General features: G+C 41.3%; 3 protein-coding genes and 5 long non-coding RNA genes across 24 annotated transcripts; 5 read left to right on the plus strand and 3 right to left on the minus strand.

The window, feature by feature from the left end:
* The first annotated feature begins 3,599 nt into the window (after positions 1 to 3,599).
* On the plus strand, positions 3,600 to 118,971 carry CUL2 (cullin 2). 7 transcript variants are annotated; one of them, XM_030550176.1, is made up of 22 exons: positions 3,763 to 3,996; positions 8,868 to 9,006; positions 18,250 to 18,352; positions 19,014 to 19,108; positions 44,863 to 44,968; positions 45,402 to 45,484; positions 50,897 to 50,983; positions 56,124 to 56,220; positions 56,317 to 56,427; positions 57,839 to 58,001; positions 59,191 to 59,315; positions 60,775 to 60,882; positions 63,817 to 63,876; positions 64,251 to 64,379; positions 64,529 to 64,615; positions 65,493 to 65,645; positions 66,098 to 66,175; positions 85,210 to 85,276; positions 86,337 to 86,539; positions 91,035 to 91,136; positions 105,587 to 105,703; positions 118,421 to 118,971. In XM_030550176.1, the coding sequence occupies exons 2-22, from the start codon at positions 8,888 to 8,890 to the stop codon at positions 118,550 to 118,552; spliced, it is 2,325 nt and encodes a 774-aa protein (XP_030406036.1). In that variant the 5' UTR covers positions 3,763 to 3,996; positions 8,868 to 8,887; the 3' UTR covers positions 118,553 to 118,971. The 7 variants fall into 7 exon arrangements, with proteins under 7 accessions (XP_030406033.1, XP_030406035.1, XP_030406036.1 ...); XM_030550173.1 differs by lacking the exons at positions 3,763 to 3,996; positions 50,897 to 50,983 and adding an exon at positions 3,600 to 3,719; XM_030550174.1 differs by lacking the exon at positions 50,897 to 50,983 and having other exon boundaries at positions 3,764 to 3,996; positions 86,376 to 86,539.
* On the plus strand, positions 77,150 to 88,983 carry LOC115645479. Its single transcript, XM_030550168.1, has 2 exons — positions 77,150 to 83,314; positions 88,972 to 88,983. The coding sequence occupies exon 1, from the start codon at positions 78,129 to 78,131 to the stop codon at positions 82,914 to 82,916; it is 4,788 nt and encodes a 1,595-aa protein (XP_030406028.1). The 5' UTR covers positions 77,150 to 78,128; the 3' UTR covers positions 82,917 to 83,314; positions 88,972 to 88,983.
* Positions 118,972 to 126,691: 7,720 nt separating the features above from the next.
* On the minus strand, positions 126,692 to 142,770 carry LOC115644843. Its single transcript, XR_003998603.1, has 3 exons — positions 142,760 to 142,770; positions 142,682 to 142,689; positions 126,692 to 126,825 (listed from the first exon to the last, which is right to left on the minus strand). It is a non-coding gene; the product is annotated as an uncharacterized LOC115644843 (long non-coding RNA).
* Positions 142,771 to 184,856: 42,086 nt separating this feature from the next.
* PARD3 (par-3 family cell polarity regulator) lies at positions 184,857 to 832,860 on the plus strand. Of its 11 annotated transcripts, XM_030550177.1 has the most exons (26): positions 184,857 to 185,012; positions 266,461 to 266,562; positions 424,138 to 424,318; positions 463,649 to 463,827; positions 484,762 to 484,893; positions 535,880 to 535,971; positions 541,541 to 541,552; positions 541,691 to 541,774; positions 557,476 to 557,601; positions 559,190 to 559,572; positions 574,532 to 574,671; positions 583,393 to 583,521; positions 587,877 to 587,915; positions 605,318 to 605,506; positions 605,948 to 606,118; positions 622,328 to 622,478; positions 629,867 to 630,056; positions 634,126 to 634,274; positions 635,536 to 635,580; positions 643,212 to 643,439; positions 648,937 to 649,153; positions 675,160 to 675,270; positions 697,056 to 697,313; positions 814,201 to 814,321; positions 825,652 to 825,779; positions 830,723 to 832,860. In XM_030550177.1, exons 1-26 carry the CDS (start codon positions 184,893 to 184,895, stop codon positions 831,114 to 831,116), a joined length of 4,071 nt encoding a protein of 1,356 aa, XP_030406037.1. In that variant the 5' UTR covers positions 184,857 to 184,892; the 3' UTR covers positions 831,117 to 832,860. The 11 variants fall into 11 exon arrangements, with proteins under 11 accessions (XP_030406037.1, XP_030406039.1, XP_030406041.1 ...); XM_030550179.1 differs by lacking the exon at positions 635,536 to 635,580 and having other exon boundaries at positions 634,126 to 634,277; XM_030550181.1 differs by lacking the exon at positions 675,160 to 675,270.
* LOC115645483 lies at positions 641,799 to 691,154 on the minus strand. Its single transcript, XR_003998755.1, has 3 exons — positions 689,765 to 691,154; positions 674,982 to 675,098; positions 641,799 to 642,644 (listed from the first exon to the last, which is right to left on the minus strand). It is a non-coding gene; the product is annotated as an uncharacterized LOC115645483 (long non-coding RNA).
* LOC115645484 lies at positions 816,925 to 824,937 on the plus strand. The gene is made up of 3 exons (XR_003998756.1): positions 816,925 to 816,935; positions 817,297 to 817,299; positions 824,695 to 824,937. It is a non-coding gene; the product is annotated as an uncharacterized LOC115645484 (long non-coding RNA).
* A 70,406-nt stretch (positions 832,861 to 903,266) lies between the features above and the next one.
* LOC115645486 lies at positions 903,267 to 903,689 on the plus strand. The gene is made up of 3 exons (XR_003998759.1): positions 903,267 to 903,442; positions 903,489 to 903,492; positions 903,630 to 903,689. It is a non-coding gene; the product is annotated as an uncharacterized LOC115645486 (long non-coding RNA).
* A 118,078-nt stretch (positions 903,690 to 1,021,767) lies between these two features.
* LOC115645485 lies at positions 1,021,768 to 1,114,109 on the minus strand. Its single transcript, XR_003998758.1, has 4 exons — positions 1,114,032 to 1,114,109; positions 1,067,114 to 1,067,177; positions 1,057,331 to 1,057,395; positions 1,021,768 to 1,021,963 (listed from the first exon to the last, which is right to left on the minus strand). It is a non-coding gene; the product is annotated as an uncharacterized LOC115645485 (long non-coding RNA).
* Between the last annotated feature and the right edge of the window lie 39,324 nt (positions 1,114,110 to 1,153,433).

Below are 1,153,433 nucleotides of genomic sequence, written 5' to 3' on the forward strand. Positions count from 1 at the left end.
GACTTCAACATTCCATCCTCTCCACCTGTTAGAGGTCTCGCCTGGAATGGAATGCTAAACCGTATGATTCTGTTTAACCACTAGGTGGTGCTGTGTGAGACAAACCTTAATTAAGCTAACCTCAGCCACACCTGACAGAGCACTGAAGTATCTTGTTATAGGAAACATATCTGGTGTGTATCTCTATGAAAAGTCTGCAGTCAGTCCCTATCTGCTACAGAAACGTGGCTGCTAGTAGCAGCCTTGCAACCTATTGTGTACAAGAAGTACATGACATCGCTGAAACCCATTCTACTTACTGTTTGAATAGCAGTAGAGCTGAAGAGTCTATCATTCAATGTGCTCCTTATTTCACGTGAATCTAATACAGCTGCAGATGTTTCACCATAGCACAACCTTCCTCTAACTGCAATTGATCTAAAAATATCAACAGCCTTAGGATTATCTGACCTTTACAAGGTGCTGCACTCTTACTCCAGGTGATTGCACAGACTTGCCCAATCTTTGTTTTTTCACTGAAGACTCTTGTTTTATAGCCTGCAGTCTAGCTTTGCATCTTTTTCTTTCTGGATAACTGCCAGAAACTCCCCACTTCTCCCAGTTGCTCAGGTCTATATTCTTATTTAGGAAAAGCAGGGCTTGTATTTAATAACTACATTATTTTTTTATTTAAACATTATATAACTCTAACACAAGAGCAGCCAGAGCCTGGTGTTGGCTGCAAGCTGCAGCTCTCTGCAGTTCAGAACCCCACCTTCCAAAATAGAAAATCACTTTTTGATCTCTGTAGCTGCCTTGTATCCTGAGGTAATAATCAGCTGCTCTACCCTAAGGATGCTTTATCAGTTGCTTTGGGTAAGGTAAAAGGGGCTCATTCTCTCCTACATGATTTGCATCTGGGGCTAGGGAGGCAAAGAAACAGTCCCCCTTGTATGACCCAAACTCTCCTGGGTTTTGTTTTCCTCCCTGTGCTAAGCAGTGACCACAGAAGTCATCATCTTGCTCACTGAGTAACAGTGTTCTGGGTGGAGAGAGATCCAAATAGCCAGGTCCCTGGTCAAGAGAAAACTGGCCTAGCCTGCTGGAGGAATGAGAGATGAGCACAATCTGGGAAGGAGGTGCCTGAGTCCAACTAATATTAGGAAGGAATTCATAGACTGTGAAGGTAAAAGATTGATGAGTTGTTTGTTTGGGTGGGAGACTTGGAGAAAAGTAGAGAGTACTGTAGTGGGGTATCTTGTTTCAGAGAGTCCATTCATAAATGACTACATCCTTGAAGGGAGGAGCTGGTTTACAGGTTTGATTCAGCATGATGAGAGAAGAGCAGAAGGGAAGTTTAAGAGATAAGGGACAGGTGGGGGAAAGTCAACTGTGAGTATATATAACCTATAAAAATGTTAGTTTTACATAAGTTAGTTTACACCTTTTTGAGGGGCCAATGTAGGTAGGTCTGTGGTGGAACTTGGCAATACTGCCCAACTTAGACAAACTGCAAAAGGGATCATTAAGCAAAACAGCAGCCTGTTAAGTTATGTCTTGGCTAAGAAAATGTTCACTCTTCCCAGTGATTGGCAACTGCTGATTCCCACAGCATATCGTCAATGAAAGCTGAAGAGGCAGCTATGCAGAATACCATGAGGAGTCGTTGGGGGTGGAAAGTACGTAACGGGTCAGACCAAAGGTCCATCAAACCCAATATCCTGTCTTTCAACAGTGGCCAATGCCAGGTGCTCCAGAGGGGATGAACAGAACAGGTAATCATCAAGTGATCCTTTCCCTGTTGCTCATTCCCAGCTTCTTTGGCAAACATCATACCTGCCCATCCTGGCTAATAGCCATTGATGGACCTATCCTCCATTAATGTATCTGTTTCTTTTTTGAACCCTGTTATAGTCTTAGCATTCCACAACATTCTCTGGCAAGGAGTTCCACAGGTTGACTGTGTTGTGTGAAAAAATACTTTTTGTTTTAAACCTGCTGCCTCTTAATTTAATTTGGGGACCCCTTAGTTCTTGTGTTATGAGAAGAAGTAAATAACACTTCTTTATTTACTTTCTCCACACCAGTCATGATTTTATAGATCTCTAGCATATCCTCCCTTAGTTGTCTTTTTTTCCAAGCTGAAAAGTCCCAGTCTTATTAATTGCTCCTCATATAGAAGCTTTTCCATACCCCTAATTTTTCTTGCCCTTTTCTGAACCTTTTCCAGTTTCAATATATCTTTTTTTGAGATGGGGTGACCACATCTGCATGCAATATTCAATATGTGGGCATACCATGGATTTATATAGAGGCAATATGATATTTTCTGTCCTCTTATCTATCCCTTTCTTAATTATTCCCAACATTTTGTTTGCTTTTTTGACTGCTGCTGCACATTGAATGGATGTTTTCAGAGAATTATCCATGACTCCAAGGTCTCTTTCTTGAGCGATAAGAGCTCATTTAGACCCCATCATTTTATATGTACAGTTGGGTTTAGGTTTTCCAATGTGCATTACTTTGCATTTATCAACAGTGAATTTCATCTGCTATTGTATTGCCCAGTCACCCAGTTTTGTGAGATCCTTTTGTAGCTCTTTGCGGTCCATCTGGGACTTAATAATTTTGAATAATTTTGTATCATCTGCAAATTTTGCCACCTCACTGTTTACCGTTTTTTTTCCAGATCATTTATGAATATGTTGAATGGGACTTGTCCCAGTACAGACCCCTGGGGGAACATCACTATTTACTGCTCTCCATTCTGAAAACAAACCATTTATCCCTATCTTTTAATCAGTTACCAATCCATGAGGACCTTCCCTCTTATCCCATCACAGGTAGGAGCATATCAAGCTGTGAGAATCTCAGGGGTAGTGGGATATTTGTTATAAATTATGTGGAGAAGTGGGTGAGAGCTCTAAGTAATCACACGTGGACTGCCTTCACTAGGGGGAAAAGTGTTCTTAACTTGTGTGTAAACTACAAACTGGCCTGTCATCTTGCGTGAGTTAAATCGATTAAGAACACCTTCTTCGTTCTCACAGCGGGGCGAGGAAGGTCATAGGGGGGCGCTGATAGTGGAGATAGCAGGGGAGCTAGCTGTAAACGTGTGTTTAGAGATGTAGGTATTTTGTTCTAAATGCCTGTGACTAGCCTTCAAGTGTATGTCTTGTAGTATAGGCATCTTCTTTTTTTATAGTAGTTATTTTCAGTCTAGTCTGACTCTGAATACAATAGTAAATAATAAGAAAATGCAGAGCGGGCTTTTTGGAAGGGCGAGGGAGGTGGGAGGTCTGCATGCCCCTCCTCCCTCTCTTCCTAGGGAATTGGACTCTAATAGAGTATAGGATGAGACTTTCCTGGGCGGAAAGGTTATCCCACATCTCCCTGCTAGAGGGTTTCTTGTACTGTATCTATTCCTGTGTTTTTAATTCTATGGAAGGTTGGAGGCATGTGGGGTGGGACCTGTGTGTGGTGCAGCCGTATGGGAGGACGCAGCATTGGTGCGTGTGCAGGATGTGAGGCAAAGTGGATGCAGTAGCCGTGGTGGAGTGGCAGAGCTGGGACTGTGGTGCAGGAGACCGGTGTGAAGGAATCCCATGTGCGTAACTTCGATTGCCCCTCCGAGATCCCATTTCAACCTGTGAGTGCAGCGCACCCCAGAGACTGATTTATTGCGATGTGCAGAAGACCGGGAAGCGGGAACATGCGCAGAAAATACCATATTGAAGCTGGTGAGTAACGCATGCGCATTGTGGAGAAAAGCAATAAATCCGAACAAGCAGCGCGAAGCATGCGCATGAGGGCCCCGCGATAAGGGGAATCCAATTAGTTATTTACGGTAACAGAAGTCGAATGAATTTAGAGCCTCTGCGCTTCCCGTAGTGCGGACTGTACCAAGCCGGCCGGGGGAGAGGTGCATCGCGGCCAAGCCCGGCCGTTCGCCCAGCGCCTTTGGGCAGACGCACGCAGTGGCCGGCTGTGTCAGTTGAGGCGCACGCAGGGAGGCGGGTGAGTATCAGGCAGGCCCGGAGTGCGATGGGGCCGGAGTGTAGGGAGGCTGCCCCTGCCACCCCGCGGTCTGCAGGGCAGTGGCGGCGCCGGCGGAGAGACGGGGCTGGGGGCCGCGGCTGGGTAATGGCAGCGCTGTGAGGAGGGGGAGCGGGGCAGGGACTGCAGCCTCAGGACACGGAGGAGGGAGGCCGGCCGGCCGGCTCTGCTGACCCAGGCCTCTCCTGCCAGGTAATCCCGCGCTGGAGGCGCCTCTGGCTTCCTAGCGAACGCCGGGGGGAAGCGGAGTGAGGGCTTCCCCCGGCTCCGAGGGGGCATGACCTCGCGCACGGCCTGGATCCTCTGGGCCCGGCTCGGAGCGGTATGTTACCGCCGAGCGCATTTGCTGGCCCGGCGCCTCCCGAGAGGACTGACTCCCCCCCCCCCCCGGGGATCTGTTGGCTGCTCCCCAAAACCTCTCGCTCTCGTGACGGGTTTTGTTCTCCCCACGCTGAGCCCCGCCGGGTTGAGGTCCCGGCCATGTTTGGCTCTTTGCACCCGTTCTGAGTTGTTCCTCGCAGGCCCCGGCATCCGCCCCCCGGGGAAATGTTACACGCCCGTCCCCGCCAGTTTCACTTTTGGTTTGGGAGTGAATAATGTGGGTGTGGAGGGGCAGGGAGGTGAGGGGCCCACCGCCCGCTCACTGATTCCGCTCCTGGGCGATTTCCAGGCCCCTGGCTGCTGGACTTGGCCAAATTGGATCTTTTCCGTGTCCTAATTTAAGCAGCCAATCTCTTCCCCTGGCTGGCCCTCCGCACTCCACCCTTGTGTGTCTTTTGCTTTCACAGCATATTTATATAGCTGAGAACTATTGGGACCTGCATGTGGTCACACAATCTGCATTTATCACATTTAATAGCCCCCCACTCATAAATAGAACATATGATGATGGGAACCAAAGACTGTCTGCTGCTTCTAATGTGTGATGGGGTTAAAGTATATCTACCTGGTTTTTCACTGGTGCAAACTCTTGGTGTAGAGAAGACCTGCACTAGTTTATTACTTATTATATTAGTGCAGTGTGTCCACATTGTAGCTACACTTACACACAGGAGTGTTTTGTGTAACACTTTGTTATAGGCAAGCTGTACTGAAATTTCAGAGGATTAATTAGTTCATCTAAAAATGTTTTGAAATTATAAAAAGAAATTTATATAAATACTTTATTGCAGTTTTAACTCCAGCAATGTATCCATCTCCAATAAGTACTCTATCTCAAACCAGTTAATATTTGACATATCTGGGTTTATTTTTTTGTCACAAAGGATCTGAAACTGCTATACAGATTACATATATTCAGCACCACTGAAATACAGCATCATTGGTCGTGTATACCTCATGAGGGAGAAACTTTCTTCAATCAAGTTTAGTTTCTCATGACAGGAAGAAAACTCTTCCTTGTGTAGAGATACTTAGATAGAACTGTGGCAGCAACAAACTGGTGCACAGCATGCTACACAACCGTTTTATTGACATGTGAGGACACGGCTATTAATCCCTGCTCGTACAAAAAGTGTCATGGGAGCCTTCAAACTGTTAAAGAATAGAGATGACCTGCTTAGGTCTCATCAAAAGTGTTCCCACATTTTAATATAATTGTGTGATTAATCCTTTTAGATCAAGACCAGTTACTAATTTTTGTTGGTTGCCAAAGACACGCTTTATTGGGGTTTATTTCTTAGTTTCTTTTAGTGGAGTTCATCTTCCTTTTGGAAGACATACCCCTCAAATCTCTTCCTTTCCTGGGATTTATTATAACTTGTTGCCATTTTTGTCAATTCATGTTAATAGTAGCAATGTATTATTTCTGGATTCTGGAAAATACCTTTTCTTTAAACATAGTGTCCATTTTATAAATGTTTTGAATGTTTATATTAAACTGAAAATACTCATACATCATTTGGTGTGTGTTAATAGTAGTAAGTTAGTTTTTTAGCAGGAAAAAGGGTCCTGTTCTAGGACAGTATCTTGATATAGCTTGATAGTCTCATCTGTATAAATGTCCAATACTACTCAGAATCCTACTAAGCTCTCTGCCTTCATGTTATTCTAGTGATGAGTTCCATTGGCCAATTTTTTACAAGTATTTTTATCAGTTCAAAACTTTAAATTTTATTAAATTTCTGTTTTATTGTGGGAGAAGGGAAATAGAAGTGCCTGATCTACTCTCTCTTAAATCGTGCATTATTTTGTATGCTTTTCCCATCTTCCCGCTTTGTGTCCTCTCAAACTACACAGACCAAATCTTTGCAGTCTTTATATGCAAGTTTTTCCATGCTTCAGAGATCCCTGACAAAGGCAATCTAAACACCCTCTATTTCTACTATATCCGTTTTAGAGAAAGTGGCCAATATTAAATACAGTCTAGTACACTTTTTGTCTTTTTGGCTGCCGTGGCATATTGAAAAGAGGTGTGTTTGTGTGGTGTTTTTTTTTTTTTAATGTATGCAGTTGGCAGCACTTGATCAATTTCAACTATTTTGTTCGTGGCCAGGTGCTCTTTTGTCTCATGCGCAAGCATGCACTTCTGTAGGGGGACTACATGTGTACAGTCTTTCCTGTGCCTTGCAAAGGAGTATACCAGTAGCATAAAAAGCTGCTCCTGTTCACAAGTTTGGGACCTAGATTGAGTTGGCTTTTATCTAAAGATATCCGGATCTTTGCTTCCTTGTATAGGACAGGCTTTACCTTACTACTTCTCAGAATTTTGACTCTTTGAAGCACTGATATTCCACCTTCATTCTGAGGCCAACTGTAAATGGCCTTGTTTCTATTGCTTTCAAGGAATCCCTGCTGACCTCAGATTCTGTTTGGACATTGTCTAGAGGCCGTACACAGCAACTATGTAATCCACTGGGCTAGGAACCATTCAGTAAGGAGGCAAGATTATTGCCAAAGTACAGAATGCTACTTAGGATAGTTTTCAGCCAGTAGTGAAGACTCCAGCCATCAGTTACTAGGTAGTAGGTGAGTGTGCTGACACATGCAGTGAATTCGTAAATGTTACTAGGCTAGTACCCTTCAAGTTGATCAGCTTTGTCATAAATAGGGAGTCATTACTCCTTGAGAAAGGAGACTATTTTTCTCTCGGAACAAGACAGTTAAGGTCATTGAACAATAATCCTTTCAAGGCTTCAGTGTAAAACACGAATAATTTTCCAACAGATCAAGATACATAACAAAGGATGGGCTTTCTGGATGATGATGAACTTTCAGTATTGTTCAAGGTGGCAGAATTAAACCTGTAACTGAGTGCCTAAGGGTTGTCACTTCAGTATTGTAGGAGATCACATTGTAATACTGCAGCGCACAACTCAAAATTTTACACCACACGTCTGACTTTAAGGATGGACTGCCTCCTTCTGTCCCTCCTTCTCATGCAAAAGTTCATAAGTACTGCAGAACCTTGTGTATTCAAGCAGTGTCAATATGAAGGATTGTGAAGAGGCATCTCTAATTAAGAACGTACAAATACAGATCTTTCTGCTTTTAATGGACCAAGCACTGCAAGTAGTTGAGCTGCAGAATGCTGTACTCTTTGGTGTCCATTGACTATTTGTCAGATCCTTGCAGGTACTAAACCATGAAGATATGAAAGTGCAGAGATTCAATTAGAATAGTGTAAGTACCTGATATGTATATAGAGCTCACAAGCATGATCATCTCCAAGTCTCAAGGGTAGAGTCTGTCCAATTCACCATCAAGTGTTAAGAACTATGTAACAGCATGTGAAGAGCATAAGCCTAACTCTTAACTGAAAGGGATAAGGAGGAAACTTTTATCTTATGGGAATAACCTTCCCTGCCCATAGACCCATTGTCTATGCAGGGTTTCTTAATTTTTGTTTTTGCTGCTGCCAGACGCAGCCTGCTGTGCTAGCTAGACCACTGGTCTGATCTAGTATGGTAATTGCTGTGTTTTAAGTTGACTGTCATCCATTAACCTGTGGCTCACTAGTTTGATCACAACATATGGCATCAACTTTACCTGGTTTTAGGATTACCAAGTATTCACATAACATTATTAAAACCATTTGGGAAGAATGTGTTGCCTAAGCTACTAACACTTGCTCATTCTGTTAGCAGCATTTGGATGAGTTCAAATACTATTTTTTGAAATACGTTTCTTCAGTGGGTTACAATATTAACCTTTTGATGCTTATTTTGTGTGTGCATGTGAAAATATGTATAGTCAGTATAGCAAATTTATACTTGTGTTTTCCAGAGGAATACACACCTTTTTGACAAGCAAAAATACAGAACTACTTTTTCATTGTTAATCATCAGAGTAAGAGGTGGATGGCTAGAGTTTTGTGCATGATATAACAAATGTTCATGACAAATATTGGTGGTCTGAGGTAGACACACAATACTAACTTGAATGTATTCAGCATGCTTGTACATCATCTGAGAAAGTAAGCTCCTTAGGGCAGGGACAATATTATTTTGTTCAGAAGCAACCAAATAATTCATAAAGTTGTACACATTCAATGTTCCTGTTCAAAACACACTGTTTAGTGCAGTTTAACAGATGTTACTTTTTAGAGACCTTAAGTTTAATCTTCATAGATTGTGACCTTAATATTAGAATAAGAGGTACCTATTTAATTTTTATATGGGGTCCTTCATGCACAGTGTTACACCAGTGTACATAGTTATGATATGAAGAGAGAGTTTCAAGGTGATGCTTTTAAAGAAATTACTATTTGCTTTAAAGGAAGAAGAGTTTCAGGGCTCTACCAGTTACTTTCTAAAAACTCTCGAAACGTGCTGTTTGACTGCTTTTTAATATTTAGGAGGTTGAAACTAACACTTGTTTTTTCTCCCCTACAGATTAACACTAAATCCCCACAATGTCCCTGAAACCACGAGTAGTTGATTTTGATGAAACATGGAACAAACTTCTTACAACAATTAAAGCTGTTGTAATGTTGGATTATGTTGAAAGAGCGACATGGAATGACCGCTTCTCGTATCCTTTAAACAGAATTTCGCCTTTATTCATATGTAGAAAAATATACTTAGCACAGAGTGGCCCTCACACTTTGTAACACAGTAATGTGGAGTTGATCCAAAGCCCATTAAAACGAATGAGATTATTTCACTGACTTCAAATGAGTTTTGGATGAGGCATTGAGAGGAAGACCTGTGGTTTTATACAAATGTGATTTGTTTTTCACTGTTTTTGTATAGAAGTGGAAATAATCAAATCTGTTTTTCACATTCCTTTCAGCAGGATAAATCTTAAAACAGCTCTGGTTACACCTATTAACTGTTTTCTTTCCCTTCCAAAGAGGTATGTTGTGTGTTTAAACTCATTTATATCAGTCTTCCACTACCCTGGAACTGTTCTTTGTTCAAAATTTCTATGGGTTGAGACTCCCCATCCTTATAAGCAAGCTATTTTAATTATACACGGAAGTTAAACCACTTATTGGTTCTAAGTATTCTTGATAGCATGTAAAGATGTAATGTATACATCTTTATAACTTAAATCACTTCCTGAATTAATAGTGGCCAGGGCAAAAGCTTCTGCCACATTATCAACTCACATCTTGCTTTAATGCCATTTACCATTTTATTCTTCTCCAACAGCCAAAGATAAAATTTTTTTTCTTAAATGTAGTTTGTGGTAATACTCACCCTTCTCTCTTTTACATATAATCTTATGATGTGAAGGATCTTCTGTTATGAGAGAGAAGCATTGTTGTTGCAACTAAAATAGGCTTGTAGAATAATAGAGGCATAACCTACTGACTTCTTCTTTCCCCCTCCCCCCCCCCCCTTCCTTCAGAGAAAAAGCTGCCTTGTAGTGGGGAATAATGGGTGAATTCTAAGTGACTTCTCAGACTCACCTGCAATCTGAATCCTTCTGACAAGCAGTAAATTTCAGATCTAAGAGTCCAGATCCTATAGGGCAGATTTTGATACATAGATTTCTACCACATAAATTTACAAAAAGGGAAGAAGAGCCTTTTGAGTCTACATCCTATTTAACAAGCTGTGCTTGCATTTCAGAGTAGATGGCTTTTTATTGTGTCCATGTTGCTGTCCCTAAAGAACAACATAAAATTGAGTTGGTTTCAAGTCCACTTGCACCTCACTTTCAAGGACAATAAATTCGCTGGTGGCTCTTGCATTAGAAACCCTTTTATAATTGCACTTCTGGAGTCACGACTTCTCACCCTGTCTTTAGGACAACCAGATCTTAAAAGCACTGTTACTTCTATAATTTAAGAAGTCACTACTGATTTGGGTTTGAGAGGACTTGCATTTTGTCAAATTGTTCTGTTACTCTTTAACCATAAGTGCAATTCATGAAAACCAAAAATAAGCTCTTTAAGAACTACATGTTCCAATCTCAGAAGGATGCATAAATCAAGGTTGTAGCTCTGAGCTGTAGAAGTTAGCCAGAATTTAAAAAAAGTAATTCAAAATACTTATAAAATTTACATTTACGTTTTACACTCTTCAAGAGCCTGCAAAGGAATAAGATAAGTGTTTCTGCCCTGATAATCACACACCACAGCATTTTTTTTTCTTTTTTTTTTTAAGTTGTACATGGGAGCCTTTGTTTTAAAAATTCGAGCTGGCACCTTTTCTCATTTCAAAAACATTTGAAATTGTTACTCCATACATCACTGGAGCTGAATTTTTTTTTTTTTTTAAATCTTTCAAAATATTACCTTTTTCCTATATAACCCCAATTTGTAACATTTGTGTGAGGAACATCTAGATTATTTTTGAACCATACATGACCAATTTTGTACTGATTCCCCCTTTCAGAACTTATTCTGCAGCTCACTGAACATCAGTCAGCTAGAGAAGGCACACTAGCAAACTCCCAAATTTTGCTTAGTGGAGGCCGTTGGTGTAATTGCTAGTACCCCAGTGGTCATAAACTCTTAACTCCATGTTTAGGAAGGTGGCAGCATAGTGACTATTTTGGCATCTTGCAGCTATAGGAGAGGAGATCTTCTTGGAATACCCTCTGCACCTGCGTAGCATGATGAGCTTCTGTCAGCTTGTAGTTTATAAGTAAAGATTGGCTCTTTTGGGAGCTGCTTCTAGCTTAAGTAAATTATATACTTCAACACAGGTCTCATTGGTGGGTATTCAAAACTTAATGACTTTACCAATTTTTTTCTATAGAGTTAGTGTTAGTTTGATCCAAATCTGAAATAATCATTTAATAATTCAGATGCTGTTACAGTGACAGTTAAAAAAACTAAAAAGCTAGTTTTAAAAAGCCAGCTTGCATGATTTTGGTTTTTTTTTGAAGTGTTTTTTTTACACACACACACACACACACACTCTTGAGACGTCTTGCTTAAATGAACATAGATTGTTCCAAACTAAACTGTCTCTTAAGATAGTCATGATTTTAGATACATCTACCCTGATATAACATGACTGGATATAACGCGGTAAAGCAGTGCTTGTGGTGTGGGGTGGATGTGCACTCGCAGATCAAAGCAAGTTCGATATAACGTGGTTTCACCTATAACGCGGTAAGATTTTTTGGCTCCTGAGAACAGCATTCTATTGGGGTAGAGGTGTATTTGCAAGAGCTTTAAACTTGTACTAATTTTTCTTAAATGTGTATTATTTTTCTTGCTTTTTGTTAGACTTGGTAACCTAGAGAAGTAATGTAACGAATTTTGAACTGTGTAGTATTAAAACTCTCTCACTGTTAGCACACTTATTGATTATAGCACCATTGATCAGTCTGATCTGTTTATACCATCAACTTTTTAAATAAACCGATGGTATAACCAGAAGATGGTATGAAGAATTGAGAGGAGGAGGAGGAAGTATTTAGGTTTTTTAAATGTGGTATGGTATTAGAAACTTCATATTTACAGTGAATAGCTTAATATTGTTACAGAGAAAGGAATCCAGTTGATTCTAGACCACATTTTGTAGCAGTGTATTATCGTACACTGCAGAAATGGAGACATACTTGCAGTAGTTGAGATGGGCTTGGGTGGTCAAAGTGAGTCTTGGCATTTCAATGAGGGATGGTCCTCTCAAAGGATAACCTCACTTCTGGAATTTGCTTCTCCCCTCTGTTCCAACAGAGCCTGAGGTTGGTTGTTCTTTTTGTTGGGTTGTCTTTTTATTTAGAGCAATTCTCTTTAAAATGAGGAAAACAGGATAAATGAGTTTTGGATACCAACTGAATAGTGTTACCTGCTCATAGACTCTTTATGTAAAGCATGACTCATTTTTTCGCTACCTTTGACCTTCAGATTTCCTCTGTTTGCACCTCTGCAGAAATAAAACCGGTCTGGTGTTATTTCACTATGCAGTGTTATCACAGTACAGATGCCAATTTAATTTTGTTTAAAACTTACTCTCAATAGCAAAGATACTTACAGTAACTTTTTAATTTAGAAAGTTAATGTGATAAACAAATTGGTGTGGCAAAGCTTCTAAGCATTAACTTGCAGGACACCTGTACTTTTATCAGATTTTTATTGGGCTAAGGTAGCTAACTGCTGCTTTTTTTTTTATTTCACTCACTGTTTAACAGTAAAAGTAAATCTTTAGAAAGAGGATGTTCAACAGTGCAGAATAGTGTGGTGTTTTGTTTTTCCTTTTTTTCTGTTCCACAATATCAAGGTCCACATTTAATTGAGAATTCCAAGTGCCTTTGCTTTTCATGCCTGCATAGTCACTTTTTCAGCCAATCAAATAGACTGACGGACACCCAAAATAAAGGACCCTGTATATAGAATATTTCAATTCGGTATAAAATGCCAGCAGCATTTCCTGCTCTTTTCCCCCTAAAATCTCACAAAGGATTCTGCCAGAGACTAGAAATCTGGGAGTCTGGATTTACGTTTCGTATTTATTTTGACACTCCCATCTTAATTACATATTTGAATAGGATGACAGCATAATTCTTCTCACATTGGAGTCTGTTGAATGGGCATGGCTGCCAGTCTTCAGCATGGGATGTGTCCTTCCCTTGTCAGCTGGTTCCAGAGAATTCTCGCACGGACAAGTCATCTGGAAGTTCTGCTACTGTCTGATGTATATCAGTTCAGAGACTTCTGCTACTATATAATTCTAATCTGGATGGGTTTTTGAACCTGGGGATGTGAGTATTCAGGAGGATTTGGAGACCTCAGAGGTTATGTTGATGTTATTTATTTACCCTCTCTAGATTCTCTCCTTAGCCTGAGGTGAGCCTAGTTTTGCATTGCTGGCTCAGGCACAGTGCAAGTGGCAGCTGCCATTGACAATGTCACACACATGCTCTTGCAACTTTTTCTCCACCTGAAGACATCTGCCAGTTGTGCCTCAACTTATTTGGCATCGGCCAGCTGTCAGGTTTAGGGGCTGAAGTTGGCTTCCATTATTCAAGATAACTCCTTGCATAGTAGAAGCAGAATTTCATCCCATCTCCCAAAAGGACAGGAGAGACCTCGGGACAGAAATGGGTAGGCATGTCTTAAAGTTTGGAAATTTGGTTTTAGGACATATTAGCAGGGATTTTTAATCACCTGGGAAGAAGTATTTATTTTAACAAACTGTGAGGACAAGTTTGGCTGAGGAATCACTTCCAGTATCACTAAGCTAGCTATGTATGTGAACTCTTTTTTTTTTTTTCTTTTTTTTTTTTAGCCTGTTTCTGGAGCCAACAGTTTAGAAGAAAAATCTGTGAAGTACTCAATCTAAACATAATTCTACGTCTCACTGCTACTCATAAGGCTCTTCCACTTCAACCGAGAAAGAAAGTGAGCTTACTCTTGTGCCAGGATGGGGAAGGAAGAACCCCAAAACTTTTTCCCTTTTATTCCTGATATTGTATTCAAGAGAGTGTGTCTCTGATTCAGTTACTATTTGACTCCATTGGCCAGAAAAGGCCAGAGAAACTGCAGATCTAACCTGATTAAATATTTTTCTGAAGGGTCAAAACAGGAGTTTGTGATACTAATGCACAAATCGATAAAGAAAATTATTTGGTTAGAGTGGGTAGCCCCTGTGAAATCCAAACAATATGGACAGTTGCTTATATTCAGCATGCTTACAGAAGCCAAGAAGTAATTGTGCAGATTCCTCAAGTAGCTGTGGCTTCAGCTGTAGTTGCTTAGTTGAGTATGAAGTTTTTTCCAGATAAGGGATTCTGATCTATTTGGTTTTTTTGGAAAGTATTTTTTAGAGAAGAATTCTGATCATAGAATATCAGGGTTGGAAGGGACCTCAGGAGGTCATCTAGTCCAACATCCTGCTTTGAGCAGGGGGTTGGACCAATCACCAAATAAATCCCTAAATGGCGGCCTCAAGGATTGAACTCACAACCCTGGGTTTAGTAGGCCAATGCTCAAACCAGTGAGCTATCCCTCCCCATGCAGTGGCAGGTGTTTTGACAGCCTGAATAATTTTATTTTATTAGGCTAGCTTTGCATAATGAGTTAGGTCTGTCTGGCAAGCAAATTTAAGTTTAGTACTGAGAGAGAATTCTGCCATCTGCATTTGTGGCAGATAGTGTCAAATGAGACAATTACATTCTCTACTTTAGCTGTCACTTCTAACTTAGGCAAGTGTGCTTGCTTACCTGGAAGGCAGATGGATAGGTGAAGTAGCTTCATCTGTGTTTTATTTTAAAAAAGCTTGTGTTGAGTCATTTGGGCAAAGCAGTTATAGCATCTAGTGAAAGGGACAATTCCTTTCCTGTCTACAAGGATGGATGATTTTCTGAACTGGAGCTATAAGAAAAGAGAAAACTCTCCATACATTGACAAGGCTAGGAATGAAGATGGAAAGGGGAACTAGAGTTAATCTCCAGAGCCTCTTTAGATCCAGCAAAAGCCAATTTGACGCCTCTTTATCACGCTAAAGTAAAGGCAAACTCTCTATATATTAAAGATAAACAAACTATCACATATACACAGGATATGCTCTGGAGCTACATTAATCCTGCTCCTCGCAACAAATTATCCCCAGCTTTCTCCAGTCTGGTAGTGACGTACAGTGTCACAGCCACCTCTAATTTTTGGAAACTGAGGCACTTAAGTTATCCCACTGAGAGAGCAACATTTAGGGAAGTTGATTCGTATTCTTTGTGGTCCCCAAGAAGAATGGCACAGTGAGCACTTTGGGCACTTGAAGGCACATCTTGCTCATGAAAATCCGCAAGCTCAGCATGGAAACTGGTTTCTATCACTTTGTCTATCCAGAGGTATTAGTACCCTCATGGGGTTGCTGGGTACTGTGGTGTTCTGTATAAACATCTTGTCTTGGGCCCATAAGGATTCTGCAAGTTTGATCCTCAGAAGCTGGCTACACAGCTCCCTGAAGGAGAAGCTAAAGATTACACCAAGAGATATGGATATGAGTTTGCTCAGTTTGAGCATGAAGGGGAACCATGAGTCAAAACTTGTCTTCTGTTACCACATGAGTTTGAAACTATCAGACTATGAAAGCCCTACAGTCTTGCCTGGACTAAGCATGTGTCTTTATCCATGTCAAAGTCTTGACTATAGAATAGTAAATAAGCAATAGAATCCTGGAGTCTCTTTTCTCTAGAGATACCCAAGTCCTACTTCAGTGGATTCAGTTGCTAGCTTTTATTCAAGAAGGTTCACACTTGACTGCAATAGAGTGGATAAGCAGGCTGCAGCTTCACCTGGGAGTAAGTGTCTCAATGAGAGGTTTTTTTCACTTTAGTATCCCAGTGGGGAGTTACCAAGTTTTGAACCTCTGTGTGTCAAATATCAATACAAAGATGTACTTTTCAAGGACAAGAATGCCAGGGAATTGGTGTCTTGGTAACTATGGCTTAAGCCACCGCCTGTATGCCTTCTCTTTCCCCCCCCATGCTCCAAGCCAATTATCTCCTCAAAATCAGAATGTACAGAACTATTCACTGATCTCCATCCAGGAGGATGTGGTGGCATTCTGTAACGGAGAATTTGAGACCACTCCTACCATCATTCTGCCACACCTTCTGTGTTTGGGTTCCACCCCTGCAGCGAACCCCAGCCTGTCTGTTGACAAGATAAAAAATGAGATTAGTCTCCACTATTTTGTTTTCTGTGCTACGGTATTGTGGAAAGTGGGCTCATTTGCATGTTGTTTCCCTGAAAAATCAAGCAGCCTGCTGAAAGCTAAGATGTCATATACCCATAGAAATTCCTTCCTGAAGAAAATGGATGTGTTCCAACATGGCAACATAGTGAATGTCCTCAATTCCCCAGAGAGAACCTACTGTATCCATTCATCCCATGTATCAAAATTTCTCAAACTGACTAATCTGGGCTCTAAGTTATCAACCTGGAAATACAGCTAGGTCCTGCCTTTTCTAATGTGGCATCCCTATGAGTCATTGGCATGGTGCCAACGACACTGTTAAAACAAATGTATCAATCATTTACCAGGATTTCTACCCAATATTTCCTTCCCTCTTTGCACGCTGAGGAGAACTCTTCTTGTAATCTGACACTGTGTGGAGTATTATGTTAATATAAAACTTTACAGTTCTTGGCTTTTAAGATGCCAGCTGCCACATAAACCCCTTTCTGACTTGTTTATTTTTGTACTTCAGTATTTTCATATTGTCACTTGCATTTAAAACTAAGAATTAGTTTGGAAATTTTCTTTGAAACCTCTTTGTGTATTCTTTTGTTGTTGAATGAGCAAATGCCTGCCTGCTGTCCATCTCCTTTTAAACTTTTAGCGGGCATGCAAACATGCCATCCTAAAATAATTTAGTATATGATTAGAGGAAAATGGGTATGTGTCTATCTTGCAGTTCAGATAATCATTTTTGTATGCAAAGGTTTATTTCTGATACTGTACTTTTAGCATTGATGATCACATAAATTTGGATCAGCATGAATGGGTTTCAGTTTTTCTTGTGCATTTCTACTTTTAAAAGGTTACTAAGCAATATTAACCTAAAAAAAAGACCTAGTTTCCTAATGCCATCTGTAAGGGAATCATCCTTATTCTAAAATGTGTATTGTTTACTTGGTTAAGTAAATGTGTTGAAAAAAATTACTTTTTCTAGTGAACTTTCCAAACTACATGCTTTGTGCTTGCTTTAGTCTCACTTACTTAAGCAAGTCTTAAGAGCGGAAGTGGATCCATTCTTCAGTGTCCGTTTCTCTCCATATTCCAGAAATAACAAGCGTAAAAATTCTAATATCATACTCACAATTGTATATAGTGTGGGGATGATTTTTGGCAAATAAAAATAATCTATTTTGGTTGACAGAAGTAATTATTCAGGTTTTGAGATTACCTAATGTTCATGTATGGTGCAGTGTTTTTTGTGGGCTTTGTTTGTTAGTGTCCTTGTCTAAAAAAGAACCTCCTAGGGATTTCCTTTAAGAGCTAGGTTAAAGATAAAATACTGTAACTTCCTAGGAGGTTCTCCTTTAGACAGGGACGCTAATAATTTTATGTAAAAAGTCTCAGTTTCAGAAACCAGTGAAGTTAAATTTCTTACAGAGCAAGATAAATACTTATCAAAAATCCATCTACTTCATTGTTTAGTCTCTACTACAAAAGCCTTCTTGTACTAATACAGTTGTTTAATAACTTCTACCCTGATATATCGCGATCCTATATAACATGAATTTGGATATAACACAGTAAAGTAGTGCTCCGGGAGGGCGGAGTTGTGCACTCTAGCAGATCAAAGCAAATTTGATATAACGCGGTTTCACCTATAACGTGGTAATTTTTTTTTGCTCTCGAGGACAGCATTATATCAGGGTATAAGTGTACTAGGATTCCAAATCACACACAAATTTCTTTCTTAGTATGTGTGCTGGTAATTTGCGGAGTTCATACATCTCTAAAAATGCAATGAAGTGGTAACTTATCTTAAGACCATTTGCTTTTAGTAAGCTAATTATGCAAGACTTTAAAAAGTGTGCCTAAATGTAGACTTCTAAATTCATCCTTAAACAATAAGGGACTGAATTTTCACCAGTGCTGAGCACTGAATTGTTGGACACCCAGCACTTTGAAAATCAGGCCATTTGTTTAGTGTCTAAATGTGTACTTTGGCCAGTGTGTTTTAAAAATGTATGCCTAATGTCTTACTGTTCCAAGAAATGGTATCCAGAGTATTGTGCATACAGCTGTATGACACATTGTAACTCTTTGTTCTGTCCAAAATGTGAAAAACATAAGTATAACCTTAAATTTACAGAACCTGTTTAAAGAACCTTTTAAACCTTGACTTCAAACTCAGGGACATTTATGCTTTATGTGTGGCCTATCCAGAACCTCTTGGAGAGAGACTTTATACTGAGACCAAATTTTTTTTGGAAAATCATGTACGCCATTTGCACAAGGTAACTATTATGACTAAAAATATGCATGTTATGTCACTGTACATAATAAAGAAATTCTGCAAGTTCTGTGTGGATAGATGTAGCTGACAAAGTTCGGAGTACGTATTCTTGCTGCTTTCACTATTCCTTAAAGAGAGTATAAAACATGGTCTCATAACCCAAAATATATCTTAATTTTGTTGGCTTCAAGGGGATTGTAAATGTATTTAGTGTGAATGGATAATTTCAACTAAAATTATTTGAACAATTTTCCAAAAGTGTCTTCTACTTCTTTATATTTTACTGGGGGAACAAGTTGAAAATAGGAGTAAAGGGAGAGATGGGGAAGCACAGAAAAATAGATTAGACGCATTGTCCAATTGAGTATTTGCATTATAAACATGTACCCATGACGATATTTCAGCAATTCTATTTTTGTCATTCATATACTGATTGAGTCAATCAAACTGTATTTCTCCAGCTGGTGGTATAAATTCAGTTTCCCTGAAATAGGGACTGTCTCAGTTTGTCCTTGTGGCTTGAAGTACACTGTTGAAACTCATAGTAATCAATTGACTCTCTTATGCTGTCAAAAATACTGCACATGCATGTGTACACAATATTTTGCTCATATTTGGAAGTAAACTCTTATTATATGGCTTGGTTTTTTTTTCCTTCATAGCGTGTTCTGGAATCTGAGGAACAAGTACTGGTTATGTATCATAGATACTGGGAAGAATACAGTAAAGGGGCAGACTACATGGACTGTTTATACAGGTAAATTTTGCCAACAAGTTTGTAAATGAAGTAACTGGAGATCACTGGAGTGAGAGTTTGACAAAAATTTGTAGAGTTGACTAAAGGATGCTGCTCAAGATGATATTGCTCACATAATATGGTGGCAGCTGTAGCATGGTTAGAATATGGCCCAGATCATTAGTGACTACAATGTTATAATTTGATGATTATCTCTATGAAATAGATTTGTGGTCTCGTTTAGTGTTCAGTGCAGTGGTTCCCAAGCTGTGGTCTAGTGATGATCTGTGGAACACATGCTAGTGGTCCACAGAAAGTTGGCTGGCCAAGTTGTGACAACTCCCATCTCTGTTTCTACATGCTACACTGCATTAAAGATAGTAGGGAGCTCTGTGTTGCTTGAAAGCTTATCTTTGTTACCCACAGAAGTTGGTCCAAAAATGTAATTTACTAATGTCACTGTATGTAAGAATTGTTTGAGTAAATGTTCATGCAATTTCCATCATTAGTGCAAATAGAATCTGATCTTGCATGCAAGGGCTTTTTTGAATAGCAGTGTCCTTCCTTTGGGGTGGCACCTGCACCCTGCATAGCCTCTTGTCCTTTATGCTTTTCGCTATAGGAGTCCGTGAGGCCTCAGCCATCACTCAGTTCCTTCTTACTGCCTGTGACTGCAAGATGGAACATGGCCAGCATCTACATCCCTTGCTTCTAAGGATTAGGCTATTACTTTAGTACCTTTTAGGTAGGTTAGGGTAGTTAGGTTAGATTTGTTAGGTTTCATTTTTGCCCATTGACATGGAAAATAAAACCCCTTTATGCACAGCTGTTTTCTTTCCATGCAAAGCAGCACAAGTGAATGAGACCGCGTCGGAGAAGTGGATGAAAAGGACAGGAAAACGAGAAAATAAAACTATTGTTAACACTGATGTTCTTAGTCTATATTATGTAAAACTTTAAATTTGACACTTAATTGATTTTTGAAGTGTTTAAGCCTCACAAGTTTTTTTAGGTGAGGACTATCATCGTATCTCATTTATAATCTCTTTAAAAATCCTGCTTTTCTCAGGGGGTTTTCTAAATTACTTGCATATTAAGAACTCTATATGAAAACAGAAATTTTATTTCTGGTCTCTGATATAAAGGGGGAAACGTATGGTTTCCTAAGAACTTATTGAATGAACATGCTAGGCTTGCAATACAACATTCAGTTTTCATATACGTAAAAGTTAGTTTCTAAAATTAAGTTTACTTACTTTGCATTTTCTTGTTCTTCAAATGATTGCTTATGTGCATTCCACAAGAAGTGTACGTGCTCACCATGTGCACCAGTGCTGGACGTTTTTCCCCTAGCAGTACCGTAGGGGAGCGCCCCTAGCAACTCCTGGAGTGGTGCCTCTATGGCGCAGTATAAGGGGCACTGTGTGCCACCCCCCCCCCCCCAGTTCTTTCCTGCTGCCAGTAAAGGTGCATCGGAGCTGCTCTGCTCCAACTTAGCTCCAGCTTCCTTCTTGAACTCTTGTTCATTCATAGTTAGTAGTACCTGTAGTTAAAGTAGTTTAAATGAGTGTTAGTTTAGTTTGGTGTGCCTAGGTTGGGGCATGCCCTGCGTTTTAAGTCATGCGACACTTGCAGGCGGCCGATGCCAGTGAGTGATCCGTATGTGGACTGTTTATGCTGTCTGGGGGAAACCCATCTCAGCAATCGCTGCAAGATTTGCAGATCCTTGAAGACTCAGACCAAGAAGGAAAGGGGCTCCAAGCCACTCTGATGGAGTTGGTGTTGACCCCAACTCCAGTGCGCCACTGTGAGTCGGCACTGAGTACCGTGGTGTTGGTGAGTGGCAGCCCTTCGGTGCCTGGCACTGCTCTTAGTCTGCAGGGCATGCCAAAAAGGCTAAGAGGAAGTTGTCTCTGCCAAGACACCAGAGCAAGACCAGAGAGAGACTAGACCCACGCTGGGCAGTTCTTGATCCCTGACCTACAACTCACGTTGAGCGGAGCAACCCAGCCCACTCGGCGCCGACCTCCCTGGATGTTTGGGTGCCCTTCACCCCAGAGGCCTTGCAAGTGGCTTGGGATGTTATGTCTCTGCTGGTACCAGGGCACCATTGGCTCCCCAGTCCAGAGGCAAGGCACTGCTTGGATCTCCGAAGTCACCACCTGGTCGGTACCGTGCATGGTCTAGGGAATGTTCCTGACACCATTCGCCATCAACCCCACCAGGTTGTATGGCTGGGTCCTGCTGGCAGGGGTTCCAGGCACCACTCTGCCTTGAGGGACAGTAGACCTCGTGAGGGGAGTGGGCCCCATCGAGACTAGGACAGATGGCAGCAGAGGTCCTAGTCTCCGGGAGACTGTCGTAGCCGGTCATGGATACAGGCATCGACACTGTTCCCTTTCTTGGTCTTGCTCCAGGACCCAGCCGCGACACTGTGCCTGCAGTCCTAGGCATCGATCGCTGGCATCTTGCTGTCATGCATCCACCTGTCAGAGCCAATCACGGAGCAGCTGCTACCAGTGGTACTCCCACTCCTCCACGCTGGGATCATGGTCTTGTGGTCGGCACTGTTCCCAACACCAATGCTCCTCCCAATCGCAGGACGGTGGCAGGTCATACACCAGCCCAGCCTCCCTTCGTAGTAGTCAGTCAATAGGATGGGCTAGTCAGGCTGAACAGCCTGCTCCACTGGTGCCATAATAGGTGCAGTGTCACTGGGCTCCTTGGCTGGCCCCGTGGTCCCCGACGCAGCCACTGGTGGTGGCTCGCTTGGTGGTCAGAGCCTTGGAAAGACAGTTGGCCTCCCTATCTCAGCCTCTCAGACAGGAGTCAGTGGGGCGTTGATCTCCGGTTTCGTGCCTGGAGAGTGACCAAGTGATGGGACCTCTAACAGCTGTGGGTATGCAGAGTACTGCACTCTCATCCTCATCCTCCCTTGATAAGGTGATTATGGCTCCTCCTCCATCTGTTCCACAGAAGGACTCTAATGTCCACCAGGAACTGTTGAAAAGGGTGGCATAGAGCCTCAACCTTCAAGCCGAGGAGGTGGAGGAACCCTCGGACTCATAGACTCTAGGAAGGGACCTCGAGAGGTCATCGAGTCCAGTCCCCTGCCCTCGTGGCAGGACCAAATACTGTCTAGACCATCCCTGATACATTTATCTAACCTACTCTTAAATATCTCCAGAGATGGAGATTCCACAACTTCCCTAGGCAATTTATTCCAGTGTTTAGCTACCCTGAAAGTTAGGAACTTTTTCCTAATGTCCAACCTAAATCTCCCTTGCTGCAGTTTAAGCCCATTGCTTCTTGTTCTATCATTAGAGGCTAAGGTGAACAAGTTTTCTCCCTCCTCCTGATGACACCCTTTTAGATACCTGAAAACTGCTATCATGTCCCCTCTTAGTCTTCTCTTTTCCAAACTAAAGAAACCCAGTTCTTTCAGCCTTCCTTCATAGGTCATGTTCTCAAGACCTTTAATCATTCTTGTTGCTCTTCTCTAGACCCTCTCCAATTTCTCCACATCTTTCTTAAAATGCGGTGCCCAGAACTGGACACAATACTCCAGTTGAGGACTAACCAGCGCAGAGTAGAGCGGAAGAATGACTTCTCGTGTCTTGTTTACAGCATACCTGTTAATGCATCCCAGAATCACATCTGCTTTTTTTGCAACAACGTCCTCTTGACCTCGCCACTGCACAGGGTGGCGCAAATTTCTGACACCTTGTGGCAATCCGCAGCTTCCTTGCCCCTCATCTCTAAGAGGATGGAATGGAAGTACTTTTTGCCCACTTTGGGCCTGAATACTTGTACATCCACCTTGTCCCCAACTCCCTGGTGGCTGAGTCGATCAACCACTGGGAGAGGCAGGGCCAACCAGCTCCTGCTCCAAAAGATAAAGACTCAAGGAGGCTGGACTTATTTGGGAGAAATGTTTATTCATTCTCAAGTTTCCAGTTAAGGGTGGCAAACCATGAAGACCACCTGGGGTGGTATGAGTTCAGTTTGTGGGACTCTCTGCCCAAATTTGAGGACTCTCTCCGGGAGCATGACAAGAGGGAGTTCAAGGCTCTGGTGGAGGAGGGTACAGCGGCTGCTAAGGTAACCCTGCAGGCAGCGTTGGATGCTGCTGGTACAGCTGCAAGATCTATGGCAGGGTTTCTCAAACAGGAGTCGCTGCTTGTGTAGGGAAAGCCCTGGTGGGCCAGGCAGGTTTGTTTACCTGCCCCATCCGCAGGTCCGGCTGATCGTAGCTCCCACGGGCTGCGAATTGCTGCTCTGGGCCAAGGGGAGCTGCTGAAAGGGGCAGCCAGTAAATCCCTTCCAGCAGCTCCCCTTGGCCTGGAGCAGCGATCTGCGGCCCATGGGAGCCGCGATTGGCCGGAGCTGCGGACGGGGCAGGTAAACAAACAGACCCGGCCCGCCAGGGGCTTTCCCTATACAAGCAGTGACCCCTGTTTGAGGAAACCCTGTTCTATGGCCTCTGAGGTGTCCCATGGGGAGGGCATCATGGCTCCCTTCAATCTGGGGATGTCCAGTGAGGCACAATTCCTTGCAGGACCTTCCATTTGGTGGCAAGACTCTGTGGACCAGATGGACGTGAAATTGCATGGCCTGAAAGATTCCCACACAGTGCTTAAGACACTTGGCCTCGATGTCCTGGCTCTGGCCAGGGCCAAGTTTAAGCCTCCGCAGGCTGTCACCCAGACCACCCACTCTAAATATGAGCCCCATTATAAAAAGTTATGGGACTGTAAGAAATGCCCAAAGAGGCAGTCCTGTTTTGCCCCCCAGCTTGGGCCTTCCAAGGGCAAACACGTGGGAAAGTGTCAGTTTTGATGGGATGACCGGGGGCGACTTACTAATTCATACCAAGGATCCACCCACAAAGCTTCCCTTCTCCAACCGGTTGTGTGCTTTTCTCCCGGAGTGGTCGAAGCTTACCTCGGACTGTTAGGTCCTCAACACCGTCTTCTGGGGCTACACCCACCAGTTTACCTCTACCTCACCCAACCACCCTCCATCCCTCCTGGAGGACCCCTCTCACGAGGCCCTGCTAGAGCTGGAGGTGAGGCAGCTACTTGATCTAGTGGTGCCAGCAGAGTTCAGACGCAAGGGGTACTACTCCTGCTATTTCCTTATCCCAAAGGCCAAACGAGGGCTCAGGCCCATCATGGACCTGCAAGGCCTGAACCAGTACATGGTAAAGCTCAAGTTTCGCTTGAGTCTCTCTGGCCTCCATCATCCCCCTCCCTCGATCCCGGGGACTGGTACACTGCCTTTGATCCGCAGGATACGTGCTTCCACATTATATATACAAGGGGCAGAAGCGCATCCTCTGTTTCACGGTTGGGCAGGAGGACTACCAATTTACAGTCCTCCCGTTTGGCCTGTCCACTGCTCCCAGGATATTCACAAAATGTATGTCCGTGTAGTGGCAGCGTACCTCAGATGTCATGGGGTCCAGCTCTTCCCCTATCTCGACGATAGGTTGGTCAAGGGCAGCTCCAGGTCACAGGTGTGGGATCACGTGATGCTCCTCCTGTCCGCGTAAGCCACCCTGGACCTGTTCGTGAACCACACCAAGTCCATGTTAAACTCTATGTGCTGCACTGGGACTATTGGGGCAGTCCTGGACACATCATGGGCAGGGGCTTCCTTCCCACGGACAGATTGGAGACCCTGAAAGGGCTCATCAACACAGTCACAGGGTTCCCTGTGCCCACAGCCAGAGCATGCCTCCAGTTCCTGGGTCACATGTCAGCATGCACATACATGGTTCGCCATGCCAGACTCTGTGTGAGGCCCCTCCAGCTCTGGTTGGCCATGGTGTTCTCCTAGTCCAGAGACAGGATGAACAAAGTCCTCACTGTGCCTGAACTGGTGATCTCCTCCCTACAGTGGTGGTCCTCTCTGGAGAACATGTGCCATGGGGTTCTATTCAGAGTCAGGCTCCCATCCGTGGAGCTGGTGTCTGACATGTTAGAGCTGGGGTGGAGAGCCAAGGTGTGCAGTGTTCAAACCCAAGATCTATAGTCTGCGCAGGACCTTTCCCCGCATATAAACATCAAGGCACTCAGGGCAGTCTGGCTGGCATGCGTGGCCTTCTGCTCGCACCTGGAGGGCGGAGTGGGCAGGATTCTCACAGACAACACGGCCTTGATGTTTTACATCAACAGGCAAGGTGGGGCCCACTCCTCTGCCAGGAAGCCCTTAGGCTGTGAGACTTCTATATAGCCCACAACATTTGCCTACAAGCCCACCACTTACTAGGCACCCGGAACTCATGAGCAGATAACCTGAGTCAAGACTTCTCTTCTCTTAGCACGAATGGTCGCTACACGCAGAAGTGGTGCACAGGATTTTCCAAGAATGGGAAACTCCCCAGGTGGACCTGTTCGTGAGTCGGCAGAACCGCCCGTTCCATCCGCCGATGCAGGGACACTCCCATGTTATGACTGGATGATTCTTTAAGGGATTGGATTGGATTGTCTTTTCCCGTACATTAGGCTCCCAGTCCTGCAGTGAAACCTGAACTTGGTGCTGGCCTGGTTGACGGGTCCCCCATTTGAGCAGCAAGCTACATACTCTTGGTCGCACCTCTCGTGAAAGGTAGCCTTCCTGATGGTGATCACGTCAGTTAGATGGGTCTTGGAGCTCAGCCCTGACCTCTGAACCCCCATACACGGCGTTCCATAAGGATCAAGTCCAGTTCTGACCATATCCTTCATTCCTCCTCAGGGTGGTCTCCACCTACCCCATGGGTCAGGACATCATCCTGCTGGTGCTCTATCCTGAGTCCCATGCGTCCAGTGAGGAGCGCTGCCGCCACATGCTGGATGTGAGATGGACTCTGGCTTTTTACCTGGAGTGGACAAAGCTGTTCAGGAAGTCCTCGCAGCTGTTTATCACCTCGGTCAAATGCATGAAAGATCTGCTGTTTTCCACTCAGTGGCTCTCCAACTGGATCACCCTGTGTTTTCGTACCTGTTACTACCTGGCGGAAATCCCCCCCGTCGCCGATTTGAGTGTGCCCTCATAACTAGGATGCAAGCCTCATCAGCTGGCTTTTTAGCCCATGTCCCCATTCAGGACATTTGTAGGGCTGCCACATGGTCTTCCATTCACCTCGCATTATGCGGTTGTGTCTGAAACCAGGGAGGATGCCGGGTTTGGCAGGGCTGTGCTCCGTCTCGAGTATCTGAACTCCAACCCACTTCCAACAGATATAACTTGGAATCTCCTCTTTTGGAATTCACATAAGCAATCACTTGAAAAAAGTTACCTTTTCTGTAACTGATGTTCTTCGAGATGTTGCTCATGTTCATTCCATATCCCACCCTCCTTCCCCTCTGTTGGAGTTGTCTGTCAAGAAGAAACTGAAGGGGGGGGCATACAGCACCCTTTATACTGCCCCATAGAGGCCCCACTCCAGGGGTCACTAGGGTGCGCCCCTACAGGTACTACTAGGGGAAAAACTTCCAGCACCAGTACATGTGGTGAGCACGCACATGTATTGTGGAATGGACATGAGCAACACATCTCAAAGAATACCAGTTACAGAAAAAGTAATTCTTCTTTCTACTCAAAGGGTTTATTTGAACTGATAGACTTGGTGCCAATTGGCTCAGCTAAGGGAGTGGCTCCTTTCCAAACACGCTTAGAAAGAAGTGTTAGTTTATGCAGTAAGAGGAAGAAAATGATGATGCAGCATTCTCTCCTTTGAACTTGTTGGATTCCCAGTCTTTGCTTTTGTGTGTGTTGTGTCTTGCAGTAGTGCCTAGAGTCCCCAGTTGAGGATGAGACTCATTGTGGTACGCACTGTGCAAAATAGCAGAAAGATTTTCCAAGCCCCAAGACCTTATAATTTAAATGTAAGATAAGACACTAGCTGAATATGACAAATAGTGGGCTTAAGCATATAACACACTGATCATAATCATCAACTAATAAGCAGAAGTTACATCACTCCAGCTGCTTAATTGTCAAATGTTTTATAGGCATCACGGCAGAAGTATAGTAAGGAGAAATTTGAAGGACAAAGCAGTGACTTTACAGGTAGTATGCATATGAGAGTGAAGAGCTGATTCATAAGTTTGATAAAGGAAACAGAGTTGGGGGAGGAGTGAGCATGGGGGTGGAGCAGGGCTGGAAGTTTAGTGCTTTCTCCCTGTGTGGGCTGGCCGAGGTCCCACTGCATGCCTCCCTGAATCGTCCTTAGGGATGAGAGGGCTACAGTTTCGGGACCACTGCTCTACTCTTGTAGCCCAAGTATTTAAACTGTGACTCAGCATCTGTCTCATTCCCTAGACCTTATATTGCTTTCAAGCTGCGGCTTTGCCAAAACTGGAGTTCACTCCTATAATGACTAGAAGATGATATAGCTGCTAGCCACTGAAATTTTATATTTGATAGATACTAGCAGTTTCAGAGGCCCATAGTGGGCATGATAAACAGTGGATTAATATAGCATATGGGGGACATTAGTCGCACTCCATTGTTAATGATGTATTCTTACTGAGGGCATTTTCAAAGCCACAGGTATTGTTATACAATATGTGTAACTCTCTACAAACACAGGCCCTTGCTGCACAAGTGTGCATATAGTTACTCCTGTGTGAACTCTGTACAGGAGTATCTAGATGCATAGTCCTAATTATTAGAATTATGATCTATGTACATTGTGTTGCGTGTTAATGTGTTGCTTGCCACTCCAATACCAATCCGTTACACGTTGACACTAATCATGATTGAAAAATTCATATGAATAAAAATCCACTTGTATTGTAATATATAAATTGGATTTCACTGACACGGTTTTGTGTAATTTTTCTGGGAGTGTTCCATTTTTGAGTAAGTGTCGTGTTAAACTAAGAAGACTACCCAAGTGGCTGGAATGGCTCTAATGTCAGTAAAGTGTCTTTCTAATATATGTGCGGTTAATCACTTGTGATGACTGTGTACTTTACACATGTTGGATCATGGCAGAGGCATTGTATTGTATAATAGTGGTGCATACTACTTATAGGGTTAAATATGTACAGGCTTTTTTGAATTAACAATATTTGAGTAGTCCACCTGCCAACAGAGAGCCAGTTCTTTAATCAGGTGAAGCTATATTTTTATCCTTTAAAATTCAAAACCAGCAATATTGGTCCTAATTTTTATTCCTGCTTTGCAGACAATATTGCAGGGCTGAAAAATCTTCAGCTAAGAAGGAATTTTTATATCCATATTCTATGTGTTTAAGCATTGGAATAGACAATGCTGCTGCAACTTTCACTATAGTATTGGCGGTGCTATTGCTCTTAGAGTATGAGGTGTAAAAACAATTCAAAGAGCCAAATGGCAGCTTATGATATACTTCACTAGATAATTCAAAAAAATTCATATCGGTTACAAGAAAACTAGCAGATCAGTAGACATTATGGACATACATATTGGGTGAATATGGAAGCTGCAGGGCATGAATCACATGGCTTTTAGTACATGCTTGTCTTAAGCTTCCTGATAAAGGCACTTTGAAGGCCTGAATAATATAAAATAAATACTAAAGATAAGTTTTGTTTTGTTTAGTGGTAAGAAAATTAATGTTATTTACAGAATGCTTCGTGAAAGTAAAATTAGCTGAACGCTATCCTTCTTTCTCTTTTAATCTTTGCGTCAGATACAGTCTAGTAGTGACATGAGTGTCTTTAATCTGGGTTGTTTACCTTAAATTATTTGGCTGTTAAAACTAAGTAGCTCAAAGATTTTAAGGACCTGGAGGTACCTGTGCTAAAATAATACTAAAGTAGTTTTTTCATCTCCATTTGTTGGTCCTCTTCAGATTAACACAAAACACTCTTTAAATGTCATTAAGATTTGATACATTAAAGTGTTGTACAAAGCACTTCTAAATATATGTGTGGGAGGGAACTGATAACATAATGGTCACTGAGTAGATGAGTAAGGACTTACTCATAGTTTTTTTTTATCTCAGGGTTGCTGAACATGTTTCGATTTCCCCATTAAAAACAAGTCTGAACTCCATTTCAAAATAGCATTCTATTATCACGATTAAATATATAATACAGAACCGCATTTATAGTTGTCAACTTTGCCATAGATCTTCCTTTATGTTGTGGTAGTATCTAAGGAACAAGCCTGGCCCGTTATGCTCTTCACTATACAAACATTATAAATGACACTCCCTTTCCCAATCTATAGAATTAATTTGCTAAAACTGTTACAACGGAATATTTGTTTTTGAATTCTAAAACAGAAGTTTATTCTCATGTTCTAAAATCTCCTAGTTGAGGTCCATGATTACAATTCTGATAGTTCAGCTGACCAGCATAAAAGCTAAATGAGGAACAATGTTAAACATTGTAGCTATTTTTGTTGTGGTTCTCATACACACTTTCCCCAGTGGCGTTAGTGGTGTGAGGTTTTTCTGCTATGTACTGTGCTTTTAGTTCCATAACTGCCCGCTTTCCATCTGACAAAACATCCTCTTACCCTTGGAATTTCTTCGTTTGCTGTGTCTGCAATGGTCTATGTGAATGCTTACTGTGTTAATACATAACCTTTTGAGTTCTCTAGTCTGTATTGCTCTACCCTAATCTCTTTAGGGAATAACTTTCTGTATATGTGAGGCATCTTGTCGCCACTTCAGAAGTTAATTCCTTGAATGTCTATATGTAACATGATGATTGAAATAATTCATGCATAAATCAAATTAATGCTGTCTGTGCTGCTATAGTTAGATTGGAAAACTTGGTTCTTTGACTTCTGAATCTCATCTACTTATCAGGAGTGAAAGGTGAACAAGTTGAATTGATATTTGTATCTACTGAATATGAGCACAGTTGTGTTTTATTAAAAATGTCACTAACATTAAAGACTTGACATTCATGATGCACTCTAGCTGTAAACTCTTCAAGAGTCTACATCTGTATATGGCATATAGTCTAGAGGGGTCTAGTATTCCATTTTAAATGTATGCTGACTCAAGAGTCTCAAGGTCACTGGCTGTAATACTACTTAGCACTTAGCACTTTGATAATAAGTGAACTCTGATAATAATGAATATTCACAAAGCTCTGACAGGTAGTATATCTCTAGTTTACAGATCTGTAAACTTATTCAGAAGTTGTGAATTGACCAAGGCTACAGAGTGAATTAGTGACAGAGACATTGTTTTCTACTGCTGCTCATACCAAGCGAGCATGCACGTTACCAGATAGTGTTGGACATGAGATTTCTCCCCCCCTACCCCCAACACTACATCTGGTATGATTTATCCAGTTTGAAACTTTGGTATTAATGGATACTATGGATTAATGGAGTTAAGCTTGTGTGCTTCTGTTAACTGATCCTAGTTCAGAATTTCAGGAACTGGAGACACGATTCTCAGTGAAGAATCTTTGATTCTGGAATAGTCTTCCCTTAAGCCATGTCTACACTAGCAAGCTTACAGTGGCACAGCTATACCGATACAACCATGCCACTGTAAGATCGCTCATGTAGCCGCATTACGCTGACGGGAGAGAGCATCTCCCACAACATAATCCTATGAACGCGAGCACTTATGCCAGCAAAACGTGTGTCACTCAAGGGTGTTTGCTCACACCCTCGAGCGGCATAAATTTTGCTGACATAAGTGGAAGTATAGACACAGCCTTTAACTTACTGGACCCAATTCAAGGTTATTCCTGTATTTATAGGTAAACTGTATTTTATTACCTTCAGTGTTTAAATTATTTCCTTTGAATCTAAAATGTCTTTTTTGTGCTGTAGCCCAATAGGCTATTTCTCCATTATTTTTTGAAATCTCAGTTTTTTGGAAAGTTGTAGGTGTCCCCTGAGACTTTTTTAAAATTGAGGTTTTCCTATATCAGGGTGTCTGTTGGACTGATGGGGGGGGAGAGATTTTTGGTTTAACTTCTAATTTGTGGCATTTTCACCCTGAAGCTTATATGGATGCACTTCCCTTTGTATTTTTAAAAAAAAAAATAGCACAGTGGTTCCCAAACTTGGGTTCATGAACCCTCATGTTACAGCGGGCTCTTGGGGGGTAATTCCCTAAGGGCAGACAGAGCTGTCCATAGGGACCCTGGGCAGCATAGGGCTAGCAGCCTGGAGGCTTGAGGACTTCCAAGAGCTAAGCAGCTCAAAGCAAGCATATCTATCACACTGAGGAGATTTAAATTCAAGACTCCTTTTTATGAAATGGAAGGGAGAGGTGGATATTTTTTCCTGTTTTTAAAATGAAATAGGCTGCTAGTGTTTTTAAATTATTTTGAAGAACAAGTTTAAGCTTTGTTGTAAGGTTCATTGTTTGCCTGGACTGCTCAAGACCTGAATGCTTGTGTAGGAGGAACTCGGAGTTGGCTTCTTAAATACCTTCAGGCTGTTTCACATCTGATACTCCTTGATGAAAATAAAGAGCCAGAGCCAGTATGTGGGGGTGATGAGGGTCATGTGTTGCCCCTGTGTCAGCATGCCCCCCTTTTTTCCAGTGGCTCCCACGGGCCCCCTATTTTTCCGACGGTGTCCTCCTGGGTTCCCACTTTTTTTTTCTACTGGCTCCCCTGATAGGAGCCTTGTCTTATAACAGGCTTAATCAAAAGTGACACAAGCTGCAAAAGTGAGGTCTTAGAGTGTTGCAGTTTTCATAAAGTAATAAAAATACTGTAATGATAAATAATAGTGTATAATAAGCATGTCATAAAAACAAATTTTATGTTTCCACAATCACTTTTTTATATTTATGCTGAGGTAAGGGTGAACATTTTTAGGAGGGGGTTCATGAGACTTGACATTTGACTGAAAGGGGTTCGCAGATTGTTAAAGTTTGGGAACTACTGAAATAGCATGAAATCCTTTTAACTTATGGTAATACTGTTATCTGAAATAAGTGATTATGCTTGGAATTTTGTATTTGAGGGTTCATGTTAGTGGTTCTCAAACTCTTTACTATCAAATTATACTTCTATCAGAGCAGACAGGCTCAGCTCATGCATTTAGATGAGTTTAATGTAAACTACAATGAAAACTTACCTAAAAGAAAATAAAAATGTGTTCTGTAGAGTTACCTTCACCTTGACATGTTTCCTTGAAGTGAATGAGCTTGTTTTTGTGTGCACAATTTTTCTGGGGGTGAAAATGTTGACCTAAATTGAAATTGAATAATGTTTAAACCAACAACCTAAAAACAGTTTTCAAGGGAGCCCTTGTTTATCTAGAACATAAGAAGATTGCCAGAGGATGTTGTGAAGGCCGAGACTATAACAGGGTTCCAAGAAGAACTAGATACATTCAGAGAGAGTAGGTCCATCAATGCCCACTAGCCAGGATTGGCAGGGATGGTGGCTCTAGCCCACCGCTTCTCAACCCATGGGCTGCATGCAACCCACTTAGCACATAATTGCGGCCCAGCTCAACTGTGTGCAGAAGGCTGGCTCTCATGGCGGGGTCCAGGTTTCCAACTGCGCAATGGGGTTTGGGCTGCCCAGCATAGCAGGTTCTGGGGCAGGGGCTATCTGGCCACTGCTGCCCAGGTAATGCACATGTGGCCCAGAGTGATAAATAAGTTGAGAACCACTGCCCAAGCTTCTGTTTGCCAGAAGTTGGGAATGGGTGGAAAGGGTTGGATCACTTGATGGAATGAACCGAGCAGGTATTCTTCTGGGGTTCCTGGCATTGACCACTGTTGAAAGGTGGATAGTGGGCTGGTCTGGATGGACCTCTGGTCTGACCTAGTATGCCCCATTCTTATGGTCAGTGGTTGAAAGTTGAAGCTAGACCATTTCAGACTGGAAATAAGGTGTACGTTTTTACTAGTGAGAATAATTAACATTGGAACAGTTTACCAAGGGTTGTGTTAGATTCTCCATTACTAGCCATTTTAAAGTCAAGAGTGTATGATTTTTGTACAAGGTGTGCCCTAGGAATTTCTTTGGGTAAGTTTTATGGCCTTGTAATATGAGGTCAAACTAGATGATCACCATGGTCTCTTCTGGCCTTGGACTCCATGAAAATGTTCCTTCCCGAAAGGGACCAGCATCCCTTTGCTGCCTGAGCACCCACAGTAGTGATTTTGAATGGATGAGGAGGAGAATATCACCGTTTATAGTGTTGAAGCTACAGTTGCCACCAGAAGCTTGGTGTGTCACTGGACAGGAAACCTTGCTCATATCCTGTTGCTGTGTTTAGATGAATGAGACATGCCAGTTGGAACTGCAACAGGCATACAGGAAATATAAAAGAAAATGTCATACAGCATTTTACCTCTTCTTAATTTCAAGACTGTAAATTAGAGGCAAGTTTCATATCCTATACAACCAGTGTACCTATTCTGAAGTACAGTTTCCGCTCTCATGGAATGGCGGATTATTACTGAAGAGAACATTTACCTGCCAAACGATCTGTCCAACACACTACTTGCTCTTTTCCCCACTGCAGCACTGTTAAGACCTTAACTGCACAATGGACACACTAAAACACTTTTTAACTTACCCTGCACTTTGAGGAGCACATGGTTCACGTGTTGTCACTGATGATATTGCATTTCTTTGAAGTGAAGAAAAACAGAAAATTTATTTTCATGAAATGAAAGTGTGGACAGGCTGTTTCAGTAGTGGTCTCCCTAATACCATGTACAATGGTAAATATTATGTATTTCCTTTTGATATTCCCATTTATTCAACTGAGACTAATATTTTCCCTTTTATCGTAGTGTTACACCTGTTAGCTCATATTCTGTTGGTTATCTATAATTCCTAAATCCTTTTCGAAGCCACTACTTACTAGAGTACAATTCCTCTATCCGTGTTCCTCACTTTTTCTATTAAATATTATTTCCCCCCACTTTAATTACAGATAGAAATATTGGCCAAGATTTTCGAGTGAAACTAGTAATTTTTGGGTGCCCAATTTAGATGTTTTAAAACAGCCTGCTTTTTAGAAAATGTTACGTATCCACCATCCAAAAAAAGACCCCATGGCTGCCTTAACCTGGACATCCCAAGTGACTAGATATAGCAGAAAGTGTTTATACTCCTGTCAACTGCATCACTGAAGCAAGAGCATCACTGATGTTATAAGCACACATCTAACACATTTGTGTGTGTTTTTAAGCTGGCTCTACAGAAGAAGGGAAGGTATCTTATAAATCTAAAGATTCTATTTAAAAATGAAATTGAAAAAATACATTTTTACTACATATTAAAAAATTCATATTTAAAAAAATCTCACATAGCAAAACGTTCTGGCTACAGCACTGCACTACCCCGTAATTCAGTTACAAGCAAAACCGATTAAAGTATTACACAACTATATTGTAGAGCAGCACCATTTGTATAAAATGGTACACTAACGTGGCACACTTAAGATCAGGGCCAGAGCAGTATTGTGCTATCCTGTTCCCTTGATGTTTACCATTGACTTTAAGCCTAAGGATCCTTCAAAATGTGAAACATATTTTTGTTGATCACTGATCTCTTCACTTGGAAAGGAGCTGCGTCTTTAAGAAATCTGAATTGTGCTGTGTTTTGCCTTCCAATGAAGTGCTCACTCATTTGAATCAGAATAAGTAATAAAAGTTGCACAGCAAGATTTGCATTTTAGTTTGTGGGGATGAAAACAGGCTATTACCCCTATCTGTATATACCGAATCATAGTAAATACCTTTTACAATTATAGTACTTGTGAATAATCACTCATGCAATTTGCACAGCAGAAAAGAAAACTCCTGGACTGAATATTCATACATAAGCTGAATGAGTCATACATATTGTCTAAATTATACATGTGTAAGTCCAAAGATCAGTACAGAGCCCTTAAATTGTGAACCTACATTAAAAATGATATCCTCTATTCTTTTTTTAATGAGCTTGTACTGCTTTTTGTTCCTGTTCATACTGAAGAGTCAATACAGCTTACACTCACGGGTTGATAAGAAGGACGGTTACCAGTCCTACTGCACCCTCAGCCACCGGGGAAGGGAGAAGAGCGGATACTGCTCTTCACTGCTGCAGCATTGCGTCTACCAGCAGCATTCAGTAGACATAGGGTGATATTGAAAGAAGTCAAGAAACGATTTCTTTCCCTTTTCTTTCACTTGGGGGGCAGGGGGAGTAAATTGACCAGCTATTCCCTGAACCACACCGGGCAATGTGTTTGATCCTACAGGCATTGGGAGCTCAGCCAAGAATGCAAATACTTTTCAGAGACTGCTGGGGACTGTGGGATAGCTGGAGTCTTCAGTACCCCCTCCCTCGCTCCATGAGCATCCATTTGAGTCTTTGGCTTCCCGTTACGCTTGTCACACAGCACTGTGTAGCCTGTAGATTTTTTTTTTTTCAAACGCTTTGGCATTTCGTCTTCTGTAACGGAGCTTTGATTGAACAGATTTGTTTCCCCATGCAGCGATCAGATTCAGTATCTCCCGTACGGTCCATGCTGGAGCTCTTTTTGGATTTGGGACTGCATTGCCACCCGTGCTGATCAGAGCTCCATGCTGGGCAAACAGGAAATGAAAATCAAAATTTCTTGGGGCTTTTCCTGTTTACCTGGCCACTGCGTCCGAGTTGAGATCGTTGTCCAGAGCGGTCACAGTGGTGCACTGTGGGATACTGCCCGGAGGCCAGTACCGTCTATTTGCAGCCACACTAACCCTAATCCGATATGGTAATACCAATTTTAGCGCTACTCCTCTTGTCGGGGAGGAGTACAGAAACCGATTTAAAGAGCCCTTTATATCGATATAAAGGGCCTCGTAGTGCGGACGGGTACAGCGTTAAATCAGTTTAACACTGCTAAAATCGGTTTAAATGCGTAGTGTAGACCAAGCCTGAGTGATCTAGATTATGTTCCTCCTGTCTGTCATCAGAATTGTTTGCTTGATTCCAGTTAGTTGCATACTGAGAGTACAATTTCAATATAGTGCAATTAAACAGATATAACTTGGCTAATGGAGCTAGCAGAACTTTCATTGTGCGAGAAGTAGATAATCTAATTTGACTCTCAGAGCCCAGGCTTAATTTACAGGGCTAGCAGTTGGGAGCTATGAGGATTTCTTTTAACATGCAAACTGGAATACATGGGACTTAGATAGTTAAGTATCAAACAGATTACTGGTGTAAACTATCTCTGTTGCTCTATGTAAAGCATCCATCTCATTTAACATAAGAATAAAAATCCAATGGCATCCTTCCACAATACAGGCAAATGTTAATTTGGATTGCAATTTCACTAAATGTTCTACAGTCACTAACTAGTGTAGGAAGAAAATCATGTATCTTTATGTACTCCTATCAATCACTTTAACATCTGAAAATTAGCAATTCTTGACTAGGCAGAGGGCTAGTCCAATCATGAAACAAAATTTATAATCCTATAATCCATTTTTTAGAGTTGCTGTTCAGAGTATAACTGCAATTTAGGAGTATGCAACATTTTCATCATCTTATGTGAAATTCTTTATTTACTGTATTCAGATGCACAAAAAGATACTAAGCATGTCGCAGAAACAAGTAAAGACTCATATCTGCCCTGTAGAATTTGCACAACAGGTGATGTCATGTTGTGGCTCACTGATGGATGGGTAGAAAGAGGGGAGGCAAGAGCTAGGGCAGGGGTCAGCAACCTTTCAGAAGTGGTGTGCCAAATCTTCATTTATTCACTGTAATTTAAGGTTTTGCGTGCCAGTAATACATGTTAACATTTTTAGAAGGTCTCTTTCTATAAGTCTATAATATATAACTAAACTACTGTTGTTTGTAAAGTAAATAAAGCTTTTAAAATGTTTAAGAGCTTCATTTAAAATTAAATGAAAATGCAAAGCCCCCCAGACCCGGGCAGCGTGAGTGCCACTGAAAATCAGCTCGCGTGCCACCTTCAGCACCCGTTCCATAGGTTTCCTACCCCTGGGCTAGGAGGTTGAGACAGTCGAACATGTACCTATCTTGGCAGTTCTGTTATGTCAAGCTTTTTTTATTACCATTTTACTTCTCTCAGGCAATAAGGCAGGAATGAGCAGATAAAACAAAATCCAGATGATGAATTGGATAAATCAGCCGAGATAGCAATACTTACAAAGAATCTGTTAAAACACATTCATTAGCAATGGATACAACAGTTAGATATGTAGATTTCCAAATGTGCTTGCAAAACAATCCAAAGAACTTGAATATGTATAGTTCTTCATGATCCAGTTGCATGTAATTAACAATTGTAAGATCATGTACTATTGTTAAGTGAACATTAAGCATACAGCAGTTAGCATCATAAAGCAAAATTTATGAGTCTCAGGTGTTTAAAGTGATATCCACTTGGTACATTCTTCCCACTTCTCTCCTTCTCTCCATCTTCCCACATCTTTGTGATCCCCCTACTTCCTAAAAAGAATGGCGCTAATTTATGTCTGCACATATTTGAGCTAAATGTATATACAGTTTTAAGTTGAAGAGTAATTAAGTTAAATTCTGACACCTTGGATCTACATTAATCCCGTAACAGGAAAGCACAATTAATCCCTCAGGAGGTCTTTCTTCTGTTTAAAGGGATAGTATCAGGTCAACTTTGGCCTATAAATTTCGCTAAACAGATTACATAACCTGAGGCTAACAGAATTATTTATATATTTAAAAAAAAATCAAGTTTAACTAACCCCACCACCCACCTCCTAGTTCCATGCTGTTTACACAACACAAACTTTGCAGCACTGAGAAGCTGTAAGTGAAATGACTCCATTTTAACTTTTTTTTTTAAACTATATATTTGTAGGTGATTGTAAGTGGTTGTTAAACTTGCCCCATGTCCTCTAAAGCATTGGTTGTATCTGGTTTGAGCTGGGGTATGTATGTGGGTTTTTTTTGTTTTGTTTGTTTTTGGGGGGGGGTTTGGTCAGTGCTTGTCTTAGAAATGTGCAATTTATTTTCCACTGGAACTACTTTTGTAGTGGTGAGACAGTGGTTGTGTTGGTATTTTTAAGGAATCATTTTCTGTGGTACCCTGAAACTCTACTTCCCCTTTTTATTTCTTATATTGCAACTTATTTGATCTCAGAAGCAGTCCAACTTTGCAATTCATCCCGTTATCAACACAGATTCAAAGATGTTGGCTGCTTTATTTCTTCTCAGTCTGGTTTGGATCCGAGGTAGTGGTATAACTGGAATCATTAATAGAAATCTGATGGTTGAAGTTTTGTATTGTCTCAATTTCTCAAATGTCCAGTCTTTTTGTAAGAACTGATCTAAGTAAAATATTTAACTAGGAAAAACAAAAGCCTGTGAAACAAGGGGCAGTCACAAATTTTTTAAGACAAGACTATCATCATCATTACTTCTGGCTGACCCTTTAGACAACACAGGCCAGAGAATTTTCATTCAATAATTTCTACATTAAGACCATCACTCCTGGTTGAGGTAAAGCATGTGTCTTAGATCTCCAATCTTCATTTAAAAGACTTCAAGTGATGGAGAATCCGTTAGACCTTGAATCATCCTTGTAGCTCTTTTCAGAACTCTTTCCAGTTTAACAGCCTTTTTGCATTGTGAATTCCAGAACTGGGTGGTGTATTCCAGTAAGTCTTGCTAATGCTATACATAAGAGGTAATGCCAGCTCTCTATTCCTACTCTGTCCCCCATCTGCTACATTCAGTGACTGTATTAGAGCCCTTTCAGCCATTTCATTGCACTATGAGCTCATGCTCTGTTGGTTATCTGCCGTGACTAAGGTTAAGATTTGGTCATAGTCATTTTTAGTAAAAGTCACGGATGGGTCATGGGCAACAAAAATTCACAGAAGCTCTGCAACCTGTCTGTGACTTTTGCTGCTGTGGCTCCATGGTCTCCCAACCACCACAGTGGCAGGGGATATGAGGGGTTCCCCCTCTGCCCAGGACAGCTGGAAGCTGCAGGGAGCCCTCCCTCCACCCATGGTGGCTGGGAGCTGCAGAGTGACCATATTTCCCAAAGAGAAAATGGGACACCCCCAGTTGCTCACCCGAGGTATCCCTGAGGCTGTCTCCCATCACTGGAACCCTGAGGAGGGCCCCCTCAGGAGTCTGTCACCTGTCACTGGAATCTTGCAGGGGGTCCCCTGTCGCTTGTTGCTGCTGCTATCACTGGAATCCTGCCACGGCCCCTCTGGCTACCAGCTGAAGATTCCTGCAGCCTGTGTGATTGAAGCAGAGAATGTCATGGAGTGTTTGGCAGTCACGGATTCCATAACATAAACATAGCCTTAACCATGACCTCCAAATGCTTTTACAGCACTGCTTTCTAGGATACAGTCATCCATTGTGTTCATGTTACCTATGTTCAAGTTTGAGATATTCAGAATATGCCGTATATTAGTTGGGTCAGGAAGCCTTCAAGTACAGGTTTAAATGTTTCTAAATAGGAAGAGTATTTTTAGTTGAGGTGTTCTGAATGCTGTTTTCTCCTTTATAGAGTTTTTGATGAATGCTAATTTTCTGTGTAAATGTGGGACAAAAGATGACTGTTACACACATCATCACACTTCACTACACCTGAGGAATCTGAAATCAAGCAAAGTAAATGTTACCAGAGATAAATAAATAAAAGAGCACAGGTAATGAAGTAAACTTGGGGTACGTCTACACTACCTGCCGGATCATCAGGCAGTGATCGATCAATCAGGGATTGATTTATCACATCTAGTGTAGACATGATAAATCGATCCCCAGTTGCTTGGCCGTCGACTCCTGTACTCCCACTGTGGCAAGAAGCAGAGTCGACGGGGGAGTGGCGGCAGTCGACCTTGTGCCGTGAGGACTCTAGGGAAGTCAACCTAAGATACGTCGACTTCAGCTATGCTATTGTTTCAGCTGAAGTTGCGTATCTTAGGTTAATTCTCTCCCCAGCCCCCCACACACAGTGTAGACCTGGCCTTAGATTTAAAAAAAATAAATTATCCAAGAAACAGGTAAGGACTCTAGTTTACAACATGTAATTTTAAAGTTAATGCTCTAATATTTGTCCATCACTTAGAAGTCATAAAACTGTATACACTTTGTGCTGAGAATTATAGTCAAATGTCAAAACAGTGTCTTTTGGAACAGATCAGATCCAATTTATAATGGTATCTTGTAATTACTGACTAAAATAATAAATCAAGCAATTGTTTCATAGCTGCTAAATATAAATGATTTTTATACAGCATAACCGGATAAGATCGTGTGATATTAAAATAAATATTAAAAAGTTCATTCTCATTTTGTGTTATCAGAATTCTTTATGGCATTCCAGTGTGATGCTGTGGCCGAAAGGACTAATGCAAACCTTACACATGTTGAGAGTTGAATCTGGAATTAAGAGTAGGGAGGCTGTGTTATCTCTGTATTTGGCACAGGTCTGACTGCTACTGGAATACTGTCTCCAGGTCTGGTGGTGTAAAATCAAGAAAGATGTTGATAAATTGAAGAGGGTTCAGAGAAGAGCCACAAGAATTATTAAAAGATAGGGAAGCATGCCTTATAGCAGGGGTTCTCAAACTGGGGATTGGGACCCCTCAGGGGGTTACAAGGTTATTACATGGGGGTCACAAGCCTTGACCCCAAACCTCACTTTGCCTCCTGCATTTATAATGGTGTTAAATATATTTAAGTGTTTTATATGCGGGGGAGGGAATCGCACTCAGAGGCTTGCTGTGTGAAAGGAGTTACCAGTATAAAAGTTTGAGAACCACTGCCTTACAGTGAAAGAATCCAGAAGCTCAGTCTGTTTGTTAACCAAGATAAGTACCTAAATGGTGAACAAAACTTGGGTAATGAGCTCTTCAATCTAGCAGACAAAAGTATAACAAGCTCCAATGGCTCGGAAGTTGGACATTTGACAAATTCAGGCTAGAAATAAGGCATACATTTTTAACTGTGAGGGTTATTAACCATATGCACATAAGTTTGCTAGTTAGTAGCAAGGATTTTTAATACAACTATTCAGGAATAGTACTCAATGATAGGTCTGATGTTACCTATTCTCCAGTGTTTTAAGAAAGGGAGGAGTTATCTGAGCAGTTACAGACCTATTAGTCTAACCTCAATAGTATGGAAGACTATGGAACACATGATGAAAGAAAAAGAAAAAACTAATGGAGGTAAACAGCAAAGGGAATGTAATGCACCATGGGGACATGGGTTTACCAAGGGTAGATTGTGCCAGACTAACCTGATTTCCTTCTTTGAAAAAATTAATTTTTTTTTGAAGGAAAATGCAATAATATACTTGGACTTTAATAAAACATTTGACATAGTACCAAATAGCAATTTTTTTAGTTAAATTAGAGAAGATGGGGACTAGCACAAGAACTGTAGGTACGTATGGAACTGGGTGATGGAGAGAAGGCAAGGGAGGGTGCTGAAAAGTGGAGGGCGGTTAGTATTGGAGGGTTTTAGATTGGAGGGAGGTTACTAGAGGAGTTCCTCAAGATCTTTCTTGGGATTAGTCTTGATCAGTATTTTTATTATTGACCCTTGGCACAAAACGGAGGAGTGTGCCAGTGAAATTTGCTGATACAAAGTTGGGAGTTATCAATACAGAGGAGAATCAAAGTATTATACAGAAATATCTGGCAGACCTTGATGACAGGAATGATGGGAGTAAAGTCAATGGTAAAAAGTGCAAGGTCATGCACTAGGGTCTAATAATAAGTTCTGTTACAAGCTGTGGTCTCCTCAGTAGGAAATGATAGAGGAAGAGAGAGACCACGGTGTGTGGATTGATCATAGGATGATGATGATGATGAGCTACCAGTGTGATGGAGCTGTGAAAAAGTCAAATGCGATCCTAGTATGTATCAGGTGAGGAATTTCCAACAGAGAGAAGTATTAATGCCATTGTATAGGGCACTGTTAAGATCTCATGTGGAATACTATGTACAATTCTGGTCACCCATCTTTGAGAGATGAATTCAAACTGGAACAGATGCAGAGAATAGCTACGAAAGTGATCAGGAGAATGTAGGTTCTATTTTAGGAGAGGAGAATGGAAGAGGTTGGCTTGGTTAGCTCAGTGATTCTCAACCTTTCCAGACTACTGCACCCCTTTCAGGAGTCTTATTTGTCTTGTATACCCCAAGTTTCACCTCATTTTAAAACTGTTTTCATACAAAATCAGACATAAAAACACAAAAATATGGCAGCACACTATTACTGAAAAATTGCTTATTCTCATTTTTACCATATAATTATAAAATAAATTAACTGGAATATAAATATTATACTTATTTTGTTGTATAGTATGTATATAGAGCAGTATAAACAAGTAATTATGTGTATGAATTTTAATTTTTACTGACTTTGCTAATACTTTTTATGTAGCCTGCTGTAAAACAAGGCAAATATCTAGATGAGTTGATGTATCCCCTCCAGTGTGTTCTGGTGGTTTTTACTGGCCTTCCTCTGAGGCAAAAGGCTGGAAATCGGACACTGGATGGGGTGGACCAGTGCTCTGAGGGGGTACCGAGCATGGGTTCTTGCCCACAAGATCAGGGCCTAACTGATTACCATATGTGGGGTCAGGAAGGAATGCTTCCCCCCGATAAAATTGGCAGTGACCTTGGAGGTTTTTCACCTTCCTCTGCAGCATAGGGTGACCAGATAGCAACTGTGAAAAAAATGGGACCGGGGTGGAGGGTAATAGGTGCCTACATAAGAAAGTCCCAAAAAATGAGACTATCCCTTTAAAATGGGACATCTGGTCCCTACTGCAGCATGAAATGCAGGTCACTTGCCAGGATAATCTGGGTATATTTCTCTTCATGAATTCCCTGATACTGATGTAGGATATTGATGCATCTTGATCCCTCCAGTCCCTCTGCTTGTGACACACAATAGTTTAGTCTCCTATGGGCTATAATACTTTGGTCTAATTTGGATTTAGTATATAGATGCTGGGGGATGATGGTGGCCTGTAATATACAAAAGATCAGATTAGATGGTCTGATGCAGGCCTGCACAACTTGTAAAGCGGCAAGGGCCATATTACTCCACAGAAAACAGCTGAGGGCCTAAATCCTCCCGGCCCCACCAAACCCCCTCCCCCTAGCGTCGCCAAACCCCCCCAGCACCGCCTGCCCTGCGAAAACAACCCTTCCCCTTCTTTCCCCCCCCGCAGAAACAAACCCTCCTTCCCCAGGGCCGCCCCCCTGAAACAGCAGTATTGAACCTCGCTAATATGTTATAGCGGGCCCCTAAGGTAGTATAAATAAGGTAAAAGAAAAATGTCTTTTTGCTAGAAGTAGAATAAGATCTTCCCCCCACTTTGTAATCAATTGCCCTGATGAATGAACGAGGTGTGGATGAGGAAGACGTGGAAGGCAGCACCTCCAGACAGCTGCAAGCCTGAGAGGGGAAAGGAGCCAGACCAGATCAGTACGCCTTCTTAACACCCCCCTCCCCCAGCTCACATACTTACCCCCTGCCACTGCCCACCTGCTCGCTTCCTCAGCCAGTGATGAGCTGCCCAAACCTAAACAAGTGGTTCCCTCCTCACCCCACAAGGGAGTCATAGTCCGCCCCCCCTCCCAGAACCCTGCCCCATCTAACCCCCCATGTTCCTTGACACTCCCCCCCAGGATCCCTACCCCATCCACCCCCTTCCCTGTCCCTTGACTGCCCCCTACTACCCCATCCAACCTCTCCTCTCATTCCTGATGGCCCCCTGGGACTCCTGCCCCTGACTGCCCCCCATCCAACCTCCCACTCCTTCCTGACAGCCCCCCCCGAGACCCTTGCCCCTATTCAACCACCCTGTTCCCCACTCTCTGACCGCCCCTATCCCTATCAACTCCCCCACCCCGGACCACCCCCCTGAACTCCCCTGCCTTCTATCCAACCTCCCCCCCCCCGCGACCCCCCTTACCGCGCTGCCTGGAGGTGGCTGGTGGCGCTACCGCCGCACTGCTGGGCTGGCGCCAGGCCACCCCATTGCCATGCAGCACCTGGAGCACCGGGTCAGGCCGAGTTCGCAGCCCCCCTGCTTCCCATGAATAAGCTGTTCATGCGGGAAGCCTGGGAGGGCAGAGAAGCAGTGTGGCAGCGTTGCGCTCGGGCCCAGGGAGATGGAGGTGGAGGTCATCTGGGGAGGGGGGCCACCCGTGCTGCAGCAGGTAACCTGGGAAGCGCGCAGGGGAACTGCTCCCCGCCCCAGCTCACCTGCATTCCACCTCCGCCTCCCTGGACCTGAGCACAAAGCTGCCGCTCCGCTTCTCAGCCCTCCTAGGCTTCCCTCGCAAACAGCTGATTTGTGGGAAGCAGGGGTGGGGGAGAAGCGGGGCGGAAAGTTCAGGGGAGGAGGAGGCGGAGGCAGAGCGGCAGTGAGCTGGGGCCAGCTGCCCACCTCGCCACCACTGCCCGCCTGCTCGCTCGTCTCCTCAGCCTGCCTCCCTGCCTCACCCGCCGGCATGGGCCGTAAGCTGTGCAGTCCTGGTCTGATGGGTCCCTTCTGCCTTTAAACTTTCACTCTGTGACATCGGAACAACTTGGCAAGGGTTGTGGTAATTTTCCATCACTAGCAATTTTTTAAAAAATTAGCTTTTTTTTTTTTTCTTTTAATTCTGTAGTTCAAATTAATTCAGGGAGGTCCAGTGGCCTTTGTTTTTCTAGAAAAGGTGTTATCTATTTAATAATCACTTTCAAAGTCACCTGCTTTCTCACCTTCCACTAAGCTAAAGACATTGTGTGGTTACAAAGGTTATTGAAGTATTTAGCATCTCACTCAGTTTTATGCTCTGGGGGTTGATTAGAATGCTTTTGTTTCCGTAGGTACCTCAACACACAGTTTATTAAGAAGAACAAATTAACTGAAGCTGATCTTCAGTATGGCTATGGAGGTGTGGATATAAGTGAACCACTGATGGAAATAGGAGAGGTAAGTACCTCTGAAAGTAGATGTAAGAGGTAACCATAAAGTGTACATATAATTCAATTGTGTTCTTTTAAATGTTGATTTTTCCAATTTAAAAAATATATACAATCTAAAAATATATAGCTTGACTTTCAGTGGGAGTATTGAGCACCTTGGAAAATCAGGTGAAAAAGTTATATAGAGGACTTGTCGGTTCCTTATCTGAAAAGCAAAATTAAATAAGGTACAACCTGGAGGTAGAAGAAACACATATAGGTGTGGATCTGTGTAAATATTGTTGATAAAGCAGATCTGGGATTTGTCAAACAAAAGAATTGAAAATGGAAACAAACATTGGGAAAGATGTTAATTCCTGCCCAAATTTCTCTTCAGTTTGTGGATTTTTAAACTGCATTTACTATGGGATAAGTTTTCTGTGATGTGTGTATCTTTACAGCTAGCACTTGATATGTGGAGGAAATTAATGATTGAGCCACTGCAGGGTATCCTCATTCGAATGCTCCTCCGAGAAATTAAAAAGTGAGTGCTTGTTTGTTTTCTATTAGTTACAGTGTTTCTAACCTGGTCTAAATTGTTTTGTAATTGTTTCCTTGGAGAGGCCTGTGAATTAATTGGACTTTAGCTAAGCTGCCTTCTTGTTTTATATAAACCAACTCTGAATGTGCTGCTATTACCTCATTAATGTGCCAAAAGCTTTAGCTGTCAAAAATATAAACCCTTCTGTTGCGATTTACTTGTGCAGAAAGAGAACCTGAACTGAAAAATTATATCCTCTATAGTTAGGCCTGGAAGAATTCGATTATTATTATTTATTTGAAATTCCATTAATATCAATTTTTATTTTCAATCTTTTTTTATTTATTTTATTCAAATACATTTCCAGTTTCACACTTCAGTTACAGGGGGGCTACCTGTGGCTAAAGGACTGATGACACTGCATCCCTGCAGCTGTGAGGTGTACAGAAAGCTGTCATCTTGGCAGTGCAGAGCAGAAGCTCCTGGGGGAGGCCACCCCCTTGCTGCACGGCCCCTGGCTGGGGATGGCCCCCACACTCCCAGCTGGGACCACTACAGTGGGGCTGCAGAGTTACCTGTGCCACTATGGGGCTGGATTCCTGTAGGCGCAAAGTAGGTGGGACATCATGCTTGCTGACTGTTACCAATGGATATTTTTTTTTTCATCTGTTCCAATGTGTCAGGTGAAATAGATGTTAGATGGAGGACTAACAGTTCAAATTAAATCCTGCCAAGCCTAACTATAATCCAGAGGGAATGTTCTTTAGTACCTAACACTTGAGACTAGAACTCTGGTTTCTCTTCCTACTTCTAATGCTGAGTTGAAGAGAAACCTTGAGCTAGACATAGTGTTTGTGCCTCCCTTTATATATCTGGTTAATGGAGATTTTTACCTGCTGCTCCTTTCAACTGGATTTTATGAAAATGTGTTAAGGACTAATATTATATCCTTCTGAAACATTACTTCTGAAGCCTGTAATATACCTAGTGTTTAGAGCTGCCTACAACCACTTCTTCTGGAGCCAATGTGGACAGTGATTCAAGGATAAATTGAGTGTTAAGTAACGATAATCATATCTTAACTCTTTTGAGTCTGGTGAACAAGGGTCATAAGCATATTCCACTTAGCAGTGCAGAAGTTTCTGTTTAGTTATACTAAGAACAAGCGGCCTGGATTCTCATCTTGATTATTTATTAGCTTACCTAATTGTGAATGAGACAACTGAGACAGAGGGCCTGATCCATGAAAATTAGGTATTTCGTTGGAAAAGGATGCTGACGCACTTATTGGAGAGGGCTATTTATTGTCAGCCATGAAGCAACACTTTCAGTAACTGCGAAAATGATCACATTCCTTCACTGTAAAGAGTTAGCTGGTTATGGGCCTGATCCAAAGACTGTTTCAGTCAATGGAGTGACTCCAATTGATTTCAGTGGGCTTTTGAGCAGGGCCTATAAGAGAGTGGGGCTGGTTGATTTTTAAAGAAACTTTGAAAGTGGTAAAAACTGTGTGCCTGTAGGGCTCTAAGCAGCATTATTGTCTAATGGCTAGACCTGATTTCCTTTTTCTGCTCTGCCACAGGCACTGCTGTATGATTTGGAGCAAGTAATTTCACATCTGTTCCTTAGTTTCTCCATCTGTGAAATAAGGCAATTGACTTTCCTTTCCAAAGCAATTTATAATCTATGCATTATGAAATGCACTATACAAGTGAGAACTGATTATTATTGTTACAAAAAATTATTTCTTTCAGATACTGGACAGTATAGTGCTTGCTGTCAAACCTTTACAATTTTGCCTTTGCTGAACTAACTTTACAGTAGTATTTGTGCTGTTGTCTGTGATTAGTACAAGCAATATTGCCAGTAATTAGTATTATGGCAAAGAAGAATTGTGAAGATTTTAGTGGCAACTGCAGTAGCTGTCTTAGAATCAAGTTTAGCAGTGCAGGGATTGCACCATATCTTTGTAGGAATAAAAAGTATTAAATTGCATCTCGTACGGAAGTATCTGAAGTAACAAATATTACATGAAGTGGATAAAACATTGAACTACATAAAAAACTAAATTATATGCACACTCTTCATATACAGTACTCAATATGCAAGCTTGTACATAAAAGTAAAATCTGCTTCATGCAATTATTTCTACATGTTTTGTTTTGTTTTTTTTAAAAGCATATCAGTAAGTAGAAGGGGAGTTATACCTCTATAATTGAACTTTTAATGCATAACACAGTATAAAATTAGTACATAAATATAGCCCAAAATCATGAGTGATGTGGAGAAAGTGGATATGGAAAAGTTATTTACTTATTCCCATAATACAAGAACTAGGGGCCACCAAATGAAATTAATAGGCAGCAGGTTTAAAACAAATAAAAGGAAGTTCTTCTTCACGCAGTGCACAGTCAACTTGTGGAACTCCTTAGCTGAGGAGTTTGTGAAGGCTACGACTATAACAGTGTTTAAAAGAGAACTGGATAAATTCATGATGGTTAAGTCCATAAATGGCTATTAGCCAGGATGGGTAAGGAATGGTGTCCCTAGCCTCTGTCTGTCAGAGGATGGAGATGGATGGCAGGAGAGAGATCACTTGATCATTGCCTGTTAGGTTCACTCCCTCTGGGGCACCTGGCATTGGCCACTGTCGGTAGACCGATACTGGGCTAGATGGACCTTTGGTCTGACCTGGTACAGCCGTTCTTATGGATGAGGACTGATAGATCATATAGAGAGAGATCGCTTTGTGAAAAGTGTTCAGCCACAGGTGATATGATGTTTTTCTATTTTATTATTTTCCTGTGTGAGTTCATTCGAGACTCTCCTGATTGCCCTTCTGGGTTTACCCACATAGTAGTTATTGGGCCGTGTAGTGCACTGGTTGAGATAAACCACACGTTGTGTTCGGTATCTGTAGGAACCATAGGTCTTGAAAGGTGCGATATGTTGGGTGGTGATCATAGTAGCAGTGGAGATATGTTTTCAGGTTTTGCATCTGTTGTTTTGGCAGGGTGTTGTGACACTTCGAGTTAGTGTGTTCCTCAGAATACCATCTTTGCTACCAGGGACATTATTTCCTTAGATACCAGAATCCCTAACAGTGACGGCATGGATGCCTGTTTCAAATATTTACAAGACAATGGACAGTCCTCGGATACTTACTCAAAAAACACATGCCAAACTCATCCATTTTACATTCAGCAACAAACACTGAGTCAAACTGCCATAGGTACTAGGATGGCTCCTGAATATACCAACCTCTTCATGGGCCACCTTGAAGAATCACTGCACAAATGCACCACAAAACATGAGATTTGGTATTTTCATCCTCTGCAGAGCCAGGCACTCAAATACCATAGAATATGCTCTGAGGAGGAAGTCTGGGATATATACCTTAACATACTCAAAATCACCTTCACCCACCAAAGACACTCCTCCAGAAAAGTAGATCACATCATGTAATGGGCCACCCAAATACCCCAAGAGAACCTACTTCAGTACAGAAATAAATCCCGCACCTCTCCCCCTCCTCCACCCCCCTAAACCGCACACCCATAGTTGTCACCTACCACTCCACACTGGAACAACTCCAGCCCATACTCAATAGGGACTCCATCTTGAACAAAATCTTTCCTGAACTCCCCTCTTTTGGCCTTCAAACAACCTGTCAACGTCTTCAAACTCGTCAGAAGCAAGTTCCCCACAGACCAGGCACCAGATCTTGCCAAAACAACAGATGCAAAACCTGAAAACATATCTCCACTGCTACAATGATCCACCTCCGCCACATCACACCTTTCAAGATCCATGGGTCCTACATATGCCTATCACAGTATGTGGAGTACCTCATCCAGTGCACTAAATGCCCCAATAGCAGCTATATGGATGAAACCAGACAATCACTGTGCTCGTGAATGAACTTAAATAGGAAAATGACAAAGAGAAAAACACCGCATCACCTGTGGTTGAACACTTTTCACAAAGCAATCTCTATATCTGACCAATCAGTCCTCATCTGCAAAGGAAACCTGCACAACAACTTGAAAAGATGAGCCTAAGAACTTAAATTCATAACTTTGCTAGACACTAAAAATCATGGTCTTAATAAAGACACTGGATTTATGGTTTATAAAACAACAATCTGTAACCCATTAAATCCCCTCCCCCCTCCCATAAACACAGGGGTGTTAATGGACCACTTCAGCTTGAATTGTCCCTTAGAATATGGGTTATCTACTTACGATAATCTATTTGTTTGACCTTGTATTTAGCTTTGATACTCTGAGTACCTTTCCTAGACCTGAGGAAGAGTTATTTGTAGCTTGAAAGCTGGTAATAAAGGAGGATATCTCACCCACCTTGTGTCTCCTATATATCACTGAAACTGTTGATATGTTGGAAATGGTTTTTATTGCTAGATTGTCAAGTATGTTATGGAAAAATAACTACATCTTTACCCTGATATAACGCAACTCGATATAAGGCAGGTTCGTATACAACACGGTAAAGCTCTGACACGCTGCTCTGAGCAGCGTGTTACGGTTGCCGGGCCAGGCTGGGGCAGAGGGTCTCAGGGGCGGTCACGGGCTCCCTGCCCCCCCCCCAGGGTCTGGGGGGCAGGATCTGTGGGAAGGCCCTTTTGGGGGCCCTGCAGTCCCAGAGTGGCCCGGGTGATTAGCAGGGGGCCGGGAACAACTTGCTCTGCTTCCCTCACCCCAGCTCTAGCCATGTCGCTCAGGGGAGGAGGTTTGGGGGAAGGGATCCCCTCCACACTCACCAGCAGCGGCGGAAGTGGAGCAGCCCAGCCCCAGCCAGCTCCACTCTGCCAGCTCCCAGCCATGGTGCTCCTCTTCTCATCGCAGGTGAGTGCAGGACCTTTCCCCACCTGCCCTTCAGCGGCATGGCTGTGGCCAGGGCAAGGAAAGTGGAGTGGGCTGGGGCCGCATCGTTCCGCTTCCCGCCGCAGGTGAGTGCGGGAGGCAGGGTGCATTCTTTCCCCAACCTCCCCATACTCACTGACACCGGGAAACGGAGCGCTGCGGCTGGGAGCTGATGGAGTGGAGTGGACTGGACTGGGGCAAGCTGCTCCGCTTCCCACCGCTGCCAGTGAGTGCCTGTCGGTGGAGGGTGGATAGGGGTCAGGTAGGGGGTGGGGTCCTGGGAGTGATTAGGGAGAGGAGTCTCTGGAGGGGGCAGTCAGGGAACAAGGAATTGGGGGGGGGGGGCAAAGCAAGTTTGATATAACGCGGTCTCACCTATAACGTGGTGAGATTTTTTTGACAAATGACAGTTATACTCTGTTAAATATAAGCCTGTAAATGTGTATTAGTTTTAAAGCAAGAAGACCGCGAAATATAACTAGGAGACTTAAAAATAATCCTGAATATAACACACTTTGTTCCCCCCCTCTAGCCGAAGCTATACTTCTACAAGGCAAGCTGAATGTCAACTTTTGCATTTGTGTTTGAATACAGCAGGAAGCAGACAAGATCATGAATTGTGAGGAAAATTCAACTATGAAATACCTAAACACAGAAATAATTTGAAAAGGATTGAAGTGCTAGTTCAAATGACAGTAATTAGTAGAAACTATCTAAAACTAGTTACAAATTTTTCTATTAAACACATATAGTGAACTGGTTTCTTTACTAGCTATGAAATTACTAATAGTTGTTGAGGTGTTCATATTATCCACTGTAAAAAGAACATCTATTAAATTCGGTAGCACTCAAAAAAAAACGTGAAAATGACATTTTAGTCTTTCATATTCTCAATGACTTCCATATCAAATTTGACTAGTTAACAAGTCTTAAAGCTTTTCTTAAAGCACAGCTTGTTCAAAAATCAAACGGAGTTCTTCCTGATGGTATACTTTCATTATCATTACATTATTTTGTAATTTTGTTCACAAAATTTGCAACATAATTTGCTCTTCAGTAGTTGGTTTGTTTTGCAATATTGAATATTGGCATTAGTGCACAGACAAATTCCTAGTAAACAAGCAGATGTGACTTGGAATACGTACTTAAGAATAAGATTCTGTGTGCAAAGTATCCTGGATCCATTTTTTTAAAACAGCTTTTTAACCACGTTTATTAACAGAACTTTAGATCTGAAGTAGTAATTGGAAATTTATTCTTGCATTCTTTCTGGTTACTTAAAGAATTAACACTACAGTACATTTATTTTGAAGGCCATCTAATGTAAACATAGGCTTTCCTTGCAAGGACACCTTATGTTTTTACTGTTGTACCCTGAACCTTAAATGTGCGTATTGGTCACAGTTGTGCAGTGTGCAATATACTGCTGCCTTGTCATTCCACCACTATAATTTAGTTCTTAAAATGACATAACAGTGTGGTTGACATGAGTTTCATTGTGTTTTACTTTAAAAGTTGTGCAGTTTTTCTTATTTGATTTTAAAAAATTAAAGCATGGAGGTGTAGGCAGGTTCGAGTGTATCATGGTCTTGTGGTATCTATAGGCTGCTTATTTGACTGACAGGCCATCTGATGTATCGGATAAATGCATGGTGATGAGGTTTTCCACATAGTTCTATCAATAAATATATTAAGAAAATAATCGATAGCAAGATTTTCCTGCTTAGAAATAACTTTTATATGTGCTTATCTTAAAATGAGGAACTTATAAAGTGTCTGTTAGAAAATTACTGTTCTAAAGTACCATAGTGGGCATTGTCATTTTCCGAAGAATCATTTTTTAATATCTATATAAAGATGTTTATTTTTAAACATAATCTTAATTAAAAAATAAAAATGTAAAACTCTGAAGTGGCTTGAATTATGAGGAGACCTCAATAGTGTTCATTTACCTATTAGAATATTTTCTCCTTTTTTGTTGGTGAGCCAAAACGTATTATCTTTGCAACACAGTCCTGTGGTAATGTTTGAAATACTTACATAATAGCATACCTGTAGTGAAAGAGTGAGTACACTAGAAAATGTTTGGCAGTACAGCAATACCAGTAAACCCTCCTGCTGTAGACAGAGCTTCGATCAGCAAATATTGACTTTGGCTTTTATAGCCTATATCAGTTCCATGAATGAACTAGGCTATACTGACAACAGGTTTTGCTGGTATATCTGTCTCTACACTAGGGCTTTTGCACATAAAAATTTTATTTAAAAAATCCTACTGCAAACCCATGTTATTACACTGACAAAAGTTTCTAGTGCATACCAGGCGTGGGCCAATTCTGTCGCTAATTTTAAGAACCCTCATCTTTGCTTTTACTTTGTTTATAGTTCACTATTTTGTGTGATGATTGGGTCTGGACTAATTTTGTTCTACGTGTCTGTTCTAGGTTTCTTGATTTATGAGTTTCATTATTGTAGATACAGAGAAAGCTTGATATTATTGGCTGCTCCGGAACATTACTAACACAAACAAGAAGATTGTAGATGTGCTGTGTCTGCAAAATGTCTGTAACAAACACATTTGCTGCTTTTTTTGTCTTGGCGAAGGTCACTTTTTCCTTCATGTTCTTTCTGTATGAGTTTCACACTTAAGAGGAGACAGTTTTTTATTATCCTCTTTGAACCCTCCAGAGGAACGCTCATCAAAGTGATAGAAAAATTGCCATGCATCTAAGGGCAAAACACTAGATATAGCTTGCTCTTTAGGTTCTAAGGGATCTCAGAAAACTTCAAATCTGGAATTACTTAAATGGTGCTTAAAGAGCCAGTGCCTGTGGATCCATTGAGTAGTGGATCCAGGAGGTATTCCAGAACAGATGTTGGTGCTAGAGCTTCATTTGGTATAGTATAATATTTGGTCCTTGACAGAGTAGTTTCTGGTCTGACAACATCTTTTCCTCCTCTGGCTAGGACCTAGGACCTGAGAGGTATCTGTGTCAGTCTCAGTTATAGCAGAAATAAGCCTCTTCCAAGTCATTCTGGCATCCAGCATCCTGTTGGCTTCACAGGGGACTATTTCTAATTTTAGATGGATTTAGAGGGGTGCTCAAAGTAATAAACTCTGTGTGTGTGTGTGGCCTGGTCCCTATACATGCTAACCTTTTTGCTGCTCTGGACCATTTTTGTTTTTGAACCATGTGATCTTTTTGATAGCAACCTCTTGCTTCTCACTAACATTCTTGCTCTGGAGGACCACAAGAAAATCCTGTGCCTGTTTGCTACCCTTCACATAAAAGGGACAGAAATACTTCATCAGTCCTGTATGAACCTCCTCTGGTTTGGAGAGCATTCGTCTATGATGACCTTTCAGGTACAGATGGTAGGCGATGAATACAATGTGCTGTCTGAGTCAGTGCTTGGCAAAAATGAACATTGTTTGACTCGGAGAGAAGCTAATGATGGCTGTAAGTTATTAAAGATGAAAGTATTTGTAAGATGGAACTTCCCACAATTTTGGGTAGCAGTTTTGTTCTTTACTATTATGCCTGAAGCTGCTAAAACACACATTCTGAGAAATCGGTGTCAGACTGCATCATGGTTAATGGAGGAGGAGTTTGTGGTAAAAAATGACATATGAGAGAAAGTAGCTTGGAGACTGAAAAATGCAATAGAGAATACAAGAAATTGAGCAGACAGATTCAAAGGCAGCCTTCATGAGATAAGAACAAATACATCACAGCAAAACGAAAGGATCTTGAGAGTTATAAAGAGAGTAAGAATATAAAAGATATATTCACAGTGGTCAGACTTCCCACTGAAAGGTTTTCCCTGCAACAGAGTGTAATAGAAGATCATGATGGCAGAGTTCTTACTGAAGGTGATGATATCAAACACGGATGGATGGATTATTGCGCCAGTCTCATCAGAGCCACTTACAATGCAGGATGACAGAAAAGAGACTATAGAGACCGAACTATCAGTCTTGCCGGAGGAAGGGGTTGTGTGCTATTATGAAAATGAAGCCTGTGATAGCACCCAAGTAGATAATGTAACAAGAATTGCTACAAGTGATTTGGTGACAACTATATTGATCTTGTGGAAAATTTGCAACAATGTATGAATGACTAGAAATTGGCCAGACACCTGAATGAAGGGAATTTTTCTGCCCTCACCATTAGAAAGAGGATATTAGAGTGCAGTAAGTAGCTGCTGTCTCCCTGCTATGACATGCAATTGAAGTGCTGATGTACATAATTCAGGATTGCATGAAGTGAATGATAGAAGCAGAGCTATCACCATAGCAAGTTGGTTTCAGAGAGGGATGAGGCACATGTGAACAAATTGCGAATATATGTCATGTCATATTCGAAAATGCAGACCGTATAATCACCCATAGATTGTGTTTCATTGACTTCTCCAAAGTATGTGTCATCTGACATGACTGTCTTTGGAAGACACTGGCAAATATGGGGATTCCAAAGCATCTAATTGAACTCATTAGTATCAATTGTCAGTAACAAACCATGATGTGAACAGCAGTGGGCGATAGTGAGTGGTTAAACTTTTTCATGGGGCAGCATAAGAGAGAATGAACGTGTACAGAGAATTTATTATGTGAAAAGCCATGGAAGTTTTTGATAAAGAGGAAGGAGCTGGGATTTCTGTTGGTGGACACTTCTTAACTAACTTCAAGTATGGTGCTCTTCGCTGCAACCATCGATGCAATGAATGTAGAAGTCTGTAAAACTGTTAGTGAGGGATATGGATTATTTCTGAATGTGGTGAAAACTAAATGGGCCTATGTTGAAACAATAACAGGATGCAAGTGGACGTGACAATTTAATGGTCAAGTGGTAGAGGCAGCAGATAAATGATCCCAGATAATTAAATTTATCTAATGAAGGAGTCTACACCAAAAAAATTAGATCACCAGGGATGGCTTGCTCAGCCATGGTCTTCCTTATGAAAGTGTGGAAAGACCATGGCATCTTGGAATGTACAGAAGTTCAACAGGTGAAAAGCTTAAGATTTCTCCATCACTACTTATGAGTGGAATCCTGGGGAACAAATGCTGCTGACCAGAAGAAAACTGAAGCCTTTGCAATGTGGTGCTGGTGAAGACTCTTGTAGCTCCTGGATGGGAAATACAAAAAACACGTTGGAAATATTATTGGAGAGAAATCAGCAAGAGCAAGTTTATATACTTGGATCACAGATAGTATATATAGAGAGAATAACCTGGAGACATTTATCATGGAAGGAGTGGTGGTGGGTCATTTGTAGTAAGGAACGACCAGCGTAGAGATGAATAAATTGTGTGTGGCCTATCATTGGGAGATCAGCTGCTTAGTGTGCAAGTGAGTGATGGATCAAAAAGGCTTCCAAAATTGCTAAGATGTCACCAGTATTCAGACAGGAATAAATGGATTTACTTACCTACCTACTTCTTAACAAGCTAGAGTTCATTGACTTCTAGTATTTCTAATGTGCTCAGTACTTACTCAGTACTTGTTCTGTGGAGGCTGGCCAAGACTTATGCATCACCATTTCTGTAGTCTTCATGGAATGAGAGGGAGAGAAATTGAATCAATGTTCACTAGTATATCATAAGATTAATCTTATAAATGTTTATCTTTGATTAATTTAAACAAAAGCAATAACTGGAAAATCTTCCATCCAGTGTCAAGGGGTTCCATGTCTGATGTCTGTCTTAGTAGTCATACAGTTTCTTAGGAATGCATATTTGTTTTTGCCTATTTCAGTGATCGCTGTGGAGAAGACCCAAACCAGAAAGTAATCCATGGGGTTATTAACTCCTTTGTTCATGTTGAACAGTATAAGAAAAAATTCCCCCTAAAGGTAAAAATGCATGATTGCTTGGTGTATTTTTAATTGTGAATTTTAATACTTTAATACCTTGTATTATTTGTCCTTGATTAGACTTTCTTGATTTAGTTTTATCAGGAAATTTTTGAGTGTCCTTTTCTGAATGAAACAGGGGAGTATTATAAACAAGAAGCTTCAAACTTATTGCAAGAGTCAAACTGCTCACAGTATATGGAAAAGGTAAGAAGCCCCACTTTGACTTGCATCTATTGTGTGTGTATATATAAAATATGTAAAGGCAGAATACAGAACAAGTTAATTACTTTTTATATAATAGAATATGTTAAAATGTTAATTATTTTAGAAGGGAAAGATTTTTGTACTGATTTTCCTCCTGGTGGTACAACTACATGCACTCAAAATGAAAAATAGGTGGTTTTTATTTTAAAGACATATTTGTTTCTACAATTCTGTCTCATTGCCTTGGCCAGTGAGAACACGCATAGAGTGTACTTTTACAGAGTGAACATAGATATCATAAGGATAGGAGATAAGCTGTTTAACAAGGTTTCTGGAAAGCCTATGAAATTAATAGTATTTAAAAACAAATCGGCTGGCAAGATCAAAAATTAGGAATTTACTAGCTGTCTGCACTGCAGAAAGTTGTTCCATAATTATTTCCCCTTTTTAAATTGTCTTCTACCTCTATCATGTTTATTTTATTACCTGTTTTGCTGTATACATTTTTGTGCTTTCTTGTTGCTCTGGGGTGGTTATGAATTTTTTTTGTTATGATTAATCTAAGTAAATATTACTACCCAAACCCTTTGTATTGCTTTTTGGTTTCAAACTTTACAGACATTATACTTGAATTAACTGATAAATGTGGATAATGTGTAATCCTGGATTTTAAAAATAACTTCAATTCAGCAAATCACAATCCTAGTGTAGTAATTTTTGAGTGTGTAATAATGCCCAGGTTATGGGCCTGAGTTACAGGCAGGAAGTTAGTGTTGCCCAAAGATAATCAGGAAGGAGGTGACTGTGAGGGAGGAGAGGAGCAGATTAATAGCTCAATTTTAGCCATGTAAACCTTCAGCTGATGGCTAGACATCCACAAGGAGATGTCAGAGAGATTGAGATGGTAGTTGAATGTATTTTGTGTATGAAATTACTCAGATACGAGAGAGAGAAGGAGAAGAGAAAGGGACAAAGGGCAGAGCTCTGTGGAACTCCCGCAGAAACTTGGAAAGGGGATGAGGAGGATCCTCTGCGGAACATGCTGAAAGAGCAATAAGAGAGGTTGGATGAGAACCATGAAAGAACAGGGTCACAGAAGCCAAGACGGAATAAAATTGCAAAAGGAGGAGCATGGTCAGCAGCATTAGATCTCACAAACTGTAATGAGATTTGGGCCTAGTCAGTAGTTGAGTCACCTATGCAAACAGGAATTAATGCAAGAAATAAAGTTAATGATTCAGTAGGTAGCAGCCTTCTCTCTGAATTAGCATTGAACTAATGCCTCAGTGTCATGCACAAATTCAAGGTTGCCTTCTTCCTACTTAGTCTCAAATTGTACGCAATTCTCCTTTCCTCTCCTAAACTGTTCTGTAGTATTTATCTGTTCTATAGCTTGAAACTTTGCCTATAGGTTTTAGGTAGATTAAAAGATGAAGAAATGCGATGTCGGAAGTACTTACACCCCAGCTCATATGGCAAAGTAATTCATGAATGCCAGCAGAGAATGGTAGCTGATCACTTGCAGTTTCTGCATGCAGAATGCCATAATATCATCAGACAAGAGAAAAGAAGTGGTATGTCTCTCAAAATATTAAATGTTCTGTAGGTGTTGTGTATGTTGTTTTATTTTGCAATTGATAATTTAAACAGATAGAACTCTTCCCTCTGCATTAGCATTGAACTAGTGCAGGGGTGGGCAAACGTTTTGGGCCGAGGGACACATTTGGGTGGGAAATTGTATGCAGGGCTGGGGCAGGGGTTGGGGTGCATGAGGGCGTGCAGGGTGTGGGATTGGGGCAGGGGGGGGCGGGATGTATGAGGAGGTTTAGAGAAGGGGGTTTGGATGTGGAATGCAGGAGGGGGCTCAGGGAAGAGGTGCAGAAGGGGTGTGGACTGTGGGAGGGGGCTCAGGGCAGGGGGTTGTTGGGGTGCAGGAAGGGTGTGAGGTGCATGCATGGGGGTTAGGGCAGGTTGCAGGAGGGGTTGCAGCTCTAGGGTGGTAGCAGGGCGCACTGGGGCTTGGGCAGGCTCCCTGCATGCCTGCCCTGTCCCCGGCCCCACGCGCTCCAGGAAGCACTGCGGCCCCTGAAGGAGGGGAGGGTGGAGGGCACTGCATGCGCTGCCCTTGCCGCGCCTCCAGGCACCTCCCCCAAAGCTCCCATTGGCCGTGGTTCCCTGTTCCCGGCCAGTGGGAGCTGCGGGGGGCAGTTTCTTTAATCAAGTTTTTCTGTTGAATAGTAGGCTCCTTTTGCTGTCTCCTAGGAAGCAATCACTTAGATATTTTAAAAGTTTTCTAAGCTGATGTGAAGCAAAGTGAGAAAAGTCTAGCAGAGGACGCCAGAGCGCTCTTGTCATTTGCCACCTGTTACCTGCTGACATGGTGCTCTAGGAAGATAGAAGATAGGAAATAAATTAGCCCAGTGGTGTTCTACCTTTTTCATACTGGGGCACTGCCTCGTGTCACTCCTATCCTATTTGGAACTCTTTCAATTTAGAAATATGTGAAGTGCAGATTGGTTGTAACTCCACCAGTTACCAGATGAAAATTGATATATGTTTCAACCTTCATCTGTCCTTTTCCTGCTTTTCACTTTATCTTTAGTTCAATATTTAGATTATTTATTTCATAAGATTTTTCAAGGAAAGGACAGTTTAATATTAATTTTGGTAAAGATCCATGCAGATTTATGGTGCTATGTAAATGTTCATTTAGAGTAGTGGATTTTTGAAATATATTGTGTAAAAAGTATGTCTTTATTGCAGACATGGCAAATATGTACACTCTGCTTCGTGCTGTGTCAAGTGGTTTACCTCATATGATTCAGGAACTACAAAACCATATCCATGATGAGGGCCTTAGAGCAACCAGCAATCTTTCTCAGGAAAATGTAAGTTTCCTGTGGCAGCTGAGTTAACCTGTCTTATTACATTCCTGATGAAATCTTTGTTTTCTTCCCTAGGCTGATTTAGTTTATTGCCTACAGACGAGTGGTGGCATTGAACAGAAACACCAGTATCATGCTGTAACTTTTAAAACACCCTATTAACCATTGTTATTTTTTAAATCTTGTTTATTTTAAATAGATTTGGAACTTTGTGCACAGATTGCAATTTTGATCCGCTCTCAGTTGTGTAATGCATTGATTCAGGTTTTTTAATTTCTTCTTGCTGGATCAACTTGATCAGTTGTTTTTTTTTTTAATAATTGTGTAAAGTCGTCATGGCAAATGGTCTTCTGCTGTTAAAAGGTGCGCTTTTTCTGCTAAATATTGTTCCCAGACAGTTGCCAATAGGCTGTTTTGGTTCATTAGGAAACAAAAATATCACTTGGTTTGATTAAATGTTATTTATTTGTAAGTATGGGCATCCTGTGCTAGTACCAGGAAAGTCTTTTTCACTTAGTTGCTGTATAGTAGCGGCTGTACAGCTGCATAGCCCCATACTTGCATCAGAATTTCTGAAAGTACTTTTAACTATTCAGTTGTTCTGCTAAAGTGTTTTTGTTAAACCTGATTTTATTAGTTTTTTTTTTATTATTTGAAGTACTCGCTTCTTATATCCACATGTGGAATGTGCTTGTGGCACTGCTGTTGTAAAAAAGCAGGGTTTCCATTTGCAGTTCTGTTCACACGTGTATACAGCACTACTTTCAACTTGGCATCTAGATCTGATGTTCGCTTTAGGAGGGCAGTTCCTGTCATCCTTTTTTTAATTAGAACTCTCGGCCCACTTTTCAACCACTGTTATTTAGACTCTCTCAAGTGTCAATATGCACATGCTACCTTGAAGAAAAATGTTGACTTATTTTAATAACTGGTTTCTCAAACATGGCATTTACATGTTAATGTTATACTGTTCGTCAGAGTACTGCCCAAAGATTTTAGGATTTAGAGCAGCTGCTCCTAAACTCTTTAGGGTCAAACATAATTTTCTTTAAAAAAATATTGTGAATGGTTGGAACATCAAGCTCACATACTAGCATTGATATGTGTACCACAGTTCGGAAACTCCTGGTTTAGATGAGAGGCCTGGGATTGACGTACACTTATAATCTTAATTCTGAAAGTTTGGTGCCGCATTTCATGCCATGTTTTGGTGCTTATATCTCAAGGGCACATCTTCTCCAGGCAATTCCCAAAACCCAGCAGTGCCGTGGCTGCATCCTACTAGTGTGAATATGCAGGAGAAACTGTCTTGAAGACTCGGTTACTTGTTAATGACTTTGATTTTTGGTGATAATTTTCTTCCAGAATAACCATGACAATCTATTTATATTAATTTGTTTTACATTTTTGTATAGCTATTGAATTTTTCAGTAAACCTGTTTTCTGTATTGTGTATTTTTAGATGCCAACTCAGTTTGTGGAGTCTGTTTTGGAAGTACATAGTAAATTTGTTCAACTTATCAACACCGTTTTGAATGGTGACCAGCACTTTATGAGTGCCCTTGACAAGGTAATTTTTCACAATATAATAAACACTACACTCCAGAATATGTAATACTTTTTTTTCACCAGAATGTAGTAGAGTTCGTTCTTCAGCAGTAAAACAATACCCTGGAGGGAACTCTCATGGAGTTCTCTTGTTTTAAAGCAAAGGGAAAAAAAGCTAAGTAATTTAGTACTCACAAAAATAGATCCTGTGTACAAAGGAAACAGTCATGTTTTTTCCAACCATCGGTATTCAAATTCAACCTAAAAGGATGGACATCTTTTTCGTCAAAAGAGCTATTGAAAATATTGAAATGAAAATGGATCCCTTATCTCCAACTAATATGAAAATAAAATATGTATATTTATAATGTGTCTACTAAGCAACTTTTAAACAACATCAGAACTACCTTTTTTTTTTCTTGGCAACAATAAATTAGACTCTGATCACTGAGGTTGCCAGGTATGTTAAATAAACGTTAATTTTTTATCTTGTTAGAAATTACTTGATCATACAGAGTTGTGTCGAAACTGTTTAATTGCTCAACATAGGTAATTGCCCTGTTCTGATTATTTACCATTTTGAGGACCGAACTCTATTTAGAGTCAAGTAAATATTTTGGGAGATGAGATTTATATAACTGTTTTGTAAAATGTATAGCCAGTTAAGGCATTTGTTCCTAGGTACTACAATTAGCACCCTATAAATATAATGCAAATTAGATTATAATAGTAGAAGTAGTAGTAGCAGTTTATTTTCAAATAGCATGACGAGGCTCTCTCACGATCAGGTGTCTGGTTTCCTCAAGAAAAGATGAATGGTTTCTAATGCCTTCCACCAGTTGTTAATTTGTTGGACAAGGATTATAATTTTCACATGTACAATATTTTAACTATTAAAATTTTCTTCTCTCCTGTCACCAAACTCTGGACACCTTATGTCTTAGATTTTTTTTAGGGATAAAGATATAGATTAGGATAAATATTGTATATTTGCCATATCACTTATTCTGAGCTTCTAGGAGTTATGTCTATTTTTGTCACATCATATATTTTGTTAATACAGGGCTTTTCAGGAGTTTGTAGCCATGTATCAGGATGTTGCTGAACCACATGCTGCACTGTGCAGAGGAGTTCTAGGTTTGACCATATTCCTGTACAGATGAGTTTTGGCTTTAAGCTTCATAATGTAATATAGAAAGTTAATGGTTATCTGTGGTGATAAATATTGCCTATATCATATGTCAATTAAATGTTTGTTGAATTTTGAAGCTTAAAATCCCATATCTACACATACAGAGTGTAGACAAAGTTCCTTCCAGAGAAGGCCTCCGTAACCCCTTTCCTCCAAAGACGACATGTGATTCAGCAATGTGGAGCCTATGGGGGTTGGGAGGGGACTTCAAACTCCTGGAAAACACAAAAAACACAGGAGTAGGGAGCTTCAGTGAAGCCCTTCTGCTTGATTTCTTTGGAAAATAACTTGTGACCCAAAAATCCTTGAATGTATGTGAGTTCACAGGAACTCGTGTATGGTATTTTTTGATTTTGCATATACTCAAGTTGTGTTGCAATTATTTCAGTAAGACTTAAATATGAACCGCTGTTCAGAATACTAATGTTGACAACTCCCTTACTCTTCTCATCACTTATGCCCTGATTCTGAGTTATCATTAATTCCCTTTTCTTCTCCCTCACATTCAGACTCTCTCCAGATCTCATCTTTACCATAACGTTTCAAAGATCTGCCTCTTTCACTTCTCCCCATAGTCCTTTAGATGCTGAGATACTTTTACAGTCTACAGTGTCCCCCTGAAGTTCAAATATATGCTCCTGACTTAAGGCTTTGCTGCTGTTTCTTGTATCTAATTTGCTCTATCTTTTCACTCCCCACTGTGTACTCCCAGGCCAAATTATGTACTGTTCTGATTTCTCATCTTCTTGCGCCCTTTGTGTTCTCCCATGCTCGTGTTTGTTCATCCTGCTCTCTACTTTTGGAACATCTTTCTTCCTCTTCACCTTGCATCCTCTCTCCTCCTTTGCATTCGTAATCAAAACAATTCTGTGACCTTGCTTTTCCATACCAGATCAGCCACACCATCACTGGTTCATTCACCTGCAGGTCCACCAATGTAATATACGCCATCATACGCCAGCAATGCCCCTCTGCTATGTACATCAGCCAAACTGGACGGTCACTATAGAAAAGGATAAATGGACACAAATCAGATATTAGGAACGGCAATATACAAAAACCTGTAGGAGAATACTTCAATCTCCCTGGACACACAATAGCAGATTTAAAGGTAGCCATCCTGCAGCAAAAAAACTTCAGGACCAAACTTCAAAGAGAAACTGCTGAGCTTTAGTTCATCTGCAAATTTGACACCATCAGCTCAGGATTAAACTAAGACTGTGAATGGCTAGACAACTACAAAAGCAGTTTCTCCTCCCTTAGTTTTCACATTTCAAGTGCTAGAAGAGGGCCTCATCCTCTCTGATTGAACTAACCTCGTTATCTCTAGCCTGCTTCTTGCTTGCATATATGTACCTGCCCCTGGAAATTTCCACTACATGCATCCGACGAAGTGGGTATTCACTCACGAAAGCTCATGCTCCAATACGTCTGTTAGTCTGCAATGTGCCACAGGAGTCTTTGCTGCTTTTGCTTTCCATAGCTGACTTGCTCACCTGTGCTATTTTCTCCTTGCCTTGGTCCTTCCACACTCTTGCTTAATAAATATCACCGCTTACGATTTGCTCATCGTATACTGTTTCGCATTGTGTGTGTCAATCATTTTCTCCCTCTTCTTGTCCATTCTTCTGTTCTATGTTTGTCTTTTGTTAGGATAGTCTTTGCCCTGAAGAACTTGCAGTGTCTTCATACCTCCCTGTAAACCACCAAAGCAAAAGTTAAAGTATTTCTTAAAATTTGTCTTTATTGTGTGTTTCTACATAGGCTCTAACATCAGTAGTAAACTATAGGGAACCCAAGTCGATCTGCAAAGCGCCTGAGCTGGTAAGTAACAACTATTGTGCTGTAATATTTATAATAGTTTAAAACAAAAACCCAAACCCTCAAACCAATCATTATTAACATATGGTGGTCACCAAATGAAAATAATTTTCACTTACTGAATCATCTTGAAAAATCTTTTTTAAAAATAGGCATTTAACCTATTTAACCCACACAAAATGTGCATGTTCTGAGCACACAATTTTACATGCCTTTGTTTCAAAATATGGCCCGTTGTCTCTTGTTTGTGTCATTTGTAATCTGAGCTCTGTCAGTCACGTTTTAACCCATATTTAGTAGTTGCAAATACTTTCAAACACTGTTGTTCTCTAGCTTGACAAGTAGATTTTGTTTTGCTTTCTGTTTTTTTACTTGAGCTGGCCAAGTATTGTGACAACTTGCTGAAGAAATCAGCCAAAGGAATGACAGAGAATGAAGTAGAAGATAAACTTACAAGTTTCATTACTGTTTTCAAATACATTGATGACAAAGATGTTTTCCAGAAGGTAATCTCCAATTTTTAGTAAATGTTTAACCAGAAATGTAATTTATCTAAACAGCTTTACATTGGATGTTTGTGTTCACATTCTTTTTTTAAAAAAAAAATCCTTTCTGCTGAGAAAATATTTTGCTTACTTTGTTTTGTTTCATACAGTTCTATGCTAGAATGTTGGCAAAACGATTAATTCATGGTTTATCTATGTCTATGGACTCTGAAGAAGCCATGATTAATAAACTAAAGGTAATACGAACTATTCTTTCAAAATAAAATAAATAGCAGTAATAACTGTTGAAGCATGTCTCGTTTAAGGGCTTGGCTACACTCGAAACTCGAGAAAGCGCTGCCGCGGGAGCGCTTCCGCGGCAGCAATTTGAAGTGCGAGTGTGGTTGCTGCGCCAGCCCGGGGAGAGAGCTCTCCTAGCACTGCAGGTATTCCACCTCCCTGTGGAGATTAGTTTGCAGCGCTGGGAGCCGCGCTCCCAGCGCTGGGGCACTGTTTACACTGGTGCTTTGCAGCACTGTAACTTGCTGCGCTCAGGGGTGTGTTTTTTCACACCCTGAGCGAGAAAGTTGCAGCACTGTAAAGTGCCAGTGTAGCCAAGGCCTAAGAGGGGTCAGTAGAGGGTGCCAAAATTAATTTAGCAATTGGTAGCTGCTGTTGCCAGTAGGTGATATGAAAAATTGCAGCGTCATCTGTTCTGAATTCATGTATTAATACACAAAAAACCCATTACCCAGAAAACCCCAAATATTAAAAGTAGTTCCTTTGGGTAGTTGTATAAAATGTGCCACTTGACCCATATTTCCATAATAGTAATACCAGTCAGTGAGCAAAACTAAGGCAGTCTGTTCGAAATTTTCAGTTTTGTAAGTTAGCGTTGGGCATGGACAATTTTTAGAAATAAGTTGTGTAGAAAAGCAACCCTCTTAAGACAGGTTATATAATTTTATATATGAAGGCAATATTGACTGTAGATGACAGGGCATTAGCAATATAGAAATCTGTAAATCAGTACTGTTTTGTGAATGTATTCATAATTTAATTTTTTAAAATAAATGTGTCTAATATATTAAGAATTACCTTACCTATGAAATGTATTTAAATGTTTCATTACAGCAAGCCTGTGGTTATGAGTTTACCAGCAAGCTCCATCGAATGTATACGGACATGAGCGTTAGCGCTGATCTCAACAATAAATTCAACAACTTTATCAAAAACCAGGATGCCATTATAGATTTGGGAATTAGTTTTCAGATATATGTTCTACAGGTACTAGTGAATAAATTATTGCTATTCAGTTGTATTGATATTCTTGTATTTCCATTAACAAAAATAATTTTCTAAAATCTAACTGATATGAATATTTCTCAGACTGAAATTGACAACTTATAAATTTGATATCACTGTTTAACAATCCTGATGATATTAAACAGGCTATTATTCCTAGCTTTTTTGGAAGATCGTCTACCCTCTACACTGCATAATGGTAAGATGGAAACAAAGGCCTTAAACGTTTTCTTACCTAGAGCAAAGGCCTCACAACAGTATGCATTTTAGTGAGTCATACAACTCCTTTTCTAACTCGTATGTCTTATAACTTGACTTGAACTATAGGACCAGTTCTTAAGAGGAAGATTTTATTTAGTGTATATGCTCCTTGGAGCTCATTGTAACATGTTGGAATGCTAATTTTTTTTTCTTTCCCGCCCCCTCCCCCCCAGGCTGGTGCATGGCCTCTAACTCAGGCTCCTTCATCAACATTTGCAATTCCTCAGGAACTGGAAAAAAGTGTGCAGATGGTAGGTTAGTAGTTCCTTACAAATTTGTAGCAGAATTAATATAAAATCTCAAACGATCACAAACAAAAATCTGATCATTGTTATTGTGAGGCCACTGTGTCTGTCAGGTGTACACATAAATCACAGTTATCCACGCTTCAGTTATCTGAAATGTGAATGGGTTCCCCAGATGGATTCTGATCTTTTGAAATTCCAAGTTTTCAAATTTTAGCTGTGCCCTTCTAGCTCTTCAAATAATTGAAATTTATAGGTACATGCCTCTGAGCTCAAATGCTGATTTCTTATATTCAAGGGGAAAAGATGATCTTTTCTAATGTTAACTCTTAACAGCACACATAAGTATCTTGTCCTGTGATTCAGAGGAGCCCTTGAAAACCAAGATTCTGGCTGTTCTGCATGAAAGCTCTTCTTTCACTTTTCAGAACAGTATAGGTTTGCCCTGTGCTCCTTGCCTTTGTCCAAAAATCTCCATCCACCCCATTGGCATTCAGAATGCTGTATGATTGTTTTTTGCCCTCTGTCCTAGAAGTGGCACCATTTCAGAGGCCCTGTGTTTTTATTACATTCTTGTATTCTAAATTATAATTATATGTACCCTGTATATATTTAAAATATACAAAATATCTATGTTGACCTCTGTCAACATGTATGTAGGTTGTGAAGCGCATTGGAAAGAAAGCATATAGGAATGAAAAATATTTTGATGTTATCAGATGTACTGAATTGTATAGAAGTGTACATGTACACTTTCAGGATATAATCTTAAATTGATGTCTAATGGAAAACATCTATATTTGCTGTAAAGTGTCTTTTTGCTACTCAATAATAGTGTTTAAAGTGTTTTAATGAAATATTCCAATTTCAACTTTAGTGTATTAAGCAATATTAAATCTTGTAGTACATCGAACAAGAAAATATTCTCATACACTCATTCCACGAATCCTGGCACTGCTGGGAAGTCCCACCCGGGGCTGTTATCACTGATGCAGTTCTCTAGAAGATTCTTGGAGGTGAATATACAGCCTTTTATTAGAAAGTGGCTCCTCAACATGCTCCTAGTTTCACGGCTTCTGCAGCAGCTTTCTCCCTCAGACCTATTAGGAGGCCCCTTTTACTACTGTTATTAAATGGGAACATTTTTGTGCTCTTCCTTTAGTGTCTTTCTTCCTTCACTGGCCTTAAGATCCACAACAGACATACTCACCCACAAAAGGTCTCCACTGTTAGCCAGTGAAAGCAGCTTTGCCAGTCTACTCCTTCACCACTTGCACACACATTATGCTCCTTTTTCCTATGCTGTCAACAGCTATGCCTCAGCTTGCTAAACTAGCAACGCCCCCACTCAGCAATGATTCCAAAGATGTCCAGTGAGGGCAAGACTGAGGAGGAGTCAAGTAGTCCCTACTCCACTTCTGGAATTCCTTCCTTTTTGATTCTCTTTTAAAATAATCGTCTGATCCCTTCTTCAGTGCCTTGGGCTTCTGTCCGCTCCCTTTTAGCATGGCTGTTCTTTTCCTCTTCCCAAGAATTTTTATTGTGCTCCAGGTTCTTGAGTCCGCATGCTCCTCAGATAGTACACTGACAGGAATTGGATATATGAATTAATAGCTACCTTAGTTATGTTTTGGGGCAAAGGCAATGTTTCTCCCTATTTCCCAGGACTCTCCAGTGTAAGATCCTGCAAGAATTCTTTTTAATTTCTGGACACTGTTCCTCTGGGTTTTCAAGGGCCTTCTCCTTTAGTATGCACCACAGTTCTCCAGAGATTCAAAGGCAAAAATGTCTGGGGGGGAAAAGACTAAAACCTCAGAGAGTTGTAAGCTTTTGTGAGTTAGATTCAGATATGGACAGTACGTTAGTCTGAACTGAGCACCTTACCTTAGTTGGTGGCTTGTCATTAAAGGCTTGAAAATAGAAGCTCTCCAGATTTTCTTTTTTCTCTGTTTCCCTGGGCCTCTGAAAATAAAGCCAATAGGGAAGCTACCTAAAGCATGTTGCCCACCCCTCGAGAACTTTGATATTGAAAGCTTGAATCCATTTTCAAGGAATTAGGATTCCTGTTCTACAGCCCATATTGTGGCTTTGATCTGTCTGGTTACTTCTAGAGCCTCACTGTCTTACCTAAAAGCCTTCAGTAAAATGTAGAAACCATACTAGGAAGGTAAAATGTTTGTTAAAGGTCTCTGTGATGATATATGCTATTTGATTTCTGTGCTGTGCTCCACATATAAACAGTATTTCAATTGACCATGATTCAGGCTCACTTCACAGGTGGTGTATTCTTTGAAGGAGATCCTAGACATCACCACTGAGGAATCCTCAGAGCTGAATGAGCTTGAGTTTCCTTGGGTGAACAAGGGAAAAATCAAAGAGCCAGATTTAGACAGTACAGATACTCTGCCTTTCACTCAAAGTATCTTTTCTCTCTTTTCAGAGCAGACCCAGAGGTTACTATTCTAGATGCTCTTTCCAGAAGTGCAGGCTTTCAAACCCTATGCTTCTGTCAAGCAACAATGAAGAGTGGTTGGGCCACACCCCACTTCTGTCCTTCAAGGAGAGACTAAACCTATGTTTTTCGAGTGCTTGCACGTGTCCATTTCAATGTAGGGGTGTGTGTGCCCTGAGCACAGTTGCTGGAATATTTTTCCCTTAGTGGTATTCATCAGGTTGGCTCTAGCACCCCCTGGTACTATGCACCAATGGCACCAGGTGTAAGAGGCCTTGCTGAGCTCATGCCCTTCAGTTCCTTCTTACCACCCTTAACGGTTGCTGGAACTTCCCTCGTTGCTTTGGCAATCTTTTCCACTGGTTTCCTCTCATTTGTTGCATGTGTATATATTAGTTTGAAAGTAATTTTAGTAATCTTTTGTAACCGAACACCTCTAGATGTATAGAAGAGGCTTGTCCACTCCCTGGTGGCAAGGTATGCCTCCCTTGGTCACTAGGCTTTAAGCCCTGCTCTTCTTGTAGCAAGTTGATGCCATTGAACGACCTGCACTCAAGTTGCCGAAAGTATTTAGGGGAAGCTCACAGGAAGGATCGCTGTCAGGTCTGCAGGGAGTTGAAGCCCTGCCCCCCAAAAGACCAGGCAGAGAAACTGAAGGTCCTCCTGATGAAGGCAGCCCTGAGGCCAGCATCGGAGCCACAATCAGACTCTGCACCGAGTACCTCTGCGTTGGTGTGGAGTGCGTCTCCCGCCAATATAGTCTCTCGGCACTGCTCCTCCTTGCCCAGGAAGAGGCACCACAAGCACTGAGACAGAAATTGTTCCCTGATACCGAAAGGAAGCAGGCAAGGGGACAGGAATAGTGTGAGACTCATGTCATGCCAATCTCCCTCTCTGGCGCTGCTGCAGCCCCCACCATCAGCATTGGCACCGACTCCGGCTCCACATACCCTGTTGAGGGATGCACCTCCAGCAGACAGCGTAGCAGACAGTTTGCTGTACTGTCCGCTCTGGAGGCGTATGCGGCAGCTAGGGACTTACTCATGCTGCCAGTACCAGGATCCCCTGACATCCAGGACTCAGTGTTGTTGAGTGGCAAAGAGCCCTCCCCCAGCCTCCAAATGGCACTGAGACCACTCTCCAGGGGTAAACCCCCTCTAATTGCCTCACCCAAGGTGTCCCCACAGAACTGCTCACTGGCACCGGAAGGATTGGCACTTCCATGGTCCCCTCATCTTCATCAGAGTCGGTGCTGAGGTCCTATTTTTCCCACTGCTGGGACCACCCATGCTACTGGGACATCTAGTGCAGTGTTGCCTCCGAACATGTGGATAGTGGGGACAGGCACCGATGCAGTAGCCTTTTTGGAACCTATGGGGGTTTCAACCAGGCCAGGGCACCATCTCAAGTCATTCTTATTTGGTAACCGTAAAGAATAGGATGCCTCTGATTCCATGCTGCAAGACACCTGACCTGGACTCTGCTGTTGAGCCCAGTACTGAGCCTGGTACCAAGCTGCTGGAGCGTGTCCCTCAGGTCACTGCTGACACAGAGGAAAGAGCAGAGTCCTTACCCACCGCCTCTTCTTCTTCCTCAGATGAGGCGCTGGTGGCTACTAGGGTATCCCCACCCCAGGATGACTGCAAGGCCCACCAGGACTTACTAAAGCAGGTGGCCCTGAATTTGAGCATCCAGGTGGAGGTGGTGGTAGAGACCACACATGGCCTTCTGGACATTTTGGCAGTGGTAGGCCCCTCCGGAGTGCCTCGTCCCCTTAATGAGGCAATCATGGAACCCGTTAGGGCTCTCTGGCAGATCCCCACCTCTCTCCCGCCAACAGCTAAACGGGTGGAGCGAAAATATTTTGTGCCTGCTAAGGGCTGCAAATCCCTATTCTCTCCCCCTTCCCCTCGGTCCTTAGTGGTGGTAGCTGTTAATGATAGGGACCATCAAGGTCAAGCAGGACACAGGGTCCCGAAAAGCTGGACTTGTTTGGCAGGAAAGCCTGCTCCACAGGGGGAGTGCAGCTCTGCATAGCGAACCAGCAAGCCTTGCTAGGTCTCTATGTTTAACATGCGGGAAGTAGTGCAAAAATGTAAGGACATGGATTCCCTAGGGTGCCAGGCAAGAGTTCTCTTCCCTTGTAGAAGAAGAGAAGACAATGTCCCGGGCCTCCCTGCAGGCAGCCTTGGACGCCGCCTATTCTGCTGCCAGATCAATGGCTACGGCTATCACCGTGCACAGGAGCTCATGGTTACAATCTTCTGGGTTTCCTCAGGAAGTGCAGCAGAGGCTCCAGGACCTTCCGTTTGAAGCAAACAGATACTAATTTGCAGATGCTTTATAACCCTTACGACTATAAGAAAATTTTGAAATCCCTGGGCCTGTATTCACCTGCAGCATCTAGAAGACATTATAGGCCCCAGCGGTGTGGGCATTTCTTCTGTCCAGACACCTCCAGAGAAGGAAAAAGAACAAGGCATTCATGACATTGTAGTCTGTCCCTTTGAAGCACCCTTCACTTCAGGATCCAGTTACTTCTATTTTTCCCAACAGTCTGTCCCATTTCCTGAGCACCTGGAACCACACTACCTTGGACCTCTGGGTCCTAAATACAAAAGAATTTGGGTATACCTTCCAATTTTTTGTCAACCCCACCCTCCCCGCCCCTCTCCAGAGACTCTTCTCACATGCAGCTATTGGATCAAGAAGTCCAATGCCTTCTTCGGATGGGGGCCGTGAAAGAGTTTCTGCATCAGCTAAGAGGAAAGGGAGTCTATTCCCGCTACTTCCTGATCCCAAAAGCTGGGATGGGACAGACTGGAGGCGTCTCAGACTGATCCTAACTCTGTGACAGCTCAGCTACTATCTCAAGAAGTTGAAGTTCTGCATGGTCTCCTTGGCCTCCATCATCTCTTCGCTGGATCCAGGGGACTGTTATACCACCCTCAGTTTGAAAGACACACACTTCCACATATCAATTTTCCAAGGACACAGAAGCTTTCTAAGATTTGTTTTAAACCAGACCCATTAGCAATTCATGGTTCTGCCATTTGGCCTATCAGCTCCCCTGTGGGTCTTCACCAAGTGTATTGCAGTAATAGTGTCTTTTTTCAGAAGAAGGGGAGTTGACATTTTCCCGTATCTTGACGATTGGCTGATCAAGGGTCGGGCCAAAACTCAGGGGGAGCCCAACATCGATCTTATATAATCGACCTTCCCGGCTTTGGGGCTATTAATAAATGAGCAGAAGTCTATTTTTATCCCCATCAAAAGAATAGAGTTCATCAGGGTAGTTCTTGACTCTTTGCAGGCAAAGGCACTGCTTCAGGAGAACCCCTTGTTAATTTTGATAAGCTGCTTTCAGGCTCATCCGATCATCTCACTACCAGGTGCACAGAACCAGCTCTCAGATCGCCTCAGCAGGTCCTTCTCCCCTAACTATGAGTGGTCTCTTCTCCCGGATATTGCAATGGACATCTTCCAAAATTGGGGTAGTTCCCATATACACATGTTTGCACCCCGTGACATCAGGAAATGCCAGCATTTCTGCTCCCTGAGGGGACCCAGCCGTGGGTCTCTTACAGATGCCTTCCTGTTAGCATGGACGACTTACCTGTTTTATGCTTTCCCTCTCTCTCCCCCAGTGTTAATTCACAAGGTTCTCTCAAAGATCATGCAGGACCAAACATGAATCATCTTTATGGCCCAGACAGCACAGAAGTTCACCGCCCTCGTAAACCTTTCAGTGAAAGTCCCAATCCAGCTCCCACTTCACCCAGACTTAATCACACAGGACCATGGCCAGCTGCTCCATCTGAACCTCATCTCTCTTCATTGATGGCCTGGAACCTTCATGGCTGAACCCCGAAGACCAGGCTTGCTCAGAACAGGTTCGTAAAGTCCTACTGGGCAGCAGAAAAACTTCCACTAGAGCGACATATCTGGCGAAGTGGAAATGATTCTCCATCTGGTCTTCCAAGCCTGGTGTTCTGCCTGTGCAGTCCTCATTGCAGCTTGTTCTGGAATATCTCCTACTTTTGAAGCAGCAAGCCCTAGCTTTTTCTTCAGTCAAGGTCCACATGGCAGCTAATTCAGCCTTTCATCTGAAGGTCAGCAGTAGGTCAGTTGTCTTTCACAAGATGGTAATTTGTTTTCTCAAAAAGGATGGAGAGGGCGTTCCCTCAGATAAAGGAGCTGATATTCCCCCCCGCCCACCCGGGGACCTAGACCTTGTCTTGTCAAAACCGACGAGCCTGCCCTTTGAGCCAGTAGCAATATGCTCACTGTTGCACTTCGCTTGGAAGGTGGCCTTTTTGGTGGCCATTACATCAGCCAGGAGAGTTTCAGAGATCAGGGGTCCGAGGTGAGGGCTCGGCCACCTATATACAGGCCATGTCTACATCTAAAATTTTGCAGCGCTGGTTGTTACAGCTGTATTAGTACAGCTGTATAGGGCCAGCGCTGCAGAGTGGCCACACTTATAGCAACCAGCGCTGCAAGTGGTGTTAGATGTGGCCACACTGCAGCGCTGTTGGGCGGCTTCAAGGGGGGTTCCGGGAACGCGAGAGCAAACCGGGAAAGGAGACCAGCTTCGCCGCGGTTTGCTCTCGCGTTCCCGGAGCCACCCAGCAAACCGCAGGGAAAGAGACCTGCTTGCTCGGGATTCCGGGAACGCGAGAGCAAACCGGGAAAGGAGACCAGCTTCGCCGCGGTTTGCTCTCGCGTTCCCGGAGCCACCCAGCAAACCGCAGGGAAGGAGACCTGCTTGCTCGGGGTTCCGGGAACGAGAGAGCAAACCGGGAAAGGAGACCAGCTTCACCGCGGTTTGCTCTCGCGTTCCTGGAGCCACCCAGCAAACCACAGGGAAGGAGACCTGCTTGCTCGGGGTTCCGGGAACGAGAGAGCAAACCGGGAAAGGAGACCAGCTTCGTCGCGGTTTGCTCTCGCGTTCCCGGAGCCACCCAGCAAACCGCAGGGAAGGAGACCTGCTTGCTCGGGGTTCCGGGAACGAGAGAGCAAACCGGGAAAGGAGACCAGCTTCGCCGCGGTTTGCTCTCGCGTTCCCGGAGCCACCCAGCAAACCGCAGGGAAGGAGACCTGCTTGCTCGGGGTTCCGGGAACGAGAGAGCAAACCGGGAAAGGAGACCAGCTTGATTACCAGAGGCTTCCTCCTTCCACGGAGGTCAAGAAAAGCGCTGGTAAGTGTCTACATTGGATTACCAGCGCTGGATCACCAGCGCTGGATCCTCTACACCCGAGACAAAACGGGAGTACGGCCAGCGCTGCAAACAGGGAGTTGCAGCGCTGGTGGTGCCCTGCAGATGTGTACACCTTCAAAGTTGCAGCGCTGTAACTCCCTCACCAGCGCTGCAACTTTCTGATGTAGACAAGCCCACAGTTTTCTTCAAATATAAAGTGAAGCTATGCCTGCATCCAAAGTTCCTCCCGAAAGTGTTTTCTCAATTTCACTGCAACCAGCCAATTTTCCTACCAGTTTTCTATCTTTAGCTGCGTGCAGATAGGGAGGAACATCTCCATTCCTTGGATGTTAGACAAGCTCTGGTATTTTATATTCAGAGGACCAAACTGTTCCGCAGATCACTGCAGTTCTTCATAGCTGTAGCAGAGAGAATGAAAGGACTCCCCTCTCTGGTCAGAGGATTTTCTCTTGGATCACGTCATGTATCCAGGCATGTTATGGCCTTGTGGGGGCTCCCCCTCTGCCAAACCTGACCGCTCATTCCACAAGGTCTTGGGCCTCTTCAGTTACTTTCCTGGATCAAGTTTCTATTCAGCATATCTGCAGGGCTGGGGCCTGGTCCTCAGTCCACACGTTCTCAGCACACTGTGCCACATCACTCAAGAAGCCAGAGATGAGGCCTACTTTGGTGTCACAGTTTTGCAGTCTACTTGTCCTTAAGCTCTGAGCCCACCTCCAGTGCACCTGCCTGTGAGTCATCTACGCTGGAATGGACATGTGCAAGCACTCGAAAACAGTTACTGACCTTTTGTAATTGTTGTTCTTCAAGATGTGTTGCACGTGTTCATTCCAAGGCCCACCTACCATCTCCTGTCTTGGAGTGATTGGGGGAAAAAGCAACTGAAGGGCGCTGGCTCAGCAGGGCCCTTTGTACCGGTGCTATGAGCACACGGCTCCTGCAGGCGCTAGAGCTGACCTAACAGGTGCCAGAATTTTTTTTCCTTGGTGGTAACTGTGTCAGGGTGTGCACATGCCTACATTGGAATGGACATGTGCAACACAACTTGAAGAACAGTTACAAAAGGTCAGTAACTGTTTTGTTTTTTACTGGCCTAGATGAAAATCAGGACCAATGCTTTGAGATTGTCAAAGGGCTATATCATTGAACTTGTCTGCTTCTGACTAGATTCATTTCAGCTTCTCACGGGATACGTTAAAGTTTACCTCCTTACTCCAGTCTATATGGCTCATTCCACGTTCATTTGTTTTGCTACTGATAAACTTATATTATTAGTACATTGTTCTGTCCTTTGATCTTTTCTTAGCTCTAAAAATCTTCTAAAAAATCCTATTGATAATGGTGCCAACTTCAGTGTGGGGGGGAAATTTCTTGTTTTCCATAGCTTGAACAACCTGCTTGTGAGATCTCGTTTCTTCCAGCATACTTATGGACAAGTGCTCTCTCTTCTTTCAGACCATGGGTTTATGGTGCACTATAAGAGCTCTCTTATGAGACATGATCCTCCTAAGCAGTCAACCTCACGTTCATATCAACCAGGTGGTTCTCATAGATCACAGGTCCCACAAACTAAAGGGTTCAGTCCAACCTGGTCATAACCATTTGTTAGATTCTATATCTTCTATGCATTCTGGTATCCTTTCAACCCATCCTTAATTCTCCCCCTCTCCAGGCTTTGTTTTGGTATGGGATTGCTAAGGAGAGACCATATACCTGCATACCACCATTCTAGCACAAGTAATTCATTTCCTCAGATGGTGGACTCTTCTCCCAAGAGCTTGCACTAAGGGAAGCCTGTTTCTGATGTAATCATGATCTTCATGAATGCAAGCTGAGAGGGGCTGGGTTATTCACCTGGGCTTCCTCAAGTACCATGTGCAAGAAGGAAGTTCCGTATGGTATCAGCTGCCTGGAATTCTGGGCCACTAGGTTTATCCTGAAGAAATTTGTTTTTCACTGGGAATCAGAATGGTCCTTGTGGAGTGCTGTAACTAGACACCCATTACCTTCCCTGTCAGACAAAGGCATTCAGCTTCTGAAGAAAGGTGCTTCATGAGGGTTCTGACATAGGCCTAAAGGAAGATGAACTATGTATGGAAGTGTCTCTGGACTAATTGATGAACAGGCAGGCAGGTTTTCTTCAAGATCTTAGAGCTCTGGAACTTCCCAAAAATATACTTTATTTGCATCTTATAATAGCAGTTCTAATGTGTACTGCTTCAGGCACTGGGAGAAGGCAATATGGAAAATAGACATCTTTTCCTTAAAGTTGTCAAGCATGCTCTCCTATACATTTCTCCTCTTGGCAATGATGTTTAATAATGACAGAGAAGTCAGATTGGGCCAAAATGACCCAAGGCAAAATTGTCTTTTGTTGGCCTGTCTCAAGGAGAAGTCCCTGGAACCTCCTTAAATTCTTCCCATAGCCAAAGAACATCCTGACCATGGAGTCCAACCAAAGTCCCGAACCTGAGCTTCTTGTCCCTTTCAGCTGAGAAACGAGAAGCTGAGACTTCTGGACTTTTGCTGGGCAGATCCTGAAAGTAGATAAAATATTAGAACTAAAACTTACCAACGTATCTGATCCATAACTGAAGCCTGGCATCAGCTGTAACAAAGGCTCAGTCAAGGGACTGCCTGTATGTTTATCTCGTTTTGAGGAAAGATTCCAGCAAAATTTCAGGTTTAGACGGTGGCATTAGGAGCTTGGAGGATCTCTAAGGGAAGATCTACTGAATTCTCACCCCTGTATTTCTAGATTTCTTCATGCAGTCTAAAGGATCAAACTACCTTTGTGCTTTCCCATACACAGTTGGAAACTCAGTCTGGTTTTGCAAGCCTTGTTGCAACTTCTGTTTGAGCTTTTGGGGAATTGCTAACTTTATCCAGAGCATCAAACTAACTTTTCTTGTTACAATTACCTTTAGCCCACAGAAGAAATGAACTTGAAGATAAATCTGTTAAGGAACCTCTCCTGCCGTCCATTCCGTACAAAAAGATCCTGTGAACCACTCTGCAATGTGTACTCCCCGTGAATTTAGTTTTTCATATCAGTCAGGATATTTCATTTCCTTCCTAGATCCCTCCCTTTGTTCTCTTCTTTACAATTTACTAATTCCCAGCAGTGCCAGGATTGGTGGATTGCATATGGTGTGAGAAATGGAACAATTTGTTCCTTACCTGTAAATTGATTTTCTCATATATAACAATCCACCAGTCCTTTATTCCCTTCTCAAAATTACTGTTTGTTGTTGATAGGAAATTACTTTTAGATGTGGATGCTTAAGCTTTAGAAGAATCTACTGGTAATATGAAGTAACCACTGCCTATTTAGACTGGGAACTGGATTCCAAGAATCTTCTAGAGAGCCACCTCAGTTACAAGAGCCATGCTCAAGACTTCCCAGCAATGCCAGGATTGGCAAATTGTGTGTGTGTGTGTGTGTGTGTGTGTGTGTGTGTGTGTGTGTGTGTGTGTGTGTGTGTGTGTGTGTGTGTGTGTGTGTGTAAAATATATATATATGTATGTGTAAAATAAAGTGAAGACCAATTTACAGGTGAGGAACAAAATTGTCCCATAGTACTGGGAAGATACTATTAAGGACTTTTTTTTAAAAGAAAAAGAGGAAACCTTCATTTTGTTCATTTCTAAATGAACATCTTTGTACCCTTGGGCCTCTTGTCTTATTGTATATATTTTCTGTGTGTGACTGTAATATGAGCGTGAGAAATTTATCTTGAAATGTCTTAAAATAGTCGCACCAAAAATCAGTTTCCAGAGCTCTCAATGTGACACCTTTCACAAGCACTAAAATGTATGTAAAAACATAAAGGAGGAAGAAATTAACAAGATTATTACTGTTTTGAAGAATATTCTTCAAAGGTTTTTCAAGAGACCAATGGTTTTAAGTGCTTCAGGTTTTGGGTGTCTAGTTTGATGTCCCTTAAAAAGGAGACTATTTTACAAGTGGTGAGTATTCAGCACTTCATGAAAATCAGACACCTTCAAAATTCAGTGAGGGCATCCAGAAATTGAAGCCTCCGCAGTAACTACTCATTTTTAATAATCTTGGCAATTAGATCTTGATAACTCAGTTGTGGCAGGTCTGAGATCATATTACTCTCTATAAACATCAAAATAGTAGTGGAATTTGCACTTTAACCTTGCTTCCACAGAGACACTTCTGAAAACTGGAGTGGAGTGGGTGTGATTGCCGGTGAACTCCGGCCCCGGGCTGCCTCTCTCTGGGCAGCCCGGCGAACCCCGTGGCGCGCTCCTGCCGCCGATGTTTGGGGTGCCGGGGGGCCCATGCCCTGCGCCCCGGCTGCTCCCTCCCAAGCTGCTGGGAGACCCCGACCCCGCACCTCACCTGCTCCTGCCTGAGCAGCCCGGGGAGCCCCGTGGCGCGCCTCTGCAGCCGCCGCTCTGGTCCCCAGGGGACTCCTGTCCTGCGCCCAGACTGCCGCCTGAGCAGACTGAGGAGCCCCACCATGTACTCCGGCCACTAACGCCTGAGACGCTGGGAGATCCCCTCCCCATGCCCCCGCCGCAGGTACAGCCTGGGGAGCCCTGCTATATGCTCTGGCCCCTGCACCTGGAGCGGCCCGGGGAACTCTGCCCCGTGTCCCGACTACCGCTGCCAGAGGAGCCCCGTGGCACACTCCTGCCGCCCCTGCTCTGGCCGCGGGGGGATCCCTGGCTGCCGTGCCCCGAGCCGCCTGGGGAGCCCTGCGGCGTGTCCTGGCTGCTGCTGCCCGGTCCGCCGGGGGACCCTCGTCCGGGACCCCTGTCGCCGCGACTCGCGGCGCCTGGGGAGCCCCTTGATGTTTTTCAGACATCAGAAGTGCGCCCCTCCACGACCACGCCGCTCCAGATCCCACAAGACCTCCCCGCCGCCCACCGGCCACCCCAACCGCCAAGAGACGCCTCCCCCGTCTTCCTGCGCTCGCCGATCACGCCCCCCGCACCCCAGCAGCTACGAGATGACTCTCCTGATCCACTGCGGTCGCCGGACACACCTACTGCACCCCAGCACCTCACGCCACCGAGGAGTAAATCCCCCGACCCGCTACAGGACACCTGCACCCCCCAGGAACTCCAGCCTCCGGGGGGAATCCTCAATGTTCCTGAGACTCAGCTACCACCGAAGGACGCCGCCCCCCTCGCCAGCTGTGCACCAGAAAATGACCAGGAAGGCCCCAATGCCCCACAAGATGGCTGCTTCGCCCCAGACACCGTCTACCTCCAATACCCCCTCACTGCAGATGCGCTCATCTGCCCCATCTGCCTGCCGCCTCGACGCTTTCATCTCCTCGGAGGGGTCACCAGATATCTGAAGAGGTGCCACGGCCAGTCCACCGCCTTCAGCTGTGCCCGCTGCAGCCTGCCCTTCGAGTGTCAGAGGAAATGCAAGGCACACCAGGCCAGCTGTACAAAAGCCAGCAAAAAGACGACTCCGGTCCTCCGCCATCCTGTGCCCCAGCCTGCTGCTCCTGTGCCGAAAAGAAGCAGAGCGACCGTGCTGACCGCTGCCCAGAAGCCCACCCCAGCCCCCGAGCCAGCGGACCAGAACCCTGCCACCGGAACGACAAATGCTGCAACGGGAAGCGTTGACCGAGCTCCTACCAACAGGGGTCCTGTCACCTCCTCCCAGGTCGCCCGGAAGATCTCCGAACTGAGGCACCTAAGTGCCCCCTCCAACCTACACGAACCCGCCCCAAGAAGGGCCAGTGCTCCACCACGCGTGGCCATTCGAAACCCCACCCCTAGAGGCACCAATACTGGCTCCCGGCCCGCCCTCCGAGCTCCAGCCACAAGGGGCGCCAACGCAACTCCTCAGCCCACCCTGCGAACTCCACCTGGCCGGGGACAGGGGCCACCCCCCAGACCTGCTAACATCGGAGACCCCACCACTACGTCCGGACCGCAGCCCCAGAACCCCACCATCAGAGAGTCCGACGCGGCCCCTACAGGCACCAGCCCACTCTCTGCCAACAGAAGACCATCCACTAACACAGCGACCCCCCGGGCGATGACCACACGCGAAAGACCGGACGCTGACGCTGCACCCGCCGAACCAAGCCGGGCTCCACCAACCAGCAATGCCACTACTCCACCGACGGCTATGCCTCGGGGACCAACCGAAAGATCCCCCGAGCTGCAAGGGAGACGACCCGCCGGCCAAACCGCGAACCCACTACCCGCGCGGACCGAAGAACCAGAGGACCGGCAGCCGACGATTAGGCCAGCCACGCCCTGGCAGGCTGCCTGGATCGAGAAGCTCCGAGCGACAGCCTCGTTTGAAGAATTCGACCAGCTCATCAATGAGCTCACCTGCGAGCTCTCCACAGAGATCGTCTCCAGGAGGACCCCAAACCAGGAGGCTGCACGTCCTACCTCCAGAAGGCCCGCCCCAAACCGCGACGCCACCACCCGAGGAGCTGGACGAAGAAACCCCAGCCACCGTTACAACCTGGCAGCAGCCTCCCAGATCCAGAAGATGTACAGAACCAACCGCCTCAAGGCCATGAGAAAGGTCCTCGACGGTCCCTCATCCTACTGCACGATCCCGCCCGAGCGCCTATACCGCTACTTCCTGGAAGTATTCGCTGACAAGCCCAGGAACGACGTGCAGCGCCCAGAGTGCCTTCACCCGCTGCCCCGCATCACCAATGCAGATGGCCTAGAGGCTGATTTCACGCCCAAAGAGGTGATGGCCAGGCTCTCCAGGACCAAAAACACTGCGCCCGGAAAAGACGGCATCCCCTACAGCCTCCTCAAAAAGCGGGACCCCGGCTGCCATGTGCTCTCCGGCATCTTTAACCTATGCCGGTGCTTTGGCCGGCCACCCACCTCCTGGAAGAAGGCCATGACGGTCCTGATCTACAAGAAGGGTGAGCGAGACGACCCCAGCAACTGGAGACCCATCTCCCTCTGCTCTACAATGTACAAGCTATACGCCAGCTGCCTGGCAGCCAGAATCACGGAGTGGGCGACGACCGGGGGAGCCATCAGCCCAGCCCAGAAGGGCTTCATGCCATCAGAGGGGTGCTATGAACACAACTTCCTGCTCCAGACCGTCCTCCAGACGACCAGAAGGGCCCACAACCAGTGCGCAATAGCGTGGCTGGATCTGGCCAACGCCTTCGGGTCCATCCCCCACCATCACATCTTCAGCACCCTACGGGAGTTCGGGATGCCGGAGACCTTCCTCCGCCTGATCCGGGAACTCTACAAGGGTTGCAGCACCACCATCCGCTCAGTAGAAGGCGAAACCGCCGAGATCCCGATCCGCAGCGGCGTGAAGCAGGGCTGCCCCCTCAGCCCGATCATCTTCAGCCTCGCCATGGAGCCGCTCCTGCGGGCAATCTCCGACGGCGCCGACGGCTTCGACCTACACGGCGAGAGAGTGAACGTGTTGGCCTACGCAGATGACCTAGTCCTGATCGCGGACGACCCCGAGAGGCTCCAGGGCATGCTCAACACCATCGGGAGAGTTGCAGAATGGACGGGACTCCGCTTTAACGCCAAAAAGTGCGCGTCCCTCCACGTCAACTGCAGCAAGAAGAACTCGGTGCAGGCTACGGACTTCCTCATCCAGGGTGAATCCGTCGTCCCCCTGGCCGAGGGGCAGGCGTACCAACACCTCGGCACGCCGACGGGCTTCCGTGTCCGGCAGACCCCCGAGGACACCATCCAGGAAATCCTGCAGGACGCCTCCAGGATCGACGTTTCCCTGCTGGCTCCGTGGCAGAAAATCGATGCCCTCAACACGTTCCTGATCCCCCGCATCGCCTTTGTCCTGAGAGGATCTGCCGTGGCAAAGGTGCCCCTCAACAAGGCGGACAATGTCATCCGGCAACTGGTGAAGAAGTGGCTGTCCCTGCCCCAGAGAGCAAGCAACGAGCTGGTCTATATCGCTCACCGGCACGGTGGCGCCAACGTCCCCCGCATGGGAGACCTCTGCGATATCGCGGTCATCACACACGCCTTTCGCCTCCTGACGTGCCCGGACGCCGTGGTAAAGAAAGTCGCGACGACCGCCCTGTGCTCCGCCACCGCAAAGCGAATCGACAGAGCTGCCTCTGGCCAAGATATGGCCACCTTCCTGAGCGGCTCCATGGACGATGACTTCGCCCGAGACAGAGGCGACATAGCCTCACTGTGGACCCGTGCCCGCAATGCCACGCGCCGACTGGGGAAACGACTAGGCTGCCGCTGGGTATGGAGCGAGGACCGACGGGAGCTGGGAGTCCTGATACCGTGGACCGAGACGGAGGACACCGTCATCAGCCCTGGAGCCAGAGGCACGCTGGAGAGGTCACTGAAGGCCGCCGTACGCGCGCTCTACTTGGGCACGCTGAAGAAAAAACCAGACCAGGGCAAGGTTTACGAGGTCACCAGCAAGTGGGACTCCAGCAACCACTTCCTCCACTCAGGCAGCTTCATCCGCTTCGCTGACTGGCGCTTCATACACCGCGCCCGACTAAACTGCGTCCCGCTTAACGGAGCTGTCCGCCACGGGACCCGAGACAAGCGCTGCAGGAAGTGCGGGTACGCCATGGAGACCCTGCCCCACGTCCTGTGCAGCTGCAAGCCCCACGCCAGAGCCTGGCAGCTGCGTCACAACGCCATCCAGGACCGTCTGGTAAAGGCCATCGCTCCGCAGCTGGGAGAAAAAGTCACCAACCGCACCGTCCCTGGCACCGACAGCCCACTGCGCCCAGACATCGTCGTCATGGACGAGGCTCGAAAAAAGATCATCCTCGTTGATGTGACGGTTCCTTTCGAAAACAGGACCCTGGCCTTCCGCGAGGCCCGAGCCCGAAAGCTCGAAAAATACACCCCCTTGGCGGACACTCTGCGGTCAAAGGGCTACGAGGTCTATACCGACGCCCTGATTGTTGGGGCCCTGGGTGCCTGGGACCCTTGTAATGAACGTGTGCTTCGGGCCTGTGGGGTAGGCCGTCGTTACGCACAGCTCATGAGACGCCTGATGGTCTCGGACACTATCAGATGGTCCAGAGACATCTACACGGAGCACGTCACCGGTCACCGCCAATACCAGGAGTAAGCGGGCGTGACTCCGTGCTCCCGAAGGGGGGAGGAGATTTTCACACTTCCCCGTTGGACTCTACCCCCTGAGCCCTGAACCCACCAAACCAAACTCCACTATGTGAGGGTCACCCTATCCTCATCACCCAGCTCGCTCCTTTATTCCCACGACTGTCTGTAACCTATTTGTATGAGCGATGTACCCTCACTGCCTCCCGACTGTATCTTGATCTCACCCACCGTTCACCCCGCATTGGGGACATGACAGACTGTATATGGTATATGCTGCCCAATACCAAAATACTGACCCCTCCCCCATAGTCTGTATGATATCCCCGATGAAACAATAACTGCTGCTTTAAACTCTCTGTATCGTTTATTTTCAAATATTCACTAATAAACATTAAATCTGCAGTTGTTGATGGTTAGTCCTGCTCAATTTGTCAGCCTACTAGAAAGAAATGAGGCCCTTACTTTTGGTAAGAGCTAATCTGCTTACATAATGCCTTTGTTGGCTCATCAACAATAAGCACATGTCTAGTAAAACAGGACAGCAGCAAATGTAATGATATAAAATGTAAGTAGTGAAGGAGAGAGGAAACTGGATTGCTAAGTGTTTATTTTGCTTCCCGGGGGGGTGGGGGGGGGACTTAAAAGTAACCTATTTAAAAAGAGTTAGAACCAATTCTTTTTTTATTACATGTTTAAAAACATTTGACAGGGTTGTCTAAATAACTTAAACATGTTAATCATATTTAGTCCAGATAACCTAATACAAATACTCTTAAAAGTGCCTACTTCAGGAGTACATAGACTTCAGTTATGTTACAGAATTATTCAGAAATTCAGACTGTGCTCATATCTTGCTCTTTCTTTTTAATGCCTCATATGGAAAATTGTAGCATTCCTGTGCTTTGAAAATTAATTTTGGGACTTAGTTTAACTCTCACTGTGATGTTGAAATTTATTTTTCAACTGTTTGCAAAGTGAAACAATACTAAAATGATCCACACAGGCTGGCCAATGCAACAATAAAGGGAAATTCAATCCACCTTTGATGCTTTTGAAGGTCACTGTTTGCTTTTTAAGGGACATATATCTCTGTGGCTTGTTGGACCCCTGTTGTGAATAATAATGAGGGGATTATCTGATGGCCATGTTGCTACTAGACTTGGTCCTCTTTTTTTTTTTTCTTGCGGATGTGCAGAATTAAATGTTAGCTACAGCTTTTACTTGTATTTCTGACTTTATTGTGCCATTTAGAGTTGTGTTAATCAAAATACGGTACATTTTTGTTTTGATTTTATTTAGTCAGTAGGAACTTACAACTAATTGTGCTTGCTTTAGGAGGATACAAAATGTCTTTAGATCTAGCTCAAAACAGCTTCAAAGAACTCATTAAGAGAAAATAATTGTTCTTCTGAGCTTTTATTCTTCTGTAATCTCTGGCTGTCATGGGCTATGCTCTGAGAAGTCATCACTCCGATGTTGGGGAATTAAATAAAACCTGCTTTTTGAGGTCTTTCTAACAAGAACTCTTCTTTAAGCACCCACTTCCTTTAATTTATTAACATAAATATGTGTGGAGGAAATAGGTAACATAAAAATGGGTACATATTTGTCATGTACAATAAATTTCTGAAATTAGAATACATTTAATGTAAAATATTTATCTTTTACGTTTCTTTATTGATGCAAGTTATTCTGAGAGATGTTAATGTAGATTGTTTCCATATTTGTGCAGCACCATAAATAATATGTATGTATCATAATATGTAATCATTATATATGATTCGCTTTAATAGTAACATCCATCAAAACATCTAGCTCTAGCTAAATTATATCAAAACAGATGAAGTGGGTTTTCTAATTTGATTGAAACAATGAATCAAAATTAGTGTATAAAGGATTACGATTGCATCAAAGGAAAGGTTACAAATAAAACTGTACTGTACATATGATGATAGAAGTGAACAATACTGAGCTACAGCATTGATAATTCATATATTGATTTCTTAGTGTCATCTCTGACACATTCAGTCTCTAAAGTCTTAGGTTTTGAAATATAATATGTAGATTTAAACATGTTTGGCTAAGACATCCTAGTCAAAACTAAAAGCTCAAATTTTTCAACTTACACCTTGTAAATATATGAAGAAATACTGTGTAGTATTTTTAAATGTGTAGGTACAAAATGCTGAATATTAAATTAGTATTTCTTTTCTGCTAACTATAGTAGTAATGTGACAATGAATTATTAAGGCTATAAATAGTTATAAGTGATTTAACTGAAGATGACTTTTGTTTTACAGTTTGAATTATTTTACAGTCAGCACTTCAGTGGGAGGAAACTTACTTGGTTACATTATCTTTGTACAGGTAAAATAAATGCATATTTCTGGTGTATTTAAAACTTACAAAATAGCACTTGCTTCACATAACAGGCAATAAATAATTTTCTGTTCTACATTTACCTAAGTTCCTTTCTAATTTGGAACCAAGTTTTTTATAATTTTGCCATTTTTTACATTCATAGGTATATTAACATGGTTTTGCCCTTATCTCAAGCAGCATTTCTTAATTAATCTTTTATGATCTCCATTTTATGCATATAATTAATTACAGCCAATTATTGGTTTTAAAAAAGTTGATGTACATTGTATGCTTTGAAAGACCATGGGAGAACTTCTGCGTTATTAACCAATGAGCTGACCTTCAACCAGCTAAGTGCTCTATACTACTTGGGTGGCCTTTTTGCTTAACATGAGTACACACGTTTTAAGTGAGACCAGTTTAAGTTAAATTGCCAACTACCATTTAAAAAAAAATTAGTAATAAATTGGCTTCCTTTGCCTGTTGCATGAGGTTCAGCTCTGTGATTCACAACTAGGAGGAAGCCGTTAAAAAAAAAGAAAAAATTATTCTTATTAGCAGTGTTCTCTCTAATTTTTTACGTCCATGTGCGGAATTAATTTTGTTACGTGCACCAATATGGAAGTGATGTGAGGCCAAGGGGTTCGGAGTGTGGGATGGGGCTCAGGGCTGGGGCAGAGGGTTCAGGTGTGGGGGGGGTTGAGTGAGGAGTTTGGGATGCGGGAAGGGGCTCAGGGCTGAGGCAGAGGATTGAGGTGCGGGAGTGATGGCTCTAGGGTGGGGCAGGAGGTGAAGGGGTTGCGCTACAGACTGCCCCGGGGGGGAAGTGGGGAGAGAGGACTCACTCCAGCCCTCTCTCACCGCAGCAGCTTGGGGCCAGCTGAGAGACGCCTCTCCCTGGCCACTGCAGCTCCAGCTGGGCTGGGCTGTGGAGGGGCACCTCTCCCTGTGTGTCGAGGACTGGACATACACCTTTTAATAATCAAATCTTGTATGATTTTGCAACACAATTGTGAACTTATTATACCAGTTTATGAAACTGTTGTTGTTATTACTACTACTACAGGTGAAGTAAAAATGAACTATTTGTGTAAACCTTATGTAGCCATGGTCACAACATACCAAATGGCAGTACTGCTTGCCTTCAACAACAGTGAAACTGTCAGTTATAAAGAGCTTCAGGATAGCACACAGATGAATGAGAAGGAACTTACAAAAACCATCAAATCGTTACTTGATGTCAAAATGATCAACCATGACTTAGACAAGGTATGTTGTAATGTCACAAAGAGAATGTGTAACATTTCCAGTCATGGTTTGTTTCTGTCTTCTCATGATGTTTATTTTGTTTAAAAAAAAAAAAAAAAAGTGCTTGCCCTTCACTTATATCCATATTATTGTCCCCTATACCTGTTCTCAGATCCCTGTGGGGAAGGCATGAGCAGCCACCTCTGGATGGAATAACCAGTGGGGAAGATAGACAAACAGACATGCTATCCAAATTCCTCACACTGGGCTGTGTGCCAGCAGAGTCTGCTGAAAAGGTAATACAGCTGAGGCAGTATTATCTTTTCTGCTGAGCCCCTTTTGTGTGCAAAACCTTCCCTTTATGGCTTCAGAGGCAATAACTATCAGTGAAAACTCAGTAAGCATAGCTCCACTATAGCCAGGCTGATTTTGGAGTAAAGAAGTATTGTAGTGGCCTGGGATGGAAACAGTGCAAAGGCACTGCCCAGATGCTGGGACCAAACTACTTGTTCAGTATGGTCTCTTAAAGTCTTAGCCCTGGTCTATATTACGAGTTTAGGTTGAATTTAGCAGCATTAGATTGATTTAACCCTGCACCCGTCCACACGACCAAGCCATTTTTGTCAACTTAAAGGGCTCTTAAAATTGATTTCTGTACTCCTCCCCAACGAGGGGATTAGCACTGAAATCAACATCGCCGGGTCTGATTTGGGATAATGTGGATGCAGTTCGACGGTACTGGCCTGCAGGAGCTATCCCAGAGTGCTCCATTTTGATCACTCAACAGTATTTTGAACTCAGATGCACTGGCCAGGTACACAAGAAAAGCCCCGGGAACTTTTGAATTTAATTTCCTGTTTGGCCAGCGTGGCAAACTCAGCAGCACAGGTGACCATGCAGTTCCCCCAGAATGTTTCTACACTCCCCTTTCATCTCCGTCCCTGAGGTTATCGTAGATTAGAAGGTGAAAAAAATGCACTCGCCAGAACATGTTTTCGGAGCTCATGCAGTCCTTCCGCACTGGTAGGGCACAGCGTAATGCATGGAGGCATCCAGTGGCAGAGGCCAGGAAAGAATTGCTGTGTTTGCTTAACAGCAAAAGTATCATGCCTCACTAGTGATCCTGCCCGAGCCAGATTGCTGTGTCACATGCACAACGTGCTGTGTCAGCCTTGGGCGGGGGCATAACCGCTTTGTGAGCAGGAAGGCCGTAGATATAGACATGGTATTAGGTAACTTTCTGGAGAAAACGTTCCTGTGCATTTGGCAAAGCCTGTGACAAAAAAAGAGAAGCCCCATAGTGTAGTGGTTATCACATTCGCCTAACACGCGAAACATTCCCGGTTTGAAACTGGGCAGAAACGGGTCGCTGTTCCTTTTTCTGACTCCCCTTCTGCATTTTTAGCCTTAGAACAGATCATACTGTGAAATTTTACTTTGAATTCAGTCAATTATGAGTTAAATAATATGGAAGCTCTCTCTAAGTTATAGTCCTGGGCTCCTTACACTATCAGCTGCTCTGATAAATTAACATTTTTGTTAGGGATGGGGGGAAATTTTTATGAAACCTTTTATAGAGACTAAATGCTATCTAGGACTCTGAAATAATCTTAACATGGCCCACAGAGTGCAATCCTTCGTTCTGGATTTGTCATTCCACAAGTTGAACTGCTCCTTACTACTGTCCAGGCTTCATGAGCCACGGGAGCAAGGGGCAGGCTGGGGTAGGTGCGACCATGCGGTACTGTCAGCTGGGAGAGCAGCCTGAGGCAGAAGCCTCCAGCTTGCATGATATTCCAGGCAGGACTGAATCTCCATGAGACGAAACTTAAAGAAGAAAATGACCTGGAATCACTCCTCTTAGAGCACCGAATGGAAGGATAGCCATGTCTGTCCAGGCATCCCTGATAGACCTAACCAAGGTCTGCCAGCTGAACGAGGCTGAGCGGGATCCCGGCTGGCAGGAGCCGGCGGATGGAGCCCCAGACTGCCAGCAGCGCTCAGCCCACTGTCTGCCTGGGGTTTCAATTATCCAGGCAGGCAGCGGGTTGAGCGGGTCCGTCAGACAGGACCCCGGAAAAAAGGCACAAAACAATTATCTGCCGTTGCTTTCATGGAAGGTGGCGGGGGGGGGGGGCCTGATGACATGTACCCAAAACCAGCCGCGACAAAGTTTTTGCCCCCATCAGGTATTGGGAGCTTAACCTAGAATTCCAATGAGCAGCAGAGACTGTGGGAACTGTGGGATAGATACCCACAGTGCACTGCTCTGTAAGTCGATGCTAGTGAGGACGCACTCCACCAGCTTAATACACTTACTGTGGACATACGCAATAGACTGTATAAAATCGAATTCTAAAAAATCGAATTCTATAAAATCGACCTAATTTCATAGTGTAGACATACCCTTAGAATAAAGTAGTCCGTGAAATAAAAAATGTTTTTTGTTGAAGGTACCAAAGGCTTTCAAAAAATAGATAGCATATATGAGAGAAATGCTATATTTACTATCTGATACACCTTTTGTCAGGGGAGTGTTCTACCCTTATAGGTGCTGGACAAGATCATATAATGCAGCGGTTCTCAACCAGAGGTCTGGGGACCCCTGGGGGGAGCAGATTTCAGGGGGTTCACCAAGCAGGGCCAGTGTTAGACTCCCTGGGCCCCAGGGCAGAAAGCTGAAGTCCCACTGCATGGGGCTGAAACATGGGGATCTGAGCCCTTTCTTTTACCTGGGACTGAAGTCAAAGCCTGAGCAACCTAGCTTCCTGCATGCTCCGGGCAGTTGCACTGCTTGCTATCCCCTAATGCCAGTCCTGGCTTTTATATGCAGAAAACAAGTTGTTGTGGCACGGGTGGGCTGTGGAGTTCTTATAGCATGTTGGGGGAGCCTCAGAAAGAAAAAGGTTGAGAATCCCTGATCTAATCTGTCTTTTCTATCTCTAATTTTCATGTATAATACTTTTCATAATATCCTGTTTCTGGAGCCTCAAATTGATACTTTATCCCCACTGACTAAAAGGATACCTTTTTAACATCACTTCTGACTGGAAGGGGAATACAATAGCTTTGTAATTTTTCTTTCTTGGTTATGTTTACTTTCATATGCGCCTGTCCTTTAGCTAGAGGGTTCGTGTACCAAAATACCTGTACTAATTATGTCTTCCTTTCACACCACCAAACAAAGAAAAAGCTGAGCTGTGCACATTAAATCAGCTTACTTATTATTACATAAGTCGATGAACTCCAGGGTGCTGAAAACAGTGAAATGCACTTACTTCTATTTTGCAAGTAGTTTACCAGTATCTGAACCACACAGCAGCTAGGAAAGAAAATGCAAAGCGCAACGTATGTTACATACCATACTTCCTTTCTGTTGAAGTTCAAGAAGCTGGGAAATTAACTTCCCCCTCCCTTGGTGATAGTCACTGGTTCAGTCTAGTTTTCTTCCTAGTGGCTGTTTGACCTAGATTGTGTTTTTGTTCTGATTTATACTTAGCATTATTGTGCTTAAACTGTTTAGTTTTTGATATGCTATATTGCTTGTGACTGCTGCTCCTTAACCTTTAATATATTTCCAACACTGTGCCAAAGTGGCAAAAAATATTAATTTAATAATCTAGATTGCTTGTAGAATGTGAAATTAAAGTTGCTACCTAAGCATATGAGCCAGCCAGTGGCTAGGCAGTATTCCAAAACACTCAGTGAAGGAGCCCAGTAACTTGCCTTTTTCCTGTGATTGGAAAATTAGTAGTACTTGTACAGATTACTTGATTGGAAACTGGTAAAGAAGATATGTGCTCATGCTACATGTCATCCTGCTGTCCGGTTTAGAGAGACATCGTCTTCAGAGCACAGTGAACAGCTAGCATGGCAATCTGACCTGGACGGGATAGAAACAGATATGTTTTTTGGAAAGAGCTAGGGTTAGAATGATGGGAGAACCCATAGTTGGATCCTTATGTACACTACAACTATGAAAATGTTGTAGGTGTTAATTTCTTTGTTATGCAAACAAACCATGCAATATATAGAATGACTGTGGAAAATGCAGCTATCTCCCCAAAACTCTTCTGTAGGTAAATGGAAATCCTAGTCTCCTCTTTGGCTTAAATGCACTTTGTGTTCTCAAAAAAAAGCTCTCCAAATTGTATTTTAGAAATACTAAAAGAAGTAGCTTCAGTAATAGAAAAAAATTACTTTCATTGTTTGAACTGATTAACACTGTTTTTATATATGGTAGTGTTCTTTCTGTTTATTTGGTTCTAAAATAAGCTGACTTTCCAGCTCAAATAAACTATAGCATGAGAAAAGTTGAACTTCATTTGAATGGATCTTTAGAATTCCAAAACTTTAATAAGGTGCTATAGACTTCTGACCGTGCATATGAGTCCTATTTAAGTGTGTAAATTTTCCCCATAAATTATTAGCTGTCCTTAAAATATATGTATGTTGCTTATGCTTTTTGGCAACATTTATGAATGTTAAAATACACAAATGCCTTTTTATATTGCAGGAAGATATAGAAGCAGAGTCTACTTTTTCATTAAATCTGAACTTCAGCAGTAAACGAACAAAATTTAAAATTACCACATCAATGCAGAAAGACACACCACAGGCAAGTATTTTTCAATATCTATAAAAGTCAACAGTTTAATAAAAGTGTTATTTAAAACTGACTTCATCTAAATTAATGCAAGTCTGGTGTAAACAGATGCAAGTGTATCTACAAAGGGATTTAAACAAAATCCATTAAAAATATATTAATGAAACCACGGCAAGGTTTGTGTGGACATGAGGCTTTACCGAGGAAAAGAAGGATGACGGGGGCTGGCAGAAGAGCTTGGGGCAGAAAATGTGATGGGAGGGGAAACTCTCCTCTTGTCCCTTGTGGAACTGACTGTCCTTTCATCAGCACTTTGTGGCCAGAGGACCACTTACTATTGGGGGGAAAAAACTAATTTGGAATCCCAATTTATTATTTTCATTACAAACTGAAAGTCTAACATGGTTATTGCAAAGGGAAGCTGTGTTCATGGACAATGGGAGAAGAGAGGTGAGGTTCTGAGTCCCAAGACCAAAGAAGGAAAGAGAATTTTTTTAAAAAATTCAAGTATCAATAAAATATTTTTAAGGTAATGTTTAAAAAAAAAAAGTCAGTATAAACTTTCCCCTGTTGTTGCTTTTTCTTTACCAGGGACTGTGTTTTCTGGTGGAAACAATTACCCTAGAAGTTGAATTTAGAATCATGAGCCATGTTCTGATATGAATAAGTTCCCAGAAGATGTGCATTAGTAAGCTATAAGTGCACTTCTCAGGTGGTTGATTGAAAGTGTTCATGTCTCATAGTCCACCTAAAGCAAGCACCGTTAGCCCATTAATACACTCCATGATGTGTTTTATTTCCTTAACAATGATTAGAGGGGTAGCTGTGTTAGTCTGGATCTGTAAAAGTGACAAAGAGTCCTATGGCACCTTATAGACTAACAAATGTATTGGAGCATGAGCTTTCGTATTCACCCATGAAAGCTCATGCTCCAATACGTTTGTTAGCCTATAGCAGGGGTTGGCAACCTATGGCATGCGTGCCAAAGACGGCACGCGAACCAGTTTTTAATGGCACGCGGCTGCCTGCTGGGACTCTGCGTGCCATTAAAAATCCTGCCCGACGCAGCAAGCCACGGGGTCCGCGGTCCCAGGCTGGAGCACCGGGCTGAGTGCAGCAAGCCACTGGCCCCTCTCCCGCCTTCTCCCCTCCCCTGGAGCCCTGCCGTCGTGCGTGCAGAGCTCTGGGGGCCGGGGCTGCGCGCTCCCACGGGGCTGCATTGGCTCCGCGGGGAGGGAAAGACGCTGTCTGCTCACCCGGAGCTCTGCCGCTGCGCGCGCAGCGCTCTGAGAGGCGGGGCTGTTCGCTCCCGCAGGGTAGTGTATCTGGCTTTGCTTGGAGCCTCAAGGTAAGGGGTCTAAGTCTGGGGGAGGGAGTGGATAAGGGGTGGGGGCAGTCAGGGCAGGGAGTAGGGTGGGTTGGATAGGGGGTGGGATCCTGGGGGTGTGTGTGGCTAGGGGTGGGGGTCTCTGGAGAGCAGAAGTCAGGGAGCAGGGGGTGGGTGGGTGAGGCATGGGAGTTCTGGGGTCTGTTAGGGGTCAGGACAGTCAGGGGACAGGGAGCAGGGAGAGTCCTAGGGAGCAGTTAGGGTGAGGGGTCTCTGGAGGGGGTGGTCAGGGGGCAAGGACCTGGGAGGGTTGGATGAGTCTGAAGTTCAGGGTAGGGGGCAATCAGGAGGCAGGGGTTTGGAGAGGGGTTGTGGCAGGCAGGGAGCAGGGAGAGGGTTGTATGGGTCGGGAGTTCTGGGGTCCTGTCAGGGGGCGGGGAGCGGTTTGATGGTGCATGGGAGTCCCAGGAATCTGCCTGGGGTTGGGGATGTGGATAAGGGTTGGGGCAGTCAGGGGACAGGTAGAGGGTAGGGTCCTGGGGGGCAGTCAGGGGACAAGGAGCAGGGAGGCTTAGATAGTGGATGGGGTCCCATGGGGCATTTAGGGGCAGGGGCCCAGGAGGGAGTAGTCAGGGGACAAGGAGCAAGGGGGTTGGAGGTTCTCGGGGGGGGGCAGTCACCCAGTCCTCTGCCCTGAGTCCTGACCCCCTGCCCTCCCCCCACACACACACCCCCAGCCCTCTGCCCTGAGTCCCACCCCCCCACCCCCACACGCACCCCAGGCCCCTGCCCTTGGCCCTGTACCTCCCTCGTACACACCCAGACCTCTGCTTGACTCCTTCATCTCCCCCCACAACCCCAGCCCTGACTTTGGCACCCCCACACATACCCAGTCCCCCCTCTGCCTTGACACCTGCCCCCCCCCACATCCCCAGCCCCCCACACCCAATGCACCCCCTACATCTCCACCCTCACCCTGAGCACCAAATGGGAGCTCCTGCACCCGCCCGCCCCCGACATTCTAACCTGCACCCCTCGCATTATATAGAAGCTGCCCAGGTAAGTGCCCTGCACCCAAATCTCCTGCCCCAACTCTGAGCCCCTTCCCTCATTCTAGCTCCTGGCCAGACCCTTCACCCCTAGAGCTGTGCTCAGTGCACTCCCACTCGCAGCTCAGTGCAGAGAGGGGAAGAGAATGGGCCAGAACCAGGGAGAAGGTAGGTACCCACTGTATGTGGGCAGGGCCGGGACCTCCGACTGACAACGGGGTGAGCGAGTCCGGCAGCCAGGATCCCGGCTGGCAGGAGCTGGCGGATGGAATCCCTGAGTGGCAGTGGGCTGAGCCACTCAGCCCATTGCTGGTCTGGGGTCCCAGCAGCTGGCCCCGCTCAGCCCACTACTGGCCTAGGTGAACAGAACCCCAGACCAGCAGTGGGCTGAGCGGGCTGGCAGTGTAAGATCAACATTTTAATTTAATTTTAAATGAAGCTTCTTAAACATTTTGAAAACCTTGTTTATTTTACAATACAACAATAGTTTAGTTATATAATATATAGACTTAGAAAGAGAGAGACCTTCTAAAAAATATTAAAATGTATTACTGGCACACGAAACCTTAAATTAGAGTGAATAAATGAAGACTCGGCACACCACTTGTGAAAGGTTGCCGACCCCTGGTCTATAAGGTGCCACAGAAATCTTTTCCACGTTAGCTAATTCAGATACTGCTAATAAAAATATCCTAGCCTTATGCAAGAGCCATGTTATTCCCTAGACTCAAATATTGTATATACCCAGATAGTGTTGACAAACCAAAAAGGCTGCACCTCTTTGATTCTTCTGAGAAAACTTGCTAGTTAACATTCTCCAAAGTCTTATCAGTTGCCACAATTATTGTCCTTATTTACAGATGGAAAAGGGAGATGGTTTGTCTAGAATATATCAGTAGGTCTTTGTGATCTTCAGTCAATCCATAACTTGACTAGAGCTAAATTTTAAATTCACCAATAATAGACAGACAAGAGGCACTTAATGAAACCTATCCTTATTATCTAGTCATAATTCAAGACATTTGTTAATTGTGGAAGGTTTTTGTCTTTTGAAGAACTTGGAACTAAAGTATGAATTCTATGCTAATGTTTTTCCGTTTCTCAACTATTGGAGTGTATCTATATCTCTTATATTAATGAAAGAAATCTATAGTTATTCAGAGTAATACTGTAACATGTTTGTTGTTTAATACCTTTAACTTGTTTGTCTTCATTAAAGGTAGCATTCACTTCTTGGAATGCAGTATATTACAATAAATGGTAGGATATGTGGCTTTGTTAGAAAGAACAAACCCAAGAAATTGTGAAATCTCTGCTGTTTTGAGTTCTGTATACACCTCTACCCCAACATAACGCTGCCCTTGAGAGCCAAAAAATCTTACTGCATTATAGGTGAAACCACGTTATATCAAACTTGCTTTGACCTGCCAGAGGGCAGCTTTTTTCTCTCTCTCTCTCTCTTCCCCCTCTCCCTCCCGGGAGGACTGCTTTACCGCATTATATCCAAATTTGTGTTATATTGGGTCGCATTATATCAGGGTACAGGTGTAAAATCAAATTTGATGTTGTGAGCATGAGGATACACTTAGCTCTGATTTTAGCATTCCATATCCACTAAGGCAGAGATTTTATGTTAGTGCTTTTTAAACAAAAGTATCTTAGAACCTAGTCACAGCCTTGAAAGGATTACTCAGTTTGGCCCTTTTTAAATCATCAGAACTCAGAAACCTGTATCAGAATGTCTTTCCTTACCTTTACTACTGCTAGAAAAGGGAGATAATAGGGACTCACACTGAAGATTTCAAACGTGCTTATTTTTATCATACTGAATGTTTCAAAACCATTCTTGAAACTGTCTAAACTACAGAACTGTGAAGAATGGGTTTCACTAACTTAAACTGAAGCACCAAGAATTCAGTGGGTCTATGGATGCAGAATCTAATCCCTCTGCTCCTTGTCACAGAATTGTACTCCAGAATGTAAACTTTTTTTTTTTTTTAATTGCTTTTGACCCTCATGGCTCTGAAGATTAAGCTTGAAATTGTGAGCTAGGTGTGAACTAGTATACTGTGTGATGTTGTCTTGAGTGAACAGTGTGGAACAGTAGTTCTTCAAGTGATTGCTCATATCCATTCCAGTTAGGTGTGTGCGTGCCGCGTGCACATTCGTCGGAGAAACTTTTACCCTAGCAACCCAGGCTGGAGTGGCGCCGCTATGGCGCCCAATATATATCCCAACCGACCAGGCCACCCTTCAGTTCCTTCTTACCGCCCGTGTCGGTCGTTGGAACTGTGGAGCGCGGCTTCGCTGACCTCCACACTCCCTAGCAGCTCATTTCGCTATCGTTGTATATAGTAGTTATAGTTAGTTGTTGTGTATATATTTAGTCAGTTAGTTAGTTAGTGTTAATAGTGTAGTTATTAGTTATAGTTTGAGGGGATCGGGGACCCCCCCTTCCCCGCACCGGGAGCCGGAGCTCATGCCCGGCTCATTGGGTTTCAAGCAGTGCTCAGCTTGTCATAAGCCTATGCCAGTTGGAGACCCCCATGACTCCTGCTTGAAGTGCCTCGGGGAGTCGCGCTTATCAGCTAAGTGCTCAATCTGCCGGCTTTCAAGCCAAGAACCAAGAAGGAGCGAGACATTAGATTAAGACAGCTCCTTATGGAAGCGGCCCTGACACCTCCACCCTCGGCACCGAGCACAAGTCAGCTGGTAAGCAAGGGCACCGCCACGGCACCGAGTGCTGCCACCAAGGACTCATGGCACCAGCCTCCGCTGGCGCTGAAACCGGCTCCGAGCCGCTCCCTCTCCCCGAGGTCAAAGACGGCGAAGGCGCAGATCATCCCGCCAGCAGCTGCCTCACAGTCAGATCCTGTGCCAAAGATGGACCGCCCGGCACTGATACCTGCCGCGGCACCGTCTAAGCCGGTACTGTTGACTCCGACCCCACGAGGGCCGTCAAGTCCGGCACCTGGCGGCTCCCCGGTGCCCACCGCAGTAGAGCCTGCTTCGCCATCTACCCTGGAGACGTTTGCCGCAGCAAGGGATCTGATCGCGATCACCAATGCGCCACTGCCCTTACCCCCGGCACTGCCAGTGCGGGTACTACACTCAATGGGCAAACCAACCCTGACCAGACCAGCTTCGGTCAGCGTAGCAGACCGGCACCGCTCCAGATTGCGGTCCCGCGGATGCTCTGCATCGAGGCGTCGCTCATACTCTAGACGGCGATATCGGTCTCGGCACCGGTCAGACTCCCGGCACCGGTCAGGCTCCCGGCACCGATCACCTCGGCACCGCTCACGCTCCCGGCACCGGTCAGGCTCCCGGCACCGGTCAACGTCTCTAGCGTCAACCCGGTACTCGCGGTACCGCTCCAGCTCACGGCACCGTGGTGGGTGCCGCACCTCCAGGAGCAGATCGAGACAGAGGGACTCGAGATCTCGGTCAACCTCCCGGCACCGAGCCGGTCGCAGGTCCCGGTCTCACTCTCGGCATCGTCACCAATACCGACACCGGTCACCACAACCCAGAGGTGTAAGGTCTGTTGGAACCTCGGCCCCAACTTTCGCTGCTCCACCATGGCCGTCTAGAGGCACGTCGGCATCCTCCCAGGCGGGTAGCTACTAGGAACGGGACCAGGATCCTGAAGTACCGCTGGGAGTGTTCCAGAACCCCCGCCCGCAGGACATGGGTTCCCAACAGTGAGGTTTTTGGACACCCTGGGCATATCATCAGACCCAGGGTGGCCCCATGCCCCAGACCCGTTCTGCCACCTCAGAACATCGGGTACCAGAGGCCACTGTTTCTCACCCCCCCCGTGGTTGAGTCGGATAAACAGCCGCCACCAGACTCCCCAGGTCAACTGGAGCAGGAACCAGTCCAGGAGCAGGAGACCGCACAGGATGCCCTCATCCCCGGAGGATACTCCTCCTCCTCCTCGCCAGATGAGGCCGTGGCTGGGTCTTCAGCGTCAGGGCCCCCACCGATAGACCTCAGGGCCCACCAGGACCTCCTCCGTAGAGTGGCCCTTTAACATCAACCTACCTGTGGAGGAGGTCCCAGAGGTTGAGGACCCGGTAGTGAGCATCCTCTCTGTGGACGCACCTACCCAAGTAGCCCTCCCATTCATCAAGACTATCCAGTCCACCGCCAATAACCTTTGGCAATCGCCAGCCTCCATCCCGCCGACAGCTAAGGGAGTGGAAAGGAAGTACATGGTACCCTCTCGGGGGTACGAGTACCTGTACGTCCACCCTCCTCCCTAGTTGTCCAGTCTGTCAACGACAGGGAACGGCACGGCCAACAGGCACCGGCCCCCAAAGCCAAGGAAGCTAGGCGAATGGGCCTCATGGGTCGCAAGGTGTACTCAGCTGGGGCCTTGCAACTCTGTGTGGCCAACCAACAGGCCCTACTGGGCCGTTATAACTATAATATATGGGCGGAGGTGGGTAAGTTCTCCGAGCTTCTACCCCAGGACTCATGCCCGGAATTTAATGCGTTCCTGGAGGAGGGTAAAAAGGTGGCCAGGACCTCTCTACAGGCCTCCCTCGACTCGGCCAACTCAGCAGCTAGAACCTTGGCCTCGGGAATCACCATGAGGCGCATTTCCTGGCTTCAAGCCTCCACCCTACCCCCGGAACTACAATATACCGTCCAGGACTTACCCTTTGACGAGAAGGGTTTGTTCTCGGACAAAACGGACTCCAAATTGCAAAACCTGAAGGACAATCGAGTCATCATACGCTCACTGGGGATGCATACACCTTCCACCCAGCGTAGACCCTTCAGGCCCCAAGCACAACGCCCATACTTCCCACCCCGCCAGAGGCAGGACTTCAGTAGACGGCGTGGCCGGGGGGACCGCAGACGTCAATCCAGCTCCCAGGGAGGCCAAAACCAAGGGCCCTCCAAGGCACCACCGGGCTCCAAGTCCAGCTTTTGAAGGTGCGCCCGGGGACAGCGTACCAGCCTCAAGACAGGATCCTTCCCGTACCTTCTCCAACCGCCTCTCCCACTTCCTCCTGGTGTGATCCCAGTTAACTTCAGACTGTTGGGTGCTACGCACGGTGAAGCAAGGATACCACCTACAATTTGCTTCCTCACCCCCTTCTCGCCCCCCTTCCCTCTTCAGGGACCTCTCTCACGAGCAAACCCTTCTGCAGGAGGTTCGTTCTCTCCTCGCAGCAGGAGCTATAGAGGAAGTACCTCTAGACGAGAGAGGCAAGGGGTTCGACTCCCGATATTTTCTGATCCCCAAGTCCAAGGGAGCTCTCAGACCCATCCTAGACCTGCGGGGCCTCAAAAAATGGATACTCAAGTTGAAGTTCCACATGATCTCCCTGGGAACCATTATCCCATTCCTGGAGACTGGTATGCCGCCCTCGACATGAAGGACGCGTACTTCCATATTGCCATCTTTCCACCGCACAGGAAGTACCTTCACTTCACGGTCAGACATCAGCACTTCCAATTCGCAGTCCTACCCTTCAGCCTCTCCACGGCCCCGAGGGTGTTTACCAAGTGCATGGCCATTGTGGCCGCCCACCTCCGTCGGCGGAAAAATCACATGTTTCCATACCTCGACGACTGGCTCCTAAAGGGGTCCTCCCAGTCGCAGGTGCGGCAACATGTCGAGGTGGTTACGGGCCTCTTCTCCCAGCTAGGCCTGCTTCTCAATGCTGAGAAATCCAGCCTGGTCCCCACACAGAGGTTGGACTTCATAGGCGCGACCCTAGACTCTACTCAAGCCAGGGCTTACTTACCTCAGCCCCGCTTCCAGACTACCGTCTTGCTCATACGGAGCTTGCAGGCCTCCACAATCACCTCAGCTCGCACCTGCCTCACATTACTGGGGCATATGGCCATGTACTTATGTGACGAAGTATGCCAGGCTCCGAATGAGGCCCTTCCAAACGTGGCTTCATTCGGTATTCCGCCCGGGCAGGGACCACCTAGATGTATTGGTGATGGTCCCCTCCGACCCTCTCCACTCCCTCGACTGGTGGCTGACCCCATCCCTAGTATGCGCGGGGATGCCATTCCATCCACAGCCACTGTCGATGACTCTAACAACCGATGCATCATCCCTAGGGTGGGGGGCCCACCTAGAGCACCTACGTACCCAGGGCCTCTGGTCGTCCCAAGAGCTGTCACTCCACATAAATATCCGGGAGTTGAAGGCAGTCCGCCTCGCCTGTCAGGCGTTTCAACGACATCTGCGTGGCCGTTGTGTTTCCGTACTCACGGACAACACAACGGCCATGTACTACATCAACAAACAGGGGGGAACCCGTTCGTCTCCCCTATGCCAGGAAGCTATTCGACTCTAGGACTTCTGCATAGCCTAGTCGATAGATCTGGTGGCATCCTTCCTCCCAGGGGCCAGGAACACACTGGCGGACAGACTCAGCCGATCCTTTCTATGCCACGAATGGTCAATCAGACCGGATGTCATTCATTCCATCTTCCAGAGGTGGGGATTTCCCCGCATAGACCTCTTCGCAACCAAGTCCAACAGGAAGTGCCAGGAGTTTTGCTCCTTTCAGGGTCTCTCTCCTGGGTCGATCACGGACACATTCCTCCTGCCATGGACCCACCACCTATTGTATGCCTTCCCTCCGTTCCCTCTGGTGCACAAAGTCCTGTTGAAACTACGCAGGGACAAAGCGCATCTAATCCTGATCGCACCTGCGTGGTCCAGACAGCACTGGTTCACCGCCTTGCTGGACCTTTCTGTGGACCCTCCAATCCCCCTCCCTCTCCACCCAGACCTGATCACACAGGATCATGGCAGGCTCCGTCACCCGGACCTACGAGCCCTACACCTCACGGCATGGCTCCTGCATGGCTGAAAACGCGGCGGAGCTCAGCTGCTCCGCACCGGTCCAGCATATCCTCCTTAACAGCAGGAAGCCTTCCACTCGCTCAAAGTACAAGGCCAAGTGGAAGCGCTTCTCTTGCTGGTGTGCTACTCAGGGGGTGAACCCTACACAGGCCCCGATTCCCACGGTCCTAGACTACCTCTGGTAAGCAGGTATTAAGCAGCAGGGCCTGGCAACATCCTCCTTAAAGGTGCACTTAGCAGCCATATCCGCCTTTCGACCAGGAGAGAGTGGCTGCTCCGTATTCTCCCACCCCCTAGTCGCTAGAATTGTTAAAGGCCTGGAGCGTCTCTACCCCCCCGCACACCGCCCTGCTCCTACCTGGGACCTTAACTTGGTCCTAAACAGGGTCACGCTCCCACCATTTGAGCCACTGGCGACTTGCTCGCTCACATACCTGTCATGGAAGACGGCCTTCTTGGTGGCCATTACATCAGCCAGACGGGTCTCTGAGCTGAGAGCTCTCACTGTGGACCCACCCTACATCGTCTTCCATAAGGACAAAGTACACCTGCGACCCCACCCGGCGTTCCTCCCTAAGGTTGTGTCTGCCTTCCATACCAACGAGGACATCTTCCTCCCGGTCTTCTTTCCGAAGCCCCACTCTTCTCGGAGGGACCAACAGCTACACTCCTTAGATGTACGCAGAGCGCTCGCTTTCTACATTGAGCGAACAAAGCTGTTCCGGAAGTCTCCTCAGCTGTTTGTGGCGGTCGCAGAACGGATGAGGGGTCTACCAATCTCCTCTCAGAGGATTTCCTCCTGGGTGACTGCATGCATTCGCGCATGCTACAGTCTAGCTCGTGTCCCCTCTGGCCACCTCACGGCACATTCCATGGGAGCTCAGGCGTCGTCGGCAGCCTTCCTGGCGCACGTGCCTATCCAGGAGATATGCCGTGCAGCGACCTGGTCATCAGTCCGCACATTCACCGCACACTATGCACTAGTCCGACAATCAAGAGATGATGCGGCCTTTGGCGTAGCAGTTCTAAATACCGCCACATCTCACTCCGACCCGACCGCCTAGTTCAGGCTTGGGAATCACCTAACTGGAATGGATATGAGCAATCACTCGAAGAAGAAAAGACGGTTACTCACCTTTGTAACTGTTGTTCTTCGAGATGTGTTGCTCATATCCATTCCAAACCCACCCTCCTTCCCCACTGTTGGAGTAGCTGGCAAGAAGGAACTGAAGGGTGGCCGGGTCGGCTGGGATATATATTGGGCGCCGTAGCGGCGCCACTCCAGGGGGCACCCAGCCGACCCGCCTGGGTTGCTAGGGTAAAAGTTTCTCCGAACGTGCACGCAGCGCGTGCACACCTAACTGGAATGGATATGAGCAACACATCTCGAAGAACAACAGTTACAAAGGTGAGTAACCGTCTTTTATGAGAGGTGTGAACTATTCTATTTATTTCAATATGTTTCAACTCTCAAGATAAAAATGTTGGTGTTTTGTAGTGTCTGCTACTTACTTGTCTGCTGATCACTCTTGTAGAAATGTGCAGCTAATGTGTTTATCCCACAATTTCAGTTTGATTTCCATACCTCCTAAAATGTCCAAAGATCTAAGGGTTCCAGCATATCTTTTTCCCTTGCTAACTTCTGCTGTTATTGCATTGTTAATACAGAAATCTAAGACACACTGGAAATAGATAATACAGAAACAATATGCAATTACTATATGTGCTCCAGTATTTATTTTTATATTTCTATTCTTATTTAGTAAAATATATTTTAAAATTTAAATGAAACTGTTACAGAAATCCCAGTCTGCCAGTATAAGAGAATCCACAGAACTTGTTACAGACCCTGTTCAGTTGCCATTTGCTTCTGAGTATATGAAGCTTGGCATGTAGAGCCTTTAGAAAAGCCCATTCAAACTTTTTGGGGTGTGTGCGTGTGTGTGTGCGTGCGTGCGTGCGTGCGCGTGCGCGCTTATCAAGGTGAATATAAAATAAGAACATTCATACAGGGTCAGAGCAATGGTTTGTGGTGGGGGAGGGATAGCTCAGTGGTTTGAGCATTGGCCTGCTAAAGAGAAGGTTGTGAGTTCAGTCCTTGAGGCAGCCATTTGGGGATTTAGTTGGGGATTGGTCCTGCTTTGAGCAGGAGGTTGGTCTTGATGATCTCCTGAGGTCCCTTGCAACCCTGATATTCTATGATTCATCTAGGCCAGTATCTGTCTCCTGAAAGATGGATGTTGAATTAGAAGAATCCCATCAAAGCCTGAATTGATTGTTACCCTTTCTGTTTAAAGTATACTCAGCTAAAGCAGTAGCAACTTCGTGTTTCCACTCAAGGCCTCTATGTGGTTCATATCTGGGCTTCACTTGTCAGCTTTCAGAGTTTCTATGAAAAATCTTTTATAAAATCATTCTTTAGTAAGACTGCTAGATTCTTCATTTTTTTCTCATCTCAAGGTTGTTGTTAAAACTTAGCCAGCTACAGGCACATCTGTATTAAAATGGAAATAGGATCACATGTAATTTTGTTTCCTTTACTGAGCATAACATCTTGAAACCATAGTGTATTCTTTTTCCCTCTACCAGGATCTTTACCTTTATTCATCTCTAGCTCTCTTGCCTTTTGCATGAAGCCCAGGCCCCATGGCCTCACTTTTCAAGATTTATTTCAGCTGTCATGCTCCTTTATATGTGCTCCTTTTCTCCTCCTTTATCCTTCCACTTTAAGCCTTTCTGAAGCTACCCTTGCATTCTTATCCCATTCTCAGATTTTCACCTTCTTCCGTGGCACCTCTTGTGCTTTGAAATTCCCTCATCTCAGACACCAAGCAACTTTCCTTTCATCTTTCAAGAACATCTTCCTCCTGAAAACACACCTCTTTTATTGAGCCTTTTTGCACTGATCTCTTCAGACATCTTCACCACTTCATGATAAACTGTCTTATCTGCCTGAACTAATTAAGGTCCTCCAGGCAGGAGCATCTGTCTTTGTTATATAAAACACTGATCACATGAATCATAATTTATAGATTCTAATCTGACTGAAACAGTAAGCATTTCTGCCTGTGTATATGGGTGAATAATAAGCTGTTAGTATAGATTGAGAGAGGTTTTTTTAAACAATTTCTCATTAGAGGGCTGGTCTATACTAGGGGGAGAAATCAGTCTAAGATACGCAACTTCAGCTACGTGAATAGCGTAGCTGAAGTCGAAGTATCTTAGATCGAGTTACCTACCGTCCTCACGGCGCGGGATCGATGTCCGCGGCTCCCCCTGTCGACTCCGCTACCACCATTCGCGTTGGTGGAGTTCCGGAGTCGACAGGAGCTCGTTCAGTGATCGATATATCGCGTCTACATGAGACGCGATATATCGATCCCTGAGAAATCGATTGCTATCCGCCGATACGGCCAGTAGTGAAGACGTACCCAGAGAATGCTAATTCAAAAGGATTTACATTTAAGAAAGGGATTTATAGAATTTTAGGAGAGCTTTATAGTTTTAAAAGTGAGCAAAACTTCAAATACTCAGAGCTATAATTATGTGTTAATATCATGCTTTTTGTAGATCAGGCTGCAGTACCTGTACAATCTGTTCCTGAAGTTAAAATACCAAGCTCCAGAGCAATCTGTTGGTGGCAGTTATGGGATACAGAGACTCTAACACTGCTCTCTTTCCCTACTGTTCATGTATCAGGGAAAGGGGGTTTGGACAGAACACTCTGATACTGATCCTTAGCTGTGGTTTTGGCTGCTTAGGGTTGTTAGCAGTGTGACAGGGTCACCGAGATGCAGCCTGGACTGTGGGACTGCTGAGCCCTTTGTTCCAGCAACCTGGGCTCCCTCTCACTCCGTGATGCTGTCAAGCCACAAACCTCTGGCAGGTACTGCATTTACACAGACATCCACAGGCAGGGACACACCCAGCTGTGTTACATGAATATTTTCCCAGCCACTCATGAACCAACAATAGAGAGGCTCCAGCCAGTTCCCCTCCGCTCTCCTGTCTTGCACCCCGGAACTGCACTGTCTTATAATGGTCAGGCTTCTGACCAGTGCAAATTTATTATCCGGTTCGCCACTTCTGCAAGGGAAAATGGATGTGCACCAACCTTTGTAACCTCAGCAGATGTCCCACGCAGTTCAACCGAAACACACTGGTTTAGGTAAAATATAAAACAGGTTTATTAACTACAGAAAGAAAGATTTTAAGTGATTATAAGTAGCAGGCATATAGATCAGAGTGGGTTAAATTCGCAGTCTAAGTTCTACAAACTAAACAGGATTTGAATCAAGCAGTGTCTCATCCTGACAGATGGTACAAGCAGGTTATAGATCCTCAATACAAGGCCTAGAACCACCCTCCCCGAGTTCAGCGTCTTTGTTCTCCAGATGTGTTTCCAGGTGTTGAGTTGTGGAGGGAGTGAGGCCAAGTTATGATGTCACTTTCCCTCTTCTATACTTTCTTCCAACTTGCTGGAAAGATCTTTTGCTATGACGTGTGAGTAACAGGCAATTCCCATTGGTCAAGCAGTCTCTGTTGTATACATGCTCCCTCTGAGATGTCTACATATGTGTATAGTTTCTGGGATTCTTTCCTTCATGGGTGTTGATGAGCCATTAACAGCTGTCTGGCTGCTGCATTGTTTTACCTGAAAGGTTGGTTGCGGGTGTTCCACAAAGTGTTCCAGTAACACACACACACACAGCAAACCTTCGTAACTTCACATACAATTATAACACATACAATCCAACAGGACATTAATGTTCAACAGATCAAGACTTTTAAAATGATACCTCACAAGGCATGCTTTTTACGAAACATATCATAATTCTATGACAGTGGTGAATATGGGGGTTCCAGGGTGTTGCTTTGAGGTACAGAGTGTCACAAGCAGTCATTGTAAATTACAGCAATCTTGAGGCAGCCCTAACTGCACAGAGAGACTGGTGTTGCACATTAACTTCACTGGGATCAAGCCAATGCAAAAAGTAAGCTTTATGCTACTTTAGAACCACCCCTCTCCCCGCCATTCCCACCCCAACTTGCATTTCGTGTGCTGTAATCATAGACAAGAATCTTGCCCAGAAGCACTAAAATTGAGATTTAACTAGCTTTCATTGTTAAAATTTGACTTTTTTTTTTCCTTTAGCAAAGTCAGAAGCATTGTAGGTGTTTTCTGAATGTTTGTTGATCCTACTGTGTTTGCAGCATCACGATTTTTCCCATTTTTCAGGAGATGGAGCAGACCAGAAGTGCTGTAGATGAAGACAGGAAAATGTACCTTCAAGCTGCTATAGTCCGTATCATGAAAGCACGTAAAGTGCTGCGACATAATGCTCTTATTCAGGAGGTAAGAGGAAATGCTGTCAATTATTATGATCTAAATGAAAAGCTATATGATGACTGAGTGCTGTGTTTAATCACAAAACTGAGGCAGTGTATACCTCAGAACTAATATTTTAATAACTGGTAAGAATTTTTCTAAATTGCTTTAGTTCAGAATGTAGGAGTTTTACTTAAGTGGGAATGTTTAGTTGTGGTTATCCTGTCACGGGCATTAATACATGTATAATTTTCACAGGATACCCAACAAGCCCAGAACTCTTATGATGAGGCTGGATTTCATTTTGCTTTATAGCTCAGATTTTAAAAGTGTGTTGAAATTTTAGACTACATCTCAATTGTAAGGGGAGACAAAGTATCTGAATTCTTTAGACTGCATTGATTCTGCCCCTTTTTCTTCATCCCCACCCCCAAGACTGCCCCAGAATGGGCATCTATCCAGAGCTGTACAGCCAGAATTTTCTACAGTCAGTAGTGAACTGGTATATTCAGCTTGAGATCTGAACACCCACCTTCTGAAAATCAGTTCCTTAATGTATCTTAGTTTGAATTCTCCAAAATTGAGAAACCCTCAGTCTTAGCCGCTCTTGAAAACCCTGGCCTAGGTGATCTTTCATCACTTAAAATCACATAATTATACTATATGATAAGCCATTTACATCCTATAACAAAATCCAATCATAACCAAGTAATATAGTAAGTAAATCGGTAACCCATTCCATCTCAGTATCTACCTTATTCCTTCTGCACTCCTTCCTTGCCTAAAAGACAGGTGAGCCTTGCAGCATACCTAGGTGGTAGTAGATTTAGGCTATTTTGCATCAAGAGAAGAAATGAATTACCAAGTCAAGGGGGTTTTACAGGAAAAAAACTAGTTGGCAGCTCCTTCCCATACATAACTGAAGAGCGCTACTGCTCAGATGCCTGTGCAGATCTCCACTCTGGCAGTACAGAACAAGGAAGGACGCAGTCTATCAAGACCAGTCCTGGAATATTTAGAGCTTTATAGGCAAAATCAACACTTCAGTTTCCACCCAGAAATTGAATGGCAACCAGTGAAAATCACACGGCAGTGTTGTCACTTATCTTGTTGACACTCCACTCATCAAGTAGTCAGCCGTAGCTTCCAAATAGACTTAGAGTAAACTTTTCAAAAATGCCTTACTGACTTAGGACCATAAGCCCCAATTTCTAAAGGCACTTAAGAGCTAAAGTCACTTTTGAAACTGGGCCTTAGGATCCGAAGTCACTTGGATGCTTCTGAAACTTTTTTCCAAGATGCAGAGCAAATTATGCATAGTGTTTATAGAAGTCTAACAATTAACACTAAGTTGGTGCAGACTAATTTGTTTAGGCAAAGAACAAGTCACACCCATATGATACATGTTCTAAAACTTTAGCTTCTTAATTGTCCAAGTTGAAACGCTTCTTTCCCAGTTCTTGCAACTTTTTTATTTCATGTCAATGTCAGTGCGTTCAGATTTCTTAATATTACCTTCAGTCCCATTACGTTTTTCTAGTAAAAATTTTCACTTCTTCGTCTGAGACACTTGTACCTCTTCCTGTAGGTACTAATGGCAGTTCATATGTGGCCACACACCTTCCACCAGGCACCAGATTTTCTGGCTGGCAGCTCAAACAGAAGAGTGGCTCAGTACTCCCACTTCAGCTATCCCAGTGCTTTTAAAGCTTTTTTCCAGTAGCAGCAAGCACAGACTTCCCCAACATTCTCACCCCACCCCCGATTAGGGAATCAAAATTTATAGAGCTCTGAGCCCTGAATGTGATCACCCGTTAAGCTCCTTCCTGTTTCTCCCTACTTTCCCACCATTGTGCAGCAAGTTAAATAAAGCAAGTAAAAGGCCAAGAGGAGCTCCATCTATGAGGAGACCCTCTTAGGACACACAGAAGGGGAATGTTCTACGAGTTTTTCTCAGTATATACACCCTTGCTGTCCCACAGGAAGGGACTTATAGTCCAAACCTGTAGGGGACTCAGCATCCCACCCTACACAAGCCAAGACTCCTCCGGAGACATCTCAGCACAGGGTGGTCCGTCCTCTCTTTCACCTGAGACTCACCATGCCAAAACATCCCCTCACCAGTTAAGGATTTTTCAGACCATCATGCTTCTCAAGAGGCTGAACAATCAGATCAGTGAACAAAGCAAAACTTAGCCTGGAAACTCTAGCTTCCACCATCACTGCAGTCTTTCCAGTAGACTTTCTAATGATTATGAACCTAACAGATGCTACCTTTCATAGTCCAGTCTAGACCTGTTATCTGGAATTTCCTTTCCCTACAGAAATCATTGCTATCAATACAAAACTGTATCTTTTAATCTGTGTACCCCAAGGTGCTTATGAAGGTATTGTTAGTAGCCAGTTTGAGTAGTTCAGGGCTTCATTTTGTACTAGTGTTTTTAGAGCATAATCCAGGATACCTTGCGGGAAGATTAGGAGGACCCTCTCCATGCTTTTGGCATACAGATATGTGATGATTTAATACCTAGCGCTCTTCATCAATAGATCTTAAAGTGCTTTGCAAAGGAGGTAACCATCGTTACCCCATTTTACTGTTCAGAGGAATTAATTCCCTTCTTAAAGGATTATTTGTGTAAGAGTTGAAATAGGTACAGAACATCAAATGACCCAGAGGTCTCTGAACCAAAAAGTACTCCACTATGATGTCCACAGGGAGCATACAGTAAGATCCAGACACTGATCTCAGCACAACTGTCATCCATCCGTCTTCATCTGCATTTCCTGGGTGTTCTGATTTCATGCTTAGAGGTTACTCCACATACAAGACTGCATGTGACAAAGTTTCAGGGATTTCTTTTGTGAGCCTGGAATCATTCTCAAAAAAGACATGAAGAGTAAAAACAACATCAGTAGTGATCTGATCCTTCAGCTGGAGGAAACATGAAGCCCTTATGGTGGTAAAATCCTCCCTCAGATTCCTGACCTTGAATGCCAGTCTTGAAGAATGAGGGCCCTCCACAATACACAAGATCAGAAAAAGTCTTCAGAGCATCAACTTCCCAAAGATGAGTGGCCAGCTGGGCCTCTAGGATTTCTAGGATCACCAGAGGAAGGAGCATGCCTCTGTGGGATATCATGACAACCATATCATAAATAAATCAACAGTGGAGCATACCAGAAGTTCAAGTCAAAGGGCTTGTCTACACTACCCACCAGATCGGTGGGCAGCAATCGATCCAGCGGGGGTTGATTTATCGTGTCTAGTATAGACACGATAAATCGACCACTGAATGCTCTCCTGTCGATTCTGGTACTCCACCAGAACGAGGAGTGCAAGTAGAGTTGATGGGGGAGTGTCAGCTCTCAACTTACTGCAGTGAAGACACCGCGGTAAGTAGATCTAAGTACATCAACTTCAGCTACACTATTCACGTAGCTGAAGTAGAGTATCTTAGATTGACTTCACATGGTAGTGTAGACAAGCTGAAGTGATACAGAGCTTCGTCTAAGCAAAAGAGGCATTCCATCCAAAAAGGGACAGTGAATAAAGCAAACTGACTTAGCTATCGGTGAATAACAGAGGTCCCTGAACCAAACTCCATCTGATGTCCATTGAGCTAGGACGGGGTGAGCAAACTACAGGCCACGTCCGGCCCTCGAACTCCAGCCAGGGAGCAGGGTCGGGGGCTTGCCCCACTCCACATGTGCATGGCTTTGTGCAGCTCCCGGAAGCAGTGGCATGTCCCCCCTCCAGCTCCTACGTGTAGGGGAAGCCAGGAGGATCAACACACTGCATCCACCCCAAGCACCAGCTCTGCAGCTCCAATTGACTGGGAACTGCGGCCAATGGCAGCTGCATAGTTGGTGCCTGCGGACAGGGCAGTATGCAGAGTTGCCTGGACAGCACCGCGCCTCCACATTGTAGCCAGAGGAAGGACGTGTTGCTGCTCCAGGTACTGCGCCTGTGGATGAGGCAGCATGGAGAGCCGCCTGGCTGTGCCTCCACATAGGAGCTGGAGAGGGGATGTGCTGCTGCTTTCCAGAGATGCCTGAGGTAAGCGCTGTCCAGAGCCTGCACCCCGACCTCCTCCCGTGCCCCAAACCCCTGTCCCAGGCCTGATCCCCCTCCCACCCTACAAACCCCTCAGCCCAACCTGGATCACCTCCTGAACCCCAGTCCTCGCACCCCCAGTCAGAGCCGTCACCCTCCTGAACCCCAGCCCCCTTCCCTGAACCCGTCATTTCTGGCCCCACCCTGGAATCCACACCCCCAGCCCAGAGCCCATATCCCCTCCCACACCCTAACCCCTTTCCTCAGCCCAGAGCCCCCTCCTGCACCCCAAACTCCTCATCCCGGGCCCCACCCCAGAGCCCACATCTCTAACCGGAGCCCTCACCCCCTCCAGCATCCCAGTCCCAAGGCTGGAGCCCCCTTCTGCACCATGAACTCCTCATTCTTCTTCAAGTGATTGTTCATGTGCATTCCAAGCAGGTGTGTGCATGTTGCGTGCACACCAGCCAGAAGATTTTCCTTAGCAGTGTCCATAGGGTCAGCCTTGACACCCCCTGGAGTGGTGCCTCCATGGTGCCCTATATAGGAGGCCGCCGACCCTTCACCCCCTCAGTTCCTTCTTACTGCCGGTGATGGCCAGCTGGAACTTTGCTCGCTCTTGGAACAAACCTAGCAGTGTCTCGTCTAAGTTTATATAGTTGTTTTCTCTTAGTTTAGAATTAATGTTAGTTGTTGGGGGGCTTCCCACCCCCAAACGTACTTGTTGCCCTGCTGGGTCATGCCTGGATCCCCAGGGTTTAAAATCTGCACAGACTCCAGGAAGTTTATGCACTTGTCCTGCACCTCAACCTCAGTGCGCAGTGCTCTGGCACCTCTATCAAGACAGGAGGCCCGGTCTAAGACCTCTAAGTCCCGGCATCAGAGAGAATCGGGGCATAGAAAATCGTCCTCTGTGCATCACCGATCACCATCTCTAGTGCACGCAAAAAAGAAGAGGCTGGTGAGAGACCATTCACCTCACCAGGACCTTAAAAGGCCGGTAGCGTCCACGACTGCGGTGGGACAAGCAGAGCCACAACTGCATCCTTCCAAGGTCCCATTGACTCCCGCTCCAGTGACGGTGCAGTCAAGTCCAGACTGGTCTAGTTCTCTGGACCTCAGCGAGGATGTGCATCTTCCATCGATGCTGGAGACGTTCAAGGCGGTCTCTGACTTATTACGCCTCCCAGTGCTGGCTTCTTCACGCCAGTGGAAAGAGCTGCCAGACGCTGCCCAACCCCCAATCCAATCAAGGGGCAAGCTGGCCATGATGTCACCCCAGTCCCTGCCTCGCACCGCTGCGGTAGCACTAGCACAGAGATCACGCTCCCCAGCCTCGTGGTACCGCTCCCCCTCAGTCTTCCTATTCAGAGACCTCGGACTCGGAGGCTGAATCCTACTGCTCCAGTAGATCGAGGAGCAGGAGATGGGCTTCTCAGGCAAGCCAACGACCTTACTTAGTGCAGTGGCAGCAACAGTAGTAACCGCCCTCCCAGTGACTGTTCCAGACTCCCTGGGCCTACCATCAGTCCTTGGGACAGGTGCACGGCCCGCGCTCCAGGTCTGTGTCGGTCTCCTCAACGTCAGTGGCTCCAGCGCAAATGTCTCCACCACCGGCACTGCTGTCCGACAGGAGTGTGCCGCAACAGAACCTGGCACCACCTAGTCAGACACTGGCACCGACGGGGACCATGTTTCCGACGCTGCAGGCACTGCCCAGCATGCTTCGTCCTTAGACATTGACCCTGGTACCAGCCACGGTGCCGCATCCTACATTTGCACCGGCCACGCAACCAGAGTACCATGTGCCGCAGAACCCTGCAGAGGCTCAGGGTACAGAGGAAGGTCCTTTGCAGGTGATCTCCTCTTCTTCGCTGGATGAGGCAGTTGCAGGAACTTCAGCGGCACCGGCCCTAGAGGACAACCGGGTGCTTCAGCAGCTACTTAAGCATGCCTCTCAGAGCCTGGTGATCCAAGCGGAGGAGATCGCAGTGGATGTAGATCCAGTAGTGGACATCCTGGCCCCCTCAGGCCCGTCTAGGGTTACCCTACCGTTTGATCAAAATGATAGCAGATACGTCCCGCATCTTGTGGCAGACGCCAGCTTCATTGGCCCTTACAGCCAAAAAGACAGAGAGGTGCTACTTTGTACCCTCCAAGGGCCATGAACACCTATATACCCACCCTCCCCCGGACTCTCCGCTTGTGAATGCGGCCAACCAAAGGGAGCATCAGGGATTCCAAGGGTCTACACCGAAGAACAAAGAGGCCAAGAAGTTGGACCTCTTTGGTAGAAAGGTGTACTCAGCGGGGGGTCTGCAACTTACGTATAGCCAACTGACAGGCTATAGTGAGCCGATATGGCCATAATACATGCTCAGCCTTATCCAAATTCGCCTAACTCCTTCCCCAGGAATCGTGAACAGAATTTTCCGCTATGGTAGAGGAAGGGAAGCTGATTTCCCGGGCATTCCTCCAAGTGGCCCTGGATGCAGCGGATGCAGGCTCCCACATACTGGCAACCAGGCTGGTCACGCGGCAGGGAGCCTGGCTTCAGGTCTCAGACCTTCCGCATGAGGTCCAACAGACCATCCAGGACCTCCCCTTCAAGGGGTCCATGCCATTCTCCGATAAGCTACGGAGCCTTCATCCGTATTAAAGGACTCAAGGGCTACCTTACGCTCACTAGGCCTGCACACCCAACTACCCAACGCAGGCAATTCAGGCCGCAGCCGGCTTCCCGGCCATACCAGCCCCAGAAACACCCAGAGCCCTCACATAGGTGAAGCAGAAATGACAGAAGGAGGCAACAACAGCCCTCTGGCCAGTCATCTGGCCAGCTGCGGCCTCCTTCAGGGCCTAGACCACAAATTTGATGGTGCAGTTGAGGACGACCTACCAGTCAGGACTCTGGATCCCACCAACCCTACCTTTTCATCACTTCTGTCCCCCTTCTATGATGCCTGGTCCCGAATCACATCACACAGTTGGGTGCTCCGCACGGTAGAGAGGGAATATTCTATCCAATATCCCTCCCTCCCGCCCCACCAGCCCCCCCTCCTCGTCCCTCTTCAGGGACCCCCCTCACGAGCAACTTCTAATTCAGGAAGTACAGTCCCTCGTAGTAGGGGCAGTGGAGGAAGTCCTCAGGAGCTCAGGTGCAGGGGTTTTTACTCCTGCTATTTCCTAATACCAAAGGCAAAAGGGGGCCTCCAACCCATTCTGGACTTGCGACGTCTGAACAAGTTTGTAAAGAAGCTCAAGTTCCGTATGGTCTCCCTGTCCTCCATCATCCCCTCGATGGATCCAGGAGACTGGTACGCCGCCCTCAATTTAAAGGATGCCTACTTCCATATCGCAATAATCCCTCAGCACAGACATTATCTCAGGTTCATAGTGGGCAACACCCATCTCCAGTTTGCAGTCCTGCTTTTCGGCTTGTCAGCCGCCCCAAGGGTCTTCAGAAAGTGCATGGCAGTTGTAGCAGCTTTCCTGCACAAGCATGGGACTCAGGTGTTTCCCTGCCTGGACAATTGGCTCATCAAGGGCCACTTCAAGGCACAAGTGGAGGCTCAGGTGGTCTTTATCACACAGACCTTCCTCAAGCTCGGTCTCCTGTTGAACGAGGCCAAGTCTACCCTGTCTCCTGTCCGACGGATAGAGTTCATAGGGGCAGTTCTGGACTTGATGCAGGCCAGAGCATACCTACCGGAGTCCATGTCCATGTCCAACGACATCCTCGGTTTCCGCTGTTTCCTGACCACCACAGCGAGAAACTGTCTCAAGTTGCTGGGACATATGTCTGTGCGCTCCGACGTGGTGAGCCATGCCAGTCTCAGGCTGCACTCTCTTCAGTCCTGCTTAGCGACTGTGTACCGACCAACCAGGGATGCGCTGGACTCAGTGGTGACGCTTCTACGAGTGGTGCTGGATTCCGTCCAGCGGTGACCTGACCCGCGGGTGGTCTATGCAGGAGTACCCTTGGCCAGCCCTCAGCCAGCCCTTTTCTTGGTGACAGATGTGTCGAATCTGGGGTGAGAGGCACATCTAGGGAATCTCAGGAGCCAAGGCCTTTGGTACCCAGAGGACCTCTCCCTACACATCAACATCAGGGAGCTATGGGCTGTTTGCCTTGCCTGCCTCACTTTCAATTCTCACTTGGCGGCACGTGTGTTGCAGTCCTCATGGACAATACCTCGGCAATGTTCTATATCAACCAACAGGTAGATGCAGGCTCCTCTCCCCTGTGCCGGGAAGCCCTCGCATTATGGGACCTTTGCGTGCAGAATGCAATTCACCTAACGGCATCTTACCTCCTGGAGGTGCAGAATGACCTGGCAGATGCTCTCAGCCGCTCGTTCAATGGTCACAAGTGGTCCCTTCGCTGAGATGTGGCACGCTCAATCTTCCATCTCTAGGGTTATCCCCAGATAGACCTGTTTGCCTCGAGGGACAACAGGAAGTATCGACAGTTCTTCTACCTCCTGGGGCGCAGTCCAGGGTCTCTAACGGATGCCTTCCTCCTCTCGTGGGAAGGCGGCCTGCTTTACACCTTCCCTCTGATCCCCATGGTCCCCAGGGTACTCCTTAAGATACACAGGGATCACGCTCGCGTCATACTAATAGCGCCGGCGCGGCCGCACCAGAATTGGTACACGTTGCTGCTGCACATGTCCATACAGGCACCCCTCACGTTGCCCCTGCTCCCGGACCTGATCATAGGATCGGGGCTGCCTCTGCCACCTGAACCTGGAGTCACTCCACATCACAGTCTGGATGCTCCATGGCTAAACCCAGTGGAAATGCAATGCTCACAGCAAGTTTCTCCTCGGTAGCAGAAAACCCTCCACCAGGACCACATACATGGCCAAGTGGAAACTTTTTTCCATCAGGGCTGAACAGCAGGGACAGGCTCCATTGCTCCCCCCGATCCCTCTCATCCTTGATTACCTACTCTAGTTGAGACAGCGAGGATTTTCCCTCTCTTCGGTTTGGGTCCACATGGCAGCCATCTCCGTGTTCCACCCAGGAGCTGAAGGTGGTTCAGTCTTCACGAACCCATTGGTTTGTCGCTTCCTCAGGGGCCTCGATAGGCTGTTCCCGCATACTCGACAACCAGTCCCGGCTTAAGACCTTAATTTGGTCCTCTCTGCCCTCCCGGGGCCCCACTTCGAGCCACTGGCTACGTGCTCTTTGCTATATCTCTTCTATAAGGTCTCATTCCTCGTGGCTATCACCTCGGCCAGGAGGGTATCGGAGCTCAGAGTGCTGACGTCCAAGCCTCCATACACTGTCTTCCACAAAGACAAAGTCCAACTCGGGCCACACCCGGCGTTCCTTCCTAAGGTGGTCTGAGTTGGACTTTGTCTTTGTGGAAGACAGTGTATGGAGGCTTGGACATCAGCACTCTGAGCTCCCATACCCTCCTGGCCAAGGTGATAGCCACGAGGAATGAGACCTTATAGAAGAGATATAGCAAAGAGCACGTAGCCAGTGGCTCGAAGTGGGGCCCTGTGAGGGCAGAGAGGACCAAATTAAGGTCCTAAGCCGGGACTGGTTGTCGAGCCACAATCCTCCAACGCAGAGTGTAGGCTGCATTCCCTGGACGTTTGCAGGGCCCTGGCACTCTATATTGAACGAACTAAACCGTTCAGGAAATCAACCCAACTCTTTGTAGCTGTGGCCAACAGGATGAAGGGGCCCCCCATCTCCTCACAGTGTATCTTCTCATGGATCACTGCTTGCATCTGCAAATGCTACAATCAAGCCAAGGTGCCAGCCCCGCCAATCTCAGCCCACTCCACAAGGGCACAGGCCTCCTCTGCGACATTCCTGGCTCTGGTCCCAACACAGGAGATATGCAGGGCTGCCACGTGGTCCTCAATCCACACATTCATGTTGCACTATGCCATCACGCACCAGGCCAGAAATGATGCAGCCTTCGGCAAGGCGGTGCTCCAGTCTGCAGTGAACTCCAACCCTGCCACTTAAACTGAGGCTTGTGAGTCACCTGCTTGGAATGCACATGAACAATCACTTAAAGAAAAAACAGTTACTCTCCTTTTTGTAACTGTTGTTCTTCGAGATGTGTTGTTCATGTCCATTCCAATACCCACCCTCCTGCTCCTCTGTCGGAGTGCCAGCAAGAAGGAACTGAGGGGGTGGAGGGTCGGCGGGCCCCTATATAGGGTGCCATGGAGGTGCCACTCCGGGGGGCGCCAAGGCCGACCCTGCGGACACTGCTAAGGGAAAATCTTCCGGCTGGCATGCACGCGGCGCACACTCACCTGCTTGGAATGGACATGAACAACACATCTCGAAGAACAGCAGTTACAAACAAGTGAGTAACCGTTTTTTTCTGGCCCCACCCGGAACCTGCATCCCCAGAGCACTCATGGCTCGCCATACAATTTCCATACCCAGATGTGGCCCTCAGGCCAAAAAGTTTGCCCACCCAAACCTAGGATGTCCCCTGCTTTATCCAGTTGCAATGTGAAATTGTTTTCACAAGGGAAGCAAATGAGAGATTGCTGGCAAAAGATACTGTTGCGCTCAGATAGCCAGGTCTGCTTGTATTTGCTTTTTTTCCCCTTCTTCCATTACTAGGAAGATGGTTGCTTTCTCCTTTTTAATAATTTTCATTGTCTCAAATTGCCTTCTGGGGTAGATTTTCAAAAGCACCTAACTGACTTTGAAATATATATCCCATTTTCAAAAGTGACATAAGCACTGAGACTCTCACTGAACTTCAGTGGCAGTCATACAGCTTGATTACTGAGCAGCAAAAAAAAAAGAAGTATACTCCTCTGAAGTAATAGACCCATCTAGCTTCTCTCAGACCTTCTGTTCTCTCGAACTGCCCAAGAGTATGGACAATACTCTTACAAGTGTTGAGACATAGCTGAAGAAATCCTCTTAGGTCTATGATGTCTTCCACAATCATTGTGTATCTAGTTATCATGGATGAATAGGTTTTTTTAATTTATCTACCAGTGTTTGAACACATCTGATGTATGAATGGAAAGGGCATGGCCAAGCCCCAGAATCTTATGAACCAGTCTGAGCTGCCTTGAGTAGTTACAGGAAGAGAGGCATAGCCCAAATGTCTCACTGTGGGGAAAGTTAGTCACAGAAGAAGATTGTTTCTGCAGGCCAAATTAGGCGTTTCAGTGCATCTGTCCAATTCCTTCAAAGTCAGGGGCTGAAGCAGCACAGGTATAATTGATTAGAACTTAGCAGACAATTTTGGTTATGATGCATAAGGAAGTACAGAATCTAACTTGTCCCCTCTTAGCTTTGCAGGAATGAAAAAAGTGAAGTATAGTTATGGGAAATGCATTATCTAATGATTACTGAGGATAATTAGGACTGTCAGGCCACGATGCCTATTACAGAAAGTGGCTTCTATTTTTTTTCATTCAAAGTACAGGCTCTATCAACCCCAGCCAAACTGCTACTGAAAGGCTCCATTTTTTCTAATTTGTCTTTTTGTCCTGAACAGTGGAGAATGGGAGAGTGAGCTGAGGTTCTTTTTAATGATTTTAAAACATGTAATTTATGAATGGATAACATGTTTTGTCTAAACAAGCATGCTACCAAGTGTTTCATAAAATGCTTATCATTTGGTGTATTTTTGTATTTGTCTGTCTTCATATATATATCTTTAAACTGTTAGTGATGGCTATTCAAAAGGAAAATGAACTTGTTTGCTAACATCCTTCCTTTTTAAAAAAAAAACTAAAATTACCTTTTTTTGCCATGACAAACAACCAGCCTTAGTTAGGAAGATTGATGAAGAGAAAACTGTGCTTAGCTCTGAGATCCCATGCTAGATTTAACCTCTTCAGTTATCTCTTTACGTGTAATCTTGAGCACAATTCATTTGGCAATCAGACTATAAACCCACATTAAAGGAATATTGTCAATCACTTCAAATTGCCTCAACATTTTTTATAAAAAACAGTTATAAAACCTACGACTAATAATTATTTTAATTATAAATTCTAATTGAAACTATTCTTTTACAAATAACAAACTATAATATTCACAAATGAAACACTGCAGTACTGGTAACTCGGAAGTGAAACTGACTTAACTGATTTCTACTATATTTGCCAAGCTGACAAATGCAAAAAGTAAACAACATAATTAGCGAAACACACGTTGGATTTTTTAAATGATTTTCTTTTTTTTTTATCTAAGGCAGTGATTTTCAACCTTTTCATTTGTGGACCCCTACAAAATTCACATGGAGGTGCAGAATTCTTAGACATAGTCTGTGGACCCCCTGGGATCCATGAACCACAGGTTGAAAACCACTGATATCAGAAGTTAATAATATAGGTAAAGAAACGTAGAGTATATGGATTTTAAATTGAATGTTTCCCTTTATCTGTTCTGTGACAAGTTAACCAAGGGGTGCAACTGCAAGTTACACTTTTCCATTGATGGGAAAAGTAAACTTAACCAATAAAAGAAATAGATAAAGTCAGGACAGAAACAATCTGTGTGTGTGTGTGTGTGTGTGTGTGTTTCGACCTTAGTACATGATGGAGGCTTTCTGTCTCTCGGAAATATAGTATGTAATAATCATTTTTGTGGTCTTTTTTTCTTTAGAGAAAATTTATATTGCATTTGCATTGAAGCGATGTTAATGAATAAGTGATATATTAAATGTTTTTCTTCCACAGGTAATTAGCCAGTCAAGAGCTAGGTTTAACCCAAGTATCAGCATGATTAAGAAATGTATTGAAGTTCTGATAGATAAACAATACATCGAGCGAAGCCAGGCCTCAGCAGATGAGTACAGTTATGTAGCATGATGTTGCTGTCCAGCAGGTGTGGTTGTACGAGATGATTGCTATCACTATTTGGTGTGTTCCTGTGGGAAGAAGCAGGTCTGTGCCTCCATAACTGGTCACTTGGCAGCCCCTGTTTTTCTGCTGTTTACAACATCACCAGTGCCACGTCATGAGCGTCAATGAAAATGCCTATAGATATTTCAAGCTCATGTCATTATGACATTTCTTAAAACTTTACTAAAAGAATGAGTGAAGTATTGCTGAAATGTGGAAATTTGGTTGGGTACCATGCTTTTTTTTTTTTCCCCCCCTCCTTCACGTTTGCAGTTGATGTTTTTTAATGTATCTTAAAAGAAAAAGTTAAACTAAATATTGTAATATGACAGATATCCTAATAATTGTATCTACATTAAAATGTAAAATAAAAAAGATGAACATGATACTGCTGCTTGTCAAATAAAAAAAAAAATAAAGAAATAGAATGTGTCTCCAGGTTAATGATTATAAAAGTAGCTATGAAATCATGGCTGTTAATATTCTATGGCCATAGAAGTTCTGAAAACAGTGTCAGTTATGTTCATTTTTTTGAATTTCCTCCAGTTTAGCTCTTTCATGAGGACTTGTTTATACGGAGCTGAATACTAAACACAGTAAGTAAAACAATATTTTAAAATAATATGTTGAAGTACATGTTTTGATTATCTCGGACCAGGCTAATTTTGATATATTTTGTCAATGTCTAAAGGCCATATGTATATGTTCATATGTCTCTCTCTCAATATACAACAGGAGAATAACCAGGCAATTGAGATAATTAAAGTCTCATAATTCATGAAGTTAGGGTGATTATCATAAATCTCCAGTCATCACATTCCTGGGAAGGAATATAATTGACCAGTAATTCAAAATTTGCTTGTTATTTCACTTTATATACTATATATGTGGATCGAAGCCCTACATACAGAAGGCACCTGCTGCTTCTGCTACTCTCCAGTTCCTGAAGAGGATTTCTGTCCTTTCTCCCAAGAGCCTAAGGCACATTTTATTCACTCCTTTCTCCCACTGCTTCCTCTCCTTTGCTAGCTCCCTACAGTAGGAGTAGCCTTCCTCTGTTCACTCAGGCTGTTGCTCAGTCTCTCATTTCCTAGATGATGCTGATGTGAATTACCTAGTTAGGTACAGTAGATTGGCTTATGTGATTTAATACCAGAATCTATTGACAATATGCTAAAACATTTTGTTTACATGGGTCTTGCTGAGCAAGTAACAGTAATGGGCACTACACATTTCTGCATATATATGGTGCATGCTTTTAGTAGCATTCTTAGGTTAATCTAGATTCAGAACACCCGGCTCACTTCCCAGAATAATACCCAGTACTGAGCTGAGTGATAGAATACAGTAGGTCCCCATTATGTAGAGTGGGAGTTCAGTTACTGTACTTTCAAACACATGCATTCCAAAGATGGTACTAAAGCTTCTTAAGACAAGTCTATATTTTATTTTCTCTTGTGACTTCTCTGTGTACTAGACAGCTCCTTACTGTCCAATTTTCTAATCCCATGTCTATACTCTCACGAGAATGTTTAGTATAAACGTGTTTACAGATGGGTCTTGCTAGTAGAATGCTAACATTTCATCTGGTCAGAGACAAACTTTTACAAACCATCTTTTACAGAACCACGCTATAGACTAAACAGAATTTTTGCTGAGTGCGCTCCAGAACAAACATCTGGGGTTTCAATGTTACCTTATCTCTGGAGTTTTTTTAGACAAGTGTACTACTTAGTCAAGACATGTCTAGTCATTTTAAAAGATCCATATATTCCAATATAGTTGGCATTCCCATACAATATCTTTCATAATTATACACAAACTGAGACAGTGCCCTTCTCTTGAAATGTAGCTGTAGCTATGCAATGCTTTGAATTTTACTTTAGAATTTATTCCTATCCACACCCTCCCCCCAGGAAAAAAGTTAGGGAAAAGATTCAGCCTTCTCAAGCTGGGTTAGTTCACTGAAGTCATTCTTGGCACAGGGTGATATCGCTTACAGCTTTGTGCTACAGCCCGGCAATTAAACAACCTGGCAAGTGTCATCTCAAAACACCAGCAAGCTACAAAAAGCGGAAGGAAAAGGCAAATTTTAAAAAATGCTACAGTCTCATAGACTCATAGACTCTAGGACTGGAAGGGACCTCGAGAGGTCATCGAGTCCAGTCCCCTGCCCTCATGGCAGGACCAAATACTGTCTAGACCATCCCTAATAGACATTTATCTAACCTACTCTTAAATATCTCCAGCGATGGAGATTCCACAACTTCCCTAGGCAATCTATTCCAGTGTTTAACTACCCTGACAGTTAGGAACTTTTTCCTAATGTCCAACCTAAATCTCCCTTGCTGCAGTTTAAGCCCATTGCTTCTTGTTCTATCATTGGAGGCTAAGGTGAACAAGTTTTCTCCCTCCTCCTGATGACACCCTTTTAGATACCTGAAAACTGATATCAGGTCCCCTCTCAGTCTTCTCTTTTCCAAACTAAATAAACCCAATTCCTTCAGCCTTCCTTCATAGGTCATGTTCTCAAGACCTTTAATCATTCTTGTTGCTCTTCTCTGGACCCTCTCCAATTTCTCCACATCTTTCTTGAAATGCGGTGCCCAGAACTGGACACAATACTCCAGTTGAGGCCTAACCAGCGCAGAGTAAAGCGGAAGAATGACTTCTCGTGTCTTGTTTACAACACACCTGTTAATGCATCCCAGAATCATGTTTGCTTTTTTTGCAACAGTATCACACTGTTCATTCATATTAAGCTTGTGGTCCACTATGACCCCTAGATCTCTTTCTGCCATACTCTGTCCTAGACAGTCTCTTCCCATTCTGTATGTGTGAAACTGATTGTTCCTTCCTAAGTGGAGCACTTTGCATTTATCTTTATTGAACTTCATCCTGTTTACCTCAGACCATTTCTCCAATTTGTCCAGATCATTTTGAATTTTGACCCTGTCCTCCAGAGCAGTTGCAATCCCTCCCAGTTTTGTATCATCCGCAAACTTAATAAGCGTACTTTCTATGCCAACATCTAAATCGTTGATGAAGATATTGAACAGAACCGGTCCCAAAACAGACCCCTGCGGAACCCCACTTGTTATACCTTTCCAGCAGGATTGGGAGCCATTAACAACTACTCTCTGAGTACGGTTATCCAGCCAGTTATGCACCCACCTTATAGTAGCCCCATCTAAATTGTACTTTCCTAGCTTATCTATAAGAATATCATGCGAAACTGTATCAAATGCCTTACTAAAGTCTAGGTATATCACATCCACCGCTTCTCCCTTATCCACAAGGCTCGTTATCCTATCAAAGAACGTTATCAGATTAGTTTGACACGATTTGTTCTTTACAAATCCATGCTGGCTATTCCCTATCACCTTACCACCTTCCAAGTGTTCGCAGATGATTTCTTTGATTACCTGCTCCATTATCTTCCCTGGCACAGAAGTTAAACTAACTGGTCTGTAGTTTCCTGGGTTGTTTTTATTTCCCTTTTTATAGATGGGCACTATATTTGCCCCCTTCCAGTCTTCTGGAATCTCCCCTGTCTCCCATGATTTCCCAAAGATAATAGCTAGAGGCTCAGATACCTCCTCTATTAACTCCTTGAGTATTCTAGGATGCATTTCATCAGGCCCTGGTGACTTGCAGGCATCTAACTTTTCTAAGTGATTTTTTACTTGCTCTTTCCTTATTTTCTCTTCTAAACCTACCCTCTTCCCGTAAGCATTCACTATACTAGACATTCCTTCAGACTTCTCAGTGAAGACTGAAACAAAGAAGTCATTAAGCATCTCTGCCATTTCCAAGTCTCCCGTTACTGTTACCCCCTCCTCATTGAGCAGTGGGCCTACCCTGTCCTTAGTCTTCCTCTTGCTTCTAATGTATTGATAAAAAGTCTTCTTGTTTCCCTTTATTCCCATAGCTAGTTTGAGTTCATTTTGTGCCTTTGCTTTTCTAATCTTGCCTCTGCATTCCTGTGTTATTTGCCTATATTCATCCTTCGTGATCTGACCTAGTTTCCATTTTTTATATGCCGCCTTTTTATTTTGTAGGTCACGCAAGATCTCAAGGGTAAGCCAAGGTGGTCTTTTGCCACATTTTCTATCTTTCCTAACCATCGGAATAACTTGCTTCTGGGCCCTTAATAGCGTCCCTTTGAAAAACTGCCAACTTTCCTCAGTTGTTTTTCCCCTCAGTCTTAATTCCCATGAGACCTTGCCTATCAGCTCTCTGAGCTTACCAAAATCCGCCTTCCTGAAATCCATTGTCTCTATTCTGCTGTACTCCTTTCTACCCTTCCTTAGAATTGCAAATTCTATGATTTCATGATCACTTTCACCCAAGCTTCCTTCTACTTTTAAATTCTCAACTGTGTGTTCCATTATGGGACAAAATTAAATCTGAGGTTTTCATCTGCAACAAGCCTGTTAATATATGTGATTTGCTGGTATATTTGCAACCATACTGCTGGATCTGAAAAAGTTATTTTGTCCAGCATCTGGGAGCAAAACTTTTTTTCCTGATATTACTGTGACTCTTAATAGGCATTATTGATCATTCCTACTTTGAGAATATCCATTTAAATCTAAATTTATTTTTAAAAATTAAGGTGTGTCCTGTGTTTTCTTTTCCAGATCAAACTGCATTATTTGTAATGTTGAACTTTGTCTTGAAACTCTCAAAAGTGCTGTATCTATGCAATGCCGTGCAATGTATAAGAGGAAACTTTCAAAATAGCTTGAGAGAGTGCATCTTTCGTAATCTAAACTGGTATCTTCCAATTATATCTTTAGGACAATAACATATAGGCTGATGACTAGGGAGTAAAGAAGGAATGTGGGGGAGTGGCCACACTAATTTTCACAAATCTGTTAAGTACCTCGCATTAACTGGTAATTAATTAATTTGAGGTACTCAAGTCTGGTGAAGACACCCTTCAGGAGTAATTGTTCCTGATCTGATTGGTATTTAGGTTCACTGTGATATATCTGAAGACATCTAGAGTGGCATGAGCTGAGACAAGTTTCGCACAACTCCAGGGAGCTGATGAGACAACATAGTTTTTTGTGCAAGACACAGCACGAGCAGGAGTCAATAAGAATTTCCAATCTGATCATGGTAATTTTGAAACTATGCAGGATTGACCTTTGCTTTCCTTAACCAAGAGCAAGTTTGGACTCTGCGATAAGTACTAAAGACTATGCTACATGGTGTCCAGAAGCTAGACAAGCATAAACTGTGGTATACAAATGAGGAAAACAAATGACGTATAGGATTTATGTACCTTAATGGATGTGCATGTTGCTTTGTGAGGAAATAAAGACAAGCTCCCTGCCCTGTGAATCAAATCAAAAATAAAATGACACCAGACCACAGGAGTTTAAAGAGGTAGGGAAGCAGGCTATGGGAGAGGCGGTTGTTTTGGGGAAATCTAGTTTCCTCAAATAAATATATGTCCCTGGGAGTGCTCCATGGTATGATGTGCATGTGCCCACACGAGATTGACCAGGGATTTGAGTTAGTCCATGCCTGCTTTCAGCATGACCTCACCTCAGAACAGAAGCTGGAAATGGATGATGGGATGGATCTCTTGGTGATTACCTGTTCTGTTCATTCTAAAGCACCTGGCGTTGGCCCCTATTGGAAGACAGGATACTGGGCTAGATGGACCTTTGATCTGACCCAGGATGGTCGTTCTTACATTCTTAAGGGTATATAGGGAGGAGTGGATCGCTGCCACTCCAGTTCCTTTTCAACAGCCTGTGGTTTGAGACAGAGCAATTCTGTGTTCACTGCTTCCTAGTGGCTAATAAGTTACTTTACCCTTCCATTATTGATATTTCTTTATGCTTATTATTTCCTTATTGGCATAAATTGTTGCCTTTGGGGAGGTCCCCCTTCTTTTACTTCCCCCCAGTTTCCAGGACTGAATCCTTTGCTCTCTTGGCCTCTTATCTGGGGTACACCAAAGGCCTTGGGAGTCAAAGCTTGCCAGACCTGCAATAGGTTTTTCCCCTGGAGTAACAGGCATTCTAGCAGTCTCGGTGTGTCTCATGTTCCATCCAAGTGCAAAGTGTTTATGGGATGTAAAAGCAAAGAGAAGGAAGTAAGATTCAAGCTCTTCGTGCAACAGTCCCTAAGGCCTGTGTGGGATCTGACTCCCCCAGTACTTCAGTACCTATTGGAAGCTGAAACACTCCAAATAATAATTAATAAAAAAAGTCTCAGTCTTCTGAGAGAAGAGGAGGAGGTAGGTCACTTCAGAGTTGAAACTTTGTGTCCTGAAATGGTACCTCCAAGGCTCCATTAGACGACAGCACAAGAACCTCGATAATGTCTAAACACATCCAAGGATAAACCTGCCAGCTAGAATTGCCAAGATCCATCTTCTCTGACATTCTTCAGGAATCAAGACTCATCAAAATGTAATGACGAGAAAGTCCAAGGCATCCTGGTCTCATACAGAGCCCTCTCTTACCTATACTCCTTCTCTGACACCACCTTCCTCAGGCTGTATGCACCCAGAGAGTAGAGATCCCACCTCGACAGTTCCATAACTCTACATTAGCTCACTTCTCACCCCATGCTTCTGCTCTTTGAGTAGAGTGATGTAGCCTTCTGCAAATCAGCCAGCAACTGCCCAGTTTCCCCAAGGCAACCAAGTTCATCACTTCTAGTCCTCACTGGTGCCAGCAAGAACCATATGGTCATCTCATGCTTTATCTCCCTCAACAATAGATAAACTGCCCCACATTGCCTTCGGACTGCATAGAAATGTCTTCTAGTATGCAAGACAATAGTATAGGTGGCTAAATAAGCTTGAGGCAACAGTGTTTACTGTTATCAATGATTGCTATCATGCAATGCAATAATTAGCTGAATACAAATTGAAAATACCAGAGCCTGCGTACTGTATGCAGTTTAAGTGAAATGTCTACATTAGTAAGGAAATATCCAAGAGCTACCTTGGCCCCATTTACAACAAAAGGAGCTCAAGAGTAGTGAAAGAACTTAGTAATACTGGCTCTGGGTGTTAATAGAAGCCAGCTATAATACATACGTTGAGATTTTTCCATAAGTATCATGTAGAATGTTGAGGCTTTAATATACCATCAGGGAAACCTGACAAGTGTTGCAAATTATATTTCAATTGAGCTTGACTGCCTTTGTTAATATGCAAATAGCTGGAGAGAGTGCAACACCATTTTTACCTTGCATTGTACAACAAAGTGGCACGTGTAAAGAGGCTTGAGCATAAGCTGAGGCTTTAGATGCTAGTCTATATGTGATCCTGCTCCTAAAGTTCATCCCAGATCATGGGAAAGATGTAGTTATTGTGTGGGGAATAGAATATTAATCTTCTACACCCTTCCCCTTGCCATTCCAATAAATAAAATGCATGTAAGACAGGAAAATCTGCAGAAGCATCAATCTTCAGCTAAATAAGTACCACCACAATCATGTAGCTTAACCAGGAGATCTTCAACCATCTAAAAAGCAAAAGAGAGTCCTACAAAAAGTGGAAAATAGGTCAAATTACAAAGGATGAATATAAACAAATACTACAAGTATGTAGGTACAAAATTAGAAAGGCCAAGGCACAAAATGAGATCAAACTAGCTGGAGACATAAATGGTAAACAAGAAAACAGTCTACAAATACATTAGAAGCAAGAGGAAGACCAAGGACAGAGGGGGGAAATAACAGAAAAGATGGAAATGGCAGAGATGCTTAATGCTGCCTTTGTTTTGGTTTTCACCAAGAAGGTTGGTAGTGATTGGATGCCTAACATAGTGAATGCCAATGAAAATGAGGTAGGACCAGAAGAGGCTAAAATTGGGAAAGAACAAGTTAAAAATTACTTGGACAAATTGGATGTCTTCAAGTTACCAAGACCTGATGCATCCTAGAATATTCAAGGAGCTGACTGAGGAGATATCTGAGCCATTAGCGATTATCTTTGAGAAGCCATGGGAAACAGAGATTCCAGAAGACTGGAAAAGGGCAAATATAGTGTCCATCTATAAAAAGGGAAATAAGGACAACCTAGGGAATTACAGATCAGTCAGCTTAACTTCTGTACCCAGAAAGATAATGGAGAAAATAATTAAGCAATCAATTTGCAAACATCTAGAAGATAATAAGGAGAGAAGTAATAGTATAGATTTGTCAAAAACACATCGTATCAAACAACCTCATAGCTTTCTTTGACTGGGTAACAAGCCTTGTGGCTAGGGGGAAGTGGTAGACATGGTATATCTTGATTTTAGTAAAACTTTTGATACTGTCCCACATGACCTTTTCATAAATAAACTAGAGAAATGCAACCTCAATGGAGTTACTATAAGGTGCGTGCAAAACTGGTTGGAAAACTGTTCCCAGAGAGTAGTTATCGTTGTTCACAGTTAGCCTGGAAGGGCATAACGAGTTGGGTCCCACAGAGATCAGTTCTGGGTCCGATTCTGTTCAATATCTTCATCAATGATTTAGATAATGGCATAGAGAGTACACTTATAAAGTTTGCGGACAATACCAAGCTGGGAGGGGTTGCAAGTGCTTTGGAGGATAGGATTAAAATTCAAAATGATTAAGGCAAACTGGAGAAATGGTCTGAAGTAAATAGGATGAAATTCAATAAGGACAAATGCAAAGTACTCCACTTAGGAAGGAACAATCAGTTCGGCACATATAAAATGGGAAATAACTGTCTAGGAAAGAGTACTGCAGAAAGGGATTTGGGGATCGTAGTGGACCATAAGCTAAATATGAGTCAACAGTGTAACAATGTTGCCAAAAAAGCAAACATCCTTCTGGGATCTATTAGCAGGAGTTTTGTAAGCAAGACATGAGAAATAATTCTTCTGCTCTACTCCACTCTGATTAGGCCTCAACCTGTGCCTCTGCGTGCCACATTTCAGGAAGGATGTGAACAAATTGGAGAGAGCTCAGAGAAGAGTGACAAAAATGACTAAAGGTCTAGAAAACATGATGTATGACGGAAGATTGAAAAAATTGGGTTTGTTTAGTCTGGAAAAGAGAAGACTGAGAGGAGGCATTATAACAGTTTTCAAGTACCTTAAAGGTTGTTAGAAGGAGGAGGAAGGAAAAACTGTTAACTGCTGAGGATAGGACAAGAAGCAATGGGCTTAAATTGCAGCAAGGGAGGTTTAAGTTGAACATTAGGAAAAACTTCCTGTCAGGGTGGTTAAGCGCTGGAATAAATTACCTAGGGAGGTTGTGGAATCTCTATCATTGGAGATTTTTAAGAGCAGGTTGGACAAACACCTTTCAGGGATGCTCTAGATAATACTTAGAACTGCCATGAGTGCAGGGGACTGGACTAGATAATATCTTGAGGTCCCTTCCAGTTCTATGATTCTATGAACTATAAGTTGAGACAACAAAAAGCAGATCCTCCTAAAATGCCTCCTATTCTCAGTATAGCCATAATGTCTATTCTTTCACTCTTACTCTGTCCAGCCTCTTGATATATTATTGCTTACAGGGAGAATGGATGCATAAAAATAGGTTAGGAGGATTTCCAGCTGACAAGGTCCTGTTTTCAGCATATTCAGCGAATGGCAAATGCTATGATTATCCTCCTCCTGATGGAAGCTAGTTACTCTAATATGCATAAAACCACTTTCCTCAGCAGCTGTGAACTAGGGCCCAAGCTTGCAGCAACTGGGCAGGGCTAGGGGGGGTGGGGTTGGGTGTGTTTTTTAAGGCAGCTTTGAAACTGGCTGAGGGCCTCCTGTGTAACTTTTGATTTTATTTCCATAATGGCCTGTAACTTACTATCAGAGGTGTTAGTCTGGATCTGTAAAAGCAACAAAGAGTCCTATGGCACCATATAGACTAACAGATGTATTGAAGCATGAGCTTTCGTGGGTGAATACCCACTTCGTCGGATGCATGTAACTTACTAGAAGCATATGGTAACAATGCATACACGTCATATATTACAGATTCATATTATTTCTCAGAGAAAATTTTTTGATATTTAATTAGCAAGGTGCTGGTATAACATTAATGTTCAACTCTATATCTACACTGTTCCAAAAGAAAGACACCTCACTCTTCCTCCATAAACTCTGTACTCAAGTCCATCTCCCCTGCTTTTCTTCAGCCTGGTAGTTTATTAGATCCTGCTAATACAATCTGTGATCAGCACAGGGAAGGAAGAGGGAGGTTGGAGAAGAGACTCAAATGTGCCCAAGAAATTCACAGGGTGGTAAATTGTTGAGTTGCAGTATGTAAATTAGAAAAGAGGCTCCTGAGGCAGCAGATCTGAAATTTACAGAGTCATGTACAGTATGTAGTCATCTATACTCTAGAGTGATCTCAGAGATGCCAGGTAAAGGGATTAGTGTCCATTTTTGTCCAAAGGGACTTTCCCAACCTTTTAATATATTGGTGATATATGTCTAACCACTGCAGTAGCCACAAAATGAAAAGAAAAGACACCATTCCATGTGTGAAATTCAGTGCATGAATTCCACAAGTGCTGGAAGAAATCTGAGTCACCTCCTGTGATTCACAGACATGCCCCTTGGAGCTGTTGAAAGATGCCTGAAAACATAACAGCCTGGAGAACAGAGATTGCCACTCCAGATTGGCTGAGGAAAACCTCCCACACAGCTGGAAACACATCATAGTCTTAAGAAATGTACTGTTGACTGGGTGGACCTCACAAACTACTGCTTGCTGCCCATTCATGAGCAAGGTCATTGCAAAATTAGCTGAATCATTCCCAAATGCACCTATCCTCAGCTAATAGCCTGGATCTCTTGCACTTGGCTTCCAGACCAGGTTGTGGGTGCCCTCCACACACTTAGGGACAGGAGGAGGTCATCCAGCAGCACCACAAGGCATGATGATGAGTCTTCCTCTGTTTGGGCATTTCATATTTGAAGGGAGAAAAGCATGCATGTGATTTGACAGTGGGAGAAGGAATAGAGATAGGAGTCTGAGGACTGAAGAGAGAGGGGGATGTGGGTCTTGGTTCTGAATGGAGAAGCATTTGCCAAAAAGGGGAAGAGAGTTGCTGGCTTTTGTGGGCTCGCTGACAGGACGTCCCTGTTCTTTCCCACACCCAGGCATGAGTTCTGGAGTTCAGGCTTGTCAGGGCTGGAAAATCTGCAACCTTTCCTAGTGCGGCACCTGTGAGTATGGGGCTACATGTCCTAACATGCCGTGCTTTGTCAACTACTTTGCAGAGAGAATCAATGTCTGTATCCTGCAAAGCAAGACGGTTTGGATTATGTAGTTCCACACTCAGGTGGGGTGCCAAAGGAAGCTGTGGGCTCCATGCATTGCACTTAATTCTAAAATAAACAGAGACACCAGTGTTAAAATGTGTAGTCATGCTCCAATGAACATAGAAACTCCGTGTGGCAGATACGACATCAGTGACATCTGAAAAGTCTCTCTACATAGCCTTGAGGTGCAGTTCTTCTATACAAGTCTGAGCATATTGGACTTAGCTAGGACTTGTCCTAATGGTTCATTAAAAGGTTCACAGTATAAAAAGAGAGTTGATTATTTGGGGCCGCACTGTGAAGGTCTTTCTCTAGGCCATAAATATTACTTCAGTCTGAACAGTACAATAGCTACCTGTTCACTTATTAATTTCTTTTTAGGGCTGGTGGCTTGCTACAGTAATATAAAATTCAGACACTTAAACAGTTTCAAAACTTTTTGTGGGTTTTAGTTACATGCATTCTGTTAAAATCAATGGAAATAATGAGACTGAAATGTTACCAGCCCCTTCAAAATTTTCTTATTGTTTAAAATGGCTATTCTCTTATTCCACACCCATAATAATGTTTGTTTTGCTGAATTTTAAATATAGTAAAATCATGTTCTTTTCAGAAGTGACTTCTCTTGGCTCTCCCCTAGCCTTTATCTAGTTTGCTATCTCTTTGCATAAGGAACAATTTGGGTCAGTAGTGAAATTTTCTAACTTTATAGAATGTAATTTAATTTATTATTTATTTCAATACTGTCCTCCGTGTCCTCTGGGAATAACTTAACTGGCCCTTCTCCCAAATCACTTTTGGCATCACTGACTTCTTTTAAGATGGCATCTTAATATAAAACCATAAAAATCATATTAAAACCTGCCTGAGTTTTTATCCAGGCAGTGTGGGGCTGTGGTTTCACTCCTAAGGGATATTGCAGGCTCTTAATCAATGTTTCACACGTTAGAAAGGAAAATTTTCATAACATTTGGTAATGTTGGGATTTTTTCATTACACTCCAGTAATCCCATGGCTTGGCTAATGTGCATCTTTATTTTTATTAAGTGCATTTTAATACTTATGAAGATCTCCATTTAGCTACAGAACTGGTACAATATGGACAACAGCATAATATCCTATCAATGTGCCTCAGCCTTACTTTGGAACATTATGCTGGAGAGGCCAGATGAAGGAACGGCACAGCACAATGGGTTGTTTTGTCTTTAGCTTAGTCCTGGATCTCTCTGCTGAGGCTGCCTCCAAAGGGAATTATAGATACATGTCCAATGGGAACTGAACTAAGATCACCAAGCACAGGTGAAATTATAGTGTGGACTGGGACATGCTCCCACTCCCAATTTTTTAGCTTTCAGGGGCCAGTTCTTTTCTTCTCTGCATTGTTGGCTGGCTGGGAAGGGTGGGGGAATGTGGCTGACAACAGTCAGAATTGCTTTGATCAGCAAACCTAAGGCACAGATCAACAAAGGTTTTCAGGTTGGAAGTTAGGAGCCTAAATATGTTTATGGATCTGGGCCCAAGTTTTTAGCTCTCATGGCTGCAGAGAGAAACTTCAGAGCATGTCCCCTTAAGGGCTCAAACACCAGAGGCAAATAAAAGGAAAGCAAAAATTACAACTTTAAAAAATCTCATGAATTTTAAAACAATCTCCTGCCATACGGGGGCCTGGCTCATGGTTTTTGAATGGTACAGGTGGGCAGAACTACAGCAGATACCTCGCTGCAGACTCCAACCAGCAACAATTCCTGTGTTCTCCTAAGGGGCAGGTGGAAGGCTGTCCAGAGACACCTCTCCTCCTAGGTAAAAGGTATAAAGAGGGGAAAGACCTTTGGGGGTATCTTGGGAAGACAGATAGGGCTCAGCACAGTGAGTGGGGAAACGGGGAGAAGGGAAAGGTTTGAGAGCTGGAACAAAGGCAGGGTCTCTTGGGGAGTAGGCCCCTCTTAGTGTTGCCAACTGTCATGGTTTCTTTGGGAGCTTCATGATTTTGGCCCTGCTAGAGCTAGTCCCATATTGACAAGAGAAGCTCCAGCCCTGCCTGGGGAAATACCCTCTCTGACTGCCTGTCTTCCCAGTGGGGGCTGCTGCAGGACACAGGAAGAACTCTCTGCCCACTCCCTGGGGAGCAGAGTTTTTAAGTGAGAAAGGGAACAGCTGAGACCATTCTCATGGGTGGGTTAGGTGGGAGCAGAAGTTGCCCAGCAGCTCAGGATAGCTTCACTCCCTCCTCTCCAATGAAAAGTGAGTCACTCTGCTGTTCCTCCCTAAGTTCTTTCCATCTGTACAAAAGGAGGACTGAGGAGGAAGTCAGAGCCTCTGAAGCTAACACTGCCACCCCACAGGGGCATGCAAAGCATCTGAGGTGGGGCTGGGCACAGAATTAATTAATCATCAAGTAGGGGGATCTGAGGAGAAGCTGGGAGCTCTGCACCATCAGGCAGCTCAAGAGCACCTGCAGCAGGGGCCAGAATCACCTTACTCAGGACATTTGGGGAAGCAGCAGCCCTGTAAGTATCCCATGCAATGGGGGTGGGGAGGGCAAAAATCAAAAGTGGACAAAACTTCGACAATAGAATCTTTTTTTTAAAAAAAAAAAAGCCAAGATGTTGGGCCAGTTTTGTGATTTTTTGAGGCCTGACAGGGTATTGAACCTTGGGGGCTGGCAATATGGACTTTGTGTACAGACGTGGGTGGGGTAGGGCAAGAAAGCAACTTAAAGAGGGAGCTGGTGAGTGCTAGGTGTGGCAGAACCTGGGTGGGGAGAGCTGGCAGAGACAGTGGGGACTTGAGACAGGGAGAAGAGGGGGTGGAGCTGGAGACTCTGGGTTTTCGGGCAGGGAAACACAAGAGGTAGGGGCAGTGTTGCAGGGTTTTGAGGAAGGAGCTTGTGCTGGGAGGGATGGGAGATTTTGCACAGGAAGGGGAGGATGAAGGGGGTGGCAGGAGGAGCAATGGAGGGGAAGCATGTGGGATTGGGGGAAGAAGAAGAAGGGAGAACGTGGTGTTTGTGAGGAGGTAGAGGGGAAAAGTTGGGGTTTGTGCAGATGGCGGGAACATTCATGAGGCTCCCTGTGGGGTCTTATGCTGTGGGGGGAGGGCATTTTTCCTTCCCAACTTCATCTGTTATATACTCCAATGTCACCAACTCATTCACAGAGGTTGATAACCCTTACTTTGTTACTACCTTATCAACATGGTTAATTCAAGCCAAGTTCTCTAGCTCTGAATGCCGCTGTGCTCTCATCAGTCCCTTGTGTCACCCAGTGCTAAGACTTCCATGGCTTTCTAGATGATTATTTGATAGCAGGAGATCAGATTTTTCTGGCACTGCCATTATATCTAGTGTTGTCACCATCTCCTTCTCTTTGTCACCTGACTGCAACTTAGCCTTTCTTTGCCTCAGATTCATAGTTTGTCCATTCTGCTGAAATGAAGGCAGAGGCCGCATCAGATATCCAACATTTGGGGCCCATGCAAGTTTGTTTGAGGCCTGTGCTGCTCGTTAATGGAAAAAAATTGATGGAGGTGTTATTGCCAATTGTGACTTCTCTCTCTGCTCTCCTAGCAGGCACCACTCTGTGAGGATCTTTTAGGCACAGATTTATAAACTTGGGATATCATGCATTTTTTCTAATGTATCTTAATGCTAAATAGGGTTCTAATCAATATGATTCATACCTTCCATCAGAGGGTTAAATCATTTGGAAAGCCCTGGCCTGAAAGTTCAGATGTCCCAGAAGTTTATCTCCTCCAACTCTTATTTCAGCAGTCGCTTGGCTTCTAATCCTGCTAAACCTTTGAGGTCAGTGGAAGTCAGAGGTTCTTTGCAGCACCCCACAGAACTGAGTCCATCTATTATAGATTTTTCATTTAAACAGTTTGTACATGGAGGGTAAATGGAGGAGATTTTGGTACACATTTAGCATAGTGGAACGGGTAAGAAATTGCTTTCAGGCTCCACATTTCATATGTGAACCACCACATCTCATAAAGGCCAAGGCCTTGGGCAGTAGACTCTGATTTTTTAAAGAAGCATCCATTCATCATAGAAAGCTGTGAGCCATGGCAGCTCTAGAGTAGTAATCAGTGTTACGTATGGACCCTGATATACCCATAATTAACTGACCACAGACATCCCAGAGACTTCGCAGCAATGTCTGAATTCCATGCCAGTTGGACTGTGCTGTGGAATATTGACGAGAAACTCAGAAGAGGCTACAGTTTTTATTGAATCTGCAGAGTAAGCACCTTGGCTAACTTTTTTTCCCCCCAAGAGGTTTCATATTTAATAAATTCTGAAAGTCGTAACTCTTACATCCTTCTTCAGAGCTGAAGGATGAGTGTGCTGTGAATACAGGTATATCACAAAGTAATATTTTTCCCTTACCTAGGTGTTCTTCCCCCAAAGGCTGAATAAATCATTAGGCCTCAATTTCTCATAGAAACAGCGCACAATGCCACCAGGCAAGCACTTTGCCTAACCCCACTTTATTCTATCTGTACTGCACACAAATAGAAACCTTGCAGCTAGTTTGATCCACTGTAGATATTGTCAAGTAAACATGCTTCACTAGCCAACTTTCATAATACTGAAAACTATTTCAACTCCACCTCCTTTCCAGAAACATTGCTGTGGTTTATTAAATCTGGTTTTTAAAGTGTTGTGTACTGTAAGAGGTTAAACTGTATTTCTTCTGAATACAATCTGTCCTTCCTCTTCCATTCAGCTGATGAAAACTATATTCCTCCTTCCTGAAGACTCAGTTCTGCTGCAAAAACTACAAGAAACCAGCCAACCGACAACGGCTGTGAGGCAGCCAACGATAACTGAAAAACATTCAGACAATTTGAAACAGTCAGGAAACATTAGGGCTAACCTCTTTCACCACAGGATCTTATCTTTGTTACCCTCATCCTTCCTCTCCATTTTTATTGGTTACACTGACTTGTCTCTTGTTTCAAATTAGAGATGGGATTTAGGTCAGTTATTGGCTTTGCCACAGACATTCCTGTGTGATCTTAGGCAAGTTACTTGATCTCTCTTTGCTTGAGTTCTCCATATGTGACATTGGGATAATAACACTCCCTTTCTGTCAACCATTTATCTATCTTGTCTATCTAGACTGTAGGTTGGTAAGGGCGGGGACTATGTGACTAGCACAATGGGGCCGTGATCTCAGTTGGGGTCTTTAGGGGCTTCCATAATACAAGTTTCTTATTTAATAATAGATCATAAGCTGTTCAGTGCAAGGACCATGCTAATGTGTGCCTTTTCAGCATAGGGCTGTGCTCCTACTGGAGTTTTTGTGCACTGCTTCAGTGCATATAATGATAGTAACGTTAAGTCTGCTAACAACGAGAGGGACGGCTGAAAAGCTGTCATCTCAAGATAGTATTTCCCAGTGGGTTCTGAGAAGGTGGAAGATGGGTCATGGTCCCAGTGCAGAGGAGAGGCACCAGGCTGAGGGGTGGTAGGGCAGTGATGCTGGAGAGCGATCCTGCCCCTCACCCTGTAGCGGCTCCTGTCCCATGGGGCTAGCCCAGCTTCCCAGTTTTGTCATTGTGACCTAGCACACAGGGTCGCAGCACCACTCTGGTTTGGACAGGCCATCCCCATGATGGAGGGGAAGCTGGGCCAAACCTAAGTGGCACTGTGACCCTGGTCGCAATGATGAAAGCATGAAGCCATGAGTGCTGGGCGGGCTGACAGTTGCTATCCAATTCCTCATCCCAAAGTCTTCTCTCTGTAACAGGCTAGGATTAGGGTTGTGGTACCAGGACAGAAGGGGGCTGCTGCTGCAGGTGGTCAGTGCCCCACTGGTGAGTGAAGAGGTGACTCTGGCCACTGGCCTAAGACTTTAGAACACACACCCTGCCCTGAATTTGGGCTCTGAGTGAGTCACAGAAAAGACAACCTGCAGTTGGTGTGTTGTCCTCCTAAGCAGTCTGACAAGACAAGAACTTGTCCCTCCATGTCCTCACTAGCATATGGACACTCAAAGTTAGCGTCTAACTCAACCCCTTTCTGGAGTTTGGGTTATTGATGACATAACAACAGCTTAAGCTTTCTCCCCAAATGAGGCTATTTCTAGAGTTTTCCTTTTCTCTTATAGTTCCTTCTTCGTTAAGAAGAGAGCCCTCCCTTTCCTCCTTTCTATTCTAGTTGGAGCAAATTGGCCCCAACTCACAGCATGATTTAGCAGTAATGACCATGAACTTTAATAAAGCAGGGTTTCAGCACCTGAGCTCCGAGTGACTTGACAGAAGAGGTCCATGTTCCTAGACAGGTTTTTAGAATATATTACCCTGTTACAAGGGGCACACTATAGTCTATAAATATTCAGAGTGTAAACATCAAGGAGGAAGATAAATTATTTAGTGTACCACTGGGGTATATTCAGGAGTGAGTGAAAGAAAGAAAGAGAAAACTCAGGCTGAATAGCAGAAAAAGCTTATTTTCCATGAGGTCTGTACAATAGTCTCCCATGGGTAGTGATGAGAACCCCAGTATTTAAGATGTTTAAAGCTAGAGTGGTAAAGCATTAGGAAATGCACCCGGGGGAAGCATTTTGCATTGACAGGTAGCTGGAATTAGCAACCTCTACTAGGTATTTTCTATTTCTGTTTTATTATGATTGAGACTAGAGGTGGGCATCAGGGATTTCCAGCTGTGAGGAATATAAATTAGGATAAGAATCAACAAATAGGGATAAGAGCTTTGTCCTTTAGGAAAATTGAATACCCTAAGATTGCATTAAAAAACAACCTAACAAGACTAGTATTTAAAATAAAAAGTTAAATCTCTCCAAATCGGCTGTACCAAGGGACAGAACTGAATTATTTGCTTCATTGTGTTCATTTTTTTATTACATGGCTTTAATCCACAATAGAAGCAGGGGTCATCTAGTTTAGAGGGGTTATGTTTTGTGTTTTGTTTTGTGAAGCTTCTGCTTTCCAGAATGAGCTCCACAAACAATTGTCTCCTTTTAAATTATTTAAAGTTACCTCATGACTTTCCTCTATATAATAATAATAATAATAATTAATTAGGGCCCTGATTCTGGATGGGACTGAGGATGCTTAGCTCCACTGAAATCATGCCAGCATGACGGGATCAGGTCCTAGATTAATAAAGCAATGCTCATAAAGCACTCTAAGTACTAAGCAATTTTCATTATAGTGGCAGTTGTAAATGCTGATGGCACAGTTAATGAGATATTTGATTGAAGGAGAGACTACTATATGTTGTCTGAAAACAATGGACAATAGATTGGATGGTGGGTCACACTGGGATTTGCTGAGGATGCAGAACAGCTGTTCCATGGTGTGCAGGAGGCACCGGGAAGAAGAGGGAGGAGCAGGGATGGGGTGCACTCTGGGGAGTGGGTGGGAAGAGGCAGGGTGAGGGGGGGGGCTTGGGGGAAGGGGTGGAAAGGGGCGGGGGCCGGGCAAGGGCAGAAAGAGGCTCGGCAAGGGTGGGGGCTTGGAGGAAGGGGTGGAGTGGGGCGGGGCCTGGGGCAGAGGGGAGGTCGAGCACCCCCCGGGTAGAGAGGAAGTTGGTGCCTATGTATGTTGGAAAGCTTCAGCTACAATGGTTGAGTCATTTCCGAGAATGAGATGGGGGGGGATTTGTTGGTTTTCCCAGGTTAAACGATTCTTACAGCTGTTGCATTAAGAAGCTCTACTACCTCTAAGCTTGAAATTTGACCAGGAGGTTGCCCTAGAGGCAGAGACATGCCTTTTGCCATATCTGTGAAAATCAGCCAAAATTTGGCCAAGACATAAGCCTCTGGAAATTGCAGTCTGTACATGCTCAGTAGAGGTATATCAGAGTTTGGCAGCTAATTTTTCTGATTCAATCTGTCCAGGGCATGCTATGTCCCAAGACTGCAGGTGTTGAGCAGGACTTTCCTGGCAATTGCTTCTCCTGGCTTCTGGGGGCCACTGCAATGCCAAGGACAGGAAATGAGAATAGAGAGAAAATGTGTCTTTTGCTGACAGTGCTCCCCTGCCAGTGTCCAGGCTGTATGGAGGAGAAGGAAACAGCCTGACTGGAATGCAGAGGATTCAGGAGCTAGTGATGAAGATAGATGGAGAGAGGAATGACCACATACTATTTTTTCTACAGGACCTTCCCTCACTCAGTGCACAGGATGCAGTGTTGCCAACTCTCATGTTTTTTTTAGTGTATGACAGGATTTTGGCTGAGATGGAAACCAGTCTCACAATGACACAAGAAATTCCAGCCCTCTAGCAAATATGAGCCCGCTGGCTGACTGCCATACTTTCCCACCTCCTCAGGCAGAATGCTGCAGGCAGTGCTCTCTTCCTCTCCCTTTTCCCTTCCCTTCCACACAAAGATGGTCAAACAGGGTCAGACCAATGGTCCATCTAGCCCCATATCCTGTCTTCTGACAGTGACCAATGCCACATGCTTCAGAGGGAAGGAACAGAACAGGACAGTTATCGAGTGATCCTTCCCCTGTCATCCAGTCCCAGCGTCTGGCAGTCAGAGGTTTAGCAACACTCAGAGCATGCGGTTGCATCCCTGACCATCTTGGCTAATTGCCACTGATGGAACCATCCTCCAGGAATTTATCCAATTCTTTTTTTGAGCCCCATTATACTTTTGACCTTCACAACATCCCCTGGCAATAAATTCCACAGGTTGACTGTGCGTTGTGTGAAGTACTTCCTTTTAAACCTACTGCCTAGTAATTTCCTTGGGTAACCCCTGGTTCTTATGTTATAAGGGGAGTGAAGAACCCCTATACTTCCCACCCCCTAGTCTGGAAAGGGGAGAGTTGACCCTGGTGGATAGCCCCCAGGCCTAGGAGTTGGAGGTGAAAGGTCCTAGGTGAAAGAGAGGTGAGGTGGGGGAACTGAACTGATGGGGACTAAACTCAGGCTGGGGAGTGAACTAAGAAGGGGTGAACTGATGGAGCCTGGGGGTTGGGAGGGAGGAGCAGGGGATGGGCAGATGAGGGAATGAAAACTCCTTCAGCAGGGGCCAAAATCATCTTTGCCAATAAAATTGGGAGAGTGGACAACACATTCTGTCTCTGTCTCTCTCACCCACTCACACACACACACGGACAGAACAAAAAAACAAAACAGAACAAAAAACAAAATATGATTTTTTAAAAAAATCTTTATCATTAAAAAAAATCTCATGATTTTGGGGGGTCTGCCTTGTTTATCTCTTAAGGGAGGTTGAGTCAGGCTTTTTGATCTCTTATGGTTGACAACACTGAGGATGAATCTGGGTTGTATACTGAATGACCCATACCCTATTGCAGAAGTTGCAGAAGTTGGAAGGTGTTTAGTGAATAAGGCAGGGGGTCTTCAGGAAGAAAAAAGATGGTCTCATGATGAAGGCAGATGAATGCTGCCCAGGAGAACTGGATTCTATCCCTGCCTTTGCAAACAGTTTCCATGTGATGCTAGTCAAGTCACTTAAATTAAACTTGTCACAAGTGGTCACTAGCTGTGTTCATCATTTTTGGGTGCCCAATATGAGATACAGAGAGCTAGATTTTCAGAAGTGCTGAATGCTCACAGCTGCAACTGAAGTCAAGGGGAGTTGTGCTTTTTACACAAAGTGCTATTAAAAATTCGGAAAAGGTAAACCTTAGGTTTCTCAAGTTGAGCACCCAAAATTAGTGAATGCCTGACAATTTTGGCTTGAATTTCCCTCTCGTTCAGGTATCCATCTGTAAAACGGGGACTCTCATACCAACTAATCTCAGGGCAGTGTTGTGAAGACTAATTAATAAATGTTATGAAGCACTCTAACATTTTGAATGTACCATGGAAATATCCATGAGGAAATTAAAAAGTTTGCCTTCAATACATGGCTTGGATGGTAAAAAAGGCTTGGGGAGCATGCATTGAAAGTGCAGGATAAATTAATGAATTGCACAGACAGCGTTAATTCTGGCATTTCCTAGCTTTTGAGTGTGTGACTTTGCAACTGTAACATTCTTTTACTGTAACTTTTCGTATGTAATATTTAGGGAATGTCTGTAGCTCATATGAGTAGACAGTAAACTCTTTGGGACAGGAACTGGTGTGTGTGTGTGTGTGTGTGTGTGTGTGTGTGTGTGTGTGTGTGTGTGTGTGTGTGTGTGTGTGAGAGAGAGAGAGAGAGAGAGGCCTCACACAATGGAGCTCCAAGGACTTTAAACATCATTATAACGGAAATATTCATAATACTTTTATAAACAGTAAGGACCTAATTATGGTACCACAGTATATGAGGAACTCTTGTTAGTGTCAGCGGAGCGATACGTGTGCAAGAATAGCATAATTGGGCTCCAAATTAAAAAAAAACAACCCTCCACCGATTAGGAGTGAAGGCTATAATTGTAGGGCTAGCGTGTGTGAAAGTGCTATAGGAAGAGGGCTGGGCACTCATTCAGCAGTGAGATTATCCCTCAGTGCTGAGAAGGCTGGGACTTTAGAGTGTGCATCACTGACCATGCACAGCCACTGACAAAGCAAAAGCATGACAGAACCACTCCACCACTTCCTAGTGCAATCGGCATGTGTGTCTTTTGATAACTGATGGCTCTGGGAATTAACTACCATTTAAGGGATCAGCAGACTGAGCAAGCTGAAGCTCTGTTATGTTATTAAGTGCCAGAATAATACCAAATTACAGATGTTTTACTCCACCGCATAATGTTGTATTACTAGTTTAAAACTCCTGGAAAGACAAATTAAACTTGCTTGCAGAAACCATTGTGCTGGAAAAATAAATATTTATCTCCTTTTTTCCCATCTGACAGCAATTTCTCTCTGGTCAGTCGTAGATACCAAAAATTGCAGTGAATGTACAGGGTTAGCTGTGTCAGAAAAGGAGATTAATCTTCAAAGCAAGTGCCTTCTCTGTGATAGCAGAAAGCAGAGATGCAAATTCAGAATAGCCTTTGTGATGCTGTGCTGGCACGTGTCACTGGAGTAGTAAATAGCATTGTCATGGTATAATTCCCCACTCTGAACCTTAGCGTCCAAAAGATGGGGTACCAACATGAATTCCTCTAAGCTCAATTACCAGCTTAGTACTTGTAGCGCTGCCACCAACCAGGAATTCCAGTGCCTGGTACACTCTGGTCCCCTCAAAACCTTGCCCAGGGACCCCCAAGACCCAGTCCCTCTGGATCTTAACACAAGGAAAGTAAACCCTTTCCCTCACCGTTGCCTCTCCCAGGCTTCCCCTCCCTGGGTTACCCTGGAAGATCACTGTGATTCAAACTCCTTGAATCTTAAACAGAGAGGAAAATGCACCTTCCCCCCCTCCTTCTCTCTCCCCTTCCCAGACTTTCCCTGAGAGAGACAGTAATCCTACCACAGAGAGAAATTAGCCTCTCTCTCCCCCTTCCCTCTTTTCTCCCCACCAATTCCCTGGTGAATCCAGACCCAGTCCCCTGGGGTCTCACCAGAATAAAAAAAAAACAATCAGGTTCTTAAACAAGAAAAGCTTTTAATTAAAGAAAGAAAAAAACAGTAAAAATTATCTTTGTAAATTTAAAATGGAATAGGTACAGGGTCTTTCAGCTATAGACATTGGGAATACCCTCCCAGCCTAAGTATTCAAGTACAAATTAAAATCCTTTCAGCAAAATATAAATTTGAACTCCTTCCAACCAAATACACATTTGAACTCCTTCCAACCAAATACACATTTGCAAATAAAGAAAACAAACATAACCTAACTCGCCTTATCACCTAGTACTCACTATTCTGGACTTATAAGAGCCTGTATCAGAGAGATTGGAGAGAAACCTGGTTGCACGTCTGGTCCCTCTGAGCCCCCAGAGAGAACAACAACCAAAAACTAACAGCACACACAAAAACTTCCCTCCCTCAAGATTTGAAAGTATCCTGTCCCCTGATTGGTGCTCTGGTCAGGTGACAGCCAGGCTCACTGAACTTAACCCTTTACAGGCAAAATATGAAGTACTTCTGTTCTACTAACTCTTACTTATGACAAGCATTGACTGGACCCTGTGGTCAGGAACGTACAACTGCTTCCCAGCACTGACTCTCCTGTGAGAGAAGTCTCCAGAGGCCGGGGTATAGAGGACACAGACCCTGTGAATGTGGAGCATGAGGTATTTGTACATTTTGTAGATTCAGTCCTGCAACACCTTCATGTGCATAGCTCCCATTGATGTCAATGGGCATTGCAGACATGCCCAGAGGGTTTCAAGCACTGGGCCCAGTGTGATATTTATTTTTTGAGGAAGTGGTCTAATGTGGTTTTTCTGGCACAAATAGACCGGTGATAACAAAGAGCTGCTGCTCTTAACTTTAATTGGTAATTTAACCAAGGTACTGATTCTGAAAGAGAAACGTAAAGAAAATTTGTTGTGTGTCCAGCAGGCATGGATGAATCAGCTAGACACAACAAAAAATAACCCAAGCCTGCAGCTAAAACTCAGTGTGACCCTTCTTCAAGCAGACTCCCAGCCACAAGAGTTTGAACCAAGATGATGGAAAAATTCTCTTCATCCCCATTATTTTGGGGATGATGGTCCTCCGTGTTTAAAAGTCTGTTCCTGTGCCATTGAATGGGCCCTTGCTATTGACTTCAGGGTGATGAGCTCTGCTATTTGGGAGAGCCTCAGAGTAGAGCCACTACTCCTCCAGATCAAGAGGAGCCAGCTGAGGTGGTTTGGGCCCTTGATAAGGATGCGCCCTGAGAGGTCTCCTTTGGATCTCTACTGGGCACGTCCCACTGGGACGCAGCCCGGAGGCTGACCCAGCACATGCTAGAGGGATTATATCTCCTGGCTGGCCTGGGAATGCTGGGGAATCCCACAGGAGGAGCTGGAACGTGTTGCAGAGCAAGGGGAGGTCTGGTCCTCCCTACTCTCCAGGCTGCCATCATGACCCTCACCAGGAAAAGTGGCATAAAGGAAAAAGAAGCAGTAACTATGGTCTTCATTGGGTGCAGGATCAGACCCTAAATCCTCATCTGACTTGCACGTTATCAAGCCACACTTGATACATTTTCCTCTGCTAGGAGGATCTGCTGGAGCAGCACATGCTGACTCACCTCAGAGACTGAGATGTGGACATCATCTCTTACCTGCCCCTCCTGAGATACTTGCACCTGCCTTCATCCTGCACAGATGCTGCTGGCATCTCACTTTCTTGTGTTCATTTAATAAAATCAGAAATGCTGACTCTCTTAACTGAGTTAATGTCACAATTATTTTAGCTAAATAAATAGAACTCCCCCATTGTTTTCAATACCAAGCACACTTGTTCTGTTCTCCTGACCCTACTTGTGTGCCTTTATCCTTTCTTTTTACCTCAGTAGGCTGAGGTTTGAGATGGGTCTGAACAAAAAATGGAGATCCAAAAAGCCCTGAAAGCTAGGGTCCCAAATTGAAAATTGTGCCCGAATTCGGGGCAGCAACTCAGCAAAGCATTTAAGCAGGTGCTTAATCTGAAGTACAGTATGTCAGTCAGAACTAATTAATCATGTAAAAATGATGGGTTAAGTTTCACAACTGCACAGTAGGTTGGGGTGAGTGGGAATGTGGGTGAGTATGGGAGTGTGTGGAAAATCGAAAGGGTGGGGTTGTAGCAGGAAGAGTGAGCAAGAGAGAATATAAGAGCATCAGGGCTGCCGTTATTTATCATACTCTTAACACCACAGTGCCTTGTGGTGCTCTGATATTCTGATTGGGGCAATGGATTCTTCCTAAAAGAGGGGGACTATGAGGCCCTAACACCTCCGTGGCCCTGCCCCTCCCCATGAGGTTCTGCCCCCTGGCCAAGCCAAATTTGGACCAGGGAGTCCAGGCCCCTCTACTTGCCCAGGGTGGGGAGGTCTGAAAGCAGCCCCTGGCCCATGTCCCTGTGTCCTGGGATCCCCCACCCAGGGCAATTGGAGGGTTTGCGGCTCTCCACAGCTGCCCAGGCGGCTGTTACCCAGTCCAGGCTCCAGCTTCTGGCCTGGCCAGAGGGTGGGGCCTGGGGGGGAAGAGGAGGGGCAGGGTGCCAGGTCTATGGTGAAAAGTGGACAGGCCACGGCCCCTTGGCTCCCCTGTTCCAGTGCCCCTTTTCTGATCCATATCTTCCATCTTGAGCACATCTCCATTTGAGATGTACTCTGTTCTCCAGCCTGTGAAACAGATATCCCATGAGACAACATCTAGGGCCAGCCCTTGCAGACAGCTTTGATTAGAAGTGCCTGACATTTGGTTCTGTGAGAAATTTTAGAAGTGCTAAATGTTGGCTGACATCAAACTAGTGAAGATGTACGAGGGATGAAAGAGGAAAGAAAATCAAGCTTTTCTCTGTGTGAAATGATGCAAGGCTGTAGTAAACAAACTAGCAGAGCCTTCAGCAGATAAGAGGAACTTTCTGATCTTCACCAGGGAGCAGGCCTCTGTCATTTGTTCCAATAAAAAGCTACAATTAAGGACTTAGTGGCTCAGTAATTAGTTACATGTAATCATTGTTGAATTGTCCTAGCCAGGATCATGTAAAGCCATGCTGATTATAGAGCATTACTAAGCCTCAGAAGTCAGAACGTGATTCAATCCTAAACATACTGGCAAGGACCAGTGCTCTGAGGACCACTGTGTACCTGATTGATTCACTCACATATATTATGCAAAAGGTGCTGTGACAAGCTGCACCTAAATTCCACAGCAAAGTTCCGGCTGTCGTGCACACAACTTGTACAGCAGTCTAGAAGTTCTGCAGGAGGTTAATTTAACGTTAATAAATCGAGTTACATGATTAATTAAATATGAAAAAATGTAACCACTGAATTATTTATGTTGATGCAATTTGTTTTGCAGTGTCCCCAAGTTTTCAAGGTTGTCCTGCAGCTCTGTGGATTGACACCACGTAACTACAACATAGAAGTTGTCAGGAGAAGCTGGAGGCATAGGCAACTAAGGCATTGTGGGAGGCAGTTTGGAATTCTGATAAGCACAGTAGCTGGACTTTTATCATTAAATGATCAGCAGTGAAATTATTAACAATGTTGACATTAAAATGGTCATGGTTAGGTTTCAGAGTGAGCACCCCACTGAGATGATGGGTGCAAATCACATCTCCATTGTTGGCTGTCTGCAGACTCAGGAAGACGCTGCATTGATTTATACTGGGTTCATATTTTCAAGTTTATCTTCACAACCAGGAGGGCTAGAAACCTTTTTTTTTTTAATTAAGTTTTGATTCTGGAACATGATTCTGCAGCTTACTGTAGAGATTCTGTGGTCACTTCTGTGGCTGTGGAGCACACGGACCCTGGTTATACACCCAGAGGAAGATTCCACCAGCCATAGCCCAGAAGAATCAAATGTTCTCTTCTCACAAATAATATTGGAATCCTTATATTATGGGCTAACCTCAGAGATGGGAAAAACAGTGGTGGGGTGAGTAGGAACGTGGGTGAGCATGAATAGGGTGAGTGTGGGAGAATACTGAGGATCAAAAGGGTGAGGTTATAGCAGAAAGAGCAAGTGAGAAGAGCTCAAAAGAGCATCAGGGCTGCTGTCATTTATCATATACTATCTTACATCCTTCTCTTGGTCACTTTGTCTGCTACAGTTCAGCTTTTTTGAAACTTACTCCTATGTATGATAGTATGAAACTTATTCCTATATATTCCTGCCTATCTCCATGATGCACACTGAATCCGGCCCAACATGTCATTCCTTGTCCATGTAGACCATTCCCTCAAAGAATAATAAGTGCATGAAGGTAAGTAGAATGAGTTAGTGTGTGGGAATAGGAAACGGGTAAGAGAAGATTGCTTATGCTGCTGTACCTTTCTGCAGTTATTTTTCATTTTCCTAACTTCATGTCTGATCCATTCAACAATAGCATGTGTCAGCAGCAACAGAGGCTTTGCCATCGGATGCATTTTCAAAATAGAACTCTGACAAGAATTCCAGCTGTCCTGCTTTTCATTGTTTAACCTTTGCTGACTGTGCCTCTTGAGGGTATCTTTGTTTCCATTTCCAAGACGGTGGTGGTTGTTAAACAAAGAAATCTTAAACTAAAGATTCTATTACGTTACTTGTGGTATCATACATATTTTCTCAATTTATATAACGGGCACAAGCATGGATAGTTGTCAGGAAGTATAAGATGGACGTACATATTCCGATATGTGGTTCCAGTGTTGTAATAGTTGTGTCAAGAAAGACTGGCAGTAGCAGTGTTTATTTAAAGCCAGATTCTGCCTGGCTCTTGTGCAGGAGCACAGGGACAGTGGTATCATGCAAGAACTCCATTCCCATGCTGTAAACTACACAGGACAGGGACCATGTTTTCTTAATTACTTGGCTACATTATGCACACCTGTCACTCCATTTAACTTATAAAAACATTGTTGCCTCCTTTGACCTGAGCAGTTAGCCAAACTTCAGGTCTTGTGGATTATTTCTGTTTGGAGTAGAAATTGATGCTAGGGTCAGTTGTTTTGTTGATTCTCCCCCATTAGCCTCAGCATCGCATCCTGCCTCCACTCTTCACGCTCACTTAATTCTTTCCTAGTCTCTGCCACTGAATGCTTCCATGCATTAAGCTGTGTCCTATCAGTGTGGGAGGACTGCATGAGCTTGGAAAACATGTCATAATGAGTGCATTTTTTCACCTTCTTATCTGTGATAACCTCAGGGATGGAGATGATAGGGTGAATGTAGAAACATTCTACCCTCTTTGATTCTGGGGAGACAGCATGGTCACCTGTGCTGCTGAGTTCGCCATGCTGACCAAATGGGAAATGAAATTTAAAAGTTTCTTGGGCTTTTCCTGTGTACCTGGCTAATGCATCAGAGTTCAAAGTGCTGTTCAGATCGGTCACATTGGAGCACTCTGGGATAGCTCCTGGGGGCCAATACCTTTGATTTGCATCCATACTACCCCAAATTCAGCCCAGCAAGGTCTATTTTAGCGCTACTTCCCTCACCGGGGAGGAGTACAGAAGTCAATTTTAAGAGCCCTTTAGGTCGACGGAACGGGGTTGGTTGTGAGGTAGATTTGAAAAAGATTGCGTCCAAATGCTGCTAAATTCGACCTCACCCCGTAGTGTAGACCAGGCCTGTAATAGTGTATTTCCAGCACATAGGTGAAGATTGTCATAATGGTCTTTTAGAGCAGTGGTTCGCCACTTTTTCAGGGAAAGCCCCTGGTGGCCCGAGCTGGTTTGTTTACCTGCTGCATCTGCAGATTCGGCCGATCCCCCACTGGGGAGCCGTGATCGGCTGAACCTGCGGACGTGGCAGGTAAACAAATGGGCCCGGCCCACCTGAACAAGCGGCAGACTGGTTTTGAGAACCACTGTTTTAGAGAAACTGTATTGGAAATCTGTGTAACTTTGTCTTTCCCTCTTCATCCTCCCTGGTTGAGCTTCATATCACCCTTTGCCCCATCCACCTTCATTCTTCCATTTGGGCTTCTTGCACAATTACCTCCATGTCTTCTTCTCACCGCCCCCTATGCATGATACAGCCAGAAAGCCCCTTCCCTCTCCACATCTTACAGACTCAGTTTTGCCATGCTGCTTGCCATGCCCCTAGTTGACTTATATATAAAATTTCTATTACGTTGTCTCTCTTTCTCTAACCACTAGGTACCTTTCTGTCTGGCCAGAGACTGAGCGCTCATCAAGGCTGGGACCATCCCTCCTTGGAAAATAAAGTACCTAGCACTGGCTACCAAACATAAACAAATACAAGTCATAATAGTAATTGGACTATGAATCATTGCATGGGGAAACCCATTTCAGTGTATACTTAGCACATACTTCCTTTCAGAGAAGATTTTTAGTGTTTATACTTATTAAGCATTATTTATTAATAGAGGAACATGTTGGCAGTAGAAGTTAAGTAGGTCTTGAGTTACAGAAGAAAAACTTCGCAGTGTGAAATTATTATGAAGTAGCTACATGGTTTATCATGAGCAAGTATATAAAGACAAACCAGTGAAATACGCTCCCAATGCAGACATATCCTCAGGCCCTTGGGAATCAAATCTCCATGTAACAAGGGCAACAATGTCATAATATATATTGTCCTCACTTTCCAGCTAATATGGGCATGCAAAAAACACTGAGAATTACATAAGGGGAAAAATTAAAAGGAAAATAAACATATGGGAAGGAATGAGGGGGGTTGTTCCAAATTGCATTTTTAATTACAAAGGTCCTGATCACGGCTGACGCTGTATGGTCATGAAGGGGCTTAGGCGGCAGTGGATGTCTAAATCTTCCCCCACCAACACACACACAAACCCTTGCGTCCTGCACAGCTTTACTGAGCCCTGGGTCTGGGTACATTGGGATGGGTGCTGCACTTTTGACATTATCAGACACAATGCAGGTGGGTAGGCAGGGCCGGCCTTAGGATTTATGGTGCCCTAGGCGAGATTATTAAACTGGTGCCCCTGTGCCTGATCTGCTCTTAGCAACACAAACATAAGCTTATAGTATTGGAAAACTTGCCACATTCACATTATTAAAACCAGTTTAACTTAATTAAGCACACTGTAATGCTGATGGACTAGCACTAAAGAAGCAACACTATAGAAAAATTCTAATATGACAGAATGATGCAAATAATATATATTTTTTTAATTTATCAAAATTTTATTGGAAATTTATATGAAGAGGTATTGAAACAAAGATTTGTTTTTAATTAAAAGCAATCTTTCTGGCTTTTTTGGCTGCAAAATCAGTAATAATGTCATCCTATGACAAAGACAAAGTCATGTCTTGTTCGATCGCAAGAATAGCAAGACCAGTCAAGCGTTCCTGACTCATTGTAGAGCGGAGATAGTTTTTAATGAGCTTTAGTTTTGAGAAACTCTGTTCTCCTGATGCTTCGGTTACAGGAATTGTCAATAGAATACGAGTGGCAATGTACACGTTAGGATATATGTCAACAAGTTTGCGGGTATGAATAAACTGTACAATGTCCATCACCGATTTTGCATGTGGCAACATTGATGACAGTGTACTCAATTCTTCGTACAGTTCAAGTCCATTTAAATCAAAACTATCACCGTGCTTCAGGAGGCTCTCTAGATTCTTGCACTTTGTCATTAGTTGCTCTTGTTTTCCTATTTTGTTGAATTTAGTTATGTCATACAAAAATCCAAACTGTTCATGGTGTACTTGCAAGGTATTAAACCTTTCTTCAACAGCAGATACTGCTTTATCCATCACAACATTAAAAAATTCAACCTCAAATTTCTTTTCTGGATCATCTATGGGCATGATCTGCTGTATAGATTCTTCACAAAGAAGTGTCCCTGGCCTTTTTAATTCATATTAACTGTGTATTTACTTTATGAAAGTAAATACATAAAAACATTGTGAAAACGTAAAACATTGGCTGCCCAACTTCTGGGCTGGCAAAAGTTATACTGACTCACAGGGAAAAAAAAACGCAGGAGAATCTTAGTACAACATATGGTCACTCTATACCAGGGGTCGGCAACCTTTCAGAAGTGGTGTGCCAAGTTCACTGTAATTTAAGGTTTCTCGTGCCACTGATACATTTTAATGTTTGTAGAAGGTTTCTCTCTATGTCTATATTATATAAATAAACTATTGTTATTATCTGAGGTCTTGGCCACCGGTCCTGCTCAGGCCACTGCCAGCTGAGTAAATGAAACCCCAAACCGGCAGCGGGCTGGTGGCTGGAACCCTAGACAAGGATCCCAGGCCCTGCTCAGCCTGCTGCTGGTCTGGGGTTCTGACCACCAACTCCTGCCAGCCAGGATCCCGGCCGCCAACCCCCCCCTCAGCCCGCTACCAGCCTGGGATTCTGCTCACCCAGGCTGGCAGGAGGCAGAGTGGGGCTGGCGACTGAGCTCCTGACTGGCAAGGGGCCGGCAGCCGGAACCCCGGAGTAGCAGTAGGCTGAGTGCTGCTGGCACCCCAGACTGGCAGCAGACTGAGCCACTCAACCCCCCACCGGCCCTGCTCAGCCCGCCACCAGCCCACTCAGCCCGCTGCCAGCTGACTGAATGGAACCCCAGGCTGACAGCAGGTTGAGTGGTTCAACTGGCCTGCTCAGCCCACTGCCAGCCTGGGATTCCTTGGGGATCCCCAGGCCAGCAGCAGGTGCTGAGTGGGGCCGATGGCTGGTATCCCAGCTGGCAGTAGGGCAGCAGCCGGAACCCCAGAGCAGTGATGGGCTGAGCCGCTCAGCCTGCTGCTGCATACCATCAAAAATCAGCTCACCTGCCACCTTTGACAGGTGTGCCGTAGGTTGCCGAACCCTGCTTTATACACTAGTAAGGAGATGAGCATATTACAGTTGTTGGAGGGCTCTTATCAGGAGTAACAGGCTATAGGAAAGTCAGTCAACATTTTTTATTTCTCTGATGAAAACTGACCCACTCCCTGCCTCAAACCAAACCTGTCACTAATAATTGTCAACAACTTAATTTTCTATTTTTGGCTAAGATATTGATTAAAAAAAAACATTGAAATTGGATTCAGGATTGTTATTTGGGGCTTTGTCTTATATAGGCACCAATTACCCCCACCTAGAGTGACCAGACAGAAAGTGTGTAAAATCAGGACAGGGATGGGTGGGGGTGGGGGGTAAAAGGAGCCTATATAAGAAAAAGACCCCAAAATTGGGACTGTCCCTATAAAATAGGGATATCTGCTCACCCTACTCCAATTTCTTATCCTGATTTTTCACACATCTGGCTAACCCCAGCCAAGCCCTGTGTGACATTCCAATCCTGGCTGCCTGCCCAGGAAGTGAGTTACTTTCACTTTCATTCCTCAGCAGGCAGGCAGCCAGCCTCCCCTCCCCCCACCTACCCCCAGCACCTCACCCAACCCAGCCCTGATGGAGGGGAGGGAGGAGAGAGAGAGGGGTGCTCCTGGGGAGGAGGGAGAAAGGAGGGGGTGCTCCGTGGGGCAGGGGGGAGAAGAATGGATGTTATGGGAGACAACAAAGGATACTGGTTCCAGAGCCACAGAGCCTGCCTCACCTGACCTCAGCCGGGGGGAAAGAGTCACACTCACAGGTGAGCTCCTTTCCCAACCCCCACCCCCTCCCCTTCCCAGAGACCCCAGCAGCCAATCCCATTCCTCAGACTGTGCCTAATTCGGCTGTCTCTAGGACCCAGCAGCCCTGCTTCTACACTGTCTGGGCTGCCTGCAGAGTGGTGCCCTCAGGGAGAGTGAGGCCCTACGCGGCTGCCTATTCTGCCTATGCCTAAGGACGGCCCTGTGGGTAGGGAGTAGTGGAGAATTGGCATTGGCTTTTTTCCCTCTGCCATGTTCCAGTCAGCACAGCTGAGCCAATATGTGGGGGAGGGGTGGAGTGTTAAGAAATCTGCAACTGCTAAGGGCCAGTAGCAAATTACTACCTGTAGTGAGGCATGAACATGAAAGGAATTGGGTTTGAGCCTTTCAGAGAAATGATTTCTCCCCTGTGCTGCTCCTGGGATGGTGCATGTACATGCCACCCCTTAACACAGATGATTGTAAACCAGATTCTCCAGCCCAAATATTTCTCCTATCACAGTTTACAAATACCAGACTAAACTCAAATCAAATTACAACACAGTAACTGTGCACTTTAAAGGGGTGCTGTGGGTTAGTTTAAAGTCACTGTCGTTTGTTTCCTGATGTAGTACAGTTAACTTCACTGGGTTTACACTGGGGATGAATTTGGCTCACTATTAATAAATTTGCTTTGATGTAAACATTACCTTCAGTTTCTGGTGCCTAAACATTGCAGCATGGTGCTTAAGAACCAGACAGTAAAATTGACTAGAAACCAAAGTAAAACTGATTAGTTTGTTTTCATTGCCAAGCTGAAAAAAGTGCAAAAAGGAAAGAAACCAGTTACATTGGGGAACAGTAATTTAGAGCTTAAATCAAGAGAACTGAAATAAGTTTTTAAGTTATTAGTAACACAAATGGAACATTTGCTTTTAAACAATACATAGGCCAAGATTTTCAAAATTATCTAGTGATTTTGGTGTCTACCTTGATACACCTTAAAAAGGCCAAAATCACTAGGCATTTAAAAAAAACTTTGTAATTAGTATCTGTTTAAAATCAATATTTTTAAATTATACCATATTGCCAACATATTTTTTCTTGTGTTAATTATTAAGGATTTTGATTCTGCAATCCTTACTCAGGCAAACTTCCCACTGACTTCAAATGAAATTCCATTGGAGTCAGTGAGGTTTTTAGCCTGAGTTAAGTGCTTGCATGTTGGGAACATTGATTTATTCCTCCCCTCCTTCCCCCCACAGTGAACTGTTATGCTCCACTTCATCTGTATGTAGGTGACAGAAACTCACTGTAAAGTGATTACAGGAGCCAATGACCAGAAGAGCAGTGATGGGTCAAAAGAATTCAGTGGCAGCACCCATCTCGGAATGGTTACACACATTTGACCATTCTTTGGTTAACCGAAGTCCTTTTGATATATTTCACAGGATCGTAGTCATAAGAGATAGGAAAGCCCTTCTGATGAAGTCTGCTAGTCTTTTCATTTTTAATCACACACCAGAAAAAAAGTATATCTAGCTATCAATACATCATTACATCACAACAAATCAATCAGCTTTCTTCATTCACCTCCCTGCCTTTCCCAAATCCACAAAATTCTTCAGGGCTCTTGTTTTGCTGCTCTCAGAACACAGAGGAGTCAAGCTTTCTGACTAGCTGGAGGAAAGGGCCTGTAAGTGGTTTTCCTGCTGATGCAATGTTCATTAGCATCTTTCCAAAAGGATCTGTTTCTAGGCGTTAGGAATGTGGAAAAAGAAGAGGCTTATGCACAACTCAATAGTAAATTCTTAACGCACCCCAAAGGAGCCAGTATTTGTATAGTTCTTTGTTTAAGTCTTTGACAAGTTGGTGGTAATGAAAACTGAAGAAAATCCTCCTTACAAAGTATGTGGCAGGTCTACTGAAGTTTTGTTTATAAAAAATGTTTTAATCCATTTAAGTTCATAAAAAGTTGTCTTGATATCAAGTTGTTTAAAAAGTTTTCCACGTTTCTTTCAGCCAAGTAATGTATTTAGCCTGCTGTACCTTCTTCAGGATAAAACAGAAAGGGCTGTATTTACACATACACAAACCACTACTGACTACCCTCACATTTAACCATAAAAAATGTAGGGCCTGATTTTCATAGGTGCTGAGCACTCACAGCTATCTTTGGCTTCACTTAGGTAATGTCTTCATTGCAAGTGAGATGTGTTTTTACCTTGGGATTGCTAAAATGAGGTATCTGTCTTGATGTAAATCCTAATGGAGACAAGGGTCAGATAGTTTTGGCCTGAATATAGCCTTTTGAGGTCAATCCTGCACCCCCCCACCTGGGGTTCACCTCAACTAGCTGAACCAAGGTAAACCTATACTGCCTTAGCTCTCAATGTAAGATTATAGGGGAGATATCTCAGTGTAAAAATACACTTCATTTTTGCAGTGAAGACAAAGCCTTAGAGTTATGGCTGCTCTGCGCCTCTGAAAATCTGCCCTATAATGATTTGCTTTCAATGCGAGTCGGTGCCTAACTAGCTTTAGGCACCTTTGGAAATCCGACTTGGCACCTATATGCATCTTTAGCCACTTACATACCTTTGAAAATCTGTCTCTTTTGTATCATTTAAGTAGGCTCCAGCATTTACCTTTCAGAGCAACGGTTTCAAAGGGATTTGAGGTAACATATAGTGAACTATAAAACTGGGTGTAGGTGAAATTATGTGTCTGTGCCTGTGACTTGTTTCTAATACAGATGAATAATAGCCCTCTCAATACTAATAGCCTTATGGGTCCACACTGTGAAACTCTTACTCATGTGAGTAATATTTACTCACCCCATTAATGCTATTGACTTCAGACTGGATCTGTAAGTGTTAATGAAGTAATCAGTATTTGCACAGTACTTAGAGGAAAAGCAATAAGTGCTATTATTATTAATATGTGTTCTAATGGATTATGGGAATTTACAAGCTACACAAACTACCAAGAGAGGAAAAACACATTTCCTGGCTGCAAAATTATTGAACAGTTAGAGCCAAGCAACAGAAACCTCAGAGAAAGTTTCCCAGGCTTCTCCCTACAAATAAATTGCTGTACAATGCAATTCAACTTTATTTAGTGTAGCATATTTCATACAGTGTGTCCCCAAACACTTCACTCAGCTACATTGCTGAGTGACGCTGCAGAGTTAAGTAATAAACAAATGGGAGGAAGTGAGAAATTAAAAAAAGCGAATGAGAAGAGGCCATTTTTCAGCTGGAAGTTGAAACGCAGTAGAGAATTCAGGGAAATAAAGAAATGCATAAATTACAAGAACAGTTGGTTATAGACAAATTGAGCTTAGTGATATTAAGCAGACTCAGGCCTGGCCTACACTGGGGTGGGGTGGAGGGGTGAGCTAAGTTGGCCTAAGTTACGCAACTTCAGCTACGAAAATAGCATAGCTGAAGTCGACTTACTTAGAGTTACTTACCGCAGTGTCTTCACTGCGGTAGGTTGACAGCTGCCACTCCCCTGGTCAACTCTGTCTATGCTTCTTGCTCCGGTGGAGTACGGAGTTGATGGGGGAGCACTCAGTGGTCGAATTATCGCATCTTCACTAGATGCGATAAATCAACCCCCACTGGATTGATTGCTCCGAAGGTATGTGTAGACATGCTGACCAGTTCTGATATAAATTAATTCTACTGATTTCAGTGGAGTTATCCAGATTCACACCAATGTAGCAGCGATCAGAATCTGGCCCTCTATCTATGAGAATTCATTCCCAGGTATCTGCCTGATGGGTTTTGCCCACTTGCTCAGGGCTAACTCATTGCCATATCTGGGGTCAGGAAAGAATTTTCCCCAGGGTCAGATTGTTGGAGATCATAGGGGGTTTTCACCTTCCTCTGCAGCATGGGGTCTGGGTCACTTGCAGGTGTAAACGAGTGTAAATGGTGACATCTCTGTAAAAAATTTTTAAAGTTTAAACCATGATTTGAGGACTTCAGGAACTCAAACAGAGGTTAGGGGTCTATTAGAGTAATGGCTGGGTGAGGTTCTGTGGCCTGCAATGCAGGAAGTCAGACTAGGTGATCACAATGGTCCCTACTGACCTTAAAGTTTACGAGTCTGTAAACCTTTCTCAGATAATCTGCACTAAATTTGTTGACTACAGCTATTGATGACATTTATGTGTCTTGTAATGCTGCCTATTCCCCAATCAAGAGTTTATTATTTTTGTATCTCTTTTTGATGCAAGCCATAAGCCAATATTTGGAGCCTCATGTGTTTGCCTCCATTAGGAGAAGACATTGATGATAAAGTCAGATATTTCTTTGATGCAATCCTGTTTATTTACAAAGAACTTACAAAGCGCCGTTTCATTGAATACAGTAGATATCAAACAGGAGGCAGTTTCCTTGGTCGCTGTTCGAAGCCTCCTTTCATCCAGCACTCTTACCCAAAATCTCTCTCTTCACTTTCTCTTAGGACCATGTTACCACATTGCTTCTTTCTGGTTTTCCTGCTGCCATCTGACACTGCTTGTGTATGGTCCCTCCATGCACATAGCTCATTTTCTGATCAGCCTCGCATAGGACCTGTATGTTAGCTGAAATGATAGGAATCACCACCTATCTTACTCCAAAAAGTCACTTAACTGCTTCTTACATTCATCCTGAATGAAAGGCAGCTGTCACACTCTGTATTTTCAACATAGTTTCAACCAAATTCCATCATAACATTATTTTTAAAGATTGATTTAATGGACATGAATAGGTATTGTTTAGGTAGCAATGAGATGTTTCAGAGCAAGTTACATTTCTAAAATATATTGTCAGTGATTGTTGGTGATTACAGGTAGAAAGCAGAGAGGAGATGGCTCAAAATACACACTCCAAATTGAACAAAAAACAAAACAGTAAGCCCCAAAAGAGCTGTGATAAGAAGCTAAAGTATTAGGTCACATCTTTAGCTTTCACCAAGTGTCCTTTGTTGACAACTGTGCAGGAGTCCCCCAACACAAAGGAATCCTTTGATAGCATGAGGTGTTTTTTACATAACACAATGGTGCATAACACTTTGGCTAAGTCCTTGACTGCTAGCTGACCCAATTTACAGCAGGCCTTAAGCTGATGTAAGACACACTGGTGCAAATCATTTGGTGAAGCCCTTAAGCCAGTTTAAACCTTGCTTACATTGGCTTAGATTGCATTTGTAAGTTACCAGTTAAGCTAACGTGATTTAAGTGAGGATTTAAATGATGTCTACATTAGGTTATCTATATGCATCCGACGAAATGGGTATTCATCCACGAAAACTCATGCTCCAATATGTTTGTTAGTTTATAAGGTGCCACAGAACTCTTTGACGCTTTTACAAATCCAGACTAACATGGCTACCCCTCTGATACACTATACTAGGTTGATGTAGATTGCTTTAGAAGTGATTTAATGAAACAGAGCAAATTTCCTAATGTAGACCAGGTCTTAGAGAGTAATTTTCCCAGTACAGGTCCCAAATCCATCACTTTGGAGGATGAACAGGCATTCCTGTATACTTCATGTGTTCTATCCTGCTACTCTCCTGTGGTGCTTTACAGGTAGCCTTTCATTTCCATACTGCAAGGAGAAATGTAGTGTAGCAAGATGTCTGCTATGTTTAGGATGGCTGTGTGGAAATGAAAGGCTCTCCATGGGTACTGCAACATCATGATAGAACGGTATTTGTTGATGTTCTGTATTAGCTTTAGTGTGTCACTGCTGGACTAAATTCACTTTCCTTCTTCCCCATCCTGAGGTCCTTACATGTAAAGAAAAGCCAAAGTGTGTTTGACAGAGTGAAATCTGAGGATATTAGGAGGATTTCGCTCCTTGTGAGGAGGGATAAGTGAATCTTATACATTTAGAAGGAGCAATTCAGATAAGCATTGCATGTTTGGATAGTTACACCCTGCTTATCCAAACTAGCCAGACCTGTTGAGCATGGGTTGTAAATCTCATGAGGACAGGTTCTCTCATTGCTATATATATGCCAAATATCATAAATACTATGTAGTAAAGACAATCTCTCCATAAAAGTTTGCCCAGATGTTATGATGATGGACACTTCAGAAATACATACAAAATATATAATAATAATAATAACAGCAACAATAAGTAATAATTAATAAACCACCTATTCTGTAAAGAATTTCAGCAACAACCACCATGCTGTATGTCATAGTATGTGGTTCTCTTTTATATTCACTCATTAAATTCAATTCTTAGTGCTATCTGTCAGGGTCCCACCCTTTGCTTGGAATAGCTCTCTTGTTGTATAGTGCTGTGTTCATTTGTGGTGCTAAGTGTCCACATAATGAGTATCTACATTCCAGCTTCCTAGCTCACAATAACCCTTGAATGCCTTTTTAGGCTCTTCTGGACAATAATAGTCCTCAACCAGTAAAATGGACCATTCTCTTAACTGCGTGTTGTGTGCACAGCCCCTTGCTGGATCAGGCCTAATATTTGTCAGTTATTCACACAATACAGCCAAATGCTGGGATTCCTGTTCCTATCCAGAATTCTGATACTCAAGGTGAATTACATACGATAATAAAATGACAGCACGGTGAGCTAGATGCTAGTTGTCATAGATCATGATTAGAAAGGAATGGTATGACAACATAATCCTATTTAATTCAAAGCAATCTCCCAATGAAAAACAAACACATGAGGGTTGCCTCTCATTAAAATAAATGCTTTGCTATAACATTCTATCATGTCACAGCAGAATCCAGTTGTTGTGTGGCTGAAATCAATACAGAATCTCTTGATCCGTTTCTTGAGCACACTGTTGGTTTCTCATGCTTGGTACTGGTGAGGCCTCAGCTAGAGTACTGTGTCCAGTTCTGGGTGCAATATTTTAGGAAACGTAGATAAATTGGAGAGAGTCCAGAGGAGAGCAAGAAAAATTATGAAAGGTTTAGAAAATCTAACCTGTGAGGAAAGGTTAAAAAACCTGGACATTTAGTCTTGAGAAAAGAAGACTGATGGGGCACATGATAACAGTCTTCAAATATGTTAAGGGCTGCAATAAAAAGAATCGTGATCAGATGTTCTCCATGTCCACTGAAGGTAAGACAGTGGTCTTGAACTGCAGTATGGGAGATATGGGTTAGTGTGAGACACTCTGTATCTCAAAGTAGCATCCTGGAGCCCCATTTTCACCACTGTGAAAGGATTATGATATGTCTGATTCAAATGCATGTCTTGTGAGGTATGGTTGTAAAAGTCTTGATCTGTTGAGCATTAATATCCTGCTGGGTTGTACATGCTGTCATTGTGTGTCAAGTTATGAAGTATTGCCATATGTGTGCTACAGAAATATGTTGTGAGATTGGGCAATGCCCACCGCCAACCTTTCCCTTACAACAAAGGAGTAGCCATCAATAGCTAGATGGCTCATTGGCTCATCAAAAATAATCCACTATCCCAGAGGCTTCTTGGAAAAAGCATGTACACCATGAGAGCAGAGTAATCCACATCACAGCAAGGATCCTTCTAGAATCTCAAAGAAAGTATAAAAGAGGGAGAGTGACATCATCACTTGGCCTTCCCCACCCCAGTCTTAACACCTGGGAAACTATCTGGAAGAAAAAGACTTTGAACTGGGGAAGATTGGTCCCAGGCTGGAAGGGGATCCAGTCTGTATACTGAGGAACTGTAAGCTGACTGTACCATCTGGTAAGGCGAGACACTGCTTAATTCAAATCCTGCTTAGTCTGTTTAAGTTAGAATTTAGACTGTGAATTTGTTTTTGTTTCTTAAGTAACCAACTCTGATCCTTGTGTCTGCTACTTATAATCACGTAAAATCTTTCTTTCTGTAGTTAATAAATCTGTTTTATATTTTACCTAAAACAGTATGTCATTGGTTGAAGTGCTTGGGGAATCTCATCTCAGATTTCAAAAGCTAGTGTATGTCCAGTCCACACTGAGGGAGGGTATAACTAAGTAATGAGCTTAAACTGATCAGGCTTGTGACCAGTGCAAGTCAGTACAGTTCTGGGGAGCAATGCTGGGGAGCTGAGGGAATTGGCTAAAGCCTCTCAATTGATGGTTCATGAGTGGCTGGGAGATCATCGTGGGTGCTGTGTATCGCAGGCCAGTGGCAGCTAAACCTCCCCAAACCAGGTGTGACTCTGCCATAAAGCCCCCTCCTGCTCTTCTTCCCACATGGCCCCTGCCCAGGATCCTCTTCTTCCCAGAAGCGGGCGGGGGCTGGGGCTGAGGCTACGGTGGGCCAACTGGCAGCCAGGGACTCAGGGTGGTTGGGGCCCATCCTCGGGCTGCCCAGCATCCCAGGGCTGAGGGTACTTGGGCTGCCCAGCCAGGGCTAGAACAGGCTGGCTGGGACAGGGTGGCCTGGGATAGCTGGCAGGCCAGGACTTGGGGTGGCTGGGGAGGGTCTCCTCTAGCTGTGGTGGGGGGCTCGGGGCTCTGGTGGGGTAGGGAGACAAAAGGGGTGGGGCCATGGGCTAGCCTCCTCGAACAGGCAGTTCATGCGCCACGCATGGAGATAATTTATGTAGCTGTTGGATATGTTTCTGCCTGTGGATGGCTGTGTAAGTGCCAGGCACCGCACATATGCAGAGCTATAATTATGTGTTTATATCATTCTTTATGTAGATCAGGCTGCAATACCTGTACAATCTGTTCCTGAAGCTAAAATACCTAGCTCCAGAGGGATCTGTTGGTGGCAGTTATGGGCTACAGAGACTCTAACACTGCTCTCTTTCCCTGCTATTCATATATCAGGGAAAGGGGGTTTGGACAGAACACTCTGATACTGATCCTTGCTGTGGTTTTGGATGCTTAGGGCTGTTAGCAGTGTGATGGGGTCCCCGAGGTGCAGCCTGGACTGCGGGACTGCTGAGCCCTTTGTTCCAGCAATCTGGGCTACCTCTCACTCCATGATGCTGTCAAGCTACAAACCTCTGGCAGGTACTGCATTTACACAGACATCCACAGGCAGGGACACACCCAGCTGAGTTACATGAATGATCTCCATGGCACTGTCAGAGGGTTGTAGCTTGACATCTGCATCATCACAGTGTGAGCACTGCCCAGGCTGGTGGGTGTGGAGGGCTCAGTTGTCCCACAGACTTGGTTGCACCCTGGGGACCTTGTCACAGTTAGATATTGTAACTATAAGAGGAGTTAATTTCTGGAGTAGGCTTCCAAGGGAGGCTGTGGAACACCCATCACTGGAGGCTTTTAATAATAGGAGACTAAGGGCTTGGCTACACTTGCAAGTTAGAGTGCATTAAAGCAGCCCCAGGAGCCCTAACTCACAACCCATCCACACTGGCAAGGCACTTAGAGTGCCTGGACCAGCGCCATAACTAGATATTTTTGCGCCAAGGCAATAATATAAAATTGCGCCCCCCTGGCTCCTCTGGCCATGCCCCCCTGGCTCCTCCAGCTGCGCCACCCCTCTCTTGGCTCCTCCTGCCGTGCCATGCCAACTCCTTGGCTCCTCCAGCCGTGCCGGGCCAGGCTGCCCCCCCCCCGGCTCCTGCGGCCGTGCCATGTCGTGCCCACCCCCTTGGCCATACTGCACCCCCCCCAACTCCTCCGGCCTCACTGCCCCCCCCCACCGCACTCCTCCGGCCGTGGCAGCGCTCCCCTCCCCCCACTTTTTTTTTTTGCTTTGGGCTGTGGCAAAAAAGTTAGAGCCGGCCCTGCCCTCCCCGTCCCAGCTTACCTCTGCTCCGCCTCCACCTCCCTGGGCCTGAGTGCACCGCTGGTTGCTTCTCCGCCCTCCCTCACTTCCCGTATGAACAGCTGATTCTTGGGAAGCCTGGGGGGTGGAGAAGCAGAGCGGGGCGGAGCGTTCAGGGAAGGAGGTGAAGACGGAGGGGACATGAGCCCTTGCACCCCTCAGCATTGCGTGCCCGAGGCAAGTGCCTCACTCGCTTCACCCTTGTTACGGCACTGGCCTGGACTCTGCAGCTGGAGCACTCCTGGTAATCCACCTCCATGAGAAGCATAAAGCTTTCTGCCTCTTGGCTGAAACACCCCAGCATCAGTGTGAACGAGGTGTTGCATTACTGCGCTTTGATCAGCCTCTGGAAATGTCCCATAATCCCCTTAAGTCAAATGGCCACTCTTGTCATTGTTTTGGACTTGGCTGTAGGAATGCGGATATGCCCTTTCAAAGCTCCCTTTCTGACATCCAGCATGCTTATCTGCTTTGGGACAAAGCAAACCATTAGTGTGGAATGCTGCTGTTGTGAGTGTGTGAGAGAGAGAGGTGGGGGGGGTCTGCTGCTGTCTGAACTTACAAGACAGCATGCTGACATGCTTTCAGCCCCCCCAAAACCCACTCTCTCTCCCCCCACATACACAACACACTCCCTGTCACACTCCACCCCACCCCCACCCCATTTGAAAAGCACGTTGCAGCCACTTGCATGCTGGGATAGCTACCGCAATGCACTGCTCTCTGTGGCATTGCAAGAGCTGCTAATGTGGCCCCACCAGTGCACTTGAATCTGACAGTGTGAACACACTGCTGCGCTTTCCCTACTGCGCTCTCTGAGGGCTGGTTTAACTCACAGCACTCTACATCAGCAAGTGTAACCATGCTCAAACACATCTCAGGGTGGGTTAGGTTTACTTGGTTCTGACTCAGTGCAGGGGCGTGGACTTGATGGCCTCTCCCTCCAGGAAGAGAAAACATTACAAAAAACATAAAGTGCTTGTAAACCACCAAAACTGGCATAGGGAGGAGGAGAAATGGGGAAGATGTAGTAGCTAAAACTACCTTTAATTCAAGTTTTGAAATTGACTAGATGAAGTTGACAGTGCCCCTTTAACTCCCACAATTTAAAAACACTCATTACTGATTATGGGCCAAGGAAGACAAGGGGAGGCCAGATTCTGCTCTGAGTAAGACTGTGTACATCACAACTAACTCGCTGGCTTCAGTTGAGGTTACTCCAGAATCTGGCCATACATTTCTCAGCCGGCATAATGATGTAAAAGGACAAAAGAACTCTCTTAAATTGGTGCTGAGCAAATCAAATAAATGTAGCAATGATTATGTAGGCCAATGGGCTTTTGTTAGGAAAACATCCAACAAAGAATGCCATTGTGTAAAGACAGAGCATGGCACAGTTGTAATGGAGCTACATAATTTGACATGATGTCTGAAGAAGAGCATGAGTAGCAATCATGGCAGCAGGAGCCAGGGTGGAGCAGGCCTGCAAATAAATAACCACCAATCTATTGGCCTGTCAGGAGGAGGGGAGTACAAGCGGCTAGGTGGCAGCTGCAACTACAGAAGCAAATAAATCCTCCGGCAGTCATTTTTTCCCCCAGTGCTTTTCAAGTGCTGATGGTTTGTACTGATTCAGCTGTTTTGGTAATTCTGAACATTTGGTGTCATTCCTGGTGTCAGTGGTTCTGTTACTGTTTTACATACTCTGATCTTGCACTGGTGTTATCTTATGCAGCTATTCCTTTGGAGAAGTCAAGGCTTCCTGGAAAGCATGGAAAAAAGATCCCACTACAATAAGTGTTTCAGTTAGGATTGTCTCCAGCAGGCTAACCTTACATTACTGCACTATTATGCACGGCACCAGTTCTCTTAGTTTGTTTTTCTGAATGAATGTGTCACTTTCTCTTCTTGAATGAGAAGCACCCTAATGTCTACAGCCCAAACGCTAGGGTTCTGACACAGGAAAAAACAATGGGGGCTTTTGCCAAGGACTGAATAAAAACTAAGCAAGGATTTTAGCATTTGGCCCCCATAGTAGCAGAAGTTAATCCTGTCAGTGGGATATATATGTCCAATGTTACCAATGATAGTTATACATGTGAATAATATAGTAACATTGCACATGCTTGTAACACTTTTCTTCTGAGGAACATTGGGTCAGATTCACATTCAGGTCTACTCCTGTGGGCAAAAAAGAATGACTTTTGCTAAGCAAGGTGTGATTGTGATTAGAGTGATTGGTGGTGGGCTAATTCAGAGTATCTAACAATCTTGCTCTCTAGGACTTCTTTTTTTGTTCTAGGAGTTGAGGATCAGAAACATATTGCAATATCAAAGAGAGACAATTTAATATATGTTTGTAAGTTCATTATTGTTTGTACAGAATGATAGCAGTAAATAAATCCTTTGGTATTGTATATTGGAAATATACAAATGTTGCCTGTGTTGGAGTATAAATAGCAGCAAAATACATCCTGACTGTAAATAGCTTCAGAAACTGTACATCATGGCAATGGACACTATTATACTGTTTCGATCCTTTGCATTATTTTACTGTTAGTTGCACTTGACCCCCAGCTGCTATTTATTTTATTAACCTGTTTTGCTCAAACTGGCTGTGCGCTTGAGAAATGTTGTGAAGAAATGCAAGGAAACAGTGACAGTAACAGCAAATGTGTGAAGTGGTGTCAGATTGACTATCTCTTCCTGTATGTGGACTATGGACGTACTGCTTGGGCCAACCTCTGTTCCCAGATGAATGTAGAATAAATCAATTGACTGCAATCCAAACATTTCAGGTTTCCTGTAGTGTAACTGAAAGCAGACTTTGGCCCTCTGTGGTTAGGGCTAGTGTCGCACACAATTTTTGATAAGAAGACCACACCAAATCAGAATGGTTCAAAGAGTCCGAAAATTAATTCAAACAGCTATTTCCTCTGGTGACAAGGTTTATATTATACAGTGAGATATGAAGAACTATCAAAATTATACTACTTGTTTATAGTTCATATCGATAGTCTCATAAATATGCACAATGTTGCTTTACTTAAGTAAATAAGCAGATACAGTTAGCTATTGCCTGGTACACATGAATTCTGGTTATTCAAAAAGCTAACTTTGTACACTGTTTAGCATCACTTCAGAAATACAGGGTATTGAAACTATTCCACAACGAGGCCTCTCAGTACAGATATTGGGCCAGATCCTTCAGTGATGATGGCTCGTTTATTTGTCCATAAACTGGTTTATCTGGCCCAGGGAGGATCGCTTCAGCGTAAGGGTATTCCTGCAGTAGTGTAGAGCTGATGTACCTAACAGCGCATGCACCACACACCCTTCCTGCTGCTTGCACACCAGGCAAAGGGAGTGGAATTGTTGAAAAAAATGCATGGGCAGAGCCACCCTTATGCAATGCTGATCCTGGGCTGTATCTTTGGGCCCCTGTGGCCATTAAAGGCCTGCCTAAGTCAGAGCAGCCCTTAGACCACTCTAACCCAGCAATGGGGGAAATGGCCATGCAACAAGCAACACCTAGCTGAGGGTAATACAAAGGTGAGCCTTAAGCCACCTTTACACTTCACCTTCTGACTTGCACTCTACATTTTGGCCTCACCTGAGGATCTGGCCCATTCTGTTATTTCTGAAGAGCAAATTGTTACAGGTTGAGGCAGGTTAATTGAGGCAATACTAATTTCACAGACACCATTGCCATCAGCCTTCCCATGTACACACCTGCTTCACTGTCATTGTATAATGAATGTTTTATACAGATCAAATGATTCTGGATCTTCCTATGACATGAGAGTTTGATTAATTAGATTTTTTTTTAGAAGCAGGGATAGAACATGCTCACCTCAGTGCTATCTCGTCCTCCTCCCATGACTCTCATTTATCTCTTTCATCCATCTGTTGGGTCTTGTTGCAACCCTTCCTGGGGAAGGAGCTGTCTTCTTAGTACCTGTTTGTACAGCTTCTCGCACAGTGGGGCCCTTAATCTTGATTGGTGCCCCTAAATACTAATATAATACAAATAAATAATAATAAAGTGGCTGATTTTTCTGTGTATTGCAAATTACTGACACAACTGTACTTTATAGGTTGGTATCACGTGTTTGTGAGAAGTTACACTGCCATTACCAAGACTGTTAGCAGAATATTCTCCACATCCTGTTTGATGACTCACACTGAGAAGCAGGTATTTTCATATCCATTAATTGTATGCATGAGTATGGTTCTGGGAACCAGGAACTCCCCAGCTGGAATCCTGGCTCTGACTCAGCGTGACCTTGAGTAAATCTCCACCTCTGTGTGTCTCAGTTTCTAAATCTGTCAGATGGGGACAATAATACTTACTTGTACCCATTGTACAGGAATGGTGCAAGAATTAATTAGTTAATGGTTGTGGTGTATTTGAAAATGTAAGAAAACTAAGTGGTCTTGTTTTGGAGAGAAAATGTCTTGTTATTTACTCAATTTATGATTGAGGGCTCTTGTCTGCAGTAACAAACTGGGAACTTGGAAGTTCCTGGGTCTCCCCGGTTCATTTTGCAGTCAGGGCTGACCATAGGTGCAGAGTTGCAGTGAGGTCAAGTCCTTAGAAGGCTACATGGGTGGACAGACCCTCAGTAGTTTTAGAAGGGAGGTCCAGGTCTTGTCTCTTCCTGAGTGATCATGCTGGCTCCAGTTTTATTCTGGGGCCATTTTAGAGAAGGTTCTTTAGATGGCTGTCTCCTTAGCTGCTTTACAGCTTTAGCCTCCCGGCTTCTGGGACATGACAACTCGTTTGAGGAGCCTGTTAAGAAAATATAGCTCTTCAGGCAGATGTCAGAAGCAGCTGAACCAGCAGGGAACTGTTTCAGATTTGTTACTTTTTATACAGTTTTAAAGGGGTGTGGCAACAGAAGAGTGGAAAATCCTCCACAACCCAGGACATTAACTTCTTTGCAATATGAGTTTTAAAAAATATTATTGTTATACTAAGGCTGCTGAGCTAATATCTATGGCTGTGGCCATACCTGCTACTTCCGCTTTGGGCAGGAGTAACCCTTCCAAAGAGAAACAGGGTTGCCCAGTGGCACAGAGGAGAACTGGAATCTCCAGGCCTGAGGATTCGGCAGCCCATGGAAAAAGAAGCGTTCATTTGCATGAGCTCCCTCTATAGCCCACTGCAGCTCACTGTATCTCCAGGGCCATATGCAACCAGACACAGAACAAGGGCCGCAAAGCCTGCTTGTGTCTTGCTGAATCAGCAGGCCAGATGTAGAGCTGCTTCTCTGTGGCCTTGCAGGAGCTGCTGCATGGAGGAAGCTAGAACACTGTACTCTTGGATGCTGAACTTGGCATTGCTGGGGAAACATCTCTCCATTACCTAAGGGACTTTTAAATACTTTTTGTTAGCTTGTATTTTTACATGGCATTGTAAGAATTTCACATGTATTCCATGTGTATTCCATGATGTGCCTACACCAAGGGTTCTCAAACTGGGGGTCGTGACCCCTCAAGTGGTCGCATAGTTATTATATGGGGGGTCGCGAGCTGTCAGCCTCCACCATTTTGCCTCCAGCATTTATAATAGTGTTAAATACAAAAAAAGTGTGTTTAATTTATAAGGGGGGGTTGCATTCATGAATTTGCTGTATGAAAGGGGTCACCAGTACAATAGTTTGAGAAACACTGGCCTACATGGAACCATACAGAACAGCAAACAGGTTGCCCTTTGGAGTGTGAATGTTTCAACAAGTGCTGCATGCAGTCAGTCTGTTACACTATCTATTTGTTTTCACTCTTTGCTACAAAAGTTGTCCTGCAAAATTAACACAATTTTTTTTGCATAGAAATCTGAGCTTACTCTGTTATAGACTATAGCGTAGTCTGTGTTGAGTGTAAATGAAATGCGTCTAATAGTGTTCTTTGGAACAGTTATAAAGGTTATAGCTGGAGTCATTAATGGAACAGGTAAAATAGATTTCTGTAACCAGGGTGGTACCATTTATAAAACAGACCCCTGTGTAATTGCCATTGTCACACTATGAAACAAAGAGTCCATAAAGAGAAATTCCCCGGCAGCCACAGATGGAAAGGTTGTTGCCTAAAATTTATCTTCCTGTAATTCAATTCACGTAATTTTGTGGGTCATTGAATTATAGGATAGAAAGAAACAAAATGAATGGCTTGGGATAAAGTACAGTTTTGCTGATAAGAGATTTAGGAGGAAACAAACAAACATTGCTGTATGAGTAAATATTGGTGGAGAAAATGTAATTGATTCCATATTACATTTTTTTGGTATAGTTAAAAATACATACACCTAATTAGCTGCTTTGGCAATTTTATTTAAGTGACAATAGCAAGATCTAGTGTTTGTACTGCAAATATCACTATGTCTTTACTGCAAAAATATATCTGTTTAAAATTTAGTTTAATATTTCTGTCTGTGAATGGCCAACTGTTTTACAGGTCTAGGCATGAATCCTGTTTGAATCTCTGCAAAACCTGAAAGATATCAGCTGACCACACTTTTGTTGGTTATATTCTGTTATTTTTTTACTTTGGCACTAGCTTGTTATATGGCATAGAGTAATTCACTTAACCTCACTTACCGATCTGTAAAATCATTACAGCAATCTTTACCCAACAGGAGTTCACGTTCATTAGGGATTGTAAATACTTGGAGAGATTCTCCAGTACCAGATGCCATACAAATGCAAAGGAGCAGTAGTGTTCTCTTCCAGTCACTAGTGAGAGAATGGAACCTTTTCGTGCTAGAGAACAAATTCTCATTACATGATCATTGCTATATAGGAGTGACATAATCCCCCATCCCATGCACACTACTATCTAGCTCCTAAAGTGCATTTATAAATGTACATTTCATAATTGCCACAGCCCTGCCTCATGACTCCTGTTCATTCTGCACCCACTGTTGACTGGCTCCTTTTGAGATCACTAACATGCTGCAATTGTGGTGGGTTGCAGTGTTATTTCACCCTCCTCTAACTGCAGAGTCCTGCCAGAATGTACTGCCTGCTCCCTTATTACTGTACTTAGAAGCAAGTTCAAACTTGCAGTTTACAAGGTGACTTTCATTTTGTTCCCTATGTTGCTTCCTTGCCCTTGGCTTCATGAGCTGTGCTTCCTCTCTTATGCCAGCTCTATGGGATCCAAAAATGCATTGAGAGTGAAGTAATTATTCTGTTCTTCTAAACAAACCTGAAAGCTGCCTGATTCTGTCTTTGTATTCTGCTTCTTGCCTGGGCTATTTGTTTATTTACACAGCGCTTACATAGTCTCATGCTTTAATATTTTTTTAAATAATATAAATTTATAGTCCTGAAACATTAACAGAAAATGAATTGTTTTTCTCTCAGTCCTTTCTTTTTAATACTCCCATCACTGCAGTTTGCCTGGGTTCAGACAAAATTATGTAAAATCCTAACCAGTCATTCTCTAGCCCAACCACGTGTTGTTCCATGAATTGAAATGTGTATCAATCTTTTTAAATAATATTTTAGTGATGGCTAATTCTGTTACTTGTCATTAGCATTGATGGGCGTGGGGGGAATCTTTGCAAAGGCAGAGGCTTAACATTCTGCTGAAGTTGCTGAGACCCATGGTCATTCTGCATTTTGGTGAAAGGAATTTCCTTAGCCAAGGGCTAGCTGCCAGCAACTGCTGTAGTAATAGCAGTTCTCTCAACTGTGTGTGTGGGGAGGGGAGAGGCGGGAACTGTCCTTGCCTAGAGGAGACTGCTGCTACATAGGTCCCACAGGCAGGAAGGGCCACAAGGATGGCCTAAAGTTGCACCCGGGGGGGTGGAGTTATCCTCAGAGAGGATATTAAAACTTAATATGAGCTTGAGCCACATAGTTTGGATCTTGATGAGCAGCCAAACTTTTCCATAGTTTCAAGGTAGAGCTGGGTTGGGTGTGGAGAGTGTGGCCCAGTTACAAAGTTCAGGTCTGGATTCAAGCTTTCCTAAATTTGATGTGTGTTAGGTCCAGTGTTTTTTGTTCTGGGCACACCTTTTATTAAAGTGATCAGCAATGTGACTTGCCAGGATTACATGAAGTTAAGGTTTCTGAAAATTCAAAGTGACTGGTTGTTGTGGCATAGATGGACAAGCAGGAGGGAAAGGCCAGTGTGTGTAGATATACTGCCTAGAAGCTACACCGTGAATGAAAAGTGCCTCTCCTTTCACTGCTAAATAAAATGTATAGATTTCCATGGAAATCAAATATATATTTGTGCTTTTATATAGATAGCAATCACTCTCTCTCTGTATATATATATACATGATTTAATTACAAGTGTTAAAATATTTAATTCAGAAAAAGGGGAAAAAAAGAAGGTTTTATTTTATCAATTGTAAAGAAAATAGAAATATCCACAGCTTATCTGGTTAGTTAAGATAGCACAATGTTCATTGTTCTCCAGGATAGTTCTGATGTTCATAAATATGGAAAACCTATGTGTCTGTCTCTGATAAACTGTATCAACAGAACTGTGCATTGTAGAATGTGTTCAGTCAGTGCTTCCCAGTAGCAGAATTAATGACTTGCCAGTTTTGGAGAACGGTTGTTTATTTTTATTCAGAAGTATGAAAGATCTATTGAACTACCTTGCCAAGCAGGAGGTTCCCCCCATCCCACTTCTCGGGTACACTAGCACCTGCTCTCTCTCAGGTGTGGTTCACTGTGTAATCAGGGTTGGCTAGTCCCAGCCCTTAAGAGGTGAGCCGCCCTGTTACAACCACCCAAGGCTCTCCAAGTATAGCAATCTCCAGCCACACACTGCAAAGCTCTTTTGTCCTAGGTGGGAGCTTGTGATTAATTTATCCTTAATTATGTTAATTGAAGAGTGTGGTCACAGCCATCAATCTCAATGAGGTCTGTGGTTCATCTACTTCATTAGTACCTCTCAGTTTAGGAGTACAAGGCCATAGAAAGAAACCACTCGGGTGCGCCTCAAGAACCCTTTGGTCAAACAACATCAGATCTGGAGCACTTAACACTACCCTGTGCCCCAATCAGGCACACACACACACACACCCTGTGCCCCAATCAGGCACACACACAAATTTCAAAGCAATCCCGAGTAACCATTTGGATTTTGGACCACTTACAATGGTTGAGTTTTACAGCATACAAAATGCCAGGAATGGAAACCTGTCATTTTTCTGTATTGGTACATATGTGCTGTAAAAAAATGTACATTTTCTTAAATACTGTTTGCAGTTTGGCTTCCCCAAAAACTTACTGGGTGGCACCTGCAGACTGACACCATTTTAGTCCACATCACATCAGTACTTTGATTTGATGCTCTGCACAAAAAACCCTACCTAGAAACTTTTTGCAAAGTGGCTATTTTCCAAGGCTTATATCTCTGCAACCTGTAGCTCAAATGGCCCCACATTTGGATGTCTCACCCTACCCTGAACCCTCCTGAGGCACACCAAATTTCAAGGGAATTTGACTAAGCATGTCAATTTTAGATGATTTAGAAATGTCTATCTTTAAACAGAAGTTGAAAGCAACCTTAACTATAGGGATTGGTGCTGCCATACCACTAATAATAGTAGGAGTGTGGCAGGCAGGCTTCATAGTTAGTAGCTGAGAAACTTGAGTCAGCTCACAACTCTCTTCAATAGTCTGAATTTTAAAAATTTGTTTTTGGATGACAGGAAAATAGCGCTTCACTCGCTCTCATTTCAAACATTGCTTTTTAATCTGGATCTGGAAATACCCATTTTTAGAAATGAAAGCTTAAATTCTGCAACAGCTCATTGGTAAGTCCTGCACTTCCAGGGAAAATTCCACACTCACTATTGATGAATGAGCAACTGCATTTGTCAAATCCTGATAGTGTCAACCACATCATCTTTATCTATTATTTTATCAGCTATTTCTAATAACAGATTGAAGAGATTCAATTTTTCTTTACAGAAAATGAGTTTGTTTGACTGTATAAGATTTTACCTATCCAAGTCTTGTACTAGTATATCTTCAATTAGTCTCCCAATCAGTTTCCCCGAAATTGAGGTAAGGTTTGCAGATCTGTAATTCCTGGGATGTCACTTGGCCCCTTTTCTGAAAATAGGCAGTAGCCTGGCAATTTTCCAGTTTTTGGGAACAGTTTAAGGCTATATTGCACATGATGATCAGTATCACCACTATTTCAGTTCTTATTTCTTTCACCTCTCTGTGATGAATAGCATCCTGTCCCAGTGATTTACTGCTCTTGAATTCCTCAAGCTTATGCATAACTTATGATTTGATGGTATTATTAGTAGCAAGGTGAGGTTTTTAAACAAGAAAAATGAGTTTCATAAAATATGATTTAAACTTTTACATTTCTATAAGTGAATAATCATCAGATAATGGGTCAGCTGAATACCCAGAACAGATGCCATTAGTATAATGACAGCTGGATTGGTATTGAACAGTCGTGAGAGTCTGTGGCAAATCAGAAAAAAAACAGGATTTTTGTTTGTAATATATTCCCTACTAGTAGGACACTAGCCAGAAGATCAATAGAGCTATTCTTATTTGTCCAACCTATTTTTTAGGTATGTGAGAGGATTGACCAGGCCTTCTCTGCCCCCTGCTGGAGGCATTGGTGCCCTGATACCCTCAACTCAGACCAGATTTCCTGCAAGACAGTGCTCCAAAGGCCTAGAAAGCCAAGAGGAAATACTGACCAATCAAGAGCTAGTAGGCCAGTTCAAAATGGTGGCTTACTTCATCTCAGGGTGGTGCAATGTGAGAGTGGGATTGACCATCTCCTCCTCCTTGATAGCACAGGGCCAGGCCCTGGCCCTCAAGCACTGCAGATAGGCATTTGACTTGGAGTGTTGTTTTGTTTGTGTATTTAAAGGTACGGAGTGCCAAAGTTTGTGTTTGTTATTGAGCTGGGTGTAGACTGATGCCAAGCTTACAGCTACAGCCAATGGATTGAGGCAGGGAGTGCCTGCAGTGCCACACTTGGCCCTGGAGGGGTTACTCTGAAGCAGGCACACCTGCTCAGAGTGTATTCCTAAATCTGGGCCAAATTCTGCTCTCAGATAGGTGTGCAGAGTCCTGCTGAAGACAGTGGGAAGAATGTGTATCTTAGGGAAGAATTTATTCCTATACCATTTCAATAAATTCTCCTATTTTAAGATGATAGTAGACACAACACAGCGGGATATCAACTATTTGATCTGTTCCCAGAATATTAACTCTGCCTGAAGTGCCTGGTGTATAGGACTCTTGTTTACTCAAAGTGAAACAAGATGAGACCTGAGTGAAGACTCTCCTTTTGGCACCGTGCACTAGCTCCATGTACTGCTCCCTTTCTACTCATGGAAACTTCTGGAGTTTACTGTATTCTATTCATTACAGAAATCAGCAAATTAGAAAAACAAAGGGGGAAAAGATCTTACGTGTTGATTGCATTCACACCACTTTTACTTCTCTTGAAACATGCACCTTCATGAAACTGATACACATTACATGTATTGAGAGTACTGCACTTTAATTTCACCAAGTATAACCTGATTTTAAACCAATGCAGGATTTTTTTAAGATTTAGAGCAGATTAATATACACTAGTACCTCAGAGTTATGAACACGTTCGGAATGGAGAATGTTTGTAACTCTGAACAAAACCTTATGGTTGTTCTTTCAAAAGTTTTAAAACTGAATATTGACTTAATACAGCTTTGAAAAAATGAAAAAAGATGAAAAAATGCTGCTTTTTCTTAATTTAAATGAAACAAGCCCAGAAATGGTTTCCTTACCTTGTCAAATCTTTTTTTAAACTTTCCTTTTGTTTAGTAGTTTACATTTAACAAAGTACTGTACAGTATTTATTTTGTTTTTTGTCTCAGCTGCTGCCTGATTGTGTACTTCTGGTTCCTAATGAAGTGTATGGTTGACTGGTCAGTTCGTAACTCTGGTGCTCATAACTCTGAGGTTCTACCGTACCATAAAACACTGCAATTGCATTTTGGTAACTGTAGCTTGTTCTGTTTATTGTCAGAGTCTTTGTGTTCTGCAAAATGAAGAAGTATTTACCATATATGACAAGCTGTCACAGAGTTTAGCTCAGCACAGTGAGTCTCTTATTTCATTTCATTCTTCTCCATACTGCATTTTAGCAGCTGCAAATACAACTAAGGAAGACAAGATGGAGGAGAGGGGAAAGGAGGTGGAAGATTGAAGGAGAAACGGGAAAAGGTGTGGTAAAGAGAATAAAGAGTGGGAGGGGGAGGAGAAAAGAGAGGATGAGAGAAGAAAGGATATAAAGAAAAATAAGAAGAAGGAAAGAATGAAGTTTGGTGCGTGTCTCATTTCCCTCATTCATTTTTTCTTATTCCGTCTTTTCTTCTGATTTAGCCCAAGAACTATTTTGATGGCAGTGCCCTAATTTTCAAAGGGGCTGAGCACCTACTATTCCTCCTCAGTGGGAGCTGCAGGTGATCAGCAACTCTGAAACTGGGCCATGGTGGGGGCTTCTGGAGCTTTTCGGATTATATGGGAAGTCATTCAAGGGTTGTGCTGCGGCAGCATTCCAGATAACTATGTACATCCTGGTCACACTTCTAACAAGAAGTTCTAGGAAATGCATGCTCTGATTATCCTTTCTACTTGGCCACTTTGTTGTTTATACTGTAGAAAATTAATTTTGCAGGCATTTCAGAATCTTGCCTTGGAGCAAATATTTATGCAGCAGTGGTAGTGTAAATGGAGTGAAAGTGGCCAAGCTAATGTATCTAAATAAACTTGCAACAGGTATCTAGGTTTTCTGAGGGTATGTCTGTATATGTAATCCTTCATATTCCTGTGAAAACCCTGAAACCCTCTTTTTTCCAGTCTTTAAGTGCCCTGTGAGGCCCCATGTTGCAGCCACCAAATTTCAGCCACTGAAGACCTGATGGAATTCCCTTTGCTCCTACCAGTGCTGTTCCTTAATCAGCCAGAGAGTTAATTGATGAATTCCACAATACATCCCTTCACCTTTTAGTCCAAGAAGGCAATGAATGGAACGAGAAATTAAACTGGGATCCCTAGCAGTTCAGAGTAGTGCCAGCAGAGAAATGATTTCTTAATATGTGTATAAAATCTGTACATAATTTATAAGGTAGAATCAGATAAAACTTGAGCACTGGCAAATGAACTGGTATAGCTTCTGTTCACTGACAATATTTAAATGAGGGTATGTCCACAGTACAGGCATTGCAGTTGAGCTGTTGTAGCACTGGAGTGCAGATATTTCGTACATCGATGGAAGGGTTTCTCCATTGATGCAGTTAATTCACCTCTCTGAGAAGTGGTAGCAAAGTCGCTCAAAGAATCCTGTCGACCTAGCTGCATCTATACTCAGGAATACTTTGATCTAACTATGGTACTCAGAAATATTTCAGAGCTCTGTTTGACAGACAGGTCGAGCTAATTTTTAAGAGTAGACCAAGCCTGTTGACAAACAGAGCCCAGTATTGTAGTTGTTTCTTGCTATTATATATTTGGGGATTTAGGGTCTGATCCAATGCTCATTGAAGTTAATGGGAAAACTCCCTAAGTCTTTGCAATTTCTAGGATCCTAGGGAAGGCTTCTGTGATTCACAGTTTTGAAGACTGACATTTAATCTGTTGACCCTTGCAGTCCCTTCTAACCATATGAGTCTATGATTCTGTGAATCTCAGCCAAGAATGACTGAGAATGTGGAAGAAGAACAAAGATGGGAAGGGGACAACCTCTCAGCAGACTCAAAATGTCTTGAAGTAGCTTCTGAAGATTAAGATCCAGACTAGTGAAGTAATTTTTTGATAGTTTTATGATAGCAGAGAATTTCTAACCTTGAAAATGAAATTATTACGAACATCCTGAGTCTTAAAGATATTTAACCAATCCAATAATTTTGCCTTTGATAATTTTACTGCATTATCTTGATGTGTTGTACTGTTCAGATCATAATAGGAAGGAAAGCCCCTGAAACTGTTTAATACATTGTTTAACAGGCTCTTAACAACATGAATGCTTGAAAGATGATTACTTAATTTTGCTACTTAAATGATTTTATATGTACACTCACGTTAATATTACGGGGGAGCTGGCAGGTGTAAAATTATCTGTACAACTTTAATTCTGCATCCTTATGCATATTCTTTATGAGACCAGTCTTAATTACAGGATCATATACTGTTTTCCCCACAGGACATTTACCTCATCCAGAGCACAGAATGCACCCACAAGATAGCAGAATTAAGGTTGCACAGGTACCCTTAAATCTGACATTTCCTAACTTTCAAGTACTTGATTTTTGCAGTCTAAATTATGTTCTCTTAATGTAGTTTAACTAAGACTTGGCACAGAGACTTCATTCTTCTCCCAGGTGAGTGCCCTAACCACTGGGCTCCAGGGTACCTTTAGCTGGGTCTCTCTCAATCTCTCCGGTTGAAGCTTTGTATGAAATATTTAATATTCGTTAGAGCAGGGACTGCAACCTTGTTCTGCCAGGCAAGTGCCCTAACCAGTGGGGTATAAAATCACTCTCTCTCTCTGGCCCAATGAGTATTTAAGTATTGCATACAAAGCAGAACAGCTTCAACAGGTTTTTCATGAAAAAGGGCTGACTAGCTTAGGCACTTATTTCCAGAGCATTCATGGCTGTGAATCCCAACTAGAGGGAGGCACCTCCATCCAGCCCAGAGCTAGGCACTTAACACCCTTTGGCTGGGGGAGGGTAAGGGCTTTCTCCTTTCCTCAGCATTTCCTGCTGGCTAACTTGGGTGGCTCTGTACTTATTCTCAGGTGCTTAATTCTTCCTATGCATTGTAGCATTGTATAGGGCATCTGGGTGCCTAAGTCAGGCTATGGATTCCACTGTTACTGCTATGTATTACTGTAGTGCTTAGTTGGAGCCCTAGTCTTGAACCAGGACCCCATTGTGGTAGGGGCTATACATACACAGAACGAAAAGGCAGTCCCTGCTCCAAAGGGCTTACAGTCTAGACGGCCTAAATGTTAGGTGTTACTATGTTAAGTCTAAGTCCCCATTCAGTGAGACTTAGGCTCTTGAGTCCCTATGTTACTTTTGAAAATAGGACTTTGGTTTCTATGTCACTTAGGTGTTCTTGAAAATTGTATCCGAATTCTACAAAATTTCTGACGATTTTTTTGTTTTGTCTGCATCATCTATGTAACACTTCTTCAGTATACAAGCCCTTTCTTCCTTTTTATTTCAATCCTTCCAGTAGCACCTGGTTTGTGCTGGTCTTTCCATACCATATTCTGATTGAGTTTTACATCTTTATAATTTAAAACTGCATCACTTTGAAACAAGGTACCAACTGAGGTAGTGTGAAATATTATTACTGTTAGACCAATAGTCATTTGTAACCCATAAACTGACTGCCAACTTTGAAATGCCCATCTGACAAACATTCCTAGAACCAATAGTCATTCTACTGCTCAAATATCTTTTGATGCTTAAATCAACCTCACATCAGATTAGCTGCATTGGTCTTGGACAGAATCTCTTTGGGGTTTGTAAATTGTAAATTTGTAAATGGGGCTCCAGCATGGTTGCGGTATTTTGGTGCTACTGTAATATAAATCATCATTAATAATAAATTCTGATTATTTCCATCTGCTGTTACATCACCTACTCCTTTCTGCCAGAGTAGTAATTGCCTTAGAATGGACATCTTCCAACAATGCACCAGTTAATAAATGGTTTGTCTAATCCTAGGGCATAATTAGCCACTGAAAAAACTCAGCATCCAAAAAAGATATGTATTTCACCTGAACTGAAGCATGGGATCCTTTCATTAAGTACATCCAAAGTACTTGTAATTTATACAAACCAGCAGACTTGATGATTTTTCTCCTAATTAGTATAATCCTTTTCTCATAATCTTTTATAATGTTTCATACTTAATTTATCTTGCATAATTAGCCCTTGGACACTTTCAGAAACTTTGTTGTTTTTGGGAGGCAGGGTTTGACCACATAGCCCTGTTTTATGGTTGTATACTTATTTTTGCTTGAATAAAATGAGATTTGAAAAAACCCATGCACACCCCAAATCCAACAATCTTGCACTAGAGCTTTTTGGAGATGCTTTTTTGGGGGCCTGGGAGGGTAGGAATTCCACACACAACGGGGGGCAATTTAACCCCTCTAATGGTATGATTCTGAAAAGCCTTATACACATTAGTACTGTGTCTGTTCATGTGAGTGTGAATTTGTAAGATTTGGCCTTAAATCAGGTCTCCAGATATACTTCCTTCTCTTACCTTGCTGCTGTATTTTTCCATTTTAAAAACTGAATACTGAAAATGTTAAAGTTTTATTTAACCTGCATTTAAGTTGTTTTCCAGGAGACTACTAGAGTGGCTGGGAAAACCACCAATAAGCTTTTTCCATATAGGAAGGGCAGGAACCATAGTTGTAGAAAAAACATGAAAAAGCTCTAACCATGGCTGTGCATGAAGTGACTAGTGTTGACCAGTGACCGAATCTATAGCTAATTAGTTTTGTAGCCGTGCAGGAACATTTCCAATATGTGACATTATATTTAAATTAGGGCTGTTGATTAATAGCAGTTAACTCATGCGATTAACTAAAAAAAAAATCATCCCAATTAATCGCAGTTTTAATTGCACTATTAAACAATAGAATACCAACTGAAATTTATGAAATATTTTGGATGTTTTACTACATTTTCAAATATATTGATTTATATTACAACACAGAATACAGTGTACAGTGCTCACTGCATATTATTATTTTTGGTTACAAATATTTGAACTATAAAAATTATAAACAAAAGAAATAGTACTTTTCAATTCACCTTATACAAGTACTGTAGTGCAATCTCTTTATTGTGAAAGTGTAACTTACAAATGTAGATCTTTTTGGTACATAACTTCACTCAAAAATAAAACAATGTAAAACTTTAGAGCCTACAAGTCCACTCAGTCCTACTTCTTATTCAGCCAATCGCTAAGACAAGCAAGTTTGTTTACATTTACAGGAGATAATGTTGCCCACTTCTTATTTACAATGTCTCCATAAAGTGAGAACAGGCATTCGCATGGGACTTTTGTAGCCAGCATTGGAAGGTATTTATGTGCCAGATATGCTAAACATGCTTCCATGCTGATGTCGCTCGTTAAAAAAATAATGTGTTGTTTAAATCTGTGACTGAACTCCTTGGGTGAGACTTGTATGTCTCCTGCTCTGTTTTACCCATATTCTGCCATATATTTCATGTTATAGTAGCCTCGGATGATGACTCAGCACATGCTGTTCATTTTAAGAACACTTTTGCTGCAAATTTAACAAAAGGCAAAGAAGGTTTGAATGTGAGATTTCTAAAGATAGCTACAGCACTCAACCCAAGATTTAAGAATCTGAAGTGCCTTTCAAAATCTGAGAGAGATGAGGTGTGAAGCATGCTTTCAGAAGTCTGAAAAGAGCAGCACTCCAATGTGGAAGATACAGAACCCAAACCACCAAAAAAGAAAATCAGCCTTCTGCTGGTGGCCTCTGACTCAGATGATGAAAATGAACATGCATCGGTCCACACTGCTTTGGACTGTTATCGAGCAGAGACCATCATCAGCATGGATGCATGTCCTCTGGAATGGTGGTTGAAGCATGAAGAGACTTATGAATCTTTAGTGCATCTGGCATGTAAATATCTTGTGATACCGGCTACAACAGTGTCATGCGAACATCTGTTCTCACTTTTAGGTGACGTTGTGAACAGGAAGTGGTCAGCAGTATCTCCTGCAAATGTAAACAAACTTGTTTGTCTGAGCGATTGGCTGAACAAGAAGTAGGCCTGAGTGGACTTGTAGGCTCTAAAATTTTATATTGTTTTATTTTTTAATGCAATTATTTTTTGTACGTAATTCTACATTTGTAAATTCAACTTCATGATAAAAAGACTGAACTACAGTACTTGTATTAGGTGAATTGAAAAATACTGTTTTTTACAGTGCAAATATTTGTAATAAAAATAAATATAAAGTGAGCACTGTATACTTTGTATTCTGTGTTGTAATTTAAGTCAATATATTTGAAAACATCCAAAATATTTAAATAAATAGTATTCTATTATTGTTTAACAGTGCAATTAATTGCACAATTAATCACGATTAATTGTTTTAATCCCTTGACAGCCATAGTTTCAATAGATAATGGAAATGACTACTGATATATAACACTGCACATTTACAAAATTTACTGAACCACTACAAAACTATTTATTAAGTATAGAGTCTCTGGGTAGCTCTACTGACTTCACTTCTTTGCAACTGCTTCTGCAAGTTTCTCTGATTAAGTCTATTAAACCAATGATTTATCACTCTTCCATCCTCTCTGCATGTTTCCCAGCAGCTGTGGCAATCACCTGGAAAGTACAATAGCAGCAGGTTAATGGAGAACGTCAAAAAATTTAAAGAATAAATCATGGCTATAAAAAAAATTGGAATGTATTTACAGTTCATGTCTGGGATAAAATTACTTCAGTTTTATTTCCTAAATCTTACCTTTCTATTTCATAAAAGAGAAAAATGATACACAATAAGCATATGGTAAAATATTATAATATGGCAGTACACAGATCAGATTAATAGGATATATAATATTTTGTATGTTTATGCATCTGAGAGAAACTTTTATTTAATGATCTGAATAACATTAATTAAGTAAGCCTCAAAATATTCCTATGAGAAATGTATTATTCATATTTTAATTACAGGAACACTGAAATACAGAGAGGTTAAATGCACAGCACTCTTTGGTGGCCGTCCTTTAGGAGAGAGAACTTCCAGGTGCTTGTCTCCTACTGTAACTACTAGGCCAGGTCTGCACTGGGAAATTAAGTCAGTATAACTACATCACTCAGGGGTGTACAAAATCCATACCTGAGCGACACAGTTAAACTGACCTAACCCCCATGTAGACAGTGCTAAATCAATCGGATAATTCTCCTTTTGACATAGCTACTATCCTCTGTCGAGGTGAATTAACTATGCTGATGGGAGAAGCCCTCCCATTGGCATTGGTAGTGTCTTCACTGAAGTGCTACAACAGCACTGCTGCAACATTTTAAGTGTAGACGTGTCACTAGACATATTGCCTCTTATACAGAGGGATACAGTTTCATCCACTACTACATCACTAGTTCAAATCCAATATAGGTTGGTAGTGGATGAAAGTTGGCATCTGATGATTGCCCAGTAGCCTGTGTGAAATGAGTTGGTTATTTCAGCCCAGTTCTTAGGGCTTGTCCAAAGCCCAATAGAAAAGACTTCCATGGACTTCAGGGGGTTTGACATAGGCTCCTGGTGGTGATGGGGAGGGGAAGGAATCAAACCTGGCATCCTCACTGGCTGTATCAGCAGGCAGGCCAGTAACTCAGTGGGGGTGGAAAAGGACACTCACCTTCAAAAGGTGCTATCTCAATATCAGAGGTGGATACATTGGCAGGGGACTGTAGAAAAGATTACAGTGCTATTGTCCAGGCTTTACCTGTTGGGTGGATTGAAGGGTTCAATTTCCAGGATTGCCATCTGATGACTTTTCAAAAGCATTATACTCACTGAGGAATTTAGTGTAGTAAAATCTGCTAATACCAGGTGCATATCATACTACTTAGAGAGTTAAGATACAATATTATGAGCATACAGTGCCTACAGAAGTAGTGCCTATGCAGAGAATATTTAATTGTAAATAATTTATCAAAAAGCTATGAAGAGCTCTGACGTCATTATAGTCTATCACACAACTAAAATTCTCATTCAAGGCCTCATCATCTGATGTCTTGATTACTGCAACATCTGTTTTCTTTGGCCGTGACAAATGCAATCTTGCCACGCTCATCTCAATTCAGAATGCTGGTGGAAAGTCATTTCCGCAGCCCATTGCTTTGACCATATCACTTCTCTCTTTGCATCCCTCCACTGGCTCTCCCTTCTCTATTGCATCAAACATAAGGCACTTGTATTCACTTTCAAGGACCTTTATGGACAGTTGTCATCCTTATCTAGGCCATAATTATCTAGGGGGACTCTATCCTGGGAAGAAGTGACTCCAAAAGATTTGCGGGTTGTGTTGGATAATTGGCTGAATGTGATCTCCTAGTGTGATACGGCAGACAAAAGAGCTAATGCAATCCTGGAATGCATGAACAGGGAAATGTTGAGAAGGAGTAGAGAGGTCATTTGCCCACCGTATTTGGCACTAGTCCGATTGCTGTTGGAATAGTGTGTCCAGTTTTGGTGCCCACAGTTTAAGTAGAATGTTGATAAATTGGAGAGGGTTCAGAGAAGAGCCAAGAGAAAGATTAAAGAATTAGAAAACATGCATTATAGTGGTAGACTCAAGGAGCTCTATCTGTTTAGATTAATGGGGAGAAGGAGTGACTTGATTATAGGCTATAAGTGCCTACAGAAGGAATAAATATTTAATAATGGGCTCTTCAGTCTAGCAGAGAAGGTATAACACGATCCAATAGCTGGAAGTTGAAGCTAGAAAAATTCATACTGGAAATAAGGGATAAATTTTAGTGATAAGAGTAATTAACCATTGGACCAATTTATCAAGGATTGTGGTAGATTCTCCATCATGGTCAATTTTAAAATCAAAATTGGATATTTTCCTAAAAGATCTGCTCTAGGAATTATTTTGGGAAGTTCTATGGCCTGTGTTAGATACGAGATCAGACTAGATGATCACAAAGGTTCCTTCTGGCCTTGGAATCTATGAAACTATCATCTCATTTGCTATTGAGCAGTTAACGCTCAGCTGTGATCGGCCCATGGTGTCAGCTTCCCTGGCCCACTTGTTAACATTTCAGACAAGCACCTTTGAGCTTTCTCCCGATGCTTCCCCCTATCAAGCTGACAAATATGGTTTAATTCCTTGTACTCTCACATCTGTATTGTTTGGTGACCTTGTGAAAACAGCAGAAGAGAGAATGGTTCATTTCCCCATGCACTGCTGTAAATGGCCTCTGTCTCCTACTGAATAACCAAGCTCCTTGGGGTTCAGGGTCCTCTACTTCCCAGTCATGACTGAGAACAGCCTTAGAGTGCTGGAAGACTGCTCTCAGTCAACAAATAGGTATAGCTGCTCCTCCTTCCACTAAAATTTATCCCTTATAAGCCACAAGGTGGGAAATTGTGGGGACCTAGGATCTGGTAAAGATCCTTGGGGCAGGAAACAGAGAATTTCTGTCTCTGGCTCATTCCATCCCCACCTCACTTGGATCCATGCAGGTGAACACCCATTAAAGTCAAAAGGGATCTGCCCACACTGATCCAGTTTGTGTGTGTGCGCTCTTGTGCATTGTTCCAGTCCTCTCTGCTTTTTGTCCGCCAGCAAAAATTGCCAGAATGGCTGCTGTGACTCTTTCACCTGACATGTCTGGAACATGCAAAATATTAGGCTAGAAGCTGATTTCACAGAGGGTGGCTGGAGGAAGGCAACCTGAGGAGGTAGGCACATCATGACTCCACCCCTACAGCCCACCTTTGTGTCATGGCCCTGCTCCCCACCTGGAATGACAGTGCCCCCCCGTCCTTTCCAAGAGGCAGGGTCATTCAGGAACACCGTCAGGAACAGCAGCATAGGCCCCTTCTCTCAGAAGGACCAGAGTCCATCTGCTTAGTGGCCTACCACAGTTGTCTCCTCCTGCTATACCTGGAGTCCTCTGCTGGGAGTTATTAGCCACACGAAGCAGTTAACACCCATAGCGATGCATGGGTAAGTCGGTTACACTCATGTCCTGTGTTCCAAGCTTTTCTTTGCAGGGACCAGGGCTGGGAGCTTGTTTAGAATGAAGGCTGGGATTCTGCTACACTCCGGTGCCTCCAGGAGCCAGGGCCCTGGGCAGAGGCGAGTGTGGTGTAGCTTGCACCTACTTGGACAAAACAGGCCCTTGACATGCTGGGAAAAGCACCCATTTCAAGATGTATCAGAGGGGTAGCCGTGTTAGTCTGGATCTGTAAAAGCAGCAAAGAATCCTGTGGCACCTTATAGACTAACAGACGTTTTGGAGCATGAGTTTTCGTGGGTGAATACCCACTTTGTCAGATGCACGTGGTGGAAATTTCCAGGGGCAGGTATATATATGCAGGCAAGCTAGAGATAATGAGGTAGTTAAATCAGGGAGGATGAGGCCCTGTTCTAGCAGTTGAGGTGTGAAAACCAAGGGAGGAGAAACTGGTTTTGTAATTGGCAAGCCATTCACAGTCTTTGTTTAATCCTGAGCTGATGGTGTCAAATTTGCAGATGAACTGAAGCTCAGCAGTTCTCTTTGAAGTCTGGTCCTGAAGTTTTTTTTGCTGCAGGATGGCCACCTTAAGGTCTGCTATAGTGTGGCTAGGGAGGTTGAAGTGTTTTCCTACAGGTTTTTGTATATTGCCATTCCTAATATCTGATTTGTGTCCATTTATCCTTTTCCGTAGCGACTGTCCAGTTTGGCCGATGTACATAGCAGAGGGGCATTGCTGGCATATGATGGCATATATTACATTGGTGGACGTGCAGGTGAATGAACCGGTGATGGTATGGCTGATCTGGTTAGGTCCTGTGATGCTGTCGCTGGTGTAGCTATGTGGGCAGAGTTGGCATCGAGGTTTGTTGCACAGATTGGTTCCTGAGCTAGAGTTACTATGGTGCGGTGTGCAGTTACTGGTGAGAATATGTTTCAGGTTGGCAGGTTGCCTGTGGGCGAGGATTGGCCTGCCACCCAAGGCCTGTGAAAGTGTGGGATCATTGTCCAGGATGGGTTGTAGATCCCTGATGATGCGTTGGAGAGGTTTTAGCTGGGGAGTGTATGTGATGGCCAGTGGAGTCCTGTTGGTTTCTTTCTTGGGTTTGTCTGGCTCTGTTGATCTGTTTCCTTATTTCCTCGTTCGGGTATTGTAGTTTTGAGAATGCTTGGTGGAGATTTTATAGGTGTTGGTCTCTGTCTGAGGGGTTAGAACAGATGTGATTGTACCTCAGTGCTTGGCTGTAGACAATGGATCGTGTGATGTGTCTGGGATGGAAGCTGGAGGCATGAAGGTAGGCATAGCGGTTGGTAGTTTTTTGGTATAGGGTGGTGTTAATATGACCATCACTTATTTGCACTGTGGTGTCTAGGAAGTGGACCTCCCGTGTAGATTGGTCCAGGCTGAGGTTAATAGTGGGGTGGAAGCTATTGAAATTGTGGTGGAATTTTTCCAGAGACTCCTTCCCATGGGTCCAGATGATGAAGATGTCATCAATGTAGCATAGGTAGAGAAGGGGTGTGAGTGGATGAGAACATTTCAAGATGCTAAAAGAGGAGAAGAGAGGGTGTGAAGAGAGGCACCTGGAGGGGTGGGAAGGTTTAAAACTTGCCTTCGCCAGGTGGAGGATGTCAAAGTGGGTCCCTTTGCAGCTCAGCAGGGCCCCTCTAGGGTGAGCAGATAGTGAGTGTGAAAAATCAGGACAGGGACAGGGGGTGATAGGTGCCTATATAAGACAAAGTCCTGAATATCGGGACTGTGCCTATAAAATCGGGACATCTGGTCACCCTAGCTCTCTCTCTCCTCCTCTCCCCCAGGGCTTGCACCTTGACCTGGCAGGGATACAACACTCCCCTTCCCGGGAGGCAGGGAGGTCTGGTGCTGAAAAGCGCTGTAGGGCGGGCTAGGCACAAATCTCCAGCGCTGGGGCTGAGCAGGGATTCCCACTGCGGCAAGGACACGGCTATGGGGTCGCCTCCTTCCTTCAGAGCCCTTAGGCGAGCCCTGCGGAAACAGCGCCCCGTGGGCCCCTCCCCCGGGCTCGCCCCCATGAGCCTCCCCTTCCCCCGGACATGTGCGAGGAGGCGCAGCCCCACACCCTGCCCCCCTTCTGCCGCCGGTGGGGGAGGGCCGGGCCCGGAGGCCGAGCGAGCGGCAATGCCCTGCGCGGCCATAGCGGGGAGACAGCGCGGCCCTTCCCCCGCCGCATGCCAGTGAGCCGCCGCCGCCTCGCTGCGCGCAGGAGGAGGCGCGGAACAGGTGGCCAGAGGCAGCAGCGAGCGCTGGCACCGCCCCGGCGGCGGCCGAGCGTGTGAGCGGGGCCTCCGCAGCGCCGGCCCGGGACTCGGCCGGTCCGCAGCAGCAGCTGCTGTCGCCCTCCTTGGGGCCGGGCTCCTGCCCGGTGCTGGCGGCTGGCCGGGGGGTGCAGAGCCAGGCGCGCCCGGAGCTGGGGCCGAGCGCGGGCGGGCGGGCAGCGTGTGCGGGGCCGCAGCCGGCCGGGGCAGGATGAAAGTCACGGTGTGCTTCGGGCGGACGCGGGTGGTCGTGCCCTGCGGGGACGGCAACATGAAAGTTTTCAGCCTCATCAAGCAAGCGGTGACCAGGTACAAGAAGGCGATCGCCAAGGTGAGGGTGCGCGCCCGGGCAGCGAGCGGGGGAAGGAGCAGCCGGAGCAGGGAGAGGGCGCCTGGGATCAATATGGCGCTTCCTGGAAAGGGGGAGGAAGGGAGGGGATAAAGGGGGGAAAGTGCAGGGCTGCTCGGCTGGGGAGAGACGTGGGCATGGGGCCGGAGGGGCCTGGCCCCCGCAGCACCCCTATCCAGGGCGGGGAGGGGAGGGGAGTGGAGTTCGTGCCTGTCCCACCTGGCTGAGAGCTCAAGGGACGGGAGAAGCGCGGGGAGTTCGGGCCAGAAGCGCTGCTGCTCCTGCTTGCAGCGGTCTAGTTTTCTTGACAGTAAAGTTTAAAACGCTGCTGGGCTGCCCGGCCCGGCCCTGGGGGCAGGGAGCGTGTGTCTGTGTGAAAGGAGCTGCTAACTGAACATGGCTCCTTTGTACCCATCTGTGGGAGCTGAGATTTAGTCGGTAGCGAGATACAGTGGCAAAGACTTGAGTACTTTGAGGCCTGAACTCTTTGTTTGTTGCTATTTTGTAACGAGCAAGTGATTCTCTTGTAGGCGTGTTTTTGAAAAGGGGATGTGGGTGGGGGGTCCCTTTCGCTCTTTCTCTCTGTTTTTCTTCTTGTTAGTTGCATACACCCTAAGTGCACCGGGTCCATACAAACTGGGGTATTGGCTGTCACTTCAAGGGTCACATCTTGTTAGTTTAATTGTCCTGGAGAAGGCTGTGTAACCCCATGGTTTAGGTTTTGTTACATTTGTTCAAAGCCTGGTGTTTGAAACAGAACAAAATTAAAATCCCCAAAGCAAGTCTCCTTGAAAATGATTTCTCTTTCCTGAACAGTAGTTACTGCAAAGAGTTCAAATCCAGCCCCAGGCTTCCCAGCTGCTCCAGGCCCAGGAGGGAAAAAGCAGTGAAATGTGCGGAGCTCAGGAAACAACAGGCATCTAATGTTTATATCTGAAAAAGTAATATGTCCCTTGCGCTACCAGAGAATGGAAAGGTGCTGGAAAGAGGATCTGCAGAATAAAAAAGTTAGGGATGGGTTAAAGAGAGTTTTGTTGGATTATTTGCTAGGATGATGGCTAATGTGAAGCAGCACATTCTTCACGGCAAGTTGATGCCCTCTTGTCTGTGTCAGAAATGCTCGTGTCAGCTCAGAGAATCATTTACTTTTCCAGTTATTGCGAAAAAAGTTGACAGTGTGGGGAGCTTCTGTGCTGGAAATATATCCATTGCCTTTATGCTTGGAAATGTAATTGACTTCTTACTTGCTTTTTGGTGATGTTAATAATTACAATTTGTCTAGAACAGTTTTCATATGGAGTTGAGTGTATCATTAAATGTACAGTCATTTACAAACAATTGTATCGGCCCGTCTGTATACACTTAGAATATTTTACTTTTTTGCTGCAAAACAGTTTTCATTTCTGATCAACTTAATTCCAGGCCAATCTGATAAAGACCTGCTGTTTAATGACATTTTGGCTGGTGCTTGCCTCTCCCGCCCGAACTTTGCTCAAGTAGTTGAATTATTTTTTGCCTTTCTGAAATTTTTTTTCTGTGCAGGACTTGATTGCAGAGTTTAGAAATTTTTACTTCAAGATATTCTGAAATTGCACCAAGCTGTAGTTTAAAGTCTGTTGGCATTAGCATTGGTGGGTTGGAAATGATGTGCATGCGTTTTTTTCCAAAGAGAACCCTGGTCTAGTATAGGGAAAGGGGCAACCAAAGTTTCCATTTTTTATTTCGTTTTTTCCTGAAGATTTTTGTTTTGGGACAATACTTCTGAGTGTATTTTTAATATGCCTCTTAAGTGTAATGTCACACAGCGTTTACTAGTGAAATAGTAAAAAGTTGAACTGGAAGATGTCAAGATGCTAAATACCAACTGTAGTTATTTATACAGCTTCATTAATGTGCATGGCATTTCATATGCAAATAGAAGACAATGTCCCAAAACACTCTTAAAGTTAAGATACAGCCCTGTAAACCCTGACGCATGAGCATAATGCTACTTACTTAAATGGGACTATGGTAGTAAATATTTGCAGGATTGGTCCCTAATTTTTACAATATTAAAGTTACATTAATACTGTTACAGTAAATCTATGGTTCCCAAACTGTGATCTGTGAATGAATATCTAGCTAGTCATATTGTACTGGATCATGTTCTTGTTTCCAGCTGTTAAATTGCATTAAAGACAGCTACAAATACATTCCTAATATTGTATTTCCATGTGAGCAAATTGCAGTATGTAACACAGGGAAGTTATGTGAGGGTGTGAGTGGGAAGGATGGTTGCTTGTATGTGTTTGCAAATGGAGAGGAGGGGCCAATGACAAAAGCTCTGTGTTATGTGGCCACATTATGGAAAAAAAAATTAAGAACCTCTGAAATGTGATATGTTGACAGATCAACTATTTAAAGATACTTTGCAAGGTTACAACTTTGCTCGCTCCTAGCCTTCAGAGCTCTTGATCTTGGGTTTTAGAAAGGACTTGTTGGCTTTTTATTTTATTTTGTGTATTTGGGGTAAACTTTGTTGCAGGTGTGTGGGGTTGGAATGGTGTTAATTACAAAGTGATGGTTTCTATTATGTGGAAATTCTGTTGTGAAAACGCTAATCTACCCCACCTGAGACCACAGGCCTTTCTTTTAGGGGTTTCTACTGTTAATTTGATAGTGAGCTTTGACATTGTATGCATTGCACATCTTCCATTGAGACACTTGGATAATAGAGTGGTGAGTCCATGAATACCTCTGTAAATAAATACAGATAGATTTTACCAAATGTTTCCCAAGTAACAGTGCGGATGCTCATGAGAGAGTAATATGGAAATAGTTAGGGATGGTAATGTCAGATTTTTTTGGTCACTGCCACACCCTTCTAGTGTAAATTAGATCATCTTTTTGTATTGGAGTTCAACAGTTTTATGGCTCTTCGCTTTTTAAAAAGAAAAGTAGGTAAGGAATATAACCAGTTATATATTTGAGGGAACAAGTGTGGATTTTTTTCTTTATTTTTTGGTATGTTGACATCATCTGAAGTTTTTCTGACTTTTCCAAAACATACTACTCTAGCATCAGTTATGGCCTCATGCAGGAAAGCAGAAATTTAATAGAAGTTTATGTAATGTTTTAACACTTACATGAGACTATAGGTCCCAATCCTGCAAAAATGTATGCACCTGCTTAATTTTACATATTGTGCATAATCCCAATGACTTCAGCAGAGCTTTTGCAGGGTGTAAAGCACATGAGTAAGTCTTTGCAGGATCAGAACCACACAGAGCTTAGCTCTCTCTTCCCACAGTTTTCAGTTTGTGACTAGCAGCAGAGGATCTAAACTAGGAGTGGTTTTGATATGCCTACACAACACTAGCTCTCTACATGCATACTGTACAAATCAGGAAATGCCAATGGAGTTATTCTGGCACTATAGACCGTATTTGGAATTATGTGTGTAAATCTGTTAATAAAATATTGTGTGAAATTTAATCTTTGACCTTTATTTTAATTTTAATTTTTCTCACTTGGAATTATTTGAACTGAATTGAGGTGGTGGGAGTGGAAACAACACCTGTTTAAAAATAGGAAATAAATTAGGGTCAGAAAAGAAACCCTTACTATTTTAAAAGAAATTAAATAGCGTATGAATAACATTTCAATTTCTTTGGTTATTACCTTTTATCATTCTGTAGTTGCATTTTATAACTAAGAATGAGTACATCAGTCCCCTTTATATTTTTATTGTGAATATTTCCCATTATAGATACAAAATCTTTATTTAAATATGGGTTAACTTGTTAGTGTGATGGACTGAATCCCCATGCCAATGTGACAGAAAGTCTTAACATTTTCTTGAAAGCTTTATTACAAGTACTCTTTCTTTTTAAACATTCCAATAAAGGCTGTGTAGTTGAAATAGGAATATTCTGCTTTTTCTCAACAACTTTAAAACAACCAAACGGAACAAACAAAAACAGCAAAACCCACCCAACAAACCCAGCTCTCAATATGATGCATTCTTGAATTGTAAGCAGGGCTTGCAATCCATTTGCATTCTCCAAAGAAAGATTTCTTCTTATCCTGGGCAATTAAGTTTTGCAGAATCTAAGGCCAGGTCTCCATTGGGATTTTAGTCACTGGTATTGCAATATCAGTGTAATTTGACTGGTGTAGACCCCTAATGAAGAAATACTCACTGGTATGAACCACTATGGCTTGCACCAATGCATTTTACCTTGGCTAGTAGGCAATGGGTTAATTTTCCAAAACCTACTTAGGGGAGAACAGAAGTTTTTGTGTAGTTCTGCTCACAATATTATATGAATGACTTTGAAAAGTTACAGAGAGTGGCAATCAGAATGTTGTAGGTGGACTTTGAGGGTATGAATTGTGGAAAAAGAAGAACAAGAAGACTTGGATTACATAACTGAATAATGAGCTGAGAGGTAGAGTATATTGGGTGTGTGTGTGTGGTTTTCAAAAGAAATGCTTGGATTGAGGCCAGTTAATTATTTGGCATAGCAACTAGATTAAAATATATATTATGGACTGCTACTGAACAATTCAATTCACCAGAAGATTGACTTTAATACCCAAGATTTTGAAATTTGTCAGAGAGGTTAGTTATATGTCTGTAAGAAGCTGGGACATGTATTCTAAAAAGGAGCAGATTGTCTGTCTGATAGCTTTAGTCTACAGTGGCTTTGGTATGAGGTCCCTTTTTGGTTCTCATTTTTAAATTTCTACCTTGATTTTTGTTGCTGTAAGTGTCTGGAAAATATAACGAATATAGAGCTTACAATAAGAAGGCAATAATGCACAGTTATTCTGGTGGTGCAAATGGTGGAAGCAGTTGTATGTGTTAATTATTTTAACGTTTGGTGTGTGGGTGTGACTGGACATGTAAATATGCAGAGTAAATGAGAAGTTGAATATATTTCATTGAGAGTCTTGATAGAGACAAAGCTACATCAGAGGCCAGTAGACGAGTGGTTGATGGCACACTTCAAAGAGAGAGAGAATCAAATGGGTGAATTGTAGCCTCCAATGAAAGTACAATTATCTATCAAAAGTGCAGAAAACTCCCAGGCAGGGAAGAGTGATTCACAGGTAGATTACATGCTCAAAATGGCCCCTTTGACCTTAATCTGAGCTCCTGCAGAACACAGGCCAAAGAATCTCACCTGGAAATCTTCTGCTTGAGATAGTAGCAAGAAGACCTCCAATCCGCCTATTGGTACCCTAAAGATTTTAAGAGTAACTTTCAGAGATTGTGGCTTGAGTCTGTGAGTGAAAATGAGGCAGCAGACGTGCTTCCAATGTTTCTTAGATGTATTTCCCTCACGGTTCCCCCAGAAAATAAAATAAAATAAAAATTGGGGAGGAGGGGGAGATTAGGTGTCTGACAGAGTGACGTTTGGAACAAAGCTTAGCTGTCAGTTTAAAATTCACATTAGGGCAGTAGTGACAGAAAGTAATTGCAGACAGATATTTGATCACTTCTGTAAGGTGCATTGGTCGTCTTGCACCCTAAATGCTAATGGATATTGGAGTACACACCACAATTGGCATTGTTGTTGGTTGTCTAAGCAAAAAGGTCAAGTATCAAATGGGTATGCGGTCTCAGCTGCTTGAGAGCTAGGCCACCCAAAGTTGAAAGTTTCAACTTTGTGCTTAGGACTAAAGTGCATTGGCAGGAAGTGTGGGAAAGTTTGTACTCCTAGTGAATGTGCTGCACTTTTTTCTGTCACATGCTCATCAGTGCTAGCAACGTTGCACATGTAAAGCAAAGTACCAGAAACCATGCATTCACTTCAAAATATGTTTGTTTGTTTACAAGCTGATCCCTCAAAGGTAGTCTATTATGATACAGTGATACTGACTTTAAAAAAATACCTTATTTTCATCACTCTTTTGATAATTGGAACAAACAAATTCTCATCTGCCCACCTCTACCCCCAAAATAATTACTGAAAAACTCAGTCCTAGTGACATAAACCAGCCTGTGGTTTCTAGGATCCTGCTGCTGCGTTGTGTAGTACAGCAGTGTGTACCTTTCAGAAGAAGTGTGCCAAGTTTTCATTTATTCACTCTAATTTAAGGTTTTGCATGCCAGTAATACATTTTAACGTTTTTAGAAGGTCTCTTTCTATAAATCTATAATATATAACTAAACTGTTGTTGTATATCAAATAAATATGGTTTTAAAAATGTTTAAGAAGCTTCATTTAAAATTACATTAAAATGCAAAGCCCCCGGAATGGTGGCCAGGGCCCGGGCAGTGTGAGTGCCACTGAAAATCAGCTCACGTGCAGCCTTTGGCACATGTGCCATAGGTTGCTTACCACTGGTGTAGTGAGTGGATGGACTGCTGTGTCAGCATGGAACTCTATTGACTTGAGCGGGGCTTCACTCAAGAACTGTATGCTGCTACACTTGGCATAATTGGGACTTAGGTTTATAAGGGCCAGATTAGCTGGGACACTACAGTCACTTCTTATCCTGTAGTGTTCTATGGTGTCTCGGTCAGAGCACAGAGGAGCAAAAGTAACATGACAAATGCTCAGTTGCTTCAGTGAAAAATCTGATTTTATTAGGCATCATTTAATTCGATGTTTGCACAAATCTTGAACCTCCTTTAAAGCTGAATAAATCTACCCTAAGCTAGCTTCAGAATAGGAGAAGAACTTGCTACTCATTTCGGTTGATAACCTGAGACTGAAATGTCTCTGTCCAGTATTTGACTTTTGATGTGCTGAGCTTGAAAAATTTGACTGGGTATCTCCATTGCTGCTCATGGTGTCTAAGAATGATTCTTGACCACTTTACTGATGTTGGGTTCTGAACAGAAGCAATAAAACTGAACTGACTGTTAATTTTGCTCTGTTGCTTGGCAAAAGCTGTGAACAGCAACAATGAGGTGGGAGATTTCTGCAGTCTCAGAAAGGAAACACTGTGCTGGTTCATATTAAGTTAATGTTTGGAAGTTCATCACCATAAAGACTAGGAAAATAGTATCGTAAGTATACAGTTTGCAGATATAGATGGACCCTTGACTGTCCTTTTCATAATTAATATAGATGATCGACTATTGTTAGTAAGAAAAATTCATGAAAATTAGGATGTTTCTCTCATGTATGGTGCCTACCCATCTTTTTATCAGTCTGATACATGATACTGTCCATCTTAAGGAATATATTTATGTGGTATGTATGCAATTTTTATTTAACTTAATATTATGGAGCTTCTTAATATATAAGTATTCTTTTATATTGGAAATAATATATTGGAGTGTGTGGGGAAAATCGTTTGAGAGTTACATTGGTGCGTAATATATAGATTCTGAATAGAATTTATATAACAGTATTTCATAGCTTTTTAAACAGTGCTGGGGAGGTGGGCACTGTGAAAGAGCTTGGCATGTTAAGGGGAACAGTCACTGTATCTACTTTGGAGGATCAATTTGAAGATAGTACTTGGGTTGTAGGGAGTTGCCAGGTTTTCTTGTTCTAGGCTAGTGTTTCTTAACCTTTTTGTGGTGATGACCCCCTTCGGACTTAAGAAACATTGTGATCCCTAGGAAAAATTGCCCCCTCAACCTCCCCCAGCTTGTGGCTTTGGTATGAAACATGTAAATTAGCTTGACAAGGGCTTCTGTGCTGTGGGGCCCCAGGCAATTGCCCTGCTTCCTACCTTCTGATGCTGGCCTTGTTTGTGACCCCCTGTCCAAGTCTGTCTCAGGACCCCCAGGTTGAGAAACACTGTTCTAGGTGATAGACTTCAACCAGTGGGAAACCATTTGAATCTCATAGTTCTCTACACTTTAACCTTTCTAATAATGGTTGCAGATGTTTATGCTGTTTTTAAAAAAAATGCCATTGGAGGTAACATGTTCTTGTTTGTGCTATAGACTATGACATCTCTTTGCATGTTAGTACACTTAAACTGACTTTAGGCAAAACAAGCTGGATTAAGAGGGAAAAGAAAAGATGGAGATGATATACACAATATAGTTCATGTTGCCTTGCCATTTCTTTTTGTTTAGGCCAATGAGCAGTTGCTTCAAAAGAAAATATTTTCCCCCTGAAAACAACTTTTTTTATGTAAATATTAATTGAATAAAATGTGCAACAGTAATGACCTAATGCTCTGAAAATAAAATGGAATTTTCTTAATATAAATCTAGAGCATTGCATAGCTGTTCTTGCTCAGAAATATTTTGCAAGCAGTAACAAAAGCAAAAGGAGCGGAGGAAAGGTAGTATAAGGAAGTTCTGAAAGGTATTTTGGGGCATCTGCTCTATTTTTTGATGACCTCTCCCAACTGGAGCAAAGAAAATGTTGGTTGAGTCACTGTAATGGCTCAGCAAGTCTGGTGCTGGAAGACAAATACAAAATTATACTGCCTCAGTGCTGAATTATATTATCCAGCAGATCTCTGAGAAGGGGCATTTAACTTAAAAGGGCTCGGAAGCAGTGCTGTGCTTGAGCCTTGTAATGTTTGTCACTAACAAACTAGTAAAAAGGGAAATGAGTCAAAGTCCAAAGCTATCTAGAAATGGACAAATTTCTAACTAACAGGGAACATCCAGTTTCTTCCACGGATCAAAATATTTTAGCAGTTGCAGATTTTTCTACTGTAGCCCTAGTTGTTTTCTAAAATTGTTTCCAGATGTTACTGCTAGATCAAAGAAGCTTTGTATAATCACGTTGTGGCACTATATACAGTATGTTAACAGGCATTGGTTACATAAAAGGTTATTTATTTTCCACTTCAGTTTCTTCTTTGTATTTTTTTTAACATTGGTAACATTGAGCACATAAAGAAAAGAGAAACCAACACCTAGAAGCTGTTGACTTTTAAATACCTATGAGCTTTTCTCATGTGAGTAGACCTGTTGAAAAAGTGAACAGTATTTGGTCCCTTCTCCACATATCTTGTAAAATGTAGACTGCTTGGCCTTTGAAGTTCATGATCTATAACTGCTAACGAGAGAGTGGTGTTTGAAGTTTTAGGTTAGGGAATGTCAGTACAGAAAATATAAGTTGCATTCTGATGTTACTTAAGAGCATGACCTGTGTCCGTAGGGACTTTACTGGGTCCTTCTATCAGCAATACAAAAACTCCTGATCCCTGGTGCTAAGGGTATTCATTCCCATTGATGGGAATAATGACCTGCAACACCTTGCATGACTGGGCCCTAAAATGCAAGTGAAAGCAGGTACTGATAGCTCATTTAAGCTTGAGGGCGATGCAGTTTTAGAACTATAGTACATTGATTGTGGGCCCAGTCCAGATGTTGCTGGGAGATGAAGGTGCCCAGAACCATGCAGGATTAGAGCCTGGGTAGTTGTTGCTTTATTATGGCCATCTTCTGAAAAGCCATCCCACTATGTGTGCTCCTTTGTGCTGGAGTAGTTTACTTGTCTAGCCTATCAATTCATTGTCTCTCTGGCTCTGCAGGACTTTCATGCTTGCTGGGGGAGGGAAGTACTGGAAGGAGGATGACTGTGGGAAGTAGGGAGAGGAAAACAGGGAGAAAGGGCTGCATTCAGTAAGAGATGCGGTTCTACAAGAGAGGAAGAAAACAAATGGGATATCCCTGGAGGCTGGCAAAAAGACAGGGACTGAGGAAGGAGAACATGAATAGGGCTCCCCCAATGAGTATTCCCTTTCAAAGAAGGCAGATGGAGGGAAGCAAAGAAGATGTTTATATGGAAGCAAGACAAGATAAAGGACTTAAATGAGTAAACAAACATACAAAGTGAAAGAACTAAAGTCTAAGTCTTGAAGGAGGAAAGAACAAAACTGGTAAGGAGGGGGGAGAGTGTGAAATGCAGTCTCCAGAATTCAATATTAAGAGACATGGGGAGTGGGAGGTATTTATCATAGATCAATGAGAAGATTGGAATTAGTAACAGAACAAACTTATTGCAAAACAATTTTTAAAAAAAGATAAAATATTAATGAGGCAAAGGGAGGTTTGGATAAAATGTTACCAAAGAAATGAGTCACTGTACATTACATGTGCACACACTTTCCACAGGCTTTCTCAAACAGCCTGTTGATGATGCTCAGAGCTTCAGGTTCCATTACATAGGGAGTTGGAGGCTAATGCTTCCCTCTTCATTTTTTTTTTGGGGGGGGGGGAAATCTTTCTGGGTATAAATATATTTAATTAGGAAGAAAATTATAAAGATTGAAACTAACAGTAATTCAAAAATATTTTTGAACCTTTTTCTGCTTTGATTAATCAGTAAGAAGAAGATTCTCAGTCTCTAGCTATGGAAATATGTCCAGCATAGTTGTCAGGATTTCACATTTTTGAAGAAAATTAGCCAGAGTTGCTGAGCTAAAAAGTTGTTCTACTTTACCCCACTTTTTTGTATCTGCTACAAAGTCCCTTGATTACTACTTCATTTCCCCCAAAACAGGTACTGAGTAACTTATGTTTTCTCTATTAAAAATCAGTGGCAATATCCTACTTAAGAGAAATCTACAATAGAAAAACAGTGTGTACATGTAACACAGGTGAGATAGAGGAATAACTTATTTTGAGTCTCCAGAGTTTATTCTGAATGGAGAGGGACAAGGATTTAATTAATTATGAAATGGTACTTTAAAAAATGAGCACTTTTCCTGAGTGACAATAAGTTTAAAAGCAGCAAAGAGTCCTCTGGCACCTTATAGACTAACAGACATATTGGAGCATGAGCTTTCATGGGTGAATACCCACTTCGTTGGATGCAAGTTTTAAAAAATCCATCTGAAGGTTTGAACACTGTGGATAGATTGCTATCAGTTTTTTATTTCATCATAATTTGATGTACCAGCTGTTTTAGCGTCATCAATAAAATAGCTAACTGGAATAACAAGATCTGAACTCATTTGGATTCAAGAATCTGTTGCATAGAACAGTGTTTGCATTTTTTAAATCTACTTTTTTGTGTGTGCATGTGCTGTCAGTTTCTCCTCTGTTGCCTCCCTGTGAAGACTGCTTGCCTGCAGCTGAAAGCATTGGGAAAGCAGCCAGTTACCAAATCTGACAGAGGTGGAATTTCAACAGTGTAGTGGTGGTGGCCCAGCTTTCCTAGTGAATGAGCATTTAACCTTTGTAAAACATGCAGTCTCTGCAGGCTAAAGGCATAAGAATTTTACTTGGCTCTTAAATTTGGATCTCCCTGTTGGCAGCAGAGAGGTGCTAGAAAACTACTGTTCAGCTCAAAGTATGAGGCTAATGTTATAATCCATAACTGATCACAGAAAAGCCCATTGAAGTGTAAAGTGCAGTTAAGGTCAGCAAATTGGCATCTTGTTAGTTAACTTATTTGTTCTCTGTGGGCTTGTCTACAACACAAAGTTGAGCGCTGTAACCCCCTCACCAGCGCTGCAACTTAGGAGGTGTACACATCTGCAGGGCATCACCAGCGCTGCAACTCCCTGTTTGCAGCGCTGGCCGTACTCCCGTTTTGTCTCGGGTGTAGAGGATCCAGCGCTGGTGATCCAGCGCTGGTAATCAAGTGTAGACACTTACCAGCGCTTTTCTTGACCTCCGTGGAATAAGCAGGTATCCCAGCATATCTGAGGAAGCCTCTGGTAATCAAGCTGGTCTCCTTCCCCGGTTTGCTCTCGCGTTCCCCGAACCTCCGTGCAAGCAGGTCTCCTTCCCTGCAGTTTACAGGGTGGTTCGGGAAACGCGAGAGCAAACCGCGGCGAAGCTGGTCTCCTTCCCCAGTTTGCTCTCGCGTTCCCCTAACCCCCCTTGAAGCCGCCCAACAGCGCTGCAGTGTGGCCACATCTAACACCACTTGCAGCGCTGGTTGCTGTAAGTGTGGCCACTCTGCAGCGCTGGCCCTATACAGCTGTACTAATACAGCTGTAACAACCAGCGCTGCAAAATTTTAGATGTAGACATACCCTGTGTGAAAAACCCTACTTTCAATTAGGTTTTTAGAAGGCCCCAGGCATGGTGGAGCAGGTGTGATTTTTCTGGTTGGAGGCAGGATTTTAGGAGTCAGTGGAAAGAACCCTTCTCCTGCAAGCCAGAGAACTCAACTCTGTAGATACCTCAGTACAAAGATGCACAGGCAACTTTTGCTGAGGCTAGTGGATTCACTGTCCATGTCCCATCACTGCTCCAGACTACTTCTCCATGGCATTTGCAGGAAGGATCACTTGGATATACTGTCACTTAAGCTGTGTGAGGGTAAAAGATTTGTCCCTGTGTTTTCCCTGAATCACATTATTTACTCTTCTGATAAAGATGATGTTTTTGCTCATGTTGGCATTGGAGGGCCAATGCAGTGGAGGAGCAAAGAGCTCAAATGTCTTCTGCCTTGTGTATAATCACAAAATTGTTAGCAAAAATGAGCATTAGAATTTCTTCCACTAATGATAATGTGAGAACAGAACACTCAAACTCATCCTTGGATTTGAAATTTCAGCATTAGAAGCAAGAAAAATTTCTTTGATTTTTCAAGCTGAACAAATTTGAGAAGTTAGATCAGCAAGAGAGGGGAAAATGTTGAGCCTCACTCAATGCCATTTTCAGAACCTCTCTTCAGATTGAGAACCACACTTTGATACAGATATAGTAATTCACAGGAATAGTTTTTTCGTGTTTAACTTCAAAACAAAACACATTCTGTAGCACAAATTGATGGATATTGTCTATTATAATTTTGTAATGGTTGACCACTCAAGGGAATGTAGTTTGAATTCCGATGTTAAATTAAGTAACTGATGGAAAAATGTGTAAAATATCAACTGAAAAACAAAGGGCTCAGTCTTACTCTTAACTCTGCAGCTGTTTGTTACTCTGTCTAACCTAGGCTTCAGGTTACCACACAGCCAGCTAATGTGATTTTTAAAGGTGTTAAGCTACGTGTACACAGGATGTTCAAGGGTGTTTCAAACTATGTTAAAACACTTTGGGGAGGGGCGGAGGAGGAATCTTTTTCAACATCGAGGCCATGTCTACATCTAAAATTTTGCAGCGCTGGTTGTTACAGCTGTATTAGTACAGCTGTATAGGGCCAGCGCTGCAGAGTGGCCACACTTACAGCAACCAGCGCTGCAAGTGGTGTTAGATGTGGCCACACTGCAGCGCTGTTGGGCGGCTTCAAGGGGGGTTCGGAGAACGCGAGAGCAAACCGGGGAAGGAGACCAGCTTCGCCGCGGTTTGCTCTCGCGTTCCCCGAACCACCCTGCAAACCGCAGGGAAGGAGACTTGCTTCCTCGGGGAACGTGAGAGCAAACCGCGGCGAAGCTGGTCTCCTTTCCCGGTTTGCTCTCGCGTTCCCCGAACCACCCTGCAAACCGCAGGGAAGGAGACCTGCTTGCTCGGGGTTCCGGGAACGAGAGAGCAAACCGGGAAAGGAGACCAGCTTCGCCACGGTTTGCTCTCGCGTTCCCCGAACCACCCTGCAAACCGCAGGGAAGGAGACCTGCTTGCTCGGGGTTCCGGGAACGAGAGAGCAAACCGGGAAAGGAGACCAGCTTCGCCGCGGTTTGCTCTCGCGTTCCCCGAACCACCCTGCAAACCGCAGGGAAGGAGACCTGCTTGCTCGGGGTTCCGGGAACGCGAGAGCAAGCCGGGGAAGGAGACCAGCTTGATTACCAGAGGCTTCCTCCTTCCACGGAGGTCAAGAAAAGCGCTGGTAAGTGTCTACATTGGATTACCAGCGCTGGATCACCAGCGCTGGATCCTCTACACCCGAGACAAAACGGGAGTACGGCCAGCGCTGCAAACAGGGAGTTGCAGCGCTGGTGATGCCCTGCAGATGTGTACACCTTCAAAGTTGCAGCGCTGTAACTCCCTCACCAGCGCTGCAACTTTCTGATGTAGACAAGCCCCTAGATGAAAAAGGCCACAGATAGTGTAGTGAATTAGCTAACAGGATTGAGAAAAGGTACCTTTTTTGTCATCTAGACAGCATCTGCCTTGCAGAATTTCATACCCTACATGCACAAGCAAAATAGTGCATTTCGTTGAGTTACCCATGGTATGTTTTAAGTTTCTGGCATTGAAATAGTTTCTGTCCATTAAGAACATAAAGGTTTGCTAAACCAAAGCTAGATAGTAATATGTTTTTAAAATGGAATTTGTGCTCAGTGTTTTACAAAACATTGCCTACTCCATTGCGATGTTTCTATGAATAAATACTTAATGAACTTTTTGTAGCTGAGCTTTATCACACAGCAGTTATGGCCAGCTGGAGCCCTACAAACTAAGCCCTTAGATCAGGGATGAGCCCTCCAAATGTTTTAATCTGATCCTCAAGCTCCCTCCGGGGAGCGGGGTCTGGGGCTTGCCCTACTCTGGCCCTTCAACCGGGGAGTGGGGTTGAAAGCTTGCTCTGCTCCACTCGGCTCCTGGAAGCAGCGGCATGTGTAGGGGCAGCCAGGGGGCTCTGCTGCCCCTGCCCCAAACACTGTCCCCACAGCTCCTATTGGCCAGAACCGCAGCCAATGGGAGCTGCAGGGGTGGCACTTGCGGACGGGGCAGCACACAGAGCTGCTTGGCCCCGCCTCCGCTTAGGAGCTGGATGGGGAACGTGGCTGCTTCTGGGAGCTGCTTGAGGTAAGCGCCGTCCAGAGTCTGCACCCCTGCCTCTCTCCTGTGCCCCAGCTCCTGCCCCAGCCCTGATATCCCTCCTGCCCTTGAACCCTTTGGTTCCAGCCCAGAGCACCCTCCTGCATCTCCATCCCCTCATCCCCAGCCCCATCCCCTCATCCCCAGCTGAAGCCCGCACCCCAACCCCCAATTTTGTGAGCATTTATGGCCTGCCGTACAATTTCCATACCCGAATGTGGCCTGAGGGCTAAAAAGTTTGACCACCCCTGCCTTAGACTGAGGCTAAAATAGGTAAACTTTGTATTGTATCATTCATTAAGTACATAAACTGTCTTTACTAAATGAAGCTTTTGGACCTGATTCTGTAGTGGAAGTAAGAGTGGTCGAGGCAGTCCCCTTTGCCAGAATGGACCCCTATTTTGAGTGAAAGGAAATAGTTGAAACATGGAAAGGAAGCATACAAGCAAAATTAATGTGTGGTCAGTTTAACAGGATGTTAAATTGACCACAGATTAATTTTGCTTGTAAACTCACTATTGAAAATGAACTCATTAATTTGAATTTACTGCTGTATTTATTTGAACATTTGGAGAAGTCTAAACAAATAGAGGGAACTTACAAGTATTTTTCTGAACATGCTATATTTCAGCCTGATATAAAAATTCAGTTATCTTAGTTATTATAGTGCACTTTGTTCATGGTCCATGGTTGATTAAAAATGAGAGTTATGTGCGATCAGGTTATTGATGGCCCCACAAACTAGATGATTTATTTTCTCACATGGGGCATCACTTACTGAGGATCATGCAGGGGTGAAGTAATAGAACCCTGTGGAAAGCCCCTCTATGAGAAGGCCCTCAGGGTGGATGAGTAATTGGACATGCATGGACACTAGTTCTCTGTCTCAAGTATACTGTAAACATTTGTTAAGCCAATTATTGTATTTGACTAAAATTTGCTGCAGAAAGTGGTCTTTCTGGTTGTTTGTTCCAAATTCACTGCCCTTCAATAATTCGGTGCCTGCATGCCCTTGATAAAATGGGAAGGACTATTCAGTTTGTAGTTTAATGAAAATTTATTAAAATAATTTATTTACTGAGGTTGCAAATAATTGGAGGCCATCTTGTAAAATGTACAACTTGTTTTCTGGGTGTTTTTAATTGAGTATAATATATATTGTATAGCTGATAGACTAGATTGAAGTAGCATATGAAGAAGCTGTTTCAGCCTTAGAGACAACTATATAGGGAGGCATGGCTCTAAATTTTCAGAAGGGACTGTTGATTTTGTGTGCCTCAATTTTTGTCACCTTAAAGCAGATTGATTTTGTTTTTCTTTGGAGGAAGGTGGGTGCTTAGGATATTGTGAAAATATGCACTTTGTAGGTGCTGCCAGATGGGCTAACTTATTAGTCACTTTTGAAACTTTTAGGCTGTGGCACTTGCCATTGCAATTACAAAAGACATTAAAGGTGTCACTCCAGTCTCTCCTACAACTGTATAGTGATGATAGTTGCTGCATTTTATTAAAAATAATAATAAAAAAAGCTATGGAAATCTCATCTGGAGAAAATAGCAGATATTGTACATATTTTTTTTAATTTAGTATTTTTCTACTATTTGCTTTCTAAAAAGTTAATGTTATCTTGGATTTTTTGTTACTTTATCAACCCAGGCCCCTAATTTCATTTCAGTCAAAGCCACTTTTTAATTAATCTGTGTAATTAATACTGCAATTAAGTTGAGGAATAGAAGTTGCAGCAGAGCTTTCAAATCACAAGCCTTTCAGTAAGTGGCCTATTTCAGCCCACCCATCACCTGAGTGATTGATTAGGAGGTTCTCACATCACAATTGTAATGGTCTTGATGCAGTAAGTGGGAGAATCTGTTCTTTGTAACCACAAATTATGCCTCTAGCCTCTCGAGCAAAGAGAACAGTCCACTACTTTGCAGCTTCTTGCTCTTAGGGCTGTGGGTGGTCCAATAAAGTCTGTATCAAAGACCTATTGACAGTGATTTCAGATTCACTCAGAAATTGGCTTCTGAGTTTTCTGATTGGAGTGAATGTTTCTTCCCTCAATGTTTGAGTTTAAAATGTAACTATATTCTGAAACGACTGTCAACTGGGATTGTGGAGATCCATATTTTATTGTATCAATTATTTCCATATTTAAACAATATACAGGTTAAAAGATATAGGGAGAGTGAAATTCAGCCCTAGGGACCTTAAGACATCAGGGGTGTGTGTGTGTGTTCCCTTAAGAGCCAGTACTACAAACCCAACCTGGGATCTGAAAGGCAAGCTGTTTCTGCCTTTGCATCATCACAAATAATAAAGGTTCTGCAGAACAAATTATTCCCTCATTATATTTGCTGCCAGACTGTCTTCGCTGGATTCGTGCAGAGCTATCAGAGGGCAGAATTTAGCCCTGTAATTAAGAGTTCAGTTAACATCAACAGATGTTGAGCAAGCAACAGTAGAGGCTTTCCCGGTAACTGTTGGCTTGGAAGTGCTAATAGAAGTAGAGAGTAGTAAGAAAAGTTATTGTTTTAATAGCTTTTTTTTTTGTAGAGTAGAACCTTTAACAGAAAAAAAATTATGTTCAGTGTAGCAATGTATATGAGTGGGAAAAATGGCATTTCATTGGTCCTCAGGCCCATTCTGTGACAATTATGAGTATTCAGCTGATGGAATTCTATCACACTTCAAATCTTTAAGACTGGGAGCAGGTTGTAGTAAAATGCAAAATACAGGCTTTTCCCTCATGGGTTCTCCTAATGTGCCTCTCTCTGTAGGGCAGATGTTTATAGACTTTTGCAAGACATTGTGTGTCTTTAGCCAGTTCCTTTAATAGTGAGTGTTTGAATAGTATGTGTTCCACGGTTGAAGGAAATATCAATGCTGTGTTGGTCTTCAAGCATTGGATAATGTGATGTATAAAACTACTCTTTGTTACATGGATATGTGTGATCTGTTTATGACATATCTACATTATAATAATTATAGTTATTCTGGAATAAATTATTCTGGTTAAAGTTATTTTAGTATAACCATCCCTGGCCAGTGGACAGTTATTCTGGAATAGCTATTTTAGTGAATGTCCAGGTTTCCACAAGCTCTGACTATTGGCATACAGCTCCTTACATGCTAATGAATGGGGAAATTACGTGGTGCAATTACCATTTAACAAAAAAGTTATAATGTCTTTCAGTTTTCTGAAGCATCAGATGGATCTCATGGTCAAAAGGAAGGAAATATCTAGTTAGCCCTCTTTTGCCAATCTTATGATTTGAAAGGGAGGAATGCCTTTCTCGTTACCCAATTTGGTTCAAAGGCATGTTCAAGTATAAAATGAATGAAATAGGATCTTCATACTCCCCACTCCTCCTCCTGACTGACCACAAACCAACTGAAAAATTAATTTAGCTCAGCCAAGTGATGCTTACATATGTGCCTGATTTGGGGGGGAGAAGGGGAAGCTTAACTGAAAATAACATCAGGCATTCTGTAACATTGTCCATGTGAGGACCTCCAGGTGTATGAATGCAAGGGCTGTTAAATTTGGTGAGTGAACACATCAGTCAAACGCATCTAAAGCCTGCCTTGTAGCTTTGTAGAATCCTAGGTGGGAGAAAATGACTCTGCACTGCTGGCTGCCTGTGGTTACATCTGCACTGCAACTGTTAGGTGTAACTCTCAGTTCAGGGGAGATTTACATGCGCTAGTTCTCATGAAGTTAGCGTGCCAAAAAAGCAGTGTGGCCATGGGGGCACTGGTGGTAGTTTGGGCTAGCTAATTGAGTACAACCCACCCTGAGATCCTAGGTATGTACTCGGGTGGTTAGTGGAAGCTGTCATCCAAGTCACTACAGTCATACTGGTATTTTTAGCATGCTAGCCTGAGTGCGTGTCTACCTGAGCTGGGAATCACACCTTGCATGTGTAGTGTAGCTGTACCATGAGTATTTATTGGGTGGGGCAGAGCTCAGTCTCCATTCAGTTATGTGGTACTTTGAGGGAGTGGCCTGAGATTGTGCCTTTTCCCTCTTTTAGCACAGCAGCTGCTCAGGAAGGTGTGGTGGTCCAATGTGTTGCTTGGGGAGGTCTTTAGTAGGAGAAGGCACTCGTAAAGTCCCTACCCCCTGTTGCCAGGGTTGGGGCTGATGGGCTGTAAGCTCTCTGCCTCCCTGCTAAAGTATTCCTGAACAGTTTTGTGGGAACAAGCAGCAATGCTAGAGGGAGCTGCTCTGGATGAAACCACAGCGAGGAGTCAGCGTGTGTAAATGCCAACAACTATGCCTCCTAACTGGAGAGAGAATATAAGTGGGTAGGTGGAAGAGGACATGGATTAGAATGGAGGGTGGGTGTCAGGGTTAAATCAAGGTTTCCTGCTTGCTGATTTAAATGTATTTCAGTAATCTATCATATATGCACTTTTTAGTTATTTTCCAAAAGAGAGGTTGAATCTTGTTAGTTGACAACTATTAAAACATGTTGATTTGTAACTAAGGCCATGTCTACTCTACGGGCACTACAGCACCACAGCTGCAGGTCCGTAGTTATGCTGGCTTAACTCATAGTATAGCAATGGAAGGGTTTTTTCTGTTGCTGTAGGAATACCACTTCCCAGAGTCACAGTAACTATGCTTCCATTGGCCTACCTGTGTGTATACTGGGGAGTTAGGTTGACATTGCTGCAGAGCTCAGGGGTATGGATTTTCACACCCTTGAACATTATATCTCTGTTCACCTAAATTTTAAGCGTAGACCTGACCTAAATGTAGCCTTTATGCAAAATTTGATGCTTCTTTTCGCTGACTGGGAGGATATACTCATTCAGATTCTTAGCTTATACTCTGTCTATCCAATTTATTTAAGTTACATAATGGCTTAATTTTTACATTTTTATTATGTTAGAAAATGGTGAAAGATGCATTTATTTTTTAGTTGGGATTATTTTGTGTCAATCTCTGTTGGGTGGAAATTCAAATTGAATTAAAAATGCGCCAAACCGGCATTTACTTTTTTTATTAAATGAAACTACCTTAAAAGTGCTGGATATGAAAGGAAAAAGAGTTTTTATTAAAAAATGTTTTGCATTTAAAACTAACTGACTGCTGTGCAGATGTTTGGGTTTGGTCTGCAGCCCAGGCTCTAGGACCCTGTAAGGTGAAAGGGTCCCAGGCTCGGGCTGCAGCCTGAGCCCGAATATCTCTACACCACTTTTAAACCAACAGTCCCTTAGCTTGGGCCCCACCAGCCCGAGTGAGCTGTCATGGGCCAGCTGCAGTGTCTAATTGCAGTGTAGGCAGTAGTTTCCCCAGGAATTGAAATTAGTGGGGGTGTTCGAGTTTACGGGGAGGAGCGGGTGTCAGGGCCAATGAGATATATAAAAGAAATATGAATAAAGTAAATATTTTGTTAGGATAATGCAAATTTAACATAAGGATAATGCAAGTTACACCAAAACACATAACAGGTCTAGATTTCTAAAAAAATATAATTTTTAAAAAAATGTGTTTAATTTAAATTGACTTTTGAAAAGTAAGCCATCATGGGATAAGAGGGAAGTCCTCTAATGGATCAGTAACTGGTTAAAATATGGGAAACAAAGGGTAGGAATAAATTATCAGTTTTCAGAATGGAGAGAGATAAATAATGGTATCCCAGAGGGGTTGGTACTGGGACCATTACTATTCAACATACTCATAAATGATCTGGAAAAATGGGTAAACAGTGAGGTGGCAAAATTTTCAGATAATACAAAACTATTCAAGATAGTTAAGTCCCAGGCAGACTGCGAAAAATTACAAAGGGATCTCACAAAACTGGGTAACCGGGCAACCAAATGGCGGATGAAATTCATTGTTGATAAATGCAAAGTAGTGCACATTGGAAAACAATCTCAATTATACATACAAAATGAAGGAGTCTGAATTAGCCATTAACACTCAAGAGAGAGATCTTGGAGTCATTGTGGATAGTTCTCTGAAAACATCCACTCAATTTGCAGCAGCAGTCAGAACAAACAGAATCCTGGGAATCATTAAGAAAGGGATAGATAATAAGACAAAAGATATCATATTGCCTCTATATAAATGCATGGTATGTGTACACCTTGAATATTATGTGCAGATCTGGTCACCCCATCCCAAAAGAGAGAGATTGGAAATTGAAAAGGTACAGAGATGGTCAACTAAAACGATTAGTGGTATGAAACAGGAGGAAAAATTAAAATGACTGGGAATTTTCAGCTTAGAAAAGAGATGACTAAGGGGGGATATGATAGAGGTCTAAAATCTTGACTAGTGTGAAGAAAGTGAGTAAGGAAATGTTATTTAATCCTTCACATAACACAAGAACTAGCAGGTTTCAGAGTAGCAGCTGTGTTAGTCTGTATCTGCAAAAAGAACAGGAGTACTTGTGGCACCTTAGAGACTAACAAATTTATTTGAGCATAAGCTTTCGTGGGCGACAGCCTACTTCATCGGATGCATAGAATGGAACATATAGTGAGGAGATATATATATATAATAAATATAAAATACGTACAGAGAACACGAAAAGGTGGGAGTTGCCTAATCAACTCTAAGAGGCTGATTATTTAAAATGAGCTATTGTCAGCAGGAGAAAAAAATTTTTTTGTAGTGATAATCAAGATGACCAATTTAAGACAGTTTGACAAGAAGGTGTGAGGATACTTAACATGGGGAAATAGATTCAATGTGTGTAATGGCTCAGCCATTCCCAGTCTCTATTTAAGCCTAAATTGATTGTATTTAGTTTGCATATAAATTCAAGTTCAGCAGTTGCTTGTTGGAGTCGGTTTTTGAAGCTTTTCTGTTTCAAAATTGCCACCTTTAAATCTGTTACTGAATGGCCAGAGAGGTTGAAGTGTTCTCCTACTGGTTTTTGAATGTTATGATTCCTGATATCAGATTTGTGTCCATTTATTCTTTTGTGTAGAGACTGTCCAGTTTGGCCAATGTACATGGCAGAGGGGCATTGCTGGCACATGATGCCATATATCACATTGGTGGATGTGCAGGTGAACGAGCCCCCGATGGCGTGGCTGATGTGATTAGGTCCTGTTATGGTGCCACTTGAGTAGATATATGGACAGAGTTGGCATTGGGCTTTCTTGCAAGGATAGGTTCCTTTTTGTTTTTGTTCTGTGATATATGGTTGCTGGTGAATATTTGCTTCAGGTTAGGGAGCTGTCTGTAAGCGAGGATAGGTCTGTCTCCCAAGATCTGGAAGAGTGAGGGATCATCTTTCAGGATAGATTGTAGATCTTTGATGATGCGCTGGACAGGTTTTAGTTGGGGGCTGAAGAGGAGTTCTGTTATTTTCTTTGTTGGGCCTGTCTTGTAGTATGTGACTTCTGGGTATTCTTCTGGCTCTGTCAGTTTGTTTTTTCACTTCAGCAGATGGGTATTGTAGTTTTAAGAATGCTTGATAGAGATCTTGTAGGTTTTTGTCTCTGTCTGAGGGATTGGAGCACATGCGGTTGTACCTTAGAGCTTGGCTGTAGACAATGGATCGTGTGGTGTGTCCTGGATGAAAGTTGGAGGCATGTAGGTAAGTATAGCAGTCAGTAGGTTTCTGGTATAGGGTGGTGTTTATGTGACCATTGCGTATTAGCACAGTAGTGTCAAGAAAATGGACCGCTTGTGTGGATTGGTCTAGGCTGAGGTTGATGGTGGGATGGAAATCATTGAAATCATGGTGGAATTCCTCAAAGGCTTCTTTTCCATGGGTCCAGATGATGAAGATATCATCAGTGTAGAGTAGGGGCATTGGGGGAATGAGAGCTAAGGAAGCGTTGTTCTAAGACAGCCATAAAAATGTTGGCATACTATGGGGCCATGCGGGTACCCATAGCAGTGCCGCTGACTTGAAGATACATATTATCCCCAAATGTGAAATAGTTGTGGATGAGGACAAAGTCACAAAGTTCAGACACCAGGTTTGGCATGTAACTAGTTCACAAAACGGGGGGTGGGGGGGGAGAATGTTGGGGAAATTCAAGGGGGGTGTAGGGAAATCACTGAGTGTAGGCATACCCTCAGAGGTAAGAGATTCGCTCGAGACTACATGAGAAGTTCATTGTCAAGTTGGAAATTAAAGGCAGACCTACTCACTCCGGATTGTGTGACTGATTAGGTCACATGACTATCTTTCCCCTCTGGTAAAGATGTGGGAAAACACTGCTGTATTTTCTGCTGATGCTCATAGGTGCTGGAACTAGGGATGCTGGGGTGCTACTCACCCCCTGGCTTGAAGTACTAATAAAAACCCAAAATACATGGTTTCTGCAGACCCGCTATAAAAATTGTTCCAGCATCACCACTGATGCTGTTTTGCAGTCCATATGAAAAAACTCTTATGCCACATTCAGCCAGTCTGTTAGAGGACAATGTCTTGCAGTAGCATCAGCAAATCGAAGATGAAATTAGTTTCCCTCTTGTAGAAATTTGGACTCTTGTGTTTTGTTCAATTTGTCTTAATACTCTCTACCTTTTGTTATAATTCCTTGAACAGTTCTAAATTTATTAACATTACTGTAGAGATTTTATGTAGTGTGCAATAGCTGGCAAGAAGAATACTGAATCCAGAATTGTATACCTGCTAACATGTTTTTAAATCAGAATTAAGGCAAAACATTTCAGCTTGGTTTTAATGTGCTATAGCTGTCTCATGCCAGATGTTAGTAAATAATATGCAAATCACAAGCTGTCAGATTGCCTGGTTGTAACTAGTCTGAAGCCAGTGGAGTTACACCCATGATAAATTTGGCCCAAAGTGTCAGATGTTGCCCTGACTTATTTCTAAATGTTTGTCTACTTACTCAGTTATAGAGGAATTAAAGGCTTGATTTTGGTGTGAGAATGCTAGAATTTTGCTTTTAGTACAGATGGTTTTCCAATTATGGCAGCTTTCAGATGAAAACCAAAAGTGTTTATTAAAAGCCCTAACATTCAGATGATATTAGTAAGATGGTGAGATCAAGAGATGATACATAGTAGAGTAAAATAGTTATGTTTGCATAAGTTTAAAATTATGGGGCTCATAGTTTGTGGTTTGTCTCTGCTTGAAGATGATACTGCCAGTGGTGCTGCTGTAACCAAGAATAATTCTGAACTGCCTCTACTTGTGGCCTGGAAGAAAACTAGAAATTTTTGCATAAATACAAACTTGAATGACTAGAACTTCAAAGTGGCCTACCAGGACACCTGTCACAAGGAGAAGGGGATGTGCTGAGGACTGTTATGATGGCAGCAGGGAAAGGGGAAGTTGTGGCAATCTGTGGGGAGAGAGTGGTACCCACACCTCAGCCAAGCAATTCCCCTTCGTCTCCTTTCCATGCATGGAGCGAGGTGTGGAGGTGGGAGGGAAGGTGTAGGTTTGAGGGCTTACGCAGGAGGAGGCCTCTCTGGGAGCTTGTGTGTATGGGGAGAGAGAGTAGTGTGTTAGCTTGTGGCAGATTTAGTGGGGATTATCTAATCAAATATATCACCTTGCTCTCTGGTCCTTGAGCGAGGTGTGTGCATAATATATATAAGAACACTCTGGACAAATATACACACACACATATGCACACGCTGGCAGCTGAGCCAGTTTAATTAAGAATATCATGTAGTATGTTTTTAATTACACTGTTTCAGCTGCTGCTGGCCTTCTGGGTGGCCAACATCTATCTGGGTTTCAACAATTTTGTGTTAATTAAAAAAACCCAAAACAACACCACGAGAACAAAACAAAAAGTCCCAAACACAAAACACTACACTCCAAAACCCATGAAGGAAAAATGGGCAGTTCATAGGCTATAATTGCATTCTACAAAGGCTCCTTAAAACACAAACATTTGAGTCTGGAAGGTGGTACCTGTCTGTAGAAAAAGAAGAAATATGGTCATATTCAGAAAAACTGTAGCTCGCTGTTACTGTTTCTCACTGAAGACTTCATTAAGAGTCTGTTAACATGATGGATACATCACAGATGTTAACTTCTGTTTTTGGAAAGATTGAGCAGGTGGGCTGCGCAAACAAAAGAATTTATTCAGTAATTTTAGATTACATTATAGTCATTGTTCATCTTCTCTCTTTCAGCTTGTCACTTGAAAAGGCTTTCTAAATACAGGCCATGTTGTACAGACTCTGTTCTATGCCTTTAACAGACACACTATTGTAGTATAAGTGAGGATGTGTGATGGTAAGCAAGGCTCATAAGACTTAGTAGTCTGATTCATGACTCCAGTACATCGATTATAAAATATCGCTTTGATATCACAGAAAATCTTTGTGTCTCTCTTGTTGAAATACCACTACTGTTAAGGGTATCTCACCTCAATTATAACCCCCTGAAAAAGAACAAGCTGGTAGCACTCAAATTTCAACACATTGTAAGGCAATAAATTACTCTACTCTTCACATTCCCAATAATGTTCCTTTTATCTCCTCCCACATGACTCTTAGTTTTTTTCAAATTGCTTCCTTCATGTGGAACAAGCTTTCTTCCTACATGTCATGTGACCTCCATCTCCGCCAGTTTTATCATTCTGTTCAGTTTCCCACCTTTTTAATATCTGCTCTGGTGCTGTTTGCTCTAGCTCTTGCAATTCCCTACAAACTGTGTGTGTGCGCGTGCATGTATGTATAACTATAGGTATAGTTATATTTTAATATAACTACGTGTTCTCTTGCTTTATGTCTTTCACACTAGTTCCATCCCATTATACTTTAATTTTATTTTTGTAACCTCAGTTGTTACCTCTGGTTCATGGGCAGTTTCCTATTGTAGGGCAGTGTCACAGGGTGGCTGGGCCCCGTAGGGGGAAATGGGCTGAGGCCCACCTGCAACAGGTTTAGCTCATCTACCCGGGGGGGGAGGATGAATAGTAATGACTGAGGTCAGGTGACTGTCTTAGGCAAGGCCTAGGGGTATAAAGAAGAGTCCAGAGAGAGTGAGGAGCTAGTGACACTCTAGTTAGGTAACCTAAGAGGCCAATGCAAGATAGAAGCTTAAGAAGTAGCTGCAGCTACAGGTGCTGATCCTGCAGGGAGTAAAGGGTCTGTTTGGATTCCTTCCTGGGGCTGGGTTAGGGGGCTGGGGACTCCTGAGTCAAGGAGAGAGAACTAGGCTTTAAAATGATGGACTGGGTGGTGTTTTTGAAGAGCTCTGTGAGAGAGAGAAACTGAGGCAGTCGGAGTGGCTGCTCAGAAGGCGGTTGCCTGGCTACGGGGAAAGAAAGAGACTGTCCATTACTCCCTGAAGAAAGGTATAAAATACCACACAATCTTCATTTCTTTTGTCTCTGTCACATCCTCTAAGACTATATTTTATTGAAATAGCAATAATTAAAGCAACACAATAAAAAACTCAGTCCTAAAATCATTGCTGTTGGATTTCTTGAAAAGTTGTCCACTGTACTGAGCCACTACAGAGTATTGTTGTATGGCAAAACACCTTTTAGTGCAATTTGAGTGCTCATTTTGTCTACATAACTGTCTTCAGCACATGCCTGTACATGATAGGCAGTGCACATACGTTGCAGTGCATAGCTAATGGTTGTACCGTTGTCTTATGTATACCCTCATGCCTTCATTTTAGATATATTCATCACGGCAGCATTATATTGCTTGATGGTATTTGAATCTTATCCAAGGCCAGTACAATATGTTTTCAAAGTATGTGCAGATGGTTTGTTAAAATCAAAGTTCCTATAATTTTTAATTTGCAATGTGACACAATATAAATAATTACATTTTTTTGCTAACAGTGACAGTATGCTTAAAGTAAATATTGAGTTTCCTGTATTCTGTAATATATCCAGTTACATCAGCAGTAACTTGTGCCAAGTCAGAAGATGCTAAATTTGCTTTAGCTTTCTCTTGAATTCAACAGCTATGGAATGGATTCTTCTGTTTTAAACTTTGCATTGCCACCAGTGTACACAGTGCTACTGATGCTTTATTTTGAAACCCTGATTGACTTTTCTAGTCTCTGGAAGAGCCTGATCTTGTAAAAGCTTACTAACAAGCCATAAGACTTACTGCAGTGTGTATAGTTCCATTGAAGACAATGGGACTACTCATGGTGGTAAGCGCTGCACACAGTGGTTGGTACTTCCAGAATTGGATGATAGGAGTCACTTCTGTTTATCCCAGTTGTTTTTAAAAAGTCAGTTACATTTCCATATGGAGTCTATATGAAGAATTGCTTAAAGGGACATTGCTAGGTCAGTTCTGCCTCAAAATATGTTTGTTTTTTAAAAAAGTTTTGCAATATCTGAATTCAACATAAATGCCCTTATGAGTTTTTGTATATGGTGCTGTTGTAGCTTTATAGGTTCCAGGGCATTAGAGAGGGAAGGTGGGTGAGGTAATAGCTTTTACTGGACCAACTGCTGTTGATGAGAGAGAGAGAGAAGCTTTTGAGCTTACACAATTTTAGATGTATGAAAGCTGGCCTCTCACCAGCTGAAGTTGGTCCAGTAAAAGCTATTACCTCACTCACCTTGCATCTTGTGATTTTTTTTTCACAGCCAATAAAATGCTTGTTTGGGTTAGACATACGCCTGGAGTGTTCACAATCTGACCACTGCATCATAAAAGACAGAAAGTGAAACTGACCAGTCTGCTTTTATTATCCAAGCTGAGTTATGTGTAAAGATCATAAACAGTATTACTAATGAAAAGTAAATTCTTCGATATGATATGGTGTTTCTAAAGGAGGGAAAAATTCATTTTAAAAACATGATAGCATCCCAGTAAAACAAATAATTTGTTGAAACAGCATCCAAATGATGTTAATTCAAAAATTAAATAAAATCTTATAAATCTAAAGAAAAAAACAAATCCCACAATATAAGATACACTTATATTGATGCAGGGACTGCCCATACGTGATTGTAATCTGGCATCCAAATCTGTTGGATCTCTTTCTGATCCTCATGATGCTGTTGTTCTGTCTCTTTTCCTCGTGAAACTGTGATTCTTTTTCTGAAGCTTCTCTATCCAGCTGGAGCAGAAAATGTTCTTAGTTCCTTTTGTTTCTTAAAACCACTGACAGCTTCAAGCTGGTTGTATCAGTAGCGGTAATATGAATGGGCTTTCTGCTTTTACAAACCAAGCACGGTTCCCCAGTGTTGCCATTCACTTTGTCCTTTATCAGTCAGGAAAAACTGTTGTGTTTATTCTTTCCTCCATCACCTCTCCTTTTTATTAGCATGACACAAAGGGCAGATTTCATTGTTTGCTTTCTCCTGAGTTATGTACCAAAAAAGGAATCATCCCAACTATATCAGCCACTGAACCAGCTCAGCTGCTATTCTTCCTTTTAGACATGCCAGTTCACATTTTGCTATGTACATCACCTAAAATTTCAAGCAGAAAAATGTTATAAACATCTGTCGTAGTCTTCATCCTGTTACTTACTCATAGACTCATAGACTTTAAGGTCAGAAGGGACCAATGTGATCATCTAGTCTGACCTCCTGCACAAAGCAGGCCACAGAACCCCCTACCCATCCACTTCAATAACAAACCCCTAACCTATGTCCGAGTTATTGAAGTCCTCAAATTGTGGTTTGAAGACCTCAAGCTGCAGAGAATCCACCATCCACTACTTATGAATGTAGACAATAGCTGAGGTGAGTGTAGGAAGTATTTGCTATTGTCTATGGATTGCTGGCAGAGAGAATGTCTAAAAAAGAAAATGGGTCCTACTAGGTGCTGAGTACCTCCTGCAAAATTCTAAGCTCCCTCAAGTTGTACAATAAGGATGTGACAAGATGAGCCCAATGTAGGAGGCGATAAGTTACCCTGATGACAAGATATCTATTAAGGTCCCGATCGTGCCACAGGCTGCATGTGGGTAGGACCCCACACCTGTGTGGAATCACATTGAAGGCAGTAGAGTTCTGTGCAGGCACAGGGATCTTGTCAATGTACTGCTGCCTGCAGGATTCAGCATCTAAGATTGTGAACTCTTTGGGATGAGGACTGTCTTTTACTATGTGTTTCTACAGCATCTAGCATAATGAAAATCATTATTATTAAACTCAGTAATATGCTCTCATCTGTTATTTTTAATATCTTTTTTACAGTTCCAAACAAAAGCGCTATTCCTGCAAAGATCTGTGCACATGCTTAACTTTAAGCATTTATGTGTCATATTGATTTAATTTTTCTTAGGCACCAATCCTACAATTAGATGTGTGGAGGCAAGATCTCTGCATCCATGTGCAACTTGACTGAGGTGGGTGCGGGAGCCTGTCTGCCCAGATCCATTTGCATAATTGGGGCCTGCCTTTTAGATGTGACAAAATGACTGAGGGTTACAAAAATGACAGAGCATGTGGGGCTAGGAATGATATGGGTTACTGCAATGTGATGATTGTTAGTATAGGAATGGTTCAGTTAATGCTTTTAAGATATATAGGTTTCACTTGCATGAAAAACTATACAGTAATACTTGTGGGAGAAATTGATGAATGGGATACCAGAGGCTCAGATCATCTGACTTAGATAGGAAATCAAATTTATGATCATCTCATCTGCCTTCTTGTATAATGCACGCCGTAGATTTTTTTTTCACCCTGCATTTCCTCTGTACAGCCCATAAAATCTGGTTGAGCTAGAGCATATCTTCTAGAAAGATCTCTAATCTTGATGGGGAATCCACCAGATCTCCAGGCAAATTGTTCCAATGGCTAATTATTTTCACTTAAAAATTTGCACTTTAATTCCAGTAAGAATTTGTTTAACTTCAGTTTCCAGGCATTAGATTTTATGACTTTGCCCACTAGTAAAGAGCCTTCTACGATCAGAAATCTTCATCCCTCATAGGTACTTAGAGGCACTGATCAAGTCACCTCTTAACCTTCTCTTGGATAAGTTAAACAGATGGAACTGAACGCAATCAGTGTGGGGACGGAGGGGCAGTGCGTGCAATAAGAGACTAGGTCTGATCCTCCAATCAAGTCCATGTGGATGAAGTCCCATCAACTTTGTTTGGGTTCTAGATGGGCACAGGCTTCTTCCCAGCTGGGTTCAATTGTAGGATCAGGATATGTAAATAAGAAAGTAAGTTGACTTTGAACTATTAATGGGGGAGGGGAGAAGCCATGTTTGGGGCTTTCAAAGGGTTTTACGTATAATCACGGTCTGTGACTTTGGACCAAGGCCTGAAATATTCATTTGCATAGATTGTTCTGGGGTTTTATTTATTTATTTATTTATTTATTTATTTATTTATTGGTATAATTGAATTTTTGTTTTATCTTCAAAACAAACAAAATGTGTACTAGGAAATGGATTTCTCTTATTTCTCATCATCCAAAACACACCTCTTTCTGAAAATGCAAACCTTCTGGAAGAGAACTTGACATAAGACTGTTCATTTTATTATTTGTATAATAGCAGTGTTTAGGAGACTTCATCATGGACCATGACCTCATTGTGCTATGCAATGTTCAAAGAGAGTCCCTACTCCATAGAGCTCACAGTCTAAAGCAGAGGTCCCCAAACTGTGCGGTGCACCCACTTAAGAGGGACGTGGGGGGTGAGGAGGGAGTGCCATCCAACCCTGCTCAGCTCTGCTCCAGCCCCACCCCCAGACGTGGCCCTTGTTCCCTGCCTCGTGCCTGGCCCCATCCCCAGTCTCAGTGCAGCTCCACCCCAGCTGTGGGCCTGACTGCCAGCCCCACCATGACCCAGTTGTAGCTCTGCTCCTGCCCCCAGCCTCGACCTCTGGCCAAGGCTCCATCCCTGCTCTCAGCTCCAGTCCCCTTACCCCTGTTCTGCATCCCCTCGAGCCACGTCCCACTCCCTGCCCGGGGGGAAGGGGGAGTAGACAGGGATAAGGGGGGGTGTGACCCTGAAAAGTTTGGGGACCAGTGATCTAAGGGTAAGGACTTGGAGCTAGGGGTGTGATTCCCAGTTCATACAGACATACTTTTGCTAGCTTTCATCGAGCTAGTGCCCTAAAAATTGTTGTGTAGCTGGGGTAGCATGAGTAACGGCAAGTGGCAGGGTTCAGACAGTTTTATACTCGGCACAGCTAGCCTGTAGCTTAATGTTACGTATATAAGTAATGTCATTGGCTTCAGTGGGGCTGCTCAAGTGCATAGCTTTGTGCATGCCAACGACTGGTGGTTTGGTTAGTACAGACCCTTTCAATGGTAACTTGGGGTCAGTAATCCAGACAGCTCTTTAACAAGAACGAAGAACAAAAAGACAGCCAGAAAACCTCTGCATCACTATGAAATTATACCTTCTAGTTGTGCATCATTTGTGTCTGAGCTATAGTGTCTGTGCATTAGACTGTGAGCAGCTTAAGGACAGGGGCAGCATTTTCCTTTTTCTGCGTTGTTGGTATTTGACATTTAAATACATAGCACATTAGCAAAACATCAGTGGCAGTATTTTATCTTCAATTTTTGTACCGTGTGTGTGTGTGTGTGTGTGTGTGTGTGTGTGTGTGTGTGTACACTGGAGTAAAAATGAAAACCGCTGCAATTTGTGTGCTAATAGAGGTTGCGGGGAGTGGTGGTGGGGGCAATGGGTGGGGTAATAGTCACAATTTGCTCACTGTTGGTATGTCTGCACTTGGAGATGGGGGATGTAATTCCCAGGATGAGGAGACAAACTTACGCTAGTTCTGATCAAGCTGGTACACTTAAAAATAGTGTAGCTGTGGTGGTCGGAGGGGCTAGCTGCCCTGACTCTGTACCTGTCCAAGACTCTGTGTATGCGCGCAGATTGCTATCCCCTCCTATTGCTGGCACCACTGTGGTTACATGCTATTTTAGTGCACTAGCTCAATCAGAGCTTGAGCAGTATGTTTCCTTGAGCTGGGAACCAGCTCAAAGTGTAGACATACCCTCTGGGGCCTCTCCATGACAATACTTGTAGCAAAACCCTTGAAGCAGTATTTCCACTTCTGTGTTTCAAAATAGATCTCAATTTTAGCTCTATTTCAGTTACGCAAGTTCTTGCCAGGTTGAGTGGCGTCTCTTTTATTCACTCATCTCAGTTGTCTTCAGGGCAAGCACTGCAGTCAGCTGTGTGTGGAAAGCACCTAGCATGTTACGGGTGCGACCAGTCCAAATTATAATAAAATGCTCTTAAGATTAGTGCCTGAGATAGGATCTTTGGGTTCATGGGTTTGCTTATCAGCTACTTATCGCATGTGTGACTGTCTCATTTACAGTCTCATGCTACAGATCCTTTTAATGAATAGTGCTGAGTCACATCAGATGTTTGTTTGATTTAAATTCATTGAGGCATAGTTCTAAACACAACATAAACACAAAGGTAAGGCTCACAGGATGTGGCCCTTAGTCTATGAACCTTTGAGGGCCTCTCTTTCTCTTTGTATTGCACAGCACAGTTCCAAGAGCATTTATTAATAATTTCTATTATTAAATATTTAGTCTGTAACACCTTACTGTGTTCATGTTCTTGACTATAAAATGATCTCTGGTTCTCTCGTTAGCTTAATGATCCCCTATAAAGAGCTCTGTGTAAGCTTCTCTGTCTCACGGACATAAGTTGGTCCAGTAAAAGATATTACTTCACCCACCTTGTTTATCTAATGATCCTGCCATTTTCTTCCAAATGTGGACTTTGGGTATCAACTTTTGGTTTGGGAAGACATGTTTTAAAAAGGGATCTCATTGCGAAACATGGGATTGGTGTTCTCCAAACTTAGTGCCTCTAGGTAGACCTGCCCACAGATGTTAGCTGGATATCACTCCTGTCTTCATTGCGACAACCATAGAACTCATTGTTCCAGCTGTATTCAGTCTGCTCTCATTCAAAGCATTAAACTTCCTCACTATTTCAAAGCAATAATTTCTTTAGGCTCTTTGAGATTCTCGGCACTTGCTGTTGCCCTAATGAGTCTTGGTAGTAAGTGGAAAAGTGAAAATCTGGAACTGGTTAGACTTGAAATCTGAAATGGGAGCTCAGAGAAATCGAATTGATTTCAGTTTCTTCTGTCATGCACGAGACTCAGTATAAGCAGCAATTCAAAGCATTTATTTAAGCTTTAAAGAGAAGCTTGTGCTCTGATATGTGTGTTTTAGACCTGGTATGTTAAAGCGGGGGAATCTTATTTTTCTGGTTTTGGACAGGCTTACATGTTGAAGGCTACTGGGCTTCAGTTTGGGGCTTTCTCAAATTCTAATGCACAATTTTATTCCTCTGCCATATCATAGGGGCGTGTGTGTTTCCTGGAGACCTTCTAGTAGGAAGCAGAAGGTGACTGCCTTGCTTTGCTGTGTTCACTACATAGAAATGCAATAATATATACCACTCATAGTATATCATCATAATATTACATAAATGGCTTTGAGATCTTTTGGTCAAGTGTTATACGAGCACTACGTACGTTGGGCCTATGGCCCTGTATTTTAGTGACTCCTAGTGGTCAGTGAGAGTTAGCATGAGTACGTTTTAGATAGGTAGCCCTCAGTAGTTTGAATTTTTCTTCATATCTCTTTGTTGGTGTTTAAAAGATGTGGTTGGCTCCAGTGATGAGCTGCCAAAAAATTAACAACCGGTTTCTTCCTCACCCCAGGAGGGGGTTGTGGCCCCTCCCCACCCCCTAAGACTGTTGCCCCATTCAACTCCCCCACATTCCTTGATGCCCCCCCCATGACCCCTGCCCCATCCACCTCCCTTCCCTGTCCCCCGACTGCCCCCTGCTGCCCCATCCAACCCCTCCTCCCATTCCTGGTGGCCCCCCAGAACCCCTGCCCTGTCCAACTACCCCTTCTGTCTGTCTCCTGATGACTGCCTCTGGAACCCCTGCCCCTGCCTGCCCCCCACCACCCCATGCAACCCCTGCTCCTTCCTTACTGCCCCCTGGGGACCCTTGCCCCCATTCAATCCCCCTGTTCACTGCCCTCTGACCGCCCCTACCTCTATCCACCCCCCCCACTCCCCTGCCCTCCTCCAACACCCCTTCCCTGCTCCCTTACTGTGCTGAAGGCCGGGCCCGGGCCAGGGGCGCTGGAGGCCGGGCCCGGGGCCGGGGCTGCTCAGCTGGAGCACAACTGGGTTGGGCCACACTGTGCCTCCCTGGAGCCCTCCTCGCGGCCCCTCCCCACCCCAGCTTACCTTGCGATGCCACCCCTTGTTTCTGAACCCTCTCAGGCTTCCCGCGCGAACATCGGATTTGCGGGAAGCAGGGGATGGGGAGGAGAAGGGGGGCAGAGCGTTGAGGGGAGGAGCCGAGGAAGCAGAGGTGAGCTGGGGCCAGGGACAACCGGTTCTAAAAGGGCTTCTAAATTTAACAACCAGTTCCTGCGAACCAGTGCAAAATGGCTCCAGCTCACCACTGGTTGGCTCTCATTAAAGATGGTCTTGTTAGAGGAATTCATTTATAGCAATGAACTTCCTAGGTTAAAAACATTTTAGAGTTTACAAAATTGTTTTAATTTTTAATACTCTCCCTTATTTTTGTTTGTTTGTTTATTTATTTATTTGCACATCTCTTTTCTTGGATAGTGAGAATATTCCCTCTTGGTTTCACCTTCAGGTTCCTAGCACTAGTATGATGCAGTGATACTTGAGTGACAAGTACTGCAGGAAAATATTTGTTGAAATAAACAAAACCAAAGTGTTTTCTATTGGAATATTTTAAAAAAAGTTTTTCAGTCTTAGATTTGGTAAATACTTATTTTTACAAACTCTTACTTTTGGACCAGTTTTGACCCAACAGTGTTGTTTCATTGTCTTTCTAGTTTCCATTCAAAACCCAGCTCTGATTACACTTTATTGATCGATTGAGCTACAACTTTTGACCTACTTTCTGTCCAAGAAAGAATCTCAAACTTTGCCCGGTCTAGCACCTTGATGTAAAGTATGTATCAGAAGGTTTAAATGACTGTTTCCTTTTACAGCAACATTGAGACTTGATCATTTTGACTTTCGATACAGCGTTGCTGAGTAGCCTTGCCTGTCTGTAATCCCATATACATTTCTTTATAGTGTGTCAATATTTCTTCTGAATTTTGGTGTGGGAATTTACCTCTTCCCCCTTTTCAGTACACACTACAGAAATAGGATTTTTATTTTGATAAATTTTGAGGTTATATTTCAGTTTTCCCAGGCAGGTCTCCACTTCCAGGTTGGAAGTGATCTGGGATCACTGTAATGGTATTTGTTACAGAAGCAGATAAAGGATTTAGAGAACAGTGTCCTACCTGCTAGGCTAGGATATTGACACAACTTAGTATTGTTTTTCAAAGCTGATGTTTCAAGCTTCTTTAAGATTTTGTCTTTATATGTTTTAAGTCAAATTAAAGAAGATACCCATTGTCTGCCCCATCTCACTCGGTGAAATATAAGAACATAAGAAATGAGTCATCTTGAAATAAACCAAGCCAGGGATCACTGCTTACAATACACACTACTGTGTTTATGTAGTATCATTGCTATAGAAGGCCAGTAATAAATTCAAATAATAAATGGCTCAGCACTAGTACCACATACATGGGTCATACTGCACGGTTTGAGAAAATGAGTGCATTTTCTGACCCTGTCTCTGGAGCATGAGAGTATTCTATGTAGGTAACAGCCATATATTGGCAGAGTATGTTGAACTAGACAGAATGCTTTGAACTTGCAATATTACCAAAGTTGGAGGACAGAGGGAGGGAAGCTGGTTTTAAGTGTGGGTTTGGGGAAGCAAGAGAGACCTGGTTGGATTGAGCAGGATGGACAGAAAGGAGACATAGAATGACAGAATATCAAGGTTGAAAGGGACCTCAGGAGGTCATCTAGTCCAACCCCCTGCTCAAAGCAGGACCAATCCCCAACTAAATCATCTCAGCCAGGGCTTTGTCAAGCCTGACCTTAAAAACCTCTAAGGAAGGAGATTCCACCACCTCCCTAGGTAACCCATCCCAGTGCTTCACCACCCTCCTAGTGAAATAGTGTTTCCTAATATCCAACCTGAACCTCCCCCACTGCAACTTGAGACCATTACTCCTTGTTATGTCATCTGGTACCGCTGAGAACAGTCCAATCCTCTTTGGAACCTCCTTTCAGGTAGTTGAAAGCAGCTATCAAATCCCCCCATATTCTTCTCTTCTGCAGACTAAACAATCCCAGTTCACTCAGCCTCTCCTCATAAGTCATGTGCTCCAGCCCCCTAACCATTTTTGTTGCCCTCCGCTGGACTCTTTCCAATTTTTTCACATCTTTCTTGTAGTGTGGGGCCCAAAACCAGACACAGTACTCCAGATGAGGATTCACTAGTGTCGAATAGAGGGGAATGATCACATCCCTCGATCTGCTGGCAGTGCCCCTACTTATACAGCCCAAAATGCCGTTAGTCTTCTTGGCAACAAGGGCACACTGTCGACTCATATCCAGCTTCTCATCCACTGTAACCCCGAGGTTCTTTTCTGCAGAACTGCTTAGCCATTCGGTCCCTAGTCTGTAGCAGTGCATGGGATTGTTCCATCCTAAGTGCAGGACTCTGCACTTGTTGAACCTCATCAGATTTCTTTTGGCCCAATCCTCTAATTTGTTTAGGTCCCTCTGTATCGTATCCCTACCCTCCAGCATATCTACCACTCCTCTCAGTTTAATGTCATCTGCAGACTTGCTGAGAGTGCAGTCCATGCCATCTTCCAAATCATTAATGAAGATATTGATACCGGCTGCCAACTAGACAGGGAGCCATTGATCACTACCCGTTGAGCCCGACGATCTAGCCAGCTTTCTATCCACTTTATAGTCCATTCACCCAGCGCATAATACTTTAACTTGCTGACAAGAATACTGTGGGAGACCGTATCAAAAGCTTTGCTAAAGTCAAGTCCTACCATTATCCCTAAGCCCCTCATTAGCCTCATTAAAGACTGAGACAAAGTATTTGTTTAGATATTGGGCCATGCCTAGATCATCCTTAACTTCCATGCCATCCTCAGTGTTTAGCGGTCCCACTTCTTTCTTTGTTTTCTTCTTATTTATATGGCTATAGAACTTTTACTACTAGTTTTAATTTCCTTTGCAAGGTCCAACTCTGCATGGCTTTTGGCCTTTCTCACTTTATCCCTACATGCCCTATTATTATTACTAGCACTTGTCCTGCAGTCTATATCTGGGAAGTTAAAGTCTCCCATAATCACACAATTCCCATTAGTATTTATTCCATTAAAAACATTACAGAGGTCTCTATCCATATCCAGATCAGATCCCAGTGGTCTGTAGCACACCCCAAGCACTATCCCAGTGGAGGCTCTAGTAGGTTTCTTCCCCAATGTGATTTTTGCCTGGACTGACTCTCTTATCCATTCCATCACTTATTTCTTTACAGTCTATCTCATCATTGATATACAGTGTGACTCCACCGCCTTTGCCTTTATTTCTGTCTTTCCTAAACAGCACATACCCTTCAACACCTGTACTCCAGTTATGACTACTATTTCACCATGTTTCTGTTATCCCTATAATACCTGATTTCACTACCTGTACCAGTAACTTTAGTTCCTTCATTTTGTTACCTAGGCTCCTCGCATTGATGTACAAACATCTTAATTTTTGCTGTTTGACTTTGCTCACATTCTTTACCTGATTAGGCCCAGACATTCTACCACCAGTATCACCTATTAGAATTGTATCTACACTACTCTTCCTCCGTATGTCCATTCTCCTACCCACAGCTGTATCCTTTCTTACTTAGTTTTCTTTCCTCTCAGTGTTAAAATCTGGCGTGGAGATTACCTGGAACCCCCCCTCCCCCCCCAAAAAAAGCTCCTAGTTTAAGGCTCTTTTAATTAGTTGTGCAAACCTCCATCCTAGAAGTCTATTTCTCTCCCTGCTCAGGTGAAGTCCATCCCGAGAGAACAGTCCTCTGTCCATGAATGCCTCCCAGTGGCCATACATCCCAAAGCCCTCCTTATAACAGCATTGCCTGAGCCATCTGTTGATCATCATAAACTTGTCACACCTTTGTTGCCCTTCTCTTGAAACAGGCAGAATCCCCCTGGAGATCACCTAAGCCTCCGTTTCCTTAAGCATCTTCCCTAGCCTGGCATAGTCTCCCTTGTTTCACTCCTCTACCCCATTCTGTCTGTAAAATGGGAATAATACCTCACAGCATGTTGATTAAATAACGTCTGTACTGACTTTGAACTTGTAAAGCATTAATTTCTTGACTGTGTCATTTAAGCAGGGTTTTGCTGTGGAAGCGGAGTGGTGATTCAGTGTTTCACAGGGAATATGAGGAGACATGTTTCAGAGAGCTCCCCTATGTGTAGAAGGAGTATGCCCATTGCTTCACATTCTCATGGAGTGCAGCAAATTGTGGAAGTAATGAAATCCTTGACTTCCAGAGACCTCTGTGACTTCAGCCTGCGGCAGCCGGGAATACCCACGGTGGAACTACTCCTGGAGTGCTGAACCACTGTGGGCAGTGTGGAGTACCCCACAACTCCTGCTGTTGCAGGCAGTGGAGGCCCTGGGAGCTCTCCATTTTGGCATAGATATTTTTACTAAAAGTCACAGACAAGTCATGGGCTTCCATGAATTTTTCTTTCTTGCCTGTGACCTGTCTGGGACTTTTACTAAAAATATCCATGACAAAATCTTAGCCTTAATGAGGAGGCATGGTGGGGAGAGGAGAACCAAGACTCCATCTAGTCTTCACTCATTTGCTCTGTTCTGAGCACCATTCGCCCTTGGAGGAGTAGTAAGGAAGTGAGCTGAGAAATGCCTATTTGCCTTCTTTTTTTGGGGTGGTGGGGAGGGAAGGGGAAGGTGAGGAAGTTGAGGAATTAGCTATATAATCAAATGATCAACCTGAGAACAAAACTCACTTGGAACTAGCCATTTACGAGCTTTAAAAAGTTTGTTTTTTTAAAAAAGTGACTTTAAGATAAACTTTCCTAACATGCCAATGTGTTGGTTTGTTTGAACGAGAGTATGGAAACATTTAACATTTTATTTTCTTCAGCAGCACGGAAGTGTTCTTGGTTGCTTGATAAAACATAGCACTCATATTTCAACAAAGTAATACTCTTCCCAGAAATAGATTTGAAGATTTCCATACCTGCTGTCCCTGGGACTGAAAAGCCAGGAAGCTAAGGAGCGGTTGGATAGAGACAAATACATTTTACATGTGCCTCACTGCTGTTTATGAAATGTTGCATTTAATTAAATATTGAGATCCTTGAAAAACCCATGGGAAGGTTGTGTGAGAGAGAAGCAGCAGTGTTTTGTAACCAGTTCCAAGTGGTATAGGGTGATCTCAATCTGAGTAGTGGACATGCTGGAGCAGAGCTATGAGCTCTTTGAAAATAAGTTGTAGCAATTGTTCCTCCTAATGTAAACTTTTGTAATGCTAATTAAAAGGCACATAGAAGAAAATTGCTGTTCTTACTAGTACAGAATGGTCTTAAATCGTTTTTTCCCCCCATTAGGAATAACAGTAGTACTATTTTGCAATTTATGACTGTAATGTTAACAAATAAAGAGCCTTATCTTGATGCAATTCTTTTAAATATTATTAATGTAGCCCCATAACAAATAATCCTAAACTATAGATAACCTTTCTGGTTATCTCTATAGACAAGTATTTTAGACATCTGCAGGCTATTGCTGACCTTGTTTTGAAGTAAATTTGATAATGATGATTTGATATGACTGGTAAATGTGATAAAACTACTCACTATTCTATACAGAAGTGTAACACAGTGCTCTCAAAGTTTTATCTGTAACTTGGCACAAATAATAACAAACAGTACTACAGTTGTCATCCATGTTAGATTCCATACCTCTGAAAGTCAAACTATCCACCTGAAATGTAATACATTAGCTCAGGGTTGAGGCAGTGTGCTTCTAGAGATTATTACATATGCATTCTGTAGTGTCTATTACTGTAGTTTTGATTGCCCAGACTTTACTCCATTGAGGCTTCAAAGCTGTCAATTCAGCAGCATTCATGAGCATGGTGAATTTAGACATTTTATTAATTTTTTAACATTAGCTTTATGTAATATGTTGAGAAAAGAGTGTACATCTGGGTATAGTGCTTAGATTATCCACTATCAGTGTCAAGTCATGTTTCCATGCCCACGAGCAATATAGAATCATACTTAGAATTTGTGTTTAGTACTTCAGTTATAAAAGCTTTTCTTTTCTCCTTATAAATGCTTTTATTAAAAACTCAAACTTTCCAAATCAATGACAGAATATGTTACAGATGAGGGCTGAAATATCCAATATGTCCAACTCTCTTTTTGAAGGTAAATGGGAAGTTGAGTGTCTAACTTCCTTGGACTCCTTTTGAGCTTGTGTATTTGTAAGTCCCGCTTTTAGCTCATGAGTAATGAATAGAAAGCATTGCAAGAACCTAATGCAATATAGGGAGTGTTTGAAAGTGTTGTGCTTTTGGTGTTGTGGGCAGAGAGCTGTCAGTTTTTCCCCAGTAATTTTTCAGTATTGCTAGGGTCATTGAACTTTTATACCATCTTCTCTTTGGCTCCATAGTGTCTATATTCCCCAATGAATAGACATGTATATAGGCAGCTTTTATCAAGTGGCCACAAGGGCAAGTAACCAACCTGTTCAGAGGAGGCTGACAACATTGTTTGTTGAACTTGGTGCTGCTAATGTGCTTAGAAAAGATGTTTCGCAGCTGTGAAATCTTGTTTATTCTGATCCATGGAACGAAATTGCTAAAGCAAGTCAAATCTGAATCTACAGTATTTTCTCTTGGGTGGGTGGGTGTGTGTGTGGGTGTGTGTGTAATGGATGAATATAACATGTTATAATTGGTTATGGTAAGTATTTTGTTATGGAAATTAGTATTTTAAACAGTGAATCTAGGAGTTGTGAGATCTAGACTAACAATACAGTACACAGTTCAGAATAACAGAAGAGGTTGGGTGGTGTAATCCGCTAATGTATCTTTCTTTTAGATCTGTAAAACAGAGGCCTGGAGTGAAAAACATTGGGTGGAATAAATGCAAGGCATAAACGGAAATACCTCGCTATTACTATCATTCATATGGTCAGGTTTTACTAATGCAAAAGCTCAGTGAAAATTAATTTTTAAACTTGTAATTTCAAATGCTTACAGAAAACAAATGTTAATTTCTGTCAGTTCACATCAAATGACTTAAGGATTGATATGTCACATATCAAGGATCTGAAATCGTATTAGAAGAGAGGTCAAAGGTCAGACAAATGTTTAACAAGGGAACTTGTAAGAGTACTGAATGGCTGCAAATAGGATTTAAAATCCAGAGTCTTTTCCTTGAATGTGGAATCTGTAGATCACTAAGTTTGAATTTGAAAACATTCTGTTTTCCAGTAACATTTCTGCACTCTACAGTCGACTGCAATTTGTGTGCAATATTACCAATGATAATTAGTCACAAGAATTTTGCTGACAAAAAAATCTGTTAACCAAATAGTCTGCCTCAGAGAGAGGGAGAGAGCCAAACCAGTGCTCATTTCAGCCCTTGACAGAAGATCAAAGCAGGGACACATGGTCTGTTCGTGAAGAATTGACTGACATGTCCACCAACTGGTGGATTCTGTCCATAGTTCTAGTGCTACAGAACAGATGTTGAACTTCTCCCACTCTTTCCAAGTTGTCTTCCCTCCTTGCTTCCCAGGAACTGTGATTGAGAGCTGGCTCTCTAAGCGCATGTTGACTCTGCAGAAAAAAGATCCCTAACAGCAACTTTCAGAGCCTGGGTCAGCTGACTTAGGCTCATGAGGCTTTTGCTAAGGGTTGCTAAAAATAGCAGTGTAGATGTTTTGGGCTTGGTCTGGAGCCCGGGCTCTGAAACCCAGCGAGGGGGTGATCTCAGAGCCCAGTCTCCAGCCTGAGCCTGAAAGTTTATACTGCTATTTTTAGCCCATTAGTGCAGGCCGAAGTCAGTTAACCCTGGCTCGGAGACTTGCTGCCAAAAGTCGTTCTTTGCAGTGTGGATGTACTCTAAGGGGTCACGGTCCTCTGTCCTGACCTGTGCCTGAATCAGAGGACTGAGGGTCCTGGGATTGCAGCCTGAAACTACACCTGCTATAAGAGGGACTGGCTTTCTCGCAATTTAAGAAAGATCTGGTGTGAAGTTCTCCACAGAAGTATGCAGGAGGATAGCTGCCTGTATATAGTACAAGTGCTTCTGCTGTACCATAGACACTTGCTACAGTGATGGAAGGTGTTTTTTCCATCGCTGTAGTTAATATACTCCCTTCAGAATTGGTAGTTAGGGTGATAGAAGAATTCTTTTGTCAACCTACTAGTGTCTACTACATCTCTTGGGGTGTGACCACGCTGAGCAATGTAGCTAGGTCGACCTCGGTTTTAGATGTAGCCCAATCCTACTGTACACGTGGGACTAGGAGAGCTCCCTGAGCGGAGGGAGCTGGGCTACGGGAGCCTCAAAGGGGCTTAATGGAATAAAACCAATGAAGGGACTGATTAGGAAGAGCTTGAGGAGAGCTAAGTGGTGGGGAAGAAACCTGGTAAACCAGGTGGAGTAACCACAGGATGGAGGAAGGAGAGGAATTTGAGATGAGAATGGACACTTCTCTGTATTCGGTCTGAGGCTGTAACCAAGGGTGGAGGGAGGGTCTGTGTTCCCTTATATCTCATCAGCACCGTATGTGGGTAGGGCAGAAGCTCCTACGATCCATGGGGGAAAAGACATAAACTTGGAGGTATAGAGGTGATGAACCCTGCTGCTCAGAGAAGGAACTACTTGTGCCTAGGAGGGTGAAGGAACTATTTCTATCTTTTGTATTTTAATAAACAAGCCCCCCAGATGGTGAATGCTGCTTGAAATATGAGTGTGTGTGTGTGTGTGTGTGTGTATTCATTGGAGAATCAGGGGCAGGGGTGCTGGAACAATTTGTGTAATAGGGGTGTTGAGAGCCATTGAACCAAATTGTAAACTCCATACACTCCATATAATGGAAACCACTTCAAGTCAGGGGGTGCAGCAGCACCCCTTGTTTCCAGCACCTGTGGTCAAGGGGGAAATTGAGGCCTGGATGACTGAACACTAGGATGAGGTAGACTGACTCCCGTCCTTCCGCCCCCATGCAATCCCAGGGGTTCAACCTCCCAGTTCTCTCTCTAAGGGAGCCGCCACTCAGACACTGTCACCTCAGATGGATAGCTCAGAGCGCAAAAAGGTAAGTTCTACATTAGATTGTTTCTTGCAATTCATGTAAACCAGTCCAGACTGTTCTTCCTTATAGTTAGATTTTTTGCTTCACTCTGGTTAGGTTCCAGCTGATAGGGAATAAAGAATTGTTAGTCCATATACTGCTTTACATCTCCCACACTTTCTTTATCCTTAAAGATTCCTGCAAAGCAGGTGATATTACAACCTCCATTTTACGGGTGGGGAAACTGAGAAAGAAGTTCAAGCCTTGATATTGTAGGGTACTGAGCATCCTTAACTCTCATTGAAATGAGTGGGAAGGTGTGGAGGGCTTTCATTGGTTGTAGAGTTGGACCCTAAGTAATTTGCCCAAGGCCATACAGAATAGTGTTGGAATTAGAATTCAAGACATACTGGTTACTAAAACCATGCTATGCTCTATGAAACATAGCTCTTAACAGGTTTTCTCCATTGAACTTGTTTTTACTACTTATAAATTACTGGCATATTCTCTAGTTAATCCTTTTAACAAGACGTGTATTTTCTGCTCTCTTTGGAAGACAATGCTTTCCCAAGATAAGTGTTTCCTTCTTGTTGCTGCTTTTCTGTCTCTTACAACTGCTGTACTGTGCTTTTGCCATGATGTTGTTTTTGTGTTTTTTTTCAATCTAATATGGTCTATAATATCCACTGGGATAACAATATGTAGCTCTGATAAGAATGCACTTGAAATATTGTGTTCTTTTTTGGGCACTATGTTAACTGAAAAGGACAGTTGAGAGAACAAAAAAATTATGGGTTTGGAGGGATCAATTTATGAAGAAAGAGTGCAATATATATAGTTTGAAAGGGCAGCTAATAGGGATGAACATAGTCTACATTCTTCAAATACATACTCTAGTGATGGAGAGGAATTATTTAAGACATGTCTCCAAGGGTGTCTCTTCAGAATGTGGCAGCTAACATGTTGCATAATGCTAGTATCAGGACGCATTGTGGTTTTACCTCAGTTTAGCTGGTTGAAGTGTGAACCCCAGGGTTAGTTGTCATGTTGGAATAAAACAACTTTTTCCTTGTGTAGGCCAGCTTTAATATGAAACATGAGCATGTAACTGAGGTGTGTGAAGAACTGGAAAATGTAGGCTAGATACATTTGGTAACAATGAGCTATGTTACGATGTTAAGTGAGGAGGGAGAAGCCCTGTCCTACTGATTTTTGTTATAAACTTCAGAGAAAAGGCTAGAAATATGCACTGTAAGACCTTTCTTTGCTGCACTGCTTGGGAGCTGGGCTGGATTATATGCAGCAGAACCTCAGAGTTAGGAACACCTCAGGAATGGAGGTTGTTCGTAACTCATAACATTTTGTTCAGGTTCTTTCAAAAGTTTAACTGAACATTGACTTAATACAGCTTTGAAACTTCACTATGCAGAAGAAAAATGCTGCTTTCCCTATGCTTTTTAGTTGTTTACATTTAACACAATACTGTATTGTATTTGCCTTTTTTTGGGGTGGGGGTGGGGGTCTTGTGCTGCTGCCTGATTGTGTACTTTCGATTCCAAATGAGGAGTGTGGTTACTGGTCAGTTCATACTTCTGATAGGCTTTTTTGAGTGCTTTTGGAAATTTGATAAGTGGAGAGTGACTTAAAAAGCTGGTGCTAAAGTCACCAAAACTCTTGCAGTCAGTTCTTGTTTGTGCTGCTGCCTGTCAAATTAAACAGCAGAAGTTACATCCAATCAGTGTAATTCATTTCTTTTTGGGCTGGAGGCCATTTCTATAGCCATTCTTGTTCCCTAGCAGTAGTGAGTATCTGAGTCACTTTCAAGGGTGACAAGCCAAGGAATGGGGGAAATGGTGTGTGCCGTTGTTTTCCTTCTTTATGGTATGTGCAAAACACCAGAAAGGTGTGTGGTTTCTCTTAAAATCTGCTTCTTTTTTTCCTCAGAAATATCATTGTTAGGGTTTGTCTTCCATGCTTTTTGGGTGTGTTGGGCACTTTCCAGCCTGTAATTGAAGTGAAGATATTGAATCTTTAAAATAAATCTGGAAAAGAAAATTTAAATGTGCGTTTTTGGCACCTTTCTATAGGAGCTGTCAAATATTCTCCTTCTTCCAAAAGTAACTTCTTTTTGCCTATTTATTCCTCAGTGTCAACTTGGGTGTTTACTGGTAGTGCTGGATGACTGACTGACTTGTGTGTTGAGCTTTCTCAGCTCTAAGCTGAAGGGGTTGAGATGTTGAACCTCTGACATAAAGCTTTCTTCCAAATTGTTTCTTCAGATATTTAAGCTAACACTCTTATTTAACCTGCGCACAACCCATCCCTGGTCAAGTTCCAAATAGTGTGAATAAAAATTACTTCCATAAATCAAGTTTCACTTGTATCATTTTTCTGAATTCCTTTTACTACCTCTCTAGTTATCCAGAAAACCTTACAGGGTAGACAAGACCTGAATTTCTGATATAAAAAATAAGCCAAATAAATAAGTCATAACCAATTTTATATATCATAAACGAGCAAAAAAAGTAGGATTTTTTTCCTTTTCAGATCAGTTGTGAATTACACATTTCTTGTGAGCAGATGCCAACTGGGAAAATCCAAAAACCTTCTAAAAAATGGTTTTTCATAGAAATAACATTGAAGAAGTAAGTGATGGCCAGTGTAGGTATTTTTGAAGTTTCCAAGTGAACTAAAAGAGGGCGAGGGAGAACATTATGAAAATCACTTAATCAGCATTAATTGGAAATAGAAAACAATGAATGTCTTAACCCAAAACCCCACATCCTATTTGTGCACCAGGGACTTCTTTTTTTAGTGAAAGAATATAGTGCGTAACAGAGAGAAAATGATTTTTTAAAAATCCATTTAAATTTTTAAGAGCCAGATGATAATAGCATTCAGACACCCCAGGGCATGTTCAATGTTTAATTAATATACCTTGGATGGTTGAAAGCACTTTGCCTGTGGCTATATGCTTCCCAATACACCAGAGAGCTCTATTAATGGACCAATAAAACAGGCTTTGACATGTCATACTATATTAGCTTATGGGAACGTGGTGATGACCAAGGGAGAATGTTATTTCTGGCAAGTCTTTTAATGGTTCAAGGCGTCTTCTATGTGTGAAGTGAGAGCATTAATATTGAATGGATGATAGATTGTATACATTTTAGTAATTAATGTTAGGGCTAAATCTTGATTCCTTCTCTCTCTCCAGATGCTAAAGGGAAAAGTAGGTGCAAAGAACTTGCAGAGTCCATCTGCTAACAATGGGGAGATAAGGTGAATGGCAGGCAGTTATCAATGCCAGATGCCCTACAAGGACATCTGTTTATATGGATGTCTCAGCTGAGGAGGGGAAGTGCTGTCTGTTTCTTTTGTACAGGAGTAGCATGTTCCCTTGTCTATAACTTTATATCTTTTAAGGCATATTGCTTCCAGCTACTTTGGTGGGGTGATGCATGTTCCTCTCTTCAGCTGGGCCCCACAATAGGCATAAAATATGCCTGTAGTGTGTTATGAGATATGTATATTTTACATTGAGACCTAATCTGTTTTAAATGCTCAGATACTTATTAAAATTAACTTGGACAAATATTGTATTATATTGGCGGCTCCCATGTATTTGTGAAAAACATGATGTGATGATATAGAATACCATTTTAAAAATTATTTTGGTTAACATATAACAGAAAACTTTGTCCATGTGAGGTTAGAGCAGTAAGAATGTTCTTGCTCTTTCAATATCAAATGTTCTCTCCATTCCTTGACAGAATAAAATGCATTGAAGCTTGTGCCCATTTTGCTGAGCAAAGCATTATGAACTTTTCATGGTGAGAGGCAATAGTTGTCACATACTCTATGGTGTGTTAAATACGCTTAATTAAAAACTAGTATTCCCAAGTCTATTGCTTCAGGTTCTTCTCTTGCTGAGAGATATCATTTGTCTCCTATACCTGCCAGCATTTTACGTCTAATAAATAGAGAGATTTATGGAGTTAAATGGCATGTCCCCATTTTCTTCCAAGAAAATACATTTGACTGGGGGAACTTTGAAGGATATAATGGGGAAAATGGATGGGTTGCTTGCTCTAAAAGTGGAGGAGGGTTGTTTTCCCTAAACGGGTCTTTGATATGTATGTCTCATCAGCACCTGATCTGGGACAGAGACACTTCCTTCTAGCCTTCATCAACATTGAACATCTAACCATTAAAAACTTGCAATATTTTTAAAAAAAAAACAGCTAACCATTTACTCCTTTTAAAAAAAAAAAAAAGAAAAGTCAGGGTTGTGTTTTTTATGTAGAGAAGGGAACTTGAGAGAAGTAAATCTAAAAAGATAATGAGCAAATTGAAGGAGGCGAAAAAAGCAAGCCGCTCACATACTCTAAGTCCCTTTGTAATTCATCCTGTAATTTCTTTGGCAGCAGTTCCAGAAATAGTCTTGCTGCATTTCAAAATCATCCCCCTTTCCTTGAGCACAAAGTAATAGCCTTTTCATTGGAGGAAATGCTGTACTGATGAGCATAAAATACCACAGAGAAATAGCAGAAGGGAAGGCACTTGTCCAGCGTAACAGAATGCATATAATTGATTCTCACAAGCGGAATTGATTCATTGTAAGTACTTTTTAAGTGATTCCATCATCATCTAAATGTCACCTAGCAAAAACAAAACTGTGCCAGTGGAGGTCTAGTAAATATAATAGTGTAACTGGGTGGATCCCAAAGACATCTCATCAGTAAAGTAGTTTTGGCCTGAATGGGGACAACTAAGAGCTGATTCTACAGAAGACTTCCCTTTCCTTGTCCCCATTTTTTCACCTTCCCCCTCAAGGCTCCACAGCAACACCTCAACCTTCATTTATTTACCATGAATGATTTACACTTTTGTAGTCCAGTGACTGCGTTTGGTTTGTTACATACTATGATTTCTGTTTATACGCACACGCATGTGCGCGCGCACACACACACACACACACACACACAGAGAAAGGTAATGATCGGAATGTCATGTTACTATTAGCATGAGACTTGGTATTGTTTCTGTTTCTAGAGTGTCGTCCCAGTGAAACAGTGAAATTCGTGTTACTAAATAAAGTAAGATTCCTTTTAAGTAACCATGCCAACATATAAAACTGCCTAAGAATATTTAGGTTGCCAGGTCAAGCACTCAGAAGTTAGGTAATGCCAGAGTCTAGGTTGCCAGTGCAATTCTGCCTCCTTGTGCATAAACATTATGATGGAGAGGGTGGAATCAGGACTCCATTGAAATCAACGGCAAAACTCCTGTTGACTTCAGTGAAGTCAGGATTTCACCTGAAGTGGCAGAGGAAGGGATAGAATTCAGTTCTTAGTTTCCAGCCTTGAATATAAATGAACACCCTTGCTGCTTGTATAACTCTCTCCTGTGTTTATTATCTATCCTGTGTATTGAATGAAGCAAGTATCCTGTAGAATAAATATGTGAACATATAAGTGAAGACTGCAGCATCACATATACATAGAAGGGAGCAGGACTGCATATACACAAAGAATAGAGGTGCTCTCTGTAATTGGAAAGCTTGTCTTTTCCACCAACAGAAGTTGGTCCACGTTGTCTCTATACACACAGAGGCAGTCTTCTGCTTCACCCACAGCAATTTTATCCTTTCTTAATCCTCAAGGTACGTGCATGCTCCATTTTTGTCAGTGCCAGGTGGAAGAGCTCTTATGGCTGCTTGTAGGTGCTCCTTAGGGAATGGAGCCATCCTGTCCTGCCAGTCCCCTAGGACAGGGGTAGGCAACCTATGGGATGGGTGCCGAAGGTGGCACGTGAGCTGATTTTCAGTGGCACTCACGCTGCCTAGGTCCTGGCCACCAGTCCGGGTGGCTCTGCATTTTAGTTTAATTTTAAATGAAGCTTTTTAGACGTTTTCAAAACCTTATTTACTTTACATACAGCAATAGTTGAGTTATATATTATAGACTTATAGAAAGAGACCTTCTAAAAACGTTAAAATGTATGACTGGCACACGAAACCTTAAATTAGAGTAAATAAATGAAGACTCGGCACACCGCTTATGAAAGGTTGCCGACCCCTGCCCTAGGATCACTCGGATGTTTTTTTTTTTTCTCTAGAAAGGTAAGACACTTTATTGAGTTAGTTGACAAATTAAGAAAATTACTATGAACCAGACTTGTTCAGATCACAGGGTGCTTGTAAACAGAGATACTGGATCCTTTCCATGGAAAGCCTAACAGAGTGTTCAACAAGAAGTCGTTTTCCCCAACGTTGCTCACAGGCTGCATAGTGATGGAGGGCAGAAAAAAATCTTCATAGCTGATGTTCAGGTGTGAAGGCAAAGAAATGATCTCTGTCAGTCTGATGTGCCAGGGAAGGAATCCTAATGTGCTGTCCACAGGAGCAAACTTCAAAATTAAATCAGGGTCAGGGAAACCTTTATTACTACTTAGTAAATTGTTTAAGACATTCACATCTAGGTTTGTATATTTTCTTTGCTGTTGTGCTACCAACTGGCAAAAGTTCTGAGCAGCTCTCACTATGTCTACCTTTCCATCTTTTGGGGACAGCATCTTCAATGTAGATTGGCAGTTTAAAACTTGGTCTGTTTTGTCTTGATTTGCAAATTCCACTGTACATTTGGAGGAATCTAGACCCAAGAGTTCTTGCTGCTGTTTTAAAATTTCATCCATCAGCCTTTCGTTATTCCTCTTGAAGATTCCGTGGTGGTCGTAGATGCTGATGTAGATGTTGCTAGTGTGTCTCTCATCCCCCTGCAGGGTCTATGGGGCTCTTCTTGTCACACTGTCTCTACTTGAGTGAACTGCCTTAGGGAGCACAATCAGAACTTGTCTGCCTTCTCCCCACACCATTGGAGGTGTAGGGGGTGTTGAGCAGCTGCTAGGTTCACTCTCCTATCACATAGTCATAGCTTGAGGGAGAAGAATTCTCTGGTTTCATCATCAGAACTCTGTCCACTCTTATCCCCTCCCATCCCTGGCATCTTTGTCCTGAATGGATCAGTGCTTGAGAGCCTGCGATCCATGCCTTCCTCTCCATCTCAACACTCTCTTTCCATGTTCCTTCTGTCTTCTTTTTCCCATTCCCCAAGGTCTTTGCCTGCACCTTCATTCCACACATCCTCCCATAGAGCATCTGTTACCTTTCCTATCTTGCCTTGCGTCCCCCACCAAAAAACAAAACCAAACCTCACATATATCCAGGATTTCTAGATCTGTCTTTCAACAGGGTCTCTGTCTGTCCTCTGTCCCCAGCAAGGGCCTCTGTGTCTTCCCCTATATCTATCCTCAGATCTGTTTGCTTGTAGCCTCCTTCCCATAGGAAGAAAGTGGTCTAGAAATCAGCTAAGCATAGAGGAGCTGTGTCCTGCTTAAGGTAACCCATGCAGGGGCTCTGCACAGTACCTCACTTCTCCATGCCCTCTGAAGAGCTGAAGTGACTGAGAGAAGCAGCAGGGTTGGGCATGCTGCTAGGAGGAAGCCCTGGGGGGAAGTTGGTGGATGCAGATCTCCATTTCCCCTTTTCTTATGCCAGTGTCACCAACAGTCTTCAAATGCAGTTAGTCCAGCACGCCCCAAAGCCTTATTGCATTTCCTGCTCACCAGCCTTTGCATGGGAATGTTAATGTTTTCAAAATAAGTGTGCGTTTTTTGTGCCTGTAACAAATAAGAACAGTTATCACTTTAATTTGGGTATCGTACTTCAGGAGTTAAGTTTTATTTAGATAACACAAAAGTGTGAAGTCCTAGAATTACAGTAAGCTTTGTTGACACATGCATAACATTTAACAAGGAAGTCTTTGCTGGCAGAATGAAAGAAATGACTTTGGGGGTGGCTAAAATCATTTGATTCAAGTATTTGAAATAGAAGCAAAACAGCTACATAAAGAAACAAATTCAAATGAGACAAATGATTTAGAAAGCTTGGGTCTGTTTTTGTTTTCCAGTTGGCTGAATCAGGAGAGTATGGAAATAAGCGTCCAGCAATTTGTACAGAATTCTGTGAATGCCACTGTGGGGACTTATCCTCCCTACTCTGATGGAGTGCGGCGCTGGACCGGGTTGTGTCCGGGCTCTTCGCGTGGAGCCGCTGCCTCCTTGCTTCCCCCCGGGCCTGTCTCTCTGCTGCGCCGTCCGGGAGAGGGAGGCGAGCGGCTCGGCCGCGGCCCCCGCTCCTCGCTCCCTACTCATGCGCTCTGACGCCGGGCGCTGCTGGGGCACCCCGGCCGGGCCAGCGCGGGGAGCCCAGGCGGCCGGGCTCGGCGCCGCTCCCGCTCTGATCTCGGGTATGTGTGGGTCTCTGCGCAGGGCGCTCCGCGGGCAGAGGTGGGCGGCAGCTGTCACACGTGAGTGTCCCTTTGCCTCCTCAGCTGAGTCCTGTGGCTGTGGCTGGGGGGGCTGGTCCGAGCACTTGTTTTCTGTGTTCACACGGAGCGATTGGTTCAGGAGAGGAGAGGGGATGAGGCTGTAGATCCCTTCTTTGTGTTGTCGGGGATTGCGTTGTTGCGGTTGGCCAATCGCGTGATTAGAGGCATGGTAAGCGCGTGATTTTTCTTTCTGTCCAATTAGATTGCTAAGCATGTATGATGTTAGCCCACATGATTGGTTCTTATGTAACCAGACTTAACTATATAAGGAGGTAGTGGAAAAGAATAAAGGTGATTCCTGACTTGTTTGCAGCTGTGTTGACTGTGTGAATTTTCTTCTGCTCTCCGCATGAGGATACCATGCCACTAACAGCAAAAATGAATCTCTACAAAATACAGGATCGTTTTTCTGTTTTATTTAATGGACCCAACAATTTCCCATGAGCTGGCTGAAAGATAACTTAAAAGTTACCAAGTGTGTGAGATCATTAGTCACTAATCCTTTTTAATGTTGTTTTTTTGCCTCAACGTTAACTTGTCCTCAATTTCTGTTAAATGATTTGACACCCAATAGAATTTACATCATTCTTGGGTGTGGAACTATAAAGATGAGCTGCTTCTGTACTGTACTATATGTAGCTATAACTATAACCTTTCAATTACAGTATCTTCATTCTGCAGGTTACTCTTTCTCATTAAGTTAATTTAGATGATTATAACCCATATATGATTAAATCCAATTTTAAAGTCTTGTTTAGAGTAAGGGAAACATTAGCAAGAGCATGGTATGGATGAAAACAAACCAAAACATTTAAAGTATTCTGGCTATAGATTCACTTCCTTTCATTGTGGAATATTTGTTCCTCTTGCTTTGAAGTAGTAACTGAAATCACTTTGAATGGATAAAAGAATGGTCTATTTTCATTGGCACTTTTATTAAGAATGTCTGCTTTGCTTTTTGTAAGGTCTTGTAGCCGTTTCCTTCACTGATGTATAGTAGAGACCTCCCTTTCTACTGTAAGAACACAACGGGAGGGCTATTGTTTTCCTTCAGCAATATAAGCACGATAATTTTAGAAAATGTAGTTCTATCCCCTCTGTGTTCTAGATAAGGATATACTTAAAAAAGGAAGGGAAAGAGAGAAAGCAGTGGGGCCGTTTCCCCCTCTTGGCAAGTGTGTCTGAGGAACCGTCAGCTACTCTCTTTTGTCTGATTGAAGCACTGTTAAATATTTGTTACATTTGAAAAAAAAATTTGAGAAATGAGGAAGGTCTGGCCAGAACCAGTCAGAGCAGCCTGAGGAGCCTCATGTGAAATAAGGCATGTGAAGCCCCAAGCAAATTTCTGTAACATCCATGTAGTATGTTTCTGGTGGGTGCTGAGATACTTGTGGTAGAGTTATGGGAATTTTGCTCACTGGAAGATCAAAATGAGGGTGTGAGGAAGATGCCAGTTTCAATAACTGGTGCAGGTGCTTGCTTGCTTGAAACTGCTTTATCCATCAAGGCCGGTGCACCCTTTCTTCTCATCTGTCCTCATCTTGCGCTGGGCAGGTTTTGGACTCTTCTGTGAGTTCTGACTCCTATCTTAAAAATTGGGCTTCCTTGTTTACTTCTATTTTAAGGCCTAGTTGCATACACTGGCTGCCTACCTTTGCTGGAATTCTAGATTTGCCACTGTCTGAAAGGCCATCTGTGAGTAGGGAAGCTGATGTGGTGATTTACTTATCTGTTTTTGTCCAGATCCTGCGACGATGGGTGTCATATACATTTCTTGATAGGTACATACAGTGTACACACAGTGATCTTTAAACTGACAGTTTCACCCCCCTAAAAACAACAACAAAAACCCATACGCACAACTTTTTTTGTGGTGATGGCTGTGGGGCTGCTAGCCATGCATGTGCCTGTACCTGGAATAGGGTTTGAAAGGACTGCCCTTCAAAAAATCAGAATTATAGGACTTGGGAGGGACCTCAAGAGGTCATTTAGTCCAGTCTTCTGCACTCATGGCGGGACTAAATATTATTTAAACCATCCCTGAAAGGTGTTTGTCTGACCTGCTCTTAAAAATACCCAATGATGGAGATTCCACATCCTCCCTAGGCAATTTATTCCAGTGCTTAATTATCCTGACTAATGTCCAACATAAACCGTGCTTGCTTCAGATTTTTAAGCCCATTGTGTCTTGTCCTGTCCACAGAAGTTAACAGGAACAATTTACCTCTCTCCTTTTTGTAACAACCTTTTTATGTATTTGAGAACTGTTATGCCCCACCTCAGTCTTCTTTTCTCCAGACTAAACACACCCATTTTTTTCCCCCACCTTCCCTCAAAGGTCATGTTTTCTAGACCTTGAATCATTTTTTTGTTGCTCTTTTCTGCTGGACTTTCTCTAATTTGCCTGCCTCTTTCCTGAAATGTGGTGCCCAGAATTGGACACAATACTCCAGTTGAGGTCTTATCAGAATGGAGTAAAGCAGAAGAATTACTTCTTGTCTTGCTTACAACACTCCTGCTAATACATCCCAGAATGATGTTTGCTTTTTTTGCAACAGTGTTACACTCTTGACTCAGATTAACTTGTGATCCACTATGACCCCGAGATGCCTTTTTGCAGTACTCCTTCCTAGGCAGTCATTTCCCATTTTGTATGTGTTCCTCCTTCCTAAGTGGAGTACTTTGGATATGTCCTTATTGAATTTCATCCTATTTGCTTCAGATCATTTCTCCAGTTTGTCCAGATCATTTTGAATTTTAATCCTATCTTCCAAAGTACTTGCAACCCCTCCCAGCTTAGTATTGTCTGCAAACTTTATAAGTGTATTCTCTATGCAATTACCTGAATCATAGATGAAGATATTGAACAGAACCACACCCAAAACTGATCCATTTGGGCCCCACTCGTCATGCCCTTCCAGTTTGACTGTGAATCACTGATAATTGCTCTCTGGAAATGGTTTTCCATCCAGTTATGCACCCACCTTATGGTGGAAAATGTGGAGTATGTAATTCTCCAGGCCTTTTTATTGTGGGGGAAAATATGGGGAGGGACCCTTTGGTATTTGCCAACCTAAAACATGCTCCTATCTTTTGAACCCCTTATCCTATTTCACCTTCCTTTTCTGTGAGTCTCCCAGACTACATTTAATAACAGTTCTTATGTCTAGTTGTTTTCATTGATCTTCATTTAATTGATCTTCGTTGTTGTGTGCTGCTATGACCTGTTAGCTGTGAGATAATCTGCTATTCTTTTTGGCCACTTAGTCAGTCAAGCTCAGTGTATCTACTGAATCCTTTTTCAGTGTCTCCAAACCCCATTTTGTTCTGCTTTTTAGCTCCTTCCTTGAGGCTCGTTATGCCTTTCTAATCAGCTTTTTCCAAGAGTTCATGTGGTTCTCAGTTCAAGTTAAACTGGCCAGGCAACCTCAAAAATGTGGGCCTAGAATTGTAATTATGTCAAAATATCTCAGCATTCTGGGTTTGTAGAATTTGTTGTTAACCCGAAGCACTTGCCTTTTCATGTTTATCAGTATTTTATAGTTTGGATTCTCAGAAGGAAGTAAAAATTTCTAAAAACCACGACTCCGAAATGTGTTTGAGTTCCCTGTGGCTTTATTCTTCTAATTGCCGTTGAAAATACTTTGTTTCCAACAAAACACACAAAGTTCTTCAGCTCATTTTTTTGGAATACCTAATAAACCCTGGTATTCATTCAACTAACTAAAAATAGAAAAAAGTAGCACCTTAAACCATGTAAATGAAATATACAACGCATTTCATGATAACCTATGTATAAAAATTAAATGTGAGGCCGTAGAGCTTTCTACTGAAGTTCATGGAGGAACAGAAAATACAATTGTGTGTGGAGAAAAAAATATTATGACAAATCCGTGGTCACTGTGCTGCTTGCCGCTGCTATTCAAAACTCCATGCTGTCAGCAAAAGTTGAATACTGATCCTGATCCAAAAATCACAGGTCCTAACTAGTAGATCTGAAAGATAATTTTGTATTTCTTGTTAACAGTGTAGGTCATATGACACATGGTTTGGATGTGATTTCATCTAGCTGAACGTATTATCTGTCACATAAGCAGACACATGATAGTCCATGTTACTCATGATAGTCCATGTTTATAGGGACAGAATCCCTATTTTTCAGCAAAATGACCATTTTCCACTCTCCCTCCCATGAGTTCTACTAATCAGATCTTTGGTGGAGCTTTCATCCCCAAACTGTCCCTATATATAGCTTTAAAAACTTTCCATGTGTATTTTTACCAAGGAATCCATTTTAAAACCAAAGCATGCAAGCACTTAACTATGAGAAAACAGCATCTTTAGTGCCAAATTCAAACATTTTATAAAAAAGATTAGGAAAAACAATACAGACATGACGCTATACGAGTGTATTTGTAGAAACCAGTGTTCCCCGCTAGGGTACCAATCCTTCAGTGCTTGAGCCTCCTGAAAGTGCTCTGACTCTTACGGGCATAACATTTACATGTGGCTTTTGAGGGAAATAGCAAATATGATATGTAGCAGTAGATCCACAGTAGGTATTGTGACAAAGTTTCTCCTCTACCTTGGTGGATCCTGCCCTTATTGGCGGATTTGCTCACCTCAGTGATCTTCCCACAGTCTGGGTCAGCTCCTCCTGTGTCTGATCAGGAGTTGGGAGGTTTGGGGGAACCCAGGCCCGCCCTCTACTCCGGGTTCCAGCCCAGGGCCCTGTGGATCACAGCTGTCTATAGTGCCTCCTGTAACAGCAGCATGACAGCTACAACTCCCTGGGCTACTTCCCCATGGCCTCCTCCAAACACCTTCTTTATCTTCACCACAGGACCTTCCTCCTGGTGTCTGATAACGCTTGTCCTCCTCAATCCTCCAGCAGTACACTCTCTCACTCTCGGCTCCTCGCCCTCTTGCTTCCTCACACACACTCCTTCTTCTCTGGCTCCTCCCTGCCTGACTGGAGTGAGCTCCTTTTTAAACCCAGGTGCCCTGATTAGCCTGCCTTGATTGGCTGCAGGTGTTCTAATTCAAGTAGCTATCTCCACTGCCTTCTAGAAAGATCTTAATTGGCCCCAGGTGCCTTGATTAACCTGGAGCAACTGCCATTTGGTTACCAGGGTACTAGGGATTTGTTTAGCCTGGGGCTAACATACCTGTTTCTCAGTACTTTACTGTAGCCATCTGGCCTTGCCCCATCACAGTATTTATAGTCAGTAAGGCCCCTGTCCAAGTCTAGTCTAGTCACTGTCTAGTCCCTTACGGATGTCTAGCTGTTGCCATAATATAAATAATAAGCAGTCAGCTGTGAGGCGAGAATAACATGTTGTGTGCGCCTCCTCCAATGTCTCTACGTCTCTACAGGGCAGCAAGAACGAGTTGCAGTTTTCTGCACAGCTGGTGACTGTTAGTTCTACTGCCTGCATCAAGTGTTAAGCTGGTCCACAAAAAGTGCTGTTGCAGTCTTGTGTGTTGTGTGACCCTCACGCTGGCTCTGTACTTGTTTGCTCTAAAGCCCTGTGCAAATTAAAAAAGAAAATAAAATTGAGATCTGTATCCGATCCACAAAGATTGGAAACCAAGAACTACACCTGCGGTTGCAGGTATCTGTGGATATTTAGTGGCTAACTGGATTTGCAGGACTCTACATATAACATTACAATTGTAAAATTATGTTATGGGGATATCTAGTGTTAATTAGTGCTAGTTAATAGATGCTGTAGAGAAACCTCAGATAGTAAAATCTTTAATTCTGTATTTTACCTTATTCTCTGGTGTGGTGATACGTTAGGAAGGTCCAGGGTGACTAAAATGAGTAGGCTTACTGGATAGAGATTTGCATAGCTTCTTCCTGGAGCTCATTGAAAAGGAAATCACTAATGCCATTGCTTTTACCATATTCCATAGGTAGTGTTTGCTTTGAAGAATAGTGATCTAGTCAAAGGAAAACAGAAGGGTTTTGGATGATTTTAATAAAAAACAATTGATGCTTTTCTACAATTATAATGCTAAACAAGAGTTATGTTTTTTGTTTTTCAGATTAATTGTGAAACCTTTTAGGTTTTTTTTTAACATCAACTTCATGTATATAATTTTTTCCTCCATGATCTAGGAAGACTTCTCACAGTTATGTGCCTAGTACTCTAGTGAAAGAATCTTTTATAAACACCAGTTTGTGAACAGGCAGACAGTTAATCTAGCCCCCCTCCCCAAATATCCAAAGAGACTTAAGGTTAACCAGGTAATGAACACTGTAATACATGTCTCTGGTGGGTGAAAAAAAGAGGACAGTTACCTTGTCTTTTACAAGCCTTAAAGGTATGCTTCTTGAGTGTAATACAGAATTATATTTCAATGCATTTTTAATGTGACCTTTTTGTGTATGATTTCACTCATTTCTTTATATCTTTTTGCCAAGGTTGGGCTTTATTACAAAAATTGGAAATCCGTAGTTTAAACCACTTTCTAAGTAGTTGTTGAGCACACCAAAATGTCATTTTGCATATTATGCAAAAAATTTAAAGCTACTCAGCATTATTCCCTTCCACTGGAAAATGAATCTGCTTTATATATGCTGTTTGCTCCATACAGAAGAGACGGTTTCTCTCTCCTTCACAGTAAAATTCAACAATTTTTGGATCCATTGATCCTCTATTCTGAACAGATATGTTTTCTATTTCTTTCTCTGTTGGACGTGAAGTCTAGCTGCTTTGCTTCCCTCTTAATCTAGTCTCCTGCTTTATTTTTGACTAGTGCCAACATGCCGCTAGAGCTTTAAGCAATCTTGCAAGATGTAATGAGCCGTTGGAGTTCAATGTACTATTGTTAGATGCCTCATACAACTATAGATGACAAGGAAGTGAAATAATGCTTCAAACGTTAACCCTGTCTCCAGCTTATCAGTAGTCGGCTCATATTATTAAGGGCCTAATTCTGCAATCATAACTCATACTGAGTAGAGATGATAGGACTTATAAGGTGTAGGATGGAATTAGTGGGTTGACAAAATAAAGGGAGAGGATGTTCTTGTATATTAGTTTGCAAATACTCGAAGCAATCATATTATCTTCCTGGAAGTTCTGTCTCTCAGTGGTACTATAATCTTATGGTGTATGGGTGGAGATGTGACAGTCAGGAGTACCTGAGCATAGATGAGCAACAAAAATAAGTTCACTGGGGGAGGATAGTGAGATTCTCGATGTGCAAAGGAAGGTAGGTTGTTTCAGGCATGGGGGAGGATCCTGAAAAGGTATAGAGTCATGACTGGGAGAAGGGAACAAAAGGAGCTTGAAAATGGGTAGGGTAGGACATGACTGGGAAAATGAGGGCAGAGTTGACGATGAGTTAAGGACATAGACGAAGGAGAGGAGTTTAAATGTGGAGAGGAGGAAGATAGCTAATAGAGAATGGGAAATCTCTTGGGATGAGGCTGAATTGCTATGATTGCTCACTCCTGACAGCAGATGATGCTTTCAGTGCTGTACAGGCAGGAAGCAGGGTTTTGGGACTGTGCTCAGGCTCCGCTCTAGCTCCAGGAAAAATCCTGCAGCTCCACTGCTAGGTTGACAAGAGAATTTCCTATTGACCTAGCGCTGTCTACACCAGGGGTTTGGTTGGTTGAACTCTGTTGCTTGGGTGTGTGTATTTAACACCACTGGGCAACGTTAGTTATACCAACCTAATTTCCTAGTGTACACCGACCCTTATTAAAATTTTGTTGCCTGCCTGTGGCACTGCTTACGGATGTTAAATCATAAGGATGATGACATATCTATAAGTTTAAAAAAATCTTAAATCTCTCAAATTTGGTAACAGAATATCTGTGTAGCTGTAAAACAAAATTTAAAATCAGTTCCTTTTTACTTGCTTTTTTTTTTTTCTCCCCTTCGCTCACTAAAACCTGGAGCAGCATATTGCAGCTCCTGCTCTTCTAGTTCTTGGTGATATTAGCATCTAGAACATAACTCACGTTTTGGCAGATACATTTCAATTAACCTTTTAAGTAATCATACTGATACTCGTTATTTATGTAGTATAGTGCTCTGTGTTTTCAGAGTGCTGGACAAACACTAAACATGAGTGGAAATGGATAAGTGAAACATAATATGGTTAATGTAGAGTTGAATAAGAGTCATAGGAGTGTGTTTTACAGATGAAAATAAGTAGTGACGGTTATTTGGAAAGAGCTGCAAAATATTTCTATTATAAATTTACATCTTACAAAAAGATGCAATTTTAAAAAAACTTTTGTTTAAAATATCTTGAAAGATCAAATTAATATAGTAAGTGTGTCACATTCTTATACAATTTGCTGACTAGCAGCACATTTTACTGAGAGCTTCAATCTCTCTAAATAATTTTTCACTTCATAATTGCATAGGTACCACATGTAGATGACACGACTGGCTTGGGGAAGTCTTTCATGTGTGAGTCATTGTTCCCAGTTCAGTCCAGTTAAGTAATGATGAAAAGTGGTTATCTGGTAGTTCTTCAGTCTGTATGAACATCATGTTGCACATCATAACTGGTAACTTTTTGGGCTGTCTTAGAAGTCAAAGAATGAAAGGGAATTAAACTTCCCCTTATCCATAAAGGTGGTCACTGAATACGAGCTAAACTGAACAAGTGGAACTTTATTAAACCCTATGCGCTGCTCTGTCTGTGTGGCTGAGTTGCTTGCAGTATAACTCCCTGTGTTCCCGGTTTTACTGATCTCACCACTATAACAGTCCCTTCAATGATTCCAATTTTACTGATTGTGGTACAGCGACCAGTTTGTGGGACAGTGCAGAGAAGACTGCACCTCTGCTGTCCATGTTGTAATTGGTCTATGGTTATAAACAGAACAATTTCTAGGTCTGTGAAGCTATTGCCTTACTCCAGGACTAAATTCAGTATGAAAAATACATTATATTGTTGTGTAGAGACAGCCCACTTTGTGGCATATTGCATCGTGCAAGGTTCTGGGAATTCCCACCCAGCTCCTGGCACAGGGTACACACAGTAGGTGGGTTACAGACATACCCTTTTGTAAGTATTCCTTATAATTAATGTAATGGTGAACTCGTATCTCTTGCCCAAGTTTGGTTTTAAGACTGGCTGTTTCTAGAGTTGCCTTTGCTAGGCCCTTCTGTCCCTGCCTTTGGTTACTTAGGCTACATCTACACTACAACCGGTATCAATGCTCTGATATTGATCCACTGGTGGTCTAGTGAAGACCCACCAAATCAACAGCGGATTGTTCTCCAGTCAACCCCTGTACTCTGCCCCTGACGAGAAGAGTAAGGTAAGTCGACATGAGAGTTTCTTCTGTTGACTCCCCGTGGTGTAGACTCCATCATAATTTGACCTCAAGTACGTCAACTCCAGCTCTGTTATTCACATAGCTGGAGTTACGTAGCATAGGTCAGCTTACTGTGGTGGTGTAGATATAGACTTAAGTCACTTGAAACCTTGCACTGTATATCCATGGCTGGAATTAAAGGGCTTGTCCAATCAAACACTTGATTCACAGTAAACCAGGGTGTAAATCTGGTGTAGATCTAACCTGCCACGTACTAAGTATCCATATGGACCCTGTTAATGTGCACTAGAAATTGCCTATTGTGCTTTGATCTACCCTCACAAGGAGTATCTCTCTCACAAGGAGATTTTATGACAGGAGGAGAACTCCTTGCTCTTCTGGGGAGCCATAGAAAATGTTTCACCTCAATACCACAGAAGTTTATTCCATTCTCCTTACCTCTTGAACACCAAGAAGAATGGAGGCCAATTCTTGATGTCAGTTGAACAAGTTTATCCAAAAACTAAAATTCTGCATGATATCCATGGCATCAATAATTCATTCATTAGAGGAGGGCACGTGGTTCACAGCTCTCCACGTGCAAGATGCATGTTTTATACAGATATGCAGGCAGCCCACAATAAGGTTCCTCAAATTCCTCTTCGATCAAGACCTTTACCAATTCAGAGTACTCCCCTTTGGTCTGATCATAGCACTCAGGATATTGACAAAAGGCCCCCCAGTGGTGGCTGCTTGGGTAAGAAGAGAAGGATTTATAGTCTTCTCATACCTTGACGTCTGGCTTCTCACAAGCAATTCCTACAAGGAGGTCCACAGGGAAACCTGTGGTCTGCTCAGACTTTTACTTTTCTAGGTGTCTGTGTCAGTCACAAAAAATGCACATTGACCCTCATGAGGTGCATAGACTTCATAGGGGCAATGTTAGACTCTACTCTTGCAAGAACATATCTGCCTCTCAGGAGTTTTCAGGCCATGAGAACTCTCATACAAAGGTCACTATCAGACACAGGACATCATCAGAACCTGTGACCATCATCAGAAAGGCAGGTTCTGATGATGGTCACAGTGGTCACAGTGCGGTGCTGCTTCCAGGGAGCCCCCCAAAGTAAGCAACATCCCTCTGATCCTTGGCCTCATGCACACGCCATTGACCAGGCTACATCTATGATGCCTGCAATCCTGGCTTGTCTTGATGCACTCACCATAAATGACCAGGTGTCAGTTCCACCCAAGGTATTAGACTCTTTTGTCAGGTAGACAAAACTAGAGAATGTTCAGGTAGGGATCCTTTTCCTCACACCCACACCCAAGGTAGCCATTATTACTGTTGCCTCCCTCTTGGGTTGGGGTGTGCACAAGAGTGATCATATGGCACAGGGCTTCTGGAAGCCCGCTGGACGCCTGGGAGTCCAGTAAACAGATCAGCTTACTAGACCTCGGGGCAGTCTATCAAGCCTGCAATGCCTTTCTCCCACTTACCCAGTCCAAACCTGTTCAGATAATGCTAGACAATATGACAACAGTATTTTATATAAACAACAAGGGGGAATGAGATCTCTCTCTCCCTTTCTCTGTGCACAGAGGCAGTCACTCTGTGGAACTGGTGCATCAAACATCACATAACCCTATCAACAGCATTCTCACCAGGATGCAAAATTCCCTAGTGGACTACCTAAGCAGACAGTTTTCTGTGAATCACGAATGGGAGACTCATGATTTGGTTCTCAACATCTTTGCTCAATGGAGAATGCTGGCATGGAACTTTTCACCTCAGGTAAGGCTGCAGGTTTGTCACAAAGTCATGGCATGACCTCCATGACTTCTGCAGTGGCTCATGTGCTTGGCTCAGGGGCCGCCAGAGCAGCTCAGGCAGCCCCTGTGTCAGCTGCACCAGCTGCTACTGGGGCAGTCTTGGGCCACTGCCCCTCCCCTGCACCAGGAGGACTTTGTGGGAATCAGGGCTAGGGGTTGGGATGCAGGAGGGGCTGAGGTCACAGTGCGGTGCTGCTTCCAGGGAGCCTCCCAAGGTAAGCAACATCCCTCTGATCCTAGGTGGAGGTACAGCACAGCCAGGGGTCTCTACATGCTTCCCTTGCCCACAGGCGCCACCCCCACAGCTCCCATTGACCATGGTTCCCGGCCAATGGGAGCTGCGGAGCTGACACTCAAGGCAGAGTCAGTGTGTAGAGCTGCCTGGTCATGCCTCCAGCTAGGAGCAGAGGGAGGGGGATTTTGCCACTTCTGGGGATGCACAGAGCCAGGTAGGAGCCTGGCAGCCTTGCCAGCCCCCCACCACCAAGCACCAGCAGGGGTACAGGGCCATGTGCTGCCGCCGCCCCCCCCCCAGCACCTGTGTCCCCCGCCACGCTGTCCTCCCCCCAAGCACCCCCCGATTTAGTCAGGGGTATATAGTACAAGTCATGGACAGGTCATGGGCTACCAATTTTTTTTACTGCCTGTGACCTGTCCGTGACATTTACTAAAAATATCTGAGATCAAAACGTAGCCTTACTCATAGGTGAACAGGAAAGTTCCTCGTCACCAGTCCAGAGCAGCCTTAGGCAGAGACTCCTTGGGAGATGTCCTGCTGATGTTGTGGAAGGGTCATGTGGGGTGTTTTTTTCCTTCCAATTCCTTTGATACCACAGGTTTTGTGGAAGATACGCTGAGACAAAGTTTTAGTCATCCCCATCCTGCCCAACTGCTTAAGACAGTTGTGGATCACAGATCTGTTGAAGCTCTTAGTGAAACATCCATGAACATCCACAGGCCTTCTAATACAACACCAGGGCCAGATCACACATCACAGTCTGGGGTCTGCAACTCAGTCTGATGTTTGGGTGGGCATTGGAGATAGAATGCTCGTGTTCCAAGACTGTGCAATCCATCCTTAACCAAAGTGGAAAAGGTTCTACAAGAAGCTGTTATGCGGCTAAATAGAGTGTTTCTCTGTGCAAGTTAGAATCTCCTCACCCTAAAGTCTTTCAGGTCTTGCATTCAGTTCCCTATAGGTGCATTTAGAAGCAATCAGCGTTTTCCATCCTCCAGTGGATAACAGTATGATTTTCATGCACACTATCACAAATAGATTTTGAAGGGGATTCTCAGATCCTGTCCATCAGTGATGATCATACCTCAATAAGCCCTTAATTTCATTCCATCATCTCTCACTAAGACTCCCTTTGAGCCATTAACTACATGCTCTATGACCCATCTGTCCATGAAGGTGGCCTTTCTGATAGCTATAACGTTGTCCAGAAGAATCAGTGAACAGGGAGTTGGCCCACCATATTACCTTCTATAAAGAAAAAGTCTTGCTACACCTCTACCCCAGATTCAGACCCAAGGTAGTTTCCAAGTTTCATGAGAGTCAGGTCATCTACTTACCTGTATTTCTCCCTTCCCCTCCCCCAAAGTGACATGCATGAGAAGTAAGAGAGTGTGTGTGTGTGTGTGTGTGTGTGTGTGATGGGTCGGGCGGTGGAGAGTTTTCTGTTTAGTTTTTTAAAGGAGAAATTATTGCACTCAATTTTTACTCAAGTGTTTGGAAAAAAGCTATTTTTCGCTTTCAATAACACAATCTTCCAAGATTTAAATTAAGATAATTTTAGTATTCATGGTAAGTACAATGTGTCAACCTTTTCCCCCAGCAAAGCTTCCTGCTTTACCCTTCATTATTAATAGGGCCCTACCAAATTCATGGCCATGGAAAAACACTGCATGGACCATGAAATCTGGTCTCTTTCCCCACCCCACTCATGAAATCTGGTCTTTTGTGTGCTTTTATACTATACTATACAGATTTCATGGGGGGAACAAGTATTTCTCAAATTGGCGGCGCTGACCCAAAAGGGAGTTTCAGGGGGCAGGGAGTATCACTCTTACTTCTGCACTGCCCTCAGAGCTGGGCAGCCAGAGAGTGGCAGCTGTTGGCTGGGCACTCAGCTCTGAAGGCAGCAGCTCAGAAGCAGTACCGCAACCTCTCTACAATAATCTTGTGACCACCCCCCACAACTTGTTCTTTTTTGGCTCAGGACCCGTACAGTTAAAACACAGTGAAATTTTAGATTTAAATAGCTGAAATCATGAAATTTATGATTATTAAAAACCCCGTGACTCAGAAATTGACCAAAATACACTGTGAATTTGGTAGGGCCTTAGTAGTTAGTTAACACAAGCTTCCTGCCATTTATATTCTAATACCGGAAAATATTTCATAGCTTTCCTCTGCTTCTTTCATATTTTTGGTTCAGTTTGGTGCTTTCTTAGAGATGGTAATAGCATGTTCTGGGATGTTTGTGTAGGTGGAAGGAGACCAGAAACATTGTAACATAGTCTTTCATAGAATCCTAGTTTGCTGTGTTCAGTAGCACTTCAGTGATTTTAGATTGTTCTGTATAAAAAATCGCATTGTTCCTCTCGGTTGAGATTTGTATGCTGTGAAAATAGTTGTTAGTACTACTTAGTTTTTCTATAGCATATTTTGTCCTTAGAACTCAAAGTGCTTTACAATGCAGGGTACGTCTTATTCCCATTCTATAGATGAGAAAACTAACACCCAGAGAAGTGAAGTGACTTCTCCAGGGTCATGCAGCAAGTTTAGCTGCAGAGCTAAGAATAGAATCCAGTCTCTTGACTGTTAGACTCATGCCTTATCCCAGGGGTGGGCAAACTACAGCCTGTGGGCTGGATTTGGCCCATCAGGGCTTTGGATCCAGCCCATGGGATTGCTACTCCTGTGGTGCTGCAGAGCTAAGGCAGGCCCCCTGGCCCCGTGCTGCTCCTGGAAGTGGCCGGTACCACATCCCTGTGGCCCCAGAGGTAGGGGGGGGGGCAGATGGCTCCATGCACTGCCCTTGCCTGCAGGCACCCTTCCCCCCCGTAGCTCCAATTGGCTGGGACCAGGGAACCGTGGCCAATGGGAGCTTCAGGGGAGGTACCTGCAGGTGAGGGCAGTGTGTGGTGCCCCCTGCCCCGCCCCCGCCGCCACAGAGTTGTTGTGCTGGCTGCTTCCATGAGGGGCACGGGGCCAGGGCAGGCAGGGAGCCTGCCTTAGCCCCACTGCTACCTCGGAGCCACTCCAGGTAAGTGGCGCCGTGCTGGAGCCCACACCCTGAACTCCTCCCACACCCCAACCCCCTGCTGCACCCCGCACCCATCTTGCACCCCAACCCCCTGCTCTGAGCCCCCTGCTGCACCTCACCCCCTGCCCTGATTTACCTGCCGCACTCTGCACCCCTCTGTGCATCCCAACCTCTTGCCTTGAGCCCCCCATACACCCCACACCCATCCGGCACCCCACCCCCCTGCCGCACCCCACACCTATCCTGCACCCTAACCTCCTGCCCTGAGCCTCCTGCCACACCGCAACCCCCTGAGTTACTTACCCTGAGCCGATTCCGCACTCCACACCCCTCCTGCACCTCAACCCCCTGCCGTGAGTCCCCTCCCACACCCCAACCCCTGCCGCACGACGCACCCATCCTGCATCCCAACCCCCCGCCGCACCCATCCTGCACCCCAATCTCCTGCTCTGAGCCCCCTGCTGCACCTTAACCCCCTGCCCTGAAACCATGCTGTACTCCGCACCCCTCCCTGCACCCCAGCCTCCTGCCTTGAGCCTCCTGCTGCACCTTAACCCCCTGCCCTGAAACCATGCTGTACTCCGCACCCCTCCCTGCACCTTAGCGCCCTGCCCTGAGCCATCTTCCCTGAGCCCATGCCGCACTCCGCACCACTCCCTGCACCCCAACCTCCTGCTTTGAGCCGCGTTGTACACTCTACACCTCTCCTGTGCCCCAACCCTTTACCGTGAGCCCCTTCCTGCACACCTTCCCACCCTTCTGCCCTAGCCTTACACTCATGGCCCTGCATGCGATTTTACCACCTAGATGTGGCCCTCGGGCAAAAAAGTTTGCCCACCCCTACCTTATCCACTTGACCGTACGCCCCATAAAGAAGGAGTGGATGAAAATCCAAAGCTCCAAGTCAGACTGAGAACTCGATAAAATTTTGCTTGAGGGACAGTCTGTATTTTTAGTTAATGCTGTTGGGTGGGAAATAAGAATATATTCAAATGTTGATCCCAAGTGAGCAAGAGAAGCAGTTTAAGAAATCATTAATTGTGTGGAGTCTGTCTTCTACACAAGAGTGAGTAGGTTTATATATATTTGATAATCTGTAAAAGTCAGACACCATGCCTGAATGCCCTTTACCAGCCAAAGTAAACTTAGCATTTTAAATTAGGACTTCTTGCTATTAAAATGAGATCCAAGGAATAACCAGTTAATTGACCATGACTGCCAGTTCAATTCAGTGGATTGTGTTATGTTTTTAGGCACAGATCTAGTTCTGAAATGGGCTAATGATCAATGTATGTTGTTTAACATGAGAAAATGAATAAGCACTAATTTTGTAATGAGCATTGAAACTGTCAGTGTAATGTGAAAAATTAAAAAGTAATTTATTGTTACTGTTGAAAGTGAATATGGAGGGAAAAATTAGCATTACTTTCTGTTCCATAAATAATACCTTCTTCGCCTTCTGTGTTCATTTTTAGAAATGTGACATAGCCCAGATATCCAAATTTCCACTTTGATGGCCTTTCATTGTATGAAGTCATCACAGTGAAGTAGGAAAGCCATCAGATTTTGTCTACAAAGAAAAGAACATGTTCCACTAAGCAGAGCTTACTTAGTATTAAATATTGCTGCCATTCACAGGTAGTAGTGGGAAGTGTTATGCAGCCTGTGTGTGTGTGCAAAAAAAAAAAAGTACATATACTTGTGTAAAAAGAAAAAATATGCTGATGTGGCAGGGTGCCGGAATTTCTCTTGGAGTTTCTCCTAAAGCCGTGGAACTCCAATTTTTTCATCCACAATGTACAAAAATGCCCAGAAATTCATCCCACAGTCCACCATATCCCCAAATCCAAAGAATAATTTTTTGACCATTTTGTGGGTTACAGATCGTAGAAGATGAAGAGGCGAGATTTGGTTGATGCCATGGAGTGAAAGGGTCTCTCAGTCCTCTTTGCTTTCCCCTGTGTTTGTGCAGTGCTCAGCTCTGAGAGTTAAGAAGATTTGCTCCATAGGTTCTTGAAGCTCCCCACTTCACTTGTTTTGGAGCCAAATGGTGCATGAGACAGGGCGTAAGGAGCAGCTCTAGGATTGGGAGGTGGGAGTGAGGGATAGAATCAGCAGTCGGAAAAGGGGAAGTCAGTGAGCTGGTCTTTCCTGCCCTTGAGCAGGACCCTCACAGGGTCCTGGTGGCCCAGGGATTTTAGAGGTCACAGCCACCAGCTCACATATCAGGTCCCCCCTCACACCACCATTTGAGAATGGCTGTTCTATGATGTGTGTGAGCACCTCGAACTCCCATTAAAGTTCCCCATCTTGTAGAGTTAAGTCTTCAGAGAGCAGTTCAGTGTGCTTATGTTGAAATAACTATTGCTGAATGCAAAAAGAGTCCTTGTGGCACCTTAGAGACTAACACGTTTATTTGGGAATAAGCTTCCATGGGCTAGAACCCACTTCATCAGATGTATGGAGTAAAAGATACAGGAGCAGGTATAAATACATGAAAGGATGTGGGTTACTTTACCAAGTGTTAAGTCAGTCTAACAAGAGAACTCAATTAACAGCAGGATACCAAAGGAGGAGAAATAACTTTTGAAGTGGTAAGAAAGTGGCCCATTACAGACAGTTGACAAGAAGGTGTGAGTATCCATAGGGAGAAATTAGTATTGGGGAAATTAAGTTTAGGTTTTGTAATGACCCAACCACTCCCAGTTTTTATTCAGACCTAATCTGATGCTATCTAGTTTGCCAATTAATTCCAGTTCTGCAGCATCACATTGGAGTCTGTTTTTGAAGTTTTTTTTGTTGAAGAATTTCCACTTTGAGGTCTGTTATTGAATGACCAGAGAGATTGATGTGTTCTCCTATTGTTGAATGCTTACACATGCGTAAACTTTTTCTTCTTGCAGCTGAAGTATTTGTTGCACGGTGGGTCTTATTTGGAATTCCATCAGAGATACGAAGTAAATGAGATGTAATTTGAACTATAATATTTGCTCTTGCTAGGTTGTTGGGCTGTGGAAAATAGTTAGAATCCATCTGATATTAAAAGCTGTTTGTGGCTTTTCTTTGGCACCTGAAAGTTGGTTCTGAAAGTTCCCTCCCATAGAACAGAGGTAGACATGGAAATGAATAAACTTATTGGCAAATTTTCAGATGTATTATAGTTTTTAAATTAACCATTATTTTCAGTTCAGCCTGTTACCGTTCTTCAATGTTTGTGGTTTCTTTTGTGCTATGTTGTTGAACAGATAGTTCTGGTACACACTCCAGGCTGATTATTTTGTGTTGTTTTTAATGTATGTGCGCTTTTGCCATAAAAGTGTTATCTGTTGTGAAAATATTCAGGAATAGTGCAGATAATAGCACAGTATGTAATGTATTCTTACATTCCAGACAATTTTAAACAGCTATTAGAAAAATGTGCTTGCATTTACTATTTGAAGTATTGTAAAAGTAAAGCAATCATTAATAGAATTGGAAATTTGAAACCTCTAAAACATTCTAACTCTTTCTGAAGTTGTTGTTGTATATAAGAAAATCCCCAGTAATTTCAGACAAGAATTAGTTGATGCAAGGACATTTAATATTAAAAAAGTCACACTTTTATAAGGGTAATATTGACAATGCACACAAATTCTAATGGCTTTATTTTAATAAATGACATCTAATTTTGGGTTCCTACAATTTTCAAATTTTCAATCTGCTTTTCAGAAATTTTGATCATCTGCCATTGATTTCAATTTGATAAGTAGATGCTAATTGCCTTGGAAAACCAGTCACCCACATTAAAGGTTACATTTGAAAGTTTGATCCCAGTTGGTGTTGATCTGAAAGCATGGAGTCAATGTGACTACATCTTAAAAGGATCTAGTTTAGTTTGTTTCCAGATAAATAAGCTAGCAGTTGTAGTGGCAGCTGATAGGGCTGCTGCCAGCTCCGAGATGGAGGAGTCAGTAGGCATGGGTTCCTATGGTCTGAAAGAAGTGTTGGAATTTCTCTTAGCAGTGAGTGAGCAGTAATGCAAATGCTGCTCTCTGCTGGTCATCTCAAGACATTTTAACAACCAGGAAGCATTTTGTTTTAATTATGCAAATATACTATGGAATATACCTCTGTATGTATTGGAAGGAACAGTATGCTGATGTCATGATGAGATAATACAGCAATGAGCATCATATGAAAAAGTAAGTATATTAATAAAGGGAAGACTGAGATTAGATTGTTTTTAAAACTTGTACATGTTGTGAAAGTCACAATAAAATGCTTTAAACTGGGAAGTCTTAGGAAACTTATTTCTGTTGTCCCAACACAGGTATCATTTTCTGAACTGAGAAGCTGTAATTGCCTTCCTCTTGAACAGGTTGAATTAAAAATATTCCAGAAAACAAGCAGTTTTACAGTAACTTTCCTTCACGACTAGAAATCCCATTGTACTCCTTTGTACTCTTTTGGAAAGGATAGACTTTTATGAAAACAGTACATACAAATATTTAGAACTAAAGGAGTAGGAAATCACTTTCTATGCCGTTAGCAGACATAATTTCCATTGCTTTTTCCTATATATTCTATCCTCTGCATATGGTTCTTTTTTCCATTATCTGGGAGAGTACAATCATTTAGTCATAAAATAGTACAAGGTTACTTACAGTGATGGCATTCTCAGGTTATCCTGAGTGTCTTATTTTTCTATGTAATCAATGTGGAATAAACAAAATATAAACCACTTTCTAGCTTTGTGGGACTATCTGTTCTTGTGTTCACTTAACAAAATATTTATCTTCTTTAATTATAGAAAAACTCTGAGGTGGAAAGTGAAGTGTTTAAAAATGTAAAATTTAAGTAATTTTCAGAGCACAGCTAGGTAGAATATGTAACTGGGTGGGGTACACAGAAAACAGAAGAACTGACTTGCTTAGACTTGAGGAGTGTGATGCAATGATTACACGACTGTATTATTGCATTGAATTTCAAGTTTAGCATTACCGATGCCCTTGAATTGAGTGAAGTGAACTGGCCAGATCTGCACATTGTTTGAACTATGCTAAAAACATCCACATAGCTTTTACAAAATAATTGCACCTTACTGATTTACCCTTCCCAAAAGAACTAAATTGTTCTAGAGCAGTATAATTTAATCTGTTGCTGTAATAAAATTTAACTTGATACCTGTTGTGTTGAAAACTTAAAAAATTCATTGAACTCTGAGGTTAGTATCAATTAGTGAGTGAATATCATTGTCAGAGTTCTAAAAATCGTAGTTCTGAGTAGCTAAGTATGAATTTAAAAAAACCTAATTCTATTTCAAAGAATTAAATTTAAACTTTCACCAAAATATTATTGTGCTGAGTAGCCATATGTGTAAAATTGTAATTGTCTCTAAGTAGATATTGCTTTAAAAATATTTTCCTGAGAAAATTTCTTAAACAATTTTCTAAATACCATTTTAAAATATATTTAGTTCTTGGTATTGGTCCATTTTAAACAGTGGCATTTCCACTTCAGTTTCCATGTATTTGCATCTTCACCGTCTTTCAGTTTTTTAAAAAAGGGCTTATTTGGTCTAGGTATTGCAGCAGGAAAGCTTTAAATCATAATCTTTTATAGATGTATTTTTTATACATAGCAAATAATGTGACACACAGCCTGATAAACACACATCAGATGTCTGTATACGTTCAGAATGGAGCACCTTGAGAATTTTTATTGCAGCATTGGTGTTAGCTGATTTGTAATAGAATTCCTGCGTACTTAATTGTCCTGGGTAAAAAATCACTTTCCATGTGGGCTGAGCAGAGTAAAGCTTCAAGAGTCACTACTGGAGGAATCTCTAATTGGAGAGATTTCATTTTAGGACACTATGCTGTAGTGCTTCTTGCTTATTCACTGTAACCCAGACATACGATGACACAAAATGCCTTTCAGAGTGTCCCAAAGGACTGATCAGAAGGGTTTGCCACTTGCTATGAAAACTCACTGAGTGCTGAAGGCCAGGTTATGGTCCAATAAGTCTTCCATCTAAGCTAAAATAATATTTTCAGTAATTCTTCCAATAATTTACTTTGGAGGTGTTTTATTAACATTAGATAAGAAATACTCAGTGTTGTTCCCTAGCTGTGAATGAAACCCATAGTTAGTCAAGATATGCAGCGTCACACTTGCAGTCATGCTGAAGAGAGTGAAATTGTATTTGAGTGCAACTGAATGCAGAATTTAGTCTAGTGCAGGGTTTCTCAAACTTCATTGCACTGTGACCCATTTCTGGCAACCAAAACTATTACACGACCCTGGGAAGGGGGACCGAAGCCTAAGCCCCACCATCTTGGGCAGGGGGGGCAAAGCACAAGCACCGCTGCCCTGGGGGGTGCCAAAGCTTGAGGGCTTGAGCCCTGGGAAGTGGGTCTCAGATTTGGTTTCAGCCCCGAGCCCCATCAAATATAACACCAGCCCTGGTGACCCCATTAAAATGGGATCGCAACCGAGTTTGAGAACCACTGGTCTAGTGTCTTTTGAAGGTAGTAAATACTATAGATGGGCTCAAGCTACATCATTTATATCCAGGTTTTGAATATTTACGAAGCTGAGGTTTTTGGACCAGTTGTTTGTTTAGTCTGCTGTATAATATAGATAGAGACCATTGCCAAAGACTCAGCTCTAGATTTCAGTTACTCACAGAGTTCAATGGTGGTAGGATTTTGTGTTTTCATTTGGTGGTATCTATTTCTGGAAACTACAATCTTTTCCATTGCTCAAAAGTCATGTAGATAAACCTTGTAAAATGTGGAGTAATCACAGGGAGCAAAGGAGAATCGAGAAATGACTGTCTCCACCTGGTATAGAGAAAACTTAAATGAAAAGGTTTATTGTTGTTTCATATTTACTTAGCAGATCTTGTCTGTGTAAGCTCTTGCCAAACTCATTTTAGGTATTCCTTGTTTAGTCTTCCTGACCTATATTTTGTGTTAGTGACTTGTTAAACGGGAAGAGCCATAATAGACTCAGCTCAGGTTTTGTGGAGTAAACTATAAAATATATGCGGTGCATGAAATTAAGTTTTTTTTCTTTGACATTTCTCACAGAAGAGAAAAGCACTTTTTAAAAATGAAATACTTGCTGATTGGCAGAAGAATGCAGCTTGTATCTTAGCTGTGTAGGTTGGGCATATGATGTAGCATAAGGGAAGCAATTGTGTTTTTGATGATGTCATTCCATTATGGATCCTGTAATTTTGTGTGTTTGCTGTGTTGCCCTTTTATTAACGTGCAAACTGTCTGAGAACAGGATAAACCTCCAGAAATACCAGAGTTTAGCTTAATGCTGGCTGTCCGTGTGGATTTAGCCACTCTTGCATCTGTTCCCTGTCTGTAATATCCCCATTTTACAGACAGGAAGCAGAGGCTAGAGAGGTTAAGCGATTTTTCCAAGAACAGTTAGGCTTCAGATGATAGAGTTGAAGAGGCAGGTCGGTTCTTGTTCGCTGTAAAATAGTTCTTTCTCATTTCCAGATTGCAATAAAGTTTGGCTTATATCTCAAATCCCAGTTGAGTCTTTGAGCTGAGGTAATGAGTCATTGTAATAAGTGACTTGTTATGTTTTGAAGTGTAAACCTTATTGTAGCCTGTCAATTCTGTCAAGCCTTAAAAACCCAGCTATTTGTATTCAATCCTGTGACAGTGTTTTTTCAGATACCAGAGATAGAGATGCTTTGCATAGTGGGATGTGAGATGAGAAACTGTCTTCCCTACTGTTTACTGGTTTGAAAGTTGAGTTTACAATGGTATGTTTTATTTGGACTTTGTTCTAGAGCTTGCCAGATAGGAACATGAGGACAGTGTGTATAAGCTGATAGCTTTGCCTGATCTTTTTATAAACAGTGAAACATTACATGCTCAAATTAAACAAAAGCACACATGAATACTCTTCGGTATAATCACTTCCGGGTGTATGTGTCCCAAAAGGTCCAATAGCAACCAGGAGTGTTTTTTTTTCCATAAAGTAATTTCAGAGAAGAATTTAAAGCAAACTTGAGCTCTCCTGTTTACTGTAGAATTTTCGATATATAGACAAATTACATAGGAATGAAGTATTTTCATCTCCTTTCACAAACAGAAGGAAAAGTAGGTCACAATCTTAATGTAGAAACTCTCTAATCTGTATATATAATCTGGTCTAAAATTTGTCCATTAAGTTTTATATGTATACACAGTTTTAGCTAAATCTTGTTGCACTTGGCTGATATTAAAAGCTTTTCTGGTTGAGTATTTCAGTTGGGTCAACTCAATATTTAAAATGTTAGGTTGTATATGGAAATATCCCTATAACTTGGTATTGCCCTGCCAAATGGGGGGTGGAGCTAGGGAGGAGGGAATGTTGCCTTGTTGTGTATTGTTTCTCTAAACAGAAAGTGTTACGTTCATTTTTGCAAGTGTAAAAATTGTGTTTCTGGTACATTTTATGATGATATGAGAAAATGCTGATATTTGTTAATTAAACAGCTATAAAAATGATGGTATAGTGTTTGTCAGTATTGTCCAAAGCCCTGTACCTCACAGTAGTGATGTGGTATGTTGAGCTAGTACTTGTAGAAAACTTCATTTTGTATAAGTGATGATGTCACTAGTGCAGTTACAATAAGGGGGAAACTGTGTGTTTGGTAGATCAGGGCTTGTCTACAGTGGCAATTTACTGCGCTGGACTTTCTTGCTTAGGTGTGTGAAAAAACACCCCCCTGAGTGCACCAAGTTTCAGCGCTGTAAAGCACCAGTGTAGACAGTTTACCAGCGCTGGTGGCTATGCCCCTTGTGGAGGTGGTTTTTTAGAGCGCTGTGCTGCGACCTCACAAGCCACATTAGAGCACTGTGGTGTCAGCGCTTTAGCATTGCCAGTGTAGACTAGCCCTTAGTCAAAACTGCAGGAACAGTATATTCTGGCTTCAAGAATGTTTTTTGTGAAATGTTTTTGCATTTAATAGTTAATAAAGATTTTAAGATCACTAACTGGGATTACATTTCTGAGAAGAATAGCATTTGACAAAATACAATTCTAAAATCTGATCTTTGGGATAGGGAGCCAAAGATGTAGAGATCTTTTAAATTTAGGTTATATCTGTTCAAAGTACCCCTTTCCCTGTGGCAGTGGCAGCAGCGGCATGAAACCAAGGCCTATGCATGTTGTGTTTGTGCTACTGTGCATGAGGGCAGGCTAGATTGTGTTACTAATAAAGTTCTTTGTAGCCTTTTGAGGCGGCAAAGGAAGGGAACGTGGGGTATGGCAATGGAGACCTAGAGCAGTACTTCTCAAGCTATCTGATGTGGGGGACCGGCAATTTTTTTTCCAATGTGCAGGGACTGGTGCCATATTATTATCCTGTTCGACGCTCTTATGAGGAAACTCGCTGAGGACCAGCAGCTGATGACCTGTCCGCGGACCACCGCTTTGAGAAGCACTGACCTAGAGGACAAAGAAGGATGGGAATCAATACATTACAGCAAAGGAAAACAGAAATGGAAGTGTAACGGAGAGAGTGGTGGCTATTTTTCCAGTAAAAGCGCTTGCTTAATAGCATTTCTTTCTACCTTGTAAGAAAAATCTCCTCTCAAATATTTTGGCCCCACACCATGTTAAAACAGGGGATATGTGGGTGGGGATGGCATTCCTGCCTCCCCAGCTCCAGTCCTTTACATATGAAAATGAGAAAAAAGCCCTTCTTCCAAGACCTCTGCCTCCCACACATCAGTGATTTTTGCCTTGTACCTTTCTCCCTGTTGGTAGCAGTGTAGCTTTGAGTTTGAAAAACTGGTAATTTGAACTGCAGTAGTTCAACTTTTAATATTTTGTAGGCAACTTGAGGTGAAAGTTAATGGTAATTCACAATTTTAATTATTCAAAAATCCAATTGGGAAGTTGAGGTAATGTGGCTGAGGATAAGTCCTTTTGAAACCTCATATGCTCCAGCAGTTAACCTGAAAAACAGCCTCTGTTTAAAAAATTCCACGGTATCCCTGATCTCAGTCAGAGACTGTGTAATACATGCTCTTGATGTAAGATCCATGTATAACAGAGTTGTGACCCACTGCCTAGTAATGTTATCGTTATTTGTTCGTTCAGGACCGACAGTGCCCTTGGCATGGACAAGATACAACCTAGAGACAGCCCCAACCTCAAAGACCTTACAATCTGATTAAGCCAGATGCAGAACAGACATTATGACTGGGAAACCCAGAGCTATTAAAACATTTTGAGAGATTTTTGTGAAAACATGTGCTTTGTTTCCTTCATTTAAGTGGTGGATGATACCACAGGAATTTTGAGATGTGTTCATAAAATATTTAGTCCATTCCTGCTATAAGACAAGCTTTTGGATGCCCTAGTTTTTGGGGCCTGTCTTGAGACCCCTTTTAAGTATTTCATGTTTAAAAGATGGGTGGTCAGTACTTTCTGAAAATCAGGTCTCTTTAAGGTGTAATATATTGGGTCCCCCAAAATTGAGGCACCCAAACCCATTACTCAGTTTTGAAAACTGTCCACCGTATGAAATGTATTGAATTTGTCCTAATGTTAGACATTGAACAACAGCTCAGAGTGTTGTCATTGTTACGCAGGTGGGCTAGCTTAAGGGTATGGCTACACTTGCAGCTGTACAGCGCTGGGAGTTACAGCTGTCTTCATACAGCTGTGTAGGGAAAGAGCTGCAGTGTGGCCACATTTGCAGCATTTGCAGCGCTGTTGGGAGTGGTGCATTATGGGCAGCTATCCCACAGAGCACCTCGTCCCATTTTGGCGCCATGGGTTGTGGGAAGGAGATGGACGGGTGCGGGTCATTTGGCTTCCTATCCCATAGCCCCATGATGCATTGCTTCACATCCCAGCAGTCACTGTTTTTCCCTCCACGTTTGGCGCCATTGTGACTCTCCCAACGGTTTATGTGCAGCGCAATTTCTGTGGGAAATGGAGCCCGAGCTGCTGAGGAGTATGCTGATGAGTCTCGCCAGCACGTTTGGCAGTTCAGCTATTCCTTCAGCTCCAAAGTGACAGTGAGGAGTCCGACGATGATATCGAGTCGCCTGACGCGTATGACACTAAATTGCTTGTGGCATTCACGGAACTGCTCAGCACCTTGGAACGCTGATTTTGGGCTCAGGAAACAAGCACTGAGTGATGGGATCACATCGTCATGGAAGTCTGGGATGACAAGCAGTGGCTGCAGAACTCTTGGATGAGAAAAGCCACTTTCATGGGACTGTGTGTTGAGCTCGCCCCCACCCTGCGGCACAAGGACATGAGATTGAGAGCTGCCCTGTCAGTGGAGAAGCAGGTGGCTATTGCAATCTGGAAGCTGGCAACTTCAGACAGCTACCGATCGGTCGCAAACCAGTTTGGAGTGGGAAAGTCGACCATTGGAATCATGTTGATGCAAGTTTGCAGGGCCATTAATTGGATCCTGCTAAGAAGAACCGTGACTTGGGGAACGTGCAGGACATTGTGGATGGCTTTGCACAAATGGGTTTCCCTAACTGTGGAGGGGCGATAGATGGGACGCATATTCCTATTCTAGCACCACCCCACCTAGCATCCGAGTACATTAATCGGAAGGGGTATTTCTCTTTGGTTCTCCAGGTGCTTGTGGATCACCATGGGCGTTTCATTGACACAGGCTGGCCTGGAAAGGTGCATGATGCACGCATCTTTTGGAACAGTGGCCTGTTCAGGAAGATGCAGGCCAGGACTTTTTCCCAGACCACGAGATCACAGTAGGGGACCCCGCTATGCCCATTGTGATCCTTGGAGACCCCACTTACCCGTTAATGCCTTGGCTCATGAAACCATATACAGGGAAGCTTGACAGGAGCAAGGATCGGTTCAACTACAGGCTGAGCCGGTGCTGAATGACTGTGGAGTGTGCTTTTGGCTGTTTAAAAGGGCGCTGGTGATCTCTGTATGGGAAGCTAGACTTGGGGGAAAGCAGCATCCCCCGGTTATATCCATGTGCTGTACCCTCCATAATATTTGTGAAGGGAAGGGTGAAACATTCAGTCAGGAATGGACCTCCGAGGTTCAACACCTGGAGGCTGAATTTGCACAGCCAGAGAGCAGAGCTACTAGAGGGGCCCAGCACAGGGCTACAAGGATTAGAGATGCCTTGAGGGAGGAATTTGAGGCTGAAAACCAACAGTAATGTTTGGTACCTTGCACGGGAGTGAAGTGCAGTGGTTACCATGTTAGTAGGAATCTGTTTTTCCTAAAATGATTTGCAGTGTCTGTTTCTTTCCTGGGCTCCGGTATCTTTCACTTTCTGCAATAATAAATACTGTTTTCAAATCCAAGAATTCATTTATTGAAAAGAAAATAACTTTCTTGACAGACACACAACATTTTGGGAACTTTAAAGGGCAGGGGGGTGGGGTGGTGAACTGTACAGTCACAGGTTTGAATATGTCCTGTCTGGAGTGCTGTGTAATGACTGCTGCACTTCAGGATGAAAATACTGCATGGTGATGGGGGTTGAATGCAGAGGGTAAGGGTCGTAGTTCTTAGGGCTGGTTGGTGAACGTACAGGTGTTAGGGGCAGCTGGTGGTGGTAAGAACCTGGATGCTGGGGAAGGGGATTTGGAGCTGACAGTGGGGCACAAGGGAAAGAGCTTTGGGACGGGGAGGAGCCGGCATGGTAGTGCTCTGCCTGCATGGCTACGAGCGCCTGGATAGAGTCTGCTTGGCGCGCCAGGATGCTTATCGGCTGCTTTGTACTTTTCTTCTTAGCCGCTGCGTTTCTCTGGCGGATCCTGCTTTCCTTTCCCTCCAGTCCTGCAGTTTTTTACTGTCTCTGGCAGAGTAATCCATAACTGCTTTTAGCATGTCTTGTTTGGTTTTTCGCAGCTTCTTCCTGAGGTTTTGTAGCCTCTGAGCAGTGGATGATACGGGCAGTCGAGTAGTGAAGGACACTTTTCAAAAGGCAAAAATGGCAACAGTTAACAGAGGCTGCATTGTTTATAATCTCACCCAGACAGTTATTCCCACACAGTGAAGGAGTTTACAGTCTTCACTTTAGCATACTTTTCCCATACCAAACAGAGCGCACATAACCCACAGGAGCCACGAAATGGTGAGTAAGGGGGACTGATTGCTTCAGGGATGTGCAGGGGTTTCTGTGCATTGGGGAAAGCAAACTGCTTCAGGGGGCATCTACACTGAGCAGTCTCCCAACATTTTCCACAGGAGTTAATCCTGGAAGATATCTCGCTGCTGCGGGTCACCTGGTAAGAGCGGGAGGGTCTTCTACAGCAATGCGGATTCCGCCCTGGCCCCTATGCAGCTTGCGTGTGTGCAGCAATGGTCCCCCCACCCCTCGCGGCACAGTGGCGCGGACGCGTTAGCCTGAGTGGGACAAGGACCACAGTGGCTCTCCCTATAAACTTGCGCAAGTGCATTGCCCACGCTCTGGCTGAAACTTTAGAAGAGATACTGAGGCCAGTTACTGCAACGTGATAGATCACCTCAATGGGCTGTTCCACGTCTAAGCATGCACGCATGCAGCCCTAAGCCCCGCTCCTCTCCCGAAACATTTCCATCCTGAAAATAAAAGCTGCTTACCGGTAACCCGCTCCTCTACTTGTCCTCCACCAAGTGCCAGCTGCTGCGACTGGCTACCTTCCTCCTGGCTTGAGAAGAGCTCCTGGATGCATGCGTCCTGGGACTCTGGGGTGTCTCCCCCCACCCCAGTACCCTCACTATCGGTTTCCTCCTTCCCCCCCCTCGCTCTGAAGTGTCCATCGTGGTCGTCGGATTGGCAGTGGGGTCACCCCCAAGTATCGTGTCCAGCCCCTTGTAAAAACGGCAGGTCGTGGGGGCAGCGCCGGAGCGGCAGTTTCCCTCGCGGGCTTTGCAATAGGCACTCCGCAGCTCCTTCACTTTAACCCTGCACTGCACCGCACCGCGTCCCGGTCATGTTCCCTTTTCAGCATGGCCCTTGAGATCTGCCCATAGGTATCGTAATTCCTATGGCTGGAGCGCAGCTGTGACTGCACAGCTTTCTCACCCCAAACACTGATGAGGTCCAGCAACTTGCCATTGCTCCATGCTGGGGCTCGTTTGGCGCGTGGAGGCATGGTCACCTGGAAAGATTCACTGATTGCACTCCACACCTGGCTGAGCAAACAGAAAGGGGATTTTTAAAATTCCCAGGGCATTTCAAGGGCGGATCACCTGAGGCCCGGGCAGCAGAGTGCGAACTGATGAGCAGAGTGCCTGAACAGGCATTCTGGGATACCTCCGAATACCTCTGGAGGCCAATTACAGCACTTTTGATGGCCACACTGGTGGAGCAACGGTGCATCACCAGCACTGCAATCGTTATACCCCAGGCAGAGCAGGAGTACAGAGAGCTGCAGCCAGGGAGATGCAGTGCTGTATGTGCCTTGCAAGTGTGGACGGCGAGTAAGTTGCAGCGCTGTAAACCCATCACCAGTGCTGCAACTCTCCAGTGTAGCCAAGCCCTAAGATGCAAAAAAAGACTTAGATATTATGTCATGTCAGCCCTCTGTGGCCATAATAGAATTTTTCACTATAAAAATGATCTCTCTTAGAATAACAAATGTAGTAATTCAGGCTCAGTACAGTAGGTGTCTGTGGGGAAATGGGTGTGTACCTCTATTGATGCAGTACCATTCTTCTGATTCTGCTTATATGGTACAAGAGTGGGGGAAGTTGTGGAAGCCTATGTCCCCATTTGTTGGTAAATTATGGTATCGTTCCTTCAAAATACAGAATCTATAAACATGAGAGACATACATGTCTTGCATAGCAATAATATGTGAAACAACATTGTTGGGGATTGACGTGCTGTCTCTGAAAGGTTTTTTGATGAATTGTATTGGTGTATATAGAGAGTTTCTCTTTATAGGGGCCTGTTGACCGAAGTGCTTGGACTACTTCAGTCTGAGGAGACATTTCTGAAATTTTTCTGTCACCTAAAAATGCTGTTCTAAGACAGGGCAGTACTATCATGCCCCATCCTACAGTAGTGGTGTAAGGTGCTCAGATACTACAGTAATTGGGACCATAGAAACACTGATGCTATCAGAAAGAAAAATCTTCTGCTTTACATAATTCACTTGTGTACGAGGGTCAAAAGTTTTATGTACAGCTCTACCTTGATATAACATGACTCAATATAACACAGGTTTGCATATAGCGTGGAGACCCCGGGGGTCCGGCAGCAGAGCTTGGGTGGCGCTTTAAAGGGCCCAGGGCACTGGCTCCTGCGGGCAGCCCCGGGTCCTATAAATCACTGCTGGAGCCCTGCTGCTGCTGCTACCCTGGAGCTGTGGCAGCGAGGCTCGGCTGGTGATTTAAAGGGCCTGGGCTCCCCACAGTGGCCGGAGCCTGGAGCTCTTTAAATCACCACTGGAGCCCTGCTGCTGCTACCCTGGAGCTGCTGCAGCAGGGCTTGGACAGCGATTTAAAGGGCCCGGGCTCCCCACAGCGCCTGGAGCCCAGGGCTCTTTAAATTGCCACTGGAGCCCTGCTGCTACTACCCTGGGGCTCCAGCAGCGCTTTAAAGGACTCAGAGCTCTGACCACTGTGGGGAGCCCTAGGCCCTTTAAATCACTATCGGAGCCCTGCCACTGCTACCCCGGGGCTCTGGCAGTGGGGCTTGGGTGGCGATTTAAAGGGCCCGGGCTCCCCATGCCTGGAACCCTAGGCTCTTTAAATCACCGCTACAGCCCTAATGCCACGGGGTTTTACCTATAACGCAGTAGGGATTTTTGGCTCCCGAGGACCGTGTTATATTGGAGTAGAGGTGTACAGGACTTGAATCTGAATGAAAACTTTACCATTAACTTCAGTAAGTATAGGACTGGGCATGTTGACTGTTTGGGAAGTATCTTTTTACCGATATGTACTTGAAATATCTGATGGATCCTTTTCCTTTGCGTACAGGATCCAAACTACTGGATACAAGTACATCGCCTGGAGCATGGGGATGGAGGAATCCTAGACCTTGATGACACACTTTGTGACGTAGCTGATGACAAAGACAGAGTGAGTACAGACTGTTCTTAAACAGGCTCAGGGTTCACTGCCTGTTAATACGCCATGTTTTATATTTAACATAAGAACGGCCATACCGAGTCAGACCAAAGGTCCATCTAGCCCAATATCTGTCTACCGACAGTGGCCAATGCCAGATGCCCCAGAGGGAGTGAAGCTAACAGGCAATGATCAAGTGATCTCTCTCCTGCCATCCATCTCCATCCTCTGACAGACAGAGGCTAGGGACACCATTCCTTACCCATCCTGGCTAATAGCCATTTATGGACTTAGCCACCATGAATTTATCCAGTTCCCTTTTAAACATTGTTATAGTCTCAGCCTTCACAACCTCTTCAGGTAAGGAGTTCCACAAGTTGACTGTGTGCTGTGTGAAGAAGAACTTCCTTTTATTTGTTTTAAACCTGCTACCTATTAATGTCATTTGGTGACCCCTAGTTCTTGTATTATGGGAACAAGTAAATAACTTTTCCTTATCCACTTTCTCTACATCACTCACGATTTGATATACCTCTATCATATCCCCCCTTAGTCTCCTCTTTTCCAAGCTGAAGAGGCCTAGCCTCTGTAATCTTTCCTCATATAGGACCCTCTCCAAACCCCTAATCATTTTAGTTGCCCTTTTCTGAACCTTTTCTAGTGCTAGAATATCTTTTTTGAGGTGAGGAGACCACATCTGTACACAGTATTCTAGATGTGGGCATACCATGGATGTATATAAGGGCAATAATATATTCTCAGTCTTATTCTCTATCCCCTTTTTAATGATTCCTAACATCTTGTTTGCTTTTTTGACCGCCTCTGCGCACTGCGTGGACAGATTCAGAGAACTATCCACGATGATGCCAAGATCTTTTTCCTGACTCGTTGTAGCTAAATTAGCCCCCATCATATTGTATGTATAGTTGGGGTTATTTTTTCCAATGTGCATTACTTTACATTTATCCACATTAAATTTCATTTGCCATTTTGTTGCCCAATCACTTAGTTTTGTGAGATCTTTTTGAAGTTCTTCACAATCTGCTTTGGTCTTAAGTATCTTGAGTAGTTTAGTATCATCTGCAAACTTTGCCACCTCACTGTTTACCCCTTTCTCCAGATCATTTATGAATAAATTGAATAGGATTTGTCCTAGGACTGACCCTTGGGGAACACCACTAGTTACCCCTCTCCATTCTGAGAATTTACCATTAATTCCTACCCTTTGTTCCCTGTCTTCTAACCAGTTCTCAGTCCATGAAAGGACCTTCCCTTTTATCCCATGACAGCTTAATTTACGTAACAGCCTTTGGTGAGGGACCTTGTCAAAGGCTTTCTGGAAATCTAAGTACACTATGTCCACTGGATCCCCCTTATCCACATGTTTGTTGACCCCTTCAAAGAACTCTAATAGATTAGTAAGACACGATTTCCCTTTACAGAAACCATGTTGACTACTGCTCAACAGTTTGTTTTTCTATGAGTCTGTCATAACATTTCTTCCCAGATCTGGACCTTAGCGTCCAAAATATGGGTGTTAGCATGAAAATCTCCAAGCTTAGTTACCGGCTTGGACCTGGTACGGCTGCCACCAGCTAGGAATTATACAGTGCCTAGCTCACTGTGGTCTCCCCAAAACCTTCCGTGGGGGATCCCAAGTCTCAGATGCCTTGAGTCTTACAACAAAGGGAAACAACCCCCTCCCCTTGTTTCCTTGTTACTTTCTCCCAGGCTCCCCTCCCTGGACGACCCTAGGAGATTCCCTGCTTCCAGTCCTGGAAACACAAGTACCGAGAGATCTAATCTCTCCCCCTCACCCAGAGGGTATGCAAAGTCAGGCTTAGTAAATCTAACACAAAGAGATTTTCCCCCTGACGTCTTCCTCCCACCAATTCCCTAGTGAGCTGCAAACTCAATTCCCTGGAGTCCCCACTAAAGAAAAACTCCAACAGGTCTTAAAGAGAAAGCTTTATATAAAAAAAAGAAAGAAAAAGACATTAAACATAGTCTCTGTATCCAGGTGACACTATACAGGGTCAATTGCTTAAAAGAAAAATGAATAAACAGCCTTATCCAAAAAGAATATACTCCAGCAACTACACACATGTAAATACAAAAAAACCAATATAAACCTATTGTCTTACTATCCTTGTACTTACAACTTAGAAACAGAAGATTAGAAAGCCTGGAGGTAGAAAAATCGCGCTCAGAGCCGAGAGGGTCAGACCCAAGACAAAGAACAAAGAACTCACACCCAAAACTTCCCTCCACCCAGATTTGAAAAAGTCTTGTTTCCTGATTGGTCCTCTGTTCAGGTGTTTCAGGTTACTGTTGTTACCCCTTTACAGGTAAAAGAACATTAACCCTTAGTTATCTGTTTATGACAGTGTCTGACAATTTTATTCTTAACTATTGTTTCGGCTGATTTGCCCGGTACCAACGTTAGACTTACCCATCTGTAATTGCCGGGATCACCTCGAGAGCCCTTTTTAAATATTGGCGTTACATTAGCTAACTTCCAGTCATTGGGTACCGAAGCCGATTTAAAGGACAGGTTACAAACCTTAGTTAATAGTTCCGCAACTTCATATTTGAGTTCTTTCAGAACTCTTGGGTGAATGCCATCTGGTCCTGGTGACTTGTTAATGTTGAGTTTATCAATTCATTCCAAAACCTCCTCTAGTGACACTTCAATCTGTGACAGTTCCTCAGATTTGTCACCTACAAAAGCTAGTTCAGGTTTGGGAATCTCCCTAACATCCTCAGCCGTGAAGACTGAAGCAAAGAATCCATTTAGTTTCTCCGCAATGATTTTATCGTCTTTAAGTGCACCTTTTGTATTTTGATCGTCAAGGGGCCCCACTGGTTGTTTAGCAGGCTTCCTGCTTCTGATGTACTTAAAAAACATTTTGTTATTACCTTTGGAGTTTTTGGCTAGCGGTTCTTCAAACTCCTCTCTGGCTTTTCTTATTACATTCTTGCACTTAAGCTGGCAGTGTTTGTGCTCCTTTCTATTTGCCTCACTAGGATTTGACTTCCACTTTTTAAAGGAAGTCTTTTTATCTCTCACTGCTTCTTTTACATGGTTGTTAAGCCACGATGGCTCTTTTTCAGTTCTTTTACTATGTTTCTTAATTTGGGGTATACATTGAAGTTGGGCCTCTATTATGGTGTCTTTTAAAAAGGGCCCGTGCAACTTGCAGGGATTTCACTTTAGTCACTATACATAGGAATCATCTTTAAAATGGCAGCATTGCATTTTTCTTAATTTTAATTGTTGCTCTAAAATTGCATATCTTCAGTTTATTAAAAGTCTAATTTTAACTAAGCAGCCATACATATAAAACATTATACAAGTTTTTGTAAAGTCTTTTATCTTGCAAAACTCTGCTACAAAGTATGTAATGATTCTAGAACAGAATATAAAACAATTAAGGGCTGTACATTCTTTAGGAGCCTTAATTGTAAATGCATTAAATGTTATGCAGGGGCAGCTACTTCAGTGAAATAACCTAAATTCCAGGAGTAATGTGAAGAATGTTTGCTTCAGTTCCAGTGTCTCCATGGAAAAATTGTTATGCTATAAATGCATACAAAGATCCTTATAGACCGCAGCTGCTACAAGTGGAATGAAAAAAGACATGTCCTAGTGATGGTCCTTTTCCCATTAAAATGCAGCTTGTTAGGACAGTCTTATTTTATCTTTTTCACCATCCCTCTTATCCTCTGGTTTATTTTGTACCTTAATAAAATGGACTAGATTGGTGGTAGTGGACTCTCTCTGGAGTGATTTGAAATGTTAAAAACAACCCTGAATATATATATGGGGGACAGGGAGGGATATACTTAAGAATGTTAATTGTGTGCTTAGGTTATTTTTTTCCTCTTTTGAAACTACAACTTCAATGTTAGTGATTTTAACATAAAAATAGAAGCTGCATGATTCAGTCTAATTTAGACAGCATATCAATTTGACATTCACATTAAACTACATTACCATGATGATGAGAAAGTTAGCAATGTTGGAGACTTTTTATGGAGCTATATTTCGCAAGAGAGTACTTTTGTTTTTTTTTCCAACTCTAATCTATTCAATTCATTTGCAGTTACTTTAGCTTATCACAACATGCTGATAAAATGTAAACTCGTGTTAGCCTAGCTCTAATTTCATTTCTGAAAAGTGGATTTATATTTTAAAATCTTTTATTGATGTATAATAGGAAATTAGTATGTAACTTCTGCTTCTCGATGCAAGCAGATTAGGTAATCATGCGTTGTATGGTGTTTAGGTTTTTCCTGAAAACAACTTCAATTTTGAATAGTTAGGAGGGGGCATTAGGATATTTACCTGTTCAAGTAATCTGACTGGATGAACCCTAAAGACTACTTAGTAAAACTAGTCGTCGTATAAATATCTCTATATTAGATTAAAATTTAATATGGCATTCCATTAGATAATAAAACACTAATAGATGCACAAATACCTGCTTCTTTCTATGTGTCCAAGACCAATACAGGTTTGAGTAAATTTTTTGTTCGAGTGAGGAAAATCAAAACGTCACAGATGGAAAGTTCAAAACACGTGGCCGTTTATTGATGGGGGAATAAGTTGCAACTTGGGCTGGGGAGGAGCACTTTTACTAACTAACAATACTATTAGAACGAGAATATTTACACAACTTGAAACAATCTATTTACATCCAACAACAAGAAATCAAACAATCTATAATTAACTGAACAGATTCACAAAAGCTAAATAAACTGTGCGCACATTAACCAAATACTGTAAAATACAACAATTAACCACAATAGCAATTAATACGACAATTTAACTTTCATATAGTATATACATAACATAAAGAGGGGAAAAAGGAAGAAGCTAAGCAGAGTATTTACAGCCATTAGAATGCATATACCACACTCCAGGTGCAGCTGACCAGCAGTACAGACACCAGGGGCTTGACAAATTGGTGGAAAATAATCCTAACACATCACGACGCGAGCTGGCAAAATACGCAGGAGACACTTCTAGCTGGAAGGGGGATCCAGGCCTTTCAGCTAACATGTGGATACTCCTGCAGATCTTGGCGCGAGACATGGTTTTATTCAAAAGCTGTCTTATTCGTGTGAGCATCTGATTGGTCCCTAGCTCCTTCACCAACCAGGGTCTGAGCTGGAGTCCTCCACGTAAACAGGATCTGCACATGGCACACTGGTATTTTTGCACAAGGCAGTAGCCTGACCCCTAGGTGACCAGTCAAAAAGGCGGGAAAATGCACTCGGCACTATAATGTAGCACACCACACTACGGTGTTGCACACGGTACCAGTATGACCATTTGACCGACGATTGGCCAAACAGACGCCGTGTTTGAGCATAGGCTTTTAGGGCTGTGACACTGTGTAATAAGACACTCATTTGAAAATTATCAAGACATTTGGTGGAAAAACATTGTATAATGGAAACATTGCTATTGAAAAATGTATGTATTTATTTATATATCTATATGTAAACAGTTTTCAATCGGAACAGTTTTTGGTTAGTTTTCTGAAAAATTGTTTGGCTGGAAGAAGCAACAGGAATCTACTTATGAGTGGAGGTATCTAATCCAAACCCAAAAGAAAGACATATTTGGTATTATGAAATGTGATCAATTTAAATATTTTTCTGTGTATTAGGAAACTGTTTGTTTGAAATACAGTTAATGTTTTTAATATAAAGTGCATTGGTATATCTGTGAGGAATTAATCTTGACTGCAGTTTAATTTTCAGTATCTCAAAACTTTTTTCTTTCCCCCTTTTGTTTGAAATGACCTTCAAAATAGTTTGAGTCCTTAGAAACACCAGTCTGGAAGGTACGGCATTCAGACTTTCACACTATCAGTCACCAATTGAGTTAAGCAGGTTTTCTGTCGAGGCAGCCCTGATAAGGAGAACTGTAGAGAACTTTAGCCTTGGTATATGATTGTACAAAATCAACACAACTTGATTGGCTGTATTTGCGTTATTAATAGCACAAAGCGGAAATTCTCCAGATAGATTAATTTGGGTCCACAAAACAAATTTATTTATTGCCTTTGTGTAAAATTACAGTGCTATCATCTGTATATTTAATAATTTATTTAAATTGTACATGTTTAGGGACTGATTGCTGTAGGAGGTTGCTAATCGAATGTTTTTCACCTGTAAATTATCATAACAAATTCTGTTCCAGTTCATAGGTTTCCAGAGAGCCATCAGATAATATTGTGCAAAATTCTCTGTGATCTCACATGACTTCCTAGTGGATATGTGTGCATATACAAAAAAACACCCACCCTTCTATCCATCTTTTGATTGTGGTCTTTTCAAGTCAGATTGAGGCAGATGGAAGTTGGTGCCACTGTCCAAGCTTTGCTTGTGTGAATGAGAAGGACTTATTCAGGGTCTCAGACTAGCACCATCTATGAAAACTAAATCACTAAAAGAAAAACAAAGTGCAAAAAATACTTTTACTCTTCTGTTTTAAAAAGCATGTATATATGTATATAAACATAAAAATCAGTCTGTTAGATCTGTTCTAAGTGAAATGATTACTTCTAGGCATGGATTTAGAAATGAGGCATATTTGTATGTGTCAGAAAAATTAAAAATAACACACAATTCAAGGCCTGCACCTTAATTTTAGTGCTGCTACCAAATGAATTGCTTAGAGACTTGGGGTTTTTGGCTGGTGTAACTCCAACATATCATTTGCATGACAGCTTTGACTTCAAGGGAAGACTAAATGCAGTAATTAGGCTCACAATATCATTATGGTGAGTAGTGTGACAATAAGAAATAGTGACTATCTCTGGAGTTGAACTACTGTGGGGTATGAGGCATATGGCCGTTGTTCAGATGGTCTGCTTACCTGATGGTAGATTGGATTTTAAGTAGCTGGATTGTTTAAGATTTATGCTGAATGAAAGCATCAGCCTTTCATGGTTTTTGTACTGCTTTTTCCCGAAGTATAAGTGTACTGCTTCTCAATTCACTGCTGTTTTGTTTCTTGTCTTTGGGTTATGCTCATAGAAGAAAACATTATGACAGTAACTTTGCTGAAATTATTCCTCAGTCTAAGAACATGCTTTCTTTGCTTGGTCTACTGTTTCCTAATACACCGTCAGCTCTTTCCTTCTGCATAAATCTTCATCTTTTATTTATGCACCATGATATGCAGAGATGCAATGTACATCAATATAATGCAGCAAAGTGGCAGTGTCTAGACTAATTTCCATACTTGCATGCTATTGTAGCTGCATATTTTTTTTTTTGCAGTTTTTTTTGTATTATCTTTGGTTCAGCTGTTGCAAAAGAGATCAGGGCATTATCTTTTTATTGGTGATTACAAACACCAGATAGGGCACTATTGTTTTTATTAGTGATTAGGAAGTCAGAGAAATTTGTTGTGTCTGAAATGTAGTTGGTGAAAATGAGAAGTTCATTAGATAGATCCTTGTTGAAGTAGAGTCCAGGAAACATTCAAAACCAGAGCTGTGTTAAGTGATCAAATTATTGCTGAAATTCCCAGTGAACTAACAAATTGCATTATACACAAATCCCATTTTAAAGCTGTATAAAGACTCTTTATCCCCTTAATTAATGTCTGGCCATGTGTTGCCTAACAGGAGAAAATGTAAGGCTTAAACAGTTGCCTCCATTTGACATCAGGTTAAAATAGGAACTCTTGTTGTTTTTTAGTATACTGAAGACATGGTGTTTTGGTTTGTGTTTAAACTTTTGGGCTACCATAGAATATGGGTATTAAAGCTGCTGTTAGGCTACAAAGGAGGGTATATAATCTAGATGTACAAGATTCATGTTTTGAGAAAAATGATTATATTTGTTTGCAGCCAAAATTGTCGTGCAATAGACAACCTTAAACCACCTTAAAAATAAATCAGAGAATTGTGCAAATGTGTAAGGTTCTTGTGGATGAATTTACTGGACTGTGACTCAGGAGATCCAGGTTCAGTTGCTAAATCCACAACAGACTTCATCATTTTTAGGTGTTATGTTAATCCTGATAATGTAGTAAGCACTCTGGACTGACCGGTGCAGTGTGCACATTGCAAGATTGGGGCCTTTTCTCACCGTTCCTTTTCTGTGAAATGGGTATAATAATATTTGAAATCACGCAGGATGTTGGGAGGGTTAAATTTATTAGTTTGTGAGGTGCTCAGATTCTACACTAATGGAGGCCATATAAGATTCCAGCTAGATCATTATGTTGTATTCTCCCAAATTATGGATCTGATTCTGCAGTCTTTCCTTCAGCAAAATTTCAACTGAGTGTAAATCAGAGTTCTAGGTGAGTAAGGACTTAGAATCATAGAAGATTAGGGTTGGAAGAGACCTCAGGAGGTCATCTAGTCCAACCCCCTGCTCAAAGCAGGACCAATGCCAACTAAATCATCCTAGCCAGGGCTTTGTCAAGCCGGGCCTTAAAAACCTCTAAGGATGGAGTTTCCATCACCTCCCCGGGTAACCCATTCCAGTGCTTCACCACTCTCCTAGTGAGATAGTGTTTTCTAATATCCAACCTATACCTCCCACATTGCAACTTGAGACCATTGCTCCTTGTTCTGTCATCTGCCACCATTGAGAACAGCTAGCTCCATTGTCTTTGGAACCCCCCATCAGGTAGTTGAAGGATGCTATCAAATCCCCGTTCACTCTTCTTTTCTGCAGACTAAATAAGTCCAGTTCTCTCAGCCGCTCCTCATAAATCATATGCCCCAGTCCCCTAATCATTTTTGTTGCCCTCTGCTGGACTCTTTCCAATTTGTCCACATCCTTTCCGTAGTGGGGGCCCAAAACTGGATGCAATGCTCGAGATGTAGACTCACCAATAATCAGTTCCCTTGATCTGTTGGCAATATGTCATTAGCCGCCTTGGCAACAAGGGCACACTGTTGACTTAGTCCACTTTAATCTCCAGGTGCTTTTCTGCAGAACTGCTGCTTAGCCAGTCGGTCCCCAACTTGTAGCAGTGCATGGGAATCTTCTGTCATAAGTGCAGAAGATTGTCCTTGTTGAACCTCATCAGATTCCTTTCAGCCCAATCTTCCAATTTGTCTAGGTCACTCTGGACTCTATCCCTATACTCCAGCGTATCTACTTCTCTTGCCTCCATCCCATCATTCAGATCATTAATGAAGATGTAGAACAAAACCAACTCCTGGGGCACTCTGCTTGATACCAGCTGCCAACTAGATATCGAGCTGTTGATCAGTAACCATGATCAACACAACCTCAGGGTTGGGCCTGAAATTTCTCTCATAAAAAGACACAATTTCGTTCATTTTGGGCAAGATTATCACCATAGCCTAAAGATCACTTTTTCTGTAGCTAACAGTGTATGATCAAAGTATAAGTTTAGCAGCATCTAGACCAAATTTGGACCAAGTCATTAGTGAGCTTGAAAACTTAGAATTGTAACACTGTAAAACTATTATAAAGTAATGCAATGCCTCTCTTCACCCATTCCCCAAATAGCATTTAACTGAATTTCCATTTATTACCTCTGTTGCTGTCATGTATTATGACCTCCGTCTTTGCATGTTTTTGTGATTAAAATAACGAAGTTTGTACTTCACAATATTTGTGGCTGTTGTGCAAAGCATATAACACTGAGGAAACATTTGAGGTTCAGATGTGAATGAACAAACATCTGGAATTGTGCAGAATTTGCCACCACTGAGAAATGTTAAAGTTGGCTATAAACAAAAAACCTTTCTTGACATGAGTATCTTTCTTGTGTGTTTATTCCCTTTTAATGCTGTTTTCTAAGTTGCTGATCTCTTCACTACTTGGTTTTTGTGGTCACTTGAAGTAAACCTTTCTACTGACGATTTTTTCTGTTTGCTTTCTGGCATATAGTTGCAATATCCAGAGCTGCTTTCCTGTTAACTTGCATGTCTGTTGTGTTTTATACTGTTTTTATTTATGTACATACATGTCTAACCACAACTATTCATAGAGGTAAAATGCTACTCAACTCCAGTAAGGGTAGAAGAATCTGGCCTCGAATGATGATGGAACATTACCTTATTAAAACAAACTGCAGTATGGAATGATCATGTGATTGATCCAAGTTCCTGATCTTTCAGAAAGGTCTGTTTGCCATCCAGAGGTGCATTGACAGATTAATTGATCATCCTTAAGGTAATATGAATACAGTTTTAAAAAATGCTGTTTTTTCTGCTAAGTAGTGTTTGCAAATTGGTAAGAGTGGCTTGAAGATGTACTTACCTATGGAAATGATTAAGTGAATTGTGTTCACCATACTTTGGCTGTATGATATGTGAAAAGAGACCTCTGTTGATCTGAAGTAAATATTACGCCCTTTCCTAGAAAGGCCAGATTTTGAGGCCACCTTCAATTTTCACATCTTGTAAATTACTGGTGATAGTTTTAAGATTAAATTCTGCTTCTGAAATAAACTTAGAGACTTAGGCCATCTAGTAGTCTGATATTATTCTGCACTGCCATGAAGGTGGGAGATCTGAGTTCAGTTTCAGGCTTGGTCTCTTGTTCCTTGAATCAGCAGGAATTGGAACCACTGTAGAAAACCAGCTACCAGATAGAGAAGGATTTACTTTAGGTGTTTCAATGGAAACCCTCCTGATAAAAAGGTGTGCTTTGGGTGCAATATGAGTGGAGTCCCCACCTCATTCTTTTAGCCAGAAAGGGTGACCACAACTTAAGTTGACCAGATAGCAAGTGTGTGTGTGTGTGGGGGGAGGGGGAACAAATAACAAAACAAAAACGGTATGGGATGTGGGTGGAGGGTAATGGCCTATTTAAGACAAATCCCCAAATATCATTCTGTCCCTATAAAATCAGGACATCTGGTCACCCTACCACATCTGCAGGCCTTGCAAGTCAGGGAGTAAAAGGGCCTTCCTCCTTTACTAGAACCATTTGTCTTCTGAGAGAAAATCCAGTGAAAGATAGCTGGAGTCACTTCATGTAATGTCTAGTTGATTTCTGGAGAACATTCCACACTTCTAACTCTGGTGGAACTAATTCTGAAATGAAAACAAAACAAAAATACCTTATTACATGCCTACATCATTATTGGTTCTGTACACAATATCCAGGGACTAGCTCTCCATATACTCATGTCGTCACTTCACATACAAGACAACTGTGAATAATATATAGGATAAGACTTAGCCATTAGTTTAGGAGAACCGATGTGGGCCAGGCCTCTTGTGTATAGATCTCATTTTCTTTACAGCAGGGGTGGGCAAACTACAGCCCATGGGCCGGATCTGGCCCACCAGCCATTTTAAGCCAGCCCTTGATCTCCGCTCGGGAGTGGGATCTGATGTTTGCCCTGCTCTGGCGCTCCAGCCAGGAAATAGGGTCAGGGGCTGCGCCACGCCGCTCCTGGAAGCAGTGGTATGGCCCCACTCCAGCTCCTACATGTAGGGACAGCCAGGGGGCTCTGCTCTGCATGATGCCCCAACCCTAAGCGCTGCCCTTGCAGCTCCCATTGGCCGGGAACTGTGGCCAATGGGAGTTGTGGGGGCAGCACTTGTGGACAGGGCAGTGTGCAGAGCTGCCTGGCTGCGGCCCCAACCCCCTGCCGCAGCCCTGATCCCCCTCCCGCCCTCAATTCCAGCCCGGAACACTCTCCTACACCACGAACTACTCATCCGCAGCTCCGACCCAGAGCCCCCCCAGCTTACAACCCATCTGGAGCCCCCTCCCACGCTCTGAACTCCTCATTTCTGGCCCCACCCTGGAGCCTGCGCCCTCAAACCCTACTGAACCCCATCCCCAATTTTGTGAGCGTTCATGGCCCACCATACAATTTCTATTCTATGATGGTACTGCAGGTATGAGGCAAAGTGATGCTTACGCAGAAGTGAACTTCTATCAGTGATGTTCCGTAAGTGCAAGATATCTGAAAGTATAGTAAATGGCCACTATAGAAGAGCATGTTCATTTTCAATGAAAAAGGGTCATCAGGATAGATTTATTATAATATACACTGAGGTCGGCAGTAGCCCCATTTTAAACTTTATTGGAGCAAAGATTAAACACGATGGCTATCCTGTTTTCAGCGCTTTATTTTTGGGCCTTGCCTTTGCACAGTTTTGATGTTTTATAGAGAAGACCACTTTAAAAAGCCCCTAGTAAGAAAAGTGATCCTGCTTAATTTAGCATTTCCCAGCATTTCTGAGTGGTATCTCTAACTAGCGAGAACAGCAGCCACACAATCATTCCTTCTAAATCGGGACGGATCTCCAGAAAGAATTGCCCAACCTCTTTGAAACATCTGCTCAACATGTGATACAATCATTGCTGCAGTTTTCACTATTCAGATAAATGGTGAAAATGAAGGTTAATAAAATACACACAGTCTTGTAACAGACAGCTATGAGGAGATAAGAGCACTGTTATTTTATTTGCGTTTCAGCAAACTCCCTCCAAATAAGACATAGTGGGCATAAACAACTGTAAAAACAGGTAATTTAAAAAAAAACACATCAGGTTTAACTTACTATGATCTGATGGAAGGTGAACCAAAACTGTGGTTCGTCTACCTGGCAACTAAATCATATAATACACGTACATGCAATTTTGGGCAAAAGCTGTGATCGGTGCAGCCTAAATCAGCATAACAGTAAATTTGAGGATTACACCATTAGAATCATAATTGTCCTAGTACAGTTACGCAATCAAAACATCCATACCACAGTACAGTATATCACAAAACCCACATCCTCACCAGCACAAGTTGTAGTCCACAGTGGTTTTGGCTTTATTTCTAGTTTTGCTTAAAAAGGAAAATGTGCATGTCTGGCAGGTTTAAAGTAGCAAATCCTCGCCCTAGCTACTTTATTGTCAAAACTCTTTGACTTTAATTTTGATTGTTATGGTACTGTACTTCAGTTTTGTTTTTTCAGTTCCCTTCTCTCAGCCCAGAGTGCTCATGTGTGGACAACCACACACAACTTTCTGCTCCCCAAAACTGTGGTGCATCATCTTCTGCTACCAGCCTGCCAGATGCATAGGTGATAGGTTTGGGTTCAGGGATTAATTTCACTTACCATCTCCGTCTTCAGGCTGCCAGTTTCAGACAATAGCAGCTTGTTGCTTTTGGGCTACTGCTGACTCTGTCCACTTGCTGAAAATATGTGAAAATAACTGCAGGGAGAAGGAAAGAAAAAGGCAGAGTTAAATGACATTAAATTGGTTGTTTACTTAGGATGACCCCATATTTGTCCCCCCAGAAGGGAGGCCAGCAAGTACCTTTTCAAAGCTCAGTTTAGGACAAAACAAACAAACAAACCAATAAAAAAAACCAAAAAAACAAAACAAAACAACCCCAAGTCCTCCTTCTGGGTAATATAAAATTGCTAGTTTATGCATCTGAATAACCAAGCTGGTCTAACTAGTCTCAGTGGCTTTTAGCAAGGAAGGAGTTGAGGATGCTTTGAACCCAAACTCTTCTGGTTCATCCCCACACCCTGTTGGTGCTAGAAGTACTTCCACACCCTGTTGGCGTATAGTGCACTTCCTTTTGTTTACCTTTAGCATGTTTAGCAGGACAGCGACTGCATTTTTTTAAATCAACATCACAGCTGCAACCTGTTTCAGTTTGTACAGTAAGAAGGATTTGTACTTGCTTTCCAATTACAGTGCTCCTTAAAAAAGCACCTGCTCTTTTCCAGCTGTGTATCCTGTTGGCAAAATGAAAATTGCCTTGAGGTGGGCTTTGTTTTTCTACGTTGCATTTCTTCCTGTCTGATTGAAGGGAGTTGATTGCATAACTGGGGTTCCTTGGAAGGTAGCATCTCTGCTGAATTTCAGGTTTTTGGAACATTGCCTGTTTGGAGTAGCCTGTTTGTTGTGGATTTAAAATGGCAGACAGACCTAGAAGGAAAGTTACAAAGAAGTCTTCATCTTTTTCATATGATCCCCGGAGAGACTCTGTGAAAGTTCGGAGATACTACAAGTCTCTGAGCTTCAAGTCAGCTACCTTGGACTCTCAGAAAAGACAGGTGCAGAAAAATCTGGTTTGTATCATTTTTTTAAAAAATAGCTTTTAAACAAAAAATAAAATAAAAACTGTATTTCCTAAATTCTTAAATAGTAAACCTAGCTTTGAGAGTCCACAGGAAGTAGGAAATGACATGTATTTATCTGTGACACTTCTTTGTGCGTTACTGTTCAGCTGCTGTTGTGAATTCTTTTTTTTTTTTGTCACGAGAGTCAATAGTAGTATTTTACCCTCATGGAGAGAAATTAAAACCTATTTACTTTGTTTTTAAGGTACCTAGACTGGATTTTAACCTCAGGAGCTTCTTATTGGGCTTGTTATCGGGGGTTGGACTAGATGACCTCCTGAGCTCCCTTCCAACTCTGATATTCTGTGATATTCTTATACCTGTAACTTGCATCATATGATTTTTTTCATGATATGTTTGTCTGTCATGTTCTTCAGACCAGTTTAAAGGTTTGGTAATCAGCATGGTTATTTAAATGAAAACTGCTTCATCCATCTTTCTTACTTTTTCAAATGTTGAAAAGTACCAGACTGACGGCTTTAGGGACTGAAGTATTTTAATTATCTGCAGAACAGGTAATGCAAATATGCAGCAGCACCTGTTCTGGAGGGACCAGTTCCATGGGTTACAGGACAGCGTAGCCTCTAAACTGCACTGCACTTTACTTCAGTAAAGGACTGAGTTGGAAATTCTTTTGTTTGCATACAGAGGTAGTAATTAAATGATAGTTTCAGAGGAGAGAAAATGCAGTATGGATTACAGTAAATGAAACTGAAGTAGGTCAATTGATAAATTGTGTCCATGTGCACAGTTACATTGATCAGAATGTTTCTACATGTTTATAATATATGAAATCAATACTCCACTCAATGATTAAATGAATATATTCATATCTACACATGAAATGCCTTTCTAAAAGACCTTAAATAGCTTTCATTGGTATGTAAAATGGACTGTATGGAATATAAAGGTAAAAATATTTTACACATAGTATACCATCAAGGCCTATAAATATGCTAGTTTTCCATTAGGAGCATTAGAGAGAGGATTAGTTTATATATGAATTAAACACACAAGGGTATTCTCCATGCTGCACCCAAGTATCTGTGTTCATAAATTTTCAAGATTGGAAGTGAGATTTTGGCAAACATTATCCATTTGAAGCAAAAGAATTACATTGTTATTATGCTAGTAGAAGATGAAACACTCGTTTTAAAAACACATTGCATATGACTTTTGCTGACCTCACAGCATAATTGTAGATTACTAATAATATTTTGTTGTGCTTGGAGATTTGAACCACAGAATATTTAATATGAAAATCTCCAGATGTAGGGTGTACTTTTCCAGTGCTGTTGATTCTAACCTTAAAATGCTCTTTAATCTTAGTTACAGTTGAACCTCACTGATGTGCATTAAAGGCTGGAAGACACATTTTTGGATTACAGAATTTTGTAAATCAGTGCATATATGAAAAAACACGATCATTACTGTAATTTCATACTAAATTAACAGATGTAACAATATAATTTTATAGTAATAATGATAAAACTTAGTGTTTAAAGATGTAAATTGTTAGAGGTATACCATCAGCCATGTTAATTCAGCCTTTGGGAAATGGGGAGAGACCATGCAACTTTCGTGTGACGGATGCAGTTTGTAAGGGATAACAAAATCAGAATTAGCGAGTACTACTTTTGAAAGTTTTCCTGGGTTTATGTATATTTCTTCCCTTGGCTCGCTGCCATAGCTAGTGCATGACCCCTAGTGGTCAACAAGGAATATTTTTAGTTTAATGAGCCAATCTGATATATTTGTTTTAAATGCATTAAATTAATAATTTTAAGAGTTAAATACTTAGATGGAGATGCCAAAGTCTGCCGGTTTAGAAGATGGAAAAGTGCTAATCTGTTTTAGATACTAAAACATTTTCTATTCCTGCTGTCAGAAGGAAGAGTATAGTTTTTACCATAAACATTTCTTCATGGTGTACTGTGATGCAAGCCAAGCACTAACCATCAGTCTCAGTCTTACAATCATCCTATATGTCTTTGGGTTTGAATTCGGCAAGCCTGTTAAGAGTTAACATGAAATGCTAAGACTGTCAAGTACTGTTTTGAGGAACTTATATTGGAAGTACTACTGTGCACATAGTGCTAGCATTGATCATTCCGTCATCAAACCTTTAGAAACATTGGTGGAGAATTATTGGTCTGAATTTGCTTGTATAGATGCATCCTTGGGAATTGGTTCCCTAACTTTCTACCAAAGAGACCCACCAATTGCATTTTGTCTTTTGTGGAGACCCACCATTACTTCTATACTGTGTGTGCATTTGTTTTATATATAAATAGTCAGTCATATATATATTTACTATTTTAATGTCTTTTTAAAATTCAAACACAGAAGAAAAACAGTCTCCTCCCCAATCCCCCTGTTGTCCTAGTTCTCCTCCTTGTGGATAGAGAACTCTAATAGGGCTCCTGCTCCATGCAGTTTGAGGTCATCACTCATTTATGTGAGAGTGGAAGATGGGATACAACAAAAGAGCCCCTCAGGTTGTCTCTGTCATTGGAGAGAATTAGCCTCTCAAAGATTGTTTTATGTCTGGGGTGTGTGTGATGGGGTCTATTAGGTCTTCTCTGCACCCTGTTGGAGGCATGAGCACCCTGACTCTTCCCACCCAAGGAAAATCCACTTAGACTGGGTGACCAGCAAGACAGTACTCCAGGGGCTGAAGGGACAGGAAGAAGTAGTGGCTGATCTAGAATCAGCAGACCAGTTAAGAAGGCTTGCCTGCTTTTTCTCAGGAGCGGTGTTGGGTGAGACTGGAACAAAGGAGTAGCTCCTCAGGGCTATCCCAGACCCTGGGTTGCTGTTTTGTACATGATTGATTGTTCAGAGACTGACGCTAAGCTCACGCTAAGCTTATTATATCATAGTTCATTTTTAAACCTCCAGGAGAAGCTGCAACTAAAAATATGTATAAGACATTCACTGTTGATGTGGCAAGGAATGGCTGCAGTACCACAAGTGGCCCTCAAGAGGGAGTTCAGAGCAGCTCCACTTGCTTTCTGGGGCCTAACTGGAACAGCACAGGTCCTCCTCCCAGCTAAGGGACTACCCAGTACCAGTATTGCCTGGCATTAAATAGATTAAATAGAGGAGAGTACCCCTGCTCCCCCATGTTCTCCTCAACCCGGCCTGTAAAGCGGCCTGCTTAACTTCTCCCAGCCCTGTTCCCTCCTGCAGCCTCAGCTGGCCTCTTGCTCCTGATGCTTGTGCCACATTCTGACTGGCTTCTGCCACTTTCTCCGCTGCTGCCTGAATCCAGCTCCCCAAGCTGCTGTCTGATGCCCAGGGGAAGTGAGAGCCAGAGCTGAGTAAAGTCAGCTGCATGAAGGGGAAGTGGCTGGAATCAGGGAGTCAGGTTGTCCCCATCCTGTATGTGCCTCAGAGGTGCTTGCTGCTACTGTTTGAATCCAACTGCCCATTCTGCTCACCAGGGAGCGCCCCCAGGCTGGGGACAGGCTGCTGACTGTCTGCTGCTGGTTCCAGCCACTTCTTCTGTGCTGCTGCAGTCCAGATCCCACTGCTGGTAGCCCCAGGAAGTGAGTGTGTGGCTGGGGGAGAGCCTCAGGAGCATGCACAACCCAACTAGACTCTTCCTCTGGTGGGTCAGTACCATTTGGGAAGCACTTCCCTAGGGGCAGGACCCAGAGTCTGGCTAAATCAGGAATACCTTCATTTAATTCAGTGAGTTATTCATGGAAATGGGAGAAGATTTGTGCCCTAAGTATCAGTTAGGCAGCTTCCTTAAATGTACTGTTGGTGAAGGATTACTCAAAAATATTTTCTTTTTTTTTATGCAGTGTCTTGGTTCTAACTCTCTTAACTTTCCCAACATTTGATTCTTAGTCAGTTTTAGGCACTTTAATTTTCTATTTAGATGTTATGTATGGAAAGCACAGTAAAGAACAAGACTGCCACTGCATTTCACAAATGGGCAAAGAAACTGAAGTTACTTTTCTCTAAATGTTTTGGCAGGATTAACATTGGGACAGATCGCTTAAAACCATTTCAATCTCTTCCTCCTGCTCAGCCTTCATGGCATCCTCAAGTTTCGTTTTCCTTTCTTTTATAAAACTTGTGTTGTGGTCTCTCTGAGTGCACCCCCTCAGGTGTCAAGCCTGGTTCCTGTCCAGGTGGAATTCCGTACTTCTCCCAGTCAGTAACAGTCACCACTCTTCCTGTCTTCCACTCTCTTATAGATGGTTACAGAGCGAAATCCAAATCCTTCACAGTTGTATTTCTGGATAAGAAGAATGATATGTATAGAACTTTTTTAAAATGTTTTTTGAGGGAGGAAAAGTTGCTTACTAGATCAGTGGTTCTCAAACTTTTGTACTGGAGACCCCTTTCACATAGCAAGCCTCTGAGTGCGACACGCCCTTATAAATGAAAAACACTTCTTAATATATTTAACACCATTATAAATGCTGGAGGCGAAGAGGGGTTTGGGGTGGAGGCTGACAGCTTGTGACCCCCATGTAATAAACTTGTGACCTCCTGAGGGGTCTCGACCCCCAGTTTGAGAACCCCGTACTAGATGTATCAGTAATAAGGTGGAAAGGTGATATAAGCTACCTAAATAAACCAAATAAATACCATCCACTTAGACTGTGATAGCTAGCAGTATTTTCAAGAGCAGCTCTCCATAAAAGCATTATTCAGAAGGGGAGTGGGGAGAGGGGACTTAGTCCTATCTAAACTGGCCACTTAAAAACTAATATCCTTTGGTCCATACATGCCCATATCTTCTCATATTAAGAATATTTTGGTGAATTGTTGAAACAATTTTAACCTGTCCAGGAGCTTTGAAATCCCCAAATCAACAGTTTTTATTACAAACAAACTGCACTGGCATCATGCTTTTGAGTGTGTTGTGGGCTGTCTTCCAACAACCGTTTTTACATGTTGATAGGTTTACAATGATGACAGACCACTTTTTACTCACTCTGAATAATTTGTCATTTCAGCCCACGGTAGGGTTTAGGGCAACAACCCCCTCATCTACTCCTCGCAGTCCAAGCGAACGACTACTATCATATCATAAATCCTCCAGTTGTTGAAATTCTTCAGGACATCTTCCCCCCCCCCTCGTCCCCACACACACTTTTTGGTTTTGGCATAGAGGACTAGACTGGGCTCTGTTAGTACTCCTAGCTGTTGGGATACTCCAGGGTGCATCCTGCTCCTTCCTCAGCAAGGCCTCATGGAAACAGCCCTGCAGTACTCCCAAGTATTGTGAAACTGGGGAGTGAGATCACAGATGAGTTCTCAGGCTTGGCAATACAATGTTGCACTAAATACAAAGCAAAAAAGGTTGGCCGTTAGCCTCTTGATTGTTATGCAACTAATTTAAGACACTTATAGCTGCTCAAACATATTAAGATACAAATGATGTGTACAGTGTGGTCAGCTAAGATCTTGGACTGATGCAGTGTGTCTTGTGGGATTTTACATGTTTTCTATCAACAACAACAAATTGTTCCAGCAGCAGTGGTCTACTTTTGTATCTTTGATTAATGTTTATGAATGACTCTTTCTAAAATATTTGTCATTGAAATACGGAAATAGGACCAAGTAGAACCAATAACTAAATGAGAAATCCCACAGATTTTAACTGATAACCTCCTGCATACATTTTGACAAAAACTGTTGCTGAGTTCTGTTGTCTTTTGGTCTAGTATGTTCTGCTTCTCTTGCTATTTGTTTAGGTGTATATAATCAAAAAGTGTTTTGGAAAGAAGTACAATTAAAAAAATTAGTTGTGTTGCTCATTGACTTAATGACAACAGAAGATCTCAGTTGACCTATTCCTGCCCCACCCTGCTTGCCCAATCTGGTAAAGACAGTCATACGCATTATGATAGCCACTGATGCCATTAAACTACCTTAATTTACACCTTGACATGGAAGTTACTCCATTACAAGACCTATACTCCCTCAGAAAAAGCTGTTATAAATAATTGGAAATGGGTCTAATATGTGCCACCTTAGGTCTCTGTCTTTGTCAGTTTAAGGGATATCCTGGGCCAGTGAGACCATGGCTGTTTCAAGGCACAGGGAACTTTCCTTTTAATTGGATTGTAAAGCACTCTTCATATTTATATTGTAATATATTATTTACATAGCACTACTATATATTTTAGGTAGTCAAGTAATTTTTGAGCTTATTATATCATAGTTCATTTTTAAACCTCCAGGAGAAGCTGCAACTAAAAATATGTATAAGACATTCACTGATGATAGTGTACATTTAGTCAACTATTAAATTTTTAACATATTTGCTATCTCCTTGCATTTTAAAACATTAGTTCAGTATATGTTAATGTTGTAAAACTGTCACTTCCAATCACAAGTCTAGCTAATAAAATTGTCATTTTTAATACAGTTTATATTTCTATTGGTCTGTGAAAGAGTCAAATACTCTATACTTTACAAAAGAGTTATTTTAATGTTTTTGTGGAAAGGAAATTTAAATTAATGATATAAAAATGTGTCCCCTGATTCAAATTATACTTCTCAAATGGAAAAGAAAGCTGTGTTTTTGCTTTCTCAGTGATTTCTCTGTCACTTGAACCATGAATCGATTACAGAGGTAATAAAACATGGAGAAAATCCAGTGGGAGCTGTCAGATTTCATATATGTTGCAGTGCAAGCACTTATTTTCTTTTGATTTGTGGACTATAATTTTCACTGACAGTATTAGCAGCTTTTAGAAGAACAGCCACTGACAAGTGACATCCTCCCAACCAGATGCTACCTCATCTGACTTTAGCCTAATGATTGCATTATCTGGCTGATTTTGAAGTACAGTAAATCCTAATGGTTTTTCATCTATTATTTAAAATAAACAACAAGCAGTGAAATTGTGAAGGTAGCAGTACCATGGTCTGTACTGCTGCACTTACTAATTTATTAGCTGCTATTATATAATAATTTTTTTTACTAAGTTCTTTTGTCCCAACTAAGCTCTTTGGGAAACTGAATGTGAGTGAAATGAAAAATACTGTTTGGCAGCATTTAATTTTCTTTAATTTATATAGGGCATCATATTTAAAATGTTTAATACTTAGAGATACTTGTAGGGGTTCTGATAAATTTTGAAACCTTGTTCTTTGCTTGATATTACTGTATTATGAAAATAAGGATAGTATTAGTAATGTAAACAGACTGAAAAGATTTGCTAAGCGAGAGACATTCTTTTTGAGAGTATTAGATTTTGGGCTTCTCTGGTCAGTTTCAAAAGTGACTATAGATTATGAAAATGACCACTCTCCATATATAATGTAATCATGTTAACATTCAGTGTGCATTCTTATGTTTCAAAATGCAGTAATAAATTGGAAATTTGTGAGCTCCTATAGGAAAACCCCTTTTATAATGAAGTAAAATGGAAGTCTGAAATTGCTTCACTGTCTTTCATTCAGCAAATTGCAATTTGTGTTATAGAAAACTTCAGTTAAGTGATGTTCTCTTTGGGGGAATGAATGACTTCTCTGTAAGAGTTCATGGAGTATATTTTTAATATACACTTGATTTCATTTATCCTCTTGCCATTATGAATCTCAGCATTTTCATTTCATTAAAATTTCTGCATGCACAAATATTGTAACATATATTAGGAGTCTGCCAGGATGGGCAAGAAGTCTCTTGCATTTAAAACGTCTCCTGAAGTTTCTACTTTTGGGGACAGTGACATTTCATGGTTCATTTTCTGAGCTTCTCTAAGAAACACAAGTGTACTGTGTGTTTTATCCTTTTGGAGTCATTCTGTTTTCTGCAGTATTGTAAGCAATCCCGTTAATTCAAAATGGCAGCATTCTTCAAAATTGAATCCATCTTGTACTGTAGGCATACTTTCTATTTCTTCATCCATTCACATTCTCTGATCATTGCTTGAAAGGTAGCTTTTGTTATCAGTGTGTACCAGATGCTTCAGAGAGAGGTGCAAGAAACCTTGTAATGGACAGTTATGTCATAACCTGCCCACAGGGAAAATTTCTTTCCAACTATTATTTATTGATTAGCGTATGCCCTGAAGCATTTTGAGATACCCGTATAGATTTTTAATTCATTGTCATGTATTTGATACAGTACAGTGTGCGCTGAGTGAACAGGCACAAAATAAATGTAAATGAGTTGTATGACTGAAAACACTAGCTCAGGTTTGGTAACAGGATATAAATTCTGTCACTTTTTTGTTTACTGCTTTAAATCCAGCCCAGATAATATAGTATTGGATAGCCACACATTGGTCCATATGGGTAAATTGATGGTCTTAGTCCTGTCCCAACTAAACTACACCCCATAACCATACCATTTGTGACAACATCCCAGTGACAACTGCAGTAATTGTTTCTAAACTGACTTTTCCATGTAAAGTGTTGAATGTGTCTTTAGTCATCTTTAATGAAACGTAGCATCTGGAAGCAAGAAGAGCCAAATGACCTGCAAGCTCTCCATATACCGCTCCTGACCCACCAACCACAGTTTCAGAACCTCTGCCATAGACCTTTGCAGAGTAGAGAAGATCTTGTTTAAAAAAGAGCAAACAAGCAGTGCCTATGCCACGTTTTAAGTGCCTATGCCAGGTTTTCTTGACGCATCATAACCAGCAAAAAAGACATAACCCCCCTTTTTTCTCCTGCATGGCATTTTTAAGCTGTTAGAAACAAATATAAATACAAGTTGTTAGTTTATTATTTACAGCAAAAGCACTGTTTTTAATTGTAATTGTTTCCTTTTTGTTTAAAGAGAAAACATGAGTGAAAGCAGTAAGTTAATGTACTAGCCTTTCACACCTCTGCACTCTAGCTGAGATCTAGGTTTAATCAAGAGCAGAATCTAGTGGCTTCAGTTTTGTTTGTGTTTCATGTTTATACAAACAAAACTTGTCACAGTCTGGCATTGCTGAAGAAAATGGACTTGTTTAAGAGTGTTCCAGGTCTTAAATATCAGATGTTTGGCAAGTTGCTATTGAGCTTCAACACCTAATGTATTTTAGCAAACTTGTTTAGCCCTGGCTTTGCAATTACTGGTTTCAATCATTAGAGTGAGAAGGTGGGTGAGGTAATATCTTTTATTGGACATTGTCTGTTGATGAGATAGACAAGCCTTTGAGCCACAGAGGGCTCCTCTTCAGGTCTGGAAAAGGTACTCTCGGATCTGAAAAAGAGCTCTGTGTGACTTGAATGTTTGTTTCTCTCACCAACAGATAAAATATATTACCTCACCCACCTTGTCTGTCTAATAGTCTGGGACTGATACAGTTACAACTACCCTGCATAGTATCAATCATATAATAAAATTTGTGATTTTTATTAAAATTCATTCCTCCACTAGTAGTTTGCAATGTCAGAGCATATATAAGTTAAGATTTTTGATTTGTTTTGACAGAAACCCACAAAATGACCATGATTAAGCAGATAATTTGTCAGACATTTTCCACCATAATAGCCTTTTGTAAATATTTGTGACAGTAACCAGCTTTCAATACTTTTAAGAAAAATTACAATAAATTTCTGTAAAAGCAAGCTGTCCAATAGAGAACATCTTCTTTTTCTTATAACCTTCATAGTGCATTGATGAATGGTACCCAAGCATCGGTGCTTCAGATTATTACATTACTTGGTGTACAATAACAGTGAATATAGATGTAAGACGAAGACATCAGTCTTCTTCCTATCAGCCCACTGCAGCTGTTTGGCTTGAGAGAAGGCTTTAGAGAACTGACACTAGTGGTAGCTTGGAGACATTGATAGATGTTGTTTATGTGAAAACAGTTACAGGATAGTATTTGTAGTGGTTCATTGCCATTTTAGAATGGAAATGATTTTCTGAATCACTGAAAATGTTGTTAAAGTTTCTGGTTGTTTGCACAATGATAGAGGGAGCTATTTAGTATGCTATATGTAAGAGAGAGAGCGTGTGTGTGTGTGTGTGTGTGTGTGTATATATATATGTGAAGATGTCTGTCTCTATGTAAACCAATCCCTCAACCCCCTTAAGAAGTTAATTAAACTAAGACCATGTAATCTTAAAATAATCAGTAGATGCTCAATTAAATTATCTTGTATATGTTATTGGATTAATTTCTGAAGTGCCCTTTAGAGTTAGATGGCTGGTTTTGGGTATAGGTGTTTTGAGAACTGAGAGTTTTCTAATTGGATTTGGGACTCCTGTATTTACATATGCTTCTATTTACAGACTTGTATAAAAAAGTAAAAGCTTTTTCTCTGTGCTGTACTAAAGAAACAGTGCCTAACATCTGCTTATTTGTGGCAAAACCAGCCTTTGGTGTTTCCAGTTGATGCAGTAGATGTGTAGCTTTTCAGGGCTAATAAACCTTTTTTTTGTTCTTGATGTTTCATCCTGTGTTGAGGGCATTTCTTTTCCTGCATAATTATCTATCTATATATAGTGTCAGTGGATACAATCAATAAATTGTAGTGCTAAGGGGCAGGAACCTGCTATTGGATTACAATTCATTCTTGGGAGTCTCTCTCTACTATATTTGTTCCTTGCTATTCACATAGCTGGTAAACTAGGAGATTGGCATCTTAATGGCGTACCCCTTTTTTCCTCTTTCAGACTTATGGCTGCTATAGAATAAATATATTTTTGCCTTCCAAAGTAGAAAATGGGGAAATTCTAATACCCTCAGTACATGAAATCCAAATCTTTTGGAAGTTGTTTGGATAATCACCCAAAAGATTTTCTACTTTATGCCATTGTCTGCAAATGTAACAGAATAGACCTGTCTCCTTAGTCTTAGAGAATTCTATTCAGGCATTGTGTGTAAGGTTGAAACCAGGTTAAACAAATATTTGCTGCTCTTATCTGTTCTTAATTACTCCTACATGTTGGCCTGTTGATACTGTATGTGGGCAAGTTTTTCAGATTTTCATGAAGATGCTGTATAAATGAATTGTTGATTTATCTATTTCCATAGTTGTTTGTCTGTGTGTGTGTAATTTTACAAAGATTGGGGTTTCAGGTTGATCCCTTTAATTAATAAAGAAATAAAGAAATACAAAAGCCACACAATGATTGGATTCAGATACAGATGTCTTCAGAGAACTGAGTTTTGGTTCAGGCTTATCTCTCTCTTTAACATTTAAACCCCTTAGCATGTGGATCATAATGTGAATAGTTTTTTGTGTTAAAGTGCTAGTTTTGTTACCATCCAATATGAAACATGAATCTGGAGTATTTTTTTGAATGTTCTTCTGAATATTTTTTTAGCAGTTTTTAAGAATAAAACATGAGTAATGATGCTTCTGAAGAGTGTGAAGCTGACAAAATGTTTAAGCTCTGTTTTGAAATCAGCTCAGGAACTGGCCACTACATAGAAATGCCCAGAGCTTTCTGGACATGCTCTTAACGCATTGACTTCCAGTGTGGCATGGTCATAACACAATGATAATGTCGTGAGTGGATTCTCCACTTATGACTTCATACGTTGCTTATATCTATTGTTCCTCGTTGGCGAGGTTAGTGAGTGAATGAGCAGTGGCGATGTTGCCATGTCTGGGAGTCTGGTCACCAGGATACGTTTGGACATGAGAGTCCTGTTTATGAGGACTTTATAAGCATTCCCTGACAAGGCCAAAGCAACATTGCCGAGGATGATATGGTTACTGCCGAGGATGACATGGCTACCACCGTATGAGCCACTTGGAGTGTCCGACCACCCAGGGGGCAGATTTTTGAGTAACCAAAATTACTGAAAAAGTTCAAGAGTTTCAGCACAGGAAGGAGGAGGTTTAGATAGACTTTATTGATTTAAAAGCTGCCTTTGAGTCTGTTGACAGTTACTCCCTTTGGCACTGCCTGCGAGCTGGTGGTGTGCCTGGCAAGCTCCTCAACTTTTTTGTAGAAATGCACTGCAGAAGTGAGAGCTGAGTCCACTTAAGTATTAGGATGTCCAGCTGGTTTGAGTACAGCAGCAGTCTCAAGGGTGCATGGCTGCTCCGTTTCTGTTCAACACTGTTATTTGACCCAATCATGGAAGCCATCACTAGCCATTTACTGTGGGTGGAATTGCATGATTTCTGCATAGCAGACATAGAATATGCAGATGACCGAATATATTTGCGTCCTCATGAACTAATCTCATCAGTGCTCTGAATATATTTATGAAAGAAGAAACCGCGCTTGGTCTTCAAGTCACGTGGAAGAAGATTAAATTGATGAAAGTGACTGATGTACCTCTGTCCCTCTCCATCATAGTCAATGCACAAGAAGTTGAATTCATCAACTCATTTGAGTATCTTGGCTCCATTGTCACCAAGAAGGGAGGTGTTGCCTTGCTGACATGAAATGTGAAATCAGCAAGGCTATAAGTGTTAGGCACACTGGAAGCCTCTACCACTTCAACGCCACATATTAAGTTGGGCTAAGATGCATATATATCAAGCAGTAGTAGCTTCTGTCCTTTTGTGTGGCTCTGAAACATTGGGCACCACAGAGATGCTAGTGTGCCAGCTTGCCACTTTCAACATGAAACAGCAGTGACGTATGGAAGACATATAGTGGTTTCATCGTGTAACAAATGAGGATGTCAGGCATTGGGCCAAGTGGTCTCCAGTGTCTTCTCAAATGACTATCTGCTCCGTATCCTGGAGTCCATACCAGTTCTTCAGCTTTATGCATTCGATCCAGCAAAAACTGGATGGAGAAGACCTTGCAGACAGCTTTGCACATGCTGGAGGGATGGCTTCTAACTTTGCCCACTTCAGCCTTTGTATAGAGCAGGCTGCAACATTGAGAGTAGACTGGGCTATTTGGAAATGGGTGATTCAAAGTGTTCACACTCTATGCTCTATGAACAGGAGAATGTATGAGGAAGTGGCAGAGGTTGCTTTGTTTTCAAGTGAATGGACTGGCCTGAAGACTTTTGGAAAGAAGTAAGTAGCACTCTGGGTTGGTCTTGTGGCTTTTTCCCCCCTTTTTCGCCTTGCCACTAATATCCTATATTACTGTGGGCAAGTCGGTTTTGGAAGAAATGTTAGTGTGACATGAGGGAAAATGAGTAGAGGGAATGTGGGGTAGCTAGCTTTGATTCTGTGTTCTGAAACTTTAAATGTAAGACAGAGGGTTTTCTGACTCTTGGCTAGGTCTGAGTTGGCATGTGAGGAGATTCAAGATGAAGGATCAGACAGAGGGAGTGTCTTTCACTGCATGCACACTCAGACTTTGGTTCTTTATTTGTTCTTTTTCATTCATCTAAATGATCACCTAGGATGAAAGTACATGTTGATTCTTTGTGTATGAAAAACCAAGTTTTTACTGGTCTTGTTTGCTAGTGCCACCACATGTTATCCAGAAAACACTCAGTTTGGTAGAAAGGAACAAGCTTCAGCTTTATGTGAAAAAACACATATAAGAATGCCAGGTCTTGTATGGTAGCAGACCCAGTGTTGCCAGTTACTGCAGTATTTGTTAATATTCTTGAAGCTCAACCCCAATAACATGAATATCAGCTTTCATTAAAGAGAAAATAAATTGTAGATTTATTAAAGAGAAAAGCAAACTTCTTTTGACTCCATGTGATGGGGTGTATTCTCCACACTGGCCCTGCAAGAGCTGAATTGGGCCAAGTGAGCCCAGACAGCCAGTTAGGCTGCAAATGGGGAGGATTTAGGCAGGTGGAAGCTAATTAGAAGGAAGCTCACCTGCAAGGGACAGGCAGGGTTTCTGTAAAGCTAGGGGGTTGGGAATAGTGTAGGGAGGCAGCAGGGAGGAAGCCTGCAGTCTCTCTTCCTAAGGTAAGGGGGAAGGAGTCCAGGAGTGAGAGCAGTCAGATTGGTACAGAGGCTCACCTTAACTGTTCACTACACAGCCCTGGACTGGAACCCAGAATAGAGGGTGAGCCTGGGTTCCCCTACTAGTCACTGAGAGAGTGGTACCATAAGGTAGTGAACAGGAAGTCTGCCCAAGTCACTGCTGGAGTGACATTGTCAGGGCAGCGGGTGTGACAACTACTGATGCTTTTTGTGGCAAGAGACTTTGAAAGACTACACCAGAGGGGGAAACCACTGAGTGACTTGGCTGAGTCACAAAGAGGTGGCAGCAACTCCTGGAGCAAGAGATGGGCTGCAGACTGAGAGCGTGAGCACGAGAGACACTGAGCTAATCTCCAGAACCTCCAGGAGGTGGCATTGTCCAGTGGAGAGTAGGGCACCCGGGTACACTCCATTAGAGCCAGGATTTCACCCTAAGTTTCTTGCACTCATAATTGCAGAGAAGAGTTTAAAAATAAGACCCAAGTGCGCCCTACAAGGCTTAAAAAGTAGAAGACAAATAAAAAGAAACCAAAATCTATTTTTAAAAAGAGCTCTTTATTTTTTTGGAGACGTGACTCACGATGTTTGGGATTGGCAGTTCTGAAGCCCAACAAAACAAATCGATAGCTTTTTATATCCCAGTATCAAAAGGGTGCAGCCTGAACTAATTTTGTACTTTTTTGCAAGGTAAGTGTCTAAGCCCCTTTGCAGGAATGACCTTCCTTTGTGCCTGGTGAGGCTTTTTTCTCTAATTGTTTTTCATTGCCTCCAAGCAGTTAGACTTCGTGCCAGAGCTTTAGGAAAAGGAGCTATCTCCTGTTTTCTTCTGCCCAGAACTATTCTCACTACATATTTGCCACAATTGACACCTGCACCTACTGATCTGCTGCCAGCTTCACATTCTTGGAAGTTCTCCAGATGGTGGAAAGAAAATAACAAATGCCATTCATGTCAGAACACAGCAAGGCACTTGTAGCAATTCCTGCCTTCGAAGTTGACTGTTAGGTTAGGGGTCGGCAAGCTTTCAGAAGTGGTGTGCCAAGTCTTCATTTATTCGTTCTAATTTAAGGTTTCGCATGCCAGTAATACATTTTAACATTTTAAAAAGGTCTCTTTCTATAAGACTATAATATATAACTAAACTATTGTTGTATGTAAAATAAATAAGGTTTTTAAAATGTTTAAGAAGCTTCATTTAAAATTAAATTAAAATGCAGAGTCCCCCAGACTGGTGGCCAGGATCTGGATATTGTGAACGCCACTGAAAATCAGCTCGTGTGCCGACTTTGGCACGTGTGCCATAGGTTGCCGACACTTGTGTTAGGTTGTTAAAGTTTTGCTGTAGTATCAGCTTTTGAGAAAACAGAATAATTTATCATTCAGTTTTTAATTATTTTTTTCCAAAGAAGTTTTCACTCCCTAATGGCACAACAGTGCTGTCAGATACATACAGGCAGCTCCCATTGTCATCAGCCACGTAGGTGGATGTGACATCTATGGGCAGAACCTGGGTATCTGATGACTGAATTGAGCCTTGTAAAATAATTAATTTCATGATACATTTGCATTTACAGTGTGATATGATTTTGCCTTTAAAACAGTCAGTCAACAGTTAGGATTTTTTGAATCCTAGAACAAATCCATATTGCTTTGAATATGAATTACAGAATGCAGCCATTTTTTAATGTATTAGTAGAGAACATAGTTTATGAGTTGTTTATATAAGAACTACATATGAGGCCAAGTAAGAGGTTTGGGCATTTTGCTTTGATGTAGCATTTTCATTTATTTTAGTTAATATTTCTCTGTATATTAAAATGGCTGGTAATACCAAATGATAGTATGATATTCTACTTCTTAATGGATTCCTAACCTGTGTCAAACTAATTATAATTGAGTCTAAATGTATGTGTTTAAGTTTGCATTTTATCAGTTATCCTCTAGATGGAGTAGCTTGTTTGGTCTAAGATATTTATATAGGGATTGATTGACTGAATAGTAAAATACAGCAATGTTTCATAGCTTTAGTTGCTTGAAGGTTAAAGTAGAATTAAAAAATTAATAAAGATGAGAAGTGTGATCTTGAAACTTTCACTCTAGATTCAAATTCATGCACACCTTTAAGTTGCATTATCATTTTTAATACAAAGTTTGTATCTAATTATATCCCAGTTTTAAAAAAATCCACATATCAAATATGTTGAGAAGAAAAGAAAACATGTTTGTAAATCCATTATATAAATAAGTTGCCTAAAAGAGGCACTTCGGAAAATGAAAGAGAAGGCGGCACTTGAACCAGATGAAATACTGTGGATGTACAGAAGTCATTGGGAAGGGAAGGCATGAAGTATTTTACAAACCTATTGAGTTGTATTCTTAAGACAGAAAATGTGAGATAAATACAGAAAAGCTTTGAGGTGACTGTTTTTAAACGTCAAGGAGATATTGCACTGTGTACTGACATCACATGCTATGAAAGTGTGAGAGAAGGTTATTGAAAAGCATCTGCAAGGAACAGTTGAAGTTTGGAAGGGTCAGTATGGATTTATGCTGTGAAAGAGTACAATATGGAATGTGCTGGTTGCTGATGATTTAAGCTTTGTCTTCACCGGAACTTCATTGGCAAAACTTTTGTTGTTAAATAGGCCAGAAAACAACTTTTGTTGTTCAGGGTTGTTAAAAAAAAATCTCCTCGACTGACAGATGTTATACTGACGAAAATGTTGGTGTGACCAGTGCTTTGTCGGCAGGAGCGACAAACAGCAGCTACGCCTTTTAGTGGCACGGATGTGGCAGCACATCCATGTTGCTAAAAGTGAAGTAGTGTAGACAAAGCTTTAGTGATATGTGCAGAATGTTGTGAGAATGTGCAAACCAACTTTAAACAGGGGTAATGCAGGCAGGACTTAGAGGAAACGTTGTTAAGACTGAGGCTCTGATAACTGTGGAGGAGGACACACCGTAAAGGCTATTATACAAGCATGGTACTAAGAAGAGTGAAAGAATTTTTAATATATAGGATCCGTGATGGCTGACCATGGTGCACTCCTGAATGATGCCTGGCATTATACAAAGCTACTTAGTGCAAATAGCAGGAGCTGAGGTCAGTTTTCTGTGATTAAAAAAATGCCAATAAAGTTGAAAGAGCGTATAAAACTTGAACTTGACCCATCCTAATGTACAGAACAGAGAATTGATAACCACAAGAAAAGAAATTTGTATACTCTCCACTATGGAAATGTTGAAACAGTCTGCGATAGGAGCGATGATTAAATGCTCTGTGAGAGGAATGAGGTGCTGAAGGGGCCTAGTGCCCCATTTGAAGACAAATTGAGTGAGGCTAGACTAGGCTGGTATTCACATGTCCAGAGGAGACCTGAGAGGTATATTAGTGGGATAGCCCTTGCAATGATCGTGGATGGAAGATGACCAAAAGTGATGGAATTTTTATCTCTTGTGAATAACTTCCTGTTTGCAATCACAGTTGTCTGCTTCTGTCAGAAGTAGCAAAGATTGCAAGAGGGTGTTTATAATGCGCAAAGGTGGAGTTTGAAGTAACTCAACTCCCTGAATGTTATAGCATGCACTGTTGAGTGGGAGAGGAGGCAAGCAGGTCTTGCATCAGGGCTCAGTACAGAGGCAGAATACAGAGCTGGATCCTGATCATGGAGATGAATCTGCATGGGTGTAAGGGTTCATCCAAGTGAAGACAGTTGCGCATTTGAGGCCGTAATCATTTATGTGAGGCTGTGTGTGTGTGTGTGGGGGGGGAGATATGTGGTTATGGGGATGAAGGTAGAGGTGTTCAGTGGCTATAGAGACTTTGTCTATTATCAGATACTAATTCTGAGAAATTAAATAGACCAGAAAACATATCATTATATATTTTACACATTAAAGTTGATTATATGGCAGATTATTACACAGAACACTTTCGTTGAAGCAGAATGCCTGTTAGAACAGTGTAAAAGATTGGAAATAGATGTTCCATTTTATACTTTTGTCACTCAGGTCCATTGAATTGTTCACCAGTAATATGTATGTGTGTGATGTGTTTATTTTTTCTTAAGTCCGATCCAAACTAAAATGGTATCCAGCTGTCCTGGTTTGCTATTTAATCCCCTTTGGTGCTGGAATGTGTATATGTTCCAGGATCAGATTCCTTTGGCAGTTCACTCAAATAAATGGAATGTCAGGATTTAGCAAGGTGCTGCATATCTATGGACAGGTGCATTTTTTTTTCAAGTATTTAGTACTCCATTCAGTAATGAAGCTGTTACAATATTAGCACCTAAATTGTCACAAGTAGCACCCCACTAATATTAATTAGGGATCAGGCACACTCTGGTGAGCTGCTTTATTGTATGGATGCAGGCCTGATAGACAGACGGACAGGCCATTCTGAAGGCTCCTGTATGGCTAGGTATATGGGTTGAGACTATTTTCAAGAATATAATCTATAGATTTTAATTACTCCACCCATAATTGTAGGAATCAGGATTACTCAATGAAGTAAGTAGTTGATGATTTCAGGATATCTTCTAATAGTAATTAAAATAGGAAGTATTGAAGAAAATGAGAGAAGTCAAATATAGGACACAACTGATGTGTATTAAATAGAGATTCCCAGTCCACTTCATTCTTAATTGCATCTAAACATGAAACTGATAAAACTGTTAGGTTGCACTGATAAGCACTCAGAGGAAATCACAGTTAAAATTGCAGGTCAAAATGTCCTCTGCTCCCTTGTGCATGATATTCTTTAATTGCATTATGACTTAATGTTTCTCAAATAATACAGTATAACATATAATTTTCCTGCTGTCTGTGCACATGTAACATCTTCTAACTTCTTTTCATTCTTTCATGTTTGTATTAGTTTCATTGTTGTCATGGTCTCTTGCTTCCTCCATGAACTCCACACAGAAGCAGATGAGGCTTGCCAGTGTGGAGCTCATTGAAGGACTGGGGCCTTATACAAAAAGTCTAAGTTCTTTTTTGTTCAAGGTGTATATTTAATATACAAGCACCTTGAGATTTACTGATTAAAAGTGCAATATGAAAGCTAGGTACTATTATTATTTCAATAATTTAGTCAGCAACAATATTCTAGGCATTGCTTTCCAAAAGCAGCCCTGGATTACTTATGCGCAGTCCAGTGACTGTTGGTTATTTTATATTGTTTGCATTATGCCAATACACAGAGGCCTCAATCAGAAGTACTGCAAGCAAACCTCTGATGTCAACATTTAGAGACTGAAATGAAAGAAAATATTTGTATGAATCTCTTTCAAAGTATTAGTACTGAGCTTAACACAATCCTACATATTAGTTCATGGTACATAAAATATTGGCTGATGCGATATAGTGTGTTCTCTGCTTTCCAGAGTCTAGTGCATCCATCCGACTGAAGCAAAAGATACTTTGATGAATGCTGTCTGGCCTCTGACTGTAGAAGGAGATTTGCTCTGGTAGAGGAATGCTTGATCTAGTTAAGCTAAGCATAAAAATTGTGACAAGAACATGAAATGTTAACAAAACCAAACTCCTGAGACTGTCACAGGTCAGTTGGTTAGGAAGAGTTTTGTTTTAATAGTCAAAAACATGCATGATCAATTGCACATGCAAAGTGCATCTGCAACTGTGTCCCCAGTTTAGGCATTGTATGGGAATAATTGCATGTACAGATTACTCATATCTTAAAAAAAATTAATCCCTTAAATATGTGTTTTCCACTGACATTTTCTTTTGAATAAACTTCTGTTGCGTTGTCATTGAAATATAAAGACTAAAGATAGGCCAGAACTGAAAAATCAATTGAGAGATATCGGAAGGGTAGCTGTGTTAATCTGGATCTGTAAAAGCAGCAAAGAATCCTGTGGCACCTTATAGACTAACAGACGTTTTGGAGCATGAGCTTTCGTGGGTGAAAGCTCGTATTCACCCACGAAAGCTCATGCTCCAAAACGTCTGTTAGTCTATAAGGTGCCACAGGATTCTTTGCTGCTTTCAACTGAGAGAGAATTTCGTGATAAGCACCAAATTCCTCATGGTTGGGGCTCTACCAAATTCAGGGTCCATTTGCTCAATTTCATGGTCGTAGGATTTTAAAAATAATAAATTTTATGGTTTCAGATAATTAAATCTGAAATTTCATGGTATTGTAACCATGGAGGGTCGTGACCCAAAATAGGGTTGTAGGGAGCCGAGGTTGCAAGGCTATTGTAGGGGGATCATGGTATTGCTACCCTTACTTCTGTGTTGCTTGCCCTCAGAGCTGGGCAACAGCATACCATGCCACCCTCACTTCTGTACTGCTGCTAGTGGCAGCGCTGCCTACAGAGCTGAGTTCCTGGCCAGCAGCTGCCGGTCTCTGGCCACACAACTCTTTGAAATCTCGTCTCCCCTACAATAGCCAGATTTCACAGTGGAGATCGCATTTCATGGTCTAATTGGTGGAAAGACAAATTGCAAAGTTTTCCAAAGCTTCAAGCAATGGTGTTTTGATAATGTTCGGGATTACATATCAATTAGATGAGGTAAGCAAAATAATTTTTCTCTCTCAAGAATGTTTTCATTGCTTTACGCTAGGGTTGTCAACCCTCCCAGAATCGGGCTCAACCTCCCAGAGACTGTTGTAGCCAGTCCACGAGATTTTAGGCAACTAAAACTCTGGTAGCACAGTGGGGCTTAGGCAGGCTCCCTACCTCCCCTGACTCCGTGTGGCTCCTGGAAGCGATTAGCATGTCCAGCTTCTAGGAACAAGGGCGCTGAGGGGGCTTCTGTGCGCTTCCTCAATCCCGAGCACTGACTCTGCACCTCCCACTGGCCAGGAACCGCAGAGCCATCTGGCTGTCCTCGAGTCTAGCAGGTGGACACGACGGCAGCTTCCCTGGCCCTCCTTGAGGTAAATGTTGCCTGACCGCAGCCCGCACCTCCACCTGCGCACACCCCAACCCTGTACCCCAGCCCTGAAACCCCCTGCACCCAAACTCCCTTCCATAGCCTGCTCCCCCTGCCCCAACCCTGAGCCCACACCCAAGTCTCCCTCCCGCACCCAAACTCCCTCCCAGAGCACATACCCTGAGCCCCCTCCTGCACCACTGCCCCAGTCCTGAGCCCCCTCCCGCACCCAAACTTCCTCCCAGAGCACATACCCCACACCTCTTCTGCACCCCAATCCCCTGCCCTGGGCCCAGTCCAGAGCCCTCTCCCGCACACCGAACCCCTCAGCCCCAGCCCAGAGCCTGTACCCCAACCCCTTGCCCCATCCCAGTGAAAGTGAGTGAGGGTTGGAGAGAACAAGCAGTGGAGGGGAAATGGAGTGAGTGAGGGTGGGGCCTTAGCGAAGGGGTGGGATGGGGTGGGCAAGGTAAAGGTGTTTTTGGGTTTGTGTGATTAGAGAGTTGGCAACCCTACTTTACGCCCCTATTTCAGTATACAGCAAAATCTAAACAACACTCTTTGGTTAAATAAAATTTTCTGTTTGTAGTATTTCACAAGTTGTGCTTTTTACAAAGCTTTCAAAGACTTGAGCATTACTTTCAGTTGCTTTAAGGTCAGACCTATCTTGCAATGTTGAACATTTCTGCTTTCAAAAATGAAAATTAAAGAAAGGGGGAGAGATAGCTCAGTGGTTTGAGCAATGGCCTGCTAAACCCAGAGTTGTGAGTTCAATCCTTGAGGGAGCCACTTAGGGATCTGGGGCAAAAATCAGTATTTGGTCTTGCTAGTGAAGGCAGGGGGCTGGACTCGATGACGTTTCAAGGTCCCTTCCGGTTCTAGAAAATAGGTATATCTCCAATTATTATTATTATTGTTGTTGTTATAAACTAATTCTACACAAATTAACTCTAAACATTGAACTTTTTTCCCCCAGGCACAGTAATGAAATTTTAATAAACGCCTGTTTCTTTGAAAAATGTTTACATCAAGCATGCAAGCATTAGTTCAGTATTCTTGTAGTTTTTATGCAACATCTGTTTTCAAATCTGAGAATGTTAAAAAGACCTTAATACAGATATCAGTTAGTACAATGGGGAGTTGCTCAGGTTGTTTCATGAGTGCTCCCACAGACTTGCATTGTTTTTCATAATGTAAATTCTCTCTGTTCCCAGCATGTACATAATTAATGAAAGAAACTACCCGACAGAGAACTACAGACACGAATAGGTCATCGTGCCCAGATGTTTAATTATTGTCATTAGGAAGCATTTGTAAATATCTGGTGTGCACTTTAAAAACATAACTCTAATAGAATTCTCTTGGATTTTGATGGATTGGTTCCATTGTATTAAATGATGATTAAAATGATTAGGTGCACAGTGTTGAAGCATTAATCTTCTGAACATCTTTATCAAGAAGAGGTAATAATTATGCTGCAGTTGATATGTGATGCACGTCATACTCCTTTTTATGCATTATCTGATTTTTCTGCAACTGTGCCAGGCTTTAATTAACGTGCTTGAGCAGTATGAAAACTATCTATAATTAGATCTTCAGTAGCAATACTGTTAACCTTTCAAGACAATATGTTTATCATCTAGAAAGTGACTAGAGTTAGGGTCAGCTATCTTCATCATCAAATAAATATTAAAATTAAAAGTGAGACAGATTGTATTCTTTCTCTGAAAGAAAATAATTCAACAAGGGAAGCAGCCTGACTGAGACTTGGTCTACGCTACAGAGTTAGCGACATAAGGCAGCTTACATCGACTTAATTATGTCAATGTACACACTACAGCCTTGCTCCCGCCGACATAAGTGCCTCACAAGGTCGACATAGTAAGCCTTTCAGGGAGGAGGAGTTAAGGAATATATTGGTGTGGTTAGAGTGTGCAGTTGGCTGTCATTCATGTCAATTTCACAAGCGCCAGCATGGAGCCATGAAATTGATAAGAAAGCCGGGGACCCAGGGGTGGACTCCAGCTAGAGCCTGGGTACCTCCTATCCCGCATCCCTGCTCCCAGCCGGGCTGCTGCCCAGCCTCCCTGCGCCTGGCTCCCTGCTTAGGGAGGTGAGAAGCCCTGGTGGCTGCCCACCGCTCCTGGCAGAGAAGTGAGAAGCCCAGGGCGGTTGCCCCCTGCTCCTGGTGGGGAGGCAAGAAGCTGAGAGCTTGGAAAGGGACAGGGGTAGCTGGGCTCCTGGCAGGGAGCTGTGTGGAGCTGAGAGCCCTGGCTCTCAGCCCCCCACACTGCCTCTCTTCAGTTGGTGGGAAGCGCTGCTGGTGAGGATGCGCACCACCGACAGAAGGAGGGTAGTGTCGACCTAAGCAGTAACATAGGTTGACTTAAGTTTGTAGTGTAGACATGCCCTGAAAATCTTACATGATAATTAATCCTTTATATATGTTAACTTTTGTCCTGGGGAGGACTAATGTTTTGATGGTGAAATGACAAAAGAAAGTACAAGGCATTTTCCCCCCACAAGTAATGTCATTTTTCACATGGCTGTTGTCTATGGAGTTCATAGAAATGAATATAATATGAAAACTTATTTTCTTATTTTCTTCCATCACAGACCTGCTGAAAATTACATCTTTCTGTGCTGGTTCAGTTTTATTCAGTTAAATCTGGGTAGTCTCCACTGACACGCTTTAGTGCCTCTGTCATATTTTATCTTAGTGTCCTCATGTTCTTCAAAGTACTTATCAGAACATGGAGCCACTAGCTACCTCTTGTGTCCAGTCTCTTGAACTACACTTCTGTTTGCTTTTTAAGATAGCTAGTCAGTAGCTTATGATAGTTTCAGAAAAAATGATTTGTTCCAAAGGATTAGGATTCAGTAATAGTGTTTTACTATTATACTCAAACATGTATCAGCATTTCCATTATAACTCCTTTATTTTCAGTGATATACATCATTCCTTTTAAAACTGTCTTTTAGAAATAGGCAGACTGCTATATACTGGAGCCTGACTTCTTGTGTTGTACAAAAAATGGAATGCATAAAAGCCACAGAGCTGACAGAGAGCATCTGAAACCACTGACTTCTGATTTTAGTTCTTTATTTAAAAGTAGCAAAATGTTTTGTGTTTTTTTCTTTTTAAGACTGGGTAGGACACACAGTAATACGAACAAAAGTGGCTAAATTATAAATATTGACTGTTTTATGTACAGTTATTGAAGTGGCATTTTAAGTGCATGAGAGAGGGAGTGTGGAAGAACGAGCATAGCTGTGCCCAGCAAGGATAACATTTTTATTGCAGTGGCACCTGGAAGCCCCAATTGGGATTAGTGCGCATGTGCTTTGCATTGTACAGACGTTCTCCAAAACATGGTACCTGCCCTACAGAGCTGCTAATTTAAGCTTAAAATGCTATAACTTCATAATATCAAGATATTTTTGAGAACAGGAAAATACATTTGACTGAAATAGTAATCGTTTTCCTGCATTGTTTTTTCTGTTTTTTTTTTTTTTTTTTAAATTTAAACCATCACACACCCCGTTGGGAAAACAGCAGATGACTGTTAGGTCTTCGGTGCTTTGCCTGGCAATTTAAGATACACTTCCCTTCACTACGTATAGCCTATGTGCTGGGAAACCCTGTGTTTCAAAAGAGGCTATAAATATGAAATTTCTGAAATAAGGTTGTTGCCTGACCATCCCTGCTTGCTTTTTTTCACCCCTGATGAAGTTCCTAGCCCTTACAGTTGCAGAGAACAGTTTGAAAACCTGTTCCCTAAATGATCCAACACTGGGAAGCAAATTAAAAACAACACACCTAATATGTTGTTTTTTAAAAGTTCATTGTTGTTAAACCAATCTCTGGATTCTTTGGGTCTGACTCATGTTTTTTGAATGCTTGGTGTTGGCAATACTGACTTGTTTATTAAAGTGATTTACTTTGGCATTTTACAGCATGTTAGCCAGGTTAATCATACTACCTGTATGAATGCCAAATAGTTAATTCCTATGTTTTACCACTGTCTGCAGAACTCCTAACCCAATACAGCATGACTTTTGTTTTCTTGGTACTTATTGTCTTCCTGCCAACATGTTCTTTCTGAAGACAACAGATGTGCAGATTTCCATGACTTTTCAAATATTTTCATATATTTATGCAGAATCCATCAAAGCATGTTCCTTCCCGTGTTAAAGTTAAACGCAAACAAAGCCACAACATTTGGAAATACAGGTCTGTCGCATCTTAGGCACATTTAACATGTGCGATTTCAGCTTTATGCAGTTGGCAAAAACAAGAAAAAAACAAAACAAAACAAAAAGAGAAAAATAGCACATTAAATACTGTTTTTGTAGTGCGGGCGATTTCTCCCGCCGTTCTACTCAATGTAATTTTGACTATACCTTTACGCGCTGACTGCGGAACTTAACCCCAGCGTAAGATGAGCTAGACCTGTAATTCCTAATGTTTGCGGGAAGTAGTGTTTGATAGATTCCAATTTGACTGCCTTGTGGTATGCGGTCTGATATGGCCTTTAATTCAAGATCACATCCTATTTTTTCATAGGAACATGTACCTCATTTCGTGTCCAGGATGGATGGAGGAGGAGGGTGAATGAAGAGTGCATAGGAAATTATTAATCTAGTGTTTCCTAACTTTTGAATGCTTGACTCTGCCACCTAAATAAAAAATGTACCTTAGTTTTTTGTATGCAATATGTAGGTATGTTGAGATTTGTTTATAGAAAATATAGCAATGTCCAAGAGAATTCAAGTAAGTTGTGTTTATCAATCAATTTAATCGCTTGCTCCTTTTAAATGTTTTTTACATTTTTATTTCTGGCTAGATATTTGTTAAGAGCAGATGGTATCACCAAAAAGCACCCTTAGGTTTTTCTTTGACAAATCCCTTCCCTTTTCTGACCTATAGTAGAAGGTTAGTACCAAATATTCTTGCTAGATCTTGCCTTCAAGAGTGCATTCAACCCCCCCGCCCCCTCCTCTCTTGTGGAGAAATCTGCATGATGGTTGAACAGGGCAATCCTATATAAAAAGAGAACTCCAACCCAGTAGTTTCTTTTTTGAAGTTTTTCTTTTTTGACTGCATTGTATGTTTGACAGGATTGTTCTCTTTAAAGTTATGTAATAGACTTTATGCAGTATGCTTTATCCAAGGACAAATGCCTTTTTTGTCAACTTTTCTCCCTTCTGCTAGTATGGCAACTAGTGAACCCAGATGCTGTTTTTTGGAGGATGATGGTTTCCAGTAGCATGTATGCTTGGCGCACACTTCAGACAGTTGTTACACCGAGGGTGCCAAATGGTTGGGTTGTCTAAGTTGTTAGGTTTCTCTGGATACAGTTTGTTCCTGACTTGTCTTCGATTTTTCTGATGTGTACAAATTTTGCAGTTTATATGCGAGAAAAATCAGTGCAAATCCCTCACATGGGCAGGCTTTTATTTACAAGAGGAAAGGATGACTTCACATATTTTCTATTAGAATTTAAAAGTAGCCAAGATCTTGTTACATGTCCATTTTGAAATACCTTTGGAAGCAAGCAAAAACAGAAACCATACATTCACAGTCTGAGTATTTTGTAGTGTTTTTTACAAACCTGAAGTCCAGTCGGATCACTGGGTTGGCAGAACTCTGACATTTTTAGAAAGTAGGTGACATTTTGTGTACTGAAAGAGCTCTCCATTGACACTCTAGATGGAAAAGGAAAGACATTTTAAAAAAGTTGGTATCTTATCCTCAATGGAGGAATGTTTTCAGTTGTTGTCAAATATGATCTTCCACCAACCTCCTATCATAAACTCCATGGGCTGAGCTGGGCTGCTTGGATTTCTTTCTCAACTCAATGCCACTGCTCCTAACTCATCCATAAAACTTTCTGCAGGCAGAGAGTAATCAGATATGACTCTGAATGCAAACAGTTCAATTTCTTGAGTAGGTAATTTACCATTTTTACATAGACACTTTTCAAAGTGTTACTGTACTTTAAGAAATTAACCCTTTAAATGAAATCTCAATCTGCTATTTATAAAATGCAAATAAACTTCAGGCATATAGAGGTACCTTATGCCAAGATATTTTCATATACAGTAGGTATTCAACCAAACAAAAACAATTATAAAATATAAGACACACTTTAACAACATTGCAGTTTGAGTTCCAAAGCACTGTACAAACATTGGCCAATTAGTCTTCCCAGCAGCCCTCTCAGGTAGATTAGTATTATCTCAGTTTTACAGGAAGGGGAACTTGGAGACAGAGAGGTTAAGAAATTTGCATGAGGCTACGCAAGAGAGAAGATGTCAGACCTGGAATTAAAGCTCAGATTTTTCTGGCTCCTAACCCTGTGCCCTAACACTAGTTTGTTTTTAATCTTAAAATATCAATTCATAATTTGAATTCCATATTCAGCTAATGCATCAATTATTATAATATTAATGTATTAAGGAATTTAGATTTATAAACATTTACTATTTTCAACATTATTTTAAACAAAAAAAGTGGCACATAGGCATTCTGCTTTGCAAATGTTATATGTAATATATATATAGTGTGTATCTATTTTGCTAAATGCGAAATTGATGCTTTCTTCCAAACAGAAAATTTTTGCAATATATTTCTTCAACTATATATATCTATATCTCTGATTTGATGTTGAAGAAATATATTGCAAACAGGTTGGCAGTCAGTTTAGTGTCAGCAAAACAGGAAAAGATTACTTATGAACAGAACTCTTCTTTCATTTGTAAAATTAGTATTAATTTCTTTTGAAGAGAAGGTGGTTAGAAAGCTTTGAACGACTGGGTAAAAGTACTTAGGTTGCAATTGAAAAAGCCGTAGTAAATTAAAACACAGAAGCACTACCCTATAATATTAAATCTCCCAAATCCATTAGCTTTCAGAATATGGTCTTAAATTCTGTATTTAATTATCTCACCATATCTAGGCCTTTTGAATGCATGTTAACAATGTTGGAATTTAAATAGCTCATGCACTCCAAGATGTGCATCTATGCTAAAGTTTTTTTTGAAAACTCATCAATGTATTATTGCTAACTAACTTTATCATAGGAACTGGTAAGAGAACCATCTTATAAAAACAAAAACAGAGCTTCAGTTGGACCAAAACCAATGAAATAGTTGGTCCCAAATTAGGCCCCTGCTCAGTAAGAAACGTAAATAGTAATAATAGGCAATATACCTATCTCCTAGAACTGGAAGGGACTTTGAAAGGTCATCAAATCCAGCCCCCTGCCTTCACTAGCAGGACCAAGTACTGATTTTTGCCCCAGATCCCTAAGTGGCCCCCCTCAAGGACTGAGCTCACAACCCTGGGTTTAGCAGGCCAATGCTCAAACCACTGAACTATCCCTCCCCCCGAGGGATATGTAAGTATGTACATAACTTTTAGATGCAATGAGACTACTCACATGTTTAAAGTTAGGCATGTGCTTAAGTACATCACTGATTTAAGGTCTTTGGCCTGGTCCACACTACGCTGTTAAACCGATTTTAACAGCGTTAAATCGATTTAATGCTGCACCCGTCCACACTACATTGCTCATATCGATTTAAAGGGCTCTTTAAATCGATTTCTGTACTCCTACAAAACGAGAGGAGTAATGCTAAAATCAATATTACTATATCGATTTAGGGTTAGTGTGGACGCAAATCAACGTTATTGGCCTCATTCTTTTACAGTAGCTACCCACAATGCACCGCTCCAGAAATCGACGCTAGCCTCGGACCACGGACGCACACCACCGAATTAATGTGCCTAGTGTGGACTCGCACAATTGACTTTATAATATCTGTTTTATAAAATCGGTTTTAGCTAATTCAAATTTATCCTGTAGTGTAGACGTACCCTTAATGTATTTATTCTTTACTCTGTAAATTCCTTCAGGTTTTCTTTTAAAACATTTAATACCTTAGTAAAGAATTTTTAGGCCAAGAGATTCTTTACTAATAACATACAATAGTAATCCCAAGACTTTTCAAACATTTTTGTGGTGTGGTCCATATTTTAATAGAAGAATGGTCTTGTGGGCACTTCTGTTCCCCGTCATGATGCGCACTCTTCCTCTCCAATCTTTGTACAATCATATAGAATCCTGTGGCATCTACTTGCTTATATAGAAGTTGGTAGCAGGAAGGTGACTAATATAATGTTAGCTGTCTTTGCTGTGGTAAGTTTTTAAGGTTTTTTTGCGAGGGAGGGGAAAATTAATCACACCATCTACATTTGCTCTTCCTTTTCTATTTGATGTTTTGACCTTTCTGTCATTTTTGTTCCTCTCACCTTCTGCTTTCTTCTCACACCTTCTGTTCCCTTTCTCTCTGAACATGCTTTTCCTGGGATGTTTTTTTCCTCCCTTGCTCCTGTGGATGTTCCTCTCATCCTAGCAGCTGACAACTCCCGGTTTTTCTCCCCTTTTCTTCTGTAGCAGCAGCCTCTAATGTAGGAGACTAGGTTTGCTGATCATTGTCCTAGTTTCCAGCTGTTTTTATGGGTACCCAAAGTCACATTTTCAGTTAGCACAGCTAGAAATCAGGAGGAGTCAGCACTGTGTAAGCAGCAGCCATTTCTCCATGGACCACCAGCAAGTGCATTATGGACCATTTTTTGAAAACTGCTTGTGCATGTGATCATTGTGGCATACCCTCTGGTGGCCAAGGTATGGACCCACAGTGCTCTTCTAGGAATAACTCCTCTGCTGTCCCTTAATAATTACTTCACAGACACTTTTATGGTCCAAACACCTTTTGCTGGGGTTTTATTTACTTTCCTCAGACCCAACCTGTTACTTCAGGTTCTCCAGACTTTGTACTTTTCTGGAATACGTGTTTTACCTGCTCCATCACAAGCCTCACAGTTACCGTGAGTACGTCTCTGCGCTCCCCAGATTAATCTTCTTTCGGAATGGTTTGTTGCTCCTAACAGCTAGGAACAATTTGTTCCTGCCCTCCCCGGCCTGCCTTCCTTCGTGAAGGGGCTTGCTGCTTCTAGCTGCTATGTAAAACTTGTTCTTGCACTCCTTAAACCAGGGGTCGGCAGCCTTTCAGAAGTGGTGCGCCGAGTCTTCATTTATTCACTCTGATTTAAGGTGTCACGTGCCACTAATACATTTTAATGTTTTTAGAAAGTCTCTTCTCTAAGTCTATAATATATGACTAAACTATTGTTGTATATAAAGTAAATAAGGCTTTTAAAATGTTTAAGAAGCATCATTTAACTTTAAATGAAAATACAGAGCCCCCCTGGACCAGTGGACAGGACGCGGGCAGTGAGAGTGCTGCCTTTGGCACACGTACCATAGGTTGCCTACCCCTGCCCTAGACCTTTCTTCTTCCTGATGGGATTTGTCTTGCAGACAGGCTCTGCCCAGAGAGAGAGATTCTCCAAGGCACCTCTTTCTAGACATCTCAAAGCTCTCTCTGTCCTGCCTTCCCCTTCTTAATTATTCTCCCAGTCACATATCACCCCACCCCCTCACCATATCCCCAGCTGGATACACTTGTTTAGTTTTCAGGAAGGCTGCTTCAGTTAAGGCCCAGCCACCTGAGCGAGCAACTTCATCATGCTGTTGAGCCGGCTTGCCTTTTAGAATATAGCCAGGAGTAAAAGTCCTTTCCAAGTCTTCCCGGGACAGGGACCTAGCTCCAGAGCCCTGGAAGGGGCAGGCCTGGGTGGACGGGTGGGGCTGGGGTCAGCTTCCCCCAGCCAGCCCTTCAGCGCTGCGCTGCCCTGCCCACGCCGCCCAGGACTCTGGCGGCCATTTAAGGGGCCCAGGGATCCAGCCATTGTTGTGGTAGAAGCAGCGGCAGCAGGGAGCCCTGGGCCCTTTTAAATTGCTGGGGCCTGGGGCAGCTGCCCCTTTGGCCCCCCACCCCCATTCTAGGCAACCCTGGGAGCGGGCGAAAGGGGCAGTGATGTTAAAGCTCTGCCGCAGGAGCAGTTTAAGGACCCTACCATCAGGGCTGCCGACAGTGCTCTAACGTGATGTGACATTAACATGATAGCGCTTCAACGTCGGTTGCGTATGGGCCCATTGTCGGCGCCACTTCTTACCAGTATGCTGTACTAGCCCACTTTCACCTCTGAATATAGTGTAGAAAATAGTTAAATCTAATGACTTGATGGTTGTGTTTTTGGAGTTCTCAGATACTGTATCTCAACTATAATCTGTGTCACACACACACTCTACCCTGCTGATCTGGTCCCCGTCAGCAAGTTTGAGCAGCAAGTCTCCCGCAAATACTACTAGTTGCACATTTCTGATACTACTTCTGCTGGCCCTGCCTGAAGATGCCTTGAGTAACATTCTTTATGGTATTTTGTCACTTTCTGTTCAGTTAGGTCTGGAAGCAAAAAGGAAGTTGTTTTTTTTACAATGTGTGCCAGCTCGGGTCCGTATTTTATCTATGGGTAGAGCCCATGGAAAAGGAATTGGGAAATTAAATTCTGCCACCAAGTCATTATGCCGTCTCAAGCAAGTCACTTAGGCTATCTACAGTTTGTCAGCATAATTTATGTGTCTCAGTTGTATGAATAAATAACTCCCCTGAGTGACATAAGTTATACTGACATAAACACTGGTGTGGACAGAACTGTGTTGGCGGGAGAACTTCTCCCACTGACCTAGGTTGTGCCGCTTATGGGGGTGGGAATAGGTAAGCTGCTGGCTTAGAGCAGCCTCATTTGTTAAATCGCTGCTGTCGGCTTAGCACAGTTTAGGGTTAGGGTTGTGCTGCTATTGGTTCCCTAGTGTAGCTGTGCCAATAGATACACATTTTTCAGTGGTGGTCTCTAATTCTGAGTGACTCCATTTTCGAGTGCCCAACTTCACTCACAGTGGGGTCATACTTTGAGGTACTGAGCACCCAAAATGCCAGTTGAAATCACTGTATGTGTTTAACTCTAACCGTCTCAGTACAAGGGCTAAAACCTGCACCTGTCACTCTATCGTCTGCAACCGAATCTATATTCCTGGAGAACCTACACAAGGTTCCAGTAAACCCTACTGATCTACTGAGAACATTACTTGTGCCCAGAAGACAGTGATCTTGTCCCTAAGCAAGTAGATGGAACCATTTGTGAGGGAAGAGTTTCATTATTATTTATGTCTTTGCTATACTATTTTATCTAATTCAGGATGTTTGTTATCATTCTAGACAGTCACTTAAATTAAAATAAACAGTTTAAAGTACATCATTAAAAAAATATATTGTGCCAAAAACGGAGCCAATAATATTTCCCCTGGGACCAAAAAAAAAATGAACCTCCAAATGTTGTGGACATTTTAAAGTGGGCAAATTTAATTATAGCAGGAAGTGCAATTACCAAATGAGGTATGAGAGACATGGGAAATGTTCCCATCTAAATAATGACCAGAATGTGCTTGCTGGAATGATATTCCATTACACTTTCAAGGCCCCAGGATTGCAACACTTTCGGGTTATTAGAAGATGATGATAATACTGTGTTTTATTACCAAATTACTATCATACTCTCTGAGGTATGAAGTGATATTAATGACCATTTTCAATAAGAAATAACATTCTGCAGCATCAGTATCATTTAAACAGAATATGTTATAATGTGCAGTAATGGCCTAGGGTATACAGATGAAAACTAAAGAGTTTAATTTTAAAATGCAGCTGGGAAATTATTTGGACATTCAAAAAAGCTTCAGGGTGAAGATTCATTAATAAAGTGTTTTTTGTTTTTTTTTTTGTTTTCCCCCAACCATTCCTGATAAATACAAATATGCATGTAGATTACCTGGCTGTAATTGTGGTTTATTAAAAACATTAAAAAAAACACACCAGTTCATAGCCTGTATTTTATTTAGTGTAGTGTATTAAATTTCAATCATCTAAATGTTAATGAAATCTAGAAATGAACCCAATAAAAGAATTAATGCTAATTAACATATCTATGTAAATGAAAACACGGTAGGGAGTTAACATATTAAAAATATTTTTCAAAATTGAAGCTGCTTTATAGACTACTTTATAAAGCAGTACTCTGTTTCCCTAGTAATATATTCTTTTAATGAAAAGCCCAGTATAAAACTGACAAGTTACAAACAGACATCCTTAGAGGGTTTTTTGCTGTTTCCTACAGTAAATATTACAATACTTACACTTTGCCAAGGTCAGATGCTCAGACTTGCTGACACTGTTGTCATTGGTCTAATCAACTGTAACTGTCATACCATCTGTTTAAGTTATGTTGAACCCAAATAAATAAGTTAATTCCAATCATCCAGAACTGCCAAACACTGGGGCATTGTATTATGTCAAAATGTCTTTCACACAAAATAATAATTATAATAATAATAATAAAGATACTTTGTGTATTACGGGATGTTCTAAAAATGTAGGATTCATTTTTCTGTATAATCATCACAATTCTAATAATATTCAACATAAATTTCACCTGATTTAGATCTAACTAAAGTGGGGAAATTCAGAGTATTGGCTTTCATTATCTGTACATTTCCATGAATGGTCCACAGTGGTTGAGACCCTGAATATTGGGTAATTATGCATTACATAAGTGTGTCCTCAATGGGTACGGTGGGATGTCCTAGGATAGTTTTGCAGCTACAACTCAGGATTTGTTTTTTTAATTCTAATTTCCATGTATCTGATATTACAAGGCCTATGTTAAGATCTGCTTGCATATCTGAGATCAGAACCAAGCGTTAATAGGTCTGTTTTATCCTTGATATCTTATTGTTCACTCCTCTTTAAAGATAAATTTCAAATAAAATCTCTCAGTTGCACCACTTAAACAATGTGGGCCAGTTCTGCATCAAAGATGAGAGCTAGAAACTTTTTTAAAATGCAGGTTGAGATTCTCATGCAGTGTCTTGATTCTAGTACCCGAGGCTTTACAAAACGCAACCAATCATAAGACTTTGGATAAAGTTGTAAGAGTTGGTACTGCTGGACTTCTGTTGGCTTCAGTGATATCAGGATCAGGCCCCAACTGCTGAAAAACTTGGGCCTTGGGGTGATGTAGGGGCTAGCAGGAATATTTTTGAGTGATCCACAGGTGTGATGGTGAAAAGGTTAGTGTTTAGGTGGCAATGTGTTCCAAGGTCTTTGTAGCTTGATGAGGCAGACTGTGCATAGTTCTCACTTTTTTTGTCCTGTGTAATGTTGTATGCCAGGAGTTTGAGGCTTTTTCTCATCACCATCTGATGTACGGTGCGTTTCAGTGGACAATTTCCCAGCTGTATAGTTTTTAGGGTTTCTTCATGATCTTTACTGGAGCAGATAGGATTCTGAACTATGAAACCATGATTCTTAAAAGCTTGGTGAAAATAGTCTTCAAGGTCTCAGAGGCCTATCCGCTTTGTAAACAGAAAGTCAATGACAAAATAATTTGTAAGCTATGTATTCCTTAATGAATGACTTGTGAGACTTTATCCAATTGGAGTCATCAATTTGTAATGATTTGCCAAATAAGAGGCTCAATTATCTTTTAGAAGTACTATGAGAGGACTCATTACTGGAAGTAAAACAGCTGCCTCCTTTTGTAGTGTGTGAATGTATAGCTGTAGTCACATTTTCTATTATTCATGTATGCACAATGACTATTGTAACCTTAAGTTCCCTTGTTCTGTCATACCTTTAAATCACTATTGCCAGATGTTGTTACTATATCCATCTAGTGATTCAGAGATGTAAATATCTGAAAGGGCTGCTGTCAGTTTTAAAATCATGTTTCTGTCGGACGGCTCACTATTGTGTAAGTAACACTGAAAATTCCTAAAACTGACACAGACTAGAGGAAGATAACATTCTTTCTTTAGTCTCTTTTCTATATGCAGTTTGTATAGAGTCAGTTTCACTGCTGTGTTGATGGTCAATAGGATTTCCTCTCATGTGTTTGCAAAATAACATCACTTTCATGCTCTGCTGTTGGTGAGAAACAGTATAAATATTCTTCCCTAGGCTTCACAAGAGAGAGAGGGCACTAGGGACAGTGGCAGCAGGGCTGCTGCTATTTGACTGGGGCCAAGAAGGATTGTCTCTTTCTCTGAACCCCAACTTGATGGAGGATGGGAGTTGTAGGCGAATCAAACCATTGAATGGGATGCAGGATTCCTATCACTTTGGTAGAGAATGCTGGGGGAGGAGTATCCTTCTCATGCACTGGACCCCTGGCTAAGATCAGGGAGCTCCCTTCTTTACTCTTAGACCTGTATGGGGCTGACCAGGCCCAGGTGACCCACACCCTGTCCTGGGAGAGAGTACTAGGGCCATTTAAGAAATAAGTGCTACTGTACGAGACTCTGCGGTAAGGGAAGACGCCAGGAGATACCAGGAGGGAAGGGAGGGGCGACGGAGGGCACCCTTCTGGGAAGGAGCATGGCAATGTGGAGGAGACAGTTGTCCTTCCCCAGGGACAAGGGGAAGAGTGGAGATGGTAGGGAGCAAGCAGAAGCTAGGGGCTGGAGTAATATCAGCCCTCCTCAAGTCCAGTAATGGGAGTCTAGAAGGGAATCAAGGAGCCCCACGCATTCTCTTTCCAAATCTTTCACCCTCCACAAAGGTTGAGTAACTAAAGAGCTGGGGTTTAGAGGCAGTGTGGCTCCTCTCAGCTTAACTCTCTCTTGCTTGCTCTCTGTGGGCGACAAAATTAGGGGAAGCAGTTTAGAGAGTGAAGGGAAATGGAGAGCTTCAATCCTAGTCTGCCCCTTCCAGGGGGATGCAGAGACTGGAGCAACTAGACCAGGGAGCAGCAGGGATCTCCCACCCTGGAGATGGAACAGGTGCAGCCAGGCTGGTAAACCAGCCGTTTCTCCCCTTCCCATACCGCACCCCCTACAGTAGGAGCCTGGAGCAGCTAGAGAGAAGATGGGGAGTAATTGTAGGGAGGTCTTCACTTCCTGGTAGGATTCCTTCACTGTCTTGGGTAGGACGGAGGATGACCAGGAGAATATTAGTAGCATGCAGAGAGAGGGAGAGGAAGTGAGCATAGTGCAGGTGCTCTCGGCTCTCCCGCTCCCCTGTTGAAAGATCAGTGGCCACATTATATAGAACTTGGATTTTTAAAATCATGATTTAAACTCACCTAACTGCATTCGGAGCAAGATGGGCCTGTTACAGTTGTATTCAGTGAAAGGAATGTAATTTTTTTAGCAATATGGTTAAATTAGAGTGAGGTGTGCCCTATAATACACAAACACGTGGACAAAAGTTTTCATTGTGGTGTATCATGATGTGCAGAACATGTTTCTGGGTGACCAGAACACACGTTTACTTATCTATGAAGAGTCCCATTGAATAAATGAGTCAACACCTAACCCACATCCTCTCAACCCCCTTAACTAGCTCTCTTGCCACTGATTTGTCTTACAACTTAAAATAAAGGGAAATAAATGTTTTTCAGAATTGTGTATGTAACTAATTTGAAAGTGGTTAATAAAATTGCATAAGTAAATAAGTGATCCACACTTGGAAAAAAAGTAAGATATACTAACTGTTCAGCAGAGGTCACTCTAAGTTTGTGATTGAGGTGTTTTAATCGTACTTGTCAAGATGTTATTAACAGCAGTAAACCCGTAAGGAAATTCTCAGGACTGTGTCTAGTTGAAAACAGACACACACAAAAAAGCTTATTTTTCATGGACATTTGTTGTGGAAATAGAAAATTTAGGTGATTATGTATAGTGAGGCTTTTAATGAAACTAGAATGTTAGCACCCAGATAAGTGTGGATTATATGTAGCATTTACCTTATAGCTTTACTTAGAAGGATTTATCCAGATCATTACTTCAAGGGAAATTTAAAAGAGAGAGAGAGAAAAAAGCTTCTATCAGAAGTACATACATTAAAGTGTCTTTATTTCTACATAGGATGCATGCACCTCAAACTTTTCTGTACCAGGCAGTTTGTGTTATAATGGCATTAAAATAGGCTCAATAATTACAGTTATATAGAGTAGCTGCTTTTTGTTAAAAGTAAGATCAAAATCCCTCTTTCACAGTTCAGTTATAGAATTTAGTTTCCCAATATAACGTAATTACTGTTCGATAAGCAATTGAATCTTCTGTGTCTTGTTTTTGGATAAAACAGTCACTAACTTTTCCAGAGAAGATAATTAAAAATCAGTGTTTTGAAACTTTATCCTAAAAATCTCATTTTTGGGGGGTGAACCACAGATACTGCGTATTCAAACTTCATCCCAAAAAACATGCATTGCTATAGTATCTTGGATAAAGGCACTTAAAAATAAAAAATAAAAATCCAATTAAATAGAAAAACAATTAATCCCCTTGTTTATCATAACTGTTTTCATTTCTGCCAAGAAAAGCCAACAGAAATTTATGAATCTGCCATGCACTTCTGTTCTCTGACACTGAAGTCTTAGCCCAACTGGACAGCTGCCTGAATCCCCAGCTCTGCTTCTCACATGCACCATCAGCCAGGTCCTGCCAAGCTAGGCAGCTGGGAGCTCCATTTCTCTAGCTCTATAGATATTGACTAGGGCCCTACCATTTTGGTGAATTTCACAATCATAGGATTTGAAAAATAATAAATTTCATTATTTCAGCTATTTAAATCTGAAATTTGACAGTGTTGTAATTGTATGGGTCTTGACCCAAAAGGGGGTTGTAGTGGGGTTGCAAGGTTATTGTAGGAGGTTGCAGTACTGCTACCCTTACTTCTGTGCTGCTGCTGGTGGCAGTGCTGCTTTCCCAGCTGGGCAGCTGGAGAGCAGCAGCTGCTGGCCAGAAGCCCAGCTCTGAAAGCAGAGCTGCTGCCAGCAGCAGCGCAGAAGTAAGGATGGCATGGTATTGTATTGCCATCCTTACTTCTGCGGTACTACCTGCAGAGCTGGGTCCTCAGTCAGCTGCTGCCAATCTCCAGCTGCCCAACTCTGAAGCCAGCAGCATAGAAATAAGGGAGACATGATATGGTATTGCCACCTTTTCTTCTGCGCTGCTGCTGGCGGGGCACTGCCTTCAGAGCTGAGTGCCCAGCCAACAGCCCCTGCTTTCCGTCCACCCAGCTCTGAATGCAGCACAGAAGTAAGGGTGACAATACCGCAACTCCCCCTGCAACTTCCCTTTGGGTCAGGGCCCCCAGTTTGAGAAACGCTGGTCTCCCCCTGTGAAATCTGTAAAGTGATAGGGTAAGAGCCCACACAAAACCAGACTTCACGGGAGGAGGCCAGATTTCACAGTCCGTGACATGTTTTTCAAGGCCGTGAATTTGGTAGGGTCCTAATCTTGATTTATCCCCTTTAGCTGGTATGGTAAACTGCTGAACTATACACACAGCAGGAAAGACAGTCCCTCTCTAGGCCCTCGTCCAGACTAACCCGCGGCATCGGCGGGTTAAAATCGATTGCTCGGGGATCGATATATCGCGTCTAGTCTGGACGCGGTGTATCGATCCCCGAGCGCGCTTACATCGATTCCGGAACTCCATCAATCCGAATGGAGTTCCGGAATCGACACGGAGAGCTGCGGACATCGATGCAGCGCCGTCCAGACTGGTGAGTACCTCGATTTTAGAAATTCGACTTCAGCTACATTATTCTCGTAGCTGAAGTTGCGTATCTAAAATCGATTTTAATACCTAGTCTGGACGTGGCCTAGGTGAGGCTCTTTACCCCTCATGATACACCTCCAGTTACTGTCACTCTGATAAGAATAGCCAGTAGAAATCCTAGTCCGACTAAGTGTCCCGCACCCTACTTGAGAATCTTAATCCATTTTCAGAAACAAACTCAAACTAAACCTTAGAGGTTCCGAAATACTTAGATGGGTGCTTTTACATTTCAGATTTTTGGTCAGTTCTGGAACCACAAGTCCAAAATACTGCAAGAGATGCCTGTTTTTGCATAATTTCTGTCCACAGCTAGAAAAAGTAGTAATAAAATATCATGAGGAATCTTGTTCTCTTAAGGTTTCTAGACTAGTTTTGAAAAAAATGGGAAGTTTAAATAAGCATCCAGAATTTGAGATTCTTCTCCTAACGTTGATTATTCTGGGTCTCACCCATTTTAATATGGAATTAGTGGCAGCAGATGTTCATAGTTTTGTATTGGGCTCCAAATGGACATTGAGAATTAAACATAAGAAGCTGGGACAAGTCAACTGGATGAGAGAGGCAGATAGGAGCAGGTTGTTGAAGGGTCTTGAAAAAAAACAAGAGGGAGCTTGAAATTAGGGGAAGCCAGGAAAAGATCTTGCCGAGGAGTTCATTGTGACCAGAGCAGTGAACAGTGCAGGTGATTTTTATGGTTTTATTTTGGAGATAATGAAAAGAGGCAAGGTGGAAATCCTGGAGGTGAGAGGAAGAGCTTACAGTATACCAGGTGCGCACAATGAATGCATGGCCAAAAGATTTTACAGTGAGGATGTGGAAGAATGGGAGCATGACTGAGGTTGTTAGTCACTCCACTTTACATTGTCATGTGAATTTTCTGTGCTATATTCTATTATTTTTTGTCATGCTGGCTTCTTTTCAAGGAAACCCCCCGGAAAAAGGAAGGAATGAAGTGTGTGTGTGTGTGTGTGTACTGTGTTATAAATAAGGTGGAAATGCCACCAGTTTAAAAGGGTTTCTCAAGTACTAACACTGTTAATGAAGTTGTAGCTTTCTTCATTTCCGGTTCTCTGCAGGATGAGAAGGCTAAGTCCAAGTGCAGTGAGGAGGACTGGGTAAATTGTGCTTGTAAAATTCATACAGTCAGAATTTTGGAAATATGCAGCAGACTAGATTTTTTTCAGATGTTGCCTCCCTACAAACTCATTGTAACTTCTGAAAACTACTTTGTTCATATATTAATAGTGCATGCTGCGTTCCAGTTTTGTTTTCAAGAGATAAATTGTACTAATTAGGTTAATATTGGTTATCCATAGTTCAGTAAAAAAATATATTCACCACCAGAATGCATATTAGCACAAGGCTTCCATTTAATAGAAAGATTTAAATTTAATATAAAACCATTTCTTCTCTGTGCCTTTCTAAAACTCGTATTTGTGTAGGGATTGTACAAAATGTGTCCCATATTTATGGGTATGTCGGCCCTGAATAGGAAGACCTTTCCTAGGGACATTGACTGCATGCCATGTTTACAAACAGGTTAGCATGTCCATGCAGTACCACTGTTTGTGACAGAACTGTGCCAATATATTCTGGGATTTCTGAAGCATGCACTCCTAGTGCAGGATGCTGCTGCTGAGAGCAAAGGCTTTTTGGTAATTTTCAAACAATAGGCACTGCAGCTGATCTTTCTCACAATGAACTAGTAAAGCTGTAATGCCTGTGGCTTCCTTTTGACCCAGGAGGCTAATCATTGTATGACTCTGTTGGTCCCAGTCAGACCTTGAAGTCAGTGATCCCAGGTGTTCCAACCAATATGTGTACAATACCCATGATGGTGTATGTGTATTGGTGTGTTTGAAAGGGAGCAAGTGTGCCAGCTGTCATCTTGGCTGATGCACTGGGGATTGAGCTGGAGACCTCCAGAGCTAAAATCATCAGCTGCTGCAGCTTGAGCTGGAGAGACAGGCTTTGTAGTTAAGGCTGTAATGGAGTCCTATCCTCTGCAGATTTGTTACAGAGGACCTGTGCTCGCACTCTTCAGGGGGTTATACCCACAGGGCACTGCAAACTCATTGCAAGTGCAAGATGTTCCTGCCAATAGTTTCTTAGAGCACTTTTAAACTTAGGCAGGGACTATGTATATCTGTAAAACAAAAAGTGATAACTCACTTTGAAATCAGCGATGAAACTTCATGTATTGTAGTCCAGTGATTATTCTGTTTTGACCCTTGATTTTGGTAAATGAAGTAACTTCCAGTTGCGTTGTATTTATTCAGACTGACTCATTTCCCACCTCCCCCACCGCTAGAGTTGCTGAGAGATCATATTAGTTTAACCTTTACATGCTTAGATGTAGATGACAGAGTTGCGGCAGGAATATAATTTTAACTTGTTCTGTCAAACTGTTGGGATACTAGATTGAAAATGCTTAATACGTGAGATATTGGCAGTAAATCACATTCTGCTTGTTAAAAAATAATATCCACAGTGTGTGTACTGGCTACATGTAGAGTATGAATGTCGCTACATATATCTATTTGTATAAACAGCTGTTAATTACTGCTCTAATCAATTATATTATTTATACTTACTAATTTCACAATATTATTATACAGTCTCTTAACTGAAGATTTTCCAGTTATAAAACAAAAGAGGCAAACAAGAAATGCAATACGGGGCTTGAAATTCAGGGCACAATCATGTACCAACCCTGCATATTTGATTCTTAAAGTAGATGAATCCTGCTCTGAAAGGGCTGCCTCTCAGGCTAAGTCAGGGTGACTTTTGCTCAGTTCTCACTTAGCTCCTGGGTCTGTTGGAATTGTAGGGGTTGGAGAGCAGCTTGAGATCATGACTCCTTCCTCTCCAGCAGCTCATCAGATTTCACTCTTGTCTGGATCTTTGTCCTTGTTATGGAGCAAAACTTCTCCCCTCTCTGCAAGGCCATTTTCTGTCTTCCGCACCAGGCTGGTACTAATCTCTCCCTGTAGGAGTTCTATGGGAATTAAAAGGCATCTGGGTTAGGGAGAGATGGGAGAGACCTCTTTACTGTCACTGGGCAGGAAAGAGAGAGAGTAGCCTTGCAGATAAGGATTGTTCTCCACAGCACTCAAGAACCAGAATGAAGAGGTGGGGAAATCTGGGGCAATGATGGAGTGGAAGGAGATAGGTGGCGTTTTAAGAACATGGTGTTTGTGTGAGGAAATCTACATTAAATGTAGATTCTTCTTGTATTCAGGGGCTGAGGGTGGAGTGAGAGATCTCATCCCCAAACAAGACTTCCAAAATCTTGGTTTCCTCCCACAAATCCCATTGTAATCCAAGCAGCAGTAAGAAGATGCCATTTAAGGAGAGGTGGGGGGAGAGAGAGAGAGAGAAAGGAGAAGAAAAAGATGAGGTGGTGATAAGGGGATAGAGGATGTCTGTGATCCCTCCTGAGTCAGCTGCACAATTTTAATTTGCACTCTCATTTGTTAAATTGATGATGTTGGCTAGAAAATCATACAGTTCTGATATTCTGCTAAATCATCATTCACACACTGCATATTAAATGGCCCGTGATGTAAAAAGTATTGATATAAACATTTTACTGTGCATCATTACACTTTAAGTCTTTGATCAGTCACCAGGATTTTGACTGGAAGCCATGTTTTCAATACTTGAAGGATAGGCAAGAGAACAGTGTAAACCCGCAATCCCCACCCCAGGTGTTACCACCCACACCATGGACAGCAAGCACCTGCACTGAGAAATTGTGTGGGCTAGATCTGGTATAAATGGCAGCAGCTTGCCCCCATTTACATCAATTGAAGATCTGGCCCTGAATCTTTCCTGGTCTGAACCTGGATTATTTTCTATGCTATGTAGGGCCTTACATATTCTTTCTCTCTAGTTGTTTCAGACATTGTTTTGCCTCTAGAAGCTGAAGTGATTATCGGATTTATTGCATGGGATCATAGCAGTTAGGTAGGTGCCAGGTGGTCCTACAGAGTAAACTGGGGGAAGGAACTGTTTGTCCTGACTGAAGCAGTACAGGAAAAACCCAACTCAAACTGAGCTAATACTCCAAGTTGTTGATTAAAGGGTATGACAGCCTCTGTACAACATGAGTTTGATTAAGTGACTGACAGAGCTTGGAGTCAAATTGGGCAAAGAGAGAATGTCTCTCTGATGCCAAGTGCTTGTGCAAAGTATTTCTCAGTCGAAATGAATTTTCCCACTGAAAAAGCCAACAGCTTTATTTTCCCCCAGCTCTGTTCTGAGACTTGTCACATTACTTCAGACATCTTGAAGCTTTCAAAAATGTTTTAGCAGAACAGAGTGGGAATTTCTCCATAAACTGTGTTTCACGGATGATCTTACGAACATTATTGATTTCATTACTTCAATGTGTTATAAAATTAAGATGACAGTAAATAGAGCAGCATCCCATTGAACAGGGCTTGGACCCTGTCAGTGTACATTGTACAGACTGTTCAGAAATGGAAACTAAAACCAACTCCCTTTACAGTGAAGAATCAGCTCACTTTGGTGGAAATAAGAACATTTTCATGTTGTTCAAAAGACCAGACATGGGGCAATTTTAAGACACACTGTCACTATGGAAAATCTTTATTTTATGATGTGGTTTAAGTACCTCTGCTTATCTTTAACATGTTCTGTAGAAATTTCTTGATGTGTTTGAAATTAGTGCATAGGTTTGTTTGCAAATGAGTTTGCTACTTCACAGCCTGATTTTTTTTTCATTTTATTTTTTTGGCCTCCTGCTTGTTTTTGCAATGAAGAGGTCATAATTCTGACTATTTAGCATCACACATTACAATGGCCACAGATGAATTGGCTGTGTAGTGTAGTCAATTCACTCAACTGACCCAACAGGCCACATAGCCTAACCTTGTTGGGATTTACCTGGGGTACTTTCAGCCCAGAGTGGAGGCCAATATCCTTCCTTTGCTTCCACTAGGTGGTGGTTTTGTTTATGTATTGATTTTTCCAGAAGTGGAGGCACCCACATTCTTAATCTTATTTTTTACAGTTATAAAAAAATTCTTTTGTCACAAAATATAATGACATGATGCAGTCCATGGAGAATGGATCAAATCTGCAGTCCAGCAAAGCACTTAAGCAAGTACTTAATTTTACTTAATTCAATGGGACTGCTCACATGCTTAAGAGAGAGAGAGATTTAGAAACTGGCGGAAGAAATGAACATTTTCTTTTGAAATGAAAAAAAAAAGCAAAATTTTTGACCTTTGGAAAATTTTAGAAATTCTCTTAAGAATATATGAGGAAAAACATCAGATATAGCCTTGAGGATATCAAGGTGAAAATCAATATCTTTACACAGGCTGTTTCATTAACATATGGAAACACACAGAGAGAGCACTCAGAAAAGTTGATCCCCTTTCAACATGTAAAGAAAAATGGTTTACTCTGTTGAAACTAAATAGTCTACCTATAGGGCATATTCGGTTTTGTAAAATTTTTTCTAGTGAAGGGTTTCAGATGCATTTCTTTCTGACTTTTAACAATAGAGTTTTATATAGCATGATGTAGTTGAAATTAAGTATTCCTGTTTCTCTGAAAACTAATTCAGAATAATTTTTCCTTTATAAATGTGTTTAAATGCATCACTTTACTAGGGACATCATTTCAATCTACTATAATTTAAATGGACAAAGTATGATTTTAAAACAGTGCATAAAATTTGTATGTTGAAACAGCTTTCTATTCTCATATTTCAGGAAATTATCATTATTTGAGGATAAATAGTCATGAAGTATCTTAAAAGCAGAGGAATTGTCATATTGATCAGACCAGTAACCCATCCAGTCCATTATCCCATCTCTGACAATGGCCAGGGGCAGATGTTACGTAGGAAGGTGCAGGAAACTCCGTAATGGACTGTAATGAAATAATCTTGAACCTAAAGGAATTTCTTTCCTAACCTCAAACTGCTGGGCTTTGGCTTAAGCCCTGAAGCAAGAAGGGGTTTTAATAAATTTTTTCTCTTTAAAAATCCAAAATATCGACTTTAATCCAAGTTCCAAAACACTGTGATATTCCAGTATATCATGGATTTATGGTGATTGTCCTGTAACTGAAACATTCTTCCACTCCATAAAGGAAATTCCATTAAAAACTAAAGATTTTTTCTAGTGAAAGGGAAGTGGATGCTTTGGCCTGCTCCAAGGTTTAGGCTGGTACTAGTCACTGTACTGCAGATAGTGGGTCATATTTATCTCTGATATAGCACTACTTACATCAATGAAGTAAACCAGTTATGAATTTAGCTCTGTGTGTGTGTGTTTGTGTGTGTAAAAGTAAGTAACATAGGGCAGGTCTACTCTACAAGTTTGTAGTGGCACAGCTACACTGATGCAGCTGCACCACTGTAGTGCTTCTGGTGAAGATGCTTTAAGTCAGCAGGAGAGAGCTCTCCTATTGGTTTAAAAACTCCACCTCTGTGAGAGGCGGTAGCTATGTTGGCGGAAGAAACTACACCAGCACGTAGGTCAACATAACCACGTCACTCAGGGGTATGGATTATTCATACCCTTGAACAATGTAGCTATACTGAAGAAATTCTGTAGTGTAGACCAGGGCATGTTCTTTCTGTGTGTCCTTCTTTGTTAGTTGGTCTCAAGTCAAAATCCTCCATCAGTGTTTGGGTGAGAGTTTACAGTCTGTTGCTATTTATATAATAGGTCAAATACAAACACCTTGAACTCAGGAGAAGTTTGAGTTTGGATTTGCAAGAATCCATATTCAGCATTTTCAACATATATTCAGGTTTTTTTAAGAAGACTCTCAGCTAAGCCTTTAGGGAAAAAAACCACCAAATATTGTGAGGCTCATGATAAAATCTTAAGAGCTTGTAACACTGGTCATTTTAAAAGTTGTTCAGGATAAGAGGCCAAATCCTCAGCTGGTATAAATTGCCAGACTCCAGCAAAATCAATAGAGCTATGTCTATTTACACCATATGAGGATCTGGCTCAAAGTACTTCACAGTAATGTTCATAAGGATACAAAAGAATGCCATGCAGGGAAGTTTTCTGATGGATGGAGACATGATACATCTAAACTATTTGGTATTTTCATTTTCTCATCTATATTTTGTATTAATGTGTTCATACACGTGATATATCTGTGTGTAAGCTAAAATAAATGTATTCGTATACACACAATATCTATTATGTGTATTGTACTTTGGGGAAAATGTGTATTATTAGAAGAATTTGAGAGGAATTATAATATAGTTTTTGTGATATGTGGGTAGCACACATAATGCCATCTGTTGTAAAAGTTCGCCACCACCATACTAAAGGGTCAGTTTCAGATTCTGTTAACTTTTAAAGTTTTACACTTTTTTGTTGATAGTTGGTAAACTGGTCATAGGTTAGGGAGCAAATGTTTTCTGAAAATTTTACCCAAAGATATTCATCTGGAATATCATGGAAAAATGAAAAACAAACAATGTCCCTACCTACCTCACCCCACAAACCCCATAGTTTTTCTGCTAAGAAAAAACATCTGTAACTTCTTTTTGAACAGATGTAGCACCTCAGTGACAGTTGTTAGAAACATGCATTATTCAACTTGGTATTAATCTGCATTTTTTAATGCCCTTAAATGTCTGTAATATATAAGGCAGTATTTAAACAACTGGATTTTTCTGTCTGTCAGATACAGATTTTAATTTTTTCACTCCATCCAGTATGGGCTGCTTCATATGCTTCAGACATTGACCTTCCTGTTTAACTTGAGCACCTTTTTCTCCCCAAATCAATCATTACCAAGATTAAGCAAAAGATTAAAACTGTCCCAGTAGTAGAACAGTACAGTAACTCCTCACTTAACATTGTAGTTATGTTCCTGAAAAATACAACTTTATGTGAAACAGTGTTAAGTGAATCCAATTTCCCTATAAGAATTAATGTAAATGGGGTAGAGGGGGTTCGGTTTCAGAGAATTTTTTTCGCCAGACAAAAGACATTATACAATATAAGTTTTAAACAATTTAAAACCAACAGTTTAATATTGTGCACAGCAATGAATGATTGTGAAGCTTAGTTGAGGTGGTGGAGTAAGAGGGTGGAATATTTCCCAGGGAATGCCTGTCTACTAAATGACGAACTAGCACTCAGCTGAACCCTCAAGGGTTAATATGCTGTTGTTAATGTAGCCTCGCACTCTGCAAAGCAGCATGGACTGAGGCAGCAGGGAGGAATCACAATAGATGCACTTCCCTGGAAAAACTGAGCATGATGATGAGCCCATGCTATCCAGCTGGAGTGCACCACTCCGTCCTCCTGACAGCACATGGACAGCTTCATAGGTGCTGACTTTCCAAAGTGCCGGGGCGGTGCGTGCATGAGTGAGAGAGGGCTGTGCATTGCCCTTTTAAGTACACTGACCACACTTCAATTAAGTTGCCCTTTTAAGCAGATCAGCCAGTTCAGACAGGAAGCAACAGCTTCCGGCAAACTCCCTGCTTTCTGTCCCTAAGCCCTGTCCCCCTACTCTGCTTTGTGGAGAGGGGGTATGTAGCAGGGGGACATCCAAATATCAGCACTCCTCTGCCCTCCCCCTCCCCCAGCAAGCAGTAAGCTCCCAGGAGCAGTTCCAAGGCAGAGGGTAGGTCAGGAGCAGCACAGCAGTGGGGAGAGGGCCACTTGAACTGCTGCTTGGCAGCTGCTGAACCACATACCTTACAGGGAATTTAGGGGAGCTGACGAGGGGGTGCTGCTAGCCCCCCTCACCAGCCCCAGTTCTAATCCCCACAAGGAGGGGCTGCTCTTCTAGAGAATCCTCCAAATAGTGGACAAAGCAGGCAGCTGCCAAACAGTGTTATAAGGGAGCATGGCACAACTGTAAACGAGCTTGTTCCCTAATAGATCAGCAAGGTAACAACAAAGCAATGTTAACCAGTACAATGTTAAATGTGGAGTTACTGTACCGCATTTGTGTCTTGTGTGTTATCCCTCTTGCTGTCTGGCTTGTTTACAACTGAACAGTCCTAAACCTGGGAAAGCCTTTGCTTTTAATCAGGTTTAGCATCCTCAAACTGGTACAGTTCTTGGAATGTGACCCATATACAGTGCACCTTATGACTCAAATCAAGTGATAGTTGGGCATTTCTTCAGCTCCAAATTCTTCGTAACAGTTTTTAGCCCTCGTTTTGTTATTATATTACAAGACATATTTGAAGCATCTTTAATATGCCCTTATGGGACCACTTCCTTGTTTAAGTTCAAAGGCTGCCTTCCTTGTTTTTTTTAAGTTCAAAGGTCTGTCCTTATACCTTAGACAAGGATACCATTCTTTTTAGTATGGGTTAGTGGTTAGATTTTAATGATAATGCTAGTGGGATTTAGAACAGCAGTTTCCTCAACAAATGTCCTAGCTTTCCTATCTCAGGAAGACTGCAAGAGCAGCATCCTAAAGGCCACCTCTGAACCATGTTTGCAGCAGATTTCATGTTGGAGGTGGGACCACCCAACCCCTCCTTCCCCCCAGAAATGCTTCATAAGGGGTATGTGTTTCATTTTCAGCAAGCTGGATCTACCAGAATACAGGCAAGTCTCATCTTACGCGGGGGTTCCGTTCCGCGGTTAGCGCGTCAAGCGAAAACCGCGTATAGTGAAACGCTCACTGAGTTGAATGGTGAGCGGAATCACCTGCACTACAGATGTAGTTTTTATATGGTTGTTTTTCTTTTTTTCCCCTGTTTTTGCCAACCTTGCAAAGCTGAGTTCGCGCATGTTAAATGCCACTAAGATGCGACTTGCCTGTAGCTGAACCACTTTAGTACAGAGTTGGGGGATCTTTAGTAGGTGGTATATTTTTTTACTAACAGGTTCTTTAGTTACTTCTGGAATTTCTCTAGTTGGTAAAGATTTGTTCCGGGCTCCTGAAGGTTTGTGTGTGTCTGCCACAATTAGAGAAGATGTAATTGGTAATTGCCTACTCAAGTGCAACCTTTGGCAGAAATGTCTCTTTTGTATAGTTGCTCTAGATCCTTGCTCATCACTCTGGTGTTTCCTTTTCTTACCCTTGATAGAATTAAGGTCATCCACCTTCACAAATGTAGTAGAGAAGTCTTGCATGTTGTGTTCTAGACCAAGTATTTGTTTGAACAAAGCAGACCAGATAAAATTTAAGATAGTGCTTTTGTTGCAGAATTTCCATTTGGTTGAACTGCCTGATGGATGTCAGAAGGTAGGGAAAGCTTATCTGTATGTATTTACGGGAAAGAATGAAAGAAACAGTTTAAAGAGAGGAAAACTTCTGTTTTCCTTAGAAAATATTCTTCACCTGATTCTTCAAGTTAATAAAGTCTCTTTCAAATCAGTGTTAGCATTACTATATCAGCTGTGAACGTTCTGTGCACACAAAAAGGCTGAACTCCAATTTTTTTCCTTGTCAGGTTTTTTTATAGCTACTTAATCAGACAGTGAAGAGAACTGCTGTCTGGCCATGTCACATACTACAACAGTAATTTCTACACTGGTTTCTGGTTTATTGATCAGATCTCACGTGCAGGCTGCACTGATGGGTTAGAGCAATGAGTGCTGCAAGAGTTGAGAAAATGTAGCTTGTGTGATAAACATAGTTTAGTTTTGTTTTAGAGGTCACTGAGGTTTGGAGAGGCATGTCTAAGGGCCGCATTGTGTGATAGGGTGTATTGTTGCAATATGTTTGCAGGGTGTGGTGGTTGGAGTTTACAGGGTTCTTAGAACAATATAATATTGCTTCATCCTAATTTCCCTCTCTTACTCAAGTTTTGGTCATTATTATTATTATTGACATAGCATAATAAGTGTGAAATAAGGCAAAACTCCTGCTCAGATTTTATGCAATTAACAATAATAAACACAATAACATATGGGTGGGGGAGTGATTAGTGGAAGAAAGGAGGAGAAAAGCTCTTAGCAGAGTGTGTGTATGTGTCTGCACACACGCGCATGTGTGATTTGCTTTGTTGTTGTGTGTTTGTTGTGTGAAGGAACTATGGTTTGCATATTACTGCATACACCCACCCCCCTACTCCCACATATGCTGAGAAATGTATCATTAGTGGTGGAATGCTAATCAAGAGTTTGGTGGTGAAGCAAAACTAATGACTCACATGACCAGACAAGAGTTCATGAAAATGAGGTTCAGGGAATGTATACACAAATCGGATAAAATATTGGAAAAAATTTATATAGGCGCATGTAGCATCTGTTGTATATCACTAGCAGTGACACTACTAGACTACTTTCTCAAAGAGTCTTAAATTGCCAACAAAGTTATACATTGAAGCCTTCGGTAATCCCAATACTGGGAACATAATCTTTACAGAATACGTGTGGGGTAATTGTTTTCTTGCGATTTTTTTTTAATTCCTGTCTTTTTTTTTCCCCTCCTTCCTTATGGCATTTATTCACACAATGGCAGTTGCTGGTAGCTGCCTAATGGTAATGTCACTGAAGATTTTTTTCTTCAGGGCTTTGTTAATGGCACTGCCATTGATTAACCAGAAACTGCATAAGCCTTCATTGTATAACCACTCAAATGCTTGTTTCTATTACATGGTTAATGGTTCTTGTTGACCGTACTGACTATATCATACATGTAAAAATTCCCCATTGGCTATTGCGGCAGTTTGCAAAGTTCATAGGAAGGCAGGAAATCAGATGTGTTCATATTCCTTTATGTTTAGTATAAGTTAAAGACTAGAGGGTTTAATTGTTTTTGTTTACCTTTTTAATGATACAAAACATGCATGGAAAAATATTGATAGAAATATAATCTGAAGCATAAATAGATTATTTTGTAATATTTTTAAAAATAATGTAAATCATCTCAACAAGTACAATGTGGAACTCATGCACATGGATTTTTTTCTCTAAAGCCCTTTGGGGTCAGCAGCCATTCTGCCCATCTTAAAGTAAATGTAATGCCAGATTTATTTATTTTTTTAAATCTTCAGACTTCTCCCACATCAGTCTCTAGCTGTGAGATCAGTATTGACTTGCCCCCTTCATACAATCTTGGTGGAAACTATGTATATGCTATAATCCTTTGGGTGATGTGTGTATAATACAATAACAATAAAAAATACTATGTTAAAAGAACTTTAAGGTTGCATGGTCAAGTACTCAAAAGAGGAGATGGCAGAAGTATGGTTGCCTGTGCAGTCTTAATTGATCCCTTCCCTTATGTGTAAGCGTTATGATACAGTTTTTAATTAGATGATTACACATTTTTTCCACAAGACCCTTGCCTCAGTCATTGCATAGGATGGACCTGCTCTGGAGATGAATCAGGACTGTCTAGTGAAGGAGGCTGTTGTCTATAGGATTCCTGCCTCATTTGTTGCAGAAGTTGGAACATTTGCTCAAAATTAACAAAGCAAGAAATTGCAGAGCACAGGAGAGACAGGATTGCTGCTTTCAATTCTGGTGCCTGGCCTATAGCAGCAGTTACAGCAGGGGTGGGCAAACTACGGCCTGCGGGCCATTTTAAGCCAGTTTGCGAGCTGTATTACGTGGCTTGGCCACACTCCGGCGCTCTGGCCAGGACACTGGGTGGGGGGCCGCACCGTGTGGCTTGGCCCTGCTCCAGCACTCCAGACAATGGGAGCTGCAGGGGCTGTGCCCGCGGATGGGGCAGCATGCCAAGCCATCTGGCCGTGTCTTTCCTAGGAGCCAGAGAGGGACATGCCACTGCCTCCAAGAGTCGCTTGAGGTAAGAGCCACTCGGAGCCTGTACACCCTGATCATTTCCCCATGCCCCAGCCCTGATCTCCCTCCCGCCCTCCAAATCCCTCGGTCCCAGCCCAGAGTACCCTCCTACACCCCAAACTCGTCATCCCCAACCCCTTCCCAGAGCCTGCAGCCCCTCCCACACTCCAACCCCAATTTTGTGAGCATTCATGGCCCACCCTACAATTTCTAAACCCAGATTTGGCCCTCAGGCTAAAATGTTTGCTCACCCCTGACTTACAGGGACAGCTCTTCTGAGCTTCTGTAGCCCTAGAGTGGAGTATGCTCAGTCTTTCCATGCACACAGTCTGTTCAGCACTGGGAGCGTCAGAGGATGTATCATGCTCAGTGAGGACAAAATATTTCTGGAGTTCAGCTGTTAAACTCTAACAGGTCTCTACGGACCATGGGAAAACTGTGAATTTTCAGAGGCTTATAACTTGGCCAAATTTGGGGATGGCAAACGTTAGACCCTGACACACACGCATCCCACCTGCTAAATTTGAAGGCCCTGCTTCATGGGATAGATACATGAGAGCGTTTAAAAGAAAGGGCTTTGGGAATTTAACATGGTCAGAACATTGTATTTTTTCCTTAGCCCTGTTTTCATAAACAGCTGAGCTGTTTTGGCAGCTTTTCCAAAAAAAAAAAAAAAAATAGAGAGAGAGAGAAATTCAGCTTGCACTTGGCTTGGAAAATTTCAGCCATAATAGCTAAAACTTGGCCAGGTTATAAGCAACTGAAAACAGGGTCTTAAAATGAGAGATGGTGTGCTACCTTAATGATAGGTGTCTGGGACTTCCTGCAACACCTATAATCTATCTGTGACCTGCACACAATACTGATTCTCTCAGTTCATAAGTTTATAGGGCATCAGTCTCCTTAAGTCAACTGTTTTTTTAAATGGCACATATCAGTTAAGAGCCATCATATTTGATTAATCTCTTCTTCCTTCCTGGATGTTCAGGATGTTGCTGGTTTCTTCTCCACTGTCTTAACAATTAGACCCTTCCTTTCTGTCCCTTAAACAACCTTGCAGAGATTTCCTTCTCTGTAGTTCCCTCCTGCAGCAGGGGTCAGTTGGGCCCAATATTATTAAAATGCTGACAGCTGCTGTGTGTTGCATAAGATGCAAATAAAATGAAGTCCCTGCTGCTATGACTTAATATTAGGAATTATGTTAGGAATATTTGTCATCTGAATAAAATCCATTGTTAGATTAAATAGAACTTGTTATGCTACAAAGAGAATGATGCTGTTCATTTTGTGTCTGAATTGTTTTCTATTTTAAAATTATGTGCTCCTCTTTGTAGGTTCCATGTCAAATTCTGAGAGTTCTTTTGTATGGTGTTTAGCCCACTTAGAGCAGTTAACTAGAAATAATGTCTATATTTTCCCTCATTTAAATTAGAATTTTTTATCCCAAAATACCACAATGTGTCTTTTAATTCATTTTCTGAAAAGAAAAAAAGACCTGAAAGATACAACTAATTAATCTCAATGTTGTTGTTTTTTTGCAGTGAAAGACAGACTTGTTCAGGTCAGCTTTTTCCCATGTTGCCATATTGTCTAAACTTCCCTTCTGGCTACAAAATTGATAGGGGTCTAATAACCACAGTGGAGACAAAACAGAAACATAAAGATCATATATTGTATAATCATCCTGATTACTCTGAACAGTACTATGCTGCAGGTTTCACTAATGATGATTAATTGTGAGGCAGGCTACATGAACTGCCATGTAGAGTGGGTTGTAATTAAATAAAAATATAATCATTTTAACATTGTGCCACTAATATGTATTTACGATAGATAGTACTTCTGAAAAGAGTTTGATTCCCTGCAGCCATTAGGAAGTTCACTTACACATTATAACTGCACAGATGTTGTTAAAAGCTCATATTTCAGGCCATAAAAGTTTATTTTATTTTCGGGTTGTATTGCAGTATAAATAAGCTTTGTACATCTGTCTGTTTTGTGAGGCGCTAAAGCAGTTTTTTTTTTAAGCCTGGAAACTTAAGGAGGGTAGATTTATGAAAACCTAATATGGGAGAGCAGTGGTCTACAGCAAAGCATTATTTATACTGTTTTTTTTTTTTTTTAACCCAAACAACAGCAACAAAAATCCCAACACCTATTGGTTTTTGTCACCTCATTCTGCTTTGGCAGTTTCAGGTCATTCCCAAACTCAGGAAACCTAAAAGATCTGTGTGGGTATTTTTTAGTGGGACTACTGAGCTGCTTTGTGTCTGAATTTAAGAAAGGAATTGTTAGTCGTACCTGAATTCTAGCCTACATACTTTTTGAGTGTAAATTATGTAACAAATGCGTGAAAAACATTCATAATATATTAGCTGTGTGCAAGCAGAAAAATATAAAAGCTTTAAAATCAATAGTTTTCACCATTTCTGCCAAATGGAGACTTAGTGATTTTTTTGCTAGCACTGATGTTGTTTTGGGCCAGCAACCATTCCTGTTGTTAGATGATCACTATCCTGGGTGTTTCTACTTGTGTGTAAATGTCATTGACCTTGATGATATTAGGTGAGTGTACCATGCAGTGTCTCAGAATATTTCTGAATAACCGTGCAAGGTTTGTTCTACTTCTATACTCCACTAACAGGAGCTCTCTAACTCGGGAGCTTCCTAGACTTGCAAGATATTAGAACTGTATTATTAGAGAGGTCAGTGTGGTGACCTTGCATCATGTTGGAGGGAACCATGTTGGTGTCGGAAGTGTATCAAGCAGTTGTAGCGAGATAGCATCGGTGTTGAAAAAGCTATCATAGCTTTATTCCTGATATCTCGTGCACTTGGCTGAGATTGTATCAGCTGTACTTCTCCTGTATGAGCAGACAATGTACAGTAGTTTTTTTAATGTGACTTGCTTTTAAAATACGTAGTTGTTAAACTCAAAAGAAATGAAATACCAATATGCATAACAGAGTGGATTCACAACAGATGAGCCTTAACATTAAGTGCTTGTGCAGATTTTGTTATTGATTAATATTAAACATATTATTTCAGTGATTTTCTTAATGATTAATGGAATTAATTAATTATTTTTAATTCAGCACTTTCTTTGGGGAAAAAACCCACAAATGATATTACCAGACATTGAAACATCCTGTTGAAGGGACGATGAGCATCATGTTTGATGGGTGATATGTGAGGCCATCTTGCAGGAAGACTGAATGCAGCAGGGATACTTGAATTTTATCATAGCTCTAATCAAGCATTTCTTTGGAAATGTAGGGCCTGAGTCTCACTAGTGCTCAGCACCAGTTGAAGTCATTGAGAGCTGTGAATGCCCAGCCCCTCTCTGAAACCCAGGCCAGTCAAGTTTATTCTTGTTTTATGGGACATGAAGAATAGCTTCTAAAACCCTCTCTTGCTGCATTAATTAAAGAGTAGACAATGTGATTCAAGTTTAATCCTGCCCAGAAAATGTTGTTCTCATATCTTTTAATTACAAAAAATATTTTTGTTAAAAATACAAAATAAAATATCAGATTTTTAAACTAGTAAAATCATTAAATTAAGAATGGCTGTTATGTTTGCACTTTTCCTATCTATGCAAACAACAAAATCCAGATTATGCTCTAGAAAGTTCAGTGCCTGCCAGAGATGTGGAAGTGTTTTCTCACTCTAGAGATGTTGTAGAAGCTTCAGATTAACTGTCAGAAGGACCAAAGAAATTTACTTTGTGATTGACTTTGAAGTGCACTTGTTCTCTCTCTCTCTCTCTGTTGCTGAAGTGTTGTAGTGTGTGTAGCAGTAACCTACCACCACCTTGGTTCTGCTTCCCCCTAAGCCACTCTGTTTTTTGAGGAATGGGACAGTCTTGGCAGAAAACAATCAATCAAGCGGAGTGCTGTCATTAGGCTTGAGGATATTTACCCTTAGGGTTGCTGGAATGGTTCCAGCTGCTGCTTGCTGAGGGCAGGATGCACTTAGGGATAGAAACACATTTTTGTGGGAAACTAAGCAACAGTTTTATTAAATGTAAAACCACACAGTAGCAGCAAAGTAGATTGTGCTGAGTTAAGCCAGTAAACCTCTGAGTCTCATATGCTCAACCATAATATGAGGACTGCAGCCAATTTTTCAGCCAAGAATATCTAAAATATGTATCTTCAGATTTTACTCATTCAGGCAGTAATTCATAATTATACACAGTGTACCTAATTGTTAAAATTAGCAATGGGAAAACCTGAAGGGGTTGGAGTCGGATAAACGTCCACAATTTAGCGTGATTATCCAGAACTTCAGTCTGTTCAGTCTTCAAACATAAAACTCCCACTTCTTATACAGTAGCAGACATTAGAGGGAGAGCATTCCTACTGCCTGCGTTCACTGTGTAACTGTGAATCCTGCTGTCCCTTCTAGTCACTGTGCTTTCAGTAGGCAATTGACTCTGTCCTGTGTTCAGAGCAACCAGACAGCCTGCTGTCTTATCACAGGCCCCTTTAACTTCAACTTTGTGAGTAGTCCCATTGATTTCACTGGAATGATTTATGTTTAAGATTGAACATATGATGAAATGCTTTGCTGGATCATGGTCCTAGTCAATAGGAACCAGAAATTCATGGCACTGGGTACTACACTTGGGAGCTTATGCAGGAAGTCCTAATTAATGTGATTAATTTTTTATTGATTGAAGATGAAAAGTACAAAAATGAAAAGTACAAGAAGTAACTGACAGCTTGCCTGTGTTTCCAAATACCACATGCTTCATGGGATCTCCAGTAAGATATCTTAACTTCATTGGCTGTATGGTCATCCCTGAAGACAGCGGAGGAGTGAGCCACCTGGTTGTCCTCTAATAGGCAATACCAACTTTCTCCCTCACTCAAGAAGACCTGAGATCAGTTAAGCAGCTGTCCGTATATGGTTGTTCTGTTTCCACACAGATTTTTGTATCTTTATTCAAAATTAATTTTAAACCAGTTGTGTGTTTACAGCATCATTGTCCAGACAACATTGATAAAAATACTTTGTCCTCAATTTCATTGCACATTATTACTGAATTGTAATGTTATTTATCTAAAGATCTTCTATGAAACCCTGTTTTCCTGGCTTCTGCTGTGGAGCTACTTTAATTCTGAGACTCTAATACCGTCAGAGGGATTTAACTTTTCTGACATGAAAAAATCGGTCTGTATATACTCTTCTTAGTTTAATATTACAGTGCTGAAAATCTGTAGTTTGGTATTACCTTAATACAAAAGTAGATTTTCAAATATTTTTCATTGAACAGTAATGGTCTCACTTCGTATTTAGATGTTTAATATAGTTTTTTGGTTATGTGTTTGGTCCTATGAGAAACTAGTGATCATTTGCATCCCTCAGTTAGATTGTATGAATCTGTTGTTATATTATCACTGATGTAGCTATGCCCACACTTTCCTCCCTAAGCAATATTTTTGAATGTATATTACTTGCTATATTTCCCCATCTGCATAGGTGATGTTCTTATTTTCTTTTAATAGGCACTGACATTGCAATATTATTGTTTGTTTTAGTAGGGACAGACCAAAGATTCTCCTGCAATCTCTTCAGAGGCAAGTGTATTTGAATTCTGCCTCTTACTGTGCTGTAAAAATTTAAAATCTAGAATAGACTTCATATGTGTGCATAATATTAATAAGTATTTCTTTGAGCTTGAGCTTCTGCTTCTTAAACCCCTGTACTCTGTTAGCAATTCCATTTGCTCCCAAAGGGCTCATTTCCTCCCATAGCTACATATCTTTTAAGAAGGTATAGTAAAATCAGAATCCTGTTACCCAATTACTAAGATGATTTCCTGTACACTTTGATGCCACTAGATATGCCATGTAGATCTGCCATTATTGAGTATGGGAAAGACAGTTTAAATATTTCAATTTATTTCTAGAGACGGCAGATGCCTGTGTTTCCTTTTGATATTGCTGGGTTTTACTATTACAGAATTAATAGATGGGTTAGGTAGGCTAGAAGGTGCAGAGTGTCAAATGCAGTGCAGTCCCTCAAAATGATGGTCACGTGAGATGTAGTGGTAACAATGGGAATAAGAATTTTTTTTTAAACAAAATTAACCATGCTGCAATGTTGCAACCAGATGTTACAACCAAAGCATTATTATGGCTTCTTGCTTGTCTTTTTTGCTCTTTGTGGCATGAATAGATTTTTCTGGCCATCAGAGATACTTGTAACTTCTTTAGAAATCTCCTATGTAATTGGATAGTGGTCTCTGCTTCCAAAGCAACTTAATTCCTGTTATAAACCATTGATAGCCCCGTTAGAGATTATCTGCAAATTTATTAGAATTTTACGATTCACATTTATAATGTATAATGTGTTTATAAATTACAAAATATACTACGTAAGGTACTAGATTTTCAAATGTCTTTTGAAAGAATATGAGAGCAAGGTAGAAGGTATTATACTTCAGTGTGGCTGATGGAAAAATTACTGATTTCTGTTATTAGCAGGTGCCATATACATAGCAGAACAAGGTAATAACAAAAGCATACCATATTTATTAAAGTATAACTCAATGTGACATGCTTCCAGTCTAGCCCATAGATGCAGCAGCCAGAGTCTTGACGTAGTGGGAGGAACAAAGTAAGGTCAGAGAGAAGTCAAGTTCTAGAAAGCACAAACACCTGAATGGCCCTCCAAACAGAATGAATGTTGGTAACACCCTTAACAGGCCTTTGTTAAAGTTTCTGAGAAGTGAGGTGGGTGGGAGATGTACCAGACTTTTCATAAAAATCCTATGCCTTTCTTCTCCAGGCAACTGTCCAGTTTTGATGCCTTGAAAAGTGATCCAATATTGATTAAAGTCTGTGCAACCAACCCATAAATAAAGGAAGAAGTTCAAAGGCATATAAACTAAAATAAATCCTTAAACGTGGTGGTGTAAAGAGATCAGACCCACAATATTCTACAGAACAGGAGAACAAAATGATGTTTGTCATAATAGAAGTCTTTTATGGACGTTGTCTTAGACAACTTAGCTATCTTAAACAATTTGAACTTGAGTTTATGTAATGATGTGACAAATGAGGCCAGAGAAGGTCGAGTTTTATTGTCAGCCCCATTGTTCAAATATTTACTTTGAATGAAAGCAGCTGGAGACTGACAGAAGCACAGGTTGCTTAGTGTGGACATGGGTACTGTAAGTAGTGGTTCAGGGCTGAAGAGTGGTGACTCAGCCCTGTCTTTCCTATAGTGCTAACATAAAACAATAGAGCTCTTGACAGGATGGGTAATATGCTGCCAGCTTGAAAGTGAACTTGGGTGTACAAGGAAACTGCAAGGAAGAGAACACATAAAGGAAGTAAGAGGTGGAAGTAAATGATAATCAAAGGAAAGAGGAACTGCAATTTCTGTGTGAATCACATGGCTTCATGGAAATGCCAAGAAAAGCTCACGGGGTTGTAGTTCGACAAATCCTTTATCCTCCTATTCTTGTAGAAAATTTAGGGTGTCAATGACTTCAGTAGCAACCTTTTCCAAATCTCTGTGTGTGTATCAAAACTATGGGTTAGAAATAAATACGTGCAAACTGAGTAATCCAAATAATGTAAGTTCAGGATCTGCTTTTGTGAACTTTCAAAAACCCTTATAGACACTCGGAAATTTATAGTCTTCTTCTGTGTTTGGTAGAAGATGGAGTGTGATAGCCCAGAAGTCAGTGGAAAGGAATATGACCATAAAGGAATTTTTATTACTGATGGCACAATGTGAACTGCAGAAAGATCTAGAATATATATTCAGATCAAAAGCGTTTCAGATGTTAATGCCTTGGATATGAATGTTATAGAAATGCCTATAAATAGATGTACAGAAAAGCCAAGTTAGCGAAATAATAGCTCAGATTTAAATTATTAATTTTATTTTATTTGTTGCATCCTGATAGTGCAGCACTATATATGAGCAAAAGAAGATATGATTTCTGCCTGAGAAGCTTGCAGTATAAATGTACAGATGATAAGTATCAGGCACAAATGTGCCTGGAGGCGATTGGTGGACATTTAAATTTTACTGTTGAGTCACATTATGTGCAGAGTAGTTTGATGGTTGACATACATGTTAATGGTGTAAATTGGTTTGTTTGCTTTGTGGAAAAAGTGAGTTTTATGGGAGAAGGGAAGACTTTCGAAGCGACAGGTGGTAGGTGCCCAACTGCCATTGAAAATCGATAGGCGTTCGATGCCTAATTGTACAGTTTGAAAATGTCCTCCAGACACTGCATCATGATTTACATCAGAATTTGAGGGCGGGCTTTACAAAGGAGTATAAGGGAAGTTACCTGGTCATCACCCATTGAATTTCAATGGCATTTGGATGCCCAATTCCCTCAAGTTCCTTTGAAAGTCCCATTTTGGATCCTTGTCTTAGTATCCTAAATAAAATGCGTAATTTTCAAAGGTGTTAAGCATCTATTGGTTCTATTAATGTCAATATGTACTGCAGGTCTAGCTATTTTTATTTAGAAACCTAAGTTTAGTCACCAAAGTTTGAGAATGTTGGCCTTGTTATCTAGAAACACAATTGTTTAAAAAAAATTGCATAGATTCGTAGAATTTAAGGCCAGAAGAGATCATTAGATCATCCAATCTGACATCCAATATAACAGAAGCCATTAATTTTCATCCAGTTATCCTGGATTGAGCCCAATAACTGGCTTGGCTATAGCATAATTTGTATTTGGCTAAAGCATATCCTCAAGAAAAGCATCTAGTCTTGATTTGAAGATGTGGAGTGATGGAGAATCCACCACGTCCCTTGGTAGTTTGTTCAAGTGGTTAATGACTGTTTAACGGTGAGGATGAAGACCAGGGGTTCTCGGACTTCTGTACTAGTGACCCCTTTCACATACCAAGCCTCTGAGTGTGACCCCCCTCTTGTACATTAAAAACACTTTATATATATTTAACACCATTATAAATGCTGGAGGCAAAGCAGGGTTTGGGGTAGAGGCTGACAGCTCGCGATCCCCCATGTAATAACCTCACGATCTCCTGAGAGGTCCCGACCCCCAGTTGGAGTACTCCTGAACTAGACCTCACTAGAGTTACGGTAGAGTTATAAACATCAGAGTTATGAACTGACTGTACACCTCATTTGGAACCAGAAGTATGCAATCAGCAGCCAGCCAGACAACCCCCCTGCCCCAGTACAGTATAGTACTGTGTTAAACATAGACTACTAAAATAATAAAGGGCAAGTTAAGAAAAAGATTTGACAAGGTAAGGAAACAGTTTCTGTGCTTGTTTCAGTTAAATTGAGATAGTTAAAACCAGCATTTTTCTTCTGCATAGTAAATTTCAAAACTGTTTTAAGTCAATGTTCAGTTGTAAACTTTTGAAAGAACAGCCATAATGTTACTTTCAGAGTTACAAACAGCATCTGTTCCCATGGTGTTCATAACTGTGAGGTTCTACTGTAGTTTCGTCTTAAACTTTGGAAACTAATGCTTTGTAGCACTGAACTGAAGAAGAGGGGAAATGAAGTCAGCTCTAACAATGTTTTGTTAGGGGCTGAGACTTAGAATCATAGACTATTAGGGTTGGAAGGGATCTCAGGAGATCGTCTAGTCCAATGCCCTGCTCAAGGCAGGACCAATCCCCAGACAGATTTTAACCCCAGTTTCCTAAGTGGCTCCCTCAAGGATTGAACTCACAACTCTAGGTTTAGCAGTCCAATGCTCAAATCACTGAGCTATCTCCCCCCCCCCCCGTCAATGTCATGTCATGTCATGTCATGTCTCTCTAGCAAAATTTTTCTTTTTCTAGCTAGTTTTTTTTGTACCGTACATCTATTGGTTGAGGACAAATCACTCTTTTGCTTTAGAAAAGAAGGAAGATTTAATCAGTAATTCTACTGAGGGAAAAAAATTAATAGAGATTTTAAGGCAAACAAAACACAAGTCAAAATAATGGGAAATTGTGAAGTTAAATCAACAACTAGACATGCCCTATTCAGTCCTGTACATGGGAAATCTTTATTTTGAGAGAAATTAAACATTTAAATTTGCTACAGATTTCAAATACCTGTGTGGTATGGATGCAGAGGATAAACACAAACTGCCCTTACACAAAATTTAATGGAAACATCATTTAATATCCTATATTATATACTTCCCCAAGAAAATTTTTACATATTCTTGTTAACAAAGTGTTTTGGGACTCTAAAGATAATTTACTATGGAGAATGCAGTTTTCCATTTGAGGAGGTAAGGCAAAAAGGAAGCATTTTTAATAAAAACCACGCACCAACAATGTTTGTTCAGTACTACTATATGTATTTTTTAGGGCTGTCAAGCAATTTAAAAATAATCGTGATTATTTGCACAATTTTACAAATTAATCACGATTAATTGTGCTGTTAAACAATAACCGAATACTATTTATTTAAATATTTTTGAATTTTGTTCACATTTTCAAATATATTGATTTCGATTTCAGTTACAACAAAGAATACAAAGTGTACAGTGCTCACTTTATTTTTTATTACAAATATTTACAATGTAAAAACAAAATAAATAGTATTTTTTATTTCACTTAATACAAATACTGTAGTGCAATCTCTTCTTCATGAAAGTTGAATGTATAAATATAGAATTATAGACAAAACCCCCCTGCATTCAAAAATAAAACAATGTAAAACTTCAGAGCCTACAAGTCCACTTAGTCCTACTTCTTGTTCAGCCACTGGCTCAGACAAACAAGTTTGTTTACATTTGTAGGAGTTAATGCTGCCCACTTCTCGTTGACATCACCTGAAAGTGAGAATGGGTGTTTGCACTGCATTGTTGTAGCCGCTGTCGTAAGATCTTTACATGCCAGATGCACTAAAGATTCATATGTCCCTTCATGCTTCAACCACCGTTCCAGAGGACGTGCGTCCATGCTGATGATGGATTCTGCTCAGTAGTGATCCAAAGCAGTACGGATTGATGCATGTTTATTTTCATCATCTGTGTCAGATGCCACCAACGAAGTGTCAATTTTCTTTTCCGGTGGTTCCGGTTCTGTAGTTTCTGCAGAGAGTGTTGCTCTTTTTAAAACTTCTGAAAGCATGCGTCACACCTTGTCCATCTCAGATTTTGGAAGGCACATCAGATTCTTAAACCTTAGGTCGAGTGCTGTAGCTATCTTTAGAAATCGGATATTGAAACCTTCTTTGTGTTTTGTCAGATCCGCAGTGAAAGTGTTCTTAAATCAAACAACCTGCTGGGTTGTCATCTGAGACTACCATAATGCAAAATATATGGCAGAATGCAGGTAAAACCATGGAGCAGGAGACATACAATTCTCCTCCAAGGAGTTCAGTGACAGATTCAATTAATTTTTTTTTTTTTTTTTAAATAAAAAGCATCAGAATGGAAGCCTGTCCTGTGGAATGGTGGTCGAAGCATGAAGAGGCATATGAATGTTCAGTGTATCTGGCATGTAAATATCTTGCAGTGCTGGCTACAAAAGTGCCATGCGAATGCCTGTTCTCAGTTTCAGGTGATATTGTAAATAAGAAGAGGGCAGCATTATCTCCCGAAAATGCAAACAAACTTGATTCTCTTAGCGATTGGCTGAACAAGAAGTAGGCTCTAAAGTTTTACGTTGTTTTGTTACGGAGTGCAGTTATGTAGCAAAAAACCCCCCTACATTTGAAAGTTGCACTTTCACGATAAAGAGATTGCACTATAGTACTAGTATGAGGAGAATTGAAAAATACTACACCTCTACCTCGATATAACGCTATCCTTGGGAGCCAAAAAATCTTACCACGTTACAGGTGAAACGGTGTTATATTGAACTTGCTTTGGTCCACTGGAGTGCACAGCCCGCTCCCCCCGAGCGCTGCTTTATCGCGTTTTATCCAAATTCGTGTTATATCGAGGTAGTGGTATATTTCTTTTGTCATTTTTACAGTGCAAATATTTTATCAAATATAGTATAAAGCGAGCACTGTACACTTTGTATTCTTTTGTATTTGAAATCAATATATTGAAAATGTAGAAAAACATCCAAAAATATGTAATAAATTTAAATTAGTATTCTATTGTTTAACAGTGCAATTAAAACTGTGATTAATTTTTATCAGGATTTATTATTTGAGTTAATTCCGTGAATTAATTGTGATTAAATGACAGCCCAAGTATTTTTTTAATACTTGCCATGCATGTTTTCTGCCAGGCTATATATTATTATCTGGTAAACACACATGGATATTTGTATCTTAGAAAACAGTATATTAATTTTTGAGATTTTTCTTTAGTTGAACTGTCATACACCTCTGTACGTCATTGATGCCCACCCTTTACATTGTCATTTGAATACAGTACACATGAGATAACCTTACTTAAGCATGTAACCACTGACGATTAAATGATTTGCCTTGATCTGGTCCACTTCTGATTGGAGATCCTGTCCTCTGAACCTACCAGATTTTCTGATCTTTTGTATGTACACAGAATATCTTTAAAAACATTAAAATGGTTTCAATTATTTTATTATTATTATTATTGGGAAGTCATGGCTGTCATTTTTTAGTGACAAATGTCTCCCCTGTTAGACACTAAGGGGTTGTCTTCACTACCAGAGTAAGTTGACCTAAGTTACGCTACTCCAGCTAAGTGAATAAAGTAGCTGGAATCGACATAACTTAGGTCAACTTACCCCGGTGTCTTCACTGCTCTGTGTCAACAGGAGATACTCTTGCAGCAGTGTTGATTTCCCCATAGTGAAGACCAGTCCTAAGTGTGTATCTCCTTGCCCAACAGTGAGGGTCTTGAAGCTGCTTTAGAGTAGGGTTCCTGGGGTGGTGGCAGCAATACCTTATGTTAACTACTAAGCACTGAGCTGACTAGCAGAATTAATTACAGAGACATGTGTCGCACTGTGTAGAGTGGCTCATGACCATGAATGTCTGCCTCAGTGCAGACTGTCAATAACAGGGCCGACACACCAAACTGGTGCTGTGTTTTATAATAAGATTTCACCAAGCCAGTAATGAATATGAACTTCTGGATCACTATAACTATCTATGACTCCATGATAAGACTGTTCCCTTAGACTCTTCAGTCTGTCTAGCCACCTGGTAAACTGGACTTAATGATAAATGGTCACTTACACCAAAAATCACACCACATTCAGGTGGCTTCCAGGACCCACAGACCAATCATTTATCCCAGATCAATCGGTACTCTAGATCTTATACCAAAGACAACACCTGTAGCCAGTCCTGTAATAAACTGTCTAAAGGTTTATTAACTAGGTAAAAAGAATGAGTTATTTATAGGCTAAAGCAAGCAAACATATACACATAAATAAGTTACCATCTAAATCCTAAGGGTATGTCTTCACTGCCAGCATTAAAATGCTGCCGCAGCAGCACTTTAATGTGTCTCTGTAGTCTCAGCACCAGCGCTGGGAAAGCTGTCCCAGCACTGTAAAATAATCCACCCCCATAAGGGGAGTAGCTACTAGTGCTGGGAGCGCGGGTCCCAGTGCTGGTGCACTGTCTACACTGCCACTTTACAGCGCTGAAACTTGCATCACTCGGCGGGGTAGGGGGGTGTTTTATCACACCTCTGAGCAAGAAAGTGGCAGTGTAGACAAGGCCTGAGAGTGACAGAGTTGTTGTGATTGGTCAATTCAAAGTGTATTTCAGAATGGGCCCAGGAGGCAGCTTTTGGGGATCTCTGGCTTCAGTTAAGAGTCTTTGGACCTTCAGAGTTCAAGCAACCAAAAAGTTCTTAGCTAATGCCTGCAGCCTGGACAAGAGCTAGCACCTGGCCTGCCAGTGTCACAGCATGTTTGACTTTCTCAATCTGTTACGTTCAACGTAGTAATAGTGCCGGTACCTGTGATAACTCTATCAGCTTTTTACTTGGTCACTAACACAGTGCCAGCATTGAATTTTAAATGGCAGGCTCAGTGTTCACTGTCTGTGCAATCTCTGATAAAACATTAATCATCTGAAGGTTCCATTCAAAACCATTGACAGAAATTGTGAAATGTAATTTAGCTTTTGGAATAGAATTAATGTTTTCTAATAGCTCTAAGCTATTCTGTGATTTATTGGTTCTACTTCTTGAGGGTTTTTATAATCTAAATTGGTGATTACAAATGATACACAACATTGTATATCACAAATAGGAATTGTGTCTGAAGATCATAATAGGTTTTTTTAAAAACTAGTATATATATTGGTACATTCAATAGCATATTAAGGACTATTTTGGCAACTTGAAATTAATTTTACCCACATATTATTTTTCTCAGCTCATTCCATTTATAAAACTTACCACTATCACTCTAATTCAGTAGACATACAGATATTTAAATATTGCATTTCTTGATACTGCAGTGCTATCAAATAGAATAAAATAAGAATGTGCCTGTGCAGTATCAGTATCTAGACCTATTTATTTGATAAATATGTTATCTGTTTTTCTGTTCTAGTTCTTGTTTTGCAGTGGTAGCTAATGTTGTTCACTGACTGTTTCAGGATTATAAAGGGATCTTGTGGCCTAATAAAATATCACGTTAATATCTTTTTAAAAGTGCATAACTCCATACAATTCCAGTGTAGTCAGATCCCTGCTCTTAGAAAACAGCTAAAACTTGGGCGACCTGAGGCAAACAGCTTTTCACATGATAGAAATGAATCATTTTAATCATGTTCTACTCTGAAGCATTATTTCACATCCCATTCTGCGTATCCAAAAATGTCTTTCCTGAGATGCAAATATATAAAGCTGAACTGCTTTTCATGTATTAATTCTATGACAGCTGGAATAACAGGCTGTCTTGACCATTGTCAGTGGACAAGGCTTCATGAGGCTATTGCAGTGACAGAAATTTAAAACCCTGTTCCAGCAAAACAATTAAAATGGCTAGTGTGGAAAGTGATACTGTCTACTGCAGGGGTCGGCAACCTTTCAGAAGTGGTGTGCCAAGTCTTCATTTAATTTAAGGTTTCATGTGCCAGTAATAGTTTTTAATGTTTTCAGAAGGTCTCTTTCTATAAGTCTATAATATATAACTAAACTGTTGTTGTGTATGTAAAGTAAACAAGGTTTTAAAAATGTTTTAGAAGCTTCATTTAAAATTAAATTAAAATGCAGAGCCCCCAGACTGGTGGCCAGGATCCGGGCAGTGTGAGTGCCACTAAAAAAGAGCTTGCATGCTGTCTTTGGTTCACCTTTGCATGCCATAGGTTGCCTACCTCTGGTCTACTGCATTCCATTTGTTACCTGTTCTTGTTCACAGATCTGGAAGTTTTGCTTGCACGTTTTGGCTTCCTAGCCTGGAGACCGTGGGAACAGGGGACCAACAATTATCCAGAATGTTTCAAGGCTTACTTTTTCTTCATCATAACTTGTGTACAGTAATGTAAATATCATTAAATTCACCACATATATAGGATTAATGATGTAGGAAATTTGATTAGGAATTATACTGTGAACCAGATCTTCACCAATGTGTATCATATTCGTAGCAGGTATCTCTATTCTTATTTATTTTGTTTATCTCTAATTAAAAGCAAATCAGCTTCAAAGAGAGTTTTTAAAGAAGAATACAGAGGTCCTTTAATAGATTAAGCATATTTTTAAAATGCTCAGTTTTCATGGTGATGAGCATTTGTTGTTGTTTATGGTATAAATGCCCAGATGGAAAAAATAGAAATGGTAAACCTTACTCCTTCATCAGTGCCCGTGATGAATTGAATCAAGAGCATATAGATAACTTGATTTTTAGATAATGTTCTGGCATTCATAAGAGGGGACTTGCTTGAAGTACAAGATTAGATTTTTTTTTTCTACAAGGAAAATCACTTCCGACTTACCAAAATCTTTTTGCTAACCATACCATCCTTTTTTCCTCCTCTTTTGCAGTAAATCTAAATCAGATTTGTCTGAAGCAGTAGTAGGTGATTAGCTCCTAATTGCAAAGTGCAGATGGTCCTCTTTGGCTAATCTTATCTTGCTTGCCATCTATAGTGGCTGGAAGAGAAGAGAGTAAGAGATGATTTGAAAATGTGACTTCTCTGAGATCATTTTTCATAGGAGGTGTAATCATGTCCAAGCGCTTTGCAAAATGGAGAGAGAACATGGCAATCGGTTTTCGGCAAAAGGGGCATGCAAAATTGTTGTTTTTTTTTAGGGCTATTTCCTGTCTTTGCATAAAGAAAGTAAATAGAAGTTATTCTTTGGCTAACCTTATGACAGTGAAGGATGACTTCTACTATTATTTTCTTTTCAGCTTTTGTTAAACTGAGGATGTATTTAGAAATGGATATTTAGGGGGCATGTAACTTCTGTTGTTTTCTTTATGTTGTTTTTCAGATACTATAAGGAAAAGCTATAAAAACTTAAATGTAACCATTTAAAATCCCTATATAAGTTTTTTTTATAGAAATTCAAAACACAAATTGGACTGTTCTTCGAATGATGGTCCCTATTGTATTTCACTGAGGGTTATATGCATGTGCCATGTGTCTGGAACCAGCAATTTTGAAAGTAGTAGTGTCTGTTGGTCCACGCATGTGCCCTTGTTCTGCTTGATGCGTTTTGTCCACCGCGATCCTAGTCATCATATGGTCGCACAAGATCAATTATGCCTTTCCTCCTGCTGTGTGTCCCACGCAAGATCAGATGGGAGAGAGTGACAGTCATTCTGATCACTCCATTCTGGCCTCACCAGTTCTGATTTCCCCTTCTTCTCTGCATATCAGCATGTCCCCTGCTTCTGCTGCTAGCCTTCCTGGAACTCCTAACGCCACATGGCGGGAGGATCTTGCATCGTGAGCCACAGATGCTTTACCTCAGAGCTTGGTTTTTGGATGGGCATCATCACTAGAGGGGGAATGTTCATCAGCAGTACAAGACATCTTCTCGAGTTGCAAAAAAGAGTCCACAAGGTGGTCCTATAGGGCCAAGTGGAAGTGTTTCACCTCATTCATGGGCCCAACAGGGGGGTCTTGCCTCTGAAAATATGGACGTCCCTCTTCTTTTGGACTATCTCCTCTCCCTGAAGTCAGGTCTTGCTCTTAACTCTGTCAAGGTGCACATAGTCGCTATCAGTGCCTTCCACCTCCCTCTTGACTACCAGGTTTTAGGAGGGACTCCTATGGATTTATCCTCCTATTCAGTCCATCATTCCCGAATGGGATCTCAACTTTGTCCTTATGGCATTGACTAAATCACCCTTTGAATCTCTGGCTTCCAGCTCCCTGTCTCTCGTCTCCACGAAGGTTGCCTTCCTGGTAGCTATTATTTCCACTAGAAGGATTGGTGAACTGTGGGACCATGATGGCAGACTCCCCGTTTATCATGTTCCATAAGGACGTTTCCCTGCCCTTGCATCCTAAGTTTCTACCAAAGATTGAATCCCGCTTTCATCTCAACCAACCCCTACACTTACTTGTTTTCTTTCTGAAACCTCACACCTCAGCAGAGGAACAGCGCCTTCTCTCCCTCAGTGTCTGCTGGGCCCTGGCTTTCTACGTGCAGAGGATATGGTCGTTCAAGAAGTCTCCCAGACTTTTTATCACTCTAGCGGAAAGGACTAAAGGGCAAGCCATCTCCACTCAGAGGATTTCTAACTAGGTTTCAGGGGGCATTTTGCTCTCTTGTCTGTTATTGGGACTGTCTCTGCCTTTTGGAGTATGAGCCCACTCCATGAGAGCACAAGCATAGACTATGGCTGTGCTTCACAATGTACTGCTTATGGACATATGTAGGAGGCCACATGGAGTTTGGTACATTCCTTCTCTTCCTATTACATCTTAGTGCTAGACTCTGCGATGGATGCGTCACTCGGCATGGTTGTTCTCTGTTCTGCAGTTCCATCATCTTTCTTGCACCCTCCTCCCAGCTAAGGACTGCTTGTTACTCACCCTCAGTGGAGTACAGTAGACACATTCATTCGAAGAAGAGAAATTTACTTACCTGTAATTTGAGGTTCTTCATGGTGTGTGGTCCCTACCTGTATTCCAATCCTGCCCTCCTTCCCCTCTGTTGTGGATTTCTTGGCTTGCAGTGGAGATGGAACTGAGGGTGTGGTCAGACTGTCCTGTTCTTTATTGCATCGGATGGAACCATGAGGCAGAGCAATGGACACTGCTACTTTCAAAATCTCTCACACTCATAGTGCAGGTGTATAAACCTCAGTGAAATGCAGATAGAAACCAAGCAAAAGCAGCAAAGACTCCTGTGGCACCTTACAGACTAACAGACGTACTGGAGCATGAGCTTTCGTGGGTGAATACCCACTTCGTTGGATGCAGGTAGTGGAAATTTCCAGAGGCAGGTATATATATGCAAGCAAGAAGCAGGCTAGAGATAACGAGGTTAGTTCAGTCAGGGAGGATGAGGCCCTCTTCTAGCAGCTGAGGTGTGAAAACCAAGGGAGGAGAAACTGGTTTTGTAGTTGGCAAGCCAGCCATCTTGAAGAATCTCCTGTTACAGGTAAGTAACATCCTTTTCTCACTCATTCATAGGTTATTTTAATTAGAAGTTGGCTGAAAAGTCTTGTATTTTATTTAGCCAAAGTTCCTGGAATCACTTCACTACTTCGGTTTCCTTAAATATAAGGCTCTTTTCCAGGAATCTCAGTACTACTTACAGGCGGCCTTTGCTATTGGAGGCAGAGGCTTGACTTGTAGCTTCTTTAGCAAATGCTTTTCCTTGAGACAGATTTGTCAGGTGCTTGATGAACCTGGTTTATGGGAGGGAAAATGTTTGCATATCCCACCCATTTGTCACCTGGTCCTTTTTACCCTGACGTAAGTAAGGAAACTTTCCCATGACAATAGTAACACTATACTCTATCACTGATCTTTGTGCAGAAATCCCATTGCCATCAATGCAATTTGGAAAGAGGGTAGGAAAATGGAATAAGTTTGTAATTTATCAATTTATTCATTTTTCAGCATGCTCTTTCTAGTTTATAATGCTTTGCACATTGGAACATAGATCAACCTGATTATCAATCTGAAGCTAATGTTGCATAAAACTATTAAGACGCTCTCCCTCAGATTACTGGCAATCATCCACAGTACTTGTCCACTGTTGTGGTAGAGTAGTATGATATAAATAACGTATGGCATGAATTATAGGTTGAGTGCTTTATCTACATGTACAGAATTTCTTTTTGACTCTGTAATGGGTGACCTGTCAGTTGTAAAATTCATGTAAAAAATCTAATATTTTGGGGAAGGTCATTTTGCATGGACAAGTATTCTAGAGCTATTCTCTCTGCAGTTTAAATAAGTCTACTGTGCATGTATTTGTACTCTATTTGATACCATGATGTTCACCTGACCCAAATTAATACAACTTACCTATGTAAAAAATTGTATTAAAAATGTCTCTCTGAGGTAAAATCAGTCTGCTCTTTCATTTAGAGGACATATAGCTGTTAAAAGTACATCCCTTCAATCACACGTAAGTGGCCCAGCAAGGAACCATACAGAACTCTGAGTTTATCACTGAATACTTATGGACCCTACATGTTACTCCCACTCTTTGGAGCTAACAGGGGACTCTACAGAATCCACATCTCTCAGCTCTTCATTTGAACACAGAGAGAACATAGAGCTGGAGTGAGCCATTTGCTTTTTAGGATTACAACAAATCAGGTACCTTCATTTGACTGGTGTGTTGCTTTGCTGAGCATCTAGAACTTTGAGATTCTCAGTTTTAGCTCTGCAAGGCTGACATAGGAAATATTAAACATTGGCCCTGTAACCTGGACGCTGCCCCTTTAGTGTGGTACAAAGCTGTCTTTCAGACTCTTGCTCTTGCGCTGTGAAATTTAGTGTTTATAGAGAAAATATACTGCAAAATGGAAAAGTTTTCATTTAAAAACTTCTCATACAAAACCGTAGTCTTCCATTGATTGATGACTGAATGGTATTAACACATTAAAGAGAAACAGTCTGTGGTGAGTTTGCTAGTGATTCTATTAATTCTCTAAATGCAGGTATATCGTGGTGATTATCCTTTAAAGCTGTATCATTTAAATTGTTCCACCTTGTCTTCCTTCCAACTCTTGTGTGGCAAGGATAATCATTAGCTATATGACTGCACTTAGCACAATGCAGTCCCAATCTGGCTGTGGCCTCTGTGCACTAGTATAATAATAATAATAAATAATTAAAATTGGATACTTTAGTTTCTGGTATTCTCCATGTTGATTTTAAAAAGACAAAATTAAATGACATGGGGACCTTTTGCAAGATTACATGATTTGCATTTGTGGTTAATATATTCAGTATAATTTAGTTTAAAAGTTGTCTTCAGTTTACAGACAAAACAGAACTAATGAGAGTACTATGAAAAGGGTGCTGGGTTACAGTTTTCCTAGCAATTCTTTGGCCCCGGTGCTACTCAGAGAGCAACTCAGATTTATGTGTATGTCACATCACTAGAACTAAATGGAAAATGATTTTTCTATACTTGAAGCACTAATTTACAATATAGAGAGGTGCATGGAAACTCTAGTGGGGTTGATCTTTGCTGTAAAACCATTGTGATGGCTCAGGGGTGAGCTGTACCTCTGAGCTCTCCCAAGAGCACTCTTGGAATGTGACAAACCTTGACCTGCACTCTCACCAGGGTGGAGCTCTGTGGTTTGCCCCACATTAGACTGGATCAGCAGGCCTACAACATGTCATTCCCACCTGCCATGGTTACAATGCAAACAGTGCCTCAGACCCCCTTGGAGTCCTACACAGGTGCATCTCTTCAGATGACAGGTTTTACTATCTTCATCTCTGTCTGAATGTCTCTCCCCCAGCCCGTCTACACTGTATTACATTGCTTAGATTGGATCCCAAGGTGGCGGCCACCACCCTCTCCTGTGCAATTGCTACCTGCAAGTCACTCCTCTTTGGGTGCCTGTGATCAGTGGCTGATTAAAGCAGCTTCCAAACAGATGTATTTTCTATTCACTCAAAATACATAAGAAGCTGTCTGAAAGGGTTAAACCCACAACAGGCCGCCATTGCCTGGGGCTTGCCTGCAACTCATCACCTCCCCCACAGTTTAGTGGAGCCTAGCTGTCTCAGGCACATCCTGCAGAGCCTCTGCCTTATTAGTTCCAAAGCCTTGCTGCATGCACTGCCTAATTCAATCTCTCCCCCCAAGAAGCTGCTGCCCACTCCCTCTATTTTTCCTCTAGGCTGGGGGTTTTAACCCACTTAGTGTTCATTTGATCTTAGTCTCTGGCCTTATCCAGTAAGCCAGAATAATATCAAGCTGGTAAATTGAGGCACATATTTATGCAAAATGCTACAGATACCTTCCTCATTCTCCGCATTCGTTCTGCAAGGTATGAGCTTTTCTGACAACTGTTGACTGTTCTTGAGAGTGAGAAATTCTGACAGCTCTTCAGAAACATGTAGGCAAAGCTTCTAAGATTCCATTTCTGCGTGGCTGTGGAATCACTGATCCGTCTCAAGCTTAATGTACTAACTAATGAATTATGGTAAAAAATGTGTAACTTCAAAGGTCTGTGCAGAATTGAACCACTGTCTTAAGAAGTAATGGAACTGACATTTTTCCTTAGCTGCAGAAAGATCTGAATTAAAATAGCTGGGCTCAGTATTGTGGTCCAGGCTGTCAAGATATACAAGGATGGCCATGCAGAGTATTGCATGACAAAAGCAAAGAAATTGCTTTTTCCACATATTTTAATAATTTTAGAAAAGTACTAAGCAGTATTGTTACAAGGCACAGTTTAAGAAATCCTTATGGATTAATAACCTTCCGTGCACAATAACGTCATTTAAGAACAGCAAATAAGACCCAAGGAAATTAAACACACAATTCTATATTTTAAAAAGGCAGTTCTACACATCAAAGCCAGTGCCAAATTTCACTTCATTGCTGCCAATCATATAAACTAAAAGGGTCATATATCTCAACCTAAATGTATAATCCCTATTGTTCCTGGTGGGTGGTGGTACTAGCACTGCAAATCATTTATATTATGGTAACAAGCAAATGTCCTAACCAGGATTCAACTGTATGTCATAAAAATGCAGATGAAGAGTATGTCCCTATCCTAGAGAGTTCAATCTCCTATCATTAATAATTCTGTTGGATATAAACAATCATCTCACGTTGTATAGCTTTGCCTATGCCCATGATAGCAGTTGTCTTGTTTCAAAGAAGAGATTGCAGGTCTTGGATTTCTTTATTTTTGTTGTTTTATATTCCTGGCTTTGTGTTTCTGCAGTCAGAGTTCAGTTTCTCTTTTTAGGAAATGACCAGTGTCCAAGACTCTCTTCAGGTTATCTTTTTGGCAAATTACAGAACTGGAGAGAAAATGACAAAATAAAATGTAGTTAAACACAGATATTTCCCCCCCATAATGCAAAATATTGAGCTATTACCCGTGGCATGTCAGGAAAAAAATTCTGACCTGTAGCATGCTCTGTCTCCGCTTCTCACAGAGTGGCGGCACTGGTCTGTTAGAAAACACCTTTCACTTGTAGGAAATACAAAATATTTTTGTTTTCCCCAATGTTCACATAACTTTCTAAAAATACTCGTGTCCTCTTCCTAGCCCCAAATCTGAGTACATTTGAGACTTATTTAAATGCTCATCTACTGCTTTAATGCTTTTTCATTTCAAGGAGATAGGCACTTGTCAAATTGCTAATTGGGCAGTCTCCCGCACAAAATTCATGGATACATGTAAATTAATCTTTTTTTGTAAGTCTGACTGTAAACACTTTGAATAGTGTTTCATTACTGTTCATAGAGAGAGAGAGACCTTTTGTATAAGCATCATAATGCAGAGTATTAAAATGTGTCAAAGAAGCATACCGAGAGAATACTTGTTTGTGTGTCAGGTAAATTTCATAGTGGACAGGCAGTGCACCATAGACTAATTTCAGACCTGTGACTAGACATCTTGCAATTCTATCCAGTCTGTCAAAATGCATATAAAAATAGTTTCTGAAAAGTAGTTTCTGCATTCCCTAACTTAGAGCTAGTTTTTATGGCTCAGTTGCAAATAATAGTGCAGTGTGCTGCTTTCAACATCTCCATTTACAGTACTGCTTTGTAATGATGTATGGTGCATCTGACTGTTCAGGTCAAGCCAGCACATTTTCCGCTGATGTATGTTGTCCACCCAGAACTGCTAAAAGGATTAAGCAAATTCCAAGGCTGATAAATGATTCCATTGCAAATTATGTGGACATAGATTTATGAAATGGATGTATTACACAGAATTGTGAGAGAGAAATCTATGGAAAAAATAGTAATATAATTTTGGTTATCTGAGATCTAACGAGGAAAGATAGTGAAAGCTCATTTCTTTCTCATGTTGTAGTTACTGAAGGTAAACTTAAATTTATTTGAGTTTTCAGTTTCATAAAATACGTTTCATTTTAATTTTAATTAAAAAGAAGGATGTTATTCCTTTACCTTCCATTCAGAAGTCATTAATGAAGCACTCTTCTTTGGTTAATCATTAGCATTCACAGCTCTATCAGACTGCAGTTCAAACTTTTGCTTGTTTTTGTCACAGAAGATGATGAAGCAAGGTTGCTTAGAAACACTTAGCTGCACTCACAACGGGAATTACTAGTCTGTTCTGTGTATTCACCTCCGCATGCAGGGGAGAAAATTGAGTTTCATTGCTGACAGTGTTAATTGATTGCTAGTTGTTTTAGCAGGAGTATGATGTCTAAACTCAGTGTTCCTTTCATTTTTCACACTTTGTAGTAAGAAGATAGAGTAAAATATTGATGTTCGATTATAACTTTAAATTTTTGTGTTTTTGTTTTTACTATACAGATCTTTATTCTGGTCTGTGTTAATCATAGAAGTGTGTCTGATCAACAAGCTGGACAAATTTAGGAATATTTCAATACATATTAAAATTATTTTATTAATAAACTTGCTTTATTGAGTCTAGAAAAAAATGTATTCCCTAGTTTGACTATCAGTTAGCAAATCTTATTAAATCAAGAGTATTTGCTGTCTTAGAAAAGGTCAAGGATTTCAAAATCATTGGTGGATTGGCCTAATTTTATATCATTTGTAACTATTAATGATTAGGAGTGCTAAATTTATCCAAAGGCATCTATCACATTAGTGGCTAAAGTTAAGCACATTCTTTTTTCATTAGGTTTGGGCAGGGTTCTCCATTATCTTAAAGGAGCCCGCAGCTGCATGCTAGGTACATGCTTTTTTGCTTGGAGGTGGCTGCTTAATGGGTCTTTACAGCCACTTCCTTCCTTCCCTAACGAATCAAGGGACACACCCACCCATGTACTTATTCACTACACCAATACTGATTTGGACTGTAATTACATTCTATGGGTGGCGTACCTGAGCCTGCTTATCCACTGACGTTTTAAAAACTCCCAAACCTCAATATGGGTCTGTGCTGGTTATGTTCTATGTATGTTCTATGAAGCTTGTAACCGACACTTGTAATCCCTCATAACCCAAGCCTGACCCCAGATGTACAGTACCTTCCTTCTTAACTTGTGTAAATTTGATTTTAAACATTAACTTTAATAAAAATTTTAAATCTGTTCTTATGAGTTTAATTTCTCACCCTGAAGAGCAAAAGACGAGAATGAAAATCAAAGCGTGGTCTATACGCTTGGCAGACACGAGTGCTATCACAGGCTTATGAAGAGCTTACGGTTACTTTGCTGAAGTTAGCTATTAAAACAATAGAAGATAATTTGTGCACCGTAGTAGTTTTCCTGTAAGTAACTGATAAAGCAGTTATTGCTAACAAGCAGAAGATTCCTTAATCATACTTTATTAAATTTTGCTATGCTTTTGATGAAGCTTGCAATTCAATAATATCATTTATGAAAGTATGCCACATGTTGGTAATGAAGGAATAATTCCACTTTGCTTAAATATATTAAGTCTATACAATATCTGAGTTGCAATTTACTGCATGCTCAGAGTTGTTGAATCTGGATTTTTAACCTATGGAGATACAATTTAGAAATTAAAACCACTCTTAAAAACTAGATGTAGTGTATTAGAGATATTAGGCTTATAATGGAACCCACTTAGCAAGGCTCTTCACTTAATCAGTATGTATACAATACAAATGGAGGGCAAAGTTGACCCAAGAGGGAGGGGCAGCATCTTTATTTAGGTGTTTTTGTACTCACCATTAGCTTGATGTCACAATGAGAAACTATAGAATGCGCTAGTTCCTGACATTGGGAATCTTATCATTTTATCTGTACATTTCTTTTCTCCGGAGATAGCATCTGTCTCAAATAATTCTAGTTTTTGAGGTGATATTTTTGGTTGGCCCACGTTGGGAGTTGTAAACTTGGATTACTGTTACTGTCTGTTTTTAACCTACTTTTTGATGCAATTGACTCTTATTTTTTACAGTTCTGTGTTAGTCCATTCTGGGTTCCAGCAGGCAGGTCTTTAGTCAAAACATGACCATTGTTAGGTATTTTTGTATGTCTGCACTTACCAAGCTGGTGAAACCATGTTGATATCTGTGCCTTCTTGGAAAATCTGGGCAACTATCAATCCCACAGTTCTTCCTCGAGGGATTAAGTGCGTGGAGGACATGCTCACAGGGCAGCATAGAGGGATGTGAAGAAAGGGGGCCAGCCGAACAGGTCCCATAGGAATGGTTAGCAGTTTTATCTACTTTGAAAAATAGTGTACAGAACTGATTATGGGAAGGCAACTGCTGCCGAAGAAGATGCCCGTTTAACTATCATGGTTATTAGTAGAGATGATTGGAAGAATTGTGATGAATTTTTTTTGTTAGAGTTTGCTGACTGGTTAAAATCAAAAAGTTCTGAGAGACTGTTTTATTTTTTTACAAGCACTGATGGAACACATCAGGCAGGACTGCTTCAGACTCAGGGACTTCCAGAGCCCATGGTTCCAGGGCATCCCTCCAGTTGGATTGCATCAGAGCCAGGCCTCCATTTCCCTTGGAAATGTTTGTTTCTTGTTCTGAATTGCAATGAAACCAAATTTTAAAATGTCAAAATCTTCCATGAAATAGGATTACCTTTGCCCACCCAGCTCTATTCATTAATCAGAGTTTTGTCTTCACTGCAAAAAAGGGTATTCTTTACATCAAGGTAGCTAACTTGAGTTAACTAGCTCAGTGTAAAAACTCCTCTTCCCCTCCTTCCCCCTGTGTAAACATAGCCTTAGTATTAATCAGTGTGTGCATTGAAACACATTATCATCAGAGTCAGCTATGTCACTAACTGTAATACAAACCCAGTTGTAAGTTGTAGTCTGAATGGGAATTCTTCAGTGAGTCTGCATACCCAGAGCATGTCAGAAGCAGAACTAAAAATATGCCGAGAGGAAAACAAGTTAAAGGATGCCTCTTCTGGCCTCGCTTTTCACTGACTCTGAAAAGCAAGGCCCTCCTTGGGTGAAATCCATATCATGTCCCCACCCACATAAAGCAAGAGTAATTGAGCTTTATGAAGGTGAAGTATGGGGATGGGGTCAGCAAATCCAACCTACAAAACTGCTTAGGCCTGTGTTGCCTCAAAGCAAATGCAGGGCCACCTCTGTAGAGAAAATGCTCAATGTGTTTGGGCCATTGAATCCACGTAGTGTTAGAGCCTCTGGTCCCTTCCCCATCTTGTCTCCAGTCAACCCTCCACATTGACTTTTCTGAGACCAATGCAGAAACCACTCCCCTTGTGCAAATGGTACAGAGGTGCAGCCCCACTCAGGGATATCAGTGGTGTGCTGGATCTTCACTCCAGGGTGAATATACACAGGGATGAAAAAGTCCCTATAGATTGAGGCTGTTAGTAAACCACACCTGCATTTGCTTTGTTCATAATATGGAGGAAATCTCACAACTCCCCACCCCCCCGATATTTTCAGTTCTGGAAAAGCTTAATCAAATTCTTTTCAGGCTTCTATGGGACTATTAAGTGGAAAGTATTTAAAAATGTAGTAATATATTTCTTGAGGCTGTTTGTTCAAGTTTAATATTTTTTGGAAGGGGAGAAGGGAGGAAGGCAGAAAGGGCATAGGACATTGAAGTATGGGTTCCTTTTGCTCACACAGATGTTTGCCAAGCTGCTTCTTTCTTCCCTATGGTGGGAAAATAAGGATTCTACAAGAGAGGTCATAAGTTTTTCTAATAATCTCTTTGAGCTATAGCGATCCAAAATTATCTCTGCCTTTTTGCATTGTGGAAACTGTGGAAGTCTGCATTCTCCTGGGCTATTTAGTAAATACATAAATAAATATATCTATGGTGCACTTCGATTTTTCCCCTTATCTGGACTAAGGGAAGCAGAGTGGACGTGATAGAGCAGTGTGCCATTAATGCTGAGGCAAGAACAACAGTGTATGCTAAAGGAAAAAGCAAAGTAGACACTGGATGAAAGGAAGATGATTCCGAGGAATAGTTAGTGTCTGGGAGAAGGGAAGGTATAGGAAAATCCAGGCCATTGTTAGTTGAAGGGCCCAGGATCTGGAGCCTTGTAGAGTAAGTGAGGCAAGGCTTGGCTCTCTCCCAGCCAACCCAGATTGATATCGGGTAATTTGACCCACCTGGGAAAGGTAGAAGGCATGGTCAGATGATGAAAGCAGATGACTCAAAAAGGAGGCTCCTAATGCAGTCAGAGAGCGCTTGTTGAGAGGAGGGCTCTGCCAGGACATAGTCCCAGAAAGAGGGCTGTGGAAACGTCCCTTTTAGTTCAAGGGTTTGCAGGCTGGGGAGGCCAGGAGTAGAACTGCCCAGTCCCAGGAAGGACGACTTGTGAGGACCTCAACCTGTGAGTGGGCAAGTGGACTCTTTTGGGAGCTGGACTGTGTTTAATAAATGAGGCCCCAAGAATGGGAGAATATTGCTTTTAAAGACTTTAGGGGTGTGAGTGGATTATTTCCAAGAACTCTAAGGGAGGCAGGAGACTGCAGTAGCATGCCACGCCATAAAGGGACGTACTCAGAGACTGCACCCCTTCTACTCTATTCCTAACAAGACTGAAGGCGACACCACACCAGCACATTTGGGTATTGACAGCAGTGTTTCAAGACCTGAAACCTGGTTCAAGAGCCTAGTGTGTGTGCTAGAGTCTTAGTCACATGTCCCAGGCATTCTAAGTAATGTACAATTGTGCTATGTGCAAGCAAGTCTGAAAAGGAAGCATGGAATAGTTATCACCATAAACATACTGCTTCTGCAAAACCTCTATTCTTTACTGGTGTAGGAATCACACCTTCAGAGGTCTTTCCAGAGGTCTGCTAATAAAGTAGTGTGTAATAATACACATTGCTGTATAAATGAATTATTTTCTTAAGTTTGTTAGAACTTTTTTTCTTTTATTATGTACATATAATTGATGTTAAAATTTCAAGTTACTGATGTAAGGGCATGTGTTGTGTTTGAGTTTAATTTACATGTAAATTGTATGGTTCTAGCTAAGCTGTTGTACAGACATGAGCATTAAGGAGATGATTTAGAAGTGTAGATATAAGTACATAAACACATTTTTTTAAAAGCAACATAGTTTTTAACTACATGTTCAGGTTTCCCTAATGTTGAATGAAACTAAACAAAGAAAAATTATGTTTTTGACATTTAAAGCATCCATTAAGTTTTAGTGGGCTATTATGGCTAGTCTAATTTTACTTGTTACAAACAGATTTTAAAAAATATTATATATGATTTATGGAATGTGTGATTATAATTAACCCTGTGCTAACGAACATCAACATACATTAACATATTATACAAAAAATACACCCAGATGTTGCATTAAATCTAGATCAATTTATTTTTGCTCCACCAGTAAGAGTACATTACTGCAAATTGTTTTCTACCTCTAAAGACTGTCAAGGCAGAAAACAGTAATACATGTTTTTGGTTTTGCAAAGCATCCCTAATAGGTGTTTTATTTAACAGTAGAACTACTTAATTTTTCAAGGTTTTTATTCTGTGGCAGTTATGTACAATGTAAGTGCTATATGTGCTTCCGTTTGTTTCAGGCCTAATTTTTTCCCCAGGAGATGTTACATGGATTTGAAGAACGTCTACATTGGGCATTTAAAGATCAAATCCTGTACAGGGCTGTGCTCCCTCACATAAATAAATCTGATTTAAGGTTGCTCAGTGTCTCACCGGATCAGGGTGCTAGCTGTCTGAGTGTTTTTAATACAACTTTTAAGTAGTTGAGGGTACCATCTTGTAGACAAGGTCTGTCTGGCGAATGGACACCAGGATGGACTGTTTTGAAAAATGATAGGGACCTAGACTAGAACATACCTTTCTGGAAAGGTTTAAAAACTAGGTTTCTGCCAACTCTAGGCAAACTATGTTAATTCTGCTATCCTTGGCTGTCTTTAAAACTGGTTCAGCTCACATTTTTTAACCCTCAGTAGAGATGGGCTGCACCTTGGGCTATTTAGGGAAGAGAACGGCAAACAGACTGCCTGACAGGATACAAAGATAATTCTTTAAAATATTTTTAATAGTCTAAATAATTGCACCATATGAACCATGGCCTTTCCTGATTATCCCTTGTCCCACTAGGGAGTAGCTGAACTAGTTTGATCTATGATTTGGATAAGAAAAATTTTCAGTTACATGTGGTTTAAAGAGAAGTATTGTATTTTGTCAAGGTGACTTTGATAGTGACTTATGCCAAGATAAGCATGTGCAGTATTGAGGTATTACATTTCAGTACTTCCAACCACAGATATTCAAAAATCATGAGATTGGCTTAAAAATTGTGACTTAATAAATACTTATTTGATTTCTGTTTTCTGGATCTTTAGGGTAATGCTTACTTTGTGGTGTTAAGCTTTTTCTCCACAACCATGAGGCTACAACCTTGCTATTCTTTATTAAATGAAATCTCAGATTCCCACCTAGTAACGCACCTCCAGGAGCTCGCACTTTAACAGAAAACACAGAACATTGTAAGATAGAATTGTGGTAGTTGGAATATATTATGTTGTTGTTTTATTATTTCAGCCACCCAGTTTTTAAAAATAAAAGTAATTCCAGCATCTGAATTTTGATTAAATGAATTTTTACTAGTAGTATCTTAATATTACTCATTCTGAGCATATTGTTGTTGTCTGTTGTTTAAAGTTTATCTTGAGTGTAAGCATAATCACTGCCTCATTAAGGATTTTTGGTTTTAAATATGTCCTAAAAATAAAAAATTGTGAACTTTATTGTATGTTATATTTTTACTGCGCATGTACTGGAGAATGTGAATAACGTGGTGATTGTCACTGCTTAGACTTTGTTGGTTATATTAAATGAACAAATGATTATTTAAGTGGTAACTGTAAACCTTATTTCAAAAGCAAATAGTTTTAGTGTGTGTGAGGGAGCTTATGAAAGGACACCATCAGGACTAAGTGGACCAGATATAAAAACTTTCCCAAACTTTGGAATCCTTAACCTTTAAAATTCATCTGACTAGAGGTACAGATATACCTAAAATTAACTTTCTACTCTGTGGAGAAGCTGCCCATGGACACTGCATACCGTAGAACAATGCTTGATGACCAAGGGCTATATGGTAAATGGAGACTTATGTAGGTTTTCACTGGGGTAGGCTAGAGCTGTGGCATGAACTGGCAGATGGATCTACAGCTGTGCGTGGTGACCAAAGCCCACCATAGAGGAATGTGTGCAGGGGCTGCTGTTGCCCTCGGAGCCCCGTGGCTGTAGTAAGAGTTGCAGAGTGGCTGTGCTAGTGCTAGTGTTTTCCAGCCTCGTGGGAGGATTCTGTTTCTTCCCAGTCTGTATGGAGAAACCTCTGTGTTTACTCAGGATTTATACAGGGGTTAAGGTCCTGGCCCCTCTTGTGGAAAATAAACACACTCTGAAGGACTGTGTTATGGTTTGAAGATCAGATTTATTTTTTTAATACACATTGGGTGATATTTCTTCTCTAACATAGATGAGTAGGGTTGCCACTTTTGGTTGGATGTATTCCTGATGATTTCATCACATGACATAATGTTTAATTCAACATTAATCTTTAATTCCTGGAGATCCCAGGGCAATCCCGGAGGGTTGGCAACCCTGTACATGAGGAGTGTAGTTGGTCTTTTTCCAGGATTTGTTGCTGATTTTGTGGCGATTTATCATCAGTGCTGTGAGACCCATAAAGTGAGTTCAGCAACTTGCTCTCGAATATAGATTCAGCTACATCTGAAATATACTAAACCAATGAAAGTACTTTTGATTTTTTTTGCCTTTGATTTGTGTCCACTGGGACTGTGTCATGGTATAATCCCCACTCTGAACCTTAGCGTCCAAAAAATGGGGTACCAACATGAATTCCTCTAAGCTCAATTACCAGCTTAGTATTTGTAGCGCTGTCACCAACCAGGAATTCCAGTACCTGGTACACTCTGGTCCCCCGAAAACCTTGCCCGGGGACCCCCAAGACCCAGTCCCCGTGGATCTTAACACAAGGAAAGTAAACCCTTTCCCTCACTGTTGCCTCTCCCAGGCTTCCCCTCCCTAGGTTACCCTGTGGAAGATCACTGTGATTCAAACTCCTTGAATCTTAAAACAGAGAGGAAGATCCACCTTCCCCCCCTCCTTCTCTCTCCCCCTCCCAGACTCTCCCTGAGAGAGAAAGTAATCCTAACACAGAGAGAAAATTAACTTTTCTCTCCCCCTTGCCTCCTTTCTCCCCACCAATTCCCTGGTGGATCCAGACCCAGTCCTGTGGGGTCTCACCAGAATAAAAAAACAATCAGGTTCTTAAACAAGAAAAGCTTTTAATTAAAAGAAAATTTTTACTGTTTTTTCTAACTTTGTAAATTTAAGATGGAATATGTTACAGGGTCTTTCAGCTATAGACACTGGGAATACCCTCCCAGCCTAAGTATACAAGTACAAATTAAAATCCTTTCAGCAAAATACACATTTGAACTCCTTCCAGCCAAATACACATTTGCAAATAAAGAAAACAAACATAAGCCTAACTCACCTTATCTACCTAGTACTCACTATTCTGGACATATAAGAGACTGTATCAAAGAGATTGGAGAGAAACCTGGTTGCACGTCCTATCACTCTCAGAACCCAGAGAGAAAAGCCACCAAAAACTAACAGCACACACACACAAACTTCCCTCCCTCAAGATTTGAAAGTATCCTGTCCCCTGATTGGTCCTCTGGTCAGATGACAGCCAGGCTCACTGAACTTGTTAATCCTTTACAGTCAAAAGAGACATGAAGAGCTCCTGTTCTATTAACCCTTAACTATCTGTTTATGACTTGATGAATTTTTTGCTTTTGATTTGTGTCCATTGGGACCGAACTTAGGTCTCACTTGAATTTTATCAAGATTCCGTTTCTTTTTGCTTTATATTTACAGTTCATCACTATTACTTTTCATCCATGTTGTTGAGCAATGTGCAGTAACTACTGTCTCTTCTTGTTAAGGTGGTTAAATGCCTCAAACCTTGATTTACTGACACCCCATCACAGACACAGCACCAATTTTGGTGGGTATAAGACAAAACAACAAAATAAACTGAGGAAATCTTCAAAATAAACCTCTCTGTATGGAATCATGCTCAAATCTGATGAAACTATAATTGTGGATTTCTGTCTGGTACAGCGAAAGTCTGCTTTGTTTGTAGAGTGTGGAATAGAAAACCACAGTGAAAAAGGGTAAAAAAAAATAAAATAAAAAAATCAATATTCCCTATTTAAGTAGCAGTTTTCCAAGTGACAGACCTCGGTTATATTATACTGACTGTATGACTATTTAACATATGCCTTTTAGTGAAGTGAATGTGGATGCTGGTTTCCTGTATCCTAATTAAACCAATAAAACATATTGTGAGGACAGTTGACTAGAACATACATTTGAAAATATACATTTCAGGTGAAGTCTTGCTACAATAATCTATAAAATATTGTTAGGTTGCAATCCAGATGCAACTGTTGGGGGTAATATAGCCTTTTTTTCTGTGTGATTGTATAGTTGAAGCATGGTACTGTCTGTTTGATAACTACTGGAACACTCCAAATTAGATTAAATTATAAGTGAGTATATGAATGTGGTATTTAAACCTTTACTTAAACTAATTAATGAGCAAGTGCTCCACAGGAGGTCAGCCTTGAGGCCTGTTTAGAGCAAGTGTGACAAGAGCTACTATTTAATTATAAGAAAAATGTGTGTATTAAACGGGACCAAAACTTCACCAGAAGAGAGAGTGCTCTTCAGCTCTGTGAACTGTAAATACCTAATGTGTTTGATTGTGAATGTTTGATAAACTCTGTCAGAGGACACTTGTAAAAAGTTACTTAAGAATACAAAACAAGGATGAAGATGTTGATAGCATAGTACAAGACTGTTTTGTTAAACTAAAACAAGAGATCATGTTTTGAATGTGTTTTTATCTTGAAAAATTGTATGGTATTGACTCTCATTTTTAAATGGTTAAGATAAAAGACAAAATGATTACACAATTAGTGTTCAGAATTTTTCTCTGACCTTGCAGAGAGACTGTGTGTGCGCGCGCGTGTGTCTGCTCGCACACAGGTACACATGGGCCCTGGAAATACCTAGCAACAAACATATAGCGGTATCTTATATATTCTGGTAGATGTTCTACAAATTCACCTTTTGGTCAAGACCACGTGATTTCTATTTCTGTGTGAAACCGTCACCAGAGTTACTGTAAAAATACATTAAGAAATAGAATTGTTGCCAATAGGATTTCATTAACCTTTTGTTTCTGTGTGTGATTCATAACTGCTAACAGCTGTAATGTACATTTTGAGGTCTGAGCTTCCTGCTGTTTGTTTCTTGTATCCCCCTTCTCCACTCCCTTTTCCTAAGCAGCCATCATTGCTACTTATTTCCAGATGTTTATATGGAAAGTGGACATAAATAGCAGAATAGCTATTGCAATCAGCCTTCAGCATGAAATGCAAACATTAGTCTCATTACCAGGAAATCTCTTAATAGCTTGGGAAGTGTATTTTTTAAATGCTCTTTGTATTTTGCACATCTTTATTTCTATTAAGTATTGTAAACAGTTATGAGTTTTATTCTAAAACTGATTGAGACAATGCTCCATACTAAAGATTTCTTAACTAGTCAATTAACTTTTAGAATGTTTTAAAAATTTCCAGGTATGTGCCAGGTTTGATGGAAAAAGTGACTGTTTTTTAGTCTGAAATTGTATGCAATTGGTGCATTTTCATATTCAGTGTCCTGCTTTTCCTACCTTTATTTAGTTTATTAGGATGATCTCTAAATTTTATAACGTGATAACTTAAATATCTTCCATCTGTGTATGTAACTGAAACATCTCTGTAATCAATAATGAAAGATAGAAATACGACGTCCTTTGTTTAGGGGATAAGTAAATTACCATCCTATTATCACAGAACTTCTGTATTGTTTTGCAGGATATGACCTTTCTTTTCTGAATGCACATAAACTGTATCTGCAGCAGTGATTCTCTCTCAAAATAATGCATGAAGACTAGGAAAAAACAATTTCACCTTGTAAAGTTTTTTTTTTTTTTTTTTTTTTGGTATTTATAATAATAACTGGAGATATGCCAATCTCCTAGAACTGGAAGAGACCTTGAAAGGTCATTGAGTCCAGTCACTAGCAGGACCAAGTATTGATTTTGCCCCAGATCCCTAAGTGGCCCCCTCAAGGATTGAACTCACAACCCTGGGTTTAAGTAGGCCAATGCTCAAACCACTGAGCTATCCTTGCCACCTCAAATTTCATATTGGAAATGTTTCTTTAAGATTGATAGTGCACATTTATATGGCTATTGTCAAATTCTGATGCTTCTAATTCTTGGTTCTTGTAATAGTCTGTTGCACATTTACACTATTAGAACAGAAAAAATGCCTGTGTATTAGTGGTGAATATTGTTACTTTGGAAAATTCCATAATGCTGAGAAGCAGTTTGGTGACCAGGGTGAGCCAAATGCTCTTTGCAATTTGGAAGAGGTTTGTTCACCTTTAAAATAAAATTAAGACTTCCCTGTATGTCATTCCATGAAGAGACTTGAGATCCTGTGAGAAGTTCCGTTCTCATGGTATTTCTGGTTTGACTGAAGCCTAGTCTAGAAATAGTGGAAATCTTGTAAGAAAAAACTGTATAGGATTGCCAGATTGCTGAGAGATTAATTTAAAAATCTGAACTTTGGATGCTTCTCTGCACCTCCCAGAGTTTCAACTCTTGCTGCTTCTGTGAAGTCTGTGGTCCAACTTAACAATTAAAGCATAAAGCAAGGTAGTTGCAGAAGATATAGTTTTAGGATCATGCTACTAAAAAAAAATTCCTCTTTTTATATTGTTTTTAGAGCAGCAAGGAACAATGATCTATTTAGTGTCATCTTTAATTTTTCAATGCAGTATCACAAGTTACCAATGAGACTAGGAGAATAAAATATCTCAATGAGTGGATATGCTCTTAATGTCTCAACAGACAAAAAAATAACTAACTAAAATAAAATAAAATATAAAAATTAAGCCCCTGCCAAAGTAAGATACTCTTTTTTGTCTAGGAAGAATTGGTCAGATCTGAGGGAAATGTCTGTATGAAATTGCTACAAGGGTGAACAATCTGCCAGAAAGGAAAAAGAGCTAAGATGCAAATATCTAGTTTACTATATTATTTTAGGGGATGGATTATGTTGAGTAGTATGAAGAACTGGTTGTGTTACAAGGAGAAATGCTGTCTATAAGTCTGGAATTCACAGCAGTATATTTTTAGCAGTATATCCAATTTTGCTACTCAGTTTATCCCAGAACCCCTGTGTCAGTTGACTTGAATGAAATTATAGATGCATGATTTCCTTTCTCTGCAATCTTAGACCCCAACCCAGCTCCACTTTGCCTGCATGAAGCCTCAGGTTTTGTGTGGAGAAGTGGATTTCACCCTTTGCAAGACTCATGGCTTGTCTGTACTTGGAAGCTGACCAGCATAGCTGTTGTGCAGTAACTATTCCACTATCACTCCCTTGTGGAGACACTATGGAATAAAAATGAATGTATTACAAAATGGAGTGATTATTTTGGAATTAAGTCACTTTTGTTCCAGAATAGTGTGTCCACATGGGAGCTATAGCAGAACAGCTCTTCTGCCATTTAGTTTCCCTGTATAGGCAAGTTATTTACTGCTTCACTTGTATGGTGGCATAACTGTAGAATCATAGATGCACAGATGGAAAAGACCATCCTGCTCTCTTTTATCTAGATATTCATGTGGCTCCATCTGAGCACCTCACAGATATTAATGAATTATTCTTACAATATTCTGTAAAATATGTAGTGATGGGGAACTGAAATAGAAATAGAAAGTCTAAAGTCAGTGGGAGGCACATATGAGAAAAGTCATGTCCTAAGAGGCCTGTCTGAGAACACAGAGCAAGTCTATAGAAGCACTGAGAATTGAACTCAGATCCCTTGAGCTCCAATCCAGTGCCTTAACCCAAAGGTTCATTTGCTGCCTTTCAGCTACTTTCTTGTCAGTGTAGAATTGTTCCTAAGAGTATATTTTTAGTTGTTTTAGTCCAGTTTTGAATGTCTCAAATGATGAGATGTCCACTGTTGTCTTGGGGGGAGGGGAGAGAAGGTGTGTGATTCAACAGCTTAATTCATCACACTGTATGGAAACTTCTCCTGTTTAGCCTCTGACAGTTTAATGCCTTTTCTCCTGATTATATCCCTTTATATCAAGTTTCATCTTGAACTTTCCTTCCCCCTCCGTGTTTTATACTGGTAATCTCTAGATTATGATTAATTTTCTGATATGCCAGATAAAAATAACTGAAATATAGTAATTTGAGTATGTGCTGGAGAAGATGTGGTCTAGCTGGGAGCCACTGAATAATTTGGGGGATATTTCTGGTTTTGTCAAGGTTTGGAAACAGAACACGGCTCAAAGGAAATCATTATCACAATTTGAGTAAGATCTGCTTGTAACGATTTGCCTGTTATGTAATATACCAGGCATTAGAACCCCTTCAATGCATAAAAATATAATTTGAAAAGGTTAAAATAATTCATGCATGTGGGGGACTGGACTAGATGACGTATTGAAGTCCCTTCCAGTCCTACACTTCTGGTTCTAGAGACTTGTCACTAGCAAGAGGAGAATTTTCCCACCAAAACGGAAGTTAATCAGTAAACTCTTCACAGTCTCTCTCTCTCTCTCTCTCTCTCACACACACACACACACACACACACACACACACACACACACACACACACACACCACACACACACACACACACACACACACACACACAGAGACAGACCTCACACACACACACACATGCACACACGTGCACACACACAGGAGTGGTGGCAGTTTAGGCCAGATACTACCCCGCGAAAGTGGGAGACAATTTAATTTTAACTGTCTACTTTGTCAATTTATTGAACAGGAGAAAGGACTTCGTACTGTGGTACCATTGCCAATCTTACCTTGCCCCTTCTTTTAGATCTCCTAATGTGCTTCAGAGTGCTACACGCTTGATTTCTTTTTTGAAGGGGGTTTGTTGTGGAGGGCATGGGAGGGTGTGTGTGTCTCTATGTCAAAAAGCAGGTGTAATGGGGAAGTCAACAGAAAAGTAAGTGTGGGGGAGGTAACAGTATAGAGTGGAGAAAAGGTCCATGTCAATGGGATAGCAGAATGTGAACTTTGGAGGAGCAGAAGAATGGAAGATATTTTATTTGTTGGGCAAATATTAACTTGAGTTGTATACCCCCTATCCTTGTTCCTTAGGAGGATCACTGGAGCTCTAGTCCTTGCAAGCTTTGGGATCTTTATTGAGCACTTAAATTGCTGATATGTATTTTCAATCTTAATGGAGTTTTCTGTCTGGTAATATTGTGAGAACAGCTAAATCTCATATTGCCTGTTGATATATGGGGATTAAAATCATGTCATAAAAATCTGTTAAAATAATTTGAAGGATGTGATTTAAACCCAACTAATCAAGGAAATTCAGACTTAAGTGAGAACTCTGTACTTACCCCTAATCTGTTCTATGAGTTCATAAATATAATTGATAGCAACATGTAATTTAAGCAGTTTGAGTATAGTATGTACCATCAGCCCCTGGACATAACCACATTATCAGAGAGAGAAATTTAGTGTTTAATGTGCATTTTCTTTGGGTTTGAATATTGACTGTAGTATTTCTTCCGATGTGCATTATATTTTAGTGGCTAACAGAGAATGGTGTAGGAGTCTTGGTGCCTCCTACTAAGAAATACTTGCGTATTAATACAGAATAGTTTAAAAGCTCTCCCTTATCAAATTAATGCAGTTGGAACTTCTCCTACCACTAAAGGATGCTAACATCTGGTAAGAGTCTTGACTTGCCTACAAAAAAGTAAGCTGAATAACTGAGTTCTGTTCAGTTCAGCCAACACTTTACTACTTCAGAAAGAAGACACGTGAGAGTGCAGTTCTAAGTGAAGAGTGCCATAAGGCTTGCCTGTGAATCAGGTGCTTCAGGACTCATTATTAAGGTTAGTACAAAGATGTAGGTGCATATGTCATTAGAAAAAGCAATAGACTTTAATCAAGTGTTCTACGTAAGTTTCATTGATCAAAGGAAAGCTTCAATTTTGTCTGTCACCCAGAGATGTAGAAAATGAAATTTCAATATGAGTTTCTCAACTCACCTAGCTAAATTAAATGAAATCCTATATAAAGGATGCTCATCATTAGAACTAATGAAACCAAAGATTGGTGTGTGGGATTTAAAGATAGCAATCCGCAAAGCTGTGTTTTCCTGCGGTCTGTCTTTTTTTTGGCTGGCATTGCAATGAAGACAGCACTTTATGTTAACAGATGAATTGTGGGTAAGTAATCTTAGTTAAACCATCTTGGTTTTATTTCTGACAAGTGGCTTTCAAAATCTTTCATGGCAGAAAATAAATTTAGGTATTGCTCGTTTTAATTACTTTGAATTTCTAAAAGCCAAAATTACAACAGGCAGGTATCTCATTTTGCTATGCTTCACCTTAGATTTTAAAGCACTGAACCTGGATATATTTAGTCAGTCAGAGATGCCAGTGTGAATTACATTTTCAAATTGTGCCAATTGTGAAGGACTTTCATGATTTCTGTTACGTGTCTGATAAGATCTAGATCAGGGGTGGCCAACCTGTGGCTCCGGAGAAGCTAATATGCGGCTCCTTGTATAGGTGACAGCTCCCAGGCTGGAGCTACAGGCACCAACTTTCCAATGTGCCGGGGGGGTGCTCACTGCTCAACCTCTGGCTCTGCCACAGGCCCTGTCCCCACTCCACTCTTTCCTGCCCCTTAACCTGCCGTGCCCTCTGTCCTGCCCCTCCCCCCCAAAGACTCCTGCACATCAGGAAACAGCTGATGAGGAGGTGCGGGGAAGGAGGGAGAGGCACTGATTGGCAGGGCTGCTGGTGGGCGGGAGGCACTGGGGACGGTGGGGGGAAGAGCTGATGGGGGGCTGCTGATGTATTACTGTGGCTCTTTGGCAATGTACATTGGTAAATTCTGGCTCCTTCTCAGGCTCAGTTTGGCGACCCCGATCTAGGTGAACACCAGTAACGCATTTCACATACACCATTGAGTAGCCAGCAGACAATAATGGATTTCAATCACTGTGAATCAGAGCTGGATTCAAACCAGTATTTTAGAGATGAAGGTTTCTGTGTGGTTGAGGGGATGAAGAAGACAGTAGCTAAGAGTCAGTATCAATTCACTGAATATTTATTGGTCTCTCTGAAATGATTTTGTTCTATCTTATCTACCTGGATTTTTACACCATCCCTAGTGTCATGGCTCACATCACAAAAGCCACTTTCACAATTGGCACTTCTGTTAATAGGCTCAGCAGAGACCTTCTCCACTACTGGGCATTAGGAAGCCTGGCAGTGGCTTCTCCTCCCACACCGTTTGGGAATAAGCTCTAAAGAAGAGCCAGCTATGGTCTCCAGGCAGTAGGGGCATAAGCAGCCAAAGCAGGGCCTTAGCGAACTTTCCATTTTAATCGGACTTTCTCTGCCCTGTGGCCACTGGCTATTTACTCCTACTCTCAGACTCTCTGCTTCAGCTTAACTCCATACTGCCTCTCTTCTCCCTAGCCCTGTGCCCCTCCTAACTAATCCCTAAATAAATCATGATGGTACTAACATGTTTGCTGCTATCACAGTGTTCACTCGGCTTGTGTGTTCCATCCCTTCCACCTTATCTGCCTTGTCTATTTAAATTGCAAGCCCCTTAGAGGAGGGACCATCTTTTCTGTTGTGTTTGTATAGCGTCCACAGATGGAAAACATGACAGAAGCATTGAGGTATAGAAGTGTGGTCTTATCTTAGGATAGCCTTGTAAATGCAGACAGTAGGATATGTTTAGTTTAAAAGGCGTTGGATAACACTTGGACTTCATGTTAATAACCTTAGCAGAGAGGGTGATATCAGTAAATTTGCAACCATTTTTTTGATCCACTATTATCTGGAGAGGATTTAAAAATATCATTGAAATTCAAGCCAGTATACATAGCAAATAAAATAGATCACATTTTGGCTTTACACTTTTGGAGTATTTTTCAACCCTCAGTTTTCAGTATATCATCAAAAAATGATGATGTTTTGGGGCCTGATCCGCAAATTTCTGTGAGCAGGTCTACACTAGAAGTGCTACATTGCTGAGCTGCACCGCTGTGGTGCATCTGGTGAAGACTGTGCTGATGGGAGAGCGTCTGCCACCAACATAGCGCTGGTGTGGACAGCGCTTAAGTCACTGTAACTTGCGTTGCTCAGGTAGTGTCTTTCACATCCCTGAGCGACGTAACTTAGATTGACTTAAGCAATAGAGTAGACCTGCCCTAGGTGCCCTCAGTGATCAGTAGCTGCAGTTGGAAGCACTCAGCAGAGTATAAGATCGGGCTCTCTGATTTAGGTGGCTTGGAGAAAAAATTTAGGAAATTCAACTTATGTCCACATTTCGTTAGTTTTTATTGTCAAACTCTAGGAGGGAGTGGGGGTGGGTCAGTGGGTGGATGAAGGATGAATAGCTCAGTGGTTTGAGCATTGGCCTGCTAAACCCAGGGTTGTGAGTTCAATCCTTGAGGGGGCAATTTAGGGGTCTGGGGCAAAAATCTGTCTGAGGGATTGGTCCTGCTTTGAACAGGGGGTTGGACTAGATGACTTCCTGATATTCTATGAAGACAATGTGTGCACAATATTTTTTTTAGACAAAATGCAATTGAAACCTCCAAATTACTTAACTGAACTCAGAACACTTGTACAGTTTCATGATGATTCAATTTAAAAAGGCAGGAAAATCGTACAAAGAAGCATTTTATTGCACAATTTCTTTTAATTCTTTTAATACAAAATACTGTTCTGTAGTATTTATTTATTAAATTCTTCACATTTATGAAAATATCTATCACAGATCTGTTTAAAATACATTATTTGACAAATATCAGACCTGGCAGGGAATACGCCTTTGTGGAGGCATATTAAACTATGTTAATATGACCTCTGCAAAGTTCATTATTTTTGCTATTCATAGGATGTATCGTGTGCACATTGTAATTTTGATGCCAAGTCTGCTTCTCAGGCAGGTTTTTCATCTATTTTCATAGCTCTGCTGGACAAGGAACCTTTAAGATTGGAAGCTAGTAGTGCTGCCTTTGAACGTTGGCTCTTAGTTAATGTGATCTAAGTAACTTATTTCCTTTTTCTCACATCTCTTAGAAAGGATTTACAAGGTATCTTTCAAGAAGCTTAATAAAAGATGCATTTCAACCAAATAGTCAGTAATGGGTATTGATTTACGTAGATGATGATGCAATTTTTTTCCTTTTTTTGGTGCATGTACTTTGTTGTATCCTATGAGATTTGCGTTGCTTAGGCATCAAGAATAGTTGAAGACAATCTTTTTGCACATCATAGGATATGCAGAGAACAGCTTCCAGCTGAGACAAGTTTAGTTCCACTCCTAATGGCTTAGTCAGAAGAAAGCTCCCATTTGGCTCATCTGGGAAAAAGGTCTGTGCAGGTCCCATTAGTATTCTGGTCAAAGCTAGTACAGTAGTGTGCTTGATACACGCACACACATTTACAGCACTGCAACTGGGGTGTGGAAAAAACACCCCCCTGAGCGCTGCAAGATACAGCGCTGTAAAGCGTCAGTGTAGTCAGGGCAGCAGCACTGGGAGCGCGGCTCCCAGCGCTGCACGCTACACCCGTAAGGGATGTGGTTTACATGCAGCGCTGGGAGAGCTCTCTCCCAGCGCTGCTGCTCTGCCGGGGCAGCGCTTTGAAATTCCAAATGTAGCCATACCCAGTGACTCTAGAAGGATTCTCTTAAAAGTTTAATCTCTTCTAGTGACTCTCCATCCATTGATGTGCAAATGTCATTTTAAATTTATTCTCAATATTTATTGAACGCTGTAGTTTTAAAATGTCTTTCCTTTTTCAGAGAGTATCAGGGTCCTATCTTTAGTCTTATTTTTAATAGCAATTAGTATAAGCAACATTTTCTCTTTGAAATTCTTCGGGAATTCCAGCAGAGTTGCATTTCAGAGATACTTACATACCTTTCTCTGTTACTATAATTACATAATGTAGTATAGTAATTCCACCACCCTGTGTGTAGTTTGCATGATTGGATAAAGAATTGAAAAGTGCTTACTCTAACTTACTTTCACAGCTCCCCAAAGTTTTTAATTTATTTGTGGTTTTAAATTTCACTCTAGTGCATTACACCAAATTTGCTTCTTTTCTTTGTCATGCCAGCTGTTTCCCAATGCAATGATTTGGGTTTTTTTTGGAAAATTGAATATACTGTCTGTCTCAAAACAACTTTAGAACATTAGAAAATGCCATATATAGTTTGTGTTTCTAACTCTGATTTTATGACTGAGAAGGATGATGGTTCTGTGATTAAAGCACAGGACTGGGAGTGAAGAGATCTGATTTCTAGTCCAGGCTCTCCTATTGACTTCCAGTGTGAGCACTGGCTACTCACATAACTTCTATTTGCCTCAGTGCCGCTGTCTGTAAAATGGTAACATTTCCCAAATTCACAGAGGTTTTTTTCATTCATATTTAATGAATGAAGAAGCAGAGTAATTTGGGTGGATCTCTGATTGCCTCCCACACAAAAGTAACAGATTTTTGGCCACTGATCCTTTAAGGACATTGATGGCCTAGAGGTGTTAGAGGGGGCTAGTGAGATAATTGTTTGGAACACACTCAAACATAACTGGTTCATTTTACATTATTAAATCTATCTGTGAGACAGAGTGGAAAAGGTATAAGTGGAGCACAGCTGCTATCTCCATTTCTACCCTAGCAACTGGTTTCCTTTTCAATCTTAGTAATTGGTTTACATTAGTTTACATTTTCAAGGTTAACTCTGCAAGGAAGAGTGCTTGAGATTGGATTACTGAAATAAACAAACAAACAAACTTGAGATTGTCTACCTGTTGCAGGCCATATCAACAAGGAGCTCGTGTGAACTCCTGTGAATCCCCCGTTCAGCACATGAGTCCTAAGGCAGTTAATACAATGAGATTGAAACAGGCACTTAAATCATCTTTTACAAAAACACTGCACTTGAGATGTTCAATTAAAGCAGGGGTGGGCAAACTACTACCCTCCAGACATTTTAATCCAGCCCTCGAGCTCCTGCTGGGGAGTGAGGTCTGGGGCTTGTTCTGCTCCAGCTGGGGAGTGGAATTGAGGGCTTGCCCTGCTCTGCACAGGTCCCAGAAGCAGCAGCATGTCCCCGCTCCAGCTCCTACACGTAGTAGAGGCAGCCCGCCCCAAGCGATGCCCGTGCAGCTCCCATTGTCCAGGAACTGCGGCCAATGGGAGTTGCAAGGGTTGTGCCTGCGGACAGAAAGGGGAACATGCCATAGGAGCTGGAGTGGGACATGATGCAGCTGCTGCTGCTGCTGCTTCTTCGGGGAGCTGCTTGAGGTAAGAGTTACTCAGAGCTTGGACCCTTGAGATCCCTGGTGCCCCAACCCCTTGCTCCAGCCCTGATCCTCCTACTGCCCTCCGAACCCCTCCATCCCAGCCTGGAGCAACCTCTTGGACCCCTAACCCCTCATCCCAGAGCCCGCACCCCCAGCTGGAGCCTCCCCTTTTCCCCCCCGCACCTCAACCCCCTGTCCCAACCCAGAGCACCTTTCCACACCCTGAACTTCTCATTTCTGGCCCCACCCCAGAGCTCACACCCCCAGCCACCCTCTCCTGCACTAAACCCAAATTTCTTGAGCATTTACGGCCCACCATACAATTTCCTCGGACCAAAATGTTTGCCCATCCTGGATTAATGACTGAAGGAAAGGAGTTAAGTGGCAGGACTACTCCAGGATGGTCCCTGAATGGAGGGAGAATTAGTGGGGACGACAAAACATGGTTTAGGACATCTTCAGTTGCAATATGAATGTAAATTATGACTGCCTGGATTCTATGTGTCATGTGATCAGGGAAAAGCTGGTTGAAGACCATAAGCAGGGTAAATGAAGAAGGAAAATGAGTTGCAGTGACCTTTCCAAAGCCATGTTTTACACTATTCTGTCAGAACATGAGCTTTTCATAGAGAGGAGGCAGTAATCCCTCAATTGTTGCCAAGCCCTTCTTGTTAGATTGCTGAAGGTTGGTTGTCGGACGGGTGGGGATGGTGCAAGGGGGAAATCAGCTAGCTTTTTCTTGCAAGGACAAGTCAGCATACTGCGGCTTGTCTGCATAATATAGCATTGTGTGAACAGGTACCAAATCACTTCCTTTACCATAATGTATTGTTACAGATTTCAAAGCAGTAGGGTTAATGTTAAAAAATAGTGAACTTAGAGTGAACTCTGAGTGATAGATGTCTTATGGGACGAAGTGAAATACCTGAGTTCCTCTGGAACCACTGAAGAAAGCTAATCTGTCCTTGAAATACACACGCTGGAGAGAAGGACTTTGAACTTTACGCTGTATTATTTGGACTGGTGTCATTTGTAATCTGTATTGTCAGGGAAGTGAAAAATAGAATGGAATTCATAGAAGGGGAACTAAAGGAGTCTTTTATATCTTTACTGTGGCAGATTTCCCTTATGAATTTAACAGTTTGGGATAGTCACATTTTTTTCTCCTCTAATTTCCAGTAAAAATGTAAATCTGGCATTAAGACTGAAGAAGGTCAAATGTGCTGAGCAGAGAGTGGACTAGATGTTCTCCAAGGGTAGAAATGTTACAGTGACACAGCTGCAGCTGTGCTGGTGCATAGGCACTTATTTGCACAAGCAACAGGCTGGGTTTTTCTGTTGCTGTAGCAAATCCACCTCTCTTAGAGGATGGCTAAATTCTTCCATCAGTCGAGCACTGTTTATAGTGGGACTTAGATCAGCTTAACTACATCTCTAAGGGTGTGAATTTTTCGCATCCTTGAGTGTTGTAGTTAGGCTGACTGAAGTTGTTAGGTGTAGACAAGGCCCATGTTCCATCTCTTCTTGCTGAATTTGTTTAACATATGAATAGAACTCATGCCAGAACTAAGGAGGTGGTAGAACTCACTGCTTAACCCCCCACAAGTTGAGATTTTTATGCAGAAAAATGGTTCACAGGCTATTGTTAGCCAAGGGATGAAGACGACCGTAGGGAGAATGGCTGTGGAGTAACCAAGTAACGTACCACACTGAATTCATTGTATATGATGAATTCCAAATCATATACAGTTTACTTCTCTGAATACTGCCTATCCCCTAAATCCTTGGTTTTCAACCATTTTTTTTTTCATTTGCAGATCCCTAAACAATTTCAAAAGGAGTTGCAGACTTGTTTGGAAATCTTAGATACAGTCTGTGGCCCCTCAGGGGTCCGCGGAGCACAGGTTGAAAACCACTACCCTAAATGATGCATTACCATACATAATATATGTTTTCCTGATGTGGACTTTTGCACATTGTGTATAATTGTTGCTTCTCCCTTGCCACCATGGAAGCTTGCTGTACATGTCCGCTCTGCTGGATACAAAAGATATTTGGGAGCTTACAGTCCATTATACTTTTGGTGTTTAATACTTGTATATTTCAGGCTCTTGTTTATTTTACAGCTCTGTAAATTTAATTTTTCCTTTTCTCTTTAGAGGAGCCAAGAAATCATTGGTTTAATAAGTTATTCTGCAATAATTATGCACACTAATGGAATAATCACATTACTTTATTAGCTGTACATAACCTAACTCCTAGTAAAGTTGTCAGTTCCCATCAAAGAAAAAGATGAAATGGTAAAATGTATTTATTTGCAGACATCTTGAAAAACACATGAACTGGGAAATGACTTTTTTTTATTACAAAATACTTCTTGGTTGAATCAGTATAAAATCCCACTTTTGTAAAACATGCAAAATTACAGTACATTATGGAACATAGGATCACTTTTAAATGCCATCCACATCCATTGTATTTTTCTGCTTCCGTTTCTCAAAGCAATGTTTGTCTTTGAAGTGTCATGTGCACTTTTAGTCTCAGTAAGTGAGCAAGGTCAAATTATATAGCCATCGTGGGATTCATTCTTTTCATTGTTTATCTGTACATTTTTTTTGTTGGATGAGTAACTCTATTAAACTATAGAATAACAATTTACAGTAAAGATTGCAATTTGTCTGCTAGTGGGCCTATAAGCTATGTGAAGTGCATCCTTTTCGTCAGCAGCACTTTATAGATTTTTTTTTGAGTGGTAGTAATTGTTTCTTTTGACTAGCCATTTTCTTTTATAATAGCACAGTCTTAGTGCCGTGTAGTAACGGAAAGTAATCCTGTGTTTCTTCCATTTATGCTAAAAGAGGACTATATTCATGCAGTAACAAAATACAAAGAAAATTTAATTTGACACACAAGGAAACTGAGTCACGTCCTTTTGTGACATGACATGTAGACAGGCAGTTAAGGGCTCTTACTATAGAATTTTTGCCTGCGGTAGCTACCATTGAAACAACAGGATTCTCTCTCTTCAATGTTGGCTCCTTACCATGAGGTTGGTGGAACTCTCCTACCTCGCAAGTTCTTTTGAATGCAGCATTGGCAAGTTGGATTGCGTGTCAGGACACCTACTGGACGCTCCATACCATTCCCTGTTTCTTCTCATTTTGAAATTTGACTGTAATTGTTTTATATGTTTCTGTGGGTTTAAGAATTAATTTGTATTTAAAAATGTGCTAACGTGGCGTTTGTGCAGGACCCCCTCCTTCCAGCCCTACTCCCACCAATATGCAATTGGTTTCATTGACATTGTTACTGGTATTACCCTATAGCTGATTTTGTTTGTGGTAGATTGAGACTCTGTAGTTCTCAGGAAAATTAATTGTTTTCTTGTCATCCTGTGTTATCCCACCTGCCATTCCACGTGGATCTATACTTGTCTTGTAAAAAACCATTTTGCATGCAGGTGTACGTTTGGTTTGAGTCCATGTTCTGTTTCAGCAGCTGGAATCAGCTGAGGCACTTGACTTAATAGACCCCAGATTTAAACATCAGTGGGTTTGATACATTCTCAGTGAATGGCCCTTTTGTTACAGCCCTGGCTGAGCCACCTTTTGTGGTGGTCACCAGTGTGCTGTACTGGACCCAGACGTAGAATCTTACATGCTACTAATTTCTCTGAGTCTGAGTAGTGACTTATCACTGCTGAGGGAGACCTCATGTCTGACACGGCTCTTGGCAGGGAGACCCGCAGTGCCTCAGCTCTTCCAAGCCGTGCCCCCTGCCCTCCCCAGTTGCATATGCATGCTCCCCACCAAAGTCTATCTCCATGGGCACTCTATAATTTAGCTTTCCTGGGACCATGTGACAGTTTAAGAAGATTTTTGCGAAGCCTGTATTCCTTATTTTTAATGCACATACTCAGAAATGACACAAGAGCATTACCGATGTAGGCAAAACAAACACCAGAATGCAGTATCCCTTCATCTGGTCTCTTTTACGTGTGTGCCAGAGTTTTGTCCAAGTCTGTAAGAAAGGTGGGTCCTTTCTGCCCTCCACTCCTCCTGCTGAGTTGTCTGGTTCTGGGGATGAAATGGTTCCCCATGCTAGAGAGCATGCAATGTTAAGAGTTGTCTCTGATGCTTTTTCTTTGTTCCTATCCTTCAGCTGTGATTTTCCATAATGCAGCCCCATGCAGGATTGCTGACAGAGTAATTAACTCCCCTTTGTTCAATCAGGGTAGAGCTACCTAATGCTGATGAATCCTTGAAGGCCCTGATGCAGTTCCCATAGACATAGCCTGTTTTCTGCTACAAAATGGAAGTTCTAATCCATACTGAAGGTTCCAAACATAAATGTTCATAAAACAAAGAGAGATCCATCAGTTTACATAGACACATTCCTTCCAACTGTTACAAGGTCTGCTCTTTTATTGAAAATTGTTTCTCTGTGGGCTTGTCCCCTGGTTTCAGACATCCTTTTATACCAATCAGGTACATCCCCTATAAATAGAAGGGATAGTCCCTCTTACTGTACTGGTGCTGAAAGGATACCTAGGCTGGTCTACACTAACGGTGTAAATTAATCTAAGTTACGCTGCTTCCCAGGTATGAGAGTCACGTAACTGAAGTCAACTTACAGTGGGGTCCACACCACGTTATGTGGACAGGAGACGCTCTTCCGCTGACTGAGCTCCCGCCTCTCTGGAAGGTGGAGTACAGATGTTGATGGGAGAGCATTCTCCCATCGACTTAGCTTACCTTCACCAGACCTGTTAAATAGACACTACGGCATCAATCAGAACAGTGCCGATTTGGCCGGTAATGTAGACATGACCTTAATAAATATTGCTGAGTCACTGAAGGGTATTGTTGTTAATAAGCGGAAAATAACATTTCTGTAGAGAGTACAGCAGTACTATGAACTGTGAAATGTCTTGCATGCTGTTTTACAAAATGGCTGGACATCTTATTTCCAGGCAGAAGTAGCAATAAAACAGGGTAACTGAGGGAAGAAAAAGCATTTTAGTAAATATGCTACCAAAAAAGTAATCATTCATAGAAATAGTACTATCCTTTATTGTGTATCAGAATAAATAAAGCAGTTTTCTATTCTCAAACTCCATTTATTCTGGTTGCTGAATCCTATGTTTAGCTGAAGGTTAGAATCCTTCGTAGAGGGAGAAAGTATATAAGCAAGAGGACTGTGTGAGTACTCTGCATCTGTGCATTTTTCTGTCTTTCTTGCATAAAGAAAACTAAGATGATTTCAGTGTTTTTTCTGAAGTTGGCAGTTTAATAATATATCTTGACTCAGTGGGAAATTACAGTGGTTATCTCTCTGAGATTTGAAAGAGACACCATTCTGAATAGTTACAGGACAGTATGTCTAAAAAGATTTTGGGGATTTGGAAAAGTTGCTGGCATCTGTAACTTTTAAAAAATTCTGTCAATTACTAATTTTCTCAGATGGGAGGAGAGGAGTAACCTGGATTTCTCCCCTTTGCTCATTTCTGTTTATCTTTCTCAGCTGAAGAAGTGAGCCATTCAAAACAATATGTTAATTCTTTGATGCAAACCTGAAGTCTTCTTTCTTTAGTTGAGCCTCTCTAATCCAGATCCAAAGTTTGAGTAGTAGTTTTTCTTTCCTCTCTTGGAAAATTTAGGACAGCTGGATTCCTTTATAACTGCATTTGAAAAACACTCACTTAATGCTGAAAGCTCACCACTTTCCCCAAGTTAATAAAGCTGTGGAATATTGTTAGAAGACTACATTGATCGTTTTGGAATGAGAATAGACAATTGCTTCATATCTTACAGGACAGCATTTAAAAATATTCTGAGTTCAGGGAGATTTTTGTTACAACTCCCCAATTAACCCCTTTTCAGGATCTCCCTTGGGGACTTCAGTTTTTGTCTGTCTTTGTAATCTTTGTGTATTTCCCAGCCTTTCCATATAAATTAAAGCCTCCGTTTATCATCCCCCCCCCTTCCATGCATTTTCTGTCTTTTCAAAGTAATTTCTAAAGCAGTGGTCCCAAACTTTTTACCTTATGGCCCCCCTTATCCCATAGGGTAGGGGGGCTGAGGCTGGGGCCACAGCTGGGGGCAGTGGTGGTGCCTTGGCAGCTGGGGACTGGCAGTCCTTGGGGCTGGGACCAGGAGTGGAGCTAGGTGGTGCATGCCCCCCCTCCCTTGGGGGCTAGCCCGGTCCCCAGCTGCCACCCGAATGTTCCTTTGCGCCCCCATGGGAGGACACGCCCCACAGTTGGGGGACCTGTGTTCTGTAGTGTGGATCCAAAATCATGTGTGTATCAAAAGGATTGAGTTAATATGGCATCTTTACATACATAAAATTTACATAGGCATTCTTTGCCTTAAATGTCATGCTTATAAATCCACTTTTCCACTCTCCTCAGGAAAAACATGGTGTTTGGTTTGAAGACTGAGGGGACCTACCTAATCAATTTTGGCAAGAATTTGTGTTCATTAAAAAAATATATATTCTAGCCATGATGTTTTCAGAGATAATGTACTTTATGTGAATTAGCTATAAATGGATGCAGATGTTATCTTTGAGTTGGTTAGCAGATCAGTCTAGTGCCATTGCCTCTGCTCCTAGCTTTGTCAAGCTGGTTGTTTTGTTGCTATTGGACAGCAGCAAAACTGTCCAGAATCTCTGGGTGGCAGCAGGGGCAGGCAGGCTCTGGAGTTACAGTAACTCCTCACTTAATGTCGTCCTGGTTAATGTTGTTTCGTTATTATGTTGCTGATCAATTAGAGAACACGTTCTTTTAAAGTTGCACAATGCTCCCTTATAATGTTGTTTGGCATCCGCCAGCTTTGTCCACTGCTTGCAGAAAGAGCAGCCAGTTGAAGCTATCTCAAGTGGTCAAACTTTTTGGTCCGAGGGCCACACCAGTATATGGAAATTGTATGGCGGGCCATGAATGCTCATGAAATTGAGGGTTGGGGTGAGGGCTCTGGCTGGGGGTGCAGGTTCTGAGGTGGGGCCAGAAATGAGGAGTTCAGGGTACAGGAGGTTGCCCCGGGCTGGGATGGAGGGGTTTGGAGGGTGGGAGGGGGATTAGGGCTGGGGCAGGGAATTGGGGCACAGAAGGGGGTCAAGGGTGCAGGCTCCAGGCAGCGCTTACTTCAAGCAGCTCCCAGAAGCAGTAACATGTCCCCCCCTGTCTCCTACGCGGAGGTGCAGCCAGGCAGCTGTGCACACTGCCCCGTCTGCAGGTACTGCCCTGGTAGCTCTCGTTGGCAGTGGTTTCTGGCCAATGGGAGCTGCAGGGGCCGTGTGCGGAGCCCCCTGGCTGCCCTAATGTGTAGGAGCTGGAGGAGGGACATGCCACTGCTTCCAGGAGCTGTGCAGAGCAGGGCAAGTCCCCAACACTGCTCCTCGGCTGGAGCAGGGCAAGCTCTGGGACCCCTCTCCCCAGGGGGAGTTTGAGGGCTGGATTAAGATGTCTGGAGAGCTGGATGCAGCCCCTGGGTCATAGTTCGCCTACCCCTGAGCTAGCTAGTGGGGGCTTTGAAACAGGGTGGGCTGGCAGCCCCCATATCAGCTCCCTGCTCCCCTAAGTTCCCTGTGCAGCAGCTGCCCAGCAGGCTATCAGTTGCCAGGCAGTTCAGCTGTACCTTCCCCCACTGCTGTGTGCTGCTCCTATCTTCTGCCTTGGGGGTTCTCAAACTGGGGGTCGGGACCCCTCAGTGGGCCACGAGGTTATTATATGGGGGGGTTGCGAGCTGTCAGCCTGTACCCCAAGCCCTGTTTTGCACCCAACATTTATAATGGTGTTAAATATATAAAAAAGTGTTTTTAATTTATAAGGGGGGGTTGCACTCAGAGGCTTGCTATGTGAAAGAGGTCAACAGTATAACAGTTTGAGAGTCACTGGCCTTGGAGCTGCTCCCAGGAGCCTCTTGCTTGCTGGGAGGGGGAGGGAAAGAGGGGTGCTAATGTCAGGGTGTCTCCCTCCCACACTCCTACCCCCTGCTTCTTTACTTCATCTCCACAGAGTGGGGGGGGGGGGGACGGGACAGGACAGAGCTCAGGAGGGAGGGAGCTTTCTGGCAGCAGCTGCTGTCTCAACTTGCTGATCTACTTAAAAGGGCAATGTACTTAGAGTGGGGTCAGCCTACTTAAAAGGGCAATGCGCTTCTTTCTCTCTCACACACACACAGGGCGTGTCTCTCTGTTAGGGTGACCAGACATCCCGATATTTAGGTGTTTGTCCCACATCCTTTTGGTTGGGACACAATTTGTCCCGATATTTCACTCCACCGGCAGCACTCAGCTGCTGCTTCCCCCCCCCCTTGTGTCCTGATATTTTCTCCCTCTCATCTGGTCACCCTAGTCTCTGTCTTTCTCTGCCATGGTGTCTCCCCTCCACCCATTCATGCTGTTTTTTAGTGTGTGAGGCTACATTAACAACAATGTGTTAACTCTTGAGGTGTCAGCCACGTGCTAGTTCATCATTTAGCAGTAAGGCATTCCCTGGGAAATATCCCACCCTCTGACTTATAAAATACAGTCTTTTGTCTGGCAAAAAAAATTTCCCGGGAACCTAACCCCCCCCATTTACATTAATTCTTATGGGGAAATTGGATTCGCTTAACATCGTTTTGTTTAAAGTAACATTTTTCAGGAACAGAACTACAATGTTAAGCATGGAGTTACTGTATTAACATAGAGAGAGAACATGCAAATGAAACGCTCAGGGTGGAGTAAAGTATAAGACATCTGTTTCTGTAATAGCAAGGAGGCTTTTACTTGTTGTAGTGTGATTGAAAGCCCGTCTATATCCCCAGTGGTTAGGAGGTTGTGTGTGAGATTAGAAGTAGTGGGATTAGTAGTAGTGAAGACCCATCACTTGATATCCAGCAGGCTTGCAGGGAGAGAAGAAAGGAGTAAATAGAAAGGTTCTTCTCCATTCTAACACTGAACAGTCAGGGACTTGATTGAATACTCTGATTGGGGTACATGAATAGCACCTGGGACCTCTCAGTGAGGTTGCCCCTAAACTTTACCCAATCTGTAATATCTACCTCAGGCCATGTCCACACTACTATTTATGTTGCTTAGGGTGTGAAAAGACCACCCCCCTGAGTGACATAAGGTACGCTGACATAAGTGGTAGTGTGCACAGAACTGTCTACTGTTGGTCTTCGGCTTAAGGTGTTTACACAAGAGATTTTACAGTGGCACAACTGCGTTGGTACAGCTGTGCCACTGTAAAGTCTCTAGTTGTAGACAGCCTCAGACAATGAAATTTTGTTCTGGGGCTCTTTTCAATTTTTAGGTCAATTTTTTTTAAGCTTTCTCAAATACTGTGCACACTTATGGCACTATATCCAATTTTAAACAGTAATGATAAAGTATTTCTGTTTGCTACACTGTAGTTTTAACAGAGCTTTTTTTTGCGGGGATGGCGGTAGGGTGGGATGATCGGCTAGACTATTTTATACTTCTGTCATTATAGCTAACAGGATTTTTTTTTTTTTTTTTTTACTGATTCTACGTTTTTGCAGAATCCAGGAAATTCAAGGGTCCTTTTCAGCTCTTCAGGAACAAAGGTGGAAAGCTGCTTAATTCTCATAGTTTCATAGTCTAATTTTACTCTTCTGTTTAGCAATGCAGTCAAATTAGAAATTGACAAGGGAGATAGAGGCCCAGATCTGTTGCATTTTAAAGTGTTTACAATTTAGCCCACTGACTAGATATTTGTCATCATCACTTCATTAACGCTACAGAGTAGAGGCAAACTGAAGAGTTTTGAAAGCTCTTATTTTCATTTTGAAGGCATTTTATCTTTTAGGATAATAAACAATAATTATAGTGTGCTTAATGGAAGCAGGGTGTACATATCATGTTTTGCATTTTGTATTTTTGTGCACAGCAAAGCCTGATATATAATTTTGTGGTCTCGTGTTACAACTCTTTTCATGCGTTGGTAACATTGTTACCTTTTGGCATTTCACCTAAAATCTCCTCCTGTTTTTTATGTGGAATATTTCCTTAAGGTAATTGCTAACATGTTTTCGAAATATTTATACACAATCCTAATGGTGCTAATTGGCACTGGAAGAGCTGATGAATAGCAAACTGCTGTAGCTGAAATTAACTTAAAGCACATCCAGAATAAATTCTTATATCCCATGATGGGCTTTCTTGTCTTGGTCACTACTTAGTTATAAATAAACCTTACAGAAATGAAAGGCAACCTGTGAGTTTATTTCATCAGCCCTAATTTTGTTTTAGTAAGTTGAGTCAGCATTTTATATATTTTTATTAAATGTAATTTGCAACTTTCCTCTAATGTTCCTGTAAGAAATTTAGCATCTTTGTTCAAATGAAATTTGTTACACAGATACATTTGAAAGAACAGGTTTTTTTTTGTCTTGCACATATCTTTAGTACAATATTTAGGTTTACTACAGCATCATCAGAATTCCTCTAGTAGCGTTTTCCTTTCCAGATTTATACCCATTTTGTTTTCTTTATATTGCTGTAAAGTGTTACTTTACTTTCGATGTATATTTCACATATTTCTGAAAGAACTAAAATGCTGTGCTTTTCTCGATGACACTATCTTTAATGGGTATTATGTTTCCTTTCTTAAAATGGAAATTTCATTACTTGTTGTTTCACACAATGGAGGAGGCTATAGCAGAGAGTGGATGGAGGAGGAATGTTGAGCGTCTCATAAGAGACCAAAATTATTACCCTGGCAAACAATATCTTAAATATAGCCATACATCTATGAGGTCGGAGAGTGTGTGTGTATGAAAAATAACTTAGAAAGTGCTCTTATGCTCCCATATTAGTCTATCCCAGGAAACTGTGTTCCCTTCTTCAACTATGATTGCTGTACCTCCTCAGAAAGGAAGGAGTTTGAAGAGTGTATCTCTTGTCCACGTCATAGTCTCATCTGTGTTAGGATGACAGTTAAACTATATACTCTGGGAACCTCTGTCTCAACATAAGCCTTCTCTACATCTGTGTACTCCTAAAAGACTCCTGGCCCTGTTTGCACAGCTGGCTGCCATTGAATGCCCCAGTGTTATGTACATTCTGGTCCCCTCTTTGGTGTTGCAGGAAGAGGGGAGGAGGAGGAAAAACAAGCAACAAAAAATTTGTTCCCTGATTCCAGTACTTCCTACTGTGGTGCACACTTTTTTTTTTTTAATGCACACCTGTTATGTATTTAGAATAAAATAGCAAGAAATCACTAGTGCAGGGGATGACACAGTGTAGCTGCCTGTGTTCTCAGTGCTGCCCATTTGTCATTTTTCTGTGGGTTTTCTGCTCTATGCCTTCCTGCAGAACACACAGGCAGACTTCCATGTATTCAGTGGCATTTGCCACAGCGTCCAGTATTCCAGCGGAATTGTTCTCGAGACTCTCAGCTTCCATTTAGAATTATTTTTCGAGCCCTCGTGTTTATGACGATAGCGTTGAAAATTTGAACAGAGAGTAAACAGACACAGTGTTGTCTTTCTGAATCTTCAGATTATCTAAAACCATTGCTCTGAGGTGTTAACGGTACCGTTCATCTCTATGGATTAACTTGGAAATCTAAAGGTGAAAGGTCAGGCCAAACTTGCTCTAATACTGCTCCCGTTGGGAAAATTAATACTAAAATAACTGGGACAGAAGCTACTGTAGTGATTGTTGCTTTTCATTAAAAGCATCTTTTTTTTTTAAATTCAAACAAAGTTGCCACAAAACTTTCAGTATGTCACACTACAGTGAGGCCAAATCCAGGGACCTTACTTTTGAATTTAGATCTAGCTTTCATGCCTGCTATGTGGTGATATGCATAGTATTCAGAATTATTACAGAGTCCATTGAGTCTGTAACAGAAAGTCACGATTATTTCCAGCCTGAGGTTGCAGATGAAAACATTCAGACCATAAAAAATGTTATATGCCTAATTAGACCTACTTTTAAGCATTTTTTTGTGTGTGAAATGTAATTAGTTTATCAGTTGAATGTGCTATCTATCATATATTATTCTGCCAAGGTAGAATGATTGAACAGTTCCTGCAGTCTTGCCTGTCTTCTGCAACTTGATATGATTGTATGTGGTTTGCATGTATTCAGATTGAATTTCTGTGCCTCTGTTAGAGAATTGAGGGTCTTTATAGGTAAGAGTGAATTTAGTGTCTTGAACGATGGACGGGAGATGTAAGTCCATTTTGTTAATAGATTGGGTTTGTCATGGACAAGAGGCAGTGCAGGCTTCCCTGCATTATTCCAGTGATGTGCCTAAACTCTTACCTAGAAGAGGCTACTTCTAAGATTGGGAGTAGTTTATTCTTCTTGCCCTTCTGTCCCTCACTTCTCTGCGTAGACTGTTAATGAAGATGTCCTTTATAACTGGTTGTGGAGATGGATTTTTTCAATCCCTTTTCAGTAGGAAATTTTGCCAACACCACTACTTTCTTACACTTAAGCCCTCTGAACAGTTGTGGGGGCACATCTGAATGTAGTGATCCAGAAGCAAAAGTCTTTTACCAATCCCCTTGAACCAATCCCTGAGAGAGAGAATTTAAAAAGATTTCCACAAATCCGAGTCAGTGCTTTATTTCTTATGCAATTAGCTACATTTGTAAATAATTATAAAATGTATAATTTCAAGGTAACGTTGGAAAATTTGTTAACAACATTACTTTTACTTCTGGGCTTTGGGGGTCTAGTTTACATTTCTTTAATTTAATTTAGGTTTTCCTGACTTGGCTGATTAAACTCCCAGAGAGAGAGATTTACATCAAAAATAATCATGTTGATAGTGGAGGCGCTTGAGTAACTGAAAACTCAGTTTATAATTAGACTGCAGTGTTTGTTTAGAAAACGTGCTTACTATATACAAGAGCTATTTGTATCAAACCAGCAGATTCTTAACAAAAAGGGGTTCCCCAGATGTGATGGATGCTATAGATGAAGTTGAGAATTACTATTGTACATATTGAGCTAGGAATGTTAAGTGTGCGTGTAGGTATATCTACATCTATATAAAATATTGTTTTGTGCAGAAAAATTTAGAATTAATATTACTGATTAACCTTTTGCAATTACTGTTATTAAAAAGGAAATCATCACTGAAAGATTCCTATTATATGTAAGATGACCGTTACATCCCACCATTTTAACAGGATTCCATGACACAGTCCTTTGTTAAATAAAATGCAAAATTTTTGTAGGAAAATATTGATATTTCAGCCTGTTTGAACAAATATCTTATAATTATTCATTCAGGTATTTGTTTACCAATGTCCTTTAAAAATATGATAAAGTGCTGTGCTGAATATAGATAAAGTTCCATATGTGCTTAAGGATTTTATTGAATTGAGGCCTTAATTTTTTACTAAGAACTTAAGTTGATCCTGGAAAGATGTTATTTAAAAGAATATCCTTTAAAAAAAGGAAAGAGACAAAAATATTCTCTGAATAATTTTGGTGAGATTTCCTTTTCCAGCAGCCCTTTAAATCCAAGGGAACTTGGTTTGGTTATAATAAACTTTATCTGTTTGTAACAGTGGATTAGATGTAACCTCAAAAAGTAGTTCAGTCAGGGATCAAATTCTGGATTTACCCCAATGTTATTGAGTAGCCTATGTACAAATGTTAGTTACTTTAAAACATGTTGCCTGCTTGTAGTATTGAAATCTTTTTTCTTAATATAACTTTCTAGAAGACAGGAAATTCAGTCTTTATTTTACCCTATTTTTATGGCCATCTATTACAGTCCTGTAAGAATGGAATATGTACTATTTGGGCTGGGGAGCATGTATTAAAGATGTAATGAGAAACTAACTAAATTCTTGTTTTTTGAGGGCTAGACCCTTAATGTTATAACAAGAAACATACATACACACACTGGTGTATATTGACATTGGTAAATACTTTGATATTTTAAAAATGTTTTGTGTGTATCTTATTTAGCCCTTTCTTCAAAAAGAAAAATGGATAAATGGGATACAAGTGTTACTTACCTTAATGAAAAACAGAGCCTCTTGGAAACTAGAGCTCTACAGTGTTTCACTCCTGCTGTTTTATTTTTAACCCCAAATAGGTAAGAGGTGAAAACCTATTTACCACTTTGCAGAGCAGTAGAAAGTGCCTAATGATCCTCTAGTACAGAACAGCTACAAATCTTTTATGCTCTTTCCTACATTTCTTGGTGCCAAGAGTGTATACCCCCCCCTTCCAAATCAAAAGAAATCTTAATGTGCAGAGCACCATTTTTATTATTCTTGACATGTTGCCTATCATGCTGGAAGACTCCTCAGAGTGTAAAATAGACTCTTCTTAAAGAAAATGTAAACTCAGTGCTTCTTAAAAAGTGTCCTGCGTTATTATGGTAGCCAGAACTCTGAAATAATGCTGAGTAATTAATATATGATACTCGGAAATTGTATCAGATGTGATCTCTACTAGGTTATGGCATCTGAAGTAGCTGTGGACGATTATCCGCTATGTGCAAAGAAAAATAGTGACGTGGCAGATTATCTCTGTCAGGTATTCCAACCTAGCTGTCTAAGGGTTGTGGCATGTAGCAAAGAGGTTGTATTTGATTACTCTTATCATTTGTTTTTTATTTGATTGATGGCAAAAGGTCTGAAAGTTTTAAGGACACATTTCTTGCCACTTGAATTATGTTTGTAAGAATGCATTCTGATTGGCTTATGAGGATTCCAGTCCTTATGTCTCTGTCTTGCAAGAACTTGTTAGCCATGTTTCCTTCAGCACTCCCGTAAACCCAATAAAGGGCAGAAAAAAGGCAAATTTTTATTTCCACTTTACTCCTGATTTTATTTAAACTGAAAATAAATACAGTGCATTCTTTAAAAACATACTAGGATGAAATTTTTAGAGTTTTTTTTTCTTTCTGATTTAGGAATACAACCTGAGAGGGAACGAATTTTGAAGTTTACACAAGTAGGATATATAAGATTACTTAGCAGTACTAAAAATTATCTAATTTTGGGCTGATGAGTTGGAAATGTTCTGAAATGCCGATGTGTTTGAAAAGATATTGGGTCAGATTCTGATAAAGCATGAGCCCATTTTATGCTGGTGTAACACTGCTGACTTCAGTGGTGTTATTGTGGATTTACACTGGTAAAAATACGATCAGGACCAGGCATATTAGATCTCTCTTTCTTGCTGGGACTATCTTCAAACAATTTGGATACAAGGATTTGGTTTTGTAAAAGCCTATAAAAGTCTTTGTTCTGTAGTAGTGGTTCTCAAACTTTTGTACTGGTGACCCGTTTCACATAGCAAGCCTCCCCCTTACAAATGAAACCCACATTTTTATATATTTAACACCATTATACATGCTGGAGGAAACATAGGGTTTGGGGTGGAGGCTGACAGCTCACAACCCACCATGTATTAACCTCACGACCCCCTAATCCAGGGCCTGGAAGGGCTACAACTAGGCCTTTTTCGTAATAAACACACACTAAAATGTATACAATTTTAGTCATGTTTTTTATGTCAGGCCATTCATTTCTGACCCTAGCAGAAATAAGTAAACATGGAGTTGATAATAGCAACCAGTTTGTCAATACTGGTGTGTATTAAAAAATGCTACCGAGAATTTGAACAGAAAAAAGAGATTTATAAGCTTAAACACTTGTTCAGTTTTTTTGCAGTTATCTTCCCTTGGTTTTCCTTCTTGAGGTGGTAATATTAAAAGAGAGAACCGAAACATATCAGAAATCTTGTTTCCTAATTGCTGATGAGCACCAACGTGACCTGGCCTGATTGATTGGTATATGTAAGGAATTGTTCTTTTCGCATGAAAATTTTATGGTTGTATGAAGTTTCTTTAGGGAAAAAAATAATTGTTCAAATATTGCTGTCAGTAATTTGCATAAAAAAATCACATATTGCATTTTCTTGATGGTGTAATCAAGACTTTTTTTTTAAGCGCAAAGTGTTGAATAATCTTGTTTTTAAGATAAACCTGAAAAGTAGAGAAACAACCTCTCCTTGCTCCCCCATTCTTCTATATTCAGCTTTTCTTCTGAACATCAGGCTAACAATGTCTTGTCATTTTCAGAATATTTCATTTTAGTTCTGACAGTAATAACCATGTTTTATCTGGCTGCCACGGGTCCTTCTAAGATGGACTCATTGTGATGTGTTCATTTTCTGTCCAGTGAGGAGAGAATACATTAACTGTCTGAAACAATATGAAAAAGATGAAAGCCAGCTTACAATTCCAGTGAAAATAAAAGCAATATATTTATTTTCAGTAGAATGTTGAAAGTTGCTGGTTAGATGGAAGTTGTTAATTTGCTTTTTGTGTAGACATATATGTTTACGTGTATTTTGAGGTAATACCACTCACTTCATTGTTTTCTCCATGCTGGAGATCTTGAGCCCTTTTTCTATGCCTGTGAAGATTATGGACGATTTTATTTTTGAATTAATATAGTGCTTATGAAAAGTCAACTGGGTTGACTATCCTACAGTGTGGAGTCTCGTGCTTACTCCAAGCCCTGACACTCCTTGTGCAATAAACTACTACCCAATGTGAGTGAAGGTGGTTGAATCAAACCCAAGTGATTATGGAACAAGTGGCAGCAATGTGAGGTTCCCCATACCATGTTCTTGATGTGCTCGAAGTTCTGGCTGGAGGGATCAGTCTTGGCGGTTGAAGAATAGCAGAATCTCCAGTCCCATTCATATGCTTTATTAACATTCATGGGAAAGGTATAGCATAACGAGCATATCTGTTCATCTTTTGCACAAATATCTTGAGACTTCCATAAAGCAGCCAGTTACGTTATGTTAGTACTGTGGACGATTATCCGCTATGTGCAAAGAAAAATAGTGACGTGGCAGATTATCTCTGTCAGGTATTCCAACCTAGCTGTCTAAGGGTTGTGGCATGTAGCAAAGAGGTTGTATTTGATTACTCTTATCATTTGTTTTTTATTTGATTGATGGCAAAAGGTCTGAAAGTTTTAAGGACACATTTCTTGCCAGATGGCCAAAAATGGCCATTTCTGATCTGTCAACTGTTTGAGCTACTCCTTACTTCATTTGTCTAATTAACTAGTCTAATGCTTTGACTAATTCATTAATAGAGAATGACCAATAAATGAGGCATCAAAGCCATTGTTAAAATAAATATCTCAAGAATATAAAGAGATCATTAATAATGAGGGGAGAGAGCTGGAATCTGAAATCCAAACAACCCACAATCTTGTTGTCCCTCACTTTTTGTGAAGGAGTCATTGTCCTAATCATGTTAATAAATTTTTTGTCAGAGAACTACTGGGATCCTAAATGGGGTTATCCATCATGAAAATATAGTTTTCTCCAGTTGCGTTACCTGGGCACAGGGCTGGCTCCAGGCACCAGTTGACCAAGCACGTGCTTGGGGCGGCACCTTGGGATGGGGCAGCGCTCAGGGTTTTTTTGGTTTGCCAGGGTGGCGCTGGAGTTTTTTTGTTTGTTTTTGTTTTTTGGTTCGGCCGGATGGCACTCAGAGGGAGGACGTGTTTCGGCGGCGTGGCGCTCGGGGAGGCTGGGGTTTCGGCAGCACAGTGGGGGTGGGGTTTGGCGGTGCGGCGCTCGCGGGGTGGGGGGTGTTACAGTGGGGTGGCGCTCTCTCTCTTTTTTGTTGTTTGTTTGTTTGTTTGTTTGTTTGTTTGTTTGTTTGTTGTTGCTGCTTGGGGCGGCAAAAAAGTTAGAGCTGGCCCAGGCTGGGCAGTATCTGATCTGAAGCTGAAAATGAAAATTGCCTGCCTGCCCGAGTGTCCTTGCAAATGCTATTGAGTGGCAGTTGTACCCAACTGCACTTTGGGGAGAGCATATACACGTCAGTCATATGCACTTTTAATCAGTCAAGTGCAGCATGTAGCTGCAGTGGCTGAGTAGAGCCAGAGGAGGAAGAAATTAACAAAGTAATCAGTGGGTCAATCATCAATTTCTTCTTCGTTGGGGTGACATTTACGAGGAAACTGAGGCAGGAGGCCAGTTTCTATTTTCAGTAGTGGCCTGGATCCACCAATCAGTCATACATCCAGTATTTTTTTCTGCAGGTCAGTAACATGACCTGTAGGCAATAAGTAGACTCATAGAACTGGAAGGGAGCTCGGGAGGTCATCTAGTCCAGTCCCTTGCACTTGTGGCAGGACTAAGTATTATCTAGACCATTCCTGACAGTTGTTTGTTTAACCTGCTCTTAAAAATCTCCAGTGATGGAGATTCCACAAGCTCCCTACACAATTTATTCCAGTCTTAACTACCCTGACTGTTAGGAAGTTTTTCCTAATGTCCAATTTAAACCTACCTTGCTGCAATTTAAGCCCATTGCTTCTTGTTCTATCCTCAGCGGTTAAGAAAAACAATTTTTCTCCTTCCTCCTTGTAACAATCTTTTACATACTTGAAAACCGTTATCTTGTGCCCTCTCATTCTTTTTTCCAGATTAAAGAAACCCAATTTTTTCAGTATTCCCTCCATAGGTCGTGTTTTCTTGACCTTCATTTTTGTCACTCTTCACTGGACTCTCTCCAATTTGTCCACATTCTTCCTGAAATGTGGCACCCAGAACTGGACACAATACTCCACGCTGATTAGGCCTCAACTGGACTAGAGTGGAAGAATTATTTCTCGTGTCTTGCTTACAACAATCCTGCTAATACATTCCATGAGGATGTTCGCTTTTTTTGCAACAGTGTTATACTGATTGATTCATATTAAGCTTGTAGTCCACTGTGGCCCCCAGATCCCTTTCCGCAGTACTCCTTCCTAGGCAGTCATTTCCCATTTTGTATGTGTGCGACTGATTGTTCCTTCCTAAGTGGAGTACTTTGCATTTGTCCTTATTGAATTTCATCCTATTTACCTCAGACCATTTCTCCAGTTTGTCCAAATTATTTTGAATTATAGTCCTATCCTCCAAAGTACTTGCAACCCCTCCCGACTTGGTATCGTCTGCAAACTTTATAAGTGTAATAAATTAAGTAAATTAAATTCCACTTGTCTGGTCCAGGATATTAGTTGTCCTGGCCTGTCTTGACAATAGATATTTTCCTAGCCTGCTTTTAATGTTTAAATCAAGCAATCCTGAAAAAAGAAAGCAGAAGAATGTGACACTGAGCGCCTTTGTTCCCACTGGCAAAGGACACACAGTTTTCTATATTGTATAAACAAATATTTGTCCTATTGAATTTTTGCTTAATGTGTCTGGATAGTCATCAAGATAGTCTAAGGTGAATAAATCACTCAACCATTACAGATTTTAAAGATCTAATGTGTCATAATTTTAATCCTTAATATATTAGTTTATTACTTTAGCGCAGTCAGTATGATGAAGCAGAGAGAGGTGAAAATAACTTGATATGTAAGATGAGGTTTTGGATGAAAATAAAAATTTGTATGACAATGGGATGCATGGTTTTCAGAGAATCTTCCATTCAGTACTTGCCTTTATTTTCAAATGCTTGTTTGAATTTAATTATGACCCACTTTGGAAGAAAACCTGAACCCCCTGCAACTAACAGCAAAATGATTATCATCCTTTGATTTTGCAACTTCTGCCTTTTAAATGACTGATTTAGACCAGCAACATTTGAGTGAAAACACACAGCGTGTGATGTTACTGTTGCTGAGACAATATTTATTCTTTGAACTGATGCTCTGGTAGATTTGATATTTCTGATATGTGAAAACACTGCGTGTCAGTAGCTGTCATCTTTACCAGTATGCAGTCGTTGAATAATTGGAAGTACAACAGGTTAGACCATTGTGAAATTTCACTAACAAGAAAAGAAAAATTAGAGTTTTTTGTAATGTTTCTCCCTTCCTCCTAACATGAAGAGCTGCATTAATGCTGATGCAGATTCCAAATTATACACTTAATATATATCTCGTAATTCCATTATGATGTAAATGGGAACTGGATGAGTATCAGGGGACAGGATTTGGCATTTTAGTTTAGGGGTCAGAAAGGGATGGTTGGGTATTGAATGTTGTAATGGGGGTGTGTGTCACCCATTGCATGAGTGGTTGAGTGTGTTACTGCAGTCCTTTCCTTGATCCTGGCATCCCGTGCAGGCTGCTGTCTGACCTTGGTGATTCTTCTGTGGCTTCGTCCTCCAGCCAGGTCACAAAGTCCAAATGAACTCTTCCAGGGTAATAGAGTCCAGTAACTGAACAATCCTGTTGCTCTTATTAGGGTCTTTGGTCCTGGCTCTGGGCCCTTTAAATTCAGGCCCATGTTCAGGCTCTCAAGTAATCCTGTCCCTTTCTTGGGGTTTATACCAAATGGCTGGTAGGGGAATCCAGACCCACCCACTACTCTGCACTGCTTGCCTTTACTTCTTTGCTGCTTCTTCCCTGGGCCTCTTCCCACCTGGCCCGTTTAGCTTCACCTTTACCTCAGAGTTACGGTTTTTAGGTCCTTCTGCATGGAGGAAAGCCAGGTGTTCAAAATGCAGCCAGAAACAATCTCTGGCTAGTGCTTGAGCTCCTGGCCAGAGAGGAGCACCCTTTCCTGCTCCTCTGGTCCCAGACAGACACTGACTGCTATGGCCCTTCACCTCCTTTTATCTGGGCCAGCAGGGCTCTGCTTGGCTCTTGCTAGCCCTTGGAGAACTGATCTCTTTGATTTCCAAAATGGGCACTCTTGAGACACCTCTCTAGGCAAGCTTTGAGGATCCACATTCACTGCTCTTTTCCTATCAGATCACTGCTTCTTGAGGCAGGGTTTAGTATGACAGCAGGGCCCCCAGCAGAGAGCTGCAGAGGCTGAATACACCCCATCACACGTGTAATCTATATATGCGACATACTATTTACTACTAAAGCACTTTTTATGTTTTAGATGCTCTGGGATCATCCTCTCAGGATTAAGCGCTTTGTGGCACCAACAAAAATGTTTATCTTAGGTTCCTGAAAACCATTTTTGATTTGCTGGCTACTTATTGCCAAGATCTGGCAGTGTTATTTGCCCCTTTTCAGCAAAGCAGTGTCCTGTGAATATAGTCATAGCTTCCTCAGGAAATGCTTTTTAGCTCATGATGTCCCTCCCCTGCACCTGTGTTGTAACCAGCAATTAGTAGTAGTTTTAATGCCTAGTATAAATAGATACTTTTTTTGTTTCATTTAAAAGTATTTTATTTTATTAAGTATGTAGGTTTACTACTGTAGGTCCCGTTTTCTGCTTCTGGCAATCACCCTAAACAGTTGTGCATTGCTTAGCTTTCTGTAATCTGGGAAGAGAGAGTTGGGTGAGTTTAGGGTTCTAATCACCTGTTACTATTGTTTGAAAGGCAGGGCCAGAAAGTTGAGAAGTTAATCTCGGATCCATGAGTTAGTGTTTTTATTTTCTCCAGAAAAGGTTTACTTTGGCCAGAAGTTAGAGGTGCTCCAAGCAGTCAGAACTGATTGGTCTAGGAATCCTGAAAAAAGAATGCGGAAGCATGTGACATTGAGCTTCTTTGTTCCAACTGGCAAAGGACACATTCAACAGACCATTGTCAAAATAGTTAGCCAAACAATGTTTTGTAAGATATTGTATATAAAAACTGGTGACACTTTAGTCATGAATATCATCATGTGGTGTATGTATGGTTTGTGTATAAAAAATTATGTATATGGAAATATATTGTAAAAACAAATTTTGGAAATAGTTGATTCACAAGTTTGCCCTAGGCAAAGGAATGTTGTTTTCCTGTTTGCCAGTGTCTTCACTGCAAATTGAGCAAGATGAGGCCAGAGACACAGTGGAAGTACATTGACATTTAAGCTCAAAAAAGTGATTAAACCAGTTGGGAAAGCAAATTGACCAGAGGAAGAGGGAGACAGCATGGGGTCTGCACAAGCAGTAGGGAAGACAAAACCTTTATCCGAGGAAACTCTTAAAAGGTTCGATCGACTATAAAAAGAAGGGAAGAGAACCTGGTAGGTATCCAGGGTGCTGTTCCTTGTGAATGGTGGATCCTCTTGGCTTGAAGGGCAGGCACTTACAATAGTTTGTAAGGTCTGGTCTACACTATGGGGTAAGGTCGAATTTAGCCGCATTAGGTTGATTTAAAAAGAATGAGTCCACACAACCAACCCATTTCCGTCGACCTAAAGGGCTCTTAAAATCGACTTCTGTATTCCTCTCCAGTGAGGGGAGTAGCACTGAAATAGACTTTGCTGGGTCAAATTTGGGGTAGTGCAGACACACATCGACAGTATTGGCCTCCGGGAGCTATCCCAGAGTGGTCCATTGTGATCACTCTGGACAGCACTTTCAACTCTGATGCACGAGCCAGGTACACAGGAAAAGCCCCGGGAACTTTTTAATTTCATTTCCTGTTTGGTCAGCGTGGCGAATGCAGCAGCACAGGTGACCATGCAGTCCCTCCAGAATCATAGAGGGTAGACTGTTTCTATGCTCCCACTATCATCTCCATCCCTGAGGTTATTGCAGATTAGAAGGCAAAAAAACTGCACTCACAATGACATGTTTTCTGAGCTCATGCAGTCCTCCCACACCGATAGGACACAGCTTAATGCATGGAGGCATTCAGTGGCAGAGGCCAGGAAAGAATTGAGTGAGTGTGAAGAGCGGAGGCAGGATGTGATGCTGAGGCTAATGGGGGAGCAAACAGACATGATGAAGCTGCTGTTGAAGCAGCAGGAAAGGCAACAGGAGCACAGACCCCACTGCATTCACTCCTCCCCGTGTTCCATATCTGCCTCACCCAGATGCCCAAGAACGCGGCTGGCGGGGAGGCTCTGGGAATCCAGCCACTCCGCTCCAGAGGATGGCCCAAGCAACAGAAGGCTGTCATTCAAACAGTCTGATTTTTAGTGTGGCTACAATAAACAACATGGCCGTGTCCTTCTCTCCTCCCCCACCCCACCCAGGCTACCTTGTCCGTTATCTCATTTTTTTAATTAATAAAGAATTCATGGTTTTAAAACAATAGTTACTTTATTTCGAAGAGGGGAGGGTGGTTGGCTTACAGGGAATTAAAATCAACATGGGGGCGGGTTTGCATCAAGGAGAAACACACACAACTGTCACTCCAAAGCCTGGTTTTCAAAGCCTCTCTGATGCGCAGCGCGCCTTGCTGTGCTCTTCTAATCAACTTGGTGTTTGGCGCGAAATGATTGTCTGCCATTGTTTTCACAGAGGGAGGGGCAACTGATGACATGTACCCAAAACCTCCCTGTCATAAACAGATAGCTAAGGGTTAATGTCTCTTTCACCTGGAAAGGAGTAACAAACAACACCTGACCAGAGGACCAATCAGGAAACAAGACTTTTTCAAATCTGGGTGGAGGGAAGTTTTGGGTTTGAGTCCTTTGTTCTTGGTCTGTTCTTTTTCTGGGCTCTGAGAGTGACCACAGGAATCTCCAGGCTTTCTAATCTTCTGTTTCCAAGTTGTAAGTACAAGGATAGTAAGACAATAGGTTTATATTGTTTTTTTGTATTTACATGTGTGTAGTTGCTGGAATGTTTTAAATTGTATTCTTTTTGGATAAGGCTGTTTATTCATTTTTTCCTTTAAGCAATTGACCCTGTATATTGTCACCTTGATACAGAGACCATTTTATGTCCTTTTTCTTTCTTTTTATGTAAAGCTTTCTTTTTAAGACCTGTTTAAGTGTTTTTCACTGGTTAAGGCTAAGAAACGAAGGGAGGGGGAACATCTCTTTGTGTTAGATTTACAAAGCCTGACTTTGCATACCCTCTGGGTGAGGGGGCAGAGAGATTTGATCTCTCGGTACTTGTGTTTCAAAGACTTGAAGCAGGGAGGGTGGAATCCCTTTGTTTAGATTCACGGAGCTTGGATCTGTATATCTGTCCAGGAACCCAGGGAGGGAACGCCTGGAGGGGAAGAGGGAGAAGGGAAGTGGATTATTTCCCTTTGTGGTGAGACTCAAGGAATCTGGGTCTTGGGGTCCCCTGGGAAGGTTTGGGGGGACCAGAGGGTATCAGGCCCTAAAATTCCTGATTGGTGGCAGCGCTTTCAGATCTAAGCTGGTAATTAAGCTTTGGAGGTCTCATGCTAGCTTCTCATGTTCTGAACTCTAAGGTTCAGATCTGAGTAGGAAAGTTATGACACACCCGCAACAGTGTTTTTGCCCCATCAGGCATTGGGAGCTTAACTCACAATTCCAATGGGTGGCGGAGATTGTAGGAACTGTGGGATAGCTATCCACAAGGCACTGCTCCGTAAGTCGATGCTAGCCACGGTAGTGAGGACGCACTCCTCCAACTTAATGTGGTTACTGTGGACATACGGAATCGACCGTATAAAATCGACTTCTATAAAATCAACCTAATTTCATAGTGTCGACATACCCTAAATGAGAAACTGTTTTAGGCAAAGATACAGCTTGCTAGAATTAAGTTTAAGGCCTTAGAAAGTGTGTTATGTTGTGTTTTTGTTTGTAACCGCTTTCTGGCTTTCTTTTTTCTTGCCTGTGTTATTAATTTATTCTTTTTTTACAGCAAAACCATCTTCTGTTCTGATAGGTTAGCTGAGGACTCATGCTTTACTTTAATAGGCTGGTGTGTACGCTTTTTCTCTGGAGGACACAAACTTAATTTCTGTGTGTATCTGGTGAGAGGGACTGGTCACTCCAGAGAGATATTTTTGGGGAATTTGGGAACGGGTTTGCTGACTCTTAATCTTGCCTTGTAGATAACACTGATAGAGTCTTGAGGTGTTTACTGGTGAAGCAAACAGACTGGTGTGTAAGGAAGCTGCCATAGGTTGATGTCCAGTGAAACTCCCTCTTGCTGAGACAGAGGGCTTAACTCAGTGGCTTAGGGTCCTGGGCTGCCCTGAGGAGACTAGCACAACACCACTATCAGAAAACTGAGTTGGGCTTCATAGTATACCAAGAGTGGCTAAACTTACTGACCATCTGAGCCGATAATAATCTTCAGAAGTTCGAGAGCTGCAAGACACTCACAGCCTGCCCACGGGGTAGTGGGCTTAATCTCTGTGGGGTGGCACTGAGCTGAGGCCCCAAGATCCTAGCTCCACCACCCTGCTGCAGGGCAGAAGCTCCAAGCTCCCTCCCGCACTCTGGTGGGTGGAGAATGGGGTCTCTATGAGCTGCATTTTAACTGTAAAAAGCTACTTGTGGCTCGCATGCTGCGGTTTGGTCACACCTATAGTATACAGTACTTTGTCATTGCTGCGGTTTGCAGATGTTACTTTCATCTGACTTGGCTTTTGGCAGGCATACCTTGCAAGTGGGAGTTGTAAATCTTGTGGCCCCGACGTGCTAGATTTAGAATGCTAGCGTTATCTGGGATGGTACTGTATAGGAGACACAGGAGATATTTAAAAACAAATAATAACAATTAAAAAAATCCTGCTCTGTGATAATAGCTGCTTCCTGTGAACAGCTCAGGCTATGTATGTGATATTTGATTTTGGTGCTTCATTGGCATGGACTGATTGCATCTTGCCTGTCTGAGTTAAGAAAACTCTTTGCCTCTCCACTTCTTGGATTCTGCAGCACATCTGACTCCTACACCAAACTGCTCAGTTTCTCTTGTATTTATTTCATGCCTAATGTTTACAGCATTCTGGATCAATCTGGTCACATTAATATTGCTCTGATTCACCCTAATGACAGGAACCCATTGTTGGTTACTAAGTTCTGCAAATTAGCATGCAAGTGAACAAACACAATGAAAAGGCAAGCATAATGCAGCGCTAAATGTACTTCATTTATTTTGGCACATGTGATTAGTAAATATACTGAAGAATATTTTAGAAGCATAGTAACAATCTTAACACAAGAGCTTATCGCGGCACTGTCCTTGCTATTGAATGTTTGCTCAGAGGTGATGGGACCATTTTTAGTGTGAATTCTAAAGATTGATAGTGTGAATTAGTGAGATACTAATGTACTTCTAATGTAAACTTTGCAACAGCCTATATTCAAATGATAGTTACTTTTTCCCACAGTATTTTCAGTATTTTTGAACTCTGCTTTAGAAAGAGTCTTAGAGATGAATGTAAGTTGTTTTGTTTTTGTTGTGTTTTCAAGAGACAAACCTATTTTGTACTGAGTTTCATTCCCTTCCTCCAAAATGCTTCTGTTCCTTGTTCTGCTTTGGTGCAATACGAAGAAGGAGTGAGCTTCTTCCTCCAGCCCATCTTGGGCCAGCAGTGTGGCATCGTCCCTCTGATCCTGGAAATGCACTAGGAAATAGTCTAGACCACTGCCCCAACAGAGTGTTGGGGTGTGTCCCGCCCCTCAGTCTGGCTATTGTGTGTGCTGTGGTTATCATCAAGTGCTAGCTGGCAGATGGGTGTGCGCAACATTCTTGCTCTTAGAAGCAATGTGAAATGCTGACAGAGCTTTGGATGATAATTATTTGAGTCCCCTTGAGTATCAGGTCTGCCCCATTCTACCATGGCTCTTCCTTGTATTGCAGATTTTGCGAATGTCTTTGAGAAATGTAGGCTTTAGTTTTAGATAGGTTATGTATTTCCTGCATGGGAGTGAACCTCAGTTGATGTGACGTATTTTGGGGAGATGAAAAAGTATGAATACGGGGGGTGGGGTGTGAAGGGGGCAGGAGAAGTTACATAGCATCACAGGGAAATACAGCTTTGTTTGAACCAGCACTGGATGGCATAATGAAGGTGAATTGTACTTAGCTATTTTCAGTGTATTTCTTGAATAGCAAGGTTTTATTATACAAGATAATAAAGCAACACAAAATTAATGGTATTGGTTGAACCCATGTAAATACATTCTATTTGCATACATGTGCGCTTTATTGTTTTTGAAGAAATATAGCAGTAAAAGACTCAAAATATGAGAAATTCATAAATTCAGCATCCTTCAGCGCCACAGGATGCACACCGAATGAATAAATTCACAATATTTTTTTTAAATGGAGTCTGCTAGCTTTGTAAGGAGGCAAGTTTAACCATGTGTATATCTTTAATATAATATCTTCTATTCTGAAAGCCTCAATGCAAGCCATTTTCTGAGCCTCTTTTGTATGTTAATGACTTGTAGAAACCATTATGAAGAGTTCTGTTCAGTATCAGGTGACTTTTCCTAGGCCACTTCTTTGCACCAAGAGAATTTTAATTCTACCCTTATGAAGTATCAAAGAAAAATGTAAGACTCACAGTTGTACCCTCTTCCTGGCACTCTTCCAAAGATCGTACTACACGTATGTTAATATAACTGCAGTATATTCTGGTATCTCCTTACAGCTTGTAACATAACTGTAAATGATGTTTAACCCTTTAATTCCAAGTCCCATAATAGCTGCCTGATCAAAGAACTGCAGGAATCTCAAAGCACACAATGTTTTGTTTGTTCATTTACACAAGCCAATCCTTCCTAGCTGGATCTTCATCTCCTCTCCTCCCCATCCCTGCAGCAGCCACTGAATATCTGGAGATCCTCTTTTCTGTTGGTCAGCACAGCTGCAAATAACAGTGCATGGCTGCTTAGACTCCTTCTGCCTGCTCAGTTCTCATGCTGCTTCTGTTTCTTTTCCCAGTTTCCGTCCCCCACATCCCTTCTCTGATCCTGCGTAATGTCTCAATCCCCGCAGTTCCTAGTCTCACCACTTTTGCCTCTGTTTCCCATCTGCTCAAGATATGCTGTCTGCCTTCCTTTCCATATTGTCTGAACTAATATCCCCCTCCCCCCACCACCAACCCATCCCATCCAGAAGTCTCTGATTCCCCACTATCTCGCCAACATACTTAGTCGAGACCCAGAGGGGCAAATTCCCAGAATCACAGAATAGTCCATTCTTTACTGCATCTCTGCTAATCAGGATGTAGGATTCTGATGACTTTTTTTTAATGTTTGTCTGTCTTCTACAAACTGGACTCAGGCCACCAACTAATTTCATGCAATTCCTAGAAAAGGCATTTGATTGTAACAAACCTTACTTACTACCAAACAATACCAGGTTTTGACTAGTGAATTAGAAGTGAAAACATGGGGTTTTATCATCAGTTCAGTATAAAGATTTTCTCTCTTTTCCAAACAGTTATTGAAGTTACAGCATGAGCCTTCACTTATTCCTCAGTAACTTTAGATTGTTCATCCTCTTCTTTGTATTTGTCTTTCCATCATATTGTCTATGAAAGCACAAAACTAAATCTAAAATAGAACGGTGAGCAGAGTCTGAGGCCAGCACAGTGCAGGGAGGGTGGCCTTTCTGACAGTCGTAGTTATTATATGGAATAGTGTAGCTGATATTAGAGAGACAAGATGGGTGAGTAGGTGAGGTTACATCTTTTATTGGACTAACAACTCACCCACCTTATCTCTCAGACATAGTTATTATACCATTCCAGTTCTCTTTGAATGTGGAGAATAAAATCAGCTGTGGTTTATTATTGAGCTCTTAATGGTGTTTTCTGCTTTATAAGATATAAATATTAGATTCATGTTCATGGAAACAATGTTTCCATCTCTCTGATGAGGGAGTTTTTACTTTAAAAATTAACCTAAATATCAAAAGATGTTTCTGCAAGTCTGCCACACATATCAGTGATAGAGTGAGGAGACAGTACAGTGACTGTTCTCTCAGGCTGTTTTTTCTCTTTGCTGCTGTTCCTTGCTAGGCTGATGGAGCATTTGCTCTGGCAGCTGCTGAAAAGTGCAGTTTTTCTGAGAGATTCTGAGAGAGCATAGCAAGATACCTCTTTGGAAAGTGCTGTGATACCTGTAGCCATTTGGTGCCTTCAGCTCTGTGCTAACCATCTGTGTCCAATATATTAAAATAAGTATGACAGAGATGGTAATCCAGGATCTCTTTTGTTTGTTTTTATACTGCCATAAGTAAGGACTAATTCATAAGGTCTAATCTCCTTGTCCTTTGCATTATGCATTTTAGAAAGACCAATAAAACAGAAGCTGTGCCGTATTTGAAAATCAAGGCTTTATGGTTTGGGTTTTTAAAGAACTTCAGCGTAGAATTTAAATCACAGATACACTAAGTAAATGGGCAATGTTTGAAATTTTGATTAAGATAGACTGATTTAATAACAAAATGGTTTTCAGTGATCTATAATGTGTGTTATTTATAACCCAAATGAATGAAAAACTTTCCTTTTCAGCAATTTGTCACTTGCCTTAAGGAATTACATAATCTGACAATATGGAAAAATGTCTAGTACACTGTTTGCACAATACAAATACGAGTAGGCCAACACTTTCAAAATGGGATGCCTTAAGTTAGAAAATCTGCATTTGTGTACCCCAAATAAATACACCCTGCTTTTCAGAGATGCTCAGCATGCACTGAAGTCAAAAGGTGTTTTAGCTACTCAGCGCCTCAGAAATCGGGCCATGTGTATTTAGGCACCAAAGTATTTCTGGCCATAATAATAATAAATTATTATTAAAAAAAACAGGTTAATCAAGAGAGAGAGCATTGCATGGAATTATTGTAATGCTGTAACTTAATCAGTTCTTAGAACTGTGTAACTGTTTTGAATTCTGAGGCCAGTTGCCTGGTAAATGAACATATTTTATCCATCTTAAGTTTTTAGTGTTGAAATACACATATTTCATTTTACTTTTGTTTATTGTGAACAACTCCAAAGCATCATAGGAAAGAGAATTTATTTCAGTTTATTTTGGCTGCCAGTACAAATGATGGACGTTGCTTCTCCAGTTCTTTTTTTCATTGTGTATCTTACTATCCACTTGCTGCTCTGACCTTGTGATTTATGGGATCCCAAGCTAGCTGCTGGAGTTGTCAAATACAGACTTCCTCCTCTCTGGTGTCTGTTACCTTAGGCAGAGAGCAGGCAAACGATGCAGGTCTGTGGTGGCCACCAAGAAATGACTTGGGCTGCTTTTGCTCGAGGCTAGGCCTTTCTTTTCCCATCTTCCAGATTCTGTGCATTTTACGCTTCGTATTCCTGTTCTTACATCTTAATTTATCCTATCTCTTTCTTTTTGTTTCTCAGTTCATACTTCATGCTTTTCCTCTGCAACTGCTTCTCATTCTGCTTTGTGGCCCTGCACTCTAGAGAACCCCTGTGTAGGGGAAGTTTCCATCTCCCACGTTCCTTCCAAATAATGGTCTCAGAATCAGTCCCAGACAGTCTCCAAGTGGAGTAATACTATAAATCTTGGGGCCACAGGAAAACCTGATTCCTCTGCTCCTACACTCAGTTAAAATCCCAGACACCATGTTTAGGAAGCTGTTAATTTAGTAATCAAATAATAGTCAGCCTATTGGAAATGGTGCTTTTGACCAGGAAGGTTTTTGTTGCTGAGTTCACTTTTCCTCATTTCCTCCTTGACACGTTCTTCTTGGGGTGAGGCCAGGTTTGTTTCCCCATGGATTGATAGAACCAGCAAGTACAGCAAAGGGTTACATGCCGCTCTGCTGGACATACACTCTATATTCACGGCTCTTAAAAGACTTCTAATATATTAGCGCAGGTGATATTTGATAATTGCGCTAACCAGAGAAATAATTTGGGAGAAAACAATTATTAGACACACAGATTCTTCACTGAGATGCAGTGTTCTAGTAAAGCAAGGGATTTGAACAAATATTTAAGGCATAATATGTTTCTCATTATATTCATGATGTGGCCCTATAGTGTATTTTTTATATTTAGATGAGCAGAACTACTTTAATAAACAAATGGTCTCCAGTGATGCAGGTAACTTAAAAGTGATGAGCTTCAAAAGAGGCGATCCTTCATGAAAACTTAGAAACATACCTTCTTTAGAAAAGACACTGCCTCTCTCATTTCCAGTCTTTCTCTCTATTTTTAATTACTGGGGATGTTTTCATTAAAACAGGATCTTTAAGGTATTATCTGCTCCTGCTGTTTATTCCCCATCTTAAATTTTAATCTCTTATGACAGCATAATAATTTCCACAGCAACCCATAGCAGTTTCATACACTACATCTTTATTTTGTACAGTGACTTCCTTACAAACTGCATCCCAAAGTGTTTTTAGAAGTTGAATAATAGGTACAGTTAAAGATCAAAATGAAAAGAAATTTGGCAATAGAATTTAGGAGCTATATGCAAAGGAGAACAGATATATGCTTTCAGATGAGATTAAAAATTGAAGAATTGAGGCAAAGAGACAGGCTGCTGTTGATGGCTGAAGCAGCAGACAAGACAATTCTTGCACCAGTGGTAATGAGATTAAGTGAAGGTGCAGAAGGAGGACAGTGCTTTTTTAATTATTTTTTATATCAGACAGTTGGAGAAGAGTAGAAAGAAAGAAAGGCAAGATCCTTGAGGTAGCTGTGGAGCAACTCACTGGAGAGTTTTAAAAATGTAAAACAGGATTATGTTAAATGGAAAATAAGCTAGAACAGATATATTCTTAAACACAAACATCCTGCTTTCATACAAATGTTAATAGGAGGAGTGCAATGAGAAATACAGAAGCTATGAACAGAATTGTGTCTAAATGGAATTTTCTAAGTCGTTCTCTCCTCCCCTCCACTGCCAAGTCTTTAAGGGCCTGATTTTCAGAGGCCCTGAGCTCCCAGGACTCTGGTCGATGTCAGTGGGGGTTGTAGCCATTCGTCATAATTGAAAATCCATCCCTAATTGTTTAAACACATGATTGACCTTTTATAACAATCCATGGCTACAGGGTAATTCAGTATTACACTTTGTATGCCAACATAGAGCCCTGGACTGTCATATCTCTAGCCCCATTCCCGGCTGAAAATCTGAATGTGAATTTTGGTGCCCCGGCTTGCGTGGGTATGATTTTGGACAAGGCATTCCACTGTCATCTCTGTTTATCTTAACTGCCAAGTGAAAAATACCGCAGTCATTGATATATGTCACGTTCTAGTTATAACCCAAACAGAATATAATGGGGAGGAGTGTTAGGGAGAGAGACTAGTGTGTGGGGGTGGTGTCATAACCTTAGTCCCAGATTTGGAACTTAGCGTCCAAAACATGGGGGTTAGCATGAAAACCTCCAAGCTTAGCTACCAGCTTGGACCTGGTACTTGCTGCCACCACCCAAAAAATTAGAGTGTTTTGGGGCACTCTGGTCCCCCTGAAAAGCCTTCCCTGGGGACCCCAAGACCCAAATCCCTTGAGTCTCACAACAAAGGGAAATAATCCTTTTTCCCTTCCCCCCTCCAGGTGCTCCTGGAGAGATACACAGACACAAGCTCTGTGAATCCAAACAGAGTGACTCCCCCTCTCCGTTCCCAGTCCTGGAAACAAAAAGCACTTTCCTCTTCACCCAGAGGAAATGCAAAATCAGGCTAGCAAATTCAACACACACACATATCTCCCCCTGATTTCTTCCTCCCACCAATTCCCTGGTGAGTATAGACTCAATTTCCCTGAAGTAAAGAAAAACTCCAACAGGTCTTAAAAGAAAGCTTTATATAAAAAAGAAAGAAAAAATACATACGAATGGTCTCTCTGTATTAAGGTGACGAAATACAGGGTCAATTGCTTAAAAGAATATTGAATAAACAGCCTTATTCAAAAAGAATACAAATCAAAGCACTCCAGCACTTATATTCATGCAAATAACAAAGAAAAGAAACCATATAACTTACTATCTGATCTCTTTGTCCTTACACTTAGAAACAGAAGATTAAAAAGTAAAAACTACTTCTCCAAAGCTCAGAGAACGCAGGCAGACAGAAAACAAAGACCCAGACACAAACTTCCCTCCACCCAAAATTGAAAAAATCCGGTTTCCTGATTGGTCCTCTGGTCAGGTGCTTCAGGTGAAAGAGACATTAACCCTTAGCTATCTGTTTATGACAGTGGGAAGTGCTACAGAGCAGGGGAAAGAGGATGAATGGGAAGATATTGGGAGAGAATGATATGCAGGGAATTAGAGATAAGAGAATAGAGGAGATTATTGATTGAGAAGAGGAACCAGGATGAGTGCTCCTCTAGTCCATTGCTTCTCAAAGCAGATTTGCCACTTGTTCAGGGAAAGCCTCTGGCGGGCCTGGCTGGTTTGTTTACCTGCCGTGTCCACAGGTTTGTCCAATTGCGGCTCCCACTGGCTGCGGTTTGCCGCTCCAGGCCAATGGGGGCTGCGGCAAGAGCGGCCAGCACATCCCTCGGCCCACGCTGCTTCCCCTTAGGCCCCATTGGCCTGGGACAGTGGGAGCTGCGATTGGCCGAACCTGCGGACGCGACAGTAAACAAACCAGCCCAGACAGCCAGGGGCTTTCCCTGAACAAGCGGCGGCCTGACTTTGGAAGCACTGCTTTAGTCTGCTTTGTTTAAATATGTCTGTGTTTCACAATGAAACAAAAATCCCAGAAGGCAGTATTAATTTTTCAGAGAGAGACAAACATATCCATCCAGCAAGACAATTAGGGTTAATTTAATCCTGTGTAACATGGGTGCTCTGAATGGAATCAAGAGTCTGAGGGGGACCAAGTTAGACCGGTGACTGCAGTAATTGAACTTGACAATGTGACCGGTCCTTATAGAAAAAAGATTTCCTCCCTCTCCCATTTGTATGGCTGAACTGTTCTTTCTCAAACCTGACTTTAAATGTGTGACTGCACACAAACATCTTATCTCTTTACTAAAACTGTATCTGTATGATAGCTAAATGTACAGTTGTATACAGTTGTTGCAGAATAGCTATACATCTGTACACTTGTGTATCCATAGATAATGATTACTCTGTAATCACACAGCTAGAAAATTAATAGAAGCATTAATTAATATACAATGGCAACAAAAATTACAGGAAATTATAAAGTTAAAATCAGCCACCAGCCAAAGCCCATGCAGTACCAGGGAAGAATTTATATTGATGGAGATTGTATCAAATTTAAATATTTCTCTGAGTTCACAATGCTAATATCTGTGTGATGTGGGAGCCTGGAACCCTTGGTAATAAGCTTCAACACACACACTACATTTATGCAAAATTAAATGAAAAACAGACTTACTATTTAATACATTGTTTTGCCTATTCAACAAAAGGAGGTACATTTAGAATGTTTTTGCATAATAAAGATAAGTGTTGACAGTGTAATGATCCATTTGGAACTGAGAGATAAAAATCATGAATGATTTTTAATAAAAAAATAACCCTGCAACAAGATTTGAATTCAGTATGAAATAGACACTTTAAAGAAAAACTGTGTAAGTCATTGTCCTGGAATTGGTTCCCAGCAGCCCAAGCTTTTTGCATCCCCTGTTCTTCTTGGATGTCTGAGGGAGTCCCAAGTGGGCCACAGTAGCCACCAAAGTAATTTATCCAGTAAGATGGTAGTACCAGGGCATCCACAGCATCAAACTCATTGAAAGCATCTCCAGGAAAGCTTCTGCTGGCAAGTCTATGGTGAATTCCTTGGCCAGAGATTAAGCCTGCCGTTAGGTCTTGGTAGTGGAGCTGATTGGGAATTTTCGGTCAAAACATTTTTGGTTGGAAATATCAATTCAATGAAACCAAATCTATTCATGAGAGAGGGCTGGTTTCAGTAAATCTCCTGATTCAGAAACTTTTTGGAAAAAAGTTTCAGAATTGTTAAAATGTTCCATTTCAACACTTTTTAAATGAAAAGCTTTGTGTTTTGACTCAAATGGCTTTTCATTTAGAAATGTTAGTCAGTTTGCCTCTTTTTAAGTTGGAATTGAAATGTATCAAAATTACCAAAACAAAATATTTCAATTGACCTCTTCTGTAAGCTTTTTTAGGTTATTGATTCATGAATATTTTCAAGTATTTTTACTTTGTTCCACATCAGGCCATCAAAATTTTTCAAAATCTTAAACTCTCTTGTGGAAAACCATTTCCAGTCCATTTCTGTTTGGCACTACCACCACCACCTTGCATCCCACTCACAGAGGCTCATCGATGGCTTGAATGGCTCTGCTTCATTGGAGGTGAATGGAGCTCAAAGATTATAAGGGCCAGAATGTTCCTAAATTAACTATCAAATAATTTTTCATGTAAACTGTATTTTTCTTTTTGTTTAGCTTTTTCATTAAATCTGCTTTTGGGGTAATATTTTCAAAAGCCCCTAAATGATGTAGAACCACAAGTCCCCTTTTCAAAAGTAATTTAGGTACTTAAGAGCCTAAGCAGACAGCTTTGAAAATGGAGGTTAGGTTGGGTTTTTCAGAAGCACCTTAGTGGTTTAGGAGTACAAATCCCAATGAGAGTCAGTTGGATTTGTGCTGCTGTCACTTAAGAGCTTTTGAAAATTTTACCCATTGTTTGTAAAATTACTAATAAAGTAGAACATCTATTAAAATGACATTTTGTATGTAGCAATGGAGTGACGGGCTCAGTACAAAACAACTGAATAAAGTTTTAATGCTTAGTATTATCTGGGAAATAGTGTAGATTCCATTTTCATTCAGTTCTGTGTATAAGGGGGAAAAATCTTTTGCTAACTTAACTTCAAGTGATTGTTTAGTGTGCTATAAGCCTATTGGCAATCAGCTGTGTCCTGTGCTCTTCAGTTGTCCTCCCCAGTCCTTCCTGTTGGTACATTCCTGACAATGTTTGTTACTTCTGTGGTGTCTAAAGGCGAGATTTTTAAAGGTGTGTAGGCATCTAAAGATGCTGATAGGCACCTAGTGGGATTTTCAAAAGCACGTAGACACCTATTTCCTATTGTTTGCAATGAGATTTGGGGGCCTAGGTGCTGAAAATCCCACTAGAAGCCCATCTGCATCTTAGGTGCCCAAATACCTGAACAACTTAAGAACCTAAGTCCTATTTCGAAAAGTGGTTTTCTTTTTTTAACCCTTAGAAGTCTAAATTACATTGAAAGTCAGTGGATCTCGGCTTCTGGGTCACTTAAGCATTTTTGAAAATTTGTTTTTAATGCCTTTTTATTGGAAATAAGCCCTGCTCCTACCTCTTCCTGAGCAGATTGTATACAGTATGCACTCAGGCTGAGTGGGTATACAAGAAGGAGTCTTTCCCGTATGTCCTTGCGTAACCATGCACGGACCATTCAGAGCACAAAGAATGTAGAGTGCAGTGTTAGTCATAGAAATCCCAGAGGGGGTAGGGAGGGCAGGGGGCGAAGCAGTAACAATGGACATATCCCTTTCCATATATGGAGGTGGGATAATGGGTGTGCCTTATTAAAGGGTGTCGCTGTCCCTTATTAGGCATGTGTTCCTGGAAAAATTGTGGCTGAGATGGCTTTGGGAACTGCCCCGGAATAGTATACCTCGTTATCCCTCCTCTGCAGCGTACCAGTGCTATATAGCTGGTGTGTGAACTGAAATGTGATCATGTGTCCAAATGGCGTTATATTTTGTGATTTATTGTACAAGTATATAGGTAATGGCTATTCAAAATTAGGTTGCATATGCTTTCACTGTTAATATCTTTTAAAACAAAGCTGACTGAACAGTTATAAAATATCTGCTTGTGATTAAATAATCATGGATGTTTGCATTTAAGCTTTCTGTTAAAGTACATTTAAAACAAAAAGGATGGCATGAACCTCTGCCTATTGTTTTGTCTTAATTATTTCTATGACATTATGCATAGAATCTTAAATTTAGTTGTTGATTTGATTTTTTTTTTTTGGTTTGAAAAGGCAGAAAATAAACATCTTTTAGTTTGAACACCTAGCACTGTCAAACACTGAATTATTTGGCTTTTATATTTATATATATATATATATATATATATATAATCTAAAATAAGCCAAATAATTCAGTATATAGGTAATGGCTATAAATAAAAATATGGCAGCTTTTACTTTCTGAACTTTTTTTAATAAAGAAAAGTTGCTGAATAGGTTATAATAAAGGCAAAGGGTAGTGAGACAGAATTTTATGATAGTGTTTTACCTTGTGAATCAACCTTGACAGTTGATTTAAAATAAGTTTAATTTAAGAGGTATTGTATTGCACACCGAAGATAATTTAAGCTAATGTCAAGGACAAGTGTTATCTATTCCTTTGTTGTAGTGAGGTATTGAAATTAATGAGTGGAACAGAAAGGAATCAGAAAATGTTTGAAGTTTTTCATCTCTGTCTCTAGATGGGTATTTTTAATCACATTCTCCTGGCTTTTGCATGCAAATTAAACTGAACAGCATGCTCTCTCTAAAATTAGCGGTTATATTTTACAAAATCTATTTCCTTGAACCTTAATATGTTGCAAATGTTGGCTTGTGCTTTTAGTTAGCTGGATACTTTTTGTACTTTGGCTCAAATTAAAATCTGAGATTTTGAATGTTGTTTTAATCCAGTAATTTAGGAGAATTGATAGCCTTTGTATTTGGGAGGCTGCAATAGCCATTTTTTCTTTGTGTTTAAGGGCTGCAGCTCAAAATGACAGATGAGGCAACTGCTAGATTTAATATATCTTTATTTGAACAATATATCTTGCAGTGTGACACCGGCCTCTCTAATAACCCCACTGTCTGAATTACTTACTGCATAGCGTCACTGCTTAACTGGTGACCCCTATGTCAATAGTAAAATACAGAGCTCCTGTGTGACCCACATTTTTGACTTGAAAAGCTGCTGACCTGCAGTGAGTCACCTCACACCCACATACTCAGTTGAATAGAGGAGAGTGGAAAACAATCAGGGCCCCTTTTAGAAGCCTGCCCTTTTAAAAGGAGACAGCATTTTATGGAGCACTCTAAAGATGTACATTGCTTGCAAAGTGATATTAACAGCTTTGCCCCCAGTGTGGATCACATACTGGTACTTTCGATTGTGCTGAGGGAGCAAGTGTGAGAGAGATGAAATCTGGTTATTCACACAGCTTGGAAGTGTACCTGTTTGTCTTTCCAAGCAAAGCTCTCTCATCATATATTGTACATCTCTCCCAGTGCCTTTCTAGAACCAAGATGTTCTTTTTCTCCTCTTAAAAATTAATTGGTCACACACTGTTGTGTGTCGCATAATATGGTTATTCTTCAAAGTATGTCCTGAGTCTTGAACAAAGGAGGCTGCTTTTACAAAATGAGTAGCTTTAGCCACAGACTCATTTGTATTTGTTGAAGATGAGGAAAATAACAAGTATAGCATTATATTCTGTATGCTTCCAAAGTGAGAATCCAATAAGAACTCCCACCAATTAAAATCATAACATTAGCATTGGATCTTTGAACACAATACTCCTATTTGGTGCATTGAATTCCCACTCTTTTCAGTGTGAGCACCGGGCATCAAGTGCTATGGAATTGAGCTTTTTGACTCTATTTAAAGGGACCTCATTAATTAAAGAACAAACTTCTCTCCAAATGTATTGTCCTTACTATTGTTACAAGTAACATCTAAGGCAAACTAAAATGGAAAGAGATGAGTGATTTAAAAAAAAATACTTTTTCCTGTTTTTGCAGTTGTGCATCTTTTTTTATTTGTTGGTTTTAGTCCTTCACAGAGGACAGGGAAGGGAAAAAATCCAGAAAACATGGTTTTAAATCCACAAAACTGGCTGTAGGATTTAGAGGCAAGTATGATACCTGAAACTACTTTTAACGCCGATTTTGGAAGCAGAGTAGATTTTGTTTTGATAGTGTTCCTCTAATTTCTCCTAATGAAAAACACAAGAAGAAATAAATATTCACATAAACATCAAAAGCAATGCTAAATCTAATATTAAACATATTTTACTTTAAACTCATGTTCTGAGATTTAAAATAATACAAAGGGCGTAAGGATCTTACTCTGACAGTCTGCAAAGTAGTGCGGCCCCTGAGAACAAGATGAAATATGGATTTGCAAGTGAATCACAAAGGCTGGTAGGCAAAGTTATTTGTGTATCTAGCTAGTGGGACTAGGAATGACTTGTAGTTAGACCTCCAAAGAGTTTTTCTTTTGGAGAATTAATGTGCATCATAGTTTTTGAGTACCACTTTATTTAAATTTCTTATGTGTGTTGCACAAAAATATTAATATGAAGTGAACATCTAATGGGAGAAGTTGGACCTTAAAATACGTTTCTCATACTTTATATTTTGCATTTCGAAACTTTCATTTGAACTCTAAGAATTCAAATTAAAATATGTGAAATAGTGTTGGGATTAATATTGCATTACAGTGATATTTTCAGTATTATCCAGCATGGTCTTTATGACTTCGTGGAAACTCAACATTGAGGAAATAGGATAGGTAAAAGCTGATTCTTTGTTGAAGTTACTAAGTGGTGTATTTTTGTTTTTTTGTTTTTGTGTTTTTTGGTATAGTAATTTGTTTGAAATTTTAAACAGAACCTTTCCTTTCAAAGTGTTAGGGTTCTCTTTCTGTTGTGTGTATGTATGTAGTATGAACATTATCTAGAATGTCTCTATAGATGCTTCTGCTTTTTGCCATTTGATTAATTTTTGTACACTTAGGCAATAAAGCATCATTGGCTAAAATGTCACTTTTTTTTCTGTATTTTTTCTCTTACCAGTCGTTTGAAACAGTAGTTATATTTAAATAGGTTTTTAATGAAGCAAGGAAGAGACTCAAAGAATGATTGAGTATTTAAGACTGTCACTGTACCATTAAAGTCAGCTCAGTCATCAGCAAGCTTACAAATTGCTTTTGTGGTTACTTTTCTTAGTGTCTAAATAATAATTGGTTGCTATCTCATTAAGCACACTCCTAAATTTCATATTGCAGCTACGTTCATTCTACATTTGCCATTAACAGATAATGCAAAATTTGATTATTCTCAAATTGTAATTTATGATTTTTAGTGTCTGAGGTACCAGTAGTTGTGATTAGTATTTTATCTTATTAAATAGGTACTTTTTAGACCAATACCTTAGAAACTTTTTCATAGTATGAAGACTGCTTTGCATACACGGTATCTCCAATTCTGCCCAGTTCTCATTTAAATAATTACAAAAATCTGTTTCTCTCCTATGCCAGTCTGACTAGGTAATTCGTACACCCAGTGAAGGGATTGTTTTTCTTGCTTATTACAGCATAACTGTCTGAAAAATGTGGCTCATTAGGAAAGAATGCCAGTGATCCTCTTGTGTGGATCTGGTGTCATACGTCTACAGCTTTTTCCCCCCCAGGCTTTCTGCACACATACTACAAAGGGAATGTATCAAGGCTCTCACCCTCATTGAACTCTCCCACATTAGTAGATTAAGCAAGTGGCTAGGAGGCACATTCGGAAAGAGAAGTTTGCTTATTGGGCATCATTAAATAGTCCTTGCAGCAGCTCTTTGTCAGTAATTTTTAAGGGAATTACTCTTCAAAACATTCCTGGGTTGGATTAATACTTTTAACAGGATCCTTTAGATTTCAGAATCTAATATGGGACAGGATCAAAATCTCTCTCCCGAAGGTCCAAAGTTTCCCCTGGAGCTAAGCATAAATAAATTATATAATTCAGTCCTAGCAGGTGATGAGCGCTACTACTTTCCACTGACTCCACTAGGAGTTGAAGACACTGCATAACTCTCAGAAGCTTGTGTTACGCTGACTATGAGTCCAAGAGCTTTCAGATGTTCTAGTTTTTCCTGTTGGTTTCCTCTGTCTTTAAAGAATGCTGATATTATCATGATATTGAAAAAACTACTACTGTATTAATACATATGTGTTTGATTAATATCTGAGTGAGTAATCCCTCCCTGTCATTGACGGTGTAGAGCTAAACAGCGAGACTTAGATGCCAGGTGAACTCCTGAGTGGGTAAACAGGAGCAGGAAACAGGAATTTTTGAGGGAGTAAAGTTCCTTCCATTGGGATATGGCTCTACACCAGATAGCAGATATGGATGATGAGGGAACAACTGCTGTGATCTGCCTTGGATGTTCTGTTTACCTTTCTGCAGGAAGATGGAAGATATTTCTGGTAAATGAATCTCAAGCTGGTTGGCCATATTGGAGGAGAAGATATATGGTTTATAAGTGCAAATTTCAGTGCTGCATAGCATCTGAGAAGATGAAGACTTCTTGGGCACACAGATTTGGAGATTGTTACTACAGACACCACAAGGGAAAGGATCTGCAATAAAACAATATGAGAGAGAGAGAGAGAGAGACAGTAGAAACTAAAAAAGCAACTGGTGATTGGTAGCAAGAGGCCCAAGAATGAGGAGGCATTCAACCCAGCAAAAATGCAGGATATTACTGAAAGATTGGGCGGGATTATGAAGTTGCCTGTGACGTGATAATACATATTGAAACCAATGATATGGCATCATATGGAACTACACAGATTATAGATGTCTTTAGAAAGAGAACTGAAGAAGAGGAGAGCCCATGTTATCTTCACAGAAATCCTTCTGGTCCCATGAGTGAGAGAAGGTACGTGGTAGAAATACTGGAGGGGAACCATTGGCTGTGCATCTGGTGTGAAGCTGCAGCTTTTGCTTTCGTGGAACACTGGGCCACATTCCAGTGAAAGAGGGGCTGTACAAACAGGACGGTTTGCATCTCACTTGTAGGTGGATAATCTTCTTGGTTGGAGACTAGCTGGAACAGCTAGGATAGCATTAAAGTAGCAATGCCAGGAGATGGTGCTAAGAAGTCAAGTGTGAACAAATTGAGCCAATGTAGCAAAATAACGTTAAGAGAAGTTCTAAAGTTGCTTATACACCCAGTGCTAGGAGTCTGGGTAACAATCAAGAGAAACTGGAAATTTTCACGAACAAGAAGAAATATGATATAAATGCCATTACTGAAACCTGGTGGGAAATTTGCATGATTGGAATGTTAAAATAACTGGTTATACCCTATTCAGGAAAGGTAGAGTGAGTAAAAAAGTCGGGGGATGGCACTGTTCATTAAAGACAACATTACTTGCTTTAGAGTTATTGCTTATTCAGAATCACAGGATCTTGCACACTTCAACTGCTAGAAGAGAGCCTCATCCTCCCTGATCGAACTAACCTCGTTATCTCTAGCCTGCTTCTTGCTTGCATATATATACCTGCCCCTGGAAATTTCCACTACATGCATCTGATGAAGTGGGTATTCACCTATGAGAGCTCATGCTCCAATACATCTGTTAGTCCATAAGGTGCCACAGGAGTCTTTGTTGCTTTTTCAGATACAGACTAACACGGCTACCCCTCTAATACCCTCATTATTTTGCTCACCAATTAGGCCTTCACTGTGTACTGAATTCTGATAGCTATTTTTAAACTGTGATGTCCTTTATTTAAATGCTTTTTGAGCATTCCATGGAATCCAATTATACATGTGCCAACACCTTCCTTTTCTAAAATTTTATGTTGTTTATAATTCAACGTTAAATTACTTGGATTTCGGTATCTGGCTCTTAGGTTTTGGTTTAAAAAACCTACAGTTATATTTGACTAGCAGAATATTTCTGTTGTTGGACTTGAAAGGAGGTTTGTTCATGATATAATCCAATTTTAGAATATTTGATTCTAAATTTAAAAGTGCTGTTAATAAAATAACAATTGAAACAAATATATGTACATACTGACATATGCACAAACTGTGAGCCAGATTCTTAGCTTGTATAAATTGGAGATGCGCCTTTGACTTTAATGGAGCAATGCTAGTTTACACCAGCTGAGGATCTTGTTCAATATTTAAAATTTACTCATTGCTGTTTCCATAGTGTAATTTGCAGTACACACGTCAGCCTGAGTTAAGACCATCACTTAGCTAAATTAGAGATGGCGATAACCCAATGGTTTATTGGTGCCAGATTTCATTCCCGTCTGTCAGTTTCTCAGTTCAGTGATAGAGTGGTCCAAGAGTTCAGTCACTGTGCCCTGCAAACCCTGAGTGATTAGGTCTAATTCAAGTCACAACTCAGGAATTCAGCTCTTCACCTCTGAGGGAATCATGAAGACCTGGGAAGAACTTGAGCTCTCTGCCTGGTTCTGATGTCCCACCTTTGGGCTGCGGTCTGCAAAGGAGCCTAAGGGTATGTCTACGCTGCAAAGGAAAACCTATAGTTGAGCCATGCAAGCTGACTCAGGCTTGTTGGGCTCCAGCTATAATGACAGAAGGTGCTAGCATGATCTTTTTCTCAATGTTAATGAGGAGCAATATGGTCCAGAACTGGAAGTCCAACAAAGAGATGGTCGCCCTGATGTTGAACTATCAGAAGTTGGCATTGGCCCCCAAATGCTCCAGAAAGTGTTTTGTGTTTAACAGCCCACACCCTGCAAAATTATTGGCCAATTCTGTTAAATTCTTTTCTAAGCCCTGGTCTGCACTACGGGAGGGGAAGGGGATTAATCTAAGTTATGCAACTTCAGCTTTGTGAATAATGTAGCTGAAGTTGACATACTTAGATCGACTTACCATGGTGTCTTGATCGCGGTGAGTTGACGGCCGCTGCTCCCCGTCGACTCTGCTTGCACCTCTTGTGGCGCTGGAGTACAGGAGTTGAGGGAAGAGCACTCAGGGTTGATTTATTGCATCTAGACTAGACATAAATTGATCCCTACTTGATCGATCACTACCCTCCGATCTGGCGGGTAGTGAAGACATACCCTTAGAAAAGTTAATGATGATGTCTTCTCAGAATTTATGCCACAGTATTTTGAAGCAGAGATGATGTTCCTAGGTGGTGATGTCTAAGAAAAGAAGCTACTCTTCTTTCTCCATCCCCTTTTTTCTGTTGGCCAGTAAAAGCCTGTCATGATTCCACACTTTTACCATTGCAGAAAGGCTGATAAAAGCTGGTCTTGTAATCTTTCCCAGATGCTGTGGGATGAAAAGTGCATGCTTGGCCTCAAAGTGGAACTGGCATCCCAGGCTGCTTCTTGTAGGCCATCTGTACATCTAATGTATATAAACACGTAATGAAAGGATGGGTTCCCAGGGAACACAGGTTAAATTACTGTTATGCATACTGGGGACTCGTGGTCACAGAAATGGTTTCTTAATCCTTAATGAATAGGTTCTGAAGCCTTAGACCTTGGCTACTCTGACGCTTAACAGCGCTGCAACTTTCTAGCTCAGGGGTGTAAAAAAACCACACCCCTGAGCGCAGCAAGTTACAGTGTTGTAAAGCACCAGTGAAAACAGTGCCGCAGCTCCGGAAGCACGGCTCCCAGCACTGCAAGCTAATCCCCATGGGGAGGTGGAGTACATGCAGTGCTGGGAGAGCTCTCTCCCAGCGCTGGCGCTGCGACCACGCTCACACTTCAAAGCACTCCTGCGGCAGCACTTTGGAGTTTTGAGTGTAGCCAAGCCCTTAGGTGTGTGAAGTCTAACAAATGGTACAGTTTTCTTGAAGATAGCATTAAGCTGGTTCTTTTTCAAGAATGTTTGTCATGCAAAAACAGTGGCTCAGGAGTGGACAAGGGTAAGAGGAGCTCATTGCTTAAATGGAGCACATCTCTTCCACCCTGTGCTCCTACAACCTCACCATTGCCCTAACACCAGTTTTGAGAAGTGTGAATCCATTCACTGCAAGTCCCCCGGAGCCGATGACTTTCTAGACCATCATTAGAGAACATGATATTGATAATACTCTTATAAAATTACAAATGTGTTCTACAGTAAATGCACAAAATGCTGCAGCAGGGTAAGCCTGATGTGTTGAACCACAAACCATTACTGTAGACTAAGAAAATGAAATGATCAGGATCTCAGAACTGGAATATGACTTATATTTTTTTCCCAGTAGTGTGTAGAAATGTTACAACTTGATGTGTATTTCAATGGAATTGAAACCTTATGAAGGAGGTTTGGTGCTGTCAGAATTGGTGAATAGCTGCTGAGATGTGGGGGGACCAAAAGGGAAACTTGAAATGGGAAATGCTAATTTTCAGAGCTTGTACAGTTAGTATAGTCTTTTAGGTTACAGACTGACTAGTTGGAATACAGAAAAACCTGGAGGCAACTTGCAGTAAAAGGTATTATCATGCCAGAAATCGAGGAACATTTGTCAGCAAGCGTCAAAGGAACAAAATGTAATTATGGAACAAAGTTCGATACACATTCTGTAGGGGGGAAAACAGTTTGATATGACTCTTTGAGAAATTTTTAAATGTATTTTTCATGTCCTGATGCTATAAGACTATTCTGCCCACTCCTCAGTGTCATAGTCAATAGTATCTTGGAAATTTACACTCCCAGGTAGAGCCATTGTGAATTACTGAATTTTGTGAATAACTTTGAGGATAAAAACCACAAAGCATATTTAGAAGTATCAGTTGCCATTAGTTATGTGCTTTTGGTATATTAATGAAGATACTGAAGTCTTAGTAATAATTAGGGCTGTGAAGCGATTAAAAAATTAATCGTGATTTTTTGCACTATTAAAAACCTTAATCTTGATTAATTGCACTGATAAACAATAATAGAATATCATTTAAATATTTTTGGATTTTTTACATTTTCAAAAATATTGATTTCAATTACAACACAGAATACAAAGTGTACAGTGCCCACTTTATATTTATTTCTTATTACCAATATTTGCACTGTAAAAAAAATGTATTTTTCAATTCACCAAATATAAGTACTGTAGTACAATCTCTTTATCATGAAAGTTGGACTTGGAAGTATAGAATTATGTACACCCCCCTCCCCCGCATTCAAAAATAAAACAATGTAAATCTTTAGAGCCTACAAGTCCACTCAGTCCTACTTCTTGTTCAGCCAATTGCTCAAACAAGTTTGTTTACATTTGCAGGAGATAATGCTTCCCTATTCTTGTTTACAATGTCACCTGAAAGTGAGAACAGGGGTTCACACGGCACTGCTGTAGCCAGCATCACAAGATAATTGCATGCCAGATGTGCTCAATGTTCATATATCCCTTCATGCTTCAACCACCATTCCAGAGGACATGCATGCTGATGACTAGTTCTACTTGGTAACGATCCAAAGCAGTGTGGACGGACGCATGTTCATTTTCATCATCTGAGTCAGATGTCAGCTGCAGAAGGTTGATTTTCTTTTTGGTGGTTCAGGGTCTGTAGTTTCTGCAACAGAATGTTGCTCTTAAGACTTTTGAAAGTATGCTCCACACCTTGTTCCTCTCAAGTTTTGGGCACTTTAGCTTTTTAAACCTTGGGTCGAGTGCTGTCACTATCTTTAGAAATCTCACATTGATACCTTTGCATTTTGTCAAATCTGCAGTGAAAGTGTTCTTAAAACGAACAACATATGCTAGGTAATCATCTGAGACTGCTATAACATGAGATATATAGCAGAATGTTGGTAAAACAGAGCACGAGACGTACAATTCTGCCCCAAGGAGTTCAGTCACTAAGTAAGTATCACATTATTTTTTTAATGAGCATCATCAGCATGGAAGCAGGTCCTCTGGAATGGTGGCTGAAGCATGAAGGGGCATACAAATGTTTAGCATATCTGGCACATAAATACCTTGCAGTGCGGGCTACAAAAGTGCCATGCAAATGCCTGTTCTCACTTTCAGGAGACATTGTAAATAAGAAGTCGCCGGCATTATTTCCTGTAAATGTAAACAGACTTGTTTCTCTTAGCGATTGGCTAAACAAGAAGTAGGACTGAGTGGAATTGTAGGCTGTAAAGTTTTACATTACTTTGTTTTTTAGTTCAGTTATGTAAAAAAAAAAATCTACATTTGCAAGTTGCACTTTCATGACAGAGATCTCAGTACAGTACTTGTGTGAGGTGAATTGAAAAATACTGTTTCTTTTGTTTATCATTTTTACAATGCAAATATTTTTAATAAAAATAATATAAAGTGAGCACTGTACACTATGTATTCTGTATTGTAATTTAAATCAATATATTTAAAAAGGCAGAAAAACATACAAATATATTTATTAAATTTCAAGTGGTATTCTACTGTTTAACAGTGCGATTAAAGGTGCATTTAATCCCTATTAATTTTTTAAATCACAATTAATTTTTTTGAGTTCATCTTGCGTGTTAACTGTGATTAATCGACAGCCTTAGTAATAATTTGAAGAGGAAAGATCTCTGCAGCCCTCCTATACCTTTGGTGTGAAGGGAAGACTGATATTTTGTGTGTGATTTCATGAACTGAGAAAAAGAAATATTAGTTGTCTCCTATCACGATTTGGTTCTTATTTTGGTCCCTGCCTTTCAAATTCATCTGGAAAAAGTACTGAGCTTCTATCCACCACCTCATTATTAACTCTTTTGCCCATGACACTAGATGCTATGGTGATAGGCACATTGGAAATGCCAGAGAGAGAGATTTTCTTCCTCTGCAACAGTTAAAGGGACACTGACAACCTTTAAATCTAGTCATTAAAAAAAAAATGTTAAAAGTTGCTTCAGATACTTTGAGATCCCAAGTTTTCTGATTTCAAAATCACATAGTCTAAAACTGTAAGTATTTTTCTTTCCCTTGTTTTATCCAGGTACTACACAAACAACAGTGAAACTAACTGTGCAAATAAATGTCAAGTCACAAACAAAACAAACTGGAAAAACAAAAGAATTTATTTTTTTCTATAATCTCTCTTGATTGTGGTAATTGTAGTGTTAGAATAATAGTAGGTAAACAATTTTCAGAGATAAATATGATTTTATGTTGTCTGTGTCCCTTTAACCTTTATCTTGGACAGTTGGAGGCAATACTTTCTTGGAAGATGTTGCATTACAAAGGAGTTTAGAGATGTGCGAGAGTACTGATAAACATCATAATCTTCCTCCTCGAAGTTCTCAGCTTTAAACTTGAGTACATATGGAACCTGCCTTTTTGTTTTTAAAATGGTTCACTGAAGTTGACAAAACTGGATAGATTATTTTCATTCCAAATAAATGTTGGCATTTATCTCATATGGAAAAATATCTAACGCTCAATTTAAATGTATTATTTTTTTTTCTGTGTTGCAGTGAGAATAACTGTAGGGAATTCATCTCCCTTTAATTAAAGTGACTTGTATAAATCTTTATCAAGCTCTAAATGCAACTTTTTTATTTTTTATGCCTGCCTTTGCAAATCTTGTTTCATGCAAAGACAGAAGTATCTCTGGAGAGTTGGTTAATGAAATTCTGTTGGAGATGCACACAACTCATATTGTATTAAAATACATAATATACAGTATTTAATAACAATTAAAAATTTTTAGGATGGATCCATACATCCCTTAGCCTTCAGTACATACACTAGCATTTCTTGATGTGTATTGTTTCTCATCAGACACATTTATCTAATAAAGCTGTCTATTGTTACTTATGATTGTACTTTCAGGGCACATTCAGCCCTCTGGTACAGGAGAGTACAAATTGTGCCCCTTTGCATCCACAGGAGGTGATGCTGATTTACTCACTGCAAGATAGGGCCAAAGGCTCTCCTAGGAGGTTGCCAGAAAAAGGAAGCTTTATTTTACAGATTGTCAGCCTGTCCCTTCTCAGCCCAGTCCTGCTCATTTTATGGGGTATGTTATTTGTCACTGAGCCCGTATGAGACCGTACCACATTCCTAGTGGACTTGCCACTGGTAGGTATTAGGGCAACCCATGAAGTTACTTGGCCCTCACCTATTTCGGTGGTGGTCACTTATAATAAGGGATAATGTAGTGCTGATTTAAAATGGCACATTTATGTTGCTGTCTTTTTAACAGTAGATTACATTGGCTTTCACAGCTCGTAGCCATATTTGATGAACAAGATCCACATCATGGAGGTGACGGCACCAGCGCTAGCTCAACGGGCACTCAAAGTCCAGAGATTTTTGGCAGTGAACTTGGCTCCAACTCTGTGTCAGCCTTTCAGCCTTATCAAGCAACAAGTGAAATTGAAGTCACACCTTCAGTTCTTCGTGCAAGTAAGTAAAAGCTCTCAATGCCTCTGCACATTTCATCTTAATTTACGATGATGCCAGCTTCTGTTATCTGTTATTGCTGTTGGGAATATGATTCATTATCTGTCCTGATCAAAAGCTGATTAAAGTTCAGAATCTGGGTAAATGTTTGATGCATGCAAGTAGATAAACCTCTCCATTTTAATAAATTGGATATAGGCACCTTTAAACAGCTATAAGCTCTTTTTGTCTGTCTCCAGTTTTAAATTGCATAAACACAGAAAATTACAGCAAAATCTCCAAGTGAAGTTGCTGTGTGTGTAGTTTCCAGTTTGCCAGTTTTGATTCATATAATGAAGGTGAAAAGGGTAAAAAAGAAACTATAAATAACAGTAGCTGCACCGTCCCTCAAATCTGGGAATGCAGGTGTATTACTCTTACCACCCTTCAGCTGAAACACCCAGTGATGCATATGGTAAAATCCTCTTTTTATAAACAGCCAGGAAAAGTCTTTTATTGTGTTTGTTTCAAAACTGGGAGTGTTATGTGTTCAAGACTAAAAACTCAGTGAGGCAGGAACTACATTTACCTTTCTGTTTGTACAGCAATTAGCAGAATGTGGCCGTGATCCTACCATGGCCGCTGTGCACTATTGTATCATAAACAGTAAAAATTGGGGTGCTCTCTTTTTTTTTTTTTAAGGTGTTGGCTCAGTCTCGTTATAACACAAAAAATGAAAAAAATACTAGAAAGATGGTAATTAATATACCCTCCTCAGGAGCCACCAGCATTATTCCCCACCTCCGACCCACAATTTATTTATTTATTTTACATTTGACCACCTAATCTGTGTGCAGGGGAAATGTTGGGAATATTATTTAACTCAAAATAGATTGGATAAGGGCTATACTTCATCTTATTTAGATATCTGATATATAATATTGAGATTCCCTTGTGGAAAACTCATGTAGAATTCAATATGAATAAAGCAAATAGATTTCTATAAAAGTGTAATGGTTTTTTTTAAAGAAAAAATACTTTTATAAACCCTGTGTAATTAAGCAGAGAATATTTTTCCGTTTTTTTCAACTATCATGTACAATTTTAAGGAAAATACTAATTTTTTTCATAAAATTGATTTAAAAAGCCTATAGAAAAGTTTTTCCTCTTAAGTTCTAAAAGATTTATCTGTATAAAGAGTAAGAGTTGTCTGTATAAAGTATATGGGAATAACGTTTTAAAGTCAGCTGCAGTCTCACTAGCTGTAACTGTGGTGCAGTTAAGCGTAAGCTTCTGTAAATAACCCAAAATAGCTTAGGGAAGGAGTATGGTCAATATGGGTACTTACGTTTTACTTCCAGCTGAACTACTGACTGACTCTGCATCTATTCAGTGGAAATGTAGCATTGCCAATGCACACCCCAGTTGTTGGCCTGAGCCCTGTGAGTAGCAGTGTTCTCTTGAGTTCCCAGCAGCCCGAAGCTGCTCAGGTGTAGGCAAATATTAATCAATGTTTTCAGTGTTGATGCCCCGCTAGGGTGGGTGTATGATGTGTACTCAGGGGTGTCCACAGGGAATTTAAATTTGTCCTCTTTTGGGATGCACATTCTGTGCCCCCCCCCCCCGGAACTTGCTCCTCCCCCCCCCCCCCCAACTGGCCCGGGAGGCGCTCAGTCTTCACTTCTACCACCTGAGCTTGGCCCCAACAGGAGCTCAAGCTTCTCTCCTTCCACCCTTCCCTGGCAGGAGCTCAGTCTTCCCTGACTTGGGAAGTTCTCTGCCCCCGATGACTAGTGGAGGTGTGTGCCCCTGCGTGTCCCGTCCCCCCCCTTGTGCACACCCCTGCATGTTGTTAGTGTTCCAGGGCATCTACTCAGTGATTATTGCATCAAGGCTACTGTGACACATTGGACAAGGCACTCCCCTTCAGTTGATTATTCTATAAAATGGATATGATGATACGCATGTAGCTCACAAACAGGTTGAAGGATGCCCAGTGACTGGAAAGTGCTTTGAGATCCTATGATAAAAGGTGCTAGACAAGGGCAAAAAATTATTTTAACATTTATGAAGTGTAAAATCTTGAAGTGCTTTTGTGAAAGCATGCAGAAATAAAATGGGTGAAATATTTTGGCTTAAATTCGTTAATACCAATCAGAGATGTTCATTTACTCTTTAGAATGTATTTCTTTGTATGTTGACAATGAGATGCATTTTATGTTACAATGAGTTCCAGCCGATGGCATAGAAGCCAATCCAATAACATTATCCGATATTAGGCATACCTATTTCAAGTATTTTATTTGAAATAGAACTAATATGCCTCTTGTATTTTCTTTTTAACTTGTGAAGGGAAGCACTGAATACAAATGATATTTTCAGGATTTAACATAATCACGTTCTTACTGTGTAACTTCTATTCAATATATAAAACCCTTCTAGTTTTGTGGTAGATGCAGATCCTGATTATTACATGTTGACAAGGTCATATATCCATTAATTGGATTGGAGATAGGATACAAAATTGCTATAATTATTGTAATTTTCTAGTTAATTGCAGGGTTGGCAGTGAATATTTTACTTCTAACTGATGAAAAACAGTGTTCTGGCTGAAATTGTTTTATAGCATTTTTGACATTTTGTTTTACATCTCTGGTGCTTTTTTGCCCACAAGCTGGGCTGTGTTTCTCAGGGGTTCAGTTGCCAAGTATTTCTGTCTCCCTCTTCTACCGTTTACCTGGGTGCAAGTGGTATACAGTGGTCTCTGTTCTGAGGCAATGTCTACGCTGGGGATTAAGGGCCTGCTGAGATTTTCATCTCTTTGTTCTGGTTGCCATGTTACCCGTTTTGTTTGTTTATAAGTCACACCACCAATCCTCCCTCAGAAAGGAAAAAAGGTGAGATAGATAAGATGCAGCTGGGCTGTCATCTTCCCCAGGCACAGATATATAACCATGTACTGTGCACATATGGGGGTGGCTCAGATTGGATCTTTCCAGCTAAATGTGAAAATGAGACTAATGCTGGGCAATACTGTGAAAGCATCAGCCATCCATAGAAGTACTTACTGTAGTTACATTTTTTATTCTAGCCCATTCTCCTTGTATTATTTATTATTATTTATTCTAAACTAAACTTCCTGTTGGTGTATTTCATCAGTTATTGAGCTGGATTTTTTTATAACCTTACACAACACAACGTGTTTGTATGTGCGTGCGCCTGTGTGTTTCTGAGAGGAAGTTGGAAGCTCGCTGCAGAAGATTGTTAAAACAGACTGATGTTTATTCCCTGCTGAAATATAAACTGGAGGCGCAGGTGAAAATTGCCAAACATAATGAGCAATTTGGCGGATAAGACAGGATGTCAGGCAGTGACAGTTCAGCAGCGGGTGCGCTGTCTGTGAACCAAGTTGTTTGCTTCACAGTACTGCATTTAAATACCATAAATAAATTCCCTTTTAAACTACTTCCAGTGTTGTTAGTCATTTACTTTGTATTGTTCTCCTTCAAAACATTGTATTTATATTTTCAATTTATATTTTATAATTATATTTACTTAAATAACCAACAGGTGTGAAAATGTGTTCCAAATTCCATTTTGAACATTTCAGTAGTTACAGTAGAGGGAATAATCCCCCCGGCACCATATGAAAGTAATCATTTGGTTCACTATGCTGCATTTTGTGTGCTGTCATCTTTACGGGGAAACATTTAGCAGTACGTTGCATCCTTGGAAGTTCATTGTACCTTAAATCCTCTTATATTCTAAAGAAGAATTCTTTTTAACTCTGTACCTAAAATTTCTCACCTGATGCTTGGCTGTTCTTAGTACTAGTCCATAAGACACTGTGGCATTCATAAGATGACCATGTGAGTCAGAAAACTGCCCCTTTTTTTCAGTTTTCAGGAGGAGTTTTTGTGTATTCATGTTGATGCTTTCTTAACCACTGCAGACTGGCTACCTGCATGGAACATTGACCTGGTGAGACAGTGACACTTTAAAGAGCATTCACTTCCAGGACCATTCCTTCCGCCCCACAAGGGCCTCAGTAGGTGTATCTATAGTGCAATTAAACACCAGCAGCTGCTCCATGTCAGTAGGATTGGGTTGTAAAATTGCAGTGTAGACATTCGGGCTCAAGCTGGAGCCTGGAGTCTCGGGATCCCGTAAGGGGGGAGCCCCGCGAACCCAAGTCAGCTGACATGGGCCAACCATGATTGTTTAACTGCAGGAGTAGACATGCATAGAGAGGACATGCCACCTTGAGGAAACAACTCATAAGACTTCCTTCTTCTTCGAGTGCTTGCTCATGTCCATTCCATATTAGATGTGTGTGCTCTCCACATGCACCGGTGCTGGAAGTTTTTCCCTTAGCAGTATCCGTAGGGGACCGAATCTGGTGCCCTCTGGAGTGCCACCTGCATGGTGCAGTATAAGGGATGCTGCTGGCTCCCCCCACCCTCAGTTCTTTCTTGCTGCCAGTGATGGTGCTGGAACATCTGCTGCTTCAGCTAGTTTTGTTTATTTCTGTTCTTGCAAATTTTGAAAACCTGTAAAATAGCTGTATATAGTTAGTAGTTTCTTAGTTAAACCCTTAGTAGTAGTTCTCAAACTCTTTGTTAGTCCTGAATGGGACTCATGCCCTGGTCCCCAGGGTTTAAGCCTTGTAAATGGCCTATGCCAGTCAGCGATCCACATACCAGCTGCCTAAGGTTCTTAGGCAAAGGGCACATAAGTGACAAGTGCCATATCTGCAAGTCCTTTAAACCGAGGACAAAGAATGAGTGTGAAACTCATCTTAAGGGTGCTACTAGTGGAGTAGGCACTCACTCCAGCACTGGAGTAGCGATCTGACTCCTCATTGAGCACATGGCCTCCATGCGCAGTGCTCCGCTGGCACCATCCACGAGCCGGCACCAGTCTCTCTCCACAGCTCCCATCATGAAGCCGAAGAAGAATGTGAAGGGATAATCTCCTACCTCCTGTAAGGAAAAGGAGAGGGCTGGGGGTGAGCCACGACCAATGCTAGGCAGCTCAACTCCCCCTTCAGGAAGTCAGGCTCCAGCTCAAGTCTAGCAGTGCAGCCCATTCTGTACTTCACCCGCAACTCCGGATAGTGATGCAGACCCCAGTCAGCTTTAGGTGGTGTCAATGCCCGAATCCTTCAAGCAGCTCAGAAGATCCTGACACTGTCGGTGCTGCTCCCACCAGCTCCAGTGGTACCCCGGGCTCAGGGAAAACCTGCTTTGGGTCCTGTGCATGTGTCCCTGCCTCAGTGGTACCATTCCCCATTGAGAGGGATGTCTTGCTATCTGTCGTCAACCCAAAACTGTCATGCCTCAAGACTAGAGAAGCAGGCTTAGCGGAGCTCTCTTCGGTCCTCATACTGGGGGCACCAGTTGAAGGATTCAAGATGTTTCTTGCCAGTGGGTTGATGCAGACGGCACTTGCCACTCGGCAAGATCTCTGGGACTGGCCCCAACCGTCTCCAAGGGCCTGGTACTAATCACGGGACCGATCAGGGAACAAACACTGCCAATCACGTGGCTGTCATCACCTGACTCCTAGGAGGAGGTTGGCTTTCTCAGGAGGTTCCTCCTGACAGCCAACAGTAGTGGATCCCGATCCTGTTTGACGTCCCAGTACTGGTTGAGCAGCGTGAGGCATGGATCACTGGGTGTCCGATGAAGATCTTCCAAATGCTGTCAGCCTCCAAAACCCTGACCAGGATGTGTGACTCACTCAGGTCAGCATTGGGTCACAGTGACCAGCACCAGTTGGACAAGAGGCACCCCTCCGTCTGTTCCTGGTCGCCCGGTACCAACCGCTCCACTTACAGCTCCACGACGGAGCAATGTTCCATGACTGTGGCACAAGCTCTGGTACCTATGGTGATGCAGGCATCGACGGCAACGAAACTGGTTCTGTGGCCAGCACCATGGTACCTGTGGGGGTTCATCCAACCATCCCATACTGCCCCATTAGTGGCAGGAGCCTTGGAGAGGCCATCAGCTTTGGTATCCCATCCCCCTCCAGTGTGCGAGGCTTCGGGGGGTAAGACCCCGCAGGTCCAGAAGGACCCAGGGGAGCAAGCTGGTGGACCACCAATAGATGTGTAGGTTTCTGCAGCACTGGCATCATCCTCATCGTTGCCAGACGAGGCTATCATGGGGCCCCTCACCCAGTTCCAGTGCACCAGGACTTTTGAAGATGGTCATTTCCAACTTGGGGGCTTCAGGCAGAGGAACTGGAAGAGACCTCGGACTCTCTGTTCGAAGTCCTCTGTTTCTCGGCTCCTGACAGGGTGGGCACTACCTCTTCATGAAGGGATTTCCAAAATCACTGATGACGTGTGGCAGACCCCCTCTTCCTTGACCACTATCTCTAAGATACTTGTGCCAACCAAGGAACATGAGTTCTTATACTCCCACTCAGCACCAAGATTATTTACCAAGCGCATGTCAGTGGTAGTGGCTTACCTCAGGCATCAGGGTATCCAGATCTACCAGTACCTCAATGATTGGCTCATCTACGGCAGTTCTAGGTCTCAAGTCCAAAGGGATGTTGCGATGCTTCAAGCCGCATGCCGCTCTCTGGGGCTTCTGGTAAATGACAACAAGTCGACGTTAGTGCCGGTGCAGAAGATAAAGTTCATCGGAGTGGTTTGTGACTTGACTTGCAGCAGGGCATTCCTGATGTGGGACAGGTTCCACACATTGACAGACCTCATCGCAGAAGTCTCTGCAGTCCCTCTGATTACAGCCATGATCTGTCTGCACTTGCACTTGACTGCCGGGTCCACATGGCAGCATGCACTTATGTGGTCCACCATGCAAGGTTCCGGAGCGGCCCCTGCAACAATGACTGGTGATGGTCTATTCCCAGTCCTGAGACGCCCTGGAAAAGATTGTTACCATTCCCCAGGCTATACTTACCTCGCTGCAATCATGGACCGACCGCAGGACAGTCCTGGAAAGGGTTCTTTTTGACAACCCTCATCACTTCATCGAGTTGGTGTTGGACATCTCAGTCCTTGGCTGGAGTGCGCATCTTGGCAACCTCCAGAGACAGGGGATGTGGTCCCCAGAGGAGGCGAAATTGCACATAAATGTCAAAGAGCTCTGAGCAGTCTGGCTGGTGTGTGGAGTCTTCCTGTCCCACCTGTTGGGCAGGATTATATGAGTCCTGATGGACAACACAGCCTTGATATTCTACATTAGCAGGCAAGGGGGAGCACTCTTGTTGGCTCTCTGTCAAGAGGCACTCCATCTATGGGACTTCTGTATCAACCATTAGATCCACCTGGAAGCTTGTCACCTTCCTGGCGTCAGGAATACGCTGGCGGACTAGCTCAGCAGGGATTTCTCCTCCCACCATGAGTAGGCATTCCATCCAGAGGTAGCTTGCATGATCTTCCAAAGGTGGGGAACATCTGTTGAGTCACAACGTGGTCGTCTGTTCACAAGTTCTTAGCTCATTATGTCATCACTCAGCAGGCCAGGGACGACGATAGGTTCGGCAGAGCTGTGTTGCAATCTATACGTCCATGAACTGCTACCCACCTCTGGGGGTACTGCTTTGGAGTCACATAATATGAGCAAGCACTCGAAGAAGAAAAAACAGTTACCTTTTCCGTAACTGGTGTTCTTCGAGATGTATTGCTCATGTCCTTTCCACAACCCACCCTCCTTCCCTACTGTTGAGTTTGCAGCAAGAAGGAATTGAGGGTGGTGGAAACTGGTGGTGCCCCTTATACCACACCATGTGGACACCACTCCAGAGGGCACCAGAGCTGGTCTCCTATGGATACTGCTAAGGGAAAAACTTCCGGCACTGGTGCAAGTGGTGAGCACACACACCTAATATGGAATGGACATGAGCAACACATCTCAAAGAAGATCAGTTACGGAAAATGTAAATTTTTTTTTCTGTCCTACCCAACTACAGGCATAGAGTCCTGTCTAGCTAGAGTGCAGTCTAGTAGTTTGAGAAGGGTCTGTTTTATATTCCCGACTCAGGGTCTGTATTGTGTTCCTGCTTATTTGTTGTGTGAACTACTTATGCCCATATTTTAGGTGTGCGTGCACTTTTGCATGTACCAGGAATTGCATATTACAAACAATTCAATGCATGTTAACAAGTTAGGGGCATGAATGTGCACTAATATGTGCAAATTCAGGTTCTTGAGTTGGGACCATAAAATCTGTGCTTCAATTTTCTTGTCTGTAAATTGGATATAAAATAATTCATCTGCAGTTCACTGAAGCAGTATTGTGAGGATTAATATTTGTCAGTTACTGTGTTCAGGGATTAAAGAGACTGCAGTATATTAGTTCTAGTAGTATTCTGCCAAGTCTTATCTCTCTTGCTGCTTCAGATGGGATTGTGATTCTGGCACTCTTTCCTGCATGTTAATCTATGCTGCTATTTAGAAATTTTAAAAAATCCTTCACTGTCATTTTTGCCCATTTTGACTATTTCCTCTTTTCTCCATACCAAAGCTCTCTGAAATCAATTGAACTCCTCATTGGGATGCTTGTGAGCAGTGTAGTAGAGGTTGTTCTCCTGGAGGCTGACAAAGTGGAGAGATGTAGGATAGGAAGAGTTGTTCATAGCAGCCATCCTTGCTCTCTCAACAAGGGATAGTCCAAGGCAGCTATCAAATTGGGTCTCAAAAACTGCTGGGATTTCCCTTAGTTGTGGAGTTGACCCCCTATGTGTGCAGTTGGATAGCTTTTGTGAAAATAGTGTACCTTTCCAAAGACTAAGGGGGGGGGGGGAATATCATTAAGCAGTGTATTAAAAGCAATAAATAATCATAGAAATATGTCACTTGGTTCAACAGGCCATACACGTGCTCTGCTGAAAAAACAGTTTTTCTTTAAAGGGGAAATAAGTATTCCCTTCCACTTTCCTCTTCCATTCAAGCCAACTGTCTGGATGCTTATTTTATTAATATGTGGCATGGAAACACCTATATTGTGGATTGTTTTGTCAATGAGAGAGCCTGGCAGTTAAAATTCTTCCTTCTCTTTTTGCTGCACTAGATACAAATCTCTTATTTACTTCTCTGGAGTGTATTTATTTTTTCATTTCCTTTTTAGTATCAGAAATTGCTTTGCACTTCCATTTTTGTTTTCTTTTCTCTGAATCCCCTTCACTGCTGGAAATTGGCTTTGTATCTAGAAATCACATCAGTTCCAAATAGTGAAGGATTAAAGAAGCAACTGACGAGGAAACAGGTGGGAAGAAAGATGAGTTTGGAAAAGGAAGGTCCCAGCACAGTCATAGCCTTTTGCAGCTTTGGTCAGTTACACACCCAATTTGAACTTTAAGATTAAAATTAAATCAAGACAAAAATTCCTCCTACATTAATAATGAAATACAACTATGGGCCAGATCCATACCATTGAAGTCAATAGGGTATTTTTCAATTGACTTCAGTGAGATTTGGATCAGGTCCTGTATGTGTAGACCTAAACATTTCAAATATATTTATATTTAGCCCTCCTTGCTCAGAAATAGTCGTTGCAGTGAGTGCAAGGGCAGCGAAAGTGAGCTGGTAAAGAGTGAGGTGGAGGGGAGGCTCAGATGTCCGTCATTCTTCTGCAAGAACTAAAAATCCCACAAGTGTTACCTGAGCATCACTCTCAACTTTATATACCTGCCAGGATCCAAGGTGAGATTGTTCCCTTTACCACATTGGATGTTATTGTAAACGCCTGTAGCTCTTGGCAGCTAAGTAGGAGCTGTTGCTCAGATTTTACTTCTCCCGGGGGAAGGGTCAGCAGAGCCCCGGGGATTCTCCATTGTCAGCTTTGAGTGCCCCAGTGTTCAGGCCTGCTCATCACAGCTGTCCCTCCAGCTGACTCTGCATGTGAGACTCAACAAGAGCAATGCTGACTGGCTCCGTGAAATCATTTAAAATCACTGCGAGCTGCTTCTTTCTTGCATGGTGCTCACTGTGCTCTGCCTGCAGCACTCCTCCCACTCTTTATCAACTTAGGAAGCTCATGACCGTAATGTACATTCCTTGTGTTGCAATTTAATGCAGTGCTGGCCCACTGTTAGGTTGGTCTCTGTTTCAGATTGCCAGAACTCCCATACGTAGTATTCTTTTTTGAGTGGTTGCTCATGTAGGTGTGTGCTTGCCCTGAGTTCCGCCGGCAGAAAGTTTTTCCGTTAGTGGTATCCGCCAGGTCAGTTCTGGTGCCCTCTGGACTCTCAGTCTCATAGCACTGATATAAAGGCCCCTGCTGCCCCGCAGCCTCCTCAGTTCCTCCGTACCACCTGTGATGGTTGCTGGAACCATGACTCATTCTCGCTTCTGTATCCTCTTTCTCTTTGTCTTGATTTAACTTTTAATCTTTAAAGTTTAAATTGGGTATGTACCTGATCAAAGCTGCGAAAGGCTATGACAGTGCTGACACCTTCCTTTTCCAAACCCATCTTTCTTCCCACCTTCTTTCTGGTCTGTTGCTTCCTTAAGTTGATTGAACATAACTATTAAGTTTCAGTTACTAGTTAGGAGTTGGCAAACCCCGCACCTGGATAAGGAGTGCCCCAGCTTTACTTCAGGACACTTGGTGCTGTTCTTCATCTTCTGTATCAAGGTGAGACGCTTTGACTGCATCTAAGGAACCTTGACACTGTCAAACATCCCTGGTGTTGAAGAAGGATGCGTTGGTGAGAGGTCGTAGGTACTGTTCACCATCACCGGTACCTAGGAAATAATAAAGGAAGACCGACACGGGCCAGTCGCCAACACTGAGGTCAGCAGGATAGAGGGATACTGTCAGAGTGCAACCCACGTCAGTCCATCCTGTGACACTGATAACCAGCGCTGTTGACTCCAGTCCCGGAATGGGAGCTGTTGAGTCCAATGCTGATAGACTCACTGTCTCAAGAAAGACATTGGAGCCCCATGCCTCTGCCAGTACTGTCAATGCTGGAGTCATTCACAGCAGCGAGGGACTTACTCATGCTACCTGTACCCTCGTCCCCAGCCGTACAGGAGCTGTCAGTGGCAGCGCTGACAGGGAAGTCTTCTGCAGGCTCAAGGTCTCTGATAGTTTCGAAGGGGAAACCAGCCATGATGGCACAGCCCCAGTCCCCTGCCTCCCAGCACTGCTCATTGGCATTGGTTGATACTGCTCCGGCCTGGTTTCCAGCAGTATCCTCGGAAGCAGAGTCTTGCATCTTTTGGAGGAGCTGGCCTTGCCATTCCAGCAGGCACTATTCCCCCAATGGATCTGAGCCAAGGGGTCCCACCTGTGGCATGATCACCAGGGCCGTGGCAGTTCCCTGTGCAAATGCTTTTCTGAAACACCTGGGCATTTCCAGCACAGCCAGGTTCCCATTCTAGGTCATGTTCAGTGGCTTCAGAGCCCACACCGCTTCCATTACCAGAACATAATTCAACCTCCAGTACCTAGGCCAGTGCTGTGTACCAGGAGTTGGCATCCTGGGACCCAGCTGGTAGCAAAGGTGAAGAGCTGGGCCTGATGCTGGTTCAGACATTGTCCTCCTCTTTCCTAGATGAGGCGGTTGCGGGAACTGATATTGCGCCCCCGCAGGAGGATTGTAAGGCACATCAAGAGCTCTTAAGGAAGGTAGCTCAGAACCTGGGTATCCAGGTGGAGGAAATTAGAGTGTCCTCCCACTCCATTGTGGACATCTTGGAAGCAACAGGCCCTGCAAGAGTGGTGTTGCCCCTGAATGATACCATCATGGACCCCATCAGGGCGTTGTGGCAAACGCCAACATCCCTTCAGCTGACCGCAAAAAAGACTGAAAGAAAATACTTTGTCCCAACAAAGGGATTAGAGTTCCTGTACACTCACCTACCACCGGACTCTTTAGTTGTGTTGACAGCCTACAAGCGAAAAAGGCAGGGCTGACTGGGACTGACACCCAAAGCCAAGGATACCAAAAAGTTAGATCTTTTTGCGAGGAAGGTCTGTTTGACATGGAGGCTCCAGCTCATGATCGTCAATGGGCAGGCGCTCCTGATCAGTATGATTTCAACTCCTGGTACTCTCTGCATAAATGTAAGGACTTGCCTTCCTCTACAAGAGCTGCAAACTCTCATCTTGACTCCTGAGGTAGCAAGTCCATGGCAAAGGCGTCCCTGACAGCCCTGGATGCGGCGGACTCAGCAGCCCATTCTGTGGTTTCAGCTGTGACTGTGTGGAGCTCGTGGCTTCAGTCCTCGGGCTTGCCACATGAGGTCCAACAGTCATTACAGGACCTCCCTTTCGAGGGTACAGTGCTCTTTTCTGAGCAGATGGGATCCAAACTACAGTTTAAAGGACTCAAGAGCCACACTTAAGTCCTTGGGCCTTCATACTCAGGCCCTCATGAGGAAGCACTATAGGCAACGATTGATGGCTTGCTTCTTCCCCCTGTCTGCTTGATAGGACTACAGCAGGAGGAGGAGCAGGGGCCACAGTTGTCATCTGCATCCCCCCAGACACTCGGCAGGGTCAAAGCAGACTTTTAGGTGGGACGCTAAGGGACGATGTGCCTGGACAGTTCGTGGATCCAAATTCCCCAGTTTTTGTGGACTGTTATCCCACATCTATCGTACATGGATCCATATCACTTCAGACCAATGGGTGCTACGCATGATAGTACTGGGATATACCCTTCATTTTTGCTGTTCAGGGACTCTTCTCATGAGCAGGTTCTAGCCCAAGAGGTATAGTCGCTCCTAAAGGTGTGGGAACAGTGGAGGAGGTTCCACCAGAGATAAGGGGCCGGAGGTTCTACTTCTGCTATTCCTTAATCCTGAAAGTGGTGGTCTCAGACTGATTCCAGACCTGCGAAACCTCAATAGATTCATGAAAAAACTGACATTCTGCATGGTCTCCTTGTCCTCCAGGGGACTAGTATGCTGGCCTCGACTTAAAGGATGCTTATTGCTATATTAATGGGGCACAAATGTTTCCTCAAATTTGTCGTGAGCCACGCACACTACCAATTTATGGTGCCCCCGTTTGGTTTCTTGGTGGCCCCTTGGGTGTTCACAAAGTGCATGGCAGTCATTGCATGCTTCCTGAGGAGACAAGGGGTTCAGGTTTAGCTGTACCTCGATGACTGGCTGGTTAGAGGTCAGTCCAGACTTCAGGTAGAGGCAGATGTGGGACTAATACAGTCGACCTTACAGGACTTAGGTCTTCTCATAAACATGCAGAAATCCACCTTCTCCCTAGTCTAGAGGATAGAATTCATTGGAGCAGTTCTGACCTCAGTACAGGCCAGAGCTTCTCTCCCAGAAGCATGTTTCCAAGCAATAAAAAAACTTATAGAAAGACTCAGGAATCACCCTGTCACCACAGCGAGAAATTGCTTACAGCTCCTGGGCCACATGGTATCTTGTACCTGTGTGGTTCAGCATGTAACACTTCATCTCAGACCCGTCCAGGCATGGCTGGCATCAGTATACTCACCATGCCAACATAATCTAGACTCAGTCATTACAGTTCCCTTGTTGGTGATTATTTCCCTCAAATGGTGGCTAAACCTGTTAGTGGTGTGCCTGGGAGTACCTTTCTCAAGACCCTAACCACCAGTGTCCCACGTTACAGATACATTGGCGATGCGATGGGGAGCTCACTTAATGTCCCTCCAAAATCACGCCTCTGATCTCCAGAAGAGCTTTCATCACATCAGTGTCAGAGAGCTCAGGGCAGTCCATCTGGCTTGCCAGGCATTCCAACCACATGTAGCGGACAGGAGTGTCAGTCCTTACAGACAACACAAGAGCCATGTTCTATATCAATGGGCAGGGTTGAGTGCACTCCCCTGATTTGTGCCAGGAGGCACTTGACTTACGGGAATTTTGCTTAGTCCACTCAATTCACCTCAGGGCCTCCTATCTGCCACGTTCTCAGAATGAATAACAGATCAGCTCAGCAGGGTCTTCTCCAACAACCATGAATGGTCCATTCTCCCAGAGGTCCTAAAAGTCATCTTCCAGAAGTGGCGAACTCCCCAAATAATTCTGTTTGCAATGAAGCACAACAGAAAATGTCTCCAAGTCTGCTCTTTCCTGGGCCACAGCCCAGAACCTCTGACAGATGCCTTCATCTTTCCCTGGATGTGTCATCTTTTCTATGTATTTCCACCCATTCCTTTCATACACAAGGTCTTGTTCAAGATCAGATGGGACAGACTGCAAGTCATCCTAATAGCCCTGCCCTGGCCAACACAGCATTGGCTCACTATGCTCATGAGCCTGTCAGTGGAAACACCAATCCAGTTACCTCAGGTTCCAGATCTGATATCTCAGGACCATGGTTGCCTTTGTCACTCAAACCTTGAGTTCCTTCATCTTGTGGCCTGGAAGGTCCATGGCATAGTCCCTCTGAGCTAACATGTTCCAGACCAGTTCAAGAAGTTCTGCTAGGGAGCAGAAAGCCATCCACTAGAGCTGTGTACCTGGCAAAGTGAAAAAGGGTCCCAATTTGGTCAGCGCAGAAAGGTGTCCTGCCCACGTGGTCATCAGTGTCATTCATTCTCGACTACTTACTACACCTGAAGCAGCAAGGACTATCAGCATCATCAATTAGAGTCCACCTGGCGGCAATCTTGGTGTTTCATCTCTGGGTAAATGGCCAGTCGATCTTTGCAAACTTGATATGTAGTTGTTTTCTTCAAGGGACTTGACATACTATACCCCCAGGTACGGCAACCAATCCCACGCTGGGATCTCAACCTGGTATTGTTGAGGCTCACAGGTCCCACATTTGAGCCATTGGCAACATGTTCTCTGCTCTACTTGTCCTGAAAATTGGCCTTTCTTGTGGCCATTACTTTGGCAGAAGGGTCTTGGGGATTATGCTTCAAAACCTCCATACACGGTATTTTTCAAGGACAAGATCCAGCTGCGTCCTCACTCCCAACTGTGTCCTCACTCAGCCTTCCTTCCAAAAATGGTTTCACAATTCCATAGTAACCAGGACATATTCCTTCTGGTATTCTGTGTGAAACCTCATGCCAACGAACAGGAGCAAAGACTTCACTCTCTAGATGTCAGGTATGTACTTGCCTGCTACACAGAAAGGACTGAATCATTTTGAAAAACTACTCAACTTTTTGTAACTGTTGCAGACAGGATGAAGGGTCTTCTGGTCTCAGCCCAAAGAATTTCATCGTGGGTCACATCTTGTATCCGCACATGCTATGACCTGGCGAAGGTCTCTGCTCTGGTCCTGATGGCACATTCCACAAGGGCACAAGCATCTACAACTGCATTCATGACACAGGTCCCTCTGTCCAGGACATCTGTAGACCAGCAATGTGGTCTACACTTTTGTGGCTCACTATGCTGTCGCTCAGCAGGCTAGAGATTATGTTGATTTTGGCAGAGTGGTGCTACAATCTGCTTGTCAATGAACTCCAAACCCTCCCCCTACATCTGCTTGGGAACCATCTATATTGGAATGGACATGAACAAGCACTCGAAGAAGAAAAAACGGTTATCAGTCTTCCATTAACTGTTCTTAGAGATGTGTTGCGCATGTCCATTCCAACCCCCACCGCACCTCTCTGTCAGAGTTAGCTCACAAGAAGGAATGTAGGGGGCATCGGGTCGGCAGCGGTCTTCATACTGGTGCTATGAGCGTGCGGCTCAAGGGGGCACCAGAGCTGACCCACTGGATATCACTGAGGGAAAAAATTTCTGGCGGTGCTGCTCGGGGGGAACACATATCTACATTGGAATGGACATAAGCATAAGCAACACATCTCGAAAAACAACAGTTGTGGAAGGTTAGTAACTATTTTCTGTTAATTTGCTATTAATCTCAGGACACTTTTGTAAAAACAAATGGATTTTAAACTGCTTAGGATCCTAAATTAACCTTTAATATCTTGAGCCTTCTCAGTCAAGGAAAATACTGCAGCTTTCAACATAGTAAGAAAACCTGGAAGCAATAAACATAAGTATTTTAGAATTTATTGAATTCTAGAAAGGGAATCTTTTGTAATTATGGGATATTTTAAGGTTTAATTCCATAGGGGAGAGGATGAGATTTTTTCCCTCGAGTATGGGAAAAGGCTTACTAAAACAGGTTATTAGAAACATCTTACAACTTTTTGAAAGAATCTCTCAGATTTTGCATCTCAATTCAAAAGATGCCTTTTGTTTTTATTTTCAGAAATATTAACAATTCAATAAATAAAAAATTACAATAATGGAGTGAACATAGTAGTATTGCAGACAATTGGTATGGAATATAGTGGGCCATGGAGAACCGCAAAGATGATTTAGATGCATAAGTACAGAATTTCAATGTTTTATGCAGACCGAGGTTAGTATTAAAGGAGGTTTAGTGGCTGAGCTGGACATGTGAAATAGATTTAACTACCAGCTTGACTTCTTTTTTTTTTTTTTTTAAATCTAATACGGAAATTTATGATAGCTATATTTCATGAGCATCAACCAAGTACTTCTACACTTGTATACATTGTTATCTACCTGTCTTTAGCTGAGAAATCAGCTTTTACTGGAGGGATTATATTTTTGATATCCTTTATCTAGTCAGACTTGAAGGAGGGATGTGCTGGATTTCCACTGCAGAGTAGCTACGCAAAGACAGTAGTATTCAGATAAATTTAACACTGTTATGAGGAACGCTTGTTGAAAGATCCTGTCATTGTGCTAGAAAAAGGAAGCAGCATAACTCGCTCAGAGAATTTCCTGATTGGTTCATCCATTTTATACTTTTCCACTGTAAGAGAACAGGGGGTAACACAGCAAAGTTAAAGATAAGTAAATTTAAAACAAATAGGAAATGTATTAAACCGTTCTGTAAAATTTACTGCCTGAGAGGTCACAGAGTCAAATACCACAGGTAGGTTTTAAAAGGAGTTGGACACAATTTATGACCAATAGTAACATTTGCAGCTGCATATGTGAAATGGGATAATTAAATGCCATGCTTCAAATCATCCTGTAATATACATAGGTATGAGGATGGAATTTCTCACCAATCTACAGTTGTGGTCAGTTGACAAGTTGCATTATATATTTTGCCTTCCTTTGATGGGTTAAGCATTGACCTAAGATGGGGATAAAATGTGATCTACTCGCAGACAATTTACAAACAGCGTAAGATGCAAAATTTGTTAAATGTATTAGTTATGAATTATTCTCTCAGCTCTAAAATTGGGACGTGTCCTTTATTTGATACAAAAAACTTTTGCAGCTAGGAGACTAAAACAAATCAAATGGGTGGGGAGAGGTGGGGGATTGCATACTTGTTTACGAGCATATTATCATTGCTTAACAAATAATGCTCTCTGGTTTCCCTCCTCAGGTAGGAAAGTCATTTCTCTTCAAATTGTCATTGTGAGGCTACCACAGTGTTTCAGTGCAGTGCTTTGCTGACTGTGTAGTGTTGTCAGCCCTGGTCAGGACAACATTTATCAGTTCAACTGCTAAAAAACCCAAATATGTGGCTTAGATTTTTGACTAGCCAGCCCAAGTCTGTAAGATATTATGCTTAAGGCATATTCCAAATTAGATGAATCTTAAACTTCCACGACAAAAGTTAGATAGGCATTGGCTCCTGATTTGTGATTCTTTAACCTCCTGGGTCTTGCTTGTTTCTTCCTCCACTCCATTTACCACCAATGAACTTATACACTCTTGTTTGATAGGGCCAGGCTGGGAAGCAGACTGTCGTTTGTGCTGAGTGTTGGGATAAGCCACATTTGATTTTTGTGTTGTCATGTGTGCGCTTTTGAAGGAGGAGGGAGGTTAACAGATGGCTGCTGGTTAAACAGATTTGTTTGTTAGTTCTCCAGGTTTTGTTTTTTCTCTCTCTGAGAAAAGACTGAAAGATAAAATGAGAATAAAGCAAGGAGTGGATGAAGAACAACTTTATATTAATTTCTCACTTTATTTCAGAGTTGTCAAAAGATCAGAGTTGTTCCTTGTTGCCCTGACTGTAAATCTGAAATGATTGGTATAAATAAGATGAAATCCAGCTTCAAAAATACTCATGTGGGTTCATTTTAGGGGCAGTTTAAATACTGCAGATAGGAATTCGGTTTATGTATAAGAAAAAGAAAGCCTTTGTATTATGTTTTCGTTACTGGAAACTGCAGTTAGCTACACCCTGGTGTTTGTGAAATTCAAGGAAGCCTTATAGTCCGAAAATCTAATACTCTGTACAGGACTCCCTGATAGAAAAATGAAAGTCCATGTCCTTTTGGGGTATCTTGAACAAAGAGTGATATTCAGATTTGGATAAATAACTTGAAGTATTATAGTATTGATATTTGGGACAAGATAGAGTTTGGGATTGGAATGAGGGGCCTGATGCTGTGTAATGTGCTTGTATACCCTGACTGGTGCTCTTAAGCAGTTATTTCTAATCCGTGCACACTGTCTGTTTCAAAACACTTAGCAGTACCTTGAACCTCACTCTCCGTGTGGTCCATAGGGATGGTTGTTAGGGGAGAGAAATCTGTGGCCTCTCCCTAGATCTCTTGTTGAGGAGGAAGAGAAAAGAACTCTCTGTCCCTCCTATCTGTGTATGATGGTGAAAAGAACTCCTCAATCCCATTTTCTGGCCTATGAGAGAACCAAGTGTGGCACCTCATTTTCTATCTCTGTAAGAATAGGGAATGATCCACTAGGTTCATGTTCCTTTTCCCCACCGGAAGTTGTGGGGGCCGTTTGAATAATGAGAGAGAAGAGCTCAGCACCTCTATCAACTAACAGTGCAAGGGAGAGTAAAGGTGACCACAAAAGTGACCACACCAATATGCTAAGGATCAGGAAGGTCAAAAGCAAAGCCACGTTTAGACCCAATTGCTACACTTGTACTGTTGCTTCCACAAATGCAGAAAAAGAGATCTGAAAGGGGACATTTTAAAATTATTTTATTAGTTTCTGCCTATTGTGTATACAAGCTATAGACTAGATGTCTCAGAGCAAACTGTAAGCAGTCACTGGAATTAGCCCTTCCTGTACCTAGTGGCTGGACTTTATGTGTGTCTGTGTATACACATTTTTTGCAAGTAATATTCAAATTGGGGCCCTTATTGTGGTCTGTAGGCAGCAACTCTCTCAAAGGAAACGCAGTGAGGTTGAAACTACAGTTTAAATACTACAAAGCTAAACAGTATTTATACAGGGCAGTCGTATTTGGCTATGGCATTACACCAATATAAGCAGCAGTGTGCAAGTGATTTAGGGGTATTGGCTAATAAGGTGAATGCACTGCAAGGGTCTGGAGTAGGGTGACCAGTTGTCCTGATTTTATAGAGGCAGTCCTGATTTTGGGGTATTTTTCTTATATAGGCTCCTATTACCCTCCACCCTCGTCCCGATTTTTCACACTTGCAGTCTGGTCACTCTAGTCTGGAGAGAGAGACACAAATAGCAAGCAACAGCCCGGAATTGTTTCCAAATGAAATGACATTCACAGCAATACTAGTGTCTAGTTTTCTTTACAGGTGTTGGCAGGTATTCAAAAAAAGCTAAAATTCTTTCAAACCAAAATAAAAAATGCTGTCGATGGTTCAGTTTCTGATAGGAACAAGAGAGTACAGATACCTCATTTTATCAAGTAGCCATAAACACCATGCAAATCCATCTTCTGCATATAATAGATTTTTATATACTGTCACTATCCTCATTTGTTGTATGTTTGTAAGCACGTTCCTCAGACATATGCCTCAGGGCAGTCCTCAGGGTAGGCTCAAAACTGTGTGTTTGTGAAAAGTTCTTCCATCAAATATGAAAATTACATTAGCTTCTCTGTTTTAATCTATTTGAAGCCAGGTGTTTCAGGACCTTCAATTGACACAGTCTGTGGATTTTAGGCCAGGAAATTGACCTACCCTGATGTTGGGTAGCGTTTAGAAGGTCTCACCTTCTGATATTTCTCCATATTTTCTTTTATTTTGATTTAGTGAGGATTAGTCTTGATTATCGCTGTTGCAGACCAGCCATTGGCATAGCTGCAGCAGTGCAAACCCCTTTTGTGGAAAAGCGTACGTAAACTGGGATTTGTACAAATGTTTTCATGCTGGGTTAAACTGCACATGTACAAATACCAGTTTATATCAGCTTTGCCTCACTAAGGGGTTTCCACTGGTAGCTGCCTTTTGGCTAACATCTCCAATGTAGGCAAGGTCTAACTTACCTAGTTTGCGGGAGTATAGAGAACATTATATACAATCATTGTTTACAATTTCAAAGAATATGCTACAGCACAGTATAAGTGGTAAGTATTGTTACTACTAATAATTTTTAAAAATGATAGTTTTTACTATGAGAAAAATTGCTTGAAGAGGCTGGTGGGCCTACATTTTTATCCTTCAGCTTTTACAGCAAGAGGCCGAGAATGATTATGCAATATTAATTCAGAACGTGCAACAAATCGGCATTTGGAAGCGTTCAATTTTCTGCATAATTGTTATTCATTCAGTTGGCCCATTATCAGTAATTTCAGGGAATTAGAGATACTCCCTGTACAAGTTTCTAGTCGACTCTTTGGAATTGTCGAACAATAACAAACCTGCTACTTAGACAGTAATTTTCCCTCTCACTCTCTTCACACAAATGCAGTATTGCAGTTTGGAAAGTCTAGACAAGAAAACTGCCATGTAGTAAATCAGTGGAAATTTTCTTTCTAGCTGTTTGCTGCTGAGTTTATTTTGATCCAAGAGCCTCTTCATCTCTTTTGTTTGTGCAAATTCCTTTTGTACTGCAGGGCGAATTCTTCCTTGCAATCTTTTTTTTTTTTTTGTGCTAGCAAGATTGCAAAAGATGGTCTTCTTTTAAAGATGCTTAATGCTGTATCTTTGTAGTCTACTAGGGAAGTGCATGTCTTAGTCTATAGATGAGTCCCATGAGAGCTTCCAGTTCTAAATCTCTAATGAATAAATCTCAAATCTCCCCTTTGCTGTAGAGTGAGGAGAGGGGGCAAAATGCAGAAGTTCACGGGATTGTGGTGACAGGAACCCATACACATAGAAAAGGCAGCTGCTTGGTAGCATTCTGTACCCAGAGTATACCCTAGATCCCTTCTCTGGCCACAACACAGGAGTGTGCTTCTGCACATCAGAAAGGGTACCCTCACAGGAGGAGAAAGACTTGAGCAACTGCTTATCATAAGCTCTTCTTTGAGTGATGGTCCTTACTGTATTACACATGAGTGTTATGCATGCATGCCATGCATCTGGAGTCCAAGAATTTGAAAGTAGTGTCCATTGGTCTGTGCATGTGCCCAGACTCGCCTCGTGTTTCCATGTGAGGTGATAAAAAGTGGAGTGGGCCAACTGCATCTTCAGTTCCTTCCTACCGCTGCATGGTCCGGGTCTGACTTCTGATGCTCTTCTAGAAATGATAGTTATACATAGTTTTTAAAGTTTTTGCAGCAGTTTACAAGATTTATTTCTTTTCTAGTTTTTACAAGTTTTTATTAGTTACTAGTTTCACTTATTTTGGATAGTTATTTTACCTCTCCCCGCCCCCCAATACCTAAGTGTGGGTACCACATTATGCCCACAACTCCGGGCTTTAAACTCTGCTTCTTTGTCTGCGAGGTAAGGGGGGTAACTCTGAAAAGTTTGGGGATGGTTGATTTATTGCAGTAGCAGAGTGACTCAAGGAACAAGTCATTTCCCCTAGAGAATCTCCCAATGGATTTATGGTTATGTTAAACATTGCCATTAACTGTCACGCCTACCTCTCTCTACAAGCATGTGGGCTCACTCCACGAAAGCTCCTGCTTCGACCACAGGCTCCCTTCAGGACATTCCACTTGTAGATATATGTAGAGCAGTTCCATGGAGTTCAGCACCCACATTTGCAGCACACTTGGTGGTGGATGCCTCCTTCGGCATGGCAGTTCTCTGCTGGACCCTTCCACCTCATCCTCCCACCCTCCCCCAACTTAGGTACTGCTTGTCAGTCACCCTCAGTGGAATACGATGGTGGCCATCACTTGAAGAAGAGGAGGGAGTTATTTACCTGTAACTGGAGGTTCTTAAGATGTGTGCTCCCTATCTGTATTCCATTTCTTGGTATTCGTGGTAGAGAAGGAACTAAAGATGCTCTTGATCCACTGTGCCCTTTATTGCCTTGGATGGAAGCATGAGGTGAGTTAGGGCGTATGCACAGACCATTGGACTCTACTTTGCAGTTCTCTGACTCCGGACACATAATGCGCATGCATAACCCTCAGTGAAATAGAGATAGGGACCACACATCTCAAAGAACCTACAGTTACAGTAAGTAACCTCCTCTTATTGCTATATGGAGCAGCAGCAAGTCCCTTGCATGGCTGTTACAGTCTGGTTGCAGGAGTAGTCTGTTGGAGAAGTCTCTCCAGTTACAGCACAAGGGAATGGGGATCCTGTGGGGACTGCGGAAGTGGAGGGGATCTCTGTGCCATATGTGACTTACGTTTATTGTGGATATTAACACAGGTGTTGCTGGTCATGGGCGAAATTCTTTTGAGTTGCTGGTTCCCTTTCTACAGAGAAAAGATTCAGAGGAGCAGCAGGTTAGACAAGCCCAGAGAGATCTAAAGGTTTTTTCTATCTAAAACATAGGAATTGCCATTCTGGATCAGACCAGTTGTCAATCTAGTCCAATATCCTGTGTGATCGTGATCAGTATCAGATGCTTGAGGAAGGTGCAAGCAACCTCTTTTTAGGCAGAGGATCATTTTAGTCATGGAGGGAACATATAGGTCACTTAAATATGTTGGTCATATTTTAAGTCTGTCCCAAATTAGAGTTATGACCTCAGTTATTACTAGTCACCATAAACTGGAAATCAGACATGTAAATAATGTGGCTTATAGGAAATCAGTACTTTACAGCGAAGATGATGAATCAGGGTGGGCTTTGACATACAGTGCTTGTATCATCTGAGATTGTTGTTGATGGTAATTATAGCATATTTTTCTAAACTTAGGTGGAGAATCTCTGTAATATGAATACATATTCCTGTTGTTGGTTTTTTTATGATTATGTAGCGACAGTTTTTAAAATGTGTTTTTATGAACTGACAGTGGCTACACTCCAGAGTTAAGGTTTAGATTCACTTTCCACTATAAGCTTAAGCTTGGTTCCCTTTCTGAAATTCTTAAAACAGTTCATATTTTGCATGCATGGTGTGTGACTAACAGATAACTTTTCCCTGCCCCCAAATTTGAACTGTGGGTCTCAGAAAAAAGTAGGTGGTAATCATGTTTTGAAAATTCTTCAAACACTTTTTTTTGTGTGTGCACACTATACGTTATCTTGAAAAGCGTTTGGTCTATGTTATGGTTTAATTGCTTTCTTGTTAGTTATTCAACTTCCAATTAGTTTTAATGAATGCTTTTCAGTTTATTTAAATAATGATGATGATTTGTATGGGTGGACTGAAAATCCAGACTTCCACCTAAAATTAATATTTGTGGCAAAGTTTGAAGAAACTGGTATAAGAAATTACAATAGTATATCTTGCTACTAATTGCATAGGATTCCAAAGTACACCTATATGAATTGAACAAAATGAAAATCCATCTATACAAAAGGGCTTACTTCATCTACCAGTAAAACTCAATCATTTCTTGGGTGAAACAAAGCAACTGTTGAACAGTACAGGGTAAAACTTCATAGTCATTTTTCAGAAGAGCTGAAGGGGTCTCTGGTTTTCCTTCATTTTTCTTTTAAAATCTTTTCTCTCTTTACCTCTTCCCTGGGGCAACTTTTTTGAATATACTCACTCATCTAACTGATAATGTAATGCTTTCCTAATCCTTACGTAGAGGTGACAAACAAGATCAAATACTATTTGTATATTATATTTGCACCCATTTTTACATGCAAGTCCATTTGTGGTTATTTAGCTTAAACTTTGAAAGGGAGCAAGCATGTGGTAGGCAGGAGCTAAATGGAATTTAAATATCTTAGTTCTGATAATGGGAGCCATTCCTCATTATTTTGATGTTTGGCCATGTGACTGAAATATTCTTTTTCAAAACTGCACAAAGTTCACTTGGAAATACAGACAGATTCTTAGGTTCTTTATGTGGCTAGTTTTGAACTAAATTCTTTAGAAACTTAATGTGTTTCCTGGTAGATATAATTAGAATTTGTTTTTGTCTTGATGATCAGTGCTGCGACTGCTCTCTGTATATTTTCTCTCACTCATGCAGTCATCCTTAAATCATCCCCCAGTTTCACCATTGTTTGTTCTGGGAATGTCCACATGCAATACACAAACCTCATATAGATACAAAGATTGAAAAATCAATATGCTTGGAAGGCCATAACAGCAGATAGCTTTCTAAATTCTAATGTAAGATAAGAATGATGGTGTGCTCGTAAACCCATTGCACTCCCAGGTGAGTTAAAGTAATAACTCCACCAGCACAGGAGATGTCTGTCTTCTCATGCTGTTCTGCCTCTTCAGTGGTTACGTAAGGCTTCATTCTTCTTTTCAGCAATCAAAATATTTCAGCATCATTTCACAAAGCCCATAGATTAGATACTGTGGAGATGTTAAGAAAATTGCTGTCACAAGATGATTCTTTTATTTTTATAGTAGTAGTAGCAGCAGCATTAAGTAAATAATAAAAAGATCCACACATGGTATTGTATGGCACCACACTGGGCTGTAGCAGAGACTTTGGGAGGGATGTTGCTGGGATGTCTCAGAATTATTCCATGGCTGCCGGCTGTGGGGTTCTTGTGCCGTTCTGTAGAGCACCTGGTACTGGACCTTCTGAGACAGGATTCTTAACTAGAATCTCATCCAATATGGCAATTCCTGTGTTCCTAAGTCCCTCCTCTGGCTCCAGCTGTGGACTGCTTGGATGGATAGAAGCTGCTTTCGGCTCACTCCTCTACACTATCTTACTCCTTACAAATGTCTGTATGCAACAACTCAGATTGTCCCTGGGTGTTCTGCTCCTGCACTTTGAGTCACTTTAGCTTCCTCTCCTTACACAGTTTTAGAACATGCTCTTGGAACCTCTGAACGGAGGAGGAGCAAAAAATATGCAAAGGCCGTTTTCTCCCTTAAAATTTGTCAAGAAACTGGGGCAGGCTGCTGAAACACATTCTCCCAATACTCTTTCAAGAACAGAGTGGCTTCTTTTGAGTGACATTACAAAATGGACAAGGAGGGTATCCTTTTTCTCTGCCACCCAAGCAAATATTTAACAGTGAGAATGCACTGAAGCGTAACACAAGGAGTTGGGGGCACTGCAGAGGGCTTGGAGAACAGTTCCTGAGACCTGACAAATTCCAGCAGATCAAGAAACAAACAGGATCTTCATCTCCAGCTTAGAACTGGTCACATGCTATAAACAATTTTAAAAATAATGAGATTTCTAGACATGGTTCTTGGGGATCCTGTGAGTTTTGGCAGAATTTAACCTGTAACCGTAAGGGTTTGTTGGGAAGAAGTCAAGGGGCTTCAGTAGTGGGTGGAGTTTCCAGCTCCCTACCCACATGATCATGAGAGGTGGTTTTGATGCTAATGGATCTGCATAAGCAGTGACCCACTGGCCTTTCTCTGCCTCCAAAACCACTATCTGACCTGCCTCTCAAGAAAGGCTCAGATAGGAATTGCAGAGTTCCTCTGCATAGTGTCTCACAACTTTTTTTCCCCTCCTGCGGAGCACAGCCGTTTTATTGCATTGCAGTCTTCCACAGACGATGAAGGATGGTAGCATTTCATCCTAATTGCTTAAACATGCAAATACATTGCCTTCGTTTGGGGAGTCAGTTTGCTATTTGTACTTCAGTGATTGAAATGTATGGCCTCACCTCTAGTTCTGCTCGCTTTTTTTTTTTAAAATGCCCCTTCCTCCTTTTTGGAGTGCAGAATGTATGTATGTATGTATGTAAGCACCTTGTGCTAAAAAAGATGATTAACTGGATGTGTCAGTGTTTCAAATGACATCTTTGTTTTTTTTCTAATTCCATTTTGCCTCTTCTAACTCCACACCCTGGTAGTCAGTGGCAGATATGAGGCTGCGAAACCCTAACTTGCATTTGTTGATGACATGTGAAATGAGAGTGTGCTTCATAAATGTAGGCAACTTGTTTCTAATAATCCTAGTAGATATTTCTGCCATGGAAATAAGAGCAAATGCCATTACAGTTACAGAAATGGGGTAAAAGTTAGACATTTTTAATATCCATTCAGCAGTACCTTGCCAATATATCTTGTTCTAAAGGTTAGCTGTCAAAGTTTTACAATGGAAAAAATTCAAATGGAAAAGCAAAACTGCCCCTCCCACTCCTGCCCACACACACAGTTTTGTGCAGAGAGAGAGGTAGGTCTGTTACAGAGGCGAAAAAAAATCTTTTATCTTAAATGGATACAATCAAGTTTCATTATATAGTTGTCATAAGCTATATGCTCAATTTGCAAAAGCATCTAACCTATGCTGTCTAGTGTCAATATGTAGATTAATTATAATGCGCTTATAGGTCACAGATTCAAATCCAGCCCAAGACAATAAAGACCAGAAGTTGTTGCCCTCTAATGGCTGTTCTGTCTGCTGGGTGAAGTGACTTGGTAGGCAGTGGAAGAGCTTGCTGCTGTTAACATCAGAAAAAATCCTCCACCATCATGAATGGCAGTAATGGGACATCATTAGTGGTGGTTTCAGAAGAGAGGCCAGAATGAATGTGAAGACTGAACTAACCTGGGGTCTCTGGACGTGTTCTCTCCTGTTGAAGTTTGAGGCAGATTGATACAGTAGGGGAGGAGGAGCTTGTATGTTACCAGGTCCGTGGAGAGAGGATTTCATTGTACAGGGATGTCAGTTGGACACTTTCATCAGTCCTCAATTCACACACACACGCACTTTAGAGATGAATAATTTATTTAATGTTTGGCAGTGAGCAACTTCTATCCTCATTGGTTCAACTACAAGTGAAGGAAACAAGGACCCTATTTATGTAGTCTGTCTTCTCACAATTGCACTAGTAAAGATAAAAATAGCTACCCTGTTGCCACCATATAATTTACCATATACTGTTTACGCTATGGAATTTTCAGTGTTGGTCCCTCTGTGATGCTTTTAACGATTCAGATGTATTTTGTTTTAAACCCCAGTAGAACTACTGCAGGTTTTTTGTTTCTCTGCACTGTCTGCGGCTGTGCTGGTTACCTAGGAAACAGCTACTGGGTGGAATTCGATTTGCTTGGATGTCAGAGTTATGTTTAAAGTTTCAAGGAGTAGAATGGTGCATGTAGGCTCAGAAAATATAAATTCATAGCAATATAATTATTTGGATTTTTGGTATCTTATACTTTGGAAAATTTGGTTAAGAAATAAATAATCACTTTCTGAAGGAGAGTGAGAGAAATTACTGCACTAGCTAAATGAAGGATTTGTATAGCACAGGGACATTTAATTACTCATATAGTTGCTGGGTAATAGACAGAGTTAACATATGTAACCCTAGGGTACTCACACATGTTCAAAGTATAAACTTATTGTTTGGTTACTGCTCTGTGGGAATTGCTTGTGTAGAATGGGAGTTAGTTTCTTTCTGCTCAAGGGTGAATTAGCAGATGCAAACAGTTTTCTATAGCTCTAACCAGGGAATATATTCAAAATCAAGTTTATTGGAGGGAAGGGGAGGTGAAGGTTGAGCACTGTGCATAGTAAAATGATAGATATTTCCAGCCCACAATAATGCAGTCTGTACTTCTCACGATCTCTCAGATCTCAGTATGGGTAGTGACTGACTTCAATAGTGTCACCTGTCTCAGAAGCCTCTCAGTGCACACAGTGATGCCCAGCTCTAAAGAAATGGACTGGAGATCCTGGTGGTTGGTGACTGTTGGCATGAATTGATTTGCCGCTTTCAAGAGATATAAGAAATTGAAGTTAATAGAAATAATTTTTACCGTTACAATCTTTCCTAATGGTTTTAAAATTGCTGCTTTACACACGTGCATGAGGCTGTCTGAGGGATTGTGTGTGTGTGTGTGTGTGTGTGTGTGTAACTAATTTAATTGTATTTCTGTCTCTGTACCAAATGTTTACAGGCTTCTTACTGTAAATGTGAATGCCTGGGTCTACCACAAATGCTCAGACAGAATCTCAAATGTGCAAGTGTCACTTGGCTCCTGCCGTGGTTACTGATAGGAGCAGTGGTCTATCCAGCACAGTTGCAGTTGGTAATTTCTCTCTTGCCTACTGACAGTTCACTAAATAAAACCCAAAGTTATGTTAGAAGCAAACATCATCATTCTGTCTCATAGGCATCTGCAGACTTCGTACTTACACTCTATGAAATGGAATCCAAGATTCAGGGCATATAGTAAATTGGGTCTGGTATCCGAACACCTTGTATAAACTGGAAAATGGATTTTAAGTGAAGAAGATGCAAGACATTTTTTAAAATTCTGGGGATAGCTTAAATACTTAAAAAATAAATGTAACTCAGATAAATCGGACTTTGCCTGATCTTTAGTCCATGAGACACTACCTGCTGCAAGGATAGCAATCCATACTGTTTTACAAGCAAATATTTGAAGAAACAATGTAATGGAATGATATTTTGCAAAAATCCATCATTGCTCTGGAGGAGTGAGAAGAACTTTCATACAGTATTACAGCAGTAGAGTTGCTAAAGCAGTGTGTCATTTATGTATTAGAAGAAACTTCTGAGGAAGGGCATGCAGAAATACTGAAACTCTCACAAAAATACTTGGGAAATGTAATACTCAAAACAAATGACTAAAATTACTAAAAACTTCAAATAAAAGCAAGAAACAACAATATTGGGTGTGCTAGATGTGATAGATTTGTGCAAGATCTTTTCCTTTTGCACAAACAAAGATGTTTTTATTTGTTAGTTTTAAAAAGTTAGCTGATTTCCCTGAACTAGAAGAGAGGGAGAACAGTAACAGAACTATAATTGCAAAACTTGCCGATTAGGAGAGAGAATTTTGAAAGAAAGCCAGGGTCAGGAGAGATTGACAGTTTGAAGGTGCAAAGATCTTTATCTTCCCAGCTCTCAATACACATACTCAAAATAGGAGGAGAGAATTAGTGTGTATTGAAAAGGACTTTCAAGATGAAGAGTTTTATATGTCCTTATCGTTAAGATAGGACCATGGCAATAGATATTATTTTTCTGATCATTAAATCTGTGAAGAGATTGTTGGACTGAATACCTTTTGAAATTTAAATTCAAAACAGGCTCTGGCAGAGGAAGTAATTTGAAAAATGACACAATTACTAAAGGTTTGTTCTGTTTCTTTCTTTTTAAAGCTAAGCTTGTTAGGTGATGCTGGTTGCTGCGTGGTTGTCACCTTGCACTATTCTCCTGGTATGTCCAAGGGTTCTTAAAAATTTTATTTTCACACTGCTAATGATGAGGATGCATGTCCTGTACTTGTGGCAAATGTGCAAGCAGACAAATATATTGAAATTTTTGCTAAGCAAAAGGTACTCTTAAAGTTTCATTCACGATAGACAGACAGACAGAGCTTTTAATACTTAATACTGCCCAATTCCCATTCACTTGGCAGATAGGGATATAAATGTGAATGTGCATTTTTAGTTCTAACAACGCTTTTGCGTAATGTTTATTTTGTAATCATGCATATAGAATTAGTTCAAGTAGTCTGTAGTCTACTTAATTGTCACTTTTTTTTTATGTTAGCGTTTGGAAATGCTTGTGAATGTGTAATATTAAAACATAATTATTATGAAGGTTAAAAAAGGGAATATTTGGGAAAGTGGAAATATAGATAATGTTTTTAATAAGGTTCAGATAAGGTGAATACTGAGATCTGAATACATTTTAGCTAATGAAATTACTTAAACCACTTGTATCTTTTGAAAAGGCATGAAGTACGTGGTGCTGCAAATATCACAACATAGCATGAAAAGGTAATTGTGGCACTATCCTTTATATAAAGAAACGAAAGTTGGCAGTAAACTGAGTAATCTGAATGTAGACCCCAGTAAAACAGTAGAATAAATATTTAAGTGAAAATATTACACTCAAGTGTAGCTTTTCATACTATTTCCTAGTTCCTAGAAGATAGAGCCATGATAATTAAATAGCATGGAAATATGAAGAACTGCTGTTATGACAGGTTTTATTTAACATCTTATTAATGGTCTCGAAGCAACACAGAAGCAATACTGTAAAGAGCACATTAATTAAATTTGCATGTTGCTAATTGGTGAGGTGAGAGAATGATGACACTGAAGACAGATAAGTTACACAAGGAGATGTAGAATGGTTAAATGTGTACACTGGAAAAAACACACTTCAACCTGAAAGGCACAGGAAAAATGTGAGCTAATACACTTGAGGAATGTTCATCTACATTTAACAAAGATACTTAATCAGAGGGATATCTGGAAAGTTATTACTTTGAGAAGTTTTTTGGTTGATAGTCATTTGGTAGCAAAAAAGGAAGATGTGGTACTGTGGAGCACCTAGCTTCTGAACACACTAATATCAGAAGGATGTTGACAAAATCAGAACAGCAACCAAAAAGGATTAAAGGAAGAGAGGGAGGAGCTATGATACCTATTGCTTGGCTAAGTTACAACCAGTGTGGGAAATTTATAATACCTGTGACACAGAAGAGGGGAAAAGATTGTTTAGTTGTCCAAAGGGAGATAGTAATGGGATGAAATTGTATAAAGGAGAAAAACCGGATGAATAGGAGAATTAATTTTCTAACAGATCAACCTAATAGACTGTAGAACAGTCTCCCAGTGGAAGTGATAGAAGTCCCATTACTTAGTTTTAAAAAGTATTTAAAACCTATTGTGTTGTATTGCTGGAAATTTTGTCCTCATTTTGGAAAGAACTGAATTTTATAAAGAAAATATTTGTAAGTGCTGTGAGTTGTGTAAGTATTTTTTACGACTGCAAGGCTAGTTTTACTCTCCAAATGAATGGTGATACTTTTCTATAGATTAAATGTATGTTTCTACTTTACATTGAAAAAGACTATGAAAAAATAAGAAAATATCTTTGGTCAATTACATAACCTCCTTAAATTATGTATTTAATACTCCTGACTAACAGGTTAATAGTATGTTTCAAATGGTGCTAAGGACATCCCAAACCAGTTTGTCATGCTCAAACAGGTGAACAGAAAAGATGCCTAAGCAACTACATTAAGTTTTTCCCTTCAGAGTTAATAGGGATGTATTTTGTTTTAAATCAGATGTGGTGTAGCTAACATTACTGATTTCTAATAATGGTAGTATATTTTCATTTGAAACCAAAGGCAATATACAAAGATCTGAAACCCCTTACAGTCTACCTAATACTTATGAATCACCACTGGAATGCAGCTACCTCTGGGAGAAGTGTGACAATTTGTTAATACTCAGCAAACCATTAGGCACAAAGGAACTTTTGGCCAAAGACACCAGAGCAATCCCATACCCTTAATTTAAATAGTGATGCTATAATTAGTATACAGACTTTGTTGGTTCTGTGCAGTTACATATAAACCATATATAGTGACACAAACCGATTAATAAACTGTGAAATAGTTGCAATAAAAAGCTAGTTCCTTCGTTAAACGTAAAAAATAGTATTGATGCTTCTTAAGACCCTCTGCAAATAGACAACAGTTTCCGTTTTTGTGACAAGGGTAGGGGATGCTAAGCAAATTTATACACAAGTATTACACACCCTTTCTTCCTTCACCTCAGCTTTAGCCTTTGCTGAAGCACAGGCCAGAATGTATTTTCAGAAAGCATTACACAAAAGTGAACCTCAGCGCTATTGTATGTAAAACCCTGATAAATAGATGTTAGTAGCTCCCAGTCAGTTTCAAAGAGAGTTCAGAAATGTTTTAAACATTTAATGCACCCAGAAAAGATTGTAAATAATTTAAAACATCAAAATTGCTGACTGGTCCTTTCAGATACTGGTGAAACAGAAATCTGTAGGCTGGATTCAAAGTGGTGCAGGGTTTGGTCTCAGCTAAGTTGACCAGACAGCAAATGTGAAAAATTGGGACATCTGGTCACCCTAGGCTCAGCATAAAATACACATTTTCTAGATCTCTGTATGGCTCTCACTCTGTAGGCATTCTCTTCCCCACTCCCAGATCTAATTAAGTCAGGCAAGAACGTGCTAATCCTCACTAGGGATGTAAATACTGTTTAAAAAGTTAAAACTTTAAACAATTTAAAATATTTAAACGGTTAACCGATTAAAAAAGCCCCCCCCCCCCGTGTGGCAGGGGCTGATCTGGCCCACCAGCGCAGCTGGGGCTGGAGCCCCTCTGGCCATGGTCCCCAAGAGAAGACTGCTCAGAGTCCAAAGGAGAATCTTTTGCTCTGCCTAGAGTACATCACCGGTACCCAGCCTATGTGCCGGTGGATGTTGGTACTGGCCCCCCTGCCAGCACCTGGCTAGCGAGTCAGTGGCCAATGCACTGGTCATACTGGAACCTCTGGAGGTTTGACTTGGTGTTGGGCCCTTCCTTGTCAGTGGCTTCAGACAAATGGGTTGTCACTCCTTCCTGCTCAGCACTGGATCCTGTCTGCCAGGGCCGGCTCCAGGGTTTTTGCTGCCCTAAGCGGCAGGGGGAAGAGAAAAGCCGCGATCAGCAGCAGCAGCTCCACTGGGCCACTTTCTTCTTCAGCAGCAATTCGGCGGCAGGTCCTTCCCTCCAAGAAGGACTGAGGGACCCGCCGCCAAAGAGCCCGACTTGCTGCCCCTTCCCCTTGACCACCCCAAGCACCTGCTTGCTGAGCTGGTGCCTGGAGCCAGCCCTGGTGACTGCAGCACCGATCCTGGTGCTGACATCCAGGAGATGGCTCCATGGAGGATGTGGTGGAAATGGAGGAAAAGAATTGAGCCCCTCCTCCTCCCTGGACAAGGCTGTCACGGGACCCAGTAGCCTTCTTGTGCAGGATGACTTCAGGGCCCATCATGACCCTCTGAAGTGGGACATGGCGAACCTAGGTCCAGAGATTGAGGAGCTCAAAGCATCAGCACACATTTCCTCCCCACTGCTTCTCTCCCTTTCTTTAGGTCAAACAAAATGAAATGCTGCCGTATAAGGCATGTGGATTACACTTCAGTTTCAATAGAATGCTCAGAATAGTGACCAGATCTGGTCTCTGCTTTTCTCTTCCATGGATCCTAAATTCCATTCACTAAAATGGTCACAACTGTTAGCTGTTAGTACCCACTGTTTAATGTCCAATGTCATTTTTTTAGGACCAGGTGATAGGTGTCTAACTGCATGAAACAACTTAGTAATCAAGATTTTGTTCTGTTTTAAAGAACTATCTTCTGATTGTCAGTCCAATTACAAAATATTTGGTCAAACTTTGGGCATCTTCTGTTTTGTTTTGTTAATCACTGCTATTTTCAGTTTTCAGAAAACCTTGAGCTAATAGCATATCTGGTTATGCAATTTAGCCCATGCACTGCCTCTCCAGCAACCAGCCAGATAATGGCGACTCAGTTTCCTTTAAAATAAGATATATATGTCTGGTGGAGTTGCTATTCTTGCTCCTGGAACACAGTGGTACTTTTAATATTTTTTCTTCTTTAATTAGATACCTAGCTTCTGATTGTGCTTCTCTGTTAATCTTCCAGAAGAGTGTTCACAAGCGTTAGCTCTTATTAGGTTCCAATAGTTTGTAGATTAGTTCGCAATCAGTTGATTTTCCCATTGTTTTTCCTTCTTCTGACAATAAACATCTTAAAAAACTTGTCTTGAAGTCCAGTTTATAACTGCTTTAAATTCTTCAAAAATGAACATCTTCTTATTTCCATAGAATTGAAAAATGAATAATAGCCTAGTTTTCTCTGCTGAGAAACTTCTAACTCTGTAGAGATTAGGGAAGAGCATGGAACTCAGTGAATCTAACTTGGAAGACTAGAGAGCTGAATTATCTCTGCTGGGATTTGAAACTTCAGTTCCAGGAAGTTTAGACATTTAAAACCTGAGACTAATGTCAACCTTTTAAAAAATGAAATAGATTTCAGTTAAGGATAATTGTCTGAAGTCTTTACTTGTGGGGGTCGAAACTGTCTTTACTTGTGGCTCTACCCAGTATTTTGAATAGTCCTGCTTTTAACTCTTGGTTAGTTTAGATATCTGCTTATGTGCACCCATCAGTTATGGTGGCAAAACACAATTAATTTGACTGAGACGTGATCATACTTAACCAAATATAGTCTCCAATTGTTGATCAAGTTACTGCTATATTTTTCCACATTTTTATTTGCCTATTGTTTAAGTAGTTTAATTTAAAACCCATCTGTCATGTGCTAGATACTTGGCTTTGGGTGAAGAGCACAAAGCACAAGTTGGGGTCAGGGAGATGAAGTAAAAGTAGCCTGATGATTTTACTCTGAACTACCTATCTCAGGCTCACTGTATGCAGGGCCTCATCAGCTGTGAATGACTCTGTAGGGCTGAAACATTGAACCGAAACTGCACAAGACAGAGGTCTCCTAGCTTTTATGCCTTCCCCCATCCCCCAGCTGTCCCATCTATGGTATCAGCAGGGACGAAGTGGTATGGAACTCTGTTTATCAGCTAGTCTGCGCCACCGAAAGATCCTCCTTTTGCACTGATGACATTCTCCCATGACTAGATACTCTGGGCTCACAGACAAAGCTGCCAGATCCTTAAACACACTCAGCTCAATAACATATTCCTTACAGCTGAGAATCAGGAAAGATGGAAATCCTTTTATAATAAAAATGGAATTGCTGGCAGGAAGGAGGGGTTTGTACATCTGTCTCCCTAACGTTGAAAGAGTAGAATATACAGGGAGAAGGTTTTTAATTTATAGCCTTTTTTTTTTTTTTAAAGCGACTTCCAGTCAGCGATAATTCCCAGCCTCTGAATTGAGGCCTTCTCTCCCTCAGGGTTTTTCCAGCTCACCAGATAATAGTTTTCTAACTTAACCATAAAGTGATGGCATTGAAAATGTGGTCTAAGTACATAAGCTCCTTAAATGTAACAGAAGCATTGATTCAGTGACACCTCTCCATGATTTTTTTGTATTTGATTTCCCTCCCAGTTCTTTGACTTGTAAAACTTTCTGTAATTCATTATTAGATTTACCGTTTCTCGTGGTTATTTAAAAGGCACCTTAGCTACAGAAGCAAATCAATATTTACAGTGCATTAGTGCCACAGAGAATTTGAAGCCTTGTGATTAGAGTTCATTGCTGTTTTATCCAATCTTCAAAGAAACCACAGACATCAAATGCTATCAGCTGTCATCCTGGAATCAGTGACATTGCACTGGTCCCATGCGCACTTCATCTGGTGGTTTAATTATTGAAGCTCATTTTCTTTGATTTTTTTTCTTTAAATATTTCAGAGAATATCCTTTTGAAATCTATAAAATAGGAAAAACCAGAAAATTATAACCAACAATACTTTAATAGAAAATCCATTCAATATATTTTTTGAAGTAGAAAAGTGTAGACGGAGACGATACTTATAACTTGCAATAATTATGGGATGGTGGAGATTAATCTGTTGGAAAAGTTGTGCTTTAGCAAGGGGTGTGCTTGCCACCCATGTTCCAATAAGGCAAGAAGTGTCATGTTAAAACTTACTTATGTGTAACCTGGAAATAAATTTAATATGTCCTTAAACAATTATGCTTCATAATTCATTTTTGGTAGAGTCTGGATATTAACATCTATCACTTTTATGTTTAAACATGGAATCAATTTGGGAAAGACCTCATGCTGGCTATGTACATGTCAGCAGTAGTTAGTTAGCAAGTAATATCTTCTCATTAGCAATGTGTATACAAGACTCTTTCCCCTCTCCAGCCCTTCAGGAAAGTGTCTAAGAAATGACTGAAAACGCCTCCTTAGGGAAGCTTGTCACTAAGTGTATTATGTGTGCTATATACTGTCCTCATTATATTAGTTTTTTTTCCTGATGCATATTAATATTTGGGATTCCTTGTTTGTGCAACAGCTGTCTTTTTTGAAAAGACACCACTGTTTAGCAAGGTGTAAGTGATTACCTTTTGCTGCAGAAAGATAGGCAATGAAGTGTTAATTGCCATCTCTTTCAGAAAAGTAGTCTGTAGAATTTCATGTTCTTTCCATGATTAAAATTCAGCTTAATCTACTCTGCTTATAACAGTTCATTGAAAAATCATCACATCAAGTAATTGCTAGGGAGAAAATGATAAGCGAGGGACAGCATGCTAGCAAGTATCTATTGGATTTCTAATCTCAAATATTTCTAATAGCAAGTGAACTAAGTGGTTACATGGCTGTAAGTTATTCGTGCATGTAGTAGGGTTAAGTACTGCTGGATAGCGAACTCGAGAAATATATTCTGGTGACTGCTGTTTGGAACTGAAATATAGATTGGCATTTTTCTTAAGTGGCACAACTCTTACCACAGAACCACTTGCCTGACCAGGCTAATCTAATAAATGAGAGATGATGTTCAGAGCTAAGACAAGAACTAAGATACCTTTCTTAATGTGGTCACTTCATTAAGCTTTGTGGTGGTGGTGCTTGTGACTCCAGCTGTCTCATCTTTGTTATACAGCTGTCTTGGGATTCCATAGTGTTTCTTTTATTGTGCTTACGATCTAGAGGATATGTGATGCTTTAGCTTCAGCTGCTTAGCGATGACTTAAGTTTTCAAAGCCATTGCAGTTTGACAACAAAAACACAGTGTATTTGAGATGGTGTGCTGTATGAGTATATGCATATGTAATATTCAGAAAGTAGCTAGAAGAAGTAAGGTAACTTCAGTGTGTGTATGCTATTCTGTAGGATTTAATTGATCCTTCTTGAAATATGTCTCTAATTACTTCACTTTTGTTTTGATTTTATTAAATATTGTAAATCATTAGCAGAAAACATTCATATCTGTGCTGATGTAAAACTATTGTGAAAATCTTGGAGTGTAATAAACTGTAAGGTTTTGAAAGAGGAAGCAATCCAGTGTAATGGTAATCAAAACATTCTTATTAATTTTTCTCTTTTGCTGTGTTCCCCAGTAGTGCTCATTTCAAAATGTGGTAATTGCTGTTGGGTACTACTCACAGTGAACACTTTTTAAAGACAGGAAATCATGTTGCTAAATAAATATTCATCACACTAATATTCTTGCACTGTACATTCTGGAGGGCAGGAAATGTGTCTGTCTGTGTGATATTGTAACACCACCTACAACAGAATCTCAGTGCTGATCAGGGCCTCAGTGTGCTAGCGTATAAATTGACATTGCAGAGCCTGGAAAATTCACTTGTTGAATTTTTGCTGTTGAAATGTTTTCTGCTGAATGTGTGTGGGACACATGCTGTCAGCTGCTGTAGAATCTAATCTTTCCTGCCAAAGGAAAAAATGGTTATGTTTCTAGCCCTACAGTTCTGAAGATAACTTTCTGAGCGTGGACCAGACTTAAATCAATGTAGTGCTGTCTTTGGGCTGCTTCACTGATTCTGCTGCTGAGAGCTCAGTGTTTTCATGGATTTTTTTACCAGTTATTATTTCTGTTACTCAGAGCCCCGTGAACAGACAGAAACTGGCAAAAATCATTAGTGAGAGAGGTGGGAGAAGTAGTATCTATTATTGGACCAACTTCTGTTGGTGAGAGAGACAAGCTTTTGAGCTACATGGAGCTCTTCCTCAGGTCTGGGAACTCGGGGTGTCACAGCAAAATACAAAGTTGAGCAGATAGGATATGTGCTAACTGCTCATGCTAAACTAAGGGACCATTCAAGGTGAAGTGGCGCATTAACACCCCTGTAGTCATAGCACAAAAAAGGAAGTTAGTTGGTTATAGATTGTTAGTTGGGGTTATAGATAAGCCATATCTTTTATGATTTTTAGTGTCTAGCAAAGTTATGAATTTAAGCTCCCAGACTCATTGTATGAAAGTGTTGTGCTGGTTTCCTTTGAGGATGAGGACTGAGAGGTCAGATATAGAGTGATCTTTTGGTGAAAAGTGTTCCACCCACAGGATGTTAAGGGGCCAGTGCACCTTGAATGCTCCCTTAGGCTATGTGCTAACTACTTATGTTAAACTATGTGTTCCACCTTGTATTTAGCTGTGACGCTCTGAGACCATATGAAGAAAACACCTCGACCAACATAAGTTTTGCTGGCATAAGCGCTTGTGTGCACAGTTACCGCCACTCATTGGAGATGGTTTTATAATATTGACGGAGCTACACGAGCGCTCTTACAGCGGCACAGCTGTATCAGTACAGTACTACAGATGACAAAAATCATGACACTCTCACTCTGTTGTTGAAAGGGAAAGCATTGAATGGCACAAGAGGCAGGCAATGAGGGCTGTTTGGAGAGGAGGGAAAAAAGGAGGGTTGGTAGAAAGGGTCACTAGAGCATATGCTGCAGACTCCTTGTAGTATAATAAGTGGAACTGGAAAAAATTAATCATGTTTCAGGCGGGACCTAGTATAAGAAATCACCAGGGGCTCACTAATGCAAGCTGACTGCCTAGCATGTATAATAAAGATTTCTTTCCTACAGTTCTTCATAGCTGCTGCATTCAATTATTGCTAATGAAATACTTCCCTCATCCTGCCTGCTAACTGCTGCAGCTGGAAGGCTGGGGTGTAGGGTAAGGTAACACACATCCCTGTTGCAGCAGCCAGGAGGTTGGGCGAGGGATAGAGTAACAGAGACACATTCTCAACCCAAGAGGCTTTGGAGTGAGAGGAGGGTGTGCGTGTGTGCACATTTGTGCACGCGTGCTCCTTTTCAGTGGAGAGAGAGGGCTGGGGGACTTCAAACATGTTGGGTATTTATTAGCTGGTGACTGATTTGAAAGCACAGTCTAGAGTCAGCACCTTGTAGAAACCCCTGCTCCCATCTCTTTCCTGAGGAGATAGGAGGAGGGGACTGGGCTTCTTAACAGGGCATTTCTCTCAGACAAGGCACCCTCTTCCCACGTTTTGTAATGGTGGCTTCTGGCTAACTGGCTTAGTCTCCTGGATAGTTGGTTTCTATTACATTTTTTAAATAGCTGCAGGTAGTCTCAGGTTGGTCAATTGATTAAAAAAAACCTTCTAAAGTAAAAGGCGCTTAAGATATTGTAATTCTGCTTATAAAACCAAGAAGTAGCTTCAAATAGTTCAGTCCTTGGACCCACTCACTACTTGTCTTCTCTTCAGAGAAGAGGGAGTAATTGGTGGTTGTTTTTGGTGGTGGTTTTCAGGAAATAGACCCATATCCACTAGAAGTTTACCTGAGGTCAGAAGCTAGCCAGTCTGTGCCAGCTTCTTTTGTTACAACCAGTCACCCAAGTTTTAAAATATATTTTTGTGTGTGGGGAAGAATATTCAGTTTACTTGCTGTTTATTTACAGTTTATTTTGTTCCTTCAGATATGCCTCTTCATGTACGGCGTAGCAGTGACCCCGCATTGATTGGCCTCTCAACCTCTGTAAGTGATACTAATTTTTCTTCAGAAGAACCTTCCCGAAAAAACCCCACAAGATGGTCCACAACAGCAGGATTCCTCAAGCAGAACACCCCTGGGATGCCCAGTAGTCATGACAGAAAGGTACGTTTTTGTACATCTGTGTGTGTAAGGTTGTGTCTGATATATGAGCAGTATGTCTTCATTCCAGAACCACAATTTTATTATTTTCCCTTAGTTTCAACCTTTATATCCTCTTCATCCAGTGGACATGAAATGCCACCAGAATGACCCTTTTCATGGTAGGATGTGTGGTGTTCTTAAGGATATTGTCACTTATATTCACTAATGTCTTGATGTTTGCCATAATTTTCTTTTGGAGCTTTGAATGCTCAGCACTTCTGTAAAGCAGGCCCTAAATGCTGTCAAACATTTTCCTTGAATCTGAGTGGGCCACCTCTACCATGTGCCTGATTTTCACCAATCTCCTCTTAAATCTTGATGTTGCTCCGGAATCTCTGTATGATAATAAGCACTATAAGCATACCAACCAGCTGTCTAGTTTTATCTTTCTAATGTAGCAAATAAACATTTCTAGTGTTCAATTTCAGAACTGTTACTCGAGTAATATAAAAAAAAATTGCAGATGTTCTATTCACAGGATAACATAATTAAAGCTGAAACAGTCAGTTTCACGGTATTTTTTTCCTCCTTCATACTTTCATTTAGAATTCACTATCTCTGTGTGAGCGATGCTGGTAACTAAAGAAACCACCATAAATCTTGTTTCTGTGCTCAAGTTATTATTTTTAACAAAAAAAGATTCAAGCTATTTTTTTGTTTTTGTACAGTCGCCTGTTATCTTTTTCTCTCCCCTAGCTGTGACAGTGAAGAAGACATTTTGTGTTGTCTAACTTTACATTCTAATGAAAATTAATTACCCACTTACCTTTTTGGTTACTATTGTGACTGTAATATACAAATTGAAAAGGGATAGAACATCTGAAATCTGATATTATTTTAGATGTTTTTTCTTTCTCAAGTAAGTGGTTTGGTTAATCTCAGCACCAGATTTTAAATTACTAGATTAAATCTTATATAAAACAACAGAGATGCAGCAGAGTCGGGGCTATGTCCTCTGACAAATACATATGTTTTTTGCAAAAGAACACTCCTTTCTCTTGTGGTATTCTTCCATCTATTTCAAAATAAAAATCCTGCCTATAAAAAGGATCTACAGTGAAGTATCATGCAGTGAGTAAAATGTCTAGAGCCAATTTTTTAAAGGAGCCTCAGTCTGGTTCTGCAATTGACTGTGTGTGCAAATTATAGCATGTAGATGTCTACTTGATCTGCAAGTCAAATCTGATAGTTAAATGTCTAATTTCTGTCACTTGCACCTGTGCTTGATTGTGAACACATTAGAAGTCATTTTGGAAAATTTGGCTTTTAATGTTTCAATAAAATGAACAAAATGGGTTAGAGAATTATCTGTGCAAAATGCCAACATTTTCAGTTAATTTATCTGAAATGATAATGAGATTATACTTCATTACTCAAGAAACATGGATATTGAAAAGAGGGCCATACCTAGCATGAACAGCCTCCTTGAGTGTTTCAAGCTAGCATTTGGAGGGATTTAAAGAGCAGCCAAGCTTCCACTCCAGCCTCCATGCATCATTAGCTGTTCAGTATGTACTTACTCTTGATTTTCATGAAAATCTTTGAAGTGCACTGAAGCATGGGATCCCTGGAAATAAACATAGTGACCAAGGTGGAAAGGAATTCAATTGATCTAATGTAGTGATGGGAAGCTGGGCACAAGAGAGCATTAAATCAAGAAGATGGGAGAGAATTAGTGTAGGTTAGTACAGCAGATATTGATAATGAATCTTTTAAAATGCTTTTTCTTACATACCATCTGCATTAATCTTTTGAGTGAAGCAGATTGCTCAGAGTATTAGTTTCTGGTTGGTAAGATGTTGCAAAGAATTGAAAGTAAACAATACAGTCAACTGCTCATGTAAATATTTTGTGCATTAACCTCATTCTGAGTGCAGATACATTAAAGCTGTTCTCTTCTTTCTGTCTGGGGTACCTGGCATGGGCCACTGTTGGAAGACAGGATACTGGGCTTGATGGACCTTTGGTCTGACCCAGTCTGGCCGTTTTTATATAAATAGATTTATATTTCAGTGTATTCATTGATATCTCTTATTGCCAGTCCAAAAATGTTAGTCCACATTTTGCAGAGAATCCCAGTTATGGCTCTTAAGAATTTCTGATAAGTGTTTTTCTGTATCTCCTCTCCATTACCAATTTTATAAAATTGTAGCTACAAACATTTATTTCATTTGTGTCAATATAAAATGTGCAAATATATCAGTTTTATGTCCTTGTCATCAAATAGCTCTGGAGGACTGATACTGAGCTCTTGCAACATGTAAAACTCCTTGCCTAAGAGATTTTCATAGCTACTTAGACTGTCTGGCCAATAGGAACCTGCCACTTTTTAATATTAAGGTTTCTTCTTTATCCATTCAGATAATGACTGGAGGTGAAACTGCCTTGTTCCAAACTGTTTCATTGCATATGAACAGCAAGTACAATTCAAGAAAGTAGTTAGAACTGTCTTAGTTTTCTGCTTTGTGTATGGGGTTAGAGGTAACATCCATCTATCCTGTGTGGGCAACTGGCACTGGATAGTGTTTTCAATGCAGTTCCACCTTCTGGCTGTCTTATAGTTACTGTGACATACTATTTTACTATTCCTGTGCTGCAGCTTGCTGCTCTGCTCCCTACAGTGTCTGTGCTTCCACTGTAGAGTTGTGAGAAAAGCAAGGAGAAGAAGACAGCTTCCATCCTCTGATCCTAAACAGTGGTGTTGGCTACTTAGGTTATACTCAAGTGGGTAAGAGGAGATAAGAGGAGAAATGTCTGATAGGTGAAGACTCCATAGAGTTGGGAGGAAAGACCACTTCCAGGGCAGCAGGAAACAACATACATTGTGTGGAAAGGTTTATTTCTCATGGGCATAGGGCAGATCCCAGGATAGGGTTTGCATCCTCCTGGGTAGGCAGGATTTGGAACACCAAGACAGTAGTAAGGCTCCCAGGGTGAATGGAAGAGAGGAGAAGGCAGTGGGATTGCCAGTGTCCCAGCAAGACTACAGGGAGGCAGGATGTGGGTTTCTTGGGAAGAGGGAAAGGGGAAAAGAATGAGATGTTCCACAAGGAGTGTGGGAAAAGCAGCTTAGTGCTGCTTTTAGCCACCCCCAATGGCCTGGCTTAGAGGTAGCAGGCAGCCAGGCTCTTTCTTGTACCCAGGCAACAGTTACAGGCAGTAGTGGGTCCCAGAATCGGCTGTGGAAGGGGATCAGAGTCCCCAACAGGAGACCTTTATAGTTTGAATGAGTTTTGAACTTTAGGATGCTTTGGAAGCAAACACAGACTGAACCTTTTGGATTCTCCCCTCTCTGTATTCTGTGTGCTTTAGCAATGTTGCATTACCATGAAGAAACATCACCACGTATTATTGTGATGTCACAGTACACGGTCGTGGGATGGAAAAGGAGGGTTTTGGTGGATTTCTGCTTTTTGTCTTGGCTACCTGGGAAAGCAGCCTGAAACCTGCATTAGTTTTAAAGTGTTCCCAGTTGAGAGGCTCTTTAAATACACTGCTTGGTGAACCCCAGGGCTTCTATTTATTTGAAGATTTATTTCTGGAGAAAGATTATAATGTTGGCAACTACACTCAGATGAGTAATCCCCACCTACTTGAGTAATCTTATTGAAATGATTAGAGTGACTCTTCTGAGTATATGTTTACAGGATAGGGTCCGTGTTTCTCACCACCTGTACACACTTTCTCTCCTTCCTTTCACCAACTTATTTTGATTAATTCTGGAATATTTTTTTCTTATATGTGGTACATCTACAGTAATTAAGAGGGCTCAAGTTAATTCTTTAGGTCTTATTCCCTCAAGTTATTAAATAAAAAGAAAGTTGATGATAAAAACATGTCCCAAATTTTCCCATGTCATTGGTTTGCAAACTGTAATTTTGACTTTTCTTTAGTCCTCCTGACAATAAAATAATCTTACATGCATTTTTCTGCCACAGTAAAATATCATATGAAAGTTTGATTTGTGTATAATTGTTAATGTGGGAAGCATACGGACATTTTTAACAAGTAAATCTCTCATCAAGGGTCCAGTCCCTCATCTCTAATGCATTGAATCCCCACCTTCTCCTCTTGCAAGAGGTACTTGTTGATTCTTCTTCAAGTAGTGTCCCTATGGTAGGATTGCCAACTTTCTAATCCCACAAAACCAAACACCCTAGCCCTGCCCCCCACAGGCCCTGACCCCAAGGCCATGTCCCCCGCTCACTACATTTCCCCTCCCTTGGTGGCTTGCTCTCCCTCACCCCTATTCATGTTCACTGAGCTGGGGCAGGGGCTTGCAGTGGGGGACGGGATGAGGGCTCTAACTGGGGGTGCAGACTCTGGGGTGGGCCCAGAACTGAGGGGTTCAGGGTGTGGAGGGAGCTCCGGGCTGGGGAAGTGGGTGCAGGAAGGGGTTTGAGCTCCAGCTGGGGGTGCAGGCTCTGGGGTGGTGCCAAAAATGAGGGGTTCAAGGTGTGGGAGGGGGCTCTCGGCTGGAGTGCAGGGGGGTTGCAGGCTCTGTCTGGGGATGTGGGCTCTGGGGTGGGGCCAGGGATGAAGAGTTTAGGGTGTGCGAGGGGGCTCTAGGCTGGGGCTAGGGTGCAGGGGGGGGTAAGGGCTCCATCTGGCCTGCAGGTGCTGGGATGGGGCTGAGCAGTTTGGGGTGCAGAAGTGGATTCCGGGATGGGGGGATTCAGGGCTGGGGCAGGGGTTGGAGCATGAGCTTACCTCCAGTGGCTCCCGTTCAGCGGCACAGCGGGGGGGCTAAGGCAGGCTTCCTGCCTGTCCTAACACCATGGAACGAGCTGCACGCTGGAAGCAGCAAGCAGGTCCATCTCCTAGCTGAAGGCATGGCAGGCGGCTTTGTGCGCTGCTCTCACCCACAGGCACTGCCCCTGCAGCTCCCATTGGCTATGGTTCCTGGCCAATGGGAGTGCAGAGCCTGTGATCAGGGTGGAGGTAGTGCGTGGAGCCCAGTGGCCCCCCCGCCTAGGAGCTGGACCTGCTGGCTGCTTCCAGGGCACAGCATGGAGCCAGAACAGGTAGGCACTAGCCTGCCTTAGCTCCACAGCACCGCCAACCAAACTTTTAACAGCCCGGCTGGTGGTGTTGACTGGAGCTGCCAGGGTCCCTTTTCGACCAGGTGTTCTGGTCAAAAACCGGACACCTGGTCACGCTACCCTATGGGTGCTCCACTGTAGGTGTGTCTGTGTCCTTGCGCTGCTGATCAGAAAATTTTAGTAGCAATCTGTCCCACCTGTGTGTGCGTTGCTCCTCACTTGCCTGGAGGCTAGCCAGCTGGTACTGGTAATCCGTCCTCAGTTCCTTCTGAGCTGCCCCTGCCTAGAGATGGAGCTAGAGCTGTCTGTTCATGGATCTTAACTCCCTTTAGATTTGTTAATTTTAGCTTTCCCTGAAGCTTTTTCTTTGTTACCTTGTTCGTATTTTGTTGGCTTTGCCAAAAGAAAGAAGAAAGGGTTTGCTTTTTGCCAACACCAATGGAGGGCGGGACCCTCCGGACAGCGATATTCCCAGTTTCCCAGATCCCACTCCTTGTGCGTGGAAGCATTGAAGGTATGGAACCTAATCCATTTCCCACAAGACTTAATATCAGTGGTCTATCTGCCAGCAATAAACAACACGACAGCAGAGGACCTCAGTTGCAAGTTCTCGTTTGACCCCGAATGGGAAGTAAATGTGATGGTCCTAAACGAAGTATTCCAATAATGCAGTAGACAGACAGTAGATCTGTTTGCTACTTACCAGAACAAGAAATGCTCTCTGTACTGCTTCAAAGTTGGGATCTGACAACCCTCCATGTGGAACACACTCTTACTCTCATGGGACAAGAGTTTTCTATGCCTTTCCCCCATTATTTCTACTTCTGATGCATCCCCAGCTCCTCAGCCCCAGCGGGACCACAGTCCCTGCTGCCCCGCACTGGCCCGTCAGAGGGACCTTGGTTAACAGTTAACTGGTTAAAGGATATTTTAAGAATGTAACTGGTTAACTTTTTTAATTGATATTTACATCACTAGTTCCTGATTGCCATTATATCAGCAAGAAGGATAGGGGAGATAGCGGCCCTGATGGTGCATTCCCCCTTCACTGTGTTCTTCTCTGACAGAGTCACTCTTCACACACATCTAAAGTTCACTCCTAAGGTGATATCTGCTTTTCATATAAACCAGCTTATTCAAATTCCTCCTTTTCCCTCACCTTTTCCATGAGTGTCCCTCTATCAGAAATCTGCAGAGCAGCTACCTGGGCATGTGCACACACCTTTGCAGCACACTATGCCATCTGGAGGATTTAGCTGCAGATGCCAAATTTGGTGCCACGGTGCTGTCACTCATAACCGACTCGACTCTGAAACCCCAGTCTCTAGTAGTGGGCACTGCTCGGGAATCATCTATAGTGGAGCACACATAGGAACACTACTTGAAGAAAAAGAAGTTATTCACCTTGTGCAGTAAGGATGGTTCTTCAAGATGTGTGTCCGTATGGTGCTCCATGACCCACCCCCCTCCACTTTACTTTGGCATTTTAGTAATTGACTTTGTGCATGTTGGCTAGCCTCATGGTAAGCGAGGAGCAGCGCGAGCGGGATGGACCAATACCAAAATTCTCCAATCAGCAGCGCAGGGACGCAGACATACCTGCAAACACCTATAGGGGGACACATCTTGAGGAACCATTGTTACTGCACAAGGTAACTACTTCTTTGAGTGATTGCTCATGTCCATTCAACTTAGGTGTGTGTGCTCGCCATGTGCACCAGTGCCGGAAGTTGTCCCTCAGCAGTATCCATAGGGGACCGGTTCCAGCGCCCCAGGAGTGGCGTGCACATGCCACGGTATAGAGGGCACTGCCAGTTCCCCCCACCCGCAGTTCCTTCTTGCCGTCAGAGACAATCTTGGAACTGTTGCTGCTTCAGTTAGTGCTGTAGCTGCTCATTCGTATGAATGAGGTTTCTTCTGTATTATATAGTGTATAGTTTTCTGTTAGTGTTTGTAAATCCCTAGCTGTAGTTAGAGAATTTATAGGTCACAAATGAGACTTTGTCTCAGGATGTGGCATGCCCCGATCTCCAGGCTATAAGCCCTGTGATTGTTGCAAGGGACAACCCTAAAACCCCGCTCCAGATTGGACTCCAAGTGGAGTGACTGGCACCAGTCTGGACGGAGCCACTGTTCCGCTCCAGCCTGGTCACCTGGAAGCAAACGCTCAGGATCCAACCCTGGTTCAGAGTGAGGTTCCCTGACCGCGGGACAAGCTCCGGTATTGGCAGTGCCAGCTACGTTGTTGGCATCAAAACTGGCCCCGTGACCTCAGGTTCCAGTTCCCATGGAGGTTCACCCAGCCCTCCCAGGCTGTCTGCTCAGTGTCCAGAGCCTGAGAGAGACCAGCTGCCTCTCTCTCACACCCTCCTCCAGTGCATTAAGCCTTGGGCGCGAGGACCCCCAAGTCCAAGAGGGAGCAGAGGAGCAAGCCTCTGAGCCACCAATGGTTGTGGAGGACCTTACGGCACTGGCATCTTCCTCATCATCGCCAGGTGAGGCTATAACGGGGTCCCCTCTCCCGGTTCCTCCTGATGACACTAAAGTGCACAAGGAACTGCTGAAGAGGGTCGCTGCCAACCTGGGTCTTCAGGTGGAGAAGCTAGAGGAGACTTCGGACTCTCTCTTCAGTGTCCACTTCTCTATGGCACTAGCCAGGGTGGCTCTGCCCCTTCATGATGGGGTTTCTAAGATTACTAATGCCCTGTGGCAAACTCCCTCCTCCCTGCCACCCATCTCCAAGAGGGCTGAGCGCAGGGTATTTTGTGCCATCTAAAGGCCACAAGTACCTGTATACCCACCCTGCTACCAACTCCCTAGTGGTAGAAATGGTTAATCACAGGGCGTGACAAGGTCAAGCCGGGGCTACCCCTAAGAACAAAGACTCTAAGAGACTAGACTTGTTTGGGCATAAAGTTTATTCATCCTCTAGCCTCCAGTTGAGGGTAGCCAACAATCAGGCCCTCCTGGGACGCTATGATTTTAATATGTGGCAAGCTGTGGCCAAGTTCGAGGGCTCCCTTCCTGGGGTTTCTAGGAAGGATTTCCAGGCTATTATGGAGAAGGCCATGACTGCAGCCAGGGTGACACTCCAGGCAGCATCGGATGTGGCAGACACTGTCACCCAAACCATGGCCTCGGCTGTTGCCATGTGCCACACCTCCTAGGTGCTCTGCTCTGACTTGTCCACGGAGGCTCAGCAGTCGATGCAAGATCTCCTTCAATGGACAAGCCCTGTTTGCGGAACAAATGGGCAATAAGTTCCATGGCCTAAAAGACTCCTGCACGACTCTTAAAATGCTACATCAACAGGCAAGGCATAGCAGGATCCTCAGCCCTTTGCCAAGAGGCACTCCGTCTCTGAGAATTATGCATTGACCATGGAATCCACCTAGAAGCATGTCACCTTCCAGGTGCCAGGAACACGCCAATGGATCACCTAAACAGGGACTTCTCCTCTCACCACGAGTGTGTGCTCCACACAGAGGTAGCCGGCATGATCTTCCAGAGGTGGGGAACTCCTCAAGTGGATTTGTTCACCACCAGGCAGAACAGGAGGTGCCACAAGTTTTGCTCCAGATGGAGTCTAAGCAAGGGCTCCCTCTCCTACGCCTTCCTCCTGCGGTGGGCAGGAAACCTGATATATGCATTCCCTCTGATTCCATTCATCAGCAAGGTACTAGTGAAAATCAAGTGGGACAAGGTGCAGGTTATCATGATTGCCCCAGCGTGGCCTCACCAGTACTGGTTCGGGACACTATCAGGCTTGTCAGTGATCCCTCCCTGGCCTCTGCTGAACCCACCAGCTCACAGGATCATGGCTGACTCTTGCATCCCAACATCATGTTCCTCCTCCTCACAGCGTGGATATTGTGTGGCTGAACCGGATGAACAGGCCTGTTCAGATGGGGTCCAGAAGATCCTCCTCGAGAGTAGAAAGCCCTCGACTAGGCAGACTTACCTGGCAAAGTGGACGAGGTTCTCCTGCTGGGCGACCAAACCCTTTGCATTCTTCAGTGCAGTCGATCTTGGATTTCGTGCTTCATTTGAGGAACTAGGGCCTGGCACACTCCTCTAACAGCGTGTATCTGGTGGCCATTTTGGCCTTTCATCTTCCAATGCAGGGGCAAATGGTGTTCTCTCAGAAATATGATGGTCAGGTTCCTTAAAAGCCTTGAGAGACTCTTTCCTCAGGTTTGGTCCCTGGCCCCTCAGTGGGATCTCAGCTTGGTTCTGTCCAGATTCATGGGCCCGCCCTTTGAGCCTTTGTCCTCGTGCTCCCTGTCTCACCTGTCGTGGAAGGTAGCTTTCCTGGTGGTGGTGGTGTTGGTGAGGCGAGTCTCCTAGCTGCAAGTCCTGACTTCAGAACCGCCAGACACGGTTCAGTTCCGGCCCCACCCGGCCTTCCTTCCCAAGGATGTGTCTGCTTTCCACATGAGCCAGGACATCTTCCTTCTGGTCCTCTGCCCCGTGAGACTAATGAAGAGAAGTGGCTTCATGTTTTGTACGTAAGAAGGGCTCTGGCTTTCTACCTATATTCCTACCTATTCCATAAGTTGACTCAGATTTTCATCTCTACAGTTGATAGGATGAAGAGCCTCCCAGTGTTCACACAGAGGATTTCCAGTTGAATCACCTCTTGCATTCGGACCTGCTTCAAGTTGGTGGGGGTCTCTCCACCACCAATCGTCAGAGCCCACTCGTCCAGAGAGCAGATGTCTTTGGTGGTTTACCTGGCACACTTCACGATCCAGGACATCTGTCAAGCCGCGACGTGATCCTCGGTGCACACGTTCACAGCCCACTATGCCATCACTCAGTAGGCCAGGGACAATGCTGGTTTTGGCAGAGCTGTGTTGCAGTCTGCAAATCTGTGACCTCCTACCCACCTCCGAGGGGTACCGCTTGGGAGTCACTTATGTTGAATGAACAAGAGCAATCACTCAAACACCAGTTACGGAGTAGATAACTGTCTTTTCCTGATGTGGCTGGCCAGCATAATAGAATCTGCCAAAAGGAGCAAACCAAAGAAATGAGCTCAGGGATGGTAACTTTCTGGGAAACAGTGAAAGATGTAGCCCTTGTTGACACTCTCCTTTTGTGTGTGTATATATCAAATGCTTAAAAGTTTTCTTTTCTGTTTTTTTAAATGGAACATTTCCATATGTGAGAAGAGTGCTTCTTGGTATGAAAAGCCTTAAGTGACATAGCAGTCAGTGGTAGGACCCCAAAGTTCAAACTCATGTGGGTTGACTCAGTCCTGTGCCTAATGTGCTCGACCACAGCACTCAATTTTTCCATCTGTAAAATTGTTTTTAACTCCTTTGTAGTAAAAATCTATGTTCTGGACTGAAGATATTTATAGCCATAAATAGGTAGGGCAGATATTAGCCCCACTTTACATCTAGGGTAACTGAAGTGCAGTGTGTGAGTGGATTGTCTAGGAGGCACTGTAGCTAGAAAGTTCAGACCTCAGACTGAGAGTTTGTGACCTGAATCCAAATCCTGATTCTGGGACCTCTGAGCCTCACATTCCCACACGTAAAATGGAGGTAACGTTTAGAAGCTGAATGATGTTTGTAATGTGCTATATAAGTACAAAGGCCAGTCAGTGGTAATAGAGTTCAGGTCCTTGTCACTCTCAGATGTATGTTTAAACCATTAGACTACACATGCAACCCCCTTCCTTCAAAATGTAAAGTATGACTTTTTGAGCAAAAATGACCATTGAAATGTTCAAATTGTCAAGAATATAGTTTGTATGAAATTTCTTTGGAAATATTTTAAATTTTGGAAAATTGCTCCAATTTGAAAGAAGTTTGGTGTACTTGAGAACCGGATGATTTCAACAAAGAGAACGGTCTTTGTGATACTTTCGCCCAGCTTTATTGAGGTGGAGTTTTGTTTTTTTTTTAAGACCTTGGGGTTTTGCCATTTGAGATGCAGAGAAAGAACACATCTACAAATGCTGAATTAATAAAGCTACTGAAATAAATTATTGTTGATTTGCTGGAAAATGAAATACATATACAGTAGCTGGATAAAAATTTAAAGATATATATTTTTTCTTTCTTTGCTTTGTGATGGGGCACTTTGCTGTCACCTTGTCAGGAGGTGGTGAAATAGCTTAGATCAAATGTACCCAAACAGAACTTAAAATCATAATATAAAATCGTGTGGTTTTCCTCTCACGTACTGTGTAAGATTCAGGAGTTTTCTGTCAAAGCTGCTGCTGCTGTTTTAGTGCAATAAAAATTAAAATCCCAATCTCCATGGGTGACCTCAGCATTCCTACCTTTCAAAACAAAACTAAATACATATTTCTCATCTGTTTTTTATTTTTTTTCCGTTCTTGCTGTGGTGAGGGCCTGCAAAATCCTTTATGAAATCACTGCAGCAAGTTGGGAATGAGAGTCGTGAAATGAAAAATCCCTGCCTAGTGCTCATATTGATAATGGATGGTGCTATACATTTACTCCTCTGCTATTCTGTTTGCTGAATGCTGTGCACACAGACAGACAATATTTTGCTGAGATGAAGCCAAAAGCCAACCAAAACCAGAAGTGTCAACCCCTGCCCTTCAATAAAATGTTTGCTTTTAAGGTTATTTCCCCCCCTTTTCCTCCCCTAATCTCATCCCTTCATATTTGTTAAAGAGAATCCATCCACTCATCCCTCCATCCCCAAGAAAATAGAAGAACATTAATAGTCAGATGCTGGGGGAAAAGGATGAAGATGAAATGGATAAGGTACTGGACTTATTGTCTGAAATCTACCTTCAGTTCCCATTCTTCCCCTGTGAGGTTGGGCAAATCATGTAATCCCTCTCTACTTCAGTTCCCAATCAGAAAAATGGGGATAATAATCATGAGCCTGTAATGAGTGTATTTTCTAAGAATGTGTTTGTGCCGCCTTCATGGTTTAGGAAAGGTTGATGCTCAAGGTATATGAAAAATGGTCTTTCTTTTTCCTTACGCATTTGTAGATAAGGTAAGATGAACATGTCTCCTCAAAATTACGTTTCTCTCTGTTTTGAGGGCCATGCTATAGACCTGTTCCCTCACAAAAATCGGAGTTCTGTTCTGTGTTTTGTAAAGCTGAACATCTACCTGAAAGAGCTGTCAGTCAGCTGAGCTGATGAAATTAATGAGAGGTTGGCTGAGTGCACAAAAACTACAGAGACCATGTTTCCTCAGGCTTGGCACATGTTTGACATGTTGGCCTCCCTGCTTCTGCACAAGTCTTTAAACAGCCTCCTTCTCAACATATCTGTTGAGCTAACAGAGAAAGTATGGAAAGTATGTGGCTTGGCTGAGGAGACAGAATAATGGTTATCCCTTTTTCTCTCATCGTCCCCTGAACAACTTCTTTTAATGCCTACCAACCATGTTTTTTTACATACCCCCCCCCCAATAGTGTCCCAGTTTTTCCACTTTGAAAATGTGGTCATCCTCAAATGAGATTGTGTGCCACCTGCTCTGCTCTTCAAACAATAGTACTAATTTTAATGGCTCTGTCCCACAATCTCCAAGTTAGACCTCTACAGCATATGAGTCTTGAATCGTGTTGGCACCCATGCAGTTCCCTCATTTGATTGCCTATAATTATTTATTTGTTATTCCAATTCTATTTATGTGTTGTTTCTCTTCCTACCCAAAAAGATGATTCATCAATACACCTAAATAAGTAAAGGCCAGCAGCCCAGCACTCATGAGCAACCATACAAAAATAAATTAACTTGCAAGAGGGGGAAATGGTAAGGAAACAGACAGTTTTATGCTTGAAAGAAAAGAGGGATTTAAAATAAAAATAAAATGCACTTTGTAATATATAGTCTGAGTCCAAAACCCACAGACCTTTGGATAAATATGGGTACAAAACCAAATTTCTGGTGAAAATTGCAGAGTTGTGCACAACTATTTTTTCCTTTATCTGTTTGGTGAAAACCTGTTTTTTGTATGCATAGCTACATACTTTTAGAAACTATTTACAGAGGGCTTGCAGGAAGGATGAGAAATGGCCGTTCCATGGTATCAGAGAGAGCTGTGCAGTGGGGGAAAGAGTTGAAAATATAAAAGCCTAAAAAGCCTACGATCTGATCCTGCAACTCTGCGTCTCACAAGTATTCCCATTGAAGTTCTACTGGAACTGTCTTCTCAGAGAGAAATGCGGGACTGAACCCCAAAATATCTTAAATTTGCTTATTTTGATATTATCCTACTAAGTTAAAGGCTTCAGATCTTTTCAGAGAAAGGGACTGCATGGATGTAGGAAATGAAAACACTTTTCAGGATTTTTTTTGACTAAAAGAATACGAAACTGCTTAGTGCTGGAATACATAGGTACTGCTTTTTAAATGTGTGCATCAGATGCAGATCCATTGTTTATGAAAGGTTTCTTAAATATTTGATTCATCTCTCTGGGTGAGAACAGTTTTTGATTATGAAACATAGAGGCAGGAATAAGTCCCAACTTCTGAATTGTAGTTGCAGTAGATCAATCACCATATGCTGTCTTGTTTGTTTTACACTATCTTTACTGAGATTTTACTGTGAAATTAATGAGTAAAGAGAGAATTGGGGAAGAGAATTTCTTCACAGCCCTGAGAGTCTGAGAAATACAATCTGTAGCATGCTTGATAATTTTTGGTTTTGCATGTGCACATGCAAAGATCATGACATTTTTGGTATTCCTGTGTAAACAAGAGAGATCAGCACAAGTTTGATTGACAGCCTAACAGATTTCAGTTTACTCTGAATTCAGTCCATATCCTTCAACACTGAATATCTACATATAACACCAGCTACACAGCAAAAGCATCCATTCATTGTATCTGTCCTTAATAATCGTTCTGTGTGTGTATGTGTATGTGTGTGTGTACGAGAGAGAGGCCTTGCTTGTCACTCAGAGGTATCATGGAATATACAAAATCGGAATTGCACAACTTTGGAAATTCATGAGCATAAGAAGATTGAAGTTAAATATAGGAATGACTTTTAAATGTGGCCGTCTTCTCATTGCATTAGTATCCAGTGATCTATTTTTTATGCATAATAGATTAGTCCCATTCATGGAAATGTAGAGGCAGTTATTTTCTAAAGACTTCAGTAATCAAAATGAGTAGTGAGTGGGTCATCCTTCTTTTCTCTTTCATGGGGAATGCAAAAGTCCTGTCCCAAGATAGCCTTCATCAATAACTGGAAATTACCCATGTTCGAGGTTAGCAGCTTCACGTGCTCTGGGAGAAGACACTAGGCTATGAAAATTCTTTAGCACTGTTTCCTTCTAAAACAAAGATCAACAGTGTCTTGATATTGTGTAACTAGAACTGCTGCCTTGCTAAACATGTCTTATGGCCATCATCTCTCTGGTCTGTTTTACCTTCCAAGGTCATGTTCTAAAATAATCTTAAACTAGACAGACTGTTAAATTGCATTGTACAATAATACAATAAATGGAGCCTACCCAGAGGGGAAAGGAGACTGCCAAGCAAGGGTGTCCATCTCATTTAATATACACAGATGCTTGTAACAAGTCACTTGCTCGTTGACTGACACAATTAGTTTCCATATTTTCACTGAACTAAAATCTTGAAATTCGGCACACTAGCTCACAGAAAACTGCTGATGAAGGAAAACATCCCAAATTTGACTCCTCTGTCAGAGATCACCCAAAAGATCATCTATTGCTTAATGGTCTCACTACACCACTAGATGCCTATTAGGGAGCATCCATTTGTTTAAACAATTTTTTTTTTTTGCTGTAGAGTTGCCTTGTTTTGTACAGTGGCTTTGTTCTGGAGAAGTGAAGGTCATTTGAGATCAACAGTTGTTTTCATACCTGCTAAAGGATGGTTGATGTCAAGTAAAAATGGAATGACTGTGTTGTACCAAACCTCAAACATTGTGAAAACTAATAAACAGGTTATACTAATATCATAAGAAATATTACTCCTTGTCTTGGGGAAAGATGAGGTTGCATTCCGTATACAGAAATTGTATTGTTAACACGATTTAGAATCATACAAGATCAAATATGCCTCAGTGCAACACATCCTCCTGGGGGAATTCTGGGCCAAAAAATGAAAAATTCTGCACACAATATTTTAAAATTCTGCATATTTTATTTGTCAGAGTAACACAATGTAATCATTCCAGTTTCAATTATTTTGGTATTTAATTTCAAAATACATGTCACTAGCCCTTCTGAGTCTCAGCTGTAACACGCCCCCAGCCCTGTGTGCCTGCGCTGTCCGTGCCATGCCTCCTCACCTGGCCACACTGTGAGGAACATAGCCTCTTCTGCCTCACTGGCTGCTATGTCTTCTGGCACCACAGCAGCTTCTGGTGGGTGAAAGGTGTAACTGCAACCTCTCTCCAGCAGAATCTATATTCTGTGGACGAGGAGGAAAAAAATCAGGGAAGGGGGCATAAACTCTGTGCATGTGCAGAATTCCGCCAGGAGTAAACTGTCCAGGTGCTCATATGCTCTCTCTCAGATGGCCTAGTGTAATGTGGAATTAGTATTTTTATAATCATGTATCCATTAAACATATTTGTGGAAACCTTTCTGTTTAAAATCCGGTAAATAAGACTGGTGGTCTCAGATGACCTGCACTTGATCAAATAGGAGCCCTCATGCCCGACATGACCACTTCACTTCATAAAATAAATAAATACATGTTTTTTAAACCATTCTTACATCTAATGTGCTTTGAGGACACTTGAATTATTCATATCTGAAAATTGATGACTTCTGATGGAAAGATCAAATCTGGGATGTTTCTGTATTCCAGTGGTTCATAATGAATGGGTGTAACAAATTACAAGATTCCAGATAATGGTAAAATGACATTTGTTAGTGGCCTGTCACAAACATATATTGATTATAGATTGATATTCTATTAACCCATTCATTTTATATTTATGTATCTGTCTATATATATAATTGTTGTTATTTAAGTTATTATATAAGAGTGAATACAATGTTAAGAAATGTTCACATGGAACTAGAAGTTGATACATTTCATGTATATTGTCTGTGGATAAATTCCACAGTATGGGGCTGATTTTGCTGCTCTTATGTTGAGTTAGGGACGTAAAATGTTACCCAATTAACCTGTAAGCATTAGTTTCACTGGTTAACCTACCTTAACTGTTAATCCCCAGGCTGGCCGGCTGATCCCAGTGGCCCTGCAACGCCCAGCTGGAGCAGCGACGCCTGGCCGGAGCATTCCTGCCCTGCCGGCTGACCAGCCCTTTAATCAGTTAACCATTTAAACAATTAAAAAATATGTAGTTAAGTGGTTAACTTTTTCAATGGTATTTCCATCCCTATGTTGAGTAGTGCCATACTCTGCAAGGAATCCCATTGAAATCAATGAGCCTGTTTGGGAGGTAGGTGGTGCTCACTGCAAATGTGAGTGTCAGACTCGATTTTTATCTCTGATAAAATTAAATATACAGTAGTTAATATTTTTAAATGCATACTACTCGTGCTCGGGGGAAGATGATACGATTAGAGCAGAAGACTGAGAATCGAGATCTGGGCTCCAATCTGCAGCTATGTTACACTCTATGATCTTGGGCAAATAAATTAATACCTCTGTGCCTAGCTTTCCCATTGTCGCAGGCATTGTGAGGCTTAGTTCTTAAATGTGTATGATACACTTTAAGATTCACTTATGGCAAAGGGAGTATAAAATTGCAGAATATAATTTTTCAACTAGATGTATGTGTGTGGTTTTTCATTCATTATGCTCAGATTATACTGTATCATCAGTTGAATGGCATGCCAGCTTCCTGTTACCTCATCTTCGCCTATGCCACAGATCACATTTTGCTGCTGTTTACTTGGAATTCACATTATGGTGTTTTTTGCCAGGAATCTAGTTGGCAAAAGTATACATTTTCCGAGTTTGAATTCAGTATTTCTTTCTCTCAACCTGCTCCACCCTTATAGCCCTGATCTAAAATGGCAGACATAATTTTCTTTTTATAAACTATCAGTTTTACAAATGGATTCCTGTAGTGCTACACATGAGCAATATGCAGTACATTTTTCAAAGTTCTGCTTTTAGTATGTGTGTACGCTTTATTGCAGTATTGCTTTGCTCCAAATGAGAAGCATTGCTCTTCTTTAAATTCAAAGTTCCTGCATGTGCAACAAGCCATATGATGTTGCTGTAACTATTTTCTGAGCAACCAGGATAAAGAAATAAAAATCACTGTTCCAGAAATGTACAAACAATGAAGTACCAAGAGTATATAACAGAAGTTTAAGCAAAATAAGTTATTGATTGAAACAAAGTCCTTTGGGGGAGGGCCAGTAGATGAGAGTGGATGGCTTGTTGCAGAAATGGTTATGGTGGCAACATCAGTAAGAGTATGCAATTTGGGAACAAGACTTTCATCTGAGATTATTTTGATCCATTTCATTGTTGTTATATTTCTATTCCACAGTAACAGTAAAAATTGAAAGCATGCTCCTGTCATATCAATTTTACATCAGACATATGGGAAGCAAGAAACACTTGGCAATTCATATGTTGCGAGTGGCCCAGTAGCAACTGAAGTAACAGGCATGGAAATTTCATATTGCAGGGTTCAGGATATCTGTTGTTGGGATAAGGTGACTTAGTAAGTTTAACAGCGTTACAACTGTAGGTTTAAACTACAAGCCGTTGATGCACTGACGGCTAGTAATTAAAGCATTGCTGTGCAGAGGTCATGCTAATGCATCATCTTATCAACAATTTCTAGAGGGTCTGTCTAGTGACAAGCTCATTGTCAGTTGTAAATTGTCTGAAATTGAAAATACAGCAAAATCACTGTACCGTTTTTTTTCCACCTCAGAAAAAATTCAGTGGGGAATCCATAGTAAAGTAAACCCCTTAAGTTGCTAGCGTATGCATTTTAATTTGAAATGCAGTAAAATGCTACTGTTAATTGTTGCTGTAATGTTGACCTAACAACTCTAGCATTATACTGATCAGTTCACTTTACAAATACTATAGAACTGTACATGTCGGCAGTCCCCTAAAGCTGTTTGGGGAAATTCTTCTTAAAAATTAGAACATTTAATTATAACCAATGATCCATGTCAGTAGTAGTCTCATGAGAACTCTTAGCTGCAGCTCCAGAAGAAATGAGAGTTTTCTGTGTGACCCTTGTGGCTACCTTGTTAAAAATCTTGTTTTTATATGATGTTGCAGTTAAAGTGTTATGCACCATGTTTGCATGTCCAAGGAGGTTGGCGTGCTAATGCTTTTTTGTTTTGTTTCTAAATGAATGGATGATTATTTTTAAAAAGGTTCCCTGATTATGTGTTTGCATATTTTATCTTAGTTTAGAACAGTTATTTTAATTTATTTTTTCAGTGCTTCCAAAGTGCACACTGCATCTATCATAATTCTGCTCCCCTTCCTAAAATTTCCTGCTATTTGTTTAGCTCTGATAGTGCGAGTAGTGGTGGAAATATTGCTGTAGATAGGACTCCAGTTGGCCTCCAGTAGCGTAAGTGCTCTTAGATAACCTTGCTTAGAGCAGGACTACATCAGACTTTGGTTAAAATGCCAATGCCTTGTCTAGTTCTCACTGTTGGTACGGCCAACGAAGAAAGCCAGTGTAGCAATGGATGGTGGGAAATTTTAGAAAAATGTCTATGGTTTGCTATGCTAGGTTGTTTTCCTAAAATGCCCCATTGTTGGTATTACATGCTCAGCTCTATTGGTGATCGCAGCCATGTGGACAAGGTACACTACTGTGCCATTTTTTACTTGCTCTAAGTAGATTAACAACATTGTAAAAGTACCAGCAGCTACAAGACTCTAGTGGTCTTTAGCATTCCTATTTTTGCTTCCACCAGTACAGCTAAATGCTGTTATCAGCTGTGGCTCTGTGTTGGAAAAATAGCCTTGCATAGAGGAACTTAGCTTCTTGTGGGAGAAGCAGCTTACTTTGAAATGGTCGGGAGTATTAGTATTTGATGCTTACTTTTAGCAGAAAAAAATGAACGCACGCACGCACATACCCTATATGCATACATATGTACATATGTCTATGTCTCTCATGTCTTGGCGCATACTCCATGCAAACCCACTGATGTTAGTTTACATCTGGCACTGTCTCATAACATTCCTGACTTAGTGGATTGAGACATTACTGTGAAAATTTAATTGTAAGCAAAAGCGATTGTTTTGAATAACATCTAGTTAAATTCAGAGTCTAGGCTTCGGTGCTCAGCTGAAGTTGGAATACAGGCCTTGATAGTGGTGTTGGTTTTTTTTTTCTTTTGCTCTCACAAAGAGATTTTACTTTTTGTACATGATTAATGGAGACTAAATGGGGAAGGAGTTTTGTGTAGAATGGATAAAACTCTTGTTTAAAAGGCTGTGTTGAAAAGGGTGTAAATATAGATCAATAATAATAGAATTATATATGAAGAATAAAAACACAAAAAGCATCTCTTACATAAGAGGCAGGGATGTCTGTTCATTCAGACTAGCTGAAGGTCTGTTATATGACAAGGACTGATCAATGACTCATGGACCAATTGTGGTTTTTCTTCATGTCAAATCATATTTCTTTTATTTCCTCATCCAGATTGTGATTTTGTTGTACTTTTCTACCACCTAAAATGATTAAAATTGGTTTTCTTGGCTCCCAGTAATTGCACTGACCATTTCACTGAAAGAAGGAAATAAAATGAGAAAATCCACAGAAAGAATTCCATTCATTACAGACTGCCTGCTGCCTTCTGTAGCGCTGCTAAAGAAACTTGTCTTCAGCAGAGTTCTACAAGTAAACTAACAGACTTTCTGTTTTAAAAAAGAGAGAGAGAATCTTCACCATCTGTTTTTGCCAGCATAGTCCTCAATATGCCACTTTGAAAAAAAACAGTCATTTTTGGCCACTGATGTCTGATCTATGCCTGGGCAAATTAATATAGTAGAAAATTTTATTTGAATGGTCATTCAGACAGCAATTTTGTTACAAGGATATTTGAGTCTGGTTTAATTTCTTGATGCTGAAGTTAATTTTCTGTTTGAGTCCATTTTTAGTAAATAACTTATCAGTCATGAGGCATTAACACTGCAATGCAATATATTTAAGAAAAAAGTTGTTTTATACCAGAAATCTTGCCTGGAAATGTCATTATATATCCCATTTATGTATTGAAGGTTTCATTTTTTAACATTTCATATTATGCCCTACAATATGTCCTTTTCAATTTTCTTTCCTTGTAAGTGTGTGAGTTGGCACAGGAGGTATGTTATAATGCTTAGCTTGCCTAGAGTAGCACCCTATTGCTTGTGCTTGGCCCAGGTAGTAATGGGTTGTCTCCTCTTGTAGTTTATTTGCTTTGAGAGGGAAAAGTTGGTCTGAGACCCTGAAAACATTGCTGAAATATGTACCCATCCAGTAGAAGTTTAAGTTGAAGAGATTGTGAAAACACAAGCTGGTGCAGGCGATGGGGAACCTTATAACGTTTAGTTTGGAATTTACTGGCTTAAATAAGAAGGGAGTCTTTGCAGTTAAATACACCTCTACCTCAATATAACGCTGTCCTTGGGAGCCAAAAAATCTTACTGCGTTATAGGTTCATTATATCGAACTTGCTTTGATCCACGGGAGTGTGCAGCCCCTTCCCCCCAGAGCACTGTGTTATATCAGGTCGCATTAGACTCAAGGCAATTGAATCGTATATACATCTTTCCAGTGTAATTGTTCAAATTCACTTTATACTTTTTCAGTGTTTCTTTCATATTATCTTAAAAACCAGCTGCATTGTCAGTGTGCAAGGACTGGTTGTGTTTTTTTATAAGACACTTTCTTTGTTTCTTTTGAAATAGAAAGATGAAAACTACAGAAGCTTACCACGGGATACTAGTAACTGGTCTAACCAGTTTCAGAGAGACAATGCTCGCTCATCGTTAAGTGCCAGTCATCCCATGGTGGACAAGTGGCTGGAGAGGCAAGAACAGGTAATATATATTAATATATATATATTACTGTAACAATTTAACCTTTATGCTAGTCCACAAATATTACAAAGAAATAAATTCCTAAATGATAATGGTTCTGGAAGCATGGGTATTAGTATCAGATATGTAGAGAGTAAATATGTATTGGGATTCCTCTGCTTCCAAAAACTTCATTAGGAATGAAAATAGCAAGCAGGAAATATCACCCATTTTTTGAGCCATACACCCATTTATACAGTACGTGGCGAGTTTTCTGATGAGCACTGCTATTCTTTGCTACTTTTCTTCACAGGTGGTATCATGAGGCTTGTTTTATTTAGAGATTGTTATTTTGAAGTGAATTTTATTGATGAAAAGCCAGTAATGTTACCCACAAAGTTATGTAACTAAATAAGGATCTATTTTTGCATATAATTTTTGAAATGCTATTTATTCTTCTGAACCAGTGACATGTCCTTCGATTCTAACTTTAAAGTCATAACTGTTGTTTGCCTTTACTGACTACTTTGAAATTACCAGTTTTAAATTTTTCTTTTTACACAATAAATAAGTTTTTCCTCCTTTGAGAATTTCACAGTTATGAATATTGAAAGACTTAAAATGAAGATCAAGATTTCTAGATATCACCTTTGCTTGATCAGTTTTATGTTCAGTAAATATCCATATTGCAAACTTGTTATTTGGAACCATTTGGTGATTGAATTATGGGTTGTAGATTGTAGAATTGGTGCCATAGATTGTAAGCGATCTCCTGTTGCAGTGTTGTTTGTGTTTGATTTTTGAGGCACGCCTCCCTGAGTCATTAGAATCTGTTTGAAATACTTAAATAAGATGTTGTCTCAGCAAAAGGAGTTGGATTAGAAATCTTAAAAGCAACCTTCCTAGAAAATCAGTGACTTGCATATTTAAATATTTAAACATCTATTTTCCAAAAAATGTTGTATTTTGTGAAGTTTTGCTCACAGTCCAGTAACCAGACCCACTTTACCCAACTTCATGGTAAATAATACTATGAAAGCCTGTTTGAACAACCGTAGTCAACTGATTTAATTTCTGTACCTGCAAAAAAACTTTTAAAATGAGATGATCCATTCATTAAATTTTGGATGTTAAGTCGCATGTAAGTGGAAGAGCGGGATCCTTTGGTGATTTCATATCAGCAGGATAAGTAATTAGACTGAAAACTGCTTAACAGGGCATGAACAGCGGAAGGAAACTCATAATGAGAATGGAATGAAGCACAGCACTGGGGAAGGAGGGGAAGGGCCTTACGCATGAAAAAGTGGATGCAGGTGGAAATCCTGTTTACTTCTTTTCTCAAACCTTAACATCCTTTTGAATGTCCCTCTGAGCCCTTTATGTTTCGTTGGATAAACTTAATGCTTTTACATTTAATAAATTAAATTTGGAATGCTTGGTGATAAGCAAACTGGAACTTACTGAATAAAAGCTCGTGTTACACAGTGAATAATAACTAAGCAACAAGTCCTCTGTTTGTGTAGTACTATTCAAGAAGTTTCAAGTAGATAATGGGGTTGTCCAAGGGACTCTTCTGTCCTGTCCCACTTTGTGTGGCTTTGAACATCATATGGAATCACAGAAGAGCCTTTTGGGATTTAAAAATGCTCTGAATTCTTTAGTTCACAACATAAAGTGTCTGCACTTAGAGTAAATAGTTTCCCACAGCACTCTGAATTGGCTCTTCCTTGCCGGGCCTCTGCTTTTCACTTACCTTTCTTTTGGGAGGCACTCAAGGCATTAGAAGCTCTGAAAATGGACATAAGCAACAAGGAAAAACAGGCAAATAGGAAGAATTTAAGTGTCTAGCCTCTGGTGTGGCCTACCAACCTGCACAGCCCAGTCATTTGGTGTCTTTAATCCCTATACTCCACAGAGGTGTTGTGGTGGAGCTGGAATCCTCTCTTATGCTAGTACAGCTACCAGAAATGGCCATAGGGAGCATACTGTGGATCTGGTGACAAACCAAGTGCAATGACAATGCTAGGAAGCCGACAGAATATAGCTGTGCTCTAATATAGCTGTTTGGCTTTGTAGAACTGAAGGGATTACCAGGTTTGCCCTTGTGCTGGTCCCAGAGACGTTGCTCTTTGGAAGAATTTCCTTTGGAACAGTGTTACTTCAAGCAATGCTTATTCTGTATACTTGTGAATCCTCTGCCTCGCCTTTTCCTCTTGAGCATATGGAAGAAAGGAAATTTCCCAGAGGGTTCTGGTAACCTTCAGAGATAGCTAAATATTGTGAGATTTTGCTTTGAGGAGCACAATAAATTCGTTAAGCAACTCACTAGAATTACTAATGTTAAAGACCCCCTGTCAAGGCTGATTCCCCACTCCGGCACTTTGAGACTAGGGGCCTGCAAGAATTTTAAACATTAATACTGGCCACTCCAGGCTTGTATTAAACTCCCAAGGTTCCAGTTTTCTCTAACTTTTGGCTTGGTAAATGCTGCCACCACTCAAATGCAAACCCCTTTCCAGATCCCAGGAAGGTGCACTTGGGAATTCCTTCCTGTGGGGTACTCTCAAGCCCTTTCATCCCCTTCCTCCCTCTGGGGAAGGGCTAAGAAAGAAAACAAAGGAAATTAGCTGTTGCCAGCAGCTAATTTAACATCTGCACAAACCTCTTAGGACACCAAAAATCCAGTCCTGATCTTAAAAAAGGTAAATTTTATTAAAAGCACTAAGAAATAAAATACATCTGGAACTTTTTTAAAAGAGCAATTCCAAAACTCAAGCCCTCCAAAATAGCTTTCTTGGGGGTTCAGCTTAAAGGTTACAAGCAGGGCTGCCCGAGGGGGTGGGGGGGGGGGGAGAGGTGGCAAGTGGGGCAATTTGCCCTAGGCCCCGCAGGGGCCCCCACAAGAATGTAGTATTCTATAGTATTGCAACTTTTTTTAATGGAAGGGGCCCCTGAAATTACTTTGCCCCAGGCTCCATGAATCCTCTGGGCAGCCCTGGTTACAAGCACACAAAAGCATCTGGGGTTTGCACAGAGGAGTCCACAAGCCTTACAGAAAACAAAAGAAATAAACCCAATCACATCTGTTTTTAAACATGTCCTGTCACAATGAATCCTTCTAGGTACGGACGATGACTTTTCATACCTGGTCCAAACTTTGCGCAGCATTCCAGATGTCTCTCTTCTCTTCAGCCCAGAGAGAACAAGGGAGAGACAAAGGGAAAGCTTCCCCCATCCCTTAAGAAGTTCTAGCCTTCCCATTGGCTCTTTTGTTCAGGTGCCCACTCCCTTTTCTTTACCTGGGGGGACTTTTTAACCCTTTACAGGTAAAGCAAGCAGCCACCAAGAGGGACTTTATAGCTAACTGGCTGGGTGTCCATAAAAGGGAGATACTGCTCCCCTTCATTTATCATCCCCCCCACCCCACTGAGCCACTAGGTGCTAGAGAGAGGGTTATTTTGACAGGAGAGAAAACATCTCATTTCCCATACAGTCCCCTATAGAGCAGACTGTGATCTTGCAGTGAGATTGTTATAGGATGATATAATAAGGAATAATCTACCAGTTCTCTGTACTGACACTTGTTAAAGAAATAGCTCTGCTTCTGTAGACTACTATGGACTTTAGAGCCTCAGAACAGAGGGTCACTTGAAAATATATAGTAGAAATAGCAATTAGCTGCATCTGTGGTACATTACCAGGCCTCTACTAAATTTTGAAATGGGACATTCAAGAAGATGGAAGATTTGTGTCAGCCTTCTGAATGGTCTTAAGGAATCATGGCTCTGTGTGATGCAGGACCGGCTCTAGACACCAGCAAACCAATTGTGCTTGGGGCAGCACAATTCCAGGGGCGGCATTCCGGGAGTTGTTTGTTTGTTTGTTTGTTTTTGCTTGGCGCAGCAAAAAATCTAGAGCCAGCCCTGGTGTAATAGGTAGGAATCTATACTTCAATTTAGGGATCATTCCCAATTTATTTACAAAAGATTCAAACTATTTGCTGAAAGAATCGATCAGTGTAACTTAGAGAAAAGTTTGTTATTCCAAGCCATAAAATAAGACACTACTTGCACCTTGAAGAATTCCTTATCCAGCAGAAATATGAAGGTTTAAATTCAGACAGTTTCAGCTTTCAAATTTCTCATGCTGTAAACTAACAAACCATTTTAGAAGATATAGCCTTCTATTGTTTCACTGGGCAGACAAGTTCACTCTGATCGATTTCAAAGTAATGTTAACATAAATTTTGTTACCCTATACTATTTATCCCTTTAAATAATAATTAGAAATGTATACTTTTCTTATGGAATAAAATTAAATGAAAGTAGTGCTTCTAAACTTTTCTTCATAAGAATTCCCCCTAGCAGACCTGTTCCAAAGAATCAGTTGAAGATAGTTGGCAATTTTCCCAAAATTTGTTCACATGCATAATATTACCACTGTTCAATTGAGAAATCATAAAATAACTAATTAAAAAGCTCAGCCCACCTGAAGTGGTTTGAAGGATTGGAGTCAAAGGTTGGGGAATGCCATCTAACTGCAGAAGTCATCACAGTGGGGAGGTTGGGGTGGAGAAGGCGAGAGTTAAAGTTAACATTTGGTGGAAAGTTTAAATATTATAAAAATTCTATAGGTTATTTCATTTTCTATAAGCAAATATTGAAATTGGCAAAGATCAAGTTTACATAAGAAATATCACACTTAAATAGTATATTATTTGCTTTACTGGAGAGGCCTTGCATTTTAAAAGGATTAAAAATCCTGTGCTGTTCTATGTGATTGTGGAGCAGAAGAAGGGGAGGGAGAGGAAGTTATATTTTTGATTAAGTTCTAAGGCAGCTGATCCAGAAAAGCCATTTGCAAATCTAAAGGACAGCATTCAATTAAATTAAAACTGCATGGGAATTATATAAACTGATTTGTGTTCATTAATGAATAAAAGCAAGATACTTTATCAAGCACTGTTCAAAATACACAGCAGCTTATTCAGAACAGCTCAACATAAATTCAGTTTTCCACATCCAACACTTTAAAAAAAAATAGAATTAAGAAAGCACCACATTTAGAAGATGAAATGCACATTCATGATCATCGGTGATGAGCAGTTCTGAATAGCAAAATCTCTGAAGCTCTTCAGTATTCTTTAAATATGGAAAATGAAAATGGATTTTTCTCTCTTTGAAAATGGGGGATGGGGAAGAAGAAGTTAGGTAATTGCTTCTGCTCTCCTCCTGTGGTAGAAACTTACAGTATAGTAGATCAAGCTGGGCAGAGCCCTTTTCATTTTAAACATATCGCTAGCTGCCTCCTTCCTCTTACAGTTAGCTTCTTGCTTGTGACTCCTGTCAGCGGTGAAATACAAATGTAATCTCTGTGTGGTCTTTCTGGTTCTCATACTAGCAATGATATCTGACATGCAAATATTGTTAGTGCTTGATCTCCAAGCCCAGAGTACCAGAGCCGCTCAGAGGGGGAAGGGCAAGTGGGGCAATTTGCCCCAGGCTCCGCAGGGTCCCCCTCAAGAGTTTTTCAGGGGCCCTGAAGCGGGGTCCTTCACTCGCTCCAGGGGCCCTGGAAAACTCTTGCGGGACCCGGGCCACTGGAGCTTCGGCGGCACTTTAGCGGCGGGTCCTGGGGCGGAAGGAACCCTCACCGCTGAAGTACCACCGAAGACCCCAGGCCCCCGAATCCTCTGGGCGGCCCTGCAGAGTACCTGCCTTCAGCTTTGTTTTGAGCAACTGAATGCTTGTTTTTAATATGAATAAATCTACCATATTAAAATGTTCAGACATTACAAGATAGAATGGGACTGTGGGTTGCAATACTGCAAAGAGTCTGAGCCTGAAGCAATGGTAGGAAGATTGTATGATGCCATCTACCTGAGAAGGAGAGGGTATTCATCTACCAGGGAATATAAGCAGACACCAAATCTTGAATTGTACATTTGCCATAGCCCTGTAACTAAGGCTGAGTTTCTTTCATCTTTGCAAGTTCTCACTTTCAAGTTCTTATCATTGGCTTGCATGTCCCAGACTTGTTCTTGGCTATTTTTGTGTTTTCATGGTGTTAAAAGTTGGTGATTTTTATGCTTGCAGAAATTTAGTGAGTGGGTTTTTGCCTCTTTTGGGCTCTGAACTAGTAGTGTTCAGATTTAAAACTTAAAGCTTGCTGTCAGGGCAGCTGCTCCAGTACTTCTTGTCAGTAGTCTAGCAACGGCACTCAGGCCATGGCTACACTTACAGTTCTGCAGCGCTGGTAGTTACAGCTGTGTTCGTACAGCTGTGTAGGGCCAGCGCTGCAGTGTGGCCACACTGACAGCTACCAGCACTGCAGTGTGGCCACATTTGCAGCACTTGCAGCGCTGTTGAGAGTGGTGCATTGTGGGCAGCTATCCCACAGAGCACCTCGTCCCATTTTGGCGCTGTGGCTTGTGGGAAGGTGAAGGAAGTGTGCGGGTCTTTCCGCTTCCTGTTCCAACGCCCCGTGGTGCTTTGCTACACATTCCGAGCAGTTTGGTGGCATTGTGAGTCTGCAGCGCGATTTCTGAGATTTCTGTTACAAATGGAGCCTGAGCTGCTGAGGACCTTGCTGATGAATGTTGCCAGCACATCACGCATGGCAGTGGAGCTATTCCTTCAGCTGGCTACCTGCTGGAAGGGGGGCGGAAAGTGACAGTGAGGAGTCAGATGATGATATTGAAACGCCTGATGCTCAAAACACTCAATTGCTTGTGGCAGTAACAGACGTGCTCAGCACCGTGGAACGGCGCCTTTGGGCTTGGGAAACCAGCACTGAGTGGTGGGATCACATCGTCCTGCAAGCCTGGGATGACGAGCTGTGGCTGCAGAACTTTCGGGTGAGAAAAGCCACTTTCATGGGACTGTGTGCTGAGCTCGCCCCTACCCTGCGGCGCAGGAACACGAGATTGAGAGCTGCCCTGCCAGTGGAGAAGCGGGTCGCTATTGCAATCTGGAAGCTGGCAACTCCAGACAGCTACCGATCGGTGGCGAGCCAGTTTGGAGTGGGAAAGTCCACCGTTGGAATGGTGCTGATGCAAGTTTGCACAGCCATTAATCGCACCCTGCTAAGAAGAACTGTGACTCTGGGGAACGTGCAGGACATTGTGGATGGCTTTGCAGAAATGGGTTTCCCTAACTGTGGAGGGGCAATAGATGGGATGCATATTCCTATTCTGTCCCCACCCCACCTGGCATCAGAGTACGTTAATCGCAAGAGGTATTTCTCCGTGGTTCTGCAAGCGCTTGTGGATCACCGTGGGCGTTTCACTGACATTTACTCAGGATGGCCCGGAAAGGTGCATGATGCACGCATCTTTCGGAACAGTGCCCTGTTCAGGAAGCTGAGGGCCGGGACTTTTTTCCCAGACCGCAAGATCACAGTAGGGGACGTCGAAATGCCCACTGTGATCTTTGGAGACCCTGCTTACCCCTTAATGCCTTGGCTCATGAAACCGTATACAGGGAAGCTTGACAGGAGCAAGGACCGGTTCAACTACAGGCTGAGCCGGTGCAGAATGACTGTGGAGTGTGCTTTTGGCCATTTGAAAGCCCGCTGGAGGTGTCTTTTTGGGAAGCTAGATTGGGGGAAAGCAGCATCTCTGCTGTTATATCCGTGTGCTGTACCCTCCATAATATTTGTGAAGCGAAGGGTGAAAGATTCAGTGAGGAATGGACCTCCGAGGTTCGACACCTAGAGGATGAATTTGCACAGCCAGAGAGCAGGGCTACTAGAGAGGCCCAGGAAAGGGCTTCAAGGATTAGGGATGCCTTAAGGGAGCAATTTTGATGCTGAGAGCCAACAGTAATGTTTGGTGCCTTTGCTGTGCTCCTTTCTACCTTGGGGTACAGTATTTATCACTTTCTGCAATAATAAAAAGTATTGTAAAAACCATAAAATTCTTTATTCCAAGTACAGGACTGTACATTCAGAGGTTTGAATATGTCCTGTTTGGTTTGCTGTTCAAAGTCTGCTGTACTTCAGGATTACTATGCTGCAGAGTAATGGGGGTGGAGTGCACAGGGTAAGGATTGTAGTTATCAGGGCTGGTAGGTGATTGTACAGGTGTTGGGGGCAGCTGGGGGTAATAAGAAACTGGCTGCTGGAGAAAGGTGTTTTGTGCAAATACTGGGGAACAAGAAAGAGAGCTTTGGGAGGGTTGTCGGTTACCACGGTACAGATCTGCCTGCATGGCTACGAGAGACTCGAAAGAGTCAGTTTGGCGAGCCAGGAGGCTTATCATGTGCTTTGAGGTTTTTTTGGTAGCCAATTCCTTTCTCCTGCTTTGTGTTTGCCTCCACTCATACATTTTCTCTCTCCATTCCTGTGTCTTCCTACTTTCTCTGTTGTAGTGATTCATAACTGCTTTGATCAATTCTTCTTCTGATTTTCGTGGATTTTTTCTCAAGTTCTGCAAGCGATGTGAGGCTGGTGATCCGGCTGCATTAGTCAAGGTCACTAAAAAAAACATAGATAGAAACATGTAATACACAGAGGCTACATTGTTTATTATCACACAGTGAAGGAGTTTGTAGACTTTTTGTAGCATCATTCCCACATACCTAACATAACACAGAGAGGCCAGGGAAGCGAAGGCATGGCGAGCAATGGGGTGAGTGTTTCTGCCCCGACTTCACCTGGGAGGGAGAACTGACTGATGGCTCACTGGGGTTTATCTGCACTGGGTAGAGGAGGTAGCTGGTGGCCTGCACAGGGGACAGTAGGAAACATGAAGCTGGTGAGCTGCTGGCGGGAGGGGGGGGCGGTCCGCAGAACTGCCGGCCTGCTGGAGCGGGGGGAACGCACCGCGGGGCTGGCTACCTGCCGGAAGGCGGGGGGAGAGACCGGAACGCACCGCGGGGCTGGCTACCTGCTGGAAGAGGGGTGGGGAGACCGGAACGGACTGCGGGGCTGGTTACCTGCTGCAAGGGGGTGGGGGGGACACTGGAACGCACTGCGAGGCTGGCTACCTGCTGCAAGGGGGGTGGGGAGACTGCGAACCTGGGGCCCTGCACTGAAGTATCCCTAAATTCTCAACAGGGTTTCCTACTGCCAGATATATCACTGCTGTGTGTTACCTGGGAAGAGAGGGAGGGTCTTCTACAGTAATGGGGATTCCGCCCTGGCCCCTATGCAGCTTGCCTGTGTGCAGCCATGGTACCCCCACCCCTCGCTGCACAGTGGATCGGACGAGTTAGCCTGACCGGGACAAGGACCACGGTGGCTCTCCCGATAAACTTGAGAAAGCGCATTGCCCACGCTCTGGCTGCAACTTTTCAAGAGATTACCGAGGCCGATTACAGAGACGTGATAGAGCAAATCAATGGGCTATTCCACGTTTAGGCATGCATGCAGGTAGCCATAACCCAAACTGTCCTCTCCCAAAACATAAAATCTGCTTACCCGGAACACACTCCTCAGTTTCTTCCTCACCATCAACTTCCTGCTGCTGCGACTGGCTAGCCTCCTCCTGGCTTGAGAAGAGCTCCTGGCTGCATGCCTCCTGGGACTCCGGGGTGTCTCCCTCCACCCCAGTAGCCTCACTGTCGCCTTCCTCTACACCCTCCCCCACTTCTCCCTGCTCTGAACTCTCCATCGTGCTCCTAGGATTGGCAGTGGGGTCATACCCAAGTATGGCATCCAGCTCCTTGTAAAAACGGCAGGTTGTGGGGGCAGCTCCTGAGCGGCGATTTCCCTCACGGGCTTTGCAGTAAGCACTGTGCAGCTCCTTAATTTTTACCCTGCACTGCAACGCGTCCCGTTCATGGCCCCTTATCAGCAAGGACTGTGATATCTGCCCATAGGTATCATAATTTCTCCGGCTGGAGCGCAGCTCACCCCAAACACTGATGAGGTCCTGCAGCTCGGAACTGTTCCATGCTGGGGCTCGTTTGGAGCGTGGAGGCATGGTCGCTGATTGATTGATTGATTGATTGCACTCCACACCTGGCTGAGCAAACAGGAAGGGGATTTTTAAAATTCCCGGGGCATTTAAAGGTGGGGTCAGCTGAGCCCAGGGCAGTGGAGTGTGCAGGATTACCAGAGAGGCTTAAAAGGTATGCTGGGATACCTCCTTATACCCCGGAGGTCAATAAAAGTGTTGGTGGGGTCCACACTTGCTGACCAGCGCTGGAATCGCTACACCTGAGGCTCGACCGGGTGTACAGCCAGCGCTGCAACCAGGGAGTTGCAGCACTGGCCGTGCTTTGCAAGTGTGGCCACAACCTAAGTTGCAGCAACCCCCTCACCAGCACTGCAACTCTCTAGTGTAGCCATGGCCTCACTCTCAGTTTTCCAGCTCCTTGGCTGTTGCCTTTGTGGGTGGACGCTCCGTTCTCACCTGAATATGTCCAGGCTGCACATTTCCCTTTTTTCACTATGTTGTTCACAGCAGAGAGAGGCTGCCCAAGCACACCTGTTTGCTTTCTCTTCAAAGATGGTTAATATTGTGACTGCCCAACATTGTTGATACCACATAACTCTTTTAGTGTAAGCCTATTTTATTCTTAAAGTAAAAGCTCTACCGAGAAAACATATTGAAAACAATAAAAGAACCTACACACATGCTAATAAGTTTACCAGAGGTCACCCCAACTCTAACACAGGCTCTGGCAGAGGCAGTCCTTCAGCCTCCTCCCCACCTGAAGGGGTTTACCTTATGGTCACAAGTTCATCACAGCTTTATATCAGAATAGTCTTATGGGGCCTCAGTTAGGCCAAGTCCTTCCAAGCTTTCGCTCAGGATTGGGGTGCTCTGTGTAGGGGTGGCTCCAGGCACCAGCGCTCCAAGCGTGTGCCTGGGGCAGCAAGCCGCGGGGGGGCGCTCTGCCAGTCGTCGCTAAGGCGGCAGGCAGGGTGCCTTCGGCGGCTTGCCTGCGGAGAGTCCACTGGTCCTGCGGCTTCGGTAGACCTCCCGCAGGCGTCCCTGTGGAGGGTCCGCTGGTCCCGTGGCTTCAGCGGACCCTCCGCGCTTGTGGCAGCAGAATGTCTAGTGCCGCCCCTGGCTCTGTGGACCGGGATCTTGTCTGGTTGCTGTGAGGAAGAGGGCCATGAGCCAGTTTAAAACCAGGCTATTTATCTGACAATCCTTTCTTTGTCTGTTAGTCCCTGGAGAATCCAATTTGAGCTTAGTGTGTGTGCACCTCTCCAGGGGTGGCTTCCAGTGGCTGGGTGGTCACCCGCTCCTGCCTGGAAGGGCTTAAGAGAGCCCTGGAGAGGGCTGGGGAAGATGGAAAAGCGGGGCTGATTGGAAAAACAGCCTCAGCTGCGGCCACGCCCCAAACAGACCCAGCTGGCCCTATAAAGGCCAGGGAAGCCAGGAGGAGAGACTCTCTGTCTGTTTGTAGAGGGACAAGGGCCTGGCTGCTTGGGAGTTGAGAAGATACCTAGATGGAGCAGGGCTGGGGAAAGGCCAAGGTTGCTGGGGAGCTCCGTCCTTGAAAACCCCAGGTTGCAGCCTAGTCTAAGGCCAATTGGGTACTGGGATTGCAGAGGCCAACCCCCGGGTAGGCCGAGGCAACAGGTCCTAATCCCTCCATGCCTGTGATGAGTGGCTTACACTGCAGTCTGCCCCAGGGCACGGGGGCTAGATGATGACTGGCAGTAGCCATGTCCGGGAGGGACACGGGGGCCAAGCAGCAGCGGGACACTAGCCTGCAGAGGGCGCTCCAGTGGCTGGATGAGCTAATTTCCAGAGACAACCAGCAGGATGTGCTGCATGGGTGAGTCCTACATTGCTACAGGCTGATAATGAAGGAAATATATCAGCATCACCATCCCTACTAGAGAAGATGCATACTATTCCACAATTTCACATACATAATTTCATTTTTAAAACACTGGACCTCAAAGGTATTAAACCTAGTTCAATAAGGTTTAACTTAATTCAGTAAAGTTGATCTTAATTCCTTAATTAATTATCTTAATTAAGGTTGTTCAGGATATTGTCAATCTGTCACGTGCATCATTGTCAGTGAGGAATGTCTGCTGTAAGAATGAACACAATTGAGAAATGAAGGAGCTAGGCGTTTGCGAAAACATTATCCTGGGATATGCACTTCCTTAGCCCTGATAGGCCACTTTGTAGTGGTCTGGTAGTGCAAAGGAGCTGTAAATATGGCTTCAGTAGCCAACTGCGGAATGCTGGGCTGTAGTCAGAGGAAAGAGGGTATAGACAGAATTCTTCTGCATTGTGGAGATTCCTGGCTGCTAGAATGGTTCAGTGGGGGCCATTGTAGCTTGGTGCAAGTTAGTGATAGAGCTCAGCCAGATCCAAGAGTTAAGCCTCAAGTATGTTTGAATGACTACACACAGACCTTTGCTATTCTGACCTCTTCTCTGTTTTACCAAGTACGTTTTTTCTCCTGTCTGTTTTCAAGGTGGTGTCGCAATGGGCCCTGCATGTCTTGTGACCTTTCTGCTATGCAGGATCCTGTGCCCGCAATTTCTGATTTAATACGCTCTGTGTCATTGCACCCCAACCCCACTGCCCACATTTGAAATTGCAGGTACCAAACTACAGCAGAAACCAGACATATTTGATCCCTGGAAATGTCATCTGACCCATTATCCTCCTTCCCCTTGAACCCACATAGTTCAAGAGGGTGTCGGATGTACATGAACTGCTCTTCATAATTTATGAGTGTTTGTGTGTTGTTGGGCACATCGAATATAAAACCACCAAGAGAGATAAAATACAGGAGTTAAGGGTCCAATCCATGGCCCACTGCAGTCACTGAAAAGACTCACATTATCTTCAGAGGGCTGTAAACAAGGCCCTAAGTGCTCTACTTACAGTGTTTTAAAGTCTTCGATCCTAAATCAACATCTTAAACCTTTTTAGTTTTGTTTACCTGACGAAAGGTATTATGTACTGTGTGCTAAATTATGCCAACATTTATTACACCCGTGCAATGCCGTTGAAGTCTATTAGATTGCGCCTTGTAACTTGAGAAAAGAATTAGCCTCTTAATGCTCCTCCAGGGAAAAGTATTCCTAACATTTTGTTGTAACGTCACAATGAATCTGAAAAAGATCCATATTATCTATCTTGAGAACATGACCTATGAAGGAAGGCAGAAAGAATTGGGTTTATTTAGTTTGGAAAAGAGAAGACTGAGAGGGGACATGATAGCAGTTTTCAGATATCTAAAAGGGTGTCATCAGGAGGAGGGAGAAAACTTGTTCACCTTAGCCTCCAGTGATAGAACAAGAAGCAATGGGCTTAAACTGCAGCAAGGGAGATTTAGGTTGGACATTAGGAAAAAGTTCCCAACTGTCAGGGGAGTTAAACACTGGAATAAATTGCCTAGGGAGGTTGTGGAATCTCCATCTCTGGAGAGATTTAAGAGTAGGTTAGATAAATGTCTATCAAGGATGGTCTAGACAGTATTTGGTCCTGCCATGAGGGCAGGGGACTGTATTCGATGACCTCTCAAGGTCCCTTCCAGTCCTAGAGTCTATGAATCTATGAATCTATAGATATGTGAAAAATGTTTTGTAACATCCATTGTGTAGTAGGACCTTTTAGTGCTTTATAGTAGAATCCATACAAACTTAACTTGAAATAAGTGAAAGACGAAGCATTCAGATAAACTACAAACAAATGAACAGGTCAGATTTCAGTCACATTTTGAGAGTAAATAAATTTTTTTTTTAGGAAGGTCTTAAGGGATTTTTTAAATATAAGAATCATTTGTGGCAAATTTTGAGATATTTACATTTAAAATAGATGGGCCTTTGTATTCCGGTTGTCTGTAGCAGAATCATAACTGAGAGTGACTTTTGCATTCAACCCAGGAATGACAAAGGAGAAAATCTACTAAGACGAACTTTATGAAGGCTGAAGCTTTTCATATCAAAACAAAATCAAAATTTGTATTGAAGCAAAGTTTATTCAGGAAAAATGAAGCAAGAAATACTTGACTAGTACTTTTTATAAACATTGCTAGTCAAGACAGACATGCTAAATCTCTTTAGAGTAGTTTAGGTACTTTGAATAGTTAATTGATCTTTTAATGTGGGTTATTTTTGGTTTTATATTCATGTATGTGAACATGTAGTTTGTACAGTGATGGTTATTTGCATAGATAGTTCTGACTCTTCATCTACTATAACTGATAGGGATTGTTTATTACCAAAGATTGTAGGTAAAACAGAATATGAGGGGCTGATAAGCAGTGACTCAGAAAAGGACTTAAGGGCCATGGTAGAGATAACCAGTTGAACGTGAGCTCCCAGTATGATGCTGCAGCTAAGAGGGTGAACATGATCCTGGGACGCGTAAGAAGAGTAACATTAGGTAGGATCTGGGACGTGATATAGCCTCTGTTTCTGGCATCAGTGAGGCTGTTACTGGAATACTTTCTCTAGGTTTGATGTCCACACTTCATAACAGTTTAGGGAATATGTCTGTGTCCAGTTACGATCCCATTTGGTTTTATGAACACTATTTAGGCTCGTAACAATTATTGTGAATTGGATTGTTCATTTGTAGCTGGCAAGGAAGTCCAAATAGTGTTCATAAAACCAAATGTAGTTTACTGCTCTCCTATTCTTTACTAATTGGAACCAAACTGCAGGAAAGGAAGAAATTGTATGCTGTTAACTGGTTTGACTGTACTTCCTATGTGGCCACCTTGAGGGTGTCGGGGGTGTATAGGGATAGCGAAGCTGGATGCTTAAAGAATGAAAATCATTCGTTAAAACAAAAACTTGAGTGGAGGACATGTCATGAGATCAGAGAGAAATCTGCCCGTAACTTCTGTTTTCCATCAGAACCAGAAAAAGATCCAAATCATATTGATAGTGAATCAGATCCAGAGATTTGAAATATAAGATAAGGATTGTATAGCATGTATTTTCTGTGGGTCTTAAAATATGGTCTTGTATTACCTTTTTTTAGTTTACATGTGAAATAGTGGAATATCACTCATTATTTCATAGATTTAGATGAAAATGTCTCTCTGCACCATCTGTATGTACTCACACATATATATACAGCTCTGTGTGTGTGTGTATTTGCATCTATATAATCTCTATATATCTCTATGTATACAAACTTTTTAAAGTTCAAAATTAAAAGGTTCATATTAGGGCTGAGTGTATTGATATCTGAAAAGGAAGAATTATATTCTAAATTGTTGAGATATTTCTAAAAAAAGACTATTTTACAGGAATTTAGAGCTCTGTGCACACGTATCCTGTGTGAAAAACAATGAAGTTCTTGAAATATGTGGTAAGATGGTTAGTCAGGTCTACCTAAAAGTTTATCCATTATCTCATTTGAATGACAATCATGTATATTGGTTAGTTTTTTCAGTGTGGTAGAGTGGGGCTTCAGTTTATATTAGACAGTGAGATGGAATAAACTGATTGGGACAGCAAGAATAGTTCAGCTTTTATAAACAGTATCTCATGATGACATCTATCATTTCATACTGTGCTTTAAACAGGAGAGGCAATCTTTGGGCCATGTACTTGCATGTAGCAGTACGTACACTGGTCTTGGAGAAACAGAGGAAATTGCACATGTAAATCCAGGGGTAGAATTTAGATCTTTGTATGAAGAGTTGTTCATATTCAACAATTTTTATTTTTTTAACCAAAAAATGGTTGAGATTGGGGATTTAAGCTATTTGCTGATACAGGGGGAAAAAAGGAGGCATATCAGATATTTATTTTGTGCGTGTACCGTACAATGGATATAGATTCTATAGCACTCACTTTTTAACCACACGTAAATGACGATGTCATATAATTGCAAGAAAAATCATTGTTGCAGCTAGTCAGTTTTTGTTTGTTTGTTTTAAATATGTCCCTTACAATATCAGCTCTGACTGTATTCAAGTCTGCCTTCCTGAACATCTGATGGTATAAGTCTTCATACGCCTCTTGTCTTTGACGGAAACCCCTCTGAGTCTTAGGTGCTTGATTCTGAGGTTCTTGTGCCATTGCCAGGATGATATCTGTTCGAGTTCTTCCTTCCCTTCTTTTAATAAACCAACAGTTTATTATCTCCGCCCTCTATGTAGCAGGGTTATTTTTTAGCACGATTGCTTTTGGATGCACAAATACTGTAATACCCATACTACTTGTCCTATGTCACTTGTCCTCTGTTCACTTTCATTCCAACTTTTCTAAGGATGGTTTATAATACATTTTTTCTAATTCTTGTTATAATGTGTTTGTGCTACTGCACAGGATCCACAAGTGTCTTGGCGGGAGTGCTTTATAAATTATTACTGTTCAAAACTATTAGCGACACTAATGGTTAAATGTCTATGGTCTCTCAGATTTTCTACATTAGGTCCCATGGAACACCAGTTCTGTACTTCTCTAAAATTATTAGAAGCTCAATTCAGAACTCCTTACTTAGTCTAAGCTCCCATTGGGACTTCAGTAAGAATATGGCCTTAGTGAAGAGAGAGTGAACAGGGCCCTTAATTACTATAGTGCCAAAGCAATGCTTAAGTGAAATACATTAGTAAAATTAAAATTTGTCTTCATTCCCTTGGTGGGGTAATACAGTTAATGAATATAGATCTGGCCAAATTAAGATAATTTATTTCTTTGGCTGGCGTCATTGTAAAACTTTTCAGTGTATTATAACTCTTTTATACAAACCTTAAACAGATGCAGTTCTTGTATCCGCTTCAAAGACCAGGAAGGTTAAAAGTTTGAAGTGTATTAAACCAATTTTCTTAATTACATCTGTAATATAGCTTTTTTTTTTTTTTCATCTAGAATTCACAATGTACTCTTCAGGCATCTTCTTTTCCAGCAATTTATACCAAGGATTTTTAATAACCCTTATTTACACTATAGGTTTTTTTTTAAATCCCACATTTTTGTTTCAAAAGATAGCTTTTTTAATGCTTGATATTGCTCATCTTCTCCTACTCTTCTACTTGCACTTTACATTCCTCACTTCTCTTGTTTGCTATCCTTTTGCCCATCTCTCACATTTCCGTCTCATGCCTTCTATTTTGTCTGTGGTGAATCTTCCCATTTCCTATCTGCCATGCTCCTTTTCTTCTTAAAATCCCTTACAAGAAAAAGCAATGTTCAGCTATGAGCATAACAACAACCAAAGACCATGAGAAACTTCTCTCGTTTTGTTGCAAAATCAAATCACAGATCAGGTTTGGTGGGGTCTGTGAACCTTTTAAGTGAAGTTCACAGCTTTGCACTGAAAGCAGGTGGAAGTTGGTGCTTTCAACTTAACGTCACTTTGAGATTTTGGGCTTATTTGAACCTGAGTAAAATTCAAGGGATAAGAAATCATTTGTGTAGAAACTGAAGTCCTTTCAAACGGAATCTGCCAAATCTTCACCCTAGTGTACTCCCACATGTTTTCACTTAGATGGTTAATGGTTACATGGTTAATGTTACTTTGGAAACAGGATGTATATGTAGAGGTATATACATTGGTGCTATAATTTAAATATTCTTTGTTCTACCGAAATAGGCTGCTTTAACATGAATGTCAAGGCTCATCTGATGTCACTCTAGCTTCAGGTGGGATCCTGAGAAATTGCTGCTGAGTCATGCTGGCAGATGGATCCTGTTAGTTCCAGCCAGGGTCTGAATATTTTTTGGGGGCACAGAAAATTATGACAGAGTAGATTCTGGAGGGAAAACCTATGGACAGCCAAGCTTAAGGAGTAATCCTGTACTGAAGTTAGGGTGATCAGACAGCAAGTGTGAAAAATCGGGACAGGGATGGGGGATAATAGGAGCCTATGTAAGAAAAAGATCCAAAAATCGGGACTGTCCCTATAAAATTGGGACATCTGGTCACCCTAACTGAAGTTTGTTACTATGTGTGAATTACCAATTAGGAGCACTCCCAGGAAGGGAGTGAGGTTGGATAGTAACTCAGGTCTGATTACTCCTTTGAGGAAGAAGTAGTGAATCAGCCTACTCATAATTGTAAATACATAAAAGGGCTTGCCTTGCATAATCCTTGTCTGATTCCACTTTGTGGTAATAGGGAATGGTATTGTATGATATAACATTAGTCTAAAGAGTTAATAATTTACAGGTAAGTGATTTGTCTGTTTTCCCTCCCACTTCATCTTGGTTTTATTGCATAAGGAGAATAGTTTCATAATTAGATGTCTTTAGTTATATTCAGTGGTGAAGGGAGTTCCTGTAATTTATGGGTTCCTTTGAGAAATGTCACAAGATCCCAGTGAAGTGACATAGTAAGATTTACCGAATATAGCACACTGAGTACACAGATTTATGTAATAGGACCTAGCTTATGTGATATACCCCAAGATCTCTATTCATTTCGCCCCTATAATAGAAAGGAAAAAAGAAGCAGACTATCCTGACCGCTCATTATTTAATTCATTGAAGTAGGTCATTTTAAAATAACCTTAAGACTATTTGGCTTGGCATATGAAATTGCTTAATATTTAAATGTTTTTCTTTATCAGCAAATTTAGTGTATTTTTTATATGAAAAGAAGAAACGTCTTATAGGAACATGGTAGGTACATATAGGCACTAGTGACATAGGAAAGGTAGGAAATGTGTCCTGAAGGCCAAATTTAGGCTGCTAGGTAAGAGATTCAAGTCCAGCACCTCCATAGTAGCATTTTCTGAAACGCTTCCAGTTCCACATGCAGAGCTAGTTAGGCAGAACTGCAGAGTCTCAATCCATGGATGAGACAATGGTGTAGGGAGAAACCAAAACGGGGAACCAGAATGCTGGTGTATAAAATTAAAAGGGTTTTTAAACTAAGGGCTGGGAGAAAGCCAACAGATGTGAAGGAGTACATGGTTTGGACAGAGATATCTCTTAGGATAAAGTCTATTAAGGGGGACCCTCTATATAATAGTAAGGAAGAGAGAATGGAAGTTGCCAAAGTACAAGTAGCGACGAAAGAGAAACAGTCAGTTGAAATTATATTCATTTACATCGCATAATGGCAGACTGTTAAAAAGTGGCAAATTATATAAGTGCTTGTAGACAAATGCTAGAAGTCTGAACAGTGATATGGGTGAACTTATGTGCCTTGTGTGCATAGAAATTCCATGCTTGAATAATAGGAATGTAGCAGTAAGAATATATTAGTGAAACCTGACCAGGATGGTGGTGATGACTGTGAAATGTTGAGGCAGATTAAAGAAGATATAAAAATCATAGAATATCAGGGTTGAAAGGGACCTCAGGAGGTCATCTAGTCCAACCCCCTGCTCAAAGCAGGACAATCCCCAGACAGATTTTTGCGCCAGATCCCTAAATGGCTCCCACAAGGATTGAACTCACAACTCGGGGTTTAGCAGGCCAATGCTCAAACCACTGAGCTATCCCTCCCCCAATTTCCACATATTGACTGGGTACATGTCACCTCAGGACGGCATGCAGAAATAAAGTTCTTTGACACCATAAATGACTGTTTCTTGGAGCAGCTAGTCCTGGAGCCCACAAGAAGAGAAGCACTTCTTCATGTAGTCCTAAGTAGAGCACAGGATCTGGTTCAAAACGTGAATATAGCTGAACTGCTTTTAATAATGACCATAATATAATATAATTTCACATCCTTATGGGGGGTGGGAGCGGAACAAACCAAAGAAGCTCACCACAATACCATTTAATTTCAGAAAGGGAAAGTACACAAAAATGAGGAAGCTAGTTAAAGGAAGTTTAAAAGGTACAGTCACAAAAGTGAAATGCCTGCAGTCTGCATGGAAACTTTTAAAAACAGCATAATAGAAGCTCAAATTAAATGTACATCCCCAAATTAAAAACAGTAAGAGGATCAAAAAAGAGCCATCGTGGCTAAACAACAGAGTAAAAGAGGTGGTTAGAGGCAAAAAGGCATCCATTAAAAATTGGAAATTAAATCCTACTGAGGAAAAGAGAAAGGAGCTAAACTCTGGCAAGTCAAATATAAAAGTATAATTAGACGGGCCAAAAAAGAATTTGAAGAGCAACTAGCCAAAGACTCAAAAATTAACTGTAAATTTTTTTGAGTACATCAGAAGCAAAAAGCCTGCCAAACTATCAGTGGAACCACTGGAAGTTTGAGGTACTAAAGGAGAAAGCAAGGGACATAAGTCCATTGCAGAGAAGCTAAATGAATTATTTGCATCAGTCTGCATGCAGAGGATATGAGTGAGATTCCTTTAAGTTTTATTGTTTTCTAAATAATAATTACACACCATGGAGCAAACAAACAAACCCATAAAGTGATGCATCCTAAAAGTCCTAAGCTTCAGATTCCTTCTAAATGTTTCTTTACAGTGGAGCCAATATTCGACCACTGTATTAGAGCTTAATTTTCGTCTTCATTCAAACCCATATTTTTTGTTTATTTCAGAACCTTATGTTTTCCCACTGCTTTGCTTTTATGGTGATTTCTGATAATTTCTATCCATTTATCCAAAGCAAATAAATTAAATGTTGAAAAAAGAAAATATCTGCAAGCATCTGTGTTTGAAATGATTGAAACAAGCGTTAATGTTAATTATTAGCTTTCCTCCGACCCTTATTTGGGATATCCATTTTATTTATCTTGGTTTGCTCTAGATGCAAATACAGTACAAACTAGAATACATTTTATGAAATAGACCAAGGGATAGTGAAACTTTGTCTTGCCCCGACTATCCCATCAGCCCTGTCAGTAGCCATCTCCTGGTGATCTGAGAGTCAGTGGAGAGAGATTGCAATAGAAAGAATATATTTTGAATACAGTGTGTAAAGAGGGTAGCAGACACTCTAGGATTCTGTGTGGGGAGCAGCACTCTGTTGGCCCATCTTGAAATCAAATGCTTGACTTCAGCAGGAAGGTGCTCTGTACTTATCGCTGAGTCACTTTTGGTATGTCTGCACAGCAACTAGACAGCCACAGCTGGCCTGTGCCAGCTGACTTGGGCTCACGGGGATTAGACTGAAGCTTGAGCTCTAGGACCCTGAGATGTGGGAGTATCCCAGAACTCGGGCTGCAGCCTGAGACCAGAAGTCCAAGCAGCAATGAGACAGCCCCACTGCCCAAGCCCTGTGACCTCAAGTTGGCTGGCACGTGCCAGCTGCAGGTTTTTCTTTGCTGTGTAGACATATCTTTGAGGTAAATTCGGGTTCATCCAGTTTGCTGCAGTCTAGGAGAATAAAAGTCTGTGTTTCTTAGACAGGAGGAAGAAAGGTCAGATTCAAGTAAGTTTTTTAATGAAACCCTGGCAAGGCCAAGGTTGGAGGGAAATCTGAGTTTGATGTTTATATTTGGCTACTGGTAATTAACCTACCAATAAAACCAAATCTCAGAAAAGGCATATGGCCTAGAGTTTATAGTGTGGGAGTTCAGAGCAGCATTAGGAGTCTGCTTTGTTAGAAAGTGATACTAGCAATTGCTGCATGCACAAGAGCATTGTCTGAATTAAGTTGTGCATGGAAAACAAGATTGGTTGAAATTCTGTAATTCACTACACTTTTTTTATGACATTTGTCTGGCTTACCTTATCCAAAAAGAAACATTCTAGTTCTTCTGAATTTGGAACACAGTCTATAGACCAGCATTAGCTGATTCTATGAAACAATTTATCTGGTTAAAGAGAAAAGGTGGATGAGGTCATATCTTTCACTGAACCCTCTTCTGTTGATGAGAGACAAAAGCTTTCAAGCTTAGGCAGAGCTCTTCTTCAGTTCTGGGGAACTCACTCAGTGTCACAGCTAAATACAAGGTGGAACAGATTGTGTAGCATAAGTTCAAAAAAAAAAAAAAGGCAGCTGGGGAGTTTGTTAGTGGGTTATAGATTCACCTGCCTCCACCATCTGCTTCCCTTTCCTTTCCTCCCTGTGACTAGAGGGGTGTTAACAGGCCACATAACCTTGAATGGTCCCTTGAAATACGTTAATGCTAGCTACTACTTGTGCTAAAGAATCTGTTCCAACTTATATTTAGCTGTGATACTCTGAGAGCAAGTCTACACTACAAAACTAAGTCGACTTAGGCTGTAGTGTAGACATATCCTACACTGGCAAAATTCCACCCCCACGAGTGACATAAGTTACACCAATATAAGCGTTGGTGTGCACAGTGCTGTGTCGGCGGGAGAAGCTTGTGCCGCTCGCAGAGGTGGGTTTTTCTGTGCTGATGGGACATCTCTCTCCCATCAGCATAGAGCATGTTCACCATACTTGTTGCAGCAGAACAGCTGTATCGTTATAGCTGCACTGCTGCAACGCTGTACCTATAGACATACTCTTAAGTTACGTCAATGTACAGTCACTGGAGTAATTAAATCACTTTTCAGAGGGGTAACCGTGTTAGTCTGGATCTGTAAAAGTAGCAAAGAGTCCTGTGGCACCTTATAGACTAACATGCATCCGACGAAGTGGGTATTCACCCATGAAAGCTCATGCTCCAAAACGTCTGTTAGTCTATAAGGTGCTGCAGGACTAAATCACTTTTGTATGTCCACACTAGCTCTGGGGCACTGACAGCTGGAGCCACGCTGCACGGGGCTGACAGCCAGAACACTCTGGGGCAAGCAAAGCAGTGTCTACACTGGCACTGCGTTAACCTAAATACATCGACCTAAGTCAGGGGTGGGCAGTAATTGGGGTAAGGGGACACTCTATGAATTTTGGTAAGTTGATACATTTCTACTATATTAAGGGTGTGTGCGCGGAGTCTGGGAGGGAGTTTGGGTGCAGGATGGAGCTCCGGGCAGATGCAGAGTGTTGGGGTGCAGGAGGGGGTGCAGGATCTGGGAGGGAGTTTGGTGCAGGAGGGGATTCTGACCTGGGGCAGGAGTTGGGGTGCAGGAGCGGGTGCGAGGTGCAGGCTCTGTCCACGAGGTGCTTACCACAGGTGGCTCCTGGCCAGCGGTGTAGCAGGGTTCAGGCAGGCTGCATGTCATGGCCCCATGCTGCTCCCGGCTGCTGCTGGCACATCTCTGCGTGCCCCTTGGGGGAAAAGGGGCAACAGGTCTCCGTGCATTGCCCACGCCCACAAGCACTGCCCGCACAGCTAACTGGCCAATGGGAGCTGTGAGGACAGTGCTGAGGGTGGAGGCAGTGCGCAGATCTGCCTTCCCGCTGCCAGGGGTGCACAGAGACATACCAGCAGCAGCCGGCTGCTTCCGGGAGTGGCCTGGGGCCGCGAAAGGCAGGCAGCTTGCCTGAACACCCTGCTGTGCCATGGGACTTTTAGAAGCCCGGAGATTGCGAGGAGGATGGACAGAAATGTTAAATGGGCTGGATCTGGCCTGCGGGCCATATTTTGCCCACTCCTGACCTAAGTGCTACACTTCTCATGGAGGAGGAATTAAGTCGGTATAGTGAGCCACTTACATCGGTAGGAACAAGATTGTAGCTTACAGAGTTAGGTTGAATTAAGGAAGCTTACATTGATCTAACTGTGTAATGTAGACCTGTCTTGAATCAGTTTTCCTGACCTGAAGAAGAGCTCTGTGTGGCTTGAAAGCTTGTCTCTCACCAATAGCAGATGGTCCAAGAAAGGATATTACTTCACCCACCTTATCTCTTTAATATTGTGGGATCAACATAGCCACAACACTCAACTTTTGGTGTATATTTTATTGTTTTCTTTTTATAGTTGTGTTTTTTTGTCTTGTTTTGCGGTTAGTTCTCATGCATAAATTTGTCTTAAGTACTGTTCAGGTCAGCTCGCAGTATATAAAGGTTATGCTGAACATATTTAAAATATTGATAACGACTTCTCTTCAATTTGTGAATAGGTGTGGCTATATCATTAATAGATTTTTAACCATGGTTCTTATTGAGAAAAGTCAGTCATTGGTAACGTGTATATTTTTATTCACAAATCTTTTTCCTTTAGTATAGTTTTTCAGAGCTAGTAAATGCATTTGTATTGCAAAATGGGGGTGGGGGTGAGCATTTTCCTGCTCTTTATTACCCTGTTTTCTTTGAAAACTAGTAATTATTTCCTTGAGTTGCTCAGCAGGAAGATGGCCTATTGTCATCTTCCTTGCTGCCAAATGCAGCTAACAACCCAATATTTTCTATTTAGGTAGTGGTGTGTTTTTTGCTCTTGATGCCAATAGCCATTGTGTTTCACTGTTCAGTCCCGAAAGGAAACACCACCATGTTGAGATTTTGGAGATATGGTACAATCCTGGGGTTTTGGAATACCAACCAGCAGTACAATAGAATTAATTGAACACACTGGAATGTTTATTTTCAGTGATGTGTTTTCAAAAAGTAATTGTACTTACAGTATTTACCTCAGTTTGTTTATTTTTATTTTTTTAACAAAAATAAAAACATTTGCTAACTTAAAACATATAACACAGTAGTACATGCAGTTTCTTAATTTTTATGGCATAGGTAGCCTATTTCTCTCTGTGATTAGGCTAATGCTTTAAAATGCATTAGCTTTTAAGGTAATTGTGGTGATTGAAATAACAGACTCTAAATAAGATTAAAGACCAGTAAAATTATTAAAGTAGCAAAATTTAACAGTACAGAACCCTGGAAACATGGCCTTGCTTCCATCTGGAGCATTAAACTTGAACATACTTCCAGGAAAGGAAAGCTCAGAAATGCTCAAATAGCCAAATCATGCTCAGTCCTGTAATATTATAAATCTGCAAATGGATTTTGAGAGTCACCTTTCTTATCTCATTTACACAGTTTAAAAAAAAGTTTGTGCTCTGACATCAATTTCACAGTGTTGCATGGCTTAATTTTATCCTATATTTTAGAAGACTGACAGTGCAGATATCACGGTGTCTGTCACACCATTTTTCTTTGTACAAGGATGTTTGTTCCAGGGCTATTTGTTTCTCATACATTAATAGGTAGTAGACTGGCCCCAAAATCACAATCTGGGATGAGTGTCTTGTGTATCCTCAGGGAATAATATTTTAAAGTCCCTGTATTTGTTGGTACTTAGGAATATGATTTTTGTACTTTTTATTTTTGACAGCTTTTACCATCTCTGTGTCTTTTATTTTTTTTTTTATTTTTTTTCTCCTTGATTTAATTTTTCAGTTTAATTTCTCAGTTTCAGTGGAATTTCTCTGTCTTTCTGACTCATCTGTGAACTTAGACATTTAAAAAAAATCATTTACATCAGTTACACAGTAAAAAAAATATATATATATCTTGGCCTTCACAATTTGAATTTTTAAATCTATCCTGTTTAACTTTTTATCAAGTCATTTCTGGTACAAGCAGCCCACTTTTGGAGGTACAATACTTTTTTTTTTTTTTAATTGCTTTGGTGGGAAATGCTAGTTTGATCACATTAAGCACATTCTAGTTTTTCATACTCATTTAGTTTTTAATACCCTTGAGGGAATAATTTTCTTGAGAAATTTGTGCGATAATCATAAACAGACATAATTTAGTATTTTCTCATGAAACATTGGCTGAAGTTTTGGCACTCATGCCCTGAAACTCTCACAAACAGGAACACATTTTTGTTTAAAGTCCAAGAAAAATAGTTCTTGAAGTCAAATAAAAATAAGTTGTTGTTCAGTATTTTACAGACTTACTTTCAATAAAGAGGATGTATAACCCTCAGGTGGTAAAAGTCATGTGACTTCAGGCATATTCTAACATTTCAATAATGGAGCTCAAGTCATTTTTTTCAGTTGTTCTTTGAAAATATTTTACAAGGAAATTGCATTATATAAGTAGCTTTATTTTAATGCATAAATGTAACTGTGTAGCACATTCCATCAAGTCTTTTGCTAGTATATGAAAGTTTTTCTTAAACTAACCAACAGTGCTGTTGTCATGATCTTTTGACACACACATTTGCTTTTAGCATGGAAATACAGTACATTCCTTGTGGTCAAATTTAATGAATTTTTCATAGGAGCAGGTTTATTTTTAGCCTCTTAACATCTTTTTGTCACTAACTGTTAAAGGTTATTTCCACCCTATTGTACACATTTACTAATAGCTGATTTTTTAAGGGGGAAAAAGGTTTCTTTTTCCCTTTTGAGTTTTTCTGGTTTCTAATTAAATATTATTTGTGTGCTGCTGTCAAAAAACACAGCAAGTTTGTGAATCTTATTAAAATACCAGAATTAATAGGTGAAAAGATGTTTACTTTTGAAAACATGAGCCTAATGATCTTATTATGCTTTCCACTCTGTGTGGTCTACTCTGAATTATTTTTCATATCAGTGATGTAGACTATCAGAGGCCAAAGTGAGTGTTCTGTTTACTCAAGCCGATATCCTTGTTTTTTATTTTTATTTTTTTTGTTTGTTTTTTTTAAGGGAGACATTGCTGTGAAATTTTGTGGTGCAGCTATTCCTTGTTCTATGCAGTTCTGATATGCCTGTAGTTTTTAATAACCACTGTTTCTCTTTCAAATGCCTGCTGTTACCTTTTTTGTAAAGTACAGCTGGGGAAAAACAGTACAGACATATCCTGTTACTATTTCATTGAATTATTCTGAACTTTGAGCCTGAGAGAGAGAGAGAGAAATCCGTGTTTGTTTTCGAGAGGTGAGGAAGTGCCTTGTTTGATGTTTTCAGTTATATAAAGTTTTAGCAAAGCCTTTCAGAGTTTCTAATAAATGTACATTCAAACACTATTTTAGTGGCATAATGGAAGGCCATTCTCAGGATTTGTGAGCTCCAAAATTTTTCTTGACCTTACCTTAAGGCTTTTTTTTTCCTTTTTGGATTTAACTTCCTGAGTCCCCTAAGAAACACTAATCCTTTTACTGATCCTTTAAGTGATGGAAACTAGACAACCCAATCAGTATGAGTTCTCCATTGTAATAATGCCCATTGAGGGATTAATTGAGAAATGACAGTAATCTGTGATCTAGAGTTTGTTATTCGTTTGTTTAAGTTGAAGTTTTAGGAAGACCTGCATTTCAGTTGAGAATGTAGGCTCTAGAGTCCCACCTGGATGCCTGCATTCCTCCTCTGTGGCCTGCAGTTTGTTGCCCTCTAATCTGTTTAGAAGGGAATGGCTAAAGTAACCTTCCTTAATTCATGTCATCCATTTTCTTCACTGGTTTCCTTCTGCTTTACACTTCAAGTTCAAGCTGTACAACTTTGCCTCCACTTAACTCTTTTCTTTCTTATTTTATTTCTCATCTTCTCAGCCCTCTGCATGACTCCTATTTCATCTCTTATATCACATCCTTCTCCCACCTGCAATGCTGTACCTATTAAGTAGACAAGTGCTCTACTTATCTTGTGGCACATCTGTACTTATCCAGTGGACAAGTGCTGTAGATATCTGGTGGCACATCTATTCTTACAGTTCTCACTACTTCTACAAATCCCAGAAATGCTCAACCAGGTCTGTAAAGATGCAGTCTCAAACTCAAACCCTGTCCAGTTGGTGGTGTCTGTCTGGCTATAACATAAGCTCCTCAGGGTAGGGACTGTGGGTACATCTACGCAGCAAAGAAAAACCCAAGGCTGGCCCATGCCAGGGGGCTGGAGCTTGTGGGGTTCGGGTTGCAGAGCTGTTTTACTGCTATGTAGACTTCCAGGCTGAGACTAAAGAACCTGCAGGGCGGGTCGCAGCCTGAGCCTGAGTTGGTTAGCATGGGCCAGTTATGGGTTTTTCTTTGCTAGGTAGGCATACCCTGATTTGTTTCTGTCTTGTAGGTGCAGACCTAATTACTTGTATTCAGTAATATTGAGTAAGGCTAAGATTTTTGTAACCGTTATTTTGAGTAAAAGTCAGGGACCAGTCGCAGGCAGTAAACAAAAATTCATGGAGCCCATGATCTGTCTTTGATGTTACTAAAAATCACTGGGGGGCAGGGCTAATTTAGGGGGAGGAATGGAGTCCCATGGGAGGGATGAGGCCTGACAGGCCGAGACCTTTGCCATGGTGTGGGACGCAGCCCTGGCCCCAGTGGCCACGGCATGGGGCGCAGCCATAGTGGGTGCACAGCTCTCAGGCTGGAGCTGGCTACAGCTGCGGGGCAGGGGTGCGCAGCCCAGGCTGTAGCCCCCGCCGGTAGCTGGGGGTTGGGGATGGCTCATGGCCCTGGGAAGCTGCAAGGGGGGCACACGGCCCCTGCTGTAGCCGGGTAGGGACATGTGGCCTCAACTGCAGCCGCCTGGTGGAAGCCATGGGGCTGGGATCCAGGGTCTCTGCTGCAGCCCCTGGCTGAAGTAGCCAGGCTGGGGTGCAGTGGGGGGTGCAGCCATGGAGAGCGCACAGCCCCTGCTCTGGAGCTGGCCGCAGCTGCAGGACAGGGATTCACAGCCTAGCTGCAGAGGCCCACCTCCTAGCAAACCACAGGGCAGGGATTTGTAGCGTCCTTATTCCAGCTATTTAGCCCAAGGTGCAGCAGGGCATGGGCTCACAGTTCCACCTGCAGGCCCGGCTTCAGCTGCTGACTCTCATTGGCCAGGACCTGTGGCCAATGGGAGCTGTGGGCTGGTGCCTGTGGACAGGGCAGCACCCTGGTTGCGCCTCCATATAAGAGCCAGAGGGAGGACATGCTGCTGCTTCTGGGAGCTGCTTGAGGAAAGCTCTGCCCAGAGCCTGCACCCCTGATTCCCTCTCATGCTCCAACCCCATGCAGCAGCCCTGATTCCCCTCCTCCCTCCAAAATCCTCATCCCCAGCCCCTGTACCCCCAGCCCTCGGAGCCCTCATTGCATGCCAACCCCCTGTCCCAATCTGGAGCCCCCTCCCACAACCTGAACTTATTTCTGGCTCCACTTCAGAGCCCTCACCCCTCCCCCAATTTCATGAGCATTCATGGCCCGCCATACAATTTCCATACTCAGATGTGACCCTTGGGCCAAAAAGTTTGCCCACTCCTGAGTTAGACTCAGTTCCTTCTCAGTACTTGCATGCAGTCATTTTATGTAATGAAGAAAAGATTGATTACCATAGCAACAGTTTTAACTTGTATAATTGTAAAGATGGTTGATGGTTATAGAATTCTCTAGTCATTTTAAATCCTATTATACTATTAAGTCATCTAGTCCATCTCTCATTAGGGTGCTAGATTATTTCCTAAAGTATATCTTGTAGTTCTTCATTCAGGCTAGTTTTACATATCTTAAGAACTGGGGATTCTGCCTGTTCTCTTGGGAGACGGTTCCACAACCTGAGACATCATACCAACAGGGAACTTTTCAGATATTTAGTTTAAAAATTCCCTTAAAGTCACCTCCTTTCTCCTAGTCATACAGCCTTGCACCAGGTGACAGTTCCAGTCTGATCCTGGTATTTATACCTATAGAATAATTGTAGACTATATTGCTAATTTTCCTAATCCCAAACCTTTGTCAGACTGCAAGGAAGCTATTGCCCCCCACACCCTCCACACAAACACCTTTTCCTTCTAAATAAGCCCTTAAACTCCTTAATTTCTTCTGCTTTGTCTTTGTGTACACCTTTCTGGTAGCAGGGTGACCAGTACTGACCACAGCATATGTGTGTGGTCTCACTGAGCTACACAGAGAGGTGCTATCACCTTCTTGCGGCTGGGCAAGATGCTTCAGCATATGTAGCCCCCAGAATACAGTGGGGTGTGTGTGCATATGGTGATGTATTTGGCCCAAATAAGATTGTACCTCAAGGGTGCTCTTCAGTGAATAGGAGAAGAGAACTCTCCCTTATAAAGCTACTTCATGGCCAGTATTGCCATTCATGGGCTGCTGTAGCCTTAGGATATGTGTACACACCAGATAGTGTAATTCCTAACTTGGGTGGGCTTACCTCTGCTAGTTGTGTGTGAGCTAGTGTGCCAAAAATAGCAGTGTGGCCATGATGGTAAAGACAGCAGCTTGGGCTACCTGCCCATGTACAATCCCACCCAACCCCCCGCTGTGTACTAGCCCAAGCTGCTGCCTGTACTGCTATGGCCAGAGTGCTATTTTTAGCACACTCCATCAAGCAGAACTGGGGTGTGCATGTCTACATGAGCTGGAAATTATGCCTCCCGGTTACTGTATAAACATAACTTTAGAGTCAGATGTGCCCACCACCCCAGTGCATGTCCATATATATATTTTTTCCCTTCCCCGAACTTGCATGGTTGAGGGGTAGGGTGTAAAATTCAAATACAATCTCCTTTGTTTCCCACAACCCCTTAGGTCCCGGGCTGAGCACAGATTGGCTGGACCTGAGAATCAAGACTTCATATTGTTTGCTACTACATGTTCCCTGTTCCCTGCTTGCTCATGGTTCCTACGCTAGTTTCCTCTTTGTCATAATTTTTACATAATACAACCTATTATCTGACTCATACAATGTGTTTATTTTCTTAAATATTCAAAAATATATAGTATTAACAAATACAAATGCCAATGGATGATCATTTTGCCACTCCTTCCCTCAAAAGTTAGCAGGAAGGCGAATTGGTAGCTTTAAATCTGACTTGAAAATTTATTTCATGAGACGCTGTCAGTGCTTTAGTAAAATCTCGATATATTAAATGTATTGCATTCCCATCATGCTCTAATTTTGGAATTATCTGGTTTTTGACTGCTGCTCTTCATTGGCTTCAATGACTTTTCCCAAGAACCCTGTTTCTTTAACCCCCTTCGTGGATCCTGCTAGTTGAGCTTACATTTCCCAGTATATGTTACCTTACAGTTATCCAAGTTAAATTACCTCAGTCACCAAGCTTCTCAATCCACAGTCTTGTTATGATCCATCTGGAGTTTCTAATAAAGCTCTTCGGTTATTTTGGTGTGGTGGTTGATTTTTATTTTATTTTATTTTATTTTATTTTATTTTATTTTTAAACTCACCTTAATTCTGTCACCAGCAAATTTCATCCCTTTACTTTCCCTTCCTTTTACATATCATTTAGTAAGTACATTCAGTAACATTGGTCCCATTACCAATCCCTGAGGAAACCATTACGAGCTTCTCTATGCTCTACTCTGAAGAGATTCTCTCTCTCTGTTCATTATGTCCTTCATCATGGCTATATGTGATGAGAGAGACAACTGCTTTTTTGTCAATTTTATAGATTTTTCTTGCTTTCTGTGCCTGTTATATACAGTATGTGATGTTGTAGTTGGATTTTCTTGGAGTAAATCAAACCTCAGAAAAGCTTCAATCCAATAATGTTACGGAACTGACAGGAACCCATAATGGCAAAGTAATTCAGGGTTAAACTGTGCTTACACATTGGAGCACATGTAGTGGATATCAGTAGAGCTGTGGGCACTGGTTTCAGTAAACCAAAAGCACTGGTTTCACTTGAAGTATGTTTGTTTCTCCCAGTTTGCTTGGGTTCTGAATTCATCTAAAATTCCATGTGAATCCAGTGAATCTCATTAGGTTCAGTATGAAATGAGAGTTCTCCTTGCAGGCTACATCTGCCCCCAACAAATCTTAACTGTCTGACCTTTATATCAAACCATCTTCTAACTGTGAGGCACAATAGCTTTTGTTTTCTTTAATATCCCAACATCTTCAAAGATTAGGTGGCTTGCCCTACCTGGGTTGTTAAGGTGGTGACAAACAGGCTTGCTGTTCAGAAGGGTCACCAAGGAAGTCCTGTGCTCTCATGAAACCTGTAACATTTTTATGGGACATGTAGTATATGTCTAGTCACCATGGTTGTAAACTTTCAGGACACAGACCACTCATGGACTGATGGGGCGAGGAAGGAACTTCGTCTCCGGGCAGGTTAGGATTCTTGCACCTTCCTCCAAAGCAGCTATTGCTGACCGCTGTCAGAGACAGGATACTGGACTAGATGAGCTAGTGGTCTGATGCTGTATACACATGCTGGGTAGGAAGCCCTGTATCTTCTACTCTCCTCTCCCCAGAAAGTAAATGGCAGAAGATCAGGTCTGTTGTCAAGGAATATAGTGTAAATGAAGAAGACTGGCCTGGTTCAGCCTGAGTTTCAAAAGTCTGCATAACTCTCAAAGTTGTGCTTCTTCTTGAAAATTGTGTAAAACCTTATGTAGCTGCACTTATTTTAGTTTGTGTGTCCTATTTTGGAGTAGCTAACAGTTTGTCTTGACTAGGATTTAAGGGTGTGTTACAATGTGTTAGCTAACTAGATCTTGTTTACCCATTCCTAACACTGAAGTGTACACTTTAACACATTGTAGCTGGTTGCCTATCACCTTGTCTAAACTAGAATGATACAACATTTTAGTTAGAATGTGTTGGTTAATATGTCCAACACACCATTCCTAATCAAGACAAACCCCAACTCAATTTCTTATCAACGTAGCTAATTTGAAATAAGTCACTCTTAAACTGAAATAACAGTGCCTATTCTGGATAGTCACCAGGTAAAGTAAAGTGGTTCTTAAACTGATTTAAATTAAATCGGTGCAACTTGCTTGTGTAGACAAGCCTTCAGGCAGATATCTCTGCATGGGTTACACTCAGGTCAAAATTTTCAAGCTTTTCTTTCCAACCATAAGACAGGTTTTCTCTGTTTTATGTTGAAATCAAAACTTAGATTCTGACATCATCACACGACTCCAGGAATCAGAGCTCTAGACACATGCCTGTTGTGCCTTTTTCTCAAACTGGCCCTAGATGTAAGGAGTACTGGTAGACGTGATTTATTTGGATGAGGGTATTAGGGAAACTAAGTAATTCTGTGGTGACAAGAAAGTTCTGTCTTGGATTAGAAACTGGTTTAGAGAGAAACCAAAGAGTAGGAAAAAATAGTCAGTTTCCAATATTGAAAGGAAGGTGAGTAATGAGTTGCCCCAAGAACAGTCCTAGGAATAGTTATTTAATATACTTTAAAATGATCTGGAAAAAAAGGATGAGAACTGAGGTGGCAAAATTTGCAGAAGATACAAAAGTATTTAGGTTAGTTTATGCTTAGATGAGGTTGCTGGGCGAGGGAACTACAGGTGAATCTAGTAACTGGATAACATAATGTAGGCAGTGTTGTAGCCATGTCGGTCCCAGCGAGACAAGGTGAGTGAGATAATCTCTTTTATTGGACCAACTTCTGGATAACATAATGGCAGATGAAATTGAGTGTAGCTAAACTCAAGGTAATGCGTATTGCAAAGAATAACTTGAACTCTCTGTATTGATGAGTAACTGCAACAACTCATGCCAAATTCTGAAGGGTCGTGACCAGCAAACTTTTTTGCTTGATGTACATCAGTCATCAGAATGAAAAAAATACATATTTATTAAGAAATTCTAGGACTAATACTGGAAAATTATAATGTGTTCATATAAAACAATGTTGCACCTTCACGTATAATAATGTATCGAATTCTTGTCACTCAGTCAGACAAAGGACAAAAGGAGGAGTGAAAAATATTAGTGACATGGGAAGATTTCCATATGAGAATAGATGAAAAAGATTTGGGGCTTCTCGTTGTGAGAGGAGACAAATAAGAGGTACATAAAATAATGATTGGTACTGAGAAGTTTAATCATTTGTTATTTACTCTTAATAAAATAATAAATGGACACTAAACTATAAAGGTAATAAAATTAATACTTGAAATACTTTTTTCTTTTTTTACACAACTCATAGTTATCTTGTGGAACTCATTGCCACAATGAGTGGTGAATATATAGGTCTGGGAGTCCAGAGAGCTGTTTTTTCTTCCTGGCTCTCATGCACGTTTCGGCCAGAATTCATTGGACTCAGAGGATCTTCTGGCAGAGAAACGTTCATTAGTGGGAACACATTAGCGCAAGCTGCTTGCAGCCTGTGCACAACTATGGATCCTGGCACACAGCAGAGAAAGCATGAGGTTGTGGGCCAGCAAGGGGATCAAAGGCAGGTTGGTCAGAGATTTCTTGATTCAGTGCATTTCCCAGGCTGTTTTCATTTCTCATATGAAGCTTCTATTGAGGAAGCCAGTGGCATGGTGAAGAACTTCAGTGGTGCTACTGTTTCTGTAGGGGTGAGTCTGGCACTTTTTGTGTGACCCTTGGCAATTTCCTTAGTGCCAGTTTTTCAAAAGTGGCCTCTAATTTTTTTTCCTCAACTTTTGTGTCCAACTTCAGCTTTTCACTGGTGCTGAGCATCCATGGCTCCCAATGACCTCAACAGGATTTGTGGGTGCTCAGCACTCTTCTTAAAATCAGGCTATGACATTATCTGTTTAGTTACCCCAAAATGAAGATGCCTAAAGTTCAAAATCATTCTTAAAACATAGACCATCATATCCCAGTGCTTCAGTTTCCTGAAATGAAGAATGTGACTAATAAAATGTGCCTACTTCCTAGTCGTGCTGTGAAGCTAAATTCATTGAAGTTTTTGGAGCACTCCTCCATTATCTACTGGAAGGCACCATGGAAGTGCTAGGCACTACTTACAGTAAAACCTGCCCAGAGCTACCACTCATGGGAGTTAGCAAAAGTGGTCGCTTATAGGAGATGGTCTCTTCAAAGGCACGGTATGGTATTGCCACCCTTATACCCTTACCTACTGCATTCAGAGATGGGTGCCTGGAGAGTGGTGGCTGCTGGCCAGGTGCCCAACTCTGAAGGCAGCACTGCTTCTAGCAGTAGCAGAGAAGTAAGGTTGGCAATACCATTCCATGACACCCTTACTTCTCTGCTGCTGCTGACGGCGGTGGTGCCTTTAGAGTTGGGCACCTGGTTAGTAGCCACTGCTCTCCAGCCACCCAGCTCTGAAGACAGAGTGGCGAGTGGCAACTGTCAGTCGGCATCCAGCTCTGAATGGAGTAAGAAAATGTGGTTGCTGGTTGCAGATGACAGGTGATCGCTTCACAGTTTCTTCACAGTTAAATTTTAGAGGAAAAAGTTCTATGGCCTCTGCAAGTCATGACAGATGGTGTCTCTTCAGAGGTGGTTGCTAAGGCAGGTTTTATTGTATTTTAATGTTTTTGATTTAAAAATCAATAAAATTGTCAAAGACCAGGTTATAACCCTGTAGGCAGTTAAAATGGAGCAGTCACAATGGAGCATTCACTGAGAAGTTTGAATTTTTTACTTACATTAAATTCAGCAAAACAAATTGACCAAAAAACAACGAAAAATGCTATACTATTTTAATTAGTAAGATTTCTATATGGGTCCTTTTAGGTAAAATCTGTGTCTTGCAAGAGATTATCTTGACATGGAGTCTTAATTGGAACAGACTTTGCATGCAGGGAGGGTTAAAGGTGCAGTTGATAGCAGACTAGAATGTGAATCTAAAAAAGAGGAAAATAAACTACAAAACTCTAAAATTGTATGAAATACATTTAACTCAAAGGGATACTGAATTATTTAGGAATTGTATATTTATGTGCGTATATTTACAGTACCTAACATGGATAAACAAAATTCTCATGAGATTTTTTTTAATACCTGTAATGAAAATTTCAGTCTGCCTTGATAGAAACTCAAACCATACAGTCATGTAATGCATGAGAACTGCAGGTTAAATAGGCTTTAAACAGAGAGTAAAACTGACCTGTCTTCTGACTCCAAGCAAAATGAAGTGTAATAAAATCATAATATGAGTGGCTATGAATCTCTGAATAAACTGGATTTTAAAAATCCTTCAGTTTTATGATATTGGGGTTGGGGTTAGTAGCACAAAAAGAAAACTTTTTAGAATCCTGTCTGTGATTTTTATTTCAACATTCTCCCCCTTAAGAGGGGAAACTAAACATCCACACCAATTTACCCATAAATATTAGGTATTTTTGCATTATTGGAACATATATTTTGTGGTTTAAATATAATTTTAAAAGGCGCAAACTTTCATTAGCTTTCTGATGACATCACTAAACAGTACTGTGCAGGGATGAAAAAAATACCCAGCCCTGAATTTTGATATTAAAGTGCCTGAGTAAGGTGATTTTCAAAGTGACAGAGAACAGAACACAGCACTTTTAGCTCACTTCTGTGTTGATTCTTACATTCAGTACTCCAGGGGATCAAACTGAACTGAAGCCAGTGAAAACCTTGCATAGTGATACAGTTCTGCAAATCAGGCAACTAGGGACTACTTCAGATTAAAATAAAAAGGATAAAAGAGTTCTGAGACCTATTCGAAATTTACCTAATGACAGATAAGGAATAGTATTTTGTAGTCAAAAAAATTAGTTCAAGAATGAGGAAAAACGTAGTCACGTTCCTTGAAAAGTTGAAGTGAATAATAATCATGCAGCAACGGTTATAGCAAAAGTGTGAAGTGATTTATGCCAATTTTTTCCCCTTTCTTTGTCTCTGTATCAAGAGAAGACTGTGCAGCTCATATATAATGCATCTCTACAGAAATCTTTCAGATCTCTAAACTTATAAGTGAAGGCTTGTACATTTGTTTGTCTGTAGAGAAAATGTCCCAATTCCATACATTCAGTGTCATTTTTTTTGCTTTTAAAAATCACACAGAACTAGATGATCTTTTTTCTCTCTATTGTAGTAACAAACTTTGTCAGACTGAACCAAAAAATTTAAAAATTTTGTTGTTCTACATTAGTTACAAGAAGGTGAACTCAAAGTAATCTATTTATAGGAGAACTAATGGACATGCCTAACTTGACCTACTTCTTCTGAGTACTGTACTTCACAGAGAAAACAGATGCACTATGCTTGTGAGAATACTGGCTTTTAACACAGTTTATTTTCTTCCTTAAAAAAAAAAAAAAATGTTACCAAAGCTGCCATCAAGCCCTTTTGAATATTGTTGTTTTTTTTCTTTCTTGGACACAGCAGCCCTTTTGATAGCGATTATAATGAGATCTTTCTTCTTCATAAGTATTAATATGACAAAAACTTCGTAGTTATTTATTTTAATATAATATAAACATGGGATTTTGTTGTGTTCCCTGTAACGAAGTTCCAGCTTAGTTTAACATCAAGTAAGGACAATGTTAGCTAACAAATTTAGGAAACTCATTTTGCAAAGTTTTGTCATCAAAATAAAAAATATGTTCCCCCCCAAAAGTTCTCCAAAATTAGTGTTGGACGGGTTTAAGTAGCAATGCTGCCTACTTGTTGCAGTGATAAAAATGCATTATATTTGATAGGAACTGTACTTGCTTTTAACACCTTTCAGCAACAAATGACATAAACTGTTTGTTATTTTAATTTTAAATACATGCATTGATTTGAAATAAGGTGCAGATCTAGAAGTCTAAAATTAATTAAGTTAAATTGTTTAGCAATATGTCAACTGAAATATTCTGCAAACTTTCATATTAAGACATTTTCAATCTAATGTGAACATTTTCATTTTAAACTTTCAAATAAGTCATTGGGATGTTGTCATCTAATTCTTAGAATCAAGAAGAGCTTGAGTTCTAATTCATTCTGAGACACACAGTAACTGAGCGACCTTGAGGTAAGTTAAATGACCTCCTTGTGTCTCCATTTCCCGATTCGGGAAAAAAGGTAAAAGTATAATATATCTAAAAACAGGTTTGATATTTGAGCTAAACCTTCCTAGGTGAATGTATTATAGACCATACTGTAACTGTAGCCCTGTTACTAGTAACGTTCACAACTAAATCCATCTTAAAAATCTGTCCCATGTTTTCATAACAGCAAAACATAACTTTATTGGTCTGTCTTAAATGTTGACCCCACTATTTAGTTTAAATAGACAGATCTTGATAGATTCCATATGTTAGTCTACAAATTGCACACCAAGAATGTACAATGCCAGAGGTTTGATCAGGGTAAGAAGTCCTGAGGTCAAGGCTAATGTTTTTTGTTTTAATTTATTTAAGTAGCAGAATCCACTGTTTTGTGGAACTTAATATAAAAATAGAAAGTGTATAAAATCTGCAACAATGTAATTATATGAAATGAACCCATTTTATTTTCAAGTGACCGATCAATTTGATGGAATATTAAGTATTTATACATAGGTCTAATACATATACCCCAGTATAAATACTAGTGTTGTGAAATAATGAAACAGAATTGCCTGTAATTTTATATTGATCAGATCTCCTAGAAAGCACTTTAGATGCACTGGAAATTGCTGAGAGTTTTTGTTTTTTATGCTACATGTTATGTATTTAAAATATTTAGCACAATAAACATTAGTACTTTCCTATTCCATGCCATCTTTCTTATTCCTTATCTGTCATCTCGTCATTTTTCAAAAACATACTGTAGTGAGGTCGCCAATAGGTGTCACTACCAACACTGAAATGTGCGTATACTAATAAATGTAAACCCTAAGAAAAGATTTTTTACCATTTAACTTGTTTATGGTTATGGATTATTCTGCAAGTGAGTTATTGACATAAATAATAATAAAATACAATAGCTAATTTTCTTGATGTTTTGTGTCCCAAAATGATTTTGCATTATTTCCAGTAAAAGAGCTAAAAAGTAGGTCAGGGATCCCAAATGTTATCAGATGGCTGAAAAAGAAACACATCTAATACAGGCTTAGTCAGGCTTAAGCACTTTGTGGCAATACGTTCTGGCCAAAAGACCTATTTTCTTAAGGCTTTAATAAACAGCCTTTTGTCAGTATTATTGCTCCCAGAAGTATTCTCTGCCCCAAGTGTCCAAGTATCTCAAACCACATTGCAAACCTGGATAAATAAGATTATTCCCAGTATACTGATATTAACTGAGATGCAGATAGTTTAATTGATTTTGCCCTGGTTACATAACAAGTCAGTGGTAGAGATGGAAACAGACCCCACATCTCCTGGCTGCTCAGTTCCATCTTGTAATAACTAAACAATGCTCATCATTTTATTTATTTATATATGTATCAGCCAACAAACTGTGTTATCTGCATAGCAAATGTTATTCACCCATCTTCCATTAATCTTAACACCTTGTATATTCATTAATACATTCTTGTGTCTTCATTCACAAACTTCAAAGTAAGTGTAAAATGCACCCAAATCAGGCCAAACACAGTTTCTTGGCTGACTCCAAAGGAGGACTGATGTTAGTGGAGATTATATATGAATATGAGAAAGCATATGGTATAGAGTTGAGTGTGGACAAGACAAAATCTTGCATTTTTTCAGGTGGGATCCTGAAAAAATGCAAGAAAGCAGTGAATGACATGGCTGTATTGCAAGTGAGAAATTATTGCTACTTAGGAAGCATCATTACTCCAGATGCAGAAGTCAGCACCACAATAGGAAGCGTGAAAGACGTTCTAGATGAATAACATCTGATCAGAAGAGATATAAATCTGAAGACTAAGTTCCAACTCTTGAAAACTTACATTTGTTTTGTGTTTAAATTATGGCTGTGGCACATGTACATTCAAATAATAATAAAGAAACAGCAAATTATTGTGTAACAAGAATTCTGAAAATATCATGAATAGGCTTTGTAACCAATGAAAAAGTGTTGGAGATGATTGAAACTACACAAATGCTAGTTCAGAGATCTTATGAAAAGAAAGATATGATTTGAGGACACATTTTAAAAAGATCAGCGGGTGACCCAAGTTTATGGCAGCAGAACAGGAAATAGAAAAAGATCTTGGATGCATGGTGCAGTATCTTGAGTGTATCAAAAGGACTATTAATCCACAAAGAGATTAGCAGAGAATTGTACAGAATGGGATACCATAGTTGCAAACCTCCAGTAACAGAGGTTCCACATAAGAAGAAATGAGTTTTCAAGGTACAGGGCAGTGAAGTATCAGGCCTGTAATTACTAACACTATTTGCATTAATGCTTCTAAACCTATTGGAGCTCTGGTGATAGTCCTGTGTTCCTGTTTTGTGGGGGGAGTGACACTAGAACAATCCTTTCAAATATGCCTCACACCTGAACTGGCAGGAGCATCTGCAGGGGTGAGATTGTATTTCACTCTTCTTATCCATTTAGTTCTCGTCGTATTTTCCAATAATCCTGGCATACACAATCACTAAGGGTCAGATTGCAGGCTGAATAGCACCTTTCATTATGAGTAGTCACATTGAAGTCAATGGGACTACTAATGGCATAAGGTGCAATTCAGTGTGTGAAAAGGTATCACAATTTGGCCCTTAGTGATTAATATATTTTACAATATATTACCATGACAGTTCAAATTTACTTACACTTTATAGCTAACATTGCTTTAGAAAGCAGGGAAGGAGCTGCATATTAATCTTTCTGTTATTTCTACCCTGAGCTCACCCCATTGCAGATTTGCTGAGTATATTAGAGCTGTTTGGAGTCTCTTTTATTTTGCAGTGTTCTCTCTTCACTGGTGGGCAAAGACTATTAGAAAGTCTATCAAGTTTCTTTTGACACAAACACTTTAGGCCAGTGTGCATCTGAATCTTACTGCATTTTTTGTTGTAGCTCTTTGGCAAGCTGTCACGTTAAGGTCAGTGTTAAAGCTCCATGTATTATAGAGATGTCAGCAACAATAGCTAACCTGAGATTGGTTCTGCCACATGAGATCCGTAAAGCAACCCCATGGAGCTGATTATATGTCTTTACTATGCAATAGCATTTGGTAAAAGTACAGGCAGATCACATTCAGTGGGTATGTCTACACTGCGAGATTATTCCGATTTTACCGAAATCGATTTTTGGAAACCGATTGTATAAAGTCAAGTGCACGTGGCCACACTAAGCACATTAATTCGGCGGCGTGTGTCCATGTACCGAGGCTAGCATCAACTTCCGGAGTGCTGGACTGTGAGTAGCTATCCCATAGTTCCCGCAGTCTCCCCCGCCCATTGGAATTCTGGGTTGAGATCCCAATGCCTGATGGGGCCAGAAATTTGTCTCGGGTGGTTATGGGTAAATGTCGTCAGTCAATCCTTCCTCCGTGAAAGCAACGGCAGACAGTCATTTCTCGCCCTTTTCCCTGGATTGCCTGGGCAGACGCCATAGCACAGCAACCATGGAGCCCATTCAGCCTTCTTTCACTGTCACCGTATGTCTACTGGATGCCGCTGACAGATGGCGATACTGCAGTGCTACACAGCAGCATCCTCTTGCTTTTGCAAGTTAGCAAAGACAGTGACCAGCCATACTGTACTGTCTGCTGCTTTGCAAGTTGACAAAGACGGTTACCAGTCATACTGTACCATCTCCTGCTGTCATGGGTGCTCCTGGCCGGCCTCGGTGAGGTTGGTCCGGGGCACCTGGACAAAAATGGGAATGACTCCCCAGGTCATTTTCTTCTTTAAGTTTTGTCTAATGGAGAATCAGTCCTGCCTAGAATATCAGGCAAGCCTACTAAAGAACCAGAGAGCCCCAGATATCCCACAGAAATGATGAGCAGCATGCTATTCTAGGGGGCATCCCTGCAACAACCCCACCCGTTGCTTCCCTCTTCCCCTAGCCCTCCTGGGCTACCGTGGCAGTTATCCCACCATTTGTGTGATGAAGTAATACAGAATGCAGGAATAAGAAACAACACTGACTTTATTGCCTCTGCAAGCAGAGATCAAAGGGGGGAGGGGAGGGCGGTTGGCTTACAACAAAGTAGAGTGAACCACCATTCTGCACTTGCTCCGCCTATAGCTGAAAATGGGAATCTGTGACAAGCACTAGGATAGAAGCACAGGCAGGACTGAATCTCCATTTGTGTGTGGGCCTTTGGTTGACACTGGTAAAATACAAAATGTCCCAGGATATGTATGGGGGACAGTTCTAAATGGCAGCTTAATTTTTTTATTTGCAGCAAAATGTAGAGGTCTAAGTATCTGATTGTGAGCTCTGGTAGCAAGGGGTAGGCGTGACCGCGCGGTGCTGCTGACTGGGAGAGCAGCCTGAGGTAGAAGCCTCCAGCTGCCATGATATTGCAAGCAGGACTGAATCTCCATTAGACAAAACTTAAAGAAGAGAATGACCTGGAGTCATTCCCATGTTTGCCCAGGCACCCCCGGCTGACCTCACCGATGCCTGCCAGGTGCACCCACGGGATGACTATGACTGATACCAGTCCTACTGTACCGTCTGCCGTCCGCAAGGCAAGGGAAGGGAAGGGGATGCTGCTGTGTAGCGCTGCAGCACTGCATCTGCCAGCAGCATCCAGTAGACAGACATATGGTGACACTGAAAAAGGCGAGAGAGGTTTTTTTCCCCTTTGCTTTCGGGGAGGGCGGCGACATATACTGTGAACCACCTGCGACAATGTTTTTGACCCTTCAGGCTTTGGGAGCTCAGCCAAGAATTCAAATGGTTTTCGGAGAGTGCAGGAACTGTGGGATAGCTACAGTCGTCAGTTGCCCCTCCCTCCGTGAGCATCCATTTGATTCTTTGGCTTTCTGGTACGCTTGTCTCAGCTCCTTAAGTTTCACGCAGCACTGTGCTGAGTCCCTGTTGTGGCCTCTGTCCATCATGGCCTTGGAGATTTTTTCAAATTTCATCTTTTGGAATGGAATTCTGATAGAACAGATTCATCTTTCCATATGGAGATCAGATTCAGTATCTCCTGTACAGTCCATGCTGGAGGTCCTTTTTGATTCTGGGACTGCATGGTTATCTGTGCTGATCAGCTCTCCACGCTGGCCAAACGGGAAATAAAATTAAGTTCATGGGGCTTTTCCTGTCTACCTGGCCATTGCATCTGAGTTCAGACTGCTGTCCTAGCAGTCACAATGGTGCACAGTGGGATAGCTCCCGGAGGCCAATACCGTTGAATTGCGGCCACACTCACCCTAATTTGAAATGGCAATGTCGATTTCAGCTCCGGGGAGGAGTACAGAAATCGATTTTAAGGGCCCTTTATATCGAAGTAAAGGGCTTTGTTGTGTGGATAGGTGCAGGGTTAATTCGATTTAAAGCTGCTAAATTCGACATAAACTCGTAGTGTGGGCCAGGCCAGTGTGTCTATGAGCTGAGAAGTCCAGCTGTTTCTACTTACTTGAGATGTCTCCAAGTCTTCTGTCATGTATTCCAGGCTGTGTATATGTAGGTTTCTTTTGTGTTATATGTAGTTAAAACGAAGATTTTTTTTTCCCTTGGCTTGTTCTTTTGGAGCAGGTTTTTATGAGTTGATTTTCATTTTACTAAGGCTGTGCTGCATTTTCTGGTTAAGTTTCTGAATGTGATGTGAAGAAGATCTCACTTCACTATTGTCTTTCTGACATATACAGAGGTATGTGTGAAACACTCACAGCTAAGACAGTGGGAAATTACCTGTACATTTGTCCTTTGAAAGGATCACACTGAATAAGTCCCAAAACACCTAGATACTGCTCTTTCTTTTAAGAACTCTCTTGTCCTGAAGTGAGAGGATAAACCTCAAAGCCTACAAAACTCTCCAGAAATTGCATTTTTAATAGTTCACCATAAAAAACATCGTTTCTTGCCATGTTTTTAGTTAATACTTACTTTTTCATTATAAAGCTCTTTTTTTACCTTTCTTAATTTAAAAAACAAGCAAGCAAGCAAATTAACAACATGTTTTTTCTCAGAGGAAATCTTTTGTCTTAAGTAGTAGAACTGGCAACACAGGCACAAATCAAATTCTCAAATTCAAAAATATCTGGTGTAACCTGCCAAACTTGAATCTTTGGTACAGTAGAACCTCAGAGTTACAAACTCACCAGTCAACCATATACCTCATTTGGAACAGGAAGTACGCCATCAGACAGCAGCAGAGAATATAAAAAAAAACAAAACAAAAACAAAAAGAAGCAAGTAGATGCAATTTATTTCCCACTGTGGAAGGTGACAAAAAAGTAAACTGAGATTAGTGAAGAATATAAACTAACAAAAATAATGACTATTGACTGATTTTTTTTTTGGTGGGGTGGGTTGGTGGCGGGAGTGTGAGGGGTTTTAATTTACGGTCTCTTTGTTTTCTTATTTTCTGCCCATCACCAATGACACTGGTGTGCCTGATATGGATTGCAAAAAAGCACCTTTCAAATTGTGAAAGAGAATTTGTATTAATTGTTTTGTTTCTGTGTTTATTCAAGAAATTCCATTTTTCATGTTATCTTTGTAACTGTTCACATTTAATTGAAAATTGTTCTTCTCTGGAGATTCAGCAGTTAATCAGGAAGTGAGAACATTAGCACAAAAATCTGATGCCAGTATACTTGTGCTAGTTAAGATACTGGTTTGGTTTCCCACCAAACCTGATCATAAAGAGAAAAAAGCTACTTCATGTTGCAGGGGTCCAAACAAACATTTATAAAACACTGCTAGGAATTTAATAGCCAGTACAGTATCTCTCTCCTATTGTCAGCAAAATAATCATTACATTTAAGCACAACAGCACAAAATAGGGGAAGGAGGATTAGAGTAGTAGGGTTATTTTAATAATGGAAACAAAATGTTTGCTTTGTGTTTACCAGCTGAAATACAACTTGCTTCTGTGCAGTATTTTAAGAATTATTTTTAATGACAGTCTGTTCTCCTCTACATTGAAATCTGCTAGTAGAACATTTCACCTTCTGTTAAGAACCATGACATGGAATACTCGTGTTTGATATCCTTTATACTATTTCGTTTGATTATATTACAAGAATGGATGCCATAAAAATAAGTTTGATTAATTTTTCCAATATGTTGAAATCAGTGTATCGAAAAGGTTATTTTTTTAGATATGCATATGGTGGATGGATCCATCATGCGTTAATATTATGGTAATTGGTACTGTATTATAGAGGGGACTGCACCCTCGATCCCAGGACTACAGGGCAGAAGTTGTACTTTGTCTGTAATAACTGCTCCCTGATGCCCTGGGGCCATGCACTGGAACTGTGATCAAGGAGTTTTTCTCTCCTGTGTGCTCAATATTTATTACACGGGGAAAAAAAAGAGAGAACATCAAGTTCAAAGTCACACACTCAAAAGTTAGGAAATGCCCGAGTTAAGTTTTCCTGTGCATCCTTAATTCAGCATCCTTGAGCATATGCATGATGGTAATCTTTAATTACATCATCACTAGGTTTGTCGATTAATCTCAGTTAACTCATGCAATTAACTCAAAAAAATTAATTGTGATTAAAAAAATAATCATAATTAATCACATTTTTAATCACACTGTTAAACAATAGAATACCAATTGAAATTTATTAAATATTATTGGCCGTTTTTCTACGTTCAAGTATATTGATTTCAATTACAACACGGAATACAAAGTTTATTTTTATTACAAATATTTGCACTGTAAAAATGAAAAAAGAAATAGTATCTTTCAGTTCACCTCATACAAGTACTGTAGTGCAATCACTTTATCTTGAAAGTGCAACTTACAAATGTAGATTTATTTTGTTACATAACGGTGCTCATAAACAAAACTATGTAAAACTTTAGAGCCTACAAGTCCACTCAGTCCTACTTCTTGTGCAACCAGTCTCTCAGACGAGTTTGTTTACATTTATTGGAGATCATGCTGCCTGCTTCTTATTTACAATGTCAGCAGATGTTTGTCTGGCAGTGTAAGGAATTTACATGACAGATATGCCAAACATTTGTATGCCCCTTCATGCTTCAGCCACCATTCGAGAGGACATGCATCTATGCTGATTATGCTCGTTAAAAATTAATACATTAATTAAATTTATGACTGAATGCTTTGGGGAAGAATTGTGTGACTCCTGCTCTGTTTTTCAGCATTCTGCCATATGTTTCATGTTTTAGCAGTCTCAGATGACCCAGCACATGTTCATTTTAAGAATGCTTTCACTGCAAATTTGGCAAAACACAAAGAAGGTACCAATGTGTGATAAAGAGATTGCACTACAGTACTCGTATGAGGTGAATTGAAAAATACTATTTCTTTTGTTTTTTACAGTGTAAATATTTGTAATAAAAATAAAGTGAGCACTGTACACTTTGTATTCTGTTGTAATTGAAATCAATATATTAAAAAATGTAGAAAACACCCAAAATATATAAATAAATCATATTCTATTAGTGTTTAACAGCACAATCATGATTAATTTTTTTAATCGCTTGACAGCCCTAATCATCACTTACTATTTTTTCATAGGACCTCTGCATGGGTGGTGCTCCTTTAATGAATAGCTATTCAGTATTTTTTCTCCTTGTTCAGACGGTGGCCTTATGCCTTATTTACTGCACACTATTCAAATTCTGCTCTGAAGACACAATTATTCATTTTCTCATGGGCTTTTCTGTGATGCTTCTCCCTATAGTGTCTGAGTGCTTCACAAACTTTAATTTGTTTTCATAACATAGGGTAGCCAGGGTGCCCAGTGTTGGACCGTAAATTCTGGTAGAAAGGGGACCTGACAGTGTCTGGTCACCACAGGTGCCAGAGGTGGGGAGGCACTGGATCATCACCTGTGCCTGCTCCTACTCAGCCTCCTATCTGTGTCAGGCAGCTGCAGCTCCCTCCCGACCTGGACGGAGAAGGGGAGAGCAGCGAGCAATGGGGACAGGGCTTGAGGGGCAGAGGTGGGGCCTTGGGGGAAGAGGCGAGTTGGAGGATGTTCTGACACTCCTGCTGGAGTTTTTAAATATTACAAAGCTTGCAGCACCCAACCCTAATAAAAGGAGGGAGGTGATAGTGTCTCCATTTCACACACTGGTAACTGAGGCACAGAAATATTAAGATAAAAAGTACTCACCAGTTTGGGTGCTCAGAGATGCCTAGGACCTGATTTCTCAGAGTGAGCATTATACCACACTTCATATGTTTGAAGTGCAACTCCCATTGACTTCAGGTGCAGCTGTGGGGGCTCAGCATTTCTGCATATTTGACCCCAGGTTTAAGTGACTTGAGTAACATTAGATGGCAGGGGCAGGGATAGAATACAATTCTTCAGGGCAGCGTTCTACTATCTTAGCCACGAGACCATCCTTTTTCATCCGGGATTCCCCTGCCTTGTTCATTACTCTCTCGTCAACTTCTGCAACAACTGAAGCAGGGGTCCTGTAGATCACTGCCTCCTTTAGTACACAACCCTGAGTCATCCCCATGACAAGTCTGTCCTGTGCATTGAATGAGGCAAGTGTCCCACGGAAACAATAGAATGTGATCATGTAATTAAAGACTGTTTCATTAAGTATAAGCATAAAGGGTCTGAATTAAAGTTGCACAGGCAGTCTTAATTCTGGTATTTCCTGACTTTTGAGTGCTTGACTTTGTAACTTCATTGTTCTTTTAATGTAGTTTTTGTGTTTGTAACAATTACTTAAGCTATGTGAATAGAATTATTGAAATATTTTACCATGCAGTTTCAGTGACTGGATCTCTTCTTGTATTCATCCATTAAGAAGCACCAGAATTTAAAATGCCCAGTTTGGTCAACTTAGCTGATTTTCAGTGTTTGAGTATTTAGTTTTATTATATAATTTAGTACAATAATGATAGAAAAATAATTACTTTTCTGAAAAAGTGCTTTGTTTCCATATTTAGGGGCTTGATTCATGAGTGCAGATATAAAAAACACATGCTTTGAAAGAATCTGCTATTGCCTACATATGCACAAGCTTGTTAATTGATTTCACACAATTGAGTAATTGCACATCATGTATCTAAAAGCAGTACAGGCTGTCCAGTTAATTCTGGGTCACAAATTTTAATTTTTTTAAACTGGGTTACAAAAAGTGTTTACTCTCACTGCACAAAGTTTTTACCATATTGTTTCTTAATTACACTGGAATGCTTATTTTTTTGATGTAGAATATAGGTGTTATATGTATAATATTTTACCAGTAGTACTAAATAGAAGGTTTGCCTTGCACTTTGTACAAATATTTTTCTGGGTTTCTGTAACTTTCTTGACCCACTAAATGTAATGTGCCTTCTCCTTAGTTTACCTCAGTAATAGCACATACAGGTGGATTTTGCCTTTCAGAAAGAAAACTACTTTCCAAATAAAGAAGTAATAACTTGATGCAGAGATTTTCATAGCTATTTACTTTGCTTAATACATCAGAATTTCAAGTTACATGCTTCTGCAGGTGTCCAATTTACTCTACATTTCGTTCTATGTAAATCAAAATCTGTGTTATATTGGAAGGAAAAGAGTTCCTGATTACTGCAGTATTAATTTTTTTTAATTTTTTTTTAAGGACGCATCTGTTGATTATGGCATTGTGGTTGTAGTGCTGTAACTAGCACTGAGAATACACTTTCTGTCTAAGCACCTATATCAGATGATAACTTTTTGATTAAAAAAAAAAACCACCAAACATTCTGTTCTCCATGAGTTATCCAGGTTCTGTTTCTTGATTATTTTTTTGTGTGAAAAACTCTTTTGTTTCAAATGTACAAACTTCTCGTGTACATAGTGTTCACTAAGGAATGTCCCCTTTCCATTTATGAAGTAGAAATGAGAGAATGAAGGTGTGTTTCAAAGACCTATATTGTGCATGTTGAGCATATGATCTTTCATTGATGATAATGATGAAGGTTACAGAGAACCATAAATATTCATAGCTGTTCATAAACCAGATGAAGGTAGAGTGTTTGCCTAGAAAACTTCCAATGTAAGATTCCCAGGTCTAGAAACACTGAAGCATGTGTATAGCTTTATCCTTGTGAAAAGTACCAGTGACGGTAACAGTACTCCTCATGTGAGTAAAGTTGTGTGGGATTCAGTTTGGTGGATTGAGATCTAAATGAATAAAAAACAATACGTGATCTGACAAACCACAAAGAGGGGCTAAGAGAGAAGGACAAGGTAGATAATAACACTAAGATCACATGTGGTTATCTCTATTTTGGTCAGTGATGCTTGCATCTTAAATGTTCCCTTAGTTACTGGGTTTATTTAGACTAAGGATTGATAATTATATCACATAAAAATTTACTACCTTGCACAGCTCCAGATATACATAAGCATCACCAAGAGCCACACAAAGTGAAATAAAAGGAGCTGACTTGGAGTGTGTGACTCCACATACCTGTGCAGAGTGCATGTCTGTGCATGCCTGAAATTCAAAGAGATGATTCCTACAGTAACTGACTCTGCTGCACTGCAGACATACATTAGACATTAATTTTAACACCATATGGTATGACACTATATATGCAAATCTGGGGAGGAGATGCTGTTTTCGTGAGGAACAAATCTGAATGTCCTGTTTTTTGCATGTTTAAAGCAACTCTGCATTCAACAATGTATAGATTTTTTGTACACCACCTGTAATTGTAAATAATGTCTACGATACTTAAGTATTATTTTCAGTTGTACAAAATTGACCATACTTTGATACATAGTTGCAGCTTTCATTAAGACCAATAAATCTGAAAACAGGTAAAATTTGTTACTGCATATTTGTGACTTACATTGTAGTTATCCTTTACAATTGATTTGTAAACAACTTTTTCTGTATAGAAAATATCTGCTTTGGAGTTTTTGTTTACATTCATAAAGCAGTTCTAGGCAGGTTCAAGATACTGTTTAACCTTTGAAATGTGTTACTTGCCTGGTGCTTAAGAGAGAGAGATGACTAAGAAGTGCATATTAGAGCCTCTCAAAACATGGGATCATCAATCTTCAAGTAGCTTGGCTTCAAGCAGTGCCCTGCTATCCAAGATGCACAGAGCATACCTACGACTCAGAGAAGCCCAGTGCATCCAGCCTCTGATTTTTGCAGACTCTCAGAGGAAATGTCAATTGGACATTACCAAATGCCTCTGCCTTGCTTTAATATCTCTTCAATAATTTAATATATTGTCTGACTCTGTGTGCTGAACTCATAACCCATCACTTATCATTTTGCTGATTGATGCCTCTGCCAGTGGAATCTAAATCTGTGCTTTGAATTGTACTGATTACAATATAATGCTTCTTTTTGGTCATATGGATAATTAAAAGCATAAATTTCTATTGAATCACATAGTTATAAAAATGCTTGTGATTCTCTCTTCCTAATGGAAGTCCTTTAATTACATTGGTCTAAATTTGGAAGTACTCTATTCTCAATTCTGACATTAAAAGTTATAGGTGCAGTGAATAATATATGTGTTTTTAATTTGCACTTCCGGAAAGTAAAATCAATCAATTAACATTAGAGCTTTTTTTTTCATTCTTTGAAGCCATAAATACCTCTCAATTCTGTTAATGAAGTTCTGTGGTAAACAATATATAAAAGTCTCTGTATTTTGTTCAGGAATAATGCATTGTTATGTTAGCTACACTGGCATTAGTAATTCCATTATTTCAGTAACTGAAATGCACTTGCAAAAATAATCTAGCTATAATTTAATGACTAAGAGCCAGATCCTGCAGACTCTTACTCAGGAAAAGAATCCCTACTGATTTCAATGGGATTAAGTCAGGGGCGGCTCTAGACATTTCGCTGCCCCAAGCACGGCGTCATGCCGCGGGGGGCGCTCTGCCGCTCTCCGGTCCCGCGGCTCCAGTGGATCTCCCGCAGGCGTGCCTGCGGAGGGTCTGCTGGTCCCGCGGCAAGCCACCCCAAGCATGTGCTTGGCTTGCTGGGGCCTGGAGCCGCCCCTGGATTAAGTATGTATAGAAGGGTTTGCAAGACTGGGATGCAACCAATTTAAACCTTATTTCATTTAGTGAAGTCACATGAGGCATAAATTGGTCCAACATTTGGCCATAAATATTTTAAAGGGACTCTGTCAAATTAAAACATCATATTTCTGTGATGATATTTTAGCTATGATTATTACATGGTACAGTTTAGATTGCCCCAAATCTGAAAGAGATGTTATATATAGATGTATTTCCCCAGTTCTTTTCGATTTGATCACTTAGTACATTTGACAGCATTTTTAGGATAATCACTTTTCACTGTTTCCGCTGTATAATTAGTTCGTTTCCCGTAATGTTTATGGGAGCTTTTCAGAAAGAAACCTTGGAGAGAATAACTGGGAAAGAAATTCACAAGCAGATGTAGGATTTTAACTTATTCTTTTTAAATTAGCTAGCATTCAGGTTCAATGCATCTCTTTATTTAAGTCCTTTAGTAGGCTATGTAATGACCGGGCTAAATTCATTGGTCAACAAATTGAAGAGCATTTATGTTGGGTAACATTTTAAAACGTTATTTACCTTAATATAGATTTTCTTCCATGTCATCTCATACTTACTGTTAAACTCTAGGAGTGCATTGTGATGATAGTTCTCTAGATAAATGTTACAGAAGAGCCACAGTGACGAAGTCACTGTGTGTGTAATGTTAAACAAGACTTTCAATCTTTGAAGTATATATTTCCATCTTGGATATAATAACTGTAACTTTAAAGTTGGAGTATTAAAGGAGAACATCTTCTTTACTTCCAGGATGAAGATGGGACAGAGGAGGACAACAGCAGAGTTGAACCAGTTGGACATGCAGACAGTGGTTTGGAGAGCACCACCAATTTTTCCTTAGAGTAAGTTAATACTACAATTGGATCATTTTTTAACAGTAAGATTTAGAGTAGTAAAGAGCTCTTACTATCACAAGATAGATAATGTCAATAAATAAAACAAAACGTGCAACATGCATTTTATTTTGATTGCAACTCTACATAAAACAGATGCACCTCTACCTCAATATCATGCGACTCAGTATAACACGAATTCAGATATAACGTGGTAATGCAGTGTTCGGGGGTGGGGAGAGGGAGGCAGAGCAGGGGTGCGCACTCCGGTGGATCAAAGCAAGTTGGATATAATGTGGTTTCACCTATAATGCGGTAAGATTTTTGGCTCCCGAGGACAGCGTTATATTAAGGTAGAGGTGTACTTCCTTTTGCCCTTTGCACTGTGGGCATCTTTTAGCCCCAGTGTTAAAGGGTCCTGACTAGTGATACAGCAGCAGAGTGATGGAGCATTTTCAGAACTATTGCTATAGTATGGTTGGGTGGGTATATTATTCTGTCTCCACGGAAGATGCTTAACCATAGGGCATTTTAGGGTTTAGTGTTAATGATGGGGGAAGCAATGGGCCCAGCTGGCTCTCCCAAAATATTGGCAGGTGAGAGTTTGGGTATTAAAGCCCTTCCACCTTCCACAAATGCAGTAAACAAGTCCACAGGAAAGGAGGAGTTTTGCAGGGGAGGACTACCCAGACAAAACAGAACTCCACACCGGTGATGAGCCTAACCTGAAACTCCCCTTCACACTAGAAAAGATTCAGTGACTGACGGTTTTATGATGAAACCTGAAATTAAGAGAGTTTTGCCCTTTGAGTTTCATTACAAAGACCTGACCCAGACCTGGCTGTGATATTGGCTGGGAAACGGTCCATTATACTCTGAGTATTTTAAAATTCATTCTTTTGTTTGTAGAGCTGCTGATTTTTATAGGGATTAAAAAGTGAGTTAAATATTATAATAAATGCATTAATGTGCATTAAACAATAGCGTGTTTCATAGCCTATTTGCAAAATACTTTATGAAGTATTTTGAATTCAAAATACTATTTGCTAATTACAGTATATAAAAATTTTGTATCAAATTTAATGCTTCTTGTTTCTATTTTTAAACTGATTTTTGTGCCACCATCTTATTCTTTATTCTTTTTTCTTTTTCTTTCTTTCCTTTTTTTAAACAACACCTCTCCTGTATACTTAGAGACCAGCTCAGCAAAACACATCAATTAAAAATGTAGTGGGAGCTTTCTTAGTGCTTGTGCACATGGTGCAGCAGTACATACTGCGGGGGTGTGATTTCTAAAGTGCACCAACATGTTGCGCACTAACTGGCCCATGTAGATCCTGTTGGTGTTTGCTAAAAGTTCTCCAGTGGACTTCAGTGTAGGATTGTTTCAAATTATTAGAACATGCTAGGAAACTTTTAGTGCTCACCAGCAGAATCTGCACAGGTCAACTAGTGCACAACACGTTGGCGCACTTTACAAATCAACCCCCATATAGTGTGCATTGCCACACTGTGTAGACAAGCCCTTACTACCATTTGAGTGCTTTGCACTTCCATGTGGGAATCTCAGGGTTAGGAGCAAAATGAAACGTGTGATATGGAGTAGGTACCATGAAAGCCACTGTGGGTGTGTCTACACTACAAAGAAAAACCCGTGGCACCGAGTCTCAGAGCCCGAGTCAATTGGCTCAGGCTTGTGGGGCTTGGGCTGCAGGGCAAAAAATAGCAGAGTAGATGTTCCTGCTCAAGCTGGAGCCTGGGCTCTGAAACCTGGTGATGGGGGAGGGTCTTGGAGCTTGGGAATGTCTACCCTGCTGTTTATAGCCCTGAAGCCTGTGACCCGCAAACCTGAGTCAATTGACCCAGGCTCTGAGACTCAGTGCCTTGGGTTTTAATTTGCAGTAAAGATGTACCATTAGAATGCATTGATTAGGCAAGGGCAAATTTTCCTTTACTTTTCCATGTTCATTTTATGGGGCTCAGGATCTGGGAGTTTTGGCGGAGTTTGCAGAAGAACGGCAGTTGTGGGAGCAGACACAGGCGGCAAGTTCCATACCCATGTGGTGCTTCAGCACCAGCAATATTCAGAACCAGGGGCCCAGCTCCAGCAATATGTGGAGCCAGGTGCCCCCCCAACTTGCGCCCCCCCCCCCGCGCCTCCCCCAAGTGTTCTGCAGCCCCGACTTGCTGCCCCTGGGCCCTGCCCCCGCTTGTCTTTCCCGGAGAGAATCACTGATTGTCTCTTCCCTGAGCAGCTCCATGTTTCCTCCCAGCAACTGCTGCCGCAGGGTCCTAGTGCCCCCCATCTCCACGGCTAGGACAGACTGAGCCTGCTCTGCCCCCTTAAACCCTTCCCTTTTTCAGCAGGACCCTCAAGCAGCACAGGGGGGCCCCCCTCTGCCCGCAGTCACCACTCCTGCCCCATGCAAGGAGGCAGCCCCAACCCTCACCCCCAGTGAGGCTACAGTGACAGTGTGCTGCTGGGGGGCAGGAAAGAGGGGTTCCTCCCCCAGAGCTTGCTGCTGCTGGCAGGGAAAGGGCTGGGGGGAGTCCTCTCTGGCCCCTGTTCCAGAGCAGCCTGCTTGCACCCTAAACTCATCCCCAGCTCTGCCCCACCCCAGAGCCCCCCACCGCACCCTCAACCCTAGTCCTGAGTCCCTCCAGCCCCCCAAACATCTTATGCCCAGTCCCAGCCAGAGTCCGCATCTCCCTGCACTCTAACCCTCTGCCTTAGCCCCAAGCCCCTCCAGCACCCCAAACACCTTATCCTCAGTCCCAGCCAGAGCCCTCATCCCCCACACTCCTACTCTTGCCCTGAGCCCCTCTCGCACCCCAGACCCCTCATTGCCAGCCCCAGAGCCCCCATCCCCTACACCTCTACTCTCGCCCTGAGCCCCTCCCACACTCCAAACCCCTCATCTTCAGCCACACCCCACAGCCTTCACCCCTGCACCCCATCCCTCTGCACCCCTCCCATCACTAAACTCCCTCCCAGAGCCTGCATCCTGCACCCCAATCCCCTGCCCCAGCCTAGGGTCTGCACCCCAGACATCCTCCCTCACCCAAACTCCCACCTAGAGCCTTGGGCAGATGGGGAGGCGGAGTTTGGGGGCGGGGCACAGTTTGGGCAGGGTCGGGTTCTGGGCACCACCAAAATTTCTACAAACATGACACCCATGGGAGCAGAAGCTATGAATAAACCTGAATAGATCATGGAAAAATGGATGCCTTCTATGGTTTTAAGCAGTTGAACAAGTCAAACAGAATCTGGGCTTGGTTATGGAAACTGTCTTGTCTTCTGTGTCCAGTTTTAATGGATTCTGTAGTATTGCACGTCCCTTACAAAAGTTATAGTTACGTTACATGGATTGCCATTCTTATGTTCCTCCCTACCCTCAGAATTGAGAACAAAGCAAAACATTCTTTAGAACAGAAAGATATACAACATCCTTTCTGGGTAGTAAAAGGCAACACTTGCAACACTTTCTGGATTTAGCTGAATTTAGTTGATTCTTAGAAGACCTTATGCATAGCTCATGTGCAGTGGGAATCAAACAATGTTATGATGCATGAAGATTGGAACAGCAAATAATACTCAATATTACAGTGCTTTTAAGTAAATCAGTGGTTTACCATCATCTGGAGAATTGAGCAGTTCTTGGTCATCCTATCTCAAAGAAGTCATAGCGGTAATAGAAGAGCAGTGGAAATGAACATAGCCATGGAGACATTTCCATAGAGTAAATTGGAAAGATGGAAACAATGTGGTTTAGAGAAAGGGACATGAGATAAAGCTATACAAAACAAATATGATAGAAAGGTGGGTACATCTACCCTTTTTCATTATATAAGAAGAAAGGTAGATTCAATTAAAGCCAAAGGCAGCAAATTCAAATCAGATAAAGGAAAAAATTTTTATGCAATACATAATGAACCTATGCAATTCTTTGTCACATGATATCATAGAAACATTAATTTAGTAGGAATTAAAAAAAATTGGCTGTTTACATAGATTATGAGGACACTTACATATCATTTATGAAGGATTTTAAATAAATGTGGAAGAGACATAAAGCAATTGCTAGCTGACAGATGTAGGAAGAGAAAAATCCCTTAAGGGCGGATTACTCCGTCATGTCCATTTTGGGGTTTCTTGAACCTTCCTCTGAATGATAAAATGGTGTCATTTGGTATGTCAGTGATGGGCCTGATCCAATGCCCATTGAAATCAATGGATAGTCCCCTTGTGACTTCCATAGGTCATTGCATCTGGCCATATGTATCTGTAGGTCAAATCTTGTTTGTCCTTACTCAAGAGGAAAGCTAACTGTCAAATGTACTGTATATAGTACCAGAGAATATGAAAAATGTATGGTGCTAGAGGCTAACAAAAACCACAAGTTCAGATTTGGGTTCAGAGCTTTTGTTCTTAAAGTTCTGGAGTGTTTAGATGTGGAGTCTTGATGGATTATTAGTCCATCTGTGGCTTGTAATGTTTTATGGCTTTTGGCTTCCAAACCAAACATCCCCAAAATGCGTGGCTATTCTGAACTAAGGACATTTGCTTCAAGTTTACTTCTGATACCTTCAGAAATCTTTTCTTGAGCTTTTTGTACCTTTGACTTATTTGATTTTCTCTTTCCAAAGAGAAAAGTAAAATCCAGAACTAGTTCTGCATGATTGCATGGCATATTAAAGATTTGCTTTAAAAAGCCAGAAATATAGATCTATAAATATGCATAGCAAACAGAAATAATTGTAATAAACTCACTACAGTATAACCTCCAAGTTACGAACACCTCGGGAATGTAGGTTGTTTGTAACTGAACAAAATGTTTTGGTTGTTCTTTCAAAAGTTACCACTGAACATTGACTTAATGCAGCTTTGAAACTTTACTATGCAGAAGAAAAATGCTGCTTTTAACTATATTAATTTAAATGAAACAAGCACAGAAACAGTTTCCTTATCTTGTTGCATCTTTTTTTTATCGTTTCCTTTATTTTGTTAGTACTTTACGTTTAACACAGTAATGTGATGTGTTTGCTTTTTTGTTTTTATCTCTGCTGCTGATTGTGTACTTGCAGTTTCAAATGAGGTGTGGCTGACTGGTCACTTCATAACTCTGAGGTTTTACTGTAGGCAAATTATGGGAACACAAAACACCAAATTATGTTAGTGTGTTCCAAAACTGAAGGAAGTTTACCATTTAAAACTTACAGTCCTCGTTAAATAGTTTAAGCATTATCTTAAACTAACAATAAAGACTAGAGCAGGCTTTCACTGGGATAGCTAAAGAAACTATGATAGGGTCAGTAACAGCCTTTATAGTTTTTGAGAAAAATTGATCCATATTTGACACACAAATTGAAAGAAATAAAAAATCCTCCACTTGCCTGTAGACAAGACAGCTTAAATTTAACAAAAAGTCTCAAACCAAACAATATAAATATAAAACTGTGCCATTGTGCAGTCTGTAATTCATGTAGCTGTTTAAGGTTACCAAAAGGATTAGTTCACTTTTCATTTGAGTTATTAATGGAATTGTTTTTGATGATTGATCTCCTTTCATGCCATCAGACTAATATTCAGGTATGTAGTATTCAGCATTGCTTTCATCACCATTGCTTAAGTTCTGGAATACCTTTGTTTTGTGCGTGTGTATGTATGGGGGTTTTTGGTTCATTTATGGTACATGTTCATGTTCCCTCATTCATCATTGTCTCACAGTGATATGGTAAAGCTCGTAGAAGTCTCCAATGACGGCGGGCCTTTGGGAATCCATGTAGTGCCTTTCAGTGCCCGAGGCGGAAGGTAATGTATTGTGTAAGATTTTAATTGAATCATAGCTTGCTGTGTTTTATCTTGGTTATGCTTACTCTTGTATAGGTGCCTGTAGGTTCTATTTGAAATAACGCATGTTTATTTTCAAGAGGAAGTTTTACTGACTTAAAATAATTGAAACATTCTGCCACCCTTACTCACTCTGTACGTAGTACGAAGGCAGTACATTAGGGGAAGAAAGATGGCAGAATCTGTCCTTTAATTTATAATGGAAATTGTATTGTGACCTGATGGAAACTTGAATTGCAAAGATACTAATTATTTCCTTCAGACCCTTCTCAAGTTATTTTTCCCCTTTAATTCAGCATAGTATTTGTGCATCATTTCCCTACTATTTACCAAAGTAGCAGCATTTTAAACCAGAGAATTCTACATCTATGTGCATTTTATAAGCAAGATTGAAAGAAAAAGAATTGCAGTATTTGTAATATTAAATAGTATCCACTGTGTTGAAAGGAAAACAAGAAAAGCATACAGTATGGGGTTTTGAGGTGTTGGAGAAAGGCATTTATTCTCCACAACTATCTTAAATTTCATTATGTGACAAAAGGCAAGAATTCCTTAAGTCTTAAGTTCCAGAAAAATGAATGCTGTGCAGGTGGTTTACATTAAAATAACTTTCAGGATTACATTAGTAAACAGAACACTCCATTTATAGCTTTTGCTTTGCAGAAATAGAATTTTAGTATTTAGGATCCTTAATTGAAACATTAATGTATTCTCAGGAAAATTTTATTACTTTTGTACCAATCGTTATTCACTGTGGGGGATTTAAAGCTTGTGGTCATACTGAAAAGCAGACAATCCATCAAGAATATAAGTAGGATTTTATTTTGGGGAGGAGGAGATTACCTTTATCTTTAAGTGTAATTGCATTCACTATTTCTGCTCTTTTTTGGTGAAAAGGGACCAAACATACATTTAAAAAAGTGTACTCTTAGATTACACAATGAAAGGATATTATGTTCTTACAAATCTGCCTCTCCATCAGCAATTTTAGTTTAAATTGATTAGAAGCAAGTGTCACTTACTGTGTATCAGATATTTATATCAAGTGCTTTTCACACATGATAGACATTTTTTTCTACAGCAAGATGAGGAATATGGTTTTAAAAACTCTTTTTTTTCTGATTATTATTTTAACCTTTATGCTTCAGTAGCTATACTGACATGTAGTACTGTGACAAAACTAATAATTTTGTTGAACTGAAGGCAACTTTCCCTGAGGATTTCAGGAGGTAAGAGCAAACTGCCATAATATGGTGATTCTTTCTTCCCGTGAGTGACCTGACCCTATCTTCAGTGAGTTCAGTCAGCAGATATGAGAATGGTAATGTTTTAATCACAACCTCATAAATAAAGACAGGAGGTAATGCCATGCTGTGATTTTGCATTTTTATATAGGCCATGGACTGTGCTGGAAGAGATGGGAGGGTCAGATCAGAATTGTTGGCTACCTCTTAATCAGGGTAATATTTAGTTGAATAAAGCTGTGTGGTTTTGTTTTTTGTTGTTTTTTTTTAAATAATCTCTCAAAACACATGTACTCTGTCTTCTGGCATCTGTCAATCAGTTCTTTTCATGTAACCAACCCTCATGGAAAAAGTAGGGATTAGATCAACAGTCCTTGTAGAAATAATAGGGTTTTTATAAAAATTACTCTTGAAAACCTACCACATCTAACAAATCAGTGAAAAGGATGTAATTCAGTGATACATTTTGTAACATGGTTAAAAAAATGTAGAGATTTTTCTGTCAAATTCTATAGGAATTTTCTACTCAGGAAGTCAGTGGAACTGTGATAAAAGTATCAGTTGAAAAGGCCATGAGCTTAATTCTCGATTTGTGCCTGCTAAAATACAGGTGACCATATTTATTAACTTGGATAAGCTGTTGAATAGGTGCTCTCCAAGGGTATTGCTAATGAAAAACTTTATTTTTAGTTTTGGTTATTCAACTTACTAATTTTTTTGATCATCATTAATACTATACTAGGGGAGCACTGAAATTCTGTCTTGTACACTGAGGTGTATGGGAGATATTTTACCTGTAAAAATTTAGTTTTATATTGTAATTTTTGTGACTTCATATTGAAATAATATTTCTTTTTGATGTAAAAAAAATTCAGCTGTTCCTGCAAGCTGTTACTCATAGTAGGTCTTTTCCAGCAGTGGAATTACTTCAATGAGTAGAGACTTGATAAGGGGTTGCAAGCTCTTAAGATGGTTGTCAAGAATAAGAAGTAAAGTTTAAACTGTTTATATGTACATAATGACTGTATAAAGTAGATTTAATTTTTAAGAACACCAGGTATGTTATGAACCATCAAAGGGACGGCAGACAGTGTATTTTTCAGCTATTTCTGCTCCAGGAATTTTTGTTGTCTTAATCAAAGCAAATGTCCACAAAGCGTGCCACACTTTTTGAACTTGAACTTTAATCATTGGAAAAGAGCTGGAGATAAAGTTATGGATCAAACTAATTGACATATATCGAAACTGACCAGGTTGTGTTTAATAATCCCCCCGATGACATACAGTACCAATAATTTTAGTTTAAGTTTCAGGAAAATCTCAACCCATAATTCCCTTGCATCTAAATTAGACCATGATAGCCAAAGTTTTTCCAATCCACAGCTTCTTATGAGTTGCCTTATTTCCTTTTGCAGTCTGTCTGCATTTTGAATTTTCTAGTTCCTTAATGCTGCAGTCCCTCTTGGGCCCCAAAGTCTTTATAATTTATAAATGCAAATTTAAGAATATTCTAGTGGTGTTTTTCACAGGTTGCTGACCTCTGTCTTGTCGTCTTTCTCAGTCTACTTATGCTTAAGCTATTAAAACCCCACCATTTAAACTGCTAAAGGGAGGATGTAGTAAAACCCAAATCCCTCTCAGTTAACAAAAACCATATAAAACTTACAATAAATATAAGAACTTAGCACATTGCAAAAAAAATTACATTTTGATTTATCCAAAGCAAAACTACTATGCAGTGACATTTAGTTATGTATTATGTACCTTACCGTTACCTTAGTATGTGAATGAATTTATCCTCAGAACACTCCTGTAAGGTAGCTAAATATTATCATCTCCATTGTAAAAGTGAAAAATTGAGGCATTGAATGATTAATTGACTTGAAGAAGGTCACATAAGAAGTCACTGGCCCAAAATCCTTTGAATTTCAGATTAATTCTTTACCCATAACACCAGTAGAACCACAACTCATACAAACATACTTGTTCAGTGGGGAGTTTTGGAGAAGTTCTTCTTTAAAAACACATGTCCTTAGAATAATTGAGAAGTTACTTGTAACGTAGTGAGTATAGTCTTCATTGCTGTCATCTTCAAATTACATTATACTTCTGTCATACAATAGAGCTAAGAAGTGGTTTGGAAGTCTTTTGAAAAGCTCACCCTGTTGTATGGAATAACCAATATAGCATTTACTTTACCATGTTGTGATGGTCAGCTTTTGTGTTGTTCATAATAGTGCTATAAAGTCTACATAAATCAAGTCAGGACACTATACTGAGAAAAATTAATAGTTTTAGCTCTGAAGGGGACATGATCTTCTTAAAAAACATCCACTCAAACTGGACTAGATGAACTTTCAATGACCCTTGCCTATGTCTCCATTGAGAGCTGAAATGTTACCTCGTAAAAGACGTGTTTGTATGCATGTGTTGTATTTTTTAACAGAAGTGGGAAAGATGAATGGCAGGGAGGGCAGGAACAGTCAATTCATTAATTTTCAAAGGAGGTCATGCTTGGTATTATTCTGTAAAACAAACAAAGCTAATGACCACCCAAAAACCAGTTAAACATTCCGTTTGTCACTGACATAGTCAAGGTTTGTAGTGTGAAGGACACTGTGCTCCATCTGTCACTAATGCCTGTGTGTTATATCTGATAGGAATGCATGATCTTAAGTGACGTGCTGCCTGCAATAGCTAAGATCCTTATAAGAAGCAGGGGTCAATATGAACATTCATGTGCTACTCAAGGAAATACTGCAAATCTCTAATTTGAAGCTCTGCTTCCTGAGGACTTGTCTACTCCTAAAATGCTGCAGTGACATAGCTGCACTACTATACCTGCGCCACTGTAGCACTTCAGTGAAGGCACTACCTATGCTGACAGGAGGGCTCCTCTCATTGGGATAGATAATCCACTTCCCTGAGAGGTGGTAGCTAGATCAATGGGAGAATTCTCCCATTGACTTATGCTGTCTACAGCGGGTATTAGGTAGGTTTAACTGCGTTGCTCAGGGATGTGGATTTTTCACACTTCTGAATTGCCTTAGTTATATCAAGTGTATATGTATGTAGATCAGGCCAGAGAGAAGTTTTGCTGTGTGTGTTCAGTTTGGGCTCAGCAAATGGACATTTAAAAAACATATATTTGGGTTTTTAGTGGCTGCCGATCTGGTGGGTTTGTTTATTAGTAGGGGAATAAGGCCTGGAGCAGCAGAGCACTGCTGTTCTTTGAGTGATTGCACGTGTATATTTTACTCAGATGTGTGTGCCCTCAGAGTGCTAGAGCCAGAGTTTTCTGCAGCAGTAAACTTTGCAGTGGCATGTGTGCCCTGCACCTCCTCATGGCCCCTCTTGAGGCTACATAAGGGCAGTGCTACCTTGAGCCCCCTCAGTTCCTTTTCACTGTCCCTGTCCTGAGTCAGAGCTTGCTGTGCAGTTTACCTCATAGGGATATTTTTTTTCTTCTTAGTTAGCTAGTTTAGCTTCCTACGTTATCTGGAAATAGAAGTTAATATCCATTAAATTTTATTTTTACTTCAAAGTTCATTTTTAATAGTTTGTTTCAGTGCTCTGCATACAGCATTCGCAGGCTATAAGCACTGCCTGTCATGTGGGGTATCTACCCTGAATAGTGACCCACACACAATTGCCTCAGTAAGAGGCAAATTAAGGCGAGGTACAGTATCTGCTGCTCTTTCTAGAAAAGATAGGTGATTTCCAGAGACCTGTGCCTCAAACACTACCTCATGGAGCATGCCTCAGCCCTGGGGCTCTCAAGTGAATGCCCTAGTTACCCACATGCAGTCTGCAAGTGTGGATGTGGTTGTCTCTGACAGACCCTTGGACTTGGATTCTTCTTAACAGAGAAAGAGGAGTCAGTCTTCTTCTCCAGGGCCTTCCCAAAGGGCTTGTCTGCACTGGCAAGTTTCTGCACAGTAAAGCAGCTTTTTGCGCTTAAATTGTAGATATCAAGCCACTTAGTGCACAGAAACTCCTCAGTTGCAGCGGTGCAAAAAAATCCCAACTTGATGAGAGTCATAAGGCTATTTGCGCAGAGGCTCCAGCACTGTATTGCCAGTGTAGACACTTAATTACTTTCTGCGCTGTAATTGGCCTCCGGAGCTGTCCCATAATGCTTCTGCTTATTGTTTTGAACTCGGCTGCCCTGGAGACATCCACCCCTCCCCTTTCAGAGCATCATTTCTGACAGCCATTGTGTGCTGTGCTGATCTGTTCCGGGACACAAAGAAAACTATTAATGTGGAATGCTTGTGCTGTTGAATAGAGAGGCGCATGTGTGTGTGAGAAGGAGAGCGATTGCTATGCAGAGAGCCCAAGGAGGGAGTCAGGGCTGATGTTAGGGTTTTCCCCTCCCCCTGCCTCAGGATTGGTTGTTTCCTGCTGCTGTCTGAACTTACAAGACAGCATGCTTACATACTCTCTGTTCTCCAAAATTCACTGTCTCTCCGCCACCTCCCACCCCCCGCTACACACATACTCCCTGTCTCACACTATCCCCCCCATTTCAATTGAAAAGCAGTTGGAAATGTAGAAAGGATGCCCATGAAACAATGGGGTTGGGAAACCTGCTCTTGTCACGCTGTGCCTGCTCCATGAAGCATTGCAAACCCTTCCCAAACCACTCTGTGGCCAGTTGCACAATGGGATAGCTGCCACAAAGCTTTGCTGTTGCAAGAGCTGGTAATGTGGATATGCTCCAGCATCACAAGGAGCACAGATTAGACACCCAACAGCGGTTTCATTCTAGCGTTTTAATAAAAGTGGTATAAGTTGTGACGTAGAAACTTGCCAGTGTAAACATACCCAAAGATTCAGGTACCCAGGGCTGAGCTATGGACCTGGTACTATGACAGGAAGATATTGGTACTATGCTGTCGACTGTCTGCAGGGAGACCGTTGAGTCTGGTACCAGTGACTGCCATTTCAGTGCAAGCATTATTGGTAGCAGCAACCCTGCAGACTTATGAGGCAGCAAAGGATTGCTTTACTTCTCTGTACCAGACTCTCTTTTGGTGCAGGAGTCCATTGTGTTGGCAGCAAAGAATCCTGTGGCACCTTATAGACTAACAGACGTTTTGGAGCATGAGCTTTTGTGGGTGAATACCCTGTTTGTCAGATGCATGTAGTGGAAATTTCCAGGAGCAGGTATATATATGCAAGCAAGCTAGAGATAACGAGGTTAGTTCAATCAGGGAGGATGAGGCCCTGTTTTAGCAGTTCAGGTGTGAAAACCAAGGGAGGAGAAACTGGTTTTCTGGTTGGCAAGCCATTCACAATCTTTGTTTAATCCTGAGCTGATGGTGTCAAATTGTAGATGAACTGAAGCTCAGCAGTTTCTCTTTGAAGTCTGGTCCTGAAGGTTTTTTGCTGCAGGATGGCCATCTTAAGGTCTGCTATAGTGTGGCTAGGGAGGTTGAAGTGTTTTCCTACAGGTTTTTGTATACTGCCATTCCTAATATCTGATTTGTGTCCATTTATCCTTTTCCGTAGCGACTGTCCAGTTTGGCTGATGTACATAGCAGAGGGGCATTGCTGGCATATGATGGCCTATATTACATTGGTGGACGTGCAGGTGAATGAACCGGTGATGGTGTGGCTGATCTGGTTAGGTCCTGTGATGGTGTCGCTGGTGTAGATATGTGGGCAGAGTTGGCATCGAGGTTTGTTGCATGGATTGGTTCCTGAGCTAGAGTTACTATGGTGCGGTGTGCAGTTACTGGTGAGAATATGTTTCAGGTTGGCAGGTTGTCTGTGGGCGAGGATTGGCCTGCCACCCAAGGCCTGTGAAAGTGTGAGATCATTGTCCAGGATGGGTTATAGATCCCTGATGATGCTGGAGGGGTTTTAGCTGGAGACTATATGTGATGGCCAGTGGAATCCTGTTGGTTTCTTTCTTGCGTTAGTCTTGCAGTAGGAGGCTTCTGGGTACACGTCTGGCTCTGTTGATCTGTTTCCTTATTTCCTCGTGCAGGTATTATAGTTTTGAGAATGCTTGGTGGAGATTTTGTAGGTGTTGGCCTCTGTCTGAGGGGTTAGAGCAGATGCGGTTGTACCTCAGTGCTTGGCTGTAGACAATGGATCGTGTGATGTGCCCGGGATGGAAGCTGGAGGCATGAAGGTAGGCATAGCGGTCGGTAGGTTTCGGTATAGGGTGGTGTTAATGTGACCATCATTTATTTGCACCGCGGTGTCTAGAAAGTGGACCTCTCGTGTAGATTGGTCCAGGCTGAGGTTTATGGTGGGGTGGAAGCTGTTGAAATCGTGGTGGAATTTTTCCAGAGTCTCCTTCCCATGGGTACAGATGATTAAGATGTCATCAATGTAGCATAGGTAGAGAAAAGGGGCGTGAGTGGACGAGAGCTGAGGAAGCATTGTTCCAGATCGGCCATAAAAATATTGGCATATTGTGGGGCCATGCGGGTGCCCATAGCGGTGCCACTGATCTGGCGATATATATTGTGTTGGCAGCACTTCTTCCAGCACTGGGTCTGTCTGTCTCCTCGGCTATGGTGCAGAGACTCTGAGTGGTATCGAGACTAATACCACCTGAGAAACATGGCAAGAGCTTGGCTTGTCCTTCGGTACCACCTTTTGGTTCTGGCACACGCTGTCACCAACACTACAGTCTTCAGCCTCAGTTTCAGTCTCACGCTCTCTCGGCACTGTCAGCTTTGGTGCTGGAGCAATCGTTGGCTTGAGTACCAACCCTAGCGACTGACCTCACCTTTGATGTTTAATTTTGTTGAAACTTTGCCTTCATTCAAATACTCTCCTGCTACCCTTCACTCGTTAGTGGTCTATACCCCTGCCTCCAACAGACATCACTACAGACCTTTGAAACAACAGTATTATAGGCAGTTTTTCTAGCTGCCAAAGCCAGCATGATTTTTCGAGGAGGAAGCAGAAGTCAGAGAGAAGGGGGTTCTCCAACTCCAGTTTTAATCAGCATACTCGTCCTCAGTCAGCTCTCGGGAATAAGCCCATTTGACTTCCTCTTCAAGGACAGAGGGACTTCACTCATGATTATTTCTGACTCAAGTCCATGGGGGTCAAAGACCCGTATTGGACCTTCAGAATCTTAACATGTTAATCAAATAGATAAGATTTTGCATGATTTCCCTAACGTCAATCCTTTCTTCCTTAGATTATAATGACTGGTTTGCCGCTCTCAGTCTCCAGAATGCCTACTTCCATGTGGCAATACTGCGAAGTCACAAGAAGTTTGTGAGATTCATTGCAGGGGACCAATAATAATGAACAGTGCCTCAGTTTGGCCTGTCATTAGCATCATAGGCACTGACTTTTTGGGGACTGGAGCACCCATGGAAAAAGAATAGTGGGTGCTCAGCACCTACTGGCAGTCCCTGCCGAACAGCTCCTCTCCTTCCCATTGCCTGCTGCTCACTGCTGATCTGCTGTTCAGTGGTGGCCAGGAGATGCTAGGGCAGGCAGAGGGAGAAGCTGGGGCAGGAAAAGGTAGAGCGAGGGTGGGATGTGCTTGGAGGAAGAGGTGGAGTGGGGGTGGGAAGAGGCGGGGTGGGGCCGTGGGGGTTGAACATCCCCTGGGGAAATCGGAAAGTTGACACCTGTGAATCATATAATGTATTCACCAAGGTGGAGGAAGGAAATTCATGTCTTCCTTTCCTTGGTGGTTGCTTAGTGCAAGTCATATCCAAACATCAGGTTCTCCACCACATCCCATTTATCGTCTATAAATGTAGGCAATATAAATCAAAGTCTGTCTTATAAGGTAGTCTAACTTGGTCTGGATTTACTGTAATCTTTATGTATTTGGGTCCTGCAAGGTATTTTGGGAACTCCTGAAGAAGGGATAAAATAGCACAGACTGAACCATGAATTTCCTTACTTTTGTCATCTTAAATTACAACCTTAATATTACTTTGACAGATTTTGGTGTGTAAATAATCTCTGCATTTATGTGAAGGTAGACACTGACATACATACAGTTCTCATACTGAAGAATTCTGATTGATTTTTCTCTTCCACAGTGCTTTTTTCTATCATATTTTTTTCATTTCCAATGTGTGTTAAGTCCCTTTTATGTTCCAAAGTTAATAAATCACTTTAAAATTTGTTACTGTTTTTTTCAGTAAAGTTTACTCCTTTGTTTTGCTGCTTTAGTTGTTTAAGATACAAAGAAAACTGAAGCAACATCTGGTAGCCATTGTTGTACTGAAATTCCTTTATGCCAAACTTAATTTTTGCAGCCACATGGGTGTTTTTTGTGTCTCCACTGGAGCATTGAAAATCCTCCCCATTTATTCTTCTCATTGATTCTCCATCCTCAAGGCCCTGCACTGTAGCTTTAATTCTCAAAGACATAAATGACTGGAAGAGCCTCCCTTTGGTGCCAGTCAATCCCATTTCTTCATTATCCAGATGGACTGCCGTTGAGTAACCCAAGGCATTCTTTGTCTCACCTTCTTCTCCCAAAGATCGTATGGAACCTAATCATCCCAGCCAATCTGAGAACTGAGAATCCAAGAATGGAAATCAAGCTTGAGCTTCTAGAATGAAAGTGTTGAGCACTATTATAACACCACTAGGGTGGGGCAATCAAATATTTTAATGTTGTAGGAAGGGTTTGGGTTGTCTCTTCTTTTGGGCCTGTCAGCTATGACCATTTAATTGACTGGACAGGGCCTCACTTTCTAGTATGATGGTATTGCTTTTATGTTCTACTGCCAATATTATGTGTCAGTTTTCATCACTGCACAGTTTTGTGTGTACCGATGACCGTGTTATTTTGTTTCAGAACTGGTAGTTGTTTTATAGAAATACTTCTACTCTAGTCATTGCCTTGTGTGTTGGTTACTTTCTTTAAACAGTTTTAGTTGACTATTTATTTTCATTTATGTCTCAGTTGATTCAATTGCAACTGGATCACAGTTAACAGGTGAATAACTTCAGCGCATGTGTGCAATGGGCAGTGATAGGTGAACCATATTCTGGCATATTCAGTGTAATGTTCTTATTACGCTCATGGTGTTTACACTGTCAGCTTTTATTAAGATAAATTATGATCATTTCCATACAGCTGGGTGGCAATTGTGGGGAGTTCACATTTTCAGAGACTAACTCAGACAATTTAGATATCAGTAAAACATTTATGCTTATTTCCAGTTTTATTATTCGTTGTAATTTATACTTGGAAGTGAAATATTAGCATGTGTGGCTGAGTTTAGTTTAATTGTATAATTAGACTAATGAACCTTGTGGAAATATAGTGGTGCAAGTGTTAATATAATCAAAGCAGTTCAATTCCTAATTATATATCTAAACAAGTGTAAAGACAGAAGATCTCAGTGGTTTGCCTTTTCTGCTCCCCCCGCCCATCAGTTAAAATTAAGCTGCTGTAAAACACAGCATGGAGAGCAATTTTCATATATCATTATTATTGTAATTTCTACTGGGTCATAGGTTTGCAGAGTTCTTTGCAGAGCTTATAAGAAATTCAGTCCCAGTGTCAGAGAGTTCCTAGGCTAAGGCCTTGTCTACACTGAGAAAATGTATAATGTTGTTTAAAATGTGTGAGTTAGCCTGTTTTTCTAATGTGAGGTAGTAGTATAGATAAGGACTAGTAATGTTTAAAAACATGTTTTCTTGTCATAGTTAGCCCCTTAGGGTTTAAAAATATATTTTAAAAAATGATTTGCCTTTTTGCTTAAAATCACATTAGTTAAACGTGTTAATTAAGATGTTTTCTAACATGATGCATTTTCCAAGGTAGGCATATACCATACATGTATATATTCTTTAAAAGAACTCCCCAAAATGGCACTGGTATTTCATGTTTGTTTTTCCTCTAGATTCCAGCCCAATTGTGCTTGGTTTTCAGGTGCCTATGTGGGTATGTAAAAATGGGAGATACAGATGTGATCTTTAATGCTTACAGCAGTGGATTAGAAACTAGGAGGATGCTGAGTTTAAATTTGACTAAGGCTAGTCACCTTCTTTTTGATCACTAGTAGAGCTGCTTGGAAAAAAATGCATGGAACCATATTCCATTGGAATATACTGTTCTATATAAACCGAAAAGATTGGCAAAATCTCATCAATTTCTCCAACATTTTGTTTCTGAGGAAAAGAAGGGGAGAGGGGAGTTCTAACAATGCTGAAACATTCCAATTTTTTCTTTGGAAATGAATTTTTGTTTTGATTTTTTTTTAATTTTGTATTATATATGCTAAAATTTTTAAAAAGACAAAATTGAATGTAAACATTTTGATTGGCCCCAAACATTTTTTAAAACATTTTCTTTTGTGGAGTATTTAGAGATTTTCAAGTTTTTGTTCCTAAATGAAATGAAAACAGATTTTGCAATCTGAAAATCCTTCGCAGAATAGAATTTCTGTTCTCCACACAGCTCTAATTGCTTATTCTGCCACTTTAGCTGTACATTCCGTAGTCCATCCAGTTCTAATATTGGGTAAAAAGCAAGATCTCCATGAACGCCTGATGCTGCATCTGAGCTGAGCATTCCTGCATTAATAGAACTTGTAAGCTTTGTTTAATGAGAGTAATTGCAATTTTGACATGTAGTTTATTTCTGTATTACATTATTTTACCAGTGGTTAGAATTAATAAGGTTTTTATTAGATTTGAGAGCTTATGTGGATAGGTTTCAGAAACAATGAATCATGCAGAAAATAAGATGTCCTATATTAGCAGTAGGTTAATACAACTTCACTAGAAAGGATAACAATAGCAATCATTCTACCAAAAAAAAGTAATGTCATATTAATAGGTAACTAATCTCAAAATAAAAAGAAATCTATAAATAGCTCAAGTATTCTGGGTTAGCTATGAGAGTTTGAACAGGTTGTAGTGTCACCATTACACTAAAGTGAAGTATTATATTTGCCATTATATATTGTAGGGCTTTACTTTTTAATTAGAATAGAAAGAGAGGATCTTCTGCCTCAGCAAAGCACATCTTGTTTGCCTTTTGATTGTATATAGGTATATGTATGCCCACATCCTGATTTATACGTGGACCTTGAGCCCAGGCAAATGTGCAAGTTGAGCCCAATCAAAACGTTGCTGGGGTTGGAGTGGAAAAAAGATAGATTCCCAAAGAATTTATTAATAAGAGTTTCTTATTTTATAAGAAAAGGAAAATGTTTGGTTTTTTTTCCTTTGAGGGTGAAGGAATGTGAATTGCTGAGATCTGTTTCTTCCTCATCCCTGATCACTATGTGGGGTGTAGGGTATAGTGTACTCTGGATCCACTCTTTATGGCTCCTTTTTGAAGCTGTCAGTGGGGACGTCTGTTGAGGGCTGCATAGTCTCCTCCCCATAACTGATGGTTTAGAAGAGAGAATTCCTTGTATAAAATAAAGGGAGGTCCTGTGTATAGTCAATATTTCCCTACTGTCACCCACCAATCTGTGCTGTGTGAACAGGGAGAGGGATTGGTTTTGGTTTCAACAGATGTGGCTGGGCCATGCAACTGTGTTACAGTCTGAATTGCAGATGCATCAGGTCTCAGAATTTAGATTGGGATTTCCAGCAATATTGGCCCAACCAGAACGCAATGATAAAGTGTATGGACATCTATTGTAGGGGCTAGCACCACTTACATCCTACTTGAGCCCTATATTGGGACCTCTGCACAGGGTGAATTTGATCAAAAATGTTTTGGTTTTTTTACCCTATTCAAACAAGTTGAACATGGAGGAATGGTTTCTTTTTTGTCAGACTTCAGTAAAAAAAAACCCAGGGGGGTAATGACAAAAATGATACCTTTTCCCAGAACCCCACTTTTGGGCTGACAGACAGAGTGGTGGAAAGTTTCATTTCCCTGAGATAATTTCAGAAAGCTTAATGAATGAAAATGGATTGGTTGTTTTACAGCCTTAACTATAGTTTAGGCTGCATGGAAACTGTAGTTATGGTGTAAAATGATGTAATAAAGGCATGCAAACAGTTTTAGCATTACTTTATATTTTGCGTAGAGAAATAAAAATATTTTGTGTAATCAACAGTTATGAAAGTTATTTTTAGTGCTTTTCCCCAACTAAGAGACAGAACATCCTAGTAAAATTTTATTTTGTAATTACACACTGTAATTTTAAAATCCCAGTGATGTGATCAAGACATTTTGCAACAAAACCCGAAGAAAAATAGATGTAATCAGAGCTGCTATTAAAGATTTTTCTGTTTTACTGATTGTGACAGACATGGAATTGCTGTGCAATCATTACAAATACTGAGCTCTAATAATGTTATGAACATTGTGTGTGACCTAGGAGGTGAGATAAAGTTACTGTATGACTGTGGTAGTGTATTAGAATTGCCTATATAACTGTACTGATTTAATTTGATTGGGGCTGTAGAAAGACCAATGAGGAAAGCAACTCAGTAGAACTAGATATGGATACCCCAGAACACAGTTGAAAGACAATGGGGAAATCTTAGCTTCAAAGATCCAGTCTCTCTGACCCAACAATTTGCAGGCCTTGTTTTACCAAAGCTAGGAGCCTGGAGATGAGAAGAACACAAAGGTGTTGCTCACTTGTGGGAAGCTGTCTAGGGAGATAGGTAGACTGTGAGAGGGAGAGACAGAAAGAGCAAGACAGACACTCTGTAGAGGGAGTCTAAAGAAAAGTGGGCCTTCCCAGCCCAGACAATGGTAAGTCTAAAGGAAGAGCTAAACACATGATTCCACCTGAAGCCATGTGGTGGCTAGAGGTGCAGTTCTCCTGGGAACTTTGACACTGATGCACCTAAATTATGTTAGGAATTTGGGTGATATTCTATATGGCTTCTTGGCAGAACAGCATGAATTGAATTTTAATCACTTGTTTGATAGTTTACTGTTTTTGTGTCACCTGTTTTCTACTGATAAATACATACTATCTCCATTATCTGTGTGCCTGTCATTCGTCCTCCACCCCACACAGTAGCATCTTAACACCTCCAGGGTATTTAAAAATAGAAACATAAATAATACTCTTTTTCTCTCTTTCTGTTCAGCTTTTAGGAGACATAGTATGATTCGTTTATAAGGGGAGATAGTTTTGTTTGTGGGGGGTGTCTGTATGTGAAGAACTTATACAGGGAAAGTTAATTTAGACATTTCTTTTGCATTTGTGCCTGATTCAGCAAGGTACTCTACTGTGTATATAACTTTAAGCATGAGAGAAGTCTCATTAAATATCAATGTACTTCCTCATTTGCTTCTAGGTATGCATTCTGCTTGAACAATGCATACAACATATGTACTACCTATATGGCCCTGAGGATGTCACATGGGCTGCAACTGTGTGCTGATTGGGCCGCAAGTGGCCTGCAGGATGCAGGTTGAGAACCACTGGCATATATGGTCCTGTGCCTTTGTCATGCTGAAGTTAAGGTTGTGTTTTTTTTTTTAAGTAAATGTAACGTGTGAAATATGCTGGGTTGTCAGTTCTAAACACTGACTCAGTCTGCTTACTCATTGCCCTGTCAAAATGTCACAACCCTGACCTGAAGGGGCACCTTTAATAATGAGAGGATAGTTTCAGATTGGATGTTCGTTCTTCTCTGTCTCTTTGAGAATGCCAATAAGGGTAGCTTGGCCCCTTTTGCAATAAAGACTAGACAGAGGTAACCAGCTCATTGCAGAGAGGCCATCATATGGTAATTATTTTTCATCTCTAGTGACCGTCACTAGGTTTGACCTGGATACTTCAGGGTAAACTGTCTACTTAAAAATCCCCCTTACTATTTTACAAGTAACAATTATGGATTCCTGTAACTCAAAGAAATCAGAGAATGTTGTTTTATTTTCAGTTTTTTTTTTCAATTGGTTTACTCAGGATGTAAACCCCAAGTTGTGGTTCCTAAATATTCTACTTATCCCTTCATTCTAGGCTTGTCTTTTATGTAGTATAGCATCAGTTTTCACCCATGCAGTAATAGTAATGGCTGAGGATTTCTCTATTAACTGGAAGCGTTGAAGTGTGGATTAAACTTGCTGTGCCCTCCTTCAGTTGCCTTACTGAGAAGATGCACCTTCGTGTTGCTGCCTGGAGCCAAACATGCAAGAGTCACAAATCCAGGCTTCTTGCATCAACCTACACTGTGATGTCAACTGAGACGTACTGGCTACCCTGCTTGAATTTGAAATATAGACAGTGTTGTATATTCTTATTTCAAAAATGTAATGCCCTGTTCCTTATGTAAGGGTGTTTATGTTTATAAGGTAATGTTTATAAGTGATTTGGAACTTTGATATCCTGCTCCAGAACAGCTGTTTCTTTAGTTAAGTAGTACTGCTTTACGCAGAGGGTAGGCTTAATGATGATCATGAAAGCATATTAAATCAGAGAGACATTATGTATTGAGGAAATATTAGATGTGTAATCATTTGTAATCTTAATGTTCCAGAACCCTGGGGTTATTAGTAAAACGACTGGAGAAAGGTGGAAAAGCTGAACAAGAAAACCTTTTTCATGAGAATGATTGTATCGTCAGGATTAACGACGGAGACCTTCGCAATAGGAGATTTGAACAGTAAGTGCATTTACTGTACAATTATTGCTTTTTTTAACCTTTAACCACTGCATATTGCAGTAATTTGAGGAAATAAAGCATTTAAAAACAAATTGTCTAACCTCGTTTTTATAGAGGAAAAAATAGTCCACGGTTTTAGAGCATATTTCTTTTAATGAGTCAAGCTACAAAACTACAGGATAATTACTGGCATCAGAATATATGTGACTTTTCAGTTTTCAGATAAATTATGCCTTGTTTCTTAAAGATTATGGGCCCATTTTTTTCTTCAGCAGATGACAAACTGAGCCTGGTTTTATCTTGAAAAATCGGTCATGATTCTTGTTTTTATACATTTACAGTATTGCAAGCTGCGTATTTGAGGGCAGCATGGAGTCCTGTATGTTAAACATTTTAAAATACTTGTGATTTTGTGTGTGTGAAACGTAAAAACACTGTAAACAAAGTAGCTGAAGGTTCCCTGTAGAAATTTGTGAAGTTATAAATACTTGCTTTGTAGGAGACTGGGATTTGATGGAAGGCCGGAATGTTAAATCAAGACGATTAAAAAAAAAAGAAAGAAAAGAAAACAGGTCAAAAATGTAGAAAAGAAAGTAAATATTCATAACGGGGTGGGGACAAGAGGAGAGGGCAGAATAAATATATTTCTGAGGAATATATCATTAGTTTTTTTAGAAGTAAATTTCCTTTCAGTATGTAATATATTGTCAACTAAAGGAATGATGTCTTAATCTGACAGTTGTGCATTCGTTGTTATTTGTAATGCATTAGTTTCTATTAGTCCTAACCAGGATTGGGACACCATTGTGCAGAAGTTTAGTTAAAAAAAAAAAATCTGTGTCCTGTAGAGCTCGTGTTCTAAGGCAGTGATCAAAAACCCATTGCTGTCAATGAAAAGACAAGACATTGAACTCAGTGAGCCTACTAATGGGCAGGAAATTAAGTATGTGCTTCAGTTTTTGCAAGACTGGGACCTAAGAAAACAAACACGTAAAGGGGTGCATAAATGTATTTTTATTCCAATTGAATGTTGACTGTCTATCAGCTGAGCAATTAATTGTGGACATTTCAGAAAAAGAAGGTCTTGAAGGAGGGACTGGGCAGCACCCTGTGGACTACTTTAGGGACATACGAATAGGACAGTGTGGAGAAAAAACACAGAAAAATGCTCCATTTTGTGTTGGAAGAAATTGCAGTGAAAACCATGTTTAGTTTCTATCACCACTGCAATTATTATATTTACAGATACTGTTAATTATTTAATAAGCCTCATAGAAAAAAGATAAATTGACACAATAATTATGGTTAAAGTTGCTGCTGCGATATGCAGTGTGTACAGAACTTTAACATATATTTAATATATATTTAGTTTTTAAGTATTTTTCAGCCATACTGTGTGGCCCTGTGGAAATAAACCTTAGCAAAAAGCAGTGATGGTATACTACTAAACAAATTCAGGTTTTTTTCATTTGTTTCAGCAATATGTCTGTCAGCTCATGTTGCTTAATTAACATCAGTAATTATGCTTGTAATGTTTTGTAGTCTGCCAGTCTTAATTTGTTAATTTTGTATTCATTCTGAAACCTAGAGCACAACATATGTTTCGTCAAGCCATGCGTACGCCCATCATTTGGTTCCATGTGGTTCCTGCAGCAAATAAAGAGCAGTATGAACAGTTATCCCAAAGTGAGAAGAACATGTACTACTCCAACCGGTTTAGCCCTGACTCCCAGTATATTGACAACAAGAGTATTAACAATGCTGGACTTCACACATTACAAAGAATATCTAGAATGAGTAACCAGACAGATCAAACAGACTCTTACTCACAGCTACCTCATAATGTGAATTCATCAGGGAAACCACCATCGGGCCTGGCTCCTTCACCTCAAAAAGTTCTTACCTCCACTACAAACAGTGGTTATAACACCAAAAAGATAGGGAAGAGACTTAATATACAACTGAGAAAAGGTAAGGAACATGCTTCTGAAGTTATTTATATTGAGGATGTGTATATATAGTGTAATATGTGTGTATTTCTCTCTCTCTCTCTCTCTCTCTCTCTCTCTCTCTCTCTCTCTCTCTCTCTTTTTATGGAAAGTTATTTTTGAAACATTTTAAAGAGTACTAAAACATTTTATTGGAACATATTTTTGTACCTTCCAACCTCTAAAGGCCAGGTGCCTTAGTAACTGTAAGTCCTATTGAAATGGGCCCAGTGGGAGAGGAAAAATTACTATATTCTGTATCTAAAATCTTCATGACTTAAGTCTAATATCTCAGGTCTGCCTTCACTAGAAATAAGTTTTTTGCACATCCAGTTGAAAATCTGGTAATTTTCTCTTTCTGATGATATAAAGCTGTTGTTTCTTACTCTGCAGGGTTGTGAGATATTCAGTCTAGATCACTGACTGATATAACTGCTGATATTTCTCATACTGAGCTTTCAGATACTGTAATTTGAGTCTGACAGTAATCACATTTTAGGAGAGAGAAACAATACTGTGTTTGTGTGTGTGTGCACATGCTTGTATTGTAATGTATCTGGTATATGTATGTCTGTATATATGTATGCGCATATAGAGCAACAGGGTGGATGAGGCAGTTTCTTTTATTAGACCAATTTCTGTAGGAGAGAGAGACAAGCTTTTGAGCTTTGACACACAGACTCTCTCTCTCTCTCTCACACACACACTCTCACACACACACACACACACAAAACCTGGAACTGACACGGCTACAGCAACACTGCATTTTTAGAGCTTTATTTATTTATTTAGCGTGTGCATAGTCATCTAGCCAAGCAACAGCATCTTCAGGGGCATGATGCAGTTCTTCTAGACCTCCACTGAACCTAGTCAGCAGGCATTCTTCGACAATGTGCATCACTGTCTGTGTTGTGCTGCAGCTGCACAAAGGGCTGTCACAAAGGCCCCAGTGATACTGGTTGGTTGCACAGAGACCTTGCCCAGTCTGGAACCTGTTCAGCAGGGACTATTGGCGACAGGGCAGGTCAAAACCAGGCGGGCAGATTGTGGAGTCGGCGACGAGGGACTGGTTGGAAATTATAACGGATATCCATTCCTCTCGCCAGAGTGTTTGTGCCCTAACATCCTGGCATGGCATAATGGGTGACATGATGGCAAACATGCAGCTGGTGGTTAAAAAGGTCATTGTGCAGTGGCAGGCTTCAGTTGGCGCATACTTTCTCCAGTAACTTGCCCGTGGCAACCTGTCATCTGATACGAGGAGGGGCAATATTGTTCAGAACTGGAAGCCATGGGAGTGGACTTGGACGCAGGGTGCCAGACATGATACGCATGGCGGCATGTAACTGCATATCCACCAGTTTGGTGTGTGATGATCAACTCCAAACTGGTGTACAGTACTCCATCACTGAATATGAGGTGGCAAGACCTGACATCCACAAATTTGGAACATGAGCACCCCATGACGAATCTGCCAGTTTGTTAAGAAGATTATTGCGCGTCTTAATGTTAGCTACTGTCATCTTCAGGTGGGCATGGTAACTCTGTGTGCAGTCTAAGGTCACATCTAGATAGACTGGCTCTACTTCATGTTTCACCCTCTGACCATTCGGATAAATATTCAGTTGTGCTGGTGTGATGAAGATGGAACAAACTGGAGACTATTTTTAGGACGCTTGACTGGAGGCGTCAAGTCTTACAAGTCAGCTAACTTTGTCATGTCCTGGTTTAAGGTGGCATCAGCTCCTGAAACATCCAGGACTGGGTATTGCAATAGATGTCGTCTGCGTAAATTAACTTTCATGACTCTGTTGTTGGCAGGTCATTGATATAAAGATTGAACGGAGTTGGAGAAAGCACAGAGCCCTGTTGTCTCCAAGCACTCATTTTTTCCTCCATATTGACTCTGAACTGCCTATCACGGAGGAACAGTTCAGTGACGCCTGTGACAAGGTAGCAGGACCCGTGATAACTTCATGAGCAGGCCAGTGTGCCATACCATATTGTACGCTGCTGTTAGGTCAATGAAAACAGCGCCTGTTTTCAAGTTTCTCTGGAAGCCATTTTCAACAAATGTGGTCAGCATGTGTACGGCTTCGGCAAAAGCCGGCTTAGTCAGGGCTCAAAATTCTCTCCCCATAGGGTAATATGTGCTGTAGGACCAAGCATTCCAGTGCCTTGAAACACTCTGACAATAATGATTTGGGATGATAGCTTGATGCTTGATGTAGATCCTTTCCAGGCTTGAGAAGGCCAATAATTTTTGCGGTGTGCCATATCTTTGGTAGCCTACCTTCACTGATGACTCTTGTGAAGAATTTCAGAAGCCAAAGCCGAGCACAGGGGCCAAGGTTTTTCAGGAATTCTGGAGATGTGTTGTCATAGCCCGCAGCTGTTCCACACTTGATGCTACCCAGTGTCTGTTCCAGCAAGTGGTTCTGGGGAGCTTCTGATCTGGTGTACACATTTAAACATACACCATTTGTTCCTCACTTATCTTCACAGCTGTTTCTCCAAAGGTGCTCTGACCACTTTAAGTAGGTGTCTAGCTACGTGGTTGAGGGTCGGCTGAGTGCAGGTGGCTGCTTCGCTGCTCCAAAGCATCAGAGCAGACTCGAACACTTGCAGCTGGAGTGGGTAAAGCTCATCCTCCCATCTGGCTCGGCCAGCAGTGTCCAATGATTCGGTCAGATGCTCAGCGACATCTGGGTCACCAGATGCCTCATACTGTTTGAGAAAGGCAACGCTCTCCGTGTTGAGACAGAGGATGTAGGTTAGGCGGCAGTCATGTGGGATTGCTCTGTAGGCTGCTTTGTAGATAGCACCGCAGAAGCAACAGTAGGTCTTATTTACCGAGGTATGCCGGGCTGGTATTGTCACCACACTCTTCTCCAGCGCTTCCTTGTATTTTTCCCAGTCAGCCTTTCGGAACTTTTACTGCTTCTTTTTGGAACTCTTGACAACTGGGAGCTGTAGCCGATATGGATCAGCGACGGTCTGTGTTGGCAGTGTGGAAAGTTATCCAAGACTTGGCATGTTGCTGACTGAGGATGGCCATGAACTGAACTAACCCAGCACAAGTCACGATCCCATCTAGAATAATGGAATGTGCCTTGCTGCTTAGCGTCATGGATATGGGTGAGGTCATTTCGAGATGTCCAGTCTGCAAGTTTAGAGCTATATAAAATATATAGCTTGTGTACTGCAGTCACCATTAAAAGTCAGTATTTGCAAATAGTTACCACCCAGTCGTTTTTTTAAATATGCGTTATTTCATTATACTTAAAATAGGAACTAATGTGTCTCATATACCACTGTGTTGTAACTCTTGGCAAATGATGAGTTTTTAAATGACAATGCATGTCAAAGTCTTTGAGGTTAAAGCAAGTGAGTTCAAGGCAGGGTGCACTGCATTCAGTAGGAAGAAATGACATTGCAAATTATATAGCAAACAGCCTACCATTGTGACAGAATATGCTATATCTACCCATTCTGTTAAACTCTGCCTTCATGTGAGAGGTTATTTGTTTCATATTTGATTTTTGTTAATTAATAAGAATGATTTTCTTAAAAGGAGCTGATGACAGAGTATGTTGAATAGTAGAGATTTACTCTGGCTTCATGATTACCAGGACAGCAATTTTCTTTCTAAAATTATGGCCTCTTTTCTGTGAACTTCTTATGAACTACCAGATTGCTTGTTTCTGGTTACTGAATTTTAAGCTCTACAAACTTGGGTGACATAAGGCTGAATTGACAGTTTGCTTCTGTTGTTGATGCTCCTTCAGAAATACTTGAGGCCATCAGCTTAAGACAACTTGGTTGGAAAAATGTTGTTATTGGCTGAGTAAGGAATTGCTGTACTTACAAAAATGTTCCCAGTCACTACACTGATTTTTCGTTCTTTAATGGAATGGATAAATAGTAAGCCTCTGAAAATATCACTGGGACATAATATGCAAACATCTAATTTTCTCAGCCAGGGGTGAAAATCTGTATGTTTCACCATAGCTTGTAGAACATTAACAATAATTATGATAACATAATTATTTCCTCCAGCCAATATTTATTTTGTCATAAAGCAATCTTGATGCCCAAGATGTTGAAAAAAAGAAAACAGGAACATCAGTTTTTTAATTTGCTAGAGCAGAGATTCTCAAACTGTGGGATGTAGCTCACTTCCTGGTGCTCTGCAGAGATAGGGTGAGCAGACATCGTGTGAAAAATTGGGATGGGGGTGGGGCATAATAGGAGCCTATATAAGAAAAAGACCCAAAAATCGGGACATATGGTCACCCTATGCAGAAAGCTGGTTGATCACATTATGCTAACTTTTCCCCTGGCGTTCCACCTAATCATACTACAGTAGAGACAGCAAGAAATACTGTAAACATTTTCTTAGTATAATTTAGACATGTAAGTAGTTGCTGTAAATGCTGAGATCATGAATGAGAGGGGAGATGTGGAGCACAAGATGGGAAAGCCTGGTGATCCACAAGACAATCTGTCTAGGAACATGGTCCATGCTATAAAAATTTTTGACACCCCCTGTACCAGTGAATCCTGTTTTAATGAATTTTCAGATAAAATGAAAAATACGAGTACCCATACTTAATCAATTTAACTTGACTTGACAATAAATGCCTCTTTAAAGTTCAGACTTTAAAAACACAAACTAAAACACATATCCGAGGTGGTCAGTTTTATTTCTAACAGATTGCTTTTATAAGAAGAATTGCTATGTAAAGACAGCATGAGTCAAATTATAAACAGACATGCACAATAATTTAGCATACTTCATTTTATGTATGCTAACCTAGGATAGAATGCATGCATACAGAAAGGATTCCTCATTATTTTTTCGTGAATCTCCACTGTAGAAAAATGCATCTTCCCATCTTGATTTTCATTTGATTAGTCTCAGAACATAAATGTGGCACAACAAATGAAGCAAAGTGCTTAAGTATATCCCCAAGTAGTTTATTATAAATGAGTGAAATAGGGACATTGATTGTCTTTGATTATTTCAAATGAAAGACATTGTAGTCAGAGGTTTTATAGAAATATAACAAATACATGTTCTTTGCTGCTAACACACAGCAGTTATTTCACCAAATAAAATAGTTTGATTTAAAAATTCCTTGTGGGTACATTAAAGCATGCACATATTTAAGGCTTCAACTTGAAATTCACTTCTGATTTAATCAATGTATTCTAGATGATGTTGTATGGGTGAATTGACTCCTCAACATAACGAGAGAGAGACCTTTATTAAAGCTGTGTTTTTACATATTGTGTGAGCTATGTCAAGTCAAATGACATACTAGGACAGCCCTGTAGTACTTGCCTCCATAATTATGATTTCTTAATATTTATTGCCATTTTGGCATTTTCAAATAACCTGATCTTCTATAGGCATTAGCTGCTAATAAAGTCAGAAGAGAAGGTCAGTAATATGTTTCAGTCAATGCAGAATGTTTGTTGGCTTTTCTAAATGAAAATGGATATCTATTTATCTTTCCTTAAAGGTCAGGCCCTGAACTTTTAGCATACAGATGTAGGGGTTATTGCTGATATTCTAATACTATTGAGGCTTGAATTGCAGTCACTCTTCATAGTTCATACAAGTTAAGACAGTGTGGGGAGTTACAACTGGCTTGTATTTTTTATTTATGTTTTACTGTGTATCATAATTTACAATAAACCTGAACAAGAAATAAAATAGAGAAAATTCCTCCTAGCTGACATGTAGAGAGAATAACGCCACTTATACAACACTCACAATCAGGCCAAACTTTGATCTCAGTTACAGTAGCAGAGACCCAAATAAACTCCTTTTGACAAAACTACTCTGGATTTAAGATGACGTAACTGAGAAAAATCTGGGCCAACCGTTATAAATAATGTACTACAAACAAAAAAGATTATTCCAGAAGTCTCATTCTTCATATGTTCATTAGCTTATAACATTTAGCTCAGTAGTCCCTAAAGCATTCAAAGGACTGCTTGCAGTCAGGGATGACATCACTCAGAGTTCAAACACACTAGTCTGGAAACAACATGGAGCATTTCAAGACTACTGTGGACTAGAATGGCTTCTCATCACCTGAAGGAAAACACCATTGCTCATTCAATATATTAACATTTAGTGCATAATTCATTTAGGTTGAAATAGCTTTTTATCTAGATTTAGTAAATACAATGCTAATACTTAATAAAATGTTAAGCAGAAACCTATATGTAAAGTGGACATGGAGACCAGAACAAACTCTCTAGTTCTAGTTTCCCAAGCTGTCTATAAATCAAGCATGAAAAGAGAATCTTTCAGAAAACCAAAACAGTCAGCCAAAGGTCAGAGATTCTACGATTTTGTTTTGACATTATAGCAAAAATTGAAATCCAGCTTCGGTGACAACCCATCCACCTTATCTGATAATTTGGTAATGGGTCTAAGTAATTTGATTTTTAGATTTTCTAATCTGAATTGCAAGAGTTTAAATTTTTTCTGGTTTGAAGCCGTATTCTGAAGTCCATTCTTGAGCCCTGAGCTTGCACATAGCAATTTGCGGACAGACTGCTGTACCTCTTTAGTTATCCATTAAAGATGTGGAGCTCCAGAAAGGCACAGTGGCCCATGTGCAGAACTGATTGAAGGGTCAGAGCCTACTTTTTAATTAGTCCTTAATCATGCAAAATTCCACTGCACCCTTGATAAGGACAAAGTAAAGATTTCAGGGTGAGACCCTGATTTAGTTGTAACATGGAGTTTGTACCCGTTATGCAAAGACTGCTAACTATTTTTCACGATAGTTTCCTGTTTTCAAACGTACTTTTCTGAGATAGTCACCTTTTGGGCTGAAGTTGTCCGTGTGTGGGGCAAAATTTTCAAAAGTGACTTAGGATACCGAGTCCTATTGAGATGTAAAAGCCAAAGGTCTCAGTCACTTTTGAAAATGGGACTTAAGTTTCTAAACCACTTAGGTGAGTTTCAAAATTTTACCTCAAATCAGAGTGAAAGTGAAAGGAAATCAGTCAGTTTAGCCATTTTTGAGTTACTGGAGAGAGGTGCTACAAAAACCATTTTCCTGTGGTGAAAACCCGCCCCCCTCTAACCATTAGTTTCAGCAGGTATGCAGTGAAAATGGCTGGACTTTAATACTGAAATGATCATAATGCTTATTTAGGAATGTACTCTTTGGTTAGAGGGGAAAATTATGTTCTAGATTCTCAACCCACATAGCTAAACAGGCATGCAATTAATTTTTGCAGCTAACTTGTTTGCAAATTTCATAAATTTCTAACTGATCATTTGCACATGCCGTTATTCTCATTGTACATGTCAGTCCTGAAAATATGGACTCCAAAAAATACTTCTTAGAGAACATCTAACGTGGTTTTAATCTTGTTAATGTAGCCCACTTTTGTGGCATCACAACATGTATTCTCTCTGCCTGGTTCTGCAGGTGTGGTGTAGACTCTGATGAAGCACACTTGGCCATATAGAGTGCATAGTTGATGAAGTAATTAACTTGTCTATGCAGAGAATGGTTCCAAAGAGGAGAGATATCATGGACCTGAAAGAGCCCATTTCTCTATCTTGCCTGCTATAATTGTTGCCGTACAATGTGTGGCACTCCTGCATGGATGTTTTTTTAAAATATTCCTGTGTTTTATGTATTTTAAGAACTTGCAACACTGTCATTAAATGAAAATGCTTCTGTTTAAAATTCACCTTTGAGCTACCTTCATCTCTGTGCTGCCGATGGATTTCCCCAGCTATTTGTCTCCTTGATCCATGAACCCTAATATTTAGGGAGTGGCAGATTATGTTCTGGGCCCTTCGAGTCAGATCTAATAAACCGGACTGTCCCTGTCCCTGTACAGGCCACTACCCTAAGGGAAGTCTGTTTTCCTCTGTGTATGGCATGGGTTCTCCGTATTTGGGTAATGATGAAACTGCTCCTGGTGTTTCATATATAAAACACTAATATATATTGAAACATCACCATTGGGTTATCAGTATATTAGGGGAAAAGTGAAGCTTCTGTTTTTAAAAAAAGGGCTGTGAATTGTTCCATAGTGAAGAGCCTGATGAACTAACCTGCATTTTCTTAACCTGGGGGGAAATTGCCCTGTTTTAGCTCTACCTGGAATCCTAAAGTAGAACAAGATACTGCTGTAACAATGACTGGCCGCGAAACAGTTAATGTAGACTTTCAAAATGTTCATAATTAGACTTCAGGATGAATAATCTATTGAGATTAAAATGGATGTTCAAATGTGTGAAACCATTATTCCTCTGTCTACAGACTCTAGAAGGGAGCACTCAGTTGGGTTTTATTTGGAGAGTTTGCACAATCTGAAGAGCTATATGCACAAGTATATATTTTTAATGAAAGCTTTAATCTGTAGAAACCGATATGGAGACCAGAGAAAGTGCCAATTCATCATACCATTGAGCTTCAGCGCAACCCAACCCCCATCCCTAACAAATGGCTAACTTGTATTTAAATACCAAAAAAGAGTCCAAGGAGTTTAGCAATCAATATGATAGTCTCGTCATCTGAATAGCCAGTACTGTCTTTAGCTTCCAGCAGGCAAAACTGGAATCAAATAAATCAGATATAAAACTGAAAAGAACATTCATTGCAACAATATATCATTTTTTTATTGTTCTGAAGCACTTACAGCCAAAAGAAGATGGGAGCTTGGATGGGCTCCAGCTAAACTCATGAACATACAGTGGGAGATAATAGTTAATGGATTAAAAGTGTGCAAAGTTCCTACCTAGCAGTAACACACAGGTGATGGGGGGTTTTTAAGTCAGGAAAAGGACCTTCAGGCCCATGCTGGAAAGCTGCTTCCTGACCTGACTAGCTTCTATTTGCGTACTGCATTTGGCCATTAACTGACTATTTTTAGCCCCTGGGTGGCACCATCAGACCCAGACTCTGGATTTTGTTTCTGTGTTCCCAAAGGGATCAATGCTGCCCGTGAACTCACCTGGTAGCTTGAGCATGAGGAGTACTCCACCTGCTCCTGTAACTGGCTGGCTCGTAGGCATGCAATAAAATGTCTAAACTGCAGAGATTGACACTGCTGGGGAGAAGGCTATGCTTGTCTTGGTTTGAAGTGTGGGGGAGATCATGAGACCTTGTAGCTTGGTGGCTGTATAAGCTCAGGTTTGTACAACTTGCTCCGATGCAGGGGAAACTGGGTTTGCCAACCACCAAGTGGTGTTTTTACTGGCTCCAGATACTGTGTGCTCATGATGGATCACGTACGATACAAGGGTAAGAGTAGATGCCTCTTGCCCTCTTACAGATTATGCAGGGGGGCTCAAATGCTCTAATTTTAAATCCTAGCTTCTTCTGTTTCCTATGAGATTTCTTGACTGTGGCTGTAAGTGCAGCAACCTTCCTCCCCACCCCCCACACTTAATTTAACACCGATCTCCACCCAGTTTGCAGCAGGAAGTGGAGAAGGGCAGATGCTTACTGAGAAGGACACAACCTCCTTAATATCTTTTGTCCTGGCAATACTTTTCTGCACCATGGCACACCTGTACCTGACATAGGCCATGAGATCGTGGTGGGTGAGGAGACCACACTTTTTTTTCATGCCAGGGAACCTTAAAAAGACTGGCACATTACACGAAGGACACTGCTTATCACCAACGGGCTGTTCCTAGGAAAAATGGAAGGCTAACCCTTATTTCATAGAGAGGCAACAGAAACTTTATGGCACATGAGCAGGTTCCTGCCATTCCTGTACCAGCTTCCCAGGTCATAGTAAGGCCAATATTTATTTAGGAAGGGATTTTCATTACAGCATATATTCAAGTATACAGTACAAAGTAACAATGGATTGTTTTTTCCCCTTAAATTTTACCAGCTCCCCACCTCCCAAAAAATAAACCCCAAAACAACCAAAACTTTGAAGCTGCAGTTCTGTGTTTCAGTTAAGAATGCTGCTCTGAGCAATTATCCCTGACTAGAGTACTTGCCCAATTAATTGCCTTTTTTGTGTTTATTATTGCGCTTGCCACTTGTCATCCCTTGGATAACTTGACTCTAGAATGCTTATTCAGCATTGCACATGAGATAGAAAGGAAGCTCCAACTTGTCAAGAAAGCTGCTGATGTTATCAAGAGAAGCTTGAGAATTTGAATTACACAAATCAGTAGGGTAATTTCTAAATGCCTCATTAATTTCAGTATCATTAAGTATAATTTGATCATATTTGGAGACAGCAGCTGTAGAGGGAGACATGGATTCTGCCCTCATTCAGTAACTTAGCCATTTCCTGGCTTTGTCTTTGGAATCCTGTAAAAGATTAACTTGAAGCTTACAAAGCTTAGCTCAAATGGAAGATAATCAGGTAATGATTCTAATGGTCAGTCCATGCTGTCCTTGGTGCAACCCCTTAAAAATTAAGTTGAGGATGACTGGATGTGAGAATCGAATCGTCTTGTGCTGATGATTATAAGGGTCTGTCAAGTCAGTAAAGCCTTTTTTTTTTTTCCCATTTGTGGGGGGGGGGGAGGGGGGAGAATCTCATCTTCTCCTTCAGCTTCCTTGCCATTCTCACTTTGTCTTCTGAGTATTGTGTGTCCAGTTTCTTTTCTCTTTTAAAATTTTGAAAGTATCTTTTCTTTGGACCTTTCCCGGCTACCACTGGAGCCTGCCATATGTTTGCACAGTTCCTTCATAAATAATATGATGGTTAATTTTACTCCCTAAGAACTAAATAGGTTTAGTATCTTTCAGCAGCAGGTGGGTATTGCTTTTCCCGGGTCACCTAAGCGATGCACATTTCTACTGACAAGTTGGCTGAGACATACGTAGCATGAATAACTGAATCAGTTATATGGGCACAGAGAAAATAATAGGCATAAAATCCATCTAGCCACATGTCCTGTTGCCCCAAGTTGAATGTATTCTAGTAATGTCCAAAGTTCATAAAACCCTCAAACTACATGTGGAACACACAGGTTCTGATTAAACAACATTAAATACCGAATACACAGCGATGGTGAAAAATACAAAAAATCTGACTAGAATGGACAGAGCAAATGTTCACCAAAATGTTATCAGTTGCAAATATAAATAACTTAGCAAAAGCAAGAACAGCTCTATCAAAATGTCACCACATTTCTTGCTGTCCCTTCAACATTTATTGTTGGAAAAAATATTACTTTGTATACTAGCAAACTGATAAAAATGTCATCTTCACACTAAAATATATCCCAAATTTGTGAGGTTTTTTTTTCTTTTTCTAAACTGGGTTTCTTAGGCCATTAGGAAAGTCCAGTATAAATTTATGTAAAATTACAACTGTCCAGGAAGTTGTATTTAAAAACCCAAGTTTTAGGTTGCACACTTATAAATGCAAAAGTAAAGCATCTTGAAGAAGAGGTCCAGCCATTTTTACATTCAACAGAGAGTACAGAGATTTCATAGTAGACAAGTACAACTGGAATGTTATGGTATCTGTAGAAATGGACATCTGGTATGATGCATCTGGGAGAAAATTTACTTTTATCACAAGATAAACAGAACAAAAAATCTAAAATTAAATTTAGCCAGGATTTGTAGATGTGTAATAGCATTAAAAATCATTTTTTTTAAACAAAAGGCAAGATACTCAGTAATCATCTTGACTATAGGGGAACATAAAGCCTTTATAAAGCAGCCGAGGAAAATTTGTCCTAAAAATGTATCTGCCTAGGTATAAAAACCTGAAAATCAACTACTTATAGTGATGAGTAGACTTAAGATTTTACATAGTGTTCAAAAAAAATCATTACCCTTATGTGAGTGAACATGTGGAATTTCGTAAGGCTTTAACAATAGTTGCGCTAAGCACACTTGCAGTATGAAAATGTGAGGTTCAGTTTGTTTTCTCCAGTAAGGTTTAAACTCAAACACAAGGGTGTGTAAACTGTGGATCTGCAGTGACATAATAATGAGGCAAAGAGATTAAGATTGACCATAAAGAGACATTGTCTTGGGCATGAACTCATAGCCATAACGTTAGTTAGAAACTTAAATATCTGGAAAACAATATCAATACGTAGCTCAAAAAAGTTATTTAAAGCAGAACAACCAAGAACTCAGATTCTTTAAAATAAGAAAAGGATAAACACTGCAAAGAAAAATTGAGAAATCAATCCATAGACTGCTGCATGTCATCCTCACGCTCTTGGAAGGAAGTGAAGAATTATATGGAAATTTTGCAGGATCATTAAAATATTAGGATCTTCTAAACAAAACATGGTGGCTGTGAGATTTATATCTTTTTCCATCTTTCCAAGTAATAACATTGATAAATTCTGTAGTGTCCTGAAAGTGGATGAATGTTTTCATACTGTTCACATAAATATATTGAGTCCTATAGAGCTGAAGGAGACTAATTCATTTCATGATAGGTTAGCACATAACAATTCCTCTGCCCCAAACTTGCTGAACAATATCAATCACATACGCTTACTTAGGGATGATGGACAGCAAAGTATTTTTCTTCATTTTGTACAGGAAACTTAAGCTTTAAAGAATTGTAATTTTTTTCAACTCCTGTCTTAAACTCTTTCTACAAAGAGCATCTTGATTTCGTATTCCAAAATCTTTCCCCAAATTATTGGAGTGCCTGCTTAACATGGGATTTTTTGGGATGGTGACTTGGAAAAGACACTGCTCTTTTTGGCTGGCAGAGGGTTGGGTTTTTTTTTAAGATGGCTTTTTAATAGCATGTTTTCAGTGGTGGCTGTCATAAAGTAAGATTTCAATTTCAGTTTATAAGAGTTTTATTCTTTTAAACTCTATAGGCCATGATATTTACTTAAGAAAATGCCTTATGGCTCAGATTTACAAAATGGTGACTGGTAATTGTATGTGCTTTAATTAGTGGGCATCTCATTTGAAATACTTTAGAAGGACCTGATTTTCTGCAAGTGCTGTGCATCCACCCCTTGAAGATCTGGCTCTGTGGGTACCTCTAGACTGAAATAAAAAACCTACAGCTGGCCCAGGTCAGCTGACTCAGGCTTCCAGGTCTAAGCCCTCCCACCTCATGGGGTCCCAGAGTATTGGCTTCAGCCCGAGCCTGAACATCTGCACTGCAGTTTTACAGCTCCATGAGTTTAAGTAAGCTGACCCAGGTCAGCCATGAGTGTTTAATTACTGAGTAGATGAATTCAATAAGGTGTCTCAAGGAGTCTCTGTGTGTCTCAAGCACTCACTGCTTCTGACGTCTTGGCTATTATATGTTCATCTTTTCTGCTGAAGATGATGCTTGTGAATTTTATGTAAGAAAATAAATGAAATCCACTTTTTTATCCTAAATTAATTCATATATATTTTATTTTACGATTTATAAAATGTGTTAATATTAAATCTCTGAACATATACAATTGTGTATGTCTCTGGGTTCATGTACAAACAAGGAACTCACCATATGGAACAGCATCAGCTAAGCTGGATTCCAGCCTCTTTGGTATATGGAAATATGATTCTACTCACTCAAAAAAATAGAGTGAAGAAATGCACATGACGCTGTATCCTGAAAGTCTACAAACTCAGGCTTTGCATTAAGCAAATTCCAGGTTGCATACTCTTCACAGAGAATACTACATTCATCTTCCTCAAAGTCAGTTCTAGGGACTGTTAACAGGAGCCCCCAGCTGATCTCGGTTCCTGAGGTAGAGATTATCTCTAAGATGACTGGGAGCCAAACTGTAGTGGACATTATAAATATAAGGTGAAGATGTCATCTTTCTCCAACAACTATGTGCTCTATAAGTGGTTATTTACATTCTGTACTGGATGAAAAATTCCAAATGGTCCTCAGTGATAACCTCAATATTCCACCATGGAATTATGTAATGTGGAGGTCACAGACCCACCAATAACTGTGGGACAGTTGAAACCAAAAAGGAAAAAAAAAAATCATGGCCTAGTGGAAAAAAACCTTTCTAGCCACTTGTGAATCCAGGAGTTGGTCAGGTGCAAAAGCAACCTTGGTCTGTACACCCCGTTGACCAACTGTGGGTATACCTCCTTAGTAACAGGGACAACTTCACCTGCAGTATGTTCTTGTTATTTCCTCATATCTCCCAGGATCACTTCCAACTTCTCTAAATTGAGCTTTAGCCAGGCAGAGAAACTGTAATAATCTGTGTCCAGCAAAAGAGACATAAACTTGAGTGCAATCTCAGTAGCACTGAAGGCTAGACAGGCTCACTATCTGTCTTAGATGCATTATATATGTAATATAATGTTGAAGACAATGTAGAGGTAGCATGGAACCCTGTGGTAGCCCACATCAGAGAGTATTCAGAGTGGATGAGCAATTGATAACACATTCTGAGGCCTCTCCAAGTGGAAAGAATGGAACCACTGAACTGTGTTTCCATCCATCACTGCCAGAGTCCATAGATGAGTTGACAAAACCTCATGGTCAACAGTATCAAACTGCTGACATTGTTAAAAGTCATCATAGAAGGAGAGTAGATTATTGACCGATGAAAACAGTGAACTCTTTGTACTAAATCAAGGACAAAATCCAGACTGACAAGGGAGAGGAAGTTAAGGGATGCCAGATCTGCTTTGCCCTACTTCCATCTCATTCATCTTAATCAAAAGTGGAAGTTTGTAGATATGGCAATGAGCAGGAAATTCCCAGTATAGAGGTCTCATGTGAAAGGGTCCAACAGTCATTTGTGTTGTAAGTCTGGGGCCCTAAGATTCAAAATAGTTATTTCCAGGTATTACGTTTTCATGTTTTTCGGCGAAGCATTGTAGGCAGTATTTTTATAAGGCTTCTGTATGTAATTGTCACAAACAGAAAATATTGGCAACAGATTAATTAGCATCAATATGCAGTATAATTAAATAAACATGCACTTCTTAGACAAATGACAATGCTTTATATTGTTTTTGCAGGTACAGAAGGCTTGGGATTTAGCATAACTTCAAGAGATGTACCAATTGGTGGCTCAGCTCCAATTTATGTGAAAAACATCCTTCCAAGAGGTGCAGCTATTCAAGATGGGAGACTCAAGGCTGGAGACCGACTTACTGAGGTGATGAAATATTGTATAGTATTCCTCTAGTCTGGTTCAAAAGGCGCTTTCTGTATTTTGGCATGAGTCACTGGATTCGTTCATTTCCAGTATGATTTAGAATATATTATCCCAGGAAATGACTATCCTGTTCTTTGACTTCTTTGTGTAACAAGTTAAGGGCTGTATATTTGCAACAAGGCACCTATTTAAAAGGAGGTCCCCAGCCAGGTTAAGAGTAATGATTTTACAAAACAGATTTCTTTAAATAGAATCGTAGGACTGGATGGGACTTGAGAGGTCATCTAGTCTAGTCTCCTGCACTCATGGCGGGACCAAGTATTATCTAGACCATCCTTGACAGGTGTTTGTCTAACCTGATCTTAAAAATCTTCAATGATGGAGATTCCACAAGTTCCGTAAGCAAACTATCCAGTGCTTAACCATCCTGAGAGTTAGGAAGTTTTTCCTAATGTCCAGCCTAACCCACCCTTGCTGCAATTTAAGCCCATTGCTTCTTGTCCTATCCACAGAGGTTAAGGAGAACAATTTGTCTCCCTCTTTCTTGTAACAGCCTTTTATGTATTTACACCAGTTCTATCACTTTCCATAATTAAAAATGAATTGACTTTTAAAATCTAGTGCACTTTTCACCTTTCATGCTGTTTGTTATTTTTTGTACCAGTAAAATGCCACAGTATTGGATTGCAAACATCATAGAGGGTTGTTTATATGTTCAAAGGAAGAAACCCTACTTCCATTAGAATTTTTCTTAAATCGTGGAATGGAAGGACAGTAGTTGTTAATTAATAAAGCGCAAAATGTCATTGTGCAATCTACCCTGAGTAAACTGCAGACCGGAGAGGAATTGAGTCTCAGAATTCCAGTTCTCTAATTGGCTTCCCACTGTCTCCAGATACATTGCTAGCTTGGTCAATGGCAGTCCCTTACCTCCACTAATTCCCTGCCTGTGCCCACACTTAGATCTGCTAGGTGCATGCCCTATGGATTCAGAGGACGGGGGTGGGGGGAGGGGGAATGCCTACTTTCCTGTATTGGGCAAAGAATTTTTTTCACAGAATTATTGGAAGGGGAATAAAATCAGGAATATTTTGATCTTTAGGTTTTTATAAAAGCTCGATTTTTTAAGACACAAATTTTGGTTCAAAATAAGTATCCCTTTAAGGATGTAGATGAAACAAAGGGCATATGTCTCCCGGTGCTTTGGAATCATAAGATGTACTATCTTCTTTCCAACTAAAAGGTGCGACTAGTCTTTGAATGCTGGGCAAGGTGTTGCAACACTGAAACGGTGTTGAAACAAAGGGAAAACAATGAGAAATGCTCTTCTTATTTTAATGGGCATTTTGGGAGGGTGGGGAGACTTTAAGGCTGAATATCTTGTTCAGTGTTGAGAAGCTGGGTGCTTTTGCTTTGTAATATGGTCTTGCAGACTCATGGTCTGTTTGTTGCTTTTTTCTTTTTGTTTTATATGGCCTTCATGGGGGGAAAGGATTGCATCTGTAATTGATGGCACTGGCTTCTAAAGCCTGGCAAAGATTTTCTTTTATGGGTCCTTAAATGCAAATAAATTAGAGGAAAAAACACAATTGAGGGAACAGGAGGGCCAGAGAGAAGATTTTAAGAAAATAATAGCAATATAGAGCATCACAGATATTGGAGATAAGGAAGAATAGAGTAAATAGAGAGAGCAAATCAAGCATATACTTGTTGTTTGATAGCAAAGTCATATAAAAACAAATACCTGTTACCTTTTCCGGTTTACCTCAAAATTCCCTGCTCTCCATCCCCTCTGCTCCTGCAGATGAGATCGTTGTAGTGTCATATTGCCTCAAGCTGGAGATTCACATTCTGTCACTTACGATATTGAACTTAAATAAGATGTTCTGGTGTCAAACAGTCAGCTTGAGCCAACGTTTTCTTTTAAAATATTGGTCCAAATTTGTCGGTGATGTAACTCCATTTCATTAACTTAAATTGGGGGATGGATTTTGGCCTAATATCTTCTATTTAGATTAATTATCACTTCCAAAATGAGTTATTCATTCTCTTTCACTTCTGTCCTCTAAGATTTCTTTTGTCACTTCTGCACTTGATATCGCTACATTTACCATTTATCGTCTTTCCAGCTGAGTGCATGTGACAAGGTGCCAAGAGTCTAGCGCTGACCCTGTATTCTAGTCACTAAGGCACTAGCTATTCCCCCTTAGAATGGATTCAATTGAGAGATGGGTGTGCAGTGGCTTAATTAGGCAGGAGGTTGACAAGCCAGTGAAAACAATCAACCTATCAGATGGGAACAGTTAAAGGAGAGGCAGGAAATGCAAGGGGAGGAGGCTGGCAGGGATTAGGGCAATGGTACTCAAACTTTTTACCTCGTGCCCCACTTACCCCTGTCCATCCTTCCCCCTCCCACAGCCAGGGTTCAGCGCCTAAGCCAGGAGAGGGGCCATGGTTGGGGCAGGAGCTGAGGCTGGAGCTGGGAGAGGAGCCGCAGCTGGGAATGGAGCTGAAAGCCTGGACTGAAGCAGAGTTGGGGCAGAGCGGGTATGGGTGGCGCTGTCTCCCCACCTCATATGGGGGCTGGCCCAGGCCCTGCTATCCCCCCCGAACGTTCCCCCACACCCTGGAGGGCGTGCCCCACAGTTTGGGGACCACTGGGCTAGGGGGGATTCAGGACGTCAGGATGAGCAGATCTTTCTCTCTCTGTCCCTGGAAAATGGATTAAGGAGGATGTTTATATTCACTTATATTTCGTTGCACAGGGCTGTACTGATGACCTGATAATGGAGGGGACCTAATAACTAACATGCTGGCACTTATAAACGTGGAAAGTATCCCACCTGTTTGTGATGGTCCCAGGGGTGGAGAAGGGAGCCCTGTTACAGTGCCATATATACATAATATTTTTTTTTAAGACACTGGTGAACCAAAGACCTTTTCTGATTCACAGCATTCCTACCTTCCCTTCATTTCTGTTTTTTCCCTCTCTACCTATTTCTTTCGTCCTTCCCAGGGCTCCCCCCAAAGTCATGGTTTCACCCTCTTGTTGCTTTAGTCTTTTCTCAATCTGTAACTCACCACCTTATACCAACACAGCAGCTAAATAAAAATTCACAAGGCCTCTTATTGGCTTTAGTTTGCTGCTCCACCAACCTATGGAAAAGCCTAAGAAAGTGAAACTGACCAGATTTTTAAAATTTCAGTTTTCTAATCTTTTTTTTTTTTCTGAGCAGCAGAGCAAAGTGAAGCCAACAATATCTCTTGTCAATTTCACTTGGTAGCTTGCTCTGATATTGAGCAGAGTATCAGGGGAAGAGGAAAGAAGCAAAGGCTGTCAATATGCCAGAGCAACAGGGTTTTGCATTCCACCCTATAGCATGTTATTTGTAGTTTCTTCCCTCTTTTTTAAAGGGATAGACTCTGGTCTCAAAACATGTTTCATATGTATCCATTGTGCAGCCTCTTACATGTCTATGGAGGGAATGCTAATTACAAGAAAAAGTTTGGGTCTCCAAGTTTCCTTGAGATGTTGCATCAATACATTGTCCAGTAAAAGATTGTTTTGATGTATAGTAGGTGTCGCTATCAAATATTTATCTGTTTAAACAAAATGTCACATAAATTCACATTTGCAACAGATGTTTGAAGCATTTTTTTAAAAATGCAGTGTTCTTTAAATAATAATTGTGACATTCTTAATAATTTGGGTGAAAAAAATAGGTGAACATGCCAGCATTTTGCTTGGGTTTCTATTGGCTATGCAGTAGGTTTTTTTTTTTTAAAAAAAAAAAAAGGTTTTCAAAGGTACAAGGGACAGGTAGGTTCAGCTCCCATTTAAATTTGATGGGAGTTAAGCTACTAACTCCTTCATGTGCCTTTGAAAATCTCCCTGAAAAACATGTATGTGGGGGTGTGACCATAAAGCCCTTAGTGCCAGCTGGCAGGGAGGTTACAAGAATATCTTGATCCTGAAATGTGCATTCTGGTTTACCAAAGACTATCCTGTGAGGTTGTAAATGAAAGCCATGGTCACACTGGTCATTCATATCATTGTGAAATGTATGGACCAACGCTATATGTGAGAAGTATCAGAGGGGTAACCATGTTAGTCTGGATCTGTAAAAGCAGCAAAGAATCCTGTGGCACCTTATAGACTAATAGACGTTTTGGAGCATGAGCTTTCGTGGGTGAATACCCACTTCGTCAGATGCATGTAGTGGAAATTTCCAGGGGCAGGTATATATATGCAGGCAAGCTAGAGATAATGAGGTTAGTTCAATCAGGGAGGATGAGGCCCTGTTCTAGCAGTTGAGGTGTGAAAACCAAGGGAGGAGAAACTGGTTTTATAGTTGGCAAGCCATTCACAGTCTTTGTTTAATCCTGAGCTGATGGTGTCAAATTTGCAGATGAACTGAAGCTCAGCAGTTTCTCTTTGAAGTCTGGTCCTGAAGTTTTTTTGCTGCAGGATGGCTGCTATAGTGTGGCCAGGGAGATTGAAGTGTTCTCCTACAGGTTTTTGTGTATTGCCATTCCTAATATCTGATTTGTGTCCGTTTATCCTTTTCCGTAGCAACTGTCCAGTTTGGCTGATGTACATAGCAGAGGGGCATTGCTGGCATATGGTGGCGTATTTTACATTGGTAGACATGCAGGTGAATGAACCGGTGATGGTGTGGCTGATCTGGTTAGGTCCTGTGATGGTGTCGCTGGTGTAGATATGTGGGCAGAGGTGGCATCAAGGTTTGTTGCATGGATTGTTTCCTGAGCTAGAGTTACTATGGTGTGGCGTGCAGTTACTGGTGAGAATATGTTTCAGGTTGGCAGGTTGCCTGTGAGCGAGGACTGGCCTGCCACGCAAGGCCTGTGAAAGTGTGAGATCATTGTCCAGGATGGGTTGTAGATCCCTGATGATGCGTTGGAGAGGTTTTAGCTGGGGACTGTATGTGATGGCCAGTGGAGTCCTGTTGGTTTCTTTCTTGCGTTTGTCTTGCAGTAGGAGGCTTCTGGGTACATGTCTGGCTCTGTTGATCTGTTTCCTTATTTCCTCATGTGGGTATTGTAGTTTTGAGAATGCTTGGTGGAAATTTTGTACGTGTTAGTCTCTGTCTGAGGGGTTAGAGCAGATGCGGTTGTACCTCAGTGCTTGGCTGTAAACAATGGATCGTGTGATGTGCCCGGGATGGAAGCTGGAGGCATAGCGGTCGGTAGTTTTTCGGTATAGAGTGGTGTTAATGTGACCATCACTTATTTGCACCTTGGTGTCTAGGAAGTGGACCTCCCGTGTAGATTGGTCCAGGCTGAGGTTAATAGTGGGGTGGAAGCTGTTGAAATTGTGGTGGAATTTTTCCAGAGTCTCCTTCCCATGGGTCCAGATAATGAAGATGTCATCAATGTAGCATAGGTAGAGAAAAAGGGCGTGAGTAGATGAGAGCTGAGGAAGCGTTGTTCCAGGTCGGCCATAAAAATATTGGCATATTGTGGGGCCATGCGGGTGCCCATAGCGGTGCCACTGATCTGGAGATATATATTGTCATCAAATTTGAAAAAGTTGTGTGTGAGGATAAAGGCACAGAGCTCAGCAGCCAGTTGTGCTGTGGCATCATTAGGGATACTGTTCCTGACTGCTTGTATTCCATCTGTGTATGGGATGTTCGTGTAGAGAGCCTCTACATCCATGGTGGCTAGGATGGTGTTTTCTGGATGGTCACCAATGCCTTGTAGTTTTCTCAGGAAATCAGTAGTGTCACGGAGATAGCTGGGAGTGCTGGTGGCATAGGGTCTGAGTAGAGAGTCCACATATCCAGACAGTCCTTCAGTGAGAGTGCCCATGCCTGAGATGATGGGGCGTCCAGGATTTCCGGGTTTGTGGTTCGTGGGTAGTAAATAGAATAACCCTGGTTGGTGCTCTAAGGGTGTTGATTTGTTCCAGTGTTAGTGTAGGGAGTGTCCTGAGTAGATGTTGCAGTTTCTTAGTGTATTCCTCAGTGGGATCTGAGAGAAGTGGCCTGTAGATTTTGGTGTTGGAGAGTTGTCTGGAGGCCTCCTTTTGGTAGTCATCCCTGTTCATGATGACAACAGCACCTCCTTTATCAACCTCTTTGATGATAATGTCTGGGTGGTTTCTGAGGCTGTGGATGGCATTGTGTTCTGCACGACTTATGTTATGAGGCAAGCGATGTTGTTTTTCCACAATTTCTGCCTGTGCACGTCAGCGGAAGCATTCAGTGTAGAGGTCCAGACTGTCATTTCCACCTTCAGGAGGAGTCCATGTGGAGTTCTTCTTCTTATGCTGTTGGTGGGAGGGTACCTGTGTATAAGTGCGCTGTTCAGTTTTGTCCTGAAAGTATTCTTTGAGTTGGAGACAGCAAAAGTAGGCTTCCAGATCGCCGCAGAACTGTATCATGTTGGTGGGGGTGGCAGGGCAGAAAGAGAGTCCCCGAGATAGTACAGACTTTTCTTCTGGGCTGAGTGTGTAGTTGGATAGATTGATGATATTGCTGGGTAGGTTGGGGGTACCACGGTTGTGGCCCCATGAGGCAGGTAGGAGTTTAGACAGCTTACAGTCCTTTTTCCTTTGTAGAGAGGTGAAGTGAATAATGTAGATATCCTGTCTTATTTTAGTGAAGTCCGTTTGTATGGAAGTTTGTATGGAACCCACCTAGCAATACCATCAATCTATCCAACTGTTAGTCTATAAGGTCCCACAAGATTCTTTGCTGCTTTTATATGTAAGAAGTTTTCTATCTGTGCTAAAAATATGTTTCTGAAATCCAAATCAAGGCAGGGTGAGCAAACAGGTTTCTGCCCCGCAAAGGATGTTTATTCACCTGTCTCTGTTGGTCTACGTGTAAATTAAGCATTATAAGTTAACACAATAACACATGCAAAGTCAGCGGGAGGATGTGAAGGCAGCAGGAAGGCAGCAGACTGAAAAATTAATTATGGGGGTGGGGAGGGGAGTTGTCCTGACTCTGAAAGGTGAACAATAAAACAGTATTACCAACCCCAAATGTTGAAAAATCATGAGTCAGGCTCACTAATAATCACAAGATTATGTTAAAATAATAGATCTGGTATTCTTTTTATTTGCCTTCTGCTTTTTGAGACTTGAAGGTGCACTGGAGTCACATTTTGAAGCTTTCTCCACAGGCATGAGAGCTAGAAACTTTTTATTTTTAAGAACGAAGACTGAAATGATCACATATCCACTTGACTCCAGGACTTGGGCCTTCACGGAAACAATTATCATGAGACTCAAGACAAAATCATGAGAGTTGGCAACATTGGAAATATAAGGGGAAGGCAAGGAAGGAAGGGGCACCCCTTTATCCTGCACCTAGGAAGTAATCGAGCAATGCGATTACATCCATGAAAACAGGATCACAACCTACTCTTAAATATCTCCAGGGATGGGGATTCCACAACTTCCCTAGGCAATCTATTCCAGTGTTTAACTACCCTGACAGTTAGGAACTTTGTCCTAATGTCCAACCTAAATCTCCCTTTCTGCAGTTTAAGCCCATTGCTTCTTGTTCTATCATTGGAGGTGAACAAGTTTTCTCCCTCCTCCTGCTGACACCCTTTTAGATACCTGAAAACTGCTATCATGTCCCCTCTCAGTCTTCTCTTTTCCAAACTAAACAAACCCAATTCCTTCAGCCTTCCTTCATAGGTCATGTTCTCAAGACCTTTAATCATTCTTGTTGCTCTTCTCTGGACCCTCTCCAATTTCTCCACATCTTTCTTGAAATGCGGTGCCCAGAACTGGACACAATACTCCAGTTGAGGCCTAACCAGCGCAGAGTAAAGCGGAAGAATGACTTCTCGTGTCTTGTTTACAACACACCTGTTAATGCATCCCAGAATCACGTTTGCTTTTTTTGCAACAGTATCACACTGTTGACTCATATTAAGCTTGTGGGTTTTTTTTTATATTTTGTTTTATATGTAACCCTTCTGTTTCCATTATTCTTGCTCATGATCTCTTGATCTTTGATAATAAACTTATGATTGGTTTCACTATATATGCATCTCAGTGCTGTGGTATTGTAAAAGAGCTGATCCTGAACTGAATCATTCAAGCTGTTGTGTATACTTTTCCCCTGAGGCAGCGTATCTGAGTGTTTCATGGGTAAGGGTTTGAACACTGCAGGGGAGCACTTCAATGGGGCTCTGGGATTGGGGTGCACATATTGTTAACCTGCAAGACAAAATAAGGGCTGGCAGAGCCCAGAGGAGCTCGTTTGGGTGGATAACAGGCTTGTAGGTATGATGGAGCTGACCCACAATTAAGTACAAGCAAGTCTCCCTCTCTCTGGGGGTAACAAGGTGACTCACAATCCTGGGCACCCCGAGAACCATCACAGGGGACAGTTCCAGTTCTGCCACGCACGCTTTGTTCTGGAGCATAAAGATGCCTGAGGTCTTCAGAGCTGTCAGTGTGACACCTTTCATGGTCATCTCTTTCTCTTGACTGCTAGAAATCATCATTAGAAATGTAAGATCGGAACAACAAATTTTCCTATTGATTTCTTGCTCCTACTGATACCATTATAGAAACTCCCATTGATTTGAATAGGAGCTAATGCAGAATCATTGTCAGTTCCTTCTAGATTTGTAACAGCACAATTCACTTGGAGGCCAAACTCTGTGTGATGGGTACAGTAATATTTTCTAATGCTGGAGTCTTAGCAGTTGTGTGTGTTTTATTTGTCACAGGTAAATGGAGTTGATTTAACCGGCAAAACCCAAGAGGAAGCTGTCTCCCTACTGAGAAGCACTAAGATGGGAGGGACTGTGAGCCTTTTGATTTTCCGTCAGGAAGAAACATTCCATCCAAGGGAACTGGTGCGTAAAACAGAGAGCATCTAGGAGATTTTAGATTAATTTGAACAAATGGTCTGGTCCTGATACCTGCTGGTAAATGTGTGTGACCAGAAATAAAGACAAGAAAATCAGTTTTTGTTATTCTCTGGTCATGTTAATTTTATATGAACATTTTTTATTTTTTTTTTTTAGCTCTGGTCTTGGAATTGTGTATTCACTAGAATATGTGAATGAGAGTTTTAAAATATGATTATGATGGTGTTTTGGGGGACAGGAAATGCTTATTACAAACAAAACTATTGCATGGACTTTACTTGAATACATGGAATCATAGAAGATTAGGGTTGGAAGAGACCTAAGGAGGTCATCTAGTCCGACCCCCTGCTCAAAGGAGGACCAACACCAACTAAATCATCCCAGCCAAGGCTTTGTCAAGCTGAGCCTTAAAAACCTCTAAGGATGGAGATTCCATCCCTAGGTAACCCATTCCAGTGCTTCACCACCATCCTAGTGAAATAGCGTTTCCTAATATCCAACCTAGACCTCTCCCACACCAACATGAGACAAGTGGATTGTTTCATACCTTTCACACTCATGAGTCTGTGTTTGAAAACTTGTTATTTGTCCTACCACTTGATCAAAAAAATTTCTGAGCACTTAAAAGTAAGCCAGAATGGGGTATATGAATGCTATAGTACCAAAAGAGGAATTTAGAAGGAAAAAAGGCTGTTATTTTAATATAAAGCATCCCCTATGTGGTATGGACCCTCACTGTTATTAATTTAGCAGGGTAATTCACAGAATGTATTCTGAATAATTTGAGTGAAATGAAACAATCATGGTTTGTTGCACCTGTTCAACTTGCAAAGTGTATACACATATTTTGCTGATTATTATCCATGATAACTTTTATTATAAAAAGGAAGACTATGAATATAAACCATATTATGTTCTATATTCAATTAAAGTGCTGTGGTTATAAATATATAGCTGTAAAATAAATTGTTTTGATGCATTCTCATAAACAGACAGAATAAGAGCGACTGCTGTGTTTTTTGGTGTGATGAACAAATTGTTTCATTTCTACAGGATTTTTAATATCTTGAGTGCAGAAATAATGAATTTTTATTTAGCATTTTAAAGCATTTAATATCAGTCCTTGCTCTGTCTTTTATCTTTCAAAACAACATTTAACCCTAAAAAACTAGTGGCTGAGAAGGCTGCAGATGAGCTAAATTTGTTAGCCTAATTCTTCTGGAATGTGACTTCAAGTACTGATATGTCATGGGGTGATATGTCTTTCCTTTAAAGACTGAATCAATGAATAGTATGGAAATCGCATCACATGCCTCTGAATGACTGGAACAGTGAAAGCAATCGGTTTACAAGCTTCTGTGATGTAATTTTCACAATATTGGTGGTAATTTACAGTAAAGGTGAATGAAAATACTTTTGTGTGTTTTGTAAATAAACTCTTAGAAACAAGAATATACCTTAATTTTGTATATATTATTTCTATATTAACCTTAATGTTGTAATAACATAATGAATAGTAATGCATATAAAATCCTGTAAAGATTTAACGTTCTTGTATATAGAATAGCCTAGAAGTACATGTTAACCTTGATATTTCCTCAGTTTAATTTTAGTTTTATTGCATATCTTTTGACATCACGAAGTGAATCAGCTCCTTTAAATGAGTTGAGCCTCAACAGCCTCCCTGCTGCTGCTGTGCTGATGCCACTCTCTGTGCTATTTTGACAGAAGTCAGTATAGCAGCATAGTCATGGCAGGTGGTAGATGGAGAAGTCTTTACTTACCTACATAATCAGAGGTCCAGATCATAAGCTGGTGTAAATTGCTCTAACTCCAATGGCACTACAGCAAAATACACTAGCTGAGATTCTAACCCAGAATGCATCATGAACCCTGATTGCATAAAGATTTGTTCATTTACACCCTGACATGAGCAAGTTCTAGCTCTGCTCGGCTGGCTGCTGTCATAGAGCATAATGAAGAGCAGGAGTAGAAAACTAGTGGGGGAGCTGCTGAAACTTGTTTTGAAGCGGTGCTCTTCCATCTACTAGGAAGAAATGAAGGCAATTTGTTTGAAAACAATTCATCTTATTGACTTTTATAAAAAGTTCACATATAGAAGTTTTATATGGAAAAAAATTCTAAAACTTTGTCTGTTTGCCTTTAACGATAAATGTAATTTTTTACATATGGTCCAATTGTAATACTTTGTCCTCTGTGTCCTCCCCACTTTCCCTCCATCTTTTCCACATTGCTTAATTATTTCTTACAAATAATATTGTAAGTACATTTAATGAGCAATATGTAAACGGAGTTTTTCATGACTGTAAGTACTCCATGAACATTTACTTGATATGGTCTTGTGCATAAAGCACTGGACTGGGAGTTGACTGTTGACAGAAACTCAGTATTACAGCTATTTCCATTTTGGCTACACTTGAATGGCTTGTCATGCCAATAAAGAGTTCTTTAGATTTGATTTGGGGAGTCAGAAGTTGTGGTTTCTGCTTTCTGTATGACTTTTGACAAGTCATTTAGCCTCAGTACAAAACTTATCTACATCACAGGAGAGTCGTGAAGCTTGATGTCTTTAGAGCATGTTGAGATTGTTGGCTGGGAGGAACTATGGAAGTGCACAGTATTATTTATACATAGGTAATTAAGGGAATGTCTTGGTTTACTGTAAAATCTGTACAGTTTGTGTTGTCATATGTGCACACGAGAGAATAATCATTCAGCACGAGCAGCATTGAAACCTGCACTTATTTGATCAGAATGCTCAGGCAAATAAAACACAAATGCAGGGAAGGAATTCCAAGTGTCAGGCTGCAACTTTATTTATTTTAACTGATGATAGTGGTGGGACTATCACAGCCTTCCCCAAAATGCCAGGCATTTTCTTGGGTCCACTGTGTTGTTAAATGGTGTCATGCCATATAGCCAGTTAATCTGGGTTAGTCCTCTTCAGCTTAGCCAATAGACACAGACTTCCTCTAAATCCTCTTGCTCTTCCTGTGAGGAGAATGACGATGCCTCTAAGAGGTACCACTTTGTGCCCAGTCCACAGAGGAGGCAAATTATGTTACAGTTTTGAGAATGTAGCTCTTTAATGCAAGCTCTAGAGGACCCAAGTTCAGACCCCGGTTTCAGCCAAGGTGGAGGCAGTTAGATACAGATTTAAGATCTCTCCTTTGCCCTGTGAGGTAGTAGTTCCACCTGCCATATCTGGATCCCTTACTTATGTTTATCTCTGAGAGGTGGCCCTTTCAGTCTTTTATCCTCATTTGAACACTGGCTGCAAGTTGTGGCTCACTAGATGTTCACATACAACTTCCTAACATGAAATTTCAGTTCTTATTCCCAGTCCTTTTGGCCAGAAAACTGAGCATCCAGGATGCTGCAAGGAAGCCAGAAAATCCAAATAAACTACCCCTAGCCATCTTGCCATTTTGGACTAAAGAGAAAAAATCCCCCAAATAAGGCATTTGGCTAGACCCACAGCATCCTAGAAACACAGCTCAGCAATACCTCAGCTAGAGAGAGGGAGGGAGGGCTGGGCAGCAGTAGTGGCAAGATGGTCACTGGGTACCTGGATGGGCCTGGGCCCAAGCCTGTAAGAGCCAATCGGTCCCCCCAAAACATCTCCAAACTGGCCTATGGGGAAGAATGTTTTTCCCCCTAAGCCCGTACGCATGTGCACACTCAGGCTTAAGGAAAGGCGGGTGGTAGCGGAAGGGGTCCAGAGTGGCTGAGCATGAGCACTTGCCTCTCCCAACCACAGCCAAACTCAAAGCCACACCTCCACTGAGAGAGGCACAAGGCATTTTGACAGCAGATATTTCTGTAAGATGTTTGCACAAGATTGTCCAGTTTTGTACCATGTAAAGTAGCCTTATTTCAGCAAGCGGAGAACGCCCCCGAGTTCTCTGGCTGGGAGTGTGGGCTCTGGGGTGGGGCTGTGGGTGAGGAGTTGGGGGTGGGGGGTGCAGGAGGGTGCTCCGGGCTGGGACGGAGGAGTCTGGAGGGTAGGAGGGGGATCAGGGCTGGGGCTGACTGCCACACCCTCATCATTCCTGGCAGAAATAGAGGGCACGGGGCTTGATAGGGGATGTGAATGTGGCTATGTTCCAAGGTCTGGTATAAGATTTGTTAGAGATGTTCCTATGCAACTCTTACTGTGGGCCAGAGTGGGGTGGCTGTTGATTGCAGAGTACAACCAGCTCCCTACACTCCCCCATCTCTTCTACATGCCAGAATTGAGACCCTTTCCTCTGCAGATAGACAGTGAATGTCTTACATAGCCATGTTCTTATTTATTTTCTTTTTTTTACTTCCTTTAGAGTGCAGAACAAAGCCAGTCACAAATTCCAAAGGAAACGGTAAGAGCTTTTTCTTTTAAATCTCAGAAGATTCCCAAAATATTTTAAAATTTATGTGGCACTTTTCCATCAATTAAAGTTTCACAGACCCTCCTTTCTCATTCTATACTGTAGATGGCTCTCTCTAGCCTTACATTTTAAACTTCTCTTTATTATGTAATTTGCAGTACTATTTGAAAGCCTCCTGGTCAAAGGACAGAGGCTAACCATTCAATAAGCTGGGAATTTAGTCAGGATATTTTAAAGAATCATTATATGATTAAAGTTTGAAGAACAAACAAATAAAAATCAGGAAGTTTGAAGTTAAGGCTGACATGTATCTTTATCTCAAGCCATTGTTCTTGCAAGCAGTTTTTAAGGAATTGTGATGTACATTAAGGAAGTAGTAAGTTTTAGAAAGTTTGGATTGAGATCCCTTGGCATAGTTGTGTTCAGAGATTTTCATAGATCCATTGATACTCCCCAGGCAGGAATATCAGTCTATTAATATTAAGAATACTAAAATATACTTAGTCACTTATTTATTTCAAGAAATGGATCATCTTATGGAGCATTATCATAAAATAATACAATATATACTTTTCATGTCTGTAATATCTTTCCTACATATAGTTAGATAACATGATTGCTAAGTTAAGTAATAAATGAGAGCAGGGAGACGTTAAGAGTTAGAGGCAAGGGAGAAGAGAGATTTAGCTGGATGTGAAGTAAGATCAGGAGTTGGTGAGATATAGAAAAGCTTATTTCATGTGACAGGGGAACCTTCCCAACAGGTTGAGTTTAGGAGCTGAGAGAAAGTTGGGGCTAGGTGAGCAGAAGGAATGAGAAGAGGAATAGAGAGTGCATGTCCGTGAGGTGGATTGGAAGAAATCTTTTTAAAGTTATCAAGTCCAGGAAGGCAATTTTCAATTGGATCCTGAAATACATAATGGGGCAATGAAATTCTATAAAGATGGGCTTAATTTTGCATTTATTGGACATTTGAGAATTGGGCAGCAGCATCCTCCATATGTTTGGCAACCTGGAACTTGAAGAGGCCATGGAAAAGGTAGTTGCAGTAGTCAAAGGGAGAGACGACTGAAGATGTATTTCTGGGTGGGATTAAAAACTGGACTCAATCTGGAAGTGAGAATTTGTAACGGACAATGCTCCTTCACCCACCAACCTCCATTCTGCAAATCGTCTTTGTGCTGGAGTAATTATTACCCAAAATATTTCATAACTATCACATATGGTATAATTTAGATATTTCTACAAAGAAAATTTTCCCCAGCTGCCAATCAATAACACAGTCACTGGTTTGTTTTTTAAAACTTGTTTGCTTTGACTGCCTCTCTCCACTCTCCTTGGTTCTGCCTTATTCCCTGTTTAGTTCTCCTGTCTAGCTGTCAGGCCTTTCAGATTCCAGCTCGTACAGTTTCTGTTTTTGCATCCACTTCCAGTTCTTATGATGCTAGTTGTAAGTTTTGTGTCATGAAATTCACAATAGAAAGCAGAGCGAAAATAATAGCAGTAAAAGCAGTGAAGATGCTGGATCTGTGTAGATCAGGAAAGACAGGTGAAATACAAAAAATCTGCTCTTTTAGATTTAAAAACAAAACTGCAGTAGACAAACAGACCCTCCCAAATATTTGAAAATCAGTTTTTATTTCATTTTTCCTGTGGGCTCTAAAATCTTTAAGTATGAGTCCTTCCTTGCCAGCCAGTCCAGAAGAGTACACAACTTAAGATTTCTCTCACTTTCACAAGATTATAGGCTCTGATTATTCCCATAATAATAACAGCAATCAAGAACTTCCCCAAGGCATTAACCCTGCAGCATCTAAATTTGCTCGTCAGTCACCCACCAAGAAGTACACCTTCATTTCTGTCTGCAACCAAGTGCCAGCTAAGCATAAGTTCTTACCTTCTGCTTCACTGACGAATGAGAAAGAAGCCAAATTACTCCTGAACCATAGGTCTTGACTGTGTGACATTTTGAAACCTTGGTTTCATACTCTATTAGCTGCACCATTTTGATGGCCAATAACAAAACAAAATGGAAGAGATGAACCTGTTGCTCTACAGGATGATTGTTTGAAATGTAGGAGATTGACCTTGGTTTAAAAAAACTAGTAATTTGTCATTAAATTTCTGTTTTGAAGCATAATTAATCTTACAGAGCATTGAAATAAACTGTTAATTATACTGTGTAAAACATCTGCCAGTTAATTCCCCCCCTTTCCCTTCTCTTTGAAAGTTAATTGTGTTTGGGTATTATTTTGCATTTACAATTGTTTTCCTTTGTTTATTTTTTAAATTCAAACCTGCAAGTTACCTGCATGTCAGTGTACTGCTAGGAAAACAATAATTTCCAGCTACTTGAGAATTTTACATTAAAGAGAGTTATGGTCTAGTGCAGCAGTTCTCAGCCAGGAGTCCAGAACCCCCTGGGGGCCATGAGCAGGTTTCTGGGGTCTGCAAAAATAAGCAAGAGTGGGGCCAGCAGAAAGCCAAAGCCCGAGCCCCACCACCTGGGGCTGAAGCCTGAGCATCTTAGCTTCACAGGGCTGCCTGTGGCACGGGGCGCTGAGCAATTGTCCTGCTTGTTACCACCTAACGCCGACCCTGGATATGCAGAAAAACAGTTGTTGTGGCACAGATGGGCTGTGGAATTTTTATAGCATGTTGGGGGAGGAGGGACTCAGAAAGAAAGAGGTTGAGAACCCCTGCTCTAATGGTCAGAGTTGGGGAATAAAAATTGGAACTCCTGGATTCCACATCTTGACTCTTCCACTGGTTTACTTAGCAACAATGGAAAATGCAGTCTCTCTCTGTGCAGTTTCCACTTTTGTAAAATTGGCATAAATGAACCTTACCTCCAAAACTACATGGTTGTGAGGTTTGATTAATGCCTTATTTCCTAAATCCAGCTAAAATAGAAGGATGGTCTTGGGGTTAAGGCACTGGTTTGGTCATCAGATCTGGGTTTGTATCCTGGCTCTGACAAAGACTTCCTCCATGAGTTTTTTGTGTGCAGTAAAAATGGGATAATATAGCTTGCCTCACAAGGGTGTTGTAAGGAGAAATTCATAGATGTTTGTGAAGATCTCAAGTACTAAAATAATGGGGGAAAATAAACCAGCAATTACCCAGAAAGACACGCTTTTTGTATAGGTGTGAAGAGTTCAGGAATGAAAGGATTGATAGTTGAAAATTTATTGGAGAGCAGTCCTTTGAAAGGCACTGCAAGCGGTAAGCATTTTCATTAAAAAATCAGTCATGGTTCTTTCCTTGATATCCTCTTGGTATGTCTTTAATATGGCACCGACCTTCTATTCTTCTCTGGGCATTTGTCAGAGTATATTTGAATTTGACTGCTTAATCTTTTGCATAAACCTAGAATATGGAGTAGCTGAATACTTTTCCATGATTTTACTCCTGGAGGAATTCTGCTCCAAAACAATCCAAAACTCTGCACCAAAATCCAAAATTTGGCATATTTTGTCAAAATAATGCAGTATAATCATACCAGTTTCACTTATTTTGATAATTTACTTAAAACTGTTGTACAGAAAAAATCACAATAACTGTTCAGCATTTCCTAAATACATGAAAGTTAAGTTACAAATACTTGGTAACCAATACCCTACATTTCAAAAAACAGAATGTCACTTTAAATTGCTCAGACTTTCACACGTGAAAGTCGTACAATTTTACTAATCATTGTCCTGTATTTTTTTTTAAATGAATAAATAAAATAGATCATGAGCTGTAATCTAACTACAGTGTGCTTCTGTGGCACAGGGGAAAAAAGGGAGAAAGCACATAGACCAGGGGTCGGCAACCTACGGCACGCGTGTCATAGACTTTAGGGTCAGAAGGGACCAATATGATCATCTAGTCTGACCTCCTGCACAAAGCAGGCCACAGAATCCTACACATCCACTTCTATAACAAACCCCTAACCTATGTCTGAGTTATTGAAGTCTTCAAATTGTGGTTTGAAGACCTCAAGCTGCAGAGAAACCACCAGCAAGTGACCCATGCCCCACGCTGCAGAGGAAGGCAAAAAACCTCCAGGGCCTCTGCCAATCTGCCCCGGAGGAAAATTCCTTCCCGACCCCAAATATGGTGATTAGCTAAACCCTGAGCATGTGGGCAAGACTCACCAGCCAGCACTCAGGAAAGAATTCTCGGCAGTAACTCAGATCCCATCCCATCTAACATCCCATCCCAGACCAGTGGGCATACTTACCTGCTGATAATCAAAGATCAATTGACAAAATTAAGCTATCCCATCATACCATCCCTTCCATAAACTTATCAAGCTTAGTCTTAAAGCCAGATATGTCTTTTGCCCCCAGTACTCCCCTTGGAAGGCTGTTCCAGAACTTCACTCTTCTAATGGTTAGAAACCTTCGTCTAATTTCAAGTCTAAACTTCCTAGTGTCCAGTTTATACCCATTCGTTCTTGTGTCTACATTGGTACTAAGCTTAAATAATTCCTCTCCCTCCCTAATATTAACCCCTCTGATATATTTATAAAGAGCAAGCATATCCCCCCTCAACCTTCTTTTGGTTAGACTAAACAAGCCAAGCTCTTTGAGTCTCCTTTCATATGACAGGTTTTCCATTCCTTGGATCATCCTAGTAGCCCATCTCTGAACCTGTTCCAGTTTGAATTCATCCTTCTTAACCATGGGAGACCAGAACTGCACACAGTATTCCAGATGAGGTCTCACCAGCGCCTTATATAACGGTACTAACACCTCCTTATCTTTGCTGGAAATACCTCGCCTGATGCATCCTAAAACTGCATTAGCTTTTTTAACGGCCATATCACATTGGCGGCTCATAGTCATCCTGTGATCAACCAATACTCCAAGGTCCTTCTCCTCCTCTGTTGCTTCCAACTGATGTGTCCCCAATGTATATCTAAAATTCTTATTATTAATCCCTAAATGCATGACCTTGCACTTTTCACTATTAAATTTAATCCTATTACTATTACTCCAGTTTACAAGGTGATCCAGATCTTCCTGTATGATATCCCGGTCCTTCTCTGTGTTAGCAATACCTCCCAGCTTTGTGTCATCCGCAAACTTTATTAGCACATTCCCGCTTTTTGTGCCAAAGTCAGTAATAAAAAGGTTAAATAAGATTGGTCCCAAAACTGATCCTTGAGGAACTCCACTAGTAACCTCCTTCCAGCCTGACAGTTCACCCTTCAGTACGACCTGTTGTAGTCTCCCCTTTAACCAGTTCCTTATCCACCTTTCAATTTTCATATTGATCCCCATCTTTTTCAATTTAACAATAATTCCCCATGTGGAACCGTGTCAAATGCCTTACTGAAATCGAGGTAAATTAGATCTACTGCATTTCCTTTATCTAAATAATCTGTCACCTTCTCAAAGAAGGAGATCAGGTTGGTTTGGCACGATCTACCTTTTGTAAAACCATGTTGTAATTTTGTCCCAATTACTATTGACCTCAATGTCCTTAACTACTTTCTCCTTCAAAATTTTTTCCAAGACCTTACATACTACAGATGTCAAACTAACAGGCCTGTAGTTACTCGGATCACTTTTTTCCCCTTTCTTAAAGATAGGAACTATGTTAGCAATTCTCCAGTCGTGCGGTACAACCCCTGAGTTTACCAATTCATTAAAAATTCTTGCTAATGGGCTTGCAATTTCATGTGCCAGTTCCTTTAATATTCTTGGATGAAGATTATCTGGGCCCTCCGATTTTGTCCCATTAAGCTGTTCGAGTTTGGCTTCTACCTCAGATGTGGTAATATCTACCTCCATATCCTCATTCCCATTTGTCATCCTTCCATTATCCCTAAGCTCCTCATTAGCCTTATTAAAGACTGAGGCAAAGTATTTATTTAGATATTGGGCCATGCCTAGGTTATCCTTAACCTCGATTCCATCCTGAGTGTTTAGCGGTCCCACTTCTTCTTTCTTTGTTTTCTTCTTATTTATATGGCTATAGAACCTTTTACTATTGGTTTTAATTCCCTTTGCAAGGTCCAACTCTACATGGCTTTTAGCCTTTCTCACTTTATCCCTACATGTTCTGACCTCAATAAGGTAGCTTTCCTTGCTAATCCCACCCATCTTCCACTCCTTGTAGGCTTTCTGCTTTTTCTTAATCACCTCTCTGAGATGCTTGCTCATCCAGCTTGGTCTACAACTCCCGCCTATGGTTTTTTTCCCCTTTCTTGGGATGCAGGCTTCCGATAGTTTCTGCAGCTTCGACTTAAAGTAATTCCAGGCCTCCTCCGCAGTTAGATCCACAAGTTCTTCAGTCCAATCCACTTCCCTAACTAATTTCCTTAATTCTTCAAAGTTAGCCCTTTTGAAGTAAAAAACCCTAGTCCCAGATCTATTTTTGTTTATCCTTCCATCTAGTTTGAACTGAATTAGCTCATGATCGCTTGAACCAAGGTTGTCCCCTATCCTCCTCCTCCATCTTTGGCACGCAAGCCGATTTTTGCCTGGCACGCGGCTGCCAGCTGGAGTCCCGGCCGCCAGCCCTGCTCAGCGCATGCAGTCAGGACCCCAGACAGGCGGCAGGCACACCTCCCCAACTCCCTCCTCACCATGCTCGTTCTGTGGCTCCCGGGATTGTGAACTGCCGGGGCACGGGGCCTGAGCCTGCTGTGGGAGGGACGGCGGCAGCTCACACTTCCGGGAGCTGCAGAGCCTGAGCGCAGCGAGGGAGGAGGCGGGGGGTGCACGGGGCCTGTCGCCAGCATGCATCCACTTCAGGAGCCCCCCTGGGGGGAGCACCAGGCCACAGCCCGGGCAGGCGCGCCCCTCGGCTCCCTCCTCACCGCACTCGGGTTCTGCGGCTCCAGGAAGTGTGAGCCGTGGCCCCTGTTCCTCCCACAGTTCCTCCCTCACCCCACTGCCTCAGCACTCCACATGGAGGCAAAACTCCGCATGGAGCCTGCATCTGACTGGCATGGGCATGGTAAGGGAAGTCTTGGGGCAGTCAGGGAGCAGAGGGAGGGTTGGATGGGTCAGGAGTTCTGGGGGTCCTGTCAGGGTGGGGAGTGGTTGGGCATGGGAGTCCCCAGGGGTCTGTCTTGGAGCAGAGGTGTTCATAAGGGTTGGAGCAGTCAGGGAACAAGTAAGGAGTAGGGTCCTAGTGGGGCAGTTAGGGTGGGAGACTCTCAGTAGGGGGCAGTCAGGGAACAAGGAGCAGGGAGGCTTAGGTAGGGGGTGGGGTTCTGGGGGGCAGTTAGAGGCAGGGGTTCCAGGAGGGGGTAGTCAGGGGACAAGGAGCGGGGGGTGGGGGTTTGGGGCTTCTGACTGGGGCCGTCGGGGTGGGAAGTGGGAGGGAGTGGATGGGGGCTAGGGCAGGGCTCTCCCCTCTTTTTTGATTGTGAAATATGGTAACCCTAGGCAAGGGGGGAGCCAGGGGACGAATAGGGGCTGATGCCCACATACATCCACTGCAGCCTGCAGGAGTCCCCGAGGGGGCGCTGGGCCGCAGCCTGAGCAGGAGGGGCAGCGGGGCTCAGCTGCTCCCCACTAGCGGTGCCGCTACTGCCTTTGCAGGGCTGCTGCCCCCCTGCACCATGCTGGCTCCTCCATGGCTGGGGCTTGCTGCTGCCGCAAGCGGGATGCTCTGGCTCTCTGGTGCCTCCAGAAGGCAGTTCCTCCCTGCCGAGCTGCTGCAGCGGCCCAAGCCCGGCAAAGCCTAGTGAGTGGACTCGGGGCGGAAGCCACCGGGGTTGGGTGGGGAGGGCTTGGGGGGTGCTATGCACCCTCCAGGGGAGTTCAGGAGGCGGGGAGGGAGGAACCTGGTCTGGGGAGCAATCCCTGGACACGGCTGGCCCCCGGGTTCTATAAAGGCTTGTTGGGATTTGCCCCTCAATGAACTGAAGTGCAAGGGGCAGGAGTGCAAGGTGGAAATTTTGCCCAGGGTACAAAATATCCTTGCGCGGCCCTGCCTCAGGGGGTGCGTGCTCCCCACGTGAAGAACCACTGCACTAAACTGATATCTGCATTTTAATTTAATTTTAAATGAAGCTTCTTAAACATTTTAATAAACTTGTTTACTTTACATACAACAATAGTTTACAGACTTAAACAGAGAGACCTTCTAAAAATGTTAACATGTATTACCAGCACGCGAAGCCTGAAATTAGAGTGAATAAATGAAGACTCGGCACACCGCTTCTGAAAGGTTGCTGACCCCTGATCTAGACCATTCCTAGCTGAGGATTCCGTTACTGTCATTTACAATAAGGCTCCTGTATGCCACTCTGGCAAGGTAAAGGAGGCTTAATAACTAACAATGGGAACATTAGCAGCCTTCTTGCTTAGTTGTTGCATTTCTGCTCTGCATCAGGGACAGAGCCTGCTTCACACAGACTTACACCTCCAAGCCCCGGGCGCAGCAACAGCCAGCCACAGGGGCAGAGTGAGTGTGTCTCACTTGTTTGCACTCAGGCAGGTGCCCACCCCCACCCCCTTAACATCTCTCCAGGGACACACACATGCTCAGCCTCCCTCTTCCCCTCTGTGGTGACCTTCTCTGCCGCTGGCTGCTCCCAACAGACGCACCCAGGCTGCCGCAGAAGAGGTGTTTGTTCCCCACAGATTTCTTTGCTCCCCCATTCTTCTGTGGAGGAGCCGTGAAATCTGCAGAAGGTATAAATTCTGCACCTCACAGGGGCACAGAATTCCCCCGGGAGTAACATTGATATTTTGCCCAAAGGGAGTAGTATAGGTTCTCATCACTTCTTTTAGAGGTAATTCAGAATTACATGGAAGCTTTGCCCTATGGAAGAAATAGAACTGTCTCTTTCACAAGGAGCCTGAATTTCTTACAGGTGCTGAGCACCTATATATATACATCACTGAGTTCAACTGGAGCCATAAGTGCTCAGCGTGTTTGAAAGTTGAGCCCATGCAGTATAGTCTGAATAATTTTAGCCTATATGCATATACAGAGGACAGCACTGACATTTCATGTGGGATGTTATTACCAGATGGGGAGAGGTTTGCCTGGTGATGAGGTTGGCAGTGTTTTTTCTCTTATATGATTGATGCTGATTATTTTTTATAACATCTTGTTATATGCAGGAATATATGCAGCTTTTGTCTTCTAATAATTTGGTACTGATAGGAAGGGATGTCAGTGTGATTGCACTGGCTTCAAAGCTTTTTTTAGGGTAGTTTTGAATGGCTTCAGATTACATTTTTAATAAAGATGCAGTCTAAGAAACTGATAGCTTTTTAAAAAAGAAAGACAATCTAATCTTCTGCAGGATACTGCTGTGTTTAGACTCTCTTACCATTGGACATAAAATATTACTGATTGATTTATATGGAGTATTAAAGAAGAGAGTTGAGCCAGCAGTCCACAGTGAATGATGTATATAACAAATTTAACATTTAACATTTTCTGTTTGTGAATTTTCTTGAAATGAATGCGTTAATAGTTTCCGTGGATAATTCCTATCCTGTAGTCCAGGGGTCAGCAACCTTTCAGAAGTGGTGTGCCGAATCTTCATTTATTCACGCTAATTTAAGGTTTCGCATGCCAGTAATACATTTTAATGTTTTTAGAAGGTCTCTTTCTGTAAGCCTATAATATATAATCCAACAGTTGTTGTGTGTAAAGTAAATAAGGTTTTTTAAATGTTTAAGAAGCTTCATTTAAAATTAAATTAAAATACAGAGCCCCCTGGATTGGTGGCCAGGACCAGGGCAGTGTGAGTGCCACTGAAAATCAGCTCGCATGCCGCCCTTGGCACACGTGCTATAGGTTGCCTCCCCTGCTGCAGTCAGTCATAAGCAGCTCACCAAAAGTATATAAGATACTTGAAATTCGAAATTCAATCTGTTCGTTAGATTTGACTGGGCATGTAGGTCACGTGGTATTTTGTTCCCTGGTTGGATGTGTAGATTTTAGGATTAGGTTTCTAATTTGAACACTCATGTTAAAAATGTAAAATTTTCTTACTGCACTGTGGGCTCTGAAGTCTTCGAATATGAGTTCTTCCTTGGCACTCAATCCAGAAAAGACACTGAGAAGTGAAATGGCTTGCCAACGTCACCCAGAAAGTCAGTTGAAATACTTTGTTTCCATGACCATTCCTGCCAATGAAATTGTTTTGTGGAACACTGGTGGATAGCAAGCTTATAGGGGCGTAAACACAAGGCACAGGATATTTAACTTTTTTTTTTAATTATTCAAGAGAACAGCCATGGAAATTTTGTTATATTGCCTCAGCTTTATTAACGTTATTTTGTATAGCAAGCTGGAGGCTCAATATGGATTTAAATTAAGGTCACTATCTTTACATCTTTGACCTCTGGAAAAAAGAAAGTCTGTCAGAATATCATGTGGTAGATATTCAACATAAGGACATAAGAATCGCCAGGTTGGGTCAGACCAATGGTCCATCCAGCCCAATATCCTGTCTTCCAACAATGGCCAATACCAGATGCATCAGAGGGATTTAACATAACAGGGAAATTGTCGAGTGTTCCATCTCCTGTTGTCTAGTACCAGCTTCCAGCAGTCAGAGCTTTAGGGACACCCAGAGCATGGGTTTGCATCCCTGACCATTTTGGCTAATAGTCATTGATGGACCTATCCTCCATGAACTTATTTAATTCCTTTTTTTAACTTATTTATACTTTTGGCCTTCACAACATCCCCTGGCAATGAATTCCACAGGTTGACTGTGTATTGTGTGAAGAAGTGCTACCTTATGTTTGTTTTAAATCTGCTGTCTATTAATTTTATTGGGTGACCCCTGTTTCTTGTGTTATGTGAAGGGGTAAATAACATTTCCCTTATTTACTTTCTCCACATGATTCATGATGTTCTATCCTCACCTCAGGATGCAACATCAAAATGTTCTGAAATTGCTTTACACAGCACTGTGATGTGATGAAGCTGATCCACCCTGAAAGATAATTTTAGGGTAGTTTTAATACAGTGTTTGTAGTATGTGGCCATAGCCAAGTCATGGATTGCTTTGCGGATTCTAGCATGAAAGTCAACAAGGGAAGGAATTGTAGATAGTTTGTGTGTCCTGAAGAAACTTTTCCCTGGTCGGCCAAAGAGAGTAAAGGGTGGGGGGCTTGCTGAGCCAAAAGCCATTTCTATCATGATGGTTGTGGTCCCCTAGAATCTCCAGCTGATCTCAACAGACCCTGTCCAGTGGTCTTAGGGACTGTTTGTCTAAATGTTAGTGTTTGCTTAAATTTGAAGATGTCTGGGTTCTACATTTCCTTTTCTTGTGGGCACTCCTGGGGAGGGGAAGGGTTAAGGGGATGGAGAAGGAGGATAGGGGGGTTAAAAATCAGCTTGCGATTGATAGGTGAGGGGGCAAGATTTTCAGTTACTATTTATTTTACAGTAATAGCTGGAGCCTTCCAGGTCTGTTTGTGTTTGTCACTGTTACACTCATGTGATAGGGTACAGTCTTTGCCCCAGAGAGTTTACAGCCTGAATAGATGAGACAGACAAAAGGCAGAAAGGGAAAAAGAGGCACTGAGAGGTTTAAGTGATTTGCCAAGGTTACCTGGCAGGTCAGTGGCAGAGCTAGGAATAGAGCCTAGGTCCCCTTACTCCCATACTCAGTGCCCTTATACACTGATGTTGCCTCCCTTGGAAGTTGTAGTATGCTCTCACCACAAACTGCTGCAAAGCTTCAGGTCATGCTATGGGAGAAGTGTTCAGGGTTAGGATCCTATGTGATCAGTGTGCTGGGCACTGAAGTTCTTTCATGAACCAGAGAGAGCTTGGAAAGGAGAGCTACTTAACGGGCTTTTGGGCTTGAGCCACATGCCATTGGGTTAGTGCCCAGGTTTTCAGTTCTACAGTACAGAAGTCTGTGAAGTATCAGGGTTATTTTTACCACTACTTACGGGTTTTAGTACATAGTGAGGGAAAAATTTGAGATAAGAGCGTATTAGCTTTAATTGTACCAATTGTAGTAGCTACCACTGACCATTACCTGTGTGATCCAAAGTAGTTAAGAATTATTACACTGATTTCTCCTGTTTCACAGAGTTAGGAATGTATGATAAGCAGTTTGTTTATAGCAGTGGTTCTCAATCAGGAGTACCTAGAAGGTTTCCAGGAGGTACATCAACTTATCTGAATATTTGTCTAGGTTTACAAAAGGCACTACTGAAGTCAGTACAAACTAAAATTTCATACAATGGCTTATTTATACTGCTATACATTATACCCTGAAATGTAAGTACAATATTTATATTCCAGTCTATTTATTTTTATAATTATATTGTAAAAATGAGAAAGTAAACAATTATTCAGTAATTCCACGCTGTGACAGTTCAGTATTTTTATGTCTGATTTTGTAAGCAAGTAGTTTTCAAGTGAGGTGAAACTTGGGGTATATAAGACAAATCAGACTCCTGAAAGGAGTACAGTAGTCTGGAAAGGTTGAGAACCGCTGGTTTATAGAGTTCTGATCAATTGATTTAAATATTGATTTTAAACTAGTTATAACAATCATCGTAAGTGAGTAAATCCACAGGTCTGAACAGTAGTCATGTGATCGTACAAAGAAAAATATTAGTATCGACAAGCAGTGGTATTCTTATACCCAGGTAAATAAGAAAACATGTGGCAATACTTAGACTTCTGCTTTCACAATGCTTTAATTTCATACCAAATGAAAATCACATGTTAGCATTTTTGTTACTTTGAAAAATGCCTACAAAATATTCTTTCTCTTGCACTTTTATTATCCATTTTAAGCATTAAATTGAAATCATCTTTGAAGATGGAGTATCTGTGTTTGCTATCAAACTGAAATTTCTTTTGCATGGCCATGAACCCAAATCCTTTGCTTTAGAATGAATCACAACTAGTAAGACAGCTGGATTACTTCGATGCTAGTTATGTAAAACACTGTACTAATATATAAACAAATTCCTAACTTAATCTTGCATATAACATGCAAATAATTTCTCTTTGCTGGGATTAAAATTTAAGCAGACCACATTTCCTATAAAATGTTTAAAAAAAAAACCCCACTCATTTCCAATATAGTTTTTGATATTTAGCAGCTGCTGTTTGATTTGTACAGACTGCAGTCTCTGCCAGATGTGACATATTAACTTAACCAATATGAATGATGAGACTTGGTATATATGTGCAAATAAGATTCATTATTATTTGTTTAACATATGGAGGAAATTAAAATACTTAACCTAGGAAGAGTTAGGGAGGGAAAGAGCACAAGATTTTTCTTATTAGTCAGTTTTGAGGAAATTCAAGGTAAGTTCTACATCAATTTATAACTAGACAAATAGATGCTCTAAGTAGTGAAACCTATAATACATACACAAAAAAAGCAAACATTCCATACTACAAGTCACTTTCTTTTTTTAAAAGTATTTTTTATCAGAGAGAAATGTAGATGGAATCTCTGTGTGTCACTTTTAAATCGATGGACAATGTTTTCTCCACTGGAGGCCCAATTTCATGTCTAAATGAGCCCCTCTTATTGTATTTGTCTTTAATGCATGTCCACCACAGGACTCAGAAGCTTTCAGTGTTTCTTCTCAGGAGAGGCCAAAAGCTGAAATTGCAGAGGTGTGTTGTAGACCACCCACATGCACTGTTTCTAGTACATCTGACCGTCATACATCTAGCCAGTACTTACATAAATACTAAACTTTGCTTCCCGGAAAACAGTTCTCTGTAGACAAAATGAGCTGCTGTTGATGCCTTTTATCTCTTATGTGTTTGTAGATGTATGTACGTATATACACACATGAAGACACAGATAAGGAGAGAGAGAGAGAGTTGTTGGTACAGTTTGATGAGGTTTGGTTAAGGGCTTGCTTAATATAAAATTGTATCATCCACATAACTCATGCGTGGTGAAGCCATAAATGATTTTTGCAGATCATTCCAAACAAGTGTCAGTAAAGCCTTCACGTCACATCAAACCAAACTATCATGTGTCCTGTATATGTCACACATAACTGAATAAGTATTTTAGAAATATTTCAGACAATTTTTATGAATTTTATTGAGACTTTTTAAAATCTTACTATCTGTAAAGCCATGATCTCTTAGTACCATGAATCCAACTGTACAGGCCTCTGAGGAAGAGAAGAAAATAATGAATGCATTCTAAAAATCTTCTTAAAATGCAGTAAAATTCCTTTCAATACATAAAAATGCTATGATTTTAGAGTCCAATTATACTGGGACTTTCCAAGGCTACAAGCAAAAGACCGAAGCTGTAACTCTTCCCTTTCCAGTGATGTAAGGCTACTATTTCTAGCTCTAGTGTCACCTTAAACCTATCACTTGTCCAGAACTAAAGAGATCTGTTCTTAGTTTTGGGTCAGTGTAATTTTGAAGCCAATATTCCACATTTGGAAGAAAAGAAGAAAACCTCTATTTTGGCGATTGGCTTCAAACTATTAATAATACTAAATGGAGGCTGATGGCATTGCCCTGAGGTTTGGAATGTTACAAGTTGCTGCACAGATGGACTAATGGAGGCAGAGTGGTCAAAGTTAGGTTAAGTGTTTAAAGGCGTCAGGTAAATGCAATTTATAACATAGTTGTATAATTTATCACATGGGTATCATCACTATGTATGTAGGATTGTATATATGCTAATGAGAAATGACTTTAGTCCTTAAATGGTCTGCTTTTTATTCTAGAAATAATTTAGAGATATATGTTCTTTCAATCTGAGTGAGTGTACAAAGCTTTTTAACTCAATGCTTTGAAAAAAATCAAGAATGAACTAGAGTTTGCCTGAGAGCCCCATGATAAATTTAATTTCTGTTCATTTCCATATATATTATCGCAAAGTAACAACAGACAAGTTTCAGTGACTTAGTTACTGCTGTGAAAAAAACGATCTCTAAGCTTCCTTAAAGAATGAACCTTGTCTGTAGAGAATGCCGCCTGCTTTGTAACCATAGCAAGCCTCTTTGAAAACTCATCCCAGCTTGATTGAAAATTGCTTCCCCCATTAGGTGGGAGTAGTTTGTTGATTTCTCCATTCCATGCTGGTTATTCTTTAGCTGATCCCAGACAGGTCTTGCAAAGAGAAGACTTCTAAGCAGGAAATTTCTCTACAGGGATAGCAGCAGGAAGGGATAAGAAGGAGATGCTGTTACTGAAATGACAAAATGGACTTAGCAGCTTGTCAGTGGTTCCATTTTTACCTTTGTGAAAATTACAAGTTTTATGATCATTCTAAAATCAGTGCCGAGTTATTAATGGCAGTTTAGGACAGAAACATCATCTGTTCTTTATCTCCATATTCAATGTATCTAAACACTGCCACAAGTTTGCTCTAGTCGAGAAAGTTTATGATTTAAATGTATACTATATTCATATTGTATTTTAAAAAGTAGAAAATTAATCTCAAATATAACATTATGAATTGATACAAGGTGTGAATTTGAAGTCAAAAATTCACCTACATATTTTATCACCCATCGAATTTTTATTACAAATTACATACTTGAGCAGCTTCATTCATTCAGCTGAAGTAATTTCAAATGACCTTTCCTTCAGCAGACTAAGTCTGAACAGAATGTTGTGTGGTTGCTAATTGTTTTGGACACGGTGTGTGAAAAATCTTGAGAGGTGAATGTTGTTCAGGGATCACAGTACATAGATTTTCTTGTGTGTTTATTTCAGGCATGTCAAAGTATATGAAGCAATACATTTTTCCTGCAGATCAACTAATCATGAAAATAATGTTGACGTATTTGATTGACATACTGAAGCTGTTAATTTGGAGTGTATCAAGATCAAATGGAAGTTATTGCAATTAGGCAGTGATTGTGTTTTCTTTTCATTTTAAATTTTTAAATGCCACATTTTACATTTTTGTGCATTTTAATGCTGTTGAGTGATGTTCTTGGTGCAATTTTTATAGTTTTTAAATTGAGATTCTTACTGTTCAATATGACTTCAATGCAAATTTTATTTTCTTATAATTGTTGGTATATTATTGTTGGCTAGGGAAAATTTTAGTACAGTCTGTGTGTTTCTATGCTCTGCAACATTGTGATTACCAATTAAAGGGGCATTGTCAATTTAAAATTATATGTTGTTGTGACTTTGCCTCAGTGTACCAGGTCTTGACTCCCAGCCTCTCAGGGAGGGTTAGGAGTAACAAAAATGATCCCACTACAAAGAAGGTGGATGAACTAGATGACCCACCTAGAGGCTCCTAGCCATACACACAATTCTGTATCACATGTCTTTGGAAACAGGAGGCTATCTCATCAGTGATGCACATATTAATATCTCCTTTTGTATGGTGGAGTGGCACAGTAGAGACTGTTTTATTTCAATACCAGTCTCTTGAGTGTAGTGCTTACCGTTATTTCAAGCATCTCTTTTCACTCAGATGTCTTTAGAAGAATTTTGCGTGGAAATGATGATATATAGAAGGGAAAACAAACTAGTTGATATAACATCCCTTCCCCAGCCTGACCTCTCTCTGTCTGCACCGATATGTGAATGCTGCTCCAGTTCTGGTTACTCAGTGGGCCCCTGCCCCTCATAGCAGTAAGCAGCCAACTCTCCACTGCAGTAGTTGCTTGGGCTCTCCTCATCTCAGCTGGAGGTGAAGTTGGAAGCCAGCTGCCTGCAGATGAACAGCTAGGAGGAAGCGTGGATGAGTCACTAAGCAGCTGGCTGCCACATAATCCAGGGACACTGGCTGGGATAGTAGTTCCTTGGGATGGATTTTCTAAAACTGTGCTCATGAATGGAGAAAAGAGCATGGGAAGTATTCAGAGGAATCCAGGACCAGAGGGGTGGAGGGAGTAAGAATAGTGGTGAGGGGCTGAGCAAGGAAAGAACAGAAATAGTGGTTGATTGGACCCAGCCTTGACTGTGCAGTTTTTTTGGCACCCAAGAGCAAAAAGGTTTCCTGTTGCTGATCTCAGCTGTAACATTTTTCAAGACATTTATTTTAATACTACTAATTCCAAATGTAGAAATTGGGGCAAGTGAGTAATATTTATCTATCTTCCTGCTGTCTGTTTCCTCCTGTATTTTCAAGTAAGAAAGTATAATAATATAAATACTTCTAATACAGTTTATCTCAGGCTAGTAAAATGGTTTGTGTCAATATTGAAAGTGCTCCATATATATGGCACATAAACCTTTTTACTAGCCAATGATGGGTTAAGCATATGCGTACGCGGACACAAACTGTCTCTCCTATCTGGCTCTAGGAATCATCTGGAGATGATACCAGATGCTCTATTAACATGGATTTCTCCATGGAAGTTTAGTGGGAAATATTGTGATGTTGCAGTTAAAGAACATTTCTTTAACATTACCTGTAGCTGGAAGACAATTGCAAGCAAAAAACATTTTAAAATAATGCCACGCTAATCCTTTCCTGACAGAAATCAGAGGAAGAAGATCTTGTTCTTACACCTGATGGCACCAGGGAATTCCTGACATTTGAAGTTCCACTTAATGATTCTGGATCAGCTGGTCTTGGTGTCAGTGTCAAAGGTAACCGGTCAAAAGAAAACCATGCGGATTTGGGAATCTTTGTCAAGTCCATTATTAATGGAGGAGCAGCATCCAAGGTAAGAAGAATATCCGTCTGTCTTTGTTTTCCCACTTTTTAGTCCACAGCTTTCAGGAGAATGGGATTTCTTTGTTCATTGGAACTGGTATTTTCTAATTTCGCTCTCAAATGTAGCTTTTAGATTGCTACTCGGATTCACATATTTGTGTGTCTCAAGATTTAAACAACCTTTAAAGGCTTTCTGGAAGGAAGAAAGCAATCACTGGCACATTTCAATTAGTATGCTATTTGGGTAAACAGATTATGATAATGACTTGAAGTGCAAATGTATAAATGATTGGAACAGACACTTCCTGCAATGGCTGCTTAAAAGCTATTATACCAGGGTTCATTTGGCTATAAACTGTTAGGATTAAGCAAAGTTTTTTTTTGTTTTTACTAAAGACATAAACTTCCTTTATAACACGTTATTTTATGTGACTACCTTTTCTTTTGCCAGGATGGCAGGCTTCGAGTGAATGATCAGCTAATAGCAGTAAATGGAGAATCATTATTAGGCAAGACAAACCAAGATGCTATGGAAACCCTAAGAAGGTCCATGTCTACAGAAGGAAACAAACGAGGAATGATTCAGCTTATTGTAGCTAGACGAATAAGTAAATGCAATGAGGTAAAGAATACACTTTTTATTTAGTGTCTGAAAGCTTTAAATGCTTTTGCATATTGTTGTTGATAGAAGATTTGATGCTTCCTTCGAGGCCAGGAAAATAGTACTTGAGAATCTACAAGAATGTAGTGTGGAATTATTTCAATTTCAGTTTTATACACATTAAACGTATTACCAGAACAATGAAGTTGATTTCTCATGAGTATATTATTTCTTTTTGAGCATATTTATCAATAAATAATAGGAAACACTACATAGAGGTACATTTATTTTGTAATTGGATTACACTATCCATGTGAGTATAGGAGTTTTTATGCAATAATTTTTTTCTCAAATGCAATTTATGGTTTTATACTTTAGGTTTAATGGTCTTTCTTTTTTCATTCTCAAAACTGTTTTTAATTTGTGATCAAATGATCTTAGTGTTAACTGCCTTCTTGCCATCTGAAATATAGGTTATTAGAGAGAAAACCAGCACAGATTTATATTATTTCTTATATTTAGGGATCCAAATTTTCTCATCTCATTAGCACTGAAGGAATTCTGACTTTTTATATTGGTCTTATCCTCTCTAATCAGAAGAAAACTTGAGGATGGGGGAAATCCCACTGTCTGCTGTCAAATTTTTTTATCTGCTTCTACATGCTGAGGATGAAATGTTCTGAATTTGGGTAACACAGGGCTTATGAAAAGGTCTATATGAAGGAAATCTGCCAATTCTTAATAGAGACTTAAGAAATGTGTTGGGATAATATTTTTATAAATATAATGGGGCCAATCCAGCCCTGGTCTAAGTCAGCAGGATTTGGGTACCCACCTACATTAGAACTAGATTTGATTAAGAAGAAATTAGGTCTATTTGATATTAATCATGATTGCTACACAAAAGTCACATGTCAACAATAGCAAATCTTAGTCTGTGTGTCTCCTGATTCCAGCCTGGAAATCCTGTGCCTGACACAAATATAATAAAATGTACTTGTGCGGGAGAGAGGGTTGTGTCCACTTGGCTTTCATTTACCAGTTTTGTAGCTTTCCCAACCCTTTGGTGGGTTAGTGAGATGAACCCTGGTGACCTACCCGGTTCAGTGTTGCGCAGTTATTGGCACGGCCTGCACTCTTGGTAAACTGTATTTAAGCAAGATTTTTTGAGACTACTTCTGTTTTCTCCTGGAATGCTTACTTTCATCACACTTGCCAAAAGCAAAATTTGGTGGCTGTGGAATTTGCATGATGAAATGTAGCTTTTGTAGGCCAAAAAATGACCTTCCTGCCCAACAGGGAAGATACAGGTCCAGTTGCTTACAGTCGCTGTGCCCAGGCTTGAATGGAACATAAAAAGAAAAGCAAAAACTCTTCTCGGGTGGGTCCCACAGTCCTCTCCCTAAACTGCCTTTTCTCATTTATTTAGGAACAATCCAGTCTTTAAACCCCAGGCTGATGGCCACCAGGACAGGGATGCATCCCCCCACTTTCATGTACAGCATTAAGTAATTGACAATTATGGTAGTATTTTCCTACCTGAGAAGCACCATATATTGGTCATTTCTTGGACTGTGCTAGATTCTGGCTGCCAGACTTATGAACCTATAATGTGGCAAACCTTACATCAGCAAAAGTGGTGAGCATTACTTTCTGATGGGCAAGTGTCATCCTGAAATCTCTCTCCAGCTGCCACCAAACCATTATACAGCCTCAATATAAAGTTTTATTTGAGAAGTGCTTTGAGCTGCGTCCCAAACAAACTATCCACATGCTAGCAAGTCTACAAAATAGAAAGGATGGCACGGTGAAGGCCTAGACCAGGGGTCTCAAACTCAAACGGCCACAAGGGCCACATGAGGACTAGTGCATTGAACCGAGGGCCACATCACTGACATGCCCCGTCGCTGCCTCTGGCCCGTCACCACTCCACCCCTTCCATTAGGCCCTGCCCCGCCCCGCCCCACCTCCTCCCACCCGTTCCCTGTCCCAATCCAACCCCTTCCCCGAAGTCCCCACCCCAATGCTGCCCACAGGGGGTGCAGAAAGGGTGCAGGGTGCGGCAGGGACTCAGGGCAGGGAGTTGAGGTGCAGGTGGTGTGCAGGGTGTGGCAGGGGGCTCAGGGCAGGGTGTTGGTGGGTGGGATGCAAAAGAGGGGTGCGGCAGGTGGCTCAGGGCAGGGAGTGCAGGCGGGGTGCGGGATGCGGCAGGGAGCTCAGGGCAGGGAGTTGTGATGTGGGATGTGGCAGGGGGCTCAGGGAAGGGGTTGGGGTGTGGGATGGGGGGGCTCAGGGCAGGGGGTTGGGGTGTGGTATGTGGCAGGGGGCTCAGGGCAGGGGCGTTGGGGTGCAGGAGGGGTGTGAGATGTGGCAGAGGGATCAGGGCAGGGGGTTGGGGTGCAGGGGTAGGTTCCAACCCAGTGCCGCTTACCTAGAGCAACTCTGGGGTGGCAGCGGTGTGCACCAGGGCCAGGACCGGCTCCCTGCCTGCCTGCCTTCCCCGGTCCCGCGCTGCTCGGTTCCAGGAAGCAGCTGGAACCTTGTCCCTGCAGCCCCTGTTACTTTGTTCTGCCTCTTGTCATAGCACATTTTAGAGCCCATTTTCAGAACAGAATTTCAGTCTAAGGCCTAATCCTGTTTCCTCTGAATGAAATAAGTGTTTGGCCATTGAATGGAATGGCAGTGAGATTGGTAGACTGGTGTCCCATGGTTCTACCAGGAATGGATAGTTAGATTTTTTAAGTTAAATAGCATCTTTACGTTTCTAAATTCTGAGCTTACTTCAATTTGAGCAGTTTGAAAGGTTTGAAAAGCTTTTTCAGATATTTCATTTGTCATATTCACATTATTTTTATACAACTCCAGTGCCACACTAAGCTTATAAAGCAATTGAAGCTACAGTAACTGCTGTAAAAACTACATAAACATCACATTTTGTCTTTGTCAATGTGCTAATAAGGGGATCATTTGTACTGACTGGTCAAATATAACACAGTAAAATCAAAAGAGACCTGTATAACTTACCAGAAAGTAAAAAATATTATTGTTATTGCTTTAGTAATAAGCAATGAGCATTTCTATAGAAGAAGTTTTCATTAACTCACCAGAAGATAGAGTATAATCCATCCAGGCTTTCAAGTAAATTGTGATATAGCAAATATTGAAATAAGAATGGAGAGAGTTGTTGTTATGAATAAACTTCAAACCAAGCCAGGTGTTTGAATTTCTCTGCTCTAGAAAAGGCGCAATCATGTAGTTAAATGTCTGTCAATATCTCAGTTATAAACATTGCAAAACCGTTATAAACCTGTGTTTACTATCTCAGCCATTTCAAGTGAAACCACGCCGTTGATATTACATGTATGGTGCTAGCCCAGAGGTGATGAGTATATATCTTAAACATTCTGGGTTTTTCTGGTTGTTAGTATTTTAAATAAACTTAATGAAGTTACATCTTTAGTTAAAATCTGTATTATCAAATTTACAATTTTGGGGTACTCTGTGATGCATAACATAAGAGCAGCCATACTGGGTCAGACCAATGGTCCATCTAGCACAGCATGCTATCTTCCATTAGTGACCAATACAGGTGCTTCAGAAGGTTGAACAGAACAGGTAATCATCAAGTGATCCATTCCCAGCTTCTGGCAACAGAGGCTTGGGACACTTCAGAGCATGGTTTTGCATCCCTCCCCATCCAGGCAAATAGCTCTCCTGTGTATAAGTAGTATTGTATATTGACCCCCAAATATACTGGAAAACTGAGGCACAGAAAGGTTAAGTGATGTACTTTGTGCCAAACATCAGTAGCAGAGATGAGTAGAGTTTACGGTAGGATGGTCTTAAAATTAATATTGGCTATATTTAATAAAGGTTTCTGGACCTGCCAGCTGGTTTCTAATGAGCTATCAACCAACTTTCTTCCCACTTGGCACATTGACGCCTTGTGTCATGGTGCCAGCATTTCTTGTTAAATCATTGAGGTGCTACAATGTAAAAAGAATGCCTGGCTCCTTACACTACTTTTTGATTTTTTTTTTTTTTATTGCGCTGGTTGGACAGACAGCTGGCTTCTGTATCACCATAATGCATGCACAGCCCTTAAGCACCAGCACCTGCCAATTCAGCACAGCTGTCAGGCATATGTGTTGAGCCCAGAAAATAAGAATAATCATTGTTTGCTCAGCCCTATTCCCCCTTCCCCCTCCATCCTGGACAGCTTGCAATGACAGATACCCATACTGGCACTGAATTACTCATTGTATGAGATAGGTGAATATCTGCTATCAGGAGGGAGATCAGTACATGATCACTCATGTTGCAATAAGACAAATGTTTCCATAATCTATTTGTTCAATTAAGTATTTTCAAGAAATTTTTGAGACTCACTTAGCTCCAAACATGCCAAAAGAAAACACGTTTGGTAGATTTCCATGCTCCTAAATCCTTTGTGTATCACTGTTCATCTCTCTTCCTCCTGCCTTCCGAATGCTGAACAGCACAGCTCAGAGCTAGAGAGCACTAGCAAGCCCCTGCCCTCATCTATATTAATACTAAAGTGATTGGAACTGGCTCACCTGTCCCACCCACTTTCCCTCATCACTTTGAGGAATTTGGGTGCATTATAGAGGGGGAAACAGGGCAAACAAATTAGCCCTCCTGCTTGTATATGTGTGAATGCATTTAATGCTAGTTGCCATACTGAGACATGTAGTACATCCATATTCCAACCTCCAGTCTCTTTTGGAGTGGATAGTGCCACTAATTACCGATTCTGTGTCAGAAAAGATATCTCAAGTAGGATGGCCAATTTCTTACAGATAGTTAAGCCAGTAAAAAATCTGCCCATGTAGCCAAACTCCAAGCTCCAAACATATCTGGAAATTTTAAAAGTAAATTATGAGCAAGATGTACCCCAAATCGTCATCTTCACATCTCTTCATAAGTCCATCCCACACCACTTCCTATTCCCTTCTTTCTGCTCAGTCCCTTTCTTCTATCTACTGCCTTTATCTCCTTCACCTATCTTTTTCTTATGCTGAAACAGACTATCACTAAATGCATGCCAAGCTCCAACCCATCCTTGATTTAAAAAAAAAACAAAAAACAAGAAACCTCCAAAGAAACCTCCAGAACCTATGGTGCAACTTTTTCTGCAAAGCGTTCCGGACGGATGGACTTGCATCTTCTATGTGCGGTTTTGTGTTATGCTGGCCATGGCTTTATTAAGTAAGTCGGTCAGGGCAGAAATCTGTTATTTCTTTGGTACACTGAATCAGTGGCACAGTGCTGTGGACACCAGAAGCACTTCTTATACAAAATAATTAATAGCACACAAACCAGAATTAACCTCCTCACTGGTCAGTGCTTAAGTTTTCCCATTTTACACATTTGTACCTGGTTTGGGAAGCTAAATTAGATGTTAACAATCAAAAACCCATTTAATTTTGGCAGTAGTGTTCTGAAAGGAACTGTTTAAAGAAAGGAAGGCTGAGTAATTTGGACACATTCACCTACAAAAAGCAGAAGAGAAGGGAAGAAGAAAGCTTGGAGAATAATTTTGTGCACCAGAAAGGAATTTAATTCTGAAGTTAGAATGTAGTGCTCTATTTAACAAATTTCTCTAGCCACTCCTCTAAAACTACAAATGTTTTCATCTGAGTTTTGATAAATTCCATTCTTAATGGCAATGAGAGAGAGCTGGATGATTGTTCCGTTTGTAAAGATGCATGATATGAAATTTGATTTGATCGCTTATACAGATTAATATTTTGGTGGCAGATAACCTTTTGCATACTTACGGTTATAACTTCACATGGGACGATATTGTTTAAGTAACAAGGACCAAGTTAGTTGTCCTTTTATAACCCAGATAAGGAGCAGATAGTGCACATAGTTCTTAGCAAACAGCTGGCTCTCATCTGAATGATAAAGGGTCATGATGGAAATCTTCATTCTTAGTTTAAAAAAAACAACCAAAACCCAACTCCTTTAAGATGAAGACAATCTGCAGTGTGGAACATTTTGCTTGTGATTCTGTGATGATTTGCTTAATGCAGCCCATTATAGTTTAGTACTAATGCATAAAGGTGGAATCATGGAGCGATGCTGATGCTACCAGTAATCATTCAGACAAAATAAATGGGAGCCAGTAGCATTTTTGTGAAACTCTAGTCTTCATAGTCATGCCTTTATTGAAAATGGGAAGTTTATAAGATTTTGTTTACATTAGCTGCCCTTTATCTGTTCATCAAGATAAATAATGCCAGGATAGCAATGAAACCAGTTTAAGAGGGAATGAAGCCACCTATCAGGAACAACAGCTCTTTATTTTTACTGTACCGTTGGTTTTACTGTCCATTGCTTTGTCTTGCTAGCAGCATTTACTCCAACTTTGACACATTTTTTTACACAAACTTTCCTGAAACAAGGATAGGCAAAAGATTTATTGAAAAGCCCTTTGTGTACACCCCCCATTCAGTTTTTGTTAGTTTAGAAAAGGCATTGTATCTTTTGTTAAATATTTGTGTAGCTGACTGTTGATGTCTTTATTTAGATCTCTCCTTTGAGATGCTAATTAGAAACTGAAAAAAGTCTTTCCCATGAAAATAGTAAAATACATGGTTCCCATTACAAAGCACAACCATCTAGACACAATGATCCTGTTGTTTATTCTTTATGCACAATGCAGCTTATCTGCCTACCTGGTGTGAATTTCACTATGATTCTAAACTTTCTTCTTGCATCTTTCTAAAAATCTGTTTGGATTGTCTCACAAGGGAGTTTGATAGTTGTCTTTAGAACTTGGTTGTCGCATGGAAAACAATCACATTATATGGTTCAGTAAAAAGCTAGACATGTATTACTTGAACTCAGTAATACAGGGCTATCTTTCTGGGAGAATAGTACACTCCTGCAATCAAATGATTTAATCTATTAGACTCACTTTTACACTTTCTTTAAACAAAGTGAAATAAAAACAGTTCATCTTTGAATATAATTGGCATGGAAGTTAAATTCCTCTACATATTTTTTTACAGCATTTCAAATTTTAACATTTTTATTCTTCCCAAATTTGCCTTTGATTTCTTTGCATCAGAGGCTTAGAATATTGTTTAATTTACTTTTTAGTAAAGCTGTCACTTGTAATCTGCAATTTAAAAGAAACTAATAAAACAGATCCTCATTTCACAATTTAAACCTTATTGAGTCTAATTCACTTGCACTGCAAGTTTATTATTCTCCTGCAGCTTGACGTGCTTCCAATTGTAATTGTGTTGACCCTTCAATGCAGTATCTCCCCAGTGCTTATCAAATGGGGAAGATAAGTCCACAATTTGGAACTTCATTAAATATCTCATTTATATTAAACAGATGATAGCTTGGAACAGAAATAATACTTTTTACAGACGTATGACCTCTGACTCTGGTCTTCGTGGTCATCTTTGGAATGCAGTGAATTTCTCAAATGCCCACCCACCCACTCTGTGTTCCTGGCTTTGAGCCAGTAACCAAATGTCATTTGATGTTAGCCCATTGGGTTGACTTCAAAGCCTTTCTTGTGAAGATTGTAGCTGAGTGCTTTGTAGCTCTTGAAGCAGATTTTATATAAAGACTTTAATAGCATACATTTCTTTGTCATGCTGGAAATTTGAATAGTATAAATCATAAAGGGGAACTGTTTTAAAAATGCTGCTTATTATTAAGTCGTGAAAATGTAAACTATTCTTCTTTCTTTAGAGACCATTCCAGAGAAGTGCTGAGTACTATCAATGCTTGGTGACTTCCAAGGGATTGCAGCATGCCCCAAATCTTTTGGGAAGGATTCAGTATAGGGCTGTCAATTAGTGGCAATCAAGTCACACATTTAACTCAAAAAAATAATCATGATTAAAAAATCAGTTGTGATTAATCGTGGTTTAAACAGTAGAATACCAATGGAAATTTATTAAATATTTTGTATGTTTTTCTACGTTATTAAATATACTGATTTCAATTACAACGTAGAATACACAGTGTACAGTGCTCACTGCATATTATTTTTATTACAAATATTTGAACTATAAAAATAAAAGAAATTGTATTTTTCAGTTCACCTCATACAAGTACTATAGTGGGATCTCTTTATTGTGAAAGTGCAATTTACAAATGTAGATTTTTTTTTGTTATACAACTGAACTCAGAACCAAAACACTGTAAAACATTAGAACCTAGAAGTCCACTCAGACCTCCTCCTTGTTCAGCCAATCACTAAGACAAACAAGTTTGTTTACATTTTACAGGAAATAATGCTACCCACTTCTTATTTACAGTGTCACCTGAAAGTGAAACAGGTGTTCACATGGCACTTTTGTAGCCGGCATTTCAAGGTATTTACGTGCCAGATATGCTAAACATTCTTATGCCCCTTCATGCTTCGGCCACCATTCCAGAGGACATGTTTCTATGCTGATGATGCTTATTAAAAAAAAATGCAATAATTACTTTGTGACTAAACTTGTTGTGAGAGACTTGTATATCTCCTGCTCTGTGTTACCCGTGTTCTGCCATATATTTCATGTTCTAGCAGTCTTGGATGATGACATGCTTTTCATTTTAAGAACACTTTCATTGCAGATTTGACAAAACACAATGAAGGTACCAAGGTGAGATTTCTAAACATAGCTAAAGTACTCAAACCAAGGTTTAAGAATCTGAAGTGCCTTCCAAAGTCTAAGAGGGAAGAGATGTGGAGCATACTGTGGTGTTTAGATGTTGCTTGAAATTATTAGAACTGGGAGCACTGGCTGCTAGGAGTCTGAAAGGACAGGAAGGAGTGAGGAGGAGTTGAGGCAGAGTGAGAGTTACAGAGGGTGCAGCAGCAGCTTGGTAAAGAGGTTTCCACTTAAAAAATAAAGTCCTGTTGAAGTTTTTTAGTTTTTTGCCTGGTTGATACAACATTTTGGCGACGAGGATGGATCTTCTGCCTCTGAACCCACTTGCACCCTTTCTGCAAAGCCCAGGTGAGCCTCCAATTGCTTTTACTGCCGGGATCCATATGTTTGAGATTAATCTGCTTGCAATCAGTGCTACAGAGATTTCTAAAGTAAGAAAGTTTGCTCTGCTAATCCACTGCCTTGGAGCAGAAGGGCAGCATGTATTTTACACTTTTCCCCTTGCAGATGATAAATATGAGATTGCATTAAAGAACTTTTTTGTTCCAAAAGTGAATGTAGTAACTAATAGCTACAGATTTTGCTAGCGTGAGCAGAAACCAGGGGAGACTATAATGCAGTATATTGCTTCCCTGAGGAGTCTGATTATAACTTGTGACTTTGGGAATATGGCAGATGAGATGATTAGAGACTAGCTCATTGAGAAAACAACCATGTTTCGTGTAAGCGAACGCTTACTTCTAGAACCATAACTTACACTAGAAAAAGCAATAACCATTGCTACTCAGATTGAGTCAACTACAGCTGAAGCCAAAATAATGAGCAGGGATTCAGGAGCCACAGTCCAGGCTGTGACTCCTTTGCAGAAAAGTTCACTATCGCTGCAGACAAACAATTGCGGGAGGAAAACTAATGAAAAGCCACTGAATCAGCAAATTCAAAATACAGTAAAAGCATGCTTTCACTGTGGATCCCCACAACATCTTGCAAGCTACACAGGATGTCCAGCAAAAGTAGCTCAGTGCAATCATTGCAGAAAGATTGGGCATTTTGCTAAAGTATGTCGCAGTAGCCAGTTCAATCAACAGGTGCATGCAGTTACAATACCAGATGTTACTGTGCTGAGCGTGGACAAAACCACTACTGCACATATTCCAGAACAGATAAAGTGCACTGTAAACGTTTCCACCATACCCTCAGGCAAATCACACTTTATTCAGCTAATGTTGGACACTGGCTCAGCAGTATCCATACTACCTGATTCCATCTATTAGCATTACTTTAAAGATGTGCCTCTTACTGAACCCAAACTTCAGTTGGTGAGCTATTTGAAAAATCATATTCCAGTACATGGCTGCCTGCCAGCAATAGTTACTTTTGGTGATTGCTGTGTAACTGCAGAGTTCTACATTGTCCACAAAGGCACTCCTATCCTTGGCAGAGACTTATTGGCTGCTTTAAATCTCAGGGTAGTTAATAGATGAGTTGATCTTCCTCAGCAAAGCACTCTTGCAGTACACACACCAGTTTCAGCTGGACCCCAACACCCAATAGAAGAGAAACTCGGCTGTGCTTATGGGTTTCTGCATAAAGTTAAAGTGCGGAATACTGTGATACCTGTACAACAGAAATTACGGTGCTTACCATTTTCAGTCAGGGAAGCTGTTTCAGAGGAACTTAGAAAACTTGTTCATATGGACATGATTGAAGAGATTAACTCCTTGGAATGGGTTTCACCTATAATAGTGATGCAGAAGAAGGGTGGAGGCATTCACCTTTGTGTGGACTTAAGGGAGCCAAATAAAGCTGTTGTGATTGACAGCCATCCTCTTCGTCACATAGAAGAAGTATTTGCAGAACACTGTGTTTTCTACTCTTGATCTGCAGAGTGCATACCACCAGGTTATGTTGCATGAAGATAGCAGAGACCTCACAGCATTTATTACACATGAGGGACTATTTAGTTTTAAACGTGTCTTGCATCGGTCCCAAATGCTTTCCAAAAAATAATGTCATTTGATTCTGAAGAATCAACATGGAGTTCAGTGCTATTTGGATGCTATTATCGTGTTTGGAAATACTACCGAGGAGCATGCTAATACCCTGCAGTCTGTACTATACTTCATCAGCAAAGCAGGCCTCAAGCTCAATAGGTCCAAATGCAAATTTAGACAAACTGAACTCTCCTTTCTGGGGCATACAATTTCACAGGCTGGACTAAAACCAGACCCAGATCATATCCCAGCAATTTCAAATGCTGCTCCTCCAACAGATTTGCAAACCTTAGGTTCCTTCTTGGGTCTTACCTCCTTGTATGCAAAACTCATTCCCAATTATGCTTCTGTCATTGAACCATTATGAGAATTACTACGGAGAAGTTCAACCTTAATGTGGACAACGGATGCACAAGCTAGTTTCGAAACGGTGAAAGACTTGATTGTACATAGTCCAGTACTTGCACTATTCAGTCCCGCATTGTCCACAGTTGTAACTCCTGATGCTTTTGAGTATAGACTTGGGGCTGTCCTCACATAACTTCATGAGGACAACAGAGAGGACTGTTGCATTTGCTTCAAGAACACTAAGTAATGCTGAGAGAAAATATTCTACAGTCAAAAAAGAAGCACTTGCCTGTGTCTGGACTACTGAAAAAATGGAGAACTTACCTGTGGGGCCGCATGTTCAAGTTGTGCACTGACCGCAGCCCTTTCACAACGTTGCTCACCATGAAAGGACTGGAAGGAACAGGATATCTTTATTGCTAGATGTTCTGCAAGACTACTCTCTTTCAGTTATGAACTGGAATATAAGCCTAGAAACAACAATGTGGTAGCTGATTGCCTTTCTCGCCTGCCTTTGCCTTCACCCGATGGTCCACCGGAGGATGAGGATGTAGTAGTTGTGCTTATTACAAACACTCTTGTTGCAGTTATAAGAGAACAATTTCAAGCTGCTTGTTCAGCGTGTCCAATTCAACAAAAACTATGGGAATTTCTGACAAAGAGCTGGCCCAGTAACCCTAAAAACCTTGACCCAGTTTTGCTGCCTTATTTTAGAGTTCGGGATGAACTTTCTTTGCTACGAGGTTCACACCAGCTACTTGTGCCAGAGGAATTAGTCAAAACTCATACACCTGGCACATGATGCTCATCAAGGAATTTGTCAGAACCAAACGACGACTACAGGATCTGTATTGGTGGCCAGGGATGGACTCTCAGGGTATGGCTACACTTGCAGCTGTACAGCGCTGGGAGTTACAGCTGCCTTCGTACAGCTGTGTAGGGAAAGTACTGCAGTGTGGCCACACTGACAGCTTCCAGCGCTGCAGTGTGACCACATTTGCAGCATTTGCAGCGCTGTTGGGAGTGGCTGAACAGGCATTCTGGATACCTCCGAATACATCTGGAGGCCAATTACAGCACTTTTGGTGGCCACAGTGGTGGAGCAGCGCTGCATCACCAGCGCTGCATTCGTTATACCCCAGGCAGAGCAAGAGTACAGCCAGCGCTGCAGCCAGGGAGATGCAGCGCTGTATGTGCCTTGCAAGTGTGGACGGTGAGTAAGTTGCAGTGCTGTAAACCCACCACCAGCGCTGCAGCTCTCCAGTGTAGCCAAGCCCTCAAACTGAAGCACTCATAAAATCCTGTGTCACTTGCCAAATGCATGATAAGACAACAGTGACATGTACCCCTCCATTACAGCCTCTTCCTCTTCCTGAATCTGCATGGGAAAAAGTGGTGATTGACATTGTAGGACCCTTTGATACTGCTCCAATTGACTGTTGTTATGCCATCCCTTTAATAGACTGTTTCAGTAAATGGCCTGAGATAGCGTTTACAAATCTCTTCTGCTACAGTAATTAAGTTCCTCTTTTCAGTTTTTAGCAGGGAAAGTAACGCCAAAGAACTGGTTTCATATAATAGTAGTCAATTTATTTCCCTGGAGTTTGAAACTTTTCTAGCAGAGAGGAACATTTTACACAGAAGGTCATCCCTGTATTACCCTCAAGCCAGTGGGGAAATCGAATGGTTTAACAGAAGTTTGAAACAGAGTTTGCGAACGGCTAAACTGGAAGGGCAATTGTGGGTACCCTTCACTACTGATTTCTTGCAAGCATACCGGGCTACACGACATGCCACAACGCAAAGATCACCTGCAGAGTTACTGCATGGGAAACAAACAAATACTAAACTGAACATTGCTGGATTGTTAAAGGCATGACCTGAGGCCCCAACTGAGGATGATGTGAGAAAAACAGTTGAACAGAACCAAGCAAAATATAAGGCTTTCACAGACAAGCAGCGGGGTGCTAAGGAACCAAAGTTTGAGTGTGGTTCCTTCGTTAGAATATGAAAATCTGGAATTTTACACAAAGGGGACCATAAATTCACATCTCCTCTTAAAATCATGGAGAAGGGACCTTACACTTACCAACTTTCTGATGAGTGGGTATGGAATGCTTCTTATCTTGCACCTGCCTATGCACCAAGAGGAGATCATGCCAATGCCAAGTCTGCATTGGATGACTTCACCATAGTATCAACACAACAAGACATTGAGATGGCCTGTCAGACCCAGACAACCACCTGTCTGGACTAGCGACCGTGTTATGTAGTATCTACAATGTTTTCAGTGTAATATTTCTGCCATTAGTATAGTGTCTTGTTTCCTATTTGTTCCTGTGGTTAGAACAACAATGTTTATTTTAACTGGGAGAGTTTCTTAAGAGAGGAGGGAATGTGGTGTTTAGATGTTGCTTGAAATTATTAGAACTGGGAGCATGGGCTGTTGGGAGTCTGAAAGGACAGGAAACAGGAAGGAGGGGGGGAGGAGTTGAGAAGGCAGAGTGAGAGTTACAGAGCATGCAGCAGCAGCTTGGTAAAGAGGTTTCCACTTTAAAAATAAAGTCCTGATGAAGTTTGTTAGTTCCTTGACTGGTTGACGCAACACATACATTCAAAAGTCTTAAACAAGCAACACTCTGATGCAGAAACTACAGAACCCAAACCACCAAAAAAGAAAATCAACCTTCTGCAGGTAGCATCTGACTCAGATGATTAAAATGAATATGCTTGGTCCACATTGCTTTGGATCGTTATCAAGCAGAACCCATCATCAGCATGGATGCATGTCCTCTGAAATAGTGGTTGAAGCATGAAGGGACATGTGAATCTTTAGCGCATCTGGTACGTAAATATATTGTGACGCCGGCTACAACAATGCCCTATGAATGCCTGTTCTCACTTTCAGGTGACATTGTAAACAAGAAGCAGGCAGTATTATCATCTGCAAATGTAAACAAGTAGGACTGAGTGGACTTGTACGCTTTAATTAAATCACACAGTGCATTGGGGTTTTTTAAGCAGTTTTTTTGAACATATTTCTGCATTTGTAAGTTCAACTTTCATGATAAAGAGGTTGCATTACAGTACTTGTATTGGGTGAATTGAAAAATACTATTTCTTTTGTTTTTTACAGTGCAAATATTTGTATTTGTAAACAAAATGCAGAGTGAAGACTATGCACTTTTTGTTCTAATTGAAATCAATATATTTGAAAATGTAGAAAATATCAAAAAATGTAAATAAATGGTATTCTATTATTATTTAACAGTGTGATTAATAGAGATTAATGTTTTTAATTGCACGATTAACCAAGAATTCTTTTTAATTGCTTGACAGCCCTAATTCAGTACCTTGCAGGATCTGGGCACTAGTGTATTTTGATAGATCGTGAGATATTTATATGCTAAAGGATTCATATAAGAATATTGTACATTGAGTTTAGAACTTTAGATAAAATGGCCAAAACATACTGATCTTTGATGCCCTAAATGATTACAAAACAACACAATTATTTGTGCTATATTAGTTCATCAGAATTTCTCCTCGGGGATCTGGATTCAGTTTGCAAATGAAATTAATTTAATAACTAAGCCGAGGGTTGACCATTTGTCCAAAATGCCCATCATCACTCAGTTATTAGTAACAGCAAGGGTCCAAATGTCTGTGATTCAGACATCTCAACAAAGCTCAATAAGCAGAGATATTGGACAGTTCAGGAACTGGATAATGGGAGATGAAGTCTCATGTCCATGGTTATTGGCCTAAGTGAAACTAGTTGGAAATCTCAGCTGGTTCCCTTGTGGACACGTGTTCACATTACTCCTGGGACCCTTATTGGAAGTCTCAGCAGAGCGGCTAACAGAGGTGCTGTTGCCCCTAGATCAGTGATACTCAGACCTCAGTGGTTAAGGAGCCAAATCAGTGATTAACATTACCCAAAGAGCCACATTATTGTGAAGTCATTGTTACATTTACTATAGTACTATATGGTCATATTATTCTCTCAGCAAAATGACGGACCAAGTATTATTATTTTATCAACTACAATTGGTGGTTAACATAGTGAAAGCATCCTGATTGGTTAATAACCTAGGCTGGTTAATAATTAAATCACACAGTGTTTTAATAGCATGTGCTGCAGAGAGCCACAGAAGACACCTTGAAGAGCCACTTGCAGCTTGGAAGCCTCAGTATCACTGCCTTAGATGATGTCAAATTATATTTATTTCACCATATAAGAGCTCTGCTTTCCCTGAAGTCTTATTCTCTATAGTACATTGAGGAAAACCTATTTTTTCTTCATTCTGAAAATCTATTCTGCATGTGTAAAAAGAGAGGTGACCAGATTCTTTCTGAGAAAACATAGGGACTCCCTCCAGACACACATAAGACAGTTCTGATGAAGGGCAGCTGGGAGTGGGGGAGAGAAATGGTGTTTGTTCTTTTCCCCTCTTATTTGCATGGCCAAGCAACGTCCTACTGCCCCACATAGGGATCTTGTATTTCACAGATGGGGGAGTACTGTCTCGAGGAATCATGCTGGGCAGAGGACTCTGGGCTGTGTAAGGGACCTGTCATGTTTTGGAAATGCTGATTGTTCTGTAACTTACAGGGATGCTGTGAAAGGCCCTGGAAACGCGGGTCATTCCCAGATTTGATGGGCATGTGAAATCTCTTTACCCTAAGGGTGAAAAGTGTGAGCAAAGATTTTATCATAAACAGCATGTGTTCATGTATGTCAATTCTAATGTGTACAACAGGGAGTTTCATGGGGGATCCCATGACAATTATGTACAAGAGCATATTTCACCATTTCAAAAAGGTCCAGAGGCCCAATTCCAAATAGGGTTCCCTGTTCTCTGCTGCTTCAAGGAGTTTTGTCCTGACAGCCTATCAATGTGTGAAAGAGGCCAAGTTGTTTGTCAGTTAATATTGAAACACGCAAACTGTATATTTCAGAAATTATGCTGCAAAGGTAGACCAAAATGCTTTTTGTCTACATATTTTCTGCTGAAAGGATTGAAATCTGACAAGGCACTATGAGAGGTGCACTGTAAAGTGTCATGGAAAGTTGGTCATTAAGCAGAGCTGTCATTGCAAATTATTTTGGGTCCAGGGTGAAAAGTTCTAGCGTATTTGGTGTCCAGCCGAGTCCAGGCCTTAGGCAAGTTGTTATGGTTCCCCCATGCTGTTAAATGGACTTCAGTGCTGATTTTCCTCTCTCTGTGCAGTTGGAGTCACCTGGAAGCCCTCCTGGGCCAGAGCTGCCTATAGACACTATACTGGATGACAGAGAACGTAGAATTTCCCATTCGCTATACAGTGGAATTGAGGGTCTCAGTGAATCACCCACAAGGACTGCGGCACTAAGTAGGATGATGGGTGAGTCAAGTAGACTCTGCTGATCAGATCTTGTTTTTGTCCTTTCTGTGGTTCATTGAAGGGTGATTAATGTATTATTTATGTGCAAAGCATGGAACGTGGAAGTGGCAATGACCAATTTAAAGCATCCCTTTTTAAAAGAATTGTTCATCACAAGCCTTCTAGCTAGCTTAATGTGAGAGGGGAAGTCAATCAGTTGATTGAGAAAGTAAGTTTCAGATCCCATAACAGGTGGCAGAAGAAATAATGGGAACTTTTAAAATGTTTTTCAGTGTCTGAGGTAAGAAGCTACACTTCATTTTAGTCTGTTTGGTCTGAGTGGTGAAGTTTAATGCAAATAAAATGTCCGTGATTATTACTGTAAAGAATGTGTAGTTATGTTTCAGCACTGATTCACCTTCACTTTAATCATACTCAAAAAGAAAATAATGTCAACTGAAACCAGTATGTGTAATAACATATTTTCTTATTTCAGTTGAATTTGTACTTTGCAGGGCACCAGTTTTAAAACCTTGTAAGTGATTTTATGCATCCTTTGTTTGGATTCTGTGCCGTACTGTCTGCATAGGCCCTGCTGGATAATGAGGTTATTAGCACTTGCTCTGCAGCAGTTCAGCTTTCTACTAACAGATTTAGTTCATAAAGACTTGTCTTGCCACAGAAGTGGTTGAACTTACTGAGTAGCTCAATCATGGGATTAACTTGTAAGGATTTTCAAAATTAAAACGCAAGAAGATGTTTGATTAAAATGGCACCTGACATAAAATATTTCTATTGCTAGCTTGAATTGCAAGTCCTGAACTCCAACATAGCCATTAAATCCACTGCCTTTTAGTATGTTTGACATATATGTACAGCATTAGAATTGGAGATCCTGTTATAGAATTGAGATGAAGGAAGAGTGAATGTAGTTTTCAGTTCCCTAGGATAGCTATTCAGCTTCAGAAAGTGAAAATCTCAATTTGTGGCCTTATGCTAGTTATTGCTTTGTAAATATTTCTCCTTGTACTTTTTGAAGTAGAAAAATCACCCTTTCTTAGACCTCTGTGAAACTCCACAGTTTTGGTTTGTGTGATTTTTGTAGCAGTTCAGTCATATTGTAATCTGAATGCACATAGCAAAGCCAAAACTAAAACTGACAAGTTCTCTTAAGCTCTATTGCATTGCATTTGTACAATCCAAAAGAAAGATAATGTGACCAAGTATCACAAATCCATGAAACTTTTGTCTCAAAAAATTCACGGCCGTCTAAAGAAAGTAACACATTTTATTTTGAGATTTGATTAAAAGTTTCAAGGAGTGAAAATCTGGCTGAAATTGTTAGCACTGTAGTTTTAAAAGTGACACTAGTCTAATTTTGCCCTCTCAGTTTTCCAGATAAAATATTTGTACAGCACTTAGCTACTGCTTTTTTCTTTCAGTGTGCAGGGGAATTACATGTCAAATTTGTACATGCATTAATGAGTTACCACGTAAACATCCTGTGCAGCAACAGGTGAATAGGCCGTGAGAGAGGATATCTGGTATGCATGTCAAGGGATGCACTATAATTTGACATCAAAGAAATACAGGATTTGCCCTGCTATATAAAATTAGTCATTCATCAAGTACAGTTTCTTTGTTTCACAGTGACCAATAACTGAAGTCTCAGCAATCAAAAACAAACACACACCGTACCCTTTCCAAAAACCCTTAAAACCTACTGTGCCTCTGACCAGTTCTGCAGTGTGTACTGTGCATATAGGGGATAAAAGTCCATCCAGACACTTGCAAATGGTCATTTTAGGAATGATTAGTACTACGAAATTAGATTAGCTTAACTACAACTCTGAAGGCTGTGAAAAATGTTATGCCCCGTGCAACGTAACTAAGCCAACCTAAATCCCAGTGTAGATGGGGTTTTTCCATCGACCAAGTTGTTTCCTCTAGGAGAGATGGAGTTACTGCGATGACAGAAGAACCCCTTCTGCCACTGTAGTGTCTATACTAAAAATGCTACAGTGGCACAGCTGCAGTGCTACTGTAGCATTTCCAGTGTAAACATACCCTTACATTCTGAAACATGAGTACTGATTCTGTCTATCTCAGCCCTCATACTTAACGGGACTGCATGGTTACACCGCTGGACACCATAGAGAAGTTCAAACCATGTTTGAATAATGTATATAAATGTGATCTAGTCCACTGTGGTTAGAAATTGGTTTTGCCGGAACTGAGACAGAGTCTGCTGGTGTAAATCAGCATAGCTCCATTAGCCCATTACATTTAAAACCGGTTTGAAAGCCAGTGTGGATTGACTATAATCTTAACAGTTTGGAATGCCTCAGTCAAGTCCCCTCTGATAAGTTTTTCTTCTTTGATCAAATAAAATCCCAGTTATTGCAATCTTCTGCTTCATGTTGTATGAGTCATTGTGTACTAAATAGCACAAGATGAATGTGTTTGCATTACCTGTTACAGAAGTGGCCAGTAACCACAAACCTGCTTGTTTTGGCATAGGGAAAAGAACCATAGTGTTAGTAATATAAACGACATAACAAGCACACACATAATCCATTAGACCTAGCAATTCTATTAGCATTTATAATTTGAGATTTCCTAGAATTTTTTACTTCCTTGATAACTGAGGTATATGATCCATGCTATTACCATACTGCCTCTGTGACAACTTGGATTCACCTGCATGAGTTGCCTCTCATCTGGACCTAACAATAAGGATCTATGCCTGTCGTCTTTGCTGGGTTTCTAGTTTTTGGTCTTTTTTTGGTCTAGATTCAAAAGTGTTTCTAGGCAACACATTTGCAATTCCTCCAAAGTGAAATTTAAAACAAAATCATGTGGTCATGTACTAACTTGCTTGTGCCCAGGCTTAAAAGTTGAAGAACTTTTTTCTGAAGTACTGTAGCTATTTATTGTCCATTATGCAACTGATTTCTGTCACACACAAGTGTAAAGCTGATTCACTGTACATTATTCGTATTGAAGAAATGTTTTAGTACAAAGTCATCTTGCATCTCTTAGCTTTAGTTGCAGCCTGAATGCTGGCTGATTTCTTATGACCATAGCAAGGTTTGATGCTAAAGGTGACTAATCAGAAGTTATTTATCAAGGTTTTGGTTAGAATAACAATGACTTAGATTGTATGCAGTGTAGTTGTAACTGTGTTGGTCCCAGGTTATTAGAGAGGCAAGGTGGGTGAAGCTCTCACCAGCAGAAGCTGGTCCAATAAATATTACCTCACCAACCTTGCCTCTCTAAAGACTTTGGGATGAAATGCAATGTCAGTCTAAGGGCATGGCTACACTTGCAGATGAAGGGGGCCAGGAGTTAAATCAACCCTTGGAGACTGCAGCAGGGAAAACACTGCCATACGTTTACACTGTCAGCCGCAAGCACAGTGGCTTTGCCACAGAGAGCAGTGCATTGTGGTAGCTATCCCAGTGTGCAAGTGGCTGCAACGTGCTTTTCAAATGGGGAAGTATGTGTGACAGGGAGTGTGTTGTGTGTATGTATGTGACAAGGAGTGTGTTGGGCGGAGGCAGTGTGTTTTGGGGGACAGAGAGTGTGTCAGCGTGCTGTCTTGTAAGTTCAGACAGCAGCAGACCCCCTGTCTCCAGGGGTGAAAGTAACTTAAAGGACTTACCGGTTGTGATAGCAGTGGCTGGGAGCCCCGGGCCCTTTTAAATCACCGCCGGAGCTACCGCAGCAGAGCCCCAGGCCCTTTAAATCACCGACAGAGCTCTGAGTGCCCCCAGCTGCCACTGCTATCCTACGGCTTCGGGCTCTGGCAGAAATTTTAAGGGCATGGGGCTCCACTGTGGTCGTGGCACCTGGCCCTTTAAATCACTGCCGGAGCCCTGCCACCGCTCCCCGGGGGCTCTGGCAGCGGGGCTTGGGCAGCGATTTAAATCGCTAGCCTGAGGAAGCTGGTCCGGTCTGGCTTACTTTCTCCTCTGCCCCCGCCCCTGCACTCATAGCAGCAGCATTCCACAGTAATGGTTTGCTTTGTCCCAGAGCAGATAAACATGTGGGATGTCAGAAACGGAACTTTGAAAGGGATATCTGCATGCCTGCAGCCGAGTTCAAAACAATGACAAGAGTGGCCACTTGATTTCAAGGGATTATGGGATGTTTCCGGTTGCCAATCACAGCATAGTAATGCAACATCATCCACACTGAGACCCAGGCATTTGAGCCAGGGCATGGCAAGTTTTATGCTTCTCTTGGAGGTGGATTGCCAGGAGCACTCCAGCTGCAGAGTCCAGGCGCTCTAGGTGCTTTGCCAGTGTGGACACCTCAGGAGTTAGGGCACCCAGGGCTGATTTAATGTGCTTTAACTTGCAAGTGTAGCCAAGGCCTAAGTGTCCCAATGTACTTCATAAACTACTATACATACGCACAACAGGGATTGCTTTGCTCACTCTAAAAGCGGAGCTGTCTTTGTGTTGGAATACAGTAGCAGCCGGGGCGGTTTCAGGCACCAGTGCAGCAAGCGCGTGCCTGCAGCGGCAAGTCAAGGGGCATGGGGGGGCAGACCGTCGTGAGGGTGGCAGTCAGGGAGCCTTCAGCGGCATTTCTGCTAGAGGTCCGCCGGTCCCGCGGCTTCAGCGGCAATTCGGCGGCAGGTACGCCGAAGGCACGGGACTAGTGGACCTCCTGCAGAAACGCCGACGACGGCTACCTGACTGCCATACTTGGGGTGGCAAAAAACATATAGAGCTACCCCTGGTAGCAGCACTACAAAAAGATTTAGGATTGAGGTCTTTAGAAGCTGCTCAGCTTCTGAAACATATAGAGCTTCTCTAGTCTCCGAGTCTATACCTTTGAGAGGTTGTGTAGAATTCCAACAGGCTATCTCAAGAGCAAATTCTTGAACCAGTAGTGTTAGGTTTGATTGCTAAGTTTGAGGTATCATCCTTTTTTTGCAACATTTACTGCAAGGCAGTGGATTCATCCTTTCCAAGTGGGGGTTCTGTTTACAGCTGGCTGAAAACTCTCCACGGAAGAGACATGATTAACTTTCTCCATTGGTGAGGTGTGTCCAACTGTGTCCTGAAGGTGAAGCCCTTCTCCCACTTGGTTTCGTCTGCAGTGAAAATCCTGGGTGCTTCAAGTTAACTACTTCTTAATTTCAAAATATCAATAAAATACAATAAAAAATAAAATAAAATTCTTCACTCTTTTCAAACATTAAGAATGGTAGAGGAAAAGTTAAAAATGTACTGAATTCCTTTAGCCTCTCAAACTAGAAGTTCAATCTGTAAAATGCAGTAAGATTCTACTTTCTCACAATCAACTCTTTGGAGACATTATTAACTGCAGAGTTAACAATCTTGTAGGCAATATATTTGAAAAGGAGTACATTACCGGGCTAGCCATTAGCCTGTCCATCAAAGAAGTGATTGCTGTGCAAAGAATTAGCTGTTATGCAAACTGAACACATTCATTTCAGTTTGACAATGATGGGTTGTTTGCCATTTAGTACCAGTGTATTCCAATAATTTTCATCTATTTTAGAAAATATCTCATTCAGCCACAACATTTTCTTTAAATAACCATATAAAATACATTCAATTAGCCAATATCCTGTTGGATTAGCTAATGTTCTTTTGTATCAATTTATTGGCTAAATTAAAGTACCAGTACAGCAGCATGATTATATAAAAGGTAAAAAAAATAGAATTGCTGTAGATCGCATAACTCCATACAGGTTTTTACACTTGTACTTATGTGTATTATAAGTGATCAGCAAAATATTAATATCTGGCCACATGTGTGGCTCATTTTAACAAGACATTTCCAACTCATGGTACTTTTATAACACAATACATTATTACTATACAGCACCATGGGGTTCTGTCTCCATATTACATATACATATATAATATACCATACCATATGATAAGTCATTTAATTTCATAAAACTTGTTCTTTGTTGTTCATAAGTGTGACAGTTCTGTTAATTACAGTTTATATCAAACCAAAGTTTCCTGCAACGTTTACCATTTTGTTTCATGGTGATTTATTGGAAATATTTAAGCCTATGCCCAGGACACAACCAAACTTTTTAGAAGGCAATTTTTTAGCAGGCAGCAATGTCTAGAGGGGTAGTGTTGAGTTACAGAGAAGCTTATATCTCATGGAAGAATTTGAATAACAAATACACTGGAGTCACTCTTAATAACTTGCCAGTTGCCTGAGATGACTGAATAACTTCATTTCTATATTTGCAGTTTGATAGGTATTCCTTATAGCAAGTATAAGTACGTTTATCTCAGTAATATTACAAATATTGAGGTAATCTTATATATTTAAGACTAAACTAACAACGTTTTAAGGCTGATCATTTTCTGTAGCATCTGTTTTACTGTTCTACTAAATATCTTCACTTGTTCTTTAACCCTGAGCACATTTGCATTGAAAAACAGGAAATAATGACTCAGGCTAAAAGTATAGTGATATTACTGAACATTGTCATAATAAAGCCCCTTTGTGACATATTTTTATCTGTTTAGTCTATTCTGATGATGTAGGACTTTTATATAAATTTAAAAGTTACATCTGCTTTTTGTTAAACAGGTTGAAAAATGTGTTACTCAAAATGCCATAGAAAATATTAAGAATCATGAATACTGCGTCCATGTGTGATCTCCTCATCTCAAAAAAGATGTACTGCCATTCAAAAACGTTCAGAGAAGGGCAACTAAAATGATTAGGGGTTTGGAACAGGTTCCATATGAGGAGAGATTAAAGAGGCTAGGCCATTTCAGCTTGGAAAAGAGGAAAGTAAGGTGGAATATGATAGAGGTATATAAGATTATGAGTGATGTGGAGAAAGTAAAAAGGAAAAGTTATTTACTTGTTCCCATAAGAACTAGGGGCCACCAAATGAAATTAGTGAACAGCAGGTTTAAAACAAATAAAAGGAAGTTCTTCACACAGTGCACAGTCAACTTGTAGAACTCCTTGCTTGAGGAGGTTGTGAAGGTTAGGACTATAACAGGGTTTAAAAGAGAGCTGGATAAATTCATGTAGGTTAAATCCATTAATGGCTATTATAGCCTAGCCTCTTTTTGTCAGAGGGTGGAGATGGACGGCAGGAGAGAGATCACTTGATCATTACCTATTAAGTTCACTCCCTCTGGGGCACTAAGCATTGACCACTGTTGGAAGACAGGATATTGGGCTAGATGGACCTTTGCTTTGACCTAGTATGGCCATTCTTATGTTCTTAAGTCACATGTAATTTTACTAACTGTGTTACATCAGTCTTATCAATGATGTGACAGATTTGACATGACATTTTATCATTTGGAGATTATATGATATGTAATATTCAGGTCTTTATCTACAGTTTCTTCTTCCATTCTCCTCCCCATATTGAACAGGTAAATACCAGCTGTCTCCAACAGTGAACATGCCACAAGATGACACTGTTATTATTGAAGATGATAGGCTGCCAGTACTTCCACCACATCTTTCTGACCAATCATCTTCCAGCTCCCATGATGATATGGGTTTTGGAACCACAGATGTTGGCGCATGGGCTAAAGCCACAATTAATGAATCTACAGACTGGTAAGACCATAGTCCAGAGCATGAAAATGGTAGTCAATTGTAATAATTTATTTTTCTTTAGTTTAATGGTTAGCTACACTGAATATTAATTTTTTTTTTTTAACATTCAGATAAGGTGACTAGATAGCAAGTGCGAAAAATCGGAAGGGGGTTAGGGGTAATAGGCACCTATATAAGCAAAAGCCCCGAATATCAGGACTGTCTCTCTAAAATTGGAACATATGGTCAGCCAACATTCAGACCACAACATTTTCAAACCTTTCATTGCCATTATTTCAATAAGAGAGTCCGTGCAGATAATTTTGGTGGACTTTTACTTTCTAGCTGTATAGATTTATGCGGTGTCAAAACACATTTAGAAAAGTGTTACCAACTGTTATTAGGACCAAATTGATATAGAGCTGTGTTAACAGAATTAATATTATATAGTCAAATTATAAGATGAGCCAGGCTTACATTTAATGAGAAAATCTCAGTATTTCGTAGGGCGGCCTTGTTAGAAGCTTAAGGTTATAAAGCATTAAAGATAAATTCAATGGAAAATGTTAATTTATAATTCTCTCGATAAATAAGATTTCTGCAAAATAAAACCAAGATTTTATTTTGTGTACCACTATATATTTAGGAGACTTTTATGACACATGAATCAGCTTTTAGTGTATTTTAGATAATGAATGTTTTTTAGATAATATATTTAGAAATTAATCTAGGCCTGCTATTTATATATTAATGCTCACATAACATTTTACAAGTTCAGATTTCCTGAACATTTAGGATAAATATGATGTTCAGAGGTGTGATTTATAAGTACTGCAGAAGTAGTATACTAATATTTCCCATAATTTAAAATATTGAAACCAAATTACCTCATGTTTAACCTCCCAATTGGGTTGAATCTGTGATCTTATGTGTAGATTTTTACATCTGAGCTCCAATGGCTAATGTATTAGTCCCATTATTAACTTGTTTATTGCTCTTAATAAAAGAAATATTGCATACTGTTAATACAGATCTAAGAGAACTGTGCATTAATCTGCAAGTCTAGTAATAATGTACTGCAATGAACAAAATAAAAGACCGTCTCTGTGGAACCACCTCCTGAGGGTGTCGTGATAATTAACAGAAGCAGAGTGAAGAATTAGAGTGTTCTTACTAGCCCCATCTCCTGGGTCTGTTATGAATGTGTCAGCAATATCTTAATAAAATATCAGTGGCAATGCCCTTTGGTTCTGATTTGCACCAGTCAGCTACTTCTGTTTTGATATTATGTTTATTTGAGGTGATGCTTAGAGATTGTTCTTGCTGATTCTAAACAGTGTTGTAATAATTGTGGTAAAAATAACTTTTTTTCAATCTACATTTTGCTCTTCTGTTAATATTTTCGTGTAGAAAAGTCTCACCTGTAATTTGGGCCATTGAAATATCCATGTGTCTCTTTTGTTAAAGGTTTTAGAGCTGTAAATCTAAGATTTTTAAATTGAACAGCACTTAAGATGTCATGTAATACTTACCTCTGAGTGAATTTTTCAGCTGAATGGGGGTGGTGGTGGGGAGAATTTATACTATAAAGTAAAAGCCCATTTGAAATCTGCAGATGCTTTTTATATTTACTGCGGCAGTGTAGCTTACTATTCATATACCTTTCTGAGCTTAAATGAAAATAACCGCAAAGAAAACAGATTAGATATTGTGGAATTCATTTTGTGCAAAAACATTTAAATCTCTTCCTTTATGAGAAATTGTTGAGATCTTTAGATACAATTGCAGGTAAAAGAGCAGATCAGTTTAGGGCCTTACTCATATATAATGCTTTTTATTTGTAAGAAATAAATAGCAGTAGAAGTAGATTTTTGCATTAATTTCCTGCTGCTAATGGGTGAGGGAAGATTTATAAAATGAAGGTGCATTGTATGATATTGCTGGAAGGCTCAAGGGGTAAAACTAAGAATATGGACGAAGGGTTATCCAAACAAGAATGGCAGCTGTTCTGAATCACAGCAGAAAATGTAAGCTTTTCCAGCCTGACAATATCTCCCTAATCCTTGATGAAAATGTTATGAAAACAAAGGGGCAATAAGACAGGATTAATAAGTGGAATTTTAATAATACCGAGGGTCAGTAGACGGTTACATTCTTTTAAGAATCAGCTGTCGTTCCAGAAATCTTATTTGTTAAATACGCTAGAACATAGTAAATTGTGATGGGTATTAACTGAGTTGCAGTAATGTGAAAAGGAAGATGACTTTAACATAGCTGAAAAATATTAAAATTAGCTATTTTGGAGTGTTAGTTACTCAACTATGCTTGTTGACTTTTTAACGTATGGATATTTACCATATAGATGTGCTTTTGAGTTACATTTGGAAAGTGTATATGTTCAAATGGCTATGATGTTGGTCTTTGTTAATTATTGAAATAGGTATTGCCTCATTAATAATATATTTTAAATTCTTTATTATTGTGGACATTAAAACTGGTAACATAATGTGGCATTCTGATATTTCTAGCAAGCTAGATTTCAATTAAATTGAGACTTTTGGTACTTTGCATCTAGATGAGAGAAAAAGTAATTCTTTGTACTTATGTAGCACCTATAATTTTTAACATGTTTTGCAAATAATTAAGTAATTGGTCCTCATAATAGCTCAGAGGGGGAGATAAGTATGATAGGTGCAGATGGGGAAGCTGAAGAGAAACTGATTTGCTAAAGGACTCAGAAGCAGAGTCTGGCCTTGGCTACACTGGCGCTTTACAGCGCTTTAACTTTCTCGCTCAGGGGTGTGAAAAAACACCCCCGAGTGCAGCAAGTTACAGCGCTGTAAAGCGCCAGTGTAAACAGTGCCCCAGCGCTGGGAGCGCGGCTTCCAGCGTTGTAAGCTAATCCCCACAGAGAGGTGGAGTACCTGCAGCTCTGGGAGAGCTCTCTCCCAGCGCTGGCGCCATGACCACACTTGCACTTCAAAGCGCTGCCGTGGGAGCGCTCCCGCAGCAGCGCTGTACAGCTGCAAGTGTAGCCATACCCTCAGTCAGTTTAAGAGCTAGGATCAGAACTCAGGAATTCCTGGCTCCTCATCCTGTGTTCAGAACACACCACTCTCCACACTCCTTGATCTACTTTTGAAATTTTTATTTAATCAAGTTTTAGCATGTGGATATGACTTTAAATGAATAAACATACACAAACCTGAATTTACCTGGACATGATATTCAGCTTTAAAAGAAATGTGATATATCTTGAATAAATAAGTAATTATGTGAAGAAGATCAAACCAAAAAAGGAGTAAGCTGCCAAAACAAAGAGGGTTAGAAATTTAACCCTTTCAAAGAAAGAAGCACACGATGTATTCTCTTCAGCAAGAGGAAACTGAACATTTCTAACTTACATAAGCCACATTAACAGCTGTTGCTAAAGGAATTCCTCACTTCAATATTATACCAGCTCATCCAATACTAATTGTGAGCTCCTGTGTGACCTTTGGAAAGATGTTTATGATCTGATTATGAGAGATGCTGAACACCCATAAGTTTAATTGAAGTAATTGAGAACATAGTCTCAAACCCATGTGAGACGGGTTCATCCCAATTCTTTAACTGTAGTGTTTGAGAGAAATTCATGTGACTTCAGATAGGCCAGCACATTTGTGCTTTACTACTATACTATAAACTTACTTGGAAAACAAACCACGTGTGTCACTAAGAATGAGAAATACTCAAAAATTATTCCTATATATATGGAAAGTCAAAATAAACTGCACTGTCATGCTAATAGCTCTGAGTGTTTTTACTGCATATGTTTTGGTGTGCATAGGCATTATATACACATTTTTTCCATAAAGACTTAGTAGGTTTTTAATTATTGATACTTGTTAAATCACTGTTGCTGTGGACATAATAGACCAGATTAATTCTTGATGCAACTCCATTTACATCGGTGGTTTATTTAAAATTGGCTGCCTTATCAATAGATAAAGAAGGTAGAAATCATGTGCCAAATAAAGACTTTTCTTTGCATATGAGGGGGTTGCATGATCTTGATAAATGTCTGCATGATTTTTTTTCCTTCCCACAGCACTCTTAGTCCAGATGCTGATCCAGTGCTTGCCTTCCAGCGAGAGGGTTTTGGACGCCAGAGCATGTCAGAAAAACGCACAAAGCAATTTTCAGATGCCAGTCAGTTGGAGTTTGTTAAAACGCGAAAATCCAAAAGCATGGATTTAGGTAGTGAGTGATATTTCTTTGAATGTTTTATCTGAATGTATTTTTGATGTTGTGAATATCGATTTTTGTCATTTCAAATATATAGTTGACACACAGAGCTAAACATGTATGTGTGATGGAGTGGTATAAAAACATGAGTGGCCAAGCAGCCTGTACAGTTTGTAAATATCTATAAATTTGCTTGTTGTAAACATACAAATGTATATGAATATACGTGCTTCATTATTGTATGCAGTGTTGTTGTAGCCGTAGCAGTCCCACAATATTAGAGAGGCAAGGTGGGTGAGGTTTGGACCAACTTCTGTTGGGGTGAGAGACAAGCTTTCAAGGTTACACAGAGCTCTCCTTCCAGACTCGAATCTTCTCTCTCTCTCGCCAACAGAAGTTGGTCCAATAAAAGATATTAATGCATCCACCTTGTCTCTATCAGATATTTCGTAGCAGGTGAAAATGTGTACTTAAAAAATACTATTTTTTAAAAAGTAACTACTTCTATTGAGTTGACATTGGGAAGAGATCCATATTCTCAATTTAAGGCTATACCTTAAAAAAACATAATTATCCTTGACTATTTGATATCCTAGCAATCTACAATAAGTTTTACTGAAAATTAATGGGGATACAAATGAAGCAGCATATTAGGGAATGTGGCCCAGTCCCATTCTGGTTTAGGCCGTACAGTAATATGTATGGTGGAAACCGTACACTGTAGCAGCAACCAAAACGGAATTAAATATTTCATTTACGGACATAATCTCTTAAGCGATGAAACAATCAGGTATAAAACATTTCTAACTAAGCTATCCATAGATGTCATTGGATTCAGGTTTTGAAGTGCAAAATCTATTAACCTTAATAAGCAGATTTTGACTGTTTGTACAATAAAAATTCTAAATGCTGAAATTAATAAAATGCAAGGAGTACTTTTTGCTTTATAATATTTGTGGATATCTTAACTACAATCCTTACTTCACCACCTTCTCTAAAGTAAGATTGGTGGTGTTGACTTGTCTTGGCTAGTTGTGATGCGCTAACATGTAAATAACATATTGTACCTGCCTGTGATATGTAAGTGACTGACAAATTGCATGATGGTTACTAGTTTGCTGCCGTTTTTATCAAGAATATTTGCTCAGTGTTGCATATTATTTGCATGAAGTATGACGTTACCAATGTCTCCTAACTTAGAAAATTGGAATGTTGTATGCATGTGGGGTGTGGGCACTAACTGGGCTAACCTTATACATTTACCTTTTAACAGTAGCTGACGAGACTAAGCTCAGTACAATGGATGACCAGAAAACAGGTAAGAATTGACAGTAAGGCTGTTGCTATAGAAACCTTGGTCAAAGCAGCAAATCACAATTACAGAACTGCCAATCACAGTGCATGAAAACATGAATATTCCAATACTTGCATGGCTGTTTTCTATTGTGAATAATCAAGTAGCACAGAACAGAGAAAATACTGTGTAGAGCTAAATATATCTGGGTAGTATACTCAAAGCAGGTCATTCAGTATAACCGTATACCAGTTCCTACAATCCTGAAATTCATAAATTTTCACTTTAGTTTTGATTTTCTTTTTCAGAAATCCTGAAATCTGTGTTCTTTAGGTCTTGAATTATAACTTAAAGTGGAATGACCAGAGAGAGCAGATTGTTTAGCTATTGCAGTGTTAACATCATGCTTGCAAATAATAGTTTAATTCTAAAGTTTCTATCTTTGCATTAAGATGGCCATCAGATTCATACTGTGGGTCTCAGTTGTAAATTCTTAGTACATGCTGAATTTCCTTTAGAATTCAAAACAGAGCATCATATTTCATACACTAAGCATCCTAACAGATTCTATATAATGATTATGAAAAATAGCATTCAAAGCATAATTTTTATTAGTAATTAAAATAATGTGCCAGCTGCAATCATGAGCCTTTATGATTTATTAATGCAAGTTAGCTTTTGACCTTTGGAATGCTATTTTAATTAGGCTAGATCCAGAGGACATAGTAACATTACTTAGTTCTAATTAGGAATAATTCACCTTTTAAACCTGAAGTATTACTTATTTTTAGCATGACTCAGAGAATAGGATGTCCCACCCACATTTGTTATTAGTATTTTACAGTTGCTTCTCTGTTTAAACCACATTTTAGAGAGAAAACAATAGACTGAAAAAACATATCTCATAAACTAATAACCTTTATAGACATTAGGGATAACTCTTAAAATCTTGCTGACCAAGACCAAAATGCTTTTTTTACTTTACAAATTGAGATAATCCTTTAACTTCAATGGGATGCTTGGTGCATAAAGTTAAATGTATGTACATTTTTGTAGGATTGGAACACAGGAAACAATTCTGTAACTTTTATTGATGAGAGTAAGTCCTACTCCTGGGTAGAGCTGCGTGATAGTTTTCTTCCAAAACTTTTTTTGCTGAAAAATAGATTCAGGTTGACTGAAATATTTAACAAATTTATGTTGAATTGCAAAATTGTTTCAGTCAGAAAAAAGAAACACAACATTGAAACTTTTTGTTTCAGCATTTTCAAAATGAATTGTTTCAATTTTTATTGTCTTTTTGTTTTGAATTTTACCTTTTTATTTTTAAAAATCTCAAAAAATAAACTTTGTTTAATGAATGAAATGTCTTGTTTAATCCAAAATGAATTATTATTATAATTTTACTTTTTCAGATCTTTATTTGATTTTTCCTTTGTTTGTCCAGCAAACTGTAAAACCAATTATTCGCACAGCTCTGCTCCTGGGACTACTTGCCATACTAAGCACTACTAAAAGCTACGGGATCAGCTCCTAATTTATCAAAAATAAATATTAGTTTCCTTTTTAGCTTGTTTTTAGGGTAGAGCAGTGACTATACTGCCTAAAGACTGACGTGTGTAATAAGAAAAATATAATTCTTGTATTTAAGGATGCACACTGTTTTAGGTTTTATTTGTAAGACGCAAATCATTCCACATAGAAAACTTATGTTAAGTTCCAGGGAGACCCAAGTTGTACAACTTGGGTTAAAGGGCATGACCTTAACCACGAAGCCACCTGGGCTAAGCAAGATAAATATTTTATTTACAGCCTCAGTGGCTCGAAAAAGGAAGAAGACAATTTATTGTGTTTTGATTTTATTCCATTCTTTTTCCATGCTGTTAACCAGATTCTGTATATAACCAGTGGTGTTCTGCCATTGCTGAAGATAGATTCTGTAATTAAATGAACAACTTACAGTAGTTTGGCTGAGAAATTTTATATGAGGTTTTAAAAGACAAATGTTTAATATATGTAACGAGCTACCTTCTGATGAACTATATAGAATGGAAAACTTCAGCATATTTACTTTAGAAAAATAAACTCAAACTCTGTTAAAAGTGAAATTGGGTTTAATTGTGTTGACCGAAATGGAAAGTAAAGTTCTCACCAGCACTAGGTACTATAATAGATTTTTAATTATTTTTCTTTCTTCAGTTCACTTGAACTGTCTTATCCTTGCAGTGTTTACAGTTAATTCCAAGGGTTAGAAGTATATTCAATGGCAATTGAGCATGGCTCATTTATCCAGCGTTAAGCATACAGTAACTGTAGTTGGTTCTTATTTCTATATACACCTTGTTGTAATACTAAAGATGTCTTTCAGAGCTTATCTAAATCATGTATTTGTTTTTTTCATGGTGAATATCATCAGCTTTCAAAAAACTTCCCCTTATTTTCAGTAGTGGATATAATTGCTTGTTATTTCTTTCTTTAAACCAAATGTTGCTCTTTTAGTGTGGAAAAACAAATAGAAAAAAATCTATTTTTAGTTTATCAGAACTTAATAGAGTGGTTGTTAGGAAATAAATTCATTGACTCGCTGCTCTTGTGTGACCAATAAAATAAAATAAAATAGACTTTGTGGACTTGCACAAGTTTACAGTTAAGAAGCAGGGCAGGTTTTTATATCATCAATATCTGCCACTGTGTAGCATACTCTTTTTCCCCTCCCCCCCATTTAGCATAAAATACTACACACCTATTTGAGACTATTTTAATCAAAGAGCAGGATTACTTTAAATCTCCAGTGGTAATTTATTTTTTATAGTTTTATTGAGGATAGAAACTGAAGTCAACTGTCTATATATTTTTTTTAAAGCAATAATTCCAGTTTTGATTTAAACATCCACAGGATCAAGAACAGCTTTCTAAAAGAAAATAAGTGCACTAAATTATTTAGAAGATAAAATTCAATTAAAAATTAATTTTACAGACTTTTTAAAATAATCAGTGATAAAGGAAACATCATACATCCTTTGAGTCAGGGATGGCATATGATTTTTATCTTTGGAAATCATCAGGCAAAGTTACGACACTATATAAATACTTAATATAATATCAAAGGGGGAGAAAGTATGATGTAGTTGTTTGAGCAGGGGAGTTCAGCACAGTAGAATAGGAGAACTAAGGCATTTGGAGGGGGTAGCAAGTAGGTATATATGAGCCATGTGTATCATATGTCTCCAGGAGTACACATGTGCTATGAGGTAATGTTGGGAGTATGTTCTATGAGATAATGCTTAGCTACTATGATGTGGGGACAATAGAAGGATCAGCAAAGGGCGGAGGGTCATGTGATGTGCACTGTCAGAAGTATGGGTGGCCTGAGATGCATGTTTATGCTGGCTAGAGGGGTGTGTAAAGGTGCATGTCCCAAGTGAGGATGTGTGGTCGGAAAAATGATCTATGGGGGTATGTGTGTGGATGTCTCACATAAGGTTATTTTGGTGCACTCTGAGAAGGAGTGGTGTATATGTGGTCAGAGTGGGGGACAAAGAGCAGATGGGTTGCACGCATATGTGCATAAGTGGTTATACAAGACATGCATATGTTTACGTGGGGATGAGGATGCCTAGCCCTCTAAGAAAGGGTGTTTGCAGTCTGAAGAAGCATGCCGCACTCCTGAGGGAGGTCACCTAGGTGCCATAAGGGTGCAAATATGTGCCTTTTAAGGAACAATGATGTATGTGCCAGAGAAAGTGCTGGTGGGGTCGCATTTTGGGGGACACTTGGATGAAAGAATGAACATTTATATACAGTGCAAAGGGATTGGGTGCACAGAGCATGGTGTTCATTGGGAGTGTTGCTTGGTTACAGATGGCTCGCTTCATCAACAGTCATTTGTCAGGAAAAAATATTGGTGAGGAAAATGCTGATAACTTAAAACTTTAAAATAACAACACACACACACGATATGGAGCAAGGGAAGAAAATCCTGTATTTCTTTAAATTAAGACTTCAAACTAAATTTAAAGGAAGTAGAAATTGATTTTGAGTATATAATATTTCTAGTGATTACTGTCAAAACTGTAACTATGGAAAAAAGTTGATATTTTCCTATTAGCCCTATAGTGGAAAAATGCAAATTTATGATGTCTCATAGATTTTGAAATTAACTTGTTAAAAAAAAAGTTTACAAAGTGTCTCAAGGACTTGTGGCTAACCACTGTCTTTATGATTATCCTGTTCACACAGATCTTGATCTTCTCTGCTCAGTTTAAAGGAAGACTTAACCATATGTTTTCAAAACAGTTGCCTTGCTATGAAATGGCCACAGATTATAGTGTTGTATTAACATATAAATAACTTTATGATCACAGTACTTACATTACTTCTGTGGCAATACTTGACTTTTTCAGCTTCTGCAACCTGTCCACATTTATGTTGATGGCCACCCAAGTTCAATAAATATTCCTCCCATTTCTGCAATCCATTATTAGTTTTACAGTACTCTGGGAACATTAGGTCATATCCCATCTAGCTTTCCCTTTGGGAAAGCATGACTTACATAAATATTGTTCTCACAATGATCTTTATTGAGCAGCAGGAAATGGGATTTTTTAAAATGTCCTTTATGAGCGTAAATGGGCACATAATGCTTACTTTATAATTACTGTTTACAAAAAGAGTATATAGCCATTCAGTAATTAGGAAAAGATATAAGAGCATTTCATTTAGAAAGGTATTTCAGATTTCATTCTGCAGTAAGGAAACTCCCAGTAAGTTGGTAGGTAATAGGATAACTTTCTCCCTTTGTATGTGAAAGTGAATCTGTCAAACAGCAGGTTTATTCATAGCTGTCTTGTCTTTCAGAATTTTGGCAGGCATTTATTTTTCTGTCTCATGGATGGGTTTTAACAAAATTTAATCTTGAAAAGTAAACAGCTCATCACTTTTGTTATACTGCAAGCACCAGTAGAAGAGAGGGTGTGGGTGTGTACAAGTGCACATACACATAATACAAGAAAGTAATCTGTATAAAAGTTTTTAGGATAATGACTAGATCAGAAATATTTATCTGATGAAAAGAGGTGAGAGCTGTGTGAATATTATCAAATTTCAGCCCATATTCACAAAAGTTTGGCGAATGTGGTGTGAGGTTTGTTTGTACAGCTGGGAAGACATCAAACTCCCTGTTCCCAGCTGGCCTTCCTTGCTCACCCCAACAGCTGTTCCATGCCCCCAACTATCCCCATAACCCCAACCCTCCAAAGATATCAGTTGTCTGTGAAAGGAAGGGTACTTCTTGGAGGTGGGAGTTCAACAAATTTAAACTTCCAAGTGAATCTGTAGGGGCTTGTTTGTTCCCAGTGCCTGAGGTCCAAACTGCAGTGTTTTTTGTGGACCTGTGTGTGAATCAAACTCTGCAGGGTTTGCACAGCCATGGGGAAGAAGTGATTTTTCAGCAAGTTCATGCAGTCAGGAGCACAGCTGTGGGAAAAAAAGCTTTGGCAGCTGCTATTTGAGTTCACTTGGTTTCAGACTGTTCAGTTTAGCTCATTATTTCTCAGACTTTTGAGAGCTAAGTCTCCAGTTAGAAAAATGAACTCAACTGCCACCCCTCTTCAACTCTGCCATATTAGTGAGTAGTATGGGGGAATTTTGCATTGTCACTGTTCTGCACACTCACTCGTTTGCACACCCCCAGGGTAGGCTGGTTGGGAAATGCTGCATTAGCTTATGCTTGGGGTCAGTGGTTTGCAATTTCTGTTTTAGATTTAAATATATTTAGTTCAAATTTAAGACATTTACTTTCATATAATAGTCCTAGGAAGATGGGTTAGACTGTTGTCTACTTTTCTTTGAATGCTGCCTAGCACAGTGAGGCCCAAATCCAGGTTGGGGCCTACTGGGCACCTTTCTAATATAAACACTTTATGACAGTATCATTCTTCATGGCTCTGGTATGAATAATACATGCTTTTGGGAGGCAAGGTGTCCTAGTGGATAGAGCACTGAACTGGGACTCAGGAGAGCTATATTCTATTTCTGGCTCTTCACTGGCCAGTTGAGTGACAGAGCGCAAGTTACTTTGTCCCTCTGTGTCTCATTATCTCATTCTGTAAAATGGAGTTACTGATTTCCTTTTTTAAAGCACTTTGAGATCAGCTAACAAAAAGCTCTGTATAGAAGTTAGGTATTATATTATTATTATTAGAATAATATATTCAGTTACATGCATCTTATTCCCAGAAGGATAATAAAAAATGGGAGAAAGTTAAGGGCAAACCAGTGAAAAGGGCTGGCAGGTGGAGGACTACATTGTTTTATTTATGAAGTTGAAAAGAGTTACGTACATATAGCTTGGCAAACTGACAACTAAATGTGGATATGATAATAGTTGAAAAAATTTGAAGAATGTGAACACCAGTGATGCAGTGGAATTTTTTAATATCATAAAATGAGGACTTCCTTGCAGTTAGTATGAGGAAGTAAGAAAAGTTAAGGAACATCTTCCTGATAATAAGAGCTATTAGCCTGTGTAGTGGTCTCCCAAACAAAGCACTGGAAGTGTGATCACGTGGCACTTTTAAAAGTATGCGGGCCAGAACACCAATAAATGTACAATATGCCTTCCATCTGTAGATACGATGATTCTGTGAACCCCCATGTATGAGCTATCAGTCAAGCCTTTTGAGGTTTTTACTGTTATTTCATCACCACCTTCAAATAATAAAACTAGAGACTGACCCAAGATCTCACGTATTAGACTACCCATAACAACAAACCCTACGTAACCACAGATGACTTCCCATTCTATTTCATTATTTCTCCCCCATTCTCCTGCACTTCTGTCCACGTAGACCAAACTACCACATATTCCTGATGGAACTTCTGAACTTCTGACAAAATTTGTTCCTGTTCATCCCTCTTCCTATCCCTGTTTCCTTTGGTAAAAGTCTCAGTGATAGCTCTTCCAGCCTGACTCTGCTATTTTGAACATTATGATGCCACCTTGTGAGAAGTGAGACGATTTGGATCATAGGTGTGGTTGCCTCATTATAAAAGGTCAGGCATCTGGACCACAAGCATGGGGAGGAAATCTGGAAAGAGAGGTGGGAAAGAAAGTCCTTTATCATATAATTCATTTTTATCTGCACCTTTAAAAAGATTCAAGTTTAACTGATGGGAGATGGTCTCAGATGGTTCTGAATCCCACCACCACCCTCAAACATTTATGTCCCAGAATTTAAGTTCTTTTTCAGATGATGTCGAGTATTACCTGAATAACTGGATCCCTACTTCAGACCTTTTCAACAAATATATGAATTTGTCCCATCAGGTTCACTTAGATTATTCAGATGCATTTCAATATAAAGTTAGTGTACTGTAATGTTTTGATGCAAGTCTTTAAAATTCAGTTGAAAAAGCCACTTGAAATTAGCAGGCAAGATATTTTCTCTAGCTGTTATGCTGAACGTGTAAGATGTCATTGACTAAGACATGACATACTCATTCATTCTTCAAACCAACATGTAATCTGTAGAGATTACAGAGATGATGGGAATAATGTTAAGTATATCCCCACAGACTTTCACTATGAGTGTGTAGGATCAAGCATGCATTCCTTTGTACTAATTCTGATTAACCATTTTTTTTTTAACCATTAGGTTCCCCAACAAGAGATGTGGGTCCTTCATTAGGTCTGAAGAAATCCAGCTCATTAGAAAGTCTACAGACGGCTGTTGCTGAGGTGACTTTGAATGGTGACATTCCCTTCCATCGTCCGCGCCCACGGATAATCCGAGGACGAGGTTGCAATGAGAGCTTCAGAGCTGCAATTGACAAATCATATGATAAACCAGTTGCAGATGATGACGATGAAGGCATGGAGACCTGTAAGTATCCTATTTTGCTGTATGTTAAGAATGTTATTGTTCTTTAATTATCTTAGAAGGATTAAAAACAGATTATAACTATAAAAGGGGTCAAATAAAAAACAAAACATTTTATTTTAAGACTTAAAATTATCATTTAGATTTCTCTAGATTGTTAGATTAGGCTTTATAAATGCTTGTGTCCTGCATATGTATTCACAGATTGTAACACTCTGAAGTTACTTTTCTTTCTAGAGCAAGAAAATGAGATTAAAATGAGCATGTTTGTTTTAATTGTTTAGTGTGAAAATTTTCGATAAAACTATATTTGAATTTGTTAAATTAAAAAGTTTAACCAAAAAGAAAAAAGTTGAATTCAAGTTGAAAAATGTCAATATGGAAGAGTACATTAATGATGTGTTGGGAAAAAAGATTACTATTGTTCTTTAATTAGAATGAGTAAAACTGGCAGATCTAATAAAATTCTGAAGTTAATGATCAGTTATTGCCCACCCTAATGGGCATTAATTTACATTTCCAGTTCTTTAACCTCAAGTGTGACCCAACATGTGGAGAATGTGTCACTAACATAAAAGAACCGCTTCAAAGCTAACCTTATCATTATTGAACTATGTAAGAATGGGCTGGTAAAATGACAGTCCATGCTGAATGCAAATAGTATGAATGGTAAATTATTCTAATGGGCGTTGCATTAAAATTATTGACATTTTAACCTTCTTGTTGTACTATTTTTGCTTATCACCCTTCAGAAGATTTTTTTTAAATCAACCTGATTCTATTTAGAAGAAGTTTATGAATGAAGAAGGTTTAGGGAAGAATGAAATAATAAAATTGTTAGGCCAAATACTAACGAAAAGGGTTTGGAAAGTGAACTTTCTTTCACCTTCTGCCCTTATTTTTTTTTAATTTGTTTTCAATTTGAGAAAGTTTATGCTTAATTAAATAATTTGGTCCTGCAGTTATATTCATGTACAAGATCACTCATTTTCCTTACTCTGTTCCTAAAAATATTCTATGACTTAAACTGAGGTCATTTTGCCAGAGTCAGTATTTCTCAAAACAGCTACAGGTAGAATTAAGTCTGCATCCTTTCCCCACCATGTCTGGCAATTTCATGCAGCAGCAAGGCTAAATGCCAGTCTTGGGCTGCTAGCTGTCAATCTACTGTTAACCAATAGGTGAGTAAGAATGAGGGAATGTGTAAAATGATCTTGATCATTCTTCCAAAGTACATGCCTAAGGTCTTTTGGGACATGAGACCATGTTTTTTTCTAAAAGACTTTGTTTTGTGTGAGCCAGCTGACAGTGATTTCCGGTCGTCAGACATCAGATATCCCGTGCTCAGTGGGAATTAGTTTCAAATGATTTAACCTCATTTGATCAAAAAAGGAATCTATAAAAAAGGTCATAACGAAAGGGTTATCACTGAATACTTTCCAAGTGACTGTAAACATGCCAGTTTACTAGAAAACATTTTGAGGGTTCACTTGCTCTCATTAGGGGTGGTATGAAGATGCATGGCCACCTTTTGGAGGGTGCAGTGGATGCTTCCCTCCCACATACTCACCCTGTACAAGGTCAGACCTGCTGGCTGATGTGGAGAAGAAGCAAGGCTATGTCTCCTACCTCTTCCCACCCAATTTGAGGACTTTGCACTGATAGATATGGGGTGTTCTCATGTTCATGTAGCATTGGGCCCAATCCATACACAATGACTCAATAAGAAAAGGCACTTTAAGCCACCTCTACCTCTTGTGTATCTATACAGGACTGGGCATACTCTTCCTCTTTTGATTCTTAGTGCCGTGTAAAACATACAAAATATATCAAATTGGTAGAGCTTCACCTATGTTACAAATATTGTGTATTCATAAGTGATACAGAAACTGGTAGTACCATGGCAGTATAGTGAGTTCAAACCATGGAGTTATACTGTGGCTTCCCTTATATTCACAATCGTGGTGTGGCCAGTGAAATCTACAAATCCTAGACAGCCATACTACACTTAGAATAGAGTGGAAGCAATGTCATTTACTGGGTCCTTTGTCTCTGAGGGCTGTGCATACATGTTAAAGCAGAGAGTATCAGCAATCTGCTCCATTTTATGCAAATTGTTTGTGGCCTCAGGTTCCATGGAAGTTGCTAAATGACACCCTCAGTTGGGCAAAGTTTAGACAGTGCTGAATAGATATAGGTTCATTTAGCAATCAGGTACTCAAATATGATTTAAAAACTAGTTATTTAAGTATTTTCTAATTGTTTAGAATTAAGAATGCTGCTTTATCTCCTAAAATCCATTCAAGATGTTGGTGGTCAATTTGCTGTTGCCCCTGAGGTTGTATTAATTTGTCTTGCTTGAAATTTTTCCTGTTTCTTTTCCAAATATTTTAGAAGTAGGACTGTTTCTTCCTTCCCGTCCTTTGGGTTGGCAAAACAATAGCACTGGATTGCATTTGTGAAGGACTCTTTAACATTTGCTCATCTCATGAAAGAGCTCTAAAAATATGGAGATACTGTATGTGATAAAGGACCGAACCGCCTTTTAAATATAATTGCTCTCCCTGAAACAATATGTTATTCAAACTGTTAAAAACAGTATGAATACCATCTGGAAATGTCCGATTCTGTGAAAACATTTTAAGAGTTTTGAGGAGGATACTTATGGATTGTAATGGCTATAATGAGATGATAATACTTGGAATAGCTGACTAGAAGCAAAATTTCGATCTCTGGTGTGTTGTCTGAGAACAAGTCGTTTGAATCTGGAGAAATTGGCAAAGCTCTCTAATCTTTGTTGAGTCTTAATTGCTAGAACCTACAGTCATATTAAATATCACAATAAGCAGTCTAGGAGCTCAGTTATGAAACAGCTTCACATTAAATAGCTTCAATTTCTCATATGCATCTTTTCAATTTTATGGCCTAATTAGGGGAATAGATTCACAATACCTTTTTGTAGTTCTCTTTAATACAGTGTGGTTTGTGAAGGATGACTTTGGTTTTCAGCCTGAATTGATGCTTAAAGCATATCCCAAGTTAATTTTTGCCTTCAATGGCCTAAATGGGAGAAAAAAAATCTCTTGTATATTTTCCAGCCACCTAACATCATTACTGCAACATAACAAAAATTAGATATTTCATTTGTAGCATGGACTTGAATTTTAATTGGACAACATTTGCATCTGTTCTAAACACTAGTAATTAGGTATATTGTAATTGTAAAATCACTGTGCTGCACAAAAGGAAAACAACTTTCTTCATGTCATGCCTTTTTAAAAACCTGGAAATCTGCTTATTCTAGTGTGTCACAGGGGAAAAATGCATCCTAGTTCATTAGGTAGAAGAGGCTATGGTGCAGGCTCAGAAGTTAATTGCAGGCAAACTACTGGGGAAGCTTGATAGAAAAATATTTATTGCAGAACAGCAATTGGAAAGGAAGCAATATTATCTCTCTAGAATGCGCAAAATAAATAGTAAAGGGGGATTCATTGTTATGACAAGTTGTTTAGCAACTCAACATAATACAGTACTCTTGATAAAGTCTCAGGATTAATTTAGTGTGTGATTATTTTGAATATGAACAGCCATAGGTCAAAATCCATTCATCTTTAAAATACTAGCGAAGTAAAGTAAATAAATGTGTGACTGCAAGATGTACCAGATTTTAAATTTATTTTGTATTGCTTGTATTCATTTACAGGCACAATCAGATAGTTAAATGTCTAAATGTTGTTGTTTGCACCAGCAATGGATTCTAGGTGCTAAATGGTATGCACAAAATAGAGACTGTTTTTAAATGTGGTCCTCTGTGTCCCGATCTAAACTTTTTGTAATCATTAAATACATCTCCATGTTCCAGTTGTAGCAGTAAACACAGTGACCTCAAAAGCACTAATACTAGTAATGTAGACATATTTGAGAGGTTTCAGTCTTATCTTCTCAGTTACAATTGCCTGAATATTGGAAGTGCATCTACAATGGAAAATTTGTCAGGCCCAGCCAACCACTAAAACTTAAGTCAACCTAGCTATGTTGCTCAGGGCTGTGAAAAAATTTGCACCCAGTGCAAAGTAGTGAACTCAACCTAATCCCCACTGTAGTTGCAGCTAGGTTGATAGAAGAATTCTTTCATTGACCCTTGCTACCGCCTCTCGGAGAAGTCGATTACCTACATCAATAGAAAACCCCCTTCTGTCCATGTAACATGCATCTACAGTACAGGACCATAGAGGCACAGCTGCAGCGCTGCAGCTGTGTTGCTGTAGCTGCTGTAGTGTAGATTAGCTGCTTTACTCCAGGCATCCACAATAGAAGAGCTAACAGCATGAGGCAGTTAGATCTTTCACCTTTCAGTTGCTTGGGATTCAAATGATAATCAATATGGTTTAGAAATAAATGTCTATACCCATACTTGCCTGGCCTGAAATATTACTTCAGAATTTATTTGTCAAAGCCTGGTGGATTGATGGGGTATTCTAGGAGATCTAGAATGCTTACTGGACAAGTATTGCCTGAGTCAGATGGCTAAATCCATTGATTTTGGTCCTAGAGAAGAATAATAAACTGCTCAGGCATGTCTCAGATACTCCAGAAGCTGATGATGGTGAGCCAAAAAATGTGTCTGTAACTTTGTGAGTTTCATTTTCACTGAACTGCTGGAAGCGTTTCCAGTTTTAGAGTGGAGAATCATTTAGAAATATGGCTACCGCTATATATTTTTTGTCACTTTTTTCTCTTCAGGCTTTCTGGAATATGTGTTCCAAATTATATATAGTCTCTCTGTGGGTCCAGGTTGAAACAGTTCATAATGTACACTTAGAAGGTCTTGTTCCAGATGACGTAACCTGCCCCTCTAGAGTCTTTACCTCAAACAATGGAACTTCTTTGAGGAGTAAAACTGTAACTTTTTAAAAATAAACTGCTAAAGGAGATGAGTTATTTCATCAAATTCACTGTGATATTTTGTTGCTGAAGAAAAAAAGGCTAAAGGCTTGTATTAAAGGTCAACTCTCCTAAATGACTTTTTTTGCAGTGTGGTAGTCGTGTTAGTCCCAGGATATGAGAGAGACAAGGTAGATTAAATAATTTCTTTTATTGGGCCAGCTTCTGTTGGTGGAAGGTACAAGTTTTTGAGCTACACAGGTCAGGGGAAGCTCTCCTCACTATAGAATCTAAGCACCAACACAAGTAGCCAGTTAGCAGCACTATTGGCTAACCCTGTTTATTGATCAGTACTGTTATTCCACAATGTTCTATGTGCCTCACAGAATATACACACTCATTCTCTTCCCTGTAGAAATTACAGGGTAAAAAGAGTCATGGAGAACATAGATGTGGAACCCGCAGAATAAGTAATCAAGGGTTAACAGCATAATATCACATGGTTACTTGGTTGTTATGCACATGTCTTGCTCCAAAACATATTCCACAATATGCTGAAAAGCCTCTTTTATTTATTTGTTCCTGTCCTGCAAATAATTTTTTCTTACTCTTTCAGTGGAGGAAGACACAGAGGAGAGTTCAAGATCAGGCAGAGAATCTGTGTCCACAGCAAGTGACCAGCCATCCCACTCATTGGAGAGACAGATAAATGGAAGCCAAGATAAAGGGGACAGAAAAAAGGCTGGAAAGGACAAGAAGAAAGACCGTGATAAAGAGAAGGATAAAATTAAGGCGAAGAAAGGAATGCTCAAAGGCTTAGGCGACATGTTCAGGTAGGTGCTATGCAATCAAAGATTATGGGAATGTAAAAAAAATGGAACTTCATATTTTGTATTCTACTAATGCTCAAAGGCCCCAGTTGGGAACAAGGCCTCTTTGTCCTAGCCGTTCTGCAAATATATATTTCACTACAAGCTCCCAGCTACCAAGAATTTGAACATACCTTTAAAACACCATGTTGTGTACTTCTGTGGTTGTATGCCAAGGGCTGGTCTACACTAGTGGGGGATATCGATCTAGGATACTCAACTTCAGCTATGTGAATAGCGTAGCTAAAGTTGAAGTATCTTAGATCAATTTACCTCAGGTCGTCACGGCATGGGATCGACGTCTGCGGTTCTCCGTGTCCACTCTGCTACTGCCGCTCACTCCGGTGGAGTTCTGGAGTCGACGGGAATGTGTTCGGGGATCGATATATCGTGTCTAGATGAGACGTGATATATCAATCCCCGAAAAATGGATCGCTACCCACCGATGCAGTGGGTAGTCTGGATGGAGCCTAAGCTTCTTCAGGAGGCAGTGAAGAATTTTTCAGTCTGAGGGAGGGACAGCTAAGGCATCATTAAGCCACCTTTGTGACCTCATCAAGGGCCTTTCTGGGAGCAGGAGTGGTCCCAGTCATAACTTGAGAGAAACTTGTGGGCGTGTCTGAGGATGCTCTATGTGCCACAGTGCTGTGCGCTTCACACTCATGCTGCCTCCAGCATGAAGGTACTGCCTACGCCAGGGCTTGCAAGTGGATCCTTGGAAGAAAGCAAGGGTGGTGATCCACTTCAGTTTGTATGTTGAGAGAATTCTCTCCCAACTGGAATTCAGGTTTTGAGAGCTGCTTTATGCCACTCTGGTCCTTCCACTTGTTGTAAAGGAACCAGAGCAGAGGTGAGGATCCTACCTGCTGTCTCCATCTAGATATGACAGTTGTCCAAAGAAGATTTCATCACAGTCTGAGACAGATTTAAGTATGGGTTTAGTAAGTTTAGTTCCCATAAGTGGTCGAGGCAAAAAGTAAGCAAAACCTTTCATCTAGGTAGCAAGGGTAAATAAAGTTCCATGACAGAGGTAGTGCCTATCATTTTGTGGGTGTGCAAAAGTTCATTATTTAAAACAAAATTATTCATTATGTAATTAGAAGTTGAGTTACTGGTATCATTCTTATGGTTCATTAATAATAATTCACCATGAAAAGGTACAGCACTTCAATTAAGCTCAGTGAAAATTTAGTACCTGTAACATTTCTGATTCTATGAGGAATTCATTAAAGGTAGGTTTTCTCTATAGCTTGACAGTTGTTTTGTGTCTCTGAATTATACTGCAGGATTAGTTAGCTTGTCATTTTTTTACAGAAAGCGAAGTTGTTTTGAAGTTGCATATATTTATCTTAGAGGGAAGTAAGGCTTTATAGTTAAGGCATGAGAAGTGGGAAATCAAGCAATCCGAGTTCTGTCCTCAACTTTGCCACAGACTCCATCTATGACCTTGGTCCTGATTTTCAGAGGTGCCAAGCATCCACAACTCCTGCTGAGATCAGTCAGTGCTACAACACATACCTCCCAATCTGCCAATGCCCAAGTTTGGTATACAGCGTGTGATAAAGGATCAGAATGAGGAGTACACACAAATTATTCATGCAGGAAACTTTGTTTCTTTAGTGTCAGTAACTCTTTCTACAGCCACAGTTTTGTAATTCTTCATTTCTGATGTTAAATCACTTTCAGTAACAACCTTGTGTGTAATGTATATAATTTGGGGAGTAAAATGATTGATGTCCCTTGAAATGAGGGATTTTTATAAGGTATGGGTCAACTTAGACCCTCTTGCTTAGTTCTTGAGTTTTACTCCTCTGTAAAATGATGGTTCAAATATCCACTTCATGGGGATTCTTTGAGGCTAGTGGCTCAATCTTGCAAGGCAAAACATATAGACCACCTGCACTCACCATCGAGGTAGTGGAGCTCCATGTGAGCTCAGGGGTCCTTTCATGTGTTGTAACTTGCAGAATATATAGAGATTCATACAGATATTATGTTTCTGCCTCACTTGGAGGTCTCCAAATGGAAATTGCTGTAGAAGAGGGAACACTTTCTGATAGAAATTTTTATATGACATCAACAACTAAATATAAAATCAACTTGATTGTGTCATATACATTAAGCATCTCACCAGGACATCTTTAATTTGGAAAACAACAGTAATTTGGCTCTTGAAAAAGGATCATGATCCTCTTGTCTTTTAGTGTTCATTTAAGTAATTATCTCTCATACTCTTGCAGTGCTTAGATTTGCTTTGTTAATTCATTCCCCATAATTTTCTGAGTGATGAAATGTGTTGCATTTTGTAAGGTAACAGTTGCCACTTTTTATTAATATATGGAGACATATACCTATCTCATAGAGCTGGAAGGGATCCTGCAAGGTCATTGAGTCCAGCCCCCTGCCTTCACTAGCAGGACCAAGTACTGATTTTGCCCCAGATCCCTAGCTGGCCTCCTCAAGGATTGAACTCACAAACCTGGGTTTAACAGGCAAATGCTCAAACCACTGAGCTATCCCTCCCCACTTCTGCCTGCTACATGCATTGTCTTTCTATACATCTGATGCAGTTGATAGTTGGTAACTGGTGAAAGAGCATACATATGGTAAATAGAAAACCAATAACAATGATACAAATGATACCAATAACATTTAATATTTAAGCCATAATTAAAATATAGTTAGGTGTTTTGGTGCCTCACAAAATTCTTAGTATTTCTCCATCTCTTTCCTCCCCTTCTTCTTTTGCTTCTTTTCAGTGCACTTAACTTATCTTAAGATAATCTTTCTTCATTACATTGCATGGACAAGAACACTTATGGGATGGAATTACTGTAACTGACACTTTATTTCAGTGTCTGTATTTAGCCAAGGGGCTTTTTATTGCCTATATGCAAACTGACAGCTCATAAACTGGCGCCTACATAATGCACAAAAATAAGTCTGCTTCCCCTCAATTAAAATCTCAGGATTTGGTTCTGGGATCTTCATTAAATTGTAGTGTAAGATGCAAACTCCCACTAGAGACCATAGGTTACATGTCTCCCTTTTCAGCACAGAATCATTATTTCCAAAAATTCCCCTTAATATCCTTACTGTAAGTTTGAAGTAATAAATAAACCTTTTAAACACTTACATTATTTTGCCACTTTTATGAAATAGAAATTTGGTACAACTCAGAATGACTCTATCAGGATTAGAAATTAAGCGTCCAATTCCATAACCCCTTCATATGCAGAATTCCCATTGATTTCAAAGGAGTTCTGTTCACAGGGAGCTTGAAGGATCAGGTCTGGGTATTCTAATGATCACTCATTCTAACGTGTGCATTTCTATGTTATACATATTTGGGGGGAGCGGGGGGAGAGAATAGTGTAAGTAACTTGTTCAATTGAAAAGGTGATTCAGTTCAAAATTATTCCTATACACCAAAGCTCATATTTAAATACAGGATACTAATATACACTTGGAACTGTGTTCAGTGAAAAGACCTCTGTTGCTGTGGTAACTTATGCAAAATATTGAAGAATCAGCTTCTGGGGTCTGGTATACAAGCCGGAAGTATAGTTTTTACTAAATTCAGATGTTGTTTTGCTGGCATTTATGTTTCACTATTAGGAATGCCCAGAAGATTGTACACTATTCTATTCTGTACAAGTGCATCACCGAGGTATCTGAGTACCTCCAATACACATTTAGCAATGTGACTAGCTTCTGCTGTGTGCAATTACTTCTGGGGAGAGGACTGGAAAAGGAAAATTGCATAAGGATTTTCTCCCTAATGTCCAGTGTGCTTTTATTTGTGCAAGTGAGATAGGCTATGTTTGCTCTGCCCTTGGAGTGCAAAAGCAATGAGTACTGAGATGGTTCTTAGCTCCTGTGTTACAAGTTATGGCCATAGTATCACCCATGCACTTTTGCCATAGTAAATGTAGCCACTTAGAAGACCCTGCTTCTCCACGGGCATCAAACTGAATGTAGTTTCCATAAAGGTGGTGAGCTGTGTTAGTCAGGATCAGGTACACTAACATCCAGCTCAACGTGATTCCCTGGGCAGGATCTTGAGCATGGTTCTGTAATACAGTGGCATCACAGTTTAAAAGGTGGCTTAGTACAAACTCAAACAGGGTAACTCCCTTTTAAACCATGGTGAGTTCTTTAATATGATTTGTGGGCCTCATCTTTTCCCAAGGGAGTTGATGGCCAAGCGCCCATTGGTTTTCATGGTAGCAGGATTGGGCCTAGCAAGTGGACAGGGACAACTGTTCAGTCTCAGGAAAGGAGAACAGATCTTCAGGTTTCATGATGCTGGTAAAGAGAACAGATGAAAATGTTCTTATACCTAGGCCAATTTAGCAAAAATGAAATAAAAGCATTCCACATTAGGACACAGAAGCTGATTTTTCCAGCCTTCAGCGGCTCTTGAAGCAGTGAAGCCGCGGTTTCCAATCACATCTGGTTGCAAATATAAATTAAGGGGAGAGGGAACCTGAATCAAATGCATGATAAGAGAAATGGTCTGAATGTAAATAGGCATCAGCATTTATAGGTATGAAAACAGGTTTGGAGCTGGCCAAAAAAGGTAAGTGGGCGTCTGTGTGTGACATGCAAAAAAGTATTTGTTTTTTGGAAGCTGTTCATGAAATGAATATTATTTAACTATGAAACGGGTAGATAAGGATATTATGATATAGATTAATTATGCTTGCCTGTGTTCGAACTAAGGCCCCAATCAAGTGAGCATACTCGTTTACAACTTTAAGCACGTGGATTAGTCCATTGAAGTCAATGGGAGAGCACCATCTATTTAAAGGACATAAGTAAAACTCTGACCATGCAATGCCAGGCCTTCATCTCATCTCTCGACTATTGTAGAGCACAGATGGGTAAACTCTCACATTGGAAAGCCAATGCAAATGTAATATTCCCATATTACCATTAGAATCTAATCCTACAATTACATTTAAAATGATTACTGGGAGCCTTACAGTGTTGTTTCATCCCATTCTGCAAAAGGAAATAGATAATTTAGTTTGAAACCTTGTTTAGCTGAAATCAGATATAGTGTTGTCTTTTTTACACAGCCGTTTCCAGAGTGCACTGAACATGTCCAGATTCATAAATATATTATTTGTAGCTTTGAATTACACATTTCAACCACATTAGCCATCTGAGACCTCTGACTGGGCTTTTGGGAGAATAACATACACAGATTACTATTGTCTGTTGCATAGATTCCTGGTTGAGCTGCCTACATCATGTTTTTCATTTAGTTTTCCTTGTCATGGTATCTGAGAAGAGACGAAAAGCAAATCATAAGTATTTTTTCTTGCAAAAGGTTTGAAGACCAGTTTGAAATGAGCATTTTCTGAAGGTGTAGGGTTAAATAAGTCCTTATATAAATGTTTCAGTTAAAATTTCAGTCATTTCAAATATTTAATAATTAACCTCCATATTTTCAAACTTAATATTTTCTTTCTTTTTTCAATCTTTACCAACCATCGCCAGACCTTTAAAGGTGAACATATATGGCAGAAGTGCCTAATGCTCTACAATAGTATTGAAACACGCACAAATCAAAATAACTGGAAAGCACCCCAACCTTCGTAGAGATTAAAAAAAAAAAAGTGATCTGATCTAAAACATCCAATAACTTAAAAAAGAGGCAATAAGGCTCACTGAATAATAATGCCTTGTAGCAAGAGGTAAAGCTTGCCAAACCAAGCCTCTGGTAAACAATTAAGGGGAAGCAAGTACCAGTGGTTGGAATTTGTCAGCCAAGAACACTTTCTGTCCCTGCTCTCTAAAGGCTGTGTTTCCAGCACAAGCACCAGAGAGCTCATGTCTCATAGCAGGACACTTCAGGCCTTGAAGGTTATCACTGGTACCTTGAACTACACCTGAAGCAGTATTAATATCCAGTTGGGAGCATGGTGCGCAGGCACCTACCCCACCGAAACGTTTGACTGGTCTGTTCTGAACCATTTGGAATTTTCAGAAGCTTGACAAAGGCTGCTCTATATCTAGCTCATTACCGTAATCCATCTTAGTTGTAGCAAACTGTGCATAACTGTAGCAAGGTCCACATCTAGTCAGCCACAGATAGAAAAATGTATTATGGGGCATTGCTGCCATCAGCATGTCCAAAACCAGTCAGGAATCTAGTAGAACCCTAACTAAATTACACAGGGAAAGGGTTGCACTATATTTCTCCCATTTATGATAGAGGAGGCACAATCCTCTTCCGTTATGCTGGGGGAATCCTATTCATGACCCACCAGCTTGTCTAGATTCCGTCTTGTCCAGATTGCTCTGATCCTGGTTCAGATTCCTGTTAACTACTGAGAACACACACAAGCATCAGTCTGCAAAAGAAATCAGCCATAGAGCAAATGTTACCCTGATATAGATTACCCAGAACTTTTATTTTGATAACTCTCATTTAGAGAATTTTCTTATTCTTCAATTCCTACTTTCTAATTAAAAGTAAATATGGACATAAAGAGAGAAGGTTTAATAAAGCTAACGAAAAGCCTGGCATGAAAATATTTATGTTCTTATTAGACAAAGAAAACAATACCCCCTCCAACTCTCCTCTTCCCTTATTTTCATAGTCTCATCTCTTTTCCTTCTCTCCACTCCCTCTTGGCAGTATAATCGGTTGTTTTGTGGAAAATAGACTTTAACATAATGGTGTTTCATTGCTTGCTTCTGAAAATATCAGGCGTTATAGTTATTTATGACTGAGATGTAATTGGTGCATATGTGTGTGGTTTAATGTAGCAAATTTCTCATTTGCTAACTGAACAACCTCACATAATCTGGCAGTGATTTAAAGAATGCAGTTACAGTAAGTGAGTAGAAAATGCTATCCCTTTTTAAATGACATACAAAAAGTGCTGGTGTGTAATTGTGAAAGATGGATATAAAATGAGAGATTAACATAATCTTATGTGGCTTTCTAGTTTGTCATTCTGACAGTAAACAGTGGTTTTGCTCTATGGATTCTTACCACTTGATTTTTCCAAAGTAAATCTTGAACTTGTAAATCTGATGTGGGTATAGTGTATTTTTTTTAATTTGAGTAGAATCAGGGTTTCTGTTTCTAACACACACAGAAATAGGTGTCTGACCTGTTACCAAAGACAAGTCCATAGTAGCTGATAACATATTCTCCCAGTATTCTTCCTTTGCTTGTCAGTGAGCTTAAATAGAGAACCTCTGACATCTACAACACAGTGTCTGACTGCAAAGCAAGCAAAAGGAGGCGCATAGCATGACAGCTGAGTCTTCTAAGACCCTTTCTGACATTCCTTAATATTTCTTTTCCAGATCTGCAGTGTGAATATAGAATGGAAGTGTCAAGGATGACACCTACTTTATAATCTCTGTAAAGCATACCTTTTTGTAAAATAATTTGTTGACAGTTTAGATATTCTAAATCAATTTCAATTCTAGTCTGTATAGAAAATGGGAATTTTTTCTGCAATTGATGTGAAAATTGAAGGCTATTGACTATTTAGTCCCTAACAAAGTATGGTAAATAAATACTGTCTTCAGTAGTGAAGGATCTGTTAATGACATTCATTGCAATGTTTGCTGGAAACGTTTCTTTTGAGAGTTAGTTTGCAACTGATAGTGGCTGGATATCTGTAATATTAGCATAATAGTTCAGAGATGCTTTGATTATATACTTTGTTTTTAAAGCTGTAGTCTTTCTTTAAAATTCTGGTTGAAAATAGTTTTAAGAATGTTTTGTATTTGTTAAAAGAAAATGAATGTAAAATTGTATTTAAAAGATGGAGTAGACTGAGTCAGATGACTGTTGAACTACTTAGGTTGACATTTGCTTGAGTGATCAATTTCTAAGGAATAGAGTTTTAACTTAATATTGCATTTCACTTCTTATGAGCATTGATCTGTATTCATAGTGTGTTGGAATGCTAATGCCTCCTGTTAGTACTTCCTTTTGTTATGTTAGAGAATAAAATCATTACATTTGTAGTAAACACTTGTTTGCACAGGAAATACCTATGTGGATTTGCCTGGGGTCATGAACAAAATGATTCCTGTAGATCAGTAGTGCACAATTAAAAAGACTGTGTCTATAAATACAGAGCACAATCTGTGAAGCCCTCGAGCCTGGGTGAAATCTACATGGATGAAAGTGTAGAGAAATCAGCTGCTGTACTAGAGAGTAGCAAATGTTGAACCTGTCTTTCAAAAAAGGTGTGAGTCATGATCCTGGGAGTTACAAACCAATGAGCCATACATCAGGACCAGGTTAATTGGTTGAAATAATTAAAGACAAAGTTATAAAACACATCCATGAACGTGATACGATAGGGATAAACCGGTAGGATTTCTGTAAAGGAAAATTATTCCTCTCCAGCCAATCCTAATTCTGAGTGTGATCACAAAAACAGTGGATAAAAAAAGAACTTATTGATATTTATTTGGACTTTCAAAAAGCCTGTGATAAAGGCCCTCCAAGATGCTATTAAGGGAACCAAGTAATCATAAATAGTCACAGGAAGAAAGGTAAAGTACTTTCTTGAATTAGAAACTGACTAAAAGACACAAACGAAGAATAGGAGTAAATGATCTATTTTCAAAATGGGAAAAGGTTGTTACTGTAGAGTGGCCCAAAGAGCCAAGCCAAGACCAGTGATTGAAATACTCATAGACATTACTGAACAACCACCACTCAGGAAAAAGGCTTGGATGTCTTTGTGAACAACTTAATGTAAACTTCTAGGAATTGCACAGTGGCACTCAAAAGAAGAAACAATGGGGCAGACAATAATACTGAAAATATTCTAATGCCATTGTATGTAGATGCCCTCACTTTGAATTGTTCAGTTGTGGTTGTCCAACCTGAAAAATTACATAGCAGACAATGACTAGAGGCATAGAAAGACTTCCATTGGAAGAGATATTTAAATGATTGGGACTTTTTGGAAAACAAACAAATAGGGGGAAAATGATAAAAGTATACAAAATAATGATTTAGCATAAAGTACACTTCATTTTTATTATCCTTTCTCATAATACAGAGCACAGGGATGTCTAAAGGAATTGAAAGGCAACAAATTTAAAACTGATAAAAGGAAATTCTTATTACATCACACAAGTTTCATTGGCCTGGTCTACACTACACGTTTAAACCGAATTTAGCAGCATTAAACCGATTTAACCCTGCACCCATCCACACAATGAGGCCCTTTATATCAATATAAAGGGCTCTTTAAACCAATTTCTGTACTCCTCTCCAAGAGGAGTAGCGCTGAAATCGGTATTGCCATGTCGAATTAGGGTTAGTGTGGCCGCAGATCAATGGTATTGGCCTCCAGGTGGTATCCCACAGTGCACCATTATGACCACTCTGGAAAGCAATCTGAACTCAGATGCACTGGCCAGGTAGACAGGAAAAGCCCGGCAAACTTTTGAATTTCATTTCCTGTTTGCCCAGCATGGAGCTCTGATCAGCACGGGTGGCGATGCAGTTCCAAATCCAAAAAGAGCTCCAGCATGGACTGTACGGGAGGTACTGGATCTGATCGCTATATGGGGAGACAAATCTGTTCTATCAGAGCTCCGTTACAGAAGACGAAATGACAAAGCATTTGAAAAAATCTCCAGGCTATGATAGAGGCCACAGCACAGTGCTGTGTGACAAGCGTAACGGAAAGCCAAAGAATGAAATGGACGCTCATGGAGGGAGGGAGGGGGGACTGAGGACTCCAGCTATCCCACAGTCCCCAGCAGTCTCCAAAAAGCATTTGCATTCTTGGCTGAGCTCCCAGTGCCTGAAGGGTCAAAAACTTTTTCCCGGGGTTTCAGGGTATATGTTGTCAATTTACACCCTCCACCCCCCCCCCCCCCCCGAAAGAAAAGGGAGAAAAAATGTTTCTCGCCTTTTTTCAATGTCATCTTATGTCTACTGCATGCTGCTGGTAGACGGGGTGCTGCAGCACTGAACACCAGCATCCCCTTCCCAGTGGCAGATGGTACAATATGACTGCTATCCATCATTATCATCAGCCCATGAGTGCTCCTGGCCGGCCTCAGTGAGGTCGGCCGGGGGCGGCTGGGTAAAAATGGGAATGACTCCCGGTCATTCCTGGCAGATGATACAGAACGACTGGTAACCGTCTTCATCGTAGCAACTGGAGGCTGAGCTCTATCAGCCCCCGCCCCCACCTTTCATGTCTAAAGAAAAGATTCTGTACTGCCTGGACTATCACAGCAGCGGGAGGCTGGGCTCCTCTCCCCCCGCCACCCTTTAATGTCCTGCCTGGACTATCATAGCAGCTGGAGGCTTCCTCCCCCTCATTTTCTCTCACTAAAAAGTCAGTGTTTCTTATTCCTGCATTCTTTATTACTTCATCACACAAATGGAGGGAGTCTGCCACGGTAGCCCAGGAGTGTTGGGGGAGGAGGGAAGCAACGGGTGGAGTTTTTGCAGGGGCACCCCCTAGAATGGCATGCAGCTCATCATTTCTGTGGGATCTCTGGGGTTCTGACACGGAGTGGCTGTGCTCTCTGGTTCTCTAGTACACTTGCCGCATATTCTAGGCAGGACTGACTCTATTTTTAGACAAAACATAAAGAAGGGAATGACCCGGGGAGTCATTCCCATTTTTGTCCATGCGCCCCCGGCTGATCTCAGCGAGGCCAACCAGGAGCACCCATGACAGCAGTAGATGGTACAGAACAACTGATAACCATCATCTCATCACCAAATTACAATGGCAAACAGTGCAATAGGGATGGTAACCGTCTCTGCTACCTTGCAAAGGCAAATGAATGCTGCTGTGTAGCACTGCAGTACTGCATCTGTCAGCAGCATCCAGTACACATACGGTGACAGTGACAAAAGACAAAACGGGCTCCATGGTTGCCATGCTATGGCGTCTGCCAGGGCAATCCAGGGAAAAAGGGTGTGAAATGATTGTCTGCCGTTGCTTTCACGGAGGAAGGATTGAGTGATGACATTTACCCAGAATCACCCACGACACTGTTTTTGCATTGGGATCTCAACCCAGAATTCCAGTGGGCGGGGGGAGACTGAGGGAACTATGGGATAGCTATGGGATAGCTACCCACAGTGCAACGCTCCGGAACTTGCCGCTAGCCTCGGTACATGGACACACACTGCCGAATTCATGTGCTTAGTGTGGCCATGTGCACTCAACTTTATACAATCTGTTTTACAAAACCGGTTTATGCAAAATTGGAATAATCCCGTAGTGTAGACTAACCCATTGAGGTACCTCTAACCTCAATGTTGTTTGGCTAGTGATCAGTAAAGTAAAAATGATGTTTCAATGTTAACTCTGAAATTCATCATTTTGATCTCAAAGCACAGGACTTAAACAGGACCTTGAACATAATGAGGTCAGTCAGTCACTAAAGGAGAGATTTTATATTCCTTTTAAAAATAAGTTGTTTTAAATTCCCTCTTCACATTTTGTATAATTGTGAGCAGTGGTTCTATAACATGTACACTGGAGCCCAGCTAATTCATCTGTCAGCTCAGAAGGGACAACTTGTTAAATATGGCTTCATTCCAAAATGGTAATGGATTATGTAGAATATCATATGTTAAAATTTCTTTCAAGGATTGTTTAGAGTGGCTCCTGCATCAAGGAGCTTGCCCCTCATCACCAGTGTGAAGAACTGATTGGCATGCACTGCAATAGACCTGACATTATATGTTAGTGTAGCTCTTTTTATGGCTTTCAGGTAAGCATGTTTGAAAAGATGCAGTAAACCTTTTTAATGTGCAACAATGTTTCAGCAGCTAATGTGGTATTCTGTTGCACATTAACTTTTGCTGCTTATGTGCAAATTTACAAAAGATGGGAGTGCAAATAAATGTTACTGTTGTTTGTAAAGTAGACCCTACTGCAGTGCGTTCATTTGATCAGCAGTTCTTGCAAAGCATGTTTGGGCTATCTTCTGATATGGGGTGACTAGAAATGATTCTTGAAAGATCACTTCCTCAGAAAAGATCCTTATAGATTCCATATATTCCAGCACCACTTTCAACATCTTTGTTGCCTCTTAATTTACAGAGCTAGTTAGATTTTTTTCTTTTTTTTAGTAAATTCATGTTAGGAAGTTAAATACACCTTTAAGTCATGCAGTGGAGAGCAGTGCTACTTGGCCCAGAAACACTATCCATAGATCTACTGAGATTTGTGTTTTTTTAACATATAATACTGTCATACTATTATAGTGGCTACTATAGAGTCTTTCCATGCTCTATTGTAAATACATCTTTATGGTTAATACTTATATACATTATAGTTCCACAATGCTAAATGTATAGGGATATTCCCTGTTAGAATTAGGCAATGTGGTGCCAAAATTCCATTAATAGTTGATAGGATATAGGGTCCTAAGTGCTAAATCGTTTTTGAAAATGAGATTTAAATGTCACAATGCCTAATATTTTTAAAAAATTGGGCTTTGGTCTTTGTACCTCAGCTTCCCCATCTGTAAAATGGCTATAATCCCTATCCCATTACTGTATTTTATAGTTCTTTCAGATCCTGTGATGGAGGATACTTTTGCAGTGCAAAATATTAATAGGCTAATAACATATAGTATTTACAACTACTGAATACTTGTGTTAAGTTTTGTTTGTTTTGTGGATTGCCTCATTTCTAAATGTCTGGAAATATTTGTATATTTGCTTTTTTAAAAAATTATGCTAGGTAGCTAGCACCCAGTAAGAAAACTTCAAATCGGAACCAGAGTTCATGGATCGGCTATATACATTCAATATAAAAGTGTTAATATAAAAACTAGTAAGCCCTAAGCTGCATCAGTATTAATGAACACTGCAATAAAGAACATGAATATAGTACACCTTAGACCAATATCAAGGGCCTCTGGCACATTAGACAGGAGCTATACTAACAGTATTTAGAATGCAAGTTGAATTGCTATTAAACATCTCAACAAGAACATCTAATAAATAAAGCTAAGATTTTGTCATGGATATTCTTAGTAAAAGTCACAGACAGGTTATGGGCAAATAAGAAAAATTCACAGGAAGCCGTGACCTGTCCCTGACTTTTACTAAAAATATACCTGACAAAATGGGGTTCTGCGGATCCCCACACCGCCTGAAGCAGGGCAACTGAGCAGAGGCTAAGAGCTGCTTGCAGCAGCTGGGGGCCACCTGCAGCTCTAGGGGGACCCCCTGCTGCCCGTGGGGGACAAGGAGCTGTGGGGTAATCCCGTCGGCAGTAGCTAGGAGCTGTGGGATTCCCTTGCCGTGTCTGTGAGCTGCAGGGCTCCCCGCCACCCATGGTGTCTAGGAGCTTGGGGGTTCCTCTGCCGCCCATGGGGGCTGGGAGGTTGGGGGTTCCTTTGCCACTGCTGGCAACTGGGGACTCGGGGATTCCCCTGCTGCCCACAATGGCCAGGGCCTTGGGGCTTCCGGTGCTCAGCGGTCCTCTGCTGGCGGGGGCTCAGGGATTACCCTCTCGGCAGTCAGGGACTCAGGTTCCTGCCGCCGGTGGACCAGGGCTCAGGGCTCCCCCCGCCCGTGACCCAGGGCTCTGGGGTCCTCTGCCAGTGGGGACTTGGGGGTTTCCCCACTGTGGCTGGGGGCTCAGGGGTTCTACCATTGGAGCCTGGGGCTCGGGGGTTGTCTGCTGGCAGGGGCTTGGGGATTCTGCCACTGGCAGCCAGGAGCTTGGGGGGTACTCTGCCAGTGACTATTTGGGGGTTCCCCTGCAACCTGTGGGAGTTGGGGGTTCCCACCACTTGTAGCGGCCGGGAGCTCCGGGGGTCACCAGAGGCTCCGGGGGGGTACCCCACAGCTCTGTGCCCCTACTGGCGGAGAGGAACCCTACGGCTCCCGACCACCACAGGCTGAAGTCATGGATTCCGTGACTTCCACCATCTCCGTGACTAAATCATAGCCTTACTAATAAATAATTTAAAATATATCCAACTGTTGTTAATGATTTTTTTCTTTTTAACCTCTAGTGCTGAAAGTCTTACATTCAGAATACAACTTGGTACTAAAAAGACATTAGTGCCTAGCTGCAGGAGGTCCAGACAAAGAAGCAATTAATGAGTTAAAATATTTTATTTTTTCTGATGATACCGTGCAACTAATGATACCCACTGCATTATCTTCAGTAAAATGCAGGAATCTCCAAAGCAGGATATCTGGATAATAGATCCTGATGATATCAGCAGTCCAAAAAAATCGTTACTGGTTCATTTCTCTTTCTTGGCTACAAAAGTATGAAAAGTGCTTTGGTAATATGAAGAGTTTTGCAAATCTTAGTGCCAATTTCATCAGCGTTTCTTTTCGTGAGATTTATTTTTAGACTGCAAATGTTTCTGTGGGAAGTATGTTTTGAAGTTGAAATAGAGATTTTTTTTTAAAACCCTTCATGATGTCGTAGCTCTGCTAATATGTACTGTAACAAGCATAATAGTAGCCCACTCTTGCTAGGCCTAGTACCAGTAGCGTACAAATAATAAGAAGATGTCAGAACCCGAAGAACCTTTGGGCCAGGGAGGGGTTGTTTTGATTTAAATAGTAAATTGTTGTTCCTGGAGCTGTTAGACTGTTCGTTAAGAAAAAGCAGTAGGCTTAGCTCCTCTGCTGTGGCTGTGGATCACATGAGAACAGGAGTTAAAAGGTGGAAGTATAAATTAGAACAGCCAGTTGGCTGGTTTAACCAGGTGCTCATCTCCATGGTAACTGGCACTGAAATATCTAAATTGCTTGTAATTCACACCTCTGGTTATTTTGGTGGAGGCTTTGTATGGACACTCTTATTTTGAATTGAGTGTTCTATTTTAATATCTTATTTCTCTGTTAAACTATATCAAAATAGAACATTCCTCATCTGAAGTAAGTATGTACACATAAATAACATAAGGCATGATTTACAACTGATTTAGTTATTGCACTTCCAGTTACCACGAAGTCAAATCCTAGCTCTGACTACCAACAGCCTAAGGGGCTGTTAGGGCAGCCAGGTATTTCTAGGGCTCAGAAAATCTCTAGCCAATTCCCCCTTCTCCCTGGCCAACCTCCAGCACCTGTAGTGGGGGTGGCACAGGAGCCTGTCTGCCAGCTCTGTCCCACCAGTGATTCCTCCTCAATAAAATGATCCTTCCATCACTGGCTTCGTCAGCTTTTGAGATGCTTTGCACCAGTGATGCTAAACAAACATTCCTGTAATACAGAATCCAGCTCTTAATCTTTCACACAGACGATATTTCCCACATGAGGTAACATTCAACACTGCATTCTAGATCCTCAGCCAATGTAAATTTATGTAGCTGCCCAGAAGGCAACAGAGATATGCCAGTGGAGGATCTAGCCTTGTATTTCCAAGCCAAAAAAATGTGTCTGAAATGTTTTGTTTTATAGACTTTTTAAAACACACAATTTAGCCACTATTCTTTGAGCTCCGCTTGAGATTTGCACAGGATCATGGACTTCATTTATATGTAATAAATTAATTTTTTGTGTCTTAGGGCACTGATTGTCAACCAGGGGTCCTTGACCCCCTAAGCGGCCTCGAGCAAGTTTCATGGGGGCCACCAAGCAGGCCAGCATTAGACTCGCTGGGGCCCAGGGCAGAAAGCTGAACCCTGAGCCCTGCCACCCAGGGCTGAAGCTGACAGTTGGACAACGTAGCTCTGTGGGGATCCCTGTAGCATGGGACCCCAGGCAATTACCCTGCTTGCTACACCCTAACATCGGCCCAGGCTTTTATATGCAGAACACCAATTACTGTGGCACAAGTGGGCCGTGGAGTTTTTATAGCATGTTGGGCGGGCTTCAGAAAGAAAAGGATTGAGAACATCTGCCTTAGGACACCTTGTAAAGATGTCCTGCCGACTGGGATTAATCCTTGGGTTTTTTTTAAAAATGTATTTTTAAGTGTGGTCTTCATGATTAAAAAGTATCTGCCATGTTCAAGTTATATTCAACTTTACTGGTCAAATTGGGGGTGCCCAAAATGTAGCCTTGGGGCATTCTAAAATGTGACCCACCTCTATTCAGGTCATGCAGCTTAAGATGCAGAACGGCATGCTGGGACCTTCAGTCTCCATGAGAATGCACCTCCATGATGGAGATGAAGGCAGCTACTGATCTTTATTAAAATTAAGCATGCCCCACAGGTTCCTGCCAAGTTGTCTATGGTCTATGTCACCCTCTGTTGGAAAGCATTTGTTCCCTTCCTCATCTCATATTAAGTGTGTATTTGTGAATCAGAGTGAAGGTCCAAAGTGATAACATGTATGCTTAATTTGACTTACAGAGAATATTATCTGGGAAACATGTAACAACAAAGATTTTCCAGTAATTGACAGAAAAAAATGCTGACTGACTTTTTAATTTTTTCAGATAATGTGATCTGTAGGGAAGTTTTAATCTTTGGAAGGTTCCACATGAACTATCGGTAGTTTGATTAACCTTTTATGTGGCCATGTAAACTTTCCACTTTTCTTCAGTTTGAGTGTATGGCTGTAAGACTTATTTGTAGGAGGAATGTTATTGAGGAGTCCTCATGGTCTAATTAACAAATGCATCTTCTTAATATTCCATCAAATCAATGTATACCATTTATATTCTGATGCTAACTGTGTTTATGTTAAGCATTCTCTGTATCTGAAAAGCTTTCTCTTTGTTACTAAGATGCCAACCAAGCACATGTTGACTGGGTTTTTGTATCAAGCATTTATACTGAGGGTATATAACCCTCAAATGCAAGTGTTTCAGTTATAAAGTGAATTTATAAAGACTATTCATAATACTAAGGTCTACTTCCTTTGTTTTTAATATTAAAAAAAATCAGATAAAATTGCCCTTCCAACTCTCATTTTTGCCTTCTCTTAAGTGTCGATATGAATGGATGGGGTTTTATGATGCATATCTCATTACCATTTCTTATAGGGTATGCCTTTGGACCAGTACCAATTTTCTAAATTGTACTGCTTCTTTAGGAAAGATAAAATCACGCTAACCAGATGTGGTATGATTATTTGCCTCTGACCTGGCAAAGTGTTAGGTTTAACAAAAGAAGCTAATAGAAATATTCAGATTGACCCTTCTCATCATGTAGGTTGCTTGGAGCTCAATCAATCTCTCATTATTATCAGAGTTATTCAGGCAGAGGCAGCAGTGCAAGTGTTTCTCATGATCAGCCCTTGAGCCAGATGTAATTTGCAATTTGGAGCATTGTATTTTGAAACAATAATGCATTGAAATGAACAGAGCAGGAATTAGAAGTATAGTAGTCAAGAGGACACACTAAAGAGTATCTACAGCATAAATACACTCTTCAAGTCCTGTAAGTGGACACTGGTGATTTAAAGTCACATAATGTAGTTTTATTAGCACCCAGATTCATCGACAGTTTTTTAAATCATCATGTGTATAATTGAACAAATCCAGCAAAAGAAAATGGCCATGTTGGGCTGTGTTTTTGACATGCTAGGCCTTTCATTAGGAGCTGTGATGTGAATAATAAGATCCCTTTTAGTTGTGTAGTGAAATTTGAACAAAATAATGTTGAAATGCATTGACATGAAATCTTCTAGAGTAATATTTTTCACAAACAGAAACTTCACAGAAGAAAAAATTCATACAGTCTGTGGAACAGGTAAATTCACTAGTAGTGTGGCACTGAGACATTTAATCAATGACTCCTTCAGAATGAGAATCACACTGCCTTTCAATTTGTGAGTGGAAATTGGCTCACAGTAGATCTCTTTCCCACCCCATCTTCTATTTCAAATTTTCCTGTAGTTGTTTTTACATCCTACTGTTCACGTCTTTATAGAACTCCTTAAGTGCTGAGTTACCTGATAAAGCATTGCAGTCTTGACTGGTGAATACTGACTATGAGAGAGAGGGACAAAAAGCATTTGTAAATGCATTAAAGGACAGTAATGAAAGGATATGTTGTCCATTAAGAGCACATGACCGATTAAAAGCCTGCCTTAATTTGGTCAGATCTCTCATAACAGTTATTTTTTAAAAACAAATTTCTGTTCTGTGCCAAACAGCACACCCTGAGTTTATCAAACCTGATCTTTCTAGGACCATCAAAGCTATATACAACCAAATAATGTTTCTCATGTTCATGAGTGTATGCCTCTTAAGCGCTTTTGCTATTCTCGAGTGAACTTCCAAATGCATTGCATTTTACAAAATCTCCATCTAACTGTCATGTAGTTTTTCTTTGGTTATTCTCATCATTGCTGATTACCAAGATAGTTGTGTCTAAATGGAAGTTTTTTCTTCGTAATCAGTCGCTTTCCTTCTTGATTCATTCAAGGATGCCACAACTCATTGTTTAACAGATTACAGTTCACCACCATGAAATAAGTAATTTATGGTGTCTCTCACAGTAGATTGTGTCATCACTGAGTGAGTTGGCAGGAAGGGCAGGCTGAATAAGGATAACAATTCTAGGTCTCTTTTTGCTGACTGGCTGATATCTTCTGTATATGGTCACTTAGAAAATTACCCCTGCCTCCTGTGCCGTTCCCAGCCAGTACATGATTTGGTTCGAAAGTGCAGTATTGTGGCTATTGCATTTTTCTGACTTGCCACAGGGTGTCTTTTTAGTTGTTTGGCACAACTCTTAATGACAGTGGCAAGTAGAAAAGGTCATAATTGTAGGAGACAATGCAAGAAGTTTAACTATACGTTTAACAGTTTACAGAAAGATGGACTCTCTTAACAGAGATTTACTAAAGTGTTACATACCTGATATGCAAATATAAAGACTGTAAGGAGCAAGTGGCTTGGTGTAGAATAATAGTCATTTAACCATATATAGTGTCTTCCATTCCAAGTAATTGAAGCACTTTACTGAAGTTATTGAATTAAGCCCTGTGAGATACCTTGATTTACTAATCATTTTATGGATGGGCAAATTGAGTCACACAGAAATTAAATAATTTTCCAAAATCACAGAGGAAGCCTGTAACAGAGCTGGGACTTGGAGCCCAGTCGTCCTGATTTCACAAGACAGTCTTTCCTCTCCAATATAGTAGATCTAGATTTTGGTTGTGAGAGCACATGATGGCTTGGATACATATAGGAAAAGGAGCACCTAGTGCAGAGGTCGGCAACCTTTCAGAAGTGGTTTGCCAAGTCTCCATTTATTCACTCTAATTTAAGGTTTCACGTAATACGTTTTAACATTTTAGAAGATCTTTTTCTATAAATCTATAATATATAACTAAACTATTGTTGTATGTAAAGTAAATAAGGTTTTTTAAATGTTTAAGAATCTTCATTTAAAGTTAAATTAAAATGCAGAGCCCCCAGACCAGTGGCCAGGGCCCAGACAGTGTGAATGCCACTGTAAATCAGCTCATGTGCCGCCTTCAGCACGCATGCCATAGGTTGCCTGTCCATGACCTAGAGAATGTCATGATACATCTCGCATTCTTTGTGGCCTGGAGGGCCTTCTGAGGATGATGACTGATAGATGCAAAGACCATACTAGTTATCTGTGTTGGTTGCTTGTGTAATAGTGGTCTGTGCTGGTGGTATTCCTTTTCAGTAGAGACTTTGGAGACTTTGCAAGTGATTTTCTTATGGAATAAACTGTGAATCCCAAGTTTTCCTCTGGAGGTATTCTCCATTTGCATGGAAGATCTATGCCACTACAGAGCATGCAGGGTCCCCTTACATGCCTCTGCAGCATGAGAGATCTCAATGGTCCATGTTGCCAGGGCCTCCCCTGGTGGATGTTGCATCAAAAAACCCAGCCCGGGTGGGTTCTCCATAAGAGGGAAGAATATGTCTGCCATTTTTTTTTAACATAAGCAGGGAATCCTTGTGGGTTTGAAAGGGGAATGAGAGAATGTGTATCTCAACCATATCACCCGGTTCAACCAGGGATTCCATGGCACCTGGGGGAGAATGATGCTGCAGAGGCAGTTCATGCAGAGTCTGTGATCTGCTTCGGTTTTCTGAGACTTCATGGTTAGTAATGATGATTGTGCTGAACATGATCATTTAGTCCCACCAGATGTTCTGTATATATGTTGGGAATATATAATACACACATTGCATTAAATGGGAATTTTATTAAATATTAATTTTAAAAATTTGCCAAAGTCTGGAGAACTTATAAACTCTCAAGATCATTAATATTTCAGGGTTAATAGTCTATCATTTTTAAGTTAAGCAGCTGATATTATTAAGCATCTGTTTGCCATAAATCAGGAACCTTTTGTTTTAAGTATCGCATTGGACATTAATTAAAAATACTTTTTATTTTATCTATAAAAAGAGGTACTGTTTGTGTTGTCATTTAGAAGAATTATTACAAATATAAATCTTATAATTTTACTGACACAACAGGGTCAAAACATTACATAGGTTATTGCTAATACCCTTTCTGAGTAGTGGGATGTGTGTGTGTGTGTGAGAGGGAGAGAGAGAAATTTTGTCACTGGGAAAAGAGCATGCCTTACTTTACATCAGAAAGCATCAATAGAATAGCTTGAGACACTTACCATTTGTTAATTTTTAATGATGGTCCTTTGTCTATTAAAGAACATAATGCTACTGAACTTTTTCTGTCTCAATCAATTTTTGTGTTTTTTTTATTAATCAACTAATGCATATTTCTTCCATAGCTCTTTATTCTAATGAAATATGTGGACGATTTGGCAGATGGCAATGATCTCATCAGTAACGCATCAGAGTAAAATCCATTTAGCAGATTACATGAAGATTATTTTTGTTGTATCAGAGATATTGATATGTTCTTTCTAACTGACGTTATTCTTAATAGATAATATTTCTGAATTCACGTTGCTCACATATAACCATTTTTCATCAGTCTGAAAGCAGATCTGTTTTTTTTATATATGAAATGAACTCTCCTGTGTATTTATTATTACATTCTAAGGAATTTTTCTCCCCTCTTTTCACTCTTTCCTTATATTATTGAGCAACTCTGAGGGCCTGATTCTAAGTCCACTGAAGTCACTGAGAGTCTTTCTGTCGAGTTTAATGGGCTTTGGATCAGTCCCCAAATTGGCTGATGGAAAATTCACTCAAGCAAGCGGACGCCAGTTTAGTACAGCTGGGTGACCAACAAAAGGATTTTTGCTATATACTTTACTCTGCTTGGATGGCTACACACAGGTTATCCTAGTCTGAGATAACGATTCAGAAGTACAGGACTCTGTTCTCAGACACTCTTTGCTTTGTTAATAATGCAACAAACTGCCACCATGGCTTTAAGGTTAGCACTTTCTTCTGCTATACTGTAACTTGAAAGGTGACCTGTCTGAAAAGGACACCCTGTTCTAGAACATCATAAAAGAAAAATAATTGATCCTTTTATATCTTTAACTGTCTTGATATTATGTGATTGTTGTCATAGACTGAGTTGAGGTTTAAAACTGTGAATCTGACTTTGAGAGTTCACATGCATATAGAAATGTTCTTTGACCCTCACTGCAAAAGGAAAATGAAGAAGCTAAAAATTAATAGAGCCCTGGAGTATGTTGGCAATTAGAGTGAACAAGATTTCAGCTGCTCTCTATCATCAGCTTCTCACACTGTTGGATAGATAGGATATTTTTAATTTACACCCCTTATTTCAATCTGTCAGAAAAAATCTTGAAATATTTGTATATGTTCCAATTAGAGTACCATGAAACCATTTTTTAAAACTACACTTTAAGAAGCAGAACTTGGATTAAGGGAACACTAAATAAACTGATTAATGTGTGTGATATGTTCTTGCTTGCTTATGTTATTATTAAGAGGATATTGTTTAATAATATAATGCATGCTATAACCATCCTTAGAAGAATATTAAACTATGTTTGTAAATAGAAAAAAGTTACATTTAGAATTATTTTAGTATTACCTAGGGTGAAGAAGGAGTATTACATTTTTGTTTGGTCTATATTTCTCATTGTACACTAAGGGTGTACCTCCAAAGGGGGCATGGTGGCTTCAAGTCACCTTTGTATCTTCCCAATGCTGGGCCGCTCCTGGCATAACATAGACAGCACTGGGGTCCTGTCAGAGTTACAACAGCCTGGCCCTGATTGCCTATGGTGCATAGTGCTGCCTGGAATCTCCACAGCAGTATGTGCTGCAACCCGACCCCTGACATGCTTCTCTCACCACCAGCCTCTTTCTCCCCTCCCTTCCCCCCCTCCCAATTCCCCCAAGCACACCATGTATACCAGGGCTTGCAGCTATCTTCCACGGTTCTGCCCCTGGGGGAATCCTCTAGCCAAATCCTGGGGTTTAGTGCTTCTTTACACTGCTTGGGCCCTTTCATCCAGCATATAGGATCCAAAACCTGGATTAAAATTTTACCTGAGATATATAATTTTTCTTGTCTTCTTGAGGGGAGCAACTATTATTTGATACACAGGTGGAGTTCTTTAGAAGATTATAGAATCATAGAAATGCAAGGTTGAAAAGAGCCTTGAGAGGTCATATAATACAGTCCACTGTGCTGAGGCAGGATCTAGATCATCCCTGATAGGTGTTGTCTAACTTAAAAGCTGCCAGTGATGGGGATTCCACAACCTTGCTTGGAAGCCAATTACAGTTCTTAACTATACTTGTAGTTAGAAAGTTGCTGTTATTTATTTATTGCTAATATCTAATCTAAATCTCCCTTATTGCAGATTAAGCCCATTACTTCTTGCCCTTCCTCCAGTGAACATGGAGAACAGTTGATCACCATCTGCTTTAGAACAGGCCTTAACCTATTTGAAGACTGTTATCAGGTCCCCCCCGCAGTCGTCTTTTCTCAAGACTAGACATACACAGGTGTTTTTAACCTTTCCTCAGAGGTCAGGTTTTCTAATCCTATTATCATTTTTGTTGCTTTTCTCAGGACTCTCTCCAGCTTGTCCCCATCTTTCTTACAGTGCGGCATGCAAAACTGGGCCCAGTACTCCAGCTGAGGCCTCACCAGTGCCAAATAAAGTGGGACAGCTACCTCCCATGACTTACATATGACACTCCTGTTAATACACCTCAGAATGATATTAGCATTTTTCAATCTGCATCAGTTTGTTGGCTCATATTCAATTTGTGATCCATTATAACCCCGAGATCTTTTTCAGCAGAACTACTGTCTAGCCACTTATTCCCCATTTTGCATTTTTGTATTTGATTTTCCCATGCAAAGTTTAGTACTTTGCACTTGTCTTTACTGAATTTCATCTAGTTGGTTTCAGACTGGTTCTCCAATTAGTCAAGGTCATTTTGAATTTGAATTCTGACCTCCAAAGTGCTAGCAGCCTCTCCCATCTTGGTGTCATCTGCATATTTTATAAGCATATTCTCCACTCCACTAGCCAAGTCATAAATAAAATTATTAATGGTGCTGGACCTAGAGAGATCCCACTAGATATGTCCTTCCAGTTTGACGGTGAACCATTGATAACTACTCATTGAGTACAGTTTTTAACCAGTCTGCTCCCCTCCCCCGCCAAGTAATTTCATCTAGACCACAGTAAGCCAGTACCATGTCAAAGAAGGAAATTAGATTGGTGTGGCATCACACATTTATGTGGGTTATAATTTATCACCCTATTTTCTTTCAGGTGCTTACTGAAACAAATTGTTAAAAAAATCAATGTGTATCTTTCCAGATATCAAAGATAGGCTGTCTGATCTATAATCCCCCTAGCTCTTCTTTGTTACCCTTTTTAAAGATACGTTCTATGTTTTTTCCTTCTCCTATCCACGAGAGTTCTCAAAGAAGATAATCACTAATGCTTCAGCTAGTTCCTCAAGTACCCTCGGGTGAATTTCATCAGGCCACGCCAACTTGATTACATCTAACTTATCTAAACATTCTTTAATCTGTTCTTTCCCTGTTTTGGCTTGTGTTCCTTCCCCCTTGTTAATATTAATTGTGTTAAGCATTTGGTCATAATTAACAATTTTAGTAAAAACTTAAGTAAAATAAGCATTAAATACTTCCATCTTCGTGATGCCATCCATTATTAACTCTTCCCCACTGAATGGTGAAACAATGCTTTGTTTCTTGTTCCTGTTTTCATAGAACCTCTTCTTTCTGGTTTTTATATCCCTTGCTAAGTGTAACTCATTTTGTGCCTTAGCCTTTCTGATTTTGTCCCTGCGTGCTTTGTGCTATTCTTGTGTATTCATCCTTAGCAATTTGTCAATTTTTCCATTTTTTGTAGATTTTTTTGATTTTCAGGTCATTAAAAAGCTCCTAGTGCCACCATATTTACCCTTTACTATTCTTTCTATCTTATCCAGGTACTGCTAATCACTGATTGAATTTTAATTATAAATGTGATACATAAAGCAACTGTCCCAATGTATAACCAGAGATTTTAATTGCTATCAGAATATTATACCTTCTTCGAGAGTTTCATGTTCTCAAGCTCTGTGATGTCCTCTCCCTTTCCAAATAATTATTAATGATCAATTTTGTCTCATGCCTCATTGGTTTGGATTACTTTAGAAATGAGCATCCTGGGAAAAACAGAGAACATCCATGTACTCCAAAGTCTGCGTAGTTCCCATTGTCTTCATTTTTTTATAGCTACCCCTAAGATCCATAAACTTGACTGCCTTGTATAATTTTAGATGGTGTGACCTGAGATTAATCTTTCTTTAGGGTCACTGTATGGGTATGTATTCGGCCCACACAATGGCTTTGTTTTAGGAAGGAGGGGAAGGGGGGGGGGAAATGATGTTATAAAAAATCCTGCTAGTTTCAAAGTTTTCCTCTGACCCATGAATACTAATTTTTTGTAAGTGTTTAAGAGAAGTTTATATTCTTCTGTTTGTAAACGTTTTGAATGGATAGCTATTTGATTGACCTGGCTCCACTTTGCACATTGTTAGTGCTTTCATTTGACTTTTGATGTAAACTTCTGAGTGAATAGTGCCATAAGTGGCTGTCTACTTTCATCAGTTTCAGCAGAGCATTTGATGGAAAAAATACTCTTAATGTTTTTGAAGTGATAAACACAATGGGCTTAATAGATATGTAGATGTTATCCTTGTGCTTTAAATATGCCCAAAAGTTGTCGTTTTCTTACTCCCTAAAACTTGAGGAATATTGTATTTATTTATTTAAGTGTATAAAATATGTAATTCCGTCTATGATGGGTAAAAATTAACACCCACACACACATACATACACTCTCATTGGTCCTAACAATAAATAAACTTCCAACCTCAGACATTCCCCTCCCCAAATACTTGGGAGAAAACAGTGGGATGTGCAGCATGCCTGGAAGTTTAAAAGTTCTGAGGTCTGGCTAACCAAGTGGGGGAAAGGCGTTCCAGAGGTGAGGGACCCTCATGAAGAAGTTGCCAGCAGAGTGCTCTCCCTGTATGTAGAGGAGGAGGGTCCAGCTCAAGCACCTCCACTGATCTTAATCACGGCAGCATGTCACAAGGAGGGAGACAATCCTACAGGTAATCAGGTCTCAAATCATTTGGGGTTTTAAAGGTGAAAACTGGCAATTTGAATTCTATCCACTATAGCCAATGCAACTGCTGCTATAGGGTGAAGTGAGCTGATATTGCTTATTGAGCAATTATTATACAGATGATTCTGGATTGTCTCCTGCAGTTCATAAAAGAAGGGCCTATACTAATGTAAACTCTGATTTACATTCTCTGGAAGTTACAGTGTTGAATAATTTTAAAAATAGTGGATTTAAAAATAGTGATCCGGAAATGTTGTCAGAAAAAAGCATACAATGCTATAATAAAAAACAAACAAAAAAACCTCACCTTTATAAATTCTCAAGAAAACAAAGACAGAAGTATTAAAAATGGAGGTTCAGAAATCTTGGCAGTCTCCTCTCCTGGTTTTCAAGCAGCTGCTCCTATAATAAGTACAACATTGTCCTAGGAAAAGAGAAATACATTTGTGTTCATTTGACAAGTTAGAATGTTTTGTTATTAACAGGTTTGGCAAACATCGCAAAGATGACAAGATTGAGAAAACTGGTAAAATTAAAGTTCAGGAAGCCCTTACTTCAGAAGAGGAGAGAATACGAATGAAGCAAGAACAGGAGAGGTAGACTTCAGTATTTGCTTAAACATTAGTAGAGAGAGTTTTTTTGTTTTGGGGGGGGGTTTTTGTGGTGTTTCTAAACTCAAGAATTTACATGCAACTGAAGTTTGGTTTTCATTGATAAAATTAGCCAAATGCTGATGTGCTTATATATTTAATATAACAGAAAGAAACAGAGAGAAACTGGATTTGTTTGGGCCATAAACAGTGACAGTTTCTTTTGACTGCATTCAGTATCTTTTATGTGACCAGTAGCAGCTGTATAATTATTTCTTAATTGGGGCACGTGAAAGACTGATTTTTCTGAAGAGTGGTTCGATAATCGATTTTACAGACTTCTGAGAAAACAAATATTTATATAAAATTGAAATACATTTTGTAACTTTCCCTTAAAGTCTTCCATACCTCGTTTATAACTAGTTGTTTTTATGCTGTTCTGAAATAGAATTTAAAATTTGATCATTGCAAATAAATTTGTCACTGCAGTTCTGTTTATGTTGTCATGGAATAATATGTACATTAAACTGTTAATTGTAAAACCAAGTGGTGAGTACCTCTATTTTTGCCTTGTTCTCCTTCCCTTAACATTTGAAGCCTGTGTATTGTTTGTGTCATATGCTCCTCATTATTTTAAACAAGCTAATATTTCCAATCTGAGTTTCACCCTATGTCCTGCAGACTCCAGGGATTCTGGGCCCGGGCTCTGTTATCTCTTCTTACTTCATTTAGGGCTAAATCCAAGAGAAGATTAGGAAGTGACTTGTTCACAGTCTGAAAGCACCTACATGGGGAGATTTCTGAGAGTAGGTGGCTGTTTAATCTAGGAAACAAAGGCATAACAAGCTAAGCTTAAATTAGACAAACTCAGACTAGAAATAAGGTGCACATTTGTAACACTGAGAGTTATTAACCATTGGAACAACTTACTTAGGGATGGAGTGGAAGACTGTATGTTTTTCTAAAAGATATACCCTAGCTCAACCAGAAGTTGTAGGCTTGATGCAGAAATCACTGGGTGAAATTTTGACTTGTGTAATGCAGGAGGTTAAACTAGTTGATCATGATGATCCCTTCTGTTCTTAATATATATGAATCTGTGAACTCTATATTTGATGTTTGGCTCCCAAAAAGATATGGATTAATCTGTTAACAGAGTTTAATTGTAAATCTCTGAGTTTCCCTCTCCGAAACATGGCTTTTGATCTTTACTTATGTCTTAATTTTCCTTTTATTGATAAAACAAAAATAGGAGCACTAAATGTCTTCCTGTTTTGTTGAGACATTCTTTTGAAGTAATTGCTTTCTCAAATAAAACTGTAAAGGAAAGTTTTGAAGCTGGAGGAAATATGTAACAGTGTGTGTGTGTGTGTGTGTGTGTGTGTGTGGGTGGGTGGGTGTGTTTATATCATCATCAAAGCTGAATGTTAGAATCTGCATGATGCGCAAAATTATTTTTCATGGTAGGGAAATTTTCTGTTATGCGCACTCTCTCAATAATATTGGTGAGAGTATAGAATATGCATGTTATAAGACAGATTGTAATAGTCTGAGTACTACCGTATAATTATATAGCCTCCTATGTATGGAACAACTTCCCAATCCCCATTCACCAAACTACTCTCACCTCCTTGAAATCTCTCCTTAATACCTCACTCCTGCTGTGTCACAAAAGAATTTATATATCCACTCAAATCGTTAATATGTGCACATGCCAGAACTTGGTAACAGCATGATCTTATTATTGTGACCCAGATCTTTCCTCTCTCCTCAGGTCCCCACCCCAATTGTTGGTTTCATTCTTGTTGTGTCATGTGTACGATTATTATGTAATTTTTTTGTTGTGGGGACCTGTACTACTAATAAACCATAATAACATAGCAACAAAAATGTGCTGGGTGCTTCCTTAAGTTTCCAAAAGTACCAGATTGTGACTCAGTCCATGGTGGTTTTGAATTGTCACAGTCAGATTGCAGTTCTTCCTTTCTATTTTCTAATGTAATTATATTAGATACATAATAAATTACTGCCCATGCAAATTATCCAAAAGTCTAGAAATAATTACTGAGGGAGACAGTAAAATGATGCTGGTTCATAATGGCTCCTTTTATTCACTTTCATTATGTTTTAGTGGCACAGTTCACTTACTCTGTTTTGTTTGGTGTTTGCAGCTCTATACCTTTAATGATGCAATACTTTTGGGAACTAGTCTGAATTTAATGAATTTCCTATGTGTAAGAGGCTTGGAACAAAAAATCCTTAGGGGTCAGAGAACAAGTGAATGGTCCATTAAAAAATCAATCATGCCCACAATTTTATAAAATTATTATACTCTGACTTTGCAATTTTAATAGTAATGTGCTTACAATAGTATTTTGCTTAAACTCCTTAAAATATTTTGTTCATATTGATTAGAAGACAAATAAGCAAATTAATGTACTTCAATTTATCACTGATTGAAATGGGTAAAAAAATTTATGAATACAATACTAATACTAACAATAATTCCTTTTAAAAAGTGTGTGTCATTTTAGCCAGCTCTGGTGCATGTGTTCCAGCAGCAGTAACAAAGCAGTTTAGCACAGGATGTAAATTGTCCAGTTGAAAATACAGGGGCATAGACAGTTGTGTTAAGCAAATACCTCCATTAGAATTGTGTCAGGAACCTGGAATAAGCACCCACCATTCTTATAAAAATTGTCAGAGGATACTTAATTGATGGTAAATTGTCAGGATCTCAGGTTGACGCTTCACCTGACAATACAGTACTGTGTATCTCCATTCTGGGGGCACTGGTTTACTCCAAGAAGGGAGGCTAGTGAATTATCTTTGAATATCTCCAAGCACTGACCTTCCAACCCAAACTGCTTAGGTTATGAGCTCTGACAATCTTACAGCCCCAGGTGGCATTGTTGTTGAAGTCAGAGCACAAAGGAGTTACCTTGGATTTACAGCGCTGGAACAGAGATCAGAATTGGATCATTCAGGGCCAGATGAAGGCAATCTTGGGCTCTGGGCACACCACATCGTGGAGGATCCTTTGTGCCTGACATCCATGCTCTAATCCTACCCCTCCATGTGCAATACTTGGAGTGGTGGTGTCAGTGGATCCTCTCTCCTCCCAGAGAGGCCGGGTCAGTAGCATGGGCCCCCTTTTTCCTAAGGAGTATCAGGAGCTTTCCTCTCCTTCCTCAAGAGGAAGGGTGGCCCCCAAGTGTATCTGCTTGGATTGGTGAGATGCATCTGCTAGATTCTTCTGCTCCTGCCCTGCACAGAATCCCCTGATGGGGGGGGGGGGTGCCGTCCCTTCAGAGTAGTTGATCTTGCATTTAACATCCCTTAGAGACATATGGGGTTGACACCTCAGGGGTTTCAGGTTGTCTGCAGACTCAAGCAGACACTGCTGTATTGGTTACACTCAGGTCGCGTTTTCAAACTTTTCTAGGCAACTAAAAGCGCTAGCGTGACTGCCCTGGCTGCGCTCCCCTTTGTGGATGCTCATCTGACTGTTGTACCCAAACCTTTGGCTCCCACAGGCTTTGAAGGGTAAGATAAAGTCTCTATATCTGGCCTTTCAGGCCCACTCCTCGTGGACAGACTCGAAGTCTGGTGCCTCATGGGGAAGCTGGATCCTATACCCCAACTGCTCCGACAAGTTTCTTCAGAGCCTTCCTACTCCCTCCCCAGAGTTGCACTCACATGTGTACTGTGGATTACTGTGTCATGCTTTTGTGGCCTTCATGACAATTACAGCAAGTAGCACATAGGCTTTCCAAAGGCACTTCTAAATTTTACACGCACGTTAGCTCATAGATGAAGTACTTGAGATACATAAATCTATGGAAAAATAACTTCACTCCTGAGTGTCTTTTGGGTCTGAGTGTCTTCCAAGGAGTCCAGACTTCTTCTGCACCCTCCTCTTCTGCTATCTGGTTCTGGTCTGTTCCCCTTGCTGGAGGGAGACTTCCTTTTAATGCTTATTCTAACACCTTTGCTTTTTCCTGTCCTTCCCCAGGGGTTTTCCGTTCTCCAGCAAGTCCAAAGTGTTTGGCTAGGTTGTGGACTGCTTGGTTTTAGACATGTCTTCAAGTAGTGTCCCTCTGGGTGCTCCACATCAGGATATGTGTGTGCGGGTCTGCATCTGCACCCTACACGTCCTCATGCCACAATCCAAGGGCATATGGCATAGCTCTCTACTTCCTTCTTAACTGTTTTCAGCTTGAGACGGTGCATTGCCGTGTCCATTAGCTAAGCCATGTGACTTGTTACACCTCTTGCTTTTTTTTCTTAATTTTACAAGTATTTCTTTTTTTTTTATTATTTTTCCCTTATAGTTTGTGCCTTTTGGAAATGGGGAGGATTCTCCTTCCTGTTTTTTCCTTTTCCTGTTCTGGGCCTCAAGCTTCAGCCTTGAGTATGGCTGAGTATAGGTTATGCCCAAGACCCCAGGCTTCAAACTCTGTCACACCTGCTACAAGTCTTTTCCCTGCAGCAACGGGCATTCAAGCTGCTTCAGTTGCTTTGGAAAAAACACATTCCCTCCATATGCAAGATCTACTCAAATTTAGGAACTAATAGTACAAGAAATTCAGAGAGATCAGACTTAAACTCCTATTTTCTGAGACGTTTAGGCTCTGAGTCACCCTTGTACATTGGAGCAGCCACCTGCCTCCAGTTCTTTGGTAGCAAACACTCCAGGGGCCCTAGGGTACCACCAAAGAAGACCTACTCCTGAGAACGGGACAAGAGAAGGGAAAATTCACTCCTGCAGACAGAAGCTCTAGAACCCAGCAAAGGCTGCTCTCACATACTGACCCAACCTCAGTACAATCCCCAGTACTGTGATACATATTGACTCCTGAAGGTCCATACCAGAATCTCCAGTACAATCTAGGCTGCTCTCATGAAGATCTTCAACTCATGGAAGAGCTTTAATCACCATTGTTGACAGATACTAGGAGGATTCCCCACTGGTACCGACTCATTTCTTGGAGTCTACTTACCCTCCATCCATGCCATTATCAATTGTGGCTTGTCTTCCAGTACCATTACAGTCTCCACTGCGCCACTTGCACACCTCTGATAGAGCCCACATAGGACTTGGAGATATCTATATGTGGCTTCTCTGCCTTCAAGCCTCACTCTCTTGAGGTTCACTCTCAGGAGGAAACTCCTAGCAGGAAACACGTCAGAGACCCTGGCAGGGACATCCATGGGGCCTCACCCATACTCTTATGCTCCACCTCAATGGGCATACTGGAACCCTTGGGCCTCCTATGGTGACCATTTCTACAGGGTCCCACCTCATAAAAGGACATGTCAGGAGCAACAACCAGCACCCTTTAGTCTTGCTCAACAGGAATATCCCAAGCAGATCATGAACCAGCTGAGGAGGAAGAAACAACACATTCACACAAGTCCTCTTTCTCACCAGATGAGGCAATCTTGCCTCTTCCATCATCTTACCCTGATGATTTCAAGGCCTTCCAAGACCTTATGAAATGTGTGGTAGATACATTACAGATTCCAGTGTTTCCTGTTGAACATCCATCATACATCTCAGGGAAAGATTGCACTACCTAGCCCCAGCCTCCACGGTGTGGCAAATCCTAGCCACTGTACCACTGACATGTAAACGGTATGACAAGAAGTACTATGTCCGGCCCATAGGCTTGGAGTATTTTTTTCCTTCACCCTGTAAGTAACACGCTGGTAGTTGAGGCAGTTAACGAATTAGACAGACAACATTGATTCTGTTCAGCCCCACCAAATAAAGCTAAAACGTCTGGTTCATAAGAGCTACTGCTTAGCCTCTCTACAGTTCAGAAAAGCCAATTACAAATCCTGATAGGAAGGTATGACTTCACATATTATTCCAAATTTGTATCTTTTATTGTACTCGTGCCTCAGGATCACAGGGAACAATTTCAGGCCCTCATTACGTAAGGTTAGACAGTTGCCAAAGATTCTCTCCAAGCCTCACTTGTTGCAGTCAACACAGCCAAATGCCCCATGGCTATGGCAGTAGTTCTTAGATTGCTTGCTCATGTCGATTTCCATTGTCGGTGTGCACGCGCCCACATGCGCGGCTGTCGGAGACTTTTGGCTTAGCAGTACCCATGGGCCGCCGTGGCGCCCTCTGAAGTGCCATGCTTGTGGCGCAATATATCAGGTGCCACCAGCTGTATGCCCTCTTGGTTCCAAGACTGAGCCTACCTCCTGGGATTCAGCTTGCGAATCACCTACAATGGAATTGACATGAGAAGCACTCGAAGAAGAAGAAACAGTTACTCACCTTTTTGTAACTGTTGTTCTTTGAGGTGTATTGCTCATGTCCATTCCATTACCAGCCCTCCAGCCCCTCTGTCGGAGTTGTGGGCAAGAAGGAACCGAGAGAGCATAGGGCTGGCTGTGCCTGATATACTGTGCCATGAGCGCGGCACTCCAGAGGGTGCCACAGCCAGCCCTACAGGTACCGCTGAGGCAAAAGTCTCTGATGGCCACGCACATGGGTGTGTGCATAGCTACAATGGAATGGACATGAGCAACACATCTCGAAGAACAACAATTACAAAAATGTGAGTAACCATTTTTTATGTGCTGTATGCACCAAGCTTCCTGACAGCAGTACTCTGACCTTTCCTGGGAGGTACACAATACTGTTAAGGACCTTCTCTTTGAGGGAACTGAATTGTTTAGCAACACCACAGATGGGTCCCTTTGCTCTCTCAAGAACTCATGAGTGATGCTATGGTCTCTGATGAATTACACACCTGTGACAAAGAAATACAGCAGGTCACAGATGGCTCCATAACCTTGTTCGGTCTACCCCAGCCCATGAGGCCAACTGAACCCCCCAGGAAGAACCCAGATCTAAAAAAGGGTATTCTCTCAATCAGTGACATCCTCAAAATGTCCACTTTGACCTACTGGTCAAGAGTCACAAACCATCTCCCACTCTAGATCCTGCACTTCACGACCATTATGGGGATTGGCTTTCCCATTTTCTATTTTCCTTGGAACTTATCACCTTTGACATGTGGATCTTGGAATAATTTCTCCGGTTATTCCATCCAGTTCAGCTCTCTACTCCCCCACCCCAACCCACTCCCTGTCCCTTTTCAGGGACCCTTCTCATGAGGACTTTCTCAGGTAGGAAGTACAATCCCTGCTAACACTGGGGAATGGGTGGCAGGGTTGATGATCTACCCCATTGCACTGGACTTTAGGAAAGTGTTCCATTCTCAATACTTCCTGGTCCCAAAGAGAAATGGGAGGAGGAGACCAATTCTGGACCTCAGAACTTTGAACATGTCCATCCACGCTCAACAGCTCAGAATGGTAACCCTAGCAATGATGATTTCCTCTCTGTATCCGGAAGATTAGTTTGTTTACCTTGACCTTCAGAATGCCTATTTCCATAGTGCCATGCATACCTCACACTGACCATTTCTACGTTTTGTGGTAGGCAGGCACCGCTATCAATATCTCATCCTACCCTTTGGCCTTTCCATCATCTCAAGAGTCTTTACCAGTGTCCTATCAGTCACTGCATCCCACCTTCTTCAGATGTGAATAATTCTTTCCCTGCCTGGGTGATTAGCTCCTAAAGGTCACCTGCTTCTAGAGATATAGTCAGCAACCACAAAACTCAATCTCTGTTCCACTTGGTAGACCTTTACCTCAACACACAAGAAATCTATGCTTTCACTCATTCAATGCATAAACTTCGCTGAGGCCACTTCATCTCCACCACTGCTAGACCCTACTTGCTGAAAGACAGATTTGCCACAATGTCCAACCTTGTTTCAAAGATAAAGCAAAGACAGCAAACCACAGCACAGGCTTGCCTACAACTTCTGGGCCATGTGGTATTCTGCACATTTAGCAAGACTAATCTCTCAGTGTCTTCAAGCCTGGCTGAGAACTGTCCATTCACTCAACAAGTACATTCTCTGCAAATGGGTGCCCATACCTTGCAGGGGCCTCGTCTTCTAATTTGGTGGAAAGACCCACTAAATATGGGAGTTCCATTCCTGCAGCGCCTCTCCCCTGTGAGTCATCACCATAGACACTTATCTGCTAGGTTGGGGCGCACACTCCCAAAACCTCATAGCTCAGAAAAGATAGACACCTTTGGAGGCTATCCTCAATATCAACATATTAGAGCTTAGAGCAGTTCATCATACTTGCTAGCACTTCCTTCTCCACATCAGGGGCCACCCGACCAGAATAAGGCTGAACAACAGATGAGCAGTGTATTATATCAACTGTCAAGGCAGAGAAAGATCCCACTCATTATGTGCAGAAGCCATAAAACTCGTAAATATACAATGCATACAGATTTCAATATCTACCAGGACTACAGAACAGAGTGGTGGATTCTCTGAGCAGACATTTCAGCATCAACCATGAATAGGAGCTGTGAACAAAGAGGTTTTCCAAAAGAGGTGTCTTACCTGAAGCAATCCACAAATAGATTTCTTCACAACTCCATCCAATAAGAAGTGTAAACGACTCTGCCTGAGGGGAGAAAATAGCTGCAACTCAATGGGGAATGCCCTAGATATTCCTTAGCCTTATGTACTGCTTTATGCTTGTCCCCCCACTCCCCTACTGCTTATGTTCCTGAACAATTTGAAACAAGAAAGATTACTAGCCATCATCATAGCACAGTGTTGACTCAGACAAAGCTAGTTCACATGTCTCTGCTTCCGCCTCTCCATCTTTCCCTGTCAGTGAATCTTCTCACCCAAGAGTCAAGATCCATCACTCACCCGAATCTTGTGGCACTTCACCTCAAGACCTGGCTACTAGATAGCTCTCTTGTATAGAACAAGACTGCTACCTAGGTGTATTAACAGTTCTGCTTCATAGCAGACTTTCAACAAGGCAAACTTAATTGCAGAATCTATGCCGATCTAAGCCTCCTCTTGAGTCTTGCCTTACATATGTTCTCGATTACCTGTTCAAATTAAAAACCTCAGGATTATCGTTGAGTTCCATTAAAGTTCACCTAGCCACTGTCAGAGACTTTCACACACAGCCCCTATTGAGGGGTTTTCAGTTTTCACGCATCCAACCACAACAGAGTTTATGAAAGGTCTGTTCAACCTCTTTCCGCCTTGGGACCTCAGCTTAGTCCTCGGAGCACTGAGGAAACCTCCATGATCATGGAACCTATGATGAACTGTTCCCTCCTTCATTTGTCCCTTGACATGACATTCTTCATAGCCATCACTTTGGCTAGGAGGATAGGAGAGCTTGGAGCCTTGATGGCTGCATCCAGTATATAGAGCTTTTCACTGTGGCAAGATGATGCTTCATTTTCACTATCTCTTCTTTCCCATGGTTTCCTCAAAATTTCACATCAACCAAGAGATTCATGTGCCGGTGTTCTAGTCCAGGCCTCACTCTTCCATAGAAGAAATGGGCTTTCATACACTGGACATAAGAAGAGCTCCCAGCTTTTTACGTAGATGTGACCGGGCCTGTCAGGATTAAACCCAGACTTTTCATCTCAATTGCAGAATGTATGAAAAGACAGTTGATTTCCACCCAAACACTATCCAAATCAGTTACTGGCTGCATCTTAAACTGTTACAAAGCCTCAGGGGTTGGGCCTCCTCCGAGAGTCATTGCTCATTCCATCAGGGATCAATCTACCTCATTAGCCCAAAAACCATACCTATTCCATACATCTACAGACCAGCCACCTGGTCCTCAATACCCACATTTTTCCAGCACTACGCTCTCGTGACTGATCTCAGAGCTGACACAGCTTTCAGTGAAGCTGTTCCATGATCTACACTGAATCCTCCTCCTCAGCAACCTTCTCCATGATGGGGATACTGCTCAGGAGTCTCCTTAGGTGAAGCACCCATAGGGACGCTACTTGACGGAGGAGAGATCATTTATCTTGTATAGTAACTGGAGTTCTTTGAGAGGCGTGTACCTATGTGTGTCCCACTACCCACCCTTTTTCTGCTCTGCCTTGGAGTCTCTCTCTTTGGACTGTTGTGGCTGAGAAGAAACTGGAGTGGCAGCAGATTCACCCTTCCCTATGTACCCTCCTGTTGGGGCATGATGGTGACTGGGGAACAGGTGTGAACCCACAGACACAGCTGGAAAAAACCCCCTCCAATTAAGAGCACATGGTCATGCATGTTTATCCTGATGTGGAGCAGCCATAGGGAGACATGTCTTGAAAAACTCATTCCTGTACAAGGTAGGTAACATCATCTTCTTGATGTCTGTAGTGTTTAGTTAAATACACCCATAGCTTGCCACCTTGCAGAGTAGCAGCTCCCTCCACCCTTAGAACTAAATTAACTCTTTTTACCCATATAGCAGACGTGAGAGAAATATAGACTGAGGTATCTATAATAGTTATATGATACGGAGTTATTTTCAATGTTCATCACAGCTAGATATTTGTTTTTAATAAAAGCTGAAATTCTGATGTAATCCTATGTTTCAGAATATGAATGGCCCTGTAAGCATGGGCCTGTAGTGCCTGTGTCTTAATCCAGCCTTGGGTCCATTATCTATCTCGTCTTGAAAGATAATTGATCTAATGGAACATTTTATCATTCTGGCTATTGCACTTCGATACTAAGTTCAGTTGCTAAATATCTCTAGGTTACTATATTTTTAACCATTAGAAAATATTAATATTTTATTCCTTCACCATTCATAAACCCCAAACTGTCTAGACAATCTTTACACACAATTCACTTGCCAAATTCAATTTTAAAACAGAAGTTGTAAAGTTATATAATCGCATAACCAATTATAACTGTATAACTCTTTGAACACTACTGTTTGGAAAGAAGATGCATTCTGAGCATTTGTCTGGGATGGGGGCAGGCATTGGGAAGAGAGAGAATGTTCTGAACCTGGAAGAGAAGTATATCAAGTGTTTGTGGTGGAAGTGATGAGAAACTCACTTGGAGAGGGAGAAAGGGCTGTAAAAGAGGTTTGGATACTTATTATGAGATGTTAGGAGAGAGTCTTTGGCGGATGAGAGAGTAGTGAGAATAAGTGCTTGACAGGTTGGGGCCCAGGCTGGCTGGGTCTTGTCGTCTTCTGTGTTCTAAAGATGTTATTCAATTATACTGCAATTATTTTTGTACTTGTGTGGATTAAGAGTGATATGTGCTCGCTCTCGCTCTATATATTAGTATAATTTTATCTTTTTTTATTTTTGGAAGCATTGACATTTTCGTCCTTTCATTTGTAAAGGAGATTAAATTTACATAATTCTTCTGTTTGTATACTTTTCTGTGCAAATGTCACCACCAATGGCATCAGTACTGCTCTGGGAATAGTGTCTGTCAACTGCAGCTGTAGAGCCAGAAGGGGGAGCTCCCAGCGTTGTTTTTTTGTGTGTCTTGACTAAATAGAGGATAGTGCATGTTTTTAATATCACAGCCAAAGAACATGGAGGGTAGATATTTGAGTAGGGAGAGTATCCTCTGCCAGCTCGTAAGATTTTCTGTATTGCTGCTGTAAGTGATGTGGTAACAAATAATGTGCTGTGCAGGAGGTTGAACTAGACCCTTTACATCTTTGAATCTATGAAATCCCAGTCTGTCTTTGTAAGTTTATGGGGGACTTGCCCAACTTTCCCAAAATGAAGACATTGTTAGTACTCAATATACTTACATAAAAACAAGGATTCCGAGAATAACTAAGCAAAAGGGAATGTTCTTTTCAGAAATTCTATGTACTGTAGTGCACCAGAGCTACCTGACAGTAACTGAAAATTGATGTTATAAATGGCTACTTATGATGTTATGTTGAACTTCATCCCAGAGTAAATTTTAATGCTATATTATAAACATGCGAAAAACTAAATTTAGATTAGACATGCTGACAGAGCTCTTAACTACAGCAGATTGAACAATCTCCTGCAACAACCATTGTCACTGCTTTATCTACTTGGATAGAAAACTACAAGTAATGGAAGAATAACGAGTGAACTTCTATCTTATAGAGATACAGGAAGAGTGTTATGCCATATATTTTAAGAGAGTCATTCTGGAGCAGATTTTTAATTTCTTTTGTTAGATTACTCAGTATTCCTATGGAAATATTTTATATGAATTCAGATTTTTTTAAAATATTGAACATAAGACTGTATTTTTAGTGTCTTTTTTTGTTTCCCAGATTTTGAATGCAACACTTCATATGCATATCAGTAATTAAAATAGCCCATTGATATTTTGTCCCAGAGGATTTGGTCATTCCATAAAGGCAGTTTCCTGTATTGTATATTTCCTGAGGGTATGAGAGCCTATACCTCCTAGATGTAATAAACTTCTCTTCATCTTTCTCTAATGCCATTAAAGCTGCAAGCCTTTTGTTGTAAAAGTATACTAATGAATAGAAATGTTACAACAAGAACAGAAGTCTTGTGTTTTCCCTTCATCATGCATCATCCATTTTAATTAGACAAAAGGGTGGTGAGCACTGTGACAAGAGTCTGGAATTAAAATCATTAATTGATGTCAAGCTGAAGAGAGACTGCTAACATGAATTTAGTGACAGCAGGAAAGAAATTAACCTTATTACTTATTTAGTATATTAGATTATTTAATATTTTTCCTATGTAAGGTCAATGTACTTTATTTATGATTATGGAAAAGGACAAATGATAAAATCTCTGTGAATGTTCATTATTGTTTAGCAATGAAACTTGCACAACAAACCCTTTGAAAACTAAAAACAAAAACAAACAAAAACAAAAAATTCAAAAGGTATGCACCAAAACTTCATTGTTTCTTTTTATAACAGCTTCTTACATATTCTAAATGATGGTCATATACCATATGGTCTGTTTTTAGTTGGCCACATGTGTTAACAAGAGCTATCTGGTGGAAAAAGTGCATCTAACAAAATATTACTTCCCTATAGAACAGAGGAAAAATATCAGCATAGCAAAAACTAAACACATTCTTCCCCCTCCGCCAATGGTGATGGTGATTGGAATAACTGACTCTCTTCGCATCATTGGAAATTTGGACTAATAAGAGTTGACATTTAATGTTAAGCATCTACCTTACTTTTGAGAAGAAAGGATGGCAACAGCATCCTACAGATAATTTGTGACCTGAAAGGTCATAATAAAAGAATAAAGGGAGCGTTATCTTCCAGTAAAGGCCATCTGGAACTATTAAAGTATCAGATGGAGTAAGGGTTGAACAGCAGGACACTCTCCTGGTGTCCTTCCAAATTTCCCAGAGAGACCATAATATTTTTATTGGGAAACACCAACCCCCACCCCCACCAGCCAAATATTTTCATAAAACTGTTTCATCTTACATAAAGAAAAAAAATAATTCTATATACTGTAATATAGAGAGAATTTCTGCTTGGTTTTGTTACATAACCTACTAAGTGTTCACATATATCTTTAAAATAGAACCATACCACATTCAGTTGTAAAGTCTGCTTTTGATTTGGTTTATCCCAATGCTGCCTAATGCTTCTCAGCAGTGATCGTCCCCTCTACATCCATATGTACAATAGATATTCATTGTTCCATTGTTTTCCATAGAAGTGTGAGCCATGGCAAATCTTTTCTGACATCCTGGACAACATTTTGCATAAAATTCATTAGTGAGTATAAGAAAAAATCAAAATATGAATTTCTCCTTGGTGATCTTTGGGAAAGAGTATAGATGTAAGTGATGTTTGTTCTTTTCACCCTAGGTTTAGTGAAGAGCATTTTAGTATTGTTGATTGTATTTTTACATAATGCCCATGGGCATAATGTTATAAAATGGGTGCAGTGTATAAAGTAACTCAGTGGGGTCATAGTTTTTGCAAAAGAGAACACAGAAGTGAAGCATAAGACTGAGCTTTGGCTAATTCTTTGGGCTCATTCCTTTTCCCACTGAAGTCTATGAAACTATTGCCATTGACTTCAGTTGATACTTAAATTTGGCCATTGCTGGACTGACAATTTCTAAAACAGTCATTTTTTTAACAGAACACCTTTTATTTTCTATAAGTACCTTTCATAGTGCACAGAGTACTAGATCGTATATTAAAGGTCTACTGTATCTGTAGTCTAGGCAGTACAATGACTTTGTGCACTCACCCATCTCTGTTGGAAACTTGGGTTCAAATCAAGAATGCATTCTAAAGAGAAATAGAAATCTGCAAGGAATTTTAGGGGAGAGTGTTTCTCCCCGAATCTGATGAATTATTGCAGGGAGAATGGATTTGCTTTTATTTTTTAATCCAACATGTCCACACACTTACATTTTAATACAATATACCTATTTAAAAAAACAATGAGTCATTCCATTATGTCTATTAACTTGTTAAACTAAACTGTTTATTGCTCTTGAACTGAACAGCACTGAAAACCCATGAAATCCTCTAGGCTGCACTACAGGAATCTAACACTTTGTAGCTAGCAGCACTTAAACAGTGTGTTTACTCTAATTCTTAAGGACAGTAGCAATTATCTGAATAATCAGAAGGATACCTGATAGCATATTCACAACATGCAGTGTTGGCTCCATCCACAGTGCAGCTGGAACCTTTGTTTTGTAATAAGTTAAGGGCGCAGTCATGTGACATGGTTCAGGTTGACAATGCCACAGCTTTTCTGCCATCAGAACTGTGTTTTCATGTTCACAGCTAAAAGTGCCCAACCAGGGAAGCAACTTAGGGAAGCATTCTGGGAAATGTTGCTATTCCCTGGAGCCCCAGCAACAGTTGCACACACCAAAGCTGTGGATATTTTTGGTTTTTTCCCTTAGGATTTATGGGATTTCTTACGTAAAACCTGTAATCCCCCGCCTCACAGGTCATGCTGGTTTTTTCCATCATGGAGACTTTTTTGTCACTGCAGATTGCTTCATCAGGATTATGCTGCTTGTCACCCAGTGCTGTGGAAGCACAGCAGCATAGAAGAGATAACAGCACCCAGGATGCTCTGAATAGGTGTCTGAAGAGGAGGCAAAGGTGCATGCAGAATTTGTTGTCCACTTACATTACCAAACTGAAGATTGAGGATGACACTGTGGGCTAGGCTGAGCTCAGCCTGTTGGCAGGCTGATGGTCTAAGTGCCTGAACCATCAGTTAGCAGATAAGACAGCTGCAAATGACCAAGCACATTTCTGACATTGTGTGTGTCTGGCTGGTGAATGGCCTAACAACAGAAATGTGTGAGTATGCAAGCTGCTGTCCCTCTGCATGACAGAGTTGTCGTGGCCCTCTGGAGACTGGCCACAAACACCAAATGTTGTTCCCTGGCAGAGCTCTGTGTCTTGGGGAAGATCACAGTTGAAGAAATGGTCCAACAACGCAAGTGTACTGATTGATAAAAGTGGAGCGCCTGATGTAAGCGGGGGAGGGGTTGAACAACACTGCTGGAGCTTCCCAAGTCATGCTTGGATTACTGATGGGTCTCGTTTTCCACTTCTTTGCTCTTTCAATCAGGCCAAAGCACTGAAAGTTTTGCAACTCTGTGCTGGATCACAGGAGCCACTTCCAGGGAGATAGATATCATTTGGTGTGGCAAATTTCAAGATGCCAGAACATAAAAGAAATCCTAAGAGACAGACTGCAACATTAGTATCCCTTCCCCTCAGCAGGGTTACCAGCTAGGATTCTCTGCCAACTGCACTTCTTGGCTTTTGACTCCATGCCCAGATTATAAGGATGAGGACATGTTGGCTCAGTTGTGTCGAGTGGTGCTTTGTGTATTTTGGGAGACCGGAGGGCTAACGCTGAAGAGAAATTGCACATATACAGTCATGACTACTTGGTGTTTGCTTCAGAACGTCTGTGAACACAAAGAAGAGCATGTCATGGGATGCTAAAGCTGGTTTCTAAACTCTGTGCTGGCTATTCCTGGCTGTGCTGTGCAGATGAGCAGGAAAAGGAATGCTCTGTACCATTAATCCTTTCACTTTGATGCTTGAAGCAAATGGAGGGTGAAAAGGAATGAGCGCTCCGTGCTCCCACTTCTACAGGGTTTTCCTACTTGACCTTTTTCTCTTTTTTGCTTGTGTTTAATATACTAATGTATGTCTGTCCATCAGTGCTGTCCATAATGAACTGATTTTGATTAAAATGTTCCTTCTGTAGGTTCTGCAAAGATGAATGTTGGCTTAAAAAAGTGAATAAAATCCTAAAAAATTGTGCAAGTTCTGCAGACTGTGCAAAATTGTCAAAGTGATGTATGGGAGTGTAAGTGAGATTCTAGTTTTCAGCCATTGATCTCAACTAGTAATAATTCTCACCTGTGTCCTCAAGGTACCATTGGAAGCAGGTCTGAGATCTTTGGATGGATGGGTGGGACCCATCGTAAGTAGAAGTGGTTATGAGGCTCAGATAGAGATCAAAAAAAGATACAGAAGAGGGTAATTTCATACACTGACTAAATTGCTGAAACTAGAAAAAAGGCTTCCATCACCCTGAAAGCAGTAGAGGGTGGTATGGACTGCATGAGCTGTACTTGCTGGTATGCCAAGCCCATAAGGCATTTTCCATCTGCAAAGGGGGATCCCTGGCAAGAAATGGCTACAGACCAACCCACCTAATGACCTCTTTACTGGAGGGACACTGGCAAAAAATGGCCTGAATGCTGGCATCCCGTTTGAATGGCACACATATGTTGACAGACTTTCTGTCACAGCCATTGTTTTTTCCTGTTTTGAATCTATTACGCAGAAGCAGGGGGGAAGCTGGTCCAGTGAACTGGCAGTATCGAGCAGCTTACCATTTAGCTTCTGCCCTTAGTAATGCTACTTCTATCCTTAATAAACACTGCTTCAGTCATCACTGACTTGGAATTGAGATTGTTCAATGCAGATTTTTGTTCAATGCAGATTCAATTCACTGAGCCTAGGATACTGATTATCACTTGGGCAGTGGTTGAATCTTGGCAACAGCAGGAGCAACAAATTAAATTGGCGAGGCACGTTGCAGACCTCAAGCAGCAGCCGATCCCATTTCTGCTTTTATGGGAGGACAGTTGTGCCTTCACAACAACAGATCTAGTGCTTATGCCCTGGGTGCTGTGGTTCATTACAGTCTCCTTCCCAGCCTGCTGTTTGCTTACCACAAACTCTACTTCCACACTGCCCATTAATAAAGACACAGGGTAGAGTTTCCAGAATGCCTAAATCACTAATTAAAAAAGTCCCACAAATGGGATTTAGGCTGCTTTAGGTACTCTTGGAAAATTTACTCCTAGCCAATACTTGAGTTAGGCTCTTCCTCCTCCAATGGCCTGACCAGCTTATCAACCTTGACTCTCATCTGCTGGTATCTCAGGTTTGAGTTTTCCACTGTCCACAAATTTAGTTTCCTGACATGGGAAGCACTCATTCCAGTCTCTTGAAAAGGGAACAGATTGTCTGTGGTTGCTGGAGATGTTATTCAAATCATTCACTTAATTGTACTACACCTTCATGCATTTTTTCTTCGGCGCTGCCGTACGATCGTAGAATCATAGAACCATAGGGTTAGAAGAGACCACAAGGATCATCTAATCTGCTGGATCTCATTCTCAGCAATGTGATCAGAGATGTGCTGATACTCCCTTTGGCTTCATTTGGCAGATTTCAAATTGGCTGGAATGGTCTCCTCACTCTAGAAAACAAGATCTTGATAATTCCTTTTGGGCAAAGTGTGTTGTCTATTCCTCCATACTAGAGATGGGGGCTAATGGCCAAGTCAGAGCTATCTGGACAATAGTGTAGTTGTAAACCTACTTTCAGCTTCCAGATGACATAGTCAGGGTAAGATTTCTGACTTAAGTACGGAAATAAATAGAGTCCCAGGAGTCATAAACAGTGGTACTTACAGAATATGTATCCATACTAGTTATGGAGAGGAGGAGAACTAGATGTACCAGTTACAGTGGTATAGTGAGAGGTGCACATCTACACAACAAAATAACCATGTGCCCAATGACTTGCAGGAAGCCGTGAGTGTGCCAGAGTAGGCCTCTAGCAAGAGTTATGCAAACCTAGGATTCATTGGTGGTTATCCACTTATTAACCATGTGCTGTGGTGGCTTGGTAGCAGGATTAGGGGCCTTTATTTCTGTGAAATATCATTTCAAATGAACATAAAATCAAGAGATGATAGATCGTCTGGTGTCAATGGATCAGCTTGTTAGTGGAAAGTTCTTCGTACAGGTATATGAAGTTCTGTGGCTAATAGTGTTGTCATTTTAAGTGGTCATCATTAGCCTTTGAAGTTAATGCCCCACAGATGTACATTGAAAGAGTTCACACCTTTCCCCATGCCGTGGTTTGATTGTCTGCCACCTCAGAAATACAGTAGTGAATCCGTTGACATTTTCAAGCCCATCTTTACAACCAAATGGGCTTAGAAACTTTTTGTGGTTTTTAAATATAAAAGTTCAGATTCTTTTTAACATGGAAAAAATATTCAGTGTTTGCAAAATGCCTTGAAGATGAAAAGGATTATATAAATGCTAAGCATTATTTTTATTATTATTGTTAAATCCATTAGAAATCTGTAGGCAGGCCCTAAATCCTCAGAATTAACTGATTTAAAATGCCAGACACAGGCATTTTTATTGTCCTATGACATAAGTAAATTACATTCAGCGGTTGTCAGTCTACTGTCTTTTGGACATATATCCACATCACACAACTGCTGCGTGACGGTCCGTCTCTTCTCCTAAGGCAGGATTTAAATAGCAAGAGTGAGAAACATTGGTGGGGATGAAACAATGTTAGCGACTGCTCGGCTCTAGCCCTGCTGCACTGTATGTTTTCATTAAGGTATACATGCACATACATATTTGAATCCCTTCCAAAATGCTGTAAACTCTAAATTTGCCATATGTATATTTATTTAATGAAATGCATAGAAATCAGGTGAGTGGAGAGCTCATATATGAAGCAAGAAAGCAAAAAGTTTTTAAAAAATTTAAAAAGCCTGTTGAAGCATTAACATCTAGAGCTGGTGGTTTAGCCCCACGTGCATAAAGACATTTCAGAGTTCAGAGTGGTTTAAATCATAGACATTGTAGCACAAAGCGTCCTTTGGGGCAATAGCCAGCATTCTTTGTGAAAATGTGTTTAAATATTTCGTTCTTGTCATAGGATTCCTTTAGATTTGCAGACACAAAATAATGTTAAAACATACCGTGTCCCAAAGAAGACTGTAAGCCAAAACAGTATTTTAAACATTATTTAAAAAATGTGTTATTTAAACAAGACTGGATACATTTTTAACATCTGCAAGTGATAGCAGTGTGTATAGTAGGCCTGTTTTTCTTTTTATTCAATCTTAAAGCACAGAAAAGTAATTTAAAAAACATTTTGTGGGTCAATAGAAAGGAGCCTCCCAAAACTTTAACCTTAGAATTATGCTGTGTGTTAACATTACTGATTGTAAATGGCAATTGAATACTTGGGGTACAATTCACAGTAAAACTGCTGCTTCAATTTATATGGTATTCAGGCTTGAATCTAATTTTTAACTTTGTGTATTAAAAGATAGATAAAGGTTGTTCTCTTTTGCCACAGAGGGCAGGACAAGAGGCAGTGGGTTCAAGCTACAGCATAGCATATTTAGATTAAATGTAGGACCTTGCGGACCCTACTAATCCTATAATTCTATATATGAATAATAGGATATGCGTTACTAATTAATGATAGGTACTATTCTACAAACTAGTCTGGATACTACCATAATTATTGGCATAACACCTTACTTTATCAATCCTAAGCCACAGGAAAAGGGATAAACACTGCTGAACCATATGCGGTTATGTGAACTATGCTGCTTCATTGCTGCAAAAACATGAATGGCCCATGACCGTATGAATGGCAGACTGAATAGATGAATGGCAGACTATCATTAAGAATAGATGAAACTTTACAAAGTACATCTTGCCAGGGTGTAGATGGCTATGTGATATTCATGGGCAAACCATGGCTAAATTCACCAGAATGGCAATGTGATATTCATTGTAACATTAGGGATGATCTCACCAGTTGGGTAGGAATGATTCATAATCATCACATATAAAAATCATATCAGACATAGTTTGGACTGACCAATACGCATTTTAGTTCATGCCATTTATAGTTAAATTGTCAATTTTCATGCACTAAAAGGTTGGCTGCCTGCAATATTCGAAATATTTGTTCAGTCAAGGCAATATCAACTAAAGCTTCTAGGATGTGATGAAGCGATGGCTCTTGAAACTGCAGATAAAATGCCAGAACCTACCAGTACCTGACCTCACTTATTTATTTTTCTGTTCAGATAGCAGTAATATCAACAGATGTTTCAGAAGTCCCCAAAATAGAATTAACATAGAACTTCAAAGTAGAAATGAAATCTTCAGCTAAAGCAGGTCTTTTTCAGGCTTTGGTCCCTTGTGTTTATACTATGTATGTTTTAGATAGAACCCAGTATAGTTAAGGTTGCAAACAATTTGAATCACAACCACCTATTCTTTGAATTATGGGACAGTGAAAAATGTCTTTTCCCCACTGTGTAACAAGTTGTAATCACACTATTTTTTAACAGGCATACAGCAAAAACTGTGGAAGTTTGAAACTTGTTTTGGACATAATTCTCATGGAGAACTAGTTCCTTTGCTTATTTGAAAAATATGTTTAATCTGAGAAAAAATAGGAGCATTTGAAAAGAGGAGATTGAATCATTTCAGGAAAAAAGTGCCCTTAACTCTCTGCGTGTCCTTTGAGAGATGTATTGGAAGCTGATTGCTTCTAGATTTCTGTTTTCCTTAAAATCAAATGGAAACCCCCCCCCCAATATTAATACAAACATTACATTTCAAAGTAAAACTTTCAAAAAATGAATGAATTACAAAAGTTAACTTGCTCTGGTAGTGTTCACTTGATCATATTGCGCTTGTGTGTATTTTTTGTTTTTTCTTAAGTGAAAGTCACAACCTTTTGCTTTTTATTTGTATGCCATAAAATCTATTGGAGTTCAGATTCACTCCAAAGTGAATTTGAGTGTAGAGTCTTACTGCAATATCTAGTACTGGAAAGACCACTTGAAAGAACAGACTGAGCCTGCACAAACGTTCCATGACAATGTTAGGATAGGTGAGTGGATTGTAAGCAGATGACTCCTACCTAAAAGAGTGGATAGCCGGCTGGGAAGAGAGGTATGGACAGGCAGTTATTTTGGCTGAGGAATCAGTGCTTTCACCAAACATCTATGGAGTTAAAGAGGAATGAAACCTGCCCCTCCCCACCCTTGGCATATATAATTCCCACATTTAGTTAATTCAGATGAACTTTTCTGAGGGCTTGTCTACATGACCCCCCAGTTCGGACTGCAGGGGAACTGAACTGCAATATGCACTAGCATGCTGCACTGTAACTCCCCCATATGGACTCTACAAATGCAAACTAGAAGGTAGCTAGTTTGGGTTAATGTATTCCTGTTTAAACAGAGCTACAGTAACATGAACTTAGATGTCTTTTAGTTCACACCCACAGCATCCACACAGGGGAGTTACAGCGCGGCACATTAGCACCCACTTCAATTCACACCCCTGTAGTCGGAACTGCGGGGCCATATAGACATAGCCTGAGTTGTCCCCATGTAGACCAGCCCATAGACTGAAATTGAAAACACTTGAATGTACAGGATGTGTCTGTAATATTGCCCTAAAGTCCCTGCTAGTTAGTGAGGGAAAAAACGTTGTGTTGAAAGAAATATATTATTGTGAATAAAAGTATTTTCACATGTTATTTTTTAAAAATTCCGTTTCAGCTTTGTTTTTATTTTGCAGAATTCAAGCTAAAACTCGGGAATTTCGAGAGAAACAAGCTCGCGAACGTGACTATGCCGAGATCGAAGACTTTAACCGGACATTTGGATGTGAGGCTGACCCAGTGTATGCTGGAATGGCTTCATATGACTCTTCCACAAATAGTGGCGCCATGACTTTGAACAGCAGGCCACAGAGCCCCAGGGAAGGACAGACAGTTGAAGCGTTATATGCCCAAGTGAAGAAACCAAGAAATTCAAAGTCTTCACCTGTAGACAGGTAGGCACCAGACATCAGTCAATACTATATTTCAAAATTCAGCTTCATGGTGTTTTTGCCATAGAAGTACTGTTCATCAATTTTAAAGCCAGAGCTGCATTTTATTAATGGCTTTTAAAAAGCCTTTATGTAGAAAAATATTGAATTAACACAAATCGAGTCATAATGGAATAAGAAGCACAAGCTTTTGTAATGATTCTAACATTTCATCTCATTCTTTAAATGGTTTTGAACCCAAGATTCACTATTTAATATAATTCAAATTACAGTCAAACTTGTAACAGCCTTTGGTTAATTATCAGAGGTCTTGCTAATGTGATTGGAGGACAATGACAGTTCTGAATTCTGTTTGGAGCAATTATTTGAGATGTGCAAAACTCTTGTAATGAGACCAAAAGCCTGGCAAGGCTTACCTGGATTCTGATTTTATTGCAAATCTGAACCTCCGCCCAGCTGTGTGAACTTTTTGAGAAAACCTAGGCCAAGTAAGTGAACTAGGGCTAGCTTTGGGCATGGACTCTGGTAGGGAGAAATTTGTGTGTGGCTGTTTGGTGGTCATGGGGGGAGCTGTTTGTTTGTTTTGGTGGCCAAACTAAGCTATATTTGTCAGTTTTGCATTACTTCATTCCAAAACCAGGTACAACTCTACTCTGTTTTGGCTGAGACTTGAATTCACCTGAAAATTTGCAGCAAAAATTGGGACACCAAATTCCACAATCAAGAACAGTCAAAAATTGTCTAAACTTCTGTAGACCAAATGTGGCAAAGTTCACACAGCTCTGATTATTAAATAACTAAGGAACACCTCTCTTGTTCATATTCCTGGCTTAGTAGCTTTGCATTTTCTAAACTTTGCAAAAAATAATTTTAAATTCCTAGTACAGAAGACATTGGTAATTCAATAGAATATATAGATTCATTGCAGATACATTTTAGCTCATAGAGCCCCACCACCACCATTCCTCACAAAAGATCAATGCTGCCGCACTTACAATAACCCAAATGAAACCATTTCTCCTGGTTGCATGTATTTGAGGTCTGTAATTTACATCAGAATAGGACTTTAAATTTGCATATTTCACTTAAAACCAACAGACATTAAATTCCCATGGTGCCAGTGATGATGTAGCATTTGACCTCAAGGGGCTGTAGCTGTCACCTATAGTTTAGCAGATTGTTTAGAGCTATTTTGAATAGAGGGATGGAAACTGTTATGGGTAACTCTCAGCTGGACCGAATGGGAAATATTTTTTAAAAGGGGCCTTCATCATGGCAGAAATATGTACATTATAACAGAAAAAGACACCGTAAGATATTGAGAACTAATGAAATTTCAGGTGGACTTTGCCAAACATTTTTACTAACATTCAGTAACCTATGTCCGCCTTTCCTTTTTTGATCACTCTGTTGATCACTTTGATCACTTAGCAAATATGCATGGAGTAGGGCCTTTTTTTGTGCATAAAATAAAATGGTTTATAATAAATACAGTCTGAATATACAACTTTTTTTTTTAATTTGGAAAACTTATGGATCCAAACAAAGACTGTTTCATCATTAGGCTTGGAGTTTTACATACCTTCTTCCTTTTTACTTATCCCTGTATTGACCGATGGCAATATAATTAGGTGCCAGAAATCACATCACTTTTAGTGACCTTGAAAATCAAGATAGTCTAGTTGGATAGTATGGTTGCCACACTGACTTTTACAACTGTTTTTGTTAGGCCAAAGGCACTGTTTCATGCCTGAGTTGAATAGCATCAATGTCATATGAAGAAAAAGAGTTATCTTTGATGAACCTGGCAGGGAGAAAAGTAAGACCTGCCTGACCTAGCTAACTATGTGGGATCACTGATGAAAGATCAAGGACAGTGAGAGAGAGCAAAAGTGAAGTTATGACTGGGATATTGTTGGACTGTGATAATAATCAAGAAGGCAGCATTGAAGAGCACACTGGTCTCTTGTTTGCACCTTCAAGCAGTTAGTTATTCAAGTCCAGAAAGTAGAGAGGACTTCATTAAGGACTATTGGATCATGCCATGAGAAAAGGAAAAACCCAATACACCCATCAAAATTGAGAAAAAGCAACTGAAAAGCTCGTTGGAGCAGAAACAGCCGTCTGGACAAATGACTTCATGAAAACAGGGCAGTGAGGAAGCAGGAGTCACTAAAGACAAGGAAGACAGGAAACCTAGCAAGAATGAAATGTGGGAAAAATTGAACAGTTGAAATGAAAAGGGAATCATATTTGTAAAGTGCCCATCACAGTAGTTAGTATCTGGGCTCTATGATACAAACTTGTCTAGCACATGGAATACTCTCCATCAGGACCCTAGCTCTCTGCTCTGTCCTCCCACTTCTTAACAGAAATCCAACTCCAAATGGAGTTGGAAAGTACCTTCATTAAAATATGGGTATTGCAGCAAGTATGAGAGGCTCATGCTCAGCTTAATCTCCTATCAAAAGATTAATCTGTGGCTATGGGTCCTAGCTGAGAAAGCTTGGCATCTGACCCTTGCAAGAACTTCGTCTCTGACAGATGAAAACCCTGTTTGAATGCAGCTGCCGCTCTTGGGCACAGAGGTGAGAGCCAGTCTTTGAGATGACTGGGGTGCGTCCCAGTCTGCAGAGGACTTTGTGAATGAAGATCAGGATCTTGAATTGATTTAATATTCAGTTGTGTTGGAACCAGTGGAGGCCTGGGATGTGATAGAGCTGCTTCAGACTCTTGGATCTCCTGCCTCTATCAAAGGGGAGTTGAGGCATCCACCAAGATAGTATGGGGCATTGTTCTAGGCCCCATATGAAGATCTTGATAATCTTACTAAATCCTTTAAAATAAGATGGTGAGATGATGACGGATAGTCTTCTCAAAATGTACAAAAGTCTATACAAGACATTCATCTTAACTGTGTTAATTTTCCCACAGAGGCTCAGAGAAAGCTCTTGCCAGGAACTAGAGTCTTCGGCTAGTTGTAGTCTGGAGATGGGTGTGGTATGTTCATAATTATGCATTTTGTGTGCATATCTTCTTTAGCATGTGGGTCACTGCCTGCTTCACCATCTTTGTCTTCTTGATGGCCTTTATGGTATCTCCAGACAGGTCATGTTACAGTAGTCTGGCCTGGGAATATTGAAATTCTAATTCATGCTTAGGTCATTATCCAAAAAAGGGCAGTGTCTCCTGGCCAGCTATTTATAAAAGACATTCTTTGACCTTCAGGTTGTGTGTTACCTTGACATGTGCCTCTGCACTGTATCAACCTGCTAGCTTCTAGTTACCATCTTCCAAGCCCTGAATAACAAGCCTCAGTGATTTTCAAAACCCATTTTAAATCTTAATAATTCTAGTCATATCAGATTGTCTTCTGTTGCACTGAACATGTTTTCCAAATCAATCTCTAGGAACTAGAGTAGGTGGCTTTTCTTAACAGAGGAGGAACTTATATGTTCTGAGAATGAAGAATATTGAAACTGTAACAAAAACCAGGCAGTTTGAGGGCTTGGTTATCAGTTCAGCTCCAAGGGTTATAGTTGTCTTAGCTATATTTGTTCCATTCTGTGTTCTAATGATTTGCACAGATAGTTTGTGCTGCTAAGATTTTGTTTAAATGTATCTTCTCTTCACTTTAGACATTAAAAAGAAAAAAATGTGATGGAGTTCATGAGGCATGTTTATTTTACATGACTGGACCAAAAGGGTGTCTTGGGAATTGCATTCCTGTAGATATGACTTTTAGTTTAGCTGAGAAATGTGTGTTAGTATGTTTTACATCATGCAGAAGAAAACATGGACTGCTGATCACTATTTTTTTTCATGTAGATGACGATGCTATACAATCGAGTTTTTATTGCTACCACCTAACATCCATAGTTGGAGAGTCCATAGTAGAAAGACAGCTCCTAATGGGCATTTACTGGCTATTGCCATGTAATCATTTCCCACCAAGAGTGCATTGTCCTCAAATATAATTGAAATAAAATAGGCACTGTGCTGCCGCAAATCTAAATAGCTTGAAAATAGTAGGCTGGACTCCCCTAACTCAGTGAGGACACTCTAATGGAAACATAAATACCATAATCATATGCTTTTTGCATGCATTTGACCATTAAAAAGAAAAATGCCCATTTTAGAAGAAGAGACCTCTATGAACTGGTTTCTTTTCCATCAAAACTGGAATCAAGTTATGTCAAAGAAATATTTGGGGACTGGGGAAAAAAAAAACCCAACAGTTGCCTCAGCTGTCATCTGTTTAGATGTGCCAAAAGGCAACTGCTGTTTTAAAAATTTAAGGTCACACTGCAGATTTTTATTTGCTGCTCTAACAGATGAGATGGAACGTTTTATTTAGATGTTAGGTATTTGTTCAGTAGTGTTCTGCTTAACTTGATGTGAGAATAATGAATTCTTCAGAGTAGCAAGACACATTCTAATATAATTTCAAAATATATCAAAAAGAGTAGAATAAACATACTCATTCTTTCTGGCCTATGTGAAATAATTCTCTGTAATAGCCCAGTAGGTCACAAAAGCTATGAGATATTATATAGTAATGCCAGGATAAATATTTGTTAAAAAAAACCAAGACACCCATACTGTTATATTAAACTTCTCCTTTATTAGTAATGTCAGTCATAGGAATTTTCTTTAAAGTCTGAGGTATCATTCACACATATAAATCTAAGCTTACTGCCATACCCATAACAGATGAAGATATGAGTTATTACACAGGATGACACATTCTGTAAGTGCCAAGATTTTCTCTTACACAAAAAGAGTTATGACAGTTCTTTCATTTGCTCTGAGGTGCTAGTATAGGAGCATTGCAATGAAATGAAAGACTAAGGTAATATAAACCACCTAACCACTGACATTTTAAACTGTTAACTACCTGGGTTGAATAAGGCTATGAGTAGCGCCTACCCCACCCAACCTTTGTTTATTGCCATCCTTCCTATGGACGGTCTGTCTTATAGCTTGATTCTCCACCATTATTCTTGTTCAGTACTACCTTACTCCAGAAGTAGCTGCGCTGAGATGAGTTTTAATGGTGCTACTTGCAGAATAAAAGTTCTTCTTCATGTAAATGAGGGTGACAGAATTGGGCCTTTATACTGTAAGCTTCTCAGAGCAGGGACCTGTCCGTTTTATTTATACATAAGGCTCCATAATTCATTTGTGGTAGTGTATAAATATTTTTTTAAAATCCATATATTTTCATTAGCATTACCTCAAAAACACAGGGCCCTATTCTTATTTACAGCAAGCCTCTTTTCACCACTTTGGCAAAGTAAAGGAGCCTTACATTTATGCCCATTGTAAGGCCCCTTACACTGGCAGAGTGGTGAAAAGAGGCTTAATGTAAATGAGACTCTGATTTCCTATTAAAAAGGGCTTTTAAGAATGGCATGCATCCTATCCTTGGTAATTCAATGACAACATTGTGGGGAACAGCTAACAGACAGACCTGTCCAATGCACCAACAAAAAATAATACCTTAAAAAAAAGGGGCATGCATGTTTGGCTCGTCTTTCTCTTCCTTGTGGCATATTCTTCTTGTGACTGTGGTGAACTGCGGACAGCTAGTGAATGGGGTTTGAGACTCACTGGGATCCTTTGTTCCTACTACTATTCCACTTGATTTTAGCACTTACACTTGTACTTTACATGAAGATCAGTGCATTCCTGTTCTTCCACTGCCAACACCATAAACCAACAACCCTGACCCCCTAGACTGCCTAAAAATAGTTTTCTGTCTTATAGACCTGTGGATCTAGGGACCATTAGAAACTAATAGCACTGGTATTCCGAGGACTTAGGTTACTTTCCTTTTTCCTCCTCGAATCTTGACGGACTATAAAAAAAATTTTAATATAAATTCATGTGAATTTATGTAGAGCCCCTATTGTGAGGAGTATTTGCTGTGACACTATCCAGTGTTCGGGTAATGATTTGGGAGGGGAGAGAGAGGTGAAGATTTACAGTGAGCTCTATTCAAAACATTCATTTTAATTACTCAGATGTTCTATATACTCTCTGACTAGATCCCAAGTGCTGGCACTGTTGTGAGAACCACTTAATTATACATTTACCACAGCCTCACTGAAACCCTGGAATGTTTGCTTCTTCCCTCTCCAAACAGGCTTGATTTGTAATCTAAAGAGTGACAGCTATTTGTTGTTTTTTCAAAAACAGAATGAGTTAGTACTTCTAGAAATGTTTTCAGTGGGAAAATGTATGGCAAGATAAGAAAGAAATGAACTTCCTATGGAAGGTTACAAAGCAGGAAGTGAACTGGGTTCCACCCAAAAGTACACCTTGTTGCTAATATACCTAAAAGTTGTTATAATTTTCTAGAAGTAAGCAATAACTCTGTTCAGTTCTGGAAATGATTTATTTAAGTGCAACTATTTTCTGTGGTGAGCAAAGATAGTTATAAGAAGGGGAATTTAGCAAAGCAGAGATTCAAAACTTGTCACTCTTCATCAGTATAAGTGTACAATCAAGATGCAAAAGTGGAATAAGACAACATCCTGTTGCCAAGATATGAAAGAAGAAAGCAGCTTTTGTTTTGTTCATGCTGTAGAAGACACAGTTTAATAAAAATAAACTTGCACAATGTTTTTCTTTAGAGTGAAGCAAAACTTGATATAAAGGAGAAAAAAGCTGCTGTTTCAGCTGTATAGCAATTATCATAAAATATATTCCACCAAGTGAACTATCTAGCAACAGAGTGAGTGCACCCAGTTTTCTACTACCCAGCATACTTGTGCTGTAGAAGCTTTCTGGTTTTCTTGTTGAAAAATATATAGTAAATGCTTTTTGAAAGCCTGAAAATGCTTTTGAAAAGCAATAGCCCTTTCAGTTCTTAAAGGAAGTGTTATGTTCTTCCCATTAGGTGCTATTAACATCTGTTCCCTTCTAGTCCTGTTGACCTAAATGTGCAGTTGGGGCCTGATGTTGTGCAACATAGTTATAGCATAGGGCACTCCATTTGTACTAAGCACTCACAGTGGGCATACACAGATTTAAAAACTCTCTAAAGGGCATAATGGATGTTTCCTGGATTTTCTTGGGCATTATTAGTGCTCCAAAGGTGGGAGGAGAAAGTTGTTAAGTATTTGAAATGGAAGTGCTTGAAGAATATAATTTCCTACACTCTAACTTTTCACAAGCCATGTAAACCTTCAAATAAAACCAAAAACTTACAGAATACTACCAAATGCCTCTCTTTGTGCTGAGTATGAGCCTCAGCAAATAAAAAGCAAATTTGTTTCCTATTATACTTTTGGCTGTCCCTCCAGTCTGCCTGGCTACTCTGTTCTTGTGAAGTACTCAAGACCCTTGCACTCTGAGCACATTAAAAAACAGGATTTTGTATATTTCAGTGTGCTGCCTGATCATAAGAATGAAATAGATGGGCAGAGCTAGGGGAGTGCACCCTCTGCATATGAAGAAAGGTAGTTATCTGCTCACTAGGGGAAAATGGAATTTTAGTTCTGTTGCAGCACTCATGTTAGAACGTTTATAGTTTCCTGGCTAAAGATGACAGTTGGGAAAATGGGTATTATAGAGGTGCCACTTGTACCTCTGTAGTTAAGGCTGATTTGAGTTTTACACATAATTTATAAAACAGATCAAATTTTGATTCATCAACTTTTATAAATATCCCTTTTAAATATGCATAGGAAGCAAAGATACAATTTTAGATAATCTCTAAATCCAACAGTGTTTTTTCTCTCACCATCCTGCGCTATGTACACAGTACTGTACACTTTTGTCCCATGTATTACACCCCTTCTGAGTACAATGGGCGTACGCTACTGCAATAAACAAGTAGTAGTTTTAGAACAGTGTTTGAGGAAGTACAAGAATTGCCTTGAGGAGGAGGATGGAACTACTGTTTAATTCGTACCCTTCAGTGAGGCTCTTAGGAAAGAGATGAGGTGAGAGTACTATTTTAAAAAAAGAAATGAAATGAATTACCTTGGAGGAGTAATCATGTGTGTGACTGCTTCATACTTACATCCAAAGACTGGCTCTGATTTAGTATGTGGATATCTCTTGTAAAGGATATGTTAGCATTCCCTATAGTCCCACTATTGAGGACCCCATAAGTAGCCCAATTTGGTTCACCAGGACCACTCAGAAAAGTATAATCTACCCTCAATAGTTAATATTTGCAGGATCCAGAGGCCTTAAACTATAAGTAACTTACAGCAGGGCCTGTGTCTCCTTGTGTATCTTGTACAGTCACTGGTACTTCTTAACAGATAACATATGATGATGATAATAGGTGAAAGGTAGTATAATAAATGTCTATAATGTTCTTATAATTAGAAAACTCAATTTGACCCACTGTTGTTTTATTATTAGTCTTATTTACATATAAAACAAACTATATTTATCCACACTGTTTATTCTTATAGCCTGGCTTGTTTGTTTATGTGACCTAAAGCATATCCTGCTTCCGATCCATGTATTTCATGATTGATGGAAGTGGTGCAGTCTTGTCAGGGGGAAAAGAGTCCTGTACAGGAACCTTTAGGAAGGAAATGACATCACTGTGTGGGTTTTTTTAATGCCCTTTAACATCTTGTAAACTGATTTAATGCTTGTGAAAGGTTCCAGATTGACAGCCCTGGACATTGAGTAGTTTCTTAAAGACCCAGTTTAACTTTTTCTTGTCTGGAAAGATATAATGCTTCCCACTCTTCCCCTTCTCAAACTGTATAACCAGTAGTGTATTGTATTGGTACAGTGTGAATGATGGCATAATTTTCTAAGAACTAAAAGATTATGTATAAGAACACTGAAATCTTATTTCTTATGGCTCAGACATTGAGATATTTAGAAATTAAAAGGTTTTTCACATGATCTATTTTATATTATGATTTTCTGAAAAATGTTCTTGTAACATCAGTTGTAATTACTCTCTACAGAATTATTTTCCATCCCTTAAAATATCAATAACGTTTAAATAGGTTTTCAATCTGAGGTATTTGACTCATGCATGCAGATCTTTCTTAGATTATGGACATATGAAACATTTTTACAGTTAGAGCAGATATTTGTAACTGATAAGCAATTGAGTACAGTAGGCGATCATTTTATGCAGTTTTATGTCATGTTACATTATTAATTAATTTGAAAGAAACATGAAAAGAACAGGTTTTGCATCATTTTGATTTTTATAAACCATCTAATAAATTAATATTAATAGATTTTGTAATAATATATAGCACTTGTATAATACATTATTTAATAAAAAGTCCCCTGTGTCCAAACACTGAACCATTAGTGCAGAAGAACATGGTGCCTATAGAAAAAGTCCTATTATTGGGCACCTGAGACTAATCCTCCTATCCAGCACCCTCACCTAACAAGCAGAGGAGATGGAAGATACCAGTCTCAATTTCTGGCCTATAGCAGTGAGACATGGTTTATTCGTACTTCCAGCTCATGCCTCCCATGTAACCTAATAGTTGTAGTATATGGCATTGGGTATTATGTGCCATAAAGAAAACTCTACAAAACTGTCTGATTTTCTTTATCACTGGCATAATAAATCTAGTATAAAAGTAGTAAAAGGGTTTCCTCTGTGTTGTTTTATGTATCCTCTTAAGTTGCACTTTGTCCATTTGCCTGAGAGCAAATACATGCACAGTTCCTAAAATGTAGTCACATGAACCCACCCCTTCCCAAGGATAGCTAAATACCCTTCAAGGAAGGAAGGAATGCATCTGGTCTGATTTAATTAGCTAGGTGTGATTTAAAGGTTGCAGAAATCAAAAAGGCTTATTCATTTTCCCTCAACAATCATTTTCCTTAATATTTCATCAAAACCTGCTGATTTGGAGACCACCTTCTGGGCTTTGATTCATTATGACTGCGAACATAATTTAATTTTCCCCCTTTCTCATTCTGTGATATACTCTTTCATCTCTGAGACACTGTTAAGATGTTTCTAAAATTCACAGATTGCTAATTGATCTAACTTTTTTTAAACTGTACTTAAAGCTAAGATCTCTGCTGTAAAAGCAATTTTTCATGCATTTGCTTTTAATACATTTTCTTTCATTCTATGCATCTGATAATGCGAACATTTTCTTACATATGTACTGAAAATTAGGGACATTTCATTTTTTTATGCCCTAGTAATAGTGAATCACATTCCTCTGTAATTTGGAAACATTCTTGGTCTATAGACTGAAGATGATGCCAGAACATTGACTCAGAAACATATTTGTTCTACAATCATCTATTATTACCACTACTACAGCACTCAGATGTGTGCAAGGTGCTTGAGTACCAATAGAAAGAAATGACTTCAGCCCTGATGAGTTTACAATTCAGTTTGGGTGTGATGCAGTGGGTGAGGGTAACAAACTTTAGGGAAAGCAGCAAAGAATCCTGTGGCACCTTATAGACTAACAGACGTTTTGGAGCATGAGCTTTCGTGGTTGAATACCCACTTCTTCAGATGCATGTGGTGGAAATTTCCAGGGGCAGGTATATATATGCTAGCAAGCAAGCTAGAGATAACGAGGTCAGTTCAATCAGGGAGGATGAGGCCCTGTTCTAGCAGTTGAGGTGTGAAAACCAAGAGAGGAGAAACTGGTTCTGTAGTTGGCAAGCCATTCACAGTCTTTGTTCAATCCTGAGCTAATGGTGTCAAATTTGCAGATGAACTGAAGCTCAGCAGTTTCTCTTTGAAGTCTGGTCCTGAAGTTTTTTTGCTGCAGGATGGCCACCTTAAGGTCTGCAATAGTGTGGCCAGGGAGGTTGAAGTGCTCTCCTACAGGTTTTTGTATATTGCCATTCCTAATGTCTGATTTGTGTCCATTTATCCTTTTCCATAGAGATTGTCCAGTTTGGACGATGTACATAGCAGAGGGGCATTGCTGGCATATGATGGCGTATATTACATTGGTGGATGTGCAGGTGAATGAACCAGTGGATGTGCAGGTGAATGAACCAGTTGGTGATCTGGTTAGGTCCTGTGATGGTGTCGCTGGTGTAGATATGTGGGCCGAGTTGGCATCGAGGTTTGTTGCATGGATTGGTTCCTGAGCTAGAGTTATTATGGTGCGGTGTGCAGTTACTGGTGAGAATATGTTTCAGGTTGGCAGGTTGTCTGTGGGCAAGGACAGGCCTGCCACCCAAGGCCTGTGAAAGTGTGGGATCATTGTTCAGGATGGGTTGTAGATCCTTGATGATGCGTTGGAAGGGTTTTAGCTGGGGGCTGTATGTGATGGCCAGTGGAGTCCTGTTGGTTTCTTTCTTGGGTTTGTCTTGCAGTAGGAGGCTTCTGGGTACACGTTTGGCTCTGTTGATCTGTTTCCTTATTTCCTCATGCGGGTATTGTAGTTTTGAGAATGCTTGGTGGAGATTTTGTAGGTGTTGGTCTCTGTCTGAGGAGTTAGAGCAGATGCAGTTGTACCTCAGTGCTTGGCTGTAGACAATGGATTGTGTGATGTGTCCGGGATGGAAGCTGGAGGCATGAACGTAGGCATAGCGGTCGGTAGGTTTTCGATATAGGGTGGTGTTAATGTGACCATCACTTATTTGCACTGTGGTGTCAAGAAAGTGGACCTCCTGTGTAGATTGGTCCAGGCTGAAGTTGATGGTGGGGTGGAAGCTGTTGAAATTGTGGTGGAATTTTTCCAGAGTCTCCTTCCCATGGATCCAGATGATGAAGATGTCATCAATGTAGCGTAGGTAGAGAAAAAGGGCGTGAGCAGATGAGAGCTGAGGAAGCGTTGTTCCAGGTCGGCCATAAAGATATTGGCATATTGTGGGGCCATGCGGGTGCCCATAGCAGTGCCACTGATCTGGAGATATATATTGTCATCAAATTTGAAATAGTTGTGTGTAAGTATAAAGGCACAGAGCTCAGCAGCCAGTTGTGCTGTGGCATCGTCAGGGATACTGTTCCTGACAGCTTGTATTCCATCTGTGTGTGGGATGTTTGTGTAGAGAGCCTCTACATCCATGGTGGCTAGGATGGTGTTTTCTGGGAGGTGACCAATGCATTGTAGTTTCCTCAGGAAATCAGTGGTGTCACGGAGATAGCTGGGAGTGCTGGTGGCATAGGGTCTGAGCAGAGAGTCCATATATCCAGACAGTCCTTCAGTGAGAGTGCCAATGCCCGAGATGATGGGGCGTCCAGGATTTCCGGGTTTGTGGATCTTGGGTAGTAACTTTAGGGAGGTCATGGGGGTGAGATTAGGAGTAGTCTTTAAAGCAAAAAGATCACACAGTTACTGAGTTAGGCATCTGTAGATATTTATGGTTCAATTTGGAATTTTTAAAAAATTACTAGAGTCACTTTGCCTAAGCCCCACATCAGAAGTGAGTCTCAAGGCATTTGAATGACGAGAGGGGGTAGTAACTTGGAGCACCAGAATTGAAAGGGCATTTCAATGGAAGAAGCCCTAGTCAGTGAGCCATGAGCTAGTTCAATTCTTCTGGCACAATGGAACTCTCAAAAATAAGAATCTAGTTCATCTCTGCAAGAGACAGAACCTTCTCTAGGGGTGAGGAGACTATGGAATGAACTTCTCCAGAAACAAACGACTATCCCAAAACTCACCACTTTCCACTCCAAGTGCAATGAGTGTGTATTTGACCTGCTTTCTCTAGCATAAAGACAGAGATACCAATAGGTATATTAAACAAACAAAAAAAACCCCACAACACCAGCACCCTACCAAAACAAGACACTCCACTTCACATGCTTCTCCCCCTGGGGAGGGGTTAAGAGAACAAACAACACATGATAGATCACGTTGCTTAATTCTCTACTGAAAGGTGCTCAAATACTAACGTGAAGAGCAGAATATAAAAATCTATACTGTATAGAATAGACTTCAGCAGAACTATTCATGTGAGTAAGGGTTGTGGGATTGGCACCTACGTGGCCGTACTCTGAACACAAGTAACTTCTAGTTTAGAAAATGTGTTAGCGCTGCTGTTTTCAATGGAGTTACACTGCTTTCTTCCTGATGGAAAATCTTGCTACATATCAAACTACAAGGAGCCTTAAATGCAGGTTTTAACCCTACCAATCACTCTTTACGTGCCAACAACAGAATTCAGTGGGACAGGAAAGATAAAACTACCAGGCAGACTGGGACTTTTACTGGTTTTGGTGGTGGTGGATCTAGAGGAGCCAGATTCATCGTATTTTGACAGTTTACTCATCTCTCACTCATAAAAAGACTACACTTAGTGAACGCAATTGATGTCTGTACCAGGCATGAACATGATTTAGAGCAGGATCATGTGTTTCTTTTAATATGCATGATGGTTTACCTCAATCCAGTTTAAATTGAATTTCAAAAAATGTTCGCTAGGTCTTAGATGGTCAGAGCTAAATTGTAGCCTGTTTTCTAAAGCCACATTGAATAATTTGGGTAGACTGAATTTCATTAGCTTTCATTAGTTGTACCATTTTTGATGCTGGGTAAAATTGCTGCAGGTTAGGACATCAGAATTGACTAGGACAATAAGTAGAACCTAGACAGCATTCAACATTAGAAATAATCTTGCTTCATTGGGCCTCAGATTTACATTTTTTAATACTCCTTGCCACTGCTGCCTCCACTGCTACCTCCATCGTGTCTGTAATATATTGTGTGTGCATGTAATGTATATAAAGTGTGTGTGTGTGTGTGTGTGTGTGTGTGTGTGTGTGTGTATTGAGATAGAAACATAAATATGTACATCTGTTTAATATATCACTCTATAACGTCAGAAACAAGAAATTTAAGAATCAAGATTATACAGAAGTTGAAGGATTGTGTAAATAACACAGGATAAGGGCCACCTTGCAAAATTATAATTCACTATTTACATGCAACATTTCTTGACATATTTGCTGATGTTCGTAGTTCTTACTCGTATTGCATTTCCATAAAATAAATATTTTGTTCATACATATTTCATAGTTACACTTAGCCATGTGGCTTGTTTTGTCTGAATTATTTTAATTCGTTGTCTCTTCCATATAGTATGAAAGGGCAAACCATAACCCTCAATTTTCTTTGTCATTCAGGAAGTATATGAAGCTACTTTTTCTTTTTTCAGAACATACACTTATAAATACTCATAAAAGTAACCTTTATGGTGTTAATAAGAGAACTTTTAAGAATACAGCTGTACAATTTCTGTGCTGTGAAAATGTATACCAGCTGAGGACTGTTTCTGTTACACTTACAGAGGGCTTTTAGCATTCTTATTTTAACATTTTTGGATTCTGTAGCTCTTCTGTACACAGTCCTTTGCTGGAATTTAGTATAAAAAAATCATGGCCCACAGAGATTTTGATATTGCATTATCAACGGACTGTAATGAAAGCTTCCATCCAGACTACGAAAACTGCTCACCTACTCTGTTTTGTGAGCTAAAAATCACAGATAGTGAGTGCTGTGGCTTTGACGGAGAAGAGGGTAAGGGCTCCACAGGAGAAGGTGATAGGAAGGAAATGGAGCATCTCTTCTGTAGAGATCAAGAGCTCTACAGGACAATGATCTGGGAGAGAAGGCTTACTGCTGAGCTCTGCTATGCATCCATCCCCCTCCCATCATGCCCTGGGGATGAAAAGGTTACATGTTCTGTGTAATGAGCCACAAGTTGATCTATGATTTAGAGAGGGTTGTCTTTCAATTACACAATATACTGGAACCCCCGTCAATGATCCCAAAGAACTTTATAAATTTAACTAATGCACATATTCAGTATAAAGATCCATTCACCCCACTACCGAATCCTTCACCCAAAGTGTAAAGATCCCTCTACTGAAATGCAGCTGCCTCTGGAGTGAAATATAACAGCTGTGACAGGAAGTGAAGATTATTGAAGTCAGTTGAATCTTCAAGGGGAATTAGGTAGGCAAAGATAATTTACCTGAGCTGGAATTTGGCCATGGCACCAAGGTTAACACCAGTACATGTACGAAAAATGTCAGGTCATATTATTGTGTTGAATTCTAGAAAAGCACATTAATTAGAGATAGAAAAGATGCATTGGTCATCTGGTCCAGCCTTCTGCTTACACAGAATTGCATCTTAGAGTATATATTCTACCACTGTGTCCAGTTTAGTTTCAAATCTCTTCTGCAATGGGTTTTTTTCACTACTTTATGTTCAGACACTATTCTTCATCTTTATACATCACAGCTAGGAAGATTATTTCTTGAAATTTAACCTATATTTTCCTTTTTTTAACATCATCCACTTATTCCTAAAGGTACTATGCTCGGGTCTGGAGAGATGCTGAGCACCAGGATTTCTCAGCAATCCCTGAAGGGTATTTCTCACTATCAGATCCTGAATAATTTTCTCCTTAGCATCTATACCCTTCGTATCTTTGTAGATAGGTATCGGGTCTCTCTCTTGTAAACTTAATTCATGTCAGTCCCATTAGACCCTTAATCAGTCTGTATCCTATTCATCTAGAATACAGCAGGAATACAGATTAAGGTGATTGAGCAATTACATCATCTCTTTTGTGCTATCTGTAATTATTCAAGACCCCTCTTTACTGGGGAGGACAGTGAAGACTGGAGTTCAGGCACCGCCCATTTTGGAACTGCCCAGTTATATAAGAATTCTGAAAGCTAGTTTTTCAGTTCTTCTGCCGCATGACATTTCTGTAATCTGAAGTTGCACAATAACTGCATTTGCAGAAGGATAACCCTTGATTTCATGTCTATCTCAGTATCAGAAGGGAAAAAACGCTCCAATCTTGTTTTTGTATAACACCTTTCATCTCAATGGAACTCATGAAAACTACTTCACAAAAATAACAAATATTCAGTTTTACACTATTTTGATTTCATGCTGTGCCTGTTGCTGTAGGTGAGCACCTCTGAAGTGCAGCTGTCATGATTGCCATCTTAGCTGATGCACTAGGGATTGAATTGAGGACCTCCAAAGCTAAAAATATGAGCTGCATTAGCTGGGGCTGTTTAATTGGGGTGGTAATAAACTCATATCCTCTGCAGATCAGGCACAGAGGGGATGCTCACCAGTGGGTCACACAACCACCCTTACAACAGTTATCGGATGTGGTGGTTTGTTTTCTGTTACGAAGTTTTTCTTTCTTGTTAATAACATGTGCAGCATAATACTTCATTGCCATTTTCAGTATTGGAGGGGCTTGTCTTAAAATGATTAAAAGATGGTAGGTTCATAAAGCAGAGGTGTATTGAAATTCGCATACCATTCCAGAATTCATCACCCACTCCTACACCCCAATTTACAAATGTGCTAGGAGCAACAAGAACAAGAATGAAGAGAAGCAAAGAGAAAATGAAAATCACAGAAATTTGAGCATGGTCGGAGTAGAGAGGAGGGGATCATTTTAGATGGTGACGAGATATAGGGCAGGAATTAGGAAAGGTGATCTCAGAGGATAAGTTGTTACGAGAAGAGACAGAGATGGCGGGAAAAAATGAGACTTGGTAGAAGAGTGGTAGCGAGTGAAGAGAGAGAAAGAAGCTGTGTGTCCAAGGGAAAAGGCAACTGGGAGACTGGAGCCTGAGAAGGATGAAGAGTGAAGCTGGAGAGTGCAGGGGAAAGAAACAGCCCCTAATCTGTGTCATTAAGATACATGACTATACTAATTCACGCATTATACACTAGAATAAAACAATTAAATGTTGCCGTTAAAATATTTTTTCTTTTATGAGTCTTTTCTCCAGAATTCACCTAAGATTTACCTTGTCCATGACACCCAAACACATGTTCATTCCCTCCCTGCAACATCAGCAACGCTACAGGAACAGAAATAAGGCCTGGCTGCAGGATCCCATTATCTAAATTCAGCCTTTCTCCCTATCTCTATCAGATCAGAACAACATGAATGGGCATGAAACAGCAGGAGAGGCAATGTATGTGTTCAGGTTCTTGCAGCTCAGTCACATTACCGTCTCATTGTGTCTGCAAGGGTGCTGCAGACTTGATTAAAAAAATTAATGATGAGAAACAAAAACGAGAGAGAGGAGAACAAAGGAAAAAAGTAAAGGGAGCATGGAGGAAGTTTACTGCATAAAAGTCATTCAGTTATCCCTCAGAGCCTAGATCCCTTGTCTAATTGTCTAAGTTGGTCCTTCAGGACTGAACTGCTTAAGTGAAATGGCAGTGCTGTGGAAAGGGAACTACAGGAGGCAGGTTGTGAACAGGATTGCACATATATGCATGAACAGTGAAGCAGTGATTCCATCTGTTCGTATTTGTCTTGTACCCCTATTAGTAGCAGAGATGCAAAGACTGGCAAATAAAAAGACTAAATGCTAGCCAATAGTCCATTCTGGTCAAGGTTGAGGCATTAGTGGTACAGTTTGAGGAAACTTGTCCTGATCCTTTGTGTGCTGTGCTCTTTCTGTGACTAGTTTCCATCTCCAGGGCTGTAAATCTGTCAGTTTACACTGTATTAAATTTGTTTAGAAATCTGAAGGAAAAGAAAAACAGCATAAAAATATCTCACTGCAAAGTCATTGGACACTGAAGAACATCAGAACTGAGCTGGAGTAGAAATGAAAGAGCTTTAACCAGAATCAGTGTCCCATTGCAGCTGTTTATGCCAACAAAATACCATGATCAGAGGGACAGGGGAGGGATAGCTCAGGGGTTTGAGCGTTGGCCTACTAAACCCAGGGTTGTGAGTTCAATCCCTGAGGGGGCCATTAAGGGAACTGGGGTAAAAATCTGGGGATTGGTCCTGCTTGGAGCAGGGGGTTGGACTAGATGACCTCCTGAGGTCCCTTCCAACCCTAATAGTCTATGATTCTATGCTTAACTTTCAACCTGAAAGCAGTAAGCAAGAATAAATTTATTTTTGGTCTCTCTCCCTCCACATCCCTTGAGAAGAGAGAGCCCTCTTCCATCACTTCTCCTGACCAAAAATCCCCTCCTCCCAGCCCTCTAGTCCTGTTCTATCATCCCATTTTAAACAAGTCCCGGGACACCCAAGGCATCCAACCACCTGTAGACTGAGAACAATATACTTTCCACTCACCTAAATGCAACCACCTAGGTTATCAGTTCATTAGCTCTGTTGACTCCCTACCAAGTTGTTCTTTGTCCCTGCCTTATTTCCCCACTGAAACCAGCTCAGCCCTCTTTCTTTCCCAGCTGTACGAAGATGTCAGAAACAGGTAGGGTGAGGAGGGAGATGGCATTGGGAGCATAGTCAAGGAGAGGAGACGGGTTCCCATTAAGGAACATAGCAGAGAAAGTCTGTTTCATTCTAGGCAAGAGTCATAACCTGTACTCCCTTCTAGTGGCCAGAAACCTAGGGTTTTCCTAGACAAATAGTTGTTGTGCAGCCTGCTGGGGTGTAAATCTACAGGGCACAAGCATGCTGCACGCTACCTGTCCATGTGCACCCTGCTACAGAGTACTAAAAGGTCCCTAGTGCGCACTGACCTACTCCTGTTTAGCAAAGTAAATCAAAGTGCAATAGGGAACTTTTAGTACATGGTAACAGGGCCACATGGACAGGTAGTGTGCGGCACACTTGTGCGCTGTAGATTTACACCCCAGATTCCTGCACACCTAGTTTTTGTCTAGGCAAGCCCTTCGTTTTTTTCCCTAGCACATTGCTCCGTGGCGACTTTCAGTTTCTTAGGAAATTAGCAAGTCCTTGGGTAGTGATATATTTTTACTTATATAGTACCCTAAGAGTATGATATGGCAGTTTTTATAGATTAATAAGATACAGTCTCTGCCTCAAAGGTCATAGAGTCAAAGTTAAGACACAAGACAATGTAAGGAGGGTGGAAGAGAAAGGGGGAGGACAGAGGTTACAACAGTAAGATCCTCATATGGTTGCTTTTGATGACTCCAGGTAACATCCACCTGGGAATTAGCTAGTTTCCTAAGGTAATGTACCACCTGCAACAATGCAAGTATTATCTAGAGTAAAACAAACAAACAAAAAAAGTTTGACACACAGAATCAGAAGAAAAAGTGCTTTCTTTAGTAATCTTACTCATGGTACATCATTATACTTACATTTCGTCTAAGATTTTAAAGAACAATTTCTATTCATTTAAGATATTTCCATCAACACCTTTTTCCAAACCTACTTAGTGCTGAATGAATACTGAAATGATTCATGCAGCCAGAACTTTCCAACTGAATAATTGATACATTTTGACAAGCTGAACATACAATTGGGTATATTTGCCTCACTATATGTGTGTGATGATTAACGTAACTAGGCACTTACGTGTGCTTATCAAGGGAAGAAAATGCCCCAGTGTAGCTATTGCCTGATGGTTCAGTGAGCTGAACTTTGGTACTAGACTTAGTTTGTTAATAATGTTTAGCAGAGTATAGTGATGGTTTATAGATCTGCATGTGAAAGTATAAAATTCAGTGCACTGCAGAGAGAGAGGGAGGTACTTACAATGGTGAGAATGTAAATGGACACTATCAACTTGTTTAGGCCTCAAAATTTACCCTGGTAAATTCTAAACCATATTCCTGGAGGATGGATTAAGAAACTCTTATTTCTGCCCCCCAGCTCATTGGCAGCATGATGCCATTGGAGCCATGCTGCCATGGCTGTCTCCGGGCCCCTGAGAGTACATCTACACTGTAATAAACACCGTGGCATGGCTGCAGCTGGCCTGACTCAGTTGACTCAGGCTTGCGGGGTTAAAAATCAGAGTGTAGATTGTTCAGGCTCTGGCTGGAGCCTGGGCTTTGAAAGCCAACATGGTACATGGGTCTCAGAGCCCAGGCTCCAGCCCAAGCCTGAATGTCTATACTGCAATCTGTAGCCCTTCAGCCCAAGCCCTACAAGCACAAGTCAATTGACCTTGTCTCTGAGAGTCGGTGTCACGGGATTTTTATTGCAGTGTAGAGGTGTGCATAGGCTCTAAGCAAGAATAACACAAGCCTTTAGATACCAAGGGGATGATATGTTACCTCAGACCCCATATCTAGCCCACCTGCACCTCATTTCCCAGCTTACTTAGTCATTGAACCAGGACTCTGGAGTGGAGATTGGAGTCATGGAGGTGACTGGACCTCTTTTTTGTGGAGGGACTGGAGGGAAGTCTGGTCATGTAGAGTTCTCACCATATGTGGATTTCAGGGGGACAATCCAAGTTATTTATTTATCTGTTTTTCACTTATGTATTTTTATAGCCCCCCATTACTGTAATTCTGCATGTCACACAATCTTTAATGTATTGATCCTCACAGCACCATGTGACGTTGCTGCTATCCCCATTTTAAAGATAGAGAGCTTAGTCACAGAGACTAAGTGATTTGCTCAAGGTCACACAGGAAGTGTGTGGTGGAGCTGCGAAGTGAACCCAGGTCTCCCAAGTCCCAGGTTAGCACCATAGCCACTAGGCAATCTTTCCCATGGTTTGGAGGGGGAAGGTATGTTTGTCTCTATCTCTCAGTGGACACATAATATGATGATGCCTAGACACATGATGACTAGTGTTCTATCTCATGCATTCATAAGAACTTGTGTGTAGTAGATAGTGTGTGTGTGTGTGTGTGTGTGTGTGTGTGTATAATATAAAATTACACACACACCCCCCACACCTTTGCATTAATGTAGCATTTTATGTGTCCAGTGCACAGCTCACATTGACTTCAGTTGCAGCTCTGCACGTCTGCAGTTCAGACCCCAGTGTCTCAAGCTGGGCATCCAGAAAATGAGGACACACAATTAGTGACCACCTGTGAACAGTTTGGTTTAAGTGATTTGCCCAGCATCACACAGGAAGTCTGTGGCAGAGGCAGGGAAAGAATCAAATTCTCCAGGGCAGCATTTGACTGCCTTAACCATGAGACTGTCCTTTCTCTTCCTGTGATTCCCTGCCCTATTCTCTACATACCTTCCAACTTCAGCAGCAAATGAAGCAGGGATCCTAGAAAAACAGCCTCCTTCACTGCCCTGATTCATCCCTAGAGTGGGTCCATTCTCTGCACAGGGATCCTGTGGAAAAATATTATGTGATCATATAATTAAAAATCATAGTGCAAATACCCAAGGCAGATGAATTAAGTTTGCAACCTTAATTCTGGCATTTCCTAACTTTTGAGTGCTTGACTTTGCAACCCAAATGTTTTTAAGATAGCTTTTGGGGTATAATTGCTAGGTTCTTAAAAAAAGAAAACTTAAAAAAACCCTGAAATTGCATCATATTGACATGGCTCATTGTCTCTGACCTGTTCCTGTCTGAGTTCTATCTTTTTTCACTGCCCTGGCTCCTTGCCCTAAACCCATTCACCTTGTCTATCCAGCCTGTTCCTCAGGCTTCTCATTCCAGTCCTACTCTCCTTGCCTCGCCAGTCCTCAGTGCCCCCTACTGTTCCAACTCCATGTCACCAGTCTTGCCCTCCCAGCTTCTGCCTTCGATCTGCCTCTGCCCCACCCCTACTTGCTTCCAGTCCTAGTCTCCCTCCGTGGGGTCCTCATCCAATCTGTTTCCTCTGCCAATCCCTCCTCAGATCCTTTCCCCTGTTGACTCCTCCCTAACTTCTTGTCTCATTCATTCTCTCTTCCCAGGCAGTCCCAGTTCCTCCTCTGCCCCGCAGCTTCTTGTCAGATCTATTTTCCCTCCTCTACTCCCCTCACACTGATTCCTAATCCGAATTTGCTTGTCCAGCCAGTCCCCATCTTCCCACATCCACTCAGCTTATCTGAACTCACTGTTTCCCTAGCCAACTTCCTAATCTGTCTCCCACCACCACCACCAGTTTCCTCCTCAGCTACTAGTCAGTCTGCCCTGGCTCCCAATTCTGTGCCTAACCAGTTCCAGTCTCTCCCCCCCAGCTCCTAGTCTCCTTGCTCAGCCAGACCCACCTTCCCCTCTCTCCACCTGGCTCCCAGTGCATTTCCTTGCCAAACTGCCCCAGCCCCTCTCCCTGTGCAATCTTAATTCAGCCCCTTTGCACCTGTGGACTATGGTCACTGTTACATGATATGCTATTTTTTCCTAGGATCTCTTTGTCATTCTGTACACAGTTTGGACAATGTTCAATATTTCCTTATTATCCTCATCATTCAATGTGGCTCCTGGCCTTATTTACCTCATACCATCAAATCCTATACCAAATACAAAATTATGTGGATTGTGGTGTACCATTAAATGCCTGCCTGTCAATGATGGGCAGGTATCATCAACGTATAGAATTCACCACTCTTGCAAGATTCTGAACCCCTTGCTGGACCAGGGCCTAATTTTATAAACTGTTTTGAGACCATGTAAGATGCTATCTAAATAGAAATTCTTATTTTATCTGGACAGTACGGTATGTGGTAGACTGGGGGAGATATTATTCAAAGAACATTTTGAACCAGCATGAGTTCCAATATCTGAGCAATTATAATATTGATATAGAATTAATTGCATAATGCATCTGAGCCCTTAAAAAGAAGTAAAGGACTATTTTGCATTTGTAACGTAATTTTCTCACTAGAAAAATATAATTGGCTCTGGAAGTAACACATTTTAAATATTTTATATTGTTAGTAACACTAGCGTGACACAAGAATTAACATGACAGAAATGCAAATGGATTTTTGCCTAACTTCTTTAACCTTAATTGCTATTGGAGAATTGGTTCATAATGATTTTTATGATACACATCTCCTTTTAAATGCTAATAATTTTTAGTGTCTGACTACGAGATCCATGAAGCTGATGTCCTGCTCCTCTGTCAGTGAAGTCCACTCCACTGTGGGCTTGATCCAGAGCCCAGTGAGGTCAAAGGGATTCTTTTCATTGACATCTACGAGTTCTAGATTGGGCCATTTTTGGATGGAAAGTTTCCATTTGAACTATTCTGTGTTGCCTTTTTCTTTTGCATAATGTTAGGTCTTTTTTTTTCACCAACCCTTTAGGTTTTGGTGATCGTTTATTGGATTTTTGATCTGGTAAAATGTTTACTCGTGTTGTGCTAGTACATTTAGCTACTGCTTTTTAGAGTGGTGTTTGTGTATGTTTGTTTTTGTTTTGTTACAGTGGTTCTGCATCTATCTTGTAAATAAAACTTAGTCATTTTGTGGGTCTGTAAGTCTCTCTCTCTGGCCTATATTTTCTTTGTTTATTTCTGTATCTCTTGTAAGAGATTCTTTCCCTTGGTATTATTTCCATATGTCTGAGCCTAGCAGATCAAAATAATAAATCTGGGTTTTGAGGGGGTTTTATTATTATTTTTTTACAAAGTGCCTCAATCCAGAGACTAAATGTAGCCAAAGCTATTCTCTGAAAAAATGTCACTTTGTGATCTTGCACAAGAATGAAATTATTAGAAATATGTTAATTTTTATGAAGATGGAAGCGGTAGGGTTTTTTTATTTTCACTAAAGAGCTATTTTTCTGCTGAAATGCAGATTTAATATGAATTGTAATCCATATTTTCTCCTAGATTTTTACCTGAGTAACTTGACTCATATGAGTAGCCCAATAATTTCCAAGGAACTACTTGCTGCATAAGAGAAGTAATACACATGCTTCAGAGTTTGCAGCATTGGGGCCTTAGTTTTTGTATCTCTGAGAAGTAAATGCTGTAGCTATTGTATTAAGCTAATTATGATAAATTTTTTAAAAAGGAAATGTATTGCTTGGGGTTCTTTAAGAAACACCTCATTACTGCAACAATAGCCTTCAGAGTGCTTTTCATCAGAAAATCATATAAATAGACTGCTTGGCAGCTACTAGGCTACAAGCTTCAGATGAATTATGGTCTACTTACACAAGTAATAGGTATATTAAATTTGAGTATTTCATCATCAAATCTCTAATACAAGTGAGATGAATTAAAATAATAATACTTAGCACTTACAAAGTGTTTTACATTTCTAAAGCGTCGTACAAATAATTGTTACTACAGCCCTCGGGAGCTAGATAAGTCTTTATCCCTTTTTTTAGAAAGGGGAAATGGAGGCAAAGAAAGCTCAATTCACTAGTGTGAAGCCTGCACGTTTCATGGGTTTAGCTGAAGGGAGGATATGCATGTCTGAGTATATCTACACTGCAATGTAAACCCAAGGTTGATGGGACTTGAGTCAGCTGACCCATGTTAGGGAACCCTGGGCTTGAGTGTCTACAATGTTTTTGAACCCTATGTTAAGATTTTTTCAAATCGTTCTTGAACCTGGGGCTCTGCAGTGTGCAGACCCAAGTCAAAGTAACCATATCATACTTCCTAGTGCCCACCCCCTTCCAAAATGTGGCTGCTCTAGCCTTAGGACCGTGGTGCACTGTGGGAAAACTTTACTGCCCACCCTGCATGTTACCAAGAAGCAGCTCGCTTTGCAAAAGCCTTGATTGGCTCACTCTCCGATGCAAACTCAGGAGGCTCTGTAATAGTGTGCTTGCAGATGGTGATGAGAAGAGAATGGGTTAATGCTGACCTGAGTTGCTGTCATTTACAAACGGGGGAGTGGCTTCCATTTTCAATAGAATGGTTGCAGATTGTTGGGACAGAGTGTACTAAGAAAGCTGTCCCATGGAATTGTGGGATACTTCCAGCTGACTCCTGGAACCTTGTCAAAGGGGGTTGCATTTACATTGCAAAGCGATAGGGCCTGGACCTTGGGTCCTAGCTTACCTTGAGCTCAGATCCTTCAGCCTTGCAGAGTCCTGGCGCCCTGGTCCAAGCCCTGGGTTAGGGCAGTTGCAGTGTAGACACAAAGGGGGTTAGTCTTGAGCCGGGGCTGAAACATGGATTTACATAGCAAAATAAACACACCCTCTGTGGCTCAATTTCTTCATCTGCAAAGTGAGATGCATATCTGTATGTCAGTTTTTACGTACAGTATTTATTATATACTGTACAACAGCTTAATGCTCCTGCTTTTGAAATCAATGGCAAGATTCCTGTTGACTTGAGTGATACAGGATTGAGCCCATGTTCTGCATCTCCCTTCCAGCCCTACATTTCTGTGACGTTGGTAGAGCCCTCAGGAGGTCATCTAGTCTATTCTTCTGTGCTGAGGTAGGACCAAGTGTACCTGGACCAGCCCTGACAGGTGTTTGTCTAACCTGTTCTTAACCTGCAGTGTTTAGTGTCATATTGAATCAACTGGATCCCACTACTGCTCTGCATCTTATTACAGCCAAAAATATGTCCTGCTCAGATGCCATTTCATCTTCTCTACTCCCCCTCTTCCTACTATAGCTCAAGAACAGATACTGAAGAAAATTCTTTTAAGCCTCACAAATTTGAAAAATATTTAACTTTGTCTTTAGTATCATGGGCTATTTGAAATTATTCACTTTTCAGCTCACTGACTTCTCTCAGACTTTGTTCAGAGCTGTCCTGTTTCATTTTAGGAAAGGAATTTATAATTGTGGTTTTAGCATATGTTTTGTGTGCGAGCGTAAAGTCTTCTTAGTGATTACATACTATGTTTTCAAGTGTGCTGATTTTTACCGCTTTTAATTTAAAACTCTTGTTTAGAGAACACTGTTACATAGTGTATTTTAAAGAAATCCCAATGCCCTGGCAATGAAATATACACATCCTAATTAGTTTATCACTGTCTCTGTCCATTAGATTTCTCATGTTTTTATTTATTGCTCGGGGATCGTTCTAGGGTTTTTTAAATTATCTGTAACATCAGGCACTGCTGATTTTTTTCTGTTCCCATCGTGATCTTTGTTGGGTCCACCTACTTCCTTTTTGCCGTGATGAATTTCCTTTGTAGTTGAATATAGTGATTTTCAGGGTTGTCGTCCCTGTGGCTCTACCTTCCAAATCAATATAGTTCTTCAATGAGTGTTATTTTATGTTGTGATGTACTCCCTTGCCCCCTGTCAAGTGTATTTTAGAGTAAGCCCAAGTGGAGATTTTTGATACTATATCAATTTACTTTTTCTCCATGTGATTGTTTCTCAGTCAAATCTAAATCAATTGTTGTCCAAAGGTTTCTCATTTTCTGTTCTTATAAATTGTCATGGTCAAATGGTTTTTCTAGGCTGACATTTATCTTTGTCATGTAGCTGTACAAATACCATAGACCTCTGACATTCCTTCATTAAATATATTAGAAGGGTTGACCAGATTACAAAACCCATCAATTCCTTTTAGTTAAGTTTGAAGATATTAGGAATATGAAATGTACCCAGGCTTCTAAGAAAGAAGTGAACAAATTTTCTTTGTTTAATTACTCATTTGGGATACTACAATCTGTTTCCAAAACCAGTTATCATCAGCTTTGATTAGAAATCATGCAAGACAGCTGCTGAAATGTGGAGTGAAAGAGATTGTATTGGATTAGAAAGGAGTTCCTTTGAATTTGAAAGAGCAGAAGGGTATCACTGGGGAAGATTTGAATATGCATTTATTTTAATATAGAGATGACTAGGGGTACAATAACGTATGTTCTGGTTTCAAATATTTTTCATGATTACATTAACTAGCCTTTGCTGAGTTTCTCTGTGACCTGCACTACTTTTAATTTTAACTTGATTTCAGTTCACAGTGTTGCAGCCATACAGGTAATTTGAAGCATTTTAGTATTCATAAAACAAATCCATGAATGAACCTTTTTTCCCAACCAAGTGAACCCATATCTTTGCTAGTTTGAATCTATCCCAACAGAAGGAAGCCTTGAGAATGTACAACCCCACCTGTCTTCTGAAATAGTACATTCCGTTGCTAAACTTCAAAAGCATTGTTCTGCCTCCCATTCCTGTTTATCTGGTGGCTATTCCCTTTTTGTAACAGTGCCCGACTAGCAGAGTAACTGTCTAATTCAAAATTACAGAAAACTTTAATAAATAAGTTAAATTTCATTTAAAGCTTCTTGCTACAAAGATTTTGGGGATATCCTTCCATTTGTCATTTGTCTCAGTTCCGACGTGGGGTACTGTTTGGCAGGGAGAAAGTGGCTGAATTTTTCCCTGGAGCTCTTACCCCCTTCTATGGGATGGGGGGAAATATTCTTCTAGAATATGGAGGTGATGTTCATTTGCCCTAAGGCACCTTTACGTGGTGCTATGTCTTTGTCCTTTGACGCAGCTGAAGTGGTATAAACAGATCTTAGTGTAAATGAGGCGCAGATCCTGTGTGTGTGTTTCTGTCCTGATTCCTGAAGGGTCTATTCATGTTCTATATCTATATCTATATCTATATCTATATCTATATCTATATCTATATCTATATCTATATCTATATCTATATCTATATATATATATATATATATATATATATATATATATATATATATATATATATATATAACAGCCTTTGTCATTAATCGAGATGCAGAGCACTAATGTTTCAAATCCTGCAAAATTATATACTTGGAGCTTTATGCCCCTTAGATAGGATATTAATTTTATAGCATTACTATAGTTCACAAAGCAACCACTCTATAAAATAAGTAGATTCTCAATTAAAATATCATGTCAGTGTTTACTTTTAATAAGTCAACATTGAGGCCAACATTTTCCAATTGCAGTTAGGCTCCAACATCCATATTCAGGCACCTAAATAAGTGTCCTGATTTTCACATGTGCTGAGCATGTGCAGCTCTCAAACAGTGGGAATTGTTGGTGCTCTGCATATCAGAAAATAAGTCCACTTTGCTTTAGGTGCCTACCTTTAGGGGACCAAATTGGACAATGTTTCCCATACACTGCAGACACATCAGTGCAAATATTAATTTAAGCTATTATTTATATAGCCCCACAAGTATGAATTATGTTGCTTTACAGACACTGAGGAACTAAATTAGATATATTGTACCACTGTAAAGGATGATGGCAAACAAAGGGAAGGTGAAGAAGGCACAAAATGATGAGAGAGACAACAGTGATCAGTCACGAAAATGCTTATGGTTACAGATAGATCTTTGTTCCTCATTAACTCTTTATTATAGTGAAATAAAGGCTAGTTAGAGAGTCAGCATTGGAAGAAGAACCAAAAGAAGGGTTTAAATAAGAGGGGAAAAGGTACTTGGTGCGCAGGATTAGAGAGGGCAATCCTGGCAAAATCAGCACTATGACGAAAAAGTTGTAGGACCATATGTGGTTAAAGATAGAAAGCATCATGGAGAGCTGAAATGGCATAGCATGTAGAGTGCGGGGAGGAATCAAGGAACAACTAGCGATGAGGTGAAATATAGGCACAGCCTTTAAGTTAAGGATGAGGAATACAAAAGGAAGTAAAAATACTTAATAGGGTCACGAGGTTTTTGGAACAATAGCTTGATATACTCATTCTCCTGTTAGAACCAAATATAACCAGGTATGTCCTTTTAAACAGTGGAACTGCAGTCCCTTGCATTCCATTTCACACTAATAGGAATGGGATTTATCTACTTGGCACCAATTTGTTGGGGTCTATTAATCTCTTATACAATCTAAAAGACAAGTTGTAATAGGTGGATGAGACACATAAGTGGGCCTGGAGCAGCGGGCTGGGAGAGAAATAGTAACAAAGATACTATAATTTGTGTAATTCTTAGGGTTCAGGTTTGGAAGGGACCTCAGGAGGTCATCTAGTCCAATCCCCTGCTCAAAGCAGGACCAATCCCCCACTAAATCATCCCAGCCAGGGCTTTGTGAAGTCTGACCTTCAAAACCTCTAAGGAAGGAGATTCCACCACCTCCCTAGGTAACCCATTGCAGTGCTTCACCACCCTCCTAGTGAAAAAGTTTTTCCTAATATCCAACCTAAATCTCTCCCACTGCAACTTGAGACCATTACTCCTTGTTCTGTCATCTGGTACCACTGAGAACAGTCTAGATCCATCCTCTTTGGAACCCCCTTTCAGGTAGTTGAAAGCAGCTATCAAATCCCCTCCCTCCCCATTCTTCTCTTCTGCAGACTAAACAATCCCAGTTCTCTCAGCCTCTTCTCATAAGTCATGTGCTCCAGCCCCCTAATCATTTTTGTTGCCCTCCACCGGACTCTTTCCAATTTTTCCCAATCCTCCTTGTAGTGTGGGCCCAAAACTGGACACAGTACTCCAGATGATGCCTCACCAATGTCAAATAGAGGGGAATGATCACGTTCCTTGCGCTGCTGGCAATACCCCTACTTATACAGCCCAAAATGCCGTTAGCTGCCTTTGCAACAAGGGCACACTGTCAACTCATGTCCAGCTTTTCCTCCACTGTAACCCCTAGGTCCTTCTCTGCAGAACTGCCACCTCGCCATTTGGTCCCTAGTTTATAGCAGTTCATGGGATTCTTCTGTCCTAAGTGCAGGATTCTGCACTTGTTTTTGTTGAACCTCATAAGATTTCTTTTGGCTCAAACTTCTAATTTGTCTAGGTCCCTCTGTATCCTATCCCTACCCTCCAGGGTATCTACCACTCCTCCCAGTTTAGTGTCACCTGCAAACTTGCTGAGGGTGCAGTCCACACCATCCTCCAGATCATTAATGAAGATGTTGAACAAAACTGGCCCTAGGACCGACCCTTGGGGCACTCCACTTGATACCGGCTGCCAATTAGACATGGATCCATTGATCACTACCCGTTGAGCTCGATGATCTAGCCAGCTTTCTGTCTACCTTGTAGATCATTCATCCAGCCCATACTTCTTTAACTTGCTGGCAAGAATACTGTGGGAGACCGTATCAACAGCTTTGCTAAAGCAGAGTCGCCCAGAGGTGGGGGGAGGGCAAATGGGGCAATTTGCCCCAGACCCCCACAAGAATATAATATAATCTATAGTTTTGCAACTTTATTTTTATGGAAGGTGCCCCCAAAATTGCTTTGCCCCAGGCCCCTTGAATCCTCTGGGTGGCCCTGTGCTAAAGTCAAGAAATAACACGTTCACTGCTTTCCCCTCATCCACAGAGCCAGTTGTCTCATCATAGAAGGCAGTTAGGTTAGTCAGGCATGACTTGCCCGTGGTGAATCCATGCTGACTGTTCCTGATCACTTTCCTCTCCTCTGAGTGCTTCAGAATTGATTCCTTGAGGACCTGCTTCATAATTTTTCCAGGGACTGAGGTGAGGCTGACTGGCCTGTAGTTCTCCTCCTTCCCTTTTTAAAAGATGGGCACTATGTTAGCCTTTTTTCAGTCATCTGGGTTATAATGGTACAGTCCTTTATAAAATCTCTGTACAGAGATAAGTGAAGGGCATATATAAAATCTACTGTATACATTTTAAATGTGTGAGTCTCCTATACACAGATATATGAAGCATATAATTATTTCCCAGTAATGGTCCGAAATATTACATTAAAGCTGTAGTTTTGGTTGATAATTGTAACAGTTTTAAAAACAAAGGCTGAGTAAGAGCTTAATGTATACATAATATATTCTTACCTTAAGCATAAAAAGTTATTGTTTTCTTTTTTTTGTAGCTCCTCATTTAAAAATTTAAAACTTCGAATAGTCTCCGCTACTAATTACTGCAGTGAGCTGTGACACTTAAACAAAACAAAGATTACATTCTATGAATGAACAATGGATCACACAAAATGCTTTCCTTCATCCTCACTTCTGGCCATCTGTTTAAAAAAACCAACAACACCTAAATAACCACACAGGAAGCAAGACTTTAATCTATGGTTAAGAGTTAAAAACACATGCATATTTTCACAACACAGATATGTGTACAAAGTGCTGTAATAGGTTTGTGTTAGCTATAAAGGTTGGGTGATTTGACCTCGGCATCTGTCAGATATGCCTGTTCTATTCTTCACAAAAAAAAGTGTGTTTCTGTTCTTTGAAGTGTGTGTGAGAGATTTCATTTCACTTTAAACTAACTTTTTGGTATATTATTCATAACGTAATTTACGTTGTGAAGTTGTTTTCTGATTATATCTCCCAAATACATGTATTTTTAAATCTCATTTTTTTCTTAATAAAGCCAACACACAACACATTTGTAAAATATTTGTGCATACTGTTTTCTGTCTGAGAGCTTGTCTGTACAGTGAGCTAATATGTACTTACGAGGGTGCACAGTAATTGGTCTGTGTAGACCCTATTGGTGCTCACTAAATGTTTCCTAGTGTGTTTTAACATAGTGCTGAGTTACTTTGATCTGATAACTTGGGATTTTGCCACCCATCTCACATTAATGTCAAAAATTATTATTTTTTTTAAATTATTAATCGGGTACCAAAATTTGGAGTGAAGCTGATTTGACAGAGCCATTTGTAATGAAAACCTTAAGAAACAAAGCAGCAGGTAGAGAAAAATCTGTGTCCAGCACTAGATTGCACAAAACCTTTTATAGGTCAAAGGTTTATATTTGCTTCTGCAGAGGAGAGAATTTTTCACAGACATATAGAATTCAGAATTAAAAAGACCTCTTGTATCATCTAGTTCAGACCTGCACAACATGCACCCCAGGGGCCGCATGTGGCCCGCGTGGTGCGGCCCACAGAGGAGAGTAGGTGGGCTCACTGTGCGACTTGTGGGGGGTGAGTAGGTAAGCAGCGGGTGAGGGAGGGGGACTGAAGAGGCGGGTGGGCAATGGCGAGGGGAGTGAGGAGGCAAGCCGGGGGAGCGGCAGTCTGAGGAGGCAAGCGAGGAATCAGTGGCTGACCTGTTCTTCTGATCTAGTCTGGCTCCCATCCCCTCTCCAAGGGTTGCAGCTCTCTGGAGGTGCTGCCTTCCTCATCCACACCTCATTAATTCAACAGGACAATCGATTACAAAGTGGGGGGAAAGATCTTATTCTACTTCTAGCAAAAAGACATTTTTCTTTTACCTTAATTATACTACGTTAGGGGCTCGCTATAACATATTACCAAGGTTCAATTCTGCTGTTTCAGTTGGGGCAGCGCTGGGGAAGGAGGGTTTGTTTCCACGGGGCGGGCGGTGCTGCGGGGAGTGGGGAGTATTTAAAGGGGGCTGGGTGGCGCTGGGGGGGAGTGTTTCGGGGGGACTGGGCAGCGCTGGGGGTGTGTTGTTTTGGGGGGACTTGGCAGCTCTGGATGGGGGTCGGCGGGACTGGGGGTTCAGCCTTTAGCTGTTTTCTTTGGAGTAATATGGCCCTCGCCACTTTACGAGTTGTGCAGGCCTGACCTAGTTCATGTTCCTGCCAGTGAAGCATTGTTCCCTATAATGTAATAAATATTATATCCAGTCTAACTTTAGAGGTCTCAAACAATGGAACTTCTCCCTCCCTTGGAACTGTTTTCTGTAGTGAAATAAAATCTCACTAATAGGCAGTTCCCTTTTAATATACAGCCTGACTTCACCTATTTTCTGGCTTCTTGTATGTGCTGAAGAAAATTGCTCATATTGAGGATAACAGAATCACCACCAAGACCCAATGTGGTTATTTTCAACACTAAATAGTTTTGTCTTTTGATTCAGTTCAGTACATCTCTGACCATTTTGGCTACATTGTTTTACAATAGCTATTTCATACAACTAGTGCAATACATATGCACGGCATATTCTGGACAATTTGACAATATAATCTTGTCCCTGAAGAACTTGGAATCTCCACTTTTTGAACTATTTTCTTGTAACTGTTTTTATTTAGAAGAATTTCTTTCTTTCTCTGGGAATAGATCGGGTTCTTGTATAAATTCTCTTGCAAGATTGTACAGTGACCCAGAAGTCCACAGATGGACTTTTTATATACAGTCATTTGATAAAAATAAATGCATTTAATTCCTGGCAAACATTTAAAGAAATTTCTAAAAGCACATATTAAAAGAGAAAAGTCTAATGAATAGTACGATTTTTATAGAGACTATATCACCAATCGGAGATATTGGCATGTTTAATAGTGTGTGGAGGAATAAAACTCTTAATACTAGCAGTGATATATGAAGCATAAAATACTTTTCTTGCTTTGTAAATGCTCAATCCATAGCTATAACAAATAAATACCACAGTCACATTTTGCAGCACTGTTGTTGTGTTGCTGCAATCACTATAAAAATGGAACTTATAGTAATTCTCAGTGGTTAGATTTCACCAATCTTCTGTTAGAGTTAGCCTTCTAACACATCCTTAGAGTGAGAATGCACAACAACTTGCTGTTTACTAAAATGAATCATTCAAATTTGTAGCCCTGCTGTCAACTATGTAAATTGCATTAAGAATTAGAATTTTCAAATGTGTATAATTGTATTTTGAGTTTCTCCATTCTTTTCACATCAGTTATCTCAGGAATTGCATACTTAGCTATAGTTTGCCACAATTATTAAGACAAAAATCTTTTTTCTTGGTCAAGGGCTATTTTTATATTTGAATAAAACATGTATTGTTTTACTCTGCTTATCAACAAGCACTGCTGTTTTCTATTACGGTTACATTTGTTAATAAGGCTTTCTAGGGCCAAAAGTCAACTATATCTTTAATGAGTTCAGTGACATCACTAAGGGTGCTTATATTCCTTAGCAATGGTCTGCATTGTTTGAGTATATCACATTAGCTTTAGGAGGAGTAGCACAGATGCCAAGGTCAGGGCATTAGCAAGTAAGAGATCTTAGAGTAAAATAAAGACTTAAAGCTAAGTCTGACCAAGTCAAGGGGAACAATGAACTGCTGTTCAGGGAGTATGGTAGAGAACCTCTAAGCAGTTGACCCTGTCCTCCTCCCGACATAAAAGTTTCCTGCATGTCCCATCCTTATAAAAGTTATATAAGTAAATGATAATCCAGAATGTGGATCCATTCTTAAATCTTCAGCTAAGTCATGATAAGAGTATTAAGGTGTTGCATCAAAATTGTGGCCTCTGCCATTTTTAATTGTCAAACCTTTTAAATATGTCCCCAACAGCACTACCATTCCATAAAGTTATTGAAATGGTGACACGCATAATCAGCTAGAAATGCAGAAGAATGTTTCAAAACCAAATCAGGTTACTTCATCTACTGTGTTAGGGCTTTCATTCATTTTGTTGCTGTTCCATGTGTCAACCAAAATATATGTCAGGTGTAATGGGAAGAGAGCTGTTAATTTATCCACCTCCAAGTTCACTCTCTTACCTACTCCCACTCCTCAATACACATATCATCCACACTGGGAGAGTCAGCATGACCTGTTCCCCAACCCTGGTTGCAAGAGACTCAAAGGGTTGAGAAATGGCGAGGAGATATTTTGTCAGAGGTGTTAGGAGTGCCAGCTGGGAAGAGGACTGATAGGGTGGAGGGGAAAGGAGTAGAAATGGGATATGGAATAAAAAATAAAGGGAAGTAAAATCAGAGGGATCAGAGGCAGTGTTGAAGAATGGGGATAGACTGGGAGAAAAAGCATTGGTAGAAAAATAGTGGCTGAAAACCCACATTAAAACAGAAAAAAGATGGATAAGCAGAGGATGGGAGGAATTAAAATGAAACATTTTAAATAAGATTTTAAAAGTTGCAGAAAACATGGCTGCTGGAAATGTGAAAGATGCATACAGGTAGGCTATAAAGATTCAAATGGAGAAAAAGGGAAGGATGAAAATTACAAAGGAGACAGGTTTTATTACACATTTTTAGAAAGTTGGCTTTATAAAACATCTTCATTCTATGATTTAATGGTGGTTTGGCTGCTTTTAGTCCACAGAATATATAGGAGTTACAAATGCTGCCAACTTTGGATGCACTCTCCAGCCCCAACACTTTGGGACACTAGTCTATAGATCACCTCGTTTGGGTTTGGAAAAGTTGACAAGTATGTAGGGAGCCAAGCATTATTGCTTCTGGTTATGTGGAAACCATTTGGATTTGGAACAGGAATTAATGTACTTTCGCCTGAATGTTATTCATCCGACCAAAGAGAATGAGGGAGTTAAACCAGCTGAAGGAAAACACCTTCCCAAAGCATCAGAGAACAGATGTACATCTGAAATATTTGTTTATTGGTGCTGAGGTTAAGCTTTCATTCAAATCCCCATACATATCATTCTCTCAGATTGAGCTCTGATTCCAAACAAAACCTTTACTGGTTCTGTTAAATCCAGCTGAGAAACAAAACATCTAATTGTTGAATCAAATCAGAGGGAGAGGGGCTACACCTTGTGCCCTGGGAAAGGGTAGAGGAGATTCCTTCTCTCAAATGGGCTGGAACAAATAACAGTGTACGTTAGCTATGTGTGCAAAGTGCTGTGCAAACGTTAAGCCTCACAACATCCTTAATGGGGGGGGGAGAGGGGAGGCATTATCACCATTATATAGGTAACTGAGCTACAGAGAGCCTGTGATTATAACTCCTGACTCCCAACTGCATTCTCATTTCTTCCGGTCATGCTGCCTTTGAGATGCTGTAAGAAGAGTAATAGAGTCTTTCCATGGAGTAGGCTAGGGTACTGAAGGGAAGGTGCTTTTTCCTGAGCAGGCTGGAGTGGGAGCAAGTTTGTAGGAGATACTATCAATCAAAGAAAGGTAAGAGCAGCATAGCAAAGAGCAACACAAAGATGAAAAAGGGAGAGAAGGGAGAAATTGTGATCCAAGAATACAACTTATACAATAAGTAAAAGCTGCCAGTGCTGCTTCACTCTGACACTACTTGTTCTAATTTGCACAAGAAAAACATGCTTTATTGCTTTCTGTAGAAAACAGCAATGCTGATTTTAGTACAAATCCATCAACACTGAGTGACCGGTTCAATATATGCAATATTCTGGTGTTTGTATTGGGGGAAAAAATGGGAAAACCAAAGACTTGATCCTAGAATGGCCCAAATTCAAACAGGTCTCTTGGAGTCTTTACACTAGGAACTTTGATCATTTCAATCACTCTGCTATTGGTTGACATCACCATCAATCACAGAGATGCATGCCCTCCTACAGGAAATATGTTCTTGGCACTTTCCTCTTCAAAATCCTTTTCAGCCAGATAGAATTCTAGATACTATGTGACTGAACATATTCTTGATGGAGTCATTGCATGCATCATGTACAGTGTTACTAGGAAGAACCTTATTCTTCATTTTGACCAATGGAGTACACTGAAAAAATCTTTTCCAAACTGTAATAATCCCATGATTATGATCCCATGATACTATGATGTTCAAATACTAAGGGTGATCAGCAATCTCAAAACCTAGACAGACAGCGCTGTTCCTTTAAAAAGGAACCTAACACTTCTTCTGTACCTCCTGCTTTTGAGGTGAAATTTGAAAGTGCTGAGAGACAGGTAAACAGTATTGAAGCAGTAGGAGACTCTCTCTGGAGAATTTGCTCACCTTTTAAGTCTGAGTTCTGGCTGAATTCCAATAACACCCCACGGGGCAAAAGTCTCTTATCCCTCCTAGAATGCGATTTGATCTGTGTGGAGCTAACCTTTTGTGCTAACGTATGTAGACTGTAAGTAAGCTGTATCCATGGAACTTAGTGGAAGCTGAAACTGCAAATTCAGCTACCACTTTCTCTTTTTCTGGAGTGTTGCTCAGGGCTCACCCGTTCATTGAAATATCTCAGTAACTTGATAGACACCTCTCCTCCTCCCCATCCCCCCATTTAATCTTTAAAGCTGAAAATGTAGTATTAAGAAAAGTTATCTGCCCACTTCTTCAGAAAAAAATATTTAAAACAAATGCATATCTCAGCTGGGACCGACACTACATTTTAAAAAATGTAAATTAATGTATGGTTACCCTCTAGATAGTGTTCATCACAGCTTTATAGTTTTGTTTAGTTCCAGGAAGCATTCAAGTTTGGGCATGTTTGGAGTTTCTTTACAGCTCTTGAGAGTGGCTCTTATTTCAAATTTACCTTATAACAACCCACATGTTATTTAATGATATCATCAAACCTGTGGATTGTTCATATTTGAGCTAAGGGGGGAAAAAACGTTTTATCTAATGTATTTTGTCCCAAATAGTTCTGTGTCATAACATATGTGAAGTATGACACACCAAATGCAGTCACGCAGCAGAAAAATATTAGAGTTGTTTTAAAGGTTTCAAAAGGTGAGACTCCTCTTTTTGTTACTCATGAAGATGAAAGTGCTCAATTTTCACAACACAAAAATAAGAGTGTCAGATGTTTCAAATGTAAAAACTGCATTATGTGGCTTCCTGTCATATCTGCAGTTTCCCTGTGGATGAAAATTTTAATCAGATGATTTTGTACTTCAAAGATTTTCATTTGATTTACAACTTGTAGGAGTGGAGCTGCAGTAAGTAATCAGGGAGAATGCCATGAGGAGGACAAAAGGAAGGTGAAACGTAGCGTTAATAATTTAGTTTCAATAACCTTAAAAGGTTTACTAGTCACTTTTAACCTTGTATCCAGAAAAAAGCCAGCTACTGCCGTGAATCATAAAAACGATTCTTTTAATTTGCAAGTCATTTATCTAAGTCCAGTTACAAAGGACCTCACTTTCTCATGTCTGGTGTCTGGGGAACAACATTCGGTAGACACAGTTGTAGGTTCATAAGCCATTTAAAGGTTTTCTCTGTGACCCTGTGGTATCTTCCATTTTGCTTTGAATCCATATTTGTGGGCACTGTATTATGATATGTTCAATGGCTAGGATAGTCTCACCACAGTCCATAGGTGCTGGACTGGGGCTGCTGGGGGTGTGGCAGGACCCCGCTCCTCCCCGACTTGACGTGGTTTCCATCATATACAGTTTACAGTTTGATTCAGTGGATTTCTGCAGTTCCGCTATACAAATTGTTCCAGCACCCCTGCCACAGTCACACGAAGGGTGGTCTTTGATATTCCATTTGTGCATCAAGTAGTCATATCTTACATGGTTTGTTTGGATGCAATACAATGTGGTCCAAAGTCTGCGTGGCAGGTCAAACCAGGAGGGTGGTTTGTTGGGACAGTCATAATGTGCTTGTTTGGAATGGTAACAAGGTCCAGGCACTTTGCCCTTCCCTGGCCAGATCCAGAGACATGAGGTGATTGAATGTGGTCCATAGTGGTTTTCAAGTTTCAGGCATTTTGGGGATATGTTGTCCATAACGTGCCAGATGGGAAGTTCTGGGTAGTCTTTGGTGGTTTAAGTTCTTGTGGTCTGGCTATACTTTTGCAGGTAGCTGGAAGTTCATTGTTTGCTAATTCAGAAAGCCATGGTAGAGCTACTGCTTTTAAAGTTCCTGTGATACATTTGTTAAACAAAGAAGTTAAAAAGATTGCCACTGTTCAATTTGACTCTGACCTTTTGATGAGCTTCCTACATGCCTTCTCTGGTCAAAAAAGCCCTTTAGTTAGAAACCATTAAAAATGTAATAGGAATTGTTTTTTGTGTTTTTTTTCCAAATGTATAAATAGTAGTAGTATAAATTGTTGCCAAAGCATTTAATAAAATATTGCATAGTTGGATCATCACATGCCTAATATGCACACCAGCATTGCTAACATGTATCTATTTTAGCATCTTTCATCTGAGGATGGCAAAGAACTTTTTAAACTTGTTAATTACACCTCACAACACCCAGTTAGATAAATTGGCTTGTATCATTTTATAGGATGATAAAATGAGCACAGAGGGCCAGATTTCCAAAGGTATTTAGGTGCCTAAACTATCCACTACGTGCCTATCTGCATATTTAGGTTCCGAAATACCTTTGGAAATCTGTCCCAGAGAGATGAAGGGCCTGATTATCATTGGAAATGTGCATGCAGAGCTCCCACTGGACTTGCAAGTGCTTAGCCCCTGTGAAAATCGCAGTGACAGATCTAAAATCACGAGTGACCAAATGCAGAAGTGAACCCAGGAATCTTGGCTCCTAGGCCCAAGCTCTGTTTCGATTAATTTATTTTATGCAAAGTGTTTAACATTTTGAAAATAGACAAGATCAGGAAATTTATAAAAATAAAATAAAATTGGGCAATGTTTGTGTGGTAACATAACTATTCAACAAGGGAGCTCTATATTTTTGATTGTGAATATTGTGATTTACTTTAAATCCATCACCATAATTTTCTGTCATCATGGCCTAGGCAGTTCGTTCAGTGTTGGCTAATGAAGCTAAAAGTGCATAACCTGGAAATCCTAAATAAAGTGATAAAATGAATGAGATTTAAGACAGGAAACTAGAGCTTTGGATTCAGTTGCTAAGATCCAGTGTCATAATAATGATTTAATGCTTCAATTGTAAACACCTAAAGCACCTGCTATATCTATTATGCACCAACAGGCTTTATTTTTTTTTGCATGTTTATGCTATGAACAGCAAAAGAAAAGATATTTTTCCAGTTGTAGACAACTCCTATACTACATTAAAGCTTTAAGGACCCAGTGTTTAGTAGTGCATGTGTATATTTCATATTCTGCTTTACAGGTTTATTTCAACCGTTTAAACCAGTGGTTCTCAAGCAGGGGCACATGTACTGTTGGGAGTATGCCAAGTTCTTCCAGCAGGTACTCAACTCATCCAGATCAGTGTTTCTCAACCTGGGGATTGTGGGATGGGTTTAAGGAGGTCACAAGTGCAAGGTTGCATTAGGGTGTGACTAGCAGGGCAGTTCCCCAGGGCCTCACAGCACGGAGAGCCTTGCGAAGCTAAGTTACATGCTTCATCCCCGGATGGTGGGCTCAGGCTTCAGGCAAGGCTCATAAGTAAAAAACAGGTTCAAGTATCACACTGAAATGTAAGTACAATATTTATATTCCAATTGATTTATTTTATAATTATATGGTAAAATGAGAAAGTAAGCAATTTTTCAATGATTGTGTGATGTGACACTTTTGTGTTTTTATGTCTGATTTTGTAAGCAAGTAGTTTTTAAGTGAGGTGACTCCTAAAAGGGGTACAGTAGTCTGGAAAAGTTGAGAATCCCTGTTTTAAATGGATCAAATTTATAATACTTGCAGAATTAGTTACCTCATTCAAAAATGCATCACATGCTCTCAAATTTATGCAGAGGTTTTATTCATAGGCAACTTTTTTTAGTTTATACTAATAAGTTGCAGAGACTCTAAGTCCGCATTTACTTTCTGTACCCCAGATCAGAAGCGTAGCTATGGTGGTGGTGGTGGTGATTATTTGTACTGTGGAAGTGACCAAAGATTCCAGTCAGGATCAGGGGCCCATTGTTCTAATCACAATACAAACACACAGGAATACTCAGTCCTTGCCCTGAAAAGATTACAGTCTAATTTAACTCAAGAAGCAGCAAGCGAGACAATCAATGAAGAGGGTGTGGATACTGATAATATCATAGAGTTCTATCGATTAGCTATTGCATAATCTGATAATTCCAAAGAGTCTGCATTTTTTTATTGTTTATAAATGAATAAAATCAGCTATCCTCAGACTGCCTCACAATCTATCTGTCAGTGGTTGGCTGATTATTTGGTGACACCAAACAGAAATGTGTCCTGAGGAGGGATTTGAAAAAAGGTGAGAATAGTGGTTTCACAGCTTAATTCAGAAATGGTGAATTTGGCATTAAAAAGACATTACAGCTGAATAGCATATAAATGTAAGCAGTGAAGTTCTGAGGAGCTCCATCTTACTGATCTGCATTGAGTCTAATTGTTTTAGAACATCTGGAATAAAAGATTGTCCACTGAGATCCTTAAATGAAGGGCTGTGAGGTTTCATTGTGATGATGAATGTTTTTACATACTGTAGTTGCACTTTAGTATAGCCATTTTGATGAGATTCAGAAGTTTACTTGTTCTTATATTGTTTTGGGAGGGCTTGAGGAAAAGTCCTCCTGATTTTTGTGTTATGATTAAAGCTACGATTTAGTCATGGGTATTTCTAGTAAAAGTCATGGGCAGGTCATGCGCAGTAAACAAAAATTCATGGCCTCGTGACCTATAAATACCCCTGACTAAACCTTAGCTGGAGGGCCTGGCAGGGGGCGAGCTGCTAGGGGGCAGGAGCTGCTGCTCTGGGGGAGGCCAGGGGGCTGCTGCTCTGCGGGGAGGCCTTGGCCAGCAGCACCAGCTGCTGGAGGCCGCCAAGCAGCGGCTGCTCCAACCACACCTGGGACTACTGCTCAGGCGGTCTGTGTCGCCAGGACCTCTGCTGGGAGCTGCCAAGCTGCAGCTGCTCCCGCCTCCCCCGGGACCACTGCTCACCTGAGTGGCTGGCTGCAGAGCTGCTCTTGCAGTGGCTGGTGTGGCTGTCCCCAGGGCCACCTGAGCAACTGCTTGGGAAGCCGTGGGGTCAGCCACACTGATTGCTGCAGAAGTCACAGACGTAGCAGACAGTCATGGAAGCCATGACTTCCACTGCCTCCATGACAGACACAGAGCCCTAGTTATATGAAAATGCAAGTTCCTGGATTCATCTAAAATCGCTATCTTTGAACAAACTTTGATTTTTACTCTTTTTACTAACTTATTTGAAACTGTACAGCCATTTTATGTAATTATAGTTCAGTCCATGGATTGTTCACAAATGAGTTACCTCCGCTGTTGCTTTGACTGTTGCTTATTCATGGTGTGCGATTGGTAATCAGAATCACGTAGTATAGTTTCAGTTTCTTGATTGAAGGAGTGAAATTTTTATAGATAAGAAGAGAAAAAATCAAAGATTTCAGGATGGCTGTGCAGACACATCCAGTATGAAACTTTATCAAGCATGGATATCCGCACAAGTTTGTTCACGATACATGAATAAACAGGATCACAGATACTCCCAAAATTAATTTGTAGTTTTTACTCCAGGGAAAGTTCTTTTACAGAACTTCCCCATAACTATCATTTTGTGTGTGGGAACACTCAAGTTCAGTATCTTATTTTTTATTGCCATTTTATAATTCTTCCTTCAATTTCATTATTCACTGCACTCTTTCTTTGCTGAATTAGTTTTCATGGATCTGATCTCCATGAGCCCAGGATTTGGGTTCAAATGGGCTTCCATAATTCTTATTTTCTTTATTGAATTTGTTTATTGGTTTTTCTGTAACGCTCATCACTGTAGTGTCTGAGTACCTCCCGAGCACTTATGCATGTAGCATTTCAGCACTCCTGTGAGATAGGAAAGTTTTATTTTACACGGCCCAAAGTCATATAGCTGAGGAAAGAACATAGGTCTCCTAATTCCTAGTCAGGTGCCTTAAGCATAAGACCATCCTTCCTCCCTAAACAAGTTTACACTTGTTTCCCAGTGATAAACTGACTGTCAGAGCATTTGAAAGGTCTATCATGGTTTGAAGCTATTAATTGAGATTCCAAAGTAAACCATGAGCTTTAATGTTCTCTCTCTGTTGGCAATGGCCTTCTGAATTGTTAGGTACCATGAAACCCTGAGGGACGCAACATTATTTGGTCTTACTCCAGATGAAATTGAAAACCCCAGGCATTCTGAGACCTGGAACAGTTGCCAGTGAACTGTGAACAATATTATTTTTTTGCTGTAACATCATTGACAAATGCTTACATTGTGACAGGGCCATGGCTCCAGGGGTACAAGGGATGATATGGAATAAAACCCACATGTGTGAGAGAGTTGTTCCATTATGCCCGGACACTCAGCTGAGTCATTTTCATGGGGAGCAAATGGGAAAAAAATTCTCCTTAAGCCTAGCATGCTGAAATGTTGGGCAAAGTTATTTTTTTTTAATTTTTTTTTTTTTAAGGAAAAGCTAGTTATACTGTCAATAGGGTATCTACATGAGTGAGGAAAATGTCATTGATTTAATTTCCACCTCTTCTGCTTGCCAAAAAAGGACCTGATATCTGATTTTCCAGTCACCTGATCTGACTTATTTGTCATAAACTATATTATAATAGTCTTGATGCTAAAGATATTTACAAAGGAGGGCATTCCTGTCACTTGCATTAAAGTTAGAGATAAGACAAATATAATTGCCAAGGCAAAAGTGTTTCTATGACGGAATAATACCATTAGAGGGGAAGTGGAGGGGAGCAGGAGGGGAAAAAATATTTTGATCTTCAAAGTTTATTTTAGTTTAGTACATCTGTACAAATGCAAGTTACTTTTAAGTGTATTTGGCGGTAGTGTTAAACTTTGTGTCCACTGCCAAGGAAATCGCTGTTATAGCTTTCATCTGTGAAGGAACTCAGAAGTGCCTTGTTTACATTGCTGCCATTTATAAAACATTTAAAGCAGCTATTCTGCTGAATAAACATTCAAGGGCCTGAAGGATAAGCATATCGCTTAAACTTCTTAAGACTAAACTTTCCAAACCATTTCCTGCCACAGGGACCTAGCAGTAAAATTGCAAACTCTGTGCTCCAAGATGAGATAGGCAGAATTAGATTAAGCAGCTTACTGTTGACATGTCTATTGATCTGGGTTCAGTGCAGTTTCCTGTCTCTGCTAGCAGTCAGATTGCTGTATACAATAACATAGTGGCCTGGTTTATGTGAAATTGGGGACTCCAAGCATCAATTACTTCAGGAAGGCAGTGGCACTGGGAGATAAGGTTAAGCTGCTCACAGTGTTTAAGACTGCTGAAACCCAAGCAACATATTTGCTGTCTAAATGGCTGCTTATAAATTTGTCAGTGTTCCATTTATACGTGAGGGTTTTTCTTCCAAAAGAGATCATCCTGTATTATTCTTCGCAGGTAGCAACGCAATGCAGATTGTAAATACCCATTGTAGGTAGTCTTCCTCCTCTCTCCCTCCCCCCACTTTTGTTAAAACCACCTGAACTTCACTTGAACATTTTATATAGAAATATATTTAACTTGGGGAACAAAGCATGGAATATTGTAGGAACTACCTATGGTAATCAAGCCAACAAGGTTATCATTACAGATAGATAACTGGTCTCAAGAACTGCACAAAACAAAGATCCAATTTTTTCCTTTAGTCCTGTGTTCAAATGATGCTGTTCAGGGGAATGAGTCACTTGCTTACTGTATAATAGTTCCAAGACGAAAGGAAAGTGGTACCCTTGAAATTGTTTTCTTCATAATCAGTTCTTTTGTACCATGATACTCCCTTTTTATCTTTTCACAAAGAATGTTAACAGAGTCAGTTGAAAGAAAACGGCTTTTTTTCACATTTTAGAGGAGCCTGGGGAGCATTGTTGCAGCAGCCTTGTGTTAAGCCAGAAACTTAACCCCACAGTATTTTTCAAAAGAAGTTCACACAGAAGAATTTTTCTCCAGGGGGTGTATCTTTTAAACTACTTTGCAGGTGGCTATTTCAGTGCCATGCAACGCACATTGCAGCCAAGTTGCCATTGTCTTAAATTCAACCTTCGTAAGGAAATTCCCTGTTCCCATAGAAGTATTGCAGAGTGGAGTCAGTTCTTCTGGCATTCCAATGAGAGATCTGTGCTGTGAAACTGATGAAAGGAGATATTTTAATAGTGACATTTGAGTTCGTTTATCATGACATTTTAGGGGCTTCACAGTACATATTTTTATCTTTGAACAATCTCGCAGCAGTCTATAGCTGTTAAAAGGGATGGTGGGAACTCTCTTCACACAAAATACAACACTATTGAAGTCCAAAATGATGCAGCATTTGACTGAGGAACAGAACCAGGGTCTATTGGATTTGCTTTAAATTTGAAATTAAAGTGCATTGTATTAATTTATTTTATTTTTATAATTTATCTTGCCATAATTAGCATTAAAACTACACATCTAAACTGCTGCATACCTTGAGATTAACTGAATGTTAGCATACCATCATGCTGACTGAATATGTTTAAAATATGTTTTAGCATTTTATTGGCATGGTTTTGAGTTTTATCTTTTAATGAGATGTTAATTGATTTTACTGCTGGTTATTATGTAAGGGGACTAGAATGCCAGTGGCAGATGGGTACCTAATAAACTCCATTATTAATAATAAATACAAGTACAGAAATGCAAAAGCTATGTTAGAATATTATTGGAAGGCTTAACCCACGAAGTCCATTGTCAGATAAGATTTCTCATTCCATCCTTGTCCTATTCTACTGTCCAAGTACTGAGAACAGTGTGTGTGATGTTTATAGAGAAGTAGCAGTTGCTTAGACTGCAGTACTTGGACATGACAGGATTGTGGCATTTAGTGCTTTAAATCACATCCTTTTAGTCTGTTAACTCCTTTAATAAGTGTTTCAAACTGCCACCTTCCGCTCTTCCCTTCTTTCCTGGCAGAGTATCCTTCAGGCTTGCCAATTCTTAGGGACTTTCCTGACACCTTTACTGTCCTTCCTTCAGTGCGCAGTTAATAAGGGGACCAATCAGAATACAGGGATTAGCGTAGAGCAGAGTTAATCTTGTCTGTTCTGCGGTTAATTGTGTCTACTGTTATGATGGAAATAAGCGCATAGTGCCGGAGCAATGTGTTCCAGATTACTTGTGAGGCTCAGCTAGTAATTTGATACACAATAATGTGTGCACTGGAGTCACTTACAATAATTAGGAAATAGTTCTAATAATTTTAGTCTTAAAGATACATAAAAATGATAGTTTTTAAGCAGATAATCTTCCATTATGAAAAGGGCAATCTATGGCAAATGAATGTCACCTAGAAGCAGGCAGTATTTTTGGACTGATAAAATGTATTAAATATGGCATCATTAAATCATATGCATATGATTACAAATACATACTCTCTCACATATGTATTCTTTAAGAAGGCACTAATAGGAAAGTGGCTTGGATCTAGTTAAAGCAATGTTTGAAGCCACAAAATAGAAATCAGATTGCTATCAATACAACTTAAATTGTGATATAGTGACACTGCTTTTAAGTGGTTTTGGTTTTTTTTGTTTGTTGAGGGCAAATAAAAAGTAAATATAAATTAAAGGAATGTAAACACTACTACATTGCTCAAAAATTGATTTTTATATACTTAGCCATTTGCCAGTGCCAAATACACATTTAGCTCTGCTCTATTTTCCAGCTATGTCTGTATGAAAACATGGCATAATCCTGTCACCCTGCCTGTCACAACCAGCAACAACACGGTTAAATACAGTGGTCAAATAATGTGTTAGCAAAGTAAGGGCCTGATCCTGCAAACACTCCCAAATGTGCGCTGATAACTATTTGTATGATATTAGGAAGCTGTTAGTATCCCCAAAGGCCATTCCATGCTCATCTCATATTTTCTTCAAACATAGCTATAACAATACCAGATCATGTCAGATCACACCATTTCCAGTTAAAATACATTCTCTGCATACCTGGAATGGTAATGATGTGATAAATGGCTTCCATATGTCCCAGGACTTGATGCACTTTTCCTTTTCATACATGAGGCGTCTCCATTGGTAGCATTTCTAGATAGTAAATACCCGTTGACCAAGTCAAGGCATTTAGATGTTATTTCCAGTTTTATATTTTTTTTTCCTTATTCATTGCAAAGGGATGAAATTGCTTAAGCTCTTCCAGATGAGAAATTCACAAAAGGCATCATATCTCCCAACAGTAAAAGAAATGACCTCACTACACATTAAGTGTGGGGGAGAGGGAGGGCTGTTGTCTGGCTTGTTGGAAACGGTGTATGCCTTATTAAGGGCTACAGAACTGGGCTGGGAGAGGGAGATGTCTTTCTGCTGCAGCTGGAAGTGGAGGGGACTATACAGGTCTATGCCAGTGCAGGAAAAGCCCTCTTTAACCTGGACCAGACAGAGCAGTGCCCACCCTCCCTCTCATGGAAATGGTGAAATATCACATTTTGTCAGGCTAGTTGCTCCTTTCTCAGGGGGGTGGGAAGGAACTTTTCCCCCACTGCCAGCTTGGCCAAGGTGAAGTGAGGCTTTTATTCACCCTCCCTACAGTGAGTTAGGGAGAACTTACTTTGGGCAAACATTATACGGCAATTAGGCTATGATGTTGTAACTCATTATGTAAATGTGGGGCAGATGTCCAGTGCAGGTACTCAGTACGGAAGGGATAGAGGGATCAGGTAAAATGGATAGGTAAAGGATTTAAAGGAGGTATTCCTTAAAGGAGTGGAAATGAGAGTTTCAGGGCTTCTATGACTGGTATGGCAGGGAGCCAGCCCCTCTTTTAGTCCCCACTTAGCCCTCATTCAAGGGGTGAGGTGAAGTCCTAGCAGCAGATTGGCTGGGGACCAGGATGGTTAAGGGGGACTGCTCTCAGAAGCTCCTGAGTATGTAGTAAAGTGATTATGGAATTACCTACACTGTACACTTTTATTTGCCAGGTACTCCTAGACGTTTAAGAATAAAGTTGTGGCCTAATTAAACCCCATCCTGTGTTTCCTGTCCTTTTTCCAGCATAGCCGGACAATGTACTGCAAGGAAGTAAATACCACCCTGGTAAACTTCTGGATCTCATCAAATGGCTCATTCTAAAATGCAGCTACAGTTTATGTGGACACTTCCCATATGGAATGCAAAAACACTCCCATAGGTTGTTTACATTTCTGCCATATTGGTGATATTTGAGCATAGCTGACAAATGGAAATAAAAATTTAGTTTTTCCTCTTAAATATCCCTTTTATGTTTCTGTATAGAGTTTTTCTGTTTTACATGAGATACGAATAACTTCAGTACTTATTTTTGTAGTCTTGTGTACTACCATGAACATTTTCAAAATATTCTGTCGATATTTAACTCTGTATATTTGATTATTTTCCTGTTCAGTAGTGAATTATTTTGCCAAGGAAGGTTTTAACTATGTTAGGAATATAATAGCATATCTGGAAGAACACTAAAAAGTTCTTCCATTGGTACTAGGTTTGCACATGAAACTCTTGATAATTTAGACATTGATAAATTCATTTCATTGTCAATGAAGAATTGATTACATGGTCACAGATGGAATTTGTACTCCCAGTATTTATAGCCACGGTTTTACTGCACAATTGTCACAGAACAGTAGCATTAAAAAACACCATAACATATTCCAACTGCTGTCCTTTGTTTCCACAGTTCCTCTCCTTTACACAATGTGACCTTTCACATCATTTCTTTGTAACATCATAAAGTGGAGAGGAAGAAAAAAAGGGGGTTGTATTTACCAATTAATTGACCAATATTTTATTTTAAAGTCGTTGTTTTTTAAATTCCACTTTGTAAAAGGCACAATTCCTTTGTCTTAAATTTTCTAAGACAGCTGAGTGCATCACAAGTCCCATTTAAAACTGCAGTTTCAGATTTTGGTTGCCATTTTGCTGAACCACTGGTTAAAGAGTCTCATTAAATCTTTGTAATTTTATCTCTATTGTTTGCAGGTAATCTTAATTTATGTATCATCCTTACTGTGCTTTATTTCCTTTTAAATACACTTGGTTTAGCACTTTCACTTTAGAGCGTGACTCATTTATTACTTGCTTATTATAATATAAACAGTGAAGTTCAAAAAGCATCATCTAACCAGGAAAAACATGAAAATCTTGTGTATGTGTATATGTATTATTTGATTAATACGGTTCTATTTACAAATAAATGAGTGCCTGAGCGTGCACAAAGTCATCAGTAAAGAGCAGAAGTCATGTGTCTTAACAAAGGAAAAGAAAAGCAATCTTTGCAGATTTGGCATGGCATGTAACTTTATGGTAGGTCAGAGAACATTAGATCTAGTGAGAATGATTCTAGTGAACTGTTTACATTCATTTCTCTTAAAGTACATTAACAAACTATATTGTCCTTTTCAAAGTACCAGTAATACTTTTTGTTTTTAGAAGCTGAGAAGTTTCATTCAGAGAAAATGAAGCAGGCTTTTATTTTAAGTAAAATTTCTTGTTCCCCACGTCTTTATAAGAAAGATCTACTATTGTAAAATACGTACAAAAGTCTATGTGCTACATATGCAGGGCCGGCGCTTCCTTTAGGCGACCCAAGGCGGTTGCCTAGGGCACCAGGATTTGAGGGGGCGGCATTTTGTGGGGTCCCCATGGGGCGCGCAGGAGCTTCCGGTTCCGCTCCCATCGCGCTGCCGAAGAAGGACCTTCTGCCGACGTGCCACAGAAAACAGCAGCAGGCAATTGAGCAGCTCAATGACTGCCACTGTCGCCTGCGGCATTTCGGCGGAGGATCCTTCTTTGGCAGCGCAATGGGAGCGGAACTAGAAGCTCCTGCGTGCCCCATGGGGAGCGCACAAAATGCCACCCCCCGAATTCTGCCTAGGGCGCCAGAAACTCTGGTGCTGCTCCTGTACATATGCCATTGATTTTAAAGTAAGGACTTATCAATAAAATAAATGAGCTCTACTTATTAACTGATACACACACAGCCTTATATTTTTAATTTGTTTTTGTTACTTTGGTGGGCTAATGTTTGAAATTTTTGATAAGTACAAGTCTTTTAAATATAACAAGTTGTTATGCCTACTTTTTGGCTCAAAAGATGAACAAATGCATTTATTTCTTTATTTTCCTTTTTAATTTTAGGATAATGAAAAATAAAAGGAAGTATTTCACATCTTTATGCAAAGCTGTGTTTGAACTTAACCAATTCTTGGATGGGAAGAGCTATGTTTTAAATATTATTGAAGTATTATCCATGATTATGCACTATGCTATGCCCTGTAACACACCATCAGATATTGGGTAGACAGTTGTTCCCAATGTGTCAGGTTTCTCCATGCACAATTGGAAAGGCTATTAGCCAGTTACTGCAGGGCACTGTTTCCACTTTTTCCTCTGTCTTGGCTTGTTTATGTTAAATTAGACTGCAGGAGGTCTGTTACATCTCTCTGGCAGTTAGTGCAAGGCGTGCTGTTGCAAATGCTAGCTACGATACTTATTGTATCTTAGGCACAAATGTTTACATAGTTAAAATAAAAATAAACCCTGACAGGCAGAATCTTTACTAATCCAAAATTCTTCCTACTCTTATAACTGTAGAACATAATATCTCAGTAATTATGTGATCGTAGTGACACACTAACATGATCGTAAGTTCAAATACTGCGGTAGCTGAGGAACCTGGACATATTCCAATTGCTGGCATGACATTTGAAGTATTTGCTCGACTGCTGGATGTAAAATATTAATCTGAAACACCTTCTGGTTTTGCTAATGTCTGTTCAAATGGAAGCTAACATCCTATGGCTGTGTTCCAAAAGGGCAGGATAATAGGCAGAGTCTAGACAATATGTTACTCAGGTACTAAGATTCAATGTATTAGTAATAATCGTGTCTCTCTAGAGTAATATATCTACATGCTACATGTATGTATTTAAATATTATAGTTGTTCTCCATGGTGCATACAGTGCCAGGCACACTATTGGTACTCAGCAAATGACCAGCAATAATAAGTGATGAGGAGATTTAAGATTACATTATAATTCTGTACTAGTGTAAAAATAAATGAAATCCATGAGATTTAGAAACCTGAGACATATATAATTGGCCATAGTCACAAATGCAAACTGTTCACAGATGTGTACAAACTGAATCATTGAGTTGTAATTTTTTTGTTTTGTTTTTTTCCTGTGACTTAAGGTTAAAGCATTTTTTAAAAAAATTACAGTTCTGTTCGTTTGTCTGGTTTGCACTGTACAGATTTGTAGATGGACTACAGATAAGCCAAATGCGACAAATGAAATTACTACCATGAAACAAGAGAGTTGAACTAATCAAACTGCTCTCTGGTATTTTAGGTCTCTGTGTTCTCCTTGACATATCTAATGGTTTGGTCTGGAAAGAAATCCCCCACATTGTCTGTCCTTGCAAGAGGGGACTAAAAAGGGGTGTGGAACCAGTAGCCTGGGTGAAATTCACTCATGTGTAGAGGGCTATCAGCAGCTGTAATACACATGTGAGTTTCCATGTGTAATTCGCATGTGAGTTTTCAAAATAAGAATTTATTGAGACTTTGTGGTGGCCAAGGCGTGCATTCGGTACGTTCGTGTGAGGAGCTAAAACCAGATGTGACCTGTTGAATGTGTGGAGCTTGATGATGCATGGGATAAACTGGACAAACAAATCTCTGGATAACAGCACATAGCATCTGCCCTTAAAGCATAGCCCTCAAGCCAAGCTGCAGTGCTGGCAGTACCTGTGTTGCCATTGGCTCCCGCACAATGGCGAAACACATGTGCTCCTTCAGCTGTGTGTGGAAGCCATGGGAGCCTGCTGCATAGAGTAACTTCTTCCTAGCTCCTCTCTTTCTGTGCCAGATCATACTCCAAATTCTCATGGAGTTTCACTTGCCTGTTCTTGGCACAGAGTAGTCAACAGCTGCTGTGTAGTAGTGGTTGAAATGTACTCTGAGCAACATTTTTCTTCCCTGCAGCCCCCTATAACTTTTGATTCATGTGATTTTGCTTCCTTTAACACTGTGCAGAGAAGAGTAACGGGAGCTTTACGGATGAGGAATTTGCTTTGGTGCATTGGAAAGTTTTCCCCTTGTTATAATAGGGTCCAGGAGTCTCGTGGATTTATTATTAAACCCAAAAACCAGTTGGTTATCTGGTATTTTGGAATATTTATTGTATTTGGAGAAATAAATAAAACATTATAAATATAAGCAAAAAAACAACAACAAAATGGTACCAATACTAATATTTGAATCTGAAACTGGTATTATAAGACTGGCCAGGCAAGTGTTGCAGAACTCACTTAGTTCCCAACTCCAGGTACCAATGACTTCAGTAACAAATATTCTCAGATCTGAAATACAAACTGTATGTAAATCAGATTTGTTTCCATTGTAAGTAAATAGCACAGTTAATTGATTTCACTAGGCCCTTAGGCTGCTGTTGACAAAGCATGCTTAGGATGCAAAGGTACATGGTGAGTGGTTGTTGGGGTATTTTTCTTTTTTTTTGGTCTTCTCCTGAACTGCTTGTCCCTAGATTCAAGTTACTCTTAACATTTGCTGTAATGATGCAGGTACAGTAGTTCTGCTCAATTATCGCTTGCTGTCTCAAACAATCTTTCCCTTGAGCTTTGAAAGTTTTACTGCAGCTCTAATACAATTATGAAAATTAATGGTCTTGCACTGTTGTTGAATTTACAAGAATAAGTGAGAAAAATGTATATTCTCCATATTCTTCCATTTCAACCATGTTAAAAAATATATAGTGTGGAAGATTGAGAATTTGAAAGGCCAAAAGTCTTGATGTTCTTGGCAAGTCACATGCCCTGGAAGCAGCAAGCTATTACAAATCTGAATTAAATAAGAACAAAATATATTTCTCTAATGCACAGGCTCTGAATTAATTTTACATAAAAGCCAGAAAACTCAGGCCTTGGTACAGTAAAGAAAGACCTACGTGTGTGTTTATTTTTGTGCTCTGTGAGCAGGCCCATTGAAGTCAGTGGGACTGTTGGCAATGCATGAAGTGAAGAACCATTATTTCAGAGGGATTTCAGAAAGATAAACACATACATAAGTCATTGCAGGATCAGGGATGCTGACAGTTTGTGCAGTTTGTGCAGTTGCTGGGATGAGAAAGAAATACACCACGGGCAAAAACCAGGAAATGCACACTTTAGTTCCTATCGCCTAGACATGATATGATTTTGATGGAGTATCTTCAAGGGGAGTATACTGGAAACAAGTATCTAGTACCTAAGCAGATGAAAAAGTACTTTTGGCTTAGACAAAACAGAACTTGCCAGAGTGTTTCCATTTTAAAGCCTAGCTCAGGGAACCTCAGTTGTGGGACACCAACAGCCTTACCAACAATTTACCTGCCAAGCATGCACCTACTTTGCATACGAGTTTACATAGTGTTTAATTCACAAAGTAAATCCACACAGCTGTTTCAACCATTATCTTTATAGCCAAATACCACTTACGCTATGAGTTCCCCAGCAATAAAAACTTACACCTGATTAGCTGTATCTTCACACAACAGTTGCAAGGGGAAAGGGTGACCATGGGCTGCATTTAAGACTAGATTCTGCTGTTTTTATTTATGTATATAGTTCCACTGAATTCCCTTAGACACGAAGGCATCCCAGACAACAACTATTGAGTAATAAACCGCAAAAATGTAATGAAGTGGAGACAAATTGTCTTCCATGTTATTTTTTTTTAAATCATCGTGGCAGATTGTAGGAAATGTTACTGCTTATTTTAGCAAAATACACCTACAGCTATTTCCTGGAGACCACTTTTGCAGTTCACAATTTTTTAATTTATTTGCTTAGAAAGCTCAACTCTAGCATAGCATCTGTTCTGGTGTTTCTAATGAGTTCCTGGTTTGACATCTGGATTATTGAGGCATGGGAAGTAATAGAAAACATTCTGAAAGTCAATTTCTGTAATCAGTCCATACTCAGAAAACACTTTTGCATATAATGGCAACTTTGAATTTGAATCCATTGCCAGATTTAATTTATAATTGAATTCAGGGTTCTCCTGCTTTACTAGTTTGCTCAAACTACTCATAGATATTTGTAGCCCAAATTTGACTAACTCAAACTACTCATCACTAATTATACCCCAAAATTGACCTAAATCATTAAAGTCCTGACAGTGAAACTCCCCTTGGTTTGTAATTTACTACTTTGACAGTAGAACCTCAGAGTTATGAATACCTCAGGAATGGAGGTGGTTCGTAACTCTGAAATGTTTGTAACTCTGAACAAAACGTTATGGTTGTTCTTTCAAAAGTTTACAACTGAACATTGATTTAATACAGCTTTGAAACTTTACTATGCAGAAGAAAAATGCTGCTTTCCCTGTATTTTTTTAGTAGTTTATGTTTAACACAGTACTGTATTGTATTTGCTTTTGGAGGGAGGATGGGGGGCGTGTCTCTGCTGCTGCCTGATTGTGTACTTCCAGTTCCAAATGAGGTATCTGGTTGTGGTTGATTGATCAATTCGTAACTCTGGTGTTGGTAACTTTGAGGTTCTACTGTAAATGGAAAACAATCTACAACTTTATTACAATGAAATCAAACAAAATAATCTAAAAGGATAATTTAGGGCAAGTAGTTTTGGAGTTTTGAAGTGATGCAAAGAAGTAAATGCGGAGGATTAAATAAAAGCCATATGGGCTCTTAAAAAGGAGACAGTGAAAGCAATATCAATTTGGAGGACTGGTGGTTGGGTGCTGTCAAGGTTCCTTCCCCACTTTGAACTTTAGGGTACAGATGTGGGGACCTTCATGAACACTTCTAAGCTTAATTACTAGCTTAGAGCTGGTACCACTGCCACCATCCAGAATTTCAGTGTCTGGATCACTCCCTGTCCCCCCAAAACCTTATTTCAGTGTCTGGATCACTCCCTGTCCCCCCCAAACCTTCCCCTCCCTGGGTACCCTTGAGAGACTCCTTCACTAATTCCCTGGTGAGTCCAGATCCAATCCCCTTGGATCTAAAAATAAGGAAAAATCAATCAGGTATTAAGAAAAAAGGCTTTTAATTGAAGAAAAGAAAGGTAAAAGAAAACCCTCTGGGAGAGATTAGCATACCAGCTACTCTCACAGACAACAGATTTTAAACAGAGAGGATGTTCCCCTGGGCACAATTTTAGTTACACATAAAAAAAATAATATTCAAATACCCAATTTGATTCTACCTCTATTTGCATAAGACAGGTTACAAAGAAATAAACAAAAACCTATTTATTCCTTTCTAAAACTTACTACTCTGATAAGAGGCTGGTTCCTTGATCTTTTCCACTCCGGCTGAAACTGTAAATCTAAAACAAAGGAACTTCCCTCCTTCCTTTTCAAACATCTTGTTCCCCAATTGGTTCCTCTGGTCAGGTGTTAGCTAGGCTAGGTGAACTTTTTAACCCTTTACAGGTAAAAGAGACATTAACCCTTAACCATCTGTTTATGACAGGTGCATTATGAAAACAGCAAAATAAAGGTAAAGCTAGTGGCATAATGGATAGTCCTAAATATTACTCTGCTTGAGATAATAATTAGAACTGGACAAATATTTTTCAAGGCACCAACACTATACACAAGTCAAATGAAATTTGGCAAATACTTTTGGATGAAAAAAATATTTTTTTTTCCCTGAAAAAGTCAAGACAGTTCATTTTGACCATTTCATAATGAAACATTTCGACTTTTCATTTTGAAACAGTTTAATTTAAAATTTAACTATATTTATTTAAAAAGTTGAAAAACACCCAAAAGCTAAACAAATGAACAAAAATTATTACTTTTTATTTTTTTTTAATTTCACATGTTTTTTAGAGCGGAAATAAATTGTTTGGTTTATGTATTTGTTTTTCATTTCATGAAGAGGAAAATATCAGTTTAGTTCAAAATGAGCCTTCACTCACAGCTTCGCTCCCCGGTTCAGCCTCCAAATCAAAATCTCTGTTATTTGGTCAGTTCTAATCATAATACATTTTGCCAAGAGGATAAAATTCTAAACTAAAGAGAGGGACCTAGGCGCTAAAGATATTTGACACAATTTATTTGAGTATACTTATTTTCATGTATGGAATAATCCTACAAAAGTCTGTCAAGGAAACAATGGCCATGATTCTGAAAACACTGAAATATATATTTAATTTACACCTGTGAGTAGTCCTGTTGATATGAATGGAATTACTCATTAGAACTGAGAACTCCTTTCATATTCATTGACATCAAGCCTGCAAACATGCACATGCTCAATTTTTTTCAGGATTGGGGCTAACGAATGTAAAAAATTAAGCAGGGCCAATCAGTTGCAGGATGATGGACTTAATTTTTCTACTGCAGACGTCTTCCAACTTGATATGGCATATGTTTCTGTGTAGAAAAGGACTAGCAAGTTGTGTTTTGCATCTGTGTATGTGATGAGCATATTTTTATTAAAGAAATTACTAAATGGAGAAAAATATATGTACTTTTCAATAAGTGCTGTTCTGTATTTATGCAAATATTATAAGTGATCTTGTAAGTACAGTATGCAGTCAGAGGAACATGATGTTTCACACAGAGATTATAGTTTTATTTAGGAAAAAAGAAATGAATTTATAATCTTTTACTTTGTTTTTTTTCAATTTTTGCTTCAAATTCTATGCAAATGATTGTAAATAAGCAGGCCTCACTACCAAGGTGCTTAGAAGTATAAAAATGCATAGAATTAAGATACTCAGAGGGCAGTGTGCATTAATTAAGGTAATGTAAAGAAATGTTGGGATTCAAATTAGGTACTTGAGTTGAAAGAATTATTGACTCAATTCATAAAGTGTTTTTGTATATTTCACGGAGGGTTTATTTCTTCAGTAGTGTTTCCATTATTCACTGAAGACCCTTTCAGTCTGACCTTATCCCAGTTAAATTTAAAAGAGAATCTACATAGTAACTAAAAAGCTAGCACTGAAATTGTGGACATATATTGAATGTGCAGAATGAGGTTTACCTGTTTATTACACATGCGCTCCATAATCTGTACTGACGTCCAGAACATTTCCAAATGCAGTTCATATTGTTGGTTTTACTCTATAAACTCCTGTGTGGCTTAGCTCCTGGATTCCTTAGCAAACTGTGTTTATGTCCCAACCAGGCAGTTGAGATCAACTGAAATACTAACATCATCTAGTGTGGAAGCTAGAGACAGCATTCTCACTGAGCAGTGCTCTGTGGTCACTGTTCCTGTTGGCTGAAACAGTGACAACAGCCCTCCGGTACTCCTTCTGTAGGCTCTTAGCCTCTGGACCCACAGATGTCCAGGTCTCCTAAATCCACCACCACTGTCTACTTGTGTTTGTCTTTTCATGGCTAGGATAGCAAGTCACATCTCTTGCCCTATCTCCACATATTAGAGTAGATGTGAGGCACAGAAATCCTGCCCAACCACATAGCTCCAATTGTGATTGATGGTGTGGAGAGTCAGGCACAGGCCCCACTACCCATTGGTGAATTCCACCCAAGTAGAGGCTGCGCTTAGTCTGAACTGTAATTCTGGTCTTCAAAGGCCTCCTCAAAATGTAAATCCATTAAATCTGATTCCTCCTGACCCTTATGAGTGCTTCCTGTCTGCCTGTCCCATCCTAGGACAAATTTAAAAATCCATTGACAGACCCAGAAAATCATGATTACTGGCAATTCCTGTACACTTCAGTCGGAATATTTTAAAACACGTATTCGCTTCATAATAACTCAAACCACAAAATTTACCTTTATTAAACAATGAAAATGGTCAGCAACAACAGAGGCAGTTTCTCCTGTAGATATACACAATATGTTCCTCAGAGAGACAACATTTTTAAAGAGCCATATTATAGAGACTGTGGCAGGAGGGTTATAATCTCCTTAATCACTACCCCACAGGTAGGCAAGTCTACTTCATTGACAAGGACTGGGTAATTGAGTAAAAGGCATATTCTTACAGTTTGTGTTTGTCCACAGTGTTTACTTGAACCACAGTCCCAGATATCTGTTGGTGGTTATTATATAGAATAGTGTTTTTCATAAGATGACCAGATGTCCCGATGTTATAGGGACAGTCCATTATTTTGGTCTTTTTCTTATATAGGCTCTTATTACCCCCCACACCGACTTTTTACATTTGCTGTCTGGTCACCCTAATTTTTCAATCTTTTTGATACCTGAGATTGGCTTTCTGCCTTCCTAAACTGTATAGGGGAGATCTCAGGGATGAGTGCTGGTCCACGGACCAGATGTTGAGAAACACTGGTATAGAATACCTACTTATACTTCTGTTGTTATAGCTATTGCTTCTCTTCTTGTGTCAGCAGGACAGGGACAAGGGAGAGAGTAGCTCCCTGGCATGTTAGCTTACTGTAATTATTTCTAACAAGTATTTAGGTGCATAGGTGAAATACGTTAGTAAAGGTTGTTATAAACATTTTGTTGGACCGAGTTTTCAAATCAGTTTGCAAATCCATCTTGACAGTCTTTGATTTGACATGTTCTTCTTCTGTTGTGAGAAGGAAAAGCTGCAGCTCAGTCCTCACCCTGATGGAACATCACTCTTCAGATCCTTCAAAGAGACTGTTGGGATCCTACAGCAAAGAAAGGAAAATAAATACCTAGTATTTCTAATGTGGAAAAAAAAAAGTAAAGAAAAGTGCAGACACATTTTTGTATAAAATTAGGGACAAATTCCTCGTTTTCCCGTTGCAGATCACTTTTAAGTTTTAAAAGTTACGACTCTCTTTTCTCCAAAAATGCCCTCACTCTCTACTCGTGTCAGTCAGAAATGAGCACGCTAGCGTGTCATGTGTAGAATGCAATGACGCTTGCCAATTTGCAGTATTTTGGGTTGAGTAAATGTGACACTCCAGGGGTATGAAACCATGAAAACAATAGCTACTGAAATAATCTGGTTGGTTAAAACCTGTGTGAGCCAAAACCAGCAAGTTTCCCACAATTCTAATTGTACAATATATTATTAGAAAGGAAAATCCCCTTGGATTTTCAATAAATTCTCATGCTGGACTTGTGACTTTGATGTCACAAGGAATTAATGATCTCCATACCAGTAATAACCAGGCAAACGCATGTACATTTTTTAAAAGATTTGCTAGGATTTTATTATGTTTCTAGGATAAATCCAATTAATAGGACTCATTAGTTTCTAAGACATAGCTAATTTACTCTGAATATAGCCGTTCTTTGAATGACTATCTCCAATGTATATAATCTATTTTGGTCATTCGTTTAGGCTCAGTCTGCACTCCCTTGCTGCGTTAGCATGAGCATGAAATACAAAATGAATTTTCTTGGCATAGGTATGCGATCACACATCATACTGTGGAATACATTTGCTTTCCTTGGAAACCATCCATGTAATTCAAGGTAGTGGAGTCATATTGCATAGATAAAATATCTAGGTGGTAACTGGTATTTAAAATAGATCTCCTGTCACTTCAGAAACAGAAAGCCCAGGTGCCATTGAAGTTCCTATGTGCTGCCACTTTAACGGGCACTTCTAAAACACTGGGAGAAATATAGAGCATCTTTTAACTCTGTTGATTCCATTCTGATTGATCTTACAGATTTTTGAGGTAATTGATGGTATTGTCTTAGTTGAGTCTGTTAGTGCAAATAATTATTAATCAATATGCACTCAGCTCTTACTGTAGAAGATAATTTTAACACATGATTTATTCTGAACATTTCAATTGAGCTACCTTTACAAGGAGGAAATCAATTCGCTAGTAGGCTGAAGCACTTTAATTATCTGAAGAGCTGTGTTCTTTTTCTAGGCATTTTTGCCAGGATAACTTATTGTGTCCTATAGTGAATAAAGCCCTTTACTCCTTGACACTGACAACAGGAAGTTTTTCATTGCTATATTAGAGAAGTAAAAATAATGCCTTTTCTATTGATTGGTTTTATTTTAAAGATGTTTAAGACCCTAAGAATGCTATCTTAAGGACTGACTTTTGAAACTAATTAATATTATAAAAAAGGAAAAGAAATAGCACTTCTTCTGAACATAGACAGCTAATTTTGTGATGAATATATCCATAGACTTGTAATTTTTTTCTTGAACATTTGCTCACGTATAGCAAGTGCAGCAGTGGACAATTGCAGTTAATTTGAAGGGACACTCTCATGCCAGAACTGAGACATAGGCGTGAAGCATTATAGTATACAGGTGAAATCACTTGCAATGTATGTTAAAGTCATTTGTATTTTGTATCTTTTAAGCAATACTTTGGCTGTTTCCATGAACATGTTAGTAATACTGCCTTTTCATGTGATTTCCACTGGCGTTAAGGTACAAGGTTATGGAACCATCCACCATCATGAGCAATCATTTCAGTGAAAGGGTTACTCATGCAACTGTTTTTCTGTGTGATTATTTTAACGATAGCATTGCATATACTGTTGTCAGCTATACAAAGGTACCTCCAACAATGATATTTAAATATCATTTTCCTGCTTTGTCATCTAGAATCCAATACGTTTGCACTTGAGTAGCACCTTAGTTTACAGACAGTCAATGAGAGTAAGGGCGAAGTGGGTATTCACCCACAAAAGCTTATGCTCCAATATATCTGTTAGTCTCTAAGGTGCCGCCGAACTCTTTCTTGCTTTTTACAGAATCTGACCTTGTGTTAGTAATTATTAGTACATTATTAAAGTGGATACATTTTCAATACCTAGTTTAGTTTTCATTTCTATGCTGCTCTATTTTTTGCATTTCTTTCAACTTGGTCAATGAATGCAGACTAGTAAGTTTCCAGTTTTGTATCCACTCAGCTGCTACTCTGTTTCAGTTTTAGGTTCTGATGCATTACCATGGTTCTGCAGTAGATGCATTGCAGAATTTGCATGTATATATTTCTGTTTGTTACACACACACACTCTCTCTCTCTCTCTAAATTTTAGGAAACAATTGTCCTGACAGTGTTCCTTTAAGAAAATAACGGAAAATAACATTGGCGGTTATGGCATTTTACATCATACTTGCAGGATCTGACTTTAAGATAGGAGAGGCTTTGTTGTAAGGAACAAATATGTATATATTTAATCTTAGTTCCTACAGCTGACTAGAAGAAGAAGCTTGAAAGACATGAGAGAGGATTTCCTGGAAGTGTGTGTTATGGCTGCATATGTTTTCCTGCCAAATGCAGAGGTTATCTCTGACCGATGATCATACTTAATATTTTTGGGATTAGATAGAAGTAAGCAAGCATCTGAATATCGATCCTGGTCCCACTGAAATCATTTTGAGTTTTATCAGTGACTTCAGTTGGGATCAAGATTTCTGCAGGAGCTCTTTGGAAGTGCATATTAGTCTTTAGATATGTTTACTTTCCTATCCACATCTGTGAATTTCATTGCATAGAATTTTGCCCTTCTCTTGATCTACTGCTTCCCTGATATATATGTAACTAAAACTATTTAGTTAAATTCAGTCCCCATTGAAATCAATGAAAATTTTGCTGATGAGTTCAGTGGAACCAGAATTTCATCCACTGTATGGGTTAAGTGACTATCACAGGTTATGTTACTCCCTCCAGTGATGTGAGTGGAGTTTGCAAAAAATGTATCAACTTCCTTTTATAGAATAAAATAATTGCTGAGTTGAGCTGTTTGAAGTGGCTCAAGAGTGTGAGTACCAATCTCAGGCAGACTGTTAAGCAGCAGAGCACAAACCCTAAATTGGTTTTGTGTTCTATACCTAGATTTCACCAATCTAGTATCAAGTGTGACTCCTCAGACACTATAACAGCCTTAACATGGAGTTACAGACAGTCCTCTTGGGTACTCTGATCTACCTTGCAATCTAGGCAAGCTTGCCTTTGTGATCAGTGGTCCCTTACTCCAACAATATTCAGGTAACTCCCAGTCCCAAAGAACAAGTCACTTACCCCAGGTCAGTTGTACCTTAGATTTTTCACCAAAGACAATGCTTGTAGCCAGTCCTATAATAAACTATCTAAAAATTTATTAAGTAAGAGAAAGAAATAAGAGAAATATTTACAGAGTTAGAGGTAAACATATGCACACAAATGAGTTATAGTCTTAGGTTCCAAAAGATAATTGAAGCTTCTATAGTAAGCAAGCACTATATGTAGGTCTAACTCAGGCCAAACCCTGAGGATCTTTTGCTTATGCTTTGTAATCCTACCCCCCACCCCTAGAGTCCAAGCAGCATGGAGACCCAGTTCCTTCTTGTCAGGGTTTTTTATTCCCTTTCTCCTAGAGTTCAAGGTGATGGGATAAGTTCATGTGCACATTCTCCTCTTCATGGGTGTGGGGGAGCATTCAAACAAGTCTTCTGTCCTGTGATATTCCACAATGGTGTGTCTGGTGTTTATGGGCCTTTTTTTGTTGGGCAGGAGAAAACATGTTCTGTGGCAAACTAATATTTCACATGTGGTAATGTTTCTCTCCTGACTTTTGGTTTACAGTTACAGAGCAAACACTTAAATATTACTGTATAACATGAGATACAGATATTATAAGAGATTTATGCATGCAACAACTTACAAGTATTTCAAAGTCTAAACATATTTTTGTAAATCGAATACCTAGTTTTAACACTACTAACACACACATGAGCCAGGCTGGTTTCAGCTATGCATTTGTTCATTGAGACCTATGGGCCTTGGCATGAGCTGGCACCTGATCTGCCAGCATCACACTGATACGTAGGCAGCATTTAAGCACATTGGGTCAAAATTTAGACCTGCTATAAACCCGTGCAATATCAGTGCAGCAGCACTCACAGCATATTTGTATTTGGGCCCGAGTAGTATTTGTGTTTAATGAGTGGGGTATGAAACGAGTTTGTGTGTGTGTGAATATAATGTTTGTATAACTCATACCTCAGTAGTTCAGGAGCCAAATTAGCAATCAACATTACTCAAAAGAGCCATAGTAGTGTGAATTCATTGTTTCATTTACACTATATATAAAATTCTCATGGCCAAATGACTGACCAAGTATTATTTTATCAACTGCAATTGGTTAATAACATCGTAAAAGCATCCTGATTGGTAGGATGACCAGATGTCCCGTTTTTGAAGGGACAGTTCCTGTTTTGGGGACCTTTTCTTATACAGGCACCTATTATCTCCCACCCCAGCCTTTTTTTCCACAGTTACTATCTGGTAACCCTACTGATTGGTTAATAACTTAGATTGGTTAATAATTAAATCTCACAGTGTTTTAATATCATGTGCTGCCAAGAGCTATAGGAGACACATTAAAGAGCCACTTGTTGCTCGTGAGCCTCAGTCTGAGAAACACTGGTATAACTAGACATTACTAACTACTTTGTGGGTGACACTGTCTTTTTTGGAGACAGTTATCCCCATCTCAAGGTAAAACTTCATACTGCAAAAGATGAAGGTTAGCTCGTCTATGTTTGTTTCATGTTGCTCCCAGCTGAAATGATCTGTGCAGGAAGGTCCCATTTTTAAAAGACAACATTGTTTCTTTCAAGTATTCTAACTTTAGAACAAAAGAGATTATGGAGTTGTCATAACCTAGTCCCAGATTTGGACCTTAGCGTCCAAAATATGGGGGTTAGCATGAAAACCTCCAAGCTTAGTTACCAGCTTGGACCTGGTAAAGCTGCCACCACCCAAAAAATTAGAGTGTTTTGGGGCACTCTGGTCCCCCCAAAAACCTTCCCTGGGGACCCCAAGACCCAAATCCCTTGAGTCTCACAACAAAGGGAAATAAACCTTTTCCCTTCCCCCCTCCAGGTGTTCCTGGAGAGATACACAGAAGCAAGCTCCGTGAATCTAAACAGAGGGATTCCACCCTCTCTGTTTCCAGTCCTGGAAACAGAAGTACTTCCCTCTTCACCCAGAGGGTATGCAAAGTCAGGCTAGTAAATCTCACACACACAGATTTCCCCCTGACTTCTTCCTCCCACCAATTCCCTGGTGAGCACAGACTCAATTCCCTGGAGTTCCCCACTAAAGAAAAACTCCAACAGGTCTTAAAAAGAAAGCTTTATGTAAAAAGGAAAAAAAATACATAAAAATGGTCTCTCTGTATTAAGGTGACAAATACAGGGTCAATTGCTTAAAAGAAATATGAATAAACATCCTTATTCAAAAAGAATACAATTCAAAGCACTCCAGCAACTACACACATGTAACTACAAAAAAACAAACCTATCTTTTTGTACTTACAACTGGGAAACAGAAGATTAGAAAGCAGGAAATAGAAAAATCCTTCCCATAGCGAGAGGGACAGATACAAAACCAGAACAAAGGACTCACACACAAACTTCCCTCCACCCAGATTTGAAAAAGTCTCGTTTCCTGATTGGTCCTCTGGTCAGGTGTTTCAGGTTAGTTCTTTTCAGGTGAAAGAGACATTAACCCTTAGCTATCTGTTTATGACAGGAGTTCCAAGGGAACTTCCATGCAGTCTGAAAGCAGGTACTTCTAACAGTGTTGAAGAGCTTTCGAAGCAGAGGAAAATCTGTTTGGTGGGTGTGAAAGATCACAAAGGTTAACTTCTGGGATTTTGCCCATTGAATTATTCTCTTCCTTCCAGTCTGTTGCCTGTTGGCTTCACAATGCAGTAGCATTGCAGCTTTCCAGATTAAAAACATCTGGCTTTCTATTTACTGTGTGCATCAAAGAAGATAGCCCTGAAGAGTTAACAGTCACAAAATTCTTATCTTATGTATTTTGTTGACATTATTTGAAGTTGATATCTTCATCAAAGCTAAAGGCTGAGCAGGTGTGTCTGTTTTCTACAATTTGGCCACCCAACATTAATCTTTTTTTCTTTTAACAGAAATTTTATTGCCATTGTAGTAAAATTCCATTCCTGGGTGGTGGTTAAGCCTGATTTAGATTAGGGACCAGAATGATATTTGCGCATTACATCAAATTTAATATTTCCTCCAGCAATTGCTTTCTTGTGATTCATGAAAGTAGTGGCAGACTTGTAACTTCAAACACACTAGTATGTAGGAAGATATCATAGTTTATTACCTCTTATATTAAAATTGAAATATGAAGGTGAAGGAGCTGGACTAATGTATTTTATTGAAGAGAATTTGGAAACATACATTTATATCACAATGACACTTCGACATGAGAGGAGATTTGGTTTGTTTGGCTCCATGAAGAGGAGATGATTGTTGAAGAGCTGAAAATTTTAGTGAGCTTACAGTCATATGAAGAAGCTATTTATTAAAACCAGATCTTGTGAAAAAATGATAAAGTTTATGTTTTTAGGTTATTCAGGGCAAACATAATTTTAATGCCTTTATTAATACTTGCCGGGGACTTCAGCTTTCAGGTTTGAACTCACATAAAACTGTCTTAATTTATGAGCTGTCATGTGTGTATTGGATAACTAGCTACAAGATAAATCTGTACTTAGTACAAATCTGTCTGAATTGATGATGTTCAGTATAATTTATATAGAAAGTGTAGTTTGGTTATGAGAAAAAAGTGCAGTTTTATGTGACAACTTTAGGTGTATGGATGCATATTAATCTTGGATCATAGCATATATTCTCAGGAATATTTTAATATTTTGTATCTTCGATATTTAAGGGGAAATTTTATACATTTTGGTTTGATTTACAGCAAAACCATCTTGTTCTGATAAATATTGGCTTTTTCTAGTGTCTATAAGGCAATAGAAGCAACTTTTACTTTACACATGTGCATTATAAGACAGATTCTGCCCTTCTGAACAGATGTATAAACTGGAACATCCTGGCAGATCTCAGATCTCTGTTCAATAGCACGTACACTGCCCTTTGATTTTCATGTGTCTGACTGTACAGAATTTGGGGGAGGCGTTTCAAGCTCCTCATTTCTAGCACACATGATCACTTCTTTTAACTCCTGTGCCGTAAATAGCCAGTTATGGATTGTGTCTCTGAATTTTATTTTGGGAATGGAAGGACAGAAAGGTTTAGGCTGCTCTGTGCCATGTTTTTGCTTTCCAATTCAGAAAAGACTTCCTAGTTGTTTACTAGATGTACCATAAACCAGCTTCATAACTGTGACTAGCATGATATGAATAATAAACAATGTTCAACTGAAATGTCAGGATCCAGACAGCTTAGACAACATCTGTTTGATCAAGAAATGCAATACACAGCACCCTCCTTATTTTACAGAGCTCTGCGTAACCAAAATTCTTGGTTAACCAAAGTTCACTTACGTCCCCAGGGTTGTACTGGATAAGGATACCAGTCAGCTTTGCTCAGCATAGCCTCTTTAAAGCTGGCTTTTTGAAAGCCAGCTGGCATCTCTGTCACTATACTCTGGGATTGGGGACATGGAATGCAGCCTGTTCAAAGGGAGAGGAGGCCAGCAGGCTTTGGAAAGGCTGAAAGTCTTTTCCTTTCAGAGACAATAAATGGGATTGCAGCTGAAGGTTTTGATGTCCCTCAAGGCCAGTGGATAAATTGGGAAGGGGCATGGAGGCAGAGAGGCAGAAATGTGTGTAATACAACATACATATATTGAGGAAAGTCATGCGGATTACAAAATCCCATGTGGGTTTTCCTAAGACTACATCTTCTAAAATGGCTAATGGTTAGAATAGTACAGCCTTGGTTTTGGGAAGGCCTTGGTCTTTGGATCGATTTTAAAGGTCAATTTGCCATTTCGGAGAGTTGTGATCCTATTTGGGTCTGTCAGCTTTCGCAGTAGAAATGGGCCTGATCACGTAATTCAGTTCCAGATTCAGATTTCAACCCTCCTTTCCATTCAAAGTTTGATGTTCAAATTCAGCTTTTTATTCAGCCCATTATTGTTGAGAGGCAGTAGCCACTCTATAGTGGGTAATCTAATTAGCTTCCATTGCAAAGAATGTTTTCAAACTGCTTTTGAGATACAAATCATTAAACATTTTAAGAATTTTCATTGTTGACTTTTGTCTTTCTCTCCATCTGTCTCAAACATGGCTTTATCACATCTTTCAACTTTCGATATAATTAAATCTTGAAAATGAATGCATTTTCTACTTTGCAGACAATAGGTTGTAATTAAGCAGGGTTTTTAACAACTTTCATAGACTACAGTTGATATTATGAGCCTGAACTGATCTTGCTGAGGTTACGCTATCCTAAAACTGGCATAATAGAGCAGAGAATCATACCCAGTATGTTTGTTTATTGTGTGAGAAGATTTATGATATCCTTAAATATTTATTTCTTTGCTTATAGCAGCGCAGGTTCTCTAAATGATGAGCTAGATAAGTGCTTTGCTGTCACTTAACTTTAACTGATTTATTAAATGAATTTTATTTATTCATTTAGAATAGCAATAGCAGCAGCAGTGTGATGTGGATCTGAGTTTGGATTCCAAGTCCTACTACTACAAAGTTCACAGGTGTTTGCATCCAGAGCTTTGGTTAAGACCCATTTCTCTTGAGTAGAGCACATTTGCTCATAAATCTCAATGTCAGAAAAAGGACTTTATGGATCATCTAGTCCTCCCCATTGCCCGGCTGCGTTCCTAAGAACTAAGTGGTTAACATTGGATTTCTGAATAAACTCAACAATTTGATCTAGCATTTTTTGCTGTTCAAGTTTTGTTCTTTAGTTCTTGTACAGTAGAGACTATTCAGTCGAAAAATAGTTAGTTTATTTATTATCCTTGTTGATTTATTACATACTCATTTTAAACTTTATTTTTATTGAATTTAATACATGTAACTTGGTACAACATTTGTTTTTGTCAGGCTTTTTGCATCTTTCCAGTTATCCTTTGATTTTAAAAAACAAACAAAAACCACACAAGTATCATCAACTAATTCCCTAAATTTCCTAGGGTATTAACCAGCAAGTGGAGTTACTGTGCATTGTTATTGCACAATGAAATGTCCATTATTGCTTTCTGAATCTTATCAAAGACTTAAATGTCTTTGTATTGAATTATAAAACTGAATAACATGTAGGAAAAATAGTTTCAACAATTAAGATGGAAGGTCCTGTAAAAATAACTATCGGTAAGAGAATACACCTCTACCCAGTATAACACAACCCCATATAACACGAATTCGGATATAACGTGGTAAAGCAGTGCTCCGCAGGAGCGGGGCTGCACACGCCACGGGATCAAAGCAAGTTCGATATAATGCGGGTTCACCTATAACACAGTAAGATTTTTTGGCTCCCGAGGACAGCATTATATACAGGTGTATTTGGAAATTTGTATGTATACCTACTATCTGGTCAAGATGCTAGGCAACTTAGAATATGAAGAGAATTAGCCCATCAGCCACTATTGTTTTTACTATTCACTGATGATTAGTAGTATACCAGAATGCTGAAGGAAAAATTTAAAGAATCAATTTTATTTTTTTGAAAGGAAGGAAGATTGATTCTGGCATTTACTCTCCTATTAATCTAACTTCTATCCCTAGAAAAGAAAAAGGGGAAAAAGGGTGAAATGAAGAAGAAGCAGAAGAATTAACTATCTAGAGAGTACAGAACCATGAGTATGAGCTGGGGGAAGTGTTTGCTGGAGTATGGTAGTGATTGGCATCCCGTCTTGTTCAACATTGGAAGTAATGATCCATAAAATGATGGGGTGATTGAGGACAGCAAATCAGACATGAGTTTGCAATGCAATAAACTGACAAAAATTGCTAATGCAGGTGAGCTTACATATACAAAGACATCATTTTGCAGAGCAGAAAGGTAACAATGACTCTGTCAGTGATGCAATGGCAAATTGAATATTGCACTCAGATGTGGGTATAGGTTACTTGAAAACAGCTGACAAACTGGAAGGAGTTCAGAGAAAAGCAAAAAAAAAAAAAAAAGATCAGAATCTGGAAGGGTTGACTTAGGAAAGATGAAAAGAGCATGTATAGTCTGGCTAACTGATGACTAAGTGAGGATTTAACAATGTACAGATATTTGAAGGATGTAAGTGTGCTGAGGAATTATTTAGTGGAGTGAATAGGGAATAGCTAGGAGTAACTGTCTGAAATTAAAAATAATAAAATATTAGCTGCATGTCAGACATCAAATATCTGGCTGTGGAGTAACCTTTGATGGGGAAAGCTGAAAGCTGCTCAATCACTGTGGACTTCACCACCATCCTGCCTGTCATTCAAGCCTGTAACCTGGGCATCATCTTCAACTTCTCTCTCTAGGTCATCACATGCAGGCTAGATTGTAGAGTCTTTCTACAGAATCTCTCTAAGACAAGACCTTTCCTATCTATCCACACAGCAAAAATTCTCATCCAAGCATATCATCTTGTGGTTTGCTTACTGCAACAGGCATGTCTCTGGCCTTGGTAAATGCAATCTTGCTGCACTCTTATTCATTCAGAATGTTCTTGCCCAGCTCATTTGCCTAGCCTATTGTTTTGACATGTCACCTGCCTCTTTGCTGCCCTCCACTGGGTCCCTCTTCTCTATCACATCAAACATAAGCTTCTTGTATTCACTTTCAAAGTCTAGTCAGTCCCCTCCATACTCATAATCTCTCATTCACTATTAGGGTGATCAGACAGCAAATGTGAAAAATTGGGACAGGGGTGGGGAGTAATAAGAACCTATATAAGAAAAAGACCCAAAAATCGGTACTGTCCCTATAAAATCAGGACATCTAGTCACTTTATTCACTATCGAGCTGTTGATACTCGTCTCTGATTAGCCCATAATGCCTCCTCTACCCACTTGTTGCGTTTTTAAAACACAAAACTTTGTGCTTTCTCCCATGCTGTGATGACTACAAAAAACTATACAACAGTTAGGCTGCTGGTGTGGTGAGATCCACTGCCTATCTGCTGAATGGCATTGTCTCATTGTTTCCTTGTACTTCCATGTCTGCCTGTATCTATATATTGTCTCTTGTTTTATACTTAGATTGTAAGTCCCTTGGGGCAGGTTCTGTGTTTGTAGAGCACCTACCACAGTGGGGTCATGGTGTATGACAAGAGACCCTAGCATTAAAGTAATGCTAATAAAAATTATGATAATAATTGTCATGATAAAACTCAACTAAAACGAAACACTAGATAATGTTCTGCAGGGAACAATCCTGCACTGAAAAAGTGATGCACTGAATACTCTAATACGTCTTTCTTTTCTGATCTTTTCCAAGATCAGAGATCAACAAAGTTTTAATTTATTTTCATGCCATATTCCACAGCTTATTCTGGAAGCAGAATGGATTCGGAGACCTTCTCAGCAATGAACTCAGTTTTTGAAATTACATTCAGCAGCTGTTGATGGGCAGCAGGACTCTTTAAAAAATGTATTCTTACCTATTTTAATTTCTACTTTTTTCAAGCTGTTATAAGAATTCCCTCCTTACCTTGGTTAACACAGAACAGCAACTGCAATACCTGTAGCAGCACGCTTTCTATTTGCTGCACAGATCTTATTTTACCAGGATCTTTTTAATCCCAGCAGTCTCTTTTGCTATTTTTTTCTCTTGCCTTTTCAACATGTTTCATATGAGCCTTCAAATCTTCCAATTTAGTGGCCACTGTAAAAGGCTTAAGTGGTAAGGTTTCTACTTTGGAAAATAAGGACTTGAAAACAATTGTCTTTATCTGTTTTCCATTCCAGTATCTCCATGCTTGTCTGATGGATAGCTCACTTGGAGCTGAGGCAGTGGCTGGTGAAGTGAGGTGTTTCATTGTCTATACTGAGTGGAGCAGCAGCACAAAGGCCCCTAAAACTTCACAGTAAACAAGCCTGAGCTCCTGGTATTTAGGCTTTCCCGTTGTTCCAGTTGACCAAAGCCGTTGGGAGTACTGTACTTTTGGGAATGGCTCCCCCAACACACCATGAACCCATGCCTTTGAGAAGGTGCTCGAATTGTAATTACTGCCTCATCTAAGTACTATCTCTTGGTTTCCTTTTCCTGGGAACAGGGAGTAACCCCACTTTAAGTAATCACATTCCTGTTCAGTTTCTTTTTAATTAATACAGGCTTATATAATACAATCGAGGGTCAAATGCACATTAGAACACCTCAGTCTAATGTCACTGAGAGGTCTTGTTAAGTATGGATACTGGGATAGTGCTCCAGATTGGCCAATCAGCTTGTACAAAGCTGGAGGTGCGGGAGGGTCTCAGTCCAACTTTGCAGCCGCTGATTTCAGTTGGTTCAGCGGTAGGTGACACCCCCAATAGCTTCTCTAAACTGTGCTGGCTGCTAATGGCCGCCAGGGGCTGTTCCAGCAGTGGGAATCCTTGGGGAACAGGGAGACTCTGGGCGTTCCCCCCACTACTCCAGGAAGGGAGGTGGGGTCGGAGTAGCTCTACACCACCTGAGCATTCCTCTGTGCAGAGGCTGATGCAGCATTGCCCTAATCAGCCAGAGAATAATGCTCAGTGGTTTGAGCATTGGCCTGCTAAACCCAGGGTTGTGAGTTCAGTCCTTGAGGGGGCCATTTAGGGAACTAGGGCAAAAATCAGTACTTGGTCCTGCTAGTGAAGGCAGGGGGCTGGACTCAATGGCCTTTAAAGGTCCTTTCCAGTTCTAGGAGATTGGTATATCTCTTAGTATTATTATTATTTATTATTTTATTATTATCCGACTAGTACCTGCAGCATAGACAAAAGGTGCCATCTCTGATCCCTTGGCTGTGCAAAACTGCCTTATGCTCAATGATCTTTCATGATGTTTTTCTCACCCTGCTGCAGCCAGATCTTTTTGTTCCCATTCATTTTTAACTTCACTCTGGCCTCATGCTTCTGTTTTCATTAACACTAGGCAACATCCCTCTTTCTGGCTGTGAGGGTTTTAGCTCCTAGTCACATTAATATTTGGGCAGTGTAGCAACATTGTCATTTGATAGATGGCTCCATTTCTCTCCCATTCCCATCATGTATGTACCATTATCTTCTAGTTTTATATCCCAAAGGGCTTGTCTACATTAGCAACATTAAAGTGCTGCCTAACAGCAGCGCTTTAACATGGCATGTGTAGTCGTGGCAGAGTGCTGGGAGAGAGCGAGGCATCACAGAAAAATTGTGGAATGAGGATAATCAATGAGATACAGTAATACATTTCTACCCCGATATAACGCTGTCCTCAGGAGCCAAAAAATCTTACTGAATTATAGGTGAAACTGCATTATATCGAACTTGCTTTGATCCGCTGGAGTGCGCAGCCCCGCCCCTCCGGAGCACTGCTTTACCAGGTTATATCCGTGTTTTATATGGGGTCACGTTATATCAGGGTAGAGGTGTACCAGGGTAGAATCAAATGAAGTAAAAATCGTGAATGAATCAAACTGTACCATAGAATCTCTGTGGATAGAAATTCCATGTTCTAATAATAAGAATACAGTGGTAGGGATACATTACTGACCACCTGACTGTGAAATGCTCAGGAAGATTAGAGAGGCTATTAAAATAAAAAAACTCAATAATAATGGGGGATTTCAGTTATCCCCATATTGACTGGGTACATGTCACCTCAGGACAGGATGCAGAGATAAAGTTTCTTGACACCTTAAATAATTGCTTCCTGGAGCAGCTGGTCCTGGAACCCACCAGAGGAGGCAATTCTTGATTTAGTCCTAAGTGGAGCACAGGATCTGGTCCAAGAGGTGAATATAGCTGGATCGCTTGGTAATAGTGACCATAATATACTTAAATTTAATATCCCTGTGGCAGGAAACGCACCACAGCAGCCCAGCACTGTAGCATTTAATTTCAGAAAGGGGAGCTACACAAAAATGAGGAGGTTAGTTAAATAGAATTTAAAGGGTACAGTGCCAAAAGTGAAATCTCTGCAAGCTGCATGGAAACTTTTTAAAAGACACCATAGTAGAGGCTCAACTTAAATGTATACTCCAAATTAAAAAACATAGTAAGAGAACCAAACACGAGCCACTGTAGCTAAACAACGTAAAAGAAGCGGTGAGAGGCAAAAAGGCATCCTTTAAAAACTGGAAGTTAAATCCTTGTGAGGAAAATAGAAACGAGCATAAACACTGGCAAATGAAGTGTAAAATTACAATTAGGAAGACCAAAAAAGAATTTGAGGAACAGTTAGCCAAAGACTCAAAAAGTATTAGCAATTTTTTTTTTAGTACATCAGAAGTAGGAAGCCTGCTAAACAACCAGTGGGGCCACTTGACGATTGAGGTGCTTTAGGAGCACTCAAGGACGATAAGGCCATTGCGGAGAAACTAAATGAATTCTTTGCATCGGTCTTCACAGCTGAGGATGTGAGGAAGATTCCCAAACGTGAGCCATTCTTTTTAGGTGACAGATCTGAGGAACTGTCCCAGATTGAGGTATCATTAGAGGAGATTTTGGAACAAATTGATAGATTAAACAGCAATAAATCACCAGGACCAAATGGTATTCACCCAAAAGTTCTGAAAGAACTCAAATGTGAAATCGCAGATCTACTAACTGAAGTCTGTAACCTATCATTTAAATCAGCTTCTGTACCAGATGACTGGAGGATAGCTAATATGCTGCCAATTTTTAAAAAGGGCTCCAGAGGTGATCCCAGCAATTACAGGCCTGTAAGCCTGACTTCAGTACCGGGCAAACTGATTGAAACTATAATAAAGAACAATATTGTCAGACACAGGGCCGGCTCCAGGCACCAGCATTCCAAGCTGGTGCTTGGGGTGGTAATCTGCAAGGGGTGGCAGTCCCTGTTGTTTTGCCCCCAAGCAGCGTGCCGAATTGCTGCCGTTGGCGGCGGGGGCAGTCCATGCGCCGTTAGGGCGGCAGGCGCGTTTCCGCGGTGGTGGCAATTCGGCGGCAGCTTCTATGTTTAGCTGTCCGGGACGGCTTCAGCTAAACATAGAAGCTGCCGCCAAATTGCCGAAGCCACGGAAACATGCCTGCCGCCCTAAGGGCGCACGGACTGCCCCCGCCGCCCACGGCAGCAATTCGGTGCGCTGCTTGGGGCAGCGAAAACTGTAGAGCCGACCCTGGTCAGATATATAGATGAACATAATTTGTTGAGGAAGAGTCAACATGGTTTTAGTAAAGGGAAATCATGCCTCACCAATCTATTAGAATTCTTTGAGGGGGTCAACAAGTATGTGGACCAAGGAGATCCAGTGGATATAGTGTACTTAGATTTTCAGAAAGCCTTTGACAAGGTCCCTCACCAAAGGCGCTTACGCAAAGTAAGCTGCCATGAGATAAGAGGGAAGGTGCTCTCATGGATTGGTAACTGGTTAAAAGATAGGAAACAAAGAGTAGGTATGAATGGAGAGAGGCAAATACTGGTGTCCCCCAGAGGTCTGTTCTGTGACCAGTCCTATTTGACATATTCATAAATGATCTGGAAAAAGGAGTAAACAGTGAGGTGGCAAAATTTGCAGATGACACAAAATTACTAAAGACAGTTAAGACTCCGGCAGACTGCAAAGAGCTACAAAAGGATCTCTCAAAACTGGGTGACTGGGTAACAAAATGGCAGATGAAATTTAATGTTGATAAATGCAAAGTAATGCACATTGGAAAGCATACTCCCAACTATACATATAAAATGATGGTGTCTAAATTAACTGTTACCACTCAAGAAAGAGATCTTGAAGTCACTGTGGATAGTTCTCTGAAAACATCCACTCAATGTGCAATGGTAGTCAAAAAAAAGCAAACAGAATGCTGGGAATAATTAAGAAAAAGGTAGATAATAGGACAGAAAATATCATGTTGCTGTCATAACATTTCTTCCCAGATCTGGACCTTAGCGTCCAAAATGTGGGTGTTAGCATGAAAACCTCCAAGCTTAATTACCAGCTTGGACCTGGTAATTGCTGCCACCAGCTAGGAAATATACAATGCCTAGCTCACTGTGGTCTCCCCAAAACCTTCCCTGGGGGACCCCCAGACTCAGATGCCTTGAGTCTTACAACAAAGAGAAATAACTCCCTCTCCTTGTTCCCTTGTTACTTCCCAGGCTCCCCTCCCTGGATGACCCTAGATGATTCCCTGCTTCCAGTCCTGGAAACACAAGTACCGAGAGAGCTAATCTCTCTTCCCCCTCACCCTGAGGGTATGCAAAGTCAGGCTTAGTAAATCTAACACAAAGAGATTTTCCCCTTGACTTCTTCCTCCCACCAATTCCCTAGTGAGCTGCAGACTCAATTCCCTGGAGTCCCCACTAAAGAAAAACTCTAACAGGTCTTAAAAAGAAAGCTCTATATAAAAAGAAAGAAAAAGGACATTAAAAATAGGCTCTGTATCAAGGTGACAATATACAGGGTCAATTGCTTAAAAGAAAAATGAATAAACAACCTTATCCAAAAAGAATACAATTTAAAACATTCCAGCAACTACACACATGTAAATACAAAAAAAAACAATATAAACCTATTGTCTTACTATCCTTGTACTTACAACTTGGAAACAGCAGATTAGAAAGCCAGGAGATAGAAAAATCACTCTCAGAGCCGAGAGGGTCAGACCCAAGACAAAGAACAAAAGAACTCACACCCAAAACTTCCCTCCACCCAGATTTGAAAAAGTCTTGTTTCCTGATTGGTCCTCTGGTCAGGTATTTCAGGTTACTGGTGTTACCCTTTACAGATAAAAGAACATTAACCCTTAGCTATCTGTTTATGACAGTGGCCTCTATATAAATCCATGGTACGCCCACCTCTTGAATACTGTGTGCAGATATGGTCACCCCATCTCAAAAAAGATGTATTGGAATTGGAAAAGGGTCAGAAAAGGGCAACAAAAATTATTAGGGGTACGGGACGACTTCTGTATGGGGAAAGATTAATAACACTGGGGCTTTTCAGCTTGGAAAAGAGACAGCTAAGGGGAGATATGATTGAAGTCTATAAAATCATGACTGGTGTAGAGAAAGTAGATAAGGAAGTATTGTTTGCCACTTCTCATAACACAAGAACTAGGGGTCACCAAATGAAATTAATAGGCAACAGGTTTAAAACAAATAAAAGAAAGTATTTCTTCACACAATGAACAGTCAACCTATAGAACTCCTTGCCAGAGGATATTGTGAAGGCCAAGACCATAGCAGGGCTCAAAAAGACCTAGATAAGTTCATGGAGGCTAGGTCCATCAATGGCTATTAGCCAGGATGGGCAGGACTGGTGTCCCTAGCTTCTGTTTGCAGAAGCTGGGAATGAGCTACAGGGGATGTATCACTTGATGATTACCTGTTCTGTTCATTCCCTCTGGGGCACCTGGCACTGGCCACTGTCGGAAGACAGGATACTGGGCTAGATGGACCTTTGGTCTGACTCACTGTGGCCATTCTTATGTTCTTAAAATTAGTTTCTAAATTTCTAGAAAAAATTCTAAATCTAGTCTATTGGATAAGGAGACAACTTTGTGTAAAGGTAAAATTAGTAAGAGCTCAACCATGAGCTGTCCTATGTCTGTGCTGCAGAGTAAGGGAATGTAAGGCATACACATCTGTGTTGATAATGCAGGTGGCTACTATTCCCCTTCCTGTATAGGTGGGCGTATAATTAATGCGTCTAGCCTTGGCTTTGCACCCTCTCCCTCAACTCCAAGGTGCTGAGCCACAAAAAGTGTTAGGGCTTGGCTACACTGGAAAGTTGCAGCGCTGGTGGTGGGTTTACAGCGCTGCAACTGTAACTGTCCACACCTGCAAGGCACATCCAGTGCTGCAACTCCCTGGCTGCAGCACTGGCTGTACAGCTGGTCTGCTTGGGGTGTAACAATTGCAGCGCTGGTGATACAGCGCTGCTCGTCAAGTGTGGCCACCAAAAGCGCTGTTATTGGCCTCCAGGGTATTAGGAGGTATCCCAGAATGCCTGCTCACAACAAACCGGAAGAATGGCTGAACTCCGAGCTCCCCCGAGCTGCTTATCTAAAAAACAAACACAGCTCCTGTTTGCTCAAGCGAGCCGAGCGGAGGCAGGCAGGGGAATTGCTTTGGAAGGTTCACAGCTGTTTGCTTGAAGAGAGAAGTCAAACGGCAGAGGGGGATGGGGGAGTCTGTGTTGAGCAGCTGCTTATGTGGTCTGAAGGCTATTTAGGAGTGCATAATTTGCATTTAGTGAATAAGAGAGGGGTAGGGGAAGGGCTCGAAACTTTTAAATTGATTGCAGGTTGGTGATGTGTATGTTCCAGTTCTTAGAACTTGCAAGGCAGGGAGCTGACAGATCCAAAAATCCACTCTCTCTCTCTCCCCCACGTTCCCCCTCACCCCCCCCTTTTGAAAAGCACGTTGCAGCCACTTGAACGCTGGGATAGCTGCCCACAATGCACCACTCCCAACAGCGCTGCAAATGCTGCAAATGTGGCCACACTGCAGCGCTGGTAGCTGTCAGTGTGGCCACAGTGCTGCGCTTTCCCTACACAGCTGTATGAAGACAGCTGTAACTCACAGCGCTGTAGCCATACCTTTAGTGCTGCACACTTCCCCTATGCACATTGCTAACCTGGCCCTAAGCAAGCTATTAAGGGAAGCAAGAACAAACTCTTCACTGCTGTTGCTATGATAAATATAAGAGTATTCTAAGGTAGATTATTAAAGCAGCTATGATGTTAAGATGTGAAAAGGTTTAAAGGGATTACCTTTGTTGTGTCATTCTATTCAGAAAGAGATGGTTGGAATGCTATGCTTGGGGTCAGTTTAATTGCCCACTGGACTAGGGCTTGAAAACAGTAAAGGGGCAGTAGAGAAAAAGGTCAGCAGTAAGGAAGGAGAGAGAGACTGTTGTAGCTTCGAAGCACTTTTCCTAAGTTTAATTCAATTATTTTAAAATTTTTGAGCTGCATATGATGAATAGAATCTGTTTCTACTTTCAAGAATGCATTTTCCAATGCAATGGCCCATAGGCTTGTATTCAGTTATTTATAAAGATATATCAGTAGCTATCGAGGTTCGGATCAAGTATGCTAATGGAAGTATTCAAACAATATGGTATCTTTAAAAATGAGGTGGTTCATTCCGTTATTAAATAGTGTTTTATTCTCTCAACTCGATTAACTCTCAGTAGTTTTCAAGCATTCCATGTTGATATATTTGTAAAAATATTTGACTATGACTATTGCAATGGTATTTGCCTTCCAAGTTACTTCCTCAGGGTTAAAATCATGAAAACAGCAAAATTGCCTTGTCATACAGTTGCATGTAAACACTGCAAAAGCAGCATTAACCAGAGCCCATGTCTTATCTGCCTCATGCAAAGGTTTCTCAGCAAGATATTTCCTGTCATTTGCACTGGACGGAGGTATGATAGGCCAGGCTAGGGCACGTACACACTAAACCGTTCAGGCCCTCCCCTTAAGCCCTGCACCTTGCTCTGTGCTGCTCCAGCTGTAGTGCTCCAGCTGGCAGGTGTGAATGGGAGTTCTTCTCCTGTTCTTGCTTTTCAGCGTATTCCTAGCTCAGAACAGAATGTGGCTCGGATGTTTTCTTAATATAGCCTGTTACAGTAATGTCAACCTCAAGCATCCAGAAATCATGTGTTCTTTTTATTTGGTTTCTTATTTTCGAAACATTTAGGGTCCACTTGGTTTATGTTTTCAGGCCTCTTTTTGCAGCCATGATGGCTACCAACTTACTTTTAAAAAAAAATTAAAGGTGAGTCTGGTGATGAAATCACAAGAGTTAGCAACATTGCTGTTATATACCAATGTCTTAAAAATGAGCAATTTGTCCAAAATGTTAGAGGTTGAATAGGGTACATTATCTTAAAAACACTCGAATTTACTAAAACAAACAGATGACAGGAGGAAGTAAATCTATTACATAGACATCCTATAATTATGACAAATAGGTGGAAGCTGAGGTAGAAATCTCAGACCTAGGGTTTCATAAAGAGAATAACAACCTCTGTTCTCTGCCAGCATTGCTAATCACTTCCTATTGACTATTTAATAACCAAAAAAAGTCCTGTGACTTTAATTGCTGGAAGTTGATGTTTTTTCAATGCCTGATGTTCATGTTACGGGGCACCAATAAACCCAAACTGTAGAGGTGTACTTCTCTTTTTGTTCTGAGTTAGCCCTTGATGGTGTGTGTTTTATTTTATTTTATTGTTAATCTCTTTCCACTTGACTGTGTGTGCAACGCCTTTATCCTCTTGGTGAGGTTAACACTCAAAGCCTCCTCTGAGATCACTGTCAAAGCTGCTGTGTTGATTGGCAAGCCTGGGGTGCTGAAAAGTTGTGCAGGTGGCAAGCTTTGCCCCAGAGACTAAGCTCATCACCTCTGTGCCTATTATTTTGGTTGGAAATACGTAACAGAAGTGGCAGCAATAAACAAATTACATCATGTCCAGCGTCAGCAATTCTAAATGCTAATTGTTCCTGTTTATGGATAAACAGGTGGATTTCCTTCTAACAAGCCTGTATTCATCTTTTTTTTTTTCATCACAGGGTCTATGGGTACTTTAATTATGAGTTTATTGTAGTATATGGTTCCTTCATGTAGTAAATTTTTAGCAATACCTTGCCCATGTTGCTGATTCTTCTTTATTGTCAAGCCAGAGTCATGCTATTTTTTATGAAGACTTAACATTGCTTTTTGCCCATAAAAATAAAGAGCACTAGATCAACTTTTTCTAAAATGTTCTTAGCCATAATAAAAAAGTGGCAGCTTCTCCAAGTCAAACCAAGACCTATCTGACAGCCTCATTCACTATTCACTGTTACTGAAGTAGATGAAATTATTGTGTATGAATCTCTTTATTTATAATAACATTTGTTTTAAATCATGTCAGGCTGGACGATTTAATTTTCAGTAGAGAGCTGTTATTAAATAAAGGTGCAAAGAAAGTGACTTGTTACAGTATTGAATTATATATGATTTACTCAGTGTTTGCCAGAAACACTGACTTATTAGTCCATTTTCATACATCTATAAAAGTATTTTTATGAAGGGTATTCTTCATTGCGGAGCTAACGATGGTCACATTTGTATTAGCGTTTAAATTCAGTGGGACAAAAAAAGAAGTTATGAGTACGACAGATGTACTATAAGAGCTTAAACACTTGTTTTCTGTTAAATGATTTAAAGGATTTTGAAAGAATCAGCCCAGGGCAGACTTAACACTTGTGTTACAAATATTATGCTACTTTAGAATTCTCAATCATCCTATAAAGCTGATTGTTTAAAACCTGTTTTACTCCAACTTTTCTTTTTTCTACTGGGAAATTGGTAGTTTTTATTAGCCTTTTTTAAATTCTGGAACATTCACACTCATTTATTGTAAATAATCTTGGACTGCATATGTTGTTCCCCCGCTGAAAATATAATATGTTGTTATGATTACTCACTGCACCCTCCAAAGGGAAAAAATCTTCTAGGCCCCTTTGAAAGTGTGAATCTGTGATAATGCCTCAGAGGTCTCTGTCTTTCCAGATGGAAGCATATTTCAGTTTACTTTTCATCCTTGTGGCTGTCATAGTTTCTTCTTGATCTATGAGAAATGATAGCAGGAAGTATTAAGTTGGAAAGAAGCAATAATTTTATAGGGTTACTGCTTTTTCAATAAATTGTAATGTGTGTTGTATGTTATAAACATAATACCATATGAGTGCTAAAGCTAAACTGCATTCAAACTAGTCTGTAATTTAGGCAGTTAACCTCATTGGTATGGCATAAATGTTCGAGACAAATGTCCAGAAAGATAAATAATTGTGGTCCAGATTCTCATTTTGCTAAGTGTATGCTAAGCAGAATGTCAGGGAGCTGCTCCAGCTGTGCCAGCTGGAAACAGTCCCAAAGGTGCAGTCTCCCTATTGAAGTAGCCAACAGCACAGCACGCTCTATTCCGACTTACCTTACATCACACTGAACACCACCATCCCCCTTTCCTCCCTTTCAGGGAGAGTGCCCTAGGAGCCAGGTACACCCGCTATGTGCCTGCAGAGGACTCTCCCATGCTGGAGGATCTTGAGCAAATGGAGTGAACCAGAGCTGTTAACTGTAAATGAGATTTTAAAACAGAACTTCAATGTAATGTACTGTGCAATACAGTAGAATCTCAGAGTTACAAACACCTAAGGATTGGAGGTTGGTTGTAACTCTGAATGTTCGTAACTCTGAACCAAACATTATGGTTGTTCTTTCAAAAGTTTACAGCTGAACATTGACTTAATACAGCTTTGAAACTTCACTATGCAGAAGAAACTTTCCCTTTGCTGTATAGTATTTGCCTTTTTTTTTTTTTTCGGTCTCTGCTTCCTGATTGCAAAGTTCCGGTTCTAAATGAGGTGTGCGGTTGACCAATCAATTCATAATTCAGGTACTCATAACTCTGAGGTTATACTGTAGTATAAATTTGTACATACCGTGTTGTAAATAATATTTTAAATAAATAAAATTAACATAAGGAAAAGTATTAATAACAGTTTTTAAATAGCTGATGTTAGTGAATAATTTATTTCTTCACCTATATGATTCATTTATTCATATACAATAAAGAATATATTTCTTCTAGTAACCAGTATATATTATTATGCAAATATCACAACAATCAGCAAATTCTTCAGCCAGCAGAAAAATTTAACTCTTATTTAAGTTTACTACAACTTTTGGTTGGTCCATAAGATAATAACACTAAACAAAAATAGATCACACAAGTTTAGTGGACAATAACTCCAGAAATGTGTTAGTCCAATCCACTTATGCAGTTGGTAACTGAAATCAGCAACATTTTTACAAAACATTCCAGTCACCAGATGGTAAGGGTCAAATTTTCCAAGTTAAATATGCACATATCTAACTTGTATCACAAACATCATTTGTATTTATTTATTTGTATTGCAGTATCATATTGAGAGTTGGGGCCTCACTGTGATAGAAACCGTACAAACACAATTTAATCTAAAACAAGACACAACACATTGATTGGGATTGAAGGGGTAATAAGGGAAACAAATAAGATTGAGGATTTACATTTGTTTATTCATTTATATCCTTTTCTGTGGCACTCATCACCATAGTATCTGAGTGCCTCACAAAAAATGAATATCAGCTTCAAAACACCCTTGTGAAGAAGGTAAGTAGTAGTATTTCCATTTTCAGATGGGAGGCTGTATATATGTGTCTATATAAAAAAAGGAAATCCCTATATAAAAGTAAATCCTACTGGCCTCTACCCAGAATCTACAATCAGCTATTTGTACAAATGCACGGCTAGTTAGATTCTTAACTGTTAGCTTGTGCAAATAGCTGGTTAGTATGTAAACACAATATTTGCCTACACAAATTATAAATGCAGAAATTTATTACCTATTGTCTAACTTCCAAAAATCTGGCTCTGTGGTACTCAACATATTCATTTTGTCATTATTTTAAAATACATGACAGTGAATTCACCATGTCCCTATGTAAGTTGTTTCAAAGGAGGGAGGGATAGCTCAGTGGTTTGAGCATTGGCCTGCTAAACCCAGGATTGTGAGTTTAATCCTTGAGGGGGGCTTTAGGGATCTGGGGCAAAAATCTGTCTGGGGATTGGTCTTGCTTTGAGAAGGGAGTTGGATTGGATGACCTCCTGAGGTCCCTTCCAACCTTGATATTCTATGATTCTATGAATGGTTAACTATCCTTATTTTAAAAAGTGTGTGTTATTTCTACTTTGAATTTGTCTAAGCTTCATTTTCCAGCCTTTGGATCTTGTTATGCCTTTATCTGTTTAATTAAAAGAGACTTATAGTATCATAAATCTTGTTTTTTATTTAGGTACTTACAAACCATGATTAAGTCTCTGCTTAACCTTCTTTGGATGAACTAAATAGATGGAGTTTCTTTAGTAGGACAGCTTTTGCAATCCTCAAATCAATCTTTTTTTAAACCTCTTTATAGTTTGTCAGGATCCACTTTGAAGTGTAGAGACAAGAAATGGACACAGCATTCTAGTAATGCTCACACTAATGCCATATATAGAAGTAATACCGCCTACTTGATATTCCCCTGCTTATACATTCAAGGACTGCTAAGAGCTCTGAACCTCCATTGGGCTGGAAACTTATTTTCAGCTGGTAATCCCATGTGATCTCCAAGGCCCTTTCAAGGTCACTGCTTTCCAGGACACAGTCCCTCTCAGTCCCTCTTCCTGTAAGTGTGAGCTACACTTTTTGCTTCTAAGTACCTGACCTTGCATTTGGCTATACTGAAATCTATGTGATTCAAATGAGTCCAGCTTACCAGGCAATTCAGATAGGTCTGCAGAACTGACCAGTCATTAATATATCATCACTAGAAACAACACCATTCCTTTTTGAGATTTGTCGCGTAGCCAGTTTTTAATCCATTTAATATAAGCTACATTGATTTTTGTGGAATGCTAATTTTGGTTCAGAATATCATGAGGTAATCTTACTACTAATGTTCCCTAGCTTTTTTATACAGAAGACTAAGAATATTAAGTCAAGATGTTTGTTATCATCCAAATTTGTAATCTCATCATAAAATGCGATCGTGTTCATTTGGCAAGACCTATTTTCCATAAAGCTATGTTGATTAGCATTAATTATGCTACCATTCTATAATGTTTTATTGATTACATCCCTTATAATCCTTTCCATGATTTTCCCCTGCCATTTCTTTTAAAATTCTTTGGTGCATGTTATCTTGGTCATGCAGATTTTAAAATGTTTAACTTTAGTAGTTGCTGTTTAGTTTAGTAGTTACTTTGGGGATAGAACGTATTTTATTATCACCATAAGATGTGACTGCCTTGTACCGTTTCTTTCCAACAAAGGACAAAAAATTTTATTGAATACTTCTGCCTTTTCTGTGTCATTACTGGTGATTTTACCATCCATATCTAGTAAAGGACGTATTCCACTGCTAGGATTTCTTTTGTTCCTGATGTATTTTAAAAATGATTTTGTTGGGTTGATTTTGCTTGTAACACCTTTAAAACAAATTTTTAAAAATCCACAATGTGAAAACCATAGACGCCTCATTTCTTGGATTGTGATAGCTGTTTCCTTACTTTAGGTCTACTTTAACAGTAAAGAAACCCTTTTTAGTGTGTGTTTTTTCTTCTGGGGATATAAGCTAATGCTAGCCCTTTATTGCAACACATGTATTTAGCGTACACAACTTAAAATAGTATTACTACCAACCTTATTCAAAATGTTGGTGTTTGCCACCTTGAAGAAGCATATACACTTATTAGGATAATGTTTCAAACCAGGTTATAAAACTGAAGTTGTAGTAGCAATGATATCTTGTTTATTTCTGAGCACATAAATATTTGACTGTGTTTTTAACTTTGACAGTATATCTGTATATTAATTATTTTCTTATGTTCCTTTATACTGTTCTTTAAAATTTTATTTTGACATTGGCAAACTGAATATACAAATGCCAACAGAATTCCCATATTGTGTTGAGAAGCTTTCCAATAGCCTAAACAACTGTATATCAAGAGCTTGAATTGCCGCTGGCTCTCTTTTGTACTATCCCATAGGAACACTACTTGCAAAAATCAGAACATGTTTCTTGCTTAGTTTTAAATAATATTCTCATAGACTCATAGACTCATAGACTCTAGGACTGGAAGGGACCTCGAGAGGTCATCGAGTCCAGTCCCCTGCCCTCATGGCAGGACCAAATACTGTCTAGACCATCCCCGATAGACATTTATCTAACCTACTCTTAAATATCTCCAGCGATGGAGATTCCACAACTTCCCTAGGCAATCTATTCCAGTGTTTGACTACCCTGACAGTTAGGAACTTTTTCCTAAAGTCCAGCCTAAATCTCCCTTGCTGCAGTTTAAGCCCATTGCTTCTTGTTCTATCATTGGAGGCTAAGGTGAACAAGTTTTCTCCCTCCTCCTGGTGACACCCTTTTAGATACCTGAAAACTGCTATCAGGTCCCCTCTCAGTCTTCTCTTTTCCAAACTAAACAAACCCAATTCCTTCAGCCTTCCTTCATAGGTCATGTTCTCAAGACCTTTAATCATTCTTGTTGCTCTTCTCTGGACCCTCTCCAATTTCTCCACATCTTTCTTGAAATGCGGTGCCCAGAACTGGACACAATACTCCAGTTGAGGCCTAACCAGTGCAGAGTAAAACGGAACAAGCTTCTAACAAGCTTTAAAAGTTTGCGTCATGAATTTCATTTTCCTCTCTCTCTCTGGTCAAATAATACAGTGTTATGAATCAGTATGGGAATGCTTTTAGTTTTATTACCTACATTAGAAAAGAGTAAATTACCCAATGCTTATTTTCTTTAAAAACTTATTTACTTTACTTTATTTACTATTTATCTATTTACTTTAAAAACTTATCTAATATCTCCAATGATAGAACAAGAAGCAATGGGCTTAAACTGCAGCAAGGGAGATTTAGGTTGGACATTAGGAAAAAATTCCTAACTGTCAGGGTAGTTAAACACTGGAATAGATTGCCTAGGGAAGTTGTGGAATCTCCATCTCGAGATATTTAAGAGTAGGTTAGATAAATGTCTATTAGGGATGGTCTAGACAGTATTTGGTCCTGCCATGAGGGCAGGGGACTGGACTCGATGACCTCTCGAGGTCCCTTCCAGTCCTAGACTCTATGAGTCTATGAGTCTAATTTAAAGAATATACCTCTTCCATGTTGCCTGGTTTGAAACATAGAGTTGGTAGCACCAAACATCATTATAGTTCCTCAATTTGTTAGTTTTGTAAAAAGAATTGTATGTGTACTTGGCAATATTTTGCAAGTTTTCTTGAGGCTTTTTTCTGCATCTATTGATTGTTGCTACTAACTGAAAAAGTAATAGTCACATGCATGCGCCTTGTATTGTATAGCCATGTGCTATCATTAACATAAGGGCTGCCCTTTGACCCTAACTGCTCCTAGGAATCAGAATGTAGTTTTATATTGGAATGCAGTATTTCATAACAAAGTTCCTAATGTAGGAATAACTTGAGGTTTGGTTGGTTGGTTGGTTTTAATTTAAAAAGAATTGGACATTGAGAAAAAGTGTGACCTGTTAACTATATTTATCACACACCTTCTGTAACTGTTGGCAAAATATAGAGTCCTGATATGTGCTGTGTAAATATTTTATGAAGGAAGCTTCTCCAGGAGAGATGTTAATAATTTAAAATACGATGTACTACATACAGAGTTTTAGACAGAGACATTTAGTAATAAATTTGTATTTTGTATGACAGCCTGGTAAATGACTCCCTTGCCACATATTTAGTGTAAACATTGAGTTTGCATGCCTTTCTTCACAAATTATGCCCACATAAAACATAATGAACTTGATTCTTTTTAAAAAGTTGTGTTCCGGGGTGCACCCAGAAATGCCTAAATGTTTGTTTTAGAGAAAGATGAAGTGTGTGTATTATAATACTGTAAAACTATATAAACCCTGCAAATTGTGTCAAAGTAATGTTCTGATCGGAGTGAAAGTGAAATTGAACTCTTACCGGTACAGAGGCTGGCTCCCTCTTCCCCCTCGAAGGGGCAGGGCCTTGGGCTGAAGGGGCAGGGCTGGGTGGTCAGCATCCCCCAGCCAGCCCATCCATGGTGCCTGGCTCGTGCCCCCCAGCGGTGATTTAAGGGGCCTGGGGCTCCAGCAGCTGCTGCGGTAGCGGTGGCTGGAGCCCCGGGCTCTTTTAAATCGCTGGCTTCAGGTCAGCTGCTCCTCTTGCCCTCCCTCCCCCTGTCGGTGGCCCAGGGGTGCAAAATGGGCTTTAAAGTCAGCTGTGTGGGCTGGTACCGGCAGCCCCTTTTAACCGGTACGCTGTACCGGCCCGTACCCCCTTACTTTCACCCCTGGTTCTGATGGTAGACATTCACAGTATAATCATACTAGGTCAGCAGATTTGATAAATCAGCTAATGTTAAAGAAATACATAACTGGTCTAGTCAGTTTGTCAAAATACATTTTAAAATTTTGTTTTTAAATCTTCTTTGCCAAGTCTGATGTTTTTGCCACCACCACATGTACTTCTCTTGTAACTTCTTGTCCTTATATGCATTCATTGTCCCATGGATCTTTTAAATGGGGACATGAGTTTCCTAGACTATGTGGAATTAAGCAGAAAGAGCATCCAAAATAAGTAGGTACGACCCACTATGTCTGTATATAGCCAATTCATATATCTGGAATATGGTGTTCAGTGCAGGAGTGCATGAAAAATATGTAAAGTTCAGATTAAAATCTTTTCTGTATTGAGATTCAGGATGCTGTGCCATTAGGTTAGCACTCGTCCAGGCTCCCTGCATCAGACAATGCTCTCTGTTTATATTTTGTTAATGAGTGCAGATATTCATATTTTAGTACCTGATGCAGATGAATGAGACAAAATATAGATTTTTCCGCTAAATTAGAAAACTCTCTGAACTAAAGTTGTTTTAAAATCATTCTAAAGAAAAGTGCTATTAGAATCTACCGTACAGAACTGAAAATTAACTCACTTTGAAAAGAACAAAAACAAAAAAATACCTCTTTCAAAGCTGCTATTTTTATAATTTGATAAAGCAATTGTTTGGGGGTTAGGACAATATTTGTCCAGTTTTGTTCCTTATGAAACTGGAAAAAAATCACCCAGCTAATTTACAGTATTGCAACACAGAGTAAATTGATAAATCTTTTCAAGTATTTCTAGTGCCTATTGTTGTAATATCTGTGCACTGTATTGTGTTGAACAGCACAACACTAGAAGGCAATAGGAAATATAGCAATATGACTTTTACAACTCTACTTTTGCTGTATTGTATTATTTAAATCAAAAGCAATGTGGTACAGCAGATTAAGATCCCAATACTGCAATGTGGTCTGGGTCCAGGAGGACCTGTGAGCCTGTTTGGGACCCCATAGGTGTGTCTACACTGCAGTGACTGGCCCATTCCACATGATTCAGGCTTACGGGGCTTGGGCTCGGGCTGATTAATTGAGATGTGGATTCAGGCTGGAGCCGGAGCTCTGGGACCCTCCCCCCTCATGGGGTCCTAGAGCCTGGGCTCCAGCCCGAGCTCAAATATCTACACCTCAGTTAATCAACTCTTTAACCCAAACTCCTCTAGCCCGAGACAGCTGACATGGGCCAGGCATGGATGTTTAATTGCAGTGTAGGCATACCCTTTGATGTCAGTGAAGCTGTGAGCGTGCTCAGGAATTCATCCCTGTGGAGCTCACGGTAGAGTTGAGACCTTATGTATGGGGCTGGAAGCCAGGAACTTCTGAATTCTGATCATGACTCTGCCATGTGGCCTTGAGCAAATCATTTAACCTTTCTGCCTCAGTTTCACTGACTTATTACCTACTTCCGGGGTGCTGTGAGGCTTAACTGGATAATGTGTGTATAGCTTCTGGAAAGCATTGAGTATTCTTGTTATTAAAGCTCACAAAACCTGTATTTTAGACTGCAAAGGTGACTCAGACAAGAACGGTACCAGAAGTACCATCCATTTTGACTCAGAGTCATTTACTGTTTCTGAGTAAAACATATCTAAAGTGTAGCATCTCCCAAATAATCCTGTTCCAGGTTTTGCATGAGACCTTGTGCGGTTCTGAATCAAGAATTTGGGAGTTTTTCACAGTTGTGCTGCAGGTAGACCTCCTGCAAGAATGGATGTGTTCAATGAAACTACTAGTTATTGAATCGTAACACCAAGTCTTAGTTTTCCTGCTAATTCAAGGCTCTCAGGAATTTGAGACCCACCAATTATGACTTTTAACTTATTAATAAATTATAAATTCATGTGTTGTACACCTGGAGAACTGACTCAAGGGTATAGGGTTTAGATACATTGTGTCTCTTCTTTATGGAAAAACAGTAAACAGACCACAGGGGGTGTTTCAGTTCAGCAGCTTTGCACTCTGTTGCCTTCTTGCTCTGCAGTATCTGTTTCTGCCTTTAGACATTCCGTAAACAAACACCAATTGCTCTTATAGATCGCATTAACTCACACAGACCGCCCCGCACTCTGGGCGGCCCTGTATTTGAGCATAAGCTTTCATGGGCTACAGCCCACTTCATCAGATGCATGTAGTGGAAAATACAGTAGGAAGATATATATATATATACACACACACACAGAACATGAAACAATGGGTGTTACCATACACACTATAAGGAGAAAGAACAGGAGTACTTGTGGCACCTTAGAGACTAACAAATTTATATCAGCATGAGCTTTCGTGAGCTACAGCTCACTTCTTTGGATGCATAGAATGGAACACACAGACAGGAGATTTTTATACATACAGAGAACATGAAAAGGTGGAAGTATGCATACCAACTGGAAGAGTCTAATCAATTGAGATGAGCTATCATCAGCAGGAGAAGTCTCTGAGGTGCTACAAGTACTCCTGTTCTTTTTGCTGATACAGACTAACACGGCTGCTACTCTGAAACCATAAGGAGAGTGATCAGTTAAAGGGAGCCATTATCAGCAGGAGAGAGAAGGAACTGTTTGTAATGGTAATGAAAATGGCTCATTTCCAGCAATTGACTAGGAGACATGATGAACTGTAGGAACTCTCTCACTTTACCCTCTTCCACTCCATTTTCTTTCTCCATTCTACCCACTGAATTCCTATCCTCGTCCACTTCCCACACTCCGCTTGTCCTAGTCCTCCTATTCTCCTTTTAGTACTTAATACATTTCATGAGTGGTGTACCTGAGCCCACGTATCCACTGACACTTTAAAAACTCCCACACCCCAATCTGGGTCTATGCTGGTTATGTGACATGTATGTGTCTCGTGATCCTTATATCCAATACCTGTAATCCCTCGTAATTCAAGCTTGACCCCAGATGTACAGTACCTTCCCTCTTAACTTGTGTATATTTAATTTTAAACATTAACTTTAATAAAAATTTTAAATGTTATTTCACAAGATTCTTGCTTGCTCCTCTGGATGCACTTTGTTCACTCAGAGATTGCCTAAACCCCTCATCATCTTGCTGCCTTACCCCATTTGCAGGATTTCTCCATTGAATCAATCAAATCCCTTATTGCTCTAATCTCTATTACCCCTGCAAACATATCCCTTACCTCTCAAATCTTCTTAACCTTATTCATACTTCCTCAGAAAAAAAAATCATCCCCTGACTCTCCCTTGAGCTCTCCACATCTTTACACTTCTTCTCGTGGCTCCTCTCCTAGCTGGGGAAGAAGGGGGGAGAGGAAAACAAGAGAGTAGAGTTATAATAAGTAATCTCCCTCCCTCCCATAGCACCACCTATGGCGTAGGTGCAGAAAGGCTCTACCTGGATTCATTGCTGTAATTTGTGTCTCTCCCTCTCTCTCTCTCTCTCTCTCTCCCACTTCCGCCCCCATCACCCAGCAGCAGGCAGTTCTGAAGGGAAATGACTGGCCCCATTGCATCTCTTTCCCTCCAAAATGCAGGTGATCAAATGGCCTTGGAAGGTGAGAAGGGGAAGATGTGGGTCTAACCCACAAAGTGCAAGTGTGCTGATAGGTCTGTGTTGGCAGCCTAATAACAGCTTCGTAATCTTTTCCCTCTTTTCACCAATTGTTACTTCATACTACTGCTGATAACATTTCCCTCCCACAGTTGCCTATTGTTGTTTAAATCCTCTAACACTGAAAACCAAACTATTTATGTGAGAGAGAGAGAGAGAGAGAGAGCCAGGCAGAAGTATTCATTCAGCTCTGTGAATTTGCTCTGTTACTGTTTGTTCATACTCTGCAGCTTTTTTGCTGACTTTGAGCCCTGCTGTAGTAGCAACAGCACCACCTGCCTATTGTGTGGCCTCCCAGGAGAACTCTTAATCAGTTCTGTCCCAAGCTCTCTCTATATCTGACTGCCCTTAACTTATTGGTGGGGGGTTTCTTTCTTGTTTCTCATCTCCCTTACGTGCATTTTACTTAGACTAAACTCACACCTTACCGGGGCACCGAGGTGAAAATTCCTTGTTAGATGTTCAAACCTTATACAGGTTTCTTCTTCAAAGCTGCATACCAGACACAGGTCTCAATGGCCTTTCCTGCAGTTTAAGATGAGGGGGATAGTAGGTTAATCATTGCACTGTCCTTTTACCAACCAGGTCAGTAACTGAATATGAAAGGTCAGGGTTTACAAACTATTGGGGACTCTGGTCCTGGATGCCCTTGTTCTCACTCTTGCTTTTCCATTGAAAAGTAATAGCTTTCAACTCCAAAAATGATTACAGAATATTATACCTTTTAAAGGCAATCTGAGAATCTTGTTCAGTGGAAGAACATAGTTTGTAAAACGTAGTATGACTTGCACAGCAATTACTTACCTTGTTATAGCTAATTTCAGAAAGCATAAATTGCCCATTATTTCTCTAGTCTTTTTATAAGCCCAATAACAATGTTGAAAATAGCTGCTTTTTTACAGATTTTTATACAGGTTATGCACATTGAATATAAGGGAGGATAGTAGATTTTCCCCCATTCCTCTCCTATTTTTGTTAGATTTTCATTATTGTTTGAAAGTTTCTTTTAGATGATGTGGTTAAAGTTTTTACCATTAGGCAAAGCTGCTTAAAATCAGTAGTGCTAATCAGGAGTTTTGCTGCTATTTTTTTATGTATTTTCCCATTGGGAATATCTAAACAAAATATTCTCTTTCAGGTTGGTCAGCTCAGAATGAAATATTTTGATTTGTCAAGCTGAATGGAAACATTTTGTTTCAAGCCAGTTCAGTATTTGTCACTCTCCCTTAGCTGGTACAGTGCCTCATGCTCCCATTCTCTTCTGTGAGCTGGGCATCTTGGCTGGACTACATCTCCCATGGTGCAATGCTTTCTCCACTGTGGTTAAACTACTCTGGTGCATCATTGTAGAAGTAGAGCAGAAGAGAGGTAACTTCCACAAGGCACTGTAGCAGTTCAGAGGACAGAGATTAACGTCAGACTAACCCAAAATGAAATCTCTTGATTCAGTTTGACAAATTGAACTAAACACTTTTTAGTTTTGGAGAATGTCAAAACATTGACATTTTCCACTCAAAATGAAAAATGAAATGTTTCCATATTTCCAAATCACACTTTGTTGGAATCCTCTCTTCTCTGAAAGATTTCAATATTTTGACTTTTCAGTTCAAGTTGGGACAAAAACAAATGTCAAAATATTGGAATTTCCCACAGGACAGAAATTCCAATTTTCAGCCAGCTCTAAAAATCAATCCCTCTTCAGCAGTAACAGGAGTCAAAGTAATGGGTTGAAAAAAGTGTGTGCACATGTGGATATTTGTGGACAAAGTGATGCCTGAGCCCACAGTAAGTGATTTGGTAGATATATTTTTATAAATAAACTACATTATTTCAACAATCTAATTGAGTCTATTTTCAATCTGAATTGAAATTGAATCATTACCACCATGAAATAACAAAATTTTATTTTATATTTGAAACTTGCGTCATCAAGATTGTCTGTTTTCCAAAAATGATTTACACCAATAATACATATGAGACTGTTTTGCCACTTGTGTATCAGGACTGAAAAGAGAATGCTGCGCAATCAGATCTTGTTCCAGGTACCTTAATGTTCCAGAAAATTAAATTGTAACCAATCCTAAGGAAGCTAGGTTGTTAATCTGAAATCTTAATACTGAAAAACCAAGTCTGAAAATTGATCTGGAATAAGAAAATATACTATGATTGAATAAGTGAGAAGTATAGTATATAACCACCAGACCTATTCCATAATTACACATCCCACAGTTTAATTTTATTTTAGAGTAGAGGCTGCATCTTTATTTAATGTTCACTTTTTGCAAATTCTAACACTAATTATTAAAGATCTGTCATTAAATATATTCAGTTCTTGAAGTCATCACTTAATCTATAAACCAAATGGGCAGTCTCCAGCACAATAAAGGGGAGCAGTAATGTGAGTACTGAGGGGAAATTTAAGCAGGGGAAATTTGCTTTTCAAGGCATAAAAATAAACCTACCTCAGCACACATTTTCCATAGCAATCATTATTTGGAACTGGCTGATCTTCAGTGTTTCCTGCCTACACCTGCCATTGAATTTCCAGGTAGAAACATCTTTTCCATCACCCTGGGAATGTGTGTCCCCAAAGGGTAAGTCTTACTCCATTAGTACTCTATTCAGTATAGTGACTTTCTCTGCTGTCCTGCTACTAAAAGCTAGAGCTGACGTGGAATTTTAAAAATACATTTCATATAGGAAATAACTAAAAAAAATCCTTAATATTCAGTTCTGCACAGAATAATTCTGCTTCCCAGCCAGTTAAAATATAGAAGCAGAGCATGGGAAGGTAACCAGGGATTGATCATTACAGAGTTCTATATACTCCAGTAACTGTATGAAATTCAAGAGGTTGATGTCCAGTTTTCAACTGACAACTTAAAGATGCCAGCTAATTGATCAAAGCAGGGTAGATTTGACAGATGCTTCAGCCAATTAGGGGAACAATGTGACGTTCCCTCCTGAGCTACAGCAGTCTGAAAGGGGACGTGAACATAATAAAATAGCTATATGTGCTTCTAAGGACAGGTGAAGCTGGAATGCAACTTTTATCCTCATTCCCTAAAATAGATTGTGGGTGAGGAAAGGAATTACTATAACCCATGAAAGCTGAAACCTCGTGAATTACTATCCTTCTTATGAGCCAGTGAGATTAATGTTAGTCTCCCACAGCCAACAATGTTTTGTTTGCTGTCTTGGTCCCAGGATATGAGACAGACAAGTTGAGTGAGGTAATATGTTTTATTGGAGCCTCTTCTGTTGGTGGAAGGAACAAGCTTTCAAGTGCTCACAGTTCTTCTTCAGGTCTGGAGAAGGAAACTAGAGCATCCAAGCTAAGTATTTCTTTATATGACATTCTCTTTTGCTGGTATTTTTGCGGCTTTTTGGCTGTCTATGGGCCTTATCCTGCTACTTGCTGAGCATGCCTAAGTCCCACTACACTGCACAGGGTATTGAAGCACTTGAAAGGCACTCCTCTAAAATGCAATCGCCAGGGTGCGAATGTTGGTTTCTTTATGCTACCTAAAGTCGACTTCTAGCTATGTTGGTTACCTAGGAAACCGCTGTAGAATGTAATTTGGTTGTAATGTCAGCTTTGTGGGAAGAATGTATTTTGTGCTATAGATGTATGCATGTGGATTCACATTACACACACACGCACAAAGAAGGAAAGAAAATGGCTTGATAGTTTAGCTTTTTTATTTGCATCATGCAAGAAACATTAGGCAGACTACACTTTGTTTAAAGATTTTTTGGAAATAAATTGTACACTGAGATGAGTTAGCTGAAATGGGGGAAATGGTTTAAATTATTGGGGGCGGGGTGTTTATAGATGATTTAAGCATAAGTGTTAGGTTAAATTTGTTTCTAGCAACAATACTGAAAATAACATAATTCATGTACCAATTATTTCCAATTACTGTGCTAAAAATACAATAGTTATAAATGATAGTATTTAATTTGTATAACAATTTCTATCCTCTGAGTTCTTCTACAAACATTAATCTTTATAGCACCCTGTGAGGTATATAAGTGGTGGTGTTATCTCTGTTTTATAACTGGAAAAGCTGAGATGCAGAAAGGCTAAGTGGTTTGCCAATGTTCATAGAGGGAGTCATTGTCAGAGTTGAGATTAGCTCTTAAGAGTTCTTGGTTCTCCCTACTGTGCTCAGATCCTCCAACCTGTGGTACGTCTCAAAAACAGAGAAGGATAAAGAAGTGATATGAAAAAGCTCACTGTCTTGGCATAAGGCTGTCATGGAGTTCTGATGACCTAATGATAACTACAAGATCAAAGCTCACATAACTTACTGTATCTCTATATCCTTATTTGGCGTTTCACTATGATGGTTCAACAAAGAAAGACATGATATATAAATAATGTATGTGAGTAAATAATATAAAATGTGTCTGACCTCCTGTTGGGTTAAATTTTCTTGAGTAAAGAGAAAGAAATAAACTTTTTTTTTTTAACTATTGGATTTCAAAATAGTTGTGAGCAGCTCTTATTGATTTGTCATCATTATGCCATTAACTTCGGTTCCACAATTTCCTATTAACTAAAGTGCTAGAATAATGTTCTCAGGTTTCTCTTGCACTTTATAGCTGGTTTTTCAAAGGTGCCTAAGTCTATGTCTACACTACCGTGGTAAGTCGACCTGTGCTATGCAACTCCAACTACGTGAATACCATAGCTGGAATCGACATACATTAGGTCGACTTACTGTGGGATCTACACCACAGAGGGTCACTTACCTTACTCTTCTCATCAGGGGGAGAGTACAGGGGTCAACTGGAGAGCGATCTGCTGTTGATTTGGTGGGTCTTCACTAGACCTGCTAAATCAACCACTGGTGGATCAATCTCAGAGCAGCTGTAGTATAGACATAGCCTAAGAGAGTTAGCCAACAACTCTTATTGAAATTCAATGGGAGTTGAACACCTAACTCCCTTATGCTCTCTTGAAAATCCCAGCCCAAAAAGTAATGCCAGAATTTCACAACAATAATCTAACAATCATGAGATATTATCCTCTTATTACACCACTCGTGTGAGAAATTATTTCTTACTGGTGGTGTTAGTTGTACCATATACAGTGCAATTCCAACTAAGTGAAACTCCCAGTTAAAAAGGTACCCACATATCGACAGAGATGGAGTATAGAGGTATCGATCAATATATGATATGTAGGTATTCATCAGCCTACATTCACATAGGGTCATGGAGATATAAAGTGTTTATTGATGAATATGGGACAGCCTGTGTTATTCACAAGTAGGGAAGTCTCTAGTGAGTTTTCTGTTTCATCACATATATATTCCAATAAAACCTTTTGCACCTCCACACATCAGGTACTCTGAAATTATTTTAAAATATTCTTTAGAGCAGAGTTCTGGACCTTTTTGAGCTCAAGACCCATTTGAAAACCTTGTTGGCCTGTTGTGACCCAGAAGGTACACGCAGACTCGGTGCCTCCCCACAGAAGTCCCTTGGGGATGTAAAGTCAGCTAAGATTCGAAATGATCTGACCAGAGGTGAACAGTTAGGGAATTCCCCCTGCTGCAGTTGCAACTGGGGGCAGAGGTAGTGAGCTGAGACAACCCCCCCCCGTCCAAAAAAACCCCACAGCCCATCCCATTGACCATGGGGGGCAGAGGGCGAGGGGGGATTTGGTGATCTGGGGGTAAAGTGGGAGAGTTTGGGGGGTCTTTGGAGTAATGAGAAAGCAGCGAGTGGCTGGAAGAAGGAAATGGGGAAAGAGCAGTTTGGGGGAGGAGTGGGGAGCTGATAGCTCCCCCCAAAAAATGCAGTCCCCTTCCCCAGGCATACGGAGCAGAGGGTAAAAGGGTTGGGTGGGCATAAGGTCCTGGAGGGTAAAGTGGGAGGGCTGGGGGAAGGAGTTGGAGCGCAGGACAGTTGGGGGTGTAGAGGGAGAAGATCTGGTGGGGGGGGTGGGATGGTGGTATGAGAGAGAGGGAATCACCTGGTGGGGGGGGGAGGGATATGTGGGAGTTATTCTGAAGGGAGAACAGGGGATATGGAAGATGAGGTGCTGCCCTGCTGTAGGGTGGGAGGTACATTGGGGGGGCCAATACTTACTGGAGCACGTGTTATTAGTGAACCATAGCAGGAGGCTGCTCTTCCCCAACCCGTGAGAAGAAGTAGATTAGAGGGAGCAGCCAGGACCCCCAAAATTCCTACACTCCCAACCCCATATCCCAGAGGGCCCTTGTGTTCAGCGCAAACAGCCACCAAATGCTCCCTCCCCATTCCTGTCCCGTAGGGTGAGCTGGGCTCAGCTCCCACTCCAAGTGTTGCTGTCTCCGGGGCTGCAGTGCCACTCAGATTTCACCTGGCCCCCCAATGCAGGGCTGGCTGGGACACATTTGTGTGGGGGGTGGTGTGATCTGGTGCATGGGGCCACAATGCCACTCAAATTTGGCCTAGCTGCCCCACCCTTCCCCAATCAACGTGACACAGGGCAGCTAGGCCAAACGAGCTGCACTGCGACCCTGTGCACCAGGTTGCAACGCCTAGAGTGGGGAGCCATTCCTGCGATCCTTTGACGTATTCTGGCAACCCAGTTTTGGGTTGTGACCTATGGGATGAGGCACCCAGCTTTAGAATCTTACATTTGTTTTTATTGATACTAATTATTTAGCCTTCCAACTGGAAAACAAAATAGCCTCAGTTGCCAATGTGTTTTCATTTCAAGGTCTAATATCTCACCAGCTCCTAGGGCTAGAAGAAATGCTTTGTACGTTAGCCCAGGTTCCCAGCTCTCCAGTGGGATACACTGTCTCTTTCTAACCTGCATGGTTCAAGAGGCATCAGGCATTTAAAATGCTCCTTAATTAACAACTAGAATGTATCAACCCTTAACCTAGGATAAGTGTAATTTTTTCGTGAAGAGAGCGGAAAGAAAAAACATCTAATGCAAGGCCTATTTTGTTAAAAATGGCAGCTGTTTGAAGGGTACTCATTTTGACAGAGTAGGTGGTGAGGGGAAAAGGTGCAAAATTAATTCAGTTCATTTTATGAGTTTGTAGTTTGTGATTACAGAAATAAAGGGGTTTATCACGACCACAGTGGGTGGGTGGGTGGGTATGTACCACAAAAACCAAAACATGTATCATTACCTCCTTAGTTTTTTTTTAAATGGTCTGATGACCAGGGATCCTAGAAATCCATTTGCCATGGATAAATGCAGAAGTTGCATTTTTACAGAGAATCTTTAGTCTTTACATTTTGTGAAAAAATTAAAACATATTCAGTTAGCAGCCCAATTATCTGATGTATTTGGGACCAGGGCCAGATTGGATAATCAAAAAGAAAATAATTGTGAACATGTCAGTAAAGCATTGTGTTCAACTGATACCTATATACATGGTGGCTAGGGAAACTAAAGTTCAGCATTTCATTTTAATCGTGGAAAAACACTTTTAAAACAGAAGTCTCTAAGAGTACAAAGATTCAATGCGTAAAGATTTCTAAACTGCAGAAGGGAAATTTCACGTGTGTATGTGTGTGTGTTTATGTATAAATAAGAACATATATAATATTGTAATTTTGATTTTGAGAAGAGGATATTATAGTACAGAATAAACACAATCAATCTGACATATGCTGCTGCTGGAGTTGCATACTGCTATATTCTACCCTTTACACTTAGCAAGTCTGTTTGTCAGAAGGCTCTAATTGCTTTATGTGTGAGAACATTAGGCTGCAATAAATTTATATACACAGCTGTTCCATTACTGCAGAACAAGTTTTATCTTCTAATGAATTGATGTTTCTTTTTAGTGTCAACTCAAACCAAAATTTACACTCAAGTAGGTGAACCCTTAACATCATATAATTAGTTCAATGCCACTAATAGTAATAGAGGGGACACATTGCACACTGTACATCCGTTAAATGTATCAAGGAAGAAAAGTTTTGACTTCTGTTAATTGTTTCTTGAAAGCTTAATTGTGATTAAGAGCAGCTTTAATTGGAACAGGGAAAGAAATTATGACCTTTAAAACACATACTGCAAATAGCAGGTCTGCATTTGCTATGAGTTGCACCATAAAGGAAAAGACTAAAAGCCTTCTTTTAAATATATATATAAAAATATATATATTATTGCATTGGTAGTTCTGTATGGAGTCACATTTAGGTTAATGGAACAGAAGCTGAGATTGCTTTGGACTTTGATTAATATTTAATTCATTCTTGGTAGAAGCCTCTGATTTTAAATTAAACTGGGTACTGATAAAAGAACCAATTCACCAAAGAGGTCACATAAATTTGACCTGCCATTATGAGGATTTAAATTAAGCTGGCCCAAGTTTTGTTTTCTGCTTATTTTATATGTACTGTACATCAAGTGCAAGTAATTTACTAGGGATGATAGAGCTGGGAAAAAAGTCGCCTGAATTTGGCATTAGTATTCGAGCCATAGTTGTAATATAATACATGCCATTTGATTTCTTTAAAATAAATAGGATAGCCTAGTGAGTTGTATTGTTCTCTCAGTACACACCTTCAACTCATAACAACAAGGAAAGGGAACTACCAGTATGCGTCAAGGGGAGAATATAGTTCTGTATTTGTAATCAGTTAAATAGACATGTCTTTGTGCTTAGTTGGATAGACTGCTGATGACTTGGAATTGTGAAGGGGATACTATATAAGGAGTGTGGATCAAGGTTACTTTTATTTGTGGTTATTGTTTAAAATGAGAATTTTACTATTCATTATCTTAAAAATTAAGGCCCTCGTTCTCCTTCCCTTTGCATCCATGTGCAGAATCCCCAGTGCCTACGGAAGTGGGATGGTCTCCTGCTGTCACACGTTCTGTTCTTTTCTCCCCAAACTGTGGGAGCACCTCCAGTTAGTCTCTGTAGGATTCCAGCCCTGTGGATTCAGAAGGGCTGATGCCTGGGGAGCCAGCTGGGCTTCTGGAGTTTCTCACTCCAAAGCCCACCTTGGAAAGCAGAGTAAGAGCTGTTCAGTCCAAGACTATATAGACTCATGAAGTCTCTCCTTCCATACCATGGTACCACCTACGGGTAACTTCAGACAGTGGAGTCCCTGGGAACAGAGGTCCTGCAAAGGCCAGGTTCTCCAGGGGACCAGGGAATCTGAAGGGGCTGGATAGTAAAAAGAGAGGTAGAGGGTAGTTTATGGATCCCCAGTGTTTCTGGGTTAATTGACCATAATCTCTGGCTTTTTCCCTGAGAAGCGAACCAGTCCTAATGGAAAAATTCAAAGGGGGGGGGGTCACTCAGTGCCAGTCAGATCAAGCGCACAATTTTTCATGAAATGGAGCCAGTTCCACAACATGGCCTTACAATAACTACAGGCTCTAGGATGAAATCCCTCATCTTGGCCTTGTGCATCAAGACAAAGGTATATCTACACTATGAGATTATTCCGATTTTACATAAACTGGTTTTGTAAAACAGATTGTATAAAGTCAAGTGCACGCGGCCACACTAAGCACATTAATTCGGCGGTGTGCGTCCATGTACTGAGGCTAGTGGCGATTTCCAGAACGTTACACTGTGGGTAGCTATCCCGTAGCTATCCCATAGTTCCCGCAGTCTCTCCCGCCCATTGGAATTCTGGGTTGAGATCTCAATGCAAAAACAGTGTCGTGGGTGATTCTGGATAAATGTGGTCACTCAATCCTTCCTCCGTGAAAGCAACAGCAAACAATCATTTTGCGCCCTTTTCCCCTGGATTGTCCTGGCAGATGCCATAGCCTGGCAACCATGGAGCCCATTTTGCCTTTTGTCACTGTCACCATATGTGCACTGGATGCTGCTGACAGACGCGGTACTGCAGTGCTACACAGCAGCATTCATTTGCTTTTGCAAAGTAGCAGAGACGGTGACCATCCCTATTGCACCATCTGCCATGCCATTGTAAATTGGTGATGAGATGACGGTTATCAGTCATTCTGTACCGTCCGCTGCTGTCATGGGTGCTCCTGGCTGGCCTTGCTGAGGTCGGCCGGGGGCGCATGGACAAAAATGGGAATGACTCCCCGGGTCATTCCCTTCTTTATATTTTGTCTTAAAATAGGGTCAGTCCTGCCTAGAATATGGGGCAAGTGTACTAGAGAACCAGAGAGCACAGCCGCTCTGTGTCAGAGCCCCAGAGATCCCACAGAAATGATGAGCTGCATGCCATTCTAGGGGGTGCCCCTGCAACAACCCCACCCGTTGCTTCCCTCCTCCCCCAACCCTCCTGGGCTCCCATGGCAGTGTCCCCCCATTTGTATGATGAAGTAAGAAAGAATGCAGGAATAAGAAACACTGACTTTTTAGTGAGAGAAAATGAGGGGGAGGAAGCCTCCGGCTGCTATGATAGTCCAGACAGGACATTAAAGGGTGTCGGGGGAGAGGAGCCTAGCCTCCCGCTGCTATGATAGTCCAGGCAGTACAGAATCTTTTCTTTCGACATTAAAGGGGGTGGCTGATGGAGCTCAGCCTCCAGTTGCTATGATGAAGATGGTTACCAGCCGTTCTGTACCATCTGCCGGGAATGACCCAGAGTCGTTCCCATTTTTACCCAGCTGCCCCCAGCCGACCTCACCGAGGCCGGGCAGGAGCACTCACGGGCTGATGATGACGATGGATAGCAGTCATATTGTACCGTCTGCCGCCGGGAAGGGGATGCTGGTTTTCAGCGCTGCAGCACCCCGTCTACCAGCAGCATGCAGTAGACATAGCGTAACATCGAAAAAAGGCGAGAAATGTTTTTTTTTCCTTTTCTTTCGGCAGGGGGAAGGGTGTAAATTGACGACATATACTCTGAAATACCCAGGAAAATGTTTTTGACCCTTCAGGCATTGAGAGCTCAGCCAAGAATGTAAATGCTTTTTGGAGACTGCGGGGACTGTGGGATAGCTGGAGTCCTCAGTACCCCCTCCCTCCCTGCATGAGTGTCCATTTGATTCTTTGGCTTTCCGTTACGCTTGTCACACAGCACTGTGCTGTGGACTCTGTCTATCCTAGCCTGGAGATTTTTTCAAACACTTTGTCATTTCGTCTTCTGTAACGGAGCTCTGATAGAGCAAATTTGTCTCCCTATACAGCGATCAGATCCAGTATCTCCCATACAGTCCATGCTGGAGCTCTTTTTGGATTTGGGACTGCATCGCCACCCGTGCTGATCAGAGCTCCACACTGGCCAAACAGGAAATGAAATTCAGAAGTTCGCGGGATTTTTCCTGTCTACCTGGCCAGTGCATCTGAGTTCAGATCGCTTTCCAGAGCAGTCACAATGGTGCACTGTGGGATACCGCCCAGAGGCTAATACCGTCGATTTGCGGCCACACTACCCATAATCCGACATGGCAATACCGATTTCAGCGCTACTCCTCTCGTCAGAGAGGAGTACAGAAATCGGTTTAAAGAGCCCTTTATATTGATATAAAGGGCCTCGTGTGGACGGGTGCAGGGTTAAATCGGTTTAACGCTGCTAAATTTGGTTTAAACACACAGTGTAGACCAGGCCAAAGTAATTTATGTTTCAGATCCCTGAGATCTGTTGGGTTAATAGTCTGCACATTTCCATTAGGGGCAGACCCTTCTTGACAGAAGAAACCAGAGGAAACTCCATAAGAGTATACTGGCTCCTGTATATATGTATTGGCATGTCGGGGTACAATCTGGTCCTCTGTTATTTATTTAATAACTACACTGCCTCTTGTGGTGTACATTCTTTTTTTCCTTCCACAGGTAGCTTTATAATATATCTATAAAAACTGCCTTAGCTGTCTTTTAGGAATTATAAAATACTTTCAAGAACTGTTTGAATAATTCCAAGTTCTTCTCATCTGTGTTACTGTCAGCCACAAAGCTCTTGAGAACACTTCATAATTCCAGAACAAGAGAGGTAGTAAATGTCTCTTAAACATATGAATATTGTTGGTAGCAAAAATATGATATTTTTGTGTTTTTTTCTTTTCATAGAAACAACTTTATTGGGTGGATCAAATGTGTAGACTATCCTTTCCCCAAGGCTAGTATATTAAGTAACATTGATCTTTATTCATGAAATGGGATCAGACAGTTGTCTCAAACCTTTCTAGACTCTCTAAAATAAGATAAAACGGGAAATTTCTACTAAATATGACAACTTCAGGAAGATGGGGAAAAGGGAGAAAATTCTATCATCTGTTTGATCAGATTTAAGCACAAGAAGAGTTTTATGCAGTAATGTTAAAAATTAGAGATTATCAGTGAGCATTTATAAATAAGATGTGGACTGTAGTACAGAGTAAATATACTTTTTACTACATTAAATGCACTGGGTTCTGAAAAGCTGCTGTTTGATTTTCTAGAAGAAAATTCAAGAACTAGAAAATAATTAAAATAAGTTGTTGAGTGATACGGCTCTAAATGGTTAAACATTGTATGATATGTAATTTATAATAGTCCAGACAAAGCTGTTAGCTGTAGTGCACCCATTCCAGAATCAATCTCTTTAATTTTGTGTTTATCACAGGAGAACATAAGCTCACAATTTATACCTTAACACTGGCTTCTGTAGTGGATATACCCTGATTTACACCAGCTGAGGATCTGGCCAAGTATTGCTTTTTATAGAACTGCCCTTGTACTGTGGATACTATTTTTCATTCAGAATAACATGTCTAATAGTTTCCATTTTAGGGAAGATGATGAATCATCAATAGTTATACATTTTTTAAATATTCAGAAAATAATTTCTGTTCAGCATACATGGAAACAAAAACTCATCTCTTTAATGCTATTCAGAAGAGACTTTCTGGTTAGTACACATAGAAGCATGAAGCATGCAGGTTAGACATTCTGAAAACAACAACTGATTTGCAAGGATATTTTTGCTGTTGGAGCTCCTGAGTGAATTTCTGAAATGAGAGAATAAATCCAGACACATTTTTACCAAACTCGAGAACAAAAGACATTTTACCTTCTCTTAGGAGCACATCGTCATATGGAGTGAATTGTCATAGACACATTGACAGAGCTATGACACTTTATCCCAGTTGAAGATCAGCCCCATACAGAGCCAATTTCTTACTGTAGTTTGAATATGCAAGTTTCAACAGCAGCAGCAACAAAACCCAACAACAACTAAGCAGAACATTTTCTTAACTTTTAGTAACTGTCCTATTTTACCACCCATTTTAATGGGCTGAAAATCCTCCTTACAAAGGATATCAGAATAAAATAATATCATGCAGATCCAATAGAGACAATATTATGGTGACAATGATGTGATTTTTTTTAACATGTCAAAGCACATCATCCTGAATCCATGGAGATACTATTATGATGTCAGAATGAAACATTCTCAACACAAGTTGATGAAGACTATAAGAAAGGCAAAATGAAATGATGTTAGTGCAAGCAAGCCTATAAGATTATAATGTGAACATCATGTTAAGGGCATATGACACACTAAGTGGTATTATTTATTATATATTTTTAATTTCTGTTCATAGCAAAAATCCTGCAATTTAATAGCATTTGTTGAAATACCATTAAAGTTGAAAAACAAATGAACAAAGCTAAAGAGGTTTTAATCACAGAACAGTTGAGTTGCTAAGCTTCTCATGTAGTAGATGTAGTTGTACTATATGATATGGTTTTTCTGTAAGTGAGAATCATCTGCTATATGGCATTGTATTCTGTAAAAGAATCACTTACGATTTAATAATTAAAATAAATTAGTACTTTTTATATAGCACTTACTGTGAATCGCAAAGCACCTTATAAAGGTGGGCATTACTTCTTTTGCAGATGAGTAGACTGAAGCACAGAGAGTATCAGTGACTTGGCCAAGAGTCAGTGGTAGGGACAAATCTGCCTCCTGCTGTATTGCTCAAATGTTAGACAATGCTGCCACTCTTTTCAGGTAGCTACCATCACCCAGCACCATTACAAAACCTCAGGCTTTGTTTCCTGTTGAAAAAGGAAAACCCTTTCGCTTTTCCATAACTTCCTCCAGGCTAGACATCTTGGTGCCAGCTTTACCTCATGCCTTAGTAACTCAGGTTGTCCTGAATAAATCTGTCCTGCTGCGGTCTGCTATGATGAGAGGAATATGTGTACATTGAAGTATCTGAAGTCCGTTTCTTGTTAGAAACATAAAGAAAAGTAACATAACACAAAAATAAAGTAGACTTATAACAGTTTCTAATCCAGTTTTCTTAAACATGGCAAAATGACCAGTTCTCCTTCAGGACTGTGTCCTTCACTATACATGCCAAATAGGAATTTAAGAAGAAAAGTAACATTTAAGGTATCCAAACACAGAAATAATTTGCAATCATCTTAACTGGCAAAACATGCTTTTCAGCTCAAAAAGAAACTAGACAAATTAATTCTGTTGAAGGTAACCCTTTTGAATGTAACATTTATGACAATTTGTAGTTGTAAATTATATGAGGCAAAAGTGGTTATAATAAAGGATTTTAAAAAAAGTAAAGGAAAAATGTCACCGTTTCAGGGAAACTGCACCTTTATGCACAGGCGTCGAATTCCCCACTTTCCTGTGGGTGGTTGACCACCCTCTCTTTCCCAGCCCCGCCTCCACTCCACCCCTTCCTTACCACCATTGCAACCCCTTCCCCAAAGTCTCTGCCCCCTCCCTGCCCCTATTCCACCCCCTTCCCCAAATACCCACCCCCACCTCCTCCCCTGAGTGTACCACATTCCCGCTTCCTGGAGGAGGGATAGCTCAGTGGTTTGAGCATTGGCCTGCTAAACCCAGGGTTGTGAGTTCAATCCTTGAAGGGGCCACTTAAGGATCTGGGGCAAAAATCAGTACTTGGTCCTGCTAGTGAAGGCAGGGGGCTGGACTGGATGACCTTTCAAGGTCCCTTCCAGTTCTAGGAGATAGGTGTATCTCTAATTTTTTTTTCTGCCGCCCCCCCTCCCAGAGCATGCTCATGCTGCCAAACAGCTGTTTGGCAATGGCCAGGTGGGAAGTGCTGGGAAATAGGCGGAGGAGCAGGGATGTGGCGCACTCAGGGGGAGAGGAAGAGGTGGGGTGAGGGAGAGGGGAGCTTGGCTGCTGGTGGATGCAGAGCACCCACTAATTTTTTTCCCATGAGTGCTCCAGTCCTGCATTTTTTTTAAATACAAAACTCAGTCTGTGGATATGTTTCAGGTCAAAAAAGAAACCAATAGCGTGTCTTAGATCCAGCATTAGTTTCCTTTAGGTTCCTTTAGGAGCACCCATGGAGTTGGCATTTATGCCTGTATTCCCTCTTTATGGTTCCTCAAGGGTACCCCTCTAGCCTCCAAACTCTCAACTGTCAACTCCCTTGGGAACATTTCACTCCATCCTGAGAGAGGCTTCTTTAAAGCTGCACAGTTCCCTGCCTACATTGTGATATCCCCAGCAAGACAAAGTGCCTAAAATGCAGGCTCTGTGCCTTACTCTCTCTCTAGAAGCTATGACCAGTGTATTACTCACAGTTGTAAGTTACCACACAGCTCTTTCTAAGCATGCACATATATTCTTAAGATGAAAGCATAACAGAGAAAATAATAAAAACAATAACATTTCTATATGCCTGCTAATAGCTTACCAGAGGTCACTCATCCGTTGTAGGGAGCTCAGTAGGCCAAAGTCTATGAGTTGGGACCCTCGTTGGACTGGAAATCTTATCTGTTTGCTGGATCAGAAAGAAGGCCCTGAGTCAGTTTAAACTCAGGCTATTCATTAGAGCTGTCGATTAATCGCAGTTAACACATGCTATTAACTAAAAAAAATTAATCGCAGTTAATCACAGTTTTAATCGCACTGTTAAACAATAGAATACCAATTTAAATTTATTAAATATTTCTAGATGTTTTTCTACATTTTCAAATATATCGAATTCAGTTATAACACAGAATACAATGTGCACAGTGCTCACTTTATATTATCTTTATTACAAATATTTGCACTGTAAAAATGATAAAAGAAATAGTATTTTTCAATTCACCTCATACAAGTACCTTAATGCAATCTCTTTAGCATGAAAGTGCAACTTACAAATGTAGATTTTTCTTTGTTACATAACTACACTCCGAACCCTGCAATCTCAGCCTGGAGCAACCTCCTGCACCCCCAAACCCCTCATTCCCTGCCCCACCCTGGATCCCACACCCCCAACTGGAGCCTGGACACCATCCCACACCCCAACTCCCTGCCCCAGCCCTTATCCCCCTCCTGCCCTCTGAACCCCTCAGTCCCAGCCCAGAACATTCTCCTACACCCCAAACTCCTCATCCCTGGAGCCCTCATCCCCGTCCACCCCATTCCCCTGTCCCAGCCCAGAGCCCCCTCCCACGCTTCGAACTTCTCATTTCTAGCCCCACCCCGGAGCCTGCACCTCCAACCAGACCCCTAACCCCCTCCCACACCCCAGCCCCAATTTTGTGAGCATTCATGGTCTGCCATACAATTTCTATTCCCAGATGTGGCCCTCAGGCCAAAACGTTTGCCCACGCCTGCTTTAGAGCCTACAAGTCCACTCAGTCCTACTTCTTGTTCAGCCTATTGCTAAGACAAACAAGATTTTTTACCTTTACAGGAAAAAATGCTGCCTGCTTCTTATTTACAATGTCACCTGAAAGTGAGAACAGGTGTTCACATGGCACTTTTGTAGTCAGCACTGCAAGGTATTTACATGCCAGATATGCTAAACATTCATATGTCCCTTCATGTTTTGGCCACCATTCCAGAGTACATGCTTCCATGCTGATGACACTCCTTTACAAAAAATGCTTTGATTAAATTTTGACTGAGCTCCTTGGGAGAGAACAGTACGTCTCCTACTGTGTTTTACCCACATTCTGCCATATATTTCATGTTGTAGCAGTCTTGGATGATGACCCAGCACATGTTGTTCGTGTTAAGAACATTTTCACTGCAGATTTGACAAAGCAAAGAAGCTACCAGTCTGAGATTTCTAAAGATAGGTGCAGCACTCAATCCAAGGTTTAAGAATCTGAAGTGCCTTCCAAAATCTGAGGGGGACAAGGTGTGCAGCATGCTTTCAGAAGTCTTAAAAGAGCAACACTGCAATGCGGAGACTACAGAACCTGAACCACCAAAAAAGAAAATCAACCTTCTGCTGCTGACTCAGATGATGAAACTGAACATGCGTCAGTCTGTACTACTTTGGATCGTTATTGAGCAGAACCCGTCATCAGCATGGAGACATGTCCTCTGGAATGATGGTTGAAGCATGAAGGGACATATGAATCTTCAATGCATCTGGCACGTAAATATCTTTCAACATTGGCTACAGCAATGCGATGTGAATGCCTGTTCTCGCTTTCAGGTGACATTGTAAACCAGAAGTGGGCAGCATTATGTCCCACAAATGTATACAAACTTGTTTATCTGAGTGACAGGCTGAACAAGAAGTAGGACTGAATGGACTTGTAGGCTCTAAAGTTTTACATTGTTTTATTTTTGAATGCAGTCATTTTTTGTACATAATTCTACATTTGTAAGTTCAACTTTCATGATAAAGATGTTGTATTACAGTACTTATATGAGGTGAATTGAAAAATACTATTTTTTTTTGCAGCACAAATATTTGTGATCAGAAATAAATATAAAATGAGCCCTGTACTCTTTGTGTTCTGTATTGTAATTGAAATCAATATATTGGAAAATGTAGAAAAATCAAAAAATATTTCAATAAATGGTATTCTATTATTAAAGTGTGATTAATCGTAATTGCAATTATTTTTTTTAATTGCATGATTAATTGCAATTAATTTTTAATCGCTTGCTAGCCCTACTATTTATCCAGAACTCCTCTCTTTGTCTTTTGGCCTCTGGAGAATCCAGTTTGAACTCATGTATGAGGGATGGCCAACCTGAGCCTGAGAAGGAGCCAGAATTTACCAATGTACATTTCCAAAGAGCCACAGTAATATATCAGCAGCCTCCCATCAGTTCCCCCATCCTACTCCCAGAGCCTCCACCCACCTGTAGCCCCGTCAATCAGTGCCTCCCCCTCCCTTCCTCCCCGCACCTCCCAATCAGCTCTTTCGTGGCATGGGGGAGGAGCGAGGGCACTGCAGGCTCAGGGGAGAGGGCGGGAAGGGGTGGAGTGGGGGCAGAGCCAGGGGTTGAGCAGTGAGCACTCCCCGGCACATTGGAAAGTTGACGCCTATAGCTCCAGCCCCAGAGTTGGTACCTATACATGGAGCCACATATTAACTTCTGAAGAGCTGCATGTGGCTCCAGAGCCACAGGTTGGCCACCCCTGTCATATATGCAAGTCTCTGATGTTAATTCTCTGGAGGTGTTGCAACTTGAGTGAATTTGCCTAATCATCCCCCACTGTTCTTGATTCCTGGAGAAGCTGGGGTTACCCTTCCCCATGGAATTCCATACAGTTCTAGGCCCACAATGATACATAAACTTAAAACAGTACATTCTCCTTAAGATATTGCAGAAAATTACCATATCAGTCACAAAAAGTATTTTAGGAAATATGTTACAGGCCCAATGTGATTTTATGCAGAAATAAAGATGTTTTGATAAACCAACTTTTTAAAGATTTTTAAGAAGTCTTCATATGCAAATATTTATACGTTTTAATCTTAATTAATTATTTTCTAATCAGTGTATAAAACTAGGAGGCTAATTTCATAAGAAAGCAACATCTATAGAAAGTGCATTTAGGCACGAATTCAAGTACAGTAATCAGACTTACGTTTGATTTCCATTTTTTTTCCTGGTTGATTTAAATGGAGTACTGCTGGTTTCATGAGATAGCTATTGAGAGTTTTCAAGATGGTCCCAACTAAAATCTTGATAGCAAATGTCCCCAGACTTTAGAAAATGTAGGTATGACCATGAATCTTAACTCGGGCTCCCTTCTGATATTGCACCCTCTGAAGTTTATGCCAACACTACCCCGGATTTTAGTGGGAGTGGGATCAATACCCATAATGGCAACTGAATCTGAGTGCTCCTGAAGTTTGGATTGGCCTCTGAAATGCTTGGGCCCATGTCAGTTTTTTTAAATGGAGTGTTTCCCATTTGGTATATGGAAATTAATCTGTCATTAGTGAGAGAGAGAGAGAAGGTAAAAACAATGAAAATATTAGTTTGGGATTTATATGTAAATATCCCACAGTTAATTAAAATAATTGTACTGGAATTTGATTATAGAGTGGTAAGGAGGCGGGGGACCATCTCTAATATGACCATGTGAACACTGTGCAATGTTGTATCATCACTTAAACTGTTCAGGTCTTTCAATTAAATTTGTATTGCTATATTACTTTACTAATTAATAGATTCCAAGGTAAAAAGGGACCACTACGATCATCTAGTCTGACCTCCTGTATAACACAGGTCATAGGACTTCCTGAAAATAATTCCTAGAGCATATCTTTTAGAAAAACATCCAATCCTGATTTTTAAAATTGCCAGTGATGGAGAATCCATAATAACATTTGGCAAATCGTTCCAATGGTCAATTACTCTCACTGTTAAAAATGTATGCCTTATTTCCAGTATGAATTTGTCTAGCTTCATCTTCCAGCCAGTGATATGGTCCTTGACATTGTGGTTTTATTACTTTTCTTTTTTTAAACAAAGATTTCATTTTTGCTGAAAGCAAATGTGCATTACAGTCTAGAGAAAATGCTATTTGTTTTTCATACACACAACACCAAGATATAGAATTTTTTTATGGATCATTTCAGTGGTTAAGAGAAAAAACAATCAATCTAAAAAGGCTTTTCCATTCTCTGACATAATGTCTAGCAGTTCGCTAAGCATGACATACAATCCCTCATGACCTTTTAAAGAAAATAAGCTTGTTGACGTTGAAAGAGAACTAAAGGGTGCAGTTCAGATATGTAAATAAGTATGTAAAGTATGCACTAAAATTTTCTGTTGAAATTTGCTGATGACCTTAAAATCAGTTGTATAAGCAGAATCATTTGCTCTGTGAAAACAATTTATTTGTAAGTATTTAGGCCTCCATCCTGCAAAGCCTTAGGCCTGGTCTACATTAACAGTTGTACTACTATTGCTATGTCAGTTGATGGAATGATTTTTTACCTACGTAGCTATGCCAGTATAAGACCTACTGTGGACACAGTTAGACTAGTGGGTCAACCAGCATCAACTCTAGCGGTATAAGCATAATTATATTGGAATTACTATGTCCGGCTAGCAGTTGTTTCATCAGTTAAATAAACCGGTATAACTAAAACAGCAAAACCCTACTAGAGGAGACAAGGCCTTCCACACAACAATCTATGGGGATTAATCTTATGTTCAAGTTACCTGGATAAGACTTTGCAGGATTTGATCCATCATCAAAAATATATTGATTTCAACATTGGTGTAGGAAAATATTTTGAAGTTCGCAGACTGCCTCTCACCCCTTCTCTAACATATTTTTTATGCTTCATCTGTGGTCAAGAAGACTAATCTCTCCTATGCCTCAGCCACTGATCACCTGTATTTTACACCATCGAGGGATTTGTTGATTCTTATTATGGGTTCATCTATCTCCTCCTTAATATCTCGAAAAGGTCTTCCCCGAGTCAAATGATTTACATTCTCTTTTCTATTAATTTTTTAAAAATAATAAATTATAATAGTATGTTAAAAATTAAAAATAAAGAAGTGTTCTTTTTAGTCTTGCATTTTAAACAAAATTATGGCCATGACTGCACCAGATTTTACAGTTGTTTGTGGTTTGAAATAGGCTTGGATTGTTTCTGTACAACCTCACAGCTCTAAAGTAAAGATTGGACTTTGAAATAGCCCAGTAGCTTAATATCTGAGTTCACATGTTTATTGCAGGCTTCTAAAATATTTACTCTTCTTTTTAGTCAAAGAGTTCCCCTGAAATGCAAAACAGAATTTCTGTCTCCCACATGTGAGCTCTGACAGGCTAATAAGGAAGAAAGATGGTCACAATAAAAGGGGTCTTGGGTGCATTCCTCAGATTTCACTGGTTGTAAAATGATGGCCCTGCTACAAAATGACCACGTAGGGTTTGGAAGTGAAATCTAGTCTTGAGAGTTTGAAGAGTCTGCTGTAGTGAAGTGACCTCCCTAGCAGCCATAAAATATCCAGAGGACTGGAGTTATCACAACGAAAGCAAGTGCCGTATTAACAGCTTTGGAGACCAACATTTTAACAAAGAGAATAGAGCTGTGTATTTTTAATTTGTGATGATTTACTACATTGAAATTGGTGTGAAAAGGACAACAAATCACTGTGTCAAAATCTGGAAATGAATTTTATGAGCTGAAGGAAGTTGAGTGTCTTTTGGGATTTGCATAACTTTCTCATAATACTTTTCATATTAGGGATGATGCTTAAAACTGAAAGTAAACTGGAAAAGCCATCAAACTTCCTAAGTAGCTGATTTCACACATACACACTGACATAGATCCTAGTTTCTATAGCCTTGTTTTGGGGGGGGAGGGGACGGTGTGTGTGTGTGTAATATGACCGGGGTAAAAGGTGAAAAGATCTTTCTTGTCATATTAAGCTGATCCCTGACTTTAGCTACATTTTAAAAAATACAAACATTAGAAGAGATATTCTCTGTATTCACTTTGCAAAGATGAAATGGCAGAAAGGGGCTTTTGTAATTCTCTATATGATAGAAATAAGCTAAGCTTGAAAGAGGTCTGTAAAAGAAGATTTAGTTGGGAGGTATACCCTTCAACATGCAAGAATCTGTCCCTGTTAGAAACTACCTTTGCATACATAATTAATTTAAGCAACCCATTCAGTCTCTACAGCTACAAGAGAAATTAAAGTCAGGTGTTTGCTGAACATATGGGGGATTTACTGTGAATTTATGACCTGTGGTTTGAGTGTAAAACCCCAAGATACTGGCTGATAAAACTTAATGAAGCTTGTGCAGAGAAGCTATTTTTATTTGCATTTAAGTAATTGATACATTTTCTTCTTTAGATACCTTCCCCTTTGCCCCATTTCTCATAAATTCTTTGGAACCTGAGGAAAACAGGAGCCATAAAAGACCCACCTTTCTAAGTTCCCTTCCATAGTACCTTTACAACTGTTGGTATTTAAATCAGTTTGTGACATACTCATCTGCCCCTATTATAACACACACTGTTGAGCTGTGACCACACAGTTACTCCTTTATACAGTGCAACCCTATGTTAGCCCCATTTGCACATTCAGAACTATGCTGCCTAGCCATGTAAGTGCACTCTGGGAAAATCTGGGCCTATATTTCATAATGCCTCTGAAAGTGAGAGTGTGGAGAACACGCACACAAAATGCCACCAGTAGCATGTGGGACTATGCATTCTGGATGCCTGCAGCACAGACAGCTAGATAGAAGAAGGGCTGACCAAACTGGTAACACGGGCATGCATAGGGAGTTCCAGCTAGATTGATGGAAGACTGAAGGACTGTTAACTATCTAGCTTACCACCAAGTATCAACCATATTGGGTCTGGATACATCCATCCATGTCACTAGCTGTTTATAAACTCACGTAGAACTTGTAGAGTAGTGGACTGCATGGTCTAGTATAGCATTAACCTTAAGTTTTAAATCCAGGGATATTTTTCATGCCGTTTTACCACATGTCGACATCTTTTTTGCAACAACGTGACAGTTGCTGTTTAGTCACCTATTTGAGTGATTTGAGACAAGCTTATCTGCTTTGAATGAGCACAGCGGGGGAAAAGGTATTCTAATTCCATTAAATTTAGCGGAAGCTTTTATAGTGGATTAACACTACCCTATCACTGTTGCTCTATTTTATCCTGCTCTAGCAATGAAGACAGGTCCAATTTAATACACACTCCGCTAGTTCTGAACTTTGGCAAGCGCATATTCTGCAGGCTAATGCATTGCCCCAAGAGTGATAACACCATTAATAACCAATGAGTCAACCTTTTAAAATTCCTGAGAACACATTTTCTACTTGCTTCTACCTGTGGATAGAGGGATATCCAACTCTTGATTTTTAAAGTAACATAAGAAAGTTTAAATGATGTGAGTATTCTGTCTAAACTTAAGGAAATGTAATTAGTACAACAACTAGGCAATGCTTGCTCACTGGCTTGCCATAATTGAGAACCCAGTTATTACATTTGTGTTTTATAACTGCAATTGAGAGATCTAAGCAGCTACCTAGATCCTGGAATACCAGGCAGCTCCAATCCATGTTAAAAAATTTCAAGGTGTAGGAAACATTGTTCATTTGCTAAACTTGAGGTTATTCTAGCCGGGTTGTTACTGCCCAGCGGTGGTGGTGGTGTTAGGACCCTTTTTCAGGCCAATGAATTTTCCCAAAGCTTTAGTCATCCCTGTTCAGAAGCTTGTTTGTATCCACTTTATCACTCTGACAATCTGTCTGTTTTGAAAGGATTACAACTCTGTACATCAATTCATGACATCATGGTGAGACATTGCTTAATGATGTGAGACTGTTATGGTCATTGCTGTGGCTGCCTGTTACTGAAAATATGTGACAGGTCTGGTCTATGAGCTTTGCTTACAGTTGCTTTTTTTAGCCCATGCAGGTAACTATTTTAAGTAGCATTCCTGAAATAGCCAACTGTTAAATGTACCATCTGTAGTCAGAAGATAACTAAGGGCCATATGCAGAGCTGGTGTAAATAGGCCCAACTCCATTGCAGCAAATGGAATTGTGCTGGCTTACATCAGGGCTGAGCTTGGCCCTGAAAACTTTGCTCTTGATTTTGTTCAAGAACTGTTAGTAATTGGAGCAAGAGGAAATGTAATTTGTCTTCACAGAAACTGGGTTTCCACAAGTACCTGATCCTGGGAGGTGCTGATTGTCTTCTGCGAAGTTGTGGGCGCCCTCCCTTGAAATAAATTGCAGCCGAGTGAAAGGTTTGCAACAAAAGCACAAACTAGGCAACAGATGGTTTCCTATACAAAGCTGACACTCAGTCCAGCTTCATGTATGCTAAATTTCAGATAAACCAAGGCTAAGTTTCAAGTTAAACTCCTTCCTCCCCATAGATAATTCTGGAAAGTTTGGATTGAGTTGACTTTTAAATTTTGGGTTCATGTGAATGTAAAACACAAACAGAAATGTAATATAGTGCTTATAAATAAGTCTGGCTGTTACCCATCCTCAACAAGTACTGGTTCTGTACAGGCCCCCTCCAGCAGAGGAGAGTTTTAAGCAGCCTGGAACAAAGCCTCTCTCCTAGTGTACTTTGTGTGGCTAATGTCCTCATCCAAGTGACATACTTACCAAGTCAAAACTGGCGTTGTCATAGACTGAGAACTTGCTAGGTTATTTATTATTCATTAAGTGCTCTGCAAGACTAACATAAAGACAGTCCTTGCCCCAACGAGCTTGAGGTCTAAAAGGCAGCCATAATACAACACACACTGAGAGATGCAGGAGAGAAGTAATCTTAGAACAGTTGTTTTGCGTGTGTGGTTTTATGTTTTCGTTTCATTTATCTAATTTCCTTCTTGTTTTTTCACTTGCTTGTGGAAGAAATGACTGAATTTTCAAGAAGGCTTTTGTTGAGGATGGGGTGTTCTAATGGCCTACTGGTCATGTTATGCATAGAAGCATGCCAAGATGGGAGTGGGTGAAGGAAACAAAGGAGCTGATGGTGGAATTAAGAATGAGGAGAAAGGTGGAAAGAAACAAGAGCTCAGGTGGCAGGCCAGGGTAGAGTTATGCAGGGCCTTGAAGACAAGAATGAGAAGTTTAAACCTGATATGATGAGCAAAGAGATCACTGGAGTGATTCAAGAAAGGAGCATAGTGCAGGGCTGAGAATGAAAAGTTAATAAAATAAAAGAGGCAACATGTAATCCTCTTCACCCTCTCCCTCCCCCAACTAATCTGTCCTCCCTTGAAGGTTTCTTAAGGCCACCTCCCTATTTTATCCTAACATCCTTCCAATTTACCACCTTCTCTCTTAATATTTTTAAAGTTTTTTTTTTAAATAATATACGATCACTTGATCTCACTTATTGTATATCTTTGTGACTCTTTGAGCACAAGGAATTTTGGGTAGCAATTGTGCTGGGAAACTGAAGTGATTTTGTTCTTTAATGAATATTTTTCTGTGAAATAGACCTATAGCTCCATTCCCCACCGCTCTCCATTTTCTAATTTTAGATTTTGTCCCTCACTTTTTCAGTTAGGGGGTAAAATAGAAAAAAAATATGGAAGGTTTTTCTTGTCTATCTGTGTCAAACCCATTAGTAACATGAATGTTTCCTTTAAGTCAGCTTGACATTTTCTTTTTGCGATTATGAATAAATTCATCCTTTTTAGAGTTTTTGGAGAAGTTCTTCATAAATCCTGGGGTCCTCCTCCATTGCTCCATCTCATTCCAGTGAAAAGACAACCAACCTGGTTTACATACAGTTCTGGAGGAGGTTTACCCATTATACCTTACAATATCTTTATTGATTATTTTGTGTAATATTCAACTGTTGATGGAACTATTTTTAACAACATCCATAGAATGAGCAAAAGTCTTTTACAATATGTTTTCTACAATAACCCCTTCACCCATTTTGTGGTCAATAGAAAGCATCCGTTCCATTTAACCTGTGGACTCTATTTTGGTTTATTGTCTCAACATTTTAGCACAAGCTGCCTTACTGCAGTACTTTTTCTTACCATTAAACAGAGGCAGCTCTTTATTGTCATGCCCTCTTTCCTGCTGTGCCTCCAACAGGCTAATCCTTTCAGCTCATTCAGTGGCTCTCTTACCCTGTTATCTCTTCTGAGTTTGAAATGAACCACATCCCCTGACTGATGAGCCCCTTAATATTCATTGATCATTTTAAGTACATCAAGTGGCCTAACTTAGCTATTTGCTAATCTCTTTTTACCACAACTAAATGGTATTGCAAACAAAAAAATATTCTTACCTCTTAAAGCCTAAAAATTAAGCAAGTCTGCATGTATTATGCATTACATTTTATACATAATCTACTACTATATTGCTTGTTTGTTATAGTAACAATCTCTAGTTCTGAAAAACAGTAAACTATACTCCCCCAAAATTTTGTACTTATATTGAACTGTGCCAGTTACAAAAGTCAAAGTGCATGGTGTCACTACGGATTAACCTGGATAAGAGCTGTACATCTCCAACAGGATTAGGGGGTGACATGACCTGAGAAAGCTATAGTCTTAAAGTCCCTCCCACCAGAGGGGATAGAGTAGGGGAAACTCCATAGTGAGACTTCAGAATTTCTTCCCCCTCTGATTTTTTTCCTGAGGGAGGGGATGATCTGGGATTTGGGTGCATTATGCTTTTTCTATGTACAATGTCTAAATCTACAAATTGATGGAATTATTCTCCGCTGTTTCTCTTTAGCTTTCTCATTTGAAACAATGTAATAATACCTGAACATTTTTTCATCAGCACTTTTAACAGAAGACAATAGATGCAGGGTTTAAGAGCCCCAGAATAAGAGATTAAAATGGAGAAAGAATTCCTTCTGGTTAGCCTTTAATATAAAAGATTTGTCTGTCAGGCATCCTACAATTCCCATATCAAAAACTCTGAAGTATGCCAGAAGTTAGGGGGACAGAGGGGCAGATTGGAGAAGCTGGAAAAATGGCAATGAGATTAATGAATATCCACTTTTCTATCTGCCTTATGCAACTAGCCGTTCCTGTGCATATTTCATGATGCTTTCACATAAATCAAGTTTAAAATGTACTATGGAGAGGGGATTACCTGTTACTGCCATTATGGAAAATTTATGGTTTTAAATAGTTCAAGTCTGAGTATGACTGTACATAAAAAAAACAAAACCCTATAATGTTATTCAATCTTCTACAGAATACTGGAATGTCACAGGATGTCAACAAGCCTGTAACCTGAATGTGTTCTTGTGAGCCTATGGCCCTGTTGTGTTCTTGAATATTGTACTGTGAACTAGATTTAATTTTACATTTCCATTAGCCTTTTAATGATATCAAAATATCAGTTTAAAAGACTTGTTAGAAACAGAACTAAGGGATGACAGGTTCTTATTAATTGGAAGAAAATAATCAAATTGTGTATAGACAGGATTTCCAAACATCATAAATTAATTTGATGGAACTAAAGATCTGACATCAGTACCATAGATTAAACGATGAGTGAGTTTATTAAATATTAGCGGTCATTATGGCAGTTTTTCAATATATTCCTAATTTTTAATCTAAAAGTTTGTCTGATGCTAATGACTATATTCTTTGTACTTTATAATCCCTATGGTAATATTAACTGTAGAAGTGCCAATTTGCTTTGATGAGTTTAGAAATTGCATTTTAAAATAGCCTCATTATTCTCATTCTGTTTGAAATTTCTTTTAAAGCTGCAAACAGTATTGATAATAAGAGCAAACTGAACAACATTTTATTTAATGCCTGCAACTTGTTTTAAAATTCTTTCATTACTTCTAAAGTACTGTCACTTCACAAGAAGCTGCCATTTTCCTACTAACCATATTTCACAGTTATGGTTCTAAAGTTTGTTCATCCTTTACCTCCTCCTTCTTTTAGCATCAGATCAACTCCTAGCAATCATGACCGGATACAGCGTCTGAGGCAAGAATTTCAGCAAGCAAAGCAAGATGAAGATGTGGAAGACCGCAGACGTACCTATAGTTTTGAACAACCATGGGTGAGTGTCTAGATGCTCCATATACTGGACAATGCCCCCTCACCCCAAGTGTACATTAAGTACCGCCATTTCAGCTGTGGTCCTTAATCCTGCATGCAACAAAGCAATGTAGATCCAAGCTCCTCTGACCTTTTAACTCCTGACCTTTCTCTTATCTCCATCTGTGGTCCATTGTTGCTAATTTCATTTTATATCATGCTCAGCCATCTGTCCATTGTGTAAATGGTGTCATTTGCTCTGTGACAAAACATAGCTCTGTCTCTCATCACTGTGAACTAATTTATAGTTGGTACCTAAAGGAGGGGGAGTTGTCAGGACATTTTCTATAAAAAAGGTAACTTTTCACTCCTCAAACTAGAGAGATTCCATTGCAATATGGATATATTCATGAAATACAAGCTGGACTGGACAGAAAGACTGTGTACATATCAAATTAATGCCTAAAATATTGAGGTCCTTGTGAGGCATTATCACAGGTTGAGATTAATTTTTTCCTTAAGAAAAAAATTACATGCATTTTCCCCCTAAAAAGAAGAGGTACATATGCCGATTGATCTTTTAAATCCTGTTCATGCTGATGTAGCAAGGGGATACAATTATGTAAATCTACGTGCTTTCCTTGTTTACCATAACTGAATCAGTCAATTTGTTTTTTAATCAGATATGGTTCTTAAATTAGGATTCCTTAAATGTCTGTGGCAAATATTTTATCTAGTTTATTTTTTGTTAAAAATGTCACAATAAAGAAAATGAGCTTGCTGCCATCCTATTCCAGGAAAGAACAACTGTATCTTGAAGCCAATAGAATACATCACAATTCTAAAAGTCTTGTACATTGTATGGTATTCTTGTTGTTAGGCTTGGAAGGATTAGAATTTTATTGGTAAATGTTAGTAAATAGTAATTTCACCATACACACACAAATTGATAAAAAATTTCATTGACGATGATAGAAATTTACAGATCGGCAAAGTAAGAAACGTGTTGCTTGAGAACTTGTTAGAGTTTGATTTCTAAGGCTGTTTACTTTGTATATTTTGACATTTCCTGTTGATAGTTTGTGTTTTAATGGTTATAAAACTTTAACTTTTTGAATCGGAACATCTACTGTCATTAAATAATTGTCTGACTGTCCCCTCCCATAATTTCCTGCAACTGTGAACATTTAAATAGATTAAAATGGGAGGGGGGAATAGAAAATAGAAGAAAAGAGAGAGAATAGAAAAAATGCTTCAAACCCATACTTTTGCTCAATTATCTGTATTTAAGTAGATAAAAATAAACATCAATATTATTTGTTGAAATTGTAAAAAAATGAAAATTGAATTCTGCCAAACCTATTTAGTAGTATTATAATGTACACTAAGCTGATGTGGAAATACCCAGAGATAAATTTAACTGAGTATGATAGTTATTTGGGATAACATAGGTAAAATCATAGATATGCACATCATCTCTATTTGTCTGTGATGATGAATATAGAACTGACACATTTACACACAATTTAACCTTTGTGCCCTCATCCTTCTTTAATGCATCCATTTGAAATTTTAACATGCAGCATGGAAAGGAACAAAGGTAAATGTGTCCTTAAATGACCTAAAACTGCTGAGAATACTGTATAGGCTTTTCTTTCCCATGTTGGAAAAAGAGAATAAATAAAGTGCACGTTTTATTTTTTTCATTACCAGATGTTTTTAATATGAAGTGGTGAAGATAATCTGATACTCCATTTCTGTTGTACTGTAAGATTTTTGGGCGACAGAAGGTTGGGAATGGGGAGTATTTGTCCATAATGAATATCCACTGTTTCTTAGTCTCAGAATGAGAGATCGAGCGGAGTTCTTGGGAAAAGTGTTTTATGAGAAAAACTTGCACTCTTGAAGACTTGGGAACTTAACTACTGAAGGTCATGGGCCAAATTGTTGTATATCTAAATGCCATAGCAACTTTAGACAGACAACTTGGCTTGTATTATAGTTTCCAGTAATGAGTGAGTAGGGAATTATTTGGATGACAGGCTGATTACCTTAGGAATGGAATAATTTCCTAAATTGTGGGTCAGAACATTGACCTTTCCTTTTTTTCTCTCTCAAACAATTGGAATCTCTCCATTTACTCCCCATTCTCCTCATCATGCAAATGAGCTCAAAGTGACTGTAATTCTGCTTAATGTATTAATTTTAATTCTGAAGCTTATTATTACTTTTGTCGGAGCTGCTCTGTTGTTAAAGCTGTAACTAGCTGCATGATTTTTATTATATCTGTACTTTAAAAAAAAATTGGTCCTGAGTAACTTGGAATTATTTTTTCCTTTCATGTACTTCAGCCTTCTAAGATCACAGTGCTTGGAAAGGATAAAACAGTGATCTCATCCATTTCTGTAGTTTACAATCATTTTAGTGTTCAAGAACCATAAACTCCTCTCTTAAGCAGTGTGTATATCTTCAACATATTAGTCTAAGATTTTGGAGTTTGTAAGGGCACCCTCTCAAAATGCATCCAGATGTGTCATTAAATACCAGTGACTTCAGAAATGTGCAAGTAGTTTACTATACATATAGAGGAGGATACTTAGATGCATTTGTCAAAATCCTTTTCAGTCTTCGTGTCTGTAAGCTGTTGGCTATAAACTATAGCAGTGAAAAGTGCACCTGTGTGAGGACCATTGTTAAAAAAAAATGTTTTTGTTGAGAGAGCTGTTTTGTGACACAAATGGGGCTTCCATGGACAAAAGGCTTTAAATCCAGAAAAGTGCCTTAGCCATATGATTGACGTAAACTTTGCCCTGATTTGGATAGAAAGAGTAAAAAACCAGTTTTGTCATCTGCAGAGTCATGTGCGCTATAAAGTGATAAGTAGTTTGCATTTTTCATTAACATGATGATGGCAGACTGGAGTATAGGGAGCAAAGTGATGATATGATATGGGACTGCTGGTTACTTTAAAATAGTAAATGAAAATGTGTTTTGGAGTGTGTGCAATGTGTACTGATAGAACTCCTGTGGCTATTAAGATATTCAAAGGGCTTGATGGCTAGTATGACAGGCCTTGTCTGCACTAAAGGAAAAAGTCAGTCTAAGCTATGCAATTTGAGTTACGTGAATAGCATAACTCAAATCAACGTAGCTTAGATCTACTTACATCAGGGTCCGTATTATGCAACGTCGATGAGAGACACTATCCCGTCGACTCTCCTTACACTTCTCGATCAGGTGGCGAACAGGAGTCGATGGGAGAGTGAGCACCGGAGCGTCGATCTTCCATTAAGTGTAGACAAGCCCTTAGAGAGACTATCAGGTCTATGTCATCTATTCCAATCTGCCCTGGGTTGATAGTAACGAAAGATACTACAATTCAGTTATCTATGTCAAATGAGTTTAATCTCAGCCAGAGCTTAATGGGAAAGTGTCCTTATTACCAAAAGCTGCATCAAATTGGCACAGAATTATACCCTTGGCAAAGAGTCTGGTGACTGCCTGGGCATGGAGTCTGAACTATCCCTTTCATTGAAGGGTCCCATCAGGTCATATTTACTGCTTTGTAGCTGGGAAGTGCCCAGCCTGTACCTGAGGAGATATATTAAAATAGCAAGGTGCAATTATAAAAATTTGCTCAAAGTCATTTGAATGATGTATTGATTATTTCAACCACTCTCACTTCGTTAACAATGATTAACCTTTTTTTTTTTTTTGCATCCAGAGTCCACTAAAATCCAAAGTAATTTTTCTGTCAGCTCATAGTTTTGCTGAAGGGATTTGAAACAGTTAAATTTCTAATGACCTGCTTTATTTTTTTTTGTCCCTAACCATTTATTTGTGTTTGAGACAGAGAATGAGAGAGAGAGAGAATTACCAGGAGATTCACAATTGCATTAAGTGCACAATATATATGTGACAGTACACAGCTGAAGTGGAAAAGTAACACAGGGATATGAACAAGCCATTGTTATCCTATTGGCAAGAAATCAAGCCAGTATTTGGTGTAATAAAGGTGTAATTTATATTTGTAAATAAATAGCAGTGGACATGCAGAGGGATCAGTCTACATTCGGAGTCTGCTGTGGCATCATTCTATATCAGTTAAAATTTAAGATGTTTGGTGGTGCTAGGTCATATTTTCTCTCAAAAGTCATTTTGTATTGATATTTCAGTTCAGTGCCAACGTCATGTGACTGGGGTTATTTTTGTTCTTTTCCATGTTGTGGGTATTAGGTCTGCTGAGACTCATCTTTCTTTGAACCAATGCTGGGGTTATGGGATTTGGGCTATAATTTCTTCTATATCTTGTATTTAATGTATTTTTGTCTAGTCACATCTTAATTAACTGATCCCCACCTTCAATAACAAAAACACAGCAGTTAAGTATTATAGCCTTAAATGTCAGGGGATTGAACCACCCAATTAAAAGAAAAAAGGATGTTGAATCAATTGAAAATAGTGCACTGCTTCCCAGCCCTGCTCCAAGAAACACACCTACCACCTAAAAAGCATTAAAAACTCCTTTTCACACAAAAACTGATGCTAAAAAAGGAGCATTGCATTTTCCATTCACAAAAACATTCCCTTCCAGTTACTCATCTAATTGGATTATTCAGTCAGCAGAATATTGGTATCATGAGAGATTGCAGTTAGAATTTAGTCCTAAATATTTATGCACCAAATAAAGATCCTTTATTTTCTAAAGCAACAGTTAATTTAGCCAAAAATAAATATGTCACCACTGTTCTGGGTATGGGATTTTAATTGGACACTGAATTTTGAAAAAGACAAATCACTGCATAGTTCCATATGGTAAATGCTGAAAAACATTTAACAACCTAACGAAGTATAGATTGGTATAACAGATCTTTGGAAGTTCTCCCTACAAAATCAGGGACTCTCTTCTCTGTTGCTTTATTCCAACACAGGCCTTTTCCCTGTTTCTAAAGCAGACATAGTGGGAACCTTATCCTTTCTGTCACTTTTTGCTATCCTCTTATCCCTGCAAGCAATTCTTACACCTTATACAAAATCATAGGGACTTAATAGCTCATTCCTAGAAGATAAGACCTAGAATAATTTGAACAACTTACCCAACCATGCAGAACAAGAAAGGCCAGGTTTTTAGGAGTATCTGCAGTTGCAACTGCACCTTAACACTACTTCTGACTGGGAAAACATGACAGTCAATGTTGAAGCAAAGACTTGGAAGAGAAACAGGAAGTACTAATGGACAGGTTGCTGTAAATTATGCAGAAATAGGTTCATCACTTAAAGGAGAATGAGAATTTAAATATTCAGAGTTTTAAAACTGATCTTAAAATTGGCTTATGATATAAAATCTTGTGTAAGAATTTTTATCCCAAGATGTAAGAGCCCTGATCAAAATGTAAAAGAACTAACAACTATATATATTAAAAGCCAAACAATGTTTTTTCTTTCCCCAAAATCCAGAGATAGAACCATAGCCATGTAGGTGGTCCTGCCCACAGACTCCTTCCCTTCATTCTGTCTGTAATTCTCTGTGTCAACCGTTAAGGGAATTAATACAATATCATACCTTCCTGGTAAAGATTTAGGTTCCATCTTAAAAATCTTATATTTGAAAAGTATTTATTTCTAGTTCAAATTATGCTAAATTATGCAATTCTAATTTATCCCACATGAAATGAAGGTGGCAGATTTTAAAAAAATGCAATTATTGCATTTTGTATTTCAATATATTTATAGCTTATAGAATGGAATTCATACGAATAGAAAGGATAGAACTTCATATTTCTGAAAGTACGGTGGTTGGTTTCTGCCATAGTGACTATTATTTTTCCATCTGTGGTGATACATAAAATCGGAATCTTAATCCCACACCACTCTAATGCTTTTCAGTTTTCTGTGTGTACTCCATAGAGAAAGTATACAAAGAGATGGAATTTTCTTATTACATGATGTTTGAATAAAACCCCTGCTGGTAATTATTTACAGGGAATATTGCTATATCTTCTGTTCCCCGTAGCAATGTAAACAAAAAGATGGAGGTAAAAATACTCCTCAAGGACATCTCTAGATCCATAGAATGTTTGATATCGTACATTTTGATACTCAGTTAATTGATTACATTTCATTTGTGTTGAGCATATCTTTACATAAAGCGGGCAAGGTCATGCAATCTTATCTATTTCTAACTCTACTGAACATAGGTACATCAAAAGTTTTTAGTGCCTTAAGTCTACAAACTGGCCGTGAGCTTGCTGCAACTTTGGGGTTAAACTATGAAGCCTGTTCTAGAAAAGTTAAGCAAATTTATTCAATGAATGGTGACTTTTTTAATTGAGAAAATAATAAAGAACATTTAGCTCTATTAGTTTTTAGATAGGTGCAAGGAAATTCTGCAAGTTTTAACTCAAAGTTTTTCTGAATTCTTTCACCCTGGACAGTAGATGGTACTATGAGTTCCATCTCCTAAACTAGTGGATTTCCCAAAATCTTCAGAGGCCTTGGATCCAGGATTCCCCTCATATGTTCTCTCTCTCTCTCTGTCTAATATGCATGCATGCACATACACAAACTTTCCCTCTCTAGTTCTGTGATAGTTCATCTCATACAGGAACCAGACAATCATGATATCTACTGCTGCCCTAAAGAGTGTGGATTCCAACCTGCAGAGAGGGAAACTATATAAGTCTGCATTAACTTACCCACAAAAGACCCACAGGTTTGGTGATGGGATAGTTCCATGGATAGTATTCTGAACTCCATGGACAGACTTCTGCAATAAAGAAGAGAATGCTGCTGAGGGGCAGTATGCCTGCCTTCTACTCTCTCCCCAGGCTGGGGTTCACTAGAACCTCCCTCCCGCTGTTGGTGGTAGTGAAGGATACAATATGGCCCAGATGATTAATGATGTCAACGCATTCCATGAAAAATAATATCTTACTAGTTTAATACCATAAGTGAAGTTATAGAAATGTGTAACTTCCCCAAGCCAGATATTAAATTAATGTCTATTTAAGAATAGAGCTCTTTAATTTCATACACATTACACCTTAATGTTGAGTTTTCATTTTACAAGATGAGTATCTTGTATTCGGTTTAATGATACTGAGTAGGATAACTATTATTATCATTTAAATGTATTGTTGAAGACTTGAACATACATTTATTTGTATAATTCAGCCTTGGTTGTTGTTGCAGCCTTGACTACTTTTTGGTTTAAAAGGTCAATGCTTGTCATACATCTCATCACAAACAAGGACAGAGTTCTTTGCAATTTGCACTAAGAGCTGTTGCTAGGTTTATTTGATGGCTTCAAAGAATTATTATAATTATACTTTTCTTTGCAGTACCCTGTTTGTACAGGTGTTAATATGTTTTTGTGCTGTGTTCCAAGTGCATGGTTTGTGTTGCAAGACATAACATTTTTTCACCATGGAGGTTTTCCTTTATTCTTGGTGTGTATTTTTGTAGTAACATAAATTATGTGCATATGTGTTATGTTTTTGGGGCTGAAATTAAACTGACAAATCCTAACATACAGATTTCCTTTAGAAGATACATTTTACCTGTAAACTAAATTTTAGTATTGTGGCAACACTTTTAAATATGTTTTTCTCAATTAATCATTTACAAAGAGAAGACTTTATGTGTAGATTTGAAGTTATCTTATCAAGTTAAGTAAAAGGAGCAAATTTGGTAGATCTTTGTTGTGACATCACATCAATGATATATAAGGCTTTCATTAACCATTTCTTTTCATACTTTGGATGCCTAAATTCAGACCTGAATCCATTCTATAACCAACATTTACAAATGGACAGATCTAAAGGCAATCGCTGAGGGTATGTCGACATTTCAATTAGACACCCACAGCTGTCCCCTGCCAACAAACTTGGGCTCACAGGGCCCAAGTTAAGGGGCAGTTTAATTGGAGTGTAGACATTTGGGCTTGGGCTGCAACCTAAGCTGTGGGATCCTCCCACCTTGCAGGGTCTTAGAGCCCAGGCCGAGCATGTACACTGCCTGAGCCCTGGAGCCTGGCCAACTGCAGGACTTTAATTACCATGTAGACATACCATTAGGCAAATAAATAACTGGCCTGCTTCTCAGATGCATTGAGCAAAATTGACTCCATATGACTTTAATAGGAGTTGCAAGTGCTTGTCTCTTCTAAAAGTCAGGTAAGTTGATTTAGGTGCCTTCCTTAAGATACCTCAGCTTGAAAATGTTGACCATAGAGTGCAATTTTCAACCTTGGGTGACTATGAATCCATGCATAGACCACTCAGAAACTGTTCATGGGCCTGATCCTTTAATACCCCACATACCTTCACCCATACAAAGACACACTTTAGAGTCTTAAACTGATATTAAGGTGTCTAATGCAGATTTAAGTGCCTAACTTTAAACACCCACTTTTGACAGCTGGTACCATAACCTATGAACATTTCTAAAGTATCTATCATTTTAGTAATGTTTCCATGGTTACTTTGTTTATATTAATGTGTGTTTGTGCGCGCATGCACATGTATTACTGTATACACCAAACAGTTTTACCAACCCCATGCATTCAAAAATAATGAATCGGGTCCCCAGAAATCATGAGATTGGCTTAAAATCATGATTTTTTAAAAAATAAACATGAGTAATAAATATGCGGGGAAAAGGTTATTTGCCTTCTGGTTATTGAATGTTTATGATACTATTGCTCAATTTCAAGCTTTTCTTTTTAATCATCTTGTAACCAGAATGGCTAGACTCTTACTCTTTTTTATTAAATGAACGTTGAAATTCTCATATAATCATTTGCCTCCATAATATGGGGCATTAAGTAAAATGCAGAATATCACAAGATTGACACTAAAGTCAGGAGAATTGGCAAAATTGCACGGTAGAAGAAGTGAAATGCTCTTCTCTTCTTTTACGTCTGTCAAGTGTTGTAAGAAAATTTGTCTGTGTGAATTATTATATATGTATATTCAGTAGAGTTTGTTTATCTCAGTGAGTTCCCTGTTTATGACACTGTGAGTTTATTGCCATATCATCACACATTTTTTAAGGGTTTTTTTTGTTATAAATATTTGTATTGAGGCTTTTCGAGAGTAAATCTATCCCTAAAGTAGGCACCATTATTGTATCATGGGCTCTCTTTCATAAGCTTTCCTGTACCAGTCATTTCCGTTTTATACTTTCAAACTGATTCTCGTACACTATAATCTTCTACTAACAAGTAAAACAGTTGTTCTCCAAATTTTATGTCAGATTTTGAGCTGCTGCTGATGTTCCATCTGATGCTTATCATTGTTCAAAACTGAGGTTCTAACAACTGTAGACCTGTCTCATGTTTTATGTTTTACTGGCTACTTTCAAGTACCTGAATTTATATTAAAACAACGGAGCAGCTTAAGTCAGGAATTACAACTCTCTGTTTTAACATTTGCCTTCAAAATGTGAGGAGCTTTTGAAAAACCTTTTATCTTTCAGATGTGTCAGCCACTACTGCGTATGTCTGTTGCAAAAATTATAATGGCAGAAAACAAAAGAGATAGAGGAAAAGCAAGAAGTGGCTGAGCATAACTCATGCACCAACACAGCTAATAATTTTTTAGAGAAAAGCTAAAAAAAATGAGTTTTTTTTAATAAATAGCTCTCACCATCGCCTGCACACAATGTTGTTTGCTCTATTGGCAACATATGGAAGAATCTGAAATATGTTCATACTGGAGTCTTGTAATGCTCCGTAGTATCAAAACAATAGCCCATTTTCACCTTAACTCAATGTAATGCTTAATAATTTCAATGCCATAATTAGATCCCGGCTGTAGTGGTATTTGACATCCTTGCCATGAGGTATAGATTGCCCTAGTCTCTCCACAAGATTTACTAGCATTTTCTGTGGAAGGATTCTATCCACTTGATGAATGGACCATATCCAAGCAGAGAGAAGTGGTATTTTGAATGGTACATTGTAGATAAGTTCAGTGTATGTACTTATTTCATAAGGAAGATAGAGACTTCAAGTTATGCTGCTAAAGAACAGGGTATATCTACACAGGCATAAAAAACTCACGACTGGCCCAGGTCAAATGATTTGGGCTCTGGGACTGAAAAACTGCTGTGTAGATGTTCAGGCTTAAACTGGAGCCTGAGCTCTGGGATCCTGCAAGCCCAAGTCAGCTGACCCAGGCCAGTGGTGGCTGTGCTGCGGAGCTTTTATCCCCGTGTAGATGTCCCTTAAGAATCAGCGTTTCAGAGGTGCTTAGCATCTGCTGCTCTTATAAGGGCTTAGTGCCTCTGAAAATCTGTCTTTAAATAAATAATCCATCGTTCTTTATTTTACAGTCTCTACTTGCAGACACCACCACTTCCAGTTAAGGATTGTGGGTTAGAGTAGTCCAACAGTCAGTCTGCCTGTCAGATTAACAACAACTTTCCCAGCTCTGTGATCATCAATGACCTCAAATTCACCAATGTAACCATGCTTCATCATCACAGTTAAAAACCGCATGATTACTTTAGAGCACGGTCTAATGAGAACTTGACGTTTTCCACTTCTCTGCATTGTTGATGCTCTTAAGGGCATCAGCCAGAATATTCATGCGCACCATGATGCCGGTGCCGCAAGATGGCAGAAAATTCCACGATTCCTGCCCTTCACTCCCATTCCCTTACCTGCCCTCCCCATCCCTGACACAATTCCCCCACCTTTGTACAGGACAGTGCATCCCAGTAGGGGAGGCAGCAAGTAGTGAGCAGGCGCAAGAGGCGACTGTAACCTCTTTCACACCAGAAAGCAATTCGCCCTGTGCACAGGGACTCTTCAAACAATGTGCATTCACTTTGCTCTGTCTGTAGCTGACTGGAGAATCCAGCCCTACATGTGCACATGACTGCATTACATAGTAAGAAGCAGGGTTTGCTCTCATTTGAGCTAGTTAATGGTATGCAAATGTTAAGGCCAGACTGTGATATCCTTACTGATGTGGGGTCAGATCCTCAGCTGGTATAAATAGCCATAGCGTCAGAGACAGGATATTGATTTACACCAGCTGAGGATCTGGTCCACTGATTTCACATGGAGTTAGGTATTCCTTCATATTAGAGCGAATCACAGTTTGACCTTTAGTATTTATCAGATAACTTTTCAAAAATAGAGGGTTCGATTAAAATATAGCCTATAACAGATGACATTGTGTTAAAGGTCAGAATTTAATGCAGTTATGGAAAGACCAATTTGAACATTTGAATTTGAATATTTTAAAGTACATGTGTGGATATATAACAGTAATTTAATTAATTGCTCCTATCTAGATATTTTTGTGCTTTGCTTAATTTTTTTTTTAACTTTTCATATCCTAGCAAAACTCCAAGACATACTCACAGAGTGGCAGACACTCTGTATCTGTAGAAGTTCAGATGCAGCGGCAACGACAAGAAGAAAGAGAAAGTTTCCAACAAGCTCAGCGCCAGTATAGTTCATTACCCAGGTATAGTAACTGTCTAAAACTATTTGGTATATGTGAGCCTGGAGTTAATTTCATTTGTGGAAGGAAAATGCTGTGTTTAGTGCATGCACTTCGTTTAACAGAAATATAAGGAGTAATGCAAGGATTGCCAATTTTCTAACTGCACAAAACCAACCCCCTTGCCCTGCTCCTTCTCCAAGGCCTCACTCCTGCTCACTCCATCCCCTCTCCCCCTTTGCTCACTCTCTCCCACCTTCACTTTCACCAGGCTGGGGCAGAGGGTTGGGGTGTAGGAGGGGATGAGGGTTCTTACTGGGGGTTCTGGGGTGAGGCCACAAATGAAGGGTTCAGGGTGTGGGAGGGGGATCTGAGCTGGGGTTGAGGGGTTCGGAGTATGGGAGTGGACTCAGGGCTGGGCCAGGAGGGTGGGGTGCAGGAGGAGGTATAGGCTCCAGCTGGGGATGTGGGCTCTGGGGTGGAGCCGGAGATGAGGAGTTTGGTGTGCAGGTGAGGGTTCTGACCTGAGGCAGGGGATTGGGGTGCAGAAGGGGAATCTGAGAGCAGACTCCTGCCGGGCTGCGCTTACCTCAAGCAGCTCCTGGAAGCGGTTGACAAGTCCGGCTCCTAAACAATAGGGAGGCCAAGGGGATCTGTGTGCTGCCCATGCCTGCAAGCACCGCCCCTGCAGGTCCCATTGGCTGTGGTTCCCAGCCAATGGGAGCTGCAGAGTCAGCACTGAGAGCCCCCGTGGCCACCCCTGCACCTAGGAGCCAGACATGCCAGCCACTTCTGGGAGGCGGGGAGCCTGTGTTAGTCTCGCTGCACCACCCACTGGACTTTTAGCGGCTGACCGGAGTATTTTTGACTGGATGTTCTGGTTGAAAACCGGATATCTGGCAACCCTAAGTAATACTTGCAATGAGGAAGAGACATCATATTCCATAAGTGGTAGCATATAGTGGCTGTTTATTTCTTAGGATTACTTCAAAGTTGACTGCAGTGGGAGCTGAGGGTACTCAGCACCTTGTAGAATCAGCACTTTAAAGCATGGATCCTTGTGGGACACTATCTAGTATCACTTTCCATCTCTAGAAAAGAATCTCTTGAGTATGAAATAGATCAAAGAAGAGAAGCAAACTGAGGGGTGTTTGCACCCTTTTTGTATGTCATATTTTTTGTGTTGCTTAAATTCTTACCAAACAAAAAATCAGTCTTGTGATATTGCTATACAGACGTATATTTAAAAAAACCAAGAAATCAAACAAAAGAACATGGAGACAACCATGAAACACTATGCAAAATTGAGCCACGTCCAAGTTTCTGGCGTATGGGTTTCTTCAAACTTACTGGATCATTAACATTGGAATGCTGACAATTAATATCCTTTAGTCTAAACAAATCTGTACTTTTAAAAAGTTCACAGGCCAAGGAACTGCTTAGAGTTAATTTTTTTAAAAAGCCAAATATGAAGTAAAATGAATGGTCAGAATTTTACCCAGTTTGTAGTGTAGGTTACGTAAGAATGGCTACACTTGAACACTGTATGGTGAATGTAGATAGTTTTTAGAATTCTCAAACATTAATTGGGGAAATCTGTGACAGGAACTGAGGTAGAATTGAGCTTCCTTTTGCTAGGGGTACTTTAAGCTTGAAAACTTCCTTGATTTGGGCGTGCCTTACATATTATGATGTTGCCCTTGCTTTGCTCTCTCTCTATAGATTTTTGTGGAGCAGGTAATGGTTATATATACATCTCAACACCAGGAATTGCTGAAGCCTTGCAAAAGAGGCGGTTTCACTATTTTATTATGCAGCAGCTGTAAACATTTCATAGTTAAAGGGGACGTTAGCTTAATAATTAAGTCCCTAATTTTGAACCCCAAATCATATCTCTTGAGTTTTCATATGCCACAGCTCATCTTAGAGTAGAATTTTTCTGAGACATTTGGAAGAAAATGAAAAAAGGAGATTAAAAGTTATGGTGTTCTGGTTTTTATGGGTTTTTTAAGGAAACTTTTCAAAATGGCAGCTATATTATTGCTTTTCCCCTGTACCTCTTGCTATCTGTAGAGTGGATTATATCTCAACCTCAAATGAGTTTTTCTGAGGAGAAGTACAGTAGAACCTCAGAGTTACAAACACATCAGGAATGGAGATTGTTCGTAACTCTGAAATGTTTGTAACTGAACAAAACATTATAGTTCTTTCAAAATTTTACAACTTAACATTCACTAAATACAGTTTTGAAACTTTACTATGCAGAAGAAAAATCCTGCTTTCCCTTAATTTTTGTAGGAGTTAAGTTTAACACAATACTATATTTGCTTTTTTTTATCTCTGCTGCTGATGATTGTGTACTTGAGGTGTGGGTTGACTGGTCAGTTCGTAACTCTGGTGTTCTTAACTCTGAGGTTGTGCGGTATGTTTTCGGCATTTTAGTGTGTCTTTCAGAGAATGAGGTAATTAAAAAAGGTAAATAAATATAAAAGGGTTCTGATTGTGTGTAATACTCCAAACTAACTTTGGCACAGAGTGGCTTAATTAGGGGATCATGACAGCGTGGGTATGAAGAGATGGCACAGGAAGGCTCTCTATCTAGTCTTGTTATACTAGGATTTTTCAGACTTTATAATTCTCAAAGGGTGCTGCTCCACCAGCGGACTGTCGTGATATAAATAAGGCTCAGACAGGTTCAGGAGTTAGATGACATGGAGGTAAAAACACCAAACCCTGTATAAATAATAATATTAAGAGCTTGTTTGAACAAACTGGAGTCCGTTTCAGGCTCATTAGCTCTGTTAAAGCATAGATCACCTAGGAAAATGTGAATCCTACATTTTGAACCTGTGTTTTGGGTTTTGTTGTCACTGTAGTGTCGAAAAGCCAGAGAACGGCTGTAATGCAAAGTTCCAAATGCAGAAATTCATATTTTTAGAGATAAATTTCATTGACCACAAATTTGGAAAATAACCATAGGAAACAGAGAAGTTTATGGGTAAGAGTGTAAGAGAGATGTACTGAATCTATTGATTAGTGTGAAAAATTACAAGTAAATGAATAAGAATGCTTATTAATATGCAGTTGATGAGTGTTTAATTACGGGGTTCATATCATCCTGCACATGGTTACAAACAGAAGTGTTTATTCTCAGCTCAAGGTAAAGAGAATTGTTAGAGAATGGTGCTGCTGAAGTTCAGAGGTTCAAAAAGTTATCAGTAATAAAACAATAAAATGGGATATTAGCTTTTCTGTCATCAGAGATTTTTAACTAACCTAGGAAGAAATCTCACTATCACTAATATCATTTGGATCCCAAATTCGTTGATAGAGTTACAGTTTTATGATTAACACCGATGCACTGCTTTTAGTCTTTTATTCTGGTTACTTTCCATCTTGCGTAACTTCAAGCAGCCTAATTTTTTATCTTTTAAGTTAAAATGCTAAGTACTTTAGGCAAATAAAAAACTCTTCAATCATATTTCTTAAAAGACAACACAAATGGTCCAGCTAATTTTTAACTAGTACCAGAAAACAGTAATTAAATGGAGTCTATTCAATTAGTCATTACCATTTCCCCTCTGAAACAGTTCTAAGTAATGTTTGACTCCAAGCTAATCTTTCATATTGAAAAGTTATCTTGTCATATTTCAGAAACTTTGGAAGTTTTGTACCCTAAGGGTCATTCAGTTTGCGAGTGTGCAAGTAAGCAATAGAGCCGTGGCCCAGAGATCTTTTTTTGTAAAGAAAGGCATGCGAACATCAACAACAATAATAATAGATTTATATGGAATAGTAAACGTTTTCATCCAGTGATCCCAAAGTACATTACAAATGGGAATAAGCATAATCATCTCCAAGTTACACATGTGGAAAGGGAAGCACAGAGGTAAGTTTCTTGCCACGTTAAGCCTGTGGTGGGAAGACTCCCCTCGTCTCCATCTTCCAGCTGCATATTCAATCCACTGAGCCAAAACTGAGCCTTGTTTTTATTCTATGTGCTGACATGAAAAACTGAGCTATATATACAGCAGTTAAATGACATTCTTATAGATTAATTCAGCAATATATTTTGTTTTACTGCTTGATTCTCTTACACTAATTTTAATCTCCAAGTGGGTATCTCTCTTATTCCAGCACAAAATTGTTTTACTTTATCATACCCAATCTTATTTTAAATTCATAAAAGCATCTAGTGACTTGATAGTAAATTAAAGATATTTCAAAACAATAATGTTTCCTTGAAATAACGTGGTGATTTATTGCAAAAAAGCAATAAGAATTTGTAATTCCTATATGCATTTGATTTATTTATCTACCCTGTGGAGTCAGAAAATGAGCAAAATAGGTTATCCCTGCCATTCCTTTCATGAAAGATATAGCATGCTGGGAAACAGTTCTGATAATACAAAACTCCCTAACTTTGGATTCTGGAGGGAAAAAACCTCATTGCTACTGTGCATCAATGAAGAGTTTTGTCAGCAGACTTGTACAGCTTTAAAGTAGATATTTAAAAGGATCAACCTGTTGCCTTTTTAATCAAGTAGGAGTCTAGATTTTTTTCATAACTGATTTATCATTCATTACATGTGCTTGCTGCTATCTGGTTTCTCTGGCATTGTGGTGATTTTTTTTAGACTGTTTTATTGGTTTACAGTTCAATTATAACATTTTAAAGATTCTAATTATGATTGTTGTACTGGCTGCCAAATTCCATTCCCCTGCTGCAGTGCTTTGGAAATATATCTAAAATGCAAAAGAGACAACGTGGCCACTTTAGGGGGAAAGAGAAGAACACTTATCAAGACGTCTACTAGCTGCAAGGCTGACATCAGCTGAGAGTCCCATCTGGGGGGAAAATCTACTTTATGAAAAAGTTGGATCCCCATTCTTCAAATGATTATTGTTTAAACATTAAGAGGGTCCTGCAGATTTCTTTAAAAACATTTTTCCGTTCTTATTTTCAGGCAGAGCAGAAAAAATGCAAGTTCCGTATCTCAAGATTCCTGGGAACAGAGCTACTCTCCTGGTGAAGGGTTCCAGACTGCAAAGGAAAACCCCAGGTATTCCAGCTACCAAGGATCAAGAAATGGCTACATGGGAGGACATGGCTTCAATGCCAGGGTAATGCTGGAAACACAGGAACTGCTCCGTCAAGAACAGAGACGGAAAGAGCAACAACTGAAAAAAAAGACATCTTCTGAAGGGCCTAACAACTATGACTCATATAAGAAAATTCAGGACCCTAATTATGTCCCTCCAAAAGGTCCTTTCAGGCAAGATGTACCACCTTCACCGTCTCAGGTAGCCAGGCTGAACAGATTACAAACTCCAGAAAAGGGAAGGCCATTTTATTCTTGAGTTGAAGAAAAAGATGATCAACATATCATGCAATAAGGAACATTTTCATATAAAGACTTGTATTTCAAAAACTGTTTAAACTGATGGTACCATGGAATATATCTGTTGTCTGTTTCAGTGCCTTTAGCAATATGGGCAAAGAATTGATAGACCTTATGTCTTTGCCATTCTGTCCCAAGTGTTATATTCATGGAAGGATTTTCCACCATTTGACAATCATACTATAGGTAAGCAGCGTTTTGGTTACCAAGTGTCCTGGCCCAGTCCAGTAGCTGTCGATGGCTTATTATTAGGATTTACTCTAACGTGTTCTACTTTGCAGTGAGTTATTGCACGAACATACAGCATTGTGGCATAAATTAAAGAATCTGAAATTGAAGAAGGCATTGACACATCTTTATTATTTCTCTCGGGGTGGGGGCTGAGTTACACATCATTCTTGAGTGGATAGGGCTTAAGTTCACTCAAGATCAAAGTTCTAAGATGTTTTACGGTGGAGTCATTTACAGTCTGTTGATCAATATTTAATTGTCTATATGCTAAAAAACTGCTTTTTTCCTCTGATGCACACATTCTCTTTCTCTGAGCTCATATCAAAAGTCTTTATCCTGATTCGTATGCAAAATAATATTACGGCTTTCAGTTATCCTGGGAATCCTTTTACAATGTCTTATATCTTAACATGTAGTACTTTACCAGTGAAATAACTAAAGAGAGAGTATTGTATTTATAAATAAAATCTCAGTCCAGACTATGACAGATATATTTGTTCTTTCATGAAATATGAGGAATTGTGGAAAAACATAAGGCTAGATTGTGGTTTGTTTTCCTTAAAAATGTATGAAGTCGTGAAAATTGTACCCAAGAAAAGAATTAGGAAGAATTACCCCACAGTCATCCTATATATGATTATAATTCACTTGTCTTTATTGTGGCATGGTTGGGAGGAGGGCATAGAGCAAGACAAAATAAAATCAGACCTTCTTTTTGGATCAGAAAGCTAAAAAAACAAAAGAACTTAAAAAAACCCAGAAAACAAACAACCCCATCCCCAAACTCTTCTTTCTGTAATTTGTAAGGTTTTGTGGGTGATCACCTTGTGATTCTACATACTATACCTTTGCATTGTGCTACCACGTTAAAAAGAAACTCTAAAATGTATGAATAAGAGATAAATGGAGAAAATCTGTTACACGTCATCCTGAAAACATGTTAGTATCCAAAAATAACTGAAATAAGATTGCTCTGGCAGTGATATTTCAATGTGCATATGGGATATGAGAATTTCTTTTGCAGCAGCTGTTTTTATGTTTGTTGGTCTGAACTTCATGTATGGTAAAAATATAGCTGGGTTGCTAAAGTGCCTGCAAATCCTCATGTGAAAAGGCTTGAGATTAAGTCTCAACATATCATGCTTAAAAAAAAGAAAGAAAGAAAAAAGAAAAATCTTATACTGTGTGATTTAAAATATGACTTTTTTTTTTTACTGGCACATTTTATTTTTGCATCAACCAGTTTTTTGGAATATATGTGAAATTTCAGCACATGTATCTGTCTTTATGCCTGTTTGTTAATGTTTTTTGTTGTTAATAATGTACTCCAGCGTTTAAAAATTGTTACTAATGTAAGCACAGTGACATTGGATGACAATGGCTCTTTTGCGCAGAGTTTACAAAACTGCGTAAAACAGCTTTCCCTGTACATATGAAATTTAGAATAAAAGGCTGTTTCCATTCTGGTCTTAGCATTGCCTGTTCTATTCCTTAGTATTGCCTATGGAACCTTATGAAAACTGCAGCAGTCATTACCTTTAAAAATATTTAACAGATGCTATTTCATTATATTCCTAATGGTTTATGTCTGTCTGTCTGTGAGTGCTTATAAATATAGACAAAAAATAAAATAATTATAACCCATCTGAGCACCTAAAGACCCTCTCAGAAAAAAATGCACTGAAATCTCTAAAGATATTTTTAGAGCAGACCTGTGACATTGAAATGCTACTTTCTTAAGACCAAATTCTGTGGCCGTCCTCAAAGGCCGTTTCTCTCTACACATCTCCATTGGAGGTAGAGACATGATGGGCAAAGCTGTAGCCAGTGGATCCATGATTTACATAGATCCATTGGCCCAAATCCCTTGCTAAGCCAGAGTGCAGGGGTGTTTACAGAATGTCTCCACTAGTGCTCCACAGTCAAAATACATCAGATTCTGTCCCCAGCAAGCTAGCATGAAGAACCCCTCTTCAAAGACTGTTTGCTCAAGCTTTGCTCAGGATTAAGCTTTTGGGCCTTAAAGAAAGATGTCAACGCTGGGCAAAACTTGAAAAGAGAAGACTTATAGATAAAGCATTGTTACTGTGCCAATGAAACTCCATTAGTATTGAGGCTGGGTCTGCTTTTGTCCCTCTTCACACAGCTTCTCCTGTTCTTGGATCCTCCAGTAACGTCAGTCATAATCCTATATATACATGACATCTGTTTGTTGTCAGGATAGTAATATTGTCAAATCATACATTGTGACTTTATTGTAGGCTCTCCTGGGGAAGATAAAGATTGGACTGCAAGGTGCCCAGGCAGTTTTTGATGCATAAATACATTCTTAGGCTTGATTTTGAAAAGTAGTCTACATTTTTGTGGCATGCAATTGAGAGTAGCCAAATAATTGCACTCACAGTTTTGCAAGCCCAACTACCATCTAGATATCTCACCTCCTGACTGTATCCACAAATCAGTTAGTTTTCTTGTTGCTATGATAGCATTCATACACACAAATAACTGTGGGCAGTAAATTGTACCAATAAAAATAGAAAGAAGGTTGGAGTCCTTTTTCAAAATTAGGCCCTTGATAAACAGTTATAAGAAAAAGGAACATGCATGGAAAAGTATGAAAAGCCAGATGAAAGGTGTTTTAAGAGCAAATATGGTGTATGTTAAAGTTTACCCTTGCATGAAAGTCTCTTTTCAAGGTGTTAACGATTTGCCATAATTAGATGTGTTCATAAGAATAGGCAGATGTACTCTTTGGGAAATGTCTGTGTTATGTTAGCTAAGAATTTTTTTTTGCCTTCATCCTTCTGTCTTCTTCCTGACAGAGCGTAGACAGGATTTCTATTATTAACTTCCTAAGTTGTAAAGGGTGATTAGGAGGACGGAGCAAGATGCTTTAAGAGAACTGACCTTTAATTCTGACTAGTGACTAAACCAAAAGCTAATTAAAAAAAGTACATTACTAGAGCAGTTCATTTGTGGACCAATTAACATGAGACTAACTCTAGTGGGCTAGTATATCTAAGAATGGTCGTGAGACAGAATTTTAGGGAGCTTTTAGAGGGATCCAGCAGTGGGTGTTGTCATACAAAATCAGTCAGAATTCTTTTTCTTAATACATATCCTAAAATCATCTATGAATCTTTCTGGTATCTTATCAAAATAATTTGTTTATGCTATTGTAATTGTAAGGGAGAGTTTTATATTATGAATGTATGAGTTTCTTGCCTTTTTGTAAAAGTATGTTTCCCTTCTTCTTAGAGGGCCTCCCTGGAAACAAGTCTGTGGCCTCAGTGAATTATCTTTTCTGGCTGAAATATTTTCAAGTACATCTTTGAGGACTCCTGCCATCAAAAACAGTTAAAATGGCTTGGTGCCCAGCATAGCACAGACATGAATTACAACTGCCATTTATTGCTGGCAAATAGTAAGGACAACAAAAGAAATTTTTAAACCAATCATGACCTTGGATATATTGTTCAGGTTTCAAGAATCTACTAATGTCTGGCTCACGTTCATTCTGTTTATGAGTGTCAGTGGCATAGCATTGATCTCTGCTGCTTATATTGGGAAGCAGCGCTGGCCAGACAATGCGGAGATGTGCCAGATGAGCAGTGTCGGCTGAAGACAGGATACACTTGAGTAATTCAAACCTTTGAACTTACATTGTTGAGTCTTGGAGTGAATTTGGATATTACATGTCCTGGCTTGCAATCCTATTTTCAAACATTCCCTAATTTTATTTGCTGGGCTTGACTGTTCCTTCATCTCATTCTACACTGTCTTCAGTCTGGTTCTTAGGACTTGTCAGGAACCATGCCCAGCATACAAATACAGGACAAAGTTCATGTACTCTTCATCTTACCTTTGTGTCATCCCACCCTGGGCTTGCAGACTCACTTTTAAAATCACATACCAGTGAAAAATACTCAGTTACAATAAAGTGTAAATTGCAAAAGCAAACATGAGCCCTGAGAACAGAAAATATTAAAATAAGTTTGATAAAGCTCAGGGGGAAAATATCAATCACAAGTAAGAAGCAGCCTAGGGTATTAATGGGTGCTGTGCCATCAAGAGCAACAAAGGCAACAGAATTCAGAAGCAGATACAAAAGAGATACAAAATGATGCCAATCCAAAATAGAAAAAAAATCAATACGAGGGTTGTGAAACAATAATAATTTTACATCAAATCATCAGCTGGTTTCTGCACAGATGGAAGAAGGCTCTTAACAAATGTTATACTTGAAAAGGGTTTCAAGCTGGACATAAATTAAGAGCAAATTAATCTAATCTCATCGCCCACTCATACACACACACCCTACTCTCACAGACTCATCTCCCATTCTGGTTTACAAACCCATCACCCTTTTCTCTCTTGAGATTGATATTAGTATTTATTGGTGGTGTTATGGTCATGCCCATAGCATACTAGGCACTGTGTGGTGTATAGAGTACAAACACTGCATTCCTAGCTAGCACAAGTATAAATAGCAGTGAGACATTGTTTAGGTGAGTAGAGTACAGAATAATAGGATATGTATCCTGCACGGCTCTCTACCTGCCCAAACTGCAGCTCTCACATTTACGCTGCTATTTGTAGCAGTGTAGTGTCTTGCTGCCTCTGCCCCTGGTGCTGGAGCCTTTTCCCGCCTCAGTGAAAGCTCTGGTTGGAGGAGGCAGCAGGGGAAGCTAGCAGCTCCCCATAGCTGGAGCCTTTCCGCAATGCAGGAAGACTCTTGACAGCGGGGAAAGACTCTGGCAGGTGAGAGGCAGCGGGGAAAGACTCTGGCAATATGTAGCTTTTCTCCACTGCCAGAGTCTTTAACTGCTACAGGTAGCATTGTGGACACCGCCTGTTTTTCACTGCTATGTGTAGCTACACATACCCTATGTGGTGCTGGCTGTATAGACGAGGCTTATAAAAACAAGCTAAAAAGAGGATGGGATGGGGAAGAGGAATAAAATGTGAAACCTTCAACTACTTTTTTATAAACTAATATTGTTCGCATCCGTTAGCATTTGACTAATTTCTTCTAAGCATGAAAGAGAAATTTGTCTGGAGCAGGGATTTGAGGGAAGAGCGGGCAGTAACCATACAGACTAAGGTCTTAGTGCATTGTCCAAAAGAAGTGAATCAATAGTAAGAGGAATAATACAATTTTAATAATCCTCCATAATTTCCTTCTGTGGATTCCCTCTGTGTGTGTATGTGAGAGAGAGAGACAGAGAGAGACTGTGAGCTCCTTGAGTCAGGGACTATATGTATTTTCCATCCTGTAATGCACTGAGCATATTGTTGGTCAGTTATAAACAATAAACAGTTTGAATTTTCAATGTAACATTTAAAAAGTTATTTTTAAAGTTACAATATCTTGATCTTTACACTTGAATTTTTCATTTTGATTTTTGATATTTTCTTGGTTCCAGCAGTATTCCCATTTTAAGTATAGGGAATATCACTAGAACCAGTAATTCCTCTAAAATGAGGATAGACTTTTTAAATGACCTCACTCTGTAGTTATATTTGGCAACATGCTCATACTGCACAAGAAGAGCCGGAGGAACTTGTTAATTGACACAGCTAGTTAGACAATATTTATATGGCTGGATTATTAATTATATTGGGAATGACACATTTTGCTGCTATAAATAAAAAACAATCTAAACTTTTGTTTGTTTTCCTGCTCAGAGCCATCAACAAGAACTTTGAACAAATCAGAGAGGTGTTGAAACCAACTGCCTTATTTAAATGCACCCACATTTTTTGTGATGAACTTCCAGGCATGGCAAAGAGAAAGCCAAAGGGGCTCAAATGTGCTAAATCCAATAGTTTATAACTTCCAGATCCCAGTGTAACATCCTCTAGCTTAGTGCTCCACAAACCTTTTCTGTCGCACTCCCCCTTAACTGTAATGGAATCTGTCTGTGCTCCCCCGCCAGCAGGACCGGCGCTAGTGTTTTTAGCGCCCTAGGTGCACGGCCATTTCGCTGCCCTGCGCGCTGGTCCACAGCTCCGTGGAGCTGCTGCAGCAGCATTTCCGGGTGGAGCGCCACAGCCGTGCCGCGGGAGTGCCGCAAGGCGGCAGGTCCACCGGAGCCTCCTGCCCCCGCCAGCAAAAGGCTGCCCCCCAATAATCCTGGCGCCCTAGGCGATTGCCTAGGCCGCCTAAATGGAAGCCGCTGGTCCTGCCTGCCAGGAGCCAGGGCCAGGAACCAGAGGCCAAGACGGGCAGAGCAGGGCTGGGTGGCACTCCCTCCCTGCCTCCATGTGGGCTGTCCCAGGCATTGCCGTGCCTCCAAAATTTCCTGGGTAGCCCCTCCATGAGGGAACCCCACAGTTTGGGGACCATGATCCAGGGGTGCTAGAACAATTTTTATAGTGGGGGGTGCTGAGAGCCATTGAACCAAAACTGTAAACCCTGTATATAATGGAAACCACTTTAAGGCAGAGGGTGCAGCAGCACCCAGCTCCCTTAGTTCCAGCACCTATGCCCTGCTTCAGCTAAACTTCAGTAGTCTGACCTGGAGTCTCCTCAGTGCCTGGCGTAGCACCAATGGTTTGTTCAGGCCTCACCTTTTCATTTAAGAGGTTCTCTTTTCCAGTTCCTCTGAGGAGGGAGAGGTCTCCCTCATAAAAAGAGGAAATGGACTCTCAGGGGTACTTTAAAATTGAATTATCTTAGGAAATGAGTTTTCAAGGTGCTGTGTTCTCGCAAAAGCCGCAGTCGACATCCACAATCTCTTTTTCCTGCGCCTAGTAAGCTGGAGAAGACGTTAACTTTTGTTCCTCCAATGATTTGGTTCTTATATCCGTTTGGACTCTTCCAAAGACTAAGACTTCATTCTGGAATTTAATTCAGATATTATGTCCTTCTAAGGACAAGCACAAGGCCATGTAATACTCAGTGGGGTGCAGCGCTGTGTAGCCAGATCTTTAAAAGTACGAGCATCCTTGTCTATGAAAGGGAGTATCTTTGCCTAAAGCATTTTGATAACAGTGTAAATAGCTCCCTTTGTCCCTAAGTACTTAGCAAAAATATAATAGAGTTGAGAGAATAGTGGGGAAAAATCTGCCAATATTTGTTAAAATATTAATTTCTGTGTCCCCAAAGCACATTTTAGGTTGTATATTCTGTGGTGAAGTTCACAGTTCTCAGTGTGTTGGTTATGTACAGAAGTCATCCAGTGAGGAGACAGAAACAATATCACACAATTAAGTAACCAACATAACCCATGTGCAGTGGCGGATTAATGATTTTGCCACCCCTAGACCCTGAAATAATTGTCTCGCCCACCCCAGGCCCCGCCCCGACTCCACCCTTTCCCCCCCATTCCAACCCCTTCCCCAAAGTCCCGCCCCACACTCCCTGCCCTCTGCCCCTATTGGATCCTTCCCTCAGCGCTCTGTGTTCCTCCTCCTCCCCCCTCCCTCCCTTCCCCATGAAACAGCTGTTTCATGGTGCAAGCGCTGGGAGGGAGGAGAGAGAAACAGGACTTGGCGGCACGCTCGCAGAGGAAGCGAGCTGGAGCAGGGGAGCTTCTCCGTGGGTGCTCAAATTTGCCGCTCCTTCAAATTTGCCACCCTAGGCCTAGGCCTTGTCGGCCTAGGTGATAATATGCCGCTGCCCACATGATGAATAATTGTCAACAATCTGGCAAACCATGATTTGACACAGAAGAATAAGCAAAATTTTTACTCACAAAGAAATTAGGAAATTTGACCATTCTTTAAAGACAATTTGCAAACAGAATAAAAGGTGAAATTTGCCAAAATGGATTGTAATATTTTTACTATTTTTTAGTATCCAAACAGTGCTAGATCTTTCACCAACACAACACAGTCCTTGCCTGAGAGAATATTCAATCTTGATTTGACATGACATTTCAAATGAGGTTCATAAATGGACAACAGGAGGGGAAAAGGGTGAGGAATTGGCATGGTTGCTCAGTACAGGCTGTGCCTATCTTAATGATTTGGTTCTTTCCCCCATATCTCTCGCCTCTCTCTTCTCTTCTGGAAGCCTGTGAAGTGACTCAAGGGGAAGGGTGAAAAGGATGAATTAACAGCATCATTTTGGAAGACCAGAAGAGGGTGACAGTATAAAAAAGAGCCCAGGAGAGTGTGGTAGTTCAGACAGGAGATGAGTAGAGTGTGGACATGTTATTTGGCCAGTGTGAGACACAAAGGAACGGATTATTTTTAGAGATGCTACCAATTACCTGCTTGGTGCTGTTATTATATACAGGAATCACTTGCCACCATTGACCTGCAGGCATCTCTGGTGTAAAACGCAGGAACTGTCCACAGCTCTGCACAACAGTTTAGAATAGGAAGTGAAGAAGAATACTGTGTGCAATTGAGATATCAAGGGAACCTTTGGTAGGCAAAATTTAATTACCTTGGTCGGGGTTTGTCCAAATCACCTGTGCAAATCCCCACACAATCCTTTTGTGTTTAGCAGAGCCCAGTCTCACTTTCGAACATGAACTGAAGGAAAAACAGTTCTTGTCAGTAATTCCGTGTCATTGTACATAGGGGGCTCAACAGCCATTCTTTGGGTGGAGAAACCTCCTAGTCTCTTGGAGACAAATTCTGACCTGATGTACACCTTGTGCAACTCTGTAACTGCGGTTGCAATTTGACTCTCAGGTAGAAAATGCCCTAGTGGAAGGACAACATGAATGCTGCAGTTTGGGGGGTTCTGCCTCTCCTTTTCCAAATTCAGACAGGAAAAACTCTGGTGTTGCCAGGACATTGCCTCAGTCATGGCGTTTTGTCTTGGTCATGCTCAGAAAGGACTTGAGTTCCTCTGAGAGTCAGGGATTCCTGCAAAGTGATCCCTGTGTCTAGGCTGGTCCTGGCTGTATTGTTACTCTCCTGAGTTCTTTATAAGGTGTTGGCAAGGAACCGGATAAAGTTTTGGTGGTTGTCAGTTATCAACCAGAGAAAGGGCCAGTCCTCTGATTCACTGGGATCTCACCACCACTTTCTGCCCCCTATCTAGTTTTTGTGTCTTCCCTCAGATTTGTTCCTTCCTTCTTTCTATATATCCAGCTTCTGTCATGCCCTATTAAACCCAGTTTTGCTTCTTCCAAAACTCCTACCTCTTAATTCATTCATAAACCCTGCCTCACTTAAATTCTAGATGAATTATCATCTCATACCATATTAGGTTTGCCAGCTCTCCTCTCTGGCTTGGCAGATTTCATCCACAGTCTATCAAACCATCTCTAATTTATGACCTGCAAAGAGTCTTCTTCATTTACAGTGTAGACTCCTGTGAAGTGACAGCATTGGTTGAAGTGACAGCATGGTGTACATTATTTGTTGGTGGGAAAGTATATATAAGTATAAATTAATGTCCGAGAAAGGGGCCTGAGTTACCCCCTCTTTTTGTTTCATTCTTACACTTCTCTATCCTTTTTATGTGATGCACACACACATCGTCCCACACTTTCAGCACACATTAAGCTGTATGATCAAGACACTGGTCTCAAGTTAAGGCTGGGTTCTTTGGCCCCTCAGCCTGTTGTAAACACCTGTCCACACGTAAGTGATTAATAAAATAGTTTCTTAATATAGAGTAGGAGACCTGATTTATCATTTTCCTGGAAATATTTATGCTATTAAAGATGTCAAGTGAATGCTATAGGAAATAGTTCTGCATTATCTGGGGGAGAGCTAAAATCTAAGAAGTCTTTTCCATCTCTAATTTCTGAAATTCAGTGAGGGCAATTTAACCAGCTCTAGAACAAAGAAGGACGGAGGCTGTCAAGTTTTGGATCAGGCTAAAAACTAAACTACAATTCGGATTGAATACAAAGAAATTTCCAGGTAACTATTCATCCTATGTACTACAGTGTTACTTATTATGAAAACTATATAGAGATACAGTCATCCCAAAATCTGAGTATAAGCCACTGAATTATACAATTTGTTGATATTCATGAGTTCATTTAGTATTTGTAGACTTAAAAGGCAAATAGGATTGCTAGGGTATGGATGTGAAATAAACTATATTTGATTATTCCATTCTTTGGTAAAAAAAAAATGCAGAGAACTTCTTTTGTGAGTGGCAGTGTGCAGAATTGTACAATTGTTCATTCTTGTTTTTAAAAGTTAGTTTGCATGAATAATTTTCTCATCCTTATGCAGAATTTTTCCACATTTTTGTTGATTAAAATATTACTAATCTAATTTCCTATTAAAAAACTCATTTTCAGCATTGCAGAGCTGAAAGATGCTATGAAGCATTTAGTCTTCAATTTACATACAACAAATTCTGTAATCTGATGGGGGCTTTCACACAAGGGTGACTGCAAGAAATTACATGGGCAAAGAATTATTTTAGTCCAAGGTTCTGCTCTATGTTAATTTCATTGGTTGAATTCCCGTTGAGATTCTTCTATTGTTAAATTGCTTATTGATGTGGATACAGAAGAGGAAAAATCCAAACAATGTTGGGGTGCTAAGTTTTTAATGCTGTTTGCATTTCTTTTATTTTTCTTTTTAATTATAATTTAGGGAATATGGGTTTATTAGAAAGGGACAAAGACACCAGATTGGAATAATTCATTTCATTTAACACTCATTGACAAGACAACTTTAAACATTCTCCAGATGAAGCATCAGTCATGACACACCAAAGGATAATCCCAATATTACAATTCAAGTAAATTGGTTTCCTGTGGTATGTATTCCAGCACTGCATCAAGCTGCATGAAGCTTAATGCTTGCATAATAAACTGGGGCTTTAAATGATGCCAGAAATTATCATTGCAAAACAGAGATATTTCAGTGTTGGTTTTTATTAATGTGGGGAAAAGGGGATTGTATTGAATGCAAATGAAACAGGAAGGGTGTTTCATATTAGAAGTCACAATCTAGAGCAGTTAAAAGTTAAACAATTGCAAAACTGATCAAGAGGATTCATTTAAATTAAAATTAGGGGCTGAACTGAGGCTTTAAGCCACAGCCAGGGGTAGGTGTGCCGCAGCAGGGGCTTAATGGTATTATGCTTCAATTAGGCACAGTGCCTCTGGATTCATGGAGCAAGTACAGCCTCTGTGAACCCTTTTGTAAAGCGGCAGTAAGTTTTCCCCTCTGCTCTGGATTTGTAACAGGGTGGTTTGGCTAATCAGCCAGCCAATTCTGATTAGTGAAGGAAGAGCTCCAGCCCGCAGGTGCAGTGGTAACAGCCTGGGTTGGGCTTGATGGAGGACAGCAGATTCCCCTACAGGATGGCAGGGTATTGCAGTAAATGTGGTGGTGGTGGGGCGCTCACCACACTGCAGTGAGTGAGAGAGGCTTCTGAAGAGAAGACCCTGATATCAAGGGAGCTGATAAGTCTGAGCCAGGAGACTAAACTCCAGCCAAGTAAAGCTTGGGAGTGACTGTTGACTTAGGCCTGGGATGGAGGACTGGGGACTCCCTACCAAACGGGGAAGGGAGAGAGAAAACAGGAGAGATAGAGAAAACCTGAGAAGGGGTGGGCCTTAGCCTGAAGGGCTAAACTTCTGCTTGAAGCCTGAGAGAGACTGCACTAGCACCCAGCTCTGGGAAGAAGGGCTGGGGCGACTCCCTCCCTAAGAGTAGCAGGCCACTTGTCTGATACTAAACCAAACAGTCCTGCTTTTCTAGGGCACGTCCCCTGGCTGGTATGCAGATAAAACCGGTTTTGTCTGGTATTGGAAAGGGGTGCCATTTTGAAGAGCGTGCTGCTTCGTCCCTGTCGGTGTGACATTGCACACAAAGTCACCCTGCTGGGGATGGAGTGGTGCACTCTTAAAAATAGTGCCCCTCCCATGAGGTGTGATCTCGCAATCAAAGTCATGGTGGAGGGGATAGAGCAGTGCACTCTAAAAATAATGCCCCCTTCCTCAGTGAAGTGTGATCTCACATGCAAAGTCATGCTGGCAGGGCAGCGTCCTCTTAAAAAATAGCATCCTCACATGCATCATGCATCCGAGGTCACTCTGGTGGGGATGGGGTCATTTTGGCAGGGGCAGGCCCACACCATTTCCATAAGTGCTGCAATCACCAATATTCTGGGAATGCATGAGTGACCACCTATCTAAAGGAGAGAACGAGGGGTGGGCCTAGAGGGCCAGTGTGTGTCCACAGGGCTGAATAAATTGGTCCCCCCCGAAGGGGAATGTTTTAACTAACTTTGGGTTGTGTTTTTTAAGCTTCCTGAAGAACCAAGAGGGAAAACAGAGAGAGGGTACTGCAGAGTGACCTCTGCCCATGCAGGCGTGCTCAGGAGGCAGCCAACTCTGTCACAGAGATGTAAAGGAGAGGTGGATTAAAAACCTGCCTTTGCCCGTCTCCCTTTTGGGGGCCTCGTATTGCTGGAGGCACTAGCCTGAAGCAGGTTTTGTGCACTGAGCACAAGGGAGCAACATGCAGCCTAGCTGGCCCAATCCCTATGCCTATGAGGCCTGGTCCACACTACACAGTTAAATCGATTTAAACAGCGTTAAATCGATTTAACTCTCTACCCGTCCATACTACAAGGCACTTTAAATCAATTTTAAGGGCTCTTGAAATCGATTTCTGTACTCCTCCCCAACGAGAGGAGTAACCCTAAAATGGATATTACTATATCGATTTAGGGTTAGTGTGGACTTAAATCGAAGTTATTGGTCTCATTCTTTTAATGTAGCTACCCAGAGTGCACCGCTCCGGAAATCGATGGTAGCCTAGGACCATGGACGCACACCACCGAATTAATGTGCCCTAGTGTGGACGCGTAAAATCGATTTTATAAAACCTGTTTTAATAATTTCAGTTTTATTCTGTAGTGTAGACGTGGCCTGAGTGGCTATAGGCACCATCTACAGAATCCAAAAAGTGGATTTTGTTTGTTTTGGAGGTGAATATCAGCTGTTTTCCCTGCTCAGATCATGTCAATGACTTTAACTAACAATAGTTCACAATGACACTATCTCACAGAAAGCAAGATGTCTCCTTCTGCTAACAGCAGCATAGGAGTGAATTTGACTGGCCAGCAAGAAACTGCGATAGATTGCAAGTCTTCTCAGCCACTGAAAGCTTTACTAGTTAGTCCTGCAGAGAAAACAATCAAGTAAAATCCTTATCTTCTACTCTGAACTGTCAGATCTGTACTGAATTACACTGCATGCTTTTGATTCTGTACGGACACAATGTTGCTGTTGACACTTTTAACCTCTGATTTTCTCTGCAGATCAGGGACCCAGGATCAGGACCTGGAAAGAGACAGAGAGAGATGGAGCACAGGAAGAGGCATCAAAGCCCGAGATGCACCAAGTTAAAAAAACCCATGTTACAGAGCAGCTGGTCATCTAGTTCCCCTGAACTGCACTATCTCAGCCCAGCAAAGGGGTCTGTGAAAGAAATGGAGGTACAGGGGGACAGGGTTCATAGATTCCAGAAGTCTTTTTCCCCCCAGGCACTGTATAGTTATTAAAAGATGATGAGTGAGCTGCATTATTATTAAATTTGATCAGTGGTATTTTGGATCCAGTTGGTAAAGTTTCATTGAAGAGCTGTATAGCAGCCACAGCTTTTGTATTGTTTTTAGCTGGTGTTCTAAAGCACCAGTGACAGCAATCCAGGCAATCAGGCAGTAATCGAATACAGAACACAGTCTGCTTCTTTTGTTAAACATCTTCTCCTAGAAATGCTAACAAGTATACATTGTTCCCTTATCATTTTTTCCTCTTGAGAGATTTCAATTCCATTTACCCCCACAGGCCCAAATCCTTCCTGAACATATGAGTTAGACAGCAAGGCGGATTACTAGAAACAGCACAGACAATGACCAAAAGGCTGTCTTGCATGCTTTTTTTTCCTCCAGCCAGCCACCCACCTTTCATTATCAAGGGGATGAATACCGTATCTGACTGCATAATCAAAATCCAGTGACCTGTCAGTGCAGGCAGTAAAATAAGCTCTCTGGCTGTTTCCCTTTGACTGGGCGTCAGTTCTGGAACTCTTTGAACCCAATTTTTCTGACATACTGTATCTGGTAGGCATTTAGGGAAGCAATCACTGAGCTAACATGCTTTCGCTAGTATATGTGAAATAAGCTTGGTGTACTTAGAATCCCCCTTTCTGGTAAAATTGAGCACCCTGATGCTAAAGTAATAGACTTTAATTAAAGAGCTACAGCAGGCAAAAAGTTAAAGTGGCTGGAACAATGGAAATCTCTGATCAGTTTGCCCAGCAATCTTTCCGCATATGATTTTTGCTAGCACATTCCTGCTGAATGCCTCTCACAACAGACTATCTAAAGTCAAAAAGAATGCTCATGTGGCTCTTCAATGCAGTTCACTGTTTGGAAAGAGCCTTTGGGTTTTCTTCAATTGCAGTCCCACGCAGCCACAAGGAAAATCTTAGTTTTACTTATTCATTACAATTGTGCTCAAGGTTCGGAGAAGGGTCTAAAAGATGCCCACAGGGGCTATCTTTTTGGTCTCAGATTCAGGGCCCAAACTGTGTTCATTACCCAAAGCCAAATAAAGAGCTTTGTATAGAAGTGGGGGAAGAGCTTTCTTTTTTAGCACCATTTCCCTTTCCTGGGACTCCACAAATGGGGAGGGTGCAGGCTAGGAACAAATATATATTATCCTCCCACCATCACCAATGACATTTCCTGGCAGAGTAGCCCTCCACCCACCCACCCCCAGATGTTCCAGGGAGTGTACTAGGTGAAGCCATATCAGTGAAGATTTTGAGTGCATGCCATCCGTTGAACCTATGCTACAGGTGATGGGGGAAAGGCCCTAGAACTGAGGTGGTCATGGGTCTTATTAATCTTTAAGATCCACCTGTCCTGGGGGGGCACAATGTTCCCTTTGGAGCATCCAGGAACAATCTGTAAGGAGATCTCCCAGGCTCTTCCAATAGTTATTTGTCAGGAGGGGACAGTGAGTCCCAGTCTGGAGTGTTTAGATTCCTTACAAAAACGCACACAAAAATCCTGTCAGGACCATCTCAGCCTTCCATCTCTCCACAATAAACAAGCAGTAAAATCCTCAACTACTGTAATAAGGGCCTTTTGGTTTTGCAGAGGGAAGGGGTTACAGGAAAGCTCCCGTGTTCAGTCAACTCCTCTTCTGGCCGTGGAGGATTGAATGCACCTTCCTTCAGAACCCAGACCTCAGGCTTGATGGAAAGCGAAGGTCCTTTTTTGTCTTCTAGAAGTCAAGCATACTGACTCCAAGTGCCAGTCTGTGAGCATATGACCAACCCTCCTTCTGAGCACAAATTGTATTGTGCTGCCACTAGACTTAGGTCTGCCCGAGTGCACATAAAGGACTATTTTATTTCCATGTACTCAGACTTAGTGTTATTTACTTATCACTTTAACATCTCTGAATTCAATGAGACTTTGATTTTTAAAGCTAACAACCTCTTAGTTAGCTGGTGCTTTGAATATCCTAGAATATGAATGTGATCAGTAGTCATGGACAAGGAGACTTCTGCAGAAGAAACCATGGTCGTATCCAGAAACACATTTATTTAGACTATTAAAAGTCTGACAATTGATTTCATAGGATCAGTTTCTGCTGCTCCAATAATTTCAACAACAATACACCCTACCTGGATAAGGCAACATTTCTAAATTGTCTATTTTCTGTGAAAAAAAAATATTAGAGCTAGTGGAAGAAGTGAATTTTTAATTTTGTGTTTCAAACTTTAAGCTGTGCAGTCTTCATATCCTGAAAAATATCCTGAAATAGGCACTCTTGAAAGATACTTGGGGATCTCTAGGATCCTTATTTTATGTTTTTCATCCACTGTGATCACCAGAAATTGTTTGTTTCCTCCTGGTTCACAGTTCTTTTCACAGTGCCCCTGAAGTGAAGCTGTTCCACGCTGTCTTCAGTGGCTAAGGCCATTCTTGTAGCAAATTGCCTCAAATTTTACAGATTCATAGTGCTTTTAAAGCCAGAAGAGGTTATAAAAATCTACACTGACCTCCTGTATGAAACAGACCATAGAATTTCACCCAGTAATTCATGGATCAAGCCTAACAATTTGTGGTTGAAGTAGAGCAGATCTTTTAGAAAGCATCCGCTCTCTAGGGATGCAGATTTGGCAGTCCATTTGAGTTTTTCTAACTTCAGCTTCCAGAATCTTGTTGGGGTTTTTTGTGTTCTAGATTAAAGAGCCCTCTGATATCGGATATATAGTCTACTGATGCAGATATCTATACATGGTGATAAAGTCACCTCTTCGGTTTCACTTCAGTAAGGTACGGTTGTCTGGGTATACCAAAAGAAGGACAGGAGACTCTTGATATGGATTTTAATAAGGTTGCACATTTATTATATAGATGTCTGTGGCTACCTGGCAGATAAAGTATAGAGTGCAGACAAATCCTTGCTTATTCGAATAATTTCCCAGGGCTTCCACCAGCCTCCCTTCATTTTCCATCCAGGTCCCAGCAGCCAACCCATGGCTTGGACCTTACCATCTACCCCCCTCATAGGAAGTTTAAGGTGGGCTATAAGAATGGGGTGGGGAGGGTTGGCTTCCTGCTGTACTAATCCTAGGAGTCCCCAACCCCTCTCCCTGTTCTGTTCCTTTATCCAGCACCTCCTTTTAAGTCTTTTACCAGGCCATTTATCTGGTCACTGGATGCTTTCCCCATGGAGTACTTGCACGGGACATCCGCCTCACACTTACAAAATAAGTTCTGACATATAGCCTATCTCCTTTTCTTCTTACCAGAAAAGGTCTTCCCTGACTCCTGCTGTGGGGAAGGTGAAAAAAAACCTCACTCTGCCAAAGCCAATCTGGTGGTGTGGGAAAAATTCCTTCCCAGACCCCCTTAGAAAGGAGAGACTAGCACAATGTCCACAGCAGGTCCTAACCCAACCTGATATTCACCACCTCTAGGGGAGGGAGGGTAGATGCTGCCTTGCCTGCTGCATGGAAAAACGGGCTTTCCATGCCCAGGGCTTGCACCTTTATAACCTTCAGACTTCACATTCCTGCATGGTGAGTCAGCACCGCAAAGCTGACTATTATTCATCTTTTGCAGCAGTTTCTGACCTTGTCCGTTTCAGTTTTTTGTTACCTTCACTGTTTAATTGTGTCTTATTTCCTGTTTGAATTTTTCTAACTTTAACTTCCAGGATCATCTTATTTTTTTTGTCTTCTAAATTAAAGATCCCACTGATATCAGATATTATCTACCGATGCAGGTACTCATACATTGTGGTAACATCATCTCTTCATTTTCACTTCAATAAGGTAAGGGTGTCTCAGATGATGAATGCCTAACTTGAAGTAATTTGGGCTGGATTTTTGGAAATACTGAGCACCAAAAACTTCATTGGAAATCTGTGGGAGCTACAGGTATGGAACACCTCTGAAAATCAGGCTGCAAGGTCACTTAAGAGAGACATACAAAAATTGAATGCAACCAAATTAGAGGCCAATATTGAAAATTTGGCTGTAAACGCCACAGTCTGGGTAAGAGTCTGTCTATTAGCAGAACTACATGTGCCACCATCATTAACAATCTGTTGGTGTTTCAGTAATCTCTTCTGGGGGTTATAATTCATCACTGTTATTTTTTCCTAATGTGTCTATAACTAAAAACAGCTTTGTTTTACAAAGTGATATTTTGCAGACTATTAGTCAGTAAAATGAACTAATGAACAGAAAATTTTTAATGCTACATTAGTTTGGTATTAGGTAATGAAATATTGTCACCTTGAATCTGCGATCTCCCCATTACGGGCTTTATCTCGTAATCCCCGCTTAACAGAGGCATGCTCAGATCCTTTTGTAACAAAAAGGGAATAATTGATTTAAGATCTCTTCAAAGAAAGGATGTTATTGTAATTTGAAAAGCTAAGATTAAAGGTTGTTAATCCTAATAGCAATTTCTTTTTTTCTTTTTATTTCTTCGACAACTGAGATTTTAGCTAAAAGTCCAGGGAGAATACTTAAAAAAAACCCAAATGTCCAGAATTCAAAATCTCTGAAAAAACTTGTTATTTTGTTCTCTTTGCTGACATATTTTCCTCTCAATTTAGTTATCTAAACACAAAACAGGTACTCACAAATATTGTGAGGAAGCTGTAGGCAACTTTGAGTTCAAATGATTCTAGTGAGGAACATGATCTTTTATCAGCGCAAATAAAGGTAATTTCAATTAATGTGACACAGAATTATTTTTTAGTTGTTACATGCTCTTATCTATGCATAACCTAAATCAGTCACCACATCTAAGAGCTCTTATATAGCATTTCTCATCAGTAGACCTCAAAATGCTTTATAAAGGAGATCACTGTTTTTATCCTTATTTTAGAGATGGAGAAATTGAGTGACAGAGAAGGGAAGTGACTTACCCAAGGTCACCGGCAAATACAGGAATAGAACTCAAGTCTTCTGAGTCCAAGTCAGTGCTCTCTCCATTAGGTCAAACTGCTGCTTCTCGTCTAAATCAAAGCAGCTTTGATTACTTTATTAAGTGCAAAATACAATTAGATGAATTCTGTCATAAGGCTTGGGGTGAGAGTAAAGCTACAATCCTTTTGGTTCAAGTCACTGATTGTCTCAGTTGTCATTGTATATGTTTTTGATTTATTTAGCTCAAAGAGCTCTGGAATTGACCTGCTTGAAGTTTGGACTTTAGGTTGTGGTCATGATAGGTTTAGTGGATTCAGAGGCGGATTACAGTTTTGTGATGTCCTGGGGGCCCCTCCCCACCTTTTCCAGCTGCAGTCCCTGTCCACCCCACTCTCCCCCAGCACTCCTGCGAGGAAGCATGGTCAAGGGGAGTGGGGAAAGCCCTTGTGCCCTGACACTGCTTCTTGGCAGGAGCGCCAGGTGAGTGGAGTAGAGCAAGCCCCAGCACCCCCCTCCCCTCCCTGGCAGGAGTGCTACTTCGGTGGGGTAGGTTGGGCATGGAGGCGCCCATTTTTACAGGGTCCTCAGGCATGGATCTCATTGGCCCAGTGGCTAATCCGCCACTGCTTGGGTTACCCAGAGTATTATGGGATGAAGCCAGACCCTTTCCTTGTTTCCTGTTTAGTCAGTGGGAATTCTCCTCCCCATACCACCCCCTCACACACACACTATTATGATGTAATTAAATGAAGTGGCAAGTTTTCAACATGCAGTCCTGTAAATGGATATATTTTTGTTGCGTTAAGCAATCTCTTTACAACACTGGTGATGAGAATGGGATAGTCTGTCAGGCAGTGTGTCAGCATGACAATACAGATGCTCTCAGTCAATTACCAGAATAATTGACTGATTTGTGCCATAAGAATTATTTTGGAGAAGTTCTATTGCCTATTTTACACTGGAGGTCAAACTAGATGATCACACATGTCCCTTCCAGCCTTGGCATAGATGAACTTCCAGGAGAGAGAGTGTTGCTCATAGAGTACCCATCACCCCTGGGCATGGCCAGGACATCCATTGTTCCCCATACATACAGACTTTGAAGGCCTAAAGTCTATATGCGAAAAATGTTTCTAGTCATAGTGGAAGCACATCTGAAATGATTAGAAGTGCATGTGATGTCTTCAACCACCTCCAGTGCTACCTATAAAAAGCTCAGACAGATCTCTGCCACACACAGACTACTGGTAGCAGAGAGAGCTGTTAAAACTTTTACAAATGGGATGAAGAAGATTAATGTGAGCTTGGAAACAAAGCTGGCTCAATTTCTGTTGAAATACAGAACAATTCCTCAAATTATGCTGGGTATGAAACCTGCCCAGCTTTTGATGGGCAGCAAGATACAAACTCACGGGGACATAAAAGAAGCAGGCTTTTCAAAAACAAAACAATTACTTTTGTGCTAAAGACAGCAAATTGGGCCAAAGGACCTAGGCTATACCAGTGGTTCAATACTTGCCAGCTAATGTCAATTCCAGATAATATCATGGGGCAAAATGGACCCTTGGATGCTCAAGTCACAAGATGATATCAGGATCATGTCTGCTTGCAGAGTGACATGATGGCTGATGACCATCTGGATGAACTGAGACCAGGAGAGGATGCACTTTTGCCAGGAATGCTTGAGTTAGAGACATCTGCAGAATTTCTGGATGAGTAGACTGGGAAAAGTGGGTCTCTGCCTCTGGCTGCCACAAAGTGATGTTACCCAATTAGCGAGCAAAGAGCCCCATATTATTTTTAAAAACTACATCTCAGTTGCACATTAAGAGGAGAGGGATGTGGTAATTAGCCTAAAAAGAGGCATCACAAACTCATGATATTTAGAGTTTAGGTTACACTTAAAAGAAATCCAGACTCATAAAGGTAAGAAATATATAGGTAAGAAACTCAAACCACCTTACCTCTGCCCTGTAGTTAAAAGATGGTGGAAGATGTGATTAGAATTAAAGCATTTTAGTGTTTGTGGTCCCAGATTAGAGAGAACTGATTTTTAAAGGCACATTAATATTTGCATTATTTTTTCCCTTCATAGCATCACTACATCTAGCAAAAATGTCATACTGTGCTCCTCAGCTGAAGCTAGGGGCCTGGAAATGGCAAGGAACAGTTAACAAAACAAAAACAAATATAGTGCTGGTGAAAAGTGATCTGTTATTAGGTTTAGCAAATGCAGGGTTCTGTCACACTACATAACTTCCCAGGCACAAACTGTGGCAGTGACAGCTTTCTATGTATGTTCTGCCAATATGCTTCACCTTGTTCTGAATAAACCCCTAAAGGGATGAGAGGATAGTTTTATTATTCCTGGCTTCTCTAGTGAGACTGCTAACAAAGGTGCCAATGGTTAAAGCCTGAGAGCACTGTTGAGCCTCACTTTTGTAAAGGTGACCCCTCAGTGCACTAAACACAAGTTACTCGCAGGATGTCAGTCAACTTCCTGCTTTGTATAACTGCATCACAATCGTGTGTGTGTAGTCAATGGGAGTTCCCACCAAATAGTACACCAAATAGTAAGGGGGATAGAGCATGACTCCATCTTATAATACTCAAGATGACTCAGTTAACCCTATCATGGTCTCTTTGCTACAGTTCGGTTTTGAGTATTCTTTGTGGCAGTGGCATTGTCTGGGTTTGGCATGGTGTTGCACTAGGATACAGGCAGAGCTCTATCTAATGAGAAAGAACAACTGTAGAAGATGTCACTGGGAAGGCTCACTTAAGAACTGAACACAGTCTAAAGGCTTTATGCCCTGGTTCAACAAAGTACTGAAGCACATGCATAGCTTTATGCATTATGTATAGTCCCACTGAAGTCAATGGATCTATGTACCCTTGCTGAATCAAGGCTTTAGTTAGCATGCAGATGTTTTTAAAGGATCAGACTGCAAACCCTTTGAGGCAGGGACTGTGGCTTCCTATATACGTTGAGAGCAGTTGGCATATTTTGGGTACTATCAGAATATTGTTATGCTGAAAGTAGTTGAGCATGCCAGCTTGAATCCAAAAACAATAACAGGCCTCATTGAGTATGTCTACGTAGCAAAGAAAACCCTGCTGCTGGCCCGTGCCAGCTGACTTAGGCTCGAGGAGTCTGGGCTGCAGGGTTGTTTCATTTCAGTGTTCACTTCCAGGCTCAGATTGGAGCCTGGGCACTGCAATCTTCCCGCCCTGCTACTTGCTTGTTATGTGACTTTAAGAAGTAACTTCAAGTAAGATCTTTGCCCCCGCTGAAATTTAAGGCAAAACTTCCATTGATTTCAATGGGACCAGGAACTAAGCCTTAAATCTTTCTGCCTCACTATTCTTTTCTATAAAATGGAGAGGATAACACTGTCCATATTTATCCACACTTTGTAAATGTAACTAATATTTGTAAAGTGGTATGTTAATAGTAAAAGTATTACTATTTATTATTAATAATACTTAAAATGTGAGATTTGAACACCTAGTCCTAATAGAACATTCTGATGCTAAATTATTAAGCAGTGAAGAAACCACAGTAATCAGGAATATAAGTAGCCAGTGCATCCTCAATTATATAAATTTCACTGTTCCTTCAGGGATTCTTCTTTTAAAAATGAAAATTAAAGGGGTTTATTCCCAAAATTACAGTAAAATCATGAAGAATCTACCTTAAACCAAGGTAGTTTGAAAATTTAGAGGCTGAAAAGCTCTCCTTAACTCATCCCATCTTGCCCTGTGAATGGAAAACCTATTTGCATCCAATAAAACACTCATGCCAATAGAAATCTCATCTCCAGTGGCAATCCAAGTAATTCTTTATAGCTGCATACTGGATCCAAATGGTCTAGCAAAGAATATTTTCCTTGAGGAGTAGAGCTTCAGGGCAAGTTGTATTGATCCCCTGGCAATTCTAGATTGGACTAGGGCAATCACTAAAGGTAAGAAATCATTTTGATTCTGCATTGCACAACTCCAATCAGTATGTCATCCAGTCATTTCCAGTGCATGCGTTGTACAAAGCTGGATCAGGCACAAAGGATATAGAATTTGTAAATATCCTTATGTCAAGGCACAGAATGTGACCTTCCACTTTCCAGAATACCAAAATTGTTAACAAATGTACAGATGCAAGCTGAGTGGTAGACACTCTTTCATTAAATCAATATACAAGAGTCCACGCAGAGTTGTACCAATTTAGCTAAATAACCTTTAGTTGTATTGGTACAACTTTGTGTGTAGACCAGACCTCAGTTAGTTTTAAATAAACTAGACTTGATTCTCTTTTACATTAAGATTTACTGTAAATGAAAATCAGGCTCATAGTCCTCTGATTCTTTGAGCTGTTTGGTTTCTAAACTGCAAGACATGTAAAATAGCCACCCAGGCGGCAGAGTTCATCTTTCTTCTGCCTGTGTGTTCAGGGCCATTTTTCAAAAGAAAGTGTTCTAAGTAGCAAACAGTAAATCATAATGAGACCATTCTCAATAAAAAGAGGCACTGCAGAAAGGGAGCAAGCTGCAAAGGCATGGTCTGCCGGAGACAGATACGCACAGGAACTGGGAGACTTTGCCCTCTGACTTACCACTTCAGCAGTGAGTTTAAGTAAAACACAGCCTGCCCCGAGTGTGTCTACACTGCAAGTGAAGGTGTGACTGTAGCCTGGGTAAGCATCCCCATGCTAGCTTTGATCGAGAGAGCCTGGGTAACAGTAGCAGTGTGGATGTAGCGACACAGGCTTCAGCATGGGCTAGCAACCAGAGTACATATCCAGGCTCCCTGATGAGTGTGTAATCCAGGCTCCCTGATGAGTGTGCTGAAACCTGTACCCCCATGTCTACACTGTTACTGTTACACAGGCTAGCTAGATTAAAGCTGGCATGGGTTGCCTACTTATTCTCACACACCGTCACTTGCAGTATAGACATACCCTGAGGGAACAAGAGAAAATGGTTTTTGCTGAGCTGAGCCACCTGTTTCCTTAATGGTGGATCTACCAAACCGGAACTCAGACGAAATACCAATACTGTGTGACTTGCCCCCGGAGCCCTGAACGGCAAACTCAGCTCCAGTTCAAAATACATTGTGAAGATGTATCTGGAAAAGTTTCTGAATATAAACCCAGCTTGTAGGGTTGGTGATTCTGGAGGTGAAATTGTTCTACTTGGTGAGGATGCTACTACCTGAAAGATCCTTGCCTCATTGTGTGAGTAGTCAAATTGTCTAAATTGAAGGAAATGTCCTGCAGAAGTGGCAAAGTGTATCAAAAGTGCCAAATCAATACAAATTTCAGAGCTGTGGTCAGCTCCCAAGACAAGTCTATAATTTCACTTGAAGCCTTGATCAACATTGTTTTTGATTGTTTTAAAATCCAAATAAACTTGGTTCATACCATTTTTGGCTCCAATTTATGTTTTATTTCAACAAGAATTTTGCATAGCATGTTTAAAGGTTAAATTGAGCATTCTGCCACCTTTCCCCTATTTTGGACGTAGTAGTAGGTTTCAACCCACTAGCAGGTTCTCATTGCACAACAGCACAAGACTGAGGGATACCTCTGCAACCTTTTGTTTGTCCTAACAGGTAAAATCAAGATAAGCTGCTCTAAATCCAAGGTGAAGATATGGAAGAGAAAAAGCAGAATAAAGGGTTGTGTTCCCTAATCAAAGACTAGATGAGAAATGACATGCAATTATGAGTACCATCTTCCTTAAATTCTGCTCTGCTCCATGGAGTGTAATGTAAGGTCTAAGTCCTCCTCTCACACTATTATACTCTCAAACAGCACTAGTTCATCAGGCAGTGGTACAGAGGAATTTTCTATGGACAGCACTCAATGTTTTGGGAAGGTCTAAGTCCTGCTATGACTTGAACAAATGGATAATTTACTTTGCAGGAAATCCTAAGTCCCCAAGAGAATCACAGAATATATTGGGTACAGTACATTAGCCTGATCTTTCATAGGCAATTGCTATTTTCTGGGAATATACTATATATACTCATTCATAAGCCAAATATTTTTGGTAAAAAAGTGACGCATCAAAGAGCGGGGGTTGGCTTATGAATGGTCTACACCAAAATTTGATGATTTAAAACTCTATGGAATCATTGTCATTTTGTTTACCTGGAGCGTCTGCAGGCATCGAGCTCCTCAGCTCCCTGTGGCCGTGGTTTGCCATTCCCAGCCAATGGGAGCTGTGGTAAGTGGCGCCACTTCCCGCAGCTCCCATTGGCTGGGAATGGCAAACCACAGCCACTGGGAGCTGAGGGACTCCGTGCCTTTGAATGCTCCAGGTAAACAAAACGTTCCAACCCACCAGTGGCTTACCCTCATGCAGAGATGGCTCTAGCAATTTCACCGCCCCAAGTACGGTGGCACGCCGCGGGGGGCGCTCTGCCGCTCACTGGTCCAGCGGCTCCGGTGGACCTCCCACAGGCGTTTCTGCGGATGGTCAGCTGGTCCCGCGGCTCTGGTGGACCTGCCGCAGGCATGTCTGCAGGAGGTCCACCGAAGCTGCGGGACCAGCTGACTGTCCGCAGCCACGCCTGCGGCAGCTCCACCAGAGCCACCTGCCACCCTCCCAGCAACCGGCAGAGCGCCTCCTGCGACATGCCACCCCAAGCACGCGCTTGGCGCGCTGTGGCCTGGAGCCGGCCCTGCCCTGATGGGCCGGGAGCCAAAGTTTTCCAACCCCTGAAATATAGGGGTCAGCTTATGAAAGGGTCATACAGTTTTTGCTATTTTTAGCTATCCATTTTGGAAAGTTAGCTTATAAATAAATGGGCTGATGAACGAGTTTATATGGTAGTTTAAACAGGCTCGAAAGAACTGTGTTGCACAGTGTTTATTTTACTTGTACGAGCACATAAACGTCCATGTAGTGGTTACACAGGTTAATTCCATATCCCCTTGGAGAAAGGGATATCAACCTGCCTTTCTCTGCTATCAAAAATTTAACATTTGTAAGTAAAATTGAGTCCCCACGGTTTTCTAGAAAGTCAGGACTGAATGAAGGACAGGGCTACTGCTGCTTTTCCCGACCATTCACCCTTCATTTTTCCATAGACGTCCGTAAAGAATTTTCACTGTGATTTGTCTCCACTTTTAATTCAACATGAAGAAGAAAGAGGATGGCATTTTTGCTACACAAATCTCAGAGTTATAGAGTTGTTGGATCCTAGTGTAACACCAGAAGAATACCTTAACAGTAGGAGAGAATCAGTAAGGGCCTGATCCAAAGCTCATTGACATCAATGGGAGTCCTTCAAGTGACATCAATAGGCTTTCTATCAGGCCTGTAATGTCTTACTTTCAAAAGTTTCTCATTAAAGTACCCTTTACATTTGGAGATAAGAAATAAAATCCTCCCCCGACCTGGTGTTTGTGATCCAATCTCTAATACTAAGCATCTATCCTGAAGTACCTAGAAAATGCCACTGAAAAGTTTCTACCTGTACAGATGCACACAATCCTCCTGCTGTGGGAAGAATAGTATAATAGAACAGAGTATTCTCTTAGATGCTGGCTTTCACTCACAAATTTGCAGTCTAAGTTCTATAAACTAAACAGGATTTGAATCAATCAGTGTCTCACCCTGACAGATGGTATAATTCAATACACAGGCTGGGATGCTCCTCCAGCCTAGGACCACCTTTCCCCAGTTCAGTTTGTCTTCCAGACAGTCTTGTCTTCCAGACATTCTTCCAGGTGTTAAATTTGTGGGGGAGTGAGACCAAGGCATGATGTCACTTTTCCTCTTTATAGTTTCTTCCAGCTTGCTGGAAAGATCTTTTACTATGACATGGGTCAAGCAGTGTCCTTTGTCTACATGCTTTTCTGTGAAGTTTCCATTGTATACAGTTCCTGGAATAGTGAATTTTCTTTAATGGGACATCAGCACATCTGGCTACTCCGTTGTTGTACCTGTAAGGCTGGTTGGGGTATACTCAACCTCACAATATATTTCAGTAACACACACATAGCAAAACTTCATAACTTGATAATACACACTATCCAACAGGATATTAACATTCAACAGATCAAAACTTTTAAAATGAGACCTCACTAGGCATACTTTTAACAAACATATCATAATTAAGTGACAGTGGTGAATGAGGGCTCCAGGGTGTTGCTTTGAGGTACAGAGTGCCACCCTGTTCTTGTGAGAGTCTAGTGGAAGATGATAGAAATCTCACAAGACCACCTGATTTCGTAAGACTTCTACAATTCAAGATGGCAGAAAACTCCAAGATCAGGTCATTTTATTAGATTTTTGCCAAGTTGGGCTGAAATCTCATGAGAACAGTTTGCAAGATTTTAGAATCCAAACCCTTGTCCCATTTCAGCCATGATCCTGAAATCTGAGGTGTAGGCTTAAATGCCAGCCATGCCCATAGCCTACCTACTGTCCCCATCTCTTGTCATAATGCTTTTGTAAATTCAAAGTGACAATTTCAACCTTTTGCCTGAAATGTGAGTAGAGTAAATCTCTTCTTTGTCATCATAATAGAAGACACTTGGATGAATCACATCACAAATTTCAAACTAATAACTTCTTATTTTTCACTGATACAACATGTAGGTGGATGACATTCCATCATTGATGGCTGTAATCACCTTTAGCCCAGATAAAGCATCCCAAGTCCTGATATTCTTTGACTTGATAAAGTATTTGTCATTTCTAGTGTTCCTCTTCTGACAGAGATAACTTTGTTTTCATTTAAACTGTCACACTTTGGAATTCAGCAAGGACACGTAAGTGTCAGGTAATAATCCCCCTTCAGTCTGGTAAACCAGTTAACACTGTTAATATGCAGAACTGTTAGTATGTTGATTTACTTTTCCTAACATCATAATCCTCAACAGCCCAAGCTTTACTGATGAATACTAGACCTATTAAAGCTGATCAGAATAAGCTTCTCCTGTCTTCACCAACCTTATTGCATTCTGGGGCCTTTTTAAAAATAATCAGATTTAATATTGTAACTTGCAGAATACTTTTTAAACTTTATTTTAATGTATCTTGGAATGATTTGAACATCCTGCAACAGTGCACACACATTGTGCATGCAAACGTTTGGCTGGCAAGTAATCCAAAGCAAACTGAAGCCCTCTAGCTCTGCTGAATGCCTTCACTGCTGGATCACTAAGATTATCGCAGGCCAGCACATTAATCACAATGGGGTGCATGTACTTCCAAGAAAAATAGTGAGTAAACATAAAACCTGCCTACGCTAATAAGATAAACAACTAAAGAAAATCCAAAAATAAGAGAGGGAACTGGTCAACCATGCAAATAATTGTACAAATGTCCCTCCACCCTGTACGGCCTAAACGTTTACTATTTCTCTGTTATAAGAATATTTCCTAGGGTCATTCTCTGGTTCCATTCTCTCCTCTATTGGAAAATCAATGGGGACGATTTTGGCCTAAGGTGCTGAACTTACAAACGCAGCTAGTGAGTAATCTTGTCACTTCTTAGACCCTTGGGATCTGATTCTTATGTAAACTGTAGCACCTTCACACTCCTCTGCCAGACTTGTAAATGATAATCAGTCCTTTGGTCTTTTGGCTACGATCAGTCTGGATTCAGTTTATCTGGTATGTCCTCTGTTAGAAGACTATAAATTATTCTTGCAACACGATGGAGTTGCTGATTAAGTACATGTAGGGCTTTTCCATTTCTGACTTTTCCTACGCACAGTAACATTGTTCTTTGTTTTTATCTTGATGCCAGTAAAGCTGGCATCAATACTGTTCCATGTCCTTACTACTTTAATTTGCCTGACTCAGATACATGAAACCTACCACCTCTATATCTTTATGACTGAGTATTGCAATCAACTGGTTGTTTTGATGTGATGAGTCAAATTAGTCAATAGGGCAGAATGACTTCAAAGATGAGGAAACTCTTTCAGATATATGATAGTTACTCCTTATTTGCAGTCAGGAAAATGATTAGAGATGAATAAGTTCTTTGGGAAAGAGACTGGTATTTACTATGGTCCAGAGCCTCAATGGCATTAGACACCTAACTTGAAATCAATGAGAGTTAAATGGTTAAATATCTTTAAGGATGTGGACCTACATGTTTGTACAGTGGCTTGTTCACTATGGCCCTCAACTGGGTTAGCTTCTAGGCATTACCTCAATATAAACATTAAATGAAAATAAATAATAAAAATGCATTGATAGGTCCCCAGCTAAGAAGTTTGGAGGTTCTTAATTCAGATGGTCATTTTCAGTTTCCTGAACGACTTTCTCTGGTAGGGAAAATGTAGATTTGTCTGAATGAAAGGACCGATCTTTGATGAACAGTGTTGGAAGGGAAGCTTTATTAGGAATGTTTGCGTTGTTGGTATAACATACTCTACAGTTTGAGATGTAGCAGCTTGGCCTCTACTTACATTCTTGATCCCCTTGGTGTCACCCCAAAATCAGGTGGTGCCTGAAACCTTGACCCTCTTTCTCCACTTCCATTCATTATGCCTATAACTTTCCCATTTTTATAATCAAATTAACATTAGCTGTTAGAGGTTACTAGCATTTAGCTTAGTTGGATTCTGATGTTTACCATGGATTCAAGTAGACTTGTAGTCCCTGAGTTAATGTGGCTTCTACAATAGGCAACTGTATCACTCTATTTCTGTCCCTCTGTTACATATTTCTGAACCTGGCAACCTTTCTCTCTCCAGAATCTCTTTCAACCCTGCAAGGTTGGCTGCAGGATTGTTCACAGACTCTGCTGACACCCTTGGCTTCTCAAGCAGACTCCTGTTGTGTGACTTCCCCACTGTGTGTATTGGTTTGTAAATGCCTGCAGTTTTGTCATAGCCCTTGACACTTCTGAATGGGCACCTTGGATTTTCTGGGAGCTGCTGCTCACAATTCATTGAATTCACAAGTTCCTATGTCTTTCTAAAGGTTAGAGCCAGACTGGAATGTCCTCTCCCAGAGCTAGCAGATCTTTGGCTGAGAGACTGTAACAATTCACTCACTTCCTCTGTTTTCCATCTCCATTCTGCTATTTCCCACTTCTTTTGGCTGCCACTTCCCACTACTTCTCATCAGAAGTAGGGTTTTGGTTCTGTGACCCACCAGGACTGGTGCTGGACTTCTCTCCAACCCCTGCAATGGAATATTCCTGTGGGTCAGGAGTGCTGAATAGGGATCCCATCCAGAGGATACTGCTATGCATAATTGTCTCTTCACTGTTTTCATGGCTGACTCTACATTGCCCTTGGTCTGAGGGTATGCTGTGGAAGATATGCCTTGGTCAAATTCCCATTGCTGAGAAAATATCCTGAATATTTCAGAGACAAAGTGGAGTCTACTGTCACTGAATACAGTGTCCAGACTGCCACACCCTGCAAATTATACTTTTAATTGGAGAATCACTTCCCTAGCTATGGCTTTGAGGTATGGAAGCTGGAAATTCATTCCCTCCACAACACCCAAGGCAGGAATTACTCCTTTCTCTATAGTTAAAGAATGACTATTAGGCTTTCTTGTAAGAGCTATAATTCATTTCTTTAGCCTTTTCCAATCCATCTTTTTCATCCTGAGAACAGTTTTTTTCTTTTCCTCTTCTGGGTCATGTCACACAGGCGTTACTATTTACTGATAAGAAAATATTTCGCAGAGATTAAATACACCCTTTCAATGGTTTGGGTGCATGAAACATCCAGTTATGAGGGATGAAATTCAATGAAATACTTATTGCTAGGTTGAAGAGTTGTCCAAGAACGAATTTCAGATGATTATCTTCTGGTTTCACAGATACCTTTGTGAAAGAAAGAAGATTAAGGGCTAGATTCTCTGTTGGTGTAAATTGGCATTGCTCCTTTGAATTCAGTGGAGATGTACCAATGAATACCAGCTGAGAATCTGTCTGTAGGTTTGAGAAAGGTAGCATATATTAACTCCTTGTGGCTATTGGAGCCACACCTCCTAGTATGATATTCTCATGTGAAATGCATTCAGACCTCCTCTTGGGAAATTAGCTGATCATATTATCAAGAGATGTTAAGTCTTTAGAAAGCAACCTTCTCTCCAGATGGATGACAATTAAAAAACAGAATTCTTTTGGAGGTAGGTTGGGGTGTGGCTATGAAAAGGCAAGGCTAGTTAAAGCATTCCTCCAACTAGGAATTGGATTGAATTGGATCAGGTTGCATGTCTTATTGGGTGTGGAGGTCACATCCAGTTTATGGGTAGCTGAACCAGGTTGAAACAGTAAAGCTTGCTGACACTGGCTATATTTGCTCATAGTGTTCTGCAGGATAAGTGCAATTTTTCCTTATCTCACTCTGTTCCTCAACACCAAAATCTACACTTACTGCATCATTTTTAATGGCAAAATAAAATCAAGAGTTGAGTCTCAAGAGGAAGACTTATAGTACGTTCTTGAACTTCTAATACATTAACAATCCCAGTGGGCTCCATAAGGGGAAAGAAATGAGAATGAAGAGGGAAAAATAAAAAGGAAATATTTGATTTTTTATTTTCTTCCTCCTTGTTTCTTTTTATTTTTGTTACTTTTTATTTCCTCTTTGGATAGTGAGAAGAAAACTCTATTTAGTAAGAGTCTTTATGAAGAAAATAACTTGTTTTTCCTTTATTACCAAATGCTTTATAAATATACTTAAATACTGTGTGCTGATGTCCATTAAGAATCTGAAATAGTGCACTGGAAAAATATTTGCATATCAATGTCCTGAGGGGTTATGCATTATAGCTTTTAAAAACTTGTTTGTTGTTAGCTTTATTATTCATTTTGTAATAATGTTGGCTCCTGGATTTCAGATGAGGAGCAAGCTGTAGATTCTTTTATTACAGCAACAACCTGGAATAATTTCTAGGGACAGTTGGGTAAATAAATGTATTAACAATCCGCATTGTTCTTATCTGCCACTGACATGTTTTGAAATGAGAGAGGAGGACTCATCCAAGTAAGGTGTAATAGTTTGAAACACTGTCACTTCTGCGTGTTTTGGACTGTTTGGAGGGTTCATTCAGCATTTGTCTTTCCTCCAAACGCAGATAGTTGATCTCCCTTTCACGGACAACAATAGAATAATCTGATGCATGGCTAAAAGGAAAGATTGATGCAATTCTGGCATTAAAAATGAGGACGTGAAATTTTTACAAGGAAGATGGACTATTTTCTGCCACACAGTCTGGCTTTATGGTTTCAGCCGTTTAAAAAAAGCTTCATGCAGTCAAACTGTAATGTTTCAGTTAGATGCTGGTATATTATACTGTGAATTTACAATAGAAGATATGGTACTGTAGATCAGACACAGGTGAGTGGAAGTTCTGAGAACTGGTGGGTTCAAAGTTCTGTGAGTTGAGTGCTACTGTGTGACCTTACCCAGGTCATTTAGGGCCTTATCCAAAGCCCATTGAAAGCAATGGATCTGGCCTTTATAGATCTGGCCATGGCAGCAAATTAGGCCAAACACAGATATGAATTCTTAGCGGAAGCCACAACCTATTAAACTTAACATGGGGAGGGACACTACCCGCCCTGTCACCCAGAATCTCACCTTGCATTTTAAATGATTCCAGTGTGAGAGTTATAGGAATCCTGCAATATAGCCCATAAGTCAGGATAGACTCTCCTCCGCCTACCCCAGGACTCAGCTCATCTGAGTCTTACCAGCTCCCTCCCTCATAAGGAGGACAGAGGGTACTAAAGGAAGTGACTCCATGACTTAGGTGAGGGTTTAACTTAATGAAAGCAGAGGGCCAATGAACCAATCAGCTCACCTTCTTTGCTGTCTGGCCAATGATTGGCTAGGGATGCTGGGGGGAGGAGGGGGCAGTGTGCGTTCTCCCTCTTTCTACTGAGACTGCCCTCATATTCCAGGCAAATTTGTCACTGATGAGGTGTCAGTAGAGGAGGTTTTGGAACAAATTGATGAATTAAATAAGAAGTCACCAGCACCAGATGGTATTCACCCCAAAAAACTGAAGGAAGTCAAATATGAAATTGCAGAACTACTAAATGTGGTATATAAACTATCACTTAAAGTGACCTCTGTAGCAGATGACTGGAGGGTAGCTAATGCAATGCTGATTTTTTGAAGAAAGGGTCCAGAGGTGAAACTGGCAATTGCAGGCTATTAAGCCCAACTTCAGTATTAGGCAAATTGGTTGAAACTATAGTCAAAGGACAGAATTATAAGACACATCAGTAAATATGATATGTTGGTGAAGCATCAACCTGGCTTTCGCAAAGAGAAATCATGCATCACCAATCTATTAGAATTCTTTGAGGGTAGGAGGGGTCAAGAAACGTATGAAGCAGGGTAAGCCAGTCAATATAGTGTACTAAGACTTTCAGAAAGTCTTTGACAAGGTCCCTCACCAAAGGCTCTTAATCAAACTAAGCAGTCATGGTGAAATAACTGGTTAACAGATAAGAAACAATAGGTAGGAATAAGTGGTCAGTTTTCACAATGAAGAGAGATAAATAGTGGGCGGGTGGGGGAAAAGGGGAATCCTCCAAGGATCAATACTGAAACCTGTGTTCTTCAACATAGTCATAAATGATCTGGAAACGAGGAAAAAAAATAAGATGACAATATAAAATTATTCAAGATAGTTAAGTCCAAAGCTGACTGTGAAGAGTTACAAAATGATCTCACTAAACTGAGTGACTGAGCAACAAAATGGAGGTTGAAATTCAGTGTTGAGAAGTGCAAAGTAATGCACATTGGAAAAAATAATCCTAACACTACATACAAAATGATGGGATCTAAATTAGTTGTTACCACTCAAGAAAGATCTTGGAGTCGTCATGGATAGTTGCCTGAAAACATCTGCTCTGTGTGCAGCAGTCATAAAGCCACAGAATGTTTGAACTATTAGGAAGGGTTAGATATTAGGACAAAATAACATGATTCACATATTAATCCGTGTATGCCCACACTCTGAATACTGCTTGCAGTTCTGATGTCCCCATCTCAAAAAAAGATATGTTAGAACTGGAAAAGGTGCAGAGAAGGGCAATAAAAATGATTAGGGGTGTGGAACATGTGGAGAGATTAAAAGGATTGGGACAGTTCCTTCTAGAAAAGAGATGACCAAGAGGAGATATGACAGCTTTTATAAAATCATGAATGGTATGAAGAAAGTGAACAGGGAAATGTTTTTCACTCCTTCACATTACACAAGAACTAGCGATCATCCAATGAAATTAATAGGCAGCAGGTTTAAAACAATCAAAAGAAAGCATTTCTTCAACAACACAGTCAATCTTTGGAACTCATTGCCATGGGATGTTATGAAGGGCAAATGTATAGCTTGGTTAAAAAAAGAATAGATACATTCAATAGACACATACAGAATGGGAAAAGACTGTCCAGGAAGGAGTATGGCAGAAAGGGATCTAGGGTTATAGTGGACCACAAGCTAAGTATGAGTCAACAGTGTGATGCTTTTGCAAAAAAAACAAACGTGATTCTGGGATGCACTAACAGGTGTGTTGTGAGCAAGACACGAGAAGTCATTCTTCCACTCTACTCTGCGCTTGTCAGGCCTCAGCTGGAGTATTGTGTCCAGTTTTGGGCACCGCATTTCAAGAAAGATGTGGAGAAATTGGAGAGGGTCCAGAGAAGAGCAACAAGAATGATTAAAGGTCTAGAGAACATGACCTACGAAGGAAGGCTGAAAGAATTGTGTTTCTTTAGTTTGGAAAAGAGAAGACTGAGAGGCGACATGATAGCAGTTTTCAGGTATCTAAAAGGGTGTCATAAGGAGGTTGAAGAAAACTTGTTCATCTTAGCCTCTAAGGATAGAACAAGAAGCAATGGGCTTAAACTGCAGCAAAGGAGGTTTAGGTTGGACATTAGGAAAAAGTTCCTAACTGTCAGGGTGGTTAAACCTTGGAATAAACTGCCTAGGGAGGTTGTGGAATCTCCATCTCTGGAGATATTTAAGAGTAGGTTAAATGTCTATCAGGGGTGGTCTAGACAGTATTTGGTACTGCCATGAAGGCAGGGATCTAGACTCGATGACCTCTCAAGGTCCCTTCCAGCCCTAGAGTCTGTGAATCTATGAATCTATGGAGGATAGGTCCATAAATGGCTATTAGCCAAAACTGTCAGGGATGGAACCTCATGATCTGGGTGTCCCTGAATCTCCAATTGTCAGAAGCTGGGACTGGACGACAGGGGATGGATCTCTCAAAATGGCCTTATTCTGCTCATTACCTCTGAAGCATCTGGCACTGCCACTGTCAGGAGAGGGGATGCTGGGCTAGAGGGATCATTGTTCTGACCAACTATGGCCATTCTTATGTCTTTATGTTCTTAATCACTGCTGGACCCAAGAAGTGTCCCATCAATTGAGGAGATGGGTGAAAATCCTCTCTTCTTTTGTTTTCGATCTATGAAAAATGGGAATAAGAATACTTACCTCCTTCACATGGATATTATGAGCCTAAATTCAGTAATGCTTTTAATTCTGGTCTGGTTCTTGTACTGCACATATCCCCATGATATCTGAATGCTCTGAGATCCTACAAAGACACAATCAGAAAATATTATTAGTTTTGCTATAGCTTGGTCTGAGTTTTTTCAGAGATCAGCACCCATTGCGTTCAATGGGATTTGAGAGTATAGAACAGCCACAACAAATCAGGCCAACTGCATTTCAATATATTTTATTATATTGAAACAAGAAACTTCTCAATTCCTTATCTTATTCAACTCAGGCTTTTCACAAAGATGGCCTGCCGTTCTGATCCCTGACACCACCTGCTTTTTACTGACAATTCAAAGAGTTATGGCCTGTATTTCAAGGAAAAGCTCTCATAGTAGGCCTGACTCTCCCCTTACTTTGCAGCAGTTGCCTGGTGGTGTAATTCCACTGATTTCATCTGTCTTGCTCTTGGTTTATACTTGAGTGAAAATGAGGAGAATGAAGTCCCATTTTATAAAATACTGTTCTACTGGACACATTTACATCAGGAAAGCAACACAAACCTTTTAAAACCAATAGGAATGGTAGAGCTGTCTCTAACAGATTTGTGATGCACTGCATGCCCCCTTTCATGTAGTTCTTATAATTAATTTGGCAGGCTTCTCAAGAAAAACTATTAAATTATTGTCCCAGTGACTTAAAACCTTTTGCATGAATGTCATCTGACACAGTTGTCACATAATTTATTTGTAGTCCCAGTGAGAGAAGAATTCCTTTAGGAAAAATTGAGATTTTAATTATTGACTTGTAGGCAGGCATGATTAACAAGGATTTCTCATCCTCAGGTATCAAATCCCAAGCCTCTGCTCTTGCGTCCGCTATTTCTTAAGTGAAATCCCTAAACTGTACCTTCCAGTTCTCAAAGTAGCCTCATTAAATCAACGATAGTTAAACCTTCAGTAGATTAGAACTTGTAAGGGAAATGTAGATGTAACACCCGATTGCCTTTCTAAAGCTGATGACATGAATTGATTTTTTTAGAGCTTGGTCAGCCATGCTATTGCTAGCTCCCCCACTCCTGTTTTCTTACACATGGGGAGTCAAACTGTGCACTCAGCATGACAGGAGCAAATGAGCTCTGCTACTTACAAAACAATGCCAAGGTTTGAACTAAGAAACTACTAGAAGAAAGCACCACATATTCTGTAATCCACTGATTTCAGATGTGTTCCATTATCCTTAGAAAGGACTGAGCCACCAAAGAAAGAGATTGTATCACCACAGCAGGTGATCTTAAACCATTTTGCACTATATGATCAGATGTGGACTTGCCCTTAATTTCTGAAGGCAAGAACAGATCTAGTACTGCTGTTTCTACCACAATAAAATATACAAAAGACCTAGATACTCGCACTGTTTTTAGAAACTGGATGAAATGGAATAGTTGCATTTCAATGGTAAGTTTTACATCTAAAGAAGATCCATTGGGGGTGGCTTCTCTTTTATCCAGGTTCTTTTACAAAACAGGTGTTTTCTGTCGTATATAAACAGTGATTCATTATGTGATGGGACAAAAAATAAGCCCTTTAAGAGTCATTATACTGAATCATATTGTGCCTTTGTTCAATTTCAAAACTGTCTGCCTTGATTATCCAAGACCCAAAGAAACAGACTATTAAGAGCAAAACAATATATATTTTGTTGCAGTACAAGGTAACACATTGGTCACTGTACAGATACTGACTTCACTACTGTATTTGTTTTGTTGCATATTTTTCTAGATAAAGGAGAATATTATCACTAAACAAGTTAGCTGGTTAGGACTTTACTCTATATACTTTATTGGTTTCTGAATTAACCTCCAGGTTGATTTTAAGATTTTGTCACTAATAAAGCGTTAAAGGCTTACCGCCATCCTCTCTATATGGTCATTACTTCATTACAAGCAGAATAAAGTCCAGACAAAGAATATATAGATATATGTATGTATGTACCAAGAATATATATATGTACTTGGTGCTTTAATAATTTTTTTAATAAAAAAAATTAAATGAAAAAAATGTGAATGATAACTGGGAACCATTTAAGAAAACCTTATTAGATGCCCCAAAAGCCACAATCCCACAACTAAGGAAGAAGACTGTGCTGGTTAAGAGGGGAAGTGAAGATTTTATATATATATGTGAAACAGAAATTACTTAGGTCAGACATTTTTTAATCAGCAGATCCAGATAACTTGCATCTAAAAGATTTAAAAAGCTGGCTGAGAAGGTTGCTGGACAGTTAATGTTGATTTTCAATAAGTCTTGGTGAACTGGGAAAGTTCCAGAAGGCTGGAAGAAAGCTAATGTTATGCCAGTTTTTAAAAAGGGTAAATGAGATGAGCTGGGTAATTATAAGCCTGTCAGCCTGACATTGACCCCAGGCAAGATTATGAAGCAACAGATATGTGATTGACTTAATAAAGAACTAAAGGAGGATAATGTAATTACTGCAAATCAACATGGGTTTATGGAAAATATTTTTGATGAGATTATTTTTGATGAGATTATTAATTTGGTTGCTAAAGGTAATGGTGTTGGTGTAATAGACTTCTGTAAGGTGTTTGACTTAATACCACATGGCATTTTGATTAATAAAACTAGAATGCTATACCATTAACATGGCAGCCATTCAATGGATTAAAAACTGGCTAACTGATAGGTCCCAAAAATATAACTGTATATGGGGAATCATCCTTGAGCTGGTCTGTTTCCAGTGGGGTCCCACAGGGATTGGTGTGTCTACTGTAGCGAGGCGGTGTGGCTCCCCTCCTCCCCAGGGAGGGTTGAGCCCCGTCAATCACCCTCCAGGGCAGAACCACTGGGAGGAAGTCCCGCCCCTCAAAGGGTCAGGTGGCGACCTGGAAGGATAAAAGCCAGGCCTCAGCCCTCAGTCAGGGCTTGGCCGCCGGCAGGAGCAGACGTGCCCGCTGACTCTCCTCACCGGGAAGCCGCAGAGCCCCACCACCGCTACGATGAGTAGCTGCTGGAGCTGCCCTGCAGTCGCTACGCCGAGGAGCTGCCGGAGCTGCCCCGTCCCCGCTACGGCCCCGAGGAGCCGCCAGACCAGACCTAGTCCGCCATCCCGGAGGTATTCCCGGACCTACCGCCCTGCCCGGACTGGGAGAAGCCCATGGTACTGGACACCCCAACGGACCAGGTAGGAACCAGGGGGGAGGCTGGAAGTAGCCCGGGGGCAGCTGACTACAGTCAGGCTGCAGAAGGCCCTGCGCCTATGTCAGTGTGTTTCGGTCAGGACCCCCTTCCCCACTGACCGCCACTAGCGGCGTCAGCCACTATTAGAGCCCCAGGCTGGAACGCAGAGGAGTGGGTGGGCCTGCGTTCCCCCTGCCACCCATAACCTGGTGGCAGACTCCCCCCCTCCCCATTGCCACTGCTTTGCCCTGCTCCAAAGGGCCAGAGCTGATAACTGTGTTTGGTGCCCCACCCGAACCAAGGGCTGGGCCCCCTTGACCTTGCCACTGCTCTGCCCTGCTCCAAAGGCCAGAACTAACTGAACTGTGTTTGGTGCCCCGCCTGAACCAAGGGCTGGGCCCCCTTGACCTTGCCACTGCTCTGCCCTGCTCCAAAGGCCAGAACTAACTGAACTGTGTTTGGTGCCCCGCCTGAACCAAGGGCTGGGCCCCCTTGACCTTGCCACTGCTCTGCCCTGCTCCAAAGGCCAGAACTAACTGAACTGTGTTTGGTGCCCCGCCTGAACCAAGGGCTGGGCCCCCTTGACCTTGCCACTGCTCTGCCCTGCTCCAAAGGCCAGAACTAACTGAACTGTGTTTGGTGCCCTGCCCGAACCAAGGGCTGGGCCCCCTTGACCTTGCCACTGCTCTGCCCTGCTCCAAAGGCCAGAGCTAACTGAACTGTGTTTGGTGCCCTGCCCGAACCAAGGGCTGGGCCCCTTTGACTTTGCCACTGCTCTGCCCTGCTCCAAAGGCCAGAGCTAACTGTTACTGTGTTTGTTGGTGCCCCACCCGACCCAAGGGCTGGGCCCCTATTATGTAACTGTGTCGCTGTTCAGTCCTGCACACAGGGCCTGAACCGCCGGAGGGAGGGTTGAGCCCCGGCACCCCCTCGTCCACACTACACTATTTAACATTTTTATCAGTGTCTTAGAACAAAACATAAAATCATAACTGATAAAGTTTGCAGATGACACGCTAGTTGGGGGAGTGATAAATAATGAAGATTGATTCAGCAGGGTCTAGATTGCTTAGTAAACTGGGTACAAGCAAACAATGTGCATTTTAATACAGCCAAATGTAAATGTATACACCTAGGAACAAAGAATGTTGGCCTTACTTATAGGATGGGAAGCAGTGATTCTGAAAAATATTTGGTGGTTGTGTGGATAATCAGCTGGACATGAGCTCCCATTGTTGTGCTCTGGCCAAAAGAGCTAATGCACTTCTGGGCTGCATAAACAAGGGAATCTTGAGAAGGAGTAGAGCAGTTATTTTACTTCTTTATTTGGCACTGGTGTGCAGGACCAGTGCAAGAAGTTTCGTGCCCTAGGCAAAACTTCCACCTTGCGCCCCCTAGCCCTACAGCAGCTCCCTGCGCCCTCTGCCCTGAGGCGCACCCACCCCCCATGGCAACTCCCCACCCCCTGGCCCGGGGAGCCCCGCGGTACCTCCCCACCCTAGCTCACCTCTGCTCCATATCCTTTCCGAGCACGCTAACCTGCTCTAATTCTCCTCCCAGGCTTGGCACCAAACAGCTGATTGGCACTGCAAGCCTGGGAGGCAGGAGAAGCAAAGCAGAGACTGTGTGGTGGAACCCCTGGGCTGCTGGCGGTGTGCTGACCCAGGGGAACCCCTGGGCTGCTGGCTGCCGGCAGCGCGCTGACCCAGGGGAACCCCCAGGCTGCCGGCTGCCGGCGGCAGCATGCTGACCCAGGGGAACCCCTGGGCTTCCAGTGGCGCGCTGACCCAGGGGAATCCCTGAGCTGCCGGCGGCAGCTCAGACTCCCCCTCCCTCCCAGGGCAGCGGCCACTCAAACACTTTAAAATTTTTGGGGGGGGCGCTGCTTTTTGGCCCCTCCAAATCTTGGTGCCCTAGACAACCACCTAGTCCACCTAAATGGTAGCACCGGCCCTGCTGGTGTGACCACTGCTGGAATATTGTGTCCAATTCTGGTGTTCACTCTTCAAAAAGATTGATAAATTTGAGAGGGTTCAAAGAAGAGCCATGAGAATGAGTAAAGGCTTAGAAACATGCTTTATAGTGATAGATTCAAGGAGCACAAGTGATTTAACAAGCAGAAGCTTAAGGGGTGATTTGACTGCAGTCTAAGAATACCTACATGGAGAACAAATATTTAATAGTGTTATCTTCAATCTAGCAAAGAAAGGTAGAACATGATCAATGGCTGAAAGTTGAAGCTAGACAAATTCAGACTGGAAATAGGGCACACATTTTTAACAGTGAGAATAATTAACCATTGGAACAATTTACCAATGGTTGTAGTGGATTCTCCATCATGGAAAATTTTTAAATCAAGGTTAGAGGTTTTTCTAAAAGTTATGCTCTAGGAATTATTTTGGGAAAGTTCTATGGCCTGTGGTATACAGGAGGTCAGACTATCACAATGGTCCCTTCTGGCCTTAGAATCTATGCATCTTTTTGGCCTCTTATTCACAGGCTTTTTCCTTTGTTCAGCTTCCAAATGCTTTTCATCTATCCCTTATGTAGAGTACAAAATGCTTTATATGGACTAGATACATTTGCACATTGTGTGCCCTTAACTACGAGAGGTGATTACTTTACATATCTACTAAGTAAGCTGTGTGGCTGCACAGCCGTCTCTCAAGGACCATGCAGGTGAGGCGAGGTGCCCCTCTTCTAGCCCAGCCTTGCTGGAGCTGCTGTAGACAGGGAGAGGCACCTCTCACCCAGCCCCCAGCTTCTGAGGCAAGAGACGGCTGAGGGGGGGAGTCCTTTGTCCCTGCTGCAGCCCCAGGCAGCTTGCACCCCAAAGCCCTCATCCCTGGCCCAACCCCAGCCCCCTCACCTCCTGCACCCTAACCCTCTGCTCCAGCCCTGACCCTCTCCCACACCCTGAACCCCTCATCCCTGGCTCTATCCCAGAGCCTTCACCCCAAGCCGGAGCCCTCACCCTCTGCACCCAATCCTCTGCCCCAGCCCTGAACCCTTTCCTGCACCATAAATCCCTCATCACCAGCCCCACCATAGAGCCTGCATCCACAGCCGAAGCCCTCACCCCCCCCACATCCCTCTGCTCCAGCCCTTGGCCCCCTCCCACACACCAAACCCTCATCTCCACCCCCACCACACATCACCTCCATATTGGTGCACATAACAAAATTCATTCTGCACATGGACATAAAAAATTAGAGGGAACACTGCATATCTACACTTCTGAATCAAACTGCACAATTTCTAGTCACAAGTTATATTTTCAAAATATTATTGGTGTTTTATTTTACTGTAAAAAACTCAGTTGTTACCTCCGCTACTTGCTTAATAAAGGATACCTGAAATAATCATGTTGTGTTTATACAGTTAGTACTTCTCAGACCAAAGGATTTAAATTCATTACACATTATGTGCAGTAGGGAATTATTACCCACTACTGAAATGCAATTCTCTCTATCATGGAAGGCAGCACATTGGAAAAGAGAGAATTAAGGTTCCAATGTTGGTCACAGACACCAGAGTACACACCTACTTTTATTAAAAAGTGCCACATATCTTTAATGTCTGTGAAAAGCAAACAGAACTTCACTTTTGAAGAATATGTCTGAGGCACCCTTTGTAAGTTGCCTGGAACTCAATTTGTCTCACTTGGGAGGATGAGAGCGGGGTTACTACATCTTGCTAGGGTTCGAACCTATAGTTCAAGAGAGTCTAGGTATTTCAGACCTAGTGCTTAGTTCACTAGAGCAGCTCATTCAGTTTTTGAAGTGTTGGCTTAATGAATCATTCCCCACAAAATGGTTGTTTCTGATATTTCAGCCAAAGCCCTGCTGCTTTTGCAGGAGTCCGAGTTCTTTTATCTTGCACATTGGTCTGAGCTGCAGAAACATTCCAGTTTATCACACACTGTTCTGTTCTGTCACTTAGAAATATGCTCATGCTCACCAAGTGAATATTGATAAGATACCCTGAGAATGTGATAAAAACGGGGTAAAGAAAAGATATCTTTCAAACGTGACTAATAAAGACTTTTAAAATGTGATAAAAGACTTCTGAGAGGCCATTATTTATAGTGAATCCTCAAAAGTGTACATGGAGTTGGGGGCTTTATTGTTTAGTCATGCTCTTTGAAAGGTTTAGGGCTTTTACTCTGTGTTTCTAAGAAAAAGCTCTTTGAAGGTCATGTTTGAATTCAAAGCTGTACTTATTGTCTGTTTTTCCATGCTATCTACATTACTGTTGCATATCTCATTTGGAAGGCCAATATCTCCTGAAGGTAATATTTTCTAATTCCACTTTTATCCTACCCTCTGGTGTAGTGTTTGCCAGTGCATGTTTGCATCTGCAGGTGCTGATAAGGTAGAAAAAGCTACCTGACTAACATTATTATAGTACTTTTTTTCTCCCTAGGTAGTTTGAAATGATTATCGCCACTAGACTAGAGTCATATGCTAAAAGCTAGCATACCTTCATTCTGCAATACTGCCCTCATCACTTTGAAGTGATGGTGGCTGCAAAGATTACCAGGCAGTGGGAAATCTTTCTGTCATTGAGAGAGAGGAGAAGGGAGAAAGGCAGCTTTTCAAGACGAAAACTAACACGAGTAATATTATTTCTGAACTGAAGGCTGGGGCTCCCTGTTCAGAATTCAGAGCAGGCAATTAATCTCTCTTGGATGGAGAGCAGTACTAAACATAACCATCCCACTAAATTGCTGGATGTAATGATGGTTACAGGAAAAGAAGCAGGCAATAACACTGAAGTATAACTCCCCTTCCCCTGATTCTGAACTTGTTGTGTGAAATGTTGGCCTCTGTAATAGGGTGTGATTGTGCCTGGTATTTACATGGGTACAAAGTCTGGGGAAGAGCACAGGAGACTCCCTCCCAATGCATAGTTTGTGCCAGAGTCAGGCACAGTTACAGTCTTTGCATTAAGAGGAACATAGGGACCGCTCTCTCTCTATTCCTCCAGGATGCACAGTCACCCAAGAGGAGTGGAAATTTGTGGGGGGAGGAAAACAGGTTTACCATTCGGTCTCCCTTATCCAGAATGAGACTTGTATGCAAGGGGTGAGAAGAGTACACTGTGCTCAGGGAAGTGGAGCAGCTGTGAGTGTGCTTCCTAGGTTCCCCAGGGAACTCTGGGAGGCAAGGAGATACAGCTCTTTGCTCCCCCGGAGCAGGGGTGGCTCCAGGCACTGGCACGCCTAGCGCGTGCTTGGGGCGGCAAGCCATGGGGGGTGCACTGCCAGTTGCCATGAGGGCAGCAGGCAGGTTGCCTTTGGCGGCATGCCTGCAGAGGATCCACTGGTCTCGCAGCTTTGGCGGACCTCCCACAGGCGTGCCACTGAATTTGCGGGACCAGGGACCTCCCGCAGGCAAGCCGCCAAAGGCAGCCTGCCTTCCATGCTTGGGGCGGCAAAATACTTAGAGCCGCCCCTGCCCCAGAGGCAGTGTTAATCGGCAGCACCTCAACACAAGACTGTACTTTCCAGGCACAACTGAGCCACTAGAAAACGTGGTCAGTTTGACTCCACTGAGAGCAGCTTTTCCAGGGGTGGGAGTGATGATGAGCCTGAAAATGATTTTGTTGTCCTTAATCTTTACAAAAATGCAACTAAAGAAACAACTGACTGATTAATACTGACTGATTAATACTTGTTCTTGCTTTTAAATTGCTGTGTGACATTCACAGAACTAAACCCATGTTTGCCCGGGTACTATTGCACTGTAACAAAACAGGCAAGGAGTTCTAGGGTAGGATGCTTAACTGATGTAAATGGTATAGCTCTGCTGGCTTCAGAGGAGCTAAACTCATTTACATCAGCTGAGGATCAGGCCCATCATACCTATAAATACAACTTGGCTTGTCAAAGCAGGCCTGCCATTTGAGGACCTCAGGTGTGGCTAAAGTTTCTTCATGCCTTTGTGTTTTTGTAATGGAAACAAGCCTCCTGAAACACATTCAATTATAATGTAGGTAGTTTACAGCATTCTTTCACAGCGTTCTCCTCCCCAGGTTCAGTAATAATATAGAACTTGGATCAAAAGGCATGTAATAAGCACACCAAAAAAAGAAGCGTATTCTCTCTGAACCACAGAGCTTAAATTCTTTCATTTTTGGTTCCTTTGTCCATGTTTTTTTCTTTCAGTTTTCTTTTCCCCTCTCATCTTAATGAGTGAAGCAGCAGAAAGATACATGATAGACAGAGTGTGGAAAGGGAATCCAGGATGCTCCTACATTCTAACCCACCAGGTGACTGTGGGCAAATCATTTATGCCAAAATTTTCATATATTGGTGCCTAAAAATCCATATTAAATATAAATAAGGATGAATATTTGGATAACCTGGGGCAGCCATATTTATATATTTTGGCCTGAATCCCTCGACCTTGGTTGCTATAAAATGTTAATATTTTAAGAGTAACTCTTACCTCACCAGGATGCTCTGAAGATTAGTCCTACTTTTTGTTCAGACAAGCACGTTTGGTTACAATTTGCAGAAGATAATGCTGCCCAAGTCTTGTTTACAATGTCACCTGAAAGTGAGAACAGGCATTCACATGGGACTTTTGTAGACAGCATCACAAGGTATTTACGTGCCAGATATGCTAAACATTCATATGCCCTGTCATGCTTCGGCCACCATTCCAGAGGACATGCTTCCATGCTGATGATGCTTGTTAATTAAATTTGTGACTGAACTCCTTGGGGGACAATTGTATGTCTCCTGTTCTGTTTTACCCACATTCTACTGTATATTTCATGTTACAGCAGTCTTGGATGATGACCCAACACGTTTGTTTTAAGAACACTTTCACAGCAGATTTGACAAAACACAAAGAAGGTACCAATGTGAGATTTCTAAAAATAGCTACAGCACTCAACCCAAGGTTTAAGTGCCCTCCAAAACTTGAGAGGAATGAGGTGTGGAGCACACTTTCAGATGTCTTAAAAGAGCAACACTCTGATGCAGAAACTACAGAACCTGAACCACCAAAAAAGAAAATCAGCCTTCTGCTGGTAGAATCTGATTCAGATGGTGAAAATGAACATGCGTTGGTCCGCACTGCTTTGGATCGTTATCGAGCAGAACCCGTCATCAGCATGGACGCATGTCTTCTGGAATGATGGTTGAAGCATGAAGAGACATATGAATCTTCAGTGCATGTGGCACATAAATATCTTGCGATGCCAGCTACAACCGTGCCATGTGAATGCCTGTTCTCACTTTCAGGTGACATTGTAAACAAGATGTGAGCAGCATTATCTCCTGCAAACTATAATCAAACGTATTTGTCTGAGCAATTGGCTGAAGTAGGACTGAGTGGACTTGTAGGTTCTAAAGTTTTACACAGTTTTATTTTTGAATGCAGTTTTTTTTGTACATAATTCTACATTTGTAACTTCAACTTTCATTATAAAGAGATTGCACTACAGTACTTGTATTAGAGGAATTGAAATTTACCATTTCTTTTGTTTTTTACAGTTCACATATTTGTAATAAAAATAAATATAAAATGAGCACTGTACACTTTGTATTCTGTGTTGTAATTTAATTCAATATATTTGAAAATGTAGAAAACATCCAAATATATTTAAATAAATGGCATTCTTTTATTGTTTAACAGTGCAATTAATCAAGATTAATTTTTTTAATTGTGCAATTAATTGTGATTATTTTTTTTAATTGCTTGATAGCCCTGATTCTAATATATCTTTTTTTCAGATGGGTTGATCACATCTGCACGCAGTATTCAAGATGTGGACATACCATGGATTTATATAGAGGCAATATGATATTTTCTGTCTTATTATCTATCCATTTCTTAACGATTCCCAACATTTTGTTTGCTTTTTTGACTGCTGCTGCACATTGAGTGGATGTTTTCAGAGAACTCTCCACAAAGACTTCAAGATCTCTTTCTGAGTGGTAATAGCTAATCTGGACACCATCATTTTATATATATAGTTGGAATTATGTTTTCCAGTGTGCATTACTTTGCATTTATCAACATTGAATTTCATCTGCCATTTTGTTGCCCAGTCACCCAGTTTTGTAGCTCTTCACAGTCTGCTGTGGACTTAACTATCTTTAGTAGTTTGATATCATCTGCAAATATGCCACCTTACTATTTATCCCTTTTCCCAGATCATTTATGAATATGTTGAATAGGACTGGTCCCTGTACAGACCCCTGGTGGGACACCACTATTTACCTCTCTCCATTCTGAGAACTGACCATTTATTCCTACCCTTTGTTTCCTATCTTTTAACTGGTGACAGAGTCCTGTGGCACCTTATAGACTAACAGACGTATTGGAGCATTAGCTTTCATGGGTGAATATTCACTTAGGTGCATCTGACGGAGTGAGTATTCACCCATGAAAACTTATGCTCCAATACGACTGTTAGTCTATAAGCTAACATAGGACTCTTTGTTGCTTTTTACAGATCTAGACTAACACGGCTAGCCCTCTGATACTATCTTTTAACCAGTTACTGTTCCATGAGAGGACCTTCCCTCTTATCCCATGACAGCTTACTTTGCTTAAGAGCCTTTGGTGAGGCACCTTGTCGAAGACTTTCTGAAAATCTAAGTGCACAATACCCACTGGATCACCTTTGTCTACATGCTTGTTGACCCCCTCAAAGAATTCTGGTAGATGGTGAGGCATGATTTCCCTTTACAAAAATCATGTTGATTCTTCCCCAACAAATTATGTTCATCTAAGTATCTGACAATTCTTTTCTTTACTATAGTTTAAATTAATTGGCCCAGTACTGAAGTCAGGTTTACTGGCCTGTAATTGCTGGGATCACCTCTGCAGCCCTTTTTAAAAATTAGTGTGACATTAGCTATCCTCAAGTCATTTGGTACAGAAGCTGATTTAAATGATAGTTTACAAACCATTGTTAGCAGTTCTTCAGTTTCACATTAGAGTTCCTTCAGAACTCTTGGGTGAATACCATCTGCTCCTGGTGACTTATTGCTGTTTAATTTATCAATTTGTTCCAAATCTCCGCTAATGATACCTTAATCTGTGACAGTTTCGCAGATTTATCACCTAAAAAGTATGGCTCACGTTTGGGAATCTCCCTCATATCCTCAGTCATGAAGACTGATACAAAGAATTCATTTAGTTTTTCTGCAGTGGCCTTACTGTCCTTGAGTGCTCCTTTAGCATCTTGATTGACCAGTGGCTCCACTGGCTGTTTAGCAGGCTTTTTGCTTCTGATGAACTTAAAACAAATTGTTTTATTTGTTTTTGAGTCTTTGGCTAGCTGTTCTTCAAATACTTTTTTTGGCCTTCCTAATTATATTTTTACCCTTCAACCCAGACGTCTTAACATCTGATATTACACACGGGAAAAGAGCCTCCCCAATCTGGTACCTTATTCCTGAGTACATCCTATCTTTCTTTTCACCCTTGTATGCTTCCTTGTAACTATGCATCACTACAGAAACAGTACTTATTGTTAGTATTAGCACTGAATGGGAGAAAACTCCAGCTTTTCTTCATCTCCTCTTCATTGACACTATCCTGATTTGCTTTTCTAGTGTTTGTTATTGTTCTTCATACTTTCCCTTTGTAAGCAAGACTTTTTATGTTTTATTTTCAGATCTTGCTTTTGTAACTTCTTTCTTTCTCAATTAATGGGTGAGCACCCTTAAAACTTGTCTTGTATATTAAAAATGAAGGATATATGTAAATATTAGGCTCAATTTATGTAGGACAAAACTGGCAAGTTTCAGTTTGATCAGTGTAATATGAAAATATGTTTTAATTATTGTTATCCATCTCAAGAAAATAACACTTTATGAAGATATGGGCCAGACACTGACCTGGAGGAAATCCTCATAGGACCACTGAAATGGATGGAGATCCACCAGTTTTATGCCAGCTGAGGTTATGCTATCGCCAACAGCATATAATATATTTTATAAAACTGAAGTCCCACGTGTTCTGAAGATTCTTGGCAATGAATAGCGACAACAGAGAACATTGCTTTCATTTTCTGAATAAAATCTATGCAGCACACATGTATTATTAAACATATGTTGTACCTGCAATATAGCAATACATAGGTGATTAATAGAGTACAGCAACTGGGGAGATTGTTCATTTACATTCAGAACTAGAGAAGGGCAAAACGTGCGTGCCTAATTTATTAATAAGATCCATTAAAACGAATCTAACTGGCAAGTCACTCATGGCGTGGCTTGGTTTTCAGGCATAATAAGGTGGACAAATTTGTATGCAGCGTGATATTGGCTCCCAGAAAATGCTGTAGAGAGACAAACAAGTAATGGTTTCTGTGTTTTCCCATCACAATCTGACACTGTTTTCTTACCAAAATGCTATGTGAATCCCCATTTTATTATCTGCTCGTTGTACTTACGTTGACAAGTACTGACAATAAACCTTTATTTCAATAGCAATAATGTTACCATGGAGTAGAACTTCTGCATGAGTGCTTTAACATCTATTCATTAGGCCATTCATAATAATAAAATGAAGGATATATGTCTTCCCTGTTTGATTTTGACACTGTTGTAATGCTGTTAGATAGAATTGGGATTTCAGGGAAATCTACTTGCTCCACAAAATGGTTTCCATCTAGTTTGGGGTCAATTCAGATTGCTGATTTTATATTATTTATTTTTTGACATGATTACAATGAATGTTTGATAAACCATAAAGTTGATTATATATTTATCTTCTCAGCATACACAATACCTGTTGGTATTTTAAAATATCCCTTCTCCTTCTGCAGCTTAGTTGGACAATCCAACTTGCTCTGTAGGCTTGAATATAAAAGCAAATAGGAGCATTGATTTCCCCATTTCATCACCTCTAGAGAACAATTCATAAAGCATGGAAGTTCTAACTAGTCAATCAATATTTGCTACTTAAATCAGACATACCTGTTGTCATTAAAAATGTTCTTCTGAAGATGATGATAAATAAAAGAGAGGAACGGATCCAACCTCTGACTGGAGTTCAAACTCAGATATTTGAGGAAATGATGTTGGTTAGCCATATGTAGAGCTTTTCCTGTTTGTTTTGTGCCCAAGGAGAAATAATGAAAAGACATCTCTTTAAAAGCATCATGTTATGAAATACTTCATTGGAACCTGGCTAAATGGTGCTGTTGGCAAGTGTACTTTTTCCTCCTAATGGTTGTACAAATGGTGTTAACATTACAGGATAGCTCTACACTATCTTTTCTTGAAGAATAACTACGGAACTGGGAATGATCCACACTTTGAAGTTGATCAGGCTGTTTATCAGCTCCTGGAAATGCTGTTATCTCATTCAGTCCTCTTTCATTTCAGAAGCCAGATACTTAATGGCATCTGAAGCAGCATAGAAAGTCTTTCGCCACAATCACTTGATCATCATTAAAATGAACTTTTTTGAGATTTCTTAAATTGAGTAGAATTGTGTTTGAACAATGGAATAAGTGAAGTGGATTTGGTTGTGATGATGTATTGGCTGGGGGAGAGCAGATGTGTATAGTGTAATCTTACAATCCAGTGATATCTGAACAGGAAAGTCATGGAGTGTTGTCTTCCTGCTCTTTAGTAAATGATAAAATTAGTTAACTAACTCATTTACAGAGCTCTGCAAAATGACATCTAGCATTTAGAGCTGTTCTCAAAATTACTATGAGAGATTTAGCAACCATCAAACATGTCAGCACTCAAACACAAATGGCAGGGAAGAGGTAAGCCTCCTGCCTCTTTAAAGAAAACAAAGCTTTTTTAAATGATGAAGTATATGCAACTCTTACTCCGTTGCCTCATACCTTTTAGTTTGTCACAAATGTATTCTCTGTACCATTTAAACTTATGGGACTTACAGTAGGATGCCACTGAGATGACATCTAGTTACCGATTTATATCAACTGCCTCTTACATGCTGATGTAATGGTGCATGACCTACCAGCAAGAAATTTAAACTAGCATGATTGATTAGACTGTGTGTTAATCTTTCTATTAAAAGAAAAAAAAAAGCTCTTTTCCTTAACCTCAAGTATGCCATTTAAATTTTCCCAGGCTGGGGAGCATCAGACCTGATACTGTATGTCAAAGCCCAAGACATCCCTGCTATACCCACATACCCACACAATTTACCCCTGCATATTCTGTAAATAGAATCAACAATTAATTTAATATTGGAGTCTTTAGCTAAAATAAAGCGTGATAAGCAGGGTAATGTTAAGGCAGGTTTGCTGCAGGGTAGTAATTGTCATATATCTTAGTATGCTTTATTATTGGAGGATGTGACATGACTTTGTACAATATAAGGCTGAATCAGTTCTTGTAGCTGTGCAGAGAGAAAGTCAATACATCATCATCACTAGGGGTAAGGGGTAAGGACTTTGGGTAAAGAAACATTTTTTTAAAAGTGATGGGATGAAACAAAGCCAATGCCTAGCTGGCATCTACTGTTGGGCTAGGATTCCTGGAAGAAGGGATAGCCTTGCATAATATTTGACTATCTCACTTCAAGATTGGTGCATACATGTAAATAAAGGAGATTACACTTCTAATATGCCCGTGTATCTCCTCCATTGGGAAGCTGTCCAGCAAGGCACAAGCTCTGTGCTACCACTTGAAACTGACACTGGTGCCTGAAGAAAAGGCAATGTTGTTTTGTTATTACTATAGGGGTGGCTAGGAAATTAATCTAATCATATAAAAAGCAAAGGCCTGTGAGCTCCAATGTATGGATATTAAGTTCCCCTGAAGGTTCCCTAGCTGTCATACTAAGCCTGATAGGATGAGTACAGGATAGTTGTCAAGTTTCTAGTATGGGAGAAACAATCCACATGAGATGTAGTATGAGAGTGACTGTACTAGTAGCTGTGTTAAACCTCTGAGCACACTCAGACATTTCCAGAAGCCTGAGCAGAGTCAAACTGAGCTGAGTGTTCATGTTAAGCCAGCTGGAGCAGGAGAGAGAAGATTTCTCTATTCCACTGTCTCTCTGTATGTTTGTATATGTTTGTATGAATGGGCTGAGATAATCTCACTCCCCTCTGGAAGACTTCAGATATTTTTATGGGGTGACACTTGCCCACCCATGAAGATAAAATATGCATTTTCTGAAGAACCTGGGGAAAGAAATCCAGGGGAGCAATAAGAGTAAGAAGCCTCCCTGAAGATACCAGGTATGCCCAGAAGGCAGATCCTGGGGGATGGTGTTGTGAAAGAGATCAGGTGGCTATGAGGAAAAAAGTACATGGAATTCTTATTTCATGAACTTCTATCCCTCTGTAGTGACTATAAAATCCTGAGTCTGGGTGGATTCGAGGTTCCCAATAAGCAGATCACAGAACTGTACCAGTACTCTGGAAAAGAAGTATGGGTCTGTGGAATTCAGTGTAAGAATTGGGTTTCTTCAGCTTCTAACTCACCCAACTGAATCCAGCATCATTTGGTGACTGTGAAGAACTTGTCATAGAATCAACCATCTGAGTGGCCTGCATGAAGTAAATTGGTGTGCTCTGTCTAGTCCTAGTGCATATCTGTGCGTCTTTAGAAAACAAAACACAAAACAATCAGAAAAGCGCACACCAAAACCCTAACCCATCAGAATGGTCTCACAAGGAAACTCTAACTTGGTTCTTTTAGTGCTGTGCTTCTAGCCAAATGACTCGTATTGCTTAGATGGATGAGCAGACTGCCACAAGGGTTAGAAGCTTGGCTGATCTGACAACTGAAGGCTGGTAATGTTTCAGAGAAGGGAGACCTCAGACAAATTTGATAAGATTTGGTTAAATTTTTTAGAAACCTTTTGTGAATCCCTAGCAGATGGAAAGTGAGATGTCACTGGCCTTTCCCTTCTCAGTCCCTTTTCCTTTCCTCCCCTTTCCCTCCCTTCCCATTCCTTTGTTCTTCTTTGTTCTTTTTGTCTGTTCTTCCCCTATTTTTGAAAAAAAAATCATAATAATAGAAAAGAATTGTCTCACCGATGGGCATCTCAGTGAGCACTGGAACTGGACAAGTGAGCAAATTGCTCACCTTCTAAGGGAGGCCTCTCTAGTTCAAAATCTAAGTAGACATTTGGGTCAGTATGAAGGAGTTGTGACCACTAGCAGATCAGTCTCCACTACTGTGACTCTAGTACCTTTCAGCACCAATGTATTCATGCTTAAAAAGGGCAGAAGGGAATGACAAAGGAACAGGCAAGTATGAGAACTTATCTCCTTGGATGTGTAGTGGGAACTTCACCTTTAAAAGTCAACCCAAACGTATTGAGCATTCCACTGGCAACAACCTCATGAATACGAGCTATAGTTTGCCATAGCATAAGTATACCCTTTGGCTTATAACATATCTTAGGCTATGTCATTTCTTAAGTTATGTACCACAGTGGTTTGTTTTAAGGAAAGCCTTTTATGAGTAGCACCTTTAAAGGGACATGGTCAACTTGAAATCTAGTCCACTGACAATCAGACTGTGCAGGTGAGCCAATTGCAGGATCAAGGCCTCATTGACTGACTGACTAAGTGGATAACAGTGAAAAAGACTTCTCACAATAGGTAAAACTTCCAAAAGTACCTAAGTGACTTAGGAGTCTGAGGCCCACTGATTTTAAGTAAGACGTAGACTCTTAAGGGCCAGATATTTAGGTGGAGATAGGGGCTTAATGGGATTTTCAAAAGCATGTAAACAGGTTAGGCACCAACTCTCACTGGAATCTGCATGTTAAGGTGCCTAAACACCTTTGAAAGTGCAGCTCTAAATCACTAGAACTTAAGCTCCCAAGTCAGGCACTTTTGAAAACTTTATCCAATGCACAAAGCAAAATCAGAGGAGAAAAAAAACAGAACAATAAGAGGGAAATAAAACATTTTCTTTAATCTTTTTCAGTTACAGTAAGCCATGGTGCTGATTGTAATAATACTAGGTAAACAAATTCAGACAGAAGTGTGATTGATTTTTCTTTTTTAAACTGACAGTATCCCTTTAAGGTAAGTGGTTTCAAATGGCACCCTGCCAATTTATGGTAATTTTAACGATTAATAACCTTGACAATGTCCCTTTAATTAGCCTGTAAAAATGAGGTTGCTTTTGATAATATTGCTCATTTGCTTAGTCGCAGACTATCTGCTGTATAATGAATAACTGCATTTTGTTAGTGGGAGAATTTGGCAATACTTCCATTGTTGCTCCAAACTATAACCATACAGAATGGGAAATAAAGGTGTGACTGTTTTCTTTTCACACACTGGATTCGATTAACAGGGAATGGTGTTGAGAGCAACCCAATTTTCAAATGAAACAGCACCACATCCAAGTGGAAAAATAGATGGGATTTTCAGGCTTGAATAATAGGTGATGACCTCATGCAAGGGAAAAAGATCCCATTGGCTAAAGAGGATAGAAAGTCATTTGGTTTCTTTCAAAATCATAAGTTCCATATGTTAACTGATGCTCATTAGCCTGCAGTCTTAGCTGAAATACACTAAAGACACTGTTACGGCATAGGTAATATTGCACCTACCAAAACCATTGCAAATTACATTATGTCAAAAGCAATGAGTGGGGACGATGGATAGTCAAAACACTAGTGTCTGGCATTAAAACAAACCCAATGAGAAGCAAACTCCCAATGACTTAACTGGGAACAAGTCTTAAGGCTGTGCATAGGAAAGTGGATCTCCCAGCAAGTTTCATTTTCCTGTAGAGAGAAAAGAATTCACACCTTACTGAAGTAAATGAGACAGGGAGAGAAGCAAGTTCACACCTTTGCTGTTGCTAAAGTTGGCCTGGAGACATTTGTCACAGTTACCAGGTGAAGTGTGCCTTGGACTCTTTTAAGTTTTTGTCCACACTACACACTTTTTAGTGACACTGCTGTGCCGCTACAGCCCTGCTGCTAAAAGGCGCTCAGTGTAGCCGCTGTTTGTTGGCAGGATAGAGCTCTCCCACTGACAAAAAACTTCCACTGCCAACGAATGCCAGTAGCTTTGTTGGCAGGAGAGCACTCCTGCCGACAAAGCGCTTTTCACACCAAAGTTTTTCGTTGGCAAAACTTTTGTCATTTGGGGGAATGTTTTTTTCACAGCGCTGAATGACAAAAGTTTTGCTGTTCAGTTTCCAGTGTAGAAAAAGCCATAGTCTTTCTCAAGTCCACCCTCTTTGGTGATAGCCCAGATGTCCTGCACCTTGCTAGGGTGGAACCTCAAAGTTTATCTGCTTTCTGACTGGATTGCTGGGCTGCAGCCCACTGGCTCACAACTGGGTTAAGGACACAGGCCCAACTTACCTTGGACACACCTGTATGAGTTTCCCTTTGGGAGCCTGTCACAGCACACATTTTCAAAACAAAGCAGTGTTTATTCATTCCTCAAAGGCAGCTAGCATGTAAAGTGAAGGTAAAAACAATAGAAGGCTGGCACACAGGCATATTACTTACACCTTTGTAAATTCCCCTGAGCCCAGCTAACCACCTCTGACTGGGAGAGGCAGACTGCACCTGCTTTCAGCATCTGCGACTGTCTGTATGAATTCGCTGGCCTGTCAGCTCACCCAACATCCCTGCCTTTTTTAAGAACTTTGAGATTTTAGATCCTCTTTAGTCCCAGGTTCAGCCCTTGGGAAATCTAAACCATTGTAGCCTAGCTTAAGCAAAGATGGATAGTTTCTTCCCATCTGATAGCCCAGCCATTATCTTAGTTGTTTTGAAGGTGTAACTGAGGTTGTCTTGTCTTAGCCAGTGTTTCATTACCTGGGATTTTCCCCATTTACACCCTCCTTTGATTTAACTCCCCATCATAAGCAAACAAAGGCATGCACCATATTCATAACAAATAATACAGAGATTTCCAGTGTAATCACATCGATTTTCTACAAGACTGGTTTAAAGGTGATATGCAAAAGAAAAAGAAATAATTGGGTGTGTGCCCCTTTTTAAAGTATAAAGAAGGCCTGCAAGACTTTTAGCTCCTTCTTTTCCTCCCACTTGGGTTTAACATTTGAAATCCATTTTTTGTTTGCCCTGGAGCTCTGTTGGCAGAATTGTAAGGTAACAAGAAACAGTAGAGTGAATGCTGAGCAATTGAGAGACAGGAGGAGTTTTGTGTTTCCATCCTGAAAATGATACTTGCAACAATGACACTCCCTTAGGCCCGTAATTCCCCCCCAAAAGAGGAAATTAATTAAATCTCCCTACCCTAAACAGAGTTTTGACCCAAAATAGGGAGTACTGCCAGAGATTCCCTGAAGTGCATTACAGACTCGGCTATTGCTCCACATTCTGCGTGTAAGGTGCTCAGATACTATGGTGCTGGAAAGCAGATTAGATAAATAGATTTGTTTTTGTTAATACAGGGTTCCCATATGCCACTGTTTTGGCATGGAATCCTATGTCCTCTCACACTGTGTCCTGAAACACTTGCCACCATCTTTTCATCCATATTTCCTCTCCTGTCTGTTCTCTCTCCCTTCTTGTCCTCTGTTCTTTGGTAGTTTCAGTCTCCATTCACTGACTCATCAAATGGCTACTTGCTGCTGGGATGCAGGGGAGAAGGAGGAAGGTGAGAGGCATCCATCTGTTCCACTACTCACTCCTGAGCTGAGTGCCATTAGAGGACAGGAGCAGAGAAAGGACATCTGAGCTGGTGGGCTGCTGACTGAGCCTGCAGCCCTGTAGATGTGAGTCACTCCTGGAACCACTTACAATAGGAGCCACAAGGGGAGAAAATGTGTGGGCGCTAATGGAGAGGGGAAAAGCCCTTGAAAATAAAGTTATAAGCCATTGAAAAATAACTTTTACACATAGTTGCTGGTTAGCTGCTAAAAATTAAGCAGACCTTAGTGAAACCCTGTCCTGTATCTAACATCATTAGCAAGGACATCACAAGCAAAAAACATCACACTTATAATTCCCTGGAAGTGCAGCTCTAATAGGGAAACAATCTTGTAAGAGCATGGCCCCTCCTATCTCTGTGCCTGATCCACTAGGGATAGCTGCCTAGCTTTAGTTAAGTGGTAGAGGTGTGAACTTTGGTGCTAAAGGTCATGGGTCCCAACTCTGCTGGTGAGCTGTGGTGGGGATTGTTACCGTGGCAACAGTGAAACAGTAGCTTAGATGGGACCTGAGGTATTTTTACCAGTATGTCATCTAGCCCTGCCCAGTATAATAGCTACAGATGTATGTGTGTGTATGTGTGTGTGTGGGATGCTTATAATTTTATTTTTTCTTCATCATTCTAGGCTAGGAGGCACTTCTTTGGTGAGGATCAATAAAATGCCAAGTTTGGAGTCCATTGGACAGCGATTTTTGTGTTATCGGTGAAAAATGCCTTAAGCTGTTCGAAAGATGAAAATATGCAAATTAACATGGAAAAATGGGTTTTCCTGAGACTTTCTATTTTAACATTCCCCCGTTGCCCTGGGGTGAGCGGATACATGAAAATGTTGCAGCCACACAGGGTCACTTTTCAGAAAGATATGAATGAGTGAAATCAATGTGTTTCAATGCAAGTGTGACTGAAACTTTTACTGTAGTTTTTGATGCAATTAACATTCTAAAATGTAACTGTGCACCGATTTGGCTAAAATGTATAGCTGTACGTTACAAATAATGTTTTCATGGAGAAAAAAGGTGCTTTAGGACTGCACCTATTTAAAAGTGGGATTTTAAATTGTCCTAAATCTGATACCTTCCAACATTTTTTTATTAGTATATATATTTAAAAATACTGATATATCTTGCATTTTCCAAAACAAGCCACTGTGAAAGTACCAAGAAAATACTTTTGCTTTGTCCTTTATGAAGCCAACTAGAATTTCAAACTGGAACAAATCAATAAAAATAAAGATGAAAATACGGTCAACATGTAAAAAGCTAGTGAAGAGAGTTAGCTGTGCATTCAGTTGACAAAAATGACACATTTATCCTGCTCTGCTGAGATGTGCTGGTAGGGTAGAAGATTCTCAGCATTTGTTCATTTAAAGATAAGGATAATTCGCTTCACACTGTACCATGAGCAGAATGCAAAGAGAATTCCTTCAAAGTCTGCTCAAGCCAGTAAATGCACTTCTTCAGCAGTATAAGAATTCTTGCCCATCCTCTTGAAATTCCACAGTCAATCTGGCCACGGCAGCTACTCCTAATTTCTGTTTAATGAATGATGTCTTATTCAACTCAGACTGATGTATAGGTCTTAAATATGGATCGAGACTTGCTATCTTGTGGATTCTCTGATGCACATGGTAAAAAAGTCAACACTGTGACTCATCTATATTGATTGAATTATGTTGCAGCAAAAACCTCATTTGGTTCATACAGATTTTCCGATCGAAATGGAACACAAAATAGCTCCTGTCCTGATTTCTCACTCTTCTTTTCTCGTTCACTTTCTCACACATATTTTAAATAGAAACTGGTTTACTGAGAACGATATATTTTCTAAGGACTCAGACACTGACTGATGAGCTTACCTGCCTATCCTTATTTCCTTTACAGCGTTTGTATTCAAATACAGTTTCTAGGCATGTGCTCACAAAATAAACATATCTATATTGGTACTTACAATGATTGCAATAATTTTCAAAGGGAAGAGAAATCATGCCTGGGACCTGAGAAAACGAAGTAGAGTATTTGCTCTTTTGCCTGTAGATTTGACGGCTTGGAAAGTCCTATTATTCTAAGAATTAAATTGGCTTAGTCTAATGCATACAGATGGCAATGCCTTGTGCTAGGTACAGCTGTCATTTTTTCCCACACACTACAAAGGGGAAAAAGTGTTATCTGTCCACCTCCAAGAAATAGCACATTTTCACAACACAAAGGTGAGCTTGAGGGTCTGTTTTACATAATTTCATCTCCATGCAATGAGGCAGTCTTTGGTTCTTTTAAAAATATTTTAAACAGAAATTCTGTCCTCAGAGTTATTCTGGATGTGAAGTATACTGGAAATACAACTAACTGGTATGTTGAAATGTGGTTCTCCCCAAAGCTTTAGAGAAGCAGCATTTGCATCTTTAATAGCTAATGAGCCATTTGGTCAACCAACAGATTTACAAAGAAGCAGGATAGAATAAAAAAACTATTTATAATAAAAAGTGCACATAAGTTAAAAGTAGATCACAATGATTAATCTTCATTAGAAGACTTTTAGTCTTAATCAGAAGTGTATGCTTAAATTCATTGGTTGTCAGTGCAAATGCATTTCTAACTCAGATGCTTTTGTGAATGTGTTTTCTGAGTATGAAAGTCTGTCTTTTTGTTTAAATTAGCCTTTCCATTCCCAAGGCAATCTCATATCATAGTCAATACTAGTGCTGGGTGAGTACTACAAATAAATACTCATGAATGTTTAATTTAATAATTATAACAATAAAGAAATACTTACCTATTATATAATCTATTATCTTTTCATCAGTAGATGTCAAAATGCTTTACAAAGGAGCTCAGCATCATTATCCACATTTTACAGATGGGGACACCGGAACAAAAATGGACACTCTTGCTTCTATGGCATTTCCAACTCTCTTTGTTTTTGATTATTTCTGTATGTGCGATTCTTTTATTTACAAGAATGTTTACAGAAAGCAAAAGCCGCAGAAATACTTAAGTGAGTCTGTGCTCACTTGAAGGTTCTTGTGTGGCCTTCTTGTTAATTTTCCTCCTCTTGTTTATGAAAGTTTGTCTTCCAGTTAGAGAACAGAACCAATACCATATAGCTCAGGTGAAAAATCTCACACCATGAATGATAAGTACAGGCTAGGCAAAGACATATGTATAGTGAATAGTTCATGAACCCTCAGAGAGTGTGATGTGATTGTATAATCAATCAATGTTAATCAAATACTTTCATATGAAAAACATGTTAATAGAAATTAGGACTCTTTTTTGAATAATTCACAAGCAGAAAGGAAAAAAAAGGCCCAATGAAGTGAATAAATGATTTAATATTGATGTTTTGCCTGTCTTCTCAGCAGACACCTTCTCACACATGAAAAAGCCACATAGACGTGGGCCACAGGGAAACTCTTACTCCTCAAAACTTTGGGGACAAAAGTTGCAGGTTTGCTAATTTATCTTCAGTGGTTTTACGCTCACGTGAGAAAATCTGGCTTACTGGTTCAAAGCCACCTAACAGTAAACTGCGAAGATTTTGCTCAAAGTTAAATACTTTGGTATGGTAAGAGGAAAAAAATAGCTATAGGATTTTCCTTTAAAAATGTCATTAAAATACACATTTCCTGCCTAAGATCTGAGAAGTCTCAGTTGTGGGTTCATGGTTTTTCTCCTTGTGTGGGATATAGCAAGTAGCATAATCAAGGAGAACAACCGTAGGGCAGTAGAATGGAGTGGTTCTGATGTCACTCAGATTGAAAGAGAAACTAAGGAGTATAAAATCCACGTTTCTCAGGATCATAAGACAAATACAATTATTTTCAAATGTGTTAATACTTGTTGCTGGTTAGATTTTAAAACAGCTTCTGTAAATTTTTTCCTGCTTTTGGAGATGTTTCAAAAGAGTTTTTGTTTTAAATAAACGGATGAACAAACCCCAAAATAAACGAGAGAAACCCCTAAACCTTTATGGTCTGTTGACATGTTTGACTGATGGAAATTGGACGTGCAGACAAAGTAAACTACTCTGGCTAAATGGTTTTGAACAGGATGATGGCCTGCTGTTACATAAATCCTCCCTGCTGTCAGTTCCCTGGAGCATTCTTTGTTCTAGCTTTGGAGAGACTTCTTGTCAACTCACCAAGCAGAAAACTATGGCTGGTGCTGTCAGAACATCATACTAAGTGGACAAAATGACTATTCTCAACATAAAGGTTATAATTCTTTTTCAGAACTCCATCTGGTTCTGGCAGTGGGAGCAGACTCAAGAATGGAGAGAACTCCTCTTCTGGTAGCCTGAGTGCTCTTTCTGAGCTAAATTATAGCCTCTCCAACATTATTTTTCTTTTTTCTTTCCATAGAACCATCAGTGAGGGAAGACAAAGGAGGTATCTTTCTTCCTCTCCTGTACTAAAGTGTAATTACCCACCCATTCCCCACCAATATTGCCTTAGTTAGTACCTGAAGCCAATGCTCTCTAGCACCATCTGAAGTAAATGAAAGAGTCAGCTGCTATCAGGAACAAAAAGCCCAAGAGTGAAATCCTGGCCCCATTGAAGACAATGGCAAAACTCCATTGACTTCATTGGGGCCAGGATTTCATTGTAAGTGTAGCTAAACCTGGATCTCCAAATGGAGAATATTTTAATGTTCTGTATTTCATTCAAACATAAATACATATGCAGTATGGAGGGGGTCAGGGCAGAAAGTTCAGAGCCCAGTCTATACTTTATGCCTGTCAATGGTGTTGATTCTGCCAGCTATAAAGATATTGGTGCAGTATCCAAGCTTTTGGAGAGTCAGTATGGTCCAGGAGCTGGGGTGCAGGTCTGCAATTCTAACAAGCTGGGTTCCAGTCTTAGCTGTGCAGCTGACCGGCTGTGTGACCTTGAACAGGTCTCTTCAAGTCTCTATATTTCTTTGTCTTTGTCCCTCTTACCCTTTGTCTGTCAGCCTATTTGAAAAATTCAGCTCCCAAGATCAGATCCTGAATAGCCTGAAAGTTCAGGAGTGTTTGGATCTGAGGGTTTGGTTTGGTCCTTCTGTATGATATTGCACATCTATTAAGGTATTGCAATTGCTATTTCGGTGAATAAGTGGTTCCATTTCCTAAAATTAATTTAATCGAGTTCAGTGAGTTTAAACTGTTGTTGTTGTCAACATCTGAGCAGATAAAATGTGATACTGAGAACTCTGTGAAAACATGACCTAACCTTTCCCAGTGTTATAAGTAATAATAATACAATTTAAGGGGGGAGGAATGCTTGAAGTAGATTAGAAAATACTCATGTTAAAAGGCACCCTAACAATATGGAGAAAGAAAACTACATGGGGATAAGTTTTCATTGTTAGTTTTGGTTAAATACGCTAAAGACTGTTTACTACATGGCAGCAGGAGATACCATGTGGCTGCAATCTGAACATGGCTGCTGCTAGCAGATACTACTTGTTTTTCCCTTTTGTTTTTCTCTTGGATTATATGTCTGTGCTTGACATTAAAGAATTCTAAAAACATTCGTTTGATGCCTGCGAAGTAGAATTCTTAATATGGCACGGAGATCCTAGGCTAGTTAGCAGGTAATACATTTGAGTTTATTTTATGGATTTTTGCATGTCATTTTCTAAGAGTATAAGAGACAGCCTAGTAGAGGCTAGAATAAAGAATCCTTTTAATCCATCCAGTGTAAGTAAATGCTGAGTCCTCAACAACAGAGACCAAGGGTTGGATTAACCCCTGCTGCTTCAGAGTGGTTAATATTATACATCTCTCTGCCAGCCAGAGCTGCCAAAAGGGGTTTATCCTTTGACAGAGAGGAGAGGCTGCCATATTTTCACCAACACTCTCACCTTAAATTGCAAACCCTAAAGAGGTCAAAAAATCATGTGTCAGGCATGCCAGGATCCTGAGGCTGGCTTTAAAATGATAGAACTTTGTTTTTTTCTTTCCATTGTGGTTTTTGAGTCTTTAGGTTACATTTGGGTCATGTTTTAAAGCTTTTCTCAAAAACCACAAGGGCTAGAAACTTACCTTAAAAAAAAAAAGTTGAGATTCTTACATAATTGCTTGACTCCAGAATCTGGGGCTAAAACACCATGTTTCTTGAGACTCATGATAAAATTGTGATTGTTGGCAACACTGTAACCTAAGGAAAGCAGCTTCAGTTTCTTCCTCCGAATAGATCAGCAGAGGCTGCAACTGGGGTGCACTGAACCAGTGATCCCCTGGCTGCCTTTGTCACTGCTTTTCCCAAGGCAGCATTGTTCAATTTTGGGGCTGTGCTGGCTGGCTGCCGACCTCTTTCCTCTACACGGAAATTGCATTACCACTGTCTTGCATTACCACCACTGTCTCATCTACAGCAAACCTCTGGTCTCAGCTGGATTCCTAACAGTTGGTTCAGCCCCTGGAGTGAATCAGGCCACTGAATTCTTGTTACACATTCATCATGATGAAAACACGAGCACTGCTGATGGTCCAGTACAACAACACATAGCATAATATTTTTCAGGGCCTGAACACTCAACAGGTATTTTTCATTTTCCAGAAGAGTCAGGTACTTAAGAGCTTTTCAATAATGAAGAGGAGGCAGAAGGATGGGTGTGCATTTGAGTTCTGCTATATCTCTCAAATCTATATGACCTTTTTGAATTTTGTGACTCTTTTGATTTGATTCAGAGACTTACCGTCATTCAGAAAATCTAAGGTAATAATTTTTCTTCCCTTAATTTTTAGACAAACTAGTGGATATGGTGCTGGCATAGGGATTCAGAAGACTTGGGTTTATTCCTTCCTTGCCTCAGGCAGGCAAGTCACTTGACTTCTCTGTGCCTCTGTGTTTTCTCCCACAGTTTGTCTGTCTTTTCCATTTAGGTTCTAAGCTCTTTGGGGAGGGGCCATGTTGCGTACCTGGATGCTGTGCAAGGACGAGGCCCACACACACACGGTGAATTAATTGGCTTTAATAAAGGTTAAGTGACACACCCACAATGGGGACTCCAAGCATTGCTGTCACTGGGATGGGGAACCCAGCTCACGAAAAAGTTCGGCCTGGTATGGAGTCCAACTACGCAACCGATGCCCTGCAGCAATTATAACATCATGCTAATCCTATGCAAAGCAGGACATACATATGCAATTTGGGGCTTTCCATCAGCAATGGCCGCCCCCCTTGGCCTCTGGCCAGGGACTTTCTGCTGTTCCTCATAAACACCGGGGCTTCCCACACAAGGCAGTTCTAACTGGCTAGAAGCAGCATCTACTAGCATAATGTGTCCTATAATGACCTATCCTTGAGAAAGCGAAAAGCCCTAACTAGGCCGTGACAAAGTCTTCCAGGGTCCCCTACAGGCCATTACTTACTATGTGCTTGTACAGCACAATGGGACCCTGCTACAGTGGGGGTTTCTAGACACTGCTATATCATAAATCTAATGGCAAAGAGACATAATTTGGCAGCTATACAATAGAACTGGCAGACTCAAATCTTGGTACTGTTCCCTACTATTTCACAGACTATGTGAACAAGAACAAATCACTTAACTTTTTTACCTCACTGAGTTTACCTGTAAAATGGGGATAGTAATCCCTACCAAGGTCAGTGGCCTGTTGTGTGACCAACATGTTAACATTTGCAAAGCGCTTTGAGATCCCTGATTGGAAGGTCCCACTTAGGCCCACAATATTATTGTTATTATTTAACCAGCTTTTGAAATCCTTATTCAATTTTGACTCAGTCTTTAATTAAGAAGGGTCCTGCCAGAATAGGAACTGAATAAAACTAAGTAAAGACTTCAAAATTTGGCCCACTATTACTATTCTTATGGCAGAAGAAGCTCTCTCTTGGATACAACCCCTGGTTTTTGGTGCACTTTTCCTAGATACCTATATTATGCAAACTGTTCTGTAATAAAAGGTACATTTCCTTTAAGCCATCCTGAATTTTAAGCTGCCGGAGTCAGTAATTAAACTTAGCCATGTCTGTCAGGTTCAGAGCCAAATATTTTAAGATCATCTAATCAGTTGCTTCTTTTCTTCACCTGACTGAAATCAGTCTAGGAGACAAGAAAAACAAAAACTGACTGCAGGACTTTTACATGTACATGCTTTTCAGAAATTAGAGTATCATTTATACCCTACACTATTCTACAGCAAACTATTTGTAGTATTTGTAGAACCACACAATCATCCATTAAGGTGTGAAAAATAGTTTTGTAATATGTATATTTCCTCTCTCTGTTATGTATCTCATTACATTCCTGTTGACTGTTTACATATACAAAGAAAGGGACTTAGATTTTGTGTACTTCAGTTGCCCATAAAAAATAATCCAAATTCTTCCCATCTCCCATCTTGACTGCTGCAACCTCCTGTCTGGATTTCTTGACATCCACCTTGCTCTCCTGAGGTCCATTCAAAACACTGCTGAAAAAATCATATTCCTGGCTTCTCCATCAGGGGCGGCTCCCGGTCCCATCACGCCAAGTGCGTGCTTGGGGCGGAAAGCCGCAGGGGGGCGCTCTGCTGGCACCATTATGAGTGTGGTTGGGCCAAGGATGGAATGGACAACAGGGGCAGCTCTAAGGATTTTGCTGCCCCAAGCACAGCAGGCAGGCTGCCTTTGGCGGTTTGCCTGCGGGAGGTCCGCTGAAGCCGTGAGACCAGCGGACCCTCCACAGGCAAACCGCCAAAGGCAGCCTGCCTGCTGTGCTTGGGGCAGCAAAATCCTTAGAGCTGCCCCTGTTGTCCATTCCATCCTTGGCCCAACCACACTCATAATGGTTCCACTTGCTTCACCATCTCTGCTGCAGTGAACGCAGGGTTCTACTCAAGGCCTTTTTCAACTTATCATAGCCCTTCCCAGTATATTGTAGTATCTCCCTTGTTACACGCTTTTATATCTTATCATGTCAGACCTGCCCTCATTGGCTTCACCAACCAGCCTCCATCAACCATATGTCCTCTTCTCCCACCATCACATTTTCTCATCTGCCACTACTCTGCCCTTTTTCAAATCTCTCCTCAACGGCCATGTCTACCATGTTGCTTACAGGAAATGCCAGCTAATTAATGGCTAGGTAGATGGACTTATATTTTTCATATAGCCTATAAATAAAATACTCTCACAACTCTCTAGCTGTATATATTTGGCCTACTTAAGTACAAGTCCGTATTGTTATTTTCCCCCCTTCTTCCTTCCAATTGTTTGTTACATTCCACTTGTAGCATTTCAGATTAATTAAATTGTAAGTTCTTTAGGGCGGGAATCATGTTTTCCTATATATATGTACAGAGGTGAGTGAAAAGGGGTCTTTGTCTTGACTGGGGTCTATAGTCACTACTGTAATATAAATAAATAATAACTCATCTTTTCATCATCTTAATGGCTGTATGATCTGTGTGTATTTATGCAATTGCAGTAAGTAGCTGTAGAAAGCACTGTGATAACGTCAATAGGAGCCCAGTATGGGAATGTAAAATTAATGAGCTAGATGGTAATCTCCTTTTTAGGCAAATCACATTTTGTAATACAGCACACCCTCTCAATTAGTCTGTTCTCAGGAGCCAGAGAATCTGTGTATTGTAGTGAAGTGCACATTAAAATTGAGTGCATTTCCCGGGAAGATCAGTGTAGCTGATAGTCAAAGTACAATAACCTTGTTTGAAATGTAATCTTATAGCAGAGAGCATTATAGAGACAATGCGCTGTACTTTCATATTTGTGGGTTTTTTTAAAGTTTCTGGGGGTATTTATTAGTAAAGTGAAAGATATTTTAGCAGATTTTGTTAAGAAAAACATAATAGGAAAGCCAAGCTGTGTCCTTCTGCAAGTTTGTGCTATGCCAAAGCACTGATCAAATTATTAGCAAAGTGTATGACTGGCAGAGAGCATGAAGACCTGTTTCTTGCTCTCCATGGTAATTATCATTCTCATCACAAAGGTTAAGATTCAGACTTCCCTTCCTAGTGCAACTGAGATCTGAATCACTTCATAATAAGCACTGTGCTGCTAGAAAAGGCGCACTGTGCAGGCATCATAACTGCAGTTTTACTGGACTCTAACAGTGGAAAATGATTGAAAAAGGAAGTCCCTTGACAGAGGAAAATGTAGGGAATATGAATCTTTGCTGATGGTCAAATGCTGCTGTCTTGTCTGTACCTATTTTGTCATTTGTCTGAAAATGAATGCTTTCTGCTCCCCCATCCAGTTATGATGGGATCCTAATGAAGTGGCTGTGCATATGAAATCAAAACACTTGTATAGGACATTGAAGACCGTTTTAAGTTAATTAGCACTGCTATTATACAGAGAATGGGCCCAATCCAGCTGTTTTTGACTTAGGCAAAATTCCAATTCATTTCATGGGCTCAGTAGGAGTTTAACTGATTAAGGACTGTCAGATAGGGCACATTATTTGCAGAGATCAGATAGGGCAGAGGGTTAAGTTAAGGGGGCATTTTGGAGGCCAAAGTTCAAATCTAGTTTAGGTCATCATAAGTGAAATTAGTTTGGTACTCTCAAACCAGACGTCAGTGGACATTAATATACATCATGACAGCACAGTGTAAATTGGCAAAAGTGGTGATTTCTGCTTAAGACTAGAGTAGGGAAGATGTAGCAGGTCACAGGTCACTCTTGAAGAGATGAGAGCTGGTCAAAAACAATATTTTATTTTCAGAAAATGTTGTCAAATGTTTTAAAAAATTGAAGTTTCCAATATAAAAAAGAAACAATTAAAATGTGGAGAAAAAAATCCTGATTTTAGATATGGCCTAATTCATTTGTACTTTTAGTGGAATGATCTCGGACCACTGAAGTGCATGAGAGATTTGCTGGAGAATGCAATGGGAGGGACAAGACCTGTAATGCAAAGCAGAACATGAAGTCGCAGAGGATTCAGGGGAGCGTTCTGACAGATGGGCACAAGCAGCAGCTCAGCTCAGACAAACTGGAAAACCATTGTAGGTCACATTTTCAAAAAGGCCACCACCCAGATTTGAATTTGGGGGCCCAAAAATGTAGAGGGTTTTGGTGGACATGTGTTCCTTTGTGTATACCCTACTGTACTTTGCATACTTCCCATACCTCCTCTTATGAAAAAGAACATTTTATATGTCTCACTCAAAGTAAATGACCACTACATAGGTGAGTTAAAGTTTGCACTTGAGACATTACACAGCAAGTCATGAGCCAAGGCTGTAAAACATTTACCTGTTACGATTTTTTCATTAGTTGATTGGTACCCAATACTGTGCCCAATTCAGGGGGTATTTCCATTCATTTCAAATGAAATCCACCTACTTACCAAAAGTGATTATGACTCATGTTGTAACAGTGCCTCTCAGCTCATAAATTTCACTATATGAAAAAGTCTAGGAGCTCTGATGTATTTCACATCTTCATAGTGTGTATCTTAGTTTAGCTCTTTTCAAGTTTAAGAAATGGATCAACAAAAGATCTGTGGGTTATACACAGAACAGTGTCTGCTGACTTTAATTAACAAACACCCTCCTTTAGTTCAAACGGCAAAGCATTTTCCTGGAACATTTCCTGCCTCTTTGAGTTTTGTCTGAAAGTTAATTTATCAGCTGGCATACATACTTAGGCACATGGAACCCAAACCTGCTTTCATTGAAGTAAATGGGAGTTTTGCCATTGGCTTCAATGAGAGCAGGTGCATACCCTTAATGAAGTGTGTAATGGTATCAGTGTACACACAGAAAACCTGGACTCAGTCAGCATTAAAGGAGAAGAACCATTTATAAGAATCCCAGAGCATGTGAATGGTGCATCATGGTGACATTTAAGCGTTGTCAAGGACAGTGAAAAGATCAAGTTGAAGAACAGAATTAGACATGAAGATACTGTCACACTGAAACTATTCACCTGCCACTTGGAGAAGTTTATAAAAACCTTGAATAGGAAGGAAAAGGGCCTCATGATAAATTAGAGCACCTAAGCCACATCAGATCAGCAGATAACATAGTCATCTTTGCTGAAAAATCCCTAAAGACCTTGAAGCACTAATGAGAGAATTAAACGTGAAGAGTATGGCATGAGCAATTAGGATAAGGGAGGGTGGAATTGCCCCCAATAAGACTGGATGCCCAAACCTTCACCCCATATTGAAATCAGGCAAGACCCAAACCTTTGCACAAATATGAAAAAGTCAAAATGTTTCCCCTCTCATTATTTTTCATTTTCCATTGCTTCCCTACTTCCTGCCTCTTGCTAGGAATACAAGTGCTGGAATGCTGCAACTTTCTAGAATGTTTTCTTGCAGTATTTTCAGCTTGCCCTGAAACAAGAAGTACCGGAAATCTCATAGCAGTGCTTTCATAGCTGGGGAGACCTATCTTGTCACACATTAAATAGATCAGGCTCGGTCACTATTTGGATAGAAGACGTTATGGGGAAAACACAAGGTACTGCACAGAGGATGTAGGATGATTCAGTAGATGGTGCTCGGGTGCTTTTTCTCCGTCAGTATAGAACTGACTTCCCAGCATGCTGAGAAGAGGCCTTGCTTTTGCTAGACAGTATTGCTAACATTTGGATGAGATATATTGCCAAGCTCCTTACCACTTGTCTTTATTATATGATTTTTCTTTTCCTCGACTAAAGTACCTACATTTTGCCTAACTGAATATCTCGTGAGGTTTCAGTGATATATGTTGTTCATCTTCACTTCTTGCCCTAAACTGTTGTGTTACTGTGCACTGCTGAAGAGTGGCTGCATTTCACTCCAGAGGGTTCTGCTTTCAGCTGCGTATAAAATTATCCCTTATATTCTGGGCTCAGTTCTGCTTTGCCTTGCAGTTCCATGGTTTCAGTTGGAATACTTCATTAGCAGAGAAATTGCCCTATAAAAATGGAAGCTGGGTCTGAACCACCTTTAAAAAAATTGACATGTTAAATATTTGGCAATACCCACAGTCAAAATGAGTCCATTTGAATCTGTGCCCCTGGTCACTTTTACTTTCCCTTGGTGTCAACAGGCTTCCTCAGTCAGTCCTTCTGTTAGCATTTTGGTTTTTCCCAGAGGGTGATCTGCTGATTAATAGTCTAATGAGTAAATGAGGTGTAGCTGAGGAATGGTGTGGTGTTGGAGGCCATGCCTTTAAGGACTGAGCTTCCCAGACAGAGATTCTGGGTGGAGTGCTCTTGTTATGCATAGTCAGCTGGAACCAGACACCTCCCCCCCTCCCCAGCTTTGGCAAGCAGCCCCTAAGCATTGAGTGATCACTGACTAGCATATGGTGCCAGGAGTACAGCACACGGAGGAGATAATGCTTAGTGGAGGAATGGAGCACTTAAAAGCCCCAGCAGAGTTGAAACTCTTTGGAAATATGGAAGACAACTGGAGAAGGTGTAATCAGCACTTTACTCTGTATCTACAAGCATTGGATGGCAGCAAAAAGGAAGATAGTCACTGGTTCTGAAGCCCTTGATCTGTTTAATAATTTTCAGTTAGCACAGGGAGAGGAGGCTGCTTAGGAAACGGTAGTACAGAAATTTGAGAAGTGCTGCACTCTACTTAACAATGAAACATATGAGAGCGATGTTTTTAAACTAGAAGTGCAAAGGGAAGGTGAAACCATAGAAGTTTTGGCACTAGATCAATCACAGAATCTTTCAATTTGGAGATGCTAAATGGGTCCCTAATAAGAGACCAGCTCATGGTTGGCATCTGGGGGTATGGCTACACTTACAGTTTTGCAGCGCTGGTAGTTACAGCTGTGTTAGTACAGCTGTGTAGGGCCAGCGCTGCAGAGTGGCCACACTTACAGCAACCAGCGCTGCAGTGTGGCCACATTTACAGCACTTGCAGTGCTGTTGGGAGTGGTGCATTGTGGGCAGCTATCCCACGAGCACCTCGTCCCATTTTGGCGCTGTGGCTTGTGGGAAGGGGAAGGAAGTGTGCGGGTCTTTCTGCTTCCTGTTCCAACGCCCCATGGTGCTTTGCTACACATTCCGAGCAGTTTGGTGGCATTGTGAGTCTGCAGCGCGATTTCTGCGGTTTTTGTTATAAATGGAGCCTGAGCTGCTGAGGACCTTGCTGATGAATGTTGCCAGCACATCACGCATGGCAGTGGAGCTATTCCTTCAGCTGCAAAGTGAGAGTGACAGTGACAGTGAGGAGTCAGACGATGATATTGAATCGCCTGACGGTGAAGACACTAAATTGCTTGTGGCAGCAACAGACATGCTCAGCACCGTGGAACGGCGCCTTTGGGCTCGGGAAACCAGCACTCAGTGGTGGGATCACATCGTCCTGCAATCTTGGGATGACGAGCAGTGGCTGCAGAACTTTTGGATGAGAAAAGCCACTTTCATGGCACTGTGTGCTGAGCTCGCCCCTACCCTGCGGCGCAGGGACACGAGATTGAGAGCTGCCCTGCCAGTGGAGAAGCGGGTGGCTATTGCAATCTGGAAGCTGGCAACTCCAGACTGCTTCCGATCAGTGGCGAACCAGTTTGGAGTGGGAAAGTCCACCGTTGGAATGGTGCTGATGCAAGTTTGCACAGCCATTAATCGCACCCTGCTAAGAAGAACTGTGACTCTTGGGAACGTGCAGGACATTGTGGATGGCTTTGCAGAAATGGGTTTCCCTAACTGTGGAGGGGCAATAGATGGGACGCATATTCCTATTCTGTCACCACCCCACCTGGCATCAGAGTACGTTAATCGCAAGGGGTATTTCTCCGTGGTTCTGCAAACGCTTGTGGATCACCGTGGGCATTTCACTGACATTTACTCAGGATGGCCTGGAAAGGTGCACGATGCACGCATCTTTCGGAACAGTTCCCTGTTCAGGAGGCTGAGGGCCGGGACTTTTTTCTCAGACCGCAAGATCACAGTAGGGGACGTCGAAATGCCCACTGTGATCCTTGGAGACCCCGCTTACCCCTTAATGCCATGGCTCATGAAACCGTATACAGGGAAGCTTGACAGGAGCAAGGACTGGTTCAACTACAGGCTGAGCCGGTGCAGAATGACTGTGGAGTGTGCTTTTGGCCGTTTGAAAGCCCGCTGGCGCTGTCTTTATGGGAAGCTAGATTTGGTGGAAAGCAGCATCACCGCTGTTATATCCGCGTGCTGTACCCTCCATAATATTTGTGAAGGGAAGGGTGAAAGATTCAGTGAGGAATGGACCTCCGAGGTTCGACGCCTAGAGGATGAGTTTGCTCAGCCAGAGAGCAGGGCTAATAGGGAGGCCCAGGAAAGGGCTTCAAGGATTAGGGATGCTTTAAGGGAGCAATTTGATGCTGAGAGCCAACAGTAATGTTTGGTGCATTTGATGTGCTTTGCTGTACCTTGGGGCACAATATTTACCACTTCCAGCAATAATATAACGTAGTGAAAAAGAAAAAAAACCTTTATTCAACATACAGTACATAAAAGGCAAGGGGGTTGGGGTGGTGGACTGTACATTCACAGGTTTGAATATGTCCTATTTTGATCACTATTCAATGTCTGCTGCACTTCAGGATTACTATGCTGCAGGGTAATGGGGATGGAGTGAACAGGGTAAGAATTATAGTTATCAGGGCTGGTAGGTGATCGTACAGGTGTTGGGGGCAGCTGGGGGTAATAAGAAACTAGCTGCTGGAGAAAGTTGTTTTGTGGAAATACTGGGGAACAAGAAAGAGAGCTTTGGGAGGGCTGTGGGTTACAACGGTACATATTTGTCTGCATGGCTACGAGAGACGCGAAAGACTCAGTTTGACGAGCCAGGAGGCTTATCATCTGCTTTGTGGTTTTTTTTGGCAGACAATTCCTTTCTCCTGCTTTCTGTTTGCCTCCATTCATGTACACTCTGTCTCCATTCATACATTTTCTCTCTCCATTCCTGTGTCTTCCTACTTTCTCTGTTGTAGTGACTCTTAACTGATTTGATCAATTCTTCTTTCGATTTTCTGAGATTTCGTCTCAAGTTCTGCAATCTACGTGAGGCCGGTGATCCGGCTGCATTAGTCAAGGTCACTAGAAAAAAGAGAGATAGAACCATGTAATACACAGAGGCTACATTGTTTATTATCACACAGTGAAGGACTTTTTAGACTTTTGGTGGCGTCCTTCTTACATACCTCACATAACACAGAGAGGGCAGGGAAGCTAAAGTCATGGCGAGCAATGGGGTGAGTGGTTTTCCCCCGAGTTCCCCTTGGGAGTGGGAATTGACCGATGGGTCACTGGGGTTTATCTGCAATGGGTACAGGAGGTAGCTGGTATCCTGAACAGGGGACAGTAGTGAACAGGAAGGTGGCGAGCTGCTGGGGGAGAGGGGTTGGGCTTTGGTACGCGTTCACGCCATCCTGCTGGTGGTGGTGGGGGGGGAACGCACCGCGGTGCTGGATGCCTGCTTGGAGGGGGGTGCATAACACCGGAGCACACCGCGGGGCTAGCTACGTGCTGGGAGGGGGGTGGGGAACACTGGAGCACACCGCGGGGCTAGCTACGTGCTGGGAGGGGGGTGGGGAACACCGGAGCATACCGCAGGGCTAGCTACATGCTGGGAGGGGGGTGGGGAACACCGGAACGCACCACGGTGCTGGATGCCTGCTGGAAGGGGGGTGCATAACGTGCTGGCTACGTGCTTGGAGCGGGGAGTAAACAACAGAGCGCAATGGGCTGGGGAAACGCGAACCTGGCTCCCTGCACTCAAGTATCACTAAATTCTCAACAGAGTTTCCTACTGCCAGACATATCACTGCTGCGTGTTACCTGGGAAGAGAGGGAGGGTCTTCTACAGCAATGTGGATATCGCCCTGGCCCCTATGCAGCTTGCCTGTGTGCAGCCATGGTCCCCCCACCCCTCGCTGCACAGTGGATCGGACAAGTTAGCCTGACCGGGACAAGGAACACGGCGGCTCTCCCGATCAACTTGAGAAAGCAAATTGCAAACGCTCTGGCTGCAACTTTTCAAGAGATTACCGAGGCAGATTACAGAGATGTGATAGAGCAAATCAATGGGCTATTCCACGTTTAGGCATGCATGCAGGCAGCCATAACCAAAACCCTCCTCTCCCAAAACATAAAAATCTGCTTACCCTGAGCACGCTCCTCAGTTTCTTCCTCACCATCAACTTCCTGCTGCTGCGACTGGCTAGCCTCCTCCTGGCTTGAGAAGAGCTCCTGGCTGCATGGCTCCTGGGACTCCAGGGCGTCTCCCTCCACGCCAGTAGCCTCACTGTCGCCTTCCTCTACACCCTCCCCCACTTCTCCCTGCTCGGAACTCTCCATCGTGGTCCTCAGATTGGCAGTGGGGTCACACCCAAGTATGGCATCCAGCTCCTGGTAAAAACGGCAGGTTGTGGGGGCAGCTCCTGAGCAGCGATTTCCCTCATGAGCTTTGCAGTAAGCACTCCTCAGCTCTTTTATTTTGACCCTGCACTGCAACGCGTCCCGTTCATGGCCCCTTCTCATCAAGGACTGCGATATCTGCCCATAGGTATCATAATTTCTCCTTCTGGAGCGCAGCTGTGCTTGTACAGCCTCCTCTCCCCCAAACACTTATGAGGTCCTGCAGCTCTGCATTGGTCCATGCTGGGGCTCGTTTGGTGTGTGGAGGCATGGTCGCTGATTGATTGATTGAGTAATTGCACTCCACACCTGGCTGAGCAAACAGGAAGGGGATTTTTAAAATTCCCTGGGCATTTAAAGGAGGGGTCAGGTGAGCCCAGGACAGTGGAGTTTGCATGATTACCAGAGAGGCTTCTAAGGTATGCTGGGATACCTACTTATGCCACGGAGGTCAATAAAAACGCTGGTGGGTGTCTACACTTGCTGACCAGCGCTGGATCACCAGCGCTGGATCCTCTACATCCGAGGCTCGACCGGGTGTACAGCCAGCGCTGCAACCAGGGAGTTGCAGCGCTGGCCGTGCTGTGCAAGTGTGTACACATCCTAAGTTGCAGTGCTGTAACCCCCTCACCAGCGCTGCAACTCTGTAGTGTAGCTAAGGCCTGGGACAACAAAATCAGAGAGAGACTATTTGAAGACCTAGAATTAACCCTTGGGAAAAGAATTAGAATTTGCTAAGCAAAGGAAGTCACTCAGTCCAGACTGAAGCTTGTGTGTGTGTGTGTGTGTGAACTGTGCTCTGACAGTGCGGCCATGACAGAGAATCCAGAATATTACAAGAAAAGAGACCTGAGGCAGAAAGGCATGCAGTGCTCAGAGGCCACAAAGCACATGTAGCAACCAGAAAAAGTGGACGTGCTTCATCCTGACAGCAGTAATGCTGATGTTCTCAGGTAGTCCTGAAGGTCCAAGGAGCAGCACAGAACACCTCAACGACTAACTGAACCTTGTTGGAAACTTTAGTTATTAGATCTGTTATAAGTATTTACAGTTGTGCATTAATATTAAGGTTTTAAAATGTTATAATTTTTTTCCCTTGAAAGTCGACAGAAAATGGAAAGCCCTTCCCTTGAAAAATTTCACATTTTTGAAAATATTTTCATCCTGAACTGGGATGAAGCATCAAAATTGTAACATTTTGTTGTGGGAAGGGATTTCAAGAAAAACATCTGTTGTCGGAGACCCTAAGTGGAGTTTTCCAGCTTCTCAGTTGCTTCATGGGAAACTCTTGTCATTTTTACTTTCTTAGAATGTGAAACTGATGAGCCTTCCAGTGTTGATGCTGGAGAGGCAGAGAGCCTGGCTGTTCTTTGTACTCTCTACCCCTGTAGCTGCAGAGGGGACAGGTAAGTTGAGTGGCCAGGCTCTGCTTCTTCAGCCTCCAGCGTGGGAAGGGTCTGAGAGTCAGGGAGGCAGAGGGTCAAGGTGTTCAGCCTTAGCAGTCCTCCTGGAAAGCCTGTGGCAGACATTGACAAGCGTCTGCCAAGAGAGAAGCTGGGGAGACATCATTTAGGTACTCTTAACGGAAAGTGGAAAATCAGAATTTTCTGTCAAAACTGAAATTTCCTGGACAAAATTTTGGTGTTGTGTAAAGGACATTTTTCATTGAAAAGTCATATCAATTAATAATTTCTCACCAGCTATATGCGAAAGGGGAGATGCGGCATTGGGGACTGTGTCCTTTAAGGACTTAGCTTCCCAGATGGGTGGAGCATTGTGAAGCTCTTATTGTTATGCACAGCCAGTTGGAATCAGACAAAGAATAAAGCAGAGCTCTTGCTGGCACCTTAAGCACTGAATAATCACTGACCACCACAGGTGATGAGGAGAGAAGCCTGTGCTCTGAAAGAGACACTGTGCCTCATTGAAAAATCAAGGCATACTACAGTTCCAAACATTTTAAAATGTGTGCCTTTGTTCACCAATTCTGTGTATAGTTTGGAAAGAATCTAACAAAAACATCATTGTCAGAAATAGCTTCTGTTTTCCTATCCACTTTTAGCATTTTATCTTGGCCATAAAGTGCAGCCCATGCAATAAGTAAAGTGATATCCCTAGCTATTTATCTTCTTAATAGGCAGAGTTGCATGGGAGAAAGCAGGTGTGGGCTCTGGGGCCTCCAATAGCCACCCTTCCTTGCAGAAAACATTCTCAGTCAGACTTTAGAATAAGCTGTAAGAGACCCAGTATTCATGTACTTTGCCTCTACTTTTATTTTTTGTGATTTCATTTTTCTGCTGTATTTTTTTTATTTTGTCAAGATCTATTATCAGCACTGTGAAGTGTTGTGAAGTTTCAATTCCAGCCCTGTGACTTGTTCTCTTCTTGTGAAAGTTAATTTTTGTCAATGAAATAGTTTCCTGTAAAGCACCTTATTGTTGGGTGATTAGCAGATTAGATCCCAAAGCTTTTTTAAACTGCCTGAGACGAGCCCCAGTATAGTGTCTGGTGTCAAGGCCCTTAGTTGCTGATAGAGTAAATCATAGAATCATAGGACTGGAAGGGACCTCGAGATGTCATCTAGTCCATTTCCCTGCACTCATGGCAGGACTAAGTATTATCTAGACCATTTCTGACAGGTGTTTGTCTCACCTGCTCTTAAAAATCTCCAGTGGTAGCAATTCTACAACCTCCCTAGAAAATTTATTCCTAACAAAGGGAAGAGAGCAGTTGTAAAATTGATCCCCACATTGACTTTTACATAAAAAAAATGGACATTACTGATCAACATAGAGGTCCAAAGGCCTGGTAGAAAGACCCCAGAAATCTAAACTATGATTTATGTCTGGCTTCTGTCTCTCTATAGTGAGAAGAACCACAAGTCCCCTGATTTGGGAAATTTTGGATTGCAAGGCAGCTCTGAAATGTACTGGTACTTCTTAACTGGTCTCTACTCTCTCCCTCTAAGATCCAAGTGAACACTAAAAAGATTGTTCTTGCATTTGCTAAAATAAAGTGATAAAGAATCCAGCACACAGACAAAACAGATGAATTATATTCTCCTTCATTTTAGTTATGAAGAATGTCATAGAAACAACTTTGTTAATGATTTTCATGTCTTTCATTGGTTTATCCAAACCACAGAATATTTCTACTTCTTGAATTAGCACTTGAAATATTTATTTTTCCTTTGATTGAACATTTTTTGAACTTTTTTTTAATTTTCACTGACACAGGAACAAAAATCTACTTAAAGGTTAAGAAGGAGAATTTGATTTCTGTCTAGCAGAATTTTCTTTAACAGTCATCACACATCTGCTAAGATGATGAGTTATTGGTTGTCAATCCTGTATATATCGACCGTAATCTTCCAGAATCTGTCCTTCCTATATGTGTTAAAAGAGAATATGCTGTGAGCTGTAGAACAGAACTAGTTATTTTTCCTCTAGAAGAAGAAAAGAGAAGATAATTGCTAAAATAACACTTCGATCAAAGATGTCTCTAAATGCTGAGTACTGTGTAAGGCAAACTTCAAAGCTCCTTCAAAACTAATAAACTTATCAATGCTCTCACACAAGTTAAACTTTCTAACTTTTCATTAAAATACTATTTGGAAATTTTCATTTTTATAATTAATTTTGACCTGTTAAAAAGCAAATGAAGAATGGATGTTACGAAAGAATACGTAAATATCTAGAAATCTTGTTCATTCCTGTAGATGTTTTTGAAGAGATTATTGTCATGTCTGTCTTTGAGGATTGTTTTTAACTCCTGTTGGTTGACAAAGTTTTAATGACCTTCAGGTTGGCTAAGTAAAAATTCTGTAGAGCTCTATTTTAGAGAACACTGTAACACCTTTCAAACATTCCCTCCTGCTTACAGATGTAGATGTAGTTTTGAAGGAAAGAAATGCTGAAACTCTCATTACTTTGTGCAGGGGCGGCTCTAGGCATTTTGCTGCCCCAAGCACGGCAGGCAGGGTGCCTTCAGCAGTTGCCTGCGGGAGGTCCGGTGAAGCTGCAGGACCAGTGGACCCTCTGCAGGCAAGCCGCCAAAAGCAGCCTGCCTGCCGCCCTCATGGCAACCGGCAGAGCGACCCCAGAGGCTTGCCACCCCAAGCACACACTTGGCGTGCTGGGCCCTGGAGCCACCCCTGACTCTGTGTGCATGGCTGTATATGAAGAGAACAGAGGGGATATTGCAACTAAATGAATTTTGCTGGGCATCTCAGTTAGTTTAGTGATGTTAATGTTACATTTCAGAATTCAATGGAGATGGCTTTCGTCAGTGAACAAATAACACAATGTGACTCACTCGTGTAAAACAAATTCTGCATTTTCAAATCTAGAGGTTTTTATTAGAGTTGGTTGAATTATTCATTGCAAATAAACTATTTAGCAAGGGTAGCTTTTTTTATATTGTTTGTATGTTTTTTAAGATCTGATCCTGATTTCTACCAAGTATGCATTATTCAAAAGTCTTTGCTAACAAAACGAAGCCAGTGGGTTATTTGTAAACTCTTTTCTTTATCTATTTGCTATTGGCTATTTGTGATCTGTAATTGGGTATCTACATCACGTGGCATTGTTTCTGCCCTCTACCCACTTCTACTGATTGGATAACTAAAACCTTTTGAGTAGATGAATAATGTGCTTCTCAACTCAACTATGTCAATATTTCTCAAATTTTTCATAGTTAAGTGCCTTTTTAGGAAAATGAAACCACTCACATTCCCCCTTAAAGGCCTTCCCAAAATGAGCTGCAACTCTCAGTGGATTGCATTTATTAGTTTGAATAGCCACAAACCACTTCCTGTATTGTTCAGCCAGCTCTTGCTTTCATTATGGCAGTACATATCTATCTAGAGCTTAGCAAAACAGCTTTCACAAATATTGTTGTGACTAAAACCCACTGATCTGGTTTGCTCATATTCACAATAATTTTTACTTAGCTTCTCACGAGGAGTGAGAATGTATTTGCAAATTTGTTCATGGTAAGAAAAACTATTGCAAATACTACTGTGAATAAACTCAAGAATTATTCACACCAAAACTGGTTTCATAGCCATTTTTAAAAGCTCTGTTTAATACGCATACAATACATTTACTGAACTATTATGACTGCTCATGGATATTTGCAGACAGGAAAAAAATGTGCGTGTTTATAAAGCTTTGGTCATTCAACAGAGAGCAAAAACAATACTATATGACTGTGATGGGACATGCCCGTGTCCCACTGTTAGCAAATCTAAGGCATATCACTGCACATGGGCAGTGCCAATTAGGCACACCTGCAAAGCCTGCTCTACTTGAAGAAGGGGAGCTTAAGAAAGTGAGGCTGGCCACAGACTTGGAGGAGTTTGCCCAAGAGGAGAGCCCAGCAAACAGGGGATCCCAGTCTGAGGCAGTGACTAGCCTGCCCTTCCTCCCCTTTTCCCCCTCCCCCTTGTTTAGAACAGACAGATACTGCAGCCCTGAGAAGGACTCTGGACATCTATTCTTCATCAGTGCCCTGTAGCCAGACCTGAGGAGCCGCTCCAGAAAGTGAAGGTAATTACACCCAGAAAGGACACTGGGAGTGAGCTCAGTGAGCTTGCCCAGGAGTTGGGGCTTTTGTAGGGGACCGAGGGCCAGAGACTGGAAAAGGCTATGTCTGAGCTCAGGATGAGGGTTGGCTGACTATAGTGACCAATTTCATTAGGATACATTTATTGGATACATTATTTGTAACAAACAATTCAACCAGCGATACACAGAATCAAGACTATATAAGTGAACCCTACCCACCCTCCTCAACATGCGTTTTGGGAATTTATAGTGTATTACAACACTAGGGTGACCACATGTCCAGATTTTATAGGGACAGTCCCGATTTTGGGGTCTTTTTCTTATGTAGGCTCCTGTTACCCCCCCCCCCCCATGCCAATCCTGATTTTTCACATTTGCTGTCTGGCCATCCTATACAACACTGTAGGCAAATTTGACTAATCACATTTCATGTGTACAGGCTTTCTTTCATGGCAAGAAGCTGCTGGAATCTTTAGTGTCTATTGGTGTGGGAGGGAGAGGGGATTGTTTTGCTTTGTTTTAAATGTGCATTACTCTGCTTAATGTATTTTCCCATTAAAGCATTGTGAAGAATAGTACATTTAAACTATAAAACATTGCTGGATGCCTGATCTTGCAGTCCCTCCATGTGTGGAACTACCTTTGGTGTCAACAGGAGTTTTGCACATGAAATGATTGCATGATCAGGCCCGACACCTTGAACAGTTTGTTATTCTAATAGCAGCTGAGCTGACCCACATAGAGATAATTGACCTTGACTTCTCATACATGTCTTCCTTTCAGCTTATGATGTGTAACTTGCAGTGCATTGAATTCTGTTCTCTTGGAACAGCAATGGGGAAAGGACTATTGCTCAGAGCCTTGAAGCTGGAGCTAAATTACTGCTGCAGACACCCAAGATTGCAGATCAGATGTTCACATACATCCTAGGGTACAGTGGCTTTACACAAAGGTCTAGGTATCTTGTTATTAGTTATTATTTATATTCTGGTAGTGTCGACTATGTTCTAGGCACTTTCAACATAGAAAGACACAGTCTTTGAACTGAAAAGCTCACAGTTGCAGCCTGAAATAAATACCAAACATTTGATCAGAATGATTCACTGCATGTTTCCAAAGAGAACAGTATATAAATACAATCCTAAATGTTCTTCTTTCACATGCAGGCAGATTCTGCTCTGTTACCCTAGTGTTAATTTGGAGTGCAACTCAATGAAGACCATGGGATTAGTGCAGATTTTAGGGCCAGTCCATATGAGCAGCCCCTTACACACTGATGGAAATGGAACACTGTGCAAACATAAGGGCCCTTTGCAGAGTCGGGCTTTGGAATATTGTAACAGAGATCAGAATCTAACTATCTGTGCTGAGTGAACATTGGCTCTGAGGATAATCTGAACAGAAAAAATGAAGGTGAGTGAAAACCTGAAAGATGATATTTTTTTCTGAGTATAGTTGAAAGGTTACAAAATCCACTTCCACCCACAACAACATTCTGAAGTCGTACAGGAAATGTGTACTGGCTTCAGCTGTTTGGAAATGTCACCAATAATTTGTACCCTGGAAGTGATCAACTTTTGGACTCGGGGCTCTCATTGGATCCCCTCATTTCAGTTAAACCTTGTTTTGTAAGCAGTTTGGCAGTACATAAGCTATTGAAGCCATAGTGGATCCAGTAATAACTTCAAATTGCCAAACTAGATTTTTTTTAATTTGATTAAAAAAAATGTGCTTCTGTGTGAGCAAAATTTCTTGAACCACATAATTGCTTCAAATCTTCACTGAGCAAACAAATAGTTTTGCTATATACTTTGGCTTGGCTTCTCATATTTCTGTGGGAAACTACAAAGTCAGGAGTGACGAATACATATGCAAGTTGGGTCAGAAGTTGTAAATGTGTGAAACTGTGGTGTTTTCATACCTTAGCCTACTAAGTGTGGAAGATTTTTTTTTTATATGTCCATTTAGGGAACTGTGGAGTGTAAAAACAGAAGTCTGAACAGCATCTGCCTGTCTTGTTTCACTAGCTGTTTTTTGTGGTTTAAGTGCAGTCCATAATTTCAACTCTTGATATGTTTTTGACTTCCAATTGGATCTTCCCATGTTGAAAAGTAATATGTCACCTTCTCTTGCTGGATCATGCAGGAGCTGACACAAGGGGCAACAAGAATGCATATGAGTGCACTCCAGTGCTTATGTGAAGCATTCACTGGGATAGAGTAATATGGCCTTTTTGCAAGTACACTATCTATCTATCTATGGATATATACACACACACAGACATATTCCTTGCCCCTGAGTGCTAGCAGTCTGCTGCTATTATTGCCTCGCGATGCAATCACAATACAATCTATGGATTAGAAATTTAAAAAAGCCCTGTCGGTCACATGTGACATAGTATTAGCGTAATCCTCCAAGTGGGTATAAATTGTTACCATTCAGGTTTAATATTTATCTATCTACTTTTGCACTCATTTTGCACAGGTGACGATGACAACGTAAGGTGCAGGGCAATCGAGAATGAGCCCTATATTTCCAAATTCCTTGTCTAGTTTTAAATGTCCCAAGCATATTCCCACTAGTTTTCATATCAAATTTTGATAGATTTCTTGTTAAGATTTTTTTTTTAATATATATTTACCCTAAATTTCCCTTTTCTTTAATCCAACCCATTACTCCTAGTTATACCTTCCTTTCCCACACTCAACAATTGCTCTCCTTTCTGAGTTTGTAGGGCATTCCGATACTAGTATTCCAGGGCATTCTCTGGAATTTCCCCCTCCCAACCTCCCAGGTTTGAAATAGTTTGAATTTGGTGCCCTTCTGCGCACGTTGCAAAAGACATCTGTTTGCCTGGGTGTTTGGAAAGAGAGGAGTGTGCATATTTTAGATGATGAATAGGTGGAAGAGAGTTTTTGTAGGTGGATTGTTGGCTAAGCTCCTGTTGAACTGATTATTGTGATGCTTTTGAGATTTAAGTGCATTGTTAATGATGTGTAAGTGCACCTCTAGCCCTTGATAGGCATCTTTTTAGTTATTGAAATCCAAATAAAAAAAAATAAACAAAAATACTAGTAGACAATTGTTGTATTACCCCCAATTCATTGTTTACCCAATTTCTTAATATTACCTTATGCAGACTTTTCACCTCTTTAATCATTAGGGATGTTCTTCTCTCAGTCTCCTTTAGTTTGCCCCCATCCTCTCGATGCTGAACTGCCCATGGAAAGGAAGGAGAGGAAAGTGATTACAGAAGCAGGATAAACTTGGAATGTAGGAAGCTGTGGTTGAATTCTTCTGTGTGCAAGCTGGATCAGAAACTGCAAGCACAGGGCAGCAAGGAGTATTTTCAGATTTTGGCTTGCAAGGGCAGGAAGAAACTCAAATGCAACATGACCACAAGAGGAAGTGGGTAGCTGGAGAACAGGAGGATGTACGGCTGCCACTTGCCTCCTTCTGGGCTGAGTCGCTGGTGTGAGCATGTTTTGTTTGGATTCATTTCAGTACATCTTTCTGAACTTCTGTTTCCCTTAGTCCTGGCTCCCTTCACAGTGGCATCTCCCCAAAGACCTTCATTATTTTGCTCCAGGTAAGTAACTTTATACTACTGCAGCTGCCATAGCTAAATCCTAGGAAACAAATATGTACATAAATTAAAGCAAGAGAAAGGACAAGGAGAGGCATTAATTACCAACATTTAGATCATAATTATTTGATAAATGTTCTAATAACTGCATGTTTCTTTCAGGGATCAAAGAGTCAACAGAGAGGCATGTGGAGATGCTGCTTGCTTTAGTTTTTTATATACTTATCAGTGGGGAAACAAAAATAAACATAGTACATAACGCCAAATGAAATGATTGACTGAGAAGTTAGAGTCCTGAGCAACCTTGATACCTTTTCCAGCATAAAGTTTTGTTAATGCTGTGCAGTGACTCTCAGGAGAAGAGATATTAGTTAATGTTTGTAATGTAAATGTTGGCAAATTAGTTAATGGGCTAGTTTTACCCCCAGGAGAGGGTGGCTGAAGTGGAAAGTCCGCTGACGGAGGATGGGGAGGGAGAGATTGCAATGGAAAGTGGCTGCAACTTCTCTCAGGCTGGCGTGGTGAGCAATGGGCATTGCCCCAAAAGCCAGCAGTTCTAGCTGGAAAAAGTGTGTAGTTAGGGTGGTGGGGGGCTAGGGCTACCAGATGTCCCGATTTTATAGGGACTGTCCTGATATTTGGGGCTTTTTCTTATATAGGCTCCTATTACCCCCCACTCCATCCCGATTTTTCACACTTGCTATCTGGTGACCATATGGGGGACTGCTCTGATTCTCTGTATCCCTTCTACTGCTGTCAGAACACCCATGGATATTGGCCTCTCAGCAATTAAAATGGCTTCCCCTGGAAGGAATCTCAGGGCATGCCGACACTTGGAGCTGGCAGTGAGATTCCCAGCTTGTGGAGACATACTCATGCTAGCTCTGATCAAGCTAATGTGCTAAAAATAGATTGTAGCCATGACCAACCTAGGCACCCCATATAGACCAAGGCATGTACTTGGGATGGCTAACCCATCCTGCTGCTTTTGCCATTGCAGCTACACTCCATTTTAGTGTGTGTGGGTTGGAGGAGGTAGAAAGATCCCCTTCCACTGGTCTTCACTGATGCAGGGAAGTGTCATTTACCCCTAACCATGCCAACCTCCATATAAGTAGCCTAGTATTTGTAAAGTTCTACATAAGCATTAAGAATTGCATATAAGGTAAGAACTAAATATTGCAAATATAAACAAAGTTCAGTGATTCAGAAGCTTCTGAATGCATGACTCTGGCTAGAGTGTGCATAATATACCTACGCTATCTCCCAGAAAAAGACTTTATAACTCTGCTAATTGATCATCTGGAACTGGAAGATGGGATTAAAAGTGAGGTCTTGTTAAATCCATGACGGAAAACAACAGATAAGACAAACTGTGGACCAACCTCTCTTGTATCTGTGGCCTACATCACTGTGAATGTTTAAGGCCCATAAAAACCGCTGTTATAAAATCAACATTTTCATCATTCGCCAAAATGTGCATCTGGAAGTACCTCATCCAAAACCGTGGTGCTTCCAACAGAAATGCCAGTTCAGCCTGGCAACAGAAAAATGGCTTGGAGATATTAACCGGAACATTCACTACTTCGAGTAATAGCAGAAGCAATTCTTACAGGGACAGATTTTCAGTGCTGGATTCTCTTTGCAGATGTAGTTTTGCGTCAGTAAATAATTGCAACCAGATTTTTGGACCTGCGGTTCATTGGAGCTTCAGTCTGCTGTTAGATAACTAAATACCCCTATTTACACCTGTGAATCAGAGAGCAAAAAAATGCAGGTGCAGTTATTGTATTTGCAGACTCATATCATCTCAGTGAGATTTGACTGAAAATCTAGCCCTCGGGACAATTCCTAGTCCGATTGTAGCCAATGCCATAACTTCCACTCTCTTCACTAGGACTAAGGAATTTGACCCATTATGTTAGTAATCTATATCTTGTCTTCCACTTATTAGACAGTTGGATAGTAGTATTTATTGCTTGTTGCCTTATATGATCCCCATCTCCCTAGTTCCTGTGTGTCTCACAAGCCTTGAGGATTTTTTCTGCCAGTGTCTCTGAGAGGAAGGGAAGTGTCTCCCCATTTCACAGTGTGAAGATGAGGGACAGAGAGATTAACAGCCATGTTCTCTACTGTGCACTGCTTTTGCTGGGTGTACTGGGGTGGTGGATAGGTGCAGAGAACTAGTTATGGCTCTCTGATTCTCTGCCTCAGTCCTGGCCCAGGTTAGAGCAGGCTGGGAGATAGCCAGAATGCCCTCCAGGCACTGCCTCTCCCTGCCCTGATATCTTCTTTCCTGCAGTGGGGGGTTGCATGGAGGGAGTTTTAGGAGTTGGCAGGAATCCCCAACAGGGGACTTCTGGGTAGTTCACACTGCCTTTGAGTCACCCAACTGCATCTAGCAAAGTAACTTGTCCAAGGTTCTACAGGAATCTGTGGCAGAGCTAGGAACTGAACCTAGATCTTCATTGTCCCATTCCAGGACCATGACCACAAGACAGTCTTTATTCTGCTCTCCCCCGAAGTTTAAAAATATTCTGCCCACCACAGCCTGAGAGTCTGAGAGTAATTGCTCACATTGTCCATGAGAAGCTGGTACTACATGAGGTATTTAGACATACTGTTAGTTAAAGTCATCTAATTTATACAGCGCATCCACAGCTACCGATTAGCTAAAATTGTAGCGACTGCCTCTCAAAGGAGGTATTTAAATGTCATTATTTGTGGCATTCTCAGCTCTCAGAAGTGGTAAACAAAAATATTCTCCCACCATTAAATGTCATCGGAAGCTGTAGTTTGAATGTAGGGGTTTTCTTGTACAAGCTACCCTTTTTGCAGTAAGAAGCTATATTATTATTATTATTGTGGTTAAAGAGTTCGCATTAAATTGTTGTGGGTATTTGCTAGGTGGCAGAAAACCATTAGCTTAGCTACCCACCAATTCCTAAATGTGGACAGTTGGATTAAATACCTTGGTTTTTGACAGAGCCATTGGTCTGTCATCTATATAAACACACACATGCACACACACTTTCATATGCATGTGTGTGAAGTATATGGGGGTTGGGAAATGGTAGGGAAAAAAATGGTTTAGGAGTCTTTCTGGTTTAAAATGGCTAACAATGAGGTAATGGTGGCTTGGAAACATGTTTTCGTTAAGGTTGCACTCCAGAGACTGTGGTTAGTTTTCCCGGGTCTGCAATTGGGCCAAGAAAAGTAATTACAGTGATTAATAATAATATCTGATTTGCTAGTCACACAGTTTTTGTATATTGCCATTCCTGTAGGAGAGCACTTCAACCTCCCTGGCCACACTATAGCAGACCTTAAGGTGGCCATCCTGCAGCAAAAAAACTTCAGGACCAGACTTCAAAGAGAAACTGCTGAGCTTCAGTTCATCTGCAAATTTGACACCATCAGCTCAGGATTGAACAAAGACTGTGAATGGCTTGCCAATTACAGAACCAGTTTCTCCTCTCTTGGTTTTCACACCTCAACTGCTAGAACAGGGCCTCATCCTCCCTGATTGAACTGACCTCGTTATCTCTAGCTTGCTTGCTAGCACACATATATATACCTGCCCCTGGATATTTCCATTACATGCATCTGAGGAAGTGGGTATTCACCCACGAAAGCTCATGCTCCAAAACATCTGTTAGTCTATAAGGTGCCAAAGGATTCTTTGCTGCTTTTACAGATCCAGACTAACACGGCTACCCTCTGATACTTGACACCATACTGCCATTAAGCTATCCTACTCTACATAATCCCGTCGTTGCTGGTGCCAGCATAGCCTGGCATAGGATATTATATACAGTTGTACACTATAGCTACGGTGCTGTGCTGTATAGTATGGGGCAATTGATAGAGCTGAACACTGTAGATATGATACTACATACTATAGTATGAACTATTTTATATAGATGTACACTATCGAACCTCTGACACAATGCAGTGGTGAGGCTATTGATTTCTGAGGATGAATGTCAACAAGATACACATCATCCTATGGCGACAGGAGTTTGCACTGAACACCATTGTAAGAAGCGATGTGTGGCATAGCTGAAAACAGGAGGCCCAGAATATAGCTAAAACCTTAATAAGGTCTGTTCAATATTTTCTATCCCTTGTGGGATGCCATTGGAAGGAGTCAGAGGGGCAAGAGCAGGTCAAAGAGTAGCTTTTTTAGGACTACCCTATACAAACAGAGAGAGAAAGAGAGAGGGAGAAAGGAAAAACACTTCCCTTGGCAAGGCTGGGCTTCATGATTACAGTAGGCTTCGGCAGCACCACAACCAGGAGGAGTTGCCATGGGAACCGTTGAGAAAGATTAAATATATCAAGGAGACCTGATTGTGAGAAATGGGTGGAAATAAGAGAATTAAATTAATGTAGAAATGATGTTTCTGTTTCGCTCCCCAAGTCACAGTAGAAACCTTTAAATTCACAAACATCCAATTAAGAGGAAAGTTATAGTGAAATCTGTAAGCCCCTTTCAGAGGAGCCTGATTGCTCTATAATTAGAGTAAAATAAACAGTGTTTTACTCTCCAAAACAAAAATCGAATGGTTCAGATTCTTTTGTGTTTCATTTTCCCCCTGTACGTTCTGCTGTTTTCATCATTTTGAAGCAGACAGGCCACAGTGACCTCTGCGATGTGCTCACAGGTGCAATGGCTTCCAGCCATGTGGTGGCCAAATGATTTTCAGAGAGAAAGGGAATGCTTAACTCCCCACTCTCCTTTGTCATATATTGGCCCAGATTCCTGGACCAGCCACACTGTGCTCAGTTGCAAGTTATGGTAGTGAGGAAGCAAAAGTAGCTCTGACTCTTCCTATTCCAGGCAGTGCCAAAGCTAGCTTTCTGGCATAAAGGAAAGCAGTCTTCACACTATTTTACATTGATTCTGAAAGAGCCTCAGGGCCAGTCCTGGCAACTGGGGATCAGCTGGTTACAGGGGCTCACTGACTCTTATTCTTGGCAATGCCCTCTGTATGGGCAACCAGGGATTGGCATGGGAGCACTATGCAGGGGAATTAAGACAGTTAAATCAGGTTTAAGGTTTTGAGCACTGCCGAAAGGGCACGTTAACTCGAGTGCTTGGGTCAGATCCTGAAACTGATTACACCCCTGCTGTGTGACTCTGGCAACGGAAAGCAAACAAAGAGCTCCCCTAACGGGCAAACCAGCAATTTTCCTGATGTAGAGAAAATCCCTGGGCAATGCAAAGCTTGTATAGCTGGCATATACTCCCCAGTTCCCACCCCATGGGCACTGGGAGCACTTCTGAGCAGGAGACCGTACTCTCCAGTGATCCAGGTGGTGGGAGTGGTCCCTGGGAATCACGTGTCCAGTGTTCTCTTTGGCTGTCTTTGTGTGATGTACCAGGGGTACATTCCAGACTAGTGTGAGACTGTGTCACCCCTGTCCTGGAACCTTGGGTGCCTTACAATGCTTTGCTGTAATAACTTCCACCTGAAATGCGCACAAAGAGCCTTCCAGGATACAAGCCACACCCTGAGAGGGTGTGTGTGTGTAAATGCAACCTGCCAGCTACACTCTGGCTTTCACCAGCCTTAGTTATACTGCTGTGTGACCCCAAAGCACCCCTAGTCTCGGATCTTCCTCTAGAAATGTATATCTTGTACTCCCCAGCCTCTTCTAGACAGTACAAATATATTGTCAGTTATTCCTTTAAGGGAATAATATGCCAGATTATTATTTTACATAGTTACCCAGACACTTCATCTTAAACACACTGGATTAACTAAAACAGTAAAACAAAATTATTAACTACAATGAGAGAGATTTTAAGTAAGTATAGGTAATGAGGCATAAAAGTCAGAAATAGTTGCAAGAAAATTAAAGATAACATGTTTACTAATGCCCAATTTAACAAACTATATTAGATTCAAATAAAATTTCTCATCACATGTTTCCAGCAAGATTATTGACCAAACTCTTTAGGTCAGAACCCCTCACCTAAAGTCCAATGGCTGTTTCCTTTTGTGTTCTTAGATGCAGAGAATGTGATGGGCAGGTGGAGAGAGAGAAATTGGTGCCTGGGGGGGTTTGACCCTCCTTTTTATAGTTTCAGTCCCCCTCTTGGAAAACATTTCCAGCTGAGACTCAGGAGACAGAGTCTGTTTAGAAGAATATTCTCTGCTGTTTTTTTCACCTGTTTGAACTTCCTTTGTTTTCCCTCTCCGCTTGATGACTCTGTTTACTGCTTAAATGCAAATTAAGGCAAGCACATATTCCTTCCCTGGTCAGGGCTGTGGGCTTTAGAACATATGTTAATATCATACAGGTGAATCTTATAACTTCACATACAATGTTGCCACACATATTTTACCAGAACAATACTAACGAGCAAAGTATGAGTTTTCAAATGATACCTTGCAAGGTTTTCTTTTGACAAAGATTATTGCAATAGTGTATAGGGTGTGAATAGAAGGGTGTTTTCAGTCACATCTAAGTTATGCTGGGGCAGGTGCAAAGATCACGGAAGTAAAAAGGTGGTTTCAGAGCCACTTTTTTCCACCAGCACCAGATCCTGTGTGAAGTACACCCTGGCTTCACCTGTGGATCTAGCTTTTACTTGTCATGTCTGTGTGTCTTTTGCATTTTGGGTACAGGAAAAAAATAATGAAGCATTTAAAAATTGAATATAAATACAGTGCTTTGTGGAGGTAACTTCCAATGGTGGTGGGAATGGCAAGTGTTCGTGTAGAGGTTCTTGCATGGAGATGACATTTTCACCAGACAAAGCCCAAAGCAGGGAGCAGTGCAGTTGCACTGCCCAGGACAGTGTCTTTTAAAGCTTCTGGCGAACACAATGCCTGCATGTCCTCTCTAGACAGAGTAGTATTTACCCACCTCCACAGCTAGCCAGCTACACTGGCCCATGAGAAGGGAATAAGGCTCTGACCACCCATGGATTTCACACCCTTCTTGCATTTGGTGCCTGTGTACTGACCACTCACAACATGCTCATTTAGAAACACAATTCAAATTGGCCATTATAGAGAATTGGGGGCACTCTTTTAAAAAGAATTGTATGTATCTGACGTGTATGGCATGCTGCTGAGGGAGCTGATGACACCATTTGGGGTGGCCTGCCATCCCTACATTCAGCTGCACACCTCTTTTGTGTTGAACATGGATGGGGTAGGGTGTCTGCTTTTCCACTGCCTGCCTCAGACAGGAACTTGGTGGAGAGTGAGCTAGCTGAGGGCTTGTCTACATCAGAAAGTTGCAGCGCTGGTGAGGGAGTTACAGCGCTGCAACTTAGGAGGTGTACACATCTGCAGGGCACCACCAGCGCTGCAACTCCCTATTTGCAGCGCTGGCCGTACTCCCGTTTTGTCTCGGGTGTAGAGGATCCAGCGCTGGTGATCCAGCGCTGGTAATCCAATGTAGACACTTACCAGCGCTTTTCTTGACCTCCGTGGAAGGAGGAAGCCTCTGGTAATCAAGCTGGTCTCCTTTCCCGGTTTGCTCTCTCGTTTCCGGAACCCCGAGCAAGCAGGTCTCCTTCCCTGCGGTTTGCAGGGTGGTTCGGGGAACGCGAGAGCAAACCGCGGCGAAGCTGGTCTCCTTTCCCGGTTTGCTCTCGCGTTCCCCGAACCCCGAGCAAGCAGGTCTCCTTCCCTGAGGTTTGCTGGGTGGTTCCGGGAACGCGAGAGCAAACCGCGGCGAAGCTGGTCTCCTTTCCCGGTTTGCTCTCTCGTTCCCCGAACCCCCGAGCAAGCAGGTCTCCTTCCCTGCGGTTTGCAGGGTGGTTCGGGGAACGCGAGAGCAAACCGCGGCGAAGCTGGTCTCCTTTCCCGGTTTGCTCTCTCGTTCCTGAACCCCCGAGCAAGCAGGTCTCCTTCCCTGCGGTTTGCAGAGTGGTTCGGGGTACGCGAGAGCAAACCGCGGCGAAGCTGGTCTCCTTTCCCGGTTTGCTCTCTCGTTCCCCGAACCCCCGAGCAAGCAGGTCTCCTTCCCTGCGGTTTGCAGGGTGGTTCGGGGAACGCGAGAGCAAACCGCGGCGAAGCTGGTCTCCTTTCCCTGTTTGCTCTCGCGTTCCCCGAACCCCGAGCAAGCAGGTCTCCTTCCCTGAGGTTTGCTGGGTGGTTCCGGGAACGCGAGAGCAAACCGTGGCGAAGCTGGTCTCCTTTCCCGGTTTGCTCTCTCGTTCCCGAACCCCCGAGCAAGCAGGTCTCCTTCCCTGTGGTTTGCAGGGTGGTTCGGGGAACGCGAGAGCAAACCGCGGCGAAGCTGGTCTCCTTTCCCGGTTTGCTCTCTCGTTCCCCCAACCCCCGAGCAAGCAGGTCTCCTTCCCTGCGGTTTGCAGGGTGGTTCGGGGAACGCGAGAGCAAACCGCGGCGAAGCTGGTCTCCTTTCCCGGTTTGCTCTCGCGTTCCCGGAACCACCCTGCAAACCGCCCAACAGCGCTGCAGTGTGGCCACATCTAACACCACTTGCAGCGCTGGTTGCTGTAAGTGTGGCCACTCTGCAGCGCTGGCCCTATACAGTTGTACTAATACAGCTGTAACAACCAGCGCTGCAAAATTTTAGATGTAGACATGGCCTGACACTCATGCTAGAGAAGACTAAAGTGATTGTTATTACTTAACTGATATTACTGAGGCCTCAGTCAGGATCAGCGTCCCCTTGTATTGGGCCCAGTACATACAAATACATGGGCACTGCCACAGCTCTGAAGGATTTATGGGCTAAGTGGGATTAGCAACATGAGGACACCGCTGGGGTTTTGGCTGCCCCCTCTTCTGTGTCGAAGTCTGCTCTTACTCCATGCCAAGATGGTCACAGTTTGGAGCTAATTTTGTGTCCTACAATTGCTTTTTGGGTTCCCAGTCGGCCCTTTTTATTTATATCTGATCAGTAAAATAAGGGACTTCTGTTGCAGTTCTCTCTGTCTTTGGGGCCCCCAGAATAGATCACTATATTGTGCTCTAGCTGAGGTACCCTTTACAACCACTTGGTGCAGAATGTGGCTGCCTTTCTGCTCGGTGGTTTTAGACTCAGAGTTAAAGGTACTTGGATAGCATGGTTACGACTTCAGTATAAAAGCCTGCGTAGCTACATCACAGTTCTCTGACAGCAGTACTAGCTTCCTGTTTGCATCCAGTCAAGTTGTTGAAATAGATCTATAAAGCCCTCCATCGCCTGAGACCTGGCTCTATATTGGTCTGCCTCTCTTCTAGCACTCCTGTCATGGCAGAAGAAGTCAGCTGAGGAATCCTGTGCTAATATCTGGTGGCTGGGGGCAGGCAGCAGAGAGCATCCCAGCTCTAGAATTCACTTCCTTGTTGGTGCAACAGGATCTAAATATGATGTCTTCATGGCCTGTTAACCAGCACATCTCTTCTCTCAAGTTTTGCCAGTGGGGGCTGGGTGTTTATTTTAGTCTTTTGGAAGGTCTCTCTGCTGGCATTGCATAATATGATGCTATGTGTAGTGTTTTTAACTACTGCACTTGAACCCAGAGTTTGCATATATTGGAAAAGAAATGAAGAAATAAAATACAATTAATTCACAAAAGTGTGTTTTTCCTTTTGATTCTGAGAGACATGGGAAATATATGGAAATGAAGGCAAAATACTTCCAGCTCTTGTAATTATTCAAGGTCATATTTCAGTGTGAATCTGTGTTAGGAATATACAGTACTGTAGCTTTTGTTTCCATTGCTTTTTCCCACACTGGAGCTCAGCACACTTTATTATTGCTGTCACAGTCTGTTCTGTGTCCAGTATGATTGCAATCCCCAAAGGTTTATTGCACGTAGCAAACATCCTGTAATAGTGACCTACTCTAATAACAGGAAATTTATTTTTAAACTGAATAATGCCTATTCCATTTTAATCTGTTTCTTTTCCAGAAAATGTTTGACATAAAAATCTACTATATTGACCAAAGTTTGATTTGGCTCCATATAACTTCATACCAACTGATGCCTACAGTTTTGTGTTAATTCTAAATAGCAGCTAACCATTTTTTCCATCTGTAATCAATAAGCACTAAATCAGGGGCGGGCAAACTGTGCTCTGCAGGCTGGAGTCATTTTAAGCAGGTCCGCAAGTTCCCACTGGGGAGTGTGGGCTGGGACTTGCCCCGTTTCAATGTTCCAGCCTGGGTGCAGGCTTGGGGGCCACTCCATGCATCTCCCGGAAGCCACGGCATGGCCCTGCTCTGGCTCCTACGTGCTCCAATGGCCCCTGCTCCATTGACCCCGTCCGGCACTCCAATGGGAGCTGCAGTGGCAGTGCCTGCGGATGGGGCCGCATGCAAAGCCACCTGGCCACGCCTTGACATAAGAGCTGAAGAAGGGAGCTGCTTGAGGTAAGCGCCGCTTGAAGCCTGCACCCCTGAGCCTCTCCCCAGGCCCCAACCTCCTGCCCCAGCCCTGATCCCCCTCCTGCCTTCCAAAGCCCTTGATCCCAACCTGGAGCACCCTCCGGCACCCCAAACTCCTCATCCCCAGCCCCATCCCAGAGCTTGCACCCCACAGCTGGAGCCCTCATCCCCTCACACCCCACTCCCCTACCCCAACCCAGACCCCCCTCCCACACCCTGAACTCCTCATTTCTGGCCCCACCCTGGAATCCGCACCCCCCAACCAGAGTCCTCACCCCCTCCTGCATCCCAACCCCAATTTTGCCAACATTCATGGCCCGCCATACAATTTCTATTCCCAGATGTGGCCTTTGGGCCAAAAAGTTTGCCCACCCCTGCACTAAATAATAAATAACAGCAAACAATATCAAATCAGACAAACATCAGATGGTCATTGCCTGTCAGTCATTCCTCATCTTGGAGCAACTTGACTGTCCTCATTTTAATCAACAACTGCACAAAGATTTTCACCCTGTATGGGAATAGCTCATGTTATGGCATGACATTATAGCAGTGGATGGGTGAGGTTCTGTGGCCTGCAGTGTGCAGGAGGTCAGAGTAGGTGGTCACAACGGTCCCTTCTGGCCTTAAAGTCTATGAGCTTGACTCTATTCACACAATACAAGTATCTGAATCTTTGCCTTCTGTACCTACACTGGATAATGGGACATTATTCAGGGGTCAGTTCAATTCATTGGACAATAGGGGTTGTTTCTATACAACCTATATATACTAGTGTTGAGCTTTCTCCTATAACTGGTTTGCTTGGTAGGCCAGCAAGCCCATCATGTCAGATTCTCTTTCAAAGGGCCCTGCAAGGCTGCACTGAATAATCTGCTTGAATATCTAATACATAGGTGTAAGCCTTTGGGATGTGCTAACACACAGGGACATGATATGTCTTAGACCATATTTTAATACCACCAAGCCTAGAGGGTGACAATATCAAGTCTCTGTTCAACAAATTATTTTCAATTGTGTCTTCTTTTGCCTCCCTTCAAACATAGTTTGACAGTCATTCTACCAGAGCCATTTTAAATTCTGTATTGCCTGCCTAAAAGGCATCGTATGCATCTACATCTTAATGAGGTCGAGTTCTATACCTATTACTAGCTTATTTTCTCCCAGATAAATCATCATGTTTGTTTCTGTTAGTGCATCTGAAGTAATGTGTAGGAGAGAACTCCAGCTGATTTCCATTCATATACTTTTCCCTACCAAATCACAGTTCTGTGTACTAGGATGTATGACTAACCCCTGGGGCTTCCAGTATCAGCACTTTGACACGAATCACCTTTATGCTTCATAGCTGTTCCCTTTAGTGCATTAAAGGGAAATTCACAGGACCTCATGTACTCAGTTAGTTTTACAGGAAGATAAGTGTGCTAAGATCTGTGAGAATGCTAGCAAAAATTAGCATAAAACTTCGGATTCCTCCCAGCTTTATATAGTATTAACCATTCAGCTTTGACACTCACTTAACTCCCATTGACTTTAAAGCAGCTAAGCATTAACAGCAGAATCAAGACAGAGAAAAAACGTTATCTTCTGTCTCTGGTGCCTAAATATCATGCAGATGGGCACTTTAGTAACAACTTAGCTAGAACAAAATATTCTGTCCTGTGGTTCACTATATCTCCTAAAAGAGTTTGACTCACTTACAAGAAAAAAGCTAGTTTGATACTTTGTGCTTGCGAATCTTTAGATGGGTATTTCCTTTATTTGTCTTAAACTATTAAATTTCTAGATCAGTGGTGTGAAGGTACCTCCCATAAGGCTTTAAGGAAATATGCTTAGAATGTGTCTTATGCTACAGATGCCGTGTAACATATCTCCATTAAGGTTATGATCTACTGAATGTATTAATCCTATTTGTATGCGTGTATCATTTTTGTATTCAAAGTTATGAATGTTATGAATGTTGGCTGTGTATTGGCTTGAGTTCTAAATAACCTTAGTAGAACATTTGGTCGGTTCCTGGAGAAAGGAATGTTGAAATTAACTACCTAATCAAGAAACACTTAAAGGACAGTGGATTTTGGAATGCTCCAATCCACATAAGAAGTCTACATGAGGACATTCAAGGTAGCATGTGGATGCTACCTGTAAAAACTGTGAGTCATGCATGGACATGTGACTTGCCCAGATGACTCCTAAACTCCATCTTGGAGCTGGACTTTGCCTAGGAGTGAGAAGGGGGTCTCCACCCACAAGAGAAAGTCTATTTAACCCCCTGGGAGACCTCTCCATTTTGTCTTCATCTGGCTAAAGAGAGAGCCTCTCCACCCCCCAGGATACTTGAAAGAAACTGGAACAAAGGACAATGTGGAAGAGAGTGAGTGATTGCTGGACCCAGGTTAAAAGGAGATTAGTCTGTAAAAGGGAGTATTCTGGAATTGTTGAGGATCTTATCTGTATTCAGTTTGATTAGACATAGATTTGTGCATTTTATTTTATTCTGCTTGGTAACTTACTTTGTTCTGTCTGTTACTACTTGGAGCCACTTAAATCCTACTTTCTGTATTTAATAAAATCACTTTTTACTTATTAATTAACTCAGAGTATGTATTAATACTGTTGGGTCTAAACTTTTGGTGAACTTTGGGGAGCCAAAACACACCCAGACTGGCCGTCTCTGCATAATCCTTTCTGAACCCTTTATCGAACAAAGCACTGACCTGCAAACTACTCATGACACCCCCTTTCTCAAGTAGCCATTAGCCTTTATCTCTATGCATTTACTTGTTAAACTTGCTTTTCCTGTAAAATCTTGATTGATTATGCATGACCATTATCTTGTGTTAATCACTTTGTTTACTTCTGTGTATAAATATTGATGCTCACCCCTAATAAAGGGGCCACACTTATTCTAAAGCTTTTGGGATAGTGTGAGCCTGTTGATCAACGCATTGGTGTCTGGTCTCTGACAGAATTGCGTGCCCTATACCAACTCCGCACGAACTCGGGTGCTGGAGAGGTGAGTGAGGACTTGCTTTATTACCTAACAATTTGGGGGCTCGTCCGGGATTCCTTCTGGTGCGGTACCTCTGTCCAGTGGTCAGACCACTCATATATGAATTGGCAAGGCGCCACAGGAGATTTCTCCCAGCCAATTCAATATTGAGGGGTCGTGTATTGGACAGCAGGGTAAACGCCAGTTGGAGGGCTCCTGTCAGACACCGTGGGTCAAGGGACTAGCGTGCCTCTTGAGAGTCCATTGGGGATTGTAAATAAGTTATGGAACGAAGGGAAACTCCCAGTACAGACAGGAATGTCTAGGAAGAAGTTGTACACACTATGTGTAAGGAATTGGACTGGGTATACCGCGGTATTGGCCGACCCGGAGATGAGGTGGCCTTCGTATGGCTCTTTCGAACAGGCTGCCTTAAGAGGAGTAAAGAGCCAGATCGAAAAAGACCATCCGGGACAGTTATGTTACTGGTTTTGTTGGGACACAGCAGCAGAGCTGTGGAAATCTTTAAAAATTATGGCAGTCAGGTACTCTCCCGAGAGTGAACCCCCTCCAGGTTATTTCGATGAAGGGTGTAGACCACGGCGTGTTTTGACTCGTCAGCTGGTCCCCTCTGCACCTGCCCCTATTCCTCCGCAAGGGGACTCTCTCCTTGTAGCAGAGGGGAATCTGCAGGATACCAGATTGGAATTTCTGCAGAAGGATGAGGAGGAAATGGAGGGGCAAACCTCGGGAGGAGTAGTTACTAGGCTAATGTCCAAGCAGGTACGGCAGGGTGCATGCCCCCCCCCCCCGAGGATAGCCCAGAGGATGTCTCCGTCAAATCTCTTGCGAGTAATAAAAGTATAGTTAGAGAGATGCCTTTACAGGTGCACGATCAACCTTATATGGGCAATGATGGACGGTTACAACATGCTAATATTGTGGAATATAAAGGATGGCTAGAATGGGACTTGAAAGAGTGGGGACAGTTGTCAGGGTCTTTTGGGGAAAATCCCCGAAAGATCATAGAACTTCTAGAAAGATTGTTTTTAAGTTATAATCCTACTTATACGGATGTGGATCAGTTGTTAAGTAGAGTTTTGACCGGAGAGGAACGTAGTAGATTGTGGATGGCAGAAAGGACATGGGGAGATAGCAATGCAGTTAATCTTACTTGGATGGATAGGCGGGATCTGGCCGCTGGCTGGAATCCCCTAGACTGGACTCAGCCAAGGCTGACTCAGCTGCGAGCAGATCGAGAGCGCTTGTTAGAGAGACTCAAGGAAATGGCTCGCCGCTCGCCTAATCAGGCTAAGTTCATGCAGATTCGGCAGGAATCTGATGAGCCGCCCAGAAAGTTCTGGTCGAGGCTATTGGAGGGGGCCCGAATGTTCACTCAGATGGATCCTGAGAGAGAAGCAGACCACCCTACTCTTATTTCATTTTTTGTGAATCAGTCGGTGCCCCCTGTAAGGGATTACTTCTTAAAGTTTCGCCCTGGTTGGGGAGGTGAGTCAGTCACTTCAGTATTGGACTTAGCTGATTTTGCCTGGGAGAAAGAAAGGGAAAGTAGTAAAAAGAAAGAGAAAAAGGAAGAATATAAGCTGATGGCTTTAGCTTTTCACGGCGGTGTTCGAGGCAAAGGCCGTGGCCATGGCAGGGGATTCCAGGGTGCTCGGGGAAGAGGGTCCTGGCAACCCCAGCCATCAGGAAATTGTTTTCAGTGCGGACAGCCTGGTCACTTTAAACGTGAATGCCCCTGGGGACGCCCAGAGGGTCTGGTTGCATCCGCAGATGCTTACACAAGTGAGGAATACACCCCTGCACCACCAGCTCAGCCCATTCCCCAGGCCTGGATCAACTACGGGAAACAGCAGCAGCCGCAGCAAACTCAGCCTCCTCAATGACGGTACCCCGGGGGCGAAGGCAAACAATGTGATGGTCTTATTTCCTTAATGTCTTTAGCCGGCTCCTTTCTCACTTTCTCCCCTCCCAGCAAAGAGCCTCGTTTAACCCTTTCAGTCCAGGGACTGCCTGTCTCTTTCCTCATTGATACTGGGGCTACTTTCTCTCTTTTAAATCATGCCCCCTCTCCCTGGCTATCCTCTGAGGTTAAAACTGCGACAGGGGTGGAGGGCAACCCACAGTCTCTGGAACTCACTTTGCCTTTGAATGTTGTTTATGCTGATAAATGTTTTCCTCACCGCTTTTTTTTTTCCCCAGCTTGTCCGATCCCTTTGATGGGCCGGGATTTGCTCTGTAAGCTTGAGGCTACTTTAACCTGCACTCCTGAAGGGGTAGGATTATTGATGACAGTGTTAGGAGATTCGGCCCCTACTCAGGGTAATTGGGAAACCCCCCCTCTCTCTCCCCTGACCTCACTGACTTACCTTCAACCCTCTGGGGAATTTCTGACACTGATGTTGGCCTGCTCCTTTCGGCAGAACCCGTAAGGATTCAGGTGAAGCCTTCCTTAACCCCCCCGTCAGTCCCTCAATACCCCCTGTCGCTGGAAGCCCAGGAGGGCATCCGCCCCATTATCGAGGGATTCATTGCACAAAAGCTAGTCCGCCCTCAGCGCACTCCCTGTAACACCCCTATACTGCCTTTCAAAAAGCCTCCTAAAAAGGACGGAGACCCTGTTCGTTGGCGCTTTGTACAGGATCTACGAGTTGTTAATCAGTATGTGGTCCCTCTTCATGCAGTAGTTCCTGACCCAGCTACTATCATCAGCCAAATCCCCTGGGATGCTGAGTGGTTCACTGTTATTGACTTAAAATCAGCTTTTTTCAGCATTCCTGTGCACCCAGACTCTCAGTATCTCTTTGGTTTCACCTGGGAGGGACAAAGTTATGTCTGGCAACGACTTCCTCAAGGCTACAGAGACAGCCCCACGATTTTCAGCCAGTGCCTCTGCCACGACTTGGAAGGTTTCACCAGTCCGCAGGGATCCACATTGGTCCTATACGTAGATGACATCCTATTAGGTAATCGCAAAGAAGCTGCCCTCCGCATCGATGGTAAGGCACTTTTATTATACCTACACACCAGAGGCGACAAGGTAGACCCTAAAAAGATTCAGTGGGTCTCACAGAAGGTCCGATATCTGGGCTTCCTGTTAACCCCAGAGGGAAGACAGATGGACCCAGCCCGCATAAAGACTATTCAAAACTGCCCTCTACCGAACACCAAGAAACAACTTCGAGGTTTCTTAGGATTAATTGGCTTCTGTCGCCCCTGGTTGCCATCCTGCGGGGAGTTAAGCAAACCGCTCCACCGACTCACTGCTAACCTTGCTCCTGACCCTTTGCAGTGGTCCCCGGACACTATTAAAGCCTTTCAGTTACTCAAGGACAGTGTGGCCTCCTCCATGTCTCTCCGCCCCCCCAATTACAGCAAACCCTTTCACCTTTTTGTCCACGAGAGGGGCGGAATTGCTAGTGGTGTCCTTACCCAGCTGAGCGGGCCCCACCATTTCCCGCTTGCTTTTTACTCTCAGCAAATCGACCCTGTCGCTCAGGGAACCCCATCCTGCACCCGGACTCTGGCAGCAGCTGCCCTGCTGATCACAAAGGCAAAGAGCCTAACCCTGGGTCATTTTACCACGGTTTGGACCTCTCATGCCTTGTCAGCCCTTCTGCGTAGGGGCACAACCCAAGTCTTTTCGGCCCATCGTCAGCAACAGCTAGAGGCCGAACTCTTAGAAGACACTAACCTAATTTTTGAAAGGTGTGGACCCCTTAATCCAGCTACCTTGCGTCCTGACCTGCCAGTCCTCCAGGATCAGCACGACTGTGTGGAAGTAGTTTCCAGCATCTTACAGATAAGGGACAACCTGTTTGACGTGCCACTGGACAATCCCGATTGCATCCTCTTCTCGGACGGAAGCTCCTTCTATGTTGATGGCAAGCGTTTCACAGGTTATGCTGTCACCTCTGAATGGGACATTCAAGAGGCCGCCTCACTGCCAGGCAACTGGGGAGCCCAAGCCGCTGAACTCTATGCCCTGGCCCGAGCTTGCCAGTTGGCCGCTGGTAAGACCGTTACCATTTTTACTGATAGCAAATATGCTTTTGGAGTTGTGCATTGTCATATCCACCTCTGGAAGTTTCGAGGTTTCCAGACAGCTGCCGGTAAACCCATTCAGCACCTCCCCCTCATCCACAAGCTTTTGGACGCCCTCCAAAAACCCTCTGTCCTGGCTGTAGTTCACTGCTGGGCCCATACTAAAGATAGTAGTCCCGTTACCCGTGGGAATGCCCTGGCTGACGCCTCCGCCAAGAAGGCTGCCACCTTACCTTTAGCCATGCCCACATTGGCTATTGCAACCTCCTCCTTTACTCCACCGCACCCCGTACCAGTACCCGCTGCTGAACTACAATCGTGGGAAAGCCTCGGGGCCACTCTGGTCAAAGGGACCTGGCTTATGCCAGATGGCCGAGCCTGCCTCCCTCGCTCCACATACCCCGTGGCAGTTCGCTGGCACCATGATAAAGGGGGTCACTACGGCACGCACGCCCTTGTGGACACTATCGCTCGCCTTTGGTATGCTCCAGGCATTCAACCCTATTGCCTATCAATAGTGAAAGCATGCAGCACATGTCAGCGTAATGGACCTGCTCCGCCTCTTAACAAAATTAAGGGTGGAAGACCTCCGCCTGCTGCTCCATTTCAACATCTTCAAATTGACTTTGCAGATATGCCAAAGGCTTTTGGGAAAAAGCACCTCCTTGTTTTGGTTTGCCCTCTGACTTCCTGGGTCGAAGCTTTTCCTACTGCTAATTGTACTGCTGCCACAGTGGCGAAGATTCTCCTTAGAGACATTGTACCCCGTTTTGGCATCCCTCTTGTGCTCGACTCAGATCGCGGACCTCACTTTACTGGTCATGTCCTTGGCTGTTTAGAACAAGGACTGGGCATTTCACACTCCTTTCATACACCCTACCACCCCCAGTCTAGCGGGAAAGTTGAGCGTATGAATAGGGAACTTAAGTTTACATTGGCTAAATACTGTCAGGAAACAGGATTAAAGTGGCCTCAGGTACTTCCCTTGGTCCTGTTTCACCTTCGTACTTGCCCAACCCGCGCATTGGGATTATCCCCCTTTGAACTGCTCTATGGACACCCCCCTTTCAAAGGCGGGGCGCTACCATGTGCTGATGTTTCACTATTGGGAGGGGATCATATGACCGCGTGTCAGTTTCTCTCCCTACAGGCTCGCCTCCGTACCCTTTGGAAAGCCTCGCAGTTTTCCCAGACCGTGCCGCTGGAGGAACAAATCCACCCTTTCCAACCAGGGGACTTCGTCTGGGCCAAAAAGTTCGCTCGTGACGACACCCTCCAGCCAAGGTTTACTGGACCCCACCAGGTTCTTTTGACAACCCAGACTGCAGTGTTCCTGGAAGGACGCAAATCTTGGATCCACCACTCCCACGTCAAGCCAGCCGTAGTGGACCACAGTGACGGACCAGCAGCTCTTGTCACCACTGAGGACACTGCCTTCGACCAGTGGACCAGCTTACCTCTCTCAGACATTAGACTTAAATTGACTCGAAAAAAATGAGAGGACCCTTTATTCTGACAACTGTATGTTTTTTTTATGCTTTTTTAGTTTATTTTCTGCTTATGAAGATAATGCTTTATTAGATATTCCCACGAGGTTAAAACTCGTATTTTAGGAAATAGAAGTGATTGCTGGGTATGTACTCAATTTCCAGTAAATGCAGCACAGGGACTCCCCTTCACACCCATTCCCCTAACCACTGCTAATATGACTTGGATGCCACCGACTAGAATAAAAGATCCAGTCCAACCCAATCTTACATGGGACAAAACAGGAGTGCCAATTAACAAATATCTCAGGGTAACCAATCAAACAGGATCACTGTGTTTTGTTAAAGAAAAAGGGTCAACTTTTGTGGGAACAAGTAAATGCAACATATATTTTAATGGCACCGCCTTTAGTAAAAATCTTGGCTTCAAGCCTTGCGCATCCCACTTATCCCATATGTGGATCCCTCACCCCGATCCAACCTTTTCAACTTTTTCATGGAGGGGCAGGTTTTCAGAGTCAGTTTTTAAAAAGCCCTGCTCAGATCTCGAGGGTGTCCAACTAATTGTTAAAGGATACACAATTGCCTTCTACAACTGCTCAAGCAGTACTACACTGCCCTTTGAGGACAACACTACCAAATTGTGCCTCTGCAGTTCACACAACGACCCCTCTGCGTTACCAGGGGAACAGTGGTACAACGGGTGGTGGGTTACCTCCTACTTTGAGAAATGGAATACCCAAAACGCATTATATGGAACATACTGGGTGTGCGGGCCCAAGGCTTATTATTTTCTCTCCCCTGATTGGGCAGGGTCATGTTATTTGGCATGGCTAGCACCGCCTTCTCGCATCTCCCTCACTCCCCCTCATTTTCCCCACGTTCGTAACATCCGTGAAACTGACAGAGCTATTAATCTCCGTGATGGTTTGTCCTGGCAGCGGTGGGCTGGTCACACTAGCTTGAAGGGTGCTATCATCCGTCTACAGGGACTATTAGAATCTTTGACCAATGAAACTGCAACCCTATTTGAAAATCAGGCCGGGGAAATGTCCCAGCTGCGCCAGTTAGCTTTGCAAAACAGAATGGCTTTAGATATGATGTTGGCAGCCCAGGGAGGAACTTGCGCCTTCATAAATGAAGAATGCTGTGTTTTTGTAAATGACACCTACTCTGACACTTTTCAACGTACCAAACACCTAAGGGAAATGGCTAAAAACTACTCCTCTGGCCAGCCACCTTATGATTGGTGGGGAGCCTTATGGAATTGGCTGCCCGGACTTGGGTGGGTTAAAAACCTCTTGGTGGGTGTTGTTGGGGCCATAGTAGTCCTTATAATACTGTGTTGCTGTATTCAGTGTGTCCCCTCCCTCATAAACTCATGTAAGTCAGTTTATTCTTTTCCCACTTCAGCTAAAAGCCTTACTCTCTTCGAATTGGCCCAGGCTGAAATTGCCAAGCGGCCCTTGAGATCTTGAAATAGGGTGTAGCTTTTTGATTAATAGTTATCTCAAAGCTACAAATGGAGGAATGTTGGGTCTAAACTTTTGGTGAACTTTGGGGAGCCAAAACACACCCAGACTGGCCGTCTCTGCATAATCCTTTCTGAACCCTTTATCGAACAAAGCACTGACCTGCAAACTACTCATGACACCCCCTTTCTCAAGTAGCCATTAGCCTTTATCTCTATGCATTTACTTGTTAAACTTGCTTTTCCTGTAAAATCTTGATTGATTATGCATGACCATTATCTTGTGTTAATCACTTTGTTTACTTCTGTGTATAAATATTGATGCTCACCCCTAATAAAGGGGCCACACTTATTCTAAAGCTTTTGGGATAGTGTGAGCCCGTTGATCAACGCATTGGTGTCTGGTCTCTGACAGAATTGCGTGCCCTATACCAACTCCGCACGAACTCGGGTGCTGGAGAGGTGAGTGAGGACTTGCTTTATTACCTAACAATACCTGGGGGAGCAAACAGCTGTGCATATCTCTCTATCAGTGTTATAGAAGGCTAACAATTTATGAGTTTAACCTGCATAAGATTTATACAGGATAAAATGGATTTATTTGGGTTTAGACCCCATTGGGAGTTGGGCATCTGAGTGTTAAAGACAAGAACACTTCTGTGGGCTGCTTTCAGGTAAACCTGCAGCTTTGAGGCAAGTAATTCAGACCCTGGGTCTTTGCTGGAGCAGGTGGGCGTGTCTGGCTCAGCAAGACAGGTGCTAGGGCCCCACACTGGCAGGGAAAGCAGGGGCATAAGTAGTCTTGGCACATCGAGTGGCAGCTCCCGGGAGGGTGTGTGTCTGTGATCCAACCAGTCACAAGTGGTTTTTAACCTTTTCTTCATTTGTGGACCCCTAAAATGTTCAAATGGAGATATGGACTGCTTTGGAAATCTTTGATTTAGTCTGCGGAGTCTCAGGGGTCCACAGACCACAGGTTGAAAACCATTGTTCTAGATGAACTTACCAATACAACTTATAATTTTTCTGTTTGTTTATGTTAAGAATGCTATTAACATTAGTGAAATCCTTCAGAATAATTAATTGTAGGCTGTATAAATATACTTGCTGCCATCACAGTGACATTTGGGAAAGCAGTACACTGACTCCCTTATATTTCAAGTGCCAGGGTGCTGTTTGCTATTTGGAGGCAAGTGACAAAGTACTCTAAATGAGTTCTGGCATAATCTGACTCTTTCCATCCCAGTTTGAGAGGGCTTGAAGGTTGGACAAAGGCAAAAGAATAATACTAGCTCAGAAAGCTTCAAGTGATATCAAATTAATTATTTCAGCATAAAGAATATTTTCTCTTTCCCTCAGTTTCAAGATTCAGCATTTCTACTGTAACAAAAATTAATGTGAGGATGTGAAAAACATTTACCTTTTTATTAATTTTTACACATTGACATGTGTGCATGCACACATACATGCAGTCTTAGATCACTGAGCAGTGCTTGGAAGCACAAGAAAAAACTCTCAGAAATGTAACTTTCCTAACCAGTTCCGTAATAACACACACAAAAATTGGCCCTCCATTTATATGCACAGTATCTCTGGAAAATACAGGCAGCAAATGCAGCCAAAATTCCACGTACATCTGTAAATAGTTGAGTATCAAACAGTTCATGCCACTCACAATGTCACAGAGACACCCCATTGAAATTTTTCAGAAATCTTTTCCAGATTTGCAAATTCTCTTTGATGTTTTGTTTTAAAAGAACAAAGTTATGACACAATTTTACAGTAGAGGTGGTACAGACTGAAAAAAAGCAAAAGATCCCTCCTGCTGAAACCATGTTGCAATAAATATGCAATATTAAGGTGGCCAAATAAAGATTGCAGCTGCTTTAATTTTTGTTTACTCATTCTTGAAATAACAGGCAACAATGTGCAGTTTTTTTCTGAGATTTTGTTCCATCACTGCTATATATGCACAGTGAAAGATGGTTGAAGACCTTGAGTCTGATTAATTAGTGATGTAACCCCATTCTTTCTGGCACTAGTATATCTCTTGATATTCATAACAGGTGTTTGAAAGCCTGCAAAGAGTATTTTATAGATTAGGATATGAGTCTGTGCTTATGAAGAAAACAATCATTGAGCTAATGGACAATACTGAGGATGATGGCAGGTTGTTCTTGACCTTCCCAGTATTAGCATGCAGTAAACCAATAATAAGTGATGCTTCAGAGAGAACATTCCATGATGTATGTTATCAAAATAGTATTGAATTTTAAAGACTGAGTGTATATCTATACTACAATCATGGGGTGTGATTGCAGTGCAAGTACTGGGGTTCTGGAGCAGTGCAGCTGTGGCAGTGAATGCTTCAGCATGAACTAACCTTCTGAGTAATTACTCAGAGTTCCAGGTTGGCTTGTATAGCCTACTCTGAATTCATGCTACTATGGCTTCATTGCTGTGGGACTAGATTAAAGCTAGCTCAGGTATGTCTACATGAACTGCAGAGACACCCTGTGATTGCACCATAGACTTTCCCTTAATCTAACACCTCTGATAGGGCTTCCTTTAGAATTACAGTAACAGTGCATTTTGCTACAACAGAAATGACCTAGCTTAGAAAGTAAATTTCTCATATCTTTCTCCCTACCTCTTGTTGTCCATCTAATGGATCATTTTAAATGTAACCATTGAAAAAAAAATCTATTCATGAAGAAATAAGGTGATGTAGAAATAGCAGTAATAAGGTGGAGGAAATGAAGGCAGTGATACCAAATTGAAGAGGTTGACAGGGAACTCCCAGTGGTAGAAAGAGCAGAAAAGACTGGTTTACCTGGAAAGAAGGTAGTTTTCACATCAGAACCAGTTGTTGGCTATCATGTGAAACATCCAAACAAGACACCTCCCCCCCTCGCAGCACATAAGACCCATAATAAAGGCTTAAGGGGTCCTCTGTATTGGGGTGAGTTTCACACCTAAGGAATAACATGGATGGACTTACCAAAGACACCTAATTACTGATAACACTAAGCATTTATCTAGCACTTTTCATCTGTTGATCTCTAAGCTAATTACAGAGCTAGGAAGGCATTGTTACTTCTTTATAATATTGGGGAAAGTAATGTCCAGAGAAGTTCCTTGCTCAAGCAACACAGCAAGTCACCAGCAAAGCCAGAATCCAGGTCTGTTGACTTCTAGCCCTGGACTTTATCACCTGGACAAAGCTGCTTCCTTGAATGCATGGAATTGTCAAAGCACTAACAGAAGTTCCCGTTGGATAAAAGAAGTGCTGGTTACACACAAGTGTTCAGTGTGCCTTTCTAGAGGTAATGTTTTCAGGCTGGATAAAAAGGATACCGCATTCTGTCCAGTTTAATTTCCTTTTTAAAGACTAAAATTCTCTAGATTGGTTTCAGCTTTTTTGTCATACAGTGAGCTCACTTAGAAAAGTTCTTTCTGCTTCTAGAGGTAGAGAAGATTGCTGTATACTCAAGAGGGGGAATACTGCTAGAGCCAGAATATATCTCCTGAACTAGAAAAAACATTTCAGGTATAACCGCTATGATGACGTATGAAGCTATATAGGAAATATAAGATACTGAGGTTTGCCTCTCCCAGGATATTTTAAACACTGTAATCCAGTTTATTGGCATAAATGATTTTTATCACTATTTATTGGTGGCTGATAATTGCCAAGAAAAACAGTGTGACACCTGCTTTACTAGCTATGCTATATGTCTTGAGAAATTGTTTTAGAATAGAATGTCCTTGTGTCATAGGTCTCACCCCCACTCTGAACTTTAGGGTTCAGATGTGGGGACCTGCATGGACACTTCTAAGCCTAATTACCATCTTAGATCTGGTATCGCTGCCACCATCCAGAATTCTCAGTGTCTGGATCACTCCCTTTCCCCCCAAAACCTTCCTCTCCCTGGGTAGCCTTGAGAGACTCCTTCACCAATTCCCTGGTGAGTCCAGATCCAATCCCTTGGATCTTAACACAAGGTGAATTAACCATCCCCCCTTCTTTCTCCCACCAATTCCTGGTGAGTCCAGATCCAATCCCCTTGGATATTAAAGCAAGGAAAAATCAATCAGGTTCTTAAAAAGGAGGCTTTTAATTAAAGAAAAGAAAGAAAGAAAGAAAGAGAAAAACAACCTCTAGGAGACTGCGTATCAGCTAATCTTACAGACTATAACTTAAAAACACAGGATGTTCTCCTGGGCAAAAATCTTAATATACACAAAAAAACCCAAATTTGATAATTCCCTTAATTTGCACCAAGACAAGTACAAAAGAAAATTAACATAAACCTATTTATTCATTTCTAAAACTTACTACTCTGATAGGAGGCTGGTTCCTTGATCTTTTTCACTCCAGCTGAAACTGAAAAACTGACTAAACCAAGGAAACTTCCCTCCTTCCTTTTGAAACATCTTGTTCCCCCATTGGTTCCTCTGGTCAGGTGTCAGCTAGGCTAGGTGAACTTCTTAACCCTTTACAGGTAAAAGAGGCATTAACCCTTAGCTATCTGTTTATGACACCTTGTTTCAAATATATGGACATTCTTATGAAAAATACAGAGCACACTTTTTCTTCAAGCAGATTCAAAAATCTAAATGTCAGTTTTTATTTTCTAAGATAAGATACAGCTGTTGAATGTTTCCATGAAGGTGAAGATACAGTGATAACACCACTGAATGAATTCATTATTATTGATCATCCCATATATTGTTCACGGTATAATTCTATTATTAGGGATTATACTGAAATAAAGCAGTCTTGGCCAATCAGAGTGCAGAGATCACAAATAGATGCTCACAATGATAATCTGATTTTTCAGTAACTATCCAATCTGCATATCCCTTTACTCTCATTTGTGACTGACCTTAAAACTCTCCATCCACAATTCCATAATGCCAGTAACTAATTTGGTTTTTTTCCTCCCAGTTCTAAAATACACAAACTCTCAGAAGTTCAGTATTTAGTTATTTTACTTGCAATATAACAGTAACTTCTGGGTTTTTTCTGTTAACTCAAAAATAACCATATTCCAGGCTAATTATTATCTTGGGCCTCTGACTTTACTGAGCACAGGATATGGTTATATCTTAATAAACAGGAAGTATCTTCTTCAAGTTGTCATCTACATAAGTGAGGTGGTAGGGAGTGTTCTGACTGGTCAAAGGATTCCCTTTCTTATAGAAATATGGCCAAAACCAGTATGGACGCCTCTTGTGAGCTCTTGCCTTACTTTGTGTTTTGGCATTTAGAAGCATATCTAGACCCCAGCCCCTGCTTGAATCTCAGTGCTGGAGGGATGCACAGAAGGACACAGTGAGAGTAATCCATTGCCCTAGGCCATGGAGTGGCTGCAGATCTGCTCCAGAGAGTCTTCTGTGGAATAGTTCTGGAGTAGCCCATGGGGGTACTTTCTCTGGGCGTCCCACTCGTGCCCCACCTCTCATGCATTTTTGTGGGGGCTCACCCAGAGATGATGGTGTGCCACTCAAGGAAGACTCCTGTTGACTACATTGGGAGTTGGATCGGGTCCTTGCTGAGCAGTGCCCCCACAACCAGCACCTTCCTCTCCCACCAGAGCTCCACTAGTTTATCTGAAGAAGAACTATCCAAGCCATGGAGAAAGGGGCTGGATGTGACCCTCAAACAGTGTTCGTGGTGTGTCCTGCTTTCTATCAGTGGCATAGGGATCTGATAAATTGGAAGGCATCCATACTTGCTGTGGTGACTTTCCCAGTCTTTCCTGTGTATTCTGTATTTTAAGCCTGAGAGGTTCCAGTCCACATGGAGGAAATTTTAGTAGCCAAGATAAATAGTCTCCTATTAAGCAAAACTATTCTCTGGAACTAGCAAACCTACTCAGTTTACCAGGAGGCTAAGTGTCGGGTAATCGGAATGGAAAGTTAAATTAACAAAGAAATTTCTGACTTGATATCTAGCCAACATTTCTCTTCTGTTGGACAATTAAAAATCAAGAAAATGTGGCCAAGTATCCAAATATTCTTCTCCCAGCTATTTAATTTACTAAACATACTTGTACTGTATTTATATTACATAGTGTATTGTATTTTACAGGGGCTTGTAATATTGTCTTTTGGCAGAAGGAAGTTGTTAAACAATTGCCCTTTTACATCTGTCAGCTCAAGGCTATTCAGATTTATTCTAGTGGAAGCTGAACCTTTCACGTATTTCCTCACATTCATTTCTCCTATCCCTCCCACTACAGAGACAAACTCTTCCAAACCATATCCAGGGCTCCGGTGAATGGCAGGGCTACTGTGGGCAGTTGAGAACTCACAGCATTAAACTCCAATATAAACCTACAGGTTAGGTGGTCTTTCATATGGAGAACCTTATCAGGAAGAGTTCTCACATGTTTTTCTCATGTCCAAATCCTCAAAGGCAACAAAGTAATGGTGCATTTCTCACTGGGAATAGTCAAGTTCATGCCTAATTTTGAACTATTTGAACATTGCCGTTTTGAAAATTTGACTAAAACTGAGAATTTATACATTCATTTTCCATTAAAGAGAGATTGTGAGCAAGGAGCAGAGAGAAAGTAGAGAAGACAAATTCTAATGCTAGTGAAAATGGTGCTGAGAAAGAGCAGAAGAAAAATATAGAGACTGTCAAAATAGAGAGAGGGAGTTTCATACGTCCTTAGTACTTATTCTAAAAGTTAAATCAGTATGTGAATGGCTGTTGCAACTTAGGCAGAAAAAGTTTCTGGTACCCATCAGATCTGAAAAAGTTCCTGATAATTTGTATTCCACTCAGGAAATCTTGGTAGCATAAAGAAACTCAAACTTCTAGGATGAGGGGTTCCTCCATTCTCTCAGCACAATACAGATAATTCAAATTGAAGCAGATGTGCTTCAAATTATTCAGGAGTAAATCTAAAATAACAGTTCTGACTTCAAAGGTGTTACTCTAGACTTACACTGTTGTAACGGAGAGTGTCTCCTGATGCAAAGTTATGAAATGTTTAAAATATTTGTTCCAAAATGTTACAAGACTGATCACTTTTATCCACAGCCCCAGGCTAAAGCTAGTCATTAGTCATTTTCTTTAATTATTCAGGAACGAATATTCTGTATGTGTTGTCCCTTTGCCTGTGTGAGGGAACTTGCACAACCTGGAAAGAGGAAGAAGGAACTGCAGGCATACTGTAAAGTTGTGGGTAAGGAGAGGGAGTCAGGGTGACTACCAGAGGACCAGAGAGAGAGAGAGAGAGAAATGCAGTTATTATTGAAAATCAAGGTGTGGAAGGGAAGGGGTACTGGAACCAATCAGAACCCAGAAAAAGGTTAATCAGGTGATGGATGATGGTTCAGGCCAGTTCTCATTTTCCTGAACTGGTTTTTCTGTCCTCAGTTTTAAACACACCAGATCAAATTCAACCCTAGTGTCACTGCTGTTACTGCCATGGGTACATATCAGGGAAAAATTTGTCACAGTGAAAAATTTGTCACAGCTACATTTTATAGTAGACCATGACTTGATAATTATTTGCATAAGCTGAATAAAATTCTGCTCTCAAATCCACAGTGGATCTCAGCTATGATATTTTGGTTTCTCTACATGCAAAGAACTCCCACTGGTGTCAGTGGGAGATGTTTTTAATGTATTTTCAAAATGAATTGCTCTGATGTCAGAAATTGGTGGGAGTCCTGTGCACGCATGGCTTGATCTTGCATGATGCTAAAGGTGCTGACCGCCTTTAACAACTTAAGTCTTTGGGAGTAGAAGGCATTCAGCATTTTCCAGGGGTTGCTTGGCACCTTGCAGGATTGAGCCCATAGAGACTATAGGCATTGAGATTTGACTACGTAAAACTGAGAGCAGAAGTTTCCCGTTCATTTTTATTGTTTATTTACAAAACAGATTCCAACAGCTCAAGAGCATTTATGGCCTAATGCAGCAATCCTCAGCGTGTGGCTCTTTGGCTCTAACAGAGCGAGAGTTTTATCCAAGGCAAAGAGAGCAGAGCACAAATTATGCACACAAAGCAGTGCAAAGAACAGAGAAAATGGCTAGCAGCCACCAGAAATCATTCAAGATTCCTCCAAAGTGGGTGGCAATCTCTCCAAGCTGCTAGGCATAGAGTCAGTGAGGACAAACACTGCATCTCCCCTCCCAGCACATATACAGTATCAAATGAGCACAGAGAGCCACCAAAGAATTGTGACGTGTTGTCTTGCCATTTCATTACAATGTTTACAGCGTGCGCTTTTAGACTGATCTGAGATAATTTGTTAGATTGGAAGCTCTTTGAGCCAAAGACTGTGTCTTTGTATGGCATGCATAGCACCGAGCACCATGGGGCCTTCATGCAATATTGCAATATAACTATTTAATAATAATAATTCATAATCTGGCTGCACTAGTACAAGCAGACACAGTGTGGAATGTCAGAAGGAAGACAGAGATGGAACATCAACATACCGTTCCTATGTAGTGGCTCTTTACAAGCTATTCGCTAACAAAGTAGTTCTACAATTCTGCCAGGCTGAAGATGGCTGGTTTCACTAACTGTGAATTCTCATGTATGAAGATAACTTAAATTTGTTTTAAACCCAACAAGAAAATTCAGTCTAAGCACCATCAAGGTTGTGATATGAACTAGCTAAATCCAGAAAAAGCAAAGCTTAGTGTCCTAGACCCATTCTTCCTTTGTCAGGCACTGCGAGTTAGGGAGAAAGGAGTATCCTGAGCTTTATGCTTCTTCAGAAAAATTCAGCTCTCACTTATGTTTATGCCTTTCTTTTGACTCTAATGCAGTTCCAGTGGTACAAGCTGGGGCAGAATGTAACCCCGTAAGGTATTGCTATTGCTGTTATCTAAACATGCTTTCGGCAGTGGATATGCTAGGTCTTTGGGGGACTGGCCTTCCTAAACTTGTTTACAACCTGGCATCGGGCAGGTCAGAACTTGCTTCCATTAAGCATGAATACATTCACACTTAGGTGGAAATCTTTGACTGTTGAGATCAGAAGGTTGAATATAAAAAGAATTCATTACATCATATTCGTCTTTTCTCTCTGCAAAATTTGCTGTCAAGCCCTACTTGGAAAGGTGCCTCCACAGACTGAGACAAAGTTACTTTGAATTAATGAACTGTGACCATTAAGGGGAACCTAATGACCTTTAGACCACAAACCCAAATCTACTTGAAGTCCTAGTATTTTGTACTTAGTTTATGGCCACAGTAAGGGTGCTCTTTGTATTTCTTTCTGCTTGCATACCTTTGTAACCAGCTATTTAACCAATCCAATAATCTTTTTAACTACCATCCCTCATAAACCAGCAACTCTAAACAATGTCAGCTGCAAGATTAGATCAGTCTTTGCTAAGGTCATGTTAATATCCCTGTGTTCACACCTCATTCCCTTGGGGAGTTCCATCTGCAAAGCTAGAGCCATTAGTTCTGCCCAACATTTCAGTTTTGAATATGGACAGATGAGCTGGGAAGGAGAGGTTTCTGAATGATTATTTACAGCCTTTAGATAACATTGTGTGCACAGGAGAAAAAAGATTTTATCTCTCACTTATAAGTTCAAAATGCAGATTCAGTTTTAGAGTAAGACAAAGACAAGTTACATGTGACTTGCAAGATGACAGGGTAACATAATTTCCCTAAGCATGATTCATCATTTCTCCTTCCATTTCTGCTCTCAGGTACTTGGATATTATTCCTAGATCTTTTTCTTTTCCTGGAACAGGAAAAATAGGATTAATGCTTCTGAGTTGGGCATGGGGTGGGGGTGGGGTAGGTGGGGGGAAGCATAGATTCAAGTAGCACTCCCCATCAGTACCCGGCCCAGGAGAAGAAGCTAATGAACCAACCACCAGACCAAATTAGGTGATGAATCCTGGTCATGTGTCACCTGAGGCAGGTTGCACATATGCTAAAAAGAAGTCAGAGAGGGAAGAATCAGTTCCCCAGTCTCCCAAGATTTTCTCCATCTCTTTTAGTAAATCTTCATTAATGGGCTGTTTTCTGGTACCTCCTTCTCTTTACCATGGCTTAATTTATTTCATTTTCCTCTTTATTTTATTACATGGGCTATTCCCTTAATGCCAAATTTCAGAGCAGGGCATAATGGATGCACACACAGATATTGCACTTGTATTGTATAGCTGGGTGATTTGGATGCATAAATGCCCAGTTACATTGTTAGCTTTTTGGAGGCAAAGTAGGTGTGTCTGACTTTGTGGAGGAATACCATTGTGCCCTGGTTTGAAAGCTTAACTCTTAAGGTTTGATTTTGAACCCAACCTTGCTTTTTGCACCTGCAACTTGGTGGGAGTAATTGAAATAATTTACATATCTAGCTACTATATCTGGCAAATTGCAAGCGCAAGAAGGGAGAGTAGATTTTAAAAATCTGTTTCTTAATGCTTTTGATCTATCGGGTGGTTTGCCATATAAAAGCGCTTGAAATAGGGAACTTTAAGCAAGGAGCTGCAAGTGCTCCCTTTCCATATAATTACAAACGCCATTTTCTAGGTGTATACAGCGTGACCATAAAAAATCTAAGTGAAAAAACTTCAGCATCTCTGCCTCCAATTTCAAATCAAATTTCTCTGGACTTTTTCTTTAGACTTAAATAATCATACAAATTATAGATGGAAAAGATGTGTATTGGGTTATTTTGTTGATTCCCTTCGTCAATACAGAACTGTTACATCCAGCACTGTACTATTTTTGACTTGCATGTTCTAGTTCTAAATAAAAATTCACAGGGTACAGATGATGACCTGTACAATAGAGCTGCATCAGCTCCTCTACAAGGATGTTTGCTAGAGTGACGGGAAGAGATGATAGAGGAGACATGATTATATCTCTGCCTTTTGAAATGTTCTTATTCTACAGAGAGAGAAAGTAAAGAGCGGGAGTAAGTGTGTGTGTGTGTGTGTGTGTGTGTGTGTGTGTGTGTGTGTGTGTGTGTGTGTGTGTGTGTGTGTGTTTTTAACCACAGAGTACACATCCATGAAAACAGAACACATTCATTCCAAATACATTAATTCTGTCTGGCATTATATAGAATACATGTTCCAGGGATGCCAGGTTACTAAGTCCTCAAATCTATTCACTCAGGCCTGAAACGGTTGTTGATTTCCATTTCAATAGTTATTAGTTTGTGCTTTTTTAGCTACCAGCAAAGCTCAAAACAAATACACTTTATTACAGCTGGTGAGTTCAAGAACAGATGTGAGATCTCTTAGTATGTAAAGGTGTGGATCCCATGGGACAGTAGTGTTCAGGATGAGTTCTATTCCCTTGCAAGACACAATGGTTCCCATAGCATCTGAGGCCTGGAACCACCTCAGTTGTACAAGTATAGAAAAGAAAAGTATTTTTCTAGGTTGGGGTATTGTTTGCATTTGTCCTGTTTTAATGCAGTTCACAAAATGTGTCAAATCATGATGTACTTATATTTGTTTACTGGGCTGTTCCCATCGTATTCCATAATATTAAGCTCTCCTAACCAGGCCCATAAATCATACAGAACATCTGCCATTCCCAAGTGGGGGAAGGGTCTTAAAATAGTGTCTTCCAAGAGTCCCTGCTATATCTCATTCATGACAAGTGGATCCTGATCTCAGAACAAAACAGACCTCCCACATCCTTTTCCCCCGGGCAGCAATCAGCTGACTTCATCTCCCCACCCCCTCCCTCAGCCCCACAATCAATTATCCTCATCAGTCCTTCCCTGGAAGAAAACTGGGCAAACAGGTGGGTCATTATCCTAATAGTTTGGGGCAATTTGGAAAGAAAATTAAACTGGAGTAAGATATTTAACATTAGGAGACAGCTGCTGCGATTGTACAGTAACTAATTTTCATAAAGATTGTTGCTGCTTTCATAAATATGCTCTTAAAATGATCAACAGTTCCTTTTTTATATAAATACATATCACAAATAGAAAGAGTGTCATCATAATATACTGGATACATCAATCCAGTTTGTAATAATTCTTCATACCCATAAATAGTCCAACTGTATGAAAAAAATGGGTAAATGGCATGTATGGATTCAAACCATTGGCTAGATAACAATTTGCATGATTGGCATGATTGCAGTCCAAAGGGTTAAATAATACTATGTTGGAGGGTGTAGGTAGCTGGCAGCAAGTATGTCTTTGATCTATGGGAAATCATGGACCTTGCTGAAGCTGATGGATATGCTAGCCGCCCTTTATTCTGGCTAAATGAGAAATGCAATTAAGCTCCTTTATGAAATAAAATGGCTGAAACAATAGAAGCCAGAGCCCAAAGCACTGGCCACATGGAAGGCCTGAGCAAAAACAAACTCAGGGAGAATATAAAGAGTTTCCCTGGAAGTTGGTTGCAAACACAGAGGCTCAGTTTTTGACTGGATTCCAGCTGTGGGTGTCTGTTAGTGTCAGCAGCAGAAAGTGAACAGGAAGCAGCCAGAAAATCAGGTGAAGCCATATGAATTGATGGTAGTGAGGACCTGGGAGAAAGCAGAGAGAGATTTTGGGCACTGGATGGCTTGAAGCAGGTTTGGAATTCTGAACAAGGAAACTTCCCCTTGTTTGTTCCCACTGTGTTTACAGAAACAGGACTTTGTGCATGTGCTTTAAAAATGAGTGGGATTGTACCGAAGAAATATCTGACTATCATCAGTCTCTCCTCCTAATGAAAATGATACCAGCAAGCCCCTGGATATTTGGGTCAAGAGGGAACAATAATATAAGAATGGGAAAAATGGTTGATTAGATTAATTTTAATAAGCAAAAATTATTTCAACATCTTTTAAAACCTTCTCTCATCTCCGTCTCAGTCTAGGCTCTGATCTTACAAGTGACTCAGTGTGGCTGGACTCCTACTGAAATCTGTGGGGCTGCACAGGAGTTCAGGGTCCATCCACATGACATGTATGTGACAAGGGCAAGATCGAAGCCCTAAATACTATATGCAGTAGTGCTGTATAAATATATAGATTTGTTGTTACATAGAAAGCATTATGTCTCAGATTCTTGAGGATGAATACAAAACAAGTGTCCGACTTTTCAAGTCCTTGCTGGAAGATCATTCCTCACCATAAAGCAGCAGGTTTATTGAATACATCCTATCTAGTGGGATACACCAGAGTTACTTAAATATACAAAATGTCCCAGCCCAATCTCTATTGCGTCTTGTGTGAAACTTGAAATGAGGCTGTTTCTAATCTGGTTGTTCTAAAGTCCTGGGGTGAAATCCTGATCCATTGAGGTCAATGGCAAAACTTGCCCTGATTTCAATGGGCCCAAGATTTCACCTCTGATCTGGAATGCAGAGGAGGTTTTTCCAGTATATTATACTAAGTATTTTAAGCCTGGTCTTACTTATACATTCCAAAAATTCTACAGATTCTGGCATTCCTTTATTGGTAGCATTTTGCTATTATCCTTCAAATTCTGCCAACTGACCACACGCGATTCCAAAAAGTACATCAAAATGTCATGCCTAATGTTACTGAAGTCTGCACAGTACACTCTGACTGAGAAAGATATTGCTATTATTAAAATCTGAATGTGCTCCGATATCGTTACCATGAACAATTCTGTCTTTGTGCTTTATTTGGATTGACAATCTCTAGTGGAAATACGCCACTCAAATTGGAATTTGCCAGATGGTTGCATGGTTAAATTTTATCCATCCACTAAAGTTTGCTTAAAGGCTTTCTATTGCATTATTGTTGGTTATGCTGTTGGCAATATGAAGTGAGATCTCTAGTGGTGAAACCTGCTTCACATAATAACACCTGGCTCTTATCTACAGATCTCAAAGCACTTTACTCATAAGATATCACAAGTCCATTTTACCTTACAAAGAGGTGAAGTGACTTTCCCAAGATCACCCAGTAAGCAAGAGCTGGGAATAGAGCCCAAATATTGAAGGTTCCAGTCCAGTGCTCTATCTATTGGGCCACGCAACTTCAGCCAATTACTGAGGATTAGGTGTTTTTATAGCAAACTCTTTGTAATTCTTCCTTTTTTCTTAAGGTTAAGGATTGTTGCTTGGTTAAAATATCTATAAAATGTTAAAGCTGTAGGAACACGTTTTTTGTTTTATGTCACCCAATTTACAGTTGGGAAGTAGTGAAATTTGTTGTCCAAATTAAAAGCATATAGTGTGCTGGGGTATTGAAAACAGAGCTGCCACCTTTGTGAGTTGGGGGTCTGATGCTATTTGTGTGTGTTAATAATAAAACTGACTAATGAAGCTATTTTAGCTATAATAGAATCCTATATTTGGTGCTCTGAGAGTCTTCATATCAACTTTTCAAAGAGTGAATAAGGTTGATATATATAGCAGCCAAAGTGTTTTCCTGTAACCAGGCACATTTTCAGATATTTGCTTTGCAAGAAACAGGCAAGCCGCCATTGAAACACAGATTCAAAATGTTGCTTAAAGAAAACCTACCACATGATAACACTCTCTCCATTGTTTTTTCCTTTTTTCACTTCTATTTCTTCATTTTTCATCTTGTATAAACCTTTGATGAAACTTCCCTTCAGTCACTTTTATGGTCTGTATTTACCTTAGACTAATTTGTCTATAATTTATTTTATTTCAGTGTTTCATTTAAACTAGTCTCCCTTAAACCGGTCCTCTTGCTACTTGGCCTTTCTTCTCTCTTCTTATTTTTACTTTCACACTTTTCTCTCATTATTCTTTCTTTGCCCCAATCTCTCTCTCTCTCTATCTCCCCCCCACCCCCTTAGGATGGGGAAAGGCTGCAGGCCAGACTCCAAATGTGGTAAAGAGAATGTATCAGAGGATGAGCAGGTTACAGAGTAAGTTTGAGGGTGTCACTCTCCAAAGACTTAGTTCTTTCTTCCTTAGTTACCGCACAGGGTAGCTTTTGGAGGATTAGGAAAGAGAATATATGTCCCAATAAGATAAGAGAGACTAAAGCACAGGCAAAACCGTAAGCATGTGGTTAGACCTGCTAATGTTAATAGGATTACTTGTGTACTTTGGTAGGTTGCTGAATCAAGGCCGTAAAGAGGATGAAACTGCAAGGCAAAATATATGGTGCAATGACCGTGTACCTAACGGATGGTTGGTGCTTCTCTTCTATCTGCTGCTCATATCAGAGAAAAGCATATCAGAGAAAGAAAGAAAGAAATTCTGCCTTAATAGTTATGGAGGAAAAGCTAACTCCAGTCACCCAGGGCCACTCAGATTTCTGATAGTGACTTTGTTCTATCTGAGATAGTAGGGGAGAGGTGAGTTGCACAGGAGTTCTCTCAGCTTTCTAAAGGAAAACTTAGTTTAACCAAGGGCATTCTGTTCAGGAAAATTCTAGAATGCCTCCCCACAATCCATCAGTAGCAGTCACATCAGGATTTCTCCTCCCCACCCCCACCCACCCCTGAATTGTACATGCTTTTTGCCTAAAATCTCTCCCCAGCTCTGTTAGTCAGTGCAAACTGACAGTTCCAACATCCTAGGCTTAGCTTAACATTAACAAACACCTCACACTGCACCATTATCCTATCTCCTTAACTTTTAAGCTGCTTTCAAAAGCATGGTGTTTACTAACAATAATGAATCCACGTACTAGTAGCTTCCTGAATGCAAATATGCAGAGCTATGCACATCCATAATTCCTAGTACTCAGAATGAGGGCGAAGGAGAATGGGAGAGCAGAGCTGACAAGTGTAATGAGATGGAAGAACTTACAGAAACTTAATTTTCTGCAAAATAATTCTCCATCCTGATAGAAACTTTCCTTTGTTGAACAAATATTCTGACAAGAAGCATTTGATGTACACTAATAATTGCCTGTTCCTGCAGTCCAAGAACCTCAATAAGCAGTTGTAAAAGTCAACCCATTTGTTAAACAGTGATTGCTTTGGTTTTACTTCATCATAGTATAGTATTCTCATTTTATTATTAACATAGTTATGGCTATTATTATTATTCTCACTGCTGGTTCTGCTTTAGAGGCACTCTCATAATAAAAATCTTATGCTCTTAAAAAAAAATCCACTTCATAAGACCTAGACCTTTTCTATATACCTCATGTGTTTCTATATAATGGTTTTCCTTCTGCTGGGCCTTCACTTCCATTGAATATCTCAGATTCATATCTCCAGGACACCTCTGACCTTCTAAAGCGAAATACCACAGCCTTAGCAACTCAGATTAGATAAGATAGGTCACGCTAGAATCACAGTACTGTATCATCGATCTTCAGGTTAAATACTGTTGAAGCTCTTCTTACCGTATCTTCATTGTTATGCATTTACACTGTTGTGTGTAACGCAATGGGGACCCGGTTTGTGACTGCGATTCCTAGGCTGTATCTCAATGCAAATAATAATAATAATAATAATAATAATATTTAATACATTTTTGAATTCTTGTAAATACCAGGGCCAGATACATTTTTTTAAAGCTACCAAGCAGAATATTCAAATTTGTCTAAGTACTGGATGACATGCAAAAAGTACAGTTGGTTTATTTTATCAGAAAAAATTGCATGATGGGGTTTGACTTTTCCAAGTATAACCCATTACTATTTGATTATCTCATTTAGGAACTTTTGGTGCAGAAATGACCCTTCAGGAGTATGGGTGTTTCTATAGAACAAACCCATAACCAAATACAGTGTCACAAGTCTTAATAGGCACCAGCTAACACTGGTTTCTTAACAGAGTTGGTCTTCTCATAAGGTACAGCAGATTTGTACTCTCTACACTTGAAGATACTTTGGGATGGCCTCTTCAAACAGGAGGTTGCCTAATTAGTGTAGTCTCTAGTAGAGGTTTGACTGTGTTCTGCTTCAATACATTCTTTTCCTTCCATCATGATATTAAAAGTGGGCCTGAGCTGCAAAGACCAGATCTGAAATCAAACTTGTGCAAAGTATGAGAACGTTTGATACTCAGGGGGTTAATGAAGGTTCTGCACAAAGATGCTCACATTTGGGTACATAGTGATTCCTACAAGGGACATGATTAGAGTTCCCTGTAAATGTTAGTCTTATTCTTTAGACTTTGAATAGGACTTTAGAGCTGATTTTAAAGAGAGAGACATTCTCCCACAGTTCGTTTACATGTATTGTTTTCCTACTTTCTACCATAATAAGAATATTTTCAAAGAAAACAAACATCCCTGTGTTCCCTGACTGCAAAATCGGACCATGGCTTTAAACCTTGGCCCAGGCTGGAGAGGACACAACAGCAGGACCCCTCAGGAGGAATTCTAATTGAATCAGAAAATTCCTCCTGGATGCACCCAGGGAGCATGGCTAGCTCTGTGTCATGACCCATGGATCTCAAACCCAGGCCTGCAAGGTTCAATGGAGCAACCACACTTCAACCTTCCCCCTGGTAGCCAGCTGATAACTGCATACCTGGAACACATGCAGCCCAGCTTCAGCATGAGGCTCTGCCCCTTGGTCCAACTGTCGGAGTCCTAGAGTGACTTAAGACAGCAGCAGGACCAGGAAGCTGTCTGAACAACTGGACTCCACTCTGCTCTGGACTATGCACCTCCTGTTCCTACTCCTGCTCTCCAACTTGATATCCTGGCATCCCAACCCAGCTTGACTCCTGGCATCTGACTTATGGTTCCTGACCTCCAGTTTGCCTTCTGTATCTGATCTCCTGGTATTCTGACCCAGCCTGACTCTGGTTCTTGACTTGCAGTTCTTCTCCAGTTTGTATCCTGCTTCTGACCTCCCATTGTTGTGACCCAGCCAACTCTTGACTCCTGTCTTGTGACTGCGGGCTCTGGCTCCAAGTACTAGGTATGGCCACCCATGACTTGGCCATGACAGCTTGTTTGGATCACAATAACCCTGTGAAACTGAGCCCAGTGTGAGAAGGATGGACCCAGCTGCACCACCAGCAGCATCAGACTTGCCCAAATGTATCCTCCACCTCCATGTGGATAATCAAGCACTGCAGGCCAGAGCTGTGCAATTGATCTTGGACCATCAGGGGCTTCAGTAGATAGACAGTTCAGGGACAAGAATACTATGCTGCAAACACAGCCTGCAGCACCTTGCCCCGAATAGGGGCCTGTGATACCCTGATCCAAACAGTTTGGTTGGAACTGCCAGTGGTTTGGGGATTTCATGAACCAATGCTGCCATCTGTTTCTGATGTGTCCCTAAATCTACTCCTCTGACCAGTCTAAGGTGAACTTGGTAATCAGCCTTCTGGCAGACTGATTAAACTGGGCCTCCCCACTGCTGGAAGGCCATAGACCAGTGCTATCTAACTGGAATGCTCATCAGCAACTCACATCCAAAGAAAAAGAATGGCACTGTCAGCACCACTGTTACTTCTACTGTGGGTGAACCTGGCCACACCATCTTGGCCTGTCCAGTACTAACACCGAGGAGCTCAGGGAAACAAGGCAGACCAGGCAGAATGGAGGGAATCAACCTGGGCCTTGAAAGAAGAGAACTTCCCTGTACACTGGTCCTCAATAAGGCACAAACTAACCCCCATCCAGGGGCTTATCATTTGTAGATGCCTATCCAGCTGCACATCCTGGTGAACCCGTGTTGGATTTCCCTCCAATAGGCTCTCATCAATTCGGGCGAAGTGGACAATTTTATGGATGCAGCTACATCTTGGGCCCTTCACAGTACTCTGCTAAGCAAGGTGATGCCCGACATGATTGAAGCTATTGATGGCTCCCTGCCGTCTTTAAGTCCAGTTGTGGAGGAGACTATTCCCTGGAGGCTGTTATTCAAGGACAGAGAATGTAATTCAGTGTGATCTATTCCTTGCATTTTCCCCGATCCTTGGCATCTCCTGTTTAATTCTTCATGATCCCCTTATTCAGTAGTGAGAGCAGGTCAGTTTCCTATTAGCATTCTGCCTACAGCATGACCAGGGACCAATGATTGTTGCACTGAGACCCAAGAAGGCTCAAACAGGTGTAGTTGCCTGCACTGAAACAACTGCTGAAGGAACTATGGAACTTCCCAAGTATTGCAACTACACTGATTCTTTGAAAAGAAGAATGAAGAAAACCTCCTTTCACATTGGGACTGTGACTGCCCCACAGAACTTCAGCTAGGGGTGAATATACTGTTTGAGATATACACAATGTCAGAGCCTGAACTGTTTGCATTGTAAGAATATCTCCAAGAGAACCTGGACTGGAGGGTTCATCCACAAGTTAACTTCACCAGCTGATGCTCTAATTCTTTTTTGTAAAAAGGAGAGCAGCCTCTGTCTTTGTGTCAATTACCAGGCCCTAAAACAGATAATTCAGAAACTTACCCACTTTCCTGATTCCTGAATTGTTGGATTGCATGGGGCCCACCCACATATTCACTAAACTGGATCTTATCATCTTGCATGTATCCAAGAGTGGGAGGAAATGGAAGACTGCCTTTCTGACCTGTTACAGCCACTTTGAATATTTGCTTATGCCCTTTGGTAATGCCATAGTGACATTCCAGCACTTCATTAATGATGTGCTACAAACCTGCTGGTGGCATACTTAGATGATAAACTGATCTTCTGAGAGAATCTGAACCAACACATCACTCGCATCTGCACAGTTCTGGAGATACTATGACAATATGGTCTCTGTCCTAAACTTGAGAAGTGCACATTTCATCAGACCTCAGCCGAGTACCTGGATTTCATCCTGTCCCCAGAATCTGTTAAGATGGATCCACACAAGGTCCAGGGTGTCTGTGACTGGGCACCCCCTGCAATGTGTGTGACCTAAAACATTTTTTAGGCTTCATAAACTTTTACCAGAAGTTCATTTTGAACTTTTCAAATTAAGCTAAACACCTCACTGCTCTACTCCAGAAAATCACCATTGGTCATCCAAGGTCCAGCACACATTCTAGCAGTTGAAACATTTCTTTCCTACTATGGCAATATTGGCTCACCTAGACATGGCTCAAGCTTGCATTATGAAAGCTGATGTCTCTAATCTGGTGATTAGGGTAGTCCTCTTCCAAAGGCATGGATCCAAGCAAACACTACAACCCATTGCCTACTCTTCAAGGAAATGTCTTTTCTTGCTGAGTGAAACTATGAGATCTTGGCAATTAAGGCTATCTTCAAAAACACAACCTGGAAGGGGCCTGTCATAATAAGAATATGGCGAACTTGCTCAAGGCCAAAGCTCTAAACCAATGACAGCTCCAGTGGGCTCTGTTCTTCTCCTGGTTCAACTTTACCTTGATCTACTATCCTGGAACCAGAAATGGCAAGGCTCATGCCTTGTCCAAAGTTATGGGTCCAACCCCCAAAGCACCAGTCTGGAACCAGTCCACATTCTCAAGTTCCATAGTTTCCCCAATGCAACTAGCCTCCAGGACCTGTCAGGCTCATCTGCTCTGCTTCTGCCTCTGGAGTTCAACCAATGAGTTGGCCATTATCAACCAGAACCCTGTGACACCAATGAAGGGATCATGTTCATAAGGCATACCTATGTTCCCACAGGACCTGAGAGAGTGGTGATTCTTTAGCTGTGCCACAACTCCACCCTGTTAAGATACTTAGTGTGATATAAAATTCAAAGATTAACATCCCATCTCTTCTGGTGGCCCTGAATGTGCATCCCACAATAGAGGCCTTTGTAGCTTCCTGCCAAGTATGTACCCACAGCAAGATCCCATGCAAGAAACCTTATGGTCTCCTCCAATTTGTGGACACCCCACTTCAGCCTTGGGAAACCATTTCCTTGGATTTTGAGTCAGAACTAAAAGAATGCAATGGTTTCATGACCATCCTGACAGCAGTAGATCTCTTTTCTAAGATGGCTTACTTCATGCCCTGCATGGGTTTACCCTCGGCAGGGGACACCTAGTCTGTCCTCATGACCTCTCAGATTATGTTACCTCTGACTGGGGAACACAGTTTACTGCCTGCTTCTGGCACAATGACCTACATTTATTATTAGCGAACCTGTCCTCTGCCTACCATCCTCAGACAAATGGCCAAATAGAAAGAATCAACCAGATCCTAGAACAATACTTACAATGCTACATCAACCATCAGCAGGTCTACACTGCTACTCTAAGCCAAGTTTTCGTACAATAATGCAGACCATGCATCTAGGTCACAGCCCCTTCTTTATCCACTAGGGGTACTACCCCAGTTTCACTCACAACTACCCACATCCTTCCCCAGTCCATCTGTCTCAGACCTATCCATAGCCTCCCACTCCTCAATTCAGGAAGTTAGATCTGGGAGCAGTGTCTATGCTTCCCAATAGAAGTCATGGGTGTAGTGCAAAAAGGAGGAGAAAAGCCACCCTACCCTATCTATCCTCATTGTCACTTATGCAAGGCAGGCCACAAAAGAGCTCTAAATTATTATAAAGAATCAGTCTTGTTAGGTAGGACTGTGTGATATGCTCACTCTCTCCACCCCTTGGCTTACACAAATATTACATGAAACTCTGTCATACATCCTAGATATGGTCCTGGGGGTGGGGTTGGGGGATGGTTGCAGAATCCTCATTAAAAGCAGTGAGCTCTAAAATAGTTCCACACTGCACTGTATTGTCCTGAGTGACTAAAGTGGATACTTGTATCATATTCAGGAATGTCTGTAACAAGTCATATTGAATGACGTGTCCCAAATTAAGAACATCTTTACTTTCATTCTAAAGGAATTCCATGAGGCTAACTTCAGTGCCCTCATACTGTCTGAATACACAGGAGATGTTCTAATAGCCTACAGAATGGACAGAGCTGCTATGTACAAGGGACATCAAATTAGTTGCACCAGAAAGAGCTGAGTTGTTGTTACTTAAGTGCTTTGTTTCTGACAGTATTGAAGGTGTCTAATGATTTATAGCACTAGGATAATTTTGCTATGTTTAGTTTAGAAAGGCTTTAAAGTTTTTCAGGCGTGTCATTGTTAAATTTCTTTAGTTAAACTGACTGAAATGTAAAATAGCTTCAAGAGAAATTCACACTATAAACCATATTTCTGGCCTGAAATGACCCTCCCATTTTGGAGATGCAATTTGCAAGCTCAAATAGTTTCAGACATAATTGTGCCTGCAAAAGGATAGGTCAGGGGTAGACAATCTATGGCACACGTGCCAAAGGCAGCACACAAGCTGATTTTCAGTCGCACTCACACTGCCCGGGTCCTGGCCACCGGTCTGGGGGGCTCTGCATTTTAATTTAATTTTAAATGAAGCTTCTTAAACATTTAAAAAACCTTATTTACTTTACATACAACAATAGTTTAGTTATATATTATAGACTTACAGAAAGAGACCTTCTAAAAACGTTAAAATGTATTACTGGCACGCAAATCTGTAAATTAGAGTGAATAAATGAAGACTTCTAAAAGGTTGCTGACCCCTGGTATAGATCATTCTCTAAAATTTGATGCAATAGCTCTTCAAACTACACGTTTCAAACCAATTCAATTCAGCATATACAAATTATTATTTTTAAGTTATATTAATGCAGCGCCTAGTCATCTCAATCAAGGATCAGGGCCCCATGTGCTAAGCACTGTGCAGACAAATAACAAAGATAGTCATTGCCACAGAAAACACATAACGTCCATGTCGAACAAAGTGTGTAATTAACATTTGGAATGGTTAATAAAAGTTTATTACGATGAACTGGATAATATACTGTCCCACTGAAAATATTAGATGATGTGAGGATAAAAACTGAGGGCTAATGAGGAAATTCACTATTCTTCTTCTGCCAGGGCATGCTATTTGAAAATAATTTGCAGAACACCTCCAATTTGTCCAATGATTTTAAGCTATACTGCTTTGTTATTAATCTTTCTGAAATGTATGGCTTCCTATTGACCATAACAGCCAACTAGATCTGATCAGATCCAAACTATGTGAATCGAGTGACATTTCCAGTACACTAGTATTATAATATAATCACATTTTTTTAAACTGAAAATTGTCCAACTAGCTGAAAACAGAAAGCCAGACATTTTAATCTGGAAAGATAATGCAACTAGGTGAATAAAGAAACAGTGCTAAGACCCCTCAGCATTTTCTTCTTATATTTACTGTATTCCAACATCGAGGTTATGATTTTGAAAACAAAAAATATACGTATGTGAATGTTAACCTGCAGGGAAGCTAATTAGTTGTTGTTATACAGAATAGTGTATTTATAAGGAAACATTTTAGGCATTTAAATGTCAGGACTAGGAGATGCTAAATGTAGTTAATAATACAACAATTGTGTTTTTTAAGCAAAAAATAAATGAAATGTATGAGAGGCAAAAGAAAAATAATTAGTTACCATGATAATAGTAATAATGCTTAGAATTTAGACAATGCTTTATATCCTCAAAGCACTGTAAAAATATTAACTAATGGATACAAGTTACTCGACATACTCTGTTAGCCTCTGTTAGCAGTAAGAAAGCCAACACAGTGCTACTGTTTTGTAGCTAGAAGAATGTCGCAATATCAATAGAAGGAAGTAGAATTATTACCATATATGAGACACTACCAGGCCCCCTCTAGAGTGCTGCAGTAACCTTGCCTTAAAAAGGATATAATTGCTCTGCTGGGGTTGCACTACACAGAAACCAAAATGATATCAAGCTTCAGTAATTAAATTATGAAGCAAGACTGAGACAAATGGATTTTTTTTTTTTTAGTAGAACACAAGAGACTTTTTGGTTTGGTGATTTAATTGCTAATCTTTTCTTAAAATGATTATGATAACTGATTAAAATGAGCCAGACAGTTCATTGACATTTGCCAAGAGCACACAAGTTTATGACTTGCAGTGAATCAAGGTGCTTTGTCTGAAATTAGGGTAAGAAAAGAAGATCTTTGAAGGGAGGAGTTCAGGAGAGTGCAAGAGACTGGAAGTATGAGAAATGAATAGCAAAACTGAAATGGGAAAGGTATGAAGGAGACAGAGGTCCTTTTCTCTTGCCATCATTCATTTCCCTGAGAGGTTAATGAATGAAGAGGGGAAGTTCAGTTGGTGACAAGAAACCACAACATCCCATGCTATACAACGACACCAAGAATATGATCATGAGAGTGAGTGGGCAGTGACAGGAAATCTTTCACAAGTGAATCTAATGGGTATTCAATGTGACTGCTGCTGAACTCCCCTAACACCATTAGGTTGTCTGTTTGGAGGATGCATGCAGCAAGAAAATCATTATGAATTCCATAGTTAAGCTTGCAACCAGGGCTCCATCTTAAATCCTACATTCATTGCCCTTAAAACTTTGCTTAGGAAAAAAAATCCAAGGCTCAGATTCTCTGTCCCCAGTCCATTTCCTTTGTGCTGTTCAGGTGGTGCAAAGCAATCAGAATCTGAAGTCCTCTGATCAGGAGTCATTTTGAAAAAAATTGCATTAGCAGCAGCTTTCACAGCAGACACTTTCCTTGACAGCCTCAGATGTACTGCTAAGGCAATGGGATGCAAGCTTATCTCATGCCATCATTTATGGCTAAGGCCATGGAAGTCTGATGCTTGTGTCTAACAGGCTCTAGCAAATGCTAAGTGCACAGGTGGTAGGCACTTCGGTGACCAATTGGCAAATCCACAGCAGAATCTTTTGATAACTTTAAGATGACCTTCCAAAACTCCAAGAGCTTCAAGAGGGAATTCAGGCCCTATGTCAATCCTTTCAGTCTTACTTAGCTACATTTCCACAGCCACTGATGGAATGAGTCCAGAGGTACAAGGGTGCCTCCTTGCTTGTTCACACAATGTGCTATAGCTGCATTGTCAGACATCACTAGAACACCTCTGTTGCTCAACTCTGTGGTTAGTGCCATTACGTTTCAGCCATATAATACTGTCTCCAAGTTCCTTGACCATTCATGACCCTTGTATGGATTTGTTCCCGGAATGATATTCCCTCCCCATTCTTTATGACTGGCATTAGTGGTCACTAGAATTCCCTCTGGCTCTGACATCTTGTGTCCCTATGAATATCTGCTGATTTCCAGCCACCAGAATAGATATTTCAATACTGCTTTGGGCAATGAGTCTAGGGTAGATAGGGCTGAAAATAAATGTCTATGCAATATATCCAGGTTTGCAGAAAGCCAGCAGCACAGCTGGGACAAGGACTTAGAAGCTGTAATTTCCAGTTCCTTCCAGAACCACTTGTTCCTTTCTCTTAAGTGAGCTTCACTATTCAGTACTCTAATGTTTGCATAATCCAGGATTAAACTGAGAGAGCTTTACAGTGTGTTTGCCCTCCAGATCTGAACATTTATTTTTGACCATAGCTAATAAATAGTTAATACTCACTTTTGATTAAAAGAAACCTTTACTAAAAAACCCCAAACCAATAGTAAAACTCATAAATTCCTTAAATATCACAGAGATTTAAAAAAAATAATATATATATAAAATTAGTGCACTCAGCAGAAAGTAATATTATTTTAATTTGAATCTGAAAATACATTTGTCAATACTTTATAGGAAAATATAGGAAGTTCTGCCAGGTAATTAACAAAATGTTTACAATGTAAAGATGATATTACTTCAAAACCACTCTTACTAACTTATCTTATCCTATTAATTTATCAATTTAGGTTTATTATTATATTCCTACTTATAAGAAGTAATCAGTAGTTTTTTTAACCAATATGTTCCTCTACATGAGATCCTCAATTTTTGCTTAGACTCCCAATCTTGCAAACACCTTATGCATGTGGAGAACATTACAACCTTATGGGAGGACTCTTGTGCTTGTGAGAAATCCCACTGACTTCATGGAAGATCACACAAGCATGGAGGTCTACCCATGAAGAGAGGAACATTAGTTTTCTGACCGCCGTGTCTGTTTTGTCTGTGGTATTTGTGAGGCACATATTTCCTCGGTCACATTGAAAGGCAATATAACTTAGGGTCCTAAGTGCCTAATTCACTTTTGAAAATAAGATTTAGGCCCCTAAGACACTTAGGCACTCTTGAGAAATATATCCATAGTATCTAAAAATGGACATAACAGTGTTATCATTAAGGACGTGCTGCAAAGCAAAAATGAAATCCACTTCCTAGAGACAAAAATTCTAGGTGAGGTGCAGTAATTTGTATTAAATCTCATCCACACTAATTAATTACATCCATGTCATAGAACCAGATTACAAGGTTTCCTCTAAGTGTTTAAAACTTGGTTCAATTTGTAGTGTAGATGAGACCAGTCATTGTCTGGTTAACCAGTTAATGTACATAAAATAAATGTTAGTGCAAGTTTTTCTTTTTCATTCTTTTCTGTAACAATTATGAGCACCCATCCACATCTCTGAATGCCTTAACTTCAAGATCAGGCCCTTAACTCAAAGTTATATGGGCAATGTTTTATTATGAAGTATAATTGTCATCAATTTTCATTATTATGAAAGTGCTCAAGGATCTGTATGAGAGCCTATAGCTCTTGCAAATCAAAAGAAAGTAATCAAGTAATTAACATTTGGGCAAATATCTACTTGAGAATGCATTAATTAGTTAACCAAGCAATGCAGAAATAATTATCATATCTTTGACTTATAAACTGTTAAATAACAATGTGCCTTTTTAATTCCATTTTTAAATAGTACAATGTTATCCACTCTCTCTCTCAGTTAAAATGTCTTGCAATATTTGGAATTTTTTGTTAAAACCCAGCTTTGGAATCATGCTTTCATTTTTAAAAAATAAAATTATAATCTTAATGGTTGCAAAAAACATGAAAATGTAAAGCAAGTGCACCTATTTTGTCTGAAAAATAAGCAAATAAAAAGAACCCAAATATATTATCATTGGCTTAAAAATGAGATTAAAACAAAACTCATGATTTTGGGACACTGACTCTGATTTTTGAATACTTGGGGTTGACAGTACTATGCTAATTTAAATTTCTACCAGTAGGGATAAAGAGAAGTGAATGATTAGTTAATTGGGTTACAAGCCACTATCTAGAGTAGCAACTCAGTTCTGAAGATGTATATTGTAACAAGGATAGATATGAAGGCTCCTTATGAATCACAATGTCAAAGAATTTGCAAAAATATCTGCATTTAGTCTGCTATGAAAAAATTACAGTTAATGCAACTTGTGTTAAGTTTTGAATTTTTCATTTAATCAGATCTATGGACATGTGAAGATATACAATTTTTCTTTAAAGAATAATATCAGCCAGGGTCTAGATTGTGACTTTTTTTTTATTTTCACTTTCCATACTTTTGAGATGCTTTTCAGACCAGCATTTTATTTAATCTTTTTCACTAGAAAACACATTTTAACATCTGGGAGTAATTTGTAACAATGTAATCAACTTTGTGCTTTATTTGGGATATCGTCTGTTATTGTTTAATCCATAACTGACTGTGTAATTTACCAATTTAACCCTGACCAACCTGTGAAATTTGTCATTTTGGGCTCTGATTTATAGAAAGCATGATATATTTTCACAAATTCTGTCCCGAATACAATGCTGTTCTTGTCTGTAACAGGATGTTCTAATTCATTTCCCATTGCTGCTCAGCAGTGCTATAGATGAGAACAAAAGAGTTTTCTTAAGTAGAGAGGAATCTTCCTAGAGCGAAGAAAATCATTTTTTTACGGGAAAACATTACTAATAATAGTTGGCCAAAGCCTGAGGTCCTTATTTAGTTTTTAACTTAGGCCTGAATGAAAAGTAAACTCGGTTTGTCTGTGTTGGAGTAAAAATGAGTGAGGACCTCAGAGGTTTGCCAAATGATATTAATAATATCAAACATTATAAAAGAAAGTAAGACAGACTAGCAATTTGCATATTTCAATACACTCAGGGTCTGACCTTGTAATTCATTGGTTTTAATGGACGTTGAGAGCATTCATTAATTTGCAATTTCATTGTGCTTCTCTATAACCAGAGTTTACTACATCCAGTTCACTGTGGGCTGAATCCAAGGCCTGTTGAAATCAGTGGCAATGCTACCATAGCAGTGCTTTTATTTTTAATCCCCCTTCTTCTGCTTTTAGTGAAGTAAGAGGTATGAACAGTGACCAGGAAGAAGGCCAGAAAGCAAAAGCTGGAAGTATAAACGGCGATAGACATCTTTTAAACAAGGTCTAGGGAAGGTCAAGCTGTAAAGAGGTGAGAAAAAAAATAAAAGGGCCAATGCAGTGGATACAGCTATTAAATCAGAAGTGCACTCAAATTGGGGAATGAATCAAACAGTAGAGGCTAGTCAGAGAGAAATGTTGCAAGCCCTAAAAGTGCTAGGAGAGGGAATATATCCCTGGAGACAAGACAAATCAGAATTTGCATGTATACAGCGCAAGATTCACCTATTGGATACAATCTATGGGGGGAGGGGAGAGCAGAAGGGTACGTATCTGCTGGGCATACCCCTTACTTTTACATCTGCAGATATGGAATTGAGAATCTAAATACAGTTTGGAACTTGATTCAGAATGACTAGTTTTGACTGTTGAAATACTTAGTCATTTCACCACAAAAGAGAATATTAGCACTGACATAGTACTGATAATAATACCAAATGTTCTTGCCTGATGGGGAAGAAAGTTCCTCAGGCATAAATCATCCTATAGTTAAGTAGAAATTGAGTCTCCCTTCCTGTCACACTAATACCCCAGACACTCAGGCACATGATTTCATCTATTTTGACCTACAACTTTTAAAAGATAACTTTTTCCACATTTTTGAGGTGATTTCTTTCAGTTGGTGGTAGTCACAGGGATGGAAGACTAATGGTTTTGCTGTCTTCAGATAAGTAGTCCAGTTACACTGTAGCCAGACAAATTACTGTCCCCATAATTCCATCTATCATACTTCTTGTAAAAACAAACACATGGACTTCCAAACTCTCTTAAAATTAGATAAACAACTGTTCATTGGCAACATGACAGACTGTACCTGCGAGTAGCCCATAACAGATAGGAAGGACAAGGATTAGGGAAGATTTGTAAACCATAAATTGTAGAAATCCACATGGAGTGTCTGAGGCAGATTCATCCATTGACTTTGGTTGAGTTATGCCATGGATGAATCTGTCCTTCTGTCTAACCTTCTGCAGTCTTTTTAACTGTGTCAGTCATTTGTGTGTTATAAAAATTAGAGCTACAACAAATCTAAACTAGTTTGTTTTGTTCCCTTTACTTTGTACTCTGATGTGCTATATTTCCTGTGGCTCAGCTTTGGTATACAATAGGTATCCAATGGAATTCCTTTGAAGCATGTGAAAACGTTGCACAGTTGTAATTTGCCTCTTACCTATTACATGAAAGGGCCCAAACCAAAAGCTGCTTTTAAAATATCCAATATTTCCTGACCCTTTGCTAACAACAACTGAAAGTACATGAGGGAGGAGAGAGAGATCAAAACTGAAATCCAGATCACACCTTTGCTGTGGGTTTGTGTACATGGGAACATGTTATTCTTTATTAACTAGAAGTGAAAAGTTGAAGCGCATTAGTTAAACTGCATTGAACTCCTTTGTGGATATTCTCATTCGGAATTAAAGTGGCCTTAGTGAAGTAAGAGAAACAAAATTAAGGTCCCTTTAATTCTGAATGACGGTGTACATGCAGAGATTTAATGCAGTTTAACTAATCCGCTTCAATTTCACACCTTTAATTAATTCAGATTACTTTTCTCATTGTTCCCATATAGACAAGCCCACTGCAAAGGTGTGATCTGGATGTCAGATTTGATCTCTCTCTCCTCCCTGATGTGACCTCGTACATTGTACTTTCAACTGTTGCTGGCAAAGGGTCCCTGTATCTCAGTTTAAACATGTGATCAGCTGTGTCAACTGTAAAAGCTGGGGGAATACTGAATGCAGAGCTAGGATGCAGCAAAGAAAAAAAAAAACCTTAAAGGAAGTAAATTGGAAAACATGACAAATATTCTCTTTGTTGCTTCATGCTTCCTAACTTTAAAAAAATGTACAAGTGTGAGCAAATATTTGAACTTTCTTGATGGGGGTGAGAGCCAGCCCTACACCAAATGGCAATCCCCCTCCATTTGTTAAACTTTTGAATATCTTAATTTTTATTGCATTTGTAGTCCATTTCATGACTTTGACGGATGATTTACATGCATGATTCATCCCTGTCATATAAGATAAATTTGCATGCTAGGATCTGTAAATCTGTATTTATTCATGCCATGTATAAGAAAAAAATTGTTTCCTCTAAACTTATAGAAATTTTTTAATTTCAAGAATAACTGAAATATACTAACATCAAGAAATTGAACTGTGCACCAACATTGGGTGGACTAGTATTAAATAGTGTTACAGTGGGTGACAGCCTTAGAATGTCCTTTAGTTCAAAATGTCGCTTGTCTTGCCTTTGCCCTCACAAACTGAAGCGCAGCGTAAGAGAGATCCAAAGACTGACCAATGGCATTTTCAAGCAATAAAATAGCAAGCAATGTCAGTCTCTCATCAATTAAAGATATGTTTTAATAAGCCTGAGCTGTGAAAAGCTGCACTAACCACTCGTGACTGACCAGCAGCATGAGTAGAACACTCAAAGCTATCCACACATTAGGAAAAGTGTCCTTCAGCTCTGCATCATGAATGAATTAGAGAACTTGAAGAGGAGAGTGCTTCCTGTGTGGCAGAATGTGATGGATGCTGTCCAATCTGACATAGAGGTCTTTATCATTGATGTCTGAACATTCCCCATGTGTCAGCGTCCGGTGAAGGTCCATATAACTGTTCAAGAGTGTTTTCCTTTCCAGTAGCAGCTTTCTAAGGTCATACAACCCTCCCCTGCCTCAAGTCTTTTCGTGGTGCTTCAGTTTTCCAAACCTTTCTTCGATGGACACTCAAAGAATGTTAACAAGTGAGCAAACTCCCTCTTGAATTTTTCTTCTGAGCTTCCCATCACCTCATCTCTGCCTTCATAACCAAACTGTCTCTTCTTCCAATGAGCACAAGTTTCCTTGAATATACGCTCAACTCCTAAGTTTTCTGCCATTTCTTTGGCAGCAGTGATGGCATTTTCAAATCCAATGTCTCTGTAGACCACAATGAAATCAAGGTTGCTTCTCATTAAAGTAGTAGTGGTTATGATGTCCATCAACTGAGTTTGTAATGCCTTCCTTACAACATTTACTTGGAATAGGATATCATGACAAACTACAACCGAGACTAGAAATTTGAAGTCAGTAACCTGGTTTGCCAGGCTTTACACCTCATGTCAGATTCTGGTTTTGGCTTTACTCGACTGCGCCAGTTCCATCAGTGCGTCATAAACCTCAGTTACTTGGTACCTCACTGGCCTTATGCTGGCCAGTGATTGTGACTTAGCAGCTTCAATGTCAAATTTGTAATATTGTCCATCAGGATCTTCCGTCTGATAGTTGATGCTGAAAACAGTACATATATTCTTTGTAGCATTCTGAGGAGAGATCCTGAATATTAAAAAAATGATGCTACGTTTGACACAATCAAGTTGGGGGAATGCAGCTACAAGGCATGAAGAAAGCTCTTGGATTCAGCACAAGGATCCTTTCCTACATCCACTGTTTCTTCCCTTCATGTTCATGCCATTGTGGTAGCCTTGGCCATGGCAGTTCTGAAGCTTCATTTTATTCTCATTCAAAACATTCATAAACTATTCTGTTAGACCTTTTCCATAGAGTCGTCCACAGACCAGAAACAGATAAAGTGTTCCTTTACTTGGATACAGCCATCCTCATTGTCAACAAATATTACTGCGAATGACATATTTTCACTATAACTAATGTCGGGAGTGCAGTCCATTATTACAGCATAGTACTTCACTTTGCAGAACCACATCAATGTTATCAAGCACCTTCCTTGCCATAAGGTCAGTCAATTCCTTTTGAATTGTTTTGCTGTAGTAATGGTCCATAGCTTCTTTACGAACTGCTCGACGTAGGTGCTCATGCATGACATTGCTGTATTTCTCAAGGAGCAATTCCAAACCAAGGAAATTACTGTTATGTTCATTGAACAACTTATTTGACGAGCCCTGGAAAGCCAAATTATTCTTTGCAAGGAAGAGGTACATTGAGATCAGATGCTCAAGCACATTGCGCCAATGCTGGGTTTCTAAATTAATAATGCACTTTTTTTTGCATCTATGTATTTATTCAACTTGAGCCTGGACTTGAACTCCATCCATTTGGAGTAAGCTGTGAAATGGCCAGGTGACTTTTCATATTGCTTCAGAGCATCAGTTAAATTAGGCCAGTAATTGTAGCTGGAAAGCACAAGAACCAATTTGGCATTCTTGTAAAAGACTATGCAATGAAAAGAGAACACTTTGTTAATTGATTTCAAGTAAACTAGCCAATGCTGATTCAGTTTCTTATCATTCTTGAGAACTCTTTTGCAGTGTGACTTTGAGAAGTGTCACTCCTGCTCATTTACTGATGTAGTAAGATGAGGCCCTGAAACATAAACCCTTTGTGTCAGAGGCCCAGGATAAGGCCTGAGGCCTGAACTAGAGTAGTGGTCAAGATTTTGCTCACATAAAGCACAGTTAAGCTGTGACCCAGAGGCAGGCCCTGCTCATAGAAGTTGGCAAGAAGAAGGCTGCTAAAGAACGTATACACATATAAGCACTAATAAGATGAATGTGTGCCAAGATGGCACCAGACCATCCCGGTACGAACACATTCCACAGAGATAACAAGGAACAGGCAGACCCATCCGAAAGACAGAGTCAGAAGGACAATGTAATGGATAGAGTTGTTTGTTTGAACCAACCTGTTCAAAGAGGCAGCACCCTAATGTGTAGAGGGATTGTACCTCAATACATCAGGAGTGATGTGTAACCTGTTTGTACCTGTGTATAAGAATGCATCCCTGAGTGGACATCTTTGTCTGGCCTAGGGGGCAGTGGCAAATCCCACTGCTGACTGAGCCAATCCATTGTCAGGGAGCACATATGTACTACCAGAACTGTAGACATCTGATCCGGGGAGCTAGAGACTGTGTTTCGTTTGACAATAAACCTGGTAGGGTGCCTTCGTACCTAAACAGAGGTTGCGGTCATTGAGGGTTCTCTCAGGTTTGCTGTGTCCGTGATCTGCAGAGCTGGGGCAGCACACAGAGGGAACACACGCAGCCAACTGTTATCAACATGGAACAGAGCAAAGCACCACACCTGTGACATCTGACGACAACTGAAAGTGTCATAGCCTCAATTCTGCCTGGGCTGTTCAAAATTGTACGAACAACATTGGCAGAGTTTAGGATCACCGGCCATAAAGCAGGATCTGATGTATCGATCTGTGGTGTACAATTTTTCTCACTGCAGTTTCTGTCATCATGCGAGGCTGATTCTTCTTTATCCTTTCTCTCCTTTTCATGTAAACCAGGTTTTTCTTTGTCATTAGTTTGTCATTACTCTCCTTTTCCTATCACGTTCTTGTTTATCATCTCTCTCCTTTATGCCACCAGGAAAACTGGACAATTCTCCATCACTTTCCTCACATTTCCATTCCTTATCTTCAGGTAAATCTGCTAATTTCTTAGTAATAGGACTTCCATCATTTAAGCTTCGCTCCTCAATTTCTTCTGCACTGGCATGATCACTACTGCCTAAAGCCCAGTCTAAGTTGTTCTGTTTCAGATATTTTCCTATCAAATTTGCCCCTTGTTGCAAACTAGATTCCAATTGAACTTTTCAGTTCTTCTACTGAGCTCCTGAAGGCTTCTTTGGGGGCATATTTTATTTTCTACAGATGGTGTTAGGGAGAGCAAAAGTCTGTGTTCCACAATCATCAAACATTGTGTTAAGCATGTCGAAAGAAGTAACAGTATGTGTAGATAGGCATTCAATAGATATCTCTGGTTGTCTCATTATATGTGTCCTTTATTAGTCTCTACTTACACTCTTCAAATATTAAAACACAAGTACACTTTCACAATTACACAATAAAACAAAGTTCACAATATCACAGCTGGTCTCTCACTTTACTTCAGTTCAGTCTTATATCTCACTGACTGACTGGTGATGACTTATATATCCGCTAGAGCATGGCTGACAACATTCTTGGAGGTTTTAGGAAAATGTAGTTCTCAAAGTCTGGAAGGTTCTCTGAGATTCTACAAAGTCCAGACCATTCTAGGAGGTTTTTGAAAAATAAATCCACATACAGAATACCTGAAACATTTTACTTCAAACATTCTATTTTCCCTTTTGTCACTAAAAAGCACCCGGAGCCCGGCACCCCCCATTCCTGGTGCCCCTCCAAGCCTGGGACCCCAGCTGGTCACCTGAGGCACCTACCCCTAAATCCAGCCCTAATGGGGGCTGGAGAGATTGAGCTATGAGGATAAAGAGATATGTGGTGTAAAATGAGAAAAATGCTAACTGTACAATGTGGAAAATGGAAAAGTGGGAGGACTTGAGGAAAATGAAGCAGTGAAAAGCATTTCTTCCTCTACCATCATCAAAAGTTTTCATAGCAAAGAACAGAGTTAGTGCCTAAATGTTGGCAGTGGCCACAGAAGCAGCAGCACCTTCTCTCTTTTGTATAGTTTCACTGTGCCCTATATGACAATTGCTGTTTCTCTTAAAACACTTGAGCATGTGCTTCAGTCCATTCCTATTTAAGAACTTGCTAGGTGCTGTCCTGAATAGTGATGCTTTCCAGGCCAGGGACTTTCATGAATTTGCTAGATCAGATCACCTTCTTAGGGAAATACCTAGCAATTCTCTCAGATTTGGATTTGACATTCTTACATTGTTTTTGAGATATTTTAATGACAAACATGGTTATTTCTTGTTATCGAAACTTTGCTTCATAAGAACTATTTCACGCAACAGAGTTATTTTTCTTTGTGTATCCTCCCTCTTCCCTTGAACAAGTAACATTGTTATTTGAAAGAAAAATTAGCTATATGCTGTATTTGAATAGAAGGAAGGAGTGCTGATGGCAGCTAACATCGGCCATAGTAAGGTGTCTAGTGTGACAGCTTTATTCCGCGCCCATCTCATTTTACTAGGTTTGTTTGTTTATTCTTCCTTTTGCCATTTAGCATTTCATTTCCCTCTGCTCTATTTTGCCTTTAGAACGTTAACTTCAATTCATTAGAACACCCTGGTGTTTGTCAGATGGAAACATGCACTTTTTATTGCCAAGTCCACATGTGAACCCCCAAAACAAATGAAAACTAGCTGAAGTATTGAATCTTGGAATCATTTCTGTTACCTAATATTTCTCTGGAGCTAAAACTTTATATCATTCACACCTCAGCAAATTGTGCTTTACAGTTTGGGGCCAAATTCGTAGCTGGTGTAAACTGGCATAATTCCATTGAATCCCATGGAGTTGTGCTGCTTTAGCCCATGGGTAATTTGGCCTCATGATTATAATGTGCATTATCATGGGCTGGACCATCTTGTAGTCCTTAGACTGGAAATGACAATTACTTAAATTCTAAGCCCAGCAAAATTCAACCTAATTTAATTCATTTAGGGGTATTGTAGTTACTCTTATTAATATGTACAGAAAGTCCTTTCTCCAATACATCTCATTAGTATTATAAAAGAAGCCTATGATAGTAGAAGGGGGGTCTCTTGGTGTCCATTGCAACTGTAAATAGGAAGAGTCTCAATGACATAACTGCTTTACGAGAGTATTTGAAAGTGGAACTGTGCTTCTGGGAATAAGATCACAGCATTTACATTGACCAGTATGGTTATTTATCCAGTGGAGTTTACTTTTGGAAGTTGCTCTGTTATTTCATATTTATTTCTGTGCTGAATATCCCACTCTCCAGCTCTTCCCTGGCCTTCATCTTCTCATCCACCTCATCTGCTCTGTCAACAAGGCTTGCCTCAACTAACCCATTTGTTGTATCTTCCCTGTCTCAATTGCACATTTTCCTATGCCAGCCTTTTTGCATGGAATGATCTTCTACTTCCAGTTCATCAAGTTACCTCTCTCTTTTCCATCAAATCGCACCTATATATACCCATAAGAGGGGAGTTTACCATAATTATGAGAGAAAAAATGAAAAGACCATTGTCATCCTGTAGTGGGATGGCCACCTGCTCCTGCCCTGAAGGGCTTAAAACAGCCCTGGGAGCGAGCTATGGTAGGGGAAAACCTGGGCTGATTGGGAAAGTAGCCACATCTGGGCAATACCCCAGTCAAGCCGCAGCTGGCCCTGTAAAGAGGCTGTGGGCTGGGAGCACAGGCAGTCTCTCTCTAGGTGCAGTGAGAGAAGAGCCTGGCTGCCTGGGACTTGAGTAAGGTACCAGAGTAGAGCAGTGCTGGGGAATAGGGCAAGGGAGCCGGGAGCTCCCGCCTGGAAAATCCCCAGGCTGCAGGCCCAGCCAAAGGCCTGAAAAGGTACTGGGGTTGCAGAGGTGCAGCCCGTGGGTTTTTGGAGGCAGCAGGTTCAAACTCCCCTTTCCGATGATGAGTGATATGAACTGCAGTCTGCCCCAGAGTTCAGGGGCTAGATGAGGACTGGCAGTGAGCACTGAGGCAAGGTGGGGATAGAGGATGGGAATTCTCCTGGGAGGGGAGCCCAGAGAGTGGGGTTACTGCCAGGGTGCAGCACCCAAGGGAAAGGGGCACTGGGGTCCGGGAGGGACAAGGGGCCAGTGATAACAGGACATTGACCTGCAGACGGCACTCAAATGGCTGGAATACTAATTCCCTGGGACACTAGCACGGGGTGCCGCAGGGGTGAGTCCCGCATCGCTACACGTCCCAACCTCTGAGTTTTCCAATGTTTCTTGTCTTCTGTGTGTCTATTTCTACAGGGCCAGATTCCAATACCCTTCCTCCTGCGAAGTAGCACTTTATTCTATACATAACACCATTGAACTCAGTAGAGCTGTTTGTGTGAATAATTGCTTACCAAAGTGAGAAGAGAAGGGGTGCGTGTGTCACAAAATGGCCTTTAAATGGAGACTGTAAATTATCTGAGAGAGGTACTGCCTTTGTGTTTTGTTCAATGCCAAACAGGTGAATACTACTAACAATAATAATATTTAATAATTCTGATCTTAATTCCATTTAAATTTTAGTGTCACATTTTACCTTTTTTTAAAAAAAAATCTGTGACCTTGTTTTTATTTCTGGTTTACTCTCTGTTATTCACTATATATGGTAGTCCAGTTTCTCAGATGCTGTAAATCACCAGAATTCCTTTGAAAACAATGACACTATCCCAATTTACACCAGCTGAGGATTTGGCTCAGTATTGCCAAAAAGTCAAGGATTAGGGGGAGGGTAAATTTTACCATTAAGAGGAAGAAATCCTACTTCAGCATATCCAAATGTTTTTTCTGAATATATATGTCTAGCAGTAATTACAGCCAGATGTATAGTAAAAGAAAAGCCTCTACCTGAAAGCCACATAAACTGAGCTTTATAAAGTACTGTTTAGCTGCATTCAGTTTTTCAGAAAACTTTCCACACTGTTCATATTTATGCATCCAGATATCTGGATCTCTCTGGCTATTGCTTAGCGACAAGAAGAAGAAAACTAGCAGTTCATCAAATGACAAATAACTGGATAAATGAATAGTTATAATTATACAACATTTTCTTTTTGTCTTTGGTGTGCATCTGTAAAAATCTGTTGATACCAACAAAGTATTTTCACTAGCCAGCTGTTGAAAAGGACTCATCCTTTAAACAGACAAGAAACCTTAGACTGTAGGATCTTTGGTGCTGAGAACATAATCTTTGTTCTGTTTGTACAGCACCGAGTACAATGGGGTCTTGGTCCATGCAACACAAATAATAATAATTAAAAATAGTGATAAAATGTTGATGCAGTTCCTGAAATCTGCACCATTACCAGGCTAAGTTATTTATTTTTCCTTGTGGATTGCAAGAAATTCTTTTTCTTTCTTCTGTGGCACAGATTCTCTCCTAGTTCTTTGCTCATGAGCTAATGTTCCCACCTGTGGAATTTGGAGGTGGTCCAGTGTTGCTGCTGGAGACTCCAGGACTAAGGGTACGTCTACACTATGGGATAATTCCAATTTTACATAAACCAGTTTTATATAACAGATTGTGTAAAGTCGAGTGCACGCGGCCACACTAAGCACATTAATTCAGCGGTGTGCGTCCATGGTCCGAGGCTAGCGTCGATTTCCGGAGCATTGCACTGTGGGTAGCTATTCCGTAGCTATCCTATAGTTCCCGCAGTCTCCCCCGCCTCTTAGAATTCTGGGTTGAGAGCCCAGTGGCTGATGGGGCAAAAATCATTGTCGAGGGTGGTTCCGAGTAAATGTCGTCAGTCATTCCTTCCTCCGGGAAAGCAATGGCAGACAATAATTTCGCGCCCTTTTTCCCTGGATTGCCCTGGCAGATGCCATAGCATGGCAACCATGGAGCCCATTCAGCTTTTTTTTTTACAGTCACTTTATGTGTACTGGATGCTGTGGACAGAGGCGATACTCCAGCGCTACACAGCAGCATTCATTTGCTTTTGCTTGATAGCAGAGATGGTTACCAGTTGTTCTGTACCATCTGCTGCTAGTGTAATTTGGCAATGAGATGACGGTTATCTGTCCTTCTGTGCTGTCTGCTGCTATCATGGGTGCCCCTGGCTGAGATTGGCCGGGGGTGCAACGGCAAAACTGGGAATGACTCCCCGAGTCAATCCCTCCTTTATGGTTTCTAAAAATAGAGTCAGCCCTGCTAGAATATGGGGCAAGTGTACTAGAGAACCAGTGTATCAGAGAGCATAGCCGCTCCGTGTTAGATCCCGCAGAAATGATGAGCTACATGCCATTCACGGGGGGTGCCCCTGCAACAACCCCACCCTTTGCTTCCCTCCTCCTCCAACCTTCCTGGGCTACTGTGGCAGTGTCCCCCTCATTTGTGTCATGAAGTTATAAAGAATGCAGGAATAAGAAACAGTGACTTGTTAGTGAGATAAAATGAGGGGGAGGCAGCCTCCCGGTGCTATGACAGTCCAGGCAGGACATTAAGTGGTGCGGGGGAGAGGAGCCTAGCATGCCACTGCTATGATAGTCCAGGCAGTACAAAATCTTTTCTGTACACAGGAAATGTAGGGGGCTGATGGAGCTCAGCCCCCAGTTGCTATGATGAGGATGGTTACCAGCCGTTCTGTTCCATCTACTGGGAATGACCAGGAATCATTCCTATTTTTGCCCAGGCGTCCCTGAGGCCAGCCAGGGGTATTCAGCAGTTATCAAGCACGGGCTGATGGTGACGACGGATAGTAGTCATATTGTACCATCTGCCACCGGGGAGGGGAGAAGAGCGGATACTGCTCTTCACTGCTGCAGCATCGCGTCTACCACCAGTATTCAGTAGACATAGGGTGACACTGAAAAAAGTCAAGAAACGATTTCTTTCCCTTTTCTTTCACATGGTGGGGGGAGGGAGTAAATTGACGAGCTATACCCTGAACCACGCTGGACAATGTGTTTGAACCTACAGGCATTGGGAGCTCAGCCAAGAATGCAAATACTTTTTGGAGACTGCTGGGGACTGTGGGATAGCTGGAGTCCTCAGTACCCCCTCCCTCCCTCCATGAGCATCCATTTGAGTCTCCGGCTTCCCATTATGCTTGTCACGCAGCACTGTGTAGCCTGTAGATTTTTTTTTCAAACGCTTTGGCATTTCGTCTTCTGTAACGGAGCTCTGATAGAACAGATTTGTTTCCCCATACAGCGATCAGATCCAATATCTCCCGTATGGTCCATGCTGGAGCTCTTTTTGGATTTGGGACTGCATTGCCACCCGTGCTGATCAGAGCTCCACGCTGGGCAAACAGGAAATGAAAATCAAAATTTCGCAGGGCTTTTCTTGTTTACCTGGCCACTGCATCCGAGTTGAGATTGCTGTTCAGAGCGGTCACAGTGGTGCACTGTGGGATATCGCCCAGAGGCCAATACCGTCGCTTTGCGGCCACACTAACCCTAATCCGATACGGTAATCCCGATTTTAGCGCTACTCCTCTCGTCGGGGAGGAGTACAGAAATCGATTTAAAGAGCCCTTTATATCGACATAAAGGGCCTCGTAGTGTGGACGGGTACAACATTAAATCGGTTTAATGCTGCTAAAATTGGTTTAAACGCATAGTGTAGACCAGGCCTAAGTTCTGCTCTGCAGCTCAGACTACCAGATTTTCTGCCTCTGGCAGTGGAACAAGTTGGCAGTTCAGTTTCTCCTAACCATTTTGTCTTGAAACCGTTTTTTTTTTTTTTTTTTTTGTGCAGTTGCAATTTATAATCTACCTCCCCCACCCCTGGATTGGGTAAACAGCAGCATTGTGATTTTAACCACCTGTAGCACCTGCCTGCCAAACTCTTCTGCCACTCAGGCATGGCAGAGCTGTCCTGCAAACACCTGGCTTAAATATCGAAGCGGTGCTCCCTATGTGAGGCAGCACTTACAGGCTCTACAGAAGGTGAATGATAACCTGCCTGTTGCCAGCCAGCCATTCTTTACACTGCCAGGGCCTGGAGCTCAGAGTCAGGTCCCCACTCTACCCTGAGGAACTGAACTACAAAGAAAAGCCCAGGAAAAACTTTTGACCTGAAAGGCTGTGGCTGTGAAATTGCTATGCAGTGTGCCATCTCTCTTATGGCCTACAGGGTCTTTTGGAAGGAAGTCCCCTTCTGAAGCTGAGACTACATCTTTCATTGGGGGAGCTACTGCTGCACCAAGCTTGGTCTCCCAACACTGATGAACTGTCTTTGTCTAATATACACATTTTAGTTTAATAGGCAGGTCATAACTGATCCCCTGTAGTGCCTGTAAGTGCTGATGCTGAACCCCCTGCCCTAGCAATGCCAGGGTTTTCTCCAACACAGAAAAGCTCTTTCAGGAGCACCTAAGCTTTTGAGATGTGAGTCTAAGGACAAGGAGGAAGCTACAGGACCAGCTCAGAGGGTAAGTCCTGCAAAAGACCTGGAGTGGAAGGGGGAAAACCCCAGAAAGGATCCAAAGTTTTCCCACCCCACCCCCAGACACTGACGTGGATCATCATCCTGGGAAAGAAGCAGGGCTCCTATGCAATTCTCTCTCCTCCCACTGTGTATCAGGGCATTCTCGTGAAACTCAGGGCTAAGTTTTGAAAATCCCAGAGACTCCCCAAAAGCAAAAGTGCATCCATCACAAAGCAGCCATTAGTGTTGTTGTTAATGACCAAATGGGGTGAAAATCAGGGGATAAAGCCCTTTTACTTTTCCCCCAAGGGAGTGTTTCCTGGGGCTTAACCCCTTCACAGGGTCTCTCTCACAGTGCTCAGTACCATGTTCACCGCCTGCCTCCCCCACTCTGTGGCATGTCTGAGCATGCAGAGGAGCCTGTGCATCCTGTGCAGCTCTGCCTCAGGCTGCAGCCTACTGGAAATTGTGCTTTCAGCCCAAGGACCATGGCTCTGACAAGGCAAGGGGCTCCCATGTGAGGCAGCAGTGGAATGGGAATTGTGCCTTCTGAGCATCTGCCATAAACCCTGTTCTGCTAGGAAAGGAGGCTCAGACTCAGAAAGGCAGGAAAAGGTCTCACTTTACACTTCTCCTAGACTCCACAGGCTGGCTCCACATTAAAGCCCTAAGAGCACTCCAGGCAGCCTGTGACCATAGCACATGGACATGGGGATTCTTCTCCCTATGAAGCTGCACATCCAGAAGATCATAGAGGAGTAAGTGAGAAATTCCTTCCTATGTTCAAAATGATCCTGATTTACTGAGTAAAGCCCTGACTAGTACTAGGATGCTGCTACAGTACCTACTTGGGTGCTTGCCAGCCTGGGGGAGCAAGCAGACAGACAGTCTTTCAGGCAACCTACTTCCACATCAAGGTATGTGCGCCAGCACCCCTCCTCTGATGTGTGGTCCCCTTTCCAGACTGAATAGTGTGTTACCCCCCCACTGTAAGCAGCCAGGGGAAGAACTTGGCATACATACGCATCACAAACAAAGCAAAAACCTACAGAACTTTTCCAGGATGGGATGTAAGTTGATGACTTGGTAAGAAGTCATTAGTATCAATAAAAAAGCTGCTGCTTCAAGCATGATTATATACATGTTTTCCTGTTGATGCCTCCTTTGAGAGCATGATAAGATCCAACTGAGGACATCTGATTAAACCAAATGTGAAATTAAAATGTGTACATAAAAAAAAGACATTTCATCAATGTTGGGACTCTACGCTTGATGCAGCAGTAGCTCTATCAGTGAAAGATGTGGTCACACCTTCAAAAGGAGACTTCTTTCCAAAAGACCCTGGAGTGATGATATACTGTACAGAAATTTCAAAGCCTCAGCCCCAGCCTTTCAGCCCAAAAGTTTTTCATATATTTGGTGAGGAAAAGCCTATATTGTGGCAGACAAATGGCTTGTCAGCTAAAATTATGATCTTTGCTTGGAGTGAGATGTCTTGGGTTCTATTCTGCTCAAACCCTTGATGTGATTTGTAATGAGCAATGGATTTCAACTTGGAAGCCATGTTATACTCATGAATAACCATTGCTCATCCTACTCACATATCTTGTGCATGAAAACTTGCCGATGAGGAGCTATTGAGGGAAACATTAGGGAAATTACTAACTGAGAGATTGCAGAGAGGTCTCAGTCCTCACTGTCAAAAGCAGCATAACAATCCATTGATTGCTACCAACACCAAGGACATACATGAAGAGACTGTTACCCTAGGACAGGGGAAAATCTGGAGCAGAACGTTCCAAAGAAACCCAGATAATTTTTTCCTCCAAACCAACAAAATCCTCAGCATGGCAAAGACAAAGAACATCTGTGAGCAAGAGCCTTTCTTCTGATCCATGCTCTCCACCTAGAATCATAAGTGGTTGATGATAGTCGCAGCAAGGCACAGGTTGCATGTTAGGTATCTATACCCAGGAATAGACAACATGCCAATCAGTATGGTGTCCAGAGAAACAGACTCATTCATAAATGAACAGCTTCTGAAAATGATTCATAGCCATCAGCCATCTTCCAAGCCAAGAGGTGCTTTTGAACCAATGCAGAGAATTGCTCAGTCAGAGATCAAAACAGACATAGTTCTGGCTGTAATTTTACCACAGTAGTAAAGATTTGCAAAGATCCAAAACTTTATTGCATCAGTCACTTTCCGAGAGGTCACCAGTAGCTAATAAGTTCCAATGGCTAGGATAGCTGGTGCCGTGCATCAGCTTCATTTCCTGAGTGCATTTCTCAAAATGCACCTTCTGAAATTTCCTCAGAGGACATAGAACCATGCACTTGATGCAATGCAAAATTAGGTGTCAATCTCAGTTAACCTCCAATGCTTCTTTGTTGGGTCAAACAATATGCTGCAAGCCAACCCAACTTCCAGTCTAGGCCCGTCTTATTAAAGCAAATATACTTAGAAGATAAATTTCCAAAATCTTATAGTACACATCCTTCCATTTCATTTCAGCACCTCTATTAGGGTGTGCCTTAAAAAATGGCACAAACATGGCCATATGAGCTCAGACCAGTGCATCCTGTCTATCACAGTGACCTATACCTGAATCTTCATTGGAAGCTACAAGAAACCACACATAGGACAATTATGGTACTTGCAGAGGAAATCTCTTCCTACTTCCTGTTAGGGGTTGGCTTATGAATGAGACAATAATGTTTATACCCCTTCTGAAACCAGGGAGTAACCAGAGGTCAAAGCTTGTCAGTAACGATGGAAATAATGTCCTGGGCTGAGAAAATTCTGCTTCTTTTCAAGACAGTTCACATAAAGGATACAGAAAAATGTAAAATGGAGAGTTGTGGTCCTTCTCTTAGTCTTCCACTGGCCCAAAAGGACTTGGACTTGCTAGCCAGGGATCCCAAATTATACCTGCAGAAAACACCAGACCTCTTGAAGTACGGATTCCTTCATTCAGATCAGGAACACCTACAATTAACAGTCTGGGCATCAGAACAGAAGTGTGATTTGGCATGGATTCTCCATTAACCTCTGATAGAATTTGGTATTCAGACAACTCAACCAGCATATTTCATTCATTGGTCTGGTCAAATTAATGTTTCTGGTGTGACGGGAAGTAGAAAGCTCTTTGAGGAAGGGACTGCCTCTGAGCAGTGCCCAGCACAACAGAGCCCTAACCTTTAGATGCACTGTGATACAAATATTATAATAATCCCAAAGTTCTGGGAATCTCAGCCACATGAGAGTTTTTCCAGAATATTTGTTGGAGTCCTACAACCAAGCACTGTAGACACATGGGTACCAGTCATAGCAACATTTTGTAGCCAGGTACATAGAAGCTTCCATCTGAGTATCAGTTGCCAAGTTTAACCATGTTGGCAAACTAGACAAGTCTAATTAGACAAGTCTGGCTGGTCTTTATAGTCACCATTACTTATGAAAGGCAAGTTTTGGAATTAGTTCTCATATCCATACAAGAACCATGCTACATTTGTCATGCAGAAGAGGTTATTCTTATAGCCCCCAGAAACCTTCCTGTTCAAGGTAAGTTCCTCTTTCTACAGTTCCTGGGAAACTGTTCTCCAATCATTTTTGTTCTAGCCCTTAGAAGGCTGTGGCAATAAATGGCATGCCTAGAGCTCTAAAGATATATCTCAAGCATCTGGAGTACATACACCAACTGTACCCTGTTCATTTCATTCTATACAAAATGCCAAGTCCTCAAGGTTGCTTCAGGCAAAAAGTAAAAATCCTGCACCAGTTGGCATGCTAGGCATCTGGGAAGCTATTTATAGAAGTCCTCAGAGGCAGGTACTGGGGGAAACATGTATGAGCAAATTTTGAGGAAGATTTGTGAAGTAAATTTCCGTTCCTCTGCAAAGGCATCCTTTGGTAGGAATGTGCTACTGGGTTGGTTCCCGCATAACTCCTTAGTTCCTAAAGTTCTTGCTTTACATGGGGGGAATTTCCATTTCTTTTCTAGTATTCTCCTATAATAATTAAACTCTGCTTATCCCTTTCTCTGCCTACTTCTGGAATTTCACTGTTCTCTACTTCCCAAGAGTAATGAATGAGGAAGCTGTGCAACAGCATGAGAAATTTCTTACCTGATCATTCTCTTTGTTAGCAGCTTGTCTCTGAATTCAGATCACTCTGGTGTCTTGTAAATAACAAGAATATAAATTGATTTTTTTTCTAAGAGGGAGATTTATTATCTTAAGGTTAATTTAATACATTATATCAGTTTTTCTTATTGCTAATAATTGGTTACTGGAATGTTTCTTCAGCTGTGGTAGAATTCTTCTGGTGGACCTGAGCTGAAGGGCGGAGCTTATTCCTGGAGCCTTCAGCAACAAAACTGGACCACCTTCAAATTCTGCAGATGGGGGGCATTAGCCCATAAGTAATGAATTCAGAGAGAAATTGCTAACTGAAATAAAATTATCATTCCTTGTGCATTGCAAGCATTTTTTTTAAAAATGTGTGTGTTTGTTGGTTGGTTTGCTGCCATGTAAGGCTAGTACCACTCATTTGTTCAACAATCTGTGCAAATTTAACATCGCTTGGTTAATCATTTCCCTGACAAATTCAGAGACAATTGTACTTAAATTAAACCCCTACTTTGATACCTTATTTTAAAGTCTAATGTAACAGTAACTATTTTGCCTTGTAATTCATTTTCATTTGCTATATCTTCTTGTGTTGACTGAGTGATTTTCTTTTCTGTTGCTGCTTTTCAGCTCCTTTCTGTTGATATACATGCCATTGCTTGACATGTGGGAAATCTTCACAAGTGAGGAAGAGTAGTGATGTGATACTTCAATAGCATACAGTAAGGTTCTGAAAGGTCAAAGAGTATCTAATTTACTGAGGATGGAGATGTTTGGCTAATGACAGTGTTGAAAAAGGCAGCGAAATAACAGACTGCATATTCCGATAATCACGTTAATGGAATTAGCTATGTAACTTCTGGTTTGAAGAATGAATACCAAACCTAAGGCCAACTCTTTGAAGATTGTGGGAAAAATAAATATGCTAGCATCTGCAAGTAATCCCTTCTAGCGGCAAGAAAAATACATAGATTAGTAAAAATAAAAGTGGTGTGTAAATATTTGTTCTGAACTGGGGTGGTGTAAATGTAAAAAGGAGAAAATGTGTTTTGTACAATTCAAGCATTTGGTGGGGAAAACATTTGGTAGGGACGAGCTTGAAGAACAAAGAATGTTCTAGTGCAGTTTCCCAAACTTCTGAAAACGGAGCCCTTTAGGAAAGTGAAATCAATCTTCTTCTGTAATTGTATTACTATAGCCCTAGGAGACCCAGTCATGGACCTTATTGTGCTAGGTGCTGTACCAACAAAAAGACAATCCCTGCCCAAAGATCTTACAATCTTAAGTATAAGACAAACCGACTTAAGCACAAGGAAACAATGCAACAGTATTGGTTGGCATGAGAGGCAGAGGTCTCAGCACACAAGCTGCCTAATCATTATCAAATTTCACCCTCTCCCCCATCCCCACCTTCAACCTTCCAGAGGATGTCAGGCAGAAGACCACAGACATATGGACACAACTGCTATCTGGCTGTTCTCTCTATGGATCATTATTATTGGTATTGTAAGACAGCTGTTCTTTATCTCTACTATCTGAAAGTTAAAATATCCATTTCTCAAATGGGTCAGAGTAATGGGTTCTGCAATATTTACTTCCAAATGAGGGGAAATGTCATCAATATCCATATTGTATTGATATAAATAACAATAGAGTTTTTTACATTTTATTTTTAAAATCTCCATTAAAAGCAGTTTTTTAATAAACACACATTTCTCAAAGTCTGGCACATAAGCCGGAGTAAGCTATAACACAGGGCAATGGCAGTCAGTCAGTAAACCAACACCGAGTATTAATTTCTGAAGGGTTCTGATTTTTGTCTGTAGTAACCATTTTGGGCATGTATCCCATTTACATATGGCCCCATTATACTGGGTATAAATTCTACTTTAAGGCCCCTTTACACTGCTAGATGTAGGGCTGTGTCTACATTGCCCCACTGTAACTCCCCCATCCGTTTTGAAGAAAGCTACATTAACGTGAGCTAGGAACATTTTAGTTTGTGGCTGCAGCATCCACGCATAGAAGTTATAGTGCAACATTTTGGTGTGCACTGCTATTCATACTCCTGTAGTCCAAAATGTGGGGCAGTGTAGACAAGTCCGAGGCTGACTGCAGTCAATCACAACACCACTGCAGGATCTAGCAGGTAGCTGTAAATATCTCTGTTAGATGTGGGATGAACATTCTGTGTTAATATGTGCAGACTTGAAAACACAGGGGAAGCAGATGCCTATGAGAAAGTTGGAAATTATGTAGCTATCTACTCTGCAAATCACTCATCCCAAATATAAAAGTCTGGACTGAGCACACAGATGATTTTTCTCTCTCTCTTCCCACTCACATTTAGTACATATCATGTATTTGAGGTTTTTCATTCAAAATTATAACCCAGTCAGAAGTTACTACTGGGAACTGGCAAGAAGCATTACTTTCGAGAGTGATTGTGGTTTTGGTATCTGCTTGTACATGGGGCTCAATTCTGATCTTGACTTCACTGTAGAAAGGACACTGGGGAATAACTGAACTGGGAAAAATCTGTGGAGATTTTTCACTGGAATCTGCTGGAGTTGTGTTAAGGTTTCTTTTTTCCCTGCTTATATGGAACAAATCCTCCTGTGCATGGATCTTCTTGGTCTATGTGTACTTTGTGCCAGTGTTCTGGCCCAAAGAGACCACAGTGAGGTGCTGGAGCCGGGACATTAATGCTGTACTACTTAAAGCACGTTGTACTGCTTAGGAAAAAAGTATTATATATGTACAGTGTTATTTTCATACGTCAGGTTAGGAAGGATTGTCTTGTGTCTTGGACACTGGGCTAGGAATCAGGAAACCTGTGTACAATTCCTGGCTCAACCCCAGGCCTCCTGTGAGATCTTGGGCCCAGATTTTTAAAGGTATTTAAGCATTGTTGAGCTCAGTATTACAATGCTTCACTGATTTAAAAGCCTAAATATCATTTTCAAAAGTGCTTAAGACATTTTTGAAAATGAGATTTAGGCTCCTAAATTAGTTAGGCATTGCGACATTGAGCATCACAACACCTAAATACTTTAAAAATCTGGGCCTCAATCCACCATATGCCTCAGTTCTCATCTGTAAAATGGAGATAATATCTCCATACCTCATAATAGTATTGTGAAGATAAAGTTAATCAATGATTGATGCATTCAGATATTTCAGTGGAATGGGCCAAAAAAGAAACTACTCATATTGTTGTTAAGTATTTACGCGGTACATTACTAATTAAATTTAGGGAAAGTTGAATTAATACTGTTGTTAATTATTTGTGGAGTTCCAACACTGAGTTTGGCACTATACAAAGCATAAGAGAGGGCACATTCCTTGACTCAGAAAATTTACAATCTGAACGGACAAAAAAATTCAGAACGTGCTGGGCAAAAAGAAGATGGATTTTCCAAAGTGGAACAGCTGGGTGTTGCTTTGTAAAGTTGAGGAAAGTTTCTTTGGTGGATTAATGCTCCTAGAATTTGTCTGTTTTAAGGAAGGATTTCAGAGGAAAGATGGGAGTGCTCAGCTGACAAAGAGAGGGGGGAGCATGAGGTGTAAAGGGCAACCTGGAGGAAGGCAGAATGGGAGAAGGACATAGTGGGAATGGTCAGGCAGGGAGCTAGGGTCTCAATTTTGGCAGCTGACACTTTATACTGAAATTCTGTTGCCTAAAGATATTTGGGCCAGTTTCTCTGCTGATGTAAATCAATGTAGCTCCTCTGACATCAATGGAGTTATGCTGTGTGATAGGGTATACAAACCCCACGCTGGTCAGGAAAGAATCAACAAGCATCTAAGGACTCAAACAACCCTGCCCTGCTATATCTGAACTTGGTGTCAGGCTTGGCAGGAGGGATTAAAAGGTGTGAGCCCAGCTCATTTGAGAGCTGGCTGGGAGGGAGACCTCCCTCTCTCACTCTGGCTATGTCTGTAGTACAAGCTAGGGATGTAATTGTGATGTTGCACTCTATATGATTTTATGAAAATATGCTAATGAGTTTAAATATAATGTAACTGGAATATGCTTCATGCAAAAGGTCTCTTGTAAGGTATCATTACAAAACTTATAATCTACTGAGTGTGGTCATCCTATTTGTACCACTCCTGTATCTGAATCTAGAAATATGAAATATAGCTCTGAGGGCCTGTTGTAATTATGCAAAGCGTGGGCCATGGTGGTTTGGAATTTTGATGACTCCTATTAACCAGGACATTTGTCTGCAGATGGCTCTGTTTTACTTGTAAATCTCCCTGTATATGTGTGTGCTGGCAAGCGGGTAATGAAGTCTTACAGTGACATGATCATGTCACCTGAACTGGAATCCATCTTTAACCTGGTGCTTTTCCATTGAAAAGGAGGGGTGGGAACCCAGAGATGGACAAAGGATTCCCTCCTCATGCAAAAGATATATAAGTGAGTAGAACAGACCATCATGAGAACATCATACCATCATGAGGCATCCCCTAGCTACCACCTGAGCTGGAACAAGGGCTGTTTCAGGGGAAAGGACTATGCCCAGACTAGGAAGGCATCTAGTCTGTGAAAACGACTTATTGAAACATCTCTCAGGGTGAGATTTTTATCTGTACTCAGTTGTTTTACTGTATTAGGCTTAGATTTGTGTGTTTTATTTTATTTCACTTGGTAATTCACTTTGTTCTGTCTGTTACTACTTGGAACCACTTAAATCCTACTTTCTGTATTTAATAAAATCACTTTTTACTTATTAATTATCCCAGAGTGTGTATTAATACCTGGGAGAGTGGGGGGACAAACAGCTGTGCATACCTCTCTCTATAGTGTTATAGAGGGTGAACAATTTATGAGTTTACCCTGTATACGCTTTATACAGGGTAAAACAGATTTATTTGGGGTTTAGACCTCATTGGGAGTTGGCATCTGAGCATTAAAGTCACAAACACTTCTGTAAGTTGCTTTCAGTTAAGTTTGCAGTTTTGGGGCACGTGGTTCAGACCCTGGGTCTGTGTTGGAGCAGACTGGCGTGTCTGGCTCAACAAGACATGGTGCTGGAGTCCTAACCTGCCAGGGCAGGAAAGCAGGAGCAGAAGTAGTCTTGGCACATCAGTTGGCAGCTCCCAAGGGGGTTTCTGTGATCCAGCCCGTCATAGTAATTTCCACTGCTTGTGTCAGTGGTGGATTACTGCACGGGGCCAATGATTTGCCTGTTGCTGCTGAGTGGTGCCCCGCCTGATAGAAATGAAAGCCAAATAAAAATCTTTTGTCTTTTGCACCAACCTGAGACCAAGCAGTGGTTTATCGTGAGCGCAGGAGTGAGCCTTTCACTTGGTTGCCCACTTGTGTCTACTTTTGCCAAATTGGAGCAAAAGCCAGAGCAAATTACAGCATTTTGCTGACCCTCAACAATATTTTAAGAATGATCTGCTTGGTGCTGTGAAGTTGCTGGGAATCCCACTGGTGGAGATGTGCCAGGGTTCAACTCCTTATTCAAAACATTTGGATGTAGCTCAGTGCTTTCACTAGGGAGATTGACTTCATTTTCTTTTCAAAATCTTATCTCTTAACCTCAAAAAAGTGGCGCTCTCACTACCAGTCATTGTCTGATCCTGCAAGGTGCTGAGTGTTTTCAGCTCCAAAGGACTATGCTGATCTAGCCTGACAGTTCTTTTCTGTGCTTCTGCTGCATGTCTGAGCAGATTCAGATATTGGTGAGGAAATAAAACATTCAGAGTAGATTGTTAGCTGTCGATCCTAGTACCTTTAACACATCCAAATTGCTGCCCTATTTTTCAGAGAAGTCGGGCGCCTTCCTGAGTTTCATTACCTGTCTCAAGCTTAACACTATTTTTAAAAAAGGAAGTGCTTTAGAGTGTGTAAGAAACAAGTGTGGGAACATACCCATGGGGCACCTTTGAGCAGAATGGTATCCTAGCCTCAATACTCATCTATATCTATTGCAAACTAACCCCATCCATGATGTGAAAATGACAGAAATGCCATTCCAAGGCTCACTTACTGTTACTGAAAATGTCAGTTGCAGAAATGTCATCTTCCAGAGGCATTTGAGTGTCCACAAGTATTTAGATCCTGGGCACCCATTTTTTGATATTAAGGCCCTGTCCACCCTCCTTCACTCCAACTGGAACCATGTTAGCTATGATACATCTGTTAACTCCCTGAAATGATCTATGATGGTCAAGGAAACTGCATTAGAATCATATTAGCAATAGTTCTGGTCTTGGCTATCACGGTTCAATAGCTAACGTTGGAAAGGGCCACAAAAGAGATAACTTCAGAGCCTCTTTCACATATTCCATTAGGAAACAGCAGGAAACAAGTATTTTCTTACCTTATAATTATCACAGGACACAACACAAGCAGACAAAAATAGGAGCAGAGTAAGATTTTTATAGCAACGTTGTTCAACAAAGCACAGGCATCAGCCCCAGCAGTCAAGCCCTAAACAATATTCAGAGTAACTTTAAAAGTCCTTGAAACAACCCCCTGGGAAAATACCTGGATAAAAACAGGTCTTGCAGCATGGCTTGACGATCAACAAATTTGGCATCTCTCAGTTAAAGATAAGTGAGTTGATGAATTTAGTGGAATCAAGTTGCACTGCCATGAACAAGAACAGATTTTGGGGTCCAAGCTTACTGGGATGAGTTTGGAGTGTTTCACAAGTAACACTCCTACTTACTAGTGAGAAAAAGTGCTTGGCCTTTCCATCAAGTGATTCCCCAGTCCAGCTAATGTTGAGAAGAGAATTGCAGTGATGCCACATGCATTTCTCATTGACTAGAAGAAAGGCTTTATGATGCGGGGAATTTCAACCAAGGGGGACATCTGAGGACCCTTTCCCCAAAATGAAGAAAATAATACCAAATAAATCATTCTAGTTATTTATTAAATTGTGTAAGTAATGAATGAACATGCTCTATCAACAAGAACTTATTGAAGAAAGTGTTTTCACAATTCACTGAAGGCTTCATCTTTTGAGAGTTACAGATTTGTTTACATTTATAATTTTCGTATTTCTTTCACACACAACTCTGCTATGAATCTTTGTCTCTGTATCTCTATCTTTCCCCCACAGCTGTCTCTCCACCTACAGGTGAGCTGTGTGTAAAAAATGTGGTTATTCACAGGCGCACAGATTTGTGTTTTCTTTGTAGGCATTGATAAGTGACAAGAGTAAAAGTCTATTTGATAATTTAATTCACCTCACTGAATTATGATTCTGCATGCACCATTAATTCAATCAAAAACGAGCTACAAGAGGTGTTTGCCCTGTTTGCAGCACAAGGCAGACAAAGCTGCTCAATGGAACAGTCAAGGGTATTTAACTTTACATTCGTTGTTGATTTTGAACATAAACACATGTGGTTTGATGTATGGCAATCTGAAAATTTCATTCATACATAACGGCAGGGCTGGAATAAGGCAGCATCACCAGGACCCTAGATTTATGCTTGGAGTCAACAAGGACACAGCAGTGTGTCTGAGGCAAAGCATCAGGTGGCCAGGTCAGCACACAGCTTATGGTGCAGCCAGCAGCCTATTGGGCAGGCTAGGCTAGTTCATTTGTTAGGAAGCCCAAGGACTCAGGAGTGGAAAGAAGATGAGAGCCCGTCCTGGACAGCTAGGAGGAAACAGCTCTCTGTGATAAAGAAGTATGTGGCTTGGGAGAAGGGAAGAAAAAGAGGCGGAGAGGAATAGTTACTCAGTAGGTATTTGAAGTGCTGAATGACAGATCAAACTTTTGATGGGTCTGGGCTACATTTGGGGTCAAATTTTGATTGCTTTGTTCCTCTGATGGTCCCATTGACTTCAACTGAACCACTCAGGCCAATTTGGCCCTCACCCTTATGCTACCCCTTCCATACTGACTTTTTAAAACTTATGCATGAGAGGTTGGCTGAGAAACCAGAACCAAACATCACCTAACTGTGGCTGGGACCCTGCCTGTGGTTATTGTCTAATGCTTGCATCACTCAAGATGCTGCTCCAATATTTACTTTCAATAGAATTATCAGTGCCTGATATTTTCAAGGAAAACATCTCAGATTTTGATTTTTGGCAACCTTTTCTGTTTTTCTCTTGCAGGGAAAGGTTCAGAGGAAGTTTCTGCTCCAAAGATCTGAAAGACCTTCAGGTAGAGAAAACATTTTTAATTCCTCATGTTTTACTCACTTGTGCAGCCTCAATGATAGCCCCAACCCTGATGAAATCTCTCCAGTATGGTAAAATTGTTGGCTGGTGAAAGTTAATGGCCCTGATTCTTGGGTATTACCAAGCTCTGCTTGGCAGTGTTGACAGTATGCTACTGTGGAACTCCCCGGGCCAGCCCAGCCCCCAGTATAAGTTAGATAAGCCTGAGGGATTCTCTAACTTCCAATAACTTATAACAGCACCACAGAAACACCCTCTATGTGATTTCCCCTGCTGGGAGAATTTTCAGTGGTCAGGTTAGATCAGCTTGACAGTCCCTTTTATATTGGTAGTGTGGTGTAAAGAGTTAGGATATAGCCCATTGTGAATATTTAAAACTAAGTTTTAAATGCATTATTATGATTTTATCTATTTATTTGTATTACTGTAGTGCCGAGGAGCTCTAATTGTGGACAAGGACCCCATTGTGTTAGGCGCTCTACATATCCCACCTCAAATTTAAAAAAAGTCTGTACATCTGAAAAGATAGCAGGTGGGTGCAGTTCTGTACTTCCTGGTTTTCCAAAGGATCAAACATTATTGTGTCTGTGCTGCTGTGGCCTGATCCAAAAGTCCACTGAAATCAGTGGGAGTCTTGGAATCAGGCCCCAAGTGCTAAACAAACATTAGCTTAACACATTTTTGAGAAGTGATGTAATTTCCTGTTTCGCTGCTACAGTACTATAGATTCCAACTCTCTTCTCCTTACTTAATATTTAGATTATACTAATGCCTAGAGGCCTTAATCAGATCAGGGACCCATTGTGCTAGGTTCTGTACAGACACATGGTAACGGCAGTCCCTGCCCCGGAGAGCTTATTGTCAATCTTATTTTCACAGCAGTATTTTATGAACATGTATTTATACTGTGAGGTCTTATTAAACTAAAGAAGGCAATAAACTGATGATGTTCATGCTATTTATGGATTGGATCGTTAAATTTCTTTTAAAAAGCAATATCAATGTCTAAACTCTTATAAATACATCAGCATTGCTGCTTATCTCCCTTGCTAAACTGGCAGTTTTGTAACCTCAGGACACTGCAGCTATATAATCTTTTACATCTATCTGGCATAAGAACTGTTTTTTTCCAGCTTCCCTGATATGAAAAGAATCTTTGATATGATGCTTGTACTTACAGTCTAACTGCTACTGGTTGGTTTAGCTGTAGAAATGCCCAACCATAAAGTAAAACAGGAAAGTTTCTAGTGATCTGATTTTATGATATGAAACAACAATAGATCTATAATTCCCCTTTTCAGCCAAGATTCACTATCCCTTTTAATCTGCAGCTTTGGCAGTGAATCACTGAAAACGATGTCTTCTTAAATATCATATAATGTGATATTTTCAAGACACGAGGCATCTAAAGAGCAAACAGATGCTATTCTTAATACATAGATTCTGTGTTGTTATTGCATGTATTGTGTGTAAGAGGAGAGAACACAGTTCATGATAAGGTGAGTAACTGATAGTTTTACAGAGTCTGCTCTCCATTATTTTTTGTATAGATGAAAACAGTTCTTGGGCACCTTGGCTACCCATAATGCATATAGGTCACTTCTGAGTAATACTCAGGCTGTATTATTATGGCCATGCACAGCAGGATTCGCGTTGGAGGCAGAGGAAATAAAAAGATATTTTTCTTTTTATAGTTCCTTAGGTCTTTTCAGAAGTGGTGGTTTTTTTTTTTTGTTTTTTTTTTTTTTTTTTTTTTAATAAAACTGCAGTTGCAAGCAAATTGATGAGTTGTATCTCATGAAGGATTCCCTTATATATAAATCTTAGGAGTCTGATTCTTATCTGGCAGGATAAATCAGGAGTAACTCCACTAAAGTCAGTGGAATTAAACTGGTGTAAAGCCAATGTAAATGAGAGCAGAATCTGGCTTTAGGAGTTTATTGTACTTGAGAATATCATCCAAGCTTGCCTTGAAAAACTGTGCCTGAAAGTACTCTTGCTGTTGGCTACAGAACACTACTAATGTCCTGAAAATTTAAGGAGAAACTTTTTTTACATGCACAGTGTCTCTCAAAACTGCATGAATCTTGTTGAAATGGATGTCAGCTAAGCCGGTTGTGAAGAATGGTGCTGTTGGCTACAAACCATTAATAATGACCCCTCGGAAATTTAAGGAAAAGACCTTTATATGCTTAGATTCTGTCACAGTTGTGCAATTGGAATCATATGCTCAACCTTCTGGGGGGAAAGGTGGGGGCTGGTTGAAAAAAATTCCGTAACATTTTCCAGGATTTACACTGGTTCTCATTATCTGGTGCATTTAATGTTTGACATTCAGCTCAAGACATTTGATTTGCGTCGTAGTAGTTAATTCTGCAGACTGTAGAATGTTATGGTATTTTTGTTGTTTTAGGAGCCTAAATAGCGGATGTTCATTACTCTTGCAGAAAGCAGACAGGAAAAAGACACCTTGTCTCTCAGCACAATCTCTGCATTTAACTAATAAATGACAAAACTTTGCTGTGGTAAAATAAAAAACTTAAATCTCAAAAACACATTCTGTTTCAGCAAATACTTATCTGGCTGCACCTTACTGCCTTGCATTAAAATGTATTCCAATCACCAGTCCATTTTGCTCTGCTGTTTACCTCACTTACCTAAATTTTGAAATGTCAAATAAGATAGTTCATTCTGGAAGGACACCATATCGTCTGTCTGGGTCTATCCACTTCTCCCTCTATCCTAGAATATATATTTCTTTTTAAGTAACATTTTTTTGAATGCCTTCACAGCTGAACCTTCTGTTCTTTAGAAGTCCATTTCACTTGTCAGTTACCCTGCACATAAAAAAAGTATAAAATGCAAAGGGAAAAAGTTGACTATGACTGTCTTGGATCGTGAAATAGCAGGTGGTCGTTTAATTGGGATATATACGGTGCTTACTACTAATTTGCATGATTATAAGATTTTGTAATTGCCCTGTGAAAGGTAATTTGGCATCAGGTTCAGTGAAGCTTAACTATGTTAAGCACAGCACTGATATGTATATTGGATTTGTGGCAGCAGTATGATATACTTTTTGTTGTAAGATCAAAGGAGAGGTTCTTCATTTTGATATAGGATGTTTTTGTAATGAATGAGATAGTTGTGTATATGTGTCCATTATCTGTAAATGTCTTGTACACTGTAGATTGTTGTTTGCAGTTTTGTAGCTGTGTTGGTCCCAGGATATTAGAGAAACAAAGTGTGTGAAGTAATACCTTTTATTTGGATCAGATGAGTGTTCAGCCAGTTTTGAATTAAGTTCTGGGTTTATTTTGTTTTTATGGCTTCACATGTGGGAAGTGAGTCCAATCCAGAATTTGCGAACATGCAATTTAGTCATTGCTGGGGGAAGGGTTTGAGGCATTGTCCTTATCCCACAATCCCATGTAAATATCGGTACTGTCCTCCTCAGAAGTGGATGTGTCCTCGTGACACAGACCTCTTCATCTAGGTCTGTCCCAGGTTTTAATGTCTGTCTTGCATGCCTTCGAGGTGTCTATATACTTAAGATGAATCAACCCTCAGAGCAGGTTCCCAGCTCAGAAGGATTTCGAGCCCCACTTTTGGTATATGGAAAACATCCATGTGGACCACGTATTAGACCCAGTGAAGTTGCGCCCTGATAAACATACTCTCGATATCAGAAATTTGGCACCTCTCAAGGACTTCAGTGTTGGGAATCCTGTCTTGCTGCTTGATGTTGCAGATGGATCTTAGACAGCTAAGGTGGAAGCTCTGCAGCTGTTTTATATGGCATCAATAGATCATCTATTTGCCATAGCCATACAGGAGTGAGATGAGTACAATAGATTTTATCTTGGCTCTGAGGCAAATTCCACATGCCCTCCAGATCCTGTGGATAAGCCTGCCAAATACCAAACTGGCCTTTGCCATGCGCTGATCATTTGGTGTTGCTGGAAAATATGCTATGCAGGTATCAGAATTTCCTGACTGAAATGAGTGGTGTGTTATCAGTTGTGAGGATGGGATCATGGTGCTCGTGATGCTAGGGGATCTGATGATGGCTGATACATGACGTTCATCTTTTTCAGGCTGATTGTAAAACCAAAGAATTTTGAGGCATAGCAAAGTGGTCCACAATAAGCTGAATGTCCTTCAGTGCTTATGCAAGGAAAGCACAGTCATCAGCAAACAGGAGCTCTTTTAATAGCTGTTCAGTTACCTTGGCACTGTCCCTGAATCACTGTTGATTGAATGTCCCCCATGCAATCTAAACTGGTTATGTATGCCTCTGTCAAAGTCCTGGAATGTGAACAAGAGTATATCTGAAAATATAATGGCAAAGAGGACTGGAGCCATTATGCATCCGTCTTTGGTATCCTTGGGGACAAGGAAGGCTTCTGATGAGATATCACACTCTATCACCCTTGCCATCGTGCCATCGTGAAATGAGCAGATGACCGTAATCATCTTCTTTGGGTTGCCAAATTTATGAAGGACTTTCCATAGGCCCTCATGGTTCACTGAGATTCAAAAGCCTTGCTCAGGTTAAGAAACACCACATACACGTTCTTGTTCTGTTCATGAGCCTTCTTTTGTATTTGCCAGGCTGCAAAAATCATATCTATGGTGCCACCATCAGCACAAAAGCCACACTGTGACTCTGGATACACCAAGTCCAGGTAATAGATGAGCCTGTTGAGGACAACGTGTGCAAAGATCTTCCCCACTATAGACAGCAGTGAGATTCTGTGATGGTTCTCATTAGATATACTTCCTTTCTCTTTGTATAGATGTACTGTGAAAGCATCTTTATATTCCTGGGCATAGTATCCTGTTCCCATATTGTCTTGAAAAGGGTGGTGAGCTTCCTGACCAGGTGGGTACCTCCACATTTGTATACTTCAGGTGGAATGCCATTGGGGCCTGGATACTTGCCTGTGGACAGCTGCTTGATGACCTTAGTACAGGGGTGGGACAAGATTTTTGGTCTGAAGGCCACATCGGGGTTCCAAAACTGTATGGTGGGCCAGTGTAGTGTATTAAATTGCTCCCTGTAGGGATGTGCTACTTATGGTGTACTAGTTAGGGCTGCCAGTCCTGGTGCTCTGAACGGCATGGTAAGGGAGCGGGGGGGGGGGGGGTTGGATAATGGGCAGGGAGTCCCAGGGGGCAATCAGGGGACAGGGAACGGGAGGGTTGGATAAGTGGTGGAGTCCCAGAGGGCCATTAGGGATGGGGGTCCCAGGAGGGGGCAGTCAGGGGACAAGGAGCAGGAGGGGTTGAATGGGTCAGGGGTTCTGAGGGGGGGCAGTCAGGTGGTGGGAAGTGGGAGGGGGCGGATAGTAGGCGGGCGCCAGGCTGTTTAGGGAGGCACAGCCTTCCCTAACAGAGTGTAGTGTATTAAATTGCTCCCCACAGGAATGCTACTTACAGCTGCCAGTCCTGGTGCTCCATAAGTAGCACACTCATACAGGGAGCAATTTAATACACTACCCCCCACCATGGCTCTCACAGCCCCGCTGCTCAGAGTGCTGGCGGCACGGTGAGCGGAGGCTGCAGAGGAGGGGCCAGGGGCTAGCATCCCCGGCCAGGAGCTCAAGGGCTGGGCAGGATGGTCCTGTGGGCTGGATGTGGCCTGCGGGCCGTAGTTTGCCCACCTTTGCCTTAGTAACTGCATCTAAAGAAGGATCCATGGACATTTCATCCAGGACAGGATGCTTTGGGAGTGAGTTGATGGCTTCAGACAGTTCAGGAAACTATCAAAATGATCTGCCCAGCAAGAGAGAATATTACTTTGTCTGTGAGCAGCTGGTTACCATCTGCTGCGAGGATAGGGGCTGTACCACTAGATTTTGGGCCATTCACTGCATGGAGACCTTTATAGAAAGCCTTCATCTCATGCTTCTCAGCCACTTCCTGTAGTTCTATAACCTTCTGCTTCCACCAGTGGTCTTCATTAGCCTTAATCAGGTGTGTGGTGTTTGTTTGTCCTGATGGTACCAGCCTTTTTCATTGCTGATTTCTTGTCCAAAATGTTGCATTTGTATGTGGTGTGTATAATTTCCAGCAGCTGGTCTATCTCCAAGGTCATTCTCCTCAAACCACTCTTGGTGTTTCCACCTTACAAAGCCAATAAACTTCGATGCCATATTATATGTGACATTTCTGAGTTTTGGCCATGTTGCCTCAATGGAGTTCTCTGTGGAGTTTTCTGGGACCTCAGCTAATGCAGTTCGCAGTGCCTGTTCCAACTTTGCTTGTTTGCTGGGATCTTCCATGGCAGCGATGTTGATCTTTGGTGGTTTGGGGCATCTTCTGGGGCGCTTTGCTGAGAAGTGTGGCAACATGATACTTCTCACAAGCCAATGGTCTGACCAGCATTTGGCTCCTCTCAAAGATCAGGTATTATACACATCTTTAATGTCTTTAGACCATGGAATTACATCGTCCAGCATGTGCCACTGTTTTGACATAGGATGGTTTCATGTTGTCTTATATTTATTGACCTGTTGGAAGACTGTGTTGGTAACACTGAGATTGAGTTCTGCACACTTGGAGAGAAGTACTTGGCCATTGGAGTTTGACTTTTTAATGCTGTGATGGCTTAGCACTCTGCTCTGCATATTGGAGTCTGTTCCAGAATAAGCATTAAAGTCTCCAAGGACAATGAGTTGTCATGTTGTGGCACCCATTTGTTGACCAAGCTGAGATCTTCATAAAACACCTCCTTGACCTTGTCTGTATGAGTTGTCGTCGGTGCATAGACACTCATACTGGATCTGTATTGGTCTCTTGACAAGTTTATGTGGAGCACCATAAGTCGATCATTAATTCCCTTGGGGAGTGAGTCAAGCTTCTGGGCAATGTCAATTAGCACACCTGATTATCTTGACTCATCATTGGCTTTGACAATCCAGTAGTAGTGTAGCCTGCTCCTACCTCCTCAAGATGGGACTCATCAGTGAGCCTGGTCTCACTGAGGTCAGCAATGTCTGTGTTATCTCTTCAGTATTTTAGTAATAAGGGTTGTTCTTCATTCTGATATTTGGTCATTGTTAAGAAGAGTTCTGACATTCCATGACTCAAATGTATTCTGTGAATCTTTGTTTTATTTCAAATGCTGAGTTGGATGATCAGCCAGAAGCAGTAGCCTGATGGTATAGAAAGGGCAGGCTGTGTTTAGGGTTCCCTTTTAGTCCCCTTTCCCTGGACTGGGGAGAGCAGCACTATGCCTAAAAAGTCCTGCTCTGTCACCTCAGGAGGAAACAAGCTCTATATCTGCCCTAGTCTATGGAGAATGACCATTACGCAAAGGCTGCCTGTGTGCAGATTTGTGACTAATGACTACCAGCTGCATCCTCTGCCTGTCCCCATGGCCATTTCCCCATTGCCACAGGACTCTGTAAGTTGATTAAGTTAAATGAGTTGAGAGTGGGCTGAACAACTTGCACTATGAATGGATTTAAGCGAGAAAGGTTTGTGTGGAGCCTTTCCTACTTACTTGCCCAAGCAGCTGTTGCCATGCTGGTGTAGTAAATCCCACAAGCACTGCACCTGACATAGGTGCAGGATTTGTATTCAGAGTCATCCTTCTCTTAGATGATCTGCTGATTTGCGCTAAAGAGCCTCATCTGCCTATGGTTATAGTGATTGGCCAATGATTGCATATATAATGCAGATTTCCCTTACATGCCGTCACAAGGCATGTGCTTCATCTATATCCTCTCCATTAACACTAATATGTTCTGCTGCACCATTTGCCAATGAAGACTTCACTGTGACTCTGGCAGGGAGTAACTCTAAGACTAGTGGAAGGTGGGAACATCTCACACTTCTTGTACAAATCTGTCAAGACTGCCCCCAGCTGGCAATCCAATAGTGACCACACAAACCCTGCACAGCTGCTGTATAGAAATGATTGATGATAACAATGTAAGTAATCCAAGTCATGGAAAGTGTACAACGGATTTATAAAGATATGTTCTAAAAAGCATGATCTATCACATCTACCTATCACCATAGCTCTGATTCAGCAAGATACTTCAGCACATGTCTATCTTGAAGCATACGAATAGTCTCATGAATCTAAATTAGACATGTGCTTAAGTACCTTACTGAATTGGGTCTCATATTATCTAGACACCAAATATTGTTGTTCAGATTAACAAAATGTAATCTGAAGTGGTCTCTGCTCTTGCCGTTTTAATGTTCAGCTAATTATACTTGGATTTCCCCACCTTTTTTCCCCTTCTTACTCATTCTGGATGGAAAAAGACACAGACAAGGTTGTGTGAGGCATTTGTGAATGTGGCATCAAAGCTGGCTTTGCTGGAGGAGTGGAGTGGATGGGAGGAAGTCAATGCAATAGAAGACCAAGTCTGATAAGTAGGGTGAGGCAGAGCAAGAAACAAGAATGTTTCATTTGGTGCAATGGAGTAAAGGGGGAAGGGGGCAGAGGATGGACGGATAGAAAGGGGTGGCAGGTCAGATCACTAGGTCAAGAAAAGTTATCCTGGGAGCTGCATTTGTATTGATTGCACTGTGCAATCTGGAAGCTTCAAAATGAATTACTATGGCAGGTGAAAGCATATGGACATGTAAAGTTGATCTTTAAATTTTGCCTTTATAGGCTCTAGACAAATTCTTTTAAGATGTCAGCGTGAGATGGTTTTTTAGAGGGCCCCTGAAAGATGTTTAGAGAGGGAACAATTAGAAAGGAAATGCGTATTCCTGGGATCTGAGCTGAACTTTTATCCAAATGGTTACAGCTTTTTCAATCCCTCCTCATTTTATGTATCTCTAACAAAGTAATGAAGCAGCAAAGGTGCCAATCCTGCTCCAGCTGAAATTTGTCTGACATAGATAAAACAAAAAAAACAACATCTTTTCACGTCCAACATTGTATATATGAAATGAAAGGAAATGTAGGCATGCACGAGAGAAAACTACTCCTAAAAGATCATTTAAATGATGGTGGGTCTTTTTAATCTTAAGAGGAAAACTACCGTGTATACAAAACTCAGATGACAGTCAAGAACAGGTACTGGGGTGGGGGAGAAGGGGTGGAGGGAGAGACACCCAGCAAATGCAGTCATATTCAGAGTGGTCCAAGAACAAACTGTTCTAGCTGATGTTGCTGGGCAACAGTCCCTTGATAGGATTCAATCTGTGTAAATGCATGGTGGAATAGTCTAGCCTGCCCAGTTAGCGTAAATTCAGAACAAAGTGAGAAGTGGAGAGTCATAGCTGGGGCTTGAGTTCTCAAAAGTTCAGGTGACTGTGACCCTTATATTTAAATATTATTTTAGTTATATTTGCAACATTTTACCGTATTATCCCATTCTAATAAACAGACTTGTAATAAGCTATCAAAGAAGACCTCTGACACTATAAGATAATAAGGGCTTTGGTTGTTGTTTCAGGCCAATTTGTATTTAAGTGCAATATTGCATGTGAGATTAACCACTATCATTTCTTCTGTGATGCTCAAAAACTATGAAAGTCTGGGGAAGGGAAGGGGGAAAGAAGGTATAGCAAATAACAGGCTCACTAGACAATCCATAGCATTTAAAGTTAACGCAGCTCTGTGACTTCAGCTATACAGAACACATGTTCTCATTAGGAGGCAGCACACCGAAAACCCACTTGTGTATTGGGACAACAATTCACAACTCTGTCAAGCTGTTGCTTGTAGGATAGGAGTTTAATAGAGTTCCTCACACACACAACAGGCCAGGTGGGACAGAGCCCAAGATCACAGAGCAAATTCTTACAGTGTATTTCCCCCATTATTTCTCACACTATTTTGCAATTAGGACATTATAAGGAAACAGCAGGAGGAATCCTAGCCTCGCACTATTTCCTTCTTCTGTGATCATGAAGTTTGATTGCTTCAAGAGCTCTGCTGTCTACCATTTCCGAAAAACTCAGCAAGAGAAAAGGTTGTTCTAAGTGTGGGTGGTCAACTACATGCACTCAACAGTAGCAACAGGGCTATTCAGCCTGAGAAAAGCTGCTCAAGACAATATAGGGAAGAATATTTTTTAAAAAATAAAATAATACAGAACTAACAAAATTACCCAGTGATGAGATTCTCTTTTCCCTCTGTAATTGCCACCAAAGAGGCTGGTGCTGAAATGCCATCATTAAATCAAGTTATCTCACTCATAAAAATTGGATAAAATGAAGGGAAACGACTGTGGACATCAGCCAGTTACATTGAAAGGCTTGTGCACTGGTGAAAAACACTGTAGCTGCTGGAAAGACACTTCTGCCTGACACTACAAAGAAGAGGTCTAGAGGACATTTTCAGTGGATGAGATGGCAGCACAGGTGGTTTCAGCTGGAATAGGTTAAATACTGCTACACATTTTTTTGCAAATATTTATTCACATTTTTAAATGGATTTGCTTCATCTGTGTTCACAGCAAATTTACACTCACTTTTCAGGAATATTCTAGCAAATGAGTTCACTAGAAGGTAATTTAATCGAAACTGCCCATTTTAAGCAAACAGCGCAGCATACTTGCAGGAAGTGAATTCTGAATATAAAATACTAGCAATGCACTACTCATGATCCAGCCCTGAAGAATTATTGACATAAGCTATTTAGTGAATAATTTTGACCAATAAAGACATTAAAGAAAATTATTAACTGAATGATGACAATTCATGAATAGAAAAATAGGTTAAATTAGTTTAATAAATGATTGGTTAGGAATTAATTGCCCAGCTCTGCTTTCATTGATGAGTCTTTCCCAGCAATACCTGCAAAGAACCAGCATAAAAGTAGAACCCTATTTGTGACAGGTTTCAGTGGTAGCCATGTTAGTCTGTATCAGCAAAAAAACTGAGGAGTCCTTGTGGCACCTTAGAGACTAACAAATTTATTTGGGCAAAAGCCCGCAAAAGCTTATGCCCAAATAAATTTGTTAGTTTCTAAGATCCCACAAGGACTCCTTGTTTTTTTTAACCCTATTTGAGTTTTCTTTACCCGTATTGGTAATGCTCACAAAGACCAGAACACTTCGGAATCGCTTCTCCATTCAATATGTGTGCAGAGCCTTTCTTAGGGCCAATGACAGCTGCATATTCATATCAAGAGGAGACTAGAAGTCTTTGCATATGATACCTTATCAGACTCTTTTCCCCCAAGGTCAGTTAATTGAAATTCTACTAGTAGAAGGAGGCATGCACCATTTTTGATAATGCTAGTTACCCAAAGTAGAGACATACATAGAATCACAGAATATCAAGGTTGGAAGGACCCCAAGAGGTCATCTAGTCCAACCCCCTGCTCAAAGCAGGACCAATCCTCAATATGAAAGCAGTCAAATAATATCTTGCATAAAATAAGATAGTGGACCATGCTGATGTTCAGAATACCACGACCATGCTGATGTTCAGAATACCACATTTGGCGAAATGCACTGCGTGTACCAAAAATATCTTAGTTGTTCCATGCTTCATTGCTTGTTCAGGAAGCTGCAGGGTATGTCGTTATGTGAATAAAGGGCAAATTTGGACAATAATAATGTGGGAAAAGAACCTTTTTAAAAGATCCTCCCTTTCTCATGCAAAAAATATGCTATCCTTTCAGAAACGCAGAAGAATAAGTCCTCTCCTGCACAGTGCTAGTCTGGGTCATCCAAACATCCAGTTTTTATTTTATTTTCAATCCCTTACCTTCATTCCTTTTTCTCATGCTGGTTTCTTTAGCCTGCTGTGGGGAACAAGTGATGTTGCATTGTTCTTGAAAGCAGAAGGAATCTGCTCTTTTGATTTGAGTTTACAAAGCAAAACTCACCTCTTTTCAAGCTCTAAATTGTGCCTCATGTGAGCGTCAGAAGGTTAGAACTAAGGTTCATTTGATTTCCGACTCCCAGTAAAACATAAATAGGCACCTGAATAAATTTTGCATACTGGTCCAGAGGACACTCAACCTGTAAACCTTTAGAGGTTTTTCCCACCACTAAGCCTAACTGAAGTCTGTCAGTAAAGTCATGGACTAAATTCAGTCCAGGAGTACAGCAACAACTGCATCCATAACCGCAGGTGTAGGGTCCACAGGAGTAGACATTCCAATAGAAGGTAGGTCATAGCAGCTCAAGTCAGCTGCAACTTCCCTTCTACCTTGAGAACACGCAAGCAGTAACCCCTGCACAGACCTAACAGTGGGCAATACTACCCAGGTACTCCTCTGTCCCCCGCCTGCCCTAACTTAGGTGAATCCCTCCTGACGCAGTAGCTCAAGCTGGTGCAATGACTTGTAGTTTACACCTTGTTGCTCCAGAGCAACTGAGTGTGAATGTGGCCCAAACTCATGCACTCATTCTTGTGAAATAAGGCTTAACTTCTCTGATATTATACACTTATGCATAAGTTCAGAGCTTCGTATCATCATTGTCCATCTGGGTTAGGTGCACTGTTCTGAATGGCTCAGTGTTCGGGTGGCTCTCATTCCCCATTCCCATACAATGGAAATTATTTTTGAATGGGTCATTGGGCCTGATTTTCATCCTTGCCATCAATGCCTGCACCTGTTCACTCTGGGACTAGACTGTTACAATCTTACATGGCCACGTGTGGGAGAAAGAGCTCCTGATTCCCTTACATGGCTCTGCTGTGATGGGGTGGGAAGCGGGGACTTGTTTCGTACACCCCCTTGTGAATAAGGGGGAAAGAAGGGGCTAGAGGGGGATCAGATGAGGGAAGGCCTGGTTCCACCCCTGTTAGTCACTGGCCAGAGTAGGTGGCTAATTACACAGGGGAGTAAGCAGCTTCATATAAAGGGGTGAAGTTATCTTACTGCTCCCTCTGCACTCTCCCAATAAAGCCAGGAGACTGCAGGGGAATAATTAAGACGTTCTGCCACGGCAGTACAAAGTAACCTTAAATCTAACTTAAAGGGGATGCTGAGGATTCCCACATTGTGCTCTAGGCCCCCTGCTCCCTATTTCTTGGCAGAGAGGACATGTCAGTGTGAGAGGATGAGTGCCAGAGGCAGGAGTGGCCAGAGCTAGAATATGCAATGCTCTAGTTGATTTTTTGCTGGTGGAATAACGAGCCATTGCTGTTGGCATAAATGACAGCTTCCCAGAGGCAGTTCTAACAACAGGAAGCACATTGCACCTCCTGGCTAGCTCAAGATGGCAGGGGACAGGAAGGAGGCATAATGATTTGCCTGCCCTTTCCCTTCTCAGGTGCCCTGAGCTCATCTCAGGCAGACCTGAGGATTAAAGCTGTAGCACATTGAATGTATACAAACAATATGTTGTCTTCCAGTCTGAGGCATCACAAAATAGGCATGCTTCCCTCCAACAAACTCAGATACAGACTGCAGAACTGGGAGGAAAAACAAACACCAGCCACTCCCTTTTAAGTGAAATTGCTAGCAGATACTCTGAGTAACATATGGAACTAGCACCAGGCAGATGTTGTGTAAGACTAGCTTAGATAGCTTTTGTGTTACGTCTAGCTGTTTGTGGGAACAATTCAGCTAAAATGTCGGGGGTGGGGGTATGGAGCAGTTCATTAGTCCTGTGTACTGAGACCCTTCTTGTATTGAGCGTTAGCATTCTGTGAACTTAATTTTACAATCTAAATATCACCAGTCAAGTTGGGATTTGGGACAGCTTCTTTAACTAGGTAATATTTCGTAAGAAATTCATCTCAGTTATAATTAAAGGGACTTCCTGTGAATATTCTGCGATGCACTGCAGTTTCTGCATCATAGTAAAGAACTTCCCCCGCCCCCCGCCAGCCCTGCAAAAAACATGAAGAATTGCAGAATATGGACTCTTCGTCCACAAGGTATTTCATGCTCCATGGACCACACTGGGTTTATGCAGTCTGTGTTGTCTGCCACGCATGGGGACATCATTTGACAGGGAAGATGCTTGCTTATCTATTTTTGCAAAGTAATGGTTTTGCACATTTTCCCACACCATGAGCTTGAAACAAGTGAGGTGCAGTTTCCACTTATACTAGCTTTCTGTATGGAAACAGCAGCACCAAAATCTCAGGTTGTAGGAGAAAATACAATAAAAATAATATTTTAGAAGAGATCCAGCAGAAGCAGCGCAAAGAATATTTCCTTAAGTGATATTTATCCTTTCTGAATAGTTCACTGTGTGCTGTGACAGGAATGAAATGTACAGAATTGTTTTCTGGGGGAAAAAAGTGATTGACATCTAAGTCTGAATTGCTGTGTAAATGTGGAAAAATGGGATTTTGCACATTGACAAAGCCAATAAAGAGTTTTGAAAGAGATGTTTATATTCAGAATGTTTTAGCTCAGAACAGCCCAGTTTTTAAAAGTAAAATGGTCTTCATGCAGCTGGCTGTATTTGTGAACAAAGTGCCATTCAATGAAAAGAAATCAATGTTAACAGCTCATTTAGTGGTGAGGCCATGTCTGGACTTACAACAGCCATCTCCTTGGTCTAAGGCAGTGAGGAGGTAGCTGTCACACCTTGGCAGCCCAATATTTCTGATAAAGTTCTTTTGATTGGATGCTGTGTCTTTCTGATTAATATGACATTTCCACTAGACAAATGATGGACCAGTTCTTGAAGTCCTTGTTCAGCTATTACTCAGCATTTAGTCAGTCAAACTCTTTTGACTTTTCTGGAGTTTTGTCTGACTAAACGAATGCCCAAGAACTTTGTCCCCGCAGTTGTTACACAGGGAGCAGCACCCCCCATGACAGCAGTGTGCAGGTTGGGGTTTTACGCACTCAGTCACCTTCATGGCACCATCCCCTGCTTCCCTGCATCCAGGGCTGTCTCTAGCAGTTCTGGGCCCTACGCAGCCCTCCCACGAGGGGGGGGGGCAGGCCTCCGTGGGGGGGGCTGGCTTGGGGAGCAGGGGAAACCACCCCCCAGCACTCACCGGCGGCACGACTGGGGTTGGGTTCCTGCACTTTCTGCTGCCGGTGAGTGCAGGACCCTGCTGTAGTCCTCGGGGAGTGGGGGCAGGGCTGGGGAAGGGGTGAAGTGTGGGCGGGGCTGGGGCAGAGCACGTGTGGGAAGAAGCAGGGCTTGGGCAGAGCAAGGGCAGAGGCCTGGGGAAGAGGTGGAGCAGGGGATGGAGCAGTACACAGCTGTGCAAATTCCCTGGTGCCCTACACAGCTGCGTACTTAGCGTATGGATAAGTACGGTCCTGCCTGGATCTCAAAATTCATGGGTGGAGGAGAGTTACTCCAGCAGTTACTTTAAGGTCCATACAAGATTTTTTTCCTTTTTTTTTTAGATTCTGTATTTCAAGAGCACACATTTTAAGATTCTGCCTGATGACACTCTGTCACTGTTGAGCATTTTGAAATAATGACATTTGATGCCTCCCACTGCTATTAACCCACCCATAGTCAACAAGAGTTTGCATGATTTGGAGCATATGGAATAAAAGCTGAAGACTTCTAATACACGGAATGCATCTATTTAACATTGACAATATCAAGCAGTAACAATACATATTTGAATAATGGAGGTATTTGAGGATGAGGCTGGAATACAGCACTAAACTCAATTTCCAATTGATACCCTGGCCACTCTTTCAGTGTGAAAAATAGTCAACATACTTTAATGATATATGGGTCAATGAAATTATAGCTACAATAATAATTTTAACCAAATACTTCATTTTGGAATCATTATAAATCAGGGGTTCCCAAACATGGTTTGTGGCTTGTTCAGGGTAAGCCCCTGGCAGGCCGCAAGACGCTTTGTTTACATGATCGTCCATAGGTACGGCTGCTTGGAGCTCCCAGTGGCTGTAGTTCACCGTTGCTGGAACAAGCCACAAACCAAGTTTGGGAACCCTTGTTATAAATGATGATTATTGTTTTTTCTCATTCAAACTATTTTTAAGTGTCCTAATATGAGTAATACAGGTCACTACTTGTCATTGCTGTTTTCATCTGCAAGTGCTAATGCTGATTTTGTCAGGTCATTGCAATATAGCACACTTTCTTGGCATGCACAGAGTATGATAATGCAATTGGTATGGTTATATACACATCTCATAAATTTACCAGGTGCATCATTCTTAAAAGAGCACTTGATTAACTTCATAAGATCTGGAGGAACAAATGCAGCTTTGGTATAATTTTTGGAAACACAGACTTGGAACTGCCATTCTGTATCCATCCATACTTCAATGGATTATGTGGTGGTGTGTCCATATCCAAAGCACTTTTGCATATGCTTGCCTGAAGACGTGCTCGTTTTATATTTCCTATAAATGTTTTAGTTGTTGGTGATTAGGAGATAAGCATTGGTGTTGATGTGCACTTTTTGCAAATTTTTGCTGACCAGGATTTCTGATGTGCTTCTGGCATTGTGGCACAACCTGATTGTCCATAACATGCAGCATGAATTTGGTTGCCTGCTCAAAGACTTTAGGCATCTCTGCTCTGATGTCACCAACAGACAGAAAGAGAGTATCCAGGTCACAGAATCTTCAGCCCAGTGCCTTTGCTGAAGCCACATTAGGAAGCTACTGTATCACACCCTGAGAGTGCCTGGGCAGCTAACAGTCCTGGTGTTGATCTGCAGTAGCACCAATGCCTATTACAGTTCTCTCTTGGACTGTGCGTTCCATAGACACTTACGATGTTAAGTCCTGTTCAAGGTAATGGTGCAAGAGTAAGACAAAATCTTTATAGTCATATAATAATATTGGTGTTCCTGCTATGCTCTCTTTTACAACCATCATATTTGTTGTACAAAGATGTTTTGGCTTTCTCTTCTGAGTTAGCCATAATCTCTTAGTTGATCACCACACCTCACTGGTTTATTTCAGTTGGGGTGTTGCCTCTGCCTGTGATGGCTAACTTGTGCTTTAATGTGTGTCGGTGAAACTTCTCATCCTAAATGAGTTCTGTACAGAGTATGTCAATCAACTGTTTCTTATTTTCAGTAACCATTAGACCAACTTTCTGTAGAGGAAGCTCTGTACTTGTGCTCCACTAATGTACAGATGCTTATGTACCTCTGCTAGATCTTGTTACACTCTTTGTGTTGAAGTCTTTGTACCTGTCAAAGACAAAGTGTACATCACTTGCTGCTAGCTTGTATTCAGTGTAGAATCTGAAATTGGTCACAGAGTTTTTGATGATACCACTTGCTGGCCAATGTACCATCCAAAGAACTGTGGAATCATAAATGACTATCCAGCTGACATCTTGTAAAGTATGTCTAGATGACACTTCTGTCTGTAGCTGATTCTTTGGGTTAGATTTAGCCTTGGTAATCCTCAAAGAGTCAGGAAATACCGACGTTGGTATAAGAGCCAGCTCATGTGACAATATATTCTTGATGTCAACCACTTGTGAACTTGTTTGTTAGCCTATCACTATTGAATTTAAAGTTAGTGTCAAAGACCTCTACTGGACCAACCTGTGCATATTCTTCTGTCACTGCCAGTGTCTTTGCTATCCTTGGTATTGTGTCATAGAACTCTGGGGACCAGCTATATTCAAATTCTTGCACTTGGCAAATTCCAATTGTAAATGGATCATCTACATTGACTGATAGTGGTGTCACTCTACCACAGACAATGTAGTGTTTAGTCGGGGTCGAGTGCTAAATGGACGGCAATAGTCTCTTCCTAATGGCTTCTCCATCCATTGCATCAGCAGCAATTTTTGACTTCATTTCTTCTTTGTGGCTGTCTTGTATTTGTGTCTCACTAGTGCCGTTTATGTTTATAATGTCTTCCACCAGCCAGCTGCATATGTGGATGCTAAGAGCTAAGGCTGAATGAAGAATAAACTGCAACTAGACAGTAGTAGCTAGCATAGAAAATAAATGATAAAAAGCATAAAGGTAAACAAAAGGTGAATTTAAAAAGCAGCTGATTTTATGTTCATATTATAATCTGTTAATGTCTATTAATTTGAAATTTAATTCTCATGAGTCAATATTTAAGAATTTGTTAGGTGAGCATGCTCTGAAAGTACAAGAAGGATATGCCTTGTGTCTTGGTTCATGGGGAGACGTAGGCACACTAGAAAGGCATACTGCTAATACAGACACTAGTACAGGCATCACATATGTGCCTCCTAGCTAATTATGTCCCATAACAAAATATTAGTGTGAAGTTTTCATTTAAAAGGCATTGAAATTTAATGAAAATATTTTCACTGTCGCTTTGCTTGTGAATCAGGAGGGAGTGGTAATAAGTGCTTGTATTTTAAAATGCTCAACAGTGACAAGGGGTGATCAGGCAGTTTCTTTGAATTAAAGTCTTGAAATTCAGAATCCACACACAAAAAATGGTGTGGACAGTAATACAAAGTATTGCCAAAAACTTGCATTTGGCTCCTGGGCTAAATCAGAGACCTCCTATTCAAGCCCTACTTCACTATAAGTGAAGTATACACTAGCCTTCTATAACAGTTCAAATGATTATATTATTGTTACCAGACTGAAAAAAGTGGTATAAGTACAAACATGGTATTCAACCAGAAAAGTGTTCAAAAAGATCCTGAGCTGTTTATTCACTTGCCTATGGGTCCAATGCACGGCTCAGTGGTGGAGGTAAATAGGTAAATTGAATAAATTAAACGCATGCCAAAGAGTGGTAGCTCAGTACTTGTTGTTTTCCCAGATAGAAATTAAAACTACATTGTGTAAGGGAAAAATGAAACATGGGTCTCCAGTGGAAACATCCAAAGAGGAATCAGAGCCTCATATTTCACAGCAGTAAAGTTTTTGTTTATCTGTTGTCCTTTATCTATATTGCTTTGTACAAAACCAGACAAATTATTCTGTCTTCAGCTGACAAAACCTTGCTTTTTCTTAGGTCTTAGATCAAATATTTTTCCCCTTGGATTTTATCAGTCTAATCCCAATAAAGCCTTTTACATAATTAATTTCTCTTCCCATCATTATACCGCTATGTAGTTTTTCAGAATAAAGTGACCATTAGGAGGCATTAACCAAGAAATGGTAGTCCTAATTACTCCTGAAAGTAAGCAGTAAATGAAAGAATCTGAATTTCTGGAGGATCAGCACTTTGCAGCCCTTTTCAATGTACCTTTGCTACACTTTGCCCACTTTTTCCTATAATACCAAGTGCAATGGTCAATTTAAAACACTTAGATGTATTATTCCTGCTGTTTTATCTTCCTCTTAAAAGAAAAAAGTTACTTGATCCCTCTGCAAAAGCCCCCACGAAGAAGCATAAAAAATATAGAGTGCCTACTGTAAAATATCATCTGCATGAGCAATAAAATCTGGATGTACAGATGGTATCCAAATGGTCCATGTCCAATTGTGAAACAATGGGGTTGTTATTCCTTAGGTAAAAGTGTATCAAAGACAGTCTGGTTTGTTTTATGTTTAAGTCTATCCTGTTTTCTGACTCAGCAGGAAAATAGTCTGGACATTGCTTTTTAAGGTTTAATAACAAACTGGCAGGACTAGGGGTTCTGCCGCACCCCCGGCTTGAAGTGGTTTCCATTATATACAGAGTTTACAGTTTGGTCCAGTGACTCTCAGCACCCCTACAAATTGTTTCAGCACCTCTAACAAGCCTACAATTTTGATATTTCTTGATTATTAGAGGTATTGTCTATTTTATTAGTCACTTTTGGAGAGTTCAGTTTATTCACCTCCTCTGAAAGAACAAACGCAATTACAATTTAGGATGTTTTTGGATATTCAGAACATATCACTCTCTGCAGAACAGACTATGCACAGGACATATAGTATGTTCAACATGCTGACTGCGCTATCCCTGCACAAGTATGAGATACATGATGAGGAAGCTGGCAGAGTGCAGTAATACAGTCCATTATATATCTTTCTGGCACACCTTGATTCTCTTCAACAGTCAGGATTTTAACACAAATGAAAGAATATTAGCCTCAGAGGTAGTCTGGTTAGACATATAAATTCACCGAATTAGGACTTTGATGTAGTCTTGTCCAGGTTACATAGGTAGCATTTATCATTGGAAGCCATTGTCTCTGATGGCCAGTAAATCCCTGGTCTTTCTTTCATCTTGCAGTCTGCTGTATTAAAGGTAAATGCCTGGAAATATTATTTTTGTCTTTATACCTAATCACTAACAAGTGTATTGTAAAAGTCTATTCTGAATCCGAAGGAACAAAAATTGTTCAGAACAAAGACACAAGAATAATGTGAAATCTTACCCCATCCCTCTGAAATGTAGTTCTTTCTCTGTTCTCTGCTGGCTTATCAGAAAGTTCACTGCTGGAAAACTTAAACATTGTATTTTATATAGAGAGTGGTGGTAGAAGAAGGCCTCCAGCTACAAGCTTCTTCTGAATGGTAGTCAGATGCTAGAATATTACAAATTCATCATATCTATCCACAAAGGAATTTCCTGCTCTTTGCCTTATCTGTCATAGGGAAATTCACAAGACCTAAATTATTCCATTTATTTTATGGTTATAAATAATCAAATACAATTTGTGCCTCTGTGGTCCATAATGCATTCAGATTGACTTAGAACATGATAGGAGAGAACATGATTGGTTTGTGTCTGAGGTTCACTAAGGACTAGTATTCCCCAGGTATCTCTCTCTCATTATGTAGGACACAGTTATGTTTCAGAGACCTCTCTGCAATCCCAGGGGAAGGCTGACTCTCATTAGGCATGTCCCAGTGAGCATTGCTGATTGGAGTTTGTATTCCAGGGCAGATCTGCAGGCTAGGATGAGAATTATCAAGATTTTGGAAACTGAAATTGGTTGAGTACTATCTGCTAAAGGTTTTTAATCCAAAAGCCTTTGATGCAAAGAAGAAATGCAGGCTGATAATGCAAAGCTGAATATTGTTAATTTGAATCTGTTCTGACAGAAATATGGTCAATGGTTTGTTTTTCACAGTTCAGTTAACATTTATTTCAATGACGAGAGGAATGCACTACTGAAATTTCAAGCCCTCTCAAACACCATGGGGGTCAGAAATTTCTGTTAAAACCAACTCTTTTTAAAAAAAATCATGAGTTCAGGTTATCAGGCTGTCTCTTTAAGAGTAGCTGTGTTGTGTTTCAGTGGGAGCATAGTCATCCCCCATCTTACCCCTTACACATGGCCAGCTTATCAAATTGTGTTGGCCTGATGGAGCAGTAGCTGATAATTGACAGCTGAAGGCATACAGAGGTGATGTTGTTCGGAGGTGATAGGAAGTCTCCTTCAGAAATAGCAAAAATGAACATAACTAATATGGAGCTGCCAGAGAAGAGAGGGAAAGCTGCAGCCCAGGAGATTTAGGCAGAAAGGAGGAAAGGCATGTGTATGGACCGCAGAGTCACCAGGCACTCAGAAACCTGTTGCAAGAGAGCAGAAGGAGTATGTTATAGATAAGTGTTTCCCAAACAGTGGGTTACAGGAGAGTGTCCAGTACCAGATTAATCAGTCACTGGGCATGGTGTAGGCAAACATACAGTTCTCCAGCCCGGTGCAGAGGAGAGTTGTTGGAGCGTGAGCCTGCCCTGCACTCACCCAATAATGGTAGTTCCTGTCCTGCAGGGCTGGGCCTGGGTCTGGCCCATCCACTCCAGACATTGTTACTTGAGGCATGGGGTTGCAGTGCCACCTGGGTTTGGCCCTTCTGCTAGATTTACCACCTGTCCTGAATTTGATGTGTTTTTTTTTTAGTGGATTTGCTGGTTGCCAGAAAAATAATTGAATCTGCTGAGTTCTTTTACATGGGTCTAAAGATTGGCATTGTTATCACAATATACTGCGATATCTAATGTTAAAAGTTTCTGAGTCCAGCTAAAGATGCTGCAGTGTTCTCACTTCCACGGTTTAAGCAATAACGGATCGAAACTGTTGAAAATACAGCAGCTCTCTGCCTACCTACATACAAGTGCACCGCATCTGTGTGTGTGTGTGAGAGAGAGAGAGGATGTGAGTCACTATGTATATGCCCTATATTGTGGGCCACAACATGGTCCATCCTCTTATATACATGTCAAACTCCTGTTCAAAACCATTTACATTTCTTTTCTGTAACCATGTTGTCTCATCCATGCGATCTACCCTTAAACCCTGTGGGCCTGATCCAAAGCCACTGAAGTCAACAGGAGTCTTTCTACTGACTGCAGTGAGCTTTGGATCTGGTTCCATATGAAGAGTGGCTTTTTCATAGCTGATTTTACTTATACTAGGTCCAACTGCTTATAATGAGCTCACTGCTTTGTGCCCTTCTATAAGTCACACCAAGTTGTTCGGAATCATGCAGTTTGTGTGTTTTACCCTTCGTAAGTTACTCAATTCATTCTTTGTTCAAGGAAACTCTGCCTAGACTCCCTTAGTGCCTGGCCCTTAGCTAAAGTTCATGCCTCCTTGCCCTTGAATTTGTCACTAGCTCAAACTGCCTTGTAGCATCTCTCCTCATATTTCCCTTTAGGATTGTGTTTACTGTACCTTAGTGAGCCCTCCTCTTAATCTTCCTCTTTGTAAAAGAGTATGAACCTGGGCTGTATCTCAGCTCTCTGAATAATCAAGATGCTTCTGCTCCTGTTTTATTCTGGTTTATTGCACTGTCCCCTTTTCTACCATATGCTTTTCATAGTGGACTAGGAATATTCAGTATGTGGTCTTAAAGCCAGTCTGTTTTACAGTATGTGGTTGATTTTTCACCTGACTTATTTTTGTTACCTTTTTTCTGAATCACAAGGTTGTTTTTTTTCAATTTCTCACTGCTGTTCAGCACTTTTGCTAATAGTGTTAGAGTTTTACCTGCCACTAACCTCATAATGTTTTACAATGGAGTGTATATTCCCTTTTCTTGGTTTTCTTTGTTCCCAGACTCATTACCTTACATTACATCTAGGGCTGTTGATTAATCGCAGTTAACTCACACGATTAACTCAAAAAAATTAATCACGATTAATTGTAGTTTTTATCACACTGTTAAACAGCAGAATACCAATTGACTTTAATTAAATATTTTTGATGTTATTCTTTATTTTCAAATATATTGATTTCAATTACAACACAGAATACAAAGTATACAGTTCTCACTTAATTTTACTTTTGATTACAAATATTTGCACTGTAAAAATGGCAAACAAAAGAAATAGTGTTTTTCAATTCACCTCAGAGAAGTACTATAAGTGCAATCTTTTTGTTGTGAAAGTGCAATTTACAAATGTAGAGTTTTTTTGTTACTTAACTGCACTTCATAACAAAACAATGTAAAACTTGAGAGCCTACAAGTCCACTCAGTCCTACTTCTTGTTCAGCCAATCGCTAAGAGAAACAACTTTGGTTACATTTATGGGAGATAATGCTGCCCGCTTCTTATTTACAATATCACCTGAAAGTGAGAACAGGCATTCACATGGCACTTTTGTAGCTGGCATTGCAAGGTATTTACATGCAAGATATACTAAACATTCATATGCTTCTTCACGCTTCGACCACCATTCCAGAGGACAAGCTTCCATGCTGATGATGCTTTTTAAAAAAAATGCATTAGTTAAATTTGTGACTGAGCTGCTTGGAAGAGAATTGGATGTCTCCTGCTCCATGGTTTTACCTGCATTCTGCCATATATTTTGTGTTATCATAGTCTCGGATGAAGACCCAGCATATGTTTGATTTAAAAATATTTTCACTGCAGATTTGACAAAACACAAAGAAGGTTACAATATCAGATTTCTAAAGATAGCTACAGCACTCGACCCAAGGTTTAAGAATCTGATGTGCCTTCCAAAATCTGAGAGGGACGAGGAGTGGAGCATGTTTTCAGAAGTCTTAAAAGAGCAACACTCTGATGCAGAAACTATAGAACCCAAACCACCAAAAAAAAAAAAATCATCCTTCTCCTGGTGGCATCTGACTCAGATGATGAAAATGAATATGCAATGGTCTGCACCGCTTTGGATCATTATCGAGCAGAATCTGTCATCAGCATAGACGCATGTCCTCTGGAATGGTGGTTGAAACATGAAGGGACATATGAATCTTTAGCATATCTGACACATAAATATCTTGTGGCGCCGGCTACAACAATGCCATGCAAATGCCCATTCTCACTTTTAGGTGACACTGTAAAAAAGAATTGGGCAGCAATGCCTCCTGCAAATGTAAAAACATTGTTTGTCCGAGTGATTGGATGAACAAGAGGTAGGAGTGTGTGGACTTTTAGGCCTTCAAGTTTTACATTGTTTTATTTTTGAATGCAGCTATTTTTTGTACATAATTCTACATTGTAAGTTCAACTTTTATGATAAAGAGATTTTACTATAGTATATGTATTAGCTGAATTGAAAAATATGTTTTCTTTTGTTTTTATAGTGCAAATATTTGTAATCAAAATAAATATAAAGTGAGCACTGTACACTTTGTATTCTGTGTTGTAATTGAAGTCAATATATTTGAAAATGTAGAAAACATCCAAAAATATTTAAATCTATAATATTCTATTTTTCTTTAACAGTGCGATTAATCATGGCGTTAATCATGATTAATTTTTTGAATCGCATGATTAATTGTGATTTTTTAATCTCTTGACAGCCCTAATTACATCCTTTGAATTTTATAACCTACTTATCTGCCTCCAGCTTCTAGACTATACATTCTGGTTTGGGTTTTTTTGCCCTCCTCCTTTGTTTTGATCACCCCTTCACTTTATCTCATCAGCAAGTGTAATCCACTTACTGCATCCTCTTCCTTTCAGGTCACTGATATATAAAGTGATGAAAACTGATCCTCATACTAATTCTTATGACTCTCTTCCAGTCACATCCTTACATGTTGAACTGTTGCCTTTCACAGTTATCACTTGTTTTTTGATATTCAGGCTACTTTGCTCATTGAAGTAACATAACAATTCTGGGCAAAGACTGTGCCCAGTACCCACAGGCCTGGTGTCAGATACTATGCGCTGGGTAATAACATGACAGGACTCCATATTTCTAAAACTAAATTGGTTCTTTGGAGTTTGTACGTCCTATCACACACTAACCTGGAAGGCATTAAAGGATGGTACTAGGCCCAGATAGCCTTGTACCTTCAGACCTGCAGAACATGCTACAACTGGAGAAAAGGTTGACAAGGGAGCAACCCAGCGTAGAAAAGGGGCAGGCATGGGAGGAGGACAGGCCTATCTTGAAGGCTCCTGACAAGGGCTCTGGAGAAGCCTCTTGAAGATTGTATGCCGAGCCCAGTTGGGGCTGATGATTTTGGTTTCCTTTGCTTTTTCTTTTCACCTTATATTGGACTGGAAGCTGGGGGAGAAAAGTGGGTGATAGGAAGTGAAGCAGGGAAGGTGACTCAGAGGGCACCTTTGGGGGCAAAACACTGTTGACCTTCCTAGGGCACTGGGTTGGAGCCCGATGCAGTGGGCAGGCCCGGCCTCTCCTATCACTTCCCCTACTACGGGAGGCACACAAGCTGGGTGCCACCTCTCCACACCTCTGATTAAAAGAGGGCCTGGACTGTAAGACGTGCCCGTGGGAGGTGGCACTAAGCGCACTAACCACTAGGCCACCTAATCCACCACGGACACTCTTGCATGCTTTATTAAGAGAACTAGTTACAGTGGTACTGCAACTTCAGCTAACATTCCAGACATATGCAAACAGGCTGACTTCCTGGTACCTCCTCCAAACTCTTCCCTCCTGCAACTTGTGCTCCTTCCTCCAGCTTCGATGCAGGATGCTACAGGCCGATGTTTGGTCCAGTGTAAACCAGCCTCAGGAGGTACTTATCCTTGGGGGGGGGAGTGAACTTGCCCCTATCTACTGTGATTGACTAGGTCTGTGAGACCCTGCAGAGTGAGAGCAGGTTCACAGGCACACCTGTCCCCTGCACTTCCTTGCCACCCTTCTGGTGATACAATAACTCCTCACTTAAAGTTGTCCCAGTTAACGTTGTTTTGTTGTTACGTTGCTGATCATTTAAAGAACATGCTCGTTTACAGTTGCACAATGCTCCCTTATAATGTAGTCTGGCAGCCACCTGCTTGTCCACTGCTTGCAGAAAAAGCAGCCCATTGGAGCTAGCTGGTGGGGGCTTGGAACCAGGGTAGACTGGCAGCCCCCCATCAGCTCTACACTCCCTTAAGTTTCCCTGGAACCTAACTCCCCCCATTTACATTAATTCTTATGGGGAAATTGGATTCGCTTAACATTGTTTCGCTTAAAGTCACATTTTTCAGGAACATAACTACAATGTTAAGCAAGGAGTTACTGTAGTCACTGCTGGAAAGGTCTAAGAAGTACGCTCCCCTAGCACAAGGGTTGCTATTGTATCATGCATAGGCACAAGAAGAAGGCTCTCTATGCCTCCCTTTCCCTTCCTCACTCTAACAAAAGCTGGCCTTTTGTGTACTTGAAACTCTCTGTAAAAATCTAGCTCTTTATTACAGCTTTAAAAAAATCCCATCAGCCTTTGTTAATCAGAATCTCCCTTTGTGAATCTGTGCTGACTTTTCCTAATTAAATAATAATTTCTGCTAGTGTTTTGTGTGTGTCTGTTCCTCATTGCTGCAATCAGGCATGCAGTACATGTCTCTCATTTCGTGGAATTTGCCATCATCTTTTCAATGCTGCAGGGAAGAAAGGTAGTCTTGTCTAGAGCAATGGATTGGGACTCAGAAGACTTGAGTTCACTTTCTGGCTCAGATATATACTTTCTGTGTGAATTTGGACAAGTTACTTAATCTATTGTGTGTTTCAATTCCATATGTGTGAATGGAGATAATACTTCCCTACCTCCCGGGTGTTGTGTGGATAAAATCAATTAATGATTGTGAGGTGTATTGGTAATGAGGACCAAACTAGTAGATCAATAGAAAACACTGTTAATAATTATCATTCTCTGCACTTGCTGCAGAACCTTTCATCAGAATCCTTTATAAGCATTAAGAATCATCTTCCCCTCCCCCACACCCATGTAATAGATAAGTATTATTATACCCACTTAACAGATGGGCAAGCTGAGCTGAGGCAAAAGCCATGTTTTTTTAAGGGCACTTATGGATTGTGAAAGTACTGAGACTTGTCTTCTGTTCTCCTACTTAATGTTTCATAATGTATGACTCTGGGGTATGTCGCACATTTCCTTTACCTTTAGTCTATTTTTACTTCAGTGGAGCTGTGACAATTCACACCAGCCGACAATCTGCCCCAAACTTTTCAGTAAAACCTACAGGTATCAATCCTTTACAGAAAAGGCTTAGGAAATAGGGTGGATGCTTCAGGGAGTAAAGAATTAGCTTGGATACCGAAGACAGACAGACATTGTGAATAGTAACTGTTCACTGTTCAGCATATAGGGATGTGACCAGAGGCGAGTTGTAACAATAAGGTATTAGGATCAATTTTGTTCACTTTATGTATCAATGAAGAAATAAGAGTCAATAAGTGGATTGTATTTGCCATTGAGACAAAATGAAGTGGCAGCCAGAGCAAAGGAGCAGGTCAATAATGTTCAGACTGTGTAGATTAAGAGCTGGAGGAAAAGAAGCAACAGATTCAAAATATGTAATATGTAGGCTACTGAGTCTGAACAAAATAACTGTGATGAGAATATAACAATACTCAACAGTAATACATTATAAAATATTAAGTAGGCGAACAGAAGATAAGGCTCAGTACTTTCAGCATACAGTATCCACAGGTGCTACTGTTATGGATGTACATCATAAATCTGTAGGGCAGTAAAGTGATTAATAATTCCCCCATCTCTCTAAATGCCATTTTTTTTCAGTATATTGGATCCCATCTGGTCTCAAAGTTCTATCATTCTTCAGACATTTCAATTTCTTGATTACCTGTCTGGTCATGACCCTGTAGAGTTTTTCTTTTTTAATATTTCTTCCTCCTCACTTGGGAAATTTCCATGTGTTTCTGACATCTGTCACCTATCCCCCTTTGTGAAGTCCAAGGCGAAGCAGTAATTAATTAATTAATTAATTTCAGCAACATCAACCTCTTCTTTCAAGAAATGATCTATGCTCTGTCTTAGAGGACCCACTGTGCATTTCACTGTACTCCGATGTACTCTTCCTTAGTCTTTTACAATAACAACCTCCAATGTTTTCCTGGAGAAGGAATTGCCTTTGGACTCCAGAGAGGATTGTCCCTCAAGGTCACAGCAAAAGTCATTATGGGCAAAGCTGTCTCCTTTGCATTTGTCTGGTGGATAAACTCTGCTAAGTGCCTACAACTCCCATTGGTTCTGGGCAGAAAGAATCTCATCAATTATTTTGATGGGAAAACATTCTTATTGAAAGAGCGTGTCTATTGCCTCAAAGGTTATGTATAGATCCAGATTTCCATCCCCCTCCCACCTCCTTCTCATTTCACAGGCATCACTCACAGGAATAAGGGCTACTCAATATGAAGATGTGCAATAACGTGCCCCTAAAAAGGCAGGGGCCAGGTATGACATTTTGATTTGGATCTCAATTTGGATTCCAAGTCTTCCTCAGGACAAGTGAGAATTAAAATCCCAGCGTTTGGTTAGGACTAGAGCTGTCCAAGATTTATTTTTTCATAAAATAATTAATTGAAAACAAAACTGTTTTTGTTTTCATTAAAGTTTTTCTACACAAGTCATTGAGTTTGTGTTGAGAAACCAAAAACCAGATTTAAAAAAAAAAAAGCTAAGAAAATTTTCAGCTGGTTGGGCAAATAGCTTTGGTTTTACTGAAATTTTTTTATCTGTTGGCAGAAATTTTTCAGTTCTTAACAGCCAAAAAAAAAAGGTTTTCAGATTTTCCCATGGAAAATTCCTCTTAGACAAAAAAGTCATTTTTATAAAAAAAAAATTTCAAAATACTGACCTGCTTTAATTAAGATGAAGGTTAATAATTACAAATTAAACACATTCATTTTGATTTCTTTTGTCCCTAACAGTCTTATTTGTACAGAGTAGTGGTCAAATAAAATCAGTTACTGTCTCATGCTATAGTGATTGGCATTATATAAGTATATGAGATAAAGAGATGGATGAATAGATGAAGATAAGTTTTCTTTCACGATCTCATTTTCTACCTATTCCACTATTTTTTTATTCTTACCCTTCACCTATGTCATAACTAGATGAAATTGTGTTTTTTGATAAATTTAACTCTGTTTATAATTAAAGATTTTAAGGTAGTGTACTAAGGCACAGAAGGCTGAGCACTATACAGGTAATTCATGGTTTTGATTCAGTTACACCATGCATTGGTCACTGATTATAGAAATAACCCCAAGAACCGCTACTACATTGATTTTTAACTTTGCAAGCAAGAATGGCTAGGTTTCATAGGGCTGGAGTCTGTGGTCAATTACACCAATACCACCCCACACTGATGGGGCTGCACTGTTTGAGAGTTGAATTTTCCCAATTGATCAACATCGTGCTCTCAGATACTTGCAAGCCTCTCTCATTTTCAAAGGATGCCCTTGTGCCCACATTTGAGGAAGAATATATCCTGTAATCACCAAGGTGGGTATTTTCACAAGAGTATGTATGCAAATCCCAGCATTCCAGCGGAGTGAGGTTCCATTATAAAAGCTATATCCACTCACTTCATTATTCCTAAATTTGTTTTTATAGCCTAATTGCCAGGCAGTAGTAACAAAAGGAGCAGAGATGATGAACAGTTGTTGTAGGCCTCAGTTCACATGCATTAAACTGGGGATAATTCTGAAGTTCTGAGGCCTCTTTGGGCTGAGGCTTACATTAATGAAGCATACAGGATACAGCTTCAATTATCTCATTATCTTACAACCCCAAGCAACCTTCTAACATATTTTATATTGATTAAAGCAAGAGAATCTTGGGCATTTCAGCATAACTTATGCAAGCTCAAACCAATAATTAAAACTGCTAATTAGCTATTGGAATCTGATTCTGTTTTAAATTGAAAACTGAGATTATAGAAACAATGCACAAAAGTATTGTTTGATAATAAGGAGTTTGGTTTATAAACCCCGGCAGTGATCATTAATTTTGCTGTGTTTTGATTTAGTGTTCATGTTAATATATTCCAATATGTCTGAGGATATGAAAGTAACACCTGGTGTGCTCTGTTCAAATGCTTCTATGCTTCAGGAGGAAAGCCAAAGGGGACATGCCGCTGAACCTGGAGCATCATTATAAACAGGCTTGTGGGAATAAACACAAACGTTTTCTGAGAATAAAACAAAGAGAATATACATAAATATGTTATTTTTATATATACGTAGAGAGAGAGGATGGAGGAAAGAGAGAAAGACACTAAAGGAGAATTTATGCTTAGGACTTGGTTTTGTGTATATTTGAACAATACAGTGGTTCTGCATGTCTATATCAGGGGTTGGCAACCTTTCAGAAGCGATGTGCCGAGTCCTCATTTATTCACTCTAATTTAAGGTTTCGCATGCCAGTAATACATTTTAACATTTTTAGAAGGTCTCTTTCTATAAGTCTGTAATATACAACTAAACTATTGTTGTCTGTAAAGTAAAAAAGGCTTTTAAAATGTTTACAAAGCTTCATTTAAAATTAAATTAAAATGCAGAACCCCCTGGACCAGTGGCCAAGACCCTGGCACTGTGAATGCCACTGAAAATCAGCCTGCATGCCACCTTTGGCACATGTACCATATGTTGCCCACCCCTGGTCTATATGTACATGAATTTTTTATGTTTGCAGTTTGTTAGCAGAGGCAGTAAGCCCAATTAAAAAAAGCCTTTGCTCAGAGGTTTAATTTTGCTGATATTACTACACTGTCAAAAGATGGCTATTCCTCCTAGAGTTGAACTTGCCAGCACTGAGTTGTATTAGGCAAGAACATAAATGAAGAAAATGAACAAAGTTATTTCCTTTCTCTCAAAGGTGTCTCTTCTGTATCCAACACACTTGTGAACAACATTCGCCTCCTTACGCATAATAGAGAACTGATAACTCGCTTAGTTAGCTTATTACATAAATAAGTCTCCAAGAATAACAGGCAAAGCTACTGACCCCTGAGACACAAAAACAGAACATGTTCACACCATGCTGGATTGTTGGAGCTTTGTTATGTGGTATAAACATAATCAACTTTAGTGAAGACAGATTTATTTGAATTTCAATGCATAAATACAACAAACTTGTTTGAAGACAGCTTTTATTCCATTTATGCCTTTTCAAAAAATGGTGGTGGTTCAATCGAATTCCACATCATATGGCATTTCCTGCTGGTACAAGAATACCTACTGATAAGCACCAAATTAATTTAGCTCTAAAATTCCATATATTGAACTAATCTTTAAAACTCCTGGTAGTTGTAGTCTACATCTATGTGGTAGAAAGGCAGTAAGATCTGTTCAGATCTCTGCACTTCCCTTTGCTTCACAGGCAAAACTGTCTTTCTCCCCTGTCCTCATGTTTACCCCTCCCACACACTCTTCTGTCCTCCCCATTTACACACATTATTATTGGGATTGGCAATCCCATCTAGCTATATTAGCACCTGGAAACTGGAATTTATAACATGCAGTATATTTCCATGCAACACACTCATGAAAAATACATCTTTGGCTCAACAAGAGGTGCTGAGGCTTCAGCAGGAGTCTTCTGGTGCACAAGGTGAATATAATGGTCTGCAAAGTGCTAACTAATTAATACACTGCTGAATGTTCTTTGAAACAGTGTGGGAAGAAAACATAAACAATAAAAGAACTCCAGAGGTGAAAGTAAGCCGATACGGGCAGATGCAGAGGACCAGTAAGAAAAGGAGACTGCCTGAGGGAGGGAGACTGCCTGAGGGAGGGAGAAGCCTGCCCCTTGCATAAGAATAGTTTAAACTCAGCTGTTCCCTGAGTGGTTCAGCCCCCCGGGGGTTAGGAATGGTTTCTGGCATCCTTGTTATTTTCACTCACAGTATCTGGGGGGGAAGGTGTATTTGACCATGGCAAGGGCAGTCCTTTTCTGCTCCCGGGATGAGGGGATCTCTCCAATACACAATAAATACAAGCATTTGGCTGCACAGCTTAAATCCAGAGCTAATAAAAGCAGGTGGAAGGGGAAAACTCACTGTCACATTGGTTTCCTGTCTCCTCCCTCCCCCTCCCCCAGCCAGGCTGCAGAAAAGGCTCTGCATTCCTCCCCCCCTCAGCAGGGGTTCTCCTCTAGGCTCTAGCTTGCAGTAGGGAGACTGGCTGAGTTGCCTGCTGCTGCTGCCTGCATAAGAACAGTTTAAACTCAGCTGTTCCCTGCGCAGTTCAATCCTCAGAGTTAGGAGCCATTTCTGGCATCCTTGTTAATTTCATTCCCAGTTGTTGTTGGGGAGGGAGGGAGGGTGTGTGTGACCATGGTAGGGGCAGTTCTTTTCTGCTCCCGGGATGAGGGGATCTCCTATATACAAAAAACACTATCAAAATCAGGAACCATTTCCAAGTTCAAATCTATCCCATTCCCTCCCTAGCAGAGGACCATAGTTGTGATGTCCAAACTGCTTGCAGATCCTCTTTGAAATGTTACCAAACTGCGCAGGGAACAGTTGAGTTTAAACTATTCTTATACAGGAGGCAGGCTTCTCCCTCCCTCAGCCAGTCTCCCTGCTGCAAGCTAGAGGGAAGCCCCTGCAGCTGCTGAGTGCCAGGGAGAAAGCACAGAGCCTAGTGTCAGCAGCCTAGCTGGAGGAGGAGGGAAGACACGGAGAAAAATGTGAGAGTGAGTTTTCACTTTTTCAGGCTTATTCCACTAGTAAAGTTTTATTAGAGACAGTACTGGTAGTAGTAATAGTAGCTTTATTTTCTCTATCTATGTCATGCAATGGGAGGGATCCATGAAGTACATAGGAGAGGTGGGTTGCTTGCAATTGGACCATATGAGTAAGAAATGTAAATTACTTTCGCCCCTGCGCAAACCCCAGGGCTCCCAGCTGCCTCTGCAGCTGGTAGCTCTGGGCGTTGTTTAAAGGGCCCGGCTCCTAGCTTCAGCCGAATCCCTGAGCCTTTTAAATCCTGATTTAAGAGCTCCGGGATTTAAAGGACCCACTTCTTCCGATAGAGGCCATGCCTCTTCCGGTTGAGGCCCCTCCCCCTCTGCAAGACTCTGGAGTACAGGCAAGTCCTTTAAGTTACTTTCACCTCTGAAGAACTCCCTATGTACAACCACGCCTTCCTGCAAACCAGTATGCTAACAGCAGACATGGGCATGAGACATGCAATCCTGAACCTTGGCTTTGGGTTGATCAGAGCTGGGGTGTGGTTTGAAGCCCATCTCTAAATGAGAAATGAATAACAAAAAGGAAAGTTTGATGTGTTAGGAATATGTTTTACCTACTGGATGCCAGCTCTGTAGAACAGTCTAAAGGAATGGTGCAGCACTGTATAGATGAAAGCAGCAAAGAGTTCTATGGCACCTTATAGACTAACAGACATTTTGGAGCATGAGCTTTTGTGGGTGAATACCCACTTCATCAGATGCATGTAGTGGAAATTTCCAGGGGCAAGTATATATATGCAGGCAAGCTAGAGATAATGAGGTAGTTCAATCAGGGAGGAAGAGGCCCTGTTCTAGAGTTGAGGTGTGAAAACCAAGGGAGGAGCAAGTTTCTTCATGAGGTTGATGGATTTCCACTCCATACGGCTAAATGCAGTGCCTTGCATGGTGTCAAGTATCAGAGGGTAGCCGTGTTAGTCTGGATCTGTAAAAGCAACAAAGAGTCCTATGGCACTTTATAGACTAACAGACGTTTTGGAGCATGAGCTTTCATGGGTGAATACCCACTTCGTCAGATGCATGTAGTGGAAATTTCCAAGGGCAGGTATATATATGCAGGCAAGCTAGAGATAATGAGGTAGTTCAATTGGTAGTTCAATCAGGGAGGATGATATAGATGAAGAAGCTAGAGATAATGAGGTAGTTCAATCGGTAGTTCAATCAGGGAGGATGATATAGATGAAGAAACCACTGCAGTTTGTGTTGTTGCTTTCCAGGAATTTTTAAAATAAAAATGGTAAAGATTAGGAGAAAGGGCCATTGTTACGAGTTTGTGGAACCTGGTTATTATTTGAGTAAACAGTGTTTGGTATTCAGTTTACAGCAGTTGCTCAATGTTTTTAAAGGTTATTCTAGGGCAGGGCAGAGTCATAGAAACTTGGCAACAAGGGTTTACACGTGTCTGAGTCAGAATGGCCTCTGCACCATACCGGGCATTCACCTAGATGAAGGCAGGAACTCCTGCCTGTTTTTGCACAGTCTCCTGCAGTTTGGGTGCCTGCTCAGGGGAAGCTGAGGCCAAGGAGGCACTGAATCATCACTTTCCCCCAGGCTATTCTAGTCATGCCCCTTTTCCATTCACCACCACCTACTTTTTTGGCTGTGCTGGTCATCTTGGCAACCTCAAAGGTAGTTGAGGCAGTGGGGAGGTTGTGGTGGACTTTCACTGCCACAGATCCCTTGTTTAATTTTCAGCTACTGGGACCCTGCATCAGTTTTTGCCCTGGAGATACATGGGATAAATTGAGCCACTGTATGAAATGGGCAGTGGCATTGGGGACTGTTTAAGATTCCATGTATGGATTCTTAAACTACCAGCACGTTTCAATATTCTCCCTCTGTATCAGTGTGTCCCAGTTTCAAGATGGCTGCCTGGACACTTCCACTTCATCAAACATATATTTGCACAAATGCAAAAACTGCCTCACAAACAAAAGCTGATTTGTATATGTACATTTGTTGGAAATTAATTAATAGGAATGTGAATTATAGTGAATTAGCTAAGAGGTTTTTATGCAAATGAAGTTGCTAATACTTTTCTCTTTTGCAGTATTTATTTGGCTTCAGTAACAACTAATCAAATCACAATTTTAGCTTTTAAAAACAAGTGCAACCAAAACCATGAAGCCATACAAGGGTTACAAGTAATCCAGTCCAACTTGCCACTGCTGCTAAAGATATTTGCAACAACATATTCTGTAGAACTGTGGCTCTTCCTTGCAAGTTTATCCTTTTCTTTGGGGAATCATTTTGAGCTTTGCAAACTGTAGAAGCCATCTCAAGCCCATTTCTCCTGAAGAACATGATTAAATAGAAAAATTCTCAGTGTTTGGGTTACAAATTGTAGAATACTGTTATGTTCCTACCAGTCTGAAAGCTAAGGCCCTGATCCTGCAACCTCTGGCTTGCACTGCAACTGTTGCCCCTGCACAGAGCCCCCTTGACATCATGAAACTCTGCATTGGCAGAGCAGTTCACTCATATGTTATACATTACAAGATGAGGCCTTAAGAATCAACTTTCCATGCACTTCCCACAGAAACCTTCTTTTTATTAAAGATTGTCTAACCTGTTAGGATAAAAATAAGAACTGGCCCAAAACCCATACAGAACTTTGAACAAAATCCAAATTGAACATTTTCAGAGGTTGGACATTTTTAGTTACTTAAAGAGAGAAATATATTTTTTCATCTTTAGTGTACTCCTGTATGTTCTTGTCCCTTTTTATGGAAGAACTGGAATTATAGAAATACCACAGGCTAGCCTGTTCTTCAAGTTTTTCCCGGCTAGTGCGAAGCAGCAAATATGAGGAGAGAGAGAAATTGTTCCCATGAGATTTCAGCATAATTTCACAAATTCACCATCCTGGGAAATGTGTGCATGTAACTCCCATTAATTTCAGTGGCAGGTGTCTGCATGCATCTCCTAGGCCCAAAGGTTCAAGTATTTGCAGAAATATGTAGATATACGTAGATAAAGTTTGCATAACCATCTGGGCTTTGAATTTCTTTGGTCAAACAAAACTGAACTGCATACCTTATGCAGTTAACCCATCTCTACTCATTGCCTGAATTAAGTAACCAAGTGTGTTCAGACATGTAGGGGCTAGATTGTGCCTGGCTTGCAGCAGTGTAGAACCACACCCTCCCAAAGAGACGGTCAGGAGGCATTCTACTTCAGGGAGGAACAATACCTCTTGGCACTCTCAGTTGCACTGAGCACTGGGGAGTACTTTTGTAACACTCCTTTAAAAGGATGCAGCGTACTCTCCTCATGAGGCTGGCTAGCATGTGGGAGGATGGAAGTGTGTGAAGCCCGGGCTCCCTCTATTCCATTACTGTCCCCTTTTCAGAGAGTTGCTATCAGAAGGGGAGGAACTCAGTACTAGCTGCTGTGTTCTTTCAAGCAGAGGGTCTGCAATTCTGGCCTTTAATCTGGGCCACACGAGAAGTGGGAGTCTTTACTCACTCCTATAGTACTGTCAGGCTGCATTACGCAGTGAGCATGATCTAGCCCGTAATAAGCTTGTTTTGTTTTCACAGCTAGGCTCATGAGGAAGGGAACCCACACCTCAGAGAATGGCTTACTTCTTACAACTTCCAAAGGAAGTTCTCATTGCTGAGATAGTGCAGGAACTGGGAATAGATTCCCTGTATGATCATTTTCTACTTCTCTGATGAGGAGATAAGTTGTTAAGTGTGCAGCTGGTGGCTCTCCACAAATTCACATATCTGCATTCTTTAGTTGCTGAGCTACTAGAAGCTGCACACATGCGGCACTTTCATTTCATAGTACATGCTGCCTCAGGGGAAAGCCATCTCCTGACAGCTGGTGAGGAGGAGCCCTGATGTCATCTGCAGAATTAGCCAATAGTTTGGCAAATTCCAAGGTGAGGAAATGGTAGTTAACAGCAACCATGGAGGAGCAAACAATCAGCATGAGATAAATAAATTTCACTGTCACACGTTGTCAGCTAGTGAAATTCTACCTAAGTAGGACAACTGAACTCATTTTTGCTTTCATATTTGTTTTGAGGATCACGTGATCCTTGTGTCTATCTCCTTATTGACTTATTCACCCTAAAGCATTATTGCAGCTGTCCCAATTCTAGGTCTAAAGGACGTGTCCTTAAAATTGCTGAGGAACAAAGTTGAAGCCTGTGGCTCTGCTGAGGATCACTCTCAATAGTTCAAAAGTTGACACATTCAGTAAATGTTAAGTCCCTGCCTACTTTCCCCCAATAAGCAGGTCTAAAATAGTTGTGTTATGCAACAACTCCTCAACATATTAAAGGAATCTGAAAAGGTTTTTTTTCTTTTTTAATCGACTTTTTGTGCCCTTTTAGGGTCCATCTACATCAGTGATACTCAGACTGAAGCTCAGGGGCCACAAAAATGCCTTTTTAAGGCAATGACTCTTAACTTTTCCAGACTACTGTACCTCGTCAGGAGTCTGATTTGTTTTGCATAGTCCAAGTTTCACCTCACTTAAAAACTACTTGCATACAAAATCAGACATAAAAATTCAAATGTATCATTGCACACTATTACTGAAAAATTGCTGACTTTCTCATTTTTACCATATAATTATAAAATAAATCAACTGCAATATAAATATTGTACTTACATGACAGTGTAAAGTATAGAGAGCAGTACAAAAGAACGGCCATACTGGGTCAGACCAAAGGTCCATCTAGCCCAGTATCCTGTCTTCCATCAGTGGCCAATGCCAGGTGCCCCAGAGGGAGTGAACAGAACAGGTAATCATAGGTGATCCATCCCCTGTCATCCATTCCCAGCTTCTGGCAAACAGAGGCTAGGGACACCATCTCTGCCCATCCTGGCTAATAGCCATTGATGAACCTATCCGCCATGAATTTATCTAGTATAAACAAGCCATTGGGTGTATACATTTTTAGTTTGTACTGACTTTGCTAGTGCTTTCTATGTATCCAGTTGTAAAAGTAGGCAAATATCTAGATGAGTAGTTGTACCCTCTGGAAGACCTCTGTGTACCCCCAGGGGTACATGTACCCCTGGTTGAGAGCCACTGTTTTAAGGTGTCTCCTGCAGCTTTTTGCCCCATATAATATTAAAACATTGTGTGATTTAATGATTAACCAAGATAAGTTATTAACCAATCAGGATGCTTTTACTATGTTATTAACCATTTGTAGAATACTTGGTCAGTCATTTTGGTGTGAGAATAATATGTATATATATTAACTATCTTAGCTACTCTCTCTCTATAGATATATAGTAAATGAAATAATGAATTCACATTACTGTGGCTCTTTTGGGTAATGCTGACAGCTAATTTGGCTACTGAACCAATCAGGTCAGAATATCACTGATCTACACAGCCTACGGCAGCATGTCTCAGAACCCAGGGTGACAGACTTGGACTTGTGGGGCTTGGTCTTCTACTCTAAAAATAGATGTGTAGATGCTACAGCTTGGGCTCAATGCCTCTCACTATGTAGACATACACTTCTTTGCTTCTTACAATGTACAAGAAAGATATGGGAAGTTGTTTCAGATTTTTAAAATGCATTTGTCCTTCTGATTTGTGGTGCGCTGCTTTGTTTTTAACTTTAAACATATCAGGAATGTCAAATCTCATCTTCCCTTCTTTTGCTCAGAGCATGCATTCTGTGAGATCTAATAACTTAACTGCAGAGGCTTGAGTGTGAAATCTTTAACAAAAACCCCTTTTGTCCAAAATGGCAGTCACTGAAATTGCATATTAGCAAAAACAACAAAAACAAAACTAACAAATTATACAATCCACCGCCCAGAATTTTACAATCTGACTAAAACTCTTTTCCTTTCTCATTTGCTCAGCTTTCATTCTCCTGACTCTTGCAGTGAGATCATTTCACTGGTTCTCTAATCATTATTAGCTGTGTCTACGTGGGGGATTTTCTCAGATTCTCCCGCCATTGCTCTAACACCACTGCAGCTCTACCAGTGCTTTGGGGTGAGCACTAGTGTACACTGGATGCAGACTTTACCATCTAGACTTGCTTTGCAGATGCTTTCAATGACATTTCAGAACATAGCTATGACCTTCTTTCCTTCATGTGAATGAGATGCTTGGGATAGAAACTTTTGTCCATTTTGATAAAAAGTCTAAATTAAAATTCAATGAAAAATCAAAACACTGCAAACTGCTGCATGATATATGTGCTATACTTGACAAACACCATGTAAGGTGAAACCAGCCTGAGATAACCCAAATAAAAGCATTTCTGTTTTTTAAACCAAATTGAAACATTTTGTTTCACGTTAGTTTGACATCTACCTGTTTGCTTGAGCTGCTGCTGTGCCTCATGGGAGTTATAATTTGGGTGAGTCGTGTCCCCATTCTGCTCTATGGACTGGGCTTCCTGACTGAACTAAATTTCCCATGATGCACTACAGTCTTGCCATGGTTGAACTGGTTTGGGAGTCACATGACCACAGTTGTATATGCCCATTATGATATGTGTTTCTGTGAAAACAAATCCCTTGCTTTGTGACATGATGTAATTTTTCTTGATACTTTCTTCAACAGCAACAAAAATCCATAAATGTGTGTTTGAGTTAAAACTGTATGGTTTTCCTATAAATGTAGGGCTGAAAGGGAATTTTAGAAGGCATCAAGTGTAGTCCCTGCACTGAGACCTGACCAAGTAAACCTAGATCATCCGTGACAGGTGTTTTTTCAATCTATTTTTAAAAACCTCTCCTGATAGAGATTCCATAATGTCCCTTGGAAGCCTATTCTAGAGCTTAACTACCGTTATAGTTAGAAAGGTTTTTCTAATATCTAACCTAAATCTCCCTTGCTGTAGATTAAATCCTTTACAATTGGAGAACAATTGATCCCATACTCTTTACAACAGTCCTTAATATATTTGAAGACTGTTATCAGGTTCCCCCCTCCCCAACTCTTCTTTTCTCAAGACTAAACATGCCCAGTTTTTGTAAACTTCCCATATAGGTCAAGTTTTCTAAACCTTTTATCATTTTTGCTGCTCTCCTCTGAACTCTCTCCAATCTTTCCTGAAGTGTGGTACCCAGAATTGGACACAGTAATCCAGCTGAGGTGTCACTAGTGCAGAGTAAAGTGGGACAGTTAACCCTTGTGTCTGACATACAACACTCCTGTTAATACATCCCAGAATATTAGCCTTTTTTGCAACATCATCATACTGATGATTCATGTTCAATTTGAGATCCATGATAACTCCTGGCGCCTTTTCAGCAGTATTACTGCCTAGTTATTATTCTCCATTTTGTAGTTGTGCATTGGATATTTCCTTCCAAGGTGAAGTACTGCACTTTGTACTTATCTTTACTGAATTTTATTTTGTGGAATTCAGACCAGTTCTCCAATATGTCAAGGTCTTTTTGAATTCTAATCATGTCCCTCCAATGTGCTTGCAATCCCTCCAAGTTTGGTGTCATCTGTAAACTTTATAAGCATACTCTCCACTCCAATATTCAACACATTAACGAAAAATATTGAACAACACCAGACCCAAAACTGACTCATGAGGAACCTCACTTTTTTTTTTTTTTTTTTTTTTTGTATCTTCAGGTTTTTACAGTGTTTGTGGGGGATTGGTATTTTTGTGTGTGGTCTTATACATTTTAAGCTATATTTAAATACCAGTATTTTAAAGTGCAATGTGTTTCAATATAAAATACAACATCAGGTGATAATCAGAATACAAATGAATCATGGAATTAGAATCTCCAGTATGCATTAACACCTTTTCTATATAGCTCATCACACCATTTTTAGACACTCAGTTGGGCACATAGACCGTGTAGTGAGGAATAAAAGTTCAGAAACTAGGGGCAGCCTCTTTTTTCTTTGTGATTAAATGAAGAAAGACAGAAGAGAAATAGAAGAAAATTGTATAGCAAAAAACAGATGATTCTGCTAGGAATCACCGACTAAGTGGGTATTCACCCATAAAAGCTCATGTTCCAATACGTCTGTTAGTCTATAAGGTGCCACAGGACTCTTTGCTGCTCATACCAAATATTGTTATGCTTTGACATAATTAAAATAGGCTGTGCTCTTGTTTGTAATGGCTGTGAGAATATACAGTATAGTATGACAGTATTGTCTAATAGTTATTATTGTATTCAATGTGAGTTAGTGCAGAAATTGGCTCAAACTCTATGGATTATATGCATTTGGGAGGCTTATTCTATGGCAGCAACCTACAGTATTCGCACTGAAGGAAAATTAGACTTCATAATTCTTATTCTTTACTTTGGTGTTTTTTAAAACATTCAGATTTGTCAGGATACTTTAAGGGTTTTGCATTTGATAAATGCAAAGTTATGCACATTGGAAAACATAATCCCAACTATACATATAAAATGATGAGGTCTAAATTAGCTGTTACCCCTCAAGAAAGAGATCTTGGAGTCATTGTGGATAGTTCTCTGAAAACATCCACTCAATGTGCAGCAGCAGTCAAAAAAGTAAACAGAATGTTGGGAATCATTAAGAAAGTGATAGATAATAATACAGAAAATATCATGTTGCCTCTATATAAATCCATGGTATGCCCACAGCTTGAATACTGCTTGCAGATGTGGTCACCCCATCGCAAAAAAGATATATTGGAATTGGAAAAGGTTCAGAAAAGAGCAACAAAAATTATTAGAGGTAAGGAATGATTTCTATATGAGGAGAGAATAATAAGACTGGGACTTTTCAGCTTGGAAAAGAGACGACTAAGGGAGGGAATATGCTAGAGGTCTATTAAGTCATGACCAGTGTTGAGAAAGTAAATAAGGAAGTGTTATTTACTCCTTCTCATAACACAAGAACTGGGAGTCACCAAATGAAATTAATAGGCAGCAGATTTAAAACAAACAAAAAAGGAAGTATTTTTTCATACAATTCATAACCAACCTGTGGAACTCCTTGCCAGAGGAGGCCAAGGCTAGAACAGGTTCAAAAAAGAACTAGATAAATTCGTAGAGGATAGGTCCATCAGTGGCTATTAGCCAGGATGGACAGGGATGGTGTCCGTTGCCTCTGTTTGCCAGAAGCTGGGAATGAGTGACAAGGGATGTTCATTCCCTCTGGGGCACCTGGCATTAGCCACTGTTGGAAGATAGGATACTGGGCTAGGTGGACTTTTGGTCTGACCCGGTATGGCCATTCTTATGTTTTCAGAAAGAAATCAAGAAAATATGTTCCACTACAGTGAATGCAATACACATGGAAACGGATGTGAGTATGTAAAATTATACTATTGGTTTTAGAAAATAAATCAATGTGTAAAGTATTCTGCAAGGAAACCAAAATCAGGTGAAAGATAGAGCTAAAAATATTTTACAAAAGGCTACTTTATTTCCCCCTCCCCCCCGCACCATCCCTCTGTGGATAGTAATAAAAATACCTAGTTCTTATCATCAGTAGGTATCAGAGCATTTTATGAAAGAGGTCAATATAATTCTCCCCATTTTGGAGATGTGGAAACTGAGGCTCAGAACATGCAAGTGACTTGCCCAGGCCACAGAAATGCCAGAAGTAGAACCCAGGTCTCTGGGCACTGAGTCACAGTGCCTCCCAAACAAGCCCCTTACTGTGAGCGGTATTCAAACTTGTATAAGGAAACCCCATTAGATTTCAAGTCTAATGCCTTAAGCACTCAGTTGTCATAGCTGGGTACGCTAAAGGGGAGTAGGGAGAAATGCCAGTGCATACAGGTAGGAGAGAGGCATAAACCTTCAGATTGGGGAGGAGGGTGAATAACTAGCGTTAGCTGCAGAGGGGCAGGGATAAGCAGGGCCATGACTGTGTCCCCACTCCCCATGGTGTCTGCAGTGAGAGGAGCAATTGCTACACCTTTTTAAGGATGTAGTATGGCTTCCTCTGTCCCATGCTCAGCCCAGCACCCCTGAGGCATTTTGCTTTGAAAGGCAGCTTTCCTGCTCACCCTGCCATTGAAGCAACGTGCCTCTTCCCCTCCCCTAAAGCTCCTCAGACTTCCAGGAGGCATAACTGAGCCCAGAGTGTCCTAAGGCTGTCATGTTTTATTTGAAAAATGCATCTTTACTGCTTTACAAATTCATTATAATAAAAGACTCATTTTTACATTGAAGGACACACTGATTATTGTCCTGTGGTTTTCAATTAATATGTTCACGGCTAACAGTTTTTAAGTACAGTGAATCATGTAAATTTCCATATCACAGCAGCTAATTTATTTGTTTATTGGGGAATAGCAAGCACCACATGTTTTGAAATGAACTCCAAGCCAGGCAAACAATTTTGGTAGGAACAGTAGCGGGGGGGGGGGGGGGAGGAATGGGAGGTGGCGGGCGATGAGGGGAGAGAGTGCAGTATAACAAAGGCTTTGGAAGTCTCTCTCTGTTCTGCACAATGCAGTTTGCCTAGTGTCGAATATGAACTTTAAATAGTGCAGATCAAAAATCTGCTATCAATTGGCCCAATTCCTGAAGTTATTTCTCAGGCAAAACTCTCAGTGACTTTGGGATTTCTAGGTGGATTCAGTGTTCATGTCAGGAACACTGTCAGGATTGAACACTGGCAGATTGAAACTGTCAGGAATCAAGGCCTACAGCAGAGTCAGCCCAGGTAACTTAATGAGCCCTGCTGGCCTGTAGTAGGCTACCTAACTGGCTACACCACCTGATTGATTGGAAGAGTCAGGAGACCGGCTGCAAAACCCAGCAGTTCAGCAGCTGCTCAAAGCATTCACCTACAGCTGCAATAGCTTCTAATCCTGCTTGTTCCCAGTTTGATAGCTTCTGAGCCTGCTTGTTCCCTGTTCTGCTCCTGCCTCAGCCCCAGTCCTGCCTCTAGGTAACCAGTCCTGACCTCTTGCTCCAATTCCTGACTTTGGCGCTGACCCTGGCATCTGGCCTCTGAGTCTGGTTTTGGCCCTAGGCTCCAATTCCTGACTACCAACTCCTGCCGTAACCATGAGGTTTGATTCCTGCTCCAACCACCAGGCACAACTGCCCATGTCCTGTTCACTGACAGTTTGAGCAGCCCCAACACAAACAATAAGGGGATTAAACCTGACATGGTGAGCAAGGATTCTACATAGGCCAATATCTCTCTGATGGAGATAGTGGAAGCTCTACAGAGCTTGCAGGCACAGAATGCAGTTCTGCAAGCTCAAGCAATGCTGCCTTCAGTTCAGACCTCCACACCCTGCAAGCTTAAGCTCCTATTATTTTAAGGTTCAATGGCAATAGTGAGAAATGTAGTGGTTCCTAAACTAGTGATGGCTCCTTTTTCTGCTATGACCACAGTTGTACCTCCACTGATCAAGCCTGAGTGGGATTGATTGTCAGCCTGCTTACTGACTTGGGTGTCTGCACTCCTGGAAAAATCAAGCCCAGTACTGGGACAATTTGAGAACTTCATTTGAGCTACGGCGGTGATCTTCCATGACCCAAGTTGTGAGCATGCAGCCAAAGCTGTGCTTCAAATGTTGTGTTAGGGACACTGGCCAGTTGCTAATTATGCAGTGGTGTTCCAATGTTTGGTAGTAGACACTGAGTGGAATGAGGCACCTAGCATTATCATTTCTACATCCCTACCAACAATATTAAAGATGAACTGGTACAAGTGGAATTCCCATCTGGCCTAACTGCCTTAGTCAACCTGTGCATCAAGATCAATGACCACCTGACCAAATACCACCAAGGAAAAGTATGTTTGTTCTGTCTCCCACCAGCCCTGCCTGCTTTGGCTCCCGCAAGTCAATCAGGTCTAACTCCACCTCTCTGACCTGGAGAAAAATCGATCCTGGGCATTGTGATTATGCCTATATTGAAGAGAACTAGGACAGTTTGCATCAAACTTCTCTGCCAAGATTTGATCTGTGGGCTTCTGGGAAAAGAGGAAGGGCACCAACCCAGCCTGGATCCCCTTACTGGGGCTGGGGATTGACATTTCCCAACCAACGGTTGTCCACCTTTATCCTGGTGATAGCCAATCAGCAGCCAACACATCTCCAACTCACTCTCTGGTTCCAGCATCCTGTGGTGCCTTATATCAACTGGGGGGGAAGGGAGGGGTTGGTGTCTCAGGAAATTTCCTGCACCTGAAATTCACCCAAGCACACAATATCCCCCCTCATGCAAGGTCTCCTCTGAGATAGTGGAGTTCATAGATGGGTCACTCCTTTTGTCAGAGCAATCACCCATCACACAGCTCCCCTAGAGGTAACTACCATTCTAGACCATCAAGAAATACACTAGTTTGGACTAATACGTGTACTGCATTAATCAGTTGCCCTTGGCATCCCCTGGCTCATTGCCCGTGATCATGCATCTACTGTCAATTCAGGGATGGTACGCTTTGACTCCCTGTCTTGACAATCCAGTTTCCCGAGAAATGACCAGGGACCAGCAACTCTCCTCAGTGTGCTCAGTCATCCAAAGAATTCAGAGACATGAAAGGATGATTCAAAGGCAACTCCCACAACCTCATGAATGACTCTAGGGATTCCTGTTAAATATCAACATTATACCAACATGGTCAACAAAAAGAAAACTGACACCCTACCATAGCAAAGATTCCCTTTGGGTGCTTTGACTCCCTCTCCAAACTACAGGATCTCTGGAAATATCTCAAGAAAAAGCTGGATAAGGGTTCAGTAACTCCTTTACACCCCTTCTTTGGGGTGAAGAAAGATGGCTCCCTTTGAACAAGATTACAATCCAAAACTGTTACTGCTTACTTCTTGTTAATGATCTCTTTGAAAGACTCTGCTCTGCCAAGGTCTTCACAAGTTGGACCTCTGTGGAGATTATAACCAGGAAGGAGATGAATGGAAGACTGCCTTTTATATGAGGTGTGGGCATTTCAAATATTTGGTAATACCATTTGGGTTGTGCAATGCCTCAGCAAACTTCTAGCATTTCATAAATGACATCTTTAGGGACATGCTGGACAAATTTGTTATTATTTTACCTGGACTACCTTCTCATTTTGTTAGAAAGTCAGGATCTCCACAATCATCAATATTCTATTTTGGAGAGATGCCACCAAAACCACATCTCTTTGAAACTATGTGGTTAAGTAAAGACACGGTGGAATTCTTGGAATATATCATCTCACCTGAGGGGCTTACAATGGATTTTATAAAGTAGTGGCAATATCAGACCGGGCCAAGCCTAAGGATATACACAAGGTGAAGCAATTCCTGTAGGTTCACCCATTTCTACAGGCAATTTATTAAAGGATTCTCTACTCTGGTTGCTTTAACATAACAACACTCTTGGAAAAGGCTGCTCAGTTCTCCGGGTTCATGGAGGCTCAGTCAGCCTTTGATTGACTGAGGAGGATGCTCAACTCAGTACTTATCATGATTCTCCCAGATCCCACTAAACCATTTACAATTAAAGCCAATTCCTTGAACTTTTTCACAGGTGCAATATTATCTCAACAACCTGCAACCTAGTACACCTCTGTAGCTTTTATTCTTGGAAGCTAATCCCAGCAGAAAAAAAATATGATATTAGGGACAAGATGCTACTGGCAATGAGAAACAGGAGGGGAAAACCCTATGCCACAAAGACAAATATCTCAAATTGGCAAAGAGCTGCAGTACTCAAGATGTCCAACTTTTTCAGTGAGCCAATTGACTGCAGTTTGATGTCCTCCATCCACTCCCTGCTCCCCAATGACCCACTCACAACCTAGATTCTCTAAACCCTGAGCAATGTGAGTACCTGACTCAACTCTAGGCACCAACTATAGAATGCTCTCCTCTGTTGCAAGCATTGTCTCTATGCTCCAGAGAACAACCTTGGCTTCAGATATTGAAACTATGCCATGAGTCACTGCTTGTGGGCCATTTTGGCTAATACAAGATCTAGAGTCTGATCTCGAGGAGTTTCAGGTGGCCGGGCCTGTGAGCTTACATGTGAGTATTACAAAAGGTACCGAGAACCCACAATCAAAACCCCTTGGTCTCCTCCAGACTCTGCCCATGCCTCGGAAGCCTTGTTCTACAGTATCAATTGACTTCACTGTAGAACTGCCATGCTCCCAGGGACACTCGGTAATCCTGATTGTCATTGACCTCCTAACAAATATGACACACTTTCTCCCATGCCATCCTGTTCCTACCACACAGGAAATGGCTTGGCTATGCTCCGAAAGTCTGCTACCATGATTGCAGACAGGTTTTGTATTGGATGAGGGTGCTCAGTTTATGTCCTGATTCTGGCAGGAATTTCTCATACTCCTTGGCATTGAGCCCCCACTTCATCTGACTAGCACCTGCAGATTTATGGGCAAACAGAGAAAGTCAAACAAATCTTTGAGCAGTATCTTTGTTGCTTTTTGAGTTACCACCAGGAGGACTGGCTTCCCTACTGATCTTGCAGTCCCTCAATGAAGTCTGTAAACACCATGCAGACCAAAACTATTAGGTTATCCCCAGTATGGCATAGGGGACAAGGTGTGGATTTGTGTCCAGAACCTTAAATCAAGCTGCTCATCTTTCAAACTAGACTGCTAATACCTGGCTCATTCAAGATTATAGAATGAATGAACCAGTGGTTTTCAGGTTACTGCTGTTTGAGTCCTTGAAGAGCCACCCCATCTTTCACCTCTCACTTTAAAAACCCAACACTGAGAACCCCTATCCAAACTACTCCAGTCTGGCAATGGCCACCCATAACAGCCCATGGACAAGAGGTGTACTTAGTCCACCAAATCCTCAGTGAGTTAAGGAAAGGCTCCAGTATCTGGTGGACTGGGAAGGCTAGAGACTGGACGAGTGGTTTTGGGAACCAGCAAAGAAGATCCATGCCCCAGACCTTTTGCAAGAGTTTCATCAGAAGTATCTCAAAAAAACAGGCCTGGAGGCTCCTAGGAGGAAACTTCCTTGGAGGGTACAGTCAGGAATCAGGGCCTGCAGCTAAGCCAGTCTCCAGGCAACCTACGGAGTGCAGCTGGCTTGCAGCAGGTTGCCTGATTGGCTAACCTGCTTGATTGAAGAGTCAAGTCTAGCAGAAGCAACAATTCAGCAGATGCTCAAAGCATTCATCTACAGTTGTGATAGCTCTGCTTCTCCCTTGCCTCACTCCAAGTAATCTGGTCCTGACCCATGGCTGCAATTTCAGACTTTGGCTCTGACCTTGACTCCAATTTCTGACTCCCACTCTAATCACTAGGCACAACCAGAGGTGCTGGAACAATTTGTATAGTGGGGGTGCTGAGAGCCATTGAACCAAACTGTAAGCCCTGTATATAATGGAAACTGCTTCAACCCAGAGGGTGCGGCAGCAGCCCTAGTTCCCACACCTATGGGCACAACCAACCAGTCACTGACAGAAAAGATAGAATCCAGGTGCTTTTTATGTCTGGTTGTGGATTATTTCTGTAACCCCTTGGGGTTTAGAGAGCATGGCCCCTTTAAATCATTTTCCCAAGCAGGGAAGGGGAGCAGTGAGAGAAAAGAGGGAAGCTCCAGGTGGGGCTCTGGAGTGGGAGCAAAAGAGAAGGGTTGCAGCAAGCAGGCAAAAGTGAAGCAGCAGAGAACTTGCCTGAAGCCTGAGAAGGACAGGGTGGCCGATTGGGGCCACCCCAGGACAGGAGCCAGGAGAGTGTCCAGTGAGGAATTGCCCGAGAAGGACAGGCCAGATCTTGACCCAGTATCATGGCTGCCCAGAGCTGCATGGGGCTGTGAGTACTGAGGCTTGTGACTCTGCACTGGGAATAAGGAGGGAGGTTGCTAGATAGTTAAGTGGGAAGGTGGTCACTCTGTGTGGCTTTGCAGAGAGCAGCAGAAGAAAGCACCGGAGGGGTTTTTCAGGGAAAGTTCACTGTCACCGAAGATGACCAGGAGCACCGAAGACTCAGCACTGGAGTGGAACTTTGCTCAGGACACCTGAACTCTATGTGCAGGCACATTGCTCGGTGTCCCCTTTCAGACTGTGCTAGCACTGGGCCCGAAGGGCCTTGGTTTGGATGCAAACCTCTTCTACTGCTCCCCCTATATTTCCCCTCGGTGTATTTCTCCTCTCATCCCTCTGTAAATAAATATTTGCCTTTCTTATATCCACTGTATGTCTCCTGTGGGTGTGGGTGTTCACTCTGGGGGGTTTGGAAATGACTTTCCCTGCCACATTCCTGCATGTGCCTTCTCTTGGCCAGAGCTGCCTACAGAGCAGACTCCATCTTGGCCACAAGGGCTCTAAAGTTATGTTTCATTTTATCTTCTGTGTATATTTTCAGCTTTTGGCCCTAGAAAGTTGTCAAAGTTCGTTGCAAACACAAGGATCACTAACTTATAAACTGGATTTATTCCCCATTTGCAGTTAGATCAGACAGTGGTTGTGTACTATGCCAGATTTCAATTTCAGAACTGTCTGATGGGTACACAGGATGTGTTCTTTCCCTTTCCCCCAGCTTTGGGCTCAGTTATGATTCTTAAAACCATAGCAGTACTGAGAGACAGGCAAGGAAGTAGAACTAGAGAGGTGTGGCAAGAGCTTACAGAGTACATGAAGGGTGCTGGCTGGAGGCATTATTCAAGCAGAGATCAGGAACAGGCATAATAGCTGCACGTAACTCTTTGGGGAGTGCATGTTAAGGGCTTTCCCTTCCCCTGCTCCTGGTTCTTATCATGCAGACAGAAAGCAAAAGACCAGAAGTCAAAAGTGCAGGCAATGCAATGTTGTTGGGGTTAATCAAGCAAGCATATCCATAGCCAGCAGAGCCTTTTTCCCAGTGTTCTCGTTTTCCCTTCCTTAGCAGGCATAATTATACCTGTAGTGCATGCCCTTGGTCACACCTCTTACAATTTATGGTCATGTTCCGTTTTGAAGGGTCTTGGGTCTGGGGGCTTCGGTACCACCTCTATTGTGTCCCATGGGAGGTGTAAGGAGTGAGGTTGTGCTTGGTCAGGGACAGGCATTTCTTTGGCCTTTTAGCATTTCTTATCCCTTCCCCCCATCCCCCTCATCCCTCCTGACTGGTTGGTTGACCTTATCACAGGAAAGGAGTTGAGGCAGGACTGTCCTTCAAGAATACGCTCTACCCAGCTACAATTTAGCCAGGGGTGAAAGTAAGGTGGTATGGGCCACTAACATCATACTGGTAAAAAGTAGCCATCAGTAGCGGCCCATACTGCTGACTTTAAAGCAGTGCCATGGCAGCACTTTAACGTCAGTGCCCCTTTTGCACCCTACATCAGCAGACCTGCCGGGTCCCTACCGACAGTGCTGCTGATGTGGGGGGGGGCACAAAAGGGGCAGCAATGACCCGGCAGAGCTGCCAATAGGGGGACGCAAAAGGGGCAGCAAAGTTAAAAATCTAACATCACTTTCCCCACCTCTCCATTCCCTCCTCTTCAAGATCCCATTGAACTGTCTAATCAAAAGTCCATTAAAGTCAATGGAAATATTCTCATTAACATCAGTTGACTTTGTATCAAGCTCCCAGTTTGTTGGCTGGCTAACAAAAACTTTCAGAAAAGTATTGCTGAAAGAAATGTTCTTTGAGTATCTTCAGTACTAACTAGCTAACTGACTATGGATCAGCGTACATCTAACAGAAGGGGGAAAAGGCAAGAGAGAGAGAGAATGAAACAACTAGAGTGAAGGGAGAAAAAGGCAGGGAATGGATGGTGAATAACTGAGATAGAGGGAAAAAATAAAAGAATTAGTTAAGAAATGAAAGAAAAGACAGAAAAAGTAGATGTGGATATAGATCTATGCGCAGAAAAACAGAGAGGAGAAAAAGTGAAACAAAATAATACGCAGAAGAAACAAATGAGAAGAATAAGAATGAATGTTGGACTGTTTAAAAAGAAGAGATGGAAACAAAAGCTGAGAAAACATGACAATAGGCCTGAGAGATTCTGCAAGGAGAGATGCAGTAAAAGAAGGATAAGCAAACAGCTGAGAGTTGAGAGCGATTAAGAGCAAGGCTGCAACACAAAGTAAATGAGAACCAAATGTTACTGTAACAAAGATTTTAAAACATGGAGGACTGAGAAATTGAGACAGGGAAATATTGTAAGGGGATAGTTTTTTTGTTTAGTTGTTTTTGTTTGAATTGTTTCATTTTTGCATATACTAGAAAAGGTTCTTAGTTTTCAGAAAACCAGCTGAAAATTCTAGACTAGATGTTGAGGAAATAAGGGTCAGAACTCTCATGTGTCCTTCCATACTTGTATGGCAAGATATGCCTAGTATATGCATTTTTTACTTTCTTCCTCTCTTTTCAGTTTTCCCATGATTCATGGCATTTGCTAGAGGTTAGAGAATTGTCAGCATGCTTATCATGTATGGGGTGTCGTGGGTGGGTTCAGTACCTTGGAGGACAGTTCAGTCATTTGATTAAGTCTGCCGCAGGGTTTGTCAATGGGGGGAAGGAAGGGTACAGGTTACATTCTAGCAGAGCAGCAAGTCAAGGTAGACACTAGCACAGATTAATGGTAGATGGAAGTTCAACCTGTGCATCCTGCACATTGCAACAGCTCAAAGTCAGACCAGGAACTTCATGGTCCAAAGGCAGCAGTTCCATCAAGTGAACCACAAGGGATAATCCCATTGCCTGAGTCAGCAGGAGTAATGCTAAGCTTCTGTCAGCTAGAAGTCATTTTTATCACTGTTAGTTTAGTACACGTTGTTGACTCCATGCTGTTCAGGAGGTGATTTTTTTCCCCAGACAGTATCTTATTTTTAGTGACAGTAGGCAGAGCAGCTACACAACCGCACCCATGTAACGGAAGCCAGAGCACAGTGTTTCGACATAAGGAAAACAGCTCTAGATGTGGTTACAGATCTGCAGGAGTGAGACCCATACTAGATGTTGCAGCCCTTAACCTCCCTTGTCTTTGTTCCAGACTAGCAGCTTGTGGCAGCAGGCAGGAGAGATAAGTGAAATGCAATCCAAAGAGAGAAAATGTGCTACAAATTGCACTCTCAAAGTAGTTTGTGATCTGAGATGGGTTATATTTGTTCTGCTTTATGCAGTTTTGGTGGCAAAACCTTGTTGTTGTTTTTTTATTTTACACCTCAAGAATTTAGTATGATCCACGTAATCTCATAGCATTCGTTAACATTATTATTAGTTAATAACTAAGTAGTAACTGAATTAACTGAAGTCAGAGCAAAGTCCCAGAATTCAGAGGTGCATTCATATGGGGCCACCTCTGATCCCTGCTATTTTCCTGAGCTATCCCACAAAGTTTGACTACTTAGCTCAGCTCTTAATGATTTCAACAGCTAGCAGGGAACCTCAGTGCTACTGCATCCTCTTTCATGTCTTTCATTGTAACACTGTCCTGAGGCCAGGTCTGCAGTTCTATCCCTTAGAAATCAGTGATTTCAGCTCTAGTAAGCACTGAGCAGAAACAAGGACACTAAATTGGGTTTGATGAGCTCTGTCTTTAAATACTGGAAGAGGCGGGTCCAACATAGCAAAGACTTTTTAAATGAAGTCCACATACAGGGCTCACCCACAACATTTTGGCACCTGAGGTGTGGAGCTCAAATGGTGCCCCCATCTTCCTCACTTGGGCCAAAACTTTGAAAGGTCTCAATTCTGCCTTCTTCCTGTTCTTCTGTCATGGTACTTCTCTGCTTCCTACCCCAATAAAGGAGAACTAACAACTTAAAATGCCTTGTTCAAAAATTTTAAGAAACACTTAACATTCAAACGCCTGAATAGCAAATGTAACTTTTCTTGTCTGCATAATAAACACTGGCATTTTATCCGTTTGAATAATCAAAGTGGTGCTTTCCATGCCTTCTTGGTTGCAAAGATTTGAACTCTTTCCTGAAGGTCCACAGTCTGGGCCGGCTCATGCTCTGTTGAGAAGGTTGCAAGGCTGACAAGCCTCTCCTGTGTCATTGTGGAGCGTAGATGTGTTTTTATTAACTTCAGCTTGAAGAAGCTATGTTCCCCACTGGCAACTGTTACGGGAAGTGGTAGAAGTATGCGCAGAGCAACAAATGCATTTGAAAAGAGGGTGGTCATCTTACTTGTGCACATATTTTCCAGAACAGCTTTTGGAATTGATCCTGCTGAAATATCTTGAAAGAGCTTTCAGTTCATCACCTAAATCACTCGCATCAATATCTTGCATGTTATCATGTGTCAAAACTGTCTCTAGTGCCCTGCATTGCTGGTGTAGGTCTTTTTCAGGTATAGTGAGGAGTTGTGGAGTATCATACAACATGCCAGATATACTGCTGTGTTCCTTGAGCTGCATGAAATGTTCTTCAACTAACTGTATTGCACAATCTAACACTTGGTTAAAGAATTCAACTTTGAATTGTTGTTTGAAGTCTTTTATGGGATTATCCCATGTCTCATAAACAAAATGTCGTCTTCTTCGGTGACTCTTGTATTCTTGAATGGATGGGAAAATAACTTCAGTGTGAAGTTCCTCTGCCAACTTCTGTGCACTCTTCAGAATATTTTGAAATCCCTTATCTAACTGGTAAGACTGTAGGTATGACTTTGCTTTGTCCAGCTGTTCCATTGCTCCAGATATATCAAGGTCCACACCTTGGAGTTTCTTGCTTACAACATTTATTTCAAAGAGTATGTCATGCCACAACACTAAGCCACACAGAAATTTGAAATTATGTATGTTTCTGGTGATTCCATTTCCCTTGGCCACTGTTCTCCCACGAATAGTTCCTGTGATAGCATTATCCTCCATAATGGCAACTATGGCATCATCTATCTTCCCAGTTTGGTGTTTGATAGGCTTTATTGCCTCCACTTGACTTTCGCATCATGTGGGACTCAGTGGTTTCAGTATTAGAGAGGATGTTCCCAGAGGTTGCTTCAAAATTTGCCATTGATGAGTTGACGCAGAGAAAAATACATAGATGCTTTGAATTACATTAAAAATTTCAGCAGCCTTATTAGAAACCTTACTGCTGCTGCATCACTGACCACAAAGTTCAATGAATGAGAACTGCATGGAACATAAAAAGCTCGAGGGTTTAACTCTCGGATCTGTGTCTACACTCCTTTGTTCTTCTCTCTCATGTTGGCACCATTATCGTAGCCCTGACCTCTCATGTCAGCTATCACAATTCCTGTATCTTCTAGCTTTTTAAGAAGCACATTTGTCATACCAGCTCCTGTAGTATCATCAATGTCAATAAATTCTAGAAAATGCTTTCTGACAGTCACCATTGCAGGGACATTTTCACTAGGTTCTGTTGTTGTTGCAAAATGCACCATTAAAGTCATTTGTTCTGTATGGCTGATGTCAGCTGAGCAGTCCAGAATAACAGAGTAATATCTTGCTTACTTCAGATCTGCCACAATCTTCTGTTTGACTTCTGTTGCCAGTAACTGTATGATCTCATTTTGAATTGTTTTTCCGAGGTAGTGGTGTGTGTACATTTCTTGGGTGGTGACTCTTCTTAGATGGTCCTGGAGTACAGCATCAAACTCAGCCATCAGTGCCACAATTTTAAGGAAGTTTCCATTGTTTGGCACATACAGCTGATCTGAAGTGCCACACAGTGCTAGGTTTTGGGTAGCAAGCATTCTCACAATGGCAATTAGCCTTTTCAGAACATTTTACCAGTAAAAAGACTCTGACGCAATCGTCTCTTGATGCTGATGATCTATGGTAACCTTTAACCTTAGTCTCATCTCAAGCTCTTTCCACCTATGGAATGCTCCCTGGTGATTTGCTGCCTTCTCATGGCATGCCAGATTTTTAGCCAGATTTTTCCAGTCCTTTGTTCCTGTAGAACCCAATGTGGCTGGAATGTTAGACTGGAAGAGTTTGCAACAAAAGCAGTATGTAGCATTCTGGGTTTTTGAGTAGATAAGCCATGGCCTCTCCATTTTGTCTCCATTGGGGATTTCATACCAGTAATGTGTTGCATGGAAATTTCTATTATCGTTGTCTTTGGGGAACATGAAGTTTTTCACTTGCTGTGGCCCATGCAGTATAAGGAAGTCCCTCTGGCTACTGCTCAAGTGAGTCCACAGGCCTGGATTATCTAGACTTAAGGAACTAAACTCAGCAGCAGCTGTCTCTTGCACCTCCACTACACTCTTCTGTGATCCACACTCTTCCTCAGGAATGTACATGGTTACATCCATTTGAGATGGAGATATGGGTGCTGCAGTAGCTGCCAGGTCACCTGCACTCTGACTAACTGGAAGATCAGGCATCTCCTCATCACTCACATCCTCACTGGGGCTGGAAGGCTCACCGTGAACATTTGTGTCTATGTATCTCAGGAGAGCTCCTTCCTACTTAGATTGAAAAGCTTTCTTTGCTTGTTTTCTTTTTCTGAATGCGTTTTCTTCTTTCACTCATGACTGCTGTTCTGTGCCAGTTATAGTGGCTCTCAACGCTCAGTTGAAGGGGACTGTTGCAAACTCAGGACAATTAGCTACCAGACGAGGGGTAGTAATTAGACCCAAAGGGGTTAAAAGGCCTCTCCCTATCTATTGAGGGGCGATAGCCACGGAGAAGCAAGGCTCAGCTGGAACAGGGGTTACCAGGGAACTAATTAGCTTCAGCTGGCCCCAATTGCTGGGGACCTTTTTAAACCCTCCCTGGCAGGGAAGCAGGGAGGAGGAGAGAAGTAGAGTAGCTGCCAGCGAGTAGGTGCAAGGCAGATTGCAGTCTCCCCAGAAGGAGAGAAAAACTGAGCAAGGGACTAGCTGAGAAGGGATCGGCCAGACCCTGTGCGACCAGGAAGGGTTTTTGCTTTGCCCAAGCCTGCGGCTCCAAGGTGGCAAGGGACTGAGCCAGCAGAAGAGAAGCAGGTACCTCGCCACAGGACAAATAAGCAGGCTGGTAGCAGGGCCTGAGTGAGGGAAGATATCAGCATCTTAAAGGCCTAACTGGCTCCTACTACTTCAGTTGACTGCCTGTTCTCCTCAAGTCGGTTCAGTGAAGCAGCAGGAAACAGGAAGCTCCCTGAGAAGCTGGTGTTAATCAGTCCAGGCTCCTGGGGGTGCTAGAGAGGTACATAAGAGGCTCCTCCTCTTCTCTCTCCCTGCAGCTCCTCCTGCTTTCTCTTATTCCCTCTCACCTTTTCTCCTGCCTGCCCGTTATGTCTCTTGTGCCCTCCTTCCTTCAGCATAGCACTCCACCAACTCTGTGCATCTAGAGCTGCCTCTGTTCGCCTCATGGTAAGGCCAGCCCTGTCCACATATCAGCAGGCAGGTAGGAACATCCATCTGTCCATCTCAATTTTCACTTGAATTGGCCATCACTACCCTGAGCTTAACAAATGAGGTTGCATTTAGAGTGACCCTCACCTCATTTAAGACTCTCACCTCTGTTATCTTTTAGTCATACAATAAGAATAATAACATTGCATTATTCCTGCATTCAAATTATGTTTTTTATTAAAGCTAATGTTAAAATTATATAATACACAGGTTAAGGAAAGAATGTCTATACATCTGGGTATAGTGCTTAAATTATCCAAAAGTACAAAGGTTGGTTTAAAAGTAATACAATATAAATAGTACCTAATCAGCAATAACTCACATAAGATGAATAAGTTTAATGATACAATTTAGATATTAGCATCCAAGTATTCAGATACATCACCCAGGAAAAGTAATACAGAGAGTTGATTGTAGAAAGCAGATATAGGAAGGAGTGTGGATTGTCCCTCAGTAACTAGGCATTTAGGATAGGTTGTCCCTTAGTAGATATAATCCATCAGAGAAGTATTTCCGTTACTTTCTGATTTAGCTTCTCATCAGCACTCCAGCTCCTCTTTCCTAGTATTGAAATGTCCAGTGATGTGTTCTACAGGGGCGTGGGAACTAGGGATGCTAGCCCCGTACCCAGGGTCCCTGTGCTGCCGGACCCACACCCATGGCTCTGCCTCCAGCCCCACGTGGGGTCCTAGCTGTCGCAGGATCCCTGCCTGGAGCTCCACCCCCTTTTCCCGCACGTAGGGTGCTGGTTGCTGCAGGATCCCCAACCAGGGCTCTGCCCCTGACCCCGCATGCGGGGTCCTGGCTGCTGGCCCTGCACCCGGAGCTCTGTTTCTACCCCCAGCTGTGGTCCCAGCCTCAGCCCCCTTACTCTCGTCCACCTCCTGCCCTCACCTCCCAGAGCCATAGCCCAGTCTTGGCCCCAGCTCTAGGGAAATCAGGCATGGATGGGGGTGCCAGGTAAAAAGTTTGGGGACAACTGGTTTTCCGCATCCCCACTGTAAAAATTGTTTCAGCAACTCTGATGTTCTAGGTAGATGTCCCTTGACTATCTGATGGCATCCGACACAATGAGTTGCCACATCGGCTGAGTATAGTGTGGACTGATTCTGCATTCTAGCAATATTTGAACATTGCTGGGGTCCCACACACCCAGGGCTCTGACGATCAGTACATGACTTTGAACCTCGTAGCCTCTAGCTCTCAAGGTGTCAGCCAGAGGGGCGTATTTCTCCAACTTTCGAGATTAGGCATCATGGAAGGCTGGGGTCCTGTTTTCAAAGGGAACTTTGACACCTATCATGATGATCTTCTTCCATTCCTTGTTGCTGATGATGATGTCCAGTCACAGTTGGCTGTCCATTTCGGGGATGGAGAAATTCACAGCAACTTTCTCCATGGGTGGCAGGATGGCTCGGACCAGGCAATCTTGGATGGTGTTGTGGTGCAACTGTCAGGCTCTGGAATGGGGCTTGCAGCTACAGAAGACATGGGGTAGCATCTCGTTGGCATAGCTGCACTTCCTGCCTCACTTATCCCAATTCCCATGGTAGACACAGTTGAGATGGGTCCTGTGGAGGACCTTCCAGTCAGCAGATTGGGTGAAGCTGTCCCCAGAGAGGATGTGGTTGCTGGTGTCCCATTTGCATGTCACCTCGAAGGCCTTGCCCTGGTCCAGCTTCCGTTTCAGGTTTTCCATGTCCTGGGAATGGATGGCATGCTTTGGGATCCTCTCCAGGATGGTTCTAGCTCTCGGAGTGATGATTGTGTACTCCGTATTCTTCACCTGTGTCACCAGAACTCCCAGCTCCTGACATTCCTCGCACCGTGTCCAGTGGCAGCTGATACGCTCCTCCAGTTGTCACGTAGCATTGCAGGCATGAGTCCAGAGCGAAGCAAAGTCTCTCCCATCTCTTCCAAATTCGCCTTCCAATGTGCTGCTCAGGTAGGTGGTAACATCTTGGTTGGACGGGGTCCTGATGATTTGCTTCCGGATAATGTCCTGCATAGAACTCTCCAGGAAGTTTCTCACCATGCATCCGGGCACTTTTACCCTGCAAGGTGGTAAATTGAGGCAAAGGACACTGCCCAGCATACTGTGTAGTGGCTGTTTACTTACGGTTTGCATGCTTTTCAGATGTTGTTTTCCCATATTAATGTTAGATTCCCTTTCCCAGGGGTGATGGTTATTTCCCCAGATTTCTGGGAGGGTGCTCAAGTTGATTTGTTTTCTAATGTTAAGAGGAACCTCTAGATATTGAACCTGGCCCTTGTTGCTGCCGAAATCACCTAGCAGAAGGGTTACATTATCACTATCACATTAAATGGCTAAATAATACAGAAGTGAATGCAGTGTGCTTCCTCTAGCAGAAGACATCATACATAAATAGAAAAGTGTGGAAGACAGAGGGCCGGATTAACAAGATTGGAAACCCTGGCCTAATGTTTATCAGAGACCCCTTTTTTGTGACCACAGTAACAAGTCATGTATGTTACTGAATAAACATGAAAAGAAAATCAAAGACAATAAATAGGTTATATACTACCTGGTTAAACATAAAAACAAAAAAAAATTAACAGTCAAATGAAATGCCGTGTGTTCAGACTGACATCTTGCAAGCTTTACATGCTGCAAAAACAGTTATGGTGGCCTCAACTGACACTTGTGAAGTAAATTTCATTCAACTGACATGACTGAAAGAGCACTGAGCTTTGTTTATACCTTAGTTGATCAAAGTCAATTTTTTACTAAGGCAAGTGTATAGAACCATTCCTCTGCTTTACAGCTGGCAATGAGTACAGTCAAATACAGTATCAGCGCAATGAAAATATTCAGAAAGATATTACTCAACTCTTTGTCATGCAAATTTTGATTATTCCAGTAGCACTTTTATCCTGCAACTACGTGTCACAATATCTTTATAAATGCTGAAAATTGATACAATTTTGCAAAAAGCTTAGGCTCTAGATCATTTGGTGAGCATAAAGCAATGCATGAGTGCATGTTTTCATCTTCTTTTCACTTCATACTTGTTCAAGAGATGTAAGGAAGACAAACCTTGTGGGTAGTTCAGCATATCATTCACTTCATCTTTTTAGTTTCAAACTTATTTTGTTGAGGATACAATAAAAGTACTCAAATTTGAATTTCCTTATTTTTTGAACTGTCACTTGCTATCTGGAAATTTTTGCTTTGCGCCCTGTTTGTGTTCTTCATGGAATGACTCAGCAACATCAGTTCCAAATTCTTTTGCGTCCTTCTCAGAATTGTCAAGACTGTAAGTTTGTGATAAACTTTTGCAAGTATGTCAGCAAATTAACAGCAACTGCAAGATCCAGACCTGGTTTTGAAGCTTTATACAAGTTTTGTCAAACCTGTCTAGTATCACATTCCATAAAATATAAACACAGTTTCCAGTTCGCACATGATTGTGCTTCCCTCAGTGCTTAATTTGTAATGAAAGAAGTGTCAGTGCTCAAGCAATTAGATGCTGGGGCTCAAGCAATTTTTTTACATTCATAATTGGTGCAGCAAGCCAAGAGGTGCTGGGGCTATGAACTGCCAAATTGCAAGCCCGGGAACAAATTAAGCACTGGCTTTCCTTCAAGTTTCACCATTTTCCTGAGCATTGCCCACTGTTTCTTTCAGACAATGTTGAATGCCTTCATAGTTCACTAAAGCTGTTTTACAAGATTCAGGTGACAGGACCATCACATACTGACAAGGTTTTTAGCACAAGGGGAGTTCCTTGTCCACTCTTGTAAATATTGGAAATATCGTGGCGATGCCACCAGAAAAAGTTTCTGAACAAAACTGAAAAAGTTTATGGCTTCCATGCAAAAATCAGTGCTGCAAGTTCCAACTAAGTTCAAAGAATAAGCTGTGCATGGCACATATACAGCTAGTGTCCTTTAGTCCTTTGATCAGGCTTGAAAACCTTATACTTTCCAGACATATTACTTGTGTTATTGTATGACTGATCTCTATAGTTTTCAACAGCAATGTTTGGTTTCACTAAAGAATATATAGTCGTAAGAGCAACTTGCTTATGTGTCTTTCAATCAGTATAAATCCTGTGATAGATAGATATGTAAGCAGTGTCCAGGGCCGGTGCTACCATTTAGGCGACCTAGGAAGTCGCCTAGGAACCTGGCATTTGGGGGGTGCCATTTTCTTTGGTAGCGACCGCAGAGGCTGGAACTGGCATTTAGGCAGAGGTTGCTGGGGCAGGGGAGCGCGGGGAGGGCCACCGGCAGAAAGTAAGGGGGGGCGCCACGCAGGGGAACTCCCCGCCCCAACTCACCCCTGCCATGCCTCCTCCCCAAGCACACCATGGCCACTTCCCTTCTCCCGCCTCCCAGGCTTGCGGCACCTAAGCTGATTGGCGCCGCAAGCCTGGGAGGCGGTAGAAGAGAAGCAGCCATGGCTTGCTCATGGAGGCGGGGCATGGGTGAACTGCTTCACTTCTCCTGCCTCCCAGGCTTGGGGCGCAAGGTGGAAGTTTCGCCTAGGGCTTGAAATGTCCTTGCACCGGCTCTGGCAGTGTCATAAAATAACAGATCAATGTCGGTGATATCAGGAGCTGAATCTTTTAGGAAATAGTATCAGAGAGGTAGCCGTGTTAGTCTGGATCTGTAAAAGCAGCAGTTAGTCTGTAAGGTGCCACAGGACTCTTTGCTATTATGAAAGTAGTATTTCACCTGCTTGACTTCAGTTACAATGAATTCCAAAAGCTTAGGTGCCATTAGTTCAATGAACTCATCACAGATTATTTTTGACAAATAGGATGGATGACCTTTCCTTTGTTTCCATAGTGTTTAATATGCTTCCTTAAAAATGGGTCAAATATAGTGATGGATGGCTTCAAGAACACCTGGATAATTTCCATTCTGAGGAGAGTTGTTAATGTCCTCTAAATGCTAAACCACATTCAGCGAGAAGTTTAACAACTGTCACAATATGCCTAAAACTTCCTTCCAGTAAGCAGTTTGTGTTAGAACCGGCTATACCATTTCCTTGTCAATATGATTCTTTCATGAGAACAAGTCTTCTCCTCTGCTTTTTTATAGTCAGAAAAGCCTGGAGTTACAATGATACTAAGACTGTTAGGCAATGAAGAGAGTTTGCATGTGAAACAGAATACTGCTTCTGTGGATATAGAATAGATCAACCAATGCCTCTGATAATGCTCTTCATTTGGTAGTTTTTGTTTGAAAAGAGGTGAGAGATACTTTTTCATACTTCTGTGTTGCCACTCGGAAGCTATAAATTTCTCACTTGTGCAGGCCTTTCTCGAAACAGGGGGTGTGAAATCCCTCCATTATCAAAAAAAGGTCATTTAGCTGGAGATAGTTCAGCATTAACAGCAAAATTTTCCTCTTTCTCACTACTATTCTCTCCAGACAGACAGATGGTAGGAAAAGTGGATTGTCTCTTTCATTGTCACTTTTGTCCTGGATTTCAGGAATGCTTGCTGTTTGTTCTGCCCTCTCCTGAGGGAACAAGTTCACATCCACATCTTTATGTTGATTATCATTTCTGAAAATGACAGTCCAACATCTTTGGAAGATAATTCTGAAGGAGTACTGGAGTAACTGGAGAAATAGTAAGATTGGATAACTTCATTACAATTTTCTCACTTTCTAATTTAACTTCCCTTTTTGCAGTTTTTCTTGGAAATTATTGACTGGCCATCTCACTGAGGTAAGGCTAAAAAAACACTAAAGAAGTACTGTGCAGTGTTGCCATTAGCAGCTGACATCCTGTGATTAGTGCCACCAATTCACAAGCCTGTTGCCAGCAGCTGAAAGTCTGGAAAAAAATAAACTTTAACTGTGAAAGCTTAAGAAATTTGGACAAAATCAGAGTCAGTAGGGGACATAAATGTTTTTTGTTCTTTTTAGCATTACCATGAATAAGATCAAAATCTTCCAGTGTATATGTCAAGTATTGGAGGCTCCCCAGGAAATCAGAGGCCCAGGGCTGCAGACTCCTCAGCCTCCTCCCTACCCCCATCCCTTAATTCAGCACTAAGTGCAAAGTTTTTCTATTGTCATCGATTTACTATTTCCAGAAGTTAAAGAAGCAGGATGGTCAGCACCAGTAGCAATATCCAAAAACAACACACAAGATGCCAGCTTCCAAAGGAAATTGACTATAACTCACAAGCAGGAGGTCAGAATTAGGTACCCCATTCCAGCTTCTTGAGGTTATATTCTTATAACTACAGAGATTGTCTACCCCACCAGATCCTTTATCTGAGTTTTAACACTCTAGATAGACATAGGTTCAGATTGGAGGGCCCAACTAATTTCTTCTTCTTATATTTGTAAGAATATAAGCTCAACAGTCTGGTATGAATGTAATGGGGAGAAACCCCTATGCTTCACCCAACTAAAATTAGGAAGAGGCTAGAAGCACTGTACCAACTGCTTCACTCATCATATAGTTCAAGAAAGAGACAAGATGATGATAACAAAAAAAACTTTGGTCCTTTATAAATGTATCTGTATTAACTACCATACATACTTGTTCATAAGCCGAATATTTTTGCTAAAAATGTGATGCAGCAAAGAGCAGGCGTCGGCTTATAAATGGGTCTACACCAAAATTTGATTATTTTAAACTCTATGGAATCATTGAATTGAATATCTAATACATTGTCATTTTGTTTACAGGGAGCATCACTTCCTGCAGCTCCCATTGACTGGGAATGGCGAACTGCGGCCACAAGGAGCTGAGGGGTTCCATGCCTGCAGTAAACAAAATGTCCCAACCCGCCAGCGGCTTACCTTGATGTCCAGGAGCCAGAGTTTGCCAACCCCTGAAATATAGGGTTGGCTTATGAAAGGGTCATACAGTTTTTGCTATTTTTACCTAACTATCTTGGGGGGTTGGTTTATAAATGAATGGGTTAATGAATGAATAATATCCTAATCCCCAGTGACTCTAATACAAAGAAGTTTATGAAGTGTATGCATACATAGACCATAATAGTAGATAGCTTGGTCCATAGGAAGAGGAGAATAAACCAGGGTAGGAGCACATTAAAAGAGATAAATGGATTAGGAAGTATCTGGGCTCAGTCTTCAGCAATGCTTAGTTTACACTTGATGCAACTGAGGACAGAGGCAGTGAGAGAGGAAGGCAGCTGTAAACCATCTTATTCCCCCCACCACCATCCTGGGCAAGCTGGGTGCCACTGCAGTCCATGATCTGCTCTAAGTCAAACCGCCTGTGGCAGCTGAGAATCTGATGGAGAGCATTACACCTTGCCTCAAACTCTCCAGTTCTAGCTATGACATGCCTGGCCTCCTCCTCACCACTTGCAGCCCTGTGTTTAATAAAAGATATATTTCTTTAAAAAGTCCCAGCCTCTCACATCTGGAGTCTGGGATCTAAACAAAGTGACTAAACAGAAGTTTGGCTTTACTTCTGTGTTCACCTGAACTTCTGGACTTTCCTTGAAGGTCTTCTCTTTCCAAACATTCACCTTAACCTGTAAGGTCCATTCGGCTGAGTAACAGAGTTCCTTTTAAAAAACAACATGGGACTGTGAATGTTCTGAAATGTTTGACAAACCTTTTTCCCTGCATTTTTTTTTTTTTTTTGCATTTTCATACAGTATCTGCATATATAGGTTCTGGGCAGAACTGGAACTGGATAAACTGAAATTCTGTTAGGTATTATGGATATTGGTGGTTCACTATTCTGTATCAACAACTTAGTCAGGCCTATCATAGTCACTACACCAAACACACTGTTGTCATGATATATACGCAAAAGCTGTTATATAATATATCATAGGAAAACTAACAGCTAAGTGATCATTAATATTTTTGTATGATGTATGTGTGGGGTGTGTACAAAGAGTTTTGGCTAGAATTATGTTATTAAAATGTGTTTGACGAGCAATATATAAGCACAGTCTGCCTGAGATAAAGGTATGTGTATCTGCTTTTCTGACCAGCCTTGTCTTCAAGCAGAGACCTTGAAGGTACATTTACATAAAAAGAAAACAAAGCCATCAAACTAGCAAGTGGAGGAGATAGCCTCTTAACTATAAAGACAATGGGGCCTGAACCTCAAATGACAAATAATTGAATCAACTGATTGTATACAATGTTACTGTATTGTAAAAGTGTATTGAGTAAGGTTTTTTATGACACACTGGTGATTAATATAATTGTGAAATGTATACATTAACATAGTATGAGGAATTATGAATACTTACTTAAAATCTGTGACCAAACATAGGAAAAAACAGGTGTTCTCCCAGACAGGAGCGAAGGTGGCTACCTACCTTTCTCCAAGATAAATTAAGCATTATGGAATCAAAATAATGGATGCCTCATTTCCATATGAATCAGTAGGGGGCTGGTAAGTCAACAAGAAAGGAAGAACAGAGAGAAGCCATCCTGACTCTTGAAGCAGGGTCAATGAACTTTGGGAAGACAGCAATGTCTACACCCTAACAGGAGAGAGAACCTTGGTCAGGGCATACTTTTCAAAAAATACATTTCAAAGGTTTATTGAACTATGAAAAGAAAGGGGAGAGAACTCCATAGTTCTCCACCTTGTGGAGTCTTCAAGGAAATGTTTTCCCATTGACTTCAGGTCCTTCAGCAGACTACTGAGATTGTGTTTGTCCAAACAATTTCTTTCCTGAGTAAATCCAAATACAGTGTGATTGCAGTACATGTGTGAAAGAGACTTACACGTCTTCAGTAAAGATGGTGTCAGTGACCCACTGGGGAAGGATATAACATATTCTCCATGTTTGTTCCTGCTTGTGAGAATTCTGCTCTGATTCTTAAAAAATGAAATATTTGGCTTCATTTCTCCTTTACTGGGTAATATGCCAAGATTAACTGATGTGAGGCTGACACTCTTTAAAAGTAAATTAGCACAAGTGCACTGCTTAATCTTGCTCATCTTGCAGAGGCAACTTTATGAAAAATCATAACTCTGAAAAGGGGCCCAAAATGTTAATCACAGTGTCAATGTGAAAAATGCTCTCTGCTATGCACTTGATCAACTGGCTAAAGCAAACTAAGACAAAGTACAAGAACGCCTTGTTGAGCCTTAATCTGTGGAATAAACAAGCTATTTAATGAAGAGTAATTGTGTGCAACAAAAAACTGAGTAGAACACACAGAGAAATAAGACAAGAAAGGCAGATGTTTGTCCTGACCTGTGCTCACTAGAATTTGATTGACATTTTGGTTGGCTTTCTCCAGCTGTTTAGGAGTGCTATGTGGGAAGTTGAACCTTTCCCAAAAATTGAGAGGCCACCTGCAACTTCAACCCCTCCCTCCTTCCATAAGTTTAATACTACCATGGGAATTTCCATTATGTGACCACTGGTATTTCTGATCCTTACCTTTGAATTCAGAGAAATATTTTAAAAGGGATTATGGATTTTCTCATCCACTAACTCACTTAAAAAAGGTTGCTGCATTATTTCACACACGTGTTTACAATGTCAGTACATATTCCCTACAGCTCCCTCTAACTGTTCAGTTACTTGCTAACTTGGTTTGGATATTGGTGGCACAGGTATGTGTATCACATGGTATGTGTGTTGGGTAATTGTGAATAAGTATGGCCTAAAGAGATGGTAATAAACACCTGGAGGCTGCTGTCTAGTTCAGCCATTCCTAAATATGGTAATTCAAGGGTAATTGGATACAAAAATACACATATTTTCTTGATATGCTATTATATGAATCTCTTAGTTTTGTATAAATTTATATTTTCATGGTTTCCAAGTGATCAGAGAATTTAGCCTCCAGGAGAGAACGATTTCCTTGTTGGGAGATTAGTTAGTTGACACAGTTACTGAATGCTAGTCTAATTTACGTGCACATTCCTGAACAGAGATATTACATGGCAAAGCAAAGTGCAGTTTATATTTCACAGACGAAGCAGAATGGTTTCAGAACTGCAGTTGACAGTTCTGTCCTCATCTCCATCTATACTAAGTTCAAATTCTTAGTTATAATGTTTTTGACATCTACTTCTAAAACACAAAATATGTAGCAAATGCTTTTAGTCCTAAGCCTCTTTTTCCCATCACATGGACTTCTTTTATCTACAGTCTTGTCTACACTTGTATCTTGTATCCACACTTGACATGGTACAGTACTGCCGTGTAGACACTACCTACGCTGACAGAAGGGGTTTCTCCATGGCTGTAGGTAATCCACCTCCTCTAGAAGCAGTACTTAAGTTGACAGAAGAATTCTTTTGTTGCTCTAGTGCTGTCTACACCAGGGCTTAGGGTCAGCTAAACTATGGGACTGGACTTGATGATCTATTGAGGTCCCTTCCAGTCATACATTTCTCTGAGTCTGTGAGTCTGTGTTGCCCAGGAGTATGTATTTTTCACAACTCTGAGTGACATAGCTGGGTCAACCTAACTTTTTAGTGCAGGCCAGGCCTAGGAGTGGACTTCATCCCTGTGCAAATGGCCAGCGCACAACCTATGCTCCTCTTAAGTTCCACTTAGGCCCTCATCATAGTACTGATCCCTTGCACAGAAGTGATTTTCACCCCAAATGAACTAGCAACCTTTGCTTGTTGGTTCCTTGTATGGCTGCTTATGACAGCTGTTATTGTACTTATTTAAATAAAGTTAATAGTTCAATAAGCATCATAGGATAAGAGGGGAGGTCCTCTCATGGATCAGTAATTGGTTAAAAGATAGGGAATAAATGGTCAGTTTTTAAAATGGAGAGAAAAAATAGTGAGGTTCTCCAAGGATATGTACTGGGACCTCTCCTGTTCAACGTATTTGTAAATGATCTTGAAAAGGGGCTGAATAGTCAGGTGGCAACATTTGCAGATGATAGGAATTACTTAAGATAGTTATGTCCAAAGCTGACTGCAGAGTTACAAAGTGATCTCACTAAAGGGTGACTGGGCAACAAAATGGCAGATGAAATTCAGTATTGATAAATTCAAAGTAATGCACATTGCAAAATATAATCCCAACAATACATACAAAATTATGGGGTCTAAGTTAGTTATCACCAAGGCCGGCTCCAGGTTTTTTGCCGCCCTAAGCGGTGAAGAAAAAAAAAAGCCAATTGACGGCAGTTTGGCGGCAGCTCAGTCGTGCTGCACCACTCTTCGGTGTCAGTTCAGCAGTGGGTCCTTCACTCCTGCCGAAGACCTGGACATGCCAGCCCAATAGTGGATGGAGTGCCGCCTCTTTGTATTGGCCGCCCCAAGCACCTGCTTCCTTAGCTGGTGCCTGGAGCTGGCCCTGGTTATCATTCAAGAAAGATTTTGGTGTCATCATGGATAGTTCTCCGAAAATATCTGCTCAATGTGCAGCAGAAGTAAAAAAAGCTAACAGAAGGTTAGGAACCATTAGGAAAGGGATTGCAAAATAATTCATATAGGAAAACATAATCCCAACTGTAAATAGAAAACGATGGGGTATAAACTGGCTGTTACCACTCAGGAAAGAGATCTTGGAGTCATTGTGGATAGTTCTCTGAAAACATCCACTCAGTGTGCAGTGGCAGTCAAAAAAAAATGAACAGAATGTTGGGAATCGTTAAGAAAGGGATTGATAAGACAGAAAATATCATATTGCCTCTATATTAATCTATGGCATGCCCACATCTTGAATACTGCTTGCAGATGTGGTCGCCCCATCTCAAAAAAGATATATTGGAATTGGAAAGTGTACAGAAAAGGGCAGCAAAAATTATTAGGGGTATGAGGAAAGATTAATAAAACTGGGACTTTTCAGCTTGGAAAAGAGACGACTGAGAGAGGGAATATGATAGAGGTCTATAAAATCATGATGGGTGTGGACAAAGTAAATAAAGAAATGTTATTTACTCCTTCTCATGACACAAGAACTAGGGGTCACCAAATTAAATTAATAAGCAGCAGGTTTAAAACAAAGAAGAGGAAGCATTTCTTCACACAATGCAAAGTCAACCTGTGGAACTCTTTGCCGGAGGATGTTGTGAAGGCCAAAACTATAACAGCATTCAAAAAGAAGTAGATAAGTTCATAGATGATAGGTCTATCATCAATGGTTATTAGCCAGGGTGGACAGGGATGCAAATCTATGGTTTGAAGTTTGCCAGAAACTGGTAATAGGTGACAGGGGATGAATCACTTGATGGTTACCTGTTCTGTTCATTCCCTCTGAAGCACCTGGTATTGGAAGACTGGATACTGGGCTAAATGGACCATTGGTCTGACCCTGTATGGCTGTTTTTATGTTCTTAATAGCTTTTGTAATTTTGCCACAATCTCAATTAGTCATTTTATATCTATCAGTGCTGAAATAAATCTCTGATAGAATAAAATTACTGGCACTGTGGGTGGTTTACATACATCCTGAGCTCTCAGATACATAGAGCAAGCACTGTCTATTGCTTACTGAATATTTACTTCATACAACTCAGTTCATTCTATGGCTCTTTCTCATAACCAATATCCTTAGCTATTCTTTTAGCATCAGAAAGAAGAGATTTATAAATAACTCACTCCACTATAAGAAAACACCCTCAAGCATATCCTTTTACTGTATTTACTAACAGCTTTTCCATGTTATTTTTCATTATTTATCTTGAGATTAAAATAACGTCATTGTGCCATGTTCAATATTCTGCAGTAAAATATGTATAGCAGGTGTGCTTTCACCAGCTGCCATTCACAAATTGCCTGGAAGGGGGAAAGCAAGGGAGATAGTAACGTGATCCAACAAGTCATTACATTCTGTGATTCATGTATCTGACCTAATTGGATCCTTTGTAAAGTTCTGCATTTAATGACACTACTTCCATGAAAGAAACAACCCAGAGTTTGTACCTGTCACCTAGAAGATAGGTGGCACAGACAGATTTCTTAGCATACTTTTTCCTTTTAATGCCCCTTTGTTCAGAGGTTTCCACTCCAAAGACCTCCTTTGTGAAATATTTCCAAATGACATGTGTTCATAGTAGAGCCTGTGTATAAATAGTATTTCTATGATCCTCATGACCTGATGTTTGCACAACCCTGTACAGAAAAGGACTGAAATAATGGCCCTTCCTACTGCAGCAGCTGTGCATTTGTCTGACAGAATGCACCCCTGTGTTCTCACCCTACACACTACTGTAATAATCTTTGTATAATGTATGCCCTGTGAGGTATCACTTGAAAACTCATAACTTGCTGATCAGTAACGTCATGGTAAAATGTGTATAGAAGCTTTATGGGTGACACTTTCCCTTATGAGATGCTAAAAGTGCATGTTCAAAACTCAGGTAGCACCAAACTGGGCAAATAGGCCTGTATTGAACAAATGAATGTGTGTTTGCCTTAATTTGCATTTAAGCAGTAAACAGAGTCATTCGGCGGAACGGGAGGAAATAAAAGGAAACCTGCATGCAAGTATACACAAGTGAAAAAAAACCCCAGCAGGGAACATCCTTCCACACAGACTCTGTCTCCTAGTTCTGAGCTAGAAATGCTTTTCAAGAGAGGGACTGAAACTATGAAAAGGAAGGGCCAACACTCCAAGAGACCCCCGCTCCCCATCTGTTTTACTCTTTGCATCTCAGATAACAAAAAAAACAACTGTTGGACTCTGTGGGAGCAGTCAACATGAGCGTTTGATCAGTAATGCTATTGGGAACACGTGGATAAGAGCTTTATCTTGAATTAAGTTTAATCTGTGAAGCTGAGCATTAGAAAGTGTTTTATCTTTATTTTTCTTGTAACCGTGACTGACTGTATGGGGCCTATGCTTATTTTCACTTAAAAACTCTCTGTTTGTAATTAATAATTTTTTTTTATCAGTGTGTTTAACTTTAAATGTCTGGGTAACTCCATTTAGAGTGGTAAGATGTTGTATATTATTTCCCTTAAAGGAATATGGACTTAATATAGTTGAACTGTCCAGGACAGGACTGGGCAGTACAAGACATACATTTCTGGAGGAAAATCTGGGACTGGGAGTGTGATGGTGTCATCATGCAGCATAATCAAAGATGGTGAGAGCCAAGGTGTGACTGATAGTCTGCAGTTACACAAACACATCTGGGAGTGACCTGTATGCTGGCAAGCTGTTTGTGAGTGGTTCAGGTTGAGAGCTAAAATAGTAAGGCATTACTAGGCACCCCAGGTTGCAGGGTAGGAGTGGCATAGCCCCTCACTGGTCTGTATTGCTCCCTGATATGTCATACTTCATAAATGTTACACTTTTTTCACAATCTCATGCCTTGGTCCTGAGCAGAGACCTACCTATTCTTTCTTGAATAAATCCAATATCAAATTAGAATAAAGGAGACGTTTTATTAGATGTCTTGGTTCTCCCCCTTTTTTGCAGCTTGGTTGCTTCAGTGTTTGTCAAATCAGACTATTATGGAAGAGCTTGTGATGTTGCAAATAATGGACTCTTGCATCATTGAATCAATCAGTAAAGGAAAAGTAATTATACATAGAAAATCTGCTACTCACACATAAAATCTTGGCAATCAGTACTGGTTAGCAAGGAATATAAAGCAGCGCACATGATGGTAGAGCTGTGAAAAAATGCACATTGTTTTTTATGGAATTGTGTGCAGAAATATTTGACATTTCACACAATTTTGTACCCCCCAAAATGTCATTGTATATAACTTTTTTTGGTGCAAAATTGTAATTTTTCACATGGAAAATAGCAGAATTCACATTTTCACATGCTTTTAACCTGAAATCTGCCTTAATTCATGAGTATACCTATTCTTGTCAAGGAATGTGTTCATTTTCATACAGATAAATTGATTCATTTTGCACTATAACAACACATTTTCATTGGAAAATGGGCCTGCTCCCATTTACGAATCCATGTATCTAAACAGTTTTCTTTTGTGGAGATGTTCCTGGTGACCAGGTGTACTAGGCTTTCACTGCCTTCTACTAGAAACTCCTGCTGCCTTGGTGCACTCTGCCCAGGGAAACAACTTTTTAGGAAGAGAAGGACAGCATGTTTTGGACTTCCAAAGTTGTCTAGAAAGGCGTCTCTGGGCCAGCCACTAATGGAACCAGCAAGTATTGGTCCTCCAGCAACTATAAGGGCTGGAGGCAGGCAAGAGCCAATCAGAGCCCAGCAGGCCAAATAAAAAATGCTGGTTGCTTCTATCAGATGGCAGTTCCTGGCTGAAGCCAGGGGAGGGAAGAAGGAAGGGTGTATAGCTGAATGGACGGATCTTCCTTTTACCACAAGCCCAAGAAGCCAGGCTGACTACACTTTGTGATTGGATCACAGACAGATCTTTTTGATTTTGTGTGTGTGTATGAATGTGTGTGTGTTAGAGACTGGACTATTGAAACTACATGAGCTCACTACATCAGACACCCCCTGGCTCAAGTATGCCAATGACAACAGGTACCAGAAGTGCAATTGACCAAACCCCTCTCTTTACAAGGGAACAATGGAAGACTTATTCAGACTTTTGACACAACAGCAGGCCTATACTGAAGCCCAGCATCTGCTACTGGAAGGGCAAAAAGTGAACCAGTGAACTGCCCAAAGACAACAGGCTGTACTCCTGGATATGCTTTAGCTCCAGCAAAAATACCAACAGCAAGGGGACAGTTTTAGGAATGACTGCTTCAGTGGATGGCCAAGCCAGATATGTTTGGAACAACAATACTCGGTGCCGGCCTGTTCCTTGCCAAGTTGCGGCCGGATGATGATCTGGAGGCCTACTTGGTCAGTTTCAAGTGGGTAGCTGTGACTGACTAAGGGACCTGGGCTACACAACTTGCACCTTTCCTGTCCAAAGAAGCCGAGATTGCCTACCAGGCCCTAGACAATAAAAGAGTTAAAGATTTTGATGCCATAAAAGTAGCTACCATTGACCTGCTAAGCATGTCCCCTGAGACGTATCACCACCAATTCTGGTCTGAACCTTTTCCTCCTTGGTCATGGCCCCACATCGTAGCCTAAAGCCTAAAGGATTTGGGCTACTTGGTGGCTCCAGTCAGAGACTCATACTTCATTGGACATTATAGACTCAGTTGTCCTAGAGCAATACTTGGGAGTTCTGCCAGTGGCAATTCAAACCTGAGTTTGCAGGCATAATCCCAGCTCACTAGCAGCTATTGTCCAGATTCCCAAAGAATTTCTGGTTGCAGTGACTCCTAAAACTAATTGTTCCAAGCCAGATGCTCCACCACAAGCTGATCCTTCCAGGACAATGCCAGTGGACCTCAGGAGCCAGAGAAGGTCAGGTTCTGCTCCCCATGAGACAAGCTGAGGTGTTATGACAAGGGACACCTACCATGACCTGGAGGTGATACTAAAAGCTAGTAACGCAGGCTCTCCCAGCAACCTATGGTTTGATTTCATTGCAGGAAGCCAGGAATCTCTTAGAGGGTGATGGTAATATGTTCTCCTCTCAACCAAGTCAAACATGCCTCCTGGCACACCAGATTCTGATAAACTCAGGAACAAAACCTGAACATAAGACCTAGCAAATCCCTGAGAAACTCTGTGGAACCATGGAATGGGAAGTTCAGGCAATACTGCAACTTGGGGTCATTGAGGAGTCCAAAATTCATTGGTAAAGTCTGGTGGTGCCCATACCTAAGACAGACAGCATTGATTCATTGTGGACTTTGGGAGGCGAAATGCTGTCTCACAGTTTGATGCTTATTTCATACCCTGGATAGACAAGTTCCTGGACCATTGAGGGAAGCCAAGCATATTACAACCCTAGACTTAACAAAACAGTATTGGCAAATATCTTTTATGCAAGAGGAAAGGATGACGTTTGCCACTCCAGTGTGTCATTTACAATTTACTACCATGACCTTTGGTTTGCACGAGGCCCTGGCCACTTTTTAGTGTCTCATGGACCACGTGCTTCCCCACCATCACCAGTTTGCAGTGGCATTTCTGAATATCGGTTATCTTCATCTCAGACTGGATGTCACACTTTGTCCCTGTGGCATCCAACCAAAGCCATTGGGAGAGGCTGGACTCACAGCAAACCCCCAAAAGTGAAAATTTGGCAAGCAAGAAGCATGATAGCTTAGATATCTTGTGGGAAATGGCCAAATCCGGCTTCTTTGGGACAAGACAGGTGCCCTAAAGAAAACCCCAAGACCAAGAAATAAGTATGGGTGTTCCTAGTCTTAGTGAGTTATTACTGTTGCTTTATACCTCAGTTTGCATCTCTGGCCACCCCACTGATGGACCTCATAAAGATGTCAGCTTCAATAGTGGTACAATGGGCAAGGGAACGTGAACAAACTATTGAGAAAATAAAGGACATTTTGCATCAGCAACCTATGCTCCAGTGACCAGACTTTTCATTGCCATTTATTCTGTAAACTGATGCATCCATAGCTGGTCTAGGAGCTGTGTTATCTCAAAACTTCCAAGGAGTGGAGCACACACACCGTTATTTATTGAGCATAAAACTCCAACAACAGGAGAACAAGTACTGTCTTATTATAAGGTGGGGTGTGACTTAGGGATCTTGGGGACCATTTAGGGATCTGGGGCAAAAATCTGTCTGGGGATTGGTCCTGCTTTGAGCAGGGGGTTGGACTAGATGACCACCTGAAGTCCCTTCCATCCTTGACATTCTTGATGGGAGGGATAACTCAGTGGATTGAGCATTGGCCTGCTAAACCTAGGGTTGTGAGTTCAATCTTTGAGGGGGCTACTTAGGGATCTGGGGCAAAAAAAAAAAAATCAGTGCTTGGTCCTGCTAGTGAAGGCAGGGGACTGGACTCAATGACCTTTCAGGGTCCCTTCCAGTTCTAGGAGATAGATATATCTCCAATTATTAAATACTGTCTTCTAGAAGTCCAGTTCTGCCTAATAATGGGCTATGCCCCCTTAAAATGGATGCAGCAATGAAGGACACCAGTTCCACATCATAAGGTGGTACTTAGCACTTCTGCTCTCTACTTTCCAAGTACAGAACCAATATGGTGATGCATATTTATTTTCCCAGGCAGGAGGAGATGTGAGAATGGACCATGACAGATTCAGAGACTATGGCGAAGATGACTGTTTGAGATTCTTAAATCCTCCTTTCAAGAAAGCTACATACATCTTTGAAAAAAGAACATATTTTAATGCCTTGTCCTGCCCTGCTAACTCTTTAATAAAGTTTACTAAGAAATTATCTATAATAATGACAAGGCTTTACTCTACCTTTCAAGTTACAATAAAGGTGGTATTGATTTAATTTTTTTTATTTTTAACAAACAATAAGCCCACTTGGAATACCATAAAATGCCATGTTGTTCCTTCAGAAAGTGCTGCCATGTTATGTTAGTAGCTTTGGTTTTTATTTAATTTTGTGATTAAAGTTTTTATTGATTTCCCTGCAGGTTAAAATATATCAATATCTTTGGTTTCAATAGAACACTCAGTAACAAGGAAACATAAAGGACTGAACACAGAAGCAGGTGCTTTATTTTAAATGTATGAAACCTCCATTGTGAATCCCCTGAATGTGCCGCCAGTAACACCTTTCAATTGCGCAGTTCAGTCTTCACTCATAGAACCAAGTTCCCCAGTGCCTGCTAGTTCACAGGCTTATGTTTTTAACTAGAAAAAGGCTTATTTAGGAGTCGGTAGGAACTAATATTTTATAGAAAGCTTTTAAGCCATCAAATGAATTCCACTAAATATTATTGTAAATCATTTGTGCTTATCCCTCATCCCTGATTGTCAGATTACAGTACACTGCCTGGGAGAGAGACCCTTCCATGTGAGTTTATATGTACAGGAAAGCTTTGCACTTCTTTTTCTCAAGAGTTATAGCCTCCCTGGGCTCAGAGCGGATGATCAAACAGAAGTCATGCCCACTAACAGACACAGCTGTGACTTCTGTGTCATCTATAAGCCCATAATGGAGATTCAGTTGCTTGGTTTGCAGTTACAGTGGTTCAGACAGGAGCCACTTGTCCAAGTTCCACAGATGTATGCTCTCTTTAGAAGTAGGCTGCTGCACAGTAGGACTATCTAGAAAACAAAGCTGCATCAGGGCCCTGACATGAGAAACCCATTGAGGTCCATTCACCTCTGTTTACACATATTAAGAGGGGAATATGCCATTTAGCAGTGGCAGAATTAGACAAATTACATGCATAAAAAAAGGTTTGATATAAATACATTCCAAGGCCAGCCCTGCACAGCATAATGAAACTGTTTTAAATAATGGTTGCCTAGTTACCTCTTTCACTGGCCTCATTATTAGCATTTTACATTCCCACTCTGTAGCAAGGTTTTACTTCTAAATGGTTTATAAAGGGTTAACACATTATTAATTACTGCTATAAGCATGTAATAGACATAAGGAATATATGTTACAGTTGGGTATAACCATAACAGCAGAAGGTGCTGTAGCATATGATAAGCCCTGGTTATCAGCATTGACCATTGGACTCTATAACAACTGTTTACCCATTTATTAAAACATCTCCTAATCCATTATTAACTCTTCATAAATATTTATAAATGGAACCTTAATGGAAAGTTAGATCCATTTTCCTTTGATCTTATCCATTTGGCTGTTTTTAAAATACTAAACTGAGTTAAAAATGTATGCCATGACTGCAGAGATTTAAACAACCTCTCAAAACACCTTACAGCCAAGGGTATGAACTTGAATATTTTCATAGCATCTAGTATCTAGATTATAACTGAGCATGTTGCAGCCAGTTCCAGAGACAGGAAATGAAGTAATGTGGCTGCTCATCAATAAAAACAATATGAAAACAAACAAACAAACAAATAAATAAATAAAAGGATACCGGAGACTTCCTTCTCCCAAAATGGGGCCCTTCCCCCAGCTCTTTCTCATTCCTCATCAAGAATAGCTCATATAAATAAATACCACCAACCTGCTGGTGTGCTTATTCTACTGATTATATTAGTCTCCATGTTACCTGTGCTCCCTCCCTCCCCGAGTCTGTTTGATATATCTGCCTGTTTTGTCTCATCATACAGATTGTAAGCTGTTGAAGGCAAGGACCATCTTTTCATTAGATGTGTATATAGCACCTAGCACAATGGATTCTGACTGGAGTCGGTCAAATAATTATTAATAGATAATCAGACAGGTCCATTTATCTAGATATACTTGAAAGAGGAGTATATTGCTACAAAGGTTGGAAAGAGTCCCTTAACATTGACCACTGGCCCAATCTTGCATTCTTTACTCAAGCAAAACTTCCATTGAAGTAATTGGGAATTTTGCCTGAGTAAGATCCTATAAAGCAACGTCCATATTATGGCTTTTAACTTGGTTAGCTTTGCTCTCATTTGACATACAGCCCACCAGGACCTAGTTAATAATATTTACCATTCAGGGCTTAAAACAACATGCTTCAGCACTCAAATATACAGCCTCTTTTGACTCATGTGTAAGATCTTTCTATCCTGCCAGGCTTAGTTTCAGTTATCATTGGCCCCACAAAACCACATTGTGCCTTAATCTGAGCACCACAAAAATCCTAACAAGCATACAGGGAAGCACGTGTTCCTCCGATCCCCTTCCAGAATGGCTGATCTTTCAGGACCTGCCATAAATATTTCCTGGCCAGTTTTGTCTTATACATAAACTGTCCTGGGAGGATTTTTTTTTTTTTAAATCCCATGACCATTTGTCAGCAAGCAAACCTGGGCTGGCCTTACAAATAGCTTAGCAAACTGCATAAGGAAATGAAATGGTGTAAGGGACCACTCAGATCTGGGCCATCTAAATAGACTGCCAAATCTTGAACCACAGGGGACTCAGGTCAGGTTGTGAGGAGACATCAAGCAGTGTAGGCCTGAGAAGATTGCTACCAGGTGGGCTACATACATTTATCCTGCAAAGGGCTCTATGCTTTCTGAAGTGCCTCATGGTTATAGCAAAGTGGCTAACTAGGAGGTAACCTCAGAGTTGCTTATGTCAGGATTAGTTTAGTCAGTCATCTCAAAAACAAAACCACACAGCCCTTAATATTGATGGAAGTTGGATTTTACTACATATGCAGCTGTGGTCACTGTCCTACAGCTGTTGGATGAAGAAATATTGTGTGAGCACGTTTTTTTTTTTCAAAAGACCTAAAAAAAAAATAAGCCAAGAAAAATGGTACAGCATGACGCTGTTTGGCTAGTTGCCAAGACAAAGAAACTTGTAGATTTCTAGGGACAAGAAGCCATGTGAAAGGAATTTTCCTCCTTTCAAAGGAATATCAAAATATACCAGAGGATTTATTTTGTGCGCTTGGCAGAGGCTTGATTGATCAGCATAGCAACATCAGCATTTAATTCAATTCATTAAAAATACAGCTCCAGAAAATGAGGAGAAAAGATATATTCTAAAACTGAGAATACCAGGTGCAAAATAGGGATGTAAGGCAGAACTATTTCATTTAGAGTAACAAACATATGGAATAAGGTTCTAGAGAAGGCGATTAAAGCAACAAGTCTTATAGGAAGAAGGGAGGGATCGCTTTGTGGTTGTCTCAAGAAGTGGCACCAAAAGAACCTTGGATATCTTTCTGTGCCTCAGTTTCCACAAATGTAAAATAAGAGATGTGTCAGGGATATTGTGAGGCATTAATATTTGTAAAGTGCTTTGGGATCTTCAGTTGGAATGCATCTGAAAAAGCACCATACCTTATTGATATTTTTTGGGTTTTTTTGCAGAGGGAAAGGAAGAGGTGGGTGAAAAGCAGGAAGATGGGATGAAGGTAACATGAAAGAAAGATCAGGCTTATTAGGGAGCATAGTCTTTTCCACTTTCTAAAATATCTTCTGTCCTCATGGCAGCAATAGTCTTGTACCTCCCTCTTTTCTACAGCTAGCAGAACAAACTCTCTGCAGCAGGCCAGTTCCTGGGTCTGTTTATTTACTTGAGATTGAGTGCCAAGGATCTTCTGACAGGAAATGAATGAGACTCTGAGGAGAATATTTTGGTAACGCAAGAGGAAATCATAGATTTTGGTAACAATGTTTTTTTATTTTGTGTTTGTTTAATGTTGATACTATATTAAAGGTCAATGATACATCAAATGTTGAAGAAAGTAAACATGAAAGCTGAGCAGATAAAACTGTATAGAACTCCAAATAAATTAACAAGTTCCATATGTATATTTTGCTCATAAGATAAACAAATTTTTTTCAGTCTGAAAAGATGGATCCTGTTTTTGCTAACTCCAAATGTAAGGATTACAATCCAAATCTTGCAGCCTTTACTCAGGGAAAACTCCTATTGAGCTCAGTGGGAGTTTTCTCTGAATAAGGGTTGCAGTATTTGGCCCAATAACTTGTTTTGTTTCCTCATGGAGCCTTTGAGAAGCCCCAGGACTTGATTACCAGTGATAGGAAGTATAAACTGACCACTGGAGTCAGCAGATCCTGACCTTTCTTCTGCAATAATGAAAACCCACCTTGGTTCCATGTGACTGGGCCAGGAAATAAAATTTCATTTTCTTGCCAGCACTCATTTGTGTCAGAGGCAAACAGTCTGTCACAAAAAGTGGAGCAAATGAAACCTCCTGAATCCCTTCTTCTAGGAGGGAACCTAATAGTGAAGTGGAGGTAGTGGCTGTACCATGGACCTGATCCAAAGCTCAGCAATGTCAATGGATTCATATGGACTTCACAGAGAATTCCACCATGGAGAATTCTGAAAGAGACCCCCTTCTTCCTTGTGATATGCAGCAAGAGAACCCTGGCCAAGAACATCTCTATGATCTTCACCAGAAGAGGGAGGTTTTAAAAGGCCATGCGAACTCAGGAATGACTGTATTGAATCCCACACAAAGCATATTTAGGAATCCCCAACATGAGATTACCATGCAAGAAAAATGCTGATTGGAATTAAGGCTAATTAGTGCTTAAAGATGTTTAAAACTTGATGCTGTCAATGCAGTCACTTCTTCCACAGATGAATCTTGCACATTTGTCACCTGTGCATTCCAGTGTCCCTGGCAATGCTCTATTGACAGATTACTGTACAATTCACATTCCGCCTGTCTTAGATGCTCAAGAATCATGGCCAAATTGCATTCTCATTTACTCCGTAAGCTGCACCAGCATACATGAGAGCACAATTTGGACGTCAGCCTTCATTTCATGCACTGTAACCTCTGCTCTGAATTTGGTTTCTGTACTTTTGTGATACGCTGCTTATTGTTTTTAACATTTTTAAGAGCCAAAATCAATAATGGCACCTAACAATTCCAGGAAAGAAAAGTGAAGTATTTTCATTTGCCCATTCTTCATGGATAGTTAAAGATTTTCTTAAAAGCTTTGACAATTAAGGAAAGGCATTTCAAAAGAATTTTTAAAAGAAACCGCCAGTGTTCTAGGTGAAATGCTTTGCTTGGCTCAAGGATCATCATCCAAATCTGCTGTAATCACTGCCTTTGCTAGCAATCTCATCAGAAAAGCAAAGCCTAAATGGGCATGAAGACTGCCCATGGAGACCCTCATTCTCCTAAAGTTAGTATCTTGGGCTTAGAGACATCGACATGATGATGCAGGGAAGCCTGCATTGTCCCAGAACCTTTCAATGGGTTTGAGATTTCCATCTCCAGGACTGTCAGTCTGGCACTTTTCACCAGGAATGACATTTATTTCTCTAAAGAAAGTGGAATCCAGCGGGAACAAGGAGGCTCACAGTTTGTGGTGTGAGGATCAAAGGTTGCTATAATTCTGCTGTGCGTGTTTTTAGACAACTTGCTGTTGTTACATTCACTTTTTGTTTTTCTCTGAATGTTGCAGCTTAATCTTTTCTAGCTTGTCCTTTAAGGGACAGCTAGCGGCTGACTGCGTAAGGGGAGGGAGAAGTAAGGACAAGGAGCCTTTTTATCCCCTTACTCCCCAGTGCAGCAGCCAGTCTCAATTCCCATCCATGCTGTCCCTGGGAGAGTCTAATGCTGACAGTGACACTAGATTGACTAAAGCGGGTAGGGAAGGACAGAGTGAAAGTCAAAGTCACCATTCTAACCACCCCTAGAGGAATTCTGATGAGTCAGCCAGAATTGCCACAGGAATTGCTAATGGAACAAGTTTTGAACTGTCTGGGGCAGAGACATGTGAATATAAAGCACCTAGCACAGTGGAGGTCTGGTCCTTGATAGGAGCCTTATGGCATTAGTGTAATAGTAATGATAAATACTACTACTGGTGCAGAGCCCTTCAAACACCGCACCATGATGCATCCTGCAGCTTAACAGCCACAATAAGAGCCCCAATTGCATCCATAAGCTGTAATTATTGGGAATCCTTTTTACCTGCAGGATGTTCACTTTGGTTTAATTTTCATGTAATTCTGTATTTCCTGGTTTCATCTGGTACCTGAAATGATATGAAAAGCAAATCTTGAAGTGCATCTGAAATGAAAGCTGGCCAAATATTACACTGAGATTTCATTTTCATTACGTTTATAATCACTCTTTGCAAGTTTTCACTTGAATTGTTTGCATCTTGAATTGGGAATAAGTTAGGTGCGGTTCAGTTCAAGATCTGGGTAAAGGGTCTGGGGAGTTCTTATTTAGTCAAAGCAATTTATCTGATATTACTTTTCTGCTCCTCTGTGTTTCTGTGGATCTAACAATCTAACTAAAGATCTCTGCAGGAAATAAAGAGAAAAGAAACATTGAAATGTACGGTACAAAGTATGTATTTATGAAGTGCTTGTGACTGGTGCAGTTTAAAGAGAAAGAACGCCCTGTTTATGCTGTGTCACTGGTGGTCTATGCAAGCTCTCCTTATAACTGCACATCCTGAAGCAGGAGGAAAAGGGCCAATCTTCAAAAGTGTTTAAAAGTCTTACAGCAGCTTTCGCTGCAATAAATGTACTGGAAATAAAAGAACCAGAAAACAGTACAAAGGCTATAAAGTTTGCATAAAGAAACCATTATGAAGGTGTGCCAGTGGAACAATTGTTTGATGTTGCATTACAAATATACCATTTATTTTACTTTGTTAAGATTCAGTTTAGCCAATGGCTTTTGCATTTAAAGAGCATTACAATCTGGGACTGTGAGCAAGGATATCGGGCTCTTTCACGAGACTGATATATATTTATCAGAATTTCCAAGATATGAGTGGAGGTGGCTGCAAGCCCACTGGTCTGATCCATCTCTGAACTTTGGGCGGCTGGATCTGACTCCATGGCTTGGCCCCTGTCCAGCTTTGAGGATGATTTATCACTACACTATGGCAGTGGCAATGTCATGCAAAATGCTACTGAATGTCTGTTACTGAAGATCAATCAATCAGTCTGTCTGTCTAAGCTCATCACAGTAGTATCTGACCATTTAACAAAATTACCATTGTTCCAATAGTCTTTTCTCCTTCTTCAAGGCATCCGAAGGTTTTATTATTAATATTATCTTTCCTCCTCCCCAGTCATCTATTTTATCACCATCTTTACTGATTTCATTGAAGCTGTAGGAAAGTAAAGTGATAGAAGTGGGTTTTTTCACTTTCCTTTGAAAGTTGTGAGGACTGCGGTCTTGTTTGCTTTTTTCAGAAGAAGGGATTATAGTTTTGGGACACTTGCTAAGAAAATCTGTGCCTTTCTGTACCTTAACAGAAGTGGCAAGACTTCTAACACAGGTCTCTCTGATGGTTGTTTCTTCTCGTGCCAGAGATCTCATAGATTCATAGCTTCATGTCGTCTCCAAAGCTTCATGTATGTTGTCCTACTCTTGAGACTTATTTGTCAAAGTTTGCAAAAGCCATTGAGAATCAGACTTCTAACCATTCTATGGTCTTAATGTTCTATTAAGATGGTTATGCTGTGAAGACGCTTGGATGGCAAAGTCCTTTGCATTAAGGAGATTTAACCATTTCTTGTGTTTTTATATTTTTATAGGGTGCACAGAGTTTAAAGAGGGGCTTTTAATAAAACTAATTAAAAGGTAAAATTTCTCTTAGGGTTACACACCTGACATATAATACTGACAAGATCAGGATCCTCAACATGCTCATTCAAGTATAGTTTTAGCAGCAAAAGAGATTGTGCAATATAATGGAAGGAATTCTGTAGATTTCTTGTCATGAATAAATGAATGAATATTGGAGCTGTACCAGTGTTGTTTTGCTAGGGCTGAAGGGGGCAAAGTAGAGAGGTTAGTTCACCAGCTCTATTAATCACTCTCACCCCAGGCTGTGGGCTGTTAAACACTGACATAAGGTTTCAGTGTACCCATTCTGGTTGACTGTGTCTTGAATTATGCCTACAGTGTTTGGAATGGAGGATTGTGTTTTTAAGGGCCTGATCCTATGAGATGCTGAGTGCTCTCTGTAAGGTGCTGAGCACTCTCAGCTCCCACTGAATTATTGAAATCAGGGTGTATTGAAGACAACCAGAGCCTTCCACGGTCAGGTCCTTAATGCATAAATAATACCCTGTTTAACTTGATTTCATTGTAGTTTGCACACACACACAAATGGTAGATTTTCCTTACAACTAACAGGAAAAAATCATCAAACTAGTTTCTCTTCATACAATGGTAGAGTCACATGTATTGAAGTTTCCATTTCCCCCCTTTTAAATATTCCAGGGGTTGGATCTTGCAAACATCAATCAGGCAGATGTCCAAATGAAAGAAACGGGAGCTTTGCTTGAACAAAGACTGCAGTATCGCAAATCAGGATTTTAATGAAAATGCAAGGTTTTTTCCCCTACAGCTATGTACTCTGAGAGAAATTTTACCCACTCAGGGCTAGATTGTAATTAGAACTGCTGGGGAAAATATCAGCAGACCCATTTTCTGTGGGAAAATACAGTTCTGTGAAATTGAGATGCTTTGCAAAATCTTGTTGATTTTGCCAAAATTCCAATTTGGGGAAAAAGGGTGGGAGAAGAGAGTTCCAAAATATTCTCTTAAGACATTTTTGGAATGAAATGTTTAAGTTTTTCAGTCTGAAATGCCTTTTCATTTTGAAGTGCTTGTATTTTGTATAATATTATTCAATATAATATAAAAAGTCAAAATCAAACCGAAACACTATGATTGTGTCAAAACAAAACCATTCAATCAATTCAAAATGATTCTCGCCTGAATCTTCTCTAGTGAAGAATTTTGAAATTTTAGGGGGTTCGTTCAGAATGAAAACACATTTTGAAATTCAAAATCCTTCTCAAAATGGAATTTCCACATAGCTCTAATTGTCACCTTGGAACCCTCCCTGAGTCAGGGATAGTGCCCAGCTGCATAAACCCATGAACAGACCAAAGAACAAATTGTCATTGAACCCTGATTTACATTACCAACTTATGTCAGCGTAACTATGTTGCTCTGGGGCATAGGTGCTGGAACTAGGGATGCTGGTGATGCTGCTGCACCTCCTGGCTTGAAATGTTTTCCATCATATACACCTCTACCTTGATATAACGCTGTTCTCGGGAGCCAAAAAATCTTACAGCCTTATAGGTGAAACTGCATTATATCGAACTTGCTTTGATCCACCAGAGTGGGCGGCCCCGCCTCCCCCGGAGCACTGCTTTACCACGTTATATCCGAATTTGTGTTATATCGGGTCGCATTATATCGAGGTAGAGGTGTACAAGGTTTACAGTTTGGTTCAATGGCTCTCAGCACCCCAACTGTACGAGTTGTTCCAGCACCTCTGCTCAGGGGTGAGGAAAATTCACACTCCTGAGTAATGCAATTATACTGACTAAATTCCCTGTCTAGACAGCACTTTGTTGACCAGAGATGTGGGGTTTCTCCCATTGACATAGCTATGGCCTGCACTACAGCAGCACAGTTGTGTTGGTGCAGCTGCAGCGCTGTAAGTATAGACAAGTCTTGAGACAAACAAAATTCCTGCCCTGTTTTTCCCTTGCTGTGCGGGGCAGCAAGTTACTTCATTCCTTTCCTCCCTATGTAACCAATCAGATACGCTGACCAACAGGTAAAGGGGGAGGAGCCAGGATTCCTCCCATTTCTCTTTCTCCCTCTGTTCATATGCAGGCACTAGGGAACAGCTGGCCAGCAGTTTTGGCTCTCATCATGGCAACCAGAGTAACAATCTCAGCAGACACTTTACCCTCCCTCCATTTCATTGCATAGCCGACAGAGCCTGCTCTAGGTTTTTTGCCGCCCCAAGCAAAAAAAAAAAAAAAAAATTCCCCCTCTTTTTTTTTTTTTTTTTGGCTTTTACACGTTTGCACTTTGCAGTGTTTTGTTTTGGACCGTTCAAAATTTAAAAAATAATGAAAACAGAGAATTTTTAGTTAGTGAAATAAAACAATTTCCTACCAGTGTATTCGTTTGCTCACTGGACCGGCCAAGGAGTGAGTTGGGCTGTGTCTGCCTGGGCAGAGCTGGGCTGCCCCTGCACCAGAGGCCTTGGCATAGGCAGGGGGTTGCTCTAGCTTTTTTGCCTCCCCAAGCATGGCAGTCAGGCAGCCTTCGGCAGCTTGCCTGAGGGAGGTCCCCGATTCCACGGATTTGGTGGCATGCCAGCGGGAGGTCCCCGGTCCTGTGGCTTCGGTATACCCACCGCTGAATGGCTGCCCAAACCATGGGACAGGCGGACCTCCCTCAGGCAAACCGCTGAAGGCTGCCTGACTGTCGTCCTCACAGGGACCAGCAGGGCGCCCCCCATGGCTTGCCGCCCCAGGCACGTGCTTGGAGCGCTGGTGCCTACAGCCGCTGGTGGGCATAAGTAGGACGTCAGCGCCAGCCTCAGGGCTCATGTGGTCAGTGCAGGTTGGATCAAGTCACAGTGCCTGTGGGCTACCCAGCCTGGCTGTCGCTGCCGAGTAGCCAGAGAGGCCTAGAGCTGCATGGGAGACACCGAACAGCTCTGCCTCCTCTCTCTCCTTCCCCGCAAAGCACGCCAGGGGCTTGGTGCTGCCCTCTGAAGCTGGGTGTCGCAGCCCTGTGCCATCAGGAGCAAGCAGCGGGCATTGGAGGGGGCTGCCCAGTCCCTCCAGCCAGGGCACAATAACCTCTGCTCTCTCAGCACCAATCCCGGTCTGAAATGCCCGTAGCAGCCCTGTCCACGGTCCCACATCTTGCTATGCAGTGCAGGGAGGGGATGAGGCTCTGAGAACAGGGCTGCGGCCCGGCTCCCATCCTGGCTTAGGGCCCCCGTGGCTGGAGGGGCAGCGGACTCCAGGAAGCCTCACTTGGGACAATCTCAGCAACACCCCAGGGTCCTGGACTCTCAACCAGTGGCGTGGCTCGGAAGCTAGATGGGTGGGGGGCACCACCTGTAGCTCTCACGCAGAGCGAGCTAGGGCAGCTGCAGGGTTTGGCTGCAGGGGCTCGGGGCAGAGCAGCTGGTGATTGCAGGGCAGCGTGTCCAGGCCTCCTGCTCCCCGGGACACGCGTGAGCTGGCCATGGGCTTGGCCTGCGCAGCGGCACTAGTTCGGCTCAGCCCAGGCTGCCGCTCCCCTCCCCGGCAGGAGGCAGCAGCAGGGGGGAAGGAGAGGAGGAGGCAGAGGCTGGGACAAGCCAAGGAGGAGCCCGCAGCTGGCGCTGGAGGAGCGGCCTTCCCTGCTGCCTTGTTCCGCCACCACCCCGTGTGCTTCGCGACCGGGGTAGGGCCACGCTACCAGCTCATGCCTGAGGTGGCCTGGCTGCTGCCAGTGGGAGAGCGGCAGAGACACACTCCCCACTGAGCCTGCTCCCCCTGCCCTGCTGCACAGCCCTGGTGGCACCTGGTTAGAGAACAAAGGGCAGTCAGGATCCAGCCCAGGACACTGCCTCAGGTTGGATCTGGGGTCCCAGGATTATGCTGCCCCTGGTAATTTGCGGCCCCAAGCACCTGCTTGTTTTGCTGGTGCCTAGATGGTGAGTAAAGGCTGCAACAATCTAACTCTCTATAATTAGCTAACTTTGAAACAGCCATTTGTAGTTCTGTTATTCTGCTTAAGTGACATTCAGAGCCTGATCCTCCATGGTGTAAATTGGTGGCGTTCTGCTGAAGTCAGTGAAGTTAGGCCAACATACAGCAGCAAAGGCTCAGTGTTTCATCAAATGTTGCAGTTACACCTTTTCCAGTTTGTTTATTAAGGGCCAGGCTGCAAACTGGGTTAATGATCAATAGGGGAAGGAGCAAGGAGCTGTCTCCTAACACCCTGTGCCCCTTTACAGGATTCATTTCTTTTGCCAATTACATTTCAGGTTTATCTTGAAGGTGCTGGTGAGCACAATGAGCATTTCCTTCATTCATCAGCTGTACTTTGTTGCCATTTTCTTGAATTAGAGTGTTTCCTTGTAAAAGGATTGTGCTTAATTCAGAGTGAATTATCAGGGGTAGTGCACAGTGATTAATTCTGTAAGCCTTATGCTGTGGACTGAAATTGCTTTTCCTCATCTTGGCATGTGGCGATCCAGAGTGTCCCCCTTGATGCATTGCCCAAGAGAGCTTGGGGAAGTTACAACAGCTGTCAGGGCAGCAGTGGCAATATTTGATCATGAGTAGACAGTGATATGCATTTGCCAGTAAGCAAACCTGTTCTTGGCTCTTTAACACTGGTGCATCCCCAAAAGACAGACTTATCAGTGCAAATAGAACTACACACAGTCAGTTGTTCTAAGGCTCTCAAGTATTGGGATGACATTAAGGCCTTAGTTTGCACAGCCCTTAATGAGTGTACAAGGGGAGAAGAGACTGAAAACAGTTTACCCTCCCACTTTGTATTCCTGCCCAAGTCTCAGTCAGAATCACAGCCCTTGACAGAGGGTACGTAATTAATAATTAACTCTAGCAGTACTGACACTGCTTGACTCCCCATACTGGGTGATGTTTAGATCAAACACACCCTTCTCCTGCACTTACCAACATAGCTGGCCATACATGGGGGTAGCACACATTGCCCTGTCAAAGAGATGGTCTCTCTCCTTGCTCCTGTGGGGATCTGCAGGCCTGCAGCACAAAGAGCCATTTACTGCTCTCATTTGATTTACATATATATAAACTAGTTCTGGAACAGAGGTGGTCACAAATGGCACATAGGCAATTACCTCTTTCAGTACCCCTATAGCTAAAAACTAATCCCTGTTTCCCAGAGAACAGTTCTGCCTCAATAATTCACTCTAGTTAGATTAAGACAGATAGAAAATATTCTTGCTGCTTCCCATGTCTTCCCTAGAGCTACATCACAAAACTAACAACCCAGCATTTTCTTCCAAGACTAAAAACTTGCACACACACTAAGAAAAGGAATTTGTACTCCTATATGGAGCACTGCCAACTGACTATCCCTGCACTAACATTATGCATATATTATGGTAATGCCTAAAAGACTGAGCTCCATTCTGGTAAGTACGGTCAAGACATTTAGTTAGAGGCACTCTGTGGAACTCATTGCCACAGAATTCCACTGATACCAAGAATTTAGCAAGATTCAAAGTGGAATTGGACATTTATATGGATAACAAGAATATCCACGTTATAATAGCTAAACTAAATGGGATGGGATATAAAACCTCATGCTTCAGGGTTTAAACCAATCTCTAACTAGTAGGGATTAGGATAAAACCTTCATGGGGGCAGATTATCCCACATCTCTCTTCTGTGGGGTGTCCTGCCCTTTCCTTTTAAGCATCTGGTGTTGGTCAGTGTTGGAGACAGGATACTGGTTTAGATGGTCTGTGTGTCTGATTCAAACAATTCCTTTATCCCATATACACATCAAAGAACATGTGTTCTAAATACACAAAACAGACAAAGCATAGGAGAAAGGAAGTATTCTTCCTTATTTCACAAATGGACAAGCAAGGCACAGAGATAGTAAGAGCCAGATCTTCCAAGGTATTTAGGTGCTTAACTCCCATTGACATCAATGTGAGTTAAACTCCTAAATATCTTTGTGGATCTGGGCCTAAATAGCTTGCCCAAGGTCATGAAGGAAGTCTGTGGCAGAGTGAAATCTTCTGCATCCCAATCCAATGTTGTAACCAGAAGACCATCTTTCTCAATTGATATTTTCCTTGTATTGACCACAATATTCTTGTTTAAGAATAAAGGACATGAAACAAGAAGACTCATGCCATGTCTTTAGTTGAGTTACTGCTCCCCGAACTCAATGGCAGCCAGGTTTTAAATAGGCAGCACTAAAAGTTATCATTAAAATTGGTTCATCAAAAGTGTGTAATCTGGGAGTACTGTGATGGACCTGACAGATATACAGACTCTGAGATGGTGAAAGAAAAAACGTTTGTGGCTAATATATTTGAGATTTTGCTCAAGAAAAAAATATCTAATCATGTTTCCCTTATAGTGTTGTGAAGATCAGTATCTGCAGAGGTTATATCTTTCCTGTAAATACCAAGTGCTCAAAGGAAATTTTAACTTTACCCTGCTTTTAATGAATTGTAAGTTTGGAGTTTCTGAATAGTGACTTGCCTTCCTGGGCCAAATCCTATTGTTCTTTCCAATTCCTGCTGTAGCCCCTGCCAGATCTAAGAAAATCTCACTCCCCACTGAACAACCACAGAGATGAATAAATACCATGCTGCACATGATGTTTAGATTTTCTCTGTGATGGAGAAGTGGAGATACATTATTTCAAAAGAATAAGAACTTAAACTTACATGTCTGTGTTCATTCCGAAGCTGCCTAGAGCCAGAAGTGCACTAGGAGGGAGTGAGGAAGATGTACACCATAGTACCAAGAGGTATATGGAGGCATTGGGCCTAGTTCTCTGCTGCTTTGCACTTTGAATTGTTCTAGTTCAGCCAAAAGTAATGGGCTTCATAAAGATATCACTGGGTGAGGTTCTTACACAGGAGATCAGATTAGATGGTCATAATGGTCCCTTCTGGCCTTAAAAATGTACAGATCTATTAATCTTAAGTGGTCTTTTAATCTGTGTAAAGCGGGTGTAAAACACACAAGTGTAAGTGATCACACCAAGAAAAGGGTAGTGAAGAATCAGTCCCTCCAGAGGCCAGGGTAGGTATAATGCTTTCAGGGGAATGCTCTCCCTAATCAGAGTTGATCTCTTTGCGGTGTTTAGCATCGCTGGTAGGTCACCAGACTCTACATTCAGGGAGCATTGAAGAAAGAGGAGGAGAAGGGACTCCCTGCAATCTCTTCCATCTGTGCTGGGGCAGATATGATTTGGCCCAATAGATAAAGCTGTACATAATTTCTCAAACTATGGAATCTATCCCAACAAGTGGGACCTAGATAGTGTCTGACAGGGGTTGAAATTCCTGCCATATGTTTTCATTTACAATCTTGAAAATAGGAAAATGCTAATTCATTGGTGGCCTGGACTCTTCCCTTTATACTTTTCTGTATGTTGTTCCAGCTCCAGCTAGAGTCCCACACGCAGCAGGGACTGGAAGGAGTTTCTTCTGCAGTGACTTTACCTGGGCGCTGGGGATTACTGCGGCACTAAGGGCAGAGATGCTGTCTCTCCTCCGCTCTCAGTGTTTCCTCTGTTGATGCTAAGCCAGCGTAGTGCCAGCTGATAGGTGAAGGCGGCAGGTGCAGCACTGTTTTACCAGCAGGGAGGCAAGAGTGACAGAGTTTGGGGGAGGGGAGAAAGAAGAGGCTCTAGGGGAAACAGTCTGGCAGTGATGGGGACCAAAGAGGAACCCCGTGAAATAGGGTTGAAGGGGAGACATGTAAGGAAAGAAGGTCTCAAGGCAGGATGGGCAAAGCAGGATATGGGTGGGAACAGGAGCTCCAGGAGGAGCAGACTAGGGAGGGACAGAGACTCAGAAGGGATCTGCTGCCATGTCAGATAGGGAACAGGCCGTGGAGACGGAGATCCCTTGAGTCTCTTCTCCCCCATACTCTCACTATCTTTCATTTCCCCCTGCAATTTTCAAGTCACTCTCCAGTTTGGGGTTGGATCAGTCTTTCCATACAGGGATAAACTCTGCACAGCAACAAGTTCATCCACCTACATGAAACATGTCAAGGTAAAAACTGTTGTAACTGTATATACTTTGGTTTCCTTGTATTTCATTGATAGTTGATATTGTTTCTAGCACACGCAAAGCTCAATTGCTTTGGTAAAAATGGGCCTGATGGCAAAAAGTTTGAGAACCACTGCAGTAAGAAACACTTTAACAGTCGCTGCAATGCAACCATCTCTGGAGTGGAACATGACAGCTATACAACAGCCCACAGCAATACTACACAATGTGCACAACATGATGTGAAGAATACTCACTCTACCTAAAACAGCAGGGGTGAGTTAAATAGACACAATGTAATTACTAGAGCAGTATGAAACCCAGTGGTTTTGTTTCACAAGCAATCACATGAATATTTCCATCAGTAAGAGCTCTTAACCATCCGCTTCCCAAGTTTCACTGTGACTTTTGGCTTCTGCCAAGTTCCAGCTGGTTTTGCAATGTAACACAGTGGAAGGGCAGATTTCATATTCAAAGACATGAATCAGCCAAGATTGCTCAAAAGGGTTGAGGAATCCAAAGGGTTTTGAAAACAAATAAGGAGAGTTTAGCACAGTTTGGATTTCATTCTGAACTTTGTATACAACTGTAGTCATTTCCCAATGAGTAGCGCTGAAATTTGGCTAAGACATTGGGGTAAACACCCCCACTCAGGTAATGTGCCTTGGACTATTTAGTAACTATAAGTGTGTTATGACTAGAGGTCTGTCAGAGCCATGGAGTTCAGATCTGGATTCAGATCCAGATCTAAACAGCTCCAAGGTTGAGGGGTATTTGGAACTAGTGTTCTAGTTTGGGAGAGCCTAATAAAAGTATTTAGCACTTAGATTGCATAACACTTCACATCTTCAAGGGCTGTACAAATGTAAATGACTTATCTTCACATTGGTTTCACTAGGTCAGTTTTCAAGGTGAGGAAACTGAGAAAAGAGAGTTTATTTTAAGTGATTTGCCCAAGGGCACACAGGAAGGCAGTGTCCAAGCGTGGCAAGCCATTGGGGCTGTGCTTCCTCTAATAATGAAGAGCCCAATCCTGAAATCTTTACTCAGGATAAATGCCAGTTAAATTAACATGGCCTAATGGACTGAACATGGGGCTGTGAAAACTCCTGAGTTCTAGTCTCTGCTTTTCTACTCACTCCAGATACGGCCTTGGTTATGCATCTTAACCTCAAAGTGTCTCCTCTCCAGTACTGTAAACTAGGGTTTCCAGTAAGGGTCTGACATTCATACTGCCCTCATTTCAGCAAAAACTTGAAGCTGGAAACCTAATGGACAATAAGTCTGATTCGCCTCCTGCTTATACACCATTGTAACTGGACTGAGTTACTCCTGGTTTTTGCCAGCTAAGTGAAAAGAGGTTCAACCCCCATTAGATTCCTGACTTGAAAAATGTGGGCACATTTCAAACAAAGCTGTTTCAATGCCTGATACTACTTATATCGTGTGCTATCATGTCACAACAAAAGGCAATTGGTAGCTTATCTGAGATGTAGATCACATTTTCATGAATGTATTGTTGGTATAAAGCAGCTACACTTAATTCTTTTTTGGGGAGGGATCCTTTGTAGAGTCTCCTCTCTTCTCTTTCTGTCCATCTGCAGCTGGTAAATTATTTCTGTTCACTTTAATCTATTTTTTATTATTCTTCAGAATCTCTCATTTTATGTTTCTCGCATTGCTCAAAATAACTCCTTTCAAAAGCTCAGCAGTATTGTCATAAGGGATGTCATGTTTCATGCAGTATGGGCATACCGTCTTGGAGTTAATGAATTAGTAAATGAGCAAGTAGTGATCTGAAATTAGTTAATTGTGTTAACTTAAAAATCTATGTATTAATGAATTCCGTTAAGTGAGCTGCCGTTTTATTGTCTTTGACATTTTCCCCACTTGGTTTCCTTCCCTGTCTCTCAGTTTTAGTGCTGAGTGCGTGAGATGACTAAATGGAGGGGTTCTAATGTGCATAGATTTTTTGCTTATGCTACTTAGAAGGATCTCACCACCATTCCCATTTTGTATCCTCAGATAACCTCTGACCTACAGCTGATATTCTTGTTACATTTGATGGTTCTGGTGTAGCCTGCATCTAAGGTTACTCACAACCTTTGCTGACGTCACCTACATTTTGTTTCTAGATATTCTGTCAAACTGCTAGATCTCTCTGTTTGCAAACATTAATTAAGCTTCATCTACCTATTTAAAAGCTTGAGAAACTGTTGCATGACAGTCAATATTACAGTTATAACTAGAACTGTGCTGACAGGAAACCCAATACAACAGGAAATTCATCTGACCACAGGTTTCACTGAAGATTTGAAATCCAAACAGGAACTTGGAGCTGAAGGCAAAACTCAGGATGGGTATCTGAATAGGCCAGATTACAAAACTGAATCCTAATCGTGGTCTGATAAGCCAGTCTCAGGTAGTCCTGTGGATAGGGAGTTGGGGATGACACTCTCCCTGTGTGTGCATCTGGTGTAGAAGAGCAGAATCCTACTATGCGGGGGGCAGGAATAGCTCAGTGGTTTGCTCATTGGCCTGCTAAACCAAGGGTTGTGAGCTCAATCCTTGAGGGGGGTCATTTGGGGATTGGTTCTGCTTTGAGCAGGGAGTTAGACTAGATGATCTGTTGAGGTCCCTGCCAACCCTAATAATCTATGATTCTATATGTCACTTAGAAAGTACAGTCTTAAGGCCACTGCTGGATTCCTCAGAGCTCACCATCTTTTTCCCTTAAAATTGTTCATTTCAGGGATTTTCAGTGTAGTGGCCTTTTAATATGGATTTGAGGTGCAGAGTACTTCCTGCACTGGACTGCACACCCTGATCTCCCTTTGGTTTCAGATGGATTTGTAGGCACACAGCACTTCATAAATTAAGGCGCTTGAATCTCCAGTTTTGGTTTATTGTTTTTAACCTAAAATCAAGCACCTTGTCTCTTTCTCTCCTGTCAATAAAGTAAATATGCTAGTGATCTTTGGGTTCCTTTACAACAAGGGCTGCAGCCCAAAAAACACTTAACTACATGCTTAACTCTAAGTTGAAATTAATAGGCTTACTCAAGTGCTTCAGTGCTTTGTTAGATTAAGGCCTATATTTACAACTGTATTTATGATCACAGGTAGACTCACTAGAGCACCCAGGAAATATAATTTTATATTTGTTCCTTCCTCTCATTCCTCTGGGAATCCTGAAACAGAGGGAGATAGTTATTTTCTCATTATGAATGTTCTCCACCAGAAAGCAGAAATGCAAGTTTAATAGTGCATTATTTCTGTGTCTCGGGGGAGGAGGATAGCAGAGAATGGAAATGTGCTTATGAATATAATATACTTTGGATTAAGTTATGAGGCTCTTTCATCAAGGATAGCCTTGTTACAGATGTTACAAGCGCCTGTTGAGGATGAAAGGCATTAGAACAACGGCTTATGGCGTTGCTATAGCTAGGTCTTCCATCAGCACTTCCATTCTAAAGCCCTTTTTCCTATGGGCTTATTGCTCAACAGCAAAAATTCATTCCTGGCTGAAACGTAGCAAACCAAGTCTCACCTAGGAGGAGCAATTTTGTTTGTCTGTTTTTTTATTTTTTTCATTTTTATTGATTTTTTTTAATTGCTGCTGCTAAGTTTAATTTATTCATATTTGAGAAGAAGTTCATATATTTTAAGTACTGGGTTGTTTTAATTTTGTTCCTCAAAACTAGCATTATGTTGAAAAATGAACTAGAAAGCAAACAATTATTTCACAATCAGTCAGGACCATATTCTCCTCTCTGCTTTCTGTGAGGAGCAAGGAGGCAAAAGAAGCAAAACTTACTGAGTGCAGCTGTCAAGGTTTCTTTCCCCACTCTGAACTTTAGGGTACAGATGTGGGGGACCTGCATGGACACTTCTAAGCTTAATTACTAGCTTAGATCTGGTAACCCTGCCACCACCCAGAATTCTAATGTCTGGGTCACTCTCTGTTCCCCCAAACTTTGTCCCCTCCCTGGGTTGCCTTGAGGGACTTCACCAGTTCCCTGGTGAACACAGATCCAAATCCCTTGGATCTTAAAACAAGGAGAAATTTACCATCCCCCTGCTTTCCCCCCACCAATCCCTGGTGAGTCCAGATCCAATCCCCTTGGATCTTAAAACAAGGAAAAATCAATCAGGTTCTTAAAAAGAAAGCTTTTAATTAAAGAAAGAAAAGGTAAAAATTATCTCTGTAATATCAGGATGGAAAATACTTTACAGGGTAATCAGATTTCTATAGACCAGAGGGGCGCCCCACCCAGCCTTAGGTTCAAAGTTACAGCAAACAGAGGTAAAATCCTTCCAGCAAAAAGAAACATTTACAAGTTGAGAAAACAAACATAAGACTAACACGCCTTGCCTGGCTAATTACTTACAAGTTTGAAACATGAGAGACTGATTCAGAAAAATTTGGAGAGCCTGGATTGATGTCCCGTCCCTCTCAGTCCCAAGAGCGAACAACAACAACAAAAAGAGCACAAACAAAAGACTTCCCTCCACCAAGATTTGAAAGTATCTTGTTCCCCCTATTGGACCTCTGGTCAGGTGTCAGCCAGGTTTACTGAGCTTCTTAACCCTTTACAGGTAAAAGAGACATTAACCCTTAACTATCTATTTATGACAGCAGGGTGCACCAGCTCTGTTGCACAGTTTCCTCTTACCCTGACCCTGCAGAATAGTCACCCATGGAGAAACTCTGGGATCAGAACTTCACATAGGATTAGGAGTGAGTGCTTCTCTCTGTCATTCTTCCCTTTAGACCTCACGGATTTCCTATTGGATTAATGGTGCTCCAAGCATACTGGGTATCCCCTGAAACTGCTACTGCAGAACTGTGATGGGAAACAGTCTTGATAGAGCTTCTGCAGGAGTTTGGGAGACTATCGGGACAGCAGTGTGGACACGCAGGAGCACTGTGGATGTCCTGAGATCTAAATCTGCTGGTTTGGGGGTCCTGCCCATTGCTGGGGATGATGACCCTACTGTCCATTCCTTGGGTGTGGGGTTAACCCCATGCTCAATAGAACAATGAGGAGGCATCTCAGTGAGATGTATTGCACAGAATTCCATGCTTTCTTTGAGGGGTTTTCATACACTAGGGAGAACATGGCCCCTAGTATTTTGGAAAAACCCATTTCCAGTGAAAGAAACATTTAACTGTGGTAAATTGTTGTTAGGGATACTCAGTGACTAATTTTCATGAAAAGATTTAATTTTTACCACTGTGTTCAGTGTAATACTCAAAACAGTAATTCAAAATAACACTGCCCTCCTAAAACAGGCACATCAGGTACATCAGGCATGGGCATAGCTGAGGAGCAGATATCAGAACAGCCTCATTCTCCCCAAAATGATGTTTTTACATCTGTTTTCCTAGTATAGGCATAGTTCTTTCAGTAAGAGTTTAATCCTGTGGTTTTTAGGCAGGTAAAACTCCACGTGACACTGGTTATCCTCTCATTCACGCTGGTGAGAGTCAGGACTCACTTGAATAAAGTCAAAGGAACAACACACATTTGAAACTGGCAAAAGGGAGAGGAGAATCAGACCCAGTGATTTCAGTGGGTGTTTTACCAGAGTAAAGGTTTCAGGATTGGATCTTAAATTGGAGGACAAAAAGTCAAGTGTCTTTCCAGGAATACTCCCAATCCCCAATCCCCGCTCAGGGACTGTTGTGACAGAAATGTATAAATTAGAGATGGAAATGTCCTACTTGATCATTAAGGGCTGGATCAAAAGCTCACTGAAATCAATAGAAAAACTCCCTTTGATTGCTCTGGGCTTTGTATCAGCCCCTAAATGCATTCCTCAAAAATGCAGATTTGCACTGCATTATCTCCAGTGTATTTTCTAATGCTTTGTCCAGTTTTGTTTGAAAATGATCAAAGTGACGGCACTTCCACCATAAGTGGAAATCTGAACCTCAGAGTGGATGGAATTTTATCCTTCATTCTTAATTTCAGTTTTTGCTTGTATAACAATAATGTAAAGTAGTCTGAGTCTTGGATTATTTTTAAAAATTTTTTACAGTGTCTGCAACATCAGAATCTTCACACACACACACACACACACACACACACACACACACACACACACACACACACACACACACACACACACACACACACACACACCAGTCAACTTCCAGAAGAGCAAAATTTCTTCCTACCACAGTATGTCAATGTTCTGCAGACATAGCACCTATAGGAGTTTCACATTGTCAGAGTGAGATGGGAACAAACTAAAACCCTGGAATGTTGGTTTCCTCTCTTTTTTTTCTTTATCCTCCTTCTTGATGTCTGACCAGGTGGGTGGGAAAAGGTTAGCTGGGTAAAGTCTGTAGGATCTCTTTATCTTCATTATCCCTGTGTCTTCTTTAAGCAGCTTTAACTGACACTATGTTACAAATTGGAAACATCTTAATTGCTTGTCCTCAATCCCATATTCCTTGTATACCCAATGTTTCCTGAAAGATGATCCCTGTAAAGAGCCCGCTATCCCCACAAAGCAGAATTCCAAAGGTTGTGACTCAGACTGCAACTTATTATGCAAAATTTCCTGTTACAATGCAAGTTTCTGCCTTGCTGAGCGCCTACCCCAGCTCTTCTGTGTAATGTAGCATGTTAGTGTGACTGTAAGCACTTTAATAAGAAAAGAATTGATTTTTTAGCTGGCACAGGATTCTAATGATTGGAAATAATATGTTGATTTTTTTAAATTAAAGCCATCTTCACATTCATAGTGGAAGGACCTGCCTTTCTGGGAATTTATCACCATAGCCCTTGGGTGAAGCCTGCAATTACTGGTGCCATACACTGACCATAAGGAAAGGGAAACAGATTATTAGGGCAGAAAAGTTTTTTTTTTTAAAAAGTTAATGTTAGCTCTCATGGAAGATAGAGTGCACTGGATACAAAAGTCATCTGGCTTATGCAGAGAATAGGCACACTGCAAGAAACAATAATCTACCCCGATAATGCCACTGGTCGAGAGGTACCACTTTGCCGGATGAGTGGGTAGTTCAGTCTCCAGCCTTTTAGCCTGTCTGTCTGAGGCTGCCAACACGGTGCCAGTTTTGATGGTGTTTTTTGATTTGGAGCAATATTCAAGGAGACCTTGATCCTCTGTCTCAGGTTATTGCAACTGCATATATCTAACAGATTTGTTCTGGAACCTAACATTTATTAGAATTATTATTTTATTTTATTATTGATTTTTTATTAATTTTATGTCACATAGTACCTACCAACAAGTGGCTTTAATTTTTTAGAAAAACGTAAATTAACCCTTCTCCCATAAATTAACATGCCACCCCAACAAGTGGTGACACTAAATCCATCACAAACCTGTCACTAGCTGATGATTAAAGAGTAGGGATGGAATAATAACATGCCTAAAGCAGCAGAGGGACAAGAGCTGCATGCAGAATATGTACTGTCTGATTGCTGTTCCTGTATATAACCTATACTATATAAAATTGAGGATACAGGAAAGCTACTGTTGGGATAGAAAATATCCCTTCTGCCATTTTCTTTAGTGTGGTAAGAGAAGTATGGTATCAGATTTGTACATACATATATTACGTCACAGCATTCCCTTATTCAGGGTTCTGGAGCAATTGACTAAATGCACTTAATGTACTGCATCTGCATACTTGGTGCACCTTTTGTAGTACATATCAGATACCTACTGTTATATGCAGGGCCACAATTTTGTTATGCCAGTTTTTGATAAATTTTGTGACAGAACTTCAGGAAAACATGTATGTCATGGAAAGGGGGGGAGGTTCCTGTAGGGGGCTGGAGAGCGAGGCCACCTCACATGCACCCCACAACAGTAACTCCTGCCCCACACAGCCTACTGCTCTAGCCATTGCGACCTGGCCCACATGGTTGCAATGCTATTCAGGTTTGCCGCATCCATCTCTCCATAGATGGTGGTGTGACCCAGTGCACTAGATCATCATGTCACTCAGTTTGTGGGCATTTCATAGACTTTATTCAAATTTATGGTTTCTGTGACCACAACATCCATGAGAAAATTATGGCCTGAGTTCTATGTCCATCGATTGTAAACTTTTCAGAGCAGCATCTCTGGGCCTGATTGTGATCTGTGTTACAATGGGGTAAATCAGGAGTAATTCCATTGAAGTAGTGAACTAACTGGCAGACTCAGACTCAGAACTTTATAACCTTTTAAATTTACAGTACCAGTCATTGCCACAGTTATTCCATTGCATACCCAGGACCCATAGCGGTTCTACTACTTTGTCTACCACTTGGTCTATTCACAAACTTAGGGCCGCTTCCAAAGTCCACTGAAGTCAGTGGAAAGAATTCCACTGATCTCAACGGACTTTTGATCAGGGCGTTAGCTTCCAAGTGGGTCAGCTAACAGCTTTCTCTCTGTCATCTGTGAGATGTAACTGCAAGAAAACGCCTACCCACGTGTGCTGAGCATACATACAGCATGTTGGACTGGGATGCAGGAGGAATGAAAGAGATATATAGTTTTCACAACTCTAGTTATAACCTAATTTCCACTCTTCTGTAATGTAAAATTCTTGCTGGATTGGAGCCCAAGCATGTTAGGGGTGGCAAAAACTACCTGCTGAATGTCTGGAAGAAGCCGAGTGACTATGTTAAAATGCTGGCAGAAGTTCAAACCATCAAAAAAGCATAAAACAGAACAAAAACAAAACAAAAATGGATGTGAGCAGCCTTCTTCCAGCTGTGACTGCTTGGTGTGAAATTCGACAACCTTTTCTTTTATGTCAACAACTGTTCCTAAAACACATCAATCAGTTTTCCTGAAGGAGCCACCTGGTTTCAATGTGGCCTCAGTTATTAGCATTGGCAGTGGCTAGTCAGTGGCCTGTGTTTGCTGGTGGTCTCTCATGCACCATGTTCACAAAGCAATTGGCCTGCTTTTTAGCTATCTCTCCAGAGTAACCCAGGACTGAATGGGCATGGAAGGGACTGGCCTGACTTGTCTTCTCTAGAGGTACTACTTCCAATATAGGATTGAGAGACACTGACAGGGTGTGTGTGCATTGCTGCTGCAATGTTATACAAATAGAGCACTTACTATTTACTTGGTGCCTTACACAAGCTCTAGCATTCACTCTGTATACATAATAAAATGGGCCACCAACTCTCAGGTCTGCATCTTGATATAGGCCCTGATTCAGTAAGATACTTAAGTGTGTAGCTAATTGTAAGCCTATGAGTCCTTAATTTGACTTCAGTAGGATTCTCAACATGCTTAATATAAGGCATGTGCTTAAGTACCTTTCTGAATCAGGGCCATTAACAGTAAGGGAGAGAAAGAATGGTCCACTGGTTAGGAACAAGCCTGGGGATAGGGAGAGCAAGGTTTAATGCCCTGCTTTTCCAGAGGCTTTCTGTGTGACCTGGGGCAAGTCAATTAGGACTAGAATCACAGAAAGACTGAGGCACCTTAAATGCCTCTTTAGCCACCTAAATCTCAGACTCAGACCCTATTGGGATTCACAAAACCTCTGCTCAAACCCTGTGGGTGGCTAAGCTCACTTGGCAACTACATTTTTGCAGTAAAAGTTCCTGCAGTGCCTATGTTTTTGCCTGTGTGCAAATATACTACAGCTCCATGCCAGGCATCTGGGGCCTAAGTGCCAGAGCAGTGCACAAACTGGGGGGAGATATTTGTTCCTCCACCTAATTTGTCAGTGGTGCCCAATCAGATAACCATGTTCAGAGCTCATCTTACTGGAGTGAGCCCTGCAGGTAAGCTTAAACAAACTGGCTGTGGAGGAGCGGAGTGCAGGAGAGAAGGAGTTTGTGACAGCTATAACACTATCCTGCAATATCCTGGACAAACTTTACCAAATTGAGTTTAGAACATTTGGGATCCATTGTGTTAAAAATGCAATTGTTTATGTGTGATTGTATATAACTTCTCTAGGGGGTAGCGGGAGGGGGGCGATTGCTGGTCATCAGCCCTTTGAAGCCACCCCCTGGTAAGGTGTGCATGTACTGGTTCAAACCCAAATTCTCCAGGGGCCAAAGAAAGGATTTTTGGATAAATATCCTGATTTTAAACAGGCTCAGGCCCCTTCTTCCTGATCCAGCAAATGAACAGGACACTTGGTCCACAGAGGGCCTCAATCCTTGGAAAGGGTTGGAAGGACTTGGCCTACTGAGACCCCATAGAACTGAGTTTTCATTCTGAGCAAGGAAAGTGACAAACTGAAAACCAAAGGGAAATCTCTGGGTGGGGTATTCTGGCCAGAGCCAATATTGGGGGAGGGGGCTGATCTCTGGTAAGCTTATTAGCATGTGTGTAAGTTCTTTTAGTGTTTTAATATGTTTTTTTCTGTAATGCTTTAACGTTAAGAATAAATTATGCTTACTGAGAAGAACTGTATAGTAGCTTAATTGTGGGCAGTTACACTGCCATTAGCCTCTGAAGAGAAAGCAAGCCGGCCAGCTGAGGCAGACCATCTTTTGCTGGAAATAACACAGTGAAGACAGCGAACTGTTCAGGCTGGAAATGCGCAGGTCAGGAGGGAGTGAGATGGGTGTCTCCACCTAATGGAGGCAACAGCTGCAGAGCCAGAAGCCTGGGAGTGGGTACCTTTGATGGACCATGGAGGGGAGAAACATAGGTGCTGTTGCATTGAAATGTGACAAATCTCCTTCATAACTTTTAGCCCAATGGAGAGGATATTCATGTGGAATTGGGATACCCCTGCTGCAAGTCTCCCCCCCGCACCCTACCTGAGAGAGAGAAGGGATTTGAAAAGGGCTCTGCCAACTCTCAGGTGCCAAACCTGAACCACTGGGCTTGGGATAAGCAGATGTAGGTCTCCCTCCATCTTTTCTGAGGCAATTGTTCCACTGTGGAGAAATAATTTTCAAAAGTCATGGGAGCACTCACATGAGTGCTCTAACCAACAGGTTCCAGAGTTAGTGTCTGTTGCTGGCCTTTCATTATTTATTCACAGTGGAACAGCTTCAACAGAAGAGACTGAGGGAGACCCATTTCAGAATATCCCATAGCTCAGAGGCCTGAGCTCTCAGTTGAGAGGTGGCAGATACCTTGTCAAAGCCTTTCCCTGCTCCAGCTTTTTGCAAAAAATGGCCTAGGCACCTAATGCCACAGAAAGGTGTGCAGCTGAGAATCCCAAGCACAGGGAGGTGCCCCCCCTCCATCCTGGACTTAAGTGCTGAGCTCCCTGAGGGGTAAGGTGTAGGACACATGCTTCTCCTTGTCATCTCCCATTAACTACCTTAGGTGGGGAGCCACCTAGCATGCTGGCTTTTGTATATCCCATTCTGAGGTGTTTGTGTCTCTCTATACACTGTGTAGGGAGCCTAAGTTCCAAACTCAGACCCTTTGGGTCCCAGCAATTTTCTAGGCCCCTGAAGGTTTCTGACTGTAGTCCTTAGTCTCTCTGTGCCTCAGTTCCCCACCTGTAAAATGAGACTAGCAGCACTTCTGTACCTCACTGGAATGTTGTGAGGATAAATACTTCTAAACAAGAGTCGGCAACCTTTGCCACGCAGCCCATCAGGGTAATCCTCTGGTGGCCCACGAGACAGTTTGTTTATGTTGACCGTCCGCAGGCACAGCCCCCCGCAGTTCCCAGTGGCTGCGGTTTGCTGTTTCCAGCCAATGGGAGCTGCAGGAAGCGGCGCGGGCTGCAGGGACATGCTGGCCGCCACTTCCCGCAGCTCCTATTGGCCAAAAATGGTGAACTGTGGCCACTGGGAGCTGTGGGAGATGAGGGGAGGGTCGCCTGCAGATGGTCAATGTAAACAAACTGTCTGGCCGCCCACCAGTGGATTACTCTGATGAGCCATGTGCTGCAAGTGGCTGACCCCTGTTCTAAAACATTGTGAGGTGCTCCAATGTTATGGTAATGGGGCCATATAAGTACTTAAGATAGAGATAGATCAGGGTTGAATTGTGAATTTAAGGAACTGCCCACACCAAGAGATGATGTGGAAGCCCACCACTCAAGTCAGAGTTCTTGGAGACATTGTGTTTCAGTAGGCCTCAGAGAGCTTGGCAACTGTACCATCCCTTGAAAGAGGACAACATGACTTCCCCCTGTGGGCCAGTTCTGCTGACTGGCATGGAAAAGGGGAAGGTTATGATTCATATTTAACTACTCCAGGTGGCATCCGAGACTCACATAGTACTTATATTCAGAGGAGCACAACAGTATGTAGGACCAAGCAGGGGGAAACTTCTTGTATCCACTCCTCTCTGTGCCCTTGTTCAGGACTAGGTACAAAACTGAGTCCTAAGCGCTGTGGAAAATTGTGTAGATACAATTTCTGCTCACTTCATGGAGTGATTTAACCCATTACTATGCTGTTATGTTCTTCTAATACATCCCTTCTTTAAGGCAGCAGTGCGTTTCTTCCAGCTAAGGCGTCACAGCACCAGGAAATCTTGACTTGGCATGCTATTCTGGAGAAACACATTATACTGGCAGCAATTCTAGTTGTGACATTACCGCCCCACTGTGAATAGTCTGTAGAGTTAGCTCCAATTTTTGTGTCTTTGTACTGTGCCTGATCCTTATATACAAAACTCCCATTGCTTTGAATGAAGAGATGTGTCTGGAAAGAATCTAGGACTGGGTGCATGGTGGTAGTCAAACCCTGGCACATATTTGGCCAAATTTTCAGATACCTATGTCCCAGTTCAATCACTAGTGTGTTGGCTAAGCTAGTGGCCTTCACATAAGTGGATTTTTTTCTGTGCTTCAAACTGCTGTAGACCTCAGGGGTCTGAGATGTTCTTCCTCTACAGAGAGGAAGTATGTACCCCCTGTCTGTTTTTGTGCCTCATCCATAAAGAGTGTGTGTCAGTTACAGACCCTGGCTACTTAGTTCAAATGGTAAAGCCTCATGGCTCTGGCTCTAGAGGTCCATGGTTCAATTTCCTGTGTTACTCAAAAGGGTGGCTGTCATGCACCCACCTGCAATTGTATTTGGAAAGGTGTATTTGTGTAAGCAGAGTCAGGATGAGCTCTGCCCTTACATCTGGTGGTGAATTTTGGCAAGTTGTGGAAAAGAACTTCAGGGGTTGATCTTGTTTGCATAGGCACACCCACCCTGCCTATCATGAGCCCACAGCAGCCCAAATGGTCACATTGGCTGCTGTGAGATCCCCAGTTTCTCTGTTACTGGGGCAGGAAGAATAAAGAGTTGTTACCCTGATTATGTGAATCAAGGACAGTGGAACTGTTTTATGACAGAGGGACTCGACATCAACTAAGTAGCACTCGCTAGACAAGGGACATGGGTTCCAAAACCCAGTGAATTGAGAGAGAGACTGGGGATGGGCATTTGTGCCTGGTGGCATGGGTCCCCTCTGAGGGCCTGAAATGCCAACTGCACTGTCTTCTCTCTCCACTGTGGACTATCAGAGCTAATTTTGATTCCATTAGGTGTCTAGTTACAAGCTGCTGAGCTGAATTCACTTTGGGCCCATGGTGCACCAGCACTGAGAATTCCCTGTTACAAGCTTAAACCACTAAAGAGCTAAAATTACGAAGAGCTGAAATCACTGAGTTCTGTGTTAAGTAGTGAAGGGGCCTGAATCTATGTTGCTGAGTGGCTGGTGGAGCGGAGTGGCTGGCAGAGTGGAGCAGCTGGCGGACTGACTTGTGGAGAAGGCTGCAGCAGAGCCCCACAGAGAGGTGGGGCAGTTGTCCTCAAACTATGCCCATTAACACCCCTGGGTCCCGTTTTCCTCCCCCACCCCCCATTTCTATCCAGGCTGGGAGGTAAAACTCTGCAGATAAACTTTTGAACTCTGGGGCTGCACTGACCGGGGAAAGAGACTTTTAGGTTGTTGGACTTTTGGGACTTTGGGGGATTTGGGGGTTGCTGGACTTAAGACCCTGAGGTGAAAAGAACACTGCCAAACTTACTTGGGGGTGGGTCATATGCTCATGGTTTGTGTTATGAATCCTGTCTGTGGTGTTTCCCCAATATAATTCTGCATTGTTTCCTTCCTTTATTAAAAGGCTTTTGCTACACTCAGACTCCATGCTTGCAAGAGGGGAAGTATTGCCTCTCAGAGGCACCCGGAAGGCTGGTATGTAATTGTCCTGGTCACTGGGTGGGGGCTTGAGCCGGTTTTGCATTGTGTTATTTAAATGGAACCCCTAGATACTGAATCCGGCTCTTGTTGCTGCCAACCGTGACCAGCAGAAGGGTTACATTTGCATTCACATATCAGTAATTGTACACTTAAATGCCTGTTTCTTCATGAAGTTGTCCAGTTTATGAATGCAATTTTTGTTTTGTGCATGCAAATATGGCCTTTGGTGGGCACAGTAGGTATATACACATTTTTATAGGTAATTCTATAAAACAGACAGTTGGACCCTAAATCTTTTTTTTACCCCCAGCAAGAAGTATCTTGATGGTAGGTCCTTCCACACTCAAAGGTTTAGCAATGCAACAGTGGAAACAAGAGAACCAGCCTTTATAATGGGTAGTTTACTGCCAGATTCCCTTTTCTTGATAGTATTATCTGAGTTTAATGAGTTGAAACTCACAAGTATAATTAGCAAAAGGCTTAAGATACTATTCTCTTAACTTAATTGAATTTAATTTACAGCCTGAACAATCACATTACATGTTCAAGCAAATGTTGCCTTTTTAAAAAAGTCTTCATCAACTCTTATCTTTCATGCCTTACTGGGGCAAAAGTTCACTCATTAAGCTTTATGGTGCTAGGATGTCTGGCTTTGCTTGGATTGGAAACTGAATTTGTGAAATGCTATCCTTGGATGTATCATAAAAGGACTTAAGCTCTTCTAATGTAAGAAATGTTATCAGCCTTTAAAATGTATATTCTTAAGCATTAAAGGAATGTTGCACCCGTGTTGCTTAGCACAGCAACGTGAAAGTTCACATGGTGAAAAATATTATGTAATTAAACTGCGGAATGTATTTGAAAGGAGCTGGATATTTTTTAAATTACCACTGGCATTTCTAAACTTATTGCTACTAATGGCCATCTTGCTTTCAAGTGCATTCATTTATTACACTAGCAAATATGGAACCCTACTGTCAGAGGCTGCAAACTACTCTTATATCCTCCGCAACACAGTTTGTTTTTCTATAGCATCTCTTAACATACAAGCATTCCAGTGAGCTAAAATCAAGAGAATCATGCTTCACAGGGCGCCAGCATTTTTCCTTCTGTACATTGAGCAGTGACCCTCCCATGCTCTCTGTGATCAGCCAGGAGGCATGAAATCAAAGACGGAAATCAACATCAGGAAGCAGGACACCCTAGGCCATCTGCAACATCAACCCTAGATGTCCAATGAGGTAAATAAAGGCCCCTTCTGTTCAGTTCCAGACCTGGAGTGATGGGAAACTCAGTTGTACTGAGAGCTTCCTCTGAGGCATGGAGAAGCTAAATCATAGGAATACAAAATGCTGGAGGGGCTCATGGACTGTTACATCCTGCAGTAGCAAGTGCACGATTGCTGATAGACCAAACAGAAGGAATGGAAAAGGTGAGTAAAAATGCCATGCAATGTCTCAATGGATGGTTTATAGAGTCAGGTAAGAGAGAAAGAGAAGTTCATATTCTTGCAGACTAGTGGGAGAAGTATGGAAGTATGCCAGAGGAACACGTTTTAGTGTCAAATGCTTCTATTTAATACTGTTTTGACAAACAGAAGAGTGTTGCTATTTAAGAAAAAATATTAGCCTGGATTCCATACAACCATTCAAAGGAGTGAGATCACCATTATGCCTATGAGTAGACTACCCAGACTGTGGGGCTGGGCACATAGGAGTATGCGGGGCTACCTGCCTGCTTATTCTCTCTAGAACATGTGGGCAGGGAGTGGGTGAAGTCTTGTCTCTGCCCACCGCACCTTGCTGTCCAGAATGGCTAAGCCGACATGCAGGTAGGAGGTAGTACTACAGTATTTGTAGTAGTAGTAATGATTTATACTGCAGTAGTACCTGGGGGCCCCAATCAGGGATCAGGGCCCTGTTGTGCTAGGCAATGTACAAACCCAGAACAAAATGACAGTTCTAAAGAGCTAAGTCACCAAGCTTTGGGAGCAAGGAGGTAGTAGAGTGTGAACTATGACTCTAAAGTGTGTCTGAGTCACAATACCTCCCAGGACTACTCATGGCATGATGCAATTTGCATGCCACCTCTTGCTTTGGTTTGTGCTTAACTTCACAGTGAATGTGCTTTCTGTCACTGATAGGTGAGTACTCAACTCACACAGTGTCAATGGCTGAACAGACCTGTAAATTTTCAGGCATTAAACTGGCTTATCTGATTGTTACACCTGTGTGAAACTAGGTTGTAAAGTAATTTAGTCTCTTAAATTGAGCTCCCACGTGGCTCATGTCATGAATGATATCAGTTTATAGTATGAGGTCACCACCAGCAATATGCTCAACAATGATATTTTTAATTAAACTTTTCTTTTCAGGTACATTTTGGATAGGGCGAGATGCTAATCTCACCACATGAACCATCACTGAGACTTTAACCCTTTGAGGGGCTATTTGATTTGTATAGATTTTGATGTTTTGACAGTATTAATTCTGCAAACTTCAGTCCTGGAGTGGTAAAATCCCATCTATCCTTTTTAAAGGATTGCTGTGTTTTGTTGTAGAATTCATCCTTCAATAAGCCCTCTGAAGAATTATTAAGATTGTATGGCTCCAGGACTAATTAAGAACTCTCCTCTTCCATTTCATTCTTATTCAAATTTTTTTCAAGATCTCTAGCCCTGGTGAAATGAATAGAAAACTCCAGTGGCCCTATTCTCTTACTGCAGAATACACATATGTCCAGAGAAGTCAATGGGAGTTACTCATATCCTGCAGGGGTTATAGGGCCCCAGCACTCTCTTTTTCTCACACACCCACTCACTCACCCACACACATACACGCAAGGACAAGGCTCCAATCCCATGACTGCGGCTAGCTATCCCACTTCCTCTTGGATCGCACCACCCATTGGCTTGGAAACATGGCATTAAGTAAGACTGAACTAGCTTTTCCCACTGGTAAATTAATCTGCCAAGAAGGACCCCTCCCTAATAACTTGAAACCTTAAGGACTTCCTGCTTGAGAGGTCTTGAATTTGAACAGGGAAAGCTGAGAAAGAAATGAAATCTAAGTGTCTGGGCAGACATATACAGATATAGATATTCTCCCCGGCTTTCAAGCCCAGTGACTTTTTAAAAAGAGAATGTCTTTACATATTCAAATAAGTTAAAAGTAGTCTCCTCTAAATGAAACACTGAATTCAGTTTTCTAGTTGAATTTCTGAAGGGTGAGTTCCACTACAAAAGAAACTTATTAAAGAGTAATGAAGACTGTCAAAAATCATACACTTAAAAGCTAGTAAATAACAAAGTAAGGCTTTTAGTCATACTGACTGGACAAGGTGAGGTCAGAAAGGAACAACAACATATCCAGCAGCACTACAATAAGGCTTTTAATGCTACTTGTTTCTAACATTCGTTATTTAGGGGAATCTTGTTTCTCTTTGTTTATATCTGTTTTCTTCTCTTAATCATTGCCTTTTACCCTGACCTTCTCCTATATAAAAATTCACTTTCATGTCATTCATTTCTTGGAGTGGGTTTTTTTTTTTAATAACTGTGGTTTTAGCTTTTCTTTTGGGAGTGCAGAGAGCAGAATGAAACAATAATGATAAACATATTCCAGAACTACTACTTTAATAGTTTCTCAAACAACCGAGTTTGTGTGTTCATTCTGGTTTTAATTTTTGACATTCATTTGTATTTTGTCAGTTAGTAGGTCAGATCCTATGTCATGTTGAACATTTCCACCTTTTTTATTTTCTCTGCATTAATTGCCATATTATAACTGTACACAATGTCCAGAGTAAAACTTGATTCACTTGCACTGATTTCTATCTGTAGAACAGGTACTGTTGGGAGGGGTGTACCTGTTTGAAAATGAAATCACAGTAAAAGGCAATGCAACCATAAAAAACTGATCATTTAGCTGATCAACTGACATCTAGCTTGCACAGTGCAGGAATGAAAGTAGTGGCAATTATTTCACCTGATTTTTGTTAATTGTTTATGGTCCCCTCTTTTCCATCCACTAACTAGGCAAACAATCAATGCTTATCAGATGCTGTTTCATCTTCAGTATTGTTTGATTGCTCTAGGGTTAACAACAAATCTGAGTGCAAAACTTATGAGGACATGAGCACAGGCTTGAAATACTATGCTCAGTCATGTAAGAATGTAAGAATCTGAAATTGAACTTAGAAGACAATAATATTTGAACACTCAGAACTGCATATGTTATTCTTTTTTGAATAAAGTAAATGGTTTTCTGATTGTATCCTGGTGTGTAAGAAAGATGTAGTTAAGGAAAGTATTGGTGCAGTATCATGGGACATAAACTTACAGACAAATCCAGCAAGCATGATAAGGAGACAAAAAATGGGTATTTTTGGCATCATTTTGACGTTAGTGACAGTTAAAAAAATAAAGCCACTCAGAAATTGCGAGTAATGACACTATGATTTGATGCTTAGGGAATGGTAAAGGGAGGGTGGGAGAGAGTTGATAATACTGCTAATAGGTGGTAATGCTAATTACTGTTCCTGTGAGAATACATTGAATTAACAGTGAAATGGTGAGGCAGCTCAGACATGTTCTCTATTATTTCTCTCTTTTTTAATATCTTTTTACATCAGCCAAGCAAATAATGAGAAATACTGTTCATAAACTTATATTGGGCATATACTTTAGTAAATAGCATATGTAATTCATAGGGAGAAGCTACTGTAAACCCAAAATGTTTTGATTCCATCTAATTGTGACATGGTTAGAGATCTTTTAACATAAACATCATGCATAAGGCAACAGGCATATTTAACACGGGCGATTAGTAATTCCAGTGCAAGTAGTAAGCTAGATTATTTTTTAAAAACATATAATTCATTTATTATATATGAACAGGTATATAACCTAAAGAAGACATTGTATAAATCATCCTAACGGGATCCTAACAGGAGGGTCTGATGGAAGCAGGAGGTACCTGGTTCGTACATACATTGTACATTTAAAAGTAACCAAACTTATTTATTGAATATTGAATAAAATGGATATATTTTTGTGCACTTAGGGTGACAAGAGTGTTCAGTTTCGCTTCTCAGTTTTCTTATCCTAAAAGCATGTGAGGTAACTTGCCCCTTAAATGAAAAAAAAAAAGAGAGAGAGAGAGAGAAAAAAAGATGTAGGGCCTGATTTTTCAGGAATGGAATCCACTTTCGCAGCTATTTTTTCCAAAAATAGACTCCAAAATTGCAGCATAACTACCATATAACTATCTCTACCCCACAATTTTATGCCCCAAATTAATCACTGAGGCAATACAATTCCAAGCACAATCAGGTAGCTTAGATATGCACATTCTACTACATTTACACAGTTAGTTGGAAAAACAAAACTGGTTCAAGAATTGGAGACCAAGTGGAGGATCTTTTAAAAAATCAGGTGACACAGTTCAATTTCCTGTTCTTCATCAGCTGATGGTAAATATTTTCCAACACATTATTTTGCATAAGAAAGTATAGGGATCTATTCTCATTTTGACATATGGTCTTTTTTTGCCAAATTAGTATTGATGCTAGTGGGAGCTGTGGACATTAACAGCTTCACAGATCAAGGGGAGAACAGACCATGAACACTATGTTCTGCATGTAGAACTCCCATTGACCTCATTCTGAGTTTTGCACACTGACATGGTAGAAGATCTCCTTAAAGTTAGACCTTGATCATTCATTTCTTTTGCAGCTGTGTACATGGAATGTTTGCAGGAGCCAGGCCTTTCAAGTGTATAACATGAGTTAAGACACCCAAGTGCACAAAACACTCGTAACCATAAAAAGAAATATCAGTAGAAAAATCCTGTCACAGGCTTGAAAAACTGTAGCATTTTAGGGCATGTAGAGGAAATTATATGCATGTTAGATATGGGCAAACTGTTATGAAATGAATAATAAACCTCTACCAATTATTAAATCCAAATTGGAATCGAACTTTTATTGAGGTTCTGAAATGTTTGCATAAGTGTTTTATCACTTAAAGTTTCTGGCCAAGACCAGACCCAGAAGTGCCAAAGTAGTGTAAGGAGGACCTTCTTGCAGTATTTATGGGTAGTTCTGGGGGAAGAAAGTTTGTTTACGTTAAATTTTCATTCCAGTGTTCCAAAGAGATTTGAATAAGCATCATAAATGAATACAAAATCTATCCATATTGTGTGTGCAAAAATAATAGAAACTTCAGTAGCCGAAAACCACATTGTCTTTAAATTGTCTAACAGAAGCCAATTCCAAGTCATGTAATTTCTCAATATTCATTCTGTATTCCTTCCCATGTGCCATTTCTCTTGCTGTATCTTGCATTGTTCATGCTAGTGGCACTTGCCTACAATTACATTCTAACTGGGAGGAGTGAACTGAACTTATTCATGGGGTCTGGGCAGTTGTTTTTGGCTTCTAGCAAAAGACAGTGAACAAATAGATTTTGGTGGCTGTTGACAGCTGTTTTGTATACATTTGCGTTATCAGGGAAAACACATGTAGATGATCTGAATAAGTAACATGCAATTGTTTCAGAGTTAGGTGAATTTAACTTCATCAGATTATCCCCAAGCTAGTTTTAGACCAAATTTAATGGCACTAAATTGAACAATGCTTTCTACTAATTTAGGGAAAGAATTAGTGTTTTTAAAAAATAGCTTTCTCTTTGGTACCTATGGTGCAAGAATTCCTGTCTCATGACAAAACAATGGCAGCATACAGTGCATGCCAATGGTCATTATTTAGCAATGTGACCATTTCTCTACTCTGTCCCTCCAACAAGCTTATTGAATCCAAACCATTTCAATGGCACTTAAAGGCATGTCTTTATTTTCCAGCCAAAAACATCACTATTTTTGGCTTTCAGATGTTGGCATCTACAATAGACTGTAGAAAGAAGCATCTAAAATGAGCTGTAAAGAATAGTGGGCCAGATTCATCCCTGGTGTAACTCCATTGATTTAATTACTCCATAGATAAATATGGCCCATTGAGCTCTATTCTTTCAGTGCACATGGGAACTAGCCATGTAATTCCTCTGTGAACTGAAAGCAGAAATTTTACAGCTGTAAGAACTTTCCCTCCCTCCCCGCTCCCAAGGATATTGGAGATAGACTAAGGAGGAGAGTTTGGTTAGGCTAAGGTTCAGAGCTGAATCTAAATGCGGTATGGAGTTTGAGTTCAAATTAATGGCATCAAAATTCTATGAATTTGTTCTTTAAACATTTCAACTGCACACGGTTATAATCTTGCAAGATTATCTGATATTTTTTAGATTTTTGCATCTTAAATGGTGGAAATTGTTCTCCTGAGACTACCCCTCCAAACCAAATGTGGTAAATAGAGCAATAAACTGTAAGACCTGAAGAGGTCTAATCTGAACTCCTCCATAATGCAGGCCATAGAATTTCACCCTGTAATTGCTGGATTATTATTTTGGAAAGATCTTGATTCAAAGATGCCCAGTGATGGTGAACACTTCCCCTGGTAAGCAGTTCCAATGGTTATTTATGCTTGGTGTTTAAAAAAGAAATCTGGTTTCCAGTCTAAATTTTCTGACTTTTGACCATTGGATTTAGCTGCAACTTTATCTTGTATATGAAAGAACTTTCTACTATAGGATAACTTCTTCCTGTGAGCAGTTATAGACCACAATCAAGTTGCCTCTTAACCTTCCTCTTGACAAGCTAAGTGTATTGAGTTCCTGAAATCTCTCTAGATTTGGATCCAGTCTAGTGCCAATAGCATTTTGCATGGCATCAGGTCCAGGGATTTGAATCCAACCTCTCCTCTGCCTCTCATAAAATTAGGAGCAAATCTTTTACACCTTTCTTTCCTTCTTTCATGTTTATGAGGCACATAACACTTTGGTACCTACACACCAAACAAAATTGTGAGGAAACAACGGAGTTTAAAACAAATGATGTTCTTCTGTCTATTCCGCTGATTACAGGGAGGTGTTGGTTTATGTACTCAAGGATTTAGAAAAAAAATTATTTATGGTGGTTGTTCTTGGGAAGACTTGTTCTAAAAATAAAAAATGACCCATCTCAAGGCTAATCAGTGTTTGGAATTCTTTGCCCAGAAGGTACTGACAGAAGCCAAGTAGAAGAAGATACTTGGAAACATTGGTACTGCGTCCAGGATACAAATAGATTATTAGATAAATAACTATGGTTAATCTTGCATGCATAGAAAGGGTTCAGCTGATTGCTAGATTTATGTTTGAGAAGGATTTTTGCATGGTGACACTTTAGCAGGAATTTTGAGGAGGTTAGTTTCACCTTGGTCTGGTACATTCCATAGGGGTTATCTGTTAGAATCATGTGGATGCATCCCATATGACTGAATTCATGAAACTGCAGTGTAGGCACCGATGAATCTTTTCTTCCATTTCTGTAGTCATTCACCTAGAAGATGCACTCTCTTAAAAAGACCCGTCTGTGCGACAGGGATGGGAAAAAACTCAAATCATTCCAGCACTTTGAACTGTACAATTTATTTAAAGAACTGGGACAGATTTAACATGGTCATGGCTATATTCCCAGGTGTAATACTGTTATAGTACAAAACAAAATTCCCAGAGAAGCACACACTCTTAAGAGTCTACATGTTATATTAAACCACTACATTTTTTAAAAATTGAAGTAATATAGCAATTGCAGAAGTCACTGAATTCTCAGTATCTCAGGTATTGGTCTACTGAGGTAGATTACTCCAGGATAAAATTGCCACTGGAGCTAAGAAGTGCCAGGTAACAGGAGATGTTGAATGCTCCACCATTGGCACTGTGTTAACTGTTATTAATATTTATAATTCAGGAATGATAAACACAGCTTCAAAGTGCACTGAATTGCATTATCTCGATTGCTTTAAGTTAACCTTTGTCTGAGTTAATTAGACATGTGCTCCATTCCTAGGAGATCTATATGGCAAGGCCAATAAATAATATTATTATTATGTTGGAAGGTGCTAATAACTGCTATCAAGCAGGTATTTGATTTATGACAATCACAGACCAGGTTAGAGCCTATTGGTGTGCTGAGCACCTATACAGCATCACACCATCTTTCAGGCTAATTGGAAGGAGCAACTAGGTCATTTTATGTAATAAGATACTGGGAAACAATAGAAGCCACCGCCCAAGGCAGTGAGCCATACTGCAAAGCTGGATCACAAGCTAACTGATGTGGACTGAGAAGTTCCCTGAGTGCCAACGCAGGGGCTAGGAGATGTTTGTCAAACTATGGGTGTGTTTTGGAGCAGAGAATGGGAGGACAAAGCTAACAGACAATGAAAGAAGTACTGTGAATGTGCCCTGAAAGGGAGCAGAGAGAGAGAGAGAGCTCCTTGGGTATGGAACTGGCTGGAAAGGAAGGTTTGGGAAGTTCTGAGCAAAGAAACTGCCTGCTGTTGTTTGTTTCTACTGTGTTGAATGAAACAAGACTTTGTGTACGTTCTTTGTAAATAAACAAGATTGCACTAAAGAATGTGCCTGACTCCTATCATGAATTTCTCCTTCTAACAGAAACAAACCTGCACTGCCCCAAATACACACTAAATGCTTGGTCTAAAGGGGCAACAATATTAATACTTGCACTTCCATAATTATTTCAGATGAGGATCTCAAACCACTCTACAACCAATGGCAATATTAGTAACATGCCTCTATATAGCACCTTTCATACAAGAATTACAAAGCACTTTAAAGTCTTTAATTAAATAAGTCTCATCTCCCCCATCAGGTAGTTAAGTAAATTTCACTATTTCTACAGAAGGTGACCTTGCCCAAGATCACCACAGAAAGTCAGTGTCAGAATCCCAGCATCCATTCCTATGCTGTATCCACTAGATAACATTCTGCTGTCTAAATGTTACTTAATTTTATTAAGCTCTAGCTTTCATTGTTCCTTCACAACCAGTAATATTATTCATTAAATCCCACACTGTCAAGTTGCATTTATTATTATACAACAATTTAATGCTAAAACCCATAACCTGAGCCACATCGAAAACCTTTCTGTTTACAGCAGAGAGGAGCGGATAGGGAGCTGTAGACAGGAATTTGAGAGCGTTTGACAGAGGGAGGCTTACAATGGTGAGGAGGACCCGCAACACCTGTGCCAGCACTGCTTCTGTCTCCTCCACCTGCGCCTGTAGCTAGACAGATCACCAAAGCATGGATGCTTTTACCCAGATTCTGGTGTGGGCTTGCAAAGACTGTAATTTGCAATTTCCACTTACTGATATCCAGGCTGGGGGTGGCATCCAATGTGAAAGGTGCCTACTGGTGGAATCTCTCAGGCAGCAGGTGGGAGAGCTACAGGAGGAGGTGGCCAGGCTGAGGAACATCTATGTCCATGAGCAATTCCTGGACAGTATCCATGTGGAGACAGCTGATGGTGCTGTCCCAGTTGACAGGACTACTGACACTCCAGTGAAGGAGGAGATGCCTTAGGGTGTATCTGACACACCAGTGGAGGAGGAGGCTCAGGGTGGACACAGCCAGCTGGTTACTTCTAGCAGCAGGCAGTGCTCCACCGCTGCTGCGAACCCTCCTGTTGTGGTAAAAGATAACCATTATGCTCTTCTTGATACAGGAGAGAAGAAATCACCCCCAACAGTTAAGGAGGTGAAGCCTTGTACCCCTAAGGCTGGGAGGTTTGTTGCCACCACTGATAAGAAACATAGGGTAGTGGTGGTTGGAGACTCTCTGCTGAGGGGGACGGAGACACCCATCTGTCGCCCTGACCGTTCATCCCGGGAGGTATGCTGCCTGCCAGGGGCCCGTATCCGAGATGTTACAGAGGCTTTGTCGAGAATTATCCGGCCTTCTGACTACTATCCCATGCTACTCATCCATGTGGGCACAAATGATACTGCGAGGTGTGACGCTGAGCAGATCAAGAGTGACTACAGGGCTCTGGGAGTACGGGTTAAGGAGTTTGGAGTGCAGGTGGTATTCTCTTCGATTCTTCCTGTTGAAGGTAGGGGTCCGGGCAGAAACAGATGCATCGTGAAGGTGAATGCCTGGCTGCGAAGATGGTGTCGCCAGGAGGGCTTTGGCTTCCTCGACCACGGGATGCTATTTGAGGAAGGACTGCTAGGAACAGATGGCGTTCACCTTTCGAAGCGGGGAAAGGCCTTATTTGCGCACAGACTGGCTAACCTAGTAAGGAGGGCTTTAAACTAGGTTCGACGGGGACAGGTGAGCAAAGCCCACAGGTAAGTGGGGAACAAGACCTGGGAGATGGGTTGGAAACAGGAGGGAGCACGGGCTATAATGGCAGAGAGGAAGGAGGGTCAGGGCAAAGCTGGGAGGCAAGATCAAACCAGTATCTTAGATGCCTTTTTACAAATGCAAGAAGTATGGGTAATAAGCAGGAAGAACTGGAAGTGCTAATAAATAAATACAACTATGACATTATTGGCATTACTGAAACTTGGTGGGATAATACACACGACTGGAATGTTGGTGTGGATGGGTATAGTTTGCTCAGGAAGGATAGACAGGGAAAAAAGGGAGGAGGTGTTGCCTTATATATTAAAAATGTACACACTTGGACTGAGGTGGAGATGGACATAGGAGACGGAAGGGTGGAGAGTCTCTGGGTTAGGCTAAAAGGGGTAAAAAACACAGGTGATGTCATGCTGGGAGTCTACTACAGGCCACCTAATCAGGCGGAAGAGGTGAATGAGGCTTTTTTCAAACAACTAACAAAATCATCCAAAGCCCAAGATTTGGTGGTGATGGGGGACTTCAACTATCCAGATATTGTTGGGAAAATAACACCGCAGGGCACAGACTATCCAATAAGTTCCTGGACTGCATTGCAGAAAACTTTTTATTTCAGAAAGTTGAAAAAGCTACTAGGGGGGAAGCTGTTCTAGACTTGATTTTAACCAATAGGGAGGAACTTGTTGAGAATTTAAAAGTAGAAGGAAGCTTGGGTGAAAGTGATCATGAAATCATAGAATTTGCAATTCTAAGGAAGGGTAGAAAGGAGTACAGCAGAATAGAGACAATGGATTTCAGGAAGGCGGATTTTGGTAAGCTCAGAGAGCTGATAGGCAAGGTCCCATGGGAATTAAGACTGAGGGGAAAAACAACTGAGGAAAGTTGGCAGTTTTTCAAAGGGACGCTATTAAGGGCCCAAAAGCAAGTTATTCCGATGGTTAGGAAAGATAGAAAATGTGGCAAAAGACCACCTTGGCTTACCCTTGAGATCTTGCGTGACCTACAAAATAAAAAGGCGGCATATAAAAAATGGAAACTAGGTCAGATCACGAAGGATGAATATAGGCAAATAACACAGGAATGCAGAGGCAAGATTAGAAAAGCAAAGGCACAAAATGAACTCAAACTAGCTATGGGAATAAAGGGAAACAAGAAGACTTTTTATCAATACATTAGAAGCAAGAGGAAGACTAAGGACAGGGTAGGCCCACTGCTCAATGAGGAGGGGGTAACAGTAACGGGAGACTTGGAAATGGCAGAGATGCTTAATAACTTCTTTGTTTTGGTCTTCACTGAGAAGTCTGAAGGAATGTCTAGTATAGTGAATGCTTACGGGAAGAGGGTAGTTTTAGAAGAGAAAATAAGGAAAGAGCAAGTAAAAAATCACTTAGAAAAGTTAGATGCCTGCAAGTCACCAGGGCCTGATGAAATGCATCCTAGAATACTCAAGGAGTTAATAGAGGAGGTATCTGAGCCTCTAGCTATTATCTTTGGGAAATCATGGGAGACGGGGGAGATTCCAGAAGACTGGAAGGGGGCAAATATAGTGCCCATCTATAAAAAGGGAAATAAAAACAACCCAGGAAACTACAGACCAGTTAGTTTAACTTCTGTGCCAGGGAAGATAATGGAGCAGGTAATCAAAGAAATCATCTGCAAACACTTGGAAGGTGGTAAGGTGATAGGGAATAGCCAGCATGGATTTGTAAAGAACAAATCGTGTCAAACTAATCTGATAACGTTCTTTGATAAGATAACGAGCCTTGTGGATAAGGGAGAAGCGGTGGATGTGATATACCTAGACTTTAGTAAGGCATTTGATACAGTTTCGCATGATATTCTTATAGATAAGCTAGGAAAGTACAATTTAGATGGGGCTACTATAAGGTGGGTGCATAACTGGCTGGATAACCGTACTCAGAGAGTAGTTGTTAATGGCTCCCAATCCTGCTGGAAAGGTATAACAAGTGGGGTTCCGCAGGGGTCTGTTTTGGGACCGGTTCTGTTCAATATCTTCATCAACGATTTAGATGTTGGCATAGAAAGTACGCTTATTAAGTTTGCAGACGATACCAAATTGGGAGGGATTGCAACTGCTCTGGAGGACAGGGTCAAAATTCAAAATTATCTGGACAAATTGGAGAAATGGTCTGAGGTAAACAGGATGAAGTTCAATAAAGATAAATGCAAAGTGCTCCACTTAGGAAGGAACAATCAGTTTCACACATACAGAATGGGAAGAGACTGTCTAGGAAGGAGTATGGCAGAAAGAGATCTAGGGGTCATAGTGGACCACAAGCTTAATATGAGTCAACAGTGTGATACTGTTGCAAAAAAAGCAAACATGATTCTGGGATGCATTAACAGGTGTGTTGTAAACAAGACACGAGAAGTCATTCTTCTGCTTTACTCTGCGCTGGTTAGGCCTCAACTGGAGTATTGTGTCCAGTTCTGGGCAGCGCATTTCAAGAAAGATGTGGAGAAATTGGAGAGGGTCCAGAGAAGAGCAACAAGAATGATTAAAGGTCTTGAGAACATGACCTATGAAGGAAGGCTGAAGGAATTGGGTTTGTTTAGTTTGGAAAAGAGAAGACTGAGAGGGGACCTGATAGCAGTTTTCAGGTATCTAAAAGGGTGTCATCAGGAGGAAGGAGAAAACTTGTTCACCTTAGCCTCCAATGATAGAACAAGAAGCAATGGGCTTAAACTGCAGCAAGGGAGATTTAGGTTGGACATTAGGAAAAAGTTCCTAACTGTCAGGGTAGTTAAACACTGGAATAGATTGCCTAGGGAAGTTGTGGAATCTCCATCGCTGGAGATATTTAAGAGTAGGTTAGATAAATGTCTATCAGGGATGGTCTAGACAGTATTTGGTCCTGCCATGAGGGCAGGGGACTGGACTCGATGACCTCTCGAGGTCCCTTCCAGTCCTAGAGTCTATGAGTCTATAAAACAAATGTCTGCCAAAATAAAGAACAATATCCTAAGAAACAGAAACTCATAAAACCATGCACAGAAGGAAAAATAGATTGTTAGCAGAAGGACCTTCTCCTCTGCAGCTCTGTAATCTGGAACATCTTTCCCACAGCTCATTTTGTCAACTCTCAATCTGATTTCAAAACTCAGTTGAAACTATGTTCCCAGTCCCTAGCTATAATGCTTAATCACTTTCTTTTATTATTTGGTACATACAAGAAAACTCTGGCTTGCTATTGGTTGAAAACTACCATGTGAGAAGTTAACATATTTGTAATTTTTACAACTCAGCTGAAAGATTGGTGCAATATTAATCACATCACACATGCAAACAAGCACAAAATTGCAAGCTTTATCTAGAGCTTGCTGAATAATATAAGCAGTGATTTGGAATATTTTTGCAAACAAAGATAAGGCGTACTGTTTGTATTTCTACTTATAATTTTTCATGGGTATTCTGAAGGCAGTGGAAATGTTTGAGTGCTAAAAGTTGTATGAATTATGTATTTTCTGTATGAAAATTCAGAGAATTCCTTATTTGTTATACACTATTTGTTATTCTCCAATTGTTATTCATTATAGTTTTGTTTATAAGTTTCAGTCATCCAGTCTGGGAGCTGAAACAATACGATGTGATTTGGGAAACCAGCATCATATAGTAAATAGTTGAAGTGAACAATTTGAGAACAACAAATAGGCTGAAATATGTTTACATAAAGCTATTCAGGGAATACTTACCAATAACAAATGCATTTGCAGAAATCAGGATTATTTCCAGAATGATTCATGAACAATAAGAGGTCTAAATTAGCAACAAATATTATTTGCAATGGATAAATTGATAAGTCATAAATGCAAAAAAATTCCATGGCATCTATTATTCTTTTCTTGGGAAATGAATAGTAGTATTTTCTGGACCTCTGCTTTAATCTATGCTTTAAAATGTTAGTTGGAGAAGAAGAAAGTATGTTATTTTTCTCTAACTTCAGTTTATATGAAATATGCTGTATTTAAAATAATAATATGTAGCTCCAATATGGCACTTTTAATCTTGAAAGCACTTTCCAAACATTAGTCCTCACAATAACTCTCCAAAAGACAGGGGAACAGACTATCCAAAAGACAGGGGAACGGGGGCAGAGAAGCAGTCAGTTAAATCTGATGAAAAATCCATGTAAAATATTTAGGTTCCTGAATTATAGATTTATAGATTTCAGTACCTAATTTAGAAAGCCAAATTTAAGCACATTTGCATTAAGTGACTTGCCCAATACAACAGACAAGAAGGAGTCAAAGCAAGATCCTGTGGATTGTTGAGTACAGCATCAGGCGCTGAGCACCCTAAACTTTCATTAACTCCAAAGCTCTTAGGCTCAGACCCTCCATGACAGAGGGACAACTAGAACTTAGAAATTCTTGTCCTGAGTGTATGCTATCATCTCAGGCTATATAGGATGAGTTGTGGCTGAAGTCAGGCATAAATAGCCCACAAAATATTTGGGGATTTAGCCATTCATTGCTCATGACAAATTCCTGGCACAAGGTTTACACCTGGTAATATTTTCACTTGAATCTCTGTTCTTCTGTGGGTTCTAGTCAGATGTTCAGTGCCATTTTGATGTAGTGTTTTATGGTTACCCTGTTTTGTTTTTTTTTTACTCTAAAGGAAGTCTCTGCATCCTCAGGGCCACTAAAAAGTGTAGTCACAGAGATCCCAGGTATGTATGAAAAGATCACTCCATTTCAGTGGTACAATGTGGTGGGTATTTTTGTTTTGTTTTAAGGTCTTACATTAGCTAGAAATGATAACTTGTCTTACTTACCAAAATGACAACACTGCAGAGGAAGCTGATCTGAAAATGGGATCCCTATCTCTGTATTGCCCTTCTACTGCATGTGTATCACCTGGTCTGCAGAGTGCGGGAGCTAAGACTAATAGCAGAGCCACCATGGGAAAATATTTGCTGTCCCTAGAGGAGCTCTGGGAAGGAATTGTGAGAATTCAGTCACAACTCCACCCATGCTTCCTTCCTCATGTCTGGCCACTACCACTGGCCAGGCTAGTGCATAGTGGGTGACACAATCATGACCCGATTCATTCTTCACCCTTCTCACCTCCTTGCTTTGTACTGGGTGTAGAGTCCCTGCTGTCTGTCTACTTTCTCACCCCTTGGACTAAAATCATTATATGCTCAGCCGTAAAGCAGAGGGGCACAAGGAATCCCCTGGACTAATCAAAATCTAGCTCTGATGTATTGGTGTATCATACCTACAGTACTTACTACTCCTTACACATAAACCTCTCACAACTTCACTCCTATACAGAGTATCAATCTGGAAATTGACCTGTTTCCTAAACACCGAAAACAATTCCTTACACTATATGTAGCCTGTAGAGCTATGAGTAAAAGAAAGAATCTTCTATTTATGAATGGAGCAAAGAATCCTGTGGCACCTTATAGACTAACAGACGTTTTGGAGCATGAGCTTTCGTGGGTGAATACCCACTTCTTCAGATGCAAGCTTTTACAGATCCAGACTAACACGGCTACCCCTCTGATACTATTTATAAATGTTTGTCTAGATATGTATAACCACACTTGTTAAATAACAAAACAAAAAACAGATGGAAACAGAATGAAGATCACCAAGATGGTATTGAAAAATTGTTCATTGTCGTGTACAGTTCCTGGTTTCTGTCACAATGAAATTTCATCTCAATATTTTACCCATTTACATCTGTTTATGAGAATATTTTTAATCTTAAACATTTGTAATTTCCCAAGCTTGGAACCAAGCATAAACGTACTCAGGTAACTAACATCAGACATTTACACACATAACATTTTTTTTTTGTTTTCTTTCCTCAGTATATCTACACTCTACCTTCTTCACAGGCAGTTTTTAAACAAGAAAAAGTAGCTCCTCTGCTAGCCTTACAGGAATTTTTTTTAGAGACTAATGAAAAATAAAGATCACCAGGATGGTGCTAAAAATTTGATGTGACTACTCTACTGACTGAACTCACGCATTAGTGTCTGTGTTCAAACTCAGTGGGGTTACTCAAGTGAGTAAAGTTACATATCCAAGCATTTGCAGGCTTGGACCCTATAATGATAGTATTTTAAATAATCAAATGTCAATACTTTGTGCCCAAGAATGACCTAAGGTGCTCACGCTCTTTGGGTGGAAAAGGCTTTGTGCAGTGTCATGAAGGAAAGCCCATATGTTCTTGTTCTCAGGAGAAGTGCTTTAAAACAGAAGCATCATAATGTCTCTTAACTTAAACTGCAGCAAGGGAGATTTAGGTTGGACATTAGGAAAAAGTTCCTAACTGTCAGGGTAGTTGGACACTGGAATAGATTGCCTAGGGAAGTTGTGGAATCTTCATCTCTGGAGATATTTAAGAGTAGGTTAGATAAATGTCTATCAGGGATGGTCTAAACAGTATTTGGTCCTGCCATGAGGGCAGGGGACTGGACTCGATGACCTCTCGAGGTCCCTTCCAGTCCTAGAGTCTATGAGTCTATGAGTCTCTGAGTCAGTGTGTTTTGCCGAATGCAAAGAAGTCACTCTGTGGTCATCCCCAGGAGGAAATCTGAGTAATGTAAAAATTTTCTGCCCTCTGACTTGACTGTATGGGTGGCTGAGCTATTTTACCACTCCGGAAGTCTTGAGTAGCAAAAGTGCTGATCAGAGAGTTAGATTTGCAACACTGTTTTCCTTCTCTGTTCACTTACTTTAACGGTTTATTTTTGATATATATATTATTTTATGGAGTCATTTATGGGTTCTTTTTTTTTTGGTAAGAGGCCTGGAAAAAATCCTATAAAGCTTGAAACAGTATTAAAACAGTAATAGTCTCTTGCTTAAAAAATGTGTGTGAATTATGAAAGAGGCAGAGTATAAATTTAATGTTACAGGAAGGAAAGAAGATAGAAAACAAAAGGATAAATAGCTAGATCCTTTAGCATATCTGTATGCATGCACATATGTACTTTCTTTTTCAATATATAAATATATGCAGGGCCAGCGCTTCCATTTAGGTGGCCTAGGCAATCGCCTAGGGTGCCAGGATTATTGGTGGGCGGCCTTTTTCCGGAGGGGGTGGCAGGCGGCTCCGGTGGAGCTGCCGCAGTCGTGCCTGCGGAGGGTCCGCTGGTCCGCTGCTCCGGTGGAGCTGCCGCAGTGGTGCCTGCGGGAGGTCCACTGGAGCCTCGGGAGCAGCCTACCGTCTGCAGGCACAACTGCGGCAGCTCCACTGGAGCCACGGGACCAGGGTGCTGGGCGGCGAAATTGCCGTGCGCCTAGGGCGCTAAAACCCCTAGCGCCGGTCCTGAATATATGTATACAGAAACACACATGTGCACACACATGCACATATAGTTATGCTGTATATAGATACAAGCACACACTCACATTCCTGCATTGCTTGTTTACCAAAAACTCCCATTTAAGTTTTGGATATACTGACATGCACCACATAAAATATATCAGCATTGATCTAATTAAAAACCTTTTCAGTCTGCTATCATTGTTTTTTAATCATTTCCACAACTTGTTTCCTCCAGAATGGAGTATTTCTGGGAATAATATTGTAGAATAAGAATTGCTGAGGGATTATAGTTGATGCCGCAATGTCATTCCTGGAAGTGATAATAGTTCCTTACAGTGCCTTTTCATCTCAGAGGAGCCCAAATTGATCTACAAACTTTTTAATATATTAAATGCTTTATTCAAATATTTAAGATTTAAGACACGCACTCCGAAGTCTAACTGACTATTCACTCCTAGTCCCACACAAATACATTGGGCGTACAGTGAGTGTTATGTGAAAACTTCTTTGTATGATTGCTAGGTTAAGGTTCCTGATCCACCCCTGGCCACTTGTTGTTTTTGTCCATCTGTTATATCTTGTCCCTAACCCAGATTGCAAGATTTTTAGGTTAGGGACTGTCACTTTTTTATATGTTTGTGCAGCACCTGATCCTGATCCCTAACTGGGGAATCCTGGTGCTGTTGTAATGGCAAATAAATAATAAATCATTTGACCAAAATAGAAAGACACATCAGATACATAATTTGAAAACTGAATTTACAATTTTTCCCCTTTAATATACAAAATCACATCCCTGACCACTGGTATACAGTTACCATAGGATCATTAAATGTCAGAAGTCAAGAAATACGATACCTGGTTTAGCCAAGAGAGATTTCAGCAAACAGTATGCATTTATGTGAGTATTTTGGGTGTTTCCTTTCACAGGCATGCAGCATTCTGGGCAGACATATGCACTGTTGTGTTGATTTCTTTGGGAGATCTTTCAAATAGTGTACATACAGATGCAATGCTCGAGGTACATGCATGATAGAATAGCTGCATCTCTGGAATTTCACACTTGTGTCTATTTATTTCCATCTGAAGTTAATTTCCTTTTCCCATTTGTTGCTTTAATCATTCAAACAAAAGGGTGTAAATTGGTCATTACGGCTGAGAATATAAACTCCCATAAAACAGGAAATCCAAAAGTTGTTTCCCTGGACTCAGCCATTTCCTATGTAACACACTAGCTAAGCATTGTTATCGTTATTTATATTATGATTGTGTCTTGGGGCAATTGGAGGGCAGGGCTCCATTGTGCTAAGTGCTGTACAAACAGAGAATAAGAGACAGTCACTGTTTATAATTTAAGTAGATGAGACAGATGAAGGATGGGGAAGGACTATACCATCCAAGCAGAATTATGTGCATGCCACTGGTTTTTGTCTGGGAGGGTATTTAAATCTTTTGGGTGCGGTTGAGGGAGGAGACAAAAAGACAAAGAAAGGGAGAGGACATTGAAGGGAGGAGGGTAAGGGGTCAGGGAAGGAAGGAGAGATGCATGGAGGGAGTTGCAGGGAGGCTGAGGTTAGAGACTATGAGGGCAGGCATAGAATCAGGCTAGCGCAAACAGACAATGAATGTACCTCTCAGGTGGATGGATTACATAAAATAGCATACGAATCTGCTAGTGCTTCTAAACTGACAGTAGAGGCTCGTGCATTTAGTTCCAGAGGTTCATGAGTTCAGCCATCACAGATATGCTTCAGTCATCGCAGTGCAGTTAAATTGGCCATGCACACAAGCAGAATGCAGCTTTGCTGCACATATTACAAGCTTAACAAGAAATTGCTTGCAAATTCTACTGTGCATTTACAGCATGAGCTTTTCAAAGGCCACAAACTTGGACAAATCAAATCCACTTTCTTCAAAACACTCAATATAGGCTAAAGTTTAACTCTTTACCCTCAGCTGCTTCAGCAGCAGAGCTGTTTTAAAACAGTCATAGGAACTTTTTTATAATGGGAAAAGAGTATTTTTTCATTTCTCTGCCATACTCAAAAGCAACTTGAAAAATGAAAGCTTTGGAAATTTATTAACCACTCAAAAATAAAACAAGGATTAGAATGGAAAATGATATATAAAGTTATAGTGAGCCTTGAGGCTCCTATTACATCATTCTTGCAATAAAAAAGACAATGAAATTAGTTGAGAAGGATGCATGTGTGTACTAGACTTCTGCACAAAGTCTCATGGTGACTGATTACTGTTTGTGCAGTGAGTTTGGTGCTGTGCTTTACTTTCCCAAGTTAGGATGTGCAGGACAGCACAGCAAGTTTAGCCAGCCTACTTAAGGACAAATGAAAAAGTAGATTAGGATGCTGAAAAGTGGGACAATCCAAAAACAGTAGGACATCTGGCCACCCTGTATGAGCTGAATACAATAGCTGTTTAAGTGTCACAGGAACTTTCCACATGGGAACTGCCACTCCAGATCAGATTTTAGGTACCAGTACTTCAGAGGGAGATGTAATACTCCTCTAATAGGCAATTAAGCAACAATTTGCCAATGGAGAAAATGTCTTCTAAATCCCAGACATTTGGTAGATGATTTATATCCAGAAGAATATGGATATTCTAATAATTCAAAGAAATGTCTCATCCTTTCTCCATAGATTCATAGATTATTAGGCTAGAAGGAGCCACCGTGATCATCTAATCCGACCTCCCATATAGCACAGGCCACAGGACCTCCCTGAATTAATTCCTGTTTGAACTAGAGCAGATCTTTTAGGAAAACATCCCATTTGGGTTTTTAAATAGCTAGTGAAGGAGAATCCACCACAACCCTTGGTTAGTTGTGCTCAGGGTTTATTACCTTCACTGTTCAAAACATGGGCCTCTGTGATAGCATAGAGCAGGTGGTCAACCTGAGCCTGAGAAAGAGCCAGAATTTAACAATCTACATTGCTAAAGAGCCACAGTAATACATCAGCAGCCCCCCCATCAGCTTCCCAACTCCTCCCGCCCCCTGGCAGCCTCGCTGATCAGTGCCTACCCCTCCTTCCCTGCATCTCCCAATCAGCTGTTTCATAGCATGCAGGAGGCTTGGGGGGGAGGGGGGGCATGGCAGGCTAAGGGGCAGGAAAAGGTGGAGTAGGGACAGGGCCTGTGGCAGAGCCAGGGGTTGAGCAGTGAGCACCCCCCGGCACTTCGGAAAGTTGGCGCCTGTAGTTCCAGCCCCGGAGTTGGTGCCTGTACAAGGAGTCGCATATTAACTTCTGAAGAGCCGCATGTGGCTTCGGAGCCACAGATTGGCCACCCCTGGGATAGAGAAACCAGAGACTGACATGGAAGGGGGTAAAGAGACTCTGTGCTAAGGTGTTTCCTCCCCTCTGGCCCTCCCAGTCATGCAAGGTACGAAAGGAAGAAGCTGCAGTCACCAAGGGGGAAAAAATGAAGCAGGACTTCTGAAGCAGCATGAGGAGCCAGCATGCCAGACACCCCTTCCCCCCTGCTTCCCCAGTTCTGTGATGAGTCCAGCAAACCCCTGGAGCAAGCCTGGTAGGAAAAGACTGACTCAGCTACCTGGCTGAGGATTCCAGTAAAGCCTTGAAGTAAGGTGGTGCCACTGACCTTTTCCCTTTCTGTTGATTCTGGGACAGACTTGTTCTCTGTGGGGTTTCAACTTCTGCTTGTCCCCATGCATACCAAAATAAGCAGACCTGTAAGGGCAAAGTCCACTGCAAGGACTAAGGGGCTGGGGCCCGGATTAGGCTGACCTTGAGGTGATAACTAGGCATGCCCCAGGAACACTCTTAGGCCTGGTCTACACTGGGGGGGGGGCGTCGATGTAAGATACGCAACTTCAGCTACGGGAATACCGTAGCTGAAGTCGAAGTATCTTATTCCGACTTACTTCCTGTCCTCACCGCGTGGGATCGACGTCTGCGGCTCCCCCACCAACTCCGCTACGGCTGCTCACTCTGGTGAAGTCCCGGAGTCGATGAGAAGTGCGTTCGGGGATTGATATATCATGTCTAGATGAGATTTGATATATCGATCCCCAATAAATTGATTGCTACCCGCCAATACGGCGAGTAGTCTGGACGTACCCTTATAACCTTATTTCCAGTCTGAATTTGTCTAGCTTCAACTTCCAGCCATTGGATCTTGTTATAGCTTTGTCAACTGGTTGAAGAGCCCATTATCAAATTCTTGTTCCAGATGTAATTTCTTATAAACTGTGATCCAATCACCCCTTAGCTTTCTTTTTTAAGCTAAGCAGAGTGAATTTCTTGAGTCTGTCCCTGGAAGGCATGTTTTCCAATACTTTAATCATTCTAAGTTCTTTGCCTCAGTATCATGCTGTGGCAGTGAGTCCTATGTACACACTCTTTAGGATAAAATATGAAGAACAAATTGAAACAGAAGGAAGAACTTTGATAAGAAAAATACAATTACCCTAACTTAAATATGACCAGGAGGCCAAGGATAATCTTTAAAAAAATAACCTGGATTTCTTAATGACCACACATGGTTTTATATCTCTCCAAAAAGATAGCATCTCCAAATACCATGCTGGGGCATTGGTTCCATGCTTACTTCAAAAAAAAAAAAAAGTCACCTACTTGTTTATCGGCATCAATTGGCACAGTATTATATATTTTCCTTGCGTATCTTGCCATCCATATACTGACCAGGCTCAGTGCTGCTTGTGACATCTGATAAGATCATAGACTAAGGTAATGTAGCTGTGTCACTGAGATGGTGTTTCTGAAGAGGTCATTAAATTCCCATTGGTCAGAGTTGCTATAGTTAGACTGAGCAACTTTTTCTCTCTCCGAGTATGAGCATTTATTTTAAACTATAGATGTTCAAATGATATGTGCCAGGATCCGAACAGTCACTGGAGATATGAAATGACATGACAGGTGCACATGCTACAGCTGTGTACTTCCTGCTGCTGCCACATGCTGTTTTTGATTTTTAACTATTTATATGCAAGTTTGAATGTGAAGTTTTATGATAACCCACAAAACTCATCAGCACAAAAGCACATTCTCATGAGAGACAGAACTGCTGGTCTGTGTCACCATTCTGAAACCAGCACCATTTGGGAAGGACACAAATAAAAGAAGTTAATTCAAACAAGAACGGCCTCAAAGCAGGCCATTTAAGTTGTGGTGTCCCTTCAGATGCTTAAATTACATGTTCCCTCTGCCAATAGGAAATCTCTGCAGGTCATTTTACATTACACTGATTTAAATTTATATTAAATCTAGCTCAGTGCTATAAGGCAGCCATCAACTTTCTCAGAACTTACAGAGGTCTGGATGGTTTAACTTAATAGCTGAGGTAAGCAAAATAAAACCTTTATAAAATGTAAACACAACTTACTCACTAAAACATTCTAAGCAAGTATCCATATTTAAACTTTGAAATTATTAAAACCTTAAAATTAAAACATATTTTAATTTCCATGAAATCAGTCTTCCTGAATGAAAAAACTCATTTATCTATAACCTACTTGATAAAAGTATATTTATTCAAAAGTACATGAAGTACTTTGATTACACAACTCAGTAAATAAAAGCATGTGCAAAACTCAGACCACTTAAAGATGGCTCAAAAGCCCATATCACAAAAATAATACTATATCAGGAGGAGGAGAAACTTTCAATCACTTACATTAACAATGGTTTACCCCCAAACCTCATAAAGGTAGCAATAACAATAATGAATATTCCAGAGCTGAACTGCAATGGACAGAAATGCAATAAAATTCAATGCAACCAAAAGGCCTAAAAGTTCGTGGATAGGATAGGTCTGGGGATTAGCAATAGGTGATGGAGCCTTTCAACTTCAGGTTCTTAGATCACATTTGATCTGGGTTGGTAGAGGCTGAAAGTTGTTAACAGTCAATGACTGTTAGCCTATGATCTTTGTCTTATAAAATATCCCTCCTATCTTACAAAAACAGTGTCTTTTTTTAATTCAAAATTATTTAGTGGAATTCACTGTGCAGGAAAGAGAAGTCTAAGGGCCAAGACTGTGTGTGAAAATAATTCTGAGTCCTAGTTTCTACAATAGACACAGAAAGCCCTCAACGTTTAATATTCTTTTTGGCAACATCAAGGCCTTCTAGAAATGGTGCTTTCAGGAGTGACACAGTTTGGTGTGAGGTTGTACTGTCCCTGCCTATGCTGCACCTGAGCTGTGACTAAATTGCACTTAGTAATAGCCCCAGTTCAGCAATCAGTATAGTGGCACCAGTGCTGATCCTAGGTGTATACAAGATTGAACCAAGGTTGGACCAACAGAGCAAATCAGAGTTAACCCCAATTACTAATAAAAGTAAACTTAAATTAGCTAAATCATTGCAAAAATCCCTGTGTATCCTTGTCTATGCTTAGTGGTCAGTACTGGTGCAGCACCAATTACTGGCCACTCGTTGAACTGAGGCTGTTCTGACTGAGGCCAACACTTGTGGCAAGTGGCTACAGGGAGCATCTTTAAACAACGGCTGAGTGAAAATCAGAATTTTCATCCTAAGAATGCAAACCCAGATGCTAACTCCCAGGAAGCAATACACCCCAATAGGATAATGCAGTTTAATATTGAAATTACTCAAAATGAACCATTTCAGGTCTGTTCAACACAATGCAATATTCTAATTTGAGACAAGTTGATTCAAAACAAACTGTAAAAGCAGCAAAGAATCCTGTGGCACCTTATAGACTGACAGATGTTTTGGAGCATGAGCTTTCGTGGGTGAATACCCACTTTGTCAGATGCATGTCAAAACAATACTCAAAACAAACTGTTTCATTTTGCTTTTCACAATGGAAAAATCAAGAATTTTTGTCAAAATTGAAATTTTTCCATGGAAAATGTTGATTTTTCTGGAAGCTTAATTTTCCTTCAGAAAATCTTCTGTCAGAAAATTCCCATCCAGCTTTATTCCCTATTGAAATGCTTTGTACCTATTCTCCAGCATGGCCTAGTTTCATGGGTGCTAGCAAACAGGGAAGAACTAGATTAGACTGGGGTCAGGCATGTTTGTCACCATGTCACAGACACCTGCAGTGGTAAAAATACCTGAGCCTGGCCTACAGAGGTACTACCATTGCTTGTAAATGGGTGGAAAAATGTCTGGTGTAGACAACAACTGGGAAGGTTGAACATCTCTTTAGTAATGCAGTCTGAAAAGGAAGGACAGGACCTGATTAAGTGCAGGAAAACCTCAAGTGCTTTTTTTCTCACTTTCTTGGGCTTGTTGACTAGGTCTATAATTACACCGATTAGATCCTTGCACCTGGATTAGGTTTAATATGGGTTGTGGAGTGGAGCCAGCCAAGAATAATCAGGCAGCATGGGGTTGGTTGCAAAGTGCAAGTCACACATACTGTGAACCAAACTGTCTCTAGAATTTTCTTTGCAAACTATTCAGGGGTGTAGGTGACCCCATCAACCTTCAGGATTGTTATAGCTAGAAAATGAGAGATGTGTGGCTCGTAATGAAATGTACAGGAAACTGATTCAGCTTTCATTTTCTGCTACTGATAAAAACTGCTATAGTAAATAGGAAAAGCTATTTTTGTTTGTTTATTTGTTTTTAAGAAGAGAAAGCACCACATTTTCCCTTGTAGAGAGAAAGGGCTACTTATCTTCTAGCAAAAGCAAATATTTTCCTTACATCAACTTTTATTTTCCTAAACATTTGACAGGAGCAGGCTGTACAGTTCTAAAGGAATTTAGTCAGCTGCACACACTGACTCTTGAAGTGTAAAATAAACCTTTACTTTACACATGTCAAGATTGTGACTGTGAGATAATGACAGTTTTTATAATAGGTTAGTGGCAGTTATTTCTAAGTGGAATGAATAAAGTTTCGGTGCCAACTCCTTAAAAAAATGACAACATGATTATTAACAATTGACTGAATTCAGGAAAGAAACCACCAGCAAAACTGACTGCACTTTGTTTTGTGTGTTTGGGAGGCACAAACTGCTCAGTAAATTACAGTGAAGTACAGTTATTTTTAAAGGGCACACTGCCTCAGTGCAGAAAGGACAATACATCTGAATCCGAGCTTTCAGAAAGATGCCCTTGGGTCCAACCTTGAGACAAAGTTGACCCTCTCTACTCCCCTACCCCTTCGTGTAGGCCCCAGAGATCCTAATTACAACTTTCTCTGTGCTAACTTTAAGGGACTGTGTCCTGGCTATCCAGCCGTCCAGTGTAAGGGTATGTCCATAGTGTAATCATAGGGTGTGATTGCATATGGAAACATATCTTAATTAGACTGGATAACAAAGAAGTGAAGTCATGGCAGCATGGATGTCAGTGTGGGTTGTATAAGCCCACCCAGAACCTTGGCTACCCACTCAGAGGGCTAGCCTGTTCTGCAGCCCATGCTTTCACAGCTTCACTGCTCCGATACTCAAGCTAGCTGGAATAAAGAATACTTTCTGGTTGTTCTCTTCTACAAGTCTGCAGGGAGACCTGCATAGCTGAACGCCTATATTCTATTTTCAGGAGACAGCCGGCTAAGGTTTACTGCTTCCCCTGATCATAGAGCAGCAAGAAAGGAATGAGTCCTATTTCTGCTGCCAGTGTTGGTAGACTGAGCGCAAGGGGCATATACACGCAGTGGAAGGCTTCACTCTTGTCCTACAGGGACAGCCTCAGGCTGTGCAAACACTATCAATCAAAGGGTATGTCTACACTACGGGATTATACCGATTCTACAGAAACTGGTTTTTTAAAACAGATTATATAGAGTCGAGTGCACGCGGCCACACTAAGCACATTAATTCGGCGGTGTGCATCCATGTACCAAGGCTAGTGTCGATTTCCGGAGTGTTGCACTGTGGGTAGCTATCCCATAGCTATCCTGTAGTTCCTGCAGTCTCCCCCACCCCTTAGAATTCTGGGTTGAGATCCCAGTGCCTGATGGGGCAAAAAACATCGTTGCGGGTGGTTCTGGGTACAGCCTCACCCCTCCCTCCGTGAAAGCAGCAGACAACCGTTTCGCTCCTTTTTTCCTGGGTGAACTGTGCAAACACCATAGCACAGCAAGCATGGACCCTGCTGAGCTCAAGACAGCAATCATGGATGTTGTAAACACCTCGCGCATTATTGTGCAGTCTATGCTGAACCAGAACCTGCAAAACCAGGCGAGGAGGAAGCCGCTACGGCAGCGCAGCGACGAGAGTGATGAGGACGTGGACACAGAATTCTCTCAAACCACGGGCCCCTGCACTTTGGAGATCCTGCTGGTAATGGGGCAGGTTCTAGCCACTGAACGCCGATTTGGGGCCCGGGTGGGACCGCATAGTTTCATAGGTTTGGGACTATTGGCAGTGGCTGCAAAACTTTCGCATGCGTAAGGGCACTTTCATGGAACTTTGTGACTTGCTTTCCCCTGCCCTGAAATACCGAATACCAAGATGAGAGCAGCCCTCACAGTTGAGAAGCGAGTGGCAATAGCCCTCTGGAAGCTTGCAACGCCAGACAGCTACCGGTCAGTCGGGAATCAATTTGGAGTGGGAAAATCTACTGTGGGGGCTGCTGTGATGCAGGTAGCCAAAGCAATCACTAAGCTGCTGCTATGAAAGTTTGTGACTCTGGGAAATGTGCAGGTCATAATGGATGGTTTTGCTGCAATGAGATTCCCTAACTGTGGTGGGGTGATAGAGGGAACCCATAGCCCTATCTTGGCACCGGAACATCCGGGCACCCAGTACGTAAACTGCAAGGGGTACTTTTCAATGGTGCTGCAAGCAGTGGTGGATCACAAGGGACATTTCACCAACATCCATGTGGGATGGCCAGGGAGGGTTCATGACGCTCGCGTCTTCAGGAACACTACTCTGTTTAAATGGCTGCAGCGATGAAATTACTTCCCAGACCAGAAAATAACAGTTGGGGATGTTGAAATGTCTGTATTTATCCTGGGGGACCCAGCCTACCCCTTGATGCCATGGCTCATGAAGCCATACACAGGCAGCCTGGACAGTAGTCAGGAGCTGTTCAACTACAGGTTGAGCAAGTGCAGAATGGTGGTAGAATGTGCATTTGGCTGTTTAAAGGTGCACTGGCGCACATTACTGACTCGATCAGACCTCAGCCAAACCAATGTCCCCTTTTTTATTGCTGTTTGCTGTGTGCTCCACAGTCTCTGTGAGAGTAAGGGGGAGACCTTTATGGCGGGGTGGGAGGCTGAGGCAAATCACCTAGCCGCTGATTACGTGCAGCCAAACACCAGAGCGATTAGACAAGCACACCAGGAAACAGTGCACATCAGAGAAGCTTTGAAAATGCGTTTCATCACAGGACAGGGTATGGTGTGACTTCTGTGTTTGTTTCCCCTTGATGAACCCCTTCGATTACAGCTATTAAGGAAATAAAGTCACTATCGTTTAAAAATCATATATTCTTTATTAATTCATTATAAAAAGAGGGAGAGAACTGATAAGGTAGCCCGGGTGTGGTTTGGGAGGAGGATAGGAGGGAAGGAAAAGGCCACTAAAAAAATTTCAAAGTAATGACAGCCTTTTGGTTGGGCTGTCCACGGGGGTGGAGTGGGAGGGTGCATGGAGCCTTCCCCCACGCATTCTTACACATCTGGGTGAGGAGGATGTGGAACATGGTGAGGGGTGAGGGTGGTTACACAGGGGCTGCAGCGGCAGTCTGTGATCCTGCTGCTGTTCCTGAAGCTCCACCAGACACCGAAGCATGTCAGTTTGATCACGCAGCAGCCCCAGAGGTGCATCCCGCCGCCACTGATCTTCCTGCCTACACCTCTGATCTTCCTGCCGCCATCTCTCATCTCAAGCGTTCCTCCTGTCCTCACGTTCACTGACATCTTTCCTGTAATTTGATACCATGTCCTTCCACTCATTCAGATGAGCTCTTTCATTGCGGGTCACTTCCATGATTTCCGAGAACATTTCGTCTCGCGTCTTTTTTTTCCACCGCCTTATCTGAGATAGCCTTCGGGATGGAGTAGGGAGGCTTGAAAAATTTGCAGCTGCATGAGGGAGGGAAAAAAGGGAGAGAAGTATTTAATAAGATACATTTTACAGAACAATGCTTATACTCTTTCACGGTGAACAACACTATTCACCTTACTTAGCACAAGGTCGCATTTTGCATCTTAATATTGAGTGCCTGCAGCTCTGGTGTTAGAGATCTCACAGACTCAGGTCCGGGCAGCAGAATTCAGCTTGCATGTGGCCATGGTAAGCCATTGTCTTCTGCAGCCTTCATATATCCAGTGCCCTCCTTTACCAAATAGCAAGCAAAGCCCGTTCAGTGCTGCATCTTTCCTGTTAACATGCAGCAGCAGAAACCACCCCCCCATCCAATTCTCTGAGATGATCGCTTTACCCCTCCTCCCACCGCATGGCTGGTATCATGGAAGATCGCTGCTAAACACCCCCCATCGCCCTCCCCACCGTGTGGCTGGTAGCTGGGAAGATCCTTGCTGGCCAAACAAGAAAAAGCTCAGCGCCAATCACCCGCCCCCCTTCCCCCTGCTTGGCTACCTGCAAAGAAGGATTTCTTTTAAGCCACAGGCAAATAGCCCAGTAGGAATGGCCATCTCTGTCCCCTTAATTAAATTCTGGAATTTCAACCAGGTTACCATGAACGATATCACTCTCCTGAGGATAACACAGCGAGATAAAGAACGGATGTTGCTTGAATGCCAGCAAACACCGGGCCCATAGGCAGCTAGGCTTTGTCATGCAATGATACCAGATTACTTACTACATGCATGGCGTGGTCAAGTGTCCTACCATGGAGGACGAAATAAGGCTGCCCTGCCCAGAAAACTTCTGCAAAGGCTTTTGGAGTACCTCCAGGAGAGCTTCATGGAGATGTCCCTGGAGGATTTCCGCTCCATCCCCAGACATGTTAACAGACTCTTCCATTAAGTGTACTGGCCGCGAATGCATCCCAAGTCCTCAGGGCAAATTAATCATTAAAAAATGATTGCTTTTAAACCATGTTTTATATTTACAAAGTTACATTCACCAGAGGTCCCTTCCATGGCTTCATTGTGTGGGATAGTGGCTTGGGAGGGCTGGGAGGATAATTCCATCAGGATGAGAAAAAGCTCCTGGCTGTTGGGGCTAATGGAGTGCTGTGTGCTCTCTGCAAGCTCGTCCTCCTCTTCCTCCTCCTCATCTTCCCCGTCCGCAGAATCCTCAGCCATGGCTGAGATTACCACCCCCACCTCGGAATCCAAGGACAGGGATGGGGTAGTGGTGGCGGACCCCCCGAGAATTGCATGCAGCTCAGCGTAGAAGCGGTATGTTTTCGGCCCTGCCCTGGACCTTCTGTTTGCTTCTTTGGTTTTCTGGTAGGCTTATCTGAGCTCATTACCTTTCACACCGCACTGTACTGAGTCCCTGGTATGGCCTCTCCACATCATGGCCTTGAAAATTTTTTCAAATGTTTTTTCATTTTGTCTTTTGGAACGGAGTTCTGTTAGCACAGAACCTCTCCCCATACAGCGATCAGATCCAGTACCTCCCGTGCGGTCCATGCTGGAGCTCTTTTTCAATTCTCAGGAGACTGCATTGCTACCTGTGCTGATGAGCTCTGCGTGGTCACCTGTGCTAGTGAGATCTCCATGCTGGGCGAACAGGAAATGAAATTCAAACGTTCGTTGGGCTTTTCCTGTCTACCTGGCCAGTGCATCCGAGTTCAGGTGGCTTTCCAGGGCGGTCACAATGGTGCACTGTGGGATACAGCCCAGAGGCCAATACCGTCGAATTGCAGCCACACTAACCCTAATCCGACATGGCAATACTGATTTCAGTGCTACTTCCCTCATCGGGGAGGAGTACAGAAATCAGTTTTAAGAGCCCTTTATATCTATATAAAGGGCTTTGTTGTGTGGACAGGTGCAGTGTTAAATTGGTTTAACTCTGCTAAATTCAGTATAAACGCATAGTGTAGACCAGGCCAAAGTCTGGAAAAGTTTGTGAACCTGGGCTGGTTGGTGGTGGATTTGGCTGGTGCCAAAACTCACCTTTATTTGATGTGGGTTCTAGTCAAACTTTTGCATAGTCTAATATAGACATACATATTTGATTGCCAAATGCAATCTGACAGAGACCATACATTAATTGCACCATTGGCCTGAATTTGTCATCTTGAGTTGCAAGTCAAGATGCAGATTCATTGCATGGTTCAGAGAAAGGTGAGAGGATTTTTTACCACTAGTGCCATCAGCCTGACTTCTATGGAATTATTCCTACCTGACACTGGTGTCATAGATCAGAATCCATTTTATGCAGACTGACACCCCGCACCCCAGTATTTACCCATCATGTAATTAGAATATGTCTTGTACAAAGTATGCCTTGTGAGATGTCACTCTAAAAGTCTTGATCTGCTAGACAGTAATATCTCATTGGATTGTATGTATTATCATTGTATGTGAAATTATAAAGTTTGTGATGTATGTGTTACTGAACATGTTGTGAGGTTGAAAACACCCACAAGCAGCCTTTCAGGTACAACAGTAAAAAGGCCAAACAATGCTAATGGCTTATTGACGAAATGCACACAAGTACAAGGATTACCCCAGGATCTGTATTCAATAGAAACCTTTCAGAGATAGCACTACACAATGGGAACTGTTTGACCCAGGTCACAGCAAAAGAGCTTTCCAGCAAATGAGGAGAAGATATAAAAGGGGGAAATGACATCATGGGGTGACCTCACTCTCCCTATAACAACAGCTGAGGAATACCTGAGAAACAAAGACTAAGCTGTGGGAAGTGATGATCCCAGGCTAGAAGGATTTTTAGCCTGTGCATGAAAACCTGGGAAAATCAAGGCAACTTGTGCCTTAAGAATCTGCCAGCCTGTTATATCTCTCAGAGTGAAAATCTGCTAATTCATATCCTACCTATCTAGTGTGTTAAACTCAGTTTGCGGTTTATTTACTACGGTAATCTGCTTTGATCCATCTGCTATCACTTATAATCACATAAAATCTAGCTTTTGTAGTTAATACATTTGCTTTGTTTTGTCTCTAAAACCAGTGTGGAACTCATACTTGGGGCAGAAAGCAGTTGCATGTCTCCCTCCACGCTGATGGAGAGGGCAAATTTTATGAGCTTATGCTGTATATGTGCAGCACAAGATGATACAATTTTGCATTTACAGAGGGGGTGTGCACTTGGGTGCTGAGCAATTTCTTAGCTGAGCTCTCCCATGCAGAGCTGATCTCAGCATCTGTGTAAATATAGCTGCAGCTGGGTGTGTCGCTACCTATATGTGTGCTGAAAGGGGGCTTGAGAGCCTGTCACAGCAGCACAGAGTAAGGGGAACCCAGGCTGGTGGGACAAGTGGGCTTAGTGGTATCCCAATTCCAAGTGGCATTCCGAGGGGAACCCATCACACAGACCTCAATGCATGAGCTTCAAGCTAGGCTTTATGTGAGTGTGACCCAAAGAAGGGAATATTAGATGTGTGATTTTGGGCAGATCCTCTTTTCTCACTTATTGATTTAATGCCTGAGAGCCAGGACTGGTTTTGCATATCAAGACTTGAGTTGCTCCTGAAGACCTGATGCTCTTTGATTTTAAACCAGCATGCTGCTTCATCCTGCTGACCAGTGTTAGGCAGCCAAAGTTCCTGCCCTGCCAGCTGGAACACCGCTGCAGCCATTGCCAGCCATCTGCCATTTGCATCCACCTACCCATCCAGCTGCTGATCAGCTCTCCTCGCCTCTCCAGGCTGCTCAAATCCCATCCACCTCTTCTCCCATCCCTGTTAGTGATCCCTTTAGCCCTTCACTTGCCCTTCCAGCTTCCCAAGTGCAAAATGGCACTACCTCATTGTTCACATCCTCATGCCAGGTCTCCTTTTCCCTGACTACAAACCACTACTCTAGTCCTGTTGTAACAGCACCTTTTCTTCCCTCTGATTCCTCATTATCACTGCTCCTTGCACACTCTCTCTCTCTGTGTGTCTTTGGCTCCCTGCTATTTCTTATCCTCTCCTCCCAGCCTCCAGTCTCCCACTACTTCTCCACAATTTGCCCTCTAGTCCCCTGTTCACATTGTGTCTTCTTCCTCTCTCCCTGGCCCCCCATCCTATCAGTACTTGTCTGGCCATCCTGTCCTGCTCAGCTGCTTCTGATTTCCTACTGTTCTGACACTGGATTGTTCGGGCGGGGGGAGGAAGAGGGAGGGAATAGCTATGTTACAGGCCAGTTTTGAAAATGTGGCCACTTGTTTCCAAACTGACTGTTTCTCAAGGTGTTCTTTTTTCCTAACACAAATGACCCTTGTTTACTTTCCAACAGCTTTTAATAAATAAAAAATCTTTCCTCTGCCTGGAGAATTAACCCAGCAGACCTACAGTGGCTCTTGTGGAGCCTTTCTACAATAAAAATCCATGAAAATCTCCTGTAAACACACATCCTCAGCATTTCTGCTAAATGTGTACTATTTTCACAATGGCTCATTACAAAGGCCCATCTGTCAGCTCCCTTTCATGGCCACAGGTGGAGGATGGAAAATTCTTTTGAATTGAGCATTGTGGGCCATGGGAGGAGAGCTGGTCTGCTGCTGAATAGCTTGCCCTCCCACTGAGCCAAGATCTGCAGCCTTCTGGGGCTTCTAGACATGGCTGGCCTTTAGTCAAATAGTGCCCTGGGCACGCCTGAATTTCATGCCCCTCCAAAACAGTAATTAGTTGGGGATAAACATTAACCCAGAATGTCAGTAGTCCACTCCAGTGTTAGGCATGCTGAGCAGCCACCCAGTTTACTCATCCCTAAGGTTAACCCTATTTCAAGGGCCTTTTTATTGGGCCTGGAAGGTCCAGGAGGTTGATTCATATTACTGTATTCAGTAGTACAAAGATGTTACACAGTCACTTTTTAATTTTCACAGAGAGCAGCATAACTCAGCATATTATTATGAAACTGTGATGCACGCTGACAGGACATGTGCCATATTCTAGGAATGAGCAAACCGGTTCACTTATCTTAATGGCCAACGTGAACCTCAGCCCAGACTGCAAATCGAATCAGAGCTATTATTTAGATTACAATAATCTAAATAGCCTAAATAAACAATAGTCCAAACCTCACAAACAACACAGCACAATAAAAACCACAGATAACTCCATCTACTCCCTGTACACCGACTGGCCTGTTTCCTGTTCTTGCAGAAATGCCATCACCAGTTCTCAGCAGATCTGGCAAAGAGTGTATGAGATTTGAATATAGCAACTGACCAGAGGCCAGCAGAGAGCATTCCAGACCTGAGATTTTGCTCAGTAGACTGTTGCCAAAGGGAAGAATAAAGTGATTTGGGGCAGTTAGAAACCAGAATAGGAACGGGTAAACCACAGAGAGAGGGAGAGATTTCTGTTAACCTCTCAGATCATTTCTTGAGGTTTTAAGGTGCAGTTTCCCAGCTTTTTTCTCCAAGAATGATTCAATTATTCAGTTTTAAAAAGCAAACATATAAATATATAAATAAAACAGGAAGCCCGTGCTATGTGTCAGGTGTAGGAGACCATCCCAAAAGCAAGGCTGTCCCCACTCTGAGCCATATGTAATGTGTTTACTATATTTGTTTTTCCATTGCAATTTTTCTGTCTCCCTTTCTCCCTGGTTTTGTAGTCTCTGCATATGTTCGTAATTCTGCTCATGGTTCTACCTTTCTCCAATTGTTTTTTTTAATTGGAATTGTTTCTCTCTAGTCCTTTTTCCATAGTTTCTCCTTAGTGAAACATAAAACCAATAACATGCAAGTTAACTTTTGAACACCGCCGGAGGGATGGAGGGGGGAAGAGAGGAGATGTATGGGCCTGTGGTGCCTATGCTCCAGCAATATTCAGGGCACGGTGGCATGGCTCCACCAATGTTCACGGCCAGATCTCTCCCCCGGCCCCACCTGCCTCCCCTGCACGGCTCCCCCGGAGCTTCCCTGCCTGTGCCCCAGGCAGCAGGCTGCTGCCCTGCAGTTCTGCACTGCACTTCCTCGCTGGTTGCTGCTGGCTGCTGCTGCTGGCTACAAAAGGGAGCGGCACTGGTGGCAGGCTGAGGAGTTTGGGTGGAGGTTCAGAGGAGTGAGTGACTGCAGCAGCTCAGGGAGCCCCAGGTGGCTGCTCAGCCTGCCTTGGGTTTTTTCTTTCCCTTCCTCTCCTCCACTTTTCTTTTGCTAGTTTCCCTTCTTTGCGGCTGTAGCCAGGGCAGTCCGATCTCCCCACTCCAGGCTTCCTCCTTCCCATCTCCACTTTAGGGGGAGAAACTCGGCTGTTTTCCTGTCTCCTCACTGCAAACAACTTCACCTCTTCTCCCCCACTCCCACTGAGCCAGCTTCTTTCCCCTCTGTCTCCCTGGGTGCAATGTAGCCACCTGCTGCCCCATGGCACATGAGCAGCTCCTTTCAGGGCTTCTCCTGGGGTGCAGCATGAAGTCTCTCCCCTTCCCCAATCTCTCTCTGGAGTTGAGGGTGGGGAAAAGTTTGTCGGGTGTCAGTTTTCCCTCTGAACTCTTGTCACTCTTTTTTTTGAATGAAGATTTCTTGCTCTGGGGAAGTGTAACCCCCTGGATCTGAGAGGGGCCCTCGGAGCATGTCCAGTGACAGTGGTACTGGGTGAGTGTGCTGTTGGGGGGAGGGGATGCTCACCCGGAGCTCACTGCTGCTGGCAGGGAGAGGGCTGAGAGGAGTCCTCCTCTCTGGCCCCAGCCCTGGTGCAGCCTGCCTGCACCTTAACCACCTCATTCCTGGCTCCACCCCCGAGCCCACACCCCCAGCCAGATCCCCCATCATCACCCCCCCAATCCCAACCCTCTGACTCACCCTTATCCCCCTCCTGAACCCTTTATCCCCAGCCCCACCCCACAGCCCTGACCCTGTACTGCAATCCTCTGCCCTAGCCCTGAACCCCTCCCACACTCCAAACCCTTCATCCCCAGCCCCATGCCAGAGCCTTCATCCCCCTTCCCCCCCTCACATTGTGCAATATATGGAAACTGTTAAACGCTTACTGTTTCCAATCCATTTTTACATTTTTAAAAAATATCTATATTGGCTTACGAGGTAGGTGTGGGCTGGGGCGGGACTTGGACCCATTCTGGGCACCAACAAAAATTATATAAACCTGCCGCCTTTGCCTAACTGAGTCAATTCAAAACTAGGAGAAACCATCCCAAGACCAAAGGATTTATTTATGTTGAGATAAGACCAGGAAGATGTGAGGCAGAGAAGGGAGATCACAAAGAGGTGCAGATAAGCGTCCCAACTTCAGGGACCACGTCAAAACAAAACCTGTCAAAGCTTTTGCTCTCTAGCCTTGTCTCTATGTGTGTTACTCCCATAAATACCAGTCAGAATTACAATCACATATTGATGGGAGAAGAGACTCCTGAATGTTTCCAATTTACTATTTTTATTCTAACTCAGATGATCATTTTTTATTTTAGAGCCCTGATGACAATAATGCTAAAGTGTATGGTAATATGCATAGGCACCAACTTCTAAAGGTGCCGGTGAGTGCTCTACCCTCCTCTGCCCCTGCTCAGCCCCCATTCCAACCCCTTCCCCAAAGTCCCTGCCCCAACTCCACCACCTCCCTGCCGTTATTCCAACTCCTTTCCCCAAATCCCCCCTGGTCCCGCCTCTTCCCTGCCTCCTCCCCTGAGCGCGTCACATTCTCGCTCCTCCCTCCCAGAGCTTGCTATGCCACCAAACAGCTGTTTGGCAGCGACAAGCACTGGGAGGTAGGCGGAAGGAGTGGGGACGTGGCGTGCTCACGAAAGGAGGCAGAGGTGGAGCAGAGGTGAGATGGGGGGGTGGGGAAGGAAGCGTGGCTGCCGGTGGGTGCTAAACATCCACTAATTTTTCCCAGTGGGTGCTCCAGCCACGGAGTACCCGGAGTCAGCGCCTATGATAATATGCTGTCTGCCAATTTTTATACATTTTATACATCTTTTCTTTATAGTAAATTGCCAGAGACATAAGTTATTCTTGTCACTGGCTGGGGGGATAAAAACAACCTGAACATTCCATTACTCATTTTTGTTTCTATTTCTAATTCTACAGCGAAGCATAGCACCCTCGGTGCCTGCGTGGCACCCGTCCCTTCTCAACTGACTCCTTTGCTGTTGGTAGTTATGCTCCATGCTTGTGGTGCATCAGTGAAAGGTGGTAAGTGATATAGGTGGGGAGAAATGCATTTCATTAACCACAGAACACATTATATTACATGGGGGGGAATGCAACACCAATGCCGGTTTTTTATGTGATCATAGACCTAATAAAGACATGTTTCACTATTCAGTCATGCTGCACTCTAGAGCTACTGGAAAGAGGAGCATTTCAGAAACTGCCCCATAATAACTTCAACCAGTGGGTGACCGTCCCAGCAGCTATGTGTTTTGTACAGTTGTAGATGACCTCACACAAATGAACACCGTTACAGTAAACAAAGAGCATGTCCCTGCTATTTCTTATGCTGTTGACTGTGGACCATAGTCTCTGCAGCATTCAGCTTTGGACTTGGATTGAGTGGTACATGTTAGCACTTCTTTCATGCTGGTTTCTCTTTTTCCAGGATGCCTTTTTTTCTCTCTCTCTTTGATAGGAAAGCCTCTTGCTGATACAGTTGCTGAGAATGCCTAAAAATGTGAATTGAGTGCATTTGCAGAATCTGATACAACAGCTCTGTGGTATGCCCTGCTCCAGCCCTTTCAGTGAGTGCTAACTCCAATGCCCAGTGAGATACATTAAATACTAACATCATTGGCTATTTCACTGTTCATCAAAGTATATACGAAATGGTTTGGGAGAGAATTCAGCTCCAACCTCCCCCGCTACCCCACAGTCATGAAGGAGCCAAGGGCAAGTAGCCTAGCAGAATGCAGGGAGAGCCACGATCAAGAAGCCCATGGGGCTATGCAAGCCTCTGGAAGAGAAGCCAAGCCTGACATGCTAGCAAAGCACATGGGTGTATTTGGACTCCATTGAGAGGGGAGAATAACATAATGAGCCCAGTGTCATGTGTGATCATATTTGGAACATCTTTACAATCTATTGTAGGTGGCATCTGATAGAGGTAGAGTTTATTTTGCAGGTAGCACTGGGAAGACTACCACTATCTTTTTACTTCCATCAAGGAACTACTTTAAAGCCTGCTAATTCTTTGCCTAACCCTAGGCATGAGATAGAGCAGCCTGGGAGCTGCTCTAATATATGGGCTCGTCCCTGTGAGGATCATAGCCAGTTGGGGATTGCCAGAATACATTGTGTTCTCGCCACTCCCATGTCTCAAAACACTCTTCCCCTCCTAGAATGCATCTTATGCCATGGGCTGGAGGGACAAAGGACTACAGGCAATGGAGCTGCATCCTGTGCCTGCTAGGAACTTCCTCATACTGGGGCATGTCTCTGTTCCTCTTGCGTTGCCTGAGTGGGACCAAGGAAGCAAGGCAGGACTGAGAATCTGGTCTTTTGGGGTTTTTTTGCCATAGTGAAAACATTGTTAGGATAAACAAAAGTCATGTCCTCCATAATGTACATTATAGCAGAACTGGTCCCCATTCCTGCAAAGAAAACCACGTGGGCCAATCCCTCTGTCCATGCAATACTCTTTGTGGGAGTAGGGCCTTTTAGTCTGCTGGAAAATCTACAGTCTATACAGAAGAAGGATGATCTTGTGAGTCATTGGCTCTGGGCTTCTGTTCCCATCTCTGTCATTGACTTCCTTTGTGCCTTTGGGCAAGTTACTTAACCACTCTGCGTCTGAGTTTCCGCACTGTAAAATGGAGATAATGACAGCTACCTAACTTCTGTGTCTCATTGATATTTGTAAAGTGCTTGACATCCTCAGGAAGCAGGCCCACAGAAACATAAGAAATTATAGTGTGGGCTGAGCAATGTGCAAAGTACACAGTTAGAATTCTACCTGGATGGTTATTTAAGGAAAGTATGGGAGTAAGGTTAATATAAGGCATGTAAGGAAACATACATCATTTGTTTTGTTATACATATTCCACCGGAGAGTCAACATTTTTAAGGACTGATTTTTTTTTAAATGGTGTGTGCCTTTCCTGTGATTGTGGATACAATAGTTCATGAAATTTAGCCAAGTCCTTTTTCTAAATTTGCTATTTAAAAAAAAACTTGGACCTTGAATATTTTATCATGAATTAACATTCATTGAAAAGAGTTTGCTCTGTAAGCACACTTTTTCCACTGGATTGTAAAATTTAAATGTGTGCAGGGGTGCTGGAACAATTTGTACAGTGTGGGTGCTGAGAGCCATTAAACCAAACTGTAACCCCTGTATCTGATGGAAACCACTTCAAGCCAATGAAAGTGTGTCAATTTATTTTTCAGCAGTTCATAATTCATAAACTGTCCCCCTCCCCAAAATAAACCAAGATGAGTGCTACAGTAAAATTTGTTCTGGACTGTGTACTCTGTTAGTCTTATTTTAGAATATATTTTTTAAATCTCTCTTCTAAAACAAAGTGACACTGCAACATATTCAGTGTTATTCTTGCCGCATTGGCCACTGAAGAAGTAGCTTGAAAGCTTGTCTTTAAATCCACAGAAGTTGGGCCAATAAAAGTATTACCTCACCCACCTTGTCACTACAATGTAGAACAGTAACAGTCTTTGGGAATAACATCAAGAACCAAGTATTAGATTTCCCTGCTACCTCAGCCAACCTCTATTGTTGTGATAGTTGCTTATTCATAATCAGAAATGTCTCTACTATTTCATCAAGAAGACATAAATCTGATAAAATTAGTGAGAGAATCTAAAAATGGTGACCCAACCCTCTAACCAGTCTCTGGTCTGGTGCTTATCTTTCATGTGTGATTAATATAGGACGTAGAGGTGATATATGGATCCACATCTGAATTAACTTTGGACCAGAATTTGGAGTGAAGGCTTGAGACTGAACCCAGAGTTAAAGATAGGTCCAGCTTTGGCATTTTTTGACATGCCTGCGGAACATTCTCGATCAATTTAAACTTCAGACAGTTCTCTTCTGTAGAAGCAACAGTAACAGGCATTGCCAAGACAAGTTTCAGGGGTGTGAGTAAATCTACTGCAATCTGTTCTGCATAATAATAAAAAAAAAGATTTTCTCATGGTAATCAAGATATCATGCATACCATTTCAGCAAGATTGTGTGGTTCCTCTCTAGCCTGTGAGCATTAAGAAAAATCAGTGACAGCTTTCAACTCTAGTGATCAGTTTGTGTTGATTTGCAATATTCAAGACTATCGTCATAAAGAAACGGGTTAGAAACTTACGTTTTGCTAAAGGAAAAACTGAAAACCGAGATTGTCGGTTACATTTCTGATTCTTCAAGTTAGCGACAACCCACGTCTGAAGGCTTTCCAGGTCTGGAAAGGCCAGCCTTGATTAAGGCTTGGATTTGGGTTTGACAGCACGTAACTCACAAGCAGTGCTAAAAAGGTATTGACCTCAAATGGCTGTCACCTCACACAAACAACTGATCTTATGAGAGAATCACAATTTCTCATCACAGCTGTTCTGGTAGAATTTCTGCTGTCCCATGCTGTGCTTGATTTAGATCTGGAAAACAGCTCCTGGATTTGAATCCAACCCGGACTCAAACCATAAAGGCTGGCTGACCTCTAGGGATGTGACTATAAATCCCATCAATTGTGGGCATATGAATAAGGACACTTAAAGTCCCTGTTCTGATCCAAATCATGGCTGTTCCTTTCCTCTGGAAAGTGAGACCAAATACTCTTTGTATGTTGTGTTTTTTCACTACATATTTCAGTAACTGGTATATTTTTGGGGTCCTATTGTCTCTGATCCTTGTACAAATGCATTGAAGAAATGGGTGTAAGGAGCCGTATCCCATTCCTGTTCCCTTAGAGTGCTCTAACCATGCAAATTGCTCCAAACAGGTCATGGTCTGGACCCCCCACCCCAAACTCCACCCCAGTCTATGGATCTGGCAAGGCCCATAAAGAGAAGCAATTAGCACCATTCTAAAGTCTAGGGCAGCTTATATGTTCCCCTGCACGCCAGGGAGCTGGAGAAATGCCTGGTGGGCACCACATTGCCCTCAAATCAGGTACAGATTTAAGGGTACAGTTTGGACCTTTGTTTATGGAGAGGGATGATACAGATGCTGCACAGGTTGATGCATTCCCCTCCTTTTTTTAGTGGCACTTGTGAAAACATCTGAAAGAATTTCAGAATCCTTCGATCTGGATTCACAAATGACTTTTAAAGCAGAAAACCTAAAGACTAAAATCCATGTTCAGTCACACTTTAGTAACAAGTTACTTGGATGGTTAAAATATAACTTCTGTGAGACTAATTTCCTCCCACTGGGGTAATTACTAAAGAAAGTGTTTGCGGGGGGGTACGTGAACAGAACCCTTCTTCCTGTTTCTCCATGCAAGGATTTCATAAATCTTTGCTTGTGACATCATAATCTGTTGCTATGGGAATGCTAGTTGTAGGATTACAACCTCAAAGTAGGAGCAAACAGAAAGAGGAGATTGGTTCTGTGAGATAAAAACTGTCTTTACTGAGGATAAATAGATCATCCTTCCAAACCTTTCAAAATCAGGCTTACATACATCTTATAAAACCGAAATCAGATTTCAGATTGCTATCTCATAGTAACTGTTACCGAAATATTGGGTCTGCCTAGCTGACTTTCACATAACCTAATTCACAGTTTAGCAAACCCACTGAATATTCACTTGAGGAAAAAAAAAAAAAAAGACCTGGAAAAGGATGTAAGGCAAATAGACTTTAATGAACCTTTTACTTACAACAGAATGTTATAGCTTTTTCTTACTGATAATGAAAACTGCAAGTAACAGCACATTCCTAACAAGGTTAAATATATGACTAGATCTCCATATGAGCCAGGTTTATATAATAACATGGAGAAAAAAACCAGTTTAACCCATAGTCCTTGACCATTCTAAAGCAATCTTTCTTGAAATACAAATATAACAGAAATGGTATTAGATTGGCGCTACTGTAAGGATCACTGAGGAGGGTATGGAAATAGCTGGAGCAGCTGAGAAGAGATGTTCAATGCATTTTGTCTGTACAATGCAGTTGCAAACAAGATGCCTCGGGGATCCTGTGGCTTGCTGTCAGGCGTGTTGTGCAATGCTCCTTATACCTGCTGCAGACAGGTTTAACATACTGCCTGATGAGGGGGGATGATAGTCTGACCACACCTGCAACACAGCAGACTACACCCCTAGGAGCCATGGGACACTTCCAGGTAGAGTTAGGCTTCAAGGGAGTGCTGGCTCTGAATTGTGCTGGTGTCGAAGGAGGAGCATGCCTACAAAGGGAAAAGATTTTTTGTCTTTTTTCTCTTCCACCGAGCACATCCACTTAGGGGCTTCCTGAAGTGTGTCCTTTGTTTCTAATCTATTAGAACAGAAATTAAAGGAAATCCATAAGGATCAGTAAATACATATGCAAATGTTACTTTTTCTTGTAGGTCATCACCATGGTAACTATTACTATGGGAGACAAAGAGGCAGGGTCTAGTGGTCTGGGCACAGGAATGGGAATTGCAATCTCCTGGGTTCTATTCCTCATGCTGATTTTGCCTTGCTCTGTTACTCTGGGTAAGCCACTTATCCTCTCTGCCAGTTTTCCTTTCTGTTCAGTGGAGCTACTGCCTGCCTACCTGATGTCTCCTCAGAGCATTCCTAGGAGGTAGGCAGTGTTCTAAGGTACTAGGTGGAAGACCACACATTATTGCTAATTTATGACCTTTTTGTGCCTGGCTCTTATGTGAGATGCTCTCTTTCTATGCAGAGACCAGGCATAATTAGTCCCTCTGCTCCCTGCTTCGTCATTGTGCCCCTGAGGGTCAAGCTACACTAAAGGAGTGAGAATGGTAGAGGAGGAGTCTGGATCACGGCTAGACTTGGCAGAATTAGATTTTCATTTTTTTATAATTTTGATGGACAATATTGGTGTTTGCTTTTAAGCACCTTTCAATTTTTATGCATTTAAATTTTCACAGTTCACAAAATTATGGGTTGTGAGAAATTATTGAGTCAGACAATAATTATTGGCAGCCAATGCTGAGATTCAAAAAGTTAAAGCTTTATAACTGTCAGAACCCAAACTGTTAACATTATATATAAAAATTTTAGCCTTAAATCAGACTCTAAGAAGTTCTCAAGCTGCATTTTTCTTACTTTGCCTATCTGAAAATTTCAATTATTATCACCTGGAAATATTTCTTCCTCAATCTGTGTGTCTGGTGAAATTGACATTGCAGTTATGTTAAAAATTGAATCCTTCCAAGCCTAGTCATAGTCCATCCCAGTGATGAGCTGCCAAAAAATTAACAACCGGTTCCCTCCTCCTCACTCCATGAGGGGTCATGCTCCTCCCACCCCCCAGAACCCCTGCCCTATCCACCCCTCTTCCCTGTCCCCTGACTGCCCGCTGCCACCCCATCCAATCTCTCCTCTCATTCCTGATGGCCCTCCAGGACCCCCCATTCAATCCCCCTGTTCCCTACTCTCTGACCGCCCCGACCCCAACTCCCCTACCCTCTTCCAACACCCGTTCCCTGCCCCCTTACGGCACTGGAGGCCAGGCTGGCGGTGCTGGGCTGGGCCAGAGCCGCTTGGCTGGGGGTGCCCGGCCAGAGTTGGGGCCTGGCCGGAGCCACTCTACCCGGCCAGCTGGAGTCAGGGCCGGGACCAGAGCTCGGCCAGGACCGGGCTGCGCCGCCAAGACCAGAGCCAGGCTGCACTGCCAGGATCAGAGACATGTCGTGCCACTGGGACCGGAGCCGGAGCCAGAGTCAGGGCATGCCACCCGGTTGGGGCGTCTGACTGGGGTTGGGGCCAGAGGTGGGCCAAGCCACCAGGGCCGGAGGCATGCCACCCGGTTGGGGCGCCTGGCAGGAGCAGGGGCCTGGCCACACCACTTGGCTGGGACTGAAGCCGGAGCTGGGGCTGGGTGCGCTGCCCCTCCCCGGAACCCTCCTCGCCCCCCCCCCCCACTCACTTGCACAAAGCTGCCCTTCTCAGCCCTCCCAGGCTTCCCACGTTCAGGGAAGGAGGTAGAGGTGAGCTGGGGCTGGGGGCAGGGCAGGGAGCTGCTGGAGCTTTACGGGTTGTTAAATTTAGAAGCCCTTTTAGAACCAGTTGTCCCACATGGGACAACTCGTTCTAAAAGGGCTTCTAAATTTAATAACTGGTTCCTGCGAACCAGTGGGAACTGGCTCCAGTTCACCACTGGTCCATCCTCTGCATTAGCCAGTGGCATTGGTTGGATGCAGAGTGAAGCACACGCACTGCACTGTCCTTTGGGCTCCTTTCTGAGCACAACGTGCAATTCTTGCACACTGGAGTTGCTCCTGGCATGATACAGGCCTGCAGGACCCACATCGTGGCTCATGTCCCTCTCTAGGCCGGCACAGCCTGGTCCTTAGAGTGTAACAAAAATCTGCTTGTTGATATTACACAACTCAATCTTAGCCAACCAAACAGTTTTTTTTGTCATGCTCATAATCCCCCTGTTGCCCATTTGCAGATCTCTGGTTGCTTGATATATTGGTATCGAGAAGCCTCATTTAAACTTTGCTTTCTTATGGTTGCCTCACAAGTTTCTCTAGGCAGCTGAAGGCACAGGTAATGTTGCAGAGTATTACATTTGGAGAGTGCTGAAGTGAAGGGTGCTTGGAAGTCTGCAATAGTTGTTAAAAGCTATTTGCTGTCTGGTTTCTAGGAGACAGCAAGACTCATAGCATTTTTTCTTTGCAGTCTGTACCTCTCAACAATTTATCAACTAACACACTTGATCAAGACTCATAAAAATCTTTTAAACAATTATAGAGGGTTGCATTATAGAATGGGGACAGTAAAGTGTGGAAATAAAATGATTGCTGAAGATAAGGTCTACGCAAACAGCATCCACGGGTGTATGGGTGGAACTCCCATTAGTGCTAGTGATAGATGCATGTGTAAATCCCTGGGCATCTTGACAATTTTCCCCTTAATATGCTTTGACTGGATTTCATATTCAGCAATCATTTTATTTCTGCAATTTATTTTCTAAAACACCATCTCCATTATTTAATCCAGCACTTCTTATATTTTTCAAAACAAGAAAAGGGAGTCCCCTTCAGTCTGAAGTTATCATGTGGATACTGTGGTGTGAGTCTTAATAATAAAAATGAAGCAGAATATTGATTTCAGTCGAAAATTATTCGAGAAAGTGGATATGTGGATATGGCCCAATAATCATCAATAAATACTACTTGACAATTATAGACCACTTTTGATTTTCAAAGCACTGAAAGTCGCACGAGTGATAAATCTGTTTTCTGATGCTCATTTATCAATAAAGGTGCAAATGACATGCAAGGTATTAAAAACAGATTGTATGTGACCGTAGATTAGCACCCACGCAGGAAGGCAAGGGACATTAAAACACTGACTACAAAACATCCGTGAGGGAAGGTACCTCAGTGGCTCACAACTGAGGATGCCAAATTCAGGATGAAGTGCTGAGAAATAGGGCAGATCCACCCCAAGACTGGTAGCTAATCCCCCATAGGATATACCGAACCAGCAACAAGAGTAAACTTTTGTTTCACCACACTGGCTAACAAGAAGTTATAAAAGCCATTTCCTCTGAAAACACTGGATTCAAAGGTGAGTGGTTCTTTACAACCAGTCTCATCACTAAAAGGTTCTTCTGATCCCAAAGGATCAGCCACACACCCAGGTCAATATATAACTTAGATCTTACCCAAAAATCATGCTCATGCCAATCCTTTAGTATCTAGAGGTTTATTCATAGAAAGAAAGAAAGAAAGAAAGAAAGAAAGAAAATTAAAATTGGAACAGTTAAAATACAGTAATTGTAAAGTTCTTGATTCAGGCTTGTAGCAGTGATGGAATAAACTGCTGTCTTAAGTCAAGTTTCTGGCTGCTTCCAAATCATTGGAAGGTCCTCAACCCATTGGTAAGAATGCTCCCATTAGTATAAATTCATATTCCAGAGGCTGGAGCAGGATAGAGGCAAAATGGAGGGGTTTCCAAGGCCTTTTTTACTGTCTGCCATGTTTCAAGCAAAAACCTCAGCACAGCTAGTGGAAAATTACAGGTGACAAGATAGTGTTTGGAGTCACATGGGCAAGTCACATGTCCAAGCATTTTGCCTAGTCACAGCAGAAAGTCCATTATCTGTAGATCGACGTCTTCCATGGTCCTCTGTCAGTTAAATGTTCTTTTGATGGGCCATTCAGTTTTAATAGTCTCTCCAAGATGTGCGGCTAGCTACTTTGTGGGCATTACCTCAGGAGCAAACATTTGAAATCCAGGTGTAGAGCGAATATTCATAACTTCAAATACAAAAATGATACATGCATACAAATAGCATAATCATATTCAGCAGGTCATAACCTTTCCGTAGACATCTCACATGCCACATTTTGTACAAGATTTGTTGCAAGTATATAACAGTGGTTGCAACAATGATCTATATGGTCATATTTTAATTAGGTAATGTCATAGAAAGCAGGGGACATCTAAACATCAACCACCACATATACAGATTATATCTGTAATGACCTGCTTCTCTGGTGAACTGCTGACACATATACACATACATACTTGGTGACTCTGTGTCTGGTACTGGTGCTTCCACCATCCAGTATTCACTCCCTGTCTCTTTGGGTATGTCTACACAGAAAAGAAAAACCAGAGGCTGGCTGATGCCTGCTGAGTCAGGCTTGTGTGGCTCTAGCTGCAGTGCTATTTCATTGCTATGTAGATCCCAGCCATGCAGGTTTTAAGGGGCTCAAGCTTCAGGCTTCAGCCTGACCCCAGAAATCTACACAGCAATAAAACAGCCTCTTAACCCAAGCCCTGCAAGCCTGACTCAGCCTGACTCTTTGCTGTGTAGACACACCCTTTTAGACTTACAGTTAAAAGGCTTTAGTCTTTTCTCCCCAGAAAATGGAGAACCTGAGAGGCAATCTTACTTGTGGTAATTATTATGTACTGTCACTTTGAGAAGCAGCAATCAGGTGTCCATGGGTGGTGCATGAACCTCCCATTTGGGGAGGCTAGCCCTGTACCCCTTCTGCTCAAGGTCCTACCCCCCACTCCTCCCTCCCCTGCACTCGCCCACTGGGGCCAGAGGAGCCCTGTCTCCCACATTGTGTCGGAGAAGGCCCAGTAGAGCAGCCCCAAGCCTCAGTCTACCCGCCTGAGCTGCTCTGAGCCCCACCATGGTCCAGCCCTAGTGCGGTGGCGGGGAGCATTAGTGGAAGTTTGGGAGGCTTAGCCTCCCCTGGCCTCCATTGCACACCACTTATGCAGGTGTTAGTAGCATATATCAGGCTTAATCTAAGTCATTGTCTACACTACAGAGTTTTGTTGACTAAAGTTATGTCACTTTAATTAAACTGCTGTTGCATGTCCACACTATGATCCTTGTGTCGGCAGAGCACATCCACACTAGCAGCTCTTTCATCAACACAGAGAGCAGTGCACTGTGGATAAATATCCCACTGTGCAACTGGTTGCAGAGTGCTTTAGGAAGGGTTTGCAATACCTCATTGGGCAAGTACAGCATCACATGGGACAGGTTTCTCAATCCCATCATTCCATGGGCATCCTCCTAGATTGCCAGATGTTTTTCAACTGAAGTGTATGTGGAAGGAAGGGGCTGGAGAGCGTGTGACAGGGAGTGTGTGTGTGGGCAGGAGAGACAGAAACAGTGTGTGTGTTGGGGAAGTGTATGTGTTGGCCTGCTGTGTCTTTAAGTTCAGACAGCAACCAATCCTGGGGTACAGGGGGACACACTCACACACATCAGCCCCCGCTCTGCACAGCATAGCAGCAGCCCGCTCTCTGTCCCTCCCCCCGCAGTAGTAGCCTGCCTGCCTGTGGTTCTGTGATTCCGTCCGAGTTCTGCCTCCTCAGCTACCTACCCGGAGTGGCATCCTCAGCAGCTTTGTTATTTTGGGGGCAGGCGGAGGGTATGCTTGCAGGGTTCAAACCAGTGAGCAGAGAGGTCACGGCAGGCATTGCAGGATACTGGAGGAGGCCAGTTTTGTTGACATAACGAATGGCAGTGTCTATACTGATGCTTCGTCACTTTAACTTTGCCGCGAAAGGCTCTATGGCTCTTGTCAAGGTGGATTTTTTTTGTCAGCATAACAACAGGGTCGGCTGAACAGCTCCCTGCTTAGCTTTCTGGCTTTTGTGAATCCCATTTTTAGGAGCCTAGCTCTCTCCATCCACTGTACAGGGAGCCTGGGCACCTAACTAAGGGCTGTGGTTTCCATTGGGCAGCAGGTACCTAAAGTTAGGCACTGCAATGCTGAGCCTGTGCCCCTTGTGGATGTAAGCCCAGATTCTTGAAGGTGCTTAGGCTCCTAACTTCCCTAGACATCAGTGGAAGTTAGGAGCCTGCATATTTTTGAGGATGTGGGCACTAGTCCTTAGGATAAAATATTCAGGACTTAGGACCCTAAGTCATGTAGCTGCTTTTGAAAAACAGACCTTAAATTTCAGTGAAAGTCAGTGGGATTTAAACTTCTAAGTGCCTAAATCCCTTTGGCAAGGGGAACTTATGCTCATTATGAAAATTTTATCCTGTGATGCTTTGATATTTGACCGTTGATAGTTGTCCTATTTTACAGGATTTAGCTTAATCATTCCTAATTGTATTAATTAAAATAATTGTTTGCTGCAGCATGAAATGCACAAAAGAAGAAAACCTAGGCCCAAGCGTGGGCGATGTGCTCTATTCCAATACTCTTCTTCCCTGGGCTGTCATGGTCTGTGATTGCTGCAGAGAGAGCAGCAGCAGCAGCTTCTCCAGCTGCTTACCCAGAGATGTTGACAGACTTCCCTGAGCTAAAAGAATAGATGCCTCAAAATAGGAGCAGATGGGGTTACATGAAGTAATGGGACCACTGTGTTCCAATAAGGCTAGGGAGGACTGTGTATCCTATTGTAACAGAAAGTTGCACATGCTGTCTCTTACTAGAGCTTGCATCTGAAGGGAGGTCAGATTTTTTTCAAAAATGGTGGCTGTAGTAAAGTATACTTAAAAAATTTATTGAATCTACTAGGTAAGAATGACAAATGTAAAGACACCATATTATAAATCATTTTACAGAGATAATTGTCGTAAGCATGCCTTTGATTAAACAAATGCACTCGTTTCAGATTTTACACAACTACACAAAACTGTATGGGAACCAGGGGCTCCGGAACAGGGCAGGGTCAGGGGGCCATCACCCCACCACTTTTAAAAGTGGGAGGGCATAACCCTTCCACTTTTTACTGTCCATAAGGGTGAGCGACAGCTGGGTGGGGATGGAGAGGAGCCAGCAGGGCCTCGGGGGCGGGAAGGGGGGGAGGTGGCGTGAGGTTGGGGTGATGGTTTGGGGCCTAGTGCCCCTCCCTCTCACCCCCATTTTAGGAAGCTTCTGCTGCTCCTCATGGGAAATAGTAGAACATTCTACTTTAATGATTAGCTCCCAAGATGGAGCCAAACCTGAAATTCTTCACTCAGTTTTAATTAGTCTGAAGGCAGTTTGCCTGTATGAGCATTAAGTAAAAAATGAGTCTCATCTCTTGCACCCATTGAAGTTAATAGGCCTGAGTCTGATGTTACGCTCCCAGCAGTGTAATTCCATATCTGCAGTGGAGTTCCTCTAAATTTTACAAGTGAAATTAGAATCTTTCCCAAAGGATGTTTTGCTATTGAGGTCAATGGAGTTGGGTCAGCCTCTCAAGAGTTGGCCCCTTAATTTTCAAATATAGATCTCATTTAATAAGAGTGAAACCACACTGTAGGAGAGTGTTGCCAAGTTTAAGGGTGACTTTGCACTTCTCTGGAAGCTATCAATACCCAGTCTTTCACCTTATGTCTTTTAGTACAACCAAAGGTGTGTTATAATTGTCCACAAATGCACAGCAAATGGTGTCTTACTGTTTAAGTGGTACCCACCGCAACAGTGATGGAAGAGGAGAGAGGGCAGATCTGCTAATTGCATCAGCACTTAGCATCAGGCAATGCTGAATCCTGGTGTCAAGAGGTAAAATGTAAAAAATTATATACATTTTCTGCCTAATGTAAACTACTGAGAGTCATTCACCGTGCCATGGTAGAGTATGATGTAACTTCTCATTTGGACCCTCATTAAACAGTATAAATGACAATAGAAACAAAATGGCATCATCTTAAATTGCCTTCAGACTGAGGGTTGATGTTAGACTTAGCTTTGAGCCTCATAGCTTCTGTGGAACAGAGACTATTTATACTCCTCTTAGTGCAGGTCTACACTTAAAGTGCTGCATCGATGCAGCTGTGCCACTGTAGCGCTTATGTGAAGATACTGTTGACAGGAGAGCTTCTCCCATCAGCGTAGTTAATCCACCTCCAAGAGGCAGTAGCTATGCTGATGGGAGAACACCTATGTCGACATAGCTCTGTCTACACGGGGCTTAGGTCAGTATAACTATGACACTTGGGATGTAAATTTTTCACACCCCTGAGCAACATAGTTAGACCAATATAGGTCTGTAGTGTAGATCTTAGAAAGTTTTACTTGGAAAGAGAAAGTGGATACCGACTGATACCATTAAGGAGAGCAGGAACCTTCTCCACCACTAGCAATCCTTCTGGATATCATCTTACTATAGTTCTGTGGAAGATACTGTAAGAACTCAGATTCAGCTGGAAAAAGTACAGTAATGGCATACCAAATCAGTCACATTAATGATAATTCATTATAAAGTTTGGGGGACCCACAGCCACTTATCTTAATGCACAGACAGGAAGCCCTCACTTATTGCTATTGTTTCCTAATACCTGACACGGCCTCAGCACTCACTTATGGCCTGGCAGACACCCAGAGATAGATGCTGATATTCAAAGCTGCAATTGCTGAATCGTTTAGCATCCCTTGATACATCTGATTAGAGCAAATGATCAATACTAAACTTTGAGGAAAACTAGTGTGGGTATGCTACAGATGATGTCCCATGAATAAATAACTTAGATAATGGCATTTGTCTTACTATAAGGCTCATCTATAATTTAGCAAGAATAATGCCCATTAACAGAACACCTAAGATCATCACTGCCAAAATAAAGAGTTAATTGGTTTCTGTCTTCTGGGAACTCTCTCATAATAAGTAAGGCATGAGGAAGTGGTGGCCTACTGTATATAATGAATGTAAAAGAACCTGCTCTCCATGTTACTTTCTTTGCACCCAAAGTCTTTCTTCAAGAGCCTTTTAATGGCATCATTTTGATCCAAGTTCTTTCACTGGATAAAGACTTTAGAGAAGTTTCATTCTCTTTTCTTAACATAAAGGTCTAGGACCTGTTCCAACAGCAGTTGAGCTGGGCCCTAAGTGAGTAACATGGAAAAAATGGACTCTTTTTATTAAATGAATGAACTGAGTACTAAATTTAAAGGGGGGGAATCAACCAGTTATGTCTGTGGAATTTTGTACTTTAATAAAATGTAGCCAAATATGCATAATGCACAGTTATGGAACACCTATAAAAAGATTACTTGATCACTACCACAAAATCAATTTGCAGATGTCTGCATTCAATCTAGGAATTGTGTGCTTCTCCAAGGCAGAGAGACAACCCCAATCCTGAAGCATTACTTATGTGAAAATACAAGTGGTTTGTATTTTCCCACAAGAACTGTGCAGATGCACTGGCACATCTGTTCACTGTGCAGTCCCATAACTTGGTATGGGTAACATTGACTTCAGAGATTAATGCCAGCTTCCCTAGCATGACAAACACTTGTATTCTAACCATCTTTGCAGAATTAAAACAGAACATTATTTCTTCTGACAACATGTCAAAATATAGAACACCTTCTAATTCTGCCCTTAACAGGTGACCTGTCACCTGATTCCATTTAGCATGTGAAATTTACTTTCAGAATTATGGTGATCAAACCAAAATGTTTTGAAACCATTATGGACTAATATCCCCCGTGGAAACTTACTGAGAGTCCCATAGTATTTCACATCTACTTTTATCAAATACAATGTAAAACAATCCATATTCCAGACATTCTGTATAGATGTTACAAGCACACTATGCCAGCATTTATGAGATCAAAAACATGCAAGGTTTTAAATCTGCCAGTCTGAATATATATTTTGGTTTCATGGAAGACTGAGCTTTCAAACCCAAAACAACAAATCAGTCCACTGCCCATTGAACCTGTCACAGTCCCATCCTTGAATAAGACCACATGTGTCACCATTGTCAATTATCTAGTGAGTACAGGGAGAAAGCCAGGACAATATAAAACACATAAATTAATAAATTCTGCTTTGGGGAGACCGGATGGCTTGGACATTGGTAATAGGATACAGAGCCACTCTCTAGGGGCTTGTCTACACTTACCGGGGCATCGATGAGCAGCGATCGATGCATCAGCAGTCGATTTAGTGGGTCTAGTGAAGTTCTGCTAAATTGACTGCAGATCACTCTCCCTTCAACTCCTGTACTCCACTGGATTGAGAAGAGTAGGGGGAGTGGACAGGATAGCATAGTGTGGACCCTGCAGGAAGCAGATCGAAGCTATGTCAATTTGAGTTACGCTATTCCCATAACTCAAATTGCCTCGCTTAGATTGAATTTCCCCTGTAGCGTAGAAGGCCCTAGGTTTCACATCCAGCTCTTCTGATGGCTCTATTCAGTGGCCTATGGGATTGCAGTTCAGTTCCTAGTGGACACGTGTCAACATTACTAAAACATCCATTGCTAATTGGCACTGTTGTTAGCAATCAAAGCAGTGAGGCTCAGGATTCAGTGGACACAGAGATTGGATGAATCTTTCACTCCAGAGGCCATTTGCCCCATAACACAGAAGCACATTGGTGGTGGGTATGGGAAAACTCATTGATTATACTATACAGTATCTGTCCTGGGGATATACAGAAGATTTTAGTCTCCAGGGTTATCAGGCTAACATCTTTAATGAGTACTAAATTCTCTTACATTTTTTTAAAGAGAAAAGATGCTTTGCACCACCACAGGAAATCTGCATAGTTAGGGTCCATTATTCCCTACAGAGAAATCTCAGGAATCTACTCTGCTTTGAAATGGGATAAATTGAAGTTCACTAGGGAAATCAGAACCACTCATCTTCCCCTCAATCTCTGCCTAAAATTCAAACTAAAATTATTTTGAGGTTACAAAAGATTCAGTTCAAATGTTCTTTCCATTTTGATACTTGAGACTTGATCTAATTACCAATATTATAAAGCGCTTAACAATCTATGATTGAGGTTCATGCTTAGAACTTTGGCCCTGTATCTTGGCAGCAAGGCTACTGACATCAACTGAGATCTTGTCTACACCAGAAAATTGGACCACTTTATCTAACCAGTATAGTTAAAACACTACAACCCCCCCATTTAGGGGTGTCAGTTATATCAATATGGGATGCTCATATAGGTATAGTTATTCCCATCTGGGAAGGAGAATAACTATACCAGTAACCATACTATAACCTTTATACTGATATAACTACATCCTCATTAGGGCTTTATCAGTAGGACATTCTGAGGTGCTATCCACACCAGTTGGGGGCAGGGGCTGTGTCACCACTTGCCCTGCAACCTGGGGTGCCTCGCAATGCTTTGCTGCTGTAGCTCCCAATCAGGGCTCCTCACAAGCAGCAGCCCTGATCCCGCAGTTCTGACCCTAGCAGCTTGTTAGCAAGCACAAACCACATTCTGGCTTCCAGCAGCCTTGGTTACTACTTGCAAGGTGACCTCAGCACACACTCAGTCCCAGATATTCCCCCCAAAAGTGTGTTCTGCCCTGGCCAGCCTTCTCCTAGGCAAATCAGATATATTAGATCTGTTGATCCTCTTAAGGGGATTAATATACAACAGTCTGCTACCCTAAATGGAGTTACCCAAACAATTCACAACACTGCATTAGTTTTAATTAAAGAATAAAACAAATTTATTTAACTACAAAAGATAGTCTTTAAGTGAGCATGAGGCATTAGAGCCAGAAATGGTTACAAGAGAAATAAAGATAAAACACTTTCTAAACTTGACTTGTTTCAAGGTGGAATTCTTTCTACAGTGTTCCAGTAATAGTGCTGACAACATTCTCAGGCCAGGGTCTGTTCCAAAAGTCCAACTGCTTTTTCTTCTGTCTTCTTAGGTGAAAAGAGAGAGCTGGATAGGGAGAGATAGCTTGGGGTGTTTTGCCCCCCTATTTTATAGTTCAGTTACCCTTTAAAAGGTATTTTCCTGAGGGTTACCCCTAGTTAAAGTACATTCAAACAGTGAAGGTGGTGACATGGTGTCTGTTGAAAGAGGATGTATAATGTTTCTTCTCATTTCTGTATGCTGAAATACAGATTTTTCTTTGTCTTCTTCATGCTCTCACTGTTTGAGGACACTGTTTATAACTTATATGTAAATTGAGGTAAACACACATTCCCAGGTTTAGGACCTGCTTGACCAGTCCTGCATAACTGGTGCTATGTGGGTTTGAAAATGTGCCACCAACATCATTCAGGGGGAAATCATAACTATATATATAATATTCCTACCCATATTTCATCATGATATTATGATTGAAGAACAGACTCTGCAGCTGAGTCATTTGGCCCCATCTGTGTTTAATGTTTTTTTTAAACTTATTTTTTACTGGCTTTTTAAATAAATTTTAAGATTAGTGGAAATTAAAAAATAAACATCAGAAGGATAGATTTAGAATGCTGACATTATACAGCATTTGATCTTATTAAATCAAACAGATTTTTTAAAAATGTCTTTGTGGGAATAGATTTTGATAGTCTTAACTTTCTGCTAATACAGATGGTAAGTATATTGTCCCAAACTGTTTTTTTCTTTTCACTCCTGTCCTTTAATTATTAAGTTATTGAATTATTTTACCTTTAGTGTGCACATGCAATTATATTGAGAGTGGCTCAATATATTATCTAAGGCCTGGTCTACACTAGAAAATTAGGTCTGTTTAACTACATCGATCAGGGGTGTGAAAATTCCACTCACCTGAGCGGAGACATTAAGCCAACTTAAGTCCCCGTGTAGTCAGTGCTAGGTTGATGGAAGACATTTTTTTTGTCAACCTAGCTAACGCCTCTTGGGGAGATGGATTGCTTATGTCAGCAGGAGAACCCCGTTACCATCAGCATAGGTAGTTTCTGCACTGAAGCGCTACAACAGCCCTGTTGCCGCAGCGCCGCTGTAGTGTTTTAAGTATAGACAAGTGCTAAGTCATCTTTTTTGCATGCTTCTGAACTCCAGCCCAACCATAACTTAGAAGTTCCACAAATCTTGTGAGAAAGCCTGTCCTCGTGAGATTTCTAAGAGCAATTTGTCAGCATCTAAAAGATTTGGATACATTTTGTATATGCAAGTAAGCCCCCAAACTTTTGGATGTATTATCAGAACCAATTCTTCAACAGTTTGAAGTTTGTCCATTCTTCACTGTGATTCATGAAGTGTGAAAATTGATAAATAGCGACCCCTTTGGTGAGTGGTACTAGATTTTAAAGCCTTTTAAATAAGCTTCCTGTCTGAAGCAAAAATCAGTGACACAGCCAGGTATTTTCTTCATGCAATTTGTTTATTTACAAAATCTACACAAGTCCTCTTTCCCTGAACATGAGTAGTAACAAATTACACACCCACATACTCTCCATTTTGCAAAAATGTTGGGACAAGGCAGTCATGCCTGATTTAAGAATCAGCTGCCTTGAGCCTGATGAAGTGAGTTTTAGCCCACGAAAGCTTATGCCCAAATAAATTTGTTAGTCTCTAAAGTGCCACAAGGACTCCTCATTGTTTTTGTCTCTCTTTAAGGCCTCTCTTTAAGGTCTCACACCAGTCTAAAATCTTAACAGGCAGTTTTCTCTTCCTGCTCTAGCCATGAAAAACCACATGGTCTTCAGAGGTGAGATTCAACTTGTACAGCTGCTTTGCAATACAAAGGAAGCTCAGAGTTTTAAGGGCCAGACAAAGGAGAGTCCTTTAACCCATGGAATCTCCTTAAGGAGGGTCAGAGTCCTTATATCTCAGTGACCTCTAATGGCACGCCATTAGCACCTTTTAGCATAACAATATTAATTGAAAACCTGTGGTGTAGGGAAGATTTCTGATTTTAAAGGTCTCTTTAATTTAGCAAAGGCAAAAAAGATCCAATGGCTGGAAACTGAAGTGTGCAAAATTCAAATTGGAATAAAAATTTTTACTGTGAGGGTAATTAACCATTGCAACAAATTACCAAAGGCTTGTCTACACTTCATTGCTTTAACTTTACTGGTGGAGTTTCAAAATGTTTCATTACAACACAAACAGAGCTACTTTGATCTAGAAAAGAAAAGAAAATGTCTCAATTGATACTAAGTATAACAGCCGCTCTTAATTATTCTAAAATATAAATAATAAGAATAGAATATTGCACCATGTCATATTATGATATTTTGGTGCTAGTTGTATTACTGATGTTACAAAATATAAATTATTTTAAAAAAACCGTAAAATAAATTTGGAAACAAAATGTTGGAATTCCTAAATGAAAATCTCCAGAAAGCAACATGTTTTTGAAATTCTGTTTTGCGAGAAGTTTTGAAAATATTTAGGTTTGGTCTAATTCAGAATGAAGACAAATTTCATTAATGTCACTATTTGGAGTGAATCAAAAATTCCAAGCTTTGGCCAGCTCTAAGCACTATTTACATAAAAAAAGTTACACCCCTAATCAAAATAGTTATAATGGTGTCAAAACTGTATGTGCACTGGGCAGAAGTGGATTTACTATGAAACAAACCGTGCGGTGGCATGGGGCCCCCAAGGTAAGCACTGCCCTCCCCCACCTACCTCCTGCATCCCAACCCCCTACACCAGCCCAGAGCCTACACCCCACAACCAAACTTCCTCCCAGAGCCCGCACCCCATCCTGCACCCCAGCCTCCTGCCCCAATCAAGGTATCTCACTCTATTTTCATTTACTTCCCGTTACTTATAATATAGGAGGAGGATGGAGAAAAAAAGATTGAAAAATGAGGGTGGAAGGGGAAAGAAGAGAGATTGTTCTTTTTCTTGGCTGGGGGGTGAGGGGTGTGAAAATGAAGCTGTGCACAGGGCCCAACTAATTCTAAATCCACTATTGGGATCGGGCCATGAGGTGTGATAAATTCGTCATTTCTTGGAATCTTTAAGTCACGATGAGATGTTTTTCTAAAAGATATGCTCTACTTCACCCACAAGAATTAGATGCAGGAAATACTGGAGGAAATTCTTTGGCCTGTGTTATGAATGAGGTCAGACTAGATGAGGTCCTTCAGGCTTTAAATTCTATGAATCTGAACCTTCACCTTGCACAAAAAGGCAGGGTTGGTCTACTTTGTCTTAACTAAATAAAAAAACCACAGATTTAGTTATAGCGGTACAACTCCCTAATGTGGATGCAGTTATATAGGTCTATTTGTAAAGGTATTTATATCTGGATAGCTTGTTTCAGTAACCAAAACTTTGCCCATATGAACACCTTTATTCTAGTATAACTGGGTCTTCCCTAGGGCTTGTATTCACTTAAATAAATTTTGTTTTCTACAAATTCAGTTACATTGGTGCAAAACTAACTGTAAACAAGCCCTCAGGTTAGTCCTTCTCCTAGTAGAAGATCTTATAGCCCAGGATCTTCCAGTGAGAAGGCTGTGTCGCCAGCCCCTGCAAAGGGAAGTTCCTCCCAGTGGAGATGCATGGGGTAGTCATGTGTCTTCCCCTTTACATAGTCTCTCCCCCTGCCCTTCCCCCCCCCCCCCCCGTTATCAGGAGATACGAGTCATCTATGATGGTAGATCATGGAAGGCAAGGCATTTTCCGAGATAGACCATACCTAGCCCAAGCAAAGCTTTATGCAGCAACTCAATGCTCATGGCAGTCAAAAGGAGTCTTTCCCATTAGATCAGTCCTTTAAAGTTCAGGACCAATGTCTTCAAGTGAAACTGTAGCTGAATCATGTCCATACCCATTCCCAGGGCTGTTTCCAAGTCATATCTGACCTGAAGCATGGCTGGAAAGAATCTAGGTTATTTGACTTAGGGGCTAAGTACTGTACTGTTTTGTTGATACTGGCTATATTAGCTTGCCAGATACAAATGTGGAGAGATATGAAAGCACCTGTTATCTCCTGGGATCTTTGTGAAAATGAGGTGTTGTGTCTCTTGAGGCTATCTTGGCAAAAATAACTTGTAAACCAAAACCCCACATAGCATACAATCTCTTTCTTTTCCTTTTCTCTCCCCTTCCTCCTTCCCCGCCCCCCGCCAAGAAAAAACTATCCCCACTCATGAGCCTAGTGAGAGTCTAATTAAAGTTGAATCACCAGGAGAAAAACAGCTTGCAAATATGGAATTTTTTATCTGCCCTTTCAAAGTCTTTTTGCTGTCTCTTTTTTGTCTCTATTACTAGGCTCAATCTCAGCTAAAACAGCTGATTCTAATAAAGAACTATTGGCAGCTTTCATGCCTGCTTTTCCCCCTTGAAACTAACTGGAAAATAGCAAAGCGTTAGCAAACTTTTCCAAGTGAACCTTGAGAGGCTCACTTTCTAGAATTTGAATGTCTGGCAAAAGATCACATTATAATTATCATCAGATTTAGAGTTAGTGGGGCCCTGTGCACAGCTTTATTTTTGGGGGCCCCCCGGGGACCTAGCCAAGATAAAGAATATTCTCTTATCTCCCCTGCATGTTTCATTCTTGTTTTCTTCATCCTCCTCTGATATTATAAGTAATGGGAAGTAAATAAAAATAAAATGATTGGGGTAGGGGGATGGAGTGAAGGAGGGGGTGCAGGGTGTGGGCTCTGGGAGGAAGTTTGGGTGCTGGGTATAGGAATTGGTCTGGGGCAGGGGGTTGGGGTGTGGGAGGAGGAGTGAAGGGTGCGGGCTCTGGGATGAAGTTTGGGTGCAGAGCGCAGACTCTGGGCTGAGGTAGGGGACTGCGGTGCAGGCAGAGGGCTGGGGGGGAGGTGCTTACTTCGGATGGTGCAGCTCCCAAAGCGACCAGCACACACACCCCCTCCCGCAGCGGTTCCCAAGTGAGGGATGGGGCAGCGGTTATCCATGCGCTGCTGGTGCCGCCTCCACAGCTCCCATTTGCTGAAGTTCTTGGCCAATGGGAGCTGTGGAGCTGGCAGTAGGGATAGGGGAAGTGCGCGGACACCCTCCCCCACCCCCGGGGGGGCCGCAGGGACATGCCGGCTGCTTCTGGGAGTGAAGTGGCGCGGAGGGCGGGAGGCAGAGCAGGCAGCGAGCTTCCTTAGCTGTGCTGCACTGCTGCTGGCACATCTCTGCTCGCCCATTGGGAGGAGGGGGCAGTGGATTTCCATGTCCTGCCTGGGGCTGGGGCGCATGCGGAGCCACCTCTCTGCCCCACCAGGGATGCACACTTCTGGGAGCAGCGTCTGGCCATCAGCCATGGCATGCAGGTAGACTGCCTGCCTGATCGTTGCTGCGCTGTTGGCTGGACTTAGGGGGCAGGTTGTCAGATATTTGTCCTTTTTGGGGAGCCCCTGTCATTGGGGCCCCCATGCAACTGCACGGTTTGTTTCACAGTAAATCTGCTCCTGATTATAATGTCCCAATGCTGTCTTTAGAAAAGTAGTGTTTCTCTTTCTCTGCTTCCCAGTCCCTTCCCAGGTCTTTCCCCAGAGCAGGAGAAAAGATGTGCCAAATGAATAGTAAACTCAGGAGTCCCCAGTTCTTTACTTTCTCCAGCTGGAGTCACACCTGCCTTGGAGACACCTGTTACTGTTCAGCAGATGGTGAAATGATAGATCACAATAGATTTCATAAGACCTGTGAAATATGTGTTTCAGTCTTGTAGCTTGCAATTGGTGGGAAGTTAGACTGAGGTAAATTGAACCCATGTATCTAGCTCAGACAATTTGTCAGTCTTCAATTTATAGCATGTTGTGTGGGTAGCAAGCAAGGGTCACTGTAACTTTCTTTTCTTCTCTGAGGGCCTCTGTGCATTCCCATTTGTGGGATATGGTGGCCCTGATATCAAGCTGCAGAACTACCTTGAAAAATTGTGTTCTTTTAGGGGATGGGGAGGGGATGCAGGAGACATCTCATGCATGAGTGATGTCATCATCCTATTCTATATAAGGAAGTACCCCTCTCCCCAACCACCTCAGTTCCTTCACCACTGCCACAGAGAGTGAATAGAAATCTCTGTTGTGTCCTGAGGCCAGAACTTCCCTTAGTCTAGCTTAATAGTTCCCTGTAAATAGTCTAGAGTAATATAGGATCATTTAGTGTAGATAGCCTCTACTCATTGGGAGCCGTCAGCCCCTCACCAAGACTAGGTTAAGCCCCCAGCTCTACAGGGCTTCAAGAGGTGCACTACTTGCCCAGCAATCATCCTAGAGACCTATGCCTACATCTTACGACTTTTATGTCTGGGTAATCCAGGGCCCAGTCAGTTGTGCCTTCACTCCTGTGCTAGAAGGAAGAAATTCTTGAGGCTCCAGGCTCATCTGGCTCCTCAGTGCTTGTAGCATGAGACTCAACATGCCCTCTGAGTGTACCGAGACCAGCTCTGTGCTGAGGTCCTCTGATATGGGAGCAAAGACTCATTTTGCTGCACTGACATCAGCATTGCCTTCTGTCACAGGCTCAAGACTAGAATCTCTTTGGGGTCCTAACCTAGAGCAAATTCCTCACTCAACACTGTGAATACCAGGTAAAAATAAAGTAGTACTGAAGACCACACCTGCACCATCTATAAAGGCCTCAATAGTCTTGGTGATGATGCAGGAAATGCTCACTGTGGCACTACTCCTCACTTAGCACCATTGCCCCGACTTCAATGCTAGACATGTCTTCCAGTGCCAATTGTCTTGGCACTAAAAACCTCTATAGACAGACATCCAGGTAAAAAAAGAGGCTATATATATACAAATAAAATGAAAAATGACCTTTTATCAAGACCTGGTAGTTGAAAACATCCAATAAAATGGTATTAGCTTTCCCTTTGAGATGGTAGCAGGAACATTATTTCACGTATACCCATTTGTCAAGCTTTTTCGTCTTTTACACACACACACAAAGAAAACAAGAAAAAGCCTGAAAAATGGATATACATGAAATAATGTTGCTGCTACCATCTCAAAGGGGAAACTGAAAACATCAAACAGAATGATATTAACTACCAGGTTTTGAAAAAAGATCTCTAGCATTGTATGTCCTTACCTTTTTGCTGTTGCCAGCAACAGATGTTTATTTGTTAGCAGTTTGTATCCTTGATTCATGATATGTTTTTCAAACAATAACAAACTCCTAATTTCCACTGTCTCTCCTGATAACCTTGAGCCTCTTTTTATCTGAAAAACTAAGTGACTGTGTCCATTTTATTTTATATCCTGTTTACTGTGATTGGTCTAAGCCTTAGGTTTGAAATACTCAAACTTCCTGGAGCCACAGGTTTGAATCCAAGCAGATTCTCCTTTCCAAAACTGAATTTCAATGTTGTTGCTCATTCCGTAAAAGTCACATAAAACGATGGGCTGTGCATCATACCCTTAAGGTCAAGAAAGCCATATTTTCTTAGATCAAGGCAGGGAGGGGTGGTGATGAGATGAGGGAAAGTGAGCTCAAAAGTCCAGAGGCCCTCACAAACAATGGTCTGTCAGCAGCAACCTCTCTTTTATTTTAAGTTGGGAGCTCCAACTTGAGCATAGCCACAGATTTCAACTGCAGCAGTATGGCATGAGGAGGTCCCAGGCCATCTAGTATTTCATAAGTTTAAACCAACCCAGAAATTCCGTAGGCAGGCAGATCACAAAGCACTCATTGTAGTGAGAAATTTTGCCTCAGTTGTTTGAATCACCTTAAATGAAGGTTTGAAGAAAACCTTGTGATGGCGTTTAAAAATCGGAAAAATTATAATTTGTGCAATTGGATATAA

The sequence above is a fragment of the Gopherus evgoodei genome, chromosome 2, assembly GCF_007399415.2.
Source record: "Gopherus evgoodei ecotype Sinaloan lineage chromosome 2, rGopEvg1_v1.p, whole genome shotgun sequence".
Classification (NCBI taxonomy): Eukaryota; Metazoa; Chordata; order Testudines; family Testudinidae; genus Gopherus; species Gopherus evgoodei.

What these genes read in the sequence shown, in the direction of transcription:
- CUL2 (XM_030550176.1), top strand. Translation starts at nt 8,888, where the DNA reads ATGTCCCTGAAACCACGAGTAGTTGATTTTGATGAAACATGGAACAAA. An exon ending in GCTCACAGTATATGGAAAAG is followed by an intron (nt 56,428 to 57,838) that starts GTAAGAAGCCCC and finishes CTTTGCCTATAG; the next exon opens with GTTTTAGGTAGATTAAAAGA. An exon ending in GTTACATTATCTTTGTACAG is followed by an intron (nt 85,277 to 86,336) that starts GTAAAATAAATG and finishes CTACTACTACAG; the next exon opens with GTGAAGTAAAAATGAACTAT.
- PARD3 (XM_030550177.1), top strand. Translation starts at nt 184,893, where the DNA reads ATGAAAGTCACGGTGTGCTTCGGGCGGACGCGGGTGGTCGTGCCCTGC. An exon ending in ATGGAGGAGCAGCATCCAAG is followed by an intron (nt 605,507 to 605,947) that starts GTAAGAAGAATA and finishes TTCTTTTGCCAG; the next exon opens with GATGGCAGGCTTCGAGTGAA. An exon ending in AAGTCTTCACCTGTAGACAG is followed by an intron (nt 697,314 to 814,200) that starts GTAGGCACCAGA and finishes TCCTTCTTTTAG; the next exon opens with CATCAGATCAACTCCTAGCA.
- LOC115645479 (XM_030550168.1), top strand. Translation starts at nt 78,129, where the DNA reads ATGTTTGGGGTGCCGGGGGGCCCATGCCCTGCGCCCCGGCTGCTCCCT.